The sequence below is a fragment of the Dermacentor albipictus genome, chromosome 6, assembly GCF_038994185.2.
Source record: "Dermacentor albipictus isolate Rhodes 1998 colony chromosome 6, USDA_Dalb.pri_finalv2, whole genome shotgun sequence".
NCBI lineage: Eukaryota > Metazoa > Arthropoda > Arachnida > Ixodida > Ixodidae > Dermacentor > Dermacentor albipictus.
The window spans coordinates 128466556-129434758 of record NC_091826.1 but is presented as its reverse complement, the minus strand read 5'-3'; the positions used below and the strand labels follow the sequence as shown (position 1 = coordinate 129434758).

At 46.4% G+C, this 968203-nt stretch overlaps 5 protein-coding genes, 2 long non-coding RNA genes and 1 pseudogene across 15 annotated transcripts; 3 read left to right on the top strand and 5 right to left on the bottom strand.

Annotated features, from left to right (window-relative positions):
* Positions 1-82328: 82328 nt before the first annotated feature.
* On the bottom strand, positions 82329-533222 carry Cadps (calcium-dependent secretion activator 1). 9 transcript variants are annotated; one of them, XM_065428686.2, is made up of 31 exons: positions 532098-533221; positions 505593-505867; positions 505399-505540; positions 480142-480222; positions 479905-480074; positions 455617-455721; positions 454577-454667; positions 442037-442410; positions 414117-414183; positions 397698-397806; positions 397019-397210; positions 396812-396948; positions 396566-396753; positions 360591-360629; positions 345222-345323; positions 336958-337021; positions 319007-319130; positions 309142-309174; positions 302934-302945; positions 296777-296880; positions 227099-227255; positions 225859-226000; positions 220044-220199; positions 214331-214481; positions 199482-199556; positions 197469-197552; positions 173719-173844; positions 163676-163780; positions 137889-138034; positions 113655-113700; positions 85538-85702 (listed from the first exon to the last, which is right to left on the bottom strand). In XM_065428686.2, exons 1-31 carry the CDS (start codon positions 532494-532496, stop codon positions 85679-85681), a joined length of 4020 nt encoding a protein of 1339 aa, XP_065284758.1. In that variant the 5' UTR covers positions 532497-533221; the 3' UTR covers positions 85538-85678. The 9 variants fall into 9 exon arrangements, with proteins under 9 accessions (XP_065284753.1, XP_065284757.1, XP_065284754.1 ...); XM_065428684.2 differs by lacking the exon at positions 85538-85702 and adding an exon at positions 108989-109640 and having other exon boundaries at positions 532098-533222; XM_065428681.2 differs by lacking the exon at positions 113655-113700 and having other exon boundaries at positions 82329-85702.
* LOC135899485 (uncharacterized) lies at positions 370992-373889 on the top strand. Its single transcript, XR_010563626.1, has 3 exons — positions 370992-371107; positions 372207-372298; positions 373082-373889. It is a non-coding gene; the product is annotated as an uncharacterized lncRNA (long non-coding RNA).
* A 12160-nt stretch (positions 533223-545382) lies between the features above and the next one.
* Positions 545383-547964, bottom strand: LOC139047095 (uncharacterized). The gene is made up of 4 exons (XM_070521057.1): positions 547845-547964; positions 547262-547361; positions 546447-546634; positions 545383-545832 (listed from the first exon to the last, which is right to left on the bottom strand). Exons 1-4 carry the CDS (start codon positions 547962-547964, stop codon positions 545383-545385), a joined length of 858 nt encoding a protein of 285 aa, XP_070377158.1.
* Positions 547965-669182: 121218 nt separating this feature from the next.
* LOC135899486 (uncharacterized) lies at positions 669183-670625 on the bottom strand. The gene is made up of 3 exons (XR_010563627.2): positions 670471-670625; positions 670313-670393; positions 669183-669366 (listed from the first exon to the last, which is right to left on the bottom strand). It is a non-coding gene; the product is annotated as an uncharacterized lncRNA (long non-coding RNA).
* Positions 670626-675016: 4391 nt separating this feature from the next.
* On the top strand, positions 675017-789457 carry Gdi (GDP dissociation inhibitor). The gene is made up of 7 exons (XM_065428691.2): positions 675017-675196; positions 697876-698417; positions 713525-713656; positions 725548-725707; positions 759274-759385; positions 770357-770556; positions 788429-789457. The coding sequence occupies exons 1-7, from the start codon at positions 675152-675154 to the stop codon at positions 788567-788569; spliced, it is 1332 nt and encodes a 443-aa protein (XP_065284763.1). The 5' UTR covers positions 675017-675151; the 3' UTR covers positions 788570-789457.
* LOC139061439 (uncharacterized) lies at positions 747131-750377 on the bottom strand (annotated as a pseudogene).
* A 122545-nt stretch (positions 789458-912002) lies between the features above and the next one.
* On the bottom strand, positions 912003-935462 carry LOC135899487 (putative nuclease HARBI1). Its single transcript, XM_070521088.1, has 5 exons — positions 935091-935462; positions 934877-935016; positions 934095-934263; positions 933918-933989; positions 912003-912077 (listed from the first exon to the last, which is right to left on the bottom strand). The coding sequence occupies exons 1-5, from the start codon at positions 935136-935138 to the stop codon at positions 912066-912068; spliced, it is 441 nt and encodes a 146-aa protein (XP_070377189.1). The 5' UTR covers positions 935139-935462; the 3' UTR covers positions 912003-912065.
* Positions 935463-943359: 7897 nt separating this feature from the next.
* Positions 943360-943872, top strand: LOC139047094 (uncharacterized). The gene has a single exon (XM_070521055.1). The coding sequence runs from the start codon at positions 943360-943362 to the stop codon at positions 943870-943872; it is 513 nt and encodes a 170-aa protein (XP_070377156.1).
* The last annotated feature ends 24331 nt before the right edge of the window (positions 943873-968203 follow it).

Sequence of the window (968203 nt, the reverse complement as noted above, 5' to 3'; positions counted from 1 at the left end):
GTTTGTTGAATTTACTGATGTGAATGGAGCATATGTGGGCTCTCAGTTTGGCAGAACTTTTTGCTCTTATGGTAAAAAACGTTTAAACTCGTTCCAAATGCTTGTTGCTGCAGTTGCCGCTTAGTGTTGTGCATCGATCGCGAAAAAAAAAAAAAAGTTTCATCCTTCGTAGGATTGCTGTTGCAGATATTGCCTAAGTAAGTGAGCTGTTGCAATTTTTATATGGCACTCGATGTCGCATTTACCTGTACTGTTTCTTGTCTTGCATGTTCATACTGTTCCCTTGTTTATCGGATTTTGGCGGCTAGCGAATCGCGACTTGCTTGAGCACCTGCTCGCCACAGTTCTAAAGGAACATGTTGAGCAACACCGATTTCATTGATGACCATATTATTTTATTCATTCCTCCTCTATTGCCTCATTGATATATTCAAGATACTTATTTTTTTTTTTCTCCTCTACGTAGCATGACAATCTACTGAACCATTTCGATTTTCCCTCGCCTAAATTCATTTAACAAAATTTTAGATTTTTACCTCCTTTTCTGAACGCATAAGCAAAGTCTGCCCGACTCTTGGCCAATCCCCGCGAGTGGGTAAGCGCCAAACTCATCCAGGACATCATCATCCCAATGTAAACTATGAAGACAAATATTGCAGAACGTGGCCCAGCCGCTCATAGTTCTACTTTGGCTCAATTTTGTTCTAAAGCTTGGCTGTCTTGAAGACCAAGAAATTTTCTTAAATTTCTTCCAGCTAGTTTGCTAAGCTGCTATTTAGTATTGCTTCTTGTGATGGCGCTATGCGAGGTACCAGGTTTGCGCAAATGTTCCTCGCAACTTGTTTACAAACATGATGTAGGTTCATTGCAGGAACCTGCATTAGGTTATAGATGTGAGATGCACGCTAATATGACCGGTGTGGGTTTGCGGGTCCCTGCATGCCACTCTCAAGCAAATGCCAAGTTTCCATTGTATGAATCTTCCTTGACTTCGCAGGGCTTGTTTGGTTAATCCCTTCATCTGTGCCACGACCGGCTTTATTTAATAAAGCCGGTCGTGATCTGTGCAATAGAATGCTCATTAGTCATGAGCCTTACCCTGATACTCTTGTCCAACAAAAAAAAATATTTTAGGCATTGCATTAGGGAATATATCTGAGTGCCAATGTGACAATTTTTGCCTCTGTAACCTTTTTTTTCTCCCATCTTATCAGTGAAAGCTGGATGGATGGATGGATGTTATGAGCGTCCCCTTTGGAACGGGGCGGTGGCTTGCGCCACCAAGCTCTTGCTACTATGCTGCCTAATATCCTACCTAGGTTAACCAATGAGAAAAAAAAAACACTATGAACTACCACGTACAAATTTTCTGATACCCTATTGCGAACTGTGCTTCTGTACGTCTCCATCCTTTGTCGTTTCCCTACTTTTCTTCCACCAATCCTCCAATCGCCTCTTACTGATGTCTATTGCGGACCTGTTTGCTTTACCACTGCTCCCGCTGAACCCGAGGGCTTCAAGGAGGCCAGTGGTGCCTAAATCGACCGCTGGATAGATGTCTTCACATTCTAATAAAATATGCTCCGTCGTTTCCCTAGCTTTACCGCAGCAAGCACATGCTTCTTCTTCCTTCTTATATCTCGCTTTATACGTGCGTGTTCTAAGGCATCCCAATCTGGCTTCGAAAAGTAATGAGCTTCCCTTTGAGTTATCATAAATGGTTTCTTTCCTAATTTCGTTTGTTCCCCTTAAGTAGTTACTCATGGCAGGTTTCTTTTCCATTGCCGCCACCCATGAGATTAATTCAGCCTCTCTGACTTTCCGCTTGACCTTCTTTGTTGCTGTGTTGCCCACTCCACAGGCCGCATACTTGCTGGTAAGCTTCCTAGTTCTTTTCCTCCACTGTGAATCAATGTTTTGCCTGTACAGATACCTGAACACTCTCCCAGCCCATTTACTTTCCTCCATATTCCTCAGCCGTTCTTCATACTCAATTTTACTGCGAGCTTCCCTCACTTCAAAACTAGTCCAGCCCATATCCCCTTGCACAGCTTCATTTGTAGTCTTCCCGTGAGCGCCCAATGCGAGGCGACCCACTGACCTTTGGTTCCCGTCGAGTCCTGATTGTACCCCTGATTTAAAGCAAACAACCGCATTTGCAAAAGTAAGTCCTGGAACCATTACCCCTTTCCACATACCTCGGAGGACCTCGTACCTATTGTATCCCCATAGCGCTCTGTGCTTCATTATGGCTGCATTTCTCTTCCCCTTGACTGTTATGGTTTTTTCCTGTGTTTCCATATATCCGTCGCCTTCGTTTATCCATATACCAAGGTATTTATATTCTGTTACCCGAGGTATTTCTTGGCCCTGTATCTCCACTGTCTGTTCACTGTTTTCATTGAATACAATAACACCCGATTTTCTAACACTAAATTTCAAACCTAAATTGTTGCCCTCCTGTCCACAGATATTAGCCAGACGTTGCAAATCACTTTGCTTGTTTGCGAGCAACACAATGTCGTCCGCATAAAATAAACCTGGGAGTTGCTGCTCTATTACTGTACCTGCCTGTTTGTATGAGAGATTAAACCCGATATTACTGCCTTCTAGCGCCCTCTCCATCCTCACCATGTACATCATAAACAGCAGCGGGGATAAAGGGCACCCCTGCCTCAGTCCCTTGTTGATATGAACTTTCTCCGCGCTCCTCATCCCTTCCCATTCAACGCAAACAGTATTTTCTAGGTAAATCTCTCTCAAAAGCTGTATACAATCGTTACCTAAGCCTTCCCCTTCCAGAATATCCCACAAAATGCTGCGGTCTACGTTGTCGTATGCTCCTGTAATGTCCAAAAAGGCCACATACAACGGTCTGCTTTCTGCTTTTGATATTTCAATACACTGAGTAAGAACAAACAAGTTATCATCCAAACGCCTACCTATTCTAAAGCCATTCTGAAGCTCTCCCAAAATGTCATTATTTTCTGCCCATGCTTGAAGCTTTAATTTGATTGCCTGCATTGCTAGCCTGTATATTACCGATGTAATGGTCAAGGCCTTGTTCGAACAGAGTGCCATGCAGTGACAGAAATTCTCATCACAGTAAGAAAATCTCTGAAGGAGATTTTTGAGTCTGACTAGGACTTCGTCTTGGGCAAATTGGTGAAGTCTGCTGCACATTGTTTTTGTGTGCGAAAATCTATTTACAGAGGAAGGACACATGAAAGTGCGAACTACTAACTGATTTAATGATTCAAAGGATGAAACATAGTGTACAAATTTTGTGCACAGGCAAGAGGTGAATGTTGTGACAGTGCTAGTTTGTCTTTTAATGCTACAAATAGCCATTAAACAAGTGCACCTCTGGGGAATTAAGGCAATTGAAGTGCTACTAACCTGTGCACTCTCTGATAAAATATACCTTCGTGAGCTCATGCGATGTTTTGTTGCTACTCCTGCACAGGATCATAATGTGCGAAAGCACGGCTCATATGAGCAGGCCTTGCAATGTGTGCTGCACCATCCGGTTTATTTAAATTGTTTGAATGCTCCCTCAAATAGTCATTCAGGCATTGGGCTGTTTGGTCCACGTAGAACTTGCCACAGCTGAGAGATATCTTATGACCAACCCACAGCACAATGCTCAATATGGTTGGCGTGATTTTTCATACACCCTTGTCTTTAGGTATGAGAACACAATTGGGCTAATTTGACAGGTGTATAAAGGAACAAATGGGACATTGTATCTAGCAGGCACGTTCTTGAAGCTGTGGGTAAATTTGTGCGCATATTTGTACATGAGGTGTACAATTTGTACACCTCAGGCCTAGTGGCGTCTGTTCCGCTTACATTTGATTAGCAAGTCCTTGTCGAGCTGCTCTTCAGCTTTCGGGAAATGGATTCGGCCATGGCACGCATGACCTAATTCCCCCACCTGTTCGCTAGTTGCGCTTCTGCTGTGATGGGTGTTGCGACGCTCGCCACCAAGGTGCTCTGTCAGGAGCATATACTAGATTGACAAGTAACCTTATTTCCGCATTTCTTGTCAGCAATTTGGGCACACTTAGCTAAATCTTTCATGTTTAGTGCACTAGTGAGTAGTTACTCTAAGCACCTTTATGACAAGTTGACTGTCTTTGCTATGCGCTTAGCTGAAAACCTTCTATGTTTTTAAAGCTTATTCTGAACAGTATCCACAATTGCCGACCAAGTCACTTCCTTTGGCCTCCTCGGATGTTCTTATCTTCCAAGCTGAATTAGCCTTCATCGAGCTGAACCATAATTGTTTGACCAGATGATGAAAATAGGTAATGAACTCGGAGAAAGCATAGGGTAAATTAAATATGCATTTTTGGAATTTATAAATAGTATGGATAAGGGAAATGAAAGTGGACGAAAAGATAGTTTGCTGTAGGTAGGAGCTGAATCCACACCACCTTTCAACTTTCATGTTTAGTGCACTAGTGAGTAGTTACTCTAAGCACCTTTATGACAAGTTGACTGTCTTTGCTATGCGCTTAGCTGAAAACCTTCTATGTTTTTAAAGCTTATTCTGAACAGTATCCACAATTGCCGACCAAGTCACTTCCTTTGGCCTCCTCGGATGTTCTTATCTTCCAAGCTGAATTAGCCTTCATCGAGCTGAGCCATAATTGTTTGACCAGATGATGAAAATAGGTAATGAACTCGGAGAAAGCATAGGGTAAATTAAATATGCATTTTTGGAATTTATAAATAGTATGGATAAGGGAAATGAAAGTGGACGAAAAGATAGTTTGCTGTAGGTAGGAGCTGAATCCACACCACCTTCATTAGGCATGTAGTGCCTTACCAATTCAGCTACTGTGGCACTCACCCTCCCATCCCCTTGGCATAAGCCACTACCACTCACAGCCACAGCAGCAGACGTCTTAACTGCAGGCATCATAAATTACATCAGCAGGCAACTGTTCAAGGGCTCTGACTTCGGCTGCCCCTTGATGCCCTAAGACAGGGTATGATGGTTTATTGGCCATTTGCCCAATTGGGGCAAGTGGCCTGTTGATGTGATTTGATCAAATGAACAGGCATTTGAAATCCCACTTACTCAATTGGTTGTACATGCCGTTACCAAATCTGTTCTTTGAAAGGTGAAGCGTTCCTCACTAGGACACACCATCGGACATAAGAAGAACAGATATCACTAGATATGACTTCGTGCCATATGTGCTCAGAATTAGCCACAAATTGAAAAACTTGACTAGTAGATATGGTGCCCCAATGGTTTCTCCCGCACCGAAGTGATTAGCCCAATTGTGTCTTTGTAACACGAGTACTGAGAGACAAGGATGTACAAAGAACCATGCCAAGCACTTTGTGTGTTGTGCTGTGAGGGTTATCAGCGCAATACCTCTCTGCTGTGGCAAGTCCTATGCAGGTCAGAGGGACTAGTGTCTAAAGGGACGCTAAAGGCAATTATTAAGTCAAGCTAAAGTAATAGATTAGTGCTCGGAAACGTCGAAGGCATCACTGTTATTGCGAACAGAGCTTCAGTAATTGATGAACGGAAGTAACTGCAATACACAATTAGAGGCTGCCCCAGCACATTAAAGTACCAGCCCGATGATGAAGGCACTCCTCATTAAAGTTCTGTCGCTAGGACTTATCTACTAATAATAAAAAGATTGCTGCATTGCATTATAAGATGAAAGAAAATGCTATTCGTCTAGTTCTATTTGATATTTAGAAAAAAGAACCCATTGAGGTTACCCTTGAAAGCATTGCCCACGCTTACATGTTTTAGTAGTTTCGCTATCACATAGTGCTGAGCTGGATTTTCTGGCTCGCGAAACTCTCACAAACTGCAAGTTACAGAGAATTCGATGTTTATGTGATGTTGCAGGATTCCCGAACAGTCCGTACTACTTGATCAAGAGCAGTTGCAGCGGCGAGTCCAACGTTCTGTCTTGGCTCGGTTGCTACATGGCCGGGCTTACGCATTTTGCACAGAAAACTGTAGCACCGTCTGTAGGGTACTGTTTTACTCACCAATGGAAGTGAAGGGCAGTGATGGCACAACGTCGCCACTCTGTCCTCAGGAGCAGGCGAATTGAATTGCTCTCTAGGTATGCGAACCCTTCAGATGCAATTTTCTCGTAAACTATCTCTTCTTGGCATGGAAGAAGCACTGTGAGGTTTATGGAATGCTACTTTAATAGGCAACATCTACTTAGTATTTGCCTTTAGTGTCCCATTAAATGGCCATAATAGGAAGCACTCAAACAATTCAAATAAATTTCATGGTGTGCATCTTGGCACGCTTTGCAAGGCCTACTAATGTGAACTGTGCTTTTTGCGTTTTATGATCTTGGGCAGTGCATGAGTTCATGGAGGCATATGTTATTAAAACAATCCTGCATGTGTTAGTTAATATAATTCATTTTAATTGCATGTGACCTTAGAAGCAGGCTAGTAGCCAATAAACTGTTGTATGCTACCCCAAGGCATTTAGGCGGTCAAAGTTAGGGCCGTCAACCATTTGCCTGCTCCTAAGACCGATTAATGGCAAATCAGTTCTGTGGAAGCCCGCAAAATCAAGGAGGGTTCACGAAAAGGAAAATTCTCATCAACCTGACTTTAGCACAATGTCCTGGGTTCCATCCCAGGACCTGGAGAAAATTTTTTTTCAGCTATGAAGCTTTTTTTTTCGAAGAAATCCCTTATGGTTTTTTAAAAAACTGCTTTGGGCTGAGAAACCTATGAAGCCATCATTGTTTTAACATGCATCACATGACATAGCCATAGGTACGTACAATTGTATAACACATAATCACTGATAACTTGACAATCCATGCTTCTCTTTCATATGCTCGTCCAGTACACATGTAGAACGCAACAGTCTGCATGTTGTAAGCTGACTTCAAATGGCCGGAGTAGAAATCATGCTGTCAGTGTCACACAATCATAGTCACTGACGTCTTTTTGCTTTTGTTACACACATAGTTCATTTTACACAAACATGTTGGTCCGCCTAGCAACACTTCACGTTAATCATAACAATGTTGGGTTACCAGCAAAATGTTACCATAACATTGGTTCCCATAATGCATGGGAGTTGCTCCATTTTGATTTCCGACTTGTGTAGTTGTTTAACCCTTTTGCTGGAATTCAAATTAACAAGTCCTTATTGTTAATTACGTGAATGCAATAATGACTTGCAGGCTAGGGCAATGTTTTCAGACTTGCGACGGAAGCACTGTGAGCAGAGGTGTATGTACAAAGAAGTTGTGCGAAGGCTAGGTTTGGTCGTCCTGGTCACCAATTTATGGGAGGCAGCATGAAGAGGTAACTAGGCTTATTCAAGCCAGCCAGCCATGGTGTCACGGGATCTTGGGAGCAGCCGTTCAGGTCGCGTGCACTAGCATGTTCTATTCTTGCTCTGCCTGTGCGTGAGCCCATCTTCTTTGCCTATGTTGGAAGTGATAGCCGCGCGGCTACAGAGCCCATCTCCTAGTGCGAAGTGCAATTGAAATGAAGTCCAACGGTAAAGCCCCCAGGTAAAGTGTGCAGACGGTGTCGTCATTGGTAGTGTCGGGTTCTCGCAATCTGAGAGATATACACCAGGCAGCACAGGCAGCATAGGTTGTGAGTGAAGCGCAGCCACATATGATACCAAAGTGAGAAATCGCAACCTGCCACAGGCACTCGTAGATGCACGGGCCTGTAGAAGTCGGAGCTCCAAAAGTAGACCATCTGGCAGCTTGGGACTTGCGTGGAGATAGCGCAAGTGTTGGTCACTCATGTTGTTGACTTAGAAGTGATTCTCGAGCTGAAGAAACCAGATGGCAAAGTTGCTCCTGCAAAATTTCGGTAGGCCATGCATCTGCGGAAGATGTGAGCACAACATCGGAAAGCTTGCCTGCTGCTGCTTTCAGTGGAATCTCGAATGCCGATAGCATCAGGGTTGCAGTGGTCACTCAATGCATCACGAAGGTTGTGCTTGTGGCAACGCCGCGCCAGCGAGAGTGAAATTTGCGCCTTGTTGAGTCGGTGGCTGAGCCTCTGAATTGGCGATGAGTGAGTTACCCCGAGTGGAAAGCGGGCAGCTTGTGGGGACATCTAAGGAAGAACAGCGACGAGCTGTAAAGTAGCCGAAGGCGCTTGTGTTTAGCCCAGTGTATTTCTTGGAAAGAATCGTCGAGCAGCTGCCTTTGAGCCGGGGGAGGAAGCTCATGGACCACGTAGAGATTTGATGCTGGGGTCAACGCATGCCAACGACAGGCACGGGTGGAAGCAGGTGATGTGGGACGACCATATTCAGAATGACACGATAGATGGCGAGAGCTGTTGTGATGGAGCACCAGCTGGAGGAGAGTGAGTGCTCGAGGTGACATAGTGAGCAAGGACGGCTGCCCACGAGTCCTTGTACAAGTCAGAGCAGGGGCTGAGCCTGGAACCTTGTTAAGAAGGAAATGGTTGTTTAGCGGGATGAACCAGATGTCCAGCATGTCAATGTAGAATTCCCATGCCCCCTACAATCGCAAGACTTCTGCCAAACCGTGCGAGGCCACGTCACTACTCGCCTTGGTAAAGTCGGTGCGCTGATGCTGGCATGGCAGGGCTCAGTCGTCCTAGTCACCAAGTTGTGGGAAGGCTGGGCTCGGTCAGCTGTGTCATCACTTTGAGGGAGGCAGAGCGAAGAAGTAGCCACCGTAGCCACTGTTTGTTTAAGCCAGCCATGGTGCCACGGGATCTCGGGGCAGGCTGACACCGCGGCCGCTTTGGTCAAGTGCGCTAGCGTGATCTATTCTCGCACTACCTGCATGTGAGCTCATCTTTTTCGCCTGCGTTAGAGGTGACAGTCATGCCGCTACGAGGTACTAAACATGTTTACTGTTTGAGCATCTCTGAATTGCATGAGCTATTAAATACACCCATCACACAAGTGCAGAGCCCTTCCGCTAAGTCTATCTGGCAGGAGTCTTTTGTCCTGTAAATATTCACGTTTTCCCTGTCCATTGTACAGCTGTATCCTGCTACGTCTACTTGGTTAGATGCCGACGCCAAACTTGGAGGAAAAAGCGAAGCTAGATCCTTATTAAACGACTTCAATGTGATAGAATTTTTACAATTATCAGCATTCAAAATGAGCTCTCATTACAAACCACATTTAAATTTGCAAGAGACTCTCACTAAAAGGCAAAGCTTATACTTTCTGATGAGCCTACCTTGTGCATTTTCATTCCTTAAGAATTTGTGTACTTTTCCTTATAGCTTTTATCTTCAACATTAAGTGAACAGGGTTTTTCAACTTATGGTCAAAAGACATTTACACAAGAACTAAAATTCGTGCTATCTTGTGCTGTCAGGCCAAATTTAAGCTTTTCTGTGTTGTATGTCATCTTGCTTTTGTGTTCTACTTGGCGCTTAATGGACAATTTACGCACAAACAAACCATTTGTATTACAGACTCTTCAACTTTATATGCAAAAAGTATTGCCATTGCAGACAGAAAACACTGAAATATAGTAATTCTGAGAATTGTTTTCTGCGCAAGAAATTTGGTTGGCTTTGGGCAAGGGTCTAAAAATGTTGCATAATTTGGTTTCCTAAAGTCAGTTTTTCCGTAATACAGCTGTAGTCACAGGACATGTGTGTTCCTTAATTACAGACGTGCGCACCACATGTGCTTACACATGTGCTTAAGATACCCCCGATAGACATTTTACACACAAACAAACCATTTGTATTACAGACTCTTCAACTTTAAATCCAAAAAGTACTACCATTGCAGACATAAAATACTAAAATATGATAAAAAATTCTGGGAATTGTTTTCTGCACAAGAAATTCGGTTCACTTTGGGCAAGGGTCCAAAATGTTGTGTAAGTCGGTTTCCTAAAGTCAGATTTTCTGTAATACAGCTGTGTTACGCGGTGAAGCATGTCAAAAATAAAAAGAGGCTGTTGTCACAGGACATGCGTGTTCCTTAATTACACATGCACGCACCTGCTGTCTCCTGTCATACTACAAATACCGACACATGTAATAACTACTGGCAGCCATTCAAAGCTGTTTGTGTGGAGATTTAAGGTCCATGTTCTGGGGTGAAAAGTGCGGCCCTAGCTGTAAGAAAGTAACGTTTTGTTTATCAAGCCAAAGTTTATAGTGTTCATGTTTTTTAAGTGTTTAATATTTCTAGAATAATAGCTCCATCCTTGCAAGGTAGTTGAAATAACAGCTCACATTGCTCCAGCCATGTCCAAAGTAGCTCTGATGGCCTGCTAGTACAATAAATAGGTGTATTGGTGCTTTTACTGACAGGAGACGGAGGGTGCACAGACGTATCATTAAGGGGACACTAAAGCAAAAAAATAAATCAGTTTAGACTAATAAAGCATTGTTTTAGAACCCTGCAGGCAGTCATTTTAAAACAATAGTTTGGGTATTAGATGTGAAAATGAAGTTCGAAGTATCAGTATTTGAAATTCACGCCAAAACCTCAACACAGCTGCGTCAGTGTGACGTCAGGGATTTCAAAGTATATTTTTGCATTTGGGCAGCGTTGGCTGAGTAAAAATTCCAGAAACTTCATATTTGGTTCCTTTAGAACACAATGTAGACAGTCTGTACCGCTATGTACTTCAGTAGGCCCTAGATAATACCATCCAAATCCATGACGTCACAGCGACCAGGTCTGGGAACTTCAAGGAGGCGTCGCCACCCGTCTTTTGTTTTTGCACTTTTTCTGGTCTACTAAGCATCTTATACTGGCAAGAGTGGTGTTTTTGGTGTTGTAGAAAGGTAATTTACTAATGCAGAAGAAATAATTTTTCTCTTTATTGTCACTTTAAGGAACACATTATATGTCCCTGACAGTGGCCCCTTTCCACTTTTATAATATGCTTCGCCGTCGTACATTGCATATGCTTCACTGCATAACAAGACCGTATTGTGGCAAAGCTGATTTTAGGAAACTGAATTATGCAACATTTCTGGGACTCTTACATGGCTTCATTCTGTAGAGGCTCTAGGAAAAGGCACGCTGCTCTATATTCGCAGCAAACATAATCTGCGTCATAGAAAAAGAAATGTTTGTGATGTTTATTCGCAAAATATTCATGTAACGTCAGCCAAAATATTACCTGCCGTTTTATTGTGGCACTGCTGCCAGTAAGCCTGAATACCTGAGTGGGTCTGAGTAGTCTGGCTCTGAAAATTGCCCATTGATAATATTTGCATTCCGTTAAGATCAGTTTTTGCCTTTACTAAGATGCAAATGAAAAAATGTTACTGTGATGTAGCATTTAGCATGACCTGTAATACGTCCCGAAGACATGGTGGACCGATCACACTGAAGGCGCAGTTCAATCTTAAGCTGGGTCCCCACAAGAGATGAAGAACACGATGTGATGATGGTCATGTGCTGATGATGAAGTGCCTAAGAAATGCCCACATTATAATTATTTGTGTCAATAGAAGAATTATAAGCAACCTCTAAAAATCTGACTTGTTGTGATGAAATTGAAAAAGTTGGCAGGTATGTATTATGACATTGATGCAGAAAACATTCATTTTGTCATTAAAGAAAGTCATGTATGCATTCACTTTTTCATCTTCCCTCTTGTGCTTGGGCCTTCATTGGTCTGCATTGTGCAAGAGGTAAAATGATGAGAAATATAACTAAAGACAAATAAAATCCTAGCCTGCTAACATACGCCTGCTCAATACACTATTGACACGCTCTGGTTTATTAAGCGTGCTCACCTGTCAATTCAGGCACAGAAGCAGGTCCAGTTCTTGAGCTGAAACATACACAGCCATGCTTACATAGGAAACAACTTTCAAGAGGCCAATTATTGACACATATTGCAGATAGTACTATGGATCAAGCATGAAGCTGACCACAATGCCCTCGAACTCTTCCCAACATACATATATTTTCTAGCATCCTGGACCAACCTTTTGGCCATGCTTTGAAGCTGCTGTCAGGTTTCGAACCAAGCCCAATCTTTCTGGCTTTGTTGTCCTCCTCGTCGTACCATTTCCCCCCTCATTTATGTTTGTCTTATTGAGATAGATATTATGTGATGATTTTTCATTTGTGTGTAGTTTGGGCAAAATCAATTTCGAATAAAACAAGCCACCCAGCTATTTTTATGGCCTAATTGTTTTTGCGCTCATTGATCATGGAGACCTACCTGCACGGCTGCATGTATATGGCAACTAAGTTCTTGTCAGATGTTATGTGAATATTTAATCAATAAACTTCATTTACATTTCTGCGCAGCACAGACCCATTGCGGCTGCAACTATACTGAGCTGCATGGCTGTTCGCAGCATCATTACGGAATAAAATCTGCCAGTCTTTATTTAATAAACAGTCAACATAGTGAATAACCGAATACTATTTTGTATATTCTAAATTTAAGTACTTTATGGCTTGCACTGTCGTGTTCTTATAACTTTGGCAGGCCTAAAAATCTCAACAGACCATCTAACTATGTGGAGTGATTTTTTAGCCATTACATAATCATTGCTTTTGCCTGTTTTCCACATGGCTACCAATAATCAGTAGATATCACGTCGGTTATTTATATTTGGAATTGGTGACTTTCCAAAAACCTCATAGTACCCCCCCCCCCCAAAAAAAAAAAAAATCCATCGCATACATGCAATAAAAGTTTAATACACCCATGGAAGGGGAAGTAAATCGTAAAGATTTAAGTTAGAAGCTGAGAGTAAGATGGTATTTCGACGTGAACAGCAGACTACAACAAATAAAGCAGTGGCACAAAACAAAGCGAATGAAAAAAGTATTGTTCAGTCAATAAAAACATTTCACTGTTGCTGCAAGGTGAGAAGAGGGAAGCAGCCCTGCACTCACCCCAGCAACTACAGGCTTGACCGAAGGGTCCAAGACATCTCGAACATAATGTCCACACTTGGCCAAAGAAGCGGGAACCATATCGAGAAGCTTGTGTTCTGGCCACAGAAGCGGGAGCTCACAGGCCTTGTGTAAGAATTCTGTAGCCTGGTGAAGTTACAAAGCGTACTCTTGTAGCGATGTGTTGGCCAGGTTTTGACTGGTTGCCCTGGTCCAGTGAAGTCTTGACTGCATGTCTTCAGCACAATCCATGGGGCAACCTTCCTATGTGGCTTTCATCCATGTTCCAGCTATTCCCTTCATTTTTGTCACCCGGGGCTTCGTGGTCCGCAGTGATTAGTCCCTTACTTAATATGTACAAATAGGTCCTTTAATTTTCCTGTTTTCTTGCCATGAATGCCCTCATACCTATTGCAAGCAGAAAAGGAAGATAGCACCACTCTTCTATCATGATCGTTCACATTAGAGTTCCATTAAAGGAGCAAGATCAGGGTATCCATGGCATCTGTCTCGATTCTTTACATTTTGTGCCATAATACCCAGGACTCGTACTGTGGCTGCAGGCGTCATCTGTAAGTTTGGGAGGTGGGAGCACCTTCTGCTTGCTTCAGCTCTTGTCTGACCTTGCCCTTCAGCACAACAGTCTAAAGTTCACAAAGCCAGGATGCCCCCGGAGGTGAATGACACAACCTGTCAGCCCAGCCCTTGGAGCAGCCAATGACCTGCCTATCGATGCGAAGGACAACTGCAATGACAACTGCAAAGCTTGCAAGGCTGGGACGATAAATTTCTTCAGTGACATCCATCTTGAAGGCCTAGTCCTTGAAGTGAATGGTGCATAGAGTGCAGACTTGCCACCACAACGATGACTGCTCCATAGCTCACAAGGCTGGGATAGCAAGTCTCATCGGAAGGCTGATCGTGCAGGCCTAGCCCTTGAAACCACCAGCTGTGTGTCTGCTAATAATCTGTGCCTTCATCGTGACGGGCTCTCCAAGGTCTGCAAGGCTGGAACGCTGAGGTCATCCCATCTGAAATTTGGAAGCTTTGCCCTTCAAGCATCCAGTACCACCATGGCAGTATTAAAGATGGGAGGAACTGCAAGGATCACTAGTGTTTACTAACAATTATGTAGCATCCTTGTCTGTGCACTCACAAGTGCCCTAGGGACCTAAAAGACTGAAATATGGGACATTGAGTGGCTGAGAATTATGGGAATATTCTTGCACACTGACATCAAAGAAAAGTAATAGAATACTTACATCTATGTCACAAATAGTTGTTAAGTTCAACTTAGTTTGCTTTCAACGAGAGTGACGTAGAGGGCTTGTGAATACTTTGAATTGGACATCTGCTGCAGTAAAGTGAAGCTCGAGGTCCGATTGACCAAATTAGACAAAAAAGCGCGTTACACATCCGCCAAGCCAACAGGGATTTTAATAAGCAAGCCATAGAGCTGGGTTTGTTCACATGACTAGAGGATGCCCATTGATAAAGCTAAGTAACTCGGTCTAAAGAATGCTGCAAGAATTTAACACTACTTTAGTAGCGATATTCTCACAGCAAACAGATGCGTTGCAGAAGCAACAGTCATAGCTCCAGAAGCACAGAAACTCGGAAGCGAATCTGAATTTGTGCCACAAAAGCCATTCTGTTCATAATGCAAAATAGAAGTGAGGCGTGCAGACAGAACACAAGAGTAGAGAAGTGGACAACACGAACGCCGAATGCAAAATAGAAGTGAGGCGTGCAGACAGGACACAAGAGTAGAGAAGTGGACAACACGAACGCCGGCGTTCGTGTTGTCCACTTCTCTACTCTTGTGTCCTGTCTGCACACCTCACTTCTATTTTGCATTATGAATCCTTACCAACTAGCTCAGCTTTCTGTCGTTCTAAGCTCCATTCTGTTCTCTGTCAGCAGGTCTGCTATGCTGTGTCGGTCAATGGGTGCTGTGTCTGCCCTGAAGACGGCGACAGCTTACCTTTAACTGGGACTGATAGCCCATCTAGCACCACTGCTAAAGTAATGTTAAACATTTATCCTAAAGACAAAAACGCAAAACAAAGCAAGAGAGAGGGGGGGATGAAGCTTGCAGAAAAACGAGACAAGGATTCTTTGAGATAAGGTGTGGCAGTCATGATCAGAACCAGAACGATAAGTCAAAGGAGAGTTTTTGCACTTTCGTGTGTGATCAAACGGACAGGCATCATACTGAAGGCGTCAAGAGGAGCACAAGGATGAAGCAAAGGCACTTGGCAGCTTGGAAAGACAGTCACGCAATTGAATGCAGAAAAATTGCGGGAAACAACTCAAGCACCCGAATGCAAGAAAAGAGTGAAAATAATACGTTATGTTAAAGAAAAAGGATTTCCTTTTGAACACAATATTAATATAACACTGCCCCACTGTACGATACATCAAACATTATACACAGCTTCAAAATTGCATAACTGCAAACTCAGCCTGAAATAGATGGAATAGAATTTGTTCCTTGTGAGCAAATCGGGATTGTGGCTTGCATAAGCTGAATGTGTGCAGTTTTTGCTTAGCAGAAAGGTTATTAATTAGTCAAACTTCTATAGTGGTGAACAAAATAGGAGTTCGGCAATGGGAAAGAAAAGAACATTAACATTTGTGTGCAGTAGTGTGAGAGTTAACGTGGGCAGAAGTGCAATGTGTAAATAGGGTCTATTTTGGGCAGATATACCGAGATATAAATTGCACTGGTATTGTACTGAATCAAGTTATCTTGACATGAAGCAATAGCCTGCCCTTTAATTTGCATAGATTTTGCCATACAGTCTTGCATGGCTGTTAGACTACTGCATACTTTGGCAAAGCCAAATAGCTGTCATGCTAAATGTCATGTATAAGGCAGCCATGTATGTCTATCCACGAGAAGGCATATCTGTATTTTATGACTGTGCGCAAGTTTATTGTTGACAGATACCGTATGTTGTGCATAACATAAAGTATGTCCTTGCATTCATAATGGACGGCAATATTTTTCAATTCTACCCTGCCCCCTCACTCTAGGTCTTTGTCCAGAGAAGGAATGCCCACTGCTTGAGTGCCCGTGACACAGTTGACGCTGCTTCAAGCTTCAACAATTGTTGTGTCAGTTACAGCTATGCAAGCCAATATTTGCACCAAAAAGATGTTACTTAGCTCCTTCAGGTTTTTTAAATAAAGTACTTTACCAACAAAACTATGCCTGGGGGCTGTCCCCCTTCGACTTTTCTTTGGCATTTACAACACATCCTAAGACCATAGACGCTTATTCAAAGCACCCAATACACTTTAGGCCGAACATTGTCTGCAAAGTTCCATTTGAAGAGGTACTGACATGATATCTTCAATTATTCCTTTTTTTCTCTCATTAAATTAAGGCTTCAGAGCTCTAAAAATATAATAACAAGCCTTGGAGTGGCGTGATTTAGTATAATAGCTTTCCTGGAGCCGGTTTCAGTTTTGTTTTCTGGGAGGATACTATGTAGTGACATCACAACACAGTATGTGGTCATGTGAGAAAAGGACATTGTAATGTTTTGACACTCTCTTGAGGCCTCCGGCTAGCTCAGTCGACTTGTGCACTGCAAATTTTGAAGGTCAATGTAGCAGCACAGTGGATGACTGAATGAGCTAGAGCGAGTGTCATAACATCGTAATGTCTAGCTCCCACATGACCATACACTATGTCGTGACATCAAGGCATAGTATCCTCCTGGAAAACAAAAGTGGCTGTAAAGAAGCTACTATATTGAATTATTTACGGTGTTTTGAGGCTTCACCCCTCAAACGCTGTCTGTCGTCTTCTCTCCGCCACTCTTCAGCACTGGTAAATTCAATTATAAACGTGCACTAACCAGCTCAGTTAAGCACACTCGTGCAGTATGTACTACCAAGCGCTTTTTTATTCCCTTCCATGTCGCACTGTTACCCCGATGGAGGCGAAATGAAAAGGCACCCATGTATTGTGCATTTGGCGCATATTAAGGAAACCCAGATGGTCTATATAATGCGGAATCCCCCACTACGTTGTGCCTCGTAATCATATCATGGTTTTGGCATGTAAAACCCCATAATTCATTTCATTCTGATGAGAAGTGGCTAATGTATTTTTAAAACCTCAGTTGACAACGTGTTTTACCTGCTCAGAAAGAATAAATTTGCTTCTTCTTGTGCTGTCCCATAGATTATGCATTGCCTTCGATCAAAAGCCTGACTATGCATTGAGACACATCTTGGCTTGTCCATGGCAATGCTAGAGAATGCGAAATACTGTTTATGAGCTGAGCTTGTTTTTGGCCGTTTTTAGCAAAAAGCCACGGACGAACCTAGCTCGTCGAAGGCACGGAAAATGTTAAACATACCACTATGTGTACAAGTATTTCATTTCAGAATCAAGTAGGGGAACACAAGCTGCACACCTGGCAAGTATTGCTTGTACAATTGACGGAAAGCTAAGTCTACCAATCTTGCTAGAAAGCACGCCTGAAATGATGCACGTCAGCAATTCCAAAACTAGACAGCAAGGACAAAAGTCTAAGAATGCAAGGCATGCGGTGAAAGATGTTGGGTAGCTTTTGCAAAGAAACTTCGGGTAAATTATTAGACTACTATGAAAATGCCTTTTGCAGACCAGTTCTTTTTAATAAGCTTGATGACACAAATTTGCATTGCTTAGACAAAGGAATACTGTTAAGAGCTTGGGGTCATATGGCTTTCAGTGAAAGGCAATAATGAAGAACAAGTCTTAGCACAGCCACCTACATGCTCTTTTTGTTTGGACAATGATTTAAAGCAAGGGGCCCGGGTGGGGGGCTCAGAAACAGATTAAGAATGATGTATGTAGGACATGCCCACACATCATTAACAATGGCAGATGAGATAGGTGATATTTCTGGCTCCTGTTCCAGACATTAAAATATGAACCAGATTCTCTCTACAATGACTGCTTTATCATCAGGTTTATAATATTACCCTTTTTTATACACCTAAACTTATAAAAAGGAGCTGCAGACAGGCTTCACACAAATCAGGTAGCAATGTCTTTTGACAAATTGGCTTAATAGCATCAGCATTAGGCATATACTTCCACAATCCAGTTCATTAAGTACTACTTGGAACATATGCAGAGGAAAGGTCACTTATATTGATATTAATTAGAGCTGCATGAATCTCTGAACTTTCAAGCAACCAGAGGGGCTCCATGCTGTAACGTCTTCCTAGTTGTATTAGTATGTATGGAATACAGGTTTAGTCAGATAAGTACACTAAAGGCAAAACATTTTTCTTAGTGACCATGGTTCTTTCTTTTGTGTTTATTTTTCAACTTGGAAGGAGAGAAATGAGTGCAAGATGATGGTTGTCAGTACATTTAGATTGCCACAACAGAGTGATTAATAAAAATGGAGTTGCCGTGAACCCGTTAAACGCATATCCAATATATAAAGAAGGGAACCTTAGCAAAGCTGCACAACCATTAGTCAAATCAGTTAAAGTGCATATACTAGTTAAAAAAACAAGCTTAAAATATAATGTACCAAATATTAATTTAGCCGTCATGTATACCACTCATAGGTGCTAGCGTGGCTGAGTTAGTGATCAGAAATGTTCCTACAAAAAAACCATTGTTGTAGAAAAAACAAAATCCGTGTTCCTGCTAGGGTTTGAGTTCATGACTTAATTTATAAGCCAGGTGTTCCATACATGACATGGCAGCAGTTTCATTCTTTTCTTTCTAATGTAGACACAATCCAATCATTGTAACCCAGTGTACTCGACCACATTTGAATGTTTCAACAATTCAAATGCTGAACTCTTAAGAGTACTAAAAGTGAAATATTTTTATGTGGGTAGTTCCATCAGTCAATACAGTCATCCTTAGTCCACTATAACTGCTGTTGTCTTAAATATTAAATGGTGGGCAATATTGGGAGATGTTGAACAAGTAAGCACCATCGGAAGATAAATAATTTTTGTACACCACAGGTCTTAGAACAGTTACCCATTGACAAAAAGCTAATAAAATTGACATTGTGCTTAAGAAGCCCGAGTATGTGAAAGGCTTTGCAAGTTTAAGAGCTGTCCATCAAGAAAGATGTGTTTTCAGGTAACACTATATCATAGTAAATACAAAGGGAAAGTGGAACAGTAGGAGCTCCAGATTATATTTGGTCATGGCCAGGACATAACGTGAAATGATTATGAGACTTTCAGCTGTCCACAGAGTTGACAGTGCAAGCCTTACCTTAATTAGGTTTCCCTAAAAGGCTGCCACAGTAGGTTGACGCCTACTTGTATGTAATGGTTCATTTGAAGTTTTGTGGGTTGTTTTCGTCACTCCACTTGGAAGAACCCTTAGCACACCCCTTTTACTATTGCAAACTAATCAATTGCCTTCAAAGCCTTCCACTTCCCCTTTCCACAGCCTTCATTTTACTCTTACGCACCTGATATCCTCCTCGACCCTTGCGAGCGATGAGCTATGTGGAAATCAGTTTTTAATAAGGCAAGTCCCTTTGTCCAAACATTGACTCCAGGCAGAAGATTCTTTTGTTCAGTGACTGTCAGTCATTTAACTTATTGTGTGGTGATCTACTTTCTCTACACAAAACCTTGCACAATAAGGTGTAATTTAAAACCACCATTAATTTCTGGCAAAGTGGTACCTTAGTTGGCCAGGCCATTGCCTGACCAAGTGTGCTGACCAACTAGCTATCCCTAGTTAAGGGCATCTCAGTCATTCAAGTGAGTATGGGAAAGAACATTTCAACAATAACTTTGGTTTATTCTCACATAAGAATAAGTTATTCTGACAGGGCTGCCTTTGTGGAATCGCTGGATCAAAAAAGCACACATGCATGAATCACGTGCATGCATACTTTCATATGAAAAGCTGACATTTCTATTGCGTCATTCTTTCACGCTACAAGTAAATTATATATTTCATTAATGTGGAAAGCTGGGCTAGTTGCTGATTAATCATCATACCTTGCAGCTAGTGTCATAAATTCTTAGGTGTCTTCGCCTTGTCCTTGTCAGTGCACTGCTTCACCTCCAAGATATGATAATCTATTTCATGTTATTTGCAAAGGCTAACTATGAAGCTTTCGATGACAGTAGATACAGAACTATCAACTGACAACTCTGACTACCTAAAAGATAGACCATCAGAACACCAACATGATTGGGTAAAAAGGAAGCAGAGCAGTTCCTGACTGCCACCTTTGTTTCCTATACTAGCGAACGTGCCACAAATGTCGGACACGTAAATTGGGCAGCCACAACACAACGGCTCCTGAATTTCACAGGTGCAAACACCTCGCCAAAAATTCTAATGTATAGTGCGGAAAGACATTTTATAGTGTATTCTGTATGTAATGGTAGTGCGCTATCAAAGAACTGCGGCACAAAAAAATCGTTAAGCTATTACGAAATCAGCTATATTTATACATCCTTCACTGCAACCAAGAACGTTATACCAGAAAGGAGTTCCTGCCGTTTACACATATAACCGAAGACAAATTCAAAACCATGCATGTTTAGAGTGTTCAAAAAACAGAGATATCTTAATAAATTTACAAGTACCGCATCGTTAGCCTGCACAACGCCTTGTATTGCAATGGAAATAAGAAAGGAAAAAATTAAAAAATGTAAATGCAACACATAAAAATGAGTAAATCATTGCATATTGTCCCAGTTTCTAAGTACTAACACATACAGCTTTAATGGACGACTGCAAACAGCAGACAGAATGAATCACTGATTGGTAGCGCACACCAAAAGACACGTAGTATGAGCTGAATGAGTACTGATTTGCAGGAACTGTGAGATCACTGTGACCATTGTGAATATGGACAGCAGTTCATGGCGAGAACCACTAATTTGTTAGTCACTGTGCAACGAGTAAAGATTATGTACTTCTGACATGCAGCTTCTTTGCAGTACAACGTAATAATGAACCTCACTGAAAAAAAACTAGAAAGTTGGAAACACCTCACTCGCACGAAGACATTAAACGAAACTCAAGCTAAACAGCTATTGGCTTAATTTTTTGGATAGTTTATTGTACCAGTGCAGTCGGATATGTATGGTACACGTCGAATACATTTTTACTGCAGCAAAAATTTTATGCGATGAAGCCGATAGATTTTGGTGTAAAAGCTAGTTCGTCGCAGCCACTGCAACTGCTGAGAACATATCGTAAAAACTTGATTTGCACACACACACACACACACACACATATATGTGTGTGTGTGTGTGTGTGCAAATCAAGTTTTTACGATATGTTCTCAGCAGTTGCAGTGGCTGCGATGAACTATATATATATACTGGCTACCTGCGAGACTGGCTACCTATATACTGGCTACCTGCGAGACACTGAACATTGCGAAAACATGATGAAGCGCAATGTTTTTACCGGAGTTTAAAATTTTTACGATAGCGCTTCACTGCATAATACTTAATGCTGCTGCAAAGCCCATTTGCAGACAACAATTATGCATTGCAGCGAATAGCTGGGTTTATTAGTTGGCTTTATTGTTGTTCGCGAGCGGTTGTGTAAAGAGGGCGCAAACAGAGAGGAATCCTGTGGGCAAAAAAAAACGGTTTAAAACACCACACCAGAAACACCTCTGAATGCATGTCGGTACACATATAAGATGGTTCTGTGCTCATACTGTGACCGGAGACGACGTGTACGCACGTGTGTAATTAGGGACTCTTATTATAGTCCCCGTGAGAGTTGAACTGAGCCCCCTTTCAATCTCAGTATGCTTCACAGCAATGCAGTTAGTTTGTATAACTCACCACATAACTTGTCTGTATTGTGGTGAAGATAAAGCAAAAAAACAACCATTAAGAAACACATACAAGACCTTTGCCCACGTGTAGGTGTGTGTGTGTGTATATATATATATATATATATACATATATATATTAGCACATATGCTCCTCTGCACTGCATTTTGTCAAGAATGTCAAGCTTTATGTCAAGAATGGCTTAGCTGGCTGATGGTGCCTTTGGTGGAGCAATGAATTGCAATTTTTTTTATGATGTTATGAAGATAAATAACACCATAGCATGCAGACTTATGCTGCAGAAAGAAAGCAAGAAGCGAATGAGTAATTGCAAAGTGATCTGCATATTGTATCCCAGCTGTATTGTGCATGCCACATTACCAGAGAATCCTGCTGACCTTTAATTAACCTTTCCAGCACAACATGTTTTTATCAAGCCATACCTTTACATTGGGTTGATATATGCAGGGATGCCCTTTCACCTTCATGTAAGCTTAGCTCTGTCAACAGCAGATGCACTAAAGCTGAACACTCTTGCTACCTACTTCACATACTGCAACTGAAATGAAGGAAACACAAGTCTTAACAGTAAACTTTTAAACAATGCATTTAAATACTTGTGCAACCTTCTTTTTGGAAAGACCATGTGGTGCCTAGAGATGTAGCTTGACAAGTAAGAAACTGATGTGCTTTTATCTAAAAATAGAATTGATTGATGTTTTGTGGGACAGGGTGCCTGGTGTCTCAATGAGCACACTTTATGGCTGAGAATATTTTTGCAATTGTGTCAGCTTTGAAAACTTGTCAGAATCTTTAATCTTGGTGCATTAGAAAACACCTTGACACAAAATGAATGTAACCCTTGATGTCATTGAAAGAACAGTGCTGAAAACAATTCGATAAATACAGCAGAATGAAATGCAGAGAACTTAGGTGGGAAATAGGTAAGCAATTTACCAACCACATTATCAATGCAATGCAGCTGACACTTAATAAAATAAGAAAGCCCTGGAGCAAGTCTCTGGCTTGCAGTGCAAGACCTGTGCACACTTATGACGATATTGCAGTATTCATGGCAGGGACGGGACCATTCAACCTTACACACTGTAACACTCTGTATATCTCTCTGAAATCTTCTTGTACCAACATGTACAAACTGCATGTTGCAAACAGCAAAATCATTGCTATTGTCCTACAGACAGTTTCCATGTTTATTGGATTCTCATTTTAACAGCTGACTTTAAGCTTCCATACTGAGAGCTGGACGAGTTAGTGCGTTTTTGAAAGAGTAGAAACAGTGCACAAAGTATGAAGGACAGTGAAAACGCAACAGGAGCACTGACTTGCAACTGAATTTTTTATTCAGGTATACATACAAGAATAATATGCACACACCATGCAATGTGAAAAAAAGCAAGCAAATGAAGTGCAAACTATTAATCATGATTGACATTGCTAGAAAACACAAGCATGAGTGACGTCGTGAGTTAACTGCGACATCATACTAAATCCTTGCAAAAAACCATGTTAGAACTTACATGGGCATTATGCAATTGAATGAATTCAACAGTATGCTTATAACCTATGTATTCTAACATTTTACTTGAATAAGGTGCTAAGAAGATCAATCTATATATAGCTACAAATGCCTTAGTCACCAGATTTGAAAAGCGGGAGAACTTTCGTTTGTTTCAGAGATGAAAGAATACCTGTTGTGGGAGAATGCTGAGAAATAACAGCGATACTGAGGAGTCCATTGGGAATAATATAATGTACCAACATGCATTAGGAATTACGTCAGGATCTCCAAATTTATTAAATTTGCAGACATACTTCTATATTTTAACAATATTATTAAGGCATACAAATTTTAAAAAGAAATGCCACTACGTTAGTATTTGCCATAGCAAATGATTTCCTAGGGGTGCATGTACAATGGCACCCATTGAATATTGTACAACTAAAGCTCTACCACATGTGTTTGACCCCTGTTGATTGCAAGTCGCACAAGCCTGTTCCCTTAGTGAGTGAAACTCAGCGAAAGAAACTTGGCCTTCTTTGTGGAGCAAAGACAGTTGGCAAAAATGAAGCACACAAAGGTAGAGAGGTTTTGGTATAGCCTGCACAGTGAAAGATCCACTCAAGATCCAGGTGCTGTACCGTATCTTCAGAAGATAAAGCATTCATCTAAACACAAGCACAGGGTGTAAATGATCGCACTCCGATGCATGTGATACATAATGACAATCACCACGAAAGCCTATCGCATTACTATTACTTCCACAGGTAATTTTCATGGCTGCTATGGAATGGCTGTCTCGCTGCACCACAATCTGTAGCAACTAATACACTGGGCATTTCAAATGGTTCATGAAAGCGGGTTGGGCCCTGGCCAGACTGAAGCAGCGGCACTCGAGAGACACTTTTCAACGCCCAGCCTCGTGTGAGTCACTTGACACTCGTCACGGACACTTGCTGACATTGCCTTCAGGCGGGAACAGGCCTTTCTGTTAGATTCACGTTTCACGTCCAGGCTTTCGTTACTAGGCTTCTGCGTGCGTAAGGCGACGCGAAATGTTTGAACGCACTTTGCTCATCGACAAAAGGCGCCCTTACTTTGCACAGCGATTTGGAAATGTGTATGCACCCTACATCGACGTCAATGCCGACGCGCACCACTTCTGCGTTTTCGAGCTCGAGAGCAGTGTGTCGACGTGGTGTCTAAGGCCAAATAGGCATCCGACTTTGCCAGAAGGCGTACACACAACTTAAAGAATCGCTACATACGACACACCCTGCAATATGCATGATCCGTGTCGGCACCATATGCAGTCGGCGCTGTGCTACCACGACTCTTCGAAACCGACAGTCCAAATGAGGCGACATGTCGTGCTGTTTCGTGGATGCAGCACAGTTCGTTCGAAGCTTCTGTAGCTTCGTAACGGCAGCGTTATTCGTACTCGCCGATATTACACAGTGACCCAATATGCAGTCGGCGCTGTGCTACCACGACTCTTCGAAACCAACAGTCCAAATGATGCGACATGTCGTGCTGTTTCGTGGATGCAGCACAGTTCGTTCGAAGCTTCTGTAGCTTCGTAACGGCAACGTTATTCGTACTCGCCGATATTACACAGTGATTTGTACACACCACACAGCCATAGAATAAAGAAGACACAGCCACAAGGAATCGCAACGGTCCTCCCACTGCGTGCAGGCGCCGACAGTCATTTTCGATTTAAAAACGCTGCACAAAATAAATGCTTTATTTATTTAGGCGTAATGTATTTAACAACAAAACGATAACGTTAGCATTTTATGTATTTTTTTCTAAGTTTTTTTTTTGTGACGTCATCATGCGTGGCAGCAGCGGACTCCACTTGGGGTCGTCTGCTGCCACGTGCGTGCACCCAGCGCCGGCCTAAACTAAAACGGAGCGTGCGGCATAGGGACGAGAAGGGAGACCTGGGGGGTGAGAGTATGAAGTATAAGTAGACCGGTTCGGGGAACTCCAGTGACTGCGACAGTGCCGAGAAATGTGCCCGATTCGATGGCAGTGAAAACAAATGGGCTTGTCGTCAGCAGTGCGCCATTCAGACGGGTTGCGTAAACGTGGTGGGTAAGAAGATGCGGGACGGGGCGGAATCGAAGAAGCCGGGTGGGTATCAGGGCGATGGGTCCAGCAGATGGTGTGAACACCCATGTTGGCGAACTCCTGGCGGACAACTGCCTGGATCAGGGAAACCGTGACTGCAGGTGCGTTGGAGGGGCTGGAGTCGAAGGCAGCCGGATAGGTGGCCTCGATCTCACGCCGGACGATTCTGGTAACATCGCCAGTGTTGTTGGGACGAGGAGCACTGGTACAGGAACATGTCGCTGGGGTGTTGGGCAGACGGGCAAACTGCTGGTCGATACGTCGGCTTTTAGCGAGTTCCAGGCGGCGGCACTCTTTTATAACTGCATCCACCGTCGCGACGTTGTTGAAAACCAGCAAGTTGAAGGCTTCATCGGCAATACCTTCGAGGATGTGGAAAACCTCATCCGACTCAGTCGTGTGTGTCAACTAGAGCTAATACGTCCTGAATGTACGTGACGTAGGGCTCTGTTGACGTCTGCACACGGCCGGAAAGCGCCTTCTGCGCGGCAAGTTGGTGACCGTAGGGGTTGCCGAACAAGTCTCGGAGCTTTTGCTTAAAGGGACACCAAAGGTTACTATTAAGTCAACGTGGACTGTTGAAATACCATCACAGAAACCTCGAAACGCTTGTTTCGTGCCAAGGAGAGACTTATTTTAAGAGAAAATGCGTTCTGAAGCGTCCGCGTACCTCTAGCGCAGTTCAAATCGCCCGCCCTCCGATCGAGGAGTACTGACATCATGGTTCATAGTGACGTTGCACCATCGGTGAGTAGAACGGCGTCCGCAGACGGCGCTACGCACGTGGCGCTACGACTTTTCTGCGCAAAACGCAAACGCGCGGCCAGAAACAGAGCCAAGACAGAGCCGATAGCAGAGCGAAAGCGGGAGTATGGTGGCTAGCGGAAGGAGAAACGAATTACGTCCCACATTACGTCCCACGGCACACGGAGATCCGTTTTCGTTAAACTATAGGCTGCGGCGAGCTCGCAGCGTGGTTGGCGTGGTCTGTGAGAAGTGACGAGCCTTTTCGCACTCGCAACAGGGCATAAAAAAGTGCGAATCGACGCAAAACTCGGCCTGGGAACGTGCTTCGCCACAGCCGACCCAGATGTCGTTTCCCGCACTGCCACCAGGCGCCGCTACTATACCTCAAGCTCAGAAACTTTTACTCGGCTTTACCTCAAGCTTTTACTCAGAAGACGAAGTGGAAATAGCGGCCAAACAAATTGAAGAGGAAATATCAGAGGGTACTGAAACGGATTGGACTTACCCAAAGTTAATGAGACTATTTGAGCGTGAGCTAGGTAAGGCGCGAGTCAGGAAAACAAGGCAAGGGATACGAAAACTCAAGAGCTGGTGGGATGAAGAGGTTAAGAAGGCCATAAAAAAAAACGTCAGGAAGCCTCCAGGGAACACATGTATTCCAAAAGTAAGGGAGAACCTGAAGCAGAAGTAGAGAGGAAATGGGTAAACTACATAAAATGCAAAAGGGAAGCATCTTATTTGATCAACGAGAAAATCAAGACAAAAGGGTCCCAATGGCTGTCAAAAATAAGCAATAAAAAAGATAAACAGGCAGCTAGGAAATTCTGGCAACATCTGAACTCCTTGGGTAATAGGACAAGCCTACAGCAGAGGTATATAGTAACAGCTCAAGGTACTCGGTTAGAAGGAGAGGGGGCAATGGAGCATATAGGAACCATGATGAGGGAAAAATTTACAAAACAGACAAATGGTACATGCACTACGTCGGAGAGGGATAGCCCGGTCAACCCACTGCTTTCGCTTGGACAAAAAGAGTGGGAAAGGGCGGAGAAGAGGGTACCAAGTAGCACATCGGCAGGCCCCGATGGTATTCCAATTATGTTAATAAAGAAATTGGGCCCGAAATCTAAGAAAGCATTGAGGGAGGTGGTGAGCAAAATGCTAGTGGATGGTAAAGTACCTGACGAATGGAGGCTAAGTAGGATGAGAATGATTATATAAGGGAAAGGGGGACAAAGCCGACATAAATAACTACCGGCCTATAACAGTGACGTCAGTGGTTTACAGGGTGGTTATGCAGATTATAAAGGACAGACTGCGGGCATGGGTAGAGAACGAGGGGGTACTTGGGGAGCTACAAAATGGGTTCCGGAAGCATAGGAGGCTAGAGGACAATCTGTTCTCGGTAACACAGTGCATTGAAATAGCTGAAAAGGAACACAGACCCCTATGGCTGGCTTTTTTGGACATCAAGGGAGCCTATGACAGTGTACTTCAAGAGGGCTTGTGGGGCATTCTGGAAACTTTAGGAGTGCAAGATGGAGTAACCAATTTCTTAAAAGATATCTATAAAGGTAACCGGGTGATTATACAATGGGAAAAGCAGGTTTCGGAGCCTGTAATGATTCGGCGGGGGCTTAGGCATGGGTGCCCATTGTCGCCTCTGCTGTTTATGCTGTACCTACAAGGTCTAGAGGCCAAAATACAGCAAAGCGGACTCGGCTTCAACCTATCATTTCTCAAGCAAGAAAAATTGATTGAACAGTCATTACCAGGACTGATGTACGCGGATGATATTGTAATAATGGCTGACAATGCAGAAGATCTGCAGGAATTAATGGACATATGTGGTACAGAAGGAGACAGATTAGGCTTGAAGTTTAGCAAAGAAAAATCAGCAGTCATGATTTTTAATGATAACAGTTGCGGCGAGCATAAGATACAGGAGGCCACGCTGGAGATAGTCGATAAATACAAGTACCTTGGGGTGTGGATAAATAATGGCATTGAGTATCTGACAGAGTACGAAAAATATCTAACGACTAAAGGTAACAGAAGTGCAGCGATTATGAAGAGTAGGGCACTGTGGAACTACGATAGGTACGAGGTAGTACGAGGGATATGGAAGGGGGTAATGGTACCAGGCCTGACTTTTGCCAATGCGGTTCTATGTATTAGAACAGAGACCCGGCAACAGTTGGAAATTAGGCAACGTGGGGTGGGTAGGCTCGCTCTGGGAGCACATGGCAAGACACCAAATCTTGGAGTGCAGGGGGATCTGGGATGGTGTTCTTTCGAGGGCAGAGAGGCTAGTAGCAAGATAGCCTTTAAGGAGCGATTGAGAAAAATGGGGGAAATTCGGTGGGCTAGGAAGGTTTTCAGTTACTTATACACGAGGAATGTTGACACGAGGTGGAGGAAGCGAACTAGAAAATTGACAAGCAGATACTCGGGCAGTAGCGGGGGAACAAGTAAGGAATCATCTGTCAAGAAAAAGGTTAAGGAGGCAGAGAGGGGTATGTGGAGTACAGAGATGCAAACCAAATCGGCATTGGAGACATACAGGACGTTTAAGCAAGAAATAGCCAAAGAAAATATTTACGATAACTCTAAGGGAAGCTCATTGTTGTTCGAAGCCAGGACAGGTGTACTGAGGACTAAAACGTACCGAGCCAGATACCAGGAGATAGATTTGGTATGCGAGGCGTGTAGAGAGGAGGAGGAAACGGCGGAACACCTGATACTTGCTTGTAAACAACTTCACCCTGCAGTTGAATCTAACGGGGAACTATTCAAAGCCTTGGGTTTTAAAGACAGTGAAAGTAGAATAGACTTTGAACAGGTAGAAATAGCTAAACGGAGGCTAACTGATTGGTGGACAATATCAACGCAAAAGTAAAGGAGTAAATACATAGGTATGCATGCATATAGAACGATTAAAGGCTAGGTGGCGCGCGTCGCCGCCGCCCGATTCAAAGGGTTGAGCCACAATCATCCATCCACCCATCCTCCAGCGCAAGACGCCCATAAGCTGGTACTTCATTCTATGACGCAAACATCGACGCTCGTCGCAATGGACCCTGACACCGACAGATTGGCTCGCGATGGTTGGCTCAACTTCAGTGATTTGAGCACCGACGAGCGCGACCTGCTGCTGAGGGCTCGCACTGCCGGCGTCGTTGCGTACTACGACGGCGGCCTCGACACCGGCTCTCCGGAGCGGGAAAGCAACGAGGGCTTCCCACGACATCACATGGACGTGGCATTCTCGCTGCTTGTTCCAAATGAAAGTTTCGCGAGCCAGCAGAACCCTCACAGCACGACGCGATAATGAAAGTACTGAAACTCCAAAGCGTGCGCGGCGCAGAGTCTAGCGCGCAGAGTCGAGCGAAAACGAAACATTTCGAACACCCATATTACTGAAGGGTAACGTCAAAATGTTATTTTTTCTTAGAATCGAATAGACGTAGACAAGCAGCATTTTTTCCCGTCTTATAATCGAATGAAATGATATTTTTAATACGAGTAGTTGAGTATTAGTAACACAAATTATGAGGAGTCCTTTCGTCATCGGGCTAGTACCGGAATGTCGCTGGGGGGTCTCAAATCGTGTCATGCATTTACCTCAATTTCTCGGTTACTAAAGCTCTGTTCGCGATTAAATTGACGCCTTAGACGTTCTAGAACATTGCTCTACCACTTTAACTTGAGTTTCTGGTAACCTTTAGCGTCCCTTTAAGCGAATCCCAACTGGCGAGCTCATCTTCGTGCGTCCGAAACCAAACTCAAGGTGTGCCACCGAGGTAAAAGACTACGTTGGCGAGCATGATAGTAGGGTCCCACCGGTTATTGCGCCTAACGTGTTCGTACAGGCTCCTCGACGTCTTCCGGGCCCATCTTTGCCCGAGAATACGCCAGGATCACGGGGAGCGGGGAGAGTGATGTAGGTCGTCGAAGTGGCGCGCACCCCGCAGGGGCGTCTGCTTCAGCAGGCGTTTGGTATGTCGCGACACCACGTACCCGAGCACACGAGGGTTGGACCCTCCCGCGTCTAACCGTGCGTGGCTTAGCCGTGTCCGGGGAAATGGTGATTGAGCCGATGCTGAGTGTCAGGACCTTTAAGGCCCCTCGGCGGAGGCAACGCATCCCTTTGGCCTCGGCTTCACGTAGACGGCACCCCCGGACTGACCCACCCGGGGGAAATGGGTAGTTTCCTCTTCCTTTCCCCATCTCCACTCTTCGTTTTTTTCTCATACTTTGTATCTTTCCTGTATTCGACTCCATTTTACTTCTCATTTTCCAGGCAGCAAGGGTTAACCGTCTGTATCTACCCAACCTTGGGTACACATATTAGGTTGTAGCGGCGTTGTATAGCTGACGTATACAGGTATATTCCTAACCTCGTAGCGTCCCCTTGTTGGGCTCAATGGTGGGTGGCTACCATATCGCCGCTGAATATTCTAAGAATGACATGGCAAATGCATCCTCCCCCCCTTCCAGATCGTCCTAACAAAAGAGGGCGCACCGAAGCAATTTTTTTATTTCACTTTCAAAACCAACGTAGAAACATTCTCCCGCTACCAATATATATATGATCCACGGCGAAGGACCTCTGCCAATGAGAAAAATATCCCCATTCCTAGGAGCAAAATGCCTAGCAGAAAAAATGGGAAAACAATACAAGGTTTCAAAGATGTCAAGTTGGGACCTCCTCCTTGAACTCAATACCAAAGACCAAGTAGAAAAGCTCGCTGACCTCGCCAGTGTCGGTGACATCAAAGTCACAATCTCAGCACACCGTTCGCTTAACACAAGCAGGGGCGTAATATCAGAAGATTTCTTAAACCTGAGCGATGAAGAACTCCTGGAAGGTTTCCAAGAACAGAGTGTAATCAAGGTTCAAAGAATAACTCTCCGAAGAAATAACGAACAAATCCCGACCAAACACGTTATACTTCCCACGAAACACGCAACCTCTTAAAATCCTCTTGAAATGGCTACAAACGGCTACAGAGGTCTTGGTCTATGATAAGACTGAAAATAGAATTTCTTCTAAACATAACCTCAGCACTTGGAATATGCTAGTATATATTCTATTTGCGGCAAAACCCACTACTGGTGTCACTAGTCTATTTTGGTAAACACATTCAGAACGTCTAACTCAATAACTTCTTTAGATCTTTTTGTCTATAAGTGCATAAAATGCCAAACGACGTGTTAAAAGTGCGGTTACCGTCGGCGGTCGGCGTTAACGAATAAAAGACGCCACAGACAAATCGAACTAATTGGAAGCAACATAATAAGTTGGCTTTAATGTTCAATAATTTCGCACCAGAACGTCAACAATCAAGGGCATGTTATTGTTTTCCATACGGGACGTGCATACGACGCCTGGAAACCGTTATATGCTCGCGCAGGTACTGACAGCAGCAGGAGCGAAACGCCGGTGTTGCAGTGACAACACGGTGTCAGATCTACTGCGCTGAGATCACTTCGGTGGCAGTCAAGTATAGGCAAGTTCCAAATTTGTCGGACATCTCATTCTGTGCTGGAAACACTGGGAGGCAGGAAGTTTGAAAAAACGGCCACTGCCGCCCGCAGCGTCTCGGTCGTGGCTTCGTTATGCCAGTTGTACGTTATGCTAAGCCGTTCTGTACATTTATACTGGATATTAACTGGAGTCATTTAGCTGTGTTGATGCTGTTTGCCGTGTGTTTTGCATCAGTGCTTCGTGACATCGGCTGTATTGCGTGTTTTCGCCGACGGCTTACTTTAACAATACACGCTGTGGTTGCTCAGTGGCTATGGTGTTAGGCTGCTCAGCACGAGGTCGCGGGATCGAATCCCGGCCACGGCGACCGCATTTCGATGGAGGCGAAATGCGAAAACACCCGTGTACTTAGATTTAGGTGCACGTTAAGGATTCCCAAGTGGTCGAAATTTCCGGAATTCTCCACTACGGCGTGCCTCATAATCAGAAAGTGGTTTCGGCACGTAAAACCCCGTAATTAAAAAAAAATTACTACCGCAATGACGGTATCTGCGTTCGCCGCCTTCGTGTCACGGTACGTCTTTGTACGTCGCACGTTCGGATAACACTTTTTTCGGTAAGTGAAATACCTTGCACTTAATTCGTTTTTCGTCAACAATGTGAATACTTTTAGGTGTTACTCGCGACAATTCTTGATGGATGGGCTCTTCCGCCCTGCTGGTTTTCATCATCTTTACTTTTATACGAGGGTTCTGCTCGTGTTCAGCAGTTCAGCACTACCGCGCTCCACGACTTCCGCAACACCAGTCAGAACTTTGGCCTGCTTTTTTGTCTTTGTGGTTAACGTAGCACGAACCAACCGAAGGGAGTGCATTCGACGACGACGCGCTGGCTGTAATCCTGAACCAGACTGAACTTGCCCTATTTTGTGTCCTTTTGTTGTTGCATGGGTTACAGTGTTGCGAGCGCGCGCACGCGTGTCAGTGACTATGCAGCTTGTTGCGTTCCCACTTTCTGGCAAAAGAAAAATATAACTGCAATGTTTACTTCATGTATACAATTCCAAATGCAATCGTCTGCTGATGTACAAATTTCACTTGTGTTTTGTTCTAGATAAGCAGCAAAACGTTTAGCCTAGTAGGTGCTTCATCTGGGAGTGCAATCACGACTGCTTGATATTTATTAATGAATGACTATGACTGGGTCACCTCATTTGTAATTGCAAATCTGTCTTTCAACTGGCTTGATGCTCTCTTATTTTGTTCCTTTCACTCCATAGACGGCAGGACATCCTTCTTGTACCTTGGCGCTAGCTGGATGACGGGACCTCATCATGATCAGTGTAAGCCAACGAACTGTACACTCTCTGGTCCTCCCAGTGCTTTGTATATGGGTTAAGGCCAGTGAGCACTTCATGGTAAAATAGTTAGTTGGTGTCTCACAAACGGAAATTTTTTTTTGCACTGGTCCTTTATAAGCTGCCACAATTATAACCAATTTCTCAGTGCCAGTGTACATACACAGTTCTACTAATAATTAGTTTCCCTAAGCCTTACAAAATTTACCTGCAGATAGTCACTGCTATGTAAGAACTCAAATTAACTATGTTGTGTCATATGAGTATTCCATGCATGAGCAAAAATTGCTACAACAGTGTACATTATATCTTGCTTCCCTAATACACAAATGTATTCAAACCAGTATGTGATTAGTTCTGTATTCTAAATGTTTTCTGTGTGATTTAGTTTTTTACGGGAATTTACTGTACAGCATCACCAAGCAATCTAACTTAAAATTTATGTGTGCTGTAAAAGGTATGATTTGCCGTTACAATTGATGTGCGTGTAGAACAGGCACGATGCTGAGTGTTCCAGCAGTTTGCAGAGGTGCTTTTAAAATTTTAACATTCCTACAATTTTACCTGTGCTGTATTTTGTCACCTGTTTCAATAATATCATTGGAGGTGTTATCTGAATTCGCCCTGGCCCATTAGCCTGCCACATTTGACTTTTCATTAGGTGGGCAATTATTCAGCATGGACCATTACTTGAATACACCTTTTTCTGTGCAGTGGCTTCTCAATTGCGGGTCATCGTAGATGCTCAGAATAACCTGAGGCTATAGATGCACTGATGAATTTGCTACCTACACGAATCACTTTGCACTTTCTCGCCCAAACAGCATGTTAACACTTCCAAGACAGTGGGCAATGTTATCGTTTGATCACATCATGAGATACTTTCAATTTTGTATGATGCATCATCCAAAGTGATGCATCATTTGTGTGAGGTAATACCCTAAGCTAGTTAGGGTCACATGAAAATATATCAACAAAAGTGATTGATCCGGCTAGGAGTGTTGCTTCGGAACACTAGTTTATCACCAGTCCTCCCTCCTTTGCATGCTACCAGCTCGTGCTTTTGTCAACCGAGCGGTCGACCACTGACGAAAACCCCTTTTTACCACGAGACATCCTTGAGCACCAGCGGCACGAGCGAAGAAAGTACAGTCCACCACACCCTGACCTATCCAGGCAGGACTCTTATGACTGGCGCCGAATACAGACGCACACATTTCCAAACCTTTATTTGAAAAATGCCATTCACCCAACGCTGTACAGCGTTCGCTGTCCTTGGTGCGGAGGCCGGCCAACTCTCGCCCACATTACGTGGGACTGCCAGAACAGGCCACCCAAAATTAATACGCCAAAAATAGCCAGCAAACTTTCCGGAAGGGAGCAGTGGGAGACTTGGCTCGCCAGCGAGGATCCGGAGATGCAACTAGCGCTCCTCGACCAAGCAAGGCGGACCGCTCAAGCCAGTGGGACCCTGGACTACGGGCTCCACCCACTCGCTTTCTGCATTTTTTTTCTTTCAAATAAACGTTTTGATATATATATATATATATATATATATATATATATATATATATATATATATATATATATATATATATATATATATATATATATATATATATATATATATATATATATATATAAACGAGAAGAAAGGGGGTTAACCGAGGGACCCGATAATTATTAGTCATATAATGAGAAGCCAACAAACACTGACACCAAGTACAACATAGGGGAAATTGCATGAGCTTAATAAATGAAATCAAGTAATGATAAATTAATGGCAATTAAAGTGGATGAAAAAACAACTTGCCGCAGGTGGGAACCGAACCCACAACCTTCGCATGTCGCGTGCGATGCTCTACCAATTGAGCTACCGCGGCGGCGTTTCCCCATCCACTTTCTTGGGTATTTATGTGTACTAGTAGAACCCTGGGAGTGTTAGCCAGCGCCCCCACTCACAGACCTTGGCGGCGGACGTGGAACGTCTTTCTTTGCCGCAGGCGTCACGAGAACGTGATCTTTTTCGGGTGAAGGCAACTGGTCAATAAACCCACATATGCTACCTGAAGGCATCAATGTTGCCGGATTCGAGACCCTCGTTATGTAATAAACGAGAAGAAAGGGGGTTAACCGAGGGACCCGATAATTATTAGTCATATAATGAGAAGCCAACAAACACTGACACCAAGTACAACATAGGGGAAATTGCATGAGCTTAATAAATGAAATCAAGTAATGATAAATTAATGGCAATTAAAGTGGATGAAAAAACAACTTGCCGCAGGTGGGAACCGAACCCACAACCTTCGCATGTCGCGTGCGATGCTCTACCAATTGAGCTACCGCGGCGGCGTTTCCCCATCCACTTTCTTGGGTATTTATGTGTACTAGTAGAACCCTGGGAGTGTTAGCCAGCGCCCCCACTCACAGACCTTGGCGGCGGACGTGGAACGTCTTTCTTTGCCGCAGGCGTCACGAGAACGTGATCTTTTTCGGGTGAAGGCAACTGGTCAATAAACCCACATATGCTACCTGAAGGCATCAATGTTGCCGGATTCGAGACCCTCGTTATGTAATAAACGAGAAGAAAGGGGGTTAACCGAGGGACCCGATAATTATTAGTCATATAATGAGAAGCCAACAAACACTGACACCAAGTACAACATAGGGGAAATTGCATGAGCTTAATAAATGAAATCAAGTAATGATAAATTAATGGCAATTAAAGTGGATGAAAAAACAACTTGCCGCAGGTTCCCACCTGCGGCAAGTTGTTTTTTCATCCACTTTAATTGCCATTAATTTATCATTACTTGATTTCATTTATTAAGCTCATGCAATTTCCCCTATGTTGTACTTGGTGTCAGTGTTTGTTGGCTTCTCATTATATATATATATATATATATATATATATATATATATATATATATATATATATATATATACCTGCTTACTCTGTACTGTGTCATGTTTAAGTTTGAAAAAAAAAGGCAACAGCTAGGCAGTGCAAAATGCCAAACTTGCTTTTAGTTTAACAATATAAAACGCTATTTAACTTTTTTAGTTAAGTTAGCGCTTCATTTACCTGCAGAGTGAATTACTGTTTTAAACTGATTATATTTAGCAGGAAGCTTCTCAGACTTGTTTGACAAGTGCCTTTTTAGCCACAAAACACCATATATTAATTTCAAGGTTGACTTTGACTCTGCTCTGCAATTTAATAACTATATTCCATGAAATATACTGGTCATTTTAAACGTCATCACACACATACCTTGGATACCCGTAATTTAAGAGAAAGGAGTGGCTTAAATTTATTTTTAATGTGAACTAAACTTCTTACTTAGCACATATTACTAATTGAAGTTGCAATTTCAGCATTCCCATTTCCTTCCTCGCCTTGTTTCTCTCTTCTGTGCCTGTATTGCTTGCCTATGTCTTGAAGGCCCCTCGCCTTCGCTCAGGGGGTCCGCGAGCCGCGACCAGCACGACAAAGGACCAATGGCGCGAGGAACAAAAACCGCTTTAATTTACGATATAATGAAACTCAATTACCGCAGCCTCGCGGCCAATAGCAGAAAAGAACAAGGCAAAGAAGCAAGCAGCAGCACAGCGAGGCAACAAAAGCAGCATACAAGCAACGAGGCATACAAGCCAAAGGGAGCGACGAAAGAACGGCCGATACAAACCATCAACCAAAACAATATTTCGGTCGATAACAGAATGCATAAAGCGCAGAAAGCAAGCAAGCACCGAACCAGGCGCGCAGACACAGTCCCAAAAGCGAACAACAAGAGCACTCTTTCACGCGGACACAATACAAAAACGCTCTCCCCCCCGCTTTGCAGCACGCTCGGAAAGAAACCTAGATGGGCCGCGCCCCAACAGCGCCTCCCCAGGCCCGCGCCCCGGAAGAAAGCCCCGACTGCCGTCTTCGTCTTCGCTGCCTTCTTATCGGGCAGCTCCCTTCCCGGCAGTCCCCGCGCGAGTTCTTACGATAACGCGATCGGTGCGCATGCTCCATGCGACGAGTGCCGTTGTGGCGCGCGTTTCAAAGGCTTCCCCCGTGCGCGCTACAGAAAGGGCCCAAGGGCCCGACAGTCTACAAGAATCTTCACGCGTGGCCTGTCACAGCAATCTTTTATGGGCAGCCAGTGCTCTCCTACGAAGGTTGGCCTGCTCTGGCAGCGGCGGCAATCATCTTCAAGATTTATCCATGCTCACCTTTGCTGCTATTTGCCACTCTTGTTAATTACACTTCCTGCATATTTTCTAATTTATTAGGTAATAAAGTATGACTATGTGACATGGTGTGAAGTAGATGTCTTGCTGCATTTTCGCTTGCAATCATTTTTTATGCATGAAAAAACTCATCGTACAGTGTATGAAAAAAATAACAGCATATTATGAGTTATCTTTCAGTTCCGGTAACATGCAACGGGCAAGGTATTCGCTAATGGATGGCGTATCGGAGAACTGGCCATTATTTCTATGTGATGCTGCACAAGCATGTGGCGTTACCTTACAAGGGGCACCCACAAAGTAAGTTACAATTTACTTTTAAATGAAGCATGGACATCAGAAAAAAATATTTATATTGCCAGTTAGAGTAGTTCGCAGAGTGTTTTTCCAGATGTGTACTATCCTTTATTTCTTAAAAATTCATTGCAGCACAGCGTTCTGTTTTGTCAGGCTATTGTGCCCCTTGTAACTGAAGCCATGTAATTTTTACCTGAACTGCAGCATCACTGACAAAATGTTTCCCTGCTAGGAACTATTTCAATTTGGTGGAGACCCAGCAGGGTGAAGTTTAGTCAATAATGACGTGTTTCATGGGGAGGTGTTCTTGTTTAGGTCAATGGGTATGATATCAATGAGCAGAACATTGGCATGATATCAGCATAAAATACAGATCTTGTTTTATTTGCAAAATAATTCTGACAGGCGACATCCAATTGATTGGTCCAAGTAAAAAGCACCAATTTTACATATGAGGCTATACTACACTATTCCCATGGTTCACATCTGGAAAAACTACCCGTGCATCATGCTATCCGACAACAAACTTTTTTTCTGATGTCCGTGCCTCATTTAAAATGTAACTGTTGGAAAACCTCGTGCTACTGTAACAGCTGCCGCAAAAATTTGAGAGTATGTCTAAACGAAGTTTTCAGCTGTTCTTGTCAAGCTGTCCATTGGCCAACTGTTAGCGTAACGTTAGCAGGGCTTACTGAAGTACTTCTAGACGTCCATGGCTACAAAACGTCTTGAAGACGGCTAATAGACTTTTGAATTAGCCGTTCAAGACATCTTTTAGACATCAAATAGCTGCTTGCGTGTTTCATGGGTTACAGTTGGTACCAGTATTGTACCTACTACACTTGAAGCAGGCTATATGAAGATCAACGTAAGACCATGTGTTTCAAGTGCCAGAGGTTCGGACATGCATCGCAGTCATGCAGAGGTAAATCAACATGTGCAAAGTGTAGCGCCAACGACCATCCGTCGGAGAGCTACAATGCTGCTCCGCACTGTACAAATAACTGCAAAGGAGATCATCCAGCATATTCACGATATTGTCCTCGCTGGAAGAAAGAAAAAGAGATAATTGCACTTACGGTGAAAGAGAAAATTTCCTTCTATGAAGCAAGAAAGAAACTAGCACACTTACCTCAAACAACCTACGCCAGTGCGGTGCGACAGGGGACAGCACCGCAGTGGTCTCAGGAGTCTACAGGGACCCAAGACCATAGAGTTTCCTAGAAAATTTGTAGCAAACTTTATGCCACAGACAGTGGCCCAGTAGTAACTCCATCCGTCCCCTTGGTGGCAGCAGCTAGTGCTGCTCCATCATCATCATCATCACAGACCAGCCTGCAGACGCGTGCGTCTATTTGTCGTACAAAAATCCCTCACGTGACCTGATCCTAGGCGCCTAGGGACAGCATCGTTTAGGGATTATTGAGAAGGCGCGATGCTAGCGCCGAGCGACGTAGTGGCGTGTTCGTCCTCGGCGTGAACGTTCTCTGGACCGCGCGTTGTTCAACATTGCTCATGTGATTGTACGTGCGTTGCTTGTGTGTTGGTTGTAGGTTCTGTGTTACTTGGCGGAAAGCCGTGAGTAGTGGCGGTGCGGCAGTGCGGCTTTGGCCTCGGTGAGCTCTGGCAGTACAGAATCTGCGTTGTGTGACCCGTGCTTTCTTGAGAACCCGGCAGTGGTGACAATTGAAATATCGAAGTAGCCTAGCGCCTCGGCAGCGAAGTTCCGCGAACCGCGATGTGGCGTCACCGTGTCCGACTTTGCTTAACGGACATCGAGGGATGTGCTGCTCGCTGCAAGTCATGTAAATGCAACCTCGTCGATTGCCCACTGTTCAGCGCTGAATGTGCGTTTAGTGCGTTGTGCTTGAAACGAGGGGTGCAGCCGTGCAGCGGGGGTGGCGAAGGAGCAGAGTGGCTTAGGGGCTCCGTTTGCGCGTTCACAGACATGTGCTCCTGTCTTGGTCTCATTAGCGGCTGTCGCGGGACTGTGGTGTGCTATAGCTCCTTGCCTAGTATGAAGTTTACAACGCCAACACACATCATGTTCACGTTTTCCGCGCTATATGTCACTTGCATGACGGCCGAGTTGAAAACGAGACGTATGTCTGTGTTCTTTGCGTTTGTGTGTTGTAAATTACTTTCTATTGTGGAAGTTCTGGGAGTCCTATTACGCAACGAGTGCGAACGTAAACATAAACACATGTGTGTCTGAAATTTTGAATTGCCCACAATACCCTTTACGACTGATAAGCGGGCTACACGGCCTGTGTGAATCAGCTACCGTATGTTGCGACGCTCTTCCGTGTGGTAGACTGATGCATGGTGCGCGTTTGTTTCTGTACTGTTGTAAAAACCATTTGTTCATTCACTCAATACAAATGTACGGCTTCTTCGCCGCAGTACATTACGCGGTGAAGCATACTAAAAGTGGGAGGGGGCGGCCATCAGCCAGCATAGTATGTCCACTTCGGCGACCTGAGAGGAGGCGGGTGCGCGAGTGTATAATTAAAGAACTCTTATTATGGTCCACTGACAGTGGCCCCTTTCCACTTTTAGTATGCTTCACCGCAGTACATTGCTTAGGCTTCACCGCGAAATATTAGTGTATTGCGAGAAAGATAATCGTAAAAAAGCTTAATTATGCAACGTTTCTTTTGTAACTTGCTACACCGCCATACAGGAGTGTAAATAAGCATCGTGCAGTAAAGCATACTAAGAGTTTAAAGGGCACATAGGTTTACACTGTGCTTATTATTTTCAATTGTGACAATTTGCAACTGCATCAGTGCTAGTGGTAAGCTTCATTGACAATTCTTTGTGCATTACAAACTCATATTGCAGAGAAGCTTACTAAAGCACATTCGCCATTATGGTACGAGTTATTCACCTTCAATGCAGGAGCACAATGCGGATTCTTGCCCCTGCTTTTGGCTGGACTGCACATGCTCTTTGAGAATTGATTCATTGTTAATAAGTGCAGTGGTACTTTACTCTAAACTGGAGGGCTCAAGTTGATATGGAAGCACAATTTTTATTAAGGGGACAAGATGTTGCCGAGATCGTTGCAGCACAGCTTTTTTTTACTTCCAGGCACCTTTTCTACATGAAGCTTCCATTGCAGTGTTTCGAGCCTTTTTGAACCAGCACACAGTGTATATAAAAATTGGACACTGATTGGGAACATCATCTAAGTTCATGCCTATCTATAGTAAAAAGATGTAGCACGAGCAGACAAAGTAAAAGAAGGTGGTGGGCTGCAGCAATATTAAGTGTTAAATGGTGCTTTATCCTTTCCCTTGAGTTTTCTGTTTTGGTGGTTTCTATGGATCCTCCGCAGTAATCACGCAAGTGCCGAACTTGAGCTTGTTGGTTTCAAGTCTCATGGTTGTTACTAACAGAACAGTGTGATAAACGAACAAGGCAGTACGGAACGGATTGTATCCGTTCACCTTGCTTGCCCAATGGTGCTGCTTCATAAGCACCGTGAGCGTCCAGGCCAACTAGGAAGGGAGGTTTGTTGCAATCGCTTCTGAACTGTATTGCCACCAAACCAACAGTGCTCTCAATGATAGCTTTTGGACAGTAGAATGCTTGCACCCAGCAAAGTTGTAAGAAGGAAGCATTCAGGACGGGTGCAAAGTGGGCTTTTGAAGCTGGCAGCACTACTGAAGGGGCTTTGCCCATCTGCCCTCTTTATGGATACAGAAAGATTTCCTCTTTAAGAGGGATTGTTTCAGAGGTCATTACATGGCAACGGTGTTGTTTGTTTAGTAGCTTGTCTTTGCCCACTGTTAATAAACCTTTCCTTCTCCAGTGCCCCTGTGAAGTGCCTACTTCTTGGACACAATGTGCTCTCCATGCATGCATGCATTTTTAGCTTGTAAGGATGTCTATAACCCCTTGCCTCAAGCTGGTCCTTGCTGATGTCACCCAAGAAGGCATTGGGGAGTATGGCAATGTACACTTACAAAACACTGTTGATACCAGTGAAACCAAATTAATGGAGCTGCTGTTCTTTTTTTGTCCACTCCATCCTGGTTAGTTACAATAAGCAATGTCTGAAGAGAAGGCATATGTAGTTGGTCGTGCATAGCCTGCGCACTAAGACTTGTTGGCATGTTATCACCTTAGCACAGTGTTTATATGTAAAAACCTTCTGATGTGTTGATGGCTTCCTTCTCCTTATCATACTTTGCCTGATGGAGCCAGCAAGTGGGTCAACGAGATGTTCAACAGGCTTCCCACTAGTTTTCCCAGAGTCTCCTTTACCAGGGTGCTGCTCATAGATATCTGTTTTCTTGACCTTGCACTGCACTTCAACCATGGCCACATTTGCTAAACCTATAGCATGCGATCAAAAAGTGCTATAAATCATGTTGCTCCAAACTCGTGACATATGCTACGCTATGCTATATGCTATATAGCTTATTGCTATATATGGTATATGCTATTGTGCAATATATTATATTATGCTATAAAGCATATGCTACATGCATATGCTTAGCATATGCTATTAGCGGCGAGAATTAGGAGTGGCGCTCTCTCGCGAGTGACGTCACGGCCAGGACGCCGCTCGCTCCGGCTCGCTCGGCTCCCTTCGTATATGCTTGGGGTATGGGTGGCTCGAGCCGTACGTATGGAATAATACGTCGGCTTCTTTCAGCTGCCATGCCTTAACCCCAGTTTCTTCTTCAAAAGCGCGTGAGTCCAGAAACTTTGCGGCTTGGATATCGCAAGCTATGTAACGTTAAAGGGGTCTACTGGTTTTGCTATGCACATATGCGCCGTGTCTATCCGTGAATTTTGCGTAAAAAGAATGTCTGCAAGTTCAACACGAGAAGTTGTGTATGATGCCTCGCTAAACATTTAACATTCCCTTAGTATTTACCTATGAGAGACATTGCATTTTACATGGAAGAAAAATCTTGGTAATTGGCGTCAGCATGTTATCCGATGTTAGAAAGACACTGCCCAGCGAAGCTGTCATAATGATTCTTATTACTCTGGTGTGTTGTTATATTCAAATATGGCCATTCATTAATGCTTTAAAAAATAGGCGCGCATTTCTTATGAAAACGTTTGCTGCTACTTTCATCATCCTCTGAAACAGGCCTCCAAAAAAGGAATTGCTCATGGCTGCTAACACGACGGCACGTCATGTAGAGTATTTACATAGTTAATTCACAAACACCATAGTAGCAATCACCTGAGATAAGAGTTTCGTTGTTAAGACCGAGAGCCAATCAATTGAAAGTGATGAAATGTTTCATAGTGGTCCTCAGTAGCCTTTATCGACAATACGGCACACCCCTGATCACGTAACAGTAGCAATCGACTGTTGGTATGGCGAGGCATGCTATGCTATGTTCGCGAAACCCATCAGTGCACTACAACTTCGAATTGAAACCATAAAGCATTTTTTTTACAGCGCCAACTGGAATGGCTAAAGTATTCTCGAGCTACTACAGCGCAGCTTAGATTGCCTAGAAAAGGAAAATTCAAGCACCTTCTGTCTCACCATGTCTCGATCCAGCGTTCTTTAATTATACAAACGGATGACTATTCGCTTCGTCGGTACATAAAAGAGAACCTTGCCAACTGCAGGCTAAATAAAGTTTGCTCCAATCCAATAGCAAACATTCATAAAGAAAGCACCACAAGCCTTGCACATACTTTCACTTGATTTCTGACCCTCCAGTGGGGAATTTCGATATCTTCAATATGTCCCATACTACTAATGATTGACGCTTCGACTTCTTTCTGGCTGCAGCCATGCGGTCCAACAGGCATACTTCACTAAAACAATTGGGCCGAGCAGCCTGTGTCAGTTCGCCAAACAGATTCGCCAGGTATATTCCTCAAGCAACAAGCACCAGTAAATTTCTCAAGTGAGTTGAACATGTGTCACGGAAAAGGAAATATATATTGGTACATTCCTATTTGTATTCTGTAAATAGCTGTAAGCCTTCATTAAACTTACTTCAAATTTCAGCCGCTTAAATTAAACACGGGAAGAACCACCTAATGTTGACAAGCAGTTAAAGAAGTAAGTGGTGATTGTAGAATCTAAACTCCAGTATTAGTTAAGTCCCCGTGTTGCTGCCGAGCGTTTCTGGGAAGAAATGCAAAAATTCGATATTATACCATGAACTACTCGTCGTGAGCAAACCTGTTTTAGCGGACTAAAATAAACGTAACTGTTGTAGAAGTCATATATAGCCAGCGTTTGTGACATACGTGTTGCACCGCAGCAGGTATCGTATCATAACTGGATTCCCGTATGCTATATTTTGGCGATTGTCCATCCGCGCATGAAAAAACCGCAATGGGCTGGTCTGCGCTCCTTCGGCTGGCACTGCAGCGTTGCCTTTGAGAGCTGCATTGTTGTCTAAGAGATTAGCTCTTTGAATTTTCGCAAAGGAAGACGTCGTAAAAATATATTTGAGACGACCACCATAAGTATACAAGCAGAGAGAACGAGGGCGAACAAACGAAGACACCGCAGAAAGCGCCCGGACAACGCCCGAACTGTAACAGACGACAGGCGCGAGTCCTTGCCCTGACGTCACGCGAGCGGCGCTCGCAGCGCCCCTGTAGTTCGTTCTCGAGGCTAATATGCTAAGGCCTTGAGGAACACCCTCATTTATTTACGCCCTCATACTGTATGAAACTTCGCATGATAAGTGCAGTGATTAACATCTGCTGGTTTTTCAGTGTTATTCCTGTCCAGTTTGCTGAAAGCTATGCAGAGCGTTTCAAATGCAAAAGGCTGCTGCCGGACAAGACGTGCATAAAACAAGGGTCGCTATAACCACATATGTCGCACAAAATGAAAGAATGGCACTGAGTGTACAGGCGGTTTACTTCATATCCAACAAGTTTGGTTCTCCCTCTGCAAGTGGGTCAACTGAACTTGTCCCAAAGACATGGCCTGTGACAAACTATGTGCCAGATGCTGTGTCCCCCGCAAAGCTGAAGATATGTACGAGATCCTGACACCCTGCAGCAGCTTCTACACTGGGCAAACAGGTCACTATAAAAACGACTGCCTTTACGAACATGTTAATAACATGAAAACAGGCAGAAATTTGGCTATTCATTGGCCCCAACTGCAGGTGCAAGCTACTCTTCCACCAAGTGTGTGTTGTTCACAAGACTGGAGCTTTACAAATGCAGATAAGAACAATGATGTTTGAAAGTAGTAGAGTTGCACTATATTCTGCACAAGCAGTGCTACCTGCACCGCTGGTACCTTATAGACCTCGGACTCTGCCCAGGTGGCGCTGCGGAAAAACCCGTCACCAGCGCCCCCTTCGGAGCCTTGGCGCAAACTGAGTAGTGCAAGGAGAGCTGTCCGCAAGCGAAGGTGCATAGGCCACAATGGACCCTTCTCTTTCGTTTCTCTTGAGGCACGGTTTCCTAAAAATCAAGGACCTGGAAAGCTTCTTCCGCCCATCCACGCTTCGGAAAGGAAGCTCAGCAGGGCGAAGTACGTGTACAATATAATATAAAGACTCAAGTGTTATTTCGGCGGGCTGCAACTCGCAAGTACAGAGAGAATCAGGCTTGTCTATAGGCATATCAGCATAAAAATCTAAGCATTTCAAATTGGTTCATATTGAATATGTCCTGCACACAAGACTTATTAAGTATCTCCTATATTTTTATGTATTTTATCGTAATGTTTTGTCTCGCAATTATTTACAGAGAGTAAATCCTTTCATAGCCTTTTCCAGGGCAACAAACAGAAAACGTTTTCCAAGGCAGCGAATAGCGTGCGACCATAACGAAAGTAAGCTTCCTATAGTGCCTACGCGCTGCATCTTTCTCGCAGGAGCTACAGCATCGCTCAATACCTTACATTGAACCTTTTGCAGACGCTTTGAGCAAGAAGCACGCACAAATAAATGTAAATAAATGCGACATTTTTTTCTTTACACACGTGTGTTATTTCACAATTACTCATCCAGTGCTTCTACAGCAACTTTATTGCTCAAATTTGAAAAACGCAGTCGAGCATGCTCAGCACATTGCGAAGCGTGCTTGTTGTATCGGCGCAGGACATACAAAATACCGAAAGTAGAAATGAGCTCGCAATACAACGATACACTATAACAGGATTTTGAATTCATAAACGAACCAAAATGTTTGGTTAAACTGACCTGCCAAATCTCTCCGTTCCACTTGTTGAGTTAAGCGGAGGCGGACGTCTGTTAAAAGGCGGAGATATCGATGGCACATGAGCAGGATGGTTCGCAACGTTGTTTTTTCTGTTACCAACGAAGTGGCCGCTGCAGAGTCTTGAGTTTTCGCTTGGTTACCACGGTCCTCCGTCAGGGCTACTACGCAACACAATTACAGAAGAACAAAATTGTTGCACTTTCTCATGCGAGCCGCTGTGTTATGGGGAATGCAATCCGATTATCCAACAGGTTGAACGGCCCGTATCCAGCGCTCTCTTTCCCCTTCATACGATCGCGATGGAAATCGGTAAAACTGAACGTTGTTATTCCCTCTTTCACGTTCATGTCAATTTACAACACAACAGTAGCGTCTATTGTGGCGTTTCTTCGTAGCGCACGGAGCTAGTGCGGTTGCCGTCGTTTCCGCCGTCAGTCTGATAGTGAGCCAGCAAACGCTTTATGGCAGTTCGGCGGCGCGTCCGACTAGCGCAGAAATTCATAGCTCTCTGTCTGGGTGTTAAATGCGCAAAACACTCGCCATATGGACGAAAATATAGTTAAATCGTCGTTTCGCCGTCGCTATAGCTGCATAGGCAACTGAGCAAGTGAGGCGGGCTTTACACTACTCAATTACTGCCTCTTCGCACCAGCAGGTGGCGCTATGCGTCTTGCAAAACTCCAGAGTCTGACGTCCATAGCCACAATTTATGGTTGCAGCACCATGCAAAGGCACTATTCTTGAATTAACTTCCATTTATTATATTTATGGTGGCCATATATTGCAAATGTCACATGTGTCATGCCACCAGCAGTGGATAGCAATCTTTCAAGCTTGGGTGACGGAGGCAAAATAGCAAAATGCTACAATTACACTCAAATGTAAAACAGCCTTGGACACACCGACATCATGTACAGAATGAAAGGGCAAGACTCTATCTAAGAACAGTCTATGGCACCACATAACTGACATGGTGTAAAAAATGTTGACATGCCCTACCCATAAAGAAAAAGCAACAAACACAGAAAACACGCCTTAAAATGCAATGTGCAGAGTCTGAAACCAAGAAAAAACAAGCCAAGAAGTTTTGTAAGTCTTTTAACGATTAAAATTGTCAAACTGTCTCATCACTTCTTAATGAACCTGCACAGTTGAAAAGGAAGGAAGGAAAGCCCAATAGCAGGGCTGCAGAAAATGTCGTCAAATAAATATACTTTGCTTACCAACGATACCTGTGGTTTAGTTGTGGTCTGTGTATAAATTAATTTTGTATAAACTTTTCTTGTTTAGAATAGTTTAGCGGATAGGGAAAAATGACCATAAGAGCACCAGGTGTATGCATAGTTGATGCACGAACAGCCACTGCTTTCTTACTCTCATTTTTTTTCCCTCTACTACTATTCATGAGTATTTAGGTGCCGTAATAGCACTGCTAACATCCTACTGCAAAACACAAAATTGGGCAAGTTGTGGCATAAAGAAAATTGCAGTTTCACTCGTAATGTGAAACAATGATGCAGTAGCTGGTGAAATATGTGCAGGAATCTTACTTCATGCAGTGTTTGTTGAAGTGAACACTTGCCGATGCAAGTCGGTAATCTACTTAAAAAGTCAAATAAGTAAGAGTCGTATTTATTTGTGGGAGTTGTGCCTCCCAGTGTTGAAGTGGAAAGACTCGGCTTTTCTTCCTCCTCTTTCATAGCTGGACTTGGCCACTGGTCTACACAAAAACAACCCTTTCACTTCTTACTGCTGAATTCGTTTTGGTTCTCTCAAATCTATATTTGGGCTACCCATTGCCAGGTCTCGCGCTTAATCAAAGAATCAATCAATGGAATGAATCAATTCTCAAAGAGCATGTGCAGTCCAGACAAAAGCAGGGGCAAGAATCCGCATTGTGCTCCTGCATTGAAGGTGAATAACACGTACCATAATGGCGAATGTGCTTTAGTAAGCTTCCCTGCAATATGAATTTGTAATGCACAATGAATTATCAATGAAGCTTACCACTAGCCCAAATGCACTTGCAAATGATGTCACAATTGAAAATAATGAGCACAGTGTAAACCTATGTGCCCTTTCCACTCTTAGTATGCTTTACTGCACGATGCTTATTTAAAACCCTGTATGGCGGTGCAGCAAGCTACAAAAGAAACGTTGCATAATTAGGCTTTTTACGATTATCTTTCTCGCAGTACACTAATATTTCGCGGTGAAGCCTAAGCAATGTTCTACGATGAAGCATACTAAAAGTGGAAAGGGGCCACTGTCAGTGGACCATAATAAGAGTTCTTTAATTATACACTCGCGCGCCCGCCACCTCTCAGGTCGCCTAAGTGGACATAGTATTATGGCTGATAGCGGCCCCCTCCCACTTTTGGTATGCTACACCGCGTAACTAAAATGTACTGCGGCGAAGAAGCCGTACATTTGCATTGAGTGAATAAACAAATGGTTTTTACAACAGTACAGAAATAAACGCGCACCACACGGAAGAGCGTCGCAACATACGGTTGCTGATTCACACAGGCCGTGTAGCCCGCTTATCAGTCGTAAAGGGTATTGTGGGTAATTCAAAATTTCAGACACACATGTGTTTATGTTTACGTTCGCACTCCTTGCGTAATAGGACTCCCAGAACTTCCACAATAGAAAGTAATTGACAACACACAAACGCAAAGAACACAGACATACGTCTCGTTTTCAACTCGGCCGTCATGCAAATGACATATAGCGCGGAAAAACGTGAACATGCTGTGTGTTAGCGTCGTAAACTTCATACTAGGCAAGGAGCTAGCACACCACAATCCCGCGACAGCCTCTAATGAGACCAAGGCGGGAGCACATGTCTGTGAACGCGCAAACGGAGCCCCTAAGCCACTCTGCTCCTCCGCCAACCCCGCTGCATGGCTGCACCACTCGTTTCAAGCACAGCACACCAAACACCATTCAGCGCTGAACAGTGGGCGGTCGACGCAGTTGCATTTACATGACTTGCAGCGAGCAGCACATCCCTCGATGTCCGTTAAGCAAAGTCGGACACGGCGACGCCACATCGCGGTTCGCGGAACTTCGCTGCCGAGGCGCTAGGCTACTTCGATATTTCAATTAATTGTCACCACCGCCGGGTTCTCAAGAAAGCACGGGTCACACAACGCAGATTCTGTACTGCCAGAGCTCACCGAGGTCAAAGCCACACTGCCGCACCGCCACTACTCACGGCTTTCCGCCAAGTAACACAGAACCTAAAACCAACATATAAGCAACGCACGTACAATCACATGAGCAATGTCGAACAACGTGCGGTCCAGAGAACGATCACGCCGAGGACGAACACGCCACGGCGTCGCTCGGCGCCAGCATCGCGCCTTCTCAAAAATCCCTAAACGATGCTGTCCCTAGGCACCTAGGATCAGGTCACGTGAGGGATTTTTGTACGACAAATAGAAGCACGCCCTGCAGACCCCGGTTCCACCGGGTCCCAGGCTAAATCGAACACCCAGGCCTGAGACGCGCGTCTCAGCGCCTGGTTCTCGATCATCCAGCGCCTCGGAGAAGGCTATGGAGGTCGGCAAAAAAACTCTGGCGTCATCGACGCCAAAAGATCAGCGCTCTTTGGAGCGCACTAAGAAAGACAAGATCACGATAGCTACGCGAACAAAGGGACCGGTAACCTGAACGGTTACCATTTTTCCAATAGTACATTTCCGCTAATAAATGTCACCTACAGTTACTTTGTACACATATATAAGTTAACATTCTCACTTCTGCCACTATGGCTTTTATCATGCATTGGAATTGTAGAGGACTGATTCACAATTTGGGTGACATTAAAGACATAGCAAATAAGTTTTCGCCAGTCGCATTTTGCCTACAGGAAACAAACTTAGGCCCTAAACACAGTGAATTCCTTAGAGGCTTCACCGTTGTCCGAAGGGACCGCGAATGTTCCAGCCGTTTGTCAGGTGGAGTGGCTATAGTCGTGCAGGGCGGCACTCCTACCCGAAATGTCCAATTAAATACATCTTTAGAGGCCGTAGCTGTCACCATTCTATCCTACAAAACCATCACCATTTGCTCACTATATATACCACCCCACACACATTTTACTATTAAAGACGTAGAAAATCTAACAGATCAGTTACCGGAGCCATTTGTCTTAGTAGGAGATTTTAATGCTCATTGTACTCTTTGGGGCAGTGTCATAACTGACCAAAGAGGGCAACTCGTTGAAGATTTTATTCTGTCAAATAATATCTGTCTTTTAAACTCAGGTGCGCCAACTTACTTCTCACCGACTTCCCGCGCATTTAGTTGTTTAGATTTAGCTTTTTGTTCGCCCTCTCTTTTTACTGATTTTAAATGGGAAGCTCTCGACACGTCATATGGTAGCGACCACTTACTCGCACTCATCAAACACCTAACATCACCACAAAGCCTAGTAACTGGACCACGCCGAAGGAAATTACAGCTCGCGGACTGGCCGGTCTTTATGGAGAACGCGATACTGGAAAATGTCTTTTCACCAGAGCTAAGTATTGATGAGCTTAATAAAAAAATCACTGAGGTTTTAATCTGTGCGGCAGAAAAGGCCATACCACTGTCATCGGGTATAGTGCACAAAAAGCTAAACCCCTCGTGGACGAAGGAGTGTACCTACGCTAAAAAAGAACAAAATAAGGCCTGTGGAATCCTACGGAGGTACCCCACCTATAGCAACCTGTTAAACTTCAAACGAGCGAAAGCCAAAGCACGATTCATTCGAAGACATGCTGAAAAATCATCATGGCAAAAATACATCTCTTCAATTAATAGTACGGTAACATCGAAACGAATGTTTGACCAGGTGAGGAAATTTAGAGGACAGTACTCATCTTACCCAACACCGCTACTTACAAGTCCAGGCACACAAACAACAATACAAGAACAGGCAGATATACTTGGAGAACATTTCCGCGATGTATCCAGTTCAGGGAATTATACAAAGGAGTTTTTACAATACAAACAGTCTGCTGAAAAACAGAAGCTGCCCACTACTGGCGCATCAAATGAACCGTACAATTCCCCCCTCACACAACAAGAAATAAACAGGGTTCTTTCTGCAGGGAAAAACACAGCGCCAGGTCATGACCGTATTCACTGCGCCATGCTGGCTCATCTATCTCAAGCATCTGCAAACGCTCTAAAAATTTTTAACTTAATCTGGGAATCTGGCATAATGCCAGAAGAATGGAAAAAGGCAATAGCAGTTCCATTTCTAAAAGCCGATGAATCCCCCACATCCGCAAGCAACTACAGACCTATTTCCCTGACAAGCTGTTTGGCAAAATCATATGAAAGCATCATCAATATAAGACTATCATTTATTTTAGAATCAAGAAACCTTATTCACCCCCATCATTGTGGATATAAAAAGGGTTGTTCAACCACTGACCATCTTGTCCGTCTAGAACATGAAATTCGATATGAATTTTTACACAAACAACAATGTCTTGCAGTTTTCTTCGATCTAGAAAAAGCCTATGATACCACATGGAGATATGGAATTTTAAGAGACCTGGCTGACCTCGGCATCCGGGGTAAAATGCTGAACTGCCTAGCTGATTTTATGTCTAATAGAACATTTCAGGTACGCCTGGGCTCAGTAATATCACATACATTTAAACAGGGAAATGGTGTTCCACAAGGCTGTGTTCACAGCACGACACTCTTTATAGTAAAAATGAACTCAGTTAATAAGATCATACCGTCGTCTCTTATGCACTCCTTATACATAGACGATCTCCAAGTGGCTTGCCGTGCCTCAAATTTGCTAACCTGTGGAAGGCAGCTTCAGCTCACAATAAATAAACTTACACTATGGGCTAACAAAAATGGTTTCCGTTTCTCCACACAGAAAACGGTTACTGTTTTGTTCTCTCAGAAACGAGGGCTACACAGTGATCTAGCCCTGAAATTGAATGACGTCATGCTCCCGGTGAAACAAGACCATAAGTTTTTAGGAGTAACCTTTGACAACAAACTAAACTTCCTAGCCCACATTAAAACAATAAAGATTCAGGGAAATAAAGCATTGAATATCCCCAGTTATATCTCATAAGCACTAGGGTTCCGACCGAACCTGTCTTTTACGTATTTACCGGTCTCTTGTGCGTAGCCTTTTAGACTACGGTTCCGTGGTTTACGGCTCAGCCAGACAGTCCTACATCCAACGACTTGATCCAGTACATAACCTTGGACTGCGACGGGCAAGTGGTGCCTACAGAACTTCACCTATTCAAAGTTTATATGTCGAGTGTAATGAACCCTCCTTACAGCAGCGCAGAGCATTACTCACTTTTTCCTACGTACTCAGAATTCAGTCATCACCGCAACACATCTGCTACAACATCCTCACACAATGCAACTCACGCTTACACTACACAAATAAACCGAACGTGATTAGGCCACTTGTCCTGCGGTATGAACAATACTGTATATAGGGACTATGACATTCCCCACGAAATCCTCCATGTTGCCAAGAAACCACAACGGTTGGCCCCGTGGTACGATTTCACACACTTATGTGATTGGACGTTAACACATCTAAAGAAAAGAGACATCCCACACGAACACATTATACAAGAATTCCGTGCACTTCAGGACAAATGTCAAAATAACATGCAATATTACACTGATGGCTCTAAAAGAAAAGATCACTAGGGTGTGGAGGCCGTAACAGAAAATTGGGGAACAAGTATTCGATTGCCACGACACGTTTATGTTTTCACGGCCGAAGTTTACGCCATCCGAGTTGCTGTGAAAAAGATTATCGCTGATAAACACACAAATGCAGTCATACACGGATTCTTTAAGTACACTGAATGCTCTACATCTGAAATCTGAGTGTGAACCCCTGATTGGAGACATTTTAAACATGGTGGCTTTTAACTAATACGGGAGGTCAATTCGTTTCTACTAGGTCCCAAGCCATGTTGGGATACCGGGTAACCAAGCAGCTGATAAATGTGCATTGATGGCAGCGCACAGATATTACAAACACGACACTCCCATATAATGATAGCATCCGTGCAATTAAAAGAGCCTTCACGGTAAAATGGCAACGCGAATGGGACCGTTGTGCCGACAACAAGCTACATCTCACGAGAGAGAGAGAGAGAGAGAGTAAACGTATATTGTAGTATAGGTTGTTTGGTTATGGTGGGTGGAGCCCCTCCACCAGGGCCCCACTGGTTACAGCGGCTCGCCGGGCCTGATCAAGGGTCACCAGTTGGCTTCCCAATTCCACTTCCGCGAGTCGCGCCTCCAACGACCAGTTATGGAGAATGTTGTCTAACAGCGGCGAGGTGGCTGCCGCCGGACGTAACGTGCACTGGAATGTTATGTGTTCCAATGTCGGTGTTCCTTCGCACCACGGGCATTTGTTGCTACATTTGTCTGGGTACATTTTGTGTAGTCTGTATAAATGTGGGAAAGTGTTTGTTTGCAGGCGACGCCAGTCCCGTGCTTGCCTCCTATATACGTTGGTTATCAGGCACTTGGGACGACCCTTCTTAACTGGCCAAGTGGTGAGTATTTGGAGGTGGATTTCTACGCCAGGTGCTATGGCGACAGTGAGTGTCAGGTCCTTGCGGGCCAATGCTGCCACTTCAGGGTAGTTCGAATCGCTGTAAAAACGGTAGCCCCCAATAGGCACCCGCATTTTCCCCACTTCCTGAAGACAAATAATGTCAGGTGGGACGAGCGCGGCCTTGATATATTGTGTAAGTGCAGCATGTTTGTTATGTAGTGATCGGCAGTTCCACTAGCAAATTACGAGTTGCACCACATCGCTGCCTGTTCGTCGACTTGGGTTTCAGCGTGGTGGTGCAGACCGTTCAGCCAAACTGATATAACCTGGACACTGGGTGCATCCAGCTATTCGGCAGCAGTGGTGGCACAGCGAGCGCACGTCTAATTGCAACTCTGCTCTTTTGCAGTGAAAACGGTGATACCAACAGCTCTTGTGCTTGTTTGGGATCTCCCAGCGCTATCCTGGCTGCACAGAAGCTGCACCACATCGCTGCCTGTTCGTCGACTTGGGTTTCAGCGTGGTGGTGCAGACGGTTCAGCAAAACAGATATAACCTGGACACTGGGTGCATCCAGCTATTCGGCAACAGCGTTGGCACAGCGAGCGCACGTCTGATTGCAACTCTGCTCTTTCGCGGTAAAAACGGTGATACCAACAGCTCCAGTGCTTGGTTGGAACCTCCCAGCGGTATTCTTGCTGTGCAGAAGCTGCACCACATCGCTGCCTATTTATTGACTCGTGTTTCAGCGTGGTGCTGCAGACCGTTCTGCAAAACAGACATAACCTGGACACTGGGTGCATCCTGCTATTTGGCAACAGCGGTGGCACAGCGGGCGCACGTCGGACTGCAACTCTGCTCTTTCGCGGTGAAAACGGTGATACCAACAGCTCTGGTGCTTGTTTGAAATATCCCAGCACTATCCTGGCTGCGCAGAAGCAACACCACATCGCAGCTTGTTCATCGACTCGTGTTTCAGCATAGTGCTGCAGACCGTTCTGCAAAACAGATGTAACCTGGACACTGGGTGCATCCAGCTATTCGGCAGCAGCGGTGGCACAGCGAGCGCATGTCTAATTGCAACTCAGCTCTTTCGCAGTGAAAACGGTGATACCAACAGCTCTGGTGCTTGTTTGAAATATCCCAGCACTATCCTGGCTGCGCAGACGCTACACCACATCGCTGCTTGTTCATCGACTCGTGTTTCAGCATGGCGCTGCAGACCGTTCTGCAAAACAGATTTAACCTGGACACTGGGTGCCTCCAGCTATTCGGCAGAAGCGGTGGCACAGCGAGCGCACGTCTGATGGCAACTGTGCTTTTTCGCAGTGAAAACGGTGACACAAACAGCTCCGGTGCTTGGTTGGAATTTCCTAGCACTATCCTGGCTGCAGCTGCAGCACATCGCTACCTGTTCATCGACTCGTGTTTAAGCATGGCGCTGTGGACCGTTCTGCAATACAGATATAACCTGGGCACTGGGTGCCTCCAGCTATTCGGCAGCAGCGGTGGCAAAGCGAGCGCACGTCTGATTTAAACTCTGCTTTTTCGCAGTGAAAACGGTGATACCAACAGCTCCGGTGCTTGATTTGAATCTCCCAGCACTATCCTGGCTGCAGCTTCACCACATCGCTACCTGTTCATCGCCTCGTGTTTCAGCATTGCGCTGTGGAACGTTCTGCAATACAGATATAATCTGAAAACTGGGTGCCTCCAGCTATTCGGCAGCAGTTGTGGCACAGCGAGCGCACGTCTGATTGCAACTCTGCTCTTTCACGGTGAAAACGTTGATACCAGCAGCTCCGGGGCTTGGTTGGAATTTTCCAGCGCTATCCTGGCTGCGCAGAAGCTCTTGGTAGGACTAGCGGAGTACCTACCGCGGTCAGTTCACGTCTCAATATACGCCGACGACATTTGCATCTGGGCTTCTGCGGTGACTCGACCTCAGGTACGAGCCAGGCTTCAGCGGGCGGCAACCATGACGGCATCTTATCTACGAGAACAAGGCGTCAGCGTGTCTACTGAAAAGTGCGCATTGGTTGGCTTTACGCGCAAACAAATGTCATCGTATCCTGTTTCAATTAATGGTCTAGCGGTATCCTATTCTAAGACACATCGCTTTCTGGGTGTAATCATTGACCGCAACCTCTCGTGGAGCCCTCACTGCGTGTATCTAAAGAAGAAATTGGTTGCCATCGCTCAGGTCTTTAAATTTCTCTGCGGCAAAAACTGGGGTACACCAGTCCGTTCTATGATGCAGCTCTACAGGGTACTGTTTCTCGGACTCCTACGTTACAGTCTACCAGTGTTGTCAAATGCATGCAAGACGAACTTTCGCGCCTTGGAGAGCATACAAGGTCAAGCACTACGCACGTGTTTAGGGCTGCCTCGGTGCACGTCAACAGCAGCAACAATTGCCATCGCTGGGGACCATATGATCCAGACACACGTAGTTGTCGACTCTCTCAGAGCGCACATCCGCCATCTGTCAAGGATCCCCGACCATTATTTGACCTTTCTACCAACCGAAAGACCTCAAGCGACCTTTTCACGAGTGATTAGCGCTCATTAAGAGTGCATACCGTCATCTTTTACACCGGCGACAAAGCCTTCATCTCCCCTGTGGTGCCTACGACAGCCTCAAGTGCATTCTGATATTCCTGGAATTACAAAAAAATCCAATCATCCATCGCCGGCTCTGAAGCAACTTACGCTCCTATTATTACACCAGACGTATCATGACCGCATACATATATATACCGATGGTTCGACCTCACGTGCCAGCTCAACTGCCGCATTCGTCGTTCCAGCCAAGAAGGTTACAGTTAAATTCAAATTGTCGCACACGACTACATCGACATCGGCAGAACTTGCAGCTCTCCATGCCGCTATGATGCACGTCACCGAAAATCCCACAGAAAAATGGGTCGTATTTTGTGACTGTAAGGCAGCCCTTCACAACATCAAGTCTGCATTACGTCGCAGAGTGTACGAGCAGATGATATCTGACATCAGGGAAGTACACCACCATGCTCTGGAAAGAGGGCACACCATTACATTTCAATGGATTCCTGCTCACTGTGGCATTGTCGGCAACAACCTAGCAGATAAGGCTGCCCGGTCTGCCCACGAAGATACCCAGACGCGTTCCATACCTTTGGCGAGGTCTGACGCTGCAAGGGAACTTCGCCTACATGCACGCAAAAAGTCGCAAGATCTCTGGAGTTCAGGTGCCTTCAACTGCCGCTTACATAAACTGGACCCCACGCTACCTCTACAAGTGCCATCTAGCCTTTCCCGCGGTGAAGCAACCTTGCTGTACCGCTTGTGGCTGGGAGTAGCATTCACAAACTCATATTCCTTTCGTTTGGAAATGGCCTAGAGCCTGATGTGCGATTCCTGTGGGTGCGAGGAGACCATCGAGCACCTATTGTGTTCCTGCCCCCGCTACGATGTACAACGCCTCTCTCTGCAAGAAACTTCACACCGACTAGACTTACGACCTTTCACCGAGTCAAAGATACTCGGACCGTGGCCACACACGTCACTGGCACGAAAAGCGAATCGCGCATTACTGCAATACTTGAGGTACACCGGTTTAAGACACCGTTTATAGTGTCCCTGTGCATAGTGTCCCCCCCACACGTACTCTGTGCTTACTCTCTCCCTTTCTTCTTCTTTCTATTCCCCTTTCCCCCACGCCCAGTGTAGGGTAGCAAACCGCATACTCTTCTTGTTGACCTCCCTGTCTTTCATGCCTTTGCTTTCTCTCTCTCTCTCTCCCAGCACTATCCTTTCTGCAGCTGCACCATATCGCTACCTGTTCATCGACTCCTGTTTTAGCATGGCGCAGTGGACCGTTCTGCAAAAGAGATATGACCTGAACACTGGGTGCCTCCAGCTATTTGGCAACAGCGGTGGCACAGCGAGCACACGTCTAATTGCAAGTCTACTTTTTTGCAGTGAAAATGGTGATAACAGCAGCTCTGGCGCTTGGATAGAATCTCCCAGCGCTATCCTTGCTATGCAGAAGCTGCACCACATCGCTGCCTGTTCATTGACTCGTGTTTCAGCGTGGTGGTGGAGACCGTTCAGCATAACAAATATGACCTGGACACTGGGTGCCTCCAACTATTTGGCAACAGCGGTGGCACAGCGAGTGCACGTCTAATTGCAACTCTCCTCTTTTGCAGTGAAAACGGTGATAACAGCAGCTCTGGCGCTTGGTTAGAATCTCCCAGCGGTATTCTTGCTGTGCAGAAGCTGCACCACATCGCTGCCTGTTCATTGAGTCGTGTTTCAGCGTGGTGCTGCAGACCGTTCTGCAAAACAGACATAACCTGGACACTGGGTGCATCCAGCTATTTGGCAACAGCGGTGGCACAACGAGCGCACGTCGGATTGCAACTCTGCACTTTCGCGGTGAAAACGGTGATACCAACAGCTCCGTTGCTTGGTTGGAATTTCCCAGCGCTGTCCTGGCTTCGCAGAAGCTGCACCACATCGTTGCCTGTTCGTCGACTCGTGTTTCAGCATGGTGGTGCAGACCATTCTGCAAAACTGACATAACCTGGACACTGGCTGCATCCAGCTATTTGGCAACAGCGGTGGCACAGCGAGCGCACGTGTAATTGCAACTCTGCTCTTTTGCAGTGAAAATGGTGATACCAACAGCTCTGGCGCTTGTTTGAAATATCCCAGCACTATCCTGGCTGCGCAGAAGCAACACTGCATCGCAGCTTGTTCATCGACTCGTGTTTCAGCGTAGTGCTGCAGACCGTTCTGCAAAACAGATGTAACCTGGACACTGGGTGCATCCAGCTATTCGGCAGCAGCGGTGGCACAACGGGCGCATGTCGGACTTCAACTCTGCTCTTCCGCGGTGAAAACGGTGATACCAACAGCTCTGGTGCTTGGTCGGAATCCCCCAGCGCTATCCTGGCTGCGCAGAAGCTGCACCACATCGCTGCCTGTCCGTCAACTTCTTTTTTCAGCGTGGTGGTGCAGACCGTACGCATAACAGATATAACCAGGACACTGGGTGCACCCAGCTAATCGGAAGCAGCGGTGGCACAGTGAGCGCACGTCTAATTGCAACTCTGCTCTTTCACAGTGAAAATGGTGATACCAATAGCTCTGGTGCTTGTTTGAAATATCCCAGCACTATCCTGGCTGCGCAGAAGCTTCAGCACATCGCTACCTGTTCATCGACTCGTGTTTCAGCATGGCGCTGTGGAACGTTCTGCGAAAGAGATATAACCTGGACACTGGGTGCCTCCAGCTATTTGGCAACAGCGGTGGCACAACGGGCGCATGTAGGACTTCAAGTCTGCTCTTCCGCGGTGAAAACGGTGATACCAACAGCTCCGGTGCTTGTTTGGGATCTCCCAGCGCTATCCTGGCTGCGCAGAAGCTGCACCACATCGCTGCCTGTTCGTCGACTTATGTTTCTGCGTGGTGGTGCAGGGCGTTCTGCAAAACAGATATAACCTGGACACTGGGTGCATCCAGCTATTCGCCAGCAGCGGTGGCAAAGCGAGCACACGTCTGATTGCAACTCTGCTTTTTCGCAGTAAAAACGGTGATACCAACAACTCTGGTGCTTGATTTGAATCTCCCAGCATTATTCTGGCTGCAGCTACACCACATCGCTAGCTGTTCATCGACTCGTGTTTCAGCCTCTTTGCCACAGGCCTCTTCTATCCTCTCCGTTCTCTTCTCTCTCTCTCAACCGTGACTCGCAGCTTACCGGGCTTTCTCTTACCCGTGAGGGTCAGTGGTTACTTTCCCAGGCAGGTATCTCTCCCATTCCCGTTTCCACCTTTACCTCTCCAAAATCCACCCCAGCTCCCAATCGTCGTATCCTCCCCACCCATTCAATATGTCCCCTGTTCTGCATGCCGACGGTCGTCACGCGGCCGCGCAGCACCAATCCCCATCTTTACTACTCAGGTAGTAGCCTACACGGATGCCTCTTTCGTAGCTCCTCGAGGTTCCTGCAGCTACGCTATCTACCATCCCCAACCCACTCCCAGCACCTGAAACTCACACCAGTGGGCCTTACCTGCATCCTCCAGATGCACTATCTCTCGAGGTCTTTGCCATTGTACATGCCCTACAATAATTTCCCTCCCTTCCCTCGCTCCCAGACTGCACGACATACACAGATTCCCAAGCCGCCATCCACCACATACAGAACCGCACCCTGCCCCATTAACTCCAACAAGAGGTCGAATGAGCGGCCTCCGCACTACAACCTTCTACCGTTTTCCACCGGTGGGTCCCTGGGCATTCGGGGATTGATGGCAATGGTCTGGTCCATCAACTGGCCCGTGATGCTTTTAACCGAGCACAGTTGATCCCCTGGTCCAGGCCCTCGGAGGATTGTGGGGGACTCTCCCTGCGCCGCACCATCAAGGAAGTTTACCTCCAGCTCCGTCTCGACAAGCGCCTCTACCCTCCCCCTCATTCATCCCTCACTGTGCCGGAGGCTCGCCTTCTGCCGCACATCCAAATGAATCCACTGGTTACCCCTTCCCGCCTCTTTCTCTATCGCTATCGCTCCGACCCCTCCTGTCCAAACTTTCCCTCTACTTATGCAGACCTATCCCATTGCCTATTATACTGCCCGGCTGCTCAGAAATCAGGTTCCTATCCTCCCCTTTCCATTTCCATCACCACCTGGCTCGACACCCTTGGTGCTGAACGGGGAGAAGAGCAGCGTCAACTGGCCGCCCAGGCGGTCGTTTTGCGATAATTTTGGGCTGAATAAAGTCTTATACTACTACTACTACTACTACTACTAGTACTACTACTACTACTACTACTACTACTACTACTACTAATACTACTACTACTACAGGCTAGCAATGCAGGTAATAGAATTAAAGCTGCAAGCATGGGAAGACAATGGCATTTTGGGAGAGCTTCAGAATGGCTTCAGAATAAGTAGGCGTTTGGATGATAACTTACTTGTTCTTACTGAGTGTATTGAAATATCAAGATTAGAAAGCAGACTGTTGTATGTGGCCTTTTTAGACATTAAAGGAGCGTATGACAATGTAGACTGCAACATTTTGTGGGATATTTTGGAAGAGGAAGACTAAGGTGACGATTGGCTACAGCTTTTGAGAGATTTACCAAGAAAATACCGTTTGCGTTGAATGGGAACGGATGAGGAGCGAGGAAAAAGTTCATATCAACAAAAAACTGAGGCAGGGGTGCCCTTTATCCCCAGTGCTGTTTACGATGTACATGTTAAAGATGGAGAGGGCAGTAGAAGGAAGAAATATCGGGTTTAATCTCTTATACAGACAGGCGGCTACAGTAGTGGAGTAGCAGCTCCCGGTTTTATGTTATGTGGACGACATTGTGTTACTAGCTAACAAGCAAAGTGATTTGCAACGTCTGGCCCCTGTGGACAGGAAGGCGAAAATTTAGGTATGAAATCTAGCGTTAGAAAATCAAGTGTTTTTGTATTCAATGAAAATAGTGAACATAGAGTGGCAATACAGGGCCAGGGAATACCTGGGGTAAAAGAATATAAATATCTTGGTATATGGATAAACGAAGGCAATAGATATATTGAAACACAGATAAAAACAATAACAGTAAAGGAGAAAAGAAATGCAGCCATAACCAAGCGCAGAGCGCTATGGGGATACAATAGGTACGAGGTGCGCCATGGTATGTGGAAAGGTGTAATGGTTCCAGGACTTACTATTGATAATGCGGTTGTTTGCTTGAACTCACGGGTACAAGCAGGACTCGATGGGAACCAAAGGGCAGTGGGGCGCCTCGCACTGGGCGCTCACGGGAAGGTGCATGAAGTTGTGCAGGGTAATATGGGCTGCACTAGTTTTGAACTGAGCGAAGCTCACAGTAAAATTGATTCTGAACAACGAATGAGGAATATGGAAGAAAGTAAATGGGTTGAGAGAGTGGTGAGGTACCTGTACAGGAAAAACATTGATTCACAGTGGAGGAAAAGAACTAGGAAGCCTACCAGCAAGTATGCGGCCTGTAGGGTGAGCAACACAGCAACAAAGAACGTCTAGCGGAAAGCGAGAGGCTGAATTAATCTCATGGGTGGCGGCAATGGAAAAGAAACCTGCCATGAGTAACTACTTAAGAGGAAAAAACGAAATAAGGAAAGAGACAATTTATGATAACTCAAAGGGAAGCTCATTACTTTTCGAAGTGAGATCGGGATGCCTTAGAACACGCACCTATAAAGCGAGATATAAGAAGGAAGAAGTATAAGCTTGGCTGCGGTAAAGCTAAGGAAACGATGGAGTATGTTTTACTGGAATGTGATGACATCTGCCCAGCAGTCGATTTATGCACCACTGGCCTGCTTGAAGCTCTTGGGTTCAGCGAGAGGAGGGGAAAAGTGAACATGTCCGCAATAGAAATTAGTAAGAGGCGATTGGAAGATTGGTGGAAGTATGGAAACGACCGAAAACGGAGACGTACAAAAGCAAAGTTCACAATAAGGGGATCGGGAAATTTGGTTGAGGGAGTTCGTGGTTTTTGTTGTTGTTGTTGTTGTTAAACCTAGGTAGGACATTAGGCAGTATAACAGGAAGACCTTGGTGGCGCAATCCACCGGCCCGTTCCAAAGGGGACGCTCATAGCATCCATCCATCCATACGCGCCGACCGTGTTGGGGCACCCGCGGCTGCACAGTAATAAGGAAGTACACGCTTCTTGCGGATAGAAGGGATTGGAATTCCGCTACGTGTGTATGCACATGCTGCCCCCGACAGCATGTGCGTTCAAGGCGTCCGTCGTACTCGCTAGTAGTCAGCAACTCCGCTTAAAAAAGAAGCGCGGCGTAATTTGTGTGCGCCCACGCTTTCATGTGTGCGTGCGTCTCTTTATGCGCTCCACAAAGCTACGGTGTCTATAGATTCCAACTAGTTGAATGTGCTGGATTATTTTTTATCTGTCGCGTTTTTGCTGCGTGGCGCACTTCCGGTTGAGTTTTTCTGCAAGGATTGACTTACGTTGTGCTGCTAGCAAGCAGGATCAGTGGTAATGGTTCTGAAAAGTATATCCAGCTTGTGCGTCTTTGTAGTAAACAATACTGATGAAAATTTGTGTCTACTCTTTACTATACCTTTAGCAAGCTACGTCACTTCCAGTTTATTGCAAAATCCTATAAACTAAGTTTTCACTCTGCCCTCGCCTTTCTTACCAGGTACTTTTTGAACACCACTTGCAGCGCTTTTTCATCATCATTATCGTCGTCATCACCACGATTTTTATTATCAACACTGGGTACTAAGATTCATAGAAAAGGGCGTTTTTCGCTGTCATTTACATAAAGCTGAGAAAGAGAGACTTGACACATTGAAACTAGTTACAGAAATTCACCGACAATTACCGAACGCGGATAGTTTTAAATAAGTCGAGTAGCCTGCCTGCTGCGCCCGCGGACGCAGTAAATCTAGCTACACACGCCAGCTTAATGCGCCTGAACAGAATTGCGGTTGGGCACATGGCGCATTTCTATCATTTACACACGTGGATGCACGCAGCGTACGAAAGAAAAACGATGTTTTCAGCTCTTTATACGTTTCTTGTGATGCAGACGTTATTACCCTAAATGAAACTTGTCTGCAGCCTGGCCACTGAACCACCGATATCCTGTCAACATCCAGGTATGACCCCTTCGTCCATGTCTGGTCACAGCATCCAAAAGGCGTCCTACTAACATACATTTTGTAAAGTAGCCGATGTGTTATTGACGTTAATTCTAGTTTGGCATGGTCGATATTACACACTGACGTAGATATGTACGCGCTACGTCATGTCGGTCAGTGGGCTACACTTGAAGCTTCCTTGAAGATTTATGTAAGATGGCGTATCGGTTGGGGGATGTAATTATGCGACTAGATCTTTCAAAACGGTGAATTCCAGGAGCTTTATTGCACATTAAATATCATGAACATTGAATGTGGCACTTAAATATTGCAGAACCGAAAGCGGAACCATGATGCTCGTCGAAAATTTTCTCTAATTTTTGTTCCTAAACGTCCGTGGCTATGGCGTTGCGCTGCGGATCACATACAACGTATAATGTATGATTTTTGTACATGACAAAAACACTTTTTCCAGAGCCACACATGAAAAGTCACCGGTCACCCACAGCCCTTTTTTCCCAGTTTCTCTACGACAGAATTTTTTCATTTATCACGTCTGCATCTCATAAGTATACATCTATTCTCCCTAGTTTGTGATACAATTTCATTTTATAACTTTCGTTAATTTGATATGTTTAGTGTGTCAGGTACAGGAGAACGAGTATACGCAGCGCTTTCTCGAAGTCGTCGGCGTGTGTAATAATATGTATGCACAAGATGTATCTGACCTTGCTATGTGGGTGTTCTGCCGCACAGCATCTGCTGCGAGCATAATATTGAATTTGGTTTCTACAGTACTTCTGCATTGGCGCCTGCGTGTATACCTCGCTAGCGTGAAGTGAAAAATCTGCGCTGGATGTTCTATAGACATTTGCATGCCTAAAGTGATCAGGTATTAGTGGTCACATATGTCCAGTTGCGACATACAAGGTGTAGTGCAAGGACTTAATTTATGGGTGTCGTTTATGCGAACTTGGACTTTTCTGGGAACTCTTGAGGCTTTTGTATTTGTGTTGAAGAGAGTGAAGAAACAAGAAACAGAAGGCGAGCCAGGGACAGCTTGCGCGCTTGGTAGCATCAAGGAAATTGCACAAAAGAGAAGAAAGAGAGCGGCTGGGCCGAACGGGCAGGCGAGGGGCTCGTGACTTGGAGGAAGAGTGCGCTGTTGCGGGATGCTGCGGCACCCGAGGCGCCCCTCAGGTTAACGCACATGCCTGCTAACCGGTGCGACGCCGTTTGGAGCCGGCCTCACTGTTGCCTGCTCGAAGCCGGCTGCTGAAACAGCTTGAGGGGAGCGAGGCCTTTGCTTTGAGGCCGCCTCTTCCTCGAGGTGGCACGTGGCTCGTGGAAGCCACCCACTTGACACCCGTTCGAGTGCGCGGACCACGGTATGCAGCCGGAGACCGTCACCGGCCTCATCTGATGGCCAGTGCCGTCACTGCACCTTGGCTTGCCTCCTACGCGCGTCATCGTGTCTTGGCTCGCCTCCAACGAGAATCGTCGCGACAGGCGATCTACCGCCGATAGTCCACGCTATCGGAAATGAATCTTTGAGTCGTTTTTGACTCCTTTCTGGAACGCTGCGCGTAGGACTTATTGTAGACATATGTTTGTTTTAGTGACCTTAGCTCTGTATTCTGTTTTTTTTTTCCTGTTTCACTCCTACCATGTGAGATAAATCTTGGTTTACGTCTGTTTGAGTCTCCGACGTTCATTACCGCTTGACTGCACACGGACATACGTGAAGAACAATTGTTCTATCACACAAGGTTACAGCAAGGTGGTTTAGATGGGCCTTTGATTATGCATGGTATGTATTTATAACAGTGTTTGGACAAAGCTGGATATCTATAGGATGTGTGCAATGTCTAAAGCATCATGTTATCTACGTAACACACTTGGTTATGCAGGTAACATAGACGATTTCAAAATTTTCAATGACGCTTCGCGTTTCAGAATAAATTGTTGTAGTCAAACTAAGTGTTGACGGCGGCGTACTCTTGGCCTTTACAACGCATTTTACATCTCGCCTCATTCATGTAGATTCCCAGCTTGAATATGTCTTGGCATGCGTCAAATTGTGCCATCGCAGGTTCATTTTTGGTGCGTACGCCGCCCGCTTTTCTATTCTGAGTTTATTCATGAACTACATGATGTCCTTCGCCTTATTAGTACACAATTTCCAAATGCTCCTGTTTGTTTTCCTTATGGGAGATTTTAATTTTCCCAACATATCGTGGTCTGTTGTGCCTCCCGCTTCTATTTCACCCTCAGCCGAAACCAGTAATTTTTCGAACATTTGTTCATTGTTCTCACTAACACAGTTGGTCTCCCAACCGACCCGAAATTAGATTTATTCATGTCCCAAACTGGTATCTTAAATTTATGCATGCCAGGCGTAAGTGATCATTTATCATTAGAATTCAAAATTAATATCTCTATTTCAAAGCCTTGTGCACTCACAAGAATAGTTCTACACTACAATAAAGCTAATTTCTACGCCATCAACTGCGAGTAGTCCCATTTCCTTGATCCACTCCTTGACAACGTCGGCGGACCCTTCGTTGACAACTGCCCATGATTTAAATATAAAGTGCATGAACTAACAAATATGTGCTTCTGCGCAACATCCCCTATAACGTAAAATCCCATTGGTACGACGTTAATTTAAAACTTGTTAATAAAAAGAAATGTGCATTTCGCTCCGCCAAGTATTCCACATCACAAGCACATCGGAACGTCTACAACCGCGCCAATCGCGTTTACATAGATGCTTTAAAGCGAACGAAAAATAACTTCCTAAACGTGACACTATAACCTCCATGCTGACCAACGATCCAAAAAGTTTCGGCATGTAATAAATCTTGCTTATGACACTATTCGCCTCGTTGGTTTCTACTGGGGGCCTTCTACCGGACAAACACTCCGTCCATCTTTAGCAACAAATTTTGAAATAATTTTGTTGCTACTTCTAATCTCTCCTTCAAATGTTTCGATCACCTGTGTACTTTGATATGGACCCAATAATTAGCGAACCACTTGGCATTACTAAAGTTTTTGACTTTGTTAAGATATCCGCTAGCCCTGGTGCCGACTTCATTAAAAAAAAGTTTTTAGGTGCTACTTTGTACTCATAGCAGATTCTTTGAAAAATATTTGAGCAGTCACTCGACAGTTATTGTTCCCACAGACTGGAAGATCGGGAAGGTGATTCCACTCCACAAGTTTGCTAACAATCATTTACCTATCAATTACTGCACCATCTCGCTAACTAGAATCCCCTATAGAATATTCAAACAAATACCAGTATCATAGTTAACGAAATTTCTTGACTCCATCTCGTTCTTTTCTCTAGCACAGCACGGTTGTCGTAAATCATCTCCTTGCGAAACTCAACTTATTTCCTTCACTCACAAACTTCACCTAATTTCAGACCATTCTTCGGTGGCTGACTGTATTATCCACGACTACTGGAAAACGTTTGATAAAGTGTGTCATGAACTATTACTCAGCTAATTCAATCATCATCATCAGCAGCATATTTTACGTCCACTGCAGGACGAAGGCCTCTCCCTGCTATCTCCAATTACCCCGATTCCAATTAGCACGCGCGAATTTCCCAATTTCACCGCCCCACCTAGTCTTCTGCCTTTCTCGACTACGCTTCCCTTGGCATCCATTAGGTAACCCTAATGGTCCACTGGTTATCTAACCAACGCATTACATGACCTAACTACCTCCAATTTTTTTTCTCTTAATGTCAATTAAAATATCGGCTATACGCGTTTGCTCTCCGATCCAAATCGCTCTCTTTCTCTTAACGTTATGCCTAGCATACTTCGTTCCATCGCTCTTTGCGCGGTCCTTAACTTGTACACAAGCTTCTTTGTCTGTTTCTGCCCAATATGTCAGCGCCGGTAAAATGCACTGATTGTACACCTTCCTTTTCAATGATAATGCTAAGCTTCCAATCAGGAGCTCACAATGTCTGCCGTATGCGCTCCAACTCATTTTTATTCTTCTGTGAACTTCCTTCTCATGATAAAAGCTCCCTGTGAGTAATTGACCTAGGTAAATGTGCTCCTTCAGAGACTCTAGAGGCTGACTGGCGATCTTGAATTATTGTTCCCTTCGCAGGCTATTCATCATTATCTTTGTCTTCTGCATATTAAACTTCAACCCTACTCTTACACTCTCTCTGTTAAGATTATGAATAATTTGTTTTTACTCGTCTACAGTATTGCTGAACTGTACAATGTCATCTACAAACCGAAGGTAGCTGATATATTCGCCATTGATCCTTACTCTTAAAACTTCCCAGTTTAATAGCCTGCATACTTGTTCCAAGCGCGCAGTGAATTGCACTGGAGAGATTGTGTCACCTTTTTCTTTATAGGTATATTCCTACTTGTGGAGAATTAAGGTAGCTGTTGAATCTCTGTAGATATTTTCCAAGATATTCACGTAAGCGGCCTGTATTCCTTGATTACGTAACGCCTCTATGACTGCTGGTATCTCTACTAAACCAAATGCCTTTCCATAATCTATGAAAGCCACAAGCAACTGAACCACAAGGCTGATTGTACTCAGCAGATTTATCGGTTACCTGATTATTGATAAGTATGTGATCGATTGTAGAGTATCGCTTCCTGGAACCAGCCTGTTCTCTTGGTTGACTAAAGTCCAGTGCGTGTTGCCCTTATTCTACTGGAAATCAGCTTGGTGAATAATTTATATAATACTGAGAGCAAGCTAATGGGCCTATACTTTTTTTATTCTTTAACTCTCCCTTTTCGTGGAATAGTATATTGTTTACATTCTACCAGTTCTTTGGGACCCTTGAAGTCGATAGACACTTCGTATAGAGAGCGGCCAGTTTTTCTAGCGTTATGTTTGCCCCATATTTGATTAAATTGACTTTTATTCCATATTCTTTCACCGCTCTTCCCCGTTTCATGTCTTGCAAGGTAAGTTTCGTCCTTCGCTTGAAGGAGTCTCTGCAGCCTGCTCATTACTGCTTTGAATAGAGGTATCGTGGCTCCTCTGGGTACTACACAAGTCCGTATAGAATTCTTCCGCCGCTTTTACTATACCTTCGAGATTCCTGATGACATTATTCGGCATATCTTTAAGTGCATACATCTTGGTTTGTCCTATATAGATTGTATCGGACTGGCAAGCAGAGTCCTCAACAGTGGCAACCATTCTGTGCAAGCATGGTAGCCGGATTGCTGATATAAGAGCGCCAGCGCCCAACAAAGGTTCTGTTGCTCTGCACCTCGAGCTCGACGGCTGTCTGCGTCGCATGCTATCTTGAACGACACATTGTGTCAGAAGTTTCTTATCACGCTCATTCCCGCTTCGACTGAGCCAGTGCCATGGAAGGACTGCCGCCCCCTGATACTCTACTGCTATCCGAAGTACTGGCAGAAAACTGGAAGAAATTCAGGCAGAGGATGGACCTCTACTTCAAGGCACCTTCATCTGCTAGAGTGCACGAGTGCACAGAAGACTGCAGTCTTCCTCCATGTGGCAGGTGAGAAAGCCATTGATATATTTAACACGTTTAAACTGTCATCCGAAGAGTGTGAGGTTTACAACGCTATTGTGATGAAGTTTGAAGAGTATTACACGCCAAAGCATAACGAGACCTATGAGCGTTAATATTCAGAACTCCTCAACAGCGAGATGATGAGCCGTTCGAGCACTTCTTACGCGATGTTCAGCTGAAATCTCAGAGTTGTCACTTCAAAGACCTGAAAGATTCAATGGTTCGAGACCAGCTGGTGCTTGAACGGCAGAAAAGAAGTTCCGCACGCGGCTTCTACGGGAGAAGGACCTCACCCTGGAAAGGGTCATAGAATACTGCAAAGCTGCAGAGCTAACTGCCAGCCAAAATCAAGCGTGTGATAAGGACGAACTGAAGCTAAATGCCGTGCAGAAAAAGCAAGCCGAGCAGGAAGACACCACAAAGAAATGTATTTGCCAGTACTCCTACTGCTACCGAAGTCATGAGCCACGAAAATGTCCAGCGTGGGGCAAAACGTGGAGGATTTGTCATGAAAAATAAACCATTTTACGCTGTGCTGCAGAAAAAAAAGCATTCATGAAGTTGACTGTCCAGCGCAGACTGAAGCGGAGTCCAACGACGAATTCCAAATTTTGGTCGTGAGCATAAGCGATGTACCGAGGGACCAAGACTGGATAATCACGGCAACGCTGTTTAATCGCACCATGCGTATCCAAGTTGACACGGAGGTACAAGCCAACTTGCTTCCTTACACTCTTTTTCGGAAAGTGAGCGAGGGAAGATGCCTTACACCATCTACCACGGTCCTAACGAGCTACGACGGCGGAGTTATAAAGCACTTTGGAACTTTGACGCTACCACTCGCATCGGCGAAATTGAAGAACCAAGCGATTTCTTTGTGATCAAGGAAGGAAAGCAAGCGCTACTGGGCCTTCAGGCTTGCGAATTTTTCGGTCTAGTTTCAAGAATCCAAGCGATTCAAAAGCCTGCTGATTTGGCGACTCAAGTTTTCCGCAATTTACCGCAGCTTTTCGAAGGTCTAGGTTGCGTGAAGGAAACCTACAGCCTCGAGCTGACTGAAGGAGCAAGCCCAGTATCTCTGCCCTCACGCCGAATTCACCATGCGCTTCGTGAGCCACTCGGCCAAGAAATGGAACGTCAAGAAATCATCAAAGAAATGCAAGAGGCTGCTGAGTGGGTGAGTCTCCTTGTCGTTGTCCGAAAAAAAGATGGTCATTTGCGCATTTGTATGGACCCTAGGCACGTGAACCCATGCGTGAAAGGTGATTACTATCAGATGCTGTCCAGAGAAGAAGTCGAGTCTGAGCTTGCAAATGTAAAGGCTTCAGGCAGCTAGATGCTAGCTGCGGTTTTCGTCAAATTCCCTTAGATGAAGAAACTTCAAAAATGTGCACCTTTGCCACGCCGTTCAGGAAGTATAGCTTTTTAAGGCTCCCATTCGAGATTTGCACCGCGAGCGAAGTGTTCCGCAAAGCGACGGCCAACATTTGTTAGGGCCTAGAGGGTACTCGCGTCTACATCGACGACATACTCGTGTGGGGCGCAACGCAACAGGAATATGTTGAGCGCCTGCGAAGAGTACTGCTGGCAGCAAAATTGGCAAAGTTTTTAGGCGACGTCATTTCAAAAGACGGAATGTGCCGATGATTGTGTCATTTATCGAATTGTACGTAACACCAGCAATCAAACAGCCCTGCAGAAAGACCTCACCAACATACTAACATGGTGTGACGATTGGTTAATGAAACTTAATGTACAAAAATGTAAAGTTATGTCTTTCACTCGTAGCAGTAATCCCCCGGTATTTCCCTACCAAATTAGAAGCATGCCTCTCGAACTAGCAGAGTCCTATAAATATCTAGGTGTCACTGTATGCAATGATCTATCCTGGCATAAACATATTTCTAATATCATATCATATGCTAATAAAACACTATGTTTTTTAAAACGTAGTCTCCGTCAGGCACCTCAAAACGTAAAACTGCTTGCCTACAATTAAGTCCCTTGTTCGGGCAAAACTTGAATATGCATCTGCCATCTGGAGCCCGCACCAAACATATCTTATCACCTCACTTGAATCTGTTCAGAACCGCGCTACTAGGTTCATTCACTCACAATATTCATATGATGTCAGTATTTCCGCACTTAAAACACAATACGGACTAACATTACTATCTAATCGCCGACGCATTGCTAGTCTTGAACTCTATCACAAGTTCTTTTTCAGTACCCTTCATCATGCGCCATACATCGTTCCTGCAGCACGCATCTCTCACCGCACCAGTCATCCGCAGCAAGTCGCACGGCCACGTGCCCGAACCACTCATTTTTCCGCCTCGTTCATTCCTCGGGCAGCTAAAGACTGGAACGGCCTTCCTGCTGACATTGTTAGCATCATTTGCCTGTCTTCATTCCTACAGCGTGTGATTGATCACTTTGAATATAACTTATGAAGTGTACCAAATGTGGAACTTATGTTAAACCCACCCCTTATGTAATACCCCCTCCGGGGGTCTTTAAGCACAATAAACTGAACTGAACTGAAGCAGATGAAACGTTAGTTAGGTGTATAGTCGAGTTGCCCCCTCCAACGTCAAAACAAGGTGTTCAACACTACTGGACCTAGTGAGCTACTTCGAAAGATTCATTCTAAACCTGTCTGATGGATGGATGGATAAAAAACTTTATCAGGGTCCTTTAGGGCAAGCACTAGCGCGCAGCGGGCCGCTCCCACGTCGGGACAGAGAGGCCAAGCCTCTCCGCCGCGTCGCGGGCCCGTTGAACAGCCCATAACTGTTCTTCGAGGTTGGGGCTGTGTAGGACCGCATCCCAACGTGAAGAATTGTTGTTTTCAACGCCGTGTAACGCGGGACATCGCCAGAGCATGTGATGTAAATTCGCTAAATTATTGCATAATGCACATGCATTTGTTGTCTGAATTTCGGGGTACACCTTGTGAAAAAGTAGGGGGTTTGGGTAAGCCCCCGTCTGTAGAAGCCTTAGTGTCAAAGCCTGAGGTCTATTGAGTTTGCAATGTGGGAGGGGGTAGATCCTCCGAGCCAAGTAAAAGTGCTTAGTAATTTCGGTGTACGAGGAAGGAGAGTCCCGATTGTCAGTACCCCCAGCGTCACGCTGCCCGGTAGCTACGCGGTTGATGATCCCCCGCGCAGCTCCGTGTGCCGACTCGTTGAGGTTGGGCGGGGCACCCTCGATCTGTCCCATGTGGGCTGGAAACCAGATCAATGTGTGTGGCTTGATCTCCTTGCTTCCTAGTATCCTTAAGGCCAGCTCGGATATGGTTCCTTTGGCAAATGCCCTAACAGCTGATATGGAGTCACTGTAGATTGATGTCCTCTTCAGAAGAACTTCATTTTGGCCTAGTTGGTATTTACTGCAAATCATATTGACCGCAAAAAAGACGGGGACAGAGGAAGAAAACACGTTTGCTGCGATCTGCGCATGCTGTTTTTGCCTATATATGCCCACTGGCTGCTATGAATAAAACAGTTGAAAGTTACCGCCCGTGCTGTTTACGTGTTTTCTTCCTCTGTCCCCGTCTTTTTTGATGTCCTCTTGTCGTCCAATAAGGCCATCGCTATTGCAACCTGCTCTGCGATCTCAGAGGACGTCGTCCGAATCGAGATTGCGTTCGTTATTTGCCTTTCATGACCTACGCTAACTACAGCGAAGGCCTGTGCGTCCGCGTAGCGCGCTGCGTCTACGAAAGTGTTCTCCGAAGCCCGTTCACGAGCCTTTTCCAGGAGAGCCTTCGCGCGCGCCCGACGTCTTCCCACGTTGTGCTCTGGATGGACGTTTCATGGGATCGGGGCGACAATGATGCGGTCCCACTGCTCTCGAGGGATGCTACAGAACTTTGTTTCGATTACTGTGGGGGGAACGCCCAGCTCCTGTAAGATGTGTCTTCCAGCTTGTGTGGTAGATAGCTTGACGAACTGGGCCCTTTCCTGTGCTTCCGCTATTTCCTCTAGCGTGTTATGCATGCCAAGTTGAAGTAAGCGTTCCGTGTGAGTGTATATGGGGAGGCCGAGAGCTCTCTTGATTGCCTTCCTGATTAATGCGTTGAGCTTATCCCGCTCCGATCTTTGCCAGTTGTGCATAGCCGCGACATAAGTGAAATGACACATTACGAACGCATGTACCAATCTCACGAGGTTATCTTCTCCGAGGCCTTGCTGCCGGTTGGCCACTCTGCTGATTAGTCTGTCTGTGAAGACTGGAAATCTGCGAGCTAGCAGATTAAAACGCGACTGCATGTTCGATTGGTCAGGTAGTCATAACAAGGAGTGGAAAAACCTCTGCGAAACATTGTCGGCCACACCAGTACTCGCCATATTTGACCCGTCAAAGCAATCCAAAGTAACAGCAGATTCATGCAGCTTTGCGCTAGGGGCGGCGCTTTTAAAGCCGCATGGCGAGCACTGACGACCAGTTGCTTACACTTCCCGAGTGCTAGACGACGCGGAAACAAGATACGCGCACATTGAAAAAGAGGCTCTGGAGGAGGAGGAGTAGGGAAAAACATTATTCTGCAAAGGAATTTGGGACCTCCCAGGCCCCCTGGGTCCTCACACGACCCCACTGCACTCAAACGTTCATGTTTAACACGTCCATGACGCTGATAGCCCGGCTGGCGCAGATCTGCCTTGACGGGTCCGTGGAGCGTATTGAGATCTCCCAGTACTCCCAGGTTTGGAGTGGTGCCGGCCGGCCGAGGGGAGGAGAAGCCGGGCAGGCCAGTAGTATATGGGTGAGGTTTGCTTTCGGCGGAAGGTGGGATGGGTCGGTAGTGGGATAGGAGGGATGGAGTAGGTAGCGTGCACGTTTGCAGGCGGCGCCATAAGTGTTGCTCCCTGGTAGTGAGGAAAGAGTGGTGGGGGGGGCAGTGTATATTTGCGTCTCGGCACGAGCATTCGCGATGAGGTCAGCGAAGGTGCACGCACGCTAAATCGAGAAACCCCCCACGAGGTCCGCCTGTACCCGGTTTCTCGACCCTCGGGCTCAAGAATCGGCGGCCTCATTGCCGGGGCTTCCCGAGTGCGCGGGCACCCAAATGAGCTCAGCGCTGCGGGAGAAGGGAGGGTTCTGGATCAGTATGTGGAAGGTGGCAGGGTGAACTCTGCCCCTGGCATAATTTAGCATTGCAGTTTTAGGATCACTCAGGATGTAGGTAGCAGTGGAGCTGCCGAGCGCTAGCGCTATAGCGATATTTTCCTCTTCCTCTGGGTCTGTTCCCGGGGGCAGTTCCTGTATTAAGGGAGGGGTGTTCGGTGCGTAAGCAACCGCTGTGGCTCCGTGCTGATCACGTGCAGCATCTACCCATATTGCATTCTGTTCATCGCCGTACCGTTTATGAAGGGCTGCTGCTCTGGCTTTTCGTCGCTCGCGGTTTTGGTCGGGGCGCATGTTACGAGGGAGCGGTTGAATGCGTAGCGCTTGAAGAATTGCAGTGACGTTTGCATTTAAATGGTTTCGTGATTTAATCGCTGGCTTCGACGTAATTGTAGAAACAGATTATCGACCACTGATTGCTATAGCTCAAAAGAACCTGTCAGACATGCCTTCCCGCCTGCAGCGTTTCTCTCTGCGCCTCATGCCGTTCAACATTTACTTGCAGTACGTCCCAGGGAAAGACCATGTTCTGGCCGATGCTCTTTCAAGAATCAGATGCGACAGCAATGAGCCACCTGAAAGCGAACAACATCGGAGATGTGGCCATTCATGCAACGGCTGTCCTCGCCACGCTCGTCAGCGACACAACATTCCAGCGGATAGCGAAAGAAACGAGTAAAGACGACGAGCTAAGGCAAGTAATTGAAGCGCTACAAGAGGGTCGCAGCGTAACACGTCAGCTGGCTCCCTTCGAGGCCGAGCTATCATGTGTAGAAGGCATACTGTTGCGTGGTTCTAGAGTTTCATTCCGAAGCTCCTGCACAAGTAAATGTTGCAGAGCCTACATGCGGGTCACTTAGGCGTCGGAAAATACAAAGCAATGGCGAGGATATTGATGTATTGGCCTGGTATGGCTGTAGAGATAACTTAGAAGGCTTCTAGGTGCCCCACCTGCCACCTTTCCCCTTACAGGCAGCCAAGTGAACCACTAATGCAAAGGAACTGTCTGGCATTACCGTGGGCTAGGGTCGGCGTGGACTTGTTCGAGCATGCCGGAAAGAACTACCTTGCGGTCTACGATGTCTATTCCAATTACCTCGAAGTAGAGCCGCTTCCTCAAACTACCAGTCACTGTGTAACGAAAAAGCTGGCCATGATATTTGCTTGTCACGGCATCCCGCTTGAAGTATGCACGGACGGCGGACCACAGTTTTCATCGAAGACCTTACGTGCTTTGGTAAGACAATGTGAATTTACGCACGTTGTCTCTAGCCCCGATTTCCCATGCTCAAACTGTTCGGCAGAGAAAGGAGTGAACGTAGTAAAACGTCTCCTCAAGAAGGCTGCATATGTGAATGAACTTTTGAATCGGACTTCTCAATTACAGGACAGCACCACCCAAAGGCCGAAAAATCCCATGGGTTAAGAGGAAGACCGCCCGACCTCGCAGACCACAGGGCGCCAGAGGTCAAAAAGCACACTCTAGCGCACCATCAGAGGCGTCCACTACAAGCGCTGGGCGAACATGACGCCATTAGGCTGCTCGACAAGTCAGGGTGGAACACAAAGGCCCCCGTAGAAAAAGCCGTCGCCCCTCGCTCATACATGGTCCACACGGAAGACGGGGGCCAGTTCCGTCGCCACCGGCAACATCTGCTCCGAACAAAAGAATTCGTCCCGTCACTGCAAACCATTCCTGGCTGTACGGAAGACGGTGCTAACGATTGTGCCTCTCTTCCAGGCAGCGTGGCACCACAGGAGTCGCAGACCCCAGCTATCCAGACACCTCAAGGGTCCCCTGCGCCAGGGCAACAAAGTCCTCTGGTAGCCACTAATGCTGAGCTGGACGACACGGGGCTTTGTCGGAGCACCCGGGTTAGTAAGCAGCCTCGCATATCAAAAGAACTTTCCGCAAATTGCTTAAATCGATCAGTGCTGTTTTATTCTGCTCGTTTGTTTTCTGTTGTCAAAAGGAGAAATATGTATCGGACCTGGCGACCAGGGTCCTCAAGATTGGCAACCATGCTGTGCAAGCCTGGCAGCCTGGTATTCTCAATATCATAGTCTCATTAAGCTGGGTGCAGTTGTGCCATTTACACAGTAATGTACATGCAATAGAGCAAAATAGAAACCGTGAGACATGAAAGCATGCTTTTTCAAGGCTTTTATGGCGCGCACAGCTCTAGAATGCTACCTGGCATACAGAGAGGCCACCAGGTAGCCGTAGCCAAGCAGCCTTTTAGAAGAAGCCGATCATTTAGTGCAGTCGGCATGAAAAGCAGCAAACCAGAAGCATGAATCTGTGTGTACCACCAAAGAGGAAGAAGTAAGTCTCTTGCGATTTTTCTAGTAGTGAGACTTAATTTTCAGCAGTACGCACACAGAAAGATGATTTCATGTGTTACACAGCAATTCGACAGCTTCAATGACCAATTTCGCAGTTGAATGAAAATTTTGCCGCTTACAGTGCGCTTCACAGAAGTTTTATTGACCACACACAAGTACCAATAAATTGGAATGCAAGGGTATCTATGCGAAGTTTGTTGTGTGAGCACAGCGCTCACGAAGCACAGCAACAAAAGATGCAGGAAATGCAACAAGAACACCCGACGCAAGAGAAAAACTCTGCCGATATCGCTTGGAAACGCCACAGAGCAAATGCACCTGCATACGGTGGCAAGGTTACAGACTGTGCACATATCAAACATGGCTTACATTCTTGCGAAGCCCCAGTGAGCCCATAAAATTAGAAGAAACGCCATTGTAGGGCAGCATTGCCATCCTCGTGCGAGAGACACTGCGCTAGCTCATTAGCCAGGTTTGCTGCTGTTGTGACGCTCATTCTTTTTCAGCCTGAAGGAAAAGACAGCAAGTGACGGAAACATGTGCTGACAGCTATTGTAGCAGCTTTTGGTTTAAGGTAGAGAAGAGAAAGCGCAACAGCGTACTGCTGCACGCGGCCTCTGGACCAAGTAAAACCAACATGATCTGGTGTGCTTCTCTAGGCTATAATCGTCTTCCAGATACGCCCTTCTCCAGCTGCAAAAACCAACATGTGAGGGCAATAGACCTTCTGCGCCCCCATATTGTGCTACTCATTTGGTGCAAGGACCAGTTGATCCTACTCAGAAATCAAAATAGTGCTTTTTGAAGTGTGCGAGTACAAATTGCGATATGACAATTGGACAGGACAGGCAGAATGCATACAGTGCTCTGGCCATGTGAGGCTTTCATTGCACTTCTAATTAATTACATAACGCGATCAACTTCTGCAAGTAATTTCTCAGTGCCAGTAATATAAGCTATCGTGCTGAATGACGGTGGGCTGCACATAAAAGCTTGCTTTAACAAAAAAATTGTGATGCTCTCAAAATAGCGTGCAGCTCCAAAGCTACAAATTTAGCTGCACCAAACAGAAACACCTTGTTTTTGCCAAAGATGTGTCGTTGAATGCAATTTATGTGCATTTTTGCTAGAGTCTGGCGCTTTTAAAGAACTCACCAATTACTAGGCGTGTTGTTGATGATAAAATGCACTACGAAATTCTTATGACTTCTTGAATTATAAAAATAAACGTTTAAAAAAATACCTCGATTAAAACGAGTTAATTCAACCTGCTGAGAACATTCATACCAGTGCAAAAAATGAGTGCGGAAAGAGCACACACGACAGGACGACCAGCACCCGCTGTGTTGTAGTATGTCCTTGTTTCCATCCTTGTCCTCTGCATTGTTATGAACGATGTCAACTAATTAGAGAATTTTAGAATAGGGGCCCCAAAGAAATAACGTCAGCACCACTGCGCGTGCACGATAAGCAAGGAGAGTTTAGTATTTGCATCGGCGACGCTATTTCGCAGAAATAGCGCTCCAACGTAGCACGGAGCAAACGTTTTTCGTCGAGAAACATGGTGGCACCCGTCTAAGCGACGGCTATCGCCTTGCACCACATTTGACCCCATTCCTTACCCTGCAGCCATCAATATGCAATGTACGACGTCCTATCCTTCCGCGTTTACTCACTTCACGTAAATAGGAAGGGTTAAGCTAGAAATCATTGTGATTTCTTAGACTGCTAGACGAACTCGAAGGCTGCCACGCCTAACGCAAACGCATCTCGTAGCTAGGCCGGCCGAGATTGAATTTAGAACTTCACATGACCCAATTTCTTTAAAAAACACTGTGCACGAGCACTCCGACTTATTATTAATAAAACACATTTTGAAAGAGCAATTATGTCATTTCGCTTTATATTACTTGTTAATGAAGCTTCCATTTTCGCACATCGAAGCGCTGCAAGCGCACGACGCAATCAAGCACTAAATTCTATTTTAAATCTTGTTGATCTCACGTGACGGAAAGGTTGTGTGCACAAAGCTTTTTGGGGCTGCAAACATTCTTATTCCCCTATTCTCTATTTACCACGCGCTGCTTGGACTAATGCTCAGCGACCGTCAGTGCACATGCAAGTGAGCACCGTAACACAACCACGGTGCATTACATGACAGATAAGAAAAAAAGTTTCTGCTTTATGTGTAATGATCTGAACGCGTATGGCATCTGCTTGGCTGTCGTCAGTTATCACATGCTACCATGTGAACAGTGTACCATGCTTCACACCTCAAAACTGACGTTCACATGCTAATTTTCAGCACCTAGAAACAATGGACACGAAGTGTATATAATGAACAGGCACAACCGCTAACTTACAACAAGTGAGACCGTGTTACTTATAAAGAAGCAACACGGAAACACAAAGGGCGTAACGAACAAAACGTGATGGCAGTTGCACATTTGAGAGTTTAAAAAAATGTTTAACAGGGATAGGCGGGCTAGTTGGTGGTTGATATTGAAATGCATCATGTAACCGCACAAACAACAAAAGACAAAGAAGGAAACACACAGGACAGGCGCGGATCCGCGCCTGTCCTGTGTGTTTCCTTCTTTGTTGTTTGCGCGGTTACATGATGCATTCCGAAAAAAAGGTGGACAGTCACTCAAGTATCCGTAAGTGCTTTAAATGCGCAAGCATGAGTTCTCTAATTAATTGGTTAGGTCCATGATACGTGACATTATACATTGTCACATGTCCTTCAATACTCTACCTTAATCCACTTTAATCCACCATGTTCGAATTTGTACTAACCTCAATCCACCTTCGTCCACTTTACTCCACCTTACTATAACTTTAATTCTCTTTACTTAACCTCAATTCATCGTAATTACCCATAACTACTTATTAACGTTGTTATACCATTTACTATTTTCTGTATTGATACTGACGTCATGCAATATGCTGATGACGCCACAGTGATTTCTGGTACCACTCGTTGCGGACAACACCAGCTTTTCTGCCTCGTGGGACATACAATGCTTTCGCATTAAAACCTGCACATGCAAAGCCGACGATGGTGAAACAACTTTTAATGAAAACGGCAAGTGTCAGAGGAGTTTATCTCTCCTCCTTTAGATGGTGGCTAGGCGCCCCTGGTTCCTAGCGGCATTTTGAGCTTCTTTTTTATGAGTTGTAGTTGGCCCTCGCTGTCTGAGCTGAGGTCTCCCATTGCTCCGCGTTGGTATACACGTTGTTTGGCCGCTGCACTATGCTGGGGCAAGCCCAGATTATGTCTGAGATATGCCCGCTGATTACAGTGTTCACATGTATCTGGGTAACAATGATTATAAGCAATCGGGTTTGGGAACGTGTTTGTTTGTAGTAGGCGCCATGCTGTCGAGTTAATGAGGAGTGTGGTGGGGGTTAATACTGCCTTACTAATCTGTAGTGTTTGGTGATTTCATTAAAGTTGGCCATGCGGTCGCTCTCCGCACTCGGGTCCTGCGTTGTTCCTGCCCCTGCTCGGCTCGCTAAATCCCGAGCTAAGGTATGTGCGGTTTCCATGCTCGGGAGGGAGGAGTGGGCGGGCGTCCATATGAAGGGTGTGTGCGGTTTCGTTGCCCAGAAGGGAAAAGTTTGCGGGCGTCCATGAACGTCACGCACCCCACGAAAGTTAGTCAGGATCCTTAGCATCCCTTTCAAAACCTTTCCCTTAGTGAAGTTATGAAGCGCGATTTTAGAGTCACTGATTACTACGCTGGCAGAGGCGAGCGCCAGCGCTCTGGCCGCTTCCTCCGCAATTTCCTGTTTTAAAGGTGTCGCTGGCAAGCTGGCGACCTGCTTAATTTGAGGCGACCACTGCCCTATGTTGACCGTCTGCATATTTTGCCGTGTCTACATTGACCACGTCCACGTCGTTTTGAAACTTCATGTGTAGTGCTTTTGCTCTTGTATTCCTCGGCTCAGGACGCATGTTTCTGGGTAATGGGGATATGATGACGCGCTCTCTGGTTTTTCTTGGGGTGTCGTATTTATCACCGTTTTTCTCAGCGTACGTGATAACGAGCATGTGCAGGACGCGTCTTCCCGTGTTGCTTTGCACGAGTCTTTCGTATTGTGTTATTGTATGAGCCTCGGTGAGTTCGTCAAACGTGTTGTGCATCCCTAGCGCTTCGAACTTCTCGTTATGCGTGGTGATCGGTAGGCTGAGGGCTTGTTTATCTGCCGTTTTGACGAAGCAGTCTATCTTTTGTTTTTCCGTCACTTGTAACGTGAAGTATGGGGCCACATACACTATTGGGCTGACCGCGACGGCTTGGATGAGCCGCACTAGGTTGTGTTTTTTCATGCCGTAGTTCTTGTTGGCGATTCTTTTAATCAACCTGATGGTTGGCTGGGTGCTGTTATCCAGTATTCTTATTACTTATCCATTGTGTCTGTTCTCCAAGATACCAAATTTCTCGCATGGATGGCAAACTCATGCATGAGTGGTCACCCCTAGCCATTTCTGAAGCTTCAACTGTACCCCTCGTTCGTTGATCAGCATTTTTGTACAGAGCAGCGCACTCTGTAAATCCGGTTTGCAACTAGGTACATTGTGTCGCCACATGTGCCAGTAGCTCCCTACAAACATTGTAGTTATGTTAACGGAACCGGTCATGTAGACACAGCCCCGCTTAACCAATATATGATATCTGTTGCCATACGACAGAAAGGATGAATACACTACTTACCTTTTACAGTCTACAAAACGCACACAATGCTTTGTAGAGTTTGTTGTAGACCATCTGGATTTTGCCTTAACATACTGTAGCACAGTGGTGACAATTTATGTTGTGGCTGCATTACCACCTTCACATTCACCACCTTCTTTCCTACCGTCTTCAAGTTGTGTGAAACTTAGTGAATGTATACAGAACGACCACGATTTCCTTACAAGTGTTTATTTCTTCGTTTTCTTTTCCACGATGCTGTAAATTTCTTAGGCATCGTGTTCCTGTACTTTTCATCTCATGATGCAACAGGTCTGCTATAGCTGAAAGCCGTTCCTAGAGGTAGCCAGCTGCTTCAAAACAGTTTATTTGCAAAGCTGTTCTGTATCAAGTGCGCCGGATTTATTTACTGCATTTCCAAGGCACAACTGAATCTTTGTTCTTACGAGTTTGCTGTGCACAGACTGGCCTGTAAGAGAAACTTATTCCCTCCAAGCTGATGCATTCAACAAACCTGCTTTGAAAAAGTCAGCCTCAGAGCTTGTGGGTACCAACTCCTAGAGGACGCAAACGATAAAAATTGGCAAAGTGCTCGAGACAATATCATCAAAGTTGTCTCCGGTCAACACAACACCACGGTAACTGTCCAGAAACTTAAATTTCAGGACAAGAGTGACCGATCTAGCGTAGCCAATGTCTTTTTATTAATACGCACTTCGAAGAAATCACTGAGAATCGGGGTGATACGAAAACCGATACATACACCTTCTTTTGTCAGCTAAATATTTTTCGTTTTGTACACTGCGAAAAGTAAGCTGTGTATTTGTCTGCTCTGTTCTGTGGCAACCGATATCATACGTTGGTGAAACGGGGTGATGTCTATATGATTGGCTCTGCGAACAAAACTACAACACCTGTAAGGGGCTGGAAAAAACAGGGGGAAGTCGGGAGATGGTAATTCAAGATGCTGAGAAAAACGAGAACAAGGTGAAAGCGGGAGCCAACGTTTCGACTAGTGGACTTGCTTTTTTGAAGATGACATATGCTTTCCTCGCGACAGTTTTTATACTGTGGCGAGGAAAGCATATGCCACCTTGAAAAAGACAAGTCCACTTGTCGAAACGTTGGCTCCCGCTTTCACCTTGTTCTCATTTTTCTCACTGTAAGGGGCTACAGGTACATATAGCAGCGTACTGTAAATGTTGTGGTTTGCAAACCAGAGTATTAAAAGTGCGACCTTGTGTACAAGAATGATGATAAGCGAAGAAAGGAGATTGTCGAAGGTGGCTAGTGATGACCACTCATGTCTGAGTATGCGATCCATTGCTTCGTCAATGGCGGTGTCTCAGTTATGCATGTGCAGGTGATGGCTAGCTCACAGACTGTGGCACATTATCTGTTTTTCCCCACTATGATATATGGTGCTACTGTGACATTTTTATGTGTCACGCTTCTTTGTGTGCTACTAGCAATTCCTCAGTTAATGCTTTACTTGGAAGGAAGCACTTGTGCCCATCATATTCATTTTGTGTATGTCATTTCTGTGTGCTAGAAAGTTTGGTCATGAAACAACAATTAGCTTGATCTCTCACAATAGAATAATATTGCAACAATCCAGATTCATTATACACTATCACATATTAGCATGCAATGCCATCAAGCAATGTGCCAGTTTACAATACCAGAGAGCGAAAAAAAACTAAAATAGAATAATAAGGTCTTGGAGAACAAGTCAGGTGCAACGGAGATTCTGTTTTATTTGAAGATCAACCATTAAGCAGCTCAGGGCTTCATGGCGAAACAAACTACACATTTTCTCTGTGTTATCTGGATAGCTCAACTTTCCAAGGCAGCAGAAAAACATGAAATAAGCCTAATAGATATGCAAACACTTTAGTGCATTTAGTAAGCGAATCAAACATAAGAAACAAGGCAAAAATACATAACAGACACAGTAATGCAATATAGTATACTCTGTACAAGTCATATTTATGACTCAAGGACCAGCTATATGCTATATCAACATCGTTGTTAAAGTTAATCTGAGAACAGTGTCGAGGGCATAGTTGCATTAAAGCATAGGTGGAGCTTGTGACATGTGCCTTTGTTTTCCTTTTGATTGGGTAGATTCTCTATAGCACATTGCTATAAGCAGGATATGCAAAGTTCTTATTTGAAAGTGCGTGTCTTCATTGCTTGGTCTGGTGGTTTAACAGACCACTAATACGAACTGCTCTTCCTGCATGCATCACCAGCAATATGCTTGGAAATTAAACTTGCTGCAATCCAAGTGCAGCACTCAGCCAAGTCCCTTGATTTTGATGGTGCTGCACAGCAATAACGACACAAACGACTAATAATAAAGTGCACCCATTTGAGTGCCAAAAGATATGACAAGCAAGTGGGGCTATTCGAAAGAATGTTCAATGCAGTGGTGTGAGGTGTGTTCATATTAGACTTGGTGCACTCGTGGCCTTTGCAATGCAAACCAACATGCAGCCTAACCACGGCACATATGACTTAGTATAAAACCGGTTTGTCCACTTAATGCACTGACGGAAAATAGTAGGCTTGGTTTGTCCTCTCCTAGCTTGGGGAAGCGAACAACAAAACAGGGCAAGAACTGCTGACTGCTAAGCTCTTGCGAAAAAGCAAATACTCCAAAGCAGGCTCTAGTGTACCATCCGCTCAGCAAATGTACAGACATCCACTGTTTTTGTGCTCCAACAGCAAATTTCAGTATAGCAACATACACTATCAGCACTTAGCATTCATAAACAGCAATTAATTTCATGTACAACCTTGTGACTGACAAAGTAAAAGGGTTGCTTAATGATCGACAAAAATGTCTGAAGAAATGGGCCATAAGTACACAGAATCTGTTCTGCCACGTGGAAAAATAAATAAATAAATAAATAGAAGGAAACTGTCTCAACTGCTCTGAAAATGGCTAAGGCTGACTTGCAACTTAGGCATCTGTACTTTGCACATCGTTAACGCAATTGAGCGCCGATTTACCAGTCTTATCAGATTAGTGAAAATTCATTCATCCCCCCCCAGCATTATAGGATCATAAACAAAGTTGGAACTTGTAAAATGCTGAATTGCTAAAAGGGAAAGCCACAGTAAACAAATAGCTTAGCATACGACAACAAGCATTACCGTGAAATAAAATAAATCCTTTCAGGAAATTGAACCACATAGGTGCTTCACATTGCAAAAACGCCTAAAATGAAGTCATGAAGTCAACATATACAGTGATTGCAGTTGCCTGAGCAGCCCACTCAGAAACTCAAGCTGAAGTCAGAGCTCGAGCAATTAACACAAGCAACAAATGCTATCGTTGCAGTGGCTGAGCAGATGGAGGTAAAGACGCCCACATTGTCATTCTGATTCTAATTTCTTCATCCAACTGCAGCAACCAATTCATGTTGAACTAGGACTGAACATGTAAAAAGACAACAATCATGTGATTTCTTCAATACTTCATAGAAATAAGTATGCTTCAGGTTGATTCAGAGGCTCAGACAGTTAAACAGCAAATGAAGCATTCGCATAAGCGCTCAGAACAGCGTGTAGTTCGAAACATAGACAGAAATGGTCTAGTGATACCACGGGCTCATGCTGCCAAAAGCATTATATATAAATATGCGCATTTAGATGACTACGCTTTTACTGTTAAAAAGCTGCACAAAATAAAGCGCAGTAGACGTTACACACATCTCTGATGAGAAACTTCACGAAACATAAGTAACAACAACACGTAATAAAGCACTGCAGTTAAAGAAGAAACTTATTTTTGAGAGAGGGAAGTACGTCCAATAAAATGCAGCTGTGAGTTGTTTCCAGTAGATGTGTTCGCAAAAACGCAGACTGACTCACAGGGGCTAGTGCTTCGTGTGGAGTAGCCATGTGCTCCAAGTCATATGACCAACCATTTGTTTGATCTGATCTTTCGTGCTCACGGAAGCATTTTCAAGCATTTCACGGAATCACAAAAGATTTTGTGCAAATAAAAAGTTTTTCAGGTTGCCAGATATAACTTATACGCGGCTTCTTAGAAGCACTGATTTTTGGAGCCTGCGATATCATAACACTCCATTGCATCATCAGTCTGTAAGGAAGAATGCATATGCTTCTTACACATAAAGCTTTCAACTTTGAAGAGGGGAAATGCCCACTGCTTCGCTACTGTTAAGGCGTGAAAAAAAAATAATGTTCGTTGTTTGGATTGCGTGTTCTGTTCCTGTTCGATAGTGTACAGATACTAAACAAAGTTTATAGTGCAGTCTCTTGTACAAGCTGCAATGTTTCTGATGGCCTACAAGGCCTTTACTCAGCTATGTGAGACAAACAATGCTGTGAAACCGCCCGGGTAGATGCAAAGGCTCGTTGCATGGCAGCATTTCAGAGTGCTGGCAATGCTACCGCTGTGCTCATTACAGAATGGCCCGCAAGCTGAGGTCATCCAAACATCTTGCAACAAGTGCCTTGTAGTGCAGCACTCTGTATCCGTGTGTGTATATGTAACACAACACTATGACTGCTCTCATGCAGCGTCTGTCCTAGTGCAAACTACTGCAGGGGCCGCGGAAGCATCACAACTCCTAAGCTGACCCCACCTTGCATAGGTTCGTGCACGACCACTGACAACGTGCGTACCGATCCGCATGCTGCGCTAATGCAGCAACCTATGCGCACTAAATGTTGGTCAGCTGGGGTACAAGCGGGCCATCCCGTTGAGTGGGGGAATGGTCGCGCATCCACACTGGAAGACATTGCTTTTGCCGACGCGCTGCGCTGGCGGTCAAACAACGCGGACATGTAGTGCCATTCGGCGGCCAGCGCTAAGCTCATACCCTCGCACGGACCAAATACACCAGGCATGCGCCGCCATGCGCGTGTGTTCACAGGTTGAAGAAGCCGAACTTGCTGGCGATGCCACCGACGTTGCGCTTCAACGACGACAGGTGCTCGGTGACCGACTGTGTGACGTTCTGGATGCTGCGAACATATCCCTCGGCCCCGTCGCCTGCGTCACGCAGCGAGGCCACAATTTTGCGTCGTGGTGAGGCTTCGCTTTCAATCCCCGTCTCCGGGTAGTCCCTGCACATAGATTGAGTGCTGCAGATCAACCCACCAAGAAAGGTATGATCAATATTCAGAAAACAAAGCAATTAGGTAAAGTGCGCTGGTTGTGTAAGGCCACACAAGAAGGAAAAAATGATACAGAAAAAAACCACACAGTGCTGCGCAATGCAAGAATGAGCTATTCATTAGCTGATCCTAAAAGGGGTGTGTAGACGGAACATAGAAACTGACTCGAGACTTTATTGCAGATAATTACGTTGAAATTACGTGTGTAATTCTCTATTCAGTCTATTCTTAATCCAGGTGGACCTTCCGAGAGTGTTTATTTTATAATGAGAAAATCAGGAATCCTACAAAATTTCGAGGGTGAGAGGACATACAAGGGCGAAATCTATTTTAGAAGCTGTTTACTTCAATTATGTAGACACTCCAAGCGCATCTGTGCCGTCGCGATTGCCGTGAGGTTCCGTATAAAGTCCAAGTGCGATAAAATCGACGCCGCGCGCCGTATGTGCGAGCGAAAGCTTGCGAGGGTGAAGCGGCGATTGCGGCATCTCGCGCACGCAAGGCATGGAAGCGGGGCGGATGCGCGCCGTCTTCCGCTGCGCGCAAGGCTCCAGTGGGGGAGGGGGGTTCTAGTTCAAGCGGCCGAGCGCAAACGCCCAGGCCGTTGTATCTTGGAAGCCATCTGCAACGGGGACAGAGTACGCCGCGCACTGTGTTTTCGCGGCTTAATTCGCGTTATGCCTCCTTCATGCACGTGAGATCAAGATGCGATCGTCGGCTCTCCTCGCGCACTTTCACTCATACAGTATTGGCGGCGAGGAGTTACGGAGTCGCCATCTATCGGAAGCGCCTCGCTGGCGTAGTATGAGGTATTACGCGGCGCGCTCATCATAGGTTTTGCGGTCAGCGCTCACTGGAAACACTACGCGCGAGCTCTCCCGGACATTTCTGTAAGTACTTTCGAAACGAGAGAAGTTTTCTACTGTCTAAATAATACTCTTGGGCAAACTGAGAGCACAGAATCGTTTACAGACACTATCTCTTTACCGAATACGTACAGTGAACGCCACTGCGCGCGGTTGCCGCGATGGAGTCTCCGAAACGGCTTTTTGCGTGAAAGGTAGGTAAACGCTGAGAGCAAACTTTGTGAAATATGTTCTTATAGTGTTTGTGTAAATAAATGGAGCGTAATAGAATGAAGCCTCAATGCAGCGATCGCACAGATTCGCAACGACCGACTGCGCGTCTGCATGCTTGTCCGCGCACTGTTTTGCTTTCGCCGCGTGCGCGTTTTCACACCGTGCCATGAGCTTTATTAGGCCGCAGAATATGAGCATTTGACAGTATACAAGCAACCATTGTTGCGTGGGCGCTATCAGAGCCGTTCAAAAGATAATTTGATCGTAGAGACTTCGACGCCTACGGGGACTGTGATGTGCCGTCGCGACGATTCAATCTTTTTTTTTTTCTTCTAAAGTCTTGGACGTTTCAATATTATTTCTCGACCTTCGTCGCACTGTATGTTTATCGGTGTTCTCAGCGTGCGATTTCCCGCTGCTTCTTTTTTGTAATCCAGTGCATTAATTTATAACTAACACTTGACTATACGCCATGCTTTTTTTAATGTGCTTCTTACCGCTCCCTTGCCACTCCAGTGAACTTGCCAGTATCTATAGCATCGACAAATTTATCGACAAACCGTCGTGACATTAGTCGAGCAGCGGACACGGGCGAGCGTCTCAGTGCGCGTTTTCCGAACATTGCAGACCCGGCGCCGTAGCAGAAATCTTCCTCGCATCTGTGCTTGCTGCGTACCCGAGTTGTAGCCGATGACTGTTTGCCGCTTTTATGTTTCGGGAGCCAAGCTTCACGCAGCTTGTCCTGCGGCTACGTGTGAATAAGGCGGACACCGGGCTCCATTGCGTACGTCCGGCACTGCGGCACCGAGCAGTAGCCTACCATGTTGCGCGCCTTCAAAGGCAGCCACTACTTATTGTAGTGCTTTCAAGCGTTGTAAAGGAGACACTCGAAGCGGGAAAATGACGCCGCTAAATCAGGACCGCAGCGTACGAGGGAATTTAAACTCTCGTTTTCAGCTCGCTTAGGCGCTCCCGAAGCAGCCGACGCGGCCGCTATGTCCACATGATCCCTAATAGCACGTCACGCCAACGGTGGCGCCAGCTTTTCCAGTGGTGGAGCTCGAGGCCAATAGACAAGAACGGCACCGAGAGCGGCGCTGCTGCGCCGGCGTTGAGAGCGCCGCATGCGGGGCAAAATTCAACTAGCGGGTGGTACGCCTCTCCCATCTCTCGTTCGCACCGCCTTGATTGCGTCTTGCACTGCGCGTGTTTGGGCACGTTTCGTACCGCACGCAGTGTGTGCCTGCGTGTGTGTGCGTGGACGTTTTATTAGAAGGACAATGTACAGTCTGTTTCACCTTTAAGGGAAAACTCGGTGCGCATTGCATCGCGATGCGGCGAGCGCTTGAGTCAGGCGGTGGCAGCAGCTCGCGCAGGCGCAGGTGCTCGAGGGGCGGGGTCTTCAACGGCGTCGTCTGCTACGGCGGCGCGCGCTGGACGCATTGTTGGGAAGCGTTCTACTGTCAGTTGCAGTGTGCCGATCTCACCGTTACTGCGTGAAATGAGCCGGCATTCTTTACTAAGCGTTGTGCGACGCCCACTGATACGCCTCGAAGGTAAGTTCATCGCTGAAAAGTGCAAGGCAGTTACAGACGACGTACTGATTCCATACATTCTTGACGGCCCGTTCCTGGAAGGCGACTATATATTCTAACACGATAGGCTGCCGATCCACACTGCTCGTGTTGTGCAAGAACTGCTGGAAGAGCGCGCCGTCACTCTTTCGGAGTGGCCGCCTCAATCCCCGGGCACCACCATCATTTAAAATGCATGGAGCTCGTTGAAGTATCGCTGGCGCACGATCCCCTCTATCAGTCGCCCGAGGATAGGCTTCGATCCACCATCGTCAGCGACTGAGACGTGTTGCGAATGAACACATCCCTGATCAAGTCACTCTACACTTCACTGCCTTCCAGGATGAGCGGTGTCATCGCTGCCGCTGGGGACATGACGAGATACTAACTGAAGTTCGGAGCGTGACGTGTCCAATTCCCCGCCGGCGGGCAGGGTCTGTCTGGTGTAGTGATTGATTGTCGAGAAAATCACTTCCAGCTCATTGTCTTAACGTAAAACATTCCTTTAATCGCATCTGTTTCGTCGTGTTCAGCCCGCATAGTTATCATTGTTGAGTACTTTGTTTTCTTTTGAGGAGGACGAAGTGATTCTTTGATAGAACGCTTCTACGTTTGTCTCCGCTTTTTCGCTTTGTTTCCCTGCATTTCTGGGAGCTGCCGCTCCCTCCTTGCGGCAATGGATGAAGAAATCTCCGAGGACTTTCCTGATGTGCAGCCGTCAGGTCGGCTAGCGTCCAGGAAACGTGGAAGTGCGTCAAGCGATACAGACAGCGAGGCCACTGAGATATGTTCGGACAGCTACGACTCGTCGGACGATGACTTCCAGGTCGTGATGAGTAGATCAGCGAAAAGAAGACTACTGCAGGCATCTTCGTCGCCAAGTGCTTCTACCGTGAAGAGTGCACCGCTGCGCTGGCCGCACACTGTGCTCTTTATGCCCGTGGACCTGGCGACCAACTTGCGGCTCCTCAACAGGCAGGTCCTCTCTTCCTTACTTGAGAGAATCGCACCAAATGAAATTAATGACGTGCGAATAAACTCACGGACGAATGTCCTGGCAGTTGATGTTTTACATCGCAGCGCCCTACAACACCTACGTAATATAACTGATATCGACAATGTAAAGGTGCGATCAATGATCCCCACAGGCGGCGATGGTACTGCGGGCGTCATTTATGACGTCGACGTTGCCATTTCTAATGACGACTTGCCAACGCTGATAAAGCCAACGACAGAAGGCAATTTCATTACAAGGATTTCCAGATTGGGAAACACACGCTGTGTGAAGATTTTGTTTGAAGGAGACAGCCTTCCTTCCCACGTCAAAGTAGGACATGTCCGCCATCCAGTACGACCATTTGTACCGAAGCCCCTCTAGTGTTTCAAGGGTTGCAAGATTGGCCACGTGAAAGGTGTCTGTGTGAACAATGTCGTGTGCCCGCGGTGCTCTGCAGAGCACCGCGGGCACACGACATGCGTCACGACATGCGTCACGCGGGCACACGACAGGCGTCTTCTGAATGGGACCCATGGGTCCCATTCAGAAGACGCCTGCAACGCACATGTTCTAAAGTGCCCTAACTGCAGTGGTCCTCACAAGGCATCATCAAAGGATTGCCCGCGGATGCGGAAGGAATTCACGATTCTAAAACGAATGGTGCGGGAGAATTCAACGCATCGAGAGGCTGCTGCCGCTGTTCGGCGACGTCGGCACCGACACCGAAAACGTTCACGAAATTCCGAAACTGCAGATAGGTACACGCCAGTTACCGTCAGAAGGACTGCCGCATCACCACACTGCGCCACCAAGACAGATACAAGGAAAGCAAACAAAGCGGGGAGGCTCGCCCATCCTGAAGAATGGCCTGAGCTACCGAGCGTACAACTCCCTGCTAAGTTACCTCAAAACGCACCGACTTCGACGGCTTCAGCACCTGTTGAAGCGACGCTGGCTGATGATCTCCAGGTCATCAACATTCTGCGGTCGCTCATGAATGCCATTCGCGTTATACTTACCAACATGAAGTCTTCGTCTGCGCAAAGCGCACTACAGGTGCTGGACACTTTGAGTCCAGTACTTGCAGCTCTTGGTTAAAATCATGGCTCTCCAGAAGCCATCGTTTCGTGACGAAGTCCGAAACGCATCGATATTTCAGTGGAACGCCAGAGGACTGAAGTCACGCATGTCGGACTTTCGACAGTTTGTGTTCAAGAATAAGTTCCCGGTCATCGTCATCTGCGAGCCCCTATCAGATAACATCAGACTGTCCGGGTATGAGTCTTTCATGTCCGCCACCCACGGAGAATGCAGCAAGGTCATCGTATTCATGCGACGTGATCTTACGTATGTCCTTCACCCAGTGTCGCCTGACCAGGAAAACCAATACGTATGTCTGACAGTTAAGAAAGGCAAGGTATCATTACTAATATGGATGAGATAGTTCAAGTGGCTGAGGAGTTCTATAGAGATTTATACAGTACCAGTGACACCCACGACGATAATGGAAGAGAAAATAGTCTAGAGGAATTCGAAATCCCAAAGGTAACGCCGGAAGAAGTAAAGAAAGCCTTGGGAGATATGCAAAGGGGGAAGGCAGCTGGGGAGGATCAGGTAACAGCAGATTTGTTGAAGGATGGTGGACGAATTGTCCTAGAGAAACTGGCCACCCTGTATACGCAATGCCTTATGACCTCGAGCGTACCGGAATCTTGGAAGAACGCTAACATAATCCTAATCCATAAGAAAGGGGACGCCAAAGACTTGAAAAATTATAGACCGATCAGCTTACTGTCCGTTGCCTACAAACTATTTACTAAGGTAATCGCAAATAGAATCAGGAGCACCTTAGACTTCTGTCAAGCAAAGGACCAGGCAGGATTCCGTAAAGGCAAGCTCACTTTCACATTAATTGAAGCCTACATATCGCCCTCAAGTCGGTTGGACTGCGAGAGATTACGGCGAATCACGACGGCGACTCCGCAGCCTTTGGTGATTACTGGAGATTTTAATGCCCACCACCCTCTCTGGGGAAGTTCTAAGATAAACTCGAGAGGCACAAAATTAGTGTCATTTGCCCCCGAACAAGAACTGTGTTTGTTAAATGATGGAAGTCCCACCTTTCTGCGTGGAACTGCCTACTGTAGCTGCCTGGACCTGACCTTTGTTTCACGCTCCTTCACTAGAAAGGCCATGTGGTTTCCGGATATTGAAACGCGGGGAAGTGACCACCTACCCACTTATCTTAGGGTTGAAGGGTTGACGGACTCCAGGTTAGCCGGCGTCACACGATGTATCGACTGGCCAATGTTCAAGTCAATTGTCGAAGACGGCTGTCGTGATGACTTGTCCTCTAGCCTAGAGGACATCATAAAAGGTGTCCTAGAGGTTGCAAAACATTCGCTTCTGAGAACGTATACACGCACCAAATACGACATCGAGCTAGAGAAGCTTCGTGCAATTCGTCGTCGTGCAGAGCGAAGATACAGGCGCACGAAGTCTGTACATGACTTGAGGTTGGCCAGAAGAACTAAAAAGAAGATTCAGCGTCGCATGGACAAACTCGCATCGCAAAGATAGAAATCATTCTGCGAATCTTTGGATCCACGAAAACCTTTGTCGCACATATGGAGAACTGTTCGTGGTCTCCGTGGAACCCCTCAGCAGCGCCACCCTTTTAAGTCTTTGGCCCTTCACCAACAATGCAGCCAGATTGACGTAGCGGAAGCTTTCTGCAGGAGGATTGCTGGCGAAACTAGTTCCGCTGGAACATCGACGCTCCACCACTCACCGATTTCCCGCGATCCCCGTATGGATAGTCCTTTCTCCATGGACGAGCTCGAAGCTGCACTGGCCTTGTGCAAGCGTTCATCTTCACTAGGACCCTACAGTATAACCTACCGTGCCCTATGGAATCTTGCCGAAGAGGCTCGAAAAGTGCTCCTGCTCCTGTTCAACAGCTCCTGGCGGACAGGTACGGTTCCCCAAGAATGGAAGACCAGTCGCCTAATTCCACTGCTCAAGCCTGGCAAGTCGCCAGTAGACATTGCATCATACCGACCGATTGCGCTTGCCAGTTGCATCGGAAAACTAATGGAGAGTATGGTTCTAGCACGGCTAGAATGGTACCTCGAACATTACCAGGTATATCCAGATGCAGTGGCCGGCTTCAGGCGCGGCCGTTCTTCCATAGACAACGCTATCGACTTGGTGACGTACGTCAAGCACCATAAGTCCTGCAAAAGATTATCTGCTGCCCTGTTTCTGGATGTTAAAGGAGCGTACTATAACGTAACGCACGAAGCGATTTTCAACGCGTTAGAGGCAGTAGGACTTGGCGGCAAAGTCTATTTCTGGATAAGTAGCTATCTACATAAGATATCCTTTTTCGTACTTACCGAGGATGGCCCGACCTCGCAGCTTTACAGTAACCGTGGGGTGCCTCAGGGCGGAGTACTCAGCCCAACGCTCTTCAGTCTAACACTCATTGGACTCACCGACATCCTGCCAGGCACCGTTAGGCTCTCCATCTATGCCGACGACATTTGCATTTGGACGTCGGCTGTGACGCGACTGCAGCTTCGCGCGCGGCTTCAAAAGTCAGCCACTTTAACATCATCCTACCTTAGAGAACAACGACTTCGTATATCATACGACAAGTTCGCAGCGGTGGAATTTACCAGGAAATGAATGTCTCCATACGTTATATCCGTCGACAGACACATGATCTCGTACAGCACAAGTCACAGATTTTTGGGGGTGGTCCTTGATAAAAATCTCTCCTGGAGCCCTCATGTGAATCATGTGAAAAAACGCCTGACAGGAATTTGCCATATGTTTAAGTTCCTTGCAGGAAAGACCTGGGGAGTACCAATACACTCTATGCTGCAACTGTACAGGGTCCTCTTTATTGGATTCCTACGGTACAGCCTACCGGTCATGTCCAACACCTGTAGAACTAACCTGAATATAATTCAAAGCATCCAAGCCCAAGCCCTCAAGATATGTCTCGGTCTACCGCGGAGTGCGTCAACGACTGAGGTTATTGCAGTCGCTCAAGATTTCACTATTAAAACGCACATTATCATTGAAACAATGCGTGTGCACATACGACACTTCGCCCGGACCCCTACCCACCACCTAGCAAGTCTGCCAGTAGATAGGCCCCACACGACATTCAGTGCGACTGTCTTCGCGCACCGTGCCTCTTTCAGGTCAGGTTACACACCTGCGGCAAGGCCTTCTATTCCTCCTTGGCGTATGCGCCGTAATCGAGTGAACCTTACAATCTCAGGACTTCAGAAAAAGTCGGACTTGCCATCATCAACGCTCAAGCAACTAACTTTACTTCTCTTGTACGAGAAATTCAGCGACTGCACACACGTCTACACTGATGGATCAACTACATCAACCAGTTCCGGCGGCGCTCTAGTTATACCAGCAATGAGAATAACCAAGCGGTTCAAGACTTCCCATGTCACTACGTCTACAGCTGCAGAGCTTGCGGCTCTCCGCGATGCGCTTCAAGTGATAAATGCTGAAAGTCCTAGAAAATGGGCAGTCTTCTGCGGTCGGCCTTGCAATGTGTGCCGGCCTTGCAATGTGTGCAGTCGTTTCTCCGACATGGGACTCACGATCAGCTCACGTGCGAAATCGCGGAACTTGTCCATCACTTAATAGAAAAAGGTCATGATATCTCTTTTCAGTGGATACCAGGTCATTGCGGTATCATTGGAAATGATACCGCAATGACGCCGATAAGGCAGCTCGGACGTCAAACCAAGAAGACCGCTGCGTCCCCATTCCTCTCTCAAGGACCAACGCCGCGAGGCAACTTGGCATTCTAGCACGCACGATCTCCTTGGCAGAGTGGAACACCGCACATACAAGGCACACAAGACTGCACAGACTAAACCCGTCACTTCAACTCAAACCTACAGCGGGTCTACACCGACGTGAAGCGTCTCTTCTGTGTCGGTAATGGCTTGGAGTTGCCTTCACGAATGCCTACTCAGCACTAATTGGAATGGGCGAAATGCGAAAACACCCGTGTGCTTAGATTTAGGTGCACGTTAAAGAACCCCAGGTGGTCAAAATTTCCGGAGTCCTCCACTACGGCGTGCCTCATAATCAGAAAGTGGTTTTGGCACGTAAAACCGCAAATATTATTATTATTAATTGGAATGGCTGATACTCCTGCATGTGATGTTTGCGGATGCGAGGAGAACATTGACCACTTATTGTGCCATTGTCCTCAATTTCAAGCACAAAGACAGTCTTTGTCCAACACATTGAGGAAACTAGATGATCGTCTGAATGAACAGACCATATTAGAGCACCGTCCCGACCGATCATCGGCTCAGAAGGCAGTGAAGGCACTTTTTTGTTTTCTCAGAACTTCTGGTTTGCTCGAGCGACTTTAACTGAAGTGCTGTCCGTACACGTGTCTACACCTTCTCTCTCCCTTCTTTCTCTTCCCCTTCTCCCTTCCCCCAGTGTAGGGTAGCCAACCAGACTATTGACTGGTTAACCTCCCTGCCTTCCTGAATTCTACTCTCTCTCTCTCTTGTTTTCTTTTCGAGTCAAATAATGACTGAGCACGTTGCGCGCACATCTTGGTGCGTCTTGTCGCTGCTTATTACGGTAGCACACACAGTGAAGTAATATACGTGCACGCGCTCAGTACCCCGGTCTTTCGAAAGAACAAACGATCGAAGCATGCTGTCAAAAGAAGTTCGTGGAACTCCATTATCGCCAATGAAGGCTCAGAGTTTGACGTCGCACAACGTTTAGTAAAGAATATCAGCTCAGTTCCCGCAGTACCGATGAAATCGATGCACTGCCCCTGACAGTAGCACGCTTCCCGACAATGCGGCCCGCGCGCGCCGCCGTAGCAGACGGCGCAGATCACACCTCCGCCCCTCGAGCATCTGCGCCTGCTCGAGCTGCTGCCGGCGCACTCCATTGCTTGCCGCATCGCGATGCAATACGTTCCGATTTTTCCCTTAAGTATGAAACAGACTGTACACGCTTCTATTTGCCTTTATGAAGATCGGTACGCTTGATGATTATTTTTACGGCTGCAATGCGGCGAAAGGGAAGCGTCTGCTTATCCATGCAAGTGACGCTGAGCAGGTAATTGGAAAAGACATCGTATGTGCCGCCGGAAAAATCGTCGGCACGTACGATGCAGCACATACATTAAAATGTTTGCTACAAATCCGTGTTGTCTCTGATGGCGACAACGGACGTCCATCGACACTGTACGGAAATAAACAAAATATATCACTGCATAGCACAAGTACGACATGCGCACACAACTTTAACTAGTACGTCCCCTACAATATAGAATAGAGGCAGCAATGTAAATAGCTTGGCCATTTTTAACAGTGCTCAAGAGACGGAAGTTGAAAGTATTAGTAATCATTTCTGCTTCAGCAATATGCTGGCGCGACCAAGACGCGGGCGTGTATCGTCCGGTAACTGGATTGATCGGTGCAGTGGTGATGCAGGAATTTTCGGGCTAGCGCAAGTGCTGTCGTCTTCCTTGTCCGTCTCAATCCAGTGCCATGACCTGAATTGACGTGGGGGCAGCCGACAACAGCCCTCATCTGTATTGCGGTGATCCGCTCCCCTTCTACTGCTTTCGACTGGCACGCGCTACTGGAGGCACCCTGATCTACAAGCACCGGCTCTTCCCCTCCGCCTCGTCCGCGCCGTGCTCTCTGTGGTGCGATATGCCTGGACCTCTGCCGCGCCCTTTCATTCCTCCAAAGTTCCGGCCGGTCATTTTTCACTGCCTCCACGACATTGCTCGGCCTGGCACTCGTTACGCAGCGCTACGTGTGGCCTCGTGTCGATCTTCGCGCGTATCCTGTATTTGCATGTCAACCAACCAAGCAACACCATTGCACCACACGAACGGCTCCTGCCTTCCGACCAGCGCTCGACCATGCTCATATCGACATCGTTGGTCCGTTTTCCCTGTCGCGCGGCTACCGTTACTATAGGGGAGCGTTTCAAACGGTGGCCCGAGGCGGTTCCCATCGTCGACATCACCGCAGAAACAGTGGTACGCGCTTTCCTTTTAAAGCGAAAGTTTTACTGGCCGCGAACTTGCGATTTCGCCGTGGCCGTTGTCAGGATTGGGGGCTCAATCCCTTCGTCCGTGGTCCTTTGCCAAGATTGGAGTACGGCATGAATTCGAAGGTAGCTGGCCCATGCCGTCGTCCAACTTATTTACGCTGAGATCGTTGATGAAGTGAAGAACTGCTTCTCATCGAGAACGAGGAAAAAGGGGTTTATTTACAGAAAATTAACTCAGTCTAACATGACTGTTTGAGAAAAATAGTATTAGTCCAACAGGACTGCATGAGAGAAGTGAACCAGTCTAACATGACTGCTCAAGAGAAGTGCACCAGTCTAACATGACTGCTCAAGAGAAGTGTGTCCAACAATCGCACAACGACAGTTTTTATACACTCGATCCGCTGGTCCTACGACGCGGCGGCTGTTCGTTTACACACCACCAACTCGCAGCTGCTCTGAAGACCAGTTTTCAGACACAAAGGCACACACATTCCGAAGCCCAAGCGACGGCGTTGAAGGTGGTGCCGTTCCGGAAAATCGACGCCGCTCGAGGGACGCTCGTTGTTTTGCAACATGCGGAACCGTGAGAGCGCAAAAATAAGACGTTCCCGCGGTAGCTTCTTCAGGCGTGTCGGATCAGCGCCGCGTTGAGGAACTCTGGAATCATTGTCCCCACACCAAACTCGTCTTGTCACAATGTCGAAGCGGGCTGGAGGAAGGCGGCGGATTCCAGCGCAAAGGTCGCTTCTTTGAACGCCTCGCAGCTGCAGCGGCGGAGAGCGGGAGGTGCGCGTCTTGCACCCCTTGTCGTAATCGGGTGGCAAGGTGACAATCTTGTTGTGCAACCCGCCGTTCTTTACAGCGCCTCCATGGCCCCAAAAGTCTCGACTGTCTAGCGCTGACAACCGCTAGGCAGGAAGAGAACGGCTGCTGGTCAGGGGGGGATTGACGTCTTGGCTCGCAGCGACCACTTGTGCATTGATGTCACCGCCCCAAAACATCCAACAAGGACAGGCAACTGCAAAATGAACCCCACAACACGGCTCTGCGCCGAGATGACGTGCATTGGCTCTCACTTTAGACTCGCTAGGCTTCAAAAAAAACAACAACAACATAAGTGCAGAAACAAAAAAAATGCTGCATTTCACTATGCCAATTTCTGAAGCAAATTCCTGCTGACAAATTCAGCAATCATGGAGGGAATCCTGCTAAATGAGAGGGGATCTTCTTCGCTTAATAAAATTAACACTAGTAACCCTAAAATTTAGGCGGGACCCTCAAACGCAGAATTCAAATTAGCCTGCTCAAACCATCCGCATTGCTATGCAACTTTCCCTTCTTATATCTAACGGAGAAGTTGTACTCTTGGAGAGTGAGGCTCCATCGGAGCAAGCGGCCGTTTTTGTGTGACATTTGATTGAGCCACGTCAGAGGACAGTGGTCGGTCTCGAAGATGAACTTCGCTCCGTACAAATAACACGACAACTTCTGGGCGGCCCAAACCAAACAAGCGCATTCCTTCTCTGAAGCGCTGTAGGCTTCCTCTCTTACATTTAGTTTACGGCTGGCGTAGAGGATAGGATGCTCCTCGTTATCGTCGCCGACTTGACTAAGTACCACGCCCATACCTCTGTCGCTTGCGTCGCATTGAACTATGAATTCCTTTGTGTAGTCTGGCGCGCGAAGCACAGGGCGAGAAACCAATAGCGTTTTCAAACTTTGAAAAGCGTTCTCTTTGTCCTTATCCCAGTGTACGTTACTCGGTGCTCCCTTTCGGAGGGCGTCTGTTAATGGACTTGCCAATTGCGAGTAATTCGGAATGTACCGTTGATAGTACCCCACAAGTCCCAAAAATGAACGAACGTCCGTTTTCGTGCGCGGCTGAGAAAAATCTCCAATCGTAGCTATTTTCAGCTCAGCCGGTCGTCTCATGTCCTGACCGACAACATGGCCCAGATAGGTAACCTGCGAACAACCAAACCTACACTTTTCCGCTTTCATCGTTAAGCCGGCTTCCCTCAACCGTGAGAACACCTGTTTGAGGTGCGATACGTGTTGTTTCCAGCTGTCCGAAAAAATGGCCACATCATCAAGATAAGGTAAGGCGAACTCCTGCAAGTCCTTTAGGACAATATCCATTAACTTAGAGAAGCTAAACGGCGCGTTCTTCAGCCCGAAGCTGAGTGCGAGAGGGCGAAAAGTGCCTACAGGCGAGATGAATGCGGCATAGCGGCTGGCACTTTCGGAAAGGGGAACTTGCCAGTACCCCCGCACGAGATCTATAGTTGAAATGTATTTAGCAGCGCTAACTCTTTCAATTCGTTCCTCAATGTTGGGTATCGGGTACAGCTGATCCCTAGTGATCGCATTTAACTTCCTGTAGTCAACACACGGACGAGGGTCCTTGTTAGGGGTTTCTACGAGTATTAGCGGTGACGTGTAGTCACTCTCAGCGGGCTCAATAACTCCCAACTCTAGCATGCGCTGTATCTCTGCCTCCATAATCTCTCTCTGTCTTGGAGACACCCTGTAAGGTTTTGATCTTACTGGTTCGGTAGAGGTCAGCTCAATTTCATGCGTTATCAGTTCGGTTCTACCCGGCCGATCGCTGAATCTGTCGAGATATTCCCCTAACACCCCTTTTAGCTCATCTAGCTGCTCGGGTCTTAGAGCATGCGAGCTTACCGAGTGTTCTACTACTTCTTCTAGGCCGATTTCAGAGTTGGAGGTTGCCCTATCCTCCTTAAACTTGGTACCAATGCCATCCGGCTCTTTGACAGTATAGTTAACGACTCCGCTCCGCTCTACATACGGCTTCATCAAATTACAGTGATATATCCTCACTTCCTTCCTGCGACCGGGCATTCTCAAAGCATAGTTAGTTTCTGAAAGTTTGTGCAACACTTTAACGGGCCCGTCCCAGTGAACTTCAAGCTTGTTCTTTCTTGAAGGTTTGAGGATCATTGCCTGGTCTCCGGCGTTAAACGTACGAAGCCTCGCATTCCTGTCGTAATAGAATTTGGCGTTCTTTTGAGCTAGTGCCATGTTCTTTCCGACTAGTTCTTGGGTTGCGCTTAGCCGTTCCAGTAAATTTAGCACGTATTCAACCACGGTTGGACTCTCCCCTCTTTCCTCCCACATCTCTCTTAACATTCTCAGTGGAGAACGGAGTGTCCTCCCATACACTAGTTCTGCTGGTGAGAACCCTGTCGCTTCATGTGGAACCGTTCGCAAAGCAAACAAAGTTGCCGGCAGACAGTTCTCCCAGTCCTCCTTGTGCTCGTAACAGAGCGCACGCAAAACTCGCTTAAGCACCGAATGCCACCTCTCTACACTGTTTGACTGAGGGTGATAGACAGAACTGTGAATTAACTTTACCCCGCACTTTTGCAAGAATGTGGAAGTCAGTGCGCTCGTGAATACTGACCCTTGATCTGCCTGAATTTCGGCTGGAAACCCAACTCGTGCAAACACTGTCAAAAGCGCGTCTACTACTTCAGTGGAGCTGAGCTCTTTCAAAGGGATTGCTTCTGGAAACTTGGTAGCCGGACACAGCATGGTAAACAAGTACCTGTAGCCTGATTTTGTTTTTGGAAGAGGCCCTACCGTGTCTATTACAAGCCGTCTGAAAGGCTCTGTTATTAAGGGCACTACCTTCAGTGGAGCTTTCCAAGTCTCTCCTGGTTTACCAGAACGCTGGCAGGCGTCGCATGATCTTACAAAGTTTTCTACATCTTTGAAACAGCCAGGCCAGTAGTATTCCATAAGCAATCTTTCCTTTGATTTGTTTATGCCTAGGTGGCCGGACCACCCATTTCCATGACAAAGACTCAAAAGGTCCTCCCTATACTTAGTAGGTATGACTAACTGATCTAAAATCCTACCCTTTCGATCTCTGTAATGCCGATACAACAATCCTCCTTTCTCATGTATCGTTACGTTGCGCCTAGCAATGCCTTCTTTAGCTGTGTCCCGTAATTTAGCCAAGCTCTCATCATTCTTTTGCTCAGCTGCCAGTGACTCTCTATCCACGCGTAAGAGTTGATCAAAGTTCTTTGAGGCCGGTGATAATAACGACCCTGTCTCGCTTGGGAGCGCGTCTGCATGCTCTTCCTGTAGGCTAGAACTCTGACACTCTAGTGCTACGCTCTCATTGAGCTGGTCAACTGGCAGGCTCTCCTCAACTGTTCTTTTGTCCGTCGGGCCTAGCTCGGATTCGGGTATTGAAGCCATCCCCTTTTCTGCTTCAGCTGGAGGAGCTTGAGCATTTTCAGCCGAAAGCGCCGCGATCTTACGAGCTTGGCCTCTGGTCAATGCCTGTACTATGCCCTCTCCCAGTTTGAGCCCTCTGTCACGCAGTAACTGATTCGAACGATTCGAAAAGATGTAGGGATACTGCAGTGACAAAAATTTGGAAACTGCAGCCTCAGTTTCTAGCTCCCCGAATGGTCCACTGATTTTGACTTTGGCCATGGGCAGACACACGCTGTGTTCTTCTACAACCTGTTTTATCCATGCTACTTCTCCGGTGAAGTCCTCTACCATCACGTAAGACGGATGGACAATGTCCAGCGTGGCGGCACTGTCTCTTAGCACTCGGCATGGTTTTCCATTAACTTGCAGGTCGTGGAGATATGGACTTAAAAGTTCCATATTCTCATCCTTTTCCTCCACGTAGGAAAAAACTACGCTTGGCTTCTCGCAGTTTACAGCTATATGTCCCAGTTTGTGGCATTTGTAACAGCGAATTGGTCTAACAGATTCGAATTTTCTTTTCTGTTCTTTTTGTGTGGTTTCTCCGTTAACTTTCTCCTCGCTCTTTTCTGCGGGCTTTTCCGCCATGTCTACAGGCTCGGATCGTCTAGCTTGCGCACCCTTTTTGAACGGAAATGGCTTCCGCGGTCCATTTCGACCGTCCCAGTTTCCCTCCTCGGCGTTCAACTTTCTACGGGTTGCGTACTCTTCGGCTAATTCAGCCGCCCTTTCCACAGTGTTTACATTACCTCTATCTTGCACCCACAGTTTCACAGCTTGGGGAATGGTTTTGTAAAACTGCTCTAGACACATGCATTCAATGATCATGTCTCTGCTGTCGTACGCTTCCGCGCTTTTAAGCCACTCGACTAGGTTGGCCTTTAAGCTATATGCAAACTCCGGATAGCCCTCGCTATCTTTCTTGCCTGTGCTCCTAAACCTTTGCCGAAAAGCTTCGGCTGAAAGGCGGTATTTCTTCAGGAGACTAGCCTTAACTTTTGCATAATCATATGCATCCTGCACACTCAGTCTGGCGATTACTTCCGCCGCCTCACACGGCAACATAGACAGCAACCGCTGTGGCCATGTACTCGGACCGAAGTTCATCTTTTCGCAAGTCCTTTCAAAATTGCTTAGGAACAAGCCTATGTCGGTCCCGACCTCATATGGCTTTAATAGCCTGTCCATGCGGTACGATTCTGCCTCACTTGATCGACCCAGAGCTCCTTCACTTCCTTGAGACAACTCCAAACGTCTGTTTTCAAGTTCAAGTTGCATTTTTGTTATCTCGCGATCTTTATCGCGTTCCTCTCTCTCTCGTTTTTCTCTGTCTCGTTCTTCTCTTTCTTTTTCCCGTTTCTCTCTCTTTTTGAGAAGTTCCAATCCCATTTCAATATCTTGCTCACTGGCCTGATTGGAAATTAGCTCCAATAATTCCGATTTGAGCATTTCCTTGCGTACATCTAGGCCCAGTTCCTCACCAACAATCAACAACTCGTCTCTCAGCAGTGTCCTTAACTCCATGACTGCTGCTTTACTGCCTTGATTCTGCTCTCTAAATCTAGCTAGGAAAACACAACCTAGCTAACACACAACAATCTAGCTTCCCTACTGTTCTAAACAGAACAACCACAAAATGAAGCCTAGAGAGTCAAAGCAAAAACCAAGCACTCACCACAGATACAGCACCATGTCGCAAAGTCCATCTCACCGCTGTCAGCCAGTTGTCAGGATTGGGGGCTCAATCCCTTCGTCCGTGGTCCTTTGCCAAGATTGGAGTACGGCATGAATTCGAAGGTAGCTGGCCCATGCCGTCGTCCAACTGATTTACGCTGAGATCGTTGATGAAGTGAAGAACTGCTTCTCATCGAGAACGAGGAAAAAGGGGTTTATTTACAGAAAATTAACTCAGTCTAACATGACTGTTTGAGAAAAATAGTATTAGTCCAACAGGACTGCATGAGAGAAGTGAACCAGTCTAACATGACTGCTCAAGAGAAGTGCACCAGTCTAACATGACTGCTCAAGAGAAGTGTGTCCAACAATCGCACAACGACAGTTTTTATACACTCGATCCGCTGGTCCTACGACGCGGCGGCTGTTCGTTTACACACCACCAACTCGCAGCTGCTCTGAAGACCAGTTTTCAGACACAAAGGCACACACATTCCGAAGCCCAAGCGACGGCGTTGAAGGTGGTGCCGTTCCGGAAAATCGACGCCGCTCGAGGGACGCTCGTTGTTTTGCAACATGCGGAACCGTGAGAGCGCAAAAATAAGACGTTCCCGCGGTAGCTTCTTCAGGCGTGTCGGATCAGCGCCGCGTTGAGGAACTCTGGAATCATTGTCCCCACACCAAACTCGTCTTGTCACAATGTCGAAGCGGGCTGGAGGAAGGCGGCGGATTCCAGCGCAAAGGTCGCTTCTTTGAACGCCTCGCAGCTGCAGCGGCGGAGAGCGGGAGGTGCGCGTCTTGCACCCCTTGTCGTAATCGGGTGGCAAGGTGACAATCTTGTTGTGCAACCCGCCGTTCTTTACACCGTGCTCCGAGGAGGCACATGACGTCACACGCGTTCCTCGTCGTTGCGTTCGCCTCCGCTCGCTTCCCCAGCTGCGTCGCATGCCTGATAACATGTCGGAGGATTGAAAAGGACAGCTCGCGTGCGCCGCAACCACAGTTGAGGCGGCAATATGGACGGCGACAATTCTGATAAGCAGAAGGAAGCCTGGAATCAACATCGGAACCAGATGAAGAAGAAACGAATCGCTCAGGAAACAGACGAACAGCGCACCGAACGACTGGCTAAACGCCGCAACATAGCTAGACAACCAGACTAACCTGACTGGCAATCAAGATTAACCAAGGCTAACCATGCTATGCCTTAGCTTTCGCTGCGTATAGGCCTTTTCCTCGGGCGAGGAGGATAGGGCGCGCGGGGAGCCTTTCCTCCTCTCTGGCTTGGGCGATCCGGCGCGGCGCTGCTTGGAAGTTTTGCTGCCGCGTGCTGACAATTTCGAGATGTTTTAAATCGTACTTTGTGAAATTTACGCAATGTCCGTTCTTATAAGGTCGTCAGGGAAGCCTTTCGGTGTATCGGTAACTACAGTAGGCGGAAATATGTCTTGGGGGCGCAAAAATGTGACGCGCTTTATCAGCCGCGGTGTGTGTACATGCTGTGAACTATTTTGCTTATATCGGTTTTAATTCAACAAAGAAAACCGTTGTCTCCGTATTACCAGCATTAAATGATAAATCAGTCTGATCGCTTGGCGTAGGGAGTAAAACAAAGCATAAGAGCGCATGCTCGTGCACGGCCAACATCTAAGCGGCAGATGCTATCAAATATTTGTGATGCACCGGCATCCTTATTGCGCATTTTAAGTCTAGTGGGCTTGAAATTACTATATGTCTACGCTAGCCTTCCTGCACGAGGCCGATGGCCCTGCTCAACACAGCGATCACTGCAGTTGGTGAACCAGCACGACACAAATGTAAGCTGTGCGCTTCGGCATTGCCTTTCTGGCCTGTATACAACCATAATATATGAAAGGGATCGCATAAAAAGAATGCGACGGCTATTTTGAGGACAATATTTCCGTAATACGTGTGACTGCGTCGTAGAGAACGGAACGAACACAACAGAAAAAGAAATTCGGTTATCATCCTCTTTCTCGAAAAAGCAAGAGAAAACGGGCTAACGCCGCAATAAGACCTCGCATAGTCACGCCGCACAACGCTTATACACATATACACATATAACCGCTGATGCCGTATGCTTGGACCAAGCGCTATTTAGAACAAAAATATCAGTAATCCAACACCTACCACGGCTTAGGACGCTCGCGCAGTTCGTAAACGGTCGCTTTACTGGACAAGCTTAATTCAGACTGTAAGGTATGCTGCTATTATACTAGCCAGAACTATTTTATTCAAGGGCGGAAAGCTCATCCATCGAACCAAGTAGTCACGCAATGTAACCTGCAGCGAACAATTTGAACGCTTGTTAAAGTATAACGTCACAGTTTTGAACGTAGCATAACGGTACCCATGCTGTTACGATCGTCGCGTATGTTTTATGGCTCCTAAACCGCAGCTTAGAAATAAAGGGTGATATTGCAATAAGGTCACATTGGTGAATGAAACATACAGAAATACGCAGTTGATCTCCGAGGCTGACTGTAGGCTCAAATATGCGCGCACACATCGCGCTGCGTGTTCCGTCCACCTCAACGCCAGCAGAAACCCCGGCCATGACGCCTTAAACTACTCCAGCACGTCTCACAGAACCGTTTACCACGTAGAAGACGCACGTCACACTAAACAGACCGCACGACCGCGAAAACAAACGCCAGAACCTACTGCCCAGCGCATACCTGCCATGCTAAACACCGCTTTCACCCAAGCCAGTATGGCGCTGCTCATAGGCGGCGCCACTGCGTTCATAATATGGCGGCGCCTACGAAAAAACGGTGGATATCGTGGCATAGCCGAGCTAAGCCACTGCCAGTTTTCTTTTGTTTTCACGGGTTTCGCGTTTCGACTGCCGTCCATTTTAACCACTGGCCGTGGACGCCTGTTTGAATCTGCATTAGTTTCTGCACTTGCCCGCATTCTAGGTTGGAAGCACTGCCACACTACTGCTTACCATCCGTCGGCTAGCGGAGTGGTCGATCGTCTTTATCCGCAGCTCAGAGGGCCCTTACAGCATGCCGTGATCGTGAGGACTGGACCGACTGCTTGGCGTTCGTAATTCTTGGCCATCGGGCTGTCCTCCGTCGCGACCTTGGCTGCTCTACTGCCGAATTGGTTCATGGCGGCCCTCTACATCTTCCCGGCGACCTTTTCACCATAGAAATGACAGCTCCTCAGCATCAACCCTATCTTCAACGCCTCCACGACTGCTTACGCGATCTCCAGCCCAACCAACCTAGCTCAATCAAACAACGCATATACGAACACCCGAACTTCGCGACCACTGTTGTTACTTCGGGGTGGAGGACCAAAGTCGGACTGTTTCCGCAGACGAAGAAGAAACGAAAAACTTTATAAAATATTTACAGATAGTGGATGATAGCGCAACAGACCGACTGGGCGGCTAGAAGCGACACACAATGGGCCGGTTCCCCTTTGCGGACTCCTAGTCGGCAGGAACCAGTCGGGGCAGATGCTGACACCACTCGCGTCGAATTCTTGATTCGTCGCGGAGATGGCTAGCTGCTTCTAGAAGTCCCCCTCATCGAATTCTTGATTCGTCGCGAAGTGGGAGCCCCCGTCGCCTCGATGATAGGCACGTAGTATGGTAGCTCCCGTCGCCTCGATGATAGGCACGTGGTATGGCACAACAGCACCCCCGCCGCCAGATAATACATCCAGAAGTCTAGCTGTTCGACGCGGCTCGACGTGTGCAATGCGCTGATTGAGTGACGTCCTTGATGGGGTTAAGGAAATGGCTTTGCCACCCTTTCCTCCGCTGGTCTTTCCTTTGCTTGGATCGGAGAAAGCTCACGGAGTGACCGAAAATCAAAGCCAAGCACTTCCGTGAAAGTGAGCACCCTCCGAATGCTCTCCACAAGGCCAGACCAAACTCCATGAAAACAAGCGCTCTAACCCCTCTGTGCTCTCAACAGCCCCATTACGGTTGTTGTACTCAACAAGAAACGCGCACCCGATAAAGAGCCCGGGATACAGACCTCTACAAATAGTGCTCTCAAAGGAGACACATTCAAACAGAATAACAGCTAAAGAACAGTTAGCAAAGCAATTCCTAACAGACATTCGGGAAGGCAATCACAGCTGAGGCGATCGAAGAAAGTTTATGTTTTGCCCTGTCTCGCTCCGAGTGAAATTCTGTCACTTGTCGTTGGATTTACCAACTCGCTGACATGCGTCGCATGACTGAACAAGCGTTTCAAGCTCTTTCCAGCATCTTGACCAATCTTGCGCTAGCCTAGCCTTTGTCTTCTTGATACAGAGGTGACCCACCCAAGCATTCCCATGAGCTAACTCTAATAGCTGTATTCGGTACTTTTCTGGCACGAGTAGTTGGTTGTATGTCCGGCCCTTGAAATCCTGATATCTCCGGTACTTGAGACCTGACCTAGTGAAGAACGAGTGCCTCCCGGTGAACCCTATTAAGCTGGTCCCAGCAAAAGGATGCGGGACTAAGCAGTGAACCTTCCACTTCAGCCCTAGGTGCCCCATTTTCCTGAGTCTCGAAAGGCTCCTCACCCACTGTCACTGATTCGGTAATTGACCCGTCACAAGTCTGAGCCCTCTGCTTTTCTTTAGCCGTATCTCCCGGCCTAGGCTGCCGCTGTGAGGACGGTACATTGTCAGTTTTCTCGTTTGAAGATCAGCTCTCAAGCCTCTTTGAGCGGGCGCGTGACCGCGTTCGCGTAAATTCCGTGCTAGCGAGACTGGTAGAGAACGACCGGCCCTCCTTATCTAAAAGCTGCTCCGATTTGCTCGAAAAAAAGATATGCAAAGTGCTCGGGTAAACTTGGACTCACGGCTGCCTCCATTTGCAACCTTCCAGAAGCACCCTCGAGGTTTACCCTGGCAAGTGGCAAGCACGCACTCTGCTCTTCTGCGACTTGTCTGATCCAGGCGCATTCCCCTGTATAGTACCCGGGAGAAACACAGGACGAGTAACATCCATGGTGGCGGTGGAATCGCGTAGTGCCCTGCACATTTTCCCGTTTACCACGACATTCTGCATATATGGCTCGAGCAGCCTCAGATTTTCGTCTGACTGACTAATGCTGGCGAACGCGATTTGCTCCTTGCAATTTGAGGAAATATGGCCTTCCTTGTTGCAACGGAAGCAGATAATTGGTCTCCGGGCCTCGAACGCGGGCTCTACGTCTGCCTTAGCTTTAGCGGCCCAAGAAGACTGGGCTGTCTCTGCTAGCCCTTCCCTCGCCACCTCAGCCTTAGTCAATACTCCTTTGCTGAATTTGTCGCTCGTGGATGATTTCTTATTCAGCAAAATTGAGCTGAGAGGGGGAAACCGCTTTACAAAATAGTCCTTTTTTTTCTAGCCTATCTTCCTGAATAGGTTTTTCTTGGAAGATTCGGCGCGTGTAATATTCCTCCGCGAGCTGCGCTGCCTTCTCTAGGTCTACATCTGGGAGCTTGTCCTGCAGCCAATGTCTAATTTCTTCAGGAAGAACTCGATAAAACTGCTCCAGTGCTATGCATTCAAGCATCTTATCGTGGTTGCCGTACACTTCTGCGCTTTTGAACCACTCTTTAAAGTTAGACTTTAACTCGTACGCGAACTAAGTGTGCGACTCGCTGCCCCTTTTTGCCTGTCTAAACCGCTGTCGAAATGCCTTGGCCGAGAGGCGGTATTTGCGAAGAAGCACGGCTTTTACCTTTCCATAGTTCTCGTAATCTTCTTTAGACAAGCGTGCGAGAACTTCCGCGGCCTCCTGGGTTAACTGAAAGACGTTTTTGAGACCAAAGCCTTTTGCCCAGCCCTATCGTTTCACATGTACTTTCGAAATTCACAAGATAAAGTGCGATATCACCGCCTATCCTGTACGGTAGCATCAGGCCCTGTATTCTCAGTTTAGGCGTATCGTCTCCAACGTCAAGGGGATTGAACGCGCCGAGCTGATTCGACTTAGCTCTATTTCTAGTTCTCTCACTTTAAGAGCATTATCTCACTCTTCGTGCCTTTTCTTCTCCTCTGCCCCCTCGCGCTTTTTTTTTTTTCTCTGCCTCGTCGCGCATTTTTTTCTGCTTATCTTCTCAAGAATTTCTCCCCAAACCTCTTCGACTTCCTCCTCAGTTACCTTTGTGCCCTCATAACGTCCAGAATGGCTTTCTTTCACCTTGCCGCGGTAACCGAAATGCCCATCTCCTGACAAACATTAAGGTTCTGTATCCTGAGCTTCTCCATGGCGATCTGACGGCGCGTCTCCCGTTTTGCCCCAAAATTAGCTTTGCTCCCGAAGCCGGAAATCTATGCAAGGCCTGAAGCAAACTAAGACAACACCACTACAACCCTTCCAGAATAATTAAGCAATTGTCCTTAGCATTTACGTGTGCGACAAAGGTCTGGCGATGTGAAAGGCAAACGTCGGGCATTCGCCCCTACAAAGTAGCTGACGCCGGTCGACTTCGTGGCTGCCGTTGAGCGGTGTAGCGGGCGTTATCTCACTTCGAATCCCAAAGCTTGCCATCTGCTGTTGTGACTTCGGGGTGGAGCACGAAAGACAAACTCTTTCCGAAGACGAAAAAGAAACGAAAAACTTTATAAAACATTTACATATAGTGAGTGATAGCGTGCATGTAGCTGTAAGAGCGCAACAGGCCGACTGGGCGGCTGGAAGCGACTCTCTCCTTCACAATGGGCCGGTTCTCCCTTAAGTCCCCTTTGGCGACTCCTCGTCGGCAGGAATGAGTCGAGGTAGGTGTTGAGGTCACTCGCGTCGAATTTTTTATTCGTCGCGGAGATGGCTGGGTGCTACTTGAAGTACTCCTCGTTGAGTTCTTGATTCGTCGCGGAGAAGTGGGAGCTCCCGTCGCCTCGATGATATCCACGTATTATGGCAGCTCCCATCGCCTCGATGACAGGCCCGTGGTAGGGCACAACACCACAACATATGTTTTTCTTAGGCGAGACGGTATCCGGGCACCTATTACGCCGTCCTACGACGGGCCCTTTCTGGCTCTGCGCCATTACGCCAAGTCTTGTCATTGCGCAGCACAGACCGCCTCAAGCCGGCCTACGTGGAGACACCGATCACTCATGTGCATCCCTGGAAAACGGATTCCTCAGAGCATTTGCTTCTCTTACAAGCTCATCGTGCCCACTTCACGTCTGCGGTCTAGCTGGGCGGTCCTGTGGCGCCCGCACCTGCAATGATGTCAGGTGACGCCCACAGCTGGAACAACAAAGGAAATAAAGATGGTAGTAAGGCGTAGGGCCCCAGTGATGAGCGATTCAGCTTATGTGTCGGTCGTTCTTACTTTCGCGCTTCACATACTGATCGTAAAACTTTTAGATTTAGGAGTAAACCTCAAAATTGTGGGATGCATAAATACGTACCTGTCTAACAGAACACAAATTCCTGGAAGTGAATCAAATGTTATGGGGGTAACTTCAGGCGTCCCTCAGGGCTCCGTACTTGGGCCAGTTCTTTTTTTTTTTTTGCTACATAAATGATGTTGCAGACGCGATTCCTCCAACGTTTACAGTACGTTTATATGCAGATGATTTTTACTCAGATCTAAACTGCTACCCGGACCAAATCGCACTAAATTCCGTGCTGCAGGTCGTTGGAACCTGGTGCGTGAAAAATAAAACAAAAATGAACTTTAGCAAGACATCATACATACGGTTGACCGTGACAACTACAAACGTTTTAGAATTTGAATATGATATGGACGGACACCATCTAACATAATCTAACTCTTTTAAATGTCTCCGCCTAACAGTGTCCGCTAAACTGGTCTAAACAGGTCTAAACTGCATAAAACGCATTGTTGACATTTGCTGAAAAGCTGAGGGAAAATTCTGGTTTCCCAGAAGCAAGTTAAAGCCTCCTACTCTGAAGGCAAAGTTAACCGCGTATGTAATCTTTGAGCGCCCCTCATTAGATTATGTGAGCACTATATGGGAGCTCCACCAAAAATGTCTTAAAATTATGCGGTTTTACGTGCGAAAACCACTTTCTGATTATGAGGCACGCCGTAGTGGGGGACTCCGCAAATTTCGACCACCTGGGGTTCTTTAACGTGCACCTAAATCTAAGTAAACGGGTGTTTTCGCATTTCGCCTCCATAGAAATGCGGCCGCCGTGGCCGGGATTCAATCCCGCGACCTCGTGCTTAGCAGCCCAACACCATAGCCACTAAGCAACCACAGCTGGTGTAAAAATGTCTTACATACAATTTGGAAAAAGTCCAGAGAAGAGCGGCTGGACCGTATTGTCGATATACAACAAACACAGAGATTCTGTCATCAATATGATTATCGTGAACTTGTTGAGCGTAGAAGAATTACGAGACTAAAATTCTTGTATTAGTACGTGCACCGTAATTGGTTTAATGGCGACTTTTACTGTAAGCTACGTTCCTCTCGCACCGTCAAATAAGCTCCTGTAAAGCACAATTTCAACCAATAACAGCGCGAAAAAATTGCTTTAAATATTCAGTACTTCGTAAAACAATAGAAGAATGAACTTCCCTGCACCCAAAGTCCTTTAATCTCATGAAAACAATTTCAGAAGTCACTTTTATCTCATTTCTGCTGCGGCAAATAAAGTCGCATGGATGCCTCATACTACTGATTTAGAACAGCTTGCGGCACTGTTTCTTTCGTTTTTCATTATTTTCCAAGCACCATATTTTTGAATGCTTAGCCAAATTTTTTTAAATTTTTTCATCTTTTTTTTCTTCTTTCTTCTTTTCTTTTCTCTCTTTTATGTCACATGTGATTTACTTTGTGTTTAATAAACTGCCTTGTACTATATCATGCGCTGTAAATTTATTTGCACATTTAAATCTGTTTGTGATTCCTATTTACTGTTCGGCTAACACCTTATTCGTGTATTGTGTTATGTAGCTTGTGTTTAGTTACATGCCCTGTAACGGCCCTCGGGTCAACTGTATTCATAAATAAATATAAATAAATAAATGTTAGAAACAGCACACGGTACTCAGCGTCGTCGTCCTCTGTTTTGCATGAAGCCCAATTCCTTATTCGCGTTTCTCTCTTGCGCCCATCGCTCATAAATATGTCTAAAAACCACTGGCACTTCTAGAAAGTTATTCACTTAAAGGAATTAGTTACTTAATATTGTTACTGCAGGGAGGATATTTAGGAAGCCATTTGTAGCTGGTTTGCGTAAATCCGCAGAAAACAGAATCGGAACCAGAACGTGTGTAGCGGCAGCATGTCCTTTTCAGACGCAAATTAAATGTGATTAATTAATTAAAAGCATGCGAGCACTATTTTGAGCCAACCACACTTCATATAATTTATCTTCAAAAGGTAGGAAAACATTTTTTTTTCATTGTTTTCTGAGAGGCTGCATGCTGCTTGTAACTTGTCCAATCCATGGATATATATCAACTCGCTCAACTTTCGATGGCTTTTCCGCGTTAGTTATCACTTGGGCCCATTATTATGTTACGTGGTGGGCGTCGCAATGACCCTATGTCCTCTACCCACCTCTCCTTCAGGCTTCTCGCTAGGTACGCAAGTCGACACCGTAGAGCACCACTTACACTAATGCAAAAGAAAGACCACCTGCAGGGACTCCTCCACTGTGTGTACCCTTAGTCCCTTGTATAGCAACAACGCGTTGAACATTATCAACTAACATAAGTCAAGAAAGAAAAACAGCCGCCACAGAATGGTTGATCAATTATAAGTGTATTTAGTTTTCAATTCCCTTATTATTCTTACATTTAAATTATTAGAAACATTTAATTTCCCCTGTGGCATCATAGTGGTTGTAAATAAATGAATAGCCTCAAGACGGAACACATTCTGAGCGACAATGTAAAACAAAAATTGAAACCTTGCTCGAGACACAATGAAATGTTTCGTTTTTTGCTGCCAACATAGGGCTCTATCTTAAAGGGCCCTCACGAGGTTTGGGCTTTGCAGACAGACAAGCATGGTAAGTAGATCGCGTTACGGCGACGGTGTCGGACAAACCTCTACACGGTGCGAAAATAGCTGGAAATTCAAGCGAAAGTCACGTCTTCTCTCGAAATAGCCCCGTTTCCAGCTGGAGAACTGCAGAACCGTAAGGTGCATTACTGCCCGCAACTTGGACGATTACGGCACGTGACTATGGTAAATCGTCCGATGTAGAACGCACAAAAGCGCTTCTTGAAGTGCCCACTGCACTGAAAAAAAAAATCAAATAACAATAGGGGGTGTGGTTGGTGGCGTGGCGCAGTCCCTCGGTACAACTGTGGCGCCTTGAGGCTATGCGAGATGTTGGCAGTGAAGCGTGGCAGCGCAATATTCGTTTTGTGTCCTCCAATATTTGGCTACATTGAAAAAAATCAAGGTGTCCTTCGACTCTGTGAAAGACGACCAGCGAAGCTGTCTATGTGGGCCCCTTAAGGGTGAACTGCACCTCCGGTGCGGGTCAGACCGGCATTGCACGATCTTCGGGATCGGCCCACATATGGGGAGTGCCTAGCGCCTGCTTCACCTTCGCCGCGAGTCGGGCCGGCATGGCACTATCTTCGGTATCGGCCCACGTATGGGGAGTGCTTAGCGCCTGCTTCAGCTTCGCCGCGAGTCGGGCCGGCATTGCACTATCTTCGGGAACGGCCCAAGTATGGGGAGTGCTTAACGCCTGCTTCACTTTCGCCGCGGGTCAGGTCGGTATCGCCTAACTTCGGGATCGGCCCACGTATGGGGAGTGCTTAGCGCCTGCTTCAGCTTCGCCGCGAGTCGGGCCGGCATTGCACTATCTTCGCGATCGGCCCAAGTATGGGGAGTGCTTAAAGCCTGCTTCACCTTCGCCGCGGATCGGCCCGGCATCGCACTATCTTCGAGATCGGCCCACGTATGGGGAGTTTTTTACTTACCAAAACAACACAAAAATTTGCTTGGACGGTAGAGGTATACAGCTTCGCTGTAACATTCTAGTCGTAAACCGCTATCTGCATGGCATCTTATACGTTCCTATTTAAAACCACCAACAGAGCCTGGAATGAGGCCCTTTAATATCTTTTGTAGATGTTGCTGTTGCGCTCTCACCTTGAATTGCTTCTTGAGGTTCCATAAGTTTGTGCAAAAGCTTTGACTTATGCACTGGACGATGCGTATCCTATAGCATCACAATAAACAGTGCCATTCAGAAGAAGAAAGTTCCTCCACCAACCAGGCAAGAAGAGAAGCCCTTTGTAAAATAAAGTACGCTACTCACAGACATGGCTGTCTTAAAGTGCAGCGACTTGCCCCTTTTAGTGGCTCTGGAAACAATTACAACACCAGCCACTCACAATAACATAAGCACAACTGCATGGCAAAGACCACTCAATACCAGGTGTGTTACAAAAACATGTATGTGTTTGTCTAAGGGGTTAAAATGTGTAGTAAATCGTTAAAAATTTCAGCCAGCAAATAAAACGGAATGCCCATAACAACAATGCAGTGGGCGCGCCGATCATCTGTGGTGGGCAGCGAAGTGATATTAAATGCGTAGTATGGATGTAGTGCAAAAGTCAAGTTTTTTATTTTCCCAACTAAAAATAGATTTCAGCATTGCCATTTGTTGGGCGTGTTGGTAAACTGACTTGGAAAGCATATTTAGCGGCAGCGAACAAGGACAGAAGGGAGACGACACCGCAATGCGCTATAAAGACATACATCGTTACGATTTCAACATACTCTAATGCTGTCTTGAGAAAGCACAAACGAATGCTGGGTATCAAGAAAAGAACACAAAGAAGTTTTGCACCTGGTGTCCATAAGATTCTCTACTCAACTTTATTCTGCTTTACTCTATCTACACTCTAAAAATGTTTGCACCTTTTGGTGTGTATTTACGTCGCACAACAATAATCGTCATCTGCCTTGCTTGCATTTATTTTCTTGAAAACGCCGCGCCCGCTACTGTCCAGCCGGCAATACTATGTGATGGTGATAACGCTGTTAGGATCGGCCTGCAGCTAATTCAGCCCGCTGCAGGTGCGTTGATCGATCCGGGGTGGAGGCACCCTTCAGAGAACCGGCGAGGACAGCGCTAACCAACCGTGAACTCCCTTTAGAGAACTGCGGACTACGTCCGCTCTGGAATTTAGAGGCGCCGGCTGGGGTCGGGCGTGACCACCTGGCTACGGGGACGCAAGACAGTGGATACCACGACGACTGCGCTGCAAAGGTCGTCGGCCCTCTGAGGGGGCACTGAAACCTGTGCGGCATGTGTGTGTGTAAACCCCCTACCCCCTTCTCTCAAAGGCGACCACGACGACTTTCTACGAATTGACTGGTCAAACGTTTGCCGCACCTAGGGATCTAGAGAACACGAAGTGGATATAACGAGCTGTTGTTGGCGGCTAGAGTGTGCTCGTCGTCGTGCTCTGTGCTCGTTGTTGTGCTCGAAATGGACTCGTGAGCTTTGTGCGTGTTTGCTGTATGCTTCGTCTTGCGGTCTCCATTTGGGAGTCACGCTAGACTGTGTAGATGTATCCCATGTTCAACCGTACATAATGTAAATAAATCCAGTTCGCCTAGTCCTGTCGCCCCAAGTTCCTCCGATCGTCCTACAAGCCCGACTCCAAATCTTATAACGCGCATTCCGTTCGTTATTGGGAAGTACCGGGCTCGCAGCGTTAAAGAAAGGAAATGCGGAAAAGACAGATGACGTTTATCGTTGTGAGGCATGATACAACTCAAAGGGTGTATACTTTTCTTAGAGTGTACTTACTTACGATACCCTCAACATGAGTGAGTGGAACAAGCTAGATAATATGTTGTGTCCAGGATTCTCTCTAGAAATTAATTACAGGATGGCATCTTGTGACCGAAGGGGGTCGCTCTCTCTCACTTTTCTTTTTTCCGTTGCTGTTGCCACGTGCCTACAGGAAGATCACTTATTGGAGGACGCAGATTTGAATCGCCAGCGCATGTGTCGTATGCATTTTCACAGCGAAGAGCTGCACATTTTCTTGTCCCGACGAAGTTTGCCAATCGCGGTGGGATGCGTTGCTGGCTTGAGTTAGTTTCGTTAATGCGTTCAAAATGCAAATTTGGTAAATGTACAGTCGCGAGCAAACATTTAGAGACCACGACATCAGCAAAACATTTAAATATATTCAAGCGCAGCTGCGCAGCCTGGAATTGATTTAATACATTGTATTTGTCAAACACTCGCAGTAGGCGCGCGCTCTTGATTTCAACCGGAATGCCCAGTCCGCGAAAAAAAAAGTCGCGGCACCTTCATTCCCCAAACGTTTGTTTGCGACTGTACATTTTAAAATTGCGAAACGCTCCAGTTCCGCCATTTTATATTGTACATTCACCAATTTTGCATTTGGAAACCACACCAAAAATTTTAAATGTTACAGTGACGTTTCCCTTCGTGAACGCGGGTGACGCGTAGGCGCATAGGTGCTGTGGCGCACACGAAGCGATCGGCCCTCGGTGCGCCTAGACTCCTGCAATGCCCACCTCGCAGATCGTATTCAAGACAGGGCTCACGCGGCCACGCCATACGCAGCAGCAGCCGGAGTAGAACGCCACCTTGTAAACGTTCGTTTATAACTAAATTAGCAAGCAAAGTGTCAGCGTGCAGAGGCAGACATGAACTCATCGCACTCGATGACCGCGGGCATTCACTGTCAAAACGGTGGGTAAGGAATCGCGGCAGCAGCTGAGAGCAAAATGAACTTCGCCGTGCCTATCGCTTGAATCCAGACTGAGCTGTGACAACGCAGCGCACGCGAAGCTAGGAGCAGATCAAAGCAGATCACTTTCAAGATAAAGAACGCGCGACTGCGCGCGGCTGAAGTACAACGCCCCCCGCCCCCCTTCCTGGGCCCCGTGCGCGACGGAAGACGGTGCGCTTAAAGCCCCTTAAACTTCGTATAGTGCCATGCTTTGAAGAATGCCGCCTCCTCCTCGCTCGCTCTGGCCGAGGTTAAGGCCGCGTTGTCATTGGCCTAATAGCATCACGTGGGCCCTCGCGCCGTGCATCAGCGCCATTTTTGCTCGAGAAGCGTCTACGGAGTGGCGAGGCGCGCATGTTGGCGCCGTTGCTACGCTCGAGCAGTGTAGGCGGCGCCGTGATCGAAGAGGGAGAGTGAAAGAGAGGAGAAACGAGGAGGAGTGAAGGCAGAGGAGGAGAATGTCGCTACTTTACGAAGTGTAAGGAGCTTTCGGTGCACTTCCTCACCGCTTTCCCCCCTTGCGCACGCGAGATTGCGCCGCCATCGTCGGCTGACCATCGCACGCTTTCACTCGCACACACAGTGCACAGCACGAGAGCATGCTGTTCACACGAGATGAACGCGGTTCGTATCGCAAACAAAACCTGTAGCAACTGCCAGAGGAGGTCAACCCATTAAGCCTCCGCCTACCTTCCTCCTCCCCGACGCTTCACCTCCTTTCTCCATCTCTACTTCGTTCAACGTTACCTACACATTCCTCGAGGTGGCGTTACTTTGTCGAGCGAAGCGTGATCAGGATACCTCAGAACAAACACTTATAGGCCTTCGAACACTTACAGGCCTTCGAATGCCTTTTGGAGACAAAGAAGAAAGGGGGTTAACCGAGGGGGCCCGATCTTTATTAGTCCTATCATAGGAAGCCAACCAACACTGACACCAAGGACAACATAGGGGAAATTACTTGTGCTTAATAAATGAAATAAAGAAAGAATAAATAATGGAAATCAAACTGGATGCAAAAAAAAAACAACTTGCTGCAGGTGAGAACCAAACCCACAACCTTCGCATTTCGCGTGCGATGCTCTACCATTTGAGCTACCGCGGCGCTGTTTTCACATCCACTTTCTTGGGTATTTATATGGCCTAGTAGAACCCTGGGAGTGTTAGCCAGCGCCACCACTCACAGACCTTGGCGGCGGATGTGGACTGTCCTTTTTGCCGCAGGCGTCACGAGAACGTGATCTTTTTGGGTGAAGGCAACTGGTCAATAAACCCACATATGCTACCTGAAGGCATCAATGTTACCGGATTCGAGACCCTCGCTATTTATTCGACGAGAAGAAAGGGGGTTAACCGAGGGGCCCTATCTTTATTAGTCAAATCATAGGAAGCCAAACACTGACACCAAGGACAATATCGGGGAAATTACTTGTGCTTAATAAATGAAATAAAGAAAGGATAAATTGTTGGAAATTAAAGTGGATGAAGGAACAACTTTCCGCAGGTGGGAACCGAACCCACAATCTCGTGACGCCCGCGGCAAAAAGGACGCTCCACGTCCGCAGCCAAGGTCTGTGAATGGTGGCGCTGCCTAACACTCCCAGGGTGTTCAAATGGTAGAGCATCGCACGCGAAATGCGAAGGTTGTGGGTTCGGTTCCCACCTGCGGCAAGTTGTTTTTTCATCCACTTTAATTTCCATTATTATATCCTTTCTTTATTTCATTTATTAAGCACAATTAATTTCCCCTATGTTGTCCTTGGTGTCAGTGTTTGTTGGCTTCCCATATTTTGGAGACAAAGGCATTCGAGGCCATTGAGAAGAATTTCAGGCGTATAGCTTTTATCCTCCCAAAAAAACAGAAGGAGGTTGCTGCCGCTATGTTGAATAATTATCAGCTAGATTATTTAAAGAAATCTGTGGAGAAAGCCGAGAATGGTTCCTTGCAAGTATTTTCACAGAAAAGACCCACAAGCCAGAATGCCCCTTAAAGCACCACTAAGACAAAAATTTTCCATCTTTTTTTTAATGCTGCAATGAGTAGCTAATGACGACAGGTAACTATGTGGGGTCGTGTCTGTACCGCCATGTCCAAGTTTCGATTTCAGTGAGAAACGAGATGGGTCAAATAAGGAATGTAAACAGAGCAGCGCACGCCAGCGCGCGAACTTCGTGCTGCTAGTTCGTCCGCTGTGCCTGCACGTGCTTTGCGATATCCTCGCCATCATCGTCGTCCTCGCTTTCGTCGTCGCCGCCGTACTAGATGTCGTCAACTAGTTTTGATAGGATCCATACAAAGCAGCGACTCGGAAAGTACGGCTAGCGACAGCTATCGATATGCGTACGCATCGCTACTAGTAGTACGAACCGTTCGTCGAGGGCGCTTTGGGAATGAAGCATATTCCGGAGCAGGAGACAAGGCGGGGTAAAAGTCGGCACAGCATCAGGTTTGGCGGTACGTAGTCTTGGTGGAGCATCCTCGGACTGCTCTAAGCTCGGTGGGTTTTCTTTATACCAGACACGCTCCAAATGAAACGAGTAAATTTGGCTTCTCTTCAACGCTTCAACGCGTCCAGTGGCGCACACGAACTCAGACCACTTCTACAGCTTATCAACGCCGATGATAGCGAACGAGCAACCCAGGCGAGCTGGCGATCGCTGGGAAAGGGTACAGGCTGTGAGATATGGACCTTTTTCCCGACATCACCCGAGTTCGCCAGACCACATTAAATCGCCGTCGCACCCAATTAAGGTGCGCAGAAGCGCGTCTAACACTGCAAAAGAGTACGCATTTGGGCTGGTTGGTTCATGATTACGAGCAATAAAAAAAGCGCTAAACGACGGGACAAGTCCCTTCACTCGTCCCGTCGTTTAGCACTGTTTTTATTGCGCGTCTAACACGTTCCCGAGCCAAGTTGTTTTGCAGTTCTGAAAGGTCGCTCGAAAGCAACCCCCATCCGCCGATTGTGACGGCGCTTGCAAGCCATGAGGCAACGCCGGTGGCAAGTCACCCGTCCTGCAGTGGAGCCCTTGGGGCAACCCCATCCGCCGATTGTGACGGCACTTGCACGGGCGCCTACGATTGGAGGAAACTGACGACACCTGAGCGGGCTCGACGATAGGCCAAAAATGACGTGACACCGAAAGGGTTAAAGGCCAGAGACAGGGAGCAGAGAGAGGCATTCCTTCATTTCTTTCGGGCTTCTTGCCACGGGCCACAGCGTCCGATTTGCTGCCGGCCATTAATGACTTAATTAGTTCGTTATTACAGTAAATAATGTAAATAAACCTCCAGTTTTCCTCTCAAAATGCTCCTCAACGTCGGCCAACTCCCGCACTCAACGGCATGATACAATAACTGGTGGACAGCGGTAGGATTGTCCTCCAGATCCAATAAAGCCTAGCTCGCTGGCCGTCGGATCCGAGGCCGACGGCGCTTGCGATTCATCCGCTTCATCCGCAGCTCATAATAAAACACCTATATTCGTCAAATCAACGTCTGCACATTTATGTTGCTCATAAGTGGCAATGCAACTAGTTTTCCCGACGCCGTAAGTATAGTGATGAGCGAACACGTTAGCCAGGCGACAGCAGATTGCTGCAGCGGCTGCGCAGACTGCTTGCGAGTCAAAAGCACGCCAACAACTTACGATGTCGCGCAACGTTTTATAACATGCACACTTTTGAGGTCACTTTATGAGTTATTTCGCGTCAGAAACAAATTTTAGCTGATTTTTATGCCGTCGACAGCGGCGAAAGAGGTCAGCATCACGACCAGGAAGGAGAAGAAAAAAAAGAAAGACATTGGGAGGATCGGAGCGGCGAGAAACTTGCTCGCCCTGACGGCAGCGCAAACGCGTCAAGTAGCGTCTTCTCAGTAGTTTACAATGCTTTCTTGATGTCGATGTCACGAGGTGCTGCGCTTTGCAGTTGGCTGCGCGCACGTACTTTAACATTGATTTTAAATATGTTTAAGCTATATTCGCCATCGAAATCTTGCAGATGATGTGTGTGCCCACATAAATCGATCTCAATTGTTAACTCGACTTGGAAACTTTGTGTCAGTACTCTTTTAAGGGTTATCGCTTCTGAAAGACCCAGCTAGAAGACGAAATCAGCCGCTATTTTTATGACACCTATGTACCTTAACGGGAGATTACCCATTTTTCGTGCAGAGTTCAACAGACGTGGTGAAGGCTTTGGAAAGCGGAGAACTGCAGCGTGCAACCACAGCATTTTCCATAGATGTCGAAGCTAGTTAAAAGAGGGGTAGCTACAACGCGCCATGAGGGCGCGCTTGTTAATTTATGCAACCATAAAATAGATGTTCGCTTTAGAAACCACACCACGTGTCTAAATAATACTGGTTACCATTCGGCCTTTATCACGAAAATATGTGAAAGAAAAAGCCTTCTGCAAAAAGTTAAAGGAAAGAAAAATTGCCGTAAACCCAGTTGGGACGCAACAGAACAGACGTGATCCCGTACCTTCACCAATCTCCCATAATGTAAAAAAGGTTGCGGGGAGATATAACGTAAACGTGGTCTTTTCTGCCCCACGCAAGCTGGAAAAGCTATGCCCTTTGTTGTCAAAGAAAGAGGCACGTGTGGGTTGCTCCAATATGCATGCAAAACGCTTCACTGATTTCACAAGTGACGTGGTTTACGAAATTCCACTGAGTTATGGCCTTTCCTATAGTGGGCAGACAGGCCGATGTTTCAACGATATAGCACGCGAGCGCCATCTGGGAGTATACAGTAATAAAAGTGGCCACATGGGTGACCATTGTAAAAAGTGCGGGTGTAAGCCAGTACTAGAAAAAAAGTTCCTGAAGCGAGCTGGAGATAAAACAGAGAGAGAGAGAGAGAGAGAGAGATTGTAGAGGCTTACTTGATAACAAAAGCAAAGAAAAGGTGCATCAGTACGCTGTCAGTGTCACTGCTCGATAAATAGATTATACTTTTAGATTGTTTCTGTATCGTGTTTAAGGTAACGGACCGAGGCTTGTTGCTGAGCAAAGAATGACGAACTGGTCGTTTATTCATATGCTTATGTACTTGCGTAGGCAGCGAGGGAAAGGAAAGCCAGGGAAAGAAGTGGCAAACGATATCGGCGAACATGCGCGATAGCCCGTTCTGATACATCTTTTCTTCATACAATTGAGAGACTTGCTTGTCTTCACACAAACACACACACACACACAAAATTAAGCTAGCAAACTTGACGAAAGTTTCCGTCGTAGCAAATACGCTTGGGCTCCGTCCGGGATCTGGTAGACCGACGAATTGTTGGCAATGCGGATGGCCCTCCTGGTGTGTCTTGTTGCCCGGCTGCGTCAGGAACCCCGGCAGTGTCACCTGTGTCGTTTACCGGTTCGAAGTCTTCGATCGGTTGTAATACGTTATTCGATTCCTGCTCAGTGTCTTCCCGGCCGTTCTCGTAGTCGTTGTGGTTTGCGCCTAAGCTGTTGGTGGCTCTCAGTTTGGACCAGATACGAACGTGGTGCTGCTTCTTTAAGCACCGTTGCTGTGCGTGACCAGTTCCCATTTTTCATCCGAACAACGTTTCCTGCTTCAAGAGGCGATATTGGCTTGCCCCGAAATGATTGCCGATGTTTTGATACAGGGCATCCCCCATCAGTGTTGAACTCGGGAACAGTTGCCCGAAGACTACGACTTTGCGGCAACTCTCCGGGAGACCGTCCATTTTCTAAGGGAGACGATCGATAAGCCAAAAGGCCCAGCCAGAAATCCTCATGGCACTACGTAGCTTTCTTGAGAATTCGTTTAACAATCTGTAGGCACTTTTCGGCTAGGCCGTTTGAGCGCGGGAAATTAGGGCTGGATGTTGTATGTTCGAAGTCATACCGTCTTGCGAAAACAGCGAAGTCACTTGAAGCGAACTGGAGCCCGTTGTCAATGCAAACTTGCGCAGGAATGCCATAGCGAGAGAATATGGCAGATATCTTAGAAATAGTTCCCGTTGCTGTTGTGCCCGCCAACCTTTCAACCTCTGGGATGTTCGAGTGGTCGTCATACACTACCACGTACGAGTGCCCTGCGTATTGGAACAGATCAATGCCGACACTGTCATGGTCGTTCCGGTGTAGGCTGTAGTACCAGGGGCTCGCTCGGTTGACTGAAGGCGTATTTCTGACACGCATGGCACGTTCGTACCAGGTTCTCAACATCACTGCCGAGTCCTGGCCAAAAAATCTAGCCTACGTGCCCTGGCCTTGCATTTTTTCTGTCCGAAATGACCCTCGTGTATCCGCCGCAGAATTTCGGCCCTCATGGTTTTTGGTACGACAATCTTGCTTCCTTTTAGCAGTACGCCATCCACTGCCGCCAACTCCGATGTGAACGGCTTAAGTTCCACTTGAATGGTCGCACATGTGTTTAGTTGTTCTATAACGCTGCTTAAATACGGATCCGTGCGGGTTTCTTCTTCCAGTCGTTGCTTTGTTCTTGTGCTTACAAGGCTCGAGACTACTTGAACTGCGTGGATATCCATGTCTTCCGTTTCTTCAGCGCACCCAGGCAGCGTGGCAGCACGGGGACAGCATATCTGCGAGCAGCAAGTCTTTCCCAGGGATGAATTACAAGACAGTCATAGTTGAAGAGACGGATGAAAAAATCGCTGCAGCCTTGGTGGCATGTCCACAACACTCTTTTGAGCGATAGCAATCAGAGGCTTGTGATCAGTTTCGGCCGGAATCCTGCGGCGATACACAAATTGATGAAACTTTTTCGCACGCAAGAACCATAGCGAGCGCCTCCTTTTCGATGTGAGCCTACCGCGTTTCACTCTCGCTCAGAACCCCGCAATGCGTATACGTGACCGGGCGCCAGTCGTTTCCGTGCTTTTGCAATAAGGCAGCACGAATACCGATTCCCGAGGCGTCTGCCGTTACTTTCGTTTCTTTCTTTCAATCGAAGAGGGCTATTAGCGGTGCGTGTATCAGTGCTCCGCAGATCTCAGCCCACTCATGCGCGTGCGCTGATGTCCATTGAAACACCACGCTTTCCTTCATAAGGCCACGAAGTAATGACGACTTGTTACTGAGTGAGGGCACACATTTGCGAAAGTAATTCACGACTCCCAACATTCTTCGAACCGCCTGCTTATCCTTCGGAGCTGGTATGGCGGGTATGCTCTCGATTAAGTCTGGGCTGGGGCGAACACCGTTTTCGTTGATCACGTCAGCAAGAAATGTTATCTGTGTCACACAAAATACACATTTTTGCTTATTAAACATCAGCCCAGCTTGATCCGCTCGCTTTAGTACGGCTTGAAGCCGTTCATTATGCTGCTCTGTCGATTCCCCCCAGACCAGAATGTCGTCAATGTATAAGCGTACTCCTGTCCGGCCTTCAAAAATTTCTGTTGTCTTCTGGGAGACTTCGCTCGCTGAAGAGATTCCAAACGGCAGCCCCTTAAAAACCTGAAGCGCCCGAAGGGCGTCGCAAAAGTGCACACGCGCGACGTAGCTTCGCGCAGCGGTATCTGATGGAAAACCAGCGTTGGCGTCAAGCCGAGAAGAGCACTTTGCGCTCGATATTTCGCTTGCAATGTCTTCCCGCGATGGCATCGATCGGATAATGTTCACGCATTATACTTTTGTTTATGGCCCTTGGATTAAATCATATGCCGGCCGTCCTTTTTTCTTACTACAACTAACGGGCTTACCCACTCGGTAGGCTCGTCCACTTTAGCAATGATAGAGGCCCCTTCCATGCGGTTCAGTTCTTCGCGAAGCGGTTCCTTAATCGCCAACGGTATCCTTCGGGCGCGCTGCACCACTGGAACGGCATCCTGTCGCACTATCATCTTGTACGTCCAAAAACAAGAAAGGGGCTGGCAGATGGAATGGCACACTGTGGTATAAACTTTTTTAAAACAGGGTTGAAGTGCCTCAGACAGGCTGGCCAACGTTTCGATAGGTGAAGATAGGTCCACCTATCGAAACGTTGGCCAGCCTGTCTGAGGCACTTCAACCCTGTTTTAAAAAAGTTTATACATCATCTTGTACAGTCACTTTACGCAGCCGGTTCCGCGAAATAGGTGGCGGAAAGCCAGATGGGGAGCGCCTTAATGTTCGCTTGAGCCTACTGCATTCACCGTTTCATCAGTCCAAATTCCCGACATGCCTTCAGACCAATGATGGCATGGCGACCTTTCTTCACAATAAAAAAATGTAACGTGACGTTCTAGGCAGTTTATGCTCAGGACTTCTGTTGAGACTCCCACATGCTTGATAATGCTTCAGTTATATGCCGTTAAACTGCTGTTCTTTTTCTTGGCTGCATTGCTCGATTGGCACGCCTCAACACAGACAGAGGTAGTAGGTTGGCTTGCGAGCCAGTGTCTACTTTAAATCGCAGTTCTAGGCGGTCTATCTTGCCGCGAACTGTCCAATCTGCTCCCGCACCATCAATTATGCTGCACACGCTGATATTCAGGATATCGAAGTTATCATCGGCCTCTTGTGCTTCGTCGACTTGGTTTATCTGGCGTCTTCTATGCCGCGATGTGGTTCTTTTTCTTGCATGCGTAGCAAAACTTTCCGCGAGCCGGACATTCTTCTGGCGCATGAATTCTTCCGCATTGACGGCATCGATATTGTTTTCTTGCTGTTTCGTTCAGTTTCTCTCGTGTACTCTACTTGTAGCCTTTCCTTCGACCACGATGCATTTTGCTGTGCAGAAACTTCAGCTGCTTTGCACATTTGGTCAGCTTTCTGCAAGCTAAGGTCCTTCTCGCCAAGTAACCTCTGCCTGAGCTTTTTGTCGTTGATACCAAAGACCACTTGGTCCCTTACGATGGATGGTTCAAGCTCTTCAAATTTGCAGAGTTTCGCTTGCTTCTCAAAATCCCGAAAAAAAGCTTTCAAATGGTTCTCCCTCATCCTGCACTCGAAGGCGGGAAACGTGCCTTTCATCATAAACTTCATTCCCTTCGGGGACACAGTACTCTTCAAACGTCCTGACCAAAGTTTGATAATCTTCTTTGTCCTCACCTTCGGCAAACACAAAGTTGTTGTACACGTCCAGGGCATCGTCACCTGCGGCACTGAGAAGTAGTGCCGCTTTCACAGCTTCCTTCCTTGGCTTGTCTGACGACGTCGCTGTGATCAAGAGTTTCAACTTCTGTTTAAATAGCAGCCAGTTTCTTCTCAAGTTTCCGAAAAGCTGCAACGGCTTCGGGGGCTTGACGGCGTCCATTCTGCTGCCGAGACAAACACTTGTGACACCATGTATTATGTTTGAAGTAACGGAGCGAGGCGACTTGTTGCTGAGCAAAGAATGAGCAAGTGGTCGATTATTCATATGCTTATGTACTTGCGTAGGCAGCGAAGGAGAGTCAGGGAAAGAAGTGGCAAACGATATTGGCGCACATGCGCGATAGCCCGTTCTGATGCAGTTTCCTTTAGTCATGATAACATTGCAATGTTGCAGAGATTGTATGACTAGCTTTTCCTTAGGTTCGTGTTACAGTTATGGTATAAATACTGCTTGGACGCTCAAAATAAACAGTTGGAGGTCAGCGGTCATCTGTGTCTCTTCGTGTTCCTCCTGCTTTGTCTCGTTTTCCTCGCACTGCTAAAAGTTTGCGTCAAGGTCATGAACCAGCTAATTCACGCCAGAGTCCTGCTCAGAAAAGCCACTTGAGTATTCTGGAGCCCTATGGAGGAGGCATGGTTCACAACCCCATCCCCTTTTGTTTATCTCGTGGGCTTCTAGAACCTCTCTTGCCGTTTCATCTTTGTGCTTCTGTAAGACTATTTTTTTTAAAATGGGGTGTTCACTTATCATGCGACTTACAGTCTTTTATATGCATTACGAGATGTGTGTATGCCGTCCCTTTGTGCTATTCAAATGCTCCTTCAGCCTGGTGTTGAGGCACCTGCCTGTTTGGCCAGCATGTATGCGTACACGAGAAATGCACAGAATGCATTACTCAAGCTGAGCAGGAAAGAAATTCGTTCGCGCGGTTAACGCTACAACTGGGCCGATTGCTTACATCTATAGTGCAGCTCCTCAATTTTTCACTACGCCTGCGCAGAGGCGAACAAACGCGAGCGAGCTTGTTCTTCGCCGAGAGCACGACTTTCACGCCATAGCAAAGCAGCTATCTTTTTTATCCTATGCGAGAAGCAGTGGACGTACGGGATGACGACCTACTTACTCTCGGTTCCCCCAGTGTTACGTGTTCCCTCATCTGCTCTCTGCTTCTTTTACCGACCGAGCATATTTCCCCTGACGCAAATATGACAGCCTGTGGGAACCCCGCTATCTCGAGGCGGGCTACTTGCCCTGACAGCTGTCGCCAGCTTTGTGGAGGCACATCAACAAAGCGTTCTTTAGGCTACGCAGAGCAATACCGTTATTGACTAACTTCGACATGGCTGGAATGGAAGACCAGAATTAACTTTCTAGATCTGGGCTGGTACTTCCCGCAACATGGTTAGGCTCAAAGTGTAACTGTAGGCCGAAAAACTGAATGTTTGATTTTCTCGCCATTTCACAGAAACATAATTCGTTGCTCCTAGGAAAGTTTCAAAATGTTCACTATTTGATGACACCACTCACTTCCTTGAACGAGAATCAAGTAATCATCAGCGTACCAGATTACCGTGAGCGCGATACCCCCCAAGTTATTTTCCACTGCCCTGTCTACCTTAGACAAGAAAATATGGCTGAATGCTGGTGCCACCCACGACCCAATACATACTCCAACTCTCTTGGCAAAAACATTACCACCCCATGCCACAAGCGTGGAGCTCAAATAAAAACCCAACAGCTCGACAAAAGGACTGAACAGAAGTGCCAGAGGTGTCACAGAAAAGAAACTCATCATTATCAGCCACTATGCACTGCTGAACACGCTTTAACTGTTCCTGTGGAATCAAGTAATTGATTCCACAGGATTTCTCTATGTCGATGCTGAAAGCAGTGCCGCCCTGAAGGTTCTGCTTAACAAGATGATCAACAAGGGAACTAGACCTCGGAATCACAAAAGCCTCGACGATTTGAAATGAGTCAAGATGCTTTTGGAGGTAGTCAGAGATAGCATAACACCATGAATCATGTTCAGAAACAATCACAGGGTACAGCATTGACTGCTTGTACGTTTTCACAGTGAAGACATCCAAAATGAGGTTCTTGCATTTCTTCACTTCGACCAACAGGCAAGGCAAATTGAGGTTGTTGAAGAGCGCATTAGCCCGCCATTAAGCATAGTGAAAGATTCAACAGCTACACTACAGCTGTAAGCAATCGGTCCACCTGTACTGTTCACCATGCAAACAAATTTGTTTCTTTCTCAACATCAGTAGTATATTATGTGCCTTTCTGATGTGGGCATAGAAACCGACAGGTGCCTCAACACCAGGCTGAAGGAGCATTTGAATTCCACAAAAGGGACAGCACACATGCATTTCATGATGCATATGAGACTGCAAGTCACATAAGTGCAGACCCCAGTTTGAAAAAATAGCTTTATACAAGCACCAAGGTCAAACGACAAGAGAGGTTGTAGAAGCCTACCAGATAAAGAAAAAGGGGGCGGGGAGTGCCAGCTATGCCTCCATAGCGTTTCATGATACTCAAGTGGTTTTCTAGAAGCAATTTAACACATGGCAGATTTTTTGGCGTGTGTAAGAAGGAAAATGTTCTTTTCTTTTACCTGCTTTTTTGATAACATATAACATATCGCATTTTAAGGTCTCTAACATTTGGAATAAACCTTCAGTTGCTAGTCAGCGCTGTGTCTTGTCTGTTTGCGAGCCTTAGCTTTTGTCCCAGTCATTCATGCTCCGAGTTAGCCAAGCAAAACCCTCACCGCAGTATGCGTAGATGCTGTAGACGTGCAATGTGCGTAGATGTTAAGCACAAGGCAAAGTATTCCATTCATTAGTGCATAATTACAATGGTTCTTGCACTGAAAGTCGCGGAAAAAGAAAGTTAAGTGGAAGGCACATGTCTGTCACCATCTTATCCGCGTTTTCTAGCGCAAAAACTATTTCGCAACCAAAACCAACTCGCCAAAAAGACCATTTGGACTTCGCTGTGGAGAGGGGAGGGAGAATCACACTGATGTTTCATTTCGTGAACACGGAATACGCGCGAGCGTATTGGTGCAATTCCTATATAATTGTGATAGCAACTGTATGGACACTCAAGGCGCATTTCTTCCATCGTCGTAGCCTCGATGTTCTGTATAAAGTCCAAGGGCGATAACATGGTGCCCCTGCGCCGTATGCTGTATGTGCGAGTGAAAGAGTGCGACGGCGAGCCGACGATTGCAGCTCAATCTCGCGCGCGCAAAAGAGGAAAGCGGGGAGGCAGTGCGCTGTCTTCTGTGACGCGCATGGTGCCGGGGGTAGGGGAGGGAGGGGCGAAGGCAGCGTTGTACTCCGCCAGTAACCGCGTATTTCGCCGTTGCACGCGCGTGATCTTGACAGCGATCGGCAGAGTGTAGGTTTACCGACGCCGCCGACAGGTCATGGCTGCATGAGCGCTGTGTTCTCACCGCTGAGTTTGCGCTGAAGCGATAGGCAGCACGAATTCGCTAGCTGCTGCCGCCGCGCTTCCTCGCGCCAGCGTAGTGACAGCAAGTGTCCGCGGTCATCAAGTGTGATGTGTTCATATTTGCCTGCGCGCGCTGACACCGTGCTTGTTAATTTAGTTAGTGAGCGAATGTTTGGAAGCTTGTACGGCCGATAAAACTACTATATTTACTTCGTATAGCAGTCTACTAATTTGCTGTCGTAGTCGATACATTCTGCTCGCTGCTACGCTTCCAGACCATGCGCAAGACACTGCGCTGGGCTTCCAAACGGCCTTCACGCTGTTCAGGAGTTTCTAAGCTACGGCGCCTTGCCTGATACACCCGCATTGCCCCAAGTCGCGCAGCACGCTCCTCGGGAGTCTCCTGGGCACACGAAGCCCGCTCATTTTGCGAAAGCTTTTGAGCTTGTGCCCGGTTCTTGGCGACGACGTCCGGGTCGGTCGATTCGTGATCAGCCTGCCGCCGCTTGCATTGCTGCTCCGTCCTTCTCGTTTGGCGTTCGACAACACGAGACGAACCCGGCACCTTCATAGCGCCCACAGAACCCGTAGCAACTGCCAGAGGAGGTCAACCCACTGCTCCTCCGCCTGCTTTCCGCGACGCTTTGCCTCGTTCTTCCATGCCGTCTTCGATCAACGCTACCTACACTTTGTCGCACGCTCCTTCCTCCTTGGCGGCTTGAAACATACATTCGCCGATTTCACTAGCTCGCCAGCTACGCTTGCGCGTAAAAAGAACCAGAAAGCTCGTCTTCGTGCATAGCGTTCGCCGCCAGCGTTTCCAGGAACATATTACGATTACATAAGCTGCAGCTACAGCTGCCAGGAAGCGTGAGAACCAGTAAGGAATCTTTGAATGCTATGGCGTTCCATTCTTAAAGGCGAAGCTTAACCGCCCTCCAAATTCTTTAGTACACCTGTAAACAATCGTATAGAGGAAATATATTTTACCTCCTTCCTTCATTTTATTATATACAGTCTAGCCCGGCTATAACGAAGCCACTTATAGCGAAATAGTGGTTATAACGAAGGGATTTCAATTTCCCATTCCCATTTTTGCATTTTCAATACATTTTGGGTCCGGTTTCAACGAAGTAAATAAGGGCGCGTCAGCGGATATAACGAAGAAATTTAATACCAACCGAAGAATAATCTGTTTATCAACACATTTTTGGGTCATTGAGGCGATTTTGTCCGCGAAAATAAGAGCAAAATTCGGCTGACGGCGTCCTTTCGTGGCGTCGCCTGCTCTCCCGCGGAGCGAAAGGTTGCTTCACGGCATTGCATGGCACGCCGGTCTCGTGTTGCGCCGTCCTTGAACGGCTAGAGCACGCCGCGCATGGGAAAAATGTAAAAAAGAAAAGAGACGATTTTTTTTTTTTTGATGACGCCGCGGAGAGCAGCCGACTTGGCCAATCGCGGTTCTCTATTTCTCCCGATTTTCTTCGCAAGCGGAGCCTGGAGGGATGTGAAACACCTGACCATCGCCCACTGCTTCGAGAAAGTCGGCTGGATGGATGGATGTTATGAGCGTCCCCTTTGGAACGGGGCGGTGGCTTGCGCCACCAAGCTCTTGCTACTATGCTGCCTAATATCCTACCTAGGTTAACCCATGAGAACAAAAAAACACACTATGAACTACCACGTCCAAATTTTCTGATACCCTATTGCGAACTGTGCTTTTGTACGTCTCCGTCCTTTGTCGTTTCCCTACTTTTCTTCCACCAATCCTCCAATCGCCTCTTACTTATGTCTATTGCGGACCTGTTTGCTTTTCCACTGCTCCCGCTGAACCCAAGGGCTTCAAGGAGGCCAGTGGTGCCTAAATCGACCGCTGGATAGATGTCTTCACATTCTAATAAAATATGCTCCGTCGTTTCCCTAGCTTTACCGCAGCAAGCACATGCTTCTTCTTCCTTCTTATATCTCGCTTTATACGTGCGTGTTCTAAGGCATCCCGATCTCGCTTCGAAAAGTAATGAGCTTCCCTTTGAGTTATCATAAATGGTTTCTTTCCTAATTTCGTTTTTTCCCCTTAAGTAGTTACTCATGGCAGGTTTATTTTCCATTGCCGCCACCCATGAGATTAATTCAGCCTCTCTGACTTTCCGCTTGACCTTCTTTGTTGCTGTGTTGCCCACCCCACAGGCCGCATACTTGCTGGTAAGCTTCCTAGTTCTTTTCCTCCACTGTGAATCAATGTTTTGCCTGTACAGATACCTGAACACTCTCCCAGCCCATTTACTTTCCTCCATATTCCTCAGCCGTTCTTCATACTCAATTTTACTGCGAGCTTCCCTCACTTCAAAACTAGTCCAGCCCATATCCCCTTGCACAGCTTCATTTGTAGTCTTCCCGTGAGCGCCCAATGCGAGGCGACCCACTGACCTTTGGTTCCCGTCGAGTCCTGATTGTACCCCTGATTTAAAGCAAACAACCGCATTTGCAAAAGTAAGTCCTGGAACCATTACCCCTTTCCACATACCTCGGAGGACCTCGTACCTATTGTATCCCCATAGCGCTCTGTGCTTCATTATGGCTGCATTTCTCTTCCCCTTGACTGTTATGGTTTTTTCCTGTGTTTCCATATATCCGTTGCCTTCGTTTATCCATATACCAAGGTATTTATATTCTGTTACCCGAGGTATTTCTTGGCCCTGTATCTCCACTGTCTGTTCACTGTTTTCATTGAATACAATAACACCTGATTTTCTAACACTAAATTTCAAACCTAAATTGTTGCCTTCCTGTCCACAAATATTAGCCAGACGTTGCAAATCACTTTGGTTGTTTGCGAGCAACACAATGTCGTCTGCATAAAATAAACCTGGGAGTTGCTGCTCTATTACTGTACCTGCCTGTTTGTATGAGAGATTAAACCCGATATTACTTCCTTCTAGCGCCCTCTCCATCCTCACCATGTACATCATAAACAGCAGCGGGGATAAAGGGCACCCCTGCCTCAGTCCCTTGTTGATATGAACTTTCTCCGCGCTCCTCATCCCTTCCCATTCAACGCAAACAGTATTTTCTAGGTAAATCTCTCTCAAAAGCTGTATACAATCGTTACCTAAGCCTTCCCCTTCCAGAATATCCCACAAAATGCTGCGGTCTACGTTGTCGTATGCTCCTGTAATGTCCAAAAAGGCCACATACAACGGTCTGCTTTCTGCTTTTGATATTTCAATACACTGAGTAAGAACAAACAAGTTATCATCCAAACGCCTACCTATTCTAAAGCCATTCTGAAGCTCTCCCAAAATGTCATTATTTTCTGCCCATGCTTGAAGCTTTAATTTGATTGCCTGCATTGCTAGCCTGTATATTACCGATGTAATGGTCAACGGTCTATACGAGTGAATTCTGTCTTTCTCCCCCTTACCTTTATAAATTAAATTCATTCTACTTTGTCGCCAACTGTCTGGTATTCGTCTATCTTTTAAAGTTTTTTCAACTGCTTTCACGAGAGCTTCCTTACTTTTTGGTCCCAGTTCATTTATCAGCCTAACGGGAACCTCGTCTAGCCCTGTGGCTGTGCGCTTAGGTATTTTCTCTTCCGCTTTCTTCCAGTTTAAATTTGTAAGCACTAGCTCCTTTCCCCCTTGGGTCTCTTTCATGCTCTTTTTCTCTTCAAATACAACCTCGTCCTTGCCTTGGAAAGATTCGGCTGTTACTTTTTGGATGTAATTTATTGCTGCTTCTCCTTCCAGTCTGTTTTCATCTTCGTCTAGGATATGTTGTTGTATTGTTGTTGATTTTCTGCCTAATAATTTTATGTGATTCCAAAATATTCTAGGTGCGGCCTTCTTTTTCTCACGTATTTCTGACAACCAACTCTCACTTTCACCTTTTAATTTTGCTTGCACCAGTATTTGAACCATAGACTTTTTCTCCCGGTATATTTCCCATTTACCGGTTACTTCATCCTGTGGCAACTGCGCCTTCTTTGCCTGCCTGTGCTCTCGAGATGCTTTCTGTCTTTCGGCGATCGCTTCTCGTATCTCCTTGTTCCACCAGCTTTTCGGTTTCTTTTTTCCTTTCCAATGAACGTGTTGTTTCTCTTTCCGTATTTCTGTCGTTACTACACTTAGAAGCTCACCATATTCCCACCCCTTACTTGGCGACTTGCCAATTTCTTCCTCCACTCTAGTGACTATATTTGCTATTTGTTCAGCGTTCAAATTTGGGCTGGCCATTTTGCTTTCGTTGCTCTCTTTCCCAACTACATATCCCATTTTCAAAATGATGCGTTTATGGTCACTCCCTATGCTGCTAAACCCTTCCTCATCGATGACCATTTCTCTCAACTTATCCTGAATTCCTTCTGTCATCAGACAGTAATCAATGGTCGATTGCCGGTTTCCCACTTCCCACGTGATCTGTCCTTCACACTTAGGCCCTGTATTCACAATCACGAGGTTATGTTGCTCGCAAAGGTCTAGCATTAACTTCCCGTTATTGTCGGTATAGCCGTCTAAATCCTCTATGTGGGCATTCATGTCACCTAATAGGACTATCTCAGCACCATTCCCGAAACCCCTAATATCAGCGCTTATGCATTCTACTAATTCTTTATTCTTCTCTGTGCAATTTATTCCGGTCCACAAATACGTAACTCCAAGCCAAGTTTCTTTCCCACTCATTGTACCTGATAACCAAAGATGCTCTTGACATTGTGAATTTACTCTTTTCCATTTGGCTCCCTGATGGATGAGCATTCCGACTCCCCCTCCCTTTCTTTCCGACTTAGTTCTGTTGCACCCTTCTCATACATAATTCTCAATAAGTGGCGGCTCTTCTGAGTCTCTAAGGTGCGTTTCTGTAACCGCATATACCCCTATTTGTTCTCTATGTAACTGCTCCTCAATCTCTGCCCACTTTTCCTTTCTTCTGCCGCCCTGCATGTTTATGTAGCCTATTGCATGGCGAGCTCTTGTTCTTGCTTTCCTCCTTTTCCTCTTATCGACGGCGATGCTCTTCTGCTGTTCCCCTAGGGGACCTTCTTTATTACTACCTACTCTGACCTCCCGAGCGCCCGCGGGCCCCCTAAAAAAGCAACAGCGCGACCCCCAAGTCGCCAGCCCACTTCTCGTGCTAGCCTGTAATTGAAGTGGATCCCATCTCGTTTAAAACCACCACAACTTCTCACTTCCCTGTTTACTTCGACAACCTCGAAGCCTTTCTCTCGACTCATTTTCCATATTGCCTCATTGGCAGCCATTACGGCTCTTTGTACGTGACTGTCACGCACAGGCACCTCCGGCACCGTGCACACCACGATCTGCACCTGAGGGGATAGCTCGCGCAAGTCGTCCACCCCCTTCGCCAAGCGCTGGGCTAGTCCTGGCCCTTTCCTGTTCAGGACGTCATTTAGCCCACCTGCTACTACGACAAGGTTGCGCACGTGGGCATTTTCCGTGAGCTTTTCTTTTGCTCGCTCCATGACAGAACCCAGTGTCTGCCCTGGAAATGTCCCTACCGCCACTCTTTTGTCGCCTTTCACCCTCTCCACAATTGCTTTTGAGCACCCAGCCATGTTTGAGTCGCCAGCGATGATCACCCTTTCACTCTCTCCTACCTCTCCCTGCTTCCCGGCTTCCTGTGGCTGCAGCGTCGCCTCCCGCGGGGCGTGTTGCGCTGCTTCGCTATAACTACGCCGATTCACCGGCGGCGAGCTGACTACCGCTTGCCCTGCCACCCTGCCCCCGACTTCGCATGTAGGGTCTACCCTACTTTCTGTGCTTTTGCCTCCGGCTTGGTGTTCCGACCCATCATTCTCCGCTGCGCGCGTCTCAAGCGCATCGAGACGCCTATGCAGTTCTGCTCTCCTTTCCTTCTCTTCTCCAAGCTCGGCCACGGTTCTTACTAATTGCGCGGCCTGCACCGCTTCCACCTTGACCAACTCGGCGACTTTCGCCTGCAAAGCTAACCGCCTCTCCCGCTCCTCCTTCAGGTCTGCTTTCAGCTCCTCGAACTTGGCTGTCCAATTTCCTTCCAGTTTTTGGACTGCTTCCCTGACCTTTTCGCACAGCCTGCACGTAAAGCTAGACTCTTCCGCGTCTGCTAAGCTCTGGAAACTGGTCTCGTCGAGGGAGCACCAGCGCAGGCACTCGTCGCACTGCACTTGCTCCGCATCCCCCGCGGCCTTCCCTTTGTTTGGTTTCATCGCTAGGCCTACTTCCTCAGGCTCAACGAGCACGTCCGCCAAATCACTTCGAAGAGCTAGCTGAGATAGTTACATAGGCCTATCAAACAGGTCCCGCCTAGCACCCAGGCCCAACGAGGGAAACCGCCAGATCCAGACAAAGCCGGCACGTTTACCACGCTTACCACGAATTCAAAATTTGCGCCCCCGCTCCATGCAAAACAAAAGAAGAAAAAAAGACCACCTAGCCACGAACGAAGTCGCTAAAGCCTCGACACAGGAGCGTCCGCACGCCCAATTACTATTTAAATACAAAAAACAGCTAATAAAAACAGAAGCAAGCTCAAAGCATGCACAAAAACTTATGATTTCGTCGTCGCCACGGAGCTCCGAAACGCACGTCCTTCCGCCACAAAATCGCCAACCAACTCTTCTCCCGGCTTCTCCCGAAGCAGCAGCGCGGAGGCGGCGCCTGCTGGGGACGAAGCTACCGCGATTGACGTCGCTGCAACCGCTGGTGCTGCCGCCGCGACGGCCTGTGCCTTGTGCCTACGGGTCGAAGCCACATGGACTTCGTTTTCGCCGACGAAGACCTTGTTGCCACCGAGGACTTCACGGCTGAAGAAGTTGTCGGGAGTGTCATGGAAGAGACCTTGGCGGACAGCGCCTCCGACAGCGAATGCGATGATGCTAGCTGTGCCCCTGAGCCGGTCACCTCCGCAGCGGCCATCGCAGCTGTTGACACGCTACGGATGTACCTCGGGAGTCCGGAGTTCGACCAGATCTTTGGTTCACAGTTGGATGGTATGGAAGCCGCAATCCTGAAGTCCGCACTCGCGAAACGTGTTCAGGGGACGCTGGACCACTTCGTTCAGCGGCAATAAATCGGTATGCCCATGTTTGCATTTTTTTTCATAGTCCACATATTACGAAATAACGGATATAGCGAAGTGATTTCCGATTCCCGCCGACTCCGTTATAACCGGGCTAGACTGTATATTATATTGTATTATATATATTGTCTTTTTCTTATATATATATACGTGCATAGCGGGCGCGCAAAATAGTTGTACAGCCTCAAATCGCCATATATGTCAACATATTTATATATGTCTAAGCACCTAACATTGTCTTCCCCAAGCCCTCTGTCACCTAATACAGTTATTACAGCGTACACAGCGCGACACAGGAAACGAAGCCATACACTATCGCAGACGCCTTAGAAGCCGACTTGGACCTCGCCACCTTCTTAAACATCACCAAATCCTTTTTTTGGTGAAAATGTATATCCAATTATCAATTCAGTAAGGGTAATAATGATCTGCATGTTTGTCAGTGACCAACCTTACCAAAGTCTGCCCAAAAGTAAATTAAGGAGAAAGAAAACAGGGCTGTGATAAGAGGCATGCTATATGAAATTCATCACTTGTGGAATAGGCATGGCTTTTAGGATATCGCTGTTTTGTGGAAGGGCTTATACCGGACAGAGGTGGCTCTGACTCAGTGACACCATCTGATCTATGTATGCATGGATGATCCATGCAGAGAAGCTGAATGCAGTAGATACCTCAGAGTGAAAATGGTCTTATTGAAATCTTGGAGACGGTGGTAAAAGAAACAGCATAAAAAATTTGGAAGATATACTTTGACTTTAGCCTGAAATATTGTTGCTGTTCGCTTTGCCGGTGACAATGTTCTCTTCACCAACAATGCAGACGAGTTACAACAAATGATCGAGGACCTAAACAGAGAAAGTGTAAGAGTGGGGTTGAAGATTAATATGCAAACGACAAAGATAATGATGAGTAGCCGGGCAAGGGAACAATATTTCAGGATAGCCGTCAGCCTCTGGAGTTTGTGAAGGAGTACGTTTACCTAGGTCCACTAATCGCAGTGAACCCTAATCATGAGAAGAAAATTCACAGAAGAATAAGAATGGGTTGGAGCGCATACGACAGACATTGCCAGCTCCTGACTGGAAGCTTAACATTATCATTGAAAAGGAAGGTGTACAATCAGTGCATTTACCAGTGCTGACATAAGTGGCACAGACTTGGAGACTGACAAAGAAGCTTGGGAACAAGTTAAGGACCGCGCAAAGAGCGATGGAACGAAGATTGCTAGGCATAACGTTAAGAGAAAGAGAGAGAGCGGTTTGGATCAGTGAGCAAGCGGGTATAGACGATATTCTGATTGACATCAGAATACCCGTTGGACCATTAGGGTTACAGAATGGGTTCCAAGAGAAGGGAGACGCAGTCGGGGGCGGCAGAAGACTAGGTGGAGCGATGAAATTAGGAAATTCGCGGGCGCTAGTTGGAATCGGTTGGCGCAGGACAGGGGTAATTGGAGATCGCAGTGAGAGGCCTTCGTTCTGCAGTGGATATAAAACAGGCTGATGATGATGATGATGATTATCGTTGCTATGTGTGAAATACCTCTTCCACCAGGTGTACCTCTCTCTTTCGGTGTGTGTGTGTGTGTGTGTGTGTGTGTGTGTGTGTGTGTGTGTGTGTGTGTGTGTGTGTGTGTGCGCGCGCGCGTGCGTGCGTGTGTGTGTGTGCGCGTGCGTGCGTGTGTCCAGTTATATACTGGTCAAGACAGCCACAGCAACCCCAAACCCCAAGGAAAGGGGCTGGCGGGAGAGGGGTGGTAAAGAAAGCTTTGTTTTCAAATAACGCATCAAATATATTTTCACTGAATCAAACAACTCAAAAATGCAGCACAACTTGAGTCTAAGGCTATACACGCAGTGAAACGCATGCACTGAAGAGCTATCTATAAGGCCAAATGTGCCATGTAGTAGCTCGCACTACAATTTTATCACACATGTCAGAGGCTCTGCAATAGTGTAAATAGAAGTAATATTGCGAGCTGAACTTGTTTCCTGTTAGTAAAGACAATCTGGAGCGTGTGGATGCAAGTACTTGCCGCAGAGGTGTGCACAAAGCAGAATTACAGGAAGCTTTGAACAGAAATAGAAAGTTATTTTGAACCTAAGCAATACTGTTCAATGATGTATCATGCATTGCGGAGGAAGAGACATGTCTCACTCAGAGTCATCCTTCTCACGGCTATTGGCATCGGATACTGAGGCAGCAGCCTCCTCCAGTTGAAGCCGGCTGCACACGGTCTGGTACACCTTCGAGTTGAGTTTCTCCTCCTCTATGCCTTGGAGCTCGAAGTCTGAGTACAGCTTCTGCAGAGAGAAAATCAATCAGCATTGGCAACCACGATACTGAATGTAGTGCATTCAATTTACTTTCAATTTTTCCAACAATGAAGTGCGAGCAAGGGATGCCGACATCAAAACCACAAGGCAAACAACAGCCGCGCATCAACGAACGTATATCACTTGGCAGCACCGAGGAAAGTTCCGAATCTCCATTGCCCCCCCCCCACCCCCTTCTGATTAGAAGGCTTTTTCTCTAAGACACTGCCATTCAAGTGCATTTTTATGGTTTTGAAATGCGTGCAATTTGCACAATGGGTACAAAGAACTTGGGAAGGAAACCATATTGTAAGTACAACCAGAGCAGGAAGAATAGACTTGTTGAATGTACAAGGCAAAAAATTAGCACACCCAACTTTATAAGCAACGTGTAACCTTGTGGCAATGCATAGCGCTCACAAATTTTTGTCAGCTTCGGAATGGCATAATCACATAGGAAAAATATTCCAGATGCTGAAACATTCAGTTTCATCATAGTGTTGACACTATGATGATGTCATCACGGATGAAAGCCACACTAGCGAACGATAGGGTGACTTTCATCGTGCATGTTTCTTAGTGCTTGCACGTGATCTATGTCTGCAATGGCGCATGTGGTATACAGGGTGTTCTACGTAACTTTAGCCAGAGTTTAAAAATATGCAAATTCCACGTAGCTGGACAGAACAAAGGAAATGTTGATTTCCATCGCTTGGAGATACTGAGATTATTTTTTTATTCTGCCTAATTACCTAAGTAGGCCTAATTAATTAATCAACTTCTGAAATATTATAATTCGATGAAAAGTGTCAATGAGAAAATTGTAGAGCGGCATAAAGAACTCTCGATACGGCTTTCTCTTGCTTATTACATAGAAGGGTTTTTCCGAGCACGTAGAAGCCCGCAAATGCACGCAAAATTGCCGTGCACTGGCCGCTGAAGGCACTTTGCATGTATACGCGGGCTTCTTTCACGCTCGGAAAACCACCTTTACGTAGCGCGTATTAAGCAAAAGAAAGCCGTATCCAGTTTTTCATGTCGCTCTACAATTTTTTCATTGGCATTTTTCATCTAATTATAACATGTGAAAAGTTTATCGTTTATTAGGACTAATTATCTAATTAGGTAGAATGAAAACAATAATCTGAGTATCTCCAAACGACGGCGATCAACATTACCTTTGTTCTGTCCAGCTACGTGGAATTCGCATATTTTTAAACTCTGGCTAAAGTTAGCTGCGAAATACGGTATAAGCGGCCTGATTTTGAGAACACATATTGTTTTTAGTAGCGCTGCATGTTGTCTTTTTATATGTGCCTGCTTGCATAAGTGTTACGTTTCGCGCTGCATCAAAAGGGCCCACCAAAGGTCGAGGGTACGTAGCCTTTTTGTACCTTTCGTGTTGTCGACGGGTTTTCGCTTATGTTCGGCTGACTGATGACACCTATGGCTTTCACCTTAATAAATCATTATCTTCATCACCGCGGAGCTCATTCCGTATGGGCGTCGTCTGCTCCTTGCACCTCGCGAGCCCTCGACGTCTCGGCCACATAGTGATCTCGACGAGAGCCAGAACAGGCGACACGCTGCCAATGCAGGAGAGTGGTCGATCCCTCCGTTTCTGGGTGTATCAGAGTGGCGGCTGAGCATTTCGCTCATCCGCGATGCGGTTTTGACGACCAAGCTTTGCACGCGGAATCCTGGGACATGCTGCGAAGCCTTTCGTGCATCGGTGCTTGGGAATTCGCGACCAAGAACATCGCGTACGCAAGCCTGAGGCTGAGCACTTCGCGTATCGGCGACGCGGACTTGACGACCAAGCTTCGCGCGCGGAATCCTCAGACACGAAGCGAAGTCTTTCGTGCATCGGTGCTTGGGAATTCGCGACCAAGCACATCGCGTACGCAATCCTGAGGCTGAGCAGTTCGCGTATCGGCGACGCGGACTTGACGACCAAGCTTCGCGCGCGGAATCCTCGGACACGCAGCGAAGCTTTTCGTGCATCGGTGCTTGGGAATTCGCGACCAAGCACATCGCGTACGCAATCCTGAGGCTGAGCAGTTCGCGTATCGGCGACGCGGACTTGACGACCAAGCTTCGCGCGCGGAATCCTCGGACACGCAGCGAAGCTTTTCGTGCATCGGTGCTTGGGAATTCGCGACCAAGCACATCGCGTACGCAATCCTGAGGCTGAGCACTTCGCGTATCGGCGACGCGGACTTGACGACCAAGCTTCGCGCGCGGAATCCTCAGACACGCAGCGAAGCTTTTCGTGCATCGGTGCTTGGAAATTCGCGACCAAGAACATCGCGTACGCAATCCTGAGGCTGAGCAGTTCGCGTATCGGCGACGCGGACTTGACGACCAAGCTTCGCGCGCGGAATCCTCGGACACGCAGCGAAGCTTTTCGTGCATCGGTGCTTGGGAATTCGCGACCAAGCACATCGCGTACGCAATCCTGAGGCTGAGCAGTTCGCGTATCGGCGACGCGGACTTGACGACCAAGCTTCGCGCGCGGAATCCTCAGACACGAAGCGAAGTCTTTCGTGCATCGGTGCTTGGGAATTCGCGACCAAGCACATCGCGTACGCAATCCTGAGGCTGAGCACTTCGCGTATCGGCGACGCGGACTTGACGACCAAGCTTCGCGCGCGGAATCCTCAGACACGAAGCGAAGTCTTTCGTGCATCGGTGCTTGGGAATTCGCGACCAAGCACATCGCGTACGCAATCCTGAGGCTGAGCAGTTCGCGTATCGGCGACGCGGACTTGACGACCAAGCTTCGCGCGCGGAATCCTCGGACATGAAGCGAAGTCTTTCGTGCATCGGTGCTTGGGAAATCACGACCAAGCACATCGCGTACGCAACCCTGAGGCTGAGCACTTCGCGTATCGGCGACGCGGACTTGACGACCAAGCTTCGCGCGCGGCATCCTCGGACACGAAGCGAAGTCTTTCGTGCATCGATGCTTGGGAAATCGCGACCAAGCACATCGCGTACGCAATCCTGAGGCTGAGCACTTCGCGTATCGGCGACGCGGACTTGACGACCGAGCTTCGCGTGCGCAATCCTCGGACACGCAGCGAAGCTTTTCGTGCATCGGTGCTTGGGAATTCGCGACCAAGAACATCGCGTACGCAAGCCTGAGGCTGAGCACTTCGCGTATCGGCGACGCGGACTTGACGACCAAGCTTCGCGCGCGGAATCCTCAGACACGAAGCGAAGTCTTTCGTGCATCGGTGCTTGGGAATTCGCGACCAAGCACATCGCGTACGCAACCCTGAGGCTGAGCACTTCGCGTATCGGCGACGCGGACTTGACGACCAAGCTTCGCGCGCGGCATCCTCGGACACGAAGCGAAGTCTTTCGTGCATCGATGCTTGGGAAATCGCGACCAAGCACATCGCGTACGCAATCCTGAGGCTGAGCACTTCGCGTATCGGCGACGCGGACTTGACGACCAAGCTTCGCGTGCGCAATCCTCGGACACGCAGCGAAGCTTTTCGTGCATCGGTGCTTGGGAATTCGCGACCAAGAACATCGCGTACGCAATCCTGAGGCTGAGCACTTCGCGTATCGGCGACGCGGACTTGACGACCAAGCTTCGCGCGCGGAATCCTCAGACACGAAGCGAAGTCTTTCGTGCATCGGTGCTTGGGAATTCGCGACCAAGCACATCGCGTACGCAATCCTGAGGCTGAGCACTTCGCGTATCGGCGACGCGGACTTGACGACCAAGCTTCGCGTGCGCAATCCTCGGACACGCAGCGAAGCTTTTCGTGCATCGGTGCTTGGGAATTCGCGACCAAGCACATCGCGTACGCTATCCTGAGGCTGAGCAGTTCGCGTATCGGCGACGCGGACTTGACGACCAAGCTTCGCGCGCGGAATCCTCGGACACGAAGCGAAGTCTTTCGTGCATCGATGCTTGGGAAATCGCGACCAAGCACATCGCGTACGCAACCCTGAGGCTGAGCACTTCGCGTAACGGCGACGCGGACTTGACGACCAAGCTTCGCGCGCGGCATCCTCGGACACGAAGCGAAGTCTTTCGTGCATCGATGCTTGGGAAATCGCGACCAAGCACATCGCGTACGCAATCCTGAGGCTGAGCACTTCGCGTATCGGCGACGCGGACTTGACGACCAAGCTTCGCGCGCGGCATCCTCGGACACGAAGCGAAGTCTTTCGTGCATCGATGCTTGGGAAATCGCGACCAAGCACATCGCGTACGCAATCCTGAGGCTGAGCAGTTCGCGTATCGGCGACGCGGACTTGACGACCAAGCTTCGCGCGCGGCATCCTCGGACACGAAGCGAAGTCTTTCGTGCATCGATGCTTGGGAAATCGCGACCAAGCACATCGCGTACGCAATCCTGAGGCTGAGCACTTCGCGTATCGGCGACGCGGACTTGACGACCAAGCTTCGCGTGCGCAATCCTCGGACATGAAGCGAAGCCTTTCGTGCATCGGTGCTTGGGAATTCGCGACCAAGCACATCGCGTACGCAACCCTGAGGCTGAGCACTTCGCGTAACGGCGACGCGGACTTGACGACCAAGCTTCGCGCGCGGCATCCTCGGACACGAAGCGAAGTCTTTCGTGCATCGATGCTTGGGAAATCGCGACCAAGCACATCGCGTACGCAATCCTGAGGCTGAGCACTTCGCGTATCGGCGACGCGGACTTGACGACCAAGCTTCGCGTGCGCAATCCTCGGACACGCAGCGAAGCTTTTCGTGCATCGATGCTTGGGAAATCGCGACCAAGCACATCGCGTACGCAATCCTGAGGCTGAGCACTTCGCGTATCGGCGACGCGGACTTGACGACCAAGCTTCGCATGCGCAATCCTCGGACACGAAGCGAAGTCTTTCGTGCATCGATGCTTGGGAAATCGCGACCAAGCACATCGCGTACGCAATCCTGAGGCTGAGCACTTCGCGTATCGGTGACGCGGACTTGACGACCAAGCTTCGCGCGCGGAATCCTCGGACACGAAGCGAAGTCTTTCGTGCATCGATGCTTGGGAAATCGCGACCAAGCACATCGCGTACGCAATCCTGAGGCTGAGCACTTCGCGTATCGGCGACGCGGACTTGACGACCAAGCTTCGCGCGCGGAATCCTCGGACATGAAGCGAAGTCTTTCGTGCATCGGTGCTTGGGAAATCGCGACCAAGCACATCGCGTACGCAATCCTGAGGCTGAGCACTTCGCGTATCGGCGATGCGGACTTGACGACCAAGCTTCGCGCGCGGAATCCTCGGACATGCTGCGAAGTCTTTCGTGCATCGATGCTTGGGAAATCGCGACCAAGCACATCGCGTACGGAATCCTGAAGCTGAGCACTTCGCGTATCGGCGACGCATACTTGACGACCAAGCTTCGCGCGCGGAATCCTCGGACACGAAGCGAAGTCTTTCGTGCATCGATGCTTGGGAAATCGCGACCAAGCACATCGCGTACGCAATCCTGAGGCTGAGCACTTCGCGTATCGGCGATGCGGACTTGACGACCAAGCTTCGCGCGCGGAATCCTCGGACATGCTGCGAAGTCTTTCGTGCATCGATGCTTGGGAAATCGCGACCAAGCACATCGCGTACGCAACCCTGAGGCTGAGCACTTCGCGTATCGGCGAAGCGGACTTGACGACCAAGCTTCGCGCGCGGAATCCTCGGACATGTAGCGAAGTCTTTCGTGCATCGATGCTTGGGAAATCGCGACCAAGCACATCGCGTACGCAATCCTGAGGCTGAGCACTTCGCGTATCGGCGACGCGGACTTGACGACCAAGCTTCGCGTGCACAATCCTCGGACACGCAGCGAAGCCTTTCGTGCATCGATGCTTGGGAAATCGCGACCAAGCACATCGCGTACGCAACCCTGAGGCTGAGCACTTCGCGTATCGGCGAAGCGGACTTGACGACCAAGCTTCGCGCGCGGAATCCTCGGACACGAAGCGAAGTCTTTCGTGCATCGATGCTTGGGAAATCGCGACCAAGCACATCGCGTACGCAATCCTGAGGCTGAGCACTTCGCGTATCGGCGATGCGGACTTGACGACCAAGCTTCGCGCGCGGAATCCTCGGACATGCTGCGAAGTCTTTCGTGCATCGATGCTTGGGAAATCGCGACCAAGCACATCGCGTACGCAACCCTGAGGCTGAGCACTTCGCGTATCGGCGAAGCGGACTTGACGACCAAGCTTCGCGCGCGGAATCCTCGGACATGTAGCGAAGTCTTTCGTGCATCGATGCTTGGGAAATCGCGACCAAGCACATCGCGTACGCAATCCTGAGGCTGAGCACTTCGCGTATCGGCGACGCGGACTTGACGACCAAGCTTCGCGTGCACAATCCTCGGACACGCAGCGAAGCCTTTCGTGCATCGGTGCTTGGGAATTCGCGACCAAGCATATCGCGTACGCAATCCTGATGCTGAGCATTTCGCGTATCGGTGCCTGCGACTCCGCGATTCAGCACAGCACCTTCTATTCAGTGGTGAAAACAAAAATCATGATGATGATGATGATAGTGCGCGCACTCCTCGGGACCATGGAAGTTGCACGCGGGCTGTTTGGACCCGCTGCTAAGCGTTTCGTCCAATGGCACAGCACGACTAAGCACATCGAGAGTCGACTCCTCGAACCGGCGGCCGGCTAGGCATTTCGAGCATCAGGACCTCGGAACCGCAGCAATGAACATCGTGCGCTGACTTTTCATCATATTATTACAATATCTCGTAACGATATCTGTCCTACCACCATTTCATACAGAGAATCTCACCATCAAGTAGGTTCACTAGGCCCCTCGAGCTGGCGCAGAAACGCGGCTGCGGAAGCGAGGCATCCCATAAAAGTACAAGCTGGAAAAGCACCCACAGCTAGCGGAAATACTTGATCTGTAGGAGATACCGGAATCAATGTCCAAGCGGTCGTTGCGGAGACAAACACGACATCCGTCAGACGTTCAGTTTCTAACATCATAACACGGACGTCCAAAGGATATCGCGCGTGGAGTTTTTTCAGACATCCCACATGCACCGTTTAAGTTTGTAGCTGAGACATACGGAAAGACAAAGGCACGACGACCGCGTATGTCGAGGAAATTGTGGAAACCGTTTTTGTTCTCGGCGGCATCTACCCCAACGACTATATAGTTCCCGAACCAGACACAAATCCAAGTCTTCCCAGGGATAATCAAGAACCGCTGAAGAGTCTGCTCCAGCAATACAAGGACTGTTTTTGTCACCATCAGGGATACGACAAACACCAGTTGCAAAGCATCGTATATTCACCGAAGAATGCGCTCGGCCACTCCGTCAAAGTCCGTGCCGAGTTTCGACGCGGAAACGAGAAGCCATAAAGCAGCAAGTGGATGAAATGCTCCGCGACGAAATAATCCAGCCATCGAATAGTCTATCGGCGTCTCCTGTGGTCTTAATGAAGAAGATGTAAGTCTGCGCTTCTGCGTCTATTATCACCGCTTGAAAAAATCCCCAAGAAGGACGCATACCCACTCCCAAGGAAAGACGACGCATTGTACCGGCTCGGGAATGCTAAGTACTTATCGTCGATGGATCTCAAGACTGGGTACTGGCTAAGTCGAAGATAAGGGTAATCGCGAAAAGACCGCGTTCTTCACGCCAGACGGTCTCTTCGAGTTCAAGGTGAGGCCGATCAGACTGATCAGCGCCTGCAATGTTCCAGCGCGTGATGGACACATGCTTGTCAGGACTGAAGTGACAGACTTGTATCGTCTATTTGGATCACGTGGTAGCCTTTGCCGCAAATTTTGACACGACAGGAACGCGCACTTAAGGACCTGAAACGACGGCTGGAATCACCCCGGTGCTTTCACACTTCAACGAAGACGCAGAGACGGAAATTCACACCGACACAAGTAGCGTGGTCTCATTAATTCAGGGACGCACTTCGACGGTCGCTGGGAGTTTGTGCAGCCCGCATCACCACCTCCGTGTCGTAAGCGATGACCTACGCCACTGTCACCCGCCGTCACGCCTTCTCCCCGTTCTCCCCGCCCCTAGAGTAACGAAAGCCTCATGCTCATCCGGGTTTCCGTGCCATTTTTACGTTCGTTCTTACGTTTTTTCCGAAGTGTAGTCTATTGTTAGCTGATTCTAATAACTACGTTTTAACGCTCTCAAGAAATGGCTGTTTTTAGTGTTCAGAGGGGGAGGACGCGCGTAAGGAATGGGAAAGGTGCAGCGAGTTTTCTTATTTTTTTTTAAAGCCTGGTGTATCTTGGAGGAGGGTGGCCTTGTGCTCGCTGCTTTGTGGGTGTGGGTCCGGCACTGTTCTGGGGTGATTGCTTGCCCACGCAGGAGACGAAAAGTTGCGAGACCGGTTTGCAAGACCAATTTCACCGACCGGGCCAGGGAGAAAAGTCACAAGAGCGCCACGAGGACTGATGACTACTCCCGGGAATCTAGCAGCTACGAACTAAGGGTTCGTCACCTCGAAGGGGAATTCTGCTACGGAAACGCCGATCCCTCGCACAGCGGCTGCTGGCCCCTACGCGTCGGGATCTTCCTACCCCGCCGGAGATGCTGTTACGGTTGGCGTCTGGCACCACGCACCATAGCATAAAGGAATTTCACCCAACCTTCTTCGTCGAATTGAGGTGTGACTTCTCCTGCCACGGTTGGCGTCCCGTACCTCATGCAGAAAGGACTTTCTCTCACCCGACCTTCACCCACCAGGCCTCGTCGAAATGAAGCGTGACTTCCTAATTCGCCGTGACCATTTCGAGTGTCTGCCGGTCTGGCGGAAGCCCCGCAGTGTTTACAGGCCCCTTTTTTGTGTGTGTGCGACTTTAGAGGGACCATTTCCTCGAACGGTCACTCTACAGGAGAACTTCCACGAACCAGCAACGCACAAAAGAGACGCACAAGCGTCTACAATTCCAGGAGGCGGGACGCCCTCCTCCTTACAGCAGGCTCGGTATAACAAGAGGAGGAGGGGCCCTCTTTCTGTGCCGGTCACGTGACGTCGATGGAAGCAAGATCCCTCCCATGATTGTAAAAAGCATATTTAAGGGGCTCCGAAATGCACTTTTGATCACTTCATTCTCTTCTCATCACCTTTCTTCAACCTTTCAATAAACCGTGCAAGTTTCGCACAAGAAATCGCCTCGTCCTTGCCCGGTCGCCATGGTCTACCGGATGCCTGCAACCCGCCGACAACGCCACGCTACTTAATAGTAACGTCGGTCGAGCTTCGATAGGCAGGCGTCGCTACAACTCGGCAGCAGTACGATACGCTACCCTGGAGTACGCAACACGACACGAACTGCGCATCACATTACCGGAATAGCCGGTTGCGAGATCGAGTGAGGAGCCGCAACCAAGCATGTCGAACCTGGACGCCTCGTCAAACTATGCCTCGGGTGCCGACACGGACCGCGCATCATACTACCGGAATTTCATATAATTTCATTTGATTTGTTTACTCTCAAGGCCGTATAGGCATTACAGAGAGGAATGACAACAGAAAAAGAAAAAAAATGCCTATGAAGCCGCACATAGTCGCAGATAGCCGACATGAACACATCATGATCTGTGATAGTGACGATGGAGGCGGGAAGGCGATTCCAGTCTTGACTTGTTTTTGGGTTGAAGGCTTCGATGTATACATTGCTTTTACACTGAGGCACCCCAACCTTCATTCGATGATCAATACGGAATGACAAATGGCTCGGAGGCGAAAAAAGTGTAATTTTCAGGTCATTAGTGTAGTATATTTTATGAGACAGGCATAAGCGGGAAATTCGACGTCTAGTAGAAAGGAGAGGTAGGTCAAGCTTCAGCTTCATGCGAGAAACGCTGGCTAAGCGATAGTAGTTAAAGAGGATAAACCTAACTGAGCGGTTTTGAACCGATTCTAAGAACTGTGTTAACGAGCTAGTGTACGGGTCCTATATCGGTGAAGCGTACACGAGTTTAAAACGCACGAGTGCTTTATACAGTAGTAGTTTCAACGGAACGCGAGCGAGGCGGAAATCCCGCCGAAGAAAACCAATGGAATTGTTGGCTTTGTCAATAACATGGTGGATATGTTTCTGCCATGACATGTTATTAGTGATATGGACGCCTAGATACTTGTAGCTGTCGACGAACTGAAGAGGGCAACCGTGAAGATCATAGCCCTGAGACAGGTTAACCTTTCGAGACACCCTCATTGCTGGTTCATGTAGCAGGTTTCCGGATCGAGTGAGGAGCCGCAACCAATCATGTCGAGCGTGGGTGCCTCGTCAAACCATGCCTCGGGTTTCGACACGGACGCGCATCATACTACAGGAATAGCCGGTTGCGGGATCGAGTGAGGAGCCGCCACCAAGCATGTCGAGCGTGGACGCCTCGCCAAACTATGCTTCAAATGGCGTCACAGACCACGCATTATAATACCGGAATAGGCGGTTGCCGGATCGAGTGAGGAGCCGCAACCAAGCATGTCGAGCGTGGGCGCCTCGTAAAACCATGCCTCGGGTGCCGACACGGACCGCGCATTACATACAGTACCGGAATAGCCGGTTGCGGGATCGAGTGACGAGCCGCAACCAATCATGTCGAGCGTGGACGCCTCGTCAAACCATGCTTCGAGTGCCGTCACAGACCATGCATCATAATTAAATTGACGGTTGCCGGATAAAATGAGGAGCCGAAACCTGGCACGCAACCTCGCTATATGCGGAAAATGCCGTACTTTTACGCGTCACAAGAAAAAAAATCTCCCAGCATATTTCATTACCAGCTTGAAAACAGAACTGTCCCCGAAGTCTAAAAATATAGATATCTTGGCGTTACTCTTACCAATGAACTCAGGCGGTCAACACATATATCGGATATCTGGTCAGCGGCATTAAAGAAACTGTGGCTCGTCGAAAAGAGGAAGCTTAAACACGCGCCTATAAGAACTAAAATATTAGCCTACAATTCAATAGTGAAATTAGAATTCGCTGCTGAAGTCTGGGACCCGTACACTAAAAACAAAATTATGAAACTCGAGCGAGTCCAGAGAAAAGCTGTGAGATTTATATACGAGAAGTATTCCAGGAAAGATTTTCCATCCTCATTAATGTTACAAAACAGAATACAAACACTACAAACACGCAGAAAGATTAATCGCCTTCTACTACTACACAATACTTTTTCTGGTAAAAATAATCTGGCGTTACTCGCTTCTGTATGTCAGCCTACTTCAAGAACACGACACATTCACGAATATTTGCTTGCGCCAATTTTCGTTAGAACAAACGCTCACAAGTACGATTTTTTCACTCCAAAGGTGAGTGAATGGAGTTCACTTCCCATTGGTGTCAAATTATTTCAGGGCTGCATTGGCAAAGCATTTTTGTGAATTTTAGCGATGACGAAATGTGATGCTGGTTTCTTTTTATGCATTACGTTCATATTAAGCAACATTATTTACGCTTTTCTGTACTTAATTTTTGCTTGCTGTAACGCCCCTCCTGCTTGGGCCAACATATTGGACTGTAGTCATCATCATCAGCCTAGTTACGCCCACTGCAGGGCAAAGGTCTCTCCCATACTTCTCCAACTACCCCGGTCATGTACTAATTGTGGCCATGTTATCCCTGCAAACGTCTTAATGTCATCCGCCCACCTAACTTTCTGCCGCCCCCTGCTACGCTTCCCTTCCCTTGGAATCCAGTCCGTAACCCTTAGTGACGATCGGTTATCTTCCCTCCTCATTACATGTCCGGCCCATGCCCATTTCTTTTTCTTGATTTCAACTAAGATGTCGTTTACCCGCGTTTGTTGCCTCACCCAATCTGCTCTTTTCTTATCCCTTAACGTTACACCCATCATTCTTCTTTCCATTGCTCGTTGCGTCGTCCTCAATTTCAGCAGAACCCTTTTCGTAAGCCTCCAGGTTTCTGCCCCATATGTGAGTACTGGTAACACACAGCTGTTATACACTTTCCTTTTGAGGGATAGTGGCAACCTGCTGTTCATGATTTGAGAATGCCTGCCAAACGCACCCCAGCCCATTCTTATTCTTCTGGTTATTTCAGTCTCATGATCCGGATCCGTGCTCACTACCTGCCCTAAGTAGATGTATTCCCTTACCACTTCCAGTGCTTCGCTACCTATCGTAAACTGCTGTTTTCTTCCGAGACTGTTAAACAATACTTTAGTTTTCTGCAGATTAATTTTCAGACCCACCCTTCTGCTTTGCATCTCCAAGTCAGTGAGCATGCATTGCAATTGGTCTCCTGAGTTACTAAGCAAGGCAATATCATCAGCGAATCGCAAGTTGCTAAGGTATTCTCCATCAATTTTTATCCCCAATTCTTCCCACTCCAGGCCTCTGAATACCTCCTGTAAACATGCTGTGAATAGCATTGGAGAGATCGTATCTCCCTGTCTGACGCCTTTCTTTATAGGGAGTTTGTTGCTTTCTTTGTGGAGGACTACGGTGGCTGTGGAGCCGCTATAGATATCTTCCAGTATTTTTACATATGGCTCATCTACACCCTGATTCCGTAATGCCTCCATGACTGCTGAGGTTTCGACTGAATCAAACGCTTTCTCGTTATCAATGAAAGCTATATATAAGGGTTGGTTATATTCTGCACATTTCTCTATCACTTGATTGATAGTGTGAATATGGTCTATTGTTGAGTAGCCTTTACGGAATCCTGCCTGGTCCTTTGGTTGACAGAAGTCTAAGATGTTCCTGATTCTATTTGCGATTACCTTAGTAAATACTTTGTAGGCAACGGACAGTAAGCTGATCGGTCTATAATTTTTCAAGTCTTTGGCGTCCCCTTTCTTATGGATTAGGATTATGTTAGCGTTCTTCCAAGATTCCGGTACGCTCGAGGTTATCAGGCATTGCGTATACAGGGTGGCCAGTTTCTCTAGAACAATCTCACCCCCATCTTTCAACAAATCTGCTGTTACCTGGTCCTCCCCAGCTGCCTTCCCCCTTTGCATAGCTCCTAAGGCTTTCTTTACGTCTTCTGGCGTTACCTGTGGGATTTCGAATTCCTCTAGGCTATTCTCTCTTCCACTATCATCGTGGGTGCCACTAGTACTGTATAAATCTCTATAGAACTCCTCAGCCACTTGAACTCTCTCATCCATATTAGTAACGATATTGTCGGCTTTGTCTCTTAACGCACACATCTGATTCTTGCCTATTCCTAGTTTCTTCTTCACTGTTTTTAGGCTTCCTCCGTTCCTGAGAGCCTGTTCAATTCTATCCATATTATAGTTCCTGATGTCCGCTGTCTTACGCTTGTTGATTAACTTAGAAAGTTCTGCCAGTTCTATTCTAGCTGTAGGGTTAGAGGCTTTCATACATTGCCGTTTCTTGATCAGATCTTTCATCTCCAGCGATAGCTTACTGGTTTCCTGTCTAACGGCGTTACTACCGACTTCTATTGCGCACTCCTTAATGATGCCCATGAGATTGTCGTTCATTGCTTCAACACTAAGGTCCTCTTCCTGAGTTAAAGCCGAATACCTGTTCTGTAGCTTGATCCGGAATTCCTCTAGTTTCCCTCTTACCGCTAACTCATTGATTGGCTTCTTGTGTACCAGTTTCTTCCATTCCGTCCTCAAGTCTAGGCTAATTCGAGTTCTTACCATCCTATGGTCACTGCAGCGTACCTTGCCGAGCACGTCTACATCTTGTATGATGCCAGGGTTCGCGCAGAGTATAAGGTCGATTTCATTTCTAGTCTCACCATTCGGGCTCCTCCACGTCCACTTTCGACTAACCCGCTTGCGGAAAAAGGTATTCATTATCCGCATATTATTCTGTTCTGCAAGCTCTACTAAATAATTCTCCTCTGCTCTTCCTAGAGCCTATATGCCATATTCCCCCACTGACTTGTCTCCAGCCTGCTTCTTGCCTACCCTGGCATTGAAGTCGCCCATCAGTATAGTGTATTTTGTTTTGACTTTACCCATCGCCGATTCCACGTCTTCATAAAAGCTTTCGACTTCCTGGTCATCATGACTGCATGTAGGGGCATAGACTTGTACCACCTTCAATTTGTACCTCTTATTAAGTTTCACAACAAGACCTGCCACCCTCTCGTTAATGCTATAGAATTCCTGTATGTTACCAGCTATTTCCTTATTAATCAGGAATCGGACTCCTAGTTCTCGTCTCTCCGCTAAGCCCCGGTAACACAGTACATGCCCGCTTTTTAGCACTGTATATGCTTCTTTTGTCCTCCTAACCTCACTGAGCCCTATTATATCCCATTTACTACTCTCTAAGTATTACTAGATAAATAAATTGTAGTGACAAATACAGGCGCCAGCAGAAGGAGATGGTGTCAATTGTCATTCGCCCCGCTCGGCCGTTGTTGCCTGTCCCTCTGCATTCGTATAAAACGCAGAGCACATCTAACCTTAGGCGCGTACTATCAATTGGTGGAGCGTGCTGGTTCCATTTTTCATCCTGGAACTCCGGACCCGGACTCTACCCCAAGCATTCGCAACGCCTGCCGACGTGCCACAGCAAGGTGCCACCGCACCACCGGTGGTCGCCTGCTCCGGAGTACGAAGACAGCGAGACCAACGTTACTAGATTACTTTCAGTTGTCAAACTCCGCCGCGGCACCTGGCCCCTTTCTGTCGCGCCCGCGGGGTGGCGCGCGCGACACTGTCAGCCCGAAGGCGGGTGATGCGAACAACGTTTGTGCGGGTGGACAGAGACGCCGATGCGTGCAGAAGCGTGCCACGTTTTGCTCGTGTTTCTTATTTGTGTGCCAGGAAAATGCTGCACGCCTTGTGAGCAAACATACCTGCAATGGAACAATGAAACGGCAATGAAACAAGAAAAAACACGAGAACGAGACAAAGTGATAGCTAGGGAGGGCGCAGCGCTCTTCCTATCACTTTGTCTGTTCTCACTCCTGTTTTTTTTGTGTTATTAATTGTCGGCGAGCATTCTACGTCAACATAGTTTATCAGACTACCGCCTTTGAACTTCGTGCGCATTTCCTAAGGGATATAAAATTGTTACACTAATCATGTCAGGTCATCAAAAATTTTTTGGAACTGCTGAACTTGACAGAACAGAATGCAATTCAAAAGAACCTGAAGGTTTTTGCACCACAACAAACGACAAAGTCACTGCGAGTAACTCTGATGTAGACTTTAGACATTGTCGATGATCTGCCGCGTCCAGGTGTGCTCTATGTTTCGACAGCCAAGTTACATCAAGATCCACTGGAGGTAAGACACACTGTTCACAATTGTTGTGACTACATTCAGATTGCACTGTTTGCTAGGAAATTCCCTCTCACGTTTCTTTCAGCAATCCATTAGACTAGTGCGTTCCTTCGGTTGAGATGAGTCCCATCCTACTATAACCAACTTCACGCAGATATTCCGCCTTCTAAACCTGTATACACCTGTTAAAACAGCGCTACGTGGTAGTGTGGACGGTGTGCCAGGACCTGTGCTCGTCAGCATCAATGACACATTCAAGCAGACGAGAGAAGCCTGCAAGTAAAAAAAGTAGTCTTCGCAATGCCATTGAGGCGACGTTGATAAGTTGCCTGGAGCGAAGCAGCTCACCAGAATGTGCTTGCAATGAGCATAGCAATGAGCAATGAACATGGGGGACAATGTTGTTTATTATCTGTGTGGATATGTTATTCGTAAAGTCACAAAGGGTGCCCCATGGGATCTATGCATAACGGACATAAGCTTTGAAACCCCAGCAGTTGGCTGTGACAGTTACTTGAGGGCAGAAGTCTCAAGCAAGGTTCCTTAAAGCACCCGATGCCAAAGATACTGGGCTCTATGAAGACTGCTAACAAAAGTGTGTCGGCTTCCCTGGATGAGGCAGGCCTTTGCGGAGAGATATTTTGGAAGGTTTTAGATTATCTAGAGGGGTGCTGCCTCCCTCTTCTTGGTTGTGCAGCGCATATGTTCGCGTTCACGTGCGAAGTACTGAATTTCTTCATTGTTATGCGGATGCAGTTTTACTTCAGGGATGCAAACTTTCGACTAGAAAGCAGTCATAAGGTAGCTGTAGCAACCAAGAAAGCGCGTCTTTTGTGAATATCGATGCATAATGCTTAGATTCATCAATCCGGCGTTGTACTGGTCCTATTCTTTTTTTCATGTGTACATAAAACATTCCACTAACGAAAATCCTCCCTCTCCTATTCATTCGCCTATTAGCTGCTTTTTACAGAGTGCACAATGTAAAAAGGCTATTCTTTGAATATTTAGCGCCACGAAGTGCAGCAAAAAAAAAAAAAAAATTGTGGCATTGAGTCGGCGGCGCGCTGCTGCTTTGGGAAGCTTCCGCAGCCAACCGGGCCAACCATGGCGGCAGCGCCACCTCGCGAGAGGAGACGGCAGAGGGTCACCTTCTCGCGCCGCTCCCAGGCGGAGTTTTACAACTGAAAAGTATCTAGTAGCGTTGAGCGAGACCCTGTCATTGTGAACGGCATCGGCGAGCACGGCGTCGAGGACTGGCTCACTTCGTATGAGCGGGTAAAAACCCAGAATAAATGGGATGCCAGCGACAAACTCTGCAACGTCAACTGTTACCTGGCGGGCATGGCAAAGCTGTGGTTCCACAACCACGAAGCTGATATAGCGAACTGGTCATCCTTTAAGACAAGTTTCGCGGAAGCCTTCCGCCGACCCACTATCGCAGAGAACACCGCTTACGCGTTCGCACCCAGCATTTGGGCGATAATTTCGCGTCCGATATGGAGGATATCGCGACCTCTGCCGTCGCATCAACCCTGCTTTGTCCGAATCTGATAAAATCACACACATCATGATGGGAATCGAGGACGACGCCTTCCAAATGCTCATTGCCAAAAATCCCTAAACTGTCATGGACGTCGCTCAGTACTGCCAGAGCTACGACGAGTTACGGAAACAGCGCATTTCTAGATGCCTCCCGAGCTCTCACACGGCCAACATGTTAGCATTAAGTGCAGGGGCCGTTTCTGCTGACACCACAATGTTAGCGCAGCAAATACATAAGTTTGTCCGAGAAGAAGTGGCGCGACAATTGCCCCTTGTTCCCTACGTCCCGGACTCCGCGCAGGCGCTTGCTCCGACGCTACGACTAGCCAAAAAGAAGCAAACTTATGAGTAGCTATATACGAACCTCCTTCCAGCAGCTGCCTGTTTCGGCTCCTCTGACCTATGCTGAGGTCGCACACAGGCAGTCACCTGCAATGGCACTCGGCAGGGATCCTGGTCGAGCAGCAAATGTTTAGCGGTTTAACTTGAGGAATGTTCAGACGCATCCACTGTGCCACCCTGTACGTACCACCCTATCTGCAAAACCTGCGTGATGAATTACGCGAGGAGTCTGCAAGCTGTCAGACCATATCTACTCGACGCCAGAGCTCTTCATCGCGCGGCCGCTCTTTCGCGCACCGCCGCTTGTCGTCCTCATCACAAGGCGAATGCTGGCACCATCGTACCTCCAGTAACGCAGCGGGAAAGTGCACGGCAACCTGCAGTTTTCAGGAAAACTCCCTGCAGCACCACTAAAAGTGGCGAGTGGTGCGAGTGCCGAAGTCAGCTGCTTATTCTTAGTGACTCACAAAACCACAGGCCTGCGTTTTCTCGTGTAAACTGGTGCGGAGGTCAGTGTCATCCTATCCCCAGCTGTGATTAAGCCTATAAGCTGCCAATGAGGCCCCTTGCCACCTACGGGGAACAAACACTGTCCCTGAACATCGGCTTCCGCAGGGAGTTCTGGTGTATTTTTCCAACTGCTGATGTTGACTACCCTATCTTTGGTGCGGATTTCCTGCGCCACTACTATCTCTTAGTTGACATGCATCGCAAACACCTCATGATGCTACGACACACTTTTCTGTGCTTGGTATAGCCTCGCGAGTGCCACTTCCGGCGGTGAACAGCGCATTGCCAAAGTCAGTTTATATAGAAGTGCTTGAGCAATTCCCATCCCTTCTTCGACCGGCCAACTTCCTTCTGCCTGAACTCACCTAGTGCCCAGAAAAACTAACCGCTTTTGACACCGTCAAGACCAAGCTGTCTGAGCAATCCTTGTCGTTCATCCGATGCCAGGAGCCCCACTTTGCCTCACGACCGATGCGTCCGATGCTGTTGTTGGAGCGATGTTTTAAAAGGTCGCGGATAATGTCTGGCACCCCCTGCCTTCTTTTGTCAGAAGCTCTGATCCATGGGCACCCGCTACAGCACATTCGGAAGAGAACTCCTCGGAATGTGCGCAACTGCACGTCACTTTAGACACTCCTTGGAGGGTCGAGAGTTCCACATTAAGACAGACCACAAACCTTTGACCTTCGCCGTTCGGTCGCATTCTACCAAATTTTCACCACGGGAAACCTGCTATCTCACCTATATCGCAGAATTCATGACGGACATACGGCACGTGCGCAGAAAGGGCAATGCCGCAGCGGACGCGCTATTGCGTGGCGCCTCTTTTGTCACTATGGACAACCCGATTATCATTGACTTCTCTGCACTTGCTGCCCAGCGACAAGAAGACACAGAGCTAATTGCGATTCATGGAAAACCTGGCGCTTTACATCTGCTTGCTGTCCACTTTCCATTTTGTGCCGTCCATATTCTTTGCGATGTCTCTACGTGCGCTTCCGTCCAGTCGTTCCACTCAATTTCCAGCCCACCGTTTTAGATGCCTTTCATAAACTATCCAACCCTGAAATCCAGGCCACGACACACCTGGTGACACGTTTCGTCTGGCAGGGCATCAACAAGGACGTATGTGCCTGGGCACGTGGTTGTCAGGTATGCCAACAACCGAACGTTTACCGACACACAAGGGCACCTTTTGGCTCGTTTACTCTACCATCTGAACAATTCAACAAGGTAGAAATTGACATTTTGAGGCCATGGCCGCCATCTCAATACTTCAAAATAATATTCTGCAAAACTCTCGAAAGTGGCGTGCTCCCTAAAGATTGAAAAAAAAAAAGCCCATATAGTTCCAGTGTTTAAAAGCGGTTCCAAGTCCTCCGTATCTAACTATAGGCCAATTTCACTTTGCTCCATATGTTGTAAAGTTTTTGAGCACATTCTTTATAGCAAGATAATAAAGCACTTAAAAGGAATCTTTTTTTTTTCTTTCCAAATCAGCACGGTTTTCGCAAAGGTGTGAGCTGCACCACTCAGCTGCTAGAACTATTTCATGAGCTTGCAGATACTGCTGAAAAAAGATTGCGTACAGATGCAGTCTTTTTCGATTATCGCAATGCCTTTGATCCCGTATCACATGAGCTGTTAATATCTAAAATGACCACTCTTAATTTGGATGCGAAAGTCATGAAGGTTATTGAAGACTACCTGAACGACAGAATACAATGCGTAGTTATAGGAGACAAGAATTCTAGTTTTCTCCAAGTCACTTCTGGAGTGCCGCAAGGCTCGGTGCTGCGCCCACTGCTGTTTTTAGTTTACATCAATGACATCGCTTCAAACATTTCCTCACAAATTAGACTTTTCGCAGATGAGTGCGCTGTTTACAGATCCATTCGCAATCAACATGATACAGACGTACTCCAGCAGGACCTCAACAGCATAGCCTCCTGGTGTCAAAACTGGGAACTTAGCCTGAATACTGATAAATGCTACCAGGTAACATTCACTAAATCTAAAATCACTCGTGAACCTACTTACAAACTGGGAGATTCCATACTCAGGAAGGTTAGCGAAGTTAAATACTTAGGTGTTCACCTAACTGCTGATCTGTCCTTTTCCAGCCACATTGAGATGACCGTAAGGAAAGCCGGGAATATGCTGAGCCTACTTATAAGAACCCTTAGAACTGCCCCCCAGCTTCTTAAAACCATAGCATACAAGTCGTTGGTAAGGCCGCAATTACAATATGCCACCGCCTTGTGGGATCCCCACCAGCGGTACCTGATTAATAAGTTAGAAAGCATACAAAACCGCGCTGCCAGGTTTATATCAAGGCAGTACTCCAGACACGCAAGCATAACAGCAATAAAGAAACACATCGGACTAGAGCCGCTACAGATAAGACGCCAGAAGCACCGGCTGAAACTTCTGCACGCAATATACACTGACGCGACAGGCATTGACAAGCTAAAATATATACTATATCTCAAACAGAAGAGACCAAAGTTTCAAAATACGTGAAATTTCCTGCAAAACGAACCATATGAAGTTTTTTTTTTTTTTTTGCCGGCAGTATTTCTGAATAGAATAAGTTGCCAGTTGAAGTTGTGAGTGCTCCTCGGGATACCTTTTTAAGACTAATCAATGATTTGTAATTGCAATCTTCTTCCAAACCAATGACTGCAGGCTGAATTAACTTTTTTGTACTGTTTTCATGTCCTTTTTTTATTTTGATGCATTGCTCCTTTGCCATCCCTCCCTTTTGTGTGATTATATTCTTGTGCTAGTAACTTCATGTTGCACCCACTCCCCTGCGATAATGCTTCGGCGCTGCAGGGTGTACTGTAAATTACCGTAAATAAATAAAACGGGAACGCCTACATCCTAACCTCCATAGATCGCTTTACCCGATGGCCCAGAAGCTCTCCGTATACCCGACATCCGCACTGAAACCATTGCCAACGTGTTCGTCGGGGGCTGGGTGTAACGATACGGCGTACCATCTACTATTACAACCGATAGAGGACACCAGCTTTAACTGGCACTATTCAATAACATGGTGACCCTCCTAGGCACTTCTCGCAGACATACCACGGCATATCACCTCATCACCAATGGTCTTGTTAAACGTTTTCACCATTCCATCAAAACCTCGCTCAATGCGCAGCCTGATAATATTATACAATACAGATTTATTTCCACAAATACAACAGTTCTGGTGGATACCATAGGCTAAAAGCTGCTGGAAAAGCGGCTCGACTGGGCAGATCGTCCGTTACAAGGCATAGATGGTGGTTGCATGAAAAGAAGTAACATTGTTAGACACTCAGAATAAATTAATTAGTTACATAAGTGCACAATACAAGACCGAAAATATAGAGACTAATAGAAAACATATTTCATATATCAGAAGAAAAGAATGTATATGTGTGTAAAATATTAAGTGTGTAAGGATGACAAAAAGCTAACACAATTCGCTCTGATACAAGGACTGCATAAAAGAGGCTAAAATAAAACACATTCGATACACCAGAAGATAGAACTGTACGTGTGTGAGGGTTACAAAAACGGTAATACAATTGCCTCTGAACAAAACAATCAGTGATCTCATATTTACAAAATGCATTCGAAGTTCCTTGGATGAGGAAGTATATATACTTGATATTTAGTTACAATGTATGATAGATTATGTTGTAATGACTGTAGGCTATATTTATTACGAAACCACGGAACATACCACGCATCACCATTCCTTGTATTGGCAGAAATGAATTTTGGTGTCAAAGATGCAGTATACAATAAGAAATTTTTGAAGGCCGTATTTGAGAAGCAAAACGAATTTAGAAGGCGATAAGTGTAGGAATATTCTATTTTGATAATTTTACGCTTTAAGAAAGTTGGCCGCGTTGTTTACACAAAACCCTTGTTGTCAGTGTGCCGAATCATCTTTTTCAAAGAAAGGATTTTCATAACATTGGTATTTCCTGTAGTCGCCCACACTAAGCTACAGTAACTTAAATGGGAAGCCACTCACTGGCCCAAATCACTACCACTGACTATGCCGAGTCTTAAGGCTACACTGAAGCAGGATCTGCACTGTAGGCCTGCCGAGGTGGTTTTTGGAGCACCCCTATGCCTTCCAAGAGCGTTTTTCCCCCTACCGTTTCATCGCCGTGCCCTTGACCCCACCGACTACATCAAGAGGCTGCGAGATTCATTCTCGCAGCCTCTTCAACCACGCTTAAACCACAATTCAACCATGCTTAAACTCCCAATGCCCCGACGCAAGCTCCTCAATGTATCGTTCAGGCTACCTGCACAGCTCCGTCACTAGAAAGGGGCGGTCCCCTGTAGCATCATCGACGTCGAGGAAGATGGGGAGAACGGCGGCTGGCTAGGGACCAGCCGCTGTATAGAAAGCGAAGCGGGCGCGTGAATCCGATCATGCCCTGCCGGCGCAAGGGCAGCGAGATAGATTCGCCGAGGAATCACACTCAGCTAGGGCCTTCTGCTCAGTAAAAATACGCGCCTGTTTATTATGGCCTTCATCACTGACTTTGCACGCCACAGACTATTAGACAGGCAGGCTGCAGTGCTCACGGTCACGAAATTCGGCAAGGTGCGACAGCAAAGTGTTACTGCAGGACGCGAGTCGATAGGCAGGACATGTGTCGAGTGAGCTCCTGAACAACACTTTGCAATGTGGCGAAGGCGGTTCAAATCGTGAATCCGGGGTCTCAAAGAGGTGCGGTGTTCAGGCATTTCTGCATTCGCTGGTAAATCACCACTGAATCTTTTTCTCAAGGAAGTGTGGCATTTCCTAAATACAGCCTATAATCTACAGCAGCAGAGACGGCCACCAACCCACATGCGTCAGACTTTGCAAGAAAAGGCATGCAGGCACAGCTAGCATAAAAGAATACCGACAACCAAGATGCACTGAACAAAATGTCGCGGCATGAGTATGGGAAACTATTGCACCAATTTCAGAAGCTGTGCCCAAACAATACATACATATATGATATTTGATAGATGGTTATCTTGTTTGCGCACAGTTTCTGAAATGGTGCAAATGCTGGCCTCCTGTGACTGAAACCTCTCAGTAAGGTACCATCAGTATCCTTCGGGAACATGCATACCTCACCTCTTAAGGGCGAGAAAACATTTTCTGGCCAGCATTTGCTTGGCACCAAAACCGCAGATTTCTGTTAAACTACCAGTGATTTCCATACTGACCAAACAGTTGCAATGCGCGCACAATATAATGACTATGGCGCATGGGACAAGTGAGCACAAGAGACGCACTAAACGTGTCGGGACTGGAGTCAACCTCCGTAACTCTCCCCAGCAAACAGCCGCACAAAAGGCAGCTCGACGCCGATGTATCACGAATATTCAAACCCAGAGTTCGACGGCATCCCGTCTGGTCGGGAAGACAAATGACAAAAAAGAGATCACTGACAAAAAAAGTTAGTGAAAAATTGAAAGACGCTTCATCACCATAATCATCAGGCTATTTTATGTCAACTGCAGGACGAAGGCCTCTCCTTGCGACCTACAATTAGCCCTGTCTTGTGCCAACTGATTCCAACAAGCACCCGCGAATTTTCTAATTTCATCGCTGCACCTAGTCTTCTGCCGTCCTCAACTGCGTTTCCCTTCTCTTGGTACCTATTCTGTGACCCTAATGGTCCAACGGTTGTCTAACTTGTGCATTGCATGACCTGCCCAGCTCCATTTTTTTCTCTTAATGTCAATTAGAATATCGGCTGTACCCATTTGCTCTATGATCCAAACTGCTCTATTTCCATCTCTTAACGTTATGCCTAGCATTCTTCGTTCCATCGCACTTTGTGCGGTCCTTAACTTGTTCTCAAGCTTCTTTGTTAGTCTCGAAGTCTCTGCCCCATATGTCAGGACTAATAAAATGCACTGATTGTACACCTTCTTTTCAATGATAGTGGTAAGCTTCCAGTCAGGAGCTGGCAATGTCTGCTGTATGTGAGCCAACCCATTTTTATTCTTCTATAAATTTCCTTCTCATGATCGGGTCTCCCTGTGATTAATTGACCTAGGTAAACATACTCCTTCACAAACTCCAAGGCTGACTGGCGATCCTGAACTCTTGTTCCTTTGCTCGGCTATTCACCATTACCATTGTCTTCTACATATTAATCTTTTACCCCACTTTTACACTCTCTCTGTTAAGGTCCTCAATCATTTGTTGTAACTCGTCTGCATTGTTGCTGAATAGAACAATGTCATCGGCAAACCGAAGGTTGATGAGGTATTTGCCGTCGATCTTACCTCCTAAGCATTCCCAATTTATCAGCTTGAATACTTTTTCCAAGCAAGCAGTGAATAGCACTGGAGAGATTGTGTCTCTCTGTCTGACCTCTTTCTTTATAGGTATCTTCCTGCTTTTCTTGTGTAGAATTAGGGTAGCTGTGGAATCTCTGTAGATATTTTCCAAGGTATTTATGTAAGCGGTCTGTACTCCTTGATTACGTAATGCCTCTATGACTGCTGGTATCTTTACTGAATCAAATGCCTCTTCGTAATCTGTGAAAGCCATATAGAGAGGTTTATTGCACTCTGCGGATTTCTCGGTTATCAGGTTAATGGCATGGATGTGATCCATTGTAGAGTATCCCTTCCTGAAGCCAGCCTGTTCCCTTGGTTGACTAAAGTCCAGTATTGTCCTCCTTCTCTTCGATATTATTTTGGTGAATATTTTATATAATACTGCGAGTAAGCTAATGGGCCCATAGTTTTTCGATTCTTTCACATCTCCCTTTTTGTGGACTAGTATAATGTTTGCATTCTTCCAGTTTTCTCGGATCCTTGCAGTCCATAGACACTTCGTATAGAGAGCTGCCAGTTTTCCAAGCATTATATGTCCTCCATGCTTGATTAAATCTAGTGCTATTACATCTTCTCCTGCTGATTTTCCCCGTTTCATGTCTTGCAAGGCCCTTTTGACCTCATTGCTAGCTATAGGAGGAGTCTCTGCAACCTGTTCATTACTGCTTCGAATGGATGTATCGTGGCTCCTTTGGGTACGGTACAGATCATTATAGAATTCTGCCGCTGCTTTTACTATACCTTCGAGAATGCTGATGATGTTACCCTGCTTATCTTTCAGTGCATACACCTTTGCTTGCCATTTGCCAAGTTTCCTTCCCACTGATTTCAGGCTGCTTCCATTTTTTACGGCTTTTTCACTCTTTCTCGCGTTATGGTTTTGGGTATCACTTATTTTTGCCTTGTTTATCAGTTTTCACAATTCCGCAAATTCTTATCTTATCTTATCTCTTGAATTGGACACTTTCATTCTTTGTCGTTTTTTCATTAGGCCCTTTGTTACTTGGTAGAGCTTGCCTACTGGTTGTCTTGGTGCCTTGCCTTCCACTTCAATTGCTGCCTCTGAAGCCTGCCTAGTTACAGTTTAATTCATTACCTCTATGTCATCATCATCTCTCAATTCTAAGGCTGCATATTTGTTTGCAAGTACCCGCCTGAATTTGTCTGCTTTTACGTTTACTGCTTCGAAGGTTACCTGTTTCTTCTTGAGCAGTTTTATTCTTTCTCTCTTCAAATTGAGGTGAATAGTAGCCCCCACTAATCTATGATCACTGCACCTTACCCTACCTATCACTTCTGCATCCTGCACTATGCTGGGATCGCCAGATAGTATGAAATCAATTTCATTTCTTGTTTAACCATTAGGGCTTTTCCAGATCCACTTTCTGTTGCTATGCTTCCTGAAAAAGGTGTTCAGTATTCGAAGCTTATTACTTTCTGCAAATTCCACCAGCACCTCTCCTCCAGCGTTCCTAGAATCGATGCCGTAGTTCCCAATGGCTTGATCACCGGCGTGCTTGCGCGCCACCCGCAATTCACAGCACATTCATAAGACACTAATATCTCAATTTCTCTGCAGAATATGACGATTAATCTGCCTTGTCCCTGCATAGAAAGTGAAGCACTTACCCGAGCAATGTGCAGCAGTGCTGACAGTTGGATTGAGTGAAGTCCGTGATCCAAACGCTCCGAAAGCCACGAGCACAGCAGGCTCATCTGGGCAGCATACCATTGCTGCAACCGCGGGATATGAAACAGGTTAATAAGCTATTTGGATTCCAAAAAATATCGCAAATAGAAACTGAATGTAAACTTCACTTCTGATCAGGCGTCTTGAGAAGAAACTTTAACAGCAAACCAAGTGCGTATAGTGCAACCTGCGAAGATGCAAATAGAACACACGCACACCTCAAATATATATTAAATGTCCAGATTGTATATGTCGTTTCATGAGCCACCGCTTTACCCGAAAACACTGATGTTCAGTAAGCATTGTGGGGACCCCTTTTGGACCCCTGTCTCCTGTTCACGCGCGACTTGGGCCATCGCCCACGCGATCGCTGGGGACACGCAGTTCCAAGCCTTATTTTGGATAGCGTACATTCCCCGCGGCCGCTGGCGGCGGCGCGACGCGAAGCCTGCTGCTAGCGCACGCGGCTCATGCCGTGCGCCGCGCTTAAAAGGCCCCTGAAACGGTTGGGGCAAATTTTGTAGACACATAGGGTACAGCTTAAGTAGAACATTCGCACCACAATTTAAGTGAAGCGTTACGTATTAATGGAGCTACAAGCGATTAGAAGTCATCCTCCTCCCTAGCCATGCTTTTCCTCCTCAACTCATTCGCCGAGCGGTCGGGGCTAAGCTCCGCCTTCAGTGGTTCTGCGTCACGATGAGACTTCACATCGTCCACTTTCGATTGTTTTGGAGCCCGACCCCGCCCGCGCGAAACCTCTCTGCTAGCCGCTTGGCCGTCGACCTCAAGCGAGAGCTATCGAAGCAGCGTGCGTTGCGAGCATTCTGTCGTAGCGCAGAACGTGTCTGGTATTACGGTAACCACAGGCAAGCTGGTCATTTCGGCAAATGGCTGTAGGCATAAACTCAAGCTGATGAAGGAACTTTAAGGTAAACGTACGTGAGTGGCCTGATCGGTCTGCACGGTCCAGCTACTTGTTAGTGCAGCGCTTAACCAGCCATACAAAGCGCTAATATTGCTCTAACGAAGTGTAAAGCATTTTAAACATTTATAAAAACAACGTGTTGATGATTACACTCCTGCGAAAAACACACCAGCAGTAAAGAAGAATACACTTCGTTACTGCTGCTGTGTATGGTTGAGCTCTGTGCCACCAGGTGGCTGCACCATGCAGACCATTCACATTTGCGCTTCTGCTCAACCCGTTACGGCATAGTCAAGCGGCCAGACCCTGTCTCCTTGTGCTTGCGTTTGCCCTAATACAGGACTCGCAAAAAGCTGTTGCGTTAGTAATCTTCCGGTGTAAAGTGATGGACACAAACGTGCAAATCCTGGCGCCGATCGGATAGCGGCAGTCCGATGCGACAAGCCAGTTCGCTCGTATGCTGCCTTGCAGAGGGACACGATGTCGCAGCTTGACATATTACCAGCCGCTACCTTTGCAGTCCACAAGGCAGCAAAGTCGAATCATAGTGCTCGCGAAAAGACTGAGACTGACTCTGATCGCAGAGCTCTCGTCAAAATGGAGTACGTCGTAACACAAGCAGACGACACTTGCTGTGTGCCGGAAGTGCTTAAGTGTACTGAAAAATAGTTCTTGTGAATTCATGTTATGTTACTTTCTTTTTATAAAAACAAATGAACTAACATTCCAACTATTACTAACATCATTTGTTTACCACAAAGTTGGAAAAATTATCGATTATGCGCCCTGGTCAGCCAATCGGATAGCTCGCCCCACTGACGTCATATGGGTGATTTCCGTCATATGGGTAGGGGCGGCTTAAAATTCTGCCAAGCAGTGTGCTGCGATCGGCAGCGATGTGCATTTTTAATGCCTTATAATAAATTGCACGCTTTACGCGGAGCACTTAGATGTGTCAATTAACGATCAGAAGGACCTACTCTAACGACTCAGTACGTTTGTAGAAAATCGTCAAAATCGTTTGACGGTCCCTTTAAGAACAGTGCCTGAGGAGCGGGCCCCTCTCGCCCTCTCTTCGGCTTCTCTCTCCTTCAGCATCGGAGGTGCGCGGGCGCTTTCGCCCGGACAGATTGACTTTCGGTGCTCTTGGCTGTAGGACGTGCGGACCCACTTGGTCCCGCGCCCCTCTAAGCAAGGCGGCCCCCTTCTGTGTGGCAAACCTGCTCGGAAGAGCCAGTGTGGCGGAGCAGAGTTCCCGGGAGCTTTCACCCGTAGTCTGCGACTGCTACCCCAGTGCCATATTCCTGTATTGTACGCGCATTTATTCCCTGTACATAACAGGGAATAAACCCCCATTCGTTGGTGCCATGGCTGAAGTCGTCCCTACGCCTTGCCGGTGAGTCAGCGAAGCCGCCGCGGCGGCCCTTTGCGTGCGCTGCGGAGTGGGGACGAGCTACGTGTCTCCTTAGACCTTAGCTAGCCGGGTCCGGGCACGTTAGCCCGAAGCCCCACATATCTGGGCCCCACGTTGGGCGCCAGAGCATCATCCAGCGCATACCAGGCATTTTAAACAGCCATGGTTTTACTCGAAACACACATGCCGTACCCAAAACATGTGCATGTTGGTTGATACCTAGTGAAGCCATTGTAGCAAGCGTGACGTCTGGTCTTGTGCTTCTCTTTTGTTTTTTGCACTACGATGGCTTCAACATACAACATGCAGAATGGCATGGCACTAATACCACAAAAGGGCTGAAATAGGAAGAGGAGAAACAAGAGACACGAACACGCGCGTCTCACGACAGACATTTGCACGACACACGTAACAATTTCAAAAAACTTATTAAAACCTGGTATGGAGGAAATACCATTACTTTTTGCTAAGCGACAGCGAAGACCCAGCGAAGACACATTGAAAGGACGACAGAACCCCGTTCATAATAAGCAAAACAACCCAGAACATCGAAAACACCTCCAATGACGTGCTAATTACTTTTCTACCTGGGCAAAAATAAAAACAACTCGCTTATAGCAAACATCTGAAAAACAAAGTCAGTGCTCTCTCCCGAAAAGTTGTGACACCTAAACTACTCTTTCGAACACAAACAGGTAAGTTCGCGGCGGCGTTCATATCAAACGCCGCCTGTTCTTCGGTCGAATGTACAACGCACAGCCCACTCCCGCAGCTGTTCCTTCAACCCAGCCTGCTCTTCGGCAGAATGAACTAAGCGCGCCCTCCCCATCTGACTGCCGGGCCTGAACAGGCAGGAAACGGCGGGTGCGATGCGAGCGAACACGCGATCACAACCTTTCCCTCCTCCGGAGCGAGGGGACGCATGTGATTGGCTCGCGCCTTGCACTGCATCTACTTCTTTATGTATATAAAACACCGCTGTCTGAATCAGTTAGCATGGTGGTCTCGCAACCAGGAGGTCGGTGGTTCGAATCCGCAGCCAGTCTAGCAATTTTTATTCTCGCACGGCTTAAGTTATTTCATACAGCAAGACCGACGCCGACACGATTGAGGCAATACAAGCTTCGACTGAAAAAAAAAAAACCAATTGAGCGTCAAGCGCTGTGCTGTCTACTTCCTTTCTATGTCCGCGCCTTCAATTCTAACGCAAATATGAAGATCATGCACCGACTCGCCGAGCAGTCAACTATTCTCAGGATAGTAGTTTTGCCAGCATGAGTAAGAGCGGCCGCAGCAGCAAGCGATGTGCCCTTTGTGCTGTCTCTGGCTTAAACAAATAAGTGGCGAGAACGGAGCACATACCACAGTCTATCTAAATAGGTCGCGAAGCTTGAAACGAAAAGCGTGCCAAAACCTACTGCCAGAGATATCAATTAGTGGTGCACGACTGATGCGCGACTAGGTGAGGCAGCGCAAACACTGAAACTAGAAAACTTATCTGAAAAAAAGAACTTCGAAAATGTTTGATCACATTACTGTTATACGAGTAAATATTCTGTTTCAAATATTTTTGCTGTACTAAAACAACAAATGTTAATTTTCTCTATTTCCCAATTTATTAGTTCGCTCTTCGTGACTTATTCGTTCTTGGTGACCTATTCGTTCTGGCGCAAGATTTGGCACGACTGCACAAACCAGCTATTATGTCGTGCGGAATGGCGTTTCTCACTTGAACGTGGCCGGCGGTTTCATTCAAGTTTTTTTTTTATTTCCTTGCATGTTTGTTCAAAGTGCGGCATGCACTTCACTACAAATATTGTGTGATCTAGCGCACGGCATTCATTGGCGAAACGTGCGAGTGCAGGTTTTTTGTTGTGCAAGTTCACGCTCCGGCATCCGACGCACTGTCTCGTCGTGACAATAAATGTGGAACGCTCTGCGAAGAAACTTCGCGCTATGTTAGTTCACTTTCCATAGCCCCGGCTCTGATTCTCCTTGGGTCTCCCCAAATGATACTAGTTTCGGCAGTTTCTCATATTGCTTCTATTCACAGAGCTCCAAGAGAAGATCATCGCTTGGCATCCTCGACGTCTTATAAAAACTTTGAAGCCTTTCAAACAAAGAACGGTGAAATGGTTCGCACTGTTTGTCTGGCTTTTCAGAGTGAATTACATGGAAACGGGGGAAGTTGTGGACTTGACAGACAGACAGACAAAGAACTTTAATAGCAAGGTCCTGAGACGCTTTGCCCTAGGGCAGAGCTGCGGGCCGCTCCCACGTGGGGACTGGTACCGAAGATCTCTCCCAGTTTTTCAGAATCAAGTTGTGGACTTGGATTCCGAAAAACTGGGAGAGATCTTCGGTGCGCCCTCGTTTCTGAGGGTGATCAGGTAGTTTAGGGAAAGCATTCTCCATAAGTATAGATGGAGTTTTCGGCAGCAATGCCAACTACCCACCATGGAGCCAGCACCAGCCGTACATCGCTGCTATAACAAAATACGGCATTAGCAAGACTGGCTAGCCACACAAGGTTATACCTTGCCGCTGGAAAATTCGGAAGTGAGAAGTGAAGACAGAAAAGATGAAAAGGCGAGAGAGAAAGACAAAGGTTAGAGAAGAGGACAGGAAAAGGCGACTGCCAATTTCCCTCAGGTGGTTCAGTTCGGGGGTGCCGTCTATGTCAAGCGGAGGCCAAAGAGGTGTGCTGCCTCCTCCGGGGGGTCTTAAAGGTCCGAATACCCGACATCGGCTTAACCCCCAGGATCCCCCTTTCCCCAGGGCTAAGCCGCACACGGCTACATGCAGGAGGGGCCAACCCATGTGTGCTCGGTTACGTGGTGTTGCAACACACCAAAAGCCTGCTGACGCAGATGCCCCTGCTGGGTTACTGCTAGCATGCAGTCATAGACTGAAACCCCTGTGCTTCAGAATCTGTGCGATGAACCCCTTGCAAGTGAATGACAATTGTGGAGCGTTCCTGCTTTTGACAATGGGTGATCCTTTATAGTGCGTGGGTGCGCTGCAGCATGGTGAGCAGCACACCGCCCTCCCCTAACACATCATTGTTCAGCTCTTCCTCCTTCGAGGTGTTACGCACGACGACTGACACCGAACATTGCGCGTCTTGGCCGATTAGGTAGGTCCAGCGGAAGCTTGTTCGTGTGTTGGGAAGTCGGCAATGGTTTGCAAGGAGCGCACTCATAATCCGCAGAGAGTTGTTGAGGCAGGGCTTCGCTAGGCTTCCCTTCTGCACAAGCACGTTTCATGCATTACACCACTTGATCCGGATTCTCGTCTGCTTGCTCCACCTGGCACACATGATGGTGCTAGTACTAGTCGCGTTATTGTCGCCACGCTCATCGTGACTTGCGGAGACTTGCTGCTTTGCAACACAGAAGCTGGGCTGGCTTTCTTCGAGCATCGATGTCAAGACGTAGGTTTTTGCAGTCGCATGTTTGAGACCATCTGGGGTGTTGCCGCTTGCAATGAGACGTAAGCGCACGTAGTCACCTTAGAAGCTCTCTAACTGGTCTTTCCATTTCATGCGTCATTCACATTGTTTTACTCTAATGGGTAGAGAATCAGGTTGCTGTGCAGAGTGAACAGTGTTCAAAACACGGACAAACGAACGGTGCACACCAACAACCGGCCCAATCATGTGACACCCTAGCTCAGTATGTGCCGCGCTTGAATGAGCCTCTTTTATGCCAACTTGGCACACTGGGTATATGTCACTAGGCATGTACCTGTGACGAGTGGAGACGAGTCTGCGGGACGGAGTGAAAGAAGATGAAGTGTAGGCGGTGGTGTGCTTTGGATGAGTCTGAAGAACGGGCGCGGCCTGCAACGATCTGCAGTGACGTGTCTTGGTAACGAGCAAGGCGGTTACAGTGCGAGGCCATTTTGCCTTCTTTTTATGCGCGTTGGAAGCCGCGGCGGAAAAGCACTCACATCACCGAGGCAGCTGTCACCTCGTCAATGGCACCAACATGAAACAATCTTGAAAGAATGCAAGAGTGACGGTCCTACCTGCGGTGAGCGCGTACAAATGAATTAATCGTCAAAATGTCCAAGCCTACGAAGTAATCCAACGAAGCCACGCACGACGCAGAGATATTGTCGCCGGTTGTGCCATTGCTCTCCGTGGTAGGTGGTGGCAGCTGAGAAAATTTGAAAGCGCAAAGAGAAAGTATCTAAAAAGGCACTTTCTTGTCACTCCCTTTATGTGACAGTGACGAAACCGTCAAGACCGCTGCGAGAGAGAGAGAAATCACACATAGTTGAAGGATGACGCTAGTTCTGTTCTTTGCCGAGGAAGCCCCGAAGTAACTGAAATGCTCTCACTCTATCGTTAGGGCATTGGTAGCATCTGCTAAGCAATAGTCAAAAATTTATCCACTAGGAAGGGGGGTACCACGTCCTGCAGTAGCCACTGGCCACACACCGTATGGGCTCCGCGTTTTGAACCATCAACGAGCGGTTCCCCTGCCTTCTGACCACTGGAAATGCCATCAAACGACGCCACTGGGCGAGTGGCCTCGATCGAGACCAATTTCTTCAAGATCCGGTGAGATCCTCACATCTTATTGGCTTTGTAAGTTTTGGACCACCAGGGCCGCCGCGCTGAGCCTTACCTGCACTTCACCTCGCCAGCCTAGACATGGGCACGCGTCCTTTCCCGCACCAATTCACTCTGCTCAGGTGGAGACCGATGGCACCCACTCCTCCGACACCATGGATGCCGTTAGGATGGATAGTTGGGCGTGTTGGTTAAGCATGATTTCTGAAGTGAAGGCGCTAAAATGACGGAGGACAAAGAAGAAACACACACACACAGGGCGCCTGTGTGTGTGTGTTTCTTCTTTGTCCTCCGTCATTTTAGCGCCTTCACTTCAGAAATCATGGATGGCGGCGCTTCATCGTGTCAGGCCGAGGAGGACACCAACTGGTTTCCCATGGCTCGGAAGAAGAAACGCTTAGCTGAAGCTACTGCGAATTTGCCGCCTCCTCCGGCAACCCAAGCACCCCGCAAGACGAACACGCGACTCTCACCACTGCCTGTTGACAACTACAAGATTGTGTTCCGCCCGAGAGACAGCCTGAACCTCGATGCATGGCCTCATCCTTCCGTTGCCCGAGCCATGGGAATAGCAGCGGGGCTGGACAGTGCTGTTCTCAACGAACTCATTATTCGCATCCGCACTGAGCAAAATCTTGCGGTGCTCAGCACACCAGACGAGAACCTCACAGCACGGCTTCAGAAAGTTCAGTCATCTCCATGGGCTTTACCCAATGCGCCGTCAAAGCGTACGTAGCTGCCCCAGACAACTCTTGCAAGAGTGTAGTCACAGGCATTGAGCCGAACACCACTATGACGATGCTGCTGGAAAAGCTCGCATGATGGTACCTACGAATATGGCACCCATGTACCCAGTTACATCCGTATGTACGAAGCAGAACTCCGCTGCCACGTCCACCGACCGCGCCAACAGGTGTGCAGCGTGTGCTTGTCGATGGGCCACCAGGCGGACGTCTGTCCCACGCCCGACAAACCCCGTTGCCCGGTGTGTGGCATCTAAAACCCACTGAAGGAACATGAGAGCACACCTAAATGTATTCACTGCAACGGCATTCATCCCGCCACTGATCTTCGCTGCCCACGCGTCAACTGCCACCACATAACAAAACACATGTGCTTCAGGAAAAAAACCAGCATAAGGATCAGTGCCCCCCGTCCGGCTTAGCCCAGGGCCAGCCTAAGACGATGACTGAGCAGAGCGCTCAGCAAGATATGACCCAAGCGGCAACGACAACGGGGAGCTTGGTGGAGAACCCCTGGGCTAGAGGAAGCAACCTCACTTGCGGCTCACCCGGGGATCACCGCCAAACTGACCGGAGTCGCCCCAAGGGCCCCAGCAACGGCCATCATTGCCACTAGCCCCATCTTCCCGATATAATAGTGTTGCGGGAAGTGCATTGTACTCCTACAGTTCCCGCCTACAACACGTACACAGACACAATAAATAGCAACACACCACACCTCCCAGCCACATTAGTGTCCAAACATATAACCGTTATCAAACACACCCTCGAAACCTCAACCATACCGCACATACTTCTCGAATTGGTCCCATGCTCTCGCTCCCATAGCAGCCTGTTTGTGCTTAATATCTACAGTGCACCTATTGCGACGAAGCATGAGTTCGGCCATCTTTTTGCACATCTATGCAAAGAAGCTAAACAGATGGTCATTGTAGGCAACTTCAATGCCCCACACCCTGCGTGGGGTTACCAAACAAAAACAGCCAAAGGACGCTGGCTTGCTCAGGTTCTTGTGCTCCATCACATAACTCTGCTGATGGAACCAGATCAACCAACACGATTAGGCAACAGTGTAAGCAGAGACATGTGCCCTGACCTCACGATGGTCAGAGGGGTAGGTCAAAACTCTTGGAGCAATCTCGTGGAGAACTTGGGCAGCGATCATTACGTTCAAGCTACTGAATTGCAGGTGCCACCAACACACACTCCTGAATGTGGAGAATGATGGATCAAAAGGAAGGAAGGAAAGGTAGGGAGGTCAATCAGGCGCACGTCCGGTTTGCTACCCCACACAGGGGAAGGGCTTTAAGGCAGGAAAAGAAAGGAGAGGGAGGGAAGAAGGTACCATCGGTGTGAGTACATGCAGATGTCCATAACTTCACGCCTATAATCTGTCACTGAGGCCAGTCGCTTTCATGAAACGTAGCAGTGCTTGCGTCGCTTTGTAAGCCTGCGATGCATGGAGCCATGGTCCGAGAATCTTAGTCTCTGAAAATGGTCTGTTATCTAATTGGTTTAATACCCTCTGAAGAACATCACGTTTGTTGTCATAGAGACCCCTCAAAAACACGTGCTCAATCGTCTCTTCACAGTAGCAAGAGTCACAGATTGGTGTGTCGGACATTCAATAAGGAATGATTAGGCTTTCGTAAAACCCCTAACCAGAGGCGGCACAGTAAAGTTGCATCATGGCGGGAGGAGTTCGATGAAATCTCCAGAGGCCTGACCCAGCAGTGGCGGCAGCAAAAACATAATCGTAAACTTTGACTCCGTATCGCCCACCTAACTACGGAGCAGATGACTACACGAACACCCTCACTAACAACAATTGGCATAGCCTTTGCGATCACCTTAGTGGCATGCTAAGTACACCTTGGACATGGTCGCTATTCTGCCATTAATTGAAACTTCATCATCATCATCATCATCATATGGCATGGCAATACGGCGGTTGGCACCGCAGTGCGGGGCCAGCGACTTATAGTTCATATTTTGGATGTGCTTTTACTGCCCAGTTTTAACATGTGCATAGCCATACTAGACCCTGTACTACAACATGTCGCGGTAAACCGCAAATTGTTGGGCGACTGTGTCATGTCCCCTTAAAGGCATATACAGCAAGTTCCTCCCACGGGCCCGAGGTGGCCCTGTTCATGTAGCCACGGACCGGGCCAAGAGTTTCGGCCTGTGCAATGCCTTAAAGTGCCTCGCCTGGAAACTCTTTGCGTCACTGAAACGGCCACATTGTGTTCAGTATAGTTGTGCATCAAATTCGGAAGGCAGTCTGGCAACACTACTGCAGCCGTTGCAGCGCTTACCTCAAACAGGGCGAGTACCCAGAGTTCGTCGCTGACCTTCTGTCGAAGCTGCTCCATGCTGTTGCGCACGGAGTTTATGTACTGCTGGCCCACTTCCTTGCCTGAACTGGACATGCCCTGCCGGTACTGCAACAGTAGGACAGAATAAGCATGCGGCTCAAGGGTGCTGAAATAATGTAATGCACAAAAATGCACCAGTTCAACTGGATGTACACACGCACTGTTCACAGTTTCACCATACCCAGTTCCTGTTGATGCGGTGCCAATGAGCAGCTAGTTGGTAATTTATGGCTTGGTTACAAAGAGCACAATTGAAAAAAAGTATGGGCACTGAAACAAAGAGTGAGGGCACACACAGTGCTTCCTGTGTGTCCACTTTTCTGTGCCAGCATTTTTTTCAAATGCGCGGCTCATATAGTGGCACCTAGTTAATTCCCATTATTGGAACTGACGCCGTGTTCCTGTCAAAATTTCAAGTGCAAAACCACCCGTTAATCTTAACATGTTTGCGACAGTTATTGTGAACATACCATGCCGCCGAACTAAGCAACATACCAACTGGCACCTCCGACCCGAAAGCCAGCTGCTGCGGCTCTCAACTCCCGTTACATGTGTCGTATTTTCGCGCATACAACTTTTAAAAAAATAACATTTATGCCGAGGTGCAGGTTATGTACAAATTTTGCCCTGATGTGCAGCTTCACAACAGCACATTTCTGCCTAGAAATGTGGTTTCACGGCAGTACACACCCTGCTGTCATGAAGTTGCGCTTTCGCAACTCATCACTGATGTGTTCATCATCAGCAGCAGCAGCCTGTTTTATGTCCACTGCAGGACGAAGGCCTCTCCATGCGATCTCCAATTACCCCTGTTCTGCACCAACCGATTCCAACTAGTGCCCACAAATTTCCTAATTTCATCGCTCCACCTAGTCTTCTGTCATCCTCGATTGCATTTCCCTTCTCTTGGTACCCATTCTGTAACCCTAATGGTCTAACGGTTATCTAACCTGTGCATTACATGACCTGCCCAGCTAAATTTTTTCTCTTGATGTCAATTAGAATATCGTCTAACCCATTTGCTCTCTGATCCCAACCACTCTCTTTCTGTCTCTTAATGTTATGCCTAGCAATCTTCGTTCCATCGCTCTTTGCGCGGTCCTTAACTTGTTCTCAAGCTTCTTTGTCAGTCTCCAAGTCTCTTCCCCATATGTCAGCACTGGTAAAATGCACTGATTGTACACCTTCCTTTTCAATGATAATGGTAAGCTCCCAGTCAGGAGCTGGCAATGTCTGCCGTATGCGATCCAAACCATTCTTATTCTTCTGTGAATTTCCTTCTCATGATCAGGGTTCCCTGTGATTAATTTACCTAGGTAAACATACTCCTTCGCAGATTCTAGAGGCCGACTGGCGATCCTGAACTCTTGTTCCTTTGCCCGGCTATTTTTCATTATCTTTGTCGTCTGCATATTAATCTTCAATCCCACTCTTACACTCTCTCTGTTAAGGTCCTCAATCATTTGTTGTAACTCGTCTGCATTGTTACTGAATAGAACAATGTCATCGGCAAACTCAAGGTTGCCGAGATATTCGCCGTCGATCCTTACTCTTAAGCCTTTCCAGTTTAATAGCTTGAATACTTCTTCCAAGCGCGCAGTGAATAGCATTGGAGAGATTGTGTCTCCCTGTCTGACCATGTTATTTATAGGTATCTTCCTGCTTTTCTTGTGTAGAATTAGGGTAGCTGCAGAGCCTCTGTAGATATTTTCCAAGGTATTTACGTCAGCAGTCTGTACTCCTCGATTACGTAATGCCTCTATGACTGCTGGCATCTCTACTGATTCAAATGCCTTTCCTTAATATATGAAAGCTATATACAGAGGCTTATTATACTCTGTGAATTTTTTGATTACCTGATTAATGACATGGATGTGATCCATTGTAGAGTATCTCTTCCTGAAGCCAGTCTGTTCCCTTGGTTGACTAAAGTCCAGTGTTGCTCTTATTCTATTGGAAATTATTTTGGTAAATATCATATAATACAGGGAGTAAGCCAATGGGCCTATAATTTTTCAATTATTTAATGTCTCCCTTTTTGTGGATTAGTATATTGTTTGCATTCTTCCAGTTTTCTGGGACCCTTGCAGTTGAGAGACACTTCATATAAAGAGCCGCCAGTTTTTCAAGCATTATGTCTACCCCATCTTTGATTAAATCGACTGTTATTCCATCGTCTCCTGCCGCTCTCCTTGTTTCATGTCTTGCAGGGCCCTTTTGACCTCATCGCTAGTTATAGGAGGAGTTTCTCTATCCTGTTCATTACTGTTTGTAATTGAGGTATCCTGATTCCTCTGGGGACTGTACAGGTCAGTATAGAATTCTTCCGCTGCTTTTACTATATCTTAGCTAGTGAAAATGCGCTGCTTAATGCACGTAAGTCCTCCATTCAATGAGCTTCCTGTCATTCGAGCTTCATTTTTTTCAAAGAAATTTTCAGGCCCGTTTGAGTTGGAACTACCGATACTCAATATATGAACTGTGCTTTATATATGTGCAGTGTTTTCACAGTGAAAAATAAAAAGTTATTAAACGACTTGATGCCCCTGAACTGCACGGTGAGTTTCAAGCAAACTATACTGGAGGGCTCTGGATACACCTTGACCACCTGGGATTACTTAATGTGCACACAATGCATGGTACGCCATTTCTCAATCCCCCCACCCCTCTCATCGGTACGTGGCTGCCGCAGCCGACATCAAACCCTCGAGTTCCTGCTCAGCAGTGCAACACATAGTCATTTCACACGTGTTATGTTTGACACATTATCCGGACAGCGGATGCCAGCAACATTGAAATCATGGCATGAACAGCATTCCACTAAGCCAATGTGAGCACTGAAAAGCTGGCAGATCCAGCACTCGTACATGAAGGCGTGTCTGTTCTACCCAAGCGACTCACCCATGACGTCGTTGTGAAGCCATCGTCAGAGGCACATGTTTTTCATAGTGCGTGCGTGTTGAGTAAGCGAACTAAGCCTACCGCCTCTAAGAGGCTATTAATTACTGACAGCAAGTGTTGTGCGTCATGGCAACCCATAAACCCAGCTGATTGGGTGTTTTGGGGTGTGTCTTTCCTTCTGGCGAGATTCTGTTGTCCACCTCTCTTTGTTATCGCTTGGACACTGAGTACGCATGGTTATTCATTTCCCCCTTCCCACGATCATTTTAGGGGTGCCGACTGTGCTTATTGTTCTTCTTACGTAGAGTTTTGATAATCCCACAGATCACCGCATTGGCCAATTATGACGGCCCCTTATTCCAAAGCAAGTGATCCATGGAAGATGGATGGTTTCCAAGAAGCCATCTCGCATGCTAAAAGGTGTGCTAGAGAGAACATAGGTGCTTTGACAGAATATATAGTGTGCTCCAAGAACAATGTATGTGCACGCTATGAAGTAACATTTGCTGCGCTCACTCATCCTGCAAGTAAGAGTTTGCCTTTACCTGTAAATAAGTTAGCCTTAAAGAGGTACTGATACTTCTCTAGCCGATCATAGAATGACGTCACTAATAAATTACGTCACATCACGTATCTCCTGCTGCAAAATTTTGTCAAATCCTTCAAGCACATGCGAAATTAGACGTAGTTATCGGACCGATGAGCGGTTTTCTGTCTCCTTTCATTTCCAATAGTGTTACGGTGCACAGCCGTAACAGCCTTACAAATCTACCCTTACAAGGACTGGAATATAAAGGGTAAACTAAAAAAGTCGCGGTTCCACCCAAAAGGCGAAGCATCCATTGCCACAGCAAATTATCAGACAGCTATACAAAGTAAGGAGAGTAGCTTTATCGGCCGTATAAACTTGTAAACATTCGCTTACTAACTTAATTAACAAGCATGGTTTCACATACGCACAAGCAAAGATGAACACATATTACTCGATGACTACGCATACTCGCTGTCCAATTGCTGGAGGCAGTAGGTGTGGTGGCAAGCGAATTGACCTTCCTGCTTTCGCTTCGGCGTGAACTAAGCGGCGAGAACAGAGCACACACAAAGCATCTCGTAGTAACCTATGGACTCTGTACTAATCGCAGATTGCTTCCAAGATAGGGTCCGGATGGCCGTGCTATGCGCAGTGGCCGCTGGAGTAGAGCCCTGGTGCCTTGCGCAAGATGAAAGACGGTGGGCTTCCACCCCGCTTTTCTGCTCTGCACACGTGAGATTGAGTCACCATCATTGGCTCACCCTCGCAAGCTTTCAATCACACATACGATACGCGGCGACGATGTTATCGCCTTGGACTTTATATAGAACATCACGGTGACGCCGACGGCAGAAATACGCCTGGAGTTTCCATATAACTGCTATCGCAATAAAACATCAAGGTACCACATTTGTCGCTTCTAGCCGTTAAGCTTGCAAACAATGATGATAATGTGAAGTGTTTAGTGGCGCAAGGGCCAATTCTTATACGTAGGGTACACGACACTGGAGGCCAGCAGTAAACGCTGCCATAAATGACAGCTTGACAAAGCCGCAGGCCCCCATGCACTTGACAATAGTATAGCGGCATTGCTTACATCAGAAAAAAGAAACAAACGCAATACACCCTGAAAAATGAATTCCATTTTCTAGAAATGGACAGAAACAAAATTATTGTAATATAAAATGCAGAAAACACGAAGTAACCTATGGACTCTGTACTAATCGCAGATTGCTTCCAAGATAGGGTCCAGACGGCCGCACCATACGCAGTGGCTGCTGGAGTAGAATGGCAGAACAAATACCTTGAACAAATACTTTGAACAAATACCTTGACTGACAGAACAAATACCTTGAACCAAACAAAACAAAAATTCCTACGAAGTTATAGCCTACTAAGGTAAGAAAAACGACAATTCACTACAATTCAAAATGCAATATAATTCAAAAATACAAGTCCCAAATACAATTCACTCATCAGGTGGAAATAACATCGATACACATACAACAAAAATGGATAATGGAAACATGGTATTTTGGAATAAGGAGAAAGGACTTCATTAAAACAGAAGTAGGTTGAGAACAAAAATAACAGAATAAGGATCAAAAACAGAGTAGAGTAATTGCAGATTGTAAGTGACACTCAAAGACATGATAAGGTTCCTTTAGGACAAGATTTTTTTTTATTTATTAGAGGACATTAAGGATCTTACTACACTTAAACAATCAGGGAATTTAATGGCCTTTCGTAATGTAATAGCCATAATAAATACTCGTTTTAGCATGCAGACGTTGCGATTCAGAAAATGGACAGAGTGCTGCGTACCAGCATGTGACCTAGATGCATTAATCCAGACATGAGTACTCCGACTGAAGTTCCAAAAAGTGCATTTGAATATGAGCCTGTGACCTCCACAAACGATGTGTCACATTCAACCAGCTGCCATGGCAGTAGCCGCTTCGCTGAAAGCATTTGGTGATGTTCTAAGAGTGGGGCACCATTTCCCCATTGCGTCTCATCAAACGTTCTCTCACTGAAGGTCAGTTTTGAATAAATGTGGCGTATGTCGTGTCATTTAGGGCAGAAGAGCATGGATGCTCACAGTTAGAATTTACTTTCAGGAGGGATTGCAAAACTCAAATATGTCCTTTGTAAATGAAGTGACTACTGATTTGATTCTACATAAAGACATTGTGCAAGGCTTGTCTTGAAGGCTCTGGCCACGAAACGGATGCCTAGAAGGTTAACAGGTTCAAGTATCTTTCATGCACTGGGCGCAGAAAACTGATAATCATAAGAAGCCAGCACACAAAGACACCAAGGACAACAATGGGGAAATTACTTGTACTTATTGATTGAAACAAATAAATTATAAATTAATGGAATTGAAACTGGATGAAAAAACAACTTGCCGTGGGTGGGGAATGACCCCTCGTCTTCGTATTACGCGTGCGATGCTCTACCAATTGAGCTACCGCCGCACCGTCTCCCCATCCACTTTCTGGGGTATTTATGTGTTACTACTAGAACTAATCCTGGTTCCACATGTGCTGCCAAGGTTTATGAGTGGTAGCACTGGCTAATACTTCCAGGGTTAGTAACACTCCCAGGGTTAGCCGCAAGATATAGTATTGTGTGTTGAATAGGCCGTTGACAGGTTAGGTGCCCTTTACTTTCAAAACAGTTTTGGAGTACCTGTTAGTGGGGTTCTTTTTTTTGGAATCACTTGAGGTGTATCTCAGATCTACCATTGCCACTTGGGACAAAAATATTTACGTCCAAAAACATGGAATTTGCATTGGGTCATGCATTGCTCCTGTTGTAAGCAACCTGTTTTTAGCTATGCATGACAGGAAGATAAACAAATGCCTCAATGGAGAAAATGTAATCCAAGTTTTTAATTTGTAGATGACTTTCTAATTATCATTGACAACGACGAAGCGGATTTTCCTCAGACAGCTGGAAACGTGCTTCACATTTTCAAGCGAAAGTTCACACCTTTAATTTTTGCGCATGAACTGCCTGAGAAAAATTCCGTTAGGTTTTAGAGCTGCAACTAAACTTTTTTAATGATCATGTATGTTGGGGTTATGAACCAAGAGCACAAAAAGCTTTATTACCCGCTGTGTCTGCTCACTCCAAGCTTGTGAAACGTAGCATTATTAGGTACTGCTTTACTAATGCCCTAACACTATCTTGTGAATATAAGCTCCAAGAAAGCTTCGGACTTCAAATTAGATCGCTGTCTGATGCGGGATACCCGGAACCTCTTGTGGTCTCTGTGGCCGAGGGCCTGTTGCGAAAAATTAAAACAGTGCGGCATTCTGAAAAGCAAGATGTGGCAGGTTCGGTTGCGTGCAAGAAAATATCCATTATATAGTACGTCCCGAAAAAGGTTGGAAAACACGTTGGCATTGATGTTGTGTTTTCGGCTCCGTGCAAACTCAATTCTGTGCAAGAAAACAAACCCGTGCAACAGTAATGAGAAGAAATCATGCAAGATGCAACACCAAAAACGTTTTGTCTCTTGCGACAAGCGTGTTGTTTATGGCGTGCCGTTGTCTTGCAGATGCGAATACATTGAACAGACTTGCAGATGCATAGGCACCCGACTAAAAGAGCACAACAAGAACATAAGTGACGGTAATCAGGGCCCGCTTAGCCAACACTGCCTTAAATGTGATAAGTCTATGCGTCAACCTAACAAGCCATGCGTGCCTGAATTTGAAAAAAGCGGGATTGTTTCTTGACACAAGGATCACTGCGTTGGAGAGATCGTCGAGGTGGTCCAGATTGCTCGTGCAGGAGGGGGTGTGTAAGCATGCCATCACTTACATTGACCAAAAAAGAGCCGAGGTTTTTAGCTGGTTGGTGATTAGGAGCTTAGTGATATTGCCACACGCTTGTGCCAAACGCCTGGGCCACTTGTCCCAGAAGAATACGAGGACGGGCTGGTTCACGAGCTCGCGCCCTGGCCTTTTGACGGTGGCACTTGGCTCCTTCAACGGCTCGGACTTTAACGGCCTCTTTTAGAAGTCGCCTGTCAATTAAATGCGACATTTTTCTGATGGAAGTCTTGGGTGTTCTCGACCCATGCAACAGACCCCTCCTAGCAGCAGGAATGCTAGACCGATACCGGAGCTCACACCAGTACACCCCACTACCCAGGGATCCAGGGACTGGCCCGAGTCCTTTACCTGCGAGGACAATGACAATGATGGCAGGTATGGGTGCTACATCCCATACTACCACAACTAACCCTGCGACGGCTGCTCCGGTATCTCCTCATTACACGCCGCAAAAACCGCGCATGCCAAGTCCCTTCAAAGGTGACCTTGAAGACATGAAAGACTGACTGGTAGACTTCGAGCGTGTAGTGGAGTTCAATGAATGGGATGACGAATCGGAGCTGCGAAACGTCTACTCCAGCCTTTTGGATGGTGCTCGCACATAGTTCCAGAACCGCGAAGATATTCTGACATCATGGCGTGGGTTCTGTCGCAGTCTCTTCGACACCTATGCCAGCTCTGATCACCGGGAACGAGCAGAATGGGCCCTCCAATGTCGCATTCAGAAACCCAATGAGAGTGTGGCTATTTACGTGGAAGACATGGGGTGTCTCTTCAGGGGAGCTGACCCTACCATGTCGAAAGACAAGAAGCTGCGTCAGTTGATGCAAGGCGTGAAAGAGCAGCTTTTTTGGTGGACTTGTTCGTAGTCTACCCCAAACGGTTGCGGAGTTTCTCACTGAAGCCGTCAACATGGAGAAGGCCCTGCACTAGCACTCACACAAATACGATCGACAAGTGAATCACTCCTCTGCTACCAGTTGCCTAGGAGCTCTCACGACTGACGTTGAGTCCCTTCACGAGATTATTCGATCGGTAGTATGCGACAAGCTGTGAGAGCTGCATCAGGTGCAGCAGCTTTCAGCCAACCTCATAGCTAGCGTTGTGCGTGACGAACTGCAGCATGCGCTCGGTGCACCACAATACGAAGCAGCACTTCTGGTCACTCCACCACTTCAGGCGTTCACCACTTTAAGTAAACCTCGACGCACAGCCTACGCTGACGTTTTAAGAGGCCCCATCCCATCACAGGCGACACCTCCTACCGTGAGCGAATACCAGCGTGCGACTTATGCCGATGCATTGAGGCACCCTATCCCTGCACCAGCGCGGCTACCTGCCGTTACCCGATATTGCATGCTTCAGTCAGCGCAGGCGGTTCATTATTTTCAAGAGGATCGGCTAGCCGTATGTAAATCGGTCATTTAGCGCATGCCCAACCGATGACCGCTCTGTTACCACTGTGGTGAGGCGGGTCGTGTCTACCGAGAGTGCCAGTACCGCCGCCTAGGGCTCCAGGGGTTTTCTATTAATTCACCCTGACCCCGGTTTAGACAACAGCCGCCTCAAATTGAAGATTTTATCGGCTGACAGCGCACGCCACCGTCATCAAGGCACCAGTCACTATCGCAATCACCATAACACTCCTATTCGAGTGGTACAGGTTGGATGCCGCAAGGACGATCTCCTAGCCCTCGCCTGGAACACTAACGTCAGCGACCTTTCGAGGCGAGGCCATGGAGACTTGACGACACTGGTGCCTCAGGCTGGAGGCAACTTTTCATAGAACATACCTGTGCTGATCAACGGTCGAAATGTTATTGCTATGATAGACACTGGCGCTTACTAATCCATTATCAGTGAAAAACTGGCAAGCAGTTTAAAGAAAGTTGTTATGCCTTGAACAGGGACGCACGTATCGACAGGTGGCAGACATGTCGTCAAACCACTTGGCGTGTGCACTTCTTGGGTGCAAATTCAAAACTCTACATTTCCGATCGGTCCCCTTGTTCTCCGAGAATGCCCCCGTGAATTGATACTCGGGATAGACTTTCTTTGACAGTATAGTGCCATCATTTACCTCCACCGATGCTGTAGTTCTTTCTTTACAAAGAAAGAGACGACGCAAGACGCCTGCCACCACAGAGCTGTTTTATGAATTCCCGACGACAGCGACACAATACCACCTCGTGCTAGTGTAATGATTCTGGTAACCTCCGAGGGCACGTGCGAAGGTGAAGTGCTCGCAGAGTGCAACGTCTCCCTTCGACTTGATCTCAGAATCAGCGTGGCTCGAGGAATCATTAACGTTAGGGATGGCCAAGCTGATGTCTTGATCACTAACTTCACAAATGAACACCCACACCTCTTCCGTGATACTGCCAAGCCATCGCTTGGAGGATGTCATTGGGTGTTTCGCTTGTGGAGAAAGCGGCAGCAATGGAGAATGCGTTACAAATATCAACATCAACAACGAGGTGTCGGAGGAGAATAAGGAGGCACTGCGAGGACTGTTGCATGAATTCAAGGACTGCTTCGCTCTATCGTCTAAAGTCAGTCAGACGGCGATCACGCAGCACAGAATAATTACTCGAGATGATGCACGTCTCATTGAGCAGCAACCATATCGTGTTTCACAGAAAGTACTGGAGGCAAGTCAACAAGTGAAGGAGATGATTGACGATGGCGTCCTCCAACCTTCGAACAGCTTGCGGTCGTCACCGGTTGTCCTGGTAAAGAAGAAGGACGGCACTCTTCGTTTCTGTTTTCATTACAGAAAACTCAACAATGTCGCAAGGAAAGACGTTTATTCGTTGCCGCGCATAGATGACTTTTTCGACCGGCTACGGCGAGCCAAGTATTTTTTTTTCCCCTTTACTTGAAAAGTGGGTAGTGACAGATTGAGGTAGATGAGCGCAACTGGAACAAAACAGCATTGGTCACTCCGGATGGACTTTACGAGTTCCGAGTACTTCCGTTCGGGTTGTGCTCTGCTACAGCAACTTTCCAACAGATGATGGACACTGTGCTAGCCGACCCTAAAATGGCAAACCTGTCTAGTCTACCTGGATGACACGGTCGTATTTTCAGGCAGCTTCTCCAAACAACTTAAGTGACTGCGGCAAGTTCTCGAGGCAATCCGATCGGCCAACCTCACTTTAAAGCCTCAGAAAAGTCACTCCGGTTATGAAGAACTGAAGTTCCTTGGACATGTCGTGAGCGCGGAAGGCGTCCATCCCGATCCCAAGAAAGCTTCGGCTGTAGCTGTTTTCTCGACTCCTACCGACATGAAAAGTGTTCGACATTTTCTGGGACACATTATACGCAATTTATTTAATATTGCCAAACCACTTACTCATCTCACTAGAGACAACACGCCGTTCATCTGGAGCTCCGAACAAGAAGTGGCTTACACCGAGCTTCGACAGTGCCTGGCATCGCCCTTTGTTCTTGGGCATTTCGATGAGGAAGCCGAAACAGAAAGTCATACTGACTCCAGTAACGTCGAGCTAGGTGCGGCGCTCGTACAGTGGCAGGAGAACGGCAAAAGGGTCATAGCTTACACCAGTCGCACCCTATTGTGACCTGAGTCCAATTTACCATGGAGAAAGAGTGTCTTGCCATCGTATGGACACTTGCAAAGTTACGCCCTTATCTCTATGGCTGCCCATTCCGTGTCGTGACTGGTCATCACTCCTTATGCTGGCTGGCAAACCTAAGAGACCCTTCTGGACGACTGGCATGGTGGAGCCTGCGCCTGCAGGAGTACGACATGACCATCATGTACAAGTCAGACCGCACACACGACGATGCCGATACATTGTTGCATGCACCTGTTTAACCTGGCGATCAACACACCAAAGATGACAGTGCTTTTCTCGGGGCCACAGGCGAGGCAGACATACCTACATGGCAGCAAGCAGATTGTGAATTACGACCTATCACTGAACAGCTAGAAGGCCGCAACGTGCGTCTGCCCCGACAAATTGCTCGCGGATTGTCTTCATTTTGTTTGCGACAGGGAATCCTATATAAGAAAAATTTTGCTGCCAGCAACAAAACCTATCTCTTGGTCGTACCAGCAGAGCTTCATGATGAAATCCTGTTCGCATGCCACGACGAGCCTGCCTCTGGCCACTTGGGTTTCACTCGAACCCTTGCTAGGGTACAAAAATCCTACTACTGGCTGAAACTCGCCAGTTGTGTTAAAAGATACGTCCAAGCCTGCCTGAATGTCAGCTCCGAAAGTCACCCAATCTGAAACCTGCATGATTGATGCATCCTATCGAGCCACCTCGAGGGTCCTTCGATCAAGTCATCATGGACCTCCTGAACCGTCTCCATTGTCTACTTCCGGAAGCAAGTGGATCATAATCGCCACAGACTATTTAACCCACTATGCTGAAACAAAGGCTCTTCCTAAAGGCACATCTTCTGAGATTGCAGTTTTTCGTACAGAACATCACACTACGTCATGGCGCCCCAACCTGTGTCATCACAGATCGAGGGGCGGCGTTTATGGCAAGGCTGCTTGAAGAAGTTTTTCAACTGAGTTACACCATGCACCGAAAGATGACTGCCTATCATCTGCAAGCAAAATACTTGATGGAAGGGCTTAACAGAGCGATGACTAACATGCTGTCGATGTACATAGACATGCAGCATAAGACGTGGGACAAGGTACTTCTGTACCTCGAACCAAAGGCCGTGGTGTCACATCAGGCTTTGATGAAACCTTGAGTGTTTGTTGATTTTCATCGTGGATGACATGCATATTGGAACCAACCGTCACTCCATAGGCATTCTGGAGCTCTTTGTGTATGATGGAACGGACTATTACGCGAACCTAGTCGCTGTTGAATTCGAAGGCTGTAACCATGTTGAGTGCAGTGTTTAATTGCCGGTCGAAGAAGGTGGACCACTGATGTATGATGGCTTCAGTAAGAAACTCAGCGACGGTCCTTGAGAGGGCTTCACACCAGACCAGCTGCTCTTTCACACCATGGATCATGTCGTGCAGCTTTTTGTCTTCTGTCATGGCAGGGTGTCAGAAAAGGTGCATCACATCTTCCACATACATTGTGACTGACTCACTTGTCAGCTAAGTGTGAAACTAGAGAGCCCACTCAGCTTGGTCTCGACGATCGGTGCTCATGTAGCTCCTTGAGAAACCAACAGCGGAATTTGCACCAGGACGTCAAGACGTTTTTTTGGTTTTCGAAGCCAAGTACAGACACTGTCCTGCAGACTGAAATAGACATTGTGAAGTTTTGTGGCATCGTCCCAGTCATTAACTGCTGGGTGGCGTTTGAGGCATGGACTATGCCGTTACCACAAGCCTCCACCAAAGTTGAACGCCAAAACGGGGGGCATTTTTAAACAATGTTTGACAATGGTGCATGAAACAGTGAAGATGTTTTACTTTGTCACCTCCTATATGCTGCCTCATGACACCGAGCGGCAATATATGCTGCAGGAAGCGGAAAGTGAGCGATGAGCATCATTTTTTATTCTGGCAGCACCATAGCCTGGGACTGCTCAACAACTCCATTTTGTGTTAGTTTCCCGTCATCTTAAAACATTGCACAATAGGAAAACAACAATATGCGTATCGGGCTGGTCGAGCTCCACCAGCTTGACATGCATCGACGCCCTGTGCCACAACAATTTTCGCAATGCTTCGCTGTGAGTGCCAAGATGGTGCTTGGTCCAGTTGGTGTGGGCTGCTACAGATGGCGCAACGTGACCTGCGCAGCAAGTAGCCACGCCGACATCGTCACCTACCTTGTCCTGCTTCCGTTTCCAGGAGCCTCGCTTGTTTTTGCTGTTTGCCCACGATGGGCGAGTCAATCAAGCTATTGCCGCTGGAGTGATCAGTCGGTGTGTTAAATGTAACCTTAACCCGCATTAAACTGTTACCCTACTATGCGAATCTTTCTGCGTTCAGCCCAAGCCTCACATCTGGCGCAGTCGACCCCGAACCTCTGCCAAGCCCTTCAGCCATGGCAGCGCAGGAACGACGGTCAATACGCCTCTTCAGCTGCATTCGTCATTGTACTCGCGCCCTCACGCCGCCGAAGACTCACGCCTGAAGATACTTCTGCCATCTTACCACGCCTCTGTGTTCACTCCGCATCAGAAGGAAAGCACGGCCATCAGATAAAGAGTGCCATGAATGTTCACAGCTAGCCTGGAACTAACTTGAATCCTGCGCATAACCTGTGGCTTAGGGCTCACTCGCCTAGTATCCCGTGCGCCCAGCCTCGCTTTGCGGTGCATCACGCCAGGAATTATTTGGGAGGAGCTTGACTCAACAGCCATGTCCCGGCTCGGAGTCGACGTTATCCGCGATGAATTGGCCCCGACGCAAGTTAGAGAGCACCGGCTCTAAGGAAGAGCTCACTCAGCGCCTCGAAGCCGACGTTCACCAACGTCGTGAGGCAATGCAACAGTCAAGCGTGGAGAGGGCGAGTACCGCCGGCAACTCAGGTTTGACCCTTGATCCAGCGATGCTCAAAAGTCTGGCACTTCTGTTTCAACAGCTGCCACGCCTCTTGACTAGAGTTACCACACTGCCAGACCTGTAGTCATCGATTGCTTACTTTGATCAGTCTCCAGCACAAAATGTTAATGTCTGGCTCAATGACGTCTGCCAGGTACAGCAGCTTGCCGCATGGGACGACGCCACCACCCGTCTCATTGCCGCAAGTAAACTGAAAGGCACAGTTTGTAATTGGCACTTCGCTTTTGGAAATCACCATTCAACCTCGGAAACATGGAGCGCCGCCCTGAAGGAAACATTTTCATCAGAGCTGACCCTCATCGAATGGCAGGAACGCGTCATAAAGATCAGACAGGGCCTAGGCGAGAGCCTACAAGAATACGCTTACGCAAAGCTGCGTGTGGTTGAAAGCTGCCCTGTCACCCTTACCGACATCCAGAAGATTGATTACCTACTACAAGGTCTTCAAGAACCACATGTCATTGCAGCCATTGCGGCTAATGGGCCGTTAACAGTGCGTGACTTCATGTCCACGTGCACAAGCCTAGACAGGTGCACTCAACATGCCCACGACAGGGCAAGCGTAAAGCAACCGGTGCTTCCACAGAAGCCACCCCCTCATTCACCTCAAAGTGGCATTTCAGGATGTCAGCAGTATAGCTTCCAGCTACCAGCTCCGCCAACAGTTACAACAGCACAGCCAAGACAGCGCATTTCTGAATTGCCCAAGGAACAACAGGAATGAAGGTACGAAGCCATTTCTGCACAGTATGGGGCCCCAGCATTCCGGAGTGGTCAAGACATCGCACAAGCAATATGTTACAAGTGTTAAGAGTTAGGGCATTTGGTGTCAGCATGTCCCTCCCGTAGCAACAGGGTGCCACCATGAACCATCCTTGATGCCCAACCACCATGGGCCTCTCACAGTATGCCTGACAAACTTGAAGGCTCCTAACATCAATGTCCATTTTTCACGGCCTCCATTGCAGGAGTCGCAAACATGAAGCATATCCGGACTCTGGCTCGAACATGACATTGATTTCTAAAGCCATCCTACCTTCCGCAATGATCTTGCCATGGACTAATTTCCCTCTTGTTGTCATTGGAGGTGGTACAGCATTACCAGTTGGGTCCGCCCTCCTTAAGATAACTATTGGCCCTATCACTGGTGTGGTTGAGGCAGCAGTTTTGGAGAACAATGTCCTACCACTTATTCTGGGTGAAGACTGGTTTTTGGCAGCGCGAGCCCACTTGATCTTCCAGCCACCAGAGCCCACTCAGCTACAACATCCAGCCACGGGTGTAACGCTTCTAGCCACTCAGCGTCTGGTCCCGTGAATGGCCAATGCCGTCATTTTAGCCCGCTCAAAACTTTTTGTGCTGGCAGAAGCAATATCACAAGACTGTCTACATTGAGAACCCTTAACTTCGCCAGAAGAGCTGCCCTGGCAAGTTTTGGCAGCGAAGACAGTACCGCTGGACAGCAGCACTGCCACACTACAAGTCTGCACTACGGTGCCTGTAACCATCCACCCCGAACTCCCACCAGCCAGCCTAGGCAGCCAGCTCTCCCCTGAAAGGCAGTCTGTCATTGCTGACATACTGGCCAAAAACAATGCCGTCTTTTCTCGCCATGAAGATGACATTGGTCATTTTACTGACACTCAACATCGCAGATTTGCTGCCCAATACTGTGCCGAACAGCCACAGCCCTTACAGATATACGCTAGAAGATAGACAATTCCTCGAAAGGCAAATTAAAAAGCGTCTTGCTCAAAATATCATCCTCCCAGCATCTGGCCCGTGGGCATTCCCAGTTGTTGTGGCGTCTCGCAGTGGAAAGAAACGCTTGTGTGTGAATTACATTCCACTTAATGAATGTACGATCAAGGTTGTGCACCCCTTACCACTGGTGGATGACATCATTCAGGACATCGCTGGCTGTGCCTACTTCGCCACAATCGACATTAAGTCCGCCTACTGGCAAGTCAGCCTGAGACTCCAGGACTATGAGAAAACCGCATTCATCACCCACCACGAAATTTACATGTGGACCCGAATGTCATTCGGATTAAAGAATGCGCCGTCCACATTTCAGTGAGCCATGCAACTGGTATTCTCCAAACTCCAAGAAGCAGCCTTTGTAGTCAACACTTCAGTGAATTCTAGCACCAGCTTTTCGTCATTCCAGTTACTCTTCAGCCACATGCCTAAGGTTCCTCTCCAGCAACAACGGTCGCTCCAACAAACCACCCATGTTTAGCGCGTCCTCTACGTAACAGCGCAACGTTCAGAGGCATCGGCCAATTCAGAAGCAGCTCAAGCCTTCCACAAACGCCACTATGATAGTACCCATCGCTCTCATAGCTTCACAGTAGGTGACCTAGTATGGACCAAACATCAAGCGCCAGCGCCCCACAAGAAAATGGCACCTCGCTTCAGAGGGCTCTACCGTCTCACTGAGCAGTTGACTGCATCCACATTCAAGGTTTTGCATCCACATTCAAGGAGTCAGGAATGACAGCTCACCTGCTTAACCAAGAACTGTGCATGTTTCACAAATTAAGTTGTATGTGCCTCCGTCATCTCCTGTGGCACACCTTTCGTCCAGCCTTGAAGGGGAAACATCCTCCACTGCAGTCCCTGATGATGAAACTGCCATCCACCAAACACAGCCTCAGTGCCAATAGCGTGTGCGCCACCTTTCCCGTCACTTGCGAGACTTCGTGCTTGAGTGACTATATGGACGCCAAGTTAGACCAAGGGACTTGGTCATCCGAACGGGGGTGGAATGTGAGTGATGTGATGGTGCTCGGCCCAGTTGGTGTGGGCTGCTACAGACGGCACAATGTGGCCTGCGCAGCAAGTAGCCGCGCCGACATCGTCACTTACCTTGTCCTGCTTCCGTTTCCGGGAGCCTCGCTTGTTTTTGCTGTTTGCCCGCGATGGGCGAGTCAGTCAAGCCATTGCCGCTGAAGTGAACAGTCGGTGTGTTAAATGTAACCTTAACCCACATTAAACTGTTACCCTACTATGCGAATCTTCCTGTGTTCAGCCCAAGCCTCACATCGCATTACAAAGATGTCAAGAACTTGCCAAATTTTTTAGCGACTTCGGATCATACATGTTCCCAATTAGCATGTCTTTTCTTGCATTCTTTTCCCCAAAATACATGAACGAAGTTCTACCTGATTTGTTTTATCCCATTATCGGGCAACTCCGTCTGTGCCACTATATATGTTCCCATTCCTGGCCAATTCCCCAGAAGTACGTGCCACTGTGAACCAAAGGTTATGTATTACAGGTGTGCAAATATCAAAATTTTCGTATACGAATTGAATATGAATACTTAGCTTCGAATATCCAATCAAACATTTAGTAATACTATGTACATGCATTTATTAGCAAGTTTTGTTATTTTGATATGCTGGGATATTGCAATTACATTGTAAATGGTAAAATATTTTACTCATACACGTAAAGATTGTGTATTTGGCTGATGTGGAAATTTTAGTAATTCCCACAAGCTGTTTGTTCTCGTCACTTGTGCCTTATTATACAACATCAAACGGCTATAAACTCGGAGGCATTTGACTCTGTGATAGCCACCACTCATCGCATTTGCTGCCAAGCAACCAGCTGGGGATTGGGAGTGGCACTGCAAAAGTAACAAATAAGCAAGGCAAAGGCTACGCTTGCACCCAGCCAAAACGAACTGGTGCTGTACTGTTTGCTGTGACTGTTGCTCAGAAAAGAATTTCAAGAACATTGTCTTTTGTTTTCCTGTGTTTTGTGCCACGAGTCAATGGGACTTGTGCAGCACAGCTTGTGCAGCAAGCCCCCTTCTGTTGTTTGCTTTAAGTGTGAGACATGTGAGAGACTCGCTGTTGCCGAGGTACTGCATTTGCAAGAATATAGAGCAGCCATCAATATAATGTGGGACATTATACTACAGGAAGAAGAGAAAGGGCATATTCAACTGCATGAAAAAAATGTGATTAGAACTCCAAGTAAACATGTGTAATGTACCCACACTCGTTTAGAATAGCTCCTTTTAACATTTTATTTTATTTTTTTTTATTTTATTTATTTGATACCTGCTTCGCCTTTGCTGGCATTACAGCAGGGGGATACATAAAAATAAGCATCATATTTGATACCAATAAAGAAACTAATTACACAAAGCGCGGTAAAAAGCATCATTTGACACATTGGATACAATCATAGGCGGAAGATTATTCCACTCTCTTATACATCTAACAAAGAATGAATAGCGGAAGACGTCACCTTTAAAGGAAAATTCTTTTATTTTGAGACTGTGGTCCCTTCTTTGGGATATATAGGACGGCTCTTGAATGTACTTCTCCTTATTGATTCCAGTTTTAGAATGGTAGATATTATGGAAAAATTTCAACCTGAGGTTTCGTCTACGATCTTTCAATTCTTCCCATTTAAGTTTACGTTTGCTTTCGCTCATGCTAAGGTGACGATCCCAATTACCTAGAACGAATCGCACTGCCCTATTCTGTATTTTTTCAAGCGTATCGGCCAGCTCTTTGGTATACGGATCCCAGCAAACGCATGCGTACTCCAGCAATGAGCGCACATGAGTGAAATACAGTTGTTCTTTTAAATTCAATGGAAGTTCGCTGAAATTTCGTCTTAAGAAACCCAAAACATGTGCAGCCTTTACTTTGATGTGGTGAACGTGCTTAGCCCACCTCAAATCACTCGTTAAATAAACTCCTAGATATTTATATTCCCTGGCCGTGCTTAAAGTAGCGCTATTTATGGTATACGTATTCAACTGGTATGAACGCTTCCTCGTAAAGGTGACGTGAACACACTTTTTAACATTCAACGACATTTCTGAATGGGCACACCAGGATGATATAACATTCAAATCATGCTGCAGGTATTCTGTATCACGTTCATTCTCTATAATCCTGTAAACTACACAGTCATCCGCGAACATTCTGAACGAAGATTTGAGGCCAATAGTAATATCATTTATATACATCAGAAACAAAAGAGGGCCCAGAACTGAGCCCTGGGGAACTCCTGAGGTCACGGGAACATATCCGGAGGAACAACCGTTGAGAACTACCGACTGCTGTCTTAGAGAGAGATACTCGGCTATCCATGCAATAACTGATTCATTCAGTTTATAGCCCCGTAATTTACTAATAAGAAGGTCATGGGGAACAACATCGAACGCTTTTTTGAAGTCCAAGAAAATACAGTCAACTACTTTACGCTTATCTATTGCTAGAGCCAATTCATGCGTGAACTCAACAAGCTGTGTTGAGCAAGAAAAACCTTGCCGAAAACCGTGTTGACTAGAATGCAGAAGATTATGTTTAACCAAATGTGTCATTATACAACTATAAAGGACATGTTCAAATATTTTACATGGTATACTAGTTAACGACACCGGCCTGTAGTTCTCAACGTCATTTCTTGGCCCATTCTTATGAATAGGTGTAACACGTGCTAACCTCCAATCACAAGGTAGTGCCTTCTCCACCAAGCACTTCTGAAATAGACGGTGAAAGTACAACGATAACGTTGCCGAACAGTTCTTTATTATCGCTGCTGGTATATCGTCTGGGCCGCACGCTTTAGCTGGTTTGAGATTTTCTAACAATTTACGAATACCAGGCACACTAAAAGTGACCTCGGGCATCACTTCTGCCTCAGTTGGAGAAACCATGTTAACAACGCGTGAAAAACTTGGACTAAACACGGACGAAAAATAATTGCTAAAGATGGCTGCCTTAGACGCATCATCGTCAACGATTGTGTGAGAATATTTTAGAGGAGGAATAGATGTATTATCTTTACCGTTGAGACGAACGTATTTCCAAAACTGTTTCGAATCCTCCACTAGCTTCTTACCAAGACTTGAGAAGTAAGAATTTTTAGCTACTTTAGTTAGACTTTGAAAGTTAAGTTTCATTTTTTTCAGCTCCCACTTGTTTTCCACAGAATTATTTTTTTTACATTTCCTGTACATTCGTCTTATACGTCGCAGTAGAGTACGCAGCAGAGTGTTAAACCATGGTTTATCTCTAGTGCGTTTAGCTGACAAGATACGGATGGGAACGAAAGTTTCGCGCAGATCAAATAGTTTTTCTTTAAACACATTCCATAACTGTTCAGTATTCAGTTCGGCTGTTAGTGTATCAAAATTGGGAAAATAGGTTTCAAATGCCGAATTAATTGCATCATAATTTGCTCTAGTGTACGCGTACACCTTTCTGGCAGCTTTTTTGGGAACAGATATAGTCTCAACATTTACATCAGCCACAACTATATTGTGGTCACTAACACCGGGTAAAACATGGACATTCGATACAATATTAGGCATATTACAAAGAAGTAAGTCAAGAACATGACCTGTACCGTCATTTCGAGATGCCTCATGGACGTACTGTGTAAATGTGTACTCGTCCAGAATATCAAAAAAAGTTGAATATAGTCGGCCTCCGGCTGTACACCTTGGGTCATTGCTTGACCAATTAATATGTGGAAGGTTAAAGTCACCCCCGATCAAAATATGATCCGCTTTAATCGTTTCAAGACACTCAGACAATTTGAATAACTGTTCGAACGTTGTGCTAGGAGGCCTATAATAGGAACCAACTACGACACCTTTCCCATTCTGCAGCCGTATTCTACAAAAAACACATTCAATATCAGTAGCAGAACAATCCAACAATATACTAGGTATATCTGAACTCACAAGTATAAACACCCCTCCTCCTCTTGCACTTCGGTCGCGACGAAAGCATTGATACCCAGGCGGAAAAACTTCAGAATCGGCAATTGTAGAATCAAGCCACGACTCTGTGCCCAAAATGATTGAGGGTCGTATCGATCGAACCACCATAAAGAAATCGTCGATTTTGTTCTTTATGCTCTGACAGTTGATAACCATAACGGTAAGCGGCTGCGCAACTCTAGGCGTACAAGCTGGTCATTGTTGGACTACGCACCCTGTGGCGCTATCTACTTGATACCGTTTGCCGTCTAAGTGCAGCGTATCAAACTTTAAAATAACCTTCTTTCCTTGCTGCTTATGCTCCCTTGCAAACTCCCACAATTTCTTTCTCTTGTCACGAACGAAACGCGAAAAATCTTCTGATATGCTATACTCTGTTCCCTTTAACTTATGTGCTCTTGACAGCACAGATTGACGAGCCTTAAAAGAAGAAAATCTAACAATTATTGGACGTGCTATGCCTTCACGATACGGCCCTATTCGATGCGCACGTTCAATGCTGACATCAGTAAGTTCAAGCCTTGAGGTGCACAAATTTGCGATAAGTTCCTCAGATTTTAAAGCTGTCTCAGCTGCAAATGCATCCGTAAAACCATAAAATACCAAATTGTTGCGTCGTTCCCTATTTTCAGCGTCGTCAATCTTTTTGGTAATTGTCGCCAGTGCTTCGTGATCCTGGCGCTGCTGAACTTCAATAGCTGTTAAAGCAGTACTCATGCCATCAATTTTCGCAGCTTTAAGTTCCAACGAAAGAAAACGAGCTTTCAAATCTGTTACATCAAGAGTGAGCTTATTCTGTTTTTCTTCCATGGACGTTAGTTTTGCCATGATAGCATTTTGCCCTTCAAGTAACTGCGCAAGCAGTTGTTCAGTAGGGCCTGGATTTAATTCTATATCCCCTCCACACAATAATAAAAGCAGCAGGTAGAAGGCGGTTCTCCGAAAAAGAGCAAATTTTCGTTTGTTTTGTGCCTTTGTCCGGTCAGTTCCGGATGGACGAGAGCATAGTACGGTAAACAAAGTTTGGGGTGGAACCGGCAAAACAAGATACTGCCGCTTTAGACAATTAGTGACAGGACCAACCTGCGTAACCAGAAGAAAACCGGTAAGCGCTCCCGCCATATCGCCGGTTCCACGCCCCGCCGACGAAGTGCCGCTACGATGAATTTGTAGCCGTAAGTCACCACCGTTGCCGCCCAGTACACAGTGTTGCACACTCGAAGTAAAAAAAAGTCCGTACTCGGTCGATACTTGGCATGTCCAGAAATCCTCGCTTGACGAACATTGCAGTGCCTCAGTCGCATTCATCAAGCACACCTCGTCATCCGAAGTGGGCACTGAAGGGGCTCCTGCAAGCGATACGCTCGATGTGACGACCTGCGTAACCAGAAGAAAACCGGTAAGCGCTCCCGCCATATCGCCGGTTCCACGCCCCGCCGACGAAGTGCCGCTACGATGAATTTGTAGCCGTAAGTCACCACCGTTGCCGCCCAGTACACAGTGTTGCACACTCGAAGTAAAAAAAAGTCCGTACTCGGTCGATACTTGGCATGTCCAGAAATCCTCGCTTGACGAACATTGCAGTGCCTCAGTCGCATTCATCAAGCACACCTCGTCATCCGAAGTGGGCACTGAAGGGGCTCCTGCAAGCGATACGCTCGATGTGACGACCTGCGTAACCAGAAGAAAACCGGTAAGCGCTCCCGCCATATCGCCGGTTCCACGCCCCGCCGACGAAGTGCCGCTACGATGAATTTGTAGCCGTAAGTCACCACCGTTGCCGCCCAGTACACAGTGTTGCACACTCGAAGTAAAAAAAAGTCCGTACTCGGTCGATACTTGGCATGTCCAGAAATCCTCGCTTGACGAACATTGCAGTGCCTCAGTCGCATTCATCAAGCACACCTCGTCATCCGAAGTGGGCACTGAAGGGGCTCCTGCAAGCGATACGCTCGATGTGACGACCTGCGTAACCAGAAGAAAACCGGTAAGCGCTCCCGCCATATCGCCGGTTCCACGCCCCCACATACCACAATGTATGCAGGTATCGTGGTAATACCCATCACAGAGAGCCCATATCCTGCAAGATCTGTACTACAAGTCTTGGATTTCGCTTGTGTGCATATTGCGGTAGCAGATCAGCCATAGCTCTATCCTGAAGTTGCAACAGGCATGCAACACATGGTACGGAGGCGCGACATGGGCATGTGACAGAGAGCTGGCATAGTTGCATTGTGATGCCACGTGGACGGGCATTGCTGCCAAGAATCTATCCATCGGACCTGTACTCCCATAGAGAGCATTCTTACTGCAGTTCGATTCAGTAGCCTCCATCCCCTTTCGCTGCGCTCTAAGCACACCTTCGCTGTCTGCAAACCAGTGCCCCTTACAAAGAGGCTTGCTTTCCTGCACAGCTGAAATCTTCAGTGCCTGAGCATACTTTACAGGCAAAATTTTGCTAGTAGCATGAAATCATCACAAAATTCAGCACAATATCAGACACATAATCTTAGATTGGACAGAAACAAATGCTAAGAACTGCGTTTGCTCCCACACAGCTAGCAAATACATTCAATTTGCTGCAAGTATCCGTACCCCCAACCGAATAATCAATTTTTTTTTTAATACCAAGTTTTCCAATTGAATTAGAATATTCGATAATATTCGATAATATTCTTCTAATATTTGCACACCCCTAGTATATATGTACTGACACATCTGTGCTGCAACACAATGGTGTCACACCTCTCTTCCCCAACAAGGATCAAACATCACCTTGGTTCTCACTGCGTCAACATCTCAGTGTGCCTGAACCAGTGTTTGCATTGCAGCATAGCTTGTGAAACGTGTAGTGCATAAGCAGTACATCACATTGAACCTGTGCTCTACTTAAACACTGAATGAGATTACACATTGCACAAGATGAGAATAGAGACAATTGTATGCTTCACATTTAGTTGCATGGTATTCACTCAACTGCACTCACGATTACCTTCCCTTCACATAAGTTACGCGTTGCATCTAAATAACTTTTTCATTTGGTAATGTGCTGTTTCCTGCAGACATATTTTTTGTGTACCTGGTGAATGCCCAGCGTCAATTTATTTCCTAGTGGGGACTCACTGTGAGAGAGAGAATGGGTGCCAGCAGACTGCCTTCATCGTAGCGAGACAGCTTGGCCAAGGTCACCTCCAGCATGCTGGTCAGCTGCAAAGCAAAACTTCCGATGAAAGTGGCACATCGTTGTCGGCATTCGAGCTGCATTGTTGCCCACAGACACCAATCATACAGGGGTGGTATTCTCGAGCAAGCACTCTTAGAGATACTACAAGATGTTATCTGTGTGTCAGGCTCGTTGAAATACGCAGTACAGAGCATTCCTGGTGCTCTGCACAGCTTGACACAGCACCAGAAATGCTGGCGGCTGTATACACTGAAGCATCTGGTGCGAAGTCTCATGAAATCACACGAAGGTGTTAGTATCTCTGAAAGTGGCTGACCAAGAATGCCTCTCCAGATCATAGTCAGGCACAAAATGAACCCATGGCAACCTTCAGAAAAACATGCTTTGTGATGCTGCCTCAGACGGCTTTGAGGGTACATTGTTTGTAACTTGTAGGCATTTTCGCACCCATTTTCTGGGAAAAAAAGGTGCACTTTAGATTCATGTATGTAAATACAGTACTTTTGATCTAATGCTTTGCCAGACTCTACGCAACTTATGCGTTCAAAGGGTGAAAGTGCCATTCCTCTTCTTGCAGGAAAAAATCGCAGGCCACATACCAGTCTATATTTTCTCAAGTCAATGAGATTGTCGTTATTATACAACATTACTACTTTTGTAATCTGTGTTTGACTCGTAGAAACGGACGTAGCTAACAGGAATTGTATATGAGCACAAGAATTGGTGCTAAAATGTTTATTAGCAACTAACATCACCAGCCATATCCAAATACCACCCATGTCGCTATAACACTTCTATTATTGAAACTTCTAATTATTGAGAAAATCCCAGTTAGAGGCAAAAAAATAGAGATGTCATTTTGTTGTTCCAAATAAAGGGATCCATTGGACAAGACTTGTCATTTGTGAGAAAATTATTGAAACCATTGGTCCAGTGAGACCCGCAAAGCTGCTTGCCATTAGGATGAAGCCTTAGCTCAAAGACTCCTATCTAAATACATGAGAAAGCAGAAATCATTTTTCTCGGCAACCACTGCGTCAAATTTGATTAGGTTGGTTGCATTTTGATCAGGTTGATTAGGTTTGTTGCAAAATTGCTGAAAATCACAAAGTTTCTGAAAACAAAACTTTTTATGTTGCAACTCTGTAACTCAGCACAAAGAAATTATATCACACGTCTGTCAATTGAATCTAATAGTAAATCTACCGCGCACAAAATTTATGTATTATACGTGGCTCTCAAATATACAACTACAGTAATATGTGAGTCAGACTTTTGCAAAACCCTTGTTAACAGCATAAATTCATGTAATTTTTAATTTTATACATCAAATTTGTCGGCTTTAGATGCTCTAACGGATGCAGTTTACATAATGGCAATATCTGTTTTTGATGTAGACGGGCAAATTTGTAAACATTGGTCTTGCATTTTTCTTTAGCTTACCTTTTTTTTTAATCTTTGTAAAAAATGTAGGTTCTAAATCAAAATTTTGCTTCCAAATGTCACTAGAATTTTACTTTTCTAAAATGCAAGACATCTAACTAAAATTAGCCCAGGGGTTGTATCAGAAAAGCTAGAGCCGAGCTAAAGCTTCCTCTTAACATTCAGGCTTAAAGTAACTTGATGTAGTGTCGGGATTCAGTAAAGTATTCATTCTGTTCCACAATACCTCGCATTTTGCCTCCTTAAGCAATGTACCTTTCAAATGAATGAATCAATATATTTGTTCATGCTTCCAGCATAGAATGCCTATCATAGAGCTTATGACCATAGTATGCACTTAAAAGAAGCTCTAATTATTTAACATTTGAACAGCTATATTTATAACATCTAGCATAACTAGATTTAGTGACTACAGGTGGCTGTTAAATAGCACTACGTTTGCAAATATTACAAAGGCACTGCAGTTATAAGTACCGTGAAAGACTGTTGGCAACAAAAGTTGAGCTCACCTTGGCAATAAGTCCTGTCTGCATCTCTTGAAGTGTCCCATCCACAAGGCCATCAATTTTGCTGTGGTACTGGTGCTGCAGGATAGCAAATGTGCATAATTCTGAAACATTACTTTTGTAAGTGCCGTGATCTTGTTTCATAACCTCCAGACAGCGCAGTAAAGAATTATGCATTGAAAAGTAGAACACCATTTATCCTAAAACTAATTAGAAACATGCAGCTGCAAATGATTTCTTTTCTTCATTACAACTGCCACATCATCTGCTCAACTCAATTCTTGACCTGTCCACACTCTATACTGTCTCCAAGCAAGGAGTCACCCCACCTGTACCCCATATTTATTGGGCCTTTGAGAACACCGCATGAACTGGTGCCTATGCATGCTAAGCTGGAACAAAAAATTCAGCCACGCTGAGACAAATTTAACTATTTTAACGTATTGACCTGAAGATGAAATCCATTTATTTATTTATTTATTTATTCTAAACACCCTCAAGCGTTGCAGCAATGGAGAAGGAAATGAGCTTAACACAAAAAAAAGAGAAAGAAAATGTTGCAAATAATATGCAGTAACAGTGAAAAGTTACATTATTGCGGGACAAAGAGTGACTGTACCTGGTGCTGGATGCCTAGGACAAGTACACGGGCATTACCAAGAACTTGCCACCCAATGAATGGTAACGTATTGTATGGGGAAGACCAAAATGAGAAACAAGCACAACAAAGTGGACTACATTGCTGTGTATCAAGAAATTGGCTGATAATTAAGTACAATTTAACCTTGATGTAAGAAACTTCAATATAAAAAAATTGTGGGCATAACAATGTAGCACTTACTTTTACATAACTTCTTGTCCATAGAACACCACATATTTTGCAGGTCAAAATAACAAAGTGTGTTCATGTCAAACAGTTTCAAAATAAAGAAATTTTACTGCAGCCACGAATGAATACCATGGTGGAAACTGCTGCAGGCACAGATAACCAAATGGCTGAATTACCTGAGCACGAATGCACTTCTCAACGGAGCAGCTGCTGAAGAGGCAGCCCTTGCAGCTTTCATTCTCACAGTGCTCGGTGCTGGTGCAGCTTTCATTCGTATAGACACATTGCGTGCTGCGTGTAGTTCTGTTCTCCGATTACGAGCAGTGTCCGATTTATCCGATCTAATGTGTGTGTGTTTGTGTGTGCGTGTGTGTGAGGATCAAGCGCTCCTTGGCACTAATTTTATAAGTAATTCTTCATGGTGCTCACTGGAATATAGAACTTACATCAGTAGGAGGATAACAAGATGCGGTCTGTTCTTTTCTTACAGTCCTCCACGGCAACCGCTTTCTCTAGTAATTGAATACCCAGGTGTCACAGGTACAAACACTCAGATGTAACGTGTACACTGAGTGACACGTGTACAAGAGCTTGCTACTCTTAGGCATGAACTAAACAAGTACCTTCAGAAACTAAGATACTTGCTCACAAATTATAAGACCAAGACTTGAGTATACAAGCATCATCTGAGACCCCTACACCAGGCATAACATAGAGGTACAAGAAAATTCTCCAGGTATCACAGAATTGACTCTCCAACTAACTCATGAAAGAAGACGTTATCCTAACACTACAATTGCAATAAAAAATTCAGACTAAATGTCTTTCTTTTAATCAACTATAACAACCTGCCCCTTCGACCTGAACAATATCCAACTCCACAGAGATCTTGACCAACAAGACATCGCCATGTAGCATCATTGACTGCATTCAGCACCAAAACAAATTTTTTTTAATATCATTTTTTCCCTCACATCGTATCTGAATGGAACAGTTTATCTATATAACAACACTACACAGCATTGACAATATTGCATAAATTAAGTCTTAACTTGTGACTGTTAAAAGGTTTTTATCAAGCCACAATGTTTATTTTCATATTTTTATACAGAGCATTACTGAAAACTCAGTATTTACTTGCGGTTTTCATAGTATGTTTCTTTGCCAGTTTAGCTTTTTATAGCATAAAATTCCAAGAGATAGCCCACCTAGAAACGAGAGAAAATCGAGTGAAAATATGAGGTAGGATAACTTTCAGTGTGCAGTAAAAAAAAGTTTTATATGTATAGAACACACGTTTATTAGCACTGAATTATTTGTCGTCAAAACCGCCAAACGAACAATCACTTTTACTTTCAAACAAAAGGTCGACAAACTCTTCTGACACAATTTTCAACGTGAGTGGCAGGGCAGTGGAAAGGGGCACCATCGAAGCAAGCCGCTCTTGAAGCTCTCCGTCTTCTGATCTATAGAATAAGAAATCTTAGAGCCCATGAGACACAAATGCGAGTGCTCGAGCACCGAATTAAGTGACATTATCAGGCCAAGTGTGTTGCTAGGCCTAACCTGTACGCTGCAAGCACACGTACCACTCGCAAAACACAAAACGGAAACAAGAGTGAGAATACCGCAAAAGAACAAGAATCATAATAGTGAGCGAACTAAACATTTTCTCAGTTTGTAAATTACAAAAATAAAAAAGTGTTTGTATGAATCGTATTCCAATTTAAAGAAATTGCACCTGGAATGCTGACGGTAAACAACACCTTCGGAGGGATACAGCCGGTTGGCTCACTGAGGTTTATGAAAGCTGGCAGTGGAATCGGCTACCTTCAATGGTGAGCCGGCGCAGTGATTGGCTCCGCCATCAGTGCCACCGAGTCAGTTCTGCGAAACATCGAGGCGGCCACTGCTACGGAGGCATGCTTTTGCGGCGCTCGTTTGAAATGTGTCAATCATTCTAAATTGCAGTTTTAAGGCAATCGAAAACATCAACCCCATTTAGGACCACCGATGCTTGACAAAGGACGTTAAATTTGTGACCACAACCATGTATATTGTGTCAAAGAAGTAAACAGCAGGGACATCGCAGTGAGATGCTTAAATTATATTATGGGGTTTTCGGAGCCAGAACCACGATCTGATTCTGAGGCACGCCGTAGTGGGGGACTTCGGAATAATTTGGACCACTTGGGGTTCTTCATCATCATCATCAGCAGCCTGGTTATGCCCACTGCAGGGCAAAGGCCTCTCTCCCATACTTCTCCAACTAACCCAGTCATGTATTAATTGTGGCCATGTTGTCCCTGCAAACTTCTTAATCTCATCCGCCCACCTAACTTTCTGCCGCCCTCTGCTACGCCTCCCTTCCCTTGGAATCCATTCCGTAACTCTTAATGACCATCGGTTATCTTCCCTCCTCATTACGTGTCCTGCCCATGCCCATTTCTTTTTCTTGATTTCAACTAAGATATCATTAACTCGCGTTTGTTCCCTCACCCAATCTGCTCTTTTCTTATCCCTTAACGTTACACCTATCATTCTTCTTTCCATAGCTTGTTGCGTCGTCCTCAAATTAAGTAGAACCCTTTTCGTAAGCCTCCAGGTTTCTGCCCCGTACGTGAGTACTGGTAAGACACAGCTGTTATACACTTTCCTCTTCAGGGATAATGGCAACCTGCTGTTCATGATTTGAAAATGCCTGCCAAACGCACCCCAGCCCATTCTTATTCTTCTGATTATTTCAGTCTCATGATCCAGATCCGCAGTCACTACCTGTCCTAAGTAGATGTATTCCCTTACCACTTCCAGTGCCTCACTACCTATTGTAAACTGCTGTTCTCTTCTGAGACTGTTAAACATTACTTTAGTTTTCTGCAGATTAATTTTTAGACCCACCCTTCGGCTTTGCCTCTCCAGGTCAGTAAGGATGCATTGCAGTTGGTCCCCTGAATTACTAAGGTATTCTCCATTAACGCTAATCCTCAATTCTTCCCAATCCAGGTCTCTGAATACCTCCTGTAAACACGCTGTGAATAGCATTGGAGAGATCGTATCTCCCTGCCTGACGCCGTTCTTTATTGGGATTTTGTTGCTTTCTTTGTGGAGGACTACGGTGGCTGTGGAGCCGCTATAGATATCTTTCAGTATTTTTACCTACGGCTCGTGTACACCCTGATTCCGCAATGCCTCCATGACTGCTGAGGTTTCGACTGCTGAGGTTTCGATTTCGACTGAGGTTTCGACTGCTGAGGTTGGGGTTCTTTAACGTGGACCTAAATCTAAGTATGGGTGTTTTCTCATTTCGCCCCATCAAAATTCAGCCGCTGTGGCAGGGATTTGATACCGTGACCTCGTGCTTAGCAGCCCAGCACCATAGCCACTAAGCAACCACCGCAGGTCGCGAAGTGTTTATCCCAACAAAGCAAGCATGCTTACGACGTCTAACTACGACACTTCGATCCCTCTGCACCAACTGAGATCCATACGGACGCTAGCGGTGTCGGGCTCGGCGCTGTTCTTGCACAACGCAAGGATAGCTTCGAAGAGTATGTCGTCGCGTATGCCAGCCGCACCCTTACCAAAGCCGAGGCGAACTACTCGGTTACTGAAAAGGAATGTCTGGCCATCATTTGGGCAACCAGAAAATTTCGTCCTTATGTGTACGGGCGTCCATTTGACATCGTGACCTACTATCATGCCCTATGCTGGTTATCTTCATTAAAAGATCCAACTCGTCGGCTCGCCCATTGGGCATTGCACCTACAAGAGTATGACATCCGCGTTGTTTATCGCTCCGGCCGAAAAGATTCAGATGCAGACGCTCTATCCCGGTCACCGCTGCCCTCCGGTCCTGTCCACTCGTCTATTTCCATATACGGAGCCTTCGCCCTCAACATAACCGACATGCCATCAGAGCAGCGCAAGGACTCATGGATCTCTTCGCTTATTGACTTCCTGTCTAGTCAGTCGCCAGCGCCAATTTCTCGGACGCTCCGTCGTCAAGCCGCGCACTTCATCATGCGGGATAACCTGCTGTACTGCCGCAACTACAATTCAAGCGGTCGCAAGTGGTTGCTTGTTATACCCTGACATCTGCGCCACGTTCCATGATGACCTCCAACGGGGCCATGCTGGTGTCTTAAAGACATACTCTCGCCTCCAGCTTCGGTACTACTGGCACGGTATGTACCTCTTCATTCGCCAGTACGTCCGGTCCTGCCTCATATGCCAACGACGCAACACGCCACCTCAACATGCCACCGGCCCCTTGCAACCTTTACCATGCCCCGCGCACGCGTTTGACCACGTCGGCATTGACCTATACGGTCCGCTTCCCAACACTCCAAGCGGCAACCTCTGGGTTATTGTTGCTATCGACCATCTCACGCGGAACGTCGAAACTTCAGTCCTAGCATCTGCCACAGCAAAAGATGTCGCCACTTTTATCCTTCAAAACCAGATTTTATGCCATGAAGCACCTCGAGAATTACTGAGCAACCGCGGTCGCGTTTTTCTCTCTGACGTCATTGCAGCATTGCTAAAGGAGTGTCGCATCATTCACTGCACTACCACAGCATATCATCCTCAAACTAATGGGATGACAGAGCGTTTCAACCGCACCCTTGGCGACATGTTGGCCATGTATGTTTCCTCTGACCACTTGAATTGGGATCGCATTCTGCCTTTCGTCACCTACGCTTACAATACCGCCACGTAAAGCACCACTGGGTTCTCCCCTTTCTTTCTCCTTTACGGACACGAACCTTCATGCACTATGGACACGATTCTGCCTTACCGACCAGATGCTTCGGAGTGCACGACTGTTTCTAGAGCGGCTGCTTACGCCGAAGAATGTCGCCAGCTCGCTCATTCGTTGACATTCCAGGACCAGTGGCGCCAAAAGCATCGCCACGATTCACCTACTGCGGCTACGTGCTTTGCCCCTGGCTCGCTGGTCTGGTTGTGGGTGCCCTCTACTCCTCCAGGCCTTTCCTCTAAGCTGCTCTCCAAGTACCACGGTCCTTATCGGGTACTGAAACAAACATCCGCTGACAACTACCTTATCGAGCCAACAGAAGCGCCTTCCGACCAGCGTCGTCGCGGCCAGTAAATTGTTCACGTCTCCCAGCTCAAGCAGTGCCATGACCCTCCTGTGTTTTCCTGTCCTTAGGTCGCCAGGATGGCTACTCTTTCGGTGGGGAGTGATTGTACTGAAGGCACTGGGCAGTGGGCATGGTGCTAGTGAATGAGAAGACGAGGAGGAGTGCTTGCTTCCCCGTTTCGATTCAGCACCGACCTGTTAAAGCCTACCGCTGCAACCTAGAACTAGTGCTGCTAGGTGAACACCCCCGTTGCAATATATAGTATTTTTTTTAACACGTATTTTGCCTCTTCATAACTACTATTGCATAATTAGAAACATTGTGCTGCTTGTTGTAGTTAAAATTTTGTTGTTTTTCTGTATTTTTTACCACTCCCTTCTGTAATGTCTGTTGACCCTGAGGGTATCATAAATAAATAAATAAACCAATGGCATGACAGAGCACTTTAACCACACTCTCTCTTGGCAATATGCTGTCAATGTACATCGCACAGCTGACAATTCTAACAGGGGACCAGATTCTTCCTCTAGTAACATGTGCCTACAGTACCACGCCACAAGCTACTACGGGATTTTTCCATACTTTCTTCTACATGGACGAGAAACTTCAATGCTTTTCACACAGTCCTTTCTTACAAGCCTAATGCATCCAAAAGTACTCCGCTGCTCGACATGCCAAGAAATGTCACCAGCTTGGCCAGAGGCCATGGCCTTACTCATAATCATAATCAAGCTCCATGGCCATACTAGGCCATGGAGCTCGATTATGATTTTTCTAATACAAGGAGTAAGACTCTGATCATCTGGTCTTGATGTCTCACCATAGTGTTTCACTGAACCATTTTTTTTAACTTGTACAGTTTTGAGTGCCCACGGGCGATAACAGTTATGGTTGGCAATGAAAGAGTTCATGAGAAAAGTATCCCGCAATGTCAACGACTAAGCTAGGGCGACCAAGTCATCGCATTTTCTTTCCTTGTTGGCCATGGAGGAAAGAAACAAAATAGGAGAGGCCCTGACATCACGTTTTGGAAGCCAGAAATGCAGCCACGTTGGTGTGCCATCTCTCTTTGCCCCTCCAATCAGCTCACTAGGGCAGTAGGTGCGAGCTTTGAGCTTGCATTGCGACGAGCCACTGGAAGTGCCTTCTACCAACGGGCCTCAGAACAATGCCTACAAAACTTCTGTAACAGTTTTAGTGAAGCAGCCACACTCCTATGTTTTTTCACGGCATGTTGAGGAAGACGGCATAGACGCGCACCGTGATTGCTTGAATGTCTCTGTTGCTGGCTGACACACACACAGACCCAAAACACAACTGTTAAGCTTACACACCATGCTGCAAAGTCAGCTTGTATCGCGAACATGATGCGCTGCAAGAAAGACACAGGCCAAAAAAACTTATATAACTTTTCAAAGGCCTAGAGCAGCAGCAAGAGCTTCAGGAGTGTGGTAGCTATGGCAATGTTTATGCTTGAAGTACCAGTCCTAGTGCTCCTTTGCGAAAAACAGCATGTGACTTCCGCCACACAATCTCCAACACGTTCATGCTGGCCGGGGCCTCCCCTACCCTTTCCTGCCTCCATGTTGCTGGCACAATGGCACTACCATTTGAAAAGTCAAATAAAGCAAGTCCAAGCCAAGTGCAGCATTGAAGAAAACATGGCAGCGGACAGAAGGTAAGTCTATGTCTTGTGTTTGTCATGGGGGCAGAAAGTGGAATGCACATTTGTATGGGGAAGAAATAGACGCGTTAGCGTATGATTTCACGTAGTGAACAGTACAGAGAGAACCTTTATTTATTACATAGTGAATCAGACGACCTCGCGCGACTTTGCCGCAGAGCTCTTTATGTTGGATGTTATGGGTGCTGGCACCTACAGCATCGCTTCGCGCATACGATAAAATCACCAAAGCTGCTCTCCACAGTTTTGCGACATTTTGTGTCCGTTCGAGAAAGTTGACAACCTCAACGTGATAATTTCAGCCTGTCTAGCTATCGCTCCTAGATGGTTCAACGCCACTGTAATGTCCCTCGCAACCACTCCGCTACCACAAGTGCCCTTCCGTGCTGTTCTTACCGACAAGAGCATTGTAGCAAACACCCAAGAAATCCGACATTGTATCACTGGTAGGCTGCAAATATCATGCTATGTCATACTCAAAGCTACATGTAGTTGTACTTAATCTTTCGTCTGAATCATGTCGTGGCAAACAAAATGAAAAGTACTACTCGTTATGAAAAAAAAATTATATTGTGAGCAGATGGATTTTGCAATAAAGATCAAGATTCAATCACCAGAAGTTGCTCTGGTACTTCATGCAATAACCTTGTGCAGCAGTGCTTCCTAGAATGTGGCATAAACTCTTTTGCTTGTCATTTGCCTGCGTTTCAATGTAAGTTGTTTTTCGACGATGTGCTCTTAGTTATTTCTTCCAGTGTCCCTCATGGATCTTTTTCTTCAGTGCTTTCGGAGGGAGACATTTCAAGTGGTGAACTCTCCTCACTTTATCACGCTTCTTTCAACCTTCTTTGTCAGTGTGGCGTGTGCTGCTGTTAAGTAAAATGAATAAAATGGCTTTGTATGGATTATCACACGACTACAATCTCATTTGGTATGACCACACACTGAGCCCAGTGCAATAGGGCTCAAAAGTATGCTTTATCAAGCAGTAAGTGCACGCTGTAGTATTAAGCCTGACTTTTTCTTTTTATAGATGGAAAACAGACCACTTGAGTTAATAAAAGTATGAACTTTCACTGGGCGCAGCGAATGCCCGGGTCGTTGAAATTCTAATATATTCTAATATATTCTAATATATTCTAATAAATTCTAACAATATTCTAATGCCCAAGCAAAAATTCTAATAGCAGTTCGTATTAGTCTAATACAGTTTCGGATTACCGTATTTACTTGCATAATGATCGCACTTGCGTAATGATCGAGCCCCTGAATTTTGTCGTCAAAATTCTATTTTTTTCCTTCCCCGTGTAATGATCACGCCCCAAACTTGTCGCAGTGATATGTCATGTGCCAAATCTACTTTATGATGATGGTGCTTACCATCCATCGAATGCTGATGAACGCTATGAGCACGGCTCTTCAAGACATACCAAGCGGTCTGCATGCAGCAAACATTCTTAAGCAGATGCCCTATTTTATTCCTTTCATCACTTTCCACACTTCTACAAAAAAAAAAAACCTACAACCAAATTTGCCTTGGCTTTGTTATTTGTAGGCCTTATAGTGGTTGTGGTCAACAACAACAACAAAAAAGGCACCTTTCGATTCTTCGCGTCTGAACTCGTGGGCACGAAACAAATGGCGAGCGGCAACGATAATAGCCACGTTTACACTGATACGTTAGGAGTGTACCCTATTCATACTCCGATGCTTGTAACACAGCTAAGACATTCGCCCACACTTAGCGGAAACGGGCTGTATTAGGATAGTAGTGAAGACAAATGCCGCAGTTTCCACAGCATACCCGCCATGTGTTTCTATGTCACTGGCAGCTAAGCATGCCCATCTCTGTTTCTGTCCCCTCAAAGTGGACATGGCTACGTTATTGCCACAGACTTGTCGAAATTAACAATATTATTCATTCCTGATATGGAAGAAACTATTTCAATGCACATAACATAATCACGAAAAGCAAAAAAAAATCGTTTTCGGCTTGTTCGGCTTGCTCCTCTGGCCGCCATGTTTGTTTTGTTTTCCCGCACTGTTACAGTGGCAGTCGCCCGTTTGTTTACCTGTTGTCATCCTGCAGCAAATACCGGATGAAAAAAATTTTTTCTTTTCGCTGGAACTTTAATCCGCGTAATGATCGCACCCCTAAATATGCGGCAATTTTTTTGACAAAAAAGTGTGATAATTATACGAGTAGATACAGTGTATAAGTTTTGTGCAAGACCAATGGATATTTCTATTAGTTGTACTGACTAACCTATAAGACCAATAGGCCCTGTGTATTAGACATATTAGTCACACAAACAGTGCTGCATGTCTACTAGTTTCTCTATTAAACTAATACGTCCTATTGACATTACACAGATTGTTGCTGGTCTCTTATACAACATGCATTGTTTGATGTTGTTGCTCTTCTTTGCTGCTTGACACGTAGGCTCCAGCAATTATTCTGGAACCTTCGATGACTGTAGTATAAAAGCCTACGCATTTGCCCCGCAGATCAGATATTCGCCGACCCTGTTCACTGCTATCGCTGTGCTTTGAGTGTAACTTGCTTTAGTGCGCACAAGTTTGCCCAATAAAAGTTGGTTTTGTCACTCACAGATTTGCAGCTGTATTATTCACCATCACTACCTGTATTCTAACAAAGACGCATGGCCTATGCAGCATCACTGCCTGCATGAGCTCGTGGTTGCCGCACTTGGCTGAACCTCTCCCACTGCAGTCAACTACATTCAGTACAAATAACTTCCCTATGCTGTCCCTGGTTGCATTAACTGCTGGCTTTGCATGATTGAGGCATAAAGAGACATAAATAAAAGACATAAATTGGGTTCCTTCTCGATTCCCCGTCTTCTCATTCACGACCACTGTTTATGCATACGAGTGCGCGCAGTGAACCTTTTCTTGTCGGCTTGAGCTTCTTTCACGGGTCATTTGAAGCAACTATCTTCAAATAAGTATGCTGGTTAATTCAAAAGTGTTAAAGTAGTGCTGATGTAGTGACGAAACTTAAAATGACAAACCTGAAGACTAACTCAAACTACCGAAAAAATAACGGGCTGGGCTGCATTTCACACTCAGGAACCACATCTTACACAATTTAGTATGGGTTCTTTCTGTGCCTCTAACTTTTAAAATAAGCACTTTCCTGTAAACCTTGGTAATAATTTAAGTCACATACTACGTGTTGAGTCATTCAGAGCAACAAAATTTGAAGAAAATAAAGTTAGTTTGTCTCCAGAAAACACGCAAGCAGAAACGTTGTGTGGCTTGCGTACATGCTTTTCTTTTCCATTTTCAGTGCATCAAAGTTCAGTCACTCAGTGTCTGGTATACCAAATACAATGCAGTCCAGGAAATTATATGTGTGTGTGTGAAACAAGGATGCTTTCTGTATCTGTCACAAAAGCGATCATGTCAAGACATCTTGCATGGTGTCTGGCACAGCAGCCAGACGCATCATGCGGGCAACGTCATAATGCTTTCATCGGTGCCAGAACACAACAAATGACCCAATCATGCATTTCCCTTACACAAGAGGAATTCAACATTACTGTGACATAGCCTCTCTCAATTTTCACAATCCATATGGGGCTTATTTTTGAACTTCCAAGAACAGAAAACATTCAACCATTTTGCAATACTTGGTGTTGCTTTTAGAAATGAATACCCCAGGCAGATACTGCGAAGAGAATGCACGAACAGAACTGCCTGCACTCACTGCTGGTGCTGCAAAGCTGAGTGGGCAAAACAATGGCAGCGGTGCTTCATGCGAGGTGGACATCACAATGCGTGGCAACACCATCCTTATAAGTGAGGGCATCATGAGGAGTTCTCATTTTTCACATGCTCTTCTATGTAAACGTAGGAAAAAACAAACAAAGAACTACGGCAGGGCTCCATAACCAAAAATATTGCAAGATCTTGTTTGTATACGTCAATGATGTGTGACAGATCATTTAGCAACAGTGAATCCTACAAACTGATAAAAAAAAGCTGCTAGCACCAATTCGTGAGCAGATGATACCTGCTAATGCCACGAAGTTGCTGACTCGCATATTCATTGATTGCACAGGCATAGACATCCTTGAGAAACAGTGCTGTGACTGGGTTGACCTGGGCAGGACACAGTGAGCTGTACAAGCTTTTGTGGCTCTGGCAGCAACCCTCCCCCCCCCCCCTTTTTTTTCTTTCTTTTTTAGCTTTCAACCTCACTAGTTTTTGTGGGTTGTCACAGTTGCTCTTGTATTACACAGTGCATACTTAACAGCAGGCCCCCAGCACATTTATGACCAAGAGATCGGAATCTCCAAGATTGCTAAAGTGAGCACCTTTTCTCTGTATGATTCAAGGGTAGGGCACAAATGCATTGTATTAATATCGAAGTGTAGCAGTGGTTACGTAGCTTGTTGCTGGTTAAACAACCTGATTGCAAGCATGGGCTCATGATGTTCCAAGTCAGTAGTCTCCCGACTACGTTTGCGAGAAGCCCTTTTCGGAGTGCAGCGAGCTTGGAAGTAAACCCGAAAAGGCCTATTTTGCTGCCAGACCCGGCAATACGGGTCTGGCAGCAAAGTGCCCATTTGTAAAAAAAATCTTCCCGGTTCTTTTATACCTGCCCTGGGCCCGCTTTGCATTACATATTTTCAAGCAAACAATAGGGCAGACTATGGCAAGTGTGCAGGCCGCTCCCATCTTGTCAGCGTTTTACTTTTGGGCAGTGTTGGATCGCCTTGGAATACCAGCCCACATGACTATAAGACTTTGTTTCCTATCACAACTATTTGCCAGCACTCCCAAAATCCAACAGAGGAAGGAGTGAAGCACACAAACGAGTGAATAAGCTTGGAGCATTTGCATGTGATAAGAAAAAAAAATTTACATTCAAATTTGATCTGATATGTTACATGTTTTCAACCCCTCTTTGGTACAGATTTCCTTCAAGGTGAAAATCACGCATTTCTGGAATGCAGTAGAATCTCGATAAACGGAAATCGCTTAAGCGAAATTGCTGCTTAAACGGAACAGTCGCCTGTAGTTTGGTTGGTTTTGTATTCACATAATGTAAAAAAACTTTCGGTAATCAGAACTAAAATTTCCACGTCATCGTGTAAACGGAACGGAAAATAAAACTTCTTGGCAGACCCACTGTCCATTTTTTCCGGTTCCAGCTGTTTCTTGTTTTTAGTTGTAAGCCTGACCTCGTTGGTAGTCAGCCGTGTTTGCGCAACGAATGAGCAGTTCTTGTGTTGTGTTAGCGCAGTTCTTATTCTAGTCGTTCGTCAGTTCAAGTCGCCGAGGTTGCAGGGCTTAGCCCCCGCCACCTCGTTCGTGCCGTCACGGTGCCATTCATACATCGGTGGCTTGTAGGCGCTCGCGAAGTTGAGGCCTAGCCTCTGTTGTTTCAAAGGCGGCACAGAAGCGTGCACACCATGTGCTTACGTTAATGAAGATGGACATTATTCTTGACTTTGAAAGTGGCTCTTACACAAAGTCGACGCTCGCGACGAAGCACAGCGTCCCGAAAAGCAGCTAACGAGGATTCCGCAGGACAAGGTGAAGCTACGAGATGTCTTCGAAAGTTCACGATTCGGGCCCCAGAGGAAGCGTCTGTGACAAGGCGACCACGAAGAACTATAGAAGTGTCTCGTGTTGTGGCTTAGGAGAGCCCAGAGCCAGAACATTCCCATCAACGGCCCACTAATCCGTGCCAAGGCAAAAGAGTTTGTCCTTCAACTCGGGGTAACAGGCTTCTTGTGCAATGAGGGCTGGCTGACAAGGTTTAAAGACAGTAACGGCCTCGTTTTCCGCACCATTGCAGGAGAAGCGGCAGCAGCTGATGCAACAGCGTGTCGCGACTGACGCACAGGGCGGCTTCCGGAGATTATGCGTCAATTCAAGGACGATGACATCTACAACGTAGATGAAACCGCGCTTTTTTTAAGCTCCTGCTAATGAAATCGATGGCTTTCAAAGGTGAGAAATGCACAGGTGGCAAACTGAGCAAAGAAAGACTGATTGTTCTTGTAGGAGCGAACATGACGGGCAGCAACAAGTTGAAGCTGCTTCTGATCGGGGAAATAAAAAAACCCTCACTGTTTTAAGGGCATAACTAATATGCCCGTGACGAGTCAAACTCAAAAGCGTGGAAGATGCAAGCCCTCTTCAACAAATGGCTGCACAACGAGGATGCGTGATTTTCACAGCAGAAGAGGAAAAAACTTTTCCTTGTTGATAACTGCCCTGGACATGGGACTGTAACAGGACTGAAGTCGATTCAGTTGGAGTTTCTCCCGGCCAACACCACGGCACTGTTGCAGCCCATGGATCAGGGAGTTATTCAAGCCCTGAAAGCCCGCTTCCGCAAGGGTCTCCTGCAGAGGATGCTGGTGTGTATGAACCACAATAAGGAGTACAAGGTGGACATTCTTGGTGCCATTCATCTTATTGCCGATGCCTGGAGGCAGCTGACTGCTAATACTATAGCAAATTGCTTTAGGCGCGCGGGATTTTTTTGTGACCAGGCATCCGACTTGCAGGATTTGCCTGAATGTGATGGTGAAGATGCCCTTGAGAGGCAGGAGGTAGTAGAGCAGTGTGCTTTAAAGGAAATCCATCTGGACTTTGATGAGTACGTGCACATCGATGGTGATGTTGTGACTTGCCCTGAAAACACGGTGGAGAGCATTGTTGCTGAGGTGTGTGATGAAGAAGAAAGTGAGCCAGAAGAGGAATCTGAAGGGGTAACTACCGTGGAGCCTACCACACTTCAAGGAGTAGAATCAGCTGTGCAGTATCTCAATAATTTTTTTCTGAAGGAACCAGGATCTGAAATGTTTGTCCAAAGCTTAAGTGTCATGCAAAAAACAATCCTATAGGTGCAGTTCCAAGGACTCAAACAAAGCAAAATTGGTGCATTTTTTAGTGCACAGTGACTAATTGTTGCCAAAAAAACTTTGTGAGTGCTGTACCAAAACCCCTTGCAGTTTTCTTCCTTTCTGAAAAACTTATCAGGTACGTTCACCTTCTAGAGCTTAAGAGTTCCATAAATTGTATTAAGTGTGCACGCACATAACTCTGCACTTTTGCACATCTCTCTCAGTAAACAGAACTCCTGTTAAATGGAACTAATTTTTTCAGTCCCTTGGAGTTCCATTTATTGAGAGTCTACTTATAACGTATCAAAAGTATTGTACTAGCTGGTACAAGGCATGTGACTGACCACATCAGCTCCATCCACGGTGCACAGCTTGAGCGACTGGATGCGTGCCTCAAGTACCACGTTGATCATGGCGCACATCTCTGAGGGCACGATGTAGTCGGTTGTATTCCACTTGCTCTTTCTCTGCAGCTGCTGGAATGCCTGCAGCGTCCTGCACAATGAAGCACTACCTTCAGCTGCCCTGCGGTCACAACAGCGTGAAAAATGAAACAAATACAGTAGAACCTCATTGATGCCATCTTGTTATGTACGATTTCCCGGCGCCGATAACCTTTGTGGTCGAGAACACAAAAAATGACCCAATAGACACAGACAACATTTGATGTCCTCGGGACATCCTCGGATGGTACAAACATCCTCACATGTTTTATGACGTCCTCAGGACGACATTCACTAGTTAACACAAAAAATGACCCAATAGACACAGACGATATTTGATGTCCTCGGGACATCCTCGGATGGTACAAACATCCTCACATGTTTTATGATGTCCTCAGGACGACATTCACTAGTTCATCGTCAAAACATTGTTTGCAGGACTTTTTAAGAGTGTGCAATCGTCACAAAAATGTCCAATGCGAGACATTTTGAGGACATTTAGTTTTCTGTTAGAAGAGAACCAGAAGTTGAAATTTTTACGATTGTTTCATTTGATGAATGAAAAATTAGGTGCTAATTAATTCATTTACTGCCATTACTAGGCCATGGAACTTGATTATGATTTTTTTTTTATACGTGGAGTTAGACTCTGATAATTGGTGTTGATGCCTCACCACTGTGTTTGACTGAACCACTTTCTTTAACTTGCATAGATTTGAGTTCCTGCGGGCGACAACAGCTGTGGTTGGCAATGAAAGAGTTAACCAGCAAAGTATCCCGCAATGTCGACGACCAAGCTAGGGCGACCAAGTCACCCAATTTCCTTTCTTCGCTGGTGCAATGGCACTTCGATTTGAAAAGTCAAGCCAAACTAGTCTAAGCCAAGTGCAGCATTGAAGAAAACATGGCAGTGGACAGTGGGTAAGTCTACGTCTTGCGTTTATTACACGCCTACATTCTCATTTGGCATGGCCACACATTGAGCCCAGTGCAACAGGGCTAAAAAGTATGCTTTGTAAAGCAGTAAGTGCACGCTGTAGTATTAAGCCTGATTTTTTTCTCTTTATAGATGGAAAACAGGTCACTTCAGTTAATAAAATTATGAATTTTCACTGGGTGCAGCAAATGCCCGGGTCTTTAAAATGTCCTGAATGCATACTGAAGAGATCTCCGAATACTTGCCCTAGCGAAAATTCTAATAGAAGTTTTTATTAGTCTAATAGTTTCATATTGTAGATATCATCAGGGAAGTTGTGGCCAAATACTGCACCAGGGAGGCCAATTCCTGTTCTAGTGAGGGAGTGTCTTTGTTCAAGCTTAGTGGGCCTTCCCAATTTGGATGTACCTGGATTAGTATAGCCCCACTCGCTCTCGGCATCTTTCGCCAGTGTCAGGCGTCACTCCAAGCCTGCAGATGTCAGAGAGTATAATAATAATAATAATAATAATAATAATAATAATAATAATAATAATAATAATAATAATAATAATAATAATAATAATAATAATAATAATAATAATAATAATAATAGTCAGCCTGGCTACACCCACTGCAGGACAAGGCCTTTCCCATACTTCTCCAACCACCCTGGTCATGTGCTAATTGTGGCCATGTTGTCCCTGCAAACTTCTTAATCTCATCCGCCCACCTAACTTTCTGCCGCACCCTACTACGCGAGAGTGTAATTGTACTCTTATTGCACGAGCATACAATAAGCCTCTCTGCATGGCTTTCATAGATTATGAACAAGCACTTGATTCAGTAGACATACCAACACTCATAGAGTCATTGCATAATCAAGGAGTACAGACCGCTTACATAAATACCCTGGAAAATGTCTATAGAGATTCCACAGCCACCTTATATCTACGCAAGAAATGTAGGAAGATACCTATAAAGAAAGGGGTCAGACAAGGAGACACAATCTCTCCAATGCTATTCACTGCGTGCTTGGAAGAAGCATTCAAGCTATTAAACTGGGAAGGTTTAGGAGTAAGGATTGACGGTGAATACCTCAGCAACCTTCAGTTTGCCGATGACATTGTTCTATTCAGCAACACTGCAGAGAAGTTACAACAAATGATTGAGGACCTTAACAGGGAGAGTGTAACGGTGGGGTTGAAGATTAATCTGCAGAAGACAAAAATAATGATAAATAACTGGACAAGAGAACAAGAGTTTAAGATCGTAAGTCAGCCTCTAGAGTCTGTGAAGGAGTACATTTACCTAGGTCAACTAATCACAGGGAACTCTGATCATGAGAAAGAAATTCATAGAATAATAAAAATGGGTTAAATCTTATACGGCAGACATTGTCAGCTCCTGACTGGAAGCTAACCATTATCAGTGAAAAGGAAGGTGTACAATCAGCGCATTTTACCAGTGCTGACATATGGAGCAGAGACTTGAAGACTGACAAAGAAACTTGAAACAAGTTAAGGACCGCGTACATAGCGATGGAATGAAGATTGCTAGGCATAACGTTAAGAGACGGAAAGGGAGCGGTTCGGATCAGAGAGCAAACGGGTATAGACAATATTCTAATTGACATCAAGAAGAAAAAATGGAGCTGGGCAGGTCATGTAATGCGCCGGTTAGATAGCTGTTGGACCATTAGGGTGACAGATTAGGTACCAAGAGAAGGGAAGCACAGTAGAGGACAGTACAAGACAAGGTGGTGCGACGAAATTAGGAAATTTGCGGGTGCTAGTTGGAATTGGTTGGCACAGGAGAGGGGTAATTGGAGATGGCGGGGAGAGGGCTTCATCCTGCAGTGGACATAAAATAGGCTGACGATGAAGATGATGTTTCATATTATATAAGTTTTGTACTAGATCAATAGAAATTTCTATTAGTTGTACTGATTTACCTATAAGATCAATAGGCCCTATGTATTATACATATTAGTCATACAAACAGTGCTGCATGTCTGCTAGTTTCTCTATTAGACTAATACGTCCTATTGACCTTCTACACATTGTTGCTGGTCTGTTATACAACATGCACCATTTTATTTTGTTGCTCTTGTTTGCCGCTTGACACGTGGGCTCCAGCAATTGTTCTGGAACCTTCGATGACTCATGTATAAAAGCCTACGCAAGTTGTTCAGGAAACAGCTAGTGTTAACAGCACAGCAAATACTTCCACACTGCAAAAAAAGAAAAAGAGATAAGCACAACGAACAACCAGCCGTAATCTGCAAGGCAGAGCACAGTGCCCAGTGAGGTTACGAGCATAGGTACAATAGCAGCAACCATATTTGTTTGCTGCTGAAGTTTTATTAGTCCCATATCTTCTGCTGAAGTGCACATAAAGTAATGTTAAACTTGTAACCTAAATTTATAACTTGATACCGCACATGGGACTGATGATAGAAACGTCAAAAAGAATCAGGTTGTGATCACTAAGCCCTTTTATGCACTACGGTGATTGAATCGCGTCAGGGTTCAAAACTAGAACAAGGTCGAGAGCGTTAGAGCCACGAGTTGGAACTGTGATTAATTGGCACAGGTTAAACAAAAGAGCGAGATCTAAGAAATGTTTCGATTGGCGACTCGGAAGAAGTGTAGACCAGTCAATGTCAGGAAAGCTCAAATCCCCCCATAATAATAAGTTTGGTTTAGGAAAGCGTGACTGCAAGTCTAATATAACTGCATAAAGCTGATTAACGAATAAAATATCGCAGTCAGGTGCACGGTAGCACGAAACAAGCAAAACAGATGGTGAAGCAAGAGATATGGTAATGCAGAGAATTTCATGCTGGGTGTTGATTGGAACAGGAATCGAAGCCAAGTTCGCTTTCACAAGGTCCAGAACACCACTGCTACGCCTAGCAGCCCTATCAAGTCTATGAACTGTGAAGGATTTATCAACAGGAACTAGCTCAATATCTTTCACTTCGGGAGATAGCCACGATTCAGTAAGTACGGCGATATCAGTAGAGTCATCCTCGATTACCGCATGCGCAACGTCTTTTTTTGGAAGATAACTTCTAACATTAGCTACCACCACAGACACATTATGGTAGGACCGCAAAACTGCTTTAGCGCTAGTACGATGTGCACGTGGCAAGGAGGGCAACGAAAACTGTCCTGAAGGTCATTCTAACTGCTGTAGCTCCACTTCAATGATGGTGTCATGGTCCGCATCATAAATGTATTGTTTATTATCAATGTGCAGTTTGTTGAAGCGAATTTTGAACGGGGTGTTCAACTGCTGAGTGTATGGTTAAGAAAGAAAAAAAATCTCAGAAAAATCTTCGTGGATCGAGAATGATCATCACTTCAGCTTGGAAGTGATAGAAAGAATCTTAGATTTGTCTTTAAAGTGTGTAAGCTTAACTATAATGGGGTGGTTTTTGCCTTGTCGAAAACACCCCAGCCTACGTGCTCACTCGGTGCAAGAGCCAACGACAGCAATATCAAGCTTTTGAGCACAGAAGGAAATTACTTGGGTCTCGGATTGCTCCCACGATTCACCAAGCTTTTCTGGGATTCCAAAAAATAACAAATTTGACTTGCGAAGGCAGTTTTCAGTGTCCTCACACTTTACTGCCAGAGCCCTGATGTCAGAAGATAGTTTTGCAACGGCCGTGCTGGGGACTGAGTCTGAGCATTCACCAGCAGTTTGAAGGTCTGATGCCATGAAGTGGTCGCTAAGCTCTGTAAATTGTCCATACAGTGTGCAATGGGTTGACAGAAATCTAGACCACAAGCAATGTGTCCCAGTGTAGTGTTTTGGTAAATAATTTGAAATGGCAAACAAACAAGGTGACTGCTACCACACAGATGTACTACACAGTCCTCCAACGGTGAGCATGTGAAGAGCAAAGCATTGGTGGAACGAAACAGATGACAAACTCTAAGGTCCAGAAAATTGCACCTCTTTCAGCTCATAGACTGGAGAACATTTTAGTTGTGTTGGGCCATCAGAAGCAGCAGAGTGGCACACATCCTGTTTTGCACAGCTCAACAGTGACATGAATGTCCTCAACAATATGTCTACTAGGACAGGTACTAGGGCACCAAATTGAGTCCAACATATCAACACAATGACAAACACCCCCACGCACACACGCACTCAACTAGACTCATTATCCCTATCAACGAGAGAGCGACAGGATGCAACTTACAACCTACAATTGGTTGCATCTTGAACACACGACAAAGAAAAGAAAAAAAAAGAAAGTAACATGGTTTTCATGATGCAATCATACTGCGCACCCAGTTTACTCTGATGCATAGTGGAGGCTATGATTGATGAAATGCCTAATGTCACCACAAGCATTTAGAGAACAAGGCAACATTTTCCCGTGCTGGGCGTAACTGTGCAGAGCCTGAAGGCGATGCAATGCATGTCTCAGAGAACATTCCAGGTAACGAAGATATTTAAGCAGAAGAATATTCCAGACTATTTTATATTGCATTAAACCAAAATGGCACATACATTTACGTTGTCTGATTCTTTAAAACGTTTACGTTGAATTATGCCCTATATAGAACTGGTAGGTGGTTTTTTTTTTTTTTTTTACAAGTTCAACATAACCGGGCTTGACTGTTTAACCATGAAAGCGCTGTCATCAAAAAGTGCACTGACAACTATCACGAGACTCACCTAGTGACGCAAGACTCCACCATATCACAGGCCATGAGCTTGAGCCGCTGCTCGAGGTGCTTGGCAAATACCTCATCGGGCCAGTGCAAGTCTCGGATGAAACACTGCAGTGCGTCCAGCTTCCAGAACAGCTCCTCAGACGACGGGCAGCCATTGCTGCAAGCACATAAGCTGGTTGCAACCCTGGCACACTACCAGTTTGCACATTGCACTATTGTAGTGTCAACACTGACTGTGAACTTCCCTGCATGCATTATAGCTGTAATGCATACATTGTGAACAATATATTCTAGTGCTAACACGAGCACATAGGCAACATACCAACTGTAAGCAATGTTTACTCTCAAGTAACTGCAGAACTAGTCCAAAGGCATGCCACCAAAAGCAAATTATTGAGCAGATGTGTCCCCTCTGACTTAATTTTAATGCAGTTAGCATTCTTTAGGAAATTCACCCAGTATGTCCCCATCCAGCCTCTTTCCCACCAGCTTGACTCATTGGGCAGCCTAATGGTTAGAACACCGGGCTGCTGTGCCGAGGAAACCAGGTTCAAAACCAGCCATTGGACCAACTTGGGTCACCGAGTACATGACACTAGGCACGTGGCAATCTTCAGTGAACCACATTCACACCAGCTTGGGTCGCTGGGTACGTGCTACTCCTCAATGAGCCTCTTCGATACAACACGTGCTGCACCTCAATGGCAGGAAAGAAATGCTTTAAATCTTTTCTGGTACTGAGCGGAATCGAACCCACATTATATACATTCAGGCATGGGCATTGCGCAGACTGTGGTGGTGCCGCGAAATGGTGCAGCGAGTCCAGAAAGAAGAGCAGCCCGATGGCAGCACATGCCGCATACTTGATGTGTCTCTGCAGTGGCCATACATCATGTTGCTACATTGCTTAATTAATATTCACATCGGCATTCATTGTGAGATGGGTTGTGCTGAAATTTGCAGAGAAAGCAACAGAAGCGATATCAATGCAAAATGGCAGCATCACAGAAACAAGGGGGGCAACCACATTTTCTGCAATAGGAGGCCAATGGCCATACAAGGCCACACCTACCTGTTTGCCCAATCTAAACATCTTGTTCTGTCATTATAATAAGGAGACCAAGGAAGTCATGGAAGCATGTCGTATTGCCACACCTGACGGCCAGCCATTGGTTATGCTCGGGCACAATTAAAACCACGCAGGCTGCAAGTTTTCCACGTCTGGCGCCATTTTTTACAGCACAGCTCTTAAGCGCCCATTCCTGGGTTGAGCGTCGACGTAACCACAGGAACGCAGCCGTGCCACTGCTCACGCATTTGTCATCGTTCCCTTCAGCAGCTGGCTTCATTGCTGCTCGTCGTGCCAGTGTTCCCATACTGCCCCTCCCTCTGTGAAGGCGCCAACAGCACTGGCCTATGGCCAGTCGGTGCAGTGATTTCGGTCTCAAATTCTTTGCCTCAATATATTGCAAATTAAAAACACGTATCGAGCTGCTCTCAAATTTCACGTTGGAGAGTACCGTAATAGTCAGACATTTATTTTTTATTGCCTCCCTTATTTAATTTTTAGTCTTTCAGTATTCATGGAGCTTGCACAGCGCACAATTTACTGTGGTCCAAGTACATGCATTGCTTCAGAATGTTGCATTCTTTATCATTGACCACGACAAACAGCTCACTGATATGTTTTCCACAGTGATGTTTTTTATAGAGGTGTTCACATTCCAGGCTTGTCCCTCTGTTTTCCATCACACAGTTGAATCCAGGAGTACCAACCCATCACCTTTGACACACTGGCCGGTTAATGTATTTACATGTCCATGCGTGAAAAGGTAAACCACATAAAAAAAACACTGTGGCGTGCCATTCATGAGCCGCAAGACATGTGGAAGAGCTGTGGTGCCTAGAAAAAAGCTCCCTTGCTTTTGGCACTGCCTTTGCTATACAACAGGAGATTGTGTTTTTGTATGTTGATCTTATATATTTCTTTTTGGCATTCTGGAATTCTCCTAATGTGCCACTGGTTACTGCCAATGCCTAATTTATGAAAATTTTACTGCTTGCATCATCATCATGCTGAGCATTACGGCATTTATGCAAGCACAATTAAATAATGCTGGTCCATAAATTAGTTTTCCATTTTTTCACCAAGTGCTTCTTTCGGGTGCTTTCACCTACAGTTCCTTATGCTTTGCAAGCATCAGTCTCTTTTTGCCACTTTCTCCATCATTAACCATATCCATTATACGAAATATTGCCATGTTACTGCTTTTAGGCAACTTGGCCATAATTCACAAATTTAATTTTTTGTGGTTTAACCACTATTTTTTGTTTATTTAAGAATAAGTCTTACTTTAATTATTGTAAATTACACTATTTAGATGAGTGAGATTGCATTCCCAGTATCTAGCTAAAAAGTTGCAATTTGACCTGAAAGGCGAGGCATCGATTGCAATAGCAAATTAGTAGACAGCTATATGAAGTAAGAATAGTAGCTTTATAGGCCATACAAACTTGGAAGCATTCGCTAGCTAATTATATTACTAACTCAATTAACGAGCGTGGTGTCAGCACACACAAGCAAACATGAGCATATCATACTCGATGAGCATGGACACTCAACGTCAAAACACTGGTGTGAGCAATTGCGGCAGCAGCAGCAAGCGAAGTGCACTTTCTTTATCGCTTCAACGCAAGAGCGGCAAGAACACAGCATGCACATAGCCATGAGCTGTCTGCACAGCCCTTTCAAGATACAGTGCACATGACTGCACATGGCTGTGCAAAGTACACAATTGCTGGCGCAGTCGAAGCTGCCCCCCCGTCTTGCACTTCCTACCCGTGTTCATCCCTTCCATGCGTGAAGTTCAGCTGTGATCGTCGGTTCCCCTAGTGCCCAGTTGCGAAATATGCAGTTGCTGCCAGAGCACAACCCCACTGCCCCCTCCCATTCTCCCACAGCCTTTCGCACGACGCAAGACAGCATGTTTGCTCTCCAATTTCCTCCATCGCATGGACCAGATTGGGCCGCAATCGTCGGCTCCCCTCGCATGCTTTCACTCGCACGTACAGCATATGGCACACGGCGACGGTGTTATTGTCCTTGGACTTTATGCGGAACCTCACGGCGACGCTGACACCGATGGCAGAAATACACCTGGAGTGTCCATATAATTGCTACTGCAATAAAACAGTGCTAAATATTAAGACATCAATACAAGAGAGAACTGAACAATGCATCTTCCTGCTTCACTGCCTTTACAATTTTGCGTAATTATGCCATTTTTTTCCCTTGCCCCATTCATTGCTGTCATGATCTCGCATACTTCTGTGGCTTTGCCCTCCTCCCCTATCATCATCATCTTCTTCACCATCATAAACCAGCCTGGTTATGCCCACTGCAGGGCAAAGGCCTCTCCCATACTTTTCCAACTACCCCACTCATGTACTAATTGTGGCCATGTTGTCCCTACAAACTTCTTAACCTCATCCGCCCACCTAACTTTCTGCCGCCCCCTGCTATGCTTCCTTTCCCTTGGAATCCAGTCTGTAACCCTTAATGACCATCGGTTATCTTCCCTCCTCATTACATGTCCTGCCCATTCCCGTTTCTTTTTCTTGATTTCAACTAAGATGTCGTTTACCCGCGTTTGTTGCCTCACCCAATCTGCTCTTTTCTTATCCCTTAACCTTACACCCATCATTCTTCCTTCCATAGCTTGTTGCGTCATCCTCAATTTAAGTAGAACCCTTTTCGTAAGCCTCCAGGTTTCTGCCCTGTATGTGAGTACTGGTAAGACACAGTTGTTGACACACTTTTCTCTTGAGGGATAATGGCAACCTGCTGTTCATGATCTGAGAATACCTGCCAAATGCGCCCCAGCCCATTCTTATTCTTCTGATTATTTCAGTCTCATGATCCGGATCTGCGGTCACTACCTGCCCTAAGTAGATGTATTCCCTTACCACTTCCAGTGCCTCGCTACCTGTCGTGAACTGCTGTTTTCCTCCGAGATTGTTAAACATTGCTTTAGTTTTCTGCAGATTAATTTTTAGACCCACCCTTCTGCTTTGCTTCTCCAGGTCAGTGAGCATGCATTGCAATTGGTCCCCTGAGTTACTAAGCAAGGCAATATCATCAGCAAATCACAAGTTACTAAGGTATCCTCCATTAACCCTTATCCCCATTCCTTCCCAATCCAGGTTTCTGAATACCTCCTGTAAACGCGCTGTGAACTGCATTGGACAGATCGTATCTCCCTACCTGATGCGCTTCTTTATTGGGATTTTGTTGCTTTCTTTATGGAGGAATACGGTGGCTGTGGAGCTGCTATAGATATCTTTCAGTATTTTTACATACGGCTTGTCTACACCCTGATTCCGTAATGCCTCCATGACTGCTGAAGTTTCGACTGAATCAAATGCTTTCTCGTAATCAATAGACCTGCCCTATAGACCTTGTCTACAAGGCATTGTGGGGAAGTGGCACCACCTAGCAACTGGCAACAATTTACCACCACAGTGGAATGCATATACTGCCTTTTGCATATGCATACACTTGTGTAGTTGTCACTGCCTCTATAGTTAGATCTGTCATGCAAGTACTGTCACTTGGTAGCGTATCTGCTCTTGCCTTAGGTAGCCTCACTGTGCTTAAACAATACTTTTCCTGTTATTGTCACATACAGCCTGACTACAGCTGGTTGCTGAGCTCGGCATCTGAGAGTGTGTCAAGAGAGTAGGTGTGGAGCAGGTGATTTCATCACTGATCACCATCCTGGCTTCTTGGCAATAAAAAACACTATGCCAGACACTGCGCACACAATTCCAACTTGCTCTGGTAGACATTCTAGGCCCGATTTTGTCACACAGTGCCGTGGAAACCTTGGTGCTGTCAGGATTGCCCACACCTTGCATTGACCAGTTCTCAGAGTCACAGCAGAGGCGCTGTGGCATGCTGTTAACAAGCCCTTCCTTTGCTTCAGCAAAAACCCAGTAATTGCTGCCAGCTGGTGCAAGTGACACCAGAATTGGTGGACATTAGTTGACACAATTTCTTGTTTTTAGGCATACACACCTGAAGAACTGAGACACTGCCACATAAAGAAATCACAGGGTCCGATTATGTACAGGGTGTACTTAAACTAAGATGCACAGCTCTCAACCAAAATGGCCGACTGCTCACAGGCACTGTCCTTGGCTTTTCCTTTCACCGTCAGTAGACACATAGCAATATGTCTCGACTATATGTCGTAGTGCTCTCACTCAGGCTTTGGGCTGCATCACCGACTCTGCTCACTCCTTGCAACGGTATAAATGGTGAGTAATTGCCAATGAAATTCCTCCCACCATGTCACCTCACGCGCAAACCTTGCAGGATCCTTGAGTACACATCGTGCAGCTCATGAATCTAGCTGTTGAAGCTGATAACTTGCTCCATCAAAAGCATCTTTAGCTTGGGAATCCAGGGTTGGTTGAATTCGCTGCCCAAGGCTTCACTGTGGTTGAAGCCACAACTAACAACTTGCTAAACAACTAAAATTTTAAATAGTGGCCAACACTAGATGCACACTTTGTCGTCCTCATTTTGATGGCAACACTAATGTACAGAGTGCCACTCTTGCTTACTCATGCTTAATATATTACATTCTCAACCATTACTCGCTTTACCACATTTTTATCACAAGTCCGGACATTTTCAGTTTGCCATGGTAGTACACATCTTTCGGAACATGTTTTTTGCAGTAACTAACCATAGTTCAGATTAAATGTTACCTGTGTGTAGCTTTTCCGAGTTTCTCTGACAAGCCACTCACCCTTTAATCTCCCAGTGCTCTTTCTCAAAGCCCTTGTGCAGTGACTGGGCAATGGAAGACTCCATGAGGTCCACGTAGCGAACCACTTGAGGGGCGAACGTGTCTCGCAGATGCTGGTGGAAACGACCTCCACACAAGTTTTCTGCGTAAGAAAGCTGGCCCTGATGCACTTAGCTTGCACAGGCACTGCAATAATCTCTTTTTCCTCATATGGCTGTGCTGTAAAGCGCACCATACTAACAGAACAACAGGGCGCTGCACCATTAACTTGAAACTGGACAGCCCAACAATTTTCTTGTACATGCATGCCAGTCATCCTCTGACAGTTGTAGTATTCGTGTCAAGCAAAGGTCAGTTGCAGTTAATCCAGCTGTGCTGGTGACTTCTTCCACAGTAACACTGACAGCCTTAGTTACACATCATGCTCATTACTTCACATTTCAAACAACTGGAGTAAACACCCAAATTACCTAAATTGTATAAAATGTACAAAGAAAGCAATGACCAACGTTTACAGCACTTTCGTGGGTGAAGCAGCACGCACTAGAAAGGTCAGCTACCAAGTCATGCCTTCTCTGGCAGATGTCCACTTGTCCTCCCACTTGCCATGTTTCAACGAATTCGGCCTCTGGCTTTTATGAATAATTTGCTACCATATGGCTGTTAGTTCCATAACATCTACAAGGGAGCAACTAACAACTGTCTGAATTTAATTTATGAAAGTTCGGGCTATTTGGTAAGGTGTCTTAAACATATGCTAACAGTGCAAACGCTACATGCAGACAAAGACAAGAAAACATGAACACTGGCATCCAACTGAATTTTAATTGCAGATAGAACACTTGTATAGGACTGTGTAATGAAATCACAATAAAATCATGTCTGAATGTGTATGAAAATTATCAGGAGCAAGCTTGTGTTGGAGAATAATGAAGGCCTTGCCTTCAATGGCTATGCTTTCCCAGTGGTCGTAATGAACAAACTCACTGCTGAAAAGAATTTTCAAAACAGAGCTCATTCGGATATTTTTCAAGTGGCGCTCTATGTGAAACTGTCAGCATGCAATAGAAATGTCTTTTGTACCTTTAATGCATGTGTTTGACACCTGCCGTATCCTACTGAGCTTTCACTGCCCATATGTTTGGATTAATGGCACATGTGGGTATTCTGTGAAGGAGCCAACCGCAGAAACAATGAGCCCACAGGTGTGGCCTCAGGAAGAAGTATAAAAGCCACCCACCATCAATGCGTAGGTAATCGTTGAGCACTTGCAGCAGAGGGAAGCTATCCCAGGTGTCAGGCGGCTGCTCCGCGAGCACCGCGTCCATGTCAACCGCAAACAGCGACCAGAAGATCTCGGCATGCTCTACCAGCAGATCGCTGAACCACGCAAACGCCTGTGGGACACAACAACACTGAGAACATACTCGCTGCATGCCAAAGCCCCACTTCATGTGTGAACACCGCAGCATACAAGAAAGTTGTCACTCAGAATGTGCCTCTGGGATTGCATATGCTCAGCTGCAAGCTACCCAAGGCGGGCTCAAGAATCGTGCAACATAATTGGGCAACATTTTCACTAATCGTGAAATCTATAGAATGTAACTGACAGAACGCCTTCAGAAGATGTGGCAAGGCTTTGAAATAAAAATAAAATTCAACTGAATTCTGGGGTTTTGCATGGCAAAACCACATTCAGATAATGAGGCATGCCATAGTGGTGGCTCGGGATTAGTTTTGACAAGCTGAGGTTTTTTAACATTTACTTAGGGTGTATGCAGTTGAGTACGTGGCTTACCGCAACGCCAGACAAAAAAATGTTACATTTGTCACAACATGTCACTCCTTTCACTCTTAACTGCAAGAGACAGTGCCACCAACACACTTTTAGGTATAATATGCTGAATGTGAAGATAAAGAGGTAGCATTTCTCAGTCGGTTAAGTTTACTCAAAAAGGAAAGTAAGCCACTTTGGCATGCATTAAAGAGGATGAAGGCGAAAGCCGGAGCACTCACGGAATTCATTACTTTGCTTGACATTTTTATTCTAATGTGCCGTTACTTCTTGTTACTTGTTTTCTCGCACCAAAGGCCCTGGGTTTGAGTGCCTTAATGACCTATATCTTAATTTAATGTGCTTTAATTAACTTTACCTTAACACCAAAGTGGTTTCGACTTTTTACCTTCACGATGTCAGTTGGAATCCAACTTGAAGATATGGCCGGTTTGCCCATATCTCCATGTTGGGTAGTGGGTTCAATGCCTTAATTAACTAAACCTTAATTAACACCAAGAGTAGTTGGTACGGCTATCGACCTTCACAATGTTGTCGTCGTTGTCGTCGTCGTCATCATCATTATCATCATCACCACCACCACCACCATGCCTGGTTACGCCCACTGCAGATCAAAGGCCTCTCCCATACTTCTCCAACTAACCCGGTCATGTACTAACTGTGGCCATGTTGTCCCTGCAAACTTCTTAGTCTCATCCACCCACCTAACTTTCTGTTGCCCCCTGCTATGGTTCCCTTCCCTTGGAATCTAGTCCGTAGCCCTTAATGACTATCGGTTATCTTCCCACCTCATTACATGTCCTGCCCATCATCATCATCATCATCATCATCAGCCTGTTTACGCCCATTGCAGGGCAAAGGCCTCTCCCATATGTCTCCAACAACCCTGGTCACGTACTAATTGTGGCCATGTCGTCCCTGCAAACTTTTTAATCTCATCCGCCCACCTAACTTTCTGCCACCCCCTGCTACGCTTCCCTTCCCTTGGAATCCAGTCCTTAACCCTTAATGACCATCGGTTATCTTCCCTCCTCATTACATGTCCGGCCCATGCCCATTTCTTTTTCTTGATTTCAACTAAGATGTCATCAACTCGCGTTTGTTGCCTCACCCAATCTGCTCTTTTCTTATCCCTTAACGTTACACCCATCATTCTTCTTTCCATAGCTCGTTGCGTCGTCCTCAACTTGAGTAGAACCCTTTTCATAATTCTCCAGGTTTCTGCCCCATATGTGAGTACTGGTAACACACAGCTGTTATACACTTTCCTTTTGAGGGATAGTGGCAACCTGCTGTTCATGATTTGAGAATGCCTGCCAAACGCACCCCAGTCCATTCTTATTTTTCTGGTTATTTCAGTCTCATGATCTGGATCCGTGGTCACTACCTGCCCTAAGTAGATGTATCCCCATACCACTTCCAGTGTCTCGCTACCTATCATAAACTGCTGTACCTTTCCGAGACTGTTAAACATTACTTTAGTTTTCTGCAGATTAATTTTTAGACCCACCATTCTGCTTTGCCTCTCCAGGTCAGTGAGCATGCATTGCAATTGGTCCCCTGGGTTACTTAGCAAGGCACTATCATCAGCAAATCACAAGTTACTAAGGTATTCTCCATTAACTTTCATCCCCAAATCTACCCAATCCAGGTCTCTGAATGCCTCCTGTAAACACGCTGTGAATAGCATTGGAGAGATTGTATCTGCCTGCATGATGCCTTTCTTTATTGGGATTTTGTTGCTTTCTTTATGGAGGACTATGGTGGCTGTGGAGCTGCTATACATATTTTTCAGTATTTTTACATACGGCTCATCTACACCCTGATTCCGTAGTGCCTTCATGACTGCCGAGGTTTCGACTGAATCAAACGCTTTCTTGTAACCACTGAAAGCTGTATATAAGGGTTGGTTATATCCTGCACATTTCTCTACCACCTGATTGACAGTGTGAATATGGTCTGTTGTTGAGTAGATTTTATGGAATCCTGCCTGGTCCTTTGGTTGACAGAAGTCTAAGGTGTTCCTGATTCTATTTGTGATTACCGTAGTAAATGTTTTGTAGGCGACCGACAGTAAGCTGATCGGTCTATAATTTTTCAAGTCTTTGGCGTCCCCTTTCTTATGAATTAGGATTATATTAGCGTTCTTCCAAGATTCCCGTACGCTCGAAGTCATGAGGCATTGCGTATAGAGGGTGGCCAGTTTTTCTAGTTTTTCTGAATAACTTCACGCATAAAAAATAGTGAACAGATGGTCAGATGCTGTCAACACACAAAGTCATGGCTCCTCAACTTGCTTCAACATTTAGTCATCAGCCAACAACTTGTTTTCCAGTTGTAGCTGTTACACGAAGCGACTGTCTGTTGACGGTGCAGTGATATGGTGGGAGACCACCGGAACGACAACTGCTTGTACGAGGTAAAAAATTGTGCTGTGTTGACTGCGTAACGGCACTTTGACTACTTTGCAGCATTCAGTTTGAGAAGGAAATGCGCTACCTAAAGCATTAAACGCTATGCTTGTCTTTCCTCCAGCCTTGAGGCACATCTTCATTGCTAAGTCTTCTTTGGTGACGGACTTCTGGCTTCCACCATATAAAATGCCTGTGACACAGTGCTGATTGTTGTTGTGGGTGACCAAAGCATGAAAAGACTGCAGATATACTTTGTTGTCCTTGCTGTGCACTCTCTACCCACTACTCGATAACCCTCTGGAATGCAACATTGATGTTTGTGGTTAAACTAATGCTGCTGTGCATCTTCCTGATGCCTCTGGGTTGACACACATTTTTTCTGGTACAATGCCTTCCATGGCAAGACGAGCATTTGAAGCTTAACTTGACAGGTTCGTGCCTGATGACCTCTGGACATGCCGCTAAAACATCTGTTGTGCTTAGAGAGTTTATCCTTCCTAGCAGCCAGTGAGAAGTCACTGTCACAAGCACGCGAACCATGCTTGTTCGAGCGGCAGTCAGCTTTCCTTACAAATGTATTATGTAAAACAGAAGCTGTGCCACCTCGTGCTGTCGTTTCAGCTCGTTTGAACTGTTTCTCGCATGACATCATGCACTGCTCACGTCTTTCCAACTCAACACGAATGAATGCCAGTAGTTCTTTCAGCTTGGCATTTGAGGAAACTGCTGCTGAAGCTGATTCCAATACAACTTGAGTGTCGTCTGATGAGTCCCTCCTCAATGCTTTAGTTCGCTGTTCTCTAGTAAACACAGGAATGATATCGTATGGTAGAGCCTTTTGCAGTATGTTGATAAGCATTGCCAAGAAACTTTAGTGGGCACGTTGAGAGAATTCAGACACTCGTCTGAGGCCTCGCACATCTGCAATTATCTTAACGTGGGCAATGTTTCTTAGAGTGACTAGGTGATGCTGCTTCATTCTGTTTCTGTCACCAAAGTGCTCCTTGAGTATATCAACAGCATCATCATAACAAGGCTCAGATGTTGGCAATCCCACATTTGCCGCCGTGGCTTCTCCAGCAAGATGCTGTCGTAAGTAAAAAAAATTTGCTGTTGATTAGAGGGCGTGATTTAAATGAACTGTCTGCTCGAACTGCTCCCAAAATCCAGTCCACTCCCTTAAATGACATGTCGAGTTTCGGAAGACTCGGTTGACCGAAACTGTGTGCTAAGGCAGCATTATCCGCGATGTTAGGCTGCACAGATGGTGACTGCCGAGGAATACCATGAGCTCTCTCGGCTCATTCCAACACCTAAATCTGACAAGTTATTTTGGCAAGCACGCTGACTGTCTGGTCATTGTACTCAGCAGTAGTCGCGTATTCCACTTTAACTTATTATCTGGTGTGTGATCCTTGATCTCGTCATCAATTTTTGAGAGCATGTCATTGCTTGTAGAAAGACAGTCACGCATATCTTTAAGCTTGGGGATGCCAACATTGGGCACATTTAGAAGAAACCTGGCTTCCTGAACCATCTTCATGTTTTGTGCTCATTGGGCCACTCGCTTGGTCTTCAGACGATCCATTAGGTGATGATGTTTGCGATCGCACAGCTGACTTGCCCGGGTGTAAATCTTCACATCCGTGTTTATTGTTCCTCACCACTTGTGGCAGAATAGAGAGCCCCTCGACGCATGCGAAGAGAACAAAACATGTCCACACGGGGTTTTCGGCACCAAAATAATATTAAAACACAAGAGACTGACTCAAACACCAAGAGCCTGTTTGAACTCCATCATCCTTTTTTTTTTTTTCTACGAGTGCCCAGTCTTTATTATAGCACTTATTTTTCTACAGCCATCATAGTTGAAATTCGTCGCATTAGAAATCCTTTCAATGCAAGTCTGAACTGCTGCATCCATCAGTTACCCAATGACGGCATTTCCAACGTACTCGCACAAGCAAAAATAAAGACATTTCATTCAACCCTCGAATATTGTGTGATTGCTGCAGCGATAAATGCCACAGGAAATGTGTTACTTGCCACTCACTGTGGGAAAACAAAGCCGCATGTAACTATCTAGTACATTGCAGCACAGCTAAGAGATGAGACACCATGGACTCAATGGCAAGTTGAGGGATAGCCTCAGAGTTTGGTGCGTCGTAGGTGCCAAAGTTGGAAGTAGTGGGATTTACGTGAACATCGAACATTAAATTTGAACTGCGAGCCATGGTCACATTCAGTAGGTGAAGCACTGTCGGCGCACCCTGCTCAGCCATACCCTTCGCAGTGTAAGGCATCGAACAAGGAGCACGAGCACCACAAAGGGGATCAAAGGTGATCTTCGATTGTCCATAAGTTTGCTTCTGCTGAATGCACTGAAGTACTTTTTGCTGTAAAATATTTCTGAAATAGACGTAATAGTTCTGCAGAAACCTGCAAGGTGGAGAGAAGGAATTAATAAAGGGAAAATGAAATATAGTAATAATAATAATAATAATAATAATAATAATAATAATAATAATAATATTTATCCATCCGAATGTAGCAATTTCTAGAAAGGAAACCCATACAGGTTCCTCGAAAGGAAAGCCTCGGAGTTGAAGAAAAGTTTGTCCTGGTCCGGGACTCGAACCTGGGACTACCGCCTTCGGGGCAGTCGCTCTAACATCTGAGCTAACCAGGTGGCTAGCAGGTGGCAGGATGAAGTTGAACTTATCAACAACTCAAAGCAGAGGCAAGAGCTTGACGTAATAGTTCTGCGGAAGCCTGCAAGGTGAAGAGAAGTAATTAATAAAGGGAAAATGAGACATCCAGCGAAATGTGCATGTCTCATTTTGCAATGGTCATCTATCTGTTACTGTCAAGAATGTGGCTGCACACTCTTGTTTAATGATCGCATTAAACTTGCCCAGCACAGAAATAAGGATGTATGCAGAATTACAGAGGCACAAGCTAGCAGGCGGAATGGTGAAAAGAGTGTTAGCACTGTATCTATCAACCTGCTTGACAAGAAGATAGCCTTTTTGGAAGGTATTCTTTAGCAAGCAGCACGAATAACAGGACACAGGCACTGACTTCCAACAAGTATGTTTACTGTGCGAGCGCAGAATTTTGTTTATGGTGCGAGGCAGAGAAGTAATAGTAAAAACACAAATGGCATGAAAACATGAAAAAAATGAATTGAGATTGCAGGCAGGCGGAGATCACTTAAATTATTACTATTATTATTATTATTATTATTATTATTATTATTATTATTAGTAGTAGTAGTAGTAGTAGTAGTAGTAGTAGTAGTAGTAGTAGTAGTAGTAGTAGTAGTAGTAGTAATTGCTCTTTTCTGTGTCCCTTTATTCGCGCTGTTTGCTAAAAAATCTGTTCGTAACTGTATCGTTTGGACGGAATCCAAGAATGAAAAGAACGTTTATTCAAGAAACACCCAGGGTATATATAGTCGTCGGCATTCACAGGCACGTGTTGCCGTAATCTTCGTGCTGTCAGTCAGTTCAGGCTGATATGTGCGACGCATGCGTAGTCTGCATGATACATCTTTCTCTGTTTAATAGTTGGTTAAAGCCGAGATACACAATGCACTTGATTGAAATTGCGGTCGTACTGCAGCCGTCTTGGCTGACAAGTTATCCGTCTAGACCGTCTTGGGATCGGTGTTGTAAGTTGAGTCGGATTTGCGTGCACTCCAGTAGGGGATGTTACCCGCTGGTTGTCGTCGCTTTCCGGCTCATCGCTGTCGAGGTCATCGTGTTGAAATGGCTCATGCATTGGAATCAGGTGTCTCTGATTCCGACGAAGTACTTGGTCATCTTCAGTAACAATGTAATAGGACCTCGGTGCTGCCGGTGCCACGACCTGCGCTTTGCGGGTCCATGCTTTATCTCGGATCCTCACCACATCCCCTTTTCGGAGTATTGGTAGGTCCTTTTTGTGGGCGCCAAGTTGTCTATGCTTAGACACAATATTTTTAGGTTGCAAGCTGAAGTCTGGAAGCCTGGTTAGTAGTGAAGCTGTAGAAGTGCAGTGCCTAGTCCACTTTTAGAAGCACCAGAAGAAATTTTAGTTTCCCTGGCAGCATCGAAAACAGCCAACACAGGTGCGCTGCTGAGCCATGTGCAGATGGCTGTCCATTCATTTGCGTGGTTGGCCGACCATTCAAACTTGGTGTCCTTTTTGATGAGACTGCGCAAAAGTTGCGTCTTTTCTGCCAGATTCGGAATGTATTTCCCAAAATAATTGGCAACACCTAACATTCTGTGCACTGCAGCTTTGTCCGTTGGTTGTGACATTTCTTTAAGGGACATGCTCAGTGTGGCATTAGGCCTTATTCCGTCTCGGCTGATGACATCACCCAGAAAGTCAACTTCAGTAAGCCCGAACTTGCACTTGCTTGCGTTAAAAGTTAAGCCAGCATTTTTTGCCAGTTGCAATACATTTCGAAGGCGTGTGTCAGGTTCTTCTTTAGTGGCACCCCAGGCAAGAACGTCATCTACACATACACGCACCCCCGGAGCCCTGTCGAAAATTTCGCTCAAAGTTTTTGAAAGACTTCAGAAGACGAGGCGATACCGAAGGGCAGCCTCAGAAAGTGGTAGCAACCAAAGGGCGCGCCGAATGTGCAGATTTTTGATGTGGCATCATCCAAAGGAATTTGGTGGAAACCTGAATTCGCATCGAGGTGGGAAAAATATTTCCCACCTCGATGCGCCGGCGAGCTCAGCCTCAATGTCTTCACGCTTAGGCATCTGATAGTGCTCACATTTCAGGCATTCATTGATATACCTAGGATCAATGCATACACATAGCGTGCCGTCCTTTTTACGTACAATAACAAGTGGGCTCACCCAGTCCATTGGTTCTATCACTTTCGTGATGATGGCGCCCCGTTCCATGCGGTCCAGCTTCTCATGCAGTGGTTCTTGTAGTGTCAAGGGCACACGCCGCGCTGGCTGGACTACAGGTATCGAACCAGTGCGTAATACCATCCCATACTGGCGGGCAACACAGCCAGTTCCTTGAAAGAGTTCAGGAAATTCCTGCAGTATTTTGTCGGCAGCGCTAGCATTGACTGCATCCACCGACCTCGCGACCAGTCCGAGCGCCTCACTTGCACATAGTCTGAGTATTGCCTGGTTGCCCTTTTTGACTATAAAGAAGTCGAAACTGCCAGCCTGATCTTTTATGGTGACTGGTAACATCGCAACACCGAAGTGTCTGATGGCATCACCGCTATATGACCGCAGAATGGAACTGCTCGGCTTCAAACTTTGCATCCCTTTGCACTTCTGATAGACCGAGTAAGGCAGCAAGTTAGCTTGGGAGCCTGTATCTACTTTCAAGAAGGTATCCTGGCCGGCCACTTTAGCGCTTACGATCCAGTCCATCGAGCTTCTCACACTGCAAGTTTTTACATCAAGGATATTGAAAGTGTCCTGCACATTGACCACTTTGCCTACTGTAGACCCTTTCTTGCAACACGCTGCAAAATGATTGGCGCCACCACATACAAAACACGCCTTCCCGAACACCGGACACCTACTACATTCGTGCGAGCGGTTGCATTTCATGCATTTAAATGGACACTTCTTTACCGACGCGACCTGTTTTTCCGCCTGAGCCCATGCCTTGTTCTGCTGGCTGGACAGTTCAGCAGCCTTGCAGATTTGTGCTGCTTTGGCTAGCATAAGGTCTTTTACTTTGATGAGCTTCTCCCGCAACTTGGGGTTATGTACACCGAATACAACCTGGTCGCGGACCATTGACTCAGTTAATTCAGCGAAGTTGCAGCTTTGGGACAGTTTTCGAAAGTCGCGCAGGAAATGCTCAAAGGGCTCTGCTTCATCCTGGGTTCTTGACCGGAAAATGTACCTTTTATAGATTTTGTTTTGCTGCTCTTCACAGTTCTTTAAACTTCTGCACGACCATCGTGTAATCATCCTTGCGTTCCGCCTCCAGAAAGGTGAAGTTGTTAAACACCTCAAGTGCATTGTCGCCAACAACACTCAGCAGCAGCGCAGCCTTGACAGCTTCTGACCTTGATTCTTTCGTAGATGCGGTCACTTGTAGGCACAGTTCGAACTTCTGGATGAACAGGTTCCAATTCTTCGCGATGTTGTCGGATGAGCCGGAAAGTTGCAGATGCTCCAGTGGCTTGACTAGCTGCATTGCTCTGAATGGTTACATTCATCCAGCGATCTCACTTCTGGCACCATGTATCGTTTGGACGGAATCCAAGAATGAAAAGAATGTTTATTCAGGAAACACCCAGGATATATATAGTTGTCGGCATTCACAGGCACGAGTTGCCATAATCTTCGTGCTGTCAGACATGCGACGCATGCATAGTCTGCTCGATACAGTACCAACAAGCTCGGTTAGCCACTATTTTTGGAAGGGGCTGTTCTCTAAGAGTCCACCTAGTCTACTGTACGTTTTGACCACTGCTGACTGGCTGGAGCTGTGTACCAGCGAAGAGGAGACAGGCACCCCTACTGCACCTCCTCTCAGATTTCCACCTGTATGTGGATGAGGCTCCTTTACCAGCCATGTTATCTCCTCAACAGTTTCAGTGTTGCTGAATGGACGGTCTACCTCCATAGGTTTTTGTCTGTGCATAATGGCAAGATTTTTGGGTAGGCATCACATCAGAACGTGGTTCAGTACCACGCTTTACAGGGTCGATGACACTACAAGACCTTCAAAGTGCTGACACAGAACTTTACAGAGCCGCAAAGTAGCCGAACGTTCGAAATATCTAATTAGATTCTCAGAGGAAACATCGCTAAAAGATAGCCTAGGTATGTGGTCAATAATCAGAAGATCCAAACCAATCAGTGAGTGTCTTGATCGTAAGGTTGTGATTTTACTCTGCCAGTCAGGTACTGTCAATAGCCTGCTTGCTACTGCTAGTTAAGTACATAAGCAAGTACTTGAACTATTCGGTGTGCGGCAGCTTGGTATTCTTATGGATGGTAGTATTGAAATGATCCCAGAAGGACTGCCATAAATGCAGATTACCGTTGAAGGTTTGTATCTGGAGCTTCAGTAAAATGACAGAGCGAAGATGCTGCTCTCTCACCTGACCCAAAGTTGAAAGTGCTTTATAAAAAATATTTTTCAAAGCAACTTTCTTGATTTCGATGTTGCTAAAATGATGCCTATAGGTGGATAGCAAATGGCGCGTCATCTTCTAAAGCACTTCCGGTTTAATGCCTAGCTGTCCCGCTACTCAAGAATTTTTATTGTTCGAAGTAATGGAGGAAGAAACACATAGTATGCCTCTGGGCCACGATTATAATCACCTGCCCAGCGATAACATGCTTGCATTCTTCTGTGAATGGAAAGAAAATGTCTTAGATTGTATGGAACAAAGTGCACAAGTGTAAATAGACAGTTGCTTTCAATGAGGGACGGGGATCAGTGAGGCATGGGTGACGAGCCTGGCATCAAGTATATGTAAAGGTTATACTTTGCCACACATAAGTATTTTGATGAATGAGTTTGCTTTTGCATTTTTGAGCACCAAGGGTACAATGATTGCTTAAATATATGAAGACATGGTGCAAAATTATAGCAATAAAGAAATGTTCAGTGATAAGGGCTTCTGACAACAATGCAGGTCTTCTGTTCAATCAAGGGCACTGATGCAGTATAGTTCCATTACATACTGTATTTATTTATTATTTGTTATACCTCAAAGGCCTTGGAGATGGGGTGTTACATGAGGGATGGGCTGAGTTTAACAAAACAGTGATTCGAGAACAGCCTTGCCTACTTATTGTCAATAATATATAGAATATTGAGCTGGGGAAGGGCCACAAAACCAACTATTCAGTTACACTGAGGTAACTATCATGAAGATAGGTCAAGCCAATTGAAGCCGCATCAGCTAGCAGAAGACATAACAGTCTGTGGCCGTTAGCTGCGTAGTTGTATTCCTCGTACCAATAAAGAACCAGTTCTGTTCATTATATGACATGGTATCACACATGGGATTGCAAGAAGAACGAAGACAGCCAAAGAAAAGAGTGGCACAAAACAGAAGCTGCAACTAGAAGCGTTTTGAAGGCGGCAAAATGGCAGCAGCAAGAAGTCATTCCAAAACCAGTCTAAAGGCTTCGAAGCCACTTGACATGCAATCCCAGGCACTCAACGCATGAAAAGCTACAAATGGTACAACAGCGCAGTACAATTTCACAAGAAGCCTCAAGAAATTCTCATGGCGAACTCCATGACGATGACCAAGCCAAACACACAGAATGTATTCCCGATGGAGTGAAGCTAAGAAAGACGTACAAGCAGTCAAGTGCAAGTATAAAAAAATACTTCTTCCCGAAGGTTAATCATGTCTACAAGAGGTACAAGAAATGAAACAGAAGGAAGGGGAACATTTCAAGGAATTTCTCACAGCGGCACAACTACAAGTGAAGAAGAGCCATTTTGCTGAGTTGATCGATGAGCCCCTTTGGGACCGCATCATCATTGGCATTGCCAACGACATCATTTGAGAGCAACCTGACTGTTGACCTACAGAAGGCAGTAGACCTGTGCTGGCCGAGTGAGTAAGCACCACAGCAATTTAAAAACACTGCTACGGAGACCAGGACTGTGGATGCGCTCACAAATAAAAAGCCACGGTCAAGGAAAAATTCGTTGACTGAAGCAAAAGGTTTGACATGTTCACTCCTTCCAAAAAAGCATGCAGCTTTTGCAGAACCCTCCATAAGCCAAGGGAATGTCCAGCTTATGGGAGTCAGTCCGACAAATGCAAAAAAATTTAACACTTTGCAAACGTGCCGCTCAGTAGCCAAAGGGAGCTAAGTGAAGTGAACACCATCGAAGACAAACAGGAAACAGAATGACTGTACATCAGAGCTAAAAACAAAGAGCAGCAATGCAGAGTGGCAGGATGAAGTGCAATTAAGCAGTGGGGCCAAAACATTCAAGCAATGGGTCTACATGCATCTCCATCACGATAAAGAGAACTGCCACATATAGAAACCAGAAAATTCATGTTCTTGGTGAAGACAGATAGACATGCACAGTCAATGGGCAAGCAGCAAATCTGAAGTTTCATGCCGTGGACTCTGATGCCAGCCCAGTGCTAGGTCAAAACACATGTGAATTTCTAAACCTGGTAAAAAGAGTGCATGAAGTCTGCGGACTAGAAAACAATGAGGACATATTTCAAGGCATTGGATGCCTAAAGCAACCTGAATATGATGCAGACATCAGATAATCAAGAAGAGAAAGAAATACAAGACAGGAAAGGCAGGGAGGTTAACCAGATGCACATGTGGTTTGCTACCCTGCTCTGGGTGGGGGTGGGAAATTTGCAGATAATCAAGAAAGAGTTTGGAAAACAAACAACCTAAGAAAGTCCCATTTCAGTTCAGCAGGAACTTGCAAAGATGGAGCAAAAAGAAATTATCAAAAAGATTACCAAGCCAACTCAATCCTGTAGCCCAATGGTGGTAGTCAAACAGAGAGGCAAGAGAGAGAGAGATCTGCATCAATCCTGTGGAATTAAACAGTTCTTGTCAGGAGATATTACTCACTGAGAATACTGGAAGAAATCATCTCACAAATTAGAGGTGCCAAGAGGTTTTTGCTGCCACACCTAAAGAAAGGATTCTGGCACATGAGAGTGTCAGAATGCACAACCTAGCCTTCAGCAGACCATGGAGAAGGTACTGCTTCAAGAGAGTTCCTTTCAGCATCGCAACGCTGGCAGAGGTCTTCCAACAAGTGGTCAGTAAAATTCTGGAAACATTCCAAACACTGAAAACTCAATGGATAACATCCTAGTGTATGCAGAAACAATCAAACCTGTCAAAAAGCACACAATGCTAGCAATGAATACTCTGAAAGATGTTGGAGCAAAACTGAACCATGACATGTATACCTTTGGCAAGTTGGTTGTAAAACTTCTGGGTCACATCATAACAGCAGAAGGCTTGAAGGTCAACTAAAACAATGTGGCAGCCATCAACCAATCAGCTGAACCAAGAAACAAGACCAAGCTACTAAGGCTATTGAGAATGCTTCAGTACATGTACTTGCAGAAATCCATTCCAAACTTGGCAGAGCAAACAGTGTCCTTGAGGAAGCTAGTGACCAAAGACACAGAGTACCCGCGGACTGATGAACAGATGCACGCACTACATGAAATACACCAAGCATTGAAGCATGCATTAAAACTAAACTACAATGTTGTCAATGGCTCCTTAATGCTTTCCATCAATGCAAGTCTTTAAGGCATTGGGAGCTGTGCTCTTGCAAGGAGAAAGGCCAGCGGAATATGCATCGGCAACAATGACAGAAGCTCAGCAGAACTACGCTCAGATAGAGAAAGAGGTTCTGGCCATCATGTATTGGCACCAGAAGTTCCACCAACATGAGAATTCAAGAATTTCAGCAATGACTGAGGATTCAGCCCTGTAATGTCGACTCCAAGGTATGCCTGGTCTAACTGCCTCAAACAGCTAGTGGTCCAACAAGCAAGAAGCCTACTCAGAAAGTGTGCATAAGAAGGAACCGACATAGAAGTTGCTCTATTCAATTTGCAGAACATGCCTAGAGGCGAATCTGACTCTCCAGCACAGAGGTTGATCAGTAGAAGAACAAGAACCCTCATCCCAGTCTACAGAAAGCTACTAAAGCCAGAAATGATCCACAGTGTGTTGGAAACAACGTTAGGCAAAGGTAACTGCCAGAAAATGTATGCTGATTAGCATACAAAAATAGCTCCTCCCATGGCTGCAGGCAACTATGTCAAGGTGTGAAAAATCAGCAGAAAGTGGGTTCGAGCACAGCTATACGAAGAACAGTGAAACCGCATTTCCTCATTATGCAAATGCAAACAGAATGGTACCGCTAAAATACAGAACACACCCACCCAACAAAAGTTGGCGCTGCACTCGACAATTCAACTTCCAGCTGCCTAAGCAATGGCTAACAAGTACCACTGACACCAAAGCCCATCAAGCCAGGCGGCGTGACACAGAGTCCCATAACCATAAAGTCCGGCCGTGTCATCAAGCCCATCGTCGGACTCAATTTGTAAAGACAGGAGGACGTCACGAAGACAAGCCAACTTGCAAAAGACGAGGCTGATTATGGCCATAAGCCATGCAGAATAAACAACCGGTTTTGCTTGCTATTTGACCGTCGCTATTCAGATACGGAGTTGCGCTGCTTTCTGCTGCACGAGTGGCATAGTATGGCGGCTATGATACATCTGAGACATCAACGAATCAACAGCTGATACCTTTGCACTGAACGTATAAGGAAGATGCGTGTGCAGTGCTTGGCTGCGGCCAAGAATGATGTTCAAATGCAAGTAAATGAACACTCGGATGGAGCTATAATTAAGAGTTGTCAAGGGGGAAAAAGGGAACTGGACTCCTTGAAGCTAACAGTCATCGAAATTGCACTGATGCCGTTTACAAGTACAGTCAACTTCCGTTAATTTGATCATGACTAAACCAACAAAAGTGCTCAAATGATTCAGCGGGTCCAATTAAACAAGATGCAAAAAGAAAAGAACTCCACAACACAACATTGATTCATTTGGCAATATTTTCCCTATTCTAACAAGCCCCCGAAACAAACGTGCACCGACTTTCTGCGTGTCTGAAGTAGAAAACGAACATATAAATGACATTAACGCTTCTAAACGAAGTAGAAATGTAAGGCACACCCTATGTTTTAATAAATATATATATATATAAAAAATAGCAAAGTGTGTCGCACGATGGCAGCCAGTTTCCTCAAGTCAGCTTTGCCGCAATACAGGTTTGTTACGCGGTAAAGCATAAAATGCTGCAAAGGCTGTTTTGGTATTGCATCTGATTGCACCGCGCAGGCAATTTTCGGCCCAATTTTTTTGAAAAAAAGAAATTAAAGATGCATGTTGTAATCGAGTAAATATCGTAATCACACATTGTGAGCTAGTCAGCGCTTGAAAATCTATCTAAGGCACGGCCGAAAATACTTTTTTCCACATGACATGTGTTCAACGCAATCACTGTCCCCTAAGCTCCGCCAAAACAGGCGCTGCTGCTAGCGAGGTCACCATTTGGGTGCCTAGGAGTCAGGCATGTGCATGCTCACTGGTCAAGTTTGAATTATCCAGCAAATGCCAATTTTCGGATCAAAATAATGGAAGTTCGGGCCCATTGAAATGCATGGACACTGACCAGAACCTTCTGGCCTGGATCAAATTAACCGAGAAATCGAGTTAACCAGAGTCAAGTTAATGGGCGTCCAATGTCAAAACATCAAAAGTACGCATTAAATTGAACGTAGTGATATCTACATGACCGTGCAACAAGTTATTATGCAGCACAAAACACAAGCAAGAAACAAACTCTCCCCTGCGAACCATTGTAGAGAGTAGTCAAGATGCATATAGCACTTGTATGAAGGAATGACAGCTCACACCTTCCAAAACTGTCGATCAGCAATTAGGCACAATGATTATTTAGCTAAGCTAGCTGCACAGTACTCAAGATGCAATGCAATAACTTTGCGAAATATCAACTGCAAATGCCACCAGAGCCTGTGAAAAACAACAGTCTGCAGAAGACGCCATACTCCACAATCCTTTGCGAGAGTCTGGCTTTTCCTGTCCACCTTTTGTTCTGAAACATTGCTGAAAAAGGTCGCCGGTAGCTAAATACAAAATTTTGTCGCTAAACAGACCAAAACGCCACTAAATCTAGTGACAAGATCACTAAAATGGCAACACTGTCTGTGACGCTATAGTGCCAGTAGCTTTAGTGCAGCAAAATCTGAGATGCTGGCTCACACTCACCTGTAAGTGATTATAACATGACAAAATATTTCACTGCTATATTGTTTTATACACAATGTGCTCCTCCCATGTTACCGCGTGTTTTCAAGCAATTGCTACTGAGGAAAAGTATGTAGTTTGTGATAGAGAGACTGCAATTAATCACATGGCTTGTGGTGAAGTGTGAAGCCGGTATATACATCAAATGCACCAGGCAGTGAATGACAAGAAGAAAGCTGTCATGTCCACACTTACCCGATCCTGAAGAGGCCATAGTCCCGAAGGAAGACAGAGAGAGAGGAGGCAGAGAAGTAGGTCATTGCCCCCCCATTGAAGGGGGTGGGGGGTGGAGGAGGGCAGGTAGCACAACACTCATGCAAGGGTTCATGCATCACTGGGTGCTGCCAATTGTTTAGAACATCACTTGCGGTAACGCACATCTTGAGATACCTCAAAAGCAATATTTTTCATCTCTGCGATTCAGGCTTGGCTACTCATATAATTGTTCAAATTCTCTTGCCACTTTCTAGAAGGAAAGCCACATACTCACATAAAAACAAGGAGGCACACAAATATGAAAACGGGCAAGCAGATGAGGCGGCATCAATTAAGATATAGCATTGCTTAAGAAGTTCACAGAAGCTTTTCCAGAATCCAGTTAAATGTGATGCCAATTATATGTCTTTTATGGCCACAGAGTTGAAATGAGCAGAAGAGAGTTCCATTAGCATGCAAACAAAAGGTTGTAGCATGGCTTCTTCAGGAGGAATAAAGGTTCTCCATTGGGCACTGCAATATTTCATAACGCTCTGTAGCACTGGCCAACTCTTCTGGAAAAGTGATTCCATGCTTTAAACATGAGAAAAGACGTAGATAAGTGCATTCAGTGCCTAATACACACGAATGTTCTTTGAGAACAACCCAAGTTGACTGAGTCAGCTACTTGACAGCATACAAAGAAACTAATACCAAGTGTACAGTACTGGTCTAGTATCCTTACATTATGTATGTTCCTTACAACATTAAATGTGTTCTACAGGTTCATATTAGCCTAATAATTTTTATATGGTGAATGTAGCACTGTACTGGTTGCCTTCTGTTTTTTCTCAAGACCGATCTTAGTTTTTTTCTCTAACCCTTACACATTTTGGACCAATGTGCACATTCAGTGTAACAGCAAATGGTTCCTGCCCCTTTGGTATAACCAACTTATTGTTGCTAGAAAACTATAAGTGGTTATTATTATAAAATATCAGGTTCACAATATCTGTTTGAATAAGGATGCAAAAAAACTAACCCGCTATTACAAGGTCTGGCATTTCAGCCTTTGCCAGTATATGCTATGAAACGTGTACTAAAATTTTTTCCTGCAGTTTGGCTTTAACAAAAAAGGCCACTAGGGCAATGTAGTAAGTAGAAAAAGCCGTTAGGCTCCAGAATTAGACAGATTTACCCCAGGATTGACGATAATGAAACCTGTGATGCCAAATGGTGGCAGTAATCAATGCGAGTGTTGCAATTGATGCATCAACATCGTGGAGCATGAAAGAAAGAATTGGCTTGTTTTACTGTGTGGTACATAACCAAAGAAGCACAATAGGCACCTGATTGCAGAGATAACTACACACAATACCAACACAGTTTCCCAAAGATGGCGAACCTACTGGGCCCAGCAAAATAATGTTTGCTAATCTGCTGGATCTCCACTTGGGTGTGTTCAGATGACAGACTAAGAGGGCTCCCGACTGTTATTCTTCAGCAAAATTTTTATATGAGGTGAGAAAATGTCTCTGTAAAGAGGAATCAACCTTCGTTTTGCAAAACTTAGCACGAATTTCTTGGAAAAATATTCTTATTTCATTGACAGTGGAAAAGTTTTAACAACTTGCACATTTGACAAATTCGAAGGCCTATCACTCTAAAATAAACCGATTGTACATTGCACTAAATTTTTTTGGTAAATGTAACACTAAACAGGAAGTTAAATTTATGCCACTCACAGTACGTTTGCAAAAATTTGCCAAACTTTACCTTTCGAGCAACTGCCTCTAATTGACCTTGAAATCAGGATTTTTTTTGGGGGGGGAGGGGGGTGGCGGGTCATTTTAGCTAAGGCAATGAAGCGGAAAAATATTCCTGACAGATTTTCAAGGGGCTTCTTGCATACTATAAAAAAGAGTACGCACCTACACCACATATTTATTTTGTTATGAAATCCCATAATGTCAAATTGCAACATTGGAGCGAGAATCAGAACATTTCAGAAAAGAAAAAAACAAGCAACCAAGCCGACTTTTATCAAAATTTTATAGAATACCCACCCAGGACTGTTAAATCTAGTATTGCAAAATCTTCTTGCATGATTTTTTTTTAGGTGAAGAAATGGAGCCTAGTTTAAGACCCATGTACGGTCATCTCAACAATGTGTCTCATTCAAATAATAAAATAAAAATCACACTCACATTGAATTTTGAACACATTCCTTCTGTTGTAGTAAAGAAGAGTGAATCAGATTCTGTCTTTTTTAGCCATGAAATGTGTTGAGCTTGAGTTTTTGGGCTCCAGCATCCATATTTGTACAAGCAAGCAAGCACGCTAGAGTGCACACAGGAAGTTTTTTTAAGACTAGTTGGGGGAATCTATTTCTGGCATATGGATCTCTAATCATGTCCGCTATCTGAAATGCTCCCCGTGTACCTGAACGAAGCACCAGCCTAACGGGAAAGCGCGATGACACCACTTGAGTGGATGAGCCGGATGGTCATGTTCAATGAAGACAGTCGCAAAACAAGTCCCGAATATTTTTCATTTTCATTAAAATTTTTATATTAAGCATAAAATTCCTTCCACCCTGCAGAACTACGGCTACTTTTCCAACACATTTTTTTCACACACAACAAATTTTAACTGATACAAGGTCCTGTTGCTGATGATGATGCATGAGGGTTTTTTGGTGCAAGGACCAGGGATGGACAAAGAGCGCTAAGAAATGGTATGTGGAAGTCAATGACACGGTGATTGACAAGTGTCAGATATAACATGGCTGTAGAGAGGCCTAAAATATTTGCTGTAAGGTACTTATAATATTGTCGCGTAGTAGTGACGGTGAAGAAGGCAGTAAAACTGTGATTATAGAAACTTGCATTTTGTTGGGTGAACTTTGCCCTCAAAAGCAGGTTACGCTCAAAGAACGGCAACAATGGCGAACACAGTCAGCGATCGGCGAAAATTTGATGAGCGGGTCAAGTGTATCAGCTTTTATACAGCAGTCATCGAATGTTCCAGACTAATCAGTGGGTCCCGCGTGTCTTCCACAAGGTTCTACACCATTCGCGTCACGCGATGAAATCAGATAACATAACGTTCGGCAACAACAGACAGCGGATAGAAGCATCGATAACGTTCCAGAAACTTCGGATACATGCAGGCACATCCCGCGCTGTGCGATTACATTTGTTAGGTGGCGAAACGTCGCTGCCCGATAAAGATAAGTACACGTGTCAATACCCCCCTCTTAAATAGCATCGTCCCAATGCTACAAATATAAAAGAGCGAAACACAAAAGGACACTCATTAAACATAAGTAACAAAACAACGAAAAGAAACAAAGTCCAAAGGTCAGTTACGCGAAGCCCCAAAGTTCATTAACGCTGGTAGTACGGCTTCAGTTGCACAACATGGACTATTTCAGGTCGTGAGCGGCGCCACTGTGATAGCGAAATGCCATCTGGCACGACGTCATAGTCCAGTGCGCCAATACGTCGGATGATCTTGTACGGTCCGAAATAGCGACGCAAAAGCTTCTCGCTCAGTCCTCGCCGGCGATTAGGGGTCCAAACCCAAACACGGTCACCGGGCTGGTACTCGACGAAGCGTCGTCACAGGTTGTAGTGTCGGCTGTTGGTCCTCTGCTGGTTCTTGATTCGCAGGCGGGCAAGCTGTCGGGCTTCTTCGGTGCGCTGGAGATAGGTAGCGACGTCAAGATTTTCCTCGTCAGTGACGTGTGGCAGCATGGCGTCTAGCGTCGTCGTCGGGTTCCTGTCGTAAACCAGCTTAAATGGCGTGATATGTGTTTTTTCTTGCACCGCCATGTTGTAAGCGAATGTTGCGTATGGCAGGACTGCATCCCACGTCTTCTGCTCGACGTCGACGTACATTGCTAGCATGTCGGTGAGGGTCTTGTTCAGGCGCTCCGTGAGACCATTCGTCTGCGGATGGTAGGCAGTTGTCCTCCTGTGACTTGTCTGGCTGTACTGCAGAACGGCTAGCGTGAGCTCTGCTGTAAAAGCCGTTCCTCTGTCGGTGATGACGACTTCTGGAGCACCATGTCACAGCAGGATGTTCTCGACGAAAAATTTCGCCACTTCAGCTGCGCTGCCTTTCGGTAGAGCTTTAGTTTCAGCGAAGCGGGTGAGATAGTCCGTCGCCACGACGATCCACTTATTTCCGGATGTTGATGTTGGAAACGGTCCTAACAAGTCCATCCTGATCTGCTGAAAAGGTCGGTAAGGAGGCTTGATTGGCAGTAGTAATCCCGCTGGCCTTGTCGGTGGTGTCTTGCTTCGCTGACAGTCTCGGCATGTCTTGACGTAACGGGCGACATCGGCGGTTAGGTGCGGCCAGTAATATGTTTCTTGTATCGTCGATAGCGTCTGGGAGAAACCGAGGTGCCCAGCGATCGAATCGTCATGTAGGGCGTGCAGTACTTCTGAACGCAGCGCCGACGGAACAACAAGAAGGTAGTTAGCGCAGACTGGTGAGAAGTTCTTCTTCACGAGTAGGTTGTTTTGAAGCGTGAACGAAGATAATCCACGCTTAAATGCCCTAGGGACAACGTCGGTGTGCCCTTCCAAATACTCGATTAGGGCTTTTAGCTCCGAGTCTCCTCGTTGCTGTTCGGCGAAGTCTTCCGCGCTTATTATCCCAAGGAAGGCGTTGTCATCCTCGTCATCTTGCGGCGGCGGGTCAATGGGGGCGCGTGATAGGCAATCGGCATCTGAGTGTTTTCGTCCGGACTTGTATGTTACAGTGATGTCGTATTCTTGTGGTCTGAGGCGCCACCTTGCCACCCGTCGTGAAGGGTCCTTTAAGTTAGCTAGCCAACACAACGCGTGATGGTCGCTGACCACTTTGAATGGCCTGCCATAGAGGTAAGGGCGAGATTTCGCTGTAGCCCAAACGATGGAGAGGCATTCCTTTTCGGTTGTAGAATAACTGCCTTTCGCTTTTGACAACGACCGGCTAGCGTAAGCTATCACATGTTCATGTCCATCTTTCCTCTGGACTAGGACGGCACCGAGGCCTAGGCTACTGGCGTCAGTGTGTATTTCGGTATCGGCGTGCTCGTCGAAGTGCGTAAGTACGGGCGGCGACTGCATGCGTCGTTTGAGTTCTTGAAATGCGTCGGCCTGCGGCGTTTCCCACTTGAACTCGACATCACATTTAGTTAGCTTTGTCAGCGGCTCAACGATGCGCGAAAAGTCCTTGACAAATCGCCTGTAGTAGGTACACATGCCAAGAAATCTACGCACTGCTTTCTTTTCGATGGGCTGCGGTAACTTTGCAATGGCAGCTGTCTTCTGCGGGTCGGGGCGGACACCAGACTTGCTGATGACGTGGCCAAGGAACAGAAGCTCATCGTAAGCGAAGCGGCACTTTTCTGGCTTCAGAGTAAGCCCTGATGACTTGATGGCCTCTAGTACTGTTGCAAGCCGCCTAAGGTGATCGTCGAAATTTCCAGCGGAGACAACGACATCATACAAGTAAACGAGACAGGTCTGCCACTTCAATCCTGCTAAAACCATGTCCATCACGCGTTGGAACGTTGCAGGCGCCGAGCACAGTCCAAATGGCATAACCTTGAACTCGTAGAGGCCATCTGGAGTGATAAAGGCGGTCTTTTCGCGATCTCTTTCGTCGACTTCTATTTGCCAATAGCCAGACTTCAGGTCCATCGACGAGAAATATTTAGCGTTGCAGAACCAATCCAATGCGTCATCTATCCGTGGGAGGGAGTATACGTCCTTCTTCGTGATCTTGTTCAGGCGACGATAATCGACGCAGCAACGTAGGGTTCCATCCTTTTCCTTCACCAGGACAACAGGGGACGCCCACGGGCTTTTCGACGGCTGGATGATGTCGTCGTGCAGCATTTCGTCGATTTGTTCTCTTATAGCTTTACGTTCTCGCAGCGAAACACGGTAAGGGCTCTGGCGGAGTGGTCGAGTGCACTCCTCGGTGATTATGCGATGCTTGGTGACTGGTGTTTGTCAAATCCTCGATGACGTCGAAAAGCAGCCTTTGTATCTTCGGAGCAGACTTCTCAGCTGCTGTTGCTTAATCACGGGGAGACTTGGATTAATGTCGTAGTCTGGTTCGGGAACCATGGTCGTCGGGGTAGATGCGGTGGAATCCAAGGGGACAAACGCGTTACTGGTTTCCAGAATTTCCTCAATGTACGCGATCGTCGTGCCCTTGTTGATGTGCTTGAACTCCCGGCTGAAGTTTGTCAGCAACACTTCGGTTTTCCCTCCATGCAGTCGAGCGATCCCTCTTGCGACGCAAATTTCACGGTCTAGCAGTAGACGTTGGTCGCCTTCGATGACGCTTTCTATGTCAGCGGGTGTTTCGGTGCCGACCGAAATAACAATGCTGGGGCGAGGCAGGATGCTCACTTGATCTTCGAGCACACTCAATGCGTGGTGACTACGAGGGCTCTCCGGCAGCATCGTTTTATCTTCCGACAGCGTTATTGACTTCGACTTCAGGTCGATGATTGCGCCGTGTTGGTGCAGGAAGTCCATACCGAGAATGATGTCTCGTGAACACTGTTGGAGGATAACGAAGGTGGCAGGGTAAGTCCGGTCATGAATGGTTATTCTTGCCATGTAGACTCCAGTCGGCGTGATGAGGTGTCCTCCAGCGGTCCGAATTTGAGGGCCTTCCCATGCAGTTTTATCTTTCTTCAACTGCGCGGCGATGGGTCCACTCATGACGGAGTAATCGGCTCCTGTGTCCACTAAAGCGGTGACTGCGTGGCCATCGAGAAGCGCGTCGAGGTCGGTGGTTCTTTGTCTGGCATTGCAATTAGGTCTTGGCGTTGGATCATGGCTGCGTCGTGTTGAACTGAAGCTGGAACGTCGCGTCGTCAAGTCGTCTTTCGTCGGTGTAGTCTTGGCTTCCTGACTTCGTTGGGAAGGCGGCGTGTCGTTATTATGTTGCCAAGATGGTCTCTTCGTCGTCTTCATGGGCGGCGGAGGATCTTCGTCAGTTCGACGAAGAGCAACCGCACCTCCATCGGTTGCTGCTTTTAGTTTTCCGGATATGGGCTCGCTGACCGGCCCTGGGCTGGGCCAGTGTATGGTGGGCGCTGCAGCGACAGGTAGTGGCCTGGTGACGGCGAACGGGACGGTCGTCGAGGGCTCCACTGAGTAACGGCAAGGTAGTCGGCGATGTCACGAGGGCGTTCACCTTCCCAAGGGCGCGGTGCATCGATGGCGAACCCTCGCAATCCCAGGTCACGGTATGGGCATCGGCGGTACACATGGCCGGCTTCGCCGCAGTGGTAGCATAGCGGGCGGTGGTCGGGTGCTCGCCAAATGTCCGTCTTCCTCGCGTAGCTGCGCTGGGCGATGGGTGGGCGTGCTGGCGGCGGCGGCGGCGGCGGTGGACGACGGAATTAGAGGGCCCTGGCGTTGTCGCGGAGGGGGACCTTCACGGTGTGCGACGGCGGCGTAGGTCATCACTTCCGGCTGAGGTTGCGATGATCATGGTTGCACCTCAGGGACTCCAAGCGATCGCTGAACCTCTTCTTTGACGATTTCAGCGATTGGATCCACTTGGGACTGCGTCCTTGGGTAGAACTTCTGCAGCTCCTCCCGTACGACTGCTCTAATAGTCTCGCGTAGATCGTCGGTAGCCAGTGATTGAACCCCGCAAAGTTTGTAGAGTTCATGCGACGATCGAATTGCCGGTTTCGGATCTCGAGTGTCTTCTCAATGTTCGTCACCTCACGAAGAAACTCTTCGACTTTGCGCGCCATCAATGATGGCGCGCAAAGTGGCATCACAGCGTTGCTCATCAGCAACGTGTAGCAGCTGAGAAACGGAGAAAACGCAAGTGTCAGCATTGGGGTCAGGGTCGGCGGGTGGTTTGTCCACTGGATAGCGTGATAAACATTCTGTGTCTTGATGTAATTGGCCCGACTTGTACACTACTGCATAGGAATATTCTTGCAGCTGCAGAGCCCAGCGACCAAGCCAGCCAGTAAGATCTTTAAGTGAGGAAAGCCAGCACAGCGCGTTGTGGCCAGTGATTACAGAGAAGTGCATGCCATACAAGTACAGGCGAACTTTGGAAACCGCCCAGATGAAAGCCAGGCATTCATGATCTGTAACCAAATAGTTGCAATCCGCTCTGCTGTGACGAAGAAGCTAGCGTATGCGATAACACGATCTTGAACCTGCTGGCACTGGGCTAGGACGGCTCCTATACCGTGACCACTGGCACCGGTATGCACCTTTGTAGGAGAGGACGAGTCAAAGTGGGCCAGTACAGGTGGCGTGGTGAGAATGTTGGTGAGGTGGGCAAATGGGACAGTTTGAGCGGGGCCCCATGAATACGGCATGTCCCTCTTTAAAAGATCAGTAAGAGGTCAGGCAATCGCTGCGAAGTCTTTAACGAAGCGTCAGAAGTAGGAGCTGAGTCCTATAAAACTTTGGACGTCTTTGACAGACTGAGGAACAGGACAACACGTGACAGAACGAATTTTCTCCGGGTCTGGTTGAACACCGGAAGCGTCGACAAGGTGGCCCAGCACTGTAATCTGCCGACGACTGAAGTGACACTTCGATGAATTTAGCTAGAGCCCAGCCTCACGGAAGACTTGAAGAACAGCTGATAAGCACTCAAGGTGTGTCTCAAATGTAGGCAAAAATATGAGAATGTCGTCTAGATAGAAGAGGCATGTTAACCATTTGAACCCTTGAAGCAAAGAGTCCATCGTACGTTCGAACGTTGCTGAGGCGTTGCATAGACCAAATGGCATGACTTTGAATTGATATAGACCATCAGGGGTAACAAACGTGGTCTTCTCTTGGTCCTTTTCATCCACAGAAATTTGCCAATGACCAGACCAAAGGTCTATTGATGAAACGTAGTGGGCATCGTGGAGACTATCGAGGGCGTCATCAATGCGAGGCAAAGGGTCGATGTCTTTCTTGGTAATGCAGTTTAAATGACGATAATCTATGCCAGTTCAACCAACAGCTCGAGAGCCAGAGAGCGTTCGTCATCTATGTCTGGGCACCTGCGTGCATCGTCCACAAAAAACACCCAATATGCTTGTATCGATATAAAACTATTTTCAAAAATTATGGCAGGAAAACACGAATTTTTCATATGAGAAGAAACAATACTGTAAGATTTTATTTGAGAACAGTGACAATGAGTCTGCTTTACAGCTTCACGAAGATGTTGACAATGTTGGTACAGAAATTAACGCATAACACCTAGAGAAGCAAGAACATTCAGTCACCGAAAAAAACTAAAGATGTAATGTGTGTCAGCCAATATCTCGCTATTGCTCCTCCCAAAAGTCATGCGTGCAGTCAAAGGGTCATCGAATGGAAGATAGTCAAAACTGAGCAGAACACAGCTGATTGTAGCATGCAACATGAGGAAATGAAGCGTATTCTCCACTGCAAACAAACGGTGGATCTTATAACACTACTCTACTAAAATATACTCTGTTATGAAGTTGGAAAGCTTCATAAAAATGCTTGTAAAAGAAACCACTCGGTATGCTGAGCTAAACGGGAACATTTTTATAACGATGGCAGAAGAAATCAATGCTTTTCTAATTGTCAACCTTTCCATGAGAAATCATGTATACTACCAACTTGAAGGTAATCTATGAAGTGAACTGAAAGCCAAAAATAAAATACCTTCGAGTGTTCTTTGAATTCCTGGACATTGGAGTAAAAGACAAAATTATTATGTATGTCAGACTGCAACCTGACAAGCCCGCTCTCCACTTTCACCTTACTGCAGTTCTGCCAAGCAGCTGCATGGGTTCCTATCGAAATTTTTCGAGCCAAGAGCAGTGCATACACCTTGAGCAGATACGCAGGCACATAAGAATGTGCACAAAGCAAGAGGCTCCCGCACGCCAAATTACAAAAGCACCTGCTCGAAAGGGCTGCTAAGAGTTTTCCAACTTAAAGCTTGAAAACCCCCATTCATCTGCTGCAACATTTGCAATGCTCGCTAGTGCTTCCTCGCTAGGAAATTGCTTCACAAAGTGTTGCAGTGAAAGCCAATAAGAATCCCACATAGATGTTCGGTTCTAGTAGGGTACATAGGGAAACATATGTGTCAGAGAGTAACATAGAAGCTATCAGAAATATCCTTTTGAAAGGTGTTCTATTATAAAAACTGTTCCACAAAGCAATGAAGGGACTTAAGAGAGAACAAAACATGACACCTGAGCGTTTTCTCATTCAAGCCCTGTTCATTCGTCGCATTGTGCAACAGTTTTAATTATGTCTAGCCCACTCCAGAATTTTCCTTAGCTCCATTATTGTTTGGAAGGCCAAAATAAAGAAAGAAATACAATACATCAATAACTTCTCGGCTCATCGGCTTATGTACCTAAGGAGTTTAGACCGGCAGTGCAAATATGAAATGGCTTTTCAGTTCTTTTGGAATTGCAGACAAATATACTTTTTATTTAACTCAAATGAGCAATAATTGTAGTCGACGTCAGTTAATTCAACCCTGATGAGACGGAAGAAATTGACTCAATTATCTGGCTGGTTGAATTAAACAAGATGGAGAAAAAGAAGTAAAACACGCTGCCAACTCATTTAGCAGCATTTGCCCGAATGTAACACACCACCAAATCACATGTGCAACTTTCCATAAGGCCGAAGTAGAAAAATATGTAAAAATGATGTCAAAGCTCCTAAACAAAGTAGCAATCAAGCATGCACCCGATTTTTAGCAAGGAAAATTGGCAAGGTTCTAGTACGTGTTGCATAATGGCGGCTGGTTTTTTAAAGTTAGCTTCGCCACATGGTTATTTAAAGTCAGCTTCTGCAGCACACTTATGTTATGCGTTAAAGCACAGAAACACCGTAAACGTGATTTTGCTTTTCCATCCTATTGATATACGCAGGCAATTTCCGGCCCAAAGTTCTTGAGGGAAAAAAATGGTGCATTAGAATCGCATTAATACCATAATCAGACATTCTGAGCTACGGTTACTGCTTAAAAATTTTCATAGGTCAGGCCGAAGACAGGCATTTTCAACTGCAGATGTGACGTGTGTTCAACACATTCACTGTTTTGAGTTTGAGTTTATGGAACGTCACATGGGAGGAGGGGTTACATATGGAGAAAGGTATACAGAAAAAGGTCCCTTAGTGTGAACACTGCAATAGGACCTCATGTTAAAATATGCATAAAAATCATACAATACAAGGAAACAGAATCAATTGCGAAATACAAGCAAACAATACATACAAATACAGGGAGCTGGCAAAAATAGGAAGTAACGAACAGAAGAACTAATCAAAACTGAAGAACATATGCAAATAAGTGAGTAAATAGGCGAAGAGATAATGGAGAGTCACATATGCAATCAATAAAAATTGAACACTAATAAATCCCACAACATGAAGTAACTGAATGAACATAAATAAGAATACATGAAATTCACTCAAGAGGAGAAACAAGTAACAACAGCAATCGTCATATAAATTGACTGCTCATGAAAAGGTGAACTGAACATTGGAAAAATTTAAATGAGGATGAGGTTTTAGCCTCCAAGGGTAGACTATTCCACATTTTGATGACACTGATACTTATGGTATTTTTCCGTAATTAGCGCGAGTCCTAGGCAGTAAAATATTATTATTATGGGAAAAACGTGTATTATTAGAGTTAGTCATAAAGTTCTTTTCTATAATAGTACAAAGAAGACTTGGATTAAGCAAAATGCGGCAGGCCATAATAGATAAATTAAAGAAAATAATATTTGAAATAGGAAGGATATTTAATAGTGGACCTGAATGAGAATGATATGTGCTGTTGGTTATAATATGGAGTGACTGTTTTTGGATATGTTCAAGCGGGCATAAGTAAGTTTTATATGTAAGGCACCACGACTCGATACAATAGGTTAAATAACTATGAATGAACGTGAAAAAAGGGGGTTAATCGAGGGGCCCGATTTTTATTAGTCATATAAGAAGCCAACAAACATTGGCACGAAGGATAACATAGGTGAAATTACTTGTGCATAATAAATGAAATAAAGAAACAATAAATTAATGGAAATGAAAGTAGATGAAGAAACGACTTGCCGCAGGACTTTCCCCATCTGCCGCCGAGGTCTGTGAGTGGTGGCGCTGGCTAACACTCCCCAGGGTTCTACTAGGAAACATAAGTACCCAAGAACGTGGATGGGGAAACGGCGCCGTGGTAGCTCAATTGGTAGAGCATCAGACGCGAAATGCGCGAAGGTTGTGGGATCGTTCCCCACCTGCGGCAAGTTGTTTTTTCGTCCACTATCATTTCCATGAATTTAGCATTCCTTTGTTATATTTATTAAGCACAAGTAATTTCCACTATGTTGTCCTTGGTGTTAGTGTTTGTTGGTGTCTTATGATATGAATGAATGTAAAATAGAGGGAAGTTAGAGTACTGAGCGTGATATATTGATGAGCTTTGAGAAGAACGTGAATGCCATAGGCAGTTCTCCTTTATATTTGATTAATGTGCGCATTAATGTTTAAAGAACAGTAAAGTTCAACATAGAGAAATGTGCATCGATTAGATGGGCATATTTCATAGTTATTGACATACACAGGGAGTAAGCTACACTGTTTTTTAGACTTAGAACTGGAAATAACATACTTTATCTTAGATGGATTAATAACAAGCTTATTTTTATGACACCAAATAGTAATGCTCTGCAGATGACTGTTTAGCTGGGAAGTTAAGGTTGAAATGGAGGCATTTGAAGTGAAAATGGTGGTGTCATCAGTGTAGAGTAAGGATTCTGTATGTGGTGACAAACAATCTGATAGGTCATTAATATAGACAAGGAATAGAAGAGGGCCTAATATAGAGCCTTCTGAGACCCCTATGTTGATTTTCTTGGTGTCAGAAAGCACGCCTGAAATAGATACAGTCTGGGTACGATTAGGTAAGCAGTTCAAAATTAGTTCTCATGGTGGGCCAGTCATGCCATAAGAAGAGAGTTTGCCCAAAGGAACAGAATAATCGATCGCGTCTAGAGCTTGACTGAAGTCAGTGAAGATTGATCAAAGGAACTTGCCATCATCAATTGTGTTTCTGATGTTTTCAGTAAGTACAGCCAACATGATATTAGTAGAAAACCCTTGACGAAACCTAAACTGATGCGGTGATAGTAGCTTAAATTTGTTAAGGTAGTTTGTAATACATGTGTAAAATAACCTTTCAACAACATTACTAAAACAGCCTTAATAGTGATGGGCCCATAATTTTTTATTAGTCATCTATCACCTTTCTTATAAATACGTATTAACTTGCTTTTATTTAGTTCAGAAGGAAAAATAGACTGTTTAAAGATTAAATTGACGATATGAGCAAAGATAGGAGCGATGACATCAACAATGTCCTTTATTTGCCTAGCGGGTATGTTGTCAAGTCCAGTGCCAGTTGTTTTAAGATTCAAGATGGCATTGTGAACCTCAGTTGGAGTGGTTGGGAAAAGATAAAAAGATTGCAAAGAACAATGACTGTCACTAGAGTAAGAGTGCCCAGATTGTGCTGTGAGACTAGAAAAATTTTCGCTGAAGGCATTTGCAATGGTATCATAAGTGCGAAAGGCGCTTCCATCATGACAGATTTCCGTGATGCCAGTTACAGAGCTAGTTTTATGTAGAAATGAATTTAGTATACGCCACTGCTTTCCCGTTTCTTACCGGTTTGAATTATAACTTGTTCAAAGTTATCCCGTTTCGTTTTTCTTAATAGTAAGGTTAACATACTGCTACATCTTTTATATAGCTCTTTTAAAAACAGATTAAATGTTTTTTTTCTTTGATTTTCTGTATAGGTTGTCTTTTTTTTTCGTAAACAAGAAAGAAGACTTGTCCCCTAGCTAAGCTCCACCGAGACTGCCACTAAGGGGTCACCATTGGGGTCAGGAACGTGCGTGCTGACTGGTCGAGTTCGAATTACCTGGCGAAAGCCAAGATCGAAATAATGAAACTTTGAGCCCACTGAAATGAATGGGCTCCAGCCAGAAGCTTCAGTCAGAACTGAATTCACGAGAGTCGAATTACCAAGTCTACTGTATTACTGAGAATATTTTTGCGATCACGAAATCAGCCAATAGCTACTTGCGATGACGCTGCATGCCAACATTGCAAAGAAGAGAGCAAGCGATTTTTCACTATTTTTGACGCGAGATTGTGAATGCCCTGTTGCAGGCAGTACAAAAATATTTGGTTTACATGTCCCCAGGTGCCTCGCTAACTGATCGACAATGTTTTCTTACCATGTTGAAAAAGGTGTTTCAGGGCACCTTTAAAGATATAAGCACATTCAGCGTCCAAGATTGTCTCATTCAGATAGGATGATAACCCGCATAGCAGTGGGGTTAATGTCGTGCCAGAATTATTTTGGGTTGTTCAGAAGGAATGTTTTGCGTTGCATACAGCAATCAAGTAAGTGTCTTCGGCTATGAGGTATCCATCCCAACCACTAGGGCAACCGTTATCTACGTGAGGCAGGCTAGACGTACTAGCTTGTAAAGCAAAGCAATGTATGGTCATATATTGACAACACCTTATGTGTTCACCAGTCACAAAGCAGCTTTGATGAATAAGCCTATCGTCTAGCTAAGGCAGGGTATCCACAAGCCATTGTGTCTGCTGTTGCAGAAAAATTCCCGGAGCCGCAACTTCCATGGTGATTTTTATGCCCATCTTTCATGTAAAGTCCCTTGGATGGAGGTAATAATAAATAAAAGAAGGCTGACCTCGACATGATGCGAAACATATTGTTGTCTGACGAGAAGAAGGGTTCTCATATGAATCGTGTTCATTATGTGCCGCAGGGATTACCCAGTGGTTGTTGAATATGAAATGTTTTATGTATTACATTGCTTTGGTTGCTCCATTTGGGTTGTGTAGCATTCACATTCAGCTATCTGTTTTCATTCCAAGAGGGCAGCGCACCTAGGCCTCAGGCATCTGAGCCTGGCTGTGGTATGCTTATTGCGTTCCTCAGCTGGTATGAGGCACTTCTTAGGGCACATGATGGTGCAGCGAGCTAAAGCTGCTGTGCTGGAGGAACCTGTACGATAAGGTTCCTTCTAGCACCGGAACAATTTTATAGGATTCTTAATAAATGAACAGCGCTATGAAAGAAGTTTGACAAAAATGACTACACAGATGACCAAAACAATCACCACTTGCAGAAGAACTTCAACACACTTTTCTGGAAAGCCAAGAGTGGAGGAGAGCTGAGACTGCAGAACCTTCGGGATCGGTTCATATTTTCAGACTGCACCAGCTGTCTTCGGGATTGGCCCACATTTTAAGACTGCGCTGCCTTCGGGACCGACCCACTTTTTAAACTGCACTACCTTCAGGATTGGCCTACATTTTCGCGTTTAGAGATCGGCCATAAGAACAGTTAGACAAAGGGTGGATGGTAGGAAAAGCCGAGCAACACTCGACAATTAGAAAAGTGGTGTCTTCCCAAAACTCGAACGAATTACGGTCAACAAATGTTAAAGTATATAATACCTTACACCCTGAATGATAATACAACCTTAATTGATGGCCCTGCAATAAATAAACGTGCTTTAATTGACCACTTTTTAAACAGAATTGCTTAATCGGCAACAGATTTATATCGTGTAGTTTACATTCAGCGTTGTGCATTCTTTTGTGTGGATTAGTTTGGAATGATTTTGCAGGCATTGTATAAATTCACTTTTTTCTATCTCTCGCTCTCCATTTTTGTAACAGTTCATTCTTCATAAAAAATTTAACTTGAAGTTATACATGTGTGCACTTGAATGGTGAGTGTATATATGCCATGTGCGTGCGTATATGTGAATGTATATGTAGGTGTACATATATGTATATATAGGGGTGTATGTGCGCCACTTCTACGGGTGTTCGCGTGTGTACGTGTGAAAGAACATGTCAGTATACAACATAGTTTTGCATTGGTGTATGTATATGTAATATTTTCTTTTCTTGTTCTTCACAGCTTGATGCAAACAGTTTCTTTCTTTCTGTTTTTTTTGTTTTTTTGTTTCTTGCGTTGCTTTATTTCTTATTTTTATTTTTTCTTGTACGGGTGTACGACATACATTGCTGTTTTGCCACTGTTGCCACTGCCTGTAGGGCCCCAGGGCTCGTCAAGCTGCTCAATGAGCAGCTTTTTGTCTGGGGTCCATTTTTCTTTGAGGAAAATAAACATATCAAACAACAAACACTCGACAAGCATGCGTCGTATTAACATTCTCAAGCAACTCAGAAAAATCGACACTGATGCTGACAATGCTGCCTGTGATGAAGCACAGAAATGTAAAAAGAATGTGTCTGTAATTCTATACAATCATGCCGTTTCACATAACTTGAAGAAAGGGTCAATGCTAGGATGGTATTTTCGTCCTCAGATAACTTCCAAAATTGAACAGGGCAGCACAATAAGAAAAATTATGCAGATCCCACGCACTGTGGGAATTGACATAAGCAAATTGATTTCTTTGCTTTGACAGACAATATCATATTTACTTGAATCTAATGTGCACCTTTTTTCCGATAAAACGAGTCCAAAAATTGCATGCGCGTTAGAATCGAGTACAACCCTAAATCTGCGTTACCATATTGCCATTGGCATTCAAAAAATGGATGCCTAGTATGCGCTTCTAGCCTAGCTGCCATACCTTCCTCCATATGCATACCTCCATGTTGCACGTGTAACCAGGTGCTGGTGTAGCCTAGTTTACTGCCTGTCTTCTCGTTTTCTGCATTTATTCAATCAGCACGGAAGCGCCAATTGCGAAGACACACCGAGTCCACCATGATGCCACATTTAAAAGGAAAGTTATCATGTACGCAGAGACAGGCAGAAATCGGGCCGCATCATGGGCATTTGGAGTTCCCAAAACTTGTGTGCGGGACTGGTGGAAGCAGAAGGAGAATATTTTTGCCAGCAAAGCAACAAGGAGGGGTTTTAGTGAAGAGCAGGGCTGCTTCGCCAAAATAGAAGGGCTGCTCGTGGAAAGTGGACCTGGAAAAGCCCTAATGGTGAAACAAGGAATGAAACTGATTTTAGACTTTCTGCCGATCCCAGCATAATGCAGGATGTAGAAGTGATAGCACAGTAAAGTGTAGTGATCATAGGTTAGTGAGGGCTAGGATTCACCTCAATTTGAAGAGAGAAAGAGTAAAATTGGTCAAGAAGGAACAGGTCAACTTAGAGGCAGTAAGAGTAAAAGCAGACAAATTTAGGCTGGTACTTGCAAACAAATTTGCAGCCTTAGAACAGAGGGATGATGATGATGATGACATAGATGTAATGAATGAAACTGTAACAAGGCTGGCTTCAGAGGCAGCAACTGAAGTGAGAGGCAAGGAACCAAGGCAACCAGTAGGCAAGCTCTCCCAAATAACAAAGGACTTAATAAGAAACGACAAAGAATGAAAGTGTCCAACTCAATAAATAAGATAGAATTTGCGGAACTGTCAAAACTGATCAAAAAGGCAAAAATAAGGGGTATTCGAAACTATAACGTGAGAATTTAAAGACTGAATAAGCCGTAAAAAGTGGACGCAGCCTGAAATCGATGAGAAAGAAACTTGGCATACGACAAACCAAAATGTATGCACTGAAAGATAAACAGGGTAATATCATCAGCAATCTCGAAAGTATAGTAAAAGCAGCGGTAGAATTCCATACTGAGCTGCACAGTAACCAGAGGAGTCAGGATACCTCAATTAGAAATGACAATGAACAGGATACAGGAACTCCTCCTATAACTAGAGATGAGGTGAGAAGGGCCTTGCAAGACATGAAACAAGGAAGAGCGGCAGGAGACGATGGAATAACCGTCAATTTAATCAAAGATGGAGGAGACATAATGCTTGAAAAACTGGCGGCTCTCTATACGAAATGTCTATCGACTGCAAGGGTCCCAGAAAACTGGAAGAATGCAAACATTATACTAATCTACAAAAGGGAGAGATTAAAGAACTGAAAAATTATAGAGCCTATTAGCTTACCCCCAGTATTATACAAAATATTTACCAAGATAATCTCCAATAGGATAATGGCAACACTGGACTTTATTCAACCAATGGAACATGCTGGCTTCAGGAAGGGATTCTCTACAATGGATCACATCCATGTCATGATTCAGGTTATCGAGAAATCCACAGAGTACAATAAACCTCTCTATATGGCTTTCATAGATTACGAAAAAGCATTTGATTCAGTAGAAATACCAGCAGTCATAGAAGCATTGTGTAATCAAAGAGTAAAGACTGCTTAGGTAAATACCTTGGAAAATATCTAGAGATTTCACAGCCACCCTAATCTACAAAAGAAAAGTAGGAAGATACCTATAAATAAAGGGGTCAAACAAGGAGACACAATCTCTCCAACGCTATTCACTGCGTGCTTGGAAGAAACATTAAAGCTATTAAACTGGGAAGGTTTAAGAGTGAGGATCGACAGCGAATACCTCGGCAGCCTTCAGTTTGCCGATGACATTGTTCTATTCAGCAATACTGCGGACAAGTTACAACAAATGATTGAGGACCTTAACAGAGAGAGTGTAAGAGTGGGGCTGAAGATTAATATGCAGACGACAAAGATAATGAAAAATAGCCGGGCAAAGGAACAAGAGTTCAGGATCGCCAGTCGGCCTCTAGAATCTGCGAAGGAGTATGTTTACCTAGGTAAATTAATCACAGGGAACCCTGACCATGAGAAGGAAATTCACACAAGAATAAAAATGGGTTGGATCACATATGGCAGACATCGTGAGCTCCTGACTGGAAGCTTACCATTATCACTGAAAAGGAAGGTATACAATCAGTGCATTTTATCGGCGCTGACATATGGGGCAGAGAACTGGAGACTGACAAAGAAACTTGAGAACATGTTAAGAACTGCAGAAGGAATGATGGAACGAAGTATGCTAGGCATAACATTAAGAGACAGAAAGAGAGCGGTTTGGATTAGAGAGCGAACGGGCACAGACGACATTCTAATTGACATAAAGAGAGAAAAATGGCGCTGAGCAGGTCATGTAATGCGCAGGTTAGATAACCGTTGGGCCATTAGGGTTACAGAATTGGTACCAAAAGAGGGGAAGCACAGTCGAGGATGGCAGAAGACCAGGTAGGGCGACGAAATTAGGAAATTCATGGGTGCTAGTTGGAACTGGTTGGTGCATGTGAGGGGTAATTGGAGATCGCAGGGAGAGGCCTTCGTCCTGCAGTGGATATAAAATGGGCTGATGCTGATGGTGATGAAGAGATAGGTGCATCAGTGAGGCATCAATTGCAGCAAAAGCGATAGTTTTCTTGAACGGATACACGTGTGCATAAAGATATTTCTCGGGACATGCGCTGTGTTATAGCAAGTATATAAAAGGCGAATGTTTTTTCAAAATGGAATTGTTGTATCTTTGCGCCTTGTGTGTCCCATCATTCTTTCTTGTGTCCGTGTCCTTTATGCGCAACTCTGTACATACTTATGGTACACAACAGGCCCAAATAGATACCTTTTGTTCAGTGGTGGACAATGACTGGGACGTGATGACGACTGCATAATGCTTGCCAGATGGTTGATCTTGCAACAGTACCATGCCAAGTCTGGCACAACCACGGCGGGACGCTCAGAATGGCAGCTAGCCATGCATGTTAGATGAAAGCATGTCTTTGTCTCTATCAAATGCAACCTGCTGAAGAGTGCCCCACGTCCACTTAACCCCCTTGTAAAGGAGCCCTCGTATGGGAACAATGATGTCTGAAAGGTGTGGTAAAAACCTTGCAATGTGGTTTGCCATGCCGATGAACCTACAGCCACTGATATTAACAAAAGGTTCCATATTCCGGATGGCTTCCACATTGCTGGGATCAAGCGGGATATTCTCAGTGGAGACAACCATGGCCAGAAAATTGACAGCTGACATGCAAAACTTACACTTGTCCTTGTTCAGAGTGAGGTTAATGTTCTTCAATCAGTCGACAGTTTCTGTCCATCTTTTGTCTTCCTCTCTGTGGCCACGACCGAACACCAGCACATTGTCAATCATGCCTACGAGACCCACTTGCCTTTGCAGCATATAGGACATCTTGTGTTGGAAGTACTCCAGGGCTGAGGTTATCCAGAAGGGTAGGTGACAGAAACAATATTGCCTGATTGGTGTGATAAACATCATTAATTCTTGGCTGGCCTCAGCTAACTTCACCTGGTGAAAACTGGACCTGGCATCAAGTTTCGAGCAAACCTTCGCATTTCTGAGCAGCTCGTGCACTTGTTCGACAGTAAGAAGCACACGTCGCTAGCGAAGGACAACTTTCAGTTTTGTTAGGTTTACATAGTGACAGTAGTCCCCTGGTGCTTTATTCACGATGACTAGGCCAGCACAGATCAGCATTGGGTTTGTGATCTTCCTCATTACACCTAGGCTTTCCATTTTGTCAAGCTCGGACTTGACAACTTGTTGAAGGGGAATAGAAATCCTTCTTGGCATGTTTAACGAGGGGTGCAGCATACAGCTACAAGTGAATATTGTATGTCTCCAGAAGCACACTGAGGCCATGGAACAGCTTGTCTGCTGAAAGTTTGTTGAGAGGCCAGGTCTTTTGTTTCTCAACACTATCTGCAAGCTTGATCCGCCCAGTGCATGGATAGCCGGAAATACCAGTAAGGGTACCTGCTGCGAGTGCATAACATAAAACATCTGCATAGAAATCTTGCCTTTCCAAGTGAGAATTGCAGAAAGTGTTTCCAAAGCAACCAACCAATGCCCGTGGGGCCCATGAGCCAAGTTGGGTGTGGTGTGGAAGTAGCGTGTGTGTCGCTCTTTCAGAGTCACCGACGGTGCTCGGTGCCTCCCTTTGCAAACACTATAAAGGTGCAGTCGACATGTGTCCTGGATGCCTTCCACTTTCGGCCACTCGTCAACTGCAGCCAGCAGACATGCAGCAGCTCATTGGCAAGAGCAGCTACGGCGATACCTGTGCGGTCTGTTTTCATCGCAAAGAACACAGCCTGCCGAAGCAGCCCCTTGCTCTCAGTGCATTGCCGCTTATCGCATGGCACATCGCAAGCCACTGCCCCCAGAAAGCTCAGAAAAACACCTGGTCGTGTAAACAACGCACAGCCATACAGCCCCGACAGGATCGACCTGATAGAAAAGCCCCTCTTGTTTTGGAACCATCCGGGAACATTAGCAGTACCATGGACTCGGCGGCTTGAAGATTTTGAAACAATGCTTACCATTGGTGGCAACGCAAGGCCGCATTGTTGAAAACACTTGTTGGGACTGAAGGTCAGAGGCAAGCACAGGTTGCACGTACCGCAGCAATAGAAAGGCCGGAGTCAACCAAAGACACTTACTCCATATTGGTGAAAACGCTAACTGCCAAGTTGAGTCCTCCAGATATAGTAGCTACATCACGACACTTGTTTTGGAAGCTAGTGCAAGGCAAGGTATTCCCCGGGATTTTTTCTTCAATGCCGCAAACCAGTGCGATTTTAGTGACCTGAAGCAGCAGTCGCTTCTCCAACAATTACTCATTCGAGTGAACTCCATGCGGCTACGCGGACGTCTGCTTGTCGTAGAGCCCACACTTACATTCGAGAAGGCCGTGAAGATCATCAAAAGTGCTAAGCACGTCCGGCATCGCCTCCAGGAATACGAGCCTGCAGTGCTCGTACAGCTAAACACATTGCTCCATGAAATGGGGCAGCACCGTCCTTTGTTGCGGGTTTCAAAAGTCCAGCCTCGTCAACTGACCAGACTTTCGTCGATGCACCAGCATTACAGCTGGTCAACTCATTCTTCAATTTGCTGCCCCAACTGTGGCTATCAGCATGCTACTACTCAGAACTGTCCCGCACATGACAAGGTATGCTAACAGTATTTCAAGAGGGGATATTTTGCCACAGTGTGTAACAGTAGCACATTCACGCAGTCACCACTGGCATGGTGCCAGCAAGCCTCCAGGTCACCCAGTCCTCTCAGACCTCATCATTCAGATCATGTCCAGTCAATAGCTCAGCCAGACAACCAGCCACAACCACTTGTCTGCAATCCAGGATTTTACGCCAATGTCAAAGTGAATGGAAAGCATTTATCCCCATTTGTGGACACTGGCTCCTCGGTTTCCATTCTGTCTAAAGACTTGTTCAGGCGGTACTTTGTCAAGCCTCAGGTGTCTGGTTCCAGACTAGTAGCTCCTCCGAAAATGCTGAGACTATTCGGGCACTATTGTTCCACTTCTCATGTGTTTTCAAGCTCTGGTAACATTCAGAAATTGCACTGCTGAGATACTGTTCTACGTTGTAAAAAATGGATAACCTCTTCTTGGTATTGATGCAACCCATCAACTGAACATAACTCTTTGCAGGCGACAGCTTTCAATGCTGCAACACCACCGCCCAGCCAGTCCCGATGGGTCCCTGAAGCGTACCGCCCCTGCCCAAGGTTCTCCGTGAGTTGCCACCTGTGCCACCTAACACATTGCAAAAATCTACCACATAGGGTATGGTGGGCGACCTACCAGCTAGGTTCAATAGTTCTGAACACCTGTTTACACCTGGCCTTGGCCTCATACATAGTTCAGATATGCTCTGCAATTCAACCACAATGCTTAATGCTCAGGTGGCTCCCTCTCACATTGCAAGAACCAGTCAAGCAGAAAATAGAGTACTTATTATGACAATACGTGATAGTATGTGCAACGTCATTGGAATAGGTGTCCTCCAGTGTTGTTCAGAAACAGACCAGAGCCATTCAAATGTGTGTGGATCTGCTCGCACCGACCAGGCCATTGTCATTTATAGCTTCCCAGTGCTTCATGCAGAAGACCTGCTGCAATCTCTGCAAGGTGCTAAATGGTTCTGAAAGTTAGACCTTGCCTCGGCTTACCACCAGGTAACACTACATGAAGACAGTTTAGATTTGACGACCTTTATAATGCAGAAAGGCCCTTTTCATTAGAAGCGAGTACGTCTTGGGCTCGCTTCTGCTCCTTCTGTGTTCCAAGAACTCATGCATCAAATTCTCTCAGGCTGTTTTGGTGTCAAGTTTTACACTGATGACATCATCGTTTTCAACAGCACTCAAAAAGAACATGATGACAACCTGTAAAAAATCCTCACACAGACTTCTTGCTCAGGCTTAAAGCTGAATGACAAGTGCCTCTTTGATGTCTAAGAACTGTGCTTTATCAATCACAAGATTTCAGCTCTGAGCATATCGCCTCTTGAGAAGAACATTCAGCAGGTTGAGACGTTTAGCTGCCAGTCCATGATGATGGATATTGTCTCTTAGCGCAAGGGCCAGAAATGGCCAAAGAGCGCCATTACATTTGATTATGAATGGCAATGAGTATCGTTGAATATGGCGTAAAATGAGTGGCTGTATATTGGCCTAAAATATTCGCTATAAATGGTGTAAAATCTGTATCTATTAAAATAATGCCAATGAAAAGTGAGTTCTATGGTTGTAAAGTACGTTGTGAATGAGTAGATACTAAAACGTGTTAATTTATAGCAGCACCAGTGCCTCTGCGGAGCCCTTCAGCGCAAGGGCTGCGAGGCATGTGCTTTGTGAGTGATTCCATTGCAGCTACAGCCTCTAGGCAGAGGCTGTGCTACAAATAGCCTGGCCAAATAATGTCTATTGTATTTGTTTCTTCTAAGAAGTTCAGTACTAATTTAAAATTAAATAGAGGGTCATTGCCTAAAAAGAAGACTGGGTGTAAAGGTACATTATGACGGTATAAGAACGGGAAGAACTTTTTTCTCTCCCTTTCTAATAATGGGCACTGAACGAGAACATGAAGGACTGTAAGTCTACTGCCATACCTATTGCATGTTGGAGGGTTAGTTCCAGTTAGAATGTACGAGTGAGTGCTATAGGTATGCTCAATTCTTAATTTACAGAGCAGTACTTCCTGATGTCTTGTTGTTTTCTCAGAAATCCAATTCCCTATCTTTGGTTTGATTAGGTGCAGTTTGTTGGATACCTGAGTGTCCCATTGCCTTTGCCAATATTTCCGTAGTTTATAATGTAAAAAAGGCTTAAGGTCTGTGTAGGCTACAGGTATATTGAAGTTTGCATCACAAAAAGCTACAGATGTAGCCCTTTCGTCAGCAGCTAGGTTGCCCTCTATGCCTCTATGGCCAGGCACCAAACAAAGAACAATTATTTGGTTCAACATGTATGCTCAGCATAGAAGGTTGTAGACTTCATTAAGGATAGGGTTTTTGTGTTTTCGCAGACTTGATATGCCATTAACAACGCTTAATGAATCTGTGAATATGACAGCCTTTATTATACCTGTTTGTTTTATATGTTTCACAGCAGAGAGGATTGCATATGCCTCCGCTGTGAAAATGCTGGTGTTTGGATTTAATGCACCGGACGTTGAGAATGACGGTCCGAGAGCTGCATAAGCTACACCATAAGTTGACTTTGAAGCGTCTGTATAAAACTCCGTGCAGGAGTACTTAGCCTGGAGTTCGAGGAAGTGTGAATGTATGTGTACCTCAGGCACATGTTTTGTTAATGCGACGAAAGACATATCACACTGGATATTCTGCCATTCCCAAGGTGGTGCAATGTTAGTGGGAGTCATTAGGACTGTTTCCAGTTTCATGAGCCAGTTGTTCTAAGCGCACAGACAGAGGAGCTCGAACAGATGGGCGGTTATGGTGAAGTCTTGCAGAAGACAAGTCAAGGAAAGTTGAGTAACACGGATGTTCGTTATTCGATTTACATTTTAAAAAGTAGGGGAAGCTTAGATACGTTCTGCGCAGATGTAACGAGCATTCGTTCGCCTCCACATACAGACTTTCGGGCTTGTCCTAAATGCGCCTGTTGCCAGCCGTATGCCTATATTGTGGACTGGGTCGAGGATTCTGAGAGCACTATCCGATGCGGTTTGGTACACCACGGCTCCATAGTCGAGGCGTGATCGTACAAGGCTCCTATATAGGCTAAGCAAACACCTCCTGTCACTGCCCCAGTTTGTTCGAGAAAGTAGCTTCAGCAGGTTCATTGTCTTCAGGCACTTCGCTTTGAGATATTTCAAATGTGGAATAAAATTAAGTTTTGAGTCCAAGATAATACCTAAAAATTTGTGTTCAAGGCTGACTGACAGTCGTTCACCATTAAGGTGAATAGTGGGTCCTGGTGATATGCCTCTCTTGTTTGAGAAGAGAACACATGTGCTTTTTTGAGGGTTAAATTTAAAACCATTTTCTTCTGACCACTTTGAGAGTTTGTTTAGGCCGAGCTGTAGCTGTCTCTCCCAGATGCTAAGGTTGCACGATCTAAAAGCTATCTGTACATCGTCTACATAAACCGAGTAAAAGAGTGTGCGAGGTATGACGGTATGTAAGGAGTTCACTTTCACAATAAAGAGTGTACAGCTCAGCACTCCACCCTGCGGTACACCTGTCTCCTGTACGAATGATCGTGACAGCACATTGCCAACTCTAACACGAAACGTTCTGTCAGACAGGCAGCTTTCAATAATGGTCAGCAGGTTGCCACGTATACCCATTCCAGAAAGATCTCGTTTGTACCAGTTTTGTACGTATAAATGTTCGATTTCCTGCTTCAAATAAATCAGTTGTAAGTTCAGCGCCGTGTTTGTCTCCTCCTCATTCTGGTCCCGTCGTTTATGCGCTGTTTGAATTTTTATTGATCCCAAAGCGCCACGTGGTGTCATACGCCTTTTCCATATCAAGGAACACAGAAACGGCAAGCTGTTTGTGGATAAAGGCTTCACGGATGTACATTTCCATGCGGACAAGCTGGTCTGTCGTCGACCTGCCTTCCCTGAAACCGCATTGGTATGGGTCTAATATTTTGTTGGTTTCAAGATAGTGGAGCAAGCGTTTATTCACCATTTTTTCAAAGAATTTGGATAGGCAGCTTGTCAACGCTATCGGTCTATAACTGTTTGCCAAGGAAGGGTCCTTACCCTGTTTCAAAATGGGAATTACAATGGCCTCTTTGGGAATTTGGCCAGAAGACCATATACCATTGTAAAGAAAAAGAAGGGTTTTTAGTGTTTCAAATGGCAAGTGTTTTAACATTTCATATATTATGTGGTCAGAGCTTGGGGCAGATTTGTTGCAGCCATTTAGTGCTGCTTGAAGTTCTGCTATGCCAAATGGTCTATTATATACCTCACATTTTGCAGTTTTTCGTACTAATGGCTGCCGTTCTATTCGTGTTTTATGTCTTTGAAATGTGCGCCTAGATAGTTCGCCTGGTCTTCCATACTATCTCCCTGTGTATTTACTAAGGGTACTAAGGGTAGCGTGTACATTTACTGTGTACTAAGGGTAGCGAGTAAGGTTGTCGGCCTTTTATTCTGTGCACTTTATTCCAGACCTTTGTCTTATCCGTGTAAGAGTTAATTCCTGATATATATTTTTGCCAACTCTCTCTTCTAGCTTGTCGGCGCGTTCTCCTTCTCTGAGATTTGACATGCTTGAAATTAACAAGGTTTTCTGCAGTTGGAGAATCGCGGAGCAAACCCCATGCTTTGTTCTGCTTTTTACGTGCGTTACGACACTCCTCGTTCCACCACGGAACACGGCGCTTGTTATATGATCCCTTTGTTTCTGGGATACATTTGGTTGCGGCATCAATCAGAAAAAAGGTGAAGTATTCAACCGCAGCTTCTAGGTTTAGAGCACAGATGTCAGTCCACGATATGAGAGTAATTTTTGAGAACTGTTCCCAGTCGGCTGAATCAGTTTTCCACTGAGGAAACTGTGGGGGACATTCATTCATCTTCGGTGTAGACAGAACTATCGGGAAATGGTCCCTACCGTATGGATTTCCAAGAACATTCCGTTTAAGATCAGGTAAAAGGGTGGGAGATGCATTACTGAGGTGTATAGAGGAATAGGTTTTATGTGTAGTATTGTAATATGTAGGTGCCTTACTATTCAAAAGGCATGCACCAGATGAAAAGAGAAACTGTTCAATCAGTCGACCTCGCACATCGCAATGAGAGTCGCCCCATAGGTTGCTGTGTGCATTTAAATCTCCTGGAACCAAATAGGGTTGGGGTAATTGATCTAATTATTTATGGAATTCATGTTTATGGAGCTGATAATGCGGAGGTATATACAGAGAGCAGACGGTAATAAGTTTGTTTAGAAGTATGGCTCGAACGGCCACTGCCTCTAGGGGCGTTTGTAGTTGTAGATGTTGGCACGCTATACCTTTGTCGATTATAATGGCTACACCGCCAGATGAAGCGATGGCATCATCACGATCTTTACAAAAAATAACATAATGACGAAGAAAGTTAGTGTGTTTAGATTTAAGATGGGTTTCCTGAACACACAGCACTTTTGGAGTGAGTTCGTAGAGAAGTTCTTGAATATCATCAAGGTTTCTGAGGAGACCTCTGATGTTCCACTGCAAAATTAGGGTGTCCATAATGAAGTTAATTTGGTGCTGTGTGTACGGAAATAGAAGTTATGCCTTAGATTACAGAGCTTTTTCAAGGCCCTGTAATCGGGGTTTTGCCCTTTTTGAAGCGTTCGCGGGAGCCTCGCCGCTCCTTAGGCGTTTGGTGCGCCTTCAGGACAGGTGTAGTGTCCATTGCCTCTAGTGAGGCTCCGGACACATGCTCTTGCGAGCGAGAGGTTACCAGAGAGAGTCCCGCCTTGGAGGGCAAGACCCCTGCGCCCACCAGCCCGGAGGTCGATGGGGCTCCCTGACTGATTTGGCTGCGCCGGCTGTTGCCAGTGCTGGAAGGGGCCGGAGAGGTTGGGGCAGCCTCGGCTACGCCCACCTTCGGGCTCGATGGTTCCTTCTGCTGGGTTGGCGGAGCAGCATCAGCTGCAACCACCTCGGGGGCAGATGGCGTAACTGCCGACTCACTGCCTGTGGGTCGAACAGCCGCCGGACGCCTTTGTGTCGCTGCCCCCTGACGCGTCACATCCGCAAAAGAGTTCTTGGGCAGGGAGGATACCTGCTTGCGTGCCTCCTTGAAACTTATATTTTGCTTTACTTTAATTGTCACAATTTCCTTTTCTTTTTTCCACGACGGGCAGGACCGCGAGTACGCAGCGTGCTCCCCATCACAGTTCACACAGTGGAGAGAGTTTTGACATGTTTCAGATAAGTGTTCGTAGGCACTGCATTTCGCACAAGTCTGGCGGCCTCGGCAGTTCTGTGAGCTGTGGCCGAATCGCTGGCACTTAAAGCATCGTAGGGGATTTGGGATGTAGGGTCTCACTCGGATTTTCACATACCCTGTCTCGATAGTGTCGGGTAGGTTGCTTGAGCCAAATGTAAGTATTAGGTGCATGGTATTGATTTCTTTTCCGTCACGTCTTATTTTAATTCTCTTAACATTGATCACGTTCTGATCCTTCCAACCCTCTAGAAGTTCAGCTTCAGACAATTCTAGCAGATCAGCATCCGATACAACGCCACGGGTAGTATTCATGGTACGGTGTAGGGTCACTGTGACTGGAACACCCCCAAAAGATACAAGTTTGGACAGTTTTTCATATTGTTTCTGATCGCGGAGCTCTAGAAGAAGATCACCGCTAGCCATTTTGGATGCTTTGTATCCGGGACCGAATACTTCCGTCAAAGTTTTCGAGACAACGAAAGGTGAGATCATTCTTACCGTCTTCTCAGGCTTATCAGAGCGGATGACATGAAAGCGGGGAAAGTTCTGTGTACGATTGCCAAAAAACTTAGACATCTTCGGTGCGCCCTCGTTTCTGAGGGCGATCAGGAAGTTTGGGGAAAGCAGTTTCCATGAAAATATATAAAAATTCGGCAACAGCGCCGACCGCCCACCACGGAGCCCAACGAGGGGACGCGGCAGAGCTTGCATGCAAGTCTGCACGACGCCAGCCGTACGCCGCCACTATAACCAAATATGGTGTACCCAAGGTTGGATAGCCACACAGGGTTAACCCTTGCCGCCAAGAAGAAGGAAGTAAGTAGAAGAGAGAAGGAGACAGGAAAGGTGGAAAGTAAGGGAAAGACGAAGGTTGTAGGAAGAGAGAGACAGGAAAAGTCGACTGCCGATTTCCTCCAGGTGGGTCAGCCTGGAGGTGCCGTCTATGTGAAGCCGAGGCCGAAGAGGTGTGTTGCCTCCGCCGGGGGGCCTTAAAGGTCCAAACACTCAGCTTCGGCTCAACCCCCAGGATCCCCTTTTCCCCAGACACGGCTAAGCTGCGCACGGCTACACGCGGGAGGGTCCAACCCTTGTGTGGTCGGGTACGTGGTGTCGCAACACACGAAACGCCTGCTTGCGCAGACGCCCCTGCGGGGTAGCTGCCAGTCCACTCCGACCCAACTGCGCTCTTGGTTTGAATGAATATTACTCCAAGTTTGTGCCACACATGGCCCATGTAGTTGAACCATTTTGTCATCTGCTGCATAAAGATGTTCGATTCAACTGGGATATGGACGCTGGGAACAGTTTCCTGCAAGTTAAAGAGTATCTTCATGATGCACCCATTTTATCACTGTTTGACCCAACTCTTCCTATTGTGGTATCCACAGATGCCTTTGATTATGGGCTTGGCGCTGTCTTACAACAGACTGACGAAGAAAACACTCGAACTGTTCAATTTGCATCTCGTTCTTTTTCTCCAGCTGAGCGCAGGCACTGGCAAAAAAGAAGCTCTGGCTTGCTAATGGCCTTGTGAAAAGCAGTATGCCTACCTCTGGGGAAGATAATTTACGCTAACCGCTGATCACCAGGCACTGGCTACACTTTTGTGTGAGAAGGGCTCTGGGAAGAAACCACTAAGAATAGGTCGGTGAACAGCTCATTTTCTCAATTACACATGTACCGTTGACTATCACCAGGACAAGCAGATGTCCCACTGTAGATGCCCCACTGTAGATGCCCCACTGTAGCTATATAAACACCCTTTCAGCAGCCATGGGGTAAGTTGGGCATCATGTGAAGTGTGTGTGTGTGTGTGTGTGTGCGTGTGCGTGCATGCGTGTGTGTGTGAGAGAGAGAGAGAAAGAGAGTCATTCTTTCGGAGCCACCGACAGTGCTCGGTGTCTTTTTCAAGTGCTCTTAAGTGCTCCCAAAAAACCCAATCTTGTTTGGATAGTCAAAGAGTTACAATCAAATTGCTTCTTCCAATCACCTGACCCCAGATCACCAAGAGGGTCTGCATGGCTGCACACCACCGAGAGGCACTCCCAGTGTTGCTGTTGAAGCAGCTAAGGAATCTCGAAAGAAATTGGAAATAGGAAATTGGGAAAGTTTGTGTCGGTTCATGGAAACGGGCAGTGCGTACGACGAGGACAAAGAAAGAACCACACAGGATGAGTGCTGTACTTCATTGTAGCTACATTTTACTGACAGAAAATGCTTGTTTAAATACAAACAAGATTACGTAAACTACACTATCGCATGGCATGGTAACGTAAAAGGAAGCAAAATGAAGAAAGCAAGCACATCATTCTGTGAACAGAATGGTGAGCCATCATTTCGAACCAGGAGTGGAAATTCTGTTGAAGGCATTCTGGAGCTCTTGTGCTGCTCTACCTTCATTATGTGGAATAGGAAATTATTAGGCCTACACTCAGTTGTGTGCATCAAGTCGAGGGTTGTGCCTGTGCTAAGCAATATTTTCTTGTTAAGGTGGACAGAGCTGTCAATAAGAAGTTGAGTGGAAGGTTTAAGAAAATGTTTAGGTATGTGGATGATTTTCTGGTTTTTGTCAAAGATGAAGCTGTTAATTGTAAGATTGTCGACAAGTTGAAAGCATTTAGAGAGCTTGGCCAGGGCTTGCCTTTCACGGTTGAAGTCACAAAAGACAGCACGCTGCAATACTTTGATTTGTGGCTGGATTTTCTAGTGTGCATGTTTGCTGGCAGTATCTCATCCCTGAAGCCTCCCCTGCACTTCATATCGGACCATTCAAAGCTTGTTAAGAGTGACATAGCCACATTTTGCTTGTACTCTGCCCTAAATAAATCCTGCACTCGTAAGATACAGGCTAGTGTAATGTCACACATCGAAAATCTTGAGAGATGTGTGTTATCTAAATTCGGTGATTTTCCTGGCTTGGTAACAAAATTCTGAGAAGTCAGAAACAGGGCCCAGAAGTGTCCAGGAAAAGAAAGAGCGATGAAAATAGAAAGCAAGTGGCAACAATTATGCTTGTTGAGGCACTGTCTGATCAAGTGAATGTTGCCAACGTGCATGTAGTGTTTTATGCGAAGCATATTACTAGAGCTCAACCCAGCTCCTCAGGCGCGGCGGTGTCGCCTTCAATACCACGTGACACCGTGACGTCACGACAGAGAAGAAACGGGTTCCAACTCGCGCCGTTGCTCGAGAGCTCAACCCAGCTCCTCAGGCGCGGCGGTGTCGCCTTCAATGCCACGTGACACCGTGACGTCACGACAGAGGAGAAACGAGGCTCCAACTCGCGCCGTCGCTCGCGGCGTCGCCCCCCGCATCGGACGCGGTGAGCGTCGAGCAACGCAGCGTTCAGCGCGACAACGATTTATTCATGAAGTGCAACGCCGCAGACACTGACACCGACGACACCGGCTTTTCTGCGACACGAGCTCCTTAACGCTGTCGCGTTAAAATAAAGGCTAGTATGCTTCACATCCTGGGCGTAACCTTAGCTAAGCCTCAGCCATTTTATGCGAAGCATATTACGAGAGCTCAACCCAGCGCCTCAGGCGCGGCGGTGTCGCCTTCAATGACCTTTGACCCCATGCCATACCACGTGACACCGTGACGTCACGATAGAGGAGAGAAAGGGCTCCAACTCGCGCCGTCGCTCGCGGCGTCGCGGTGGTATATAAGCAGCTGCGCTTGTTTCTAGGTGGCTTTGGCTCAACTCTTGCAAGATGGGCTGGGTGGGAATCGAACCAGGGTCTCCGGAGTGTGAGACGGAGACACTACCACTGAGCCACGAGTACGATGCTTCAAAGCGGTACAAAAGCGCCTCTAGTGAATGCGGTCGCTTGCTCAGGCACACATTTCATTGCTGCGCCGAACGCTGCGTTGCTCGACGCTCACCGCGTCCAATGCGGGGCGTGTAGTCGCTGCGCCGTAGCCCATTGTCTTACACCCCTTGGCGGGTCGACAGGAACGCTGTCGCGTTCCACTCTTGAAGGCGAAGCAGAGTAACGCACGAGTTGTTTCTTCGTCTAGCCGAACCAAATGTAGCCAAGCAACAGCAGTCCAGCAGGCTAAACAGTGGTTCAACAACTAAAACAAAGGCTAGTATGCTTCGCATCCTGGGCTTAACCTTAGCTAAGCCACAGCCATTTTTTCATCATGCTTTCACAAACTTGGAACAATTTGATCAGCAATGCATGCCCACAACAGTGCTCTTGAATGTGGTGCTTGCAAAGTCAAGCACCACATGCAGTCTGTGTCTCGTAAAAGGGAGGTGGTGTACTGTCGACCAGTTTCCTGCGGTTGAGTATATACAGGCCAAACTATGTATAGCTATCTTTAAAGGCCAAAATACACATAAATATACTACTAACTGAACATGGTGGCTCACTGAAAAGTGCATTCCCACTTGACCTTGCACTGCAAAAGTTCCAGTTGCGCGCCAGTTTTTAGTGCAGCTGACGTGTTTTCCAGCATGAACTTGAGTTGGTTGAGACATACTACATAAAGAAAAGAGGAAGTGTGTGCATCAGCCAGATCTCAGTGTCACTTTTAGAAAGTGAAGTAACCTCATTTAAAAAGGGCACGTAATTTTTGACAAGTGATTTTGAAGTACGTAGTGTGTCATGATGGTGTCACCTGGTGCCAAATGCAAGTTTTCTTATACTTTTAAGACTTCGGTATCCTCGTGGTTTGCTTCCTTTTATGTTGTCATGTCATGTGATAGCTGGGTTTATGTAATCTTATTCATATTTAAGCAAGCATTTTCTGTGAATAAATTGTAGTTAGGTAAGTTCAGTGCTCATCCTGTGTGGTTCTTTCTTTGTCCTTGTTGTTCATGCTGCCAGTTACAACTACAAAATCTCTTCTGTTTCTGGTCACGTGAGCCTGCCCACGATTGCGCTCTCGGCTTGTTCACAGCGATCGCCACAGTGTTTCAGACGTAAACATGGCTAGCAATGGTTCCATCCCTCGGCTTTCTTCCTCCCTCTCTGAAATGTAGCCGCTTCGTGAAAGATACCTGGGCCAACCACAGAGCCCCTGAAATCAACCTGTGCGGATCTGAAGGATCATAGCCACAATTAGAAGATGCTACTGGACATATTTTTGCCATACAAAAGTGGTTGCACCATGACAAGAGAAAGTCCACCCAAACATTTGTGCTGCTCAACTGAAGGTCATGCTGTTTAACACCACACATGTTAATCCTCATTCTGAAACATCACACAGTAAGTCATGCAATATCAGTGGGTTGTGCAATATCAGTTCAAACTTTACATCAATACGCAAATAACAAATTAAGGAGCCACAGAGAGTGACAAAGGAACTTGTATCACTTGGTGAATATAACCTGATTATGTAGCGGCGCGACTATTGCCTTTAAAGCCAGCGAAGAAGAGGGCTGGCATGCAGGTAGCTCGGGAATAAAATACGCTAGGCACTCGACCTGAGCGGCCACTGCCGCGATCCCGCTGCACCATGGCTGAACAGCCTAAATAAACCGTGGCTGCGGCGGCTACCTCTTCGCGCCGCCTCCCACAATTCCTTTCCTAAACTCACCCTTAACTTAAATATGCAGTCATGCCCTACTTTTGCTTTCAGAATTACTCGTGATTCTGTAGTTATTGTGAATACCTGGGCAGAAAAATTTCCTTCACAGTGTTTACTCATGCTGTTGAAATAAAGGCAATTCTTGTGCTAATGGAAGCAGAACAATTGAAAATTATTGCGATGCTATGGTAAGGAATTAGTTCGGTGACATAACCCCAACACTGAAAAGGTACAATTGTGTGGCCTTACCTGAAGTAAGTGCAGCAAGCATGAACACATGTCAGACACGAAGAAGCACACGGAAAGCCACAACTGGATGAAGTGCACATTCAGGTCATGATAGAGTACGTGCCAGACACTTGATGCGCAGCTAAACCAAACTACTAGTATGCATCTCTGTGGCCTACCACGCATCCTCAACAAGTGTGTCCTGTATGCATACCGTTCAATAATAAATGTAGCCTGGAAGCCATGTTAGCAATCTGGATAGCAAGAATATCAGGAACTAATAAATTCTGCAACAAGAGCACTTGTTAGTGTTGGAACATAACCAGCATAACTGTCACTGTTTCTGAGAGTATTTCAGCTAATAGAGGGTGAAGAGGCTTGCTGCTCTTGTGTTTCCAACACCATTAGTCATTGTAGTGGCAGTACAGTGAAGAGGCTAGCTCTGCATCGTATGCAATTTTTTTTTCAAACATGGCTGCCAGCACAGCTCCGAGAAGGAAGGCTTCTTGTGGAATCTTGTGAGGCGCTCAACTATCATGCATTCCGTGATGTTTTCTTCGCATAGCTCTTGCATCTTGTGTAATTTGGCTTCACCACATAGCTAAGCACCGTCGGCAGCCAGTGTAGCTGCAGGATAGCATGAGAGATGGCGCGAGTGTTACGCTGCTAATGCCACTTGACGGCGGGGTTACTTGTGTGCAAACGGGAGTAGCTTCCTCCTCTTTGGCTTGGAGTCAGCGGTGTGTGTGGACTTCTCTCATGCCGGCCAGCACACTTACGAGACAGTCCTGAGAAAGGCTTCGGAGCAGGGCACCAGGATGAATGAACAGGATCATATGAATGCACCAGCATTCGCATGACTATGTGTGCAAACAATGAGGCGTTCGTGTCAAGCATGGACGCGAACATATTTGCTTGATATTGTCCCGTAGTAGTGACGGTGAAGAAAGCAGCAAAACTGTGAAGGATAAAACTTGCATTTTATTGAGCGAACCTGTGCCCTCAAAAACAGGCTACACTCAAAGAACAACGATAGTGGCGAACACAGTCGGCGATTGTCTAAAAACTGATCAGCGGCTCAAGCGTGCTGGTTTTTATACATGAGTCGTTACGGGACATAATCAGTGAAGCACGAATTCAAATGCGATCCCGGTCGGAAAACACGACCCAAGGAAAACAGATCATGGCATGGGATAAACAAGTCCATGCGAAGCCAGAGCCCGCAGAAGCAACCATAGCGCCACCATGGGAAGCACCACTAGGCATACGGAGGCAACAACGCACAATCACCAGATGAAACCCGGAAGCTAAAAAAAATATTTGAAAAGAGATTGGAATTAAGAATGCCGCAGCACACCATTGACATCTACATGGACGCTGCAATCACAAACGACATAGCAAGCATGGCCTGGGTTAGCACATCTGCACCCCAACACAATGGCTATCACACATGTCAGCTTCCCGGGGGTGCAACCTTGCACGCTGAGCTCTTAGCTATATGGGGAGCGGTCAACACAATTCCCATTGACATGGGAGGCATTGTAGAGCAGAGTGTGCGAAATAATTATCGGATCCTTGCTGACTCGTACAAAGCGGTGACCGAATTAACAGTGCCTACAACAGATGATGCTGTGGCCAACGACACCAGAAAAAAGCTGAAGAGAATACAGGACAACGGGACCAATGTTGAAATCGTATGGACACCGGGGCACATTGGCTCGGATGGGGGAAACGCAGCTGCTCACGCAGTTGCCACGCAAGCGGGTGGGCTTGATTACACGTACAGCTCCCCATACTCCATTTCCTCGTAAAACCCCGCGAAACAACATCCATACCTAAAGATATTGGCCGAAGGCTCTCCCAGCAGAGCACTGATGCATTACATTCGTACTAAAATAAAAGCAGACAGTAAACAGAGACTATTAGAAGCTACACCAGTATACGTGTTTGACGACAAGGGCGGGCTTACTCACACGAAAGAGGCTTTTTTGAATAAGGTTATGGCCAACACTGCATACACACCACATATACTTGAGAAATGGCACCAACCCAGACAAGCTACAATTTCGAACACTTATACCCGATGCACACATTACCAGTAGTCATGCAGAGCAGACTTGCAACACCTCATTTGGAGCTGTGCAGCTTTTTCACAAGGGAGATCCAACATTCAACATTTACTACACGGAGACATTAGAACACTAGGAATTGGAATACAAACTAACCCTGAAACACAGGAAGCCATTGCGACATATGACAGACAAAGTGGCCTGTTTCGAGTAGTGTAGAAGGGGTCGACAAGCCCATGCAAGAGCGGCGGAACTGAACATGCACTTGAGTCTGCATAAAGCGGAAGATTCAAGACTGAGATGAAGATGTGTTTCAGCCAACAGTCCGGGAACCCACATTCCTTTCCCTCCTAATCCCCAACAGTGGCCTAGAGCTGTCCCCTTCCTTAAAATAAAGGCTTTATTCATTCATTCATACATGAGTCATCGAAGGTTCCAGAGTAATCGCTGGTTCCTGCATGTCTTCCAGAAAGTACTGCACAGTTTGCTTCGCACATTCAATCAGATTACACAAGCTTCGGTGACAACAGGCAATGCATGTAACCATGGATAGCATTTGTGGGGTTTCAGGCTCTCGCGGTGGTTCTGTGGAGCCATTGCGCTGTGTTTCCGGGGGCTCCATGTCCCTCTCCTCCTTGCCTGGACGGGGTGGCAGCGGGTCATAAAACACTGTCGCTCTGCTGTCATCTCGCCCACGGGAAGGTCAACAGGCTCTCCCCATTGGCTGACATTTTAGGGGGGGTTCGGGCCCTGCTTGCGTGCGCTCCGGGTACACGCGCGCAAGACAGGGCCCAAGGTGGCCACATTGGGGCGTCGGAAGGTGCGTACGTGTTCCTCGCGGCCGGCGTCCGCCGCTGGCCAATGGTTACTTTGGCTCGGCGGGGTCCCGGCCTCGGCGGGCGCATGCACTCTTCCGTAGTCTCAATGTACTGAGGCAGCGTCTCCTGATTGTGCCCCCGTCTGTTCGTCTGTCGTTTCTTTCTATTTCCATTTTCTTTGCTGTGGGGCACGCGATGGCAGGCACTGACCAAAAGATAGGCAACCTCTCAGTGCTGGGTTCTTTGTTCTTTGTTCTCTCTGTCACGGTGTGCCGTTAGCGGCCACCAACGACCATTTGGCCATGTTTTGTGTCTTAATTAGCTTCAGATTCGGATGTGATGTGTGTTTTTATTGAGTCCCAGCATAACAAATGTTCTTTGTGGCTTCTAGAGAGCTTCTCCTAGGGTCTCCCTTGCTCTGCGCATGGTCTCGCCTTCCCCTAAGGTGGGCTGGGGCCGGCGGGGCGCGTATGCGCGCAGCTGCGCATCGGCACACGGAGCGGGGTCGGGGCAGGCGCGGCGCCCTGTGTATGCATAGTGGCTCGGAGTGCTCGAACTTGCGGTAGTTGTCCAGCGTGTGCTATATCAGAGCGTACGGGCCGTGAGCGTAGCGAGGAGACCACACATTCCAGTAAGTTGCACTCTGCAGGCGTGTCTTGCACTGAGTGATAACTTTAAGTTGTTAGTGGGTGAAAAGCAGTCCCCGAGAAAAGGATAAATAGGTACACGTGTCAACACCCCCTCTTAAAGAAAACATGATCCTGATGCTATAAACACACGAAAGGAAAAGTAAAACCCCACATAATAAAGAAGAACAACAAAATAACAAAGTAACGAAGTCTCTTAAGTTTGTCAGTGGGTGCAAAAAGGCTTAAGACGCACCACGTGGATGACTTCAGGTCGTGCATGGCACTGTTGTGATTATGCAATGCTGTATGGCACGACCTCATAGTCCAGTGTGCCAATGCATCGAATGATCTTGTAGGGTCTAAAATAGCAGTGTAGCAGTTTCTCGCTAGGTCCTCGTTGGCATATTGAAGTCCAGACCCAAACACGGTTGCCTGGCTAGTACTCGACCTAGCATCGTCGAAGATTGTAGTGTCAGCTGTCAGTCCTCTGCTGGTTCTTGATGCTCAGGTGGGCGAGCTGTCAGGCTGATTCAGTGCGCTGGAGATAGATGGCAACGTCCAGATTCTCGTCATCGGTGACGTGCGGCAGCATGGCATCGAGAGTCGTCGTAGCATGGAGGAAGGAAAAATGCACCGTAGAGTATCTGCCATAAACCAACTTGAACGGCATAATCTGCATTGTTTCTTGCATTGCCATGTTGTAAGCGAAGATTACGTATGGCAGTAAGGCATTACATGATATATGTTCAACGTTGATGTACAGAACGGTCCACTCTTAGAGTGAACCTGCAAGCACATGGCCGGCGGTCCACAGAGTGCTAACTGGTGGCGAGATTTGGAAGCATGGAGCATGCGTATAGGTTCATAATGGCGGTGCGTGCCCCACGTCGTCTGCTGCTTCTCCACCCCAGTGCTTGGCACGCGCTAGCGAGCGCTGGCCCTTACAGCTTCTTTTTTTGCGCAGTGTGAAGCAACTGATACAAACTTTGCCTCCCACTTGTTGAATAGACTGACATTTTATGGTTGGAAGAGCACACTTAGCATGCTCGATGCATCAGGCTTCAATTGCTTTATCTGTTATCAAAAGTGTCCAGTTTCTGCGAGCAGTATGTGAAAAACATATGACTAGCTTATCGGAGAAAAAGAAAATAATGTTTTTTTTCTTGCTGATTGCCCAACGAGCAGCAGGCAGAGTGGTGGCTAGATAAAATGCACTGTGGAAAAACAGAGGCGCTCTCCAGTGCTTGCCGAGCACAGGAGAACTGTGAATGATGAAACCTGTGCCTTCAAAAACAGGCCGCACACAAAGAACAACGATAGTGGTAAGCACAGCCGGCGATAGTCGAAAATCTGATCTGCAGGTCAAGTGCATTGACTTTTATACACAAGTCATCGAAGGTTCTAGAGCAATCGCTAGTGCCCGCGTGTCTTCCAGAAAGTACGACACAATTCGCGTTGCGCATACATGCAATCAGGTTACGCAAGGTTCAGTGACAGACAGCGGATAGAACCATCAATAACATTTGAGAAACTTTCAATACATGCAGGCGCGTCCTGTGCTGAGCGATAACATTTGTTAGATGGTGAAACACGGTCACCCGATAAAGAAAAATAAGTATGTATGTCAATATACTGTCACAGTGAGTCTGACTTCCAGTAAGTCTCATTGTCTGCACTACTGTACCACTGTTCCTTTGTCCCAAGAACACGCTTGAGACCCCACAATCTCACACATTTTTGCCCTCAGTGACCTGATATCGCTCTGTTTCTGTGTGCTGGGGGTAATGACCGCCAGGCACACAAACAAAACACTCTGTACAGAACACAAAGGAAGCAATTTGTGCAGATATTCTCCATGGAGATAATTCTTAAGTTGTGTATTTTCATTTAATCAAATGTTAAGTACGTGCCACTTTTGTTTTGTTACAACATGAAATGTAACGCCAGTCAGTTAACACCCTCTGTCCAGTTTGCACAGACGAGCTTTTTCATATTTCACAGCTCATCACAAAAAATTTTCATGGGAACCTATACAGTGTAGTATACCAGAAGAACAAACATGCATATTGGATAGCTGATTGGCATAGCCAAAAACAATGACATTTGTGTTTCCAGCTTTAAACATGACGAGCACAGTAATGAATTGTTGCTAACATCGTGCAATGATAGACAACAGTGCAGCTGCATAGACTGCTTTTGAGCTGTGGTTTCCTTCCACAAAGCAACCCTTTTAATTACAACCACATGGCATCTTGCAACTGGTGGGAACACATCTTCCCTGTAGTGGGATTTCAAACTTGACAGCCCCAAAAGATCCAATGAAAGGATTGTTTGGAAGCATGAAGCAGGCAGGTAGACAGATGCTAGGCAGTACAACACCGAGTTTGTGGCAACAGCAGTGAGAGAAAAGTGAAGAGGCATGCAGCAATTAGGCAGCAGGGGACACTCACCGCCCGAAAGCCCTGCATGTTTCATGAGGTGAGGGTGGGGAATAGAGAGAGAGAGAGAGAGAGATAGAAAGTTACAAGACAGAAGACGAGACACACAACACGCACACACAACCCTACAAGTGGGCAAGCGAGGGATCAGAGCAAGCGACAAAGCAGGCACATGCTGCGAGGTGGAACGCACCTACCTTGCGTGATGGCAGTGTGCAAACAAAATCCACGAGACCATGTGGCCACAGAGTGGTGAGGCAATGTGCACGCTCACACAACATCTCGCAAGCAAGAAGGTCTGGACCAGCTAGGTGTGCGCTTCACACCTTGGGAAGGAGCTGCAATGACTACACACCTTTCTTCATGAATGTACAAAAATGTGTAGAGTCATGTGTAATGCATCAAAGCCTTTCTGCCATTTCAGTCTTGCAGTTATTATTAGGCTGGAGCGCATTGTATAGATTACCACAAATTTGTTAACAAAAGCTGCAGTTTTTAACAGCTATTTGGATCTGTCAGCATTACGACATTAAGCTTGTTGAGACATGGACCAACACTAAATCCGACAGAAACAAACGCTGGGAAAGACGCAAACTAACACGAGAATAACACTTCAACACGAGAAACCTTAGAAGCTATGAGATAAGGGACTCGCAGGTCAGTTGCCCTTCAGTGGTTTCTTACAAAAAAAAAAAATTCTAATGCCCTAAATTGAAGGGCAGAATATCATTTCATTTCTTTTTCTTTCTTTCCTTTTTTTTGTTTGCTCTCATGGTTAACGCTTTTGGACTTAAGATCTTATCCCTTTGATGTGCCCCTACCCCTTGTCCTTATATCACCTGCACAAGCATGTATTCAGGCATGCTTTTCTCATAGCAACATACCTTCAGTTGCAGTGTATGTCTCAACAAGTTCCACTGCCTTGAGAATAATAATGGTCGACCAACTAACCCACCAATACCTTCTGAGCTCTCTGTAGAATTTCTTTTTTTGCACACATGTGTATAACATATACCATAAACACCATTGTTTCCTGAATAGGCAAAGAATGTTATCGAAGACAGTACTGATGAGAAGTGCTGTGACGGGCACTCTCCTTTACTTGGCTTATGATTCAATACTCTTCATTCAGTAGGTGTACATGGTGTTGGTCCATGTGATGCCATTGAAGATATGCACGGATATTGAGAAATGGCTGCTCCGCACGCAAAGACGCGCATCTTGAAATCTTGGTGGCTTGCTGACAAGTCTCGAGCACCAGTGGCCCATGACAGTCACAGGTGACCAATCAAGTCCCACCTACAACATATGCAGTTGTGTTGCAGGCTATACTGCTGGGTACTTATGTTTTGAGAGAGTTCAAGCAACTCTTAAATGCATGCAATACGAGAGGGCGTAGTAGTAGTTGAAGCAACAGAAAGTACAAACCAAGTAGACCAAGAGCTGCAACCACTGGTGCCAGTCGGAAACAACTTATTTTCTGAAGGAAGGATATTTCCACAGACTGCCTGGAACAACATTAGTAGCCAATGCAGAAAAAAACTGGTACCGCTCACACTTCAGCCTTGTTGGCACAAAATGGTATAAAAATCTTGACATGAAACTTGCTCTCAAACTGTTCAAAGCAAAGAAGCTATGGTCACAGCACAACGGCTACAAATTGTTCAGAAAATAATGCTTTCCTGGCAGCTGGAAGATGTTTCAGGAGTTGTTCCAGCCAGTATGCACTTAATTAGTATCAACACATTCATTCTGAATGTGTGACCCTGTGAGAACCACAAGAGGAGGTGAACCACGAAGAACAACCTCATCGGCACAGTACCATGCGCACACCACACAAGATGTGCTAAGCTTATCTCTCTGCTATACCCTTGACAAAATAGGCCTCTTGAACAATTCTATGGCCCGAAAATTCTTGCTTTTGCCAGAATATCTAATTGACCATGCATATGCCATCTTAATCAGTCCACTATCGACCTTTCTGCTGCTCTTTCATTTTTTCAGTGGCCCACAAGTCATGTCGGAGGAATACCTATGTCATTTTACACATGGTTACACACAGCATTCTTATTTTCCTGTGCCAATTGAGTTTACTCTTGGTTCCCTTCACTTTTCTACAGCATGATTTCTGCCACAGCTGTTATCAGCTTACAAGCCTCTTAACCTGGTTATTAAAACTAGTGTCCAAAAGGCTTCATGTATGAAGCTATGCATGACATAAAAGCAATGAACTGGACTCGCTTTTTCTCAGGTTGGTCTCAGCCTTCAAACTTCACTAAATGTGAGACTGAAAAAGCCCACTCAACTCATAGTCTGAGAGCTTTTCAAACTGCGCACTAGTCAATTGCTTTCCTACATGCATCAAATATATTTAGAAGTTCAAGATCCTGATCCTGATCTAAAAACAGAAAGGATGATCTCGTTAAATATTCCTAAAAAAACCCCACTCATTCTAAACAGAAAAATGGTGACTGGTGCAAGATACAACCTGGCACAAATCCCCTTGCATTTCACACCAGACTTATAAACATAGAGCAGAGATAAAATTCAAGCACACGAAGGTTGTCATCCTTAGAAATTGATTGAGCACCATTGCTCTCAATGTACACCTAGGAAAAGGCCGTCACAAGCAGATAAGATCTAGTCCTGCAGCAGCTACCGCATTCCGGATGGCACACCTGCCAATTAACACAAAATTTGCAATTGATGTGTAGTCAACAAGCCTGCTCTTGACAGCTGTCTTTTGTTGATGGCTGGCGCGAGGTTCTTGGTATCATTATTCCTTCCAAGCTAAGCCTACAAAATCCTTTCTCCCAAATGAAGGAAAAGGCCTTGCAACTTTATGGTTTTGCATTGCAACTTAATGGTTTTGCACGTTCGCTTGGACCAAAACAATTTCTGGTGGTGTGAATCCTTTCTTCAAGCCAAAGGTGAGGTCTTCATGGGTCTAAACATTGGTTTTGAACAGCCTCATATTGGCATCTCAAATTTTCTACAGGGTTATCATTATTTACCTTCTAACAACACACTGTTTTGTGAACATTACAAATAAAGAAGAACTCTTTATTACATCTAGGGCTTTTCCATTTTTACGTTGTAAACATTCAGCCTACTTTATATCTACTTGATATTTAGTTTCTTTTGTGTGCGTGAATACATTTTTCCAGATGAACTTTCACCAACCTTTTCAGTAGATAATTTTTTGCATTTAGCTTACTTTTTTGTCCGTAATTATATGGTTAACTAACTTTGTTGGTGGTGAAAAGTGTTGCATTTTTGGATAGGCTGCAATTCAACACTGTAGTTGCAACTCTCCTGCACAAAATAAGAAAGTTTTCAAGAAGCAGCCTATGTGCACGTCTTATGGTGATGTGACTATGCAGGAATTAAGTCAGTGCCCTTGGCATTTGAATACCAATGGAATAAGACATTATTTGTGACCATTATGTGAGTAAGGAATAATATAGGAAAAAAGACTAAGTAGATATGATCTGATGTTACCCTCCCTCTAGCTTACCTGTAGTAAACTTACCAAGTTTGCACACTGTTCAGCGGAAAATTTTTTAGTTGTAGTCAGACTAACAGTGTTCTTTAACTGATAATGATGAGATAAATAAGGTTGTAAACTTTTCTAGAACTGAGGTTTAATAGCACGAATAAAACAAAGACACGAGGAAACAAATTTGTTTCCTCGTGTCCTTGTTCTATTCGCGCAGTTCAACCTCAATTTTAAATATGAACCAACTAGCCCTCATCAAGATCTTACTAAATCTTTTTAAACTTCACACTAATGGCCTGTCCTTTATGAATGAGTTCCCAGTTGACAACATGGTCAGTACATTTTAGATTTAATTATAAAAACAAACATGTCCGCTTGTGTCATTCAGTGTGCATGAAGAAAGAACTGTTGCCCTACAACTCTGTCCACTTGTTAAAAGGGTATCTCTGCTAGGGTTCATGTTTATTGCCAGACTAGTTTTGACAATCAAGTCCAGCAAATTTCAAAAGCCAGATTCCCTCATTTGGTGCAGACATCAGCGACTGAAGCTTTGTAACTTTTGCTAAGAGGCAGCAAAAATTAAGGACAGGCGAAGAAGTCAAAAAAGACTTCTTCGAGTTTTTCACTTGAAAAAGAGCAAAAATCATGCTACACTTCCGCAATGTGAGCCACAATCATAAGGAGGTGGCAAATAGCTGTGAAGTTGTTTTTGCCACCCCAAAACTAACTAGTCCATCTATGCCCCCAAATAATGGCATGCGCTGTAGAAGGGTCAGGTGCGTCAATTGCTACGTGTTCCGCTAGAGTGCCGTAACAGATCATGCTAAGCTGTGGAAGAACCTATGTTGCGCAAACTGGCTGCTGTATCAATGACAGAACGAGGCGACATGCAAACAGTTCACACAGGGATTTGAGTACGCATACTTCTGCACATTGCTAATCTTGTTTTTTCTTTTATGTGGATCATGGCAAGAAGTAAAGCCAAGACTGCGTAGGAACTCTTAGAAGCATTTCACATTAAAATCAATGGTCAGGATCCTGTTAGCCAAACCTCAGTTTTGTTACACGACATGGAAATGAGATTGACAAGTTCTTGCCATTGATGACTGCCCTCTTGCTTTTTGCTGCCCCTCATTATTGTGTGCTTGTGCAGCCCATATTTTTAATTTTCTTTTCTTTGTTTTCACCAAGAAGTTTAGTGCAGGTGCTCAAAATATTGTTGGAGCCATTGCAGCCAGTGCAACAAGCTCAGCTTTGGAATAAACAGTTTAAGTGCAGCACATGTGTTTTCTTTCTGGTCTTTTCTTTGGCTGTTATTACTTATTTCTTTTCTGGTTTATTGCACTACAATAATCATGTCATACAATGCCTGTCTTATAAAGATTTGAACAGAAGTGATATTACAATGTGATGATTTTTAATAGTAGGGTAAAACCTCACTATAACCAAGTCAAAGTGAAGCCAGAATTATTTTGTTATCATGCACATGCACGTGCTGATGCAATACGATTGCGAATTCCACTTGTACTTGACCCACACATGAATTGCGCATTTGTTTTTCTGCTTTAGCTTATTGCTAATCACAGAATTGGTCTTCCACACACCTGCTGATAGAGCAAATGAGGACGGCAAGTCTTGCTAAGAGGCCAGCCGTTGACTAACAACAAAGACTGCTCCTTTTAGCTGGGCGCTCAATTGAGTGTCTGCAGTACTACGTGTATGGACAGCACCCCTTGAATATGTGCTCATGGATCCATGTGTTTACATGCCAGGTTGACAAGTTTCGCAAATGATCATTATTAAAACCAGCACAATCCTTGGAAAATTTGGCATACCAATAGAAGGGTACACTGACCACATTCGTGTTTAAGTGTGCGACTTGGTAGTGTCAGATGCCAACAGTCATAAAAAAGGGCACACACGATAAAGCGAATTAAATATTCTATGAAAACAAAACAAAACTTCTGCAGGACAAGCACACATTGCAGTGCATTATTAACAGAGCTGGTGTAAAATGACAAATACACTCAAAGCTTGCAATAACCAAGCACAACCCTTTGAAATACCCATCCATTTATTTAAAACCTTGCTTTAACCAAGCAAACTTGCTCTGCCAATGGATATAATGAACTAGACTTAACTCGAAAACCCAAAAATACCCAACCATTGTGTGCTAGATTCAGCCCTTGTTCGGCATGGTAGTTGGAAACTCCTGCATCCCCGCGTTGAATGTGCCGTCGGACAACACTGCATGGTCTTTCTCACTGCTGCACTACAATGGCTGGCCGTGCCAAGCCAAGCATCGCACTTCTCCTTCCCTGCAGGCCGGCCAAGCAGGAAGGCGCTGCCAGCGAGGTGCACACCCTCCAAAATCTCGGAGGCTACGCCAAGCTTGCACACCAGCCATGCCGAAAGTCTACTCGTGGTGCGCTACATGAACCGGCAGCTGGGCGTAGCCTTCAAGATCACATTGGCACCAGTGCCATTATCCAAGCCAAGCAGGCACTGCAACGTTCACTGGCCTTCTCAATTATGCATTGCAGCATGAAGACTGCCTTCGTCAACTGCGTCGCTGCTTCGCTGGTTTCACGACAAGCCAAGTGAAAAGCGGAAACAATTGGGATGCAGGCAGGTGATCTCAGGTGATCAGAGGTACTACGTATCACTTTCATTCATGTGACAGCGTTTGTGGCACCGTGTGCAGCTCAATTACAGTGGCAGAAACGCTGTGAGCTGTATGTGCCCACACATCCAGTGACGAGTCTCACAATATCTTGTGGATCCTGCTGCACAATGCAGCTATCATAAAGATTGTCACATCAGCTGCTAAGAAATTATGTGTTGCCCATACTGAAGATTTTTTTGTTTCATTAAAATTTAATTGCACACACGGCTGTGTAGCGGTTCCATGGGCCGCAAAGCCGCCTTCTTATTTCCATGCTTGCATTTGTACAGCTCGTGGGGCATATATTGCAGCAAAGGACTATAACGGACATCCCCCTTTAACTTGGTCATATCGGAGCTTGAGTGTACTGTGTTAGGAAGCACCATCCCATTACATATGTTCACACTCCTAAGCAAAAGAAATAAAGAATGGTAATGAAATTACACAGATAATCCTTTTTGTTGCTTAGCATTTGGTTAGGTCCTCAACCTGTTCGTGCCTTCAGTCAAACAGACATCATGTGTGTTGCATTCACGACATGCTTTTGTGCAAAGTGCATGATGTTAGAACCGAGCAGGTAGTATCAAATGCACAACAAATCTTTCAACTTTTTACATAATGTCCCAGCATGTCATTACAAAATAAAACAGCCTGGCTCGAAAAATTTTGGAGAAATAGCATGTTCCAAGTAAATTGCAACTTCACTCGAATATTTCCCTTGTTCCCGCAATCACTGCTTGTGGACAGCTTCTACAGCCCTTTGGGTCTCAGAGACGCCAACAATACTGGTGGAATAAGCAGATGTTTCAACCCTCACAGGTTTCAAACCAAGTGGTGTTTCATTACCTATTCAGTTTTGTTAGATGCAATAGTGAATTAGTAGAGCGAGGTTCATTATTCCTTTCAGGTATGCTACCAACAGCAGGGGCAGTTAGTGAACACTGTTAATGTTGCCATTCGAAGACGATAAGCTCGGATGTGTAAAAAGGTTTGCCTCTAGGAAGTTTCCCATAAACAGCAACGCAAAGATAATGCATTCAATATCATCAACATGTCCCCCCCTCCCCCTCAAGACTGATCTGATCATGAAGTACAGTAGTTCCTGCAAATGCACAGGATTCACAAATGAACAGAAGCTGTGCAAGAAAAAGGAAGGATCTAAGCAATTGATCATGATATTTGTTTTACCAATCACTGGTTAATGTTGCTATTGTTCCAAGACATGCCTTTTATTTTGTTGCTTTTCACATATTTTGTGTATTTGCTGAATGTCTCTTGTACAGAAATGCTTTTCCATCCTACCCTCGGCGGCCACTCATTGAGTGAATAAGCTGCACTGTTGTTGACTGAAATTAACCTCTTTTCTCGCCAGCAAGAGGAAAAAAGATATTAAAATGAAACCTTGCTGATCTTCTTGTGTCAGCAGTGAGTGGTCAGTAGTTTAAAAGCTGCAATAGCCTTGCAATGATCAATGGATCATTGTCAAAGTGGCGATTCAGATGGGATGGTTATGCATTTCGAAATGGTTTTTACACTAGAAGATGAGGACAAAGAAAGGGCATGTTTCGCATGTACTGTACCCCCTTTTTTTATCCATGTCTTCTAGCACAAAAACCATTTCAAAATGACACTCTTGCCATGTACAAATGAAGAAGGCAACTTTTTCTCTATACTGTCAGAATAAAATTCGCCATCTGCAATGCTTTTCAGATGCATGTGGGAAAAGTTTAACTGCAACATTTTGTAGACTCTGTGACAAAGATATTTTTGATAATGGGTCCATAAAAGTGAACTTTGGAACTGCTGGCACAATTTTAGTAGCATCAGGCGGGGTCCCAAATAGCATCAAGCAGGGTACCAAATTTTAGCATTATAGAATAAATTTTCATAACTTTAGAGCTTTTGGAAAGTTCCAACTATTATGGTTAGTCGCAAAAACTACTGTTCCAAAATTACAAGAATGTTTAGCATTTCGGTGAGTTTCATAATATTGTGAAGGTTAACCTATGCTATTATGCCACTGCGGAGCTATTCTTTTATTGTGCTTTACTTTTCATGGAAAAAATTGTAATTGCCACCGTTAGACTTGTACTTGCACCATGCATTCAAAATGTCCTTTTTCTATAAAAAGAAAGTCAAAACTTACAACTCTGAGATATTGAGTATTAGCACACCTCAATGGTCACTCATTAACCATTCTATCTATTGGCTGGTTGTGACACGTCCAGTTGCCCTTTGCAAAAGAGGTCCTTTGTTTCCAAGGGTAAGCAACAATAGTTTTAAACAAGAGTGGCCAATGACGAAACAGGTTTTTGAATACATTCTTCAGTTGCGATAGCACCTTTTTTAATAAAATATTTTCAAGATGAGAGGCACACTAGAAGGATGCACACTGTGACACTATTTTACGGAAGCCACATGAAATGTCAACCCGACAAATCGCTACTGAAGTCTCAAAAATACAAGACGGCGACGTCACCTAGAGCTTGAATCTTTCAGTTAAGTTTGTGCCCAAAATACTAGAAAAGTACTTTGATGTCACATTCGTGTTTGCAGTGTGGATTTGAGAAACACACAGAACGAAACACGCTGCCGCGAGCATTGAAAGATTTAGCCCTGTGGTCCAATGGGCGCAAACGCACACCGCAAGCAAAGAAAGACATGCGACACAGTTTGTTCCTTGCATGATTGGTGTCAAGTACAAGATATGTACTGCTTTCATGCAGGAGAAGCTATATCAACAAAACATGGGCACTGCCTTAATGACAGATTGCGGGAGCACCTGGCAGCAGTGGATGTGAAGGTAATGAGGGAGGACATTTTGCAGATCATTGCCTTAGGTCCGTTTGTACTTCTTCATTCAACGCTACACGTGTGGTATGTAAGGGCAGACCAGATAAATTTTTCAAGCTTTTGGCAATAATTAAGACAAATGTGTCAGCCTTACATCTATGTAGCTCAGATTGGATGGATAGATGGATGGGATGGGATGGGATGGATGGACGGAAGGACGGACGGACGGAGAGATGGACGGACGGACGGACGGACGGACGGGTGGGTGGATGGATGGACGAACGGACGGACCCGACGGACGGACAGACAGACAGACAGACGGATGGACGGACGGATGGATGGGTAGGACGTATCTAGCTCCACATTAATCATCACCCTTGAATCCGTTCAGATCTGCACTGCCTAATATGTGCTCTCTAATTATTCACGTTACACCAGCGTCTCTTCAACAAAACCTAATTTAGTTCTACCGACACTTTGGTCACGCCGCAAGTGCTTCCGCTTAAACTCAACACACAAAAACAAGCTTTTCCTCCCACCAGATTACGTGTCCTCACGGATCGATCATAAACTCAGGTTAAGATTCTTTTATGTTGCACTAACACTTGCCGTGCCTCTTTTTTGCCACAAACAAGCAGTGACTGGAACCACCTTCCCACCCCCGTCGCTGAGATCGAAGAACTTGCCGCCTTTAAAATAGCGATTAAGAATTTATTGTTAGATCACTCCTCTTTGTAATACCCTCGGGTCCTGAGAGTACGAAATTAAATAAATAAATAAATAAATAAATAAATAAATAAATAAGCCAGAAAGAGCTCGAGTGCTTGAGCAAAAGTCTAGCACACATGCAGCGGTGACAGTGTTAGTTGCTTATCTGCTTCTCTGTGCAGCTTAGCGTTTGTGGAACATGATGATTTCTTGGTGATAAGTGCATTTGCCCACTCGCTTGCGTAGTGTTTGCACTTGCATGCCTGTATATTGTACATTTGTGTACAATATACAGCTGATAACCTCAGTTGACGTCTAACGCTTGTCCAGACTACTTGTTTCCTTAAGTGTTTTTCAAATCCACGCTGCGAACATGAATGCACAGCTTTAAGCACTTTGATGGTTCAGCTTTTCTTGACATAGTCAAAAAGTGTCAGGTAGCAGCTAGACCACCAAGGGGCTCAAACCACTGTGTGCATCTTTTAAACAAGGCTTTCTCTCAGTCATGATGATGACGATTTATTGGCATCTCCACTGAATCGGGGAGGTGTCAAATGGTCATCTGGCCTGCTTGGGTTAATAATCAGGTGTGCTGTATATGCACTTTAATTCTAGTGGTTCTGTATACATTTCCTTAGCTTTTTTTTTTTGTGAAGTGACAGCCGCACCACCTTCTGGCACAATGGCTCCATGCACACTGCGGCCACGAAGGCACGCTTGTAGGATGAGCCCATCAAAACGTTATACTTACGCTTCCAGCATCACGGTCGACAAGTGTGCTCAACAAACCGCTCTGTCACCCATGCAGAGCATCATGTGCGCACTAGAGAGCACCCTGCATGGGTTCAGGAACTGAACACATCTGCTGTACCAGGTGGCCATCCTCGGTAAATTTGGTTCTCAATTCAGAGTGAACTTTACTCAATAAACAATATCAAGATATTGCGGGCAATATACAGCCCCCTTGTTTCCAAGGGCGCACATGTTTACTGTTTTGTTGGCCAAGAACATGCCGACGTGGAAATACATGGGTGGCGAAGGCTTTTGCCTGTCATGTTCCTAGTAATTACGACCATGTAACATGGCACTGTGATGAGATGTGTTCAGTTCAGAAAGCAGCCTACCTGCATCAGCCATTCCACTCAGTGCAAAAGCCTGCCTCAGTGCACCTGCATGAAACCACAGCTTAAGTCTTGGCATAGTGAGATGCACCTTGTGTCACTGCACGTAAAAATTGCCACTACAATTTTACTAAATTAATTTTGTCAATTAATTACTAAACAAAGTTACTAATTACAAAAACATCCTCACAAACTCCAAAGACCCATGTGCGATATGCCGGCAGGTCAACTTCCTACTGAAGTTGCGATATAAAATAAGCGTTAGCCAAGTGGAAAAAAAAAACTGCAACAAATGCAGATTCTGGCCAAGGCTATTGTATCCTGCTTGGTACCCAAACAATAGGTACTGGCAGCCAGAACACATTGATGTACATAAATAATGACCCTGCAATGGGAATATACGAGTAGTATAGTATAGTAGGTAAATCAAGTTCTCTTAAACAATCTGGAATGTTACAATTGATACTAGCATTGCTTTGGCAGCAGCTCTGCCAAAGAAACACAAAGAAACACAAAATGGAGCCACAGGTTAAGCTGCACTAGCCCTCAACATACAGTAAAGCCTCTTTATTAGGCTGAGCACCCTAAGGCTCCACTCAGTGAAAAGAGCCAATCCTAATTGCTGGCTCACCACCTCGGAGAAGAGCATACAGTTTATGTGTGCTGGTTCATATTTATTTGTACATGTGACAATCATTACACACAAAATGTCTCCAACTGAATGTACAGTGTTTAAACAAGGCTCGCACCCAACATCAGCCTTCTTATAAAGGCATCAGAGGCAGGTATCTTTTGCAGACCACCTACTTTTTTTTTTCCTTTTCAAATTGGTTCAATTTTTTCCAAGCACGAGTATAATTTGAGTATTTTCAGTTCCTCCTTTAATAATCTGTCACAAAACAGCATTTTTTTTTTGTGGCTAAACATCTGCTGGGTTTGTTTAGCATGTGGGCTTCATTGGACATTTCATGCCAAACTTGTTCTCTGTTTGTAAGCTCCTTTTGATTCAGAATTCATCAGTAGTTTCTAAACCTGTCAAAGTGGTTCCCTCTGCCAAAAAAGAGTAATGTGACTCCACGTGCCATCAGAACTTACACACATTTTCTGTGTGTAGCTATTTATGAACACGGTGTTCTTTCTTGCATGCTTCTGATGCAGAGCACCAGAAAACTAGTGGTACACTCAGGAGCGGCAGTCAAAAAGTTAAAAAACATTGCTCATGAGAGACTAGACAGAAATGAAAAAAAAAATTGCCAGCCATCAGCTGTGCTCTCCATGAATGTGGGAAGAGGCAGGCTTTTGCATACTGATATAAAAGATGTTCAGCCACTAGCAGCAGGCACGTGCTGGCAGCCTCAGCCAAGTGGCATGCTGGAAATACAAGCGTCCACTATACTATGGCCCATATGGCATGAGCCGTTGAAAGTGCAATGCGGTGAGAATCCACCTCAAAGCATACATAATCTTGGGCACAGTTAAGAAGCTTCGCACAAGATTAGCTCCACAGTTCTCTGGTGGAACCGGTTGTCTATTGTGGTGTGAATGTTGACCTGAACATCTTTTAGCAGGTATCAAGTAGCACAGCCACTTATTCATGAAAGGGAGAAATTGACATTCACCTGAATTTATTCGGGTGTATGTAAGCCATTACAATTTATTCAGAGCCATTTAGTCAAAGCCCGATGTTGTCATCATGCTACCCTCCATTCATAACGCATAATTCATGACAAATGCCCTAAAATGGTAGGTGAACCAAATAATGCCAACACGACCTGCTCACATGGTTGCTTCCTACTAGCATGCATGAAAAAGGCTTCTGTGGGGCCCTTACAAGATATGCAGAAATTATTCGAGCCAAACAAAGCGATGTTAAGGGCATTCTCCTTAAGATAAGCCTGATTTTTCTACCACCGTATTACACCATCACCTAGTTGAAATTTGAGCCACAAGTAATGTCACACGTTGTCTGTCGCTTATGGTTACACTAATCGCGTTCTGTTACAACTCTTTACAAACTTTACCAACAGTGCATGCCCTTATTAACAACTATTACTAATTTCTCCTAGTTAAACAGTGCCTCAACCATGTGCTGTGCTTAGCTGTGGTCTGAGACCCAAAGAAAAATAAGTGGAAGCACCTGCACTAAGCTTTTTATTGCCGATTTATTCTTGGTGGAGAAAGAAACATTTTAGCACAGCAGGGTCCCAGTGTGCGGCTTGCTATTTTGCCGGCAAACCCTCTTCATTGTGTCTCTAACAACAAGCTCCAGCTGTTGTGCCAGCATTGGTGATGTTGATTGCTTTAGAATTAACACTCACAAGTTTAGAGAGATGTGGCTGATTCAGAAAGGCATCAGCTATTTGCTTGCAATTGTAAGCCTAAACCAAGTGCTCAAAGGAACAGACTTCAATGGCAATTTCCTTGGGCGCTCCAAATGCAGCCCTGCAAAATACTGGCTGGTATGAGATCCATGGAATGGGCAGCCTGGCTGTCACGGATGCACACTGACAACAGCCACGGCTTATAATGCGACACATTTTTGTAGCATCGAAAAGATCTGTACAATAACGATGCCCCCAAAGCAATGAAAATGAGCCCCGCACAGCAATACAAAGCATCACAAAAGAAAAAATATAGACTAAATCCTCAAGAACCACATCACAATGGTGACGATAGAGCACCTCAAAGACCCCTACCACGCACAAATTATGTACTCAATAATATCGGCTCGCATAATTTCCAGCAATCTGCAAGCTGTGCTTAGCATACATTTGACAAAGGTGAAAGAGGGGCATGCTATTATATGTGCATTAGTGTGGTGTTTTCTAAAATACTCTTTCAAGCATGTCTTTCTTCGTGCAGTTACCATAGCCATAGCACACAGTGTGCCAAGCCCTTGGGTGAGTGGATCAGAGAAAGCCTGACATATTTGAGCCAGCCTTGTCAAACTCACCTCGGAGTAGTGCTCGTTGTTCTGTTGAAGCAGGTCCACGCACAGTTCGGCCAGGTGGATCAGCTCCTTCAGCTTCCGGTTGGAAGGCAGCTGCTCCTCAAGGTCTGGGTTGTGCAACGACCATGGAAACAAGTGCCCTTTATTCAACTGAAACGCTACAGTGGAAACATGCATTGACAAACCTCATCCCTTAGGAATGTTACCGCTACTTCCGTAATGTTGCTATTAAGAGGAACAAGCATTCACTTGCAGCCAACATTTATTGAAATGACATGGCTACGACCAAACGCAATCAAAAAAGCTTATCCATCACATCCAGTTATCTAGAGGTCTCACTAACACGTGTCACCACTCTGGCAATAAATCATTTCAGTCTTATGCACACAATCTGGCGACTCTAAGGAAGCAGCACTCGGCACGACTGTGCCGAAAGCACTATCTGAGAAGCATGCATCTTCTCGCACTGCTTGTAATGTTTTTTGGTGGAAAACCTTAATGTTGTTGTGCTTTTAAATATCTTTCTTCACAATCAAGCACGACAAATGGGTCACAGAAAGACTTCCAGTCATTAATAAGGGTGTTCATTCTAGTTGTCAAAACAATGACTCCAGGCCTTCTCTATTCAGTAAATACAAAGTTGTGTAGATGGTCATTTGTGCTTCTTTGGTACCTGAGGGCTTCGCACACACCGTAGCAAACACTTGCTAGCTTTTCACTGTGCAACCTTTCAATATGTAGAATGTTATTCATGTCCTCACTTTATGAGCTGTCATAAGGTAACACACATTCTTTCGTTTCTTGGGTCCAACATGTATTGCAAGGGTAAGCAACATTTTTACATATAACCACTGAATGTGCTTTCCGAAAAGCTGTTGGCACCTTGAATTTTTATTTTGTTATGAAAAAACTGGACAAGTCTTCGTTTAAGCCAGATATGTTTAAACATTGTTCTAAAGAACTTCAATTTTTATCAGTCAAGCTCAAAGCATATCTGCATATTGTGCCATATGATATTCCATGCAGTTCTGCATGGTGTGATCATGCAAAAAGGCCTTTTAATTGCAGGGAACTTATAAAATATGGGGTGATCATTTTTTAGATTTTACATAATTTTTTATAGACTGCCTGCAGCAGATAGCATAATTCTTATCCTTGAGCTGGATTGTTCAATGTGGCAGACATTAATAGCATACGAAATTAAAACATATATGAACTAATTATTAAAATATTACTAATTAAATTTTTTTAGTTTACGACGTATATTGCAATTTACGTTTATACATCTTGGAGATGTATAAACGTAAATGGTGAGACTGCAAGATGCAAGAAGTGGGGTGAGACTGCAAGATGTATCAGCTTGAAATGAATTTCCAGAATGACGCCAATTAATTTAGAAATATTTTTTTCCCAAAGTGTTGGATGAGATATATTGACATTCCATTTCATTTTGTACTGCAATGCATAAAACAGCACGTTGTTCAAAAAAAGTAAGTGTAACAACAGTGAATTTTTACGGCAAGTTTGATGGTGCATATCTCCAAACTGGGGACTTTCTGGAAATTCCAAGTGAATACACTATAATTTGCATTTTGCCATATGTGCTGTGAAGTAATTAACTAAGAAGATAATTAGTGAATTTTTTGTTTATTACTTGAATATGTATTTAAGATTCTCATGCAAGTAATGTCGGCCTCTCTGAACAATCCAGTTCAAGGACTATAATTATGTTATCTCCAACAGGCGATATTTAAGAAATACGTAAAACTGTAGAATGATCACTCTGCATATCACAACCAGTGAGAATACTTGAAGCAGTGCTTAAAAAAAAAGAAGCGTACTTCTCACAGCTCAAGCTAGTGGAAAGCTCTCTAAAATTTGATGGTGTCATCACTGATTGACTAATTTACAGCTTTAGTATCCATACCGGAGCATTTAAAGGCATTGGTTTTATGTTAATTATTGCTTTGCATAGTCTTTAGGAGGAAGATGCAAGCCAAAAAAGAACATTGTTCTTGTGAGAGTAATTTGTTGCTGCTGCTGTGTTAGCTCTCTGAACACAGCAGGCCCCCCACGTAACTATGCAAACACTTATTTCTAATAAAGGTATTTTGACGCAATGTAAAATAACATACGGAAGAAAAAGGGGCCAGCAGAAAGAACGCCGGGCTTTGCAGTGATTTAATTTCAAGCACAACACCCTAATACGTGTGCTTACCAAAGATGCGCACACAACGAAGATGCCGCAAGTGCAGACAGGCCATCTTAATGCAGGATATAACAATTCACATTCATTGTTGTAAAGAGAAATGGATGAAACATAAATACAGCTTTCTTCTTAAATATAATAGTATTTGAGCACCTCTCGGGTCAATGTCTCCCGGCTTCTTCCCAACACACACGTCTCCAAACAGCGGTGCGCAGCCGCATGAAGCCCAGTCCAGGTACGAAACCACACCATTCTTAATTGATAATGTGTGCTCCCTTGAGCGGTCGTTAACACAGTGGCCGGTTTGACCTATGCAGACTTTGTCACAGCTCAACGAAATTTCGTAAACACTCACGGTACAGCGCAGAACTGGCCTGGCCAGTGGCCTTTTTCACCTCTCTCTCTCTCTCTCTCTCTCTCTCTCTCTCTCTCTCTCTCTCTCTCTATATATATATATATATATATATATATATATATATATATATATATATATATATATAAACACACACACACACACACACACACACATATATAAATATATATTGTTACGCCCACAAAAGGCGTTACTTTGAAGCCAGGCAGAGTTAGAAGCGATGCCTTGATCAGCTGAGCGCCTGTCGAGATTCAGCCAGCCAGCCACACGTCGTCTTCTTCGTTCACCACTCTTCGGTGCCCCCGCATACTGTTTGTTGAGGCGTGAACCCACTATGCACCTAAGAGCGTCACATTTCCCTCCGCGCAGACGAAGCCCGCCGGGCAAGTCAAACAGGCTGTCGAGAAATAAAGGGCTTTAAACGGGTGACATGAGAAAGTTCAGTCTTTGCTGACCGTCGGCCATTTGATGTGAGACGTGCTATGCGGTAGGTTAACTCGCTGATACGCTCCGTAATAACATAGGGTCCAACATAGTGGGCCAGCAGTTTTTCACATAATCCACGCTTCCTGGTTGGTTTCGAGAGCAACACTAAATCACCAGGGTCATATATCACGTGTCGGCGTCGGCGCACAAACCAAGGAAGCGTTGGACAGCCTTCTTGTCTTTGGGTGGCAAAAACTCGGCGATGGCAACTAACTTGTTGGGGTCTGGTCGGATGCCTTTAGGACCAACGACATGGCCAAGAAATTTGAGCCCTTGGAACCAGAAGTAGCATTTTTCAGGATTGATGGTGAGGCCGGCAGTAGGGAACGCAGCAAGGACACTCTCGAGTTGTGCGAGATGTTGGTCAAACGTGCTTGAGAACACAACGACGACATCCAAGTAAACGATGCAGGTTTGCCATGTGAGTTCAGCAAGCACAGTATCCATCATTCGCTGAAAGGTGGCAGGTGCGGAATAGAGACCAAAGGGGAGAACTTTGTACTCATAAAACTCGTCAGGTGTCACAAACAATGTTTTTTCACGATCCTGTTCATCAACTTGAAGATGTGAGACAGAATTTTACTACGTGCTATGACGTGTTTTTCAGAATTTTAGAAGTAATGTCGTCAATACCATAGGGTGAGGTTAGCTTGAGGTTATTTATCAGGCATGCGACACCTTCAACTGTTATTTCTATTGGTGACATGTATTGGTAGTTTAGCTTCGATAAGTCCGGCAGATAAGGCTGATCTTCTGTGGCGAATATTAAAGAAAAATAAGTATTGCAAGTAGAAGCACAGTGATTATCTGGAATGGAAGTATTATTATTGTTGTGTTATGAACACAATTTGGCTGCTAAGGTTGACTAAATACAAAACTTTACGTCCTTGGCTTGCATTCTGCAGTGGCAAGATCCTGATTTTGTGTGGTGTGGCTGTGCAAAAAATAGTGTAGCCTAAGACTGCAAATTTGATTGACGATTGCGGCTTCCATCGGATATTTGTGACCAAGAAGTTTCATGAAAGCAAGCAGGTCATTTGTCGATGTGGCGCACTATCACCCCGGTAACCGGGCATGGTGCATGTGCGGAATATGTTTAGAAATAGGGCACCAAATCTAGTTCTAAAATTTATAACGAAGCTGATGAGCTACACGCTGAGCAGACTGTACAACCTTGTTCATCCAGCGCGGCTTTCCTTCCTGACTGCTCCATGAAATGAGCACCAGATCAAGTCATCTTTAGCTGGTCAGCATATATGCAAACATGTAACACTTTTATAAAAAAAAATTTACTCGCTATCCCAACCCTGAAAAAGTGGATGGCCAGTGAAGCTGTTAGAAAACCACTCAAACACCGTCGATAGGGATATGAAATGTTTTATTGTTCTGCATAGTCTTAGCATGACACCATTGCTGAGCATTACGATTTTGCACTCTTTCACACTCATCATATTCATGCAGCTCTTCGCGAGTTCTAACTTTACGTGGTCTACCCATAGCAGTCTTGTAATGAACTGAATGAGTTGCTAGGCAGGTCTTCCTTTTATATATGAAGTTTGGTGAAGTGACTCACTGATTCGTATGCTGCTGTTGCCCCTTTCCCATTGGCACAGCTTATGCAACCATAATCTTTACCGGGAAACACATGTGGGGTGAAGGAATATGCCTCGCATTGTTCACAGGCGCCTTATTCATCATGTGGTTTTGACGTTTGTTTTGTGATTTTCTTTATTGATATGAATACTGAGCCGTGTTTTGTACGCCTGATTCTGCAGGAGATATGCACTTTTTTACGGCATTTTTTTGTTTTGTTTTGTTTTGTTTTGCTGACGGATACAGAAAATCCCGACCAACTAGAGGCTAACAGCCACGCTGTAAAACAGTAGTATTCACTGTATAGCACAAAACTGTTTTCATTTTCTTGTGGCCTGGTTTGAATTATGCCACCAAACACACCCACACTCTAAAGACACCCACACTGGAACAGATTGTTTAGGCTTGGATTGCAGGGCTAATTACTAGCGAATGCATGTCTATGGCTGGGTGGTTGCCACTGCAGACACATACACCCTGATAAATTTGGAAACTTCATTCAAATTAGTGTTTTGGCGCCAATTTGTGCACTTGATGCTTTGGCGCAATATGGCATAATTGGCACAGCACTCACATCCCTGATCACTGCTTTCTGTTTCACATTTCAGAAAAAGAAAGACCTTGAATTAAATTTTTGGATTTTATGCACCAAAACAACACATATGATTATGAGGAACACCATAGTGGAGGACTCCAGATGAACTTTCACCACCTGGGGCTCTTTAATATGCACCTAATGCATTGTACATGGGTGTCTTTGCATGTTGCCCCCATTGAAATGCAGCCGCCAAGGTTGGGATTTGATCATGCTCCTTTGGGCTTAGAAGTGGAATGCCAAAGCAACTACAAGCCACCACAGCAGGTACATCTTGGAACATGCACCCATACTAGATTTGGGTCACATGACAGACTAACTTGGGCATGTAAGAGAAAACATACTTTGCTGACAGCAAATCCACATTTATTACACATAATAGAAATACTAGACATGCATTCTTTACCCCTCACATCAGTGTACGTTCACTGAGAATCTGCACATTGTCAGGGTCTCACTGCTGCTCGGAGCGAAACCACCACTACTTTGGTATTGAGGACATGCAATGCTTGTGCAGATATACAGCTTGGACCACTAGTGAGAAGCTAGCATCATTATAATAAAGAATTGCAATTCCTGCACTAATCAGTGAGGCTCCTGTGATAGCACAAGTTTGACTAGCACAGGATTGACATGAGGGCCAATTGGTGTCAATTTACTTTGTTACTGTTTTTGCTTTTGGTAGTCTATGTTGCATCAAACGGCACGCACATTCAGTGACTGGCACATGAGTGCGAAGCACCAGGTACTGTTTTCAGTATAAACATGGTCCTGAAAATAAAGACTCAACATTCTGCACAAGCTGAAGCCATCTCTCATCAGCTTTGTCAAACATATGTCATGCTACAACACTCATAAATCATTGTTACCAAGGAAGGGCCAAGAGAAAAATGAAGCAACTTACGGTACTCCTGGTCTGCCAGGTTTATGAGGAAAGGTAATAAAAAAAAAACAAGTTTTGGCAAAGATGACGTCAATGTTTCTTAACAGCTCGCAACTCCCAGTGTTAAATATTTCTAGCACAAGCAATATGGTAGTTGTTGGTAAGAAAGCACTTAGCTGCTCTCCTGCAGATTTGTGAGAATATCGTGGAAGGCCATTATTTGGGCAATTTATCATCTTGGAAAAAGCTATGCTAACGAGTCGCAAGAAAGCAAGGCCAGACACGGGGTTTTTCTTTTGCCTTGCATCTCTGTCAGTCGCATTTATTCCAAGATGGTGGCAGGTAGACTTGCCCACATGTGCACCCAACAGGATGACGAGAAGCAACAGTGCCTGCAGCAGCTAGCACGAGAGCAGCTGTGGCCATAGTTGTCTAAACTTGAGGCTTTGCCCGAAGCTGATGTTTCAACATGAGGCCCTTTCCTTGGCCCAAGGGCAGGTCAGCTTCAAAAGGATTCTAACACGAAAACAAAGAATTGGCTTTGCCAGAAAATGGTATTTAATTGTTAGAAACAGGCTGCCCATCGATGACTGTGATGTGTTCAGTTTCCAATGAGAATAAATTTCTATGAAATCAGCAGAGTGATGAAATGGTACCTGATGGGGCATCATTGTCTGTTAACATTACGTTGAATACAAACAAGTGTGCATTTTAACTTAGTCGACATACAGTCTACTTTAATAAGTACCCAGTAATGATGCTTTGTGCTGTAACAAATCTATGTTATTGAACAAATATTGTACACTGTCAAATACTTTGTTGTTGCTGAGCAATTATAATTGTATACAATTATGAACCCCTCCTACGGTGCTCTATTGACCCCTGTCTGGCTCCACAAATGATTTTTTTCATGCTTTTCAATAGTGATTTGTCATTTATTGTTCCTTAAAGTCTTGGTGATTTTTCATTATTATAGTGATTTCCGCTTATTTAGGTGCAATGAATCCTTTAGAATTAGCTCACTCAAATGGACTTGACTAACATCATCAGTGTTCCTACACATTTGACTCCAGTAGTGAGTCTTATTTACTTAGTATGTTTGAGTAGTTACAGAATGCTGGTGTTTCATACACTGAAATCAGTGACCATATGCCATCGTTTTATTTATAGCAGGCAAAGAATAATCCCTTTCACACCCAGCCTCCCAGGCAAGACATCAGTGACTGGGATATAAATACATTTGATATCCAATGTAAACTGGGACGCTGTGTCATCGCAGATGAGGCTTTATTGGGACTGCAAGTTAGGTTAGCTGGATTGGATTCATTGTAACAGACAAAACTTGGCACTAAGGCAAAGGACGAAGAACGTGTTGTACCCTTCGTTCTTTGTTACCATGAAGCTTATGACATGGCCTCTCCATTTCCTTCTGGGCCATCAAACAGAGCATGCAGAAAGGCTGGGCTAGCTATTCATGGCAGCACTGAACTGCACAAAATGAGCCGTATGCTTTCATTGGAAGGTGGGCGAAGAGGGAAGCCTGTCCTATATCAGCAGGGCAAGCAGTTTGGGCTGATGGTGAAACAGCACAAGAGAATGCAAGGGAAGCAGCCACAACCGATATTTACAACAAGAGCGCTGGTCCCCTTAGGCAGCAGCACATGTTCACAGGTTGTGTTCAGACAGCCTGAAGGGAACAACCAGGTGAAAAGCAGATTAGGCCGCAGGCAATGGCAATGGCCCAAGAAACGCATCGAGGTGAAGGCACAATGAGGAGTAGCTGTCAGCCAACATGCTGACAGCTACTACAGCAGACTTCCATAAATTTGACTCAAGTCAATTCAATTTCTGGGTAATCATATCTTGTTAAGGTTCATGCTGGCTCCCATAAATTTCTGTGGGCCCAGACATTATTTCCATGCTAAAATTGGTCCTCGCCAGATAATTCAAACATGATTGGTGAGCACATGTGCACCCGACAGCAATGGTGACCTAAACTGCGACCCCTTCAGCAGCAGTGTGCGTCTTCGCAGAGCTTAGGGGACAGTGAACACGACCACTGCACATCATCCCCTGCTGAAGATGCCTACTCTTGGACTACCATAAAAAAATGCTCTAGTAAGAACAGTAGCTCACAGTGAACGATTACAGTTTTTAACAGATTCTGACGCGAACATTTTTTGGTTTTTGTTTGTTTGTTTTTTTTTTTTCAAATGAAATTGTGCAGCCCAACACTACCTGTGCGGTGCAGTCAAGTACACTCTTAGGCAAGGTTACACCCTTTGGCTTGCCCCTTCCGCCACACAACAATAATCGTCATCTGCCTTGATGGGTTTCCTTTATTTAACGCTGCGAGCCCGGAACTTTCCAGTAACGAACGGCACACGCGTTATCAGAAGGGGCACTCCAAAGGGTGTAAACTGTTCTATGCTGATAACGCGCGTGCCCTTCGTTACTGGAAAGTTCCGGGCTCGCAGCGTTAAAGAAAGGAAACGCATCAAGGCAGAAAACGATTATTGTTGTGTGGCAGAAGGGGCAAGCCAAAGGGTGTAACTTTGCCTAAGAGTGTATGAAAATGAAACTGCGTTTACAGGGTTTGCCACAGTAACAGTCTACTGCACCAGCATAGCCAGTGTCATCGCCATTGAAATCACAAGATGGCAACAGATTCAGTGCTCACATACCATGCTTGCATAGCGTAATGACGACAATGAGTCTAGACTGTAAAAGCTCATTCAAAACATGTTATTTTAGCTAAAGCACATTTGCAGGCTAATTGGTTAGGGTCATGGCAACACAGTGCAGCACGACAGGATGAGGACAGAGAAAATTTTGACACACACACATTGCTAACTTCAACTACAAATTTTTATGTTCGCATGTGCACAATATATATACAGAACTGGACGATTGAAAACAAAAACAAGAAGGTAAGAATTGAAAGGCACGCACCAAGGAACCAATACATGTCAAAGCGTTTAATCACAACCTGCTTGCACTTTTGCAGGGCACTGCACTTCTACACGACTGTCTCTATAACTTGAGAAACCGCATCTCTTTTTCTGATAACGCCACCGAAGGCGTACTCATACACTTTTCTTTCATTTTCTCAATTTCATAAGCCTCAAGAGTTTCTCTTCTCAATCTGCACTGGCCTTGCTTTGAAATAGTACTTTCTTCAAAGACTGCGACACAGCCACAATGGCCTGAATTACAATGGAATTACAACTATTACAATGGCCTGAATGACTGATATACATACATTTGCATGAAATAAACAACATTCAGCATGCAATTGACAAATTGCTTGCAATGTCTTGTGATACAGGCAGTTGTCTATACCTTGTCCGAGTTTACTTTCTTGCAGATCCTCTGCGATCGTTCTGGAGCAGAAAAAACTGCATCCCTGCGGACTTTTTATGCAAGATTCTGTCTTAGTAAGGTACGATCGCCACTTTTTTGGTGTGGCAGTGTCATTGCACACATTCGAATCAGACCCGTATTTTTTACTCAAACCCTCCACTACTTAGGTCAATAGTCACAAGGGGTAATCAGAATAGACCAGACACTTAGCCTGGCTCCGGAAACTTGTTTCAACCTTGTGGTCACAAGACTTCATTAATAAATTATGTGAACAAGATATTATTTAAAAAAAAGGTTTCCAGCAGAACATACCAACACGGACAGAAAGGGACAATGACACATACTGGTGTGTCGACAACACATGACCGTGTGTGCCGTCATCCCTTTCTGTCCGTGTCAGTATATTGTGCTAGAAACCATTTTTTGCTACGTGCACCCCTGAGCTCAGGCAAACCCTATTCTGAAGACTGTCTATAACAGTGCATTTTATAAGTTTCAAGTGTGCAGATGGAAATGGAAGTACGGGCTTATTGCACCTTGGTTTGTTCGATTCAGAAATGTGCACGGCACCACAAATGAAAAGGTGCAGGTGGTGCCAGTTGTGGTGCGCTGGGCTGCACCTACTCAGTGCAAGGTTTAAGGGTGCACTGCACCATGCAATCGAACAAAGGAGTGCAAGGTGCACCTCGGGGAATCCAAAGCCTAGGTGCAGTACACCATTAAAGTGACACTAAAGGCAAATATTAAATCAAGCTAAAAGGATAGAAATTGAGAAATTGAGGTAAATGCAGGACCTGGCTAGAGACTCCTCCGGGACGCAAGCACTTGTCCTATGATGAAAGCACTCCTCAGTTATTCTGTCGCTAGTACTCAACCACTCATTGTAAAAAACATCCTTGTAATGTACTATTAGACGAAATAAAATGCTACTTGTTCAGTTCTATTTCGTTTTTAGAAAGAGGAAATCATTGAAATTACCCTTGACAATGGCGGGGGGTGGTTGAAAGGTTTCGTTTTCACTCTACTCCGTGCTCCTAACTTGGTCACCAGAAACTATTAATAAAATTAGAAATAGTATTGGGAAACTGCAATGTTGTTAACTGGGTTGAGGCCTTTCTAATTAACTGATACTGTTCAAGAAAGTCACTCTGCCATAGGTTGTGTGTTACGTCTGGGGTGCTACAGGGTTCAGTGCTCGGAAACCCCCACTGTTCCTAATGTTTTAGCTGACTCATCAGTTCAAACCAGACTGTTTGCAGACAGCATAAATTTTAGTGAAGTAACACTGGTAGCCAACCAAGTTAAACTTAATGCGTACTTGCATAAAATATTGAACAATGCACATAAGAAATGGCAAATGTCTAAATTTCCTGAAGACAGTCTGCATGACAGTAATCCATACACACAGGCCTTTATATTTACCTATACACTGTCCACTGCTCCCTTAGCTCAGGTAGCAGAATACGAGTACTTTGGTGCAACTGACTTGAAACCTGAGCTGGACAGAGCACGCAGATAAGGTTGTTGGTGAGGTGAACAAAAGCTGGGAATCTGCTGGGTGCATGCTCAACCTAAAGAAGGCAGCAGAAAAGGCATGAAGTGCTCGTCTTGTTCTCTTGTGTGCTGTGCAAGACGTGTGGCATGCACTAAGAAGTACAGCAGGTTGTACGGAAAATGCCCCACTCGAGTCATCTATGAGACTCTGTTGTCTTGGGGCTGTGGTAAGGTCTATGTCAGCCAGACCGGTTGCTGTGTCAATGAATGTGAGCTGTCTTTGATAAAAGGTAAAGACGAAGCACATTCACACTTCAGTGCCCGACTGCAGTGTGTGAGCCACGACAAGATAAGGATTCTGGGTAGATGCAGTGGAACGTGAATAATTATTAGAGGCTTTTTGGGTTAATAATTAGGCGACGTGCGTCCGTTGCCCTCTTTCCTTCAGAGAGATGTTTTATTGAGAGCCGGGTGCAGTGATGCGAGTTTTTTTTAGATAGCTGCACAGTGTGAATACACTTCTACACATATTGGATGTTTTTGTAAGCAGAATAAAGAACTGAAAGCTCACCTTGTTGCCTCACCCTTTCCGTTTTCATTTTGCACTTTAATCTTATGGTCGGAAACGCTTCAGTATGAACCAACTAGCCAAGCAGCTACACAGCTTCACTTCATGTAGAAAATAAGGAGAAACTGTGAGGGGGCTTCTTATATTGTAGTGGCTTCAGGAATGTGTCAAATCCTTCTTATTCCTACGGGTGGCCATCGCAACCCGGACGGAAGACAAAAGGAAGTGCACGATGCGAGCACGATGCGAGTGATTCTGCGCTCGTGTCGTTCCCTTCCTTTTGTCTTTCGTCTGGGTTGCGCTTCCCTGCCCTAGGAATATGTTCAGTCACCAACTTGCCCAGCTTGCTGTGTTAAATCCTTCTTAACTGGATGCCACAAGAAATTATTAAGAAGCTATGCTAGCTTTTTTGAGCTCCCTGAAGGGCCACAACACCATGATGCCAAGGGCCAGAAATGACCACAAAACTTTGTGTGTTCTAGAATGTACAACACTATTTGCATTGCATTCACAATCTGACTACGCAAGATTTGGCAACAAAAACAGCAGACTGAATCGGCGACAATATTCGAGAAAGTTCTTATACACAAATGCGCATCTTACGCTGAGCGACAACTCTTTAAGATTTCCTAGCCGGTGATAAACAGTCAATGAAAAAACACAAGCAAGCGCATGTGTCAATGCCACTATTCCTGCTAAGAAGCCCAAGGACATCCCCGTTCAAGTGCTTGCATAGCTAGCCTTGGTTATGTGAGAAGGGCATGCTGACACTTGATCATACAGGAGAGCAAAAGAGATGCACACCTTGCAGTTGGGTAGCTCCTGCCTGGTAGTGTCCTGGGATGCAAAGAAAAATGCAAGAGTTAGCCAGATGGGCTACCATTTTTGGCCCCTTTACAAGAAAAGCATCTGCATAAGATTGTATGAGAAGGTATATGTGAAAAAAAAAAACATTGATTCAATAAATATTGAAAACCATTTGACAAATCCACTAATTCCATTTAGGTCACCTTTCAAGTGATTAAACATTGCTTTTTTTTCTCCTCACAGTTGAAAGCAGCAGTAATGTAAAAAAAGGACAAACTGCCAGAATGAAGGAACTGAAAGCTATGTTTTTCACTAACATTTTACAATAACTTGTTGTAGTGGGCCAGTTGGCTCTGTGACACAATGAAGTGACCCAATCTTCCTAAAACACATAAGCTTCCCATAGAACAAATATTTACAGCAGAAATCCCAGGTCAGTCTATATAGTGTCTAGCAACACTCCTACCGAGTCACTATCTAAATTCTTAAATCACCATTTGTCAAAGATCCCCACCACCCTCCCATCTTCTGTTCAAGACATGCCTCACTTCCTTTGTATTCTCGATGGCATTACTCTCAACCTAATCCTTTCTGACCACGCTATTCTAGTCACTTTATATGTTTCTGCCTTTATACTAGCATACCCATGAGTGAAGGAATTGAAGCCATATCGAAGTCCCTCACAGTCAATCCCCAAGCGCGCGCTCCTGAAGTTCACCTGTCACTCCTTAGGTTAGTTCTCACACACAACTATTTTGAATTTGATTCTATTCACTGCCTGAAAACTTTCAACACTAGCATGGGAGCACCATTCGGACCCACATATGCCAACATTTTCATGGGACAGCTTGAAGCAAACCTGATAAAATACTAACCAAAGTTGACATCGATTCTGGACACTGACAGCTACAGCAGAATCGAAAAACTGATCAGGGTCACTGCATGGAAATTCAGATTCATCAAACACTGCCGATTTAAAAACAGAGCACACACTCGTTTTCTAGTAGCCGAAGAGATTACTGAAGCAGAAAAATATTGGATCAGACATGTACAGAAGCAAGCCTTCAGCGAAGATATAAGTTCGATTTCAACAGGTACATCAGCAAAGGCAACCTCTCGCATTAAAGACCTCAACCTGTTGTTGGATGCCGACAGCATCCTCCGGGTCGACGGGCACCTGTTGCACATTGATGCATCTGAGGAGGTAAAACACCTAGTCATCCTACCGCACGATCATCACTAACAATGCGAGCACACTGCGGAATACTACAGGTAAGCATGAGAGAGACCCTGTCACAGTTGCGAGAGCACTATTGGATCTGCCGGGCAAGAACATTAGTGAAGAAAGTCGTACACGGCTGCTATACGTGCAGACGTTTCAGAATTGGCACTGGCGATGCTCCAACTGCTCCTATAGCACGACATTATGTAAGTTTGATGAACCCATTCGAAGTCACTGGAGTTCACTTCGCACGACCACTATTTTTTGTGACTCAAGCTGGAGAAACAAAATGTTACACAGCGCTCTTCGCATGTGCCACATCATGAGCAGCGCACCTGGAACTAATTTCTAGCATGACCTCAGAAGCATTCCTCATGTCTTTAGGAAGCTCTGCAGCGCGAATGGGTCTACCTCGCGTGATTTATTCAGACATCGCAAGAACATTTAATAGGACGTCAAAAGACAGAGAAGCTTTTCAAGTTGCTTTCCCAAGAGGACGTAACAGCATACTTGAGCCAGAAGAGTATCACTTGAAATTTTCTTCTTCCCAGCGGACCATGGTGGGCGGCTGGTGGGAGCATCTAGTCAGGATGAAGAAGCTTCCACTGAGAAAGGTTCTCGGCAAAGCTCGACTTAACTTTGAAGAGCTGACGACTGTGCTTACGGAAGTCGAAGCGGTCGTGAACTCGAGGCCTTTCAACTACGTTGAGTCGGACAGCGAAGAACCTGGCGCATTAACACCAGCGGACCTCATCATAGGCAGAGACTAATGACGCTACCACAGGGCAGCAACGACGGGTCAGTGGACGTTACGCGCACGGAAGCTGTCTGACAGCACACCTACAGGAAACGCCTGAGAACTTCTGGAAGAGGTGGACGAAAGAATATCTGCTGCAACTTCGATCAACATACTTCTCCCATGAGAGACTCACCAATGAAATAAAGACAGGAGATATTGTCATAGTCCACGCTGAGAAATTACCTCGACAAATGTGGAAACTCGCAAGGGTTCTTGAAGTCTACAAGGGTGTTGACGGCCATGTCTGCTCTTGCAAGATTCAACAACAGCAAGGAGTTATTACCCCCAGACCAATACAAAAACTTTATTCGCTTGAGCTGAACGAGTGATTTGGTGGCCGGGAGTGTGTTGAATTATTCTCAGCACAGTCTCGGATCAAAGAAGAAGAAGCGCCTCCTTCCTGGAGGGAGCCCGTAATCACGAGCACGTGCAACCGGGGGCTACCTGAACGGGAAAGAATAAAAAGAATGCCTGATGTTTTGAACCTCGCTTCTTGTCAGTAAACCGTACGCCATTTTAATCAAGGGTTTGCAGTCATGAAAGCCAGAATGTCTCCTTCAGCCTCTTCACTGATGGTCCCCTTTCTGTGCCTGCATCTATTTGAAGCTACCCATTTCATTCAGTGTCAAGTAACTCCTCATAATTGTGTTGGAGCTAGGTCTTCCCCCACAATGCCAATTTCGGTATACCTTGGCAGCTTCCCTCTCGTCGCCCCATGCCACTCATAAGGCTAAGACCATGTTTGCCTTCTGCTCGTTTGAATAGGGCATGCCTTAGGCACTGGAAACAAATATTTTGAAACAGTTGCGCAGCACGACAGTAATAGACAGTCGAGCCCACATGTATCTAGCCACTGGCACAGCTTTGAAGAAAAGTGGCATTGTAACAAATGATGCTCTTTCTCGCACAGGTTTCAGATGTATGATGCATGTTTCGTGTGTATTTTTCTATTCCGTGTCGACTTGAACGATGGAAAAAAAATTGATCTTCTCGTCATATCGGAATAAACGGCTGATGACGGCGCACTGTTATGCAACAGGCACGAGCCGCTGCTGACGAAACGCTTTTTCGGAGCGCCGTTGCCAGCCACTGCTGGTAATGTCAGAGCCGAGCAAAGGTTGAAGCCCTTTCTGGTAAGTGAAGATGATGATGATGATGATGAAAAACGTTTATTTTCTCTATTTTGCAGTGATTTTTGCGGCATCAGATGGAGTCTTCCATCTTCTCTCCAGGGTCGGTTCCCCTAGTCCAGGGCTCCGCTGAGGGTAGCTGCCCTGCGTGCACGCCTTACTAGTCCTTGTTGGACTTTCAGGGTGTCGCTGGATAGCATCCTCTCCCACTGTTCCGCACTCGGGTTTTTTATTATGGCTAGCCCTTCTGTTTTCTGGCAAGCCCATGTGGTATGATATAGGGTTGGTTTGTCTCCACACCATGGGCACTTGCTCTCGTACTGCGTGGGGTAGATCTTCCTGAGCATGTTTAGGCACGGGAATGTTCCCGTTTGTAGCTGTCGCCATGCTACGGCGTCTTCTCTGTTTAGTTGTTTGTGAGGGGGTGGGTATTTTCGTCTGATGCCTCTGTAGTAATTGAGTATCTCTGAATAGCTTTGGGCTACCGGCTCGGGTTCCCCAGTGGGGTCGGGAATGTTGGATGCTCGGTTTGTTGCGTGCCCTCGAGCTATCCTATCGGCCTCCTGATTTCCCGTAATGTCGGTATGTCCCGGCACCCAAACTATCGTGTGTTTGGCCTGGTTGTTGACGGTTTTGCCACTTGAGCGGAGGATGCGGAGCGCGCTGTGGCTGATTCTGCCGTTTAGGTAGTTGCGGCATGCTGCTTGTGAATCTGTGAGTATGGTTAAGGACCTGTTGCATCGGTAGCCCTCCACTGCCGCTAGAGCCACGGCTGCCTCTTCGGCCTCAACTACCGTACAGTTCCGAATTGATGCGCTGGTGATTTCTTTTAAGTCCGAGTTGATCACAGTTGCGACTTTGCTTTTCTTGTGGTTTTTGTCCTGAGTGTAGGTAGCGGCGTCTACGTACACTGTGTCATGTCTAGTTGCCAGTGTTCTTTGTACATACTCTGCCCTTGCTTGTCTTCGTGCCATGTGTAGGTTCGGGTCCATATTGCTGGGTATCGGTGCTACTTTGATGGTGTTTCTGTATTCGTCCGGTATCGTCTCCGTGCTTTGTGTCTCCTTTATGGTAGCTTCACCGCCGTATCTACTCAGGAGTCTTCTGCCCGTTGCCGATAGCCTTAGTCTTTGCATTTGCGCGATTATCTGCGCTTCTTGGAGCTCCTTGAGACTGTTGTGTAGCCCCAGGGCCAGGAGTTTGTCGGTCGATGTTGACTGCGGTAGGTGGAGCGCCGTCTTGAGGGCTTTCCTCAGGATTGCGTCCGCTTGTTGCATTTCGTGCTTCGTACAGTATGTTGTTAGCATTTATCTAAACTTTCAGTACCATGTTTTTGCTAGTCCTTTTTTAAGTAATTAGCCGAGATAAATGAACTCTTTAAATATAGCTTGAAACGTTCAGGCATCAATAGGAAAGTTGTGGAGCTTCACAAATATTGCCTAACCCAGGTACTTCCAACGAGATAGACTTAGCATGGCCGTTTTTATTCGGGAAAAACTAAAGCCCGCAGAGTTTAAGAAATGCCACGTGACAGCGCGCTCTGTGCACCCGAATGCGCCGCGATTACAGCGCTGTCATGAGTGATTTGTAAAAACATCGGCAGCGCCGCGCCTTCTCTTCACTTACCAGAGGAAGTAGAGTGACGTATAGCCTCCCGTACTACCTCTGGTAAGTGAAGAGAAGGCGCGGCGCTGCCGATGTTTTTACAAATCACTCATGACAGCGCTGTAATCGCGGCGCATTCGGGTGCACAGAGCGCGCTGTCACGTGGCATTTCTTAAACTCTGCGGGCTTTAGTTTTTCCCGAATAAAAACGGCCATGCTAAGTCTATCTCGTTGGAAGTACCTGGGTTAGGCAATATTTGTGAAGCTCCACAACTTTCCTATTGATGCCTGAACGTTTCAAGCTATATTTAAAGAGTTCATTTATCTCGGCTAATTACTTAAAAAAGGACTAGCAAAAACATGGTACTGAAAGTTTAGATAAATGCTAACAACATCCACACAATTTCTGTTCTGAAGAACGCATGGTTTTTTTCGAAATCGTGGTCCACGTTAGCTGGGGCACCCTGTACACACACACACACACACACACACGCACACACACAGACACACACACGTGGCGGGGGGGGGGGAAGCTGGCGGGGCCCCGGCCCCCTCTGGAAAAATGAAAACGTTCTGCCTGTGGAAAACAGTGTTAAAAATGGCAGTTCACCTGGCTAAAACTGCAACTGGTACCGGCCGAAGATAGTCACGGGCACACCATAGCAAGTAAAACCATAAAAAAATTGTACTGCCCAGATTTTCTGCAAGAAAAACTTGGCATCCACCAGCATCCACACAACGAACGCACGCTCGCTAGCAGAAGGCACACTTGACAATGACAGGAAAATTGAGGGCATCATGTTGTATAACATTTCATGTTGTAGGCCTCAAATAAGTATACGTAGCAAAAAGGTGTCAATATAAACTTGCAGTTGAAATAAAGCACCATTATAAGAGCGCATGCATGCAATCAGTCTCAGCACCCGCAGTGAAATTACGTTGAATATGCCACAAAGTGCATCTCCACTCCAGTACGGTTCACTTGCAGCACCCTCGTACAATTCTTCTGCATGTGGCGCCTCAGCGGAAGAGTGTCATTCGGCTCACTCAACCATTGTCTAGTACACTCTAGATTAGGTTATGTGCAGACCCGGGGAGTAGACCAGATGCTTCTGATGAGAACAGATGCACTCACAGGGCTTTTGCCACACGATTATGTATATGTATTAAATAAATAGTTAAACAGTTTAACATGGCCATATCCTCCACATAACTGGTGATCCGGAGTCTTGAAAAGCAAGCGCTACAGCTTTCAAATGTCCTGGACAGCTAGCCAGCTCATTGCAAAAACAACAGCGATAAGCGGAATGGCAACCACTGATGCTACTCCGATGGAGAGACCCCACGAACCACAGGAACATCCTGCCCTCTCGGCCGTCGCTCTAAAGCTCCCGTGTTTCTGGCCTGCAGACCCTGTTCTTTGGTTTGCGCAAGTGGAAGCCCAATTTCCAACCAGGAGAATCGTGTCCCAAGATAAAAAATTTCATCACATTATTGCAGCTCTAATACCAAGCGAAGCAGCTGAGGTATGCGACATTTTCCTCACCCCTCCAACCAAGCAGCCGTACAACACGCTGAAACACGAGCTCAACCAGAGCACCGTCTGCTCCAAGCAAAAGTGCCTGCAACAGCTCCTAATGATACAAGACTTGGGCGACCACAAACCATCGCAGTTACTATGCGGCACATGTCAGCTTTTGGGGGAGAAGGTGTCGAAGATGGACGACTCCCTCCTCAGTCAACTGTTTCTGCAGCGCGTCCCTGCAAATGTGTTTATGGTTCTGGCAGCAGCGGGGGACTTGCCCCCTGATGAACTTGCTGCCCTTTGCAGACAGAGTGCTGGAGGTTGTAGCATTGGAGATTTCTGTTTTTGACAGCACAACAAAAGTGAGTGAAACGTCTCCCGTTTCAGTGATGGAGAATCCCATCACGGAATTGAAGTCATTTAAGGAAGAAGTCCAGTGGATTGCACAAACTCTTGAAGCATTGAAGAACCAAAGTGAAAGATGCCCGTGCTCCATCTCAAACAACCGCGTGTTGTCTCCCTCTTCTGACATTGCATGCATCTGCTGGTACAAACGTCACTTTGGAGAAAATACAAGCAAGTGTGTGGTGCCCTGCGCCCATCAGAAAAACATGCCGGCTGAGCACTGAAGGTGGCTGGTGCACCAGGCCCAACTGCACACCACTTCTCATCTGCTACCGGCTGCGTCAAGAAAGCTCATCACCAAACACCTGTCGAAATTTCCACTTACAAAAAAGTTTGCTTTTCAATAAATCAGCAAATGCCATCTAAAAATGATAACCCACCTACTTCATGGAAATTTCTGTCTCAAGTATCCGGCCAATGCAAATACCACTTATTTTATGTCATGGACAAAGTATAAAAAACCCTTTTCTTGGTGGACACAGGTGCCGAGGTCAGTGCGATTCCAGCAACGTGTGCAGATCGCCAAGGCCACCCCACATGCAATTTGCAAGCCGTGAATGCCACATGAATTGCAACATATTGGCATCAATCTCTAACGATGGACTTTGGGCTGTGCCGAACTTTTCATTAGATATTCATTGTGGCAGACGTGAAACACGCGATAGGAGCAGATTTTCTTCCCTACTTCAGATTTCTTGTCGACATGCTGAACTACTGGACATGAGATGCTACAATGCACTTGAGCATTCACGGCATCACATCCTGCATCATATAATGAGGGCAAGGCTCCTTCAACCGGAAGGACCGAATGTTCACTTCGAATTCACAGACTTATTGAAAGACTTTCCTTGCCTCACATCTCCTGTCAACACCACAGCTGTCACCGGTCAAGCACAGCATTACACATCCCATCGTGACTTCGAGACCCCCAGTGCATGCCCGTCTTTGCCGCCTGCTACCTGAGGGGCTGAACATTGCTTGATGAGAACTTGAGCATATGCTCCAACTCGGTATTGTGCGCCCATCCTCAAGCCCATGGTCATCCCCACTCCACTTCGTCCCGAAGTCTACTCCAGTCGACTGACGCCCATGCGGTGACTACCATTCCCTCAACAAGGTAACAGAGCCGGACTGCTATCCAGTCGCCCATTTTGGATGACTGTGGGAACCATAGAGTTTTCATACAAGGGTTGCTAGAGGGAACTCTGGCGCTAGTGTCTACGGGAGCTGCAATGGGAGCACTTGTACTGAGATGGGAATTATGGGAAGTACATGGATTTGCCTAAATTTCGTCCTCCTAGCTTCCTCCTAGCTTCAAACGGCTTTGTGACTTTGTAAACTTGTCATTTTCAACAATGTACTGTGTCATAAGTAATTAAATAAACATTATTAAAATTGTCTGATGGTAGGATATGAACACAGGACCTCTAGCACAGAGGCCGGATATTGAAACCATTAAGCCATGGACGCATGTATCGACAAGCGATGTGAAACACCCTAATTAATTTATTGTGGGCATGAAATGCCTTGAGACGCTTGGTGCATTTCGATTTGGCCCCCTTGACAAGCTCAATCGATGCAATTAGCAGTGACTGTGTGTGTTCGCGGCGTCTTCTGCACTTCGAACAGTATAGATTGCCCTGAAATTTATGACAATAAGATTTATATATAGCGTAATATACAAAGCCACAAGAACATCTGAATCCACAAGCACAAAGATCAGACAAATCCATGTACTTCCCATCACTCCCATGGTAGGACAACGACTGCAGTGCCAGAATTCGCTCTAGTATATTGTAGGAAACTCTATGGTGGGAACACTGCACGGAGCCACTGTGTTCTCCAAAATTGACCCCATCAAAGCTTATCACCAAATACCAGTGGAAGAGGCTGATATTTCCAAGACAGCAGTCCCGACACCCTTTGGTTTATTTGAGTACACCAGAATGTCCTTTGGATTGCATACTGCATCGCAGACTTTCTAGCAGTTTATCGATTAGGTGACCTGAGGTTTGGATTTCTGCTATGCATATGTCAAAGACATCCTGGTCGCTAGTACTTCGGTTGAAGAACATACCGCCCATTTGTGGCAATTATTCTCTCGCCTGCATGGACACAAAATTATGGTCAACCCAGACAAATGCCTCTTCAGAGCAGCAGAAATCAACTTTTTGGGACATCGCATCGTGTGTGATGGTATACAACCACTGAATGGCAAAATACAAGCTGTTCAAAACTTCCCTCTGCTGGTAAACAAGTGAAAACTTTGACAATTTCTTTGACTGGTTAACTTCCATCGCTGTTTCATATATGCTTGTGCAGGCACACTGAGGCTGTTAAAAGATCTCTCAACACCCAGACCAGGAAAAGCACCGTTGGAGTGGATGGATGAAGCTCACGCCGCCTTGAACACAATCAAGGATGATCTGGCGAGTGCAGCTCTTCTCACAAATCTGCAGCCTCACACTACGACCCACCTTATGCCAGACACTTCCATCAATGTTGTCAGTGCCATACTGCAGCAATAGATTGAGAATGAATGGAAGCCTCTTGCATTCTTTTCAAAAGTGCTCTGCCCTGCACAAACCTGGTACAGCATCTGCAGACATGGGTCACTCGCTATCTATAATGAAGTAAACCAATTTTTTCACTATAAGGAAGTGAAATATTTCTGCCAATTTTTGGAGGGCAGGTCTTTCTACACTTTCACTGATCACAAGCCACTAACCTACGCTTTCACATCCAAATCAGATGGATTGTCACCAAGAGAAATTTGACAACTGGCATTCATATCAGAACTCTGCACTTATATTCGTCATGTCACCAGTTCTGACAACGCCGCAGCTGATGTACGTTCACGTGCACAAATGAGCAACATAACTTTGCATTCAAATATGATCAACTTCGACTAAATGACATTGGAATAAAGGGATGACGAAGAACTCCGAGAGCTTTATCCTCCACAAGTTATTCACAGTTTTTGCTGCTGCATTCTTCCCCATGACTACAACGTGACAATATCGCAGCACTCTGTTTTCTCATGCTCTTAATTCTAGCTCATTCTATAATGCACAAAAAGAATATTACTTGTCTAATCATTGTGAGTGGCCCTAATAAAATGCAAGTGGTGATCTGGGACAAATGCACCAGGCCTCAGGACTTTGCCAGACACCCACCTTGTAGTTTGGCCTGCTCTGAGATGCGGGTATAGTTGACGAGGGCCGCATTCTCCAAGCACTTTTTAATGATGGCACGCACCTCCTCCGGAGGTGCTGGAGTCATCACGTCCTTCATCAACACCTGCATGAGTTAACCAGGTTCAGTAGTCAGACACATGTTGCCCACATGCAACATGACAGCGATAACTGCAGATTGCCATGCAAACAAAAGTAACAGCTGCCTGACTGGTGTTTGCATTTTTGCTGCTTTCATGTCTGAAAACATGGCCTACACAAGGTAATCCCTTGCTCATTCACCTAAATTTGATGCAGTGCATCCACATGAGTCGATAGCATGCAATGTTCAGTGACAGTGAGGAGGACAAGTGATAGAGGAATGGGGGCATGACATGCATGTATTTATCGTCATCATATTCTCTGCCTTCCACACAAACACATCCAGCTTTGAATCCACTTATACTACAACAGTAACAAAAAAGTCAAGTCTGGCTGTTTGTCACGAGTCACCGACAAAGCACATGTGAATATGTGAAAAAGACAATGATGCGAGTCGGCAAAACGGTGAGTGGACACATGATGCGAGAAGCACGTGTCCAAGAGAGAGAAAAATGAATAAAAAGAAGACAGAGGCAGAAGAACCTTCAGTAGCATGGAGGAGCATGGACGAGAAGCATGGCAGATGCATGTCCGGCTGTGCTCTGGAGACTGGAAGCAGCAGCTTCGAGGGCCACGAGTTGGAGCAGAGACGTCTGAGAGCTGGCCGGCAACAGGCCCAGCTCCTGAGGCCTAACGACATAGCCATGGCAGTGCTCCATGGCCCCGGTCCAGCTCCATGCTGCCATAACTGGCCTTTGTTATGGTTATGGCAGCCCCGTGCTGCCATAACCACCTGGCTACATCAGCGGCACAATGCCCAACCGACCCAAACAGCGTCCTGTGCCACGCGGGTCTCGGAATCCGAGGACCGCAACCCAGTCGCTCGCAATAGAGGTCGACGTCTATGCCGAGTCGGAATTAAGCAGGCCGACATCTTACTCTGGGTCAACATTCAGCACTACTATAACGGTCAGGACTGTTAGGGACTATCTGTCACTTGGCTCGTAAAACTAGGAACAGTATACAGATATTTGTTTTTCTTATGTATATAGCTAGTTTTGTGAATGTCTCTTGTGTGTTGCTGTTCATTTGTTTTGGGTTAGAATTGTTTCTTGGGATAAATGTTCTTCAACGTCTTTGCATTGTGTCCCTCTCCATTTCTGGAGTGCCAAAATTTGTGACAATGGGCCCCCATATGAAGTGCTTCTTGCACAAAAAACTGCTCACCACACGCCTCAGTTTGACACACCCAGTTCACAAGGAATGATCACAACACAACTCTGCATTCACTGTCCATATATCACCTCACGGCACCAAACGACCGATCTTCTATAACATATGACAGTAGTCTACTTGCCACACAAATAAACAATAATACAGCTTGAAAGCTTAACCTGAAAGTTTCACTGTGTCCCTGTTTGTCATCTACAATTTTTTTTCATCGGCCTTCCCAGAATTTTCTAGGTTGTTTGCCCCCCCCCCCCCCCCTCCCCCCAACAAAATTTGAAAACTCTTCACATCTTTATGGATGCCTGGCCAAAACACCTTTACTGTTAGGGTTGTTTGTCATAGTGCACTTGATTTCTCTGGGTCCAGTACTGCCATTCTCGTGATAATTTTTCACTACACTTTGCCGATGCCTGACCGGGGCAATTAGCTGCACTGGCAGAGTGCCTGTGCTGCTCAAACGTCTCCTGTAGAAGAGCCTTCTCCTTCATACTGTACTGTTGTTCACTTCCCTTCTCTTATTCGTGCCTGGCCAATTCTGTTAAATGCATACCACAGGGACTTGTCCTCTCTTCGCTGCTTAGCCAACTCTAAGGGTGGAAATCGTACGTTTGTGTGAATTAAAGTTGCATTAACTGCTTGCCTTTCTTTACTACTACTATCTGTGATGACTGTCCACACTGCAGCCGAAACCTCTGCCTTCAATGACTCTTTGGTGTTGTTATGCCCCGTTCAGTTACTTTCTCTGTTAAACTTGTATTTGTCATTTAAAAAGGGTTCGTCAACATCTCACATGCCAGGCACGTTTCCCGAGATGATGTCATACAAAGGTTGCTCAACACACATAGTGGTTATTATCCCTTAGTAGTAGGGTGTCTAGCACTATCTTAATTTTAGAGAGCCACCTCTTTATCCCATCTACTAGGATCACTAATGTTGTCTTTCCAGTTATTTCACCATTCTTAGCTAAGCTTCTCCTCACTAATACTGTACTTGTGCCTGTGTCACGAAGCACAGACACTCACTTGCCATTTATTTCTCTCTCTACGACTGGCATATTTTTATCTGCAGTAGAAGATTTGTGTTCTTGCTCTACTAGCAATCTCGGCGTCTCTGGTTTCTTCAACTAATTTTTCGCACCTTTCATTCGGAGCTATCAGTGCTATAACTGCCCTCTTCTGTTGCCTGTTCCACCAAATTCTCATGCCTGGAAGCTGCTCTCACCTGCACAGCAGTTGACCCAATGATGCCCGGTACAGTTACATAGGAAACAGTTCAGCTGGGGCACGGGCATGCTTCCCTGAGGTTCATATTTTGCGTCATGTAGTCTCTCTGGCTAAGTCCCCTTTCATTTTTTCTAGGTTTCTTAACCCTTTGACTGCCAATGACGTAATTATACGGCGCCGCAAACGAGTCCGAAAATGGTCGATGCCGTAAATATACAGCGCCGTCTCTACGTTTAAAAAGCGCGCCAATTGCATAACTTTTTCTTTTCTGTCATGTGCTGTCACTATGTGGGGATACAGGGAATTTTTTTTGCGCGTCTCCCTCTCTCGGTTTTCGCTGCATGGTTTGTTTTAGCCCTACTTTGCTCCCGTGTGTCTATATACCGCCCATGAAACAAAATCCAAATGACCGCTCACGCATTTGCGCGGGGGCGGGCGAGCGGCCGTTTGGATTTTGTTTCATGGGCGGTTTCGGCTTTTTTCGCTTGCAAAAGTGATGGCTATCTCGTTACTAATCGTTCAAAGGGCGGCCGCTTGTTTCTCACTCGTTTAGTGCTCACAAGGAGGAAGGATGCCGCCATGCATGCGTTTCGGTTTCTTTTATTTTTTTTTAAGACTCACGAAAACTAATTGCCCTAGCTGGTTGGCGATAAGATGAAGATTAGCAGAAGTTTGTCACATGTGTTGCTTTTTTTGATGGGCACACAACCAAACAGTTTTCTTGAGTGCGCGCACCTATGCAGTTCTATTACGCTATGGACCTACGTATAAGTTTGAGAACAGGAACATTTGAGACTTGCGAAATAGTCTTGTGTGCGGATTTTCGAAGCCTTGAACTATGTGCATAAGAATGCATAAAAATTTTCAATTCTGATAAGTTTATTTCCTTTTTTATTGTTGCTATTCACGAATGAAGAGTGCATATATACCAACGCAAAAGATTTTTTTCTCACTTTATGGTCACCCTAGAAAAATTACGGTAAATTTTTTTCGAAATAAGTCCATAAGAAGAATTGGAATCTGCAATAAAAAAAAATCGACTCTGGGCAGTCGCATATGGCGAAAAAAATCGACCCTCAAAGGGTTAACCCCTGTGCCTACAAAAACTGATCAGCTTGTTCTGCTATATCGTTGAGTGAACCCAGCTTTCTTTCCCTTAGGAAAACACACAGATTAGGGCTACAGCAAGCCGGGAATTGCTCACTAACCATGCAATTGCAAACCCCCTCATAAGTTTTTGCAATATCAGCCATTTCCATCTACCGGTCAAAATAACTTCATAGGTGGCACGCAAATTGTTTTCCCGTTTCTGCGTCTTCTGGCTTGCAGTTTTGGAAGCTTTGCAACAGTGCCCTGTCATAATTTAGGGAGTCGTAGGCAGTCATCCTCCCAAAGACACTCAGTGCCTTACCCACTAGGCTGTGGCCCATTCGCTCCAATCCCAGCCTTGTCCGAGGGCTATCCTTTTGAAACGGTGCAAGTATGCATCCAAGTCGTCACACTTTTCATCCAAAGGTGTCATGAATATTCGCGGACAGATTTTGCTGGCTTTTGGAAATTGCGAGCCGGCGGACGCCACACTCTCGACATCACGGTGACACTCTGTTGCTGGTACCAATCCCAGTTTAAGTTCAAAAACTCTTTTTCCCTAGCATGCACTTCCCAAGCTTCAGCATGTTCGGCCCCTTCCTCCTTTTGGAAGATATCCCTCTGTTGTTCAATAAATTTCAGGGCTTTGTCCTTCGAAAAACTTAACCCCTTCACTAAGGCTGGCGTACTGTCCCACTCCATTTCCAGATTACAAAAATTTGTGATGGGGCAGAAAAAAACAAATCGTAGCAGGCTTGTGAACTGTCACAAATTTCAGCACTCCAGAAATGAATAGAGACACAAAGCACACATGTTAAAGAATGTTTACCCCAAGAAACAATCTAACCCCAACCTTTTGAACAGTCCGCTAAACTCTCACAGCATAAACCCTATACACACGAGACATCCACAAAGCTAGCTATATACATAAGAAAAACAAACTACACTATAACCTCACTGATGTGTTCCCGTTACACAAGTTTTCCCAGCACCAACTTCGCAATCGCAAACATGAAAATGACTCAATAGAGTTACGCTTATTTTTTGTCGGTTCATATGTTCCTGGAAAACACAATTTTTTGGAACCAATGTTCAGTACGTCACCAAACTACGATCGTATGATACGTTTTCCGGTTACTAGATCCCATGCAAGAAAATGCATGAGGTGCGCGCAATCGAGAACAATATTTATATATCTGGCCCCAAGGGCAGTTTCATCACACTACTCGCCCGCTTGTCTCACATGAAAATGCCAGCGTGCACTCAGTTTCTCATTTCGGTACCAGCAAATCTTCTGTGGGGTTGTCGCATGCGGCATTCACCACTATCACCGCCAAACCTATTGCGATAAGCATCTTCATCTATCTGTTTTACAGTACATGGTTCATAGTGCCATTGGCAGCGTACTGCATGCTTTTAGTGGGTGATAATTCAAATGTGCTGCCGTTCCCTGCTGTCGGCAGGGCAATGTGGGTAATCACGTTTTGCTTCGGCGGCATCCGGTGTTGCCCACCAGCTCGATTTCGTTTGGGTTTTCTGCTGGCCTCTTAAAACACCACACAATATGAAAACAGCGAAACACGTTTCGGGGTGCCGGAGTACCACAAGCTCTACGCACATTGGCATCTCATGCTGCAACGATCTACACAACGCTTCGCATTACATAGATGTCGACAATACTTGAGTCTGTCAATTTTTTTAGTTACTTTGGATCGTACGTTTTCCCGGTTAGTGTATCTTTTCTTATGTTTCTTTTCCGAAATGTATGAACAACGTTCTACTGTAGATATTATATTGTCGGTATACTGTTCCTAACTTGACTGGCCAGTGACATATAGTCCCCAAGAATTGAGTGTTCTGACCATCATAGTAGTGGTAAATTTTGGTCCAGCATGGCATAAGACGTTGGCCTGCTTAATTTCGACTCGGCGTAGACGTCAACCTCTGTTGTGAGCGACAGGGTTGTGGTCCTTCTCCGAGACTCGCGTGGCACAGAACACACTCTGGGCAGGTTGGGAATTGTGCCGCTGACATGGCCAGGTGATTGCCTCTGTGGCACTGGACAGTGGCCTGTTACGTCAGCATGAGGCTGAACCAAGGCCGTGGAGCACTGCCATGTAGATGTTGTCGAGGCTCAGGAGCTGGAGCTGTCGCCGGCCAACTCTCAGACATCCCCTCTCCGGCCTGTGGTCCTCGAAGCTGCTGCTCCCTGTCTCCAGAGTACAGCTGGTGATGCATCTGCCCTGCTCCTCGTCCACGTCAGGTATGCCAGCTCCTTCGTCTCCTCTTTATTCATTTTTCCGGTCGCACTTGACGTGCTTCTCACATCAAGTGTCCACTTTCCGTTTTGCTGACCACCGTCGTCGTCTTGTTCACATATTCGCACGTGCTTTCCTAGTGACTCACGACTTGTTATAACCAATCTATATAAAAAGTGGAACATGACTGGGCACAAACATTGGACACAAGTGGCGACTTGTAAGTACAGTTAATTTAATTTAATTATACTCCAACAGAGACCCACTCGAAAAAAATTTGCAGATCTCACACATATATATGAGAATCAATGAAAAGCAGAGCTTTTCTTTATGTTAAATTATATGTTCACTTCTTAACTTTTATGTAGCTCCATGCACACTCTGGCCTTTACACTTGTTTCTCCCCACCCGGCTGCTTCTTTGCAGCCGACTTGTTCCCTTCTTGTTCAGTTTGTTTATGTGGTCTACACGCACCCACTGGTGCATGCCCCTTCTGGGACAAAAACGGTCAAACACACAGTGGCCCAAGTTGTACACTTGGCAAGAAGAGCGCCGGGGCCTACAAAGTTGAGCAAGAGGCACACAAAGCTTCACTTTAAAGAAAGAAGATCCTCACAAAATCAATATAATATATAAAAAATAGCCCTAATGCATGCAGCAACCAGGCTACTAAAGTACACACAATGTGGGAGCGTGGCAAAAAAAGAAAAATGTTTATTCAGCACATTGTCCATGATTCCTTCAGAATAATTAGTACAGCTCAGGGGTGTGTCTTCAGACTTGGCTGTGTTGCCACCCTTTGGTTCCCCTCTGTAGAGCGGAGTGCCTACACAATTCATCCTAGCTGGGAATTACTTCTTTCCTTGGCGACCACTTCCCTGGCTGATGTGAGGGAAAGGATGCTCGTGCAGCCCAGCCAACACAATGCAGGTGTTCCTTCTGCACTGTGTTCTCACATGTTCCATCGTACCATAAAACTTCGTTAATTTGACCCTCGTTAATTAAGAAAAATTGATAATTCGGACTCGTTCTTTGCTCCAAGCAGGCACATGCATTATTTAATGCCATCAAACCTGTTACAACGTGGCCGAGCAGTTCCGAGAGGAGGACCAACTCTGCGGGTCGCCGTCAACGGTTATGCCCAAGGAATAGGAACCCATGACATGAACTACAGCACGACCGTACACTTGGGATCGCACTTGAAAACGGACCCCGTGTTTCTTTTTTCTTTTTTTTTCTCCGCCTTTACAGGGTGGCCCAGGTGGTGCCAAGCAGCGGCCGGCCATCTAAAACGAAACCGTAACAGTCCTCCTGCCCCCCTGATATCATTCAAGAAAAGCATTATGCAGAGTAGCGCTGCACTGGCCTGTGGCTCATGGTGCTTCTTCGCAAGTGAGGCATGCTGCATGCTGAGTTGGGACTGTTCGCAGCAGTCTCTTTCTGTGCCACCAGTCACGTCCACGGCTGGCTCCGAGATTGCAGAAACAGCCAGATGAGTATCACACACAGTTGTTGAGCGGTCATCGATGCCAGTAAATAAATGGAAATTCATAACCTATTTTGATAACATTAAATACACTAAAATTATTGAAGATGCAGACTGGTTGTCAGTTCTTGAAGCTCTAGATCCTGATGTTGTGATGACCAAACTCACCCACATTATTAATACTGCCATGAGATCACGCACTACCATGCTGTCTTCAAAGCAAAGTAATCCTGCTCCGCTTCACCCCTGGCTATCAAATTCTCTGTTATGTTGTTTAAGAAAAAAGGACAACCTCTACAAAAAAACAAAAGTGCCAGCATTTCAACACGTGCCTTAAACCACAATATAAGCATTATTCAAACACTTTACCCACACTTCTTAAAAATGCAAAACGCAGTTATGCAAATTCAACAAGGCGGTAATAATACTAGAAGAAAATGGCAGTTGGTAAATTAGTTCTTAAATGGTTCTGATTCATATGACTAGTGTTTATGCACTTTAGCTCTTGCTCTCCTTCTGTCCCTATGATGTTCAGGAAGCATGTTTTTTGGTATTGGGGTTATCCTTAAATTTCTGTGGCATATTGGTGGAAGTTTACATATGGAGGTGTGTGTGGATCCATATCGGATCCTCAGATCCTCCAGTATGTGTCTTCCTATTTCAGTTTTGGATAGCCTCTCCAGCTGGGCTAGATTGTGTGCCTCGGCCAGCTCCTCTAGGGTATTGTGGATTCCCAATTCTAGGAGCTTCTCAATAGTCATGTATCTAGGGAGGTGAAGGGCTGATTTATCTGATTGTCTAATTAGGCAGTCGATTTTCTTCTTTTCAGCCGTGCAGGTAAGGAAGGGTATATATACTATCCGGCTCAGGACGAAGGCTTGGACAAGCTGCCTGAGATCTGCTTCTTCGTGTCTTTACGTATGTTTGCCACTTGCTTAATTAGCCTGTTTGTTATGGCTAACACACCATATGATTTTGTTCAGGGTGACTGCATTCTTTCCGTTGTTTTGTACGTGCATACCCAAGATTCTAAGAGCCTGCACTTCTTGTATGTATGTGCCATCTACCATCACCTTTATGTCCGGATAAGACGTTTTTGCTTGTAGTTGAGTCCTTGTAATCAGAAGTTCTGACTTTTGGGGGGAGCATGAGAGATCTATTTGATTTGCATGATATGACACTCGGTCTACTCCTGCTTGTAGTGTTTCCTCTATGTTACTATCATTTCTGGTATCAGCCCAGAGCATATCTTCAGCGTATAGTGAGTGTCTTAAACCAGAGATTGTGCTAAGTGCGGTAGCTAGCAGTATAAGATAGATGTCAAACAGGAAAGGGGATAGTGTTGATCCCTGTGGGGTTCCTTTGCTGCCAAGTTGCAATGTAGAAGATGCGATGGAGCCTAACTGGACTTTGGCAGTCCTGTCCGAAAGGAAGGCTTTTTTTACATAGTCGTAAGTTTTGTGTGATTTCCTCCAATGCAAACATAATTCCTTCATTCTTAATCTAGTCAAAGGCTTCTGTTAGATCTAGGGCTAGGACAGCTCTAGTTCTTTTACTGTGAATAGGGTGCAAAACGTGTTCTGAGAGTCTTAGCATGACATCTTGTGTTGATAGATTTGCTCTAAAGCCTATCATAGTGTGCAGGAAGTAGTTCCTGTCATCCATGTGGCTCTGCAGCCTGCTCAGAATTACATGCTCTAACACTTTTCTTAAGCAGGAGGTGAAAGATATGGGCCTGAGGTTCTGCAAGTCAAGCTTCTTTCGCGGTTTCAGTATGAAGACTATCTTTGGTGCCTCCACGATAAGGGGAGTTCCCCTTTTTCTCAACATTTATTAAAGTATTTAGTAATGGCTTTGGCTGAGCTATCATCTAAGTTTTTTAGTGATTTGTTTGTAACCCTGTCCGTGCCTGGAGCAGAGGAGGTCACGAGTCTTTGAAGCACAGCTCGCACTTCTGACTCTTGGATCTCCTTGTCCAGTTTGTGGTTCAGGGTTCCTGAGTAGCTTGGCAGAGAGACTTGGATGTGTCTACGTATCCCTGTCCGAGTTCCTCGACGACTTGTTTATCTGTGAGTGCTTGGTTATGCACTAGTCTAATGATGTTTTTACCGTGCGCTATGTTGCTGTTCTCCGGATCCAGCAGATGTCTGAGGATGTGCCAAGTATCCCTGAGGCCAAGTTTGCCACTCATTTGGTAGCAGACTTGGCCCATTGTTGCCTGGCAAGCTGTTGTGCATAATCTTTTCTCTCTTTAGATAGCTTTGCAATTTTAATGCGCAACGGCCGATTTAGTTTCTGCATTTGCCACCTTCTCTGCAGACCTGTTGTTTGCTTCCCACATATGCAGCAGCCGACTGAACAAAACGAATAACATTGACTACATTGACCAGGTTTTTTTATCTAATTGATTGACAAGAGGCGAGGTGCACGCTCAAGTGGAGTGGATTTCAATGGGGCCAAGCCAACACACTGAAAATGGATAACCGGATGAAGAGGGAGTTGCTGGCTTCTGCAATTAGTCCGCTTTCCCTTACTTAGCTTGCGGTGGCTTGTCTAAAATCGCAGCAGCATGCAACGGACAGTTAAAGATGCTACTAAAACGGATCCTCAGCAAAGAAGAGTTGGCAGAGCAATGTCGTATACGTGCCGAAAGGGCTCAATAACGCTATACGGCTGCACACAAAGTTTAGTTACGCACAAATAAACCCATTCTCTCCAGCAGGTGCAGTAGCAGTGTATGATGAACCTCCCTAATTTTAGTGCCTCAGGTAATCCGGCAACTTCAAGCGGTGTGCCGGATGAGCGGGAGCGTAAACGTGAGCGACCAGATTGGTGGTGCCAGCAGGGGGTGCAAAGATCAACCACATAAATAGAGAACCAATTACTATATTCTTCTGAGCTGGGGTGTAAATTTTAGACAGCGGCGTAATCGTGTTCACAATTACGCTGCTGCTGAAAGCTTCTACCATTAGCGAAGCAGAATATAGTAGGTTACTGCAATTTTGGCTCTGCGTTTGTCTGATTGAGCTCTACACCACCAGGCAGCTGCACCACTCTGGCCACTCTCATTTATGCCCCCGACGGTCCGGCAATATGCCAAAACTGACCCTGTTTGCCCGAGTAGCGGACAAGCTAAAACTCTCAAGTTTGCCGCCATCTGCCGGCAGAATCTTACCATGACGTAGAAAACGTCATCATGTGATACCGATTGCGAATTGTTCGATGTCTCCAGTGGCTCATCCCATTCAGCCACCATTGTTTTCGTGTAGCAAGTGCTTAATGTGAGCGCCTTAGCTGCAAAACAACTTTGCATGCAGGCCAACAAAGGTACTTAGCAAGTCAACATATGGCACTGTCCACTCTCATCAGAGCGTGTGCAAGTGGCACCATGGACGACGAACGTGAAGAGGCCACTCGCGTATATGGGAGCTGTTATGAAATTTACCTAGTAATCTAAAACTCGAAGCACTCACACATCTCGTGTACATTTATGTTTACTGAGGCAAGCGTGATTGCATGCACCTATCTCTTGCACACCTATCTCTGGCCGAGGGGTAGGATTTCAATTTGAGTTGATTGCCATGTGTGATTCACGGCAATGCTTCGCCCTAGTTTTCAGCACGTAATTAAAATGGCGACACATACGATGCTTTGATATTGGTTATTAAGGTTATTAAGGTTATTATTATTAGGTTATTTAGGTTATTATTAGGTTATTTAGGTTATTTAGGTTATTAGTTATTTAGGTTATTATTAAGGTTATTATTAAGTCCACATGACCTTCAATAAAGGTAGCCATATGCACTCTTGGCGCAACAACAATACTGTTTGCAGTATTCGCCGGGCCAGTGCGGCATGCCACTTTTGCCAGAATTATCGCAGGACGATGATTTATCACCAGTATATTTCAATAAGTGGAACTTTAACCGATTATATTTTTTGTGTCCTCAATCCATGCTTCATTATGCAAAAAAGGTGATGGCGTACAGACAGAACACAAGAGAAGTGGACAACACGAACGCCACTTCCACTTCTCTTCTCTTGTGTCCTGTCTCCACGCCATCACCTTTCTTGCATAATGAATCCTTACCAACTAGCTCAGCTTTCTGTCGTTCTAATCCATGGTTCCACTATATGCGCTTCTCTGTGCAGGGTATTTTCACTTATGTGCATGCATCAAGGGTGCAATCGGAGATCGTTGTTCGGCGCATTTGTTCAGTTACTGGTGCACGCGATTGGCCGACTCCGTGCCGACGTCGCTGCCGCGGAGCACGGCCACATTTTTTGGTGACGTCAAAATGACAGTAAAACTTTGATTTGGGCGAGTCAGTTCATGGATATTCAAAAGGCGCAGCACGACTGGGACGGAGACAAAGAACACACACGAAACACAAAATGATGACATGCTCCTGTAAGTCATCTGGCAACCGAGTACGTCGTCTGCTAGGCGCCGAGTGCGATGGGAGTTGGGAAGTTTGGAGTGATCATACGCTCGTTACAAGACCGGCTTCACGTGGCTTGTCTGGTGTATTGGACTGGATCCAAACGGCGGCTTCGGTGGCAAAATGGCACGTTCAGATCCAATCCATAGTTTAATTCGAGAAAATGGCACTTCCGATGGGAACTTCGGTTGTTGCATTGGCATTGCTTGAGCAGGAACAAGAGCAGTGGAGGTGTGAAACGCGTTTGAAGAAATGGCAGAAAGCAAATTCCGGCGTCGCTTCCGTTTCTTGAAATAAATAGTGTGTTTGGTTGTGCGGCGAACTCGACCCCATCATCGGATGCTTGTGAGCCACTGGAATGTTGTTGTTGCCTCTTGAAAAGTGCCCCACTGTTCCCGTTATTTCTTTTTCCTTTTATTTTTTTCTCGCTGCACGCAACACCACCTAGGGATGACGCAGAGAAACTAATAGTTATAAATTGTAGTAGTCACACATATTACCATTTGAAAACGTGTTTATACTTGAGAAGAAAAAAATACATTTTTTAGATAAAGAAATCATTCATTGGAAGATGAGAAACATTTCATTTTGTAGTATACTGCTTGCAATCAGACAAGAAACGAGGGAAGTAAACTTCCGGGGAGTTCACCGCTTGCCGATTGGCTGCTCTCTCTGCCTCGTTCTTATAAATTTTGCATACTGCCACGTTGTGACGTTGCAGCAACCGAACAGAACACGTATTGAACAAAGATCACTGATTGTGCCCCAAGTGAGCACGCTGCAAGCCCATTGTGTATCCCTTGCTCCCAACTCTTAATTACGATCACCATATTTCGGTTTCTGTGACTCTGCCAATCTCCTGCATCAACCAATTCGTTGACCAGCAGGTTAGAACATCACGACTACTAGCAGAAGGACAGGCAGTGTGTGAAGCCGATCACATTCGAATATGCAGCGTAAACGAACAGCATGAGGACCAATTCCACCTAATTGCCTAATTAGTCTTATTTAATTAATCAACTTCTAAAATATCTTAATTCGATTAAAAGTGTCAATGAGAAAATTGTAGAGCAACATGAAAAACTGCCAATACAGCTTTCTGTAGCTCAATACGTGCTACATAAAAGCTTTTCCGAGTGCGAAAGAAGCCCGCGAATACAGTCGAACCTGACTATATCGAACCCGTTTACATCGAATTATTCTATATATTAAACAATTTCTGAACACAGTATAGTTACAATGAGTATACATAGCAAAAATTACGCTTACATCAAACAAAAATAGCGGCGACTCCTGAACGTCAAGCGGCCGAAAAGTGCCTCCAGAAGTTGGCTTTCCCTCGCGGTGGCGGAGAAATTTGACGGCGCAGCTCTATCCAACTGCTCTCCCTACCGTGACCGCGCTGCCTCGGACGAGCCATCGACACCCCCCTGCAAAAAGTGATCCTGGCCCATCCACAGCGCTTGCTCAGACGGCCAATCCATAGAGAAAAAATCGCCAATCAGAGACTGTTGTGCCCTCGACGTACAAAGTGGTGAAAGTGCGAGCTGTCTCGCTGCTTTTCTGGTTCATTGTGTGTGCGCCTTGTGGGCCTTCTCCCGCAGTGTAGCCGTGATGGAAGGGCAGAATTGGCCTTTCTTCGTGAAGCTCGAAATCATAAATCGGGTCTAACACGCTGAGAAGTCGGATGTCCCCGCAGCGTGCAAGATTCCGAGGAGCACTCTCAGCACGATCTTGAAGAATAAGGGGGAGATTAGGGCTAAAGTGGCCAAACTCGCAACGCGGTACCCGTGGCGCTCGACGCGTACACACAGCCGTGTACGAGTGGCTCATCTGAAATCGCTTCAGCTGTGTCAGCTTCCATGTGCTCGGTGATGACTGTAAATTTCAATGAATGCAACGGAGCCGTTGCGGGTGTTGCTGAAGTTTGGAGCGAGCTGTCAGAATTTCCAGAAGCTCTTGAATCAACGATGGACGAGTTTGTGAGTGCAAATGATGATCTCACGACCATAGGAGACCACCTGTCAACCTGTCCAGCAGACCACCTGTCTACTCAACCACTTCCACCTGCGATTCGTCATCCCTTACCATCACTGGTATGCCGACGGAACAACGCAAAGACCCTTGGATCGCTTCGCTGCTTGACCATATATCTCGACGTTTGTCTGGCTCGCCCTCATGCACCCTTCGTCATAAAGCTCCACACTTTACCGTTCACTAAGGCTTGTGGTACCATCGCAACTACTCAACCAATGGCCGCAGGTGGCTCCTTGTTATTTCTCGTCATCTACGCTCAGACATTTGCAGTATTTTCCACGATGACCCCCAATGTGGCCAAACTGGCACATTCAGGGCATACCCCCTTCTTCGCCTACGGTACTACTGGCGTGGCATGCATCCCTACGTTCGCCAGTATGTTCGGTTGTGCCCTGTGTGTCAGCACCACAAGACACCTCCTCACAGCACCGCCTGTCCTCTACAGCCATTGCCTTGCCCTGCCTGACCGCTCGAGCATGTTGGAGTCTATGTTTACGGTCCCCTTCCGAACACTCCTGATGGCAACCGGTGGGTTGCCGACCACCTCACCCGGTACACTGAAAGATCGGCGCTGCCAACCCCCACAGCGAAAGACGTTGCTTACTTCCTCTTTCATCACGTCATTCTGGCACATGGTCAACCACATAAATTGCTTATTGATCGTGGCCGTGTGCTTCTCTCAAACTTCATCGAATCCCTTCTAAAGGAATATCAGATTGTACATCGCACCGCCTCAGCCTACCATCCTCAAACTAATGGCATGCCGGAATGTATCAATCGTACCCTTGCCAACATGCTGGCGACGTACATGTCCGAAGCTCACCCGAATTGGGAACGAGTACTTCAACCTACGCTTACAACTCTGCCAATCAAGCTACCACTGGTTTCTCACCTTTCTTTCTTCCCTATGGACGTGAACCATCACACTGCATAGACACAATTCTGCCATACCGACCTGACGTTTCTGAAGCGAAACCTATTTCTGAAGCGGCTGCTTATGCCAAAGAATACCATTAAGTAGTATGTTCGTTTAGCATGCAAGACCTGTGTCGTCAAAAATCTCGCCATGGCGCCTCTGCATCTATTGCCCACTATTTCCTCGGACTATGGGTTCCATCCACCTCACGGCCTTTCTACCAAGCTCTTGTCCAAATACCATGGTTCTTACAGAGTCCTAGAGCAAACATCGCTCGTGAACTATGTCATCGAGCCGGTTGAGCCAGCTCCCAACAATTGTTTCCGAGGGCGCGAAACAGTTCATGCCGCAAAGGTTAAACCATGCTACGACCCGCCTGTGCTGTCTTCTGCCCAGGTCGCCAGGTTGGCTCCTTTCTACCCGGGGAGTGTTGTACTGGAGCACTTTGGTACCAGTTCTGTGCCAGCACAGAGAAAGAAGGCGACGTTCGTGTGTGTCTCGCTCTGTCGGTTTTTTGGGCTGTGGCTGAGTGTGTTAGTGGCCTTTTTACAGACGCAGTGCCCTGCTGAGACGAACACGCCTGTTGCTGCGCACACACATACACACAGAGGGAGCGAGGCAGCTCATTGTGCTGACCCCCCCCTCAGAAAATGACAAGTGTGCGCCTATCACTCCCAGTGCGCATTGCTATGGCATTGCTCGAGGTCGCTGGTTCAATCCCAACCACGGCAGCCCCATTACGATAGAAGCAAAATACAAAAACTCTTGCTTACTTAGGTTTAGGTGGACATTAAAGAGCCCCAAGAGGTCAAAACTAATCCATAGTCTGTAACTACAGCATGTTTCAGAATCCAATTGTAGTTTTGGCACGTACAGTACCATAATTCAAGTAAAGTTTAACACTTCTGCCACCATGTGACGTGCCGTGTAAGGCAATTACAATACTAAACGTCTCGGAGGTTATGAACAATGGCGCACAACAATGCCTCAAGCAAACATGTCTCGCTGTGTGTTCTGTGTACTGCGCAGTGGTGCACAAACGGTAACATTTACCATCAACTCACCACTCTTGTATTGCATTAAACGTTGAAGAAATTAAACACTCACTGTCAGCATCACTGTTAATTATCATTAATCAAACCAAACAGCACAGAAAGCTTCACTTACATCGATGTCCACAGTGCGTTGGATCCGCATAATATTTTTTCAAGATTGTCATTGCCTGAAGTTGACACTCGTGTTACATTTTAATAATAGCTAAATTGACCATTTTATAAACATATCCCACAGTTTTTAGCACTATGTTGGCAACCTGTACTTTTACTATGATGATGTCCACTGTTACATTGTGCAGCCCATCATGGATTATCAAGTAGTCCAGGGTTCAATTCTGGAGATTGTTATTTTCCTTGACATCAATGGCACCGATTTGTTTTCATAAAGTGATGTAATCTTCATGTTTTGCCTCAGAAATTGTAATGGAAGCAATGGAACTAATGTTCTTGATACAGCATAACAGTTTTTCTCCTCAGTAAAATTAAAAGAGCTATACCCGCGGACAACTTTCTGTGGCAACGAAAGGAAAGCTACAGAGGGAAAGCGATCCACAAGTGAGAGTGCTTCTGAAAAGAGCTCCGTGTTTTCATCCAAATTAGTTTAAGCTGGGGAAGAGAAAACATGAACTCCTTATTAGCAACAATTAAATAAGTAAAATACACCACTGAATGTGAAAGTTTACTTATTTTGCAGCTTTTCCTTTTCGCATCTGGGCAAGCGCAAAACCATCGCATGTGAAGCTGCGTCGATTCACCGTCTGTTCCGAGCAACCAAAAGCACTATCAAACGCTGGCGGACAACTTGGCACTGTAATACACATGCAGGAGCCACGTGCCCACAGCTTTCCCTTCTGGCCATAGAAAGTTGTCCATGAGCATAGCTCAAAGCACATGGTTATCTTATTGAAAACGCCTCTTACTTCCCATATCTGCAGCGTACAAGCTATCGTCTGCTTTATTAGCCAGGATGCATGTCAACAAGAAACGTAAGGAGCCATTGTAGGTCAGCCCCATCATTCTTGTTTTATACTTTGAGAGAGCATACGTGACCGATAAGTGTTGTTGAGTGCATGTTCAATGCCAAGTTATTGCTACAGTATCTTGTGAAACGCAAGCGACTAAGCTTTACTATGTTGGCTGAGAAGTGGTCGAAAATTACAGATAGCAATGCATGCACCAAAGAGAACCACTTGCACAACGCAAACGATGGCATTGCCATCTCTCATAGTGAGCAAATAACAGTGCAAAAACACGAGGACAAGACATGTAGGTGACACACACATGCACTAACTTACAATATTTCAAAACTGTATGAAATACGTAGCATACACATGGCACAAAAATAAAGAAACATACAATGTGACGAGCACGTGTTCGCCACCTGCTCATCATTACTCTAAACATACACACCCAATAATCATTTCTCATATTCAGTCAGTACCATGGGTGCCATGCTTGCACATGCATCATCCAGTTTATCTACTTTGGTATTTCCGACTATTAATTTTGTCATCTTGTCAGAGGATTGGCTAAGCACTGAAGTGCTGTCAAAATGTGGTATGCACCTACAATCTTGGCGAAATTCCTTGCAAAACATTTACTCTGTTCCCAGTTGAGCAGGCGCCCCCATAGAAAACAGTGATGGCAGATGTACAAGTGCACAGTTAGCCCATACCACTTGGCAGGTCACTCCACAGAGCATGTGATTAAGTGGCCATGGTACCACCTTTGCAATCAGGGCAGATTGTTATGAAATAGATTGTAATGTTTCTTTACTGAAGTATAGAAAATCAGTCCTCATGCCATCATAATATTGTCCTGGCTGTCGTCATCATCTGGCTGCTGCTTTCACAAACACGCTCACACCACACACACAATGCTCGCCTTACACAAACACATTTGTCTGCAAATGATCTGCAGAACATCCAAACAACGCAGAACAGCCAGCTACCTGCAAAATGCTGGTTGCAGTCCATTGTGCCTGTGCTACTGAATATATAAATATCACGAAAGTATAGCTGCTAGAAAGAAAATTTTTTTGAGAGATTTAGCACACTCAAAGTCGGAAGCCATGCTATGCCATCCTATGCAGGCTGAATGTGCATATTTCACTCACCCTTTCTAGCAGGGACAGAGTAGCCTTGAGGGCACCCTCCGGCCTCCCAAATGGGAAACAGTACCTGCACACAGCACTCGATATAGCAACCTGGCTCAGCCTGGAGAAAGATATCAGCTACACCCACACATTCAAATGGCCTTCAATGTGCACCTCACATGGCTTTGTCAAGATAGAACCAAAGTTGGCAGCATCTTTACAAGCTTCATGGCATTTAATTCTTGCATAATACTGATGAAATCAAGTAATAAATCTCTCTGTATCTTATGGCCTAATCTTGAAATTTGCTTTTCTTTGTGAATGCTTATGCTACTTATGTGAGAGCGGATGCAATAATTATGGTAAAACAATGTAGAGTGCAAAAAACACACCCACACACATGCACACAGCCACACACATGCGGTCACACCAAAAAATACCCCACACACAGGCACTGTGTCTGGAGGGTCTTTTTGGTGAGATTGTGAGTGTGCGGATATGTTTTTTTTTTTTGCACTCTAATTTGTTTTACCATAATGAGTAACCAACTAGCCCAACAGCAAGTTCTTTTAAGATTCAATCAATCAGTAGGGCATTCGGTGGCTCTAAGTTTTTCAGGCATTCCTTTGGCAGTTATTGTAGCTAATTCAGTTCCAGTTCTTAAGCTGTTAAAAATGCAGTCTCAAATGCATCTCTCATGTGGTTATGCCTTTGAGCATGAAAGCACACCTCAAGCAATTCGATTTGGTATTTCATAACCTGCCAACAAGGTCATGTGAGCCAACAGTGTCTGGCCTAGCATTACATGTGGCACACACAGAGTGCTCAACCGAGCAAGACTGGAAACAGGCAGAACCTGACCCCTCAACCCCCCTCTCCAGATGTTTGAGGAATGTGTTCAGCACAGGAGCTGAGGGACGAGGCAGACTACTGGCAAGGCAGAAACCAAAACAATGTTTATTCCTGCTCCCCAAAGCCCCTTATATACAAGGTCCTTTCAGATTGTAGTGCCACCTTAAGGCCACAGGTGGCGACCTCTACATCCCTCCTTTTGACCTTTGAAGGGACAGGTCCCTACAAGTCCAACCGTCGCAGTGGTCTCGCTGTACGACCGCTGCGAGTCTGTGTCACCGTTTCCTGTGGCGTTACTTCTGGCTGCATTGGATCTTCTTGAGGTGCTGCAAGCTGCATGATCTCAGGAGCGACAGGCAGAGAAGCTGCCAGTTAAGCTGGGGTCGTTTCCAATGAATGAAGTACCAGGCGTCGACGATTACACTGAACGATGCCTCTGGCGATCTGAACAAGCTAGGACTGTGGACGCTGAGCCTGTGAGAGTACTTCATTATTGCAGCATGCGTCAGTGCCATACATAGTCTCTAGGACTGAAAGGGGCCAATTGGCTTGAAGCATGATGGCGATTGTAGGTCATCGCTTGCTGCGCCTTGTTCCACGAGTCCTTTTCCCTGAAGCGCGTGTGGCATGGTAACGATGGCACCAGTTGTTCTGGTAGTTTCGAGAGACAAGTTTGTAATTTCTTGCCGATCAAGGTTCGAGCCGGGGACGGTACGACAGCAAGGCAAGGTAGGGATCAGGACCTTTCAAGAGCAAGTCTTCCACTGTGCGCACCATGCGCTCTGCCTCTCCATTGCTCTGGGGGTACCTCGGGATGATGGTCTCATGACAGAAGCCGTATGACTGCGCAAACTCGGCGAACTCGTTGGACACAAACTGCGGTCCGTTGTCGGTCTGGACGATGTCTGATATACCAAAATGGGCAATACAGCTCTTGATCGCTGAGATGACTGCTGGTGCTATGGTGGACCTCACGGAGACTATTTCAGGAAACCTGGAATAATAATTAACAAAAGGGACGTAATCGCGCCCTCTAAGTTGAAACAGATCGATGCCAAGGTGCTTCCATGGTCTGTAGGGTGTCACCGTGAACAACATAGGCTCAGAATGCTGAACTCGAGTCTCGGTGCATACGGCACATTAGGTCACCATATGCTCAACACGCATGTTACAGTTAGGCCACCAAACAGACTCCCTGGCCCGTTCTTCGCAGCGGCGCACTCCCTGATGCCCTTCGTGTAATAGGGCAAGAATGTCCTGGTGCAAGGCTGAAGGAATGACAAGTCATCAGCCCAGCAGAAAGATGCCGTCGTATATGCTTAATCTGTCTCTCTCCTTCCAAAATGGAGCGATCTGCAGCAGCACCTTGTTTTTGTCTGGCCATCCTTTCATGCAATAAGTCATGACCACAGAGCAGACTCTATCTTGGGCTTGGTGTATGCGAACATCTTCTAGCCGTCTTGCAACAAGAGGTGGTAATTTCTTGAACACTTCACTCACAAACAACTCCAGGGTGTCTACCATGCGAGTAGCTGGCAAATCAGAGGGAGCTCGTGACAAAGTGTCCGCCATAGCTAAATGCTTTCCAGCCACATATTTCACCATATACTGATATCGCATCAGTTTTATCTGCATTCATTGTATATGAGGCAGCATGGGTTCTAGGTCCTTGTTACCCAAAAGGGTGACCAGAGGAAGGTGATCTGTCTGTACCTCGAAGCCGCAAAGAGACTGGTTGTACTGTGAAATGGCCCAAGTTACCGCGAGACCTTCCTTTTCTGTTTGACTATAACGTGCTTCCGTCAGAGTAAACACCCTTGAAACATAAGCTACAGCCCATAGAGTACCTTCAGGCTGGTCCTGTAGCAGTACAGCTCCCAGACCGTAGGAACTGGCATCTGCGGATACTACAGTGTGGTAGCAAGAATCGTATTTCGCCATGCACATGTCGGAGCTCAACAGCAACTTGAGGCGTGAGAAGGCCTTTTCTTGACTGGGACAGATGCTGTTCTTGTTTAGGAGGGAACGAATGGGCTACGTAACATCAGATAAGTGAGGTATAAACCGTGCAACATGATTGGCCATTCCCAGCAATTGTCGTACTCCGCTGACGTCGGTTGGTGAAGGCAGACCCTTACAGCCTTGACCCTGTGCGGGTCTGGCGAGATTTCGTCCGCCCCAATCACTAATCCAAGGAACTTGACTGAACTGACCCGAAATGCGCACTTCTTTTAGTTAAGGGTCACACCCTCCTCATCAAGGCGAGCTCGGACTGCACCCAGACGCTCGTCGTACTCTTGACGATCTTTCCCGAAGATTAAGATGTCATCAATCAGCTCCACGACCCCAGACAAGCGCTCAAGAAACCTTTACATTAATTGCTAGAAATACTCTGGTGCCTTGGCTATACCAAAAGGGAGTCTCTTACAACAGTACCGGCCAAACGGCATTTTAAATGTTGCGAGTTCCTGAGTGTCGGTGCTAAACTTCACCTGATGAAAACTAGAACGTGCATCCATATTGAAGAATACTCGCGCTCCACCCAACTGGTCGAGGATCTGTTCCACCATCAGCAAGATGAAGCGCTCCCTTTCAATGACTTCGTTCAGCTTCGTCAGATCGACGCAGATTCTGTAGCCACCCGATGATTTAAGCACGAATGCAAGCCCGAAGCACCACTCAGTTGGCGTCTGTACCTTCCTTATGACGTCCTGCGACTCCAGTTCGTCTAGCTCTTTCTTGACAACGTCATTCAAAGTAATTGGAATCCGCCTTTGGGTGCTCAAGGAAAATGGGCGAGAGCTGGGTTTAACGTGAATGCTATATTCGGCTTCCCAAAATTTTCTCAACCCTTGAAAAACCTTGGCTGTGAGAGAATTAACGCACTCGGCAGCATCCTGGAAGTGAACAACACCAAGGGCTTCAATTGCAGGTAGTTCAAGCAGGTGAGTGCGCTGACGTTCAACCATGTACAAGGTCTGCACTGTGGATTTGTCACCCCACTGTAAGGTTGCTTTAAAGGTACCAAGAACGTGCAGACTCTGTTCGCCAGGGCCTAAGACTTCCCCTTCAACATCAACCAGCAACTGTGGTCGGCCTAGGAAAAATGCCGAGACAACAGAGACTTCCGTGCCAGAGTCTATCTTAAGCTCCACCAGGTGCCCGTTCACTGGTATGTCTATGTACCTTGCTCGTTGTCAATTCACATGAAGTTTGACGAAACCCAGTAGCTCATTTCTGTTCTTCTTCATGCACACTTCGGCAAAATGTTCTAGCTTTCTACAGTAATGGCAAACTGATTTTCTGGCTGGGCAGTCTTTTCGAGAGTGACGCTGTCATCCACAAAAGCCACACGATAACCTAGCCAGGTGCTCAGACTAGCCGCAAAAATGTGGCGAAGGGGTGGGCGTATCGTTTCACCAAGCCGAGTCAATATTTAGCGTTTCAGCAAGAGCATTATCTATAGTCCATCTAGCACGTGATAACCACTCTTTTTTTGGTGATAACCAAAACAATGTTTATTCCCACTCCCCAAAGGCCCTTATATACATTTCAGATTGTAGTGACACCTTATGGCCACAGGTGACGACCTGCACAGAATGCCCAGGCGTTCATGTCACAGGGCATAGGGAGTTCGCGGCTACAGTGCCCAGTCTTGTACCCTCCTCCTGGCAGGTTCTGAATGTGAAAGTAAGACCTGTTACAAATTAAGGTGGTGGGTGCTAAGCAGAGCAGAATGTGCTGAGAATCTGTGGGTCCAGACAGGCTGCCAATGGAAAGTGACCCTTGCAACGTTTAACACCTGAACCCTCTCGAGTGAGGCTAGCTTAGCACGACTCTTTGAGGAACTAGCAAACATTGTTTGGTATATTATCGGCCTTAGTGAGATTAGAAGAACTGGTGAGGCTTACACATTGCTAAATAATGGCCATGTCCTCTGCTATAGAGGTCTCCCTGATAAGAAGCAATATGGGGTAGGATTCCTATTCCACAAGGACATAGCGGGCAACATTGACGAATTCTGCAACAATAATGAGAGGGTAACTGTAGTCGTAATCAAACGTAATAAGAGGTACAGATTAAAGGTAGTACAAGCCTACGCTTCAACATCCAGTCACGATGATGAAGAAGTAGATCAGTTTTATGAAGATGTTCAATAAGCAATGAGAAAAGTGTAAACTCAGTATACTGTAGTTATGGGCGACTTCAATGCAGAAGTGGGGAAAAGCAGGCTAATGAATAAGCAATTGGCAACTATGGTGTCGATTGTAGGAACGCTAGAGGAGAGATGCTGGTAGAATTTGCAGAAAGGAATAAGCTGCGATGAATGAACACCTTCTTCAGGAAGCATTGGAACAAAATGTGGACGTGGAAAAGCCCTAATAGTGAAACAAGAAATGAAACTGATTTCATACTTTCTGTTGCTCTGAGCACAGTGCACGATGCAGAAGTGATAGGTAGGGTAAAGTGCAGTGATCATAGGTTAGTGAGGGCTAGGATTCACCTCAACTTGAAGAGACAGAGAATAAAATTGGTCAATAAAAAGCAGGTGAACTTATAGGCAGTAAGGGTAAAAGCAGAAAAATTTAGGCTGGTACTTGCAAACAAATATGCAGCCTTAGAACAGAGATGATGATGATGACATAGAGGTAATGAATGAAATTGTAACGAGGCTGGCTTCAGAGGCAGCAATTGAAGCGGGAGGCAAAGCATCAAGGCAACCAGTAGGCAAGCTCTCCCAAGTAACAAAGGACCTAATAAAGAAACGACAAAGAATGAAAGTGTCCAACTAAAGAGATCAGATTGAATTCGCGTAACTGTCAAAACTGATCAACAAGGAGAAAACATGTGATAATCAAAACTATATCTTGAGAATGACTGAAGAAGCCGTAAAGAATGGACGCAGCCTGAAATCTGTGAGAAGGAAACTTGGCATAGGACAAACCAAGATGTATGCACTGAAAGATAAGCAGGGTAATATCATCAGCAACCTCGAAGGTATAATAAAAGCAGGAGAATTCTATACTGACCTATACAGTACCAAGAGAACTCACGAGTACTCTATATGGAACAATAATAAGCTGTATACAGAAACTCCTCCTGTAGCTAGAGATGAGGTCAGAAGGACCTTGCAAGGCATGAAACAAGAAAAAGCGGCAGGAGAGGATGGAATAACAGTCAATTTAATCAAAGATGGAGGAGACATAATGCTAGGAAAACTGGCGGCTCTCTATACGAAGTGTCTATCGACTGCGAGGGTCCCAGAAAACTGGAAAAATGCAAACATTATACTAATCCACAAAAAGGGAGACATTAACGAATTGAAAAATTATAGGCCCATTAGCTTATTCCTAGTATTATATAAAATATTTACCAAAATAATCTCCAATAAGATAAGGGCAACACTGCACTTTAGTCAGCCAAAAGAGCGGGCTGGCTTTAGGAAGGGATACTCTACAATGGATCACATCAATATCGTTAATCAAGTTATCGAGAAATCCGCAGGGTACAATAAGCCTCTCTATATGGCTTTAATAGATTACAAAAAAGCATTTGATTCAGTAGAGATGCCAGCAGTCATAGAGGCATTGCGTAGTCAAGGAGTACAGATCACTTACGTAAATACCCTGGAAAATATCTACAGAGATTCCACAGCCACCTTAATTGTACACAAGAAAAGTAGGAAGATACCTATAAAGAAAGGAGTCAGACAAAGAAACACAATCTCTCCAATGCTATTCACTGCATGCTTGGAAGAAGTTTTCAAGCTATTAAACTGGGAAGGTTTAGGAGTAAGGGTCGACGGCGAATACCTCAGCAGCCTTCGATTTGCCGATGACATTGTTCTATTCAGCAACACCGCGGACGAGTTACAACAAATGATTGAGGACCTTAACAGGGAGAGAGTAAGAGTGGGGTTGAAGATTAATATGCAGAAGACAAAGATAATGATAAATAACTGGGCAAGGGAACAAGAATTCAGGATCGCCAGTCAGCCTCTAGAATCTATGAAGGAGTAAGCTTAACTCGGTCAACTATTCACAGGGAACTCCAACCATGAGAAGGAAATTCACAGAAGAATAAAAATGGGTTGGATCGCATACGGCAGACACTGTGAGCTCCTGACTGGGGACTTACCGTTATCATAGAAAAGGAAAGTATACAATCGGTGCAATTTACCGATGCTGACATATGGGGCAGAGACTTGGAGACTGACAAAGAAGCTTGAGAACAAGTTAAGGACTGCGCAAAGAGCGATGGAACGAAGAATGCTAGGCATAACTTTAAGAGACAGAAAGAGAGCGGTTTGGATTAGAGAGCAAACGGGTATAGACGATATTCTAATAGACATTAAGAGAAAGAAATGGTGCTGGGCAGGTCATGTAATGCGCAGATTAGATAACCGTTGGACCATTAGGTTGACAGAATGGGTACCAAGAGAAGGGAAGTGCAGTAGAGGACGGCAGAAGACTAGGTGGTGTGACGAAATTAGGAAATTTGCGGGTGCTAGTTGGAATCGGTTTGCACAGGACAGGGGTAATTGGAGATCGCAGGAAGAGGCCTTCATCCTGCAGTGGACATAAAATAGGCCGATGATGATGATGATGACAAAAGGTAAAATGGAAGATTATAGCTATGTGAGCAGTCGCAGTTCATTGTGACACCAGTGATTGCTGTGTACCGAACCGCTCAGATAGTGTTGCAATACCCACAGTATCTTCCAAAGTTCTCTCTCCAGAAGAGTGGTAATGACAAGCGAACACAGAAAAGTGTGTAAATGATGACTGACCTAGTCCCAACAAGGTGTAGGATAGATCACAGGCTATCCACACTGATCTGAGAAGGGGCTGCCAGCCAGACCAAATTACGCCAATCACAAACAAATCTGCAGCCTGAAAGGATGAAGAATAGGTGCATTGCCAACCTTTGATTAGACGGATTGCATCGCTTCATGGCGTTCTCTCCAACACACTTGCAATGTCTGGAGCGCTGCATCATCTCATGTTGCACTTTGCAATTTATAATGACCTCCCATATTCACCGGTTGGTCCAAAGTGGCTGCTAGTTATACCACGAACCTTGTGTTCTGAAATCTGCACATGCCGTCACTCCAACCCGCAACATACTCACACCAGTGTTTTAAACACTCACCAATTAACACCTGTGGCACCAATTCTACTGGCATGGCATGTTCATTTTTGACGGCCAGTTTATTTCCGTGCCTTCCCCGAGTGTAGGTAATGGAAAGAGCTGCCTACATACAAAAACCTCATTTTAATGAAATGTGAGGTTTAAGGTTGTTTCCAATTCTCAAGACACTATAATATGAGGTGTAAAGTGTGTAGAAAAACAGAATGTGTTCACTGCTAACGAGGACAGACACATGGAGCCAAGTTCTTCTGTAAAAGGAAAATGAGGTGGCAATGTCTCACCGGAAGTGAGTAATCTGGTGCTCCAGAAGAATGCGCAGGCGCTCCCTGACCTGAGCAAACATGTCCTTCTCCTCGACGGTGACGGTGCCGATGCCATCAGGCCTGAGGGGGGCAATGGTCAAGTCACACTGTCATGCACAGTGATCACTGTGGGGCCATGAAGCATTTCAGCACCTTCACTCATCAGCCACTTATAAGTGCTACAAAGCTTTCTTTCATTCTGTTGTTTCTGCATGTCTTCATGTGGTTCAAGTTAAACGCACAAGTGCAGATGAGTATAGATGCCTTGGCATGTACAGCAGACAGAGTGTACTCCCATGCTGAGACAACACAGATACATGCTGCTTGTGCACAAGGCATGCAAGAGTGTGTTTTCAGTGCACATTTAGTGTGAAGCAACGCATTTGCCATAGTCATGCATAAATAAATTAGTATTGCACTTTGCTGGTCTATTTGTATGGCTCAAAATATTCAACAGGGTAATTTAAAATAATGTCAACATAACACACGCCAATCTACGCAGTGCTGACATCACCCCTCCTATTAGTCTCTGGAACCAACCATTCTATATCGCCCAGATGTGCACCAAATATCAGCATAATTTGCTGGTTACCACTTAAATCCAACGCTGATAGAGAGCAAAAAGGCAGCCCTGATGATGGCTGGGAAATGCTGTTACACTCTTAAACAAAGGTACACCCGTCGAGGTGTATATTTGCCACACAATGATAATTGTCATCCGTCTTGTTTGCGTTTCCTTTCCTGAAGACGGTGCACTCGCTACTTTCCTGTCGAGAATGCTCCGTCATGCTGATAATGCGCTTGCCGTTCTTGACTTGGAAGTACCGAGCTCGCAGCGTTAAAGGAAATATGGACAAAACAGAAGACAATTATTGTTGTATGGCAAGATACGACCTAAAGGATGTAAATTTGCTTAAGAGTGTAGACTAAACTTACAACCAACGCTGAAAAGGTAAGCACAAAAATGGTTATACCATGCTATTACATGAATGTTTCTTATTTTGTGGGTAAGATTTTTGATGGGCCTGCTAAACATTGTTTCTCGGCACCAAAGGCAACATATGAAAAAAAAATTTGCCTGCTCATGGGGACATATTGACAGCGATAGCAAGGTTTAGCATCGTAATTAGATTTGTCAGTGTTCGAAACACAGATTGGTGCGACGTGTTGGTACGAAGCAGCACACAGCAAGGCAATTGCTGCTGGGCCAAAAAAACTACACATCTACCAGGCACCTCACAATGCTGGCACGATGAGGTGCATGAGATGAGACCAAAGGCAGCACCCAGTTAAATGTGAGATAACGTTAGCTCTATTGCTAGGGTGCATATAAGCACACAACACTTGTGCCAGCAGGAGAAGGCTGCCCTTGCTGGATCCACTTGGACATTTGTTCAGCCTTAACCAAGTCTCTGGAGGCACTCAGTCACACATGCGCTGTCAGAGCACAAGAAAGGAGGTGTGAATGTGGCATCAGTACACAACAAAAGGACACCCAAAGCTCAATCCGCGTGTGTCACTCTCCTTCATATGTTACTTTTTGCACCCAAAGACAAAGTTTAGCACACCCCACCAACTTGGCCAATAAGAACAAGCTTTGTTGAGCTATGCCTTGGTGGGCTACATGCTAAGATTGGCAAGGACTGACAGGAGTTCATGTCAGTCAGTGTCAAATCTTGCAGAGAGAGAAGATGCCTGTGGGCTATGACCTTGCCGTGAAAAACAATGGAAGTACAGGAGAATATACTGCATATATGCAATGAAGTGTGGTATGATAAATTGGAAAATCTATTCAACCCTATGTAGTCACCATGCAGCACCAAGTGGAAATGCGGATTCATGCATTCATGCAGACAGAGCTTTCTATTCACGATGATCAGTCTGAAGACAAGGCTGAGATAGAACTGGTACAGCTATTGATACAGCTACCGCAAAGCAAGTAAGAGATGAATTGATGCTGCTAAAGATTAGCTACTCAGATTTGAAAAAAGTTTTGTTTGTTCATGTTCTCTGTATGCTGTATGAGTGCAAGGAAAATGACTGAGTGTCCACTGTTGATGCCACTGCAATTAACAGCAGAAGGCAGCTGGTTGTGGCTCGCACATACTGCAATAATGCTCTACTGCTGAAAACTCTATGCATTCAGTAAAGGACTATACGAACTCTGAATTTTCGTTGATTACTCCAAAGAAAATTAAGCCACATTACACTAATTAAAAAACTGTAACATAACTTCTGGCTGTCATAAAGACCTACTTGCAATATTGGCAGCAAATGGATGAAATTAATGACTGCAGATCTAGTCATAAAAAAATTGGCACCTGGCATGGCACAAGGCAGCATATCCTGGGCCCACTTCGTCTTAATCTTTATTTTCACAGATAAAAATACAACTTTTATTATTTATGCAGATGACACGAGCCTATTTTTTTATGGACTGTGATCTAAATACACTTGTACACAGAGCTATGGGTGTCATCAAATTACTGAATGCATGGAGCGTAAGCAATTGCTTAAATGTAAACGGCTCTTTTGTCCCAAAACAAGCTCGTACATTGTAATGCGGCCCTCACCATTGGCTCAGCAACTATGGAAATGGTGTCTCTAGCTAGAAGCCTAAGTGTGCTTTCTCATGAGAGTATGCCATGGAGCAATGAGACCAAGCTTGTTCGTGCCAAATTTTCTCACATCATAGGTGCATTATTGTGCTAGCAATTTCCTTTGCCACAAAGAATTAAACTATTATTTTATAATTCACTCTCTTTATCAGTGCACATTTCCTGGCGTGCACATGTCACCGAGCTCCTATCACCAGTGAACAGGTCTCTCGGTTTTTTAAAGCCTCATTTGCCTCAAGCCTCACAGGACATAAAACTTCTCACGCATAAATCTCTAATCAAATCTAAACCAGAATATGTGGCGCCCATCTGGAGTCCGCACCAGGTATACTTAATCAACAAATTAGAATCCATGCAAAACCGTGCCACTAGGTTAATTCATTCTTCATACTCATATGACAGCATATCATCCCTTAAAGCAAAACTGGTCTTCCAAATCTTTCTGTGCATCGCCACATCACCAGTCTCTGTTTGCTTCACAAGTTTTTCCACAGCTTACTCAATCGCGCATCCTACATCATCCCACTGACGCTCATATCCCACCGCACTACCCATCCATATCAAATGCACATTCATGTGCTCACACTACCACTTTCGCTGCCTCATTTTTTCTTTGTACAGCAGTGGACTGGAATGGCCTTCCCCGAGACATTGCAACCTTCACGTGTCCATCAAGTTTCGCCGTAATGTCACAGCACACTGTTCCGCATAAAGACTTATTTGTACAGACCACTTTCACAACCTTCATTTGTTATCCCACCCCTTATGTAATGCCTCCTAAATGGGGATCTGTAAGGTAGTATAGTGACTTGATATGATGTGATGCATTCACTTATTGCTATCTTGTATTTGTATAGAGTACCACCACCAACATGAACATATCCAGGATATATAGGGTGCTTTTTTTTTTTTTTCATAATGCAAGTAACATAGCGCAGTAGGGTCGACGAACAAGTAGAGACAGGACAAGTGCTAACTTCATTGAAGATCCTGAGCATATACATATACACCCATCTGAATCTGCAGAGAAGAAGGTAAACTGCCACATGCAGACTATATCAAGAATTCAAGCTCTTTCTTTGATAAAGGCACTGACAGCCAACTGATGCAATCATCTGCTGCCTATGCGATCTCGGTAGCATCTACGATTTCCCTGGTTAAGCTGTTGCAATGGCAAAACACGACAACAGTCTGATCGAAAAGAGGATGGCAAGGTGGCTGCACGTCACATATTTTACAATGGGCAGCCAGTTGCCCATCTGTAGCAATATTGCCGACTTTTTTGTTGTGCTCTTGCATATGCACATTCAAGCACCTGCCGGTCTGACCAAAGTAGTGTCTTCCACAAGAGAGTGGGATTCTGTAAGAAAGTGCCTTTTTGCACGTGATGTAGGCATCTTTGTGCTTGATAGTACAGTCTGGTCTGTGCATTCTCATAGGGCAGCTCAACTTGCACAAACTCAAAAATTTATTTGGCGCTGCAAACAACACTTTGACGCCGAGACGTTGCCCTACCTTTTTAAGATTGCGAAAAACTTTATACAGGTAGGGAATCACTGCTACCTTATCTTTCTTTTTTTCTCTTGTCTTCTGCTTTCTGTTCATTGCCAATGTGCAATTCAGCCTTCCTTCTGCAATGCAGGCCTTCAGCCACTGAGAATATAGCATGCCTCGAATACCGTGCCGCCTCCAGGCGTGCCGCTTGAATTTGAAGGCTTTCTGCCATGGAATGATCGCACGACTTACAGAGAGCGTCCGACAAGAAAGAAAGCATTGTATTTCTTTTTACAAGCTTAGAGTGTGCTGAGCTGTACAGTAAAGGGGGCTTATTGGCTCTTGGCCCATACATCCAAAACATGTGATTGTCTTTAAAATGCAGCCACAAATCTAAAAACCTAATGCTGTCCTGCTTAGGAAATTCAAAGGTGAAAGTAAGTGGCCTGGAACATGCATTAAAGGAGGCTAAAATACATGAGACAACAATAGGGTCTGTAAAATTTAAAGAGCGATCTAAATGAGTATTGACAATAGGGTCCATAAGAACAGATATATTTAAGAAATTAAAAAAACCATCACCATTCCAGCGAATATTTGAAACCTTAAGCTTGCCCAGCAGCTCAAAAAAAAAAAAGACCTGCCACATTGAGCTAAAAACAAATCACTTAAAATAGGTGCAATGCATGACCCTATGCAAACACCCTGCTATTGCAAGTAAATGTCCTTGACAATCCCAACAAAGCTTGACGTCAAATAGCATGATAAGAGCTATGAAAAATCAGCCGTGCTCACACCACAGGCGTGTGAAAAACAAAAAACAAAAAGAAACATAGCACCGTGCTGGTCAATTGCAGCCTGGACACAGGGCAGCAGCCCGGCAATGACTAAAACAAATCTTTTAAATCAACAGATAAAGCAGTTAAACTTTTGTGGTCACATGGCCGTAAAAAATCAATAATGGTGGCAGAATCTTTAGTCAGGAACAGGTCGACTACATCTAGTAACTTTAACCTGAACTGCAAGAAGTCCGCAACACACATTTGCCATGTACCAGATTCAGAGACAACCACACAGGAGTGACATTCTACCTTATGAGTCTTAGCCAAGAAAAACATTTCCAGACAGTCACTATCAGTGCCCTCTATTTACTTTACAACGTTCAACAGGCATTCTTTTTCTGCAGCAGAGTAGTTAGCCTCCTTTCTTGATAGTGTCCTACTGGCATAAGCAATCACTCTTTTGGTGCTGTGCTGCCGCTGAACAGGCACTGCACCAAAGTCGAGATTACTAGCATGGGTAGGATGAATCGTCGGGATGTCTTCATCAAGGTGTACGAGTACAGGAGGCATCTGCAGCCATTGCCATAGGTTGTGAAATGCTCGTTGCTGGTCTTTGCCCCGTACAAAAGAGACATTTTCTCTAATGAGATGCGTTAATGGCAACATTATGCGCGAAAATTCCGCAATAAACACAAAGCACAAAGGTCTGGAAAACGTCGCACAATTTTTTTTTATCAGATGACATCAGGAAATTAGCAACGGCAGCAATTTTATGAGGGTCAGGTTGGACACCTTCATGACAAACAATGTGACTGAGCAATTGAGGATATTCAAAACCAAAATGGCCCTTTTCAGGTTTCAAAGTTAGACCAGCTGAGCGTATTGCTTCAAAGACTTCAGTCTCCATAAGTGTTCCTCGAACACAGCAGAGAAAATCACGTCATCGAGGTGCACCAGGCAGGTTTGCTGTTTCACGTCTGAGAGTACTGTGTCCATTAGTCGTTGAAATGTTGCTGGCACAGAACACAAACTGAAGGGAAGCGCCTGAAATTCATAAAGTCCATCAGGCATCACAAAAGCAGTCTTTTCACAGTCTCTCTCATAACTTTGATTTGCCAGTAGCCACTTTTCAAATCCATCGACAAAAAGTGAAGTGCGTATCATAGCCAGTCCAGGGAATCATTGATACGCAGCAGCGGATAAGTGACTTTCTTTGTGATCTGGTTGAGTTTTCAATAGTAAATGCAGAAGCCGTAGCTACTGCCCTTCTTTTTCACCAATATGACAGGCGATGTTCAAGGACTCTTAGATGGCCGAGTAACCCCGTCCTCAAGCATCGTCTTCACTTGTGTTTGTGTTGCCTCGCGCTCTTTCAGTACTACAAGTTAAGGATTCTGCCGAATAGGTCTGGCATCAGCTTCGGTGATAATACAGTGCTTGGTGAGCAAAGTCTGTCCAACTCGTGACACAGGTGAGAAGCAGCTGTTAAACTGATTGATGAGCTCAAGAAGGTTGTTGCGTTCGATGGGCGATAAGGTGAGACTGACATCAACCACAAGGGCAGGCATAGGCACGGTGGATGCCGCATACTGCACTGAGAGGAAGTCTTGTATTGGGGTAAATTCGTCAAAGTAAGCAACAGCCGTGCCTTTAACAATGTGTCGATGTTTCCTGCTAAAATTCGTCAGCAGGAGTTCAGCATGTCTGTCAAGTACATTAATTACGGCCCTGGTGATGAAAATGCCTTGACTCAGTATTAGTGCGTTGATGTGTTCATTAACTCCAGTCCCGGTGCGCAAGTTGCCAGAGACTACAGGAACGAGGGAACAGCTTTGTGGCATAAGTGTCACGTCATCATCGGCGATATGTAAGTGCGCTGGCTGGTGTTCCACAGGGTCGACGTCATTTGAGCTAGTAGAAAATGTAACGACGTCGCCACTGAAATCACTGCACCATACTCACTCAAGAAATCCATCCCTAATAAAACTTCCTTACAGCACTCAAAGAGAATGACAAGGGTGGTGACGAAGACTGAAGCATTTTCCAATCAGTGTCTTCACCCAGCCCCCAGCAGTTCTGGTGTTGGGTGTGGTCCACGGCGCCTTCACTTTTCTTAGTCTATCAGCTGGCTTTAGACACATTAACAAAAAATGCGAACCAGTATGAATGAGAGCAGCCACTTGGTGGCCATCAAGGCGAACGGCAAGATCAGCGCTGATGGCATTGGTTACATGGGGTGTGGTTGGAGTCGTCGGAGTCTAAGAGTTGTCGATAATCAGTGATGCGGACCCTTGAGAAGCTAGATGGTTTGCAACCTCACCCGGAGGTCGTCGCCTCTAGTTTCCCTGGCATGGGCTATGAAATCTGCTCCTAGAGACACCAGGAAAATTGCAATGGGTCAGTTGTGTGTAACGAGCCGGAGATGGGGAATGCAATCAAGACGTCATTGAAGCTTCCGGTTTGTAGAATTGTCATCGCAGGTACGTGGAGCATCAAATACAGGGTAATTTCAGTTGGCAGGAAAGCTTCAATATGCAGCTGCGCAGTAGTTGCACGTGCAGTAAACATGCCTGGCTTCGCTGCAATGAAAGCATAGCAGCCGGCAGTCAGCGGTGCACCACAAATTGGTCTTTTGAAGCGGGTAGCCGGCAGGGAATTCTCCGTAAGACTGAGGAGCAGCGATCAGCTGTTGGCGATATGGCATAGCTAACGGTGGTGACTGTCGAAGACAGGGAGTTGAGGGTGGCGACAGTGGCTGTGTCAGAGTGGCTGACGGTGTCAGCAGCATCGAAGTGGCGGGAGGTGGACAACAAACAGCTTCCGCATAGGTCAATTGTCACGACACTGCCTGCCAGTTGGGGGAAGAAAAGGCCTGTTGAACTTCTTGCTGGACAATATCAGTGACAGAAGCCGTCGCTGGTGCTATGGGAGCGATTCCGAGCTGCCGGATCTCCTCTCACACTATCTCTTGGATGACTTCATGCACAGATGTGCACAACGCTTAGGCAGAATTAAAGTATTCATCAGTGATTTCTTTTGATCATATTTGCAGCACCACTGCTGTAGTAACCATTCGATAGCGGTAGCCTACTTGGTAAATTCAGCCAATGTTGTCGGTGGATTGCTCGCGAGTCCGGCAACAGTTTCTCTTTCACTCCCCACAAGAGATAGCACAACTTCTTTCTTAGGGCCTGCTCTGCGGAAAATACGAGCCATATCTTCTGCAAACATGACAATGCTCTCATTTGGTTTTTGAATACGGGATTTGAGAAGGCGCTGCGCATTGTCTCTTCTGTCGCTACTAGTGAATGTGTCTAGTGGCTGGGTGCAGAAGGCATCCCATGTGGTCAAACTACTCTCCCAATTCACAAACCCCCGTCTGTGCACTATCTTGAAGAGCAAAATAGACATCAGCCAGCTTTTGCCAGAACCCCCAGTCATTATAACTGGCAACACGTTCGAACTGGTCCAGCCAATCTTGGACATCTTCAAAAGCGTCACCATGGAAACTTTCTGGAATCTCAGGATTCTGCAGCATCACCTATAATGGAGTTACAGTGGCCATGGCGGAAGTAGGTAGACACGTTCCTGCAGGATCCTGCAAGGGGTTGAACTCGGCCGTCAGGCCTAGCAGGCAGCGACTGCACCGGTGAACAGGAGTTTCGACGAATGAGGATGATTCTGCGTTCCATGTATGGCTCCGCCAAGGGGTGCCAAGCATCAGGCAATCCTACCCAGCACCTCCACCAGTGTCATGGCATAGTATGAGATGAGAAAGCCAGTGTAGAACATGGATAAAAGCACTTTATATGAACAGCTAACGCAATGTCGTCTCTGTTTTCCTACCTGCACGCTACTTCAGCGTCTTTTTCAAGGCATGGCACATACCTGTGGCGATGATATAGGATGTGGCAATATTCAATTTTCATCTCATGAACCCACTTCATAACAGCAAGCACACGAATGCTCGGATGGACCGGACGTGACTTAGTGACCATGTGCATTCCAGCTGGCAAAACATCGTGCACGCAGTAGCACACAATGAATGATGGCGATAACGAGGCAGTAAAACTAATGGCTAGCGATCATACCATCAGTTCTGAAACTTGCAGAGGACTGGCGTTCACCAATAACACAAACGTGTACATTTGCACACATCACTGCCACAAACTGCCATACACAGAACACATACGATTTGTTTGCGATAATCGGACATTTTCCCTTTCAGCGCGCATTTAACATGTATCGTGCCGAGAATCCACGTGCATGGGATGGACTTCTTGTTTGCATTGACACACAAAGCACGGCACAAAAAAGCATGAAGCCAACGGTTTCGAATAGCGCTTCTGATGCACGTGTAACACAATATACTTCCTGCACTCCGTCAGTTTCAGCCAGCAAACGCACACACTACCTCATCACAACAGAACTGCTATGGAACAACCATCGCCAGAGATGCTGCACACATCAGCAATGAATGCAAACATTGACCGGATTCACTTTGAACTTGACTGGCATTAACAAGTCAGAATCCTGTTTGCTACAGAGGCAGCATTGGGAAATAGAAAGTGGCCCAAGCATAAGCTTCTACGCAGTGTACAGTTGCTTGAAAACCACGTGATGGCATTTTGCCAGTGGAGGTGGGAGCGACACTTTGAGAACAGATACACAACTCTGCTACCTTTGGCAGCATAAAGAGCAACTCTAAGTTGTGGCTGCCAGCAAACCTCACTGAGGTGAGCCGCTCAAATGCTCACTGAACTGAAATGCTCACTGAGCTGCCAGAAATGCTCACTGAGGTGTCGACACTCTCCATCGCCTAAGTCCCTACCATACACAATCAGTGGTGAAGAGTCATGCCACAGAGAGACTGGATTTGCAGCCATGATTTATGAGCCTGTTCACAAGGGGGATACAGTATAATACATTAAAGCTGTGTACATATATAATGTGGTGCTGCCTACCATGCTGCACCATGGCTTAGTGTATAAACAGTGGAATAAATAGAGGGTGTGGCTTTTTTGTGCATCCAACAATGGCTTAAATGGTCATAAAATGATATAAGACCTTTTTTTTCATGCCATTCAGTTTAAATAAGTTGTTCAATAAGAATCATGCAGGGGCCAATCAATATTACTGCCAGCAATCTGTTCACAGACAAGCAAATTTAAACACAGCATGCTAAACACCGCCTATCCCTGCACTTCAAAACTTTTTCTATGCAGGGCAACATATAATTTTTTATCTGCATCCACTTTAGGGCATAATTGATTTCAATGACCTACCCACAGCACTGCCATGGAGCATAACAGCACCTACCTGCCATTGCGAAAACACTCCAAATTCCTTTTGTCTATGACAGAGATTTTTAAACTCTAAGGAAGAGTCACGGTGTCCTCAAAAAGTTTGAAAATCTTTTAATACATTTTTTTTTAAATATTTCCCTAAATTTTAGTACCTTTTAGCTAGGCCTGAAGTATTCTTGAAAATTTCAGGTTGGCAGATCCGTGTGCTGCAATTTACTGTTATAATTTGTGGGGATGCGCGATACTCGCGCCTCCCCTTATGTTTTTCCCGCATAGCGCGTCTCCTGTAGTGCGGCTTCGCCGCATACGCGGCGGTCCGAGTGGTACAGGCGCAGTGCGAGAGATGGCGCTAGTGTTGCGCGGCTGCGGGGTTACCCTCGGCGGGAGAGACGAGGCGCGCTCTCTTGGCTTCCAGACAGCGAGCGGGAGAGACTTGCTTGCACGTGCAGCAACCCTCTTTCCCGGCACGTCGGCGCGCGGCGGGGACGTCTCCCGCTAGCGCGCGGCGACCGATGCATCTGCGAGACCGCCTCGCGTGGCCGCCTTCGTACGCGCCACGATTCGCGTGACCATACACGCGAACGACCAGGCGTTGGGATCCAGCATGGGGCGAACATATTCGCTCGCTTCCGGTCGCGGTAAGTCGGACTTCTAGACTTGTCGCGAGCCCATCGGCATGTTTTGTGGATAGCAACTCGGCTAGCAGGCATTGATGTATGAAAGGTGCAATAAATGCCCTTATGTTTGTTTGCACTACTGTGTTGTCGTTCCTTTGTCCCAAGAGTACGGTGGGAGAAATCCCATATCATCAGACCCCACATCTGGCTGCCCAACGTGGGGCTCTTGGGGCATCGGACGATAATTTTAAGTGTTGCTTCGTTCGAGACCTTTGTTTGAACCGAAGCGTAGGCCTAGCGTGGATTTTGATCGCTAGCGTCAGCGGCGTGCTTTCTTGAGCGAGGCGGCGGTGGCTGTAGTGTGTTTGAACATGTCAACTTACTAAGCCTTTTCGCAAGTGTTTTTTTTAATGGCATTCGTTGGTACGAGAGCCACGTGGTCTGCATCCTGGGAGAGCGAGGCTGAGCGCCCGCGGAGCAGTGGCAAGCCTGAAGCGAGTGAGTACGGAAGCCTCGTGGGTGGTCCGAATTTCCTATGTAAATATGTAAATAGCTTCTTCTATCTCTTTGACTCTGATGAAGTCGCGGCTCTGGGAGCCGGGTGGCCGCGGGCCACGGGTGCCACTACGGGCTGACTGGTATTGCGGCCTGGCACCGGGCGCTCCGACACCGTCTGGGACGGTGGGCGCCGTCAACTCGGATGCTGTGTGCACCGAGCGGAGTAGGACCACCTCACAGAGCTGACGTCTCCTCGCGGCTGCCGGTTTTGCGCCCATCTTGGGTGTTTTTTGTTGGATGCCGGTTGTTGTCAGAGTAGCGACGCTTTAGGCCTAAGGCTTTACGAAGCTGCCTGTCGCACGTGGAGGGACACAACCTGGTGGACCGTGGCGTTGAGGTGTTGCAATTTGCTTCCCTCATTCTATTTAGCCTCGCACGAATTGAAATTACTCGTTCGACTCAAGAAAGCGAGCTTCGTTCACGTGAACTTAGCATCTGAGTTGCTGCCCGATCTTTTGCTAGCCGAGTTGAACATCGTACCACGTGGGCGATACGCATGCAGAATTCCTCTCCCTTGCACTACTTTAGTGTTTGCCGAGTGTGTTGAGTTTACGCAGTGTGATTGGAGTCACCCCTGGTTTGCCGTCACCTGCACATCGTCTGCGCTGCTGCCTCGGACTACGATCGAGTCACCCCGGGCGATGGTGATGCTGTGGCCAGTTCGGCGCAGCGACTTCGGCGGCCTCCTGCATCCAGCTCACAACCCTCGGCGGCGGACAAAAGAGCCGGCGGTCACCGACAGCTACTGCGGCTCCCGCCAGCGGGGCGAGTCGGCGCGAGCGGCGCTTGCTCGTACCGATTACTGCGTCGTCGCCTCCGGAGTCCTGACCTGGAATCGTGCCGTCGAGTCTACAAAGCTGCTGCTGTGACCGGCGGACGCCAGCGGTGCACACAAGGACAGTCGGCTCGCATGTTATGGACAGCGTGTAGACATTTCTTCGGCGCGACCACTGTTGCATGTACTATCTTGTTCGCGAAGCACGGGTTAATGTTAGACCGTGTCACATGTTTCGCCGGAATGAGAAGTGATTTAAGGTGGGGGGGATGTGGGGATGCGCGATACTCGCGCCTCCCCTTATGTTTTTCCCGCATAGCGCGTCTCCTGTAGTGCGGCTTCGCCGCATACGCGGCGGTCCGAGTGGTACAGGCGCAGTGCGAGAGATGGCGCTAGTGTTGCGCGGCTGCGGGGTTACCCTCGGCGGGAGAGACGAGGCGCGCTCTCTTGGCTTCCAGACAGCGAGCGGGAGAGACTTGCTTGCACGTGCAGCAACCCTCTTTCCCGGCACGTCGGCGCGCGGCGGGGACGTCTCCCGCTAGCGCGCGGCGACCGATGCATCTGCGAGACCGCCTCGCGTGGCCGCCTTCGTACGCGCCACGATTCGCGTGACCATACACGCGAACGACCAGGCGTTGGGATCCAGCATGGGGCGAACATATTCGCTCGCTTCCGGTCGCGGTAAGTCGGACTTCTAGACTTGTCGCGAGCCCATCGGCATGTTTTGTGGATAGCAACTCGGCTAGCAGGCATTGATGTATGAAAGGTGCAATAAATGCCCTTATGTTTGTTTGCACTACTGTGTTGTCGTTCCTTTGTCCCAAGAGTACGGTGGGAGAAATCCCATATCATCAGACCCCACAAATTGCATACAAATACAGTGAGCCTTCTTTGAGAATTCTTAATACTGTCCAAGAAAAAAAAATGGTGGCGAAAATTGTCTGCCTATGCTGTATCGCACTAGCAACAGCAATGCCACTTAGTGATAGGGTTGAATGTTTTCCATTCTTATTTTCTAATAACTTGGCATAGCCTTTTCGCCAACACAGAGTGAACTACAACCAGAGACAATGGTAGTGAAAGTAAAATAAATACAAAAAGCAAATGTGCGTGCGCACGCGCGCGCGTGTGTGTGTGTGTGTGTGTGTGTGCGTGCACGCGTGTGTGCGTTCGTGCGTGTGTGTATGTGCACGTGCGTTCGTGCATGTGTGTGTTACTGAAAAGGTTATCAGTGATTATTTTCACAATAGTTTATTTTTCAGTAATTCTTGCAGCTTGTTCTGTCAGTGAACAATTGTCTATATGAAAATAAAACGTGCTCACTTCCTGCCTACACAGTGCTACTAAAGAGCCAGTGCCTTGCACTGATTAGTACTGACTTGTAGGCAACTCAAATTAGCAGGCATCCTTACTCTGAGCACTTAGTTTCTGACGGCAACAACTGTCCACATAAAAAGGTCATAGCTGCGCCGACGTGAGCAACTCATATGTGACCTTTGTTTTACCACACCCAGAGATATAAAGTAACTAGAAGTATTCCTCAGGGTGAGAAATGCATTCAGTGAAGTCATGTGCACCACAGTCATGCTACAATCCATAATTCCTCTCTGCTTTATCCCCTTTGTAGCAGAAGACATGACTGAGTGCCTACCATACGTACCTCATAAATTGATATGACATTCCATGTCATGACCTAATTCCTCAAACTTAGAAAGCTTTACCTGACACTGCCTGACAGCGCGTTTCTGTTCTGTAAAAATAAAGCAACATTTTTCACTGTCATACATGAATCATATAATTGTATAGGAATGTACTGCTTTCAGGCAATGGGAAGATGCAAGAAGCACACATGCGTATTCATCAGCCTGTCCTACCTGATCCATCACTAGGTCATTATTAGTATTCAGGAAAAGACCCCCTGCACCAAGAAGCTAAGTGAACTTCGGTCTGCTTCTTTGTTTGTTAATTTACTTCTCAATGAGACAAGAATAATTAATTTCCTTATTATGTACTTGACTATTTACAAAAGATAGCCCCCTCTGGTTGTCCTAAGCCGAACTTGAAGGCCCCTGCAATTATTTTGGTTACCCAAGTCTAACAGGTATTAACATAAATACAGTTGTCGACCGATTATTCAGACAGTGATATTTCAGATAAGCTTGGCTCAGACAGCTCCGCTGCACTGCCACTCGCTTTACAGGCTTAATGTATAAGACTATCGAAATTTTGGACACCTTAAAGCGTGTCGTCCAATAAATCAGACTGCGACTGCATGGCTGCATATTTAGCCATTGATTCCAACAGAAATAGTTATACCTTTATTTTGATACATTGGCGGCATAGTGGCCGAACATGTCACTGGTACCTCCTCAAAACTGATACTGACAAAGCCTAGTTAATCTAGTAGTCGCCAACAAGAAACGGCTGCATTAGCAGAATTAGTTGTGCGAGTTCCATTCCACTCTTATCATCCACCGTTGGAAACACGGGTGAATCTGACTACTGACGAAAGGAACAGAATAAAAGGCATCACTAGAAAATTGGGACCAAAGACTTTCTAGGCCACGTAGCAAAGTGCTTGGGTTGTATACGGACATTCCAAGATACTTTCACTTTTGTGATATTTCATGTAGGACACATCAATGTGTGTCAACATTCCTCCACTGCGATAACATGCCCAGCACTCTGCCAAGAATGCCGTAGACGTCAATGCGGCCTGCACTAGCGCTAGGCATGCGGAAGAGAGCATGCTTGGCATTGTGCCAAGAATGCCGTCACTTGTAGATGCTGATGCGTCTTGTGGTAGTCATGCATAATTGAAGGTACCCCAAAACTGACAACCCGAGAATACGGCACACCTTCTTTTGCCACTTGTGGAATAAAGTCCCTTCTGGTGAGTCCAGTGTATTTCGCACTTTTGGCGGTATCTGTTAAGTCATCAGTAAGTGACTATACATGTCTGCAAGTGTGCTTGTGCCAAAAAGAAAGCCAGATGACCTTTTGTGGTGTTTGTAGCAGCAAAAGTGAGTGGGATGGCTGTCCACCCACCTTGTTCCACCTTCAACCAAACGTTGAGACTTTCTTTATTGAAACCACACATGGGGGGGCACACAATCCAACTTCCTTCCTGGCACACACTACAACAACATGGCTGAGGAGGCATGCACCAGGCAGAAGCAGCCAAAACAGTGGACGTACCTCACATCTGTAACGACCAGGCCAGCTGGCGGGGCGATACTTTACACCGGCAACACAATGTGAAGCCAACGTCAGTCCTCCACAGGTTACAACGTGCACGTACACTCACTCAGATGCACCACATGCAGCTGCTACCTAATGCGGCCTAAGTGAGAGTACTCACATAATGGACACACTTCCTTTCAAACCTGGGGGCATGTTTATTGCGTTTCCGAATGCTCAATGCTGAAAGCCCAATCCAGAAAGTACACTTGGTACATTGTACCATGTGTACATCGGTAAAATGATTAAACGAGAAGAAAGCACATGCTGTTGACCACGACAGGATGGGATGAACTCGGCTCAGTGCTATGCAGCCAAACCGCCAGGGGCCGTATTCTGTAACGGTTCACTTTGGAACCGGTTCGGTTTGTCTGTTACGTCAAGTTGATGTCACTCGGAGAAAGAGTGGAATGTCGCGGCTCGAGGGAAACCAATGAGCTTGCGGCATTCTGTTGCAAAGTCACGTCATCATTTTTGTTTTACTTTGGGGATGATATAGTAACTGAGGATGTTGCTAGTTTGGTAAAAAAATATTGGTTTGCATACAACACTTGCACATTTAATTTCCAGTAATACCTGAGCTTCCGACGCAGACAGCTAGTGGTTTAATTTTCTCTGCGTTGCTTTATTTTTATTATTTTTTTTTTGTCACTAGGTGGTGTGCCATATGTTAAGCAATCAAAGCGGTTCTCTGTGTGTAGGCCACGGCTCTAATAGGATTTCATTTAGCCGTGGCTGAGCTTCCTAGGGTGGACGATTGCGATGCGAGTTCCGTCCATGCATCCCTCAACTTTGAGAATCTTGCTGCGGTCAAGAAAACATGCTTGACTGCAGCTTTCTCCTGCAGCATGGAGAGAAATCTCATGCCCTTTTTTCTTTTCCCTCAACCATAATGACTCTAGCGACGGCGGTAATGATGCGACTGACCCCCGGTTGCGACAACCCAGTAGCTTCTACATTTCAGTCGCACTGCTGAAAACAAGTAGCAAAAAAAAAAAATAAACCTAGCACGCACAGCACTTACGTCGCAGTGTCAACGCTACTAAATCTTGTGGTCCGCAATATTCTAGCTTTACACAAATCCATCACATTCTGTATTTGCGGTGCCTAAACTGCCTTCGCTCATGTCGTACTCAAGATCGTGCTCGCCACCACGCGCGACTCTGAAGCGAACCACTTCTTAGTGGTTCCTCTCGTAGCAAACGACGGGTTGCTTTCCAGATGATTGACAACCTGTGTGACAACAAAATTTGTTGTCACGCATACCAGAGATGACGACAGCAAAACGCCGACCAATGGCGTTCGTGAAAGCAAACTGGTTCCAAAGTGAACCATTACAGAATACGGCCCCACATGGGATATAAGAGCTGCCACCACATCCACATTCGACAAATGGCATTTATAAATGAGAGCACGCAAGTCCATTGGGTGTGGGGAAGTCACTCCATTTCAAGCGAAAGTGCATATCATATTGACCGCAAATAAAGACGGGGACAGCGGAAGAGAATACAAAAACAACACGGGCGGTAACTTTCAACTGGTTTATTCACGGCAACTCATGGGCATATAGAGGTAAATAGAACATGCGCAGAACGCAGCGAACAAGAACACCCATCAGCCTAGCAGGGCAACCAATTATAAAAAAAAATCTATTTCTGATTGAAACAACCTAATGTAAGTGTCACTAACACAGCCTAGGCCTTTCTTTTTTGTGTGACATGCCTCCATCAGTTCGCATGCAGTCTGGTCCTGGCTTCTCCCCAGAATCTTTATCTCCTTAAAAAGTGGTGCACAGAGGCAGGCATCGCAATGCACCCCCAGAAAAGTGCGCCAATTCATCTTTCTTTAACTTTTGTTCATGTTCTCTGGCTCGATCATTCAGGCGCCGTCCTGTCTGCACTATCTAGGACTTGCCACATGCCAGGGGGATTGAATTTAGGCACTCTTGCACAATCTGTAGAGAGCAAGGAAGGGTTGGCCCTTCAGATGTTTTTCTCGGCGAAAACCCACAAGCCAGAAACGCCTTTTCGTGTCATTATTTCAAAAATGGCATGTGGCAATATTCCCTCTCCTGTTGGCTCCAGTGCCACCTTAAGAAGCTAGATGTTAATTATCCATTTCTGGTTAAAGGATCCTCCGAGGTTATACACTATCTTTCTCAACATTCTGATGTCCCATTTAAGGCCATGTCCATAGATATAAAAGACTTGTTTTATTCCGTTCCGCATCAGGTGCTCCTGGTTGTTATCGAAGACGCCATTAGTAGTTTTGGTGCTGTTGCATTCCAGAATGAATGTGGTGTGTCTGTTTCAGACTTCATAAGATTGCTTCAACTTCACCTTTCCTCAACTTTCACCGAATGGAACGGGAATGTTTTCCTTAAAAAAAGCGGGATATGTATAGGGTCTTGAATAACTCCCTTGTTGAGCGACTTATTTTTGGCTTACCTAGACAGGAACGTCATGTCATGGATGGGCAATACGAAAATCAAGTGATGAATCGAATGTGGATGATTTTTTAATTCTGTTTAAATGTGAGGACAGCTGTGCGGTGCCCTCTGTTCGTCAGATGTTGGACCTGTTTGAAGAATGCTTATCTCCACTCACACTCACACATGAGCTTCAGGAGAATGGGTCACTCAGGTTTTTAGATTTGAATTTATCTTTTACCTGGCAACATGTATGCTGGATGTATGAGCCGCGAGCTAATAAACCTCTGTTATCCGATGCACCTGCCCATTCAAAACTCGTTAAGAAAGGTATTGTTCATGCTTGCTTGCATAATGCACTAACAAAATCCTGTTATCATTTGATAGAACCTAGTTTCAGTTCGGAGGTTGAGATATGTTGGGGGCGGCAGGGTACCCGAGCAACCTTCTTGTCTCAGTCTCGGAGAACTTGCATAATAAGTGAAGCCCCAAGCCTCACAGCATTGAGCCTCAGGTACATGATCGAAGAAACAAAACAGCTGCTATCCTGTACATTTATGGGATCTCCCACAAACTTAAAAAAAGTAGGACAAAGAGCAGGTATCGATGTTATTTTTTCTGCTCCAAAAAAACTTGCCCAGCTTCGTGTCAGAACTGATTCTGTTGCTAAGGAACGTAGGATTTGCAGTATTAATCATAGAAAAAAAAGTATACAGTTTGTTCTAAAGGTGTTGTGTACAAGATACCCCTGAAATGCGGTCGGTCTTATATAGGGCAGACAGGCAGATGTCTCAATGTTAGATTACAAGAACACAGCAATAAAGTGTGCAAACGGGTGGGAAGGGTTTTTAGGTGTCCATTGCGCACAATGCGGCTGTTTCCCGCTTTTTGAAGAAACCACTATCTTAGCTAGGAATTCTAATGAATGCACTAGACTTATCTTTGAAGTAGCAGCAATTGCCAAAGGTGACTCAGTTAGTAAGCCGTAAATTGCATTAACAAATAAAGAACTGATTTTTCTGAGGTCACACATGCACTCTCGTTCATCTTAAGCGGCAGCCATGGTTCTTTTGAATTTTGAATGCATACTCATGTCGGTTAGATGCTTTGTTGGGGGAGCTGTTGTCTTGGCGTCTCAGTATATATGTGTGTTACTCAAAATAAAAATCACTTGGAAGTCAGCGCTTGTCTTCGTCATTCTTTTGGTCCCTTGTCTATGTATGTGCTGTAAGTGATGTTTGAAACAATGAAATACCTAACGAGAACATAGCCGTCTTCACTGAGGAGATGACGCGCCTGTTCCACCCAGCCGACCCCGAAATGTCCAAGGATAAGAAACTTCAGCTACTCATGCACGGTGTCAAACAAGAACTTTTCGCCGGAATGATACGAAACCCACTGAAGACCGTCGAAGAGTTTCTTCGCAAAGCCACCAGCATCGAGAAAACTCTGGAAATGGGGAACTGACAACTCAACTGCCGTATAAGCCCAGCAAATCTGGAGTATTCCCTGACCCGCAGAAGACAGCTGCCATCGCAAAGTTCCCGCAGCCCATCGACAAGAAGGCAGTGCGTAGATTCCTTGGCATATGTGCCTACTACAGGCGCTTTATCAATGACTTTTCACGTATCTCTGAGCCACTGACACATCTAACTAAATGTGATGTCGAGTTCAAGTGGGGAATGCTGCAGGCTGACGCATATCAAGAACTCAAACGATGCATGCAGTCGCCACTGGTACTTGCACACTTCGACGAGGACGCCGAAACAGAAATCCACACTGACGCCAGTAGCTTAGGCCTCAGTGCCGTCCTAGTCTAAAGGAACGACAGACTTGAACGGGTGATAGCTCATGCTAGCTGGTCGCTGTCAAAAGAGGAAGGCACTCATTCTACGACTGAAAAGGAATACCTCGCCATTGTTTGGGCTACAGCAAAATTTTGCCCTTACCTATATGGCAGGCCATTCAAAATGCAAAAAAGGGTAGGACATGCAGGCACGGACACAAGAGAAGAGAAGTGGACAATACAAATGGCGTTTGTGTTGTCCACTTACCTTCTCTTGTGTCCGTGTCTGCACGCCTTACCATTTTTTGCATTATGAATCCTTACCAACTAGCTCAGCTTTCTGTCGTTCTAAGGCCATTCAAAGTCGTTAGCGACCATCACGCGTTGTGTTGGCTAGCGAAATTAAAGGACTCTTCAGGACGGCTGGCACGGTGGAGCCTCAGACTGCAAGAATATGCCATCACTGTAACCTACAAGTCCGGATGAAAACACTCCGATGCTGATTGCTTATCACGCGCCCTCATGACCAACTGCCGCAATATGACGAGGATGATGGCACTTTCCTTGGAATTTTAAGCACGGAAGACTTCGCTGAACAGCAATGCGCATACCCGGAGCTAAAAAGCCTTGTTGGGTATTTGGAAGGGCACACCGACGTTGTCTCTAGGGCATTTAAGTGACAATTGTCTTGGTTCTCACTTTCAAAACAACTTAGTGTTAAGAGCACAAAACGTAGACAGGACACGAGACGAGAAGACGACACCACAAGCGCTGTTAACACCACGATAGAAAACTGACAAGCCCCAGCTGTTATTCTATTAAAACAACCTACTCGTAAAGAACTTCTCACCAGTCCGCACCAACTAGCTTTTTGTTGTTCCCTCAGCGCTGCGTCCAGAAGTACTGCATGACCCATATGAAGATCTCACTGCTGGGCACCTCGGATTCTCCCGGATGCTATCGATGATACAGGAAAAGTGTTACTGGCTGCGCCTGACCACTGACGTCGCCTGTTATGCAAAAACATGCAGAGAATGTCAGCGACACCAGACACCACTGACAAGGCCAGCGCGATTACCACAGCTGATCAAGACTCCTTGCCAACCATTTCAGCAGATTTCAGCAGCAGAGGGAGTGAGGGACTGTCACATTTTTCTTGAGCGCTTGTTATAAACTGTTTTCTTGAGCTTCTTATAATCAGGCTTTTCAGATTCAGATTCAGATTTATTGGTTCCAAAAACAGAAGTAATTACATGACAAATATACAGACGAGGGTCCCAAAGTGAAAGAACTGTAGTGGGACCCTCGGTTAATAATAACAACATTGATGGTCATATCAATAGTCAGCAAATTAGCGTATTATAAACAACATCTACAGATCAAATACATCATTAGACATGTCATTTACAGTCAAACACAAAAAAGCACGTTATAAAAGAAAGTCGGAAAAAAGCATGGGTGACATACAAGAAATGACATGCGAGATAAAAGTCCAATACACCGCCAGATCGTAGTTAAGTTATCGCAGAAAATGATGCTTAAGGTGATTTTTAAAAATTGCAAGAGAAGTACAGGATTTTATGGTTGATGGTAATTCCTCCCAAAGAGAAATTGCAGCAAAGGAAGATGTTTTTTTGCCGTAATTGGTATGAACCATGGGTAATAAGAAATTGTTGTTAGCCGCAAATCTGGTCATATTTTTATTCTGCAAAAGGTCAGTTGCAATGAACGGAAACGTAAGGTTATTATGAAGCAACTTTTGGAGTAAGACGAGTATGTTAAACTGGAACAAATTATTAATAGGCAAGATATTATACGCACGAAGTAACCACGAAGCATTGGATTGCATGGAGCTAGAAGTGATAATGCGTATTCACTGATTTTGGATATGTTTAATTGATGATAAGTGACAAGCGTATGTGTTGCCCCATGAAACAATGCCGTAATTAATGTGACTATGAATGAACGCATAATACAACGCTAGCAGAGCCTCACGAGAAAAAAGAGGGCGAGCTTTGATTAATGCACGTATACCAAACACAGTCTTGTGCTTGAGATGTTGGAAGTGAGAGCGAAATGTAAGGTTAGGGTCAAGCTTTATGCCAAGAAAAGTGACATCGGTGCTAACGGGAATTGAATGAATTCCAAGCTTTACTTAAGAAACAGAAGTTAAAGCCCTTTGAGCACTTTTGAATAACATAAATTTAGTTTTTAAAGGATTAAAAACTAAGTAATTGTTGCTACACCATTTTATAATGTTACTTAGAGCAATATTTAATTTAGAAGTAAGAGTAGTAACAGATTTGTCAGATGAAGATATGGTTGTGTCATCTGCATACAAAATGCAATGAACGCAGTTGGTGGAGTTAAGAGAATCCGGAAGATCATTACTATATAAAAGGAAAAGCAAAAGGCCCAAAACTGATCCCTGTGGTACACCTTGGTTAATACATTGTGTTACTGAGAAAGTATTTGCTGCATGTACTGTGTACGGCCGGTCAAGTAAATAAATTTTAAGAATGTTAGCGCAGGATCGGTTATACCATAAGAGTTAAGTTTATTAAACAGGACTTGATGGTTAACCGTGTCATAAGCTTTACTGAAGTCTAAAAATACAGATCTGACTAAGTTTCCCGAATCAATACATTTTTTTATGTAGTCAGTTAGAGATAGAACAGCTAGATTCGTGGAACTTCCTCGGCGGAAACCGAATTGATTGTTCTTTAGCAATTTAAATTTTGTTAAGTAGTTATTAAGACGTTTAACAAATTATTTCTCAATGAGTTTACTAAGGCAGGACAGAATTGCAATTGGTCGGTAATTATTAACTGTGTGTTTGTTGCCTTTTTTAAAAACAGGAATAATCTTGGCATTTTTTAAAAATGAAGGGAATGCACCTTCTTTGAACATAAGGTTAATAATGTTACAGAGCGTGTCGCAAACTAAATGCGCAACCAGTTTTAAATGCCTGACACAAATATTGTCTAAGCCAGGCCCTGTATTTTTAAGGTTAGCAATCGTGGAGCACACTTCATTTGGTGTAGCTGGTAACAAGAATGATTCTGTCGTACGGCTCAAAGTATTATGCAACTGCGCATGTATGTTGTTATTAGTGTAAACAGAAGAAAAGTAGTCCGAAAAAGCATTAGCAATTTCGTTGGGGTCAGAAAGAGTGAGACCATTGTAATTTATTTTGGTTATAGAGGCATTAATAGACGATTTGTTAAGAAAAGAGTTCAATAACTGCCATTGCTTTTTGGGGTTATCCTTATTCTGATCAAATTTATTTTCGTAGTACTTTTTTTTCGCCTGTTTAAGTAGAACATTCAGTAATTTACAGTACCTACTATAGCGTCTAGCTAGTCTAGTATTAAAGGGCTGACGTTTAGTTTTCTTGTACATGTTTTCCTTCTTTCTTAAACTTTCTGGAAGACCGTCCGTCATCCATGGGTTTCGCGGATATTTATACTTTTTCCCACATTTTACAGTGTGTGTGTTAGTCGAAACAGCCAATAAAAATAAAGTGCAGAATTTGTTTAGTGCTTCTTCGAGATCAGACATAGAATTAATTGGCGACCAATCAGTTTCACTGAGGGCTTCAATAAAGGTATCTGCACTAAATACAGAAGTAAAGTAGCTATTATCGTTTTCATGTATTTCATTGTTAAATGTAAGAAAAACAGGAAAATGGTCGGTTATGTCAGTATTAATAACCCCGGAGCAAGGCGATGGTGATATATTAGATAACACATGATCAATAAGCGTACTGCTCCCATGAGAGGCTACCCTATTTGGGCAGTCAATGAGTGATTCAAAACCAAATCCAGCAAAACAATCTGCGTAAGTTGTGTACGAGGTAGCTTCAGTGTCAAGTAAGTTAATATTAATATCACCTACAATCACCACATCCTTATTTTCAAAAGCTAGCTTGGACAATACTGCATCAAGAGAAAGCAAGAAATCGTTAAGGGAAGATGACGGTGAGCGATAAATGCAACCAAGGATCAAGTTCTTAATGTTATTAAGGAATGACCGGTCGACTTCTATCCACACTGACTCACAATGATTCACGTTAACTGCCAGATCAAATCTGCGAGCGTAGGTAACAGCTTGTGAAACAAAAACGGCGGCGCCACCATGACTGTTAGTTGGACGATGACAATACTCGGGTTGATAAGATGGAAAACCGCTCATGTTGTTGTCGGAATCAGAAGGCCAAGTCTCCGATATGCAGATAAAAGTGAAGACATGGTGAAGTGAGGCAATGAAGTTAATTATTTCATCTATGTTCTTACGAAGGCTACGAGCATTGAAGTGAATGAGTGATCGTTTATTTGCGGTAAGACAAGATTTTACGTCAACGGGGTAGAGCAAGGCCATGGAAAAAAAAAACGGGAAAAAAATATTTACAGTGAATCACGTGAAGATCCGAAGGTCGGACTCAGTGAAAATGCGATAGACCCTGCTACCATCAGTTTTGCGGGCTTTTATCTGGCAGTTTTCAGTCCATAAGTATTTCCACTTATTTTCTTTTTTGAGTGCCAGCGCCTTCGAGACTAAACCACAACAAGAACCATACCAGGGTGAGAAGTATAGACAGGCACAAACAATGCAGTCTGAGGGGGCAAACACACATCTTGTGACATGGAGAGAACTGTATCGTATCGCGTCTGACACATGTGCTATGCATGATAAGCTGAGGGGGCGTAGTCCCACTTCTCTGTATATCGTCACATAACCATCTGAGGGGTGTTGCCCCATCTTACTGTATAAAATAACTGCTCAATAAATCCCGGGCACTCGTGCTCTGGCAACCGAAAGCACGGGACCATGCTGATACATGGTGTCAGAAGTATCTAGCGCCGGCCCACAACCGCTCGTCTGAAGGATAGCAGTCATCGAGGTCGCCGTTCGAAGGTTGCCAGCATAGATTTCATAAAGCCACCGGAACTGCTGCGGTTTGAAGGTGACAAAAGCAAGAAGTGGGGGCTGTTCAAGCAACGGTTTCAACTATTCCTGACTGCAATGGAACCAGCGAGTAAGAAAAGAGAAGCATCGACAAAAACTGCGTTGCTACTGAGTGTCGCCGGAGAGGAAGCCATCGAGGTCTACAACACCTTCAGCTGCACGGAAGACGAGTCTAAGGACGATAACAACGCAGTAATCAAAAAGTTACACGAATACTTCGCTTCTCAAGTCAATGAGGTACCTCAGCGCTACCTGTTCTGTGGCCAAATGCAAGAGCCCGGTGAGCCTTTTGAGCATTTCTTACGAGATCTGAAGACGAAAGCACGAGCGTGTAACTTTGGTGGGCTAGCAGAGTCAATGATCAGCGACCAAATTGTTTTTGGCACAAACCACGCAAAGGCTTGAGAGAAGCTTCTTTCTGACAACCAGTTGATGCTGCAAAAGGCAGAACATTGCAAGGCAGCTGAAGTAGCAGTAGCGAACCAGGCAATTTGGATGCGAGAACAAAAGCATGTCGACGCAATGCACAGGACCAGTCGTGCTTCGGAAGTAAAGCAGCGCAAAGCTTACAAATGTCCAAGGTGTGCAAGGGCGAATGCACCACGAAAATGCCCAGCTTACGGACGAAGATGTCGTGCATGCCAAGGAAAAAACCACTTCGCTATATGTTGAAAATCAAACCCACAAGTAGGCGAGTTGCATGGTAGTGAAGATGATTTTGAAATTCTCACTATCGAAAATAAGTCCAGCCGAGCAGACTGGATGGTGAAAGCTAAGGTGGGAGGAAAACTGATTGATTTTAAAATAGGCACTGGATCACAAGCCAATCTGCTACCTTTAGCGCTGTACGCACAAATGAACCCGAAGCCACAGTTAAAGCCCTGCAGTGTGGTGTTGCGATCCTACGGGGGAAGCGAAATCAAGCATTTGGGAACCGTAAGGCAAGAAGTGACACTGCGCGACCGCACTTTCACTCAAGATTTTTTCGTTGTCCGCAAGGGATCCCAAGCGATTCTCGGTATGCAGGCGTGCGAGACCATAGGGCTAGTATCCCGACAAGTACACAGCGTGTCGCAAAGCAGCTCAGAAAAAGTTGTGAATGAATTTCGCATCCTTTTTTCTGGCATAGGCTGTATCCAGCGCCACTATTGCATGGTCCTGCGGGATGGAGCACTCCCAGTCGTCCAGCCGGCGCGTCGAGTACCATTGGCCTTGAAAGAGCAGCTTCGACACGAGCTGGAGCGTATGGAGCGGGAAGGCATAATCACGAAGGTGACTGAGCCTACTGAATGGGTAAGCCCTCTTGTCATTGTCCGCAAGAAAAACAGTAAAATACGTGTGTGCATGGACACGCATAAGATAAACGAGGCCATTAAACGAGAACACTTTGAAATGCCTAGGCGAGAGGACATTGAATCTGAGCTCGCAGGAGCTAAAGTGTTCACTCGCCTAGGTGCGAATTCCAGTTTCTACCAGATTCCGCTTCATGACGAAATGTCGAGAATCTGCACTTTCGCAACGCCTATCGGTTGCTACCGTTTTCTCCGATTGCCTTTCGGCATATCGTCAGCATCCGAAGTGTTCCAAAAGGCCCTAAACAACATTTTTGAGACTGTACCAAGAACGAAGGTATATGTCGATGACATATTATTTTGGGGCTCATCAAGGCAAGAGCATGACGAACGATTGAGGTTGGTGCTAAAGACTGCAGAAAAAGCAGGGCTAACATTCAACTCTGACAAATGCGTTGTTGGAGTAAACGAAATTGAGTTCCTAGGGGATGTAATTTCTGCAGAAGGAATAAGGCCGAGTTCTGCCTTCGTTCAGTCTATGCTCCAAATTCCAGAGCCGTGTGACAAACAAGCTGCGCAGAGAATGCTCGGAGTTGTAAATTATTTTGGCAAGTTTATTCCAGCACTGGCAGACAGGATGAAGCTTTTGCGCAGCATAATCAAGAAAAACACGGTGTTTGATTGGGCGCTGAATCACGTGGAAGAATGGCGTCAGATATGCCACACTTTAAGTAGCCAACTGTTGCTGTCGGTGTTCGACCCAGCGAAAGAAACGAAACTCTCGTGTGACACATCCCGCAGTGGCGTAGGCGCCGCACTCTTGCAGAAGCACAATGGCACTTGGAAATCGGTCGCGTATGGATCGAGAACACTTTCGGAAGCGGAAAAACGCTATTCACAAATAGAAAAAGAAACGCTAGCCATTACATACGGCTGCGAAAAATTAGATCACTTTGTGTACGGCCAAAAGGTTGTCATTGAGACCGACCATCACCCTTTGATTGTTATCTGTAAGAAAGCAATCGGTGACATGCCACCCAGGCTACAACGTTTCTTTATGCGATTGCTCAGATATGACTTCGACCTGCAATTCTTTCCAGGAAAACAGCTCGTGCTCGCGGGCATGCTGTCTCGAGCACCCAGCAATTTGGACACAGATGCGGTTGGCACCACTGACGTAGAAGTGAACGCCGTGAGTATGGTATCTTCACTCATCAATGACGAAACATGGAAGCGTCCCGCAGCAGAAACAGCCAAGGATAGTTATCTGAAAGTGGTACTGCAAAACCTAATAATGAATGAGCCAATAGACGGTCTGTTGAAACCATTTTCATTGGAGCTATCTCATATTAAAGGTGTCCTATTCAAGGCGTGCAAGGTCGTAATTCCAAGCAGTATGAGGTGAGAGACTTTGCACAGGATTCACGAGGGTCATCTAGGAATCGGCAAATGTAAAGCTAGGGCTCGTTGTCTCGTCTTCTGGCCTAGCATGAACTCTGAAATCGAGGTGTTCGCTCAGAGGTGCGCTGCATGCAAAAAGTATGCGTATAACCAGCCAAAGGAGCCACTTATGATGCGTCCCATTCCGGACCAGCCTTAGTATCGCATAGGAATCGACATATTCCACTACAGCGGCAAGTCCTACCTGTGCGTCTATGACGCCTTGTCTAACTTCCCAGAAGTACAATGCCTGAGAGACACTACAGCCAGGACCCAGGACCGTCATTGAAGCGACTAGTGCTATATTTGCCCGGTATGGCATTCCAATGGAGGTTCTTTTGGACAATGGTCTCCAATTTTCTAGCAGAAAATTTGCCACGTTTGCGCGCACTTACGACTTCAAACACATTATGTCAAGTCTGGGATTCCCACGTTTCAATGGGTTACCGAAAAAGGGGGTACAAGTGGTGAAGAGACTCCTAAAAAAAACGAGCGACGCTAAACAGGATTTGTGGTTGGCACTTTTGGCTTACAGGACTTCTCCCTCAGAGTGTGGCCGGTCGCCAGCGGAGACCCTCCAAGGCTGCCAACTGCAAACACTGCTGCCTGCCTTCGAATGTGGACCAGCCCACCAAGTTGTTAAGCACCGTCAGCTTCAAACTTCCGCACAGCCACTAGCACCACTCCACAAAGGCGATGTCGTGCGAGTCCAGACCGGCACGTGGGCCACGAAAGCACCAGGTTCTGAAACCGTCGATGCACCCCAGGTCGTACCATGTCATCACGCCGGAGGAGCAGCACTTTCGGCGCAGTTGCAAATGCCTACTACCGACCGGGGAGACCTTTCAGCGTGACTTCATTCCCAACGGTAGCGGCATAGAACCCGAGTGCTCAACATCTGCTCATCGCACCGAGGACGCAGCACCGAGTAATGGTGTTACGACAGCCGCGGACATGTTCCACAGTGTGCTGCCAATGCCAGCCAGTGTTCCGGGAACTGCAGACACACCGAGGAGGTCCCTGAGGCAAGCAAGATCACCCCGACGACTACAGTATGATCGGAACTTTGAATAGATTTCCTAAACACGCTGTGTCAATATTTATATGCTTTACTTTCGTTACAAATGTGTAACCTCGGAATCATCGTTATACCACATCTGTAAATACTTGCGCTGTTTATTTTATTTTCTTTCTCGTAACGAAAAGGATGTATCATATAGCGTCTGACACATGTGCTATGCATGATAAGCTGAGGGGGCGTAGTCCCACTTCTCTGTATATCATCACATGACCATTTGAGGGGCGTTGCCCCATTTTACTGTATAATATAACTGCTCAATAAATCCCGGGCACTCATGCTCTGGCAACCGAAAGCACGGGGCCATGCTGATACAAGAACGTCTGCGGCATCACTGGTGTTATCTGTTATTGAAGTTTGCACATTGCAGCAAAGAGAAATCACGCCAGTGCCACAATCCAAAGTTGAACCCCACTCACACAAGAAATCAATTCCTAAAACAATGTCATGCGCTGTACATGCAAGCACAGTAAACTCACTTCGAAATGTCTGGTCCCCTATCATAACTGAAACAGAACAGACCCCAAGTGGGTGTAACCTTTCCCCACCAACTCCGCGAAAGGTAGCATTCCGATCCCAAGAAAACATAACTTTTTGTCCACAACGATTTTTGAAGGACAGGCTCACAATAGAAACTGCTGCCCCGGTATCAACTAAAGCAAAAGCCATCACATTGTCAACTGAAACAAACACTTCGTTTTTAAACAATTTTGCACAAGGGGGTCTTGATGAAGATGAATATATTGCGGCCTCACCCTTGTCGGTCGCACCAGCTAGTTTCTCAGCGGCGGCGGTGACAACGAGTGACGACGAGGTGATGGAGAGCGCTGTTGTCGTGTCGGTGGCTGTGTAAGGCTGCGCTTGGAAATGGGGGAGTCACTGTGGTTCGTGCGTCCCTGCTGCAGCCATCAAAAGGAACTGGGACACAGCCAGGGCTCGTCAGTGGGCACACGAGGTGCATAGGCATTAAACCGTGGAGCACGCTGCTGGTGGCGGTGTTAATACTTAGCAATGTGTCCAGGCACACCGCAGCTGTAGCAAATGCGGGAGTCGCGGCTTGTCACGGGTGACACTGGTGACATGGGTGTCAGGGGCAGAAATGAACTCTCAGGCTGGTTGTAGGAGGGAAGAGCCCGCGGAACAAATCATTGTGGTGCATCTTGTCGGCATACCCAGACTTGCCAGTTGCAGTGGCATGTTGCTGCTCTCCGGACGGTCAGCATAGGTCTCGCGAGGCTCTTGGTAACTCTGACGTTCCCAGGTGGCCGGTGGCACATGAGAGCGATCGTCAAATGCACACTGATGTCACACATGAGCATCATCAACAACTTTAAGGTGTTCAATCTCTTCTTTAACCACTTGCCGCATCACCGAGGAGATGACGTCATGGGCTGGGATGGGCACACTAGCAATAGTAGTGGCATTGTCCAACCATCTGAACTTTGGTCCAATCCTTCTCATTTTCAGTGCTTCAAACACCCGGCAGTGTTTCTTCAAATCAGATGGAGTACTAAGGTCTTCCTTCGTTATAAGAAAATTATAAGCATCTTCAGCGATTCCTTTAAGCAGATATCCTACTTTGTCTTCGTCTGTCATGGTGGCGCTGACGATTCCACATGATTTCAAAACAGCCTCTATGTACTTTGTACAAGTTTTGCCTCGCCACAGGAGGGGTCATCATTGCCTTCTCCGGAATCGGCCATGTCTGCTGCTTGTAGTCATAAACCAGCCAAGCGTCTACTTCGACTGACAGTTGGTAGAGCTGGATCGTCCAGGATCATCCAGGATTTACCCCACACTTCCACCAAAGATGTCATGAAAGAGGTTTATTTACAGGGTGAAACGAGGTCCAGGAGGAAGCCACAGACAAGGTCCAGCCGGTGCAGAGTACCCTGAGATAACGTGCATGCACTCTACTTCTTTCTCTGCCTCAGTCGTGCAGTGCTGCAACAATATGTACAACTTTCTCTCTGAATGAAATAATGGCTGAAGCATAATGTAGGAAGTCCCAGCCCAGGATAACTTATGGATAAAGAGGGGAAGGAAATGAACTCAATGTAATAGTGAATGCCGTCAATGAAAACATGAGCAGTACACTGTCCATTGGGGTGAATGAATACATTATTAGCACCATGCAAAATAAGTCCAAGATACAGTAATGTGGAAAGTTGGGCTAGTTGGTGAGGTCCAAGATACAGAGCTTTTACTTTCTGGAGCTGCAAGCACAGATCACTGTGAAGAACAGACACGGCGACACCAGTATCAACGAGAGCTGACACGGGAATGCCTTCAACAGTTGCATAAAGCCTGTTGGTCGGGCAAACAGGAGGCATTTGTAATGACTGATAGGAAGCAGCTTTCCCTCCAAAAACTGGAACAGTTACTTTTCTAGGTGCTGGTCTGCAAGATGGGAAGTGGGACAAAGTGCCGACGTAGAGTGCCAGTAGGGCGAAAAAGAACGACGTCTGGCTGAATGAGAAAAATGAGGCTGGTCGAGGGCAGCTGGAGGAGATAGAGAACGCTGCTGAGGGAACAAGTAGGGTCTGGGATAGCAGGTGCCAGGTCGACGGGTAAGCTGCCAGACGGACTGAGGGTAGGATGGCGCAGCAAGCACCCTGGTGCCCATCAAATCCAAATGACCATAGGTGACTTCGGTAGGCACCGAAGTCATGGTAGGGGTTGGCACTGAAGCAACATCTGCGTACATGAGTGTTTAGCATGGTTAGCATGGTGCGAGTTTAGCATAGTGTTTAGTGGCAGGCATCGTGGGTGCAGTCATCGCTGTCAACTCTTGCCTTACAACCTCGCAGGCAGCAGGAGAATGCCTCAGGTCTTCTACTTGAAGCTCTTCGCGAATGATGGTGCGAATGAAAGCACGCAGATCAGAATAACGGCGAACCTGATTTCTGCTGTCCTTTTGAAAACAAAGAGGCTGCAGCTCCTCTAGGCGCTGACAAATGGAAGTGATGTCTTGGACAGAAGCTGAATTTTGCATAATTAAGGCTCTGAATGCGACAGAGTCAATGCCTTTTAATATATGTAAAACGTGTTCGGCTACCATCATGTTAGGGTTCGCACGATGGTACAGAGCCAAGAAATCCTCTATGTATAAGATGCAAGACTCGTGCGGAAGTTGGAGGCACATGTCTAGCTTCTGTTTGGCGACTTCTGCATGCCCACACAAAGAAGTGAAAATTTGCCACAGGTAGGTGGTAAATGTTGATCAATGTGTGATGTCAGATTCGTGGTTGAAATACCACATCTTTGCAACACCAGTCAAATAAAATGCAACGTGCGTCAATTTCTAGGTGTCAGTCTACTGATTGTGTGAACACAAAAAGTTATCGTTGTCGAGCAGTTCATCGACGTCATCAACGTGGAGTCCCACTAAGACACAGCGATCGCATTGAGGGCTCGTCATAGTTCAAGAGGGCAGCACAGGTGGAGTCGTCGGTGTTGTAGGGTTAGAGGCACCAGAAAAGGCAAGTTTGGAAGTGTCCATTGTTGTAGGCGTAGCCAGGCCAAGGAGGTTAAAGAAAAACTGCTGGAGTGGAAGGTCCCGTAGCTTCTTACCAGGAAAGGTGATGCCAGTGCCGGATGGAATACTGAGAGCAGGTGGAACTTTTCCTAACGGTGAATGACATGCCAGAAGGTAAGAAGACGGCCATATTTTTTGTGTGTTGCGGAGCCGCGACGTATTTCTCGCTACTATGTTTACTCGCCACTGAGAAACCTGCCGAGGCGAATATAGCGGCAATTTTTTATGCACTCAACAATTACTTCTTGCCAAACGTGTCGGAAGTGGTAGCAAGTTTCAAGTTATTTTCACGACATAGGAGGAATGGGGACATGGTGAGCGAGTACATCGCATCGTTAAAGCAACTGGCTGACGATTGGAAATTTGGGACATTACGAGACCACATTGTTACGACATTACGACACATGTTACGACACATGTTACGACACATTGTTTGGGACATTACGAGACCAAATTGTTAGTGGCATTAATGACGGGCCGATGCAAACGTGCTTATTAGAAACAGCTGATTTAAACTTGGAAACCGCAACGAGTACAGTACAGGCCATCAAGGCTGCTCACAAGGATTCCCATACATACACTGAGCACTCGCCCAACACCACAGTCCGGGCCAGCCCAAATGACAGTCGAAATGGCCATGGTGGCAACAAACAGGACTCGCTATCAGTCTTGTAGCAAGACTGATAGCGAGTCAGCAGATAGACAGATGCGCCGTACAGGTTCGGGGCGGGTGAATATTGTGGATGAAGTGCTTGTCGCACATTAGGCGGGTGAAAGCTTATGACCTTTGGGCACTTAAGGCGGCCAGACCAACACCGATGCGCATTTCGGTTATCGTTAACGGCGTGCTGCTAGAGATGGAACTTGGTAAGGGTGCCAGTGTGTCAATGATAAGTGAAAAAAAGTTCACACAGCTGTATCCATTGGCCTCCTTGGAACAATCTGACATGCAGCTGAGGAGCTTTTGTTGGCATACGCGACCAGTCGACAGGAGGTTCATGGCCACTGTGAAGCTTGGGAAAAAAGAGACAGCCACCACTGTCTGTGGTAAAAGGGCAGTGCCCCACATTGTTCGGTAAATTTGGATGAAGGAATTTCAATTAGGAATCAGCAAGCCGGAATTCATTTTTTTCGTGTTATGTGCAGAAGAAGCTTTGGACCGTTTTCAGGAAGTGTTTTCGGAATGTTTAGGCACATTCAGGGGGGTTAAGGCTCGCATCATGGTGCCACAAGATGCTAAACTTAGATTCTTCAAGTCTCAGCGGATTTCCTCGGCCAATTCCCTTTGCTCTGAAAGGTAAGTTTGAGGAGTCATTGCAGAGACTGGTCCGTCAAGGCGTGGTCCGACCAGTGAAGATTGCCAGATGGGCAGTACCAGTTGTTTCAGTGCTGAAACAAGATGGGCAGCTGCGCATTCTAGTAAAATGCACTGTTTCGCTAGTTGGTGCATTGTATAAAGAAAAAAACCATGGCGATCAACCACGGCAATCAACCTACGGCGATCAGCAAAACAGATAGCAGATGGCAGATAAATCAACAGATCTTTTAGGCATGAGAGCTTTACGAAAAGAGCTTTGAGGTACATTACTGACATACTTTGCACATAATTTCTAGTGACAACACTAGAAAATATAACGCGGACAAATTCCTAACATCTGCACATACCGCGATGACATTGGAAAAAAAAATTTAACGAGATGCTATCTTTGTAAGCCGACATACAGAGAAGTTCGTTTATACAGATCTCATAAACGTATTTGGGGAACCAAATACATGAATGGATGTGAGTACTACACACTGCATAACACTACACATGTTCAATAATTTATCGGCAGCAACTTACGAGGTGTGCTGCCAAAACAGGCTTTCCTTCATGATGCAAAATTTCCGCACAAAAGGAACACAGAAACGTGACAAGAAGGTTTTACATTATTCACGCAAGAAATAAGTGCAAAGCACATAGCGACAGCATTTGTAGAGTATACACACACATTTTTATGACGTCAGAACGATCGTATTTGCATCCATTCCTTTCGTCTGCATTTTCAGTTATTCTACCTTGCGTATTTTCCTTTGTGTTCCCGGGAATTCTATTGCGAGCCCAGCAGAAACAGGGCCGTCAATTGCTTCCACACGCGAAATGTACAACACATGTCTGACTGATTGGAGGCGGCATTGCTGTAGCTTAAATGAGGCATAGCACTCCCGAATTTCTAGCATATAGGCCCGAAGTGTTCCCGGAAAGCTAAGGAGCCGATTCCCTCCATTTCTTCCTTCTCATTAGCGCTGGTCTATCCAAAGCTGTAGAAAGCCCGAAGTTGCCTAGGAACTGTCAAGGTTGTCTGTGCGGGAGGCTCATAGTCATATCAATCAATCAATCAATCAAACAAAAAGTGAGCTTTATTTAAACAAGTCAAGTAATGTGTACAAAAATAGTTGGACCAATAGCCTATGTGGCTAGTAGCTGTGTACTGGTCAACCAAATACGTATATGCTCAGTGAGTAAGAACATTTTTGTACATGAACAAGTACTTTTTTTTTTTTAAGGAAGAGCTATTACGTTTGGCTAGACAAGAAGCGTTTACATACAAGATCAAAATTTCTGGTTACTTTTATTTCCGCAGGCACAGTGTTCCAAGTTATGGCGCCAAAGAACTCTATTAATCGTTCACCTTATGCGTTGCTGCAATAAGGAAGGTTTAAGTTAAAGTTAGTTGCTTGCCTGGTGTTGTTCTGCGCCGCTCATCTAGCCAGCCTTAATTCTTACCCGGGAGAGCAAGTTTGGGACGGCAAAAGGCAGGCAGGCACAAGCGGGCGATACGCGGCTTGGGGCTTCTCGGTAAGTACTGAAAACGTTTCCGTTTTTTTTGTTTTTTCACACAATATTTAGGTGCTGTACAAATACCCCCAAAATATATCATGTACCTAAGCGAGCTCAAGGCCGCATGCGCACGTGAGATTCCAGAACCACGATGTTAGGACCACTGAGAATTGACACTATATTGTGCAAAATCCACCGATGCTGGATAAATCAACGGATCTCTTAGGCAAGAAAGGCCCTCTGGGCTGGACTTTTCGACGATAAGGTAGCCTCGCCGCCTGCAGGGTTATCTGACTGAGCTATGTCAGATGCTCGGTTGCCATAGTCGGAAGTGAGAATCCTTGTATGATTTTTTTTTTAATTATTCTGACGATGATGAGCTTGAATTTCACCTCTTCCAGTGCACTACATCGGCAGGCTTGGAGTGACACCTAACACCGGCAAAAGATGCCGAGAACAAGCGGGGCTATACTAATCCAAGTACAACCAAATTAGGAAGGTCAAGCTTCAATAAAGACACTCCCTCACCAGAACAGAAATTAGCCTCCCTGGTGCAGTATTCAGCCACACCCTCCCTCATGATTCCTACAATTAACCCATGGCTTTCAGTCCCCAGCAGCTGCGGAGCACCTGACCAAGGTGGTGGTCAGACCTGTAACGCAGCCGAGCGTGCTGAGAATCTCTGGATCCGGACAGGCCGCCAATGGAAACTGACCTTAGCAACCTTTAACACCCGAACTCTGTAAAGTGAGACTAGCTTAGCAGGACTCTGAGGAACTATCAGACATTGTTTGGGATATCATTGGCCTTGGTGAGATTGGAAGAACTGGTGAGGCTTCGAGGAATTCGAAGGCTTCAGCATGAGGCCAACAAGGCAAGGAGCCGCCGCCATGCAATCGAACAGCTTCACCTGGCAAATGCACTCACGATTAGTGCTCTAGCCGTGAGTAGCGGCAAGATCGCCTGCTGATCTCTACAAAAATAAAGAGCTCCTTTTAAAAAAGTGAAGAATATATCAGTTGTTTTTATCTACAAGTTTGCTTAATATCTTGAGAATGTGGTCACTATGGCCACGGTGGGGGCATTGTAAATGAGAGTATGCATTCAATGGCCAAGCGAGTTGTAATAATTGTAAGAATGCGCTACGCCGTGAGAAAGAGCAATTTTTTAAAGAAAGTTAAGAATATATTAATTGTTATTCACCAAGAATCAGTTCAGTCTCGTCAGAATGTGGAAACACTGGGATCGAGAGTACACATTTGATGGCCAAGTGATTTACGAGAATGCACTACGTCACAAATGGCATTGAGCTTTAATCCCGTTAAGCATGTCTGTGTGGCACCCTGCGAATAACATTAAAGTTTAAGGCATTAGCCAGTTAATGTCATTTTCTGTGCCTGTGCAGCAGGAGTATTAGAACAGTGACATGTAGATGACATGGAGGCAATGAATGAAACTGTAACTAGGCTGGCTTGAGAAGTAGCACTTGAAATGGGAGGCAAAGCACTAAGGCAGCCAGTAAGTGAGCTCTCCCAAGTAACAAAAGACCTAATAATGAAATGACAAAGAATGAAACAAAGTTACAACAAATGATTGAGGACCTTAACAGAGAGAGTGTAAGAGTGGGGTTGAAAATTAATATGCAGAATTTAGACAAAGATGATTATCAATAGCCGGGCAAGGAAACAAGAGTCAGGATCACCCGTCAGCCACTAGACTTTGTGAAGGAGTATGTTTATTTAGGTCAACTATTCACAGGAAACCCTGATCATGAGAAGGAAATTCACAGAATAAAAATGGGTTGAATCGCATACGACAGATATTGTCAGCTCCTAACTGGAAGCTTACCATTATCATTGAAAAGGAAGATGTGCAATCAGTGCATTTTACCCGTGCTGACATATGGGGCAGAGACTTGGAGATTGACAAAGAAGCTTGACAACAAGTAAAAGGCTATGCAAAGAGTGACAAAACGAAAAATCCTAGGTATAATGTTAAGAAACAGAAGCAGAGCGGTCTACTTCGATGACATCTTGGTAACATGCGACAGTGATGACGAACATTCCGCAAACACCTGCAAAGCACTAGAACGCTTGCAAGAGGTGGGCCTGAAGCTGAAACTTGGAAAATGCGAGTTTCTGTTACCTCCAAGTTTCTGTTACCTGAAGTCCAGTACTTGGGTCACATTCTAAGTGCTGCCAGGCTATGTCCAGATCCCGCCAAGATTGAAACAGTGGGGAAAGCTCCCGAACCCCAAGATGTGAAAGAGTTACAAAGCTATTTGGGTTTGGCGGATTCGTACAGATCGTTTTTCCTAAGTCTGTCAAATTTACTACAACCATTGAACAGCTTGCTGACCAGTGAGACCAAGTGGCACTGGACTGAAGTCGAACAAGGTGCATTCGTTAGGAGCAAAGAGCTGCTAGCATCCGCCCGTGTCTTGGCCCATTACAACCCGTTTGGACCAACCATTGTGATCACTGACGCTTCCCTTCACAGCCTGGGGATGGTCTTGGCACAGAGAGAGACTTCTGGAGAAGACCGGCCAACAACTTTTGCATCAAGAAGCCTCACCGCCGCTGAAAATAATTACAGCCAACTTGATAAAAAGGCACTTGGACTTATGTTTGGTGTCACAAAGTTTAGGCAGTATCTGTGGGAACAGAAATTCGAAGTGATTACCGAGACAAACCCTTGTTGGGTCTGTTAGGTGCTGGAAGTCCTATTCCGTGCTTGCCGAGGGTTCTTCGGTGAGCGTTGCTGCTCGAGGGACACAGCTACAGCCTGAGCTATAGGTCTGGAGGCCTCATAGCCTATGCAGATGGCTTGAGTAGGCCCCCCTTGCCAACAACATCATCAGGGGCTCCTGTAGAGGTATTCATGCTTGAACATGTCTATCCCCATGTTGTGTCATCAAAGGTGATCCTCCAAAAACAACTCGCCCAGAGCCAAACCGAGGGTGCCAGCACAACCAGGAGACAGGGTGTTTGCCAGGAATTTTCGCTGAGGTTCGAGTTGGATGGCCACTGTAGTCACCAGGCAACACAATTCCCAATCAGTTGTGCAAAAGGTGCAGAAGGATTTGTGCTACTTTACAGGTGGATGACAATTTTTCTCTTTCGTCCACCTTGCTGCTTTGGGCACAGCTGATGAAATGTTTTTGAGTTATCAATTTGAGTTGGCTTTGCACTCATCATCATCATCATCATCACCAGCTTGGTTACACCCACTGCAGGGCAAAGGCCTCTCCCATACTTCTCCAACAACCCCGGTCATGTACTAATTGTAGCCATGTTGTCCCTGCAAACTTCCTAATCTCATCCGCCCGCCTAACTTTCTGCCGCCCCCTGCTACGCTTCCCTTCCCTTGGAATCCAGTTGGTAACCCTTAATGACCATCGGTTATCTTCCCTCCTCATTACATTGTGTTGTGTTCATATAGGAGGTTGTGGCCAAGTGCTGCACCAGGGTGGCCAATCCTGCTCTGGTGAGGGAGTGCACTACCGGTTCTGGTCACCGGGATCAGGCCACACTCCAGGCCTGTTTATGCAATTTTATCAACATGCAGATTTTTTTTTTTTTAATCCAGTGGAAAATTGTGCGGCATCGGGATTCGAACCACGGACCTCTCGCACGCGAGGCGGGTGTTCTACTTCTATGCCATCGCTGCACCGCTTTGCACTACGATGTGCTAATCTCAGGAGCGACCCCTTGAAAAGGCCATTGCTCCCAGGTTCAATCACCAGAAACCAGGACAATTAGGCTTTCTTTTTGAGAAAGCTGTGTGGGCTTTCTTTCTAACTTTAAGCTGTTTAAGGTAAACAACCTTTCTTTTTTTTTCTTGTCATAAAGTCTCTAGGCTCTTACACATTGTCAGTGTGTGAACAGAAAGAATGCCCAGAATGTGGTTAATAAGCAAAACAGTAAAGGAAAACAACGAAAAAACTAACAGCGGAGAAAAGACTATATACACATGACTGAGCCACTTAAGCCAAAAATGGCCCAATGTTAGTTGAACCTGCAAAAGAGGTATCTCACAATATACAGTGAAATCTTGCTAATTTGAATTTAATTAGACCGTAAAAATTTCTAAATTAGCCAAATGCCATATTATCGAGAGCATCATAAGAACATAAACAAATATTTACTACGTCCACACTCTTCCATTTACCAAATGAATGCGCAAATCATGTTTCTAGTTTGTACAAAAGCAGTGCAGAAGCTGCAATTCTTTTCATCTTGTTACTGATTAGCACGCGCATTGATGAAGGTATGCAGCCAATGCATGTACCAAGTCAAGATGAAACTGCTGTTTGCCACAACTGGCTGCAGACAAAATCAGCAATCACAGTCAGCAATCAGAGATGGCGATGCGGACTCCGGATGCTAGTGCTATTTTCGCTCTTTTGCACCACATAGTAGCAGCGCTTCAAGCTCGCCAAGCTCCGAGAGCTGCCCTAATTTGAGTGAAATATTTTCAAATTAACGAGAGCTTGATTCCATTAAGTAATGCATATGCCTGACAAAGAAAGACATATACCAACCAAGTAAAACTTATTGACAGACAAGATATTTTGGCTTCCATACGGAAGCTTTGTTCACAATGGGGCGAACAAGGCTGAAGTGCCTGTTTAGATAGGTTTTAGCATCTGGCGCAAGCACCACACATAAGACGGGGCAAAGGCTCCTTCGTTTCAATTGAGCGTGTGTTCTGTTGACTGTATCTCGAGAGACTCCAGGTACAGGCATGACTTCCAGTTTCTTTCCTGGCCGACTAGATTATATTTCATACAGTCAATATTGTGCATAGTCATTGCTGCATGCTCTGCCAAAGCATTTGAAGTCACTCTTCTCTTATCCACATTGTTTTGATGTTGGCGCCGCTGCTGTTTAAAGTTGCCCGCCTCCCCTATGTAGACGCAATCGCAATCCTCACGGGAGATCTTGTAAAAAACGCCAGGAAAGGCTTCCTTCAGTAGCTTGTCCTTCCCATCAACGAGCGCGTGCCTCAGTTTGCGTACAGGAACGTGAACCACCTCAACATCATTATTACACAGCACACGTGATAAGGTCTTGCTTATCCCGGGCACATACGGAATGGAAGTGCGTTTCTTCAGACGGGCACTGCCACCTTGGAAAGGGTTGAACAAATGGTGCTCCACAGCATTCATGAACGCAGGGGGGTAACCGCTCGTCAAAAGATCTTTCGGGTTGTCTGCATGTAATAATTTAGGTCTTCAGGTTTCGTGCAAATGCGGCTCGCACGGCCCAACAGAGAGGCAACTATTGACCTCTTGTGAGCATCAGCGTGCACAGACAAGAAAACGTCTTGTCTTTTTATAAGTTTTACTTGGTCAGTGTACATCTTTCTTTGTCATGTCTCATCCTAACCAGACGGGCTTCCGTTGAACTCTCGATTACAATGCATATGCCTGCAAGAACCAGAAGACTGGTCCGAATAATCCAACTTTCCAAAGCAGCAAGGGTCAAATTATCAAGGTTTTACTGATGTCACATGAATGGAGATGGCCATAAACATTGGCTGAATCCAGCAGATCTAAAGCTGAGCACAACAAAGCATCAGCACTGTTGTAGCCTCACTGCATTACATGCAGAGTTGATACAAAACTGTCGATACTAAAACACAGCAGATGATTTGTGAGAGTCGGGCCTGGTTTAGCATGAGAGGGGCTGCGTCCATTGTGTGAGTTCTTTGACTGAGTCACAAAACAAACCAATAAAGCAGAACTAGTAGGAAATGATAATAGTCTATGCTGAAATGTCTCTATCATAATCACAAGCAATTCTCTCACTTTCAACATCAGCAAATCAATGTAGCATGCCAACTACTGGCATGCTTTTCCATACCTGTCTCAGCTGTAAAGTGCATAAGCGGCGTGCATGCATGTGGTGCATCAAACATTTCTAATAATATTCTTTCTAGCATGTTTACTGCAGCATAGATCAAGTCCTATACCGTCATCATGCTCAGACTGTTAGCAAAATGCCTAACCCTACTTGTATGCAGAAGTTGCATGGCACACTCACCGTTCCCAGAAAACAGCTAGCTCCCAACTGTGGCAGCAAAAAAAAAGCTTGTCCACTTTCTCAGGCTTGTGGTGAAATGACAGTCCGTGTTGCACAGACCACTGCAGCCAGGTTTTTTGGTTTCTATTCATCATCTGCTTCAGAGCCATCTTATGAAACTGATCCATTTTATTCAACGTCCCTTTTCTAATGTATGCCATATTTCTAGATGGCACAACCTGTGCTCAGATTAGGGAACTGAAAAAAATTTTTACAGAAATGAAAGCCATCCATTATGACATTCCCTGTGGAGGAAGCACTGCCTGCAGTACAATGCCTTCACAACATCTGAAGAAACAACAAAGTTCCGTGCACTTGGTCACCTTCATAAACAAATAATAAACATGGAACAATCACGACGAAGATTTTATGACGAGAATGCAATGAGGACGACGGCATGACAACAATGGTATGTTGATGGCAGCACAACGACAGCATAATGAAAATGGTGTGATGGCACTAGAATGACCACAATAAAAAAATGAAAGTGGAATGACCACGGTGGCATGACAATGACTGTAAGACAAACAATGAGGCTGATGGCATGATGATGACTGAATAACGATATGATGAAAGCATGACAACAATAAGATGATGGCTGTGGAATGATGATTATGCTATGACAATGATGGCCAATATGACAATGGATGACAATGCTTGGGTTGACAAAGGTTGGGTTGACACTGGGTTGACAAAGGTTAAATGATGAAATTTTCACTATGTTCAGTACCAGCCACTTCTGTGACAGGGCAGTTTCGCTTGAATGAGAGATTTTTCCTTTCTTGTTTTGAACGATTTGTCGACATTTCCCGCCGATGAGGGATTCAACGCCTTATAAACTGTGGTCCCGCCTAGAGGAGACAAAATGGGGTGTTTTTAGGTGTGCTTGGGTTTAATTATTCCATTTGGGTTGTTATAACACAAATGTTAAAATTTACATGGTTTTCTTTTCTTTTCTTGGGCAGAATGGAATGTCTTACCTGCAAATGTGGTGACAACATATAATGGTGTACTTTCTAAAGCAATCAATGATCTGTCAATGTTGCAGTTCCAGGACACTGCCATTATATACTAACTGCTGTTGACTTTGTTTTTGATTCTATTGTACTCATTCCCCTGCTACTGCTTCAGCAAAAGGGTAGCCAGTTGGGCTGGTTGTTGAAACACTGTCTCAACAATGTGTGTGCACTGTATCATGTGAGACATGAAAGTACGCTGTCGCCTTCCTTACAATTTGCAGACTAAAAGGGATTTTTCCTTGTCTAAACAATGTTTCAGTGCTGCGGGGTGTATTGAAATAAATAAATGAGTACATAAATAATATGCACTTAGTGGAAACCCATTTATATGACTTTCCTAGGAGCACACAAAAACGTTGTAAAATCTGAGCATGTATACTTCAATCAAGAAAAATTATGTCTATGATATACATGGTCTTGCGCGCAAGAGTTACGAGAAGCTTCAATCTAAAATACTGTAGGCTAATGCTCTGCAGGACTCAAAAACCAAAACCGCCATAAAAGTAAATGGCAAAAAGCATATTGCAGTGCAGATGCCAATCAGGCTTGGCTGCAGGGATTCAGTATGCCGTGTACTGTGATTCACGCCCACCAGCAAGCTAAGAAGCTCTTTTTAGGAGTGTGTGAATGCCAAATAGAAGATTTCGAATAAAATATTGAATCAAAATCAAGAAAGAAAAGCCAGATATTGAACTGAATATAAGATATCTAAACTTGACACAAACTTTTATGCTCCCAAATTTTGTGCAAAAAAACAGTGCTGCACATGCTCGAGAGGCTAATCATATTACTCAACAATGATCTCGGGTAATTATGAATTGAGATTTACAGTATGCTGTGCTCTTACTAAAAGGAACAGCAAATTAGTATGCCAGCACTGATAATAACTCAGCTTGTATATGAAGGTCTGCGAAATATATTTAATCGATAGAATGTCTGTAGCACAATCTTTTTTTCTAAAGAAAGTTTACTACTAATCTCAAATAGAATCAAATGCTTTTTCCCTCTGAAGATGAAGAAATAGCCAAGTTGTCCTAAATCTCAATGGGGTTTTAGCGGCATAACTATCGCCTCCAAAGCCGGTGAAGAAGAAGAGCGCTCACGTGCACGCAACATGAGAATAGAACACACTAGTGCGCTCAACCTGAGCGGCCACATCTCAGCCGCTCCCTCGATCCCGCTGCACCATATGCTGGCCTAAATAAATCATGGCTACGGTGGCTACCATTTCGCACCACCTCCCACAAACTGGTGACACGGACGACTGGACGACCAGCCATGCCAGCGCCAGCACACCGACTCGACCAAGGCGAGTGACGTGGCCTCACACAGTCCAGCAGACATTCCACGATTGTAAGGTGTCCGGGAATTCTACATCGACATGCCAAACATCTGGTCCATCCAGCTGGACAGCCACTTCCTTCTCAACAAGGTTCCAGGCTCCAGCTGCATTTTGGGCTCCCGCTGCCAACCCCTAGCCTCGATGTCTACATAGGCAGCCATCCTTGCTCACTACGTCACCTTGAGCACTCACTCACAACAGCTCTCACCATATGAACTGTCGCATTATTCCGCATTTTGTCATCCCACATCGCCTGCGTCCACACATGCTGATCGTCAGCACATGCAAGCACCAGCATTAGACCTCTACTTGGTTCGTGAGCCTCCTCCCCAGCTCAAAGGCGGCCGCATGACGACTAATTCCAAGGAATTCACTGGGCCAAACGTAAGCGCTTTCAAACACTCTACGGCCCACCACTCTCCTTCCTTGGTGTTCACGTAAGCTGTCTGCTTTACTTTCGGTGGCACCCCACTCATCACCAATACAGAGGCTCTCCCACCGGCTCCTCTAGGTGCAAGTTTCACTCTTGCAGGCACAGCGACACCGCAAGCACAACCTTTGTGATGCATTCAGTGACCACTGCAACCCTCATGCTATCGGCATTAGAGATTTTGCCACAAGCAGCAGCAGGAGAGCCTTCTGATGTTCTGTGCTCACACCTTCCATAGATGTATGGCTTCCTGAGGATTTACAAGAGCAGCTCTGCCATCCGGTTTATTCAGCTCGAGTATCACTTTTACATCTACATCGTAAGTGACCAACACTTGTACTATCTCCACGCACATCCCGAGCTTCCAGATGGTCTACTTTTGGAGCTCCGACTCCTGCAGGCCCAGGGCATCTATGAGAACCTGCGGCAGGTCACAATTTCGCACTACGGCATCCCTGTGGCTGCGCCTTGCTCAAAACCTTCGCTGCCGATGCTGCCTGGTACATCTCTCCCAGACTGCATGAACTTGACACTACCAACGATGACACCATCTGCACACTCTACCTCGATTCCTTTATTTGGACTTTACCAGTGAACATTATTTCAATTACACTTTGCACTAGGAGGGAGCCCTGTAGCAGTGTAACCATCGCTTCCACAGCCGGCGAAGAAGAAGAGAGTTTGCGTGCAGGCAGCACGAGAATAGAACACAGTAGCATGCTCGACCTGAGTGGCCATCGTGTCGGCCACTCTCAAGATCCCGCTGCACCATGGCAAGCTTACCTAAATAAATTGCAGCTATGGCAGCTACCTCAACGCACCGCCTCGCACAGGGCTTTTAGTTTATACACCGTTTTTTCATGGGCCCCACAATATTGCTATGCAGTTGCGCCATCTATGGGCAGTTGGCATGCTGGCTTGGGCGAGCGCGCCGTCTTGTATGGCAGGTATACGCTCGGCGGTAGGTTCTCACGTTTGTTTTCGCGCTCGTGCGGTCTATTTAGTATGACGTGCATATTCTACCAGGAGCTGTGATATCATACTTTGACAAGCGCTCAAACTGTTCGCTGCAGGTTACATTGCGTGACTACTTGGTTCAATAGATGAGGTTTCCGCCCATGAATAAAACAGTTTTGGCTAGTAATAGCAGCATACCTTACAGACTGAATTAAGCTTGTCCAGCAAAGCGACTGTTTATTAACTGCGCGAGCGTCCTAAGCTGTGGTAGGTGCTGGATTACAGATATCTTTGTTCTATATAGCGCATGGTCCAAGCATGCGGCATCAATGTTTATAGATCTCTAAACGTTGTGTGGCGTGACTATGCGAGGTTGTATTGCGGCGTTAGCCCGTTTTCTCTTGCTTTTTCAAGAAAGAGTATGATAACTGAATTTTTCTTTCAGTTGTGTTTGTTCCATTCTCTACGACGCGCTCACACGTGTTACGGAAATTTTGTCCTCAAAAATAGCCATCACATTCTTTTTATGCGATCCCTCTCATATATTATGGCTGTATACAGGCCAAAAAGGCCATACCAAAGCACACAGCTTACATATGTATTGCGCTAGTTCACCAACCGCAGAGACAGCTGTGTTGAGCAGCGCCATCGGCCTCATGCAGGAAGGCTAGCGTAGACATAGTAATTTCAAGCCTACTAGACTTGAAATGCGTGAGAACGATGCCGGTGCATCACAAATATTTTTGATAGCGCCTGCCTCTTAGATGTTTCATGGTTGCCTTAGGTTGGCCGTGCACAAGCATGCGCTCTTATATTTTATGTTTTACTCCCTACGCCAAGCGATCAGACAGTGAGCTGATTTACCATTTAATGCTGGTAATACAGAGACACCGGTTTTCTTCGTTGAATTAAAACCGATATAAGAAAAATAGTTCACAACACTTACACACACCGCTACTGATAATGCGCGTACACCGCGACTGATGAACCGCATGACATTTTTGTGCACCCAAGACATATTTCTGCCTACTGTAGTTACCGATGCACCGAAAGTAAATTTCACGAAGTACCATCTAGAGCATTCCGAAATCGTTCCACAGCACACGACAGCAATACTTTGAAGCAGCGCCGCGCCGGATCACCCAAGCCAGAGAGGAGAAAAGGCTTGCCGCGCGTGCTATTCTCCTAGCCCGATGAAAAGGTCTATTAGCGGGCCATACTGTGCTTAATGGCAATCTTCTATTACTTACGGAGGTATGCTTTCCAGTTTTCTGCCAGAAAACAGGAGGGTCTCTCCATCTTTATGGCAGGTGGTTCTTGTGGGTGTAACATCCTGTCTCGATACCCAGTTTCGGTTTCAAATGGTTATGTTTCAAATGGCCACTCCGCGCCCAATGCTGTTAGTGTACCCTGCCATGTTTGCTTTCCCCTCACTGGAATAAACGCATTCTTAGCCGTAGGTCCCGCATCCGGCTGCCCTGGCAAACAAACTGGCAACAAGGATGAACCCGTTCTGCTACTACAAACGCCAAATCCTGTCGTTGAAAATCCGGAAGTGAGAAGAAGTGATAAGACAGAAAAGAAGAGGCAGTGAGAGGCAAAGCAAAAGATCGAATAGAGGGACAGGAAAAGGCGACTGCCGATTTTTTCCAGGTGGGTCAGTCTCAAGATGACGTCTATGTGAAGCCGAGGCCAAAGAGGTGTGTTGCCTCCGCCGGGGGGCCTTAAAGTTCCAAACACCCTGCATCGGCTCGACCCCCAGGATTCTCCTTTCCCCAGACACGGCTATACGCGGGAGGGTCCAACCCTCATGTGCTCGGGTATGTGGCGTCGCAACACACAAGCGTGTGTGTTTCAGTTTGGCATTTGCGCCACCCGCCTTCCAGCATATCATGTCATCTGTTTTAGGAGATTGTCCAGGTACCTTGTGCTATCTAGATAATGTTTTGATTTGGGGCCACACACAAGCTGAGCACTATAAAAATCTGCAAACTGCGCTTTGCAGAATCTCAGTTGCTGGCATGGAGCTAAATGCAAACTGTGTATACAGTGTCCTGGAACTCCCTTTTCTTGGACATAGGATTAGTGCAAATGGCATTTCACCGCTGGAAAACAAAGTCAAGTCAATTGTTGAGGCAATACAGCCAAATGACAAAAAGGCTCTGCGTTCATTTCTGGACCTCACAGGATATTATGAAAAATTTGTCCCACAGTATGCTGAATTGGTAGAGCCTCTTAGAAAACTTCTAAAGCAAGGACAATCTCTTGTCTGGAATCAGGATACTAAATACAGCTTCCAGACTATTAAGTTTCGGTTTCGAATGGTTATGACCGCTAGCGCCCCTCCACGCCCAACGCTGTTAGTGTAACCTGCCATTTTTGCTTTCCCTCACTGGAATAAATGCATTCTTTGTCTGGTCCCCAACTCGAGTAATCCGGCTCTTCTTTTGCGGTGCTTCGCGCCCGGCTGTTAGACCGCACGCCATAGGTCCCACGTCCAGCCGCACCATCAAAATTACCACAGTGGGTTATCGTCAGCTCGTTAAGGCCAGAATGCAGAATGTTCATTACTCTGCACCACTCCACATGGTCATTGGTGCTGCACGTGTCAGCCGCAGTCAGCACCGGCAGTAAAGAGTTCTCAAATTAGGAAGCACACAGCACGTTCGTGCACCACTCCCCCCGCTTTTTTTACCATCTGCCATCTGTGTAAATGAGCTTGCAGCCAGGAGTCAGCACACTGTCACATGATATTTTCGGGCCCGCCATGTAAAAGCAAAACTATTCTTGTAAAAGGTTGCTCGAAGCTACAAAAAGAGCAAGTTGTGCACCTACAAATGGCATTTGGAATGAGAGGCCCCCATATGATATTTCGCAAGGATTGCGACTGTGAACACGCAATGGTCATTCTGTGCACTAGCTTTGTTGGTGAGACTGTCGGTTTTCTGAGGGTCGCGCAACCACTGTGAATAGATCTGAGTTAATTCGTTAACCATAACTTTAGTTACACCCTGACGATGCAGCTCCAATTAAGTCTGACCAGCTAACCAGCGTGGCCAATGAAGTGCAGATGATGAAAATTTGCCACTGGCCGATATGATATCAGGCCGCAAACTGTTGCGGAAAGCTTGTCGCCAATATGTGGCTCCTCAGTGATCGCTTGCGGAATCACATGTGCAGGTTAAATTGACGGCCGTTGAAGCGGCATTAGGGTCCACGGTCAGCCAAGGTTGCCAGGTTTGACAACTTCTTGCCAAATCGGTTAATTTTAGAGGCTCCTGGTAAACAAAAATCATGGTCGGCAACTTGGCTACTTTCAGGCTACTTTTGACAGTGTTAATTGGTATAGGTTGTGTTCAAATCACACTCCTTATGACAGCTCCCACAAAACAACAGCCCTAAAGGCCAGATGTCAAAGGCCATACTCTTGTGTTTTACAAGCAGCGGAAGCAAATCCAGGAACTGAAAACATATAATAGCCACCACATGGCCAGTAGGACTCTTCGTCTTGTCATCCTAGACAGTCCAGGACTGCCCGAGACGCTTTATAAGGAATGCTTATTGAATGAAATCACTGCCGCCCGGGACTGTCAGGGTGGATAATTCAAGAGGCCCATTGAGTTTCTCTATAGGTGGTGTACAGGAGTGTAACAGAAATTAACTAACCTCAAAAGCTATGCTTTTGCATGCTGCATGGAACAGAAGGAACAGGTTAGGTCCTAATCCCACCACCAGCAATGGTTGCCTCGATAGCGAATCTCAAAGACCAAGCTTTTTGGCACCAGAAGCGACTGCAACACGTGAGAACACGTCATGGCAGCCATGACATTTCAAGTGCCAGCGTCTATCTTAGTTTCTTAAAGGCGCTTTCAACTGCATGCCAGGGAGAGCAGAATACTTCAGCTATGAGAAAGTATGCAAGTGTGTGGCAAAAATGATCAAAGAATGTCAGGCAGTCATTATGGTAAATTATAATACAATAGTACATGATAACGCTTATTTCGTTCAGTTATTCTCGTTTGCTATCAGTGCAGCAGAAAACTACAGTTCATTTTCACCTTTTCTTCTTCCATATCTAGTCACAAACCAACACCTGTTGGTTTGTTGCACCGTGGCTACTCGCACGTGGCTGCTTTTTTGACTACCTAAATAAAGCTTTTACCACACTTAGAGATTTTTTTGGCTATATTTAGAACATGTTCAGCTAGTTTTTCTCCCAAAGACCTGGTAACCTGAGCATAGACCACGAGCATGCACGCAAGTAGGTCTATGTGCTCGCATGTGGGTAGAAAGCTCCGAACTTGCATATCTGCATGTGTGAACACTGAACTCGCATATTAAATGTGATCAACATGCCTCCCAGTGGCTAATCAGCCCGATCGTCACACATGCTTCTGTGCTTTCCACAGGCGCGGCTTTTGTTGTTCCCTCTGTTCACCTTGCGTTAATCGTTTTGATCAGTATCTTTGACCTGGTTGGACCTTGTCGAACTGATAGATATTGCACTCTGTGAGAACGCTGCAGGTGTCAAGGCACCATCCACGGCCAGGTGATTCACCAAAGGTACCGATGTTCAAAAAATTGTGTATTTGATAAATCGAATATTAGATATGCGATTCGCAAATTAAATTATTCGAACAATCTCGAATCTCTAAGTGTTGTTGACAAGTGAACAGGGAGAGCAGCATGTCCGAACTGGTAGTATCCAGCAGTGTAGGCAATACTTCTCTGCATGTCCCATCTCATACGATGACCCACGTGAAACTCAACAACGCACATGAGAAAAGTTTTGTGTGCTTGCATGCAGACTGATCTCTGAACTGCGTATCCAGGTCAGGTCATTATGGAATAATTGGATATGCAGTGCGATACGAACTGCGTGAACAATCCTATGCAATATGATCTGTATGCCTTCCAGTGGTTCCAGTTCCCATGCACCTTGGGGCAGTATTCTCGGGTGATAATTTTTTGAGACAGTTTCACTTTTGCAAGATTTCACCCTAGATGCATGAAATCTTGTGAAAGTGAAACACTCACGAGTACTGCTCCTGGCCCCAGATTTTTGTCACCATTCCCACTGTCTGTGTCGCATATGGGCATTGTTTTGCTCGGTCATTATGGTATCTATCTCTGCAAGAATAGTTTTCAACAAGGACTCTGGGATCCCTCGACAGCTGGTCTCTGGCTCCATGTCATTTCTACACTTTTTTGAAAATTATCAACTTGTCCTCAAGCGTAAGCACAGTTCGTTTCCACCACATTGTGCCTTGAAGTTGCCCAACGCATCTACTGCAGACATCCAAGATGATGATTCAGTTTCTTGGCTGTCTGCACTTGGATCATAACTGATGAATAGAAAACATGGAGGACCCTCACAGCAGGAGCAGGCACTGCTGAGAGAAAACGTTGAGAGAAAGTGCAAGGAGATGACAACGAAGGCAGGCAGCGGCTGAGCAACATGAGAAGGGAAATGAGAGGGCAGTGATCACAAGGAAAAGAATAGTTCGCAAAGCAGTTGGAGTCTCTCGCATGCGAAGGGGCGCTTTCCCCCACCTGACAGAGACGATGGTGCTGGAAAGGCATTGCTGCAAGTGGGTGACGCTTCTTACCCATCTGTTGTTCACAATTTGGCGCAGGTTGTTGCGTGAGACAGGATCTGCGTGATCTCATGTTGTACATTCATTTTTTTCAATACATTGTCTCTATGGGGATTTTGCCGGGACTGCACTAATCCATCTTCAATGTGGGAAATCACAATATCGAGTGACACATAACCGAGGTTCTGCAGTATCTACAAATATATCCGTTGAGATACATCCCAATCCAGCAGCCAGCCAGCCAGCCATGCCAAACCCAGGAGGGTAAGCAAAAAAAAAAAAAGCTTTACTGTAAAAGAACAGAATCGAACAGCACTTCAGACAGGATTAAGTAAAAATGACAGACACAGCGCTCGTCTTTACTTGGTCATGTTCTGAAGCGCTAGTCGATTCCCTTCCAAGAATGCACAGTTCAGTGCATTCCTGCAGTTTGCTTTAAAAGCTAACATTAGCACTGGGTCTACAGTCTCGCAAATGTAAACAGCTTTACCTGATGAAATTCATGCCTCGTGCACATGTGCAAAAATGCTAACCTGTATGATAATGATGCTTGCTCCCGGTATGAGGATTTGCAGAGATTGCTTTTTTGCCTATTATGAGCACTGTTGCACATTAAATACTACCTAAAATAGCATGTTAGGTAAGCCATGACGGGTGCTCTTACAAGCACAAGAAAAATATAGAAAACACCTTTCCTTGAAGTAAGCAAACTACTGGACTGTGTCATGTCACCACAAGCCTGGCACTGCAAGGAGGACCAACAGACAAGTGCAGTGTGCACAGCTTTTGCAAAAGAGGGGGCCGCAACCACAAAAAGGGTGGGAGAGGCAGCAAAAGGACGGCTAGGGTCCAGGCACAAAACAATGCTTGGGAAGACCATGCACCTAAGGCTGGCAAGGTAGAACACATGTGACGCACTTAGGTGAAGCCTACAATGGCTTTTGACTTGAACCCGAGTTTCACAAGAGGTTGCAACTTGTGACACGAACCAATAGCACCAGCGACATGGGAACCAAAAGGCTAGATTTTTGTTCACATGAAGCCAATATCATCTTTTTATTATTATTACTATTATATTCTTTCATTATTTACTTTTTTAGAGCCCAATTTTGTTTCTGCAGCCTACTAAAGCAAGAAAGTGAAAAGCACACCTGTTTCCGTGGACGTGCGAGGAGCAGAAGGCAAAGCTGTAGTGGATGAGCGTTGGGTCAATCATGAGGCCCTTTTCGGCACGTGTGAGCAGGTCCTGCAGGTAGCACAGGTGACGAAAGCAGCTGCGCACACAGTAGCGTGCTGCGTACTCGTCCAGCACAAACACCTGACCGGGGCTGAACCAACCCTGCAGAAAAAAGTGGTGCTGTTGCTAGAGAAGCAAGAGGTGAGGGAGGAACACCCACCAGCGAGCAATATGGGTCAGCCAGTCGATAATCGAGGGTCAATGTCTGCAGCATGCGGAACAGGCAGTGATGGTCAAAGCAGTTAGGATCAGCCGAGATGAACTCGTCCATGCCATGCTTCCGGGCACGCTCGGTGTCTGCACAGGTGGGTACAAAGATTGGTCAAGCCAGACACAACATCTGAGGAAAAGAAAAAACAACACTTGCCACCCTGCATGCGTGAGATGGTGGAGTTCTTGCTGGCCAGTGGCTGGATGAGGGGCGTTGGCTTGTGCGACTGGCCAGTTGCCCGGTACATGGCCATCACCCACAGGTGGCACTCATTCTCGTCCTCACTCGCAAAGGCCACACTGTCCCCCTCTCGCACAGCATTGAAGAAGAAGCGGCCACCCTCCAGCTCTGCACAGGTGCATCAAAGACACCCCCCTCTTCGCAGCCTTGGCTTCAGAAATAAATATGTTGTGTGCAAAATGGACACCACACAGAGAAGACGACAAACGCGCTCAGTTGTGTTCGTCGTCTTCTTCGTCCATGTCACATCATTTTGTCATAGCATTGCTGCCCGTGCTTTGGAAATGAAGCTGCTGTATGGCGTGCCTGTCCTTAAGCAAGAAAGAAAGCTAGTGAATGCACTGCCCAAGTACCTTAATGTTGAGAACCCTGCCAGCACAAGGATGGTGCACTGAGCAAGATTCCCACACTAATGGTGCATCACGCATGATGCACAAGATAATGACTTATTTGCATGCCTAGTTCAAAGAAAGTGCAACAAAAGGAGAGACTTTCCTCGAATGGCAAAGTTATGTCTTGAGGATGGCAGATAATGCGCAGTGTAGACAGTAACCTGCACTGCAGAACACTGGGTGTGAAAGGCAAAGCTCCCCACCTGTGAGTGCCTCCGTGTAGTCCACTGTGTAGCCATCCAGCTGAAGCAGCTCCGTGGGCACCGATGTTTTTTCCCTGAAGCTGCACATGGCAAACGTGTACTGTGACACCTGAAAACACAGAAAATTTGATAAAAGCACTGGTCTTATTATGCACATATATTATGCACTAAAAGCAAATGTGCATAAACATAGGCAACACTTGCTACTACTGCCGTGCACTGCACAATGACACAATCATACATGACATTATGAGGTATGTGAAAGAATAATGCACATGTTGCTTCAAGTTCGGTACTTCGGTACTGAGGATTTTGAAAAAGAATTGCGAAATTATGTATTCTGATAATGTTTTCTAGTATTCTGGTGAATTTTGTTAAAAGTACTTGAAATTGTATTTTTTTTTATTGTTACTCTGTACTCACTCCTGCTATGTCTCAGAAACTGAGACAGCAGTATTTGTAAATAAATAAATAAATAAAATAAAGTTGCGAACAATATATTGATGCGTGTATTCTATGCAGACGGCGACGACGATGGGAGCACTAACGGACTCCGCCTAGTGGGTCAGAGTGAAATTGGATGATGACGAAGAAGACGTGTCTCCAACTTCTCTGTTTGTTTTTGAACAGATTGTCCTGTTGTTCATGAAGAACGTCTTCTCCCTGTGTTCTGTCCGCGTTGTACCGCGACACTGGTGGAGGTGCTGGGTACTGACCGCATCTGATATGTCGAAGTCCTTCTGTGAGTCGTTCATCTAGCCCAGATGCACTGTCATCAGTTACGACACCCGTGCATCGCTTTAGTCGTCGACTGCTAGGCCTTGCCCCGGAGTTCTCCGCTCTTCAACCGCCTCTCTCCAGGAGCTGCACACATCTCGCAATGGCTGAAACCAGTCCACCACAAGCACTCCAAAGCAGTCGGTTTCCCAGTCCACAACAGGTAACCATTCTGCATCCGCTGGTTCCCGATCGCTATTGCTGTGCAGTCTGTGAAGACATTGATGACTGGCTGGACAAGGATGAACACGTCTCACAGATTAATCAGTGGACTGAGCAGCAAAAGCTCTCCCACGTCTATTTCGCCCTCGACGACAGTGGCCGTACTTGGTTCGAGAACTGCGAGGCTAGCCTCACGAGCTGGCATGACTTTCGGCAAAGGATCACGGATAATTTTGCGAGTGCCGAACGACGCGACTGCGCCCAGCAAATGATGGAGCCACGCGTGCAAAAACCTAATGAGTCGGTCACAATGTTCGCCGAGGACATGGCCCGCCTCTTTCGTAGAGCCAACCCGAACATAACCGAAGATAGGAAGTTGCGCTACCTCATGCGAGGTGTAAAAGAGCAGTTCTTTGCGGGGCTTGTGCACAATCTGCCAGTCACTGTCGCTGAGTTTATCAAAGAGGCTATGGCTATTGAGCAGGCCCTTCATCAAAGATGCAGGCAATACGATCGACTGTCCACCAGCACTACAATCAATGCCAGCGCAGTGACTGCCGAGTATCAGAACTTGTTGCGTGAGTTGGTCAGATAGCTCATTAGAGAGGAAATTCAAAAGATTCTAACACCGACACTAAATAGACCCGTCGCGTCAATCGCTGAAGTGGTGCGTGACGAAATCCAGCAGGCATTCCTGGTAACCGAGCTTCAAAACCACCAGCGACCCCTGAGTTACGCCGCCGCTGTCCGATGTCCACCACCGGTTGCAATCACATCGCCGTACCACCAGCCTCCGACAGCCGCTCCATGGTTGCCGCCGCAAGAGGAGGCTTCGAAGCATGCAGCTGTTATGCCGCTTCAGTCATACCGCCAGCCGTCATTCGCTGCGTCTTGGTCACCGCTGCAAAATGATGCTACAGGATGGCCACAACTTCGGAGAACCGACGTATGGCGCACTGTCGATAGGCGCCCACTCTGTTTTCACTGCGGAGGCGCCGGCCATATTTCGCGTCATTGCTGGCATCGTGACACATCATTTCGACCTCTTCGTCCGTGGTCCTATGGTCAACGTGCAAATGATGACACCATGCTACGCCGCGACGACGCTGCTTTTCAGGGACTCCCAATAGCGCACCTGAGTGACGAATCTGTGCCCAATCATCGGTCCAGTTTCAGCCGTCAGTCGCGCTCTCCAACCCCTCCTCGTCATATGGACGCTCCGAGGACACTGGCACCGAGCTCCCGTCGGAGAAACTGAAGGCGGCGACCTCTGGGGGCAAGGTTGCAGGCCCGCCGCAAGGCACTAAAAAGCCCCCAACATTCTCGCTGCAGAACGACGTGAAGCCGATAAGCACTGAAGAAATTGTGAGCGCCACCATTGATGTTTTTGTGGATGGGCAGCCGGTGACAGCGTTAGTCGACATTGGTGCCGACTTCTCTATAATGAGTCAGGAACTCGCCCTCCGCCTTAAGAAAGTAAAGACGCCATGGACGGGACCTCACATAAGGACAGCAAGCAGCCAATTACTGATGCCTACTGGAAGATGTACTGCTAGAGTTAACATCGGGGATTCTTCTTTCGTGGCCACTTTCATCGTCCTTCCTGTATGCTGTAAAGATTTGGTTATTGGAATGGACTTCCTAAAAGAATATGGCACCGTGCCTAACATCCCGGACCACATGGTGACGTTCTATAAGACCTCCGGTTTAGTCCATTGCTTATCGCCGCAACACAACTTCTTTCGTTTACCAGAAGATGACGTCGTCATCCCCCTCGATCGTGTGCTCTTGTTTCGGTAGCATGTGACATACCGTTTTGTTGCGAAGGAGTTGCTGACCAAATAACCACGTTGTTGTTTACTCGCGGTATCTCGGTCGCACGAGGAATCGTGAATGTCACCGAGGGGCGCACAAACCTGTTGCTAACAAATTTTAGCACAGCACGACGGCACCTTCCCAAGGGCATGGCTGTGGCTTATTTTGACGGTGTTGCGGATGTTCGTGGCTGCTGTTCAGTACTCAAAGAAGCGCCTACGCAAGACCCAGCTCCTCCACTTGACATTAGCACTGCTTTGTCGCAGCACGAACGCGAACGCCTTTTTACGCTATTGGCCAAGTTCAACGACTGCTTTGCATCGACATCCAGCGTCGGTCGGACGCCTCTAACAAAGCACTGAATAATTACAGAGGACCGCAAGACCGATTCACCGAAATCCATATCGTGTGGCTCCTAAAGAACGTGACCCTATCCAACAACAAGTGACAAAAATGCTTGAAGATGACGTGATCCAACCATCAACGAGTCCCTGGGCATCTCCTGTAGTTCTGGTCAAGAAAAAAGATGGCAGCTTGCGTTTCTGTGTGGACTACCGAAAGCTAAATGAGGTGACAAAGAAAGACCTGTACCCGCTTACCCGTATGATGATTACTTCTTTTCAATGGACTTAAAAAGCGGATATTGGCAAATCGAAGTAGACCCGAGAGGCCGTGAAAAAACTGCTTTCGTGATGCCAGATGGCCTATACGAATTTAAAGTCTTGCCTATCGGCTTGTGTTCTGCCCCTGCTACGTTCCAACGCCTCATGGATACTGTACTTTCGGGTCTGAAGTGGAAAACCTGCTTAGTGTTATCTCAACGACGTCATTGTGTTCTCCGCAACATTTGAAGAACACCGCGAACGACTTGAGGCGGTTCTGCAGTCCATACGGTCCGCTGGCCTCACCCTGGAGCCACAGAAGTGCCACTTTGGCTTCGCGGAACTGCAGTTTCTCGGTCACATCGTCAGCCACGCAGGTGCCCGGCCAGATCCTGAAAAAATTGCAGCCGTCGCGCAGTTTCCCATACCATCCGATAAAAAGACTGTCAGGCGCTACCTCGGCCTCTGTGCCTATTACCAGCGGTTTATTGCGTACTTTGAGCGCATTGCATTGCCGTTAACTCGCCTGACGAGAGACGATGTTGCTTTTGTATGGGGTGACGAAGAGCAAGGTGCATTCAACGACTTGCGGCAACGTCTCCAGACACCTCCAGTGCTTGCTCACTTTGATGAGACCGCTCCTACATTGCTCCACACTGATGCCAGCAATGTTGGCTTGGGAGCTGTTCTTGTGCAGTGGCAAGACGACACAGAAAGAGTGCTTGCCTATGCAAGTAGAACACTCTCACGTACAGAGGCTAATTACTCCACAACTGAGAAAGAATGCCTCGCCGTGGTATGGGCGGTTATGAAATTTCGCCCATATTTGTATGGCCGCCACTTCACAGTTATCAGCGACCACAATTCACTCTGTTGGTGACAAACCTTAAAGATCCCTCTGGATGACTGGCGTGTTGGAGCCTAAGGCTGCAAGAGTTTGACATGACTGTCACGTACAAGTCGGGGAAATGACATACGGATGCTGACTGCTTGCCTCGATTGCCGACAGAGTCAGCCGCTCCGCCCGAAGAAGAAGACTCAGCATTTCTTTGTGTTATGGACACATCCGCCATCGCGCAACAACAACGGGACGACCCTGAGTTGCTTGAACTAATTAATTACTTGGAGGGAAGATCTGCGAAACCGCCTAGAGTTTTCGCAAGAGGACTGTTGTCATTTTGTTTACAGGCCAAGGTCCTTACAAAAAAAACTTTTCTTCAACCGGGTCCCCCTATCTGCTTGTCCTTCCTGCAGCTCTTCGTACAGAAGTACTTCCAGCTTGCCACAACGAGGTGACTTCTGGTCACTTAGGCTACACGCGAACATTAGCCAGAGTGTAGCAAAGGTACTACTGGCCGAGACTTACCACTGCCGTAAAACATCACGTTCGCACTTGTCTCGAGTGCCAGAGGTGCAAGTCGCCTCCGATGGAACCAGCCGGCCTCCTACAACCCATCCAGGTCCCTCCAAGACCATTTGATCAAATCGGAATGGATATTTTGGGCCCACTTCCTACTTCTACTGAAGGCAATCGCTTTGTTATTGCCGCAACCGACTATCTCCCACGTTACGCTGAAACAGAGGCAATCCAGAGCAGCACAGCAGCCGAGGTAGTGCGCCTTTTCATTGAGCATGTGGTGTTGCGACACGGCGCGCCAACAGTCGTAATAACAGACCGAGGAACCACATTTACGACTGCACTTTTAGATCACGTCTTGCTACTAAGTGGAACGGCCTATCGAAAGTCAACTGCCTACCATCCACAAACCAATGGGTTCACAGAGCGCCTAAACGAAGCCACTGAACGCATGCTATTAATGTACGTGGATGTTGAACATAAAAATTGGGAAGACATTCTACCTTATATTACCTTCGCATAGAACACGGTGAAACAAGAGACGACGCGCATGACTCCGCTCACCCTTGTTCACGGAGGAGATGAACGAACAATGCTGGATGCGATGCTTCCACATGACTTTGACAACACTGATACGGATGCCGATGTGTTTACGCAACGCACAGAAGAGGCTCGGCAGCTCGCGCGCTTGTGGATCAGCCAGCAGCAAGACTATGACGCAGGCCGCTATGATCTTCAATGTAGAATAGTTACCTATGAAGTCGGCGACAGAGTGTGGGTTTGGACAACCATACGAAAACAAGGCCTCTCCAAGAAACTGTTAAGGCGATACTTCGGACCATATCGGGTATTGCGGCGACTCAGTGATGTCACCTACGAGGCCGTTCCCGATAATCCCAACTGTACGTGGCGCCGCACACAACGTCCTGAACTTGTGCAAGTTGTCCGCATGAAGCCGTATGTGAGCAAATAACTATGCTAGTGGCCTTCACTTCCGCAAGTACCATTTCTTGTCTAGCATCGGGACGATGCTCTCGTTGGGAGGGACAAATGACGCGTGTATTCTATGCAGACGACGACGACGATGGGAGCACTAACGGACTTTGCCTAGTGGGTCAAAGTGAGATTGGATGATGACGAAGAAGACGTGCCTCTAGCTGCTCTGTTTGTTTTTGAACAGATTGTCATGTCGGTGAAGAACGTCTCCCTGTGTTCTGTCTGCGTTGTACTGCGACAATATGTTTCCTCGTGATATTGTCACCTGGTAGTGAAGTTAGGTGGGCAGATAAGATTAAGAAGTTTGCAGGGACAACATGGCCACAATTAGTACATGACTGGGGTAGTTGGAGAAGTATTGGAGAGGCCTTTGCCTTGCTGTGGGTGTAATCAGGCTGCTGCTGCTGCTGCTGCTGCTGATGATGATGATGAGTGACGTTAAAGAACGCAGTAGCAATACTGTGAAAGACAAAACTAACTTTTATTGGGCGAACCTGTGCCCGCAAAACAGGTTACACTTAAAGCACAACGATAGCGGCGAACACAGTCGGCAATCGCGCGTTGGCTTTTATGCATCAGTCGTCGAATGTTCCAAAGTATTCTCTGGGACCCACGTGTCTTCCACAAAGTTCGACACTATTTGCGACGCACATACATGCAATCAGATTACGCAAGGTTCGGTAACAGACATCGAATGGAACCTTTGAGAACATTTGAGAAACTTCCGATACATGCAGGCACGTCCTATGCTATGTGATAACACTTGTTAGACGGTGAAACGTGGTCACCCGATAAAGATCAAGAACTGCACGTGTCAATACCCCCCTCTTAAGAAGCATCGACCCAATGCTGCAAACAAATGAAAATAATAAAGAAAAGCATCCGTAGCAAAGAAACAACAAAATAAGGAAGTTCATCAGCGTGCGTAAAAGGGTTTAAGATGCACCACATGGACCACTCCAGATCGTGTGCGGCACCGCTGTGAAAGCGAAATGCCGTCTGGCACGACCTCATAGTCCAGTGCACCAATGCGTCGGATGAACTTGTAGGGTACGAAATAGTGTCTCAATAGCTTCTCACTGAGTCCTCAATGGCTTATCAGCATCCAAACCCAAACACGGTCGCCAGGCTGGTACTCGACATAGCGTCGTTGGAGGTTGTAGTGTCGGCTGTCGGTATTCTGCTGGTTCTTGATCCGTAGGCAGGCGAGCTGTCGGGCTTCTCCAGCGTGCTGGAGATAGGTAGCGACGTCAAGATTCTCTTCGCCGGTGACATGTGGCAACATGACATCGAGAGTTGTCGTTGGGTTACTGCCGTCAACCAGGTTGAATGGTGTGATCTGTGTTGTTTCTTGCACCGCCGTGCTATAAGCAAAGGTTACGTACGGCAGGACCGCGTCCCACGTCTTGTGCTCGACATAAACGTACATTGCTAGCATGTCGGCGAGGGTCTTGTTCAGGTACTCCATGAGACCATTCGTCTACAGGTGGTAGGCAGTTATCGTGCTATGGCTTGTCTGGCTATATTGCATAATGGTTTGGGTGAGCTCTGCTGTAAAGGCCGTTCCCCTGTTGGTGATGAGGACTTCTGGGGCACCATGTCGCAGCAGGATGTCCTCGACGAAAAAGTTCGCCACTGCAGCTGCGCTTCTTTTCGGTAGAGGGTTAGTTTCAGTGAAGCGGGTGACATAGTCCGTCGCCATGACGATCCATTTATTTCCGCATGTTGACGTCGGAAACGGTCCCAATAAATCCATCCCAATCTGCTAAAATGGTCGGCAAGGAGGTTCGATCGGCTATAATAATCCTGCTGGCCTTGTCGGTGGTGTCTTGCGTCGCTGACAGTCTCGGCATGTCTTGATGTAACGGGCAATGTTGGTGGTCAGACGTGGCCAGTAATACCTTTCCTGCATCCTCGACAGCGTTCGGGAGAATCCGGGGCACCCACCGGCTGGATCGTGTGGTACTTTTGGAGGCAGTGTTGATGGAACAACAGGAAGGTACTTGGCACGGACTGGTGAGAAGTTCTTCACAAGCAGGTTGTTTTGTAGCGTGAACGAAGACAATCTGCACTTAAATGCCCTAGGAACAACGTCGGTGTTCCCTTCCAAATACTCGACAAGACCTTTTAGCTCTCAGTCTGCTCATTGCTGTTTAGTGAAGTCTTCTGCGCTTATTATTCCAAGGAAGGTGTCGTCGTCCTCGTTGTCTTGCGGCGGGGGATCGATGGGGGCACGTAATAGGCAGTGGGCGTCAGAGTGTTTTCGTCCGGACTTATAGATTACCGTGATGTCATATTCTTGCAGTCTGAGGTTCCACGCGCCAGCAGTCCTGAAAGGCCCTTTAAGTTAGCTAGCCAACACAATGCGTGATGGCTGCTGACGACTTTGAATGGCCTGTCATATAGGTAAGGGAGGAATTTTGCTGTAGCCCAAATGATGGCGAGGCATTCCTTTTCAGTTGTAAAATAATTGTCTTCCGCTTTTGACAGCGACCGGCTAGCATAAGATATCAACCGTTCAAGTCCGTCTTTCCTCTGGACTAGGACTGCACCGAGGCCTAGGCTACTGGCGTCAGTGTGGATTTAGGTATCGGCGTCCTTGTTGAAGTGTGCAAGTACCGGCGATGACTGCATGTGTCGTTTGTTTTCTAGAAATGCGACGGCCTGCGACGTTTCCCACTTGAACTCGACATCACATTTCGTTAGTTGTGTTAGAGGCTCCACGGCGCGTGAACAGTCCTTGACAAAGCGCCTGTAGTAGGCGCACATGCCAGGACATCTACACACTGCCTTCTTATCGATGGGCTGTGGGAACTTTGCGATGGCAGATGTCTTCTGCGGGTCAGGGCGAACTCCAGATTTGCTGATGACGTGGCCTAGGAACAGAAGCTCACCGTAAGCGAAGCGACACTTTTCCGCCTTCACAGTGAGCCCTGATGACTTGATGGCCTCTAATACTGTCGCAAGCCGCCTAAGGTGATCTTCAAAATTTCCGGTGAAGACAACAACATCATCCAAGTAAACAAGACACGTCTGCCACTCCCATCCTGCTAACACCATGTCCATGACGCGCTGAAACGTTTCAGGCGCCGAGCACAGTCCGAATGGCATGACCTTAAACTCGTACAGGCCGTCTGGTGTGATGAAGGCAGTCTTTTCGCGACCTCTCTCGTCGACTTCTATTTGCTAGTAGCCAGACTTGTGGTCCATCAATGAGAAGTATTTAGCATTGCAAAGCCGATCCAATGTGTCGTCTATCCGTGGAAGGGAGTATACGGCCTTCTTCATGATCTTGTTCAGTCGACGATAATCGACGCAGAAACGTAGGGTTCCATCTTTTTTTTTTACACCAAGGCTACAGGAGATGCTCACGGGCTTTTCAACGGCTTAATGATCATGTTGTGCAGCATTTAGTTGACTTGTTGCCTAATAGTGTCACATTCTCGTGTCGAAACTCGGTAAGGGCTCTGGCGGAGTGGTCAAGCCCACTCTTCAGTCATCATGCGATGCTTTGCGACTGGTGCTTGTCAAATCCTCGATGACGTCAAAAAACACTCTTTGTATAGTCGGAGAAGACTTCTGAGCTGTTGCTCCTTACTCATGGGGAGACTTGGATTTATGTTGAAGTCTGGTTCAGGAACTATGGTTATCAGGGTAGATGCGGCAGAATCCGAGAGGACAAACGCATTGCTGGTTTCCACAATTTCCTCGATGTACCCGACTGTCGTGCCTTTGTTAATGTGCTTGAACTCCTGGCTGAAGTTTGTCAGCAACACCTTCATTTTTCCTCCGTGCAGTCCAGCAATCCTTCTTGCGACACAAATTTCACGATCGAGCAGTAGACGTTGGTCACCCTCGATGACGCCTTCTACGTCAGCGGATGTTTCGGTGCTGACGGAAATAATAATGCTGGAGCACGGTGGGATGCTCACTTGATCTTCGAGCACACTCAAGGCATGGCGACTACGACAGCTCTCCAGCAGTAATGCTTTACCTTCTGACAGCAATATCAATTTCGTCATCCGGTCGATGACTGCGCCGTGTTGGTTCAGGAAGGCCATACTGAGAATGATGTCTCATGAACGCTGTTGGAGGATAACGAAGGTGGCAGGGTAACTCTGGTCTTGAACTGTAATTCTTGCCATGCAGACTCCAGTCGGCATAATGAGGTGTCCTCCAGTGGTCTGAATTTGAGGGACTTCCCATGCAGTCTTAACTTTCTTCAACTGGGTGGCGATGTGTCCACTCATGACAGAGTAATCAACCCCTGTGTCCACTAAGGCGGTGACTGCGTGGCCTTCTAGAAGCACGTCAAGGTTGGTGGTTCTTTGTGTTGCGTTACAGTTAGGTCTTGGCGTCGGATCACGGCTGCGTCATGTTAACCTGTGGCTGGTATGTGGCGTCATCAGGTCATCTTTTGTCAGCGTATTCTTTGCTTGCAGAATTTGTCGGGATGGCAGTGTGTCGTTGTTATGTTGTCAAGATAGTCTCTTCGGCGTCTTCGTCGCCAGCGGAGGATCTTTGTCAGTTTGGCAAACAGCAAATGCACCTCCATTGGTTGCTGCTTTTAGTTTTCCGGATATGGGCTTGCAGAGCGGCCTCGGGCTGGGCCAGCGTATGGTCATCGTTGCGGTGACAGGTAGCGGCCTAGTGACGGTGAACGAGATGGTTGTCGAGGGCTCCACTGAGTAGCGGCGCGGTAGTCAGCAATATCGCGAGGTCGTTCGCCAAGCTGTGGTCACGGCACGTTAAGGTGAAACCCTCGGAGTCCCACCTCTTGGTATGGGCATCGGCGGTAGATGTGCCCGGCTTCTCCACAGTGATAGCAAAGCAGACGGTGGTAGGGGGCGTGCCAGACATCAATCTTCCTTGGAATGCTGCATGGGGCGATGGGTTGGCATGCTGGCGGTGGAGGCGGTGGTGAACAATAGAATTGTGTCGTCACTGGGCCCTGCCGTGTGCGCTAATAGGGTACGTGACAGCAGGCTACAGCGGCGTATGTCATCGCTTGTGCCTGAGGCTGCAGTGATTCAGGGGCTACTCTGAGCTGTTGGAGCTCTTCACGTACGACGTCGACAATCGAAGCCACTTAAGGCTGTGATGAAGGGAACAGCTTCTGTAGCTCCTCCCGCACGACTGCTCGGATAGTCTTGCGCAGGTCGTAGGTGGCCAGTGACTGAACTCCGGTGTAGTTTGTTGAGTTTGTGCGGCAGTTGAATTGCCAGTTCCGCATTTCCAGTGTCTTCTCGATGCTGGTGGCCTCGCGAAGAGACTCGTCAATGGACTTTGGTCGGCTTCGTACCATTCCGGCGAAAAGTTCCTCCTTCACACCACGCATGAGTAGGTGGACTTTCTTCTCCTCAGACGTTTCCGGGTCGGCGTGGCGGAATAGACGGCTCATTTCCTCTTTGAAGATCGTGGTGGTCTCATTAGGCAGCTGCACTCGGGTTTCTAGTAGTGCTTGGGCTCATTCTCAGCGTACGATGCTTGTGAATGTCTGCAGAAGTCGCTTCGGAACAGGTTCCACATCATTAAGGCGGCTTCTCGGTTCTCGAACCACATCCTGGTGGCGTCTTCCAATGCGATGTCGAAGTTTGTCGTCGCTGTTCCAGCTGTTAAATGCAGCGACTCTCTCATACGTCTGAAGGTATTCGAATGTTGAACCGCGGAATGTCGGAGGCTCCCTGGGCTGCTGCAGCATTATGGGGGACACTGGGCCTGCCATTGGGGTTGACTGGGCAACGATCCTCCTGGTCGTCTCAGGCAAAAGTCCGTGCTCCGGGAGCAGTCCTTGCAGCCTGTGGCTACCTCGCGGGTTCTTGGCAACGTTTGTGCTGTCTTCTGCGTTCGGCCTTGGGTCACGGCTTTGTGGGGGCATCCGGTACATGAACGCAAGGCATCTCCACCAGATGTCACGTTGTAGTGACGTTAAAGAACCCAGTAGAAATACTGTGAAAGACAAAATTAACTTTTATTGGGCGAACCTGTGCCCACAAAAACAGGCTACACTTAAAGCACAACGACAGCGGTGAACACAGTCGGCGCGAAAATCTTCCGAAACCTCGGATACATGCAGGCGCGTCCTGTGCTGTGCGATAACATTTGTTAGGTGGTGGAACGTGGTCGCCCTATAAAGATAAACAAATACATGTGTCGATATGAACGAGAAGAAAGGGCATTAGGTGAGGGGAGCGATGCCGTTAGCGTCAGTGATTGAGATCGTCCAGAGGAATGAAAACATGTTCATGGGTTACCTCCTCCCCACAATCAGTGTACTGAAGCTACCCCTTGAAACTCTGCTCGTGGAAGGTCTCCAGTTCTTTACACCCCTCACCGATGCACTCCTAAGTGGCATTCAGAAATGGTAAGACCCTCTGTATAATACAACTTGGTTAGCATGGGACATCTGTTCTGGAATAGTCACAATTGTTTTGCTTCAAAGATTTAATATTTCTATCTCAAAAGTAACTCATAAAAACCCTACTGTGCACTTGATTCTGCGTAGGCAATATTTTGGTCTCCTGAAGCATTAATTTTTTTTTTACTCATGCAACAGGTTCAGCCACCTCTTCAAAGAACGCAAACTTCTGTTGGCACCCGTTGCAATTCCTCGGTTTAAAGCTAAATGGGTGACTAGTGAAGGGCGACACCAGGAGGTTCACCAGCTGTTGATCGATGAATTGAACCACCTTTGTTATGGTTCTACACCAGAGGACGCATCTGGTGTTCCGAAGGAATCACCTACTGACAATTTTTTCACCTCTTCCTTGGCCTTACCTGCAACACTTTACACAAGCGCCAGCAACAGCAAAGCACGACGCTTCATAGTGGACATGGGCACGAGCATCGGAGCACTGAGAAACTACGAGCTGGTGTGCAAGGTGCTCCTACATTATAATACCGCCGTCCCCTCCAGCGCGTGCATTGAGAGAGTGCCTTCATACAAGCCTCCAGATTTCTCTCTACCATGCAAGCCACAGTAGTTCGTTGTAGCTTGAGTAAACTTGCGTTATTGTGTCACGGCAATAAAATTCCGAAAGAAAGTAAGGCAAACGCAATCGATTACATTACTGCCTGTGCTCAGTTACTTTTCTGGGGCTGTATTGACCACTGTAATCAATTACTCCAGCAGAACTTTTTGTTGGGCTAGTTGGTGCATATTACTGAAGTACTATAGCACCAAACAGACGACACAAGAAGAAGAGACACGGACGAGCGCTCGTCCGTGTCTCTTCTTGTGTCGTCTGTTTGGCACTATAGTACTTCAGTAATCAATTACATTTCAAAGGAAGTATGTGTAATTGTAATCAATTACTTATTTTCTGTAATGTGTACAAGTCTGATTTCAATTGCTGAGCACTGCACATACCATTGCCTACAGACCGCACATACCCAGGCTTTCCGCGATTCCGTCTGGTGAAGCCGCTATGAAAACCAATTGAAAACCAACCATTCACTTCAGTCATGTTTCAGAACTTTCATGTACTCAAAGACTAGAGTGTACTAGAACAGGGTTGAGTGGGGTAAGCAGCCGGGGTGGCGCATGCTTTGAAGTGAGGTGCCTAACAACAAAAAAATCTGCAGCAGCCCTGCGATCAAAGTGGATTGGGCTGTACGAAGGTCATGCCTTTGGAAACTATAGGCAATACTACTTGGGGTCGTTTGTACTACTCCGCGTGCTGGTATTTGTGATTGGACCACTTAAGTGTTACTGTCAAGAGGTGTTCTGTTTTAATTGATGAATCCCTCAGAGAGTAGAGCACCGCAGCGAGCAGTCACACAGCTGAGGCAATACAGGCACAAGGCTTCAAACAACTCGTCGTCGTCTTTCTCAAAACAGTTCATGCTGCTCGTTCTTCTCCAGTACAATTATCTCCCTGAAGAAGAGGAGCCGTCCCGGCGACCTACAGGCAGGATAGCAGAGGTGGATTGAAGTACAGCTTTAGCCATTGAACGTGGACAATTTAACGCCCTCGGCCGTGCTGATCCGAAGGTGGCTCAATAGGGTGCAGGAGAGGCGGGAATATCGTGAAGGTGCTTCTGTTACTGACCATGAGAAGGAAATTCACAGAAGAATGAAAATGGCTTGTGGTTGCATACGGCAAACATTGCCAGCTACTGACTGGAAGCTTACTGTTATCACTAAAAAGGAAGGTATACAAACAGTGCAGTTGCCGGTGCTGACATATGGGGCAGAGACTTGGAGACTGACAAAGAAGCTTGAGAACAAGTTAAGGACCGCGCAAAGAACGACGGAACGAAGAATGCTAGGCATAACTTTAAGAGACAGAAAGAGAGCGGTTTGGATCAGAGAGTAAACAGGTATAGACGATATTCCAATTGACATTAACAGAAAAAAATGGCGCTGGACAGGTCATGTAATGCGCAGATTAGATAAGTGTTGGACCATTAGGGCGACAGAATGGGTACCAAGAGAAGGGAAGCGCAGTAGAGGACGGCAGAAGATTAGCTGGTGCGATGAAATTAGGAAATTTACAGGTGCTAGTTGGAATCGGTTGGCACAGGACAGGGGTGATTGAAGATCGCAGGGAGAGGCCTTCATTCTTCAGTGGACATAAAATAGGCTGATGATGATGGTGGTGATGATGATGATGAGCTAGTCGTCCTTGGCCACATTGTTTTGAAAGATGGTATTACTTACCAAAAAGAAAGCACGGGTTTGCATAAGTGACCTCTTTTGCATGTGCACTTGCACAGAAAACGGGGTGTTTGAAGGTACGTGGATGCTTCAATAAATCAGTTGTAAGTGTGGCAACTGTGTGTGTGTTGGTGCAGGCGTGTGCATGCGTGCACGTTCCTCCTTCTGGTCCTAAGTGTTGGTTTTCGCTGTCTTTTTTTTATATTTTTCATTAAACGTGAACCAAATTGCACAGCAATTCACGCTTCTAAACCGATCAGTATAGAGCTGTGGAATAAGCTACCAGAATCAGAGTTCTTGAGTGCGATCCACAAAAATTTAAGCAGTTACTGACAGCCTATTTCCAGAAATAATTACTTTGCTCACAGCTCTGCCATACCTTATGTTCTTGGTGCCTTCAGCGACCATCCCATTTGTGTCCCTGACATGTTTTTTATTAAATATTTTGCTGTTATTTTCATTACTGCTGTGTTTACTGGTTTACACGCTCCCCCCCTTTGTAATATCTTGCAAGGGGCCTTTAAGAGAGAATAAATGATGATGCTGATGAGCCCCTACTTGGGCTGTGCCAACACAGCGACAGGCCTCAATATTACGTACACTTTCTATAAACACATGTGCGAGAATAATAAATGAGCTTAGTCTCCCACGCCCACCCCCAGCTTTTAAAAAACTACATAGCAGCCATTTTAGTGTGGGACTGCACAAGACCAAAGTTGAGGGTGTAATTATTACGAGGGGGAAAACAAATACTAATTTTCAGAAGCAAAGTTGGGGGTGCGCTTATTATGCAAGTGCATCACTCATAGATATTGATACACAAGTCATTTGAAAGATAGCGTGCTTAGCACTGTGTCAAGGATGCCGTCACACATATATGTCAATGCATTTGCACTAGTCATGTGAAATTCATGTGACGGTGCAGCGGTGGCGTAGAGGTACAACACCCGCTTCGCATGCAAGAGGTCCGTGGTTCAAATCCCGGTGCCGGCAATTTTCCACCGGATTAAAAAAAAAAAATGCGTGTTGATAAAATTGCATAAACAGGCATGGAGTACGTGCTGTGCAAAGCTGCAATCCATCCCAGTTGAGTCTAGCATGTGTTCCAAGCAATCTTGCACTTTCAACCACTTATTTCCTGGCGAATCCAGTATTCCAGACTTCCGATTATTTGGGCATTTCAGTTTTCCTAGTCGAGTCGGAATAGTCGGTCCAAGATTGTATGTCTAACTAGTGTAGCATGTAGCTGACTGTAAATGTACAAACAGGCTTAAAAGCACAACAATCTCACATACACATAAAATTAAACCAAAATGGAGCATGTCATTAGTTATAAATATCTTAATGTATACATATTTGACAATTTGTCATGGCAACCTTACGTAAGTTAGATTACTAACAATGCTAGTCGTGCTCTAGGTTACACCTGAGGCAACATTTTCATCGAACAACCGTACTCCTTAAATTATATTGCTATATAAAATATTCCACTCAAACCTTGAACATGCTTCAGCTATATGGAATTCAGCTCAAACCACGTTATCTCTCAGAATCCATGCAGAACCTATCAGTTAATTTTATGCTTGATACATATGTTTTCACTGAAAAAGTCACATGGATGAAATTGACTCTTGGCTTCCTGGTAATAAGAATAAGGATTTCCCATCTTTCACTTTTTCATACGCTGTTTTATTTTTTCTTTTCTATAGCCACATTTCCCCCAGTAGTTTATCTCACAACATGCCAACTTTTCTTTTTGTGTTAAAGTAGTGATTCTTTTCAGGCCTGCAAATCTGTTTTTACATATTTTCTTGCACACGAAAAGCAGAAAGCAGAATCATCTTTCCTCCTATTTGCTGCCACAGAAAATGCAACTTTGTTCAAGTACACCATTCTTTCGCTTGGTACGCTCTTTGCCTTGACAAATGTTTTGTGCCCACCCCCTTCTGTGGGCCTTGAGTTAGCACAGCCACTCATCGCTCGCCCTCTCAATCACCCAAGAGCCCGAGGGGAGTGAACAATCTGACAAAGGGAGTGATAAACAGACTCACTTGGACAAGAACAAAGTAACGCTTCTTCCACTTTTTCCACACTTGCTTGCCTTGAGCATAAAGGTAGCTGCAAAAAACATTCAGTTTGCGCCCATTAGGTGCATGTCACATGCTTTCGCACACAGAGAAACTATGTCATAATACTGATGCTCATTTGTTTCAAGGAACAGCTACAACCTTCAACTGGTTCCATGGGAGCATAGCAAACCAAATATGACACAATGAGCAAGGGTCACACCGCATCGTCAAGATAAGTGAAAAACAGACAAGATTCACTCACGATTACACTGTGCTATTGTACACGACACCAGCATTATAATTCAACAAAACTAATAAAATAAAGTTAATTTAGAGTGTAAACACATGTACAGTGGTGCCACTAACCAACTGAAATTTGGAGTAATTTTTGGAGCAGCAAAATGTTAATTTTGGAGCAGTTTTGAGCACCTAAATACAGACTTCAGAGCGCTTGGCAGTAAATAAATGTGAACTGCTCTAGGCCTTAGGCTATTTCAAACACTTAAAATTGCCAAGCGTTATTCCAGAAAGTATTCTCTTGCTGTAAAACAATGCTGCTTTGCCTCTAAGTAAAAATAAAGGGGAAACCTTAATTTAATTATGGCTTTTATTTAAATCAAGACAACAAACCTGTTCATGAAGCGCGCTGTCATTAGTTTATTTCAAATTGAGTCATCATCATCATCATCAGGCTATTTTATGTCCACTGCAGGATGAAGGCCTCTCCGTGCAATCTCCAATTACCCCTGTCCTGCGCCAACTGATTCCAACTAGCACATGCAAATTTCCTAATTTTGTCGCACCACCTAGTCTTCTGCCGTCCTCTACTGTGCTTCCCTTCTCTTGGTATCCATTCTGTCACCCTAATGGTCCAATGGTTATCTAAATCTAAATTGAGTGAAGCTCCTCAAATGTTGCCTTTGACATCTTATGAATTTTTTATTCACAGCTTCCAGCTTAGCCATGTTTTCAGCAAGGCTAGAGTAGCTACCACCAGTCACAAACACCTCGCCAGACTCAATGTCATCAATGCTCTTCTGAGCCAGGCCAGCCTTGATGAACCCCTTGGTAATGCTCCAGCATTGCTTTAGACACAAGGTGCATTTCAATAGTCTGCTTTTCCTCGTAAAGCTAAAGCCTCTGCTCAGCAACTGGCGCCAACCAATGATCCAGACACCAATAATTCAGACAAGCTCGATTATTCGAACAACTTCAATGCATTATCACTGGTCTACAAATTTAAGGTATAAGTGCAATCAAAATTTTGAACACCTTGAGGCATGCCATTCAACAATTAGGACCCTGCCTGCATGAGCGCATGCAAATTCGACTGCTGAGTTGAGTAGAATTTTCGCTAGGCGATGTTAACATTCCTAATATTAAATGGAATTCTGAATCGCCTGTTATGAATCCCTTCTCCACATTAGCTAATTATGTGTTCCCCCCTCCCCCTTCTTTTTTTCTCAGGTAATTGCACAACTTACAAGAACAACGAAATCTGCTGCAAATAGCTTCTGCCTAGTCTACCCTCTCCTTTGACATTACACTATCGAGTACAAAAGTTAAAAGTCAAGTTAAAACAATTCGTGATTACTTCTCTGGTAATATTAAAGCTATTAAGAATGAACTTAGTGCATTTATCGAAACTTCATGCAAGCGCTTCATGCAAAGCATGTAATTTATTATAAAGCTTTATAAATGTGCATTGCTGGCGATCGTACCAGCACTGCTCCCCAAAGTTTTCCGCCCACCCACCCTCTATTCGCCTTAGTTAACCCAATTGACATCAGTTGCACTAGCTATCCTACTGGCTAACCAGGTTGCATTATCAATAATTTTTTTCAACTTTCAGATGAAAAAATGTTGTTCATAATAGTTGAAATGTTGGTTAAGTTGTTTCTATAAAAAACAAAAAGAGTAGCAGAAAGGCAATGCATAACGACAATTTATCACTACATTCAAGCACTTCTGTCACACGGAAAGTGTCACCTGTTTGTGATAGATACAACATTCTCCGTGTTGACGTGAGCTGCGTGGTCAGTCTTGGTCTCAAGCTTTTTTTTTTTTTTTTAAGCACCGAAAATCGCCCTTGTGACATTGTGGGCTGCAAATCTAGCAATCAGTGACATGTCAAGTTGCGACATCGTGCCCTCTACAAGGCAACGTGCAAGAGGAGCAGCTGCAGCTCATCGGGCTGTCATTATGCAACCGGAACCAACATCTACAGCCTAGACAGCACTCGACATCCTCAAATGGTACAAACGTCCTCACACGTTTTACTACGTCCTCGAAACGACATTCACGGGTTCATCCTGAAAACATCTTTTGCAGGATTTATTAAGGATGTCCGATTGTCCAAGGAATGTCCACTACAGGACATTTAGTTTTATGTTAGAAGAAACCTTGAAATTGAAATTTTTAGGATTGGTTCGGCTGATGAATGAAAAATTAGAAGCTATACTTCTTGTGACGTCGTTACTATACCATGGAGCTTGACTTTGATTTTTTCATTGAGTTAAACGTTGATCGACTGCTCTTGGTACCGCACCACTGTTTTTGATTGAACCATTTTTTGTAACCTGTTTCATTTTGAGTACCTGCAGGTGATAGCATTTGTGATTGGTAATGAAAGAGTGAACCTGCAAGATATCCCCCGTGATGTCAGCAACCAAGCCACCCCATTTTCTTTTTTTTGCTGGCACCATCGTGGCTGGCACACTGGCACTTTCGATTTGAAAAGTCAAGCCAAGCCAGTCCAAGCCAAAGCCAAGTGCAGCATTGAAGAAAAACATGGCAGTGAACAGCGGGTAAGTCCATATCATATTTTTAGGTTGGCAGATAGTGGAATGCAGATTTGTAGAGGAAAGAAATAGACGCATAAGTACATGTTTCTAATTAGTGAACAGCATAGACACAACCTTTATAAAAATACATAGTGAATCAAATGACTTCGCATGACTTTGCCATGGAGCTCTTCGTGTGGGAGGGAACGGGTGCTGGAACCCAAGGTGTCACCTCGCCTGTAGAATAAAATCCCCAAAGCTGCTCTCCACAGGTTTGTGACACTTTATGCCGAGTCACAAAAGCGTACAGTTTAAACGTGATGATTTCAGCGTTTCTGGCCATCGCTTATTCATGGTTCAACGCCGCTGTAACGTCACTCTCAACCTCTCCATGCTGTTTTTACAAACAAGAGCATTGTTGCAAACGTCCAAGCAATCCGACGTTTTAACACTAGCTGGTGGCAAATATTGCGCTTTTCAGCCTCTAAACTAAATGCAGTTATACTTAATATTTTTCAAAATGATGTCGCAGCTAAGAAGGTGAAAAGTATTAGTTATGAAAAAAAAAAGAACACTGATTGGATTGATTTTGCCATAAAGAGCAACATTCGATAACCGGTAGACAATTTCTTTGGTGCTTCATGCATTATTTTGTGCTTCAGTGCTTACACATACAGGCACAAACATTTTCATTTGTCATTTCTCTGTATCTAGATGTAAGTTGTTTTTGACAATGTGCTGTTTATTATTTCTTTTAGTGACTCCTGTAAGCTCTAGCGCTTCAGTGTTTTTGGATAAAGACATTTCAAGCGGAGATTTCCCCTGGCTTTGTCACACGTCTTTCAACCTTTTTTGTCAGTGTGACATGTGCCGTTACTAAGCAAAATTAATAAAATGGTTCTAACTTAGTGGATAGAAAACAGCTTATTTTAGGTAATAAAATCACGCATTTTTACTGGTCACAGCGAATGCCTAGCTCTGTAAACTGTCCTCAACACGTACTGAAAAGATCCTCGAATGCTCTTCTGAGGATGATGTGCTGAGGCCGGACAACAAGACTTCATAGGGATGTTCTGAGGCTCATGTGGGGACGTCCTGAGGACATCCCAACATACTCAATAGTATGTCCCGAGCATGTCCTAGATGTCATTGTGCTGTCTGGGAGCCTTGTGGCCATCACTTCAAGCCGAAGGATTACTACCTCAATACAGTTTTGGCCCGCCCAGTATTCAGGTAAACGCAAGCACAAGTAGACTGTACCAAATGAGTGGAGGTGCGAACATGAATGGCCTGTACGGTGCAGCCAGCTGGTAGCAGAGGGCTCCATCAGACAAATACAGAGCTAACATCATAATCATCATCAGCCTGGTTATGCCCACTGCAGGGCAAAGGCCTCTCCCATATTTCTCCAACAACCCCGGTCATGTACTAATTGTGGCCATGCCGTCCCTGCAAACTTCTTAATCTCATCCGCCCACCTAACTTTCTGCCGCCCTCTGCTGCGCTTCCCTTCCCTTGGAATCCAGTCTGTAACCCTTAATGACCATCGGTTATCTTCCCTCCTCATTACATGCCCTGCACATGCCTATTTCTTTTTCTTGATTTCAACCAAGATGTCATTCACTCGCGTTTGTTCCCTCACCCAATCTGCTCTCTTATCTTTTAACGTTACACCCATCATTCTTCTTTCCATAGCTCGTTGCGTCGTCCTCAATTTAAGTAGGACCCTTTTCTTAAGCCTCCAGGTTACTGCCCTGTACGTGAGTACTGGTAAGACACAGCTGTTATACACTTTTCCCTTGAGGGATAATGGCAACCTGCTGTTCATGATCTGAGCATGCCTGCCAAACGCACCCCATCCCATTCTTATTCTTCTGATTATTTCAGTCTCGTGATCCGGATCTGCGGTCACTACCTGTCCTAAGTAGATGTATTCCCTTACCACTTCTAGGGCCTCGCTACCTATCGTAAACTGCTGTTCTCTTCCGAGACTGTTAAACATTACTTTAGTTTTCTGCAGATTAATTTTTAGACCCACTCTTCTGCTTTGCCTCTCCAGGTCAGTGAGCATGCATTGCAATTGGTCCCGAGTTACTAAGCAAGGCAATATCATCAGCGAATCGCAAGTTACTAAGGTATTCTCTATTAACTCTTATCCCCAATGCTTCCCAATGCAGGTCTCTGAATACCTCCTGCAAACATGCTGTGAATAGCATTGGAGAGATGGTATCTCCCTGCCTGACACCCTTCCTTATTGGGATTTTGTTGCTTTCTTTATTGAGGTCTACGGTGGCTGTAGAGCCGCTATAGCTCTCTTTCAGTATTTTTACATAAGGCTCGTCTACACCCTGATTCCGTAACGCCTGCATGACTAACATAGCAATAACCAAGTGTATTCTATTTTGCTGCTGGTGCAAATGTTTGACAGGAACATAATTGTGAAGATATTGTCTTTTCAAATGTTTATAAAATGTTTTACACTTGGTTACAGCAATAGTACCTCTGCATTTGGCTGGTTAAGGAGAGAAGCTGCTCTTGAAATAATGTTCATCCTCTTTTTTATCAATGTTAATCAAACTTTCCAGTCTTATTAAGTTATTTGCATTGATTTCAAATATGTTAAATAATTTTGTTGTAGGTCAATTAGTCTCTAAGATAATTAAAATTTTCCTTCCGTTGTTTAAGGCCACAACGGAATGTAAATGGCACAGTTAGAAATTATTTGTAAAGCATGTTTAGATAGCATAAAGACTAAAGAATGAAAGATACAAGCACATTTTTTATCTAGCCCTGAATAGATATTTTACAGCCCATTGAATAAAGGCCTACAAAATGTAGCAAACATGTGGCAGAAGTTGTTGCAAAATAATTAATTTCCAAAGTCAAAACAAGAACATTTGGTTGCTATACTGCATAGAGTATACATTAGGTTCCATTCTGCAAAAAAAAAAAATGTAGTTTCTGTTCTTGGCGTTAAGATATCAATGCGTGAATACTATATGAAGCCCAAAATTTGTGTTTTGAGAAAAGTACAAAAAATTAACAGTATTAAATATGAGAGGACATGGCATCCAGGATAATCATTTGTGATACTTGCTCTAGACACATGAAACTTTTAGGACACATCCAATCTTGTCTGCTGCTTATAAATATGCAATTAGACTTTTTCTGAGGTCAATAAAAGTAAAAGTAGTTACAATTCTTTTGTGTTAAAAATTTGGGATGAGACTTGCAATAAATGTACGGCAATAACAAAGCTAAAATGAAGCAGGTATGTTCCTTGACATTAAAATACTGCAAGTTAATATTTGGATGTTTGTATCTGCACTTTAGCCAAAGTTGGAGGTTGGAGAAGCTTCGCACCAACTCCCAGACAGCCGGAAGTGACGACATGACGTCACACACTCTTAACAAGTTAACACCTTTTGGGGCGTATCTTGTCCCCCAACAATAATCGCCATCTGTATTGCCCGCATTTCCTTTCTTTAATGCTGCGAGCCCGGTGCTTACCGTCATGAACGGCACACGTATTATAAGCGTGACATAGCATTCTCGACAGGAAAGTAGCGAGCGCAGCATTTTCAAGAAAGGAAACACAAGCAGGGCTGATGGCAATTCTTGTTGTCGGACAAATATACACCCAAAAGGGTGCAACTGTTTCAGGAGTGATCGTGACGCAGAGTCACTGAAGGTGGAGCTTAGCCCCAATCACTCAGCAAACAAGTTTAGGAGAAAGCACATGGCTATAGACAAGGGTAACTTGTAATGGCCCGTAGCTCTCTTAATACGAGAAACTTCACTTAAATTGTGGTGTGAATGTTTTACTGTAGCTGTACCCTACACGCCTAAAAAATTTGTCCAAACCGTCTCGATGACCCTTTAATACAGTCGAATCTCGTTAATTAAAACATGCTTAATTCGAACATTTGGTTTACTGAAACTGGCGCCATGGTCTCATCAAGGTTATGCGTATTCCAATGGGCAAAAATGCCCAGTAATTCGAATGTGCAAGCATTTGCGATGGTTAATTTGAACATTGTAGGGGTTGAAGGACGGACTTCGGGATGAAAAAACAAACTTGGGAGTATTTATTTTACATTATATACAGAGAGGTGAGAGTCAAGTAACAGTCGTACAGTCATTACGGGCCGGCAGCAACTCGGACGCTGCGGCCCGCGGCAAGAAGTTCGAGAGAGGTGAATCAGGGAATGCTCTGGTCTCTCTGGAATGCTTCTTTTAAACCCTTCGAGGACTGGAAGTCGCGTCATGTTTGGCCAATGGGAGAGTCCGCTCAGATGACGCCATTTTCGGCCAATGGTTGGCGCCCGTGCCACGGTGCCACACCAGGCAGCTCCCTGCGGTCTTGCCTTCTGACTTGCAATGCGCTCTTCAAAGGCGGAGAAGGGGGACGCTGGGCTCCACTGTCCGAGGGCTCACCTACTCCCGGCGTTACGGCCCCACTGTGGTAGCAAATGCCTTCTTCAAAGGCGAAGAAGGGGGACGATTGGGCTCCATTGTCCGAGGGCCCACCTAGTCCCGACATTGCCGGGCTATCCCCTCGCTTTCTGGAAGAGTCAAGCAGAGAATAGCTACCGGCGGCGTACGAACTTGTTTGCACGTGAACTTGTGGCCTTCGACTTGTTTGCTCGAGCGCTCCTCTGGAATGTGCCGCGATTCGATGTGGTCTGGGGAACTCGAAGTAGCCTCAGGAAACGGCGCCATATCTAACAACATACTGCCCTCTGACAACGCTCTCAGCAGCACGTCAAATCACATGGTGGCGCCTCCGACCAGCATTCCTCTGACCCTAGCCATTAAGGAAGAGCTTAGGAGAGACTCCTCAATGTTGTGTGTACAAAGGAAAAAAAAAAGAAACCGTGGTCAAAATTTGTGCACAGGCGTGTGCAGGCGTGCATCACCGAATACTTCTGTTAGTGACTTCTGTTAGTGACTTCTGTTAGTGACTTCTGTTAGTGACTTCTGTTAATGACTTCTGTTAGTGTTGCGGTACCGCCATGTACCCCATAGTGTCAATGTATAAAAACGTCTGAAATTTCAGAGGCAAAAAAAACCTGTGCCATCCCATTTTCCGGACATTGCCATGACCGCAGGTCCAAAATGGCATTAATCGCAGCTACCACCACTGACATTCTGATTATCACGCCACCTCGAGCCAGCGCTTTTGCACGCAGATCTGCTGGCAGCCGTAGCCACACCAAGTCGACACACTAGCCTTAGCTACTTTGACGTTCGCTACCAAGGTTCTTGCTGTTCGGTGCTGTGCTTTTCATTGAAACAATACTGTCACATGGTAGTGACGGTTAAGAAGGCAACAAAACTGTGATTAAAGAAACGAGCGTATTATTGGGTGAACTTGTGTCCTCAAAAACAGGCAGGCTCACTCAAAGAACAGCGGTAGCGGCGAACACACTCGGCGATCGTCGAAAATCTGATCAGCGGGTCAAGCACGTCGGCTTTTATACCATCATCATCAGCAGCAGCAGCCTGGTTACGCCCACTGCAGGGCAAAGGCCTCTCCCATTTTTCTCCAACAACCCCGGTCAGGCTTTTATACATCAATCGTCAAATGTTCCAGACTAATCGTTCGGACCCGTGTGCCTTCCACAAAGTTCTACACCATTTGCGTCAGGTGATGAAATTAGATAACACAAGGTTTGACGACAACAGACAGCGGATAGAAGCATCGATAACTTTCCAGAAACTTCGGATACATGCAGGCGCGTCCTGCGCTGTGCGATAACATTTGTTAGGCGGTGAAACGTGGTCGCCCGATAAAGTACACGTGTCAATACGCTGCTGTTAGCAATGGTGCCGACTCTGCCATTGTAATCTTCACCAATGGCTTTGTGGCAAGGAAAGCATGGCACGTTGCATAATGCCGGTTCCTGAAAGTCAACTTCACCCCAATACAGAAGTCTTCTGCGATGAAGCATATCAAAAGTTTAAAGGGGGCAATTGTCATGGGGCATAGTATTTTGAAGGTGAAAAATTCAGCACAGAACCCAGGACAACCTACAAAGAAGAGATGAGACAAGCACTGGTGCTGACTAACAACTGATTTATTCTTCTTGCAACAATGCATATAAACACATGCTGTTTCCTTTAATTACACACATGTGCACCCACCATCTTCTATCACAGTAAGAGCCTAATAACTGGCTGAATATGTAAATATGTGCGAATAAATCTTGTGAAACATCCCACTTATGTGTTAGCTTAGTGCACATGCGTCACTGCAGGCAAGTCCTCTATTCAATTAGCTTTTTTTAATTCGAACTTCTTGTAATTCAAACAAATTTTCCGGCCCCTTCAAATTCAAATTATCGAGATTCAACTGTACCAAATTTTTAAAATGCACTAGTTGCTATCCTTCAATTATACTGATAAACATCTTTCAACATTCAGTGGACGATGGTTCTCCCCCTGATGATTGAGAAGGTTAATTGTGGCAAGATGAGTCCACTTCATTAAGCAGGCAACATACACTTAATTATCGGTCCATTTCCAGTATCCCATGCAAACTACTGCACCATAGGCTGTTTTCAAATCTGGTCAAGATTCCTGACTCAAACTCATTTTTCTCACACTCATAACATGGCTTCCGGAAAACTTATTTATGTGAAACTCAACTCATATATAATGTTCGCGCATAAACTGAACACCATTCTTGCTAATGGTTCCTCGTCAGACTGCTTTTTTTTTGTTAGTCTTTTCAAAGGCACTTGCTTGACAAGGTGTGCCACAAGCTATTACTCTTCAAATTAAGTTTTCTTGACCTCGATTCAAAGTCACCTGGCTAGAATGCTTTCAAGCTGAATGCTTAAACGTCTGCATCTTTGTAGTGCTGTAGTGTTTTCTTCAAATATGTTTTCAATAATTTTTTTTTTTTTTCAAACACGAACTCCCCATAACTGCTATGAACTCTGGCACATACACCACAAGGTACCATGCTTAGCCCGTTACTCTTCTTCACCTATATTGTCACGTGGTAGTGACGATAAAGAACACAGTAGCAATACTGTGAAAGACGAAACTAACTTTTATTGGGCGAGCCTGTGTCCACAAAAACAGGCTACACTTAAAGCACAACGATAGCAGCGAACACAGTCGGCGATCGGCGAAATCTGTATTCTGAAATGTTCACCTTCTGCGAAACTATCGCCTTCGGCACACCTCCGCCAACGGCACGTGTGGATTGGCTGTTTTAGCAAAATGGATGGATGGATGGATGGACGGACGGACGGACGGACGGACGGACGGAGGATGGATGGATGGATGGATGGATGGATGGATGGATGCATGGATGCATGGATGGATGGATGGATGGATGGATGGGTGGATGGGTGGATGGGTGGATGGGTGGATGGATGGATGGATGGATGGATGGACGGATGGATGGAGGGACGGATGGAAGGACGGACGGATAGATGTTATGATCATTCCCTTTGGAACGGGACAGTGGGTTGCACCACCAAGCTCTTGCTATTATACTGCCTAATGTCCCACCTAGGTTAAAAAAGAAAGAAAAAGAAAGAAATCCACTATGAACTCCCACAGCCAAACTTTCTGACCCCCTATTGTGAACGTTGCTTTTGTATGTTTCTGTTTTTCGTCGTTTCCCTACGTTTCTTCCAATCGCCTCTTAAAACCGGAAGCAGAGACATACTGTTTAATTTGCATGTAATTGCATGTAAAATGCATGTAATTTTAACGTCATGGTGTCGATGGGTGCTCTCGATACGCACTGAATAGACGAACACATCTTTCGGCATTCGGTTGGTGGTGGAGTGTAGTACATATCAGAGGTGGTAGTTTATAGTAGTCTTTTTGGTGGCATCCTACACGCATTGTTTCGCAGTGATATTTGTTGCTCCATTTAAAATAAAACATTCACACTTCGTTTTTCAATTTATTTTACCTAAAGCGGCTGCAGCCAACTATAGTCAGTGCACAGAACCCGTACTGCGGCCACTACACTCGAAAACAACACACCTGAGCCACTCTGCACACACACGGCACGGTCTATCATGCGATGTGAAGTGTTTGAGAGCGCGTGTTGGTAGTGCATGCTGACGTCACCAGTAAGCAGCCGCTTGACTTATTGAATGTGACTATCGCGGCAGGCGAATGTTTCATAATCTGATCAGTGGGTCAAGCGCGTCGGCTTTTATACATTAGTCATCGAAGGTTCCAGAGGGATCGCTGGTGCTCGCGTGTTTTCCAGAAAGTTCTACACCATTCGTGTCGCGTGATGAAATCAGATTACGCAAGGCTGACAGTGACAACCGACAGCAAATAGAACCAGCCATAACTCTAGAGAAACATCCGATGCCTGCAGGCGCGTCCTACGCTCTGCGATAACACTTGTTAGGGGGTGAAATGTGGTCATCCGATAAACAGAAACAACTGCACGTGTCAGTACCCCCCTCTTAAAAAGCATTGTCCCGATGCTACAAACATAAAAGAGCGAAACACAAAAGGACACTTATTAAACAAAAGTAACAAAACAACGAAGTAACACAGTCCATAGAAAGAAGGTCCAGAGTTCAGCTATGCAAAGTGCCAATGTACATTAGCGCTGATCAGTGGTGTAGCCAGAAATTTCGTACGGGGGGGGCTCAAGTTGCAGCTTGGCCTCCTCCTTAAAAGGAAGCTTTAGCTCGGGTGCTCCAATCTAAATACATGCAGAAAGAGAATTCATTTTTCTCGGCAACCACTGCACCAAATTTTACAAGGTTTGTTGTATTTAACAAAAAATTTAATTCTAGTGACTGTTTATTTCGAATTTTTCATTTAGGTTGTCAGTTCTTTCTTGAAAATCGGCAAAAGTAGCAATTTCAGAAAACAAAACTATCAAGTTGAAAACTCTGTAACTCAACAATGAAAAATAATATCGCAATTCGGTGAACTGCATCTAAAGTACATCTACAGCGGACAAAATTGATGTGTTACAAACGAATCTCACAAAATTTTGTATGGAAATACGGCTTTTGCAGAACCCTTGTACACAACATAACCCACTCACGTAAGATCCAAATTGACACACCAAATTTGTCCACTTTTACTGTTATAGCAGATGCTGTTTACAGAACCGCGATATATTTTCTTGATGCAGAGCTACCAGCTCGTAAATGTCGTGCTTCTATTTTTTCTCAAACTTTCGATTTTTTCAAAATATTTGAAACAAAATTCAGGCCTAATCCTGCTTTCAACAGAAACTAGAATTCAACTTTTTCTCTCAAATGCTACAAATTTCATTAAAAGCGATCCAGGGGCTATCTCAGAAAAACGTTTCCGCCTTTTACATGTACTTGAATAGGTCGCATTGGAGTTGGGTCCGAGCTAAAGCTTCCTCTTAAACAATTTTTGAGCGATCAAATACATGAATAATAACTGCTTTGTCATTGCCAAAGACGCTGCAAAAGAATTCTTGAATGCTACGCACTGTCAAAACAAGTCAATTATGTACTTTTTAATAAAAGAATATACTCATATGTGCCAAAAGTTGTGCCCAAAATAACTGATATTAATGCTTCCACGTTTTTTGTCTATTTATTAAGTAAAGAAAATATCACACAAACTTTAGAACTATATCAGTTCGAAACCAGCAAAGCAGTGCATGCCGCTGATATGAAAAATGTAAAGGCCATGAAATGAACAAGTTGAAGACAAACATGTTAATGGAACTTTGTTGTTCAAGAACCTTGTCTGCATTCTTGTACACATTCAACAGCCAGTGAAAAATCTCAATGACGCTGTCATTTGTTCCAATGTATTACGCAGGAGCAGCTGTCACCAGTCATGTATCGTGAGTAATTGCATCGAAATTATAGTCGCAACAGAGAGCACGTATAGAAAGCAGGAGTTCTGTAAAATATATGAGGGCAAGTCAAATGAAAGTGAGCCAATGCGAATATATGACAAACAGGGTACTTTATTTAAGAGTAGTCTCCATGAGCATTTAGACATTTGTCCCATAGACTAACGAGTCGCGTGATTCCCGTCTTGGGACTTTCTTGGGCTGCTGCTTCAAAAAGTCTGCAATTGACTCTGTCACGTCATCGTCCGGAACAAGTCTGGTTCCCTTGAACTGTTTTTTTTTTTTTTCAATTTCCCCAAATTGTGGAAGTCACAAGGTGACAGGTCTTGGCTGTATGGCGGATGTTGCAGCGTTTCCTTCTTGAACTCTGCCATATTTATATTAACCACATCAGGAGCGTGGGGCCGGGCAGTGTCGTGGAACAAGATGACCTCATTTTCCACGTCGTTCGTTCTTAATTGCAACACGCAGCCGATCTGGCGTTTCACGATACCGGAAACAATTGATATTCTCTCAAGATTTAGGAAATTCTATCAGTAATGGTCCCTGATAATCTAAAAAAAAAGAGTCAAAACCTTTCCAGTGGAAACAACGGCCTTTGCTTTCTTGGGGGTGGTGAATATGAATGTTTCCACTGTAAGCTTTGCCATCGTGTTTCAGGCTTGCAGTTGTTGCACCATGGTTCACCCCGATCACAATTGCTGACAAGAAGTCATCACCCTGACTGCGATACCAAACCAGATGAGTCAAGGCAGCACTGAACTTCTTCGTCTTCTGGCGGTTGTTCAAAATCTTGGGCATCCATTGCACACACAAGAGCTGATAACCGAGATGTTCATGAATTATGGCACGAACCGAATCGTGACTGATGGTCACACGCTCTGCCAGTTCATCTATGCTTATCCTCCATTCTTGTCTTATCAGCTCATCAACCTTTGCATTTTTGTTGGGGGTGATTACATGGTGGCTTTGGCCCAGTGTTGAATCGCCTTTGCAACTTTCACGTCCTTCTTTGAACTGTTTGTTCCAATGCTTCACAGTGGCCAATGAAATTATACGTTCAACATACACAGCAGCCATACGGCGACTAATCTGTTTTTAGGAAACACCTTCAGCTGTCAAAAACCTCTAGGCACCATGCTGCTCAACTTCTGGAGCATCCATTACGTCACACAACCATGTTCAACCCAGTGTATGAGAGCATTAAAGAACATTTATCCTCACACCTGCGTGCCACTTTCGTAAATGACAGATGCGTGTGTGCTACGTGCATGCCTCACAGATAATGAACCAAACCACTATTCTGCGGGCTGGGTAGCTTCACTTTCATTTGACTTGCCCTCGTTCATCAGAAATGCGATGATACAATGGAATATACAAATGGGAAGATACAGCTTGATAAAGGCCAAAAAAGTGTCACCGGAAACAAAGTTCACTGCCCGTATACACAAAACCTCGCCGCAAGATATTTAAATATGCGTATAAGTCTCCAATAAATTTACGTATCTAAGAAAGAAATCACTGTATATAATGCGTCAAAGGCAAATAAACATGTTGCGCAATCACAGATTCACAGAATCCTAAATCCCACCCTCATTCCATCCACTCCCCCCGATGTATTATGCTCGACGAAAGGCGGCATGCTTCCTCCCCGCTTTTCTACTTAGCGCACACCAGACTGAGCCGCCATCGTCGGCTCACCCATTCGACCCCACACCCGCCTATGCTTTCACTCGCACACACGGCATGTGGCGCGCGGTCACAATGTTAGCGCCCTTGGACTTTATACAGAACATGAGGATGACGGCGATGGCAGATATGCACCATCGCTATCGCCAGTTTTATATAATTGCTCTCGCAATAATATAGTCACAGTATCCGGTAACTGAAGCGTCGTGTGGCCCATTACTTTCCGTAAAAGAAGTAACAAAGTCGAACTTTCACTGTGCGACAATTTGCTGCGCTGCTACAATGTCTGTTTGTCTTTTGTGAGGTGGAAACACGGAATTGAAAAAAAAACACAATGGAAAGCATATTGGCCACAATCAAATGCCTACTTTGGGTACCTAATGTGGCTACCAAAGGAATATCGAAGAAGACATGAGACGCTTGATCCACCGAGAACCATATGCATACTGCTTTGTATTCTACACCGGCGAGACACGACTTTCCAGACAGGTTGCGCTCAAACGAACACGGTACAATCCATCGAGTCCCCACAGTGATGGCGGCAAGCGACTGTTATTTCTTTTACTCGTCTGCTAGCCAGAAAGCGTCCAAAACTGTGCCAGGTGAAAATCCACTCGGTCAGAGAAAACCGAATGCACACCGAAGTGCGCCGCGCAGTGGTTGGGGCAACACCAGAAAAACGCATGCACTCTGGCTGGCTCTGGCAGCCCCTGGTGGGGTAGCGAGAACAAAAAAATTGAAGAGGCTCAATGTGTCCTCGTGAATAAAAGTAAAAACAGAAACAATAAATAAGAATGTAGTTACCTTTGCTGGCTTTACTGTCTTGACATAGATGCTTTGATGTAAGTGAAAAAAAGATGTCGATATTATTTCGTGACATGACTGCACAAATGAACCACCACAAGGCTTTGTCTCATCGGACCACACTGCGTGCTTTGTCAACTTGGCTGATAGTGTGTTGATTTGGCTTGTCTTGTATGTTTCGATGTATGACGTTAGAAAAGTCAACGCACCTTAGGCATCAAATGTTTATAACAACATTAAACCCACAAAGTTCCGCAACTGAAGATCTAAAGCACAACTTTGGAAATGAAAATGCACCTTTCACAACAAAAGTTTATGAGAACTTTATACCCATAAAGTTTCAGAATTGACATCCATGCGCTCCGTGGATTCCGTGGCCTCCGCAAGATACCGCGGCGAGCCCATTCGCCATCAACATGCCCTTGAAACTTTGTGCTCAGATGGGGCTGTTTTCGTTATGCGACTCCCGGTGCATAAGCGTTGCCGCGAAATCCAGCCCGTGTTTGCAATGTTCACAGTGAAATGTTTTTTCCAGCATGAAAAAGACATTATAGGCAAAATCCAGAGTGATTTCCGGCGCCGGGAGTTGCTTTGGTCGGCAGTGCATGGACGGCACGAAAAATTTTCGGGGGGGGGGGGGGGGGGGGGCTGAAGCGCCATAAGCCTGCCCCTTTGCTATGCCCCTGGCGCTGGTAGAATGGCTGAAGTCGCACAACATGGACTATTTCAAGTCACTAGCGGCGCTGCTGTGATAGTGAAATGCCGTCTGATACGGCCTCATAGTCGAGTGCACCGATGCGTTGGATGAACTTTTATATGGTCCGAAATAGCGCCGTAAAAGTCCTCGTCGGCGTATTGGCGTCCAAAACTAAACATGGTCGCCGGGCTGGTACTTGACTTAGCGTCGTCGAAGGTTGTCATGTCAGCTGTCGGTCCCCTGCTGGTTTTTGATCCACAGGCGGGCGAGCTGTCGGGGTGGCAATGTCAACATCCTCTTCGTCGGTCACGTGCAGCAGCATGGCATTGAGAGTGGTCGTCGGGTTCCTGCAGTAAACCAGCTTGAACGGCGTGATATGTGTTGTTTCTTGCCCCGCAGTGTCGTAAGCGAAGGTTACGTATGACAGAAAGGCATCCCAGGTCTTGTGTTCGACATCGACGTACATTGCTAGGATGTCGGCGGCTTATTCAGGCACTCCGTAAGACCATTAGTCTGCGGGTGGTAGGCAGTTCTCCTCCTGTAGCTTGTCTGGCTGTATTGTGGAATTATTGGGTGAGCTCCGCTGTAAAGGCCGTTCCTCTGTTGGTGATGAGGACTTCTGGGGCACCATGTCGCAGTAGGATGTTCTCGACGAAGAATTTCGCGACTTCGGCAGAGCTTTTGTTTTAGCGAAGTGGCTGAGCTAGTCTGTCACCACGACGAACCACTTATTTCCAGTTGTTGACGTCAGAAAGGGCCCCAACAAGTCCATCCCGACCTGCTGAAATGTTTGGCAAGAAAGCTTGATCAGTTGTAGTAATCCCGCTGGCCTTGTCGGTGGTGTCTTGCGTTGCTGAATGTCTCGGCATGTCTTGACGTAACAGGCGGTGTCGGCGCTCAGGCGCAGCCGGTAATACTTTTCCTGAATCCTCGATAGCATCGAGGAGAATCCGAGCTGTCCAACGGTCGGATCGTCATGTAGGGCATGCAGTATTTCTGGACCAGTGCCAAGCGAACAAGAACGTAGTTAGCGCAGACTGGTGAGAAGTCCTTATTTACGACTAGGTTGTTTTGCATCGCTTATGAAGACAATCCTTGCTTAAATGCCCTAGGAACAACGTCGGTGTGGCCTTCCAAATACTCGACGAGGCTTTTTAGCTCCAGGTCTGCTCAATGTTGTTCAGCGAAGTCTTCCGTGCTTATTATTCCAAGGAAGGCATCGTCATCCTCGTCATCTTGTGGTGGCGGGTCAATGGGGGCACGTGATAGGCAATTGGCATCGAAGTGTTTTCGTTGAGACTTGTAGATTACCGTGATTTCATATTCTTGCAGTCTGAGGCTACACTGCGCCAGCTATCCTGAAGGGTCTTTCATATTTGCTAGCCAACACAACACGTGATGGTCGCTGACGACTTTGAATGGCCTGCCAAATAAGTAAGGGCGGAATTGCGCTGTGGTCACAATGATGGCGAGGCATTCCTTTTCAGTCATGGAATAATTGCCTTCCGCTTTTAACAGCGACTGGCTAACATAAGCTATCAACCGTTGAAGTCCGTCTTTCCTCTCAATTACCGAAGGGAATTAGAATATGGGAGAGTAAATTGGAGGGAGAATAAAAGAGAGTCTATTTAGTCTACTGCAAGTGTTATAATAACAACTAATAGTACAGTTTCCTCCAGACATATCACTTCATGTGCAGGATTTATCATGAATTCATCCTAGCTAGCAGGCGGGAAAAACCATTGAGCAATGGTAGATAGGAGCATTTGTACATAAAGTGAGGCTTAAGAAATTTGCAGAGTCACCACCTTTCCCTAAGGTGACTGCGTGGGCTTTTCGAAGAGCACACAGACAAATCCTCGTGTGCTTATACCAGAAAGGTACATTTCTGGGTGTTATCTGTGCATTCCCTCCTTGCCATGACGTCAGTGCCTCTTCACAGTTCTGGAACCAGGTGCAAACGCTGTCCTCGAGACTGAAATAAACATTCCTTAATTTTGTTTTGTCGTCCCACTCACTGAAAGCTGCTACTCACTCAAAGTCATCACTAAATGCCACCCCGTCTTCAAAAAGGTCGCCGTTGAAGGAACTCTGCACTCTTGGGTTCTGCTGCATGTAGCGAGTTGGTACTGTGGCCTCCATACCTTCCACCATGGCAGCCATTGTCCTCCCAGATGATGGTGCAATCTCAGAGGCTAGTCCCCAAACTCTCTGGTTAGCATGCGCACTGGTGCTAGCTTTTGTATAGTACTGATGGTCTTACTGCTTGGAGGGATCTGTTCTATAGGTTGAGGTTACCCAGTACCTCCCCCAGAAATGTGACGGTCTAGGAAAACGTGCGACCTTTCATTGAAATGTTGAGCCCGAGTTTCTAACTGTCCACCGATCACATGGAAAACTCCAGAGCCCGAGTGTGCACGGAGCGTTTTCATCTGCTTCTTCACTGATGCTCCCGTCATTGCCCCAGCTATGACTGTCGAAATAGTAGACTTGGTTCTTGGTGGCCCCGATGACGACGAAAAGCCGATGGACGAACAGCCTCGTGATATTCCAACAGTGGCACAGACACAGGAGATCCTCCGTCTGCAGTGAAACAAAGTTGAACGCATGGACGGTGACCACGACCTTATGCAGTGCTTGAACAGACTGGAGCAGACATTACTGGTACCCGGCAGAAACACCCAGAAGCTGACCATCTATTTTGCACCTCAATACAGGTTTGCTTCATTGAATATCTTACACTTATACCAGTGTCACACAGTCATTTTTTATGGCAATTGAGCTCGATCTGGATCAAAATTCTTTACCGTTATTGGCTCCCTTCGCAGCTCATAGAAAGGAGCCAATCATGACCAAGAAATTCGGTCCCGATCTGGATCAATTGCGATTGATAATGCCTGTATTAGAAATGCCTGTATTTGGCCTCTGTGGAGTTGTGCTCTATCAGCTCTACTTTCTTAGCTTTTAAGGAATAGTTACTTTTATTTGAATTATCCCTTGATCAAATTTTTTTGCATTCCCGTTCTCTTCGTTATATTGAGGGTTCACTGTATGAGCAGTATCGTACTAACTGGATTGTTCTATAGTATGATTTCGGATTCTATGCTTTCATTATTCATGTTAGCTACAGTTGCAGAGTGTAGAGCCACGCATGAAAAAAAAGTATGAAAAAGAAACACACACAGCACACTAAAATGAGCTCCGTCGGCAGACTCTGTGAAGTTGCCTTTGAGAAACATACTGTTGTCTAGGAAGTAAGCTCCTTGAATAAATTTTGATGAATGAAGACATAGCAAAGATATGTTTGAGAGGAGCATCATAAGCGTACTAGCATAGAAAACAAGAGGGAACAAATGGAAATGCTGCAGGAGGCTCCCGAACACCACCCAAACTGTAGCAGACAACAGGCGAGAGTCCCTGCTCTGATGTCAAGCGAGTGGTGCTCACAACACCCCTGTAGGTCGTTCTCGGGACTAATAGCAAACGCTGTGCAAAAGGCCCTGGCTTATGTCCATAAAATGTTCATAGCAAGTCCCTGTGATGTCCCTCATGAACACGCAAGCGATGTTGATAAGATACAGAAAGTGGGGCCAAACAAGCGTGATGGACATTCACAGCATGGCTTCAACACATCCCTAGGATATCCGTGTCCTGACAGTGGATCTCCATAGGAGATCGATACGACATCATTGCTGTAATTGCGTATCAACCCAATCATGGATGCTGAATAAGCAGTTATGAAGACACCCAGCCAAGTGGTATTATTCATGATGACAAACACAAGAATAAAGGCTACAAATGCACAAATAGGCACGCAGCATTCTGGCTTTCCTGTCGTTCCACTAATGACTATGGCAACGTGGACTCAGCCACTTCGTTTTGGTTGGATGCCAGCGCCACTTTTGCGCTTTTGTGTCACACATTTGTGGCACTTCGCACTCTGACATTTGTCCAATTTTATTAGGTGGGCGGCCGAATATGCCAAATTAACAAGAATTTGATTTTATTAAACAATGCATACGGCTGCCAGGACTAGAGAATGCATTCAAACAATGCAATTTTTGGAATTAACGAAGGTTGAAATAACTCTTTTGTTACTGTTAGAAAAATACTCATTTTTCTGTGCTTTTATGTTTTTAACATTTTTTTTTTTATGACGTAGTAGCCACAACGTATAATGTAACACATAAAAATTAAAGCCTGATCACTGATGTTTTGGATGGCTGTAAACAGGAATAATTACTCAGACAATTTTTGAGAATTCTTACACATAAATTCAAAGAAACACTTCAAGGGACACTAATGAATGTAATAATTTGCTATATTTAGTATAAGTACCGAGAGTAAAAAAAAAACTGAAATATGCAAAATGTGATCCTGATGATGTGTGGTGTTTTATGGCGCAAGGACCAGGTTTGGCCAAAGAGCGCCAAGCCAATGGTAATTAGATCAAGGTGAAACGATATATTACGAGCAATGAATATTACAGGGCTGTAAAGGGGCCTAAAAGATGGTCACTGTAAAGTATGTAAGAGCTACATGTAACAAAACTATGACAATGACTTTGAAGTGTGCCAAGGACGCGAAAGGTGCATTGTAAAAGGGTTACGATGTGCTAAAATTGGTCATTTTGATAAAAATTCGAAAAAGCACTACTACCCTAACAGATTCCTTGAAGTGCAAGGACCTGAAGGCGTGTGCTGTACAAGGACTACTATCACAGCAGTATCCTCTAGAGAGAGGATACTGGAGGCTTTTGTAAATATTATACACTTCCTGTCGCTACCCCATGTTGTTTGTGATAGTATTTTGAGTAAGTTCATTGTTTTTAGACATTTAGCTTTGAGATATTTTATGTGTGGGATAAAAGTAAGCTTAGAGTCAAGTATTATACCTAGGAATTTGTGTTCTTTCATGACAGCTATTTCTTGTCCACACAGTTCTACACAAGGATCTGGGAGCAGGCCTCTCTTTCTTGTGAAGAGAACACAAGTACGTTTGTGGGGGCTGACTTTAAATTTGTTTTGGTCTGCCCATTTGGACACCTTGTTTAAGCCCTGCTGTACCTGTCTTTCGCATACTGTGAGGTTGCAGGATTTGAAGCCTATTTGTATATCGTCTACGTATACGGAATAAAAAATGGCCGGTAGCAGTGAAGCACATAGTGTGTTCACCTTAACGATAATGAGAGTGCAGCTCAGCACGCCTCCCTGGGGTACACCAGTTTCTTGCGTAAAAGGATGTGACAGTGCATTGTTGGCCTTTACACGGAAGGTACGACTGGACAAATAGCTTTCAATTATTTTCAACATATTTCCACAGATGCCCATTCCCAACAAGTCTCGCAAGATCCTGTAACGCCATGTTGTATCATATGGCTTCTCCATATTGAGGAATATCGAGAGGAAATACTGTTTGTGTACAAAGGCATCGCGGATATATCCTTCAATGCGCACAAGATGATCGGTTGTCGACCGCCCTCGTCTGAAGCCACACTGATAGGGATCGAGCATATTGTTGAGTTCAAGGAAATGTATGAGTCTGTGATTAATAATTTTTTCAAAAAGTTTACACAGACAATTTGTAAGAGCTATCGGACAATAACTTGCTGCCAAAGAAGGGTCTTTTCCCTGCTTCAGAACAGGTACCACAATTGCTTCTTTCCATGTAGATGGGAGGTATCCCGCAGCCCAAATAGTGTTGAAAAGTGTGAGTAGTGTAACCTGTGTGTCAGTATGTAAGTTTCTGATCATGTCATACATGACTCTGCCAGGTCCCGGTGCAGTGCTTTTGCATGTGTTCAAGGCAGCTCTCAACTCGGCAATACTGAAAGGCCGGTTATAGGGTTCATTCTGTCTGGATTTTCGTATTATTGGCTTACATTCTTCTATTTGTTTATATTTGAGAAATGATTGAGAGTAATGGGTTGAGCTCGACATGCTCTGAAAATGCTCCCCAAGTGCGTCTGCCTGATCTTGTAGGGTATCGCCTTGTGTGTTTACCAGAGGGAGTGAATATGCTTGTCGCCCTTTTATCCTATTAACCCTGTTCCAGGCTTTGGCCTCATCTGTGTACGAGTTGATGCCCGATAAAAACTTCTGCCAACTTTCTCATCTGGCCTGTCGACACATTCTCCTGCCTTGGGACTTTACTTTCTTAAAGTTTATAAGATTATCTGCAGTAGCAGAAGCGCGTAGCAACCCCCACGCCTTGTTCTGTTTCTTTCGGGCGATCCTACATTTGTCGTTCCACCACGGGACACGCCGTTTGCACGCCAAGCCATTTACTTCTGATATGCATTTAGATGCAGCATCTATTATGAAGGCTGTAAAATACTCCACTGCATCAATTCCTAACGAAGACATGTCAGCCCATGAGATACTAGTAAGAGTTCGAAAATCAGCTGTCTCAATCTTCCACCTAGGAGCCTGTGGTGGATATTCGTTTTCTTTAGGTGATCTTAGCAGTATGGGGAAGTGGTCGCTCCCATAAGGATTGTTGGTAACTTCCCATTCGAGTTCAGGCAGTATAGATGGGGAAACTAGGCTAAGATCAATTGAAGAAAAGGTTCTGTTTGCAAGACAGTAATATGTGGGTTCCTTCTTACGTATTCAGCAGACACGCACTGGACGAAAAAAGCAACTGTTTAACGAGACGACCTCGCACATCGATACGAGAGTCTCCCCACAGGCTGCTGTGTGCACTGAAATCGCCAAGAACAACATAAGGTTCTGGCAATTCATCTATAAAGGACTGAAATTCATGTTTGTTTAATTTGTAATGTGGGGGTATGTAAAGCAAGCAAATAGTGATAAGTTTGTTTAGCAGAACAACTCGAACCGCCACTGCTTCAAGGGCCATTCGTAGCTGTAAACGTTGACACGCTATGCTTTTTTGAATTACAATGGCAACAACGCCTGATGATGCGATAGCACCATCGCGATCTTTGCGAAAAGTAACATATTGTCGAAGAAAGCTGGTGTATTTTGGTTTTAAGTGTGTTTCCTGTAAACACAGCACTTTTGGATTGTGTTTGTGGATGAGTTCTTGTACATCATCAAGGTTTCTCAGAAGACCTCTGACGTTCCATTGAATGATTTGTGTATCCATATTTAAAGTAAATTAGTGCTGTGTGTACGAAAATGGAAGTGATGCCTTAGAGTACAGAGCTCTTTTCAGATTACAGAACCGGGTTTTTTCTGAAGCAGTCGAGGGAGCCTCGCCGCTCCTTAGGTGCCTGGTGCGCCGTGAGGATAGGTGTTATGTCCATTGCCTCTTGTGAGGCACCGGACACATGCTCTTGCGAGCAAGAAGTTTGCTGAGAGAGTCTCACTTCGGAAGGCAAGACCCCTGCGCCCACTAGCCCGGAGGTCGATCGGGCTACCTGTGGGATTTGGCTACGCTGGCTGTTGCCAGTGCTGGAAAGGGCCGCGGAGGCCGGGGCAGCCTTGGCTGCGCCTTCCACGGCCGCTATCGGTCCTGCAGGATCGCTGCGTGTAGCGCAGGTTGCCGCAGATAACTCTTGTGGGGCCGGCAACCCAAGGGTAGCCTGGCCTGTTTGCTGGTTGGATGGAGTAGGCTTACCTACTTCCACCCTTAGGGCAGGAGCCAAAGTTACCTGCTCGCTGCACTTGGCAATGCCCTGTACCTGCACTTGGCAATGGCCTCTGCGACGCTGCCCCCCGACGCACCGCATCAGCATAAGGTGTGCTGTGGAACGGTGAACACCTCTTACGGGCTTCCTTAAACGAAATGTTTTTCTTGACTTTGAGGGTGATTATATCTTTTTCTTTCTTCCAATTCGAACAGGAGCGCGAGTAGGCTGGATGGTCTCGACTGCAGTTCCCACAGTAAGGTGTGCCACTGCAGTTGTCGGGAGGGGTGGCCCTGGACTCCACACTTTGCACAAGTTATTTGACCATGGCAGCTCTGCGAGCCATGGCCGAACCTTTGGCATTGGAAACAACGTCTAGGGTTACGAATATATGGTCGGACAGTTAGCCTAATGTATCCCGTTTTAATGATTTCCAGCAGAACACTAGATGCAAATGTTAAGACAAGGTGTTTAGTCCAAATTTTTTTGTTGTCCCGTCTAAGGATAATACGCTTCACATCGGTAACATTTTGATCTTTCCATCCTTCCGGGAGTTCAGCTTCTGTCAAATCTTGAAGGTCTGCCTCTGACACGACTCCGCATGACCTATTCATTGATCAGTGTGGTGTAACAGATAATGGTATGTTACCAAATGTCACCAGACTACCTAGCTTCTCGTAATGATTTTTTGGGGGGATCTCAAGAAAGTCTCCGCTTGCCATTTTCGTCACCTTATAACCTGACCCTAAGACTTTGGTCAAAGATTTTGAAACTATGAATGGCGAAATGAGTCTGGCCTGTTTCGCAGCGTTCTCACTATGTACAACATGGTATTTCAGGTAGTTCTCTTTTGTGTGGGTCAAATATGTACTTATGTCATCGGTGCGTCCCCTCTTCTGAGGGTGACGATCAAGTAGGCGGGGAAATGCGGGTGTTCCCATAGTGTGTTAGTTCATTTTCGGCAGCAATGGCGGCCACCCACCACGGAGCTCAACATGGGGACGCTGCAGGACTTAACGCGTAAGGCTGCAGGCGCCAACCGTACATTGCCACTATAACCTAATATATTATACCCAAGACAGGGCACATACACAAGGTTAACTCTAGCCGCCGTGGAGAAAGGAAATAAATGGAAGAGAGAAGAAGACAGGAAAGATCAAAAAGTGATAAAGACGAAGGTTTGGGGAGAGAGAGACAGGAAGAGGCATCTGCCGATTTACCCAGGGTGGGTCAGTCTGGGGGTGCCGTCTACGTGAAACAGAGGCCAAAGAGGTGTGTTGCCTCCGCCGGGGGGCCTTAGCGGTCCAAACACCCGGCATCGGCTCAACCCCCAGAATCCCTCTTTCCCAGGACAGGGCTAAGCCGCGCACGGCTACACGCGGGAGGGCCCAACCCTTGTGTGCTCGGGTACGTGGTGTCGCAACACACCAAACGTTTGCTGACACAGACGCCCCTGCGGGGAAATATGATCCTGGTTCCTAGTTCCCGACTTTTGTAAGTCATATCCCACACACCCACAAAAAAAGTTACTATGGCTATTTGTTGGCATCATGTAAGCCATAGCATGATGCCCATGCTATGCAGGGAAGCAGTAGCTTCACAAATGCAAAAACGGGTAAGTTCCTAGTGTTGAAAAAGCATTTCCTTTTACTCACTGCAGCATGCACCTGGTTTGTTTAATGCATTTTTTAGGCTCGAGAAGCAATGGCTGTCAGGTTAGGGAGCATACAGAAGCCTTCAACTTGATTATTGTGTTCAATCAGCTTTTCTGTGCAAGCCAGGTGGTTTATAGTGCGCGTTCAATTGGCCTGGAGACTCCACATGCCTTGTTCAGTTCCTGTACACTGCTGCGCAGTATTGCGGGGTGTACTGTACAGTAATGAATAAGAGCATTTACACAGGCAGCATCCAAAATACAAGAGAAAACAGCTAATCAAGCTTTGGTGGAAAGCCAGTCTGGAATCGACTGCATGCTCTTGTGCAAGTGAGAACGCCAGACAACGAGAATGATTGCTCGTAATAATTTGTGCATATGCTGTTGAAGTGCTCATTGATAAAAAGCAACTCATGGCACGAAAAATAACGTTGCACTCTATATTAGTCTAATGCAATCATGAAGATAACATACTCATGAGTATGTGCAGATCTTTGAGACATCATTAAACTAGTGTAGATGTTGAATCGGGAAATTAATAACCTGTTGGAATCTTTTATGTCTTCACTGCAGCTGTTATGTAAAAATTATGTTGCTAAGTCGCCCAAAGCGCTGATTTGCGTCTTTTCATTGAAAAAGTGCTGGGCACACTGGAGGCTAGTTTCAATGATACTCCAGTCAGATTTATTTTTCTAGACTCCCCAATCTGTCGTAAACTGCCAAGACAGAATGTTAAAGTTCAGTCGTCATTTCAGATGGTGCATTATATTGCTAATAGAAGAATTCCAACAGAAATTTTTAACAACACATAGAAAAACTGTCGATCAAATTGATCAACTTCTATAGGCACAGTAACCAGAGTTAACAAGGTTTTACTGTATCTCGAGCAGAATTACCCACCGTGGTTGCTCAGTGGCTGTGGTGTTGGGCTGCTGAGCACGAGGTCACAGGATCGAATCCCGGCCACGGCAGTGGCATTTCGATGGGGGCGAAATGCGAAAACACCCGTGTGCTTAGATTTAGGTGCGGGTTAAAGAACCCCCGGTGGCCGAAATTTCTGGAGTCCTCCACTACGGCGTGCCTCATAATCGGAAAGTGACTTTGGCATGTAAAACCCCGTAATTTAATTTAATTTTTAATCTTGAGCTGAATCTTGGTTTGAGCTAAGTAATAATTTTAAAAATTCACGGTGCAAACCAGACGAGGACAAAGAACACAAAAAGGGAAAGGACACCCATCCTGTCACTGCATCCTTTGCCCTCGTCTAGCTTGCACCATGAATTTCTTTTAAATACTGTATCTCTTTTTTACTCGCAGTACCCATGTCTTTGAAGTCACAGGCCTCAGTAAGACTGGCAGCATCACTGAAGGTTCTTTTGTAGTGGTGCTGCAGATCTAAGAGGCTCGTCTTCTGCAGCATCAGGTGTTTTGGTGGTTCAGCCACCAGCTTCTTGGCAGTGGAGCTGGTGACTGAAGAAATTGAGCAATTCTTGCAGTTCCTTCTTGGCTGTCAAACGATGCCCAGAAACGTAGGGTTCTGTTGTCGAGGCTGCCAGTACTAACGTTTCATTAACTTGCGAAGCTCATGCAACCTCAAAACCATATCTGACGGCAGAGCTCTTAATGAGAATTTCAGGCAGCATGGCACGGTAGTTCACTAGACCCATGCCAAGTGCCTTGACACCACATACATGCACCTGAACTTCACCGTTAAGGTCTCGAAGGAGACGACAATGAGAGGGGCTTCAAATCAAGTAGACTTCCAAGTAAGTCTTGCACTACAATACTCTTGTTGCCGGATCAGTTCTTCAGGATGTCCGCTGCATCCTTGTAACACTCCTCAGTACCATGGAGTCCTGAAATAACTAAAGCAGCTGCTCCAGCCATGAGGGCATTCAATTAAATTATTTACACAACAGAAAGGCAAGCTAGGGATTTTGTTAGAAAAAAGTTGGGCATTCAGACACGAACGCAAGCAGGAAATTGAATTATGGTTTTGCCGTGGCAATGCCGTCCGATTGTGAACAGAGGCTCCTGCATCACCAGAGTAAGCATTCCACCTGTCAGCAAGTAGCTGGGAGCTCATCATCAGCTTGCAGGTGTAGTGATTCTATGCATTAATGAGGTTGATACTGTCGAGAAGGACCTGGGTTTCCACTATGTCTTGGACCTCTGAGTCTGCTGGCTACCACATTGCTATGAAGGGCCAAAGTCACCGCGTAGTGGAATGGCATACAACCTTGATTTAATGGACTGGTGCCCCACCACAGCACTAGTATGCCCAAGCTGCTTGTGAAGAGCAAATGACATGACGATGATTGGTCGCCTGGTAGGTGCAAAGTTTCAACAACCATTCAGAAGATCCTGCTACACTGGTATAATGAATGTTGCATACTTAATTCTAGCATACACAATACATTTGGAGTTGTTGCCAGCCAGCATTTGCACTCGTTTAGATACCTTCTTTGCAGAATAGTTAGCCAAACAGAAAAAGCTGCAGTTGCTAATTTTGCATAAACAGACATTTTATGCTATACATAAAGTTAATCGGTGGTAGGTTGCTAGCGCAAAGATTTAAAGTGCACCACATATCTAGATGCTGCATCAGAGTAGGCTGAGAAGGAGGAGAAAGAAAAGTGGTGCAACTTTACAAAGGGCTTTACCACCAGGCCCCCTGTGTACCAGAATATCTGGCATAAGACACACCTCTGACAGAAGTCACAGGGTATGTCTGTGTGTCGTCTGCGTAATTGTACCTTCACACTACAGTACAATGGTCCATTACAATAGTCTAGCATTGCAGTAGAGCGTGATTAATGTGAGATAACAGCAGTACACACCCACAGTGCTTCATGTTCTGCGGCTTGTCCATGCGCAGGGCAATCTTAATACGCAAGTCCTGGTCTTGGGCATTCTTGGGCACCACCATGCGGTACCACTCGGGTGCCTTGGCACTCAGAGGGTTTGGGTGCAGCAGCACCTTGCCCAGCTCCTTGTCATCGAGAGAGAGCAGGCCTGGGCTCTCCGTGTACAGCTTCACCTTGACCAAGGGCAAGGGCTGTCCTGTGGTGAAGTCACCCTGGGTGTCCCACATGGGCTTAGAGGCCTCGGCGTGGTCCGTCTGCAGCTTCTCACCCCCTTCCACCTCCATGGTGCAGTAGACGATGCGGTTCGGAGCCAGCGACTTCAGCCCCTTCACCTCCATCACCACCACCTGGAGATAACGACAAATGCAGCAAGGCAAGACTGCTATGCTTGTACCACAACACAAGAAACGTAACCAGATCATGACACTGAGTAGGTGACATTTTACCATTGTGTCTGTTATTGGAAACCACAGCTTAGGGCAGCTTATTCCAGTCAGAAACGGTGCATGGCAAAATAAATCTGGGTTGAATAGTAAGAAAAAGCCATAATAAACCTGGGTTTCATTTGACCACTTATGTCTCTTCTCTTTTCTTTCCTCCGTGCAAGGCCACAAAACCCCTTTGACGCTAATTTGGTTCACAGGGTAAGTGCCACTCTTCAATGAATGTGGATGTGTGCCACTGGATGTGTGCCACTGGGTATGCGTCGCTTTTCAATGAATCTATGTCACACAAACTCGGATGACTGAGTGTGTGCCACTGGGTATGTGTCCCTCCTTCAATGTCTGCATGTCGTGCCTACTTGAGTCACTGAAGAGTGAGACAGACCAGTGGCACACATCCAAATGATTACGGTCTAATTAAATTCAAATTAGCAAGATTTCACTGTATATTGTGAGATACCTCTTTTGCAGGTTCAACTAACATTGGGCCATTTTTGGCTTAAGTGGCTCAGTCATGTGTATATAGTCTTTTCTCCGCTGTTAGTTTTTTCGTTGTTTTCCTTTACTGTTTTGCTTATTAACCACATTCTGGGCATTCTTTCTGTTCACACACTGACAATGTGTAAGAGCCTAGAGACTTTATGACAAGAAAAAAAAAGAAAGGTTGTTTACCTTAAACAGCTTAAAGTTAGAAAGAAAGCCCACACAGCTTTCTCAAAAAGAAAGCCTAATTGTCCTGGTTTCTGGTGATTGAACCTGGGAGCAAGGGCCTTTTCAAGGGGTCGCTCCTGAGATTAGCACATCGTAGTGCAAAGCGGTGCAGCGATGGCATAGAAGTAGAACACCCGCTTCGCGTGCGAGAGGTCCGTGGTTCGAATCCCGATGCCGCACAATTTTCCACTGGATTAAAAAAAAAAAAAAATCTGCATGTTGATAAAATTGCATAAACAGGCCTGGAGTGTGGCCTGATCCCGGTGACCAGAACCGGTAGTGCACTCCCTCACCAGAGCAGGATTGGCCACCCTGGTGCAGCACTTGGCCACAACCTCCTATATGAACACAACACAATGTAATGAGGAGGGAAGATAACCGATGGTCATTAAGGGTTACCAACTGGATTCCAAGGGAAGGGAAGCGTAGCAGGGGGCGGCAGAAAGTTAGGCGGGCGGATGAGATTAGGAAGTTTGCAGGGACAACATGGCTACAATTAGTACATGACCGGGGTTGTTGGAGAAGTATGGGAGAGGCCTTTGCCCTGCAGTGGGCGTAACCAGGCTGATGATGATGATGACAATATTGTATAGGCATAGGAATGAAGATATGCATCTTATGGTCGAGGCGTGGCATATCAATAATGGTGGAAGTGCGTGCACAAGTCACCCTTCGATTACCTTACATAAGGAAGAGATCAACTGCCTTAACAGTTATCTCTCATGTAGACCGGCACGTGTGCCCGATTGACATGTGGTGCAACCATTCAAGAGCATGCGTAGATGAGTTTTGTGTCTCCTTTCTTTTTTTGCCTCAGTGCTTCCTTCAGTTGATAGTTGGCATTCGTGTTGTCCACTTCTCTTCTATTGTGTCCGTGCCTGCACGCCTTACCCTTTTTTGTATTATGTGGTTTGTATTTCTTTGTCTCCGTCTCAGTAGCTCTGCGCCTTTTGAATAGCCATAAACCAACTAGCCCAAATCAAGGTTTTACTGCTATCAACAGGACAATTTTTTTTTTACCTACGCTGTGGTGTACTGGAATAGGGCAATGTGTCATCCCTATAGCAGAGCAATGGGAGAACTGGGGATGCTTCAGCAATGACGCCACCAGAGGGGCACTGTGATCAACCGGCGTGCCTCGTGTGCGAAATTTAAATGTGCTCTGCAAAACTTTCCACACTTATAAACTAGACGTTCCATAAACCCAATTGGAGTTAATATACTTAGTTATAGTTAATATAATATAAATATAAAAGCAACTGCGTGCTAGGACGTATTCAAGCTACTAAACTTGGAAGGCATAGGAGTAAGGATCGGCGGTGAATATCCAAGTAACCTTCGCTTTGCAGATGACATTGTTCTATTCAGCAACACTGCATACGAGTTACAACAAATGATTGAGGACCTTAAGAGAAAGAGTGTAAGAGTGGGGTTCAATATTAATATGCAGAAGACAAAGATAATTATCAATAGGCAGGCAAGGGAACAAGAGTTCAGGATCGCCAGTCAGCCTCTAGAGTCTGTGAAGGAGTGCGTTTACCTAGGTCAACAAATCACACGGAACCCGGATCATGAAAAGGAAATTTATAGAAGAATAAAAATGGGTTGGGTCACATATGCAGACATTGTCAGCTCCTGACTGGAAGCTTACCATTATCATTGAAAAGGAAGGTGTACAATCAGTGCATTTTATTAGCCCTGACATATGGGGCAGAGACTTCGAGACTAACAAAGAAGCTTGAGAACAAGTTAAGGACCACGAAAAGAGGGATTGAACGAAGAATGCCAGGCATAACGTTAAGAGACAGAAAGAGAGCGGTTTGGATCAGAGAGCAAATGGGTAATGCCGATATTCTAACTGACATAAAGAGAAACAAATGGAGCTGGGCAGGTCATGTAATGCGCAGGTTAGATAACCATTGGACCATTAGGGTTACAGAATGGGTCCCAAGAGAAGGGAAGCACAGTCGAGGACGGCAGAAGACTATGTAATGTAATGCGCAAGTTAGATAAGCATTGGATCATTAGGGTTACAGAATGAGTACAAAGAGAAGTTGAGCACAGTCGAGGACGGCAGAAGACTAGGTGGGGCGATGAAATTCGTAAATTCACAGGCACTAGTTGGAACCAGTTGGCACAGGACAGGGGTAATTGGAGATTGCAGAGAGAGGCCTTCGTCCTGCAGTGGACATAAAATGTGAAGATGATGATGATGATCAATTTGCAGTAAGTAAATCATACAAGCTGTTAGGATACATCAATAACTTTATCTAAGCTTGCACGTTTCCAACCACCGATCATGCAGTGTTCCTCATCGTCTGCTCAGCATTTCAGTTACAGAAGACAAACACTCGTCTGGTTGTTCTCTTCGCTAAGCACACATGTGTTGTTGTAATCAAATTATTTTGAGACATACGAGGATGAAAAGGGCCAGGCGGAGTACCTGCACTGCGCCTGGTGAGTTGCTTAATATTCCTTTCATGTTGCATCAGTCAGAAAAGCAGTTGCCCTGTTTCACTGAAGAAAAAAAGAAGAAAAATGCTCTGTGATGAATACAGCCACCATTGTTTGGCCATTTTGCTCCACAAAAGGGTGCCGAAGAGCAACAATACAGCCAATGTTCTAATGTGCCTGATCTGATGAAGCCTAGAGTTGTTCTAATTGGTGTACAGGAAACTCAATGCACACACGCAAAAAAGAGACTTCTACAAACTCAGTGCTTGCCGTGCAGTTGAACAATGTGCAAACGCAGCAGCACGAAAAGCTGCAGAAAGCAATTGGTGAGCTCCGCACAGACATGCATGACCTCCACGACAACCCTAACTGCTGATCCCGGAGGCCCTGTGTTGCACCATTCTTTTTCTGCTTGCCAGCAATGACTTCAGGCTGCAACTCAGCCTTGATATAACCCACAGCCTTGAGTGCCAACTCAAGGCTGTGGTTTATTACTCATATACATTTACGAAAGCACAAAAAAATTACGCTACTACAGAAAAGGAAGTGCTTGCAGCAGTGGCATAGCCAGAAATTTTGTTGGGGGGGGGGGGGAGGGGGGTGCTCACGTTGCAGCTCGGCCTCCTCCTTAAAAAGTTTGTCGAGTGATCCAATATACGAATAATAACTGCATTGCCATTGCCAAAGATGCTTCAAACAAATTTTTGAACACTACGCTCTGTCAAGACAAGTAAAATATGTATTTTTTCATAAATGAATATGCTCGTGTGTCCCAAAAATTGTGCCTGAAATAATTGATATCAATGTTTCCATGTTTTTTGTCTAATTAATATGTAAAGAAAATATCACACAACTTTAGAACTATATCAGTTCGAAACCAGCAAAGCAGTGCATGCTGCTGATAGGAAAAATCTAAGGCCATGAAATGAACAAGTTGAGGACAAATATTCTAATGAAACGTTCGTATTCAAGAACTTTGTTTAGATATTTGTACATATGCAATGGGCGAGGGAAAATCTCAATGACGCTGTCCTTTCTTAGAATGTATTGCGCAGAAACAGCTGTCACTGGTCGTGTATTGTAAGCAATTTGCACCTAAATTATAGTCACAAAAGAGAGCACATAAAAAAAGCAGGAGTTCTGAAAAATATACCAAAGGCGAGTCAAATGATAGTGAGCCAATGCGAATATATGAAAAACGGGGTACTTTATTTAAAAGTAGCCTCCATGAGCCTTTAGACATTTGTCCCATTGACTAACGAGTCACGTAATTCCCATCTCATAAAGTTCCTTGGGTTGCTGCTTCAAGAAGTCTGTAATCGACTCTTTCACATCATTGTCCGACATGAATCTGGTTCCCTTGAGCTGTTTTTTTTTTTTCAATTTCCCCAAATTGTGGAAGTCACAAGGTGATAGGTCTGGGCTGTATGGCGGATGTTGCAGCGTTTACCACTTTAACTTTACCAGTTTTGTGTTAACCACATCAATAATGTGGGGACGAGCATTGTCGTGGAGCAAGATGACCCAATTCTTCAATTTTCCACGTCGTTTGTTCTTGATTGTGACATGCAGCCGATGTGGCATTTCACAATATCGGAAACGATTGATAGCCTCTGCAGGTTTAGCAAATTTGATCAGTAATGGCCCCTGATGATTGAAAAGAAAGTCAACAACACCTTTCCGGTGGAAATGATGGCCTTTGCTTTCTTTTGGGGTGGCCAATTCGAACGTTTCCACTGTAAGCATTGCCGTCATGTTTCAGGCTCGTAATAGTGGCACCATGATTTGTCCCCGGTGACAATCACAGACAAGAAGTCGTCACTATCATTCTGATACCGGATCAGATGAGTCAAGGCAGCGCCGAACTTCTCCGTTTTCTGGCGGTGGCTCAAAATCTTGGGCATCCGTTGCGCCCACAAGAGCCGATAACCGAGATGTTAATGAATTATGGTGTGAACCAAACCATGACTGATGTTCACACGCTCTGCAAGTTCATCGATGCTTATCCTCCGTTCTTGTCTAATCAGCTCATCAACCTTTGCAATTGTGTTGGGGATGATTGCATGGTGGCTTTGGCCCCATCTTGGACCCTCATTGAAGATTTCACGTCCTTTTAACCGTTTGGTCCAATGCTTTACAGTGGCCAATGACATGCAATGTTCAACATACAAGGCAGCCATATGGTGACTAAATTTTTTTGGGGGGGGAAACACCTTCAGCTGTCAAAAACCCCATGACACCACACTGTTCTTTTGGAGCGTCCCTTACATCATGCAACCATGTTCAACCCTGCGTATGAGAGCATTAAAGAACATTTATCCTCACACATGCGTGTCACTTTTACAACTGAGAGATGCCTGTGTGTTACGCGCATGCCTCACAGATAATGAACCAAATCATTATTGCGCGGGCTGGGTAGGCTCACTTTCATTTGACTTGCCCTCGCTCATCAGAAATGCGAATATACAATGGAATATACAAATGGGAAGATACAGCTTGATGAAGGGCAAAAAAGTGTCACCGGAAACAAAGTTCACTGCACGTATACACAAAACCTCGCAATAGAATATTTAAATATACATACAAGTCTCCAATAAATCTACATATCTACGAAAAAGTCACTCTATATAATGCGTCTAACAAGGCAAATAAATATTCACAGATCACAAAATCCTAAGGCCCACCCCCTCCTTCCCTCCACTCCGCCTGACATATCGCACGCTACGGAAGGCGGCCCGCTTCATCCCCGCTTTTCTCCCTTGCACACACAAGACTGAGCCACCATTGTTGGCTCACCCGAGACCCCCCCCCCCTTACGCTTTCACTCGCACATGCAGCATGTGGCATGTGCGAGTGTTACAATGTTATTGCCCATGGAGTTTATATGGAACATTAGGGCGACGGCAATGGCAGGAATGCGCCTGGAGTGTCGCAGTAATATAAGAGCCTCCTGCAATAATAGCGTCCCATGGCCCATTAATTTCCGCAAAAGAAGTAACAAAATCGAACTTTCACCATGCAACATTAATAATGCAATAATGTCTTCTTTTTTCTTTCTTTCGTGTGGCGGGGCACCGAAATGAAAGAAAAGCATGTTGGCCACAATCAAATGCCTACTTTGGCCACTTAATGTGACTACTGAAGGAATATTGAAGAAAACGTGAGACGCCTGGTTCACAGAGAACAATACTCATACGGCTCGGTATCCTCCACCGGCAAGACTAGACTTTCTGGGAGGTGGCGCTCAAGCGAACATGTTGCAATTCACTGAGTCCCCGCAGTGATGCGGCGAGCGACCATTGTTTCTTTACTCGTCTGCTAGCTAGAAAGCATAAAAAACTTTGCCAGGTGAAAATCCACTTGGCCAGACAAAAACAAACACACACCGAAGTGTGCCGCGTAGTGGTCGGAGCAACACGAGAAAAACGCATGCGCTCTGGCTGGCTCTGGCCCGCAGGTAGCGAGAACAAGAAAATTGAAGAGGCTCAACGTGTCTTTGCGACTTAAAGTCAAAGCAGAAAAATAAATAAGAGCACAGTTACCTTTACTGGCTTTAGTGTCTTGACATGGATGCTTTGGCGCAGGTGAAAAAATTGTTGGTATTTTTTTCTGTGACGTGACGGCACAAATAGACCCCCACAATGCTTCGTCTCATCAGACCCCGCTGCATGCTTTGTCGACTTGTCTGATAATGTGTTAATTTGGCTCGACTCGTTGTATGATCCAATGTACGAATTTAGAAATGTTAACGCAAATTTGGCATCAGATGTTTATAACAACATTAAACTCACTATGTTCTGGAAGCGAAAATTTAAAGCACGACTTTGGAAGTGTCAATGCACCTTTCGCATCAAATGTTTATGAGAACTTTAAAGTCACAAAGTTTTGGGATCGAAATCCATGCGTTCCATACGCATGGATTTACTTCATATGACTCCTGGTGTATGGCCGTTGCCGCAAAATTGAGCCCAAGTTTGCAATGTTCACGCTGAAATGTCTTTTCGAGCATGAAAAAGACATTCTAGACAAAATCCAGAATGATTTCCGGTGCCGGGAGTTGTTTGGTCGGCTGTGCATGACAGCCCGAAAGAATTTCGGGGGGAGGGGGGGGGGGTAGCCACATAAGCCCCCCCTGGCTACGCCCCTGAACATGGGGTGGGTACAAAATTTTGGCACACCGAGAGGGCTGTTACTTTATCTGCAATGTCTGCACCCCTGTTTAGAGCTGGAGGTCACGTAATCTCAACCTTCAGAGGCACGTTGAAGAGAGGCAAACAAAGCATTTGCTCCTTTCTGCCTGTGCTCTTCAAGATGGCATCCCCACTATGCGAGCAACGCTATCTGCTGCAGCGATGGAATGGGTGTGAAAGCTTCACAGGCTACACTTCATATCACCGATGTGAAGATATCCGCTACACAGTATGAAACTGTACCTCTGGTGGCTGAGTCTCAAATTCAACAAAATGATTTTTTTTTTTTGTCATTGAAGTTCATGTTTTCCGATTGCCCTATAATTCGGAAAATTTTGTGGCCTCTTCCTTGTAAGAAAAATCTATTAGAGACTGCACTTATTCGCACAATAGCTCGAATTCCGATATAGTTAAATTTGAATGTAACGAAACACACTGCCAACTTCAGGAATTTTATTATACCAAGGTTTAAATATACACATATATGGCTTCAAGAAAAAGTGCAAGACACACGCTGGTGTTGCACAACATACTATTGACGTTTCTGCTGGTGGACCAGCCGGCACATCAGAAATATACTATGCAGCACCAATGTACGCTGTACTCTTTTCTTTTAAGTTATTCCTACGGGACCAGCGTGATTCCTACTCTACAATATTTTATCATGGTAGTGATTGTGAAAAACACAGAAGCAAAACTGTAAATAATTTAACTTTTTATTGGGCAAACCTGTTCCCACAAAAGCAAGTTGCACACAACTTTACAGCATAATGATAGCGGCAAATACAGTCGGCGATCAGTAAAATCTGATCTGCGGGGCGAAGGTGTTGGCGTTTATACATGAGTGATGGAAGATTCCAGAATAATCGCTGGTGCCCATGTGTCTTCCAGAAAGTGCTACACAATTGACATCACACGCATAATAAGTTTACACACTGTTTGGTTACAACAGATTGCAAATGGAACCACAGATAACATTTGAGAAACTTCCGATACATGTAGATGCGTCCTATGCTAAGGGGTATCGTTTAACCTTTAGCCTGTGAAAAAGCAGTCACCTGAGAAAGGTAAACAAAAACACATGTCAATGCCCCCCTTTTGAAAAGATTGTCCCCATGCTAAAACATAACAGGAGAGCGAAAAAACAAAAGCACACTTAGCAAAGAAAAAGCAACAAAGAAACAGAGTCCCAAAGTTTGTCAGTGCTGGTAGAACGGCTTAAGCCACATAACATGAACTATTTCAGCGTTGAGCAGCATCGCTGTGATAGCGAAATGCTGTCTGGCATGGCCTCATGGTCCAGAGTGCCATTCATCGGGTGATCTTGTAGGGTCTGAAGTAGTGTCGCAGAAGCTTCTAAGACCTCATCGGTGAATTGGGGTCCACACACAAAAACGGTCGCTGGGCTGGTACTCCACGTATTGTCATCGAAGATTGTAGTGCTGAATGTTGGATGCGCAGGCAGGCGAGCTGTCGGGCTTCATTAGCGCGCTGGAGATAAGTGGTGACGTCGAGATTCTCTTCATCGGTGACACATGGCAGCATGGCGTCGAGAGTAGTCTTCAGATTCCTTCTGCAAACCAGCTTGAATGCCGTGACCTGCGGTGTTTCTTGCATGGCTGTGTTATAAACGAAGGTTACGTACAGAAGGACAGCATCCCACGTCTTGTATTTGACATCATGTCAGTGAGGGTCTTCTTTGGCCTTTCCGTAAGCCCATTTGTCTGCGGGTGGTAGGCAGTTGTCCTCCTGTGGCTTGTCTGGTTGTATTGCAGAATCGCTTGTGTGAGCTCTGCTGTAAAAGCCACTCCTTAGTCTGTCATGCGCACTTCTGGGGCACCATGTCATAGCAGTGTATCTCGACAAATATTTTTGCCCCTTCAGCCGCCCTACTTTTAGGCAGGGCTTTCGTTTCGGCGTAGTGGGTAAGGTAGTCAATAGCCATGACGATCCACTTATTTCCGGATGTTGACGTCGAAAATGGCCCCAATAAGCCCATTCCGAGTTTCTTGAAACGGTCAGCAAGTGGGCTCGATTGAGTGTAGCAGTCCTGCTGGCCTTGTTGGGGGTGTCCTGCGTCCCTGACAGTCTCGGCATGTCTTGACATAGCGGGTGATGTTGGTGGTGAGGTGACGCCAGCAGTACAGTTAAACCTTGGTATAATTAAGTGTGTAAAATCGGCAATTCGCTTCGTTATATCAGAACTTGACCTTTTATGCAAATAAGTACTGTCGCCAATCATTTTTTTTTTGCACAGAAAGGGGCCGCAGAATTATCAAACTTATGAGGCAATGGAAAAAAGCAAATTTTAATGAGAAAAGTACTCATTTTGAGAAATTTGTGAGTCGGTGACGAATGATATGTTTTCATGCCATGTACGTCGACAATATCTTTACATCGCAGGTACAAATTAAGTGAGGCCGGCCATACTTTCGCATGCCCTCCGCCCCGCGGCTGATAGCATTACCCGCGCTGGGACGATACTATCACGAAAAGCACCGGCAGTGGGGAGCAAATGCTTTGTCTGTGTCTCACTCAAACGGCTCACCAAAACTCAAGATTATGCAACCTGCAATACTAAACGCGTGGAAAGACAGCTTACACGATCCCACGCCGTCTTGGCATGCCCACTCTTTGCACATGCGGCAGTGGCTATGTATGCACTCAGCCATGCTTACAGCCATGCTCAGCCACGGCCGAAACGTGCACCAGCTTACTCCACTGCCCCATCGACCGTGCTTGATTACATTACCACGAGCTAGCTTCCCCCCTCTTTCCCTTTACTCGCGCAGAAAGGTGTCACTCGTGAAGTCACCATCTTTCTTGTCTTACCCTCGCACAATCACTCACACCTATAGCACACAGTGCGCTGGGCGCAATAGGATCTTATCGCACTTGGGCTTTATATAGAACATGATGCGGCTCCACTTCGGCGGTCACTATTGTCGCCAGCATGTGATATGAGAGGTCCATTTGCAAGCAGCCGCTTGTAAGTCAATCATTTGATCATCTGCGTTCGTGGAAGTTTCCATTTATTATCTCCGCATTCCTCTGCAGCAGCAGTGAAATTTCGTTATATTGAAATTGCATACAAACACACTGCATTATACTGAGGTTCTAAATACATGGTGTTCTATGGACAAGAGCTTATGAAAAGTTAGATACTTTCTTACATTGTGAATTTCATTAAATCGAAGTTTGATAGAGATTTCTGTTGCTCAATTCATGTTACATAAAAGTGTTTTTCTGAGCATGAAAGAAGCCTGTGAATACACTCAAAGTGCCTTGAGCAGCCAGTTGTGCGGCAATTTCACAGGCTACTTTCATGCTCGAAAAACACTTTTTTTGTAGCACATATTGAGCAACAAAAAGCCACACCGGGGGTTTTTCATGTTGCTCTACAATTTTTTAATCGATACTTTTCATATAATTATAATATTTGAGAACTTGGTTAATTAGTTAGGACAAATTATCTATTTAGGTGGAATGAAAAAATAATCTGAGTATCCCCAAGCGACGGCAAACAACATTACCTTAGTTCTGTCTAGCTACTTGGCATTTGCATATACAGTGAAAGCTCGTTAATTCGAACTTCAATAATTCGAATTTATGGATAATTCGAACTGTACGATTTGGTCCGGCCAAGCTCCACAGAAGTCTATGTATAAAAAAGTCCGTTAATTCGAACGCGAGAAGGTTCCCTCACAGATAATTCGAACTACGCTCGCATGGCCCACGGCCAGAGAAACACGCCTACTGCCTACACACAAGGCTGTATTGCCTCCGAAACGGAGAGAACGGCGAGAGAAGGCAAAATCGGAAAAAAATCTAACCTGCGCGCAGTCAGCCAGAAGGCAGCGGCGGCTGCCGCGTCTCCGTTCTACGTAACCTCCGAGACTTCTTGCCCGTTGCGAATCTCGGAGGCTTTACAAATCTTGTACAGCTACTAATGTCACGCGGAGATGGCACGGCAAGCGCCAAAACACAGCGAATCAAGTACGTCGCAGCTGTGCTTGCAATCAAGAACCAACGAATCAGGGCCTTCGCCACCTTCACATGTTCAGCGTCTTTGTCTCGGCAGTCTTCATCGTTTGTGCACCTCTGTTTTCAGATTAGGAGGTATCGGCCGTCGCGATTCATTGTGATGGTGTTAAGCCTCGGCTAACACCATCATTCGGTGGACATCGGTGGTGGGGCACAGTCGGACCCAGAGCTTCGACTTGAAGATGGTGTGTGCCCGCGGCAAACGCCATCACTTTCTGACATGCCCTACTGCTTCCAAATCACAGTGTACTGTTGCTCTCCTTCACTTTCGTTAGTTCGAACTTTCATTAACTCGAACTGAAGCGGCTTCCCCTTGCGGTTCGAATTAACGAGCTTTTACTGCATATATAAGTCTTGGTGCAGGACAGTTGGGACACCCTGTGTACATATATATATTTATATAGTATATACATACACGCATGTCTTCATAAACCTCAAGGCCAAATAAACGGCTGGCCAGATATATATTCATACAAACCGCACAGTGGGGGGGAGCCAAAGAAAACTTAGAGCTTAAAGACACACTTTTTTATTTTGCCACAGTAGGTTGGTGATAAAGGTATTGCCAGTTTCCAGCTGGTTCACCACAATGGGGAAGACACACATAAAGAGCCATTTATAAATGTGCTGTGCACAGCTAGTGAAAGCTACTTGGCCAGGAAGGCCCTTACCTCCAGTGTGAAGGAGAGCACAATGTCCAGTTTTGACAAGGTCGTCTCAGTGTCCTCAGTCAAACCTTCTTTGGAAAGGGAGGCCTGGCTCCTGCGACGACAAGGACAGCAGCAAGTTGGTCCATGCCTGACGACCACAACAGCCATTTGGTGGAACAACACTGTCTTGTGTGGTTCCAGACATGGCATTAGGACTGCAAGGAGCACCTAACCAAAGCTATGCTACAATGGCTGTACATGTACTACACAGTGATGCTTGTGTTAACAAATGAGTTATGATAAATAAAAGCGCTTGTCCTTGGCAAAACAGTTGGATCATCAGCAAGTGGCACACATGACTTATGTTAAAGAAAGAAAGCCTATTTCGCTTGCCTACAAACTAGTGGGCAGTACAAAGCAAGCAACAACACTTTATTCAAAAAAATTTAAGCAAGACAATTTCAGAAAGCAACATGTCCAAGGAGCATTCATACTTTACTACACTTGCATTTGCTAAACAGGCTGACAACTGCAGGAACCAAGGTGCAATCATATTTATACATGCAAGCAAGCCAACTCTTCAAAGCATATCACAAGATGGATGAAATAGTGTGCACATTCTACCTCAAATTGTTTTATCACTTTTTAACATTTATCACTTAGCCAATTTTAACACCTAGTCAGTGTTCATTCATTTGAGACTGGTTGGACATTCAAAGAGAGTCAAAACAAACATCCAAAACTTAGTGTTGGTCCTTATCTACCAGTCTCTGGCCACGATGCTACACCAACTTCTCCCTGCCAAGGTTGAATTTTGTGCTACTCTTAGTGCTTCCTTCATGTTCCCACTGTCTTGACCCTGTGAGCATTGCAAAGTTCTAACACTCTGATCTAACTACTGCTGAACCAACATACAGAGCTTTAAATTATGTGCTCTGTAAAAAATGCATAGGTTCTTTTTGAAAAATCTTAGTTAAAGTGAATAACGTGCACAGTAGATATCAATGAACGAATATAAGGCAAGATGCAAAAAAAAATAAAAAAGGGTAAAGCATGCGTACGTAGCAGCACATGCAAGCAGCACAGCATCATAGACGACCATCCAGAGCGGTGCCTGCAGGTACTTGGTCAAGCAGTCACGTAGCATCACTTCCACCTGGTTTGTGCTGCACACACAAGCAGGCAACAAGCATGCACACACCATCATCATCGTCATCATTATGCATCACTTATGTGTGTGTGAAACGTGGCTTGTTGTTCTCATGCCAACACGTTTACAAGTTTGCAAGCACTTACATTTCAGCGTCACTCCATTTGCTCTAGACGCCATTTCTGAGCACTGCACTGTTGGTAGCGAACTTTTTAATTCTGAAGTTTTTAAACACTGAAAGGCCTCCTGCAACATAAGGCTCTAATAATGGCTGCATTGCAGCGCTTGACACTATAGCAGACAGCCCATTGCACAAGCTAAGCTGTCTTAAATTCTAAGAAGCTTCTCATGCCAAAGTAGCCACAAATTGGGCATGCAACATGCCCGTTATAATGCAGGTGTTGTACGTATACAGTACACATGAGTCATTAATACGAGCGGTACTTAGAAACAATGATGAGTGTGCTGCAGGCGAACACGGCACAGCATTGTGCAACTGGAATGCCCACATCACAATGCAGCCACTGCGCATGGTCAGTGTGTGTGTGTGTGTGTGTGTGTGTGCATGTGTGTGTGTGCCCCCTCTGAACTGTCACAATATGAGAGTGTCTGCACAAAGCATATGCATGCCTTTGGGGAAAGAACTCTCAGAAAGATTCTACCTGCCTCAGGACTGAAGACCTTCGATGACTGTTCATGAGTTTTGAGGGTTCGAAGTAGAGCAACGAGGGAGAGAGAAAAAGTGGGGGCAACATTATGCAAAATCATGTCACATCATGTTGAATGCATTATTGGGGAGGAGGAGGAGTGATTTGAGAGCTATACTGAACATATGTTGACATGCTCCAGTACATGACATTATTCACTACCACTTGAAAAGATGTGGCTTTATGCTGCGGAACATGCAAACCAAAAACAAGTCATTCAGACCAGCATGTTGGCTCACATGCCACAGATTTGCCTTGCTTCCTTATAGCCTGGTTGTTCTATACTGTATTCTATACTATATCAAATTTCGATTATATGCTGGAAGTTGTTACATGCCCTCTAGGGAGCGTTCTGCCACAAGAATTTTTCAAATAGGTTCATTAATAGCTGAGATAGAAATATTTCAGTGCAACAAACCCATGATTTCAGGAGGTCAATACCACTGCCAAGAGCGACACTCCCTCCCCTTGGCACATATAGCCTCCACAGGCGAAATTCCTACCCTGCGTTCTCTCATACCAGAGCTCAAGGATCACGTGATACACATGTCATGGGCCCCGCCTTCATTTTTTTTTCCCCTAGCTTTTTTGCTATGCGCCACACTTCCTCTGACAGTGTGACATGTGACCTGTTGTGATTGTCTCGTTTTGCGCAGCACACGGTTTTGCACGCTGTGCACGAGGACACCTGACTAGCGGTATAAGTCAATGCTACACGAATACTGAGGCATACACAAGTGAATCACAGAGCATGATCTCGCATTGAAGCACGGTAGAAATTGACATAGTTTCGGTGTCTGCGCACATGACTTCACGACATCGAAACAAACACATAAAACGGAAGTACATCTCTCTTGCTGCTTAACAACTGAATACTGATAAGTGCAGTTCCAAGATGGGACAAAAGAAGGACAGAGAACCACAGTACAAGCGCTAACTCGCAACTAAATTTTATTGTGAAGACTTCGCCTACTGAAATGCTTAGCAGACCAGGATCGCGCAAGTGCACTGTCCATCAAGCCAATCAATGCATCATATCATATTGTCGCTCTATTGCCGATGATCTCGATCCGACACAATGTGAGCAGTTAATTACTCTTTTAAATGATTTTCACGCCTCTTTTGACTGGAACCAAGCATCATTAGGCCGCACAAGTACCGTCTCTCACCACATTAATACTGGACATTATGCACCATTACGCCAGCATCCGTACCGCGTGTCATCCACCGAGTGTCATGTCATCACCGAGCAAGTTGAAGACATGCTTGAACGTGGTGCTATCAAGCCATTCCGCAGCCCTTGGTCGTCTCCCATAGTACTCATTAAGAAAAAAGATAACTCGGTTCGTTTCTGTGTGGACTATCATCGCCTCAACAAGATTACACAAAAAGACGTCTATCCTCTACCGCGCATAGATGACGCCATGAATTGTCTACATGGTGCCGAATTCCTTTCTTCTTTGGACTTGTGATCAGGCTATTGGCAAGGCCAGTGGATGAATCCGACCGCTCAAAGGCAGCTTTCATTACGGCTGATGGCCTGTATGAGTTTACAGTAATGCCATTCAGCCTCTGCAATGCGCCTGCGACATTCAAAAGGATGATGGACAATATTCTGCGAGGCCTGTGTGCTTGTGTTATTTAGACGACGTGGTAGTTTTCTCCCCTGATTTTACCACGCACCTCTCTCATCTACACGAAGTCCTTACTTGCCTTGCCACCGCCGGCCTTCAACTTAACTTGAAAAAGTGCCGCTTCGGAGCCCGCCAGCTGACCATACTTGGCCATGTCGTTTCCAAAGACGGCGTCCTCCCCGACCCTGACAAACTTCGTGCTGTCGCAGAATTTCCATGGCCGACTACAGTGAAAGAGCTCCGATGTATTGTCGGTCTTTGCTCTTATTTTCGACGCTTTGTGCGCAATTTTTCCTGCATCATCGCTCCCCTGACGAAGCTCCTGGCTGGCCCTGGTGACCTTCGTGATTGGAACTCCGGCATGTGACCAAGCCTTCACCACTTTGTGTCGTCTGCTTACCCCACCGCCTGTTCTACGCCACTACAACCCGTGTGCACCGACCGAAGTTCATACGGACGTCAGCAGCGTTGGTCTTGGAGCCGTCCTTGCGCAATGCAAGCCTGACTTTCGGGAATATGTGGTTGCATATGCGAGTCGTGCCCTCATGACGGCAGAAACCAATTATTCTGTCACAGAAAAAGAATGTTTGGCTATAGTTTTGGCCTTAAAAAAACTTCGCCCTAACTTGTATGGCCATCTATTCAACGTTGTGACAGACCACTGTGCGCTCTGCTGGCTTGCATCACTGAAAGACCCGTCGGGGCGTCTTGGACGTTGAGCTCTTCAGCTCCAGGAATTTGACATTCGTGTCATCTATCGATTCGGGCGTCAACATTCTGATGCAGGTGCACTCTCCTGATCGCCCATGCGATCCAACGAAACGCCACCCTCATCCATAGAGTGCCCGGTTGCTATGCTTGCTGTTACTGACATGCCGTCTGAACAGAGAAAAGATCTGTGGATTGTGTCTCTCATTGACATTTTTAACAGTTCTTCAGCGGCTACATGCCCTCGAGCCCTTCATCACCAAGCTACCCATTTTGTGCTATGGGACGCCATCTTGTACAGCCGAAACTATCAGCCAGACGGTCGCAAATGGCTGCTAGTCATCCCTCGCCATTTCCATTGCGACATATGCACGTATTTCCACGCCGACCAACAACAAGCTCATGCTGGTATCCTGAAAACCTACAAGCAGCTCCACCAGCGGTACTACTCACGCGGCATGTATTCTTATGTCCACAAATACATTCGGTCACGTGCAGCCTGTCGGCGACGCAAGACATCTCTTCATACGACGGGCCCTCTGCAACCTTTACCGTGTCCTGCACGTCCTTTTGATCGGGTTGGCATTGACCTTTATGGGCCTCTTCCATGCACTGCTAATGGAAATCGTTAGATAATTGTCGCAGTAGGCCACCTCACAAGATATGCCGAAACTGCTGCACTTGCTTCAGCTGCTGCTCACGACATCGCCGCATTTATCTTTTTTTTATTCATTTACCTCACAGGCTCCCGAAGGAGTATTGCGTGAGGGGAGGATACAGGGAATTACCAGAAAAAGGAGTAAAAAGAAATTATACATTGTTAGCGAGTAAACATGAAAGAACAAATATCTAACAATATAAATAACGGGATAAATGAAACAAACGACTGTGTGAAGTAACAAAAAGGTACCAAGAGATTATACAAATGGTAGGAGGTGAAGGTGGAAGAACAAGTCTGTAATAGTGTTAAAGCAATTAAAACAAACATTCAAACAAAACAAAAAGAAAAACCTATACAACTTCGCTACAAGTATTTGCTTAGGTGCGCGGTATGGTTTAGTTGTGACGAATTATGGAAATAATATGCATAAGCGTGCTTTGAAGGATACTGGGTCAAGAATGTCAACTATGTCATTTGGTAGGTTATTCCAGTAGGTTATTACGGCATTTCATCTTACGGCACGGCGCACTGTGAGAACTGCTCACTGACTGAGGCCGTGTCTTCTTGTCCGAAGTTATTAATGAGCTACTCGCTGTGTGCCGCACTATTCACCGCACCACCACATCGTGTTACCCACAGACTAACAGTCTAATGGAGCGATTCAACCGCACTCTTGGTGACATGCTCACCATGTATGTTGCGTCTGATCATTCCAATTGGGACGATCTCCTCCCTTTTGTGACGTACGCAAATAATACCGCCGTGCAGACCACCACAGGCTTCTCACCCTTTTTTCCTTCTTTATGGACGTGAACCAGCCACTACCCTCGACACCATACTACCATATCATTCGGATGCCTCTGAATTCACCCCCCTTTTCAAGTTGCTTGCATTGCTGAAGAGTGCCGCCAACTGGCTCGCTCATTCACGTCGGATACCCAAGGAATCCACAAAGATCGCTACGGCAACGATCAGCCCACACAGTCCTTCACCGTGGACTCTCACGTCTGGCTTTGGCTGCCCTTCCAAGCTCCAAGCCTCAGCCCAAAGCTTGCTCCAAAATATCAGGGTCCATACCGAATTGTCACGTGTACATCGCCTGTGAAATATGTGGTCGAACCGGTGATGCCATCCGCAGACAAACACCGCCATGGCCACGAGACAGTTCGCATCAGCCTCCTGAAGCCGTACCACAACCCCCTTAATGTGTCATCACCTTAAGTCGCCGGGATGGCTCCTCTTAGCCGCGGGGGCAATCGTAGTAGGTAATATGCATGTGGCGTTGTGCGGACTGCCACCGCTGCAGCGCGAGACCCGAGCTTGGGCTGTTGATGCAAAGTGCTAGGACTCATGATCAAGAGCTACTTGCGATCCCTCAAACGAGCTGCAATAAACCCCATTTCAATATGTATAGATTACGGCATCATTTCTAAAAACTGTTTTTCTTTGCTATGCAAAAAAACCAACCTATCGCTAATACAGATGCTTCTTTTCATTCTATTATGATACGCCTCCACAATTTCTCTGGCCAAAGCATTGCCACTCCTGCCTAGAATTAGAATACTAGAAATAATTGGCTCACAGGGACAGGACCTACAATGCATAGGCAAATGAAAAGAAGCTTTGTTAGCGACAGATCGCTGCGCTGCTGTGCTGCGAGGTAAAACAAAAACACGCAGACCTTTGGTTTGTGCGTTTTATTATTACTCTAAACTTTAATTTGTCCACTGAAGAAACATAGGCCAGTTTGTCACAATGCACAATGTACATATTTTTAGCTTGTTGGCCATTACATTCCATTTGTTCAAGCTTACACGCTGCACTTGCTTTTAACTGTTGCGCAACTGGCCATTAGCCATGCTGGCTACCAGCGCAAATATAATAAATAAAGCTTCCTCCAATCAACCTTGATTTTAATGTTCCACACATGGTCCACGTTTCAAGTTCTGAAAGGGACGTGCCTTGCATGAATGACCATCAAGCATTGCACACCAGCCTCCAATATGTGGCACCACCTGGTCCACAGATAGACACAGAAAGTGGCTCCAGCAAGGATGTCACGCTCGCTCTTGCTGGTACAAACTACTACATCAAACAAGTGAAATGAGCACAGCTCCAATATCTATAGTTGCACTAAAGCCATAAGGGCTGTTTGAAAGAACAACTGTAATGGCTGTTGAAAACTGCACAGTTAACCCTTTGACAGTTTTAGCCGTACATGTACGGCAGCGGTTTTCTGTCCCGCAAGGTCTTCGCCGTACGGGTACAGTTTGGATCCTCCGTTTGAAATTTCGTGCCATAATGACGATGCACACTCACTGGGAGGTGCTGCCACCTCTTAGGACCTACAAGAAGCGTTTGAAATTTGCGCTACCTTCTTGGGGAGATAAACAGAACTGACTTCTAGCTTCAGCGCATTGCGCAGACTGCGGCAACACCCCTTTTGCGGTTTCGGTTTCGCCGCGTGATCGCAACGGAGGCGTGCGAAACGCCATTTTTCTCTTTGTCGGCACTCTCTTGCAGATGCGGTAGAAGTTAATTTCTATCTTGATTGGCACTGCTCTTAGCTTGTTTATAATCGCCGCTCGCGAGGTATTCTCGCTCTCAGCGGCAACGCGCTTTCGCGGTTTCGGTTCCGTCGCAACGGAGGCGCGCGCGAAACGTGATTTTTATCTTTGTCGGCACGATATCGCAGGGGCGGTGGAAGTTGATTTCTCTCTTGATTGGCACTGCTCTTAGCTCGTTTATCACCGCCGCTCATGAGGTATTCTCACTCTCTGCGGCTGTGCGGAGACTCGTGTTTCAAGGAGTACCACACTCTGAAATACTATTGAACATTTTGCAGTTATGAGTGATGCTGACAACAAAATACTGTTCCTAATTTTTTTTTTACTATTTATTCCCGACTTTATACATCTTGTACATTCAAGATCCGCAATAAAGTAATTTGACCACCTGGGAAAGTTTTCTTCAAAATAATTCGACCCTCAAAGGGTTAAAACCAGTGAATATGATAGTGTGGTATATATGGGAGGAGCCAAAATATTTTTCTGCAAGTATACTCGTCATTTGTCCTATTTTTTACCGTGCAGTTTTTATAAATGCAATTATACAGGCTTGTGCCCATATTTTTGAAAACTCAGAGGTTTCTTTTCTGTGACAATCAAGAAAAGTTGGAAATGGACTCCCTTTAATGGGTCCCGAATTCACGCATGCTATGGATTACAAGGATTCCAGCACATGTATGACAGATTAACAGCTGCTGGGAAAAGTACATTCTTAATCACTTGGTGCCGCATCATAATCACAAGGCAAAGCTTGGCTGTTTTCAATATTTAAGCGTGCAAACATGGGCGAAGGTCCAGCTATGCTAACAAAAAAAGCAGGGCTCCTTTTCAGATAATTGTTGACATCGTTATCTCATTGTGTCCGAGAACTCCAGCCCCATTTCTTTTATGGGTCTGCATTGCATATATTCCACATTACCTTTCACTTTTAGACCAGTGAGCATTCAAACTAGCTCTGTAAGACACAAACATAAAGGCACCTAGGTAATGACACTCATGTTCGCTCAGCTTTGTCATCAGCTTGCAGAAAGAGGGCAAGAAGATACACTATGTCGGCAGATAAAAATTCAAAGTGGAAATTCGAGCTAACTGGCACTCATTCACCATTTATTCCTGTAACGGCCACTAGTGGGGCATTCCATAAGGAAGGGTAATCATTAGAAATAAACAATTGTCTACAAGCAATAAAAAATATGTAATAAAAATGTATACAATAAAAAATATATTGTCAGGTCAAAAACAAACATGCATATAGGAATAAAAGAAAGTAATAGACGTGATTAAAGCAATTATGCAGCCAGCATTGTGCAACAAGAAATATGATGAGTAAAAGGAACATCATAGTTGGTTACTCATTACATAATGACAATGCCTAAAATGAGGGACGAACATCAACTTCCAACTCGGATGATTACAAAAATGTGGAAAGTTAGGCGACATCAAACAAATTAAACAAAGGCATGTGCAATGTTCCAGAAAAGGAGAAAGCAAGCATCATTACCTTTGCCGACTGATATGTTGTCACCACAGACCGCCAAGGAGGAGAAGAAAAGAATATACAAAGTTAGCAAAATGTCATCAATTCAGATTCCTAGTATGCATGACACCAATAACAAACAAAACTCAGAATGGTGAATGTTCTAGACATGCATGTTTGCACATGCATATGCATTGTTTTCAAAGAACCAAGTTGCACATTCAAAAAAGCTACCACAAGAAAAGGCAACGGAGACGAAAAGAGCGCTCTTTCCGTCTCCGTGGCCTTTTCCTATGGTGTCTTTTTTGAATACGCCACTTGGTTCTTCAAAAGCAATCCACCAACTAGCCCAGCAAGAAGTTCTGAAAATATGTGTTGTGCCCACCACATACTACGTACAACCTGCACGGCATTCAACTGATGTGGCTCAATGATGACAGTGTGAATCTTGAGCTATTTTTGACAGTCTTGAGTCATTGCAGCCTTAACAAGGTCATCACCACAGCTGCACATCTGAAGCAAGCATAACACAACAAAATGCAATCAAATGTTGCAGAATGCCTCTCTTTTGGTGGTTGCTTCAATTAACAGTGACGGTTCTTCAGAATTGTGCACTTATAATCAGAGCACATTCACACATACCTCAGAAGAGCATTCATGGAATATTTTCATCCCAGTGCCTAGATTTGGCTCATCAATCTTTGACATAAGCATGTCTACATTGACAGTGTATGAAACTCATTGCAGCTGTTTGTGCATACTCATTTGTATCTTGAATTAGCCATTTGTGAAGTGTCCGAATTAATGAGCTTCAAGCGACCTTGGAAAGGTCCAATTGAATGTGATAATAACCAGTCAAGCACAGATAGAAAGATGATGATATGTGGGGTTTTTTGGCGCAGGGGCCACTCATGGCCAAAGAGCGCCAAGATAGAAAGAGCTTACTTTGTTTTGGACAATGTGAAATCGCCGAAGCCATTGTCATACTATAATTCTTCTAAGGCTACGTTCAACATAGTGCAACCAGCATAGCAACACACAGCTTCCGATGTTTTATTTTTGGAGCAACAGTGTAGCAGAGATATTTATCCTAACAAATAAACGAACATGAAGAAGGTGCGATCAAAAAAGAAAGGATATCACAATTTTTGCGGCATACCCTTCAAGCATGCATAAATATTCTATTTGTTTGACAGCGAGACCTGCACGATTAGACCGGTCAATCAATCAATCAATCAATCAATCAATCAATCAATCAATCAATCAATCAATCAATCAATCAATCAATCAATCAATCAATCTTTATTTCGCTTTCATTCATTTACAAAAAATGAACGCTGGGACAAGAACTAAAAGCTGCTTTCTTTTGCAGATTGACAAGGTTCTTGGCCATATTCATGACAACGGGAACATAGTAAAGTTTGTACACTTTAGTGTGTGCAATGTACAAATGTATAAGTGAAAATGTGTAAGGTGAAATGTACAATCAGTGATACCAAGGAGTGTGTTTAGTCAGTACAAATGACATATATGAATATACAGTATATAACAGATATACATAATTGTTTTCAATTGCTGAAAAATTCACGCTTGTTTTACTGCAACTGCAGTTCAAAACTTATTTTCGTCATCATGTCTGCTTCGGTGAACCTGGGCTGCACCTGCCACCGGAGTGTTCTCACTCTGCTGCCACTAAGAGAGTATTTCAGAAGCTGGCATACAGCAGATGTCTCTTGCTGTATGTCTTGAAGGGCAAGGAAGTGTCATCCACCCATTTGGTACCAACATGGTTCTAAAGAGTTGCGTGAGATTTTTGTTCAATGGAATTGAAGCCCCTCCCAGCTGTGAAACATTGTTAACTAGAAATGAACTGGTGCCATACTTCTCTAGGTGTACAATTTGGAAATAACATAAACTTGGCAGAGGTGCAGCAGTTTATGTTGAAGAACAATGTTTACCACTGCGGAACAATTCTTATTAGTAGTATGAAATTTTCAACTGTATATTTGAATAGAACTATTGCAAGCTTTGTGTGCAGACTACCAAAGTGTGACAAAGCAATGTTTCGCTTACTTTTTTTCTCTACATAACAGCTGCATTTTACTTGAGCATCCAATGAGATTTGCAATTACAGCTGACTTTGAACATAAACGTGTGCGCTGATAAGATGTTGTAATTTGAGTTTGATGATGCTATGGTAATTACACCACAGTCAATAATGCCACACTGTTCAATGTTTGTGTTTTAAATTTAGTAGTATTAGAAAGTGTGGTGTGAAGATTGAAGTTGCCAGTTGAATTCGTGTAGTGCGCAAGCAAAGCAAATCCCACAAATGTCACTTTATATACAGTATATAGATATATCTGACAGAATTATCAATGGATAATATTTTCTCTTCACACCTGCATCTTATTTTCTCTTCACTCATATCTTTTTGTTAAGAGTGTTAGTAAAAGGCATGCTTTTGGTCAACTGGTACAAATTGGGAACATTGGTTGCGCTTACTAGACAATCACATGAAAGAAGACAGGACATTGCGCCTGTCCTGTCTTCTTTCATGTGATTGTCTAGTAAGCGCAACCAATGTTCCCAATTACAATGAACCAACTTGCCCAACAACGCATCCTGCTCAACTGGTACAAAGATGCCCTGTGAATGAAGGGGCCAGCTTCTCCTCATCCTAGCAACCCGCAGCTTTTTTGCCTGGTCATCCAGCATACACAGGGCAGATGGAGGGTGCCCTGAACGAGTCTGCCCACAGAGCTGCGCGAGGATTGGTCGACCGCGTAGCTACCGAGTGGCGCAGCGCTGAGGTTATGGACAAGTGGGACTCTCCCTACTCATATAGCGAACTTACCAAAATTTTTACATGGGACGGAGACGATATCCTCCGTCACATAGAAAACTAGACAGACCACAGGCGTTCACACTCGGGTTACTCCAGGTTGGGGCTAATCCCACACTGTTACACAAAACCTATCTAGAGGTACCATCGACCAATATTTGCGAGCTATGCTCAGACGTAGCGAACTTAGAACACGTGCTCTGGCAGTGCCCCGCATGATGCGACGGCGACGGCGTCACGTCGTCCAACTGCGAGGCTGCTCTAACCAGCCCCGATCTTGAAGCACAGCTATGGGCTGTTCATCAGGCCCGCGACACAGCACAGAGGCTCGGCTTTTCGGTACAGACGTGGGAGCGTCCCGCTGCGTGCTGCCACGCGTTCCGAAGGACCAGAATAAAGTTTCGTCACACCATCCTAGCAACATTGTTGCAGAATAAACTCAATTTGCCAAATACCTCAACAACAGAGTTTTGCGATGGAGCTTACTCTTGCAGGAGTACTCTTTTTTCCATTGATTACATCAAAGGGTCACATAATGTAGGCACGGACTACCTGAGCCAGGTTTTAATCATTGAGCTGTCAAGTGTATATTACCCTAGTGTGTGAGAGAGAGAGAGCAAATGATAAATGAAAGGTAGGGAGGTTAACTAGGACTGAGCCCAGTTGGTTACCCTACACTGGGGAAAGGGAAAAGGGGACGGAAAGATTAAAAGAAGAAGAGAAAGTCCATTGGGGATATCATTCAGTCACTCAGTCTGGATCACAAACGGTGACTCAATGCGGTAGCTTTCAAATATCGCAGCAGCACTTTTGTGTCTTTTTGTAGCTGCGATATGCGAGGCCACGATCCCAAGATCTTGTTCAAGGTGAACAGTTTTCTATTTAACTGATTGAGAGCTGTGCAAAGGTCATGCCTTTCATAGGATAGGTCAAAATAGCTTAGGCGTCGCCCATAGGGGCACAAGAACAGATTGGAATAGTCTTATGTTATACAGGCCCTGTGGACAGAGATGCCCACCTGCTGAACCTCTTGAGCGCACACGTCGCTAATATCTAGTTTGCTTGCAGCGCCCTAAGCCTACTTTTCGTTGTTTTGCGTCTCAGCTGTGGGGCATCACGCTACTCGGTTCACTCAACTGTATTCTACTACACTCTAAATATAGGTGCCGTGGCCGTTCCACAAGGAGCGATGACAGCCACTTGCCGGAAGGCCAAGAAGTTCAGCATTATAAGGGCGAAAATTAACTCTTTCCGTACTGCACCCATTGGGCATCGTTAGCCTGCTAACAATGGTTTGAAATGTTGGTTTCGAGACTTTCTGCGGCGCCCATGGAGACACTGCGCTATTGGACATGAAAGAGGAGAACTACTCTTTTTGTTTTCTAAGGGGTCCACTTTTTCCTCCAGGCGATAATTTTTCAATGCACTCCAAAGTTTTCAAAATCGTCCAAGTAGCAAGCAAAAATGGCCGCCCGCTATCGATGGTTTGAAACGCCGCTTTCAAGACCTCCCACGCCGCTCATGGTCACTCTGTGCCATGGGACGTGAACAAGGAGAATTATACTTTTGCTTTCTAAGCAGTTCCCTTTTCCCCCGCAAGGTGTTAATTTTCTTTAAATTGCTCCAAAGTTTCGCGACCATCACAGTAGAAAGGAAAAATGGCCACCTCGAGGAGCGACACGCACGCTTAGAAAGATCGCAGGTCTCGTGATTCCACTGTATTTTCAGCTGATATTATTGGTGGATCTGGCAGCAGCGAGTCTGAGGATGTTGCCTATCTGTCACACTTTGATTCTGAGAGCGACGACGACGCAAACCTGCCTGCAACAACCGCGGCTGCAGCCTGGCACGCCTACCTGTAGTGCTTGCAGTTAAATTTTTCTAGTGGAAAATCTGTTGAATGAAACATTTTCGTTTTTTGGGGATATAGTGCCTATTACACGGCAATACATGTTGTATATCTCATAATTTTTGTTACATTTTTTATCTTAGTAGATACAACCATGTCTTTACAATCTTGATTTTGGCAATTTATATTTCTTTTATGACATATATCTCATTAAAAAAGCTTTTATGCGTGAAAAGTGAATTCATTCTGCTTTTTGTTTATGTATTATATCAAATATTGGGTGCTGTAGTTCCTTCAGGAAAAGATATCTGGCCTAACCTGCAAAAAACGCCTATTTTCCCCGTGGTGCAGAAAGAGTTAAGGGAAACTGAGGTAGGCACCGTCGCGCAGTGTGCGGAATGTGAACGACTGCACTCTTTTTCGGAGCACAAATTCGCTTGCTGTTCAAGGCCGCTGCTGGAACACACAGGCCGAAGCCATTTTGGCACAGTGTGGTGCAATTTTAGCAGATTTTTTTGTGTTTGGCACAGGTTGTATCAAAATGGATCAATTGGCGCAGGAGTGCGCCGCATGCCCGCCGTGCGCTATAGGATTACTTGAAAAAGGTCTATCGATATGCTGGACATGTAGGTTTCACCACACTGGCACGTAGTTCTCCCTTTCACACTTTCCAACTAGTCGCTGTGCACTTAGATATTTATGCTGTATGCTGGCATTTTCTCAAGAGAATGGACCTTGTCCAGCAGAAGATTTCGTTTCTGCCACATAGCAACCTCTCGTTATCCTCCTTTGATCATCGATATATTTATTGTTACTGGAAAGTCTGGCACTGTTGTCAACATTTCCACTTCCACCCAAATAATAAAGGCACATTATCAAAAGAAAGCTTCAACGAACTCCTCCGTAAGCTATGCACCAACTAGCACAACAGAGTACTCTGATAAACTCTGTGTGCTGTTGCAGCATGCGTGCAACAGCACAAATGATTGGACGATAATTAGAACTGTCTGTAATACTAGCTTGTTTTCATTGGCTACAATGGATCAACTCATCTGAAAAACAGTGCTTGACTGTAAAATAAATCCTTCCGTTTATTGTTGCCATGTGCCCTATGCCCTACACCAGATTCACCCTTGCCACTATCAATATGCTTCACAGCAAAATACAAGATGCTTTGCATATGGCAAGCCCTGTGAATAAACAACTGCACTGTGGTAGAAGGTGCATGCAGGGGTCACGTATGCACTTGCATCAAGCCAGACGCCAGTGATGCACATAATTTATGAATCAATTTCTTAATTATGGTGATTGAAAATAAAATTATTATGCAGTAAAGCTGGCGTTTATTCAGAATTTCCCCTTTACTTGTCACAGGATGCTGCAATTGTGCATGTATAATTGTGCATGTATGATGATATGGGCCTGTATAGGTCACATGCAAATTAGCAACTGAAATAATAAGGGTACTTCTCTTACAGGTGTTGAAGTGGTGTAAGGTGGGACCCAGTGGAATACAAAGCAGGTATCAAGTTCTTTTATTCGAAAGGCTACACACCAAGGGAGGAGATGAAAGAGGTTTATGGGGATGATGGAGTGAAGAACTGGCATCGTGAATTCAAAAGTGGTTGAACTTGTGGAAACGCAAGTTGACCACTTTTGAATTCACGATTTCACGATTTTGGTCAAATAACTTTTTGGTTTATTCTTTTGTTATACGTGTGTTGCTAATATTGTATAAATTTTATTCTCTTGGTTAAGTAACAATGTAAATTCATTCCTGCTTGGGCCAAGCAATGGCCTGCAGTATTCTGAAATAAATAAATAAATAAATAATAAATAAAATGGCTCCCACTGCAGGGCAATCTCACTTCCCTATGGATCAACACACCATTCAGCAAGCAGAGGTTGCCATTTTGGAAAATCACCATGTAACCACTCGCAACCTAACCAAAAATTAGTGTGTAGACGGCGGAAAAAATCCTTGCAGACCAGCTTCATATGCGTAAGGTATCCACTCGCTGGGTTCCCCAGCTGCTTGCACCTTTCAAGGAACAGGAACGAGTTTAATGTTCCCAGGCTCTTTCGAAGATAGGGATAAAAACTAGGAGGACATTTTCAACAGACTGATCCGACAAGATGAAAGCTTGGTTGATCACTAAAATTTGGAAACTAAAGTCTGATCAATGCAATGGAAGCATCCAGGATCACAGACTCCAAAGAAAGTATTCACCCAACCCTTCACAGATGAGGTCATGCTCAGTTTTTTTTGGGCCAGCATGGTGTAGTGTTGATAGATTTCCTAGCAAAGGACTGTTTATTCAAATAATTCACAGCATTTGTTCTGTCGGAACGCTGTAAAGAGAGAACTGTAGTGTGGACAGGGAATAAGGACACAAGAAGGCACAAAAGAATGTGTGCATGTAGCGCTATATGTGTGTCTTCTTTTATGTCTTCTTGTGTCCTTGTTCCCTGTCCCCACTAAAACTCCCTTGTTTCAAGATCAACAACCATCAAGTCCACATTGCCACTCTCACTGTAAAAGGCACACTCCTCTATATCCACCGTTAGAATAACCTGCACCACAAACAGAAATACTGACGAAGCTAATTCAAGAAATATTCACCTAACACTAGCCTAAAAATGGTTGCCATGGAGTGGGTGGCACTGCTGCAGATATGCATCTGAACAATCAAGCAGGTCCAAATGACCCAGCTTTGAAAATCACTTGGCGACTGTACTTTGCAAGGCGCCACCTCGTCAACACCCCATGCGCTCGGCGCTATCCTCATTTCTGTCAACGCATGCTTGTTGCTGGTGTCTGCACGTATAAGTGGCACTCCTGCGTGCTTCCGGGGGCTTAGCAAGCACTGTAGTGATCGAGCTAGTTGGTGCAGATCCATAACTTGCACAGGACCAGTGGCATGTACAGGCTCTGGGAACTGTAGCTCCTTACTACTTGTTCCTGAGGCTGTTGCTGTGTGGCCGGCTGTGCAGCATCTGATGGTATAATAATAATAATAATAATAATAATAATAATAATAATAATAATAATAATAATAATATCTTTATTTCCATCATGATATGATATAGGAAGCAAGGAGAGAAAGCTAGAGAACAAGCATGACTAGCTACTGCCTCTATGAATACAGCACGCTATGTTATTCATATATGTTATCTGTCCTGCTTCATGCTACAGACAGGAAACTGCAAGCTGTACCAACATTCTAGCACCCAGCGCATTTTTGTATCCCATCCGTAGACCATGCACGGCAGACTGTGTTGTATTTAGTTGACCAGAAAACTTGCTTCCATCTTTGGTTTTCTGTTGTACCGCTGCTCTTTTTGGCATGATAGATGTGAGGGAACAGGTGGCATCAAAACTTCGGTCTGGCATGCAGATGTCTGACATTGAGGACCTGATGCAGCAAGTTGTCAGGATGTGCACCACAGTCACTGACAACATGGGTCACTTCACCAAACAACCACAGTCCTTCAGCCAAAATAAACACGCTACAATGACCTCCAATCAGTGGCCTCAATAGGCTGGAGTGGTGTCCGCCAAAGCCAGAGGTGCCTAGTGTGTCTTGATGCTGAACGTTGGTGCAGTCCTCTTTTCTAACATGGAAATAGTTCAAGATGTGAGAAGAGTTCCTGATACGAGTTATGGAGCTTCAAGCACTCACAACAGTTGTGCGATGCCGTTAAATTGCATTTCCAAGAACCCTGCGTCCCTCACCTCCCTCCCTGGATGGGATGGCAGTGTTAGACAAGCTAACAACGACTGAATCATGTTTTTTGAAAGCATTCATTTTACAGCGAAGCTGTCTATGCCTAAGCAAAATGCTCATGGTCCAACCACAGAAATCCCCTTAAGCTCATACCCCCTTAAGCGATGCTCATACCGTCGTAAACGTGGCATCCCCATTACAACGACAGAAAAGTGAAATTCTACGCTGGAATGTTAAGTGGCAATGGAGAAAGCTGTGGAAGACGAAGATGTTCGAGCCATTGCTGATGATTATTGTTTTCTGCACAACAGAGCCAGCTGTGGAAGAAGGCAACAATGACATACGTGCGAGCAGTGGCACTAGCGTATTTGCGCGGTTGGCGCTGAGGATTGTTACAGTGAAGCTGTATATGCTTAAGCGAACCAGTCATGGTCCAATCACAGAAACCCTCTGGTGGAAGGTGTGGTGCACCACTGGCTACGCCAATAGTCACTTCATTTTTCTCTCGCAGCAGAGCACACGCACAGCAGTTTCTCTTCGACTTTCAATGGGATAGCCACGCATCATTCTCCCGACGAACAGCTGGCCTACGAGTAACAGCTCTGAGAGCAAGAGTGGGAGAGATCTTGTAGGCGTCGCGCCCATGCCTCAGCAGAAGATCAGGCCCGCGATGCGGAGTGCAAGCGGCAATGTTGGGTCGATCTGGCAGCTCATGCAACCGAGATAGTTCGTGAAGCAGAGCTATAGCGGCAACGTTACGCTCCCAATGTCGCGAGTGAGATCACCAGCAGCAACGTTGAGTCAAGGATCCAGCAGTTCGGGCCCGTGAGGTAGAGCAGCAACAACGTCGATGTCAACATAAACACTGGGGCTGCAGATTTCAGCCTCGCTGCTTTACCACTGTACAAAGTGCATGGATGGTGTTTTTTTTTTTTTAAAGCACCTTTCGGGTTGTAACTTCGTTACTTGAGCATGCGCCATCAAAGCAGAAGTGACGCCACTTAGATGGGCAGAATGGCTCATCACGAGCTGTAGGTTGCTCATACCGATACAGCAGTCTTTCTTCACCTTAAGGTGCATAATGATCCATAGTTAGACGGCTCTCGCAGACCTATGCAGCTGACTTTTGTTGGAAACTTGTAGCTCACTAGGCCGATGGGCCTAGTGGGCCGATGATCCTCTGCTTGCTGTACGAACAAGATCTTCCACTGGCAATACGATGGTAGGCTCAGCGCCAACAGCTGCACTGTGTTGTGGAATTGAGTTGTCTGATGTTCTCACATCTTCTGACGGTGTTTGTGCACTGAGCTCCATCTTGATCGCTGGGCTACCCGGTGAACACTGAGGCTCGTAGGTCTTTCAATGCTTCAGCTGGTCCACATGCTGGCAGTGATAATCCCTACTGGCTGATTCAACCTTAGCCATTCGAGAGCATGGACTTCACCACCTTTTTCGAAGTTTCTGTATCATATGAACGTGCCAAGTTGATGAGAAGTTGTGTGTCCAGAACCTGCAGTTTCTCTTCACATTCCTCAGGCAATTTTGGCCTATCCCTGTCCGCCTTCGAAGAGAAAAGCCTTTTTTTTTTTTTTCATTAAGTTTGATGGCCAGCGCCTGCTCGCTTTGAAGTCACTAGGCATTAGCCCCTTCTGTAGGGGCTAACTGCATCGCCCGTACTTTGAGCAGATCGGTTGTCACAGGCCACTGTGCTGCTCACTGCTCTTGCAAATATTGTGCGAGCAGTTTTTCTATTTCGGCAAAGCGGCCCTGCTTTGGTCCACTGAAACCCTTCCCTGTTGCTTTGCTGGCAAAAATATTCTCCTTCTGTTTGCACAAGTCCCGCACGCAAGTTTCGGGAACTCCGAATGCCCGTGATGCAGCCCAATTTCCGTCCGCCTTTGCGCACATCATAACTTTCCTTTTAAGTGCGGCATCATGGTGGACTCTACGTGTCTTTGCAGTTGGCGCTTCCATGCTGATTGAATAAACGCAGAAAACAGGAAGACAGGCAGTAAATTAGGTTACACCAGCACCTGGTTACACCAATGCCTCCTTTTGGGGACGAGCTCCACCACTGGAAAAACTGCCGCCACCATCGGCGTGACGTGGCATGAGGGATTACGTGGACATAGCGGCTATGTCGGCTGCTTCGGAAGCGCCGAAGCAAGCTGAAAATGAAAGGTTAAAGTCCCACCTGCGCTGTGGTTGTGATTAAGTAGTAAGGCTTTCCCACCTTGGGTGTCTGCTTGACAATATTTAAAAGCACTATAATAGGTAGCGGTAGCCTTTGGAGGCATGCAGCATGGTAGGCTACTGATCGCACTGCCTGCACTGCCCGACGTACGCAACGCAGCCCGGTGTCAGCCTTATTCACACATAGCTGCAGGACAAGGAGCTGCATGAAGCTTGGCTCGTGAAACTTAGAACTGGCAAACAGCCATCGGCTACAACTCTGGTATGCAGTAAGCACAGACGCGAGGAATATTTCTGCTATTACGCCGGGACTGCGATGTTCAGTGAGTAGCAGAAAACGCGCACTGAGACGTTCGCCCGCACTCCCTGCCTGGCTAATGTCACAATGGTTTGGTCTATGAACTTGTTGATGCTAGACACTGGCAAGTTCACTGGAATGGAAAGGGAGTGGTAAGGAACACATTAAATAAAGGCATGGCATATGGTCCGTTTTCAGTTCAGTTTCAGTTTATTTCTTTAAAGGGACACTAAAGCGAAACAATAAATCAGTTTAGACCAATGAAGCATTGCTTGAGAACCCTGCAGGCACTCATTTCAAAAGAATAGTTTGATTATTAGATGAGAAAATGAAGGTCCAAGTATCAGTATTTGAATTTCGCGCCGAAACCCCAGCACCGATACGTCAGCATGACGTCAGGTATTCCAATATATGTTTTCGCAGTAGGGCCGCGTTGGCTGAATAAAGGTTCCCGAAACTAGCCATGTTTCATATTTGGTTCCTTTAGAACACGATGTAGTCAATCTGTAACGCTATATATAATTAGTAGGCCCTAGAAGATGCCATCAAAATCCAAGACGTCACAGTCCCCAGGTGCGGGAACTTAAGTAGGCGTCGCCACCCGTATTTCGTTCTTGCGCTTTTTCTGGCTTACCAAACGTCTTATCGTTTTAAGAGTGGTGTTTTTGGTGTTGTAGAACGGTAATTTACTGATGCAGAAGAAATCATTTTTCACTTTAATGTCCCTTTATAATAAGTAGATATACATGCTTACACAAGTATACAGAAGGAGGTTTGTGTCATGAATTAATGCACTAGCTTACGAAAAAGGAGCAGCACGAAATTGCCCACTGACTGCATACAGTGCGACGCAACCTTAAAAATAATATTGAAACGTCCAAGAATTTAGAAGAAAAAAAAATACTGAATTGTCGCGATGACACTTCCCAGTCGCCGTCGGAGTCTATGTCCCTTGTTAGAACAAAATTGTCTTTGAACAGCTCTCATAACGTCCATGCAGCAATGGTTGCCTTTGGACTGTCAAATGCTCATATGCTGCGGCCTAAAGCTCACAGTATGGTGTGAAAACGCTTTCACTGAAAGCGAAACATTGTGCGCGGACATGCATGCAGATGTGCAGTTGGTCGCCGCGAACCCGTGCGATCGCTGCATGCAATGAGGCTTCATTCTGTTATGTGCCATTTCATTATACAGACCGCCCACTATAAGAACATATTTCACATAGTTTGCACTCAGCGATTGCCGACCTTTCCCGCAAGAAGCCGGTTCAGAAGACTCCATCGCGGCGACCACGCGCAGTGGCTTTGACTGCACGTATTCGGTAAAGAGTTAGCATCTGTAAGTGATTCTGTGCTTTCAGTGTGCCCAAGATTATTATTTTGACAGTAATAAAGTTCCCTCGTTTCAAGAGTACTTACAGAAACGTGCAGTAGGGCTGCCGCGTGGTGTTTTTATTAAGCGCCGTAAGCCAAATGTATGGCCGCGTGATCCCTCATACTACACAAGGAAGGCGCTTCCGACAGATGGCAACTCCGTAAGTCCTCGCCCCCATTACTAGATGCCTGCCGCGTTGCTAGTTTTCCCATTGGAGCAGAGGTTCCTGCAGCTCAGGGTAGTCACGGAGAGATGGCGCTCACTGCCGACCCTACATCCTATTGTGAAGGAAGTGACGATTACTAGGCTAGCGCGCACTCAACCAATGGCTTGACGAGAGACCGTGGGTCCTGCCTCTGGGATCGCTACAGCTACCGCTAAAATCTCAGAGGCAGGGGAGTGTGATTCAAGTTTGGAGCAGCCATCGCAACTAACGCTCGCAGCCAACCCTGTTGGAGAGCAGGAAAGAGGAGAGGGGCCGGAACCAGCTTCTCAGCTCACGCAGCAGGCATCTTTTAAAGAAGGCATTGGTTACACGTACATGAAGGTATGCACATGGAGGAAGCTAGGGCAGCTAGGCTAGAAGCGTGTACGAAGCGGCCGTTTTTCTAATGCCAATGGCGATATGTTAATGAGGATTTAGGGTCGTACTCGATTCTAACGCGCACGATACTTTTGGACCCGTTTTATCAGAAAAAAGGTGCGCGTCAGATTCGAGTAAATACACTAAGCATATTGCTTTATATATGTTGTATTGCCTTGCTAGTCTTGAGATACATGTCATTTGTTTGTACCAGAAGATATTTATTTATTTATTTATTTATTTATTTATTTATTTATTTATTTATTTATTTATTTACTTCACATACTGTCAATACCACATGGGATTATAACAGGAAGGGCAACTACATATGGTAGTATTTGCAAACAAAGAATATAAATACATTATATAATCACTAGTGTATTATTGCAAAGTTTTTGGCTTCGCTAAACAAAAGAATTAAGTACTTCATCACAAATGCAATATTTGGGTACAATATACTATAACCAAGAAGAATCTGAAGGCTCAACCAGACGTACGCGTTCCAATGCGCCCACACGTGCCGGAGCACGCCTGGGCGCGTACGGCGTCAGGCGCGGAGGCTGTTTCGCGGGTCAGCGCGCGCCGGCGTGGAAACCTACAACCGCTAGGATTTTTGCGCCCGCGCCGGAAGCTGCCGCTCATGTCAGTAGCATGACGCACCTCACATGACCACGGTGAGCCAACGTCACTTCCGGAACGACTCTTCGCGTGACGTTCAGGCAAGCCCGGGCAAGCTGCTTCAGCACCTCCTTGTTGGCTGTGCGCGTTGAGATCGACGTTCTTCATGGCAGGTGTGGAAATCTTCAGCCGTGACAGCTGCATTAACAATGAAACTTTGATCGCCGAAGTGCAACGTCGCCATCGCCAACCATCGGTACTGCTGGTACCAACGTTGCCTTCTCTTCAGCCTTAGCAGCAACGTCATCATTTTCATGACAGCAACACTTTCTTTTTTCTGGACAAAGGTCTCATGATTCAACAGTTAGCACAAAGGTCGAGAGCTTGCAGCGCAGTTCGAGGTCTGATACACCATACAACACACGAGGCGCGTAGCACATGAGTGATGCTATGCCGATGCTGCTGCAGGTTTCGTCAGGCTCACAATACTCATATTAGGTCGCAGTTGAGCTGAATGATCCACAAGGAGTCGTAAAATATGTTTCTGAAATATAAAAACAAATTTTAAGCTAAAATGATTGTGTTTTCTTGCAATATGTAACACATTGCTTAACGTGGCCGTTAAGCGAAGGCTAGATTGCCTTGAACATGGCAAGCTAGCAACACTGCGCCGCCGCGACGAGACGCGTGGCTATGCGTGGCAACTTGTGGATCGTTTGGGTGCGCGCCCTCCTCCTCCGTCAGGCGCGGCGCGACGTCGAGTCAGCGCGGCGTGTGCGGATGCATTGGAACGCGTACGTCTGGTTGGGCCTTGAGAAAAGAAGAACCCAAACAAGAAAGAAACAAAAAAGCCACCTGAAAGCACATGTGATATAAAACACCTAATGAACATGACAAACAGGACGCAGTCATGCATATAATGCATCATACAAAAAGAACACTCATAGATAAAAGTGTTAGGCTATGAAGATCGGTGAAGGTAGTCAGCTGCGCGACAGTCGTTCCACTGGTAGCATTAGGGAAAAAATAAAAACAGACTTGAAGCAGCTCTCAACTAGCCACCGGAAGTCTGAAGGAGATCGCTTGTCACAATGCCTGGCAAGCACGTGAGGTGCGCTCACTGCTTCCGGCAGCGAAGTTGGCTGGGTGAATTTTTGAATGCCGAGGGTCAAGCATTCACTGCTGGGCAAAGTTCATTGCTCTGACATCAGTTTCTCGCTTCGTGTGCCCCGACCTCAACACCACTGTATTGAAGCCAAGCTGACTTTCGGAAACCGATTGCGGAGCTTGATATATTTATTCAATGATTCAATGTCCGAGCAAGTTGGCTATATAAAGATGAAAACAGATGCAATTTCTCTTGGTGATTCACCGCCTCTTAGATATAAGTAATAATTCAATTTATCCACATATATAATGTGTGTGTATATAAATATTAAAAATGTGGTTCAACAGTACTTGGTCAAATTGGCTTCAGCTTGAAGACGAGTGCACCTATGATGCCCCGCCATTGCACTCTATGAAACAAATGTGTTCTATCATGGCTTCATCAATCTTCGTTTACCCTTTTTGGCATTGGTATAGAGTTTATATTTGCATAACAGGGAGAAGAACTTGGCAATCAGTGGTGCACCATAACACAGCGGGTGAATTTTCAAACTGGTGTTGTTGCTCTATCATGATACCGTCAGTTTCATCATCATCATCATCAGCAGCAGCATCAGCCTGTTTACGCCCACTGCAGGCCTCTCCCATACTTCTCCAACAACTCCGGTCATGTACTAATTGTGGCCACGTCGTCCCTGCAAACTTCTTAATCTCATCCGCCCACCTAAATTTCTGCCGCACCCTGCTACGCTTACCTTCCCTTGGAATCCAGTCCGTAACCCTTAATGACCATCAGTTATCTTCCCTCCTCATTGCATGTCCTGCCCATGCCCATTTCTTTTTCTTGATTTCAACTAAGATGTCATTAACTCGCGTTTGTTCTCTCACCCAATCTGTTCTTTTCTTATCCTTTAACGTTACACCCATCATTCTTCTTTCCATAGCTTGTTGTATTGTCCTCAATTTAAGTAGAACCCTTTTCGTAAGCCTCCAGGTTTCTGCCCCATAGGTGAGCACTGGTAAGACACAGCTATTATACACTTTTCTTTTGAGCGATAATGGCAACCTGCTGCTTATGATCTGAGAATGCCTGCCAAATGCACCCCAGCCCATTCTTATTCTTCCGATTATTTCCGTCTCATGATCCGGATCCGTCGTCACTACCTGCCCTAAGTAGATGTATTCCCTTACCCCTTCCAGTGCCTTGCTACCTATTGTAAACTGCTGTTCTCTTCCGAGACTGCTGAACATTACTTTAGTTTTCTGCAGATTAATTTTTAGACCAACTCTTCTGTTTTGCGTCTCCAGGTCAGTGAGCATGCATCGCAATCGGTCCCCTGAGTTACTAAGCAAGACAATATCGTCAGCAAATCGCAAGTTACTAAGGTATTCTCCATTAACTTTTATCCCAAATTCTCCCAGTTTATCCCAAATACCATCAGTTTGACTGCCATTATTTCTGTCTTGGTCCCTGCTGGCCCCAATATGCTGGCAAAACAGTTTGGTTATTTTTATTTTGAAACTGGCCCTGAGCAGATAATCCAAACTTGCCAGCATGCAAGCACAATTCACTGGTGGCCCGCTGCAACCTTGATTGAGGTGGTGGACAGTGCACATGTCAGGCACTACCTTCCTCTAAAAAGTGAAAATTTTCAGCCTGCAGATTTTCCAAGGAATAATGGCACCTCACAATGAATAATTACCATTATTTAGTCGATTCCACTGTCTATGGTGTCAAATGTGCTTGACAGAGAAGAAAATCTGTGCCCACAGTTTGTTTCTGTCATTTATGTAAAGCAAACATGAGATAGTGTAAAAGCAATTCTCGAGAAATGTGAACAAGGTCACACCTGTGGTTGTAGCGCTTCAGCTTCTGGAGGCCGTACTTGCTTTCAGCACTTCCTTTTGATACAGGCAGGCTCTCCAGGTTGAGCATGAGTTGGTTGATGGATGACCGCAGCTCCTCGACATGCAGGCTCTCCATTTCCTTGAGCACAAATTTGGGCATCAGCTTCCGGTTCTGCACCCACAAATGCACCACGCCTTGTCTGCTGCACTGCACAATACTACGCTGCAGCCCAACATACCTTTTCCATCTCGTTCACTTTCTGCACACGACCATCCAGTTCCCTCCGGATGGCAGCAGCCTGCTCGTCTGCCGAGTCCAACTGCAATGTTTGTGCAAACTACTTTGTAAAACGTGCTGTCGGGATAGTTGGACGTGACCCCTGTTTAGAACCCCCATGCATCTTATGGTGCAGTCACAAAAGCGGAAACATCGGTTATAATGCGGCAGCAACTTTGTTTCGCAACAAGGGAAGAGGGCGATGCAAAGCAGTGAAGTGGCAGCACGCTGTGCATCACGTGGGACTTGTCTAGGCTAGACTTCAATGCCACTCTGGGCTAGGCAAAGCGAGAACTCTGCTCCAGCCAATTGTCTGCCCTGTTTCAGCTCATGTGTAGAAAGTAAACACAGTTGGTGACTTAACATTTCTGATGAGATGAATGGGGTCGCAAAATTAACAAAGAAAATAGGCAGGCCGAAAAAAAAAAATTTTTGGCAGTACAAAGCACCACAAGGAATCTTAGAGAATTTGACTTTATACTGTGGTTTACTGTGGTTTAAGCTGTGGTTTACTGAGATGTTACAAATACTGTCAAGGCCACAGGTTCACGCTCACCCATCGCCTTGTGAAGTGCAGATATCACTTGTGTGACCTTGACTGTAAATGCTGTCAGTTTAGGCTGCTCTGCAAATTCAATTCGAAGCTTTGTGCATGTGCATGAGTACATGCACATACGCACTTGGTAGGAGTTTGTGATAGTTGTGTGCAGCCTATGATCTCTCGCCCAACATCCATGACTACGAGTAGTATTAGGAGAACTACAGGTTTTCCCATTCAAATTAATCCAAGCGCCAGCTATTTCAGTCCAAGCGCCTGTCGATTTAATCTACATGCCATACATTCAATCCCAGTGCCAAATAATTTAATCTACACGCCACATATTTTAATCCTCACGCCAGCGCGTTTAATTCAAAGAAAAGATGCATCTGCACAAGTGTTCTTGGAAGTTAACAATAATAACAAATTGTTATAATTTCTCGCAAACCAAAAATAACTGAAGAGACTTCTTGAAGAGCGTTGCCATGCGACAACAAAAATGCCTTTCCCGCGCGATAAACCACTTAAATAATGCACTGTTATAAATATTACATATTACTGCCATGAACAAGTCATGCAAAGCGCAACTATTTGATGGCTTTGCTCACATGCATTGAAACAAAGGTGCATGCAGGAAAAAAACATTTGTTTCTAAAGCTGATAAAGACAGGCTGAAACAAACGTCACCTGACATCTCATAATTTTGTTTTTACAAGCCTCGTTGACATGGATGAACTAGCTTCAAACAATCTGCAATTATAACCATGTAGCGCATCTAAGATCACGTCGAAGAGGGTGTCACGGAATCTGACGTAACATTTGGCAGCCTATTCCTGATTTCTAACTATATTCACATGGATATCAAACGATCAGGCTTCGAAGGAGCCCTGTGATAGTACCCACTCAGGGCACGTCAAACCATGTGGTAAAGGATGTCACGTGGCCTAGCGTAACTTTTGGAAGCCCACATACGATTCACAAACACACTGAGATGGGTGTCAAACGAATGGGAATCGCAAAAGCTATGCAATGGTACACACGTAGCAAATGTCAAACCAAGTGGGAAAGACTGTCGCATGACCTCACGCATCTTTTGCTAGCCCATGCATGATTCCCAACCATACTGACATGGATATCAAACAATCGGGCTTCGAACAAGCTCTGTGATGGTATGCGCACATGGCGTACTTCAAACCATGTGAAAAGGAGTCACGTGACATCACATAACTTTAGCCAGCTCATGTGTAATTCCCAACCATGCAGACATGAATATCAAACGAACAGGAAACTCAAAAGCTATGCAATGATACCGACGTAGCAAATGTTAAATCACATGGGAAAGCATGTAACGTGACCTCAGTTATGTTTCACTCGCCCATGCATAGTTCCCAACCATAACTACATGGGCATCAAACGAACGGACTTTGAACAAGCTCTGTGATGGTATGTACATCGCGCACGTCAAACCACAATGAAAAGAGTGTCACGTGACTTCACGTAACTTTTACCAGGCCCACGGGTCATTCCACGAAACACGAGTCAGTGTGTTTGTGAATCACATGTGGGCTTCCAAAAGTTACGCTAGGTCACGCGACATCCTTTACCATGTGGTCTAACATGCCCTGTGTGGGTACTACAGTAGTGGCATGACTATCGCCTCCAGTCTTGCATAATGCCGACAATAGCCTAGTTGTGTAAACAAATCGAGCTACTTCATGCTGATCTCACAGAAATGAGGGAGAGCTTACAAATACATAGCCATCTCTACGAGTCCGTTAAGAACAGAAATGAAGAACTCGTCAAAGTAAACAAAATGCTCAAGGACGAGAATAGACAACTAGGTGATCAGCTAGCTGCCCTAGAGCAATACTCGTGCTTGAACAATGTCGAGATAAAAGGCATTCCTAACACAGAAGGTGAAAATTGTCTCGCCGTGGTGCAGGCAATTGGTGTAAAGGTTGGATGTCCCGTTGAGCCTAAGGACATCAATGTTGTTCATCGCGTCCCAGCAAAAAATGAATTGAACATTATCGTGCAATTTTGCTCCAGAAGAAAGAAAGACGACTTTGCTTCCAAGGCACGTAAAGGGTGCATCATGAATGCAGCCATTGGCTTTCATAAAGGGATAGACAGACCCATATTTGTCAATGATCCTTCAACACCACAGAAAAAAAGGCTGTTTATTCAGGCTTCGGAATTAAAAAAGGCTAAGAATTGGAAGTATCTGTGAACAGATAGCTGCATAATAAAGGCCAGGAAAAGTGATGACAGCCCCATGCATCATGCCTATATGTGATACAGGCAACCTGTCTATTTTTCAATAGATTGTTGCTGCTAGCAAGGTCTTTATACATAACCATGGAGTCATCTGTTCTTTCCTATCAGCATTTCTTATGGATAACACACTGGCTTTATCGTTGACTCATTTTAACGTACGTAGCCTAGGAAAGCATCAAGGCGACTTCATACATTTCCTATCTGTGATTGATCACGTTTTCTGTCGTATGCCTCACCGAAACATAGTTAACGAAGAATGATGGAAATTTATATGGCTTACCTAATTATACTTCCGAATACTGTAACCGTGACTTGACCCGTGGTGGCGGTTCCACCATCTTTATGGATTCATCACTATCATGTAGGCGCCATCATGACCTTTTCTTCAATAACTTTAACTGCGAATCGGTGTGGCTAGAATTTGGTCAGAACATTTTTTTTTTTTTTGTTGAATGGCAGAAACATGATCATTGCATTGATCTAGCGCTCACTCTCATCGTCGATTACTTATTTTTGCTCACAACTTGAATATCTTAAACCTACTTGTTTTTGAAAATAAAAACATCACCATATGCAGGGACATTAACATCAATATCCTTACCCTAATGTGTATTTATTTGCACTCTGATTATGTTTGTGCTTATCAAAGCTTTGGCCTCTCCTCATTAATAACTACTCCTACTAGGTGCGATCTATCAGGTACCAACATATTAATTTACCCTATCTTGTCCAGTTTGACGACGCATGTCACAACGGCAGTAATAGACTATCAGTTTAGTGACCATTATGCCGTTTTTCTCAGGTTAAGATCTGCTCCTTCGTCCCATCGCTTAAACAACAAACAATATACTAAATTGATTTTCAACACAGAATTGTTTGTTTTCCTGGTTATCAAATTAGTTTGGATTAATGTCACAGAAGCTGAATCCCCTGAGCCAGCTTACAACTTATTTTCTAGTCCGATAACAAATTGCATAAAACAGAGCACATCGCCCATCCCAATGGCTCGTTGGTTTAGTGCGCGAAGAAATCCATGGATCACAAATGGGTTGTTGCAGTCAATTCCTAAGAAAGACAGAATGCACAAAAAAATAAAATGTCAACCATTCAACACAACGCTACTAATTTGCTTTAAGAAATATTTGTATACTCTTGGGGCAGTTTTCAAACATGCAAAACGTGACTACTTTCAAAAGCGCATATTGATTAATGGAAATAACAATAAACGAAACTGGGAACTTATTAGAGAGTTTCTGAACAAGAACAATTCCCACATGCGATTAACTAAAATAACAATTGCATCAAACACTTATACTGAACCAAATGATATTGCTAACACTTTTAATGACTATTTTACTTACACTGAAAGCCCTCAACGCCCTTTATCATTTTCCCAGTTGCCGCATTGTCCCCATTCTTCTTACTTATATCCAGTTTCTAGTGCAGAAGTTCATTTTGTCATATCACTTACAACAACAGGGGCAGGTTTAGATTCCATTCACCCTTCAAGAATAAAATTGATGAACGATACAGTTTTGCTGGTCTTGCTAACATCATCAATAAAATGTTTAAGAACAGTACGTTTCCAACCTCCCTAAAAAATGAAACGATAATCCTGTTTTCAAGAAAGGTGACCACGAATGTAAAAATAACTACTATCCAATCTGCATTCTTCCATTTTTTAGCAAAGTAATTGAAAAGCTTCTGTACCAGTGCCTAACGGTCACACTTAAAGTTCGACTTACTCTCTCCTCCTCAGTTTGGCTTCCGTCCAGAATTGTCAACTGGACTGGCACTCATTGATTTCATGGACCAAATTAAACTTGCTATTGATGATGGATCACTATTTGGCACAGTTTTTGTTGACCTTACAAAAGCGTTTTACACTATTAATATTCTCTTTCATAAACTCGAGACTTATGGAATTACTGGTCCAGCTTTGAATCTTATAAAATATTACTTAGACAGGTTGCAGGTTGTCGCAGTCGATAGTAGCATTTCCAGTGCCAAGATTACTAACTAAGGAGTACCTCAGGGGATCTATTCTAGGCCCTTTGCTTTTTCTATTTTTTATCAATGACTTGCCCCTAACACTTTGCCACACTGACTGCTTACTTTATGCGGATGATGCAACTACATGTATATATTCATTTCGCAAAAACATCACGATATTGCAAGAAAAGCTCAATGCTGATTTAAATAACGGCAGCATTTGATGCAAGAATAACTATCTGCTCATTAACTGCCAAAAGCTATGTTTATAATATTGCACTCACAATTATTAAATGTGGCACCTGTGGTGCTCATGATAGGACAAGAAGAAATATCAGCTACTAACAGCACCAAGATTTTAGGTGTTACTTTAGACGAGCATTTAAAATATAATCTACAGGTTAATTCACTAACACAGAAAGTTTCTTTTGGTGTCCATATAATCATTAAATCCCTTAAATATTTCCAGAGACACATTATTATTCCACTATATTACTCCTACATTCATAGCCATCTCTCTTACTGTATATGGTCTTGGGGTAACACTTATTACTGTCACCCAGACGCCCTTCAATGCCTTCAAAATTAAGTGCTCCAACTAATGACTTAATAATATTTTTACGCACTCTAAACCTCTATGCCAAAACCTGAATATTCTGCCACTAATAGAATTGTCGAAACAAAAGTTATCACTATTTATCTTAAAGCTTAAACGTTATGACACCTTAACCCTTTATTCATGAGCGTTGCCGACAGGCAACATACCAAACAAGAATATTTTCCTTGCCAAGTTCAAGTATTGAGTACAAAGTTTCTAGCTAAATGTCTTCGGCCAACACTGAACGACAGGCAAAAAGCGTCATTTGTTGGCTTAGAGCAGGAACGCTGAATGAGCAAGTAGAAGTTTGGCATGCGACTCACTGTCTTGTGCAAGCAAGGTCAGAGGAGACAGACCGATGCAACATATGCAGCGGCAGTGAGGTCGCACAAAGCAAATTAAATGTGCACCTATGGTTCAAATATGATGAGAGCTGTCTACACAAATTGAAAATGAAGCCTTACGTGGCTTGGGGTGAAGCCCACTTCCAGTTTCCTGTCTGGGGTTTTCCCCCCTATTGCTGAAAAATTTCTGCAAAACATTTCTTCTTTTTTCTGATTATGCTTATTCTTGATATGTTTTGAATATTTAGATAAAAAAATAAACATGTTTTCTTGGTATTTATATGTCTTGTCATTAAAGGGTTAACCTCAGCTTTTCCAAATTATTTCCTCAAAGATACCAACATTACCAGGTTTTCTGCAAACAATAATTTACTACTTCCCTGCATTCGAACAAACTATGGAAAATTAACTGCTGTCTTCTCTGGGACCTCATGTTGGAATTTTACACCATATGAAATTAAATCATCATCATCGGTACATATGTTTCTATACCTCCACTAGAAACATCAACTAGACAAGTTATATGAAAAATTGCACTAATTATTAATTACATTCTTGTTTTTTTATATTACCTGTTGATTCTGTATGAATGTGTAAATCATGTAAAATGTATGTATTTCTATTGTTCCTGGAATCATCCATTTTTCCAGCCACGGCGGCCGCATTTCGATGGGGGCGAAATGTGAAAACACCTGTGTACTTATTTTTAGGGGCACGTTAAAGAACCCCAGGTGGTCGAAATTTCTGAAGTTCTCCACTACAATGTGCCTCATAATCAGAAAGTGGTTTTGGCACATAAAACCCCGTAATTTTTTAAGCATCAATTTTGCTTTCATTTACTGCGGCACCGCTTTGTACCGTGATCTTGTTCTTTGGCCTTTGAATTCATTATTTTAAATAATTTCATGGTCTATGCTATTTTTTAGTTGCATATATTTTCCAGCTTATACTAACTGTTGTATATTGTCATAAAATGATATATCATGCTTTCATTTCATTTGTTTGCTTTTACTTTTGTACTATTGCATTTCCCCTAACTTTTCTGTTAATATTTATTGCTCATGTATCCCTTTTAAAGCGTGCTGCAATCTATGCTTGATTTGTGTAGTATTAGGTGGTCCCCCTGACAGTTTCATAACTATGGCACCACCGAATGTAATAACATCACTAATGCTGTTATCATGTATGCAAGAAAGTGTGAATAAACTTTAACATTAATGAACATTAATGAAAGCCAGTGAAGAAGAAGAAGGCTCATGCACAGTTAGCACGAGAATAGAACATGCTATCACGATCGACCTGACCGGCCGTGGTGTCAGCTGCTCCCTAGATCCCACCGGTACCATGGCTAGCCAGCCTAAATAAGCGTGGCTAAGGCGGCTACCTCTTTGTGCCACCTCCCACAAATTCGTGACCCGGACAATCAAGCCTAGCCATGCTAGCGTCAACCCACAAATTGGTGACCCGGCTGGTGGGCAGGCCAGCCATGGTGCAGCAAGATCTCGGGAGCAGCCGACAGCGCGACCGCTCTGGTCAAGCACGCCAGCGTGTTCTATTCTCATGTTACCTGCCCGTGAGCCCTCTTTTTCGCCGGCTTTGGAGGTGATATTCGCGCCACTACACTATCACAGAGCTCCTTCGAAGTGATTGTTTGGTATCCACGTCAATATGGTGTTGAGACTCGGGAATAGGCTGGCGAATGTTACAAGAGATTCTGTGACACCCTCCTCCACATGATCTTAGATGCGCTACATGGTTATAATCGCAGAGATTGTTTAAAGCTCATTCATTTGATATCCATCATTTGATATCAACGGAGCTTAATGAGATATCATGTGACACTCTTTTCAGCCTGTTTTTATCAGCTTTAGAAATAAACGGTTTGTTGCTGGATGCCTCTTTGTTTCAATTCATGTCAGTAAAGCCATCAAATAACTGCATTTTGCATGACCTGTTCATGGCAATATATAATATCCATAAAACTGCATTATTTCGTTGATATATTGCACGTGAAAGGCATTTTTGTTGTCATATGGCAACACACTTCAAGAAGTCTCTTCAGTTATTTTTGGTTGGCGCAAAATTATAACAATTTGTCATTATTGTGAACTTCTTGTGAACAATTTCAGAAATGCATCTTCACTTTGGACTAAATTCGCTGGTGTTAGGATTAAAATATGTGGCGTGTAGATTAAATTATTTGGCACTGGGATTAAATGTGTGGCATGTGGATGAAATTGACTGGTGCTTGGACTAAGACAGCTGACACTGTGATTGAGTGGGAAAACTTGTAGTACCTGGTCTACTTAGTAATCCATCTTGGTAACCCGTTCAAAGCAAAAGAACACACCCCCAGAAAAGATACCTCCATTTTTTCACACAAATGCTCACTACCAACTGTTTATTCGCCATATTGGAAACTCAAATCTACATGATCCCATCCACACACCATATTAGAAACTCACACGATCCCCACACATGCTCAATAGATCATCAAAGGCCACCTACTATGGCATCTTTAGCACACTGATTATAATCGAAGAAATTGACCTCAGATGGAAAAAGGGAAATGGAAGGCTAACTGACACACTGGTTGTTATGCTCACAAGAAACAATGCTAAAACCAATCGTGCTATTCTTTCCATGTTTTTGCAGAGAATAACCTTTCGCCAAATTGTGGTTCACACCCATATGAAACACCATGCAAAACAAAACGTGCCTTGCTTTCTGAGCATTCTCCCTTAAGGGGCCCTGAACCACTTTTTATCAAAGTGGAGAAATGCATTCGCAGTTAAAATAGGCTGTTCCAGAAATATTTTGCCGCAAACATACTTCAATGCATTCAGCAGGAGAGGAGTCCTTGGCAATTAAACACCTTTGCGGTGCCTCCGCTCCTTCTTCAATGCCTTGCACTGCAAAGGCTACAGTGGAACGGGGTGTGCCCACAACACTCTGCCCCCCCCTCTACTGAATGTCACTTTAATGCCAGTTCAAATTTGATCTTGGGTGTTCACGTAGACGCCACTGCTCCCGATTTTAGCACCTATGACGCGCCAAACGTAAGCCAGACGCAACTGTCCTTGGTGAGCCGCAGTGAACTCAGTCAGCGGACTCGTTGCCACACCCCGCGGTGTTATCTACGGTACATAGCAGACCCCAGCTACCTGCAACTGTAGTGCATATGAGTTTTCTTTACGCACGACACAGCTTCAGTGTGCGCTCACACTCTTATGCTCCAGTCTGGCCATGCTACGTGGTGCAGATTGGCTTTGCCCTGTACCAGCTTGACTGATGGATAGTAGCCACATCCTACTTGTGTACATTGAAGCGCTGTCGACAGCTCATACAAAGCGAAGTCTGCCAAGGCATCTAACCAGGAGCGGCCAGGAGTGAGCACACGCTGATAAGCATGCATGTGGTCTGACCTAAGTTTTACGTGGTTCAAGGCTAGTTGAGTGTTCAAAGCTAGTCAAAATTACTGAGACCCAACGGCTATGACACGATAAGCAGGGTGGCCAAAGTTTAATTCCTACATGAGAGGCTGCAGCCAAGCATAAGCAGACGATAGTCAGCTTTTTTTGGAAGTATGTAATTATGATCGAAATTCCAAAGCAGTTTTTTGCTTACTTCAGCCTGTTTATTAAACTTTGTCAATAAATATACACATTGTAGTGGGGATGAAGCAACACATGCAGCCGTGGGACGCTGCCTGGGCACGAGATGCAAGCGCAGATTGCGAGCTGTTGATGCTGCCCATCGTGCGGTCCTTCCACCAGCCATCCAACATTAATAAACCCCCTTTCAAAGGGATGGACGTGTGAGGTATTCAAACCTAGAACTCCGAAGTCAGACGCTACCAAGTACCCCGACAATGCCCAATGAAATTACCCAGCAGGCCATCGCCCCATCTCCGCAGGTTTGTGTAGTGCGACCCTCCCTTCTTTAGCGGAAAAGATGACCACGATGTAGAAGATTGTTTGGCGACATTCGAAAAGGTGACCGGAAACAATAAGCGGAACGACCCATCGAAACTTGCTTATATAGTTGTACTTGCTGTGTTTTTACAGTTACTGTAGTTATATAATTGTACTGCTGTACATTGTGTACCACAAGTTCCTTTGTGTGTGTGTGTGTGTGTGTGTGTGTGTGTGTGTGTGTTTGTGTGATCTCTTCTATGTATATTCAGTTATTGTATCGATGCCTCATCCTAGTTGTTTTCTATGCACATAACCAATGTATTTTCTGTTATTTTATGTGAAGTTGCGTATTTGATTTACACGCTTAGTTTGTTGTTATATAAGCAGCGGATGTGTGTGCTGCTGTCTGTAACAGGGAGCCAAGGCCCAGTCAGGCCTACCGCCTTTTGCCCCTTTCGTGTGGAAGAAATAAACATCAAATCAAACTACAGAATGTCTCGTTCATCTCAAAAATGTCGCAAGCCTGTGGTACCACAACCGCGAGTCCAACTTCACTACATGGAGTGTGGTGAAGAAATGCTTCGCAGACGTGTTCAACCACCGAGCCATGCAAAAACTCCGCACCGAACAGCGCCTCCATGGACGTGCGCGGCAGCAAGGCAAATATTTTACTAGCTACATAGAAGACGTGATCAACTTGTGTAAGCACCTGAATCCTTCCATGACCAAGCAAGAGAAGATTAAACCCTTCTTGAAAGGCATTGACGACATCGGCTCCCTCATCTGGCTCCGCACACCATTTCATTCCCCTGGCCTGACTCCTAAGTTTGCCCCCACGTACCAAGGCCTGTATCGTGTCGAGTGCCCATCTACCGTCATCTATGTTGTTGAGCCGATCAGCCCATCCTCTGACAAGCATAGTCTTGGTTGCCAGGTGGTCCACATGAGCCACCTCAAGCCATATCGTGACCCCCTTATTCTTACGTTAACTTGAGTCGCCAGGATGGCTTTCCTTCGTCGCAGAGGGGCTGTAGTGGGGATGAAGCAACACGTGCAGCAGTGGACACTGTCTTGGCAAGAGGTGCGAGCGCAGAGCGCGAGATGTTGATGCCGGCTGAGACTGTCTTTGCTGTGCCCGTTGTGCAGTCCTTACGCCTTCTGTCCAACGTTAATAAACCCCCTTTCAACAGTAATGGTAGGAAGAAGCACACTGATCCAAACACGCTTCTTGATTGATGTCGGCTATTGGCCAATGGCAGCTGCGTATGGGAATCTGCTATACTACAAAATAAAGCTTCCAGAAAAAACCGAGGAGGAGGCTTCTGTTGAAAAAAGAACACTTGAGCGAAAGGTGACTTCGCACTCCGCTTGTGAGCTCCATTTGCCGCACACGACTGCAAAACTTGGCTGGGATGTTCACAGCAAACTGTATTTCCACCAAGCACGAGGAGTGGTTCAGGACCTCTTTAATCAGTCATTAATACACCACTCAGTCTTGATGGTGCAAAACTTCCTGCATGAAAACGGAATCAAGTACACAACCCCCCTGAGCCTGGTACACAGGCACTTTCAAGTTTCCAGGAGTAGGACTACTATATCAAGGGGCCAGTGTGCCCTATGGAGACCTACTTGAAGGCATTCTATAAACCATGCTCACTTTGTTAGTGAGATGGCATGCTTCCCAAATGACCACTTCAATTTAAATGATGAAATGCGAGCAATTTGTTTTATGTTGTACCACATAATAAATTACTATTTTCCTTCAAAACATTGCGTTGAAGAGAATCGTATTCTTTTGGAATATCTGTCACGAATGTCCACTTAATGACAAGCTCTTTATTCAGTCAAAAGGTATTTTCATGAGTTAAGAAGTTTTACTCCAGTCTTCTGCTGCATTTTTTATTTTGTGAACTGACTGTGATATAGTTGCCGACCGATAATTCAAACTTGATGGGGACTACCTAAATATCTTAATAGTGGTGAGTCAGAAATAGCGGGTTAACCTGAAAACAAAATTTAAAAAGGTGTGCCATATTCTCAGGTCGGCACTCATGGGGAATACCTTCAATTTTACGCGACTTGCACAACATGCACCAGCGTCTATGAGCAACTGCATTCTTGGCACAGCACCAAACACGCTATCCTTTCATGTGACTAGCGAAAGACACATTGGCATCTACAAGCAACAGCAATCTTGGCACAGTGCCAAGCACACTATCTTTTGTGTGAATAGCCCAAGACGCATAAATGTCTACAAGTCATGGAATTCTTGGCACATTGCCAAACACGCTATCTTTTGCATGACTAGAGAAAGATGCATCCATGTCTACGAGCGATAGCACTCCTGGCACAGTACCAAGCACACTGTCTTTCATGTGACCAGAGCAAGATGCATAGCATCTACCAGTAACTGCATTCTTGACAGAGTGCCATGTAAGCTATTTTAGCACAGTGCAGAAACGCTGTCACCCATCAACGCATCTGGTGCTAGTGACACGAAATATCGCGAAAATGAAAGTGTCTTCAAAAGTGAAGAATACAGCCCAAGTTTTTCAACACATTGCTGTGCGCACATACACTTGCTTATGGCCAGTGGCGTAGCTAGGTCGTCTGGCACCCGGGGCCCATAGGTCTTCTGTCACCCCCCTCCCCGGGTGTAGCCGGCGGAAAGGGGGGTGTCTTCAGACGTATATGACACCCCCCCACCCCCCTCACTGGCCCCTTGCACCCGGGGCCCACGGCCCCCCGGCCCCCCCCTGTTGCTACGCCACTGCTTATGGCATAGACACTTCATGGCTGCAATTTCCTAGAGATTAGTTTTGTGCTATTCCTTTTCCTGCTTTTTGCACTTTATCAGTGCTCAAAGCAACACTTCGCACACATTATCAATGAAATCAGCCAGCCATGAATGGTGGATAAAAGTGGCCTAGAATTGAACTGAAGGCATCGCTACAAAACCACGGCCCATAATTCCGCAATTGTCATGCGGTAGCTACAGATAGATGAAAGTACAGTCAAAGCATGCACCGAATTCTCATTGGTGACTGCTGGATAGACTAGTCTTTGTTAGCTTCGGGTTCTAGGAGGCATCAACGACATGGCCATCGGCCACGCAGGCAACATATCAAAACAAGAATACATTCAAACCTGGGTAATTCGAACGCCCTTAATTTCAAATTCCAGTTTATTAGAACTGACGCTGTGGTCCCATCAAAGTTATGTATATTGCAATGGGTGAAAACGCCCAGTAATTCAAACGTGCAAGCATTAGCAATGCTCTCAGCAGATTGCCAATCTTGTGGCAGCACCTCTGACCAGCATTGCTCTGACCCCACTTCGGACAAGCTTAGGACAAGCTTGGGACGGACCCCTCAACATATAACGTCCAAGGGCGATAACACCATCGCTGCATGACCTACCCTGTGTCTGCAAGTGAAAGCGAAGCGTGCAAGGGGAGCCAACATCGGTACTCACCCACGCGAAAGAGACAAAGCCAGGAGGACGTGTGCGAGGTAACCAATGTTGTGAGGCACCAGGGGGAGGGAAGAGAAGGGGGCAGCGCTCTGCTCTGGCTGCAGCTGCACATGTGGCAGCTGCGTACGGTCACGTGGCCGTATCCTGAGAGCAATCTACCATCATCAGGTGATCGCAGATCGCTCTATGTTTGCTTATGAAAGTGTGACACCATGCTTGTTAATTTAATTTGTACGCCTACGTTTACAAGTTTATAAGGCCGATAAAACTACTATCCTTGCTTCGACCACTAATTTGCTATCACAATTGATGCTTCGCTTTTTAGGTGGAACGACGAGTCTGAACCGAGACATCCCAATGGAAAGGTTGTAAGAGACAGTGTTCCACGTCCGATTCTGCACAACACGGACTTTGAATACAAGGATGCGAAGGCGGCACCCAGTACCACATTCTCCTCATTTTTTGCACGCAGCGACAGCGCATCAGAAGGGAGCGCACCAACCCGATCATGATCAGTGGCAACTGGCTTAGTCATCTTCATAAGACATGATGCATTAAGAATACAAAACTAAGAACATAAACGCAGCGCCGATCTGTCAGCAGATGAAGGAAAAAGCACGCAGAGAGAAGCAGCAGGAAGCAACTCAGCCGCTTCGGTGCCCGTCTTAGGTAGCAGAGGTAAATAGTGCCATCCATGAAGCTGGCAGGAAAGCAAAGCTCCCCCTTGACCAGTTCATCGCTGCTCTACGAGGGTTAGCGAGTGCTTGTGTTTTCGGGGACCAGCTAGACACGCTCCTATGGGACCGTTTCGTCTGTGGCATCAACAACCCAGCCATGCAGAAACGACTCCTGGAGTTTCCTGACCCCTCGCTGGACGACGCCGTTAAGGCAGCACTGGCAATGGAAGCTGCTGCCAAGGACGCCGGCGAGATTGCCCGTGCAACTGGCTCACCGTCGGCGGAAGCGGCGGTCAACAAGTTAGCGATAAAGGGCAGTACCTGCGGTCGCTGTGGTGGTGCCCACTCCCCCTCACAGTGCCAGTTCTCTCAAGCACAATGCTTCACATCCGGGAAAACTGGGCACCTGGCACGGGTATGCCGAAGGAGGAGGACAAACAGCAAACAGCAGCAGCAGCCTGGTTCAAGCCCAAGTACCACACAAGCCCGTGGAAAGGGTAGCCATCGCAAGGGTACAGGGCGCGGGCATACAGCAGCAGGCTCAATTTCTTCCGCCGCCGGGCTCCACGACATGGCCGAGGACCCGCCAATTTTCGACATGTGGCACACAGGCTTTGTTCCGTCGTCTGTGCCACCGTACATGCTAACCGTTGAAGTCTGCAAGCTCCCCATTTTCATAGAGCTCGATACAGGGGACAATGTGTCAGTAATGGCCGGAAAACTGTTCAAGCGTACTTTCTCTAGCCTGTCCGTTGAGGCTTCGGGCGTGATGCTGCACAGCTACTCCGGCCAGCTCTCACAGGTCCAGGGTGAGGCCCAGGTGAGTGTTCGCTTTGGCGACAGGGAGGCAACCCTTCCCCTTTACTTAACCAAGGGGTCGTCACCGACGCTGCTGGGCCGAAATTGGATTCATGCACTGAGCGTTCGTCTGCCAGAGTACTAGGAAGCCACCGTGCATGCGGTGAAAGACATTCCCAGCCTCCTGACCGAGTTCAAGTTCCTTTTCCAGCCAGGGGTGGGCACATTCACCGGAACGACGGCTAAGGGAGCCCGGCCACGTTTTTTCAAGCCTCGCCCATTGCCATTCGCCATGATGGATGGGGTCACCCAGGAGCTGCAACAGTTACAGCGAGAGGGCATGCTGGTGCCTGTAAAGACGTCTGAATGGGCCGCTCCCATCATACCAGTCCTCAAGCGAGATGGCAGTGTCAGGATCTGCAGAGATTTCAAGGTTACCATCAACCTCGTCACTACCTCGAGAAGTACCCGTTGCTCCTGATTGAAGATCTCTGATCAGCATTGTCCAGTGGACAGAAATTCACCAAGCTCTAACTTGGAGATGCTTACCACCAGCTGTTGCTCCAGGATATACCTCCCGGAAGTATGTCCCAATATTGACAACTTTGGGGCTCTTCCAGTACACGTGCTTACCGTTTAGCGTGGCCTCTGCCCCAGCCATATTTCAGAGGGAGATGGACAACCTCTTCAGGGGCATGAGGCATGCGGCGGTGTACTTGGACGACATCCTGGTTACTGACAGCAATGACGGGGACCACCTGCAGAACCTGCACAACGTCCTGGCACAACTGCAGGACGCCGATCTCAAACTCAAGCTGGAAAAGTGCATTTTCCTGGCCCCCAGTGTTGAGTACTTGGGACATGTCATTTTCCAGGCTGGCCTAGCCCCGGCTCCCCGCAAAGTTGATGCTGTGCTCAAGGCGCCTAAACCGCAGAACGAGAAGGAGCTTCAGAGCTACCTCAGCCTCATCAACTACTACAGGAGTTTCCTGCCTAACCTGTCAGAGCATCTACAGCCACTCCATCTTCTGCTTTGAGGTGGTCAGGAACAGGTCTGGAAGAAGGAGCAGGACTGGGCCTTCCAGTGCAGCAAGGAGCTAATCACCAAGGCTCTAGTACTGGTACACTTCGATCCTGCCAAGCCTGTTGTCCTGAGCATAGATGAGTCTTACGGCCTGTCGTCCTGAGCTGTCGTCCTGAGCGTCCCGAGCCTTACGGTGCGGGAGCCGTCCTGGCACACCAGGACAAGGATGGCCAAGAACGCCCTGTGTTATTTGCTTCTCGTCGGCTTCATACTGCAGAGTAACGCTACAGCCAGCTGGACAAGGAAGGCCCGGCCCTCATGTTCGGTGTCGAGCATTTCCACCAGTATCTATGGGGCCGGAAGTTCGAGACGGTCACGAACAACAAGCTGCTGTTGGGGTTGCTGTGGCCTGACAAGGCAGTTCCGGCGCAGGCATCACCTTGAGTGGTACATTGGGCCTTGAGGCTGGCGGCTCATAGTTACCAGCTGGTTTACCATCCTGGAAAGAACCTGGGACCTGCTGATGCCCTGAGCCGCCTGCCCCTGCCAGATGTGCCTGATGCTGTTCCAGAACCTGCTGAAGTGTTCATACTGGAGCACGCATACCCGGAGGTGCTCTCCAGATCTGCGGTATCGCAAGCGACCAGCCGGGAGCCAGTCCCGTCTCAGGTGGTCAAGGCAGTGTCCCGAGGGGATGAATTGGTTCAGCAGGCCTATAGCCACAAGGCCGTCGAGCTCAGATTGCCACAGGGCTGCCTACTGTGGGGTTCCAGGTTGGTGATCCCACAAAGTCTCTGGTCCAGGGTCCTGCAGTTGCTGCACGCGGTACATCCTGGCGTGGAAAAAACCAAGATGGTGGCCCAGTCCCATGTTTGGTGGCCTGGCCTGGACCAGGACATCGCTCACATGGTGCAGAGCTGCCAAATCAGCCAGGAGCATCAGCAGGCCTCACGTCATGCAGGAATCACCCCCTGGCCATTTCCACTGAGACCCTTGTCCCGCCTGCATGTGGATTTTGGGGGCCCTTCAAGGGCCATTACTTCCTGGTAGTGGTTGTGGGGATGCGTGACTCTCACGCCTCCCCTGAGATCTAGTTTTCCCGCATAGCTCGTCTCCTGCAGGGCGGCTTCGCCCGCCGCGTGGCCTGGCTCCCGCGGCGGTCGGAGTGGTTAAGGCGCAGTGCGAGAGATGGCGCGAGTGTTGCGCTGCGGCGGGATTACTTAGGCGCAGGAAAGAAAGGCTGTTCCTTTTTCCCGGCGGATCGGCGAACAGCGTGGAGTCCTATGCGCGCGCGCCGACCCATGCTTCTGCGAGACCGCCTCGCGTGGCCTGCCTTAGAACGTGCCACCGTTCGCATGACCTCACACGCGCACGACCAGGCATTGGGATCCAGCATGGGGCGAACATATTCGCTCGCTATCCGGTCGCGGTGAGTCGGACGTCCCGTATTGTTGCGCGCCCATCGGCATGTTTTGTGGATAACAACTCGGCTAGCAGGCATTGATTTATGAAAGGTGCAATAAATGCCCTTGTGATTGTTTGCACTACTGTGTTGTCATTCCTTTGTCCCAAGAGCATGGCGGAGAACCCCACATGGTGGACGCCTTTCGAAGTGGGTAGAGGTTCTACCTGTCACCACTCCATCAGCAGGCGCGACTATTGTAGCACTACAACAGGTCTTCACCGCCCAGGAGTTGCCGGACGTCATTGTGTCCAACAATGAAGTCCTGCTTTCGCCAGCACAGAGTAACTGGCCTGGCTGACGAAGAACGGAATCCACCGAATGATGGTTCCGCCGTACCACCCTGCTTCAAACGGTGCAGCCGAGTGGGTGGTGCAAACCATCAAGTACAAGCTCAAGAAGAGCCAGACTGGGGATTTCCAGACGCAGATTGCTTGGATACTGTTCCAGTACCGAACCACGCCCCACAATCATGGCTGTGCCCCTTGTGAGCTCCTGCTGGGTCGGATGATCAAGACACCCTTGGACGTTTTGCATTTGGACCTCTGATGCACAGTGCTCCTGAAGCAGCTGAAGCAGAAGCTGGCTGCTGACCAAGGGTGCCGTCCAGGGCCTTTGCCGGAGTCGGGGGCTCCAGCTTTCACCAGGAACTTCCATCCTGACGCATCCTGGTTCGCCGGACAGGTGGTGTCTCCTGCCAGCACCTCCTTGCTGCTCGTCCACATGCCAGATGGGGCCACGTGGCACAGACACGCCGACCATGTTAGGCCTCGCCTCGGGACCTGGCCAGTACCCTCGACTACCACTTAAGAGTTCCAGCTCGCAGGAGGACTAGCGGCAACACCAGTCACTTCCAGAGGAGCACCACCCACCTCGGAGGCGACAAGCGTTGCCAGTGGTGCGAATCCCATTGGGCCGGTGTCAAGTCCGGCACCACTGTCAAGGCCGACCACTGTGGACCCTCCGGACAGAGCGAGGCTGGCTCAGGCAGTACCCAGCATTGCCACACCCAGCCCGTCAACACCGGTGCCCAGGCGGAGTACTCGACCACAGAGGCCACCGGACCATTACTCACCTGGATAGCAGGCACCGTCGACTTCGCTGGGATGGAGGCAGAGCCTCATACTTTGTACTTGGGCATTAATTTGTTGTCAACAAACTGGGGGTAAGGGGGTGTAACAAGCATGTGACACTCCCTTGGGCATAATCTTCATTCGCGCGCCAGGCTAGGTGGTCTGTGAAGCTCGGTAGGCAACATTGGTCACCGCACCAATAAACACCGGTGAGCACAGATGCTCGGCGGTCAGTCATCGTTCATCACCCATCACCACCACACTATGGAGTGTCTGTCTAATGGAAGGTGCCTTGAGCCCTCCCTCATTCACAAATCTGAGCGGATCATGACAACTGCTTCTCTCGCCCGCCCCTCCTTGCAACTGCACTCCCCTTGCCCTGCCTCTCCCTCGCAACTCCCTCACCTTCTCTGTGCATGCCCACCTCTGTGCCAGCGCCAGCTTATACCGCTCCCTGAAGTTTCATTTTCTGCCGTTATCGAGAAGTGAGCAGTGGCCGGTGTGGGCTGTTTCATGATAAGCTCACTGTGTGCTTGCGCGCCACAATATTTTACAACTCGCACCATTTGTGCATCATGCTATGGTGCACAAGTACTTCAAGAACAAGTCCTCCTTTTAATTCCAACTTCTTTTATTTCACTGAGCATGTGCTGGTGGCCGAGTCGGTTATACACGATTACAACAAAGGTGCCAAATAAAACAATGGACGAAGGAGACACGAGACAACCACGTAGGCACACTAACAACTGAGCGTTCTATTTCTTGACACAGGAATAAATAGCTGCTGTAAAGGATCAAAACAACAAGAACAAGCAGGGCCGCCATTTGCATCGCACAAGGAACCCACGATACACAACAACTTCTAAATGCCGCTGCCAAGATACACCAGTTCCTTTGTTAAAAGAGAAACTGAGGCTTCACTGATACAATCATCACCACGCTTCTTAATCTCAAGCGCTTCCAGTATTTCACTTGTCAGTTGATCATCAGCTCTGTTCAAAACACAGGTTCTATCAAAATCTGGAATGCGCTTGTGAGCCTTACAATGCGCACTTATGTGACCAGAGAGCTGGTTTTCCTTCTTATATTTATGCTCATGCAATCTGTCATTTAGACATTTCAGACCAAGAACATTCAGACCAAGATCAAATTTTCAGGCCCCTTCAAGTTCAAGTTATCGAGATTCGACTGTATCACTATTTCTGTTCGACTTGGTGGCGAAATTATCACAGGGTCGTACAGTTGCAGTCCAAATTATCGCAGTCCGATATTTCAGTTTTCCTGATGCATTAAGCCTATGAGGTTTGTGGTGGTGCAACAGAGCTGTCCAAATTACCTGTATCCAAATTATCAATTGGCGAATGCGTTACAAGTGCACTTGACATAGGGTGACTCTTGAAGTATTTAGGTTACATTGATGAGTGCTTATAAACAGTTCACGCATGACCCATACATGACACAAGCATTGACTACGAGGAGAGGAGGGGATTGCGGTAGAACGTATCCACATCCTTGCAGTACACCACATCTGCAGGTAATGAACTACAAGCGACATTGGTTCATGGAAAAAAATATTTCAAGTAATCCATCTTGAAAAGGTGCCGCCTGAGCTTAAATGAATGGCCTCTACATGGGGAAATATAGTCGGGGGCTTCAAATAATCTGATGAGCATATTCTAGAATGGTTATGGAAAATTGGATGAAACACCTCAAGACACAACCTGCTCAGTCATTCAGAAAAAGGGATCCAAGCAAATTTGTTCATTGCCTTTAGACTTGGAAAGCAGTCTATCTGCCTAGAAAAAACCCTGGCGCAACAGATTGTTTTTTTTAGTGCATTATGCATTAGAAAAAAGAAACATCTGTCACAGCAAGGTGTCCTGGACCCCCAGCAAAACAAATCCCATACAGGGCAGGCATACTTCAAAATTGATAAAATGTGTGTTTTATTTGCTGACTCTTTTACATCAATGCTTACATGCTTTAAACACTGTTGTAAGAAACCAAGGGCACTCCCTGCACCTATAACTATGGTATTAATATGTTCTGACCAAGAGCCATTCTTGGACAGCATAGTAACACCGAGATATTTAACTCGCTTTTTATAATCTTTTGGTGATTTAACGAATAGTTATATTTGATCTAGTTGATCATGTAACGTTAATGTGTACACATTTGTTTATGTTAAGAGATGTACAATTGATGTAAAATTGTACATTAAATGGCACACCATTTCTCAATTTGCCTGAGGTCAGTTGCCAACAAAAATAATTTTTCTCATCTGATTACCCTTCCATACAATACACAATCATCTGTAAACATTCGTATCCGAATTTTGAGACCGTCACAAATATCAAATATGCGGTTTTCTATGCGACTAAGATAGGAAAATGAAAATAGTTTGTTACATTACGACTTTCATTAAATCTTGGTTTGTTATATCAAGGTTTGTAGTCCGTATGTATGCCACATAAGGTCAACAGACATTGAAGCCAAGGAAAACATCGGGGAAATTAGCTGTGGTTGAAATGGAAAATGTAGAAAATAAAAAAGAAAAGGGAAATGAAAGTGGACGAAAAGATGACTTGTTGCTGGTGGGAGCAGAAACTCGCAACCTCCACATTACGCGTGCATTGCGCTACCAATTGTGCTATGGCAACAGCTATCAATTTGTCTACTACCTTGGGTATTTATGTTGACTAGATCTAGTCCTAGGAGTGTTAGTGGCAGTGGCCAACACTCCTAGGGCTAGATCTAATAATTGCAATTCATCTCCAGTACTACTGAACTGGACAATGTCATCTCCAAACCAAAGGTTGCTAAGATATTTGCTGTTCATCCTCACTCCTAAGCCTTCCCAGTTTAATAGCTTGATTACTTTTAAGCATAAGTGAATAGCATTGGAGAGCTGTGGAATCTTTGTAGATATTTCCCAAGATATTCACGCCTACCTCCTGCAGTCTATGATTATGCCATGCCTCTATGACTGCTGAATCAAATGATTTTTCATAATCTATTAGAGCCATACAGAAAGATTGATTGTACTCTGCAAATTTCTCAATTACCTGACTAATGGCATGGACATGGTCCATTGTAGAATATCTCTTCCTGAAACAAGCTTGTTGTCAAATTTTGCCTGGTTATATCGGACAAAACCTTGGCCAATATTTTATGCAATACCGAAATCAAGGTAATGGGCCTATAATTCTTCAATTCTCTAACGTCTCCCTTCTTATAAATTAGCAAAGTGTTGGCAGTCTTCCAGCTCTCTGGTACACTTGAAGTCATGGGGCATTGTGTAGAAAGGGCTGCAAGCTTTTCAAGCATGATATCTCCTCCATCTTTGATTAAATGAACTATTATTCCATCTTCTCCTGCTACTTTTCACCAGGATATGTCTTTCAAGGCCCTCCTAACTTTGTCGCTAGTTTTAGCAGAAGCCTCTGTATCATGTTCATCGCTACTTCCAATGAAGGTTGCATGGCTGCTCTGGGGACTGTACCGGTCAGTATATGAAATTCTTGTGCTGCTTTTACTATACCATCAAAACTGCTGATAACATTACACTTATGATAACTTTCACTGCATACATCTTGCCCTGCCCTTCGCTCAGCTTTCTTCTCATTGATTTCATGAAGCAGTCATTATGTACTGCATACTCACTATTTCTGACGTTATAGTTATAGTTATAGTTATAGCTAGCCCTGGAGCTAGATAAACACCCAAATCTCGGTTGTGCGATATATGCCGATGATATCACGTTCTGGGCTCACCAGGGGTCCTACGGGGACAAGCAAGAAACCCTTCAAAAGGCCATAGACGCAGTCGTGGAATACGCGAGGGCGGCGGACATGGCATGAGCACCTGAAAAATCGGAATTCATTCGGGTGCGTGCGAAATACGCAAGAAAGAAGGACTGGGTGCCGCTCACTCTGACTCTCGACGGGGCGCCAATTCGTGAAGTGGAGACACTCAGAATATTGGGGATTTGGATACAGCAGAATGCTGGAACATCTCACACCCTACAAAAACTAAAGGCGGTCACAGGAAACGTGGCCAGAATGATAAGGAGAGTGGCAAGAAGCAGAGACAGCCTAACTGAGGGAGAGACCATCAGCCTGGTTCACGCATTCGTAATTAGCCAACTCACATACGCCCTTCCGTATCAGGCCTTGACAAACCAAGAGATTAAACAGGCAAACGCAATAATAAGAAAAGCCTTCAAAGCCGCCCTTGGTCTTCCCGAATGCGCTAGCACAGACAGATTCGAGGGACTGGGCCTGCACAATACTTTTGATGAGTACGCAGTCGCGACGTTATATGCCCAGAAAGAATGACTTTGTTCTTCAACTCAGGGCAGGGAAGTATTGGCAAGGTTAGGTTTTCCCCTGAGACCCCAGTATTGCGGAGAGGAAACGGCACAGATAGACCGCAAGGTTCGATTGCACATCGCGGTGGCCCCAATTCCCAAAAACATGCACCCCAAGTACCATCCCGGACGACGCAGAGCAAGGGCAAAGACCCTTCACAAACGTTTCGGCATGGGACCGGGGGTGTATTATACGGATGCCAGTCGAGCCAGCTCAGACACTTTCACCATAGTCTCTACGTGCAACAACAACATAACAACGGCATCCTTCAAAACCGCCTCGGCATGCGTGGCAGAGGCTGCAGCCATTGCCTTGGCCATACAGGACGCCGAGCGCCAAACCAATTCGGCTGTCATATTATCCGACTCACAAGCGGCTTGCCGTCTCTTTTTACAAGGAACGGCACCCAAATCAATAATCAAAATTTTAGGCACTCAACTAGAGGGGCACCACACTATCGTCTGGTGTCCGGCACACGAGCGACTGGCAGGAAACGCTAGGGCAGACCGTATTGCTCGAGGTTTGAACGTCTGAGCAACGGCATGGCCTAGCGACGACGTTCCACCGAATTCTCGTGACATCCTCCTACAGCAAAGGCAGGAGCGTAGACATTTTGGACATCCTCACTCCGATTTAAACAGCCAACAGGAGAGGGACTGGCGTCGTATTCAGACAAATACATACCCCAACCTGCACCACCTACACAGAATACACCCCACGAGGTTCACTGACGAGTGCCCGTGGTGCACAGACACACCCACACTAAAACACATCACATGGGAGTGCCCCAGGAGGCCTCCGCACATAGACAGTCCCATATTACACGAACATCCACTAATGAGGAATAGGCAGTGGGAGGCATGGCTTGCGGACGAGGGTCGGGAGAGCCAGTTGGCTCTTCTGGACCAAGCCCAGCGAGCCGCTCGTGCCAGTGGGGCCCTGGAATAGGGGCTCCAACCATCGTGCCTTATTTTATTTACATTTAATAAAGTTTTACTCTCTCTCTCTTCTTGTTAATCAGCTTTGGCAGTTCAATGTATTCTGCCTGCTCCCTTGGGTTATGCATTTTCATGCTCTGTTGTTTTGTTATTAGGTACCTTGTTACTTGGGAGAGCTTACCCACCGGTTGCCTTGATGTCTTACCTCTGACTTCAACTGCAACTTCTGAAATCAGCCTAGTTACGGTTTCATTTATTGCCTCTAAGTTATCTTGATTTTCCTCTCCCAAAGCTGCATGTTTGTTTTACGAGCAGCAGCCTGATTTCGAAGTACTGAATGCTGGCTGTGTTGGTAATCCATACTCAAGGAAGAATGGCACAAACAAACGGGGGTGATATAAAGAACACAGAACGAGCGCAGACTTGCGCTCATTCTGCAGAATATACCGCCTGGCACAAACACGTGTAACAGCTTAAAGATTAGTAGTTAAATAATCAATTTCTAGTTCTGCAGACTCACCGACGACATCGCAGCAAAATTCCGGAGACCACTTAGCACATCGTAACGGAATGCGAAGGGATTCACCCAGTGAGAGCCATAGGTAACGTACACCTTCCAAAAGGGCTTGGGTTTAAAGTAGACAGAAACGTCAACTGGTCAGCAGTCAAGATAAGCACGAAATGTTTAGAGTATTGGTGTAAAAAAAAAGTCTGAAAGAGATTGATACGACCGGATCCCTTAGTCATTTTGAAGGAAAAAAAGAAAGATTAAGGGGGATGTATACAAAAATGCTAGATAAACATGTACAGCATCTGATTAAATCAAACAGGCTAGGCAACTATTTGTCACTGCCTCATTTCAAAGGGGATGTCATTAAATCATCACCTTCACCGTCAATTGCTCCTTTTCACTCTTGATGTGCCTCACTGCAATACTTCGTATGTAGGGGGAAGAAGAGGGGAACAAGGGGCGACCGTGTGTGCACAGCCGGTCTATACACTATATCTTTTCGCAAGCTGTATAACATTGCTGTGTTGAGGTGAAGCTGACTTCTGGAAACCGGTATTATGCGACGCATTGTGCTTTCCGAGCTTCGAAGTCATTGGCGAGAATTACAAAGGCGGGGTCAGCGCCATTGCTGACAGCGGCGAATTCTTTCAAAGAAAAAACACGGCACCGAACAACAAGAAGCTTTGTAGCGAACGCCGAAGCAGCTAGGCCTAGCGCTGCCGCGGTAGGGGCCAGTGGTGGCTACGCCTGTTAACAGATCTGCGATAATCAAATGGTGGTGGTGGCGGTTTTGATCAACGCCATTTCGGACCTGCGGTCACGGCAAAAAGTCAGGAAAATCGTACGGCGAAGGGCTTTTGCGTCAGAAATTTCAGAAGTTCTTATGCACTCTATGGGGTACATGGCGGTGCAGCGAAAGCGTCCGAATTATCAGGCATGTCTGAAAAATTGGGCATCCGGAAAATTGGTTGTTGACTATATGAGTGGGAAGGAACCAAAATGAGCGACATAGAAGGCAACAAGTAAGCACATTTTAGTAAAGAACGCTTTGCTTATTCACACGTTCTAGTGGGAGATTTAACTCTTTTTTGTCTCAGTGAGAAGAAAGGATCCCAAGGTAAAAGAAAATGTTCCCTAGCCCCTTCCTGTGTCATTTTGTTGCATCAATTTATGACTTGGTTCCCCTGCTGGTAAATAAGAAATAGTAAATGTGCTGTGTTGTGTACCTGCAGGGCATTGTAGAGCAGCTGGTGCTCAAACTTCTTGATGTTCAGCACCCCTTGGAACATCTCGTACAGCTGCTCCTTCGAGAGCAGCAGCTCGGAGGCCAGGCCGTGTGGCAGCAGGGTTCGACCCTGCTGTGTCCGGCTGCAGCAAGCAAGCTGTCAGGTCAAACAGACAAAGCGTAGCCAGCACTCACCTGCGGGTGTCCTCGTCCCCGCGAAAGATGGCGTCAAACTTGGTCATCCAGGAGCCCAGGACGGTCTCCTTGGAGAGCCCGTCCATTTCAGGCAGGCTGCGCACACGCTTGTCGACGTTGGCACGGAAGACCTCGCGGAAGTCGTGCGCTGAGCAGGCCCCACTGGCCACCATGCGCTGCACCCGTTCGCTCTTGAGGAACACTTCCACGTAGCTGTGCACTGCATTCTGGAATGCCTCGTCCGCCGCTATCTGCGTCTCCCCCTTCAGGAATGCCTGCGCCCAGCAACGAGGTGCAAGAATATTTGTGTGCACACCTTCGGTTTATACTTTGTGATGCAATTCACTCTAAAAACTGAACCAGGTTAACTTATGCCTGGTAGGGGGCCTAAGAAAAAAAAAAGCAGACTGCACTGGTATGCATGTGTGTATCTTGACACAGTGTATCCTATCTTGCTTTATGGGTGTGCTACCCATGATAAGCAATGTAGATTGCATCTGTTACATAGTGCCTGCTGCAAATTATTCATTGTAGCAACACTATACTATTAAAAGTGTTTGCATGTTCGTGCTATGCAGATGGCACGTCCCCATAATGTTCCTCTCTAACGGGCAAGGTATGTTTGCAGGTCAGAAAAACTGTGGCCAAATAATAGTCTGATGGACATACTTCAGTCAAATTCAGAACATTCCAGGAACACCAACATTCAAATTGCCTACCTCATCTGCTGGCATGCGTTTCAAAAGGTGCAAAGCTCATTCACAATTTTTGTGCACCCTCCCTACTGACATCTAGATGCAGACATACAAGTGAAAATCAGCACTGCAGCAAACAATGCACCGCACAGTGTAAGCTCTATTTTGGTGCAGCATTTGGTGTGCTGTTCACGTGCCCCATGTATACGCTAGCATTTCCCATAGACCACAAATCAGCTGTTTGTGCAGATAACATGCCTCTGCCAAATGTCAGTGCTGTTTCTTTTCTAGTAACTTAAAAGGAGCTGCTGAGGGATATTTGGTGAATACTTGACATAATTATTGAGTGCAAAAAGCAGGCACAGCAAAGAAAAAGGCTTGTTCATCCCTTTTTCTGTTGTGCTCTGTCTGTTTTTTACACTCACTGATCATGTCAAGTTAGTGTTTTATAGCGCTGTAAAACCAAAAGCATAACAAGAGAAAAAAAATTCACTGCCCACATTTTCACCAGTGAAGGCCCAAGTTCTGTCCAAGATAATGATGTCCTGTGACACACTTGGCTTTTAGAATAATGCTGCTTGATTGTCAGTGGTAAAGCAACAACTGAACACACAGCATGTATTCAGTACTTCACTTCACTTCACTTCACTTTATTTCCTTAAAGACCCCACAAGGGGGTGTTACATAAGGGGTGGGTTGTACAGAGATGTTACAAATGCCACAGGTATTTAACAAGACAGGTATATGGATACACTTTGAATAAAACGTGATGGACAGGTGATTGAAACAATGTCGTGGGGAAGGGCATTCCATTCTGAAGCTGCGTGGCAAAAAAATGATGCAGAAAAAGTAGTGGTGCCAGAACGGGGTCGGGTGACTTGAAGTGGATGGCCCGTGCGGGGGGATGTGCGAGCGGCGGGAGCGATGTAAGGTGGATGGCTGAAAGAACTGTGATAAAACTTGTGGTAAGGTGATAGTGTGGCGATCCTGCGGCGAGACGAAAGAGTGGGCAGACCAGAGTCATTCTTAAGGGATGACACGCTAATATCATATGAATAAGAAGAATGAATGAAGCGAGCAGCACGATTTTGCACTGCTTCGATAGCGTTAATCAAATAAACTTGGTGAGGGCTCCAGATTGGTGATGCGTATTCAAGTTTGGGTCGAATTAACGATTGGTAAGCCAAAAGTCTTACTACTTGTATCATTGGCAGAACCAACCATGCAGTTGCAGACTTCTATGTACTTCTTTCTTTATTTTTTGCTATCGACCAGGGTGTCAAACCATAACAGGTAACCAGAAAATGACCACTTATTTTTGTCAATCTGGAGTGGAACCTGGACCAAAATGTGTGCAGCCATTTTGAAGCTGAACCTGAACTGGAGAAATATTGTGGAAATGCTCAGACAGCCAACTGTACATAATAATTTGGAACAAAATTGCTTGTTCTCAAGCGGTTCGTTAAACAATCCATTCTATGTCATCAGTCGGTAGCTGATGGCACAAACCCTTCAATCACTCAGGTTCCACCAATTGCGGGAATTGTCGCTCGTCAAAATAAGCTCATGCATGAATGACATACATTAATTGCACTTGTTCGTCAACTCTCGATTCGAAGGAATAGAAAAGCATCTTACTGCTCTCAAACAGTCATACTCTGCATCTATGTCCCTTGTGCATCATGTGACGAGCTGCGTAACAATGCTCATGACCTAAAGGATACATTCAGCAAACTTTCTACTCTAAGTGAACTTAAAGGGGCCCTGAAACACTTTTTATCAAAGTCGAGAAATGAATCTGAAGTTAAAGGAGACTATTTCAGAAATACTATGCAGCAAAAAGTACTACAAGGCGTTCAGCAGAAGTGGAATTATTGTCAATCAAAGATCACTTTTGACCCCCTTCACTGTGCTCCCGATCTTTCTTAAATGCCTCACACTGTGAAGGCTATGACAGTACAGGGCGTGCAGTTAAAATTTGATACTGCATGTTCATGTAGGCCACTACTTCCGATTTAGGCACCTACAATGTACCAAATTCTAAGGCTATCTCTCAACTTACAAGTGATTTCAAGGTGTCTTATGCCTTTATTGCACTGCGGTGCACTAGGTAGCTATACATGACTGCTTTTCCATACAAAGTGGCAAGTAGCACATCTCATTTCGCACTTTTTTCTGTAGCAATCATACAATGTAGTGGTTTGAACAAAACGTCGCCTCTATATTTACTCATGCGAGTACTTCAGCAGCGTTCACATCAGGTAAACGATGGATGTCGCATTACGGACTCACATTGGAAGGATTCCTAACGTAACGATCTTCAACCATGATGGCGACGCAACTCGAAGGTGTGCAACTTGGGAGGTAGACAACTTGTTCCAAGGTGTTAGCACTTGGCTCGCTCGCCACATGCCTGAAGCCATGCCACCCACAGAGGCCACACTCAGAGCATGCGATTGTTTCCAGTGAGCCAGGGCAAGCTCAGCAACCAGACTCATCGCAGCAGCAGTGGCATCTACTCTACACAACAGCCATAGCTACATGCCATGGCAGTGAGTGCATGCTCACACTTATTTGCACCAGTCTGGTCATGCTACATGATGCAGACCAGCTTTGTCCTGCACCAGCATGACCAGCAGATAGTAGCCACATCCAAATTGCAAAAGTGCCAAGCCAGAAGCAGCAAGGAATGAGCACGTGCTGGCAAGCGTACATGTGGTCTGACCTTTAGTTTTGCATGGCTTAGGCTAAGCATTCAAAACTAATCGAAATTAGTGAGACTCGATGACTACGAATGCAGTGTGGTCAAAGTTTCATTCCTTTGCGGGTGGGCATGGCTGAGCGTTAGCAGATGATAGTCAGCTTCTTCCCAAAGTGCATAACTATTGTAATGATGTTTAATTAAAGGTAAGGAGCAGAAGATAAACAGCAGCCTAGCAGCAGCAAATAGCCCGAGCTCTCTTGCTAATCAAAGCACGAGTCGTCGTCGTCGTCTCCGAGCTGCTATCGGAAACACAAGGCACGTCTGCTTCATTACATTAGCCCCCGGTGTGAAACAGAGCCATCCTGGTGACTCAGGGAGCAGACAAGAGCAGAGAAAAACGACCGATAGAGCGGCAAGGTAGTCGAGCAGCAGGGCAAGGGATGGGTCCTTGCGTTGCTCAGAGTGCATGTCAATGGCGGTCAGAAGTGACGGGTCTGAGGTCGGAGAAGGAACAGAGAGAGAAGCCACATCAGGTGTCATCGGTGAGCGAGAGAGCATGTCAGCGTCGGAATGCTTTCGACCAGAGCGGTATATGACACAAATGTCTTATTCCTGCAGGCGATGCACCCAACGGCCGAGGCTGCCCGATGGGTCTTTCAAGGAGGAGAGCCAACAAAGAGCGTAATGGCCAGTGATGATGCTGAAAGGACGGCCATAAAGATAAGGACGAAACTTGCCCAATGCCCAAATGATGGCTAAGCATTCCTTTTCTGTAACGGTGTAATTCATCTCAGCTTGTACGGCTGGCATAAGCCACAACATATTCTTCATTCGTAGCTTTCCATTGGGCCAAGACCGCATCAAGGCCGACACCACTAGCATCAGTTGAACCTCTGTAGGCGCAGTTGGGTCGTCATGACGAAGAATCGGCGGTGAAGTCAGCAACTCGCATAACCTGTCAAAGGCTTTATCGCATGCTGATGACCACAAGGAAATTCCTTTGCTTGCGGTAAGCAGTTTCGTCAAGGGTGCGATAATAAAGGCGAAGTTCCACACGAAGCGTCGAAAATAAGAGCACGGGCCTACGAAACTTCACAGGGCCTTGATAGATGTGGACTTCAGAAACTTGGTAACTGCACAAAGCTTGTTGGGATCAGAAAGGTTACCATCTTTCGAGACAACGTGACCCAAGGCAGTTAATATTCGGGCAGCGAAACAGCACTTCTAGAGGTTGAGCTGTAGGCCAGCTGAAGTGAGACAGGTCAGGATGCCATGCAGATGGGCGCGATGTGTTGGAAAATCCTGCGAGAAAACCAAATAACATAAACAAGTCTTCCACTTGTGTCCGCAAAAGATGGTATCAATCATGTGCTCGAAGGTAGCGGGAGCATTGCAGAGCTTGAAAGGCATAACTAATTCGTACAGGCCATCAGGAGTGATGAAAGCTGTCTTTGGGCGATCAGCCTTAGCCATGGGAACCTGACGATAGCCTGAGTGGAGATCTAAAGACGAGAAGTATTCGGCACAGTGCAGACAGTCAAGAGCATCGTCGATCCGAGGCAGTGGGTAGATGTCTTTTCTTGTAATCCTGTTCAGGCGGGGATAATCAATGCAAAACCGAATGGTGCCACCTTTTTTTCACACTAGGACGACAGGTGACAACCAAGGGCTTTGAGAAGGCTGAATGACGCCGCGCTGCAGCATGTCGCCCACTTGTTCTGTGATAACTCGGCACTCTTCAGCGGGAACGCGATACGCACGCTGTCGCAAGGGGGCATGGGAATCGGTGTTTATAGTATGAGAGACACTGGTCCTGTGACCCAAGGATGGTTCGTTGCAGTCGAACGAAGAAACAAACTCATTCAGTAGAGTAAGAAGTTGTGTGCAATGAGACAGTGAGAGGTCTGTGATGATGGTGTTGTCGAAAACCGCTGAAGGCGGTCTTGATGAGACAGAAGTTATGGCATCCAGATGTGAACGGGTGGTGCCATCATGAACATCAAGGTCTTCTATACACGTGACAGCTTGCACAAATCCTAAGGTCTCACTGCGCTGTATGGTCACTGGATACCAGTGCGGATTAGAGATGGGTATCAAAGTGGATTCAGATCTAACAGTGAGGATGGCGAATGGGAGAAATAAGTCCTTGCAGTAAGTAAGCACGCCAGATGGTGTAAACGCCACAGTTGAGTCTGGCACGGCAGTACACGACAAGGTCACAAGCACCGACGTCTCCAGAGGTAGATCAGTATCATCATCAACAAAGACTTTGTGAACACTGAGCTCGGCGCCGACCAATGGTGAGTCACATAATGGCGAAAGGGCCACTTGCGCGTGAGAACAATCAATGATGGCACTATTACGTGACAGGAAGTCCCACCTGAGGATGAGATCATGAGAACAGGAGGGCAACACAAAAAAATTCGATGATGTACAAAACATCTTGGATGACTGCACAGGCAGTGCATACAGCTGTAAGGTGAATGTGTTGCACACTCGCAGTGCACAGTGCCATGCCAGATGGAGAGGTCGTGACTTTTTCTAGCTTGTGACAAAGGTTTTCATGGATGAAGGAAACTGCAGCCCCGGTATCGATACGCGCTTGAGGGGATGCTCCCTCGACATGAACGTCAATGACATTCTGTGGTGAAAATTGAGGCCTTAGAAAGTTCGATGGACTTGCAGTTCTTGCCTCCGGAACTGCGCTAGTCAGTTTCCCTCGGCAGCAGGTGGCCGACGATGTATAGGTGACAGTCACCATCGATGTGGAGATGGAGAATGGCGACTGTCTGAACGGCAGTCGCGATCAAAGGGTCTCAGCGGCGAGTCGGTGGCATCTTGGCGACGTACCTCAGCAGCATGTTGTGGCACATAAGGAAACTGGTCGAAGGCGTCATGGTGCGAGGGCATGTTACAACAAAAGCGCGCAACGTGACCAGCAATGCCACAGGCGAAGCAAATAGGCCTGTTGTCTGGCGTGCACCACGTGTCAGCTCAACGAAAAGGCTGGGATGAATGCCGTGGCACGGGAGCAAGGGGAACTAGGTGCATTGGTGGTGGGACGGAATATGAGGGTGGGGGTGGCCGTGCGACAGCGGCAGCATAGTTGAGAGGCGGAGGTGTGACCCGCGACAGGTAGTCAGCATAAGAGAGCGGTGCCATCAGAGGTGCAAATAGCGGTGGGTAGGCAACATAGGAGAGCAGTGCCGTCACAGGAGCTGATGGGTGAACGGGGATAAGTGCATCAGATATTTGGGCATGGATGGCTTGCTGCACGACTGGAGGCAGTGTTGGGGCAGGCTCCTGGCTGTCCGAGACCGAGTCAGCCAGTGGAATGTTTTGGCGGATGATGTTACGTTGGCAGTGCAATTCATCGAAACTCTGACACAAGTTGAAGAGTATGGCGACACTGGTTGGGCTCTTTGCCAGCAGCATTTGAAACGCGTCGTCCTCAATTCCCTTCAGAATATGGTTAATCTTCTCGTCCTCCGCCATCGTTGGATTAACACGGCTGCAGATATCCTAGACATCCTCAATATAACTGGGGAAAGTCTCGCCCAGTTGCTGTGCTCGCTGGTGTAGACGCTGTTCAGCGTGTAGCTTTCGGACAGCGGGGCAGCCAAACACTTCCGCAAAATGTGTCTTGAATGCGGACCAACTCGAAATGTCAGATTCGTGATTCTTAAACCATAGATTTGCAATGTCAGCAAGGTAAAATATGACGTTATTCAGTTTAGAGTGGTCATCCCACTTATTCTGAGCGCTTACACATTCATAGGAGGGCAGCCAGTCTTCGACATCGTGTTCTCCGGTCCTGCAAAAGATGGTCGGGTCGCGCTGACGGAGAACGCCAGCGCAAGTGACAGGGGCAGCCATGGGTACAGTCAGTGCGTAGGTCGCATGAGTCATGGTGGCGGTGGGCAATGTACGATTGCGGAGCTCCAAGGTGACTTCAGGGATTCCAGCAATCTCCACCAAATGTAATGTTTAATTAAAGGTGAGGAGCAACAGATAAACAGCAGCCTAGAAGCAGCTAACATCCCGAGCTCTCTTGCTAATGACAGCACGGGTTGTCGTCATTGTCTCCGAGCTGCTATCGGAAACATGAGGCACGTCTGCTTCATTACACTATTGACACGTGTACTAATCTTTATCGGGTGACCACGTTTCGCCGCCTAACAAATGTTATCGCACAGTGCAGGACTCGCCTGCATGTAAAAGAAGTTTCTGGAATGTTATAGATGGTTCCGTCCACTGTCTTTCACCACAACTTGTGTAATCTGATTGCATATATGCGCGACGCGAATAGTGTAGAACTTTGCGTAATCCCACCACAAGCCCGCACCACTACGTTCCTGCAGTCATTCTTCGTCCGAACTGCCCGAGACTGGAATGGCCTTCCCAGACAAACTGCACTCATCCGCGATACAGCACGCTTTCGATCTGCCATTGAGTGTTCCGACTCATCCTTCTAATTTCCACATCATCAATCCCGCCTTTTACATGCCCACCCCTCATGTAATGTCCTATTTTGGACCCTTGAGGTATTAATAAATAAATAAATAAATAAATAAATAAAGACCCGCGGGTCCCAATGGTTAATCTGGCACATTCGACAACTGATCTATAAAAGCCAACGCGCTTGACCCGCTGATCAGATTTTCAACGATCGCCGACCGTGTTCACCGCTATCGTTGTGCTAAAAGTGTAGCCTGTTTTTGTGGGCACAGGTTCGCCCAATAAAAGTTAGTTTTGTCTTTCACAGTTTTGCTACTGTGTTCTTCACCACGTGACATCTGGTGGAGGTGCTTTTCGTTCATGTACCGGATGCCCCCGACAAGCCGTGATCCAAGCCCGGACCGCAAAGAGAACACCAGCGTAGTCCCGGAGCATCGAGCAACCCGCCGTCTTCAACAGCTGCCCTCGAAACACGGACTTCTACCTGAGAAGACCAAGAAGGTTGTGGCCAAGGCAACCCTAATGGCAGCGCCAGCGTCCACAATCGTGCTGCAGCAGCCCAGGGAACCTCTGACGTTCCGCGGTTCAACATTCGAGGACCCGGAAACCTGGCTCGAGACGTATGAGAGGGTCGCTGTATTTAACAGCTGGAACAGCGACGACAAACTGCGACATGACTTCTTCGCATTGGAAGATGCTGCCCGGACGTGGTTCGAGAATCGAGAAGCCACCTTAACCAAGTGGGACCTGTTCTGAAGCGGCTTCTTGCCAGCATTTACAAGCGTGGTGCGAAAAGAGCGAGCCCAAGCTCTACTAGAAACCAGAGCGCAGCTGCCAAATGAGACGATCGCGATCTTCATGGAGGAGATGGCCCGTCTTTTCTGGCACGCCGACCCGGAAATGTCGGAGGAGAAAAATGTCCGCTTCCTGATGCGGGGCGTCAAGCAAGAACTTTTCACCGGACTTATTCGTAACCCACCGAAGACTGTGGCTGAGTTTTCTGCAGAGGCATCGACGATCGAGAAAACTCTGGAGATGTGCACCCGGCAATATAACCGCCAGGGGCTCACGCCGCAGTACGCCATCCAAGGACTGGGTTCGGACGACCTTCAAGAGACCATCAGGGCCATTGTGCGGGAAGAACTGCGCAAGGTCCTGCCTTCGTCGCAGCCTCAAGTGGCCTCGATCGCCGACATCGTGAAAGATGAGGTTCAGCGATCGCTCAGAGTTCCCGAGGTACAACCACAATCATCGCAGCCCCAGCCAGAAGCAATGACCTACGCCGCCGTCGCCTGCCGTCAAGGTCCTCCTACACGACTGCGCCAGGGCCCTGTAACGCTGCAATTCCGTCGAACACCGCCGCCGCCGCCAGCACACCCACCCGTCGCCCAGCACAGCTACCCGAGAAAGACAGACGTTTGGCGCGCTCCTGACCACCGCCCGCTCTGCTACCACTGCAGCGAAGCCGGCCATGTGTACCGCCGATGTCCATACCACTACTTGGGACTGAGAGGGTTCGCCGTCAACGCGCCGCATCCACAGCTTGGGGAGCGCCCACGTGACATCGCCAATTACCTAGCCGCTACTCAGTGAAACCCTCGATGACCCTCCCATTCGCCGTCACCAGGCCGCTACCTGTCACTGCAGCGCCGTCCCTACACTGGCCCAGCACGGGGCCGCTCTGCGAGCCCATATCCGGAAAACTAAAAGCAGCAACCGTTGGAGGTGAGGTTGCTGCTCATCGAACTGACGAAGATCCTCCGCCGCCGCCGAAGACGACGAACAGACCATCCCGACGACATAACGACATGCCGCTGTCCCGACGAAGTCAGGAAGCCAAGACTACACCGACGAAAGACAACTTTACGACACGACCTTCCAACTTCAGTACAACACGACACAGCCATGATCCGACACCAAGACCTAACTGCAGCGCCAAAGAACCGCCGACCTCGACGTGCTTCTCGATGGCCACGCAGTTACCGCCTTAGTGGACACAGGCGCTGATTACTCCGTATTGAGTGGACACATCGCCGCCCAGTTGAAGAAAGTTAAGACCGCATGGGAAGGCCCTCAAATTCGGATCGCTGGAGGACACCTCATCAGGCCAACTGGGATCTGCACAGCAAGAATAACCATTCATGACCGAACTTACCCTACCACCTTCGTTATCCTCCAACAGTGTTCACGAGACGTCATTCTCGGTATGGACATCCTGAACCAACACGGCGCAATCATCGACCTGAAGTCGAAGTCAATAACGATATCGGAAGATAAAGCGATCAATACCACCGGAGAGCCCTCGTAGTCACCACGCCTTGAGTGTGCTCGAAGATCAAGTGAGCATCCCGCCTCGCTCCAGCATTGTTATTTCGGTCGGCACCGAAACATCCGCTGACATAAGGCTCATTCACACCGGCGACTGACAGTGGTCGCGCGACCACATTGGTCGCAAAGCGACCAGTCGCAAATGGTCGCAAACGGTTGCCTTTCTTGAAAAGCGACCATTTTGGGCCAGTCGCTCTCTGCACGATTTTTCAGTCGTGCGACCGTGGTCGCAAAACTGATAAACCAATCAGCGGCGCACCGGAAGTGATCTTTCGTGTGTCTACATCCGGCCTCCTCCGGCGTCGCGTTCAAATTCCGCGTAGATTCCGAGAGTTCTCACTGAGAACGATAATCTCCGGGTTTGCGACTTGCGGTCACGCTCAGTCGGGCTTGCCGGTGTGAACATCAGTCGCCTTCGGTCGCTTTTTGATTGCGAGTCGCAAATGGTCGTGTGACCTCCTCAAGTCACCGGTGTGAATGAGCCCGTAGAAGGCGTCATCGAAGGCGATCAATGTCTACTGCTAGACCGCGAAATTTGCGTCGCAAGAGGGATCGCTTGACTGCATGGAGGGAAAGCTGAAGTGTTGCTGACAAACTTCAGCCAGGAGTTCAAGCACATCAACAAGGGCACGACAATCGCGTACATTGAGGAAATTCTGGAAACCAGTAATGCGTTTGTCCTCTCGGATTCCGCCGCATCTACCCCGACGACCATGATTCCTGAACCAGACTACGACATTAATCCAAGTCTCCCCATGATTAAGCAACGGCAGCTCAGAAGTCTTGCTGCGACGATCCAAAGGCTGCTTTTCGACGTCATCGACGATTCGACAAACACCAGTCGCCAAGCATTGCATAATCACCGAGGAGTGCGCTCGACTACTCCGCCAGAGCCCTTACCGAGTTTCGCCGCGAGAATGTGAAGCTATAAGAGAACAAGTCGACGAAATGCTGTACGACGACATCATCCAGCCGTCGAAAAGCCCGTGGGCATCCCCTGTTGTCCTGGTAAAGAAAAAGGACGGAACCCTACGTTTCTGCATCAATTATCGTCGTCTGAACAAGATCACGAAGGACGTATACCCCCTCCCACGGATAGACGACGCATTGGATCGGCTCTGCAACGCTAAATACTTCTCGTCCACGGACCTAAAGTCTGGCTATTGGCAAATAGAAGTCGACGAAAGAGATCGCGAAAAGACCGCCTTCATCACCCCAGACGGCCTCTACGAGTTCAAGGTTATGCCATTCGGACTGTGCTCGGCGCCTGCAACGTTCCAGCGCGTGATGGACACGGTTTTAGCAGGATTGAAGAGGCAGACCTGTCTCGTTTACTTGGATGACATCGTTGTCTTCGCCGGAAATTTCGACGATCACCTTAGGCGGCTTGCAACAGTACTCGAGGCCATCAAGTCATCAGGGCTCACTCTGAAGCCAGAAAAGTGCTGCTTCGCTTACGATGAGCTTCTGTTCCTAGGCCACGTCATCAGCAAGTCTGGAGTCCGCCCCGACCCACAGAAGACAGCTGCCATCGCAACGTTCCGGCAGCCTATCGACAAGAAGGCGGTGCGTAGGTTTCTTGGCATGTGTGCCTACTACAGGTGATTTGTCAAGGACTTTTCACGCATCGCTGAGCCGCTGACACAGCTAACTAAATGTGACATCGAGTTCAAAGTGGGAAACGCCGCAGGCCGTCGCATTTCAAGAACTCAAACGACGCATGCAGTCGCCACCCGTACTTGCGCACTTCGACGAGCACGCCGATACCGAAATCCACACTGACGCCAGTAGCCTAGGCCTTGGTGCCGTCCTAGTCCAGAGAAAAGATGGACATGAACACGTGATAGCTTACGCTAGCCGATCGTTGTCAAAAGCGGAAGGCAATTATTCTACAACAGAAAAGGAATGCCTCGCCATCGTTTGGGCTACGGCTAAATTTCGCCCTTACCTAGATGGCAGGCCATTCAAAGTGGTCAGCGACCATCACGCGTTGTGTTGGCTAGCTAACTTAAAGGACCCTTCAGGATGGCTGGCATGGTGGAGGTTCAGATTACAAGAATATGACATCACTGTAACATACAAGTCCGGATGAAAACACTCAGATGCCGATTGCCTATCACGCGCCCCCATTGACCCGCCACCGCAAGATGACGAGGATGACGACGCCTTCCTTGGAATAAGAAGCGCAGAAGACTTCGCCGAACAACAATGAGGGGACCCGGAGTTAAAAGCCCTAGTTGAGTATTTGGAAGGGCACGCCAATGTTGTCCCTAGGGCATTTAAGCATGGATTGTCTTCGTTCGCGCTTCAAAACAACCTACTCGTGAAGAAGAACTTCTCACCAGTCCGCGCCAACTACCTTCTTGTTGTTCCGTCGGCGCTGCGTCCAGAAGTACTGCACGCCCTACATGACGATCCGACCGCTGGGCACCTCGGTTTCTCCCGGACGCTATCAAGGATACAAGAAAGGTATTACTGGCCGCACCTGACCGCCGATGTCGCCCGTTACGTCAGAACATGCCGAGACTGTCAGTGACGCAAGACACCACCGACAACGCCAGTGGGATTACTACAGCTGATCAAGCCTCCTTACCGACCTTTTCAGCAGATCGGGATGGACTTGTTGGGAAAGTTTCCGACATCAACTTCCAGAAATAAGTGAATCGTCGTGGTGATGCACTATCTCACCCAATTCGCTGAAACTAAAGCTCTCCTGAAAGGCAGCGCAGCTGAAGTGGCGAAATTTTTCGTCGAGAACATCCTACTGCGACATGGTGCTCCAGAAGTCCTCATCACCGACAGAGGAACGGCTTTTGCAGCAGAGCTCACGCAAGTCATTCTGCAATACAGCCAGACAAGTCACAGGAGGACAACAGCCTACCATCCGCAGACAAATGGTCTCACGGAGCACCTGAACAAGACCCTCGCCGACATGCTAGCAATGTACGTCAACGTCGAGCACAAGACGTGGGATGCGGTCCTGCCGTATGTAACATTCACTTACAACACGGCGGTGCAAGAAACAACACAGATCACGCCATTTAAGCTGGTTTACGGCAGGAACCCAACGACGACGCTCGACGCCATGCTGCCGCACGTCACTGACGAGGACAATCTTGACGTCGCTACCTAACTCCAGCGCACTGAAGAAGCCCGCCAGCTCGCCCGCCAGCTGATCAAGAACCAGCAGAGGGCCGACAGCCGACACTACAACCTCCGACGACGCTTCGTCGAGTACCAGCCCAGCGACCGTGTTTGGGTATGGACCCTGATACGCCGACGAGGACTCAGTGAGAAACTACTCCGACGCTATTTCGGACCCTACAAGATCATCCGACGTATTGGCGCACTGGACTACGAGGTCGTGCCAGATGGCATTTCACATTCACAGCGGCGCCGCGCACAATCTGAAGTGGTCCACGTGGTGCGCCTTAAACCCTTTTACGGACGCTGATGAACTTACTTATTTTTGTTGTTTTCTTTGCTATGAGTGCTTTTGTTTATTACTTTCGTTTGTTTGCAGCATCGGGTCGATGCTTTTTAAGAGGGGGGTAACGACACGTGTACTTATCTTTATCGGGCGACCACGTTTCGCCGCCTAACAAATGTTATTGCACAGCACAGGACACGCCTGCATGTAAAAGAAGTTTTTGGAATGTTATCGATGGTTCTGTCCACTGTCTTTCACCACAACTTGTGTAATCTGATTGCATATATGCGCGACGCGAAAAGTGTACAACTTTGTGGAAGACACGCGGGTCCCAGTGGTTAATCTGGAACATTCGACGACTGATCTATAAGAGCCGACGCGCTTGACCTGCTGATCAGATTTTCGACAATCGCCGACCGTGTTCGCCGCTATCGTTGTGCTATAAGTGTAGCCTGTTTTTGTGGGCACAGGCTCGCCCAATAAAAGTTAGTTTTGTCTTTCACAGTATTGCTACTGTGTTCTTCAACGTCACCACCACGTGACACTATTATCGAAATTCCAAAGCGGATTTTCGCTTACTTCAACCTGTTTATTAAACTTTGTCAATCAGTAACAGCAGGAACAAGCTCAATTATCTGGACACCCTTCTTGATTGACGTGAGCTTTTGGCCAATGGCAGCGCTCTATGGGAACCTGTCAAGGGGCAGCTGCAAGCCTCCCCAAAACAGGCAAGAAGGCGTCTGCTGAGAAGAGAGTGATTTTAGAAAAAGGTGACCACATTCTGCTAGGGAGGGGGTGAACCCCCTCCCTCCTCGCCACACATGAGTGCAAAATATGGCTGAGGTCTTCACAGCCCTTTAACATTGATTATAAACTTTTCACTTGGATTGAACATGTTCTTCATTGCTGCCAGTTTGTCTCCGCTAACAACACTACTTCATGTCTGTGTGCTGTACATTCCTGTGTACTACAGGGTTCAGTGTTTGGTCTCTTGCTATTTCTAATTTACATGAATGACTTAACATCTCTTTCCTCAAGCAATGGTCTATATCCAGATGAATGTGTAATTTTCAGGAAAATAACTTGTGTCAACAACATAATGATTCTTCAATCTGACCTTAACGTAGTTTGTTCATGGTGCAAGAGATGCCAGTGAAATTCAATATTACAAAGTGTAAACTTGTGCGTGTGTCCAGATCACAGTGTAACACACATATACTGTAGGCGAGGATACTTGTGAGGTGCTATTAACCAGATAAAGTAGCAATGGCGCATGTCGATCAGTCCGGTGACGGCAGCGAATATCTAACAGTGGGACGATGCAACTTCACTTAGAACGCAGGTGAGAGCTTGCACAGAAGAGGAGTGCGTAGATAACACATGCAACCAAAGTCTGCATGCAGCATCGCACCTGCTCCGTCAAGGTGATGCCCTGACCAGGGCAATCCGCTTTAGTGCGAAGCACCATTTGCTACACTAAGGGAGATCTGCCTTGAAATTGCATTGTACCACTGACAGGCAGCTGCTGCCGAACTGATGGATGAGCACCATTGCTACTTTACCTGGTTGATTGTGCTGTGCAAGCAAGCCGAGAAGGGCCCCCAACTAACGGGTATACATCTTACCCCGTGGTCCAGATTGACTAACACACTGTCCGTTTACAGACTAGATAATATACCATTAGAGCATCTGTCTTCATATACTGTATTTTACAGTCTATAGCATTCCTTTTTTCCAAAATTTGCATCAGTGCATCTTTTATATGATAGAAGCCATGCATGTCCAAAATGAGCATTTTTTTTCTCTTGAAGCCCACCATGCCACAGAAGCAATGCCAGTGACTTGCTTAAAAGATTTCGCAAAAGTTACTCAGAGGACAGTGACCCAGCGATGCTGCTGACCAAAGTAGCTTAAATTTCCCACTGCCCTGGAGGACAAGGCCTTCTATGGCTTCGAGTGAAGTACAAAAAAAATCTTTTGGTTTTCTGCACCTAAGAATGGTTGGCTCAAGTTTTATTCCGTTATACTTTGTGGCTCATAAAAATTTGTTTATGTAACTTAGGAGATCTGAAATGGGTATGTAGTGAATTTTTCAACAAGTGTATAAGCATGCATAACCATGTTTTATCACATCAACCGAGTTATAATAGGATATAATATATATATTTTTTTACTCACAATAAGTAGGGAGTACAACTTATAAAAAGGTGCGACTCACCATCCAGAAAGTACAGTAAGTATCTTGACCTACATATCATGGCTAACTTGAAATTTCCATATCATATAAATAATGCCAACCGTATGCTCGGATATGTTCATCACAATTCTTCCAAATTACCTTCTTCTTCAAAGCTTCTCTTGTACAAATCAACAATTCGATAAAAATTTGAATATGCTCCATCAAAATGAAACCCTTCTGAGAAAAATTTCTTGTGTGCAGTCAAAATGGTTCAGAACACTCCCATTCATTTTATTCTCACGTAATACAGCCATGTCACCAGCATAACAGCAACGAAACTAAGTTTAAATGTACTCTCTCGCAACCTGTCGTCAAATGCATCGCTTAGTCCTTTTTTTCATAAGTTATCTACACCTGTGCAGCCAACTAATTCTCGAGTATGTCTCAAACCAACTGGACTACATTCAGTCATGCAAAGCCTTGTTCAACTCGTACATAGCAGGTACATCAAAAGAATGGAATTGCCTCCCCGTCCCTTAAGCTCAGTGATAGCTTCCTAGTGTGGCGTGTCCTAGGCGTCAAAATTGGAACATATAAAATCAAATTTGAACTGTGCACCATGGTGACATTCAGTGACATTGCGGGCACCAACCAACTCCGCCCTAGACTTCACAGTGCAAAGCATAGAACACCGCAAAAGGAATCAGAGGCGATCTTTGATTGCCAATAACTGTGTTTCTGCTGAATGCATTGAAGCACTTCTTGCGGCAAGGTACTTCTGAAATAGTCTTGTTTTAACATCAAATACATTTCTTCACATACATCCCTTGCAAGGATGCTATCAAGACTTCATATTTCACTCTTTTGCTCTCACACTGACTTATTCAAGCATTTCTTTTTTTATCCAAACCATTGAACTCTGTCTGCTTAGCAAAATGTGATCATTCCTAATGAGAGCAGCATTCCGGGCAAGTTGGTAATCCATTGCTTAAATGATATTGCGCGACATAAAAACGACACGTAACCTCTGATTCGAAAACACGAAAACACTGATTCCTTTTGCGGTGTGTCGTCTTCTTTCACGTCCGTGTCGTTTTTATGTCGCGCAATATCATTTAAGCAGTGATCATTCCCTTTACAAAAATTTTTAAAGCTTATCAAATGCTTAATCTGTCTGTAATGCTCTTACGATATGCATGCATGTTGTATATTAGTTCCTTCTGTTTTTTTTTCCTCCCCTTGTGCGACAAGACAGATGCGTTTACTCCACGCCCCTACTGCGAGAGCCCTGGTTGGCTGCAGTATCTCCAAAGAAATGAATAAAAGCAAAGTAACCACTGTGAAGCAGCACAAGTGCTGTCACAGTAATGAGCAACACTAGGCCATTCTGAAAATTCTGCGACTAAATAGCCTGAGCAACAGAAACTGAATACCCTGTGAGCACACTGAGGATGTTCATTACATATGAAGAAAAGCACAGAAAAGCTTTTCATCTATGGTGGAAGCTTCATGGCTAGTACACTTTGTCTATGACATGCAATGTACTAGTAATCAAGGCTCGTTAACTTTGCATCTCATCGCTGCTCCATAACAAGCCTTTGCATGAAGGTTCTGAGCAAGGGAACTAAAAGGAGCTTCATGGCAGTGTAACGAATAACCAGCAGAACTTTTTGTTGGGCTAGTTAGTGCATGTTACTGAAGTACTAAAGTGCCAAACAGACGACACAAGAAGAGACACAGACGAGCGCTTACTAACAACTGATGCTTTATTGACGGAAACACACAATATATATACGCAAATCTGGTGGCGCAACTTACATATTGTCGAAAATCACATGGTAATCAGGCAAACGGCGATAAAAAACGCTTTTTGCCTGGTTACCATGTGATTTTCGACAACGTGTGAGTTGCGCCGCCAGATTTGCATATATATATTGTGTGTGTCCGTCAATAAAGCATCAGTTGTTAGAAAGCACTTGTCCGTGTCCCTTGTGTCGTCTGTTTGGCGCTTTAGTACTTCAATAATAAATAACAGCTGAGTTGGCACAGAGTGAGCAGAACTGAATTCTGACAAAACTGCATTTGTGAGTATCACGGAAAACTTGTGCTGGCTGTACAAGGTGTACAAAAGGTAAGCCAACAGGAGGTTATTACCAATGGCAAGGAAAATAGCACAACTTATTTCCAGCCTTCTGTTATTCTGTTTACTAAGGCAAACTTTGGTATTAGGCCCTCTAGAAAGACTTTGCTCGTGTGTCATAGTACCATTATTTTATCAACAAGAAAAGTAAAAACAAAACAGGACCGGCCTACTAAATTAAATCTAGCCATGGAAAATAAAGCGTAAGCAGATACTTCTTCAAGATTCAAATGTATTTTTACTTATACTTTAAGTCATACAAAATATGCAAAAAGTGTCTGGACCCATAGCCAAAGGCTAGTAATGGGTCCAATGAAAAACATATTGCACAATATGACACAGCACATATCATGCAATTTTCCAATAAGCCCATGGCTTATGTGTAATCAAAATTGTATGTACAATTGAAGAGCCTACAGAACAACTAAATTTGATGATTCCACACAAACATACATACGACAAAAGAGATAAGCAATGCTATCCTAGAAACATCGAGTTGTTCCTCATTTAACAAAAGGAATAAACAACTAAAACATGGGATCACACAAACAATGTAATCTGGCACAGTATGTAAGTTAGTCACACAGAAATAATTAGAACAGGTATGCGAGACAAATACTGTTCCATTTCACTAATAGGTGCGCCTGATCACTTTATTTCTAATGGTAAACTATCCCATGTTTTAACTCCTGAAAATTGCACCCGTTGCTCCCTGTAAATATTATTTACAGCAGATAGATTGAAGTTAGTTACTTTACATAAGGTTTCTTATGGGACAATATATTAAATGGGTATGTATGAGGGAAAAGTACAAGATACATAAGATGTCACGGTCTGACATCTCGGTCTGATAGTGTGTAACACCCAGATTCGAGCTTTATGCAGATAAAGTTGATGTGGTAGCTCCAGTGTAAATTGTTGTCTAAAATAAAGTCAAGGGATTTAAATGAGCTTGTGTGTTCGCAGCCCAATGTCATTATATGAGAAGTGTGATGCCATCATAGCTGAGTCTTTTTCTGTGTGAATGAAATATAGTAGTGCTGTCCTGTGTCTGTCATGTCCCTGTGTTTTTGAATGGTGCTAAAGGTTTTGTCGTTATGAGAAATATAGTATATTTGGTCTTTTTCATGTTAATAGGCAGTGTGTTCACTGTGAACCAGGTATTAGCCTTATCTAATTCCGAGTTTACTATACATTCTAAATCTGAGATTCTCTCAGCAGTAACAACTGTGGTGTCGTTGGCACAGGTCCCCATTTCAGAGTTACTTATGCGGTAAGTCGTTGGCATACAAAGTGAAAAGAATGGGTTCAAGGATTGATCCTTGTGGTACTCCTGTAGTGCTAAATTGTGGCGAGGACACAGTATTGTTGATAGCTACTACTTGGTGGCAGCCATTAAGGTAAACTCCGCAACAGTTCATAGGTCTCGGCTCGAACTCCAGAATGCTGTAGCTAAGGATACTACAATCTGACTATGTTGTACGCCTTTTTAAATCAATGACCGTACGGAAAAACTGGCTGTAGAAACAAGGTGATGATGCACAGTGATAAAATACGTCTCCTAATTTGTAATATATACTGTCTCCAGCATATAACCAAGTGTTAAATTGGAATAACAAATTCAGCAATGAGGCAAAAATATTTTTTTTTTATGTTAGAGGGTCATACGTTAGCACAGAAAATAGGCACGGTGACTTCCTGTTATGTCATGTTTGGCACCCACCAGTCTGACGAACAATATGGGCTGATCCCGAAGGCAGTGTGCAGTGTAACACAGCATCTCAAAGCCCTAGCTGTCACAAGAGAGGAATGCGGGAAACTGGTCGGTGTTAGATCCTGACCCGATGTTTAGAGAAATGGGATGCTGTGCTGGAAGGTTCGCACCCACCATCAGTAAAGCATGTACTGATAGCACTATTGACTGACTTCCCCCATTCTGGAGGCATCTAACAGAAAACTCCAGGTTTGTTGAGCAAGCATACCAGTGTGCATGAAATTGCAAGCTCATAAGAGATGCAGCTGTGCAAGGTAGCCTACGACACAAGCACGCAGCTGTCGAGATGTTACAATCACCCGAACCTAAGTATGCATGCTTCGAGAGTTAGCGGTGCTAAATTCTGGCCAAACCTCTTTTTCTTCATCCCTTCCTCTTCTGTAGGCTAAGAGGGCCACAGCAAAATATGGTGCGACCTAAGCTTAATGCAGTGCAGAAGTACTTGAAGTACACTAACAAAAAGCAGTTAATGTACCAAACAGAAGAATGTGGCTTCCAGAGAGCACGCCACAAGGCTCGAGTATCATGCCGATTGTGCTCCTAAAGCCATCTGATGCCAAAGCAGTTCCGAGCCATCTTCAAGTAATGGCAATGCTTTAAAGCAGTCACCAAGACATGCAAGCAGACAAGCCACTACTGTGTTTGAAGCTATAAACACATGCGTGAAGCTTGTGATGACTAACTTTTGACGAATGTATGACTTTGGCTTCAGAAAAATTATAGACCCCATTTTTAAAGGTCTTAGAGGGCGAATCAGCCTGAGTGCTGAAAAGCAGAAATCCCAAGGAAGGAGGTGTCCGATATCGCTGAAGATTGACTACATCAGTTTAGATAGTGAAATCCACTGATATTCCCAATATACTTTTTCTTTAGATTCCCCCCTCCCCAGAAAGCAAGAGTCAGTTTTATGGTGACTGTGCAAAAAAAAATTTCACCCATTTTTGCCTTGACCCTTGAAGTGCCAGAGTAAATATGCTGCTCCCAGAATGAAGAAATGTTTTTTGAGTGCAATCTTTTTAAGTAGTGCTTGCATGCCATTCTGCTGGTGAATAATTCCCCAGAAATGAACCAGTGCATTCCGAACAGATGTTCAAAATCTTGTGTGCTCAGAGAGGCACCAAAGCAACTGTGAATTGGTTCAAAGTGTACAGACTGTTTCTTCTCTGATGATGAACCTAAAACCATCGAATACAATAATGGCATGATGTGGTCTTTCAGGTTATGCAAAAATGTTGTACGTATTTGCTTTGGTGCAATGCCATCAAGTTACACAACAAGTGAATAAATTCCAATTTGCTGCAATACGATGAACACACCAGGCCACGGCACCTGCGACATGTATCTAAGTGTTTTCTTTCTGTTTTTTTATCACGGTTGCGTCCTTACACTGTCCTTAAATGATTTGGGCTATGGTGCCTCCCTAGCAAAAAATCCGATAGGATAAACTGATAAAAATTCTATCAGCTTTTTCTATTGCATTATGGAACGATACAACTGATACACTGATAAAATTCCTTTTAGTTTTATTCTGCACATATCTGTGCTATTCCACTTGTGCAAGTCTACTAGTGCATTCTTTTTATTAGTGTAATAGTGTATTCGTAGTAGTGTGCCAGATCTATAGTCTATCCGAATCTATGTGTGTTGTATAGGTGTAATGAGCTTCGAGGAGAAGCAAGCTTTCTTGACTGCCCAAAAAATGAGTCAGAAATAATGTATATTATCACAAAAGACAATACATATAAATCAAATCTGAAGCCCAGGATTTGCAAAGGAAAGATTATTGAAACAAACCTAAACAACAAATATACACCATACAACAGCTTAAGAAGAGTAAAAATGTGATCGCATTTTAAAGAGAAAAGATGTTTACATTGGTTCACAACAAAGTTTAGCCTCTTTAAACAGGAGGTTATTGGCAATCAAGCTACCGATTTGGTCCACACGTACACCATAAAGATTATCAGAGTTCACAATCAGGATAGCTAAAGAATATAAGTGGTCGGTTCTTCATTATTTATTACCATGCCTTCATGTCTGTTTGCCGTATGTATGTTATGTTATGTTATGTATGTATGTTATGTATGTTATGTATGTATGTGTATGTAAGTATGTTACACATTTCAGTTTGCTTGTGGAGGGTATCTATACGATTCTACTGGACACCGTCACTTCAGATGACATAATGAGATCATCCGATCTTCTCTCAGAGTTTGTTGTGAGAACACAGTCTTTGTACGGATTGGGTGCAATGACATACAATGTCATACAGTGTGGCTAAACTAGGACCTCTTTGGTCAAATTTTTTGTTTGTATTTGAAGGCGGAAATGAACTTCTTGCGAAACTGGTCAGTGGAGCTAATGGTGTTCCTTTACAAATATTGGAACGTTATGTACATTGCTCGAAAGCTACAGACAGCTAAAGCTAGTTTAAATCTTTCACCAGAAGTAGTCAGTTTTCTTGGTGTACAGGAGAGGAGAGCTGGTCAGCAGACAGTTTTATTAGGCACTGGAAAGCTGTGCCGGAACTTGGATGAAAGTGAAAAACAGGCTATAGTCCACAACCATGGCTGTGACTCAACAAGTGTCACTGAATATTACCGAATGGTCATCAACCAACAGACATTCCACTCTCTCCAGTGCACTTGGACTATAAAGACTATAAACAGTGCATTTGTCAGCTTCTCAGGTGCATTTTTTCTCATTTGTAGAATTCTTACTGAAGCAAATACTTGTATAATTCTGCAATGCCAGAAACTATTTCCTGTTGAAATTCTCCATGCAAAGCACCTTTAAGTCTGCGTCAGAAGAGAAGAGCCACTAGTTTACGTCACACCCAGCGAAGTTATGCGCTTTTGTGTGTTTATGGAAATAGACCACAATATTGCTACGGAACAGCCGCCACAGTGTGGCTGCACTGAGGAGAAAGAAGATGACGTGTGTGCCGGCTTGATATAGCGTCGCCATTTTGGCCTACGTTAGCTTCCTTGTAAATAAATTGTAAATAGCATTCAGCTTCAGCTACACGTAACATTAATTTGGTAGAGGTGGACGTTCCCCGTACCCGTCATGGAGCTTCGCAGTGGTCGCAACGGCGACAATGCAACTTCGGCTGCTGGTGGCGGCACTTCATCTACGCAAGCGTCTCCGCCTGCAGCCCCGACCTACGTCGCCGTTTCCCCACCATGGGATCCTGGTTTTTTCAACGGATTCGGCAGTCCTGATGTTGAGGGCTGGCTCCGCTTATATGAATGTGTCAGCACCAGTCACAGGTGGGATCCAACTATTATGCTTGCCAACGTTCTTTTCTACCTCGACAGAGCTCCACTGGCGTGGTTCCAGACTCACGAAGAGGAGATCTCGAGCTGGGATCTCTTCAAAAACAAGCTCCGCGACCTTCTTGGCAATCCCTTCGGTCGTCAAGTCAATGCCAAGAAAGCCCTTGCCACACGTGTACAGACGTCGACCGAGTCCTACGTGTCGTACATTCTCGACGTCTTGGCCCTTTGTGCCAAGGCTGACCCGAACATGTCTGAGGACAATAAGGTTAACCACATCCTCAAAGGCATTGCTGACGACGCCTTCAATTTACTGGTGTTTACAAACGTCACCAGCATCGATACCATCCTCAAGGTGTGCCGCCGTCTCGAGCATGCTAAAAGCCGCCGGGTATCCCAGCACATCACGCGACTTCCCAACACAGCCGCTACGTCATCCTGTGACGACCTCTTCCACCAGCCGTCGTGATGTGACAACTTGACCCGCATCATTCGTCGTGAGGTCGAAGCGGCACAACTGGCAGCCCCTTCATTCCCGTTACCTGATCATTCTCCGGTGACAATCTCCTTGATCCAGGCCGTCGTCCGTCTAGAGTTGTCCGACGTCGGCTTGCAATCCATTCATTCCGTAAGCTCAGAACCTCTTTCTCCACGCCTGTCCCCACCCCGCTCTTTTTACTCCTTTTATGGACAGCGCAACCCCTCCAAATGACGAACCGTGGACGACAAGCCGATCTGTTTTAGCTGCCGATGCATTGGACATGTCGCTCGCCACTGCCGCAGCCGCTGGACTTCGCCGACGCGCTATTCTCCTGATTACCACCCTCGTCCCTCTAGTGCATCCTTTTCTTTCGCTCCTGCTATGGCCTTTTGGTATCGACCTTTATGAAAGCTTTATGAAAGAGACTCATTCCCATGCTCAAGACATGGTAACGATGAACAGTATGTCTTCAGCCATGGTACATGAATGTCTGGTAATAACAGGTTATAGCTTTAAAAAACAGTAGTTGGTAACAGTGCACCATGCTTTACGGCGTTCTGTAAAAATCAGCTTTTTGATGTTTGAATATATTAAACAAACCAGAGCCATTAAAATTCTAGAGCGTGTTTTTTCTTGCAAAAGCTTCTTGTTTTCCTAATGAACCAGCTAGCCCAATTTGCCACTCTTCGTTATTGTACTCTTGTTGAGCAAGTGCTTCGGGAATTGCATGGTCTGCATGTTGGCAGTAGTAATGCAGCTGCTGATGAACAGTCGTGGTAGCCAAAACATGACAATATTTTACAAGACTTATGCATGGTATCGGGTCGGTGTCTTTACATGTGGCAAAGGATGAACGAACAGTACTTCACTAGCAGATTGTGAAGAGGTAAAGCTTCTCAGTCTATATGCAGAGGCATGTAAAGCAGCTGAATGATGCCTGAAGTGAGCAGTTGTGCTACTTGATACAACAGCATCACTTTCACACCATGCATCTGTCTTTCCCACTTTGTTAGTTTCTCCTTTGACTCAATGTAGTTGGTGCAAGTTTATCCGTTAACTGTGGCGGCATGACCAAGACACTGTCTTTTTTCTGAATGAAACAAGCAAACTCTAAAATTTTATTTTAACAGTTTATTACGGTTTGAATCAAAGACTCCAAACACTATATATGAAGCCTGTTGCTGACAGTCTTCTTTGCTGTCGCATGCTGAAGGCTACACATTTCTACACATTCTCTGACACATTTCGACAAACGGTGGTTGAACTAGCACCCAGTGAAGAATTGTGTCTTCTGATTTTGTAATATGTGCGCTTGATTTTGAGCTGTTTTTGTTCATGAATATGTGGTTTTAAAGATGGTAAATCCATGTCCTTACTTGAATAATTTCTCAGATCTGTACTCACTTTTGCTTAAATAAGATTGCTGTATTGTCATGTTCTGATGTATTGCTGTAGACCTTGTACCAATAGCTATACCTTGTATACCTTGTACCTTGTAATAGTTAATAGCTTGTACCAATGCTTGTCCTGTTTCCTTGCTTCCTGTCAGTGTTCCATATGGCAGTTTGTTCTTTTTGCACAAGCTCACTAGTGTTCTGTCACATATCACAACACTTTTGAAATGAATGCAGAAGTGCATAGTCTGGAGAAAATAGCTTTATATGAAGTTGGAATATGATAAAAACATGTGCCAATCAGACATGGCGTTCTATGCAGCATCTGTGAGCACAAATGGGCATGGTGATGTTGGTAGTTCAGTCCGTGTTTTTCCTCTTACGTGTTTGTTTAAATGCGGCTAAAGTTGCTTGCTTATTGTTTAGATATAAGTGTAAAATAAACCGTAATCATGTTGGTATTCATGTCGCTTGTGTCTCATCCTTGTTCCTTTGTGGATGCATAGTTAGCGCTGTTAAACTTTTCAAATCAAGTATGCACCAACTAGCCCAGAAAGAAGTTTTAATGAAATCACGTAGGTAGTGTCCAATTTATGGCATTCATAAACTCAGCCTGACATGTTAGAGCTGCAGTTAGTATCCACAGTCTTGAAAATACTTTGTTTTGCCTTTGTAAATAAACTTTATTACAGCAGTAATCCTGTTTCGGATATGCATTACATGTTGCACATCTGTCTCGCAAAATTTGTAAATGCAATTTTCTATTAAAAGAACTGGAGCACACCTGCTACAAAAATGGACTGATACTTTTTTCATGCAAGTTCCCCAATGTAGTTTCACGGACTAAGTAACACTGCTATGCTTTGAAAATGTGTGCTTTAATTTACGTTGAAGCATGTTTAGGATAATAGATCTGCATACAAGCTGTAAGAAGTTTTTATAATTGCACAGTTTACACAGTTCATTTTCATTTGATACTCTAATATCCCAACTGTGTTTGTTAATTTGTTCACTTGGCCGGCAATGCGTTTGGGCTTGCATATTCGGTTCATTTTAAAAACATCTCTTCAGGTGTGTGGGCACTGGTGTGTGTGCTATTCCAAACGTTTTATCAGCGCCTCAATTAGATTTCTGTATGTGGTATGATGATCTGTATCTGGGTTAAAGACTGATACATCATCCTATTTGGTCTTGTAGGCAGCACAGCGAGATCTATCTGCTGCCTACCAGTCTAGTAGAGTTCTATGGGTCAGGTAGGAATATATATCAGACTCATATAGAAGGACCCGTACAACCTAGATATATTCCTAAGAGACTTGTAGAAATTTCTATCAGTTTTTTTGCTAGGACTCCTGTACTCTGAACTCTCCATAATGCCAGGCATTCCCAAGATCGCTTGCCTTGCATGATTATCTCTAGCATGTGTGGTACACACTGCCTCATATAGACATCCACAGATGATGCTTCTGTGGACATGCGCAAACTTTCCCTTTTTCTTCCACCGAAACGACTTTTCCACATGAAACCATGCTCGGCTAAAAAAAAGTGCTACTGAAACCTGCTGCGCACGGAGACATAAAACGTCCGCTTATGAAACCAATTTCTTGCATGCAGCCATTTAAACCCCGAGCTTTGTTCAGATACCTGGAACCTGGCCTGGATAGTCTCCAGCTGCTGCCTAGTGATCTTGGTCTGCCGCCGCGTCATGTCGGTCGGTTGCTTGGCGTTGAACGGGTAGGCGACGCAGCGCAGCACGAACACGTACAACTGGAGCCGCTTCTTTCGGCGCAGCTCCTCCTCGCGCTCCGCCGTCTCGTCCTTCTCGCTCACCAACGACGGGCTCGGGCTGGACGGCCGCGCCAGGCTGTTGGAGCGCGACTGGGCCGAAGACGACGGCGAGGGCTCGGCGGCCGGTGACAGGCTCCGTGTCGCGCTCACGCTGCGCGGCAGCTCGAGCACCACGGCGGCCGCCTCCGAGACCTCATCTTCGACCGGTTCGTTGTCGCTGCCGCCTTCATCTTCGGAGGAAGACGGCTCCAACATGTTGTGGAGGTCGGCTTCGCCGCAGCGCTTATCCCTTGCGTGGAAGCGTGCTTCGCAGGGGCGTTAGCGACGCGTCCGCCAGCGGTGGGGTACTCGCGTCGTCGTCATCTCCGCCCGGCTAGGCTTAGTGGCGTATTTATTTGTGCCAGTCCGCACTGCAGCAGCGCTGCAAGCTGGGATTTTACCTCGTACGAGGACGCCTTCGGAAGGGTGTACCGGCGCCAGTGGTTGTTCTTCCAGCAGACTTCCTATAAGGCTGTTTTTTTGTTGTTGTTGTATTTCTCAACCCAGGAAGGCCGTATCGACGAGTTCGCCGCGCACTCGCCCGCACGCTAGCGACGTCGCGCGCAGATGTGCGGCGCATGCGCTTTCTGGGTCGTGCGTGTGCAGCGCTATATTGGCTATATTTACGGCAAGCAACGAGTGCTACGCACTGGCGACGCGCTTCTCGCAATGCGACACCTCTGGCTACTAAAAAATCTTGTAATCTGCAGCGACCATTTCATTCTACCTGCAACGCGGAAGCCACTGAAACGCATATATCATTATTGTTTCCTGGCTAGAACGACCTTCCTGGTAGGGCAAATTACGCCTCGCTTCGACGCTTTTGGAAGTTCAATAAAAAGTCCGCCATGCAAAACTGGACAATGAAGCGCGTAATTATCGTTATGTCTGCGACAGCACAACTTGGCATAATTCTTCGAAAGCTAGCCAATCCGATGCGAATGTTTGCTATTTGCATGCTATTTGTCATTTGCAATGCCGCTTATATATATATATATATATATATATATATATATATATATATATATATATATATATATATATATGTAATTTTTTATACAAGGTCCTATGTATTTCGCTGCGAACGTCCGGAAAAAAGGTTTTGCGCTCAGGCCGCTGCACTGTTCGTGCTCAAATTTTGCAGAGCGATGGCATTTTGGCATCGACCTCGTTTAGTATAACACTTCTCAGGGTAAATTGTCTGGTTTTTAAACAAAAAGTGCAAGTTTGCCTGCGCTTACAGAGATGCGAGCTGCTGCCGCGACGGCGCAAGCATGAACTTGTTTCGCCCCCTGTCGTTATCTGCAGAAAGCAGCGTTTCAGGGAGGGCTGCTACCATATGGCTGCCACGTGTTGCCCGCTCCAGAAACAGACGACTTCCCTCCATTAAACACTGCTTTCTACAGATGACGGCAGGCGGCCACGAAGTTTACGCTTACGCATTCGCGGCTAAACGGTGGTCGTAGAAGCAGCTCGCGTCCCCCTAAGCGCAGGCCAATACGCACTTTTATTATTAAAAACCAGGCAATTGACTGTGATATGTGTTATACTCAACGAAGTCGACACCAAAATTTTATCGTTCTGCAAAATTTGAGCAAGAACAATGCAGCGGTGAGCGCAACACCTTTTTTCGAACGTGCACATGCGCAGCGAAATATTCAGGACCTTGTACAGGGTGGTCCTTTATGAAAGGGAACACGCGAGCGCGTGGCCCGTGCTCTGCGGAGATATGCGGAGACTTTATGCGGAGGCTGCTTAGAGCGCCAGAAACAGGCAGCATGGGTAAAGTGTACTAGCATGGGGAAGCCCGTCTGCTTATGGCGTCATCTGTTGGGGACTAGAATAACTCTCTATTTAGTTTAGGGAGTTTCAGTGTCAGCTTGCGTACGCAAGAACTAGGGGCGACGGTACTGCGCATGCGCAGACCGCTACGTCTGCTTGCGTTCTTGGGTTGTTTGGCCGGCCGAAAACATCGCTGCCCCTAAGTGCATGGTCACGTTACCCGTACGTGACTCTCGCGGTGTAGGAGAACTTACGAGTAGCTAGCGGGTAGATAATCTAATAAATCTTTCGCCAAGTGTCGACAGACGTCGATATCATATATATTAGAGAGGTCTAGCATGTCCGGTATGCGGATATGGTGGCTAGAGGGGGAGGTGTCGGCATCGGAGCGCCGGAGAGGCAGCATTTTTTCAGGACGATGCGGCGGCGCTGCTGTCGGCTCCGAGATGCCCCCCGTACGCTGGCTAAGGTCCGCTGCGGTTATTTGGTTCCGCTGTGAAGTGCTTTCTCGCTCCGCGGCTTCTTGGGGCGCAATACGCGCATCGGAAAATCATTTTAAAGGCTAGGCGACTTTATCACTGCAGCTGGCTTAACGTACTATGTACTAAATTTTGGTCATTTTATCGCCGCGCTTTGGCTTCGCGCTCAGTGCAACACTTGTGAAACTCATAACTGCACCAAACAGAAAGCTTCCGCAGTAGGCGGTTGTTTGCAGTTTGCCAATCCCGCTTTAACATTTTAAGGGACTATTATGGGGTGCCGTATGCAGTTATGTCTGGCGTGACTTTATTAGTGCCTTGAGCTACAGGCGCTTGTCCCAATCGTCTACTGATTGGTGCGCGCTTCGTTGAAGTGGGCGCCTCAGTTGAAACGGACCAGTGAACCATGATTATTTCAAGTTTATTTAATTTTGCAATGAATGGAACTGTAGGCACCAATGGTCAAAACTCAGCACAATATGAGAGCGTTAAGGGAAATTTGGTTTCCAATATTAGAAACCTGCAAAGAACTAAGTTCGCGCATCTAGTACCGCTCAAATAATGCCAAAAATGCCTTAAAAAGAATATTTATTGTTAATGAAATATTACACACGACTCTATATACATGGTTAGCTCTCAAACAAACAATATGACACGAAATGGAGCGCAAATCCAATATATAATGGAGGTATATACCCAGAAACGGTGAACAAGGTGCGGTGCATGCAAACAATAATTTGTCGGGTGGGAAAGTCTGTTCAGATATGCAAATATTTCTGCAGGCATACAATATGATGTGAACAATTCCTGTTTTACATATACAAACGCTTTGTGTTGGTCTTGCTGATATAAACTTGGCAGTTATGCAGTTATGTTGTGCGCCTCAACTTGAGGTACTTAATTTTTTCTCGCTTCCCTTGCTTCGATTCGTTCTCTCCTGCGACAAGGACGTGCAACCTCGTGATGACAAAAAGCCGTATCACTTGGTTGGTGATTTCTACGCTATGCTGCGCACAGCCAACCATATGCAGCTCATCTATTGACAGGCAGGAAATAAGGCCCATGATGCTGTCAGCCTTGAACTTGTTAAAGCTGAAACAATGCGTGAAGGCATCTTCCATCGCAGCAACGAAGTCTGTTAGTGCCTGAGATGGGTAAAGTAGGCCACCTCTATCCATGTCGTTGGTAACGCACGACTCTTCCGCAAGCTAGCGCGAGTCTTTTGCTTGAAGCAACAGCTAGAGAACACTATTCGCACTTTGTTCCCATTAGCATTTTCCTGGTAACATTCCCGCTAACGTAGTAGGGTATGCGAGAGTCGCTATTTGATCCCACCATTTAACGATGATCTGGCATCGCATCACAATGCTTTACCATCTCGTGAACTTCATTTAGGCGGCCAACATCCAGGAGATCATCCAGCTTACTCTGCATACCGACCAAATTTTTCCAGTGGCGTGGGTCAAGAAGGTTACTCAGAACTAGTTCTGAGTAACCTGTTCTGTTTGTTTGTCATAAGAAGCTTCTTATGACAAACAAACAAAAGCGGGGAAGGCGAAGCTAACTTCACCACAGCCTTCACGACGCGCGCTTGGAGCCGGAGAGTTTGCTCAGACACATCACGCTAGGCATCTCGGAGACGACGAGCGCGCCACCTGTCGCTGTCATGAAAAAATGCCGCACCGCCACACGCGGCGCAGCCCAGCTACAGAGGCTAGAAGGTTTTCCTAGTGTCGTGAACGGCCGCCATTTCAATGGGCCCCTGTGAAACCAGTTTGGATGCACAGCGTAGGTGGCGCTGCAGCTACCAGGCGAGTGGCTTTGGCCGCGCCGTTCGCCCAGCCAGTTGGCAAGTGCGCGCGGGCTGGGACTTGTGCGTGATTCTCGTGCGACTCTCGATGCCTCGTTACGTTGAAAAAAAGTGACGTCTGTGCAGCACGTGTGATAATGCCGACAAAAAAAGGTCGCACGTGTTTCGTGCCGCTCTGCAAAGGTGGCTACAAGTCTTCGAAAGAAAAAGTGTCGTTGTTCCGCGCCCCGTCCGACCCTCATCGCTTGACACAATGGGCTCAAAACATAAAGCGAGATGACAAGGCTCTCGACGAAACCTGTGTCGTGTGCTCAAGACATTTCGACGAACGCTACGTTCAAAGGACGTTCAGGCACGTTATAAACGGGAAGGTCGTGGAAATTGATCGTGAGCGGCCAGCGCTCACCGATGATGCAGTTCCGACGATATTTCCTGATGCTCCCTCCTACATGACGAGGCCTGTTCCCCAGAAAAGGAAGGAAAGGAACCTAGCGGACAACTGTCTGCCACCATCAAAGCGCATGGCATCAGGTAACCGAATCAACAACGACCCTGCAGATGTCAGTGATGAAGGATGCACATTAGAACTGCCATCGCACGCACCGCATCCGTTTCGTGACATTGTCCCGCCGTCATCATCTTGTTGTAGAATTGTTTTGTTGAACGATCCTGCCGCTCTGTGCTTCGGGTGGCACATCAGTTTCGAACCAAGTGACGTACGCGTGATCAAGCATGTAACGTTTTCGGCTTGCGCCGAAGCAGCTGGGTACATCTGCACATTGTACTGCAGAAGCATCAAAGTTGAAGAATTTCATGTGCAGTGTCAAGAGGACGCCGTCGCAGCGTTGACGAAGGCAGATAAATTGCTCCTTTGTCCTGGCTGTGAGATTGAGCCTCTCTCACGTGGCCAACATACACAGTATGGAAAAGCATACTTCTCTAAAACCTGCACTGTGACGACGTCCGATGGCAATACTTGTCTACGGTGCAAATACTCAAGAAAGCTCATCTTGAACCAGTTCAGCAGGCAGCATAAGAAGCGACTAGCCACCTTGAAACAAGTAAATGCAAGGAAGCGAAAATCCCTCGACTTATTCCGGGCCAAAAAAAAACTGTCTAAGATGAACAAAACCGTCGAAGACCTCCGGGCACTCACGCAGTCCATCCCAACTACTGTGCTGGAGGAGAAAATCAGGGGCCTTCCTCCAAAGCAGCGCCTTGCTGTGAAGGCATGTTTCGAGGCAGCTTCCAGAAAATCGACCCGGGGCATGCGGTTCGATCAGCTGTGGGTGTTGGAATGTATCCTCATGCGGATGAGGAGCCCACAGCTGTATGAACACGTCAGGCGGCATGAGATTATGGCCTTGCCAAGCAAGTCATGCCTGGACAAGTATTTGCAGGGATTTAAGAGCACATTTGGGTTTAATGGCAGCGTATTCTCTGCGCTTGAAAAGAAGACAAATGAAATGGATGAAGTCAGTCGCCATGGGGGCCTTGTGTTCGACGAGATAAAGCTCTCCGAGAACATTAACGTGATGGGCTCTGGTGAACTTAGTGGTTTTGTTGATCTCGGCCCATTTAGCGACGAAAGCAGCAAGACCGTGCTGAGTGACCATGGCCTCGTGATAATGTTCCAGCCATTCCAAGGTGCGTAAGTCAATCAAGGTTGTGAAATTGTGTTTTTATTGTACAAAAGTTAGTACGTGTGCATGTTCAGTAGTTAAATGTTTCAGAACAAATATTTTTCACTCTGGTGCTTACACTGTTTTCCTCACAATACAATGTTCTGTATTTGCAGGAAAATGGACACAAATTCTTGGGGTATTTGCTGCCAAAGGCAATGTGAAAGCTCCTATGCTTTCTAAGATACTTCTTGAAGCCACGATACTTGCCGAGAAATCGGGTCTTTTCGTCGATTTTTGGACAAGTGATGGAGCTCCCTGGAACAGGTGCCTGTGGAAGCTCTTCGGCATCAAAGGTAGGTTGATTGTTGCATTAAAACTGCTTAAAAGGTTTTGTTCTATTTAGCTCATCACTTACTGACACTGTTTTCTCATCCGTGCAGCTTCTTCCAAGGAAATCAAGTGTAAAGTGCCCCACCCTGTAAACAAAGAAAGAAGTATCCACTTCATATCGGACTTCCCCCACCTGGTGAAGTGTGTGCGGAATGCTTTTGTTGGAAAAGGCATACAAATTCCAGGTGGACACGCTCATGCTTATGTAATAGAGGAAGCCTGGAAAATGGACAAAGAATCTGTGACATTGAAGGTGATGCCACACATCACGCAAGCACATGTTCATCCAAACGCATTTGAAAAAATGCGAGTAAACCTTGCATTTCAGCTCTTCAGTCAGGAAGTACTAAAGGGTATTTTCTTTTACCGGGACCATTTGCAAAGGGACCACGTAAGAAACATCGAACCGACAGAACGGTTCGTAAAACTAATGGAAAGATTAATTTTTATAATGTCGTCTAGAATCCCATCAAAAGGCCTTCGTGCTGATTCAAGAAGTGCACAGTTTTTGAGCGAGTTTATTGTTTTTCTAAAAGAATGGGAGGAATATGCTGCACAGCATGGTGGCGGCTTTTTAAGTGCAGGAACTGCCCTTGGGCTGCGTGTAACGCTGCAAAGCACACTGTCGCTAGTAAAATACTTGACCACGTCCCTACAATACAGGTACTTGTTGACCGCAAACCTAAGCCAAGACAGGATGGAGAATGTATTTGGGATTGTGCGCCAGTGCTTCGGTTGCAATGACCATCCAACTGTGGGGCAGTTTTTGATAATTGTCAACAACCTGGCTTTCTACAGCCTCGCAAAGCCTCCAAAAGGAGCAAACGTACCTGCAGAAGTAGTGACTGCCCTCTTGCAACCATCTGATGTCCCCAAAGAAAAAAATGCACGAGTAACTGAACTTGTCGACAATTTACTGGATGGCGGAAACTTGGCTTCTGCTGCAGAGCTGCTCGAGGAGCACAGCAGCCTCATCGATCATCAGGGCTGTGTAGACAAAAAAAGTGACAGCAGACTAATTTTTTGTGTAGCTGGGTATGTTGTAAGAAAAACCCTTAAAAGATTTCCTTGCCCTGAATGTGCAACTTGTTTCAGCACTTTGCCTTTGCAAGCCGAGTCAAACAACAATGCCTCGCTTACTCGAAATTTTGACCATGGAGGCTTAGTTTATCCATCAAGGCCAATTGAACAGCTCATAGCAAAGCTTGAGGACGCATTTACGGTGTTTTTCAGCCGCAATAAGCTACACGCAGATAGCATGATCAGCTTTCTGCATTTTCTTCAGGGATTTAAGCTTGAAGGTGTGGGCTGCGAGGAGCATGGACGTCGAGTTACGACAGAAGTGATCAAGTTTTACGCCTTGACTAGGATGCATTTCCTTGTAAAGTCGGTAAACAAAGAGCGCGGCGCGCAGCGAGAAAAGAAAAAGCTGCTGAAAATGAGGCGCTGTCAGTAGCCTCGCACAGGGCACTTCGCACAAGGAAAGGCATTAGTGCGTTGTTGCCATGGCACCTTGTGTAATAAAGACGTTCCACCCTGTAATTTTTCCCGCTTCCTTTTCTCGTTTTGGTATCCTGTACAATATGTGTTTTTACGCTTCCTTACGGCGCAGTAGGTCGGGCCCGACGTGACGCTTGCATTTGCTCCTGCCGCGGCACGCTGTCGGTGTTGCAGCAAGTCCGTGCCGAATCTAAATGACAGGATAACGTATGCCAGAGTTTGCAGTGTCTTTAACACTTTAACGCCTTGTCAAAGCAGTGACAGCAGCCCACACACGATCAACCGACTGAACCGGAGAGCAGTACCCCCATAGGGGATTTTGCGCCCGCCCGCGCGCCAGCGGGCGGTAGCGCCATCTGCCTTGAGCATAGCAAGTTATTTCAGCTGCGCCGGCTCGGTCACGACACTAGGAAAACCTTCTAGCCTCTGTAGCCCAGCCGATGCTGACACCTCCCCCTCTAGCCACCATAATGCGGATAAACGCAGTTGGGGCGGAGCCATAAAGGGGAGCGTCTTGCATGGTGCATCTACCTGTCGGCGTAAAGCTCAAACTGACAAAATCAGCTAATATTGCTGTAACCAAGTCTATTCTATATACTTCGCTGCTGGTGTAAATTTTCGGCACTGGCGTAATTGTGTTGCTGCAAAAGTTTATACTCGCAGCAATGTAAAATACACTTGGTTACTGCTATATTAGCTGTTTTTCTCTGTTTGAGCTTTGCGCCACCAGGTGGCAACACCATGCAGGCCGCTCTAGTTCATAGCTCCGCCCCAGCCTGCGTTTACCCGATTACCGGTAACTGCTTTTAATAAGAATAGTTTTATGTGCTTTACTTCATATGCTTGAATATTGCCTGTACGGTACATCAAATATAGTAATGGTGAGAGAATTAAAAGAACCTTAAAACTAAAAAAAAAACAAGCTCGTGAATGATCGTAAAGAATACTCAGGTAACGGAATCTGTGTAACAAGTGAGTAGCACTGTAATGCAGAGTACGATGAGACTGAGTAACGCTATGGGCGTCTTGCGCTGGAGTTTGAGGTATAGTAGCGGCGCCTGGTGGCGGCGCGGGAAACGACATCTGGGTCGTACCAGCTTGGGTCGTATTGAGCCCTGGCTGTGGTGAAGCACGTTTCTAGGCCGAGTTTTGCGTCGATTCGCACTTTTTTCTGCCCTGTTGCGAGTGCGAAAAGGCTCGTCACTTCTCGCAGACCATGCCGACCACGCTGCGAGCTCGCCACAGCCTATAGTTTACCGAAAACGGGCTCTCTGTGTGCCGTGGGACGTAATGCTGGGAGCAGACGGAATCGGTGACGCCGATCCGGAGAGACTTAGCCCAGCCTCGAGAAGGCGTCACCGTCATTACTTCTGCGTCGTGGGCTGCCATGAACAAGAAGGCCTGAATACCAACATCAGATTCTACCGTTTTCCTTCAAGGCCTCACGAAGTGGTGCGTCGGGTGCGCTGCATAGCTGCAGTTCGCCGAGCTGAGTAAGCGAAACTTCGCGCCATCGCCTGTCTTGAAGCTTGCTTGATTATCTGCGTTCTAAATTTCGGTCTTTTGCACCTACAGTCCCGACAGCAGACCGACATAGCAGCAGGTATGGCTGGTAATTCACGATTCGAGACCCGGCCACAGCGACAATTAACAATTCGACCGATGCGAAGTGGTTAAGTGACCGTTTGTGTAAATGACCACAAATGGCCGGGCTGATTCGGTGACAGTTCACTGCCCCACTACGAGCAGCACAGGTTAAAGTTAAATGTGCTCATACTTGACCTCATCAAGTCAGCATGTTGAGGCAGCGCAGCAAGGTAGTATTGATTACAGCAGATTAAGCGAGCAGCGCACGAGCTCGCGCTGCAGCGCGATTCGCACGTACGTGCGAGCTCATATGCATTGCATCAGTTATTAGCAGTTACTAAAAGGGACAGATGGCCGCTACGACAACGCAGGCATAACTACTTATTTAGCGGCATGCAGTCAACAAAGATTGCAGGAGGCCCGCCGTTTCGCGGCATGTCGAAAGACCGCTGCCTTCGCGGCGCGTACGATCGTGTACTCGAGCAGTTCCGTACACATGATGTCTGCTTATCGCTGCTAAGGATTCATTTATATCAAGCATTTCCTCGCGTTTGTGCGTCTGAATCTAGCAGCGTGCAAACCTAACCTCAAGTTCCACTTCGTACGCGACTCGCTTCACTTGCGATTGACAGCGCGCTAAATCTTCGCCGCTTAATTCTTGAACGGCATACAGGTATTCCGCACTGCATAATTTCTTGCCCTTACGCAGCGTGCCACCCCTGAAAAAATCTTCGGCACCGGATATTCGCTGCAGGCCGTGATACAACACAACCGAAAGTGGCGGGTCCATATTGTAAACGTGCTTTCCGAAGCAGACGACCGAGCTTGGTACGACCCATTTTAGGACAGAGGGCGCTTTTTAGCACCTTTTTCGCAGCGCCCCCTGGGCAATGCAAGAGCCCCATACATAACTAAAATAATCATAGTACTCTAGTACACGAGAACTGAATGTGCAAGCCTTATTATTACAAAATTGTATAAACCTGCAAATTTCCTGGCCACGGCGGCCGCATTTCGATGGTGGCTAAATGCAAAAACACCCGTGTACTTAGATTTACGTGCACGTTAAAGAACCCCTGGTGGTCCAAATTACCGGAGATACCAACTACGGCGTGCCTCATAATCAGTTAGTGGTTTTGGCACGTAAAATCCCATAACTGAATGTTTTGAACCTGGAAATAACTGGAATGTACAGGAAGCAGCGCTTCGGTAACCAAGTGAGCAATGGTCATAATACGAATCAATTTATATAAACAGCATTGTACAACAAGTACATATATAACCACTCTCACAAAAACAAGCATAAGGTCGCAATGAATCATTTGCAAACACATGAATACATTAGTACACCTTGCACACACCTCCAGTCTCCTAAAGTAAATAAAAGAAATTGACTCGCGATCCCAGCCCTGCGAATGTCGACGCCCAGCGAAGCTGTTTAACACTACAACTGCTGTGGGGGTATGCAGTGCTTTACTGCTTTAGAGTGATGGTAATTTTGACAGCAAGCCGCCGCCCGTAACGGTGCTGCAACAACACTGAAATCAGGTGCTAGGCTGGTTATTTCATATACGCAAGGCCATAGACGTCACTTCCCACGTCGCAAGCTGCCATCGCCGAGGGGCAGTTTGCGCAGCAGTAATCGCTATCAGGAAACGTATGCGGGGAGCGCTACGTGCTTCGCATTGTTACCAGGCGCACCTTATTAATTATATCGGTCGGATGCTTGTTTTGAGCTTGTTCTCTATTAAAAGGTACGCTGTTCTATATATTAATTAGGTCGGTCGGATGCTTGTTTTGAGCTTGTTCTTTATTGAAAGGTACGCTGTTCTATATGTTGCATCCGTGCTTCCAAAGAATGTATGCACTGTGTACTTCACTTTGCTGAAGCCTCTGTCTTACGGGGGTACGAGCCATCGCTTCTGGCCCTGCACCGCCACCACGATCGGCCCACATTTTCGGTAACGGACAGGGACACAAAAAATGCCGACCAAGTAGGGGCTAACAGCTTCGCTGTAAAATGCACTCTGAATGACAAAAACCTTTCGTACATGTAACCCTGAGCCAATGCTTTAACAGTTCACTTTCACATTCAAAAATATTTGGCATAGAGTCCAGGCAGAGTGCCATTGATGAACAGCTTGGGAGAACACCGCTTTGTACTCTACAGTTCCACTGGCAATGTCACTGCCGTACATGCTGGTACTTAAGATGTTTTCAGCGTAGACACACTTGCTGGCCTGGACAGGTATGCCCAGATATTTGCACTGGTGCCAGTGGCGTAGCTAGGTCGTCTGGCACCCGGGGCCCATAGGTCTTCTGTCACCCCCCCCCCCCACCCTGGATGTAGTCGAGGGAGGCGAGGATATCGACAATTTCCGGGTTTCAGCACCAGTACAGCCGCCTTGGACACCGCGCACGTCCCCCGGGTCCCCCTCTCCTTCGCTTTCTTTCCCAGAGGTCGCGAATGCAGCAGGTATTGGCGGCGAGGGGTTACGGAGTCGCCATCTATCGGAAGCGCCTCGCTGGCCTAGTATGAGGGATCACGCGGCGCGCTCCTCAGGTTTTGCTGTCAGCGCTCACTGAAAACACCACCCGGGTGCTCTCCTGGAAATTTCTGTAAGTACTTTCGAAACGAGAGAAGTTTTTTACTGTCTAAATAATAATCTTCGGCAAACTGAAAGCACAGAATCGTTTACAGATGCTATCTCTTTACCAAATACGTACGGTGAACGCCACCGTGCGTGGTCGCCGCGATTTAGTCTCCCGAACCGGCTTCTTGCGTGAATGGTAGGCAAACGCCGAGACCAAACTATATGAAATATGTTCTTATAGTGTTTGTATATCTAAGTGGAGCGTAATAGAATGAAGACTCAATGCAGCGATCGCACAGCTTCGCAGCGACCGACTGCGCGTCTGCATGCTTGTCCGCGCACTGTTTCGCTTTCTCCACGTGCGCGTTTTCGCACCGTGCCATTAGCTTTAGGCTGCAAAAGCTGAGCATTAGACAGTATACAAGCAACCAATGTTGCGTGGGCGCTATCAGAGCTGTTCAAAATTAATTTCATTGTAAAGACTTCCACGCCTACGGGGACTGATGTGCCGGACGTCGCGACGATTCAATCTTCTTTTTTTTTCTAAATTCTTGGACGTTTCAATATTATTTATCCAGTTGCGTCGCACTATATGTTTATCGGTCTTCTCAGCGTGCGATTTCCCGCTGCTTCTTTTTATGTAATCCAGTGTATTAACTCATAACACAAACATTACCATATGCGATGCGTTTTTTGTGTGTGTGTGCTTACCGCTCCCTATCCACTCCAGTGAACTTGCCAGTATCTATAGCATCGACAAGTTGACAGACCAAACCGTCATGACAGTCGGGCAGCGGACTCGGGCGAGCGTCCCAGTGCGCGTTTTTCGAACATTGCAGACCAGGCGCCGAAGCAGAAATCTTCCTCGCCATAGAGTTTCCTACAAAATATTAGAGGGAACTCTGGCGCTAGTGTCTACGTGAGCTACAATGAGAGCGGTTGTCCTAGCATGGGAATTATGGGAAGTACATGGATTTGCCTAAACTTCGTCTTTTTGGCTTCAAACAGCTTTGTGACTATGTAAACTCGTCATTTTCAACAGTTTATTGCGTAATAAATAATTAAATAAACATCATTAAAATTGCCCGACGGCAGGATTCGAACACAGGGACACTAGTACAGAAGCTTGATATTGAAACCATTAAGCCACGGGTGCATGTATCGACTGTAGGCGAGTCGGGGTCAGGCAATGAACAACTTTATTGCAAGAATGAACGGGATATATATACAAAGTCGTGCCGCAGTGGGTCATGCGCAGTGCATACATATAAGCGTGACGTAGCACCTATTCAGCCTTGCTACATCTTCCCTTTTACAGGGGAACTTAAGACGTGGTTACCGTGTCTCTTGTTGAGGGTACCGACAGGACTCGCGTCGAAGTCTTGTGCTTCGACGTAGTTCTTGCGGGGGCTCTGTGGAAGATTCGTCTTCGGGCAGGAGGCTCGCTTCCGGCTGTGGATCTACCAGGCGGAGGTGCTCTCGTGTGCGCCGAAGTTCCCGGCTGTCTTCAGTCTTGACTATCGTTGAGCGGTGTTCATCGGCTGGTCGGAGAAAGATGGCGGGAGACCAGGTCCGCTGGTTGGTATCGTACACTGTGACCTGCTGACCTGGCATCACAGGCGGCAAGTTCCTGCTGCCACGGTTGTAGTAGGTCCTCTGTCGTTGGCGTATTTCTTGAAGGCGGCCCTGGACCACGTCCGGGGGAATTGTCCGTGGTTCCAAAGGGCTGGTAGGGACTGGTAGAAGCGTCCTAGTCTGACGTCCCATCAGCCTCTGCACGGGGGACTGGAGGACATCATCCCGTGGGGTATTGCGCCATTCAAGCAATGCCATTTGAAACACAGGCATTTTAAAGGCACACTTTTTTTAACAGCTTTTTTGCTTCCTGAACCGCTCTCTCAGTCGTGCCATTGGAACGCGGATGATAGGGGCTTGAGGTGATGTGATCAATAGCCAAGGTGTTGAGAAAGTCCTTAAACTCACTGCTGTTAAAAGGTGGACCATTGTCAGTGCACAACTTCCTGGGCAAGCCATGGACTGAGAAAATTTGAGAACACCACGTGTTAAGAGAGCTTGCCGTTGTACGAAACTCGAATTTCAAAGAAGAAGGAGTAGAAGTCGACAATAAGGGCGAACTCGTGGCCTTCAAAGAAGAACAAGTCCATGCCGACAACTTGGCATGGTAGTGAGGGCACATCATGACTCAGGGGTGGCATTTTAGGCTGTCGAGGCTAATGCTTTTGGCACACTTTACAGGCTTTACAGAACTGCTCAATGTTGCTGGAAATATTGGGCCAGAACATCACGTTCCTTGCTCTCGCCTTCATCTTATCCACTCCCACGTGTGCCGCGTGAAGAAGACTCATCATTTCCCATATCTTTGATTGTGGTACAATTACCTTGTTGCTTCGAAACACGAGGCCGTCCTGTGCATGTATCTCATCCCGGTACGCCCAGTACGACCTAAGTGGCTCCGGGACTTCTTGCTTGTGAAGAGGCCACGTTGTATTCGCGTACTCCCGCAGCTTTACGAGGGTGTCGTCATCATTGGTTGCTGCTAGTAAATCTTGCAGGGAGCGTTGAGAGGCTGAAACACATTCAAGAACATTTACTTGAAACTGCTCGTTTTCGTCCAAGAATCTTTTACTAGGAAACCTTGATAAGGCGTCAGCGAGGAACAGCTCTTTGCCAGGCTTGTACGTCACAATGATAGGATAACGCTGAAGAGTTAGGCGCATGCGTTGCAGACGTAGCGGGCACTGGTATAGCGGCTTACTGAATATCGCCACTAAGGGGCGGTGGTCAGTTTCAACTATTACAGCATGCTGTCCAAATATGTAGTCATGAAATTTGGTGCATCCATGAACAATAGCTAAAGTTTCTTTTTCGATTTGAGCGTATCTTGTCTGTGCCTCTGTGAGTGTCCGTGAGGAAAAAGCAACAGGCTGCGCATCCTGTATCAGCACAGCGCCTACCCCCAGCTGGCTTGCATCAACTGATAGTGTCACGGGTTTGCTTGGATCAAAATAGCTGAGCACAGGTGCTTGAATAGGAGCCTCACGCAGTCTCAGAAAGCTTTCTTGCTGTTTTTCCGTCCAAACCCATGCAGTGTCTTTTCGCAACAAAGTTCGTAGTGGTGCTGTTACTACAGACATGTTTGGGACAAAGCGCTGTACAAAATTCATAGTGCCCAAAAACACTTGAAGTTCCTTACAGTTTCTTGGTGTCGGCATTTCTAGAATGTCTTGAACACGTTGGGCGTCCACACTCAGGCCTTCGGCGCTGAGCACGTGTCCCAAGTAGCGCACCTCTCGCTGCAAAAAGAAGCATTTCTTCAAGTTTAGTCGAAGATTCTGTTCTCGGCAGCGCGTTAGAAGAAGTTGTAGATTGTGGTCGTGCTCTTGCTTAGTCTTGCCCCAAAGAAGAATGTCATCCATTACTACTGCGACATTTGGCAGACCTTCTAGGACGCGGTGCATCGCTGCCTGAAATATCTCCGGAGCAGAGGCAATGCCAAAAGGCATGTGCAAGAACCTGTAGCGTCCGTACGGTGTACTCATTGTACAAAGTTTCGAACTTGCGTCGTCTAGCTTTATCTGCCAATACCCCGATGCTGCGTCTAAGGTTGAAAAAACGTTGGCGCCCGCAAGCTTTGGCACAACGTCTTCGAGAGTAGGCATAGGATAGTTTTCCCGCAACAACGCCTTGTTCAGCGCTATGGGGTCTAGGCAGATCCGCACTTTATCTTTCTTAATGACTGTGACCATGTAACTCGACCATTCTGTCGGGCCCTTTACCTTTGCTATCACGCCTTGTTCTTCCATGCGCAGAAGCTCTTCCTTGACTTTGTCTTGAAGGGCCACTGGAACTCTCCTGGCTGGCACGACGACTCCTACGGCTCCTGGCTTTAGCTGCATTGTGTACTCCTCGCCTTTCAGCTGTCCCAGTCCACTGAAAACGTCTGTGAAAGGTTGTGCTGCCGGGTATAACTCTTCGACGTGAACGTTTTGCACGCGACAAAGAAACCCGAGGCGTTCCGCCACTGATCCACTCAGCGTCACGGGCACATTTTGTTCGACCACGAAAAACGACTCTTCGTGCACTCTGCTGTTAGCTGACAGTCGCAGCCGAATTTTTCCTCTCGCTGTAGTCTTATGACCGAAAAAAGTGGTCAATGTGGCGTGGCAGGTTTGCTGTGGCTTGCTCGGCAGCAGTTTGACATCCTTGTTTGAAATGACGCAGCAGTTAGCACCTGTGTCTAGCTTGCACGTAAACTTACGGCCTTCAATGTCAACTGCTGCACTCCAATGATCTGCCGCTTCGACTGCACTGACAGTCAGGGCTTGCAAAAAGAAATCGTCGTCTTCCGCTTGTACCTCGCGTAGCACGTTTTTAGCGCCTCTGGTTTGTCGTCGCACTGAGGATCTACATGCTTGGGCGAAATGATTACGCCCACCAAACTTCTTGCATGTTTTCCCTTCAGCCGGGCATATTTCGCCACGGTGAGCGGTATAGCCACAATGACCATACGGTTTCCTTTCTTTGGTGACTGCTTGAATTACTGTGGCACGTGCTGCTTCTGCGCCTTCACCGATTTCTTTAAATTGCTCCTTTCCCAGTTCCTGGGCTCGGCAAATTTCAATGGTCTTACTGTATGACGGGTTCTCGGAAATAAGCCTTTCCTGCAAGCTTTTGTTTCGCAGTCCCAGAATGATTCGGCTGCGGAGCAAACGGTCTTCTAGGTCCCCGAACTCGCAGTTTTTTGCTGAAAGCCTGAGGTCGGTTAGCCAATCATTGAAGCACTCCCCTTGCTTTTGGTCTCTTGATCCGAAACGAAATTCATTAAACGTCAAATTCGTCACTGGTTTGTAGAATTCTTCAAATTTCTGAAGCAAAATGTCTACGTTGTTCTTATCCGCTTCATTTTCGAATTTGAAGGCGTAAGCTTTTCTGCCCTCCTCTCCAACTGTTACAAGTAACGTTGCTGCTTGGACTTCTTTGGGCTGCTTACTTAACTGGGTAGCCGTGGAGAACAATGTGAACTCACATTTCCAAGTTTTCCATCCAAGCCATGCGTCTGCTGACGGGTCCAGTGGTTTCGGCGGGGGAAGCAGCGTTGACGGGGCCGACATAGCGATAGTGAACCGCTGCCACCATGTAGGCGAGTCGGGGTCAGGCAATGAACAACTTTATTGCAAGAATGAACGGGATATATATACAAAGTCGTGCCGCAGAGGGTCATGCGCAGTGCATACATATAAGCGTGACGTAGCACCTATTCAGCCTTGCTACCGACAAGCGAATGAAACGCACTTATGAACTTATCGCGGGCATGCCAGTGCTTTGAGACGCTTGGCGCGTTTCGATTTGGGCACATAGACAAGCTCAATCGTAACAATTAATAGCAATTGTACGCGTTCCCGGCGTCTTCTGCACTTCGAAGAATATAGATTGTGCTGAAATATACGACAATAAGATTTATACAGCGTAATATACAAAGCCATAAGAACGTCTGAATCCATAAGCACGAAGATCAGACAAATCCATGTACTTCCCATCATTCCCATGGTAGGACAACGACTGCAGCGCCAGAGTTCCCTCTAGTAATTCTGTAGGAAACTCTATGTTCCTCGCGTCTGTGCTTGCTGCATAGCCGAGTTGTAGCCGATGACTGTTTGCCGGTTCTATGTTTCGCGAGCCAAGCTTCACGCAGCTTCTTGTCCTGCGGCTACGTGTGAATAAGGCTGACACCGGGCTCCGTTGCGTACGTCCGGCACAGCGGCACCGAGCAGTAGCCTACCATGTTGCTCACCTTCGAAGGCAGCCACTACCTATTCTCGTGCTTTCAATCGTTGAAAAGGAGACACACGAAGCAGTAAAATCCCGCCAATAAATGAGGACCGCAGCGTACGAGGGAACTTAAACTTTCCTTTTCAGCTCGCTTCGGCGCTCCCGAAGCAGCCGACGCGGCCGCTATGTCCACGTGATCCCTAATAGCACGTCGCGCCGACGGTGGCGCCAGCTTTTCCAGTGGTAGAGCTCGAGGCCAATACACGCTGTTTTTTTCTGCGCCAAATAACACAGTGTGCTGCACTGATAACTTGTGATAAGCGCATGTGCACATCTTCTGTCAGACTGTAACGCTTGGCAACCAATACAAACGCGGCGTCGTGGCAAATACGGCTCACGTCACAAGTAAAAAAAATGATAAAGTTTTAATTACTAATTTTAGCGGCAACATTGCATTTGGAAAATTGACGGCCGACATTCCTATCACGCCCAACAACAACTTCACAAAAATCATCGTAGGTGCTATGGCCCGCAGTATTTTGGCTGTGGGCAGCCCTGAATGAAAACGAAAATTAAATTGTGTCTCAGTGACGCTGATCTCCCCACTATATTAGAGAAACGGAAAACGCCACCTGCCTCCCTGCTGCGCGGGCACCAATGTCATGACAATTACGACTTCTCTTTATTGTGATCAATAAAGCCTTGTTTTTATTTGCTTCTATACGGACAAACGTGATTATTCTAGCTGCGGTACCACCAAAGGATTGGGAACAGAATAGAGCACGCTTCGCGTCGATTCTTGGCGTCACCACAAAAAAAAAGGACCTCGATGAAGCCCGTGCCAGTGAAACCTGTTGGTCTGCACTCGCAATGGAGAGGGTTGAGTGATCAACCTCACTGGCCCACTATTTCATATTTGTTTCGCTACTGCCATACTAGGCGCCGCCCGCAGTGCCAAAGTACTGTAGGTTGTAGCAGCCAAAACAATTTTGTTTAAGAAGTTTTTGTTGAGTTAATATTATGACTTTGAATTCTCAATTCTGGAATTGAAGTGCTTCCTCTATAAGTACTAATTAAGAGATTATTAAGGATATGGTTATTACATACCTGCCATATTTTTCGCGCTACCGAGTTCCTAGTAATCACAGACACATAACTTCATAGAATATCCGGAAACATCCTTACGAAATTCACGTTTTTCTTTAATTCTGTGCAGCTGACACAAACATTGTACTTATGACATGAAGTCACACAATAACAACAGTTTTCCGAAACTTTCGAGGGTAAGAAGGAAAGCGTGAAACATAACGGCAGGTTACGGAGCGGCTTCTCGGAGCGAGCGGGAGAGGGGAAGTAAAAGCTAGCTGAACATCGCGGCGCCTGCGACTATATACAGCCTGTCGAGTCATACGCTGCCAAACTCTTCGGACGCACCGAGTCTGAAGACGATCCAGAGAATCTAATTTGCGACTTTTGACGGCCGCACTTATGCAACGTCGCTCTCAACGAACGCTTCGCCGTAAACGCGAGCGCCGGGCGCGCTCATTGAACGCACTCTACTGCTGTCTGTTCGCCTTCGCTGCGCGTTCGGAACGGAAGAGGGACCCAAGAGCCTCAACGCCTTACTGTATATTTAGCGACTCCTGCTCCCAGTACGAACGCATGGCACACCCCACATGAAACATTCCGCTAAGGCGAATAGTTTAGCGACCATTTTGGGAATTAAATTTTTTAGCCCGCACATTCGTGCAATTATTTCATGGGGTGTTGATAGAGCTGCAGCCGACAATTCTGCGGCGCAACGCGTCGGGTACATGAGCTCGGGCTACTGGATACCGGAGCATTCTTTGCCATTTGCGCCAAGTCAAGCCGGCGGAAAAAGGGGTGTCTTCAGGCCGATGACACCCCCCCCCCCCCTCCCACTAGCCCCTTGCACCCGGGGCCCACGGCCCCCCGGCCCCCCCTGTTGCTACGCCACTGCTGGTGCTCCATTTCGTCGAAGTGGACACGACATTTTGCACTACGCTGATAGTTGAACTGTTTTGAATGCAGATGCAGTGGCTTCGCCAGGACGACTTGCCCACATACCATCTATGGCACATGCATGCGCTCACTCTTAATTCACTTCGTAGCATTGAACATTTAGTGTTCCCACTTGGTGTGCTTGCCAGATAAGTGGGCAGGCCTCAAACTCAAATTTTTGCAGTTTCTAACGAAACACATATCAGTACACTTAAGCTACAATGTGATAGATATGCTAAATTTATGACTCATGAAAGTGGCATGAGCACAATATATGCAACAACACTGTATCCAGATCATAAAAATGAACATAACCAATGCTAACTATAAAGATGTATTGCGGAAATTGTTTTGAACAAGCTGCTCAATGAAATGGGCGCATAAAATGTAGATTACACATTAAGTATAATACGCATTTTGACTATGCAATGACAATGTAAATTGCGTTCACTCACTCTTCCTGTGCTAGCAATCTGATTGCTTGCATTTCTTAAACGATTTGGAGGACGTCCTTAGAAGCACATGAGGGAAGATGCCCTGATGCACATCCACGTATTCTCCCGCCCTTTTACCATGGACACTGTGTTGATGCCAGTGGTTTTTATGTCATCTGTCATCTGCTTACTACCATTCAAGACACCACGTTAAGTTACCAGGCGTTAGTCCGATATTGCTGCATTTATTGGCCCACTGTCACCTTGTAATCACATTTTCAACTAAGACTTCCAGGTAGGCACAAATATATGCGCTTAATCATGCACAAATCCATTCAGCAACACAAGGCTAAAATCGCTGTGCAAATAACCCACATTGCCACAGACAGATCTCCACACGCCAGTTACAAGCACTCTTGTGAGTTGACCTTCTGAGCCCTTCATCGATAAAGCCCCTAGGCAATACCTACTCATCGCATCGCCATTAGAAGAGCGCCAGCAACGGCTCGCTGGTGACGAGACAGCGCGTGTCCCTCGTGCAAGCGCGCACGGCAGCGCCCGAGTCCCCCCGTCCAATGAGAACTCACGGCGTCGCTCCTGGTCTTTGGGGCACGTGAAAGTGTGTACGGTGCGGAGACGCGGTTCACTGTCGATAGGCTCCTGTTAACTCTGCTTTCGAATTGCGTGAAAGTACTTTAGGCTTGAGTTCCCGTGCACAAGTTCGCCCACAATAAACCAGTTTGTTTAGTGTGCTTCATTGAAGAGTGCTACATTTCTGGTGGAGGTGCGGGGTATGATTTTGAGTTCGTAGGAGAGCGGAGCACCGAGCCTCAGCGATTGGAATCCAGAGAACTGACTCCAGTACGCCAGAGCACTAGCCGCTGCCTCCGAGGAGACCCGCCCGAGTTCGGACTGCGTGTTGCTGCAGCAGTGCAGGCAACAGTTACCAGCGACGGTGCAACCATGTTGGCATCGCCTCAGCTCATCGTGTACCCACCACACACGTCCGAGTACTTCCACGGCGATACGTTCGAAGATGTGGAAGACTGGTGAGAACACTTCGAGCGAGTCGCAGATTTCAACGGCAGGGATAAGGCAAGGAAGCTTCTCAACGTGTACTTCGCGTTAGAAGAGTCAGCGAAGACATGAATCATGAAGACGTGAATCATGAAGCGGCGCTATCTTCATGGGAAGAATTTCTGAGACAGTTGCTTGCCACGTATGCCAGCACCGATCGGCGAGAGAATGCAGAGCAAGCTCTCCAATCCAGAAACCAACGCATTAACGAAAGTGCTCTTACTGGCATGTGGAGAGCATTCTGCGGCATTACATGGCAATAATACATGAACTATAAGCAGCAAGTGCTATGTATTTTCACCCATCAGCTTACTTAATGAACCGGCATCCCTAAATGCCTAACAGGTCCCTCCGCTTGACGTTTGCTTGGAAAACTTGTTGCACAAAGACCAAGAACAGCGGATGCCCTGTTGCACGAAGTGCACGAACAGCGCACAAATCGAAAAAACCGTGCGAGCGCTTCCGAAACACACGCACGAACTCGACGAGTTCGAGGCCGCGCAGCGCGGAGACCGGCACCAGTCACAAACGGAAAAAGAAATAGTGACTGCCTGGAGTAACAGGATATTTTACGCCAAGGGGATTCACGACTCACAAGCGCAGTATCCACTAGTGAGTTATACATAGTATATGCGGTATCCGATCACGAACTACAGAAACTATAACAAGGGCAAAGCTTTAGAAGCAGCGAAAGATATTGCAAGCATTCCGAGGCGCCGAAGAAAATCGAATTCGGCCGTCTCATATTGGATACAAAGTTCCTCTTAAAGCCTGTTTCACATGATGCGATTTTCGTCGCACCGGAAGTGCGATTTCCGTCGTTTGCGATGAAAATCGCAGTCGCAGTGCCGGCCCGCCGATTTTCGGCTGCGACCAACCGGTTGGTCGCACAGTCGCACCGTCGCAGCGATCGCTGTGATTTTCAGTCGAAATTGCGCGGAGAGCTATCGCGGAGCTATTTCGCCGGTTTGTTTCGGAAAATGGCGTCTCGCACAAGTGGAAATGCGCGGAGACGTGGATTGCCGAATTTGGTACGTACAGGAAGGGAGAATAAAAAACTTGTCCGGCAGATTCCATTCTCACGTTTCTATGCGTTTGTTGACACGCTACGCAGCAAATGAAGTGCATTTTCACGTTTGCGTCGTACGCCTTTGCGAGTTGTCAGTACTAGGAGGTGTTCGATCCACACCAGGCGATGAGGTCGTCACAATTTTCTTTTGTTCAGTAGCATGCAAAAATCACGCTTACGGAGCTGCTTGAATTATTTCAACCTCGGTAAGGGCAAATGACAAGACAGCAAAGTACCCGACGTTTCAACGTTGTACTGAACGCGGTACCGTTCAGTTGCATTTTATTGTCGGTTTTCAAGCGTGAATTACCCGATGCATCTTCAAAGCTTATTTATTATTAAATTTGACGGAGCGAAAGTGTAGGATATCGTAATGAATTTGCTACGATAGTATTAAATCCGTGGCTTGAATGAAATATTACATGCACGTTAAGTTGCACCTCTTCTCTGGAGAATATTTTTTTCTTGCACAGAAACCAATAAGTATTGACTATGTTGCGGACTTTGTATCTATAGTATAGTGTCGCCCCCTGTCAAATCTCTGTGTCATCGTACATGTATGTTTTGCAGTTGTTTAGATAGATGGCGCCCCCCCTTCTGTCATGTGACGAGCTTGGACCAATCAGGAGGTGTCATCTGGCGTGTGAAGCCTTTATTAGTAATAAACGGCCGCGGGTCGGCTGAGTCTTCGTTCCGGTTTTCATCGGGAGCAGTTAGCTCCGAGTCTCCTCCACTGCGTCGGCGCTCGCGCGCGTTCGCTGGCCGGGGGCCCCCACTTGCCTGCCGCTGCTGACACAACAGTATCCTTACTGCATCTGCATTAACACTTGCTTTGAAAGGTAATTAACTCTACAGGTAGTAGATTAAGTAAATTACTTGCTTGCTATAGTGGCACCGTGAGAACGTACCCTCGTGTACCGTCATGTAAAACTTGTGCAACAATGCGAAAAGCAGGCAAATGGCCTGTTCTTGTGGGGATAAAACAGGATAAAACGACACGCTGAAGAAAAGTAAATCAAAACTGTGCAGTGAAGTTAGCCAGTACAAGCAGTTCTTGCACGTTCACAGCTGATCAATTGTGCAGAAACATTCATGCCTTACATGTTTCTAATAAGTTCGTGATCACATATATTAGTGTGTAAACCCATATAACGATATCTGCTGTGATTACTCTTTATAAGTAATGAAATACCATGCTACTTGCAAGAACATATCGCCCAAGGATTTTAGAACAAATTTCTGCATTTCAACTATACACAATATGTGGTTTATTCCACAAACTGGGCTTTTTTTGCAATGACAAACTTATTCCAAATTTTACTTACATACAGGCAAGAAAAAAATCTGTAGACAAAAATATTGTTGTTCAATTTAGTCACGTGCCACTGTGGCTATAGCATTCTGCTGCTGACACAAGGCAAGGGTTTGATTTGCCAGCTATGGAAGTCGCATTTCGATGGGAGTCATAGGTAAAAAATAGCTCTTGCGCTTAGATTTAGTTCATCACCTTTTATTGAACCTTTAAATTTCAACATACTATTGCAGAGGGGGGGGGGGGGGGCGGGCATGCTTATGCTAAATCTAACACCAATAGAAAGCAAAGGGCAGAATTGTAAAACAACCATCTTTCGTGATAATTCGAGTGAGTAAATATTCATTGCATCAATATGTATTGTTCAACAGCACTGCATAAATAAGCATAATCAGGTATAGCAAGTACTCTGCCAGGAAGCTGGTTCTACAGATGTATAAATGTCAAGGCATGAATGCTCATACTACGTTGCACCCATAGCACAAAGAAAACCTTTTTCAAGAGTTGTCCCCCTTCTGGCAGATATAAGTGGGCCATAAGCAGCAGAAACTTTATTGCAGGGCATTGTGTAATACCGCTTATGAAAGAATGAAGAGAGTGAAGAGGCTTTTAACAGCAGTGCCTCATGCTACTTCAAGATAACGATGAGCAAAAACATTTCTGGTAGAGCACTTAAACAGTAACTTTCTGAAAAACAGAAAATTCCAGGTGAGAGTTGGAGGCAGGCACGTAGCCAGGATTTTATTTCGGGGGGGGGGGGGGCACCACCTTCATCATCATCATCAGCCTGTTTTATGTCCACTGCAGGACGAAGGCCTCTCCCTGCAATGCGATCTCCAATTACCCCTGTCCTGCGCCAACCGATTCCAACTAGCGCCCGCGAATTTCCTAATTTCATCGCTCCGTCTAGTCTTTTGTCGTCCTCGATTGCCTTTTCCTTCTCTTGGTAACCATTCTGTAACCCTAATGGTGCAACGGTTATCTAACCGGCGCATTACATGACCTGTCCAGCTACATTTCTTCCTCTTGATGTCAATTAGAATATCGTCTATACCCGTTCGCTGTCTGATCCAAACCGCTCTTTCTCTCTCTTAACGTTATGCCTAGCAATCTTCATTCGATCGCTCTTTGCGCGGTCCTTAACTTGCTCTCAAGTCTCTGCCCCATATGTCAGCACTGGCACAATGCACTGATTGCAACCTTACTTTTCAATAATAATGGTAAGCTTCCAGCCAGGAGCTGGCAATGTCTGCCGTATGCGATCCAACCTATTTTTATTCTGTGAATTTCCTTCTCATGATCAGGGTTGCCTGTGATTAATTGACCTAGGTAAACGTGCTCCTTCAAAGTCTCTAGTGGCCGACTGGCGATCCTGATCTCTTGTTCCTTTGTTGCTGTTGTTGTTGTTGTTGTAGCCTGTGGCACGTGTGGCTCCTACCCACGATGGGGGATTGGCCAAGAAATGGGTGGATTATTCCAAAATAATATAGAGCATAAATTTCCTAATATCTATGCGAATAGCATTGAATAGGGTTGAATTACCGGCTAAAATAAAATCAGGAAGGTGCTGTTGAATGAGGAATAATTAATTTAAAAGTAATAAAAAATAGAATTTAGCAGGGCATTCGTTTAGATTCTATAAGGAATGTTTGGACAGCGAAGCATGCATCCCTGTGGCTGAATCCCAAAGTGGACGCCCCGAACGAAAGAATTGCAGGTTCTGTCAAGTCCAGGCCAATTCTTCGAAAAGGTATCTCCAACAATCTTTTTCTTAACGCAGCAATGCGGCGGCAAGATAGAAGAAAGTGCTTTATCGTCTCCTCCTCGTCACAAAAAGAACAAAGGGGAGAGGGAACCAAACCCGACCTGTATAAATAGAAATTTAGGGAGGGAATGCGGCAGCGTAATTTGGTGAGGCAGACCTCAAGCATCTTTGTGTAACAAGATTCGCTGTGCCAGGGAAATGCCAGGTGTTTATACTCTGGAGAAGCTGTCAAATGTGGGTTTCTGGGTTTCTGTGGGTTTCAAATCTGGTGTCTGTCAAATAGGAGTTTCTGTATCCTGTTCATTACTGTTTCTGTGAGGTATCGTGACTCCTCTTGGTACTGTATACAGGTCAGCTTAGAATTTTTCCGCTGCTTTTACTATATCTTCGAGATTCCTGATGATATCCCCCTTTTTATCTTTTAGTGCATACATCATGGTTTGTCCTATGCCAGGTTTATTTTTTACTGATTTCAGGCCGCGTTCATTTTTTACGGCTTCTTTAGTGTTTCTCATGTTATAGTTTCGAATATCAGTTATTTTCGCCTCGTTGATCAGTTTTGACAATTCCGCGAATTGCGTAACCCTGTGCGGCCGCCAGTCCCATACAACCGCGTAGAGCGCAGGACTCTGCGATTCTAGGCGTACTGCGCTCACCGCGAAAGGTTAGAAAAACACCCACATAAGCACAGCAGAGAAGTGGCTACGTGAGGCGGTTCGACCGATAATTGTAGAAGCGTCATTCAAAACAAGTAATTGTTCTCCACTTCCGGCGGCGTTTTCTCTACTTCCTTTTTCAATAAAAAGATGTTGATCCATAAATAGTCTCATAAACAACGCTTAACTTTTTTATTATTCACTTTTGCTTGCAGTTTGGTTGTTGCCTTGGCTCTCTCCCTTAGTATATCGCTTAATTTCTCAACTCCTTGCGATTTTTGTTTCCAGTTGCCAATTTTGCACGAAAAGTGCTATACTGTTAGGGAAAAACAGACGAGGTAACGGGCGACAGTCATCTTGCTTATGGGTTTAAGGGTTATTGCATGGTTTCATGATGGACGCTCTTTCACATTATTTTATTTCCCACCTTATCTAACCCATATCACGTGTATATGGTTCCGGGCATCTGCCAGCGTCGCGGCGAGCCGTAACTCAAGAAAATAATGAAGCAAAGGGAAAAGTTAAACGCAATTGGCGTTTTCTCCGGCCGCAACTCGTTCCATGAGAGTACAGACCAGCTGAGTAACAGCCGCATCCCTCTCCTGGTCCCAAGTTCAGCCTAAACAAAGAAGGTTGAACTAACAAACGCAACAGCTATGCACGTGACGGTTGAATAGATGGTGACAACTGAACGCATCTCGAGTTAATCGCGCGGGTGCGGAATCTATGAGAAACCTGTCCATCACATTACAAGAGGTGCCGATAACTACCGCCGTCTAAAAGGAGTGAAAAAGGCAGCATGAACTGCTGTCATGAACAGCTGTCGATGAACAACTGTCAAGTCTCAACATTGATCTGGGGGCGCTTTAGGAATGTGTGAGGAGTGGTGGCGTGGGTGGGGAGGGGGGGTATGTCACTTGATTTCGGTGGGGGGGGGGCCCTGGTTACGTGCCTGGTTGGAGGTACATTTGACCCAACCACACGAACAACACAGGCATACTACAAGAAACACTACAGCCTATGGTGTATTACAGTCTATGGGAAAGCTATCTTATACACGACACCGCATGCAACACCATGCTCACCCCACGTCTATTTCTGCAGATGCTCATGTGCTGCCTATCGCCTGGTTCGTGCTCTTCCCTTGAGCTTCTGCCACAGCCCAGCACCCTGTGCCTTCACGAGGCAGGCGACTGCATCGTTGAATGGCCTACGGACCCGCCGACACCCCCGGAAATCCCAGACCCAGCCCGGATTCTTCTCCTGGCCTGGCAACCCCTATCATCGATTACGTCACCGGTCACGCATTCCGAGCACAGGCTACTTAAGGCGCAGCAACGAATCGACCACTTGGGGCACGACACCGCATGCAACACCATGCTCACCCCACGTCTATTTCTGCAGGTTAGTTACCTCCGCTACTCAGTCGAGTACCGGAGTGACAACCGTTATCTTGTTGCGGTGTCGTGCCCCTACGACACCGATTGGGGCCGCGCTATTCGCATGTGTACGGATGCTGTTGCCTTCAATTTGCTATACCACCTGCTATTGATTCTTTCCGGTGACGTAGAGCTGAACCCCGGTCCTACCAAAGAAATTCAGGCTGTCATAACTAAACTCAGAGAATGCCAAGATACTATGCGGACCGAACTTAATGACCTGAAAACCGCTCAGTTAGCACAGGACAAAATGCTCACAGAAATTAGCAACCGGCTAGCCGCACTGGAAATCGCAAACCCGAAAACCAATCCCGATCCAGCTGCCCACGAGGCAATTCAAATTAAGCGTGACATCGCGGTTCTGAAAGCGGCTAGCAACGACACTAACAATCGAATGCGCAGGAACAATCTTCTATTTCTTGGTTTCGATGACACAGAAAAAGAAACTTGGCAAGAGTCTGAAAAAAAGATCCTAAAACTTTGCGCTGACACTTTGAAACTGCAATTAGACGGAAACGCCATTGAACGTGCGCACCGCCTAGGCAAATATGGTAACGAAAAGAAGAGACCAATTATTGTAAAGCTAAATCACTACAAGACTAAAGAAAACATTCTTGCTTGCGGCCGCCAACTGAAAGGAACTGACTACGCTATCAGAGAAGATTTCGCTCCCTCTACTCGCCACGCGCGCTCCAAATTAATCCAATTCATACGCCCTCAAAAATGTGCGTTTAAGCTTTCTGTTGACAAACTTTACGTAGGCAATAAGTCATATTTTTATGACACTGCAACCGATGCTGTCCTAGAATGCGCAAAACCCCCTGCATTAGTACCTTCCGCACATCCGTCGCGTGACAAGGCTGATACATACACCGAATGACACAAACTAAACAACACAGGTCGTTCAAGCAACCGTTCATCTTTGTCAGTAAATGTAAACATTGGGTTCACAAACATCAGAAGTGTAATTCCGAAACGTGAACAGCTACACGGTTTTATCACAGACATCGACGCAGACCTAATTCTACTCACGGAGACATGGCTGACTGACAACATCAAAGATTGCGAAGTTTTCCCCTTAAATCAGAATTTCACGCTATACCGGCATGACCGCAAAGAAAGGAGAGGAGGCGGCGTCCTTATAGCAGTGAACAACAACCTATCGTCCTCACTCATCTGCCATGATCCCAATTTAGAACTAACATGGGTATGTGTACATAATTCCTCGATAAAATCAGTATACGGCATTTGCTATAGACCACCAGACAGTCATCCGCTTTTTTGTGATCACCTTCGCAGTTCCGTTACAAACATAAAAGACAAATTCCCCGATGCGCCCATTTTTCTTTTCGGTGATTTTAACTACCCTCACATCAATTGGGCCCTCCTTTCAGTAACTAATCAATCGCCATTGAATGAATCCAAACAATTCCTAGACTTGGCGCTAGACTTCAACCTCCATCAATCAATAACCAGCCCCACTAGAGGCGATAACACAATTGATCTTTTACTCACCAGCTGCCCTGATGATATATCAAGTGTGACAATACTGCCCGGAATTAGCGACCACAACCTTCTTCATGTATCCCTTTCTATACCACTAAAAAGAAGATCACCTACGAAGAAATTAATCACCGACTATAATAGAGGAAACTTTCAGCTAATCAATCATGAACTCACTCACTTTTATGAACATTTCGAAATGTCCTACGCAACCCGTTCTGTAAATGCTAATTGGGAGATCTATAAAAACACGTTACTAAGCTTAAAAAACAAATATGTCCCTACAATAATTATTAAGTCCGACTCAAATAACCCATGGTTTAACAAACACTTGAAATCACTACTTAACCGGAAAAAACGCCTCTACAGAACCGCCAAAACTACAAATAGTCCAGAAGCATGGGAGCGACACCGCCTCTGTGAGACTGAATATATTAAAGCAATAAATGAGGCCAAGGACAAATTCTTCTCTGTTGACCTAATTACATTGCTTCGCTCAAACCCAAACAAATTCTGGCGTGTCATCTCCACGAAACAACAAACTAACGAAATAAATCTCGTTGACTCAGATGACGAATTAATAAGCCCTACTAATTCCGCAGCAGCCCTAAATGAGTTCTTCACGTCGGTATTTCACGTCCCTAATCCCTGCACTATGGAACCTTTACCTAGCTTCTCGGCAAAAACAATGCCTGAAGTGCAACTAAACCCAGATGGCATATCTAATCTAATTCGCTCTCTTAAAATATCATCCTCAGCTGGCTGCGACGACATAAACAGCAAATTACTTAAAAGTACTATAACTCTTTCTACAAAATTTTTGTACCTTATATTTAAACAATCATTAAACACAGGAAACGTTCCCGACGATTGGAAAAAAGCGAAGGTAATTCCCATTTTTAAAGCAGGAAGGCGCGATAGCCCCACTAATTACCGTCCGATCTCTCTAACCAGTGTCCCATCTAAGCTCCTTGAGCACATTATAGCATCTAACCTAATGGATTACCTAGAATCAATCAATTTTTTTTACCCTTTACAACACGGTTTTCGTAAATGTTTGTCTTGCGAAACTCAACTTGCCGAATTTACTCACGACCTTCTACTACACATGGACGATCACCTTCAAATAGATGCAATTTTTCTAGATTTTTCTAAGGCCTTTGACCGCGTGTCTCACAACCATCTCCTTGCAAAGTTATCCTCTCTCGGTATCCGCCCCGAGATTATCAAATGGATTGAAAATTTTTTAACAGGACGCGTTCAGTTTACGTATGCTAACAATTCTCAGTCAAGCCTTACCAGTGTAACTTCCGGGGTTCCCCAAGGCGCAGGTTTATCTCCTCTATTGTTTTTGATTTACATAAATGACCTTCCCACTAACATATCAACGAAGCTGCGGCTTTTCGCAGACGACTGCGTTCTCTATAACCCCCTTCATACATCTAGCGGCACAATCGCCCTACAAAACGACCTTGATACTATCGCTTCTTGGTGCGAAAAATGGCACATGCCTCTTAACCTCACTAAATGCAAGGTAATATCTTTCACGCGCAAACACACCACCGTACACCACACTTATCGCATTAACTCTGTTCCTATTGATCACACGTGTACTTACAAATATCTAGGAGTTCATATGACGCCATCACTTTCATGGGTGAAACATATCCAAACAATTCGCTGCGAAGCTTCACGCACACTAGGGTATTTACGACGTAACCTAAAATCTGCATCGTCTGAAATAAAAAAACTAGCATATTTAACGTATGTGCGACCCAAACTTGAGTACGCATCATCCATCTGGCATCCCTCACAAGCTTATCTCGCCGATGACTTAGAAGCCATACAAAACCGCGCTGCTCGCTTCATTACGTCACAATATTCTAGACATATCAGCGTAACCACCTTAAAACAAACTTTGTCTCTCCCATTGCTTGCTTCACGGCGCGTAACTTCTCGTCTTTGCCTTCTTCACACTTTCTTTTATTTCACCCATTCAGGACACGCCCTCTTAAAACGCCCGTTTAGAACATCATCCCGTTTATCTCATAGTCGCCCCTTTGCGGCGATAAAGTGCCGGACGACGGCGATGAGCAGCTCATTCTTCCCCCATGCCATAACACTTTGGAACGCACTCCCGGATCACATTGTTTCGTGCAGTGATCGCAAAATATTCCGCGAAAAACTAAACGATTTTGATAATACCAACATAACCACATGAATACCACATCTATTTGTTTATCGCCTTGTTGTTATTGTGTATATGTTCCGCCTTCTTCTTTTTTGAAATTTTCTTTTTATGTACCTATTACAACTAATGTGCACTTTATTATGTAACTTTCTTATGAAGCTGTTTTACTTTGATACACGCCCCCCCTTATGTAATGCCTTCGGGCCCTTAAGGTTGAATAAATGAAATGAAATGAAATGAAATGAAATCAAGAATGATGCAACAAGCCCTCGACAACACTGACTTTCTTGGCCAGTCTGGCCTCTCGCTTTCTGATAAGTCGACTTACATCGACATTGGAAAAAGACTAGAATCAAGAACTACTCCAGATTGCACATTGTGCTCCCAATAGCTGGAGAAACATACCCGCAAGCCAACATCCACAAATCCTCAGCTAGTGTAAGACCATGACAGCAGAGCCAGCATGTGGGTGAAACAATTATGCCCTGCCTGGACGCAAATTCTACACCTCGTGAAAAGAATAATCTTGAAATCATGGGGGGTGAACGAGTGGATACTATGGAAAATCGCAGATTCTGTGCTTGTGTCCAAGGTATGGTACGGTATGAATTAACAGCAGCATACAAAAAAGACAACTCATCGAATACAGGCATCGGGTAACAACAGGTATTTCACACTTTACCATGCTTGAAGACCTCTATGAGATAGAGCAAACGAACAAGTACCTAGACAGAGTAGAGTTGCAGCCTGCAGCACAAATTCTTTGCCTCAAGAGCTCAGAACCTGGTCCCAAGATACTATGCTAGCTAGCATATGAGATGCAAGGACGACTACTTCTCCCTTCAGAAACAGCCTAGGGAGCACCTGAACTTGAAACACAACAGGCCCATACCGTGAAATATGGGGGCAAGCAATTACGGTGAAGAAACTATAATATTTAATAACATCAATAATATAATAATAATATTTATTTCCACAAAACAGGTTAACCGTGAGCGGCGTGCGAGGCTGAGCACAAAGCTGAAAAATTCTACGGCAAGTGCGCCTGCCGTGGGCCTACGATCCTGCATTATGGATAGCGCGTATTGATATGGTCTTCTTGTTAGAAGTTCCGAGTATACTACCAGCGCGAGACACAGGACAACAAAGTGGACAAGAAGCGTGTCTTTTAGAATGCTATGTTACAACGTACAGGTTTCTGCAAACGTGACGGTAACTGCTCGATACATTTGATGCGTCGGCTTTTGCGCCTTTAGAAATATTTAGAGAGGGCTCCCGTATATATATTTTCTCAGCGTAAGCACGGCAATGGACGAACCAGGCTAGCGCTAAGGTTGAATTTCACAACACAATTTTCATTCCACGTCGTAATCACGCAGATCATTTGAGGCTTCGTTCAGAGGCAAACGCGGGATTTCGGGTTGGTGCTTCTTGTTGCGTTTGGCGTAAGAATACGGCTAGGAGCAGGCATCACATAAGCGCAATTACGGGCAATATACACGCATTATTTCTCCAGAAGCTGACGCCGAGCACGGGTAGCGCGAGGATCTTGTTGGGCTGACACGACGGCTTCGTGGCAGTCGAATTCTGAATACTGCATATGCGGTGAGGGTAGCTATATAAGAGAGAGTAAAACATCTTTATTAATAATATTTGAATGGTGAGAACAGTGTGCGAGGAACCCTCAGTCCAGGGTCCTTAAGATGATTCCGGCGATGTTTCGAGCCCGTTGTATCACAGCTCGGAGGACCTCGGGAGGTCCGTCGCGGAGGGCATCGTCCCACAGCTCTTTGTTGCGTAGGGGGTAAAGAAGAGTTGGCAAGGGAGGAAAGAGGTTTGCAGTGCACTCAATCGTGACGTGGAAGATTGTGGGCGAGCTGCCACAGCCAGGGCAACGATCTGCATAACAGTGTGGGTAGAATTTATTGAGAGAGACAAGATTTGAAAAAGTTGCGGTTTGTAACTGGCGTAATGCCACTGCTTCCTCCCGCGAGAAGGACGGCGGTGGTGCGGCGTGGGTGCGACGAATGTGTGTATATGTCTTTGTCACGGAGCAAGGGATCCTCCCACTTTGAACTAGTCGCATCACCACGCAGGAGTCGCCCGGAGGGAAATTTCTCGGGCAACCGCATGTGCGCGTTCGTTACCCGGCAGCGAGGTATGACCAGGGGTACAGAGTAAGTGGATGCGGGGAGGTGTGGTTGGTGTATTTTGTGGGATCTGTTTGAGAATTTGGTGCGCCGCTCTCGGGATGCCATGTCCTGATAGGAACGCCCGGCATGCCTGTTGCGAGTCCGTCAATATATACACTTCCTCAGGAACACGGATGGCGTATCGAATTGCAACACCGAGAATTTCTCCGTAAGCGGCATTTGTTCCACGCATTGCAGCAGAGTCTCTCAGGGATTCGGTGCCATTCAAAACTACCGAGGTATAGCCCTCTTGAGTGCGTGATGTGTCCGTGTATAAAGTATGTGTTTCCGGGATGTTTGCAAGCATGCGGCCAATGTATCGTACACGGGCTTTGCGCCACCCTTTGTCATGCTCGGGGTGCATATTGCGTGGCAATGGATGAATACTTAGTGCTTGGCGTATCGCTGACTACAAGATGAACTTGTCGAGAGGTCATCTTGTAGACTGTTGTAGCGCTGACAGAACGAAACGGTCATAGAATGTAGATGAGACAACACACAGCGCTAAACCACCTGCTAACAGCTGTTTACGTGCGCCATGTCCCACTGAACTACAGAAACCGCCGTCGCGCACTCCAAGACAAATCTTAACTAACGTGTTTTAAATTAGTAAACGTACATAATATTTGCTACTAATCAAGAGAAGTCAATAATATTATAATGTAAACGATTTATTCATTACAATAAAAGAATTAGGCAGCGTGTGCCACGAAACCTGGCAGTAAGCAACCCTGGGCGTCGCACCCGTCGCATTGTTGAAATCGCAAACATGTGAAATGAGCCCTCTAAAATCGCATTGCGACGCGTGCGAAAGCACCGATTTTCGTCGTTCCAGTTGCAGCATGTGAAACAGCATTAAGACCATGAAATACCAGTCACGAGGGATAAAAGGGGCCAAAATACAATCGAAGCTGAATCGCAAGTGATAACAGCACGGTGTGGTTCACGCAATATTAGACAGTTTTAGCAGAGCGTTTGCTTGCGCTCCGCTCCGCACACGTTTCACGCGCGCCGGTGGCTGCATAGAATGCATTGATTTCGCTTATCTAACAAGAGCGTCTCCCAGAGACGCCACTGACGTGCTCTCAGCTTGGCGGTAAAACGATTACGAAAGCAACTACACGCCCCCTGACGCACCGCTAAATCAGGTTCCCAGCGGAACGTGGTCAGCGGCCCACGTTCCGCTGCCGCTAAGTGTGCTGTGCGCACGCGCGTCAGTGTTCCCGGTAGCGTTTTGATGCGCGGCTGCGTGCCAATTGTTGTGATGGGCCGGTCTGAGCGGAGCGGACCGTAAACGCTCTGCTAAAACTCTCTATTCTACGAGTGCGCTGTAGGCCAGGGCACGGAAATACGCGGGCACTTCACCTCATGTCTTGCGCTACCGTACTCGTGATGAACATTAACAAAGAGCCCGTTTGTCAGTTCTCTTGTCTGCAACATTCTTGCTAAACGGAAGAGTGAAATACCACGGTGACTGGTGTTAGAGGATATTGTCAATGTGCGCAGAATTGGCATTCCCGCCTTTCTTCGCATCCTGCAAAACTTGCTAGTTTCACGCATGACGGCCGGTCCCGATGGCAGGCACTCAAAAGCAACAATTCGTCTCTAATTTTCATCTGAATACTGCTCTTAACGCCTTAATTACAACGTCACTGAAAAGGCCCCCACATAGCCATAGAAACATGACAATGAGCTTCGAGAGCGAATTAGTTCCCTCCACTCGGCGCTCTCGAATGAAAAACTCAGCTGCTCTCCAAATTAAAATCATATAAACAAATCGCTCCACATGCAGTGCCAAGGAAGATAACAAAGCACAATACTTATTTGACAAAGGACAGCGCGACCGAAAACAGTGAGAAACACACGACTGCTCACACGAGTACAATTGCGGAACTATGCACAGACCGCTTTCACGCGGCAGCCTTGGCCACAGCTCAGCTGCTCCCCAAATTAAAATCATACAAACAAATCGCTTTACACGCCGTGCAAAGACAACAAAGCACAATACTTGCTTCACAACGGACAGCGCAACCGAAAACAGTGACAAACACACGACTGCCCAAACGAGCACAATTGCGGAAACCTTCGCCACACGCTTGGTCATGTGACCGATGTGACGACGGTATCGTATCGCCACCTTGCGCAAGGTTGGATTGTGTTGACGGGCGGTTGAAGCGCCGCGGTGTGAGCGCTTGGTGTGAGCGCTTGGTGTGCGCGTTGTGCGTTTCTGTGCATCGACTGTGAATTGTGTCACGCAGAACCAGACGCCACCCTCTCTTCCGTACGTTGTTCTTTCGCGCGCTGGCTGGCTTGCTCGGTATGCCACTCCGTCTCAAACCAGAGCAGTGAGCTGGTCATTCCCGTTGTACATTTCGCAGACCTTTCATTTCGGCCGCCGTCAGTGCCACATCATTGTAGTTAGACGATCGGCGCGTCTGACCATGCGTGGTCGCACCAAGCTATGCGCCCAAGCGTGCCGAGACCATACCATTGAGTCCCATGAATATTAAAGCGAATAGCTTACTGTCTCTGGCTGTTTTTATGCTTGTTAAGAGGTCATGCAGTGGTCGCTCATAACTACTGCCGATGCGCGAGGAACACGTTCGTTCGTTCTTTTGCTTTCTCGCCAACTATATTTCGCCCGCTCTCTCTCGTTCTTTCGTTAACTCGCTCGTTCGGGCTATTCGCTTGTACCGACATTCATCGACGGTTGTTTCTGCACATTGTTTTTGTATACATTGCGCACACAGTATAGAATTCACCGCAACACTTTCTGCAGAGCACCGTTCCTACAGTAACGGATGTGCCGATGCATCCCTTCGGTGCCATCGAAAGTGATGCTCGCTCTTTAACTCGATCCCTTTATTCATGCGTAATATAGAATAAGCCTTATAAATGCACCGCATGAGAATGCTTACAAAATGTAATAGGGGAAAGATTAACATGCCATCGGTAAAATACATATTGTGTAAGAAACTAAAACATAGTAACGGTTAAAAAGTAAACAAATCAATTAGGTCGGGCACTGCGCTCAGTGTGTAGCAGCCCTTCGAATTTTGCTGCGTATCTCAGTGTCTATGTGCGATGGCAAGTTGTTCCATTGTACGATAGTGCGTGGTATGAATATATTTGCAAAACGATGAGAGTGACATATCGATCGTTTCACATTTGCACTAGTGGTTATGACAAAAAAATTAGTGCAGGGCACTGAAAGAAATCTCCAGAAAGAATTGAATGATAACAAAGTTTATGAAAAAGCCAAAGCTATTGAACTAGAGGATTCGCTGTCAGAATCAGCACTAACGCCCGCATGGTCTACTGAGTGACAGCGCTCCTCCGAAGTCGATGTGGAGCCATTGTCCGCGTCACAAAAAGCGGCTTCAATGTTACGGCGCTCGCGCACTGTTCCTTCGCGGCGTGTTGCGGTGTCAACTTCGTCATCACATCACTTTATTACCTTAAATACCCCGGTTAGGGGGTATTACATAAGGGGTGGGTTTACAAATCAAGGTTACAGAGAGTGATCTTCACGGGAAACAAATGTAGTTAAGTTGTCCGCAAAAGTTGATGAACACGTGATGGCTGCAATGTTCCGGGGAAGGCCATTCCAGTCCACTGCTGTGCGAAGAAAAAATGAGGCTGCAAAAGTAGTGGTGCGAGCTCGTGCGCGTGCGATTGAGTAAAGATGGGACGTACGGGGAGATATGCGCGCCGGTGGGATGATATACGGTGCTTGATTGAGGGAACTGTGAAATAATTTGTGAAACAAACAAAGACTGGCGATGCGGCGACGCACAGAAAGATTAGCAAGATCAGTTTTACGTTTTAGGGATGATATGCTTATGTCGTATGAATATGAAGAATGGATGAACGTAGTGGCACGATTTTGCACAGATTCTAGTTCGTTTCTTAAGTATGCTTGATGCGGGCTCCAGATGGGTGCTGCATATTCTAGTTGCGATCTGATGAGTGATTTGTACGCGAGAAGTTTTATGTCTGATGGTGCGTGACGCAAATGACACTTTAAAAAACCGAGGGATCTGTTCGCGGATCAGGCACGTACCCAGGAGGGGGCCCGGGCCCCCCCCCCCGAAATCAAGTGGCATACCCCCCCCCCCCCCTCCCCACCCACGCCACCACTCCTCACACATTCCTAAAGCGCCGCCAGATTAATGTTGAGACTTGGCAGCTATTCATCGGTCAGCCTTATGCTGCCTTTTTCACTCCTTTTAGATGGCGGTAGTTATCGGCATCTTTTGTAATGTGAAGGACAGTTTTCTCATAGATTCCGCACCCGCGCGATTAACTCGAGATGCGTTCAGTTGTCACCATCTATTAAACCGTCACGCGCATAGCTGTTGCTTTTGTTAGTTCAACCTTCTTTGTTTAGGCTGATCCTGGGACCAGGAGAGGGATGCGGCTGTTACTTAGCTGGTCTGGAACGAGTTGGAACTCATGGAACGAGTTGCGGCCGGAGAAAACGCCAATTACGTTTAACTTTTCCCTTTGCTTCATTATTTCCTTGAGTTACGGCTCGCCGCTACGCTGGCAGATGCCCGGAACCATATACACGTGATATGGGTTAGATAAGGTGGGAAATAAAATAATGTGAAAGAGCGTCCATCATGAAACCCTGCAATAACCCTTAAACCAATAAGCAAGATGACTGTTGCCCGTTACCTCGTCTGTTTTTCCCTAATTGTATAGCACTTTTCGTGCAATATTGGCAACTGGAAACAAAAATCGCAAGGAGTTGAGAAATTAAGCGATCTACTAAGCGAGAGAGCCAACGCTACAACCAAAAATGTTGACCGTTGTTTATGACAATATTTATGGATCAACATCTTTTTATTTAAAAAGGAAGTAGAGGAAACGCCGCCGGAAGTGGAGAATATTTGCTTGCTTTGAATGACGCTTCTACAGTTATCGGTCGAACCGCCTCACGTAGCCACTTCTCTGCTGTGCTTATGTGGGTGTTTTTCTAACCTTTCTCGGTGAGCGCAGTACGTCTATAATCGCAGAGTCCTGCGCTCTACGCGGTTGTATGGGACTGGCGGCCGCACACCGTTACGCAATTCGCGGAACTGTCAAAACTGAAAAACAAGGCGAAAATAACTGATATTCGAAACTATAACATAAGAAAGACTGAAGAAGCCGTAAAAGAATGAACGCAGCCTGAAATCAGTAAAAAAGAAACCTGGCATAGGACAAACCATGATGTATGCACTAAAAGATAAGAAGGATAATATCATAAGCAATCTCGAAGATACAGTAAAAGCAACGGAAAAATTCTAAGCTGACCTGTATACAGTACCCAGAGGAGTCACGATACCTCACTTAGAAACAGTAATGAACAGGATACAGAAACTCTCCTATAACTATAGATGAGCTCAGTAGGGCCCTGCAAGACATGAAACGATGAAGAGCGGGAGGAGAAGGTGGAATAACAATCCATTTAATCGAAGATGGAGGAGACATAATGCTTGGAAAACTGGCGGCTCTTTATACGAAGTGTATATCGACTGCAAGGGTCCGAGAAAACTGGAAGAATGCAGACATTATACTAATCCACAAAAAAGGAGACGTTAAAGAATTGAAAAATTATAGGACCATTAGATTGCTCCCAGTATTATATAAGATATTTGCCAAAATAATCGCCTATAGAATAAGGGCAACGCTGGATTTTGTCAACCAAGCGAACAGGCTGGCTTCAGGAAGAGATACCATACAATGGATCACATCCATGTCATCAATCAGGTTATCGCGAAATCTGCAGAGTACAATAAGCCTCTCTATGCGGCTTATATAGATTACGAAAATGCATTTGATTCAGTAGAGATACCAGCAGTCTAGAGGCACTACGTAATCAAGGACAACAGAACGCTTACGTAAAAAGCTTTAAAAATATTGCTTTGTTTGTTTGAACGAGGTGCGTGGGCGCCATCACTCCAGAAAAGAGGAGGAAGAACGAACTGGGCTTGCGCTGTGAATCTAAACGGTCAGCGCTGTAACCATTGCTGTAAATATAATCTGTAAATAGTTTCTCGCCTTATTGACTCGTCCTTCGCGTAAGAATATATACAGAGGTTCTACAGCTACTTTAATTCTACACAAGAAAAGCAGGGAGATACCTATAGAGAAATGGGTCAAACAGGGAGACACAATTTCTCCAAAGCTATTCACTACGTGCTTAGAAGAATTCAATCTATTAAACTGGGAAGGCTTAGGAGTAAAGATCGACGGCAAATATCTCAGCAACCTTCGGTTTGCCGATGACATTGTTCTATTCAACAACAATGCAGACAAGTTACAACAAATGATTGGAGACCTTAACAGAGAGAGTGTAAGAGTGGGGTTGAATATTAATATGCAGAAGATGACGATAATGATAAATTGCCGGGCAAAGGAACAAGAGATCAGGATCGCCAGTCGGCCCCTAGAGACTGTGAAGGAGCACGTTTACCTAGGTCAATTAATCACAGGGAACCCTGATCATGAGAAGGAAATTCACAGAAGAATAAAAATAGGTTGGATCGCATACGGCACACATTGCCAGCTCCTGACTGGTAGCTTACCATTATTATTGAAAAGTAATGAAGCGGTATGAGCCTTCGAATAGAAGATGAAGAAGCGCGGGAACCGGGGGGACAGAGGAAGAGAAGAGAGAAGTGAGAAATAAATGTAGACAAGATGGACGCCAGTTCCACAGCAATGCTTTAAGTCTACTGTGTCCTTTAACTAGGAACGCTACAATATTTTGGCGCAGCCGACAACTGACTCCAACATGTGGGTGACATTTTTCCTCGAGGAGACCTCCGCAGAGAAGATCATCTTTTCGAGATACCAAGCTCAAGACGAACCAGCGGTGGAACTACCTCGCGAACTCAACTCGGCAGACCTCGTGAACCTGGTTTTAGAGAAGGCTTCCATAGACATTGCTGAACTACGTCGGAAGGGTGCGGTGAAAGTGAACTTGCGTCTGGCGATCTTCGACGAATTAGTTCTTGAACCCATGCGTCGAAAGGACACTGCATCACGGTCTTCGACAGAAGAGGTGAGCCTCGTTTTGAAAGCTCTTCAGCTACAACAAGAACAGATGGCGCAACAGAACCAACTGGTGACGTCACTTATAAGCTCTCTAAACGCTGAGAAGCCGGCGACTAAATTTGTCGAACCCGATGCTTTCGACGGCAAGTCTTCAAGCCCAGAAAGTTGGCTTGAATTCTATGAATATGCCGCTGGGAAGAACAAATGGCACTCTAATGAGGACAAAATTACCAACATGCGTAGTTATTTAAGAGGTGTTGCACGTAAGTGGTACGATCTGCACATTATTGAAGATGTTGGCAACTCTTGGCACCAGTGGAAGGAAAACTTCTTGAAGACATTCCGAAGCAACCCAGTGCAAAGATGGGACGCCGCGCTCAATTTCAAATTGACGCAGGGCTCCCCCGTCGAGTATTTCTTTGAAAAACGCCGCCTTTTAAAGCTGGCCGAGCCTATGCTTCCTCCTTCTGCCATAGTAGCTCTAATAATGCACGGATTGCCCGCGGAAGTCCTGAAGATAGCGCAAGCACGATCACCTAAAACTATAGACGGGCTCTTGGAGTGCCTTCACGACATACCATCTACTTCAGACGAAAATGTAACCGCTGGCTCAAGCAGTCGCTTCAGACGGACCGGCGCGGATTGGTCAAGCCGTAATCCGCGAGAACCGAGCCGCCTTGCAGGCAGTACAGAGAGCTTGGGTTGGCGTGCTCCCAGAGGTCGAGTGAATAACGTCGACAACGACCCTGTCCCCATACTTTCAGACGCTCAAGAGTCTCCGACAACAAAAAACTAATAAACAAGGGTGATCAGTCCGACCCGATGACCACAACTGAGACTGTTTATTTAACTTGCTCTAGCTTACTTCACATTCCTGTCAAAGTGGGAAATAGACATATGATGGCTTTGGTTGACAGCGGTGCTTCTGTGTCTATAATAAATGCCAAGCTGGTAGATTCAAGTCATCTGCATAGTGGAAGAGTACTACGGGTGCAAGGGTACGATGGAAAAGTGACAATGCATAATCAGTGGGCCTCAGTAAACATCGAGTTCCAAGGTCATGAAATAGAGAGTGACGTACTGGTGATAACGGGGGTGACGTACGACTTTCTGCTATCCAGACCAGACATAAAGAAACTAAAAATCAACGTATATTGGGACGATGCAGTTTTAGTGGAAGGACTATCAAGGGAAGAGACACAGCAAGATAGAAAAGATAACCTGCGAATTGTCAAGTGCGCGGAAGATATTGCAACGACCTACCCTGAACTGGTATGCGTAGGAAGCTATCCACAAGAGATGAAGTCGCACAAGGTGCCTTTCGAACTAACTGACAAGACCGTCATCCGAAAATCACCTTATAACATGTCACGAGAACGTAAGATATGGTTGAAGAAAGAATTGCAGGAGATGCTAGACGCCGATATAATCCGGCCTTCGGTGTCACCCTTCGCTTCTCCCATAACTATTGCGCCGAAGGAAGATGGAACTTTCCGACTGTGCACAGATTACAGGGTTCTCAATCGCCAGACAGACCTTATACCATTTCCCATGCCGAAGATAGACACGATTATAGATGAGACAGGTGGTTGCCGGATTTTTTCACGCATTGACTTGTGCAAAGGTTTCTGGCAGATCCCGCTAACCGAAGAAACAAAAATGTACACTGCTTTTATCACGCCCTTTGATCTGTACGAGTATAACCGGTTTCCTTTCGGCTGGAAAAACTCGCCAGCATGGTTCCAGAAGATTATGAACGAAGTCCTGAAGCCTTTTCTGGGTGTCTTTTGTAACGTGTACATAGACGATATTATCGTCTTCTCCAAAACAGAGGCTGAACATCAGGAACACCTTTCTCAGGTATTAAATGCCTTGAGCTTGGCACAACTCAAGGTTAATTTTAAGAAAAGTGCATTCTTTCAAAGAAAAGTTGTGTTTCTTGGAAGAGTATTTGATGGGACTACCAAAAGCACGAAACAAGAGTCCGTCGAGAGAATATCCCAACTGGTTAAACCGTATGACGTCCACTCATTGCGTGTATTTTTGGGATTAGCAGGACATTTCAGACCTTTCATAAAAGACTTTGCTATAAAAACAAGATGCCTCACGCGCCTAACGCAGAAAGAAGTTCCATTTGAGTGGGATGAGGAATGTGAGAGAGTCTACCGTGATCTGGTGCACAGAATCTCTGCTGACCCTATTCTACGCATACCAGATTTCACTTTACCCTTTGAACTGAATACCGACGCCTCACATTATGGAACAGGTGCAGTCTTGTACCAGAAATGTCCAGAAGCATCCGGCCGAGAAAAGCGACATGTAGTAGGCTACTACAGCTACACCCTCAAGCCACCTGAAGTCAACTACACCACTACTGAAAAGGAAGCTCTTGCTGTCCTTAAAGCAATTCAGTACTTCCGTACGTACCTAGAAGGTGCGAAGTTTACTTTGTTCACGGATCACCAGGCACTCACTCATCTCTTGAATATGACCCAACCTAAGGGACGTATCGCAAGATGGGTGAACTACTTGCAGCAGTTTGATTTCACCATCTCCCACAGACCTGGACCCCTTTTGACTGATGCAGATGCATTGTCTCGACTGATGATACAGGCCAATAAAGAACAATCGGAAGAAATCAATGAAGTAAAATTGTGGGAAGGCACTGAACAATTAATTTTTATGGCAGGTCGCTATCAAGTCCCGCCAACGCTGGTTCCCAAGGTGCTTTATTTGTACCACGATAGCCCAGAATCTGGAGGGCACGACGGATTTTGGCGCACCTACAACAAGCTCGTCAAGAGATTTACGTGGCCTCACATGAAAGAAGACGTCAATCAATACGTTCGTTCATGCCACATTTGTCAAGTCAACAAAGTGAAATACAAGCAGCCTACAGACGCCATGATAATACCTTGCCACTCGAACGTGCCTTTTGAAGTTATACACCTGGATTTTGCCGAGCTAAATAAGAAACGAGAAGGAGTCCGAAAAACGCAAGCTTTTCTTCTGGCCATAGATGAGTGCACCAGGATGGTCGCGGCACGGGCAGGACAAGAAGATGCGAATAGTGTCATCGCCCTCCTCAAACGGGATATGTTTAGGACAACCAGGAAGATCGTATGTGACAACGGACCAGCGTTCAAGAGTGAAAAATTAGCAAGATGGGCTCGAGACCACAATATATCAATCAAATTCTGTGCACCATACCATCCCGCGGCGAATGGGCTTGCAGAGCGTGCTATACGAGATGTGAAGCAATACATCAGGATGTACGATAGTTTCCCTGGTGGATGGAAATGCTCTTTAGAAGCAGCTGTAAGACATCACAATCGCTCCTACACCAGTGGCTTGGGATGCAGCCCGCAGTTCGCTTCTTCAGGAGAGACCCCTATTCTTCAAGCGGACCTTGAACTGGGGCTGTTAGAAAATCTCAAGATCGTCGAGGAAAGGAAACAAAAATCACAGGAGGAGAGGTACCGTAAACGAATGAAAAAAAAATTTTGACAAGAGACATTGCTCAGCTATCCCAGACATTCAAGTCACCGACCTCATCCTAGTTAGGAAAGGAGTAAGAGAATCCAGTGCCAAATTTTATGGTCCTTACTCTGTGACAAAGACAGCCACTCAGAAAGGAATATTGAAGACTGTGTGGTACATTGGTGAACGGGGCTCAGTTGAATGTGCTTCGATTGGAAACGTTTTCAAGTATTACCCCAGGAGGGGTTAGCAAAATAAACCTGGAAGGGTGAAGCGGTATGAGCCTTCGAATAGAAGATGAAGAAGCGCGGGAACCGGGGGGACAGAGGAAGAGAAGAGAGAAGTGAGAAATAAATGTAGACAAGATGGACGCCAGTTCCACAGCAATGCTTTAAGTCTACTGTGTCCTTTAACTAGGAACGCTACAAGTAAGGTGTGCAATCAGTGCATTTTGCCAGTGCTGACATATGGGGCAGAGACTTGAGAATGAGTTAAGGACCGCGCAAAGAGCGATCGAACGAAGATTGCTAGGCAAAACGTTAAGAGAGAGAAAGAGAGCCGTTTGGATCAGAGAGCGAACGGGTATAGACGATATTCTAACTGACATCAAGAGGAAAAAAATGTAGCTGGGCAGGTCATGTAATGCGCCGGTTAGATAACCGTTGGACCATTAGGGTTACAGAATGGGTACCAAGAGAAGGAAAACGCAATCGAGGACGACAAAAAACTAGGTGGAGCGATGAAATTAGGAAATTCGCGGGCGCTAGTTGGAATCGGTTGGCGCAGGTCAGGGGTAAATGGAGATCGCAGGGAGAGGCCTTCGTCCTGCAGAGGACATAAAACAGGATGATGATGATGATAATGATGGTGATGATGATGATGGTGATGATGACGATGATGGAGGTAGTGGGCCCCCCCCGAAAAAAAAAATCCTGGGTACGTGCCTGTCGCGGATGATATGATATTGCTGATGTGTGCGTTCCATGAAAGGTCAGAGGATAAGGTGACGCCTAGATATTTGTATGTTTGAACTTGTTCGACAGTGGAGTGGGAGATTAGGTATGAGAATGATAGGGGATTAAGTTTGCGATGAAAGGAAACGAGCTTGCATTTAGTAGGATTAAGCTTCATTAACCAAAGATCACACCACTGTTGTACAAGGTTAAGGTCATGTTGGAGTGTAGTTTGATCAGAAATCTTTGTAATTGTGCGATAGATGACACAGTCGTCGGCAAATAAACGGATATGGGAGGATACATGTACAGGCAGGTCGTTAATATATATGAGGAATAGGAGGGGTGCGAGTACAGATCCTTGGGGGACGCCGGATGTTACAGGGAGGGAGCTGGAGCGGCTACTTTTAATTGAAACAAACGGGAGCGTTTGTTGAGAAATGCTACGATCCATGCGAAAACGTTAGGGTGCAAATTCAGCTGGGAGAGTTTTAGTATAAGGCGTTTGTGTGATACTGTATTGAATGCTTTAGCGAAGTCGAGAAAGATTGCATCGGTCTGAAGGTTGAGGTCGAGATTAGAGTGTAGATCATGAAGAAATATGGCAAGTTGGGTTTCACAAGATAAAGATTTACGGAATCCGCGCTGGGAAGGATGAAAAAAATTGTTAGTGTCAAGGAAGTGCATAATGTGAGAGTATATGACGTGTTCCATAATTTTGCATGGGACGCTTGTTAGAGAAATGGGGCGGTAATTTAGCGGGGATTGTTTGTTACCTGATTTGTGGACTGGAATGACCTTGTCCTCTTTCCAGTCGTCTGGTAAGATTCCTGTTTCAAGTGAAAGTGAAAAGAGCATCGAAAAATACACTGCAATAATTTCTTGAATATTTTTCAACAGTTTTGAGTTAATGTCGTCGACACCAGCTGATGATGAAAGTTTTAATTTGTCAATGAGTGATGAAATGCCAGCGATATGAATTTCAACAGGGGCCATCATTGGCAGTGTCGCAGTAGGTGGCGTAGGAAGAGGCAAGTCGGCTTCTTCAGTGAACACGGATGAAAACGCGATGTTAAAAGTGTCAGCACAAACAGCGTCGCTCATAATTTCGTCTTTATCGCTTGTAAGTGTGACGTCATTTGTTTGTTGCGGGTTTATGACTTCCCAAAATTTTCTAGGGTTAGTTTTTAGAACTTTAGCTAAGTCGTTATGATAAAATGTTTCTCGCGCTTTCCGAATTGCAGTGTGTCTCTTCTGACGTGAGGTCAACACCACAAACGGCTTCTTTTTCCTAGCAGAACTCAGGCTCATATAGGCCGAATACAGCGGCAATTGACACTAGTGCCGCGTGATAAATGGAGACTTCTCCCACCAAGAACGGCGCCGTCGAAAACCCAGCACGCTAACTGAACAGATAGGGCCAGACGTATGAAAATGTTTTCGAAACGTATTCACCCCTCGTTTTTAAGCTATCTTACTTGCGATGTCTTTAATGCGTCGAGTTTGGTCAAAAACCTGTTTGAAACGTTGAATCCATTAATACGACGTTTTGAAGACTGTGTGCACCTGGGTTGTATTGGGAGCGCGGCGCTAGAAGGATCTTCAATTTCTTAAACGCGCGAAGGGTAGAATTAAACCATATCTGATTGATCGCAGACGGCATTGCTGTAGCTTAAAGGAGGAATATAACATTCCTAACTTGCTAGCATCTGGGTCTGAAGCGTTCCCGGTAAGGGGCCCGTACATTACGCCATTTCTTTCTTCTCATCAGCTCTGGTTTAAGCGGTGTCCAAACCTGTAGAAATGTTTGGACACCTAGCCGTTGTCAATGTCGCTTGTTTTAATTACGCGCGGCTCAGAACTATATTGTTCTGGCGGCCCATCTTGCCACTCTGGGTATTTGCCCGGGAGCGAAAGTTTCGGCACATAAGCAAACGATCGATTCCAACATCGTATGTAATATCTAACAACATAATTGAACTGACAACTTCATATAAGTACCTTGGTGTTCACTTACAGTCTGATCTAACGTGGCATCATCACATCCGTCTGACGTTGGCATCAGCTAACCGCTCTTTAGGCCTCCTAAAACGCAACCTTAAGCATGCTCCAGCTAAACTACGCAGACTAGCATACATCACATTAATACGCCCCAAAATCGAGTATGCATCAGCCATCTGGGATCCTTTTCAAACATATATCGCCCAAGAAATCGAATCACTGCAAAACCGCGCGGTCCGTTTCATTTTTTCTGATTATTCACCCTATACTAGCATTTCAGCACTAAAAGCTCGCGCTCAGCTTGACGACTTATCTCATCGCCGCAGAATTGCCCGCCTCTCACTGCTGCACAAACTTTATCATCATCCGCACCTTCACCGTATCTTCGAACCAGCGACAGCCTTCTTTCCACGCACAGACCATATCTTCAAGATAAAACGCATCAGTTGTCGCTCAGCTAACTATGCTAACTCCTTTGTTCCCCGAACAATTGTTGCATGGGATAATCTACCATCACACATTGCCACTCAAACCGATTTCGCAACCTTTCAGGAACTATTACGCAATAGTTACGTGTAAATATCCATCATGTACCGTTTCTTCATACGTTGTTCAGTGTATATATTGTTTCGATCATTTGTCTTACCATTCTGCGTGCACATTGTACAAGTCGATTCATGTCTCATTAATTTGTTAACGTGACAACTGACGCATTTTAGAGCAACACCCCGTTTTACTTCTTTTACATTGTACCTATTTTATTCGCTTAATTTATTTTCTCAGACAGTTTTGTATTTTCTAAGTTTCACTTGCCTAATGTATTTCGTATATTGTTTTACTTGTGTATTTTGCTAAATATCGTACTTTTGTATAACTTTTGTGTTTTCTTTTGTAAAAATTTTGTATAACTTTTGTGTACTTCAGTTGTTTTTTTTCCGTAACGCGCAAAGCTCACATATTTTTCATGTATCTGTACCCCCTATGTAATACCCCTTCGGGGGCCTTTAGGGGTATTATGAAATAAATAAATGGCCAGAAAACGACCGCGAAAGAAGGGGCCAGAGGCAGGCATAAGCGACATTAAGCGGACGGGTGTATCTCCGCGAATACGCGACTCGGTGCTTCCCGGTAAGCGCTGAAACGTTTTCTGTTTTTCTTTTTTTTCACACACGTTTTAAGCGCTGTTCAAATTCGCCGAAAATATATCGTGTACCTATCCACGTTCATGGCTGCATGCGTACGTGAGATTCCGGAACCCCGATCGATGTTAGGACGATTGAGAACTGACACTATATTGTCACGGCTCACTTGAGACAAAGGCGGAGAGCAGTATTTAATCTAGACAATTAGAACAAGCGTTCAGTTTAGGCTTCTTCTCTAGCACCCTCGCTTGCACACACGAGGTAGTCGTCTTCATCGTCAACGTTGTTGGGCACAGATGGCTTTGCGGAATTTGCCCCCCTCTAGGAGCATCGTCCCGATGCTCGGCGGGTCCCACCCGGTGTCCAGAAAACCAGAGTGTCCATGTCATTCAGAAAAATAAGTTTTCATGCGCACCACGTGCACAGTCTCAGGCAGGTCCTGACGGCGCCTCGAGCAAGATGGGCTGTCAGGAATGACTTCATAGTTGACGTCGCTAAGGCGTCGTAGAACCTTGTGCAGTCCGAAGTATCGGCGCAGAAGTTTCTCCGCGAGGCCTCGGCGGTGTACTGGAGTCCAAACCCCGACTCTTTGGCCGGGCTGGTAGACGACGCATCGATGGTGTTGATTGTAACGTCGGGCATCATGGTCTTGCTGGCTAGCTATGCGAACGCGCGCGAGCTGTCTTGCTTCTTGGGCGCGCTCTGTAAAATCTGCGGCGTCGGTCTCGGAATCGCTGGAATCATGAGGAAGCATAGCACCCACCATTGTAGTCACTTCTCGACCGTGTAGGAGACTGAATGGCGTCATTCTTGTTGTTTCTTGCCGAGGCGTATTATAAGCAAACGTTACGTAGGGTAATATTTGGTCCCAGTTCTTGTGTTCCACATCGATGTACATGCACAGCATGCCTGCGAGAGTCTTGTTGAGGCGCTCCGTAAGTGCATTGCGTTGCGGGTGATAGGCTGTCGTCCTTCTGTGTGCCGTGCCACTGAGGATGAGTACAGTTCGCAAAAGTTCAGCCGTGAACGCGGTTCCCCTGTCGGTTACGATGATCGCTGGAGCACCGTGCCTCAGGACGACGTTTTCGATGAAGAACTGTGCGGCCTCGGCTGCTGTGCTGCTAGGAAGTGCCTTGGTTTCAGCATATCGCGTGAGGTAATCTGTCGCGACTATGATCCACTTATTTCCGGCAGCAGATATTGGGAATGGGCCCAAAAGGTCCATGCCAGTTTGTGCAAACGGCGTTTCCGGCACTGGAACGGGATGCAATAGTCCGGCATGTTTCGTACGTGGCACCCCATTGGACCACATATCTCCAGTGAATGTCCAAAGGACGTCCTACAAAGGATATTTTGATGTCCGTCGGACATCCCTAGAAGTCCCGATGATGTACTACGGATGTCCATAGGATCGTCCGACGCAAGAGAATTGCACATCCATAGAACGTCCATCGTACATCATAATCAAATATTTGAACATCCGCAGGACTTCTGAAGATAACCCATTGGAGCACCAGCGTCCGACAGATGCCCAGCAGAGATCCCAATCGGGATATTCGGACGTCCCTGGGATTGACGTTTATAGAAACGTCCCCCGAACGTAATAATGGGATATTCGGACGTCCAAGAGATGTATAAATACGAATTATTCTTATTGCATAACCCCGAGTACATCCTAAGGACATTTTTGTGAGGATGTAGGACGCTTCTGGGACATTTTACCAATCGTCCAAAGGACGTTTGTGGGACATTTGGTTGGGGATTTAGGATATCCACAGGGCGTCCATATTGATTATAAATTACCATAATTGGGACGTTCCTCAGATTGGGCCCTGCAGTGCAGCAAGCCTGCTGCAATTTACAAACCATTAACAAAGTAAGCTAAACCTGGTTTTGTGATGACTTGTGGGCAATGATAAAAAGGAACTGCATGGCTCTTGAAGATCCATCCCAACGGTCCAATAAGGTGACCAAATATTTTTGTCATGCAAAAGCTGAAGTACCAGGAGACAAGCCAGGAATGCAGTCCACCGCATCTCAAAGCACGTTAAATGAAGGCTGCAGTGCAACTAAGCATTGTGCACATGGTTCCCTGCTACGCTAAGCAAATACATTACATACAACTTGATAAAAATGCATTAATTCAAGACATACAGACATGAAACCTATACGTTTTTTTGCTAACAAGGACGAAGCTACAGAACTAAGTTCTACAGGCTGCTGAATCATTTGACAATCTCATTAAAAATACAGCATTTATTTCAATAAAACAGTTGCAGGAGGATCACTCGACCTCTAATGCACTCAGCGGTTTTCAGTAAAACCCATCAATGCACACAAATAAAACTCAATAATTTCATCATACAAGCTCAGCTATTAGGAGTTATTTATACCACACCATGGTTAGTAAAAGCGCACATTAATCAAGCTCTTCACAAATGCACTTTGGGTAGCAAGAAAATTTAACAATGCGCAATGGGGCCATTACGGAGCTTATCACAAGGCGTGCTGTGGGCTCACTGTCGTGGTCGCAGGCACATCAATGCTAAATTTGCTGAAAAGTTTAGATGTTAGCCATATTTAGTTGCCAGCCTTTCCCTAGGTTATAGTCAGTAGTTACATACAGGAACACGAGTTATGCTAAATTTAGGTGTCACAACTACATTAGGCATTAAAATTACTCGAGACTAGTTTAGTGGTCATATATAGACAAACAGCTGCTGTATGATCATCCATTTACACTCTAAAAACAATTGCGCCCTTTGGGGTGCATATTTGCCACAGAACAATAGTCGTCATCTGTCTTGCCCGCATTTCCTTTCTTTAACGCTGCAAGCCCGGTACTTCCATGTCACGAATGGCATGCGCATTATCAGCATGGCAGAGCATTCTCGACAGGAAAGTAACGAGCGCCGGGTTTTCAAGAAAGGAAACGCAAGCAAGACAGATGACGATTGTTGTTCTGTGGCAAATTTGCACCCCAAAGGGTGCGACTGTTTTTAAAGTGTAGAGCAAATGCGCTGTGCATCCACAATAAGTTCTGGCAAAGGTCACCAGAGCAAACATCGATTTCGTGTTTAGTGACAAGACCATTTCAGTTCGCAGACGCACCTCGGCCAGTCAAAGAACATTAAAAGCCCTACGCAAGGGTGGGGGGGGGGGGGCGTGGGTACAAAGGAAGTTAGTAAGAGGGCTACTGTGGGCTGGCTCACTTCAACGGTCGCGGGCACATAAATGCAATATTTGCTGGAAAGCTCAGAGGTATCTTAGCCATGACGGAAGCTACTTCACTTTCTGTAGGCCTCCTTCAGTGGTTGCACACAGTAAAAGCACTAAATATCTAATAGATACACTGGGCATTAAAAATTACTAAAGGATCCCTTAAGCAGTTCCAAACACGAACATTACGGGAGTTCACAGATACAAAAGCAGTTACAAGAGACTTGTTTCAACACAATACCAAACTGATTTCACAGGTACTAGAGTTACAAGACACTCGCTGCACATGGTCACAAACACAAATTCACCATAAGTGTTCATAAGCTTGAAGGCCTCTAAGCAAGTAAACGGAAGCTGAATGCGACCTTCCCGTGGTCACAGCCAAATATTACTGAACCGTCACAGGTACCTTGGCGACTACACAATTAACTAAAAGCTTGCAGCATGCTCGCTTCAGCAGTCATAGACAGAAAAGTGCATTTTATGAGTTCACCCATATGAAAAGCTAATAGAGGATTTAGTGGGCTTGCTTCAGCGGCCACACATAAACACAATTTCATCCTAAAAGTCAGTGTCCTTATGTTTTGATGCATTATGCTTTTAACGAAAGCCCATTGCCATAGCCCACAGCACAACTTAGTGTCATTATTTTAGCAACTAAATGTTTTATGCAATCCACAGCGACAGGTTCTAGGCCTTTTTACAGCCATGCCACATACGCCATGAGGAATTCATTGTCTACACCATTCACAATGCATCGTTCATTACCTTGGTAATGGCGCTCTTTGGCCATACCTGGCCCTTGCGCCATAAAACACCACACATCATCATCAGCGTTAAAGAAAGGAAATGCGGACAAGACAGGTGACGATTATCGTTGTGTGGCAAAAGGGTTTACTTTTGCTTAAGAGTGTATAGGCGCGAGCAGTGAGCGATGTGTTGAAAGCCCGGTGCAAAAACCAGGCGCACACCAATCTGCGCTCGGGAAAGCGCGCGCAAGCACGTAGCGAGCCGCGCCAGTCTAATCCAGAAGGCAAAGGAGGATGGGGAGCAATAGGTGACGCTAAGTTCAGGACTACCGACACCCTGCAATGTACATTATCCGTGTCGGCGCCATATGCAGTCGGCACTGTGTTACCACGACTCTTCGAAACAGACAGTCAAAATCAGGCGACATGTGGTGCTGCTTCGTGGATGCAGTACAGTTCGTTCGAAGCTCCTGTAGCTTCGTAACGGCAACGTTATTCGTATTCGCAGATATTACACAGTACTACAGTACACACCACACAGTCACAACTAGTTTCTCACCGTATTACCTAGAGGGAAATCTGGACCTTGAACACGCGCCTGGCAAGACCCGTTCCGTCTGTCACAATGATTCATTTTCTACTAAAACAGCACTTAAAGTTGTTTTAGCTTTATTATAACACAAGAACATGTTTTGTATAATTATGAGAGCTTGTTATTCCATGTACAATGATAAGAAACAGAAATTATGAGCCGGCCACTAAGGTTGGAGGACACACGACAGGATTCGTGGGAGCTTTGGAAGAGTTTGCCGTCGTTTCTTGCTTTTCTTCGCTTGCTTATGCATTGTAGGTGAGTAGATTTCACTGGAAGATGTAATATGCGTGATTGGAAACATTCTATGAAGATTTTACTTCAAGAACGCGTTATTTTTGTAGCCATACCCATGTTTTAGACAAAGCCTCTTACAACACCAGCCAACACAAGCCTCGCAGACACATATACCGTCATTCCCATGACGGCACAGCAAACTCCTATAGGCGGTGGCGCGTGACTTCCCTCTAGGTGTTATAGTGAGAAACTCTATGAGCCACAAGGGGCGCTATTCTCGACACGCATGGCGTCTGCACGGCCGCCATTATCCGCCATGATGACTCTCTGATTGGCTGTGGAGAGCTCACGGGCCTTGAAACTTGTGCCGGGAAATGGAAGCTTTGAAATATGTAATTTTGCGTTTTCATCAAGATGACGGAACGTGACGTGGATCTACAAATGTTATCGACTAATACATTTTTTTGGTCCTTGGCAGTTATACTGCGACGTTAGCGCTTCAAAAAGAAAGTGAGTGGGAGCGTACTTTCTGCAGATTCATTGCCCGTGCAATGCATCTGCAATTTCGCGAATATGTCGTGGAAATCCAAGATATGCGCCAGGCCAGCTTCCTGATTGGCTGAAGGAATATGCTGTGGGGAGCGTCACTGGAAGGGCGGTTAAAAGATTAATGAATTACGGGGTTTTACGTGCCAACACCACTTTCTGATTATGAGGCACGCCGTAGTGATGGACTCCGGAAATTTTGACTACCTGGGGTTCTTCAACGTGCACCTAAATCTACACGGGTGTTTTCGCCCCCATCGAAGTGCGGCCGCCGTGGCCGGGATTCGATCCCGTGACCTCGTGCTCAGCAGCCCAACACCATAGTCACTGAGCAACCACGGCGGGTGGGAAGGGCCGTTTCGTAAACGTCAATTTGACATTGCGTGACGTTGCGCTGGGCCGCCATTGCAGAGATTTTCCGCCATAATTCGCAGTGTGACGAGCCGCGCGAATTATGGTTTAAAGAAATTAAATTATGAGGTTTTACGAGCTAAAACCACTTTCTGATTATGAGGCACGCCGTAGTGGAGGACTCCGGAAATTTCGACCACTTGGGGTGCTTAATGTGCACCTAAACCTAAGTACACGGGTGTTTTCGCATTTCACCCCCATCGAAATGCGGCCGCCGTGGCCGGGATTCGATCCCGCGACTTCGTGCTCAGCAGCCCAACACCACGCGAATTATGGTAATGAGCAGCCATATGCGATGGCGGCCGAGAGGAATGCGTATCGCCACGTTTTCCCCGTCGTTTGGCGCCATGAAAATCTTTTGTTCATAACGCGTGCTCATAGTATTTGCATCGCTCTCGGGTGGTGTTGGCATTTGTGGTTTGGGCCATCATTTTTTAAAAGAACGCGTTTATACGAAATAATATTGGTTAAACATAGCAGAATTTCTGCAACGTTGTCCCCTTTTCACTGCTGCGTTTGTATTGTAATCAAGATTGATGCCTTTTTGCACAATCAAAAGTCATGACAACGACGTCTTTTTAATTTATAAAAAGGAATGTACGCAAGGCGGTGCCTTGAAGTTTCCTCCCGCAGTGCGAGTAAACAGCGAAGTGAACAAGAGATGGCAGCCCCGCCGCTGCCGTTCCTCAGTCAGCCGAGTCGGGCTGAGTAACTTGCGTTTCGCGAGATAGCGATAACGCGGCCTAGAACGCGTGCTCATAACCACTGGTCGGTCGCGTACGTTCCCGCGAGGTAGAAAACAAGCGCGTTGGCACCAACGTACGATGACTCATTCCGTTTCCCGGGTACACGCATCCTAGCTAATGAAGCAGACGAAGGCTTTTACGCTGCAGACGACGAAAGCGAGAAGCGTTTTCGACGGAATAATCGTACGCTTTGAGCTAGCTGCTTTATTTTTACTGGGGAGGAAAACTCCTTTGCTTTATCTAGAACATTAGGTTAGGTGCCTTAATTTAAGTTTCTTAGGCAAAACGTCAAGTTTGCGTCACGTTACGGAAGCTAAACGGGGTTATCAGTGCCATTTTTAACGCGTCTACGTCACGCCTCGAAGAAAATGGCGGAATGCCCAGAATTGCACCAAAGCATGGAGGAAGGAAACTGAGGAGAGGCCCTACCCCCTCCGTGCGCTAGGAGAAAAGTATGGAGGAAATGACGTCGCAGGTTCTCCTTTTTTGCACTTTTTTATTCATTTACTGTAGCGGCCACGCCTTTCGGGCCACAATGGCGGCTTTGTTATGGCTCTGTGCGCTCACACATGTTGCTCCGTACGTTTCATAGCGTGGCAAAGGCGCCGTGCGGGCAGGTTTGCGTTGGTCTCCGTGTTTTGTTGCGGTGCGTTATCTGGACCGTGCTCTCCACGATGTTGCTGCGGCCAGGTGGGACAAGAGGAACGAAAGCTCGTGAAATAAACGCGCGTGCAACGCTGTACGCAATGTACCGCGCCACGGCAATGGCAACGGACGAACGAATATCAGCGGGAAATTTTGCCATCTTTGGCGGAATCATGCTAACGTGCCATCGCAGGCCGAAACCGATGCGTTTCAGCATCTGCACAATGAACGCCTTGCAGGTGAGTAATTCCTGCTTTTCACAACGCATATGGTGCATTTGTGGCACGTAGAACGTATACATTATGAATGCATAGTTCGTGTTAAGTAACAACTTGCTTTTGTGCATATTAAAACATATGTTAATTAACTGTTGCTTGTTCCTCGTAGTACTCGCGACAGCACGAAGTCTTTTAAGCAGAGCACGTTCATGGTTTATGCACAAGTGTACCTCAATACACGTGCTGATAGAGCGTTACGCAGAATATGTCCATTTTCCTGCCTTCGGCACCGTGCGCCGGCCAGCCGACGCTTCAGCCGGGAAGATGGGAAAGAAGCGGCTGCTTTGACTTGAGGAACGAATCCTCCCTACTGTATCTTATCTGTGCGCGCGCGAGAAGCGCAGGGAAGTGAAGGTTAGCGGATGCGCTGCAAAAGTCGGCAAGGCTCCACAGAACGTGCGCCTGCGAACACATCAGACAGCTGTTCCATGGTCGCACGTAGGCCGGTTCTACAGGCGTACTGTTCTGCACCGTGCGCCGGCTGTCGCAAAACTTTGGTTCCGTGATGCTTCGCTTACCGTGGTAAGAAGGCACCTCAGGCCGCAGTCAGTGAATCTAAACGCGGAGTCAGAAATGACATTCTGCCTCCTCGCCGGCGCGCTGTCGTAGTGATGCGCGGCCACCCGAAGTTTATTCAATAAAGCACGACGATTCCTCAAGCGAGAATGTGTTTGTGCTCATAAACTCCAAATGGATCGCAAATGGGTCGGTGTGTCGTACGTGTCTCCAGTGCTATCTTGCAGCGCAGTGAGAATGCGTGCATTTTTTTCATATCGCCAGACGTCTAGCTCGCAAGACCGTGTGAGAGGAAGCCCAAGCAGAGAAAAGCAAGTAGAAGGCCGCGATAAAGGTGCACCTTTTTTTAAAAAACACGCAAGAACTGGGCAGCGGCCGGTACCTGCGGTTGATGAGAACAGTTCAGTTGGCTGGCCTTATAAGGAATGTTTATTTCCATAAAACCCGGTAAAAGTAGCCGATTCGACCTCACGGCCCAATTTGCGAAGTTCATTATGAACTGCTTTCAACATGACTTCGGCAATGGTAATGCAATGAGACATCGCGATTGTTTACTATTGCTGTGGAACGCGCGCGTCCGAGCAGCCCCGTTGCGCGCAGCGCGGCCTGGTTTCGCAAGAAATATAAACAGGAGAGGAGAGTTGGCCCGATAGGCGGAGTAACTCCATGAGCAACGCCAAATGCTTCACTTTAGCTTCACAAAGAGTGACGTCAGGGCCTCTCGTGAAGCGCTATTCTCGACACGCATGGCGGCTGCACGGCCGCCATTATCCGCCATGTTTACTCTCTGATTGGCTGTCGAGAGGTCACGTGCTTTGAATTGTGCCGGGAAGCAGAAGCTTTGCAAAATGCAATTTTGCGTTTTCAACAACATGACGAAACGTGACGTCGAGCTGCAAGTGTTATGAATTAATACATTTTTTTTGTCCTTGGCAGCTATATTGCGACGTTAGCGCTTCAAAAAGAATGTGAGTGGTAGCGTACAGAAGCCAATGCAATGCATCTGCAATTTCGCAAATATGTGGTGGCGATCCAAGATATGCGCCATGCCAGCTTGCTGATTGGCTCAAGGAATATCCCGCGAGGAGCGTCACAGGAAGGGCTGTTTCGTAAACGTCATTTTGACGATGCGTGACGTTGCGCGGGGCCGCCGTTGCTGAGATTTTCCACAATAATTTTTGGTGCGATGAGCCGCGCGCAGCCATATGAGCAGCCATATGCAATGGCAGCCGAGAGGAATGCGTATCGCCACATTTTCTCCGTCGTTGGGCGCCATGAAAATCTTTTTTCATAACGCTTGCTCATATTATTGGCATCGCTCTCGGGTGGTGTTGGCATTTGTGTTCGGGGCCATCATTGTTTTTAAAGAGCGCGTTTATATGAAATAATATTGGTTGAACACAGCAAACTTTCGGCAATGTTGTCCACTTTTCACTGCTGCATTTGTATTGTAGTCAAGATCAATGCTTTTTCGCACAATCTAAGGTTATGACAACGGCGTCCTTCTGATTTTTAAAAACGAAATGTACGGAAGGCGGCGCCTTGAAGTTTCCTCGCGTAGAGCACCGTAGCACCGTTTATATATGCGTAGGGTGCCTCGATGCGCGCGCCCTCTCGGTGCCGGAGGGGAGCGCGTGCATCGGGGCACCCTATCCTCGCGCGGTGCGAGTAACTAGCGAAGTGAACAAGAGATGGCAGCGCCGGCGCTTGCGTCGCACTTGTGCATATCTCTGGCGCGCGCACCGATATCGGTTATTGGCGGCGAGGAGTTACGGAGTCGCCATCTATCGCAAGCGCCTCGCTGGCGTAGTATGAGGGATCACGCGGCGCGCTCCTCATAGGTTTTGCTGTCAGCGCTCACTGAAAACACCACGCATGAGCTCTTCGGGACATTTCTGTAAGTACTTTCGAAACGAGAGAAGTTCTTTACTGTCTAAATAATAATGTTGGGCAAACTGAAAGCACAGAATCGTTTACAGACGCTATCTCGTTACCGAATACGTACAGTGAACGCCACAGCGTGCGGTCGCCGTGATGGAGTCTCCCGAACCGGCTTCTTGCGTGAAAGATAGGCAAACGCTGAGAGCAAACTATGTGAAATATGTTCTTATAGTGTTTGTATAACTAAATGGAGCGTAATAGAATGAAGCCTCAAGGCAGCGATCGCACAGATTCGCAGCGACCGACTGCGCGTCTGCATGCTTGTCCGCGCAATGTTTCGCTTTCGCCGCGTGCGTGTTTTCGCACCGTGCCATGAGCTTTAGGCCGCAGAATATGAGCATTTGACAGTATACAAGCAACCATTGTTGCGTGGGCGCTATCAGAGCTGTTCAAAAATAATTTCATTGTAGAGACTTCGACGCTTACGGGGACTGTGATGTGCCGTCGCGACGATTCAATCTTTTTTTTTCGTTCTAAATTTTTGGACGTTTCAATATTATTTCTCAAATTGCGTCGCACTGTATGTTTAAAGGTGTTCTCAGCGTGCGATTTCCCGCTGCTTCTTTTTTGTAATCCAGTGCAATAATTCATAACACAAACATGACCATATGCCCTGCTTTTTTTTAATGAGCTTCTTACCGCTCTCTTTCCACTCCAGTGAACTTGCCAGTATCTATAGCATCGACAAGTTCATAGGCCAAACCGTCATGACATTAGTCGGGCAGTGGACTCGGGCAAGCGCCTCAGTGCGCGTTTTCCGAACATCTCAGACCCGGCGCCGTAGCACAAATCGTCCTCGCGTCCGTGCTTGCTGCATACCCAAGTTGTAGCTGACGACTGTTTGTCGGTTTTATGTTTCGCGAGCCAAGCTTTACGCAGCTTCTTGTCCTGCGGCAACGTGTGAATAAGGCTGACACCGGGCACCGTTGCGTACGTCCGGCACTGCGGCACCGAGCAGTAGTCTGCCATGTTGCGCGCCTTCAAAGGTAGCCACTACCTATTGTAGTGCTCTCAAGCGTTGTAAAGGAGACACTCGAGCGGGAAAATCTCGCCACTAAATGAGGACCGCAGCGTACGAGGGAATTTTAACTCTCGTTTTCAGCTCGCTTCGGCGCTCCTGAAGCAGCCGACGCGGCCGCTATGTCCACGTGATCCCTAATAGGACGTCACGCTGACGGTGGCGCCAACCTTTCCAGTGAGTGAGCTCGAGGCCAATATTCGGCCCTTCCTCAGCCAGCCGAGTCGGGCTGAGTCACATGCGTTTCACGCAAGTGGCCTAGAACGTGCGCGCATCACCTCTGGTTTGGTCGCGTATGTTGTCTCAAGGAAGAAAACAAGCGTGTTGGCGCCAACATACGATGACCCATTCCATTTACCGGTGACACGCATCCTATCGATTGAAGCAGACGATGGCTTGTACGCAGCAGATGACGGAAGCGAGAAGCGCTTCGACACGAGAAGCGTTTTCGACGGAATAATCATGCGCTTTGAGCTAGCTGCTTTATTTTTACTTAGGAAGAAAATTGTTTTGCTTTACCGAGAACCTTACGTTCAGCGCCTTCATTTCAGTTTCTTATGGATGGATGGATGGATGGATGGATGGATGGATGGATGGATGGATGTTATGAACATCCCCTTTGGAACGGGGTTGTGGGTTGCGCCACCACGCTCTTGCTATTATACTGCTTAATGTCCTACCTAGGTTAAGCAATAAAAAATACACTATGAACTCCAATAACCGAATTTTCGGATCCCCTATTGCGAACTGTGCTTTTGTATGCCTCCGTTTTTTTGTCGTTTCCCTGCTTCCTTCAAAAAAATCCTACTAATCCCTATTGCGGAAATGTTTACTTTTCCACTGCTCTCGCTGAACCCAAGGGCTTCAAGGAGGTCAGTGGCGCCTAAATCGACCACTGGGCAGATATCTTCACATTATAATAAAACATGCTCCATCGTTTCCCTAGCTTTACCGCAGCAATCACATGCTTCTTCTTCTTCCTTCTTATATCTCGCTTTATAGGTACGTGTTCTAAGGCATACCGATCTCGCTTCGAAAAGTAATGAGCTTCCCTTTGAGTTCTCATAAATTGTTTCTTTCTTGATTTAGTTTTTTCCTCTAAAGTAGTTACTCATGAGAGGTTTCTTTTCCATTGCCGCCACCCATGAGATTATTTCAGCCTCTCTGACTTTCCGCTCGACGTTCTTTGTTGCCCTGTTGCCCACCCTACAGGCCACATACTTGCTGGTAAGCTTCCTAGTTCTTATCCTCCACTATTAATCAATGTTTTTCCTGTACAGATACCTGAACACTCTCCCAGCCCATTTACTTTCTTCCATATTCCGCAGGCGTTCTTCACACTCAATTTTACTGCGAGCATCCCTCACTTCAAAGCTAGTCCAGCCCATATCACCCTGCACAGCTTCATTTGTAGTCTTCCCGTGAGCGCCCAATGCGAGGCGACCCACTGACCTTTGGTTCACATCGAGTCCTGATTGTACTCCTGATATAAAACAAACAACCGCATTTCCAAAAGTAAGTCCTGGAACCATTAAACCTTTCCACATACCTCGGAGCACCTCGTACCTATTGTATCCCCATAGCGCTCGGTGCTTCATTATGGCTGCCCCCATTTCTCTTCCCCTTCACTGTTATTCTTTCCTGTGTTTCCATATATATATATATATATATATATATATATATATATATATATATATATATATATATATATTGTAATGGGTGCACTGAACAGTTCCGAGGGTAACGTCTCTTCGTAACCGAGGAGGCAGGTGACGCAGAGCAGGAACAGCTGGTAGCTCGAGCGGGTCACACTCGTGCCAAGCACTGGCGATCCGGCTGGCCCACTGGTTGCACAGCAAGCATGGCAGAGACGATCTGGCTGGCCTTGTTCTTGACCTCTTCTTCTTCATTACAATTACCGCCGGTGCAAAAGCGGAGCCATCCGGCGACTTACGACATGGAGACGAGCTGGTCATAGAATTGTTTCAGGCGGCGCACGTGAGCAACATCCCGTCCACGGCGGCGCTTGTCGGATGTCGATGTAAGCGGCTCTATGACATAGTTGATGGGAGAGGTCCGTTCGACGATGCGGTATGATCCATCATACTGCAAGAAAAGTTTTGTCGAAAGTCCAGGCGTGGTAGAAGGCACGGACAACAAGACAAGGGTGCCGGGGGCGAAGTTCGGACTCGTAGCGTCGCCATCACGATTGGCTTTTTGTCGTTGTTGGTCAGCGGAGGTGAGCTTTCTGGCTAATTGACGGCATTCCTCGGCGTATCGGGCGACGGCTGAAACGGGATCATATTCTGACGCGTCTGGTGTATAAGGCGAAACCGTATCGATGGTATGGGAAGGATCGCGACCGTAGATACGAAAGTATGGAGAAAATCCTGTGGTACTTTGTGTAGCCGTATTATATGCGTACGTGACAAATGGGAGGATGATATTCCAGTTTGTATGCTCCAAAGAAACTTACATGGCGAGCATATCACCAAGGGTGCGATTGAAACGCTCTGTAAGTCTGTTAGTTTGAGGATGGTACGCCGTGGTGGTCCGGTGAACTATGCGGCATTGAGCAAGCAGAGCTTCAACTACCTGCGACACAAACACACGGCCTCTATCACTCAGCAGTTCCCGATGTGGGCCATGACGAAGAATGAAACGATGGAGCAGAAAGGATGCAACGTCACTGGCGGTCGCTGCAGGTAGAGCAGCGGTATCGGCATAGCGTGTAAGGTGATCAACTGCTACAATAATCCATCGTTTCCCAGCGGGTGTTAGTGGTAGCGGCCATTACAGGTCAATTCCCACACGGTTGAAGGCACGAGCAGGACACGAAAGCGGCTGTAATAAACCGTGGACCGGATGAGGCGGAGATTTGCGGCATTGGCATTGCGGGCACGAGCGGACAAACTTTTGGACAAAAGTAAACATTCCTCGCCAGTAGTAACGCTGCCGCAGGCGCTCATATCGCAACTATGGGCCGTCCAGCAGGCCCGGGGTGCGCTCGAAAAGCACAAGCCTCATGACCCACTACAAACGGGCCCAACTGGGCTAGTGCAGAGTAGGGTATAACCCCGGGTCGACGCTTGGCCAGCGTCACGACACGTTAAATCGTCGTATGCCGGCACCTCATTAAAGTTATCCCTATCCTATCCTATACGCCTTTAAAACGCCTGCGTGTGCACATTGTGGGTCAGTATGGAAAGACGCGCACATGTCGGAACGCCAAGTCCTAGGGATAACCAGGAGCCACTTGCGACCATCGGGCTGGTAGTTGCGTCGATACAAGAGGTTATCCCGGACAGCAAAATGGACAGCCTGGCGACGCAGGGAGCGGGAGATGGGAGATGCAGGCGAGCCAGAAAGGAGATCCAGAAGAGAGGCCACCCAAGGATCTTTGCGCTGTTGTGATGCGCAGGTGTCGATGTCGACCGAGGATACCGCCTTAATGGTGGAGAGGGAGACCGCGTCGGCTGGCAGCGGAGAGCGGAACAGAGCGTCGGCGTCAGTGTGCTTGCGACCTGAACGGTATATGACGTGTATGTCGTATTCTTGAATGCGCAGAGCCCAGCGGGCAAGGCGTCCAGACGGGTCTTTTAAAGAGGATATCCAACAGAGGGCGTGATGGTCAGTAACGACATGGAAAGGCCTGCCGTATAAATAAGGGCGAAACTTCCCGAGTGCCCAAACGATGGCCAGACATTCTTTTTCTGTGACGCTGTAATTGCGTTCCGCTTTGGTCAGCGCACGACTGGCCTAAGCAACGACGTACTCGGAGTAGCCAGACTTGCGCTGCGCAAGGACAGCGCCAAGGCCAATACCACTGGCATCGGTATGCACTTCAGTTGGGGCGGTGGGGTCGCAGTGTCGCAGTATAGGCGGAGACGTCAGGAGACGGCGTAAGGTCACGAACGCGGTGTCGCATGCAGGAGACCAGGAGGATAGGTCGTTGGCGCCACTTAAGAGTTGTGTCAGAGGTGATATTATCGAGGCAAAATTACGAACAAAGCGTCTGAAGTAAGAACAGAGGCCGATGAAGGCGCGGAGTTCTTTGAGTGTCTTGGGTGTCGGAAATTCTGCCACGGCGCGAAGTTTGTATGGGTCGGGGCAAATGCCGTCTTGTGATACGACGTGACCCAGAATCATGAGCTTGCGCGTGGCGAACTGGCACTTTTTCAGGTTCAGCTGCAGGCCTGCGTTGGTCAAGGACGTCAACACTTGCCTAAGGCGAAGAAGATGCATGCTGAAATCAGGGGCGAACACAACGACGATGTAGTCGAGATAGCGCAAACACGTGCTCCATTTTAGGCCGCGCAAGATATTGTCCATCATTCGTTCAAAGGTAGCAGGTGCATTGCATAGGCCAAATGGCATCACATTAAATTCGTAGAAACCATGCGGCATAATGAATGCAGTTTTAGGGCGATCAACTGCTGACATCGGGACCTGCCAGTAACCCCAGCGTAAATCCAATGAAGAGAAGAATTGAGCGCCTTGCAAGCTGTCCAGAGCATCGTCAATGCGTGGTAGAGGGTAGACGTCCTTTCGCGTTATCTTAATAAGACGGCGATAATCAACGCAGAACCAAATAGAACCATCTTTTTTGTGACAAGAACCACCGGTGATGCCCACGGGCCATTGGAAGGTCGAATGACGCCGTGCTGAAGCATGTCGCCCACGTGCTCGCTGATCACCTGACGTTCCTTGGCGGATACGCGGTACGGGCGCTGCCGCAATGGCGCGTTGGAGCCAGTGTCGATGTGGTGGCTGACGGTTGACGTGCGACCCAGAGTAGGCTGAGCGACATCAAAAGAAGAACGGAACTGGGCAAGCAGGTGAAGAAGCTGGGAGCGCTGCCCGGAAGTAAGGTCATCGGCAATGAAAGGTGCGAATAAGTCAGGTGATGGCGGAGCAGAACTGGAAAGTGCACAGAAGTCGGTGAGCACTGCAAACGAAGCATCCGGCACGTCGATTATAAACATGTCATCAAGAGGCTGAACATGGCCAAGTGCTTCACCGCAAAGAGCCGTCAGGGCTGTAGGAAGCGGATTGCAGACAACGATGGCGCTGAGACCGGCTGAAATGTCAAGCGTGGCGAAAGGGAGGGGAACATCTTTGCGGGTTATGAAGAGTTCCGAAGGAGTGAAGAGGACAGTGCCTTCAGAGACAGCGCCACAGAAGACGGGAACAACGGCAGACGAGTACGGCGGTATGGCAATGTCTTCCCGAAGGACTAGCTTAGCGAGAAGAGATGTGGCGCCGACGAGGGGTACGTCACACAGAGGCGATAATTCGACTTCAGCACGTGCACAATTGATGACGGCGTTACTTCGCGAAAGAAAGTCCCACCCAAGTATCACGTCGTGAGAGCAGGACTGAAGAACCACAAACTCCACAATATAGAGAACGCCCTGAATAACAACTCTAGCTGTGCATGCTGCTGAAGGCTGCACTGGCTGGGCGCTTGCTGTGCGAAGAGAAAACCCAGAAAGTGGCGTCGTAACTTTTCGTAAGGGGCGAGAGAGGCGTTCGTTTAGGACAGACACGGCTGCTCCAGTATCAATTAGCGCAACGGTGGGGAGGCCGTCCACAGAAAGGTCGACAACGTTCGAAGGCGACAATGGAGGACTTGTACAGATCGATGGCGACGCAGTTCTTGCCTCCTGAACTGCAGCGCTTAGTTTTCCTCTTGCGTGGGTGAAGGGCGCCGACGCGTGGTGGATAACGAGCGGCGACGCAGGTAAGGCGAACGACATGGAAGGACCGAGCGCTCGGCTGGTGGCCTGTTCGACTGCCAACTAAAATAAGTGTCTTGAAAAGGTTGCACGTCGGCGTAGGGAGGCGACTGCACCAACCCATCAGAGTGCAGAATGCGGCAGCGGCAGGTCGTGCAACATGGCCGGGAATACCGAGGCATAACTTATGGGCCTGTTGTCTTGTGTGCGCCAAGGATTAGCAAACGCAGGAGCAGGTCGATGAACGGGATGACGAACGGGTGGTAGCGGCCGTGGATGTAGCGCAACGAGTGGTTGACGAGGAGGCTGCGCGGCGACGGATGCGTAAGTAATTGGCGCGGCGGCAGGGTACTGCTGGTGCTGCATTGGTAGAGCCTCAGCAACTTGCTCTTCAATAACCCGCCGGAGCGTAGGGGCGAGCTGTGTAGGAGGCTGTGACGGCAGCGGCTGCTGTAGCTCAGCGAAGGGCATTAGAGAGAGCTGACGTGCAATTTCCTCCCGCACGAAAGCTTGGATTTGTGTGAGCAGGGGTGAGCGATCAAGGAGGACGGTCATGGAAGAGAGGGCCTCGTTAGCCACTGAGGGGCGCCTGGTGAAATTGCGCTGCCTTCTCAAGTCGTCGTAGCTTTGGTACAAGTTTATGAGCTCTGCTACGGTGCGCGGAATCTTGGCGATCAACATTCGAAAAATGTCATCGGCGATGCCCTTCAAAATGTGCTTCAATTTCTCATTTTCGGGCATAGAAGCATCCACACGTTTTCACAGGTCGAGAACCTCTTCGATGTAACAGGTGAATGTTTTACCGGGTTGTTGCGCTCGCTCTCGTAACCGCTGCTCGGCGCGCAACTTGTGGACGGCGGGGCGACCGAAAACTTCAGCGAAACTGGCCTTGAACGCGGACCAGGACTGAAAGTCGGCTTCGTGATTTTTAAACCACAGGTGAGCCACTCCCGCTAGGTAGAATATGACGGCATTTAACTTGGCGATATCATCCCATCGATTGTGCAAGCTCACCCGTTCGTACGTAGCCAAGCAGTCATTGACGTCCTGTTCGTCCGTACGGCTGAAAACCGCTGGATGGCGTTGCGGGACAGCGCCAGAGCAGGCAACGTGGGGTGGCGGCGGCGTCGGCTGGGGAGAGTTAGGCATGACGGGAGGCAGAGTCCGAGACCGGAGTTCCAGGGTGTAGATGTTCTTGAGTACCCCGCACCTTCCACCAATTGTACTGGGTGCACTGAACAGTTGCGAAGGTAACGTCTCTTCGTCACCGAGGAGGCAGGTGACGCAGAGCAGGAACAGCTGTTGTTGTTGTTGTAGCCTGAGGCACTTGTGGCAGGAACAGCTGGTTGCCCGAACGGCTCACACTCGTGCCAAGCACTGGCGATCCGGCTGGCCCACTGGTTGCACAGCATGGCATGGCAGAGACGATCTGGCTGGCCTTGTTCTTGTGCTCTTCTTCTTCATTAATATATATATATATATATATATATATATATATATATATATATATATATATATATATATATATATATATATATATATATTGCCTTCGTTTATCCATATACCAAGCTATTTATATTCTGTTACCCTAGGTGTTTCCTGGCCCTGTCTGGCCACTGTCTGTTCACTGTTTTGACTGAATACCATAACACCTGATTTTCTAACACTAAATATAAAACCTAAATTGTTGCCTCCCTGTCCACAGATATTAGCCAGACGTTGCAAATCACTTTGCTTGTTGGCTAGTAACACAATGTCGTCCGCATAAAATAAACCTGGAAGCTGCTCTACTACTGTACCCGCCTGTTTGTATGAGAGGCTAAACCCGACATTACTTCCTTCTAGTGCGCGCTCCATCCTCACCATGTACAGTCTCGGTCAAAAAACTTGAACCCGCTGTGAACGGCCGGGGAGCGGCTACGATCCGCTATCGTGGCGCTGCCGCCGCCGGCGCGCGCCGAGGATAAAGAGGGCGAGGGGAGCAAGCATCCTTTGATAACAGCGCTCTTGAAAAACTATAGTGCGTCGTTCGTTCTGCCAGCTGCGATGTCGTCTTGCGGCCACTCTGGTACGTGTGAGTAAGTGCGTTCACCTGGGCAAAACTGACTGGCTTTCATGCACCGCATTATACTACAAAAATGGTCCTAATCATCGAAATTACCTATTACAACTTTATCTTACATATTCAAAGGCGAGAGCCTTCGTATTATGCTTTTAGATAAACATTTCTCATCTGTTTCGGAGGGCCATGAAAACAAAATATAAAATATAAACAGACATCTCTCAGTGCTGTCTAGCACTGTTCCAAGTTTTATTTTAATATGCGGGTAATTCAATCATCGTTCGTTTAGAAAAGACCAGAAGCAGTAATTTCGACTACAAAGGCTATCTTCGGAAAGGGCCTGTAACCACCGTTACAATATTTCAAATACCGTTGACCGCACTTCTTCACTATCACAAGTGCGTTTGGCGTTGAAGTTCTTAAATGAAACCCTCAATGAAATTATGAAAACTTTTCGGGGCTAGAAGACGTTTGCTCTGCCTGAGTAGCCGATTGAGTTAGACCCATTCCCTCGGCATTTTGGAAAATGCGCACTACCTCGCCTTTCTTTGGTATCTTCGTGCACAATGCCTCACTGTTATTAGGACCCACTTTCATGCACACATGAGGCCAGTGTAAGTTCATTCAGCTTGCATTGGTCACCACGCGCTTGAATTATAGGATTATATATTATAGATTATAGAATTCTCCCATAGTGAAGGAGTCACACCGGCGATGCTGTCGCTGGTACGGGTTCACTGGAAGAAGTATTGTGGATATAGTTTACTGAGGTGTCGTTCGTCTCTACGAGAAAGGGCTTCACAAGCAGTTTAAAAAAAAAATGGGTTATACGTAGCCTCCTTTCAACCAGAGACCTTGGCTAGTTTACAGTCAAACACATATGGTCAGGCTGTAATTGTTCGGGGCAACCACAGACGAAGCCACACTCAATGCCTTGAAGGCATGCTCCTCCTGTGATTTCGTCGAGGGATGCAGGTGCCACCCTGAAGCGCACGCTTTCTTGATTAATTTGCTACTTGTGACTTTCATGGTTACAAATACGAGATGCCATTGTGGCACATTATTTAATATATCATTCAGCTGGCGCAAGTCAGATCTCAGCTACGATCCTCGCAAAGTGCCCGTGTTCGAGCATGCGCAGGGCTATTCATAGCGTTGTTCCTTTAATTTTGTCCAGAAAAACATTAACTGATGATCGCGATACTCGGAATTGCGAAATTTGAGCGTATCGCGTTTGAGAGCGGTCGTCAGAGACCCCCGCCCGCTCATCCAGCCTACGCTGCAAACGGCGTGCTAGCCGGTCGGGTGGCTTCACCGTCGCGCCACGCTTGCCGCACTAGTTTTCCACGAGCGTTCTGTTATCGAACGAGAGACACGCTTCCCTCCTCGACGCAAGCGAGCAGCGGCGCGCGCCGGCGGTGGCAGCGCCGCGATGTAGCGGAGCGCAGCTGCTCCCCGACCGTTCCCAGCGAGTTCAAGTTTTTTGACCAAGACTATACATCATAAACAGTAGTGGAGATTAAGGGCATCCCTGCGTCAGTCCCTTGTTGATATAAACTTTCTCCCCGCTCCTAATCCCTTCCCATTCAACGCAAACGGTATTTTCTAGGTAAATCTCTCTCAAGAGCTGCAGACAATCGTCACCTAAGCCTTCCCCTTCCAGAATATCACACAAAATCTTGCGGTCTACGTTGTCATAAGCTCCTGTAACATCTAAAAAGGCCACATATAACGTTCTGCTTTCTATTCTTGATATTTCAATACACCGAGTAAGAACAAATAAGTTATAATCCAAACTTCTACCTATTCTGAAACCATTCTGAAGTTCTCCCGGACTGCCATTATTCTCGGCCCATGCTTGCAGCTTTAATTTGATTGCCTGCATTGCTAGCCCGTATATTATTAACGATGTAATGGTCAACGGTTTATACGAGTGAATTCTATCTTTCTCCCCCTTATCTTTATAAATTAAATTCATTCTACTTTGTCGCCAACTGTCTGGTAAAGCCTTTTAAAGTTTTTTCCGCGGCTTTCACCAGAGCTTCCTTACTTCTTGGTTCTAGTTCATTAATCATCCTAACGGGAACCTCGTCTAGCCCTGTGGCTGTGCGCTTAGGAAATTTCTCTTCGGCTTTCTTGCAGTTGAAATTTGTCAGCATCAGGTCTTTTTCCAGCTGGGTCTCTTTCAAGCTCTTTTCTTTTTTTTTCAAGTACAACCTCGTCATTGCCTTGGAAAGATTTGGCTGTTATTTTTCGGGTGTAATTTATTTCCGCTGCCCCTTCCAGTCTGTTTTCATCTTCGTCTAGGATATGTTGTTTATGTTGCTGACTTCCTCATAATTTTATGTGGCTCCAAAATATTCTAGGTGCGGCCTTTTTCTCACGTATTTCTGGCAACCAACGTTCACTTTAACCTTTTATGTTTTGCTTGCACCAGTATTTGAGCCATAGATTTTTTTTCCCGCTATATTTCCCATTTACTGGCTACTTCATCCTGCGGCAACTGCGCCTTCTTTGCCTGCCTGTGGTCTCGAGATGCTTTCTGTCGTTCGGGGATCGCTTCTCGTATCTCCCAGTTCCACCGGCTTCTCCGTTTTTTTTCTTTCCAATAAACATGTTGTTTCTCTTTCCGTATTTCTGTCATTATTACACTTAGAAACTCACTATATTCTCACTCTTTACTTGGCCATTTGCCAAGCTCTTTCTCGACTCTAGTGACTACATTTGTTATTTGTTCCGCGTTCAAATTTGGAGAGGCCATTTAGCACTCCTTGCTCTGTTTCCCAACTACATATCCCATTCTCAAAATGATGCGTTTATGGTCACTCCCTATGCTGCTATACCCTTCCTCATAACTTAAAGCAAGGCAAGGAAGAAACCTGCCGACCTACCGCATAGTGGCAAGAATATGCCAAAGAATGGTCAGCATTAAAAAATTCACACATACGAAATGAACACTTTTACACAAAATGTGGCCACACACGGGAACGCAATTAATGAATTGAACTACTGCGGCGGCGGCGATCTTTCGGTGCCTTTGCTACCACCGACGTTTCCCTTGGCGAGCAGCCGGTGATTTGTGCGCGACATGCAGATGTTGACTGTACGCGTCCCCTGGGTCCGGGTGCACGCATGACGCGCGCCCAGCCTTGGCTCGCATAGTCCTCGTGAGAGCCACAGAAACTGACACGGTGTTCAGCATATCGCACACACCTGCCAGCAGGCTCTCGGTGCGGTAGCTTGCCACGCTACGGCTCAGCACGGTCAACACTGCATCCAGGGGGTCCAGCTGCGGAGGAAGAAGGTAGCGACACTATAATTCAACAAATCAAAAAGAGACGTCACACTAAAAAACGCTTAATTTGTCCCGCAAATGGCAAGGAATATTCTTGCACTATTCAGGCACAGCAAGTATTACGAAGGTGGCAATCGACCCCCACCACAATGTACTGTTTATTGATTTCTTTCTTTCTGTACATCAACAGAAATCGAAGCAAAAGCAAAAGTCTATACAGCCTGACAGAGGCTTTTGTTCCGAGATACAGTTCAGCACGCAGTCATAATAAAAGTAGAGAAACAGGAACAATATACAATAATTAACATAAACTAATCATTGAACAATCTAAAGTGTCTATATAGATATATAAAAAACAAAAAGAAACAGAAATATCACAGAGTAATGAAGACGATCATATATTGTGACAAGCAGCAACAAAATAAACAATGTGTGCTCAGAAATAAAACACACAGTGCACATGGAGTAAGATAAAAAAAAGTCAATACACATTGGAAGCTGTAATCAACACTTAAAAAGTACTTAAACATATTCAATGCAGTTTTCTAGAAGAATTTGTTTAAACCTATTTTTGGAAATTTGTTTATTTAGGTGTAAAATGTTGCCAAGTTTATTAAGTAGACTGGGTATTTGGTGCAGAATATGCTGCCGACCATAGGTAGTTCTAATTTTTGGTGCTCTTATACTTTGTGTACGGAGGCAGTATTGAACTCACCTAGAAAAACTGTACGTGGGGTATAGCTTATTATTTTGGATATGCAAAAAAAGCTTGAGATAATAGATTTGGTTAGCTTGCAGTATGAAATGTTTTGTAAATAGCGGACGCGTGCTGAGACCTTGCGGGTGACCATAATATCCCTCAAATATTCGTAGTGCCTTTTCTTGTAATGTAGGTAATGTGGTATAATTCTGTGCTGTCGTTGTACCCCAGATCAACAAGCAGTAACTGAGCCTGGAATAGAATAGCGCAAAATATAGCGCTTTCTTGAGCCAAAGTGGCAATAATCGACTTAATGTGTACATACGTCCAACACTTTTACTTAATTCTAACGCTAATTTATTTACGTGTTCATTCCAAGACAGGTCTTCCTGGAACCATACGCCCAGAAATTTTTGAACCTTAACTTGCTGAAGCGTCTGGCCCTCAAAGGAAACATTTAAGCTTATATTCCGTGGCTTATTGATAGGTGCAAACAATATGTATTTAGTTTTACTCACGTTTAGCCGTAACTTCTTGATTTTAAGCCAACAAAACAGCTTACTTAGATAGGTATTTACACTTCCTTCAAGGTTAGAAATTGAAGCACCAGTAAACTGGGCTCGGCAGCTGTGGGCTCGGCAGCTGTGCCACGGCACGGTTATCGAATCTGGCTCTCTTCATCATGCAGGTGCCCTTTCACGCCTCCGCTTGCCTTCTGCTTACCGTGTTCTTCGACGCCTCCCGGACCCTCCTGGACACATCCTGGTCCCCAGCCGAGTTTTCTTGGAGCGCCGTCGAAGACAGCCACCGCTTCATCAGCGCCATCGCCGACTCTGCCCATTTACCGCACGTGCAAAACTGGACCCTCGACTTCAACTGGGAAACACCATCAGCAGCAACATCACTTGCCAAGCCACCTATAAAGGACCAGCAATCACCTCACGCAATCTGTGGGCTCGGCAGCTGTGCCACGGCACGGTTATCGAATCTGGCTCTCTTCATCATGCAGGTGCCCTTTCACGCCTCCGCTTGCCTTCTGCTTACCGTGTTCTTCGACGCCTCCCGGACCCTCCTGGACACCTCCTGGTCCCCAGCCGAGTTTTCTTGGAGCGCCGTCGAAGACAGCCACCGCTTCATCAGCGCCATCGCCGACTCTGCCCATTTACCGCACGTGCAAAACTGGACCCTCGACTTCAACTGGGAAACACCATCAGCAGCAACATCACTTGCCAAGCCACCTATAAAGGACCAGCAATCACCTCACGCAATCTGTGGGCTCGGCAGCTGTGCCACGGCACGGTTATCGAATCTGGCTCTCTTCATCATGCAGGTTGGTGAACCGGTCAGTCTATTTACTAAAAAATCCAGTAATTATTTCCTGATACAGCTGCCGAGCCCTAAGTGTTTGACCGCTATTTGTGCCGAATGTTGTCATAATGTACGGTCCCTATTACTCCTTGCTGGTGATATTGAAACTAACCCTGGACCAGACAAATTGAATATCGTTCTGGCGGAATTGAAAAAGCTGTCTGATGGCCAGGCAACACTAATCTCTGACCTGCAAGATATAAAAGGACGTATGCTTTCAATCGACAGAGCGATATCCGATTTCAATACCCGCCTCACTGATCTCGAAGAACGTTTCCAGAATCTGTCTACTGTTACATCAGACGTTGAAATCATTCAGTCAACAGTTAGCCAGACAGCTCTTTTGGTTCAAGACTTGCAGCTTCGTCTTGACGATTCCGAAAACTGCTCCCGCAGGAACAACCTAATTTTCTACGGTCTGCCTGACTCATCTCCCCGTGAAACATATGCCGAATCTGAAAAAATTATCACTGATCATTGTTTAGAACACCTGGAAATAGCCTTGGATCCCAAAGATATAGAGCGTGCCCACCGGCTCGGCCGTCATACCCCAAACCATCTACGCCCTATCATTGTCAAATTCATATCATCCAAGGTAAAAGAAACCATTCTATCTAAAGGGCCCAAATTTAAAGGAACAAAATTCAGTGTAGGCGAAGATTATACCCGCCGCGTCCAAAATATTCGAAAGCACTTGGTTTCATTTGCAAAAGAAACAACTAATAAATTCTCGCTCCGCTATAAAACGCTTCATATCGGGCCCAAGCGCTACTTCTTCGACGAAACGACTAACACAGTGAAGGAATTCGCATAGCAGATAACTTTTCGGCGCCAGTCCCCACAATACCCTCTATCAGCTTGTCATCCTAGAACCAACTCCCGAACCACCCTTTGCCTTTCCGTCATTTTCACAAATATACGCAGCTTCCTTCCCAAACGAGACCTTGTATCTAACCTTGTATCGTCGTCCGGAAGCAACATAGTTGTACTAACAGAAACGTGGCTCAACGAAAACATCAGCGATTCTGAAGTTCTGCATGATTTGCCAAATTTTCGCCTCTTTCGCAACGACCGCGAGGGTTCTCGAGGGGGCGGTGTTTTAGTCGCCGTTAATCGTGAACTACCATTCTCGCTTGTCAACATCACATCTCACCTTGAAATTATGTGGCTCATTTGCCGCACTGCGCCAATAACAACACTAATTGGTGTCTGCTATCGACCACCACATAATAGCCCTGACTTCCCGCGTGAGTTCAACAGTGTTTTGCTACAATTAACAACTAGGTATCCAAGTGCACGAATTATTCTTTTCGGTGACTTTAACTACCCGTCTATAAACTGGCACCAACGTCACGTTACCGTTTCTCAAGAGCCTCGAGAATTCGTCGACGTATGTCTCAATTTTAATCTTTCACAGTTAATAACTGAGCCAACTCGCATCACAGAGACTTCACAAAACACTCTTGATCTCATTCTAACTAGTCATCCTGAGACCTTAGCTTCTATTACTTACCTGAGGGAAATCAGTGACCATAAAGTTATTCACGCCTCATTTAACATTACTCCCGTTCAAAGGAAAGTGTCCAAAAAAACAATAAAGCTTTACGATAAGGCCGACTATGTAGCAATAAATAATGAATTAAACTCCCTCTTACCCACTTTTGAACTTCACTTCCATCAGCATACTGTCGACGAAAATTGGTCCATCTTCAAACGCAAAATTAGTGATCTAACGAGCAGATACATTCCAAAGTGCACTATCAACTCTGATTCCCAAAATCCTTGGTTCAATAAAACGCTCAAAAGACTAAAAAATAAAAAGCAGCGGCTGTACCGTGCAGCTAAACTTAGACCCAGTTCTTCTGCATGGGAAAAATACTACAGCGCTGAAGATGCGTACTTGACAGCAGTGAAAAGCGCGAAACGTTTCTTTCTTCATAATGACTTACCCAAAATGATAACAACTAACCCGAGAAAATTTTGGAACGTGATAAATCCCCAGCAATCGCACGACATCACCCTTACTAATGATAACGGCGACTCTGTTAGTGATGCTCAGTGTGCCAATATATTTAATACTGCATTTTCATCAGTATTCACGAAAGAACCTGAAGATACATTCCTTTCACCACCCTCCATTACTGAACTAGCAATGCCAGCCATAATTTTTCATCCAAATGGCATTTCGTGCGCAATCGACAAATTGAAAATTTCATCGTCAGCCGGAACGGACGAAATTAACACTAAGTTTCTCAAAAACACTAAGGACATTTCATCCAAGTTTTTATGCCTATTGTTCTCTCAGTCACTCGCCACAGGTATCATCCCAGAAGACTGGAAGATGGGGAAGGTCGTTCCTGTTTTCAAATCAGGTAACAGAGACTCTCCACTCAACTATCGCCCCATTTCCCTAACTAGCATCCCTTGTAAACTAATGGAACACGTCATCTACTCCCAGATAATGCAGCATCTAGACTCTATAAATTTTTTCACTCCATCCCAACATGGATTTAGAAAAGGCCTTTCATGTGAGACACAGCTTGCCATCTTTCTTCACGATCTTCATTCCAACCTTGATGCTAACTTACAAACTGACGCCATCTTTTTAGACTTTGCCAAAGCATTCGATAAGGTACCTCATCAACGTCTGCTCTTAAAACTGTCCACACTAAACTTGCATCGAGAAATTATTGCATGGTTAAAAGAATTCCTCACACATCGTTCACAGTCCGTTACTATTAACAACTACACCTCTAACCGTCTACCAGTAACATCGGGCGTTCCTCAGGGAACTGTCCTTGGCCCCCTCCTATTCTTAATTTATATTAATGATCTACCACAAAACTTATCATGTCATGTCCGTCTGTTCGTCGACGATTGCGTTATTTATGCCCCAATTACTAATACCGCTGATCAAGAATCCCTTCTGGACAATCTTAACCGCATTCAATCATGGTGCAATCACTGGTTGATGACGCTTAATCCTAATAAGTGCAAACTCATGTCTTTTCATCGTCGTCACAACCCGCATTTATTTACCTACAAGATTTCCGATTCCCCTGTCGAACTCGTTTCGTCCTATACTTACCTCGGTATCACTATCAGCAATGACTTATCATGGCGCGAGCACGTAACAAAGCTAATATCATCTGCGAATAAAAAACTAGGCTTTCTTAAACGTCATCTTCACGACGCCCCTCAAAATGTAAAGCTACTTGCTTATAAATCATTAATCAGGCCAAAACTTGAGTAGGCATCTGCCATCTGGAATCCACAGCAAGCTTACCTCATCGACTCATTAGAAGCTGTGCAAAACAGAGCCGCCCGTTTCATTCACCGCTCATACTCACCCTATGTCAGTGTCTCATCTCTCAAGCTACAGTCCCAATTATGCAGTCTTTCCCTCCGTCGCCGTATTTCTAGCCTGTGCCTATTTCACAAATTTTATTACTCCCAGCTCAAACAGCAGCCATACATCAGCGCACCGCCATCACGCACGTCTCGCCGAATTGGTCATCCACTGAAAGTCTCACGCCAACGTGCCCGTACGACTACATTTTCCCAGTCATTCTTCCTCCGAACAGCAAGCGACTGGAACGACCTTCCCCATGAAATTGTAGCCATCACCTGTCCATCAACCTTCCTAGAAAAAGTAACATCCCACCTGTCATCATGAAAAGAAAAAGAATGTTTCACTTTCTCACGTTAAACCCACCCCTTATGTAAAACCCCCTGCAGGGGGTCTTTAAGGAAATAAAAATGAAATGAAATGAACAAATGTTAGTGTCATCGGCATACATAATTATTTAGGAGAATCCGGAATGCGACACAGGTCATTTACGTAAATTATAAATAACAGTGGACCGAGTATAGATCCTTGTGGGACACCTTTGTTGACCTTAGCGTGCGAGGATGTCTCCTGATTAATAACTACGTATTGGTAACGGTCTGTCAAGTAATTTTGTAGTAACCTATTGGCAATACCACGGACGTCGTAATTATTAAGTTTTTGTAGAAGAACGCCATGACACACGGTATCGAATGCTAGTTCCGAATGAATACGGAAATCTGCAAACAGTCCCAGCGTGTAAAGCTTTCCCCCGAAATTATTTAGTATCTCACCTATAATATCGAGTAATGCAAGCTCGGTGGATTTGCCTTTTTGAAAGCCAAGCTGGGCCTAACTTATAATATCATACTTATTTAAAAAACTTGCAATATGATATTAATAGCACTTTCAAACACTTTCGACAGTATCGGAAGTACCGATATTGGGCGATAATTTGCAATTTCTTTGTCATTACCACTTTTGAAGACCGGACACACACGAGCTATTTTCAGTTGATCAGGAAAAGCCCCCAGTAGAGAAAGTTAAGTTAATAATGTATGAGAGCGCGGGCGATATCACATCAGCAACGTATTTTATTGGCATAGGTTTGATGTCATCATGTCCTGCCGCACAGTTGTTTTTAATCTTGGTTATTAATTCTTCAGTCTCACGACATGAAATAGAATGCAAATCTATGGAGTTAGGTAAACCACGGTTATTTATCGGTAATCATGGATCATCGTCATCACATATCTCATCGTAACCACAACTAGCAACGAAGTAATCGTTCATTTCAGTTGCAACCTCTCTGTAGCCAAGGCCGCTAGAGTTAGCTAGAATGCTAGGGACGTGGTTTTGTTTTATTCGACCGGAAAGATTTCTAACCTCGTTCCAAATTCTCCTGGGATCATTACTTATTTTACAAAATAAATTCTCATACTATCTGAACCTTGTACACCTTAGTTCACCATTTAGCTGGTTTCAGTACTTTTTAAACTCAATAAATAAATTTATGTCGCGTGTCTTTACAAATTCATGGTACATGCTATTCTTCTTTTTCTATTTTTTAAAGTGATATATTAGTTATCCAGACTTGTCTAATTTTCTGCCGTTTTACGTGCCTTACAGGTACCGGGAAAGCATCATTAAAACATTTTATCAGTTTAGACATGAATACGTTGTATGCCAAGTTAGGATCCTTTTCTCGGAACACGTGATTCCACTCGGTTTGAATAACATGATGTCGGAATATTTCTTATGTCCTAGCGTTGATATGACGTGCGTTCACAGTGACTAATTCGATTACTTGCTGATGCCAGAGGATAAGAATTGTCCTTTAAATTGTAATAAGAAGGTGCATTTCAAGAGCGACCACTTTTTTTTTTACGACCCAAATATGGCTGTGCAAGTGCCGTGCAAATGTAGAGGGTGCTCTATGCGTGACTGGGTGCGTTTCGTCTTCACAGAGAAGCCCAGTGTCGGAGGCCAGTGTCGGAGAAATGCCGGTTAGCCAAAGTATTCTGATAAAACGAAGGTTTATTTGCTTATACCGGAGTGCGCATGGCGTGTCATCGCGTAAACTGCGTCGATCCCAAAGATAGTGTAATCCAAATTGGGCCAATCCTGCAGTCTATATTCAAAGTTGTACATGACTTTGTGGGCTGATCCTTGGACATTGCGCAATGTGCATCCTCTCATTGGTTTTACTGCGACCTGTGACGCAGGCTGATACTGGAGCCACTGCTTCAGTTCAAAGACATGGATAGCCCCATCCTTACTATGCTATCGCGCTGCAGTCGCTTAGGCGTAGCATGTGAACCCATGGCCTCCAAGATTGTGTGTGTTCATGCCAGTGCAAAGTATCTCGGAGACCATGGTGCACTTAGCTTTTTTCTAGTTTTGTCGTCGGCGTCTTGCTGAGGAGACGTAGCATGGTGATCTTTTCCACAGCTAAGGCACCGAGATTAAAAACAAATAACAGCTGTGAAGTTAGCATGGTGGAGTTTGGAAAGTGGAGTGATGCTTCCCTATAAGGGACATTCATCAACGCCTCAGTTGAGTGATGTAGCGACTATGCTCATTTTGTTCAAGCAATAAATCAGTCAAATTTAATTCATTTAAGTTTATACTTCAACACAAGCACTTTCATAACGCATTGCATCAATGTATCATGTAAATAACAATAGCCCTTACGTTAATATATCAGCATATAACATAAGCACATTTGGCATTAACACAAGAATATGCATCTAAAGAAGTCGTGCGTCCACTGATTCCCAACAGTTGTTAAGAATGGCCAGCTGCAGTGCAAGTTTTGCCGACCAATTGCGACAGTGGCGGCAACTTTCTGGAGCGCCGCCGCAAACCTCTAGCCACGGCGTGACTAAATCGACTGTGTGTCGAGAACAATACATGCGTCCTCCACTCTCCGTCGCTGGAGCCGAGTTCGACGAAGCAGGCTTTGTGCCTGCACTCGCTACCGCCGCCCTGGTCTGTCGCAAGCGGGGAAGTGCCGCGGGAACGTCGACGAAGACCCCTTCCCACGCACCGTTCTGGAAGTAAGCCCCGAGTTCTTCGAAGACAGTCGGACGGCGGCGGGCTCCGTGAACCTGTGTGTGTGCGTGTGCGTGCGTGCGTGTGTGTGTGTGTGCGCGCGTGTGTGTGTGCGTGCGTGCGTGTGTGTGTGTGTGTGTAAATAAGCCCTCGCGCAAAGAGGCGGCCGTTTCCGTTCCCTGGGTATCGAGGGAGAACCGAGTGTTTATAAACCGCTGTTGTGCGGAAGCTCCGAACACTTTCTCTCGCAGTCATGTTAGACTGACGTACTTTCTCTCGCAGTCACGCTAGACTGATGAACTGCATGTAAATACTGTAAATAAACCCATATTCCTCGTTCTCGATGAGAAGCAGTCCTTCCCTTCATCAACGTCCTCAGCGTGGATAAGTTGGACGACGGCATGGTCTAGCTACCTTCTAATTCATGCCGGACTCCAATCTTGACAACTGGTTACGAGTGATGGGCTTGAGCCCCCAATCCTGACAACTGACTGACAGCGGTGAGATGGACTTTGCGACGTGGTGCTGTGTCTGCGATGAGTGCTTATTTCTTGCTTTGACTATCTAGGCTTCATTTTGTGGTTGTTCTGTTTAGAACAGTAGGGAAGCTAGATTGTTGAGTGTTAGCTAGGTTGTGTTTCCCTAGCTAGATTTAGCGAGCAGGAGCAAGGCAGTAAAACAGCAATCAAGGAGTTAAGAACACTGCTGAGAGACGAGTTGTTGATTGTTGGTGAGGAACTGGGCCTAGATGTACTCAAAGAAATGCTAAAATCGGAATTATATGAGCTAATTTCCGAACAGGCCAGTAAGGAAGAAATTGAAATGGGGTTTGAACTTCTGAAGAAAGAAGAACGATATAGAAAGAACAAGAGAGAGAGGAATGCGATAAAGATCGCGAGTTAAGAAAAATGCAACTTGAACTTGAAAGCAAACGTTTGGAGTTGTCTCACGGAAGTGAAGGGGCTTCGGGACGATCAAGTGAGGCAGAATCATATTGCATGGGCAGGCTATTAAAGCCATTTGAGGTCGGGACCGACATATGCTTGTTCCTAAGCAATTTTGAAAGGACTTGCGAGAAGATGAACTTCGGCCCGAGTACATGGCCACAGCAGTTGCTGTCTATGTTGCCGTGTGAGGCGGCGGAAGTAATCGCCAGACTGAGTGCACAGGATGCATATGATTATGCGAAAGTTAAGGCTAGTCTCCTGAAGAAATACCGCCTTTCAGCCGAAGCTTTTCGGCAAAGGTTTAGGAGCACAGGCAAGAAAGATAGCGAGGGGTATCCGGATTTGCATACGGCTTAAAGGCCAACCTAGTCGAGTGGCTGAAAAGCGCGGAAGCGTATGACAGCAGAGACATGATCATTGAATGCATGTGTCTAGAGCAGTTTTACAAAAGCATCCCCCAAGCTGTGAAAATGTGGGTGCAAGACAGAGAGAATTTAAACACTGTGGAAAGGGCGGCTGAATTAGCCGAAGAGTACGCAACGCGTAGAAAATTGAACGCCGAGGACGGAAACTGGGACGGTCGAAATGGACCGCGGAAACCATTTCCGTTCAAAAAGTGTTCGCAGCCGAGACGATCGGAGCCTGTAGACGGGGAGGAAAAGTCCCCAGGAAAGAGCGAAGAGAAACTTAACGAGGAAACCACACAAAAGGAACAGAAAAGAAAATTCGAATCTTTTAGACCAATTCGCTGTTACAAATGCCACAAACTGGGACATATAGCTGTAAACTGCGGGAAGCCTAGCGTAGTTTCCTCCTACGTGGATGAAAGGGACGAGATCATGGAACTTTTAAGCCCATATCTTCACGACCTGCAAGTTAATGGTAAACAATGCGGGGTGCTGCGAGACGGTGCCGCCACGATGGACATTGTCCATCCGTCTTACGTGACGGTAGATGACTTCACCGGAGAAGTAGCATGGATCAAACAGGTTGTAGAACACAGCGTGTGTCTGCCCATGGCCAAAGTCAAAATCAGTGGACCATTCGGGGAGCTAGAGACTGAGGCTGCAGTTTCCAAATTTTTGTCACTGCAGTACCCTTACATCTTTTCGAATCGTTCGAATCAGTTACTGCGTGACAAAGGGCTTAAACTGGGAGAGGGCATAGCACAGGTATTGACCCGAGGCCAAGCTCGTAAGATCGCGTCGCTTTCGGCTGAAAATGCACAAGCTCCTCCAGCGGAAGCAGAAAAGGGGATAACTTCAATACCCGAATCCGAGCTAGGCCCGAGGGACAAAAGAACAGTTGAGGAGACCCTGCCAGCTGACCAGCTCAATGAGAGCGTAGCACTAGAGTGTCAAAGTTCAAGCCTGCAGGAAGAGCAAGCTGACGCAATCGCAAGCGAGACAGGGTCGTTATTATCACCGGCTTCAAAGAACTTTGATCAGCTCTTACGTATGGATAGAGAGTCATTGGCAGCCGAGCAAAAGAATGATGAGAGCTTAGCTAAATTACATCACACAGCTAAAGAAGGCATTGCTAGGCGCAACGTGACGATACATGAGAGAGGAGGATTGTTGTATCGGCACTACAGAGATCGAAAGGGTAGGATTTTAGATCAGTTAGTCGTGCCTACTAAGTACAGGGAGGACCTTTTGAATCTCTGTCATGAAAAATGGGTTGTCAGGCCACCTAGGCATAAACAAGTCAAAGGAAAGATTGCTTATGGAGTACTACTGGCCTGGCTGTTTCAAAGACGCAGAAAACTTTGTAAGGTCATGCGACGCCTGCCAGCGCTCGGGTAAACCAGGAGAGACATGAAAAGCTACACAAACGGTAGTGCCCTTAATAACAGAGCCTTTCAGGCGACTTGTGATAGACATGGTAGGGCCTCTACCAAAAAACAAAATCGGGTTCCAGGTACTTGTTTACCATGCTGTGTCCGGTTACGAAGTTTCCAGAAGCAATCCCTCTGAAAGAGCTCAGCTCCACCGAAGTAGTGGACGCGCTTTTGACAGTGTTTGCACGAGTTGGGTTTCCAGCTGAACTTCAGGTGGATCAAGGGTCAGTATTCACCAGCGCACTGACTTCCACATTCTTGCATAAGTGCGGGGTAAAGTTAATACACAGTTCCGTCTATCATCCTCAGACAAACAGTGTAGAGAGGTGGCATTCAGTGCTTAAGCGAGTTTTGCGTGCGCTCTGTTACGAGCACAAGGAGGACTGGGAGAACTGTCTGCCAGCAACTTTGTTTGCTTTGCGAACGGTTCCACATGAAGCGACAGGGTTCTCGCCAGCAGAACTAGTGTATGGGATGACACTCTGTTCTCCACTGAGAATGTTAAGAGAGATGTGGGAGGAAAGAGGGGAGAGTCCAACGGTAGTTGAATACGTGCTAAATTTGCTGGAACGACTAAGCGCAACCCAAGAACTAGTCAGAAAGAGCATGGGAGTAGCTCAAAAGAACGCCAAATTATATTACGACAAGAATGCCAGGCTTCGTAAGTTTAACGCCGGAGACCAGGTAATGATCCTCAAACCTTCAAGAAAGAACAAGCTTGAAGATCACTGGGACGGGCCCGTTAAAGTATTGCACAAACTTTCAGATACTATGCTCTGAAAACGCCCGGTCGCAGGAAGGAAGTGAGAATATATCACTGAAATTTGATGAAGCCGTATGTAGAGTGGAGTGGAGCGGAGTCGTTAACTATACCATCAAAGAGCAGGATGGCACTAGTACCAAGTTTAAGGAGTATAGGGTGACCTCCAACTCTGAAATCGGCCTAGAAGAAGTAGTAAAACATTCGGTAAGCTCGCACGCTCTAAGACCCGAGCAGCGGGATGAGCTAAAAGGGGTGCTAGGGGAATATATCGACAGGTTCAGCGATCGGCCGGGTAGAACCGAACTAATAACGCATGAAATAGAGCTGACATTAACTGAACCCGTAAGATCAAAGCCTTACAGGGTGTGTCCAAGACAGAGAGAAATTATGGAGGCAGAGATACAGCGAATGCTAGAGTTGGGAGTTATTGAGCCCGCTGAGAGTTACTACACGTCACCGCTAATACTGGTATAGAACCCCTAACAAGGACCCTCGTCCGTGTGTTGACTACATGAAGTTAAACGCCATCACTAGGGATCAGCTGTACCCGATACTCAACATTGAGGAATGAATTGAAAGAGTTGGCGCTGCTAAATAAATTTCAACTATAGATCTTGTGCGGGGGTACTGGCAAGTTCCCTTTTCAAAAAATGCCAGCCGCTATGCCGCATTTATCTCACCTGCACGCACTTTTCGCCCTCTCGCAATCAGCTTCGGGCTGAAGAACGCGCCGTTTAGCTTCTCTAAGTTAATGGATACTGTTCTAAAAGACTTGCAGGAGTTCGCCTTGCCATATCTTGATGATGTAGCACTTTTTTCGGACAGCTGGGAACAACACGTATCGCACCTCAAACAGGTGTTCTCACGGTTGAGGGAAGCCGGCTTAACGATGAAAGCGGAAAAGTGTAGGTTTGGTTGTTCACAGGTTACTTATCTGGACCATGTTGTCGGCCAGGGCACGAGACGGCCGGCCGAGATGAAAATAGCTACGATTGGAGAATTTGCTCAGCCGCGCATGAAAACAGACCTTCGTTCATTTTTGGTACTTGTGGGGTACTATCAACGGTACATTCCGAATTACTCGCAAATGGCAAGTCCATTAACGGGTGCCTTCCGAAAGGGAGCACCGAGTAGCGTACACTGGGATAAGGACAAAGAGAACGCTTTCCAAAGTTTGAAAAGGCTATTGGTTTCTCGTCCTGTGCTTCGCGCGCCAGACTACACAAAGGAACTCATAGTTCAATGCGACGCAAGCGACAGAGGTATGGGCGTGGTACTTAGTCAGGTCGGCGACGATAACGAGGAGCATCCTATCCTCTATGCCAGCCGTAAACTAAATGTAAGAGAGGAAGCCTACAGCGCTTCTGAGAAGGAATGTGCTTGTTTAGTTTGGGCCACCCAGAAGTTGTCGTGTTACTTGTACGGAGCGAAGTTCATCTTCGAGACCGACCACTGTCCTCCAACGTGGCTCAATCAAATGTCACACAAAAATGGCCGCTTGCTCCGATGGAGCCTCACTCTCCAAGAGTACAACTTCTCCGTTAGATATAAGAAGGGAAAGATGCATCGGATGGTTTGAGTAGGCTAATTTGAATTCTGCGTTTGAGGGTCCCGCCAAAATTTTAGGGTTACTAGTGTTAATTTTATTAAACCAAGAAGATCCCCTCTCATTTAGCAGGATTCCCTCCATGATTGTTGAATTTGTCAGCACGAAATTGCTTCAGAAATTGGCACAGCGAAATGCAGAATTTTTTGTTTCTGCACTTATGTTTTCTTTGAAGCCTAGCGGGTCTAAAGCGAGAGCCAAGGTACGTCATCTCGGCGCAGAGCCGTGTTGTGGGGTTCGTTTTGCAGTTGCCTGTCCTTGTTGGGTGTTTTGTGGCGGTGACATCACTACACAAGTGGACGCTGCGAGCCAAGGCACCCCCCCCCCCCCTCTGGCCACCAGCCGTTCTCTTCCTGGCCAGCGGTTGTCAGCGCTAGACAGTCGAGATTTTCCGGGCCATGGAACTGCTGTTAAGAACGGCCAGCTGCAGTGCAAGTTTTGCCGGCCAATTGCGACAGTGGCGGCAAGTTTCCTGGAGCGCCGCCGCAAACCTCTAGCCACGGCGTGACTAAGTCGACTGTGTGTCGACAACAATACATGCGACCTCAACTCTCCGTCGCTGGAGCCGAGTTCGACGAAGCAGGCTTTGTGCCTGCACTCGCCACCGCCGCCCTGGTCTGTCGCAAGCGGGGAAGTGCCGCGGGAACATCGACGAAGACCCCTTTCCACGCACCGTTCTGGAAGTAAGCCCCGAGTTCTGCGAACTCGGGGCTTACTGTGTGCGTGTGTGTGTGCCTGTGAGTGTGTGTTCAGTACACTTTCTCTCGCAGTCATGCTAGACTGAGGAACTGCATGTAAATACTGTAAATAAACCCATGTTCCTCGTTCTCGATGAGAAGCAGTCCTTCCCTTCATCAACGTCCTCAGCGTGGATAACCTGGACGACGGCATCGGCCAGCTACCTTCTAATTCATGCCGGACTCCAATCTTGACAACTGATTACGAGTGATGGGATTGAGCCCCCAATCCTGACACAGTGTCCAGAATCCCTAAACTGTTTCTTCTAAAGTGAACTGCAGTTTCAGGGAAAATGTTGTTGCTTTATTACACTATTTGGTAATTTTATTATGTTGAACAGAGCTCTGGCAAGCGGCAATGAATGCACGCTGATGATCCCTGCACTTAAATGTGAGCAAGCCGAAGACTTTTCGGAAGCTGCATGCCATCACAGTAGACATTGCAGTGTCAGAAGACAACGGTTAGCAATGCCTAAGTACGGCTGTAAATGCTGCAGAGTCACTTCTCGCAAAGTACAATTCGTGGACATCTATAGGCATTTGTGGGAAGCTATAATGAGAGGAGTATCAAGATAGAAGCGCAATACGAAAACTGGTGGTAAAGTTTACTATTATTACCGCGTCTTTTGCCTTATGGTAACTGGCGAATGCCAAGGGTGGATCCAAAGTACCCTTCAGGAGGCGGCTTTCATGAAATGATACAGAGAATTTGTGTGTGGTGGGGGTCTTGCTGCGCACCCAATGCTGTCTACCGGCATGTCTTGTGGGGCGGTCCAAGCGCCCCCTCTAAATGCGGCAGTGGTGCCCGCACACGTACTTTTGCGAGCGCTCTATTTGGCAAGACAGCAATAGTAGTCACGGTTAGCAAAGTCTGGTATAGTTTGCAAAGAAAGCTTCACTTTAAAATACACATGAAAATGGCCTGTCTGTCGTACACAACATCATGGTTCCGCATCCGACATTTGCCATACCCTACTTGCTCACTAGCTTCATGCCTAGCTCAATTGTGGTCACCCAGGCGCCAAAGCGAGTAGTGAGTTGGAAACCCCACGAAGCACCTAGCAGCAACAAGCTGTACAGGGCGCCTGATGTGCCGCCGATGCTGCAGCTCACGGTACTGGACAGCTGGTGGAACGTCAAGCTCAGATGCTCTAGTGGAGGCATTGGGCTGAGATATTCCAGCATGCTTGTGCCATGGAGATCTGCACATGAGGCGCTGTGATTGACTTCTGTTTCGATAACTTTTTGTAATTGCATATAAGGTACAGTTGAACCTCGTTATAACGAAGTCGCATCCGAAGTGCAGGAAGATAGGTGTGTGTAGTAGCAATATCACAAATGTATTTCTATATAAATATATGGGACACCTGTACAAGTCAACCCTCTGTGACATTACATGAAAAAGAATTTGATCTTTTGAAGCTGTTTATCACCTTTTTATTTATTTATTTATTTATTTATAAAATACCTTACAAGGTCCCCTACACGGGGATTGAGTAAGGGGGCATAGAATTAAGTAAATACGTACAATCTAGTAACAATAATAATTAAAAAACCATCAGCCAAGTACACAGCCTTAAAGTTACAGAAACATATTAGCTACATACAGCTGTATATGTGTACAATAAAAAGGAACTCTGCAAGTTTGTAACAAACGCATTACAGTGCAAGAAAAAGGTAGAAAAAATGACACAGAACAGTGAGTGTGATATCAATGATTAACAAGGGTTAAGCGAGTTGAGTGAGTGCCAAAATTTCTCACGGTCAGTTTCCGGAACTATGCTGTCGGGGAGGCTGTTCCAGAGCCCAATGGCACGTGGAATTGCAGACGAGTTAAATGCTTCTGTTTTACCATAGATCCGCGGGGAGCTATGATGATTGTGTAATCTGTGTGACGTGTACGATGACGTTTCTAGGTGTAGGGAGCGTGTGTTAGTGTGGTGGGCGTATTTATGAAATAATGACAAAAGGGCTATGTCGTGACGATTACTTGGCAGTTGAAGTGATAGGTGAATCTTTATTTGAGTGACGCTAGAATGGTAGCCATAATTCCGGGAAATGAAACGTGCGGCTCTATTTTGGATTGATTCGAGCATGTTAATTAAGTAATATTGGTAAGGAGACCAAACTGGAGCGGCGCACTCAAGTCGAGGGCGAACAAATGTTTGAAATGCCAGTTTGCGGGTAAGTGAAGTGAGTTCCTATGGTTACGTCGCAGATAACCCAGTGATCGAGAAGCACTGGCAAAGACAGTGGTAATGTGAGAAGTCCAGGAGAGGTTTGTTGAAAGATTTACGCCTAGATATTTAAATGATGAGGTCTGAGATAATGGGGCATTTTTAATACAGTAGGAATAGTCCAAGTTAGTGTGTTTGTGGGTGAAGGACGTCACTTTACATTTTGATGAACGTAGAGTCATCAGCCAGGTGGCACACCAATTATTAATTTCGTTAAGATCATTTTGGAGGATCAGGTGGTCATCAGAGCTGGTAATAGGACGATAGATAATGCAGTCGTCAGCGAAAATGCCCATGCATGATAAATTATTTGGATTAAAAATAACGCACAGCGCGAAGGAGAAGGACGGCGAGAGACGGCATACCACCCTAGTTCACCCAAGTTATTTGGCATGTCATTAATCTATATTAGAAAGAGTAAGGGAGCAAGAACGCTTCCTTGTGATACACGGGATCGAACATCTGAAAGGGGCGAGGAGAAGCTGTTAGCGAAAATAAACTGCTGCCTGTTAGAAAGAAAATTACGAAGCCAGGATGGAGTTAATGGATCAAGTTTTAATGATGATAACTTCAAAAACAGGCGGCATGCACTACGCGGTCAAAAGCTTTAGAAAAAATCCAGAAGCTGTCAGTTTGAAGGTTTGAGTCCATGTTAAAATGTAAATATGTCGTAAATTCAAGCAGTTGCGTTTCGTACGACGAACCTCTCCTTAAACCATGTTGATTATGAAAAAAGAAGTTCGATTCTAGATGATGCTAAACATCAGATGCAATAATGTGTTCCTTCATTTTACAGCATATTCACGTTAGTGACATCGGTCGGTAGTTCTCAGCCAAGTTTTTGTCAGCGTCTGTGAAGATGCGTATGACTTTGGCTGTTTTCCAATCTTGGGGTATCTGACCTGTCATTAAAGATTGATGAAGAATGTTGAATAAAGACTTGATAGATGCAGAGACTGTATTTTTTTTAGTAATTTAGAATTTATATTGTCAATACCTGCTGAAGACGAAACTTTCCAGCTATTAATAAGCTGAACAATACCATCAATAGTAATATCAATAGGTTCCACGTACCGGTAATCTAGGTATGCAACAATGGGCAAATTTGTAATACTTTTGTTCGGGAATACGGATGAGAAGAATTTATTAAAAACTTGAGAGCACTCACTGTTAGGAAAAGGAATATTGTTTTCATTGTGTAACGAGATGTCATTAGTATGGCGTTCAGAAGATAAAATTTTGCCAGAACAATCTGGGATTAGATTTGAAGTGAAGGAAGGTATTGAGAAAATCATATATTTTTGGCTACACTGAGAGCGGAGGAGTATCAACTTAAACAGTTAAGGTACCTTTCCAAAGCTAACGGGGTGCCGGTTCATTTTGCATTTCTGTATAAACGTTTCTTTTTGTTTCTGAGTAGGTGAATGGACTTAGTGAACCACGGTTTGTTTTTGTCTTGAGTTATTCTGATTCAAGAAATGTTCTGCTCAACCAATGCGCATAATTTATCTCTGAACATGGCCCAGTTATCCTGAGCAGACCTGGTGCGGAACGAAAGCAGAAACTGATGTTCAAGGAATGATTTTAGCTCAATGTTGATTACTTCATAATTTCCTTTGTTGTAGTCACGAATTGTCTTTCTTGAGACACCTGTAAATGGTAATGGAACACTGATGGATACCTTCAGTAATCTGTGGTCACTGAAACCATCCGAGCATGTTACTTATTCTGTAGTTTCCGGGGCGCTGGATAATAGAAGATCTAAGACGTTAGATTCACGGGTAGGTTCTTTAATGATCTGGAGCAGATTATAATCTTATGTTAGGCTAATGAATTCTGATGACAAACTGCAGGATGACGACAAGTTTGGCCAATCAATGAGAGGAAGATTAAAGTCGCCAATAAGGTATGTGAACTTGGTTGGACAGAGCTGGGTGGCTTTAGCAATGCTGCTGCGTAGTTCATCAACGAAGAAATCACTATATTTTTGGGGGCGGTAACAAACGCCTATCGAAACTTTAGCAGAACGGCAGCGGCATGCTGCCCAGACAATCTCCAGACCTGAAGATATGTCAATAATGTACGATGCGATAGCCCTTTAATAGCCAGGAGGACGCCCCCACCTCTTCTATTTGAGCGATCGCAGCGATAAATATCATAGGTGAGCTTAATCATCATCGCTCGCTGAGTCCTCAGAGTCCGAGCTGGGGCTGTGTTGCAGGGCACACTCATTCCACAAGAAGTCATATTCGACGCCGTCCGAGCTGTTGGAGGTTCCGGTAATGTTAAAACTTCGGGATACATTGTCCATCGACACCAAGCTCCACAGAGTTTCGTACAATAATTACTAGAGGGAACTCTGGCGCTAGTGTCTGCAGGAGCTGCAATGAGAGTGGTTGTACCACCATGGGAATAATGGGAAGTACATGGATTTGTCTAAACTTCGTCTTTCTGGCTTCAAACGGCTTTGTAAACTCATTTTCAACAATGCACTGCGCAATAAATAATCATCATCACCATCAGCCTGGTTACGCCCACTGCAGGGCAAAGGCCTCTCCCATACTTCTCCAACAACCCCGATCATGTACTAATTGTGGCCATGCCGTCCCTGCAAACTTCTTAATCTCATCCGCCCACCTAACTCTCTGCCGCCCCTTGCTACGCTTCCCTTCCCTTGGGATCCAGTCCGCAACTCTTAATGACCATCGGTTATCTTCCCTCCTCATTACATGTTTTGCCCATGCCCATCTCTTTTTCTTGATTTCAACTAAGATGTCATTAACTCGCGTTTGTTCCCTCACCCAATCTGCTCTTTTCTTATCCCTTAACGTTACACGTATCATTCTTCTTTCCATAGCTCGTTGCGTCGTTCTCAATTTGAGTAGAGGCCTTTTCGTAAGCCTCCAGGTTTCTGCCCCGTAGGTGAGTACTGGTAAGATACAGCTATTATATACTTTTCTCTTGAGGGATAATGGCAACCTGCTGTTCATGATCTGAGAATGCCTGCCAAACGCACCCCAGCCCATTCTTATTCTTCTGATTATTTCCGTCTCATGATCCGGATCCGCCGTCACTTCCTGCCCTAAGTAGATGTATTCCCTTACGACTTCCAGTGCCTCGCTACCTATTGTAAATAGCTGTTCTCTTCCGAGGCTGTTAAACATTACTTTAGTTTTCTGCAGATTAATTTTTAGGCCAACTCTTCTGCTTTGCCTCTCCAGGTCAGTGAGCATGCATTGCAATTGGTCCCCTGAGTAACTACGCAAGGCAATATCATCAGCGAATCGCAAGTTACTAAGGTATTCGCCATTAACTTTTATCCCCAATTCTTCCCAATCCAGGTCTCTGAATACCTCCTGTAAACAGGCTGTGAAGAGCATTGGAGAACTCGTATCTCCGTGCCTGACGCCTTTCTTTATTGGGATTTTGTTGCTTGCTTTATGGAGGACTACGGTGGCTGTGGAGCCGCTATAGATATCTTTCAGTATTTTTACATACGGCTCGTCTACACCCTGATTCCGTGATGCCTCCATGACTGCTGAGGGTTCGACAGAATCAAACGCTTTCTCGTAATCAATGAAAGCTATATATAAGGGTTGGTTATATTCCGCACATTTCTCTATCACCTGATTGATAGTGTGAATATGATCTATTGTTGAGTAGCCTTTACGGAATCCTGCCTGGTCCTTTGCTTGACAGAAGCCTAAGGTGTTCCTGATTCTATTTGCGATTACCTTAGTAAATAGTTTGTAGACAACGGACAGTAAGCTGATCGGTCTATAATTTTTCAAGTCTTTGGCGTCCCCTTTCTTATGGATTAGGATTATGTTAGCGTTCTTCCAAGATTCCGGTACGCTCGATGTCATGAGGCATTGCGTATACAGGGTGGCCAGTTTCTCTAGAACAATCTGTCCACCATCCTTCAACAAATCTGCTGTTACCTGATCCTCCCCAGCTGCCTTCCCCCTTTGCATATATCCCAAGGCTTTCTTTACTTCTTCCGGCGTTACCTTTGGGATTTCGAATTCCACTAGACTATTTTCTCTTCCATTATCCTCGTGGGTGCCACTGGTACTGTATAAATCTCTATAGAACTCCTCAGCCACTTGAACTATCTCATCCATATTAGTAATGATATTGCCGGCTTTGTCTCTTAGCGCATACATCTGATTCTTGCCAATTCCTAGTTTCTTCTTCACTGTTTTTAGGCTTCCCCCGTTCCTGAGAGCATGTTCAATTCTATCCATATTATATTTCCTTATGTCAGCTGTCTTACGCTTGTTGATTAACTTCGAACGGTCTGCCAGTTCTATTCTAGCTGTAGGGTTAGAGGCTTTCATACATTGGCGTTTCTTGATCTGATCTTTCGTCTCCTGCGATATTTTACTGGTATCCTGCCTAACAGAGTTGCCACCGATTTCCATTGCACACTCGTTAATGATGACCACAAGATTGTCGTTCATTGCTTCAACACTAAGGTCCTCTTCCTGAGTTAAGGCCGAATACCTGTTCTGTAGCTTGATCTGCAATTCCTCTATTTTCCCTCTTACCGCTAACTCATTAATCGGCTCCTTAAGTACCAGTTTCTTCCGTTTCCTCCTCAGGTCTAGGCTAATTCGAGTTCTTACAATCCTGTGGTCACTGCAGCGCACCTTGCCGAGCACGTCCACATCTTGTATGATGCCAGGGTTAGCGCAGAGTATGAAGTCTATTTCATTTCTAGTCTCGCCGTTCGGGCTCCTCCACGTCCACTTTCGGCTATCCCGCTTGCGGAAGAAGGTATTCGTTATCCTCATATTATTCTGCTCCGCAAGCTCTACTAGTAACTCTCCCCTGCTATTGCTAGTGCCTATGCCATATTCCCCCACTGCCTTGTCTCCAGCCTGCTTCTTGCCTACCTTGGCATTAAAGTCGCCCATTAGTATGGTGTATTTAGTTTTCACTCTACCCATCGCCGATTCCACGCCTTCATAGAAGCTTTCGACTTCCTGGTCATCATGACTGGATGTAGGGGCGTAGACATGTACAATCTTCATTTTGTACCTCTTATTAAGTTTCAGAACAAGACCTGCCACCCTCTCGTTAATGCTATAGAATTCCTGTATGTTACCAGCTATATTCTTATTAATTAGGAGTCCGACCCCTAGTTCCCTTCTCTCTGCTAAGCCCCGGTAGCACAGGACGTGCCCGCTTTTTAGCACTGTATATGCTTCTTGTGGCCTCCTAACTTCACTGAACCCTATCATATGCCATTTAGTGCCCTCTAATTCCTCCAATAGCACTACTAGACTCGCCTCACTAGATAACGTTCTAGCGTTAAACGTTGCCAGGTTCATATTCCAATGGCGGCCTGTCCGGAGCCAGTGATTATTAGCACCCTCTGCTGCGTCGCAGGTCTGACCGCCGCCGTGGTCAGTTGCTTCGCAGCTGCTGGGGACTGAGGGCCGGGGTTTGATTGTTGTGTTCATATAGGAGGTTGTGGCCAAATACTGCACCAGGGTGGCCAATCCTGCTCTGGTGAGGGAGTGCGTTACCGGTTGTGGTCACCGGGATCAGGCCACACTCCAGGCCTGTTTGTGCAATTTTATCAACACGCGGCTTTCTTTTTTTTTTAATCCGGTGGAAAATTGCCGGCACCGGGATTCGAACCACGGACCACGGACCTCTTGCACGCGAGGCGGGTGTTTTACCTCTACGCCACCGCTGCACCGCAATAAATAATTAAATAAACATAATTAAAGTGTCAAATGGCAGGATTCGAACACAGAAACTCTAGCACAGAATCCTGATATTTAAACCATTAAGCCACGGGCGCATGTGTCGACAAGCGAATGAAACGCCCTTATGAATATATCCCGGGCATGCCAGTGCCTTGAGACGCTTGGCGCGTTTTGATTTGGCCACCTGGACAAGCTCAATCGTTGCAATTAATAGCAATTGTACGTGTTCGCGGCGACTTCTGCACTTCGGAGAGTATATTCGTAGAGTAGCGGAGAGTAGCGGATTGCGCTGAAATTTCCGACAATAAGATTTCTATAGCGTAACATACAAAGCCACAAGAATGTCTCAACACACAAGCACGAAGACCAGACAAATACATGTACTTCCCATCATTCCCATGGTGGTACGACTGCAGCGCCAGAGTTCCCTCTAGTAATTATTGTACGAACTCTATGCCGAGCTCCACGTGTACAGAATCTAGCCAAGCACAGTCGCAAGGTATGCCCTCTTGAGTCATCTGCCCAGCGTCTGCTCATGGCTGCAGCTTACCATCCATTCCTAGTACTGCCTTCAGAAATCAACTTTAGGAGGCATATTTATGGTGACAACAGCAACGTCTGTGCCGACACGACACAGCTGTTCCTTGACTTAATCCGTCAAGTGATCGAGGAAGCTAGCCAAGACCAAAAGTGACCGTTTGGCGAATAAGGCGCCTGGGTGTTCCTGCCAAACGGTTTTTGCCCAGTCGAGCGTAAGGTAATCGTTCATCCAGCCCTTTTCTTTCGCTCAACCTATGATTCGCTTGGGGAACACTTCATTGGGAATTCCTTTCCTTTTCTCTACAATGTAGGGGGGTGGCTTTAGCCCGTCCGCGGTAATACAAAGCATCGCTGCACAGTGTTTGTGCTCAGCGCCGGTTCTTCGGACGATGATGGTCTTCTTACTTTTAACTTCGACTATGTAGGCTAAACACCTTGTCGGTGTAGTCATCCGGAAGCCGCTGGAACAGCGTAGTCCTTCGTCGAAGGGAAAGGCTCATCCTCTTCAAAAATCTTCGCACGCAATCGGCACTACTTTTTAAATCATCGAAAGATATGCTTTTCGCACATGCCAATAAAGGCATGAGCCTTCATGCGCAGCATTCGGGTTGTCAACGCATAGCCAGCTTTACGTAATTCCACAGCGTTGCTAACTCAGTTTTCCATCTTATCCCTAGAATGGTACCCAAAAATCCCTAGATTGCAAAAAGATCACTAAAGTTGTTATACAATGACAACGTCATGCTTCACAGGGCCGCAGAACTTTGTGCACACTTCTGTTCACATCTTTATAAGTTTTGTTGAATGATAAAGTAAATTGGTTTCTTTTTACTCGACTCATCGCCGCCAGTTCCACAAGTTGACATTTACTTTGGTAGTGCGTCTATTGTACACAGACCTCTTCGAAATATGAACTTATGAGGTGCTATCGAAGTACTAGAAACACGGTAAATTGCCAAGCTTGCGTTCTCGAGTGAGTTCTCGAGACCAAACTAACCAAGCTTCAGAAGTTTCGCTTTGACACACGCTGCGTGGCAGTTATAATACCCAGCCACAATTATACTTAGCCCTCTTTTGCGAAAAGGTGCAAACAAGGGTTTCGAAATCGAACCATAGGCGGCAGTACTAAATGCCCTTTTTGGTCGAAAAGAAACCCTATGTTAATAGAGCCGCCGGAAGACATGCTCCATGCAGCCCTCAAGAGAACAGCGATGCCCAGTCCACCCGTGCCTATTACGATGCCAGAACTGAAAGAAGTCACGACTGACTACACCACTGCTAGTTGTAGCGGCCGCTAGCTCCGGGCGCGGTGCTCCACCTCCACTAGTTGGTAGTGCTAGAAAGTCAAGAAACAGCTAGTTTCAGCTACCTTGCTAAAGTCTGCATAGGTACTTATGAATATGCATAGTGGCGTAAGTGGCTGCATAACTGCATCTGAGAAATCCCTAGATAGTTCGAGAAAGACGCTAAATCCCTAAAGAGACCCGAGAACCCTTAGATCTAGGGATAAATCCCTACAGGAGGTGTTACTTCACTTCCATCACGTAGCAGAAGAGCTCTTCAAATTCAGTAAACTTGCATGGCTTGCCTTGGAAAATGCGCTTTTTCCTGCTTGTGTGCTTCAAAGCATCTTTCTGACTGCTCCATGGTCGAACGCACTTCACGTCCACGGTGAACTTTATTCACGCTTCCTATGTTTGAGAACAAACTCTACTACCTTCAATTTAACGTGGAGCTGTTTAGGTGCTTGACCATAGTGATAAAATGTAAATGCCCAGATGAAAACAAGCAAACAGCACAAAAGTGCCCAACGACATGCAGAGCATCTGTAAATGGCCAAACAATGTACAAAAACCAGAGTTGGTGATTCTAATGCTAATATGGACAGTGCGAGTTCACATAGAATTGAGAAAAGCTAATAATATCCTGCTTTCCCCTTTCGAAGACGAGTGTATGAACACCAAGTGGTGAGTGAGTCAGTCAGTCAGCCAGTCAAGAACTTTATTGAGGTCCTGAGGGGGTTTAAGCCGTTGGAGATCGCACGCGGGGAGCTCCTTGGGCCGAAACCGTAGGCGACGCCCAAGTCGGGACGGGAACGTGGTGACGCTCCGCCAGTTCTTGGGCCCTCTGGACGGCCTTGAGTTGGAGTGTGAGGTCCGGGCTTTTGAGTGGGTGAGTGAAACAACTTTATTTGGTCCACTATAGACGTAAGCGAACTCCACGTCACCTGGCTAGGCCCACTCGGGGACCATCCGGTGAAACCTGACGGCCCTCTCGCGAGCCCTCTGGACTGCCAGGATTTCAGAGGTCTGATCCTGGGCCCTATAATTAGCTTCATCATTTCCTCCTGGGTGAAAGGGGGACCGGCAGAGGCGCAGCCCCACAGGACATGTTCGAAGTCCGCATAATCACCACACAGAGGGCAGTCCGGGCTTGGGAACCGTTCGGGGTACATGGTGTGCAGCGCCGCGGGGCTCGTGTAAGTGCTTGTTTGCAGAAGTCTGAGAGTGACTGCCTGGGCCCTGCACAGCGAGGAGTGCGGCTAAGGCAGGAGTCTTCTTGACAGATAATTATATTTGCAGATTTCGTTGTACGAGCAGAGAGGCTCGGGTTGCCCAGGAGAGGACGCGTTGCCCAGCGCACAGTCAGTCAAACCTCGTGCGACCAAGTGCGCCTCCTCGTTGGGGTTGATCGAGGCACCCGCAACGGTTCCAAGGTGCGCAGGCAACCAGGCCAAAGAGTGATGTTTCATGTATTTGGCACTTTGGATGATACGTAGGGCTTGGGGAGCCACCATTCCCATCTGAAAGGCCCTGACAGCGGCCTTGGAATCCGAATAAATCGTGTCATGTACACTGTCCGTCAATACAAGAGCAATAGCAACCTGCTCTGCAACGCTGGAATTAGAAGTGCGGACGGTAGCGCAGCTAAGGATTTTGGAATCACAGTTGATGACCACTGAGGAGAAGGCCTCTTCTTGAACGTACGAAGCAGCGTCTACGAAGCATGTTCGGTCCTTGTTCAAGCGGGCACTGGCGAGCAGAGCTTTACCCCTGGCTCGTCTTCGTCCTTCGTTGTAGGTGGGATGCATATTTCGTGGCATCCGGTGTATGTAAATCTTGGACCTTACGTCGCTGGGCAGCTTCACAGCGTCGAGACTGATGACCGGGGGGTTACGACCGTGCTTGCCAAGTATGGCTCGGCCCGCTGGGGTACCGGAGAGTCTGACAAACTGGGAAAATTCTTGGGCTTCAACGATTTCTTCAAACGTGTTGTGAATTCCCAAATTGAGGAGGTCTTTGTGTGCGTTCGGATGGGAAGGCCGAGGGCAAGTTTGAAGACTCGTCTGATTAGGGCATTGATCTTGTTGCGCTCCGATACGAGCCAGTTGTGCATAGCCCCTGAATAAGCGAGGTGAAATAGCACGAAGGCGGGGATAATCCGGATCAGATTATCTTCCTTGATTCCGCGGTACCTGTTGGCGATTCTTCGGATCAGGCCGAGGGCGCTTTCGGTCTTGGAACAAATGCGTTTGAAGGCGGCTCCATTGGCCCCGTTCGACTCGATAAACATTCCTAGGACCCTGATAGTGTCTACCCGCGGTACTGGGGAGACCTTACCGGTGAATAATGTAATGTGGCTCTGTGTTGCTGGCTTCCAGGACCGGTGTGAACAGCCTCTGGGCCTCTTCTTGTAGAGCAAGAGCTCGGATTTAGCGGGCGAGCACCTTAGCCCGGTGGGGATAAGATACCGCTCCGTCACTTCGATGGCCTCTTGCAAAGCACCCTCGACCTGCCCTTCACATCCACTGGAGCACCAGATGGTGATGTCATCCGCGTAGATCGATCGTGTGGTTAATGTTCGTGATTTTGTTCAAAGCTCTCGACAGGTTTATCAGGGAGATGTTTAACAGCGTCGGGGAGATCACCGCCCCCTGAGGTGTTCCCTTTGGCCCTAGCTGGATTTCGTGGGTCAAAAACTCGTCAATCTTGAGTCTAGTGGACCTTGAGGAAAGGAAGGAGCGCACGAAATTGTACGTCCGTTTGCCGACGTTACACTCTGTCAGGCTCTTGAGAGTAAAGACGTGCGATATGTTGTCAAAAGCCTTTTCCAGATCCAAGCCGAGAATTGCCTTAGTGTCGGCGGAGGTAGAGTCAATGATCTGGTGCTTGATCGGTCTCATGGCGTCCTGAGCCGAAAGCTCCGCCCGAAAGCCAATCATGTTGTGTTATAGCATTCGTTAGACTCGAGATGGTCAGTGAGGCGGTTAAGCATGGCGTGCTCGGCCATCTTTCCAACACACGACGTCAGGGAGATGGGCCTTAGATTGTCGATGCTCGGCGCCTTACCTGGCTTCGGTATGAGTACTGTGTAGGCTGCTTTCCAGGTCTTGGGAATGAGGCCGCTGCACCAGATATCATTCATCTTGTGCGTAAGAAACTCGATTGAGGCGTCGTCGAGATGCTTCAGCATTTTGTTGGTGATACCGTTGGGCCCAGGGGCAGATCTGCCGTTGAGGTATGCGAGAACTCGCTTGACCTCAGCCATGGTAAAATCCTCGTCCATAGATGGTACGTCACGCCCTTCGTACTTGGGAAACTGGGGGGGGGGGGCACCGGATCGTCCGTGGCCGCCGGGTACTTCTCTATGAGATGCTCCGTGACTGCCTCATCTGGAGTCGAGTCGATGGCCAAATGAACAGCTTTCGCCAAAGCTCTCTTCTGGTTGGACTTGGTGTTGCCATCGTGCAGTAGGTGCGTAAGGAGACCCCAGCTTTTACCCTTCTTGAGCTGGCCCTCCACCGAGTCGCACTAGCTCGTCCCATTGCTGCTTGCATAGCACCTTGCAATGAGCCTCTATCATCTTGTTTACATCGGAATTTTCTTGCGTAGTCTTCTGTTATGGCGCTGAGTCTTCCATCTCGCGAGCACTCCCTGCTTGGCTTCCAATAGATGCGCCAGCCTACTGTCCATCCTGTCCACCTCCAGATCGGTTGTCACCTTCTCGGTGGCTATAGCCGCATCCTTCTTTATCTCGTCGCACCAAGAGTCTAGGTCCATATCATCGTTAAGGACGCGCTTGGAGCGGTTGGCTCGGAGCACGTCCCTGTCAGTGAACCGAAAGGTCCTCGTTTTGTTACGGGCAGCCTTGATCACCGCTTCGATGATGCAATGATCGCTGCCGAGGTCCATGGCTGTGTTGGTCCATTTGACGTTTTCCAGGTTCTTGACAAAGGTAAGATCCGGAGTCGTATCTCGGCACACCGAGTTCCCTCTCCTGGTTGGAAAGTCTTTATCGGTTATCAGCGTAAGATCTTCCTCCGTTGCCGCGTCCCATATGTCTCTATTCTTTTTCGTATTGGTACAATAGCCCCACGCCTGATGCTGGGCATTAAAATCCCCCATGACGACTAGAGGCTGACAGCCGGCCAAATGCACGGCCTTCTTGAGAATGACGAATTGTGCGAAATTCCACTGCCACATTGTTATGACGTTAGTTCCGTTATCCATGTTTGGGCTTGCGAATGGATTGCGAAAGTGCCGCATTCATAATGGCACCCTCCGTTGGTGAGGCAATGACGCTGTGCAGCTTTGGGACTTGCGCTGTAGATGTGCTTGGCAAAGATCCGTGGCTGGTCCCCTCCAGCCTAAGTATTCTAGCGCTGAGGGCGACCAGGCCCAGCTGAGGGTGCGCGATCATTTCTTATACGTGAGAGAGACCTGTCTGTATGTTGGAGATGGCGTTCTTGAGATCAGACAGGAGTTCTACCATCTCGTATCCCCTTGAGTCATCCAGGGCACGCCGCTTCACTGCAACCGTCTTGGGAGGGGCCTCCACTGTGTCCATGGCCGAAGAGCGTGCGGCAGGCTGAGAAGCTGGCTGTGTGAGCGCCAATCTTCGCATTTCCGTCATCTCGGCGGCTAGCTGACTGATTTCCTGCTTGAACAGAGCGTTTTCCTTCGTAAGTCTATCATTGGCACGCCTAAGTTCTTCGAGCTCATTCGTGAGACGCAGGTCGTGCGAGTCTTGAGAGTTGGACGCCTGCGTTTGGTTGCCACTGGCCCTATCGGCCCACGTTAGAGAGGACTTGCCTTTACCGCCGTTGGGGTTCTTCGAACGTGAGCTGTTGGATGAGTCGCGCCCAGTACGGGACTTGGAGCAGCTTCGGGAGCTGGAGCGCGCTGGAGAAGGCGATGCGAGTCGCGATCTCGACGTAGAGCGACTTCTGGAGCCCCGACGGCTAGTAGAGCGGCTTCTCGAGTGCAAGCGTCTTCTGCCCCTAAGGTTGGTGCTGGATGAGGCTTGCGGATCGGAGGATCGAACGATCGACGGCGTGGGGAGCTGCTCTTGCTGCCTGACACGCTCGAAGCGTCGTCGGCGAACGATGTACGGCGTCTTCAATCTATGCGCACACTCTTTACCGGCTGTAAGGTGCGGACCGCCGCAGATCTTGCATTTTGGGGTGCATTAATTGATGCTGCTCATCAGGATTTGGCACGCTGCATCCCCGACAGATGACGTCGCTCGGTGTTGGACATACATCGGCGCGATGCCCGAGTCTTCCGCAGGCGTGGCATACGTCCACTTGCTTTCGATATAGGGAACATTTCATCAGGAGCGTTCCGTACCTGATAAAATTCGTTACCCGCTGCCCGTCAAAAGCGATGATGATGGTCCCAATCTGAGCGATTCTCTTGGCTGCTAGTGCAAGAGGGTTGTTCTGGTTAACAATCTTGCCATCCACCGTCGCTGGGTCGTCTTGTAACGGTATGCCACGTATGACCCCCTTGCACGTGGAGTGCGGGGCTGACTCGTACGCGCAGAGTTCGTGGATCTTGCCTGTGATTCGGATTTGCTTGATGCGGGCATATCGATCGGCATTCTCCCATCTGGGAGTGCTGGCCACCATGATGTTTAGCTGTAAGTTCGGGCACAGAGTGTATTGTGTGAGCTCGTACTGGCTGATGCCGTAGGCTGCAAGTATTGCATCAGCCACCATGGCCGCTCCAATTTTGGAAATATTCAGCCCACCTCTTGGTCTAATAACGATCTTCGTGTCTTCTTTGGGAAGAACAGGCATTCGGCTTGCCCTAATCATCTTGGTCTTCAGCGCTGCGCCACTAGACTTGTAGCTACGGGGAGCCAAAGGCGTTGCCATGGCGTTCGGGTTAGCTTCCCGCGATTTGGTGCCAGCTCTTCTAGCACCTGCGGTTTGCCATCCCTGCTCTTGAGTGACTTCCTCCGGGAAAATATTTTTTCCCTCTACTATATATTCTATGATGGTAGCGGACGAGTGGCACTGAGCCGCCTCGGAGGCCAAGGCGTGGTCTCCGAAGTGCTCGTTAAACGCCGCCAACGGATGCACAGGAATGTCCGTAAAATGGTGAAAAGTCACTCACTGTGGCAAAAAGGGTATCCACGTGGTCCTTACAACTTCATGGATAAGATGTGCACAAATAAACATTGGCTCGCGACAATTAAATACAAGAAAAGCTGGGAACATGCGGGAACTGAAGAACGCGTCTTGACTCGCCGCCTTCTTCTTCTTCCTGTCAACACCAAGAGGTAAAAATTTTTTAAAGCCTACTTGATGAACACCTTAGTACGTAGGAAGTTAAAAAATCTCAGTCACGTATTTTTAGGGATGATGATTTGTCGCATTCTCTGGCACCATCGATGCCACCGAAGCTCGCACAGAGCCGCGCATTTTTAATATGTGTGGGTTGAGGAAAGGGTGGCTGCGGCCCTTATACAGATTTCAAGGTACAGCGGTGGCGTAGAGGTAGAACACCCGCCTCGCGTGCAAGAGGTCCGTGGTTCGAATCCCGGTGCCAGCAATTTTCCACCGGATTAAAAAAAAACATCCGCGTGTTGATAAAATTGCATGAACAGGCCTGGAGTGTGGCCTGATCCTGGTGACCAGAACCGGTAACGCACTCCCTCATCAGAGCTGGATTGGCCACCCTGGTGTAGTACTTGGCCACAACCTCCTATATGAACACAACAATCAAACCCCGGCCGTCAGTCCCCAGCAAAAGCGGTCAGACCAGACGGCGGTGGTCAGACCTGCGACGCAGCAGAGGGCGCTAAGAATCCCTGGCTCCGGACAGGCCGCCATTAGTGTACGAACCTGGCAACGTTTAACGCTAGAACGTTATCTAGTGAGGCGAGTCTAGCAGTGCTATTGGAGGAATTAGAGGGCAGTAAATGGTATATAATAGGGCTCAGTGAAGTTACGAGGCCAAAAGCAGCATATACAGTGCTAAAAAACGGGCATGTCCTGTGCTACCGAGGCTTAGCGGAGAGACGAGAACTAGGAGTCGGATTCCTGATTAATAAGAATATAGCTGGTAACATACAGGAATTCTATAGCATTAATAAAAGGGTGGCAGGTCTTGTTGTGAAACCTAATAAGAGGTACAAAATGAAGGTTGTAATCCAGTCATGATGACCAGGAAGTCGAAAGCTTCTATGAAGACGTGGAGTGGCGATGGTGTTGCGTTTGGAGGCTATCCCACCGCTAGCAACCAGTTTGTTGCGTACTCCAGGGCAGCGTACCGTACTGCTGCCGAGAAGTAGCGACGCCTGCCTATCGAAGCTCGACCGACATTACTTATTGGGTCGCGTAGCGTTGTCGGCGGGCGGCAGGCATCCGGTAGACCATGGCGACCGAGCAAGGGCGAGACGATTTGCTAGTGCGAAACTTGCCCTGTTTATTCAAAGGTAGTTGAAAGAAAATAAGAAGAGCATGAAGTATGAAGTATCTCAAAAGTACATTTCGGAGCTCCTTAATTAGGCTCTCTACAAGTGTGGGCGGGATCTTGCTTCCGTCGATGACACGTGACAGCCACAGAGAGAGGGCCCCTCCTCCTGCATTACCGAGCACGTGAAGGAGAAGTCAATCCTCTTTTCGACGAATCCTGGGAGAAGGTCGGGTGAATGACCTGTCGCCCGTGGTGTCCGGCCTAGTAGAAGGTAGGGGGATGACGTATCGCCCGTGGTGTCCGGCCTAGTAGAAGGTAGGGGGATGACGTATCGCCCGTGGTGTCCGGCCAAGTAGAAGGTAGGGGGATGACGTGTCGCCCGGGGTGTCCAACGCCCACCCTAACAGCATCTCCGGCGGGGAAGGAAGATCCCGACGTGTAGGGGCCAGCAGCCGCTGTACGAGGGATCGGCATTTCGGTATCAGAATTTCCCGTAGAGGTCACGAACCCTTAGTTCGTAGGAGGTAGATTCCTGGGGTGGTCATCTGTCCTCGTGGCGCTCTTGTGACTTTTCTCCTTTGTCCGGTCCGGTGAAATTGATCTTGCAAGCAGGTCTCGCAAATTTTCATCTCCTGCGTGGGCAAGCAATCACCCCAGAACAGTGCCGGACCCACAACCACAAAGCAGCGAGCACAAGGCCACACTCCCCTAAGACACACCTGGCTTTAAAAAAAAAAGAAAACCCGCTACACCTTCCCCATTCCCTACGCGCGTCCTCCCCCCCCCCCTCTCATCACTAAAAACAGCCATTTCTTGAAAGCGTTAAGACGTGGTTATTCAAATTAGCTAACAATCGGCTTCACTTCGGAAAAACATATGAACGAACGAAAAAATGCCGCGGAAACCCGGATGAGCATGAGACTTTCGATACTCTAGGGGCAACGACTTAAACTGTCGGCATTGCCGTTAAGCTTACACTTCTTGAACCAGCGATATAGCAAGCTAGCCTCTGCATCGCCCAAACTACACGAACAGCGTGTTTCTAACCTATCGCAGTAGCGTACTTATCGCACGTATTGGTGCCACTGAACAGTCTGGCCATCTTCACAAGTACGTAATCACAAGCGCGCTAGCCTTGTGGTCATTATTCAGAATGCGTATTTGCGTCGTAGGCAAACTTTTCATTACGCTTACTCACGTTTCTTCCTTTAGTCCCTACAGGACACGTAGCTTAAACGAGACACTAAACTTGCGTAACTTACGCACTCTGCAGAACCCTTAAAAATGCGTCTGCTAATAACTCGTTCTACGCACGCTGAATAAAGAAGTCAGAATACGGCTGCCCTCAACACACTCGAGCAACCCCGTCATAATTCTGCTTCCTTCCGTCCACACAGGACAGACGCTAAAGGAACTAAGGACGCTTCTCAGTGTAAATCATGCACTCACTGAAAACCTACACGGTTAACCTTAGAAAATAAAAAAACGCATAAAAAGATGAAGGTTAACTAAAAAACGCGCGCGTTACCATAGGCCTCTCAACGAAAACCTTGACACTCAGGTTACTTACACACAAAAAATGAAAGCCTATCTACTTATTAATGAACACCTCGCGATACTTCATATTTACAAAAAATCGCGTCTTTCAAATCTCGAGCTTCTCTAACAAAACACAAACAGAGCTCATACCTTACATATTGAAAGAAACTCTAGTCTCAAATCGCGAAAATTTCCAAATCTTCAAAAATAAAACAAAACATGTCACTTCTACTGAAGCTACCTTGGCCTCCCGTTCCAAGCATTTACAACTGACTCATACTTTTGAGCCGTACTCGAGGGGGTCGTGGTCCGAAAGCTACTCTGGCTACCGAGGAACAACAAAAGGGCTGACTCACTAACAGCTCCCCCGAGACGTTACAGTCCCCTGCCAATTTGCGTACTGGCGCCCCGCTTTCAGCATGACCTCTATTGACCGCGTCGCTACTCCCCACCTGGTCTCGTCTTGCCACCTTGCGCTTCTTTGTACTGCACGCTGAGCTTCGAAAAGAACGACGGAACGACGAGGAATTTAACTGCCCCGTGCCCTTTGTCTGCGTCCGTGCAGAACATGCTTCTCGGTCCCCTTTTGACCGGTGGCTCGAACGCGTTTGATGCGTCAACATCGTCCGTGACGACTGCACCTTTCTTTTCGCCGCGCCCTGCCTTTTCGCGCCTGTCGACGTCTTTGGCTTCGCTACTTTAGCCACCGCATTCCGATCCTCACGGCGCATCTTTCTGCGGCGCTTTCTCTTTGAATTCTCGTTCATGTCGCCTTCTGGCGCCTCGTGCTGGCCGTTATACATCTCATCGGCCCGGATCGGTCTCTTGCCCGCACAGTCTGAGTGATTATCATTTAAATCGACTCTATCTTTGCCTCGACTGGCGGACAGCTCAACCGACTCTGGCACAATGCAGCAGGCTTTACTCGAGTTATGCAACTCGCACTCTTGTGAACTGCCCTCTACTGCATTGCCCAGCTCACGCTGTGCATCGACACACAGCCCGTCGGTCTCGAGCGCTGGCTCACGTGCACAGTCCGAATGATTCCTAATTAAATCATCCATCTCTAGGCTACCTAGACTGGCGGAGAGCCGCACCGATCCTTGAACAATGCAGTTGTCCTCTCGTGAACTACGGAGCTCGCCATCCCGAGAACTACTCTCAACTGCATCGTCCAGCTGGCACCTCACTTCGGCACGCAGATCTGACTCGACATGGGTGCTCGCGTCTGTCAAGTCCGCAGTATTCTGTACCTCGCTAACGACCTCGCTACCATGAGATGCGACGCACACGCGCGGTTACTGTGCCAATTTGTTCGCAGCTGGCCTAGCTGTCTCTACAGTCCTCTGTTGGCACAGCACCTCGTCACTCTCACTCTGGCCTTTAAAGGCCTCTGTTGCCACTAAGGCATCGTTAGCAGCTAGCCCTTTCCGTTCGCGTATGAATGGGCCGATAATCTCACAGGCAATACTTTTGTCCTCGGCTTTTGGCGAAAGTCTGCTAGATACATTCTCATTCTTTTGCTCTGTACTGCCTACAGAATTTTCAGACAGGCGTTGTCTTTGTTCCTTTAACTGCTGAAAATATTGTATCTGTTTTTGCAATGCCGCTACCGCTTTCTCGTGCTTTTTCTTACGTTCTTCTCTTTCCCCTTTCTCTAGGCGCTTACGCTCTTCTTTTTCCTCAAGGCACTTACGCTTTTCCTCTTTCTCTTTAATGCTCTCAAGGCATTCCGTCAGTTCCTCGTCGTCTGCCCCGGTGGCCTCGATCGCCTCAATGATCTCCGTCTTTCTCTTTGATTCGGCAATTTGGAGGCCCAACTCTGGCCAAGCTCAACAATTCCGGCTTCTTTAGTGCCTTCAAGTTCATGGCTGCCCTTAGTGCTGCTAAACCTTCACTCTATACAACCTTGACGTACTCAAACTTCCGTCAACGGTTTAAAGAAAAATCACTGCTATGTACTTTCCAAAAAAATACGTAAAAGCCAAGTGAAATCTCAGTGAAGAAAAGCCGTGCACTCACCATATGCAGTCATGATCCAGACACCTTCCTTCCGAACGTTGTCGCCAGGACGAAGAGGCTACGATCTCGTAGCTGTCCAAGTTGGGGTCTCGAGGATTCCGTATCCCACCGCTGCCAGTCAGTTTGTTGCGTTTGGAGGCGATCCCACCGCTAGCAACCAGTTTGTTGCGTACTCCAAGGTAGCGTACCGTACTGCTGCCGAGAAGTAGCGACGCCTGCCTATCGAAGTTCGACCGACATTACTTATTGGGTAGCGTAGCGTTGTCGGCGGGCTGCAGGCATCCGGTAGACCATGGCGACCGAGCAAGGGCGAGACGATTTGCTAGTGCGAAACTTGCACTGTTTATTCAAAGGTAGTTGAAAGAAAATAAGAAGAGCATGAAGTATGAAGTATCTCAAAAGTACATTTCGGAGCTCCTTAATTAGGCTCTCTACAAGTGTGCGCGGGATCTTGCTTCCGTCGATGACACGTGACAGGCACAGAGAGAGGGCCCCTCCTGCGTTACCGAGCGCGGGAAGAAGTCAATCCTCTTTTCGACGAATCCTGGGAAAAGGTCAGGTGAATGACCTGTCGCCCGTGGGGTCGGGCCAAGTAGAAGGTAGGGGGATGACGTATCGCCCGCGGTGTCCGGCCAAGTAGAAGGTAAGGGGATGACGTATCGCCCGTGGTGTCCGGCCAAGTAGAAGGTAGGGGGATGACGTATCGCCCACGGTGTCCGGCCTAGTAGAAGGTAGGGGGATGACGTGTCGCCCGTGGTGTCCGACGCCAACCCGAACAATGGGTAGAGTGAAAACAAAATACACTATACTAATGGGCGACTTCAATGCCAAGGTAGGCAAGAAGCAGGCTGGATAAAAGGCAGTGGGGGAATATGATGGCATAGGCACTAGGAATAGCAGGGGAGAGTTATTAGTAGAGTTTGCGGAACAGAATAATATGCGGATAATGAATACCTTCTTCCGCAAGCGGGATAGCCGAAAGTGGACGTGCAGGAGCCCGAACGGCGAGACTAGAAATAATATAGACTTCATACTCTGCGCTAACCCTGGCATCATACAAGATGTGGACGTGCTCGGCAAGGTGCGCTGCAGTGACCATAGGATGGTAAGAACTCGAATTAGCCTAGACCTGAGGAGGGAACAGAAGAAACTGGTACATAAGAAGCCGATCAATGAGTTAGCGGTAAGAGGGAAAATAGAGGAATTCCAGATCAAGCTACAGAACAGGTTTTCGGCCTTAACTCAGGAAGAGGACCTTAGTGTTGAAGCAATGAACGACAATCTCGTGGGCATCATTAAGGAGTGTGCAATGGAAGTCGGTGGTAACTCTGTTAGGCAGGATACCAGTAAAATATCGCAGGAGACGAAAGATGTGATCAAGAAATGCCAATGTATGAAAGCCTGTAACCCGACAGCTAGAATAGAACTGGCAGCACTTTCGAAGTTAATCAACAAGCGTAAGGCAGCTGACATGAGAAAGTATAATATGGATAGAATTTAACATGCTCTCAGGAATGGAGGAAGCCTAAAAGCAGTGAAGAAGAAACTAGGTATTGGCAAGAATCAGATGTATGCGTTAAGAGACAAATCCGGCAATATCGTTACTAATATGGATGAGATAGTTCAAGTGGTTGAGGAGTTCTATAGAGATTTATACAGTACCAGTGGCACCCACAAGGTTAATGGAAGAGAAAATAGTCTAGAGGAATTCGAAATCCCACAGGTAACGCCGGAAGAAGTAAAGAAAGCCTTTGGAGATATGCAAAGGGGGAAGGCAGCTGGGGAGGATCAGGTAACAGCAGATTTGCTGAAGGATGGTGGACAGATTGTTCTAGAGAAACTGGCCACCCTGTATACGCAATGCCTCATGACCTCAAGCGTACCGGAATCTTGGAAGAACGCTAACATAATCCTAATCCATAAAAAAAGGGGACGCCAAAGACTTGAAAAATTATAGACCGATCAGCTTACTGTCAGTTGCCTACGAACTATTTACTAAGGTAATCGCAAATAGAATCAGGAACACCTTAGACTTCTGTCAAGCAAAGGAGCAGGCAGGATTCCGTAAAGGCTACTCTACAATAGACCATATTCACTCTCTCAATCAGAAATGTGCGGAATATAACCAACCGTTATATAGCTTTCATTGATTACGAGAAAGCGTTTGATTCTGTCGAAACCTCAGCAGTCATGGAGGCATTACGGAATCAGGGTGTAGACGAGCCGTATGTAAAAATACTGAAAGATATCTATAGCGGCTCCACAGCCGCCGTAGTCCTCCGTAAGGAAAGCAACAAAATCCCAATAAAGAAAGGCGTCAGGCAGGGAGATACGATCTCTCCAATGCTATTCACAGCGTGTTTACAGGAGGTATTCAGACCTGGATTGGGAAAAATTAGGGATAAAAGTTAATGGAGAATACCTCAGTAACTTGCGATTCGCAGATGATATTGCCTTGCTTAGTAACTCAGGGGACCAATTGCAATGCATGCTCACTGACCTGGAGAGGCAAAGCAGAAGAGTGGGTCTAAAAATGAATCTGCAGAAAACTAAAGTAATGTTTAACAGTCTCGGAAGAGAACAGCAATTTACAATAGGCAGCGAGGCACTGGAAGTGGTAAGGGAATACATCTAATTAGGGCAGGAAGTGACGGCGGATCCGGATCATGAGACGGAAATAATCAGAAGAATAAGAATGGGCTGGGGCGCGTTTGGCACGCATTCTTAGATCATGAACAGTAGGTTGCCATTATCCCTCAAGAGAAAAGTATATAACAGCTGTGTCTTACCAGTACTCACCTACGGGGCAGAAACCTGGAGGCTTACGAAAAGGGTTCTACTCAAATTGAGGACGACGCAACGAGCTATGGAAAGAAGAATGATGGGTGTAACGTTAAGGGATAAGAAAAGAGCAGATTGGGTGAGGGAACAAACGCGTGTTAATGACATCTTAGTTGAAATCAAGAAAAAGAAATGGGCATGGGCCGGGCATCTAATGAGGAGGGAAGATAACCGATGGTCATTAAGAGTTGCGGACTGGATTCCAAGGGAAGGGAAGCGTAGCAGTGTCCGGCAGAAAGTTAGGTGGGCGGATGAGATTAAGAAGTTTGCAGGAACGACATGGCCACAATTAGTACATGACCGGGGTTGTTGGAGAAATATGGGAGAGGCCTTTGCCCTGCAGTGGGCGCAACCAGGCTACAGTGGCTAGAATAGGAGAAGTGTGATGAGCGCGCCTGCTTCGTCGTGACGCTTTGCAGGGAACAGGACAGGTGGCGCTGTAACCCGCTTACACGTCAGGCGCTTGGAGCAGAAGCGTTGCCTACGCTGCGCCTGGTTGCATTTCTTTAAGCCTGTTTCACATGATGCGATTTTCGTCGCACCGGAAGTGCGATTTCCGTCGTTTGCGATGAAAATCGCAGTCGCAGTGCCGACCCCCCGATTTTCGGCTGCGACCAACCGGTTGGTCGCACAGTCGCACCGTCGCACCGATCGCTGCGATTTTCCGTCGAAATTGCGCGGAGAGCAGTCAACGGAGCTATTTCGCCGGTTTGTTTTGGAAAAAGGCGCCTCGCACGACAAGTGCAATGCGCGGAGACGTGGATCGTCGAATTCGGTACGTACGCGAAGGGAGAATAAAAAACTTGTTCCGCAGATTGCATTCTCCGATTGCTATGCGTTTGTTGACACGCTACACAGCAAATGAAGTGCATTTTCACGTTTGCTTCGTACGCCTTTGCGAGTTGCCAGTGCTAGGAGGTGTTCGATCCCCAGCAGACGACGAGGTCGTCACAATTTTCTTTTGTTGAGTAGCATGCAAAAATCGCGCTTACGGAGCAGCTTGAATTATTTCAACCTCGGCGAGGGCAAATGACAAGACAACAAAGTACCCGAAGTTTCAACGTTGCGCTGAACGCGGTACCGTTCAGTTCCATTTTCTTGTCGGTTTTCAAGCACGAATTTCCCCGATGCATCTTGAAAGCTTATCTTGCCTCTTATTAAATTTGACAGAGCAAAAGTGTAGGCTATCGTAATGAATTCGCTCCGATAGCATTAAATCCGTGGCTTGAATAAAATATTACATGCACGTTAAGTTGCACCTCTTCTCTGAAGAATTTTTTTTTCTTGCACAGAAACCAATACACATTGACTATGTTGCGGACTTTGTATCCTTACTGCATCTGTATGAACACTTGCTCAGCAAGGTAATTAACTCTACAGCTAGTAGATTAAGTAAATTGTTGCTATAGTGGCACAGTGACAACGTACCCTCCTGCACAATTATGTAGAACTCGTGCAACAATGCGAAAAGCAGGCAAACGGCCTGTTCTTGTGGGGATAAAACAGTATAAAACGACACGCTGAAGAAAAGTAAATGAAAACTGTGCAGTGAAGTCAGCCAGTACAAGCAGTTCTTGCACGTTCACAGCTGATCAAGGGTGCAGAAACATTCATGCCTTACATGTTTCTAGTAAGTTTCTAATAAGTTTGTGATCGCATATATTAGTGTGAAACCATATAACGATATCCGCTGCGATTACTATCTTTATAAGTAATGAAATACCATGCTACTTGCAAGAACATGCATCACCTGAGGATTTTAGAACAAATTTCTGCATTTCAACTATACACAATATATGTGGTTTATTCAATAAAAGACCACAAACTGGGCTTTCTTGCAATGACAAACTTATTCCAAACTTTACTTACATACAGGCAAGAAAAAATATTATAGACAGAAATATTGTTCTTCAATTTGCTCACCTGCCCCACTGTGGCTATAGCATTCTGCTGCTAACACAAGGCGAGGGATTGATCTGCCAGCCATGGAAGTCGCATTTCGATGGGAGTCATAGGTGAGAAAAAAAGCTCTTGCACTTAGATTTAGTTCATCACCTTTTATTGAACCCTTACACTTCGAGACACTACTGCATAGGGGGGGGGGGGGCATGCTAATGCAAAATCTAACACCAATAGAAAGCAAAGGGCAGAATTGTAAAACAACCATCTTTCGTGATAATTCGAGTGTGTAAATATTCATTACATCAATATGTATTGTTCAACAGCACTGCACAAATAAGCATGATCAGGTATAGCAAGTACTCTGTCAGGAAGCTGGTTCTACAGATGTATAAATGTCAAGGCATGAATGCTCATACTATGTCGCACACATAGCACAAAGAAAACTTTCTTCAAGAGTTGTCCCTTCTGGCAGATATGAGTGGGCCATAAGCAGCAGAAACTTTATTGCAGGACATTGTGTAATACCGCTTATGAAAGAATGAAGAGAGTGAAGAGGCTTTTAACAGGAGTACCTCATGCTGCTCTAATAAGAGGAACGATGAGCAAAAACATTTCTGGTAGAGCACTTAAACAGTACCTTTCTGAAAGACAGGAAATTCCAGGTGAGAGTTGGAGATACATTTGGCCCACACACACCAACAACACGGGCATACTACAAGAAACACTACAGCCTATGGTGTATTACAGTCTATGGGAAAGCTATCTTATACAGAAATCAAGAATGATGCAACAAGCCCTCGACAACACTGCAGACTTTCTTGGCCACTCTGGTCTCCCGCTTTCTGATAAGTCAGCTCATATCGACGTCGGAAAAAAAAGAAAGACTAGAATCAAGAACTACCCCAGATTGCACATCGTGATCCACATAGCTGGACAAATATGCCCGCAAGTCAACATCCACAAATCCTCAGCTAGTGTAAGCCCATGACAGCAGAGCCAGCAAGTGGGTGAAACAATTATACAATGCCTGGACGCAACTTCCACACCTGGTGAAAAGAATAATCTCGAAATAATGGGGGTGGACGAGTGGATACTATAGAAAATCGCAGATGCTGTGCTTGTGTCCAAGGTATGGTACGGTATGAATTACCAGCAGCACACAAAAAAGACAACTCATCGAATACAGGCATCGGGCAGTAATAACAGGTCTTTCCAACTGTACCATGCTTGAAGACCTCTATGAGAAAGCACCTAGACCGAGTAGAGTTGCAGCCTGCAGCACAAATTCTTTGTCTCAAGAGCTCAGAACCTCGTCCCAAGATACTATGCCAGCTAGCATATAAGATGCAAAGACGACTACCCCTCCCTTCAGAAACACAACAGGCCCATACCGTGGAATACGGAGGCAAACAATTAGGCCAGGAGACTATATGCAACTGCCAAACACATAGAGGATGTTGCTAATCATGAAGATGCAAGCAAACATAAGGCACATATAGTACACTGATCTGGCAATAGCAGTGTAACAGCAGTATGACACTACATAAAACTAAACCCCATATAAGTGAGTACCATTCCAGGTCATCCTACACCTATAAAAGCTGAACTGAAAGCAATCAAAGCAGCACTTGTAGTGCAGATTACACCCTGCACAACACCCTGCATGGATTCACCAGAAACTGTCTGGGCCTGCACATCACACAAGATTGTCCGGAAAATCAGGAGATTAATTTCTAGCCATGTCAGGACATGGCCAGAAATTAAATTACAGGGTACATAGCCATGCAGATATTCCAGGACACAAGCGGGCTTATAAGCCTGACATAATAACTGAAAACTAGATGAGTTTGTGTGTATTCATTATTAACTAAAGTGCAACAGATAGACAACAGACAAGAACAAAGCGCTCTGTGCGTTCACTTCGTTCCTGTCCATCGCATTTCTGTTGCACTATAGTTAATGAATTCATAAGGCTGCACAGGAGAAGAATGATACCTCTGCCCAAGGGCCCGATCTCACATCCAAATCCATGCGTGCGCACACACACACACACACACACACACACACACACACACACACACACACACACACACACACACACACAAACAAATGTTGCAAGAGTGCATAACATGAAGCAGTATCAACAGGTTGTCACTAGATATGGATGAGGACTAACTTTCAAATGAGGTTCATATGCAAAAATGTGGTGAGTTATATAAATTACCAGAAAAAAAAGGACGATGTGCAAAACAAGAACGAGGTGAAAGCAGGAGCCAACGTTTCGACAAATGGACTTGTCTTCTTCAAGGTCCACGTGTGGAAACGTTGGCTCCTACTTTCACCTTGTTCTCATGTTGCTCATCGTCTTGAATTTCCATCTCCTGCCTTCCCCGAGTTTTCCCCAGAAAAAGAAAGACATCTTTGAAGGATAGATAAAAATTGGTGCTTGATGCAGCCAAACATCAATAAAAATGCTACAGAAAGAAAATAGGAAAAAATTCCAAGTGCAGGAAAAAATCATTACAATTGCCAATCCTGCATGCCAGCACCTTTCAAGAAACACTGTTGTTATTCCAATAGACAGACTGACAGCTTGCTTATGCAAGCACATTCTTCCAGTTCCATGCCATTGGGAACAAAACGAATTTCCTGGAAGGTAGCCACATGCACACTTGGTGATCACAATGTTTTTTCCCTGGACTTGTATACCTATATGTATTTTCTCCCTTTCCCGATTTTATGTTTGGTTTCATCAAGCACTAGCCTTTATCAGGTTTTATTGCTGTACTACTTTGTGGTAACCTTTATATATCACTGCATTTTCACAATAAACCTTTTAATTAGAAATAGCTAGCGTACCGCGTTCTTACTGCTTCACACTGTACATTCTTGATACATTGGCCAAATAAAAGATTTTATAAGGTATCATGAGGGCCATTAAAGTGACTTGTTGCAGTCTAACGAAAAAAAAAGAAACGAATAGCCTGGCTGCAAATGGCACCAGAGAACACATAGGACAAACAAGAAAACCGAGATGATCTAACAATCAAAAGTTTAATGTACACACCGAGTAAATGCTCGCTGACAAGCAATAGACTGAACATACACAAAAAGGAGAAGCAAAAATTCATGTGTGTTTCCTGACAGGAAATGCATCCATTTCTAACGGAGGCCGTGATGACAAGATTAACCCAGCATTTTTAGATCTACAGCTTCCGTAATTTCTCTAGGCAGCCGATCTGCACAGAATGCTAGCTTCTTCCTCTACAATGCACCCTCAAATGTGGAGAGTGCATTGTAGAGGAAGAAGCTAGCATTCTGTGGAGATCAGCTGCCTAGAGAAATTATGGATGCTGTAGATGCAAATACACTGGGAGAATCTTGTGTCAGCATGGCCGCTGTTACACTTTCAGCGATGGATGCATTTCCTGTTGGGATCTGTATGGACACACATCAGATCTTGCTTCTGCTTTTTGTGTAAATTCGATTTATTGCTTGTCGAACAGCATTTACTCGGCATGTTCAATAAACTTTCATTTGTTAATACACCTCATGATTGTCTTGGTCTCTAGCAGAAAGGTGTTCATTCTTTTTACAGTGAAGCTGTGTATGCCTAGGCGAAACACTCATGGTCCGATCCCAAAAACCCAAGTGTAGTGGTATGAGCCATTGTTTAAGGGGGTGTGAGCCATTGCATTCGTCTTGGTTAAGAAAGATCATGATGTCATTATTATCTCACAGCAAAGGTGTGGTGGGCCATTGGCTAGACCGATAGTGACGTCGTTTTTCTCTAGCAGCAGAGCGCGCGTGCAGCAGTCTCTCTCCGACTTCCCAATAGGTTCGAAAATGTGTCCCTGTATTTAATTAAATGAAATGTGCAGCCCCGGTGTGTCACTTCGTAACTACAGTGCATAACCGAGTCATAGACATTATGATTAACACATTGCAAAACACAAGTGCGTAACATAATTCAGAAAGACTTTGATGGACCCGCTGGATTAACACAATGAACTACTCATTGCACTTTCCATGATGGTGATCTTGCGAAGTGCAATGTGTGGCATTCCAAATAAACAATGTGATAAACTCAAGCCAAACATGTGCATAACCTCATTAAGAAACACAGAGATAACCAATAATATAGAAAGACTTGAATAAACCATTGCAATTAACCCAGTGATAAACACTGGGGCTGCACATTTCAGCTTCGCTGGTTTACCGTCTGTACAGGGTGCATGGGCAGTAACTTTTTCTGTTATTGTTTGTTAAGTATTGTATAATGTTGTGCCAATAAAACACGTTGGGCTAGTTGGTGCAACGTATTGGTACTGCTTTTTTTTGCTGGTTTTTTTCTTAATGTTGTGCCCTTCTTCCTTTTGTAACAACTTTTTTATTTCCCCTTGCATAATACTCCAACCTTGCAGCCTGCGAGGTATATAAATAAATAAGTACATAAGCACGTCATTCATTCATCAGCATACACCTCGCACCATTCCTTGCTCAACAAACGTCACTGCATTAAAACTTCTTTCTGGGCGAGTTGGTGCATACTTGACATAAAAACGTTTACAGCGCGAACACATGCAACCACAAAGTAAGGGACAGGACACAAGCGCGCTAGGGACAGGACACAAGCGCGCTTGTGTCCTGTCCCTTACTTTGTGGTTGCATGTGTTCGCGCTGTAAACGTTTTTATGTCAAACGTCACTGCGTTGATGTCTCGCAGCATGCATCTACATTAACTGCCGTTTGCATTTCGGTATGGTTTGTGAACAGTGTAATGCATAAAGATTACATGACATTAAGGTTGTGACCTATGTGGTGCATAAGCAAACCTTGCAAAAGATGACATGTTGGATTGTTGAAAATAAGAAAGTGTATATATCGCAGTTACTTTAACAGCATTTAACTGACCACTTGACAAAAACTTCACTTCGCATAGATTCAAACACGTACACTGAATCTGCAGTTTTCTTTTTTGCTTATTAATGCAGTCGTTACTGCATGGCCACATTGTAGATTTGAAAAGAAAGTTAAATAAATTTGTTTGTTGCAACATAACAATATGTGTAGATCACTGCGATTGTAACACCAGAACTTGATACAAACATGCACACTATAGGATGCAGACAAATGCTCAGGACAAACTCCAGAATGTTTGCATCCGGATACTTATGAAAGTGAACGGTTTCATTCCATGGCTGTCAATGAGAGGGAGAGAGAAAACTTAATTGTGTTCGTGGAACTAAAACGCATTGATAAGCTTCGACATATAGTCATTGCTTAACACTTTCGAAATGAATAATTACAGCTTGCCATCGACTATCTGAACATTGAATTGCAGGAAATGCAAGCAGGCATAAAATTCTGCGAATATAATCTGTTTAGGAATACCAAATTGGAATAACATTGAGGCTTGCATTTGTACTTTCTCTGGCTGAGCAATCTAGTTTGAAATGACTCCCATAAGCATGTTGTAACAATGTTGATCTAATACAGGTTAAATGCATGACTAGCTTAAGAAATCTGGATGATCGCTATAAATTACAGTGAAGAAACTACGATATCTAATAACATTAATAATATAATAATAATATTTATTTCCTTTAGAAATATTTAGAGAGGGCTCCCATATATATATTCGCAGCGCAAGCACGGCGATGGACGAACCAGGCTAGCGCTAAGGTTGAATTTCACAACACAATTTTCATTCCACGTCGTAATCACACAGATCGTTTGAGGCTTCGTTCAGGGGCACACACGGGCGTTCGGGTTGGTGCTTCTTGTTGCGTTTGGCGTAAGAATGTGGCTAGGACCAGGCACCACATATGCGCAATGACAGGCAATATACACGCATCACTTCTTCAGAAGCTGACGCCGAGCACAGGTAGCGCGAGGACCTTGTTGGGCTGACACGACAACTTCGTGGCAGCCGAATTCCGAATACCGCATATACGGTGAGGGTAGCTATATGAACTTGTCGATAGGTCATCTTGTGGATTGTTGTAGCGCAGGCAGAACGAAACGGCCATAGAAGGTAGATAAGACAACACACAGCGCTGAACCATAGAATAATCGCTGAACCACCCGCGAACAGCTGTTTACGTGCGCGATGTCGCACTGAACTACAGAAACCGCCGTCGCGCACCCCAAGACAAATCTTAACTAACGTTTTTAAATTAGTAAACGTACATATTATTTGCTTTTAATCAAGAGTAGTCAATAATATTATAGTGTAAACGTTTTATTCACTACAATAAAAGAATTATGCAGCGTGTGCCACGAAACCTGGCACTAAGCAACCCTGGGCGTCGCACCAGTCGCATTGTTGAAATCGCAATCATGTGAAATGAGCCCTCAAAAAATCGCATTGCGACGCGTGCGACAGCACCGATTTTCGTCGTTGCAGTCGCATCATGTGAAACAGGCTTTATTCGATTTCGCGTTTATGCTGCTACACAGCCTAAAATAACATGGTGAAGCGCAAGGAAGTAGCAAAATCTTCCGCAGAAGTTTTTAAGCTAGCGAATGCGGCATGCATTTAACGGAGTCCATGCGACGGGCAGTCGCATACTCACGATTATGGCGTTTCCGTTCGCCCTGGATTTTAAGCAGTGTCCTAAAGAAAAGAGTGAGGGCCACAAATACTTTTATTGCCATAACAAGACTAAATTTCTGGCTCACAATATAGAAATACAGACGCGAAGCAGTCCTTTTCTACTGAATGCTCATGTAAGACGACTGTTTTCAGAGGCTTTATTTTTTTTTCTCGCGAGAAGATGCGCGTTCCTTGTGCAGGGACTTCGTGAAGAAGTGAAGGCGTGTGATGAAAAAGAACTTTATAATCTGGTTCCTAAGACTGATACCATGGCGTGCACAGACGACCACGACAGAATTTTTCTGCAGGCAGGAGGTCAACTTATCCATACTGTCTTGGTGTAGTTCATTGTAGCTGAACCATGTCGTGAAGGTAATCTCAAGGGCATCCACAAAGGCGAAGAGCTTCTCCGAAGGGTAAAGGAGGCCGCCATTACAAAAAAAAAATGTAAGCACAGCGCAATCTCTGTTCGCCTTCTGCGGTGATACGAGAAGCTCATCAAAGCAGTCGCTGCAGCCACTTTTTACTATCGTCTTCCTGGCAACATACTCTGCTATGTAGAAGACAAGCCGGGCATCGCTTGTCTTTTAGGTATACACATGATCAGGAATGATCTTTGATTTCTTGAGAACCTCAGAAGCTTCTTTGAGCTTGCCTTTGTCAAGCAGTGAATCTACTTGTTTGGCCTCACTTCCATCTGCTAGCAGAGAGGTAAGCAAGCCTCCTGCACAGTTCCCGCTGCTTGGTGCCTTTACCAGATCACAGAAGCTTAGGCATTTCACTGTGATTAAAAATTGGGTAGCTGTCGGGTGATCGTTGCACCCTGAAAACTGACGGATAATGCCAAACAACTTTTCTATGCAGTCTTGGCTGAGTCAGCTTGTGAGGACGTACTTGAAACAAAGTTTCGCATTGAGGTACTTTAGAAGGCCCAGAGTAGCATCCAAGGTAACTCTCAGTCCCTCAGGGTTGCTTGCGGAAATGAATCCAAGCTTGGAACTGCCCAAGGAAGCTTCCCATTTATTTAGGTACTCTTGAAAATCGGTTATGTTCTTTTCCTGGGGAGAACCAACTTTCAGCCCTTTTTGATGGGATGCGTGCTGTCATGGCCTCAATTAATTTTACCTTCATGAGCACAAATGCTTCTGTTGGTGCCAGTTCACCCTAATGCTTAGATATCTCACTGTTGTTGAAGAATAGCCCACGGAGAACTTCAGCACTGAACAGGTGGAATGCGAAGTTTACTTTCATCTTTTCAAAGTTGGGGAGAATGTGCGACAACGTGATTTCAGGCATCACTTTCAATGTTACAGAGCATTTATCTTCATCGTACGCCGCCTTGATGTGCTCCATGTAAATAGCACCATCTGGTGTTTTGTAAGGAGCATAAATAAAGCCATTCCTGACACATTTCACCAAATATAGAAAATCAAAAATGAAGAAAGGCGCAATCCTATCTCGACGGGATGTGGCACGGATGACTTTATCGAGGATGAGGTCCCCGATATCCCAAACTTGCGCCACATGGATCAATTTTACGAGGCTCCATCAGAGGTGATAAAATCCACCATGAGGCCCGCTTTCTCTGTAAGCAGCACGGCTTCCATTACGATCATCGAAAGCAGTGCAGCCTTCACATTTTCCCTGGAAGGGAAACAACCCAGTACTTGGTGCCAGGAACCTGTCAATGGTTGAAACATAATGACCGTACACTTGACACGAAAAGTGCGCGCACACGACGCTATCGAAACAGGCGGTGTTCTGTGCTGTGTCTGGGCATGACGTGTATGCGGGAGCGAGCGCCCCCACGCGGTTCCCTCTCCGTGGGCTTCAGCGCCTCCCATATGAGCCGCTCGGCGGTCGTCACACTTCCCTATTCTAGCCACTGTAACCAGGCTGCTGCTGCTGATGATGATGATGATGAACACCTTAGTACGTAGGAAGTTAAAAAATCCCAGTCACGTATTTGTTAGGGATGATGGTTTGTCGCATTCTCTGGTACCATCGATGCCACCGAAGCTCGCACAGAGCCACGCATTTTAATATGTGTGGGTTGAGGAAAGGGTGGCTGCGGCCCTTAGGCAGATTTCTTTTCTTCCGGATACATACTTGGAAATATGGGTTGCGGCCTATACACGGGTGTGGTGCTTACATGTGTTTATACGGTAATCAATTTTGCCATGCACGTATTTTCTACTATGGCTGTTGTTTCTTGCACTTACCTTACGTTCAGTGCCTTCAGTTCAGCTTCTTAGGCAAAACGTCAAATTGGTGTCACGTTAGGAAAGCAAAATTGGGCCATCAGCGCCATTTTATTCGCGTCGCGTGTGCGTCACGCATCGAATAAAATGGTGGGATGTCCAGAATAGCGCCCCAACATGGGAATGATGGGTAGTACAGGCTTCGGATTGACTTCAATCTATAAATTAGCGGCGTTTGTTTGCGGCGCAGTAAACGAAGCTATACTGAAATATACTGAAAGAAAGTGTTTGCATTACCCCGGTCGATGGAACGCAGGCGTTAGATTCATCCAAACGTCACGTCCGGGATGTCGCATCCGTTCTTTGTTTTTTGCGTCCGTGATGTCACAACCGTCTTTGGTTTTGGCGGTAGAATGGCAAGCTCAAAGCGTAGCTACACTCAAATAAGTGCATAAAGATTTGTATCGTTTATTTTAGGAGGCTTGTGCTAACGTAAAGCGTGAGCTATCGTAAGTACTTCACTTTTCCATTCGATGTGCATCTACTAATCAAATCTACGCGCTCGGCTGCCTGATTCTTCATTTCCAGGTTCCTTGCCAGCTTATTTTCCTTGTGACGTATCCCACGGACCGTGGCACCGGCCAGCCAGTGCTACAGTGTACTAGTGCCGAGAATGCATATTAGACAATATCGTATTATGCATATTAGACGTTAATCTTTGGTTCCTTCAGACTTCTTAAGAGCCTTTTTCAGAATCACTTAAACGTAACATTACCTGGTTATGGTGCTGCTACACGGCAGAATGTATAAATGGCAGATGACCCAAGTGCGGCATGTGCGCCCGCTTGTTTAGAGAAAATAAAGAGTATTCATCATGTATTTCCCAATTGAAACGCACATTGCTGACGCATGGTTCAGGTCTGCCGTCCGTCGACTAAGGATGGTAGTTAATGAAGTCACTAAATTAGTGCTTTGCGGCCTCATTGCACGCGCAGGAAACAGCGTTCGTTTTACAGCCAAAGTACTATCGCTGCGCTGTCAGCAGCCATTCTCTGGTAACCTTTCTCCGCAGCTCGAGTGCTCAGCGCAGATATGACGGAGGTTGTGTGTGCGGTCGATATGTGTGATTTTCTTGAAAGAAAAAGCTTCATTACAAAATGCATGATCAGGCTCCGTGGTCATCCGTTCTACTATAGCGAAACAATCAATAAACGATACAAGCATAGACATACACATGCTGCTGCCAATAAACAATAATGTGGGACTATTTAATACTGGTGATTTAATCATGGATGAAAGACTGGGATGTCCTCTTTATGTGCTTGCTTCAAAGTAGAATAAATCGAAACTTGGTCAACCAATTTTACTAGTGTTATAAGGTTTTGTAGGGTGTTGTGTATTGCTTTGGAACTAGTAACCTTAAGATTGTGGCATTGTCTCCCATCGCACGTGTATTTCCCCGGCTGGAAGTGATGTTCATGTTGTGCTCAACAATGCTTCAGGAACCCTCTGAACAGTTACACGTTGGTATTACAGCCACTTGTGAATTCTGGTCCTAATGGAAGCATTAAGGGGCTTTAGCACTCTTTAATGATAACTTTAGAGGTTAATTCTATAGTGTATATTGTTGGCTGACAAGAGAGGCTGCGTCTGGTGAAAAGTCCAAAGATGAAAGATGAAAAGTCCAAAGTTATATGAGCATATTCGAAAGCACAAAATAATGGTTCTGCCCAGCAAGAGCTGTTTGAACAAATATGTGAGAAACTATAAAATGAACTTTGGGTTCAATGAAAAGGCCCTTGCTGCCATCGCAGAAAAAACAAAACTATGGACGAGTTTCAGAGGCACGAATCGAGGTCTCTTGATTTATGAAATGAAGCTTTCAGAGAGCCTTCAAATGACAAGCAGTGGATTTATTGAAGGCTTCGTTGATTTGAGCGAATACACTTCTCTGGACCAAAGCACACAAACATGTGATTACGGTCTGGTAGTGTTGTACCAGCCATTTTCAGGCAATTTTCAGCAGATCCTGGTAGTCTTTGGGTCCCATGGAAACGTTAAGGCAGATGTGCTTGCGAAGATCATAGTTGATGTGACACTAGCTGCTTAGAAGTCTGGCCTTTTTGTAGATTATGTGACCACAGATGTCGCATGCTGGAATAGAAGTATGTAGCGACAGTTCGGCATCAAAGGAACTTCAAAGTCAATTGTCTGCAAAGTAAAGTACCCTGCAGATAACAGCAGAAGCCTGCACTTCTTATCAGACTTTCCTAATCTGTTGAAGTGCGCCCGCAACAGCGTTGTGTCAACAAGTCTCCAGGTGCCTGAAGGAAGGATCAGGATAGATGTGAAAGAGGTGTGGAAGTGTGACAATAGGGATATTGTGTGACTCAAAGCAATGCCTCGTGTAACAAGAGTGTCATTGAACCGAATGAGTTTGAAAAATGAAAGTAAACTATGTTTTCACTTTTTTCAGTGATGAGATAATCAGAGGCTTGTATGCATATAGGAAAGAGATCGACAGAATATATGGCACCGGCTCCAGCAAAGCAACTACATGCTTTATCAGAATAATGGCTAAGCTGATTGCAACCATGACTTCTCGCTGCAGCCGTGATGCTATGCACCCAAGCTCACCGGTCGTGGCTGAAGTGAAATATTTTGTTGCATATTTAGATGCCTCGGAAGAAGGAATTGGAAAACTAGGTTTCCTCAACCAGGGTACCGCAGAAGGGCTTCGCGTTACTCTGGCAAGCACCGTGTCCATTCTCGAATATCTAACAGCAAAACTTGGCCATAAGTGCTTGTCAACTTCACGACTAAGCCAGGATGTTCTGGAGAAAGTGTTCGGAATCTTGAAGCAAATGTTTGGAAGCAATGATCATCCGACGCCGACACAGTTTCTACAAATTTCAGCAAACTTTCTCAGATTCTGCAGTTTCGTAAAGACACCTGCAAATGGAAATGTGTCGCCATCAATGCTGAAGAGCCTCATACATGGGACATGCAAGGACCAAGGAGAGGTCCAGAAGAAGCTTGACGAGCTCATGTACGTTGGCTGTCTCAACAAAGTGCATGAAATACGTCATCCGGTATCCCATTGGATAACAGTGCAATGGTTTCAGCCAAAAGTGACTACTGAGTAATTTATTACATCACAGGATATGTCGCAAGAGGGATGATAAGAAAAACCAAATGTGATGAACGTGCAAAAGCGCTCATTCATCCACCTGATTCTGAAATGCCTGCGGATGTCTGTTTAGTCAAAGAAGTAGACAGGGGAAGACTGCTTTACCCCTCTTATTAACTGCAGACCTTTATCGCAAAGATGGAAGACTCATTCACATACTGCTTCAGTTTCAGCAAACTGAAAGCAAATAGCATAATGGACCTGATTTCTGCACTGGCCAGAAATCGACTGAACCCTGTTGGCTGCAAACAACACTCGACAGATGTAACCAACAGTCTCATCAAGTTTTATGTGATGACAAGGCTGCATTTCATAGTAAAAGCAGAAAACGAGGCACGGGAGGGTAAGTGGCAGCGAATGCGCTATTTGAGGCTTCATCGCGTTACATGAATATGCCTGGACTTTTGCTTTCCTCTGGTTATGATTTAGAACTACTTATTTGTGATGTACAAAGATAAACATGCAATCTTTCAACTCCCTGCACTCTGTGTTTGTATATGCGTGAGTCAAGATGTAGAAAATCCACCAGACACGAGACTTTTATCGGATAGACGGAACGTGAACAACCGTAAAGTGAAGGAAGTAATAATGTATCCTTAACTGCTGCATATGCTTTAACACCGTAAAAGGGGGTTACAACCGTTTGTAAATGCGAGCATATACTCGCTCCTGCGGCTATGTGTGAAACTGTTTATAAAGACTAACGCGCGGTCTAATCTCGAAGTAAACCGGCTCTTGGATGCTACCTCCATGGTTTGCATGTCACTAGAGATCGGTCAATGGCCACGCTACATTCCGTGCCTATATCTCCGTGTACAGCACCCGTAGCTAGCTAGATACACTGCCGGATTCCTCTCATAACAAGCTGTTTGGAAGCTCTGCAGACTGTTTGGAAATGCCGCGGTGCGCCTGGCCGGCTCGGCCGCAGGGCGGCCGACCGATCTAAAAAGCGACAACAGCGCCGCCACTGCCTGCACGATCTGTTGCTACCACTGATGAATTATAGTGGAGCTCAGTGCTTCCGCGGCGGGCGATGCTCCCACCTCCCCTTCTAGTCACCATACCCATGCCGGCATTCCCATGACGACACAGCGCCCCTTAAGCAGGAGACACACGGTCCGATTTGGCGTCTGATCCGACGTCATATCCGGCTGTTTTCGCCGCATCGGAAAGCTCTATCCGACATCGGGCACGTGACTGCCTGGCCAGTTTTTCATCGTCCGACGGTCGGAACGTCGGAAGGCGACAGCCAATGACAGCGCGGGTGGCGTGACGTAGCCACCTGAGATTGGGAAGGCAGCCATGGCACAGAACACCTATGCATCAACGAGTGAGTGAACTTTATGTCCAGCGCGCACCCGGCTGAGATATGAACCCAATAATATCGAATGAGCTCCTCATATCGCTGGTTCAATGTGAACCAGCTGTGTGGGACCAGAGATCCGAAGTGTATCGAAGGAACGGCGCCCGGCTCAACGCCTGGAAAAGGATATGCCTCATCGTGTCGAGTGATTTTTGAGCGCAGTGTCCTCGCGCACTGCGTTACATGGCGCATTTGTTAGTTGTCACTGTATTAGTGTGCCATGTTCCCTAGTGCAAGCAAACCACGCGATTTGTTTAATTCAAATCGTTAGCTTCCTCATGCGGCAAGGTTCCGACTGGTGTTGAAGTCGCGGTGCGGTTTTTTCGTTGCGTGGTGTACGTCTAACCAAATTTCTCGCGCCTGCGGCGCTCGTGTTGAGTGAGTCATGCCAGATTATATCTTTCTCGCGCGTTACGGCGCTGTGCCTTCAATACAACATCACTGATTTCCCCGGGGGAGCAGTAGAGACCGGGCCTGCTCTTCTAGAGAGGTATCGTCGATCATGCCAGGCTTTTCATATGCTGCTCTCCATGACCTCTCGAAATCATTTTTTAATGATCCGCTTCGAGTTAAATAAACGTCCTTCTGCAAAAAAACATGTGTAGAATGGGTAGTCGTGAGCTGCGGAGGCGGCGAAACGGAAGCGCAGCAGCTACGTGCGACGTGCCTTGGACACGGCGTTATTATAATCTCAGGTGTTTTCCTGAGGCCTCCGTTTGCCGGTTACATGTGCCCTCGTAGAGCAGTACTTGTAAAAAATTCAATACATCGTCGCGAAGAGAAAAGCACCCAGCAACGAAGGTCCCGCGACTTCCACACCCGTCAGAACCTTGCTCCTCATTCCTGGTAGCTCGCGCCAACTCGAAAAAAAAAGAAAACACGGTACGCGGTATACGAAAGAGCGAGAAAAAAGATGTACATTTCGATCAGTGAACATCTTTTTTCTCGCTCTTTCGTATACCGCGTACCGTTTTTACCGCGTGTGAAGGACCGCGTGTGAAGGACGAACTCCGAATGGGCTCCGGCTCTTGGAACACCTCACAGCTGATCTTTGGTTTCTACAACGTGCTTACCACCACCAGTCGACGGATCTTAACGGGTGAAACCTTTTGAGACCAAGATCTACCAGATGCGGTGAGACCTCGGCCCTTGGACATTTCGAGGCGAGCAGGCCGCAGCGCTAGGCCTAACGTAGGCGCCACGATTACGGCGTGACAGCATCGCGTGCCGCCCATGCCCACTACACTGCTACCGTGACGATGGCTGCCCGAGACCCCCTGCCTGCTGCAGCATTGGACGAAACCACACCAGCCGCCCCTATGGATCAAGAACCGACTCCAGACAACGAAGACGGGACTTGGTTTCTCGTGGCCCGAAAGCGCAAGAAACAGGTTCAAGCTACGTCGAGCTTGCCACCCAACACCGAACCCGCACAGCAGGACCACCCATATCTCAGATTGCGCAATAAGAGCTCGCAGCTGCCCCCGCTACCGATCGACGACTTGAAAGTAGTCTTCCGACCGAGAGATGGACTGAATCTCGGAGAGTGGCCGCAGCACTCTATAGCCAGAGCTATAGGCACAGCGGCTCAATTAAACGAGAGCACGCTCCACCAGCTAACCATCCGCATACGCCGAGAGCAGAACGTCGCAGTGGTCAGCACACCGGACGAAGAACTAGCGGCAAGACTACAGCTGATCAAGTCTATATGCCTGGAAAACAAGCAGTACGAGGTTCAGGCCTATGTGGCTGCTCCGGATGCTTCCTGCAAAGGAGTCATCTCCGGCATAGAAAAGAACACAACGCCGACAACGCTGATGACAAATATCCGATCACCGATGGCTCAGGTCCTGCATGCAAGAATGATGGGACATTCAGCCACGGCCATCATCACGTTCTCTGGTATTCAGGTTCCCCGGTACATCTACTATTACGGAGCAGAATACCGGTGCTACATTCATAAACCCCGACAGCAGCTGTGCAGCGTGTGCCTCTCCACGGGTCATCGAGCGGATGTTTGCCCAACCCCGGATAAACCCCGGTGTGCTGCGTGCGGAACTTCCAACCCCTCCGAAGGACATGATTGCACGCTGAAATGTTTTCATTGTGGTGGTGAGCACCCTGCCACTGACTCTCGATGTCCTGTAAGGCAACGCAAACCCTTTCCCAAGTAACCACGGATATCCGGGCGACGTCCGACGGACGTCCTTTCTGGATATTCGGGATGTCCGTGGGATATCCATGAATGTCCGACGTACGTCCGAGGGACGTCCCTGGGAAATCCAAAGGTAATCGCTTTGGCATCCGTAGTACGTCCGACGCGGACATCCAGCATGGACATTCAGGGGACGTTCAGGATAAATATATGTATATATATATATATATATATATATATATATATATATATATATATATATATATATATATATATATATATATATATATATATATATATATATATATATATTCATATATATATATGTGTGTGTGTGTGTGTCTTCCCGGGGATATTCCAGATATACACATGCCTTGAAGCGACAATAGTGGCCGGGACACATTCAAGCACCGGACCATTATATATATTACATTGGTCTAATGCTTGAATGCATTCTTGTTTTAAATAAACGAGAAATGAACTTACACCAACTTCCAAATACAATTAAACGTTTATTGTCACCTTATACATATACATAAAAAGACCAATAAGCAGATATATGCGTACTGTTCAAAGAACAAATAAATACACGGATAAAGAAGAAAACTTGCAATTTCAATAGCACAACAACAAGGTAGAGAACAGCAGAACAAAAATACTTATTGCCCACCCTGCTTTAACATTTGAGTTTGCAGCATGGAATAAAAAGAAAGAGCAAAAGCACATCAATTAGCATTATTAAGCAGCGAAAGCAACAGAAATGACATGAAGGAATTAATCTTGACTACATCACTTCACTAGCACTCTGCGACACGGGCACAAAAAATGACATTAACTGGCTAATGCCTTAAACTTTAATGTCATTCGCGGGGTGCCACACGGACATGCTTAATGGTATTGCAGCTTAAATGTTATTCGCGACGTAGTGCGTTCTCGTAAGTCAACTTGCCGTCAAATGCGTACTCTCGTTCCCAATGTCTCCACATTCTGACGTGGCTAAACGAACTATTAGTGAAGAACAATCAATATATTCTTCACTTTCTTTAAACAATAGCTCTTTCTCGTGGCGTAGTGCGTTCTTACAATTATTAAAACTCACTTGGCCATCGAATGCGTACTCTCGTTTACAATGTCCCCGCCGTGGCCGTAGTGACCATATTCTCACGATATTAAACAAACTTGTAGATAAAAACAACTAATATATTCTTCACTTTTTTAAAAGGAGCTTTTTATTTTCGTAGAGATCAGCAGGCGATCTTGCCGCTACTGACGGCTACAGCTCTGATCATGAGCGCATTAGCCAGGAGAAGCTGTTTGCCAGGAGAATCAAAGGGCGCCGATGAAGAGTCCGCGGTAGCTAAAGCAAATGTAGACTCCGGGGTCCTGCTTACCAGAAAACCCGCATTGACTTGTGCGTACACCTCTCCTAAGGGATCCTGTTCCGTTCTCACAGCGAAGTGAACCATCCGAAGCGTCACGTAGAGTATATCCATCAGGGAAGCAAGGCACATTGTCCTTAGTGCGCGTAGTGTCACAACCACCGTCCTGAACTTCCGATGTCGCCTCGGTGCAGCGACCAGCATCACAAGGCGTACAAATGTTTGCAGGGACAGCCCGAACGCACATGTTAATGCATGCGTGTGGGGTATGCCCGCCACTGCACAGTTCTAGACTTGCGAATTCTCGAGCTGTTGACCGCTGGCTGCCGGTGCGAGATCCGAAGTCCTCGAATATCGTCTTTGTTTCCAGCGACGCTCTTTTTCGCGCGTGCGGCTTCTCCCGCAGTCTAGGCATCCTGGCACCTGTGAAGAAAACACATTTCAATACCCAAACGAATTAAAAAAGAAATCGATGTAGCTGTCATACCTTGGTAGCTGAGTAGGAGACTTCGGCAGGCACGGAAGGTGACAAACGCTGCTCCGCTGCCCTTAAAACGATCGCAGAATGAAAAATGGCGTGGCGACGATGGCTAGAGCTTGGATTGGATTGGATGACTGCAGCGTTCTGCTTTGCCAAGGTTGTAACACTTCCACGTGCATCTACGCAAACATAAATAGGTTTTTAAAATATTCTATTATTACACAGTGAAATATTTACTTATTCTGGGAATATTCGGTATCTGATTTTCGAGTTTTTAGTTTCTGCTAAAGCTGTCGGCGCCAGAAAAACATAGCCTTTGAGATTACTGTCTATGCATGGCGGCTCTGACGCATTATAGCTTTCGTAATCGCTTTCAACGCACGCAGCCACCAAAAGCGTAGCCTTTGAGATTTGTTTTTGTTACCTATAATGATATTATTGTATGCACAATTGAACACTGCAGACAACTTCCTGTTTTAAGAAACCAGCCAAAAACAGGCGCACACAGGAAACATACGAGAAGACAGGAAAGAGGCTGGAAGAGGCCTGTCTTGTGTATGTTTCCTGTGTCCGTCTTTTTTTTTTTGCTGTTTTTTTCTTAATACAATGCACCAACTAGCCCAACAACGTGTTTTACTTCCTGTTTCAATGATAAACCTGAACCTACATGTTCGGAGGTCAGGACTAAAACTCTATGATCAGGAACTTTTCATAATGAGGGATAACTTGAGTGCTTGGCTCTAGGTCGAATAAGTGGCTTCAAATGGGCGCTTATATATTCTGCTAGTCATCCACAAGCATTTTTTTTAAAGCAAACTACAAATTGTTTGTATGACCCACCGATAGAAAAAAAAATCGTATTTTAATACTGCGATGTTAAAGTGGGCAGAATTGATATCAAGTTGGAAATATATTTATTTTGCTTTGAAAAAAGAATGAACTGTGTCCGATAGAGAACAAAAATAAACAAATATAATATGAACAAACTAAAATTTCCGGCAATATATTTATGCTAGTTTATATATAACTCACTAGTGTATATCCTGGGCATGCCTATTTATGGACAGCCAGCGGACATTCAAAATGGGATGTCCCATGGACATCCCAATGGAATGTCCTTCGGACATCCAAACAGGATATGGACTTCTCCTGTACGTCCCACGGACGTCCGTGTTGGATATCCGGATGGATGGACGTTGGGACTTATGGTGGACGTCCCACGGATATCCGTGGTTACTTGGGTTAACAAAAGGCACGTGTTCCGAGAGCAGCAGAAAACGGTGGAGCAACCACTCCAGCACGACAAGCAGTCCAGAAAGGTAACGACATTCAACGGTGCGGCACCTGCGACTACTGATGCAACACGTGGTCGTCCTCGCTACCGATCCCGGGGACACAGCCAGTCCCAAAGTCGCAGTAGGTCCAGGGTCCGCAGGTCGTCTAAGGACCAGAAGCACCCACGTGGTCGAAGCCGATCTGGGAGCCGCAGCCTGACGCAGCAGACACAGCCACCGAAGGAACCTCAGGCCGCGTGGACGAAAACGCCCGACCATCACACCAGGAAGGCAACAGCGGTGAGTTGGTCAGCGCAGTTTACCCCTCTTTCCTCCGCTCTTCCTTCACCTCCGTCCGCACAGCAAGCAAACAAACAAAACAAACTGTCTCCCACAGCGACGCTTTCACTCACCCAGACACACACACTCGCACCTGAGAAACTCCCTCACAATTCCTGCACCAAACCAGAAGTGTGCGAAATGATAGAGGAAATGGCGACTGTTTTAAGAGCGGAGATGCAAAAAATGAAGGAAGAGATCATGGCTGATGTCAAGCACATGCTACAACAGGTCATACAACAAGCCATGACTGACATGAAACAGTTCATCAGTGCAACTTTTAGCTCAACTTTCAGCCATCAAAACGATTCACTTCCACATGACACTAACGCCACTAGAGAACCAAGAAGGTCACACCTTATACCCGCCCGGCTCGTACAACAACACCTGCCCTCACCAGCGAGGCGGTATCAACCAATCATGGCCAGGAAACCTAAGAGGCGCACTACCACCACCTTCCGGGTGTGGCAATGGAATTGTAGAGGGTACCGAAGGAAGAAGGGTTCCCTCACACAGTTCCTAGCCACACGTCCTCACCCACCAGACGTTATAGCACTTCAAGAAGTACATTGCACTCCCACACTCACTGGATACAATGCATACACCGACAAGCATGACACCACCAAACAACCACTAGCTGCCACCCTTGTGTCCAAACAAATCACAGTGATCGAGCACACGCTCGACAGCTCCCACATTCCGCATGTGCTCTTAGAAATTGTACCTAGGAATCGATATGAAAGCAGCTTGTTTTTACTTAATATCTACAGTGCACCCAAATAGCGACGAGACGACTTCGGACAACTTTTTTCGGCCGCCAGTAAACAAGCCAAAAAATTGATTGTTCTGGGAGATTTCAATGCGTCCCACCCGGCCTGGGGGTACCAAACAGAACCACCAAAAGGCCGCCGTCTAGCCCATGCCACGAACCTTCATCAATTCACTCTGCTGACAGAACCTGACACACCTACCAGAACGGGCAACAGCGTAAGCAGGGATACCTGCTGTAACGTATAGTAGTTCGAGTATTGAGACAGATTACGGCCGATTCTGTTGGGAAAACACACACATTTATTTCAACGAAACTGCAGCCATCTTGGAAGCTCCCTTGAACCCCAGGGTTGCCTTCCTTCATTCCAAAGAGTGCCATACATGGACACTACATCATCCCCTCAGGGAAGGAAAAATCAGTTTTGCTTAAACACGAAGTCTTTCGGGTGCCTAGGTCGTTGCCTGGATCGTTGGGGGTACCGCTGTGAGACGGTCTTGGGAGCTACTGATATGGCTTGGCTAGGAGTAGCTATGCTGGGGGTTGGAAGGTCACTGTTACTTGGCACAGCTTCATCATCCAGATATATGGCATGTCGGTCGGGTCCTGATGTCGTTCCACTTGAACTGCGCTTGCATCTTTGAAGAAACTTGAGTTGCGACAAATCGACACTCCATCTCTGGATGCTGTGATTCTGGAGCCATTGACTTTGGTGATTGTGTATGGGTGTGGGTCATAGTAAGGCGAAAACTTGTTTGACCTGTCCTGTTTACAGAGGACTTGTTGTCCCACACACAGCTGGTTGTTACTCGTATGCCTCCGAGTGTCGACGTACCACTTGTCTGGCCTCATACTGAGCCGAGTTGTGAGTACCATCGACAAGTGTCGGTAGAAGATTCTTCATGGGTCTCCCAAACAGCAGTTCAAACGAAGATTTTCCTGTGGAACTATGGGGTGTGGACCTATAAGCCAGGAGGAACGACTGAAGCTCATTAGTCCAATCCAAGTGGCTGACACGACTTGCGAGTATAGACTTCTTGAAGGTGCGCATGAATCTTTCTGCTTCCCCATTAGCCTCTGGCCACCGTGGAGTGATGCGGTGATGCTTGAACCCGAGCTCACTGGCGAACTCTGCAAAACTCTCACTCTGAAATGGTGAGCCATTGTCTGACTTTACAACTTCTGGACAGCCGAACTGAGCGAAAACAGAGCGCAGTTGCTTGATGACTGTAGGTGCTCCAAGAGTGTGCAGGATGCTAACAACTGGGTACTTGGAGAAATCATCCACCACTGCCATGGCATACTTGCCATCAGGGAAAGGGCCAGCAAAATCTAACGACAGTTCAGTCCACGGGCCTCGAGGCAGCTCCTGGATTGGCAAGGGATCTCGATGGTGTACTGGTGTGTTTGCTTGGCATGCCAGGCAACTCTTAACTGTCTGGTCCACCAAAGAGTCTATCCCTGGAAACAACACTTTCTCACGCAACAGCTGTTTTGTCTTGACAATGCCTTGGTGTCCTCGATGTGCAAGATGCACTGCCTTAGAGTGAAGTTGTGCTGGCAGTACTATCCGCGTGCCTCTTAACACAAGGCCTTCTTTGGAAACTGACAGTTCTGTCGCAACGCGAGAGAAGGGCATCAGAGTCGTGGTCTTCCAATCTTTGCTTTGCTGGGGTTGCTTTAGGGCTTTCTTGAGCGAGTTCATCACCGGGTCAGCGAGCGTTGCTTCGGTTACCTCCTCTCTGGTCATGGCACGAGGCAGGCTATGAGACACAATGAAGTTCACATACTGTTCGGCGACAGACTCCATGCACCGATATGGTGACGTGGAGTTTACTGGGTGTCGGGACAAGTAGTCAGATGGGTTACTTGGACCACTAGTGTGTTGCATTTCATTGGTGTATTGTTGAATTCGAAGTGCCAAACGCTCCAGCCGTGCTGAAGGCAGGGAGCGAGGGTTGCTGAGAATGCTGACCAATGGCTTGTGGTCTGTCAGTAGGCGGAATGCTGTCCCATACAAGTAGATGTGAAAATGCTCAATTCCCCACACCACGGCCAGCATTTCCCGTTCAATTTGAGAGTAGCGTGCTCCACAGGAGAAAGAGCACGACTCCCATATGCCACCACTCTGGTTTCGCTTCCGGATGTCTGCGTGAGAATGGCACCAAGGCCATGAGGAGCAGCATCTACAATGAGTGTGATGTTCTTTCCTGGATCGAAGTAGGCGAGAGTTGTGGCCTCGGAAAGCTTTCTCTTCAGTTCGTCCAGGGCGTCTTGCTGTATGTCTGTCCAACACCAGTCCTCTCCTTTGGTTGTGAGTTTCCTGAGTGGTTGGGTGAGGTGGGCCAAGTTGGGTATGAACCGACCACAGTAGTTAACGAGCCCGAGGAGACTCTTCACTTCAGTGGCGCTGGAAGGTGGTGATGCACCTAAGATCGCAGACACCTTAGTGGGGTCCGGTTGCACACCGTTGCTGGAGAACACATGCCCGAAAAATGTAAGTTCCCGTTGGTAGAACCTGTATTTCTTGACGTTCAGTGTGAGACCACTTGCAAGTAGGCATTCTAATGTGGCCTTCAAAGCCTTATCATGTTCTTTCTCAGTCTTTCCATACACCAATATGTCATCGCTTACGTTGAGCACGTTGGGGATGTTAGTTAGAACCTGACGGATGGTGTCCTGAAACACTTCGGCTGCCGAGTTGATTCCGAAGTTGAGTCTCTTGTATCGGAAGAGCCCAGCATGTGTGGAGAAAGTGGTGATCACACGGGATGATGCGTCAAGTTCTAGTTGGTGGTACCCATCTTTCAGATCGAGTTTAGAGAATAAGATGGAGCCGTTCAAAGCGACAAAGATGTCGTCCACTGTGGGTGTGACGTGTCTCTCACGCTGGATAGCTTGGTTAGCACAGCGCATGTCAACACACTTCGAATGTGCTCGGGGTCATGTGGCTTCGGTACTGCGACAATTGGTGATACCCAGGGGGTTGGTCCTTCAGTCTTTTCGATTATGCCAAGGGACTGTAGCCTTTCGAGCTCTTTTTCCAGTGGCTTTCGCATAGAGAAGGGAATGCGTCCGTGAGGTTGGGATACTGGTTGGACACTGGGGTCAACATGGAGGTGCACCTGGAAGTCCTTTAGACAGCCCACTCCCTTGAAGAGGTCTGGGTAGGCCATCCTCGGATCCAGTCTGTTCGTAACGTCTCCCACACTATACGTGATCTGGACTAGTCCTAGACGGGAAGCTGCAGAGAAACTGAGCAGTGGTGCACAGTCTCCAGACACAACGTAGTGAGTTTCATGGCTGCTGCACTCCTTGTAGGTCATGACAACATCAAGCTTTCCAAGTAGCGGTAAAGGTGAACTTGCCCCATAAGCAAATACTTTCTTAGATGTCTTGGACAGCGTTTCCTTGCTTAGACGATTTTTTAAGCTGTTCGAACCGACGACAGACACGGTAGCGCCAGTACCAATTGTAAAACGGACGTCCTCGCCATCAAGTTTGACGTCCACCTGTGGAGATCCCGTGACTGCGTGACAGTGAGAGGAGGTCATGAAAACGTGTTCATCACTGTCAGGGCTGCTGTCGCGCACGACTGCGTATACGGCTTTGTGTGCTGAACGACACACACTAGCAAAGTGTCCAGTTTTGTGACACGCAGTACACCGTTTGCCGAGAGCGGGCGTCCCTTACTGTGAGGCCATGGTTTTCCGCAGTTGTAGCATGTCGCGTTTGCCCGTTGATGGCGTGGAGGCTCACGAGTCCGTGACGGCTCTTTCCAATGGTGCTTCGGCTGATGAGGTCGCGAGGTGCGCTCGGAGTTTACTGCAAGTGTAGACGCTGACGCCGAGTTTTCCTTACACTGCCGGCTTTCTTGTTCGATCACGGAGATGTCGTGCTCGACCTCTTCAAATAACCTGCCTTGTTTGAGAATTCCTTGCAAGTCGAGGTCATGCTGCATGGCATACCGGCGTAGACGTGTCGACGTTGTAGACAGCAATATTTGATTCTTGATTTCGGTGTTGTCATCGGCGAAAGCACAGTGCCTAACAAGCTGTCGTAGCCTGGCGTAAAATGCGTCGAGCGACTCGTTTTCCATTTGCTTGGCTTGACGGAAGCGGTAAACCTCGAAGGTAGTGTTTACTCGGGGTGCCAAATAGTCATCGAGCTTCCTACGTGCTGCGGTGTAGAGAGGGGTTGCGTTACTGGAGCCACCGGTGCTTGAAATGGTAGACGCGGCTGCGGGAGGATCGGGTAGTGCACAGTATATGTCATGCACTTCTTCCCCCACGTAGTGTAGTAGTATGGCCGTCTTCCGGGCATCGGCTGTGATACCGCAGGCTACGATGAAGTTTTCGAAGCGTTTCACCCACTTCAACCACTCGGTGCCGACGTTGTTGGCGTCAGTGGCACGCGCGTCGAAGAAAGGGAACGATGGAAGCATGTTATGCGCCATACCGCAAAGTAGAAGCTTCGACAATGTGTGTTGGTATCTTAGTTCTGCTTAAAATCGTTGCTTGGCAGCCTTCGCGAAGTTCAGACGCATCCTCGTCGCCATTGTAACGTATAGTAGTTCGAGTATTGAGACAGATTACGGCCGATTCTGTTGGGAACACACACATTTATTTCAACGAAACTGCAGCCATCTTGGAAGCTCCCTTGAACCCCAGGGTTGCCTTCCTTCATTCCAAAGAGTGCCATACATGGACACTACACCTGCCCTGACCTAACAATGGTCAAGGGGTTGACTCAATGCTCCTGGACAACCTAATGGAGACTCTGGGCAGTGACCACAGCATTCTAGCCACAGAAGTCCAACTGGTAGCCATACGCACCCCAGAACGTTCAATTAAAATAACCAACTGGGACACTTTCCGGTGCAACAGAACCAAATCTGAACAACACGACCCGCCATCTCTGCGCGAGTGGACACAACAGCTACAAGCAGATTTTAAAGCAGCCACCAAGAAACTTACTGCAACAACGGAGACACCGGATGTGGACAGACATCTGCTCCATCTCTGGGATGCTCGAAGAGGCCTGACCAAACGATGGAAGAGGCAGAGGCACAACCGTAGGCTGAAACAAAGAATCGCCCGGATCACAACAGAAGCTGAAGAATACGCCACCAGCCTCACTAAGAGCAATTGGCACAACCTCTGCGACCGCCTTAATGGCACACTTCGTTCCAAAACGTGGTCCCTCCTCAGAGCATTACTCAACCCAACGCACACAAGAACGCACACAACGAACACAGTCCGCACTATCATCCACAAAGAACAAATGGATGATGACGCGCTCCTCCGAACACTGCAACAAAGATACATTGCTACAGGCCACCGACCGGAGTACAAAGACTATCCACACGAGGAAGAAACCCAATTGGACGGCGATATTACACAGACAGAAGTGAGGGCAGCCCTACACGGCATAAGACGAAACACAGCGCCCGGAACAGACGGCATTCACTATGCACTGCTACGCAACCTCGACGACCAGGCCATACGGCAACTCACTGTATACTACAACGACAATTGGAAAAACGGAACGCTTCCACAGGAATGACGACACGCCGATATCACCTTAATTCCGAAACCCGGGAAACCGCTGTCCAGTGGCGTAGCAATAGGGGGGGGCGGGGAGCCGTGGGCCCCGGGTGCAAGGGGCCTGTGGAGGGGGGGAGGGTGTCATATACGTCTGAAGACACCCCTCTGTCCGCCGGCTACACCCGGGGGGGGGGGGGTGACAGAAGACCTATGGGCCCCGGCTGCCAGACGACCTAGCTACGCCACTGCCGCTGTCCCTCCAAAATCTCAGACCCATTTCCCTAACTTCGTGTGTGGGCAAGCTCTTCGAGCACGTAGTTCTAAATCGCCTCCAGCCTCACCTCGAAGCGAACCAATTCTTTCCCAATACCTTATTCGGCTATCGTCGTCTGTCTGCGCAGGGCATACTCCTACAACTTAAGGAGGATGTTGTGGGTAGTCCAAGTAAAGCTCAAACAAGAGCCATTCTGGCGTTGGACCTCAAAGGAGCCTTTGATAACGTCTCACATGACCTCATTCTAAACAACCTTGCATTCTCCCGATGCGGAAAGCGCCTCTATGATTATGTCCGAGCCTTTTTATCGGACCGAACAGCCACCATCGGCCTAGGTGATATTCGGTCGGATATCATAAAACTTTCCGGCAGAGGGACTCCCCAGGGTTCGGTCCTCTCACCCACCCTGTTCAACGTGGCAATGGCAAAGCTACCACCACTCCTCGACAAACTTCCGAACGTGCAGCACGCCCTGTACGCCGATGATATTACAATCTGGGTGACCACAGGGTCAGACGGCGCCATTCAAGACGCACTACAGGAAGCCGTCAATATAGTTCAAGAGTATGCAACAGCCGGAGGACTCACATGCGCAGCTGAGAAGTCGGAGCTCCTGTTTGTATTTAAAAAACGGAACAGGGCCGATATTCCACCAGCCATCACATTGCATCTCAGTGGCGACGTTATTCCAAGGGTAGACAGACTACGTGTACTTGGCCTTCACATACAACACAACGGGAAGGCCACACATACCCTACACGTGCTCCGCCAACAACTTACCCAAATAACGCACATGATAAAGCGCATTACAAACCGCCGACAAGGACTGAAAGAAAAAGACGTACTCCAAATTGCGCAAGCCCTCATAATTAGCCGATTAACCTACCACCTCCCCTATCATAATCTGACTCAGACTGAGATGCACCAGATGGACACCCTCCTCCGTACGGCACTAAAGGCAGCGCTCGGACTACCCCAACATGCGTCTACGCAGCTGCTACTACGACTGGGGGTGCACAACACCATCCGCGAACTAGTTGAAGGTCATCTGAACAGCCAATTGCAACGTCTGCAACGAACAATGCAAGGGTGCCACATTCTATCCCGGCTAGGATACCAAACACCGAGAGAACCACAACAGGAAAACTGCACACTTCTTCCGCTTAGCATTCGCAACAAAATTCACGTGGCCCCAATTCCCCGGAATATGCACCCTGACCGTCATAAAGGTCGACGAAAGGCAAGAGCACAAGCCCTGGCTCGCCTATTTGGCGATGACACATCAAACACTCCAGTCCTATACACCAGAACACCGTGAATTCAAAGGGCGCCGCCATATTGATGAGCGCCGGTCGCGCCATCTATCCCAAGCGCCGCGAAGTAGCAGGCCTGGGCTGCTACGGCGGGAGATGCGACCCGGCGCGAAAGCGAAACTTGGGCTTTTTAGCTGGGCGGAAGGCGTGTTTCGCGTTTTTTCTAACCTGTCATTTCCGCTGTCTGGATTCAATCAAACTTCAAGACCTCATGCAAGTCCGCAATGACCACACTGAGTGCTGTGCAGACTGCAGAAGCGAATACATCGGGTAGGTACGCTATTACGTTTGTACAAACCGCGCGCTATATGCTAGAACACGTGTGAGCTTTTTGGCACGTAACCTGTGAAGGAATTTACAGCACTGTGTTGGTGCCATATATTATCATAGCACGCAGAACACTGTCATCTGCACTTTCAGTTTGGTCTTGTTTGTCATGGTCTCTACTGGGTTGGCCGCGTTTGGCAACCAACTGGCGAGGTCGTTTGACTGCCTGGTTAGCAGACGCCTGCCCTTCACCACCTGCACATTGAAAACAAAATAGATGTTATAGTAAGAAGGGCTGTAGTTCTTTCCCATGCCATCACTGTTGCGAAGATATAAAGTCCTCTCAAAATGAAATAGAAAATACACCAGGCCAATTGTATCGTGCCACCACTTAAGAGTACAACATTCAGAACAAAAGCCTACAGCACTCGAACAAGCAGCATATTCTAAACCTGCACTCATTGGAAAATGAGGTACTACAGTAGTTATAATGTTAAACTACATGTGCAGTCAAAGCCCGTATAAGAGGGCGACCATGACAGATGCAGGTGTTGTACAGTTGCACAAACCATGACAGGGCACGTAAAATTACCATCCCTACTTAAAGCTGCATCACCAGGACCCCTTTGGTACAAGACAACAACCGCACCTGCATTCCAAGAAATTAGCCCCACCATCTGCAGCTACCTGGTACCAGACCTGTTTCGCTTGTGCGAGGCCATCGGATTGTTGGCGCTCCTTTAGAAAAGAAGGCAGTAAAGAAAAAACTAGTGAGAACGATCAAAATTTTGTTACAAAATACAAGAATAATTAAGCACCTTATTTTCCTCGCCATATGAACGGAAATATTTTGCGCTTTGCCCCGCATAACAAACAGCCCGCACGCAGTTTAGAGCTCAGGAGGCTCAAATGAATTCGTTACGAATGACACCTGCAACACCAGCTCGTAAAGGTAGGTGCGCTGCAAGAACACCTTCGGCGACGAGTAGTCGTCCTTTACGTTTTTGTGGACGCATGCTACGTGACGAGCAGACTTTGGTTTACTTTCATTAGCAATAACGCTCACCAGCAAGGCCTACAACTTGTCGTTCACGCTTAATGGTCATTCCGTGCACCAGCTGCAAGTATCGCTAACCGCAAACTCAACTGTTCCGCTTAACCGTCGGGAGTTCTGCCTGAATGAAAACACGAAAAGGCTTGCCTTTTTGTTATAGCCAAGGCGAAGCACCGGCGCGGGATTCTGCTCTGTAGGCTTGTTGCCCAGCAAGTGAGCGGAGCAAACCTGCGTGTTACGCGTATTACGTTTGTAGGGCGCAAAGTTGAACGTGGCACCAAAATATACACAGATCGAATACTCACTCGTGCATTTTCACTGGGTTGGTCGTTCTTCCTATTCACTGCAGCTATCCACCGGTGGCGCAGCTTGGCATTCTTCGTTGCGGATGGAAATCGGCGCAGGCTGAAAACACCGCACCGGTACGATTCCCTACGTGTGTTGTGCTCTTCGCAAACAGCGCTAAGCAACCTGCTCCTTTTCCGCTGGTTGTTTTGGCATCCAAACAAGACGCAATGATGCCCAGATGACTTCTTGTACTTTGGATCCGTGTGAACGGGCACATTTCCGCACTTTGGAGCCCTATAGCTGGCGCTTGCCATGTCTACTGGTCGCCGGCGAACACACTTTGGCAGCCCAGTACAAAATGGCGCCGGTCGACCGGGCAACCCGGGTGCGAGAGTATGCGTTCGGTTAGTCTGGGTGGGAGACTAGCGTGTTCTGGTCTATACACCGACGTGGCCCGCTATACCCACGGAAACGTGCCCTATGTCTAGTCGTACTAGATAGTGCAGACATTCTGAGAACTTCGGCCACGCTCAACACTGTGGACAGTGGCACGGCAGAAGAGGCTGCTATTGCCCTAGCCATCGTACACGCTTCAACCATGCCGGCACCGGATGGACCTATCACAGTGGTCACTGATTCTCAGACCGCCTGCAGGACTTTGGCACAAGGGAGGGTGACACCCTACACACACCGCATCCTTACATCATTGCACCCCACAGCGTTACACAGGGTGCGTATCGTCTGGACGCCTGGACACGCCTCTCTCCATGGTAATGAACGCGCTAATGCGGTAGCCCGAGAGCTCGCTAACCGGGCGCCATTGGAAGAGCTGTCCAACCCAGACGACGCACCGACAGAACCACTGAACTACACTGAAACTCTACAATATTACAGAGATACCAGGAGACACTTCCCTGCACCACATAATTCCCTCAATCGAGAAGATGCCGTTGCGTGGCGACAGCTTCAAACTAATTCATTTCCCTGCCTCTTTTATCTTCACCTCTTCCACCCCACACAATATCCCTCATACTGTCCCTATTGTGGAGCAAAGCCCACAATATATCATTGCACCTGGGAGTGCCCACATCCTCCGGGCTACTCCCGTATTCCTTCACCGTCACCTTCCTCCTGGGAGACTGCGCTGACCAGCTCAGACCCGCAAGAGCAGCGACGGCTGATCCGGCGGGCACGCGGAGTGGCGCGGGCCAATGGGGCTCTGAACTAAGGGCTCCACCCTGCGAGGAAGTCGCCCAATCTGATGACAAATAAATGTTTTCTCTCTCTCTCTCGATCAGTGAGCATGCAAGATGTTGCGCGTGACACGGTTGCATGCGTCCGGGCTGCTTGTTTGGAGATGAACGCATTTATCGGCCTCCTTTGCTTGGGGACGGCTGAATGCTGCGCACGCGTAATGTTTTTGACAAGCCAGCTGCATGCGACGCGATTGTGAAAAACGGAAGGAAACAGGAGAAACAATATCTGGGATTCTTCTTAGCGTGAATGACATGCATGTGTGCAGCCAGGCACAGTCTTTCAGAATGCTCCGTTCGCGAAGTTTTCGGTTTCTCTACGCAAGGTCGCGCTCATTCGTGAGTGCGCTAGTACGCGATAGTGTTAGCTATGTGTATACCTGACAAAAGAGCATGCTTCATATATGTGGCCGCACTTTCCACATTGTTCTTTAAATTTCACCAAATTTTGTACTCAAAATCTTTGAACTTGATTTATTCCGTGTGCACAATTAATGCGAAATTTATCGATAGTTGCAGCGCTCAAATCATATGCGTTTGTGAACTTTTTTAGAGAACATCGACCTGATTGTGCGCCGCTGGCGGAATCTGCGACACATTTGCCAAAAAAAAATAAAAGAGTTGACAAAGAAGAGCGGAGCTGGAGCGGGAGAACCCGTTTCGAGATGGAAATATTTCGACCTGATGCTGTTCTTGAGGGACATTGTAGAACCACGCCGGTATGTTTTAAATTACTGTTCTGCATGAAACGCTATCTTACAAGGGTTTTTGAATGCAGAATACCAATGTATACTGTCGTGCCGCATGTGAGTGAGCAAGAGGTACACTGTTAAAATTTGTGAAGCCACAGCAGTCGCTGTTAATAACACTTGTCGTTGGGCTGTTGGTGCATGGTGGTGCATGGTGTTATCATGTGTTATAGTGAAAACCTCTATGGGGCTCTTGCATTGCCCAGGGGGCGCTGCGAAAAAGGTGCTAAAAAGCGCCCTCTGTCCTAAAATGGGTCGTACCAAGCTCGGTCGTCTGCTTCGGAAAACAGGTTTACAATATGGACCCGCCACTTTCGGTTGTGTTGTATCATGGCCTGCAGCGAATATCGGGCGCCGAAGATTTTTTCAGGGGTGGCACGCTGCGTAAAGGCAAGAAATTATGCAGTGCCAAATGCATGTACGCCGTTGAAGAAGTAGGCGGCGAAGTTTTAGCACGGTGTCAATCGCAAGTGAAGCGAGTCGCGTACGAAGTGGAACTTCAGGTAAGGCTTGCACGCTAGATGCCAGATTCAGGCGCACAAACGCGAGGAAATGCTTGCCATAAATGAATCCACAGCAGCGATAAGAAGACATCATGTGTACGGAACTGCTCGAGCGCACGACGGTACGCGCCGCAATGTACGAACTGCTCGAGCGCACGATCGTACGCGCCGCAACGGCAGCGGTCTTTCAACATGACGCGAAAGGCGGGCGTCCTGCAATCTTTGTTGACTGCATGCCGCTAAACAACTAGTCATGACTGCGTTGTAGTAGCGGCCATCTGACCCTTTTAGTAACTGCTAATAACTGATGCAATGCATATGAGCTCGCACGTACGAGCGAATCGCGCCGCAGCGCGAGCTCGTGCGCTGCTCGCTTGATGTAGGTTTTAATGACAGCGCTCGAAGATCGATGTGCTGCCTCAACGTGCTTGCTTGAGATCAAGGATGAGCGCATTTAACTCTCTTAATCTGTGCTCCTCGTAGTGGAGTAGTGAATTGTCATCGTATGAGCCCGATCATTTGTGCTCATTTGCACACACCTGGTCACTTCACGTACCACTTCGCATCGGTCGAATTGTTAATTGTCGCTGTGGCCGGGTCTCGAATCGTGAATTACCAGCCGTGCCTGCTGCTATGTCGGTCTGATGTCGGGACTGTAGGTGCAAAAGACCGAAATTTAGAACGCAGATAATCAAGCAAGCTTTAAGACAGGCGAATCAGTCAGCATGGCGAGATGTTTCGCTTACTCAGCGCGACGAACTGCAGCTATGCAGCGCGCCAGACGCTCCACTTCGTGAGGCCTTGAATGAAAACGGTAGAATCTGATGTTGGGATTCAGGCCTTCTTGTTCATGGCAGCCCACGACACAGAAGTAATAACGGTGACGCCTATTCGAGGCTGGGCTAGGTCTCTCCGGATCGGCGTCACGGATTCCTTCTGCTCCTAGCATTACGTCCCACGGCACACGGAGAGTCCGTTTTCGTTAAACTATAGGCTGCGGCGAGCTCGCAGCGTGGTCGGCGTGGTCGGTGAGAAGTGACGAGCCTTTTCGCACTCGCAACAGGGCAGAAAAAGGTGCGAATCGTCGCAAAACTCGCCCTAGTAACGTGCTTCGCCACAGCCAGGGCTCAATACGACCCAAGCTGGTACGACCCAGCTGTCGTTTCCCGCGCCGCCACCAGGCGCCGCTACTATACCTCAAACTCGTACAAAAGCACAGTTCGCGTACAAAAGCACAGTTCGCAATAGGGTATCAGAAAATTTGGACGTGGTAGTTCATAGTGTGTTTTTTTCTCTCATTGGTTAACCTAGGTAGGATATTAGGCAGCATAGTAGCAAGAGCTTGGTGGCGCAAGCCACCGCCCCGTTCCAAAGGGGACGCTCATAACATCCATCCATCCATCCATCCTCCAGCTCAAGACGTCCATGGCGCTCGTCATTCGCCTGTCGCTAGGCGACGGAAGTAAGCCGCAAAGTTTAATTTAATTTATATGTAGATATTCTTGCTTTTGCCGAGAAAAATAAAAAAATAAAGCAATTTCTGTTAATCTCATTTCACATTCTTTCTTTTTTCGATGCTCGCGGCAGCAAACGGTCGGCGTTAATAGTATAGCATGACGTATTTCCTGTTGCCACTTTTCGGCCGAGTTCCCCTCTTGTCATGATGCTTCTCGTTATATTTCTTTCTCTATGAGGTGCCCCTAAGCTGCATTCAGGATACAAGTTAATTTGATACCGTAATGCTTTCGTGATTATTTTATGAGAACGTGTTTTGTAGTCCAATAAGTAATAAAAAGTAATGACGCGACGTTAGTGACGTCGTGATGCTGTTTCAGCGCAGTGCTACAAGACCGCTGTTCACAGCCAGCTGGTAATTAATACTTTTAATAATAAAAAAGCTGTTTCGGCTGCAATTTTTTTCTTTGTCCATGAGTAAGAAAAATATTGTGTAACCACATTGGTTTTTTTTCTTTATAAGCGCTCTTTCTTGATGCTGGGCCGAGTAAAAGTGAAACTGCGGACTACTTTCCTGACGCGCGCGGATGAATCTTTTTGCAGCTGTTGGCCTACGAGCGTCTGCCGCCTCCCTCGTCGTGTCCGAGGAGCTGCTACACAGGCGGGTTCGACGTTTAGCGTGTGACCAATTTTATTTAATTGCTCGTGCAGCGCGTGCCGCCGGCCCTTGTGGTAGCCATGGATGAAGAGTACGACGCTATCGTGCTAGGCACCGGGCTTAAGGTGAGCGCCGTTTGATGTTGAATCAGTGGGTGGGGTGTTTTCCTGTCGTTGCCGGCTCCCCTCGTTAGGCTTAGGCTGCTCCCTACAGCGCTTGGCAAACCTAGCCACTCGGTACAGGGACCGTGAGGATAGATCGAAATGCTGCCTATATGCAGATGTCTGCCCTGAAATTCGCATCGATGTTGTCTTACGCGGTCAAGCCGCATGTTTGACAGGCCCGACCTAAACTACTGCGGACCAATTTCGTTTTTTTTATTTTTTGGTAAGTTCATCGGCTCCACGTAGCTTGACCGAGATTCTGAAATGTGCCGGTCCACCGACTTAAAGCCCGTCTGCGGAGTGGCAGCTGCCAGCGCGTAGGCCTAGCGTGATCACCGACGGGCCCTATGACAGCTGCTCCGACAAAATCTACCTGAGCAGCCATTATTGGTGTTTTCTACAAAGTGGCCAACTCAGCCACGCGTTTGGCCTGCCTTCGAAAATGAGCAACGCGAAACGGGTCGCTTTGGCTCCTCCTCTCTCCACGGTTGTCGAACAATGCGAAGCCACCTCGGCCGAGCATTTGCCGCTGCGTCGAGTGTTGTGACGTCACGAGTTTGCAGAAGATCTGGCTGTTAATTTAGCCAGGGGCCGCAGTGTTGGTACGTGACGCTTGGCGGGAAATTGCACCGCCTTTCAAACGGCATTACATGCTAACCCCCTGTTTCCTGGTGTGGGGTACAGTTCCCGTGCTTGCTGTCTGGGATGTCTACGAGCTTTGACTTGCAAGGTTCTCTGCTTTTCAATGTTCATTGCACATACTGGCCTCAGTATAGACTCGGAGGGCACAATGCCTAGAATGTTGTGGCTCTTGCATGGCCGTCAGCACTTCGTGGGGATTCTAGGTGGTTTTCTTGGCTTGCTGCTACTTCAAACTTATTTGGCTATAGTTTGGTAAGTTTCTTTATGTATGTTGCTTCAGTTGTCGGCTTTACTGAAAATCCACTTGACAAGGACTATTTTGCCAGGAATTTTGAGCACCTTGATCCTTCTGTCAACCAAAGTGAGCTCCAGTTCTGGCACGTACCAATTTATGGCGTAGGAGGCACTATTGCGCAATGAAATTGAATGGATGATTGTGCGTTAGTTTCAACAAAGCTTTGCAGTGATGCTAGCATGGCATTCAGTTGCTTTGTGGCCCAGCAGTGTGCACTCTTTCTAAACCAGGCTGGCATGCCTTTGCTTGTTCAACAGTATTTTGATTGCCAGCACTTGTGGGCTGTATTTGAAGCTTGTTAATGAAACATATCTCTTATACCCCTGTCACACTGGTCGTTTTAATGTCATTCGAACCGAATGGCATTAGCATCGAATGACATTATTCGGTTGCCACACAGAGATATTTAATGCCATTAGCACCGAATGACTTCGGCAATCGAATGAGTACGAGAAACTCATTCGGCTTCGCACTCGGAGCGAATGTGTACTCTCAACCCCAGAAACAAAGCAAAACAGGACACAGCATTTGCAAATTGAAAACCGTACTCGTATCGAAATAATAATGTTTGCGTGTTTTAATGGACTTTTTACTTTAAAGAGACAAAATCTGTGTGGCAGGCTGTCGCAAAGTACATGGCAACTAATCGCTTCACCTCCTGCAACTTAGCGTCGTCGCCATGTCGGCCATCTTGTTTGTTTTCAATTTATCGGCTACTCAGGTGGCCAAGCCTTGTTTTTGCTTATAGTGGCCACATAGTCTGAAATAGAACAACTTTTTTTATATGCATTACTAAAATATTTATTTTTCAGTCAAGTGACGTCCCAAAAATATATTTAAATATATGGATTGCTTATGCACGCACTTTATACCTACCTTGTTCTACTTTAGTTGCCACGTTTTTTCGGAATCATTGCCATTGATATTGCCACCGAATGACATTAATTTTTCAAATGTAGCACCTCCGCGGGTGAATGACATTCGTTGCTCCAAATGCCATTCGATTCTAATGACATTAAAACTCCCACTGTCACAGGGATGTTATTAGTAGGTATGTTTCACACACCTGTCAACACTTCGTCTTTTTACGTGGGTTAGTTTGTGCCCTTCTAAGAGCCTTGCAACTCCATTACATCAAGCATTGAAGGTTGTTTTGATAGTTCCATGCATTTTCGTTACAGGCTATATGTCATACGTGTTTGAGTACTCCAACTAGGAAACGCATGCACAGAACATCGTTGGATGAATGCATAGGGCATCTTGTGCAAAGTGTACAAGTGCACTGCTGATTCGTGGCATGTCATCCTATCTCAAGTTATTGTCAATGGTTTCACAACATCCTGGCCGAAGAAATGCCCTAACAGATATTATTCTGAAAACAATGAAGACATTGACGAGGCATTCATTGAATTCGACATGCTTGACTTGTTTTTGTTCTGCCAGCACCAGAGTAATATTGATGGTTTTCAGGATTACTTTGACTAATACTATACTGATAGACTGCTTCCTCAACTTTTACAAATCAACAATAAAATCTCTGCTTCTCTACAGTGTACTTCTTCGTCTCTGCAGGCTACCTAAAAAATACTTATTTTAGATGCAAACTGGCCCCTGCAGACTATGTATGCACCACAGGAGGGCTATAGTCCAGAAAGTACGGTGTTATAAAATTTTTAGTTTTGAAAGGATTGTGGTATTGCCAGCATCTGAGTATCCAGTGTTTGTAACTATTGCTACTCTCGAAATGGAGGGTTTGTGAAAAACGCATCTTGTTGGGGATGATCATAGTAAAGAAAAGCAGGCACTGACTGCGTAATTAAGCATTAAAATGAAAGCAAATTAGAAGTTTTGGTCAAACTCTCCCATTTGTTCTCATTTAATGTTTTAATTCTATGGTTGGTGTCAACTTTTCGTTCCCATTTATATGCTTGAGCAGCATTTTGGTTTAATTTTCATATTTTTTGCGTGATCAGTGAAATTTTTTTTTTTTTGCCATTTTGCCACGAAGGCCTTTGGGCTCACTTGCATTTCTTAAAGCAGACTATGCCTCAGTAATGACAGTGCTATTTTCTGCAAGCCAAACGCAAAAAACCTTCAGCTCCAAAGTGGTCATGCTGTAGAAATTATGCTAACAAGAGCATGTGTCTACTGTGTAAAGCATGAATGCAAATGCATAACCAGCATTTGAGTGCACATGAAGTTAAAAACAAATTAGTTTTGCGCATAGCATGAACCAGTGACGTGATAGCTTGCAGAATATGTGCAGTAAGCCTTACTATCTCGTGCAATGTTTGTTTGAGGGAACTTATGCAGGTGTAAGCGAGCAGTTAGTTGCCTTTGGAGAAGCAAAAAAAGTTAATCACGTGTGTTCATGGAAGCCCTGCTTTTGTTCCCCCTTGTACTGCTGGATTCGTTCTCCAACCTATATTTTCGTACTAGTAGGCCTTTTGCAATCCTTGAAGAATACGGGTCAGGGCCATCATAAGCAAAGTGCTAGAAGACCTATACATCGAAAAGAAATCATTTATCTCGGCAACCAGTGCACCAAATTTGTTGAGGTTTATTGTATTTAAAAGAAAATGTTGAAATCTAGTGATAGTGACTGATGGAAGTGGACTTTCATTTAGCACATTTTCAGAGAACGAAAGTAAGGTTCACAACTCTAAACTTGGTAATAAAAAAGAGAAACCTATTCTGCAAACTGCATCTAATATTACAATCTAAAGTGGACAAAATAATGTATTACTTGCCAATCTGCAATATACCATTCTTAGGTGAGTACGACTTTCACAAAACCCTTGTAAACGTTGAAACAAAACAAATTCCCATGAGCTGTAAGTTTATACATCAAATTTGCCCACTTTAGATGCTCCATTGGAGGCAATTTACAGAATGATGTTATTGATGCATACGGACAAATTTGTAAACTGCAAGCTTCTGTTTATATTAAACTTGCATTGTTTGAAAATCTCCGTAAAGAAATTTAGGCCCTAAATCAAAATTTCACTTCCAACAGTCGCTAGAATTGAGCTTTTTCTCTAAAATGGAACAAATTTCATTCAAGTTGGCCTAGGGGTTATCTCAGAAAAGCATTTCTGAGATTTATATGCATTTGTGTAGGCAGCCTGGGTGCCAGTCCTGAAATAAAGCTTCCTCTTAAGATGAATCATTTAATACATGTCGAAGAAGAAAAGTTACTTTACCACTGCCTCCACAACAGGGAAGGTGACGTGCCAGAACAGGAAACGGGCACCTGCTCTGTTAATTACAAAGATGAACTGGCGTTGGCCAGTAGCTGCAGATGCAATTGTACTGTCCAGGATCTCAACTGCTTGAGCATCAGCAGAGTGGCTGAGAGCTACAATCTTGGACTACCTGTCATGTGTTGCAATCCTTGCAGCACAATGGGAGTTTTTTATTGTTTGTAATTTTCTCCCGGTGAATTTTTGGATTCCAGCAACACCACCAGCGGATGACCAGAGGTCCATAACAGCTATCGCTGTAAACTAGGAGCAAAGCACGATTGGCTTCTCGGACATTTGTGCTTCTGGAGCAAAAATTATTCAGGATACGTGCACCAACACGCTCCCTTGGGCAAGATTTCTGGCACACCATGACAGGCGTGTTCCCAATGCTTGCATGCTCTTCAATGGAAGTGGCACAAGAAAACTGCACTAGGGCTTCATATTTAGCAAATTTTGCAAAATGTACATATATGTGAAGAAGCATGTGTGATGGATCACTTAAGGGCAGTTATTTCTAGATACTGCTGCAATTACAGGCCGCAAAGCCTCGTAAATTAACTGCTAGCCACAACTCGTGAGCAGACGTCTGCTGATGCCTCTGTTGAAAATTCTCATTTTCTGCTCATGTGGCATATGGAGCACTCGGAGGAAGCGTGCTCAGCCCCCTACTTTTTCTTATCTATATTAATGATTTGCCTGCCTGTGCAGGGTCCAGAGTTTGGCTTCACTGATTGCGTAAGTCTCCGTAACATTACTGATGACACTGACTGCAAATCCCTACGAAGTGGCCTCAATGCAGTAAGCACATGGGGCTCATCCTGGTTAATGCATTACCTTTAACACTCCTAAATCAAAACATATGTTTCACTCGCCATACGTCTCGTATTCCAACCACTTATATCCTTAATAGCTATACTGCAGAACTAACAACTTCTAAGTACCTTGGGGTGCACCTTCAGTGTGACATGGCATCACCATATAGACCTCGCCCTTGCATCTGCTAACTGCTCACTTGGTCTTAAACATGACCTCAAACATGCCCTATTCATGTAAAAAAGCTTGCTTATGCTACTGTAATATGCCAATTGAATATGCTGCGTCAATTTGGGGCCCTGATCAGGCCTAACATCACTAACACTAACATCAAATCCTTGCAAAGCAGTGCTACTAGTTTTATTTTTTCAGACTACTCATCCTATACAAGCGCCTCGGAACTAAAGAAATGTGCCGAACTGGAATACATATCGTATCGCTGTAAACTTGCTCGTTTAGTACTTTCCCATAAGCTTTATCAGCATCCATCCCTTCACAATTTCTTTGTCACCCCATGTCATCTTTCCACGACGCGATCATTCTCTCAAAGTTAAATGCGTAAAGTGCCATTCACCCTCTCATACCATTCCTCACACAATCATTCAGTGGAACAATTTGCCATCGCACATCGCCACAGAAACTGACACCAAAAGATTCCAAGATTTACTTCGATGTGATGGAAATGTGTAATATTTTGTTGTTATTTTGTTCATCTTTTCCTTTCATATTATGCTTTGTTTTCATAGCTGTTTTTTATTGTTGCTTTTTCTAATATGTACAGCGTTATTAATGATTGTATTGCCCTCCCTGCATGTAATACCCTCCTCATGAGGGCCCTTAGGGTTAACGTGAATAAATGTTTTTTGGTTGCGTGGGCAGATGTCCTTGGAAAGTGATGCTGTGATCGGTTTGACCTGGGCAGTGCATGATGAGCTGTGCAGTCTTTCCTTAGCTCGCACTGGCTGGCGTTTTTCTTCGTAGTTTTCAGCCTTGCTAGTTTTCAAGCACTTTTGCAGTTGCTCATGTATTAGTGCTGCTTTCAGCAGGCTTCCTGCTCTGTTGTGACCAATAGATCAGCATCTCCGTGACAGCGAAATTGAGTGCCTTGTGTTAATGCAATTCGAGGATGGGTGTAAATGCGTCTTTCAGAACTGTAACAGTGGTTGCACATCCTGCAAGTTGCTATTGAAAAGCATCGGCTCGGACCATTCCGAGGAAAGATTGGGAGCTTACATCTCATGACTGTTTGCAAGAATCACTTTGTGGAGAGCAACATACAGACGAAGCAGTAATATGGAAAGCTTGGAGGTGAAGTTGAAAGGACCTAGGGTCTGCAGACAGTAGCTTTTTCATTCTGGCTTTCATTCTGGCTTTTTAATTCTGGCTCTGTTAAAGCTAGGCCTAGCTGCTTCGAGGTTCGGTATTAAGCTTCTTGCTGTCCTGTGCCATGTTTTTAATTGAAAGATTTCGCTGCTGTCAGCAATGGCACTGACACTGCCTTTGTGGTCATTGCAGTTGACTTCAAAGTTTCGAAGGCATGGCGTGTTGCATAATGCTGGTTGCCGAAAGTTAGCTTTGCCTCATTACAGCAATGTTACGCTGTGAAGCATGACAAGTGTGGGAAGCGGCAACTGTCAGGGGACACAGTACGTATCCCTTAATTATGCACACATGCACCCGCCATTTCCCGTCGCAGTACGAGTACCGATATGCCTAATATGTGTACTGGCAGGCCTTCAGAGGTTTTTCAGACGTGCCTGTGGTGATTTGAGCCCTCAAGGGCTGTAAAAGACATGCATTCATTTCTTTAGACGCTTTCGCACTCCCTAGGGAGTCCAAAAAATCGAATGCTGACTGTACAACTGTCCCAAGAGGATGCTTCAAATGGTCCATGTGGTGAATGCGCAGCCGAAGGTGAACAAGACAAAGGACGTACACTTTGAGAAATGAATTGGAAAGGAAGCATGCCACCGCTTTTTTGAAGGAGCTTGCACTCTAAAAGCAGTGTTGGCTGACGCCGAGATGCAGGTGTCTGTCATCCAAGCAAACAAACAAACAAAAAACCTCTAAAACAGTGAAATGCAACACAGGCTTTGGGCGCGGGCTGAGAGTATGTCAGGACAGTTTGAGTTTGACTTACCAGCTGTTGTGAGAGAATCTTGCTTGTGATAAAGTTTAGGCCTCAAACCGATTGGCTTGCTATCAGTTGATAGAAATAGCTCATATTAAAAAATATTCTGTATGCACCTCTTTCTTATTCGTATTTGAGAATGTTCGACTTGATTAGCAGTGGGTTTTACTATTTCTTTCGAAGATATTTTATTCACTGTGCATTTTACATAACCCCTCCCTTGTGTTTTCTTTTTGAATAAAATAAATGCTACCCCTTACTATTCAAACAGAATTAAGTTATTTTTTAACATGCTTACTAGAGTGACACGATTGGGTGACATGATGTAGGGAGCCTGTCTTGACATAAAACAAAGTTCTGTGCACTCGGGGAATATTGGAAAGGCACTCAGGAAAAACCTGGAAAACTCTGAGAATTTGGAAATGTCAACTTGGTAGACACCCTGTTTAAACTGTTTGAGTGAAAGGACTGTTACCAGTGACGTTGCAGACCATAATGCCAGATGCTATGGCACCAGCAACTCAAGAATCATGAACCCAAATGAACAAATTGGACCAATGACATTGCCCCACATAGTCTTGTTAAAACAAGATATTGTCTTGGCCGATAGGGCATGGTGTTTGCAAAAATTCGTGGTTGGTTTCATCTAAGGCGTCATTGTAAGATATTGCAAAAGTAGTCTGACCAGTATCGTCATTGTGTCCACTCGTGTTGAGCTTTCCTCAAGAGCAGCGAGTGTCAGAAATGGTGAACTTTGCACCTGGGAGCAACCAACTCTGTGCCATAACAGTCATTTGATGAAGAGGTGGAAAGAAATGCATTGTAGAATATTTGATAGCAGTAGGTTCCAGAAGGAAGTGACAGCAAAGGTAGTTGTGAATTTGCCATAATTGGTTTGAGGTAACTGTCTATGAACTTTCATAGTAAACATTGAATATGAATACTAACTTATGAAATGAAATGATTTGTAGAGGCATTTATTAGGGTTTTCTAACATGATAGAACATTACAGTTGCATTGGCCATACTAATAAGCCATTACAGTAAAAGCGTATTTATTAAATCCTTGATAATGCATAAAATTGAGCTGATGGGGCTCTCTGTACAGTAAAGGGCTGCATTTTGGATTTTTGGTGTTATTGCGGTGTGTGTCAGTGCAATACCTTGCTGTATCTAGAGCTGGGAAGGACCTGGGCAGATTTGCTAGCACCTACATAGCCAATAATGTACCGGTGTAAAAAATCGTGTTCCCACCATAGGCATAGCCAGGGAGCCCTTAGTTGGGAGGTCGACCCCCTCCCCCCCACCTGAAATTTTCTGACCAACCCCTCCCCCTTTCCCACAGAAGAGAAAGCTTGAGGTGGATTTCGAAAAAGCGACTTGGATGAAAGGGAAAGCTTGAATGTCAAAGCAAGGTGAGGACTAGTGGTGTTTGGAAGGGAGGGTTGTCATGGAGGCGATCGCCTCTCCCATGCAGAGAACATTGCGGCCCCACTCATGGTGCGCCTCTCATTCCACATCATGTCGACCATAACTGCCGAGGGGGGTCAATGCGAAAAATTCCACACACAGATAAAGATGGGACGAGCGCATGCGCACATTCTTGCTCCCAACCAGGCTCTCATTTTGTCGAGGAGCCTCTCGTTCTTGGTACTTGACCCAATTGCTAACCATGCGGAAGAAAACCATTTCGAAAGTATTGAGGCTTCCTTGTCTATGAAACGCATAAGCACCCCCTCTTCTTCTTTTAAAATTATTTTTCTTTCCCTTGTCTCTGACTTCCATTATGTTAATAAACTTGAGAAGAGCTCGCTATTAGGCTAGGTTTTACATGCTGTTAAAAACGAAAGCAGGGCACCAAATGGAACAAGAAAGGCCTACAGAATGCTTATTTGCACATGGCAAAATGCTTCAAGGACAGGTGCTGGGCCAGGGAAGCTAAGAAACCGCCACAATAAACGGGTGGGAATATAGGAATGTTAGGGGTTGCCACACCATTCAACAACCCGGTGAATGTTGAGTGCGGCACTGACTAACGGAAAATAATTTTAAGAATGGGAGTGGTATGATGGCTATGAGAAGGGGACACACATAAAAGGCGTTGAGAAGGAAGTTGGTGGAATATGGATAATCATGGACGTAGGGACAGTGTCTCGTCAATGCCCAATCTCAACACCAGACAGCCAAGGCATGTCGCTTAACTGAGGCTCGCCTACCCTGCCTAACACGTGCTGCTTGCTGCCAAGGGCCCATGCTAACTGTGTCTGCAATTTTCAGAACAGATGGTTGTCAGGAGACATGACACCGTCAAATCTCTCTGAGCTACTGTCCCTTATTTCACGGCAAACTACGGATGCTGCAATTTTTACAAAGGCTCCCTAACGTGAAGCAGCCCTGCTTCGTACTGTCCGCCTGATCAGTTCCCAAGTGCAATCAAATAACAATATGCATCGTGTGATGACTGTAATACCATGATTGCAAGTTGCTTCTAAACATCTCTTCAAACAAGGCAGATAGCAGGTCACCAAAATTGTGCGAGACTTACATGATAAGATACTATGAAAGTTCTGGTGCAAAGCTTTGTTCCTGTATTTTTCAATCTAAAATAGTATAGCAAGCCCACAATGCTGAAAGTGCGATTGAGTGGTAGGCGACTTGCAAAACAGTGCCCACCTTCTTCCGTACGTAGCCATGACCGTACAACTCACTAGAAGATTTGGCAGGAAAACGGTTATCTCCACTGTTACCTGGGCTGGTGTGATGTAAAACTTCCCATCTGTTATTATTCCAAATTGGCCACTAGCCAGCACTCCGTGATAGGTAGGAATGGTTCGGGTCCAGTCCATACAGGCAGAGCCCGACCCATTTTAACCTATCGCGGAGGGATAATGGCAGATTTGGAATAAAAACAGATTGGAATAGTTACGTTATAAGGCCCCTGGGCTGCAACAAGTAGGGTGTCTACCAACTGGGAAAACCGGGAATTCTCAGGGATTTTGAGTAGTCTGGAAAAACCCATCTGGAATTTGTGCTTCTATCAAGGAAAATCAGCTGTAATTTTATTGAAAGGGAGCGAAAGTAGCTGTAATGCTGGCTCAAGTAAGAGAGAGGAATCTCAACAAATTCTTTGACGCCGCGTCATCGGCTGGAGGAGTTGCCAGTGTACAGTCAACGGACGACTTTCCGGATGCCTGATAATTAGTACACCTTTGCGGCCCCACCATGTGCCCCATAGAACGTCTGAAAACGTATCTGAAATTTTTGACACTAGAACCCTTCACTGCTCGATTTTCTGGACTTTTTGCTGTGACTGAAAGTCCGAAACGGCATTAATCAAAGCCACCACCACTGCCATTTTGATTGCCTAGCGGCCTTGAACCGTTGCTCTCGCACGCAGATCTGATGGCAGCCATAGCCACCACCGCCCCAACGCTAGGCCTAGCTGCCTCGACTTCGCTGTTAAGCTTCTTGCCGTTCAGTGCCGCGTTTTTCATTGAAAGAATTGCCGCTGTCAGCAATGGCACCGACTCTGCCTTTGTGGTCATAGAGATTCCATGGCTTCGATGCTCGGAAAGCACAATGCATTGCATAAAGCCGGTTTACGAAAGTTAGTTTTGCCTTAGTACAAGTGTGCCATTCATTGAATCATGCACATATGTATTGCGGTGAAGTGGGAAGGGGCAATTTTACGGGACGCATTATGTTGAGACTAAGCACAAAAAACCCATGAGAACAAGAGAAGGAACTGAAGACAGTGCTAGTTATGTTGTAGCGGCTAGCCCATGAGTCTGTTCTCTTGAACACATTATGTATTCCTTAATTATACATGCATGCACCCATCATGTCACAGTAGGACCACCGATATGCCTAATAAGTGCACTGGCAGGCATTCAGTTTTTTCGGATGCGCCTGTGGCGATTTAAACCCATAAGGGAAATAAAAGACATTCATTCTTTTCTTCAAACTGACCGATTTTCTAGACGTTTTCGCAGCTGCTAGGGAGTTCGAAAAATCGCATGTTGACTGTACAACTGACCAAGAGGATGCTTCATATGGTCCGTGGGGCGAACGCGCGGCAGAAGGTGGACGAGACCAGAAAGGACCGACGCACTGAGGAATGAACGGGAAAGGAAGCGTGCCATCGCTTCTTTCAAGGAGCTTGAGCTCAAAAAACAGTGTTGGCTGATGCCGAGATGCAGGTGTCTCTCATCCAAACCAAAATAAACTCTTTAAAGCAGTGAAACACAACACAGGCCTTGTGCGCGAGCTGAGTATCTCGAGACAGTTGAGGTTGACTTTCCAGCTGCCGAGAGAGAATCTCGCTTGTTACAAAGTTCGCACCTCATACCAATGAGCTTGGTATAAGTTGATAGAAATAGCTTGTATTTGAAAATATTTGCTTTTGTATGTATCTCCTTTTTATTCCTATTTGAGAATGCTAGACTCAATTTGCGATAGGTTTTACCATCTTATTCGAAGATATTTTTTTCGCTGTGCATATTACTAACACCTGTCTTATGTTTTCTTTTGGAGCAAAATAAACGCTGCTCCTTACTGTTCAAACTGGATTAAGTAGTTTTTTTTTTTTAACATGCTTGCTAGAGAGGGACAGCATTGAACGACCTGGTGTTAGCCCATTTTTACAAAAAACAAATTTCTGGGTCACTCGGGGTGTTTTGCAAAGGCACTCGGGGAAAACCTGGAAGACTGGGAATTTGGATAAGTCAACTTGGTAGACACCCTGAACAAGTCTGGCCTGCAAACAAGGCACATTGTAGTGCACCGTCTTGATTTTGCCTGGTCCCGCTTTTAGTGCTGTTCATTTTTCCAAGTCATATACCAGCTAGGTCATCAACATACACTACACAGGGTGTCGCATAGCTATCCAGAACCAAGGTAATGGTGTTTGCCGTCCCTTGGAAATGCCCAGATTTTTTGCATCTTGCATAATTACATAATCTGTTTTAATTAATAAACTTCTCAAATATTATTAGATGAAAAGCGTCAGTGAGAAAATTGCAGAGCAACATGAATATTTCCCGATATAGCTTTTTGTAGCTCAATATGTGCCACATAAGATTTTTCAAGCCTGAAAAAAGCTCGTGTGGAAATTGGTTTGCACAAGGCTCACCCTACTAGCAACGGTCAGGAAAGGGCACGAGGAGTGGAGACTGCAATGCACAAAGGCTCTACGCCAGGGTGTGTCGACTTGGAGAAGGCTCCAGAGTCAGATCGTCAACACGCATGGGTTTATTCACCCAAGATAAGCACAGTGCGGCACACGGCGCATCTGGAGAAAGGCCCGCCACAAGACCGATTGAGTACGTGCACCCATTTCACTAGGGCTAACTGGGAAGTATGTCCACCAAGCATGAGAACAAGAAGTCGCAGAAGCAAAGGTCCCATATAACCAACTCGTTGCGGGCTTGCGAGTATCTGCTGCTGCGATGAAGTGCTCAGCGGAAGAGACTTGGGTGGAGAGGATGCTCAGGCACCGCCACTCTGGTGGCCAATCAGGGCGCATCCCAGTCGCACCTGCTCGGGTGGTGATTCAACCTCAAGAGGTAGAAGCACAGTTTGTGCGGGAAATTAGCTTTGGCACGCCAGCTGTGTCCGTCATGTTGCCATTACGGTGGCGGTTCCCGGAAAGCAAGCTAAGCATGGTGAGCGAGCTGGGAGACGAGACGCGGGAAGGCACCTTGATCCCCACACCCGTGTGTACACTCAGTTCCATAAGTGTTTTTCCGAGCATGAAAGAAGCCCGCGAATACACGCAAAATTGTTGTGCGACTGGCCGCTCGAGGCACACTCGGAAAAAGTTTTATGTAGCATGTATTATGCAACAGAAAGTGGTATTGGGAGTTTTTCATGTTGCTCTGCAGTTTTCTCAGTGACACTTTTCATATACTTACAATATTTTATAAGTTGATTAAATAATTAAGACTAATTATGTAATTATGCAGAATGCAAGGTCATCTGGGTATCTCCAAGTGACGGCAAAGAATGTTACCTTGGTTCAGGCCAGCTAAATAACATTTGCATATTTTTAAATCTTGGTGCATGATGTTGGGATACCCTGTTGCATGAATTCGCAAACGAAATATTTGTTCCTTTTTAATGTCATTTTTAAATATAGCATAAGGATGATGACATAATTTTATGCAAAGGACTGCACACCTTAGCAATGAAAAACAGTTGTCTGATGTTAAGCAAAGTGTTACCCGCCGTGGTTGCTTAGTGGCTATGGTGTTGGGCTGCTAAGCAGCACAAGGTCGCCGGATTGCATCGCAGCTGTGGCGGCCGCATTCCGATGGGGGCGAAATCTGTAAGCACCCATGTACCTAGATTTAGATGCACGTTAAAGAACCCTAGGTGGTCCAAATTTCCGGAGTCCCCCACTGCGGTGTGCCTCGTAATCAGATGGTGGTTTTGGCACATAAAACCCCGTAATTTTTTTAGCAAAGTGTTGTTTTGGCAGCACAAGAATGTGCATTTTGTTCAATCAATCTTGTCCGGGGAGTTTGTCTTTGCGTGTACAACCTCCGTGTGTGTGTTTGTGTGTGTGTGTGTGTGTGTGTGTGCGTAGTCTGTAATGTTGGAAGAGGACATGGATGGCAGCCTTGGAGACGATGGGAGATTTCGGGCTATCGCTTTGCATATTGGCTCTGCCATTAAAAGCCATCTGTGAATAGATGCACACTTCCTTCCTGTACCAATTATTAGTGGACGTGTGGCGCAGCCACTTGCGTGATTTGGACCTCTGTAGCAGACTTAGCCTAGCCACCATATCATCCGAAAGACAGTCTTCAACTGCTGCCCCATCGACACCACCGACGGTCATTGTCTCAGCTTTGCAACCCTGGCATGTTTTCTGGGATCGACAACATTGATGTTGATGACTGGCTGCAGAATTAGGAAGGAACAGGTCAGCGCACTATAAACACGTGGGGTAACATGCTTATGCTGGCTGATATAATATTCTTCCTAAAGAAAACAGCTCGGGTCTGGTTCAAGGCGCATGAAGAAGCGATTACAAGTTGGAACCAGTGCATACAAAAGCTTTGAGATTTGTTCGGCAAGCCTATCGGGTGCCAATATGCTGCTAAGGACCTTGCGACCCGTGCAGACGTCAACTGAATCTTGCGTGGCATATGTACAGGACGTCGTAGCCCTTTGCCGCAAGGTGGATAATATGGCAGAGGCAGACGAAGTCAGGCACATTTTAAATGGAATCGCGGACGACGCGTTTAACCTTCTTGTTTAAACAACGGTCGATGAGATCAAGAACAAATGTCAACGCATTGATGACTTCAAGACTGCCGCATAGTTCTGCAGTTCATGCGTCTACCCAACACTGCAGCTTCATAGACGGGCAGACGTTTGTCTACTGCTTGAGCCCACCTTCTTCGAGAACGTCGGATGTATTGTCCAGCGAGAAATTGAAGCAGTGTCTCTTGCCATGCCAGTGATGCAGTGCTTTGACCAATTCTGGCTGCTCGTGTCTTTCATTCAATCGGTCATTCTCCAAGAACTTGCCACTTTGTGTGTGCTGTCCATCTGCTCTGCCAACCATCTTGACTTTGCTTCGTCTGCTGGCTCTGCCCCTGTTCACTAGAGCCAGTATGGTCACCACCTGAGCTATCGCAACTCGGCTGAATGGCGTACACATGATGATAGACCCATCTGTTTATATTGTAGACGTATGTGCCACATCTGACTCTGCTTCCCATGATGCTGATGTTTGAGTCTTCGCCATCTCTGACTTTAGCGATATCCAGAAGGCACAGCTGAACGATCCAGCGCTTGTCTGTGGTATTTGTTTCCTTGTGTCCTCGTCTTTTTCGCGCTGTTTCACCTCAGTTCTAAGTATGAACCAACTAGCCCTCATCAAGATCTTACGAACGATCCAGACTTGCGCTCCATAATCCACCGGCTACAGTCTCACCAATCTGACCCATCTCTCCGCCTGTTTGTGCTCCATGATGGTATTCTCTTCCGACGCACTGACTCTGACGCCGGACAGAGACTTTGTGCTTGTAATTCCTACATCTCCATGTTGCATTGCGCTCCAACAGCTACATGATGCCCCAACCGCTGGACATCTCTGAGTGTCCTGTACATACGATTGAGTACGGAGTCTGTTTTCCTGGCCAGGCCTTCACCATTGTGTACGTCGGTATGTTGCTGCTTGTGAGTCATCCCAGCACCGCAAGCGCCCATCCGTGTTGCCTGCCTGCCCCCTTCAGCGCTTATCGAGATCCCAACTGGTCCCGCTCTACCGCGTGGGCCTAGGTCTGGTTAGACCATTCCCGACTTGTTTTACGGGGAACAAGTGGATTGCTTTGGCCACTGGCTACACCACACGGTATGCCATCACCCAGGTGCTGCTGACACTGTTCCAGGGACGTCGCGGATTCTCTGTTTCACGATGTCACTCTCCATCATGGCGTGGCACAACAGCTGCTGACGGATTGCGGTCGTTTATTTCTTTCTAAAGTTGTTGACATCCTTTGTTCGTGTTCCACAGGTCACAAGCTAACCACAGCCTAGCATCCACAAACAAATGGACTTGCCAAACGTCGTAATTGCATGCTTGCCACGATGCTCTCTATGTACGTTTCCACAGATGGTTGTGATTGGGACAACCCTTTGCCTTTAGGGACATTCGGGCGCAACTCCTCCCACCACAACACTGCTGGCTTTTCTCCTTTGTACCTGTTCGCCGGTGTTCCCGGTGACCAGAACCAGTAATGCACTCCATCACCAGAGCAGGATTGGCCACCCTGGTGCAGTACTTGGCCACAACCTCTTATGTGAATACAACAATCAAACCCCGGCCCTCAGTCCCCAGCAGCTGCGAAGCAACTGACCACGGCGGCGGTCAGACCTGTGGCGCAGCAGAGTGTGCTAAGAATCTCTGGATCCGGACAGGCCGCCAGTGGAATCTGAATCTGGCAACGTTTAACGCTAAAATGTCATCTAGTGAGGCGAGTCTTGTGGTGCTATTGGAGGAATTAGCGGGCATTAAATGGGATTTAATAGGGCTCGGGGACGTTGGGACAAATGAAGCATACAGTGCTAAAAAGCGGGCATGTCTTGTGCTACCGGGGCTTAGCGGAGAGTTGAGAACTAGGGGTCGGATTCCTGATTAATAAGGATATAGCTGGTAACATACAGGAATTCTATAGCATTAACAAAAGGGTGGCAGGTCTTGTTGTGAAACTTAATAAGAGGTACAAATTCAAGGTCGTACAGGTCTACGTGCCTACATCCAATCATGACAAGCAAGTCGAAAGCTTCTATGAAGATGTGGAATTGGCGATGGGTAAAGTCAAAACAAGATACACTGTACTGATGGCATAAGAAGCCAACAAACACTGACACCAAGGACAACATAGTGGAAATGAAAGTGGATGAAAAAACAACTTGCCCCAGGTGGGGAACGATCCCACAAGCTTTGAATTTCGTGTGCGATGCTCTACCAATTGAGCTACCGTTGCGCCGTTTCCCCATCCACTTTCTTTAGTATTTATGTTCCCTAGTAGAACTCTGGGAGTGTCAGCCAGCGTCGCCACTCAGACCTTGGCAGCGGACGTGGAACATCTTTTTGCCGCAGGCGTCATGAGAATGTGATCTTTTGGGGTGAAGGCAACCGGTCAATAAACCCACACATACTACCTGAAGGCATCAATGTTGCCGGATTTGAGACTCTCATTATGTAATAAACGAGAAGAAAGGGAGTTAACCTAGGGGCCTGATTTTTATTAGTCGTATGATCAGAAGGCAACAAACACCGACACCAAGCACAACATCGGGGAAATTACTTGTGCTTAATAAATGAAACAAAAACTATAATGGAAATGAAAGTATGAATAAACAACTTGCCGCAGGTCGGGAACGATCCCACAACCTTCGCATTTCGCGTGCGATGCTCTACCAATTGAGCTATCGTGGTGCCGTTTCCCCATCCACTTTCTTGGGTATTTATGTTCCCTAGTAGAACCCTGGCAATGTTAGCCAGCGTCACCGCTCGCAGACCTTGGCGCCGGACGTGGAACCTGTTTTTGCCACAGGCGTCACGAGAATGTGATCAATGATGGCGTGATTCAGCAGTCCATAAGTCCATGGGCATCCCCTGTCGTGTTAGCTAACAAAGACGATACACTATGCTTCTTTGTAGACTATCGACGGCTTAACAGTGTCTCCAAACGCGGCTTTTATCCCCTGCCATGGATCGATGACGCTCTGGACTGTCTACGCCACGCCCAATTATGAACCTTTTTGGATCTTAACCCTTTGAGGGTCGAATTATTTTGAAGAAAACTTTCCCAGGTGGTCAAATTACTTTATTGCGGATCTTGAATGTACAAGATGTTAAAAGTCGGGAATAAATAGTAAAAAAAAAATTAGGAACAGTATTTTGGTGTCGGCATCACTCAGAACTGCAAAATGTTCAATAGTATTTCAGAGCGTGGTATGCTTGAAACACGAGTCTCCGCACAGCCGCAGAGAGCGAGAATACCTCATGAGTGGCGGTGATAAACGAGCTAAGAGCAGTGCCAGTCAAGATAGAAATCAACTTCCGCCGCCCCAGCGATAGCGTGCCGACAAAGATAAAAATCACGTTTCGCGCGCCTCCGTTGCGGCGGAACTGAAACCGCGTTGCCGCTGAGAGCGAGAATACCTCGCGAGTGGCGGTTATAAACAAGCTAAGAGCAGTGCCAATCAAGATGGAAATCAACTTTCATCGCATCTGCAAGAGAGTGCCGACAAAGAGAAAAATTACGTTTCGCGCGCCTCCGTTGCGATCATGCGGCGAAACCGAAACCGCAAAAGGGGTGTTGCTGCAGTCTGCACGACGACGCGCTGAAGCTAGAAGTCAGTTATGTTTATCTCCCCAAGGAGGTAGCACAAATTTCAAACGCTTCTTGTAAGTCCTAAGAGGTGGCAGCACCTCCCAGTGAGCGTGCATCGTCATTTATGGCATGAAATTTCAAACGGAGGGTAGAAACCGTACCCGTACGGCAAAGACCTTGCGGGACAGAAAACCGCTGCCATACATGTACGGCGAAAACCGTCAAAGGTTTAAGTTAGGGTACTGGCAGATCGAAGTAGATGATCGCGACCGCGAAAAAACTGCATTTGTGATGCCTGATGGATCATATGAATTTAAAGTCCTCCCATTCAGCCTGTGTTCCACACCTGCCACATTTCAGCAGATGAGGGACACTGTTCTCTTTGGACTGCAATAGCAGATGCCTCAGTAGACTAAGCACGACGTGGTGTTTTCGAGGACGTATCATGAACATCAAGAATAACTCGAGCACGTACTCATCGCAATCAGCAAAGCCAATCTATCAAGCCTGAGAAATGGCATTGTGGCTTTCAGGAGCTCAACTTTCTCGGACATTAGTTGGCCCCTGCATGTTTGGCCAGATTCCGAGAAGCTAGCTGCTGTCGCAGTCTGACAAGAAGGCTGTACAACGCTTCTTAGGTCTCTGCGCTTACTATCGTAGTTTTGTCGAAGGATTTTCAAGGATTGCTGAACCATTAACGAGAATAACACGCCAAGATGTACACTTCGAGTGGATGGACGAGCAACAAGCAGCCTTTGCAGAATTGTGGAAGCGACTGCAAACAGCCCCTGTACTCGCGCATTTCTACGACGAGACTGACACAGAAATCCACACAGATGCCATCAAGGTGGGACTTGGTGCCATAGTCTTCCAGTGGCAAGACGGCGGCAAACGAGTAGTAGCTTACGTGAGCTGCAGTTTGACAAAAGCGGAGGCCAACTATTCCACGGCTGAAAAGGAGTGTCTCGCTGTCATTTGGGCCATCAGAAAGTTCCGACCCTACCTGTACGGCCGTCCTTTTCGAGTAGTAAGTGACCACCACTCGCTGTGCTGGCTTGCATGTCTTAGGGACCCTTCAGGCCACCTTGCTCGTTGGAGCCTCCGCCTTCAGGAGTACGCCACAGTGGTTTATTGATCAGGGCAAAAGCACTGTGGCACCGACTGCCTCTCGCGTTCACCTATACCTTTGAAGCTAAATGATTTAGAGCGAGAGTTCCCGTTTCTTGGTGTAGTAGACACTGTCGACATGGCTGGCCTACAACGGACAGACAGTAATGCTTTTTTTTATCCTATACCTCTGGGGAGCCAACATTGTTTCATGGCCGATGTCACAAGGACTGACTTCTTACTGCCTCTGCAACATTCTCTGCAAAAAGAACTTCGAAAACGGCCAAGAAACGTTCCTTCACATCGTCCCAGTTACACTGCGCGAAGAAGTGTTGCAAGTGTGTCATGACAGCTTGTGTTCCGGACAATTAGGCTTTGCCACGACGTTAGCGTGCATACGGCAGAAGAATTACTGGCCACGGCTGTACTCGTCCGTTCAGCTACGTCAGAAGCTGTCGTAATTATCAGCGGTGCAAGGTTCCACCTTTGAAACCTGCTGGTCTTCTGCAGCCCCTGGACCCCCTCCTCCAGCACCGTTTCAACAGGTTGGAATGGATCTTCTCGGTCCATTCCCTACATCGTCCACAGGCAACAAATGCATAGTAGCCGCAGTGGACTACCTGACACGGTACGCAGAAACAAAAGCTGTACCCACACGGAACCTCCACAGAAGTCGCTATGTTCTTTGTCCACGACATCATATCACGTCACGGGGCCCCTTCCGTCTTAATAACCGATCAAGGGACTGCATTTTTCGCTGACTTAATACAGGAGATCATCACACTGACCCACACCAATCATGGGAAAACTACGGCCTATCACGAACAAACTAATGGACTTGCGGAGCACCTCAATAGAAATATCGCCGTTATGATCTCGGTGTACTTGACGTAGAGCACAAGTTATGTTACCAAATTCTACCATACAGTGACATTCGCATACAGTGTGGCTGTTCAGGAAACCAAACGATTCATACTATTTGAACTGGTTTATGGGCACTGCATATCACTTTTAGATGCCATGCTCCAGGTCGACAACAAAACAAGCAACAATGCTGACATCGTCCAGAAGGCCGACGAAGCTCGACAGCTTGCTCACAACCGCATCCGCCTCTAGCAGAGTACTGGCGCCCGCCATTATAACAGTGGCCAAAGGAACATCCAGTATGGACCTGGCAACTACGTTTGGGTGTGGACACCCATCCGTCATCAGGGGCTGTCGGAAAAATTACTGCGTAGATACTTCGGCCTGTACACGATTGTCCGGCAACTCGGCGACGTGAACTACGAGGTTGTTCCTCGGAGTACTGCTGTGAGCTTGGGCTGACTGCCATGAGCTGAGATTGTCCACGTAGTATGGGTCAAACCGTATTAAACCTGCGATGACATGTCCCTCTGATAAACTTTATCCCGTGCCCTCTGTTGCCCTTTACTCCCTTCAATCAATGACCAGGATGGTCGCTTTTTCACGTGGGGAGTAATGATGCGAAGTAAGCTGCCCACTACGAGTCCGGATTGCCAGAAGTCAGCTGCCTACTACAAGCGCCAGAGAGAAGACGATGAAGGGCGCAGTTGTGGGTGCTGGGTTTTTTGAGTGTCGGCCACCATTAAAGAAGGCTGTTCTGTTTTGGCGAGCCCATCTTATCTTCATGACAGTATAATTCTCTGCATGACACCGCCGCATTTTCTCCATTATATGTACTGTACAGTTGCTAACCGACCTTGACCCTTTATACTACGCTTCCCCCTTCTGCGACTCCAACAAGCAAGTATGTGCACAGTGCCGTTGCCTTGGCTGGCCATGCATGCCAGCTTACCCGTACTCGACTGACAGCCTTGCAAATGCCCAGCAGCGTCTGTACAATGCGCACCACTGTGACGGTTTTTCCCTGGTGAGCTCGTGCTTCTGTGGTCACTCTCGTTATGTTGGACATTCAGGGAAGGTCCTTTCCTGTTTCAAGGGGTCTTACCATGTGCTGCGCCAGGTGACCTACAAGATTGCTCCTGTCAGTTCGACCTCACACACTACTCTGGCATCCAGTCATGTCATGCACTTCGATAGGCTCAAGGCCAACTACACTACTTCCGAGCCTGGCCTTTAGTTGCTCCAGGACGGCACTTTTGCTGCTGGTGTAATGGTACAGGCCAGTGTTCATGATGAAGAGGCCAGTGGCTGTGAAGGCGACGACGATTGGAGGTTAGCACGGGCTGTTGCCTTTTGGTGAAGTGCAGCGTATTGGCTTTGTAAATATACTTGTACTATATGGCTTCTCATCTGCGTTTTCTTATGTAACAATATGGACACACCAGGTGCATCTCTGCTGTTGGCGTCGCCATTGCTGTGCACCGTATGCTGTATGTAAGGGTGAGCTGACAATGGCGGCTTAATCTCGCTCATGCACTGGAGGAAGGCAGGGAGGAAGTGCTCTGTTCCGTAGCGCGCAAGGCAGTGGGGAGCCTATCTGAAAGCAATCTGTGATGGAGACAGTCTGGGTGCGATGAATGCTGATAGCTTCATGTGCACTGTGTTCTCGCTGCGAAGTTCGCATGGAAGCAAGAGGTAGCACAAAGGTTAATTTGCGCGCTGCTGCCTCGCTTCCTTACTCCATTGTTTTGACAGCAGCTGTCATTGAGTGAGATGTAGTCATGTTAGGTTGTGCCTGCGTGACACCATGCTTGTTAATTTAGCTAGTAAGTGAATGTTACCAAATTTATATGGCTGATAAAACTGCTGTCCTTACTGTGCATAGCTGTCTACTAATTTGCTATCGCAATTGACGCTTTGCCTTTTAGGTGAAACTGGGACTTTTTAACACCCTGTAATAAATTACATGCTTTATGCGGAGCTCTTAAGTGACACTTAATGATCAGATAAACTTACTCTAACAACTCAGTATGTTGGTACAAAATCATTTGAGTGTCCCTTTAGTGCTATTGGAGCCTTTTCATTCATTGCTCTACAGTATTCAGACAGTGCTTCAATCTTTTCACCTTCCATAGTGAATAAACACAGACAAAAAGCAACACAAAGGAATATAAGGTACCTAAAGCAGAAACACCATATGCTTCAGAGCAGTCCCGGAGCCACAGAAAATATGAATAAATTCATATAATGTACGAAAAGCCCGCGGCGGTTAGCAGTTGTAGTTGGTACAGCTGCCTGGATTGCTCTGATGCGTCAATGGGTGAAGCGTGCTGTCGCAAAAGCAGTGGGGTGTTGTCGCTCATTCCCCACGCAGACGCAATACCCGAGATGAAACCATAACAACCTCGGTGCAGTCCGGCAGTCCATTTGCACACATTGATTGTTGCCAATTGATCTGGATGACCATACGGATTAATCACTTGGTGGTTAGCAGTTGTAGTCTGTACAGCTGCCTAGCCCGTTCTCTTCATGCAGCCCACTGAAAAACGCCTTCCCAGTAATTCATTTTCCACAGTCCCTCGAGCCAACTTGCTTGCGAAGCTTTTGTTTGGCTAAGGCACCCTGAATCTCCGTAGTGGCTGTCCACTAGTCACGATGAGCCTTAGTCTTGTGTTTGTCTCTGTGCAGGAGTGCATCTTGAGCGGCATGCTGTCAGTGAGTGGCAAGAAGGTTCTGCACATGGACCGCAACAAGTACTATGGGGGTGAGTCGGCCTCCATCACACCGTTGGAGGAGCTGTTCACCAAGTTCAGCCTGCCAGCAAGTCAGCTGGACGAGTATGGCCGCTCACGTGACTGGAATGTTGACCTGGTGCCCAAGTTTCTCATGGCCAATGGCCAGCTGGTCAAGCTGCTCATCCACACGGGCGTCACACGCTACCTTGAGTTCAAGTCGGTCGAGGGCAGCTATGTCTACAAGGCGGGCAAGATCCACAAGGTGCCAGCTGACGAGAAGGAGGCCCTGGCATCCAGTCTCATGGGCATGTTTGAGAAGCGCCGCTTCCGCAACTTCCTGGTGGCTGTGCAAGACTATGCCTTTGATGACCCTAAGACGTGGAAAGACGTTGACCACCAGACCACCTCGGCCTGCCAGCTGTACGAAAAGTTTGGCCTCGACAAGGACACTGCTGACTTCACAGGACATGCCCTGGCCCTGTACCGGGATGACGAGTGAGCGTTTTCCTAGGATTTCAGTCAGCTACTTCTGTGTTTTCTTAGGGCCATGCATGTCTGCTATTCCAATGTGCTTCTGTGTAATGGTAGTGGCCAGGTGATGCTGGTATAATGGGTGATTTGGCATGATCATTATAAACAGTGTAAAGCATGCTTACACATATAGAACAGGCATTTACTAGCATGTGATCTGCAATGCCTTCCAGTATCTAAGGGCCATTGTGACTGCTATGAAGGCTGTGTGTTTTTCTAAATATCCCAAGTAGTGCATAGTGCCAAGCCGCCTGCTACTCGACTGTAGCAACATTTGCTTTCACTTGGCTGGATTGGGGACGCATCATTTGAGCTGCCACAACCATAAGCAAGGGTCTATGTTGCAGACAATGTGAGTTGTGCTCTACGGTGTGAACTTGCATGGTGCAAATTCATGTGCAAACTGACAGTGGACTAGGCTATACACCCAGTTGAAATTCCTGTACCTATGTTGGCCTGCTTGGCAAGAACTGCATGCCCATGTGATTTCTGTTGCGTGCCGGAGATGTCACATAGCCCGTGCTTATGGACTGCAAAGGGACTGAAAGATGGGGAGCTGGTACTAATTCATGGTAAACCTGCAATGCACACAAAGGAGACAGGAAGTTAACAAGTGCCGACTTGCAACTCTGTTTATTTCAAGAAAAGATTGTACACTCAGTCAACAACTGATTTTTGCACATGCCTGATATTTCGGACGCTTTTGCAGCTCTGCCATGTACTCTGTAAAGCTAATGCATAAGGACGCCTGAAATTTGGGACCCTGAGATGCTCTGCTGTCCCATTTTTCGTACTTCTTGCCACAACCACATCTCCAAAATGGCATTAATCGAAGCCACTATTGCCACCATTTCGATTGTCTCATAGCTTCGAACCAGGGCTCTGGCATGCCAATCTGTTGGCAGCCGTAGCCACTGCGGCCACGATAGCCATCTGCATTTCGCCACATGGTACTTGTTGCTTGGTCGTTTAGACTAGCGCTTTCATTCGCTTTGCAACGCTAGGCCTAGCTGTTCCTGTGTTCAGTGCCATATTTTTTACCAACAGGATGAAGAAGCCAGCATTGGTGCTGGCTTCATCATCCTCACCAACGGCTTCAATGGGCAGAAAGCACACCAAAGGTCTTCAGCATTGCATAATGCCAGTTCCCAAAAGTCAGCTTTGCCTCAATATTGTGCTCTTATTCTTTTAAACATATTGTCACAGCCTAGTAGGAGATGGGAAAGCCGGCGTAGAGGGCATATGAAAGCACTTATCAGAGCAACCAACGCGACGTCGTTGTTGTCTCCGTTTTTCTACTCGCGCGCTACTTCAGCGTCGTTTTCATCATCTGGTACATACCCGCAGCGACCATATAGGATGTGGCATTTGCCCCTCCTTTGGAAAAAATGGCATCGTCCCGATGCACCAACCTCCGAACGGTGTGCGCAGACGGTGCAAAGTTGAGGTCATGAGGAAAGGTATGGCTTCATACGAAGCACGTGCACAACCTCGGGCAGATGCCGCCGGTGTTTGAAACAGTTATGGCTGTTGGCGACAACTTAATAATTCAAATCACTGATGCAGCGCAGAACTGTGTACGGGCCGAAGTATCTTCGCAGGAGCTTCTCAGACAGCCCCCGCCGACGAATAGGAGTCCAGACCCACACCTGGTCATCGACGTTGTATGTGAGGGGTCTGTGCCGAAGATTGTAGTGTCAGGCATCGTATTCTTGTTCTTGGATTCGCAAACACGCAAGCTGCCTGGCTTCGTCTGTGCGTTGCGTAAACTCCTCGGCACCAGTCTCGTTGTCACTGCACTCGTGTGGCAGCATTGCGTCCAACATTGTTGTCACTTCCCGGCCGTAAACGAGGTTGAAAGGCGTCATGCGTGTTGTCTCTTGGCGAGCCGTGTTATACGCAAATGTAACATATGGTAAAATCCCGTCCCATTTCTTGTGGTCGACGTTGATGTACATGCTCATCTTGTGTGCCAGAATCTTACTTAAACGTTCTGTCAGCCCATTGGTTTGGCGGTGATACGCTGTGGTCTTTTGGTGAGTGGTACCACTTAGTCGCAGAATGGTATCCAGAAGCGCAGCGTGAACGCAGATCCTCTGTTATGACCACTGCGGGAGCGCCATGCCTTAGGACGACGGCTTCGGTGAAAAATCGCGCTGCTTCGGCTGCTGTTTCACGTTGGATAGCACCTGTTTCGGCGTATCGAGTAAGGTAATCTGTGATGACAATTATCCATCTATTTCTGGTAGTAGACATTGGAAACGGACCTAAAAGGTCCTGCCAATTTTTGAACGGCGCTTGCGGTATCTGAACAGGATGCAGCAGTCCAGCTGGCTTGCTGGGTAGGGCTTTACAGTGCTGGCAGTGCAGGCATGTCTGTAACGTTTCACGATTGACGCCAGTCACGGCCAATAGTACTTTAGCCTAATTCTTGCCAATGTGCAGGTGTAGCTCAAGTGACCAGCGGTCGGCTCGTTGTGACAGGCATGTAGGACTTCGTCGCGGAGATCTGCAATAATGACTAGTAGGTAGCTGCTGTACTAGGTGAAAAGTTTCTACAGATGAGAAAACCATGGCCAGGCGGCGCTACTGCGCCTCCTGACAGCGCCCCCAATGTGAAAACGTGATGCAGCGCGGTCGTGCCGTGGTGCGGTCTCCGCTTTGTTTACATCGTCCCGCCCGCGCGTTTCTTAGCTGCTCGTTCTCATCATCATCATCATCAGCCTGGTTACGCCCACTGCAGGGCAAAGGCCTCTCCCATACTTCTCCAACAACTCCGGTCATGTACTAATTGTGGCCATGCCGTCCCTGCAAACTTCTTAATCTCATCCGCCCACCTAACTTTCTGCCGCCCCCTGCTACGCTTCCCTTCCCTTGGGATCCAGTCTGTAACCCTTAATGACCAACGGTTATCCTCCCTCCTCATTACATGTCCTGGCCCATGCCCAATTCTTTTTCTTGATTTCAACTAAGATGTCATTAACTCGCGTTTGTTCCCTCACCCAATCTGCTCTTTTCTTATCCCTTAACGTTACACCTATCATTCTTCTTTCCATAGCTCGTTGCGTCGTCCTCAATTTGAGTAGAACCCTTTTCGTAAGCCTCCAAGTTTCTGCCCCGTAGGTGAGTACTGGTAAGACGCAGCTATTATACAATTTCCTCTTGAGGGATTATGGTAACCTGCTGTTCATGATCTGAGAATGCCTGCCAAACGCACCCCAGCCCATTCTTATTCTTCTGATTATTTCTGTCTCATGATCCGGATCTGCCGTCACTACCTGCCCTAAGTAGATGTATTCCCTTACTACTTCCAGTGCCTCGCTGCCTATTGTAAATTGCTGTTTTCTTCCGAGGCTGTTAAACATTACTTTAGTTTTCTGCAGATTAATTTTTAAACCCACTCTTCTGCTTTGCCTCTCCAGGTCAGTGAGCATGCATTGCAATTGGTCCCCTGAGTTACTAAGCAAGGCAATATCAGCGAATCGCAAGTTGCTAAGGTATTCTCCATCAACTTTTATCCCCAATTCTTCCCACTCCAGGTCTCTGAATACCTCCTGTAAACACGCTGTGAATAGCATTGGAGAGATCGTATCTCCCTGCCTGAATTCCTTTCTTCATTGGGATTGTGTTGCTTTCTTTATGGAGGACTACGGTGGCTGTGGAGCCACTATAGATATCTTTCAGTATTCTTACATACGGCTCGTCTACACCCTGATTCCGTAATGCCTCCATGACTGCTGAGGTTTCGACAGAATCAAACGCTTTCTCGTAATCAATGAAAGCTATATATAAGGGTTGGTTATATTCCGCACATTTCTCTATCACCTGATAGCTCGTTCTCACGGCGCTCCATTTTCGACGGCGGCAGATCGCCTGCTTCCGCAACAGCGATGCAAAGATTGCAATGCGGTTTCAAGACTGTTGCCGACGCCAACAGATTTTTTCGTGGCGGCAACCTCACGAAAGAGTAGCGTCTGCTTCCGCACGTGTACGGCGTTGAACGAATCGTGGATGGTAATGTGACAGTGAAAGCCAAGTGCGTGTCGCAGGTGTCCGACAAGATCGTATACGACATTGAGTTAGAGGTATGCACCAAGTTCAGAAGTTTAGCCACATTTATTTCTATATGATGCAGGCACAAAGCGGTCATGCATACTTGCAGAGATGTGCAGGGATGGTGACGATTGCCGTAGTTTCCTCGGTAGCTGAGCGCGCGCACGCGGCTGCTCTCATTTTGTGCTACCACCTTTTGCTGCTAAATTTCATGGCTGGAGCATTAGTAAATTAGATGTTTGTGTTCGTTCTGATTTGCGCGGAGCTGTCGGCGAACAACGGCAAGCGTTATCGATGTCTTTGCTTCGCGAAGCCTGCTTGTTTTTTCGTTGAACCAGTGTCACTGCGAGGTTTCATTTGGCATATCACGTGTTGAGAGAGTTCAGTGCTTAGGATGCGATCCGTTGCTTGCATCTTCCGACGCTGCTCTCTGATTAAAAGATCATTGCCTACTCACTTGCCCAATAAATAATTACAAAATATTTTCTTTGCAGCTGTGTTACATCAGCTATACCTTTTACGCTTATCTGCTGGGGCACAGCTCATTTAGGACGAGCGAGAGGTGGTGTTCCGAAACCCCAATATTCGCGAGCGTGTGTTTATATATAACCTATTTAGAGAGGGGGATTAAAGGCCCCCATGGCTACGCCTATGCTTGTGTGCTCTGCGTATAACAAATCGAAAATTGTGTACTTACGGGCAACGGTGCATATCTTGCGATTCCACCTTTATTGCACAGGTTAATCAGCTCTGCTTGGTCACAAAAGAAAATAATGCAGTAAAGAGTGTTTTCAGGATTCACATGTCTCACGAACACTTATTACCTCCGGGGGTTCTTTAACGTGCACAAAAATCAAAGCACACGGTAACAAGGGTGTTCTTGCACTTCGCCCCTATCGAAATGCGGCCGCCGTGGCCGGGAATCGAGCTCGCGTCGTCGAGCTCGGCGGCGCAACACGCATGCACTTAGCTTTAACAAGCGGCGGATGTCAACACAATTCAACAACGCGGCACAACTAAACATATGGTTGCGCGCTAAAAACAGGCATATCACTATTACGTTTTCACCGAGCGGCCGCAATATTGCATGCAAATAGGAAAGTATGGTACTTGACTCGGTGCACTGCAGTTATCCATGCTTGTTGTCTGTCCTTCTCGTACCACTTCCCCAGAAATGTTTAGAATTTCACAGGCAGCATTCAATTTTTCGTGTTTTCGAGGCTGTTGTGGCAATCAATAACACAGCAGTATTGCGTGCCACTATTCCTGGCTGATGAGGTCGCACTCGCCATCGCAAAAACAACACGCCCGAGCCTGCACGAGTGCTCCCGGCGAACAGAACATGGGCGTCGCTCGCACAGCGATGACCTTCAAAACTTCCATCGGTCCGCTAGGGGAGCATTCCGCGCTGGTGCCGCACGGGCAAACTTTAGGTTGCCTTGTCTATAGTCGTGCCGCAAGCAAAACGAAAGCAGCCCTCTCGCGAATAACCTCGGCACGCTGCTTGTTTTTCCCTCGAAGTAATTGAAGAGTAACCAGTTCTGCGTCCTCACGTTGGTGGCATGAAACGGCGACAGTATCTAGCACGCCTAGAAAGGCCGCGTCATCATTGTCGTGGGCTGCAGTCTCAACAGGAGACCGAGAAAGGCAATCGGCATCGGTGTGTCGTTTCCCTGATTTGTAGACAACCGAGAAGTCGATCTCTTGAAGCCGAAGACTCCAGCGCGCAAGCCGACCAGCTGGATCTTTTAAATTAGCCAACCAGCAAAGTGCATGATGATCACTCACAACGGTGAAACACTGACCATACAAATATGGCTGAACTTTCAGGACGGCCCACACTAGTGCGAGGCATTCTTTTTCTGTAGTGGAGTAGTTAGCCTCTGACCTTGATAGCGTCCTGCTGGTGTAAGCAGTCACTCTTTCGGTGCTGTCCTGCCACTGTACAAGCACTGGGCCAAGGCCGACATTACTAGCGTCGGTATGAAGAATCGTAGGGGCGTCTTCATCAAAGTGTGTGAACACTGGAGGCGTCTGCAGTTGTTGCCGTAGGTCGTGAAATGCCCGTTGCTGGTCTTCAACCCACACGAAGGGGACATCTTCTCTGGCGAGGTGTGTTAATGGCCAATTGTCGCGCAAAAATTCCGCAATAAGCTTTCTGTAGTAGGCGCAAAGGCACAGAAAACGTCACATGTCCTTTTTATCTCATGGAGTTGGGAAATTAGCAAAGGCAGAGATTTTATCAGGGTCACGTCCGACACTCAAATGACTAACGTGACCGAGAAATTGAAATTCTTCAAAGCCAAAATGGCACTTTTCAGGTTTTAAAGTTAGACCAGCTGAGCGCATTGCTTCAAAGACCATCTTAAGCCTCTGTAAGTGTTTCTCGAGCGTGACGGAGAAAACAATCACATCGTCGAGGTACATCAGACATGTTTGCCATTTGAGGCCTGAGAGTACCATGTCCATTAGTCGTTGAAATGTTTCTGGCGCAGAACACAAACTGAAGGGGAGCACCTGAAATTCATAAAGTCCGTCGGGCGTCACGAAAGCAGTCTTCTCACGGTCTCTCTCATCAACTTCTATTTGCCAGTAGCCGCTTTTCAAGTCCATCGATGAAAAGTAATGTGCGTTTCGGAGCCTGTCCAGTGAATCGTCGACACGCGGTAGCGGATAAACGTCTTGTGATCTGGCTGAGTTTTCGATAGTCGACGCAGAAGCACAGGCTACCATTCTTCTTTTTCATCATTACGACAGGCAATGCCCAAGGACTCTTAGATGGCCGAATAACCCGTCCTCAAGCATCGTCTTCACTTGTGTTTGGATTGCCTCGAGCTCTTTTGGCGCTACACGATAAGGATTCTGCCGAATTGGTCTGGCGTTGGCTTCGGTGACAATACGGTGCTTAATGAGCGGTGTCCGGCTAACTCTTGACGTGGATGAGAAGCAGCTCTGAAACTCGTCGATGAGCTCAAGAAGGCTGTTGCGTTTGATGAGCGATAAGGTGTAACTGATATCAACCACAGGGGCAGGCATAGCCACGCTGGACGTCGCGTGCTCGACTGAGAGGCGGACCTGTATTGAGGTAAATTCGTCGAAGTAAGCAACTGCCATGCCTTTAACAATGGGTCGACGTTCCCTGGTAAAATTCGTCAGTAGGAGTTCAGCACGTCCGTTGTGTACGTTAATTACGGCCCTGGCGATGGAAACCCCTTGACTCATTACCAGTGCGTCGATGTGTTCGGCGACGCCAGTCCCAGTGTTCAAGTTGTCGCAGATAACAGGTACGAGGGAACAGCTTCGCGGCGGAAGCGGGATGTTGTCAGCGGCGATACGTAAGCGGAGTTGCTGGTGTTCCGCAGGGTCGACGTCGTCTGAGCTCGTAGAAAATGTGACGAGGTCACGGACATTAATCACTGCACCGTACTCTCTCAAGAAATCCATCCCCAATATAAGTTCCTCACAACCACGACCGGCTTTATTACTCGCGACCTGCTCACTACGCCGGCTCCTATGGCGGCGCGTGTCCGCGTAAATATCACGTGACTGTTCAGGAGGGACGGCGCGCCGCAACAGGTGGCGCCACAAGCTACCCTCATTTGGCAGTGCCCGCCGTACGCTTCTGTTAGCTTCAGTACGCTTGCGTTACCATGTAGCCGGTAGGCCGAGTTAAACCGCATCGTTTGAGCACGCACCGCAAAGACGTGTTAATATTCATCAGATGCAATAATCGCGGACAGCTTTCTGTATACAGCGGTAGTTAAGAGCGCGACCTGTCAGCTAACGCGCCTAATCTGGCTCATGAGCGCGCGAGAACAGCGCAGAAGCAAGCGTCTCGATCGCGCTCGTAGCAATTCCCCTGCATAGCCACAAAAAGCTGTACCCGACTAAAGGCTGACAGCGGTATTATTTTTATTTCTCAGCGCAGCAGTTTTGCGGCTAAAACAAGCTCAAAGAGCGGTTGTACTGGTGGGCGCGGCTGTGGTGCTAGTCAAGCGACGTTTTTTTTTTCTTTATAAGTGACGGCAGCACTAGGTCTGCAAACTTAAGCGGCGTTGGCCCCCTAACAAGCACAGGAGCCACACTTGATGCAGCACCTTCCAGGCGGCTGACGAACCCTACGAAAGTCAAGGTAGGGTACTGATAGCCCTCCCCGGTCCATGCCTGCTATGATGGCAGTAGTAGTAGACTGAGAGGCTGGTGCCCTCAAATTAGACAGCCCTCACATGTGATACCCTTCATTGTGCGCCCGCTCGATTTGCAGAGCGGAACGAAGCAATACACCATCGCGGGCGATGATTTTTACGGCCTACGAAATGTAAAGGCTCTCAGCAGTAATTGCGTTCTTGGCACGTATGCGGGCAGCAATCAGAACAGCCGGAAACACGGTGTTCAGACAAGCACAAAAACACAACGAAGAAGCCGCCACTGCTACCGCTACGCCAGCCCGCACTCGGCGTGGGGGTAAGTTTTGGCGCCACGGAGAGCAGCGGCGGTCTGGCGAACTAAGAATGAACTAAACAAGCAGTAAAAAATCGGCGGCTACGGAGGCGGCGCCGGTGAACAGGTCGCGAAGTAATAAAGGCGGTCGTGCTTACAACACTCAGAGAAAATGATGAGGGTGGCGACGAAGGTTGCACCGGCGATTACTGCTCTTGCTGTGCATTTTCCAATAGGCGTCATCAATTGGCCGGCGGCAGTTCTGATGTTGGGCCCCGGTCCACGGCGTCTTCACTTTTCTGTCTGTCAGCCAGCTTTTGACTTATTATCGAAAAATGGGAACCTAGTGGCCGTCATGCAAGCGACAAGATTGTTGCTGACGGCGTCTGCTACAGGGGGTGTGGTTGGAGTCGTCGGAGTTTTGTAATCGTCGGTAAAGGGGGCTCTTGGAAAGCTAGACAGTCTGCAACCTCGCCCCCAGAGGTTGTTGCCTCTAGCTTCCCTGGCGCGGGCTAGGGCACCTGCCCCTAGAGGCGTCGGAAAAATCTCGATAGGTCAGTGTGGTGTAACGAGCCGGAGAACGGGAACGCGATTGAGACGTCGCTGAACCTTCCGGCCGAAAGTTCATAGAATTTTTGTTGCAGGTACGTGCAGCATCAAACACAGGGCAATTGCACTTGTGAAACCTTGGACACCCAGCTGCGCGGTAGTGGCATGCGCGTTAAACATGTCCTGCTTCACAGCAATGAAAGCATAGCAGCTGGTGGTCAGCGGTGCGCCACAAATCGGTCTTTCGAAGCAGGTAGCCGGCGGGGGATCCACCGTAAGAGTAGGTAGTAGGTAGACGCGTTCCTGCAAGGTCTTGCAAAGGGTTGAACATGGGCGTCAGGCCTAGCAGGCGGTGACTGTACCGGTGTACAGGAGTTTCGACGAACGAAGGTGATTCCGCGTTCGATGTATGGCTCCGCGAAGGGGTGCCGAGCATGAGGCAATCCTACCCAGCACCTCCACCGGTGACACAGCCTAGTAGGAGATGGCAAAGCTGGCGTAGAGGACGTATGAAAGCACTTTATCAGAGTAGTCAACGCGACGTCGTTGTCATCTGTTTTTCTATTCGTGCGCTACTTCAGCGTCGTCATCTCCTGGCACATACCCTCGGTGACCATATAGGATGTGGCAATATGCAAAGTATTTTTTATTTATTTATAAATACTGCAATCTTAAACAAGATCTTAGCAGCATGGTACAGAAGTTTACAAACAAAATAAATAGGGAAATGGGGAACTGCACTAAGGAAAATTCTTTACAAGACAGGTGCAAAACAGGTGCAAAACACAGGCACAAGAACAAGCCCTTCAACGTTACTTCAGTGATTTTTCTAATCATACAGTCAAACAGTGCTATCGCTAACAATGTCAGCAAGTGCAAAAAAGATTTTTATTAATGATATGTCTCGAAAAGTGATAATGAGTCCTGTGTTACAATTTTATAGGCCAGCTTTTTCCAAGCTAGTATAGTTCTAGGAAAAAAGGAATACTTGGATTAGTTGACACGTGCTGTAAATGGAGTTACAGCTAGTGAGTGTCGCTGTCTGGTAGCGCAACCTGTTGTATGGGTGATAATGTGAGACGGGTCGATGTTGTAGTGACCATTTATTAGTTGTAAAAAATTTTGAACGACATACACGATTTCTATCTCTTAGAAGGCAAGCCGCTCCAAGATAAAAGGTCAGTAATAGATCTATGCCCATATGTACTGTAGATGAATCGAACTGTTTCTTCTTTTTTTCTGTGAGCTTTCTAGCTTTCCAATATCACTTTTAGTGAACGGGTCCCATATAATTACGGCATATTGTAAAACGGGGTGGACGAGTGGTTTGTATGCCAGTAGACGTACTGTTGGTGTGGAGGATTTTAATATGCATCTTAGAAAAAAACAACTTGCGGCGACAATTTGCTATTACGGTGTCGAGGTGTTTTGAACAGGAAAGATCCTTTGTTATGTACAAGCCAAAGTACTTACATTGCGTTACCTCTGACAAAAAAAAGTGTTTTCTGTGCCATAGCGATATAGCAGTGGCTTCTTTCTTAAAGTTACCTGCATATATACTGTCTTTTCGAAATTAACGCACATTTGCCATTGTTTACACCACTCAACTACCTTATTAAAGTCCCTGTTTAACCTGAGTTGGTCTTCTTCCGTTGTTTCATCGTACAGAATGCAGTCGTCAGCATAAAGCCCGATTTTAACAGAGGTTAGTGACAATATTATTTATATATAACAAAAAAAAGGGGGGCGAAGAACGGATCCCTGTGGGACGCCAGAATTGAGAGCAGCTATATCAGCTATATATTGCGGTGAATCATGTCAAGAAGGGAAAAGGTCTACTGTCATGGAACATAGCGTGTGTTCCTTATACATGCATGCACTTGCCGTATTCTGTTTAGTACTAACACTGAGACACTTCAGTGTCCTGGCAGGTCTTCAGAGCTATTTCGGACATGGCTGTGGCCATAGGAGCTCTTGAAGGCACTAAAAGGCATGCGAAAACAAAAGGCTGTAGAACGCTCCTTTCTGTTAATGCGCAGCCATAGGCTAGAGTTGCCGGACTTTTGTGTAGAAAGCGCTAAGGTCTGACGTGGCCGGCAATAAGGACATGTTTAGTCGCTGTTTAGTAGGTGGCATAGGTGCTGGCATCTCTTCGTGGTGTTTTAGTTTGAGTTTTATTTTGAGTGTAATTAAAATCTGTTTGCTGTGCTGCCCTGTGTCTCCTAACCCTATCTCTCGTGGCATCCGCACACCCCCGAGATTGGTGACACAAAATTGGCAAGCCTGCCAGGATCTGTTCCAGGATACATTCCAGGATACGTTCCAGGATTCTATTATGGCCCTCTCACTGATCTTGGTGGTTTAGAGATGGAGTGGGAACGTTTTGAGGTGATAGTTAAGATTTAAATCTGCCAAAGGACGAGACGAAGTTCTTTAAGTGTGCTGAACAAGAAAAAGAAAGGCAACACGAACGAACATCTGAAGAGCAGAAAAGAGAAAAAGAAATTTTGGAGCTGAAGATAAAGCTAACAGAGATGGGTGCAGGCTCATGATGGCACGAGTACACCCGGATCGGCGTCATCTGACTCGCCTTCTTCCAAGCCAAGACAGATTTGCCCTAGGAAATTGATGGCACATTTCGATAAGCAGAGGGATGACCTGGATGCGTATTTGCATCAGTTTGAAAGGACAGCAGTCGGGCAAGGTTGGAAGAGGAGCGAGTGGGCTTACGCTTTAAACCTTTGTTTAGTGGGCGAGGCTCTGAGTATCGTTAGGCATATGCCAGCAGGGGAGTCATTAGACTATGACAAGATGAAAACTTTATTGCAAATATTCAGGTTGACCGCAGAAGGGTTCTGGGAGAAGTTAAGGTCATGTAAGCCTGAAGATTCAGAAACAGGCAAGCAGTTCGCATGTCTACCAAAGTCGTGGGTGAACAATTTCTTGCCAGGTGTAGGAGCAGTTTGGTGATATTCCTTAAAGAAAGAAAACTACAAACTGTGGAGCAGATGGTAGAACAAGCAGACCAGTTCATGGAGGCACAAGTATAGAGAAATTTGGGAAAGGGTGACAAAGATGTGCACATGACAGCAGTAGGAGAGATGAAGAACCAGGGGCAAATCGGTAGGCAAAGTGGACCGCAGAGTTTTTTTATGTAACTGGTTAGGTCATATAGTGAGAGGTGATCGTCATAAAACACTGGTGGTTTGCCAGTTTTGCCAAAAGAAAGGTCACAAGGCAGACGAATGCAGGACTAGATACGTGGATAAGACGGCATGTATCATGAGGTCAAGAGAGGATGGACAGAGAGAGCAGGACATGCCTGTAGTGGAAGGTGAGTTACAAGGACTCAAAGCTGTGGTCTTGAGAGACATGGCAGCCAATACCATTTTAGTAAGGAGTCTAGTGCCACCAGAACGCATGACCAGGTATTTAAACCAGTAATTTTGGTAGACAAGTTCGTTAAATATTTGCCAGAGGCACGGATTCAAATATTGACACCCTTTTTTACTGGTCCGGCCACAGCTAGATGTGTGGAGGGTGCCCTTTATGTTTTGAAGGTGGAAAATGTACCTGGCGTGAGGAGGGCAGATGACCTAGACCCAAGTTGAAAGAGGATACGGAAGACAGACGTAGAGGCTGCAGTACAAACACGAGCAAGCAGTAGTGGTACCAAACCTCTGACAGCATTGCAGGTTACAGCCATTAAGGGATTAAATATAACAGCTACAGAATTTAAATAATTACAGAACAAGGACGAGTCAATACCAAAGTGAGAACTAAAGATTTGTACCTTTTTCTTAGTGTGTTTTTGTGTGTGCTGATACTGTCTTGAGTCTTGCAGAAGTCAATGATTTAAGGCATGAACTACGGCAGGAACTAAAGACAGTCCGTGAGGCTGTAGAGGGAGTTGCGCAGAAAGCACTGCGAACAGAACTTCATCATGATGTTCGCAGTATGGATCACATCAGTGGCATCTTCGAAGACATTCGACAGAATTATGACACCATCAAGGCGGGAAATGCTGAGGTGAAGGATGAAAATAGTAAACTACGCGGAGTCTCGTTTACAACATTCTGAACAATATTCGGCAAACAAAAATATTTAAATTAAAGGTATCGCAGAAAGCCCCAACGAGTACGTAACGACTATTGTTTGCAAACTTGGACAGCTTTTAGGAGTGAGCGTTAGGCCAAATGACATTGAGGCTTGTCACCGTGTTCATGCTAGAAATAAGCCAGGCTGCATTATTGTACAGTTCACGCGACGACAGAAGTGGGATGCCCTACTTGAGAAGGCAAGAAAACTGCGTCTTAAGAACAGCAACTTTGACAGTGAATCAGCGTCGTCTGTCTACGTGAATTAACACTTAAGTCCAACACTAAAACGTCTCCTCGAGATGGCTTCGTCTAAAAAGCGCGAAAATGAGTGGAAATACATATGGTGCCGTAATGGGAAAATCTTCGTGAAAAAGTAGGACGGATCGGAGACGCTTGCCATAAGGCAGGAGTACGATCTGGAAAAGATCCAATGAACAGTTCTGCATGCTTATCGAGTACACTTCAAAGTGGAGCAATGTGAAGACAACGGATTACGGCACCACATTAGTAACAAAAGCAAAGTTATAACAAATTGCTGAAACCAGTCAGGCAGTACTAAATCAAACTAGTTTGTGCCTGAAAACAAGGTTGTGTTAACCAATTTCAGCACCCAAGGTTTCATTTATGCTAAGTATCTCGGCGGCAAATGCTTTATTCTGTATCTCTTTAAGCTTTAGCTTTAGTCACACTTCTGTACTTGCTTTCATGGCAGTTAGATTCCCAACCGCGGTGTGCATTGCATCCAGCTGCTGCGCAAATTCTGGCGGCAATTCTTTAGCATGTACAAAATGAATTAGCCAGTCGATCAATGGCAGCACACTTTGCATGAACATCAAGGTTGGGGTCAGAGGGTCCATTGTAAATCTCTTCATCACTGCCGCTGCTGTCGTCGTGCCTTCTGTCGCGACGATGATTGCCTTGTTGGAGATACCTTCACAAAACGAGGCAGCATTGTCTGCACTTTAGAAACTCCTCCATCGAAATGCCACTTGTTGTATTGTCAGTAGCGACAAGCTCGGAGAGCTCGGCAATGTCAGTGAAACCGTGTTGGTTTCGCTATCATGGGGATTTTGTCCTGGCAGAGAAAGCAATTTCCCATAATGGTTAATAATAGTGGAAAAGGGTCTCCAACCCTTTACATTAACCTGCATGGCCACTGGTTCCAGTTTTCTTGATCGTGGCACTCCTGGTTCAGAATAGTCGAAATCGTTGACTGCGTGAGCTCATACTTCCTTGATTCTTGCAAAATTTGCGGCTTAACCTAAAGTGACACTGCTTTGCACTTTGTCGTCACCATATTCTACTAGTATTGGGCTGTCTGCTTGCTTCGGAGGTGCTTCTGCAATGCACTTCCATGCTCGCTTAGAGTTATTGTTGAAAGGGCGGCCGCCACTGTGGCACCTCACTTTTCAATTTAAAAATTTTTTCTCTTCCCTGGACTTGTATGGAGCAGAATCATACATGACTCAGATGGACGCAAAGCATCTGGTGCCATGTTGTGGCCAGCTGTTCCAACTCGCAGTGCTCTCTGTGGCTTTCACAATCGGCACACAGGCAGGATGCGCAGCGTGGTAATAGCAGCGAATACGAATTTGCATAGGCAAACTTTCCACCCCCTCTGGCATTGTTCGCTTGTGGGGAAGTTAGCAATGCAAACGTCAAGCTCAGTCTGCATGAAATAAGCCATCCAGAAGGCATAGTTTTTATCGTTGTATCCAACATGCAGTCATAACGTAACATTTTTTTCTCGTAGCATCAATGCATAATTTTTTTTTTTTTTTTTTAAATTGACTTTGTCGACTCGTTATAAGCGATGTATTGTTATAAGTGGACTGTACTGTAGTATTTTTTGCCAGAAATGACGCCACTGGTTATCTGTCACTTGCCCTGAGATATCTTTTTGGACACCAAGATGTTGTGTGTGTGCAGGTACCTGCAGAGGCCATGTGGGGAGTTGATCCGGAGAATCAAGCTGTACAGTGACTCGCTTGCCCGGTATGGCAAGTCTCCTTACCTCTATCCACTCTACGGCCTTGGGGAGCTGCCACAGGGCTTCGCAAGGTATGTTCTGTATACCATTTTGTGGTAGACTTGAAAGTTATAACCAAGTGAGATCAGATACAAAAATAGTTTCATGTCATATTTTTACAAGCACACAGTCAAACATTGGGATTAGGAACCTCAATTTAACGAAATCCACGATGTAACAAGTTTTTCATTTCCCAATCTAGAGATTTTATAAAGTAATTTCGTGGCGTGGTTTCGACTTAACAAGTTTTTAGCCATTTCAAGCATGTACTTGGAGCCTGTTATGGTTGGTAAGTGCAGAAAAAAAAGACTATTCGGGAGAGGACGAAGTTACTTGCTCTCATCCTTCAGTATGAGAAGTTTGATTGGCAAAAACAGTTGAAGTGTGGCTGCTGGAGCGTGGGATGCAGGAAACACCGCTGCGCCATCCATCGTGCTGGTAAAGGGCTTGTAGAGGCCATGGGGTGCATGGCAGCTTGGAGTTGTTGGGATAAAGGGGAGATGCCAGCTATGCCTCAGCACACCGATCCTCGCGGTTGGCACACACTTGCCCATCAACCGTGGTCTCATTCAAGGAAACAATAGATGACAATCACACTTGCTCAAAAAGCGTTTATTATGACTGCAGCTAACACTTCAAGCATGCCAACTAGCTATATAATTGACATCACTGAGGGTTCCCTCGAAGAGAATAATATGCCAGGTAAAGAACAGCGTCTGACTTACCAGCTGGTGATACGGCTCGGGATCCGATGGCTCCAGTAGTACCGTGCAATATGCCCAACTCGAGAGCACGTGAAACATACTGGGCGATCATCCGGCGCCCTCCACTCAGCGGGATTGTGGTATCGTGAGTAAAAGGGCTGCTTCCTCAGTGTGACTGATGGAACGTGCATGGTGCAGACATCGGAAAATTCCAAATTAGTGACCCTCCATAGAAACACTGCTTGAATCAAGGAAACCATAGGCTGGTTGACAGTCGAGACATGGGGCACAAAAGGGACTGGTGAAATCAGTTCTATTTCACAACGATCGATACATATCTAAGTGTCTGAAGCAGGTGATTGTAAATCGGTGGCGGTTCTTCTTATGATAATGATGTGGCAGTATTACGGAGACAGGTGAATTGCTATGGGATACGGTAGGAGTTTGCTTGTTCGAATCGCCGACACTTTCACAATGGCATCCACAGTAGCACAGTTTCTTAATACTAAGAGGTTAAATGTTTCATTGGTGATACCTTTGAGTTATGTGCCTGATTTTTGTCTGCTTCGAACATGTTACCGTAAACTTTATGGCAGAGCGCTAGAATATTCTGAATTTACGAAGTGCATGATTCAATAGTTGACTGCGTGTGAAAGCAAAGTTCATTTTTAGCAGCTAGCTGACGACCCAAGGGCTTGCCAAACAATCGCACAGTTTTTCTTTGCATAGGTCCCGGCTGTTCAGATCGTGCTTATGCGTCTCGTACCAGACAGGTGCGGTTCCTTTAAGATAAAATGCCACATTTGCCAACATAAGCGTATCGTCCCACCTGTTCTGTTTGCTGACATGCTCATACCACTAAATCCACTCCTCGACGTCCATGTCATCTGTGCCACAGAAGATGCCTGAATCTTTGGGAAGTGATAAAACAGACGGTGGGTACGGTTGCTGCACCGTAAGTTCCAGAGCAGTGCGTCCTTCAGTGGCCATTGCCGAGGGAACAATGCGGCAAACGCTTTAGAAGTTCGTGCTTGAGTGGTGTTGACGAACCGGCAGCGTACGTTTGCGGCAGCCAGCTCCGAACGTTGGAGACTATTGAGTCTCCCCTTCAGTGACGTGCGCAGGGGAAACTGGTTTCATGCAGAACCACCTGATCGCTCGATTCGTACTCGCATGTAGTGTTAGCCGGAGCGTTTGTTTCGTACTATCGTCTGCCTGTTTTGGTTCGCTTGGTTTGGTATTGTTTGCGCTTGTTTTTGATAGTTTGCGAGTGTTTTTACAGTGACAAGTCTAAATCGAGATGTCCTGACGGAAAGCTTTTGGGAGACAGTGCACCATATCCGATTCTGTACGACAAGATGACCCTGAATACAGGGGCGCAGAGGCAACACCCTACCTCATTCTCCTTGTCTCACGTTACGAATGAAGAACATAATGTTAAGAAGATAACTTGCGTTAAGAACGAAGGATGGAGAACATAAACACGGTGCAGATCTGTCAGCAGATGAAGGAAAAAACACGGGACCTCTCGCACCATCACACAGAGTAAGAGAGGAGGTGAGATTTTCATACTGTCACGTGACTGCTGCAGCGGCTCGCCGCCACTTGGTGTGGCCACTCTGCTGCAGCTGCGTTTTGCCGCCAGCGGCATGCCGCGTGCGTTTTTCTGGTAGCGTGCGTGTGCCTTTACAAGCCATAGTATGTGTTCCTTTAATTTGCGCACTTACACACGCTGTTTCTGACCACACTGTGAGCACCGAAATGCCCGATAGTTTTAAGTAGGTCTCCGCTCTTTCGTTGGCTTTAAGCGAATGCCACCTCGGCTTTGTTGAGTTTTTTTCATCATACCGCCTTCTTTTTCACTAGCTTTCCCAAAACGCAGGTTTTTTTCTGCCTCTCAGTACACGTTGCATGTGCGCACATATAAATAAGGAATACATAATAGACTCCATTAAGTCTCATATACGAGACACTTGTGGCAGGCGAAATAAGGACTGAGATCTCCGCAACAATGCCAGAAACCACTCTGAATGGCTGCCATTATGTACGGTAGGTGCTCGTAGTGTGGGCTGAGATGACACGTGCATGTCTGTATACTTAAGAAATGCGTACAGTGTCAATGTAACAGTGGCCCATTTTCATTTTTTTGCATGCATCACCGCATAACACATCTGTATTGCGGCGAAGATGACCAGATAAGTTCGAATAACTTGGCGTAGGCAAATTTTGAGATTGAAATAGCCCAAGTTTGGGCCCATAGAAATGTAGGGGCACCAGCTGGGACCTTCGGTTGGAATCAAATTAACTGCAGTTGAACTAATGGAAGTCAGCTGTATTTTGAGTACCAAGTCACTAATGACACTCTCGTCCATTTCATACGTCGCAGGCAAGTGCTCACATTTCTGGTGAAAAAAATAGTGGGTCACTTATGAAAGATCTTGAGTAAAATCTCATTCGTGTGATTGAAACATGCACAAAATTATGAAAAAGTGATTTTAGTTGCAGCTGAAATCTAATCTTTTTGGTTTTTCTTCTTTCCCAAATCAACGATCCTCTTCTGAAACGCACAAAATTATGCACAAAATGCATCCTCTCAAATGCCATTTCACGCCTCAGCACTAGAGTTGGGGGAACATTCAATATTTTCCAATATTCGGTAGAATGTTATGCTATTCACTGTTAGCTTCAGTTGAAATTTCTGTATTCAGGATTCTCTAATTACCGTATTTACACGATTGTACGTCGACCACTTTTTTAAAATTTGAAAATCTGAAGTGGGGGGGTCGACTTACAATCGAAATCAAAACTTGGCACAGCCAAAAAAGTGAGACCAACAGGAGCTACAACGTAGTTACAATTTTGTTTGCTCTATGGTCCTACTCGTAGCTTTTCGCTATCCCACGTGTTCGTTCGCTTTTCGGAAAGGTTTTTCAACGTTCTTGAGTGTTTTACAGTGCACACAACACCCACGGGGGGGGGGGTTGATAGTTCCTTGAAGCACCGCTGTTCCATTCGCGGCGGCACCTCCAGAACGGCGGTGCTTGTGGGGAGTATCGGTAGTTCATGGAGAAGTAGACACCGCTCGCGGGTTTCTCTTTCCCTTTTGCGCTTAGCTTTCTCTATAGTTTGACGAAAGGCATTGGTTGGGCGCATTCCACTTGACTGCCGGCTACGCGCTACTTTTATGCTTCCTCAGTCGTCACGAGTGCTCCAGGCCCACTAATCATTCGGCATTCGTTCACAGCAGTGTTCAAGAGGGCTGCCATCCTTTACGCTGAAGAAACAAATTGCTGTGCAGCGGGCTACAAGTTCAATGTTTCTGAGTGGGTGATGCGAGAGTGGCGACTGCAATGAAGCAAAATTTTCACCGTGACGCAAGTGAGGAATTTCCCACGTCCCGAAGTCTGGACGCCTTCCAGAGCTGTAGGCTAAGCTTGCGGCGTACTTCGCTACATCGTCATGAAACGTACATGAGACGTACATGAGACGTACATGAGACGTACATGAGACGTACATCGTCGTGAAACAAGCTTGGATCTTCACCTTTTAACAGGGTGTCTACCAACCGGGAAAACCGGGAATTCTCAGAGATGTTGAGTAGTCTGAAAAAGTGAGGGAAAACTCGGGTAATTTGGGTCTCTATCAGGGAATACTAGCAGCAATTTTATTGAAAGGGTCGAAAGTCGCGGTAATGCTGGCTCGAGTAACAGACAGGAATTGTAATGAATCATCTTTGACACCCTGTCGTCGGCTGGAGGAGTTGCCAGTCTACAGTCAATGACCGACTTTCCGGATTCCCGATAAATTGGACGGCTTCGCGACACCACCACCTACCCTATAGAATCAACGTATCAGGACGTGTTAAATTTCGGACACAAGAACTCTTCGCCATCCGATTTTCCGGACGTTTTACTGTGACCGCAGGTTCGAAACGGCAATAATCAAAGGCACCACCGCTGCTGTTTTGATTACTTCGCCACCTCGAAGCGGCACACTCGCATGCAGATCCATTGGCAGCCATTGCCACCACTGTGGCACCGCTAGGCCTGGCTGCTTCGACGTTCGCTATGAAGCTTCTTGCCACTGGGTGCAGAGTTTTTTATTGAAAGAATTAACTGCTGTCAGCAATTGCACGGACTCCGCCTTTCTGGTCCTCGCGATTGGCTTAGAAACTTGGAAAACACGGTGCGTTGCATAATGCCGGTTCCCGAAAGTCAGCTTCGCATCTGTGCAGGAATGTTACTTGGTGAAGCTTACGCAAAAGTATTGCAGTGAAGCATAACAAGCGTGGGAAGGGGCTATTGCCACGGAACACAGTATGTGCTCCTTAATTATACACGCGTGCACTTGGTATTTCCTGTCACAGTATGAGCACCGATATGCCTAATATGTACGCCGACGGGCCTTCAGGGCGTTTTCGAACGTGCCTGTGGCGGTTTGAGCCCCTAAGGGCAGTAAATGACGCGTATTTATTTTTTTCCAACTGGCCGATTTTTTTGACGTTTTCGTGGCCCCTAGGGTGTTCGAAAAATCGCACGTGGACTGCGCAACTGACGAAGATGCTTCAAATGGTCCTTGGGGTGAATGAGTGGCAGAAGGACAAGAACAGAAATGACCTACGCATTGAGGAATAAACGGGAAAGGAAGTGTGCTGCGGCCGTTTTGAAGGAGCTTGAGCTCAAAAAACAAAGGTTTGGGTGATGCCAAGATGCAGGTGTCCCTCATCCATTTAAAGCAGTGAAACACCACACTCGGGCGTCGTGCGTGGGCTGAGAGTATGTCGGGACAGTTGAGGTTGACTTACGAGCTGTTGAGAGAGAATGTCAGTTGTGACAATGTTCGGGCCTCATACCACTGAGCTTGCTATCAGTTGATAGAAAAACTCATATTCGAAAATATTTGCTTCTATATGCATCTCATTTTTATTCGTATTTGAGAATGTCTGATACCATTTGCAATTTTTTTCGAAGACACTTTATTTGCTGTGAAATTTACTAACCCCTGCCTTCTATTCTCTTTTTGAATAACATAAACACTACTCCTTTGTATTCAAATTGGATTAAGTCGCTTTTTGTTATTTTTTTCATGGGCTTACTGAGTGACAGCATCAGGCGATATGGTTTCAGCCCGTCTTGACATAAAACATAGTTCTGCATCACTCAGGGAAATTTGCAGAGGCACTCATGGAAAACTTGGAAATCTCTGGGAATTTGGAAATGTCAACTTGGTAGACACCCTGTTTAAGGACCTGCTCTGTCGTGAGTATGAGTGGCTGGCAGCAGAACACTGTGAAATTACGCCAACTGCACCTCTCAAAAGAGCCTCCCTGGCGGCTGCGTGTGGTTGGGTGCAATCGGCGTGGGCTGCTGTTCCACAAGATATCGTGGTGCGGTCATTTGCCAAATGTAAAATTTTGCTGGACGACGACGCGTTGTGGGACCGTAGCAACGATGGCGATGGCAGCACTAGTGAAGACGAGTAGTCCAGTGACCATGTCAGCTACAAATAAATTTTCTTTAACGAATGCGCCCTTGGGTATGCTCTCTTTTTTTTCTTCTCGCACGCGATATGAGGGGGTCGACTTAACATTCGAGTCGACTTACAGTTGTGTAAATACGGTACTGTGCTGTGCACTTGTAACGATATTGAAAATAAAAAACTGATTATTGCTGTAACTGGACTGCCGTAAAAAAGTGCTTTTAAACATAGCTTTGTAGTTCCGTACCCATATTTGCCACTTGTGCTATAGTAAGACGTAGAAAGTAGGCTGCAAAAAAGAAAGTCCCAGATTTGCCCGAATGGTGAAGCATCTATTGCGGTAGCAAATTGGCAAACAGCTATACGAAGTAAGGATAGTACAGTCAAACCTCGATATATCGAACACGGATATATCGAATTATTGCGTATATCGAACAATTTCTATATCACATGGAAAATCGCATGCATTTTTAATTCTTTATTTCGAACGGGGCCGGATGTAAAATGGATATATCGAACTCCGCCGCCCCAGACCAAGTGCGCTTTGTTGACAGGAGGCGAGCTTTCCCGCAACACTCTCGAAGATAGCGGCGGCGCGATCGGCGTTCCAGGCTGCTGCGTGCGACAGCGCCCACATCGGTTGCGCCGAAGGCGCCATTTGAGCGTAGCGGCATACACATGCGGCGGCTTGGAGTCAGCACGGCCGCCTCGATCACGCGCGCACAGCGAGGCTTGCCCCTGCCGTGCGCGCGTGATCGAGGCGGCCGTGGAGCCAGTTGGAGCGCTTTGTCGGTGCTGAGCCACACATCATGTGCATTGCGGACTTCGTTGGCGGTGACGACAGCACCGGAACAGTGGCGGAGTTAACAGACGTGGAGATCGCGGCAGAAGTGACTGCTGAGCGGCCAAACGAAGACGCTGCCGAGGCGGATCCAGCAAGCGCTGATGTTGCCCCGCGCCCGACTGCAACTGAGGCTGTAGCTGCTTTGGCCGTTGTACGCCGCTACTGCGGCGCAATAGAAGGCACTGGACTGTCTCTTGTGGACCGTTTGAACTATGTTGAGGACGCCGTGGTCAAGCACGCGGTTGCCAATATGAAGCAGGCTACGCTGCTTCAGTACTTTCAGCGAACTAAATAAATACTTTGTTTGAAGCTTCATGTGAGTATCTATTGCGCCACGATTGGTTCATTGATTGATTTGCGCTAGTTTTTGACGCGTTTTCTACGTGATTCTATATATCGAATTCTGGCTATATCGAACTATTTTGCGATCACCGCGCTGTTCGATATATCGAGGTCCGACTGTAGTTTTACTGGCTGTATAAACTTCACATGCTTGCCAAATTACCAAGCATGTTATGTGCACACAAGCAAACATGAAAACATCTCGCTCGATGACTGCACACACTCACTGTCTAAAAGCTGGAGTGAGGAAGTGCGGTGGCAGCAGCAAGTAAATTGATCTTCGTGCTGCTGCCTCTGGCTTCAACTTGAACTAAGCAGCGAGAACACAGTGCACACGGAGCTATAAGCACTCGGTTCACTCAGTCTCTATTGCAGATCGCTTTCAAGATAGGGCCCATGCGCCTGTACTCGGCCGTGCCAAGTGCAGCTATCGCTGGAGTAAAAGCCCCACCCAGTGCCTTCCACGCATTGGAAGACTGCGTGCCACCTCCCTGCTTTTTTCCCTTGCGCATGCGGGATTGAGCTGCCATTATCAACTCACCCCCGCACGCTTTTATTGCACATACAGTATGCGATGTGTGACAACAGTGTTACCGTAAAAACTGGACTATAGGTCGGACCGGAATATAGGTCAATCCCCCAACTAACGGATCCTCAAAATGAAAAAAAAGAAATTTAAATGGCAAAAATACCGAAAGACATGACACCTTTACCGTGAAACAAATGCGACTCAGGGGGTCAATGGTGACTGTCAATGGTGACAGTATTTATTTAAATGCTGCTCGCATGTGCACCTGGCCAAGTTTTTAGTGGTATCGCGCGACTGTCGACCCGCGTGCTTGTCAGCACCTTATTAACGGCGCTGAGCAGCGAAACAAACGAGATACGCGCATGTGTACACATGCCCTTACTTTCGCTATTTCGCCCCTCCGTGCCGTGATAAGGTCAAGGTCTCGGCAAAACATTTTCCGCGTCAGTAGGGAGCACATCGGAAGGCGACAAATCTTAGGCCTCCCGGCACCCGCTTGCCGGCATTTCTCAGCGCAGTCTGCGCAGGCACTGTCGGCGCCATTAGACCCTTGACGCGATGTTTAGGTATGCCGCATTGGATCACCGAAACCTCGACACAGCACACAAAGCAAACACCACTGTGCCGACACCAGTCGTACAAACGAAAAACGCGGCCTGCTCGCAGCGTCTTGCACGAAGAAACAAATCAGCTGCTGGATTGTCTTAACATGGCTTACTAAGCTGAAACCGGAACTGCTGCAGAGCCACTCTATCTAAGCAGGCAGAAACAATAATGAGCGGGGATTTCCAGTAGCGCCACTTCGTGGGGCAGCAAGGAAGCTCCGTTCAAAACAAAAATGGCGTTCAGCAAGTCTAACCATGCACCGGTCAGTCGGTGCATGGTACTCTCGACCGAGTTGGCTCAAGGGGTGTCCGAAAAATCAGACGAGAGGTTGCAAGGTGACTGAACTTTCGGCAGTTGTTATACATTATGGTCTATGGGGAGAATGGCGATGCCGCGAAGCTGACCGAATAATCGGGCATGTCCGAATTTTTGGAGTACGGAAAATCGGTCGGCGTAACCATAACTAGAGGATGTGTGATTGCCTGACTGTATATCCGACATGCGGTCATAACGTTGTTTTTCTCATAGCCCCAGTGCATAAATTGACTGTCGACACGTTGTTACAAGCTATACATTGTTATAGGTGAACTGCACGGTAGTATTGTGGGCTCTTCCTTTTGCTTTATCTTTTGCCGGGGATGTCGCCACTGGTTCAGCCTTGTGTATTCACTGCATAAGCAGGCAATAAATGTTCTGATAATGTGGTGCAGCAGCTGCACTCTACGAGCTTGCCGCGTATGACGGCCGCTCCATCAAATGTTGTGCGAGGACGGAAGCGTTGTTTAAACTGATCACCATATGGTACAGCACTCTCGCCCTCGCATGTGCGCGCCGGTGAAACACAAGCTACACTGGGTGCATTTTGATGGAGCGACTGTGCTACGGCACTATTGCAGGCAGCTGCACCGTACCTAATAGAGTGTTTTAGCAGAGCGTTTTTGACGGTCCGCTCCGCTCAGCGGGCTAGCGGAAGCGCAAGTGCGCATGCGCGACCCGTTCAGCAGTGAGCGGGCGAGCGGACGGGAGCCCCCTCTCCGCTAGAAAGCTTTCTCAGCGGAGCGCGGCGAGCGCGTCAAGCGGGTCCAGCGAAGCAAAATGGCTGCCCCCAGTGCTGCTGGCCCGTCCACGAGGTCGTTTGAATCGGGATTTGTAAAGCGCAAACCTAGAGTACACTTTAGGAGACACGAAGATATTCTTCTATTCGGGAGGTTGTGGCCATGAACCCGTTTCAGAACCATGCCATGTGTGCATGTTTGTTTATGCGGACCACGTTTTAGGTGTACTGAAAGAGCAAAAAACCTTGTCTTGGCTACAACACAGCGTAGCGGCTTTGTTAATGTAAGGATTAAATATATATATAAGAAATGAAAATGCAATGTATTGCGTGAAATGCCTTCAGACACTTGAGCAATTCCAAATATATTATTTTATTGCGGCAATTCTTACAACTTGAATATTATGTTCATAGCGGTTTTACCTTCTGCGGCAAGGTGGCGCGTCAGGCAAGCACATGCCTTTCGGACGCAGCCGGGCGCTCCGCTAAAACTGATTCTTCGTCCGCCGCTCCGCAAACTGTGAGCGGGTACGCGAGAGCGGACCGGACCGTCAAAAACGTTCTGCTAAAACACTCTATTAAAGCAAGCAGACCTGTTAAAGGGACACCTAAGGGCAAATATGTACTACGTCAGTGTGGATTGTTACAATATCATTCCAGAGAAAATCGCAACTGAAGGGGCCACGTTCCTCTGGTGCATTTCATGTTGCCCATCATGAGTGAGCCACTGTTTCTGCATTTTCTGCTGCTTGCAGTTTGAGCTCTGCGAGTCAGGAAAACCAGTGTAGCGCTATGTGATTGCAAATGGCAAAGCATCAAGTAGAAACGCAATCTTCTGACCACTCCCAATCGCGAGTAACATCGATTGAGCTTTTTCTATGAGTCAAAGTGGGCAAGTGGCATTTTTTCCATCTTAAATTACAGTGCAATGATCCTTTTATTATCACTGGTTTAGTACTAGTGACACTATTATAATGATGTGTTACGGTGTCTTCATCAGACAATTACTAGAAGAGTGTCTCGGTAGTGTCACAAATGGAATCCTACATTCACCTGAATATGTCTCCTACTGAAGCTCTGTTCACGATAATATTAATGCCTTAGACATTCTTGAGCTATAATCTAACACTTAAGCTTGACTATTTGCCTGTAGCGTCCCTTCAAGAAACTAGCAAGAACCAATGCTCTTAAGGGGTTAAGACCTTTTCTGTAATTATGTATAATTTTTTCTTTTCGTTGTGCTTTGCCCTTCCTGCAATAGTTGCCATTGGGATTGGCAGCATGTAATCAACAAATAAACAAACTAAAAATCTCGTGGAAGGAAAGGGACAACCTGAATTGTGGCAATGTAGTTACGGCTGCTGTGCAGTGCTGGAAATTTTGGTTGCCATTATGCGCTGGTTCAACAGAAGTCTTATAGGTCGCTTTTATCGTATAACAGCCAGGTTTTGTGGATGTCGTGGGTAAGTGCAAGCAGCTGTGAAGAATTGGTCAGGGACTTCTGTGCAAAAATTATTGCAGTGGCAGTGCACTCACCAAAAACACTTATTTGCAGTTAATGCTCCTTTGTTTTAAATTAAGGGAAGTATGGATTGAGTTTTCATAACAAGCCTTGGTTTGTCAGTATCTGAGGGTTCAATGGGTAGCCAACCAGACTATTGACTGGTTAACATCCCTGCCTTCCTGTATTCTTCTCTCTCTCTCTCTCTCTGAGGGTTCAATATTTTTAATTACTTGATATTCAAAGGTAAGTATTCGTTTGTGTACAAGTTGATATTCTTGACATTGAAGACAATGACAACATAGCCTGGAAGCTTAGCTGTGTATCGCTGCCACATTTTATGTACGTATGCAGAGTGGTGCGCACTGTTCTGGGAATGATACTGGTATATGACGTGTGGTGTATTTGCGCTGCTGATTGCAAGTTCCTGGATTTCATTCCCGGTTGCTGTATGGGGATGCTTAAGTACCATGCCAAGCTGCACACAATAAAGAGCACTATCTTGTCAGAATAGAGAGAGCATCATCTTGATGCAGAAATACAGGAGTACAAGCACACTGAGGGTCAAACTTGCACTTGCCTGGCCTCCAACTTTAAATAAATGGTATAAAAGCATTCACACATGACTTTCTGAGTCATTGCACGCATTTTGCTCCCCAGTGGCCATTTCTGCTTAGCATCAGTTTATCAGGTGCAAGTTCTGGCATCAGCTGGGTGGGAAAATCAGTGTGCAAGCAAGTGCATTATGCAGCCTCTGTTAAGCCTATGGTGGTGAGATCTCTAAAGCAGCATGCATATGTGTCAGAGCAAGAGATGATCGACATGAGGGATAAGTTAGCGAGTGACGAACTTGCCTTGTGTGCAGGCTGAGTGCCATCTATGGGGGCACGTACATGCTGGACAAGCCCATAGACGAGATTGTGCTGGACGGTGGTCGAGTGGTAGGCGTGCGGTCGGGCAGCGAGACTGCACGCTGCAAGCAGGTCTACTGTGACCCCTCCTACGTGCCAGACAGGGTGGAAAAGGTAGGCATTTGTTCTGGCTAAATTGGATCTGGTTACAAGCTGAGTGGGTTTGGGCCATAGTTTCACACCACCATAACTAGAGGAAAATCTGGCGCTGCAATTGTTCAACTGTCATGGGAATGAGGGGAAGTACAGGCTATGGATTGGTATTCTGTCGATTGGTGAACTAGTCTACAGGTATTACTTTTTCCGCAGTTTTGGGTTTGTTCTAAGTGCAATTGCTCTATATATAACCCACAGTGGGGCAGTGCAACGCAAAGCTCTCTGCCTTTGTTCTGTTGCTCGAAGTTGGTGATAGCGTGCTGGGCCGATGTTTGTGTCACGGTGTGGTGATGAAGCCCTACAAGAAAGTGACAGCATCGTAAACATTGAAAGAATGTCTTTTTGACCATTTTAACTTTGTGTTTGTTAAGGGGGGAAGTGGGTATTCTGCCTTTCATTAAGACCCCCTTTACCAAACTTAATGAAACTGCACAGCCTTGTTTGGTCAGTTTTTTTATGCTGATTACAAATTTGCAGTTGTTTTTAATATATGCCAATTAGTTCTAAAGATAACTAAAATTAATTTTCATTGTTTCTGGGAGCAATGAAGCAAGAACTACTCATCAAAGGCTTGCTTTAGGCACATAGCTGGATATTGCGAACCATAAGCTTCACAATAGTAGGAATAGTTTTTTCGTATAACAATTATTAACAATTATACAACACATCAAAGCTTTCTGTTCAAAATGGATTCAAAGTGGTTGTTTATGTACGGACAATAACAAAAAATATTAAAACTGAGATCCAAAAATCCACTGCTACCAGTGTGTGCATTATTCATGTAGCTCAGTACTGCAGCAAAAATTACAATTCTAGGTGGCCGGATTACTGCGAAATCGCTTCTGGAAGGATGCAAATATTCAAAAATTCATGTTTTGAGAAAACGAAAAAAAAGACTAGCTCACTTTTAAAAATTCAAATATAACAAAAAAGATATCCCATATCTAAATGTTTAGTAGCCACTAGGGATGTAATCTGTGTGCCTACAGCTACCGAAATGGCATTTTTTGAAGGCTTGTCGCAGATTTTCTGCAGATGCCCGCTTGCGGGCTGATGCTTCTGCTCGCTGGTTATCTTTCTCAGCCACTCTCACGCTGCTCGGTAGCCCCTGGTTCAAATGAAGCTCCTGGAGTATGGCAGATGCTCTCGTTCCCCGAATTAAATTTCATTACTGCCTCAGCCACAGCAGCTTCAACAGCAAAAAGCGATGCATGCTGTTCCATGTGCCAATGCCCAAATCATGAAATGCAAGCATTCATTATTGTTTTGCGTCATGCTACGCTGGTACCTTTGAAGCAATTTTTCTTCTGAGAGCTGCTCATACACTGGTAGAAGAGCTCGACAAACATGGCCAGGCAAATTATATCGATGCTTTGGGATGGGCTCATTTTTTCCTTGCCCAGCTTTCTGATGGCACCAAGAGACTAGACCAGATGGGCAAAGACTGTGGTTTGAAACCTTGTTGTTTAACATGATGTGGTGGTATGTTGCCATCATAGCCTACACATCCCCTTTGTTGGATTTTAATGCCCATCCATAGTAGGCACAGAGTTTGGTAATCAGTTCACCCGTCAATTTTCCCTTGCCACCAAGTGTTCCAGAAGCAGAGCACTTGTGGTTGGCAACGAGAGTGCGTAAAGCAATCCCCATCCATTTTTTGGACGGGATTCACGCGATCTTCCTTCTCGACTGGCAGAAAGCTGTACACTTTGGCTTGTCTGAGAGTAAGAAATGTGCGACTATTGCCATCTGAGAGTTCTGTGGTGTACCGCAGTTGATGCAGCTGAACTGACCTCTGGAACAGTATAAGTGCCGCTTCAACTTCCATCCCCCCTGCTTTTTTTTTCTCTCTATTACTTTGGCACATATTCATTCATTCATTCATTCATTTATTATTCCCTTAAGGGCCCCATTTGGGGTATTACATAAGGGGGAGGCAAAACAATAATACAAACATCGAATGAATAGTCATGTACAAAGCAAAAAAACAAAGGCAACAACTGAAAAGACACTAGAAGTACAGGTTTTTGCATGATTAGCTGCAAATATGGGTGGTTAGTAACTCTCGAAATTTCGAAGGGTTTCGCTCTACAACAATGGATTCCGGGAGCGAGTTCCATTGTTCTATTGCAGAGGGAAGGAAGGATTTGTTAAAAGCGTTTGTAGAACCATGAAGGCGTTGGATACATAAAGAATTGAATAGACGATGTGATGAGCGAATGGGTGGAAATAAAAGTGAGGAACGAAGGTCAGGAAAGTTATAGTACAATTTATGGAATAGGCAGAGTTGCGAAATTATGCGTCTTAATGCTAAAAGGGGTAGACCAATGGATAACTTTAAGTTAGTAACGCTGATAGTGTTGTCATAATTCGATAAGATAAAGCGGGAGGCACGATTTTGAGTAGCTTCTAAAGTGTCAGTCAAGTACTTTTGATGTGGATTCCAAATTGCAGACGCGTATTCTAACTTGGTACGGATGAAAATTTCATATGCTAGTTTACGAATCGACGGAGGAGACAAGGATAGGGATCTGTTAATATAGTTAAGGGATCTTGAAGCATCGGCGGTTATTTGTTGGATGTGGTTCGACCAATTTAGTTTGTTAGTGATGATAACGCCAAGGTAGCGGTAACTGTCGACCTCGGATAAATTCACAGAGCCCAAGGAGTATAGAAATTTGGATGTAGAGCGTTTACGTGATACATGCATTAACTTGCATTTGGAGACATTTAGATCCATCATCCAGCGTGAGCACCACTTGTCAATAGAATTTAGGTCATTTTGCAGAATGGATTGGTCAGTGTCTTGCCTTCCAATGTTGGTAGTCCGGGTCACCAAGTTTTGGGCTGCGCACACACCCAGCACAGAAGTTATTAGGATAACACTGTCGAGCACAAGTCCGGAGAACAGTTTGATGACTGTGCCGACTCCGATGTGCGACGAATGGCTGCGTGTCATCCACGAGCCATCATAAGATACCGCTATATTCCTGGAGTTCACAAGTTTCAAGTCGTTATACAATGACTTCACTGATAGCTCACACATGCCCATCAGCTTCTGGGCAGCAGACGCCAACGCCGGCGCCAGCTTCTGCTTGAGATAACCTTGCCACGTTTTGTTCTGAAGGCCACGGTGCGAGATATTAATTGCAGCAAAAACGTCGTTCATCGCTGTTTGTCGATTTCCAGTGGTAATCATCGCACAAGCGGCAAGAATGTTTACTACGAATGGGTTGACTGTTTTGCTGTTCTTCACGCGCGGCGAGCTCCACTCGGAAACAACACCGCCGCAGTTTTCACAAATAGCGAAAAGCTTGACGGCACGGCTGTATTCTCGCTCCTCTGAGTCAAAAGTCACGGAGCCGCCACTGAGACTGCACTTTAAATGCGAGACCAAAGTGCTTATCACATCCACACTGATAACATCAAAGCGCGACTCCATCTCCGCCAGCTAGTCCGCACCGTCGTTGACGCTCGTACACATGTCCAATTTCCGCTTCGTTGCGGAAGTGCCCGCCAGTTATTGGAGGTTTTCCCCTGCTTGCTTCTGCCATTGAAGCAATTCCGCTGGCTGCACCATCTTTGTGTCATGCTGAACGCTGCTCCTGCGATCACTGTCGGCCGGCGACGTTGTTAGGCCTAGCTCGCACTCGCTACGTTCGTTGCAGCCATCGCTCGAAACCACCAGCTGGTGGTCGTCACTGTGTTTTTTCGGCAGGGTCGGAGCACTTTTTGAAGTTGTAGCGCGCTCACTTTCTTTTCTTGCCAAACTTGTTTCGAGTGGCAAACTTCTGACATTTCGACATCACTACACCCTACGCTAGCGGCTTTTAAAATGGTGTCATGGTTCGCTTTTCGAGCGCGTCTGCGCTCCATAGCAGACGACGCCGGCAGCATAAGCCAATCGCGAAACTTTAATTAGTCACGTGTACTGATTGGGCAAATGGGGTCGCATGCTGGGAATTTTTTTGGTGGGGTATTTCTAAATAGCGAATAGGGGGATAAATTAAAATGTGGCTGGAAATTGAAGAAGAGTAGTTCTTTCCAACGTGACCAAGATGGGCGTGACAGCATACGTAGTTCAGCAGCGCCGTGGCATGAAAATAGCTCCCTTTTTATGCTTCTTTCTGTCAAAATATAGCTCGCGGCGGTTACATAAATTGATATTGCGGCTAAAATATTGACCCATGACGCAGGAAACTTGGTGAGAACATGCGGCAGTGTTTGTATGTTATGAAAATACCACTTTCAAGAAACCTTTTTTGTGATTATTGTTGTCTTCGAGACCCGTGTCCCCACTTGAGTGCTACATTGGCACCATAGCATTAGGTGCTTTATGAAATTTTAGAAGAGCAAGAGGTGCTACTGATACAAGCATGATACTATGTACATGTTCAATGCTTAAACCTTTAAAGCACTTAGAAAATGTGGCATGCCTACTAATAAGCTTAATTAGTCGGGCTTTCATTAAAATGCGGTGAAATGGTGCATCTACTGATGCTTTCTTCTGGGATGACTGATAGCTTGGCGTTTACCGGTCCACCGGTTATGTGCCCTACGCATTACACGGCCTGCCCAGCTCGATTATTTTGTCTTAATGTCAAATACAATATTGGCTTTTCCCGTTTGCTCTCTGATCCACACTGTGCTTTCTTCCTGTCTCTCTTCCTGTCTCTTGCCATTGCACGCCTAACATCCTTTAGTTTAGCTGCACACGATGTCTTGGATTTTTAATAACCTACGAGTAACTATTTTCTACGAGTGATGCAGAGTTCAAGAGAAAGATGGCTGACTGCTTGCATAACGCATTTTGTTTACTACATAGACAGTTGTACTTCTAGTGGCTTGACAATCAAATTTGATTGAGAGCTTCATTGCGCATTGGTCATTTATACATGTGCTCATTGAAATTTGTGTTTCAGAACATTGGAGAACACAAACTTACTCGTGGTAGAGAAGGTTGCTGCTTCCTGGCTGTTTCTTTTATTATTGGATAATTTTTTATTTTCCAAATAAGTTTACATTCTAGATTTCACGGAGGGATTCTTGGATGTATTAACGTAGTGCAAATACAATTTTCAAAAAATCGGCTTCTCTGCATTTTTTTTGCTGTTTCAAGACCCGCGTCTCCCCTTAAAGGCCAACTGAAACGAAATTTCACTCGGTCTAAATGGCCTGTATATGCTTATCAGTGTAATCTTGGCAAAGCCTCAGGGCTGGAATTTGCCATTTTTTTCTTCTTCTTCTTCTTCTTCTTTTTTTAGCAGCCTTTAGATAGTGCCTAAGTAAACGACGTAGAGCACCTGGCAGTGAGCAGTAGCAATGCCGAAATGGCAAACGTTTTTGAACTGTATACGACTGCCAATGTCTCAATTGCGCCCATGCGCATCGCTGGGTCAACATTTGCGAGTGGATGGTTGTTTCTTTTGGCGTGCTTTCTCGTTGCGCACGTATAGCTGTTGTAAGAATGCGAAAAGGCGTGGGCTGCTGTTCCACAAGATGTCGTCGTGCGGTCGTTCACCAAATGTGGAATTTCGCTGGATGAAGACGCGCTGTGGGACCGTAGCAACGATGACGATGGCAGCACTAGTGAATACGAGTAGTCCAGCGACCATGCCAGCTAGTAATAAATGTTCTTTATTTATCGAATGCGTCCTCGGGTATGCTCTTTTTTTTTCCTGTCACGCGATATGGGGGGGTCGACTTAAGCCTTTATGTCCGCATGTGCGCTTCTGCTGTTTTTACCAGTATGCCACATAGAATCTTGGTAGGCGTTCACAGTACAGTCAAACCTCGATATATCGAACACGGATATATCGAATTATTGCTTATATCGAACACTTTCTATATCGCGTGGAAAATTGCATGCATCTCTAATTTTTTATTTCGAACGGGGCCGAATGTAAAATGGATATATCGAACTCCACCGCCCCAGACAAAGTGCGCTCTGTTGACAGGAGGCGAACTTTCCCGCAACACTTTCGAAGATAGCGGTGGCGCGATGGGCATTCCAGACTGCTGCGTACGACAGCTGCCCACATCGGTTGCGCCGAGGGTGCCATTTGAACGTAGCGGCGTACGCATGCGGCGGCTTGGCGTGGCTGTGGCTTGGCCAGGTTGGCTAGTTTGACAACGTCAACGACACGTGCGTCTCGGTGCTGCATGGTGCTGCCGCATGTGCTACGCCAGTCGTTGTTATGCCCCAACCACTGGCACGCGTCGGCCTGTGGTTGTCGTGGCCTGTCGTGGTTGGTGTGATGGCTGCAAACGTGGAGAAGCGGACGTCCCTCACATTTGCTGCGAAATTGGAAGTGATACAGCGCGTTGAAAATGGAGAAGTCGAGCGTCGCTGAAGCTTTCAACATCCCAGGGAGTACTTTGAGCACTCTGCTGAAAAACAAGAGTGACATAAAGGCCAAGGCGAAACAGAACCAGCACTCAGGCGTGCGGCGGGTGTGCAAAGCTGCCTTTGAAGACGTCGAGAAGGCACTGTACAAATGGTTTATCGACGTAAGGGCCCGGAAGAATGCCAGCTCGAAGAAACCTGGAGCCAGTTGGAGCGCTTTGTCGGTGCTGAGCCACACAGCATGTGCATTGAGGACTTCGTTGGGGGTGACGACAGCACCGGAACAGTGGCGGAGTTAACAGACATAGAGATCGCGGCAGAAGTGACTGCTGAGCGGCCAAACGAAGACGCTGCCAGGGCTGATCCAGCAAGCGCTGATGTTGCCCCGCTCCCGACTGCAACTGAGGCTGTAGCTGTTTTGGCCGTTGTACGCCGCTACTGCGGTGCAATAGAAGGCACTGGACTGTCTCTTGCGGACCGTTTGGACTATGTTGAGGACGCTGTGGTCAAGCACGTGGTTGCCAATATTAAGCAGGCTACGCTGCTTCAATACTTTCAGTGAACGAAATAAATACTTTGTTTGAAGCTTCATGCGAGTATCTATTGCGCCACGATTGGCTCATTGATTGATTTGCGCTAGTTTTTAACGCGTTTTCCACGTGATATTATATATCGAATTCTGGCTATATCGAACTATTTTGCGATCACCGCGCTGTTCAATATATCGAGGTTCGACTGTAATTGCTGTGGCTGATCACCCAAGCAACCAAACTCCACTTCACATGCTGCTGTCAGTTCAGTGTGAGTGGTGATCGCATGCCCTATCTCTGTTGTTGCCCATGAATACAAATGTACCCAAGGCAAGCATCTCCTGACGACATGCTGCCGACACTCCTACCAGCTGGGCCTAACATTATTATTTCTTTATTTATTCATTAAAAAGAACCTTACATTCCCTATGGCAAGGGCATAAAGCAAGGGGAGCATTTCAAATGGTAAGGACATAAAAAGTACGAATTTCCAACAGGAACAGTGCTATAAAGAGATTGCCGTATTACAGTCAACATCCGAAAATTCAGGCAGTCCGAAAAGATGAATGCATGCCAAAAGACGCACCTTCTTTCTTTTTTTCTCGGATTTAGAGGCAAAGGGCGATGTACCAGGCTTCCGAAACCCTGCCAAAGCATCAGTGAAGGTGCTATAAGAAGAGGCGTTCGGAAACTCTGTATGCAGCCGACTGCCGGTTTATTATGTACATGTGCATCGTCGGGCAGCCGGTGTTATTGCTGCAGTGGCTTGAAGAACTTGTTGATTGTTGTTCGGACGGCGTTCCGGTTGCATGCGATCATATTCGCCTCGATCTGAGCAAGGGTCATGTCAGCACTGTACACCGATGAGTCAACAGTGCTCGTGTCAACTCGGCACTTGTAGGCGGCGCAGGCATTGGCTTCTCATTTTCAGCATCGGAGTCTTCTGAATCCCCCGCAACCTGACGGACTGTTTCCTCATCAGTCAGTTCTGCGCAGAAGTTGAGCTCGTTAGTGTCAACGAACTGTTCAAAAGTTATTTCCGTGGGTATGGTACAGCTTTCCGCGCTTCGATGCCATCGGCGAGGACAACAAAGACGGAGCGGGGGTCATCGAAGGCAAGCGAAATCCTCAGGTTGCGAACAGTGGAGTTCGCTGACGAGCGTCGAAGCACCTAGACCTAGCGTCGCAGAGCACACTTGACATAACAGCACAACCATACACCATGCTAGCCAAAATGTGGCCTGTGCAAACAAAATAGCACCGCTCCGGAAACTCCGCCGGAGGTGGAAGTGCGGCGATGAACATGGCCAGCGTGGCCAGACGAAATCGGTGTGTGACGGCTAGATTCGGCTAGTTGTGGTTCAAAGCGGTGATATGCTTCGGCTGCAAGTCGATTTCCTTCGCAAGGGCGCTGCGCGAGGAACCAAAGTACCCTCTGTCGCATCAAAAAGTCCAGAAAATTGGACGGCGGGGTTTCGAGCGTCAGAAACTTCAGATGTCCTTATACATTGATTCTATGGAGCTCGTGGCGGTGCCGCGAAGACTTCTGAACTATCAGCCATGCCCGAAAATTTGGGCGTCCGAAAATTCAGTCGTTGACTTATACAGTATTCAAGGCACTGGGAATACAAAGCAATATCTGAAGGCAAACGAACACTTGTTACCATTAACAGAGCAAAAGGAATACTGTTTATGAAAATAATATACAACTTTGCAACAAAGCTCAATAAAATACATTAGACTGGGCATTCATAAACAGTATTAAATGGGGGAAGTGTGAGTAATGGACAGCAGAATGTGCCAGGGTTATCAGGGAGGCCATTCCAGAGACGAATGGCATTAGGTAGTGCAGATGAATTAAATGCATTTGTTTTACCATATATGTGCATAAAACTGAACTGATTATGTAATCTGCATGAAAAAGGGTGGGGTATTTGTAGTTGTAACCGGATTCGTTTATTAGTGTAAATGTACTTGTGGAATAAGCACAAAGAGTGATGTTGCGGCAGTGAAGGTCTGGTTTAATTTGTTTAATGCTCGAGTTCATACTGTAGTTTCGAGATATGAACAGGGCTGCTCTATTTTGTATCCTTTCTGTAATATTGTTTAGGTAATTTTGATGAGGGGACCAAATTGAGGAGGGGAATTCTAACTGTAGCAGAATGAATATTTGGAAAGCGCGTTTTCAAATGTTTGTCGGGGCATTTCGCAAATTGTGTCGTAGATAGCCAAGAGAATGTGGTGCTTTGGCGCATGTAGAAGTGATGTGTGGGACCTGGGAAAGATTCTCTTTAACCCTTTGAAGGTTTTTGCTGTACATGTACGGCGGCGGTTTTTTGTCCCGCAAGGTCTTTGCCGTACGGGTATGGTTCCGACCCTCCGTTTGAAATTTCGCGCCATAATGACGATGCGTGCTCACCGGGAGGTGCTGCCACCTCTTAGCACTTACAAGATGCATTTGAAACTGGTGCTACCTTCTTGGGAAGATAAACAGAGCTGATTGCTAGCTTCAGCGCGTCGCTCAGACTGCGGCAGCGCCCCTTTGGCGGTTTCAGTTTCGCCGCGTGATCGCAACGGAGGCATGTGAAACGTCATTTTTTTTCTTTGTCGGCACTCTCTTGCAGGGCGGTGGAAGTTGATTTCTATCTTGATTGGCGCTGCTCTTAGCTTGTCTATCATTACTGCTCACGAGGTATTCTTGCTCACAGTGGCAATGCGGTTTCGGTTTCGCCACGTCATTGCAACGGAGGCGCGCGAAACGTGGTTTTTCTCTGTCACCACGCTCTCGCAGGGGCAGCGGAAGTTGATTTCTATCTTGATTGGCACTGCTTTTAGCTTGTTTATCATTACCGCCCAAGAGGTATTCTCGCTCTCGGCGGCAACGCGCTTACGCGAGAGGGTGCCTCAGACCTCTGCCCAAGGCAGCCGCATGCAGAGAAGTCATGTGTGTGCCAACACAACTCCTCGCTCCAAGAGAGCAGACACGCATTTTAGGTGTGCAGACTGCGATAAGGCGCTGTGCGTAGACCCGTGTTTCAAGGAGTACCACGCTCGGAAATACTATTGAACATTTTGCAGTTCTGAGTGATGCCGACACCAAAATACTGTTCCCAATTATTTTTTACTATTTATTCCTGACTTTATACAGTTTGTACATACAAGATCCGCAATGCAGTAATTTGACCACCTGAGAAAGTTTTTTTTCAAAATAATTGGACCTCAAAGGGTTAACACCAAGGTACTTGTATAATGAAGTGTGGGAAAGCATAGCGTTAAGGGGATACGAAAATTTAAAATTTACACATTTTCGGCTGACGCACATTACCTCGCACTTTGTAAAGTTCAGTGTCATGAGCCATTTGTTACACCAGTTAGCGATAAGGCAAAGATTTGCTTGAAGTGGCAAGTGATCGTTAGTCGTGTCAATAGGACGGAAGATTATGCAGTCATTGGCGAAAAGGCGCATTCAGGAAGTAAACTGGCTGGGTAAGTTGTTAATGTAGATTAAGAAGTGTAAGGGCCTGAGAATGCTGCCTTGCAGCACACCAGAACTAACAGAATAAGGTGGGGAAGAAAAATTGCTAACAGTAAACTGTTCTCAAAGGGAAAGGAAATTACAAATCCAGGATAATGTTAGTCAAGTCGTAGGGCAGATAATAAATTAGGCCGCAGCAGGGCAGGCGGTCAAGAGCTTTAGAAAAGTCAAGAAAGATAGTCACTTTGAAGGTTGCAGTCCATGTTAAAGTGCAAGTCAGTTATTAGTTCAAATAATTGTGGGTCACAGAAAAATCTCTTCCTACAACCACGCTGATTAGAAAAAAATTGTGAGCTTCCAGGTGGTTGTACACGTGTGAAGCGATTATGTGCTCACGCATTTTGCAGCATATGCAGGTCAAAGATATGGGCCGATAGTTGTCAGGCGAGTGAACATATTGATATTTGTGAATTGGTATTATTTTTCCCATTAACCAATCGGTGGGTAACTTTCCAGGTGCTAGGAATTGTTCAAAAATATGGTATAAGATCTTGCTTGAGGCAGCGATGGTGTTCTTTAATATCTTGGAATTAATGTTGTCAATACCAGCTGAAATGGATATGTTGAGGTTACTAATGAGTAATTTAACGCCTTCAACAGTGATAACAATTGGTTCCATGTATGCGGCGTCAAGTTCGAGAAAAGTTGCAACCTTGGAAAAGTCCTCCCGAGTGAAAACAGATGAAAAAGACGTGTTGGATACGACGGGGCAATCGGCACTAGAAATAGGTATGTTTTCTGTTCCGTGTAAAGCTATGGTGTTAGTATCTCTTCTCGGAGATATCCAAATTTTTGGGGATTGGAAGTTAGTAGCAATGGTAGGTTCTGCGAGTAGTGCGTTTCTGCTGTGGAAGATCTCGTTGAGCAGCCATTCTTCAAACAGTCTTTGTATATCTTCCAAGCCTCAGCAGTGCGCATGCGTTTAGCCCTGTTGTACAAACGCTTCTTTCTATTCCTTAGTTTACGAAGAGACTTCCTGAGCCAAGGGCTGGATTTGTCATTAGTTATGGAGACTATCTGGACGTACCGGTCTACTAAGGCAGTTAATTTGTCCCTGTAGAGTACCCAGTTGTCATTTACAGATCCACACTTAAATGAAGGTAGCATTTGGCAACATTTGGCAAAAAAAAAAATTCTTCTAGTTGGGAGTTAATCTCATCGTAATTTACGCTGTTATAGATGAGAATTTTTGTTGTTGTGCCACTGACTTCGGGATGCTAACAGCTACTTGAATGAGGTTATGATCACTAAAGCCGCTCATATTTGAAAGGGAAATTATTGTGTCAGGAGTGTTTGTGAAAACCCAAGTCCAAAGTATTGGAAGCGCATGTAGGCGCCTTCACTATTTGGAAGAGGTTAAAATCTAATGTTAGATTGATTAGTTCCAGAGACGCATGATATGAAGATCACATATGTTCCCAGTCAAAAAGCAGAAAATTGAAATCGCGAAGAAGATAAATGTGGTTGGATTTACACAGCTGAGTGCTTTAGTAACACTGTCCCGCAAGTCATTCAAAAAGGAATGGTTAAAATCTGGTGCCCAGTAACAGGCCCCAATGAGTACAGCGCTGGAGAACACATCAAAAGCAGCCCCCGGAATCAACAAAATATGAATGAAGGGTTTTTTGAATAGCGATAACTACACCCCCACGGCACTTATCGATGCGGTCGTTTCTATAAATTTTGTAAAGTGTCATAATATATGGTACGCGGGAGTGCGAAGCCTAAACATATGAAGACGGTGCGCCGTGCGGTGGCGAAGAGGACCATCATCAACATCGACACCGATTTGGGAGCGCCGGCAGTGGCGCCTCAAAAAGCGTGGCGCGAGAGTGTGGCCCGTGGCTCGTGGCGTGAGCAGTGCGCGAGATTCGGCGGTCGCCGAAAAAGCAGCTTCCTCGCTGGGCGTCTGGCCCATAGGAGCTATCGCCGACCACGCCAATACGCCACACCTGAAGCAACACTGTCGCCCGCTGGGAGGCTACCTCGCCCCGCTCTTCCGCTGGGCACTGGTCCAGGAGGGCTGGCGGTCCGGAACCAGGGCACTCGAGCGTTCGGGTGAGCGGCCACAGGGCTACCCCGCCAGCTGTGGACGCGACCCGGTGACTGCGGCCGGCTACCTGAGCGCCGCGAGGCGGTCCGACCCGGCCGTCCGACCCGGCCGATCGTCCCGGCCGTCCGACCCAGCTGTCCGACCCGGCCGTCCAACCCGGCTGTCCGACCCAGCCAACCGTCCCGGCCGTCCGACCCAGCTGTCCGACCCGGCCGTCCTACACTGTTGTCCGACCCCGCTGGCCGGCATCGGTTCAACGAGGTCTAAGACACGGCGACACAAGCTGCCGCCGGAACTGTAGGCCGATCGTAATCCACCGATACATATAGTGCATGTCGCCTATGAGGCATTTTGGGACATCGTGACGCGTGTGTGCCGTATCCGTGTTGTGTACGTCAATACATGTCTGATGTGTGTTTTTGCTTTGGCGTGCTGCTTCTCCCTTTTTCTGGAGTGATCCGGCCCAATAACATCACAAACTGGCGAGCCTGCCAGGATTCACTCGTAAATACAGCGAAAGGGGGCAGTTTCGCTTGAGCGCAGACACACATTAGTAGACGGCACCATGGATTTAGAGAAAATCACGGCTATAGGACTCCAAATAGGATTGTCAGGCGCAGAACTTCGCAGATGGATTGAGGCCGAACAGGCAAAACAAAGGGACGAGAGAGCTGCGAGCGAGAGGCAGCGAAGGAAGCTGCTGAATTAGCGCGCTTAGCTGACGAGAGGCAGCGTGAGATCCTCCAGCTAAAGCTGCAGCTTCAGGAAGGAGCTCGGAATGTGCCAGCAGCGGCTTCTGAAATTTTGACTGCGCCCAGCACCTCCTCTTCATCCCTCAATCCACAGAAGTTACTTCCTTTGTTCGACGAGAAACGCGATGACTTACACGCGTATATACAGCGATTTGAGCGCGTAGCAACAGGACAGGACTGGCCACAAGAAAAATGGGCTCTTGCTTTGAGCATGTGTCTGACTGGGGAAGCGTTAACTGTGATCGGTCGGATGACTGCCACCGATTCATTAGATTACCCGAAGGTAAAGAAAGCTTTGCTACAAAGGTTTCAATTCACGGCTCAAGGCTACCAAGAGAAGTTTCGTAAAGCACGAGCAGTAGAGGGCGAAACTGGAAGACAGTTAGCAGCAAGAATTTCAGCCTATTTTGACCATTGGATTGAGATGGCTAATGTGCCTAAAACATATGAAGGTCTACGAGATCACATGATCTCTGAACAGTTTCTGCGTTGTTGTGAGCCAAAGCTAGTCATTTTCTTGAAGGAGCGAGAGTGCAAATCCCTTGACGAATTTGCTAGCTTGACGGATCGCTTTCTTGAAGCGCAGAACTGGACAAACCTAGGAAAGGGTCCCGATAACGCAAAGGATTTTGATGGAAAAAACATTGAAGCTCCCAGGAAACCGCAACTTATGTGCACCCTTTGTCATCGGTTTGGACATTTGGCTCCTGACTGCCGTGCCCCACCTAAGCGCATGCTGAAGTGTGAATTGTGCGACAGAACGGGACACACAGCTGAAAATTGCCGAACTGGGTACGGGGACAACAAACCACGTTCAGCGTGTGCACTCGCCAAATCTCAACCAGTCCGAACTCGTCAAGTGAATGAATCAAAGCGTCCAGGAAAGAAAACTCGCCGATCAAGCGACAGCGATGACAAGAACCCTGGGACTGCTGTAACTTTTCCCATCGACGGGATGCCAGTGGTTGAAGGCCGGCTGCTGGGAAGAAGTGTTCGTGTATTACGAGACACCGGTTGTAATACCGCAATTGTCAGACGGGAACTCGTTCCAGAGGTATATATGACAGGAAGAAAGAGGAACGTTGTTCTTCTGGATGGTTCAACAAGCTACCTGCCTGAGGCTGTCGTGCCAGTGAACACGCCGTATTTTACAGGCACGTTAACAGTGGCATGTATGGACGAGCCCCTCTACGACCTTGTTCTGGGAAATCTTCCAGGCGTCAGAGGACCATACGATCCGGACTCTGACTGGAAGCACCCCGATGCTCCCAACCTGGAGTCGTCGCCGATAGAAATGAAGCTGAATAAGGCGCCTAGGAAGCCTCAGCATGTATCGAGCGTGGCTGAAGCCAGAACTGAAGACAAAGGCAAGATTCGTCCCTTGTGCGTTCCGACAATCGCCTTACGTGACGTGACAAAAGGACAACTCATTGAAGAACAGCGGAAAGACCCGACGCTGAAACATATTTTTGCGAAAATAAGCAAGTCGTTTAACTCGGGAAAGGGCCACAGCTACGAATTCTTGGAAGAAAAAGGATTGTTGTATCGCCTTTACCATCGGGCCACTGGCAGAACCTTTAAGCAGGTGGTCATACCAAAAGCATTTAGATCTGGCATATTAGAAGGGGCACATGGAAACATCATAGAAGGGCATAAAGGTATCAGGAGAACAACCAATCGTATCCTACAAGAATATTATTGGCCAGATGTACACAAAGACGTAAAACGCTTTGTGAAGTCGTGCGACAAGTGCCAAAGGACAACAGCTAAAGGGAAAATACAGGCCGCTCCACTTCCTCGTCAATGTGTGCTTGTGTGTGCGTGCAAGAATGCGACAAGTTCGTTCGGTCCTGAAGTCTTAGAAGCGCCGACACAAGACCCTCCGAAGTCGAGAAAGCGCCGAGGACCAGGCCAGCGGAAACAAGCCCACAGAGGAGCGCGCCAGGCACGTCAACAGAGTGTTGCCTTGGAGTCTCCTTTTCCAGGAGTATTCTTTTACTGTTAACTACATAAAAGATTGTGACAATGTGGGAGCCGACTACTTGAGTCGAGTCGCGCGTAATCACCTGTTTATATATCAAAATGCGATTAGACATTGCGACATCTCAAGTGCTTAGTATTTAGTTGAAAGCGAACAGACTTGTGCGTTCGTTCTTTGACTGGGTGCAATGCCCTGTGAGCAAGATGTGTCGTGTACTCATATGAACAATTGGACAGACGTACATGACAATTTTCCTTTTTTTCTGTTTCTCATCCCGCGTCCTTGTGTTAGAATAGTTGCGAACAACTTTCTCGAAAAGGGGGGTATTGTCATAATATATGGTACGCGGGAGTGCGAAGCCTAAACATATGAAGACGGTGCGCCGTGCGGTGGCGAAGAGGACCATCATCATCATCGACACCGATTTGGGAGCGCCGGCAGTGGCGCCTCAAAAAGCGTGGCGCGAGAGTGTGGCCCGTGGCTCGTGGCGTGAGCAGTGCGCGAGATTCGGCGGTCGCCGAAAAAGCAGCTTCCTCGCTGGGCGTCTGGCCCATAGGAGCTATCGCCGACCACGCCAATACGCCACACCTGAAGCAACACTGTCGCCCGCTGGGAGGCTACCTCGCCCCGCTCTTCCGTTGGGCACTGGTCCAGGAGGGCTGGCGGTCCGGAACCAGGGCACTCGAGCGTTCGGGTGAGCGGCCACAGGGCTACCCCGCCAGCTGTGGACGCGACCCGGTGACTGCGGCCGGCTACCTGAGCGCCGCGAGGCGGTCCAACCCGGCCGTCCGACCCGGCCGTCCGACCCGGCCGACCGTCCCGGCCGTCCGACCCAGCTGTCCGACCCGGCCGTCCAACCCGGCTGTCCGACCCAGCCAACCGTCCCGGCCGTCCGACCCAGCCAACCGTCCCGGCCGTCCGACCCAGCTGTCCGACCCGGCCGTCCTACACTGTTGTCCGACCCCGCTGGCCGGCATCGGTTCAACGAGGTCTAAGACACGGCGACACAAGCTGCCGCCGGAACTGTAGGCCGATCGTAATCCACCGATACATATAGTGCATGTCGCCTATGAGGCATTTTGGGACATCGTGACGCGTGTGTGCCGTATCCGTGTTGTGTACGTCAATACATGTCTGATGTGTGTTTTTGCTTTGGCGTGCTGCTTCTCCCTTTTTCTGGAGTGATCCGGCCCAATAACATCACATAAAGATTATTACCTGGCAGAATCATCTTGTTGTCGATTCCTTGATTCAACCACGTCTCTGTCAGTACTATTATGTCTGACTCTGTCATCTAGAAAAGCACAAAGTGTATCGCGTTTAGGTAGCAAACTTCTAATGTTAGTGTAGGCCACTAAGAGCGAGAGAGTGGCTTGTGGCAAAAAATGCAGCTGATTATTTTTCGAACTTGTGCTTGTATCTAGCTTTCTGGTAGATTGTATTACGGAGTCGCTAGCGGTGTCATAGACATACTTGTTTGTCTGTGTAGAACTTGTCGAGCACCAACTTAAAGGCTTGTCAAGTGGCCTGGCAAAAGCTACCAGCCACACATGTTGATGCCACATCTGGTGATGGCACGAAGTCTTCACCAATTGAAAGTGTGGTCTCTTTAAGTTTACGTGCTCTAGACAGGATACTTTGCTTGTCCTTGAATGAAGGCAATATTGCATTTATGGGCTTTTTTTTTTTTCTTCAGTAGAATACTTTCCCAGGTGATGAACCCATTCGTGCTGCATACTGGTTATGGGATGTTCGCGTTTTTCTTCGCCAGGCTTGATAATATTTTCCTCAGGCGTGGCCAATCTTCTTTTTTGTCATCCTCTAAACCGAAAAATAAGTTTGGTTGTCTTAAGGGGGGACATGGTGATTAAAAGTTATCATTATTTATTTATAACCCAAACTTGATAAAAATTGGCATGCTTATTTAGTTTCTTCTGATTCTAAAAATGCAATTATTTTTTCTGTAGGTTCATTATTTCAATACCTAATTAAGAAAACAATGTATTTTACGGTGTCTTTTTTCTTACTACAATAGACAAATAACCGCTGCACAAAAATAGACAAATGACATATGGTCCAATAGAAGAAAGCACAAGCTTCACAACATAGGAAGAACTTTTATGGTTGGATCAATATTTCCTACTTTATAGTGCACTGAACTTCATTGTTCTGAACATGGCCATGCTTTAGTCAGACAAAAGACAAATTTTAAAAACTTTAAACAAAGAAAATTGAAAAACTGTTTCCTATGTTTGGTGCTCCAAACATCTAGCTTCATGCTACAAAAAAAATTAGTACTATATCTATGATAGCTACTGATATATCACAGTAAATGTCTTGCTGGGTGGGTAAAATTAGCATTTCGAGAAAATCAAGAAAACAAATAAATGTCACATTTAATTGTGAAGAGTCACAAATGTGTGCACATACACATTCCCAAAACATTAGTAGGCTCCTGGGGCATAGTCAATTTGGGCATTTGTGCCTCTGTGGCGCTTTTTGAACAAGCACTGCACATTTTCTGCCGATGCACGCTTGTGTTCAGATGCGGCTGATCGGCACCGGTCTTTTTCCTCCATGCGCTGCATACTTTTCACCAGCGCTGACACCGATGTGCGAACTGTGCCCGCGAGTCATCCAAGACCCGTCGTACGATACAGCGACGTTGCCCGGGTTGCCGAAGTTTAATTGGCTGTAAAGCTGCCGGACCGACTTCGCGCATTCTGTTGTAAGCGTCTCAGCTGCGCGGGTCGCGGCGGGCGTCAACTTCGTTTTGACGTACCCCTGCCACGTTTTCGTATGGAGCCCGCGGTGCGATATATTCATTGTTGCGAAAATATCATTGAACGCAGTTTGCCGATTGCCGGTGCTTTGCATTGCGCGCGCAGCCAGAATATTGACGGTAAACGGATTCACTTTCCGAGTCCCATTCACACGCGGCGAGCTCCACGCTGACGCTTTGTCGCCGCATTTCGAGCATATGAGCACCAGACTTACTGCAAGGCCATATTCGCGCTCCTTCCGGCTGATTTTCGCGCTACCGCCGCATGTATTACAATTCATATGCTCCAGCAGTGCGTTCACCGATTCCAGGCACACCACGGTGAAAACTGCGTCGTCAATCGGGCCGGCCGCGACATCGCCAGCGGACAAGATCTCCGACTTACGGCTCACTGCTGCGGTTGACGCGAGCTATTGTAGTTTCTCGTCGGATCTCATGTCGATTACCTCCAAATCTGAAGGCGTCAGCATAACGGTGTCACGACGGACGCGGCTGGCGTTTTCGTCGCACCTACTCGTTGTCGCACTACCTAGGCCTAGCACTCGGTCGGCTCCATCAGTTCCGTCGCTTGACGCCGTTGGTGGCTCGTCCTCAACCACTTGCGACGCGGTGGGGCGTTTTTTGAAGTTGTTGAGCATGGTCTTCTTCCTTTTCTTTCCATACTTGTGCTTAGAGTCAAACTTTCGGAGCGGAGGAGGCATCGTCGCGCGTACTCACACAACGATCGCATCGAACATGGCGTCTCGCGTGCGCCTCTGCTGCGGCTAGCAGACAGCTCGGGAGTGCGCCCAGCCAATCACGTGGCGTTATCTCGTCACGTGCATGCGACAGCGAATGAGAACGCGCGTTTCATCTATTTTTGCCGCCAGTTTTTGTATTGAACCAGCAAGCCTAACGAAGCGGCAGCGCGCGATATTTGAAGCTGAAACCGCGTTCTTTCAAACGAGACCAAGATGGCCGCCCTCAAGGCACTAGTACGCGAGCGCGGCGTCATTGAATGTGTGTCGTTTTCGCGTCGACACACGCGAAAAATCAGGTGCCCCATCTGTTTTTAAATTGTTCGTACGGCTGAAATATGACCTTACGAGATTTGAAACTTGGCAGATAGGGAGAATAGTAGATGTAGATTAGAGAAATGCTATTTTCCAAAATTCGTTTTTTTACGATATTTTGGGTCTAAAGACCCGTGTCCCCCCTTAATCTGTTTTCCGCATCATCACATCTGTATGTTATTCGCTGTAGCTGGCTTGAAGTATATTGCAGGGTATTCTGAGGATTAACCGCTTCAGTGGGAGCAGTTACGGTTGCACTAGCTTCAAGTGCAGTGACTCTCCCTAAAAGTTTTTTGATTTCATCGTTAGTAGTAGCTTGTTCGTCCTTGATACCCTTAAATTCAAGCAAAGCTGACTCGGACCAGATTCCAGTTTTTCAATTGCTCCAGGGTGGATTCGAAAGCAGTGGGCTGTCTTGCTCATTGAGCCAGGGTTCAGCTCAACATCTCCCGATAACATGAGAAGCAAGTTATCGAGGGAAGAAGATACACACAGCAAACACGAGAATATCAGCTCTTTAATGCTACACAGCTCCAATGGGCACGACACTGTAATACGACGGCAATTGCTAGTTTTGGCACATTCGGCACTGTTGAAGTAACTTACCTGGAACAAGAGCAGTTGTGAGTGGTGTCGATGGTTGCAGTAGTGTCGTGCTCGACAATGCCGGTGGCTGGCTCAAATGTATGGTTCGATGCGCTTGCATCGCTGGTATTCATTCCCAGTTCACGTTGCCAGACGTAGGGAGCAGTTGCGTCCAAACACGGCAGGGATCGCGGCAGGACCGGCATAAGCAGAAGTGGACCATCTAAATGTGTAAGGAATAAGCCAGGAACCCCATGACAGTGTGGCCTGGAACAAGAGCAGTTGTGAGCAGTGTATGGTTGCAGTGGTGTAGTGCCCCTTGTTTCGTGCTACTTGTTAAACAAGCTTGCCTAGTTGGGAGTTGGTGACCAAAGTTGCAGTTTGGTCAACGAAAGCCACCACAGTGGCACTTGGAAAAGTGGAGGAACCACTGTTATGACTAATAACTAAAGTGAGGGCACAGGTGGCCCAGGCAACATTTGAACTTGGTCTGCGGTTGCTGTATTTTCGACGTCACGCACACGCAATCAGTCCAAGAAATCGAGCTAGACACTGCATGGCATCTGAAATTTCGGTCTCCATTGTACATTAGTTCTGTGGGGTAGTCGGTGCTGCGAGAAATTGTGAATGATCGAGCAGATTTTCTTATGTGGGGATTTTTTTTTACTTTGCGTTTTATTTTCCATAGACCACGGGCCCTCGGACAGCCGTTCCTTTCAACATTTGTCAATTTAAACTGATGCAGACATCCCAGTCACATGCTTTGATTCTCGGATATGCGTGGCTGCCAGGTCTACATGTTTTGCGCATGTACAGTCTTCGAGAAATGTTTTGGTATCGTAAGGTGTCTCTTATAGCACAGATATTGCAGAGTCCAGTCACTAAATACGCTCAGTGGTCAGTGCTGTACAAGCAAGGGAAGCAGACGCCCTGGGTCTAAATTGTATGTCACTTCTGGTGAGTGGTAATGGCGGCATTTCTTTTTTTCCAGTTTTGACATGAAGAACATAGATTTTGTGAGCATGTTGTGGAGCATTCGCTCGCATTTCAGGCATACAGTTTTCCACAGAGGCTACTTGCGAGTCTAAATTATCTGAAATAGGGCTTTTTACTTGGTTTAGAATTTTATTTCATTGCCACTGACATTTAAAAACTCATTTTAATAAAATAATATTGTTGTGCCAGTGGATAAACAAACTATATTTGTCTCTTAAGGGAGGAGGCTACCTTCGAACACCAACTTTTTTGTTTCTTGAGATAACTGAATGAAATTTTCAGGGTACACTCATGGCATAGACATATGAATAACTACAAAGTTTCATGGAGCTACGTACACTGGTACTCAAGTTACAGGAGTATATCAGAATGGTTCACATAGGTTCCTTATGACATGCCTGGAGAACTTGCAAAATGTGTTAGCACTGTCAAATTCAATATGAAGATTCCTGAATAGGTACCACAGGGCAAGACAGAGCCCTTTTTTTTAATTTCCTTGCTGAAAAGTTTTAGCACAACATTGAATTTAGTGTTACTAATTAGACTTGCATTAGCCTAATTTTGATTGCTTATAATAAATTCCAGACTCAATAACTTGAAAAAGTGGGCCTGTCTTGCCCTCATAAATTTATTCAGGCACACAATAAAAAAAACCTGGTGGGAATCTGATTAGCGGTTCCAGAGATACTGCTTGCATAAGCAGCCACACCAGGAAAAAAATTCATTTCGAGAAAACGGCCCTTGAAGTTTTGACACAACATTTCTGGGTCTAAAATGACCCCGCAGAATAGTTTGCGGTGTCTGCGGTGTCTTTCTCTGCCGCCTCTCAGTCTTCGCTTGACCTCGCTTCTCAGCCTTTCCCATGCGCAGGGCATCTTTTTCCACGGCTCGATGGATGGCTAGGTGGCCAGGTGTGAGCCCCGCAGACAGAGAAATTTCTTTGGTGGCCCTTTGGTTTCCAGCATTATACCGCATCACTGCATCATTCAGTGCTGACTCCACTGCAATCAGGGATGCATGCTGCTCCTTGGGCATCAGTGACCACAGAACAGAATGAAATGATTCTGATGCATTTTGAGTCTTCGCTCCAAGGCACCGCTGAAGAAGGGAAGGCTCGGAGAGGCGCTGATAAACAGGCAGCATAGCCTCAGCGACATAGCCTGGCAGATTGTACCTGTGCCTTGGTTGTGGTAAGCCATTTGCCTCAGCAGCCTTGTGGCGGCACCATGAGCCAGCGCCCTCTGGGCATAGGTCATGGTGAGGCTCCGCATCGGTGGATGTGATGTGATGGTAGGACGCCATCACTGCACGCTGCATTGCTGCCGCGTCATTCGAGTTGTTTCTCAAAGCCCAGCCATAGTAATCCGTCAGCTTGTCGATCAGAGCCTTTGTCAGCCTTCCTTTCCCTCCCAATGCCTTATCACTCTTTTGCACTAGGTTGCGCAGTGCAGCCCCCATCCTTTTCTGCACGTGATTGAGGCATTCTTCTTTGACAACTGGGACTAGCCCATAAACATTCTCCTTCACAAGGGCAGAGTAGGTGGCACTGTCTCCATCGGACACAATCGTTGTGTAACGGAGGTTGTGCTTTGTCAGTGAACGGGCGAAAAGGATCAAGGCTGCCTCGACCTCCATCCTTCCAGACTTTGCATCAGTGTTTCTTTGGCAGATGTGCTGCTCACGCCAGCTTGAGTACTCTGAGTCTTCTGGTTTGGGTCCTGTTTGACACCCGAGGCACTGGTTTGAGAGGACAACTGCATCCAAGATGAGGCCAGTGTGATACTCTATCACTGCCCCAACTCCTATGTGGGATGTGTGTCCACGCTTGTGCCAGGTGCCATCATAGACCACAGTAATGTCTCTGGTAAATCCTGGGTCCATTCCCTGGTAAACCTTTTTCACAGCAGCTGCTGATTCTGAATAGAAACTCTCCATGTGTTGAGTCTCTGGGCCCCTGAATGTCTTCTTCAGATGTTCCTGGTACGTCTTGTGATGAAGTCCTCTGTGAGATACATTCATAGCAGCCCAAAAGTCATTTACAGCTGTCTGCCCCTTACCAATTTGCTTCATAGCCATAATGGCTCGGATGTTCACCTCAAAAGCATTTCCTGCATTCTGGCGTGGTGAACTCCAAGAATTAGCAATAATCCCACAATGTGGACATACCAACTCATGCTTTGTAGCCAGTCCGAACTGGGTACCTTGTTGAATTGTCAGTCCAGTTGAAAGGCAGCGCTGGCACAAGGTTTTGGAGAGCAGGTGGCCGAACACACACATTTGCACAAGGCAAAATACCTCATCTACGGTAGTAGCAGTGGCAAGTGCGGGATCGGGCGACATCGCTTGAAATTTTCGTAGCGTCGCGGGCGTGGCACCAAGTTTGTTTTTCACCGCATTACCGTATTTACACGATTGTAAGTCGACTCGAATGTAAGTCGACCCCCCCATATCGCGTGACCGAAAAAAAAAAAAAATAAGAGTGCATACCCGAGGGCGCATTCGATAACGAAAATTTATTAGTAGCTGACATGGTCACTGGACTACTCGTCTTCACTAGTGCTGCCATCGTCATCGTTGCTGCGGTCCCACAGCGCGTCGTGGTCCAGCGAAATTTCAAATTTGGCAAACATCTTGCAGAACAGCAGCCCACGCCAAATGCACCTAACCACACGCAGCCGTCAGGGAGGCTCTTTTGACAGGTCCGGTTAGCGTAATTTCGCAGTCTTCTGCCGCCAGCCACTCGTTGTACTCACGGCGGAGCAGAACCTTAAAATTAAGGCGAAGGTCCGGGCTTGTTTCATGACCACGTCGCACTTCACTGGCAGGGACCGATCACGCATTTCAGCGACGTACGCCGCGAGCTTAGCATACAGCTCCGGAAAGCGTCCAGACTTCGGCACGTGGGAAATTTCTCACTTGCCGTCACAGGTGAAAATTTCGCTTCGCTGCAGTCGCCACTCTCGCACCACCCGTTTAGAAACATCGAAATTGCGGCCCGCTGCGCAGCGATTTGTTTCTTCGGCGTAAAGGATGGCAGCCCTCTTGAACGCTGCTGTGAACGAGTCCCGAACGATTAGTGGGCCTGGAGCACTCATGACTACTGGGGAAGCATAGAAGTAGCACGTAGCCGGCAGTCAAGTGGAACGCGTCTAGCCTTTTAACAGAAAAGAGAAACCCGCAAGCGCTGTCTGCTCATGAACTACCGATGCTCCCCGCAAGCGCCGCCGTTCTGAGGGTGCCGCCGCAAATGGGAACAGCGGCGCTTCCATCAACTATCGACACCCCCTCACCCATCATTGTTGCATGCACTGTAAAACTCAAAAATGTTGAAAAACCCTTCCGAAAAGCGAACAAACACGCGGGATAGCGAAAAGATACGGGTAGGGCCATAGAGGAACCATAAAATTGTAACTACATTGTAGCTCCCGTTGGTATCGTTTTTTTTGGCGGCGCCATGTTTTGGTTTCGATTGTAAGTCGACCCCCCAACTTCAGACTTTCAAATTTAAAAAAAGGGGTCGACTTACAATCGTGTAAATACGGTACGTTGTGCCTCCGCCGCCTCTATCTCCTCCGGCGTCAGAAAGTGCGTTTTCACGCGCACGGTCGACGATGCGTCTTTGCTCACGGCGACAGACGCGAGATAGGGTGCCGCGATCGCCGAGGTTGATGCGGTCAGGACAGCAGGCACACTTGAAACGCCGTCTCCTTGCATTGCTGACTTGGAAGGTACGGCGCTGGAAGTGCCAACGCAGACTTCTTCTAGCGGTGTAGCAGAGGCAGCACTGCAGGAAGCGTCTCCGCAATCGCCGGCAACGCGCTTTGCCAACTTCGCCATGCGGACGGCATTCATAGAACGACGCCGCGCACCGAACGCATGTTGCGTTTTGAATTTCCGCTTAGGGACCATCGTGAACGGACGCGCGACGATCCGTAGGGTGCACAAAACCGTTCAAAACACGCCACAAGAATCCCGACGGTAGCGAAGACAGCGATCTCGAAAATGGTGAAGAGTAAAGCGAGCGCACTAAGAACGCCGTCAACGGAGCGAGCAGCGGCAGACGACGCGCCGGGGGAGAGACCATGTGTCAGCGTGCCCAGCAGCCAATAGCAGCCACGCTCTCCCCCGCGTTCTCCAGGAGCGCGCGCTTCGTCCAATCACAGCTCGAATTCGAGACGCGGGAACCTCAAACACTGCTTCGAGGCCTCCAATCTCGTGCAAGCCATGCTTCTACCATGCCGCGGCCGCCGCCGGCGAAGGCAACACGGGAAAGGGCAAGCATTCACAAGCAAAACAAGACCAAGATGGCGGCGCTCGGTTCAGCGGCATGGAAATGGCGCGCGCGCGATGTTTGGTTATTTTCGCCGTTCGCTCGCGGCTCTGGGGCTGCCGTGGCCTGTTGTATATCGAATTAGAAGCATTTCCACGGTGAATTAGGCGTTAATAATTACAGGAAAGGTAGTTTACAACACGTATAGCCGAAATATATACTTATTGAAAAATCGGTTTTTTCGCGATTTTTCGACTTTTGAAACCCGCGTCCCCCCTTAAACCCCAAAAATACAGCATTGGCACTCGCTTGGTGTGACAGTTCAATTAAACACTACCACAGCCATCGAGCAAAGCATCATGCAGGCTTCGTCATTTGTAGTTGTGGTTTCGGCATTTCTCAAGGAGGCAAGATGGACATTGTCGCCCATGTCTGATCGCAGAAGCATGTCGTCTACCTTCACAGCCAAGAGAAGCAGCAGCTTGCATAATTCTTCCGTAAAAAAGACAGCGATAATGTCCGTGCAGAGTGCTTGTTCACCGGATCTTTGCTGGAGCACGACCTTCTGCTGGCCGCCACTGGCCACGTTGATCCCCCGCTCTGCAAGATGTTTCCCACTTCGTCACTTGGACATTGCAAAAAGGTACCCGAACAGAGACAACTACAATTGTTGGCGAAATGGTTTACCATTCCCAAGATGCGTTGTGATTGCACTTAGTTTTCGCTGTCGCAAAAGATGGCAGCAGTGATAGCATGGCCCAACTGTATCCTATTGTGACATATTGTGTGCAAAATACAGGCCTGTTGAAAGCAAGCCGTTTTGCTAAAGTACTCTACAAGCACAAGGAACTGGGTGCAACATTGGAAAATTTATTGCGGATGCAGTGGCGACTTTCAATATCCCAATTGCGAACTGTGTGGCATTCTGTTCGAACAATGGCCAGTATTACGTTGGGCAGAAAGAACGGCATTGCTGCAGGGCTGACCCAAGTTCAAGGGAATCTAATTAAAACTGGACGTCTGTGCCACCTTATAAACCTTGCAGCTGAAAAGGCAGCATTGTGCCTGCCTTCAAAGGTCTACGAAATTCTTGTGGATACCTTCTAGAAAAATTCTCTTCGAGAATTCCACACCATGCATAACAAAAAGTGCAGAAAAGTGTTGAAGCACGTCCTGACCAGGTGGCTCTCTTGTGAAATGTTTGACCTGCCTGCTTGACCATTCGGCACTCCTTTTGAATTCTAAGTGAGGCGAAGAAGGACACCAAGAGACTCAGCTTTCTTGTATGCTATAGCATCCTAACAGTTGACTGCACTCAAATACGATTTACAACAGAAAAAATGCTGGCTGCAAGTCCAAGAGAAAGCACTCTTCTGGCCAGGTCCAGCTGCCGCCAGCAAAGAAACCCGGAAAAGGAGAGCTCTGATGGGCACTGCATGACTCGTGAGGAAATAATTTTTCGTGAGCTCGGAACATAATAAAGCATACTGTCTGTTCCTGCAAAACACTGCTAGTGTTTTTCAAAAGGGGAACCAGTGTTTGGAGGCACGGGCACCTCGCATTCCTGTGTTGCGATCTCACCTGCTTGGTCTGCTTGAAGTCGTCCTGTCAAGATTTGTGAATCGTAGTGTTTTGAAGCAGCAGGGTAATGTGCTCAGCATCGGGTACCAGAGCAGGGAAGCTCAGGACGAAGATTTAGTCATTGGCCTAGAAACTAGTTCAATTCCAAACCTCAAGCCGCAGGAGCAGCAGGAGTTTTACAGTGCTCTACGAAATTACAACAGCACGCGACTACATCAGCCTCAAGTTTCCATTGGAAGACGCTACTCTACTACATACAGAGGTTGCTCATCTTAAGGCCATATAGATAGCATGTCTCTCAGAAGTGTTCTTCTTGTTTTTTGTTTGTGAAGCAGTTTCCAGCCATGTTGCCGCAGCAGATGTGAGACTTCAAAGCTCTTGATTCTTTAGGAATGGAATTTGTAAAGCTGCAGGCTTGCACCATTTCTGCATATGTACTGAACGATCAGAGCAGACATTCAGTGGACATCTGTCTCGTAGCTGAGAGGTCCAGATAGGATGCTAAAGTTCAGCCGTATTGCACAAGTGATGCTCGGTATTTTGTCAATACCACACAGCAATGCAGAGTACCAGCAGCAGTTTAGTAGTGTAAAAAAAAAAGCCAGAACACAGTTATGCTCCTCCATGTGTGATAAGGCGCTGGGAAACGTTTTTTGCAAAATGTCGGAGAAATGGATCTTGTTACAATCGAACATATAGCGAACATTTGAAGAAGGCGAAATCAGCTGCAACACAAAATGCTTGCAAAGGTGAGTCCTTGATGTTCATGTGATTGTGGTCATTTGCAAATGTGAAAATAACATTCTAGTCAAGTTGTCCTTCTGGAAAAATATCTCCCAGATTTGGTTTCCCCGAAATATTGCAGTACAACAATCCCGCATGAACGAAATTTGCCGGAACGTAACCCCACATATTGTCACAGCCTAGTAGGAGATGGGAAAGCCGGCGTCGAGAACATGAAAAAGCACTTTATGAGAGCAGTCAATGCGACGTCGTTGTAGTCACTGTATTTCTACTCGCGCACTACTACAGCGTCGTTCTCATCGCCTGGCACATACCCGCGGCGACCATATAGGATATGGCCTTTGCCCGTCCTTTGGAAGAAGAGGCATCGTCCCGATGCACCAATCTGCAAAGTTGAGGTCATGAGGAAAGGTATGGCTTCATACGAAGCACGTGCACAACCTTGGGCAGATGCCGCCAGCGTTTGGAGCAGGTATGACTGTCGAGGACAACTTCATAATTCACATCGCTGATGCGGCGCAGAACTGTGTACGGGCTGATGTATCTTCGCAGGAGCTTCTCAGACAGTCCCCGCCGACGAATAGGAATTTAGACCCACACCTGGTCACCGACATTGTATGTGACGGGTCTGTGTCGAAGATTGTAGTGTCGGGCGTCATAATACTGTTGTTCTTGGATTCGGAAACGCGCAAGCTGCCTGGCTTCCTCTGCATGTTGCGTAAAATCCTTGGCACCAGTCTCGTCGTCATCGCACTCGTGTGGCAGCATTGCGTCCAACATTGTTGTCACTTCCCAGCCATAAACGAGGTTGAAAGGTGCCATGCGTGTTCTCTTGGCGAGCTGTGTTATACGCAAATGTAACATATGGTAAAAGCTCGTCCCAGTTCCTGTGGTCGACGTCAATGTACATACTCATCATGTCTGCCAGTCTTATTAAAACGTTCAGTCAGTCCATTGGTTTGAGAATGATAAGCCGTGGTCTTTCGGCGAGTGGTACCACTTAGTCGCAAAACGGTATCCAGAAGCGCAGCTGTGAACGCAGCTCCTCTGTCTGTTATGACCACTGTGGAAGCGCCATGCCTTAGGACGACGGCTTCGGTGAAAAATCGCGCTGCTTCGGCTGCTGTTTCACGTTGGATTGCACCTGTTTCGGCGTATCGAGTAAGGGAATCTGTGACGACGATTATCCATCTATTTCCGGCAGTAGACAGGGAAAATGGACCTAAAAGGTCCATGCCAATTTGCTCGAACGGTGCTTGCGGTATCTGAACAGCATGCAGCAGTCCAGCTGGCTTGCCGGGTAGGGCTTTGCGGCGCTGGCAGTCCAGGCATGTCTGTGTGTAACCGACGTGTAACCGACATTTCACGATCGACGCAAGTCTCGGCCAATAGTACTTTAGCCTAATTCTTGCCAATGTCCGAGTGTAGCCTAGGTGACCAGTGGTCAGCTCGTTGTGACAGGCATGTAGGACTTCGTTGCGAAGAGATGTGGGAATGACCAGTATGTAGCTGCTGCCACTAGGTGAAAAGTTCTTTTTATAGAGAACGTCGTGGCATAAGCAGAAGGAAGGCAGCCCTCTGGTGAATAACCTCGGCACGCTGCTTGTTCTTCCCTTTAAGTAATCGAGAAGAGGAACAAGTTCTGCGTCCTCGCGTTACTGGCGTGAAACAGCCACAGTATCTAGCGCTCTTGAAAAAGCCGCGTCATCATCGTGCACTGCAGTCTCAACAGGAAGCCGAGAAAGGCAGTCGGCGTCGGTGTGTCGTTTCCCCGATTTGTATACAACAGTGAAGTCGAACTCTTGGAGCCAAAGACTCCAGCGCGCAAACCGACCAGCTGGATCTTTTAAATCAGTCAGCCAGCAAAGTGCATGATGATTACTGACAACAGTGAAACACCGACCATCCAAATATGGCCGAAATTTCAGGACGGCCCACACCAGTGCAAGACATTCTTCCTCTGTAGTAGAGTAGTTAGCCTCCGTTCTTGATAGCGTCCTGCTGGTGTAAGAAATCACTCTTTCGGCGCTGTCCTGCCGCTGTACAAGCACTGGGCCAAGGCCGACATTACTAGCGTTGGTATGAAGAATCGTAGGGGCGTCTTCATCAAAGTGTGCGAGCACGGGAGGCGTCTGCAGCCGTTGCCGTAGGTCATCAAAAGCCTGTTGCTGATCTTCACCCCATACAAAGGGGACATCTTCTCTGGCGAGGTGTGTTAATGGCCAATTGTCGCGCAAAAATTCCGCAATAAACTTTCTGTAGTAGGCGCAAAGGCACAGAAAACGTCACATGTCCTTTTTATCTCATGGAGTTGGGAAATTAGCAAAGGCAGAGATTTTATCAGGGTCACGTCCGACACTCAAACGACTAACGTGACCGAGAAATTGAAATTCTTCAAAGCCAAAATGGCACTTTTCAGGTTTTAAAGTTAGACCAGCTGAGCGCATTGCTTCAAAGACCATCTTAAGCCTCTGTAAGTGTTTCTCGAGCGTGACGGAGAAAACAATCACATCGTCGAGGTACATCAGACATGTTTGCCATTTGAGGCCTGAGAGTACCATGTCCATTAGTCGTTGAAATGTTTCTGGCGCAGAACACAAACTGAAGGGGAGCACGTGAACTTCATAAAGTCCGTCGGGCGTCACAAAAGCAGTCTTCTCACGGTCGCTCCCATCAACTTCTATTTGCCAGTAGCTTCTTTTCAAGTCCATCGATGAAAAGTAATGTGCGTTTCGTAGCCTGTCCAGTGAATCGTCGATACGCGGTAGATGATAAACATCTTGTGATCTGGCTGAGTTTTCGATAGTTGACGCAGAAGCGCAGGCTACCGTCCTTCTTTTTCACCAATACGACAGGCGATGCCCAAGGACTCTTCGAGGGCCGAATAACTCTGTCCTCAAGCATGGTCTTCCCTTGTGTTTGTATTGCCTCGCGCTCTTTAGGTGCTACACGATACGAATTCTGCCAAATTGGTCTGGCGTCGGCTTCGGTGACAATACGGTGCTTAGTGAGCGGCGTCTGGCTAACTCGTGATGAGGATGAGAAGCAGCTCCTAAACTCATCGATGAGCTCAAGAAGTCTGTTGTGTTCCACAGGCGATAAGGCGGGACTGATGTCAACCACAGGCGCAGGCATAACCACGGTGGACGTCCCGTGCTCCACTGAGAGGCAGTCCGTACATTTAACAATGTGTCGACGTGCCCTGGTAAAATTCATCAGCAGGAGTTCAGCATGTCCGTCGTGTACGTTAATTACGGCTCTGGCGATGGAAACCCCTTGACTCAGTACCAGCGCGTCGATGTGTTCAGCGATGCCAGTCCCGGTGTTCAAGTTGTCACAGATTACAGGTACGAGGGAACAGCTTTGCGGGAGGAGCGTGACGTCATCGGCGATACACAAGCGGGTCGCTGGTGTTCCGTGGGGTCGACGTCGTCTGAGCTCGTAGGATATGTGACGACGAGGTCACGGACATTAATCACTGCACCATACTCTCTCAAGAAATCCATTCCTAATATAAGTTCCTTACAACACTCAAAGAGAATGGGCGACAAGGGCGACAATGGTTGCACCGGCGATTACTACCCTGGCTGTGGATTTTCCAATCGGTGTCATCAACTGGCCGCCGGCAGTTCTAATGCTGCGCCTGGTCCATGGCGTCTTCACTTTTCTGAGCCTATCGGCCAGCTTTTTACTTATTATCGAAAAATGCGAACCAGTATCGACGAGAGCGGCCACTTGGTGGCCGTCAATGCAAACGACAAGATCGGTGCTGACGGCGTCGATTACAGGAGGTGTGGTTGGAGTCGTCGGAGTTGTAGAGTCATTGATTGTCGGAGATGGGGGGCTCTTGGATATCTAGCCGGTTTGCAACCTCATCCCCAGAGGTCGCTGCGTCTAGTTTCCCCGGCGCGGGTTAGGGGACTTGCCCCTAAAGGCGTCAGGAAAATTGCGACGGGTCGGTAGGGTGCAACTAGCTGGAGAAGGAGAACGCAATCGAGCCGTTGTTGAGCCTTCTGGCCGAAAGTTTGTAGAATTTCCGTTGCAGCTACGTGCAGCATCAGACACAGGGTAATTGCAGTTGGGAAATCTTGGATACCCAGCCGCGTGGTAGTGGCACTCGCGGTAAACATGTCCTGCTTCGCTGCAATGAAAGCATAGCGGCCGGTGGTCAGCGGTGCGCCACAAATCGGTCTTTCGAAGCGGGTAGCCGGCAGGGGATTCACCGGAGAAACAAGGCGCAGCAATTGACTGGCAGCGATATGGCATAGTTGGCGGCGGCTGTGACTGTCAAAAATAGGGCGTCGGGGGTGGTGGTGATGGCTGCGTCATAGTGGTAGACAGTGTCAGCAGCAGAAGTGGCGGGAGGTGGACAACAGACAGCTTCCGCGTAGGTTAATCGTCGCTACACTGCCTGGCAGTCGGGCGACGAAAAGGCCTCTCGAACTTCCTCCCGAACGATATCAGCGACAGAAGCCACCGCTGGTGCCATGGGAGAGATCCAGAGCTGCCGGATCACCTCTCGCACAATCTCTCAGATGACTTCACGCAGAAACATGCTGCAGCTCTCAGGTAGAATTGAATTTCATTCTGCAACGCATTGCCTCTTTGTGCTGTGTCACTTCACAACAAAATTCTCTCGACAGCTAATTTTGTTGCGTTCCCTGCTGCTTTCGGTATTGCGTGGTATTAGGCTTTGAAAAAATTGTGCGAGAAACTGCGAAGCAATCTCCTGTCCCTCCACCTCTCATTAAACAGGGAAATGTTCAGTTGTAAAAACGGAATATTACACAAAGTGCACTAATACCCCTGTCACACTGACACCCGCGAATTCCATTTAATTCTTTTGTCTTGACATCAAAGGTGTTGTGCTTCGTGTCACATGGTCTCCCTTGCATGAAGGAAGTGCGGCAACGACCATTACGGCTGGATGGAGTACTCTCATTGCCAGATGTGGCAACTCGCAGCTGTGAAGAAAACCCCATTAGTAACTGTCTCACTTACAAATTTTAGCATTATTTCTTTTTTGCCTTGGGTTGCGATGCTGTATTGGGAAATGTCGTTTGGCCATTTTGTTTGTTTATCTGCTTGTCACTCATCTGGAAGCAGCTGAGTTCATCGCAAACACAGGCACACGCATAGGCAGCGCAGAATTGCAACTCGAAGCGCACCGGTCGAAGCACGCATGAAAGCAAGTGTGGTCAGCATCACTTTGAGCTTCACTATGCTTGAGAAACAAGCCTTGCGCTAACATGCAGCGAACTTTATTGCTGTGATTTTATTAGATTACATACTGCATTAAAAAAAAAAACTACCTAGAGATTACTTGAATGATGACTTGAATGAACACATGTAAGTGCAGCAGCAGCACTGTTCCCCGTGCGGTGCCCCTCGATAGCTCGTACTGTGCTGTGCAGCACGGCCACAACTCCGTTGCCGTAAATCTCCATAAGGAAGTTTCATGCTGAATAGAGCTCGCGGTTGCCCATATGACATGGGCATAGGTCTACCTGACGGTTGCCTCTGTGGCTGTGGAAACTTTTTAACTGTTACGTTATAGAACTTATGCCTCGAATCCCAAACAAGACAGTCAAGTTCTTGCCTCACTTGTCGTAGGGTATTCAGCTCATACACACAGTAAGCAGAAGTATGGGACGGGCTAAGGAGACTGAAGGGACAACAAATCCATCCATTGCCCCTGGTTGATAAAGAAGGAAACAAGTTGAAAGACCAGGCCAGCACTCTCGGTGAACACTTTGAGTGCCTGTCTAGCTCCACTCACGATTCGGAGAACTTTCTGAAACATAACGCAATAAAAGAACTTAAACCAAGGAATCGGAAATGTACCCCTAAGCAATCCTTATAACCGTCCTTTTACCATTGCCGAACTTAAAGCTTCCTTATCAGTATGTCGGAGCTGTGCACCAGGCGCCGATAGAATTGTGTACGATATTGTCGCAACATCAGAAATAGAGGTTGTAGAGCGCTATTCAGGAGGGACAGCAGCGGGTCGCCTTTTAAATACCAAGTGCAACTGCAACTTTTTCGTCTTCACTGCGCCTTGACAAAAGTGCTCATGGCTACTTGCGTTGTCGTCTTCTTCATTGGAGTACTGGAGTGGCATTTGCATCCCTCTTTGTGTGTGTACGTGTGTGTGTGACTCTATCCTCTTGTACTGTGTCCCATTGCCCCGTTGTCCCGATTAAATTGTGCATTGGGACGATGCTTCCTTCGGAGGGACGCAACTGCCGCGCCAGTAGAAGTCCCTCTACAGGTAAGGGAGCTACATTCCAGCGATTGAGACTGTATGACACGTGCAGGTGGGCCAGGTGGTGAGGTGCATCTGCCTGCTGAACCATGCCATTCCCAACACCAAGGACTCGCTCTCCTGCCAGATCATCATCCCCCAAAAGCAGGTCAACCGAAACTCTGGTGAGACACTACAGCCGCCTCCAATTTTAAAATGAATTGCAGCATAGATAGTGACACGCGGTGGTTAAGGGCTTGGAAAGTAAGTAGATCCACAACAGTCGTCATAGAGCAAACAGGTTGTTGGCTAACATCACTGAGATTAAAGGGCCCCTGAAACGGTTCGGACAAATTTTGTAGACACGTAGGGTACAGCTTAAGTAGAACATTCGCACCATAATTTAGGTGAAGCGTTATGTATTATTGGAGTTACAAGCGATTAGAAGTTACTCTCCTCCCTAGCCATGCTTTTCCTCCTCAACTCGTTCGCCGAGCGAGCGGGGCTTAGCTCCGCCTTCACTGGTACTGCGTCACGATGCGACGTCACATCGTCCACTTCCGGTTGTTTTGGAGCCCGCCCCCGCCCGCGCGAGACCTCTCCGCTAGCCGCTTGGCCGTCGACCGAGAGCTATCAAAGCAGCGTGCGTTGCCAGCATTCTGTCGTAGTGCCGAACGTGTCTGGTGTTCCGGTAACCACAGGCAAGCTGGTCATTTCGGCAAATGACTGGAGGCATAAACTCAAGCTGATGAAGGAACTTTAGCGTAGACGTACGTGAGCGGCCTGATCGGTCTGCACGGCCCGGACACTTGGTGGCGCACCGCTTAACCAGCCAAACAAAGTGCTAATTTGCTTTAACCAAGTGGAAAACATTTTAAACATTTATAAAAACTTGTTGATGATTACACTCCTGCGAAAAATGCACACCAGCAGCAAAGAAGTACCGTATTTACTCGCATAATGATCGCACTTTTTTTGTCAGAAAAATTGACGCATATTCAGGGGTGCGATCATTACGCGAGTTAAATTTCCCGCAAAAAAAAAAATTTTTTTCACCACGCGTTTGCTGCGGGATGCGAGATGGCGGGTGCGGGACACCAAAACAAAAATGGCGGCCGACGGAACAAGCCGAGCGCGCCGAACGCGATTTTTTTTTTTTCTTCTCGTGAGTACATTACGTGTATTGAAACAGTTTCTTCCGTATCAGTGATGAATAATATTAATATCGGCAAGTTTGCAGCAGTAACGTAGCCATGTCCACTTTGAGGGGACAGAAACAGGTGGGCCCGCTTAGCTGCCAGTGACATAGAAATGCATGGCCGACGCGCTGCGGAAACTGCGGCATCTGTCTTCACAAGTATCCTAAACGGCACGTTGCCGCTAAGGGTGGGCGAATATCTTAGCTGTGTTACAAGCGTCGGCGTATGAATAGGGTACACTTTTAACATATCAGAGTAAACGTGGCTACTATCATTGCCGCGCGCGATTTGTTGCGTGCTCACGAGTGCAAAAGCAGATGAAAAAAAATCGAAATGCGCCTTTATTGTTTTTGTTGACATCAACCATTATAAAGCCAACCCATAATAAAGGCAAGTTTGGTTGTACCTCATTTTGTCATAGAAGTGCGGAAAGTGATGAAAGTAATGAAATGAGGCATCTACTTAAGAATGTTTGGTGCGTGCAGGCCGCTTGGCTTGTCTTGAAGAGTCGTTCGCGTAGCATTCGAGAGATGGTAAGCGCGATCATTATTAGCTAGACTTAGCACACGACATATCGCTGCGGCAAGTTCGGGGTGCTATCATTACGCGGGAAAATAAAAAAATTGAATTTTGACGACAAAATTTAGGGGTGCGATCATTACGCGAGTGCGATCATTATGCGAGTAAATACGGTATACACTTCGTTGCTGCTACTGTGTATGGTTGAGCTCTGTGCCACCAGGTGGCTGCACCGTGCAGACCATTCACGTTTGCCCTTCTGCTCATCTTATGGCTCATCCCGTTACGACACAGTCAAGCGGCCAGACCCTGTCCCCTTGTGCTTGCGAAACGCTATTGCGTTAGTGATCTTCCGGTATAAAGCGACGGCCACATACGCGCAAATCCTGGCGCCGATGCGATAGCGGCAGTCCGATGCGCAGCAGCCAGTTCGCTCGTATGCTGCCTTGCAGAGGGACAAGATGTCGCAGCTTGACATATTGGCAGTCGCTACGTTTGCAGTCCACAAGGCAACAAAGCCAAGGTTTGTTGCCACAAGGCAACAAACCGCGGAGTTTTCGTCAAAATGGAGTACGTTGTAACACAAGCAGATGACACTTGCTGTGTGACGGAAGTGCTTAAGTGTACTGAAAAATTGTTCTTGTGCATTCTCTTTATGTTACTTTCTTTTTATAAAAACAAATGAACTAGCATTCCAAGTATTACGAAGATCATTTGTTTACCATAAATGTGGAAAAATTAGCGATCACGCGCCCTGCTCAGCCAATCGGATAGCTCACCCCACTGACGTCATATGGGTGATCTCGGTCATATGGGTAGGGGCGGCGTAAAATTCCGCCAAGCAGTGTGCTGCGATCGGCAGCGATGTGCATTTTTAAAACCTTATAATAAATTACACGCTTTACGCAGAGCACTTAGATGTGCCAACTAATGATCAGAAGGACCTACTCTAACGACTCAGTACGTTTGTAGAAAATTGTCAAAATCGTTTCAGGGTCCCTTTAACAATGGTGTGCACACAGCGTGCAGATTCAGTTGACGCTTTTTAAACGGTCAATAATGATCCAGTGAAAAAGGTCCAGTATACCTGAAGTCCGTTCTATCCAAAATTAGGGCTGCACAATGTTCTGAAATGGCAAGACTGCATATACCGCTGTATAACCTTACAGAAATTGTAGGTATGCTGAAAACATTGAAATTAAAATATACAGGTTTATGCTAACCGTACAGTGCAGTCCACTTATCATATCGAGAACGAAAAATTCGATCGTTATAACCGATCATCGATATATCTGGACTGCCATAAAAAAAGAAAAAAAGCTGCCGAACATACCTTCATAGCTCCGACACCAAATTTGCCGTTTACAATAAAAAATTCGAAAGTAGACTGCAAATGTAACATTAATTTATACCTCTAAGCAGCGTGTCAAGCGTTAGGCTTGCTGAAATAGAAATCTGCACTTGCTTCCGTGCAAGTTTCAGGCTCACAATAGCAGTGTGCATCGCATCCAGCGGCTGCACGCACACTGGCGGCTATAGTTTAACGTCCATGAAATCGGTGAGTGACTCTATCGATGACAGTGCACTTTGCGTGAACGTTGGGGTCGGTGTCGGATCTTGTTGTCACTGCTGTTGCTGTCGTTGCCTCTGTTGCACCACACAGCCGTCTGTGTCGCGACAGCAATCGTCCCGTCGGAGATTCTTTGCAGAATGAGACAGCGCTATCGGCACTTAGAAACTCCTCTATTGAAGCACCACCTATTTTATCACCAGTAGCGATGGGCTCTCAGAGTTCGCTAATGTCAGCTGCTGCCGCCGTGTTGGTTTCGCACATGTGGGGGTTTCGTGCTGATGCACAGTCCGCCGTTTCCGTTTATCGGCAGGATCACTGCTTCTAGCCTTCATGATCGTGGTGGCGCTCGCAATTTTCAGAATCGTTGTCTGCGCGCACTTTTACTCACAGCAAAAGTAGTCTTGCGAAATTTGCGGCTTCACCCCGAGCGACACAGCTTTTTGCTTTGTCGGTGCATCAACCGCTCAGCGGCTTCCCCAGCGCATTTCCGCATTCACTGAGGGAGATTGCAGAAAGGGAGCGCAGGTGCAGTTTGCGCTTTTTCTTTTCTTTTTTTCTCTGGATGCTCACCAGCGATGCAGATATCAAGCAGCCGGTGCCATCTTGTGGGGCGCTGCACCAACTTGCGGTGCTCTCCATGGCTTTCGCAATCGGCACACTGGCGAGACGTGCTGCGCGGTAATGGCAGCAGATACGAACTTGCGTAGGCAAGCTTCTTGCCCCTTCTCAATTAAGAGGAGCTTGCCAACGTCAATTTCATGATTATTCTACATGAAAAACATCGCCCAAAGGCAGAATTTTGATGATGTTTGATTTGCGGTGAATAACATAACAGTAAAAACCCGCAATGACGAAATCTTGTGACTATGAAATTCTGGCGACAATGAAATATTTTCGTATCTCCGGCGAACGGCCATAGGATTCAATGCATTTCATACCTCTCGGCAACGAAATGTCGCTGTACTACAATCCCACACCAACGAAATTCGCCGGAATGTAACCCCTCATACAGTAAAAGCTTGTCAATTCCATGGGGCTGCGGACTCATCAAGCCGCCTACTGGCAGCTTTTTTTCCGTTGTCCTCCATCTGTAATGTAAATGGTAGAAATAAAGATTTGATTTGATTTGACAATTCGAACTGCAAGAAGAAGCCACTTCACTTCGAATTAACGAAAGTTCGAACTAACGAAAAAAGAACAACAGTACACTGCAATTTGGAAGCAGTAGGGCATGTCAGAAATTTAATGCTTGAAAAAGTCAGGTATTGTAGTCTGCCTTTTTTCCTTGAAGGTGACAGCTAGCACTTTTGGCTCTATGAGCGAATGTGGCGGAAGGCCTCCTCTTCGTCTTCTTCAAAACTGAAGAAGAGACGGGCAGCATTCAATCCAATCACGACCTCCGCAGCAGAGGGCCGCACTGGCGCTTTGTCTTCCTTCTCCTCCTCGTCACTGGCAGCAACAGGTTCAGCGCTTCTGACATGAGAAATTGTCCTCATCTGTCAGTGCACCACACACCACTACACTCTCGTCCACGTCGACATAGTCGGCAAAGGAGATGTCGTCCAAAACGTCCGCCATGGAAGCAGTGACGCCATCTTCAAGTGCAGGTGACTGGTTTCCTCCTTGTAGAGCTTGCGTGCCAAAGCCGCAGTAGCAATAGCAATTTGCTATCGTAACAGTAGTTACTTGCTCCGAAGCAACTACAAGCATGTGTGGCGCACTTAGGAGCATCACCTGATAATTATTACACCAAATGATTCGCTCCAACAGATGGCGCCGGTAAAAGGATATTAAGTATTTAATGATACCTTGGTCCATGGGCTGCTGCGCCGCTGTAGTGTTAGGTGGAAGGAAGGCTAGCTCAATGGCCTTCTTCTCAATGTTGACCTTATGAGCCAAACAGTTGTCAACGAGCAGGAGGACTCTCCGTCCGTAACGCTCGAAACTTTTTGTCTATCTTCGCTAGCCACTGCCCGAACAGTTGCCCCGTCATCCATGCCTTTCTGTTGGCCGCATAGTCCACTGGAAGGGACCAGATGTTCTTGAAGCAACATGGACTTTTCGATTTGCTGATCACTAAAAGCCGCAGCTTTTCAGTTCCTGCCATGTTCGCTGCAACCGATACAGTTATTCTCTCCTTGCTTCTTTTCCCTCCAGTGCACTTGTTGCCTTTATATGTGATTGTATTGGCAGGCAGCAATTTGAAAAATAAAGCAGTTTCATACACATTAAATATCTCCTGCAGAAAATACTTCTCCATGTGGCCTTGCAACACCTCGGAGTGCCAAACTTCACACGTTTCAACATTTACGGCCTTTGCTTCTCCTGACACAGCACGGAAAACAAGGTCATGACACTCGCGGAAACGGTGCAGCCACCCACCTGAAGCAGCAAAGTCGTCGTAACCCAGCTGCATGGTGAAGTCCGCTGCCTTCGCCAGTATCACAGGGCCGCTCAGTGGAATATTTTGAGCTTGCATGTCCTTTATCCAAAACAGTAACGCTTTCTTGAGGTCGGGATACTTTGCGGGCCGCAACCACTTCCTGTCGTTGGCAACTCCTGCCACCAAGGCATCTTCAGTAGCCTTCTTATTCTTTATGTAAGTAGATAGCATGCTTTTTGGTATTGCATGCTTCTTCGCAATTTCTTGCTTAGACGAGAGTCCGGCGTCCACTTCCCACACGATGATATCACTCTTCTTTTGCAGTGTTTTGGCGCGATAGTATTTGCCGCACGCACACGCCATTTTCAAGTCGCAGCTCTGGGTGCGACTGTGCCACACGACTATCGTCCACCAAAATGAACTTTAGTTGAAGCTTAACACCATCACAAAGAATTGCGACAGCCGGTACCTCCTAAGCTGAAAACAGACGTGCACAACCGATGAACAGACATTGAACATGTGAAGACGCTGAACATGTGAAGGTGGCGAAGGCACCGATTCGTCGGTTCTTGATTGCAAGCGCAGCTGCGACGCACTTGATTTGCTGTGTTTTGGTGCTTGCCGCAGCATCTGCCACACAACATTAGCAGCTACTACACAAGATTTGCAAAGTCTTCTACCATAAACACTGGACTATAGGTTGGACCGGAACATAGGTCGACCCCCCAACTAACCAATTCTAAAAATGGAAAAAATCTTTTTCAATGGCAAAAGTACCGAAAGACACCCTTACCTTGAAACTAATGTGACTCGGCCGGTTGCACAGTGGTGACAGTATTTATTTAAATGCTGCTCCTATGTGCACCTGGCCAAGTTTTTAACAGTATTGCACGACCATTGACCCGCGTGCTTGTCAGCACCTTATTAACAGCGCTGAGCGGTGAAACAAACGAGATACGTGCATGCGTACACATGCGCGTACTTTCGCTATTTCGCCACTCCATGCTGTTATAAGGTGCTGACAAACACGTGGGTTGATGGTCGCGCAATACTGTTAAAAATTGGCCGGGTGTACACAGAAGGGCACGAAGTACGCAAGTGCTACTCTGAATCAGAGTTGTCCGAACTAGAGTTGGGTGACGAGTGCTTCTCGCTGCCTAAGTCCCATAGAGCATCGTCCTCTGTGCTGTCCAGCGCAAAGCCCTTCCTCTTCATGAATCGTCGCACCCAGGATGGTGAGCCCTTGAATTGCGCCCTCATCAGTCCAGAGGCGCGTGCGATCTCTACCGCTTGCAAACACATGCATTTGGCAGCCACAGGCACGCAGCTTTTACACGCAGCTCCTGGACGAACTCCGCAACCTTCTCTTCCAGTTCTGGATACGCTGTGGTCATTTTCTTTGGTTGCTGCAAGTTGTGGATGACGTTTTCTTTTGGTTGCTGCAAGTTATGATATGCTGCTTCTGCGTCCGCCAGTACTCCAAATACTCGCGAATTTGGATACTCCAAATTCGCGCTGTGCCGCCAGGTTGCCGTGGGCTTCCGCGTACTAAATGGCCTTTTTCTTGAAGGCAACGGTGAATTGCCGTCGGCTTCCGCTCATTTTGAAACAAAATGTGAAAAAGCAGCTTTTAAGCAATAGAACTTTGTGACAATGGAAACTCAAATTGGCGGTGCCACAATGTCGCCACGCCGCGCTGCTGCTGATGGCGATGGCGGCTGTCATCTGCCTGTTGCAAGACTTCCGTAGTTTTTCCACCAATGTCCGGTATATAAAACGAGGGTCGACTTTTCGCAATGGCTTTTTGAAAGAAAGTTCGACCTATATTTCGGTTTTTACGGTAGATTCACGACAAGCAAGAAGTCTCGGTCACGTAGAATGGAGAGGAGGCAGCCATTGCTGCCTTCTGGGCGACCCGCACCGGTTAGACTTTTCCCGATTTTGCCTTCTCCAGCCATTCTCTCCGTTCCGGAGGCGACACAACCTTGTGTGTAGGCAGTAGGCGCGTTTCTCTGGCCATGTGCCAGGCGCCAAGCCGCTGGCACGGTGGCGCATAGTTCGAATTATTCATGGCAAAACCTTCTCGCATTCGAATTAACGGGCTTTTTGATACATAGACGTCTGTGGAGCTTGGCCGGACCAAATCGTACAGTTCGAATTATCCATAAATTCGAATTGTTGAAGTTCGAATTAATGAGCTTTTCCTGTATTACCTACTCGTGCAATGCTAGTAGGCTCAAAGATATGCTCAAATGCTAGTCCTTTGCACTAAAATTGCGTAAAATACCACCACATTACACTTGTGTGGGTGCCACCATTTTTTTTTCAACAACAACCAACTGCCAATAGCAATCGTGCTGGAAACGCGTCATGGCTGCCATCTTGTTCCTTGATCGCCCGTTTGAAGTGGCACACATGTTGCTACCAATGTGTGATTGCGATTTTTGCACATCTACTTCAGTGTGTAGCGAGAAGAATGCAGCAAAAACAAGGAAATCTACATCCCACCGGCTTGGAATTGCATATGGCGGTTGAGACGGCAGTCACAGCATGGAGTGCCACGGATCGGGCCGTGATTGAGTAATCGTCCTGGAATACACATTCCGTGCTTCGAGAATGCTGGCTTTTGTGCCACCTGACAGGCATCACATGCAGATTTGGCGCCAGACGTAGATTTGCACTAAGGGGCCGTAATCTCGATAGACTTCCTTTGGGTATGCGACATATGATCACTTTGGCTCTCGGCACTGGATTCATACAAGACAAACCAGCCGATTACTCGCACGTGGTATAAGCGCAAGGACGAACTGGAAAATATGGTGGCATGGACCCGAATGGATTACCTCTCTGGAGCCGGAAAGAGCAAGCATGTTTCACATGCTTGCGCCATGTTGTACAGATAAACGATCAACACAAAGTGCAATGTCACACCTGAACAGCAACAAGAGAATAAACCAATCTAGGAAATAGAAAATTACTCATCGTGCGGGTGGCTTCTAAGAGCAACAGCTTAGGTATTCAGATTCATAGAAAACGCAAGAACATCACAAGGGGCCATGAACAGGAAAAGATGTAAGTGCATAGACGTATTGGACACGATAAACACAAGTACTATTTAGGCAAACAAGTGGTGATGCTAATTTAAGCACTAAATTCTTTAAAATAGACAAGAAGTCTACTGTAATGCCAAAGGACTCGTAAGACAGAAAGGACGCTTGCACTACGGCCAAGAATCAAGCCGGCATGTCATTGTACTTTCAAGGGACGGGTATTTCACGAAACTACTGATACGTCACGTTCATCAAATAATATTGCACGCTGAGGTTCAAGCAATGCTAGTGCAAGTGCTGCCTAAGTTTTGGATGTTGTAAGGTCACCAAGCTGTGAAAAAGTTTTAAACAAATGCATAGTCTGCAAGAGGCACAACAGAAGACGGGCCACTCAAATTATGCCTCTTCTCCCAGCAGACAGAGTCAATGAATAGGGGCCGTTTCAAGTCACAGGATTTGACTTGATTGGAACATCTTATACGAAAAACAAATTTTAGATTGTGAAACAATACGTAGTAATTTTCACCTGCGCGGTAACAAGAGGAGTACACTTCGAGATATTCGACATGTCAACATCCAATTTTTTGACAAGCTTTCCAGCGATTCATCACACAATGAGGTATAGCTGCCATATATACTCTGACAATGCCAGGGCCTCTACGAAGGCCGAAAAGGAAATCAACGGAATGCTTGAAGCTCTTGGGCCTGAGCGGGTGAAGTAATGATTAGTGCAGGATACACCAAATGCAATGGAAAACAATAGCCGAGTGTGCCCTGTGGTGGGGAGGATTTTACAAGTGCCTCATATGAAGCCAGAAGACATCGTTGCAAAAAATCATCTTAAGCAAAGCAACTTCAATTGAGAAACTATGCACAATTGTAGCAGCAGTGAAAGGAGCGCTTAACAGTCCACCGTTAACTTAAGTGTATGGCGAACCTAATGAGCCCATGCCACTGAGGCCTGGAGACATCATAGGTTGATGGCAACAGCTTCAAGACTTGACGAGGCCATGCAACGGAGACGTTGAAGCGTGGCGAAGTAGACGCAGACTCGCATTGCGAATATCTCTAGGAAATAGGAGCTGCTGTGAAACAAAGATGCAACAAGTGATATTGTTGGCCAAAGGTGATGTGGTGTTAATTGAAGACCGGGGCTCGGGATCATTTTGAAAAATATGCGAAATGGAAGATTTAAGTTACCCCTGGACGCGAGCCCCGCGTCAACCTAGGGTTGACCTTCAGGACCCAATAAAGTTATTCATACCATACCATACCCCGGACGCGACGGAATAACAAGAGCTTGTCTACTTCAGACAGGCAACAAAGAATATCTCGGAAGATCTGTGAACAACATCTAACATTCTTGAAGTGTGCTTCAAATAGCCTGCCAGAGCCTATCTCGGTGCAAGTTGGGCTGGTGAGAGCCTGTAAGATATCACCTTCAAGGCACTCGAAGACGAACATCTTATTTCTTCAATAACCCTTTCTTGTTCGAAGCAGTCAACGTTCTGCTGTTTCAACAGTACCAGCTACGCACGTGCTTGCAGGATGCCACACGGTTGCACATTCCAGATGGCATCGTTTGCACGCACTTGCATTAGTTCAGATGTCTGCCTGGAGTGAGACAGTTATGGTGTCCAAGGCAAGAAATGTGAATAACAAGCAAAAACGTTGGTAGAGCGGCTGCCCGGAAAGGCAGTGGTCCCGGGTTCAAGTCCTGGACAAATTTTTCTTCAACTGCGGGGCTTTTCTTTCGAGGAAGCCGTATCGGTTTCCTTTGTAGCAATTAGCTACGTTTGGGTTAATGTCTCATTTTCCCTTTATTAAAAGAAAACGTTACACTTAATAGGCGACATGGATGGATGGATGGATGGAAAAACTTTATTTTCGTCAGAACGCATGTGCGGACGATTCCGTGCTAGATGGCCATCAGCTCATGGCTGACGGCGACCTGGGTGGTATTATCTTTGTCGGTATTTTTCTCAGCATCAGTGTGTCTCTTGCCTGCAACACTCTATATACGGTTTAGTATGTGGCAATGGAATCTATGGAAAATAGCAGCAGTGCAGGCTGAGAGCCAGCAGAGAGTTTTTCATGGGTAGCTCATACAGTGACGACTATTAAACTGGTGTGTTGATGGCTGAAATGATTAATTTTGGACCTTTCAGAATAACAAACACTTTGCCAGAGCAGTCCCCACAAGTTCGTTATACAGAGATTTCACTGTATACCCAATTTAGCCCAAGTGAAACTTCATTGCGGTTGGCCTTTAATAGGCTCAACATCCAAACAGCTGACAAATTGCCCAACTGCAGTGTTATGACACATTATGAGTGCATTTCTTTGTTTTCAGTTTGACAAGTTCCACTACAGGAGAGTCCAGATGATGGTCTGAAAAATTGCTGAGCACAAACATCTTTGACATCTTGCAGACATCTACGTGTCCCTGGTGTCGCACACCCACCAGGTGGCAGCCAAGGGCTGGTTCATTGCCATGGTGAGCAGCACTGTGGAAACAGACAATCCGGAAGCTGAGATCAAGCCAGGCCTTGACCTCTTGGGACCCATTGCGCAGAAGTTTGTCAGCGTCAGTGATGTGTACCGGCCCATTGACCTGGGCTCTGACAGTCAGGTGAGAAGGGCATCTGGTTTTGCTTGCCAGCAATTTTTTGTTGCCCCTGGCGTTAATCACTTCATCTGAGCTGCCTGCCATTGGCTGTATATCCCTTTTGGAAGACATTCATTTATACCCTTTACACGGGTGAACTTAAGTCCATTGATTTAAACCCTTTTACATTACGTTAAAGGACCCCGAGCCAAAAGGAGTTTTGCCGCTGACACCCGAGTCTGCATTGTTTTCAGTAATCCAGGAAAAACAAGGCGGGAAGTCAAAACAATGAGCAAACCAATAACAACGTAAAAGCCAATGTTTCGACTAGTAAACTTGTCTTTTCCTTGGTGCTTTCCTCGGCACAGGGTTCTTATAAAGGGGAGAAGGGGTAACGTGGGTGTGCGACCTGGGGTGTGTTAGCGGTGAGGGTGTAGAATTGAAAAGAAAGGTGTGCGATTCAACGAACGTCGGTGGAGGAATGTGAAGAATCCCCGTGTGTCAGCCAGTTGACATGTCACTGTAGATTTTAGTAGAAGGGGCCTGGACGACGATGGGGGGATTATCTGCTCCGCTGGAGGTCAGTAAATTATTGTCTCTCTGCAAGAGAGAATAAAAGAAGCTGCAGGAAATGGTGCTCTGGGGGAAAAAAAAATAAGATATATAAATAAGAAAAAAAGAAAGGGAGAACAGAAAAAAACAACAGCATAGCACGATTGTTTTCAGTAAGCGACACAGCAAAGCACATGCAGCTGATTCTTTAAACTGGAACTGGCTGAACCATGAAAAAATGCATTAGGTCAATGCATAGTAGTCTAACTGGCAGCACTAGCCATCTTTCCTTTTCTTTTGAAGGGGTGTGTTTGTTGAAATGGGGATACATACATGCATTTTATTGCTACATATAGTGCAAGAGTGCTAGTGGAAGCCATTGGCTGCACTTGGTAACTTTTTCTTGGGCGAGTTCATGCTTTCCTAATGACCCAGTATTTCAGCACTAACCTATACCGGAAATAAAAGATGAGCAACGAGAGCAGAAAGCTCTCGCTGTTCATCTTTTATTTCCGGTATATGTTAGCGCCAAACACTGACTGAGCCGAAGGTCCATTACAAGGCATGCGTAGTGGTGTACAGTTGAACCCACTTATAACGATCTTGGATATAACGATCTATCGGTTGTAACGACCACATTTCAGTGCATTTACGATTTTCCCACCCTCCCTATGGAAACTGGTGGTTCCAAACATGTCTTCTAAATTGCCATAGTTCTGTAATGAAGGCTTCGAACCCGGTCACAGTAAAAAGGCACGCGAAGTGCCGAAGCATGGAAGTGCAACCAAATTGGGCACTTAGTAGTGTACGGCAGTGCGTGACTTGCTCCAGTCTAACAGCGACAATGATACGGCCTGCAAGATGAGCGAGCAACTGTCTCGCGCGGATTTTGGAAGCTGCAAAGAATGTCATGCGTGGTCACACGTTTTCAAGGCATGGAGGTGTGCCACACACAGGATAAACAGCATGGTGTGGGGCGGTGCAATACAGAATGCCACGACAGCGTCACTCTCGTTTTTCCACAATTGTCTGTGCGGTACCGTGTGCATTACACCTGTTTCACTGATGTGGAACAAGCGTCTATGACCAGGGGAACGGCCGCTCAAGCGTTCCTGTCGCCGAGAATGCTGCCGCTACCCGAGGTTGCAAAGCATCGGCAGTTACTAGGCTGTTATCGGGAGACAGTTTAGCGGTGCTTCATTTATGCATTGCCAATTACTGATAACTGTTCGCAGTGACGTTTTGCCTTTCGAACATCGCTTTTTTTTTTTTCACCCATAGCGATTGCAATTTTATGGCTTTATTGTGGCTGTCGTGCACTCACTATGCTGATAAGCTGCTGAATGGCAGTGTGCCACTGTCATTTGCAAAGTTTCCGCTTCCGGCCAACCAGAATGCTTCTCTCTTGTGTGCAGAATAGTCTAGTCCCACTGGTAGTAAAATATATCAAGCTCTTGAATAAAATATGACGGCTGCACTTGGAGTTTTGAAATGACAGCTAATCAGAATCAAGCCCTGTTTTGAAAAAGCTACAGGACGCCGCATTTTGTTTTTTAAATGGGCGTTTCTAAAGCTAGTTAGCAGCTGAGTGCGGGAACGCACCAGGAATAAATATGACTGAAAATCCGGTTTTCGGACCAAAGTGCTGCCAAATTGTAACTGCTGATGCTAGCTTTGTAGCATGGTTAAATTTTGCGCGCATTGTAGCGAAGTAACGCAGCTGTTCGTGTGTGTGTGTTCTGAAGCATCGGCTCACCAGGGAGACAACAATGAGGGAGCATGAGCTCCAGCAGGGGCTAGTGATGATATGCAGGTACGAAGACAATGAGAAGTACCATTCGAACAGCTAGGTCTATTAACTTGGCATTTAGATTTATACTCTGCACATATAAAATACAAAACAATGTCATGCCGATCGTCGACGGCCTGCCTGACCAGCCCGATATCCCGTGGCGAAGTGGCGCCGTAGGCTGCTTTTTCTTTTCTCACCTGAAACTAGTCAGACCCCTTCCTTAAGGGAGCAAGAAGGGTTTAGAAGCTTTTTTCTAATTTTTGACTAAATTTAATAAAAATTGTCACCCAGACAGTTTTTCATGCTGATTTCAAAAATATAATTAGTTTTTGAATTGATGGAGTGGTTCCAGATACAATTAAAATTAATCACCTGTTTATCTGAACAACTGTAGAGAGTATCAGCCAGAATGTTTATAAAGACTGGATACTGGATACTTGAAAGTAAGCAACACAACTGTAGGACTACTTTTTAAAAATAGCAGCTATTACCAATTTACAGCAATTTGAAGTTCGATCTCCAGACATGGCAATCATGTGACCCAATTATTAACCAGGTTTTAAAATTTACAAAAGTGAAATAAAAAAATCTGCTCCTAGCATTGCGTAGTACACAGAGGTAGCTACATGCCGCTGTTAAAATTATGGTTCGATGTGCCCTGAAGACCGAGATAGCGCTTCAAGCAAGTTTAAAAAGCACCTAAAATGAGATTCTGAGAAAACTTGAAGAAACAAAATGAGCTTATCTCATAACAGGACACCACAATATATTTGACTATGTACAAGTGCTATGCATTAGTAGCCTCCAGGAAAGTAGTCTGTCTGGCTACTGTCACTACGGTGGTGCCTTCTGAGCACTTGCTGCAAGTTTTCAGCAGATTAATGCTCCGCAGATGTAGCCAGCATCTTGTTTGTCCCGGCAGCAGTGTTATCAACACAATCAGGTACAGTCAAAACCGCATATATCGAACTCTAAATAAAAAGGGAATTACAGTCGAACCTCGATATATCGAACAGCGCAGTGATCGCAAAATAGTTCGATATAGCCAGAATTCGATATATAAAATCTAGTAGAAAACACGTCAAAAACTAGCACAAATCAATCAATGAACCAATCGTGGCGCAATAGATACTCACATGAAGCTTCAAACAAAGTATTTATTTCGTTTGCTGCAAGTACTGAAGCAGCGTAGCCTGCTTCATATTGGCAACCGCGTGCTTGACCACGGCGTCCCCAACATAGTCCAAACGGTCCACAAGAGACGGTCCAGTGCCTTCTATTGCGCCGCAGTAGCGGCGTACAACGGCCAAAGCAGCTATAGCCTCAGTTGCAGTCGGGAGTGGGGCAACATCAGCGCTTGCTGGATCAGCCTCGGCAGCGTCTTCGTTTGGCCGCTCAGCAGTCACTTCTGCCGCGATCTCACGTCTGTTAACTCCGCCACTGTTCCGGTGCTGTCGTCACCGCCAACGAAGTCCTCAGTGCACATGCTGTGTGGCTCAGCACCGACAAAGCGCTCTAACTGGCTCCATGGCCGCCTCGATCACGTGCGCACGGCGGGGGCGCGGGCGCGCGATTGAGGTGGCCGGGCTGGCTCACGGCCGGTCTGCGTGCGCGCTCCCCTCGAGACCGGCCGTGTCTGGCTCCAAGCTGCCGCGTGTGTGCGCCGCTACGTTCAAATGGCGCCCTCGGCACAACCGATGTGGGATCTGTCGTACGCAGCAGTCGGGAACGCCCATCGCGCCGCCGCTATCTTCGAGAGTGTTGCGGGAAAGCTCGCCTCCTGTCAACAGAGCGCACTTGGTCTGGGGCGGCGGAGTTCGATATATCCATTTTACATCCAGCCCCGTTCGAAATAAAAAATTAAAAAATGCATGCGATTTTCCACGTGATATAAAAAGTGTTCGATATACGCAATAATTCGATATATCCGTGTTCGATATATCGAGGTTTGACTGTAGTTCGATATATTGTGTAATTCAATTTAGAACGTTTAAAGAAATTGACAATGTACAAAACGCACCTTATTAAAGAGTGTTCTTTACTTTCTAAATACATGCACCATGGGCATATTAGCGGGAGAATAAGTCGCCAATCTTCTTTTGTTTTTTCACTTTGAAAGCATTGCTTAGCATACTTTTCAACGTTGTCAAGCGACTGGGAACAGCTGAGCCCACAGCCTTCTACTGACGCGCAGTGGCGGCGAACAACGCTGAGTGCATGAAGTGCTTTGGAACGCGTGGGCGGGTTGGCACTTGTTGGGTCCTCAGAGTTAGTCGCCAGCGGGATCTCTAGCCAGATCGGCAACAATGTCTTGGTCAGCGAGCTCTCCAGTAGTCGCAACATCGTCGTCAACGGAAACAGTCTGTAGCCACAGTCCCATCACAAGTGGCACCTGGGAACTCGGACAGCTGTCTTAACAAATCGTCAAGTTCCTCAAGTGGTTCATTGATGTCGAGGGGTTCAACGCAATTTTCGGATGAGCTATCGCCAGCCTCTCCGGAAACACTCAGTCCACAATGACGGAAACAATTTTGAATCGTTTCTTTCTTGACGTCGTTCCACGACGCATTCAACATTGTTATTGCAACCAGGAGATCAATTTTCAACTCCTCGCCAGTGCGAAGATTAAGCAAAAGCCGTTGCACAAGGCGTGTTCTATAGCCTGCCTTCAGCGCACGAATGACACCTTGATCTAAAGGCTGCAGCACCCACGTTGTGTTCAGTGGATGGAGCGAAGCTCGATGTTGCTGACACTGACATTACAATGGTTAGCGGAACAATTATCAAGTAGTGAGCAGACCTTTCTGTCTTTGCTTACCAGGTCGTCGTCCCAGGACTTCAGCCATATTCCAAAAAGTTTGCTTGTCATCCAAGCTCTTCCATTGCACCTGTAGGTCACCGGGACAGAGTGCATTCTTTAAGGGGAGACACGGGTCTGGGAGGCCAAAAATTTCTGAAAAATAGATTTTTTGAAATATATTTTTTTTTCCATAATAAGGTCTAAAGAAACTGTTCCTAAAATACTGTAGCAATGCAATGCGAATTTGTCGAGTTATTCGGTCTCAGTCAATTTCATGGCCATTTACGCTTGCGGAACCACCTCAAGAACGATCATATTCAACGCCGCAGTGCCTGAGAACCACGCCAAGTAGCGCGGCCATTTTGGTCTCATTTGAAAGACGCATTCTTCTATTGTCTGTTCCTAGCGGAAGAGCGCTTTCTGTCTGGCAACGGCACAGCTATCACACATTAAAAAAAGAGCTAATACTCGCACATTATTGGTGCATTTCTATCACGTGGGGCAGTTCCCGATTCCCTATTGGATGCCAGTGGATTCGTCTGCTAGACAGCGGCACGCAGTCCGCCATTTTGCCAAGAGGCCTAAGCGACGGCTGTGCGATCGGTGCGATGGCAGGCAGTCATCGGAAGTTCCGAACTGTTCACGCGTTGGGGAAGAGGAGAAAACGGTGTCCGAGAGCACGCAGCGTATCACCAGCGAGACCTTCTGCCGCCGAAAACACTGAAGAAGCAGGCTGTGCCGGCGCTATCACGAACGCGGCACCCGCGATCGCGGACGCGATAGCCGCAGCCAAAGATCACACGTGAGCTGTGCGTGTCGACACTCCCCTGGTTTCCGACGCCGAAAAAGTGGCCATTGAGTGCCGTGTGAGTGATATACAGCAAGACCTTTCGTCGATGTCAGCCACACAACGCAAGTGGTCTTTTTTTCGAGAGTCGGAAGGAGCCGTGACGACTGGAACGCCGTTCACCATCGTAAGCTTAGCGTTGGTGAATGAACTGCTTCAGTGCATGAATTGCCGTGTGTGTGGCGGGCCTGGCGGCATCTCCAAAGAAGACCGAGAATATAGCATTGCCGCGAAACTTGTGCTGACCTGTGATAAGTGCAGAGAACTGAAAACTGAACTGAAAGCTCGCCAAGAGCAGGGGGGGGGGGGACGCGGCGCGCAGCCATTTCGAAATCAGCGTGCTCGCGGTTCGCGCGGCAATGAGCACAGGGAACAGACAAACTGCGCTAAATGATATATTTTCCACTATGAATATTTTGCGGAGAGGCATGCACAGGAAGACTTGTCAAGATTATGTTAAATTGAAGATGAACCCTGCCTCGCAGAATGCTGCCATCTTCGTTATTGATGACTGCGCGAGCACAGTGAAAACGCTGTATGCTGATCTGGACTATGGAAATCCTGGAAACATCGCTGTTTCCTTTGATGGGACTTGGTTGACCAGGGGCCACTCATCACATGTTTGTGTTGGGACAGTGATCGAGTTATTTATGGGATATGTGCTTGACTTCGTCGTCCTATCGAACTTCTGTTTGGGGTGCCAGCTAGGGCCGAAGAAGGACGACCCAAGGTATGCTGAGTGGCTAGCTGACCACAGTTGCCAAAAGAAAACCTCCAGTAAGCCAGGCCAAATGGAGGTGGAAGTGGCAGAAATTTTATTTGGCCACTCATTAGAAAGGCATGGGCTCCGCTACACAACCATGTTATGTGATGGAGACAGCCGGGCCTTCAATAGCCTGCAGGAGGCACAGGTATATGGCTTTGTGCCAATAGAAAAAGAGGACTGTGTCAACCATGTGCATAAGCGCATGGGCACAGCTCTTTGAAACCTCCTGCAGAAACAAAGAGCTGACGGAAAGCCAAGCCTTGACGGTAAGGGCAAACTCGCGGGCGAGCTGGTCACGAAGCTCACTACATACAGTGGAATCTCGATGATACGAATCTCACAGGGTCACGAAAAATATTCGTATGAGCCGAAATTCGTATCATCCAAACAATTAAATCTAGCTAAATTAAAGAGTGAGAGGTGAACTCACTCAGGCACGCGTACGTGAAAAGCATTTATTTCTTGAAGAAAAAGTCTCTAATGTAATTCCGCTTCTTTTTCTTTGTCAGGTCAATTAGCAGACTTTGTTCAAATCCATAAAAGCGCGTGCACGTGTCTTGCTGATTTCATCTACAGCCATAGCACACCTCAGAACTTCGAGCGCGTGCAGCATTTCAGCCGCCGGTGGTGGTCCTTCGCCGTCGCCCACATCTAACACAAAGAACGCGGCCCGAAGCACAGCAGCCACTCCGTCCGATGGCACGCGGAAAAGGAGGAAAAGCACAAAAGCAACAAAAGTGCCACTGCTTCAAACTCTTCGCGCCCAGTCGCGGCCTCCGCGCTGTCCGGCGCCGCGTCAACGCCACCGCACCAAAAGAGAGAAATTGCGTAACTGCGCGCTGTTCTCTTTCGCTGCTGTCGGTGAGGCTCGTGCTCGCGTTCGCGTCCGTCCGTGTGCTGGAATCGTGCCAACTGTGGCGTCTTCTCCGCGCAACCTCCTCCCCTCCTTAACCACCGGCGCGCTGGTCGGGGGCGCAGCTGCGCATGGCAACCGTTACGTCACACAGTAGCGGTAGAACAAGCGCGCGTGCGTCAGCGGTGGCAGCTGCACCGCCGCTCCTGCGTCAGACGTGTCGTTGCAGTTGAGTGAGTGAGACCCATAGTTCTGAAGTGGCCCAGTGATTACGCACCAAGCGGTTCGGGGAAGCGGCAGCGGACGCCGGATTCCCCCAACATCAAACGCCAGAAGAACAAGGAGCGAATGCGCATGCGACGAATGAACATGTCACCAGATGCGAAAGCAAAGGAGGCAGAACGGAAACGCCAACATCGACTGATTAGATCGCCGGGTACCAAAGGCAGGGAAGCAGAACGAAAGCGGCAGCAGCGACCGGCCATTTCACTGAACAGCAAAGCCAGGGAAGCGGAGCGCAGATAGCAGCAGCGTCTGGCTTTCGCCAAGCACACTTAAAAATTTCCAAAGTGTCTTCGGTAATTTTCGTATCAACCGACGCGGGTCAAAAATTGATTCGTAACAACCGTTCTCTAGCACGTTGCAAAGTAATGGGGCTTGGCCGGGACCACAGAAAAATTCGTATCATCCAGAAATTCAGATTAGCTGTGACCGTATCATCGAGATTCCACTGTATTATGGATGGGCTTTGAAAACTCTTCAAGGAAACATCGAAGCCATGCATAATGCTGTTTGGGCATCTCTTTATCATGTAGCATCTACTGATGCAATCCCAAATCACTCACATTGCCCAAGTGGTGAAGAATCCTGGTGCAAGTACAACAGGGCTGTTGCCTAGCAGGCGACTCCTCCAAAGCATCGCTACAACCTGCCGGAGCATGTTGTTGATGCCTTGCGGCCTGTGTACACGTGCCTCTCTGACAAGAAATTGCTGAAGCGTTGTCAGAAAGGCAAAACACAAAACCCGAACGAGAGCCTGCACTCTGTCATTTGGTCGCTCGTGTCAAAGAGCAAACATGCCTCCCTTTTCACTGGAAGCTGCAGTGGCTGATGCAGTCACAAGGTTTAATGCAGGCAAAGGCAGAGCAGGTGCAGCAATACTAAATGAACTGTACCTGCAGCAGAATGCTGCATCCTCTGAAGGATGTTCAGAGAAGGGCAGTTGCCGACTAGTGGCATCCGATAAGAAACACGCACATGCTGAAAACTTCAGGCGTGCAATGAAAAGAAAGCGCACCAAGGAAAATGACGATGACTGCATTCCTAGTGGCTTCTAGCATCGTTACCACACTGATTCACACCTTCTCCTACTGAATAAAAATGCTCGCCATGTTCCTAAACTACTTTTCTCGTTTTCTCAAAACATTTTTCATCACATCCTAGGCCATTGCCCACAGTATCTTTTGATGTAATGGTTGGATGTTGATAATTCTTACAGCATTTGAAAGCTTATACATTGATTAGTGCAATAAAACCAAGAAATTTTGATACTTTCATTTAGAACAGTGATTTAATCAACGATAAAATTAAGCAACAGTTTCAGATTTCTGATGAGTATACTTGATAAGGCCATAACTCTTGAACCAATGAAGCTAAAAATAAGATTATGGTTTTCCTGCTCTCTCCCTGGTCTCTATAGAGTGCTGTCATACTAAATTAGTAGCAAGCTTTTATGGGAAAGCTGTCAAAAGGCTGGGCAGAATGTAAGTTTATGGAACAGTCAATATTTTAAAATCTGTGAGTGATAGCCCAAATCTAATTGCATATTTGTTTTCAGCTGTGAAAAATACATATTGTATAAAAATTTCAGCTGGAAATACTGAAAATAAAAAAAAAATTCAAACCAGTGTCTCCCCTTAAGCACCGCAGCGATTTGCTTTTTGCAGTCACAAGTGGTTGAAGCTTGGTCAATCCATCGACGTTGGTGGTGAGCAACACCGATATTCGGGCCTTGTTAACTTTCCCACCATGGGACTTCTCATCACGACATGCCAGCATTTTGTTTTGCCAAAACAAATCCTTATCATTGGCGTTAAATATATCGCGGGGACGGTATCTTGTCATGATGTCGCTCCAATTTTCTTCGATCCATTTGTTAATGCTCGTGATGTCCACTGTGAGGCTTTCACTGGTGACAGCCCGGCCGACAATGCTGCGGCGCTCTTTAAAACGCTGCAGCCAACCTGAACCGCCTTTGACGTCAGGTCTGTTCAGAGTGAAGGCGAGATCCTTCGCTTTCTGCTCAATTATGGGGCCAGAAACAGGGATGTTTCACGACCTAACGTCCAGGAACCACTTGTACACTGCTGCCTCCACGTCTTCATATGCAGGAGTCTGTACTCGTAGGGCGTCGGTAGCGCCAGGCCTCTTGTCCACCTTAGCCCTAATGTCAGCCTTATTTTTTAATGGCGTACTCAACGTGCTTTTTGGGATGTTGTATGCTGCGGCAAGATCAGACTTTTTTTCTCCGCGTTCGACTCTTCTAATTATCTCTATCTTTGTGGATATTGTCAAATTCTTCCGTTTCACGGCAGCCATCTCTTTACGGAGCGGACAAGCACTGCGTTCCGGAACACGACTACACAATCTCGCAACTGAATGAACTGAACCAATCTTCTTGGTGGTTCGGGTGAAGGTAAGGATGCATGCAGGCGCACGTGGCTGTGAGAGAGTGAGGTGGGTCGAACCACTTTTTCTAGTGGGTGGCTGTCTGAACGGTAGCAAGAGCAGCGCCGCACACGTGCAGTTGGGCTAAACCACTTTGTCTGGGACGGGGGTGCCCGCGGCTGGCCCGGCCGTCGCGCGAGAAAGCCAACTTCTGGGACAATTTAGCGGTGCTTGGAGTTCGATATATCAAGTGCGGCTGCTATTTTTGTTCGATTTAACCGTACATTTTGCTGTGTATTCTTATTGTAACATTACGGTGCTCAGAAATTGTTAGATATACGGGATAATTCGATGTAAACAAGTTCGATATAGTCAGGTTTGACTGTAGTTCCAATTTTCGGTCAGTAGCAGGAGTTGGCGCTAATGCTTAATGTTTTCCTTGGGCTTCACTACCAATGCACCGAAAAAATTCCGTCTACAGAATAGTAGTGTCGTCCTGAAACATCGTTGAAACACGGCCGTTGTCAGGAGCGCTCTGGGGGACTAGGCCTAACACGCCATCAGGATCTCCGGCGTCGCTCGACTGCGGGAGCGCGCGGCCTAAATATAGTCCAACGTAGCGTGAGCATGTGCACGTTACGTCAAGTTAACGAGAACAACTGTCTACCATTAGACCAATGTTTCGACACTGGTGCAGCCAGCACAACCGGACGTGACTAATGGACTCCGATGCGCCCCGCATCGAGTGACGCTCGCCTGTGCGCCAATAACGTCGGACTACAACTGCGCCTTATTGATGTCATTGGGGAGCGGTGTGGTGAAGTGTCGTTTCTCGACATCGTACGCCGACTTCCTCTCCCCCTCCCCCTTTTTTTTTTCGAAATTTTAACTTGGTAGCAAACTTCTGTGTCGAGGTCGGCATCGCTGTCAGTGCTGGAAACCTCGTTGGCACGCTCAACGTGTGCGGAGCGGCTGTGGAGTGATGCAGACGACGCCAGTCTAGCCAATGGCTTGGCTAGCTGAGGGTCGCATGCCTTTGTCAGCGAACTACAGCACGCGTTGTCTTCTTTTTGAGGCAGGATTTCTTTACCGCCAATGTTCGGACAGAATTAACATTTTGCTGCTCCAAAAATTGATCCATATCTAAGTTTGTCAGTGGCACCACTGAGTACAAAGTGTGGCGCCGTTGCTTTCTTTGGCCGCATTCATTCGTGGAGTTTCAGCCAGTGAGAGAACCGTTGTGAAAGCCGACAACCGAATGGATTTCTATTTTTAGGTGCCGTCCACGAGACTACAATGAGTAAAGCGGTCCAGGTGGCTTTGCGACTGCGTAATCAATGCAGTAGTTCTAGGCATCGAGGGCTGATGCCGATCTGTAGGTGAAAAAGCTACAGAAATTCTGAGAATGGTCTACCTACGTAAGCATTATTTGACTCGGCTGTGACTTGGTTTTTGCTTGGTTTTGCTCACTTGCACGGCTGCCTATGGCCTTTCCAGTGGCAAAGAAAGCTTATACTAAGTAGACAATTGTCAGATTTTCTCGCCGCCGTCGTACCAGTTGAGCCTCATCGTTTCTTTACTTACTCGGTGGAACGGGAAGCGGACCATTGAGTTGTCCACGCTTCTAGCGCCAAGCGATGGGCCCCCAGTCTCCCTTCGGGGCGGTGCCGGTCGGGCCTGCGCGACCTGTTCCGAGGACAGTGTCAGGCGGGGAGTTTGACGGGGGCGGTACATCTGTCAAACGGTAATGCAGGTGTCCTAAGGCGAGCTCAGTGAGGACAGAAACCTCGCGTAGAGCAAAAGGGCAAATGCTTGCTTGATCTTGAATTTCAGTACGATTCAAGACCGCGAAAGCGGGGCCCCTCGATCCTTTTGGCTTTAAGAGTTTTAAGCAAGAGGTGTCAGAAAAGTTACAACAGGGATAATTGGCTTGTGGCGGCCAAGCGTTCATAGCGACGTCGCTTTTTGATCCTTCGATGTCGGCTCTTCCTATCATTGCGAAGCAAAATTCGCCAAGCGTTGGATTGTTCACCCACTAATAGGGAACGTGAGCTGGGTTTAGACCCTCGTGAGACAGGTTAGTTTTACCCTACTGATGACTGGTCGTTGCGATAGTGACGTTGCGGCACTGCTGCCCAGAATGCTGGGCAGCAGTGCGCCTCGACGTAGCAGAGTGTTCAAAAGGGAACACCAGCTGCCACAGTAGCGCATGAGGCTGCCATGCAAGTTGTACACGCGTCCCTTGTCCACGCAAGCTGTCACCTTGCATTCTGATTGCACCTGGGTAAGGCCCAATGAAAACATGCTCACTTGCCCATGAGGTGTTCATAACTCAGGACACTCAGCAGTATTCAATTGACCACTGGACAAACTCAAAATCTCAAGTTGGCCCACACCCAGATTTCAACTTGGCCCACCCCCAAATTTAAGTTGGCCTATGTCCAAATTTTATGTTGTCCCACCCAGAAATCGCAAGTTGGTCCACCCACAAATTTCAGGTTGACCCACATCCAAATTTTAGATTGACCCAACTCCAAATTTCATTTGGCCCACCCCTACTATATATAAGCTTCCCCATGCATGTTCCAATCACATTGGAGGCCTATGTATCTATGGGTATTCTCTTTTCATATTATTTTTTTCTTTCCATTGTTTCTTATTGCTTAAAACCTGCCAGTCATTTACATGTACACTATCGTAATGATTAAATCTCTTAACTTTGCTAATTTCAAATTTTTCTGCATATACAGTCGAACACGGATATATCGAACTCGAAGGGGATCGCGAATTAATTCGATATATCAAAAATTCGATATAAAAAATACAGGTCCAGAGACTTTACCTGTGGCGGACGATGACCTACCAATCGGCGCATTCAAGAGTGACAACTATTTCCGCACACACGACGCAACGTAATGCTTTATTTGCGTGAAAAAAAATTGCTTATGTTGGTCTGCTTCTTCGCCTTGCAAATGAAATTGAAGACGCCAACCTCGATCTTATCGAGGCTGTTCAGGTGCGAAAGCCCGGTTCCTTCCATGTCGCCGCAACAACGGCGAATCAAGCTGAACGCTGCCGCCACTTCAGCGGCGGAGTACGAGCGTGTAGCCACGCCCTCGTCCAGACGATCTTCGTCGCCACTCGAGCTGTCAGCCTGGGTCCCTCCGACTGAAGCTGCAATATCCTCGTCGGCGAGGCTTGCAACAGCCTCAACATTGCTGTCAACGTTCACATAATCGTCAGCAGACACTTCGGCTGGAACGGCAGCCGGGAAAAGGGACAACTCGCGAAACGCGTCGTCCATGCACTCGTCGCCGTCGCCGTCTTCCCAGGTTTCAGGAAGTTTGGCTGTCACGAGGCCTGCCTTCCGGAAGCAGTTGGCCACAGTATCCTGCTTCACGTCTCTCCAGGCGCCCGTCATCATTTGAATGGCCCCCAGCAGGTCAACCTTAAGCTCGGTGTCCATGCGGAGGTTCACCAAAAGCCTATCAATGAGTCGCCTCCTGTAGCCGACTTTGAACGACTTAATGATGCCCTGGTCGAGCGGCTGCAACTTTGCTGTCGTGTTCGCCGGCAGAAACTTGAGCGCGATGTTTTCGAGCTTGCAGGTGGTGTGATGGGCCGAGCAGTTATCGACGAGTAGGCAAGCGTGACGCCCCGATTTGCCCAGTTCGGCGTCCCACGCTTGCAGCCTTTCTGTGAACAGCTGACGCGTCATCCACGCCTTCTTATTGAAGGCGTAGCGAACGGGGAGCTGCTTACAGTTTTTGAAGCAGCGCGGTGCCCTTGCTTTGCCAAACCCAAAGGGCTGGAGCTTTTGAGAGCCATCCATGTTAGCAGCGAGCAGAACGCTCACGCGGACTTTGCTCATCTTGCCCCCGTGACACGTGCTGCCCCGGATGTCGAGCGTCTTGCTGGGCAGCATCTGCTAAAACAACCCCGTCTCGTCGGCGTTGAAGATTTCCGCAGATGAAAACTTCGCGCGAATTTCCGGCCATTCCTTCGAAATCCACTGCTGGATATCCTGGCTGATGACGGCTCCGCTTTCCCCAGAAATGGTTTTGCCAACTATCTTATGGCGGTTCTTAAACCTCTGCCGCCACCCTGTGTTGTCGGCGAAGTTGTCATCACCGAGTGCAGCGGCAAACCATTTGGCTTTAGCCATTAGCATTGGGCTATCCACCGGAATGTTCTTAGCCCGCACCTCTAAAAACCACGCATAGAGGGCTTTTTCAACTTTCTCGTGGGCAGGAGCGCGCACACAACAACCTCCCGACGTTCGTAACTCTGCCGCTTTCGACTTTATGTCCGCCTTGTTTTTTAACAAGGTGCTTAGAGTGCTCCGAGGAATCCCGAAGTCGTCTGCCACCGTCGCACTTTTCTCGCCTGCCTCAACACGCTGAATGGCTTTCAGCTGCGCTTCTTGACGCTGAATGGCTTTCTTGCGCTTCTTGACGCTGCTTGTGCTTGCTGCGGCCATTGCTTCCGCGTCAGCTCACCACGATCCAGTCACACGTGTCGTGAGACGCACGCAAAACAATAATGAACACGAAACACAAGAATTCACGTGCGCAGCCACCGCCAACAAAGTGCTCGCGATGGCCACCTCCGAGGGCGACAGCGACGTACGAAAGGCACGAGCTGTGGTTGGCTGAGCAAAACTCGTGAAAAAGCAACAAGAAAAAAAAAAGGCAAATGGCAAAAGGAGGAGGCCACCGCCGCCTTCGTTCCTGGCTACCTTTTCCGAGCCGATCACTATGGTTACGCGGGGGAAGGATGAGAGACATTGGGAGAGAGAAAAATAAAAGCAGTTCCGCAAGCAGGGTGTTGCCGCAAGTCGGAGAGCGTGCGCAGCGGGAGTACCGTCTGAGCCTCCCTCCCTCTCGCTCTCACATTTTCCGAGCCTTTCGGGGGAGGCGCGGAGCACGCGGGTGCAGAGTGCCGAGATCGCGCGGCGTTCTATATATCCAATGGCGGATAAAAATATCATTTGATATAAACATACGAGTTTCTATACTTTTACACAGAATTTTCAAGGGGATAATTTGCGAGTTCGATACAGACAATAATTCGATATATGTGGGTTCAATATATCCATGTTCGACTGTACAAGGCATTACAATTTTCGTGTGGCATGGCTGGGGGAGCTTGCCAAAGAGTGCTTACACTTCAAGAGTAATGTGACCATACTTATTCCATACATGACTTGAAGTGCAAAGAAACACGAGAACCATAAATACTTTAGCGCAAAACAACGCAAAACAATGGACACAAGAAAGGCAACAGGACAAGGCGCTAACTGACATCATTTTGTTGCATCACTCCTTTATAGACAGCAGAAGCTAGAGGAACATGCACAGTGAGCACCATGTGCAGGAACCACCAACATCCGATCACAAGAGCGCACTCATGCGACAGAATCTAAAAAATCATATTCAGCACTGTACAAGTTTAAAGAAGGCACACTAATGCACTGTGACCCTGATGACTGTATGAAGAATGTTTCCGCTAACTCTAGAGCGGTCGTATCGTGGCTATTTCTCAAAATCGTGGTATCACGAAACATGGGTTTGCACTTGCATATTTTACAATGCTGAGCTAAATGGGAACCTATGCCTGTTGGTATGGATCGCTCATGTTCTCTAAGGCGCTCGTTAACATAGTGGCCTGACTGCCCTGCATACACTTTGCTACATGACAAGGGAATATTATATACCACTCCGACGCTGCAATCTACAAACTTCACGTGGTTCTTTTCACAATCTGGTTTTTCACTTGCTTTAGAAATACGGCTGCACAACATTGACAGTTTCTGAGGAGCAGAAAACACTACCAAAATTTGGTATCTAGTGGCGACATTCTTTAGATTGTGAGCCACTCTATGGCAATACGGCACAACTTCAGGCCTCTTTTGTGTACTAGTGTAAATCGTAATAGCATAAATCGTGATACCACGATTTTGAAAAAGAGCCGCGATACGACCGCCTGAGAGTTATCGGAAACATTCTTCATACAGTCATTAGGGTCACAGTGCATTGGTGTGCCTTTAAGCTTGTACAGTGCTGAATATGATTTTTTAGATTCTGTCACACGAGTGCGCTCTTGTGATCGGATGTTGGTGGTTCCTGCATATGGTGCTCACTGCGCATGTTCCTCTAGTTTCTGCTGTCTATAAAGGAGTGACGCAATAAAATGTCAGTTGAGTAGCGCCTTGTCCTGTCACCTTTCTTGTGTCCGTTGTTTTGTGCTAAACGAAGTATTTATGGATCCTGTGGGGTTCTCCTCCCGTGCTCTTGGGCCAAAGGAACGACAACACAGTAGTGCAAACAATCACAAGGGCATTCATTGCACCTTTCATAGATCAATGCCTGCTAGCCGAGTTGCTATCCCCAAAACATGCCGATGGGCGCGCGACAAATCTACAAGTCCGACTCACCGCGACCGGATAGCCAGCGAATATGTTTGCCCCATGCTGGATCCCAACGCCTGGTCGTTCACATGTACGGTCACGCGAATGGTGGCGCGTTCCAAGGCGGCCACATGAGACGGTCTCGCAGAAGCATGGATCGGCGCACGCGCAGCACGGCACGTCCTCACTGCTTGCTGTCCCGAACCAAAGAGGAAGCTTCGCCTTGTCTTTCGGCACCCAAGTAACCCCACCTGTCGGCAGCGTTAGCAAGCGCAACACTCGCGCCCTCTCTCATACTGCGCCTCAACCACTCCGACCGTCGCAGTCGCCAGGCAACGCGGCGAAGCTGGATTACAGGAGATGCGCCGTGCGGGAAAACAACATATCAGGAGATGCGTGAGAGTCGCGCATCCCCACAATCCGCACCAACTAGCCCACGATCGTACGATGCTGAACACGAGAACAGAGGATAAGAACACCAGACAGGATGAGCACTCATCCTGTCTGGTGTTCCTTTCCTCTGTCCTAGTGTTTTTTTGCACGTCGTCAAGTATGCAGTCTCACAAACTTGCCCAAATTTCAGCTCTTAAATACTTATTCCTCTTGCTTGTTTGCAACTTCATTAATTTCACTGTATCACATTTTTTTTCTTACGGAGAATTTGAGGTCATTGAATTTAGCATTGGATGTGTGGCAATTGGGTACTAGACCACAGTTCATGCACTTTGTCAACTATGTCTTTGGTAGTATGTCTTCGGTAAAGCTCTTGGTAAGACAGCTGAATGGAAACCAGCAAGTGGCCTAGCACCATACACCTTTACCTGCAAGCTCATATCAGTGGCAGAACAAAGATTACGTGTTCGCACCATTGATTGTTTAAAAAACAAAATTAGGTGTGCAGAATATCAAACCTACGAAGCTGTCCTTCTTTAAATGAACACTAAAGAAGAAAAATAACTTGAGCTGCACTAGTACATTACCCATCTAAATACTTGATCGTCTAAAGAAAGTAAAAGTCATAGCAAGGTATCCGAGAGTGAACCTGTGGCGCGATCATTACCGGACTCTGAGACTCAGAAGATTTACCAGCAAGAACGCATACAATGCATACAGGAGTACTAGGCATTTGATTTTGATGGCTTGCCGCAAGTGAGGGGGAGTGAAACAATGCCTGCTGGGCTGACATAGTGTGCGGCCATTTTTGTTTCAGATCTTCATCTCGCAGTCGTACGATGCCACGACCCACTTTGAGACAACCTGCTTGGACGTCCTGGACATCTTCCGCCGTGGCACTGGCGAGGACTTTGACTTCTCCAAGGTGAAGCACGACCTTGGAGATGAGCAGGAGTAGAGACACCAGTGTGCAGGACTGAAGATGGCCGTCGCCACCACTGCAGGCACCGCTTGGACCCATCTCTTAGTTTTGCCTCCAGCCCTTGCCCCAACGTCGACTCACTGGCTTCCCGAGTGTGTGCATGTGTAGCTTGCTGGGCGCGTGCGGTGGCGAGCAGTGCGCATGCCCCCCTTGTGCAGCTGCTGCTGTTTTTGCCGGCACTGCTCCTTGACAAAACTGAACCACTGTTTCTCAGCGAAAATGTTAGGGGGCTCTGTTTTGTTCAGAAGGGAATGTGGCATTGTGCTCGCTCAGCATGACCTGTGATTCTCGGTTCAGTTGCATCACCAGCAACCATTGTTGTAAGCAAAGTGAAGAGCGTTCACCGCACTGCCGACCTTCCTTCCCTTTTCTTCTGTGCTCTGCGTCTGGGCTGGTCTAGAAGTGAGGGTTTGGGTCAGTGGCACAGTGGTTTGACAATGTTATCCTGTCCCTGTTGCTCACTGCTGGCCACTCTTTGCCGGGGTCTTTTCAGGGTCTGCCCCCACTGGCAAGCATGTTTATTTTTGTGCCGTAAATTAAGTTTCTGTATTGTTCTTCCATCTCTGCTGCTACCCCCACCCCCTTTTCATTATCTCGTGTCTTGTGATTGTAGTTCCTATGTTGGATGGCTTGGCATGGGCCTGTGGAGAAGCCATTCTTTTTTTTTTTTTTTTGCAGACAGCGGAACAAACATGAAGTGAAGGATTAAAAAAAAAACATTCCTTGGACTCGGGTCTGGCTTGGTTGAGAAATGGTGGAGGCTGGTGTGTTGCGCTAGCTGGCTTAGAGCACTGAGGAGGAGTTGCACATATTGGCATTTCCCAAATGCAAGGAGCACTTAATAAATTTGTCTTCTTCACGGCAGGAGCTGCAGCCCTGCTGCAAGATTTTCTTGTATGCAGCGGTGTGTGCGATTACTTTTCACGTATAAGTATGTGGTGCATGAAAAACATCTGGTGGTATGCAGTTTGTGCTCTTAGCTCATTTCAGTGCTAATGCTGCTTATTGAATGCACCCAGCTTGATCAGGCGCTCAGACATCTGTCGCACATAGTACCGTTTGTGTCTGGTTAACGCGGCATATGAATGCCTTCAACTCTGTGTGTGCTTCACATACCGATGTCATGCTTGCGAGCATGTGCAACTTAAAGACCACTAATTAAATACCTTCTTTGAATGGTTGAATTGGCTGTTTGGATGTGCATGTAGAAATATTCATGGGCTTCTGGACGAAACTTGAGGAGCCCTGCAAGGTGTTTTGAAGGTTTGTGAAATACAGCTTAAAATTCACCTCACGAGTTTGGCCTCTTGCTGCCTGTTGCTGCCGTTTATGTTTGCTGACCAGGCCTTGCTGCAGCTTGTGTGAAGTGCTATTGAACCCTGTCACTAAACATGGTGGCCAGTTCAGTTTGTGGGCTGTTCCACAATGCTAAGCATGCTGATTGATCCAGAGGAGGTGGCCTAACTTGTGGCTAGGAATGCAACACTGAAGTTTTCGCTATCTATAATGTAGTTTCATTGTACAGCAGTAACATTGCTGAGGATGCCAGAGGCAATGCTGTGTTGCGAAGTCAAAAGAAAACCAGCCAACAGGCCATTATATTTTTTGACCATCGTAATAATTTGATGTAGAGGAGCATCTTTGTTGGCTCAAGGGCTGGCGACAGCAGCTTTTTGCACCATGTTCAAAAAGTGAACAGAGGGCACTACAAAATAAAATCCAGTTTAATTGTGTGCTTGTAGAGGGGACCCATCAAGTGCTGCATTTTGGTATTTGGCCAGCGCCTTTTTTTTCCCACTAAACCTTTTCGATATGTAGTCACGGACTGCCCGAGATGCTGCATTTACAAAGCTCACTGGCTGAAAGCACCACCTTGGGACACTGTCGGGACAGATAATCGAAGAGGTCCTGCCACGTCAATCGTTACATGTTTTACCATCATGCTGAAATGCAATATGTCTACAACATGGGCTTTGCAAGATGCAATAGACTGGATAGTACCACCTCGACTGCAGGAAGATGCGACTTCAAGAACATGCTGCAACTGGTTGCTTAAAGGGACACTAAAGTGAAAAATGATTTCTCCATCAGTAAATTACCGTTCTACAACACCAAGACCACCACTCTTACAACGATAAGACCTTTGATAAGCCAGAAAAAGCGCAAGAACGAAATACGGGTGGCGACGCCTACTTCAGTTCCCGCAACTGTGGGCTGTGACATCTTGGATTTTGATCGCATCTTCTTGGGCCTATGAAATATATATAGCGGTACAGACCAACCACATTGTGTTCTAAAGGAACCGAATATTAAACATGGCATGTTTCGGGAACCCTTATTCAGCCAACGCGGCCCAAATGTGAAAAACAAACTTTGGAATCCCCGACGTCGCGCTGACGTACCGCCTCTGGGGTTTCGGCGCTAAATTCAATACTGATACTTGGACCTTCATTTTCTCATCTAATAAACTAATTTGTTTAAATGACTGCCTGCAGGCTTCTCAAACAATGCTCCATTAGTCTAAACTGATTTATTGTTTCGCTTTAGTGTTCCTTTAAGTAGTCACAGGCAGCCCCTGCCTGTCACTCTGCTTTTTTTAGGGGTTCTTGGGAAGGAGCCCCTGCCATTCAAGTCCCCTCAAACTGTGTGGGAGCAACAAGTCTGTTGTCTAGGCCACTCCCATGGAACATACTTAGATTTAGGCGCACGTTAAAGAACCCCAGGTGGTCGAAATTTCCGGAGTCCTCCACTACGGCGTGCCTCATAATCAAAGTGGTTTTGGCACGTAAAACCCTATAATTTAATATATTTTTTCCCATGGAACAAAAGTACAGCAAGTTGCGTAATGACAAAGAGCACCCCCTCATCAGGCTATGTAACAAATTTTGGTTAATTCAGTTTATTTCAATACTTTCAAGGCTCGAAGGCATTACAGAACAGAAGGGAGTGGGGAAGAATATACACAGTAAACAGAATAAAATAATGCAGCTCCTAAGAGTATAAACAATATTCAACTGCAGCTTTAAATGCAATTGCATCAGGCGGTTGGGCAATAGAAGTGGGCAGGTGGTTCATAAAGGAATCAAAATAACTTTGTATGTTTGAAAGCTCATGTTTTGATTGCAGATTGTGATAAATTTTATGAACTAAATGAGACGGCTTCCTGCTTGAATAAAGAGGTGGCAGGCCTAAAGCTGTTCTTATAGATGCACTAGATTTGCATGCATAGTCTCGACTGGAACGTCTGCTGCGAGTTTGGACAGATTCCAAAGTATGATTGATACGAGTGTCAATGCCGAGATCCCACACAGAACTAGCATACTTGAGATTTGAACAAACATCATAAACTATGAGAACCATCTTGAAATAGTGTGCAACAGAACTGAAGACCAACACAGGCGCAAACTAACAACCGATTTTATTTAAGCCAGACTCAGACTCGCCGTTCAAGGAAAAACTAAATTTGTGAAAAAAGAAGTGATTAAACCAGGCAAAAAAGTTTTATTTCTGCATTGTACAGTGCAATCGAAGTTTCGCTTGCACAGTCCTGACCTGCAAGTGCATCAGTGTTTCTGGAGCAGTGTTTTGCGGGCTCTTGAGTAGGGTTTTCATGCTACGGGAGTGTGGTTCACAAGTGGGGCAGCCACTGCAATGTTCAGCAATATGTGCATTCTTGATAAGCTAGATGGGCATCGCCCTGTCTGGCCGATGTAGACTTTTCCGCAGGCTAGGGACGACACAACGTTGCTGCACTCGACAGGATGTTTTTCATGGTTTTTTATTTACAGCCCACTTTTTGTCTGCATAAGTGATGCGACTGCTCAGCTGGGCAAGCTTCCTGGAGGCTGAAGAAACCAGTGGAGTGTAAAACCAAATAGCCACTTTTTTTTACGCAATGTGTCACCTTGTGCATGTACAGAAACACTTCCAGCCTCTTGAGTGCCCACCAGGGTCTCCGCTGCATCCTTGCAAGCACGATGCTTCATTTTCTTGAGCATTTCCGCTGCTGGCACGTCGACAAACCCAGGGAAACCAACTGAAAAAATCCTTCCCAACTGATCAAAACTAGCCTCCACATTGTGTATACACGACTTCCGGAGTGTTGCAATGCCTCTCTTAATTATCTTGGAGGGAGTCAATTTGTAAGGGAGGGATTTGTCTGTTGTGCCATCCCGTTGCACGCTATTTCAAGATAGTTGTCATGTCAAAATACCAAGTAGCCCACCATTCAACCCTTTCATTGGATAGCTTTAGAGGAAGGTTAAAACTGATGGAAAAAACAAGACAAGGGCAAGCAGAAGGAACAACCCGTGCTTGTGGCGTGTGTTCCTTCCGCTTGTCCTTTTCTTTCCGCGCAGTTTAATCTTTTAATCTTCCCCTCTAAAATATCCTGCCAAAGTTTTAGAGGGGAAGCCACCTTGAAAAGGTTTCGTAGATAGCCAAGTGTGCGATTGACATTGTTGTGTAATACACGCGAGTCTGCCATGAAAGGTTGGAGGTAAATTTATAGCGCATTTTCTGAAACACTGTCATTAATCAGATATACCAGAACACTAATACAACTAAAGTTAAGGAAAACTCGGAGTGTTTTAGTTGTCATTGCAGTCCGCCCCGCTTCAAGTTGCCCTGCTATAAAGCCACGGTAGAGCGGCGGGTGGTTCTCATGTTTTAGTAACGCGTTTATATAGCGGAGCAGACCTTTCGTAGTTTCAGTGCTCTCTGGCAAAAGAAGTATCCATTGGTCACTTTTATAAAGCAAAACGAACATGAAGTATGTAGACGTGTGCTTGTAATGCGTTACCGGTCCATTTTATCCCGTGAAAAATTAAGCGCCGACTTGAACGCTACATGACAGCCAGCGAGCTTTCATTCCGCACTCCAATGCGTTGCACAGTGCGCACCACATCCTCCCACGCAGAGGGGTTTACAAATAGGCCAACACTTGCAACCTCATTTAGCGAACGTAAATCTTTGTCTATGCGAAATCCCTTTTGTGGCTTGCGCTGCTCAGACGAACACACAGGCGTGCTTGAAGTGCACGGTGTGGCCAAGAACATGTCGCTGGAGGCAGCCATTTTGGAAAAGCAAGGTGCGCTGCCCGCCCGAGGGTAGGCGCGCGTCGACCACACTTGCTCATGTTGCAGTGCGAGTTGGTGGCGGATGGACATTCTTTTCCAGGGCTCCGTGGCACCAAAGATGTCGCAAGCTTTTTGTGCATGCTTCGAACTTGCTTCTGTTTCTGATTTGCTGATTTTTTTTTTCTCCTTTGCGCGGGTGTGTTTTGTGTATGTTTGGTTTTGCAGGATAGTCGGAGCGTCCTTTTGTGCCACTTGCTCCAACCGGGCGGGACGTCACGTCTTTAACCTTTAAATAGTAGCTTGGAAGCGGTAAGACTAAATGCCATTAGTGGTTTTACTCTGTGTGGTTTGGTATCGGGAATATTGCTTTGGTAGGAAAGTGAGAGCATGGCCGCATAATTGAACACGCGCGAAAACATGGCATACCTTACGTCTGCGACATTGAGTGCTTTTAAAACATTGGTCAGAATTACTTTGCGGCATTTTAAGGATTTAGGTTCTGTGCGTATCGGTTTTTGCTAGAAGGCACGTGCTCTGCATTATACACTCTTCGGCTAAGTTACGCCCTTTAGCTTGCCCCTTCTGCCACACAACGATAATCGTTATCTGCCTTGATGCGTTTCCTTTCTTTAACGCTGCGAGCCCGGTACTTTCCAGTAACGAACGGCACGCACGTTATCAGCATAGAACAGTTTACACCCTTTGTAGTGCCCCTTCTGATAACGCGCGTGCCGTTCGTTATTGGAAAGTTCCGGGCTCGCAGCGTTAAAAGAAGGGAAACGCATCAAGGCAGGTAACGAATATTATGTGGCAGAAGGGGCAAGCCAAAGGGTGTAACTTTGCTTAAGAGTGTAGTATTTGCATTAGAAAAAGCCGTGCAATGGCAAGAAAGCCGGGAAAGCGTGCAGTGTGCGGGGGGTCCTTCAAGGGCAGACGGGACGGATGAGAAGGGAGAAGTAATTGAGTCGATTTGCACACACTGATGTCGATGCTAGGCTGAATGGAGGCTTTCCAGGATGAGCTTGTCAAACTAGTCGAAGAGCTCAAAAATGAGCTAAATATGGGGCGTGATCCACGGAAGGTAGTGGAAAAAACGACTTCAAGCAGCCAAGGAAAAGGTAAACAGGGCTGTCACTGTGAACGGGAATGGTCGTGACAATGGAGTGCAGTCCCCCGACGTGAAAGGAGAGGGAGTGCCAGCAGAGCCTGCGGAATGTGTACAATGTAAAACCCCTCAATCTCCCAAAGTAGCGCCATTCACTTCCCTCCTCCGCTCGGCGCGGCCTCGACGGTGGCGCCGCCGTTGGTGGGCCTGCCGTAGCAGACGACGGCTAACACGCTACGGGAGGAAATCCGCGGAAAAATTCGTTCGAGTCCTGCGGAGCAGTTTTTTCAATCTAGATTTTGCTTTGCGAGTCGGCAACTGGCCTTAAGAATGTCGTGTCGGATTTGCGGAAGAAATAGAGAAAAGCACCATTATTCAAGGCGTATTTAAGGCGTAAAGCGCGCGCACGTTGAAAGTTCGTGTTGCTGAAACACGACACAAGCACGCGGTGTGCTCAGACACGCGAGTAATTACCAGAGTTTCAGGTTTTGACAGCGTGAAAGTATGTGCACGTGGTTTCGTAGGTTAATTTACGTACCTGCAGGATGCTTTTGTTCGGCCGGCGCGTGAGAGATTCCGACTGTCTGCGGTCAGCAATGCCTGGCAGCAGGGCTGTTTCTGTTCCACGCCTTTTACAGATGTACGTAGCTCATGCACAGGTTGCGGTGGCCATGAGCAATGTTTTCACACATAGGCGGTATAGATAATTTGAACAACGTACCAGCATATGAAATCGTTATTTATTTATTACAGTGCAAATGGTTAGAATTTGATAGAAAAAAAAGAAGGAACTTGATGGGACAACTGGATAGAGGTTCAGAAAATAATTATCCCCCTCCCCTCATTGGCACCAGCAACACTTTTGTTGAAGTGCTAATTTTATCTCTGTATACTACGTGCGTCTGTATTCTTTTGCGTTGCAAGTTTTCGCAAGGAAGCAGTGTTGCGTTAACTGGAACAGTCAAGGCACACAAGACAAAAAAAGTTGATTCTTCGGTTTTACATCCCAACACCACGATCTCATAAGGCACACCATAATGGGGGCTCCGGATTAATTTTTTTCCAGCTGAGGTTCTTTAACGCGCCTCCAAAGCACTGGACACTGGCCCGTTTTGACACGGGCGTCAAAAAAAGAGGTTGGAGGAGCCGTGGCACGTACTTCACAAAGCCGCGCGTTCTTTGCCACTTGCTCGAAGTCAGCCCGCCCGATCTTGTGAATCCACACTTTTCTTCGTTTCGCGTTGCGCCCGGCGGATGGTAAAGCAAAAAGCTTTTTGCCGTCATTGGGTCTGTTGTGGCAACCGTAGGCGCAGCAGCACGGCATCGCAATTAAGCACTCGGCCCTAACACATTGTATAAAACTACCGCGCTCCTTCAAACCGCCTGCCGTACTTTCGTCGCGCAGGCCCAAGAATGGGGGTCGCAGCGCGCTGGAAAGAAAAGATATACAAAAGCGCGGCGCCTGCTCTGCGCCGGAAAGCAAAAAATATACAAAAGCGCGGGGCCTGCTTTCACGTGACAATGATTGGCCAATGGGGGAGCGGAGGAGGCTAGGGCGACAGGAGGAGTGGATGAGGAAGCGCCTGGGTGAGCGGGGTGGCGGAAAGATCTAAGAATGGCGCTACTTTTGGAAAATTGAGGGGTTTTAGTACAATGTGGTGAGGCGGTAGCTGGAAAGAGCGGCGTTTACCTTGAGGCCGCCACGCAAAAGAAGCACAGGGGTCATTGCTGCTTGTCAAGTCCAAATCGTGCTGAAAAGGACAAAGGGGCGAGGAAGGAGAGTGAAATGGTGATTATCGCTGGCGTCTGAAACCTGGCTAGGAGCTCGGAAGCAATTCTGGAGAGGGTGAAAAGTGACAAGGGTGGCGGTAGGGACATTTCGAGGGCGGATACTGGGTTGGCGGTAGGGACATTTCGAGGGCGGATACTGGGTTCTGTCGTGGAACGAGTAAAAGCAAAGCTAGTGGAAATGTCCACGTCGTAGTAGCAGGTGGGCTAAATGACGTCCCGAACAGGAAAGGGACAGGACTAGCCCAGCGTTTGGTGAAGGGGTAGACGACTTGCGCGAGCTGTCGCCTCGGGTGCAGGTCGTGGTGTGCACGGTACCGGAGGTACATGACAGTCGCGTACAAAGAGCCGTAGTGGCTGCTAATGATGCAATATGGAAAATTAGCCGATAGGTTTCGAGGTTGTCGAAGTGAGGTGTGGTGGTTTTGAATGTGAGGGGATTCGCTTCAATTACAGGCTTGGACGAGAAGTGGGTTGGCGACTTGCAGGTCGCGCTGTTGCTCTTTAAGGGGCCCACGGGCATTCATGAGGCCAGAGTACCAGGGGCGTAGCCAGGGGGGGGGGGGTCTTATGGGGCTTCAGCCCCCCCCCCGAAATGTTTTCGCACTGTCCATGCACCGCCGACCAAAGCAACCCCCGGCGCAGAAAATCATTCTGGATTTTGTCTAGAACGTATTTTTCACACTCGAAAGCCATTTCACTGCAAAAATTGCGAACTCGGACTGGATTTCGCGGCAACGCCCATGCACCGGGAGTCACATAACGCAAGCAGCCCCATCCGAGCACTAAGTTTCAAGGACGTTTTGATGGCGAACGGGCTCGCCGCGGCTTCTCGCGGTGGCTGCGGAATCTACACTCTATCATGGTATCTACGGAGCGCGAGGATGTCAATTCCGAAACTTTATTGGTATAAAGTTCTCATCAACTTTTGATGTGAAAGGTGCATTGGCATTTCCAAACGTGTGTTTTAGATTTTCAATTCCGGAACTTTGTAAGTTTAATGTTCCCATAAATATTTGACGCCAAAGGTGCATTAACTTTTCCAAAGTCGCACATCGGGCCATACAACGAGACTAGCCAAATCAACACACTATCAGACAAGTTGACAAAGCCCGCAGGGAGGCCCGATGAGACGAAGCGTTGTAGTGGTTCATTCGTGCCGTCATGTCACATAAAAAATATCAATTTTTTTTTTACCTGCGCCAAAGCATCCAGTGAAGACACTAAAGCCAGCCAAGGTAACTACGTTCTTATTTATTTTTTCTACTATGACTTTTAATCGCGAGGACACATTGAGCCACTTCAATTTTTTTTGTTCTCGCTCCCCTGCCCGGGGGCTGCCAGAGCCAGCCAGAGCGCATGCGTTTTTCTCGTGTTGCCCCGACCACGGCGCGGCGCACGCGCCTTCGGTTTTCTCTGGCCGAGTGCATTTTCGCCTGGCAGAGTTTTGGACACTTTCTAGCTAGCAGACGAGAAAAAGAAACAATGGTCGCTCGCCGCCATCAATGTGGGGACTCGACAGATTGCACCGCGTTCGCTTGAGCGCAACCTCTCCAGAAAGTCTTGTCTCGGCAGTGTAGGGCACCGAGCAGTATTCACATGGTTCTTGGTGGACCAAGCGTCTCGTGTTTTCTTCGATATTCCTTTAATAGCCACATTAGTTGCTCAAAGTAGGCATTCGATTGTGACCAACATACTTTCCTTTGGGTATTTTTTTCATTACGGTTCCCCCGCCCCACAAAAGGAAAGAAAAAAATGTTGCGGTGCAGCGAATTGTCGCATGGTGAAAGTTCTATACGTAAAAGCTCGTTAATTCGAACCGCAAGGGGAAGCCGCTTCAGTTCGAATTAACGAAAGTTCGAACTAACGAAAGTGAAGGAGGGCACTGCGATTTGGAAGCAGTAGGGCATGTCAGAAATTTGGCGTGTCAGAAAGTGATCGCGTGTGCCGTGGGCACACGCCATCTTCAAGTCGAAGCTCTGGGTCCGACTGTGCCACACCACCGATGTCGACCGAAACGAACGTTAGCCGAGGCTTAACACCATCCCAATGAATCGCGACGGCCGATACCTCCTAAGCTGAAAACAGAGGTGCACAACCGATGAAGACTGCCGAGACAAAGACGCTGAACATGCGAAGGTGGCGAAGGCCCTGATTCTTTGGTTCTTGATTGCAAGCGCAGCTGCGACGTACTTGATTCGCTGTGTTTTGGAGCTTGCCGTGTCATCTCCGCACAGCATTAGCAGCTGTACAAGATTTGCAAAGCCTCAGAGATTCGCAACGGGCAAGAAGTCTCCGAGGTTACGTAGAACGGAGAGGCGGCAGCCGCCGCTGCCTTCTGGCTGACCCCGCGTCGGTTAGATTTTTGTCCGATTTTGCCTTCTCTCGCCGTTCTCTCCGTTTCGGAGGCAATACAGCCTTGTGTGTAGGCAGTAGACGCGTTTCTCTGGCCGTGTGCCAGGCGAGCGTAGTTCGAATTATCCGTGAGGGAACCTTCTCGCGTTCGAATTAACGGACTTTTTTATACATAGACTGCTATGGAGCTTGGCCGGACCAAATCGTACAGTTCGAATTATCCATAAATTCGAATTATTGAAGTTCGAATTAACGAGCTTTCACTGTATTTTGTTACTTCTTTTGCGGAAAGTAATGGACCATGGGACGCTTCAGCTGCCGGATGTTTATTATATTATTGCGCTGGAGAGGCGCATTCCTGCAGTCGCCGTCGCCCTCAGGTTCCCCATAAAGTCTAAGGGCGATAACATCGTGACCGCGCGCCGCATGCTGCATGTGCGAGTGAAAGCGTATGTGTGTGGGGGGGAGGGAATGGGTGAGCCGATGACGGTGGCTCAGTCTTGTGTGCGCAAAGAAGAAAAGCGGGGAGCAAGCGCGCCGCGCCTTCCGTCGCGCGTGATACATCGGGGGGAGTGGATGGAATTGAGGCGAGATCTAGGATTCTGTGAATCTGTGATTGCGTAACATGTTTATTTGCTTTGTTTGACCCATTATATACCGTGACTTTTTCTTAGATACGTAGATTTATTGGAGACTTATACGTATGTTTAGATATCTTGTTGCGAGGTTTTGTGTATACGTGCAGTGAACTTTGTTTCCAGTGGCAATTTTTTGCCCTTTATCAAGCTGTATCTTAGCATTTGTATATTCCATTGTGTCTTCGCATTTCTAATGTACGAGGGCGATTCAAATGAAAGTGAGCCTACCCACCCCGCGCAATGATGGTTCTGTTCATTATCTGCAAGGCCTGCGCGTAGCACGCAGGCATCTCTCATTTACAAAAGTGGCACGCAGGTGTGAGTATAAATGTTCTTTAATGCGCCCATACACTTGGTTGAACATAGTTGCGTGACGTAATGGACGCTCCAGAAGTTGAGCAGCGTGGTGCCGTGAGCTTTTTGACAACTGAAGGTGTTTCCCGAAAAGAAATTACTCATCGTATGGCTGCCGTGTAGATTGAACATTGTATTTCATTGGCCACTGTGAAGCGTTAGAACAGACTGTTCAAAGAAGGACGTGGAAGTTGCAAAGACGATCCCAGACTGGGACAAAGCCATCGTGCAATCACCCCTAACAAAATTTCAAAGGTTGATGAGCTGATGACACAAGAACGGAGGATAAGCGTCGATGAACTGGCAGAGCGTGTGACCATCAGTCACGGTTCGGTTCACCGTCACCGTTCACGCCATATTTCATGAGCATCTCGGTTATCGGCTCTTGTGTGCGCAATGGATGCCCAAGATTTTGAATCTCCGCCAGAATACGGAGAAGTTCGGCGCTGCCTTTACTCATCTGATCCGGTATTACAATAAGGGTGACGATTTCTTGTCTGCAAGTGCGATCGAGGACGAACCATGGTGCCACTACTACGAGCTTGAAACACGACGGCAAAGCTTACAATGGAAACACTTGAATTCACCCCTCCCCCCCCCCCCCCAAAGAAAGCAAAGGCCATCATTCCCGCCGGAAAGGTGTTGTTGACTTTTATTTTTCGATCGTCAGGGGCGATTACTGATAGAATTTACTGAATCTTGAGAGACAATCACTTGTTTCCGATATTGTGAAACGCCGGATCGGCTGCGTGTCGCAGTCAAGAACAAACTACGTGAAAAATTGACGAATGGGTTCATCTTGTTCCACGACAATGCCCATCTCCAAGTCGCTGATGTGGTTAATATAAAACTGCCGAAGTTCAAGTGGGAAATGCTGCAATATCCGCCATACAACTCATATCTGTCGCCTTGTGACTTCCACATTTTGGGGCAACCGAAAAAACCGCTCATGGGAACCAGATTCGTCTCTGACGATGACGTGAAAGTCAGTTGCAGACGTTTTGAAGCAGCAACCCAAGGAGCTTTATGAGACGGGAATTACGCGACTCGTTAGTCAATGAGAGAAATGTCTAAATGTCTAAATGCTCATGGAGGCTACTTTAAATAAAGTACCCCATTTGTCATATATTTGCATTGGCTCACTTTCATTTGACTCGCCCTCGTATACTCTGCAGAACTCTATGTACAAGGATGTAAACAAGGACCTTGAATGACAAAGTTTTATTAACATATTTGTCCTTAACTTGTTCATTTCATGGCCTTTACATTTTTCATATCAGCGACATGCACTGCTTTGCTGATTCCGAACTGATGTAGTTCTAAAGTTCATGTGATATTTTCTTTATTATTAAATAGACAAAAAACATGGAAGCATTGACATCAGTTACGTTGGGCACGATTTTTAGCACATACGAATATAATATTATATGAAAAAACACATATTTTACTTGTATTGACAGTGCGTACCGTTCAAGAATTCGTTTGCAGCATCTTTGGCAATGGCAATGAAGTTATGATTCATGTATTTGATCCCTAGGCAAATTATTTAAGAGGAAGCTTAGCTTGGGCGCAACTCCGACGTGGCCTATTCAGATGCATGTAAATCGCAGAAATGCTTTTCTGAGATAACTCCTGAATCGCTTTTAATGAAATTTGCTGCATTTGAGAGAGTAAGTTAAATTCTAGTGTCTGTTGAAAGCGGAATTTCGATTTAGGGCCGGAACTTTGTTTAAAATATCTTGAAAAATTCGAAACTTCGAAAGAAAAAGTAGGACGAAGTTTACAAATTAAGAGCTCTGCATCAAGAACAGATATCGCGATTCTGTACACGGCACCCACTACACCATTCAAAGCGGACAAATAGGATATGTCTATTTGTATCTTACATGAATTGGTTATGTTATGTACAAGGGTTCTGCAAGAGCCATATTTCCGTAATACTTAATTTTTTGAGACTCATGTGTAACATATCAATTTTGTCCGCTGTAGACGTACTACTATGTGCAATTCATGGAATTGTGATATCAATTTTCAATGCTGATTTACAGATTTAGAAACTTCATTGTTTCGTTTTCTGAAATTTTTCGATTTGTGCCACTTTTCAAAAAAATATTGACGACATAAATCGAAAATCCGAAACAAACAGGCACTAGAATTTAAGTTTTTCTTTTAAATGCAACAAATCTAATCAAATTTGGTGCTGTGGTTGCCGAGAAAAACGAATTTTCCTTCTACGTGTATTAGATAGGAGCATCCGACCTAATTTTTCCTCTTAGGAGGAGGCCGAGCTTCAATGTGAGCCCCCCCCCGAACGAAATTTCTGGCTACGCCACTGCAGAGTACGTAGTAATGAAGGTCCCCTAGGGGAATCTCAGAATAGCATCGCCGTCAGTAACAGAAAAATTAGGAAAATGAGAGAGCTCGCCATGCAGTAGGCTTCATCAAAATGCAGGGCGGCAGAAGAAAGGAAAAGTGGGCAGCGATTGAGGAACAGTTAAATAGCGAACAAATAGGGGTCTATGCGGTCATAGAAGCGCACCTTAGAGACTAAAGAGCTGCCAGTGATTGAGGATTATGTTTGGAAAGGGTGCAACAGAACTAAGTTGGAATGAAAGAGAGGAATCGGAATGCTCATCCATCAGGGAGCCAAATGGAAAAGAGTAAATTCAAAATGTTGAGAGCATATCTTTGGTTATCAGGTACAATGAATGGAAAAAAAAATGGCTGGGAGTAATGCATTTGTCGACCGGAAATAATTGCACAGAGAAGAATCAAGAGTTAGTGGAATGCATAAGTGCCGATATTAAAGGTTTCGGGAATGATGCCAAAACTATTCTGTTAGGTGACATGAGTGCTCACATATGCAGATTTAGATTGCTATACCGACAACAATGAGAAGTCAATGCTAGATCTTTGTTAGCAACATAACCTCGTTATCTGAATACTTCAGGCCTAAGTGTGAAGGGCTGATCACGGAAGTCGGAAACCGGCAATCAACTATTGATTGCTGTCTGATGACAGAAGGAATTCATTATAAGTTTAGAGAAATGGTCATTTATGAGGAAGAGTATACCAGCATATGGGTGACCATAAACATATCATTTTGAAAATGGGATATGTATTGGGAAAGAGGGAGGATTGCAAAATGACCTGTTCAAATTTGAGCGCTGAACAAATGACAAATATAGTCGCAAGAGTCTAGGAAGAACTTGGCAAATGACCAAGAGTGGGAATATAGTGAGCTTTTTAGTGAGAACAAGAAGTGCAAAATGGCCAGTCAAAATTTGAACTCTGACTATATTTGCTATTTGTTCAGTCGCAGAAGAACTTGCCAGATGGCCAAGAGTGGGCATATGGTGAGCTTCTAAGTGTAATAACGACAGAAATACGGAAAGAGAAACATGTTCATTGGAAAGGAACAAAAAACAAACGTAAAGCTGGTGGAATAGGGAGATAGAAGCCAGGGTGTCTACCAACCGGCCATTCTCAGGGATATTGAGTAATCTGGGAACACTCGGGGGAATTTATGCCTCTGTCAGGGGAAATTAGCTGTAATTTTATTGAAAGGGTCGAAAGTTGCGGTAATGCTGGCTCGAGTAACAGACAGGAATTGTAATGAATCGTCTTTGACGCCCTGTCGTCGGCTGGAGGAGTTGTCAGTGTACAGCCAACGACCGACTTTTCGGATGCCCGATAATTTGGACGGCTTCGCGGCACCACCACGTACCCATAGAGTTAATGTATCAGAAAGTCTGAAATTTCGGACACAAGAATCCTTCGCCGTCCCTTTTCCGGATTTTTTGCCGTGACCGCAGGTCCGAAAGGGCATTTATCAAAGCCGCCACCGCTGCCGTTTTGATTACTTCGCCGCCTCGAACCGGCGCTCTCGCACTCAGATCCGCTGGCAGCCGTAGCCACCACTGCGGCAACGCTAGACCTAACTGCTTCGACGTTTGCTATTAAGCTTCTTGCTGTTCGGTGCTTTGTTTTTCATTGAAAGAATTCGCTGCTCTCAGCAATGGCACCGACGTACTCCGCCTAGGTGGTCCTCGCGATTGGCTTAGAAGCTTGGAAAGCACGGTGCGTTGCATAACGTTGGTTCCCGAAAGTCAGCTTCGCCTTTGTACAAAAATGTTACTTGGTGAAGCATACGCAAAAGTATTGCAGTGAAGCATAACAAGCGTGCGAAGGGGCTATTGCCACGAGACACAGTATGCCTTAAAGGGCCCCTGAAACGGTTCGGACAAATTTTGTAGGCGCGTAGGGTACAGCTTAAGTAGAACATTCGCACCACAATTTAAGTGAAGCGTTACGTATTAATGGAGCTGCAAGCGATTAGAAGTTACCCTCCTCCCTAGCTATGCTTTTCCTCCTCAACTCGCTCGCCGAGCGAGCGAGCGGCGCTAAGCTCCGCCTTCACTGGTTCAGCGTCACGATGCAACGTCACATCGTTCACTTCCGGTTGTTTAGGAGCACGCCCCCTCCCGCGCGAGACCTCTCCGCTAGCCGCTTGGCCGTCGACCGAGAGCTATCGAAGCAGCGTGCGTTGCGAGCATTCTGTCGTAGCGCCGAACGTGTCCGGTACTCCGCTAAAAACAGGCAAGCTGGTCATTTCGGCAAATGACTGGAGGCATAAACTCAAGCTGATGAAGGAACTTTAGCGTAGACGTACGTGAGCAGCCTGATCGGTCTGCACGGTCCAGACACTTGCTGGCGCAGCGCTTAACCAGTCAAACAAAGCGCTAATATTGCTCTAACCAAGTGTAAAGCATTTTAAACATTTATAAATCAATGTGTTGATGATTACACTCCTGCGAAAAATACACACCAGCAGCAAAGAATACACTTCGTTGCTGCTACTGTGTATGGTTGAGCTCTGTGCCACCAGGTGGCTGCACCGTGCAGACCGTTCACATTTGCCCTTCTGCTCATCTCGTGGCTCATCCTGGCACAGTCAAGCGGCTAGACCCTGTCCCCTTGCACTTGCGTTTGCCCTAATACTGGACTCGCGGTTTGCAAGTCGCTAGGTTTACAGTCCACAAGGCAACAAAGTCGAATCATAGTGCTCGCGAAAAGACTGAGACCGACTCTGACCGCGGAGCTCTCGTCAAAATGGAGTACGTTGTAACACAAGCAGACGACACTTGCTGTGTGCCGGAAGTGCTGAAGTGTACTAAGAAACTATTCTTGTGTATTCTCTTTAAGTTATTTTCTTTTTACAAAAACAAAGTAACTAACATTCCAACTATTACGAGCATCATTTGTTCCCCATAAAGTTGGAAAAATTATCGACCACGCGCCCTGGTCAGCCAATCAGATAGCTCGCCCATGTGACGTAATATGGGTTATTTGCATGATATGGGTAGGGGCGGCTTAAAATTCCGCCGAGCAGTGCGCTGCGATCGGCAGCGATGTGTATTTTTAAAACCTTATAATAAATTACACGCTTTACGCAGTGCACTTAGATGCACCAATTAATGATCAGAAGAACCTACTCTAACGACTCAGTACGCTTGTAGAAAATCGCCAAAATCGTTTCAGGGTCCCTTTAATAATAATAATATTTGGGGTTTTACGTGCCAAAACCACTTTCTGATTATGAGGCACGCCGTAGTGGAGGACTCCGGAAATTTTGACCACCTGGGGTTCTTTAACGTGCACCTAAATCTAAGCACACGGGTGTTTTCGCATTTCGCCCCCATCGAAATGCGGCCGCCGTGGCCGGGATTCGATCCCGCAACCTCGTGCTCAGCAGCCCAACACCATAGCACTGAGCAACCACGGCGGGTACAGTATGCCTTAATTATACACGCGTGCACCCGGTATCTCGTGTCACAATACGAGCACCGATATGCCTAATACGTGTACCGACAGGCCTTCAGAGCGTTTTCGAATGTGCCTGCGGCGGTTTGAGCCCCTAAGGGCAGTAAATGACGGGCATCTATTTTTTCCAACTGGGAGATTTTTTGGACGTTTTCGCGGCCCCTAGGGTGTTCCAAAAATCGGACGTGGACTGTGCAACTGACCAAGAAGATGCTTCAAATTGTCCGTGGTGTGAGCAAGTGGCGGAAGGAGGACAAGAACAGAAAGGACCTACGCACTGAGGAATCAACGGGAAAGGAAGCGTGCTGCCGCCGTTTTGGTGGAGCTTGAGCTCAAAAAACAGTGTTGGCCGATGCCGAGATGCAGGTGTATCTCATCCAAACTGAAATACACTTTTTAAACCAGTGAAACACAACACTGAGGCGTCGTGCCCGGGCTGCGAGTATGTCAGGACAGTTGAGGTTGACTTACGAGCTGTTGAGAGAGAATCTCAATTGTGACAAAGTTCGGGCCTCATACCACCGAGCTTGCTATCAGTTGATAGAAGTAGCTCACATTCGAAAATATTTGCTTCTGTATGCATCTCCTTTTTATTCGTATCTGAGAATGTCTGGCTCGATTTGCAATTTTTTTCAACGACATCTTATTTACTGTGCATTTTACTAACCCCTCCCTTTTATTCTCATTCTGAATAACATAAGCACTACTTTTTAAGTATTCAAATTGGATTAAATAGTTTTTCTTTGTTTTTTCTTCATGTGCTTTCTAGAGAGTGACAGCATCGGGCGATATGGTTTCAGCCCGTCCTGACGTAAAACATAGTTCTGCATCACTCATGTAATTTTGCAAAGGCACTCGGGAAAAACCTGGAAAACTCAGGGAATTTGGAAATGCCAACTTGGTAGACACCCTGAGAAGCGATTGCCGAACGACAGAAAGCATACCGAGAGCACAGGCAGGCAAAGAAGGCACAGTTGCCGCAGGATGAAGTAGCCGGTAAACGAGACTTATACCGGGCGAGAAAGTCTGTGATTCAAACACTAGTGCAAGCAAAGATGAAAGTGAACGTTGGTTGTCAGAAATACGCGAGAAAAAGAAGGCCGCATCTAGAACATTTTGGAAGATCATAAAATTATTAGCCCCGCAGGGGCGTCTGCGTCAGCAGGCGTTTGGTGCTTTGCGACACCACGGACCCGAGCACATGAGGGTTGGACCCTCCCGCGTGTAGCCGTGCGCGGCTTAGCCTTGTCTGGGGAAAGGGGGATCCTGGGGGTTGAGCTGATGCTGGGTGTTTGGACCTTTAAGGCCCCCCGGTGGAGGCAACACACCCCTTTGGCCTCTGCTTGACATAGACGGCACACCCGGACTGACCCACCCGGGGGAAATCGGCAGTCGCCTTTTCCTGTCCTCCTCTCCAATCTTCGTCTTTTCTCTCCCACTTTCCCACCTTTCCTGTCTTCTCTTCACTTCTTATTACTTCCGTATTTCCTGGCGGCAAGGGTTAACCTTGTGCATTATGCCCAGCCTCGGGTATAGGTATTTGGTTATAGTGGGGATGTACCGCTGGCGTGCGCAGAACTGGATACTTCCCGTCCTGTGTCGTCCCCTGGTTGGGCTCCATGGTGGGTGGCGGCCACCCCTGCCGAATATTACTACTACTTATGGAATCCAATTTCCCTCCACTCCCTGATCGCTCCTTCAAGAGGGGGCGCACCGAAGATTCCTTCAACTTCTTCATGAGTCACAAAGAAACATTCCCAAAATACCATGTCATTCACAGTCAACATGAAAGCAAGACAGTCCGAACAATATCTCCTTTTGTTGTGGCAAAATCATTGGCAAACTCCATCGGCCCAGGTTACAAAGTAACTAAAATGGGAAGCGGCGATCTTCTTGAACTTCGTGACAAGACACAGTACAGTAAACTGTCAAAACTAATTGCTTTTGGAGACATTCCAGTTTCAGTAGGCCCACACAGATCTTTGAACACTGTCCGCGGTGTCGTCTCTGAAAATGACCTGCTCGATCTTAGTGAAAGTGAACTACTTGAGGGATGGCAAGATCAAAATGTAGTAAAGGGCCAGAGAATAACGATTAGGCGGGACGGCAAGGAAATCCCCACAAAACACATAATCTTAACTTTTGGAACTAGCAACTTACCAGACTCAATAGAAACAGGATACTGCAAACTCCGTGTAAGGCCATACATTCCTAACCCACGCCGATGCTTCAAGTGTCAGCTGTTCGGGCACGGTTCACAAAACTGCCGAGGGCGCACTACTTGTGCAAAATGTGCATCAAACGAGCACTCATCTGACACTTGCACTTCCACCACCCATTGTGCTAACTGTGATGGGGATCACCCAGCGTACTCCCGTTCTTGCCCATCCTGGAAAAAAGAAAAACAAATCATTGAAATCAAAATCAAACTGAACCTTTCCTACCAAGAGGCGCGCAAGCGCTTCTCGATGAACCAATCTAGTCCGTCTTACACCGATGTGGCGCGCCGGGGGGCAGCGCTACATCATTCGGCGGCGGCCCAAGTCACACGGAGTGTGACGGCGGTCACGCCACCAGCCCCCCCCCCCGGCCGGAACAGCCAGCGCTGTTCAGGCCCCCTCAAAGGAGGAACAGCAGACCCTCGGGCCTGTTGAACCCAGGGCCACTGCGCGTGCAGATAGGCCCACCACCCCCGCGAACGTGCCCGCTGCGCAGGCACTATCCACCGCCTCAGACGAGGTGATGGACACGAACGCAAATCCGGCATCTCAGACGCCCAAGGAACGGCGCAGCTCCCTCGAGCGCGTCCGGAAGCTAGAGAGATCTCGTTTCACGGGGCCTGGAAAGGTCCCGTGAGATAACCTAATCTATATTTCTTAGACACACAGCACAAAACACATACATTATGGATACACAAATAATACAATGGAATGTGAGGGGTTTACTCCACAACCTAGACGACATTAAGGAACTTTTACATAGGTACACCCCAAAAGTGCTGTGTGTCCAAGAAACACACCTTAAACCTTCACAAACAAACTTTCTCCGACAGTATGCCATTTTCCGGAAAGACCGCAACGAGGCCCTTGCCTCGTCGGGCGGTGTGGCAATAATAGTAGATAAGTGTGTTGCTTGCCGGCAGTTACCCCTTAAAACGCCCCTAGAGGCAGTTGCAGTCAGAGCAGTGCTTTTTAGTAAGCTGCTCACAATTGCATCATTATACATTCCTCCAAACTGTCAACTTTCCAAAACTGAATTTGAGAGCTTTATTGCGCAACTCCCGGAACCCTACATTGTCGTCGGAGACCTAAATGCTCATCATACCTTATGGGGTGACTCTCGGTGTGATGCCAGAGGACGTCTGATTGAAAACTTCCTCTTCAATACAGGGGCATGTTTGCTAAATAAGAAAGAGCCAACCTTTTACAGCGTTGCGCACAAGACATTTTCATCTATAGATTCAAGTACAGTCGTGCCGTACTTGGAGTGGAAAGTACATAAGGACCCATACGGGAGTGACCATTTCCCGATTGTATTAAAATTAAGGAAACGGGACGAGTGTTATCCACATGTACCCCAGTGGAAAGCTGACTCAGCGAACTGGCAGCGATACGGAGAGCTGACATATATGACCTGGGATGATATTCGTGCGCTTAGTATCGACGATGCAGTGTCATATTTAACAGCATTTATTGTCGACGTAGCGTCGATATGTATGCCGCAAACAAATGCATCGCCTAATAAACGACGTGTTCCCTGGTGGAATGATGAATGTAAGGAAGCACGAACGAAACAGAATAAGGCTTGGAATCAGCTCCGTGACTCTCCGACTATCGAAAACCTTATCAGCTTTAAGAAAATAAAATCAGAAGGCAGAAGAACGCGCCGCCGTGCCAAAAGGGATAGCTGGCAAAAATACATTTCCGGAATAAACTCTTATACAGACGAAATAAAAGCCTGGAACAGGGTAAACAAATTAAAAGGCCGTGAAACTCATCCTCTACCATTAGTAAACACACAAGCAGACACTATTGAGGACCAAGCTGATTGTCTAGGAGCACATTTCGAGCACATTTCCAGTACATCTCATTACACAGAAACATTCCTAAAATACCAGCGACTAGCAGAACAGCTGCACTTGGGTCGGGAAAGCACATCAAATGAACCATACAATCGTCAATTTAGTATGGCTGAGTTCCAGGCCTCAGTGAACTGTTGCAACAAGTCCGCTCCAGGAAGTGATAGAATATTGTATGAGATGATCAGACACTTACACCCTGAAACCCAAAATACACTACTGTCACTCTTCAATTCTATGTTCTCTGCCGGCTACATTCCTTCTGCCTGGAAGGTAGCAATCGTAATCCCCATTCTCAAAGAGGGCAAGGACCCTTCCTCACCGAACAGTTATAGGCCTATAGCTCTGACAAGTTGTCTATGTAAATTATTTGAGAAAATTATTAACCGTCGCCTCATCCATTTTCTTGAAAGCAACAAGATACTCGATCCCTTTCAATGCGGTTTTAGGGAGGGTAGATCCACAACAGATCACCTTGTCCGCATCGAGACAAATATCCGAGATGCCTTTGTCTACAAACAATTTTTTCTGTCAGTATTTTTAGACATGGAAAAGGCATACGACACAACCTGGCGCTTTGGAATCCTCCGTGACCTGTCTGAAATGGGAATTCGAGGCAACTTGCTGAACGTGATTCAGAGTTACCTCTCCAATCGCACGTTCCGTGTAAGAGTTGGTAACGTTCTCTCTCGTCCATTTACACAAGAGGCTGGTGTTCCGCAAGGTGGTGTGCTGAGCTGCATTCTTTTTATTGTCAAAATGAACTCGATCCAGACTGCCATACCACATACTATGTTTTATTCTGTATATGTGGATGACATCCAGATAGGTTTCAAATCATGTAACCTAAATACCTGCGAGCGGCAAGTACAGCTTTGCATAAATAAATTATGTATGTGGGCGGACAAAAACGGTTTCAAGCTAAACCCACAAAAAAGTACATGCGTCCTGTTTTCTAACAAGAGAGGTATACTTGCGGACCCCGCAATAGATCTAAATGGAGAGCGGCTATCTGTGAGCCATGAACACAAATTTCTAGAAATCCTTTTAGACAGTAAGCTGACTTTTGTACCACACTTGAAGTATCTGAAATCAAAGTGCCTCAAGACTATGAATCTGCTGAAGCTCTTGTCACGCACATCTTGGGGAAGCGACAGGCGGTGCCTTTTAAAACTTTACAGAAGTCTAATATTAACATGGCTTGACTATGGAGCAATAGTTTATAATTCTGCTGCACCTAGCGCTTTGAAAATGCTAGATCCTATTCACCCCTTAGGCATCCGCCTTGCTACAGGTGCCTTTAGGACTAGCCCTGTGCAAAGCCTCTACGTCGAATCAAACGAATGGTCATTGCACTACCAAAGGACATATTTAACTTTCTCCTACGCCCTGAAAGTTAGCTCAGATGTTAAACATCCTTGCCATTCCACTATCTGCGGCTTGTCCACTGCTAGGCTGTTTCGTAACCGCCCGGCCACTAGGCCTCCTCTGTCCCTCCGGCTGGAAGCACTCTCAGAAAACACAGGGGTCCCTCTTTTACACAATGTCCTAATGCCTCCTACAAGGCTTCCACCGCCTTGGGAGTGGCAGACTATAAGATGTGACATCTCCTTCTTAGAAATATCGAAACAAGCACCTGAGGCTCACATACAATCGCATTTTCTAGAACTTAAAGAGAAGTATTCCTGTGACGAATATTACACTGATGCTTCAAAGTCTCCTGCTGGTGTTGCTTACGCAGCTCTCGGACCCTCATTTTCAACATCTGGGCCACTAAACCCACACACCAGTATCTTTACGGCAGAAGCATACGGTATACTTTCGGCGATTAAACACATAAGGCGCAGAAATGTCGCTAAGGCTGTTGTCTTTACAGACTCACTAAGTGTCGTGAGAGCCCTGATTAGCTTACGAAAGCATAAGAATCCCGTTTTGAAAGAGCTGTATAGTTTGTTGTGCTCCGCATATATCTGCAACCAAGTGATTATCCTATGCTGGGTACTTGGTCATAAAGGTATAAAAGGCAACGTAGCTGCTGACGAAAACGCTACGTCAGTGAGTTTTAGCGACACAGATGGAAACATCCCCATTCCTGCCACAGACCTAAAGCCCTTTCTGCGCCGTAAATTGAGGAAACATTGGCAAGCAGAGTGGGATACACAAACATTGAATAAGTTACATATTATAAAACCAAGATTGCGGAATTGGATAAGTGAAAAAACAGCACGGTACAAAGAAGTACTTCTTTGCCGATTAAGAATAGGACACACTTACAGCACTCACTCCTACCTCTTGCCTGGCGGGGACCCTCCTACTTGTAGTATGTGCGGCGATGGCCTGACAGTCATCCATGTTCTTATCCAGTGCCCTGCAATAGAAACGGAGAGGAAAAAGTATTTCCCTTCTGCATATCGCGAAAATATACCTCTCCACCCTGCATTTTTTCTTAGTGACGAACCGTTTTTCAAACTGCAAGCAGTCTTAGATTTTTTAGACGAAACTGACATCGTGAAAATCATTTGGCCAGGCAATTTTTAGCACGTGACTAACAGCCCTGCATTCAAGGGCTCTCTTAAAACTCTGGTGTCAATGTTGTTTTATTGCACAATGTTTTAACGACCACCAATTGCCATAGCCCACATCACTGCCTAGTCACCGTCATTATTTTAGCAACTATATATTCTACGCCACTTACAGCTACAAATTTTAGGCCCTTTTACAGCCGTATCACATCTACCATAATGAGTTCATTGTGCATGTCATCCACAATACATCGCCAAAATTACCACCTGTCATGGCGCTCTTTGGCCAAACCTGGCCCTTGCGCCATAAAACACCACACATCATCATCATAAAATTATTAGGCAGGAAATAAACAATACAACATATCCTAGACGAAGATGGAAAACTGGAAGGGGAGGCGGTATTACATCCGAAAAATAATAGCCAAATCTTTCCAAGGCAATGACGAGGTTGTATGTGAAGAGCATGAAATAGAACGAGATGGAAGAGGAGCTGGTGCTGACAAAATTCAATTGGAAGAAAGCCGAAGGAAAAATTCGTAAGCGCACAGCCACAGGGCTAGGCACCGAACTAGGACCAAAAAGTAAAAAAGCTTTGGTGAAAGCAATGGAAAAAACTTGAAAAGATAGTTGGCTACAAAGTAGAATGAATTTAATTTGTAAAGGCAAGGATGGGGGAAGGTAGCATTCACTCGTATAGACCGTTGACCACAACATCGGTAACATACAGGTTTGCAATGCGGGCAAACATTTTAAAGCTGCAAGCATGGACAGAGACTAACGGCATTTTGGGAGAACTTCAGCAGAATGGCTTCAAAAATAGGTAGGGGTTTGGATGATAATTTATTTGTTCTTACTCAATGTATGGAAATGTCAAGAGCAGAAAGCAGACAGTTATGGCCTTTTTAGACATTTCAGGAGCGTATGACAACGTAGACCGCAACATTTTGTGGGACATTCTGTAAGCGGAAGGCTTAGGTGACGATTGTCTACAGCTTTTGAGAGAGATTTACCTAGAAAATACCGTTTGCGTTGAATAGGAAGGGATGAGGAGCGAGGAGAAAGTTGATATCAACAAGGAAATGAGGCAGGGGTGCCCTTTATCCCCACTGCTGTTTATGATGTACATGGTGAGTATGGAGAAGGCGCTAGAAGGAAGTAATATCGGGGTTTAATCTCTCATACAAAGAGGCAGTATACAGTAGTAGAGCAGCAGCTTCCAGGTTTATTTTATGCGGACGACATTGTGTTGTTAGCTAGCAAGCAAAATGATTTGTAACGTCTGGCGAATATGTGTGGACAGGAAAGCGAGAATTTAGGTTTGAAATTTAATGTTGGAAAATCAGGTGTTATTGTATTCAATGGAAATGGTGAACAGACAGTGGCAATACAGGGCCAGGAAACACCTCGGCTAAGATAATATAAATACTTTGGTATATCGATAAACGAAGGCAATAGATATTTGTAAACGCAGGAAAAAAACAATAACAGTGAAGGGGGAGAGAAATGCAGCCATAGTGAAGCACAGAGCGCTATGGGGATACAATAGATACGAGGTGCTCTGGGGTATGTGGAAAGGTGTGCTGGTTCCAGGACTTTTGGAAATGCGGTTGTTTGCTTGAAATCAGGGGCACAATCAGGACTCGATGGCGGCCAAAGGTCAGTGGGACGCCTCGCATTGGGTGCTCACGGGAAGACTGCAAATGAAGCTGTGCAGAGTGATATGGGCTTGAAAAGTTTTGAAGGTATGGGCTTGAAAACTTTTGAAGTGAGGGAAGCTCACAGTAAAAATGATTATGAAGAACGACTGAGGGATATGGAAGAAAGTAAATGGGCCAGGAGAGGTGAGGTATTTGTACAGGAAACGCATTGATTCACAGTGGAGGAAAAGAACTAGGAAGCTTACGAACACGTATGCGGCCTGTGGGGTGGGCAACAGAGCAAGAACGTCAAGCATAAAGTCAGAGAGGCTGAAATAATCTCATGGGTGGCGGCAATAGAAAAGAAACCTGCCATGAGTGTCTACCTAAGAGGGAAAAACGAAATCGGGAAAGAAATAATTTATGATAATTTAAAGGGAAGCTCTTTACTTTTAGAAGCGAGATCAGGTTGCCTTAGAACGTGCACCTATAAAGCTAGATATAAGAAGGAAGAAGCATGTGCTTGCTGCCGTAAAGCTAGGGAAACGATGGAGCATGTTTTATTGGAATGTGAATATATCTGCCCAGCAATCGATTCAGGTACCACTCACTGGCCTCCTTAAAGCCCTTGGTTTCAGGGAGACCAGGGGAAAGTAAACATGTATTAGTGAGAGGCGATTGGAAAATTGAAGTAGGGAAACAACAAAAAATGGGGAGACATGCCAAAAGAAGGTTCACAATAGGGGGTCAGAAAATTTGGTAATGTGTTTTTTCGTGGTTTTTTTTTTCTTTTTTAACCTAGGTAGGACATTAGGCATATTTTTGAGACCCTCAATTTGAGGAACAACCTAAATAAAAGTGAGGGAAACTGCACCACCAAAGTACATATTTAAGCCAATCGAAAGAACATGAATAGGGGTATAAAACCCAAAGTGCACCTTGATAAAAGATCCAATTACAAAAAAAATAGAGTATAGCTGACATGAAAATCATCATCATCAGCCTGGTTACGCCCACTGCAGGGCAAAGGCCTGTCTCATACTTGTCCAACTACCTCGGTCATGTGCTAATTGTGGCCCATGTTGTCCCTGCAAACTTCTTAATCTCATCCGCCTTCTAACTTTCTGCCGCCCCCTGCTACGCTTCCCTTCCCTTGGAATCCAGTCCGTAACCCTTAATGACCATCGGTTATCTTTCCTCCTCATTACTTGACCTGCCCACGCCCATTTCTTTTTCTTGATTTCAACTAAGATGTCGTTAACACGCGTTTGTTCCCTCACCCAATCTGCTCTTTTCTTATCCCTTAACGTCACACCCACCATTCTTTCCACAGCTCGTTACGTCGTCCTCAATTTAGGTAGAACCCTTTTCGTAAGCCTCCATGTTTCTGCCCCGTACGTGAGTACTGGTAAGACACAGCTGTTATACACATATGTTGTACACAATAATGTACAGCAATATCAATGATTAGGTACTAGTTCATGATGAAATGTCTGCATTGGCACGGCAAGCTTCATCTCAAAATTCTGTCGAGTGGTTTATGAGACAGAGAGCAAAAGCGAGAGAGAAAAATAAAGACGGGAAAAGGAGAAAACAGGACGGCAGGTGATGTCGGGTACCGAGAGGTCCCAGGCAGGTCCATCAGTGTGCCGGTCAGCAGGATCCATGGATCGGCATGCCTCCAACCTCTGATAATAGGCTTGAAAACTAACTAACCATTTTAGGAGAAAAATGGCAGCAAACTGGATACACCCAATACTTCCAAAAGGACGCATTGAAGGGGAAAGATGAGCTGCGGCACCTAAGGATACCGACAAGTAAAGAAAAAAAAAGGGAGGGTGACAGGGCTGAGCAGGGAAGTCATGCATTCCTCCCATAGTGCCCCCGGAGACACTATGCACATCAGAGATTATAATAGCAAGAGCTTGGTGGCGCAACCCACCGTTACTTTCCAAATGGGACGCTCGTAACATCCATCCACGCGGGCCAGCACCAACCCAAGCAAAAAAAGAAAGAAAAGATATTGGTGAAAGAGCCGGCCGACGCCCATGGCCATTTAAAAAGTAGACGGCGCGATCTCGGCTGAGTCGGGCCGAGCTTGGTTTTTGAACACGGCCTGCCCGTTTGCCGACCACCGAGCGGCTGGCTGCCGGCAGACTATACCGGGCCGGCGTCATGACCGCCGGTTAAATCATCGCGACCGCTTTAGGTCGATACACGGGCCGGCGACTTCCCCACAACGGCAACAGCATGGCTTTTCTGCGGCAAGCGTACTCTTGCCGATATTCATTTTTAAGCTTTCTTCATTTTATTTTTTTAGTCACGTATACCGGGTGCTTTTTCTTATGTCAATTCTTTTAAGGCCTTTTGTCGCAGGTAGGTCATTGCATTTTGGATAAATCGCAAGTGCAGAAGTACTTAACTGAAAAAATCGTGCTAACTATATTTTTAATTAATCACTTCAGGATACATGCGTAATGGCAGAATGGCTATCAACGTGAAGGACCTGTTCAATCGGAACCAATTTTGTAACTAGCACCACTTTTGAAATATACGAAGTCGGTCAGCAAAGTGAGTGGGTGTCCTGATTACTTCCCTGGAGCATTGCACACATTCGCTGTGCAGCAAGTAGCTATGACATCAAGGGCATTTTTTGCAGTATACTTTGACGTATACCCTGAAAATGGTCAGTTTCACCTGAATAGGCCCTGCATGTCAACATACTCGTACACCATTGCAACATGCGCACAAAATTTTTAATCGGAACAATAATTGACATGACATTGTTAATTAGCAACTTGTGCACTACTCATTTCGAAAATAATGTCCACCTGTTCAATGTAACCCAGATGAAGCGCAACGCTGGTACCTGCAATAGGAATTAAAAAGAAAATAGACTTATGAAAAGACACCCTGTATAATTCGCGATTCATGCACACGTTTTGTCTTAAAGCGCGCTACAGAATGCGAGCGCTTTGTAGACAAAGTCAACATCATCATGTACTTTTCGCTTAAAGATCCCAACAGGGACATTGCATAAGGGGGGATACATCGGTGTAAGTAGGTCATACAGAAAAATAGGCATAAAAAGTGCAACAAAAACCAATAAGAATGACAAAGTGGGCAGCAAACGTTAGGCAATCAATACAATGCAAAAGAGCACAAAGTCGGAAAAAGCATAGAAAGCAGAACAAAAATTGATAAGAATAACAAAGTGGGCTGGAAACGTCAGGCAATCAATACAATGCAAAATATAACAATGTCGAAAAAATCGTAAAAAGCAGAACAAAAATAATAATAATAAAGTGGGCAGGAATCGTCAGGCAATCAATACAATGCACTGAACACGGTTGCCTTGTACACCACGCAGGAATATTAATACTTGCTGTAAAGCCGGTTTTTCGCATTCACGAGTCCGTTTCTTGGTTTGATGGAAGCCACGTGCGGCTTCTACTAGTTATCACTACAGTTCATTTTTTGTCGAATTTTATTGAACTATTTAGATATAAACACAACAGAAAGTGGAATACTTTGTTGTGAAATGCCGTAATAGTAGATTAGTGGTTGTGCCAAACATAAAATGTGAATTCATCAATGACAGTCTTGTATGGGCACTTGAATGTCCTTCCTTGAATTGCGTAAGTCCATTCACCAGAGAACTGTGCAGCCAGGTCACCATTCACTGATTCTGCTATGGTCCCGCTCTGCATGGTATCTCAGGTACAGACGTACCTTTTTAATTTTATTATGGGATTTTACGTGCCAAAGCCACTTTCTGATTATGAGGCACGCCGTAGTGGAGAACTCCGGAAATTTCGACCACTTGGGGTTCTTCAACGTGCACCCAAATTTAAGTACACGGGTGTTTTCGCATTTCGCCCCCATCGAAATGCGGCCGCCGTGGCCGGGATTCGATACCGCGCCCTCGTGTTCAGCAGCCTAACACCACAGCCACTGAGCAACCACGGCGGGTGTACAGACGCACTATGCAAGTTTCAGAAATAGCACATGTATAATGTTTGGGTGCTCAATATTGTACCAGACGCTTTATGGCCTCTCGATCACTCTGAATCATCGTACTTAAGAACATGTTCTGACAAATCCATGATTTTTCATGACAAACGCTAAATATGCATCGCACATATGCAAACGGAGTCTCACGTTATTTAGCCTCAAAATCAGCGTCGCAATAACCTTACGCCAGCGGGGCGGAATTCGATCGCCTTTCTTCGAATTATCGTACGCAGGTCGCCACGACCGCAACGTACTTGTATCGTGCGCACGTGGGCGAAGATTAGGCGAGGACTTACGGAGTCGCCATCTGTCGGAAGCGCCTTCCTTGCGTAGTACGTGGGATGATGTATGGGGTTTTGTGGCGCAAGGGCCAGGTATGGCCAAAGAGCGCCATGTCTGTGCTAATGATTTTGCGGTGTAATTATGATTACTATGAAGTTCGTGTGATGATGATTTGGGATTTTTATGGCGCAGCAGCCGTGCAGACTATAATGCGCCAAACACATGTTTTTCGGATTAGCTTATTTCTTCAAATGCTGTAAAATTGTGTAAATGGCCAAGTAAAAATATAAAACCTTAAATTTGCTATAGTTCTTGTAGAATTCCCGTGGCGTTTAAAAAGTTAAAAGTATCTTCATATGGCACGAGTGGTTCATCACTCAATAAAAACATGGGATGGATAGGGATTCTTTTCTCGTAAAAGATCTGAAAATATATTTGCCTCCATTTTTCTAAGCCAGGACATGTTATTAAAAAGTGTAGCACGGTTAAAATTTCACCGCAATGTTGGCATGTTGGTTGTTGTTTGTTATTCATTAAGTAACTATGTGTCAGCCTTGTGTGACCAATTCTCAAGCGACATAATGTAACCTCATAAAATCTTTGTCTGTGGCGACAACTGCGCCATTCTCGTAAAATAGGTTTAATGCAGTGAAGCTTGTTAAGTTTTTCTTGATCCCACACTTTCTGCCATTGTTTCTCAACTGCTATTCTTAAAGTGGCTTTATAATCTTGCCAAGGTATGCCAACATCATGTAGCTCCAAATCTTTGGTACGGGCTGCCATAAAATCTGCTCTTTCATTGCCGGGAATTCCTACATGACTAGGAATCCAGCAGAAAGTGACATTTAAAGCTCTCATGTGGCATTTTGTGTATTGATTTTGTATTTTCTTCAGCAGATTATTTCTACATGGTAACCTAGATGCGAGAGCTTGAAGAGAGCTCAAGGAGTCGCTAAATATAACAGATTGATTATTTCCTCTTTTCAGGATGTCTTCAAGAGCTAACGAAATGGCATGAAGTTCTGCAGTAAAGACAGTACCCTGATTTGGAAGTCTGATTTGTTTTTCAAATTGATTTGATGTCACTGCAGCGCCTACATTGCCATTGCTTTTTGATCCATCTGTAAAGTATTTCATGCAAAAATTATACTCTGATTCGATTTCTAAATATTCGCTTAGTAACGCCTCTCTTGGTGAAAATTGTTTTCTGTTTTTTGTTAACCGAAAGTCGCATTTCGCATGTTTCATCTCCCAAGGAGCAAAAGCAGGTTCATCTTGCAAGAGTTTATTTCTTACGTTGTAACATAGGTCCGCATTCAGCTTTTGGTACCTAATAAAAAAGGAAGGAATGATTGCTGGTTTGTTGCTAAAATGCATTTCAAAGCGCGGCCTTGTAAATAGTACTCTACAAGGATGCGTTGAACAGGACAGTACTCTCATTATGTACATGTTTCCAAGAAATAGTCTTCTGTGTTCCAAAGACAACTGGTTGGTTTCTGCATACAAGCTTTGTATAGGAGACATACGAAACGCACCGTAACAGAGACGTAGTCCAAGATGATGCACGGGATCAAGAACCTCTAATGCGGACTTTCGAGCGGAGCCGTACACAAAACATCCATAGTCTAATTGTGACCGGACAACTGCATTGTATATGCGAAGCAGACATATTCTATCTGAACCCCATGATAGATGGGATAGGAGCTTTATTAAATTTATAGTTTTGAGAGATTTCTGTTTTGCATAAGCGATGTGCGCTTTGAAGTTGAGTTTTTTGTCAAAGATTATACCAAGAAATTTGTATTCATTCTTTACTGTGATTTGCTGTCCTTTAATATGTAATGTTGGGTCCGGTGTGAGCCTTCGGTGTTGACTAAAAGGCACGCATATTGTTTTTTCTGCGCAAAATTTAAAACCATTTTCGTTTGCCCATCGCACTATAGAGTTTACACCTAACTGCAGTTGGCGTTCACAAGTAGCCATATTACAAGAGGAGAAACAAAGTTGAATGTCATCGACATACAAAGAATACATTAGAGAAGAAGGAATAACTGTACTTATCGAATTGAGCTTCACTAAAAATAGTGTAACGCTCAATACTCCACCTTGCGGCGCTCCATTCTTCTGTATAAAACAGTTGGAGAAAGTTGGGCCAAACATCACCTGAAAAGTGCTGTCCTCCAGATAGCTTTTGATTATACCAAGCATGTGCCCTTTTATTCCGTATCTGTTCAAGTCAATTAAAATCCCATGTCTCCACGTCGTGTCATATGCTTTTGATAAGTCAAAGAAAACGGAGACGCAATGTTGCCTTTGAACGAAAGATTCACGAATTTTTGTTTCTAACCGGACTAATTGGTCGATTGTACTGCGGTTGACTCTAAAGCCGCACTGGTACTGATCAAGTAACCTGTTACTTTCCAAAAGGTGCACAAGCCGCCTGTTAACCATTCTTTCGAAAGTTTTTCCTAAACAACTGGTTAAGGCAATGGGGCGATAACTGTTAGGGTCAGAGCGTGGTTTTCCAGGTTTTAGAAATGGTAGAACAAACGCCTTCTTCCATGCTTTTGGAAAATAGCCTTCCGCCCACAACCTGTTGAAAAGGTGAAGGATCGTGTCGTACGTGTTCATGTGTAGGTGTCGCAGCATTTCGTAGTGTATGTTGTCCGGACCTGCTGAATGGCTCTTCCCTAAATATATCGCATTGAAGAGTTCAGTTTTTGTGAAAGGACAGTTATATGGCTCAGTACTATTCAGTGATACCCGAAGATCTTTCTTTTCTGCAGTGGCCTTTATCTTAAGAAACTCGGGCGTGTAGTGAGCGTCACTCGAAATTTCAGCAAAGTGCTCGCCAAGTACATTTGCTTGACCTTGAAGATCCGTTTCCTCGTCAAATATAGGGAGCGTGTATTCTGTATGAATACCGTCAATTTTTCTCACTTTCTCCCAGACTAATTTACTTGTTGTGCGACTGTTTATAGAGCTCACATATTTCACCCATGATGTTCTTTATGCTATCCGTCTTTCCCTTCTAGCCTCACTGCGCTTTTGTTTAAAAAACAATAAATTTTCGAAAGTTGGGTACCTGTTTAGCCGAGACCATGCACAGTTTTGTTTCCTACGGGCTTTATCACACGCATCATTCCACCACGGTTTTGGTCTACGTGGAAGCTTCCCTTGTGAGAGTGGTATGGAGTTTTCAGCTGCATCTAAAATTTGTTTGGTTATCGCATCACATAAGTCGTCAATATTGAGTGCGATGACATCATCAATCCTTATTTCGGAGCTTTCCAAAAAAAGAGACCAGTCTGCTTTACCCAGCTTCCATCTCTGTCTTCGTGCTGGCATTGTTGGAGGCGCGTCGATCGGCTTGAGTATAATAGGGTAGTGGTCGCTGCCAGGTGGGTTTTCCCTCACGTTCCAAGTAAAAAACCCGGCAAGAGACGGCGTGCCACAGGAGAGGTCAATGCTTGAAGTAGATTGTGATTGAGCAATAAAATATGTTGACTTTCCATCATTAAAAAGGTACAAATTGCAGTTGTCTAAAAATTCTTCTACTATTTTGCCCCTTGCGTCAGTGTGGCTACTGCCCCAGATGTTATTATGAGCATTAAAATCACCCAATAAAAGGAAAGGTTCTGGAAGTTCGTCCACGAGATTTTCTAGTTCTTTTCTTGTGATATTCTTACCTGGTGGTAAGTACAGGGAGCATACTGTTATTGTTTTTTCTATCTGAACCTTTACTGCAACAGCTTCTAGGTTGGTGTTAAGCTTCACTTCACGTACTGGGACTCCTTGAGCAACCACTATAGCGACTCCTCTGGATGCGACTGAAGACTGTTCCCTATCTTTTCGAAAGATGCCATATCGACGCAGAGGTTGTTCATGGCAACCTTTCAAATGAGTTTCTTGCAAACACATAAGAGAAGCCTCAGCGTCCTCGAAAAGATCGTAAATGTCATCTATATTAGTTCTTAAACCACGGCAGTTCCACTGCACAATAGTAGCCATATTTGATGATGTGGACTATCAAGTACTTCACGAAGAGATTCTATGTAAATGGTCACAAAGATGACATATGTAAATGAGCAAGAAACTTGCTAAAATGCTTTTTTGGGTCACGTCTCCTTGGCAGGGGGAATGACCAGAAGTCTACCCCCTTTGTGTTTTCCAGGGGGAATCCCCGACTTTTTGGTTTGCCTACCAGATGTAGGCTCTTTTGTTTGATTCGTGTCCGGCGGACACACTTCCATCATATCATCGCCCTTTGGGCGTTCATCGTTGATGGTGCTTGATGAAGGTGCCGACTTCTTGGAAAGAAAGCGCTCCTTCGGCACCAATGGTGAGACCTTCGTGGCCTCTACCGCGTGCTGACTGACGTCAGCCCCAGCAGAAGCCTCTGGGCCTCTTGGGAGAGGTTTGCTACGAGCGTCTGTATTTTCACTGGGTGGGGAGGGCCGGAGTGCTGACACTTTGTCCTGCAGCTCCACTTGTGTTCCAACTGACACCATCGGCGGCGCACGCCCTCTATGCACAGCCTGCGCGTAAGTACCTCTATCGGCAAACGCGACTCTCTTTTTGGCTTCAATGTATGATATGTTCTCCCGTACTTTCAATGGAATCACTTCTTTTTCTTTTTTCCACTCAGGACAAGATCTGGAAAACGCTGCGTGCTGACCCGCGCAGTTTGCACAGTACAGCTCGCTTGTGCACGTTTCATCACCATGGTCTGGTTGACCGCATTTAGCACAGGTTGCTCTTCCGCGACATGACTGGGATCCGTGGCCATATTTCTGACACCGAAAGCACCGGCGGGGATTGGGCAAATATGGTCTTATTCTAAGGTACAGGTAAGCGGCCTTAACGGCACTTGGAAGCGTTAAGGAGTTAAAGGTCAGCACAATGTGTTTGGTCGGAGTTTCCATGTTATTTTTCCTAAATTTAATTCGTCTTGCACATAGAACACCCTGATCTCTCAAGGCTTCTTCGATTTCCTCGTCTGTGCACTTTAGGAGTTCTGTATCTGAAATCACACCCTTCGCGTAGTTCAGTGTACGATGTGGTGAAACAGACACTCTGTTCTCACCGATCTTTTCAAGTTTCTTAATCTGCCTGCTATGCTCAGCCGTCATAACTTCGAGCAAGAGGTCTCCAGAATTCACTTTCTTTGCTTTGTAGGTATCACCAATACACTCGTTGAGTGCCTTGGCAATGAGGAAAGGGGACATGTCTTGAATTTTTTGTTCAATTTCAGACGTGACGACAAAAAATTTTGTAAAGCTATCGCTAGGTTTACTGAAGTTCATTACTTCGGTCCGGTGCCTTTTCGGCCTCCGATCAGATTTTGCAGAAGAGGGGGTTCTATCCATGTAATTACATATACGTTCGGCAGCTAAGCTGGCCGCCCACCATGGAGCCCAACATGGGAGTGTTTTAAGAACCACTAGCCATACATAACTGCTATAACCATATAACCATGACCAAAGAAGGCCACGCCCACATGGTTAACCCTTGCCCCCTTGAAATTCGGAAGTGACAAGAAGTGATAAGAAGACAGGAAAGAAGAGACAGCGAGAGGGAAAGCAAAAGATTGAATAGAGGGACAGGAAAAGGCGACTGCCGATTTCCTCCAGGTGGGTCAGTCTGGAGGTGCCGTCTATGTGAAGCAGAGGCCAAAGAGGTGTGTTGCCTCCGCCGGGGGGCCTTAAAGGTCAAGACACCCAGCATCGGCTCAACCTCCAGGATCCCCCTTTCCCCAGACACGGCTAAGCCGCGCACGGCTACACGTGGGAGGATCCAACCCTCGTGTGCTCGGGTACGTGGTGTCGCAACACACCAAACGCCTGCTGACGCAGACGCCCCTGCGGGGAAGTTCGTGTGAGGTGGCTGTAAAGAGGCCTCAAAATATACGCTCTAAAGTGCGTAAAATCTGTATGATAAAATTATGGCGATGACGTGTGACTTGTACTATGAACATTTAGATGCATTTAAAAAGAATGATACGATAGGTAAAATATATCTGATTGTAAAAATCCTAGAGCACTACTGCCTCCTTAGAGCCCTTGAAACACAAGGGCCTGGAGGCATGTGCTATGCAAAACAATTATCGCAGTGGCATCCTCTCAAGAGAGGAGGCGCTACCAATTCATGGGTCTAATAACATGTAAGACCACATGTTTAAGATAACCTAGCACTGTGTCTGTATTAAAAAGCGGTTCTGAACCAAGAAGCATTTCAGGATGAAGAGGAATGTGCTGTCGGTATGCTAATGAAAAGCGTCTTTTTCTCTCAGATTCGGCTTCCCGACACTCCAGGAGGACGTGGAGTACGGTCAGCCTCTCCCCGCATCTACCACAGGTTGGAGGCTCACTTCCGGTGAGTAGAAAATTATGGGTGCCAAACGTGTGTCCTATTCTGAGACGACAGAATAGGACATCTATTCGGCGCGATTTTGTAGTAGACGGCCAAAATCCTAACTGTGGTTTTATCAGGTGGAGCTTATTATCCGTTTCCGCATCCCACATGTGTTGCCAGTGATCTCGCAGCCTCCTTCGCAAGAAAGGCCTCAGATCTGTGACAGGCATCGCAGCGGTAGGGATAACAGCTTGCAATGTGATTGACGTGGCCATCTCGTCCGCCAGAACGTTACCTTCGATTCCCCTATGGCCAGGGACCCAGCATATTATGATATTCTGGTTAGATGAGTACGCTTTGCACAAGACCGAATACAGTTCATTAAATACGGGATTTTTATGTTTGCTGAGTGACATTGAGGCCTTCACGACGCTGAGAGAGTCTGTATAGATCGCTGCTTTTGGAAGTTTCGATTTTCTTATGTGCTTTACAGCAGAGAGTAGTGCGTAGGCCTCGGCCGTAAATATACTTGTTTCCGGATGCAGTACATCGGATTCCGAAAACGATGGGCCGTCGGCTGCATAGGATACCCCGGTATTTGACTTCGAAGCGTCTGTGTAGAACTCTGCGCAGGAGTGCTTGTGCTGGAGTTCTAGGAAATGCATTCGGATTTCGGCCTCAGGAGCGTGTTTTGTAACTTTTATAAAGGATATGTCACATTGTATCACCTGCCACTCCCAAGGAGGTAAGAGCTTGGTTAGGTGCATTAAGCGATGCTCGAGAAGCGGGACATGCATTTCATCGCTAAGCTGCTTCATACGCAGCGAGAAAGGCTGTCTTATGGAGGGACGATTGCTGAAAAGTGTAGCGCACGTCATATCGGTAACGTTATGAAAACATGGATGTTCAGGATTGGAGCGTACTTTAAGGAGATGTGTAAAGCTAATGTATGATCTCTGTAGGTGGAGAGACCATTCATTCGATTCGGCATATAAACTTTCAATCGGGCTTGTTCTGAAAGCGCCCGTGGCTAAGCGGATACCCAGATGGTGAACAGGGTCTAGCATCTTTAGTGCGCTCGGGGCGGCACAGTTATATATCACGGCACCATAATCTAATCGTGACCGGATGAGGCTCTTATTGAGATTCATTAGACACTTCCTGTCACTACCCCACGTAGTCTGGGATAGAAGTTTCATTAGGTTCATTGTTTTCAGACACTTTTCTTTAAGATGTTTAATGTGTGGGACGAAAGTAAGTTTATTGTCGAGTATAACACCTAGAAATTTGTGCTCTTTGTTTACAGGTATCTGATGTCCACACATTTCCAAGCAAGGATCCGGAACCAGGCCTCTCTTCCTTGTAAACAGCACGCAAGAACTCTTTTGAGAATTGATTTTAAAACCATTTTTCTCTGCCCACCCTGACACCTTGTTCAATCCATGCTGTACCTATTTCTCGCATACTGCGAGGTTACAGGATTTGAAGCCTATTTGAATGTCGTCTACGTAGACGGAATAGAAAATAGCTGGTGGTAAAGATGCACGAAGCGTGTTCATCTTTACGACAAAGAGCATGCAGCTGAGAACGCCACCCTGGGGTACCCCAGTTTCCTGTATAAATGTACGCGACAGTGCAGGACCTATTTTCACTCGAAATGTACGGTTCTCTAGGTAGCTCTCTATAGTATCTATAGCATATTGCCGCGCATACCTAGCCCGGAAAGATCGCGCAGGATTCCGTACCGCCAGGTTGTGTCGTACGCTTTTTACATATCCAGAAATACAGACAAGAAAGATTGCTTGTGCACGAAGGCATCGCGAATGCTCGCTTCGATGCGCACAAGATGGTCGGTTGTAGTTCGCCCTTCCCGAAAACCACATTGAAATGAGTCAAGCATTTTACTCGACTCTAGGAGATGCACAAGACGGCGATTGACCATTTTTTCAAATACTATACAAAGGCAACTTGTCAGGGCTATCGGGCGGTAACTTGCCATTGAGGAAGGATCTTTGCCTTGTTTCAAAACCGGGATCACAATAGCTTCTTTCCATGCAGTCGGGAAGTATCCCGCAGCCCAAATCGTGTTAAAAATTGTGACTAGTGTAACTTGGGTGTCTTTATGTAAGTTTTTGATCATTTCATACATGATTCTGTCAGATCCCGGTGCGGAGCTCTTGCATGCGCTCAAGGGAGCTCTCAACTCGGCAATGCTAAAAGGACAGTTGTATGGTTCATTCTGTTGACATTTTCTTATGAGTGGCTTACATTCTTCTATTTGTTTATATTTCAGAAAGGATTGCGAGTAATGGTTGGCACTTGACACGCTCTCAAAGTGCTCCCCAAGTGAGTCCGCCTGATCTTGTAGGGTATCGCCTTCTGTGTTTACCAAAGAGAGTGCATGTGCTTGTCGCCCTCTTATCCTATTGACCCTGTTCCAGGCTTTCGCCTCATCTCTGAACGAGTTAATACTCGATAGAAACTTCTGCCAACATTCTCGTGTGGCCTGTCGGCGGGTTCGCCTGCTTTCGGATTTTACTTTTTTAAAGTTGACTAGATTCTCTGCAGTGGGAGAAGCGCGTAGCAACCCCCACGCCCTGTTCTGTTTTTTACGAGCGATCCTACAATCGTCGTTCCACCATGGGACACGCCGTTTGCAGGCCAAGCCTTTTACTTCTGTTATGCATTTAAATGCGACATCTATTATGAATGCTGTAAAAAACTCGACTGCAGCGTCGATTCCTAACGAAGACAGGTCAGCCCATGAGATACTAGTTAGAGATCGAAATTTCTCCCAATCAGCTGTCTCAATCTTCCACCTAGGCGCGTATGGTGGATATTCGTTTTCTTTATATGATCTTAGCAGTATAGACGAGAAAACCATGGCCAGGCGGCGCTACTGCGCCGCCTCCTGACAGCGCCCCAATGTGGAAACGCCAAGCAGCGCGGTCGCGTGGTGGCGTAGTCTCCGCTTCGTTTACGTTGTGCCGTCCGCGCTTTTCTTCGCTGCTCGTTCTCACGGCGCTCCGTTTTCGACGGCGGCAGATCGCCTGCTTGCTCAACAGCGATGCAATCATTGCCGTGCGGTTTCAAGAAGGTTGCCGACGCCGACAGCTTTTTTTCGTGGCGGCAACCTCACGATAGGGGAGCGCCTGCTTCCGAACGTGTATGGCGTTGAACAAATTGTGGACGGTGATGTGAGAGTGAAAGCCAAGTGCGTGTCACAGGTGTCCGACAAGATCGTAGACGACGTCGAGTTAGAGGTACGCACCATGTTCAGAAATTTAGCCACTTTTACTTCAATTATAACATAAGTCACACTGGCAGCAGGAACTTCTGTTGTCATACTACTCGATGACTGCAGATCCATTGGGCTGCTTCTTGACGGTTCCATCACTTCACAAAGGCATGTTCTGGAGTCTGTTTCGCACGTGTCTTGCTGCTGCTCAATAGCTGTGTCGCTGCAGTACGAAAGCACATGTCCCGTTGGTACTGGCTGCTGAGAAGACTGTTGTGATCGCCATTGGTCTGTTTGGCGCCGCTTCCATCTATATAAACGAAACAGTATGTGTGCCTATTTGTTGTGGGGATTAAATTAGTCCCAATAATATGTTTGCAAAGGTAACGTTCCTGTGATTGTGTGCATATATTATTCTACAAGAGTGGTACCACTACAAGTTATGATACTTGCACACTTAGATACTTAGAAAGCATGGGCAAACAGCAAACATAACGCGCACGTCTCGAGCGGCTGATTTCCGATCTGCCGCTTCCCGACGCACGCGACGACCGCGGCTTGCATTAAATACGGTCTGCTACCACACAAAAGTAGCGCGTGGCCCCTTTCGTTACCTGCACAAATAGTAATTTAAGTTGCAGCGTTTGGAAAAGGGAAATAATTCTCTTGAGCTCGTCCATGCCGATCGCGAGGGAAGCCACAGTGCAATCAAATAAATTCGGGGATTCTAAGTGCCAAAACCATGCCAAAACCACGAAATCATTATGAGGCCCGCTGTAATGGGGAGTCTCAGGAATAATTTTAGCCTCTGGGGGTTCTTTAACGTGCACAAAAAATCAAAGCACGCGGTAACAAGGCTGTTCTTGCATTTTGCCCCTTTCGAAATGTGGCTGCCGTGCCTGGGAATCTAGCACGTGTCGTAGAGCTTAGCGGCGCAACACGCATGCATTTACCGCTAACAAACGGCGGATGCCACCACAATTCAACAACGCGACACGACTAAACAAACGGCCGTGCACTAAAAACAGGCATATGACTATTCCGCTTTCAAGATATTACACGCGAATGCGAAAGTATGAGACTTACTTGACTCGGCCGTGCACTGCAGTTATCCATGCTTGTCGTCTGTCCTCGTACCACTTCCCAGGAAATCTGTAGAACTTCACGGGCTGCGTAGGACCTTTCGTGTTTTTGAGGCTGCTGTGGCAATCGAGAACACATCAGTATTGCGTGCCACCTTTCCTGGCTGATGAGGTCGCAGTCGGCATCGCAAAAACCACGCGCACGAGCGCTCCCGCCGTACAGAACACGGGCGCGCGCCAGCGCAGCGACGACCCTCGAAACTTCCATCTGTCCGCTAGGGGAGCATTCGGCGCTGGTGCCGCGCGGACAAACTTTAGGTTGCCTCGTCTATAGTCCGACGCACTGCAGCGCCGACGTAACCGGCGGCTGCCAGCGCGCCCCGACGGGACCGGCGCAGATTTGGCTCCTGCTCCATTCGCGCGCCGGCGCCGCCGACTGCGTCGACCCACAATGCATTGCGTGCTAAGAAAAAGGCGCCAACACAACTCCGCAGACGGCTTTTGCGGACGGCGCGCGACTTGGCGAACCTTCTGCGCATGCCCCGAAGATAGGAGCCTACGGCGCGCGCGTTGAAGTATAGAGGGGATGGCATCTCGGCTGGCGCAGCGCAACCGACGTAGCGTGACTGACCGCGAGCGACGCTCGCCCGCGCGCCGATAACGTCGGACTATAAACGGGCCTTTAGCGTCTCCCGCTAAATTCTGAAAATAGCAGAGGCACGCTATACGCAAAGCTCCTATAGCTTTCTGCGCATGCGCAGTGTGGCCCCGCTATACTTTAACGTATAGCGTGATGCCACTTACGCTATGCTAAACCTGTCTAATGATATTACTAGGGAACCATGACATAACGTTTTCGTTACATGCGGTTTCAGCAAGCGACCCCACTTATGCTGACCTACTGATAGATACTTTGCGGCGAAACATGTAGTTTCAGGCATATTTGTTTTTATATGAAGCTGTTATTTTAAAGGATGTGAAGCAATATTAAAACGTATTATCCCGGCATTATTATATTGCTGTTTTTTGATAACGCAAATTATATATTAAGACCAATGTTACAGATTATCCGGAATACGTTCGGGGACTTTTGAACATCTCGTTTGGCAGCAGTTTCTATTAACCTGGGTCCATAAACAATCTGACTGTTTCGTCTGAATTGAGTAGTTATTGGAAAACCGAATTCTGCCAAAATATCAATATGCTCGCATTTTATGCTATGGTACCTGGTGAACCAAGATAGTGCGACCAACCAACCCTTCCGCTACCTGTAAACGGGGGTAAGTGAAGCTTGTCCTGTGTGCACTTGACCATCACGATTAAGAAATCCACAGGTAACGGTGACAGATTGCTTCGACCTGATGCTCCCTCATCTCGGTATCTTCTCGTTGCTGTCAGATTGCCTAGTCTAGAGCGGCTGTAACGGCTCGATCGTCATGCCCTTTCACCGGCAAGTTCTCGCCGCCGCTCGTCGAAAACATCCCGTTCCTCGGGAGAACTCACAACTTGTGGCCGTCCATCCGCTTTCTGAGACTGAACTGAACGGATACGAAGCCGGCGAGCCTGGGAGGCGACCGTTACAATAATAACTGGGAAAAAAAGAACGAAAAATAAAGAGAGCCGTATAATGGAGCGATTATTTCTATTCATCATTGGCTCTGCACGTGCAGTAGCGAGAAACTACCACTCGGGGTGGTAACCGTTCGTAGAAGATAAGAAGTGTACCAACTCAAAAAACAAAATTATTATTAAAGGTTTTGCGTGCCAAAACCACTTTCTGATTATGAGGCACGCCGTACTGGAGGACTCCGGAAATTTCGACCGCCTGGGGTTCTTTAACGTGCTCCTACATCTAAGCACACGGGTGTTTTGCGGTCGCAGTGACCGAGATTCCATCCCGCGACCTTGTGCTCAGCAGCCCGACACCGTAGACACTGAGCAACCACGGCGGGTCGACGGACAGCCAGACAGACAGACAGACAGACGGATGGATGGATGGATGGATGGATGGATGGATGGATGGATGGATGGATGGATGGATGGATGGATGGATGGATGGAGGGACGGACGGACGGACGGACGGACGGACAGACAGACAGACAGACAGACCATGATTGTATGGCGCTTTTGTTACACTGACGAACATAAGGGACAAGACGCGGACGTACTTAGCGCAAACTACCAACTGTTTAAAGCTGTTAAAGGACGCGCTTATTATATACGATAAAAAAAAGGGGGGGGGATATAAAAAGATATGACAAGGGGACGACATGTGACGATACTTTGGGTCGGAAATACATCGTTTACTTGCACGCGTTCGCCCTGACAAACTCAAATTCAGCTTCGATCAGCAGGATGGACGGAGTGCTTACGCACATCTCTTTTTCTTTTGCCATCGCAAGTGCCTCGCATACTTCTCGCACCGCTTTTGTTTTTGATTTGCCAATGGCTGTGGTGCCAGGGCGAACGGGTGCGAGTGAACGATGTATTTCAGCCCCAAAGTACCATCACATGTCGTAACCTTGTCATATCTCATATCTCCCCCCTCCCATCTCCTTGTGTATCAGCGTGTTCTTTAACAGTATTAAACAGTTGGTAGTTTGCGCTACGTACGTCCACGTATTGTGCCTTATGTTCTTCAGCGTAACTGTAAGCGCTATACAATCGTGAATGTCCACCAACTAGCCCCGTTCTTTGTTTTAACTTAAGTCGTGTACCGTATATGTCACAGCTATCGGCGCTCCGATACGGTCTACTGTTGCAACTGTGCGCGCTCCCTGTTCGCTGTGGATCCGCGGTGTTTAGATTTGGCGGGCCCGAATTGGCATTCCTTTGTGTGGCTTCCAGAGTCTCTATATAAAGCATTCCTGGAGCCCACGCATCCGAAGCAGGGGCGCCAGAGCCGAGCAAGTGCCACATTTCTGAAATCAATGCCAGATTTGTTACCCGTCCAGCTCCTGATGAGAGCGGGTTTCAGTTTCATGGATTCTACGGCTGAGTGAGCTGGCTCAAACAGGACCACTTCCGCTCGAATCGACTAACGTGGCGCCGCCCTATGCCTATGTCAACACCGAGCGAGAGGATAAATTGAGCTCCGATTGCGGTTCGCGCGGCGCGACAGCGGTGTCATCTGTCGACGCGACCCACGATGATCGAGGGACGGTTTCTTTGCTCTGCACAACAACCACATGGTAAGCCACACAGGTAGTACGGCTGCAAAGATGTAAGCGATAATAGACAGTTTTAGTACTACGTACGTAGCGTACGCAACGGCGTTGCGTACGTAAGATCGCTGCGTTCTGCAAAGTGCGCAACACAAGCGGTGTGTGATGCGTACCCGTCCGCTCCGTACGCACTTATCTGATTGCTGCGTGCATACATTGGGAGCCTTGCGGGCTGCACTCGTGGTTCTTGTTTGTTCGGGAGAGCGCGAGACAAAAAAAAGTTTCCCGAAATGGCAGCGTCATAGGCGACCCGCGGAAGGCTCTACTTTTCGATAGCCTACGATTTGGCTTTGCTGCGTGAAGTGAACGCGCAGAAACCATTCCCGGGACCTGCGCGGCGGGAATGCATAACGCAAATAGAAAATTTGTTTTTGAGAAAGCGTTCAGAGTGTGCTGTATGCGCAAAAAGCTCGACCTGCTTTTGGTGCAGCTCGTCGCGAATGACCGTGCCAGCCTCAGAAAGTAAGTACTCGGTTTTTATGTTTCTCGATATGATTCGTGTATTTCATCCGAATTAAAAGTAGAGTCTCTTAATTAAAGGCCTAAATATAGTTCGACGTAGCGGGAACGCGCCCACACGTTACATCACGTTAGCGAGATCAACAGCGTCTTGTTCCACCGGCGGTTCGACGTACTGGCGGACGCGGCCAATGCGCTCCGACGCGCCCGGCGTCTAAAGGCCCGTTTATAGTCCGACGTTATCGGCGCGCGGGCGAACGTCGTTCGCGGTCAGTCACGCTACGTCGGTTGCACTGCGCCAGCCGAGATGCCATACCCTCTATACTTCAACGCACGCGCCGTCGGCTGCTATCTTCGGAGCATGCGCAGAAGGTTCGCCAAGTCGCGCGCCGTCCGCAAAAGCCGTCTGCGGAGTTGTGTTGGCGCTTTTTTCTTCGCACGCAATGCATTGTGGGTCGACGCAGTCGGCGGCGCCGGCGTGCGAATGGAGCAGGAGCCAAATTTGCGCCGGGCCCATCGGGGCGCGCTGGCAGCCACCGGTTACGTCGGCGCTGCAGTGCGTCGGACTGTAGAAGGAGTTGTTTTCGCCAACGTAACGTAGCGTGCGCGAGCGCGCGTTACGTCGGACTATAGACGAGAAAACCATGGCCAGGCGGCGCTACTGCGCCGCCTCCTGACAGCGCCCCAATGTGGAAACGCCAAGCAGCGCGGTCGCGTGGTGGCGTAGTCTCCGCTTCGTTTACGTTGTGCCGTCCGCGCTTTTCTTCGCTGCTCGTTCTCACGGCGCTCCGTTTTCGACGGCGGCAGATCGCCTGCTTGCTCAACAGCGATGCAATCATTGCCGTGCGGTTTCAAGAAGGTTGCCGACGCCGACAGCTTTTTTTCGTGGCGGCAACCTCAAGATAGGGGAGCGTCTGCTTCCGAACGTGTACGGCGTTGAACAAATTGTGGACGGTGATGTGAGAGTGAAAGCCAAGTGCGTGTCACAGGTGTCCGACAAGATCGTAGACGACGTCGAGTTAGAGGTGCGCACCATGTTCAGAAATTTTGCCACTTTTATTTCAATTACAACATAAGTCACACTGGCAGCAGGAACTTCTGTTGCCATACTACTTGGTGACTGCAGATTCATTGGGCTGCTTCTTGACGGTTCCATTCACAAAGGCATGTTCTGGAGTCTGTTTCCCACGTGTCTTGCTGCTACTCAAGAGCTGTGTCGCTGCAGTACGAAAGCACATGTCCCGGTGGTGCTGACTGCTGAGAAGACTGTTGTGATTGCCATTGGTCTGTTTGGCGCCGCTTCCATCTGCATCGCATATAAATGAAACAGTATGCGTGCCTATTTGTTGTGGGGATTAAATTACTCCCAATAATATGTTTGCAAAGTTAAAGTTCCTGTTCCATATATTATTCATATTATTATTATTATTATTCATATATTATATATTATAGTTCCATATATTATTCTACAAGAGTGGTACCACTACAAGTTATGATACTTGCACACTTATATACATAGAAAGCATGGGCAAACAACAAACATAACGCGCACGTCTCGAGCGGCTGATTTCCGATCTGCCACTTCCCGACGACCGCGGCTTGCATTAAATACGGTCTGCTACCACACAAAAGTAGCACGCGGCCCCTTTCGTTACCTGCACAACTAGTAATTTAAGTTGCAGCGTTTGGAAAAGGGAAATAATTCTCTTGAGCTCGTCCATGCCGATCGCGCTCGAGGGAAGCCACAGTGCAATCAAATAAATTCGGGGAGTATAAGTGCCAAAACCATGCCAAAACCACGCAATCATTATGAGGCCCGCTGTAATGGGGAGTCTCAGGAATAATTTTAACCTCTGGGGTTTCTTTAACGTGCACAAAAATCAAAGCACGCGGTAACAAGGGTGTTCTTGCATTTTGCCCCTTTCGAAATGTGGCCGCCGTGGCTGGGAATCGAGCACGCGTCGTAGAGCTCAGCGGCGCAACACGCATGCATTTACCACTAACAAACGGCGGATACTACCACCATTTAACAGCGCGACACGACTAAACAAACGGCCGTGCACTAAAAACAGGCATATGACTATTCCCCTTTCAAGATATTACACGCGAATGCGAAAGTGTGAGACTTCACTCGGCCGCTCACTGCACTTATCCATGCTTGTCGTCTGTCCTTCTCGTACCACTTCCCAGGAAATCTGTAGAACTTCACGGGCTGCGTAGGACCTTTCGTGTTTCCGAGGCTGCTGTGGCAATCGGCAACACATCAGTATTACGTGCCACCTCTCCTGGCTGATGAGGTCGCACTCGGCATCGCAAAAACCACGCGCACGAGCGCTCCCGCTGTACAGAATAAGGGCGCGCGCCAGCGCAGCGACGACCCTCGAAACTTCCATCGGTCCGCTAGGGGAGCATTCGGCGCTGGTGCCGCGCAGGCAAACTTTAGGTTGCCTCGTCTATAGGGAAGTGGCCGTTACCGTAAGGGTTGTCGGTAACTTCCCATTCAAGTTCAGGCAGTACAGACGGGGAGACTATACTAAGATCTATTGACGAAAAGGATCGGTTTGCAAGAGAGTAATATGTGGGTTCTTTCTTATTGAGAAGGCACGCTCCAGAAGAAAAAAGGAACTGTTCAACAAGGCGACCTCCCGCATCTATACGAGGGTCGCCCCACAGGGAGCTGTGCGCATTGAAATCGCCAAGAACAGCATAAGGTTCTGGCAATTGATCGATCAAGGAGTGAAATTCATGTTTGTTCAGTTGGTAATGCGGGGGTATGTAAAGGGAGCAAATGGTGATGAGTTTGTTTAGTAGGACAACTCGAACCGCCACTGCTTCAAGGGGCGTTTGTAGCTGTAAAGGTTGACAGGCAATACTTCTATGAGTAAGAATCGCAACACCACCCGATGATGCGACGGCATCATCGCGATCTTTGCGAAACGTAACATACGTACGGAGAAAGTTTCCGTGTTTAGATTTTAAGTGTGTTTCCTGTAAACACAGCACTTTTGGATTATGTTTGTGGATGAGTTCTTGCAAATCATCAAGGTTTCTAAGGAGACCTCTGATGTTCAATTGAATGATTTGTGTATCCATGTTTAAGGTAAATTGGTGCTGTGTTTACGGAAACGGAGTGGATGCCTTATATTACAGAGCCCTTTCGAGGCCCTGTAATAGGTGTTTTGTTCTTTCTGAAGCGTTCGAGCGATTCTCGACGCTCCTTAGGCGTTTGGTGCGCCTTGGGGACAGGTGTAGTGTCCATTGCCTCGTGTGAGGCGCCGGACAAGCGCTCTTGCGAGCGAGAGGTTTTCAGAGGGAGTCCCGCCTTGGAGGGCAAGACCCCTGCGCCCACCAGCCCGGAGGTCGATGGGGCTCCCTGAGGGATTTGGCTGCGCTGGCCGTTGCCAGCGCTGGAAGGGGCCTCGGAGGTTGGGGCAGCCTCGGCTGCACCCACCTTCGGGGTGGATGGTCCCTTCTCCTCGGTTGACGGAGCAGCGCTAGCTGCAACCGCCACGGGGGCAGATGGCGTAACTGCGGACTCACTGCCTGTGGGTCGGACAGCCGCCGGAGGCCGTTGTGACGCTGCCCCCTTACGCGCCACATCGGCAAAGCTGCTCTTAGACAGGTATGACACCCGCCTATGTGCCTTCTTGAAAGATATATTTTCTTTGACTTTGATTGTCACAATCTCTTTTTCTCTTTTCCAGGACGGGCAGGCGCGCGAGTATGCGGCGTGCTCGCCATCACAGTTGACATAATGTGGAGTCTTCTGGCATGCTTCGGAGGAATGTTCAGTGTCACTACACTCGGCCCATGTCAGCCGGCCTCGACAGTTCTGTGAACTGTGGCCGAACCTTTGGCACTTAAAGCATCTGAGAGGATTGGGCACATATGGCCTAACACGAAGTTTGATATAACCGGCCTCGATGGACTCGGGGAGGATACTTGAACCGAAAGTGAGTATCAGGTGTTTCGTATTGATCTCTTTACCGTCTCGCCTGATCTTAATTCGCTTAACATTTATGACATTCTGTTCACTGAAGCTCTCCAAGAGTTCAGCTTCAGTGAGCTCTAGCATGTCATCGTCCGAGACAACGCCGCGGGTGGTGTTCATGGTACGGTGCGGAGTTACTGCTAAAGTAACTAACTGCTAACTGCTAAACACTGCGATACTTTCTACATATAATCAAACTTTTTCTTGTTCAATACAAAGCTTTCGGGTTGCCCCGTCACTGGTATATTGCCAGTGAGTGCGATGCCAAAATGCCAGAAAAAAATGCTATATTGAGAAAAGAGCAGTAAACGTCTAGTGCTGGACTACGGTGCTGCTTGGATGTTCCCACCAGAGTTGCAGAGCCCTCCTATCCATTCCCACTCCATGCCGCAGAATGGGAAGCCCCTGTTAAATCAGCTCCTTTTAGCTCGGAATGGTGATAGTTGGACCATTTGCACTCCTAGAGTGGCTGAGCTGATGCGTTTCATTCCTACAAAAAAAGTAAATGAAACAAATGCTCTATAAATGCTCACTACTTGTGCACCTTGTATCGAAAAGATAATATTTTTAATCTAACGTTAGAAATTGTGTTACATAGTATCATGCAGTCACTTTGAAAAACCAGAATGCATGCTTATGCTCTGCAGGACTGCCTTTTATATTTTCATATTTAGAGGCACATCGTAAACGGCATAATTTTGAAGACAAAGTCTTGTTAGGCGACTTCACGTGGCGTGCTATCTTGTAATCACTCCTAGGACAAAAAAATTTATAAAGTGTTATGCAACTTGCAGATGTTGTACGAACATCAAAATGGAATGAAATGATGCCTCTCCTTAGCGACAACGCATATAAATAATGTCTAAATAAGGATGCAATGAAGATTAAATGAAAAAGGAGAAGAAATAGCCAGAAATAGGCTGGGATGCGAGTGCCTTTGTCCCTACCAAGTCCCATGTAACTTAACTGCCACTCCCTCCGCCATGTGGTGCAAAGTGACAGAGTTGGGGAGCTGTAGATCACCTAAGCACTGGTCATGACTGCACTGGTGGGCGGCCACCTGGTCTATATTCCACTGCCGTTTTTTTACCCCATGCTGGCACCCCAATTCTTCCCTAAATGTGCACCTCAACAGATTGCATCCTATATTTCTTTTTTGCTAACTGTCGGGGCTTCTAGCATAACAGAACGCTAGTTAGACAGGGCAATGTTGGTTCTTTACACGTATTTAGTTGATCACGTAACCACGCCAATGAAATCATCGCACTCATATTTGATGTATAAGAGGTTATTATAGCAGAATATCTGGTACAACGATAAATTAGGGTAATCAAGGTGACACACGCCGCTCACAGACTTTCACTGCTATCGTTTTTTCTTTGCAGGCCCTTTGCACAATCTTGGTTGCTACAGATGAGGGAACCCACGAAAACAACATTGAACTGTTCCATGAAAGGCGTGATCAAGAATGAAAAGAAGAACCAGGCCTGCTCAATTTAAGTAAAAAAATACTTTGCCCAGCTTTCAGCCCGTTGTGCATAATGGTTGGCAATGTGTTTAAGAAAGAGCGCCGGGATCAATACAAACAAGCGTATCGAGGCAATACACAAAGTACTCAAGTACTGCTATATACATGGCAAGACAAACAAAAGAGTATCAGTCTTTCTCAAGCTAACAAGAGCTAAGATATTCAACCGCCGTACAAAATTTCTAAAGATTGCAGAAATCGAATTTGAACGTTGCACCAGAGTCCGACATACAGAAGGCTTAACAACCAAACCTGATCAAGTGTAGGTCCCCTGGAGTGATGATGATGATGATGTGTGGTTTTTTGTGGCGCAAGGGCCAAGTTTGGCCAAAGAGCGCCATGACAAGTGGTAATGTTGACGGTGTATTATGAAGATGTGACTTGGCTGTAAAGTGGCCTAAAAATAAACGCTGTAAAGTGCGTAAAATTAACGTGTTATAAAATTATGGCGATGACAGATGGCGAATACTCTGAACATTAAAATCCATCGTAGAAGAATGATGGAAAGTAGAAAAACATAGGATGTTAAAATTACTTGGAGCACTGCTGCCTCGCCAGAGCCCTTGAAACACAAGGGCCTAGAGGCATGTGCGATACGAAAAAGCTATCGCAGTGGCATCCTCTGAAGAGAGGACCCACTACGAACATGTGGGGCTAAAAACATACAAAACAACATCTTTCAGAAAACTTAGCACTGTGTTGGTGTCAAATAAAGGTTCTGGGCCGAGTAACATAACAGGATGAAGGGGGATGTGCTGTCGGTATGCTAAGGGAAAATGTTTCTTTCTTTCATATTCGGCTTCCCGACACTTCAGGAGGACGTGGAGGACGGTCAGCCTCTCCCGCATCTACCGCAGGTTGGAGGATCATTTCCAGTGAGTAAATAGTTATGCGTGCCAAATGTATGTCCTATTCTGAGACGACAGAATAGGACATCTGTTCGGCGTGATTTTGTTACGGAAGGCCAGAATCCTAAGTGTGGCTTTATCACGTGGAGCTTATTATTTGTTTCCGCGTCCCATAGGCGTTGCCAGTGGTTGCGTAGTTTCCTCCGTAAAAAGGGCTTCAGATCTGTGACAGGAACTGCAGCGGTGGGATTAGCAGAATGCCATGCAACTGACGTGGCCATCTGGTCCGCCAGAACATTACCTTCGATGGCCCTATGACCTGGCACCCAGCATATAATCACATGCTGGTTAGATAAATATGCTTTACATAAGACGGAATAGAGTTCGATTATAACAGGATTTTTGTGCTTACAGAACGATATCAAAGCCTTCACAACACTTAGGGAGTCCGCATATATGACTGATTTTTTGAGTTTTGATTTGCTAATATGCTTCACGGTCGACAATACTGCGTAGGCCTCAGCCGTAAAGATACTAGTTTCCGGATGCAGTACGTCGCATTCCGAGAAGGATGGACCGACGGCTGCATAGGACACCCCGTCGTGTGACTTTGATGCGTCTGTGTAGAACTCCGTGCAGGAGTGTTTGTGCTGGAGTTCACGGAAATGCATTTGGATTTCAATCTCTGAAGCGTGTTTTGTAACTTGCATGAAAGATATATCGCATTGTATGAGCTGCCACTCCCAAGGAGGTAGCAGCTTGGCTGGATGCATTAGGGGGAGCTCGAGGAGTGGGACATGCATTTGATCACTAAGCTCCCTCACACGCAGCGAGAAAGGGTGTCTTACGGAGGGACGATTGCGAAAGAGTGTAGCATATGTCATGTCATTAATGGTATTAAAACAGGGATGCTGTGGATTTGAGTGGACTTTCAGAAAATATGTTTGGCTAATGTATGTTCTCTGCAGATGAAGTGACCACTCATTTGATTCTACATATAAACTTTGTATGGGACTCGTTCTGAAAGCGCCTGTGGCCAGTCGGATTCCTAGATGGTGGACCGGATCTAGCATCTTTAGCGCGCTCGGGGCTGCAGAATGATAGATCACGGCACCATAGTCTAGTCGTGATCGATTGAGGCTCTTATATATATTCATTAAACACTTCCTGTCACTACCCCACGTAGTCTGGGATAGAAGTTTCATTATATTCATTGTTTTCAGACATTTTTCTCTAAGATGTTTAATGTGGGACACGAAAGTTAGTCTGTAGTCAAGTACGACACCTCGAAATTTGTGTTCTTTGTTTACAGGTATCTGTTGTCCACGCAGTTCTATGCAAGGATCTGGAATAAGTCCTCTCTTTCTTGTAAAAAGAACACAAGAGCTTTTGTTAGGATTGATCCTAAATCCATTCCTGTCTGCCCACATTGACACTTTGTTCAGGCCATGCTGTACCTGTCTTTCGCAGACTGCGAGGTTACAAGATTTGAAAGCTATTTGAATGTCGTCCACATAGACAGAGTAAAAGATGGCGGGTGGTAGTGAAGCACGAAGCGTGTTCATCTTCACGATAAAGAGCGTGCAGCTGAGCACGCCTCCTTGGGGTACACCCGTTTCTTGCGTAAAAGGACGTGAGAGTGCATTGCCGACTTTTACCCGGAAGGTACGATTTGACAGATAGCTTTTTATTATATTAAACATATTACCGTGGATGCCCATTTCTGACAGGTCTCTTAAGATTCCGTAACGCCACGTTGTGTCATACGCCTTTTCCATATCGAGAAATATCGATAGGAAGAACTGTTTATGTATAAATGCGTCCCGGATATTCCCTTCAACACGCACGAGATGATCGGTTGTGGAGCGCCCTTCTCGGAAGCCGCACTGATAAGGATCAAGCATTTTGCTCTGTTCAAGGAAATGAATGAGTCGCCGATTTATCATTTTTTTCGAACACCTTACAAATGCAGCTTGTGAGGGCTATCGGGCGGTAATTTACCACCGAGGAAGGGTCTTTGCCTTGTTTCAAAACAGGGACAACAATGGCTTCCTTCCACGCGGTTGGAAGGTACCCTGCATCCCAGATGGTGTTGAAAAGTGTGAGTAGTGTAAGTTGCGTGTCATTGTGTAAGTTGTTGAGCATTTCATACAAGATTCTATCAGATCCGGGTGCTGAGCTCTTGCATGCACTCAAGGCAACTTTCAACTCGGCAGCACTAAAAGGGCAATTGTACGGTTCATTCTGTCGGAATTTATTGGTGAGTGGCTTGCATTCTTCAATTTGTTTATATTTTAGGAAGGATTGCGTATAATGATTTGAGCTTCATACACTCTCAAAGTGCTCTCCGAGTGAGTTGGCCTGATCTTGCAGTGTATCTCCCTGTGTGTTTACTAGGGGGAGTGAATGTGTTTGCCGCCCTCTAATCCTATTTACTCTGTTCCAGGCTTTGGCCTCATCCCTAAACGAGTTAATACTTGATAAAAACTTGTGCCTACTTTCTCGTCTGGCCTGTCGGCGGGTTCGCCTGCCTTCGGATTTTACTTTTTTAAAGTTGACTAGATTCTCTGCAGTGGGAGAAGCGCGTAGCAACCCCCACGCCCTGTTCTGTTTTTTACGAGCGATCCTACAATCGTCGTTCCACCATGGGACACGCCGTTTGCAGGCCAAGCCTTTTACTTCTGATATGCATATAAATGCGACATCTATTATGAATGCTGTAAAAAACTCGACTGCAGCGTCAATTCCTAACGAAGACTGCTCAGCCCATGAGATACTAGTTAGAGATCGAAATTTCTCCCAATCAGCTGTCTCAATCTTCCACCTAGGAGCATATGGTGGATATTCGTTTTCTTTATATGATCTTAGCAGTATAGGGAAGTGGTCGCTACCGTAAGGGTTGTCGGTAACTTCCCATTCAAGTTCAGGCAGCACAGGAGGAGGAATAAACTTTTATTGTAGAACCAGCACTTTATGATGGCGGGGCCTACGCCTCCCACGAAGGGACGTCGAGGGCTTGCCTCGCCGCCGCCTCGCGGGCGTGCTGGGTCGCCCAGACGGGGAGACTATACTAAGATCTATTGACGAAAAGGATCGGTTTGCAAGAGAGTAATATGTGGGTTCTTTCTTATTGAGAAGGCACGCTCCAGAAGAAAAAAGGAACTGTTCAACAAGGCGACCTCCCGCATCTATACGGGAGTCGCCCCACAGGGAGCTGTGCGCATTGAAATCGCCAAGAACAGCATAAGTTCTGGCAATTGATCGATCAAGGAGTGAAATTCATGTTTGTTCAGTTGGTAATGCGGGGGTATGTAAAGGGAGCAAATGGTGATGAGTTTGTTTAGTAGGACAACTCGAACCGCCAGTGCTTCAAGGGGCGTTTGTAGCTGTAAAGGCTGACACGCAATACTTCTATGAGTAAGAATCGCAACACAACCCGATGATGTGACGGCATCATCGCGATCTTTGCGAAACGTAAAATACGTACGGAGAAAGTTTGTGTGTTTGGATTTTAAGTGTGTTTCCTGTAAACACAGCACTTTTGGATTGTGTTGGTGGATGATTTCCTGCACATCATCAAGGTTCCTAAGAAGACCTCTGACGTTCCACAGTATGATTTGTGTATCCATATTTAAAGTAAGTTGGTGCTGTGTGTACGGAAACGGAAAGATGCCTTAGATTACAGAGCTCTTTCGAGGCCCTGTAATCGGGGTTTTGCTCTTTCTGGAGCGTTCGAGTGAGCCTCGCCGCTCCTTCGGCGCTTGGTGCGCCTTGAGGTTAGGTGTAGTGTCCATTGCCTCGTGTGAGGCGCCGGACACGTGCTCTTGCGAGCGAGAAGTAACTAGAGAGGGTCCCGCCTTGGGGGGCAAGACCCCTGCGCCCACCAGCCCGGAGGTCAATGGGGCTCCCAGAGGGATTTGGCTGCGCCGGCTGTTGCCAACGCAGGAAGGGGCCGAGGAGGCCGGGGCAGCCTCAGCTGCGCCAACCTTCGGGGTCGATGATCCCTCATTCAGGGTTGACGGAGCAGCGCTAGCTGCAACCGCCGTGGGGGCAGATGGCGTAGCTGCCGACTCACTGCCTGTGGGCCAGACAGCCGCCGGAGGCCGTTGTGACGCTGCCCCCTGACGCGCCACTTCGGCAAAGCTTTTCTTTGGCAAGTATGCTACCCGCCTGCGTGCCTCTTTGAATGATATGTTTTCCTTTACTTTGATTGTGACTATGTCTTTCTCTTTTTTCCAGGACGGGCACGACCGCGAGTATGCGGCGTGCTCGCCTTCACAGTTTACACAATGGAGAGTGTTCACGCAAGCTTCAGAAGTATGTTCGTGTGCACTGCACTTCGCACAGGTTTGACGGCCTCGGCAGCTCTGCGAGCTGTGGCCGAAGCGCTGGCATTTAAAACACCTTAGGGGATTTGGCACATATGGCCGAACACGGAGCTTGATGTACCCGGCCTCTACAGACTCGGGCAGAATACTTGAGCCGAAAGTCAATATAAGGTGTTTGGTCTTGATTTCTTTGCTGTCACGCCTGATCTTAATTCTTTTAACATTGATAACGTTCTGGTCACTGAAGCCCTCCAAGAGTTCATCCTCAGTGAGCTCCAGCAAGTCATCGTCCGAGACAACACCGCGGCTTGTGTTCATGGTGCGGTGCGGGGTTACTGTTACTTGGGTCTCCCCAAATGACACAAGTTTCGGCAGCTTCTCATACTGCTTCTGATTTTGGAGCTCCAAAAGGAGATCGCCACTTGACATTCTCGACACCTTATATCCTGTACCGAAAACTTCGGTCAAAGACTTGGAAACAAGGAAGGGTGAAATGGATCGCACTAGTTTGTCTGGCTTTTCTGAGTGAATCACGTGGAATCGAGGGAAGTTGTGGACTTGTCGTCCGAAAAAGTGAGAGGTCTTCGGTGCGCCCTCGTTTCTGAGGGCGATCAGGAAGTTTGGGGAAGGAAGTTTCCATGAAAATGTATAAAAATTCGGCAACAGCGCCGACCACCCACCACGGAGCCCAACGAGGGGACGCGGCAGAGCTTGCATGCAAGTCTGCACGACGCCAGCCGTACGCCGCCACTATAACCAAATATGGTGTACCCAAGATTGGATAGCCACACAGGGTTAACCCTTGCCGCCAAGAAGACGGAAGTAAATAGAAGAGAGAAGAAGACAGGAAAGATGTAAAGTGAGAGATAAAGACGAAGGTTTGAGAAGAGAGAGACAGGAAAAGGCGACTACCGATTTCCCCCGGGTGGGTCAGTCCGGGGGTGCCGTCTACGTGAAGCAGAGGCCACAGAGGCGTGTTGCCTCCGCCGGGGGGCCTTAAAGGTCCGAGCACCCGGCATTGGCTCAACCCCCAGGATCCCCCTTTCCCCGGACACGGCTAAGCCGCGCACGGCTACACGCGGGAGGGTCCAACCCTCATGTGCTCGGGTCCGTGGTGTCGCAACACACCAAACGCCTGCTTGCGCAGACGCCCCTGCGGGGTCCCCTGGAGTGGTTTGTCTAAGCACACACAAATTCTGAAACGAAATATGCTGTAGTACAGGAAGGCCCATGCAGCATTGCATGCAGATTCGCATGCGCTGAATGCAAAATCTTTGTCTACAAGGTGACGTGTTCTCGTGCGGACAATGAACTCAAAAGAAACCTCTGCAAGCACATCCATGCTGTCTTTGATACAGGCAACGATCCAGAGATAATCACGGGCGATGTAGACATAGCACAGGTAAGTTTACAGAGCATTAATGACAACTTCAGAATATTATTTACCATTGGAGCTGCCATAGAAGACATCTTAAGCTCCTTCAGAGCAATAAACACTTCTATTTGGTGGAGAAAACATCCATTCATAAATTTTGCAGATAGCTCCAGATAAGAAACGGTTCTGCCTTTTGGTTCTGTCATGGTGGCAACTCCCTAGTCCAGGCACCTTTTGTTGCAAAGGTGTATATTGTGTGTACAAACAGGTACTTTGAAACTGCTAACCACTGCGATACCTTCCATATATAATCAAACTTTTTCTTGTCCAATCCAAAGCTTTCGGGTTGCCCCGTCACTGGTATATTGACAGTGAGTGCGATGCCAAAATGCCAGAAAAAAATGCTATATTGAGAAAAGAGCAGTAAACGTCTAGTGCTGGACTACGGTGCTGCTTGGATGTTCCCACCAGAGTTGCAGAGTCCTCCTATCCATTCCCACTCCATGCCGCAGAGTGGGAAGACCCTGCTAAAGAAACTCCTTTTAGCTCGGAATGGTGATAGTTAGACCATTTTCACTCCTAGAGTGGCTGAGCTGAAGCGTTTCACTCCTACTATAAGAGTAAATGAAACAAATGCGCTATAAATGCTTACTACTTGCGCACCTTGTATCGAAAACATAATATTTTTGTTTAACGTTAGAAATTGTGTTACATAGTATCATGCAGTCACTTTGAAAAAGCAGAATGCATGCTTATGTACTGCAGGGCTGCCTTTTATTTTTCATATTTATAGGCACATCGTAAACGGCATAATTGTGAAGACAAAGTCTTGTTAGGCGACTTCACATGGCGTGCTATCTTGTAATCACTCCTTGGACAAAAACTTTTAAGAAGTGTTATGCAACTTGCAGATGTTGTACGAACATCAAAATGGGATGAAATGATGCCTCTCCATACCGACAACACATATAAAGAATGTCTAAATAAGGATGCAATGAAGATTAAATAAAAAATGAAAAGAAATAGCGAGAAATAGGCTGGGATGCGAGTGCCTTTGTCCCTACCAATTTCCATGTAACTTAACTGCCACTCCCTCCGCCAAGTGGTGCAAAGTAACAGAGTTGAGGAGCTGCAGATCACCTAAACACTGGTCATGACTGCACTGGTGGGCGGCCACCTGGTCTATATTCCACTGCCGTTTTTTTACCCCATGCTGGCACCCCAATTCTTCCCTAAATCAGCACATCAGCAGATTGCATCCTATATTTCTTTTTTGCTTATTGTCGGGGCTTCTAGCATAACAGAACGCTAGTTAGACAGGGCAAACTTCGTTCTTTGCACTTATTTAGTTGATGAAGTAACCATGCCAATGAAGTCATCGCACCCATATTTGATGTATTAGAGGGGAATAGAATCTTATGGTTTATTATTGCAGAATATTTGGTACAACGATGAAATTAGGGTAATCAATGTGACACATGCCGCTCACATACTTTAACTGCTATCGTTTTATTTTGCAGGCTCTTTGCACAATCATGGTTGCTACAGATGAGGGAACTCTCGAAAAGAACATTGAACTGTTCTATTAAAGGCGTGATCAAGAATCAAAAGAAGAACCAGGCCTGCTCAATTTAAGAAAAAAATACTTTGCCTAGCTTTCAGCCCGTTGTGCATAATGGTTGGCAATGTGTTTAAGAAAGAGCACCGGGATCAATACAAACAAGCGTCTCGAGGCAATACACAAAGTACTGAAGTACTGCTATATACATGGCAAGACAAACAAAAGAGTATCAGTCTTTCTCAAGCTAACAAGCGCTAAGATATTCAACCGCCTTACAAAATTTCTAAACATTGCAGAAATCGAATTTGAACGTTGCACCAGAGTCCGACATACAGAGGGCTTAACAACCAAACCTGATCAAGTGTAGGTCCCCTGGAGTGGTTTGATTAAGCACACACAAATTCTGAAACGAAATATGCTGTAGTACAGGAAGGCCCATGCAGCATTGCATGCAGTTTCGCATGCGCTGAATGCAAAATCTGTGTCTACAAGGTGACGTGTTCTTGTGCGGACAATGAACTCAAAAGAAACCTCTGCAAGCACATCCATGCCGTCTTTGATACGGGCAACGATCCAGAGATAATCACGGGCGATGTAGACATACCACAGGTAAGTTTACAGAACATTAATGAAAACTTCAGAATATTATTTACCTTTGGAGCTTCCATAGAAGACATTTTAAGCTCCTTCAGAGCAATTAACACTTCTATTTGGTGGAGAAAACAGCCATTCATAAATTTTGCAGATAGCTCCAAATAAGAAACGGTTCTGCCTTTTGGTTCTGTCAAGGTGGCAACTCCTGAGTCCAGGCACCTTTTGTTGCAAAGGTGTATATTGTGTGTACAAACAGGTACTTTGAAACTGCTAACCACTGCGATACCTTCCATATATAATCAAACTTTTTCTTGTCCAATCCAAAGCTTTCGGGTTGCCCCGTCACTGGTATATTGACAGTGAGTGCGATGCCAAAATGCCAGAAAAAAATGCTATATTGAGAAAAGAGCAGTAAACGTCTAGTGCTGGACTACGGTGCTGCTTGGATGTTCCCACCAGAGTTGCAGAGTCCTCCTATCCATTCCCATTCCATTCCGCAGAGTGGGAAGCCCCTGTTAAATCAGCTCCTTTTAGCTCGGAATGGTGATAGTTGGACCATTTGCACTCCTAGAGTGGCTGAGCTGATGCGTTTCATTCCTACAAAAAAAGTAAATGAAACAAATGCTCTATAAATGCTTACTGCTTGCGCACCTTGTATAGAAAAGATAATATCTTTCATCTAACGTTAGAGATTGTGTTACATAGTGTCATGCAGTCACTTTGAAAAAGCAGAATGCATGCTTATGTTCTGCAGGACTGCCTTTTATTTTTCATATTTATAGGCAAATTGTAAACGGCATAATTTTGAAGACAAGGTCTTGTTAGGCGACTTCACGTGGCGTGCTATCTTGTAATCACTCCTAGGACAAAAAATTTTAAAAAGTGTTATGCAACTTGCAGATGTTTACGAACATGAATATGGAATGAAATGATGCCTCTCCATACCGAAAACGCATATAAATAATGTCTAAATAAGGATGCAATAAAAGATTAAACAAAAAATGAGACGAAATAGCCAGAAATAGGCTGGGATGCGAGTTCATTTGTCCCTATCAGGTTCCATGTAACTTAACTGCCACTCCCTCCACCAAGTGGTGCAAAGTGACAGAGTTGGGTAGCTGTAGATCACCTAAGCACTGGTCATGACTGCACTGGTGGACTGCCACCTGGTCTCTATTCCACTGCCGTTTTGACCCCATGCTGGCACCCCAATTCTTCCCTAAATCTGCACCTCAACAGATTGCATCCTATATTTCTTTTTTGCTAACTGTCGGGCTGCTAGCATAACAGAACGCTAGTTAGACCGGGCGAACTTGGTTCTTTGCACTTATTTAGTTGATGAAGTAACCATGCCAATGAAATGATCGCACTTATATTTGATGTATAAGAGGCGAGTAGAATCTTCGGGGTATTATAGCAGAATATTTGGTACAACGATAAATTATGGTAATGAAGGTGACACATGCCGCCCACAGACTTTCACTGCTATCGTTTTTTGTTTGCAGGCCCTTTGCACAATCTTGGTTGCTACAGATGAGGGAACTCTCGAAAACAACATTGAACTGTTCTATTAAAGGCGTGATCAAAAATCAAAAGAAGAACCAGGCCTGCTCAATTTAAGAAAAAAAATACTTTGCATAATGGTTGGCAATGTGTTTAAGAAAGAGCGCCGGGATCAATACAAACAAGCGTCTCGAGGTACTACACAAAGTACTCAAATACTGCTATCTACATGGCAAGACAAACAAAAGAGAATCAGTCTTTCTCAAGCTAACAAGAGCTAAAAGATTCAACCGGCTTACAAAATTTGTAAACATTGCAGAAATCGAATTTGAACGTTGCACCAGAGTCCGACATACAGAGGGCTTAACAACCAAACCTGATCAAGTGTAGGTCCCCTGGAGTGGTTTGATTAAGCACACACAAATTCTGAAACGAAATATGCTGTAGTACAGGAAGGCCCATGCAGCATTGCATGCAGATTCGCATGCGCTGAATGCAAAATCTGTGTCTACAAGGTGACGTGTTCTTGTGCGGACAATGAACTCAAAAGAAACCTCTGCAAGCACATCCATGCCGTCTTTGATACGGGCAACGATCCAGAGATAATCACGGGCGATGTAGACATACCACAGGTAAGTTTACAGAACATTAATGAAAACTTCAGAATATTATTTACCTTTGGAGCTTCCATAGAAGACATTTTAAGCTCCTTCAGAGCAATTAACACTTCTATTTGGTGGAGAAAACAGCCATTCATAAATTTTGCAGAGAGCTCCAAATAAGAAACGGTTCTGCCTTTTGGTTCTGTCAAGGTGGCAACTCCTGAGTCCAGGCACCTTTTGTTGCAAAGGTGTATATTCTGTGTACAAACAGGTACTTTGAAACTTCTAACCCCTGCGATACTTTCTATAAATATTTATAAGCTTTTTATAAACTTTATAAACTCGCGTCCCAGCCAGAAATAGGCTGGGACACGAGTGCTTTTGTCCCTACCAAGTTCCATTTACTTACCTGCCATTCACTCCGCCAAGTGGTGCAAAGTGCCAGAGTTGGGGATCTGTAGATTATCTAAGCACTGGCCATGAGTGCGCATGCGTTCTGTCATCCTTGAAAGTGCAGAGACGTGAAACTGGTTCCCCGGTCTTCGTGCAGTGTGGTAGGTCACAGTTTGTGCGGGCATTCGTAATGGCAATGCTCCACCGCCTCACAATGCAGCAGTCAACGGTGAAGAGAGGAAATGCCAATCTTAGCGACGCTGCACAGGCTCGACAGGCCAATGAGAGTGCTGACACGTGAGCTTGAAGCTCGCCGGACCCATCTCAGCTTAATTTGTGAATCGTACATGATCGCATAATCAACGTTTAATCATCGACCTATTTCAAGTACCATGTACGCCGACGTTGCTTTTTTAGTGTCGACACTTGGTTGACCCCCCCCCCCCCTTTTTTTTTCAAGGACACATCTGACAGTGAAAAATAATATTGTGTATTTCCATATCGACCTGAACTGGCATAAAGTGCAACAATTTGCGACTATTTTAAGGGAAGCCTGTATTGCCCCAGTAGTGTCGGTGCTACCGTGCGAAAAAATCCAAGCTGCGCAAAAATAAAAAAAAAATCCTTATCAGGCTGCGGATCTGAACCGCCGATATCCGGGTTGCGAGACCACCACGCTAACCGATTCAGCCACTGTCACTTCATCATACGCTACCTTTAAGGCGGGGTTAATGTGGGTAAGTAGACGCAGCGCAAGGCGTAACCCAATCACAGGCGGGCCCTTCCTCCAGAGAAAGGAAAGGGTGTGATTGCGTGTTCGCTCGCCTGACGCCCGCCGTTTTCCACCAGTTCAGGCCCAGTAGTCAGATGGGCCTGAACGAGGCTGCGTTGAAGGAATGGCAGTGGGAGCAGGCCGCGCGTCGTGCGTTTGGCGGAAGAACAGGCAGTGTTTGACTGATGCCACCGGGAACTCGCTCGAGAAAGGGGTCGACGTTGACGTGCCGACCTCGCCGTGAGACGTTACAAAGAAGAGCCGCAGATCCAAAGCTTCGCTTGCTCCCCGCTTCACAGTAGTGGAAGGGCAGTAACGTTTTTGGCCTCCATCCTTGAGTCATACTCCAAGCATGCTCTTGCTAAATAGAACCATTCTTGGCAACTAAAAGCTAGTGTTTAAGTGCAATTATACCTCGTCCGTGTAACAATCTCCAGGCCTTCAGAATTTCACAATATGTAGAATGTCATTTTGTTGGCAAGTACGACGGCAGAGACAGTGACCTATAGGTAGATACTGAAAGAGCCAGTATTCGGCAAAAACTCATAAATAATAAATAAATTTGGCCTAGTCTGAAGTAATTCGCAGAGATAGCTGTTTTCGCAGCGTCATTCAATGTGAAGGTTTAGCACTATAGGACTGTGTGCCCGTTCCAATAAAACTACATCTACCCAACTGATCCCGTTATAGACTAACATTACTGAATATATTCTCCAATCACATCATTTATTTATGAATAAACTTGCGCAGGTAACAAGTTGTACTGACAAAAAGAGTAGATTTGCGAGAGATGATACAGCTAACAACGTACTGCAAAAATAAGAGGTCACAAAGCAAATTTCTTCTCGTGCAAAAAGTATAACATTATTTGCAATGTTGTTAGCACTTCAAAAATAAGTGTTTTGTTGCAAGGCACAACTAGTAAACAACTATAGTAAGAATTTAATTTACTCGAGATGGAGGAATGGTACAACTCTTGGATTTCTGGGGAGTCAAAAAAACGGAATTAAGAGATCTCAACTCTGTCGAGTACAGTAGGAATGAAATGGAGGGCCCCGCCCCGGTCTGCAACTTTACTGTGGATCAGTGTATGCCAACATGGCAAGTAAGAAAAAAAATTGGGTATTTCATAGTGCGTGTAGATCCATAGACTTTTGTTCCCAACGGTATGTTTTGATGACATGCGCACGCTTTTTTTTTCTAGTCACTTGTTGCACTTTAATACGATAAGATCTACTTGAACCTCTCTCGGTTGCAAGATCCGCAGGCGAGCTCTTTCCCTCAATCGGCTGCCACCACCGGTCCCTACTCATCATATAACCGTGTCTTGGGAACATTATATACATCTTTTTTTTTCACCTACCAGCATTTTGGGTGATATCCTGGGTGATGAAAACAAGCACTACATAAAATCAGCAACATCTATCATTACGACACATTCATACCAATAGTGCAGTCGCTACATTGTTTTAGTTTTCTATATTAAATAAACTCGCTGGGTCTGCGTTAGTTGTGGGCAGGGGTAAGTTTGCACGCGTAATTTTATGGTAACATTCATAAGAAAGCAAACAAGCTTTCAGCACTCTAAATCTTGCTCCCACGTAGCTGATGTACCTTCAAAAAACAGGAAAGAAAGGCACACTGTTATGTGCCACTAATACTTTCTCAAAAAGCTGCAAGAATTTTAGGCGATTTTGATAGAATTATAGCATGGCACAGAGATGATGGTGCTGCACATTTGGTGACCGCAAGCAGCTGTACAGTGTTGACCTCTCTGGTCAATCAGGTGTGCCACAGAAGCATCCCTAGCATGTCTCCAAATTTTGAGATACTTGATTTAGCGCAGTATAACTCTTTGTTGGCCTTTTTATCAGATTGACACAGAAGTGGGAACACTGTACACTGCTCATATTTTCTTTGTGTGCAAAAAGATAAGTATGCGTTGTATTCACCACTAAGAGAACATATTTATTGCTGTTGTTAAGTTTACAGCCTTAGAGGACATGACACAGGTATTCTTGACAAATATGTGCACGTCATACAGACAGCTGGAATTTCAGATGAAACACCACTTTCCTCCCTCTCGAGAAAGTGCCACACCCAGCCAGAGTCAAGGTAACACAAACATCGCGACGCAAATCACAGTCTTAAAAGGGTCGCTCGCCATGACGCATTGCATCGGTGAATAAAAAAAAATTATGCGGTTTTACGTGCCAAAATCACTTTCTGATTATGAGGCACGCCGTAGTGGAGGAGTCGGGAAATTTCGACCGCCTGGGGATCTTTAACGTGCATCTAAATCTAACTACACGGCAGGGGAGTAGCCAGGGGGGGGGGGGCTTATGGGGCTTCAGCCCCCCCCGATATTTTTTCGCGCTGTCCATGCACCGCCGACCAAAGCGACCCCCGGCGCCGGAAATCACTCTGGATTTTGTCTAGAATGTCTTTTTGACGCTCGAAAAGACATTTAACCGCGAAGATTGCAAACTCGGGCTGGATTTCGTGGCAACGCCCATACACCGGGAGTCGCATAACGCCAAGCAGTCCCATCTGAGCACAAAGTTTCAAGGGCACTTTGATGGTGAGCGGGCTCGCCGCGGCATCTCACTGAGGCCACGGAATCTACGGAGCGCATGGATATCAATTGCGAAACTTTATGGGTATAAATCTCATAAGCTCTTGATGTGAAAGGTGCATTGACATTTCCAAAGTTGTGTTTTAGATTTTCAATTGCGGAACTTTGTGGGTTTAATGTTGTTATAAACATTTGTCGCCAAAGGTCTATTGACTTTTCTAAAGTCTTACATCGGAACATACAACGAGACAAGCCAAATCAACACACTAGCAGACGAGTTCACAAAGCAGGCAGCGAGGTCCAATGAGACGAAGCGTTGGGGTGGTTCATTTGTGCCGTCATGTCACATAAAAAAATATCAACATTTTTTTAAACCTACGCCAGAACATCCATGTCAAGACACTAAAGCCAGCCAAAGTAACTACTTTCTTATTTATTTTTTCTACTCATGACATTTATTCGCGAGGGCACATTGAGGCTCTTCAATTTTTTTTTTGTTCTCGCTACCGTACCCGCGGGCTGCAAGAGCCAACCAGAGCGCATACGTTTTTCTCGTATGGCCCCGACCACCGTGCGGTGCACTTCGGTGCGCGTTCGGTTTGCTCTGGCCGAGTGGATTTTCACCGGACAGAGTTTTGGACGCTTTCTGGCTGGTAGACGAGAAAAAAACACAATGATCGCTCGCCGCCATCACTGTGGGGACTCGAAGGATTGCACCGCATTCCTTGAGCGGAACCTTTCCGGAAAGTCTTGATTCGCCGCTGTAGGATACTGAGCAGTATGCGTATGGTTCTCAGTGGACCAAGCGTCTCATGCTTTCTTCGGTATTCCTTCCGTAGCCCCATTAGGCGCCCGAAGTAGGCATTAGATTCTGGCCAACATACTTTCCTATGCGTTTTTTTTCCATTGCGGTGCCTCCGCCTCACAGAAAAGAAATACATTATTGCGGCGCAGCGAATTGTCGCATGGTGAAAGTTCGATTTTGATACTTCTTTTGCGGAAAGTAATGGGTGACGGGACGCTTCAGTTGCCGGATACGTTTATTATATTATTGCGAAAGCAATTATAAGGACACTCCAGGCGCATTCCTGCCATCGCCCTCATGTTTCATATAAAGTCCAAGGGTGATAACATCGTGGCCACACGCTGCATGCTGTATGTGCGAGTGAAAGCGTAGGAGGGGAGGTGGAATGGGCGAGCCGACGATGGTGGCTCAGTCGTGTGCGCAAAGGAGAAAAGCGGGGAGCAAGCGCGCCGCCTTCCGTCGCGCGCAATAAATACATTAGGAAGATTGGATGGAATGGGGGCGGAATCTAGGATTCTGTGAATCTATGATTGTGCAACATGTTTATTTGCCTTGTTTGACGCATTATATACAGTTACTTCTTCTTACATACATAGACTCATTGGAGACTTATACGTATACTTAAATATCTTGTTGCGAGGTTTAGTGTATACATGCAGTGAACTTTGTTTCCAGTGGCACTTTTTTGTCCTTTATCAAGCCGTATTCTCGCATTTGTATATCCCATTGTATCTTTGCATTTCTAATGTACGAGGGCGAGTCAAATGAAAGTGAGCCTACCCTAACCGCGCAATAATGGTTCGGTTCATTATCTGCAAGGCATGCGCGTAGGAGAACGGCATGTCTCATTTACAAAAGTGACACGCAGGTGTGAAGATAAATGTTCTTTAACGCTCTCATACACTGGGTTGAATATGGTTGCTTCACATAATGAACACTTCAAAAGTTGAACAGCTCGGTGTCGCGAAGTTTTTGACAGCTGAAGGTGTTTCCAAAACAGAAATTAATCACCATATGACTTCCGTGTACGTTGAACACTTCATTTCATTGACCACTGTGAAGCGTTGGAGCAAACGGTTCAAGGGACGTTGCAAAGACATTCCAAGACCGGGCCAAAACCATCATGCAATTTTCTTTACTTAATAGACAAAAAACATGGAAGCATTGACGTCAGTTATGTTGGGCACAATTTTTGGCACATACGAGTATAAAATTTTATGAAAAAATACATATTTTACTTGTATTTACAGAGCGTAGCTTTCAAGAATTCGTTTGCAGCATCTTTGGCAATGACAATGCAGTTATTATTCATGTATTTGATCCCTCGATAAATTGTTTAAGAGGAAGCTTTAGCTCGGGCCCAATCCGACGCGGCCTATTCGAATACTTGTAAAACGCAGAAACGCTTTTCTGAGATAATCCTGCTAATCGCTTTTATTGAAATTGGTTGCGTTTGGGAGAGAAAGTTAAATCCTAGTGTCTGTTGGAAACAGAACGTCGATTTAGGGCCTGAATTTTGTTTAAAATATTTTGAAAAATTCGAAAGTTTGAAAAAATAGAAGCACGACGTTTACAAACTAATAGCTATGCATGAAGAACAGATATTGTGGTTCTGTAAACGGCATTTATTGTCACAGTCAAAGCGGACGAGTTTGCTGTGTAAATTTGTATCTTACGTGAATTGGTCACGTTGTGTACAAGGGTTCTGCAAAAGCCGTATTTCCACAATACTAAATTTTTTTGAGATTCATGTGTAGCATATCTATTTTGTCCGCTGCAGATGTACTATTAGATGCAATTCACAGAATTGTGATATCATTTATCATTGTTGAGTCACAAAGTTTTAAACTTGATAGTTTCGTTTTCTGAAAATTTTCAGTTGGCCAATTTTTAATAAATAATTGACCGCCTAAATGAAAAATTCGAAACCAGTAGTCACTAGAATTATACTTTTTCTTTTAAATGGAACAAACCTCCTCAAATTTGGTGAAGTAGTTGCAGGGAAAAACGAATTCCCCTTCTACATGTACTTACATAGGAGCACCAGACCTAAAGCTTCCTCCTAAGGAGGAGGCTGAGCTGGAACGTGCAGCTATATATATATATATATATATATATATATATATATATATATATATATATATATATATATATATATATATATAGGGCCAGTGGCGTAGCCCCCCCCGAACAAAATTTCTGGCTACGCCACTGCTACACGGGTGTTTTCGCATTTCGCCCTCATCGAAATGCGGCCGCCGTGGCCGGGATTCGGTCCCGCGACCTCGCGCTCAGCAGCCCAGCACCATTGCCACTGAGATTATTTCGGTGAATCGCCCAATGCAGAATGTGCAATGCCATGGTGGAAAATGTGCCACACAACAAAACTGGCTAATAAAAAAAGGCGTGGTGCCAGTCACGTGAACCCGACGTAGTTCTTCGGCTCGAGTATGTGACGAGGCGAAGAAGGAACGTCGCTTGCGGATGCAACTCGAGGCAGAAGGAGAGAGTGTCTCTGTTGGCAGTCACGCTCACCTAATAGAGGTGTAGTAAGAGGGCATTAAATTACTTCCGTCCCCTCTAATAATACACGAGTTTAAAATGTTATTTCAGTAAAACAATGACAGAAGTCTGAAGTCATTACTCAAAACATCCATCATGGATATGAAGTGCAATGCATGTTCTTCACGCAATGCACTCACGTTCTTCTCATCTACTTTCAAGAAATTTCGCACTAAATTGATCTAGACCTCTGCATTGTTACAGACAGCAGGAAGCAACCTTGAAGTCTGTTTTGAATTCCTCATTAATACATGAAAATCCAGGATGCAGCAGCAAAGTGACAGTCTACAACACATAGCTCCATCTTGCCATCTGCATTCAGGCTATGAAATGCAGTTTTTACCATAGCGAACATGAGATGTTTATTGTTGGAGATGCAGCTCTTAATCTCTCTACGTATGTCTGTGATATTTAAAAAAGATGCCAGTTATTTAAAGCTATGGTTGTATAAAAAACACTTTCATGTTCGTAACATGCCAGGAGGCAATAAAAACCAGCTTGATTGATTGATGATTGATGTTTAATGGCGCAAGGGCCAGGTATGGCCAAAGAGCGCCACGCTGGTGTTTATGAGCTCGTAGTCGTCTGATGGTTTCTGTGACTTTAATGTGGCGTGGCTGTAAAGGGGTCTAAAAGAGTTGGTGTAAATTGCATAAAATCTACGCGTAATAATATTATGGCAATGATTAATGACGTTTACTATTAACACTAAAATCTATTGGCAAAAATGATGCATTATACAATGAATGAATGATTGAATGAATGTGTGGTGTTAATTAGCGCAAGGGCCAGGTGTGGCCAAAGAGCGCCAAGCCAGTGTTGATGAGTTTGCAGTGGAGTTATGACTTCTATGAAGCTGATGTGACGTGGCTGTAAAGGGGCCTAAATAGTCGCTGTAAAGGGCGTAAAATCTACATAATAATAGGATTATGGCGATAACAAAATACGTGTTCTATAAGCTTAAAGCTCCATTGCGAAATAATGATAAGATACAAAAAATGTATAAGATTACAAAATTCACTAGAGCACCACGGCCTCGTTAGAGCCCTTAAGACAAAGGGCCCAGAGGCATGTGCTACAGAAAACAACTATCACAGCGGCATCCACTTGAAAGAGTATGCGCTACGAGTTTAATGGGCTTATAACGTGTAGGACAACATCATTTAAAAAATTGAGGACTACTTTGGTGTTAAAAAACGCTTCTTTACCAAGAAACATAGCTGGGTGAAGAGGGACGCAATAATGGTATGCAAGAGGAAAATGTTTCTTTCAGATTCGGCTTTCCGACACTCCAAGAGGGCGTGGAGGACGGTCAGCCCCTCAGCACATCGAGTGCAGGTTGGCGGTTCATTTCCATTGAGCAGACAATTGTGGGTGCCAAATGTGTGCCCTATTCTGAGGCGACATAATAGGGCATCTGTTCGCCGAGATTTTGTTGGGGAGGGCCAATAACCTAACTGTGGCTTTATAACGTGCAGTTTATTATTTGTTTCTGCGTTCCACATGCGTTGCCAGTGTTGTTTCAGTTTCTTTCTTACCAAACGCTTCAAATCTGTGACACGGACAGCAGCCGTGGGAAAAGTGGTTAGTGATGCGAGTGATGTGGCCATTGTGTCACCTAGTACCTTAGCCTCGATGCCTCTATGGCCAGGTATCCAGCATATTACAACGTGTCTATGAGATATATAAATATTGCATAAGAGCGAGTAAAGTTCAATGACAACCGGATTTGTGTACAACAGGATGTATGGCTTACATTCTTCTATTTCTTTGTATTTGAGAAAGGATTGAAAATAATGGGTTGAGCTCCACACACTCTCAAAATGCTCCCCATGTGAATCTGCCTGGTTTTGCAGGGTATCGCCTTGTGTGTTTATCAAAGGGAGTGAACATGATTGCCGCCCTCTTATCCTATTAACCCTGTCCCAGACTTTGGCCTCATCTGTATACGAGTTGATGCCCGATAAGAACATCTGCCAACTCTCTCTTCCAGCCTGTCGGCGCATTCTCCTGCCTTGCGACTTTACTTTCTTAAAGTTAATAAGATTCTCCGGAGTGGGAGAGGCGCGTAGCAACCCCTACGCTTTGTTCTGCTTCTTACGCGCGATCCTACATTCGTCGTTCCACCACGGGACACGCCGTCTACATGCCAAGCCATTTACTTCTGATATGCATTTAGATGCGGCATTTATTATGAAGGCTGTAAAATACTCCACAGCAGCAGCAATTCCTAACGAGGACATGTCATCGAATAAGATCCTAGTGAGAGTTCTGAATTTCTCCCAATCAGCTGCATCAATCTTCCACCTAGGAGCCTGTGGTGGATATTCGTTTTCTTTAGCTATTCTTAGCAGTATGGGGAAGCGGTCGCTTCCGTAAGGATTGTTATTAACTTCCCATTCAAGTGCAGGCAGTATAGACGGGAAAACTAGGCTAAGATCAATTGAAGAAAAGGTTCCGTTTGCAAGAGAGTAATACGTGGGTTCCTTCGTATTCAGCAGACACGCACCGGATGAAAAAAGGAGTTCAACGAGACGACCTCGCGCATCTATACGAGAGTCGCCCCACAGGCAGCTGTGTGCATTGAAATCGCCAAGAACAACATAAGGTTCTGGCAATTGATCCATAAAGGGCTGAAATTCATGTTTGTTTAATTGGTTTTGTGGAGGTATGTAAAGTGAGCAAATGGTGATGAGTTTGTTCAAGAGAACAACTAGAGTCGCCACTGCTTCAAGGGACGTTTGTAGCTGCAAACGTTGACACGCTATCCTTTTATGAATAACAACGGCAACCCCGCCCGATGATGCGACAGCATCATCGCGATCTTTACGAAACGTAACATACTGTAGGAGGAAGTTTGTGTGTTTGGATTTAAAGTGTGTTTCCTGCGAACACAGCACTTTTGGATTTTGTTTCTCGATAAGTTCTTGCACATCATCAAACTTTCTAAGAAAACCTGTGACATTCCATTGAATGATTTGTGTATCCATATTTAAAGTAAATTGGTGCTGTTTGTAGAGAAACAGAAGTAGTGATTACAGAGATTAGATTACAGAGCTCTTTCGAGGCCCTGTAACGGGAGTTTTGCCCTTTCTGGAGTGTTCGAGGGAACCACGCGGCTCCTTATGCGCTTGGAGCGCCTGCAGGATAGGTGTAGTGTCCATTGCCTCTTCTGAGGCCCTGGACACGCGTTCTTGCGAGCGAGAAGTTTTCCGATTGAGTCCTGCCTCGGAGGGCAAGACCCCTGCGCTCACTAGCCCGGAGGTCGATGGGGCTCCCCGAGGGATTTGGCTGCGCCGGCTGTTGCCAGCGCTGGAAGGGGCCGGGAAGGTTGGGGCAGCCTCGGCTGCACCCACATTCGGGGTCGATGCTCCCTTCTACTGGGTTGACGGAGCAGCGCTAGCTGCAACTGCCGCAGGGGCAGATGGCGTAACTGCCGACTCACAGTTTGTGGGTCGGACAGCCGCTGGAAGCCTTTGTGTCGCTGCCCCTTACTCGTCACATCGGCAAAGCTTTGCTTGGGCAGATATAATACCCGCCTGCGTGCCTCCTGGAACGATATATATTCTCTTTTAATTTGATTGTTCCAATTTCTTTTTCTTTCTGCCAGGATGGGCACGACCGCGAGTACGCGGCGTGCTCACCGTTACAGTTTACACAGTGGAGAGCGTTCTCACAAGCTTCAGAGGTGTGTTCTTGGGCACTGCATTTCGGCCAAGTCTGACGGCCTCGGTAGCCCTGCGAACTGTATCCGAAACGTTGGCACTTGAAACACCGGAGGGGGGTTTGGCACGTATGGCTTGATGGATGGATATGTGTTGTTTAGTGGCGCAAGGGCCAGGTGTGGCCAAAGAGCGCCATGACTGATAATGATGTGTTAAGCACTGATTGGTGAGTTACGATGATGAGGTGTAACATGGCTGTAAAGTGGCCTAAAATTAGTCGCTATCGTAGAAGCATAAAACGATATATAGGTATAAAATTATGACAGTGATACGTGGAGTGGTCTCTGGGTATAGGACGAGTGACAGGTCATAATGGGGCTAAAATGCATGAATATTGAAATAGCACATATGACTCCTTAAAGCCTTTGAGCCCAAAGGCTGGGAGGCAGGTGCTTTCTTTCAATGCAGCTACCGCAGCAGAAACCTCTCTTAAGAGGCTGTGCTACGGACTTCCTGGGGCTATAGTATGAAAGCTGTGTACAGCTTTTAAAAATTGAAATAGTGATTGATGTTTAAAGAGAGGTTCCATACCTATAATCATTTGGGGATGAAGTGGAATTTGTTGTCGGTGAGGTAATGGAAAATGCTTTTTCCTATTTGCATCTAATTCTCTGCATTGCATCAGGATGTGAAGCACGGTAAGTGGCTCACCACACTTATCACACATGGGTGGGTCACCACCTGACAAGAGGTATGCGTGTGTACTGTATGTGTGTCCTATTCTGAGTCTGCAAAGTATTACTTCCGTGTGGCGGTTCTTTGATACCGGCGGCCAGTTGCCAAGATATGGCTTGATAACATGCAGTTTATTTTCTGTTTCTTTATCCCATAACCGCTGCCAGAAAGCCCTGAGCGTTTTCTTTATGGAGGGCTTAAGGTCCATTACAGGGACAGTCGTGGAAATGTCTGCAGCGTTCGCGTGCACGGATGTGGCTAGCTGGTCAGCCAACACGTTTCCTTCAATGTCGCGGTGCCCCGGCACCCAGCATACTACGATATGCTGCCTGGACGCATAGGCGGTGCATAATGCTGAATAGAGAGATACAATTATAGGATTTTGATATTTCTTCACAGTTTTCAATGCGTTTACGACGCTCAAAGAGTCTGTGTATATAACTGCCTTTGGGATATTCAATTCTTTAATGTGTTTAACGGCAGCCAATATGGCGTAGGGCTCTGCTGTAAAGATACTTGTGCTCGTGTGCAGAACACCGGTATCCGAAAAGGATGGACCGACTGCTGCGTAAGATACGCCAGAATTACACTTTGATGCGTCTGTAAAGAATTCAGGACATGAGTATTTGTGTTGTAATTCCAGGAAGTACATTCGTATATGCGCGAGAGGAGCGCGTTTTGTAACAGCTATGAAGGATATATCACACTCTGTTGGTTGCCACTGCCACGGTGGGGGCCGTATAGCAGGGGACATAGGATGGTATTCAAGCAGGGGAAAACTCGTTTCTTCAGCTATGTCTCTGACACGCAGTGAGAAAGGCTTTGCCACTGTGGGCCGGTTGCGAAAAAGTTGACAACTGGACAAATCATTTATAGTGTAATACGCGGGGTGCTGACTGTTTCCGTTTACTCTAAGAAAATACATGAAAGACGAGTATGTTCTCTGCAGTTGAAGTGACCATTCATCCGATTCAACGTACAGACTTTCCACTGGGCTTGTTCTAAAGGCACCTGTGGACAGGCGAATTCCTAAGTGGTGGACAGGGTCCAGCATCTTTAGAGCAGTTGGAGTAGCCGACTGGTAGACTATGGCTCCATAGTCTAGTCGTGTGCGTATGAGGCTTTTATACAAATTCATGAGACATTTTCTATCACTGCCCCAGGTTGTGCGTGAGAGCACCTTTAGGATATTCATTGTTTTCATACATTTGATTTTAAGATACTTTATGTGCGGCACAAAGGTTAATTTCGCGTCTAAAATTATGCCTAAAAATTTATGTTCCTTGTTTACAGGCAGACGCTCACCATTCAACAGAATTTCAGGATCAGCGTGCAGGCCCCTTTTTCTCGAGAAAACGGTACATGTGCTTTTTTGCGGGTTCAGTCTGAACCCGTTCTCGTCAGCCCATTTGAAGACCTTGTTAAGGCCAAGCTGGAGCTGTCGCTCACAGATTGCAAGAGAACTTGATTGGAATCCTATCTGCACATCGTCAACATACGTTGAATAGAAGATGTTACGTGGTACGTGTAGACGAAGAGAATTCATTTTTACTTTAAAGAGCGTGCAGCTGAGCACACCGCCCTGCGGCACTCCTGTTTCCTGTATAAATTTCCGTGACAAGACATTACCCACTCGAACACGGAATGTGCGATTAGACAGATAGCTTTCAATAACACTAAACATATTGCCATGTATACCTAACTGTGAGAGGTCTCTCAATATCCCAAACCGCCACGCAGTATCATAAGCTTTCTCCATATCTAAGAATACTGATAAAAAAAACTGCTTATGAACAAAAGTTTCACGAATACGTGCTTCGATACGTATGAGATGGTCACTTGTGGATCGACCCTCGCGAAACCCGCACTGGTATGGGTCGAGGAATTTATTTGATTCGAGGATATGTAGTAGGCGACAGTTAATCATTTTTTCGAATACTTTGCAGAGGCAACTTGTTAGCGCTATAGGTCGGTAACTTGATACAGAGGAAGGATCCTTCCCGTGTTTCAGAATTGGAATTACAATAGCCTCCTTCCAAACGGAGGGGATCTCGCCGGAAGACCATATAACGTTGTATAGGTAGAGGAGGGTTTTCTGTGTTTCAGGTGGTAGTTGTTTTAGCATCTCATATATTACGCGGTCTGAACCTGGGGCGGATGTATTACAACAGTTTAGTGCTGCCTGCAGTTCTGCTATACAGAATGGTTCGTTGTACGCCGCACTTTTAGCAGACTTTCTTTCTAATTTTTGCTGTTCTATTTGTGTTTTATACTTTAGGAAGGTTTCGGAGTAGTGTGAAGAGCTCGATATGTATTCAAAATGTGCACCGAGAGAGTTGGCTTGGTCTTCAAGGCTTTCTCCATGGCTATTTACTAGAGGTAAGGAATACGTTTGCTGCCGATTAACTTTCTTCACTCTATTCCAGACTTTTCTCTCATCTGTATACGAGTTGATGCTTGATATAAATTTTGCCCAGCTCTCTCGTCTTGCTTGCCGGCGCGTTCTCCTTGCCTGGGATTTGACGTGCTTAAAGTTTTCCAAGTTTTCTGCTGTTGGCGAATCGCGAAGCAGCGCCCACGCTTTGTTCTGCTTCCTCCGTGCTTGCCTACATGCATCGTTCCACCAAGGAACACGCCGCTTGGAACCCATGCCGCTCGCTTGAGTAATACATTTACAGGCGGCATCCAGTATAAAAGCTGTAAAATATGCAACAGCATCATCTATAGTTATACCAGACATCTCAGTCCAAGTCATGTGTGTAAGAGATCTGTACCGTTCCCAATCGGCTGTGTCAATCTTCCACCGAGGGACCTGCGGAGGAAGTTGATCTTGTTTAGGCGTAGTTAGGATTATTGGGAAGTGGTCACTCCCATATGGGTTATTAAGCACATTCCATTTAAAATATGGTAAAAGCGTCGGCGATAAAATGCTAAGATCTATGGCAGAGTATGACTTGTTGGCTAGGTTAAAATATGTGGGCTCCTTCGTGTTCAAGAGACATGTTCCGGAGGAAAAAAGCACCTGTTCGATGACGCGACCTCGCGCATCACAGCGCGAATCGCCCCACAAACTGCTGTGTGCATTAAAATCACCGAGAATCATATAGGGCTCCGGGAGCTCATCTATTAATGATTCTAAGTCGCGCCTGTGAAGCTGATAATGTGGTGGTATGTACAAAGAGCAGATGGTAATGAGTTTATTTAAAAGTACGGCTCGAACGGCCACGGCCTCAAGGGCCGTTTGGAGCCTCAAATGCTGACACGCTACACTTCTGTCAGCAATGATAGCTACACCGCCAGATGATGCGACAGCATCCTCGCGGTCTTTCCGGAAAGTCATGTATTGTCGGAGGAAGTTAGTGTGTTTGGAAGATAGGTGGGTTTCTTGCACACACAGCACTTTAGGTTTAAACTTATAGAGAATTTCTTGGATGTCTTGTAGGTTTCTTAATAATCCTCTGATATTCCATTGTATGATGTCATCCATGTTGAAAAAAAAATTGTGCTGTGTGTCTCAAGAGAGAGGAGAATGACATTACTTTACAGGGCCTTTGTTAGGCCCTGTAATTGGTGTTTTGTCCTTTTTTGAGCGATAAAGAGAACCTCGCCGCTACTTCGGCGCAACTTGCGCCGTTTGGCTTGGACTGGTGTCCATAGCCTCCTGCGAGGCACGGGACACCCGCTCCAGAGAGCGATGTGTGCGTCGCGTAGACTTCGTCTCAAGCGACGGAGTCTTCGTCCCCACGGGGCCGGAGGTCGACAGGACCCCTGTGGCCTCTGCGGTGCCCTGGCTGCTGCCGAAGCTTGAAGAGGCCACTGGTGTGGACACTTTGAGAGATGGCAGGGCAGCGTTAGCTGCTCCCACCGTAGGGGCGGGTGGCGTTAGCCTCGGCACGCTAGGCGTGGTCCGGGCTGCCGCCAGAGGCCGTTGTGGTGCCGCCCCCCGTTGCACCACTTCAGCGAAAGATGTTTTTAGGGAAAATAACGCAGAGACCCTTTGTCTTGCTTCACGGAATGTTATGTTCTCCTTATATTTTACTGTAATTATTTCTTTCTCTTTCTTCCAGGCTGGACAAGCTCTGGAGTACGCAGGGTGACTGCCGTCGCAGTTCGCACAATGTACCTCATTATTGCAGTCGTCAGCAGAGTGACCGGTTGCGCCGCACTTTGCGCACATAAGCTGTCCTCGGCAGCTCTGGGATGCGTGACCAAATCTCTGACATTTGAAGCAACGTCGTGGGTTAGGAATGTAGGGTCGAACATGTAGTTTTACATAGCCAGTTTCAAGAGTCTCGGGTAGAGCAGTTGAGCTGAAAGTTAGTATTAAATGCTTTGTTGGGATTTCGTTGTCATTTCGTCTGATTTTGATGCGCTGCACATGGATTACGCCTTGGTCCTTCCATCCATCCAGGAGTTCTTCTTCATTCAGTGTCATTAGGTCTTCATCTGAAACTACGCCTTTGACTGTGTTCATAGTTCGATGTGCGCTGACACAAACAGGGATGTTGCCAAAGGCTACGAGGTGTGCAAGTCTGTTGTGTTGTTCCTTGTCCTTTAGTTCGAGGAGCAAATCCCCACTTGCCATCTTTGTTACTTTGTAACCGGCTCCAATGGTCTCTTTTAGGCACTTGGCGACAAGAAATGGTGAGATTACTCTAGCTTTAGTAGATAACTGTTCACAGTGAAGTACGTGGAATTTCGGGAAAGTTTCTTTGTTTTGGGGAATGAATAGCGAGGTTGCGTCGGTGCGTACCCTTTTAGAGGCACGATCAGGTGAAAACGGGTTCGAGGATCCCATGGGAAAAAGTAAGTTGTTCGGCAACGGCGTCTGCCACCCACCACGGAGCCCAACAAGGGGACGTGGCAGAACATGTAAAAAAGTCTGCACAGCGCCAGCAGTATGCCGTTACTATAACCCAATATGGTATACCCAAGGTAGGACAGCCACACCAGGTTAACCCTTGCCGCCAGGAAAAGTCGAAGTGTTTGGAAAAGATGAGACGACAGGAAAGATCAAAAGGGGAAGAGAAAGACGAAGATGCGGGTAGAGAGAGACAGGAAAAGGCGACTGCCGGTTTCCTCCAGGTGGGTCAGTCTGGAGGTGCCGTCTATGTGAAGCCGAGGCCGAAGAGGTGTGTTGCCTCCGCCGGGGGGCCTTAAAGGTCCAAACACCCAGCATCGGCTCAACCCCCAGGATCCCCTTTTCCCCAGACACGGCTAAGCCGCGCACGGCTACACGCGGGAGGGTCCAACCCTCGTGTGCTCGGGTCCGTGGTGTCGCAACACACCAAACGCCCGCTGACGCAAACGCCCCTGCGGGGACGTATGGCTTAACACGGAGCTTTATGTACCCGGCCTCGATTGACTCGGGCAGGACACTTCAACCAAAGGTGATTTTTAGGTTCTTCGTTTGGATTTCTTTACCATCCCTTCTCATCTTAATTCTTTTGACACTGATCACATTCTGCTCACTGAAGCCCGCCAAGAGCTCAGCCTCTGTCAGCTGGAGCAAATAATCATCATAGAGAACGCCGCGGGTGGTGTTCAGAGTGCGGTGTGGAGTTACTGTCAATGGAACATCCCCAAATGATACTAGACTGGGCAACTTTTCGCATTGTTTCTGATCATGCAGCTCTAACAGGAGACCACCACTTGCCAGCCTTGATACCTTGTAGCCTGGACCAAGGACATCAATTAAGGACTTGGAAACTAGAAAAGGGGAAATGTTTCGTACTTGTTTATCGGATTTTTTTTATTGGATAACATGGTACCGTGAGAATTTCGGTGTCTGACGTCCAAGGAAATGGAAAACATCTTCGGTGCGCCCTCTTTTCTGAGGGCGATCAGGAAGGTGAGGAAAGGAACTAGCCATGGAATAATGTAATTTTCGGCAATAACGCCAGCCACCCACCGTGGAGCCCTACAAGGGGTCGCTACAGGGACTGTAAAAACAGGTCCTGCAAACGCCAGCTGCACGTTATCACTATAACCAAATATGAGATAACCTAGGTTGGCTATTCACACAAGGTTAACCCTTGCTGTCTGGAAAATTTGGAAATAAGCAGAAGCTAGGAGAGGACAGGAAAGATGAAAAGTGAGAGAAAGCCGAAGGCTGGACGGAGAGAGAGACAGGAAAAGACAACTACCGATTTCACCCAAGTGGGTCAGTCCGCGGGTGCTGTTACGTGAAACAGACGCCAAAGAGGTGTGTTGCCTCAACCGGAGGGCCTTAAATGTCCGAACGCCCGGCATTGGCTCAACCCCCAGGGTCCCCTTTTCCCCGGACACGGCTAAGCCGCGCACGGCTACACGCGGGAGGGTCCAACCCTCGTTTGCTCGGGTATGTGGTGTCGCAACGCACCAAACGCCTGCTGATGCAGACGCCCCTGCGGTGCGGGGGATGCAGTATGCACAATATGCGAGGTGCTAAAATTGATTGATTGATTGATGTTTAATGGCGCATGGGCATCTAAGGCCAAAGAGCGCCAGGACATGTGTTTTTGTTTAGAAAATTGTGGAATTGGTGCTATGACTTGAAAATAGAGGCTGCATAGAGGCCTACACGTAAGACAAATCTACAAATACTAGTGAATGAATTCTAAAATTATGAAAAGAAACATAAAGTCTTAAATGGATTGGTCATAGGCACACATGGTAAATTGTTGCGGATTGACCGAGTCCCTTGCTGTACAATTCTTGCTCACGCAAGAGGTGCAAGAGAGCTCAGACATACTTATGTGCATCAGATTGTACTTCAACTGTGAGGCACAATCTGATGGTTAGCATGGAATAAGATGATATCTAGAAAGTAACCTTGAGCAAGATAATTGAGCACTCTTTTAAAGTTAAAAAGAGCCTCCTCTGATAAGAACATCGAGGGATGGGGTGGTATATGGTGTGTGTAGAGTTCCTTAAAATGAGCTACTCGCTCTCGGTGAAGTTCGGGACATTGAATGAGAATATGTAGGACGGTTAAGTTCTCACCGCAGCGTGTGCACGTCGGTGGGCCAGTTGCAGTCAATAGGTGTTTGTGTGTGCCTAAGTGTGTCCTATTCTGAGTCGTGCCAGAGTGACTTCGGAGTGTCTATCAAGCTTCAGTGGGAAAGGTTTGGTTAATCGCGGTTTACACAGGTGCAGCTTATTTTCCACTTGCTTGTCCCGCTCATATTGCGAATGGTTATGAAGCACCTTTCGTGTCGCAGGTTTCATATCTACACCAGGTACCCAGCTTACATCAAAAATATCCCTATGAGCCGCTTGTCCAGCATTTTGGTCTGCGATTTCATTGCCTGCGATCCCAGAGTGTCCTGGCACCCAGCAAACAACAAGAGCAAGGTCTTGTTTATATGCTACATGATTGTGTTTAAGGAGCATGTTTAATACAGGGTTTCGGCTTGCTTTGCCACAGGACAGGGCTGTGACAACGCTTAAGGAATTGTGTATATTATGGACTTTTGTATCTTGTGCTGTATTATGTATTCAACAGTGATCAGGATGCCGTATGCTTCGGCCGTAAAAATGATGCTATGGGTATGTAATGTTTTAGTGTTGGAAAGGTTTGGGCCATGCGCTGCACATGATACCGAAGTTGCCGACTTCGAAGCATCAGTGAAAAATGCCGTTGATCTATACTTGTCTTCAAGGGCCAAGAAATGTTGGTGGATGAGGGCACTTGGACAACTCTTTTTGTTCAGTTCTCTAAAGGACAAGTCACAGGTAACATTACGTTGCTTCCAAGGTGGGATGGGTTCAGCATTGTCGCTTTCCTGTAGATCTGTGAAAACTACTCCGAGTTTTTCCGCAACAGATTTTACTGCCAACGGGAACGGCGGGGCGTGTGAAGGCCTGTTTAAGTACAACTGATTTGTGGGCTGATCACTTATGAGTGCTTTGCATGGATGTTGTTTCAGTGACATGATTCTTATTGCATAGGTGACTCCCAGATATGTACGTTGATAATCCAGCGGCCACTGATCCGATTCTGCATATAGACTTTGGACGGAGCTTGTCCGAAAGGCACCAAGCGCTGGACGGATACCTAAGTGATATACAGGATCAAGTACTTTAAGTGTTGTCTTTGAAGCCAACTGGTAAACAATACATCCATAGTCTATGCGTGACAACACAAGGCTTTTAAAAAGAGATAGGAGGCAATACCTATCTGTTCCCCACGACTGATGAGATAAAATTTTTAAAAGGTTCATGGTTTTAAGACATTTCAGTTTCAACTTTTTTATATGCTGCATGAAGGTTAGCTTACTACCGTAGATTACACCTAGAAATTTTTGTTCCTTTCTGATTGCCGGGCTTCTCCCATTCATCGTAATGCAAGGGTCAGGAATACCCCTCTTCGTCGGGAAAACAGCACACAGGTAGCCTTTTCTGCACTGAATTTAAAACCGTTTACGTCTGCCCATTTGGCGAGCCGATTAACAGTTAACTGTATCTGGCGTTCACATATGGACAGATTGCAAGATTTAAAGCTGACTTGGATGTCGTCCATATAGACAGAATAAGACACCACGGATCGTATAGCAGAGCGGAGAGAGTTCATTTTAATTAGGAAAAGTGTGCAACTTAGCACTCCTCCCTGTGGTACGCCGTTTTCTTGAACAAAAGTGCGCGAAAGTACACTGCCAATTCTTACGCGGAACTTCCTTTCAGACCGGTAATTCTGCAAGATTGTCAGCATATAACCACCAATTCCATAGGACGCCAGGTCTTGCAGAATACCGTATCGCCAGGCTGTATCATATGCTTTCTCAAGATCAAAGAATACAGATAGACAGTATTGGCTGTTTACAAATGCATCACGTATATATGACTCAAGGAGAACAAGATTATCGGTTGTAGACCTTGCTCTTCGGAAGCCAGATTGTTGAGGATCCAATATACTGTTATATTCCAAAAATAACACAAGGCGACGGTTAATCATTTCTTCAAATACCTTAAGTAACAGCTTGTGAGTGCAATCGGTCTGTAACTGTTAACTAAGGAAGGGTCTTTGCCGTGTTTGAGTACTGGCAGGACTATTGCCTCCTTCCAAGATGAAGGTATATGACCTGTTGCAAAAATCTTATTATAGAGACCTAAGATACAGTTCAGGGTCTCACAAGGCAGATTCTTGATTTTTTCATATGTTATGGTGTCAGAGCCTGGAGACGAGCTACCAAAGAGCCTAGGGCAAGCTTGAGTTCATGGATTGTAAGTGGTTTGTTGTATCCTTCTGATGACACCTTGGTTGGACGCAGAGGGATATTCTCAGCTATTTTTTATGGTGTAAGAACTTTTCGGTATAATTTTCGGAGCTTGATACCCTCTGGAAGTGCTCACCAAGGGTGTTTGCTTGACCTGCTATAGTATCCCCAGAGCCAGCGATGAGAGGAAAAGGATTTGGACGTTGCCCTTTTAGTTTACGTACCCTATTATACACTTTGCTAACATCCGTGTATGAGTTTATGGAGGATACGTAGCGTGTTCAGCTTTCTCTTTTCGATACTCAGCGGATACGGCGGCCATTGGCCTAGCACCGCTTAAATTCTATTAGATTTTCTGTGGTTGGGTAGCGTGAAAATCTACTCCATGCTTTGTTCTGGAGTTTCTTTGCAGTTTCACAGTCTCTGTTCCACCACGGTTTTGGATTTACTGTATCTGGGCAGGACTGGGGCATGCAGTTTTTAGCAGAACAGAGGATATGTTCAGTGATGTAGCTTGCCAGTTCCTCTACACCTAGGTGGTCCACATCTTCTAGGCACAGTTTACACATGTTTCTGAATTTCGACCAGTCTGCACTATGAAGTTTCCACTTTTGGGGTAAGCTGGTCCATTGTGCCACTTTGTTGTTTCTAGGAGTGTAGGGAAATGATCGCTCCCATACGGATTACTGATAACTCTCCATTCCAGGTATGGAAGAAGTGATGCTGACCCTATGGCTAAATCTATACATGAATACGTGTTGTGTGTGGAACTGTAAAAGGTTGGCTCTGCCTTCTTAAATAGACAGGCTCCAGAAGAAAGAAGGAAGTTTTCTATTGCCCGTCCTCTCTCATCACATCTTGAGTCACCCCAGAATGTGCTGTGAGCATTGAAGTCTCCGATTACTATATAGGGTTCGGGAAGCTGGTCAATCAGTTTTTCAAATTCTGCTGTGTCAAACCGTTCTTCAGGCGATATATATATATGGAGCAAATCGTTATAAGATGATTGAACAATATAGCCCGAACAGCCACTGCTTAAAATGAACTCTGGAGTGATACATGCTGGCATGCTACTGACTTTTGGGCTATGATTGGCACACCACCTGAAGAAGAATTACCATTATTTCTATTTTTACGGAAGACTATGTACTGTTTTAAGAAGTTCTGGTGTGTAGAGTTTAAATGTGTTTCTTGAACACAGAACAGTCGTGGCTGATATTCCGCTAGTAGATCTTTGATATCATCTAGATTGCGAAATAGGCCCCTGGCATTCCGATGAATTACTTGTGTAGCCATATCGAGGAAGATTTTGGTTGTCTGTGTTCAAGAGGACGTAGTATAAATAGATGGGTATGTATACTAGTGCGGTAACCACTTAGGTAACCGGTCCCTTTCTTTGAGCAGTTACAGCAATTTTCTCTCTCCTGGACGGATCCTATCCACCCCTGGGCGGCACGGGCCAGCAGCAGCAGCAAAAACAGCAAAAGAAGAGCGGCGGCGGCGTTAAGGTGAGCTGGGGGGCCGGCCCTCCCAAAACACTTTTTGCTCCGCACTCGGGACCACACACTAACAACACGCAGACAGCGGCCGAAAGGCAACTAAGCGAGGAAAACAAGTCTCAAACGCGAACTCGAGCTAAGCCGAGAAGAAACGCGACAAATCAGAAAGAGGATAGACGACCTAATTAAAGAAATGCAAGCGCTCAGACGAGCGGGCTACTCGCCGATCAGAACGCCAACGCCACCACCGCAGGCCGTGGCACCAGTGCAGCAAAACACAGAGGAGAAAAGCTTTAATGATGAAATCAGGAATTTCATGACTAGCGTGCAGAAGCAAATGCAACAGATGCAAAATCAGATGCAACAAACGCAACAAAAGATAGCTCTGCAGGACCAGAGCTTCCGTAACTACGTCAAAAATCAAAACACGCAGAAAACCACTAATGACGCCAGGGATAGCCTATACAATGACAGGCGATTCGGATCAGAAACCCAAGGTACAAGCAACAACAGTAACAACGCAACATGGCAGGAGAAAACCAACTAGAAGTATGGCAGTGGAACTGCAGAGGGTACAAGCGCAAGCAAGGACTCCTGCAACAGTTCATATCTACGCGAGAAAATCCACCAGATATAATCATGCTACAGGAAACCAATAATACACCCGCACTCAGGGGCTACACGTGCCAGGAGAGTGGCCGCACCGCGACCCTCATAAGTAACAAAGTAGTAACCATAGCGCATAAAGAAATCGAGGACACCCAGATAGAACACGTGATCACGGAGGGGATTCCCAAAAAGAAAAGAAAGGCTAGAGGTACGTACGTAGTAAACTTGTACAGCCCACCTAAACAGACAAAAGGAAACTTTATTAAACTTTTCGCGGAGGCCAAAAAATTGGCGGGACAAAACACCCTAATCATAGCGGGAGACTTTAACGCTAAAAGCCCGCGCTGGGGCTATAAGAAGGAAGACAAGAAGGGACGAGGCATCTGCACGGCGGCAGAAAACACCGGGTGTGAGCTGCTAACCGATGAAAACCAGCCGACTAGACAGGGAAACAGCGTCAGTCCAGACACGTGTCCCGACCTAACCTTTATCAGGGGCGCCAAGCAGGCAGAGTGGGAAAACCTGCTCGAGAACCTTGGCAGCGACCACCACATAATAACAGTCAGCACGGTGGCAGACAATGTCAAGAGGAAAATTGGTACGGCTCGGCTGACGGATTGGGACGCCTTTAGAGCACACTGTCAACAGCTAAAGGGTAACATTACCTCGGTTGAAGAGTGGAGCCAGCAACTCAAGCAAATTCAGGAAATGTACACGCAAGAAGTGCATAGAACGGAACAAACACCGGAGGTAGACAAGCGGCTCCTCGGGCTCTGGGAGGCTAGACGCGGGCTCACCAAGAGATGGAAAAGACAAAAGCTAAATAAGAAGCTAAAGAAGAAGATAGCGGACATCACTAGGCAGACGGAGGAGTACGCGACGCAGCTGGCCAGACAGGGGTGGCAACAGTTTAGCAACTCGCTGAACGGGACCCTAAGTACGGCCAAAACGTGGCGCATCCTCAAGGCCCTAATGGACCCTAGCAAGAACAAGTCCGAAAGCGGTAAATCGATCCAAAGACTGATCCACCAGTACGAAGGTCCCGAAGAGCAGCTCCTGAAAGAAGTCCGAGAAAAATGCTACGGGAAAGACCAAATCAAAGGTTACAAAGGAGATTATCTCGGTGAGGAAAACCCGAAAATGGACCGACCCATCACAAGAGAGGAGGTCACCGAAGCCGTGAGAGCGGCCACCAAGAATACAGCGGCGGGAGCGGACAAGATTCGAAACTCGCTCATAAGAAACCTAAGCGACGAGGCAGTCGATCAGCTGACGTCGTACCTCAACACGCTCTGGCAAGAGGGGAAGGTACCGGCGGAATGGAAACACGCCATCGTGGTCATGATACCCAAGCCGGGCAAGAAACTGCAGATCGAGAATCTCAGGCCGATCTAGCTTACGTCGTGCCTGGGAAAACTGTATGAGAGAATAGTCACCAGAAGGATCCAGCAGCACCTGGAGAACGGGAGGTGGTACCCTGACAGCATGTATGGCTTCAGGGCCAACCTATCGACGCAGGACGTCCTCCTGCAACTCAAAGAGGAGGTACTCGACACAATGCCTAAGGCGGCTGAAAACGTTGTGATGGCGCTCGACATCAAAGGCGCCTTCGACAACGTCAGCCACGCGGCCGTAATGGAGGGCCTCAACAACACCAACTGCGGAAGGAAAGTACACGACTACGTCAAGGACTTCCTAACCGACAGAACGGCAACGGTAGGACTGGGGGAGTTGAGGAGCGACACCTTCTCCACACCGTGTAAAGGCACACCCCAAGGCTCCGTCATATCGCCCGTGTTATTTAATGTGGCGATGATCGGCCTGGCAAAACGACTCGGCGAAATTCAGGGCATCCAACACGCGATGTACGCGGACGACGTCACGGTTTGGGTCACGAAGGTTCACTGGGAGAAAAACAAGAGAAGCTACAAGAGGCTGCGCGCTGTGTCGAAAAGTACACCAGAGAGAGGGGACTGGTATGCTCCACAGAAAAATCCGAATTACTGAGAGTAGGTAGACACCCCACCCAAGCAACGCTGGAAGTAACGCTTGATGGTCAAAACATCCCGGAAAAGAATATGATCAAAATCCTGGGCATGTGGCTACAGGGCAGCAGAAAATGCAACCACACCATCAGCCTGCTGAGCAAAGTGACGGAGCAGGTGGGCCGGATGATCAACAGGGTCTCCCAAAAAAGATACGGCATGAAAGAGGAAGACACACTCAAACTCGTCGGCAGCCTGGTCGTTAGTGGAGTCATCTACTCGCTACCGTACCACGCGATGACCAAAGGAGAGAGGGAACAGGCGGACACGATAATCAGGAAAGCATACAAGACGGCTCTCCATCTGCCGAAAAACACTTCAAACGAAAAACTGCTCCAACTGGGCATCAGCAACACTTTCAGCGAACTGGCAGAAGCCCTGCTTGAAACGCAAAAAGCCAGACTCAAAAGCACCCCTGCAGGGAGAGCGCTCCTGACTAGGCTGGGAGGGGACACGAGTGGACACGTAGATAGATACGCAGACGTGCCCGACTGCTTAAGAAAAACAATAAGCGTTAGGCCAGTACCTAAGAACATGGACCCCAACCTCCACTAGAGTAGAAGGCAGGCGCGAGCCGAATACGTGGAAAAGACACTCGCGCTACTAGAGAACACGGTGTACACGGATGCTGCCACGTACCCGCGAGAAGGGAAGCGCATGGCCACGGCGGTGGTGGTGGACGGCGACGGCAATTTGATCACATGTGCGACGGCAAAGGCAGCCGACACAGCGGAGGCCGAAGAAAGTGCCGTGGCGCTGGCGGCAGTAGAAGGATATAGGACAGGCAGGCCTCTAAACATCCTAACAGACTCGAAGAAAGCGTGCAGAAATTACACGCGGGGCAGGATTAGCAAAGCCGCCCTCAGAATTCTTGGCGGAGCCAACTTCGCCGAGAGGAACGTTACGCACAAGTTAATTTGGATTCCGGCCCACGCAGGCATAGAGGGTAACGAAAGGGCAGACAGCCTAGCTCGAGAGACCACGTTCCGAGCAGAGCAGTCGCGCGCCCCGGAGTATCACCCACACGCTTGTGAGGGAGGATACACAGAAATCTTCAACTTATACAGAGGGACGAGAGCCAAATATCCCCCACCGCACAAAGCTCTAACGCAGGAGGAAGCAACGAGTTGGCGCAGATTGCAGACAAACTCCTTCCCAAATTTATACATCCTAAACAAAATGTACCCAACACAATATAGAGACAACTGCCCATGGTGCGGGACCACACCCACACTATACCATGTCACATGGCAATGTAAACACAATAAATCATTCCACCAACACAATAACCCGAGTGCGGAGCAATGGGAGAGTCGGCTTACCAGCTGCGAGCTCACGGCCCAAAGGGCCTTAGTGCAGCACGCTAGTGAGGTAGCTAGGCTCAGTGGAGCCCTGGAATAGGGGCCCACCCTTGCTGGAAGAGGCTCCAAGTCGCCGGCGCCCAAGACGACCGAGACCTCGAGACGCTAAATCCTTGAAGGTACCAAAATAAAGTTTCTCTCTCTCTCTCTCCTAGCGCGCTCCTGAGAGCGCTGATCTTTCGGCGTCGATGACGCCGGGGATTTCTGATCGACCTCCATAACCTCGGAGGCGCTGGAGGATCGTGAACTAGGCGCTGAAACTCGCGTCCCAGGCCGTGGAGTTCGGATTAGCTTTGGGACCTGCGGGACTGGAGTCGGCAGGCCCACTTTCGATGTTGATGGAGCAGCACTTGCTGCAGCCACCAGGGGGGCAGGCGGAGTGATTACCGGGCCACTGTCAGTGACCGCGGTAGACTCCCGAGGGATTTGTGACGCTGCCCCCCGCCGCGCCACCTCGGAAAAGCTTGTGTTATTCAAGTATGACAGACGTTTCCTTGCTTCGTGAAATGTTATATTTTCTTTGACCTTTAATGTAATGATTTCTTTTTCTTTCTTCCATTTAGGGCACGTTCTAGAGTTGGCTGGATGGCTTCCATCACAGTTCACGCAATGTGGAGATGAGTCGCAAGTGTCTGATGGATGATCGTTCGAGCTGCATTTCGCGCAAGTCTGCCGTCCTCGGCATGTCTGGGAACCGTGCACATACCTCCTGCACTTAAAGCACCATCGAGGATTTGGAATGTACGGCCTTACACGTACTTTGATATAGCCTGCATCCACTATACTAGGCAACACACTGGTACCAAAGGTTAGTACAATGTGCTTTGTTCGAAGTTGTTCGTTATTCCTGCGGATTAGAATTCGTTCTACCTTGATGACATTGTGGTCCTGAAAACCTTCAAGCTGCTCTTCGTTACTAAGGTCCATGAAGTCGTCTTCGGAGATTACTCCACGGCTCGTGTTCATGGTTCGATGTGCGGACACAGTGACCGCTACATCGCCTATGCATTTCAAGTCATTCATTTCCTCATATTGGGATTTATCTTTCAGTTGAAGGAGCAGATCTCCATTAGACATTTTTGTGGCTTTGTAGCCAGGTCCTATCGTGTTGCGAAGGCATTTCGCCACCAAGAAGGGGGAGAATTTACGTACGCTCGTGTTGCTTTCACTATGGATTACATGGTACTTTGGGAAATTTTCTTCATTGTTTTTCAAAAAGAATTGAAAGGTTGCATCGGTGCGCCCTCTTTTTAGAGGGCGACCAAGGGAAAGTGTTTTACTAGAAGCCATATAGAGGTCATGAGTTCGGCAGCAGCGCCAACCGCCCACCACCGAACCCAACATGGGGACGGAGCAGGTCTTACGAGTAAGACAAGCCCTCGCCAGTTGTACGGTGCCACTATAACCCAATCTGGAGTACCCAAGGTTGGTCACCTACACAAGGTTAACCCTCGCTGCCAGGAAAGTTGGAAGTAAATAGAAGAGACGAGAAGACAGGAAAGATTGAAAGGAAGAGAAAAAGACGCAGAATGGAGAGGACAGGAAAAGGCAACTACCGATTTCCCCCGGGTGGGTCAGTCCGGGGGTGCCGTCTACGTGAAGCAGTGGCCAAAGGAGTGTGTTGTCTCCGCCAGGGGGCCTTAATGATCCAAACACCCGGCATCGGCTCAAGCCCCAGGATCCCCCTTTTCCCGGACACGGCTAAGCCGCGCACGGCTACACGCCGGAGGGTCCAACCCTCGTGTGCTCGGGTACGTGGTGTCGCAACACCCCAAACGCCTGCTTACGCAGACGCCCCTGCGGGGGAGGTGCTAAAATTGCCTACAGCACTACTGTCTCGCCGGAGCCCTTGAAACACAGGGGCCTAGAGGCCTGTGCTATCCGGAATAACTATTACAGCGGCATCCGCTGAAGAGAGGAGGCACTACGATCGTATGGCTAGTTAGTCAAATGTGGTTTAATGGCGCAAAAGCGGCTAAGGCTATGCTGCGCCAAAGAAGAGGTGTTATAAAATCCAGTTTAGGAAAGAAAAGGTTGTGCTAATAATCTATATTTTATGCAAAAATCCATGCTCTAGAAAGTTACGGACGTCACATAATGGGACTAGCCGATCATCACCTAAAATTGGTTAGTTCGGGTTTAATAGCGCAAAAGCGACTAAGGCCATGCCGCGCCATCCACAAGATATTTAGAAATCAAATGTTAAAGCCGCGAAAGCTGCGTTACCTTAGAGGTTTTATAAAAAAACGGTTTCTTCTAGAAAGCTGAACAGGTCAGTGAAGGACACTAGCGGTTCATCTCCGAGTATCGAGGCGGGGTGTAAAGGTATATGTAGGATGTAGAGATTCTGTAAAATCTTCCGTCTCTGTGTTTCAATATATGGACATGTCGTAATCATGTGCGTTACTGTGAGTGGTTCATGGCACTTCTCGCAAGTTGGTGAAGCGCAAGTTGGTGAAACCTCTTAGAAGCGTTGCTGGTGATTGCACGACTTCCACTCGCTAAGCAGCGGTTTTATCGTGTGTAACTTGTTATTTATGCAAGAGTCTCATTCTAGTTGTCACTTTGATACCAGGGCCTTCTGAATCGCTTGGATACTGTCTCTGTATGGAAGTGTTGTTTGTGTTATGTCTTCGTGGGCTGCCATGAACGCGCATCTATCTGCTGCTTCATTCCCTGGTATCCCAACATGGCTGGGGACCCAGCATAATCGTATGGTTCTCCCGTATTTATTATAAGCCACCATGTTTAGGATATTTCCAAGCAGGGGTTCAGATGCTCAGTTAAGGTTTAGAGCTTTGAGTGCGCTCAACGAATCGGTATCTATGATGGCATTCATCTGCTTCTTGGTGGTTATCTTTTTTTACTGCCGTTCATATCGCGTAAACTTCGGCGGTGAAGACTGAAGAAAAAATATTTATCCGAATGCTATATTCCACATTTTCCGTTATGATCCCGACACCTACGTGTTCTGTGTTTTAAGCCGTCAGTGTAAAATTCCACGTAGTTTTTACACTCTTCTTGAATAGCTAAGAACTCTTGTAATATGTATTCTTTTGGAATGTCATTTTTCTTTAGAGGTGTTAGTGTCCAGTCACACAGCTGTGAAAAGTTGTACCATGGTGGTAATTTTTGTGGCCTTTCAGCAACCTGCAGAGCCTCATGAGGAACATCATAAGTCTGACAGTATTCTTCGTGTCGTAGCATTAGTGGCCGAATCATGTTCGGTTTGTTTGTGTAGTGTATACGTGATTTGCACTGTGTTACGATGCTGTAGCATATATGTTGTGGTGATGATCGAATTCGTAGTACATAGGAAAGTGTAAGTAGTGCTGTGCGTTGCTGTAAGGAAGGCTGATTGCAGTCAACGATGTGGGGCAACCATGATGATTGGAGCAGTCGGACAAGCCGAAGCCACTGCAGAGGCGGGCTCGTCACCGGGAGGCATGGTGACAAGCTCGGTGTGCCGACCAATTCGGAGTTCTGTGGCGAGGACGGGGATCGCTGACCTCCACCAGAAATGTTACGCGTGGAAAGAGACAGACGAAAGATGCTATTTACACACTATTTACACTGGAGCCAGACAGCCAGGCTGACACTCGCTCGTGCCAAGGGCACCGACAAACTTTATCGTCGTTCTCGCGGCGGCTCGTCTCTTGAGCATCGCTGAATGATATCGTAAAAATATAAACTTTGGAAAGGCAATGTTCTGTAGGCACCGCTCTCAAGTCGTAGGCCGAGAACATTAACTGGATCAAATCGATTGGTGTATGACTGCCTAGCTGCGCCATAAACTACACTACCGTAGTCGAGGATGCTACGTACAAGGCACCGGTATATACGTAGTAGGCAAGTTCGGTCATATCCCCAGTGCTTGTGTGATAATACCTCGAGGATATTTCATGCTTTATTTGCTTTAATTTTAGTTGTGTTAATGTGGGCCAGGAAGTTCGGCTTTGTGTCAAATGTTACGCCTAAAAATTTGTGGTCGTCTTTGACCGGCAAGGTTGTACCATCCAATGTGAAAACTGGATTGCTGTGTAACCCTCGTTTCTGGGAGAAGAGAACTATAACAGCTATGTCAGTTGAAGACCGGAATCCATTTTCGCTAGCCCATTGTGTAAGATTATTTATGGTTATTTGTAGTTGCCTTTTGCAAGTGGGCAGATTTGAGGCGCGGCAAGCCACTTGCAAATTGTCGAAATATATTGAGTGCATAACAGAGGACAGAATGATCTTATTAACAGAATTCATTTTGTTATGAAGAGTGTCGTGCTCAGAATGCAACCCTGTGGAACGCCATTTTCCAGTGTAAAGGTGCGTGAAATTATTGTGCCGAGACGCACCTGAAATGTTCCATTTGACATCAAATCACATAGACAATTTAGCATTCTGCCGCGAATCCGCAGGTCAGCTAGGTCCCTCAAGGTTCCATATCGCCACGTCCTATCATACGCATTTTCTAAATCGAAAAATCCATGAGACAGTATTGTTTGTGTAGAAACGCGTCACGTATTTCCTGTTCTAGTCGCACGAGATGGTCAGTGGTGGAGCAGCCCTTTTTGTATCCACACTGGTGCATGTCTATTAGGTGTATTGTTTCAAGGATGAATGTGAGTCTGATGTTTACCTTGCTCTCATAGGATTTGGCTAGACAGCTTGTTAATTTAATGGGTCTGTAGCTGCTAGGGAATGTTGCGGGTTTATCAGATCTTAGAAAAGGCACTACTATCGCATTCTTCCAACCTGTGGGCATTGCGCCAGACTCCCATATCTTATTGAAAAATTTAAGACGTGCCCCTGCCGATGCTTGAGATAGGTGTGCCAGTATTGTGTAGTGGATAGGGTCAAGACCTGTTGCCGTGTTTTTACCGGCAGAGAGAACTCTGTTCAATTCATGTATTGTGAGGGGTTATTATACATTTCAGCTGAAGCCCCAGTGGTGGGCAGTCGCTGTTTTTCCGCCGATTCTTTAAATTTTAAGAATTATTTGAATAGTGTGATGAGCTGGAGATGTTGTCAAAGTGTTCACCCAATGAGTTGGCCTGGTCGTGCAGTGTTGTTTGTGTGCCTGGACATGTAAGTAGTGGTATTCTGTATGATGAGTATCCTCTAAATTTCCTCATCTGGTCTCACATTCATTTGATGTGACTGCACTATTGATTGAAGATATGTATTCTTGCCATGATAATTTCTCCGCATTTCTTCGAATCGTGCTTTGGCTTTGGCCTGTTTAAAATTTAGAAGATTGTTGTTTAGAAGATTGAAATTTAGAATATATATATATATATATATATATATATATATATATATATATTCTAAGCAACTGTTGATGACATTTATTAGCGTAAATGTACTATTGGAAGAACGGTAATCGTTAAGGCTACCTGTCTCTTTGTTTGCGTAGTTATTGTGACATTGGCTTAGTGCGCTCTAGACAGCGCTGGTTTTTTGGCGTCGATGACGCCGGAGTTTTTGTGTCGACCTCCATAGCCTTCCCGAGGGGCTGGATGGTGGAGAACGAGGCACTGAGACGCGCGTCTCAGGCAGGCTGGGGCTCTGTGAAACCGGGGTCTGCAGGGCCGTCTTTGATGATGATGATGATGATGGAGCAGCACTGGCTGCTGCCACCAAGGGGGCGGGTGGAGTTATTACTGGGCCACTGACTGCGGTCCCTGTAGACTCCTGAGACTGCTGCGGTGTTGTCCCCTGCCGCACCGCACTGGCGTCGGTTGTTTAAGGTAAGTGTGCTAATTTTTTTTCTTGTTTCATAGAAGGAAATGATCTCTTTCACCGTAAGTGCAATTATCTCTTTTTCTTTCTAGCAGCAAGGGCAAGATCGTGAATACGCTGGGTGATCTCTTTTGCAGTTTGTACAGTGTGGAGCAGCATTGCAGTTCTCCGACTGATGGTCATTGGCACTACACTTTGCACATGTCGATTTACCTCGGCATGATTGCGATGCATGTCCGAACCTCTGGGACTTGAAACACCGCCTCGGGTTTGGGATATACGGTCTTACGTTGATCTTCAGATAACCTGCATCAAGTGCAGTAGGTACAATACTGGTACCAAAGTATAACGTGTTTGGTCGGGATTTGTTCGTCATTTCTTCGGAGAGTTATTCTTTGAACTTTGATTACATTTTGTTCATGGAACCCTTCCAGGAGTTCTTCATCGCTAAGGTTTGAGAAATCTTCTGATATTACGCCCCTGCTTGTGTTGAGAGAGCGGTGTGCTGAGATTGTCACTTTGATGTCACCGACACTGGCGAGATCAGCGAGCTTTTCTATTTGGTCTTTGGTTTTGCTTTCAAGGAGGAGGTCCCCACTTGAAATCTTTGAAACCTTGTATTGTTTTCCGATTTTTTCTGCTAGGCATTTTGCTACTAGGAATGGGGATAATTTTCTCATTGGCATAGATGCTTCACCGTGCATTACATGGTAGCGAGGGAGTGTTTCTACGTTGCTCTTTAGAGTGAAATCAAAAATTGCTTCGGTGCGCCCTCTTTTGTTAGGACGATCTGGAAGGGGCGGATGCATTTGCCATGTCATTCTTAGAATATTCAGCGGCGATGGTAGGCACGCACCACCGAGCCCAACAAGAGGACGCTACGAGGTTAGGAACATACATGTAGATGTGAGCTATACAACGCCGCTGTAACGTAATATATGTACCCAAGGCTGGGTACATACACACGGTTAACCCTTGCTGCCTGGAAAATGAAAAAATGAAAGTGAATAGAAGATAGGAAAGATTCAAAGTGAGAGAGAAAGACGAAGAGTGGAGAGGGGACAGGAAGAGGCAACTATCGATTTCCTCCTGGTGGGTAAGTCTGGGGGTGCCGTCTACGCGAAGCTGAGGGCAAAGAGGTGTGTTGCCGCGACCGAGGGGCCGTAAAGGTCCAAACACCCGGCATTGCCTTAACCCCCAGGATCCGCTTTCCCGGACACAGCTAAGCCGCATACGGTTACATGAGGGAGGGTCCAACCCTCGTGTGCTCGGGTACGTGGTGTCGCCACACAACAAACGCCTGTTGACGCAGATGCACCTGCGGGGTCTGATGTGTGTAGTATTCATCCTTGCAACAACAATTTAGCTTGTAATATTAGATGTAGTGAAAATACAATGTTAGATGTCCTACATCCCATCTGTTGCACCTATACCTATGCTGGTGAAACCTCTTTCATTACAGGCAGCAGCATCTCAGCACTTCGGAGGGAGTGATGATCACATGTATTCCACTTTGCAATCTCCAAAGATAAAGCTTCTGGGCACAAGCAAGACACTGTCTGAAACATGACGAAAGCTGAAAAGAACAAAACATAACCTTAAAAAGAAGAGAGAAAGTAGTGACCCTTGAGAGACTTATCAGTGAGATGAGGGAAAAGCAGCTGCTCTCTCCTGAAGGGGAGCTGGTACTGGAGTCATTTGGTGAGCTACCGAAGGAACTAACTAAAAATTGGAGCACCAACATCAGCCGAACACGAGGTCGAAGGCGCTACAGTGAAAAACTTCGCAATTTTGCAACAACATTGTACTACCATTCAACCAGTGTCTACGATTACGTCTCAAGCTTATTCTGCATGCCTAGCAAACAGACAATCCGTACATCGCTGAAAGTAGCTGATGCTTGGCCAGGGTTTACCCACGAAGCCTTGAACACTTGAAAAAATCCCTCGAAGAGCGGAAGGCAGAAACTCTGCTGTGTGATGGTAGATGGCATGAGTATAAAAAGTGTGATGTTGACACTGCATGTGGCCGGCTGATAGGCTAGGTTGACTTGGGCAATGGCCAGACCCCAATTGATACAGATGACAGAAGCCTAGCTGGAGACGCACTTGTTTTGATGGCAGTGGGTGTTGCATCCCCATAGAAAGTGCCATTTGCTTACTTTATGAATAACGGACTCAGTGGAGAAGGGCGAAAGAACATTATTAATGAGGCCATTGTTCATCTCACCGAATGTTCACTCGATGTAGTTGCCATCGTGTGTGATGCCCTTGCTGCAAATGTTGCAATGGCAAAACTGCTGGGGTGCCGTGTCCATGACACCAGCTGTAACTCCTTCAAGACATTCTTCGCCAACCCTGTGGAGCTGTAAAAAGAAGTGTCAATTGTATTTGATGCAGCACATGGCCTCAAACTGCTCAGAAATCTTCTTGGAGACAAGAAAGTTCTGCAAAGCGCCAAATACGGAGTACGCATATTGCACCTGATGAACTATTGTGAAGTCTAATATATCAATTTTATTTTACAGAAAATTCAATGGGGCTACGTTGAGAAACTGCAAGACCTTCAAGAAGCTGAAGGCCTTCGGGCAGCCAACAAGCTCAAAATGGCACATATTGCATATTATCAGCAGATAATGAAAGTCCGGCTGGCCGCACAAACATTCAGTTGGTCGGTCAGCAGAAGCCCGGAGCTGGCACGGCAACTAAACTTGCAGCACTTTAAGGGGTCTGAGGGAACATCAAAGTTTGTTGCTGATGTCAATCGGTAAGTCATAAGGGAAACTTACGCTAACTTCAACTAACAATCTGCCTTTTCCAGATTATTTGACATCCTGAACTGCCAGAGACCAAGAGCATTGGGGTTCAAAGCTCCACTTCGAGCAACAACAATTCACCACCAGAAAAAAAAAGTATGCTAGATATTTCCACCAATCTGATAGCCTTGCGACTACCATCTGGAGACCTAGCCTGTACATCTGGGAGACGTATGTCAATAATCAGTTTGGCATTCACCTTAAAGAGTGTAGCTCAACTTGCAGACAGGCTTTTCAAGTCGGCACTGTGTAGGTAAGTCTGCAACTTCCACTTTTCCCTGAAGTAAATGGTCAGTGCACAGTAGACATATGGTAGGAAATGAAATGTCACATATTTACACTACATATGCAGCAAGAATAAAGCACAGTTAACTAAATTTAGCAGCTCAAGTCATTGTACTCGATTGGTGACGCCACACCTGCAGCCATAGGATTGATATGGTGCACCTATTACAACAGCTTGTTAGGGATGGACGATTGATCAAATGACCTTCTAATTATTGAATTGATACCTTAAGGACAAAATTTTTATTGCAATTAATCAGTCAAGCTCACACGACCAATATCGGGCAAGCGCCGTCATTGACGTCCTCTCACACGAAAGCAAGGAAAGATGCTTGCCCCCATGACAGTTTAGTCATACGGCTAGCCCTTCATCCCTAGCATCGGTTTCCTGGCACAACAGCATAAGAAAAAAAATAGAATAGAACAGCTGTGAGATATAGCCCCTGTTGTTGCTGCAACATGTTATAATTTCCAGGTTATATTCTTGTTATAAAGTGTAGGTCACGTATGTGAACTGTTACAATTTAGTACCCATGGAAATTGAATTACTTTCAATGGGTAATAAAATTGTGATCTTCTCTTTCTTACAGCTACATTGGCACATACCGCCTGAGCCGAGACCACCTGGAAAAGTTTTTCAGTTGTGTGCGCCATTGAGGAGGGTGGAACAACAATCCTTCTGCCATGCAGTTTCGATATGCTTATCGCAGCCTCCTCATTCATGCTGATGTAACGCCAGTTAAAACTGGAAATGTCGCTCCAGACCTTGATGGCCCCATGACAGTGCCAGATCTGAGGATGCAGCAGAGCCAGGACGAGAAGAGTGACGAATCCCCTTCACCAGAGGCATCTATTATTCTTGTGGTAGCTGACCATGAGTATGGAAACCTCAGCTACGGCCTCACAAATTTCAATGGTGAAGTTGTGCAGTATGTTGGAGGCTTCATTGTCAGAACAGTGGCAAAACGTGCAACATTCCCTACTTGCACTGATATACTTGTCAAGGAGAACATCACTAGTGTACTGATTTTTATCAGAAATAATGGGGGATTGATCATGCCGTCTGACCTGGTGCACCATGTCTTTCACACTGCTGAACATGTCTGGAATAATTTGTCCATTGTTAGAAAAATGACAATACAGCGGCTGGTCCTATTATCATTCCGCCAGTTTTGTGAGAGGCATGAAAGAACCATATCAAGCCTCGAACATTGCAGAGACAACCTGAACATGTAATTGGACTGATTCAACTTATGCTAAGGACATACTGCATACTTCGCATCAGAGATCAGGCAAAAAGGGTGACGGAACACTCAAGAGGTACTTATGTGCAAGCACTGCTCACAAAGCAAATACTGTTCCAGCACCAGTAGATACTATGCTCAGATACTACTAATAGTAACTTCAATGCAATTATAATCCATTTTATACACAGCTGATAAAGTTCTGGAAGCTGCAATAGTAGTGCGGCCACAGAAGTCTCGCTCTGCGCGCTTCAAAGTGTAGTAGCTCTGGATCTGCAATATTTTTCGAAAGAATGCAAGTTGCAATTCTAACATATGAAGAAGAATAGACACAAATTCATGCCAGTTATGTATTATTTTTGCACACCTGCATTTCCAGTTCGTGACGTACTATATGTTTTGGCTGCGAATACAGTTGCTTCTCTGTGGCAGCTGGTCGCCGAAATGTCACTCTGCTGATTTGTTGGTAATTAGGTTCAGACTTTTGATGCCTTTCATGTAGTGATCAAAAGCGTGGCAGTTTGGGCGAGTTAGTATGTCATGACTTTTTCTTAGGCTTGTAGCTCAGCTCAGAAAGAGCAAAAAGGAAAGTGGAAGGGGTAAAGAAAGGGAACGGAGAACGGAGAATAGCGCTCACTCTTTTTTTCGTTCCCTTTCTTTACCCCTTCCACCTATTTTTTAGCTCTTTCTGAGCTGCGCTACGAGCATAAAAAATCATGTATTGAATACATCTTATTTCACAGCGTGATGCTACGATGCCTAACTTTGCGCTGAACTGCATGGCATGTTACCTAACATCTTTATTTCATTATGTGATGCAACTTTAGGCCTCAGATGTGAACAGTGAATGAAGTGTCTCTATAGTCTTTGTAGCGTTTCCTACTTTGTACAAAATGGAATATACTCCGAGTAGGCAATTCAAGCAGCACAAGGTGTAGCCGTGTGCAAATATGACACTTGTACGAACACTCCATTTCATCATCAGCCTATTTTATGTACAGTGCAGGGCGAAGGCCTCTCCCTGTGATCTACAATTACATCTGTTCTGTGCCACCGGTTATCCAACCTACGCATTACATGGCCTACCCAGCTCCATTTTTTGTTAATTCAATTAGAATATCAGCTATCCCCATTTGCTCGATACATAACGCTCTCATCTTGTCTCTTAATGCTACACCTAACATTCTTCGTTCCATCGCTCTTTGCGCTGTCCTTAACTTCGTCTCGAGCTTCTTTGTCAATCTCGAAATCTCTGCCCCATATGTAGGCACCGGTAAAATGCACTGCTTGTACACCTTCCTTTTCAATGATAATGATAAGCTTCCAGTAAGGATCTGACCATGTCTACCATATGCGCTCTAACCCATTTGTATTCTTCTGTAAATTTCCTTTCATGATCCAGGTCTCCTTTGAATAATTGACCCAGGTAAACGTACTCCTTCACAGACTCCAGAGGCTGACTAGCAATCTTGAACTCTTGTTCCCTTGCCTGGCTGTTCATCATTATCTTTGTCTTCTGCATATTAATTTTCAACCCCACCCTTGTACTCTCTGTTAAGGTCCTCAATCATTTGTTGTAACTCGTCCGCAGTTTTGCTGAACAGGACGATGTCATCTGCAAATCGAAGATTGCCGAAATGTTCGTTGATGATCCTCACTCCTAAGCCTTCCCAGTTTAATAGCTTGAATACTTCTTCCAAGCAAGCAGTAAATTACATTCGAGAGATTGTGTTTCCTTGTCTGACCCCTTTCTTTATAGCTGTCTTTCTACTTTTCTTGTGGAGAAATAAGGTAGCTGTGGAATCCTCTGTAGACATTTTCGAAGATATTTACGTCAGTGTTCTATACTCCTTGAGTACGCAACGCCTTTCTGACTGCTGGCATCTCTACGGAACCAAATGCCTTTTCGCAATCTATGAAAGCCATATAGAGAGGCTGATTGCACTCTGCCGATTTCTCGATTACCTCGTTGATGGCATGGATATGATCTATTGTAGAGTATCCCTTCCTGAAACCGTACTGTTCGCTTGGTTCACTGAAGTCCAGTGTTGCCCTTACTCTATTGGAGATTATCTTGGCGAATATTTTATATAATACTGAAAGTAGGCTAATGCGCCTATTATTTCTCAGTTCTTTAACTACATTTCAGGTTATGACAATTGCAAATGCAGAGAGCCTGTGTCTTTCTCCTTATGATAATTATTTAATGCAAGAGATAACCCAGCAAAAGGAGAATAGAAATTGAAGGCGCCACAAATTTTTTGCAGAATTTAAAAAATTACCTTTTTATCACTACTGCATCTTTTTAAAGCATTACAGTCCTCATTGAAACATTTGGCATATGACAATCTAATGGCTGCTGGTGGTTTTTCCAGTAAGTGAGACAGAGAAAAATGGAAAGAGAAAAAAAAGAACATTAAGCAGCAACTTGAAGAAATGTCTGTAAATGTGCGCGTGAATAAAATGTATATATAATGAAAGTGTGAGAAAGCACCAATGCAAAATTTTAAGATAATGCATTGACTTCAAACTTACAACCTATAAATTTCACTTCGAAAAGGGGAAAAGAACCTGCAGTTGCATTTGCTGGTGAAAGCACTGCACTTGTAATATAAAAAAGCACAAAATGAGCATGCTATTTTTCAGACCTGCTGATGTGTACTATATATTTTCATTGTGCCTGATTTTTTACACTATATGCGCTTTATGCGAGTGACCAGCACACCTTCGACGTGATGTTTAGAGCAAGATCGAAGCTTTTAGTATTTGCATCCACTATGCTTTTATTCAGCTTTCCTCAGCGGAATGGGAACGAAGAGCTGATTGCAAATAAAAAAAGAACGGGTACTGACTTCGATATCCCTGATCATCTGCAAAATTATGTTGTCTCTGCACTCTTAGTGAAGCACTAAACCTTGTGGAGGAAGAAAAACAACTTAAACAGATAATATTACTGAAGAACTTTTAAGAAATCCATAGCATCCACGCTGAAAGTTGAGCTTGTTGGTCCTGTAACATGGAAAGCATTTCAGTGCATAAGTCGCGAATGCAGAACGAGACAAAGGATACCATCCAGCAATATACTAATAAGAAATATGTGTTTTTATATGTCAAAGATTTTTCTTCTCACCTGGTTCATGCTTCTTAGCTTATTAGCCTGTACAAGTTTTGCGCAGCCTGAGCAAAAATGTTGCGCAGGCTGATGATAACCAGTGTTCGTATCGTCCTTCCAGAGGCCATTGCAGAAGCAAAAAAATTTTATTTCAGCAACACTTTACCAAATTTTATTAAGGACGATCTACAGAAGTTCTGGAACATTATTAAGGAACGGAATAAATCCATAACGAACATTATCCACGATAGCATTCAAATAACTGATCCCAAGGCTGTTGCTAACCTTTTTAATGACCAGTTCCACAGTGTCTTCTCCCCACCAACTGAACCCTCTTTCCAAACTTCACCGTCCTGCTTTTCTGACGTTAACATTTCTCATGAAGCTTTACTTAACATGCTCCTCCGGTTAAAAGAAAAATCATCTCTTGGTCCAGACGGCATTCCCAACACCTTCCTTCGGCGTTATGCGGAACATTTAAGTAAATTCATTGTCGTAATCTTTCAGGCCTCTCTTCATTCCGCGGTACTTCCGCTGGATTGGAAAGTAGCACGTGTTGTCCCTATATTAAAAAAAATTGACCCAAGCTCAGTCTTAAATTACCGTCCGATTGCCATATTATCTTCTTCTTGTAAAGTAATTGAACACATTGTTGCTGACTATACGTCCTTGAAACAGACAACATGCTAGATAACCATCAGTGTGGATACAAGAAAGGTTGCTCCACAATAGACCACCTCGTTCGGCTAGAAGACGAGATACGTGCGGCCTTTCTACACAAGCAATATTGTCTCACAGTTTTCTTTGATCTTGAAAAGGCGTACGACACAACATGGAGGTTTGGTATCTTAAGGGACTTAGCAGATTTAGGAATCCGGGGTAGAATGCTGAAATGTCCAGCCGATTTCATGTCAAACCGAACATTCCAGGTGCGTTTAGGAACAGCGCTGTCACATGTATTCAATCAAGAAAATGGTGTGCCACAAGGATGCGTACTAAGCACACCACTCTTTATAGTAAAAATGAACTCTGTTAACAAAGTCATTCCCCCCCTCTGTTATGTACTCCATATACGTCGATGATCTGCAAATAGCGTGCCGCGCCTCAAACTTACAAACATGTGAAAGGCAGCTCCAGATGACAATTAATAAACTAACCGAGTGGGCTGAGAAAAATGGCTTCCGCTTCTCCACTCAAAAAACCGTTACAGTGCTATTCTCGCAAAAACGAGGATTGTACTTAGACCCGGTTCTAAAATTGAATGATGTCGCGCTGCCGGCAAAACAAGAATATAAATTCTTGGGAGTAATCTTTGATAAAAAACTAAACTTCCTAGCCCACATTAAAACACTAAAGATTAAGGGAAATAAAGCACTGAATATCCTAAAGGTTTTATCTCATAAGCACTGGGGTTCCGACCGAACCTGTCTTTTACGTATTTACCGGTCTCTTGTGCGTAGCCTTTTAGACTACGGCTCCGTGGTTTACGGTTCAGCCAGACAGTCCTACACCCAACGACTTGATCCGGTACATAACCTTGGACTGCGACTGGCAAGTGGTGCCTACCGAACTTCACCTATTCCAAGTTTATACGTCGAGTGTAATGAACCCTCCTTACAGCAGCGCAGAGCATTCTTCACATTTTCCTACGTAATCTAAATTCAGTCATCACCCCAACACATATGCTACAACATCCTCACACAATGCAACACACGCTTACACTACACAAATAAACCGAACACGATTAGGCCACTTGTCCTGCGGTACGAGCAATACTGTCGGGATTATGACCTTCCCCAAGAAGTCCTCCAGGTTGCCAAGAAACCACAGCGGTTGGCCCCGTGGTACGATTTCACACACTTATGTGATTGGACATTAACACATCTAAAGAAAAGAGACATCCCACACGAACACATTATAGACATTTGCACCGGAAGCCTCGAACCAGAGAGTCGGAAACGGATATCAGGCCCCCGGTAGCGAGAGTAGCTAGCGTCTCATAGTTGCTCTCTCTAGCTGGACTGTCACGCGCGCAGTTCCCGCATTGACTGCACGACGTTTTCGCGATATTAAGCTTATCCGCACCGGCTATGCGAACGTCCGGGCAACAGTGCGCTGTGTACGGTTGTTCGAACAAGAAGAAGAAGCGCAGTGCAGCACGCACAATGTTCTGCAAGAGGACTGCGGCTGCAACGTGTACCTGTTGTATCGGTTTTCTGCCAACGCGGTACTAAAGCATCGCTGGATTAGCGCTGTAAATCGTAAAGCAGGAGACACACGGTACGATTCGGCGTCCTGTCGGACGTGTGGCGCCGCATGCTCCGGCCTGCGGCATACGACGATTCGGGGCACACGGTGCGTGCATCCGAAAGATCGAGCTCCGCCCAGATACAGCCCCCCAGCTTCACTTCATACCCCGTCGAGAAACGCAATATAAACAACTCCGCACAACACTGCTTCGCTTTACGCGAACGCTGCCAATAAAATTATGCCCCTGCGAGTGACGGAACACTTCGCGACGGCGCGTTGTCCGCTGACGGCTCCGCCAACAGCAAGTGATAGGGCCGGTAGGCCTAGCTAGGCGGACGCTGCGGCCGACGGCGCTTGCGATCCAACGCGAGCTCGTCAAAAAGCGCTTATTTTTGCCAAAACAATTAACACTGTACACTCAGGTTGCCCGTAATTAAATACCATTGGTTTACTCGACGCCGTCGTTGCGAAGGGCAAACTTGCAAGCGAAGCGAGCAGCCTCGCCCAGACGGTCGGTGTGTGCTGTCGGCCCGCGAAATGGCCTCGCGTCGCGGCTCCCGATCTCGCCAGTAGCTGGGTGCTAGTGTACTAGGCGCATAACAGGCACACGTTCGAGATAATTTTACTAAATTGGTAACTATTTCGTGTCGGAAACAAACTGCAGCAGGCAAGTAAAAAACGACGGTGCGGTTGTCGGACGCGTCGGACGATGAAAATCTGCCCGGTTTGTCGCACGCCGGACTTCCGATCCGGCGCTTCGGCACGGCAAAACACCTTGATTCCGGCTGCCGTTCTGGCGCGTCGGCCGCCGGATCGGACCGTGTGTCTCCCGCTTAAAGGATTCGTCCCTACGGAGTTGTCGAGCGTCTGCTCGATTCATTTTATCGACGGGAAGCGGACATCAGAGAATCCAGAGCCGATGCTTCAGCTCGGATACGCGAGGAAGGTAAGACGCGCTGTGTGTGTCTCCATCGTCAGCGCCTAATGTTTAGATGGGCCATAAATTTGCAAATATGAGCCAACAAGGTCAAGTTCTGGCCTTGTTTGCTCAAGGCGGCAAGCCGACAGTGGCTGACGTCGACGCCATTCCGCAATCGCACGGACTGATTCGGAGCCACGGGCGCTCAAAACAGGAAAGTATTCGCCTTAATGCGTAAAGAGACACCGCTCAACACTGGTGATACTTGCACTAAAGGTCCAAAACGACGCTGAGGAGACTTAAGACACGGAGAATCATAGGTGAAAGCAGCTGCAGCGCTGAGCTGACGCTTCCCGGAGCCATCCGACAGTCGCGTGCAGTCCTACGGCCGCAGCCAGCGGGAAAGTTTCCGTCTGATGCGTAGCCGAGGCCTCTCGACACTGGTGAAAATAGCACGAAAGTGGCAAGACGACTCTGTGAATGCCCAAGATACGGAGCAACAGAGATGTAGATAGCAACCAACGTTTTTAGATCTGTTTGTTGATAGGAACAGCAGCGCTGAGCCGGCTGAGCAACGACAGTCCTGTATGGCGTCGCCGCCAAGCAGACGCTAGGCGGCGCCAGTAGTCCAAATATGGTGGCGCCCATGGAAGACTCAGTGCAAAGGTCTATACAAGAATTCCGTGCACTTGAGGACAAATATCAAAATAACATGCAATATTACACTGATGGCTCTAAAACAAAAGATCACGTGGGTGTGGGGGCCGTAGCGGAAAATTGGGAAACAAGTATTCGATTACCACAACCCGCTTCTGTTTTCACGGCTGAAGTTTACGCTATCTGGGTTGTTGTTAAAATGATTATAACTGATAAAAACAAACATGCAGTCATATACACTGACTCTTTAAGCTCACTGAAGGCTCTACAGTTGAAATCTGAGTGTAAACCCCTGATAGGAGACATTTTAAACATGTTGGTGCTTAACGAATACGGGAGGTCAATTCGTTTGTGTAGGGTCCCAAGCCATGTTGGGATACCAGGTAACGAAGCAGCTGATAGATGTGCATTGATGGCAGCGCACAAAGATATTACAAACACGAAACTGCCATATAATGATAGCATCCGTGCAATTAGAAAAGCCTTCTCGGTAAAATGGCAACGCGAATGGGACCGTTGTGCCGACAACAAGCTACATCTCACGAACCCCATAGTTGGCGAGTGGAAGTCATGCTATCATCAGGAGCGGTTCATCGAAGTAGTTTTATGCCGACTACGCATTGGGCACACACACCTCACGCACAATTACTTACTTACGAAAGAAGACACACCAACATGCGAGAAATGTCAACAGCCACTAACAGTTATGCACATATTACTCGCATGTACGCAGATTGAAATACACAGACGAACACTTCTGCACAAATTATATCAACTACACATACATTTACACCCTGTTCTAATTTTAGGTGATGCTCCGCTAGTCCCATTATGTGACGTCCGTAAATTTGTACACGACACTGGATTTTTACATAAAATATAGATTAACAAAGCCGTTTCCTTCATAAACTTGATTTTAAAACACCTTGTGTTTGGAGCAGCATAGCCTCAGCCGCTTTTGCGCCATTAAACCCCATTTAACTAACTGACTAACTACATTTCGAACTTTCCAGTTTCCATTTACCGCTGACAATTTAGTCCTCACATAAAAAATAAAGAAAGACGAGGTGGGATACCCTACAGTGAGGAGAAAAATAGCCATTGCGGAGAGAGGCAGCAAAAACAGCTGTTCGCGGTTACGTCCAGCACTGCCGCGAAAGTAAAAGAACAAAATTAACTTACACTTGCAAAGTCTTCAAAGTGGACAGGGGACAGCCAGTCGTGGTTGTTGCAGTCATTAAGCAAGTGCTCTAACTCGCTTGCGATGTGGCAAATCAGCTGTGATGCCACACTCGACATTACCGATGAGTACTCTTAGGGTTGGCATCTGACACCACGTGCAAAAAGGAATTCCAACCTACCATCTCTCACCCTGCCTCGTCGAAATGAGGCCTGACTTCGCCTGCTATGGTTGGCGTCCCGCACCTCGTGCAGAAAGAACTTTCACCCGACCTTCTTCCACCAGGCCTCGTCGAAATGAAGCGTGACTTCCTAATTCACCATGACCATTTCGAGTGTCTGCCGGTCTGGCGGAAGCCCCACAATGTACAGGCCTCTTTTGTGTGTGTGTGTGCTACTTTAGAGAGACCCGTTCCTCGAACGGCCAAAAGGAAAACTTCGACGAACCAGCAATGCGCAAGGGAGGCGGACAAGCGTCTACAATTCCAGGAGGCGGGACGGCTTCCTCCTTGCAGCAGGCTTTCTGTGCCGATGACGTGACGTCGACGGAAGCAAGATCCCTCCCACGATTGTAGAGAGCCTATTTAAGGGGCTCCGAATGTGCTTTTGAACACTTCATTCTCTTCTCTTCAACTTTCACCAACCTTTGAATAAACCGTGCAAGTTTCGCACTAGAAATCGTCTCGCCTTTGCTTGGTCGCTCTGGTCTACCGGATGCCTGCAGCCCGCCGATAACGTCACGCTACCCAATAAGTAACGTCGGTCGAGCTTCGATAGGCAGGCGTCGCTACTACTCGGGAGCAGTACGATACGCTACCCTGGAGTACGCAACAGTGCCTGCCAAATATGCCTTCCAGATCGCACCACTTGTTCGGCGAAGCAAGGCGTCGTAGCGTGATGCATAACGCCTCCCGACCCGGCACGGTCACGTCTTGCGCACTCTTTAGTCTCCGGTACCACAAGTGCACCAAACAAGTCATTGAAGTCCTTTTTTTTCCAAACCTAAACTGCTGCTTGACGAGTAAGGGCTCTATGCTCTCGATGTCGAGCAGTCCACGATGCGACCGGTAGCGCAGCAGCTCCGACTCTCCCTTGCGCCTGAAGTAGTATTCCACGTCGTCCAACGAACCTTTCAAAAGCTCCCGCTCAGCTTTCGTAATCAGGAGGTCGTCAATCTCATTCCACGACAACGCTGACAGCAGATAACGGTTGCATAAAGCACTTCTAGGCATTGCGAAGCTCCGATCGGCACAGGAACACACTTTTACGTGTTCTGCGCGCCAATCCACCTCGACTGGCTCGGGTTTAATTTGTATTGGATGTCAATGGCTGCAGGAGTGTTTATACGTGGCGATAGATGGCGATACATGGTCGCTTTCAGCGTGCGTCGCGTACGTATGAGCTCGAGGTTTTCTGAAATGGCGAGAAGTGGAGGCGCACGCTCAGTCGTTCTGTGAGTGTTTCTACCGCATAATCACCTTTTGCTCGCTGAAATGTTACAAAGGATGCAGTGGAAGATCGACTCACATCGACAGATATCAACTAAAGGGCAAGTCGGACTCTCAACTCACCTCTGTGGCTCGAAAAAAGCCTTGCCGCGCCGACCCGCTGCGTTAGCCCTAACACCAGCGTGGTCGGAATCGCCCGTCAGCTCCGGCACGAACCCTAGCGCCGGCGCGGCAGAAGTCCATCGCGTGGTCCGTTGGACCACGCAGCCTTCAATCATGGAAGTGGTCGTAGAGGGCGAGAAGATTACCGAAGACGAGTATCACAGTGGGAGCTGCACGAAGTTGGAGGCGCAGCGCTGGTGCGCACGCCAATCATCCGGAATCGAGACGGAAACGACACAGACCGCTACCGCTACGGGATCCGTGCACTGTGAGAGGGGGAGACCTCGGTTCCGCGCCGGGCCGCCACCACTCCCTAAACGTAAGCCGCTGCCGAAACTTGCGCCCGAAGATTACAAAATCATCCTCCGACCGCAAACAGCAGTCAGTCTGCTGAGCTACGGTGCGACAGAACTATTTAAAGCAGTCTGCGCCGCGACGCAAGTGAATCCCACCGAAGTCGTCACCGAGGATCAGCTCCGGGTGCACCCTACCAACAATACGGCGCTGATTAGCAGCCCTTCTCGGGATAGGGCCGACGGATACATCAGATTGCAAGTCATCAAAATCGGGCAGCAAGAAATACAAGTTTTTGCCTACGCTCCGGCGCCTGAGACCGCTACCAAAGCGATACTGTACCACGCGTGCTCTGACGAAGATGATGCAGCCATCTTTGACGAACTACGAGCCAGAAATAAGGGCACCCAAATCGTCGGAGCCAGGCGACTGGAGAAATCCAAACACATTGTGGCGATATTTGCTGGGGCAGTCCGCCCGGACTACGTAAGGTACTGGGGAGCCACGTACATCGTTTGCCGTTTCCGGGACCGAGTCGAAGCCTGTTTTAACTATCGGAAAGTAGGCAATCGAACCGACGTGTGTCCCCAAGAACGAAAGGCAAAATGCAAGAGATGTGGTGATGAGACACACGCCACACCGGAGTGGGGCACCAAGCGCGCATGCATAGCTCGGTGCATAGTGTGTAAGCGTGGCCACCCCACCGGTGGTAGGAACTGTAAGTTCAAATACTATTCCCAAGTACAACAGCACAGCAGCAACGACAAGCAACAACAGCACAGTCCACGACAAGCCAGTGATCAGGAGCGCACGGCTCGCATCACCTCGGCGCCCGTCCAGCCAGCAGAACACGGGTTACAGGGCCGCGGTACGAGGCATACGAGGGCCCAAGGTGACACAAGACCGACAGCAAGATGCGATACCGGGGCAGCAAGCCCCCTCGAGCTCCCGAGATCAGACTTCCAGCAGAGGGACGGCCGCAGCACGCGGTACCTCCTCCAGCCACGGCTACGGGACCAACTGATCGACATCGCTAGCCAGGGTCCAGCACGGACAAACACAGCGATTGGCCCGGCAGTCCCCTGCTGCCAGCACAGACCGGGGGAGAAAGCCTGGCGGAGAAGACGTCAACGAAACGGTGAGACGGCTAGCCGCAGAAGCAAAGGAGCTCAGAAAACAGCTAGCAGCCACTAACAATAAAATCCGAGCGCTAGAAAATCCCACGCCCATCCTAGTAACAGCTACAGCTAGAGAAACTGCCGCATCCGTACAGAGGAACGCAGAGGCGAGCATGGAGGTGCATAAGGCACGTAATGCTAAGAGTAAACTAACGGAAGATATAGACTCCACTGCACAACCCGCGAACAGCCTCGAACAAAGAGTCGAAGCAGTCGTACAAACAATGACAAGCCTGGCGAAAAGCATAGAAGAAAGGTTCAACACAATACAATGTGTAATGCAAGAAACACTCAAAGCCTTCCATGATATGCTTAAAACCGAAATCGTCAGCATGCTACCCACCTTAGACAGCAACACAGAGGCTCCGCAATCCTCTCTCCCACAATTGAACATGGCTACGAGTCACGCAGGACGACCTCACGACGGGAATGGCATCCCCACAGATTCGCGCGATGCCAGGTCCACGGTATTCCACATAGGGGAGGGCGGAACAAGATAGGATATTACAGTGGAACTGCAGGTCGTTTACCACTAAGAGGGCAGCGCTGCAGTTCGCTATGGCGGACCTCGACCCCAAGGTCGATGTCATCGCGCTACAGGAAACAGAATCGGCAATCAAAATAACGGGCTATACCTGTTTTAAAGAGCTCTCTACAAGTAGAAACCGAATGCAACAACAGCCATTGCTGTGCATCGAAACATCACCGCAATGCAAATCGAATTAGAAATCGAAAATCTGCACTACACCTTTCTGCAGCTAATTTCCTGGTGTACCAAGGACAAAACACAATACTGGAGGAACTGAAGCAAGCATATGAACTTTTCTCCGGTGTCATACTGCACCTCGTGGAAAGAATTCCAGTAGGGTGCAATCATCACATGTACATCACATGTCCTGCGTCAACTCCGGACTGATAGCATATTTGCAGCAGGAACTGTTCAGGCCAACAGACTCTTGAAGTGCCCGCTGCCGTCAGCCAAGCTGACGGAAAAAAAAATAAAGCAGCCAAGGGCTACTCAGAGGAAAACTCGCTCCGCGCCCAACGACCGGAGCAGACGTGCGCGGACGGGCTCCCGCCCGACACTGGAAGCTGCGAGTATCTCTCCCCACCATCGCCTGCTGTGAGCCGGCTGCCCCGACCGCCTCCCTACCGACCCGACTGGTTTCGGCGCGGAACCTGCTTGCCGGATCGACGGCGCCGTGGTATGAAGGCCTTCCGCGCGCCTCGCGCCTCGTGTTGGTGATTTTCATCGAACTAATTTCCTATGAGGCCACAGGACCATCAAATGGCCACTGGGTCGTCCTCGAGCGGTGCGACACCGCTATGCGGCACCTACCCGAATGCATGCTCTCCAAACCCGTTCCACGACGACTCCGAAATGGATTCCCGTGACACTTCCCCGCAGAACCAGGATCTTTCCTCTTTGTCCGTGGAGAATGCGAGCTCACCTCTTGGCGGTGGTCCAGGTTGGCAGCACGCACTCAACAAGCCACGGGGGAAGAAGCTACGCAGACACGCCAGGGAAGCTCAGAATTCAGCCCCTCCAGACTCTTCTGCCTCCGTGGGCGGAAACCCGCCGAACACGACAGGACAGTCATCGAACGCAATCCGTTAACCGGGCACTCGCCGTCCCAAGCTTCAACCCCTTCTAAAAAATGATTTCAAAATCGTCATCCGACCGACAGGTGGGCTTGCGCTCAAGACCCTACCCGACCCGGGTAATTTCGGCAGCGATCGTTCATTCCTGCCGAGACCCGACCAGGGTGAAAGGCAAATACATACTCACTTACAATAAAAAAATACAATTAACTTACTACTAATTAACAAACTTACAAAAGAATACAATCAAAATACAATCACCCACTTCACCCTGGACGAGAGCCCCCACCCCGTGTGAACGTACGTCACTTTTCCAGCAAACTCTTCGCTAGGTAACAAATGTCCTATTAGATATCGATATTTGATAATGATGCTACTTCATCAGCACTAACTAGAAAAATTGCTAAACCATCTTATCCTGCTCTAGCTGCCCTACCTATTCTATGTGTACATAATCTTCAGCGACATTTGGTAAGTCAAGATTTATCACACATGGGAGTTCAGCAATATTGATTCTGCGCGCAGCAACAGCTGTAGCGACTAAGACATTTATTTGTTTAGCTTTAAAATCTGCTAAGGCTTTGGGTATCATTCCAGTCCCTTGCTGTATGGACGAAAAATGATAACAGATGCGCAGAAGTGCGGGCAGGGAGAGAGTAGACGGCCTTCGCGTGGTTTGTGCGATTTGAAATGCGATGGGTGGGGCTGATAATGGAGTTCAGAGATGGATGATAAAAGAATTTATGAAACAGACACAGTCTGGAAATTTTTCGGCGGTTCGCTAAAGTTGTGAGATGAGTATTACGTTTTAGTGCAGTTACACTTACATAATAGGAATAGGCGGAGAAAATGAAACGAGCTGAGCGATTTTGTACAGATTAAAGAGTAATGGAAAGGTTATTTTGATGAGGGTCCCAGATCGCGCATGCATATTCTAATTTTTAAGTAAGCAAGGGATTTCACTGATGGGGGTGCTAGTCGCAGGGTACGTGGAAAGTAACCAAGGACGCGATTTGCCTGGTTAGTAACCTGTGATATATGAAAAGACCAATTTAAATCAGGTGTCAAATGGATTCCTAAATACTTGGAAGTTGATAATGAAGCAATTTCTGCATTCCCTATTAGGTATATTGAAGATGGTTGTGAGTGACGACGGTGGAATGATAGCAGAGATGTTTTTTTTTCACATTTAAGGACATTAGCCATGAATTACACCAGGTTAGTACGTGCTGAATGTCAGACAGAAGAAACAAAATGTCATCGGTGTTAGTATTAGGCCGGTAGATAACGCAGTCATCAGCGAATATGCGGATGTTAGAACATATGTTAGCAGGCAAACCATTAATATATATGAGAAAAAGAAGGGGGCCCAAGACGGTGCCCTGAGGTACCCCAGATATAACAGACGAATAAGATGAACATTTATTAGCCAAGACAAACTGCTGCCGGTTAGTGAGAAAGCTGCATATCCAATTAAAAACATGTTCATTAAGATTGAGACGCGAAAGTTTTAGGAATAGTCGTTTGTGAGGAACGTTGTCAAAAGCTTTTTCAAAATCGAGTAAGAGGGCGTCAATGGGAATGTTAAGGTCCATGCTAGAGCTAAGGTCGTTAATAAAGAGGGCTAACTGTGTTTCGCAAGACAAACCTCTTAAAAAGCCATGCTGGTTAGGGTGGAAGAAGTTGACGGACACTAGAAATTTTATAATTTGAGAGAAAATTATATGTTCAATTAGTTTAGAAGTGATACATGTAATAGATATTGGTCGATAATTATGGCGAGAAGGAGAAGGCCCTTTTTTGGGGACTGGGATGACCTTGCCTATTTTACAGTCATTGCTGTTGAAAGGGATTGCTGAAATATAAGAGACAATATGGTGCTAGTTGTATGTTTTGTATTTTTTAACACTTTAGTATTATTTTGTCGACACCAGCTGAGGCGGTTAATTTCAGAGTCGATTATTTTGACAATGCCATAAGGTTCGAAGCTGAAGCCTGGCATAGGTGGAGAGCTAAAGGAAGGGAAATCGGGTAATTCGTTATCCGGTTCGTGGGTGAAAACTGAGCTGAATGATAAATTCAAAACTTCCGCAACGTCATGGTCTTCAATTGGATGGTTATCGTCACACACTGTTGTTTCTGATGGGGTCAGGATTGATGAATATCCAGAATTGACGTGGGTTTGTACGAATCATGTTGGGTAGAGTAGAAGAAAAAAAATGAGTGTCTAGTTTTGTATACTTGTAGGTTATAGGATTTTTCTGCTTCGTAATAATTTTGCCACGTGGTTGTTTTCGGTGGTTCGGAAAAGTCTTTTCCTTTTTGTTATTCATGAGTTTTAGCACGGAATAGAACCAAGGTGATTCATGGCGCTCACTTACGGTGATGGTAGGTATACATTTTTCAATTAGAGCACACATTTTGTTTTTGAACAGTAGCCAATTAGTTTCAGGAGTGCGATCATGAAAATCGGCTAGAAACCAGGTTAGGAACGCATCAAGTTCACTGTTGATGCTTTCATAGTCTCCTTTGTCATAAAGTGTGACACTGTTTTTTTTTGGGTGTGGTAAGCGGTTGAAAAAGGTGGCGTGTATTACTGAGTGGCCACTGATTCCCGGCAGATTCAAGAGTGATATCAAGTTTTCTGTATGTGATGTTAGTATTAGGTCTAATATGTTCGATGATTGAGCATTCTGCCTTGTTGGGCTGGTGACCAGTTGGGTCAGACCAAGAGTGTGCCAAGTATTCAAGAAATCGCGCGCACAAGAAGTAGTCGTGTCAGATGGGTTCTGCCAATTAATTTCGGCAAAGTTGAAGTCACCTAGGACAAAGAGACAAGCGTGTGGAAGTTCCGAAGTTATCATATGAACGGCGTTGTGGAAGGAAGGTACAAACGAAGCATCACTGTCTGGAGCACGATAGCAAGCGCCGATTACTGTCGGCGGAAATGAGGCTTTAGAACAGATGAATAATATTTTGATGGGAGAGTCAATCGGCATAACATGAAATTTCAGGCTGCGGTAAGTTGCTATTAGAACGTCACCGCCTCGTTTACCAATGCGGTCGCAGCGGAAGACATCACAGTTGCGGAATATGGTCTGTACTTCGCTATCCGTTATGTTCTCGTTTAACCACGTTTCTGTTAGTACGACTACATTGCTTTCTGTGGTGTTGATTAGGCTAGATACAGCATCGCGTTTAGGCAGGAGGCTTCTAATGTTACTGTAACGGACTGAGAGCGAGTTGGGAATGTTTTTTGAGGTCTGTTTGGATGATAGCTATGGCGTTCGAGGTAACACTGATTGCGATGTGTGATCGAACGTGTACGTGATGGTACCTGTTACCATCCTGTCATGTCGAAGGGTAAACTTTTTTTTAACTTTTAGCGTAATCTATGAGATTTTTGCGGGCAATACGAGTGTTACGGGAGTAGTCTTCGGATACGCTGTGAATTGTACCCTTAAAGAGTCTTGCGTTTGAAAGAACCAGTTCCTTGGTTTTGAAGTGTGCGAATTCGACCATAATAGGCCTGTGCTTCTCAGTATTGAAATTACCAAGCCGGTGGGCCCGTTTTATGTCCATAGGTTGGATTGTGAGATTTAGTTCGGATTTGCATATGTCTATTACGAGATTCTCTGATTTGGCCCAGGTTTCGCGGTCAGCATTTTTCACACGAAAGAATACAAGATTGCAACGACGGGCGCTGTCCTCGCTGTCGTCTAGCCTATGTACAAGGTCTGACAGGTTGTTTGCGTTTTCTTGGGTGAGACACTGGACGTCATTAACTTGGGCTTCAAGGGGCTCTAGTGACGCGCATTCTTCAATTTTTGTTGGTCTTGATTTTATCTCCTTTAACGCTTTCTCTTGTTGAGCCAGTCTTGTGTGAATTGATTTCATCTCGTTTAGAAGGGTTGTTTGCCCATCTTTTAACTCGCCCAATGCCTCAAGCAATTCTTTGTGTGAATCTGTATTGCCTGAGCAGGTGTTAGATCCAGGTCTAGGATTTAGTTCAATGTCCCCACATAGCGATAAAAAGGCGGAAAATGGCATGCGCGCCGTCACTTGCAATGGCAATACAACAAACTGGACTCGGCCGCACTATCAAACCAGCGTAACGTGTACGCTTCGCAAAAAGAGGGTAAGGATTGTTTACCTGCACGAAGTAAAGGCGAGTCATTTTAACGTGACTGTCTTTGGAAGTGCTGCCGAGTCCACTAAAGGGGCTGTTGATTCCGGGGGGGCTTTATACGTGGTGATGGCGGTGTAGATTGGGATGCTGATAGTCCTGGGAGCACGATAGGCAAGCTATATGGTGATTCCGGGTGTGGCGCTGCGGGGCAGGAACGTCGGTCGTTCGGTAGATCCTGGGCCGGTGCAGGGCGGTGCGGCTGGCACGGTGCTTCCGCGATGTAGGCAGGATTCCAGGACCGAGAAGTTCCGGCGCTTGGGACAGCAGCGTGGCAGGTGTAGAAACCGGGTGACCATGAACAGGCAAGGACGAGCAGCTGCACGAAGTAAAGGCGAGTCATTTTAACGTGACTGTCTTTGGAAGTGCTGCCGAGTCCAGTGAAGGGGCTGTTGATTCCGGGGGGCGTTATACGTGGTGATGGCGGTGTAGATTGGGATGCTGATAGTCCTGGGAGCACGATAGGCAAGCTATATGGTGATTCCGGGTGTGGCGCTGCGGGGCAGGAACGTCGGTCGTTCGGTAGATCCTGGGCCGGTGCAGGGCGGTGCGGCTGGCACGGTGCTTCCGCGATGTAGGCAGGATTCCAGGACCGAGAATTTCCGGCGCTCGGGACAGCAGCGTGGCAGGTATAGGCACCGGGTGACCATGAACAGGCAAGGACGAGCATCTGCACGAAGTAAAGGCGAGTCATTTTAACGTGAATGTCTTTAGGAGTGCTGCCGAGAAAAGCCGTGAGCTTACTACTTTTATAACTCATGACGGTCTTTCCAGCTTCAAGCGTGTGTGTTTCGGTTTGGCATCTGCGCCATCCGCTTTCCAGCAGATCATGTCATCTGTTTTGAAAGACTGTCCAGGCACCTTGTGCTACGTAGCTGATGTGCTTGTATAGGGTCACACTAAACGTGACCACGACAGAAATTTGCACAGTCCTGTCTAGGATAAGTAATGCAGGCATGCAGCTTAACCACAAGTGCGTATTCAGTGTCCCAGAATGAACTTTCCTAGGACATAAAATTTCCGCAAACGGCATTTCGCCGATGGATAGTGAAATTCAGGCAATCGTGGAGGCACCACAGCCTAAGGACAAAAAGGCTCTACATTCATTTCTGGGCCTCACGGGATATTATGCTAAATTTATCCCGCAGTATGCCGACGTAGTAGAACCGCTCAGAAAACTCTCAAGGCAAGGACAAGTTTTTGTCTGGGATCGGGATACTGAATGCAGCTTTCAGGCTATTAAAGACGTACTTGCATCACGCCTGGTGGTACGCATGTTTCAACCGCATCTGCCAATAGTTGTGACGGTTGATGCTTCTGACGTTGGCATAGGAGCCGTCCTACAGCAAAAATGCGGAAATGAGCTCTTTACAGTAGCTTTTGCTTCTCGTACGTTATCTTCCGCAGAACGACGGTACACCGTAGGCTAACGGGAAGCATTGGCATGTCTGTTTGCGTGTGAACACTGGCATGTTTACTTGTGGGGTCGTCAGTTCACTCTACGAACTGATCGCCAAGCTCTAGTCGCATTGCTATCTTCAAAGGGTCCTGGACAGCGACCATTAAGAATTTCAAGGTGGAATGCAAGATTGCTATATTACAATTTCTCCATTCAGTACTGTAAAGGTGACCAAAATGTAATTGCGGACGCATTGTCACACCTACCTGTCCCTCCCAAATGTGAACCAGCACTAGATGAGGAAATAGTGTCTTTAGTTTCATCTTGTATTACAAAGGAGGAATTCCAAGCAGCCACACGGGCAGATCCAGTGTGCCAAGCATTAAAAGACAAAATAGTAAAAGGATGGAGAACTGTGGTGGACCTTCCGCCAGAGTTACATGCGTATGCTGCTGTACAGTCTGAATTGTCCTACATGGATAATCTGCTTCTCCGAGGTGAACGTATCGTTCCTCCTGCTTCCTTGCGTCAGACACTCCTGTCTATTGCTCATGAAGGTCACTTAGGCACCACGAAAACCAAGCTCAGATTGAGAGGCATCTACTGGTGGCCTCACATGGATAGGCACGTTGAGGAACTTGTGGGAAACTGCTTTGTGTGCCAACAAGCAGATAAATCTGCGAAACCATCTCTTGTCCCATTACAATATGTCGAATGGCCATTAATACCATGGGAAAAGTTAGCCATAGATATAATAGGCCCTCTTGATCGTGCTCCACAGTATGCACGTTTTGCTTTGGTCATGGTTGACTATCATTCCAAGTGGCCCGAAGTTGCTTTTATGCCTTCCATCACATTGGAAGCCACCATGCACAGTCTCATGCTCATATTCAGTAGAGAAGGATTTCCTGATGCTATAGTGTCCGACAATGGACCACAGTTTGTTTCTGCACAGTTTGAAAACTTCCTGAAGGAAAGAGGCATTAAGCATTTCTTGTCCTCTCTTTACTACCCACAGGCCAATGGCCAGGTAGAAAGATTTAACCGTGTCCTTAAAAAATTCATACAGATTTCTGTTTTGGAACAGCGAGACCCCAGACTTCCGGTCTTAGAATACTTGGCAATTTATAGGTTTGCTCCACATATGACTACCGGTGTGTCTCCAGCTGCAGAAAAGTCTCCTGAACGTCCGTGCGACACTCCTCCCCAAGACACTGCCCCTGAAGGCACTCAGGTCTCTGACACACCTTCCAGTCCCGGTACGAGTAACACTTCTGCTGTTCCTCCTCTACAACCTGAACCAGTGCTCCGTAGGTCTACACGCCATAGACAACCTCCGGAACGGTTTAAGGATTCTTTCCAAGTAGCTTTTTGCATTGGGTTACTGTCTACAGAGGTTTCAACCCTCCCATGCGAATTCGGCTGTTAACGCCAAAGTACTTCCTTTCATGTTTGTTAGGTAAATAGGACATAAGTAGTATCCTCCAAATGGGGGGATTTCTGGCAGCATAAAGGGTGCTATGCGCACGCTGTACTTACTGCTATACTGCAGATTTATCAGTGGATCCTAGTGGTAGGAACACTTCATTTCTTAGCATCCCCGCAGAAGGGATACCATACATTTCTTGTATATTACGTTTCTTGCAGCATAAACGTGCAGTATGCACATTTTCACTACGGTAGTAGCCGCCATACTGATTTGTCTTTCATGCCAAAAAGCTTTTTTTAACATTAAAAGTCGTTAGCATTTTTACGGGGGGACTATGGAGTGTAAAGTGGTTTTACGCACAATGTCCAATCCACGACAGCCACAGAGATTGTCTCGAGTCAGGCTCAGGGCGAATGAGCCACCTATCAGTGCTGTCCCAGGGGCCACACTCATGTTTGCACTGTCTACTTTTGTACTCTGTGAATTTTTTTCATGTGTGATAAGTGTGTGCAAGGCTGCATCTCATCGCCTTCCCAAGACGGGTACTGAAACTGCAGAACTGGAGTGCAATTATGTTCATTTTCAGTTTTCATGTCGTGCGTTTTAAAATGGGGAACCCAAAATGTCATTTTCTATTGTGTAAAGATGTCGTCACTAAACACGTATGTTACAGTGCTAACATGTGTTCTTCTGTGACTCATGACTTACTTTTGTTGCGAGGAGAGCGAGTAGCGCATTTTCGTTTCAAGGGAGAGGTGATGTGGTATCCTGTGTTGGCTTCTGGTTTCGGTTTAGGGTCCTTTACGTCAGGGCGCCACTCAGCGCCAAACGCTGTAAGTTGCCTCCTGTTTCTCCTCGCAGAAATAAAGATTAATTCCTTGTCTGGTCCCAGACTGAAGCAGTCCGGCTCTTTCTTGCGGCGCTGCGCACCCCGGCCGTTTAGGCCTCATGCCGTAAATCCTCCGTCCGGCCGCCCTGTAGAAGCTACAACAACCTCCTATATGAACAGAACAATCAAACCTCGGCCCTCAGTCCCCAGCAGCTGTGCAAAGCAACTGACCACGGCGGCGGTCAGACCTGCGACGCAGCAAAGGGTGCTAAAAATCCCTGGCTCCGGACAGGGCGCCATTGGAATATGAACCTGGCAACGTTTAACGCTGGAACATTATCTAGTGACGCGAGTCTAGCAGTGTTATTGGAAGAATTAGAGGACAGTAAATAGGATATAATAAGGCTCAGTGAAGTTAGGAGGCCAAAAGAAGCATATACATTGCTAAAAAGCGGCCACGTCCTGTGATACCGGGGCTTAGCGGAGAGACGAGAACTAGGAGTCAGATTCCTGATTAATAAGAATATAGCTGGTAACATACAGGAATTCCATAGCATTAACGAGAGGGTGGCAGGTCTTGTTGTGAAACATAAGAGGTACAAAATGAAGGTTGTACGGTCTACGCCCATACATCCAGTCATGATGACCAGGAAGTCGAAAGCTACTATGAAAATGTGGAATCGCCGATGGGTAGAGTGAAAAGAAAATACACTATACTGATGGGCGACTTCAATGCCTAGGTAGGCAAGAAGCAGGCTGGAGACAAGGCAGTGGGGTAATATGGCATAGGCACTAGGAATAGCAGGGGATAATTATTAGTAGAGTTTGCGGAACAGAATAATATGCGGATAATAAATACCTTCTTCCGCAAGCGGGATAGTCGACAGTGGACGTGGAGGAGCCCGAACGGAAAGACTAGAAATGAAATAGACCTCATACTCTGCGCTAACCCTGGCATCATACAAGATGTGGACGTGCACAGCAATTTGCGCTGCAGTGACCATAGGATGGTAAGAACTCGAATTAGCCTAGACCTGAGAAGGGAACGGAAGAAACTGGTACATAAGAATCCGATCAATGAGTTAGCGGTAAGAGGGAGAATAGAGGAATTCCAGATCAAGCTACAGAACAGGTATTCGCCTTTAACTTAGGAAGAGGACGTTAATGTTGAAGCAATGAAGGACAGTCTTGTGGGCACCATTAAGGAGTGTGCAATGGAAGTCGGTGGTACTTCCGTTAGGCAGGATACCAGTAAACTATCGCAGGAGACGAAAGATCTGATCAAGAAGCGCCGATGTATGAAAGCCTCTAACCCTAGAGCTAGAATAGAACTGGCAGAACTTTCGAAGTTCATCAACAAGCGTAAGACAGCTAACATAAGGAAGTATAATATGGATAGAATTGAACATGCTCTCAGGAACGGAGGAAGCCTAAAAACAGTGAAGAAGAAACTAGGAATTGGCAAGAATCAGATGTATGCGTTAAGAGACAAAGCCGGCAATATCATTACTAATATGGATGAGATAGCTCAAGTGGCTGAGGAGTACTATAGAGATTTATACAGTACCAGTGGCACCCACGACTGTAATGGAAGAGAAAATAGTCTAGAGGAATTCGAATTCCCACAGGTAACGCCGGAAGAAGTAAAGAAAGCCTTGGGAAATATGCAAAGGGGGAAGGCAGCTGGGGAGGACCAGGTAACGGCATATTTGGTGAAGGATGGTGGGCAGATTGTTCTAGAGAAACTGACCACCCTGTATACGCAATCCCTCATGACCTCGAGCGTACTGGAATCTTGGAAGAACGCTAACACAATCCTAATCTATAAGAAAGGGGACGCCAAGAAACTTGAAAAATTATAGACCGATCAGCTTACTGTCAGTTGCCTACAAACTATTTACTAAGGTAATCGCAAATAGGATCAGGAATACCTTAGACTTCCGTCAAGCAAAAGACCAGGCAGGTTTCCGTAAAGGCTACTCAGCAATAGACCATATTCACACTATCAATCAGGTGATCGAGAAAGGTGCGGAATATAACCAACCCTTATATACAGCTTTCATTGCTTACGAGAAAGCGTTTGATTCTGTCGAAACCTCAGCAGTCATGGAGGCATTACGGAATCGGGGTGTAGACGAGCCATATGTAAAAATACTGAAAGATATCTATAGCGGCTCCACAGCCACCGTAGCCCTCCATAAAGAAAGCAACAAAATCCCAATAAACAAGGCGTCAGGCAGGGACATACGATCTCTCCAATGCTATTCACAGCGTGTTTACAGGAGGTATTCACAGACCTGGATTGGGAAGAATTGGGGATAAAAGTTAACGGAGAATACCCTATTAACTTGTGATTCGCTGATGATATTGCCTTGGTTAGTAACTCAGGGGACCAATTGCAACGCATGCTCACTGACCTGGAGAGGCAAAGCAGAAGAGTGGGTCTAAAAATGAATCTGCAGAAAACTAATGTTTAACAGTCTCAGAACAGCAATTTACAAAAGGTAGCGAGGCACTGGAAGTGGTAAGGGAATACATGTATTTAGGGCAGGTAGTGACGGCGGATCCGGATCATGAGACGGAAATAATCAGAAGAATAAGAATGGGCTGGGGTGCGTTCGGCAGGCATTCTCAGATCATGAACAGCAGGTTGCCATTATCGCTCAAGAGAAAAGCGTATAATAGCTGTGTCTTACCAATACTCACCTACGGGGCAGAAACCTGGAGGCTTACGAAAAGGGTTTTACTTAAATTGAGGACGACGCAACGAGTTATGGAAAGAATGATGGGTGTAACGTTAAGGGATAAGAAAAGAGGAAATTGGGTGAGGGAACAAACGCGACTTAATGGCATCTTAGTTGAAATCAAGAAGAAATGGGCATGGGCAGCGCATGCAATGAGGAAGGAAGATAACCGATGGTCATTAAGGGTTACGGACAGGATTCCAGGGGACGGGAGAAGCGTAGCAGGAGGCGGCAGAAAGTTAGGTGGGTGGATGAGATTAATGTTGAATTCCAATGGTAGATTGCGAGCGCTCGGCCGGATCACGAACGGAGCGCGTCGCTCCGACTGAGATCGCTCTCATCTGCTCACACCATATCTGGGAAGGGAACGCGTGCGCTCCCGCGGGAGCACTTAGTAAAGGAAAATCAAGTGAGAGGGCGCTAGAATAGAGAGAGGAATAAGCGCTTGAAAGCGCAACCCACCACTCCATTCGAACGAGAAGCTTATAGCATCCACCCCCTTGTGCGGATCATCCCAGCATTCCATGCGCTTGTTTTTGATGATGTGTGGTGTTTTATGGCGCAAGGGCCAGGTTTGACCAAAGAGCGCCATGACATGTGGTAATGTTGGCGATGTATTGTGGATGACATGCACAATGAACTCACCATGGTAGATGTAGTACGGCTGTAAAAGGGCCTAAAAACTTACGCTGTAAGTGGAGTGCATCGCCTAATAAACGATGCATCGCCTAATAAACGACGTGTTCCCTGGTGGAATGATGAATGTAAGGAAGCACGAACGAAACAGAATAAGGCTTGGAATCAGCTCCGTGACTCTCCGACTATCGAAAACCTTATCAGCTTTAAGAAAATAAAATCAGAAGCCAGAAGAACGCGCCGCCGTGCCAAAAGGGATAGCTGGCAAAAATACATTTCCGGAATAAACTCTTATACAGACGAAATAAAAGCCTGGAACAGGGTAAACAAATTAAAAGGCCGTGAAACTCATCCTCTACCATTAGTAAACACACAAGCAGACACTATTGAGGACCAAGCTGATTGTCTAGGAGCACATTTCGAGCACATTTCCAGTACATCTCATTACACAGAAACATTCCTAAAATACCAGCGACTAGCAGAACAGCTGCACTTGGGTCGGGAAAGCACATCAAATGAACCATACAATCGTCCATTTAGTATGGCTGAGTTCCAGGCCTCAGTGAACTGTTGCAACAAGTCCGCTCCAGGAAGTGATAGAATATTGTATGAGATGATCAGACACTTACACCCTGAAACCCAAAATACACTACTGTCACTCTTCAATTCTATGTTCTCTGCCGGCTACATTCCTTCTGCCTGGAAGGAAGCAATCGTAATCCCCATTCTCAAAGAGGGCAAGGACCCTTCCTCACCGAACAGTTATAGGCCTATAGCTCTGACAAGTTGTCTATGTAAATTATTTGAGAAAATGATTAACCGTCGCCTCATCCATTTTCTTGAAAGCAACAAGATACTCGATCCCTTTCAATGCGGTTTTAGGGAGGGTAGATCCACAACAGATCACCTTGTCCGCATCGAGACAAATATCCGAGATGCCTTTGTCCACAAACAATTTTTTCTGTCAGTATTTTTAGACATGGAAAAGGCATACGACACAACCTGGCGCTTTGGAATCCTCCTAGACCTGTCTGAAATGGGAATTCGAGGCAACTTGCTGAACGTGATTCAGAGTTACCTCTCCAATCGCACGTTCCGTGTAAGAGTTGGTAACGTTCTCTCTCGTCCATTTACACAAGAGGCTGGTGTTCCGCAAGGTGGTGTGCTGAGCTGCATTCTTTTTATTGTCAAAATGAACTCGATCCAGACTGCCATACCACATACTATGTTTTATTCTGTATATGTGGATGACATCCAGATAGGTTTCAAATCATGTAACCTAAATACCTGCGAGCGGCAAGTACAGCTTTGCATAAATAAATTATGTATGTGGGCGGACAAAAACGGTTTCAAGCTAAACCCACAAAAAAGTACATGCGTCCTGTTTTCTAACAAGAGAGGTATACTTGCGGACCCCGCAATAGATCTAAATGGAGAGCGGCTATCTGTGAGCCATGAACACAAATTTCTAGGAATCCTTTTAGACAGTAAGCTGACTTTTGTACCACACTTGAAGTATCTGAAATCAAAGTGCCTCAAGACTATGAATCTGCTGAAGCTCTTGTCACGCACATCTTGGGGAAGCGACAGGCGGTGCCTTTTAAAACTTTACAAAAGTCTAATATTAACACGGCTTGACTATGGAGCAATAGTTTATAATTCTGCTGCACCTAGCGCTTTGAAAATGCTAGATCCTATTCACCACTTAGGCATCCGCCTTGCTACAGGTGCCTTTAGGACTAGCCCTGTGCAAAGCCTCTACGTCGAATCAAACGAATGGTCATTGCACTACCAAAGGACATATTTAACTTTCTCCTACGCCCTGAAAGTTAGCTCAGATGTTAAACATCCTTGCCATTCCACTATCTGCGACTTGTCCACTGCTAGGCTGTTTCGTAACCGCCCGGCCACTAGGCCTCCTCTGTCCCTCCGGCTGGAAGCACTCTCAGAAAACACAGGGGTCCCTCTTTTACACAATGTCCTAATGCCTCCTACAAGGCTTCCACCGCCTTGGGAGTGGCAGACTATAAGATGTGACATCTCCTTCTTAGAAATATCGAAACAAGCACCTGAGGCTCACATACAATCGCATTTTCTAGAACTTAAAGAGAAGTATTCCTGTGACGAATATTACACTGATGCTTCAAAGTCTCCTGCTGGTGTTGCTTACGCAGCTCTCGGACCCTCATTTTCAACATCTGGGCCACTAAACCCACACACCAGTATCTTTACGGCAGAAGCATACGGTATACTTGCGGCGATTAAACACATAAGGCGCAGAAATGTCGCTAAGGCTGTTGTCTTTACAGACTCACTAAGTGTCGTGAGAGCCCTGATTAGCTTACGAAAGCATAAGAATCCCGTTTTGAAAGAGCTGTATAGTTTGTTGTGCTCCGCATATATCTGCAACCAAGTGATTATCCTATGCTGGGTACCTGGTCATAAAGGTATAAAAGGCAACGTAGCTGCTGACGAAAACGCTACGTCAGTGAGTTTTAGCGACACAGATGGAAACATCCCCATTCCTGCCACAGACCTAAAGCCCTTTCTGCGCCGTAAATTGAGGAAACATTGGCAAGCAGAGTGGGATACACAAACATTGAATAAGTTACATATTATAAAACCAAGATTGCGGAATTGGATAAGTGAAAAAACAGCGCGGTACAAAGAAGTACTTCTTTGCCGATTAAGAATAGGACACACTTACAGCACTCACTCCTACCTCTTGACTGGCGGGGACCCTCCTACTTGTAGTATGTGCGGCGATGGCCTGACAGTCATCCATGTTCTTATCCAGTGCCCTGCAATAGAAACGGAGATGATGATATGTGGTGTTTTATGGCGCAAGGGCCAGGTTTGACCAAAGAGCGCCATGACATGTGGTAATGTTGGCGATGTATTGTGGATGACATGCACAATGAACTCATCATGGTAGATGTGATACGGCTGTAAAAGGGCCTAAAAAACTTACGCTGTAAGTGGAGTAGAATATATAGGTGGTAAAATAATGACGGTGACTAGGATGTGATGTGGGCTATGGCAATGGGCTTTCGTTAAAAGATGATGCAATAAAAACCATAACACTGACACCAGAGTTTCAAGAGAGCCCTTGAATGCAGGGCTGTTAGTCGTGTGCTTAAAAGTAGCCTGGCCAGATGATTTTCAGGGTGTCCGTTTCGGCTAAAAACTCTAAGACTGTTTGCAGATTAAAAAGAGGTTCATCGCTAAGAAAAAAATGCAGGGTGAAGGGGTAAATTCTCGCGGTATGCAGCAGGGAAATACTTTTTCCTCTGTTTCTATTGCAGGGCACTGAATAAGAGCATGGAGGACAGTGAGATTGTTGCCGCACCTAACACAAGTTGGAGGATCGCCCCCAGTCAAGAGATGAGAGTGGGTGCCGTGTGTGTGGCCTATCTTTAATCGGCAAAGAAGTACTTCCTTGTACCTTGCTATTTTCCCATTTACCCAGTTCCCCAGTTTTGGTTTTATTATGTGAAGCTTATTCATTGCTTGTTTATCCCATTCGCCTTGCCAATGATTCCGCAATTTACTGCGTAGAAAAGGCTTTAGGTCTGTGGCAGGGATGGGGATATTTGAATCTGCATCGCTAAAAGTTACTGACCCAGCGCTTTCGCCAGCAGCTTCGTTGCCTTTTATACCTTTGTGACCAGGTACCCAGCATATCACAATCACTTGATTGCACATATATAGGGAGCACAACAGACTGTACAGCTCACTAAAAACTGAGTTTTTATATTGTCTTGGTTTAAGTAGGGCTCTGACTACACTTAATGAGTCTGTAAATACAATAGCCCTAGCAAGTTTTGTGAGCCTTATGTTTTGAACAGCCGAGAGTATAGCGTAGGCTTCAGCTGTAAATATACTTGTGTGTGGATTTAGTGCTCCGAATACTGAAAATCAAGGTCCCAGAGCTGCGTAGGAAACACCTTTAGAGGATTTGGAAGCGTCTGTATAATATTCTATACAGGAGTACTTCTGAAGTTCACGAAAATGGAATTGTATATGTGCTTCTGGCGCCCTCTTAGATACTTCTACGAAAGAGACGTCGCATTCAATGGTGTGCCATTCCCATTGTGGGAGCAGGCGGGTGGGTGCCATTAGGACATTCTCTGGGACTAAGACACCTGTTTCTTCTGTCAGTGTTGTCAAACGAAGGCTCAACGGAGGTCTAATAGCTGGGCGGTTATGAAATATTCTGGCTGTAGACACTTCATTAATAGATGAGTGACATGGATGGTGCACGTCTGATTTGACCTTCAGAGCATAGGAAAAAGTTAAATATTGAAGCGAAATAGGTTTGCACGTGTTGACACCGGACCCTTAAGGCGAGAACGACGAAGTTCGCGGTTGCGCGCGGGCTCTCCGAGGACCAGCCATCGCTAAAGGCAGACGTTTTGTCCCAGTCTGTCGGTGCTAAACTGTTTTAGTTGCCATAGCTGGGTGACATTTCTGGTGGAGGTGCGGGGTACGGTCGATGTTAAGATCTCCGGAGCATACCCCAGACCTAAGCCCGGCGAGTAGTTCAACCGAGCTTACCCCTGTGCACGTACGTGCCAGCCGACGCCTCCAGGGACTCCAGCCACAGCACGGTCTGCTACCTGAACGAACTAAAATGACGACCCAACCACCTCCCGCCACTCCTGCAGCATCGCACGTTGTCGTCAATCACATCCGGACGCCGAATCTGTTCCACGGAAGTGCTTCCGAGGACGCCGATGACTGGCTTGACCATTTTGACCGGGTTGCCAACCTCAACGACTGGAACCACGAGCGTAAGCTACGTTACGTGTACTTCGCTCTTGAAGATTCCGCGAAAATATGGTTTGAGAACCACGAGGCGACACTGACGTCATGGGAAGAATTTCGTAGGCAGTTCCTCAATGCCTTCGCCAGGGCGGACAGGAAGGAGAGAGCGGAGTTAGCGTTGGAGGCAAGAATTCAAGGCCCCAATGAGCGAGTGACTGCGTACGTAGAAGACATGAATCGGCTGTTCAGACGTGCGGACCCTTTGATGACTGAAACAAAGAAGGTGCGCTATCTCATGCGCGGCGTCAAAGAGGAAATCTTTGCTGGCCTAATTCGAAATCCGCCGACGACACTTGCAGAGTTCCATGACGAAGCCACTACTATGGAAAAGGCCCTTCAACAGCGGGCCAGGCAAAACAACCGCGACGCCGTGATTTCAAGGGAGCTCTCTGCCGTTACCCTCGGTAACGACGTTGGCGCCTTGCGAGAACTCATCAGGGCTGTCGTCAAGGAGGAACTGCAGAAGATGCAGACGACCACGGCCCCTGTGGGACAACTTTCCATTGCGGAAATGGTGCGCGCCGAGGTCCGACAGGCCGTCCATGTTCCTGGACAGTACGAGGCACCACAGCAGGTACCGCACGCCGAAATGAGTTACGCTGAAGCAGTACGCCGTCCGCCACCCTCAAGTGCATGCAGCATGGTACACCCCACTCAACAAATGGACGTAAGCTTCAGGCCGCCTCGCAACCCACCACACATCGCCGAAGCAAGGACTAGGAAGAGCGACGTCTGGCGCACCCCAGACTACAAACCTCTTTGTTTTCATTGTGGCGAAGCCGGGCACATCTACAGAATGTGTCCTTATCGTCATGTGGGGCTTCGTGGATTCTCGCCGAATGCACCTCGTCCACGACCTGGTGAGCGGCCGCCGGATATAGAGAGTTTCGTCGCAAATCGTCGCAATGTTGATCAGCGATGGCCGGAGCCCCGTTCGTCGTCTCCTGCTCGTTACAGGTCTCCATCACCAAGCCAATCCTTTACTCGCGGCGCTCTGAGACGCCGCTCGCCTAGCCCGGCGGGTCGGGAAAACTGAGTTCAGCGACCTCCGGAGGTGAGGCCGCTGACGACGACCGTACGCAATATCCTCCACTACGACGACAACGACGAAAACAGAACGACGCAGACGTACAGACGGAGTCGAACACCTTACGAGAGGTAGTAACGTCGAACATTCCCGTCACCATAGACGACGAAGAAATAACGGCGTTAATCGACACTGGAGCGGAAACCTCAGTTATGAGCATGGACCTTGCCTGCAAGCTGAAGAAAGTTTCTACCGAGTGGACAGGGTCGCAGATTCGAACTGCAGGAGGACATCTGCTAACCCTGGTAGGAAGATGCACAGCACGAGTGAGCATTCGTGGGTTTACGTACCTCGGAGATTTCGTTATCCTCCCAAGCTGCTCGAGGGACCTAATTCTGGGAATGGACTTTCTGCAGGCTAATGGAGCTGTGATCAACTTACAAAAGTCGCGGGTAACGTTTTCGACGGCGCAGGCCTTAGCAGGGAGCAGCACTGACGACACGTATGTCAACGCCTTGAGGATTGTTGACGAGAACATCACGGTGCCGCCAAGGAGCAGCGTATGGACCCTCGTCACCTGCGACGCATTCGACGGCTATGAGGGTATTGCCGAGGCAAATATCCAGCTGCTGCTTGAAAAACACATCTGCATCGCCCGCGGCCTTGTTCGAATACAGCATAAGTGCTCGCAAGTGTTGTTGACAAACTTCAGCCATGAGTATCAGCACGTCTCTCAAGGTACAGCTGTGGCATTCCTGAACGAAATTGCTGACTTCTCCGATATCGGCACGTTACAAGTGACTTCACTGGACGCAACAGCTCACGCCAGCCTGAATACCCGCGTCCACATTAATGCTGACTTAGCAGATGTCCAGAAGGATCAGCTGCTGGGCCTACTGACAGAATTCTCCGGCTGTTTTTCCACGGAATCCAAAGTCCAGCGCACTTCCGTTACGCAACACCGGATAGTTACAGAGGAGTCGGCGCGGCCTGTTCGTCAGCATCCGTATCGCGTGTCACCTATGGAGCGGGAGGCGATTAAGCGTCAAGTTCAAGAAATGCTAAATGATGACGTCATCCAGCCGTCGACAAGTCCGTGGGCATCGCCTGTCGTACTAGTAAAAAAGAAAGACAACACACTCCGCTTCTGCGTTGACTACAGACGGCTTAACCGAGTCACCAAACGCGACGTTTATCCCCTGCCACGGATCGATGACGCTTTGGACCGTCTGCGTCATGCTCAGTTCTTCACTTCGTTAGACCTAAAGTCAGGCTACTGGCAAATCGAAGTGGACGAGCGTGACCGTGAAAAAACCGCCTTCGTGACTCCCGATGGGCTGTACGAATTTAAAGTGCTGCCTTTCGGTCTCTGTTCCGCCCCTGCTACGTTCCAACGAATGATGGACACTGTACTCGTTGGACTAAAGTGGCAGACGTGTCTAGTGTACCTAGACGACGTTGTTGTGTTTTCCAGCACGTTCGATGAACATCTCGCCCGGCTACGAAGTGTTCTTACCGCAATACGCAAGGCCAACCTCACCATCAAGCCTGAAAAATGTTACTTTGGCTTCCAGGAACTCAAGTTTCTAGGCCACGTGGTCAGCGCCCAAGGAGTACGACCAGACCCAGAAAAACTCGCTGCCGTTGCCGAGTTTCCTCGTCCTAAAGACAAAAAGTCTGTTCAGCGGTTCCTGGGCCTCTGCGCTTACTACCGTCGTTTCGTTGAAGGCTTCTCAAGGATTGCTGAACCGCTCACGAGACTGACGCGCCAAGATGTGCCCTTTGCGTGGACGGAAGAACAAGAGCAGGCCTTCACCGAATTGCGTAAACGCCTTCAATCCGCTCCAGTGCTGGCGCATTTTGATGCCACCGCGGCAACTGAAATACACACCGACGCCAGCAACGTAGGACTCGGGGCCATTCTGGTTCAATGGCAAGATGGCGCAGAACGTGTAATTGCGTACGCCAGTCGTAGTCTGACAAAAGCAGAAGCTAATTATTCAACGACCGAAAAAGAATGCTTAGCAGTCGTGTGGGCCATCAGCAAGTTCCGACCCACTTATACGGCCGGCCATTTCGAGCGATCAGTGATCACCACTCGCTCTGCTGGCTTGCCAATCTACGAGACCCGTCAGGTCGCCTCGCTCGTTGGAGCCTCCGCCTCCAGGAATATGACATAACTGTTGTCTACAGATCCGGCCATAAGCATAGCGACGCTGACTGCTTGTCACGTTCTCCTATTCCCTTGACATCCTCCGACTTGGAGCTAGATTTGCCGTTTCTTGGTGTCGTCGACGTGGTGCGCATGGCTGACTATCAACGTGCAGACTCTGAGCTGCTTCCAGTCATCCGATATCTCGAGGGAGCTGACGTTGTTGTCCCACGCCCACTTTCACGAGGATTGACGTCGTACTGCCTGCGAAACGATGTCCTGTACAAGAAAAATTTCGAGAACAGCCAGGACACGTTCCTTCTCGTCGTTCCGACGGCACTGCGCGAGGAAGTTTTACAGGCGTGTCACGACGATCCCTGTGCCGGCCACTTAGGCTTCGCGAGGACATTAGCGCGCATACGGCAAAAATACTATTGGCCACACCTATTTTCATCGATTCAGCGCTATGTGCGAACATGCCGGGACTGTCAGAGGCGTAAAGTTCCACCCGTCAAGCCTGCCGGCCTCCTCCAGCCTTTGGATCCGCCTCCGGCGCCGTTCCAGCAAGTGGGAATGGACCTTCTTGGGCCGTTCCCCACGTCCTCCTTGCAAAATAAGTGGATAATCGTGGCAACTGACTATTTAACTCGCTATGCGGAGACAAAAGCTGTGCCGCGGGGAACTGCTGCTGAAGTCGCCAGCTTCTTCGTCCACAACATCGTGCTTCGCCACGGTGCACCCGCTGTACTCATTACTGACCGCGGTGCAGCGTTTACAGCCGAGTTATTGCAACAAGTCGTCACACTGACGCACACCGACCACCGAAAGACCACAGCCTATCATCCCCAAACTAACGGCTTAACAGAGCGCCTAAACAGAACATTAGCCGACATGCTCTCCATGTACATTGATGTGGAACACAAAACATGGGATGAAATTTTGCCATACGTCACGTTTGCTTACAATACCGCTGTGCAGGAGACCACCGAGTTTACACCATTCGAGCTTGTTTACGGACGTCGCGTTACAACCCCCTTAGACGCCATGCTGCCGGTAGACCAAGGAACCACAAGGAATGACAACACTGAAGATTTCGTCGAGAAAGCCGAGGAAGCTCGCCAGCTTGCTCGGAATCGCATCCGCACCCAGCAGAATGCCGACGCCTGCCGTTACAACCGGACCCGACGGAATGTCCAGTACTTACCAGGCGACCGCGTGTGGGTGTGGACGCCTATCCGGCACCGCGGGCTCTCAGAGAAATTGTTGCGCCGCTACTTCGGCCCCTACGAAGTCGTACGCCGCCTCAGTGATGTGAACTACGAGGTGGTGCCTCGAACCTCTGATCCTGGTTCGAACCGACGCCGTCCACGTGCTGAAGTCGTCCACGTAGTACGGATGAAGCCGTACTACGCACGCCAGGGCTAAGCAACCCTCACAAACCGCTTCAGCGTTGTGTACATTCCTTTATGTGTTTTTTTTTGTCTTTTCATGTTGACACTCTTGCCCATAGTGCGCGCCCGCTGCCCTTGAAGCGACCGGGCCGGTCGCTTTTGAGAGGGGAGCAATGAAGCGAAATAGGTTTGCACGTGTTGACACCGGACCCTTAAGGCGAGAACGACGAAGTTCGCGGTTGCGCGCGGGCTCTCCGAGGACCAGCCATCGCTAAAGGCAGACGTTTTGTCCCAGTCTGTCGGTGCTAAACTGTTTTAGTTGCCATAGCTGGGTGACAATATGTCCTCTGGAGATGTAATGACCATTCATTACTCTCCACATACAGGCTTTCTATGGGACTTGTCCTGAAAGCGCCTGTAGCCAGGCATATACCCAAGTGCTGAATGGGATCTAGCATCTTTAAAGCACTAGGCGCAGCAGAGTTATATACTATTGCTCCATAGTCGAGGCGGGACCGTATAAGGCTTTTGTAGAGGCTCAAAAGGCATTTCCTGTCACTTCCCCAAGATGTGCGGGACAAGAGCTTTAGTAAATTCATTGTCTTCAGACATCTCGCTCTCAGATACCTAAGGTGAGGGAGACAAATGTTAGTTTCGTGTCTAAGATGATTCCAAAAAATTTATGTTCGTGGCTGACAGCCGTTGTCCATTAAGATAGATAGCAGGGTCAGGTAATATACCTCTCTTTTTAGAAAATAGAAGGCATGTGCTTTTTGGGGGGTTTAACTTAAATACATTCTCGTCAGCCCACTTTGATATTGTTACGAATGATGTTTATTTACAGGGTGAAACGAGGTTCGAGATGGAAGCTACACGCTAGGCCCAGCCGGCGCAGAGTACCCCGCGATCACGCGCGCACACTCTACTTCCTCTTTCTCTGCCTCAGTCGCGCAGTGCTGCGACATTTTCCCCGGGGGAGACGAAGCTCGCTGAGCGAGTTAAAGGGACCTGTGATTGTACTGCTTGAGCCTGGCCACGTGAACAACTTGCGTCGCACGTGAACGCCGATTACTTGCCGTCACTTTGGCGACGACATAGTTCACATCGCTCAAGCGGCTGAGTATAACGAATGGTCCCGTGTAAGTGGCGAGAAACTTGCGGTACAATCCCTTTTTGCGAACCGGTGTCCACAACCAAACATAATCACCGGGAGTAAAGCTGACGGGGATATGCCGCGCATCATAGCGAATCTTGCTGTTGCCTTGTGAGGACAACGTCCTAAGATGCGCCAGTCGACGTTCTTCCTCAGCACAACACAGAGTTTGGGCGATGGAAGGATCTTCTTGGCAGGATAAAGGTAGAATAGTGTCCAGAAAGCTCTGGGGTGCGCGTGCGTACAGCAAAAAGAACGGCGCATATCCAGTAACTTCGTGCTTCGCACTATTGTACGCGTACGTTACAAAAGGTAAGACGGCGTCCCAATTCTTGTGATCAGCAGCGACATACATTGATAACATGTTGGTAAGGGTTCGATTCGTCCGCTCCGTGAGGCCATTGGTTTGCGGGTGGTAAGGAGTGGCATGACAATATGCAGAACCACAAAGCCGTAAAAGTTCTTCAACGACGTCGGCGGTGAATTGCCGTCCACGGTCACTGATGACAACCCGGAGAGCGCAGTGACGGAGTATGACGTGATGCAACAAAAATGAAGAGACATCTGCTGCAGTGGCGGATGGAAGTGCCGCCGTTTCCGTGTAGCGAGTAAGATAGTCTACGCATACTGTAATCCAGCGGTAGCCAGCTGACGTCTTTGGGATCGGGCCAAGCAAGTCGATGCCGACTTTTTCAAAGGGTAGCGTCGGTGGCCTAACTGGTTGTAAATAGCCTGCTGAGGCCGTCGTCGTTTGCTTGTGGCGCTGGCAAACAGTACAGCTGGCGACATACTGTTTCGTTGTTTTCCAGAGCTTGGGCCAGAAAAATCTCTGTCTAAGTCAGTGTAGTGTGCGTGCAAATCCAAGGTGCCCGGACGTGATATCGTCATGCATGGAACGAAGGACAGCAGGGCGCCGATTTTCGGGCACAACTAGAAGCAATGGGGGACCATCCGCCGAGTAATTTTTTTTGTACAGCAAACCATTACGAAAAGTAAACGGTGTTGTTCCTGCTGGCTCACGTGCAGCTGCCCGTAGGGATTTCAAGGTAGGGTCGTAACGTTGCTCGCTCTAGAAGGTACGCAGGTCTGGAAAGTCTGAAGAGATGGAAACTAGGTAGTCATCGAAGTCATCATCCTCAGCTTTAGTGTGAGGCGAAGGGAGACGGGATAGGCAATCAGCATCCGTGTGACAGCGCCCGCTCTTGTAGTTAACGGAAAAGCTGTACTCTTGAAGGCGCAAAGCCCAGCGGGCCAACCGACCAGACGGGTCACGCAGCCCAACCAGCCAACAGAGTGAATGATGGTCAGTCAATATCGTGAATGCGCGGCCATGTAGATACGGACGGAACTTCTGAATGGCGAATATGACTGCTAGGCACTCGAGTTCAGTAACGGTGTAGTTTGTCTCCGCTTTTGTAAGTGTCCGACTAGCGTAGGCAATTACATGCTAACGGCCATCGCAGAGTTGAACAAGCACAGCGCCAACACCCGCACCGCTGGCGTTAGTGTGCAGTTCAGTTGCCGCCTCCGGATCCAAATGCCGCAGTACCGGTACAGAAGTCAACAAAAATTTCAGCTGTTGAAACGCCGACTCGCAGTCAGCAGTCCACAAGTATGGGATATCTTTGTGAAGGAGATACGTGAGGGGAGAGGCAAGCTGTGCGAAATTCTTGATAAAGCGCCGGAAATATGAGCAGAGGCCCAAAAAGCTTCGCAGATCTTTCACCGTTTGTGGCTTTTGGAAGTCGCGGACCGCTGTTATCTTTTCAGGGTCTGGTCGTATGCCGTTTTTGTCGACCAGAAAGCCTAGTACGAGGGCTTGACGCTCACCGAAATGACATTTCTTCGAGTTTAAAATAAGGCCAGCTTGCTGGATGCAGTCAAGAACGATCGCCAGGCGCTGATTGTGCTCGTGAAATGTCCGGCCGTAGATAATGACGTCGTCTAAATAGCACATGAAAATTTCCCATTTGAGTCCGCGCAGCACGGTATCCATAAATCGCTCGAATGTCGCTGGAGCGTTGCATAAGCCAAAGGGCATAACGTTGAACTCAAAGAGACCGTCAGGTGTCACGAAGGCTGTCTTCTCCTTGTCTGAGGTGTGCATGGGGATTTGCCAATATCCTGACCGTAAATCAACAGAAGAAAAATACGACGCGGAGTGGAGGCAGTCGACGGCGTCATGTATTCGTGGTAGGGGGTACACGTCTTTTTTTGTGACAGTGTTTAGGCGACGATAGTCCACACAGAATCTCCATGAGTTGTCTTTTTTCTTCACTAGGATCACAGGAGCAGCCCAAGGGCTACATGATTCCTGGATCACTCCTTTCTGTAACATTTCTTCGACCTGCTCGGCGATGACTTTTCTTTCTGAAGGTGAAACGCGGTAGGGCTTCTGACGAATTGGCGTTGCTTGCCCTGTGTGGATGCGGTGTTGCATACGAGACGCCGGTGGTGTATGGGACGCTCGTTGGCCTTGAGCAAAATCAAACACTGTGGCGTAGCGAGCGAGCACAGCTTCCAGCAGACACTGCTCACTAGAAGACAGTGACTTGTTAATCATGCGCTTAATGTCAGCAGAATTATCATGGTTGGAATTGGGGTTGAATTTCTTTTCAGCAGTTGACATTTTGACCATTCCGACGCTGACAATGGCTTGCTCATCAAAACTTGCCAGTTTAAGTCCTAGCGGCAATGTTATGGATGGGGTCGAAACGTTCACTGTCCACAAACGAGTACAGCCATCAGTGGTGACAACGAGGGAGCGAGGGACTATCGCATTTTTCTTGAACGCATTGTTATAGTCGGGCTCGGCTAAACCACAACAAGAACCTGTACGAGGGCGAGAAGTATTCACTGGTACAAACATTGCAGTCTGAGGGGGCAAAGACACATCTTGTGACACGGAGAGAACGTCGGCGGCATCACTGGTGCTATCTGTCATTGAAGTTCGTGCGTCGCGGCGTAGAGAAATCGCGTCACTTCCACAATCCAAAGTTGCCCCCCACTCACGCAAGAAATCAATTCCTAAAATAATGTCATGAGTTGTACGTTCAAGTACAGTAAATTCACTTCGAAATGTCTGGTCCCCTATTGTAACTGAAACAGAACAGACCCCAAGTGGGCGTAACATTTCCCCACCAACTCCACGAAAGGTAGCGTTCCGATCCCAAGAAAACATAACTTTTTGTCCAAGACGATTTTTGCAAGACAGGCTCATAACAGAAACTGCCGCACCGGTGTCAACTAAAGAAAAAGCACTCACATTGTCAACTAAAACGCACACTATGTTTTTAAACAATCTTACACAAGGGGGTCTTGATGAAGATGAACATATTGCGGCCTCACCCCCGTCGGTCGCACCAGCTAGTTTCCCAGCGGCGGCGGTGATAACGAGCGACGACGAGGTGATGGAGAGCGTCGTTGTCGTGTCTGTGGTGGTGTCAGGCTGCGATCGGAAACGGGGGAGTCACTGCGATTCGCGCGTCCCTGCTGCAGCCGCTGGAAGGAACTGGGATACGGCCAGGGCTCGTCAGCAGGCACGCGGGGTGTGTAGGAATTAAACCGCGGAGCACGCTGCTGGCGGAGGTGGCAATACCTAGCAATGTGTCCAGGCACACCGCAGCTGTAGCAAATGCGGGAGTCGCGGCTTGTCGCGGGTGACACCGGTGACATGGGTGTTATGGGTGGAAACGTACTCTCAGGCTGGTTGTAGGAGGGAAGAGCCCGCGGAACAAATCGTTGTTGTGCATCTTGTCGGCGTTCCAGACTTGTCGGTTGCGGTGGCAAGTTGCTGCTCTCCGTACGATCAGCATAGGGCCTGCGAGGTTCTCGGTAACTCTGAGGTGCCCAGGTGGCCGGTGGCACACGAGAGCGATGATCAAATGCACACTGATGGCACACATGAGCGTCGTCAACAACTTTAAGGCGTTCAAACTCTTCTTTAACCACTTGCCGAATCACCGAGGAGATGTCGTCGTGGGTTGGGACGGACACACTTGCAATAGTCGTAACGTTGTCCAAGCGTCCAAACTTTGGCCCAATCCTTCTCATTTTCAGCGCTTCAAACGCCCGGCAGTGTTTCCTCAGATCAGACGGAGTACTAAGATCTTCCTTCGTTATAAGAAAATTATGAACGTCTTCAGCGATTCCTTTAAGCAGATGTCCTACTTTGTCTTCGTCTGTCATGGTAGCGCTGACGATTCCGCATAATTTTAGAACAGCCTCTATGTACGTTGTACAAGTTTCGCCAGGTAACTGAGCTCGTCGGGAAAGCGTCTGCTCAGCCTTCTTTTTCTTAGAGATTGGGTCCCCGAAGCACTTGGTGAATTCTTCTACAAAATTGTCCCAGCTTGTCAGAAACCTCTCCTGGTTTTCAAACCAGAGGAGCGCGGTTCCAGCGAGAAAAAAAAACCACGTTATCGAGCTGCTTCGTAGTGCTCCAGTGGTTGTGGCGACTCACTCTGTTGTAGTGTTTAAGCCAGTCGTCGACGTCTTCGTTCGCCTTCCCCGAAAAGGTGGGTGGCTCTCGCAGCGGTGTCCAGTAGCCAGCCTGACCTGCGTGATTGATGTCTGGTCCGCCACAGGTGGGGTCGTCACTGCCTTCTCCGGAATCGGCCATGTCTGCTGCTTGTGGTCGTAAACCGGCCAAGCGCCTACTCCGTCGGACAGTTGGTAGAGCTGGGTCGTCCAGGATCGTCCAATATTTACCCCGCACGTCCACCAAAGATGTTACGAATGATGTTTATTTACAGGGTGAAACGAGGTCCGAGATGGAAGCTACAGGCTAGGCCCAGCCGGCGCAGAGTACCCCGCGATCACGCGCGCTCACTCTACTTCCTCTTTCTCTGCCTCAGTCGCGCAGTGCTGCGACAATATGTTGTTTAGGCCAAGCTGTATATGTCGCTCACAGATAGAAATATTGCATGATTTAAATCCTATCTGTACGTCATATACATACACTGAATAAAACATTGTTCGTGGTATGACGCTATAGAGGGAATTCATTTTTACGATGAAGAGCGTACACCTCATTGTGGCACACCTGTTTCTTGTGTAAATTGACGAGATAGCACTTTACCAACCCTCACACGGAACGTACGATTAGAGAGGTAGCTTTGGATCAGATTCAAGAGATTGCCTCTGACACCCATACAAGCCAGATCACGAAGAATTCCATAACGCCAGGTTATGGCGTATGCCTTTTCCATATCTAAAAATACGGCTAATAGAAACTGCTTGTGCACAAAGGCATCTCGGATATTCGCCTCCATACGGACAAGGTGATCTGTCGTACATCTACCCTCCCTAAAACCACACTGCAAGGGGTCTAGTATATTATTACTTTCAAGATAATGGATTAGCCGTCTGTTTACCATTTTCTCAAAGAGTTTGCATAGGCAGCTTGTCAGGGCTATAGGGCTGTAGCTGCAGACCGAAGTTTGATCCTTGCCCTCTTTAAGAATAGGAATGACGACTGCTTGCTTCCAGGCAGATAGAATGTAACTGGCAGAGAATATGGAATTAAAGAGTGATAGTAGTGTTTTGTGTGTTTAGGCGTGTAGGTGTTCTATCATCTCATAAACTATTCGATCGCCTCCAGGAGCTGATTTATCGCAACAGTTCAATGCAGCCTGAAATTCCACCATGTTAAATGGCCGGTTGTAAGGTTCATTTTTATTTCCTTTCCGGTTCAGAGGCTGTCGTTATGCTTGTCGCTGATATCTTAGAAATGTATCTGAGTAATGGGATGAACTCGAGATGTACTGGAAATGTGCCCCTAGCGAATCAGCCTGGTCCTCAATAGTGTCTCCTTGTGTGTTTACTAAAGGTAGAGGGTGAGTTTGGCGGCCTTTTATTTTGTTGACCCTATTCCAGGCTTTCCGTTCGTCTGTATATGAATTGATGCTACTGGTGTATTTTTGCCAACTTTCCCGTTTGGCCCGGCGGCGTGTTCTTCTATCTAGTGACTTTATTTTCTTGAAATTGATAAGATTCTCGGCAGTTGGAGACTCGCGAAGGTGACTCCAAGCCTTATTTTGATTTTTACGAGCTTCTTTGCACTCCGCATTCCACCAGGGAACACGTCGCCTAGTGGATGATCCATTTGATTCAGGGATACACAGTGACGCTGCATCAACAATAAATGCGCTCAGATATGCCACGGCGCCATCAATAGAAAGTGCAGATATGTCTTTCCAGGTCATGCGGGTGAGTTCTTTATAGCGCTTCCAGTCGGCTGACTCGACTATCCAGTGGGGGACGCATGGGGAGCATTGATCATGTTTTGTTGATTTTATGAGAATTGGAAAATGATCGCTCCCATGTGGGTTTTTAAGCACGTTCCACTCTAGACACGGTACGAGTGTACCAGATGCAATGCTCAAATCGATCGATGAAAATGTTTTGTTTGCCACGCTATAGAATGATCTAGGCTCTTTATTATTTAGTAAGCGTGCACCTGTAGTGAAGAGGAGGCTTTCTACTAAGCGTCCCCTGGCATCACAACGGCAACCTCCCCAAAAGGTGTTGTGTGCATTGAAATCTCCGACGACAATACAAGGTTCGTGCAGTTCATTAATGAAGCTTTGTAATTCCGTTTTTGAAAGATGGCAGTTCGGGGGGATATATACGGAGGAAATCGTTACTAGTTTATTAAACACTATCGCACGGACTCCAACTGCCTCTAGGGGTGTTTTAAGCTGCAATTGCCGGCATGCAACACCCTTATTTACAATTATTGCCACACCGCCAGACGAGGCCAGGGCGTCGTTGCGGTCTTTCCGGAAAATGGCATACTGTCGGAGAAAGTTTGTTTGTGAAGGTTTAAGATGTGTTTCTTGGACACACAGCACCTTTGGGGTGTACCTATGTAAAAGTTCCTTAATGTCGTCTAGGTTGTGAAGTAAACCCCTCACATCCCATTGTATTATCTGTGTATCCATAATGTATGTGTTTTGTGCTGTGTGTCTAAGAAATCTAGCTTAGCTCACGAGGCCTTTCCAGGCCTCTTGATGCGAGCTCTCTCTTTCTTCCCGGCGCGCTCGAGGGAGCCGCGCCGTTCCATGGGCGTCTGAGACGCCGGATTTGTGCTCGTATCCATCACCTCGTCTGAGGCGGTGGATACTGCCCGCGTAGCGGGGTTTTTCGCGGGAGTGGTGGGCCGATCTGCACGAGCAGTGGCCCTGGGTTCAACAGGCCCGAGGGTCTGCTGTTCCTTCTTTGCGGGGGCTGGAACAGCGCTGGCTGTTCCGGCCGGGGGGCTAATGGCGTGACCGCCGTCACACTCCGTGTGACTTGGGCGGCCGCCGAAAGATTAGCGCTGTCCCCCAGCGCGCCACATCGGTGCAGGACGGACTACATTGGTTCAACGAGAAGCGCTTGCGCACCTCTTGGAAAGAAAGGTTATGTTTGACTTCGATTTCCATTATTTTTTTCTTTTTTCCATGATGGGCAAGAACGAGTGTATGCGGGGTGGTCCCCTTCACAGTTTGCGCAACGTGTGGCGGAAGTGCAAGTGTCGGACGAGTGCTCGTTTGATGCACATTTTGCACAAGTAGTGCGCCCTCGGCAACTTTGCGAACCGTGCCCGAACCGCTGACACTTGAAGCATTACCGGCCAGTATCGCTAACATCCTGCGCATCAAAGTTGATGGAAAGACTAATATGTACGAGGTTAACATGGTATCTCGAGCAAGAAAATAGACTGCCATCATGTATGACCGGATTTCGTCCACGGTTGAGTGCCCAGGACAGTGTCTTGGATCTACTAAGCCATATCGAGCACCATCGCGCAGACGGCCTTTCCACACTCGCCATCTTTATGGACGTTGCCAAGGCATACGACAGTGTGCTTCATACAGGCATCATCAACGGACTCCGAGCCATGGGCGTCTCGGGAAATGCTCTTCGATTCGTCCATGAATTTCTCAGTGATCGATGTGTCCAAGTTAAGCTCGGAAGTATAATGAGTGACAAGCGACGAATTTCCCTCGGCGTCCCACAAGGAAGTGTCCTATCCGCCTTGCTTTTTTAACGTTGCCATGGCCAGCCTTCCAGATGCCCTGAAAGTAGGTCGGACGGCAGTTAAAATGTCCATCTACGCAGATGACATCTGCATTTGGATCTCGGGGTACCAGCACAAACGTTTGGCCCGAATAGCCCAGGCCGCAATCTCCACTATCGATCGCCACTTATCGACGCTTGGCCTATCTTTATCAGCAGAAAAATCGGCCTTCATGCTTTTCCCGGGACTAAGACGCAAGTCAACACGTCTGACGCTGAATATCAGAGGGCATTCAATTCTTCGTGCAACTCATGTTCGATTCCTGGGCGTCACCATCGACAACAAGCTGCTATGGCGTGGTGCAGTCGAAAGTGTTGTGGCTGCATCAGTGCAAAGAATCAACGCACTTCGTCGATTGGCAGGTATACGTTGGGGAAACAATCCTATATCCATGCTTAAACTGAACGCTGCACCGATAACAAGCCGCATTCTCTATCAGCTCCCTCTGATATCACCGTCATCGAGTCAATTCGAGCGCTTGGAGGCAGTGCACAGAAAGGGACTTCGCTTGGCGATGGGAGTTCCAACGGCGGCTTCAAACAAGAAAATCACTAATGAGGCACAGTCTCTTCCACTCCGCCTCTTGGCATCTCAGGCCTTGCTGACGCAGCTATTAAGGCTGGGCGAGTCACGCGCAGGCGCGGCGCTTCTCCGGCGGCTAAGAGCAAGAACTCGCTCACATTTCCATGCGGCGCTGAACACCTTCCGATATTTAGGATTGGAATGGCCTAAACGAAGTCGCCTTGACCCGCCATGGTCTTTTCCGGACGTTACCTGCAGCCTCAATGTACCCCACCTACCGACGAAACGCACCATTTCAACTGCCGAAGCCAAGTTCATTGTACTGGACCACTTGAGCACTGTGTTTCAAAGCCATCTACAAGTGTACACAGACGGTTCGGTGTGCGCACAAACGGATAGCTGTGCAGCGGCATTCTGCATACCATCCCTTGATGTGTCATGGTCTGGCCGTCTGGATCGCGTAGTTTCCTCTACAACAGTAGAAAGCGCCGCAATCACCGCGGCTTTGCGGAAACTACGGGCCTTTTCTGCACGAGATGTCGTGGTGCTGACGGATTCCAAGTCAGCATTACAGAGATTACATCGGGGCCTACCTCTAGAGAAGTTTACAAGGCAGTCTCTGGCACTGATCGACGACCTAACGAGCAAAGGATTTAACATAAGGTTTCAGTGGATTCCATCACACGTAGGAATTGATGGAAACGAGGAAGCTGACGCCCTTGCACGCCTAGCGCTGACATGTGTCCCAAAAGTGAAAGCTCCCAAAGCTTTTCGAAACCCTAAGGGTGCGATCCGCCTTCACTTTAGAGAGATGTTCAAGAATCCACACGAAACCTGTGTGACTCATGGATTTACACGTGAACAAGCGACGCTTTTATACCGCATCAGGACCGACTCCGCGTACACCCCAGCTTGGTTATTCAAGACTGCGCTTCGCGCTTCCCCACTGTGTTTTCTGTGGTGACATTGGCGACATCGAAAATTTTATTTGGCTATGCCCTCAGTTTGACACAGAAAGAAAAGTGATGGTGGACAACCTACAAAAAAGCGGTCTCACGCGCAGGACCTTTGAAGACGTTGTTTTCCCCGGAGGGCCCGCGGCATTCAGGAAGAGAGCGCAACGACTGCTGATAGCCTTCCTGCGAGACACGGGGCTCATCGACACCTGGTGACACACCACTGATCTCAACTCGAAGGAGGATCAGGCGGAACAATTGCCGGCTATGTATGCCAGGCTAACCCCGCCTGCTTCAACATCACCACCACCACCACCACCACCACACTTGAAGCATCGGCGTGGGTTAGGAATGTATGGCCTTACCCGCAGTTTGCAGTATCCTGTTTCTATTGAATCTGGTAAGTTGCTGGTTCCAAATGTGAAGATTATGCGCCTGGTTGGTATTTCTTTGTCATCTCGCCTTATTTTTATCCTTTGTATCTTGACGACGTTTCTTGCCATCCTTCTAGTAATTCACTTTCGGTAAGTTCGATAAGGTCATCTTCTGAGACGACACCGCGCACTGTGTTCATCGAGCTGTGTGGTCCTACAGAAGCGGGGATGTCCCCAAACGCTACAAGTTTTGATAGTTTGTCATATTGTGGCTTGTAGCGAACTTCTAGTAGACGATCGCCACTTCCCATCTTCGTAACTTTATAACCTGGGCCTATTGCTTCCGTGATAGATTTAGCTACAAGAAATTGTGATATCATTCGGACTGCCTTGGTTTCGCGCTGGCTGTGGACAACGTGGTATTTAGGAAAGGACACTTTCGGTTGCACGAAAAAGTTGAACTGTTCATCGGTGCGCCCCCTCTTCAGGGAGCGATCAGGTAATAGGGGAAAAGCTTCAGCCATAAAAATTTGGAAAATTCGGCGGCGATGGTGGCCACCCACCACCGAGCCCAACAAGGGGACGCTACAAGGTTGGAAGAATACCTGCAGACGCCAGCCATGCATCGCCGCTATAACCTAATATATGTACCCAAGATTGGATATATTACACACGGTTAACCCTTGCCGCCAAGAAAGACGGAAGTAACAAGAAGTGAAGAGGAGACAGGAAAGATGGAAAAGTGGGAGAGGAGGACAGGAAAAGGCGACTGCCGGTTTCCTCCAGGTGGGTCAGTCTGGAGGTGCCGTCTATGTGAAGCAGAGGCCAAAGGGGTGTGTTGCCCCCGCCGGGGGGCCTTAAAGGTCCAAACACCCAGCATCGGCTCAACCCCCAGGATCCCCGTTTCCCCAGACATGGCTAAGCCGCGCACGGCTACACGCGGGAGGGTCCAACCCTCGTGTGCTCGGGTACGTGGTGTCGCAACACACCAAACGCCTGCTTACGCAGACGCCCCTGCGGGGCCGTGCGCTTGTTTTTCTTTCGGTATTTCGCACGAGAATCGCACGTGTTTGAGCGCTTGGACGCACCGAAATAATGGATCACACCGGCCGCTTTGAGTTTTTGAATGCCAGCCCAGCAGTGAGTCTTTTAGTGAATTCCATGATTTCTGGAGTGCCGGAAACGCAAGGTACGTGTTCATGTTACGGTCTCTGTGCGCTGAACAGATGTGAACACGAAGGGATTACGAACGCGGCATTGCCGCTGAAGTTGTTTATCGACAAAGGGTCATTAGTTCTCTGTGTAGACGTCGCGTGTATCGGCTACAAGGCAGTTTTCTTTTTTTCCATTCAACGTTCGTTAGTTACGAATTACACAGTTCCAATAAGTCTGAAAAGGACGACATCAAGGCGACTGTTTGAATCCGTGCGCCGTCAGGCGTTGAGCCAATAGTTGGATGCCGTCGCTCAGCACTGGCATGTTCCACTGTACTGCTCTATTTTGCGGGACAGAGCATACTTTATCTGACAAGGTAGCGATAATGTAGGCTGCATTTAGTGAGCAGAAACTACGGTTACTGCCTAGAGCTGTGTCACAGTATGTACCGGAAGCTGTCAGCTTTGACGCAGCTATGAGCCGTGTTTAGGAAGTGTTTCATTGACTCGTGATAATGCTGTTGCGAAATTGAAATGATAATTGGACCTCACAGATCGATTTCGAAAAATGTGCATTTGAGACCCCTCTGGTGCTTGCTCGACGAATTCAGCCTCTCAGGTGGCACTAACACCCAGTCAAGGTAAGAATATACTCTTGCAGCATGGGGCACATTAACCACAAGCAACCAAATATATGCACTATACGTCAGTGAATGAAGTGGAGTGCAGTATATTTCAGAAGAACTCAAGCGGAATTAAACTATGTAGCTTACATTTGTCAACATGCTAATATTGACCTGCTGTGGTTCCTTGGTGGCTGTGGTGTTGGGCTGCTAAGCACGGAATTTCATTTTTAATCGTGCTTCATACCTATTATTTTTTTCAGGACAATGTCAAGGTGCAAAAAGTTGCAAGCGTGGTGTGTTGCTGCTTTGATGAATCTTGTGCTGCAGTCTTGGAACTGCTATGAACTAGAAATTCTAGTATACTACGAAACTAGGAGCTATACTATGCTAGGAAGTGTCATACTGATTTATGTTTTTCATGTTTGCAGGCCGTCGTTGTGAGTGGACCATAGGTGAAACGAAATTACTTTTAGATTTTTATGAACAATACTTTCGACGAGTGGGACCCATGAAAAAATTTCGAAACAAAAAGGAAATGTGGTCAATGATAGCCTTCAAACTCAAGGAAACTCTTGGAGTGCTGAGGAATGCAGATCAATGCTGCACACGTTACAAGACTGTAATAAAGCGTAAGAAGAGAGCAGTGGCGCACAACACCAAGTTTGGAAACTTTCCAACACCAGTGCCTTTTGAGGACGAGGTTGAAAAAATTCGCTCGCTTGATGACAGCCTGGAACCAGCAGAGCTACGGGACAGCCATGGGATTTTTTCACAAAAGGCAAGACACAGCCCTTCCTCCTCATCACTGTCGCTCTGTTCTCAAGGCAGCACCGGCAATACCGCTGATGAACATGCCAGTGTTTTGGAGGACTCGCAGCCAAGTGCCTTACAAGGCTCTACATATTCTATGAAGAAATTGTCGAATGCAAAGAGTGCACGAGTGTCAACTGCAAGAGCAGAAGAAATAAAACTGTTTTTTAAAGAGATGGAGCGCCTTCAAAAGTTAAAAGAAGAGCAAAAGGCTGCTCGTGAAGAAGAGAGAAGGTTGCGACATGACGAAAAGAAACAGTACAGAGAAGAAATAAGAAAAGAAAAAGCTGAACGACACCAACAAAAAATGGAACTGCTCAAACGTGTCTTGGGGTTACCCAAAGCTAATTAGCACTCATGTGTCGGAGTGGTTGGGACGTATGTGCAATGTGATAATAAATTCATATTTTTTTCTACTGACAAAGCTCTGTTACCTAGCACACTGTGCTGCTCATTCATTTGTGTTTAGTATAGTACAGTGAATTTTACTTTTGAATTATATTTTCATACGTCAAGTGGCTCAACCCTCGTGTTCGTAGCCTTGTTTCTCTATCACTCTAGATGGGTTCCCTGCAAATTTACGTGAACTAACGAGCACATCACACTCCAATCTGACGAGAGTATTAACTACGGTGCACATGTACAGTACTGAAACAAAAGTAGTTCAAAATTGCATATTTTGCATAAGAAGGATTCCTAAATTGTCTAATTAAAAACTCACGCCATTATAATAAAGCAATAAAATGGCATGACAGTTTCTTCATAATAACAGAGAACTTGACCTCGCTTCGTATAGGCTCAAGGGATAATGGATAGAACAGAACTGTACCGGGATCGGGACACATGGCACTTCTGGGCTCCAGCCGGGCCCAAGACACTGGCCCATGCAGTGCTAACTATACATAACAAGGAGCCATTACAAGATGTAGCAATGTATTACACTCCTTACACACCTGCCATTTTCATGAGTTCATTAGTTGTTGCACAACACTACTACTTTTGCAGCACTGCTTCCAGCACCTTGCTCCTTTTTATTTCTCCCAGTCTGCGCAACAAAGCTTTTCGGCAGTCTCATCCAGGTCATCGGTGCATCACTGTGGATGCCACTGGACATCTTGAGGTGATACATCATCATCTGGCTCCAAATCTCCGCACTCAATGCATAAGTTATGCAGTATGCAACAAGCAATAATAAATTTGTTCAGCCACTCTACAGTGCGGAGCTCAAGGTAGATTAGTTGACGGAATATTTCCTTTAGCTTGCTAAAACTGTTTTCTATTAGCACCCTCGTTGCTGAAAACTTTTTGTTGAAATCCATGTGTGCCTTTGACAACATTCCAGTCTCTGAATGGAGTCGGAAGGTACGGCCTGAGGGGATAGGCCGCGTCTCCAAGCAGGTGGTACGCATTGTCCTCGCACAGTTTGGGAAGTTTCTTTGAAAGTGATGATAGATTGAAGATTCGAGAATCGTGAATTTTGCTGGAGCTTCCAATGCAGGTGTCAACAAATCGTCTTTTGCAATCGCAAACCGCTTGAAGGGTTATTGAAAGGTAATGTTGCCGGTTGCAGTAAGTGGAACAGACCTTGTTGTCTGGGCATTGTATTTTGATATAGGAGCCGTCAAGGCAGCCAACAACACCAGGGATTCCAGACACCTGGTAGAAAGAGAAACAATGCTGTAATCACTGATACATGCAGAGATTCACTCTAGTGCAAACAATCTGTAGCAAAAGTATTTTTATAAATAGGTGAATGCCAACCTTCTGGAATTCACTCGACAGTTTTTCCATGTTGGAAGGAAACGTCACAACAGATGGACCCATGGTGAGGAGAAAGTTAGCCACCCTTATCAGGATTCTGTGAACAGAACTGTCTGACAGATCAAAGCGGCTTGCCACCGCCCTCATGCTTGTTTTATTGGCTGCATACCTGCAAATATTTAGCAAAAGAAACGACTTTGCACGGGATGATAGAACGCCGGCCTGAATGGCGATGCTTTTGCTATGCAATTTATTAAAGAAGAATGAATTTTCGCTCTTTTCACTTTTCTATGCGAGGCTAAACACTTTAACGTTTGATATTCCAGTTATGCAGTTTCTGGGAACAGTAGCGGAGACATAACAGGTATGGCATACATTTTAACAATATTTCCACCCTGCTTCAATGTAGAAGCGATTACGCAATAACCGTGAAAAATACACGAAGAAAAAGCAACTGCGATACAAACTCCAAGCGGCATTCTTCTGTAGCGCAAGCGGCCGGGACGCTTCGTTACAGCGGGGCCAGTGTTTCGCGGCTACAACGCGGGTGGGCTGCAGCCTAATCTACGTTCCATCATGGTGACAGACTTGGAACGTAGACCACTGCGCTCTAGCCACCGCACAACGCTAGTAAACACATTCTCGACAAGAAGCAGCGCATTTACGTCTTGCCTCCCGGGTGTGCCGGATGGCGACCTCCGCTATCAGGCAATAAACTTTTTTTTTCAATCAATAAACAGCGCGGGAAATGGGCACAAGTACGTAAACATAAGTAAACTTACCATATGAAAGTCAGCACGTGAGTTTCTGCAGATTTTGCGGGCACGCCGCCGTGGCTGCTAGACGGGCACGCCGGCGAAGCAGCAAATCTCGCAATCAGTTGCTCTGCTACAGGTCGCCACAGACGGAAGTGCCTGCGGAACTTGGGAAAAACATAACATTGCAGAAAAAGGCTTTTTTTTGTTCACACTAGTACCACCTAGAGCTGTACGGTACCTCGTCGTCCGAGTATGGCCGAACGACGTCCTCGACGAAGCCAATCATCGCCAGGCCTCTTTGCAGGCAGGCGGAACATCACATCAAATGCCCGTTGGCACACAGCAGCGTCACACTCACTGTCCGTGTCAGAAGAAGCATCACTCGACTTAGAAATTGTACTGTCCGAGTCGGAGCTGTCTAGGAGCGCGAACAAAATCGCACGGCGCGAAGCGGCGTCCACGTTTCCCATGTCGTCAATAGCTGCCCGCGACCGGAAACAGGCGACCGTGACAGGAAGCAGAGGCGGGTGAAGGAAATACGTCATGAGGACTTCCAGTCAAATCTGCCGATTTCGGCGAAGCAAATATTTTGGCTCCACGGAGCAATCCGGGATCAGCGGCTGGTCCCAATCTGCCATTGGAACACACACCTCACACTCCCATTCTGCCATTGGAATTCAACATAAGAAGTTTGCAGGGACGACATGGCCACAATTAGTGCATGACCGGGGTTGTTGGAAAAGTATGGGAGAGGCCTTTGCCCTGCAGTGGGCGTAACCAGGCTGATAATGATGAAAAAGCACATGAATAGCGTTTCAAAGATATACTGGTGCGTAACATGCAAAGTTGTTTATATGCAAAAAGATACTACGTACAGTCTCGCCACACATTCCCGGTGAACACAGGCTGCCGCCGTTGAATGAAGAAACACATCCGACCACATAATGCCGCAGCACGCTGGTATGTTGCTAAAGTTCCTCCACTTTTGTTGGTGAAGATGTCACGGCACTTCGTTCAGAATATTCAAACTGCAACTTGATTTGAGCCGGTGCTTCCTGTTTGAGCAAAAACACGTAGCTTTCACAAGGGCGAATTCTGTCGCGACTGTTCGACTTCTGGTCCAGAATGCCTGCTCTCTCGCAGTTAACCATTTGAAAAGCCACGTTATAAGATTTTTTCAACATTTAAGCTAAATTTGCTTCGAAAGGTTTATAATTTCAGATAGAAATATTTTTTTGTACGTGCTGGTTTGATGAGTTGCAAATAAAGTTTACATAATAAAGGCTTAGCTGGCGTATCGATTAACGCTGCCGGCGGTGCGCTGTCGTCGTTTCGATGGTGGCACCACCCCGAGGCTGGGACGCGAAACACGCCACATGCCACAGGCTTGCTTGCGCCACCACTGATACGCCAGATGTATTCCCAATGGGCGCACCGAACGCAGCAGCGACTCGGCCGAGGAGGCACAAGAGCAAGCCGCCATGTTGGCTGTCTACGTTTAGTCAATAAACGCTATTATTCACGTTACTACAACTGGCGACGAGGAATAATAAAGATTGGAGCCGGGCGGTGAGAGGCGACCAGTCGCGATGGCGACGTTGAAGCCATTTACAGGGGAAGGACACGAATCGGAGGAGTACGTGGAAGTGCTGGAGCAGCACTTCATCGCCAACAGCATCGCGGTTGACAAGCAGCGTACGGTGTTTTTGAGTTCCTGTGGAAGATCGACGCCCAGTTGAAAAACACAACAGGAAATTTTCACAGTCTGTCGTATTTTGGGACGTTGTTTCTGTAGTTCTGTTGTCTGTAGTCCTGTTGTCTGTAGTCCTGTTGCCTGCAGTTATGTTGCCTGTAGTTATGTTGCCTGTAGTAGAAAGTTCTGTAGTTCTTGATCAATATTTAATTAAAAATTGACAGAGACCTCCTTAAGGCTATGTGAATTTGTTAATACAAAAAAGAAAAATATAAAAGTAAAAAAAATTAAAAAAAAAAAACGTCCCCTCTGAGGATTCGAACTCGCGACCTCACGATTCCGAGCCCGGCATCTTACCACTGCACCACCCCTGACTTTTTTTTCTTTATTTCCAGACAATCAACAAATACATCAATACATACTGCTCCCACCATTTGACAATATTCACTTTCCCACCGCTGCGCTTGAAGCTTGCGGTTTAGATTACAAAACTTTCATTTTGGCAAGGGCATCATCAATGACAACAGATCATCGTCATACGCTAACTTCTGAAAAACTTCCCGCAGTTTACTGATATTCTCAGCAAAATATGAGTTTACTGTTCTCACATTTATATCGCAATTCCTTACAGCCATGCGGTTTCTCCAGATACTGTGAAGGCCGAGAAGAAAGAACATGTCATAAGGTATACTGTCTTGCTCTGTGGATAGGTAACGGATACCATGAGCTGTTAACGGCAATTCTTTTTTAATAGTTCTTTGCATAATATCCCAAAAGAAGACCGCACTCCAACAGTCCAGAAAAACGTGTTCTATAGTTTCTGGTTTCTTGCAAATCAAACAGTTAGTCCCCCATGGTAAATAGTCCCCTCTTTCTTTTAGCCATGTTTTAACAGGCATGGTATTAGTATGTAGTTTAAAAAAGAATGTTTTCACTCCCCCTGGTACAAACATTCGCTTCACACGTTTTAGGACATCTTTCCCTTGGCCTTCGCGGTACATTAATCGATATAATGGTTCTGGGAACATAATATCTATTAAATCCGAGCTTATCCGCTTACGACTGATTACAGCCAAATATTCTATGGAAAAGTGGTGGTGTAAAAATCTAAATGCTACGACCCCCTCACGTAAAAATTTACTCGTTGCGTAACACCCACCCTCCCTCATCGAGACAACAAAGTTAGGTAAGGCATTGCTCAATCGGACTTGGATAACTGTTCGTAAGAAAGGATTTGTCGTGTCTCGTAAGAACAAAAATCTAGAAATCAGTCGCTTTAAGTATAAATTTGGTAATGACAAGCCCCCCTGACCCAACTTGCGAAACAAGTTGTTCCTGCTTGTTCTTTCATATTCAGACTGCCACACAAAAACAGCAAATACTCTATGGAATTTCTTGAGGTTGAATCGGGAACAACTCAGGACTTGCATGAGATACCACAGCTTGCTCACCAAGAAGATTCTGCAGATAGCCGCACGTGCAAATATAGAGAGGTCACGTCCAGCCCACTTATCAGTTTGAGCTTTTAGTTCCTGCACTTTGCCATTCCATAAGTCTTTAGTGTCTCGATGTGTGCCTAATGGTACACCAAGATAAATCCCAGGCGTGAGCTTCCACTGCATACCTTCAAAAACACGCGGCGTTGTTTGCCACCGGCCGTGCCACAAGCCGACACACTTATTCAGGTTTATATTGCTGTCCGTCATGTCACAAAACTCGCGCATAATTGTCATGGTTGCTCGAACACTCTCCTTATCGTCACAGAAAACAACAACATCATCAGCGTAAGCTAATAAACGTACCTCACATCCTTCTAGGCTGAATCCTCGCACATCCGGACTATCAATAATTCTTTTACAGAGAGCCTCTAGATATATTGCGAACAAAAGAGGTGACAGGGGACACCCCTGACGAACAGAGGAACGCACTTCAATCCTTTCAGTTAGCTTATGGTTGACAATGAGGTTAGTTGTACAATTACTGTATGCCATTTTAACTCCCTCTGTTATCCGTGATCCAACACCGACATAGCCAAGAATTGTAAACAGGAGATTGTGACATACTCTGTCAAACGCCTTTTCTAGATCAATTTGTAACATAGCGACTTTCCTAAAATCTGCATCACAAGCTTCAAGAATGCTGCGAGCCACATGGATATTAGTAAATATAGACCTCCCTCTTATCCCGCAGGTCTGATGCGGTCCTACTAAAGCACCAATAACCCCTTGTAGTCTCCGCGCAAATATCTTCATTAAAACTTTGTAATCTACGTTTGTCAGCGTAATTGGCCTGTAGCCTGTTACTTTGTTAAGTTTATTTGCGTCATCGCTTTTTGGTATCAAGACTGTATACGCCCTTTTAAAGGACGGTGGCAAACGACCTTTTTGATACGCCTCCATAAAAACACGCTCTAATAAGATGGCTATCTTCGAGCAAAAGGCTTTGTAAAAAACTGCTGTTAGGCCATCAGGTCCTGGCGATTTTCCAGGGTTAAGGTCTTCAATGGCCGTTACGATCTCCTTTGCTGTGATATCTTCGGATAATCTATCTGTTTCTTCGGCGTCTAACCTAGGTAGAGTGGTTAGAAAATGGCTTTCATACCCAGCCTTGCTCGGTATTCTACACTTGAAGAGCTCCCTGTAATATTCCGTAAACGCATAATTAATTTCTTCGGCATCTCTAGATATTTTCCCTTTGTATTCAATCTCAACTATTTCGTTTCTCCTCGCATACTTTTTCTCAGTTCCCAATGCACGCTTTGTTGGCATTTCATCAGCCAAGATCTTTCCCATTCGTGCGCGAATAAGTGCGCCACGGTATTTTTCCGTGTCGATAGCCTCAATTTTATTCTTTGTTTCCCTTATTTCTTCCATAAAGGTGCCTGGCGCTGCAGTTTCGGCATCCACAAATTCCTGAAGCATTTTTTAAAGGTTATTTTCCTCTTGGCGCTCTTTAAAACGTATTTCTACTGCTCGCTCTATGGCACCACCTGACACTGCACCACCCGTGACATGGTTTTCCAGTGTACATTTTGGCCATGTCAATAGTACGACGTGCTGATGCGCTGATGTTTACATTTGCATTTTAAAGGGACCCTGAAACGATTTTGGCGATTTTCTACAAACGTACTGAGTCGTTAGAGTAGGTTCTTCTGATCATTAATTGATGCATCTAAGTGCTCTGCGTAAAGCGTGTAATTTATTATAAGGTTTTAAAAATACCCATCGCTGCCGATCGCAGCGCACTGCTCGGCGGAATTTTAAGCCGCCCCTACCCATATGATGCAAATAACCTATATTACGTCACATGGGCGAGCTATCTGATTGGCTGACCAGGGTGCGTGGTCGATAATTTTTCCAACTTTATGGTGAACAAATGATGCTCGTAATAGTTGGAATGTTAGTTACTTTGTTTTTGTAAAAAGAAAATACCTTAAAGAGAATACACAAGAATAGTTTTTTAGTACACTTGAGCACTTCCGGCACACAGCAAGTGTCGTCTGCTTGTGTTCCAACGTACTCCATTTTGACGAGAGCTCCGCGGTCAGAGTCCGTCTCAGTCTTTTCGCGAGCACTATGATTCGACTTCGTTGCCTTGTGGACTGCAAACCTAGCGACCTGCAAACCGCGAGTCCAGTATTAGGGCAAACGCAAGCGCAAGGGGACAGGGTCTGGCCGCTTGACTGTGCCGGGATGAGCCACGAGATGAGCAGAAGGGCAAATGTGAACGGTCTGCACGGTGCAGCCACCTGGTGGCACAGAGCTCAACCATACACAGTAGCAGCAACGAAGTGTATTCTTTGCTGCTGGTGTGTATTTTTCGCAGGAGTGTAATCATCAACGCGTTGATTTATAAATGTTTAAAATGCTTTATACTTGGTTAGAGCTATATTAGCGCTTTGTTTGACTAGTTAAGCGCTGCGCCAGCAAGTGTCTGGACCGTGCAGACCGATCAGGCTGCTCACGTACGTCTACGCTAAGGTTCCTTCATCAGCTTGAGTTTATGCCTCCAGTCATTTGCCGAAATGACCAGCTTGCCTGTTTTTAGCGGAGTACCAGACACGTTCGGCGCTACGACAGAATGCGCGCAACGCACGCTGCTTCGATAGCTCTCGGTCGACGGCCAAGCGGCTAGCGGAGAGGTCTCGCGCGGGAGGGGGCGTGCCCCTAAACAACCGGAAATGAGCGATGTGACGTCGCATCGTGACGCTGAACCAGTGAAGGCGGAGCTTAGCGCCGCTCGCTCGGCGAGCGAGTTGAGGAGGAAAAGCATAGCTAGGGAGGAGGGTAACTTCTAATCGCTTGCAGCTCCATTCATACGTAACGCTTCACTTAAATTGTGGTGCGAATGTTCTACTTAAGCTGTACCCTACGCGCCAACAAAATTTGTCCGAACCGTTTCAGGGGCCCTTTAGGAGCCAAGATCCGCTATCACTCCACCATCAATTGCCGCATCTCTAGGAGAGCAAGAGTGTTCGTACCATCGACAGGTACATCGTGGAGTGCTTGAACATCGATACTGATGTACGATATCCATATTAAATAAGAAATTCAGAAATAGACAACGTTGACTTTTAGGGTTATTACTGCTACTTTCGACAGTTGTCTCTCGTTCTTTACACTTTTGAGCGCGCATATAATTCGTGTGTTCAATGCAAAATAGCTACATAAACATTCGTGGATGAGAGTTCTTTCTGACAGCATACTGGCTTCTCGCGGCAGCAGTGTACCAGATTAATGAAACCCGAGCGAGACAGCTTTTCACGCAACTTTGTGGAACAACCCAAATCTTGTTTTGCGCTTCGCATAAGCTTGTGAAATATTCCTGGGAAATTAACTAATGTGTCAGTGTAAGAGCACATGTAAGTCCACAGGCCTGTGTGCCACATCTTACCCAAAACAAGAAAACAAAACGGATACGCAGCCATTCCCGCAGATGGTATGATTTTGATCAGCGGCCGATTTTGAGGAGGCCGGTAGGGCGTTGCTGCTGCCGCGTCGTCACGGTACAATTATAACTATTCGCCACGTCGACTTTAATACCGGTGTCGGTGCCATCAGCATTGCCGGCTTCAGAGAAGCGCGATTGAATACCGTGCAAAAGAAAAGTACAGTGTACAACACCGACGCGAAACTAACATACAATTTTAAAGGGCCGTGACGGAAAGCGCTTCTGTTGCGACTTCAGAACTCTTGGCCGTCGCGACCGAATGTTTCTGCTGCGACGTCAGAATTGGTGTTGTAACCTCGGAGTTGCTGCCAGGATATAAAGCTGTTGTTCCGACTTCAGAACTCTTGTTGTCGCGACAGAACGTTTCTGTTGCGACTTCATAACTATTGGCCTTCGCGACAGAATGCTTCTGTTGCGACATCAGAATTTCTGTCGTAACGTCAGAAATGTCTCTCAATTAAGAAATGTCAAGAACTTCTGTCGTACAACAGAATTTCTGTAGTTGCGACAGGAATTCCTCTTGTCTTTTTCAACTGGGCACTACAGAAGCATGTCGCATCGCACAATTTCAGTGCACGTCTGTTGTCATCATTGGGTACATGTTGCGACTATAGGTTTCTGTTGTGGAACAGTTCTCTGTAGTACAACAGAAGTTTGTCCATTACTTCAGGAACACTTCTGTTATGTCAACTGGGGGCCTGTTGCAATCATAGGTTTCTGTCGTACAACAACATTTTTCTGTAGTACAACAGAAGTTGGTCGCATTACTTCAGGAACACTTCTGTTGTGACAATTGGGGGCCTGTTGCCACAATAGGTTTCTGTGGTATTTCAACAGCTCTCTGTAGCACTGCAGAAGTTTTTCGGGTTACTTCAGGAACATTTCTGTTGGGACAACAGGGTGCCTGTAGTGATGACAAATTTTTCTGTAGTACTACAAAAATCTGTTGTAGAGCTTCAGCTTTCTGTTGTAACAACAGACATACGACAGACTGTACTTCTGTAGTCACAACAACAAATGTCTGTTGTACATCAGAAAAGTCTGTCGCTCCATCAGGAATCTGTAGTTACTACAGAAAAATCCTCTTGTACAACAGAAATTTCTGTAGTACTGAACACAACCTCTGTTGTCATTTTCAACTGGGCGTACTTGTTGCTGCGACTATTACTGGCACCTCGACAACCAAGTGATGTTCCGCTCACGGAAAGTCTGCAGCTGCTTACCAATCATTACGCACCGAAGCCGTCAGCGATAGTACAGCGGTATCATTTTCATTGCCGGACACAAAGGGATGGCGAAGCAGTCAAGGACTTCGTTGCTGAGCTGCGTAAGTTGGCGGACCCTTGTGCGTTCGGCGGGGAATTAGAAAACAACCTGAGGGACCGAATCGTACATGGTATTCGGGACGAGGCAATGTGACGGCGCCTGCTAGAAGAGTCTGAGCTACCACTGGACCGCGCTGTCAAGATCATTACCAGCATGGAAGCCACCGTTTCTGGCGCCAAAATAATGACCGGCCAGGCGGATGGGGTGGCCATTAACCGAGTGTCGAGGACTGGCGAGGTTGTCGGTGATTGTTATCGCTGCGGCGGACGGCACCACGAGCGGTTGTGCAGGTTGAGGAATCTGCGGTGTTTTTATTGTCAGAAGAGAGGCCATGCAGCAAAGAAATGCACAAGTAGACAAGAAACGGGAACGAGTCCGCAGGGAACGGAACATAAAGGTGGACGGCAGGGAGTCGGACTGCCCAGATCTCAACCTAGGCGTGCGGTGATGGTCGCGGGCCCGGTAGACGCGGCATCCGACGAATGAATCGGAGAGACAGACTTTGGCAATTTGTGGTCGCTAGAGGGTGGTTCGACGAATGCCGCTGTTCCAGTCTGACGTCGATAACGTTCTGGGGCCAAAGGTGCCCCCTATTTGCGCCACGGTACTTGTGGAAGGTCAGTCGCTACGCATGGAAGATGATACGGGGGCCGTCTACTCGGTGATTGGTGAGGCGGAGTTCACGAGGCTGTTTCCGGGGATGGCGCTGGAAAATTCCGACCTCAAGCTGAGAGGCTACTTCGGCCATCAATCAGCGGTCGTGGGGAAGGCGACAGTGATTGCCAAATTCGGAGGAAAGCACGCTCGACTGCCGTTGTTCGTCGTCAAGGGCGGCTCGCGGGCCTTTCTGGGGAAGAACTGGCCAAAAGCTTTTGGTATGCCGCTCGACAGTCTGCTGAATGTGCCCTCAGTCAATGACGTGAAGAACCTGGTAAGCCGATTTCCTTATGTGTTTTCAGAAGGTCTCGGTAACTTTGCCGGAGTGAAGGCCAAGATAAGAGTGCCAGAGGACGCGACACCACACTTTTCAGGCCGAGACCAGTACCATTGATTGATGTATGGGGTTTGATGGCGCAAGGGCCAATGTATGGCCAAAGAGCGCCATGTCTGCGGTAATGCGTTTGCAGTGTAGTTATGATTACTATGAAGTTGGTGTGACGTGGCTGTAAAGGGGCCTTAAAATATACGCTCTAAAGTGCGTAAAATCTGTATAATAAAATTATGGCGATGACGTATGACTTGTACTATGAACATTTATATGCATTTAAACAGAATGATGCGATAGGTAAAATATATCAAATTATAAGAAATGCTAGAGCACTATTGTCTCCTTACAGCCCTTGAAACACAAGGGTCTGGAGGCATGTGCTATACAGTACAACTATCCAGCGGCATCCTCTAAAGAGAGGAAGCGCTACGAATGCATGGGACTAATAACATGTAAGACCACATCTCTGATGAAACCTAGGACTGTGTCTGTATTAAAAAGCGGTTCTGCGCCGAGGAACATTACTGGATGGAGAGGAATGTGCTGTCTGTATGCTAAGGAAGAATGTCTCATTCTCTCAGATTCGGCTTCCCGACACTCCAGAAGGACGTGGAGCACGGTCAGCCTCTCCCAGCATCTACCACAGGTTGGAGGTTCACTTTCAGTAAGCAGATAATTATGGGTGCCAAATGTGTGTCCTATTCTGAGACGACAGAATAGGACATCTGTTCGGCGCGACTTTGTAGTAGAGGGCCAGAATTCTAACTATGGTTTTATCAGGTGGAGCTTATTATCCGTTTCCGCGTCCCACATGCGTTGCCAGTGGTCTCGCAATCTCCTTCGCAAGAAAGGTTTCGGATCTGTGACAGGAACCGCAGCGGTAGGGTTGACAGCTTGCTAAGCGATTGACGTGGCCATCTCGTCCGCCAGAACGTTACCCTCAATGCCCCTGTGGCCAGGCACCCAGCATATAATGATACGCTGGTTAGATATGTACGCTTTACACAAGACGGTGTAGAGTTCATTAAGTACAGGATTTTTGTGTGTATAGATTGACATCAAGGCCTTCAAGACGCTTAGAGATTCTGTATAGATCGCTGCTTTTGGAAGTTTTGATCTTATATGCTTCACAGCAGAGAGTAATGCGTAGGCCTCGGCCGTAAAGATGCTTGTTTCCGGATGGAGTACATCGGATTCCGAGAAGGATGGGCCGACGGCTCCATAGGATACCCCGACATTTGACTTCGAAGCGTCTGTGCAGAACTCTGCGCAGGAGTGTTTGTACTGAAGTTCTAGGAAATGCATCCTGATTTCGGCCTCAGGAGCGTGCTTTGTAACTTTTATAAAGGATATGTCACATTGTATCATTTGCCACTCCCAAGGAGGTAAGAGCTTGGTTAGGTGCAGTAAGCGATGCTTGAGGAGTGGGATATGCATTTCATCGCTAAGCTCCTTCACACGCAGCGAGAAAGGCTGTCTTATGGAGGGACGATTACTGAAAAGTGTAGCGCACGTCATATCGGTAACGGTATCAAAACATGGATGTTCAGGATTAGAGCGTACTTTAAGGAGATATGTAATGCTGATGTATGATCTCTGTAGGTGGAGAGACCATTCATTCGATTCGGCATATAAACTTTCAATCGGGCTTGTTCTGAAAGCGCCCGTGGCTAAGCGGATACCTAGATGGTGAACAGGGTCTAGCATCTTTAGTGCGCTCGGGGCGGCAGAGTTATATATCACGGCACCATAATCTAATCGTGATCGGATGAGGCTCTTATTGAGATTCATTAGGCACTTCCTCTCACTACCCCACGTAGTCTGGGATAGAAGTTTCATTAGGTTCATTGTTTTCAGACACTTTTCTTTTAAGATCTTTAATGTGTGGGACGAAAGTGCGTCTATTGTCGAGTATAACACCTAGAAATGTGTGCTCTTTGTTTACAGGTATCTGTTGTCCACACATTTCTAAGGAGGGATCCGGAACCAGGCCTCTCTTCCTTGTAAACAAAACACAAGAACTCTTATGAGGATTGATTTTCAATCCATTTTCCTCTGCCCACCCTGACACCTTGTTCAAACCATGCTGTACCTGTCTCTCGCACACTGCGAGGTTACAGGATTTGAAACCTATTTGAATGTCGTCCACATAGACGGAATACAAGATGGACCGTGGTAAGGAAGCATGAAGTGTTGTCATTTTAATAAAGAGTGTGCAACTGAGCACGCCACCCTGGGGTACACCGGTTTCTTGTGTAAAAGGACGTGACAGCACATTGCCTACTTTCACCCGGAAGGTACGATTGCACAAGTAGCTTTTTATTACGTTTAGCATATTACCATGAATGCCCATTTCTGACAAATCTCTCAAGATTCCGTAACGCCAGGTCGTATCGTACGCCTTATCCATATCGAGGAATATCGATAAGAAAAACTGTTTGTGTACGAACGCGTCACGAATATGTCCTTCAATACGTACAAGATGGTCGGTTGTGCAGCGCCCTTCTCGGAAGCCACGCTGATAGGAATCAAGCGTTTTGTTTTGTTCAAGGAAATGGACGAGTCGCCGATTTATCATTTTTTCAAATACCTTACACATGCAACTTGTGAGGGCTATCGGGCGGTAACTTGCCACTGAAGAAGGGTCTTTCCCTTGTTTCAAAACAGGGACCACAATGGCTTCTTTCCATGCCGTTGGAAGGTACCCTGCGTCCCAGATGGTGTTGAAAAGTGTAAGTAGTGTTACTTGCGTGTCATTGTGTAAGTTTTTGAGCATTTCATACATGATTCCATCGGATCCCGGTGCAGAGCTCTTGCATGCGCTCAAGGCAACTCTCAACTCAGCAATACTAAAAGGACGGTTGAACGGTTCATTCTGCTGACACTTTCTTATGAGTGGCTTGCGTTCTTCTATTTGTTTGTATTTGGGAAAGGATATTGAATAATTGGTGGAACTCGACACGCTCTGAAAGTGCTCCCCAAATGAGTCTGCCTGATCTTGCAGTGTGTCGCCCTGTGTATTTACCAGTGGGAGTGAATACGCTGGTCGACTTCTAATTCTATTTACCCTGTTTCAGACCTTGGCCTCATCTGTAAACGAGTTAATACTCGATAAAAAGTTCTGCCAACTTTCTCTTCTGGCCTGCCTGCGGGTTCTCCTGCCTTGTGACTTTACTTTTTAAAGTTGGCAAGATTCTCTGCAGTGGGCGAAGCGCGCAGCAACCCCCACACTTTGTTCTGATTTCTACGTGCGATTCTACATTCATCGTTCCACCACGGGACGCGCCGTCTACATGCCAAGCCACTTTCTTTAGATATGCATTTAGATGCGGCATCTATTATGAACGCTGTAAAATACTCCACAGCAGCATGAGTTTCTAAAGACATATCAGCCGATGAGATTTTTTTTATTTATTTATTTATGAATACTGCGATCTTGTACACAAGATCATAGCAGGTGGGAAACATTGTGTGAGATACAGAATTACAGACACAAAGAAAACAAAATTGCACATAGAGATTCAACAAGAGAATACAGCGACAAGGTCAATTACCAGCAATCAATTCAAATGCTCTTGAAATGAATGTAATGATGTCTGTCTGACAACATCATCCGTGAGGTCATTCCAATCAGTGATGGTCCTCGGAAAAAAACGAATATTTAAAACAATTAACTCGCGGATTTAATGGTGTTATAGAAAGACAATGGCGATTTCTAGTTTGGTACCCCGAGGAATAGGTAAGGATATTCGAGGTGTCAACTTTGAGATTATTATTAATTAATTGATAGAAAAACTTTAAGCGACATATGCGATTTCTGTTAGGAATAGAGGGTAAACCGCTTTTCTTGAGGAGGTCACTGACTGATGCTCGCCCTTAAGTGTTATATATAAACCTTACTGCTTTCTTTTGGACTCTTTCAAGTTTATTTATGTTTACCTTTGTAAAAGGTTCCCAGATAATTACTGCATATTCTAAGATTGGTCTAATAATAGTGTTGTAGGCAAGGAGGCGTCCACCAGGGGTTGCTAGCTTGAGCGAGCGTCGTAAGAAAAAAAGCTTTCGGAGAGCGTTTGCTGAAACATAGTCGACATGCCTGGTCCAAGAAAGGTTATCAGAGATCCATAGACCTAGATACTTATATTCTGTGACTTCGTGAAGAAAATTATTATTAGCAGTGTAGTAATATAGAAGAGGGAGCTTTTTAAGTGTTATTCTCATAAATACGGTTTTTTCAAAGTTAATTGACATTTGCCACTTCTCACACCAAGAAACTATTTTTGCAAAATCATTATTCAGCCTAATTTGATCATCAGTCGAACTTATTTTCTCATACAGCACGCAGTCGTCGACATATAACTTAACACGTACTGACAGGTTTTTAACAATATCATTAATAAATATTAAAAACAGTAGGGGGCCGAGGACGGATCCCTGGGGAACACCAGAATCGACAGGAACGTAATTGGAGCAAGTTTTATGCAGTTCGGCAAACTGACGGCGATCAGATAGGTACGATTGTATCCATGTTAATATCTGTTTATTATTTATGATAAAACTGAGTTTATGAAGTAGTTTCTTGTGCGAAACCTTATCGAAAGCTTTTCGAAAGTCCATAAAGATAACATCAGTTTGTTTTCCTTCGTTGATTGCTGTCGCAAAATCATGGATTGTTTCGACCAGTTGAGTGCATGTGGAATACCCTCGTCTGAACCCGTGTTGAACATCTGCCAGTACATTATGCTCGTCGAGGAAATTAGTTAGATGCTTATGAATGATGTGTTCCAATAATTTGCACGTTGTCGAAGTTAATGAAATAGGGCGATAATTTTCAATACACGTCTTCTCTCCACTTTTATGCAAATGCTTAATTCTAGCAGTTTTCCAATCACACGGTAAAACACCTTCTTTCAATGATCGAGTGAATAGGACGGACAAATACTTTGAACACCACTCTGCATACCGTATTTTCCGGTGTATAAGACGCGTTTTTTTCTCCAAAAATCTTGCTGGTGCGTCCTATACAAGGGTGCGTCTTATATCCGAATTTTTCGTTTTTTTTGCGGGTTCAGAAATTACTCAGGTTCATGCTCAAGCTTTTTTCACCGAAAAAATATCACTACCAATGATGCGGTAGTAGCACGGTTATTACTTCAATACGGGGACCGCCGTGCGCAACTTTTTTTAGGTGAACTTTATCATGAAACGGCGAGGATGACGACTTCCAGAATCGCAAACACGCGGTCGTTTCGGAGGCGCAAGCAAAAGTAATGTGAAATTCCCAAAGATGGCGACAGTCGCGCTTCTCGACATTGTCAAGACAAGCCAAGCCGGCGTTCTTTTTTAGTCATTCTTTGCAACTTCGCAACCGTGTACGTATTACGTCTGTGTTGGTGACTTCGGCGTGTGTTTTCCACTACCTACACCTGTCGTGCTCGGTCTTACTACAGTATGCCACCGAAGTTGCGCAAGAGCTACACCGCAAAGTTCAAATTATCTGCGGTCGAGTATGCTACCGAAAACGGAAATCGGGCTGCGGGCCGCCATTTCGACGTCACCGAGAAGATGATTCGCACGTGGCGACAGTCGTCCGCCAAACTGCAGGCGATGATGAGCGGAAAGAAGGCTGACCGCGGGAAGAAGGCGCGGTGGCCTGAACTTGAAGACCGGCTCCTCAAGTGGGCTCTTGAACAACGGGCTCAAGGTAGGGCTCTGTCAACCGTGCAGTTGCGCTTGAAAGCACGCACTTTGGCGAGTGAAATCGGTGCCGCTGATTTTGTTGGTGGGCCGTCATGGTGCTATAGATTTATGCAGCGCAAAGCCTTGTCAATAAGAGCGCAAACGACAATGTCTCAACAACTACCAGACGATTTCGGAGAGAAAGTGGAGAAGTTCCATGAATTTGTGAAGAAGGAAGTCGAAAAGAATAACATCATCGACAGCCACATCGTAAACATGGACGAAGTGCCTCTAACATTTGTCATCCCTATGTCAAAAAGTGTCGCTCAGAAAGGTGATAAGACTGTCACAGTACGAACAACTGGGCACGAAAAGTCTCACTTCACTGTCGTAGTTGCGTGCTGTGCTGACGGAACAAAGCTGCCGCCGATGATAATTTTTAAAAGGAAAACGATGCCAAAAGAAAGCTTTCCGCCTGGTGTTATTGTCACAACTAACCAGAAGGGTTGGATGGATGAGCAAATGATGGGAGTTTGGATCGAAAAGTGCTTTTCGAAGCGCCCGGATGGATTTTTTCACTCCCGGAAAGGCCTTCTGGTTATGGATAGCATGCGGGCGCACATTACTGACTTGACACTGAGGCAAATCAAGGCGAAGAACTGTACCCCTACAATAATACCCGGTGGTTTGACGAAGGTTCTACAGCCTTTGGATATTTCCGTCAACCGCAGCTTTAAAGCTATTTAGCGACGTATTTGGGAGGCGTGGATGACGGAAGGCGAGCACAGCTACACCGCAACTGGACGCATGAGGCGCGCTTCTTACAGCGAAGTTACGAAGTGGGTCCATGAGGCCTGGAGTGCTGTTAGAGTGGCAACCATAACTGCAGGGTTCCGGAAGGCTGGCCTGCTAGCTTCATCGCCAACCGAGCACGACGACAATCAGACCAGCCGTTCTGAGTATGAAGAGAATGCTTCAGCCGCGTTGCCTCCAGAAATGGGCGAGCTTTTTGAGAGCGCATCCGAAGATGAAGACTTCGATGGTTTTAAGTAAAAATAAAATGTTGTTATGGACATATGGGAGAGTTCTTTCGTCGTATTTTTCTTTCTTTTTTGCTAAAACGTGGGCGGGTATGGCGTGAGTGTTGCCTTTTGCGATCACTTAGCGTTGCTTAAGAACTTCTCACAGGCCGCCGCGGTGGCTCAGTGGTTATGGTGCTCGACTGCTGACCCAAACGACGCGGGTTAAATCCCGGCCGCGGCGGCTAGAATTTCTTTGAAGGAGAAATTCTTGAGGCCCGTGTACTGTGCGATGTCAGTGCCCGTTAAAGAACCTCAGGTGGTCGAAATTTCCGGGGCTTTTCACTACGGCGTCTCTCATAGCCTGAGTCGCTTTGGGACGTTAAACCCCATAAACCATAAACCAAGAACTTCTCACAGATAGGTAAGTAGGTGGGTAGGATAACTTTATTTAGCTCTAAGGAGCCTTTATGCGATCAGATGAGTCCACCCATGGTTCATTTCGCGATGGTCGATCAAGCGTGTTTAATTAACCCTGACTAGCCTAAGTGGGTAAATTGGGGTGCGTCTTATACACCAACTTTTTCAATGAGAGCCTTCATATATGGCGAGTGCGTCTTATACAAGGGTGCGTCTTATACACCGGAAAATACGGTACTGTTTAAGGAAGGCATTCGGAATATCATCTGGTCCAGGTGATTTCTTAGTATCCAGTTTTAATAATAGATTAAAAACACCCTCTTCAGAAATTATAATATCAGGCATGGAAGGAAGGGACATGCTAAAGGGTGGGAGACGCCCGTCATCTTTCGTGAAAACTTTCTTAAAGGTGTTATTAAATGCTGACGATACCTGGACATTGTCACTTACATGTTGTCCATTTATAATAAATGCATCGGTAGAACTAGAAACTGGTGCAATTGACCGCCAAAACTTTTCAGGTGCAGTTTTTATAAAATCCGGAAGTTTTTTATTGTAGTATTTTTCTTTATCTTTCAGAATGCATTGTTTTAATTTCTCTGAAACTTCATGCATTTTTGCCTCTAAAAAGGCTGAGCTTGATTTTTTAATTCTTTTCTTTAATCGCTTTAGCTTGCGCTGCAATTGCAAAGTTTCTCGCGTAATCCAAGGATTGTGAATGTCTGACTTCTTGCATATCACTGGTACAAAACGCTGAATGCAGTCACGAACAATGTTTTTGAAAACAAGCCACAGGTCATCCACGCTACAAGTGCTGTGCAGAAAACTATAATAATGAAGATCTAACATATCAATAATCGATTCATTGTCAGCACGGGCAAAATTCGGAAAGTGTCGAATATCACCCCTTCTGTCCAATAATATGTCTTCTATTACCAAGATTACGGCTTCATGATCAGAAATACCGGCCACTACATTACATGAAAGGTTTTCTTTGATATTGCCTCGTACCAAGAATAAATCCAATATTGATGAAGAATCTTGTTGGATTCTAGTAGGGTTCTTCACAATTTGTAAGAGATCGAAATGAAACATGATATCAAGCAGAGCATCTCCTACAGCGTGCGGAGATTGAACAGAAAAAGTAGCCCAGTTTATGTTTGGTAAGTTAAAATCTCCAGCTAAAATTAACTTATCGTCTGGTTTCGTGTAGCAATAAAGATATTTCTTAACTTCATCTAAGACAGCGACAGAGGAACCGGGAGGCCTATAAATAGCACCAAGGATATATCGGAAATTGTTAGCATATACTTTACAAAAGACAGCTTCAACTGTGGCAACATCAGGCAGTTTTAAAATCTGAAATGTGCTTTTGAACAGTATAGCCAATCCGCCACCTCTTCTGTCGCGGTCTTTCCGAAAGACTTTATAGTTTCTTGGCACAAACTCAGAATCAAATATTTCTTCATATAACCATGTTTCTGTTAGCACAGCTATGTCCGGATTATGCGTTAACAGCATACCTTCCAGATGAGAGACCTTGTTCACAACGCTACGACAATTAATACTAATTATTGTTAATGTCCTCTTGTGTTTCTTTTGTGGTCATTTCTTTCTTTCAGAAATATTGTAGCGAGCATTGTTCGCCGAGTTGCTAGTGAGAGTTCGAAATTTCCCATTCGAGTTCCCCTTCGAGTTCGGGCAGTATAGACGCGGAAGCTATACTAAGATCTATTGACGAAAAGGTTCTATTTGCAAGAGAGTAATATGTGGGTTCTTTCTTATTTAGAAGGCACGCTCCAGAAGAAAAAAGGAACTGTTCAACGAGACGACCTCGCGCATCGATACGAGAGTCACCCCACAAGGTGTTGTGTGCATTGAAATCGCCAAGAACAACATAAGGTTCTGGCAATTGATCTACATAGGATTGGAATTCATGTTTTGTTAATTTGTAATGTGGGGGTATGTAAAGAGAGCTAATGGTGATGAGTTTGTTTAGGAGAACAGCTCGAACCGCCACTGCTTCGAGAGGCGTTTGTAGCTGTAAATGTTGACACGCAATGCTCTTGTGGATAACAATGGCGACACCGCCCGATGATGCGATAGCATCATCGCGATCTTTGCGAAATGTTATGTACTGCCGGATGAATTTTGTGTGTTTGGATTTTAAGTGTGTTTCCTGTAAACACAGCACTTTTGGATTGTGGTTTTGGATGAGTTCCTGCATCAAGGTTTCTAAGAAGACCTCTGATGTCCCATTGAATTATTTGTGTATCCTTATTTAAAAATATTGGTGCTGTGTTTACGGAAACGGAAGTGATGCCTTAGGTTACAGAGCTCTTTCGATGCCCTGTAACGGGGGTTCTGCCCTTTCTGGAGCGTTCGAGGGAGCCTCACCGCTCCTTAGGCGCTTGTTGCGCCTTGAGGACCGGTGTAGTGTCCATTGCCTCTTGTGAGGCGCCGGACACGTGCTCTTGCGAGCGGGAAGTTACCAGCGAGGGTCTCGCCTTGGAGGGCAAGACCCCTGCGCCCACCAGCCAGGAGGTCGATGGGGCTCCCTGAGGGATTTGGCTGCGCCAGCCGTTGCCAGCGCAGGAAGGGGCCGGGGAGGTTGGGGCAGCCTCGGCTGCGTCCACCACCTTCGGGGTCGGTGGCCCCGTCTGCTGTGTGGACGGAGCAGCGCTAGCTGCAACTGCCGCGGGGGCAGATGGCGTTGCTGCCGACTCACGGCTTGTGGGTCGGACAGCCGCCGGAGGCCGTTTTGACGCTGCCCCCTGACGCGCCACTTCGGCAAAGCTGGCCTTAGGTAGGTATGCCTGCGTGCCTTTTTGAACGATATGTTTTCTTTTACTTTGATCGTTACGATTTCTTTTTCTTTCTTCCAAGACGGGCACGACCGCGAGTACGCGGCGTGCTCGCCATCACAGTCCACGCAGTGTGGAGCGTTTTCGCATGTTTCAGAGGTGTGTTCTTGAGCACTACATTTAGCACAAGTTTGGCGGCCTCGGCAGCTCTGCGAGCTGTGGTCGAAGCGCTGGCATTTGAAACAACGGAGTGGGTTTGGCACGTACGGCCTAACGCGGAGCTTGATGTACCCGGCCTCGATTGACTCGGGCAAGATACTTGATCCAAAAGTAATTATTAGGTGCTTCGTCTGAATCTCTTTACCATTCCGCCTCATCTTAATTCTTCTGACGTTGATCACATTTTGTTCGCTGAAGCCCTCCAGGAGTTCCGCTGCAGTCAGCTCAAGCAAATCATCATCTGACACAACACCACGGGTGGTGTTCATTGTACGGTGCGGGGTTACTGATATGGGGGTCTCCCCAAATGACACTAGTTGCGGTAGTTTCTCATATTGTTTTACATCGCGGAGCTCCAAGAGGAGGTCGCCGCTTACCATCCTCGATACCTTGTATCCTGGACCAAAAACATCAGTGAGGGACTTTGAAACAAGGAATGGAGAAATGTTTCGCACTGCTTTGTTTGGCTTTTCGGAATGAATAACGTGGAAGCGGGGAAAATTCTGGGTTTGGCGTCCAAAAAACTTGAAGACATCTTCGGTGCGCCCTCGTTTCTGAGGGCGATCAGCAAGGGAGGGGAAGGAAGTTTCCATGAAAAAATGTATACATTCGGCAACAGCGCCGACCACCCACCACGGAGCCCAACGAGGGGACGCGGCAGAGCTTGCATACAAGTCTGCACGACGCCAGTCGTACGCCGTCACTATAACCGAATATGGTGTACCCAAGGTTGGATAGCCACACAGGGTTAACCCTTGCCGCCAGGAGAAAAGAAGTAAAAAGAAGAGAGAAGGAGACAGGAAAGGTCAAAAAGTGGGCGATAAAGACGAAGATTCGAGAAGGGAGAGACAGGAAAAGGCGACTGCCGATGTCCTCCAGGTGGGTCAGTCTGGAGGTGCCGTCTATGTGAAGCCGAGGCCGAAGAGGTGTGTTGCCTCCGCCGGGGGGCCTTAAAGGTCCAAACACCCAGCATCGGCTCAACCGTCAGGATCCCCCTTTCCCCGGACACGGCTAAGCCGCGCACGGTTAGACGCAGGAGGGTCCAACTCGTTTGCTGGGGTACGTGGTGTCGCAACGCACCAAACGCCTGCTGACGCAGACGCCCCTGCGGGGTCAGAACTGGCAAGTTCTGCGAGTCTCTACGAGGCACTTTGGGCACGTCTCGGACATGGGCAATTCTCAGAAACGTGATAGACCCAACCAAGTCCAAGTCCGAAGCGACCGGTACACTCAAGCGGATTTCCCACCTGTTCCCAGGTGACGACGCAGCTCTTCTTGCAGCGCTCCGCGACAGATACATAGGAACTGCCACTACAACACCTAGCACGATTACCTACCTGGGCACTCCAAATCGAGCTTTGGACGACGACAGAAGTATACGCTACGGCGCGACCCTGCGTTCGTAATACAGCGGCAGGTGCGGATAAAATCACCAATGCAATAATACGCTACCCCGGCAAGGACCAAATTCAGGATCTAACTCAGTACTTTAACGATGAGCTCTAGGAAAAGAATATCGTACCTCAAGAGTGGAAACACTCCGAAATCATCGTGATCCCAAAGCCAGGGAAGCTGCCCGCCATGAGCCATGAGCGATGGCGCTGCGCCCCATCTCGCTCATGTCGTATCTGGGCAAGCCATACGAGAGGGTGATCCAAACTCGTCGGCAGAACTATATCGAAGAAAACAACCTCTTCCCTCCTTCCATGATCGGCTTCCGATCCGGGCTACCTGCCCAAGACGCCTTTCTTCTACTCAAGGAGGAGGTACTGTCGCACATTCCAAGCGGAGGGGAGCACCTTGTGACGGCCCTTGATCTCAAAGGTGCCTTCGACTACGTGTCTCACGATGCCATCCTCACAGAACTGAACAACCTAAATTGTGGGGGACGCGTCTTTCACTGCGTCCATAATTTCCTATCCAACAGAACAGCTACGATTTGTATAGGAGGTACACGCTCGGACCCCCAGGACATGCAGCACAAAAGCACGCCTGATGGTTCGATTATCTCCCCTCTCCTTTTCAACATTGCGATAGTTGGCGTGGCCCGAAGCCTTCAGAGTACCGAGCATCGGATTTACATTGTACGCCGACGACATAACTATCTGGGGTACCAAAGGCTCTCTGGCGACCAAAAAAGAAACTCTGCAGCAAGCTGCCACCTGCGTCGAGGACGCGGCCTCCCAGTACGGACTACGCTGTGCGCCGGAAAAGTCAGAGATCATCCATAGAGAAGGACGTAACAAGTCTCCAGGAGACATTCAGGTCCTCCTACACGGCGTCCCCGTCCGGGACACCCGACAGATACGCATCCTTTGGCTTATGGCTCCAGAGTTATCAAAAAGCCACCCACACTATCAAGCTGCTATCCACCACAACACAGCAAGTCGCGAAAATGATCAGAAGAGTGGCGCGCAATCGGACAGGCATGCACGAGGAGGACACGCTACGCCTCGTCCAAGCACTTGTGGTGAGCCGCATTTCCTACGGCCTACCGTACATGCAATTAACTCGATAAGAACTCACCAATGTCAATGCCATGTTACGTACTGCGTACAAACATGCGCTGGGCATTCTTATCAACACTTCAAACACCAAACTAGAGGCCCTCGGCCTCTCCAACTCATTCGAGGTGATCCAGGAGGCTGTTCTCTCGCAATGTGCACGCCTCCTTCGCACGGACACCAGTACGCAAGCTCTGGAGCGGGTAGGCTACCCGGCAGACGTCCAGATAATACAAAGCACGACCGACCTCCCAACAACATATCGCTCGTGGGTGCACGTCTCCCCGATTCCCAAAAACGTGTCAAGAGGAGCCGGGTCGGGCAGACGCTCGGCCAGAATAGACTACTTGAAACGGACGGCGGCACGCAGCCCCCACAGGGTGTACGTCGACGCAGCAACACACAGCGAGGTCAGGCGGGCGATGGCAGTTGCGGTGAACTCTTCCCACAACGAAGTTGTCAGCGCCTCCTTGAAACACACGACGATCACGGAAGCAGAGGTGGCAGCAATCCTGCTGGCGATCCAGTACGGCGACGCCCATAACCAGGGTGTACACGTGATGAGACTCCCAACCAGCCTGTCGGCTCCTACTTGCAGGCAGAATACCTAAAAAGCTGTTGGGCATAGTAACCAACTCTATGAGCGCCAATTCCTCCCTAAAGCATCAGATAACGTGGGTGCCTGGTCATGCGGGATTAGAGGGCAACGAGGTCGCGGACGCACTAGCTCGAGGACATACCAACCGAACGGGCTCCAACCCCAACTCAAGCTTTCTTCCCGAAGTTCCCGTCACCTATAACACACGACTCCACTTCCTAAGAACACGACAGCACTTTCCCCCTCCACATAAGAAGCTTAACGTTCAGGTAGCTCGGGCCTGGAGGCAAGTCCAGACCGATACATTCCCCAATCTTTACAAATACAACATTTTCCCCAAGCGCTGAACGCCCGTGGTGCGAAGTCCGGCCCGATGTATACCACATTAGATGGGGATGTAAGGGCCCGAAACCCCCGGACATCACAACACATAGAACGAAGGAGCAATGGGAGACCTCTCTGCTCAGCTCGGAGCTTGATCAGCAGCGCACACTCGTTGCGCAGGCTAGAGCGGCAGCCAAGGCCAGTGGAGTCTTGAAATGAAGATACCACCCACTGTATATTTCTCCTAGTCGTTTATTTTCCTTGTCAATAAAGTTTTCTACTACTACTACTACTCAGAGGCGTGTCTCACAGATGATGACATTGCTGATGTTATTCGGAATGATAATAATACTGTTACACTTGCATCCAACTCTGTTGGAGTGGGTCAGCAATCTGAAGTGAAGCGATGGAATCAACAAAAGAAATAGCATGTCTTTCTACACCAGCCAGAAATTACAAGAAAAAAATACAACTAGTCAATGGGTGGTGTTCACAAGCTGGATATTCTGCTGTTTGTACTGCACGAAAATTCGCTCGAAAAAGTGGACACTTGGAGTGCTTTTTCACTTTGTGGACGTGGCTGTCTGCAATTCTTGGCTGGAATACCTATGCAACAATCGAAAGCTGCCTAAGCTAAGCTCGTAGATTTGACAAACCCTAGTGAAAATCCTGAACTGGGAACTCAAGTGGCTACGACTGGTATTAAGTGGTTTCATCTGGTAATCAACTGGTACGTCCCAGTTGAAATACAACTGGTACTCTACTGGGTGCCTACTGGGAAGCAAGTGGTCCCAGTTGGAGGCAAAGTGGTAACCAACTGGTTCCAGTTAGAGGCTGAGTGGACACCAACTGGTTCCAGTTGGAGGCTAAGTGGAAGTGAACTGGTTCTAGCTATGAGCCAACTGGGAATGTTATTTCCAGGTATAGACTAGTTGGCCAGCAACTGGTCCCAGTTGGAGGCTGAGTAGAAATCAACTGGCTTGACAGTTGGGCGCCAGCTGGCCATGAAATTTTCAGGTAAAGACCAGATGAGCAGTAAATGTTCCCAGTTGGGAGCCAAATGGGCGTATCGTATCACAGTTTACATGAAGCAGTTAACCTGCAACTTCACTTTATGAATCTCAAAATCGGTAGCTCTTGTTTCTATAATGATACTAGTATTATACATGCATCTAGATGGAACTGACACATGCACTACGAAAGTTGCCATTGAATGATCGTAGCATATTCCAATTGAGAAAAAGTGCATATTATTTTATTGTGAAACATAAACCGCGCATTCAAGAATGCAACTTAAGTTGGAGCCCATGCGTGACTTTGACGCCTGGCATGAACGTGCCCCGGACGGTCATTGTGTTTCCTCCAAGGCATTCACTACAGACATCATTTAAATCAAGTCAAACATGGGCTGCAACTTAAGTTGCGTTCTTGAATAGAGGGGCAAGAGGGTGCGAGGTGATTTATCTAATATTTGTAGATGAACCCGCATTGTCAAGGCCCCTGTATGCAGTTCTTCTTCTGCGGGAGCAAGCAAAATAGTAGTACAGGGGGCGCAAATATTTTTTCAGTATAATCGAAGGCTAGGTATCTGTCAAATTTCAGAAAGGGCCAGCCCCGTGTCAAGACATACGCCTATGTGTCTGTCCCTATATGTGTGCCAACATATCTTTGATTAGTACCATAATTACAATCTATACGTACAATTCATAAATCGCAATTCCTTCAGTGATTTGTATTACATCATTTTGTGAGGTTTATGTGGAAGCTGTCTACACATTGAGATCAGATGCTTCAGGCTCTTTATTTCATGTTTGAAAGGAAAAGAGCATGTGATGTTTTAGATGAACAGCCTGAAATTTTTATTTATGTGACTACATTTATCCAAAGGCACATGAGCAGGGGTCACATGATTAAATCCATACAAAAATATACAATGCGAAAGAGACTGTGCCTAAATACTGTTCATACATAAGGAACAGATTACCAAAACACTGCTTGTTCATTGCAAACATAATATGCCAAAGAATAAACACTGACAAAAAAAGAAACTTGGAAGCAAAGAAAAAGAAAATGTTCAAGAAGTGTTTTAGATGGTGTTCTACCACAAATATTCATGTCATTGGTTGCAGTACGAGGTTTTATGAATGCTTCAGGGAAAACATTATCAGGGGCACAAACATCGCCTCAGGACATTTGTTTTATTTGTTTATCCTACCAGAGAAAAAGCACTACCTTTAATAAGTACAGCACTGACATTACCATGAAATACATGTGGGCAGCTTTAGATATGTTCACTTTTCAGAATCAGAATTATGTTTTACTGAGCTACTAAAATGTCTAATAAAATTGAAGATATAGAAGGAGTGAGACTCTCCACTAGGGGGGCCGTGGAGTACTGACGTGCCTCACATGGGCTCCTGCGTCTTGCGCTCATTTCTACAGAAAGGCCACTCACCCCTTTCATTTTGCACCGACAGAATCGGCAAGCTGCAAGGAACCAGCGGATACCACCTACTTTAAAAGTGAGTGCGTTTTGGTCAAGATTTCGTGCTTTATCTTCACCGACCATCCCGTGCCTTGCTAAGCCTAACGCCGCGCGAGACCCCACCGTACCGAAGGGGAGAACCGCCGTCGCACGTGCAACAGGCACACGGTGCGCGTGGAAGGAGGCCGACAGCGCTCGCTGCCGCACGTGCGTGGCACGTGCACTGTGAGCCGAAGAGGAGGCTCGGCGCTCGCAGGCGCTGCGGCTGACAAGCAGACTTTGAGATGAGCCAAGAAACACCAGCGACGGATGCGACGTCAAGCGAACGACGAGAAGAAACAAGCGCCATGCATACAGACTCAGCGGAAGAAGCCAACGTCGCGCAATCTTGGACCTACGATAAAAACAGCGGCAGAACCATGGACCTCAACGACCAATGGCTGACATGGGAAAGGAAAGGCAAGAAGGAAATCACGCGCATCAAAGCACCCGCAGTGACCCAATCCACACAACAGCCAGCCATGCCGCCACCGCCGCGCAAATCCAGAATGCCGCCGCTGCCTTTGGACGACATCAAGATTGTCTACCGCCCACAGGCTGGCCTTGAACTCGCCAAATGGTCACTCGTCGCAGTCACTGACGCAGTCGGAAGATCCAGCGGAATATTGCAAAAAGAATTCCATGACAACGTGCGAGTACAAATGCAAAAAGAAGAAAACCTCATCATTGCAAGTACAGCAAACAAGAACTACGCTCAAAACTTAGCCAAGGTCACTAACATACAGCTTGGAGGCAACATCTACAACGTAAAAGCCAACTCTCTTCTACCCGAACATGTCAGCAAAGGTGTTATCTACGGTATCACGCTTGGGACTTGCAGTGCGGAACTGTGTTGTGTTGTGTTGGGTTTATTGGCGCATAAGCAGCTTAGGCTATCATGCGCCAAACGCAAGGTCAGATTTCTTTTTAAAAAGTTGGGTCACCTCAGCGACGATCCTTGTCTAGGTAAGGACTCCGAGGATCCCAACAAACTAAAGACCTCAGTCTTCTTCTCAAGTATGAGAAGGTAGGTGAGGTATATAACAAGATGAAGTTGGGGATAGGCTCATTTATAGTTTTTCAATGATACCTGCTTCTCTTAAGAAGCTAATAACATGTGTGGCATCCACAAGTGCATCTTCGCCTAAAATCAATGTTGGGTGAAAGGGTATGTATTGATTGTAAAACGAGGTAAAGTATTTTTTTCTTAGTGTTTCGAGTTTTACACATGTTAATAAGATGTGGTTTACAGTAAGTTCATTTCCGCATTTTTTACAGCAAGGCTTTTCTTGTTTTGTCAGGAGGAAGTTGTGTGTAAGGTGCGTGTGCCCTATGCGAAGGTGACATAAAATTACTTCGATGAAGCGTTCTTGGTGTGAGCATGTCTTCCATTCTTTTATTACAGGTTTTACTAGGTGTAGTTTATTGGTTACTTCACTATTCCATGTAGCCTGCCATTTATTCCTCAGTTTATGGTTTACTAATTTCATACAGTCTTTGTAGGGAATTCTTGTTTGGATGATTTTTTTATGTCGAGCTTTCGCTGCACATTCATCTGCTTTTTCATTGCCACCGATTCCGACGTGACTGGGCACCCAGCAAAATTTTATGTTGTGTCCTTTTCCAGTGGTTTTTCTTATGTTATGTAGGATGTCGCCGATTAATGGTGTAGTTGCATTTCTAGGGTGAAGTGCTGTTAGTACGCTTAGTGAATCTGTGTAAATTATGCTGTTTTCAATGTTCTCATTTACTATTTTTTCTACAGCTAGAGAGATTGCGTAGCACTCTGCAGTAAAAATGGATGAACACTGAGGTAGGCGTACCGTTTTTCCCCAATTGTTTTGTATCGCAGCACTGCCAACGTATCCTGCCGATTTGGAGCCGTCAGTATAAAACGCTGTGTATTCCACGTATTTTTCGTTTAGTGCTAAAAATTCCTGTATTATGTGTTCATGTGGTGTTTGTTTTTTTTGAAGATGTGTTAATGTGAAGTCACACACTGAAGGCTGGCAATACCAAGGTGGCAGTGGATTGGGTTTTCGGGCTATCTGAGGCAATGTGTCCCTTATATCTAGTTCTTGGCATCTCTCCTCGAAGCGGAGAAGAAGTGGTCTTATTGCTTGGGGTTTGTTTGTAAATAGTATTCGCGATGGGCACCTTGTAACTATTGGGTAGCAGATGTGTTTCGGCAGTGAACGAATTTTTAGGATGTATGAGCATGTAAGCATGGTTCTTCTGTCAGGAAGGGGGGGGTTCATTTGTTTCAACATATAGACTGGGTATAGGAGATGTCCTGTATGCACCAGTTGAAAGACGTAAACCTAAATTATGTACTGGGTCAAGGCGGTTCAAATACGACTTCCTTGCTGAGCCATACACTATGGACCCATAGTCTAAGCAGGAGCGTATAACAGAACGGTAAATGTGGAGGAGGCATACCCTATCAGAACCCCAGTGTTTGCGTGAAAGGACCTTAAGTATGTTCAGAGATCGGGATGCTTTCTTTTTCAGCGCGTTGATGTGCGGAAGGAAGGTGAGTTTTTTGTCAAAAATTATGCCTAGAAATTTGTGCTCGTTTTGGACAGGTAATGTGGCTTCGTTCAGGTGTAGGGTGGGGTCTGTCTGTACTCCTCGTTTGAGTGAAAAGAGGATGACCACTGTTTTCTGTGGAGAAAAACGGAAGCCATTTCCGTCTGCCCATGTTGATAGTTTATTTATTGTAAGCTGTACCTGTCTTTCGCATGTTGATATGTTCGATGATGTGCAGGCTATCTGAAGATCATCGACGTATACTGAATACATAATGGACTTTGGGATTATTTTGCTAATGGAATTCATTTTTATAATAAAAAGTGTTGTGCTTAAAATACACCCCTGAGGTACTCCATTTTCCTGAACGAAATTTTTCGACAGGGTTGAGCCTAGGCGCACATGGAACGAACGGTTAGACAAAACATCTTTTATGCAGTTCAACATCCTGCCGTGGATGCCAAGGTCGGCCAGATCTTTAGGAATCCCGAACCTCCAGGTTGTGTCATATGCCTTCTCTAAGTCGAAAAAAAACAGCAAGGCAGTGTTGTTTGTGTATAAATGCTTCTCGTATTGTGTTTTCAAGACGAACTAGATGGTCATTAGTGGATGATCCTTTTTTAAAACCACATTGATGGATATCGAGCAGTTCACGGATTTCTAGCACGAAGGTTAATCTAATATTCAGGACACTTTCGAAGGACTTCGCAAGGTAGCTGGTAAGGGCTATAGGCCTGTAGCTACTGGGGGAGGTTGGTGGTTTTCCGGGTTTCAAAAATGGAACAATTATAGCTTTCTTCCATGCTTCAGGTATCTTCCCCGATATCCAAATTTTGTTAAAAAAGTTTAAAAGGGCTTTTACGGCATGTTCAGAGAGATGGCCTAGCATTTGGTAATGTATTCTATCGGGACCAGGTGCAGTTTTTTTACCAGCGGACAGTACCCTATGGATTTCTTGAATTTTAATTAAAGTATTGTATGGTTCATTTCTGCTGCTATTTATCGGTAGTCTTTGTTTCTCAGCTGTGTTTTTGATTTTTAGAAACGATTCTGTATAGTGTGATGAACTGGAAGCTGCCGAGAAATATTTACCCAATATATCTGCCTGTTCTTCTATGCTTGTCTGTATACCGGGGGCTGTGAGAAGTGGAACTGTAAATGGGGAATAGCTGTTATTCAGCTTTCGTACCTTCTCCCACATTTCTTTTGATGTGGTTGAGCTGTTTATAGAGGACACGTAGCTTTTCCATGAATGCTTTTCAGCACTGCGGCGGATATATCGAGCTTTTGCTCTCGCTTTTTTAAAGCTTATAAAGTTTTCTGCCGTTGGGTATCTGCGAAATATTCCCCAAGCTTTGTTTTGTTCTTTTTTCGCTTCTCTACATTCTTGTGTATACCAAATTCTTTTATATTGTTTTACTACCCCGGACGACTGAGGTATAGCTAGGTTTGCAGCGTCAATAATACAGTTTGTAAAAGCTTCATTTAGTTCGTCTATGGTGAGATTATCTGACACAATTTTTCCTAGGCTAGCTTTCTCTTGAAAAAGGGCCCAGTCGGCTAAATGGAGCTTCCACCGTTGTGGTTTTGTCGGGATTACTTCCGGTGAGGATATTAGGCTGATTAGAACAGGTAGGTGATCGCTTCCGTATGGGTTGTCTAGTACGTCCCATTTTAGTTCAGTGAAAATAGAGGGTGAACAAAAGGAGAGATCGATGCAGCTCATTTTTCCTGAGCTAGGTGAACAATAGGTTGGTTTTCCAGTGTTTAGTAAACATAGGTTATTATTCAGTATAAGATCCTCAATAATTTGGCCTCTTTTATCGGTTTTTTCACTACCCCAAAAGCTGGAGTGCGAGTTAAAATCTCCGACTATCAAATATGGCTCCGGTAACTGTTCTATAAGGTGCTCCAGTTCATGTATAGTTAATCCTAGATGCGGCTCCAGGTATAGACAGCATAATGTAATTGTTTTAAATGTGTGCAGGATGGCTGCCACAGCTTCTAATTTAGTATTAAGATGGTGTTCTTTAGCTGCGATCCCCTCTTTAACTATAATAGCTACGCCACCTGAGAGCCTGTTTGCGTGCTCTCGGTCGCGGCGGAAGACTTTATACTTTTTGAGTATGTTTTTATGTTTGGAACCTAAGTTTGTTTCTTGGAGACATAGGGCTACGGGTGACAGGGTGGTCAGTATGTCTTTTATGTCATTTATGTTATGTAAAAGTCCCCTGCAATTCCAGTGTACTAAAGCCATTTTGTATTGTATGTGTGGGGTGAAAGGGGATCTAAGTTTTGTTTTCGGGCCACTTGATTGGAAGCCTCTCTTTAAGGTGGCGATCCAAGGAGCCCCGCCGTTCACCCGACGTCGACGGTACGGGGTTTCCTTGACTTGTGTCCATTGTATCCTCAGATACGCTGGACGCCCGTGCCGGACGCACGGTTTCGTTCAAGTTGGGCCTCGCCGTGTGGGGAGGGACCCTAGAGCCTGCTGACCTGGGGGTCCGCACGGCTTTTTTTTTCAGGTAGTGGCGCAACGCTAGCTGCGTCCACTGTGGGCGCTGGAGTCTCTGCCCGAGCCTCACTGTGTGTGACCTGGGCAGGCTGGGAAGGCCGCTGTGTTGCCGCGCCCTGTTGCAGCACAACGGAGTAGCTTTTTTTTTGCACCAATGAAAGTCGCTTTCGCGCTTCCCTGAAAGTGATATTTTCTTTTACTTTGAGTGTGATGATCTCTTTTTCTTGTTTCCATGTTGGGCAGGCACGCGAGTAGGCAGGATGATTGCCCTCGCAGTTTATACAACGGTGTATTTCAACTTCACAGTTGTCTGAAGGGTGATCATGGGAAGAACACTTAGCGCATGTCGTTTGGCCCCGGCAGCTCTGTGAGCCGTGGCCGTACCTTTGGCATTTGAAACAGCGTTGCGGGTTTGGTATGTACGGTCGGAGTTTCAGATTGGTGTAGCCTACCTCCACAGATTCAGGCAGTGTGCTTAATGCGAATGTTAGGACGAAGTGCTTTGTTTCGATTTCCTTGTTTTCCCGTCTGATCTTTATTCTGTACACATCTGTAACATTTTGTTCTTTTAGTCCGTTAAGGAGTTCTTGTTCGGTCATATACTTAAGGTCATCGTCAGAAATGACGCCACGAACGGTATTCAGTGATCGGTGAGGGCTGATTGCTACGGGAATGTCACCAAAGGCTGTTACTCCTGAAAGTTTCTCGTACTGATGTTGGTACAACAATTCCAAAATAAGGTCCCCATTTGCTAGTTTCTTTATTTTATATCCTTGTCCAATGATGTCCGTTAGGGTCCTTGTAACATTGAAAGGAGAGACATATCGTGCAGAAATTTCTGAATGCTCACTATGAACCACGTAGAATTTGGGAAAGTTGCTTTTGGTTTTCGTGAAGAACTGGGCAGTGACATCGGTGTGCCCTCTCTTGTTAGGAGGGCGATCGCTTGAAGCAAAAGAGTTAGCCATAAAAATTGTATTTTTCGGTCGCGGTACCAGCCGCCCACCACGGAGCCCAACGAGGGGACGGGACAGGAGCTTGCAAGCAAGCCCTGCCCACGCCAGCTGTATACCGCGGCTATAACCTAATATGGCGTAACTCAGGGTAGCTAGCCACACAAAGGTTAACCCTAGCCACGAGGAAAGGAAGGAACAAGAAGTGAAAAGAAGACAGGAAAGATGGAAAAGTGGGAGAAAGACGAAGATTGGAGAGGACAGGAAAAGGCGACTGCCGATTTCCTCCAGGTGGGTCAGCCTGGAGGTGCCGTCTATGTGAAGCCGAGGCCGAAGGGGTGTGTTGCCTCTGCCGGGGGGCCTTAAAGGTCCAAACACCCAGCATCGGCTCAACCCCCAGGATCCGCTTTTCCCCAGACACGGCTAAGCCGCGCACGGCTACACGCGGGAGGGTCCAACCCTCGTGTGCTCGGGTACGTGGTGTGGCAACACACCAAACGCCTGCTTACGCAGACCCCCCTGCGGGGGCAGTGCGGAACTAATGGATGGAATTCGAGTGCCAGCACGCTATACAGTCCTCAACGCCCGCATGATCGGACAGTCCACGGCGGCGGTCATCTATTTTGAGGGCCCACACGTCCCCTACAACATCATTTATCAGAGCGGCGACTACCGATGCAAGCCCTACCGCAAATCAGTTCAGTATTGCCGAACCTGTGGCAACCTCGGACATCGTCAAGACGTTTGCCCAAAACCAACCCCAAATTTATGCTACAAATGTGGCAAAACAAACCAACCCCGAACCATGACTGCCATCTTACGTGCAAAATTTGCGGAGGACACGAAACGGCTGGGAAAGAATGCAAGAAAAAGCTCAAGCCCAACCCACCGCCTTACCAAGTAAGACAGCAATGGCGAAACAGGATCCAAGAGCGAGACAGTCGATGGAGCTCCAACCGCGATGAGTTCCCTGAACTAGGCGCTGCCAATGGATGTGCCGCCAACTCAAGTAACGCCTCCAGTAGCACCGCAACAACTAGCAGACCCACGTCAAGGTCACGATCAAGATCGCGGTCGCGTTCCCGAAAACGCGTGAATTACGCTGAGGTGGCACAGTGCATGCGCCGCCAACTCAAGTAACGCCTGCAGTAGCACAGCAAGAAATAACAGACCCACGTCAAGATCACGATCAAGATCAAGATCGCGTTCCCGAAAACGCCTGAATTACGCTGAACTGGCCGGCAGCTCGGGCAGTGCCAGCGTCGCATCGGCAGAAGAGGTAGCCGTAAGAGCCCTCGAGAGCAAGCTACAAAATCAACAGTCTCATAGACAGACTATTCCAAAGATGCAAAGAATATGAACATGGAAGCAAGCAATCATTTACAGCGCTAACCACGGAGGCAGTTGATTCCGCTATCGAAGCTAGAGTTCAAAAGCACCTCCAGGCTTTCGAGGGCGTCTTCACAAAGAACATCCTTGCCCTGATTGAAAACATCATCAAGCCTGTCGTCGAGAAGATTGCGACCCTTAGCACCCAAGTGACCACCCTCGCGAATCAAGTCGCCACTCTCACAAGCCAGGTTACCGGCCTAACAGCCCAGGTCAACAATTTCATAGCACACGCAAAGAACAATTATGTCACCAAGTCCTACCTCGACAGCCTTCTCAACACGACCGAGCAGGGTAGAAAGAAGGCTCGCACGAACAGTCGCAATGCCTCCGCTCGATCTCACCCAACCATGATGCTGCCTGTGAAGCTGAAGATCCTCATGATGGCGACACTAAAAACCACTACAAAGAGCCGGCAAAACACTCTGCGCATCTGGCAATGTAACTGTCGATCCTTCTGTCCCCGGTATGCAAACCTACAAGAACTCGTCAAACTAGACCACCCTTTCTTTCTTTCTTTATTCATTTATTCAAGACATTCCTTACAGAAATGCCTTAGGGGACGCGACAAAAGGCACTGAACGTGCCTGACTGGGCCTCGCCGCCCTTGGCAGCAGCAGTCATACAAGAACAATAATAACAAAAGTATTGACTACAATAGGCTCAATTTGGAACACGATAGAACTTAAACATCAATAAGTGTTCCTCATCAATAACATAAATCAATAACATAATAACATAAATACACATATAATCAGATACATTGTACAGGTATGTCGCAACTATCGTCCGAGTACAGAAAATATATCGGACTTTCACAATGAAAAGCCAAGACACAGAGTAAGAGGAAACCAACTGGGATCAGTCCGGCACGATTTTTAGTCTGTGTTAAGGAAAAAATTTTTGAGCATTTTTCT

Excerpts from the sequence above, each read along its gene's own strand:
- Cadps (XM_065428681.2), bottom strand. The coding sequence starts at position 532,496 with ATGTTGGAGCCGTCTTCCTCCGAAGATGAAGGCGGCAGCGACAACGAA. Across the intron at positions 360,630-396,565 it reads TCGCACGTCCACGGAAACAG|TATCGCCCCGCCAGCTGGCC; the intron begins GTGTGCTTTTCA and ends GCCGGTGTAAAG. Across the intron at positions 85,703-137,888 it reads CGTGAGAAGGATGACTCTGA|GGACTACCCGGAGACGGGGA; the intron begins GTGAGACATGTC and ends ATCTATGTGCAG.
- LOC139047095 (XM_070521057.1), bottom strand. The coding sequence starts at position 547,964 with ATGCAGCTAAAGCCAGGAGCCGTAGGAGTCGTCGTGCCAGCCAGGAGA. Across the intron at positions 546,635-547,261 it reads AATGCCGACACCAAGAAACT|CCTCTCAACGCTCCCTGCAA; the intron begins GTAAGGAACTTC and ends AATGTGTTTCAG. Across the intron at positions 545,833-546,446 it reads TCGTGTTTCGAAGCAACAAG|TCCCCCGTGCAGAGGCTGAT; the intron begins GTAATTGTACCA and ends GATGTCCTCCAG.
- Gdi (XM_065428691.2), top strand. The coding sequence starts at position 675,152 with ATGGATGAAGAGTACGACGCTATCGTGCTAGGCACCGGGCTTAAG. Across the intron at positions 675,197-697,875 it reads TGCTAGGCACCGGGCTTAAG|GAGTGCATCTTGAGCGGCAT; the intron begins GTGAGCGCCGTT and ends GTCTCTGTGCAG. Across the intron at positions 713,657-725,547 it reads CTGCCACAGGGCTTCGCAAG|GCTGAGTGCCATCTATGGGG; the intron begins GTATGTTCTGTA and ends CCTTGTGTGCAG.
- LOC135899487 (XM_070521088.1), bottom strand. The coding sequence starts at position 935,138 with ATGATTGGCTTCGTCGAGGACGTCGTTCGGCCATACTCGGACGACGAG. Across the intron at positions 934,264-934,876 it reads CACGTGCTGACTTTCATATG|GTATGCAGCCAATAAAACAA; the intron begins GTAAGTTTACTT and ends AAATATTTGCAG. Across the intron at positions 933,990-934,094 it reads TGTCGAGTGAATTCCAGAAG|GTGTCTGGAATCCCTGGTGT; the intron begins GTTGGCATTCAC and ends TCTTTCTACCAG.
- LOC139047094 (XM_070521055.1), top strand. The coding sequence starts at position 943,360 with ATGCCGCTGTTCCAGTCTGACGTCGATAACGTTCTGGGGCCAAAGGTG.